Source organism: Mesoplodon densirostris, chromosome 17, assembly GCF_025265405.1.
Source record: "Mesoplodon densirostris isolate mMesDen1 chromosome 17, mMesDen1 primary haplotype, whole genome shotgun sequence".
Lineage (NCBI taxonomy): Eukaryota > Metazoa > Chordata > Mammalia > Artiodactyla > Ziphiidae > Mesoplodon > Mesoplodon densirostris.
The window spans coordinates 74,932,851-75,932,956 of NC_082677.1; the positions used below are offsets into that span (position 1 = coordinate 74,932,851).

The 1,000,106-nt window shown below is 46.9% G+C and overlaps 8 protein-coding genes, 1 long non-coding RNA gene and 2 pseudogenes across 15 annotated transcripts; 4 read left to right on the top strand and 7 right to left on the bottom strand.

Moving 5' to 3' along the window:
- The first annotated feature begins 89,338 nt into the window (after nt 1-89,338).
- Nucleotides 89,339-724,459, top strand: COL4A2 (collagen type IV alpha 2 chain). Of its 2 annotated transcripts, XM_060080228.1 has the most exons (48): nt 546,714-546,804; nt 547,113-547,200; nt 547,306-547,360; nt 601,913-601,993; nt 661,606-661,740; nt 661,829-661,873; nt 664,974-665,090; nt 666,790-666,861; nt 667,213-667,248; nt 667,357-667,419; nt 669,311-669,346; nt 671,984-672,025; nt 673,803-673,898; nt 675,568-675,603; nt 676,182-676,232; nt 677,362-677,406; nt 679,452-679,505; nt 680,435-680,501; nt 684,459-684,569; nt 685,049-685,198; nt 689,077-689,169; nt 690,358-690,521; nt 693,657-693,729; nt 693,816-693,922; nt 694,929-695,130; nt 695,521-695,580; nt 697,174-697,230; nt 698,932-699,039; nt 699,897-700,118; nt 701,916-702,077; nt 704,024-704,194; nt 704,906-705,049; nt 706,354-706,476; nt 706,704-706,885; nt 708,207-708,270; nt 708,460-708,534; nt 710,929-711,036; nt 711,712-711,819; nt 712,534-712,605; nt 714,581-714,706; nt 716,796-716,912; nt 717,426-717,587; nt 717,701-717,799; nt 718,043-718,189; nt 718,337-718,453; nt 719,351-719,542; nt 720,563-720,849; nt 723,339-724,459. In XM_060080228.1, exons 2-48 carry the CDS (start codon nt 547,157-547,159, stop codon nt 723,594-723,596), a joined length of 5,136 nt encoding a protein of 1,711 aa, XP_059936211.1. In that variant the 5' UTR covers nt 546,714-546,804; nt 547,113-547,156; the 3' UTR covers nt 723,597-724,459. The 2 variants fall into 2 exon arrangements, with proteins under 2 accessions (XP_059936212.1, XP_059936211.1); XM_060080229.1 differs by lacking the exons at nt 546,714-546,804; nt 547,113-547,200; nt 547,306-547,360; ... (9 more) ...; nt 673,803-673,898; nt 675,568-675,603 and adding an exon at nt 89,339-89,344.
- Nucleotides 157,820-186,889, bottom strand: IRS2 (insulin receptor substrate 2). The gene is made up of 2 exons (XM_060080033.1): nt 182,326-186,889; nt 157,820-158,536 (listed from the first exon to the last, which is right to left on the bottom strand). Exons 1-2 carry the CDS (start codon nt 186,377-186,379, stop codon nt 158,532-158,534), a joined length of 4,059 nt encoding a protein of 1,352 aa, XP_059936016.1. The 5' UTR covers nt 186,380-186,889; the 3' UTR covers nt 157,820-158,531.
- Nucleotides 218,463-220,177, bottom strand: LOC132477450 (proteasome activator complex subunit 1-like; annotated as a pseudogene).
- On the bottom strand, nt 398,335-546,389 carry COL4A1 (collagen type IV alpha 1 chain). Its single transcript, XM_060080230.1, has 52 exons — nt 546,244-546,389; nt 487,272-487,331; nt 455,484-455,573; nt 455,335-455,379; nt 454,260-454,304; nt 454,090-454,152; nt 453,556-453,609; nt 453,379-453,405; nt 451,933-452,016; nt 451,784-451,846; nt 450,310-450,345; nt 449,500-449,541; nt 448,379-448,465; nt 447,840-447,866; nt 447,651-447,701; nt 446,494-446,538; nt 446,357-446,410; nt 444,460-444,501; nt 442,873-442,957; nt 442,492-442,527; nt 440,227-440,391; nt 437,215-437,310; nt 435,176-435,259; nt 434,589-434,659; nt 430,743-430,934; nt 430,008-430,176; nt 427,609-427,701; nt 427,414-427,518; nt 425,574-425,671; nt 423,617-423,767; nt 423,296-423,409; nt 422,474-422,641; nt 422,266-422,355; nt 421,293-421,445; nt 421,040-421,138; nt 420,839-420,928; nt 419,402-419,541; nt 418,837-418,963; nt 418,662-418,742; nt 418,105-418,203; nt 416,938-416,988; nt 415,594-415,779; nt 414,846-414,979; nt 413,714-413,786; nt 412,895-412,966; nt 411,720-411,848; nt 410,630-410,728; nt 409,515-409,727; nt 408,438-408,615; nt 404,258-404,372; nt 401,785-401,957; nt 398,335-399,735 (listed from the first exon to the last, which is right to left on the bottom strand). Exons 1-52 carry the CDS (start codon nt 546,322-546,324, stop codon nt 399,654-399,656), a joined length of 5,007 nt encoding a protein of 1,668 aa, XP_059936213.1. The 5' UTR covers nt 546,325-546,389; the 3' UTR covers nt 398,335-399,653.
- On the bottom strand, nt 564,591-565,348 carry LOC132477780 (ATP-dependent RNA helicase DDX3X-like; annotated as a pseudogene).
- A 7,586-nt stretch (nt 724,460-732,045) lies between the features above and the next one.
- RAB20 (RAB20, member RAS oncogene family) lies at nt 732,046-764,758 on the bottom strand. Its single transcript, XM_060079988.1, has 2 exons — nt 764,321-764,758; nt 732,046-733,044 (listed from the first exon to the last, which is right to left on the bottom strand). Exons 1-2 carry the CDS (start codon nt 764,490-764,492, stop codon nt 732,506-732,508), a joined length of 711 nt encoding a protein of 236 aa, XP_059935971.1. The 5' UTR covers nt 764,493-764,758; the 3' UTR covers nt 732,046-732,505.
- A 93-nt stretch (nt 764,759-764,851) lies between these two features.
- On the top strand, nt 764,852-777,144 carry LOC132477615 (uncharacterized). Its single transcript, XR_009530297.1, has 3 exons — nt 764,852-764,970; nt 769,787-769,909; nt 776,817-777,144. It is a non-coding gene; the product is annotated as an uncharacterized LOC132477615 (long non-coding RNA).
- Nucleotides 777,145-792,784: 15,640 nt separating this feature from the next.
- On the top strand, nt 792,785-811,190 carry NAXD (NAD(P)HX dehydratase). 3 transcript variants are annotated; one of them, XM_060080011.1, is made up of 10 exons: nt 792,785-792,870; nt 796,411-796,561; nt 798,485-798,530; nt 799,167-799,255; nt 801,190-801,298; nt 806,719-806,769; nt 806,848-806,952; nt 807,780-807,900; nt 808,889-809,009; nt 809,739-811,190. In XM_060080011.1, the coding sequence occupies exons 1-10, from the start codon at nt 792,825-792,827 to the stop codon at nt 809,935-809,937; spliced, it is 1,038 nt and encodes a 345-aa protein (XP_059935994.1). In that variant the 5' UTR covers nt 792,785-792,824; the 3' UTR covers nt 809,938-811,190. The 3 variants fall into 3 exon arrangements, with proteins under 3 accessions (XP_059935994.1, XP_059935993.1, XP_059935995.1); XM_060080010.1 differs by having other exon boundaries at nt 792,836-792,997; XM_060080012.1 differs by lacking the exons at nt 808,889-809,009; nt 809,739-811,190 and adding an exon at nt 808,386-808,873 and having other exon boundaries at nt 792,836-792,997.
- CARS2 (cysteinyl-tRNA synthetase 2, mitochondrial) lies at nt 800,899-849,231 on the bottom strand. 2 transcript variants are annotated; one of them, XM_060080009.1, is made up of 15 exons: nt 848,862-849,231; nt 845,244-845,294; nt 841,904-842,021; nt 832,715-832,786; nt 832,512-832,617; nt 829,060-829,143; nt 826,848-826,977; nt 822,893-823,026; nt 820,527-820,594; nt 818,109-818,175; nt 817,233-817,371; nt 815,673-815,796; nt 815,074-815,172; nt 812,788-812,994; nt 800,899-812,709 (listed from the first exon to the last, which is right to left on the bottom strand). In XM_060080009.1, the coding sequence occupies exons 3-15, from the start codon at nt 841,955-841,957 to the stop codon at nt 812,569-812,571; spliced, it is 1,425 nt and encodes a 474-aa protein (XP_059935992.1). In that variant the 5' UTR covers nt 841,958-842,021; nt 845,244-845,294; nt 848,862-849,231; the 3' UTR covers nt 800,899-812,568. The 2 variants fall into 2 exon arrangements, with proteins under 2 accessions (XP_059935992.1, XP_059935991.1); XM_060080008.1 differs by lacking the exon at nt 848,862-849,231 and adding an exon at nt 845,631-845,880.
- A 1,301-nt stretch (nt 849,232-850,532) lies between these two features.
- On the top strand, nt 850,533-856,181 carry ING1 (inhibitor of growth family member 1). 2 transcript variants are annotated; one of them, XM_060080149.1, is made up of 2 exons: nt 850,533-850,854; nt 855,248-856,181. In XM_060080149.1, the coding sequence occupies exons 1-2, from the start codon at nt 850,719-850,721 to the stop codon at nt 855,946-855,948; spliced, it is 837 nt and encodes a 278-aa protein (XP_059936132.1). In that variant the 5' UTR covers nt 850,533-850,718; the 3' UTR covers nt 855,949-856,181. The 2 variants fall into 2 exon arrangements, with proteins under 2 accessions (XP_059936132.1, XP_059936131.1); XM_060080148.1 differs by lacking the exon at nt 850,533-850,854 and adding an exon at nt 852,306-852,480.
- A 36,849-nt stretch (nt 856,182-893,030) lies between these two features.
- Nucleotides 893,031-926,470, bottom strand: ANKRD10 (ankyrin repeat domain 10). Of its 2 annotated transcripts, XM_060079635.1 has the most exons (6): nt 926,130-926,470; nt 922,589-922,741; nt 918,546-918,637; nt 906,799-907,034; nt 898,343-898,432; nt 893,031-894,654 (listed from the first exon to the last, which is right to left on the bottom strand). In XM_060079635.1, the coding sequence occupies exons 1-6, from the start codon at nt 926,337-926,339 to the stop codon at nt 894,179-894,181; spliced, it is 1,257 nt and encodes a 418-aa protein (XP_059935618.1). In that variant the 5' UTR covers nt 926,340-926,470; the 3' UTR covers nt 893,031-894,178. The 2 variants fall into 2 exon arrangements, with proteins under 2 accessions (XP_059935618.1, XP_059935619.1); XM_060079636.1 differs by lacking the exons at nt 893,031-894,654; nt 898,343-898,432 and adding an exon at nt 907,905-907,981 and having other exon boundaries at nt 906,921-907,060.
- Between the last annotated feature and the right edge of the window lie 73,636 nt (nt 926,471-1,000,106).

The window sequence follows — 1,000,106 nt, forward strand, 5'->3', positions numbered from 1 at the left end:
TTTCAGCCCATCCGCAGGTACCTCCTTGATAAAGAATTCTTCCCGTCTGTCACACTGGACACCATGTGCTCAGGGAGCTGGGATCATCTTTCATGCGTCTCTGTAGCCTAAGCACCTCATGTGGGTTCTCGAATATGGTAGTTGTTCAATAAATGCACAAAGGAGGAAGAGGGAAAGGAAGAAATAAAGGAAGGGAAGAAAAGAAGAAATAGAAATAAGGGATGCAAGGAAAAGAGCGGGTGCTTCTTTCTCTGCCATAAAGACAACACCAGCTGTGCAATGTTTCTCAGGCTATGGTTATTTGGGTCAATGGTTATCAAATTTCAGATTGTCCGTGAATAACTGGGGAGCATGTTAAACTATCAGTCACCCCGCTGTTGACCTCCCTATTCAGTATGTCTGGAGGAGTGGCCGGGAGTCGGCTTTCCTCACGAGGCCTCCAGGTGACAGTGATGGACATGGCCGAGAACAACATGAGGGAACCAGAGCTTTCTCTCTCATCTGTGTCAGCTCTTGCTTCAGGTAGTTAAAAGCCCCGTGAGGTGCGTGAACCTTTAGGATTGTCATGTTCTCTTGATGAATTGGCCCCCTATCATTATAAATGAGCTGTTTTATCCCATAAGTTTTTTTTTTTTTTTAATAAATTTATTTATTTATTTTTGGCTGTGTTGGGTCTTCGTTGCTGTGCGTGGGCTTTCTCTAGTTGCATCAACTGGGGGCTACTCTTCCTTGTGGTGTGCGGGCTTCTCATTGCGGTGGCTTCTCTTGCTGCGGAGCACGCGCTCTAGGCGGCGGGCTTCAGTAGTTGTGACACGTGGGCTCAGTAGTTGTGACTCATGGGCTCTAGAGCGCAGGCTCAGTAGTTGTGGCGCACGGGCTTAGTTGCTCTGTGGCATGTGGGATCATCCCAGACCAGGGCTCGAACCCGTGTCCCCTGCCTTGGCAGGAGGATTCCTAACCACTGCGCCACCAGGGAAGCCCCCATAAGTGTTTTGATGGCTGAAATATGGAAGGGTTTTCACTGTCCCTGATGCCATAGGAATAACAGCTAATGTCACACACAATTAGGGCACAGACTGCCTGGCCATCAGTGCCTGGCAGGTGCATACAAACTTCAGAGATATTAAAACATAAAGCATCAATGTGTGCTTAGCACTGATGACACGTAGATATTATACAGTGTTTGTGAAACTGATTATTTTAAAGGGAAAATCCCAGGAATACTCTCTGGTAAGTCCTTTATTCATGTTGGGTTATGGCTGTTGAGATAGTCTGAGCTCTTTTCAGCTGTGCAGTAGAGTCATGTGGAAAATGAGAAATACTGGCGTGAGTATCACGGCGTTGGAATGAGAGTGGGGCTCAAGCGTCTCTGAGGGCAAGTGACCGAGTCCTGGGCTCCAGTTGCCCCTGGATAACCACAGGATATGCTTCCGCCTGCACCAACCTGGAGGGCTCTGGGTTTTATCTTGCTAACGAGTTCCTTACAGGCGTAATTCCATCTGCATTCTGGAAATCTCTTTGTGGAGGTTCTCAGCGTTTCAAACGGAAGGTGACCCAAATCAAAGTCATTATCTTTCCCTCAGGGTCTGTTCTTCCATCTCTTGTTGCATTCTCATTGAAAGAAATAAGCATCTATACAGTCACATACATGTATGTGTGTGCATGTACACACACACACACCCTGCTCCACAAAAACCAATCCCAATGCCGCAGGAGTTCATCTGGTCCTGCAGAGTCTTGCCCCAGACCCTCCCATGGACCCCGTCCCATCTCACCACAGCTCATCCCCTCCCCGATAGCACCTTTGCTCCAGTCACCCTGATGTTCTCAGTACACCTCAGGTGTGCATTCTCCTTTCACTGATCTCTACCAAGAATTTACTTAGCTTTTAAATTTACATCCAGAAAGTTTTTTCTCATCCTCTACGACAGAACCCCAATTTCTCTCCTCAGCAGAGATTTCCCACAGCCCCGGAGCAAAGCGAGGGACCCCCCTGGTGCCGTCCCAGTCCTGACTCATCCCTGCATCCAGGTGCAGTCAGTCCTCTGTTTCCTGTGCTAACTGTCTGCGTACCTGGCTCCCTCTCTGGGCTGTGTTCTAAGGAAACGGACCATATTTTATTAACTGTTCTTTCTCTAGTCTGTCATTCCATCTCAACTGATGAATATGCATGTGTGAGGCCTTTCTCACCCTCCGCCCCTCCTCACACACCCTGGTCTCAGTTTTCTCTCTTTCCTGACGGTCCCCCAGCTGTGACTCAGGAGCCTGAGCAGAATCTGCCTCCCTCATCCTCCTGCACCTGTGTAGCATATCCCCTCTTGGAAGGCACCCAGGTCTGTGGGCTGCCCTATCCGGCTGCCTGTTGGTGTCCTACGTGCCCTCGGCCTTCCTTGTGACACGTTTGTGCCTCAGGCATAGGCACACCCGACACGGCCCTTGGGTGTGTACCTGTAGTTCTCAGGTCATCTTACTAACTCTCCATATAACAGGAGGGGCTATTGCTCTACCCTTTGGATAAAAGATTCTTTCTAGGAAAAGAGTCTGGATTCCTGGCAGAGTGTCACCAGGAGAGCCATTGTCCTGTAAACAAAATCACATCCTGCCACACCTCAACAGATTGTCCAAAGGGGCTGTGTGCCCGAGAGCCAGCCCCGTGCAAGGTGGGTGGGATGGGCAGCCAGTGGTCACGAGGGCCCTGGCCATGCCCACCTGCTGCCCAGAACACCGTGGGCACTCAGGAGGATGAAGCAAGAGTAGTAATTTGCCTGTGTTCACATGGAGAGATTATGGCAAAATGAGAAACTAGGAAAATAACTGAAAACTCAGCGTGTACACAACTAAGATTATATTTTCATGTCCTTGACCTCTAATTATGGCCACACTGATCAAGTCTTTTGTAAATCAGTTTAAAAGATAGCTGATACTCAAAGAAGAGAATTCATTCTTTTATATGTTTCCGTTCATTCCATCTAGTCAAATATAGGTCAGTTTCACTGCTGGAGGCAAATGGAAATGAATAGAGCTTGATTCAGGGGTTTCCAAAACAATTTAAGTTACGGTGGCTTGATGTATCATCCAAAAGTGGGAAATTTTATGATAAATCTACTTATTTTAAAATTGGAAAATCGCAGTTTGGTGTTTGAAGGAATTTGCCTAGAGCTTAAGTCGATATTTTATTTTTTGCTTAAGGGGCTCTCTTGGACATTTTCAAAGTCAGCCAGCTTTTACAAAAGGACAAATGTCCCCCAAGTATCCTGTGTGTATGTACAGAAACCCACACTTGTTAGATTTAATCCCCAGATCATATTATTAAAGAGAAATTTTAAGTAGTTTTCAAGTATTCCAACAAGTATGTCTACAGTCTAAGTAGCCTTATACTTTTCATTTAAATGTCCAAAGCTTTCCAAGGAGCCATGTTCATGTTCTGAAAAGAAAATATTTGAACATATTGCCTCAAAGTAAAGTATTTGGATTTTTACATTTAATAGAGTTGGCTTTCCCATTAGAAAGAACAATACCAACCTCCAGTAGAGAAAGTAATACAATTCAGAGGATTTCTTTCAGCTACATAATTTTCAGTAATTCATAATGCTTTAGGATTTATTAAAAAAAAAAGTCTTCACCAGATTGCTTACGTTAATTCCTGTGAAGCCAGATTCAAAATTCATTTTGGGCTTCTGACAAAGCTTTTATATTAAGGATGTTGTTTCCACTTATTAAATTCATTTATGTGAGAGTTAACAAAAGCTGTTTACTTGAAGCTTTACACAGTGTACAATGTTGTCAATGTGTTGGAAAATTTGTGTTATCTTTGCCTTTGAATTAAAAAGAAAGAAAGAAAGACAGAACAGACTTGTCAGCTGGTCTATCTCCTTCTTGGAAGTTTATAGTTAATTTCTGGTCCTCCATTGCCCATCTGTGGCCCCCAATCCAACAGAGATGTTTTCAAAAACAGTTTCTGCTCCAAAAAAACAAGAGTTTATGATTCACTTTCAGACTTTGTTCTTTCAACGGACTTGTTTGTTCAGGAAAACAGATTTCTAAGACTTGCATACACAGCAGGACTTTTTGTGCCCGTGCTTTCACTCCTGTGTTGCTCGGATGACATGGCTTTTGGCTCATAAAACATGCATTAGAGATAAGTGGAGAAAAACACCATCACCTTGGGATGGTTTTTTCCAGTGAAGTGCCATCCTCAGGGTAGGAAAAGTGCAGGCTGACTCAGTTGCATCCCCTGCTTCATGCCGGCTCCCGGCTTGGGTTGGAATCTTTGCTTCTTCTGTTCCGTTTGTTTACAATTCATCCCCATCTTATCTCCCAGACCTCCACCTACCCTGAGCTCTGGACTCAGTGTTTATGTCTTCAAGTTCATTTACGAAAGAACTACTTCCTTCATTTCTAAATGTAGGGAATAAAACAACCGCAGAGGGTGTATGCCCTGCAAACTACCCGCAGGTAGAAGGCTCCCTCTGTGTATTTCCAAGCAGTGGAGGAGAGATAAGAGACAGGGAACTAAAACACCTCTTCCTTCAAGCATGAAAAAGAAAAAGCAGATACTGCTGGTAAGTTAGAGATTAGCCTGCACCAATATTCCTCTGGGTCATGGGCGCAGTGTGGCCTCAGCGTGCATGGACCTGGTGGGGAGCAGTGGCCTCAGCCAGCATCCGTGCAGATCTAGTTGCTGCCATGGCCAGCGGGGCACCCAAGGGCCTCCTGGGATCAGCTCACCACCCGGGAAGGAAATTCCAGTCGCCTTGAAACTAAGCCTTCACATCTGATTGGAACTTGAGCTCTGGCCCGAGTTAGGCAAGAGAAGGAAACTGAAAAACCCAAACCACGTTTGCCTCGGGGTCGGAGGCAGGATTTCCCTGATGTGACAACTCAGGGGCAGCCTGTCCAGTGGGAGACCTACGCACGGCCCTCAGCCTGGCTCTGCTCTGCGCTCAACCCCTCCATCCATCATCTTGGGTTTCTGCCCCCAGGAAGGCCTATGCGGTGCCGTAAGTACCTTCTGTGGGACCCGCTGAACAGAAAGCAAAACGTAAAGCACCATCAGAAAACCAGGATGCTGGCTTCTGGCTGCAGCTCCTGGCCAGGGAGCCAGAGGAAGGTCCTGACCTCCTGGATCTCAGGGCTCTCATCTGTACGCGTTTGTTGACTCATGTTCTGCTGCCCTGGCCAGAAGGATTGAGGATCAAATAGGAAAGAACTTCTTAAAACGAGGACAAGATGCCATGTGGGTATTCCTCTCCCTTTACTGTTCAGTTTCCTCTCTTTCTCCAACTCCCCTTCCTCCCCCATCTTCCCCTCCTCCTCCATCTCCCCATCCTCCCCCATCTCCCCATCCTCCCCCATCTCCCCATCCTCCCCATCTCCCCATCCTCCCCCATCTCCCCCTCCTCCTCCATCTCCCTTCTTTTTTGACCTCCTCTGCTTTGTCCCCTCCAGTAACTGCTTTATTATCTTCAGTTTGTTCTTCGTCTTCTGCAATTTCGTCTTTTCTCTCTTCTTTCCCTATCTTGTGTTCTCTGTTTTCTCCATTCTCTGTATCAGTGAATCCAGGAAATGTGAATAAAAGAAAACGTTACCATTTTACCCTAACTGGCAAGAAGAGGAAGGGTAGAACCAGATTAGTCTAAATTAAAAATGAAATAAGCTTCAAAACATATATGTAATTCTGCCTGCTAGGGAAAGGACAGGAGAGCACTTCTTGTAACTTTGCTAGTTGACAAGTATCGTGTATAATTATCTGCTAAAAGTCTTCAGGCTAAAAAGAAGTTTATCCTAAGAAGCTAGATTCATTTTCTTTTAATACACAGACCAACAGACCAACTACAAAAGGGGTGTGTGTGTGTGTGAGAGAGAGAGAGAGAGAGAGAGAGAATCTTTTTCTCTATACTGCAATTGACTGAAACAAATACTTGCAGGCCACAATGAAAAAATAAAATATAATTTAGAAATTATTGTTAGTATTATTACAATAAGAACCAAAAGAGGAAGTAGTGGGGCAGAGAAAAGTGAGAGAGAGAAACAGAAAGAAAACTACTTAAATGGAAATAGCTAGAAACATAAGGTAGGACATTAGTTCTCAAAATTCTGTGTGTAAAAAAAATTACCAGGAAAGCTCTACCTAGATTTTAAATCCAGATCCTTGGCTTCTACCCATCTGTTCTGATTTATAAGATCTGGGTTGGTGTCTGGAATCTGTATTGTTAACACACCCCCTAGGAAATTTTGAAACAGGTGGTCCATTTTCAGGTTAGTGAAGTTGTTTTGAAATCCAATTTTCACGTTAGCTTCTTTGAGGGAACTTTGAAAATAAGGATGCTTGAGGTTGAATGAGGTCCAGGCCTCAGTCCTTAGAACTTCTTCCTGGGTGATCCTAATACTCAGCCAGGGTATTGACTTTGGGCTTAGAATATCTAGGGTCATAACCATAGCTCCGACACTCAGCTGTGCAACTTTGGACAAATGACTCCACCTCTCTGGGCCTCTGTGTTCTCTGTGAATTGGGGGACAACCATTTCCACCGCAGGACCTGGAGCAGTGGGCTCTCAACCTGGCCTGCATATCACAGTCATCTGAAAAGTTTTAAACCAGGTTGGGTCCCTCCAACTGAATCAGAAAGTGTGGCCCCAAACTCAGGCTCAGTGTTCAAGACCCTGTGGATTGGAGATTCAGTGAAATAACGGTATCAGTGTCCATACTCTGCTAAGAATGCAAATCATGGCCAGCACAGGGTGTGTCCTCTCCAGGAGGGCAGGAGGCCCTAGCCTTTTACACGGGATGCCTTTTTCCATCCCCAGCTCTCCCAGGAGATAGAGTCCGTGCTTTTGTGAAGCATCTCCCGCAGTTTCTGGCTGCTGGGTAAGTTTCCCTTTCCCAGTGTAGACAGAAGAAGGGACAAGGTATGTGATAGCGGGTGTGCCCTTGGTTCCCTGGCAGCAGCGCCCGCGGATGTGGGCGGCCTGGACCAGCCGCATTGGCTGGTGGCTACAGGTGACAGATCATCTTTTGGAAGCAGGCAAGCGTCCAAGTGGAACAGAACCTTCAGGAGAGACAAACAGAGGGTTTTCTTGGGTCTGTGACAAGAAAGGATAGACTGAAAAGACTGTATTTGATATCAATCAGCAAACACTTTGGTTGTACCCAATTGCCATTTTTTAAAAGTCTTGGGTTGAGGGGTTGATGAGAAGTTTGGAGCATCTCAAATTCTCCTCTCCACTTTTCAACTTGCACATTTTCTCTTCCCAAGAGAGTTACTGACGCTGTCCTTCTCAGTCTTTCCATCTGTGAAATTCATATTGCTTTGGTACCCATCTGACCTGAGAATAGCATACACCAGCTGTGAACCATCCCAGCGTATGACCAATGGACCATCTCTCACATCTCAGGTGAGCGGGAAGGGTTTCTCCCACTAAGGCGATCTAATAAAGGAAAGAAAAAGACAGCCTTTTGTTTTCTCCACACCTTGGACATAAAGACCATGTGTGCATTTCTACCAGAGTTCCATGTGAATTTTATGATCGCTACCCACTGTAATCATTAAGTAACCGAAAACTTTGTGGAAGATAATTTTTCCCCAAAAATCAAAACACTGATAATGAAACAGGGCCAGTAATCTTGCTTTAATGAAATGGGGAGTCTAATCCACTACATTTGGTAAAGGTGCTAAATCAGGGAAAGCAATAAACTGCGTTCCCATATCAATAAAACGCGATTCTTTATGTTCTTATTATGTAAAACGGTAAGCCCGGCTCCCTGAGGAAGATGGTGCTGGGCCCGATGGTGCTTTGTTCACGAGCACCTCACAATCTACTTCACAGGCAGCTGGTGAACAAACGGGTCTGTTTATGGAAAATCTGTTCATTACACCATTAGCCACATCCATGGCATTTTCGGTGGTAAAACAATTTGCATCCCAGATACGTGTTTATGGGAAATTGGGGGGATGGTAAAGTGAATGCATGAAGGCACGAAGGAACGAGAAATAGTGGGGTGTTGAAGCCACACTTCCTGGCCTTCCTCTCGAACCTGTATTTCATCCAGAAAGCTTTTATTTTAAAACCAATTTAAAAAGTCAATAATCATGAAATATGCAGAGACATCCGTGTGCTTCCTGCTTTGTGTTTTATTCCCTATCAGGCTGTCAGCATTTAGTTTGTTTGTTGGCTGCATGTGTAGGAAACAGGGGGACATTAGCACCTATTACCCTGAATTCCTAAACACCAATGGTTTTCCTGTCTTTCCCATAGAAGCCACATGACACCAAAAGCAAAAGCTGCTATTGCTTCTTTGGGCCCTTGAATAACGAAATGAGAAGCAAGCTCTCAGCTGCCAGCGTTTGCCAGTTCCAGAGCTTTCCAGGCTGCCCTAGGCCGGCCTTCCCAGGATGGCCTTTTTCAGACATCTGCCAGGGCACACTGCCTCTAGAAGGCTCTAGAAGGCCTCCCCTGTTCCTCCTGCATCCGCCGATTTTAGTTTGCCTGTTTCCAACTTTGATATTTGGACAAACTAACGACAGCCCAGGATGTTTCCTAAGCTCCTTCCTTGAGTTTCTGTCGGCCCCTGTGGATTCGAAGCTCGGCAAGGTGACCCTATTTTAAAGGCATGTCCTCAGGGGACCCTGAGTGACCTCACCCTGACCAGGACACACTGGGTACAGAATATGACTTCTTGGTGTTTGGCCTCTGGAGCCACTCATTCATTACACAAAGTCTTTATCTGAGTGCATATCCTGGAATAATACTCTTAAATAAATACTCTCTGAGGCATTTTACTCCATGGTTATTTACTTGGCATTTCCATGATCTCAATGGAACACAGAAAGGGAGGAGATAGAAAGCTTGGCAAACAATCATTTGCCACCATCTACGCACAAGGGGACAACCGGGAGGCAGGTTGTTTTGTTTTAAAAGAGAGAGACGTCACTGACTTGACATAGAGCATCTGTGTGCCGACCAGAATCACCTTGAAAATCCCACTTGACGAAGCACACTAGATAACTTCTATCTCAAGAGAATGGAGACCACGTGGCTTTGGAGTGAGAGGACCTGGTTTCATTCTCCAGACCGACCCTTTCGGCCTTGAGAGCTGAGTCAAGTCGTTGAGATTGTGTGCGTCTCGATCGCATCCTACAGCCCAGGGATACTGATGGGCCTCCCACAAGCCCCTTGGCATTGTTTTGTCTTTAAAATGAGGTCCTGTCCCCTGCCTCTGCCAAAGTCTGTGAATCCAAGGAAAGAAATGCCAAGGCACGAATGAGCAGCCTGCTTTTACGAACCCGAGCATTGTGAGCTGCTCTTACCAGCGGCACCGTCGCCATGTTACTGTTATCCGATTTTTAAAGACCTTATGAGGTTCCATGTATTTTGAAAGGTCGTTAAGTCCACAAAAAAATTTGTTTTAGACGCACCCACTTTTGTCCATGAACCCTTTCGTGCCCGATTTAACTGCCTCTCCCTCCTACTTCTTTTCAATTCACTATGAACACAGAGATCTGTCCTCAACCAATAAACACAGATTCCCGTGAAAAACTGCCAAAAGGAAAAACAAAAGAGGAAAAGGATAGATGATTTCTCAAGGTTCACTGCATTTGTTGCTACTTAAGCCAAACAGACTTCATTTGTATCCAAAGAAAGCACTGCTGATTTTTATAAGAACAGCCAGAGGTAGGCAACCCGAGAAGGTAGGTACTAGACATTTTCCCAGGTGCCCCAGTGGGTGGAGGAGCGAACTTATTGTTTATTTTATTTATAGACAGTGGAGGGGAATCCACGATTCAGATCCTGAATCTTTCCATGATGCCCCATGAGTGGGGTAGGTTGGAAAAAGTCATGTGTCAGGTCACAACCGGGCTCTTCAATATCCAAAGGAGAGTGGGGTACACATGCCGGCCTCTGCCCCAGCTCTGGTTCCAGCCCCTTTCTCTTTACACACCTTGGGCTGCCATGGTACAGAGGAGAATGTCCTTTTGAACACAAACCTAGGAGCTTTCGAGCTAGTCCGTCAATGGCCCTGTGATCCCCGGAGAGGCCATGATTTAACTCGATTGTCCTTTCCTTCAGAACATTCTTGGAGCTCATCTTTTGAGAATTCTCTTCAAAGGGTGCAGCCTCTTGAATAACCTGCGTGAATGAAATCATCAGACTTTGACGGAAAGTTTAACTTTGGGAAACTATAAAAATATTGATGCCAGTTTATTAAAGTGATCAGTTGTAAAGCCAAATAATATAGTTTATGGTGTGAAAGAAAATGTAGTTATAAGTACAGGGATTTTCCTTGGAAATGACTGGAAAATATCTCTGAATAGAGATGTGTTTTAGAGATAGCAGCATCTCAGGGAGAAGTCTGTAACATTCCAAAGTGACTCTTCTGACTGGACCAACAATTTAGTCCTGTTACTCCGCAGGGGTCACGCAGTTCATTTAATAACAATGGAGACCCTTCTTACCATAGTTATAGCACTGACATGGCATCTCCCTCTGCCCCCGCCCCTCCAGCAAGTTCACAATGGTCACAGAGTCTGTGCAAGGTTGCAGAGGAAAGTGGGAAAAAAATTCACAACCAGGTACGTCAATTGCTTACACAGCCCCAGTGGGGAAAATCTCAAGGATGCCAAGACCTTATAAAGAAGGAATGCAGTAGCCAAGACATGGAAGTAACCTAAGTGTCAATAGACAGAGGAATGGATAAAGGAGATGTGGTGTATATACATTCACTGGAATATTACTCAGCCATTAAAAAGAATGAAACAATGCCACCTGGGCAGCCATGGATGGACCTAGAGCTGATCATACTAAGTGAAATAAGTCAGACAGAGAAAGACAAATCTCATATAATATCATATGTGGAATCTAAAAAAAAGACACAAATGAACTTATTTACAAAACAGAAATAGACTCACAGACACAGAAAACAAACTTGTGGTTACCAAAGGGGAAAGGCAGGGAAGGATCAAACTGGGAATTTAGGATTAACAGATACACACTATGATATAAAAAGTAGATCAACAACAAGGACCTACTGTATAGCACAGGGAACTATATTCAATATTTTGTAATAGCTTATAATGAAAAAGGATATGGAAAAGAATATATATATATATATATATATATATATATATATAGAGAGAGAGAGAGAGAGAGAGAGAGAGAGAGAGAGAGAGAGTCACTGTGTTGTACACCAGAAATGAGCACAACTCATAAATCAACTACAGTATACTTGAACTTAAAAAAAAGAAGGAATGTAGCCCAGAAGTACCTTTCTGCACAGCACCCCACTTCCAAACACTTGGACCCCCCCGAGACAGTGCACCCCTAGAGAACTATTACTACGGTGAGCAAAATGCAGTATGTGAGCTCTGATGTCATTGGAACCCTTGTCTGATATTAAGGGGAATCATGTCAATAAATCAAGTAACAATTAATTCACGTAATAAATGATTTTATGGTTGAGTACAATATTAAAATACTTGTTTTGAAGTCTGGCTGGTGTCTGTTACACTAAGGCTTTTCTTTCAGAATTCCATTTTATTATAATCCACAGTATTTATTTGAAAGATTGGAGGGGGCCCTGATAACCATTATTCAAAATAACTTGCCAAGATCTACCCCTGGATCTTTCCTCTAAGACAGACCCCTCAGGAGGGAACAAGTAACAAAGGTACACGCAGAAGCAGACCCGCATAAAAGCACTGCTAATCCCAGATCATAAAACAGAAAGCAAACTTCCGTTACATGAAAGCAATTTGCTGGGGCATCTTGAGATGCAAAGTGGGAGCTCGAGGTGACTATTAAGCTGCAAGGAAATGGGTGAGAGTCATGGCCTCAAATCTGGCTGGGGGCCAAGAGAGGCTTAGGGAGAAGTAAAATTGAGAAACTATAGAAATGATGGCAAGGAGGAACCCAGCCAATATCGTCTCGGTACAAAGGAATTGATTTAAATTAGTACAATCCACCGGGGTCCTCCTAATCACCTACCATGAAGAGAAAGGAAATTGTCAAAATGGTACCCAGGAGTTACTTTATCTAAGCAAAAGATCTGAGCTGTGGGTAACAGTTCTAACTTTAAAATAGTAAAGCTATAGATTTCTGTAACATTCAAGCTATAGGGAGAGGAGCAGAGATTCTATTGTGTATGTGACAGCAGGCCCCCACCAAGGAAAGGTGAGCTAGGAACCTCACGGAAAAAGCCTCCCTCAACTGACAGCTCTCACAGGATACACCGGGATTGGGGGTAAAGATAGAATCTTCCCTCGGGTTTGAAAAACAACTCTTATTCACATTTTCTATTTTCCCATTGACATGAAAATTGCCTACGAAAAGTAGAAGTCCCGGGGGTACGTGGCTTTTCAACTCATATATTTCCCTTCCCTCCTCATTTCTTAGTTGCTCTGTGTGCATGCACGTGTGTGTGCATGAGGGTATGTTTCTCCACGAAAGACCTTTCTTAACTGCAGGCCGATGACCTGCACCAGCAGGAGAGCTGAAGTGCATTTCCATCCACACCAGACCCATCCTTTTCTCGGAACATGGATGGTTTATCTCGTGAAACTGGGCAGACATATAAGCAGCATGTAAATTGCCTTTCCCTCTGATATTTACTCCCAGGAAGGAGAAATGGTATGAAGAATAATTTCAACACTGCTTGGTTTACAGAGGTTTTAGAAAGTGCCCAAGGCTGTTTTCCAAGAGAAGTCTTGGAGTTCAGGACACAGGAAAACCTGTGTGTGTCAGTTTATTTGGAAAGGCAAATCATATTTGATGTGCTCGCGGTTACTTGGTGTGCAAAACACAGTAAAAGCTTCTTGTGAACTTGCTTGTTTAGATCACATATTTCATTAATCTCACACACACGATTACCCACAGTTCACTCTGTCAGTGAGTATCATCCATTTCCTTATAGACCTAACAGATTCCAACAGAGGCCTGAGGAGGAGACGGAACCCTCTTGTTCTATGATTAAAATATCTTTAAAGGAGCTAGGGATTGGGCTCAGGAGGTGTGATGGTTGATTTTATGTGTCGACTTGACTAAATCACTGGACACCCGGACCTTTAGCCAAACATGTTCCTGGGTGTGTTCGTAAGGATGTTTCCGGACAAGATTAACATCTGAACCAGGTGGCTGAGTGAAGCTGATGGCCTTTCCTCAATTCTATCTTAACCCCCATCCAAGTAGCAACTCCATGAAGAGATGAGAATGATTGGGACACCATGATTAGAAGTGACAGGGGTTAGGAATGCAGGAGAGAGGCCAAAGAAAGGTCATTTTTCTCTGATTCCTTTTTTTTGCGGGGTGGGGCTGCTTGTTGCTGCAGCTTCTCCATGCTTTGTCTGGACATCCTTCCTGATGAGCACCAGTTGGATACCCTGGCGAGGAACCTGACGAGTATCCAAGGAATTCTGACATCTTCTGAGTGAATAAAGCTTACATTCAATGTGAACAGACTCTTATTTACAAAAGCATGTTCTCATTTAAGGATGGAGTAAAGCTACAAGGAAAGCATATAGGAAAATAAACCAATGAAGAACAGAAGAGATTGACAGACAGAGGTGGAGACAGTGCTGGAGGTGGGGTCAGGGTCGATGGGGGATCACAAAGCAAATGACCTGTTACCTTAGAAGGGGGAGCACTTACAGTCTGTGGCTTCTCTCTCTCTTTTTAATGTTCCTATGTCTACATCTTAACAGCCAATTTGAATTTCAGTGCCTTCAATTTAATCTTCCAACATGAATATCAGCCATTAATATGCTATGCCTCACTTTATAACCAAACCCACTTCGGGGAAAAAGAAAAGTCAATGTGCTGCCAAAAATGTGAGCGTCAGAGTCACCGCGACAACCTAATGCAAATAGTAGCTGTGACCGCTGCCCAAAGGACATTCGTTACGCACCTGTAGTACATTAGGGCTGCCAGGTGCCTCACCTGACAGGTCCAGCCACTCCAGTCCCCATGAATTACTCGGCGTCCATAGTATCATCTTTCAGTGCTAGAATACGTCGCTGTGTGAACCCAAAGGTGTGGTACCCACAGATCTCTCTTACCAGATTAACACTTTTATCATGGATATGTGAAAAGCAAATAAAAATGGGTGGCATTTCTGGCATCAGCTTACTGATGATGGATGGTTCTGACTCCTTTCAGAGGTCATTTCCTAGCTCGTCACGTCTGGAAGCAGTAATTTGCCATTTATCTGTCACCACAGTTTGAATGGTTGTAATGACCTACTTGGGATCAAAGAAGAGGTCTCTCCGTTTATATTCAATAGTGGACCCCCTTCAACAATAATAGATACACACTTGACTAGTCCTTTTCCCAATGGCCCACTTCGAGGTGGCAAATGTCCAGACTGTCAGCATTGCAGACAAGAGCTTCCCCTTCTCCAGAGGAGTTGCCCCAGAAGCCCGATGCCATGTCCTAGTCTGGCTCTCCGGTCCATCTTCAGAGCTGACTGGGAGTGTGTCCTTCGATGAATACATAGTTATGGACATTTTTTTCCAGAGGACAGAAAGAAGAGGCACATTGGAAACTGTATTCCATTTCAAGAGAGAAAAAGTTCTGTGTTCTCACTCACATGGGAAAGTGATGGCAAGTTGTAGACTGGTATTCAATGAGGCAAGTTGAGTTGTGTTCTTTCTTCTTTCACATTATGGGGAGAGAATGAAGAATCACTAAGACATTGCAACAGATGCACTTAGACTTGGGATGTGTTTGTAAGAAAGGAAGTAGATTAAAATCGGGAGATTAACTCAAGTGATATCTCTGAATCTTAACAAGTGTTGACAGGCACCACATTCAATTGTTTAGAAAAGAAACAGAAGGAAGAGGAGGGGAGGAGAGGGCTAGCTTTTTTTTTTTTTTTTTTTTTTTTTTTTGTGGTACACAGGCCTCTCCTTGTTGTGGCCTCTCCCGTTGTGGAGCACAGGCTCCGGATGCGCAGGCTCAGCGGCCATGGCTCATGGGCCCAGCCGCTCTGCGGCATGTGGGATCTTCCCAGACCGGGGCACGAACCCGTGTCCCCTGCATCGGCAGGCGAACTCTCAACCACTGCACCACCAGGGAAGCCCAGGGCTAGCTTTTGAAACGTGAGGGAGTTTGGTTGGTTTTTTTTGCTTGGTTTTTCTTTAAGTCAAGGAACTTGAAAGCCAACATCTGAGGAGGTCTCCCCTGGGCTGGAGACTGGCTGGCACCCATGACCAGCTTCTGCAGAGAGAATGCTGCATAATTTGTGGATGTGCTTGAACGTCTAAATGCCTCTGTCACTGTCCTTTTGAGATGACTTTCTTAATGGACAGAGTCCCATCGGGGGTTTGTACCAGACATAATCCCAAGCCCCACAGAGAAACAGACCACACGTGTGTAAAGAACAAGAAATAAGCACAAGTACTATCCACTTCATTTTGTTTTTATTATACTGAATTCAATTCAACCATTTGAATGTTCCTACAAGCTAAATCAGAATCAGCATTTACTTCAGGCCCACACAGGTGTGATCCTGAAGAGGCACATTGGAAACTGTATTCCATTTCAAGAGAGAAAAAGTTTTCTTGCTTTCTCTTTATAGTCAAGAGTAATTTAAAAATATTTTCAAGCCACCGAGTTTCGGCAGTATACTTTATTTTCTTGAAAACTGATCTTCAAAGTGTAGGTCATTAAAATGATTCTGTGGTTTACATATGATGTTACATACGGATAAAACATCTCACCTTGAGACTGGAAAAATACCTGCAATGAGGGTAGAAGAAATGAAGAACTAAATATACAAGTCAAGAACCCCACATGGTGATATAAGCGTTCAGATGGAGAACGCTTCCCATGGAACAGATGGTAGAATGATGGTTGCCAGGAATTGTGGGGAGGGGGAATTGGAGAGATGAAGGTCAAAGGGTACGAAGTTTTGGTTATGCAGCATGAGTGATGCAGGAGGTTTACTACTCAGCGTGGTGCCTGCAGCTAACAGTCCTGTACTCTATACTTAGAATTGGCTAAGACGGTAGATCTTATGTTCAGTGTTATTTACACACACAGACACACACACACTAGCAATAATAATAATAATGGGGACAAGAGGAAACTTTGGGGTGATGGAGATGTCTGAGGCTTTGGTGGTGGTGAAGGTTTCACTGGTATATATTTATCCCCAAACTCATTGAGTTTCATACATTAAATATCTACAGCTTTTTACATGTCAATCATACCTCAACAGAGTGATTCAAACCTAAAAAACAGCATTAGTGGAGTTATGTGGAGGATGAGACAAGGGGAAAGGCAGACTGAGTTCCGAGTTTGGTAGGTTTTGAAGACTGGAGACGAGAGGATGGATAAAAGCAAATTTTAGGAACGATTAACCCCAACGCCATGTTACGGATGAGGTGCAGAGAGAAAATGAAGGCAAATGGGTCAGTCCCAAAGGCAAGAGGAGGGATACAGATGATGAGCACTGTGACAGCTAGGAAATGGAAGCACGCAGATGCGAGATGCATGACAGCAGAAAGGACGAATCAAATATTTAACCTCATGTTTTTAAATGTGTATCAATTGGAAAATGTCACTACCATTGCCATTGTAGGGAAATCCAGGGAAGGAGCTCATTTTAGTAGGAAAGAGATTCTGGTTTTCATTGTTTTGAACTGAATCACGAATCCACGATGGTTCCATGTTGGTTAACAACTTTGACTCCCCAAAGGAAATGTTATTGGCTCAGGCGGGAGGGGCCGTTCTATGGCCCACAGGCAAATCCTACTTGCTGAACCTCTGTATGAAGAAAATTTTATTGGAACATGGCTTGCCCATTCATTTACACATTGCCTCTGGCTGTTTCTGAGCTACAGCAGCAGAGTTGAGCAGGTGTGACAAAGACCACAGGACCTGAAAGCCTAAAACTTACTCCCTGGCCCTTTAAAGAAAAAGATTGCAGACCCCTGGCCTAAAGTCGCATAGGAATAAGATCAGGGAGGACATACTTGTGGTTTTTCAGGAGGATGTCCTCAGATATATCCCATCAAGTTGAGGGCTCCTGAGATGAAGACTGACCTGTGTGAACATCATGAAGATGGAAGAGTCCCATCAGAGGCTGGGGTCCTCAAAACAGTGGAAGTCCTAGGGTACAAAAGTTCCAGCCACTATGTTCTGGACATTGTCAATCATGCAAGATGGGAAAAGAACAGGGGTTCCAGAGAAGAGCTTAGCAACGAGTGTCCTGGGAAACGTTGTCTCCAGAGGGCAGTGTTGGTAAGATGCCCAGACATTCTCTCCAGGCAGGACTGTGGAGTACTTGTGGCTGGAGGTCACATGGGAGGCAGCCTCTTGTCAGGTGTTCCAGTGACAAAATCGTGCAGCCTGCTAAGACAAGGATCAGCTCTTGGGGGCTTCCCTGGTGGCACAGTGCTTAGGAATCCACCCGCCAATGGAGGGGATGTGGGTTTGCGCCCTGGTCTGGGAAGATCCCACATGCCGCGGAGCAAACTAACCCTGTGCACCACAACTACTGAGCCTGTGGGCCACAACTACTGAGCCCACAAACCACAACTACTGAGCCCGCGAGTCACAACTACTGAGCCTGCGTGCCACAACTACTGAGCCTAGAGCCCATGCTCTGCAACAAGAGAAGCCACTGCAATGAGAAGCCTGTGCACTGCATCAAAGAGTAGCCCCTGCTCGCGACAACTAGAGAAAGCCCACCCACATGCAGCAGTGAAGACCCTATGCAGGAAAAAATTAATAAATTTAAAAAATAATAAATTTATTAAAAAATAAAGAATCAGAATGTGGCTTGGCGTTGAGCTGGGTGGACTTTTTGCTAGAGACGCATGGGAAGGTAGTGTCTGCCTGACAGTCAGCTCCTCTACGAGGGGCCATGCTGGTTAAGGAGAGGCAGTGAGCAGGATGCTCAAACAAAACTCATGAGTGAGGAGGAGATGCTCAGCTTCACTTCCTCTCCATAAGAAGCTGCCCTGAAAAGTCTGGGGCCCCCTCTGCTGTGTTTCCTGGCAGGGCCCGCAGGTCTAGCTCCCCTGACTTCTGCAGGGAGGGCTTCTGACTCCCGGGTGAGGTTAGACCTCTCTACCTAAAAATAACTAGCACTTGGAGACCACTGACTAGGCACTGGCCCTGCTCTAGGAATCTCATGTGGACTTATGTAGTCAGTCCTTCCAAAAACCCTATGAAATTTTTACTCATATTATCCCCTTTTAACAGATGAGGAAACTGAGGCACAGAGAAGTTAGGTGGCTTACCTATGGTCCAGGTCTGGTGAGGAGAGGACGGGGTTCCCTCCACTTCCCCTTCAGATGTGTTCAGTGTCATCTCTGCTACTGAGGTTAAGCTCCATGCTGGAAGAGGCATCAACAGATCTGGTCTCATTGCTCCTCCAGCTTCCAGTACACAGCCTGGCATGTGGTGGATGCTCAGTGCAATGCGGATGTGGATGTTGAGGTGCTAATGTCTTCAAATACTTACGAAGGAGTAAGAGAAAGAGCAAAACAAGACTTGTGGATTTGTATGTCTATTGGCCAATACCCAATGCATAATAAATAATGTGAATTTGAGGCTATCATTTAAGGTGGTAAATGTAATCTTACAAATGACTTTGAGCTTTGGACCCAGTGGGATTTATGACTAGAGTTTGGTGACAAACAGCATAGACTCTTATAAAGAAGCAGGTTTACACACTCTTATGGGTTGAATGGTGTCCTCAGAAAGGCTAGGTTGAAATCTTCAAACTCCCAGCACCTGTAAATGTGACCTTATTTGGAAATAGAATCTTTGCAGATGCTATCATCTTGAGATGAGATCATTAGGGTGGGCCCCTAATCCAATATGACTCATAAATAGAAGAGAGAGACACACCTGAAGTGTCACGTGAAGACAGAGACTGAGACCAATGCATCTGAGAGCTAAGGAATGTCTAGGAACAGCTCCCACTGAAGCTGAAAGAGGCAAGGAAGGGTTCTACCTAAGTTTCAGAGGGCGCATGGCCCTCCCCGCATCTTGATTTGGGTCTTCTGGCCTCCAGAACTATGAGGCAATAAATTTCTGTGATTTTAAGCTTCCCAGTTTGTGGTCCTTTGTGACAACAGCCATAACAGATGGATACGCCCATAAAAAAGATGGAGCTGTGCTTTGAGAAACACTGCAAGCTCAAGGGTTGGGCGTGTAGGAGAGGATCTTGGTGAAGATCAAAGGCCGTATGAATATGTCAGAGAGCACATCACAAATCACTCACTGGATGAAAGAGAAGAGAAAACTCAAGGCTGTGATCCTGGTATAGCTTTTAAGTTTTACACAGAGGCAAAAGAGAGAGATGGTTGGAGAATTCAACTCTGTAGAACTGTCAGGCTGAACGCAGAGGATGCGACCAGCTGGTCCTCTCTCCTCGTACTGATGAGTCATCACCCCAATTTTAGAAGAGACATTGAGAGTGACTACTAGTTGATAAAGAAGAAGAACTGGGTGCCCTGGGTGGGGGCGGGGGCGGGGGCGGGCAGAGACAAAAAAAAAAAAAAAAAGCAAAGGCCCTCCAAAGTCACACGTGTAATTGGAGCATCAGTAAGGCAGTTCAAAATTTCTGATGGACAGGTAAGTATATCCCAAGAAACGAGACTTGAAAGGCAACCCTGATTCAAAGGAAGAAACATGGAATGTGTCTGAAACATGAAATTGACTGACAGGTATCAGCCAGATAGATGATCTACAGGCTCAGATTCCTGGCAGTTCATGGACATGATTTTGCAAAATGGAATATAACCGAAGATAAGTGTAGGAAAGAAAGGTGGACCTCTGGAACATGGCCACGAGGCTAACATTCTGAAGAGCTGGACTTACAAAATGTTACCAGGCAATAAAAGAAACAAAAGGTTACCAGGCAATAAAAGAAACTTTTAGCCATAAGCAGAATAAAACAGAGAAGCGGAAAGGTAGACCAGAATGCAGAGAAGAGCCCGGGCTCTGGAACTGGTTAGACCTGGGTTTGAATCTTGGCTTTGTCCATCTCGTCCCCAGTGAGCTTGGGTCAGTTTTGAGCCTGTATACAGCATGGCTTGGTCGTGGTTTTCAATTACACAATGCTGATGACAAGGAGAGGATGGATGTGAATGGAATAGGTTTGGTGCAGCATGTGGTCTATAACAAGAGTTCACACCTAACACCATCATTTAATTATTTATTTACTTATTTACTTACTTACTTACTTACTTATTATTTATTTATTATTTTTATTGAAGTATTGTTGATTTACAGTGTTTCAGGTATACAGCAAGTGATTCAGTTATACATACATGTATATTCTTTTTCAGATTCTTCTTTTCCATTATAGGTTTTATATATATATATATATATATATATATATATATATATATATATATATATATATATATATATATATATATATATATATACACACCACATCTTCTTTATCTATTCATCTGTTGATGGACATTTAGGTCGCTTCCATGTCTTGGCTATTGTAAATAGTGTTGCTATGAACATTGAGGTGCAAGTGTCTTTTCAAATTAGGGTTTTCTTCTTTTCTGGGTATATGCCCAGGAGTGGGATTGTTGGATCATATGGCAGCTTAGTTTTCTAAGGAGCCTCCATACTGTTCTCCATAGTGGCTGCACCAATTTACATTCCTGCCAACAGTGTAGAAGGGTTCCCTTCTCTATCACCATCATTAACTAGAATCATTTAAAACATCACTTGAGAGCATTTTAAAAAGGGAAGCGTAAGTTTTTTAAAAAGTAAACTATAGCAGTATGATATATATACATATATAATATTTTTCCTGGATTTATTCAAGTATAGTTGACAATTTAAAATTGTATATTTGGGGCTTCCCTGGTGGCGCAGTGGTTGAGAATCCGCCTGCTGATGCAGGGGACATGGGTTTGTGCCCCGGTCCGGGAAGATCCCACGTGCTGCAGAGTGGCTGGGCCAGTGAGCCATGGCCGCTGAGCCTGCGCATCCGGAGCCTGTGCTCCGCAACGGGAGAGGCCACAACAGTGAGAGACTTGCGTATCACACACACACACACAAAAAAAAAGTTGTATGTTTAAGGTGTACAACTTGATGGTTGATGTACATAAAAATTAATATATCCATCAAAATGGTAATTTTAAAATATTGGTGTGGTAGGTAAAAAATAGACTGGAACCTACTAGGAGAGAAGAATCATATCTTATGAAGAACAGTTGAAAACAAGAATGTTTGAAAAGGCAAGAAGTTGATAAGAGGGACCTTCAAGGGGTCATCATGGTTTTGTAGTTTGCAATGAAGTTACAGGAATCAACTTTCAGGTCAGGAACTGCCATGACCATGCAAGGCTTGTCTGAGCTTTCTGAAGGTGGCATAAGCCATCAAACGAGTTCATGCAATGCCCCAGCCCCACACTACACTACTGTGCATTGTCTCCTTTAATACTTACATCACTTTAGGGGGCTGAGATTTCTCTCCAAAGGGAAGAGTCCTGGGGGATTGGAGAACCTCGCAAAAGAATGTTGTATAGACAATTCCAGCATAAAATGGTAACAGAATCAGAGAATCTGTAATATCCATTCAAAACCCCTGGGCTTTGGCAGCCATGATCCAGTCCAGGAGGGCAGAAGGGAACCAAGAGCAGTCACTAGTAGGGACCCCAGAGTCCAGGGATACGTGGGGGTCAGTGCAGGAGCGGGACCTCAGGAGACCAGGCCTAGGTGCACACCCATCCGAAGGGCTGTGGTACATCATGGAAGAAAAGCGCTTCCCATGGGCAATTCCATTTATGGAGGCTTCAGACCCTGTACTCTTGGCAGGAGGAGAAGAGAATACAGGTTCTAGAATTCTTTTAAAAAATATTATTCACATAAAGGAAAGAATGTCCTTTAGGAGACACGTGGGTCTGTGTTTTCTGCCTTCCCATTTCTTTATTCCCTTTTTTCCCCATGCTTCAACCAGGTATCGGACACTTCATGACCAAAAGCTCCTGGGATTAATGTGTTTTTTTGTGTGTTCGTTGTTGTTTTCACTGTCCACAGAGGCAAGACTCAAGGACTACGGTTGGGGAGAAGGGGGATGTGGTGGGAAAGAAAGAGGGGCTCCTTCTGTCGTGTCCCCTAATGACAAGGCTAAGGGACCATTTCTCAAGCATTGCCATTGACATGTGACCACCTGAAAGCCCTGTCATCACAAGGCCCACTTCCTTTGCGTTTCCATGACTTGTTCCGTGAGTCATGGGAGCTTGCCTGCCTTCTGGTTGGCCCAAGGATTTCTCTATTGCTATCATTTTTGTGTCCACGATGGGCTTCCTTCCCCCTTTCCATACCCAGAAGGTTGACTGTAGCTATACTTCGGTTGACTCTCATGCAAAGGAAAGAAATGGTTTTCTTATATGACTTGCAAAGTGGTCCTCAATAACAATTCCTAAAATTAAGCTTCAGAAGTGCTCCAACCTACAGGAAAATTATTGGAAAACTGGAAAATATTTGTGTAATCTTCCAAGCAGACCACATGCATTGGGCTATGTCATTCAGCACATCTGTGAAAAAAAGCAAAAGTTGTTCTCCTTTTTTAAAAGTCACTTTTATTCTTAGGCTACTCTGAAGATGTGACAAAGGGTTTTGTTTTTATTTTTGCAAACTGGGTATAACAGCCTTTCCACCTCAGTGGCTGCCATGGCTAATTGCCCTCTCACTCCCACAAGGAGAAGATGTACAGAAAGAAAAGTGATGTCCCCTCGATGGCTTCTGGGAGTGGGCATGCATAAAATAATCTACTGAATGGAGAACAGAAGAGAATGAAGGAAATACATAAGAATGCTAAAGGTGCATTTCAATTACGGATGCACATATGTTACTAACTTGCGGGTGTAGACGCAGCCACCCCAGTCCGACTCCAAGTATTAAACAAAAACCCTTCAAAGATATAAAAGCCCCCAGATATCACCCAGCTCTGTCTTATGACTGACATTTAATTTTGAAAAATGTGCCTTTCTTCTGTGTTTCCCGTGCTCTTTTACAAACCTGTTTATCAAATGTATAGAACATTTTTGTTTATGATAGCTTATGATTAATCATTTACCAAGGACACGAGCCCTTTGTACCTATTACTGTCATGCATTTGTTTGGACTGCGTTTGACCTTTTGTACCCAAGTGGTCTGTGTTGGAACCTTTTGAAAACAATCTACCTGGTTAAATGTGTTTATGGTACTTACAGAAATCCTGTGGCTTGGTTGCTATCACATCCTGCTACGTAAGAGAAACTAAAATTACAATTTCACTTGCAAATTCAAATTTATTGTCACCCCAAGATAAATACATTCATCCTGGGTTCCTTGGAAGCATTCTGGAGTGAAATTTTAAACACTGTTTTGAGCAATGGATGGCCACTTTGTGACCAAGGGGTGTTACATAAAGTATGCCTCTTTGCAAACAAAGAGGGAGCTGGTCTCAGACCTGTCTTCATCTTTGCTCTGTGTGTGACGATCAAAGTTCTCTGTGGGTACATCTCAAGGGCGTATATCTATACATCTGACCACCTAGTGACTGGAGGCCATCAACTCCCAAAACAACAGCACAGGTCGAAAGGAAAAATGGAATGTGTCCTGCGTTGGTTTAATCATTCACCCTCAGACACCTTGTAGTTGAGAAACTGCCTCAGTGTTCCCCACCTCTCCTCCACTCAGGCGGTCCACAAACAGTCACTGCAAGGCTGCCCTGTGTGAAGTGAAATCACGTGCAGAAATCAACTGGGATGGTATGTGAATTCCAGGAATGTATCATCTCGCACTGGGTACAACATGCCACGTTTAACTTCAAAACAAAGTTGTTAATGTGCACGCCACGTGTCTGATACTGAGAATAATGGCTAAGAGTTCAGGGGAGGCTGGTATACTTGTAATCTGTTATTCAGAGACCGTTTTACGAAAGACATAGATTTGGGGTGGCAGAAGGGCTCGTGAGATTTTTTTTTTTTTTTTTTTTTTTTTTTTTTTTTTTTGCGGTACGTGGGCCTCTCACTGTTGTGGCCTCTCCCGCTGCGGAGCACAGGCTCCGGACGCGCAGGCTCAGCGGCCATGGCTCACAGGCGCAGCCGCTCCATGGCATGTGGGATCCTCCCAGACCGGAGCACGAACTCGTGTCCCTCGCATCAGCAGGCAGACTCTCAACCACTGCGCCACCAGGGAAGCCCGGCTCATGAGATTTTGATGGGAGGAAGAATGCCAGGATGTGGAAGTAAAGGCAGTGAAATCAGAGGGTCGAGAATTAGAGAGTTTGGCTGGACGGGAGCTCATGAACTAGATCAGGTGGAGACATCACTGAGAATGGAGGTGATGGGGGTCTTGCATCTACTATGAGCTAGGATGAGCTCTGAAAGGATGAGTAGAAGGTACCGCATAATCAGGCAAAACTACAACGACCGTTTAAACTCTAGAAGTAAGAGAATTAGCACACTGCATAGTTTTCCACCTGATATTGACTAATATTATAATACTTTCATACCTAAGTTTAACTCAAGAGTTCCCCCATGAGAAGTCTGACACACTTACCTGATCTCGGAGTGTGCAAATCCATGTAAATAAACCCGTAAGGAATTCTCAGAATGTTTAAACATCTACTGATCTGAGCGACATTTCTGCCCTCCTGGGCTATGAGCTCTGACCTCATAAATAGATGCTGGTGCAGCCAACGGCTAGTGTGAACTGACTCATTGTTTGTTGGTTATTGTAGAGAAAGTTCAATGATGACCTTCATGTTCTTTAAATCAATAAATGATCAGATTCTAATAACTATAAACTTGGCCAATTCAATACCATGAGGGAAGACTGCTGATTTTTGCTTAAAAATATTTTCAAAAAGGCAAGCGACTTGAAATGTCACGGGGATCTCAAATAATGAAGAGCATGATAATAGTCAGAAACCACATTCCCCTTGGTTTCCTCCACCCCCTGCACACAATATATGCTTCCTTTTGGGGGAAATTTTAAAGTACATATATTCTTAGAGAATATTTGTTTTCCTGGGCTTGTGAGGGAAAACCTACAGTTAAAGACTGGTGAAAAGTCCCATGTTGACTCAATGTAACTTTACTTCCTATAAAAGCATTTTCTAATCTCATGATATAACTGGGAACTAGGTTTCACTCCCAAAATAATGACTTTTCTGGATACTTTCAGGAAACATTGTTCTTGCTTTTGGTTTGGAGGGCTGCAGCATGCCATCCATGCCATCAAGTTTGAAGCTCTTAGCATCACTCACGATGCAATTAGGAAACAAAGGAACATTCTGATACATACTCTGCACCTAAACCAGACTACAAATATTTGTGGATCATTTCATTTCTTAAAAATGTTTCAAAATTCCAATCCATCACATTGAAGGCAAAGGAGAAGCTAATTTTAGAAGTGCACTGGGGCTCTGCTCTGACAACCACCAGTACAGACTCCACACTTATCTGTTCACAGGTTTATTACTTCCTACAGGCTTTCATGAAACATTTACCAAGTGTCTGCCACATTCTGAAATGGGCGATTCTTTAAGATTGTATTATCTCAGAGATAAAAGGATATTTATTTTATTGCTGGTTGAAGGTGCCCCCTCAGAAAGCGATAACCCATTTAATCCTTCCTTCAACTAACATGTAATCCTTGCCCTGGAAAAGGTAAAAACAAATAAGAAATGTCCCTCAGAGAACTTGCTCTCTGGTCTCATCCCCAACCCAGAGTCTCACAAGTACAGTCTAACTCTGTAAGTTTCTGTATCTATCATCCCCTGGAATGTGTTTGAATAAGACCATCTGTGAAAGCACTGCAAAAACATATCTATTATCATTCTGATTCATTTTATGGATGATTCCCTTCCGATGTTTGAAGACATGGAATTCCAACACATGTGGGGGAAAAAAATCACTTCTTATTGCTTTGTTGTCTTTAAAATTTTTTTTTAATGTTTTATTTTATCTTCAGGCTATAATACATCTCAAAGCAGCTAGTTAAATCATGATCATTTACAGGAATTTACAGACACACAGGCTTGGACTCTGGAAGGCAGCTCAAAACGATTTGTGATAACTGCTTTATTGAAATATAATTCACAACCTCTAACTTCACTCTTTTAAAGTATACAATTCAGTGGTTTTTAGTATGGTTGTGGAATTGTGAAATCATTATCACGCTGCAATTGTCATCATGCCAAAATAAAACATTACAGTCTCAACCCATTTCCCTCCAAAGTCCTCTCAATCTCCTGGCAACCACTAATCTACTTTCTATGTCCACAGATTTGCCTTCTCTGAACATATCGTATAAACGGAATCACACAATATGTGGCCTGTTGCTACTGCTTCTTTCACACAGCATAATGTTTTCAAGGTTCATCCATGTAGTAGCATGTATCAGAACTTCATTCTTTTTATAAAATATCGACTATTCCATTGTGCAAATTCATCACATTTTGTTTATCCATCCATCTGTTGGTGAACATTTGGGTTATTTCCAATTTGGCTATTATGAATAGTGCTGATAAGAACATTTGTGTAAAGTTTTTGCCTAGGCAGTTTTTACCTAAAAGTTTCCCATTCTCTTGGGTATATACCTAGGGGTAGAATTGCTGGGTCAAAGGGTATATGTAACATTTTGAGGAAATGCCAAATTGTTTTCCAAAGTGGCTCCACCATTTTACATTCCCACCCGCAGTGGAAGGAGAATTCCAATTTCTCCACATCTTCACCAACATTTGTCTCAGGAAGCTTTTTGTACTGGCATGTGAAGAATATGTCTTCATTTCTCAGAATTCATTTCAAAAAATGTGGCGGAAGCACATGATAACAATTTTATTTAAGAGAGGTGAGAAATGGTATCCTTTTTTCAAGACTGATATCTTCTCAAATCCCTGGGCCACCCTGCAGGGCAGGATTCCAGCATTCTAGGAAGGGAATTCCTTATAGCATTGTGTACCCTCCCTGTGACTCAAACTTCCCTGGTGCAGGAAGGATTATCACATCAGGACCATCAGTGGATCTCCCCTAATGCAGACAAAGAATACAGCGTGCAGGGGGGCAGCAATCAAGTGGCATGTATTCTTCAGGGCTGTGAGGCTGAAGAATTCACGACTTGTCTCCATTTCATAAAGATGATATATATTCTAATTGGAAAATTTGACTTTTCTTATGATTGCTATTGCTCTTGTATGAGGCAAATGACCAGGTATCTGATAAAGGTTCTATGGAGTTAATGGCCAAATATTTCCATTAGGCACATTCCTTAGACAAAATTAAGATGCAGAGCATGATTCAAGATTATGGCCAGGAACAACCAACTCCATGAGTCTTCAGAAATTCATGATTTGAATAACGTTTTCAGTTCACTCCCCTTTATAAAGTTAGGAAAGATTGCAAGTGACCCGCAAATGCTTGAAAATCTATTAAAATGTTATCATGAAAATTTATAATGTGCTTTAGGGAAAGAGTTACCCATAATGGCGCCAGCATAAGTAAACAACCACAGGAAGTGCATAACTGTAGATACCAGTGTGTACATGAAAGTGAGCCTGACCTTACGAGATTAGGTGAAAGGCTTAGGTAAATTATGTTGGGACGTAGACATCACATGTTGCTATTTGAGACTGTTAAGTCATACACATACACACACACATTCAAACATACACATGCATGCACAAGCACACACATATGTGTGTGCACACACATGCAAGTACACAGTGGTGGACAACACCATCCATAGGGTCTAATTTCCAATACACTGATGTCATGAAGTGCTTTGCAGGCCCCGGCATGTTTTAGCACTTCAAAAATATTTGCTAAGTACTGTAAAACAGCTGCTAAAATCACTAGATTATACAATTCTCAAAAGTACTAATTTCCCTGTGGTTGTCACCTTTTGTACTCTCATTACTCTCGATATTGGGTCAATGTCAGGGTCTGTTGCTGATGGATGTTTTCATGAACAGAGCAGGGGGCTAGTAGAAGGAGGTTTCAGTCTATCTCCAGAGACTTCTAGTTTCTTCTACTTTTACCTGAAGGACATTGTCCCCATTCTCTGCCTCCTGGTGCTGACCTAGAGCTTTCCATTAGAAGGAACAAGCTTGGCAATGCCCTGTCACACTTGCTTATAACAGAGATCACGGTTCTTCTTGGTAAGAGACCACAGCTAAAAACACTGAATTGCCTCAAGTACATGCTTAGAACTGGGGGAATCTTTAGACATGCCTTCAACCCACACAGATTACCTTCTAGAAGAAGACAACCCAAGAATCCAGAGTGTCAAATCATCTGTGAGGGATCTAGGCAGGACTGCATGCCCACCCCACTCTCAGGGGTCTCCACCTTGGCAACCCACCGCCCTCCGCACTCACCTGTTTTCAAGCCCACCTCTCTCTAGAAGGGAAGCCGTGGGCTAAGGATCAGGTCTTAACCATCTTTGCATCTCCATTATCTGCCCTATGGTAGGTATTTGATTAACGTGTGTCTGTTGGTCACCACCATCCCTTAAGTCCCCTGCAAGAGAAAGAATTCTATTAACACTTCCACTGGGCTGCACCATCAAATTTGTCAGGGTAGGAGAGGCGAAACTTTATCCTCTTAGGGGCTCGAGCTGGGACCAAGAATTAAATTGACAGAGGACAGATTAACAGGAGAAAAGCATACAGACTTTTACAGGTCCATGGGAGTCCCTACAGAAAAATGAAGACCCAAAGATGGGGCAAACCTCAGTGCCCATATACCAGGGTGAACAAAGAGAGACCATTGCAGAAAAGTAACTAAAATGCACGGAGAGCCAAAGGAAGATGAGTTACTCTGAAAAGGTCGGTTTGTACAGATTTCTCCACCTCCACTTCCAACTCTGGTGAGAAGACTCTTTCTCTCCTCCTGGTATGAGGAGGACATCTTCCACATGCGATTTTTATCTCCTGCTTTCAGGAAGGAAGCGGGGAAACAGAGTACCCTTTTGCACCTGCTGTTTTTCAAGTGCCTTTAGCTCAAAATACTCCTTATGCCAAAGAAGCATATTTTCAGGTGACACATTCTGTTACCCTGCATTTATTTACGCACATAAGTTTGTATGCCCCTCATAGGGTTGCTTGAGAGAAATAAATGAATTACATATGTGTGTTTGTAAGGGGCGGTTGGTGTATCTTAGAACAATGCCTGGCATTTAATAAATGCTATGTAAGTATTAATTATCTCTTTTAGTTTAAGGAAATGATTTGTGTAGGTTAATGATGTTTTCACCAAATTTTAGTCCAGTCTGGCTCCCTGATATTATACCCAAAAAAAAGTGTGAAAATTCAGAAGTATTTACCTTGCATACAAACTCATGTGACTTTAAGCTGAACATCTAGCCTATAAAAATAAATTATTAATTTAGTTGGTAATCAAAGTCCAAACAAATCCCTAATCATGAAATTGCTAATTATTCTTTTGTTCTTCCCAGCAACAGACATTAGCAAACGACAGAGAAGAGGGTTGGCCCCGGGAAACTCTGCATGTGACCTGTTTATATGTAATTACATTCTCTATTATCCAAGTATTTGTCTGGGACTGTCGAAATTACAAGCTTCGTGACTGTTTGCCTCATTCAGTACTGAGATAGGCACCCTAGAGGCTCTCAATAAACATTAATTGGAAGAAAAATTGAAAATAAACCTACATGCCTTTTCACTTAGATCCAAGCCTTTGCTAAGTTTTGACTTTCTTGATCCATATAATCACTTACTATTTACAAAGGAAAAATATCTAATCAGTGAGAGTCACTTTTCATTCTAAATGCCACTTTAATTTTTGTTTCAAGCACAAACATTACAGGTTTGATACGACTTATGTAATTAACTTCCAACTGAACTTCGAAAAAGGTCTGAGCATGTTCCTCAATTTCCCTTTTTGAGAATCTCTACTTATGTCAGTTCATTGGACTTAGTTTTATTTGAATTATGTCCAGGTCGCTTTGCCTCTGTCAGGTGGTTGGTGGACCAGGATATTGTGCTGGGGAGATGCAGCTGGGGGCAGATGCCTGAGGGTGAGTTCAAAACATTGAATAGTTGGTGAAACAATGGTGCATACTTTTCATTCTCAAACTGCCAGCATTTCATGTCAAATTCTGTAGCAAAAAAAAAAACTTAGATCACAGTTTGCAGCTGAAAGAAGTGGCCAGTTCAGGGTCACAGAGCCTGCATGTCACCCAGGGCTGCCTCTGGGGTGAACCCTCACCCGAGGGCCATTTTCTCCTCCCTGGAAACTGGCTCCATTTTTCTATCTGGCTCATCATAATTTTGTGAGCACAAACCAAGAGCTCTATTTACATAAGAACAAATTCATGTGTGGAAGAGTCTGATCGCAAAAAGCAGATTCAAAACTTGCTAAATTAATACATCGATAGAGCGCTCTAGCCAACTTTATAAGACTAATCAAAGTTGGCACTATAAGAGCATTTATTGTATAGGAAAATCTCCAGGAGATGCCCTTTGCTTATTTTCTTTTCACGTAGAAGAAAACCTAGGTAAGGGCGGCAGCTTGCTGAATTCCACAAATGGAGAAGGAAAAGAGATTTTCTTCTGCAGACTAAGGCAGAGAAGTCATTTTTTATTTGCATAATTTGAAAACAACTTGAAAATGGAGAATGTTTTTCATGCTTTTACCAGGCCTATGCCCAAAAGAAACGATTCTAACTCACTAGTACTGGGTGATGGATAAATGACACGTTCCACGGATGAAGCATTCTGGAAAAAAGCTTCATGTATCATCTTGCTACACATTCTCAGGCAGCCAGACAGCCCTGCCCTATCTCCATCCTGTGCGCTATTTATGTGTTTCCATTTACATGAATCTACTCTACGGTTTTGCCCGGTTGATTTTTCAAGTTAATGATAGGGCACTTGGGGAAAGATTAATGTCAGGAATGCAAAGGTTCAGCAAATTGTGGAAGAGTTTCACCATACAATTAATCTCTCTCTTTCCTACATAACAAAAGTGCAAGGGACAAAGGCAGAGAGCTGTGATCATGCAGATATCACAGGTCTGTCTGTAAGAGCTGAAGACTCGGCTGTAAAACTGATAGGAAGATGGCTCTCGACTCTAAGAAGGATTTATAAATCATTCCCTGCTCCCCGAGACATCCTTTCTTGCCAGGTACTTGTACCTCAGTCCTGTTCAGCTCTCATCATCCTGAGGACAGTTCCATAAGCTGTACAGTAGGAGCGAGTGGAGATGGCATCTCAATTAAGGCAACGCCATGCTCTTGAAGCTGAATCCGGCCTCTGTACCTGACACCGAATTAATTCTCAGAGACAGAGTTTTGGGTGAAGTGGAAAAGAATAGCTTTATTGCTTTGCCAGGCAAAGGAGGCCACAGTAGGCTAGTGCCCTCAAAACTGTGTCCCGACCTGGAGGGGGTAGTGAAAAGTTTTACAAGAATGGTTCAAAGAGGATACGATCAGCTCATGGACATTCTTCTGATTGGTTGGTGGGAAGGTAATTGGGAGTCGGCATCATCTACCTTCTTCTTCCAACAGGTCTGGGGTCTGCATGCTGGTGGGCAGCATACCCTTGACTTCTCCCACTTGGTGGGGTTTCAGTATCTGCAAAACAGCTCAAAGATATTGTAATGTGTATCCCTTGAGGGGAACCAGCACCCTGCCCCAAGGCTGCACTGTTGTTTCCTGACTGTTCCTCCCTAGTCTCTGCGGCCCCTCCCTTCCCTGAATAGCAACTGTTTGAAACTGCCAGTTGGAACTCAGGGAAGGTCATGGAGGCTGAATGAAGCCCATTTCCTGTAATCAAGAAATGGGGGACACAGAAAGGTTTTTGTGCCCAGGAACCCCACAGGGTCCTGCTTGGTGTCACTCTCATCTCCTCAGATGTCCCTAATATTGTCTCTCTATGGCCAGCTTTATCTTTATTTGGCTGTGAGCAATACTCTTTGTATGAGGTGTTGTGTGAAACACATACCTCTTCCCTCCAAGCCAATGTTGTGTAGCAGACCAGGGTGATGTTCCAAATAGTCCAGCACAGAAACAGAGCGGCAAGAAGGATGCAGGTCCCAGTCAAATCCCTCTGAACCCCATCCTCACTGGAGGGTCATTCCCCAGTGACGCAGGGGAGGAAGAGGGAAGACAGATGGAGACAGTGGAAGTGAAGGGTCAGTCACAAGATGCCGGGGGCAGAGCCTGGTCTCAAATGGAAGGATGTCTTGTCATGGGTTCTCTCAGCCCCATCAGCATCCCTTGTCTCTGTTTTTCAGCCTCTTAACTCAGCATGTCCAGGGTTGGCCCTCATGGGCATCCCCCTCAGATGATAACCTCACCAAGAGTGGGGAACTTGCTTGCTCACTAGCCTCCTGAACAAGGAGATGGTGCTTTCCAGGCCACAGAACTTTTCCATACCCAGCCGTGCTGACCATCCTGGCTCATGTTGACCTGCTGTGGGCAGAGGGCTGGCAGCCAGAGAGGTGCCCAGGGAGGATTGTGGGAGTCCCAGTATGAGTTTTGCATTTTGAGAGAAAAACAAAAATTTTCCTCTCATTTCAGATGCGTAGTCATTCTGGAAGGAAAGTTTAAAACATGGGGGCTAAACCACTCTTGTTCCCAGGATGAACAGGAGTGAAGGAGAGGTGGAAACAGCTGAAAATACAGGTGCCAGGCTGGTCTCCCAGGAGAGGGAAAGGTCTGCTGAGGTCTGGGAGCAGGGCATTCTCATAGCTTTAGCTCCCTGAAAACGGGTTCTCTTGGCATTCATGACATGTTGGTCTATTGTTCAACACTTGGGCAGGTGACGGTCAAGCAAAAATGGTGGACAATCACCTCCCCTGAGTTGGAGGACCATCTCCATCCCTGAGGGTGGCACAGCCATCAGGACCACCTACGCGACTCTGAGAAGCTCTGAGTTGAGTTCTTTGATCCCCTTTGTCATCCTCCCTGAGATCTCAGTGAGACCAGTGTTTGACTCAAACCAACAAGGCTCATAAGATCTTGCCAGGTTATGTGTCCAGGTATTCCTCTCATCTGTGAGTTCACTTGGGGTTCTCAGCGGGGACAAAATTGCACTGTAAACACTTCCACCTCGCCAGGACCTCAGTGACCAGGTGGACCCTCAGGGCCTCTCGCCTCAGACCATCCACCTCTCCACAAGCAGCTGGCTGCTGTGCATTTGACTTCAGACCTGTGTGTGTATGTTTGTGTCCTTGTCCACGTGTGTAAATCAGAGTTGAGAGCTGGGAGGATCCCTGGAAAGGCCATTCCTTCCATTGCTACCTTCACAGCCAAAAAGAAAAAGATTTTGAAAATTCAGAAGTCTCTTTATTTAGGTAGGAAAGAAAAAGACGTACAGGAAAGATGGGGAGATTTCTCACACTTCGCCTTCCACTGAAAGTCTCGTCTTTCATTGGCTAAGAGGTTGGTTTGGTTGGTCAGTGGTTAAGTGGTGACCCATTCATCACCCCCCTAAGATTTTGGGGGTGGATCCTGGTGGGCATCAGTCACACCCAGCAAAAGAGGGCAGGACCAGGCACAGCATCACCTGGCCATTCTCTGGCTGTCAGAGTACCCCTGATCTAGACTCAGGGTAGAAGCATCTCAGTACCTTGTTTATTCAGCCATAGCTACAGGCAAACATGGCACAGTCACGTGCACGTGCCCAAGTCTCCAAACCACCCTGTTGTTTTTGATGCACAGCTGGGAGGGGGTGGGTCTCTCCATTGATCATCACAGGAATCCTGAGAGGCAAGGCATTGTCATCTGATGGACATGGGGTTTCGGGGGGTTGAGTGAAGTATTTGTACCCATCTGCTTGTGAGCTACGGGAGCCCCTCTACCCAGGGCTTGCTGTGGGCTCCCAGGATAGCTTATGGGGCATGGGGAAGCGAGGACATGCAGTCAATTCCAAAATGCAGTCCTTGCACTCTGGCCTGTAACATTCGTTCAGTGTTTGGAGTGCTAAGTACCTCTTTGTAGCAATGCCAATGAGATGAAGGACCCTGCCTGGAGCCCATGTGCCCGAACTTCCAGTCTCTTCCTCCTGCTCAGCCACACTCCCTGCTGAAGCTTAGCTCCACCTACAGCAGCCCCTCTCCCCGAGTCCAATGCCCCAATCAAGGTCTGCATCCCCCAGCTGAGTAGAACAGGATGTAGCCCCAGCAAATCAGACTCTCTCCCACCATCTGGCGTCAACATATAGAGCCTGAGTCCTCAGGAGCTGTGAAGTCATAGACAGTAGACCCTCATTATTCACAGATTCTGTATCTGCAGTTCTGCCTACTTGCTAAAACTTATTTGTTTCCCCAAGATCAGCACTAGCAGTGCTCTCTCGCTGGTTTGTGGACACACACAGAGCAGCACATTCTCCAGTCACCTGAGCTTCACATGCCCACCTGAGTTCAAAGGCCACACTCTGGTGAGATTTGTCCCCAGGCATCACGCTGGCATTTCAGGAAGGCTGGGATGTGCCTCTCAGAGAAAACAGTGTGTTACACGAGCTTGCCTCAGGCCTGGGTTCCGGTGCTGATGGTCCTGAGTTCAATGTTAGTGAATCAACAATACATATGGAACAAGGTGTCTTTAAACAGAAACACACAAAAAACAATGCTCTCTATTGATCAGTTGATGAAAATGTGCCGACCCAAGGCTCACGGGACCTACCTAGTCCTGTATTTCCCTGGGAGCGAAGGTTCGGGATTCCCTAGTTCAGTGTTTGTGGCACCTTTATAGAAAGAACGTCAGCACTTAGAGTGTTCACTGGGCACCAGGGTCCTGTTTCCGGTCAGGCCAGGTAGGAGCGAGGGTGTGGCCGGCAGGGAGCCCTGAGTTGACGGGGTAGAGGAGAGACCCTGTGAGCCTGGGGAGGGGCAGGAGTGGAGAGAGAAACTTCTTGCTTCTCCCTTTCTGGTTCCCTGGACTCTAGCTGTTCTGGTTTCCGTGAGGTCCCCCTACACCTGGCTGTAAACTCACAAGAACTCGAGCAAGCCAGGCAGGGATGCCCTTCTGTTCCTAATATACACATTTCTATAGACTGAAAGGACCCCGATGTCACCAGTGAACAACTCATGATAAGATCTACAAACTGAGTCCTAGATGCAAAGTCAACATCCATCAGCTAGTAACAGTCATTCTCACCCTTAACAGTACTGAAATGGAAGAAAACGTCAGCAGATAAGGTTTTACACCCTGATCCATGACCTAAGAACGGAGATGTATTTACTTAAATTCCCCCACCCCTTTCCTTCCACTAAAGAAATATCTTCTGCCTTTCACACTTGACCTTGGCCAAAGAACTGAAATCTTGAGAAAAAGATGCTGCAGATTCTGTTCATTTAGGAGTCAGGGGTCACGTGTCATCAGAGCTGATCGATAGCCTCTTGATTCGATGGTTTTACAGGAAAGGCAAACTTATTCAGCTCTGCAAAGCTATTTTCATTTCTTCACTGTTTAGGATAGTTTGCACTTCATGCTACAGATCAAGGCAAAGCAGAAAAGACCCAGCAAATCTAACATGCTTCTTTGTTTATTTACTGGCTGTGATGAAGGAAGTAACCATTCCTACTATCTCTAGAGTGGCCTCTCTGCCAGTTGCTCCATATACATGGTGGATGATGCACTTGGCGATCTTGCAAGGTGGCCAGGACCACCCTGCTCCACAGAAGGCAACCCAGGATCCCCACAGATTAACCAAGCCCTCAAGCAACATAGAGGCAGGGCTGGGATTACAACTCACATCTGTTTACCTTCAAGTTACGTCGCACTGTTTTCACTCTGCTGTGCTAATGCATGGAGGTGGATAGGAGACAACCCCAACTCCCATCCTCCACATGGAGGTCACATCTGGTCGAGTATGTGACACCCGAAGACGGGCATAGGAGAAACTAACCACGACCCAACCCCAATGACACTAGTCCTTCCATTCTCAGTGATACCCATTGTTTCACCCTAAGAGCAGGAGACCCCATTTCCAATCCCTGGAAGGCCCCCTATGCCCACCTTCCCTCCGGACAGTCACAGAGGTCTGTATTCAACCCTTCTCCCGGAAGACGGCTTCTAACTTCATAAAGTTGTTGCTTTCATGGATGGGAAAGTATCAGTCAGGAACATTCCATGTCACAATCTTTAACTTGCAGCAGCTGAACTGGAGTAAACTGGGGCAAGTCTTACTCTTTTTTTAGCATAAATATGTTACACTTTATCCACACTAAGAAGCACATGGCTTAAGTTATGGGCAGACTATAGGCAGTGGAGCACATACAGCTGGAAAGGTTTCACCCCACAGTCAATGTAGCATGTTTGATGCAGAGCATTGTACTATAAATACATGAAGTGTTTATGTAACCCATCAGTTGCTGTTAGGGTGCCAATGAAACCCCACAAATGGCAGAGTTTGCGATACAACCATACTGGTATCCATGTACGAGGTATTTATTCATGGTATCTCTCCAATCCAGTGCTTTTGGGACCTCTTCTCCGTCTTCCATACATGAAGTGCATGTGTGTTTGGTGGCTAATGTGTAGAGGAGATCGATTGAATGACATCATTCTATAAGAAAAGAGCAAGTGAGATCAAATACATACCTGTAAATTCTAGTTATAAAACTACTCTGTGATTCCTGCAATAGTTTGTCACCAAATGTACAAACAATGCGATTAAACATCCTTTTAACTTCTGTTTGCCAGGGAACACGGGGTCCTGAGTATGCTCCACCCACTCCACAGACACAGACAAGACCCGGTCTCTTTGCAAGACCTGAGCCCAGCAGGCAAGCTGCTCATGCTTCTTTTTCTCTGATCCCATTGTTTGAGGAGCTGCCTTTGCCAGTAGGTCTGGGTAACATCCCACAGCCCCCCAGCATCTTAAGAATCTCTGCAGAGTCTCAAAATAGCCAGCCCACTCTCTCCTTCATTTTTCAACAAAATACAATGTCATAAAGCAATTGTGCCCTTAGTTTTCTAAAATTGCTCTGACTGCAATTTGATCTTTAACCTCTAAACTTGATATTTCAAAACCTCATTTACTCTACAGCTCAACCCTCTATTCCTACCCGTTCATACCAATTTCTACTGCCCTCAGCAGGAAAGAGCTCGTTTACTTGAAAGGCACTCCGAGATCATAACACGAAGACAGCAACTGCCATGTACACATCCTGCTTACCACTTCCCACTCAAGCCAAAAAAGATTTCGGGCACTTCCCTCCCCCATTTCCCTCCTCTTATTTTCTTTTCTTATCCCCAGGGTACAACTGCCTACTCATCTGTCAGGGAAAGAGTGGATACACATGCTTGGAGCACCCTCATGCCAGGGCAGAGCTGGCCTCCTGGAACCATCCTCTTTGTAATGTGGCTCCATCTTCTTTAGTTTGAACTGAGGGCTACATGTCTTCCATGCACAATGATACATTCTGATTCAGTGATCATGTAAATTACAATATTCGGATGTGTTCCCAAATTCTACAAAATGGAGAAAGTGTGAAAAATTGTGGCTGCAAACTTAGTAGGTATATTGAGAAGAGCTATACTGATAAAGCTTTGGCTTTCTGTAGGCAGATCAAGTGTGGTGGTCGTTTGCAACCCCACTAAATCAGAAGGGCTTGGGGGACCTCAAAGAAAATGATAGGCAAGGTGGACTCTATCAGGCCGAGTTTTCAGTTCCAGGGAACATGAGGACTTTTAAGATAAAAATTATGCTTGGAAAATTATACTTCAGTCCACACATTTCTTTGTTTTACCTTCTTCATCTATGAAGTACTGTACCATCTTCCTACTCAATGGCGTTATAAAATAATCAGTGAGACATAATACATTTGAATTATTTGTGCACATCCTGAATCTCCAGTAAATAATGAAGGAGGGAGAGGGGGGATCAGAAAGCATCCATGGATAATAGAACCAGGAGCCATAATCACCAGGTGTTTGTAGGACACTAATCATTCCATAGACAATTTGATTGCTTTTGTGATAGAATTACAAGTTTTACAGATGAAAGCAATGTAGTTGATGCATGTCTAGAATGATGACTATAATACATTTGATACAGTGTTGCACAAAATCCTACTTGCAAAATCCATCTGTGTAGGTTGGGACTGTCACTGGAACAGAAAGCCAAGGAGAGATGGCCAGTGATTGAGTAGGAATGGATAGAACTGTCTCTTTGGTCCCTACCTTGAACCCTGACTTAGAACAAAAGTGTTAGAACAAAAGGGACCTTGGATTTGGAGTTGAAAACTCTGTTTAAAAACCAACAGTCAAAAGATGGTCATACAGGTTGTCCTTGTTGAATATTGGGAATTTCAGAAATGGTACCAAAATATGGTAGGACCACATATCCCCAACCACAGATTCTTGAGCGAAAACTAAAAGTTATATAAACTCTGGCAAAATATAGAAGCCTAGTGCGTGAGCTCTGAATGAGGACAGCCTAACTAACGAGCTGGAGGCATTCACTAAAAAGTGACTCCCGGTGAAATACAATGCGTGCTAAGAGGACACAGGAAAAACAAGGGAGAGTTTCAGAAGGATGTGGAGGGAAACCGTAGCGTGAGTCTGTTGTCAACAGGTTCACATTGCTGTGAGTGTGTGCAAGGAGGGCGGAAGGTGTCTTCCATGATCACTCAGCCCCTGCAACACTTTATAACACGTGTGTGTAGGTGAAGTCTATGCACAGAACTCAACAGAAACAGACACGTGTTCAGAAATAGAAGTCGGAAGGCACGGGGCTTCCCAACAGCCATGTTGGATACTAAGGAAAATGGAGTGATGGATGCGTTTAAAATTCTGAGAGAAAATAATCTTCAATTTAGGGTTCTAAAGTCAGTCAAAATAGCAAGTGCAAGGAAAGAATGGTGACATTTTAAGACATTCGGGGACCTGGGGATAGAATTCAAGACAGATGAGGTTAAAAATAAAGCAAGCCTCTCCAGTTTAAAGGGTAATATAAGAAAGGAAATGCAATCATAGTACACTACCTGGCTCTGCAAAGAACAGTGCACACGTGCCCATGTAAACAGGGCTTCCCGACCTCTGCAGACATCACGATACAATGTCAGTGTGAGAATGTGAGAGCTGAAGGAGCTGAGGGGAGCTCATTCATCACAACAGAAGGAAAGCAGGTCATGCCTTAAATGAATAAAGGAAGAATCAAGGTTACAAACACATGGAGAAGGTACATAGGGAAGACAGCTATAAGGACTGGAGTGGCTGGAGGGATGAAGGAAGTGATGGGGCAGGGGCTGCTGGAGTTTGTTATACATCTGGAGTTTGATATACTGCTATTCGACTTTGTTTAAACATGCAATTCTTATTTGGGTAAAAATAAATGTTTAAAACATATATCAAGTCCTACCTATGAAAGAAAAAAACAGAGAGAAAGAGAGAGGGGGAAGGGAAACATCACACGGCTGAGGATGTGGGTACGAAGGGACAATGTTGAGAGCAAATCTATCGGTGGATGTTTTCAGTGGTGTGGACACACCACAGGGAGGCGCAGATCCAAAAGTCCAGATCCAGCCTTAGGACTGGTTGATAGACAAAGAAGGTGGAACCAATGATTATCTTCAAACTTTGGCTCCTGGACCCCTAGGAAAATGTTGGTATCTGTATTTTTTTTCTTTCTTTCTTTCTTTTTTGATGTTTTTACAGTAAACATGGTTATAGTATTATAAATATTGTACTTCCACATTTCTGCACTTACAAGGTCTTTTTTTATTTAATTTTTATTTTATATTGGAGTATAGTTGATTTACAACGTTGTGTTAGTTTCAGGTATACAGCAAAGTGATTCAGTTATACATACACATATATCCATTCTTTTTCAGATTCTTTTCCCATATAGGTTATTAAAGAATATTGAGTAGAGTTCCCTGTGCTATCGGTATAGGTCCTTGTTGACTATCTATTTCTATGTCTGTGAGACTATTTCTGTTTTATAAATAAGTTCATTTGTATTTTTTTTTAGATTCCACATATAAGTGATATCATATGATATTTGTCTTTCTCTGTCTGACTTACTTCACTCAGTATGATAATCTTGAGGTCCATCCATGTTGCTGCAATTGGCATTATTTCATTCTTTTTCATGGCTGAGTTGTATTCCATTGTGTATATGTGCCACATCTTCTTTATCCATTCCTCTGTTGATGGACATTTAGGTTGTTTCCATGTCTTGGCTATTGTAAATAGTGCTGCAGTGAACATCGGGGTGCATGTGTTTTTTCTAAGTATGGTTTTCTCTGGATATATGCCCAGGATTGGGATTGCCGGATCATATGTATATTATTTTTCTATTTTTTTCCAGAAATAATCTCTCATGAGATACTAGTAAAAATAAAAAATAGTTCCAGTCTTAATGTAACATGCACGGAGTTCCTGTTGTAGGCCAGATAACGACCTAAGCACATCTCCTGTATCCATTCCTTCACTCCTGACCGCAGACCCGTGAGCCATGTCCTACTCTCATCCGTAGCGTGGGAAGCTCTCAGCGTCCTACCCTGGCCCCTCACCGTTATGTGTCAGAGATGCGCCCTCCACCTCCAGTGGCCTTGACCCTTTGGGAGCCGCTGTTCCCAGAAGGGTTATTCCTACCCACCTCCACCTCCCAAAGAGGCAGCCTGCAGCCAACAACCGCAGGCTAGTTCCTTGCCTCGAACTGGGACAACTCTGTACTGCAGCTCCTTCTGCAGGGCTCCCCGTGGAATCAGAGGGAACACAGACTCTAGCTGAGACCACACACTTCCTTGCCCAAGGCTGGTTTCCTTCCCTGCCTCCTTTTCTCCCGAGAATATCCCCTCAGTCAACAAAACTTATCCTAACCCCTACGCCAGGCTCTGCTTCTAGAGAACCGGGCTTAGGATGGGGGTTATAGATGAGGAAATGGAGGCCAGAAAGACTCAGTAACTTGTGCAAGGGCCACTTCCACTTCCACTGTGAAGTGGAAGAGCCACAGTCAAACCCAGGCTGCCCGCGTGGGAGCCCTGCAAGCCCAGTAAGGATGAGGCCGTCCTACAGGGCGGGCAGGGACGAGAAGGGGTGCTGATGCAGGGATGAGAAGAGATACTGATGCAGCTCAAGCCCCGGCTCCATCGTCCCTGGGGTCCTATTGCCTTTGTCCTTCAGGCGGGTCCATCACGTGAGGCCATAACTTTCACTTGACTACATCTGGTCCAATTGAGTTTCTGTCACTTGCAACAGGGAAACCTAAGGGGGCACCCTTGACATAAATAAGGAAGTTCAGGGGCAAAGCATTGTCTTGTTTTAGAGACAAGATAATGAGCTTGTTCTTGAACACATCTAGGTGGGGATGCCCAAGGAAAGAAGAAATGTGTACAACAGCCCTTTGCTAAGAGAGAGAAGAATCGATGATGTGAAAAAGGGAAATAAATCTTAGGCTGGGAACTGATGCTTTGTGCTGAAATAAAGATATGGAAGGGGACATTCCCGGGCAGTTGTTCAGGCATGGAAATTAAGTAGGATTGTCAGAGTCTGTAAGTAAAAATATCAAGGACACCTAGCTTAGTATGAATTTCTCCATGAACAGTGAACAATTGTTTAGTGTGAGTAGACCTCAGGCAATGTTTAGCACAAACAACACTAAATTTTTTTCTTTGTTTCATTGTTTATCTGAATTCCAAATTTAACTGGGTATCCTGTATTTTTTCTAGCAATCCTGTCACTTAGGCATCTTTGTAATTGAAATAATAGTTGACTATCTGAGACTGCTGGATATCACTATTCTTTTTACCTTTTTAAAAAAACAATTGCTTTTCTAAACTATTGACTAGGTACTGAATAAACTGTATGGACACCATAAATAGCAGGGATGGGATGCACGTCCTTTTGCCCTACTACCTACGAGGTTGAAATAAAGAGCAACCCCTCTAGCATCTGCAGTCCTGTCTGTCTTCACAGTCTGATTCTTGGCTCCTTAAACAGAATAGACAGCACCTTAAATTATCTACCTACCAGTCCCTTGCATTTTTCTTTTAATTGTGCAATTTATCACTTATACGGAATACTACATAAAACACATGTACGGTGTAAGGAATCACACAGAGAAACACGTATAACCACCATCCAGGTCCAGAATGGGATCGCTCGCTGTCAGCCCCCAGACATCCTCTCTGGATTCTTCCCACATCCTATTCAGCTCCCTCCATTATCTAGACTTTTCAGGAAAATCATTGCCTTGCTTTCCTTTACATCTTCCTGTATATTCTTAAGTAACATAATTTAATTTTGCCTGCTCTTGAAACTTACATAAATGGAATCGTTAATTTAAAGTATGTATTCTGTATTAGTCAGTAAGGTTGCCATAACAAATATCGCAGACTGGCTCAAAAGACAGAATTTTTTTTCTCAGAGTTCTGGAGATTGCAAGTCCAAGATCAAGGTGTTGGCAGGTTGGGTTCCTCCTGCGGTTAGAGATGGCTGCCTTCTGGCCGGGTCCTCACGTGGACTTTTCCTCTGTGCCGGGGTTCCCTGGTGTGCCTTCCTCTTCCTATAAGGACACCAATCCTACTGGCTCAGGACCCACTCCTCTGCCCTCACTCAACCTTAATTATCTCTTTAAAGGCCTTATCTCCAGTCACATTGGGGGTTACGGCATTCACACATGAACTTGGGGGACACAGTTCAGTCCATAACATATTCTTTTGTGAATTCCCACGCCCCAAACTTGCATTTGTGAAGTTCATCCATCTTGTTGGAAACAGGTGCAGTTTGTTCATTTTCATTGCCTTATAGAATTCCATGGTACATATTTAAACAAATTTACTATATCCACTTACAGTTGGTGAACATGAAAGTTATTTCCAAGTTTTGCTTTTATAAAAAATACCACTTTGTATGTTTTTTCCAATGTGTATCTGCATGCACAAATGCAATCCTTTCTCTAGATATATATTTAGGAGTAGAACTATCGGGTCAAAAGGTAGGAACATCTTCAAATGTGCTAGAAAATGCCAACCTGCTTTCCAAAAATGTTGCATTTGAGATCCCTTCCCCACCCACCCCCTCAATAACAGTATCTTCTCTGACATTTTTTTTTTTTGCCAATGTGCCTGGTGAGTAATGGCATCTCACTTTGGTTTTAATTTTCATTTCTCTGATTAATTTTAATATCAATCCTACTTTAATATGTTTGTTGGCCATCTGGATGTGTGTGTGTGTGTGTGTGTGTGTGTGTGTGTGTGTGAAGTTCCTATTCAGGTTTTTGTCCATTTGTCTACTAGGTCAACTGTTTGTTTGTTTTCTTTATTATTATTATTATTATTTTTCGACATACCATGCAGCACATGGGATCTTAGTTCCCCAACCAGGGATCAAACCTGTGCCCCCTGCAGAGTCTTAACCACTAGACCGCCAGGGAAGTCCCTGTTTGTTTGTTTTCTTACTGATTTATATGTTCTGGGTACTAGTTTTTTGTTGTTTAGCTATATTGTAAATATCTTCTATTAGAGTATGACTCATCTGTCACTTTCTTAATAGTGTCTTTTAATGAACAGGTGCTGATAACTTTAATATTGTCAAATCTATTTATAATTTCTTTGATAGTTAGTGCTTTTCATGCTTAAGAGATCCTCTCTCACTATGAGGTCATAAAGACTTCTCCTATATTACCTTCAAACGATTTTATAATTTTCCCCTTTAGGTACTCAGTGACTTGCACCTGAGGTTTATGCTTGATGATGTAGGGTAGGGTACATGTTTCTTTTTATTCCTTTCCTTTTTTTTCCAAATGGGTACTTAATTGTACCATTAGTTGAAAAGTCAAAACTTTCCTGCACATATTTGCAATACCATTTGTGTCATGTGTCAAAAGACCACACAGTCTGTTTGTTAACTTGCTGTGCTCTTTTATTGGTTTCTATTCTTATCCCAAAACTCACAGTACACTCTCTTAATTACTGTAGCTTTGGAATAGGTCATCTTGTTTTCTTCAAGTGTGTTTTTTCTTATTCAAAGTCTTTGTGCTTCAAAACACATTGTGTATGGAAGCTGTGAAGCTGCTAAAAAAAAAAAACAAACAAAAGAAAGAGAAAGAGTGATGGGATTTTGATTGTGACTATACTAAATATGTCAATCAATTATGAGAGAATTAAAATACTTTAATGAGTCCGCTAACAAGATAAATGTTTAGATCCTTCTATTTATATAGGTTTTCTTTGATGTTTCTTGGTAAAATTTTATTATTTTCTATATAGTTTATACTTGCACAAATTTTATATGAAAATACTTTATATTTTATGCTCTTTTTTAATTTAACTTTTTATTTTATATTGGAGTGTAGTTAATGAACAATGTTGTGATAGTTTCAGGTGTACAGCACAGTGATTCAGTTACACATATACATGTATCTATTCTTTTTCAAATTCTTTTCCCATTTAGATTGTTACATGATAATGAGTGGAGTTCCCTGTGCTATACAGTAGGTCTTTGTTGGTTATCCATTTTAAATATAGCAGTGTGTACATGTCAATCCCACATTCCCTAACTATCTCTTCCCACAACCCTCCCCCCCCGGTAACCATAAGTTTGTTCTCTAAGTCTGTGACGTGTTGTTATTGCATTTTCTAATTCATTGTTGTTGGCACATAGACATGCAATTCTACCTAGGCTCCATCAACTTAATCAAATTTTTCATCAATTCTAAGTATTTATCTATAGAGCCCTTGAATAGTCTATTTACATAATCATATAAAATGGAAAATTGAAACTATCACACTTCCATCTCATCCTTTCCAACTCTTATGTCTTATTTTTCTGGCCTTGCTACACTATGTAAAACCCTCAATACACAAGTGAATAAAAGTGGTAATACAGACAATCTTGCCTGGATCTCAATCTTAAAAGAAAGCTTTCAATTATGTCATTAAATAGTATATTGGCTGAGATGAAAAAAAATTAGTTCCATGGGACTGAGTGAACTGATGAGGATGATTATAATTTTTATGACTTTCTGTTTGAATTAAAAAAATTACATTGGCTGAAGGCTTTTTTTTTTTTTAGATAGTAGAGTTTTTTTTCAGCTGTGGTCTTTACTTTTTATTTTTTAATTTTTATTGAAATACAGTTGATTTATAATGTGTTAGTTTCAGGTGTACAATAAAGTGATTCGGTTTTACATATATATATATATATACAAATATTATTTTTTTACATTCTCTTCCATTATAAGATATGAAGGTTATATTTTGATGTGGCTCATGAAGTAATGGAAGTTCCATTTTATCTCCAGTTGGCTAAGAGATGCTTTTAAAAAATATATAAATAGATATTAATACAAATGGATGTTAACTTTTTAATCATATATTTTTTCTACATCTATTGAGATAATTGTATGTTTTTCCCTAATCTGGTAATAGAAATTATATTACTATTTGATGGAAATTATGTTGACTAATTTTTATCAATTCTGCACACATGAGATAAATAAACCCAATTTTATCATGATGTGTTATCTCACTAAAGATATTGTTGGATAAGACTGAGTACAATTTTGTTATTTTCTAATCTGTGTTTGTGTATTAGATTGGCTTTAAGTTTTTCTTTATCTCTCTATCCTTGTCAGCTTTTGGTACCAATCCAAGCTTTATTAGCCTCAAAGGAAGATTTACCAAGACGGTAATGAAGCTGGAGCTTTGGGGATTCTCACTTGCACAGAACATCAAATGCCTGCTAAATAATTCTATATTTATTATTTATATTATTTTCTTATAAAAATTCTCCAAAATTTGGTATACAAAATGTTCCACAAAGCCTGGATTGTTCCACTGGCTATGCTCATAAAATAAATAATGAAGTATATCTTCATGTTCTATCTGGAAAAATTTGTGTAAGATTGGAAATATTTGTTATTTTCCAAATGTTATGCTTGATAGATCATTCTTGTGTAACCATTTAGGCTACTATTTTCTGTTTGGGAAAATTTTTTTTTACTACTGTTTCAATCTCTTTAAATGTATAGGACTGTTCAAGTTTTCTATTTTCTCTTTAGTCAGTTCAGGCAAGTTATATATTTTTAAGATCGTTTTCCTTTTAAAATAAATGTTCAAATGTATTGCCATGAAGTTATTCTTTTTTGCTTTATCATCTTTTTAATGTTTGCAGCAACTATGGTTATATCTCCCCACTGCATTCCTGACAGTTGCATCTGGGCTTTATTTACACCTTTGTATATTCACCAGTGTTTTGTCAATTTTATAACTTTTTTTTTTCTTTTTTGTGGTACATGGGCCCCTCACTGTTGTGGCCTCTCCTGCTGCAGAGCACAGACTCTGGACACACAGGCTTAGCAGCCATGGCTCACAGGCCCAGCCACTCTGCGGCATGTGGGATCTTCCCGGACCGGGGCACGAACCCGTGTCCCCTGCATCGGCAGGCGGACTCTCAACCACTGTGCCACCAGTGAAGCCCGGAGCAGCCCTTTAAAAAAAGAAAAAAAAAAAAAAGCCAGCGCATTATTTGGATCTCCATTACAGAGAGACAATCAGTAAAAATAAAATTTAAAGGAGAAGTACACCACAAAACTATGTGTGCCTTCAGTAAAATTAAACAGACACGATTTTAAAAAGTCAAAATGCAAATAAAACATTATCAACTTTTCATTTGGGTTATAAAGGAGTTTGGGAGACAGGTAACAACAGAGAAACAGTAGTCTGCTGGTAAGGGAATTTGATCAATCAAGGCATGAACCTAAGGAAGAAACCAGAAAGGAAAGGCCTTACGTTGTGTATACAGTAGGTGACTAATAAAATATTTCAGTACATGTGTAAATCAAGGTCCCAATCCATGCTTCAGAAAAATATTATAACCGAAATGGAGTGTGGTTTGGGTTTTCTCCTACGTTACCTGATTATGTACGTTAATGATTCTATTCATCCTCTATGTTTGGACCGCTTAATCTGCCCATGGCACAGATCACATGAGATGTTACTCACACCCAACATTCATGAACCGCAAGGTCCATCCACCCAGTTTTGAATACTACTATTCTATTCTGATCACAACAGGAAAAGTGTCATTAAATATCAAACACCTTTTTTTCCTGTCTCTAAAATGCACTCATATGATGAGTACATACCATTTTTAACATAATGTTAGTCCCTATAAGTGTTTTCACATAGTAACATCATGTATATATAAAGTTTTTTACATTTAATATAACATGACAGTTTCTGCATATTCTGATAAAATTGAATATTTGGTGTATTCCCTTCCTCCCTCCCTCTCTTTCTTCTTTTCTAAAAAAGGCTTAATTATCACTATTTTGCAAACTGAATAACTGAGGCAGAAAGGTCAAATGACTGGCTGGCAATTTGCTGTGATTACATTCACAAATATCACAAGAAAGGTAGGCTCAAGATAGAAACATTAGGCCAGAAGACTTGGGTTACCCAGACCGTATAAGAGAAAAGTGCTCAAAAATCAATTGAATTATGGAGAGGAATAAATTATCCTTCCCAACGGAAGCTGGAGCTTCTGAAAGTTAACCAAATAGACTAATATTATTTAATTTGTTATGTGCTTCCTAAACTAAGTGGAAACATACAGACGTAGAATGCCACAGGAGAAAAATGTGTGAATATCTAATTTCACATAAAACTTGTATTAAGATCTATGGAAATGTCCATCTGATGATGTCATATAACAACCCTTCCCCTAGCAAGGTGCTTGAAGTTGGGAGGCATGGGTTTGTTCTTTCATTTATTAATAGAAGCCCTGGCACAGTGATTTAACTTTCTGCATCATTTATCTGTATTTAAAATGGGGATGTAATATCTACATTAATGACTTCACAGGGTTGGTTGTGAGAAGGGGGGGCACATCCAGACAGTGGAATATGATGAAAGAACTTTTTAAGGTACCGGTGCTATTTTGCCAGATCTAGTAGATTAGAGATTATGGTAGTTGGAGGAGATGTAGTATGTAAACGTAATGACGTACCTCTTTATCTCCTACTACAAGTAAGACAGATGACGTCAGGACAGGATGCAAAGATAAGGACTCTGCTTCCAGCCAGGAGACGAGCTTGTGGAAAGCACAACACTTCCAAGAACAACCATAAAAGCTGACTAGGGCTTCCCTGGTGGCACAGTGGTTGAGAGTCCGCCTGCCGATGCAGGGGACACAGGTTCGTGCCCTGGTCCGGGAAGATCCCACATGCCGCGGAGCAGCTGGACCTGTGAGCCATGGCCGCTGAGCCTGCGCATCCGGAGCCTGTGCTCCACAACGGGAGAGGCCGCAACAGTGAGAGGCCTGCATACCGCAGGAAAAAAAAAAAAAAAGCTGACTAAAGCACCAAAACAGAAACCAAACATCAGTGTAAAAGCATTCAAACAGCAGCCAAGGCAGCCAGAACCAGAGGGTCTGAGATTCCAGAAAGAAGGAAGGGCGCTGAGGGAAGCTCCGTTCCACTGACTGCTTTGTCCCGGTGACCTTTGCCATCTGTCAGCTCTGCCAAGGCAGAAAGAATGGGCAGAAATCGGTGGCTACAAATGTCCAGTATTGCAAAGGTCCTTGCAGCTCATGTGCAGGTGACTACCCGGATTCCTGAGGGCAACCCACGCGATGTGTTCCCCAAATTCACATCCATCCAGAACCGCAGGATGTGACCTTATTTGGAAATAGGGTCTTTGCAGATGGAATTAGGTACATTAAGATGAGGTCATACCAGACCTAAATCCAAGTTCTCTATAGGAAGAAGAGGGATGCAGAGGGACACAGAGGGCAGGCAAGGTGACGATGGGACACCATCTGGAGAGGCGCCTCTATGAGCTGGGAACACCAAGGACTTCGGGGGATGCCGCAGTGAGGCGGGGACCCTCCACCCTCCCCTCATGCATTCAGAGAGACATGGGGCTGCTGAGACCTTGATGCTGGACTTGCAGCCTCCAGAACTGTGGGACAACAAAATTCTGTTGTTTTGAGCTGCCCAACTTGCAGAATTGATATTTTGCTACAGCAGCCCTAGGAAACCAATGGGGTGCTGCAAGTTGGTAGCTTTATTACCATTATTGTCTGATTTAACACAGGAAAACACTGAGCCCAGGAGAAGCCCCACGGCTCACCCAAACCGAAGCCCAGCCAGCCAGGAAGGAGATAACGTAGCAAATCAGAATCTCAGGTTCTCTCGCTCCGTCCATTTCCATTTCTGTCATGTGACTCTGACACTGTCACCTTTACATTTCAGTCTCTTAACTAGTGCAAACAGCTTTTCTTTAGCAAGTTGTTTCCCGGTGAATGGAACAATAATTGAACGCCTGTCTCTTCCGTGATCAGAGGAGGGGAATTAGATCTATTACGCCTGCCATCTGTCTTTTGTGCTACTAAATTATATTTGATTGCTAGTGATTTCATTTGCAGGAGCAAAACTGATCCCTTATTGTACATCCAACTTTATTGGGGTTGTACAATATTGTTGATTTAGACATTGAGCCTAGTATCTACTAGGGCTCCTTCACGCTAATCGTGTGTTTAGATTTATAAATTGATGATTTTTATAGTTTTAGTTGAACTAATAAACTTTTCATATTGGATGAAAACGGGGGTGCTGTAATCTCATTATTATGCCCGTGATGGGTAGACTGAACTGAACTGGGGTAGCCTGCAATGTCCAATAATATTTGGTTATTGTGGAGCTGTGTGCTTGATTTCTGATTTATAATAATTTTATAGTCTGCTATGTGCAGACTTTGTAATGTTCCTGGCAGTTCACAGGAAGCCATAATTCACAGAAGGAAGATTTAGAGTTTCTAACGTTTTCAATTTTGGAAAGACTGGTTGCTTGTATTACCTAAACTCAGACATTATAAACACCCATTGAGGCTGGGTCTGCAGCTTTTACTTACGTGTAAGCCCCATCAAAGTCAATTATTGGAGGGAGTCACGTGTCTCGCCAATTGTCATTCCTATTCCTCCATCTTTCACCAAAAGTGTCTGTTGACCATTTACCTTGTTTATTATTCATTGGCCCCAATCCTCTGAGTCTCAGAGTGAGAGAATTGCATTAGGTGAGCTTAACAAAATCAAAGCAAATATTGTTATGCTTTAATATGTACTGACATCGCCTCATGTGGAGAATGTCTACACCTTGCATTTTCATCTATTTTTCTATTTTCTTACAGGTATTCTTTGAGAGAGACTGTTTGTCTTTAACTTAAATAGTATTAAATACTTAAATATTGTCTTTCATTCACATGAGCTATTCCTGAATCACTCTGTTCAAAACAACAATAAAATATTTTACTCTACAAAGATTATTGAGCATAGAATATATGCCATGCTCAGTGCTTGTTCATGGATGCTTGAGGACACAAAGATTTAAAAATAAAGCCCTTGCCTTTGAGAAACTCAGTCTAGGGAGAAAGCAAACAAATAAAGAAATAATTCAAATTCATTATGCATCAGTTAGGAGTTGGTTCCACTGAAAATAACATTAACTTAAAAAAATAAAAATTCTCTATATGTGCGAGGCTATTATGGTAGCTTAGCCACCAGAGACCTTAGAGACTCACCCTACTTCCAGCTTACCACTCCATAATGTCTAAGGTAGAGTCCTTAACCTCATGTTCCAAAAGAGTTGCTAGAGCTCCAGCAATCTTAAGTGCACTCCAGGCAGCAGGATAAGGGATTATAAAGAAATATCAAAGTACTTGAACAAGCTATCTTTTAAGTAAGATTCTTAGAAGCTGTCGGTCAATACATCTGCTTGCCTCTCATTGGCCAGACTTATTCATTTGAGCACACTTGCAAAATGTAATCTTTCTAATTGGCAGCCACTGGCCCAGATAAAATTATTTCTATTAAAGAAAAAAATATAGACAAGAAGGGACAACCATTTGGTTGCTAATATGAAATTGGTAGCACTTGACTATTTTTGATCTAAAAAAAGTCAAATATGGGGTTCAGGATGCACAGTGAGGAGTGGTTGGAAGATTGATGGGACCAGCCTGGAAGTTTTAGATGTCACGCCATGGGGTGGGGACTTGATCCCATGATCAGGAGGGATGGGACAAAGTTGGATTTCACTTTTAGAAAGAGAACTCTTAAGGGGATGATAAATGATATCTACACCTTCACATTGTTTAACTTCCAGAAAGGGTCTGTTTAGATATCTGTAAGTGGTCAGTCTGCACACACACGCAGGTTGGAATGGCTGGTTTTATTCCAAGCGTGTTGTCTACCTCATTTTAACGAAGGACGATGATATGGAGAGAGAGGCCATGTCCCGCTGCTTCCACTGAGTGTGGAATCCAGCCTGGGTGCTGGGATCATCGGCCTGTGGGGAACCCAGGCCAACCAGGGGCGCTGGGCCAGGATGAGGCATCCAGCAGTCCTGGTCAGGGAAGTGCTTACGTCCTTACATCAAAGAGAAAATCAAATCAATCCAAGCCTTCCATGGTTTAAGGAGGGCAGCCCAGCCCGCCAGGGGGTGGGCAAGTTCTCTGCATGGGAGCCTCACCTGTTCCAGCTCCTTCATGCCACCGAGGTCTCAGACTCACTGGTCCCTCTTCAGGCCCTTTTGCAATCACATCACTCTAGTCAAATTCTCTGTGAAAGTGCTGCCACGTTTCCCTGTTTTCCTTATTTTATTTGCATGTTGAGTATCGTCCATCTTTTCCCACAAGAATAGAATCCCTGTGAGGGTGGGACTATATTTGTCTTTTTTTGAGTCTATTGAAGCCCCCAGGATAGCACTTGGAACGTAGCTGCCATGGGAACATCCCCCAACTCTGAGACTTGCTTCCATGACTCTTCCGAAGGGTTTTGCTGAGGGTCTTGCTAACTGGGTCAGAGTCTTCTTCACCAACAAATCTCACAGCCCCCATAAGATTCAGTGTCTGTGCAGACAAGCCATCAGGATTTTGACTATGTGGCTTCTTTACTCATTTCTACTTGTTACCCCATGAAATTGCTCTGCCACTAAAATGAGACATTTTAGTCCCTGAGAACAACTTCCCTTCACCCTCCTCCATCCTACCAGTCCAGTTACAGCTCCACTTCTCCCCTCACCATCCTCTCTCTCCCTGTTCACGTTCCCACTTTCCAGCTTATATTCTCTTGTCAATAGCTTCAGCTGCTCTCTTCCCAATAGGCTAAAATTCCTTGCCCTGGTTTCAATCCATCAAATCTGCCTAGAAAATGATCGGGGGGAAGTGATCCAAATTTCCATCTTATCTGCACCTGTACTGAAGATACTGAATGATGCTAGAGGATGTCCCACAACTGGGTACCTTGGTACCACAGGTAACCCACAGTCACAACCTCAACTGGACACAGGCACCATAACACAAGTCTGTGGTCTCTTTAGCCAGCATCACTGTCCCGGCTGGAGCCAGCCACCGCCACCTTCACCTACGGCCTGTGTCTCTGCAGCTGCTCCCCACCTACAACTCCTGGGTCCTCCAATCAATTTCCCAGACTGCAGTTACCCTTTTGAAACACAAATATGTCTTGTTTAAAACTCTCCGGTGGCTTCCTGGTGTGATTAACATCTGACATCTGTGGTCTGGCTTACAAGTTCTCAGATGATCTTGCACCCAACTGTCCTAGCCTGTGATCTCTCGCTATCCTTGTTTTTATGTGCTTTAAGCAATAATGTAGTTTTTTATTTTCTTGAAACTGAACCTCCTCCAGTTTCAGATCTGAGGCTTTCCATGTGCTCTTCACTCCCCTGCTCTCTCTCCACCAGCTCCCCACCACTTCATCCTGCTGACCTCTTCTCACCCTCAGACCTCCACTTAGAAGCCCCTTCCCAGCCAGGGCTTTCTCTGACCCCTTCAGCTGATTTAGGGATCTCAGTGATGGTACTTCCATTGCATTGTCTACCCTTTGTTACTTTTATCACATTTTCATGGCGTGTTTAATCTCCAACCTCTCTGCTAGGCTCTAAGCTCTGACGTTCCCAGTCTGGGTTCCTCTCTACTCTCTTCCCAGATGGAAGTGACTTGATGGAGCAGAAGATTGTTTGGGGGCCAGGATGACCTCAGGGTCCAATTTCCAACACTGTGTGATGACCCTTAAGAATTCCTTGATAGCACTGCTCTCAGTGCCTGAGAATTCCATTTTGGCGCAGGGATATGGTTACTCCTTGTGTGAGAACCAGGGATGTGGGGTGAAGAGTGTAGAGACAGGCGGGTCTTCATGTGCAGAACCCTCTGACTGATGCTTTACCAAGTTTCTCTGCAACGCAGGGCCATCTGATGACCCCCATTCATGTGTATTATGTTGGCACCGAACGCTTACTCATGAGACTGGTGGATGGCAGCAACCAAACTCAAGGGCACACTAGCAATGTAAAGCAGTACTCTGTAGAAAGATTAAAAAGTTTGTGATCTTGTAGATTTAAACTGGAAATTTTGCACAGCTTTGGAACTTGAGGAACTTCACAGGCCTTATGTATTTTTCATACCCAAGACCACAGAACTTGAACCCTGGAGAACGTTGGTGATGATGCCATAATACATGCCTCTAAGTTCCCTATAGAATTGCTATCATTTTAACCCCACTGTCCAAAGTGGAAGTGATCTAACTACTAAAGTAGGAGATCTTAGCTAATCAAGACTTGGTTTAGTTAGGAAAAGAGAGCACATAAGCTAACGCTGTCATTTTGCATTTATAATGTGCTACCAACAGGTTTTCCCAAGAGCTTCTGTAACTTGATCGATAGCGTTCCCAGCACTGGAGTGAAGTAACAGAGAATGGTGTAGGCGTGGCTGTGGAGACTCGCTTTCTGGACGGTAAGAAGGAGAAGCCTGGAAAGCCAGTGGTCCACACAGCGTAAGTGCATTTTTGTGTCTCTAGAGGGCATAGACTAGAAGACACAGGTCTTCGGTTCCAAGAATCCGGGGTCCATTGTAGGTGGGATACCTGGCTATGAAGAGGGAGGAAGGAGGATGATTCTGAGTTAGTGAATGAGAGCTGGGAAAGGAAAAAGTGAATGGGAAGAAGGTTAAAGGGATGTGGCCAAGGGGGAGCCTGAGTTAACAGCCGTGAAGACAGTGAGAGGAAGTCCACGGTGGTGGACACAGGGGAGATGTGAGAGAGGCCTGGCCATCCATACCTCACACCAGCTCGGGTGGCTTACTCAAGAGAGAGGACATGGTCAAGACGGGTCCATAAATGCTTGTTCCAACAATGCAGGAAGGAAGGAGGATGCCTGGTACTGCGTTCTTCACTCAAGGAACACCCGCCCGCTCAAGTGTGATGTTCCACTGCCTCGTTTGATTTGCTTAGAAAGAAACCATAGAGATTGTCTTCACGATGCTTTCTGCTTCGTTGTTCTTGTTTGTTTGGAATGTGTATTTTAAAGCATACATTTAGACAATGGTTGTAGCTCAGCTGAACATCTGAACTAGACTTTGGTCCAGCCCAACTGTTCCCTGGAGCTCTCTTCACGGTCAATACCAATCAAATCAATCCCGCAGTGATCCACAGCCGTAGCAAGAGTAACCAAACCACAGCATCAGCCAAGCTGCAGTGCAAGTTCAAGCCAAGGGACAGAGCCTTGCTGTCATCTGTAGTGGCAATTAAGTCTGGCACAAACCACATTTAGCACTTCATCACGCTGAACAGCTAAATGCCACTTATTTCAACATAGCTGCATGAAGACATAAGCATAGGAAGATTAGGCCTTTCGAATAAATAGGAAAAAAGCGCTGGACCAGGGAAAAGTGTTATTTTACATGTTCTCATTCTCACTGGTCAGCAATTCACTCAATCTGTGGCCCACGACACAGAAATCTCCTTTGAAAAATCTCCGCTTTTAAAGAGAGGCCATCTCCTACTTATCAATATTTAATAGCGTTGGGAAATAGTGGGTTATTTTGCTGTCCCTGAAGGAATTATACATGCAGAAAGTTGTAAATATCCACAGATCTCAGGCTCCCCTCTGCTGTGTAAACAAATCCTCGGTCGCCACTTATTCCCGAGATTATAAACCAGGTTTGAGGTTGTACCAGTGACGTTTCATCCTCATTACTGCTCCTGCCCGAGTCTGTCGCTGCTTCTCCCCTGGAGGAGGGATGCTTTTCCTTGCCGTGCCCACCCTCCACATCACTGTGTCCTAGCATCCCCTTTCCTAGAGGGACGCCCCGGCCTCACTCAGGAATGCACTGAAGCAACTGCGGTAGGATTCTCTGAAGTTGGACTTTGCCCTTTGCCCCGACTAAACGGGAAAGGACAAGAAGTTGATAGGGACAGAAACACGCCCCTCTCAGACTCGTATACTGAAGCCCTAAACTCCATGATACTACTTCAACTTACACTAACCGGGATTTCCTTTGCCCTTGAACTTCAGCCATGACTACCAGGGCAGCGTCCACCTCTGGGTCAAGTTCCTTGCTTTCCTTCATCCCCGCTGTTGGGCTCCACTGCCTTGTTCTCACCAAGCTGTTTGAACTCACTAAAACTGTATGTTCTCTACTTTTAATTGGCCCTTATGACTGCACTGTGACTTCCTGTAGGTCTTGTACTTGCCTTTTCTCCTTAACTCATAAGCTATTAACAACCCTCCCCATCATTTTTCCTCAGTTCAAGCTCCCAGTCCTCCGTATCCCTCCCAGGTAAGTGATTTTGCCTCTAACTTATTTACACAACAGGCTGAGAGGCGTGAGAACTGCACCTCATCTCCTTCCCCTTTTCTAAACAACTACCTCTTTATTCTGCATCTTTTCAGTCTCTGTAAATGCTTCGCCCACAGTGTGCAGAAGACCTCGTTCCTGTTGTTGCCAAATTTCTCAACGATCACTGCTTATTCATACCCAAATCTAGCTGCAAACTTCTAGAATTATTTATAATTATTGGCTTCCTGGCTAGCTGAGTCTGGCTCTGTTGCCACCACTAGAGAGAAATTGCACCAATGAGGAGCCGTGAATTCCTCTCTCCCAGTTATGTATTTATTCCCCATTCACCACGATGCCTCAAGATCATGTGACATGACTAGTGTATTTCTTTTGGAATTTTGAACTATTCATTTGACTTCTGTGACCCCGAATTACCTTGGTTCAGTTGTGACCTCTGTGGCTCTCACTTCTCCATCTCTTTATTGACTTTTCTTCCTCTTCCTCTCTCTAACTTCTTCTTAAATATGAACATTTCCCTAAGCTAATTCCTTTATCTCTTACCAGTTTGTTCCTTTTTTTTTTCTTCACTAGCAAATTCACCCACTAGCAACATTTCTCCCTCCAAGACATTGAGGAAAATTTCCATTTTTACTTGAGTATTTAAATTCAACCCACCCATCCCTAAATAGGGATGGTAAATGTCCCTTCTGTTTCCTTATTTCTGCTAACGGCACCCTCATCCTCTCCATCTCCCGCACCAGAAACTCTTCAGGCACCTTGGACTCCCATCTGTTTGTTCCTTAGGGTCAAGAAGTCACCGACCCTGGTCCGTTTTCCCATCTGTCTCATATCTAACCCTTCCTCTCTAGTCTAGTATCACCTCCCTAGCCCAGATCTTTTCACTTCATGGGACACTGAAACTCTCTTAACTAGTTTTCTTCCTTTTTTTTTTACTCTTCTGATATATTTTACACAATGGCAATTTTAATGCTCTTAGGGCATTGCTTCGTAGATCCTATTCCTTACCCACGTCTGGTTAGCTAGGAGATAGGTTGAGTGGGGAAGAGCTGAGCCACCATTCCAGCTGGAGACAGTGTATCCACTAGGTCTAAGCATCCAGCTAGGGAAGGGCGATGGAGCTGGGACATTTCTAGCACTTGCAAATGTGAGTCTGGAGAGTTGGGCAGCAGCCAGAAGGTTGTCGGAAGGCAGGTCAAGAGTATGTGAAGTGTGCAAGCCGTTCCCCCAGAAGCCCGGCCCTGCCCACGACAGTGAGCCCTGCATGAGCCTGTAACCCTAGAAACCAGCAGGTTCAAGCAGGTGGGCAGCAAGCTTTGGGGAGATACTGCAGCAGACACTGAGTGTTGATTTAGGGACAGATTGGGGCTTGTTGGCAGAATGCCTAAACTCTGGAGAGGCTGAGCTACGTGAGGGGTAGCCTGGAAACAGAGAGTACAATACACTTCAGGGAAGTGTTTGCCAACCTCAGAATAGAAACTAGAGCAAAACTGGATGGTGAGCTGATGAACTGCTGAATTAGGACTCACCCTGCCTGACCCCAGCGGGGAAAGGTGGCCCAAGGGTCATCATTCAACAGTTGTCATTATCTTGAAAGAAGTGGGAAACCAGAACCCATCAAATATCTTGAGCATCTATTCCTTTCCTATAGGATAATGTCCAAACCCCTTAGCATTTCAAAAGGAACCCCCAGAATGTAGATTCATTTATCTTTTAAATCTGGGATCCCAACTTTTTCCTTCACAGCTCCCCCATTTTAGTCAACCCCCTAAACCCTCAAGTATACATTTGAACTTTTCCATAACCCTTACTCTCTCTGACCCATCCAACACCATCCACCATTAAAAAACAAAGTCTACAGGCTTCCCTGGTGGCACAGTGGTTGAGAGTCCGCCTGCCGATGCAGGGGATACGGGTTTGTGCCCCAGTCTGGGAAGATCCCACATGCCGCGGAGAGGCTGGGCCCGTGAGCCATGGCCGCTGGGCCTGTGCGTCCGGAGCCTGTGCTCCGCGGTGGGGGAGGCCACAACAGTGAGAGGCCCGCGTACAGCAAAAAAAACAAAAAAACAAAAAAACAAAGTCTACACACCCCTTCCCCAAGGAGGCTTTTCTTGAGCAAACGTTGCCCATCGTCGCTCCCTTATCTGGGTTCTTGTAGCACCCGTTGCCTAAATAATTTATTTCTCAGTCCATCACGTGTGTATTACGTTAAGGGGATCATTTGTCTGTTGTGATTACATCAGCATTCCCAGATGGAATGTAAGGTCCTTGAGACCAGGAAACAGTTCCATTTTTGCCTTGTACCTCCTACAGTTCCTACAATAAAGTTGCTCACCCAATAAGTAATTGTTAAATATTTCATTGTCACCACCTCCTTTCAAAGGCTCGGACCCAAGAACGAAGAATGTTTTCCTGCCTTTCTGTTTTCGCCGTATATTTTGTGAGTTCCTCTCATTTACATTCCTCTTCTGATAAAAGCGTTTGCCATAGTAACAGACTTGCCTGGTGATGCTCAATCTTCAGGAAGAAGCAGGGATGCAGATTTCTTGGCGGAAGCGAAAATGCATACACTGACAATTAAAAAGCCAATATGTTGGAACAATATACCAAACGATTATTTTTCTTTTGTTTTTCCTGAGTCTTTATTTAAAGGTCTTTTCCAAAAGATAAATACTGTCACTCATTGACTGTGTATTCAAATATGCTGGAGGTTTTAGGGTTTTGCTTTTCATGTTTGTTTGTTGTTGTTGTTGTTTTTTTACACAAACCCAGGAGCTTTGAACAATTGAATCTACTAGGTTTGGCAAGAATACCCTACAACTTGATATAAATCCTTTTGTTCCTTCTTTCAAGATGAGAAGCCCAGGGTGGAAAGGAGCTCATGGGGAGAGGGAATTACAGACAGAAGACAGATGAAGGCTACATTTTTTTCTCAATAAACCACTGCATGGGAGTTAGAGTACCCTGTCCTGTTTCTACTCCCCAAACTCTCGGGGCAGGGGAGGGGGTCTTGGTAATTTTCAAGTACTATATTTATCAATCACAGAGCTCCTTGAAAGAGAGCTAAGGAGATGCTGTGACCTCGGTTGGCCTGCATCCCCAAGGTATCTCTTCTGGTGCAGAATTATGTCCCTCCCACCCATGCGGGCCCCTGTGGATTCCCTGCCTGACCCGCCCTCCACAGAGGGCAGCACGGCGGTTTCCAAGGTACCAGAGGAAGCTCATCTCATCACCGCAGGCTTGCTTTCTCCACCTCCTCATGACCAGGCAAGCTAAGGAGCTCTCCTTGGCTTTTAAGAAAATGTGACCTCCAAAGGCTAAGCTTCCTGGGGGCATTTAATTCTAAAAGGCAGCCTGTGTTCCTTTTGGCTTTTCAAAATAAGCTGAGTTCCTTGCCGGTGGAGAAAAACAAGAACATATTGACAGATTGATTTCTTTTCATAGACTGATTCCCATCCTAACAAAAAGTCTGTGCCGTTCAGAAGAAACACAGGGTACCAATTTGCCGTATTTCACGTTCGTATTTCTGTGCTCATGGCACATTCACAAGGGAAACGCGGTCTGACAGAGGCTGAGGAGAGAGGGCTGGAGTCCCACGTGTTTTTCCCCAGTTCATTGTTCTTCACACTGACAACCACTTGCTTCTTCTCACCTCTGCATATTGTGAAATTGATTTGGACTTTCTTTGTCCATGGATTGTTACTTTTTTGTTAGTTTCACTGCATTTGCCAATTCAGATTTTGCACATGGTGGACGTTGTTTGTCCAAATGAGCTCCTCTCTGGGAACTGAGGTCAAGTCAGATCATGCAAAAATGAGAATTTGTTGTTGGTGTAACCATTTCCTCCCACCCCATCCAGGTACCTCCACGTCAGGGGCAGTCACAACTAATTATAGGGTCAGTGCCAGGAGTTCAAATTGTGCAGTACGGTCCCACACACACCAAAATAATATTTTAACAATATTTTGATCCAGTGGTTTTGCTTATGTAATTGCTAGCAGGCTAAATGCTTCTGAACGCTATTTACTACTCATGTTAACTCATCCAGTTCAGGTCTATAAACGAATCTGGATCAGCCCTTCTAGGTCAAAAAATGAGAAGCCCCCTAATTTCTGGCATTCCCAGACTGTTTGCTCTACATGGAAAATGATTGCCTCGGAAGGACAATTGTCCTGTCAAAACCTCTGCATTGTGTTACACCAAAATACGAACTGGTGCCTGGCAACTTGCAAAATGCTTTAGCACTAAAATATGCCCCCCCCCCTTTTTTTAAAAAAAAAAGGAAGATTGCACAAAGACATTAAAAATAATTGTCAAATGTAGCATGTTTTGCTCGACTTCATTTTATGTGATTAGTAAATTTCTGGAGAAAATCAATGTATTAAGAACTATAAATTTTCCTTATTGTCTCTACATAGAAGACTATTGATTGTGACAAGAGAGTTGATACATATTTGCAGGCGCCAGGAGAGCTCAGGAAGGGTCGTCCCGGTGATAAGGTCCTTCACTGAAATCCTGTCTTGACCAGAAGAGTGGTCAGGTGTTGGATGTCTGGAGATACAGTGGTACTCAAGCACGAAATGGCAAACATCTTTGATGCTCTGTCAGGCTATAAGCTGAAGTTAAGATTTTTGCAACAGAAAGCAGTGCATCTTATTTGCGCCCTTTGAAGACCCTGAGCATGGGATGCTCCCCAAATGAGGCTTGTACTGGGGCTGGACTGACATCTCAAGGGAGCGGGCATTGGGGTACAACAGGTTAGATCCTTCAAATATCCCCCAAAACAAGACTCAGGTAAATTTTCCCGAAGTTCCTAGAGACAGAGAACTATAATAAACTAAGAAATTAAATTAAATTAACTATGTGTCACACTAAAAATGCACAGTGAAGAAAAGAAGAAGCCATTTCCATTTCCTGTTCAGAAAGCTACCCAGGAATTGGGATGCTGGTGGGATACAGGCCCTGACCCATCCAGGACAGGCCAGTAGCAGGTGACCAGTGGTCCCCAGCAGTAACAGTGAGCATGAGTAGGTGGGCAGGGCCTGGAGGAGGGTGAGGCCCGGCCCCGGCAGAGGTGGAGGGAAGCCGCTATTCCATGGCACCAGCAGGACCCTGGACAGCCTGAATCCGAAGGTCTGATCAGCACTGCCCTCTGCAGCTGGGCCATTTCACTGAGGGATTTGCTGACTTACCTTACGGGGGGTCTTCTGAGGGGAAAGGTCCCACCTCTCCCAAAGCTAGAAGCTCTGCGTCCAATGCTATGGCTCCACGAATATCACCATGTGCTTGTCTTCTCTAGGGCTAAGAATGAGAAGAAGATGTTCCCCAGCCTTGAAAACCAAAGCCTGAAAACAGGCACACTTCAAAATACTGGGTGCTTGGTTCCAGACCATTGCCATAAAGCAAACATCACAATAAAACAAGAATTGTTTGGTTTCCCAGGGCATTTTAAAGTTACGTTTATACTAGACTGTAGTCTATTAGGTGTGCAATAACATTATGTCTAAAAAAAAAATACGTTAAGTTTTTTTTAATTAAAAAAAACTTTATTGCTACAAAATGCTAACCATCATCTGAGCCTTCCCCGAGGCGTACTAGTACCATCAAAGGTCGCTGACCACAGAGGGCCATAACAAATACAATAATAATAATGAAAAAGTTTGAAATATTGCAAGAATTACCAAAATGGGACACAGAGACACCAAGTGAGCAAATGCTATTTGAAAAATGGTGCCAATAGGTTTGCTCCATACAGGGTTGCCCCAAAGCCTCAATTTGAAAAAAAAAAAAAAGGCAATATCTTTGAAGTGCAATAAAGCAAAGCATGATAAAAGAGGGTATAATTCAGTAAATAAGCCTGTATAACTCACTAAATAAGCAAGATGGACCACAGAGAAATGTTAATCTAAAGTAACAAAGGTGAGCCCGGAGGAAGATGGCGGAAGAGTAAGACGCAGAGATCACCTTCCTTCCCACAGATACATCAGAAATTCATCTACATGTGGAACAACTCCTACAGAACACCTACTGAACGCTGACAGAAGACCTCAGACCCCCCAAAAGGCAAGAAACTCCCCACATACCTGGGTAGGGCAAAAGAAAAAAAAAGAATAAACAGAGACAATAGGATAGGGACGGGACCTGCACCAGTGGGAGGGAGCCGTGAAGGAGGGAAGGTTTCTACACACTACAAGCCCCTTCGCGGGCGGAGACTGCAGGTGGCGGAGGGGGAAAGCTTTGGAGTAGCGGAGGAGAGCACAGCAACAGGGGTGCGGAGGGCAAAGTGGAGAGATTCTGGCACAGAGGACCGGTGCCTTCAGGCACACACCAACCCGAGAGGCTTGTCTGCTCGGCCGCCGTGGCGGGCAGGGTTGGGAGCTGAGGCTCGGGTATCGGCTTTCAGTCGGAGCGCAGGGAGAGGACTGGGGCTGGCGGCAGGAAGAGAGCCTGAGGGGGTTAGTGCACCACGGCTAGCCCGGAGGGAGTCCGGGGAAAGGGTCTGGAGCTGCCGAAGAGGCAAGAGACTTTTTTCCCTTTTGTTTCCAGGTGCGCGAGGAGAGGGCATTAAGAGGGCTGCTTGGGGAAGCGCCGGAGACAGGCGCGAGCCGCGGGTAAGGTGCGGACCTCGGAGACAGGCGTGGGCCGCCGCCGCCGCCGCGGCCCGCCGCCGCCACCGCCCGCCGCCGCCGCCCGCCGCCGCCGCCGCGGGGCCTGTGTGCGAGCGCGGGTCACTGTCCGCCCCACCTTCCGGGGGGCCTGTGCACCCCGCCACTGCCGGGGTCCCGGGACCCGGGGACGGCTTTCCCGGGAGAGCGCACGGAGCGCCACGGTCTGGTGCAACATCATGCCGGGCTCTGCCGCCGCAGGCTCGCCCCACACTGCGTGCCCCTCCCTCCCCTCTGCCTGAGTGAGCCAGAGCCCCCGAATCAGCGGCTCCTTTAAACCCGTCCTGTCTGAGCGAAGAACGGACGCCCTCCGTCGACCTACGCACAGAGGCGGGGCCAGGTCCAAGGCTGAGACCCGGGAGCTGTGAGAGCAGAGACAGGGAAATCTCTCTGTGCAGCCTCGGAGGCAGCGGATTAAAGCTCCACGGTCCATTTGATGTGCCCTGCGTCTGTGGAGTGCATGAATGGACAGCGAATCATCCCAAATTGAGGAAGTGGACTTTGAGGACAAGATTTAAGACTTTCCCCCCTTTTCCTCTTTTTACAACGAATTATCCCAAATTAAGGAGGTGGACTTAGAGAGCAAGATTTCAGACTTCTCGCCCTTTTCCTTTTTTTACAATGAAATATCCCAAATTGAGGAGGTGGACTTGGAGAGCAAGATTTTTGATTTTTCCCCCTGCTCTCTTTTTGTGAATGTGTATGTGTAATCTTCTGTGTAAGATTCTCTCTGTATAGCTTTGCTTCCACCATATGTCCCAGGGTTCTATCGGTCCGTTTTTTTTTCAATAATTACTTTTTAATTTTAATAATGCTACTATATTTCATACTTTATTCTATTTTACTTTACCTGCTCTTTCTTTTTTACCTACCTGCCCTTCCTCCCTACCTCCCTCTGCTCCTCCTTTCTTTCTTTCTTTTTCTTTCCTCCCTCCCTCCCTCCCACCCTTCTTCTTTCCACTTTCTTTTTCTTTCCTTCCTCCCTCCCTCCCTCCTGTCTTTCTTTCTTTCTTTCCTTCCTCCCTCCCTCCCTCCCTTCTTCCATTCACTCTTCCTTTTGCTTTCATTCCTCCCTCCCTCCCTCCTTTCTTTCTTTCTTCTGTCCTTCCTTTCTTCCCTTCTTCCTTTCTTTTCCTCTCTCTTTCTTTCTTCTACTAATTCTTTCTTTCTACTTTTTCTCCCTGTTATTCTGAGCCGGGTGGATGAAAGGCTCTTGGTGCTGCAGCCAGGAGTCAGTGTTGTGCCTCTGAAGTGGGAGAGCCAACTTCAGGACACGGGTCCACAAGAGACCTTCCAGCTCCACATAATATCAAGCAGCGAAAATCTCCCAGAGATCTCCATCTCAACACCAGCACCCAGCTTCAGTCAACGACCAGCAAGCTACAGTGCTGGTCACCCTATGCCAAGCAACTAGCAAGGCAGGAACACAACCCCACCCATTAGCACAGAGGCTACCTAAAAACATAATAAGGCCATAGGCACCCCAAAACACACCACCAGATGTGGACCTGTCTACCAGAAAGACAAGATCGAGCCTCAACCACCAGAACACAGGCATTAGTCCCCCCCACCAGCAAGCCTACACAACCTACTGAAACAACCTTAGCCACTGGGGACGGACACCAAAAACAATGGGAACTACGAATCTGCAGCCTGCAAAAAGGAGACCCCAAACACAGTAACATAAGCAAAATGAGAAGACAGAAAAACACATAGCAGGTGAAGGAGCAAGATAAAAACCTACCAGACCTAACAAATGAAGAGGTAATAGGCAGTCTACCTGAAAAATAATTCAGAATAATGATAGTAAAGCTGATCCAAGATTCTATTTCCAAGATCCATAATCTTGGAAATAGAATAGACAAAATGCAAGAAACAGTTAACAAGGACCTAGAAGAACTAAAGATGAATCAAGCATCGATTAAAAACACAATAAATGAAATGAAAAATACTCTAGATGGGATCAATAGCAGAATAACTGAGGCAGAAGAACGGATAAGTGAGGTGGAAGATAAAATAGTGGAAATAACTGCTGCAGAGCAAAATAAAGAAAAAAGAATGAAAAGAACAGAGGACAGTCTCAGAGACCTCTGGGACAACATTAAACACACCAACATTCGAATTATAGGGGTTCCCGAAGAAGAAGAGAAAAAGAAAGGGACTGAGAAAATATTTGAAGAGATTATAGTTGCAAACTTCCCTAATATGGGAAAGGAAATAGTTAATCAAGTCCAGGAGGCACAGAGAGTCCCATACAGAATAAATCCAAGGAGAAATACGCCAAGACACATATTAATCAAACTGTCAAAAATTAAACACAAAGAAATCATATTAAAAGCAGCAAGGCAAAAACAACAAATAACACACAAGGGAATCCACATCAGGTTAACAGCTGATCTCTCAGCAGAAACTCAACAAGCCAGAAGGGAGTGGCAGGACATAATTAAAGTGATGAAGGAGAGAAACCTGCAACCAAGATTACTCTACCGAGCAAGGATCTCATTCAGATTTGATGGAGAAATTAAAACCTTTACAGACAAGCAAAAGCTGAGAGAGTTCAGCACCACCAAACCAGCTTTACAACAAATGCTAAAGGAACTTCTCTAGGCAAGAAACACAACAGAAGGAATATACCTACAATAACGAACCCAAAGCAATTAAGGAAATGGGAATAGGAACATACATATCAATAATTACCTTAAATGTAAATGGACTAAATGCTCCCACCAAAAGACACAGAGTGGCTGAATGGATACAAAAACAAGACCCATATATATGCTGTCTACAAGAGACCCACTTCAGACCAAGAGACACATACAGATTGAAAGTAAGGGGATGGAAAAAGTTATTCCATGCAAATGGAAATCAAAAGAAAGCTGGAGTAGCAATTCTTATATCAGACAAAATAGACTTTAAAATAAAGACTATTAGAAGAGACAAAGAAGGACACTACATAACCATAAAGGGATCGATCCAAGAAGAAGATATAACAATTTTAAATATTTATGCACCCAACATAGAAACACCTCAATACATAAGGCAAATACTAACAGCCATAAAAGGGGAAATCGACAGTAACACAATCATACTAGGGGACTTTAACACCCCACTTTCACCAATGGATCATCCAAAATGAAAATAAATAAGGAAACACAAGCTTTAAATGATACATTAAACAAGATGGACTTAGTAGATATTTATAAGACATTCCATCCAAAAACAACAGAATACACATTTTTCTCAAGTGCTCATGGAACATTCTCCAGGATCGATCATATCTTGGGTCACAAATCAAGCCTTGGTAAATTTAAGAAAATTGAAATTGTATCAAGTATCTTTTCCGACCACAATGCTATGAGACTAGACATCAATTACAGGAAAAGATCTGTAAAAAATACAAACACATGGAGGCTAAACAATACACTACTCAATAACGAAGTGATCACTGAAGAAATCAAAGAGGAAATTAAAAAATACATAGAGACAAATGACAATGGAGACACGACGACCCAAAACCTATGGGATGCAGCAAAAGCAGTTCTAAGGGGGAAGTTTATAGCAATACAATCCCACCTTAAGAAACAGGAAACATTTCGAGTAAACAACCTGACCCTGCACCTAAAGCAATTAGAGAAAGAAGAACAAAAAAACCCTCAAAGCTAGCAGAAGGAAAGAAATCATAAAGATCAGATCAGAAATAAATGAAAAAGAAATGAAGGAAATGATAGCAAAGCTCAACCAAACTAAAAGCTGGTTCTTTGAGAAGATAAACAAAATTGACAAACCATTAGCCAGACTCATCAAGAAAAGAAGGGAGAAGACTCAAATCAATAGAATTAGAAATGAAAAAGGAGAAGTAACAACTGACACTGCAGAAATACAAAAGATCATGAGAGATTACTATAAGCAACTCTATGCCAATAAAATGGACAACCTGGAAGAAATGGACAAATTCTTAGAAATGCACAACCTGCCAAAACTGAATCAGGAAGAAATAGAAAATATGAATAGACCAATCACAAGCACTGAAATTGAAACTGTGATTAAAAATCTTCCATCAAACAAAAGCCCAGGACCAGATGGCTTCACAGGCGAATTCTATCAAACATTTAGAGAAGAGCTAACACCCATCCTTCTCAAACTCTTCCAAATAATATCAGAGGAAGGAACACTCCCAAACTCATTCTACGAGGCCACCATCACCTTGATACCAAAACCACGCAAGGATGTCACAAAGAAAGAAAACTACAGGCCAATATCACTGATGAACATAGATGCAAAAATCCTCAACAAAATACTAGCAAACAGAATCCAACAGCACCTTAAAAGGATCATACACCATGATCAAGTGGGGTTTATTCCAGGAATGCAAGGATTCTTCAACATACGCAAATCAATCAACGTGATACACCATATTAACAAATTGAAGGAGAAAAACCATATGATCATCTCAATAGATGCAGAGAAAGCTTTCGACAAAATTCAACACCCATTTATGATAAAAACCCTGCAGAAAGTAGGCATAGAGGGAACTTTCCTCAACATAATAAAGGCCATATATGACAAACCCACAGCCAACATTGTCCTCAATGGTGAAAAACTGAAACCATTTCCACTAAGATCAGGAACAAGACAAGACTGCCCACTCTCACCACTCTTATTCAACATAGTTTTGGAAGTTTTAGCCACAGCAATCAGAGAAGAAAAGAAAATAAAAGGAATCCAAATTGGAAAAGAAGAAGTAAAGCTGTCACTGTTTGCAGATGACATGATACTATACATAGAGAATCCTAAAGATGCTACCGAAAAACTACTAGAGCTAATCAATGAATTTGGTAAAGTAGCAGGATACAAAATTAATGTACAGAAATCTCTGGCATTCCTGTACACTAATGATGAAAAATCTGAAAATGAAATCAAGAAAACACTCCCATTTACCATCGCAACAAAAAGAATAAAATATCTAGGAATAAACCTACCTAAGGAGACAAAAGACCTGTATGCAGAAAATTATAAGACACTGATGAAAGAAATTAAAGATGATACAAATAGATGGAGAGATATACCACGCTCCTGGATTGGAAGAATCAATATTGTGAAAATGACTCTACTACCCAAAGCAATCTACAGATTCAATGCAATCCCTATCAAACTACCACTGGCATTTTTCACAGAACTAGAACAAAAAATTTCAAAATTTGTTTGGAAAAACAAAAGACCCCGAAGAGCCAAAGCAATCTTGAATACAAAAAACGGAGCTGGAGGAATCAGGCTCCCTGACTTCAGACTATACTACAAAGCTACAGTAATTAAGACAGTGTGGTACTGGCATAAAAACAGAAAGATAGATCAGTGGATCAGAATAGAAAGCCCAGAGATAAACCCCCGCACATATGGCCAACTTATCTTTGATAAAGGAGGCAGGAATGTACAGTGGAGAAAGGACAGTCTCTTCAATAAGTGGTGCTGGGAAAACTGGACAAGGACATGTAAAAGTTTGAGATTAGATCATTCCCTAACACCATACACAAAAATAAGCTCAAAATGGATTAAAGACTTAAACGTAAGGCCAGAAACTATCAAACTCTTAGAGGAAAACATAGGTAGAACACTCTATGACATAAATTACAGCAAGATCCTTTTTGACCCACCTCCTAGAGAAATGGAAATAAAAACAAAGATAAACAAATGGGACCTAATGAAACTTCAAAGCTTTTGCACAGCAAAGGAAACCATAAACAAAACCAAAAGACAACCCTCAGAATGGGAGAAAATATTTGCAAATGAAGCAACTGACAAAGGATTAATCTCCAAAATTTATAAACAGCTCATGCAGCTCAATAGCAAAAAAACAAACAACCCAATCCAAAAATGGGCAGAAGACTTAAATAGGCATTTCTCCAAAGAAGATATACACACTGCCAACAAACACATGAAAGAATGCTCAACATCATTAATCATTAGAGAAATGCAAATCAAAACTACAATGAGATATCATCTCACACCAGTCAGAATGGCCATCATCAAGAAATCTAGAAACAATAAATGCTGGAGAGGGTGTGGAGAAAAGGGAACACTCTTGCACTGCTGGTGGGAATGTGAATTGGTACAGCCACTATGGAGAACAGTATGGAGGTTCCTTAAAAACCTACAAGTAGAACTACCATATGACCCAGCAATCCCACTACTGGGCATATACCCTGAGAAAACCATAATTCAAAAAGAGACATGTACCAAAATGTTCATTGCAGCTCTATTCACAATAGCCCGGAGCTGGAAACAACTTAAGTGTCCATCATCGGATGAATGGATAAAGAAGATGTGGCACATATATACAATGGAATATTACTCAGCCATAAAAAGAAACGAAACTGAGCTATTTGTAATGAGGTGGATAGACCTAGAGTCTGTCATACAGAGTGAAGTAAGTCAGAAAGAGAAAGACAAATACCGTATGCTAACACATATATACGGAATTTAAAAAAAAATGTCATGAAGAACCTAGGGGTAAAACGGGAATAAAGACACAGACCTACTTGAGAATGGAGTTGAGGATATGGGGAGGGCGAAGGCTAAGCTGTGACAAAGCGAAAGAGAGGCATGGACATATATACACTACCAAACGTAAGGTAGATAGATAGTGGGAAGCAGCCGCAGAGCACAGGGAGATCAGCTCGGTGCTTTGTGACCGCCTGGAGGGGTGGGATGGGGAGGCTGGGAGGGAGGGAGATGCATGAGGGAAGGGATGTGGGAACAGATGTATATGTATGACTGATTCACTTTGTTATAAAGCAGAAACTAATAAAAAAAAGAAAAAAGAAATAAATAAAGTAACAAAGGTAAACTAAAAAAAAAAAAATTAGATTGGAAATGGAGAAGTGAGTGAGGTAGGAGTAACAACACCCCCTCCCCGACTTTTCCAGACGTGTGAAACTGACAAGTCAAGGGCAACACGCTCTCTCTCTCTCCTCCACCCTGGGGTCACCCCAGCCTTCGGCTCAGTAACCGGCACCTCCCTCTATGCAGTGTCTAAAGCCAGAACCCCAGGAAGCCCCTCCCTTCTGCTCACCTGTCTCCACCGCCATCACCATCCCCTTCTCTCCACTACCCCCGCCCCCACCCGCAGCTCTCCCAGGACTCCCCAGATGACCTTGGCAGCCTCCCTTCCTGGCTTCACGCTTGTCCCCCAACAATCTGCCAGCCCGTAGCAAGCCCACTTGCTCCTGTCTGCAGGCTCGATGGCACATCTGTCCAGCTGCCACCATGTGGACAGAGCCCCTGGTCCTCCCACCTGGGCATGGCAGTGGCCAGCTGCCAGGTCTCCTTGTCTCTTCCTACTGTCTTCACAGCCCCTCACCGCCCAGCAGTGGGAGACCTTCACAGAACACAAATCAGAGCACGGGAGACCTTCACAGAATGCAAATCAGAGAACACGAGCACACGGCTAGGAGAGCTGTCCCATGACACCTGGGGCCTTGAGGGCGCTGCTGCTGCTCAGCCACACACAGTCCCACAAACTAGGCGGCCACGAGGACACAAGCATGTTCTTTCACAGTCCTGCAGGCTAGAAGTCCACAGTCAAGGTGAAGGCAGGGACAGGCTCCCTTTGAAACCTGTAGAGAAGGAACCTTCCTAGCTTCTTCCTGCTTCCAGGGGTTGCTAGCCATCCTTGGTGCTCATTGTCACGTGGCCACCTTCCTTTCATGTGTCTGTGTCCAAATTTCCCTCTTCTTATAAGGATGCAATCATTGGATTTGGGCACAACCTAACCTACACCCTCTTAACTTGGTCACATCAGCAAGACCCTATTTCCAAGTAAGCCTGCGCTCACATTTCCAGAAGGACATGAATTTCTGGGGAACCGTTCAAATCAGCACAACTCCCCAGCCTCAGGGTCACCCTCAAACTTTCCTTGCATCCCCCGGGTACCCTGGGCATCTGCCGGCTCCCACTGTGTGCATCCCCTATCCCCGCCCCCAAGTATGCTGGCAAACCCCTCAGCCTGGGACCCTCTCCCCTCCCACATCACAGGGCTCCCTCTCAACACCCAGGTTCAACTTCAAGTGCATTTCGTCATAGAAGATTTCCCAGTCACTTATTCAAGTAGGTCCTTCTGCTTTTCAAAATTGATATTTGACTTGTTATTTCCTCTCCTTTTCCCAACTGTAATGTCAGCTCTTTAGAGGTAGACTCCTTTCTATCTCTTCCCCCAGCTGGGTTCAGTGCCAGTGAGACAGCGGGAGAGGCTATCCCAGGAAGGTTATGCAAGCCACCAAGTATCTCCGTTCCCTGCTTAGCCCGTTCCTGGAAGAAAAGAGGGAACACTGCAGCGTTGCCTGCTGACTTCATTCTAGTTGCAATATTTCCTGGGTGCTATCTCCCTGCATGGGTGTCCCTCAAATTTTTATTATCCACCCCTTAAGGAGCTCTTTAGACGTGTTTTTCTTCATCCCTTCCTGTGACCCGTTCATGTCACAGATACACTGTACACTGTGTGTACTGTAGTCGTTGGAAGGCCCACCAGCTGTTGTAATATCTAAGGGTTATTTTGCCCATCAAGGATCAATTTTCACCTGCTGGGAATGACATTGCCCCGTTGGGAATGCATCCTCTACCAAATCCATGATTTCCTGGTCCCATTTTTAAGAAGTGCATGGAGAGCTTTTGAAATTCTTGTTCCTATTTCCAGTGAGCAATTCTTAATATATCATCTTCCTGATCTTAGAACTTTGAGATGAGGGTGTGTTTCCCTGTGAAAGGAAAGGTCAACTTTTTCCCATGGAGACCTGAAGGGTTCCAAAGGCGATGCCGGTGGCCACACCTTCCCTTGGACATGGGTTGGGGGTGGAGGGAGGGAGGAGGGAGGGAGGAAATGTGATGTGAAGTGTGTGCAAAGTGACAAAAGCACTATCAGGCATTTTATGTCTTAAACAGGAAAGGAAATTCACTATTAATAGGTTGGTAAAGGAATATTTACCTATCTTAGGTGTTCTGAGGACGGTGCTCCAAATAAATGACATATTAATTTTTAACACAAACAAACACCTACAGCATCTCAACACCCCCTCAGCAAGGGAACCTTCCTGGCCTTCGGCAGAAGAAGCAGCTCCACTTAGCTGTTTCCATGGAGAAGGTAGCCCCGCCAGGCACAAGGTATTTTCCCAGGGATACACGGTCTACCTGTGGTGGATGCCTCAGAAGGCTGTTTGACACCGGCGTTTGAGAGCGGGCCAGATGCGCAGCCAGCAGATGGCTGGACTGATCAGCCTATGCCCTGGAGCAGGTATGTGCGCTGCTTTAGGGCATTAATCCAAACCGTCCATCTCTTGCAGTTTGCAGATGCGGCTCTGGCAGCCCCTCGTCCTGTGAGGTGTGAGAGGCTGTGCCATCTCACCCAGTGTGCCCAGTGCAGCCTTAGCTACATGAAGGGTCAGAGCAAAACAGCCTTCAAGGGGGATCCGGGGCTCCAGCGAAGCTCTGGAAGGAGAGGCTGGTGATGACCCATCATTGGACCTCTCCTCCCAGCAGACATCTGGCCGCTGATGCACGTGGTATCCCCAGCACTGCTCCCCGCGGGGTCAGACCCGGGGCTGTGCAAGGTGGACCCTCCATCACATGTGTTGCAGAGGGGAAAGATGGGCTCACATTCTGAGGTGCAGAGGGTCTTTGAATCTCTTAAAAACTGTAAGCAAAATTTTGTGTAACTGTGTATTTTTCTAAGGACCCAATCCATAACTGCCAGGAGATTCCCAAAGTGTTCAAAAAAAACTAGGCTAAAAATCACTGATTTAATATGAAACATTAATGCCCAAATGGACAATCTCCAGTTTTCTTTCCAATAATGACTGTACCAATCACTCTATCAAACTCTACTCTAGACAAGGATGTGTTAAACCACTAGCAATGACATTCTCTAGTCTGCTTGATTTTCCCAGTCACATTCCTGGGCCCAAGAAACTCCACAGACAAGGCAGGGAAAGGAGAAATCAAGCAGTCTGCAATTACAAAGCGAAGCTGTCAATTCCTTCTTCTGTAATATCAACGCTCACCAATTCTTTTTAGCTCTGTCATAAACTGCAATTTCCTCAGGGTCTCGTGAAACCCGGGGGTATTCCTAGGAGGATCAATTCCTTTTAGACAGGTCAAGCACAAAATTAAAAGAGATTACTCATAGGTGAAAGAATGTTCTTAGAAATTCCTTTTTACTATTGTTTGTTTTTTTACTGAACATGCCAAAAACCACACCTTGTAACTCTGAGAAATACATTTTCCACAGCTATGTAGACCCCAAACTGGCTCCTACAGATGCTAACTGGGGCGTTAAAAGCTTACAGAGACTTTTTTTTTAAACAACCAAATAACAGCATTGTGCACATGGTTCCCTGACAGGAAAAATGAAACAAAATCAAGCTCTAGGTGAATTCCAAGGAAGCTCAAAATAGAGGGAGGGCTTAGGGCCTAGAAAATAAGTAACGATTTCCAAGGAATTTATGTGTATTAATTAAAAGCCATATGTATTTTTACTTATAACACACAAAAAAGAGATAGGTCTGAAGAATCCATATCTCAGAATCTTACAAAATTTTAAAAAATTAATAATCCCAGAACAGCATCCCAATATTTAAGAAGAAAAAAGTCAGGGGACTAATACTACCCAACTTCAAGATTTACTATAGAACTACAGCAATTATGACAGTGTGGTATTGGCAAAAGGACAGACTAAATAGATCAATGAACAGAATACATAGCCCAGAAATAGACCCATACAAATAAAGCCAAAGGCAAAGGCAAATCAATGGAGAAAGGATAGTCTCTTCAACAAATAGTGTTGAAACAACTGGACATCCACATGCAAAAATATAGATCTAGACACAGACCTTACACCCTTCACAAAAATTAACTCAAAATAGATGATAGAAATAAGTGTAAAATGCAAAACCATAAACTCCTAGAAGGTAACATAGGAGCAAATCTAGATGAGTTTGGATTTGGTGATGACATCACTAAAAACATGTACCAAGAAAGAAACAATGGATAAGCTGGACTTCATTAAAATTAAAAACCACTGCTCTGCAAAGGACACTGTCGAGAGGATGAGACAAGCCACAGAAGATTGCAGGGAAGTATTTGCAAATGACGCATCTGACCAAGGAATGGTACCCAAAATATGCAAAGAACTCTTACAACTCAAGAATAAGAAAATGAACAACCCAGCTTTAAAAATAGACAAAATATCTGAACAGACACCTCACAAAAGAATATATGAAGATAGCAAGTAAGCTTATGAAAATACATAAACATCATAGGTCATTAGGGAAATGCAAATTAAGACGATAATGAGATGTCACTACATACCTATTAGCATGACCAAAATCCAGAATATAGACAAAACAAAATGCTGATGAAGATGTGGAGCAACAGGGACTTTTAGTCATTGCTGGTGGAAACACAAAATGGTACACTTTGGAAAACAGTTTGTCAGTTTCCTACAAAACTAAACATACTCTTACCATATGATCCAGCTATCACACTCCTTGGTATTTATCCAAAGGAGTTGAAAACTTATGTCCACACAAAAACCTGCACATGGATGTTTATAGCAGCTTTATTCATAATCGCCAAAACTTGGAAGCAACCAAGATGTCCTTCAGTAGGAAGATGAATAAATAAACTTGGTAGATCCAGACAATGGAATATTATTCAGCTCTAAAAAGAAGAGCATTATTAAGGTACAAAAAGGCTTGAAGGAAACTTAAATGCATATTACTAAGCAAAATCTGAAAATGCTATATACTGCATGATTCCAATTATGAAATTCTGGAGAAAGGCAAAAGCTAAAAAGATCAGTGGTTGTCAGGGTTGAAAGGAGACAGAGAGGAAGGGATGAATACATAGAGTGCAGAGGATTTTTAAGGGAGTGAATGGTTCTATGTCATTATACATTTGTCCAAACCCCAACTCTTGGGGTCCACAACACCAAGAGTGAACCCACCTGTGAAGTATGGACTCCGGGTGATGATGTGTCAGCGTAGGTCCATCAGATGTACCATTCTGGCGGGGGTTGTTGATGGTGGATGTATTAGTCAGGGTTCTCCAGAGAAACAAAACCAATAGAATATGGATGCATAAAGAGATTTATCATAAGGAATTGGCTCCCATGTTTATGGAGGTATGATTATGAAAATCTGCAGTCAACACGGGAGACCCAGGAGAGCAGATGCTGTAAGTTCCACTCCAAAGGCCAGCAAGCTCGAACGCAGGAAAAGCCAATGTCCCAATTAAAAGCCAGTCAGGGGCCTCCCTGGTGGCGCAGTGGTTGGGAGTCCGCCTGCCGATGCAGGGGATGCGGGTTCGTGCCCCGGTCTGGGAGGATCCCATATGCCGCGGAGCGGCTGGGCCCGTGGGCCATGGCCGCTGGGCCTGCGCGTCCGGAGCCTGTGCTCCGCAGCGGGAGAGGCCACAGCAGTGAGAGGCCCGCATACCGCAAAAAAAAAAAAAAAAAGCCAGTCAGGCAGGAGGCATCCTCTCTTACTTGGGGAAGGTCAGCCATTGTTCTGTTCAGGCCTTCAACTGATTGGGCGAGGCCCACCAACATGGGGGAGGGCAACATGCTTTACTCAGTCTACCAATTCACATGGTAATCCCACCCAGTGTGCCCTCGCAGACATACCCAGAATACTGTTTGAGCAAAGATCTGGGCACCCGTGGCCCAGCCAAGTTGACACATAAAATGAGCCATCACAGTGGGCACAGTGGGGGAATCTGTGCATTTGTGCGAGCAGGGGGCATATGGGGACGCTCTGTACCTCCTGCTCAATTCTTCTGTGAACCTAAAAGTGCTCCAAAGAATATATTCAAAATAAAAAGAAAGATGAACAGCTCAGAATGAATAGCACGCTTCTCAAAGAAGTGACCTCCAAACATAACTACACGAAAGGTAAATGAATTTTACAGAAATAAATTTCAGTTAAATGGAATTGATTAGCTAGATTCACCAGACCGTTTGTTCCAAAGCATCCCCCAGCCCAAGCAGGTATTAACTCACACCCTTAGGGCATGACAATAATCATGAATTGGCCATTTAAATTTGTATGATGATTGTTCTGTTGGTACTATGGAAGAGGATTTCTGGGTGTAGATAAAAGCAGACAGAGAATCCTTCAGCAAAGAGAATTCTGCCACCTTCAGTCTGGGCCACAGTAGAGAGGAGGGGTCTATTTAGCTCGTTCAGCACAGGGCCCACTTGCTCCAGGGCATAGGAGGACCCTAAACACTTCAGTAACAATGAGATAAGGTAGGTTTTAGTGACTATTACACCAGGCTGGATGTTAAATCATAGCTCACTGTTGCCTGAAACTCAGATAGGGCCACCTTGTGTTTTGCTTTATTAAATAAAGTTTAACTTTATTTAACTTTAAACTTTTAAAGTTAAACTTTTAAAGCTTAACTTTATTTAACTTTATTAAATAAAGTTTTATTGGAACACAGCTATGCTCATTTGTTTACCTATAGTTTGTGACTGCTTTTGCACTCCAACGGCAAAGGCACATGGATACAAAGCCTAACCCTTACTATCTGGCCCTTTGTAGAGTAATCCGGCCAACCCCTAATAAAATTCATCAATTGTTATTTTCTTAGGGGGGAAGTTTTGCTCGTTTAATTTTATGAGGGAGGAAAAAAAAAAACAAAGCACCCAACCTCTTCTAAACATAATATGGTATCCTGAATTAAATCCTGGAAGAGAAAAGGAACATTAGTTTAAAAATTGGTGAAAGCTCATAAAGTCTAGAGTTAAAAGTATTACAGCAATGTTAACATCAGGGTCTTAACAAACCCGCCATGGTTACATAGGATATTACCATCAGGGAAGTTCTCTGAACTACAAATGCCACTTTTCTGAAAATCTAAAATTATTCCAAGATAAAAATGTGTATTTAAAGAAAAATTCTCTGCAGATAGATATTTGAAATAAGCATGCAGAGTGTGAATTAAGTCTGTCTCCAATCACAGCAGCAAGGTGGCTATGGGGATCAGTCATTCATTTATTCAATAAACATTTAAACCAAAGAAGCCTCTTTTATGCAAGTATGGATAAACATCAGCTTGCTTCCCTGATTTTGGTCATTTTATCCAAGCTGAATGTTGGAACCTGTAAAAATCTTCCTGACACAGATGGCGAGTGCATTGTGGGCATGTAATCGGAGGTCTGGATGTGCAGGTAACAACTAATTCAGAGGCTAAGCACTAATAAGCCCTTTCTTTTTAACCTTCCCAGAGGAAGTTTAAAAAAGAAAAAGAAGTATGAAATGAATGCTTCCTTAAAGTATTGATGAGAGAAGGAGGTAAAAAACATCTTTGAATGTCTGCTGTTTGCATGGGTTGTATGTTTCCTCTGTTGGCTGGCTTCCAGATCTGAGCACCATGAAAGCATTAACCTAGACTAAATCCAAATGACTGAGGCTGGGGGACCAGGCTGGATATATGCTGCTTTGTGACAGCACATCAGAGGGAAGTTGTTTACACTCCTGCCAGAAAGATCATGGCCACATGCAGACGGGGTTCTGGGTGACTGGAACCAGACACTTCAAAAGGCAAAAGTGGGTATGAAATCATGCACAGGGAACTAACAGAGCAGCCACGCTCCAACCTGCCCTTGAGCTGGTCAGACAAATGCCAAGAAGATGCACAAGGTGGCAAGCAGCACCTGCATACGGGGACCCTGCCACGCCTTGGGGTTTTATTTTTTTATTTGAACAATTGTACAGAGAAGGAAGCTTCCTCCACCCTTTTCTCCTCAGCGAATGTCCATCCTCACAGTAAGGGCACATCATGGTAAGGAGATTACAGCTGTTAAGAGGAGTTGTTTCCACGTCCTGCTCCTCTAAGGTTCCGACCGTAGTAGTTAAACTCTGCAAAGTTGCAGGGAAATAACCGTACATATCCTCCCTCTGCTTGCTCAGTCGTGGTTTCATCCCCTGCAAAGTGAAGGGATTAGAATAATAACATCGAATGTGCCCTTCAACTCTGAGATTTATAACACTTATGCCAGACCAATGAGTTCCGGCATCCAAATGCTCCCTTTGACCTCATTAGGGATGTGTCCGCTGGAGAGAAAGTGATAGAGTCGAGGGCTGGAGCCCCGGCTTGAATCATTTGGGTGAGATAATTCTGCCATTCAAAACATAAGCATTACTGGAGCACACAGGGTGCTCTCATGGGTCCAGCCTTTGGAAACCAGTGTTGTAAGTGCCAGCTGAGATTCAGCAAATGCTACCACAGTGATCTCAAGGAGGAAACTTGAGTCTGGGGGAAAAAAAATCGTATTGTTTGGATTGTATTTCCTGTCATAAAGTTGGAGTCATGGTTTTCACTCCCAAGCCGGAAACGAAGTGTTTCCTTATTGCCAAAGGCCTGAGATATGGGGTTAAAAGTCCCAGCATGGAAAGTAATGCAGTGGCAGAGTTCCCCAGAAAACACTGACTGAACACCCCACAGGTGATGCGCTCACTGCTAAAAGCTTTACAGGAGTTTTCTCATTCAATTCCCACATCAGCCCTCTGGATAAGAGATGGTCAGGACTCCAACAGAAGGAAACTAATTTTCGGGCTAAATAACTCACCTCAAGTCATACAGCTAAGAAGGACCTCGAACTCAAGCGGTCAGAACCCAAAATCTACGACCGTCAACACCCCACCTGGAGCCCAAAGACATGGAATGTGACCGTGCAGAATTAGTGTCAGAAAATGCCCAGCTAAGTGACAATTTGACTTTCCTCTCAGAAATGAAATGACGAAGGTGGATCTAAGGTTTGTTCACCACAGTTCTAGAAGCTGAGTCCTAGCATCCATCTGTCCCAGGGGATCAGTGACCTGTGTCCTTTAGCCACTGACCCATGCCAACAACCAACTGTGAGCTCTGGGTGTTTCCTCAGACAACTTGACCTTGGGAGCAACCCGCTAGCTGAAAAGTAGGGTTAAAAAGGCTACACACCTTCCCAGTTATAAGAAAAACTCACATGCGATCTGGTAATGGAGTAACACTTAAAATCAAAATGCTTCATCTTCACACAAGAAAGATGAAACTACCGGATTTTTCCGTTAAATTAGAGTACTATGCATCTGCTTTTTCTGTGGTTCTTATTTAACCTGTCTTTCTGGGTCTCTGATGAAAATACTATATGAAACTTACAAAAGAACTTTTCCTGTTCAGGAGTATATTTTGCCTTGTGTGACTACATTGCCATATTTTATTAATATCTCAAGAACGTGATAAAGTTAAGTATATTGCCCTTTCCCTAAATGTGAATATCTGCTCAAAATATATACTGTACTTTTGTGTATTCCACTAAAGTACATGCTTGGGAATTCCCTGACAGTCCAGTGGTTAAGACTTGGCGTTTCCACTGCAGCAGTCACGGGTTCGATCGCTGGTGACGGAACTAAGATCCCGCCCACCTCATGGCCCGGCCAAAAGAATAAATAAATGAAAATTAAAGTACATGCTTACTTGTGCCATATAGATGGCTTGTCATTAAACATAAGTGTCCTTGTGTAGAAAGTTTTGCTTAATTCACTGAATACTTTTTACAGTTTTATGCTTTGTCTCAAGCTAATTGTCACACGTCTTACAATAATGTCAAAAGTCAGACTCTCCTTCTATCTGACATTTCCAATGCATGGAAGCTTATCTTTAATAATAAGGCATATAAAATTGATGGTATTCAATCACTGTCACCTACAAAAAATGATACTTTCATACAGTTTTACCAAACATAACTAGTTGAACAAAAAGTAGAAAACTTTGCAAATATTATCTTGAAGCTAAGAAATGAGAATATTGGATTTACATTGTATATATTTCTGCAAACATATTTTCTACATGCAACCATATAGATACAGAACGATGCACACTCCATCAGACTGCCCCTCATGTTTTCCCCACGAGGAGTTAAAACCACAATTCAGTTGCGTATCAGAACAGGCAGGAATTCTTTCAGTCTGAGGAAGCGATCCGATGATAGCAAAAATCTTGTAAAAAGTCTGTGGTGAGTTCATTTAAGACACAGTGTTCTGTTCTTGTCGGTTCCTGCTCATCGAAATGCAACTTTTGCAACCTGGGAGAGAAGGAAGGCAGCAATCTACAAAAACAACTTGTGAGGAAAAACCAAGGAGGTAAATAATGTGGCCTGCAAATGTTGAGAAAGAAGAAGAATGTACCTTCTTAAAGATGTGTGACCAGATGTTCCAGGGGATCCTGAGTGTGTGTGTGTGTGTGAGTGTGTGTGCACGTGCACACCTGTGTTTGAGTGTGGTTGAGTGTGCATGTGTGTGCTTTTGGGGGGCATGCATGCACATGTGTGAGTATGTGTACCTGTGTGTGGGTGTGGGGTGGATGTGAGTGTGAGTGTGTGTGTGTGTGTTTCTACATTCACGGAAGATGAGCCAGAAGATGCCCATTGATTCCGACTAAACTGGCTTGAACTTGGACGCCCTGGAATCGGATCAAAGGCATCCCCAGAGATGTTGGAGAGGAAATGAACCAAAACCTCTGTTTCCAGTTAGGGTGGAATTAACTCCATAATTGAGTCTGGCAGAATGACTCTGCAAGCCAGGAATTTAGATAGATGGTGTTGTGTGAGCTAAGCCAGGCTGAAGTTTCAACATAAATAACACGCTTGTTCCCAGTTTCAGGGGAAGAGCTAAATTTTAAACCAAGGTTGTCTTCATTTCCCTTTTTTCCTTCTCTTTCTCTTGAATTTAGTAATAACATGCCTTCGGATGACAAGTGAGGGATTTCGCAATGGATCCTTTCAAAGCAGTGATGGATACAGGAGAAAACCATGGCTGGTGAATAAATGGGTGGGAACCAAAGTCGTCCCAAAGAGTATGCAAAGCTGCATTAGGATTATCTGAGCAACGCAAGTCCTCCTATAATGAGCCTCCTAGGCAGTCCTCTCCGAAGCCCACTTGCAGAATCCCTTGCTGGCTGCAGCCTAGACACCCTTGGATCCCAGGTCGGTTCCTGAGAGGCGCCCTGGGGTCTTCAGGCTTGTTTCTGGGAACTAACTTCTCACAACAGGTCGAAGACCTGCTCACTCATGGGAAATGTTCAGGTTAAGGCAGAAGGTCTGGAGTCGACTGTCTTGGTTGGCATCTTGGCTGCCCCCACGTAAAAGTCAATGGGGTAAATTTTGACCTCTCTAGGACTTTCCTCTTTATAACAGGGGGATACATACAGTGGTTTTTGTGAAAAAAAAAAGATGAGAAATTGAATGAAATGCTTAGGGCAGGGCCTGCGCCTTATGAATCACAAGTGCCTTTATATGGACTGTGCCATCCATCTGAACTTCTCTGGAGGAATCAGCAGCCTGGAAGTTTTATCAGTGAGAAAACTTGCAAGCTCCTGGTGGGGAGAGGAGAGAGACAACGGGGCATCAGACAGAAGAATCCTCAGTGGGACGGGGTGGGGAAAGGTGCAAAACCAAAAAGAAGGAAGTGGAGGTGACCATGGATGTCTCCACAGTCACCCAGGGTACACTGGACTTCTCCAAAATCCCGAAGGGGAGAAATGAGATGGCTGCTTCCCATGTACTCAAAATTTCTCTTCTGCATTTTCTTTTAAACCATGGGGGCTAAAGAGGATCTGGAGAGACTTCTGCCAAACCAGACGACAGGACAAGAAGTCGGTCGGTCCGCTGGTGATGCCGAAAGCGGTAAAACTCCTTTGGCCGTTAGGTCCTGTCTGTGCTAGTTTTGATCTGAAAAACCTGCCCCACGTAAAAAGCACAGTTAAGAAGAACCCACAACATGGACTGTGTCTCTGTGAGACGAGCTGCCTCTTCTATTCTGCAGCCCCCCTTCCCTGTCGCTGTTTCACTGAACCCCTGAGTGCTTATTTCCTACTTGACATCTTCCTTCTTCTGCCTCTGACCCCTCCTTCCCACTGTCCCATCTTTGTAAGAAATGCCTACAAGAAAAAATGGCTGTCTGGCTGGCTGTCATGACAACCAGAATGAATGAACAAGCACAGCATTTGTCATCGAGTATGTCCTCAGGTGGCCGTGGAGTCCACCATCCAAGGGTTGGACAAGCCTATGAACCACGGCCCATGCTGGAGGCCATCACCCCATCAAAATCCAAACGCTGCCTTTCTGCAGGGTCCTGAGTCTCAGATTTGCAATGCAGAGCCTTGGTTTATATTTTTAAAAGAACCAAGCCCTATGAAAGCATTTATAGTCAAGATGAAATTATTTAATTGGACAGAGGAAAGAGTCTCAGGAGATTCAGGGGATGGGGGTAGAACTTGGTACATTTTCTTTGTTCTCTCATCTGAAACCCTGTATCGAAGAGTGTAAGCAAAAGCTTTTCTTTTTGTATTGATGTGCATCTGCCTAAGTTGGCAATATCAAAATGCTCCACACGTAATGTTATATATTTGCTTACTGGGACTGACTGGATTAAAAACTGTTCATCTTTTGGATGGGCTCTTGCAAGCTACAAATTCGGAAATCCTAAAAGCAAATCTCAGCAGAGCAAACACATTTTCTCTCTAGAAGTGCTGTCACAGGAGGGAATGCAGTCCTCTGGGACCAGTGCCCATCCACTTCAGCTATAATTTTAGAACATCATTTTAAAACAAATATATATGTATAATCTCCAAACTCACTCACACCAGCTCAATTTTGATTTTGGTAATGCCTTCCAACAGTAGGAAAAAATTACGAGTGGATCTGGTATCTGTCCCTGGTGAATGCTGGTGCAGATAAACATATCCAGTTTCGATGACTAACTCATAATTTCTCATTGCTGCTTTGATACAGTGACAGCCAAGACTCAGGAATATCCCTCACCTGTCTCAGGAGACCAGGCTCCGAAACATCCTTAGCATTTAACCTTTTCAGGGCATAGTCAAAAGAGTCAAATTCCAGAGACAATGGTGGGAAATCCAATAAGTATACATGGCTTTTTTTTTTTCAAGAGATCAATCCATTTTAGATATCAAATAACAGCCCTATTTGTTCCCAAAGGGACGCTGTAGTTTTTTTGTTTTGGGGTTTTTTTTTAACATCTTTTTTGGAGTATAATTGCTTTACAATGGTGTGCTAGTTTCTGCTTTATAACAAGGTGAATCAGCTATACATATACATACATCCCCATATCTCTTCCCTCTTGCATCTCCCTCCCTCCCACCCTCTCTATCCCACCCCTCTAGGTGGTCACAAAGCACCAAGCTGATCTCCCTGTGCTATGCGGCTGCTTCCCACTAGCTATCTATTTTACATTTGGTAGCCTATATATGTCCATACCACTCTCTCACTTCAGCCCAGCTTACCCTTCCCCCTCCCCGTATCCTCAAGTCTATTCTCTAGTAGGTCTACGCTGTAGTTTTGACTTTCACTGGTCATGACTGTAGTTTGCATAGTATTTGGTGGGGCTGGAAAGAGCAGGTATCCCAGAATTCATTCAATTTTAGTATGTAACCAAGTTATTTGATACAAACATAGGAAGTGTGTACAATGTTGTGTGCTTTCCATGGCTTCCACACGTCCATACCATGCAGTGTTTTAAGTGGTGGACCTCCAGGCAGGTCTAAACTATAAATTTTTGAAAAATATATATATACACACACACACACACACACACACATATTTATAGTCACTGAATGAGTGAGTCAGCAGATATAAACATATATATATCTCACAAATACAAAGGTCAAGAGTGTACCAAAGATTTAAAAGAGGGATCCTACAGAGCTAATTTAAATAGTCAGATATTATCATAGGGAAGCACTTAAAGAAATAAGGATACATTCGACAACTGAACATTGCTGAGCCACCAAAAGAGTGGACATAGTTATTTGCTGACAGAAAGGATATTCCTCAAACAGTGTTAAGTGGTGAGAAGGAAATCAGGCCAAGTACAATTGTCTTTTTGGAAAAATAAGCAAAATGTGAACAAGAATTCTGGAATACAGATCAGCAGAGTTTTAACTGATTATCTCTGGGCAGGGGAATTATGGGTCATTTTTTCCTTCTTTTTGGTTGTCTACATTTTGCGCTTTCTCTAGGTCGAATGTAAGTGGGTTTTTTTCATGAGAAGAATGATCTTGAGTTTTAGAAACTGTATCCCAGGGCCTTCGGGGTAGACAGGGCAGAAGACGGCTCACTCTGGGGACCGGAGTCTGAGATTTCCCAGTGAGCCTCTGAAAAGAGGAGGAAGTTTCAAAAGTTAAAGAAGCTAAAAAACAGGAAAATCTTTCTCTTCTGAAAGCCTTTCTCCGAAAAGATGCACCACGCCCCAACACAGAAGCATTTCCCCTCCTCCAGGTGTGTACACCCCCAGCTGCAGACCAGCACTCCCCGGAGCCCCGCCAGCCGCAGTCGAACTTCCATTCCCTGGTGTACCTACCCCTCCAGGTAGGCTAACTCAGCCTCCACTTATTGTCTTTTCCCTCTTACTTTTCAATGTCAAGAAAGAGAGAAATATTCATCCTAAAGGTGATCAGGGCCACATGAGAGTTATTTGTACAACCAGCGGGTTCTTTAAAAAGGTACTTAAAAAAAAACTCAACTTTTTAGGAAAAATACTTTTTGGCACAAATGACCATCACGTAGTCGTGATTTTGCTCCTGCTGGATGCCCTGTGGTGGCCCACGTGGTGGAGAGCAGCACTCAGGCAGGGTCACCCGAGCACTTTACTGAAGATGAAAGTTCCCACCAGAGAGCCAGTCGTGACCAGCCAGACTCAAGCTGCTGGCTCTGCAGAAACTGGATCAAATCCTCATGCTGCACTGTGTCCCGACCAACAGCCCGGCAGCCACTGGTCCTACTCAGAGGGGGCTGTCCTCTCGTCCCCTCCCCACTTCGTATACCTGCTCATCATCTATTCCTTCCTTCAGTGAATATGATGAGCTAGACAAAGGTGGAACAGTGAAGAAATAAAAGTAAATAACATTCCAATCCCACTTTCAAGGAGCTCTCATCAAGTGAAGGGAGAAAGAGGTACAAATAAATAATTATTACAAAGCTGTGGCTCCCTGACTCGGGTTTCACAGGCCCAGAAAGATAAAGAAGAAGAAGAGGAAGATTTAGAGCTGCCAGTGAAGGACAGTTTTCAAAATGAGGACAATTCCCTATACCCCTTCCTGATAAATACTAAAATCTTTTTATTTCAAAAAAAAAAATTTAATGTGAAAAAAGGACATAACCTCAGAATAAAGAACAGTCCTTGCCAAGAGAGCATAGTTAGAAAAGCTACTCTGATCCATCTGTCAATCAATCATTCTATCTAAAGCTCTAGGATTGGTCATCTTTTTCCATTTTGCATTGGATTAGTGAGCATTTCTTGATGTACCGTCATGGGTCTATTCATGGGTATTTGGATCCAGGGCAGGATCCGATATAACGGAAGTCCTCACATTTGAGTGGGACCTGTGCTAGGTGCAATAGAGTCCCCCCAAAATTCATGTCTATCCAGAATCTCAGAATGTGACCTTATTTGGGAAAAGGGTCTTTGCAGATGTAACTTTGAGATGAGGTCATACAGGATTAGGGTGGATCCAATGACTGGGGCCCTTATAAGAAGAAAAAGCAGAGGCACAGGGAGAATTCCACGTGATGGCGGCAGAGACTAAGTGGTGCATCTATGATCCAGAGAACACTAAGGATTGCCAGCAGAAGCTAGGAGATACGCAGGGAGCAAGCTTGCACTCTGAATCCTCCAGAAGAAACCAACCCTGCTAACACCTTAATTCTGGACTTCCAGCCTCCAGAACTATGAGAGACTTCACTTCTGTTGTTTTAAGCTACCCAGTTTGTGGTGCTTTGTTAAGCAGGCCTAAGGAACTGTTACAAGGGCCAATGAGGAGACATCATTCACTTGGCATCGAGGATGTGGAACCACAGAAAAGGTTTGTAGGGATGGAATGCTTGATACACACCTTCAGAGAAAAATATCTTTCAACAGCCCAAGTGGGGGGATATCAAAGATCAGGGTGTGGGGGCATTTGGGACACAGGGGTAGTGTGAACTGGGTCCAGAACTCTGGTGATGATGATGGTGAAGACGATGATGATGTTGAAGGTAATGATGATATTGGTGATGATGATGATGGTGGTGGTGATGATGAAAGTGATGATGAAGGTAATGATGATGATGGTGATGAAGGTGATGATGGTGATGGTGATGATGGTGGTGATGATGAAGGTGATGATGATGGTGATGAAGATGGTGGTGGTGATGATGAAGGTGATGATGATGAAGGTAATGATGATGATGGTGATGAAGGTGATGATGGTGATGGTGATGAAGAAGGTGATGGTGGTGGTGGTGATGATGATGATGATGAGTAATATTAAGGTGCTGATTTGGGGGCACTTGTAACTTAGATATGAATTTTGTCTTTGACACTAACTGATATATGAAATCTGGGGCACCAACGCTTCATTTCCTCATTTATAAAATGAGGATAATAATAATAAAGCCTAAGACATAGACTTATTGTGATGGTTGAATAAAATTCTGTATATATTACACTGTGCCTGGAATGCACTCAGTAAATGTTAGCTACTGTCATTTTAATTCTTTTTTTATTAGATGGATTATTTGATAAGGAGTGAACACTTATGGTAGCAAACTAGTTGGAAAAATTTACGATACGTTTTACCCAAGAATAGCTTGTGTATGGTCATGAAACAAAATGTAATTCAGATTCGTTGGTGGGGTTCTTGTGTTACCACACCCTGCCTGCTAGGGGGTTGGCAAAACTCCTGACAAAATCTGAGAGTTTTTCTTTCATATCGTTTCCTTGCAACTTTTTCTCAGCCTCATTTGTAAGTAACACCAGAATATGTCACAACAAACTATGTCAAATTGAGACTCTCCTTACACCGGGACTGACATATCAATTTGGAATATCCGTCTCTCCTTCTGTAGTTGATCAAAGTTCATTTAAGCCATTTCCTATTATATTTGTGTTGTTTTTATACTTGGACATTTTCTCTTTGGGAACCATTATCTTTTTTTTTCACTGACTGGCAAAAAATCTGCCTAAATGAAGGCCATGAACCATTTGTCCAAAATGTTGTAAATATTTACCCTGTCTGTGTTTGTCTTTTCGTTTCGCTCCTGCTCTTGGGTTTTGTTCATTTAAACTTTTGTATTTCATTTTTACAAAGTCAAATCTGTGACTATTCCTTCTGTAGTTTCTTCCACTGATTCACACTTAGAAAAACGTCCTTCCAAGGTTAGTTATATTTCTACCTGCATTTTAGTTTAGATCTTCATATTTTTCTTTTTTATATTTGACTCTTTAATCCATCTGGATTTTTTTTGTAGTTTCCTTGAGGTAAGAATCTAAGTTTTGTCTGTTTATCTGTTGCTTTGCTGTGTTTTACAAATATTAGCTGATGTCCTAGCATTATCTATTAAATGAAAATGTCATTTTCCACTTGATTTGAACATGCTTACTTTATCACATAATAAATGTTTTATCTAAGGGCAGTTCTCCCTGAAAATACACTCTTAAATGACTGTCAACATCTACAGATGAGGTGGGAAAAGTCGAGAACTTACGTGACTCGAGAAGAGAAAGAGGCAACCGTGCCTCAGCAAATCTCTCGTGAGCAAGCCGTCCCTTTCCCACGGCTGTTTCCCCTCCCTGGCTGCATGAGGCCCCTTTGCTAATAGGTACTGGGCTCAGGAACCTTTTTTGCTGGCTGGTTGGCATTTCCTGAGTAAACACTGCACTCACTAAACAAGTTACTGCATATTGAAGTGTTTAGCAGATGCAAAATCCGAGCCAGAGGGAGCGCACCCAGCTCAGAGGGTCCAGCCTCTATACAAGTTGTTTCTCAAGGCCACTGGAAGAATCTTGAGAGCATCGCCCTGGGCCCTGACCACCCTGGGGTAAGAGCTGTCACACTGCCTTCACCTGCCCGGATGGATGTCCAGAGACACCTAATGGGTCAACAGGAGTGGTTAGAGAGAAGCCAGGGGACTCCATCCAACAAGAGTACGTCCGATTGCAGATGGATGTACTCAACGTGGAGGCTCCTGGTGAGGTCACTGCCACTGCGCTTCTATCCATGACCCATGGCATTGCCTACCCATCCCAGTTACACCACCAGAGGCACTTCTGACCGACAGGCAGATCTGGGTGACGAGATGTCTCATCCTTACCAAGCTTCATGCCTATTAATCCCTAGGGCATAACAAGGTGAATTTTTAGGGTGAGTTTTTAGTAACAGTGTTCTAGAAATGAGCTGAAACTATCAAAACATTTTTGGGAGTCTCCCTCTTTTCTTCCATACCCTTCCCTTCTCCATCAATTCAATCCTAAAGCCACTCAGTGGGTTGGAGCCAGGTGGACGTCCATGCTGGGTGGAAGGAGCCACAGAGGAGCAGGGGGGCAAGGTGGCATCCGGTGAGGCTCACCAGAGCCTGAGCCGGGTACAGGGGTGTCCCCGGGGCTGTGGTGTAGCCTCAGTGCCAGAGTCCAGCGAGACGGGGACTGAGGTGAGAGGTGGGGGAGAACTGGGACCAAGGGCAGCCTTGGGGGTTGGTGCATCCTTGGCATCAGACCCCAGTGGGACGGGATGGGGGGCACACATCGGTACTGGCACCCTGGGTACTGAGCAGGATGGAGGGTGTATCCAAGAGGGGGGTAGACCTGAGTCAGGGTGGGCGGCTCCTGGAAGGATGGGGAGGGCAATTGGAGGGGCCGGCCAGCAGAGCCAAGCGCCAGAGTCTGCGTCGGGAGGAGACTGTCCGTGAGGGAGGCCAGCACCAGGAGAGCTTACAGCTGGGGGACAATCCAGACAGGGTGCTGACAGGTGGGGAGAAAGCCCATGTCGGGGTGCAGTCTGGCGGAAGGCCAAACAGAAGCTGGAGGTTCCCGTGCAGGGGAGGGGCGGCTGCGGTGGGAGAGTGTGGCCAGGGAGGCTAACCATCAGGGAGTTACAAACACAGGAGGAAAGGTGATGCCAAGCCTGGGATGCTCAGCTTGAACTCGGGGTCTTCACTATGAGTAAGTATGCATAGAAACAAATGTGGATGGAGCTGTGGGTGCGTGCACGTGCGGTCAGCTTTGTCCACTGACACCGGCTCCCACTCCAGAGCTCGCTTCCAAATCCCATTCTCCCCTCGGGGGAAGCAGTGCTCCTCGGAGGCAAGGGCAGGGAAGGGCCAGGGTCCGTCTACAACCTGTCTTCATGCTGACAGTGAAGACGTGCCCAGAGAGTGATGGCACGTGGGCTCCACACTCAGATTCCCCCAAAGCTGGACACGTTGGAGCATCACGATAAGTGATGATAATAACAGATTAGACTCCACTGAGTGAAATGGAAACCACGAGTTCATACCAATAGAGGCAAATATGGAAATGAACAAAGTAAATGTTGGACAAGGAGCAGGTTATGCACAGTTTTTTTTGTTGTTTTTTTGCGGTACGCAGGCCTCTCACTGCTGCGGCCTCTCCCGTTGCGGAGCACAGGCTCCGGACGCGCAGGCTCAGCGGCCATGGCTCACGGGCCCAGCCGCTCTGCGGCATGTGGGATCTTCCCGGACCGGGGCACGAACCCGTGTCCCCTGCATAGGCAGGCGGACTCTCAACCACTGCGCCACCAGGGAAGCCCCTTATGCACAGTGTTAAGGTGGTTCCCACCTGACTCGTGTTAGTCACGAAGGGGATGAGGAGTGAAGATGCCAGCAGACGCCATCTCCTCAGGCCGTCAGTGACAGTCACCATCCCTCCTGGGTCCCTCCTGCCGGCCTCTGCAGGAGCTGCCAGCATTACGAGGGGCCAGCAGCAGCCCTAGGGTCTCCACAACGCCGGAAAACCTCACAGTCCAGGTCGCCAGAGTCAAAGGAAGGTCCAGGAGCTCCCTCGGGGTGGTGAAGACAAAAGAACCGTGACAACGAAATGCAACACGAGGTTCTGGAGCAGATCCTTTTGTTTTCAACCACTTTTTAGGGCAAACGTGAGTGCCATCTGGGGACTGGTGACGTACCGTGTGAAGTGTGATTTTGCCGGCTCTGTTGAGGTCATGGGGAGGATATTCGCATGTTTAGAAGATACAGACTGCAATGCTCCGGGATCGTAGGATGTCACAGAGGCAACTTTTTCTCAAAAGTTTCAGGAAGAAAATTATTTGGGTGGTACTTTCAACTTTTCTGTAAGGAGTTTTTGCTTGTTGAAAAACTCAGACTTTCTATAAGGGATTCCTTTATGCATGAAGGGAAGGTAAAAAAAATTTCGGATGAAAATAAGTCCCCGGACCCCTGGCAGCCTGTGCACCCGCATAGGGTCATACTGTCCCCAGTCCCCCAGCTGGCATGGAGCGTTCCCTGGTCACATGAGCGTGACCTGTGATGACACATGCGTGCTCTGGACTGCCAGCGCAGCGCACGGTGATGAAACCCCCTGCAGTGTGCCAGCGCCCTAAATAAAGGACGGTGAGACCCACAGATGACATCCCTGGGCTGCCAACCAGGAGGAAGGGAGAGGCTGACTGACGGCCAGAGCGGGTCAGGAAAGGTCTGCTTTGGGAGGCTGGCGAGATGAACTTCCAATGAGAAGCGATCAGGGGATCTCAGGACAGGGATAATGGCAAGACTAAAAATAACCAGAGCGGCTGGTCATGCTTGGTGCTAAATCCTCGGCTCCAACATCTCATGTGACCGTCGCCAGCATCCTGAGAAGTGAGTATAATTAGTGCCCCCGAGGGAGGAGGAAACCTGAGGCCCGGAAGGTTGAAGGACAAGGCACCTGTGACCTGCTAACTAGACTGACAGCAGCCAGCATCTCACGACACGTGCAAAGGTGGCTTCATTGTGCTGCACGCCTGAAACTCGCAGAGTGCTGTGTGTCGATTACAGCTCAAAGGAAAGTTAAAATATAGACAAACAAACAGCGTGGCTCTAGCCATTCTGCTATTTAAGCATCACAGTGGTCCTAGGAGGGGGCATGTATTCTCTGGCTCTCACAGATGAGGACCCCGAGGCAGCGATGCTGGGGCCTCCCCCAGGGTCACAGCCTCTGATGAGGGAGCTGGACACCCAGATTTCTCACTCACAGGCTGATCTCTGAGCCTGCCTGCCCCAGACTCCCAAGACCTGTGTTGAGGGCTGCTTTCACAGACACAGCCTTTCTCGCGGCAAAACTTGGTAGAAAGTCCTGGGAGCACGTTTCAACACCAGCAGCTTGACAGAGGGGAGGAGCGTCCCAGGGGTCACGCTCCACGGCCACCGGCCTTCTGCACAATTCCCTCCACTCCTCCTGGGAGCCGACAGCCTCCTCCTCTTTCCCCGCCTCGCCGACGTCCCTGCTGTGCTTTGAGTGACTCTCTGGAATCGTCACCTTCGAGGGGGTAAAGTCACATCTTGTCTTGCAAGTGGAACCACGCACCCAACACGGCCAGGATGAGGGGCCTGCGGGGTGGGCTCTGCGTCGGGCATCCTTGCTCTGGTTGAATAGCGATGACCTTCAGGCTAAACACAGAGCCATCGAATCCTCTAGGACCATCTCAGTGACTGTCACCAACGGATGCACAGGAGACACTCCCAGGCATGCAGGGGAGGCCGGGCAGCGGCCAGAGCCCCGTGGCCAGCCTGTTGCTGTCACCAGCCAGGCCATCTGGTTTTAACGTGGGGTTGATGCTGTGTCCCCCTCCCTCCCTCCCTGTGACTGAGATTGTCCCCTCCACGTCTAGCTGAGCGGGGAGGCTGGGGTCCGAGGGAGGGAGAGCCTGGGGAGGGCCGGCGCCTGGGGACAGCCCCAGGGGTCTCTCATCTACCCCTTGGTCCCCCTATACAGGCAGAGTCCCCATGATGCTGCAAAGGGAAGGAGACGGGGACCCCGTGTTCCCGGGAGCCGAGCCACCGGACCTGCAAGGACCATCCTGCACACACAGCCCTCTCTGAGAACAGGGCTTCGCACGTGTCTTAGGACAGGACACGAAAGGCTTGGATGAGAAGGGGTGGACCCCACGGCCCGGCCTCCACCGTGAGTCTGGGTGGATGCGTGATGCATCTCTACTCCTCAGCCCAGCTCTGCTCGGGGATCTTCCCTCTGCTGTGGCCCTCGGGAGGCAGGAGGCCAAATCTCAGTGCTTCTCTCTCTCTCAATAAAGATGGCAGCCACTCTGGCCACGCTGGGACGTGGTCTTGCACACTTGCACCTCCTCTGCTGCGTGTTTAGGCCCAAATGTTTAAAGCAGATGAGGGGTACAAAAGGAACACATAGTGTACAAAGTGCTGTAAAACACAAGGCGTAAACACTGTCACGCTTGGTACTTTTAGGAGCGCGAGGTGGGATGACCAGTAAATAAACTAGGGGCAAAGCCGCAGCTCTCGGATCTCCTTGTTAGCCTCTTCCAATAATCCATGGGCTGTTCATCCCTACCCACCCCAGACCTTCCGCTGTTCCCATGCACAATTCGAAGCCACCGTTTGGCTCACAGGGCACCCCTGACCTTAATAATGAGGACGAAAACACCGGCTCAGCACCATAACAAAGACTGTTTTCGTCTTTTATGGTATCACCCAATACAGGACACTGGCATTTCTCTGACTTTTCATTCATGATCCATAATCGTCACAAGATTCTTACTGTCATCAACAGAGGCCACAGGTCACTCAGTAGATCTGAGGTGTTTCATGGCCAAGGGCCGTCCTTCCTAACCCCTGAGGCTCACCAGTCAGGGCCCCGTGGAAGAGGGAAATAGAGACCCTAGGCTGGGCCCCAGAGGTTACCACCCAGTACGTCTCTATGGGGCCCCACTTCTCCGGGTTGAAATCTCTGACCCAGCAGTTTAAATAACTGTCCGCCTTTCCTCACCTGGTCAGGGTGATATTTTCTGGCCTTTATAGAAGGCTCCATTTCCCTCTGCATTAGTGGCTTCCTTACAATTCTAGAACAACACTCTAATTAACGGGAAGTGGACTCTGTCTACATGGCACCAAGCGACGTGCACGTGAAGTCATCAGATCTGCGTGGATAGAAATCAGGAAGCAGGAATCCTGAGGGGCGGGGTCCTTGTCAGCTACTGGGAGATTTGGGGTTTCTTCAAAGACAAGCTCTTGAGTTTTCACCGCTCAGTTACTGGCGGCTCTGAGAAGGCCTCACACGGGCTCTCCTGCCTTTTGGCCACATTCCCTCGTGTTTATCCCTCCCAAGTCAACCTGGCTGTAAACTCCTACTAACTAAAGGTCACTACGTTTGGATTCAGCCTCTCTCTCTGTCTCTCTTGGTTCCTTCTCTTAATGACACGTTTGACTTTAAAAGGAGAACACGGTTCTTTCACCAGCTCATCACGCAGTTCACTCCATTGTGAATCTTATTTCACATCCGAGGTCATCTAAGGGCTTCAGTGTCAGGTTGCCGGCCTGTGTGTGTCTCGTTCCCTAAATTCCCGTGACCTTGTCTCTCTGGCCTGTCTCAAACGCACAGCTCTCCCTCCGGTGGAAACTGAGATCCTTGTGCGAGGCCCTGTATGGAGGATGGCTTTTGATTTTCTGTTCTCAAGTGCGTGCAACCAAAACAAGAGCATCCTGACGCGGTGGATCTGCGGTGGTGGCTGAGTGCCGGCCTCTGGGCTCCTGCGGGCTCAGCACTGTTTCCCAGGGGCTGCGGAGCAGCGTTTCCGCCACCAAATCCATTTGGCTCTATTTAGGAACTAAGTACAGGAAGGTAGTTATTGTACGAGATTAGTTTCCTGTAGGCCATAAATTGGCAGTCGCAGAAAAATACAGGATGAATTTATTAGCGTGCAAGGTCAGCTAAGAGGAAGGCGAGGCCGGCGAGGGTGCTGTTTTCTTTCTTTGAACCCACCTCCCAAACCCAGCCAGGCTGAAAAAGACCCTTTAACTACTTAATTACTTCTTAATAGTTTTAAGCAAATTCAAAAGACTGTGCCCGCCTTTGCTAAGTGCCTGGGGTAGAGCTGCCTGGAATATGTCAGGAATTCCTGTTGGGACCGGAGTTTCTGAAACCCGATTAAAAGCCCCTGCAATCTATGGCCTTGTGAGAGGGGGGTTTTCTTTCCGTTTTTGTTTTTTGTTTTTTTTTGGTTGGGGTGCAGGGGGAGGAAGCCTTAGCTGTTGTTGATTGGCTAGGTATTTACTTTGACCCTAGATTTTTATATTTGGGAATCAAATAGCAGCTTCTAACGGTTAAAAAAAAATTCAAGTCAAAAATGTAATTGTTTCCAACCAGCGATATGCTCATGTGACAAATGTCCCTGCAGATATTTGCTTTAGAAAGAACAAGTCACTTTTTTTTTAAAGTGATTACTTCCTTGAAAACACAGAGTTGCAGGTAGCCGCAAAGGTGGGTTACATTCCTTGTAAAGACACTTGTACGTTCTGAGAGATCCTTGGCTAGCCGAGCCTCCCCGGGTTGGAGTCGTAATCCTCCCTGTTCCCTTTGGATATTTTTCCAAATGCCTTCAAGCTGTCAGGTAAAATTAGGCCCCACTGGTATGAGATGTAGTATTTGGAGCCGGTTTTCTAACGCTTTTGCGTGAAAGGCTGTAATTCACATTTTAATTATACTGGAGATCTACAGTGACTTATGGAACACCCTTCCCCCTCCGTTACCCTGAGGCCCTGGCCCACAAACTCCCCACCCCGTGCTCCTCTGCGGTGTCACAGGGTGGAGGGCAGGGCAGGGATTGAGGAAGAAGGTAAAACAGCTCAGTCCTTCCCACCCCTTTCCCAGCACATGACAGCCCTGTAACGTCTCCAATTTCTTAGGGAACCACAGCACTTTATGTAGCAAAAAGACCAGATGATCAACCTGTCTTCACTTAGCAAGGGCCCGGTTAACATTTACGGAAGGAGCCTCGTATGTTCCCCGGGGTTTGCTGCCCGCTGTCCCCTGGGGCAGCCCCTGCTGTGCCCTGCAGCCTTGGGGGCCTGTCACAGTCTGCCCTGGACAGCCTGCAGGAGTTGGAGTAGAGAGAGGGGTCCCGAGCTGCATCCAGTTCAGAGGTTCAGACAGGCACCTGGGCTGCGCTTCCTGATGGTTCCAAGAAGGTCAGGGCTCAATTGAATTGTGTCCACTTGTCCAGGCCATGCTGCCTTTAGGAAAACGTCTGAGAAAACGTCTCCTACAATCGGGTCTTACTCAGATGTTCTAGGTCTGCTCCGTGGCACCCTGCCCCAGAGCCCAGGTGAAGAGCCCCGGGGCACGTGAGCCAACCTTGGTTCCATGGCCACCTGCTCGGCCCTGCTGGGGGTAGGGCTGCTGGCGCTGTTCCTCCGTCCTGTGATTTGTTGAAGGTTTGGATAATAGCAGCTTGGCTGGACATTTGATCTTCCTTCCCTCCCCCGAGGAGACAAGGGTCTGAGGCGAGTATAAGCCTCCACGTATGTGTCTGGCATCAGCTGGGGTCAAGCCAGACTCAACCTCCTGTGACCTCCCGTGAGCCAATTATCACAAAAGAAATCCAGAAATTGAGGGGGAAGTTCACATCCTAAATTGTGCCAGCGAGAGCCTTCCCAAGGCCACCCGGGGCCAGACCCTGGTTGGCAGTGTCCTCAGGCTCAGCAGGGCTTGTCACCACGCAGCCCAGATCCACGGTCCCCAAAACAAAGATGATGCTCCCTTCCCGTGTTGCTCTGAAGTCAGTTTTAGCCAATCCTGTAAACCTCAATCCAGCAAATATTTAGACCTCATAATAGCCACGGGCCCAACTCTGCTCTGGAGACTGTCTGCCCTCAGTTGTCCAGAGCAGAGTTGTTAGCGAACGGGTAAGGTTTAGGGTACAGGTGAGGGTACGGAAACGTGTTAGGGTCAGGGTACGTGTCAGGGTATGGGTTAGTGTATGGGTTAGGATTAGGGTATGGGTTAGGGTAAGCGTTAGGGTTAGGGTTAGGGTTAGGGTTAGCAAACGGGTAAGGTTTAGGGTACAGGTGAGGGTACGGAGACATGTTATGTTTAGGGTACGTGTTAGGGTACGGGTTAGTGTTCATGTACGGTTTAGGATTAGGGTACGGGTTAGGGTAAGAGTTAGTGTTAAGGTTAGGTTTATGGTTAGGGTTAGGGTTAGGGTTAGGGTACAGGTGAGGGTACGGAAACGTGTTAGGGTCAGGGTACATGTTAGGGTATGGGTTAGTGTTAGTGTACGGGTTAGGATTAGGGTACGGTTTAGGGTAAGCGTTAGGTTAGGGTTAGGGTTAGGGTTAGGGTTAAGGTTAGCGAACGGGTAAGGTTTAGGGTACAGGTGAGGGTACGGAAATGTGTTAGGGTTAGGGTACGTGTTAGGGCACGGGTTAGTGTTAGTGGACGTGTTAGGATTAGAGTACGGGTTAGGGTAAGAGTAGAGTTAGGGTCCGTAGAGTTAGGGTCAGTAGAGTTAGGGTCAGTAGAGTTAGGGTCGCTAACTCTGCTCTCCACAACTGAGAGAAGACAGTCCCACCCTGGAGCTCCAGGATTTCTTTGTCAGGCACCTTCAGAGAAAAGCTTAGCTCCCAATTCTGTTCTTGTAGAAAGCAAAAAAATAGGGTGGGGGGGAGAATTTTTCACTCAGATCCAGGAATCTTTTTTTTTTTTTTAACATTTTTTTGGAGTATAATTGCTTTACAATGCTGTGTTAGTTTCTGCTTTATAACAAAGTGAATCAACTATACATATACATATATCCCCGTATCCCCTCCCTCTTGCATCTCCCTCCCACCCTCCCTATCCCACCCCTCTAGGTGGTCACAAAGCACCGAGCTGATCTCCCTGTGCTATGCGGCTGCTTCCCACTAGCTAGCTATTTTACATTTGGGAGTGGATATATGTCCATGCCACTCTCTCACTTCGTCCCAGCTTACCCTTCCCCCTCCCCATGTCCTCAAGTCCATTCTCTACATCTCTGTCTTTATTCCTGTCCTGCCCCTAGGTTCTTCATATCCTTTTTTTTTTTAGATTCCATATATACGTGTTAGCATACAGTATTTGTTTTTCTCTTTCTGATTTACTTCACTCTGTATGACAGACTCTAGGTCCATCCACCTCACTACAAATAACTCAATTTCGTTTCTTTTTATGGCTGAGTAATAGTCCATTGTAGATATGTGCCGCATCTTCTTTATCCATTCATCTGTCGATGGACACTTAGGTTGCTTCCATGTCCTGGCTATTGTAAATAGAGCTGCAAAGAACATTGCGGTACAGAGCCAGAAATCTTTGTGACAAACTTCAAAAATGGTTCAGCAAACTCTCGCAAGACATGTGGATTAGGGTGCACTGAGCTGGATAAGAGTAGAAAACACACAAGCCTAGGAGGGAGGAACCGCTGCCCTCTTCCCAGCTCCGGGCTGCATCTGCGAGAACAGCATAGCATCGCTGGGGCGGAGGGTGGGAGGGCATTTCCTCCTCTGTAAACCCACAGAGAGGCCTCGCCTCCATCTCCAGTGACACTTCCTCCAACTGGTGGGTGATGTGGCTATGGGGCCAGCTGAGCATATGCGGTGGCTTCGGCTGGACTGAATCTTCTCACTCAACACGACCAGGCCCACCATGGACTCTGCCCAGCTGCCATGCTGCATCCATTTGGTCCTGTTGAGTTCCCAGTCATGTCAAGGCGAGAGCCCCTCGACCCTACAAGGGTTATTCTGGGCGTGACCCCGCAAGGTACTCAGCCTATGATCATCGCGTGACTGTGAACTTGTGAGGCCAGGGATGGAAGGGAGGAAACAGAATCCTTAGGACCACTATGGAGACTGCTCCATGGCTTGAAAGATGATCAGAAACTAAAGGGTGATTCTTTCCACCCCCCACATACCCTCCCACATGCCATGGCTGGCTCTCCTCTCGGTGCAGAGAAGGTGCTGCCATGTCCTGGAGCTAGAAAATGCTTCCCCCCTCGGTGAGTTCAGAAGACGCTGTGTTTCCCCAGTGCAGAGAGCGCATCTCAGGGAAAGACTGAAAATAGCAAGGATAGACCAACAGCCACCTATGCCAAGGGCACCGTCAAAGCCACTTCTAGGTCTACAGAACAGACAGAACCCAGGCAGGACAAGAACACAGCAAAGTGACACCACTGAGTAAGTATACAAATCACCAAAGAAACACAGGAGCATTGGGGAAAGGGCAGGGGGACAATCCAGGCATTATGGTGTTGGGATAAATACATTTGAAAAAAACTGCATATTGCATCGGTCATTTAAAAAATAATCACCTTATTATAAAACCAGAGAAACAAAATGTGGTCTATTGTACAATGGAATACTACCCAACCATAAAAAGAATGAAGTACTGATACACACGGATAAGCCCTGAAACATTATCTAAGTGAAAGAAGCCAGGCAGGAAAGGCCACATGGTGTATGATTCTATTTATCTGAAATTTCCAGAATGCCCACGTTAATAGAGATGGAAAGTAGAAGGGTGGTTGCCAGAAGCTGGGGGTAGAGAAGAATGGGGAGTGACCGCAGATGGACGCGGGGCTTCCTCTGGGGTGATGTAAGTGTTCTTGAATGAGGTAGTGTTGATGGTTGCTCAACTTCGTGAATACACTAAAGACAACTGACTATGCTTTGAAGGGGTAGCTATTACGATACCTGGATCATAACTCAAAAGAAATAAACTAAAATAAATGAGGGGCAGTGGCAGATGGGAACAGCAATGACTTCTCTTATCCATTATGCCTTCAAACAAGGCCTCGACATTGCACCACTTTCATGCAATCATCTTTTTGGAGGCAAAGGTCACTGGGATTTGGACGAGGACCCAACATTACAATAAAACTTTCTAGAGGACCTGGTCTTACTCAGTTTCCTGGCTAAGGCACGTGTCCCTCTGAGTTTCAGTTTGAATGAACCTGCAGTGGAAATAAGAAGCATCTAGAAAGAACCTCCAACTTGGCCAAGACCTTAATTGTTTGAATAACTTTGGCCTGGAAACTACGCACGTTCGTCTATTTCATAACTAATCCTCAACTCAGTGAACTGTGTTTGCAGTTAACTCGTGTCAGGGGATTTGCCTTCTGCTGTCTATAGGAGAGCGCAGCCTTGCCAGCTTGGGCTGGATTGGTAGGCAAGCAGATTTCTCAACCTAGGTATACTTGCTAACTCTCTGTGCACATGTCCATGGCCTGATGGCAACAGAGTCCCCGGGTCACATCCCCAGTTTCCACATCAGTAAATGTTGAGTAAGAAATTATGTTTCTTAATTGCTTAGACACCAAAGACAGACATACAGGGGAAACGGCACGATGTCCCTGTCACCACAGATCTTGAAGACATGAAGTGGACCTAAAGGAATAAGAGTATGAATAGACAAGGGAGACTCATTCTCGCCAATCCTCAGGCATCGCAATGGCTCGGCCCTTTCTTGCGGACCCCACTCAACAGTGGCAGGAAAAAGAGACAAAGGCACAGATCCATACGGGCCACAGCTCTGTTAGAACTCACCCACAGATGTCTGACCCTTCCTGCGCGTATGGTCCAGGCACAGGCTCCTCTTTGCTTTTGGACCCCCTTCCCCTCATTCTCTGATTGCAGCTCACCCCGAGCATCATTCTGTTGACTCTTCAAGCGCCTCTGGGAGAGGCTTACCCTCAAAGCTCTCAGCCTCAAAGGAAACAAGCAAATGAATTCCCTCCGCATCGCGTAGACTATCCTCAGGGAGAGTGCCCACCTGATAAGACTTGAACGGAGGAGCACGGTGAGGACTGGGGGGAGGTTCGTTGGCTGGTTGCTCTCTATCTCGGTGGTCTCTGACTGATCCATCCCTCCCTCCCCGAGATTCCAGGACCTAGACGAACAAGCCTACCACGTGTGTGCTGAGTTAACAAATGAAGGTGAACAGCCTTTCATAGCTCATATTTGAGACTTACATACAATGAAGTTGTAGGCCCCAGAGCTCCTTAAATGCTAAGAACTATGATTTCCAATCCAGAAGCTTTCACCCCGATGGTGAGCCTGTAGCTGGGAGCCGGAGGACCTGGGCTTGAATCCTGGCTGCTGCTGATGGTCTGCTGACCTCAGCAGGGATATGACTGCTCTGAAGCTGAGGTTCCCAGTCTCTAAGGCAACAGGATCAGAGGGAGACAGATGGCCAGACAAGCTGAGGTGGAAAAGGCTGGGATTCCAGGAGACAGTGTGCAAAGCGGACATGCAGACAAAAGGACAGCAGGTGGGAGGGATGCTGATTTGAAGGTGAGAGTGAGCTCACATGTTCTGAGTGGTTCATGTCAAAGGTCAAAGCAGGTGCTCAGGCAGGGAGGGATACCTTGCAGTTGACAGGGAGGGACAGGCGTTCTGCTGCTGTCAGAAGGACTGGACCAGAATGGGGGCATCACCTGCCTAGAAATGAAGGCTGAAGCCTTAGAAATGGGTGTGATGGCTCTAGGAGAGAGTGGATCAAGAAATGAGGGTCAAGGAAGGACCCCAGGAGAGCAACCACCTCTCAGGGTCGGAGGGGGAGAAGAGTCAGAGGAAGCAAGAGAGGATGAAGGGCCAGGTGACCCCAGGGTGTCCGGAGCCTGCGGGTGAGGGGCTTTCCAGAAGAGGAGAGCCGACAGGGCAGGGATGGAAGGGCAACAGGGCAAGGACAGGCCCTGAGAAGATGGGACAATGGTGTGGTCCCTAGGGACACTCAGGAGAGCAATTCAGTTACTCAAGGCGTGGAGGCGAGGAGATGGTAAGGAACAGCACATGGGTCTATGGCTCCCACACTACAGTGCTGCTCAAGGGTGGTCCCCAGGCCAGCAGAATCAGCAACACCCGATAGAAACGCGGATGATGAGGCCCCACCCCGGACCTGCTGGGTCTGCATCTCAGGGCTGGGCAACCTGTGTGTGGTGTGTGTCTATGAGTGTGTGTGAGGGCATCCGAGTGGGTGTATGATGTGTACGATATGTGTGGGGTGTGAGTGTGTAAGTGTGTGTGAGACCCGGTTGGGGGAGGTGGAATCTTTCTATTTGAAAAAAAAAAATCTTTGAGAAAACATATAACAAAAAGCTACCGTTAATTCAGCAATGTTTGAATACGGTTTATAGTCAGTTGGTCATGAGAATATCTACAGATATCTGTAAAATAGTACATTTGTATCCTGTACAGAGAGGTACGAGCAAAATTGCGGAAATCCAAATACGATTGGTGGATTTTGTTGATGCCAACTTCCTGGTTGTGATATTTTACTACAGGTTTGCAAAATGCCACCATTAGAGGAATCTGGGCAAAGGGCATATGGGGTGTCTCTGTATTATTTCTTACAATTGCATGTGAATCTACAATATCTGAATAAAAACTTCTATGAAAACTAGGGATCTTGGGTCATGGCTTTATGTATTTTTTAATTTAATTGTTTTAAAGACCAACTTTTTATACCTTTCACTGCAGTGGCATGCAGTACAATGAATGCAAATGCTGCTTGCTAACACAACGATTAGTCACCACAAAGACAAACAGCAGTTAGAAGGATAAGTCAAAGAGAAACATCAGTGAAATTAGAAGAGCAAAACCACATCCAGATGGATGAAGCAGCAGATGAGAAAGATGACAAAACAGGAGAATCCATCCAGATACATATATTAGATAAATATGAGATACTCAAATCCTTGCTGGAAAATTAAGATAGATTCAAAGCCCTTTATTATAGTATTTATAAATCTTCCACTTATAATAAAAACTCCACTACACTATTCAATTAATTTCTTTGTTATCTCCAGAAGCGTTATAATGTAGGGCTAAAGAAAAAAGCACAGTTAAATTATGCTCAAAACCCACACAAGCCTTATTTATAAATTATGTTCCACATAGAATTCTTTCCCGTTATACCCTGAACAATTGTAACATTAGATGCCAACTTGGCTAAGTTCTCTCTCTTAACTGCCAGGTTGTCTCAGTAAGGTTCACCCTGGCCACCCTGTTTAATAGCACAGACCCCCTACCCTCTGGGGCCTTCCCTACCCTCTCACCTGGCTCTACTTTGTCTTGTTTCAACAGCACTTATCATATCCTAACATTTATTATGTCTACAGTTATCATCTGTCTTCCTTTCTAGAAAATCAGCTTTATGAAGGCAAAGATTTTCTGGGGGTGGGTTGGGATGGGTGGAGGAGACATACACTGATGTACCTACAACAGAGTTGGTGCACAATGAATATCTGTTTACTGAATGAATGCATTTTAAGCATTCAATGGTCTTATTTTTACTTCAAAGTTTTTGGGTAGAGACTAAAAAGAAAAATAAGGAAAGCTTTGTATGTGGCTTGTCCCTTCTGGGGGCACTGCTATGCAGACAGCGTGACATGAGCATTCAAGCCAAGGTGGAAGCAGAGGGTCAGCCTTCCATCCCCATGGGGGTGACACTGGCCACCTGCTGTGGGGAGAATATGGTGATGAATGCAGCAGGGTATTGAAATAAGACCTAGACAAGGCCATGTCCTCGGCAGCTTACAGTCCAGAAGGGGTGCAGAAACACATCCATGAATGAAGACTACAAAACTGTGAGAGATGGAGGTGAAAGTTACACGATTCTGCAACAGAGAGTTCTGACTTCCAGGGGGATTCCCATGGGATGCACTTGAAGATGGAGGGGACATTCTGCAGGAGGACACCTGGGCAAAGGCATGAAGCTGCCCCTGGGTGGCCCCTAGGAGGAGCTTTGTCTGAAGCAGAGAAGGTGTCAAGAGAAGGCGGAGACATCATGGTGGGCACAGATAAAGGGCCAGAATGACACACAGTTAACTAGAAAATGTGCATTTATAATGAAAGAGCTTAAACCGTGGGGAGCCTGTGCCTCCAGGTCTGGAGCCAGGATCGGGAGAGAGGGGAGGGGACCAGGGCTACTGTCTCCAAGGAGAACCGTCTGCAAGTGTGTCCACAGCTCTTCCCCTCCCCCAGCGGGATCCAGAGCCACACCCGGGGCCCCTGGAGACCCTAAATGCTCCTTCGATGTCTCACTTGGGGATGGGGGACCAGGGGCTGGAGAACCATGCTTTCTCCAGAACTCCACATTCTTTACACCTGGCCACACACACGCACTGCCTGGAAAGTTCTGAAAACCAACTAGTTCAAAGGTCCTCTTTCTTTCTTCCAAAAAGTTCCTTTTTCTCCCCCAAAACAGTTACTTCAAGCAAAAGTTACTTCGGGACCGAAATGGTGTCTTTCAAACAGTGCCTGACTCAGCCACTTTCCATTTCCTACTAGAATACCTATGAAAACACAGAAAAGGAGAAAAACACAGCCCAGAGAACTAGGACGGCCCGTCCACCCACCGCCAGAATCTGGGAGACACGCCAACGGAGAAGCAGGACAATGCAAGCGGGTTGAGAAACAGCCCTCAGCCCTGCCAGCCGGGGCCCAGGATCCAAAACCCAGCAGCCGGGGTTGGTGGTGCAGGGCCGGCCCTTCCCGCGTCTGCCCTCCCACGGGCTCCTCATCACCGAGGAAAGCCGCTTGTCCATCCTCCTCCAGCACAGCCACTATTTTTTGAGGAAAGTAGATTGATAACTAACATAGAATTGATGGTCTGCGATGTAAACCTGTTGTAAAACCAAGGAGAACATGACGGATGTCTCCCCTCCCCCAGCCCGTGCAGGCTTCCTCTCTCTCCAGCCTCCAGTCCACGTGGACCTGCGGTCACCTCCGCAAACCCACCATCAACCCCAACACTCAGCGCCCTAGTCTTCACCTGGGTCCCTAGAAAGGTTTCCCTCCTCTGGTGTGGCCCCATCCCAGTGAACCCTGCACTGCAACCAACAGGGTCTCCATAAATGCCAATGGGAACACCCCTCTCGAGGTCTCCCAGAGCCACAGGCTAAAGCTGGAGCTCCCCTTGCTCCCCTCCCCTCCCCCTAGGCCACCCCTGGACCACCTTGTCCTCCGAAATTCCCTCCTGCTAAAACCTCCCTGGATACGCCAAGCTTGAACTCAGCCCCTCAGCGCTGAGTCTTCGTCTTGTCTGTCTGCCTAGAATGTTCCCGCCCCCTCTCTCCCCCTGCACCTGACCCATTCCTTCTCATCCTTGAAGGCACAGCTCAAGGAAAACTTCCGCAACAGCCAATGATGGGAGAACTTTCCGGCACAGCACGCGCTGAAGACCTCCGTCAGACGATTTCACCGGCACAGCTGGGCCATGATCCGTTTCTCTTGTCTCCTGCATGGCGGCCCCTGGAGGAAACTTCAGTCATTCATTCAAAAGGGATTTATTCAGCCCTAGTACATACCAGGCACTCACTGGGCACCCTCGCCAGGCACACAGCAGTGAAGGCACAAGTTCTGGAATTTTGATGTTTATTAATCAGCAATCCTATAAATCAGCAACGTAATTTCCCAGTATGATGGGTATGCTGCGACTGTAGCTTTTTCATCTCTATCCTCCAAGATCTAGCCTAGGTTTTGACACAAAGGACACGCCCCATAAATGGGTTGAATGAGCTTGAAATGGTAAGTATCAGCCTGATGATGATAATGAAGTGTTCAGTATAGAAAACTATGTGTAGAGAACATGGGATAAAGAGCAGAAAAGGGGGGCTTCCCTGGTGGCGCAGTGGTTGAGAGTCCACCTGCCGATGCAGGGGACACGGGTTCGTGCCCCGGTCCGGGAAGATCCCACATGCCGCAGAGCGGCTGGGCCCGTGAGCCATGGCCGTTGAGCCTGCACGTCCGGAGCCTGTGCTCCGCAACAGGAGAGGCCACAACAGTGAGAGGCCCGTGTACCGCAAAAAAAAAAAAAAAAAAAAAAAAAGAAAAGAAAAAAGAACAGAAAAGGGGAAGAGCAGAACTTCATCAACTGATGAGCTGATGAAGAAAAAGGCAGTGGTGAGCATTTCATTGAAGAGTTACAGGATGTCTTAGTCGGCTCAGGCTGCTGTAACAAAACACCATAGCCAGGGTGGCTCAAACCACAGGAATCAGATCCTTGCAGTTCTGTGGGCTGGAAATCCACAATCAGGAAGCCTGCATGACTGGGTTCTGGTGGGAAACACTTCCTGGCTTGAAGAGAGCTGCTTCTGCCTCCCAGTGTCCTCCTGTGGTGGACACAGAGCTCTGGTGTCTCTTCCTCTCCTTATAAAGACCCCAATCCCATCATGGGGACCCCACCATTGACCTAATCTAACTCTAATCACCCTCCAAAGGCCCCGATTCCTAATACCAGCACACTGGGGGTGGGTAAGTTTTCAACATTAGCATTTCAGGAGATGCAAACATCCAGTCCATAACAGAGGCACAACCTCCCCTGCCATGAACTTCAAAGAGATATGTGAACAGATAGAGTCCTTGGTGGGGAGGGGGTCTGCAAGGCCAGGGTTTGTCCTGCTGACTTCTGTTTTCTTTGAAAGTCTAAGTCAAGGTCACCTGCTCAGTTGAGGGGAGGGACAGGTTGGGGAATTGCAGGGAAACCATTAAAGTGTAAAATGACCCTTGAAGAGCATGGGAAAGGCAGCTTTATCCAGAGGCCAGAAGACGACCCTCCCCCAGCCCCGCAGCACCAATGTACAGCTGTTTGGACATCACTCGACACAGTTGCGTGCTTTTCCAGGAAGGTCCGGGGGCATAGCGGGAAACAGAGAGATAGAGAGAGGGGCTCGCGGCTGAGCAGATGCTCATCACCTGGGCAGGGGAGTCAGGAGTGCAAGCAAACCACGTCAGGGCTAGCGGCTCTAGAAAGTGGTTCAGGTCTAGTGTCTAGTGTCTGGGGATGGAAGTGGGGGAAGTCAGCACCGAAAGAATGATGCTGTCTGAAAGTTTTGCTTTTTAAACCAAAGAAGAGTCATTAAACTATATAAAGTCAGGTGAAAATGTAACGTGATTTGACCCCATTCCCAGAAAACTGGTGCCCAACCCAGCAGCTTTCAGTTCTGATTTGTGTTTATTGTACGTCAGAAATATTTCCCAAAGTTGTTTCATGGCCTAGCAAACCTGCCAGCCCTGGACTTTAATCTCCGAGAGGCAGGATAACGCATCTGTGTAACAGGGCCCCTCCAGGACGAACCTGTAACTGCCCCCAGTGCTGAGCCCTCGGGGTTCATGGGCTTCCCCTGGAATATCTGCAGGACTGGGCACATCTAAGTCAGCCCGCTGGGAAAGGGGGGCGTGTGGTCAGATGGAGGACCAACAAATTTTTGAAAATGGGACACATGAGAAATGACCTTTCCTCACATTAAATTTCACTTAATCGAAATAAGTGTGGTATGGTTGTCTGTGGCCCAGAGGATCAAAAGACTTGGGTACTTTCTCTGCCGGCCTGGGTGCCCACCCCCGCTTGGAAAGTCGAGCTGAGCGTGGGGCCGAGGAGTTGCTCTGTTGTGAAAAGAGCTGGGCTCATGGTCAAGTCCAAGTGTGTAATCTGAGCAGGAAGGGGTGGGTGTGTTTTGTGCGCACCAGCAGGTCGACTGGGGAAAAGGTGATGTTTACTGCAGGGCTCGGGAAACGTGAATTTTCTGCAGCTCCGGAGCTGAAATGACAGCAAATGAGGAGGGGCCCCAGCAAGCAGCCCCTCCGAGCCAGCCCTGCACAGATGGGCCGAAGGGGACAGTTAGGCAACTGTCTGAAAAAGGGAAGATTAAGATCAGGACACAGAGCCTGGGGCAACAGGCGAAAAGGAAGGGAAGGGTCATGAAAACGGACCGGGAGAAGACGCCGGTGCCAGCTGGACTGCCCGGTGCTGAGTAAATAGACTGGGATCCGCTCAGGATGGATTCCCAGGGAGGGAGGCCATGGGGATAGACACAGACCCAGCGGCTCTGATACAGGGGTCCTCGAGCTCCAGCGTTCGTCTGTTTCTGCTCCTGAAAAGTTGCCACTTGCTGATTGATTGCAACCAGCTCGTTACAAATCTCTTGGAGCAAATGTAGCCTTTCAAGGCCAAATATAAAAGATGTTGGCCCAAAGGTTCTGGGGCAAATCTGGACTTTTGTCTTGAAAGGGTAATGTGGTGGTTGACTTTTTCAACTCTAACAGAATGGCTGACATAACCGAAGTGTTGAACAGTTATTTGGGGCAATTTCAGGAAAGAACTCATCTTTATCACACAGGAAAAAAAGAAAGATGAACGATATCAAGTGAAATGGACCCCTCCTCATGTTCAATAACACATTTCTGGGCATAAATTGTCTTGGAAAAAAATGCCTCAATTCGTGTTTTTGACTATCCAGTAGAGTCATTTATTGAAACAGGGGTTCTTAAAATTATTTAGGGAGTGAACCACCAAAAAGTTACAGAGCCTAAGAGAAGAGTGACATTCAACTCTATTTTCAAAACTAGGATCTTTTCCTTCTTAGTGCTTAGAAGAATATCAATATCGAAAGTACGCAACACACATTCACAACTACGAAGACAGCTCTCTATGAAAACCCAGCTGTCAAACGACATCCCTGAGCCATTTCCAAGGGATTCTGCTCAGGATTTGTACTTGTTCACTCTTTTCTGTATCAGTTTAAGTGTTTTCTGGCAGATAAGCCATAGAATGTGCAAAAGATTTAAGGAAAAGTAGCTGCGGAAACTTTTTAAATTGAGAAATTTCTATACATTTTCTCAACCTTGTGTGTGCCGTGAGAAAAGGCCTTTGTTTTATTTTAACAGTAGAAACCTTGGTTCAACCCGTAGAGCACATGTTTTCCACAAGAACACAGGTGGAGAACCGTTGTCCTGAGATGTCTTTGACTTCCGATGTTCTGTCTTAGAATATATTAGAAAGTGGTTTCTAGAAGTGGTGTTTTCTTCCTACAAGATCGAAGTTCTCTTCTTTTTCACTTGGCTCTGACCTCATCATCTGTTTTGATCTTATTCCCTGTACATTTTGTGAGACATTCTACATCCCTGTTGAAAAGAGGTGAAAACTATTTAGATAAGACGCAAGAACAAAATTCGACGACCACCCTCCCCCCCAAAAAAAGCAAACTTTGGGGGCTTCCCTGGTGGCACAGTGGTTGAGAGTCCACCTGCCGATGCAGGGGACACGGGTTCGTGCCCCGGTCTGGGAAGATCCCACGTGCCGCGGAGCGGCTGGGCCCGTGAGCCATGGCCGCTGAGCCTGCACGTCCGGAGCCTGTGCTCCGCAACGGGAGAGGCCACAGCAGTGAGAGGCCCGTGTACCACAAAAAAAAAAAAAAAGCAAACTTTGGAATCAGAGGGTTTAGAGTTTTCAGAGTTCTGTTTCCTCATTTTTTTCTTTCGTGTATTCAGCAAGTAATTAATGGGCGCTTATTCTACCTACACCAGACACTATTTGAGGGCTGGGAATATAGCAGTAGATAAAACACACCAAGTTCCGGCTCCAGGGAACTGACATTCTGGAAGGGGTAAACAGGAGACAAACAATTAAATCACCTTTAGTAATACAACATGACAGGTGGTAGTATGGGCTATGATTAAAAACAAGCAGGGCCTAGGGGATGAGAAGGAGGTTTTACCTGGGGTGCTCAGGGAAAGTCCCTCAGATAAGGTGACATTTAAACAGGAAAGTGAAAGAAAATTTCAGGGCAAGGCCTGAAAGGCTCTCTGGGGCAAGAGCCTTCCAGGAAGCGGGCTGGCAGGTGTCCGGCTCTGGGTGGGATTTACTCTTTAACCCTCCTAGAGCCGACGTGTCCATAAAGCCTTTGGAGGTTTCTACATCGAAAGAGCCTCCAGATGAGTTCTTTGATGGGATAAGTAGAAAGTCGAAGGCTTTAAGAGTGAATTTTTCTGTCTTCAGGCTCCCCATCTTAACTCCACCGGGCACCCCTGTATCCTCAACGTCAGACACAAGTTCTCAAAGCGTGCTTTCAATAGTTTCCTCTCATGTACTTTCACTGCACGGGGGGCAGAGAAGACTGAGCTCTGCAGCAAATTCACTGAGACCACGGAGCACGTCTGCTTGCAGACGTTTCCTGATTCCCGCCAAGGTCATCTTGATATTTTCCTGAAAGCTGTCAGAGAGCTTCCTCAGTTGACCCAGATTTCTTTGACACCGACAGGAAAACCACTGAGGGCGCAGGGCAGGGTCCCGGCTCCCCCTGGACTTGGTGTGGGAGCAGCAGCCATTCTCAGAGCCGGGGCCACAGGGTCCTCCGCAAAGGCCTGGGCTCCACGGTGCCGGGTCAGAGCCCCGTGCAACTTGCGGTAAAACCAGCCATGCAGAAACCCAAATGCGGGGGCGGGGCGTTTCCCCAAAGACGCACCTGCGCCATTGGCATGACGGTCACACCTGCTCACTTCAGAACACCTTGCCCCGCCTGTACTTCATCCCTCGCTGCAGACGGCAGAGGGAAATCCCACCCTGTCCCACAACAAGCCTCAGTCGGCCTGTGAACACGGCGGTGGGAACAGGGGCTGGCATGCTAGTTGTGTAACAAAATGACACAGAGAGTAGGACGCAAACCCCTGCGTGGAAATGGATGACTTTATCCACCCATCCAATCAGAAAGCGCCCAGTGGCCACTACTACAAAGTTACCTTTTCACAGAAATGCAGAAAATACAACGACAACCTTCATGGGATTGAGGTCATATAACCTTTACATTCAAGCGGCTGGTGTGGTCTGTCAGGGCCTTCCTTTCTCACCCGACCACAGAGCCCGTGGGTTCTAGGTCATGGCCAGTTCCTGGCAACCCCCAACAGCAGGTGCTACCAGGGAAGAGCTGTCCTTTTGTTAACAAATGTATCTTCTCCGGTCACAAAACCAAAAATAGGGCTGAAACAGAAAAGACATTTGTTTGAAATCCACATGCATGTGAATTTCACACCCAACAGGCCTTGCAGCTCCTGTATTTCACCCTCAGAGAGAAACCCCTTGGGCAGAAATGTCAGGTCTTTAACTTTGTTGCTTTACTTTACCAAAAAAAAAAAAAAAAAAAAAAAGAAAGAAAAAGAAAGGACCATTTAAAATATTTCAATCTATATGGGAAAAGAACCTAAAAAAGAGTGGATATATGTACATGTATAACTGATTCAATGTGCTGTACATCTGAAACTAACACAAAATTGTAAATCAACTCTACTGCAGTAAAAATTTTAAAATAAAATAAGCTATTTCAGAAGGGCTAGTAATTAGTAGGATGGGCTTCTACAGAATCTAATAGGTTATTCTTTAAAAACTATCCCAAGCAAACATGGTAAAATGCTAGTAATACACAGCAATGCTGGGTGGTGAGGACATAGTGTTCCTTGTATTAGTCTAGCTTTTCATACAGATATATTTTAACAAGAAAAATATATATATTTAATAATGAATATATAATAAAAGGTCATCAATATTTAATAATAAAATATATTAATGAAAATGCTGCTGGATGCTTTGAGCTTCACTAATATATAGGGTGGAATACATCTGTGTATCATTTATGTGTAATATTTGCTATTAATGTGTAGACTCCTCCCTCCTCTCCCCAGAGGTTCTAGAAAAGCAGACCCCCATACCACTTCACAGCCGGCATCTATTTGTCCTTAGGTGATGATGTTATAAGAGAGTGCCTCTGAAGCTTCCATGATGCTGTACCATCCCGCCGCCATGCTGGGGACCAGACATTTCTTCCCCTGGGCTGAGATTCGCCTGCTGTGTGGACACCTAACAGCCGGCCACCACTGGCGGGCTGTGGTCCCCAGACCCAGCAGACAGGGGCAGCTCTGTGGCCTGGCACCAACCAGCAAGCATCCCAGTCCAACTGCAGATGCCCGCTCAGGGCTGAGACACAGAGGCAGGAGACTGGTGACCCCAGGCGGCAGTGTTTCCTGTTTCTGTTGGTTTTCACTTGAGCTGCTCCCAGAGAGACCCTCCCAAGGAGAATGCATCAGACTGCAAAAGCAGGAGATTTTACTATCGTCTGTCGAGTGGCACTTCTCCATCAACCATCGCCTGCCTCAACTTTACACGCAGAGTTTGAGTTCTTGGGGCCGTGAAGGTGTTTCTCCACCTCGATTCTTCTCTGCTGTCAGCACTGACCGCCTGGACCACTGGCCAGACGATCCTCCACCTCGCCTCGCAGCCCTGCCAGTGCAATGAGGTCTCTGATGCTTGAGGAGTCCTGGTCCGCATCCCGCTCAGTGGAAGCCACCACCTGCACTGGGCACAGTGCACCCCTCCCTGAAGAAAGACAGGGGACACTCTGCTACGGAGGGAAGACTTAGGGAGCCGGGGGGTCAGCCGGGCCGCCTGGGCACGGCCCACCCTCCTTCCTGCCAGTCCTCCGCACCCACAGTGACCCGTCTGCCTCGGCCGGGGGCCAGAGACAGAGGGAAGTTGAGACCAAACCCCACCATCCTAAGAGGGCAAGGAAGGACGAGCTGGAAGTTGCTGGTTTTCACCTGTCCTGAAGTCACTCTCACCTGGACGGGACCTCAGGTACCTGCCACTCACAGCCAGGGCATCTTAGCGGGACGCACTCGGACCTCGAGGTTGTCCCTTCAAAGGAGAGCTGGGCGTGAGCCAGCAATCATGAAACGTCAGTCCACACACTGTACACTCCTTCGCTGGTATTCTGCTCGGAGGAGAGGCGTTTCTTAAAGGTGGGCCAGCTGGTTGGAATTTAACACTTTTATATATATATATATATATATATATATATGTACAAAACACTCTCAGTATCTATTCCTAAATGCTAGTTGGGGCTTTTTGAAAACTTAAGAAGCCCTTGGGAGGCCATTTAATTGCAAAATCTTTCTAGATCTAAATGCAAAATCTTTCTAGATCTGGTTGCCTCATTTTCCACAATTGCCACACCTACACATACTTAGAAAAAAATGTTAGTGACTCACCCATGTTCTCTCCAAAGCATTAACTTCCTGGGAACAACTTTCTTCTCCTGTGACGGCTCTTTGTGATGAAGTATGGCAGCCTAGTGTACCTGTGTGTTCACGTGTGTGACGAGAAGTCACAAGACGCTGTGTATACTGTAAGTCACACACTCTGTTATGCCCCATGCTAGTCTCATGGAGTCGAAACAGATCTATTTTTTAAATGCAGGTCATGACCCACGGAAGTGGTTTAATGACCTGCAAATAGTCAGGACCCGAGCCTTGAAAAACACTGGTTTGCGGCTCTGAGTTGACATCGGGTGAAGTATGGGGGGCCTTCTCCCATCCCTTCCTCCCTGCCCTCCTTCCCACCTCCTTGTGATGTCCAGTATCTCAGAGGATGGAAGTATCAGGGATATTGACATAAATCCTGAACTCTAAGTAATAGTTTGTTTTGCAAAGATATAAATGTTCACAAATTTTCCATCAAGGCAGAAAATTCATACACAGAAAACTTCAGTGCCTCTTCCTCCGTGCTGTCAGCACTTACTCTGTTCTGCCAATTATTTTTTTCCTCCAAGTCAGAGGAAAACATGACATGTCTCGCTGCTTTGAGATGGACCCTTTCCACCCTGTGTTAGTTTAATTTGTTTATTGGTTTAATGTCATGACACAGGAAAGTAATTTCAGGCACCTGGGATTATGGTCTATTTTGTGGTCTCCTATTTAATTTTTAAAGCATATGTAAAATTCACAACCTGCTTCCTACTGTATTTACATTAATATTAAAATTGCTTATTGTCAAGTAAAATTCATAGTCCAGGAAGAAAAGCGGTGTTTACTCCAGAGCTTCAAGGACCCCAGAACAATAGGCCACCATTTCTCTTCATGGTGTTCTGGTTCTGTTTGAAAAGTACGGCCTTAAGGCAAAAGAAACTTTACGAGGAACTTCAAGCACCATCATAAGCCAGCTGAGGAGGTTTGGGTCAGTGGCTCCCAAGGCCACGACAAGAAAACCAGATGAAAATGATCTGCTTTCATGATTACCATAAGCTAGTCATTGTGAACACAGTGATAAAATCCTCCTCCACACACATAAAAGCATTTGTTGATCTAAGATCTAATAATTGCTATCAATCACTGTTGAGCTGTGTGTGTGTGTGTGTGTGTGTGTGTGTGTGTGTGTTGAACTGTGTCCCCCCAAGACTTATGTTCACATCTTGACCCCTGGTACCTGTGAAAGAGTCTTTATTCTGAAGGAGCATCTCTATAGATGTAATCAAGTTAAGATGAGGTCCTACTGAAGTACCCTGAGCCCTGAATCCAATATGACAGATGTCCTTATAAGAACAGAAAGGAAACAGACACAGGGACAAGGCCACGTGAAGATGAAGGCAGAGACTAGAGCCACGTGACTAGCAGCCAAGCAACTCCACATATCGCTGGCCACCAGCAGGGCCGGGAGAGAGGCCGAGGCCGGGACCAGATTCTCCCTCACGACCTTGAACCAACCTTGGCCACCAACTTGATGTCATACTCCTGGCCTCCTGGACTGTGAGAGAATAAAATGCTGTTGTCTTAAACCACCCAGTCTGTGCTAATTGGTTACTGCAGCCAGAGGAAACGAATACAGATGTGTAAACTCCCATGAATGCATTTGTATTTTTATCATTTAATAAACATTGATTCTGTGTGAAAGTTCACCCAGAGAACCCCAGGTTACACAGTGGCCCCTGCACAGGAGGACCCAGCTCCTGTCTTCACTTGGTGGGGAGGAGCCTGAGGGTAGGAACCAGGTCAAGCTTGTTCCAGCTGCTTCTCCAGCCCCTGTGCTTAGACATATTCTTGCAGTTAAATCTTAGATTCTAAGTAAGAAGTAATAGTACATTGACCATAACAACAAAGAAACATACTTGAGTTATTTTAATTCTGTCTTTCATGGTGACCTTTTTGAGCTTTTATTTATGGTTAAAATTTAAAACATTGGGACAGAGGGCGGACTGCAAGATGGAATATTTCTGTTTGGTAAATGCAAATCTCAGTTCATTAAATATTTTACTGAATTTGGAAAACATTTTTTTAAAATAGAAAGGTACTATCTCAAATGCTATTTGTTTTAAAACTAAAAAACAAATCAAGAAAAGCATTATTATCACTGACTATGACATGGTCATCACTTCCCCACTGTGGGGAGGAAGGCCAGTCGGCACCCTTTGTCACCCCCATTTTTGCACCAATAAACAAGTATATGCTGGCACTCAGCTAGGTCTGGGGGATACAGAGATTACAAGAAAAAATACTTTCTTCAAGCAGCTTATAGTTTATGGGGGAGACCAACATACATGTGATTACACACAGCCATGGTTTCCAAACCTACTGTAGAGTGTTTGTGTGTCCCCCAAAACTTGTATGTTGAAACTTAACCCCAATGTGATGGTATAAGGAGATGGGAGACCCTTGGGAAGGTGATTAGGTCATGAGGGTGAAGCCCTCCTGAATAGGATTAGTGTCTTTACAGAGAGCTCCCTCACTCCTTCCACCAAGTGAGGACACATGGTGAAGATGGCCGTCTATGAACCAGGAAGGGGACCCCCCACCAGACACCAGATCTGCTGGCACACTGATCTTGGACCCTCAGCCTCTAGAACTATGAGAAATAAATGTGCGTTGTTTGTAAACAACTAGTCTATGGTCTTTGTTACAACAGCCTGGACAGACTTAGACAACACCAGAATTAACTATGAGTCTTTAAAAAAATTATAGGCATCCACTCTGAAAAACGGCTTTATAGGTTCTTATAAAGTTAAACATACCCCTATCATATGACCCAATGATCCTACTTCTGGGTATTTACCCTAGAGAAATAAAAATGTGTGTTCACAGAAAAACCTGTACTTGAATGTTTACACCAGCTCTATTTATAATTGCCCCAAACTGGAAACAATCCAAATGTCCCTCAATGGGTGAATTAATGAGCAAAACGTGGTATCTTGGGACAATGGAATACACCTCAGCAATAAAAAGGAACACATTTGTGACACACAACAACTTGGATGAATCTTAGAGGCATTGTGGAGAGTGAATGAAGCCAATCTCAAAAGGTCGTATTATATTTGCACGATGTTACTGAAAAGGCAAACCTATAATGGTGAAGAATAGATTCATGGTTGCCAGGGGCGAGCGATGGGGTTGGATATGACTGTAAGGGGATAGCCCCGAGGGAGGTTTTGGGGATGATGGAGCCATTCTGTGTCCTGACGGTCATGGTGGTCACAGGAATCCATACATGTGTCAAAATTGATAGAACTGCAAACCCCCCCAAAAATCACCATTGCTGTGTGGTTGAAAGGTCTTAGTGGTAGAGAACAAAAGCTTGAGAAGCAGGTGAAGACAGAGCTGTGAAGAGCTGCAAAGAGGTTGTAAATGAATTTTGAATGCAACGGGGAAACGAAAGATTTTTAATCACGAGAGAAGCATGATTAGATTTGGGTTTTAGTAGGGTCATTCTGTTGACAGGATGGAAGACGGATTGGAGAGGGTTACATTGAAGGGGAAAAATTCAATTAGTATTCTATTGCAAGAGATCAATTAAGGGCAAGAGATAATGATTTCAGCTCTGGACATTCTGAGTTAGAGACATTTATGGACATTGAAGCAACGATGTGTATAGGGGGTTGAATATATGAGTCTGAAGCTCAGAAAGAGGCCTGGGCTAAGACTATCAATTTGCTAGTTGAATTCATACATACGGATGAATTTGCTTTTCATGAATTGTATACAGGGTCGCAGGGGGGAAACAAGCAGTTTGGGAATGCAACTAGGGGAATCACAGTATCTGAAAAGAACAGAGAGAGAAAGGAAGCTGAGAATGTATGGCCAAAGAGAACAGGAAAAGAACCAGGAGAAAATGACGTCCCAGAGGCAAAGGAGGAAAGAAGAGAGGATTCAACACGCTGTGTCTGGTTTATTATCACATGATAGATGGATGAGCAACCCAGCCGTTCACAGAGCCAGGAAGTCATCTGTGTGTCCCCCGGTCCACAGCCTCGTTTCACAGCTAAAGAAACCGAGTCCTAGGGGTGCTACTTGGCTTGTTTGAGAATCATGGCTAATTCATGGTAAGGCTATCACTGGCAACCAAAACGCCTGGAGGTTGGAATGAATAGTTGGATCTTTCAACGTCCTCCATAAAATATATCTATAAATATATATTTTAGTCAACACATTTCCCCATCAGTTTTTGTTACATCCCCTTATGGGAGAAAAACCTCCTCTATCCCAAGCCAAATAAGTCAGAGCCAGCATGAGTGGATTGATTCCATTTTTCTGTTTTTTTATGTGAATAATCACCAACCTACCAGGGTATTTCATTTGCCTTCCCCTTCCCATTCCGTAGAACACAAACATCACTTTTGAACTACCCATAAAAGCCCCAAATTTGGCTCCTAGATAGGTTTCTTAGGTAATTATGACGGAAATTCTATTTTGCCCCGGCCTTGACTTTTCCATTTTCTTTCCCAAAATACTTGCCACTTGCTACCCCACCAGGGTACAGAGACACTCTGAAGTGTATGGGATTTACTACGAACTGGGATAACTTACCCAGGCCTTCCAATAGCTTGAACACTACCACATAGCTTAAAAAAAAAAAAAAACACCTTATATGTGTTTCAAACCTTACAACTAATCTATTATACAACTGAAATTATTCTATCCAGAAAGGTTAAATGTCACACATTAGAGCCTCAGATTCTCAGCGCACTCCGTTCTTCCCAGATAAATCTCAGTAAGTGAAAAAAAAAAAAAAACATACATTGCCGACATGCCAAGTTTGCTCCCTGATTTATAGATTTCTTCAGAATTGGATTTTGCTTAGCAAGGTTGGAAGAAAGAAGAACATTGCATCCAAACACGTGGTGAAAGGATAACTAGTCTAGAACTGAAGTTATAGACATTTGGAGTAGTATGAAGCCACTCTATTCTTTCTTGGAAAAGGCAATAATGAGCATTCTTTCCCATGATGTCATATCTTTTAGAAGCGAAGTTTTTCAACAGCCGCTGAAATAACGAAAAGCAAGTGAATGACAAAATCAAGGTGGACCAGAAAATGCAGGATGAGGTATCTGATCCGACCCCAGGGCTTGAGATGCAGTGCCATTCTGTCAGGCACATCCAGCCCACCACTAAGTATGGGGGTTCTTTTGGTATGGCAGAGAAATCCTGTTTCCTCTTTTAATTTACTTGTATTTGGGGGTTTTTGTTTTCTTTTTTTAAATTGAAGTATAGTTGATTTACAGTGTTTCAGGTGTATAGCAAAGTGATTCAGTTTTATATATATATATATATTCTTTCTCAGATTCTTTTTCTGCTCTTAGTCCTTACAAGATATTGAATATAATTCCCTGTGCCATACAGTAGGTCCTTGTTGTATATCTATTTTATATACAGTAGTGGGCATCTGTTTTCATCTTTTAAACAGCTACTAAGTTGTTAGGACATAAATAGTTAATACGTTGCTTGAACTTAACTACTTATACAAAGAGCAGTTAGGACCCACTTTTGGCTTAGGAGTTGCTATGAAACATCGCTGAGACACCAAGGGGCCAAGAACGGAGGGAGCGAGGAAATCTCTGTGCTCTGTCCTCAATGCCCTGGTTTGGCCCTTGGCCCGGGAAGGGGGGGCCCCGCGTGCCCACTTGTGTGTCCTACTGTTGGTGCCTCACCCACTTCTATGGGGCCTGAAATTAGCCAGTCACGGAAAATGCCTGCTCAGGAAACAGATGTGCAGGCTGCAGAGGAAACCCACAGTCACCGCCCATGTGAACCAGCCCAGGCCTCCATTCATAAAAATGCAGCAAACCGAGGGCCACGAGACAGAAGGAAAACACCAGCACGGAAGATAACAATAATGATGAACAAATAAAACAGCTCACTGGAGAGAAAACAGAAATAATAATAATAATGAAAGAAATCCAAGGGGCTTCCCTGGTGGCACAGTGGTTGAGAGTCTGCCTGCCGATGCAGGGGGCACGGGTTCGTGCCCTGGTCCGGGAGGATCCCAAGTGCTGCAGAGAGGCTGGGCCCGTGGGCCATGGCCGCTGAGCCTGCGTGTCCAGAGCCTGTGCTCCGCAACGGGAGAGGCCACAGCAGTGAGAGGCCTGTGTACTGCAAAAAAAAAAAAAAAGAAAGAAAGAATGCAAGAAATCCAATTTGATCTTGAAAGGTTAGAGAGGAAGTTGCACCCATAAAATTAGAATTGGCTGCAATTAGGAGAAGGAAGGGGGAGGGGCAAAAGAAGACGAGAAGAAGAGAACAGCACCCACAGCAAAGGAAGAGACCCTGGAACTACAAGTAGGATCGTAGGATCAGCAAAATTAAAATGGATGGAAACACCAAGCTGGTTATCTAGACCAGGGCCCTTCTCCACTGTGCAGACCAGACAGTCAGCAGATACTGTCAAAGCAATCTCCCAGATCCAGAAGCAAAAATACACAGACAAGTGAATAAATGAAATCTTAACAGTCTTGCAAGATATATCCAGGAGGGTCAAACTAATAGAGACTTAGAGACAGAAACATGAGAAAGAAAGAAATAATAAGAGAAATAATTGAAGCATCATTCCCAGGGCTGAAGTTTCTTAGATAATGGTCCACCAAGGCCAGAACAGGATGAAGAATACATCCACATTCTGATAAAATATAAGAACACCAAAAATAAAAGGAACATTCTAAAAGCTCCCACAACAAAAAATAAGAGAGGGCCATGTGGTATGAATGAACCATTGGCAGCTATGGGAAGCTAAGAATATTCACAAGGAAGTTTAAAGGAATCCAGAAGACCTTGGCCTCGGCTCAGTCTTCTTCAAGCGGTTGGACTGAGTGACGTGAATTACGTTGCCTTTGCGACAGCTTCCACCACCTTGTTTTGAAGAGGACAAAATGGAGTAATTTAAGACTATGTGCTGCCGTGGAGGGGCACGTACTGTGTGACAGAAACAAGTCGCAGACCAAATGGACAATCTTATCCTATTGAAGCTAGATACACACACATGCACATATAAACTGGACAGATAGAGATGATGATGAAGATAGATAGAAAGATAGATAGATTGATTGATTGATAGATGATAGATAGGTAGATAGAGATAAACATTTAAAAGCACAGAGTACACAGGTGGAATTTGGGAGAATACATTGGCTTTTTATCTTCAACATTTGATACTTTCTTTCTCTCCTTTTTTTTTTTTTTAAGAAGGAGTACAGATTACTTTTGAAAATTGTTGTTTAAAATGGGGGCTGCAGGAGCATGGTGTGCTCAAGCAGTGAAGAAAATCCGTGTGGCTGGTGAATGCCGAGAGTGGAAAGAGGCAAGCAGGAAGATGCCAGAGCTTTGGGCAGGGAAGGATCAGGTCCCCACGTTCAGATGGGGCCAGAGAGGGAAGCCAGGAGAGGACAGAGTAGGGAAAGGATGACTTAGCTCTGGCCCGGAACATGGAAATCACACATCTGACCCTCGGCAGGGTTTGTTCTATGACCTGAGTGGATTCACCCATCGTGCACAGACAGAAGAAGTCAAGCACCGTGAAGCCTGGATCGATTGTTTGGGGATCTAGACTCCCTGCCCTAAACCTTGTTTCTCTACACGGCACCACCCCTAGTGGGGAGTTAAATTCCTGGACATGCTCAGAACCAAAGCAAGCAAAATGAGGGTCACTAGCCACACGATTATTCTCCTTGCCCTCCATGACTTTCCCATCAGCAATGGCACCAGCTACCCCTGGGTCCGAAATGCAGTTGAAAAAATGTCCCCAAACGTGGTGGAAAACTCTAGATTATCTTGGGAGAACAGAGCATTTGATTGAATCCTCAATCCCACCCATTCCTGGTCTACCGTATTGGGGATGCCCCTCAAATAGGTGGACATGTGGGAGTGAGCTAGAGTCACACAGGCGACCACAGCCCCGAGGTTTCAGGGTGGCCTGGTTTTGCCATCCCCGAAGAAATTATGAGTGGGGAAGGAAACTGGACTAATTCTTATTTACCCTTACCGCAGAACTGTGAGTTAGAGGGACAGATCATGGTATGTGATTTATTTTCCCACCATTTTGTGTGTGTGTTTCTGATGCTCAGAGGCGTTTATCACACTAAAGACTCCCATAGACATAACCCCACATCTGCAGCGGGCAGGTCCCCAGACTCTCCAAAGGGCTGCACAGCTGAACCTCGTGCTCTGAGCAAAGACCTTAGCTGGTTCCTGGGGATTTCCTTACCCTCCAAGATCTTACCTTGGCATGTTGACCAGGATATCACTAGCGAAGAAGTATCAATGTGAGTCAAAGGCTCTTTTCTGAAATGTAATCAAAGGGCACCAGCAGAAGAAACCATGATAAAAAGAAAGTATTGATAAGTACAATTCAAGTCCTATTGTAGCCTTTGTTTAAAAAGAAAAAACAAAACCACAGACATTTTTTGTATATAAATTTTTATTTCAAAGCATCTGATCCCCAGAATGTATTCCACAATAAGTGATTTTCTTAAACAAATCAGGACAGTCATCAGTAGGATATTAGTTCTGGGGTGAAGTTTTCCACAAGATTCCCCCAGTACTGTGGATGGTATTTTAATCATCTGTCCTTGGAAAAGCATGAACACAAAATCAAGTCGTGTACTGAACCTTGAGTGTTATTCTATAAACAAAATGAGTTTTAAGCCTCAGAAAACACTTCAGAACAAAGAACATGTTTTTAATGCCATGAGAAGAAAACAAATATGATCAAGATGATGGGTGTAAAAGATGACTATTTAAAGCAGAGGTAGACGTTCTCCCATCAAAATCTCCACCAAGTCTGTTGTTGTGAGTCCCCAGGTCCTGGGGGAGGACACTTTGTATTTTTTTCCACTTTCTGACATCATCTGATGCAACCTGATGCAAAGCCACACGCAACTTGTCACAGGAGGAAATAACTGCAGCCAGCATGGAAAGTCTCAGGGAGCCCGGGGGCTGGGAGGCCAGCAGTTGAGGGTGGGGCAGACTGCCTCTTGGGGGAGCTCACAAAAACAGTGCTGCGGTTCCAAAGGGAAAGCAGGATCCAGTCATTAAAGAAAAGGGTGGGAATCCTTGCAGGCGGGAGTCATGATACAAACCTTCGGATAAAAAGTCAAGGCTTATTTCAGAATGGCTGTGTGAATGCTCCACGCTTCCTGGGAAGAGGGCTTGGAGCCGAGCATCCATAGATACAAGATCCCCTAAGAACGGAGAAAACAGGGGAGATGCTAGTGGTCCTTGGTGCCTCTTCTTAGGCTGGGGGCCTTGGGGGCAGGACAGGGAGCATCTTCTTACTTTCCTTGCTTCCCAAGGAGCAAGGCCAGCCTGGTGAACGTCACAGCAGGTGAGCGCTGGCCAGGCCAGTGAAGAGAATGAAAGCTCCCTGCAATGTGCCCTGCATTGCTGGGGCCCTCGGGACGGCTCCGTGAAAACAGCATGTGAGCCTCCTGCAGCCTACAGGGCCCAGGCAGGGAGACTTGCTCTCCAGGCCTTACAGAGATATGTAGCACGTAGCACGCTGCTTCTCACAGAACATGCACTCAAGTAATATGTATGAGCACACGAATGAGAAGTAGCTATTAAAATGGTTTATTTAATCTGTGGATAAATGGATGAACCAAATAAAGAACAAAACCCAGACCAGCAAGATACTTCATGACGTTACTATCTTATTATAAAATTCATTCGTGCAATAATAAAAACAAGCACGTGTGCCAGGACTGATGTAACAGCTTCGTGGATTTTGAAGCACATCAGTCTTCACGCCATCCCCACTTCACAGAGGAGGAGGCTGAAGCCCCAGAGGTCAGGCAACACGCCGAGAACAGAGCAGCAATGAAGAGCAGGCAGGATTCGACCCCAGGGAGTCGGAACCAGTCACAGCTCTAGGCCACTCTGATGGGCAGCATGCAGCGAAGTCACAACTTCAAGAATCCCTGTCTTTTCCTGGTTGTCATATTTGCTTCATCTTGTTCGTTATGTATACTCCAGATGTCTTTCAAGCTTTCAGGTTACGTGGTTAACAGCTTGGCCAACAAGAACCAGACCGGGGCTTGTTTATTGCTCTCTACGCAGCTCTACAAAGATGGGTGTTAAACCTAATTTCCTCATTGCTAAGTGTGAAAGAATACTTAAGCTTGGAAACCTCCTACCTCACTGTTGAAGGCTCAGACAAAACAGGATCCATGAAACAGTTTCAAATGCCTTTCAGGGGTTCTGAACCCAGGGATTACCATCACTGGAGGGTTTTAAGATTTTATTTCAGTTGAAGCAGAATTAAAAGAAAATAAGTTTTTTTAATTTTTTGAGAAATTTTTCTCCACTGAGATTGTGAAAACATCATTAAACAAATTTTATATACCTACTAAGGACACCCAGGTGTTTCGAAATATCTAAGCATTTGGAATTGTATGTAATTAAGAATTATCAAAGAATACCTTTGCTGTGATTCATAAAATCTTTAGCAATTGATTAAGTAATTTTTAAAAATTATTAGCTCTTGAAAAAGACCTGAAAATATAACTGTTTCATAAATTGAAAATGGAATCCTGTTAATTGAAGATCTTCTCTGTAAATCACACCTGGGGAGCCATGGAGGAATTAAAGCTTTTCCGCAATCTTCCCCAAATGCACGCTCAGGTAAAATAATATTACAAGACAGGAAAAGAGATGAACTTTTATCCACCATCAATCATTTACTGATCGTGCACCTGGGACCAAGCATTGTGTCGGTTAAGCTTGGGATTCAGAGACCAGTGGGGCAAACTTCCTGCCCACAAACTTACTTCCTGTTCACAAGCTACTTCCTGTCCACAAACTTGACTCCTATCTACAACTACTTCCTGTACACAAACTTACTTCCTATCCATCAGCTTCCTGGTGGGAAAGGGAGGTGAGAAGGAGCAAAGTAGTGGTTGCCATGGGAACCAGGCCAGGGAGTCTCTGGGAGAGAGGACACCTGAAGATGGGTATCTGCACTGAAGAGGAAGGGGCTACAGTTCCTGGAAAAGCACGAGAATTGGGGTGGGGGGGGTCTACAGAGGAAGTGAGAATTGTGCTTGCTTTTGGAGAACAGGTGGAAATTGGATGCTCAGAGGGAAGCAGTGAGGGCCCAGGAAGCAGAGGGGACGCCTTGGTGATCCAATGTCAGGGTGACAATAATAATAGAAATCATTGTAACTGGAGAGAATGACTTCAGTAAGGGAGAAGGAGAAATGTAAGTTAGAAAGGCAGATTGGGGTCAGAATGTGGGCATTCTCAAATGTTAGACTGAAAGCATTATCCTGTAGGTATCAGGGAATAGTGGATGCTTTGGGAAACAATATTAACATAAAATAAATCACTAAAAACATATCGGAGTTGGAAATGGCTTTAGAGAATATCCAGCCACCACTCCCGCTCCTCTAGATTGAAGCCCCTTGTGTATAGAAGGCTGATTTATTTTCCCTGTGTCCCCACAGTGCCTGGCAGAAAGTAATCACTCAATACAAATTTAATTTTAAAATGAAAGAATAGGAAAGTGTAGCCCACAGCAATTGATTTAGTGACTTGCCTAAGGTCACCCTGCAGGGAGCAGACCCTAGGTTCTCTGTTCATCCAGGACCAGAACCCATTTTGACCTCATTCAGTCTTAAACATAAGCTAGATATTTTATCCACACAAAGACAGCTATCTAGATATAGGAACTTCCAGAAAGTTGACTGTATTTTTCCAGTTGACTCATGGACATCTGATGTCTTTCAAATATACACATTAAGTCATTAAGTTTAACATTAAAATATAGGTGTAAAACTTTCTGGAGTCAACCTTACCATACTAATATTACAAGGGTTCACCAGCTATATAATATATTAAAATACATTTAAGAGGAAGAACTAAGAAAGCCCTAATCCTACTAATCTCTTTCTCTCTCCTTCTCTCTCTCTCTCACACACACACACAGAGGAACACACACACACAATAACTGCTCACTAAGATTATTAATTCATTAATTCTCCCCTCTTTCAAGCACTTCATTTTTCTACTGTAACCCTGGGTGGAGGGAAATATGTGAAGCAAGACTGGTCGTGAGTTTATAACTGCTGAAACTAGGTGATAAATATATGGCTACTCCTTATACCTTGCTCTCTACTTTTGCCCATTAAAAAAAAATTTCTCATTAGCAAATGTTTTTAAATAAGTGTGAAAAAGTAATATCCATTAACAAATAAATATTTCATGCCAAATTGGCTTATTGAGCAACATTCTGAAGAAAATAATGAAAACTGAAAACTGGGTAAACAGGGTATCTTTAGAATGGGTTCCTAGCAGGTGGCTGCAGGGGTCTGGATGCACAGAGTGTAGGTAATTTGGGAAGTTGTCACCCTAGAAGAGGAAACAGAGCTGTAGGATTTTCTATCCTATTGTACAACTGCCTGCTGAACAGAGAGCTGCCACGTTGTTTCAGGGACAAAGCCATTTTTTAACCCCGAACTTAAAAACAGGGTTATTAGTCAGAAGAGATTAAAAGCATTTCTAGCAATGTGAGTATTTGAAAACTCAATGACAAGGAAGCATTCATCAAATTTTATAAATCGAGACTCCTGATTTTGTTTTTGCTTGTATACCAAAATAGACCTTTCCACATGGGCACAGCTCCCCACAACCCATAAGCAGAAGCAGGTTGGGAAAGCCAGCTGCCATGAACCCCTTCACTACTGGTGCAGTCCATAAAGCTGACCATCTGTGCCTGAAGGTCTGTAGCGCCTATGTGTGTGAATGTTAAACATACAGGACGAAGCCCCTTTAGAAGGTATATTCTCATGTTATTGGCTATAATCCTTGACCAATCCAATCCGAAAGTAGACAGTTGTAACCCTAAGGACTAAAAGAATCGAAAACTGAACTTACCTCCCTAAATTGTGAGCACGATTGTCTGTCTTCATTTTATCATTTGCTATTTTTGAAGGAGAAAAATGGAGAAAGATTGAAATGTGATAAGAGAAACCGTCAGAACCTAAAGTTCTATGTATACATTCCTGGTTGTATAACCAATGTCAAGGGTTGGCTGAGCATAGAAAGAACTCCAGAAATGTCTGCTCTTACTAGTATATATAGGATGGACAAACAAGGTCCTACTGGATAGCACAAGGAACTCTATTCAATATCCTGTGATCAACTATAAAAGAAAAGAATATGAGAAAGAATATATATGTATAACTGAATCACTTTGCTGTACAGCAGAAATTAACACAACATTGTAAATCAACTAGACTTCAATAAAAATTTTTTAAAAAAAGAAACGTTTGCTCTTGAGCATAGAAATCATTGTTATCAATCTCATTACATGAGAATAAGTTGAAAGTATAGGCACATCCTATATACACCTTAACACACATAGTTATATACAGTAGACAAATTGTTCATACAGACTTGAGCAGCAAAAAACCTTAGTGAGTGAACCCTGGCACACTGGATACTTCATATTTCAGTGTGTTCAGATATCTGGGAAAGTAGCGAATCGAACTTGTAATTGCATTTTAAATGCAAAGCCTAAACTATATTACTATGTTTATGAGGTGTGAATAGTTATAGCAGGTACAGGGTCCTGTAAATATACCAATTCTTTCTTCACAGGCCGCTGAGGCATACTTTAAGAACAGAATAGTTTTCATGTTTCCATTAGGGATGAAATCAACCACACTCAGCCACAATCTGTAGCTAAGACAAAGTGAGTAAACTGGATTTTAGGCTGAAATTACTGTGAGGTGAAGCTTGAAAGGCAGGAAGTGCCTCTCAGAGTCCTGGGCTCTTGGGATTGGAGGGAATTACGTGCAGAAAGGCCCTCAGAGGGGGCTCCAGCTGAAGATGGAGTTAAATGGCCTGGAACTCAACTTACAAGTAAGTTAAAAAATAACAAGTGTCCTCCCTTTTCCCTGTTCCTTTAATTGAAGTATTTTCTATCTTGGAGGCCTCTTTTGAAATGCAATACTCCTGGGAGTGGTCACACCTTAAATTATCAGCTGACACTTTTGGAGAGATTAGCGACAGCCCACAGAGAGAAAGAATGGGATTTAGGCAAAGTGCCTGGGAGTGGAGGGACGGCCAGAGACAAAGGGGGGAAGAAAGCCTAGTTGATAACCAGACAAATTCTCCTACTCAAGAGCGTTCTGGTCTACAATCCAGACTCCGAACCTCTGAGTGCTGTCCTTCGATCAAAAAGATAAACGATGGCTCATGTGTTGCTATGTAAGCTATTTCGGCACAATCTCCCAGGTTATCTTGGAAGCAATTCGAATTCCCTGAGTGGGGCAGGCAGGGAGGCAAACGAAATAAACCCTTAATACAATTGAAAAGCATTGACTTTTTACTTCAAACATATTTAGACAATCCCTGAGGGGTGTTTGTACACTTGAGATCAGACTTTAGAAAAACTATAAATGCACTTCAAGGTAAAGACATAGTCAACAGAATAGCTAGTACTGATAAATCTATATCCTGAAAACTCATCAGATTCTTCTAGCGATGCAACTAAGATACTCTACCAAAAACTATGTTGCTGAAGGATTAGAAAAATAAATTTCTGCTTCAGGAATCTATTCTTTTTTTTCCTTTTTCAGATGTACTTTTAAGATTTACTCTTTTAGCAGAATGAAATAATGCCATTGGCAGCAACATGGATGGATCTAGAGATTGTCATACTGAGTGAATGAAGTCAGACAGAGAAAGACAAATACCATGTGATGTCACTTACATGTGGAATCTAAAATAGGACACAAATGAACCTATCTACAAAACAGAAACAGACTCACAGGCAAAGAGAACAGACTCATGGATGCCAAGGGGGAGGGGGAGGGGGAAGGAGGGATGGATTGGGAGTTTGGGATGAGCAGATGCAAACTCATTATATAAGATGGGTAAACAACAAGATCCTGCTGTAGAGCACAGGGAACTATACTCACTAACCTGTAATAAACCATAATGGAAAGGAATATGAAAAATAATATGTATATGGATACACATATATAAGTATATATATTTATAACTGAATCACTTTGCTGTATAGCAGAAATCAATACAACATTGTAAATCGACTATACTTTAATAAAATAAATTTTTAAAAATACTTACTCTTGGGCTTCCCTGGTGGCGCAGTGGTTAAGGATCCGCCTGCCAATGTAGGGGACATGGGTTCGAGCCCTAGTCTGGGAAGATCCCACATGCTGCAGAGCAGCTAAGCCCGTGCACCACAACTACTGAGCCTGCACTCTAGAGCCCACAAGCCACAACTACTGAGGCCGTGGGCCTAGAGCCCGTGCTCCACTACAAGAGAAGTCACTGCAATGAGAAGCCCGCGCACCACAATGAAGAGGAGCCCCTGATCACCACAATTAGAAAAAGCCCACGCAACAAGGAAGACCCAACACAGCCAGGAATCAATAAGTAAAATAAAATTAATTAGTTAATTAAAAAATACATATATTTACTCTTTTAGCAACTTTCAAATATGTAATTCAGTATTGTTAACTATAGTCACCACACTGTACATTACATCCCATGTCTAAAAATAATCTATTTTTAATTTTTCTTAGTACCCTGGCTAGAGTATTTATACATTACCTTCAAATGTCTGCTTGTATTGATCAATTCGCAACAGCAGCTTGTTGCAATGCTTCCTTGGAACCACACCATGCAGAGAAAATAATCTGTTGCGTTTTTTTCTCACTTCTTCCTATAGACTTCCTAGAAGCAATAGCACTGAGCAAGTTCTTCAAAGTTTAATTGACCTCACTGGGTCTGTAACGGCATTGCTAGACCCTAACGGCCTTAAGTGTTACCAGAAGTTGCTGAGCATGGGCTTTGTAAATACATGTTTTGTGAATATTAGCTCCATTTCTCCAGGTGTGGTAAGGGGCAGTGTGTACAGCACAGAGAGAAGAAACCAAAAGTTGCCTCCTAACTCCACTTTCACATCCATGTGTGTCTCCATTGCCACGAAACTTTTCACCATCACTAACAATGAACAGCAAAACAGACGTGAGTTTTAATTCATTTTCCTTATTTTCACACTGAGGTGACCATATTCATGAGCAACGGAAGGGTCAAAACTATTAGTATCCTTAGATGAGCATCAGAATCACTTGAAAGTGAGCGTGAAGGGAAAACAGGTTTGTTCTTTAAGTTTAATGTGGTAGATGTAGCTGAGCTCCTTTTGTGCACCAGACAGTGGGTTTGAAAAGACAGGGGAGGGAATACAGCCATCACCTTTCAGGACAGTATCATGTGGCCATGTGCAAACTGGGTCTGATTTACGAAATAACTAGTAACAGTGGAATTGTGCTGAGAAACATTCAACTAAGGATCAGGAGACTTGGCTTATAACCTCAGTGTTCTCAATTACTAGGTGTGTGACCTTGGACAAGTCACAGTGTCTGTCTCATGGGTTTCTCCCCATAAAATATGACATTTGGCCACGGCAAGATGGTTCCTTTCTGATCCAGGATCGTCTGATTCCATGTGAGTCAAATCCAGTGAGGGAGCAACCGGGGTTCGTGGCTAGAGCACCTGTCACCCGTTGGGTGGTTGACATGTGTTACATCCCTTAAAGCACCTCTGTCCCGTCCACAACCTCTCTCTGCTGAAGGTCCTCAGTTTAGACTCTTAACTGCTAAGGAAGAATAATTATTTAAATGTAGACCAATTGGTAAAACCAGCATATTTTAGAAAAAAAGGGGAGGAGTGTTCAACTTCTCATTATGTAAAAAATTCAAAATATCATATCGGATGAGGGAAATGTGTAATGAGGACCAGCACAGCCCCTGGTTAGTACAAGAATTCCACAAAACTGACAAATCAACTGATCTGATTTGATTGAGACAACCAAAAATGAGGTATTCTCTTGCTATTAGATTTTGGACTTTAAACAATTTTAGGGGAAAGTTCTATTAGTTAGCTGTATAAATACTATAAATCTACTCTGATTTCCCTGTATCTTTGTATGGGAACCTGTGTGTGTAAGGTCAGTAAATCTTAGAGAAAGCAATAAATATTGAACAATCTGAAAAGGTAAGTCAGAGAAATCCAATTACAAAGGCCACATCTCACCCCCAAATGGATGTATTGGAAAGGAACGTGGCTAACACAGGCTCGTCAAAATGGATGACGCCCAATCTAGTGTCTGATTTTCAAAGCCTCACTCCCCTTCTGCGCCCATGGCCATTTCTAGGTCTTTCAAGAGGAGAAGGTCTTCTTCAGCTTCCTGGGGTGAGGGGTGCAGGCAGAAGGGAGCCTGAAACCCTCCATCTCCACACGAACCCTCAGAGATAGGCCGCCTGCCACCCCAGGCTCACACGACGGACGGGAAGTCAGGCTGCTTCCCAGGCAGCAGTCACTTGTGTGCTGTAAACAGTGACCTGGTCATTAAAAGTCTATCCTACGTGGCAGCCACTGGCTTTGTTCAGGACCCAAACCCTGTGTCGCCAGAGATACCAGCAACCCTGTTTGCTCATCAGCTCTGAGGTGATGGCCTACGGATGTGATGACCTTCTTTGTTCTAACAGATTCTCCTGCTGTTTGGAGACTAGGAATGAAGAACCCTACTTAGTTCAATGCCCCCTGAACATTAGACTGATTTGAAAAAATCGTCGTTGTTTGGACAAGCATGTTGACATTTCAGACAGAAGAGCCATGCACGGTGGGGATGCCTTGGGCTCAGATCCAGCAAATTGGAAGGACTTCACGCAGACAGGCTAAGTAAGGGTAGCAGCTCTGGAGCACGAGGTGTGGTTTCCACCCTCATTTTCCACCTCCAAGCTGGGTGGTCTTGGGTGAGTTTCATCATCTCTAAATCTTAGTGGCACTGGAAGCATAAAGATGGCTGGGAGGTTTATAGGTGACGACGCACTGAAAGCATTTTGCTCTGTGCCTTAAAGGCACGCAGTACCTGGCATATATCTAAGAGATATATAATATACGTCATAATAACTAACAGTTAGTGCTGTTTTTATTCCATTGTCAGGGTTGCCATAACAAAGTACCATAGACAACAGAAATGGATTCTCTCACACTCTGGAGGCTGGAAGTCCAAGATCAAGGTGTCGGCAGGGTTGGTTCCTCCTGAGGCCATGAGGGAGGGTCTGTTCCAGGGCTCTCTCCTAGGCTTGCAGGCAGCCGTCTTCTTCCGCGTCTTCTCACATCATCTTCCCTCTGTGCATGTCTGTCCCTGTGTCCAGATTTCCCATTTTTCTAAGGCCACCAGTCATATTGGATTAGGGTCCATCCTGGACCTCCTTTTACCTTGATTTTCTTGTTAAAGATCCAATCTCCAAAGACAGTCACCTTCTGAGATGAGGACTTCAAAATACGACTTTGGAGGGGACACAATTCAACCCATAACACTGTTGCTATAAATAACAATAATAATAATGGATATTTTTATGGTAATTATCATGATCATTTTTGGAGCAGAGGTCATTCATTCCAGGGAAGTACATGATGTCTTTGAAACTGAGAATTCTTACCCACTATCTTGTAATAGCTGAATGAGAAGGGGGTGACTGGTTAAAAGAAAGAATGAATAAGTGGCTGAATTGTGGGCAGGATGTAAGTACCACTAAGGGTTTATAACCAACAGGACTAACAGAGCTCCCAGCATCCGAGGGAATGAGTCACAGACACAAATACGATGCCCCATAAAGAACCTGCAGTTCCAAGGCCACCGCGATAGGAGGACACGGCTGTCTCAGAGGAACCAAGGTCAGAAAGAAAGTTGCAGCAAAGCAGGCTTGAGGACTTCCTGGGCGGTCCAGTGGTTACGACTCCACACTTCCACTGCAGGGGGCACGGGTTCAATTCCTGATCAGGGAACTAGGATCCTGCATGCCACGGTGTGGCCAAAAAATAAAAATGTATTAAAAAATAATTCTTATTAAAAGAAGAAAAAGAAGGCTTGATGCTGAGTGGGGCTCCCTTTCCCCTCCCTCACTCCCCAGCTCTGTACTTCACCTCTCAGTACCTCAGGGTCCACAAAGTTGAATCTATGGGTAACTGTAAAAGCACCCAGCTCAGAACCTACACATCACACCATCATATGCACACAAACATGTTAGGTTTTTTTTTCCTTCCCGCAATTATGTGAAGTTCCACAATTCTGGACCCTTCGGGATGGCTCCAGGAAGCCCAGGGACCAGCAGTGGAAATCCTGGAGGAAGTGCCCAGGGCTCTCCTCACTGCAGCAGGGGTGGGAAAGCCCTCCGAGCACAGAGTCCTCAGAATTTCCACAGAAACCACCCTGAGGGGTGACTCAGAGGACATGGGCCTGTTTAACTTAGGTTTCATTGTCACCAGGTTGAGAGCATGGGGGCAACATAGCGTTGGGTGCATAAGAGATTCAAAGGGTTTTGGGTTATACTTAGAGGGTTTGTTTGTTTGTTTGATTTTAGTATAAGAGAAAATTGCTTTATTTCAAAGGCCAAACTCATTTTCCTCAGAAGTCAAAATATTATTTAATATATACCTATAAGCCAACTGGAGTTGAATTCTAACTTACAAATAAGAAATAAGAATGTCCTTTATGAAAAGCAATGGGGGGCTTCCCTGGTGGCACAGTGGCTAAGAATCCATCTGCCTATGCAGGGGACACGGGTTCGAGCCCTGGTCCGGGAAGATCCCACATGCCGCAGAGAAACTAAGCCCGTGCGCTACAACTACTGAGCCTGCGCTCTAGAGCCCGCAAGCCACAACTACTGAGCCCGCGCACCTATAGAGCCCGTGCTCCACAACAAGAGAAGCCACCGCAATGAGAAACCCATGCACCGCAATGAAGAGTAGCCCCTGCTCGCCGCAAACTAGAGAAAGCCCATGCACAGCAGCAAAGACCCAACTCAGCCAAAAATAAATAAATAAATAAATATATTTTTTAAAAAAAGTCAGTGGGACACACACACAAAATCTAAATCTAAATACCTAATTCAACAGGCTGATTGTAAATATGATTGTAAGTAGCCTGTGGGCTACTCCTACTTCCAACAAAATATGCCTTCTTCCGGGTGACAGCAAACTCAGATAAACAGGTAAACAGACACAGGGAGTCTGGCTGATTAATACGAAAGGTGCTAGAAGGGTAGAACTTTGGAAGAAGAAAAAGCAAAAAGGCCCCCCAAGAGGTATTATCAGTCTCCTGCTGATTGGACAAAACAGCCTCATTTGTTCTTGGAACTTGGTTCACTGTTGATGGTGAATTACAGAAAGGGCAAAAAGATGAAAGTCCTTAAAGTATAATTCTCAAGGGTATGGAAAGGATTCAAAGAACCCTGTGAAACTGAACACAGATCATGCTTTGTTTTCAAGGAAAATCATAGTTGAATGACCAACCTAAATATTTCAGTACACTTTTATGAGACAAATATTTTCTTGGGATGATAAAATATGCGTTTTGCAAAAAAATAGAAAGCATGTCCAAAAGGACTGAAATATGTATTTAGGGTGTGTGTGTGTGTGCACATACACACATATGGACTTATATAATATAGACATCCATATGCATATGCACCACATACGTGCCCTGTATCACATTCATACACTATCTATCTATACACACACACACACTAGGAGTCATTATTCATACCAGACCTATTTCTGAATACTGTGATCCAGCCTCACAGCCCGCACTTAATGGAGATGCACTACCACTGTGCTAATCACCAGGGTAAAACACCTATAGTTAAGGTTTAGTTTTACACTTAGAATTCACAGTTGGTCTCACACACACAACGGGATTTGAGTATTTAACAGTTCTGAGAACTTCATAAAAACTAGTAAAAGAGAGATCCCATTGCTTTTGGAGAAGGAGAAAATTAGTGGTTTGTGCAATATTTATAATAAATGTAGATGGAATCCAAAACAAGAATTTGTCTTTAGGATGAACAGCTGAATTGGCAATACCTGGGCTAACAAAGGGTCGTGAACTCCTTGACCGTATTCTGTTCAAGGACTTTGATAAAGGATTGGTCATGGGGTTTTGAAGGTCCAGTGATCTCATCAGGAAACATCCGACTCCCATTGCGACACTGCTCACTGTGGACAACGGATCCTCTTTGGAAGAGCTAGGACCTTGTTAGGACAGAGAACGGCTGCACCAGGGTCAGACCTGAGAAGCCAAACAACAGCCATGCACCCGCTCCCAGACCCTGACCAGCCCTGGCGTCTGGACACACAGAACCCAGAGCAGAGGTCAAGTCCTCTGCAAACTGGCAGCAGGCGTGACTCTGGGGCGATTCTGCAGACAGCCCAGTCACCCTCAGCTGGTTGGCTGAAGGATAGAATTTTACCACCTGTTGGAGACAGTGTCTGATTTTGTTCCACTATCTGAAGAAACGTTTAAAGCCAGAGTGCAGTCACGTGGTCTCCTTTCCACATCCAGTGGGGGCTGGGAGGGCAGAGACAGACACGATGTTGTCCTGCTGCCTGCAGTGCAGATGGTGTGCTGGGGACAATACGCATAATGGGAGAGTTAATCAAATTTCAGTTTTCAACTCTGAACCCTGAATGGAGCCCGCCTTGTCCCCAAGTCATCAGCTGAAGAGAAAAGGCTAAACCAAGAGACCACGTGGATACACTGATTGCTGACCTTGTGGATGTCGGATGTTGGAAAGGATCAGGGGGCTCAGGGGGTTCCCTGAAGAGGAGGGGTCCCAGCAGGGCTTTGAAGGAGACGTAGGGTCCATGAAGGCAAAGTGAGAAGGGAGGTCTTTCAGGGCCCCACCCCCAATCTATAAACCAGTCTTTCCCATTTTCTCATCAGTATGTGTCGGCATCATTTACCTTTAAAATTCTGTGCAAATGAAAACCATTAAAAGCAGTTCAGTTAATTCAAGATAATTATTTCAGTGGAAGAGATTTTGTTTTCCTAACCCCCTCTCTGTCTGCAGAGAGGCAGCTCTTGGTTACACCTACGGTGGAAAGCCTTCGCTCTGCTTACTTTAAAGAATAAGCCACTGTTTGATTTGGTTTCTCGTTTTCAATATGTAAACCCTGGTCTCTTGTGTCTCCATTCCAGGAAGGAAAAAGAAAAGAACAAAGCTCTTTAAATATCAGAGTGATGGCTGCTTACAGATGCACACAGCCTCAATACTTTATGTAACAGCCGCTTAGGAGAATGCGTAAGAATTTCCCAGCTGGCAGCCTCAATTTGACAGGTGTACCTCCATTGAACCAATCACTTTTTATTTGGCTGCAATTTGTTTGGTTTTTCTGGCTGCATTGCAAGAGTGTGTATTTATTCCAAAAGTTCGTTCACCTATTCCACAGTTCAAAGGGACAATTTTGTTCATTTGAAGGGTGACTGTAACGATATAGGAAGACATAGCCAAGGAAGGTGAGTTAGAATTGTGAGTAAACTTAGGAGGAAAACTTAGGAGTATAAACCACAAAATACAAAAAACAAAATAAAAATATCATTCCTTCGTTTAAAAAAATGAAAAAACAAACAAAAAATCGCTAGAGCAAACCACACTGCAAGAGTTTTACTCTATACTAAAAGTAATAATCACAGCTGCTGTAAATACTTCATTTATTTGTTTGATTCATATTCTGCATTGGCAACATATTCTGTCTGCTTGATTTAACTAACCCACAGCAAATGAAAATAGAGATTCATATAAATTTGTACATAGATTGTAATGGAGTCCCTACCTGAACTTAGGGTTTACTTGACTGGATGAATAGTGATGTGTCTTACCCACCTCCTGTCATACTGCTCGCCACGTGACAGGCCAATAGGTCAAGAGACCAGTTGTTGGGACAAGGAATAGTGACTTTATTCAGGAAGCCAGCAGACTGAGAAGATGGTGGACTAGTGTCCCAAAGACCCATCTTCCCTGAGTTAGAATTCAGGCTTCTTTTATACTAAAAGAGTAAGGGGTAAAAGTCCTGGTTCTGGTCAGACTTAGGAGGGGATATGTTAATTGCTTCCTTCCTGCAGCCATTCACAGGTGGGCCTGGTCAGGATGTCTCCTGAGAGCTAAAAAAAGGTATCTTAGCTTATCGCTCATAACCTGGGAGACACACTTCCCAGAGATGGGCCAGTGTGTAGGAATTAAGCTTATAAGCAGCATCCCCTTAGTGATGAGCTCACAATAGAATACAAAGGTTCTTCTCTGCTACATGAATAGCTTTCCCTACCCCCATGGGTCGGCCCACTTCTGGTGAACAAAAAACTAGACTGTGGCTCCATCATCTATCTTTTTATTCAGAAAAGACCATTCTTGCAGCAACGATGAGGGCAAGTATTTCCAAAAAATAGCAGGTTTACTAGTTATGATCATATTCGACAAAAATCTTGCTTGGCCAATCAAAGGCTATCTTCAGATAAGACAGGTGGCTGTCTTTGGTTGTACCGTATTAAAATATTTGATTTACATCAGATTTTTATAATCATACTACTGTGGTTTTCACAGATGTTTGGCCTGTAAAAATGCTGAAGTTTACAATTTATGTGCTACCATCTACCTGTATCTATGGAAGCTACGAGAAAGGAACCAGAACCACTTGGGAGCCGAAAAGCATTTGAATGAACTTCATCACTGACTGCCATAGGACTTTCAGATCTGAGTCCCCTCTGAGTCTGATTTTCCTCAAATGTGAAAAGGCAGACAATATGACCTACAGCAGAGCTGGTGTAACTGCAGAGTTCACGTGGGTGGAAGAAGGGCTGAGCATGCTGCCTGGCAGGAGAGAGGCATTCGGTGATGCTCATCAGCGCCCTCCCCTGTAGAAACCTCCACATCGTCCCAGTGGCAAACACAAGCACTGACAGGTGTGTGTCTGACCCCTCGGCAGGTGTGCCGGGCTGGGAGCAGAGGTCAAGCATCTGGACGGCTGTATTTATCCACTAACTGACACCCTTAGGCTCAGCCTGAATATCTAGATGGAGAAGCCCGATCTCCCCTCGAGGTGGGAACGCAGAGTCATGAACGTGAAAGCAGATGCGGTGGGGTAATTACAGCTGTGTGCTGCCCATCAAGCCTTTCCTGTTATTTACATGCTCAGATGAAGTGGGCCCTGTTCACAGCCATGGCATCTACCCTGGGACTTGTACCAAACAGAACCTCGAACACAAACCAGAACAAACTGCGCTAATTTGCTGAACCCCAAATGGAGCCAAATTCAAAGGTTTTATTTTCGAAAGTGCCAGTAGAGAACCACAGTTTCAAAAACACCAGGAAAACAGTCTCAACAAGACATCACTACAGGAAAGATTCCTGCAATCTATTTCAGTGGGCTGTGGGTTTTTCTTATTCTACTTTCTCAAATTGCTGAATTCGTTATTAAAACAATGACCTAAGTAATCTGACGGCTCCTCCATGGAACCAGGCTTTATTTACCCTAAGATCTCTCAATCAAGTGGAGATATGATCAGTGTGATCAGTTTAGAGATTTCTACGGCATCTGTCCTGTGACATAGTAAATCTATGTCTCTGTGAAAGAAGTACATTGATTTTTTTCCAGAGCAGGATTATTTTTTTCAGTTCTAAGAAAGAACTGCTGAGGGCTGCAGAACTGAGCAGATCGTCCCATGGAAGAATCTGCTTGGTTGATAAGATGGTTTAGAAGAAAAATCACCTTACTGCACATCCTGAATAACTGTCATACTAGGTCATAAACGCTGTTTGACTGGACCATATCAAAATATTTAAGGTATCGAATATTCCAGAGCTCACGGTAACTGTCTTGCCCAAGACCTGGACTTCAGCTTAGATTTTCCCATCATCACTTTGTTCACAGCAACCAGTCTGGGGCCATATCTGTGGATCCAGTCTTTACTCTGTTGACCACACAGGGGTCTTTGTAATAATACCGCGTTTGATCTGAGTAAAAGGTAATCAGTAAAAGGTGATACTGAGTGCTGGGTGGTCATCACCTGAAGACAGGGTTCAAGGACCTAGCCAAGACCTGAAGCTGGATGTGACTAAGTAATTCTGTAAATCCTCAAACAAGCGCAGTGAGGTGTTTATCAGAGCAAAGAGATGCTCCTTTACAAAAGAAAAAACATTTTCTTGATCTGTGAAAGTGACAGAATGTCTCCCCTCTACCATGATGGGCAGCCTCTGCCTTGAACAGCAAACTTGCAGATTAATGGAGGTAGTAAAATACAGCACATCCTCCTGCCTCCAGGTATAATATTTTATTCATAGAAGAGCTGTGTGAGCCTTGATGTATATGGACTTCCATTAATAGGCAAAATTCAATCTGAAGGTGTCACCTCCAGGCTCCCTTAAATTCAACTCTCAGTCAGATGTGCTGGGCGTCGCCCCTCCTCAGGTAATTCTTCCCAAAAAAGGAAAAGAAAAAACAGGGGAAAAGGAAAGACAAGCAGGTTAGAAAGGTACTCCGGCGAAACAACTTGAGCGCCAGTATAACTCATGCGGGTCCAGGTAGAGCCCTGAATCTCCCAGTCACAGAGAGAACAGCTCTAGGTTACAGTAGAGCCATTTTATTTTATTCTCTAAATTTGTACTCCCAGGTTTATTTATTTATTTTATTAATCGAAGTATAGTTGACTTACAATGTTGTGTTAGTTTCTGGTGTACAGCACAGTGACTTATATATATATAAAGACATATATGTGTGTATATATACATATGTATATACTCTTCTCCATTATGGTTTATTACAAGATATTGAGTATGGTTCCCTGTGCTATACAGAAGGTCCTTGTTGTTTATCTATTGTTTATATAGTCATGTGTATCCGTTAATCCCAAATTTCTAATTTATTCCTCCGCCTCTTCCCCTTTGGTAACTGTTAAGTTTTGTTTTCTATGTCTGCGAGTCTGTTTCTGTTTTGTAAATAAAATTCACTTGTATCATTTTTTTAGATTCTACATATAAGTGATATCACATGATATTTGTCTTTCTCTGTCTGACTTACTTCACTTAGTACGATAATCTCCAGGTCCATCCATGTTGCCACAAATGGCATTATTTCATTCCTTTTTATGGCTGCATAGTATTCCATTATATACATGTACCACATCTTTATCCATTCATCTGTCGATGGACATTTAGGTTGCTTCCGCGTCTTGGCTATTGTAAACAGCGCTGCAATGAACATTGGGGTGCGTATAACCTTTCAAACCATGTTTTTCTCCAGATATATGCCCAGGAGTGGGATTGCTGGATCATATGGTATGGTAGCTCTATTTTTAGTGTTTTAAGGAACCTCCATAGTGTTCTCCATAGTGACTGCACCAATTTACATTCCCACCAACAGTGTAGGAGGGCTCCCTTTTCAGAAGAGCTATTTAAAATCTTCTCAGATAGGTAATGTGTGGTGTCAGATACACCAAAACGTGTGATTTATTTTCTCCATAAACTGTGAATGTTTTCCAGTTAGCCCCAAACCTTTAAGAAGCTCTAATTGGCCTTAAATAAAAATTCAATTACACATTTATCATCATTTCTATTCTCAAGTGTTTGATTTCTTTAGGTTCAGAGCCTTCATTCATCCACTCATTCATTCATTCACTTGGTTCTGAGCCTGACATCAGACAGAAGCAGAATTGCAGGAAGTGTATAAAACCATGTAGGGACCCCCAAATTGATTACTTTTAACTTTCTTAAACCATTAAAATGTAACTCAAGTACATAAATCTATCTGCCAAGAAAGGAAGTGGGGTGTTAAATTTTCTGACATATAGGACAGGATAGTGGACTCCTTGCAATTTGAAGCCCAGTATTTTAAGCTTCCGGCCATTCTAAGCCCTTGGCACTTGCCCATGACATTGGTGCAGGACCCTTGACCCACCCCAAAACGGCTCCAGTCTGGGCTGAGGGCAGGGACAAAGGCCGAGCTGCCCACCCCACAAGCTCACCGCTGGCTGCCACTCCCAGAGAAAACAGAAAGGTCAGCCCTTCCTTATGCAACTCCTAAAATTAATTTGGTGCTTAGCCTCAGAGGTGGATCAAAGGGTGGATTACCTGAGGTTGCCTCTGTACTAACAAAGGCATCTCTTCAGCGTGGTAAATCGGTGTGATGGCCCTGGGCCCAGAGCAGCGATTTGAGAAAATCACCCATGGCAACAATTAGGCCATGAGCCTTCAGTGACTGCCAGGAATCTCACTGAATATTGGAGGGAGAGAGAATTTATATGTAATCCAATTTAGAACAACAACATCAACTGAACATTCCCTGTTCTGCGAGGGCGAAACCCAGCCCAAGTCTGAAGGGACCCGATGGCTGTGCCTCCAGTGAGACATTTATCTCACAAAGCCTTGGCTTCCTCATCTATAAAATGGGATATCAACCTCACAGGCTCTGTGAGGCTTCAAGGCCGGCACAGAAGTGCTCAGCAAACAAGTTATTATTATCATGATCCTTCAGGCTGCTGTGATAGAAGGAAGTCCACACCAAGAAGCAAAGGCCTCCCAAACAAGGGAGCACCCTAACTGTCCTAATATAAGCCTCACAGAGATGCTCTCCGTGTGGAAGCTCAGAGGAGAGACCTGCAAGAAAGAGGTACAGAGCTGACATCATCAGCTCCAACAGGAGGGAAAATTCAGCCTCACAGCCTTCTTGCAGACCTGTGAATATTCGAAGTCTTGGAGAAAAACTTCAACAAGGAAGAAATAGCAAAGCCACAAAAAATGAACTTTAGCAGCAGGAAGGAGCCCCTGTGGGCCCCAGCATCTCTGGCCAAATGGAAGCAGATCTTGACAGGTGCTAATTAGGTGAGTGCTTCTTAAACATATGCCTCATTTTCCAGTGGAGACCCTCAACCCTCACATGAATGGATGGAGGGCTGTGGTCACTGGTCAAGGAGCAGGAGATGGGTGAGGACGAATGATGGGGGAGGTTATCCTCAATGGGGCTGCACTCTGTCAGTTCCCAGGCATCTAAGGAACCACCTTTTCTGGGAGAGGTAGGGGTCCAGGATGAAGCAATCATCCCTTAATAACTAATTATCTTTTATTCTACATATTTTATGTGGCAGGCAATGTGCTGGCTATTTGAAGCAGGTGATATTTCTAATCCCCTCAATGAGCCTGGAATGGAATATTATTGAATCAGTTAGCTGGATAAGTGACATGAGGCTCTGTGAGACTGAGTACCTTGCTCAGCTCAATACACATCAATACATGTAACATTTTGTCCACCCTGACGTCCTTCCTTTCACTAGGATTCTGAATGCGGGTGGGCAGGAGAGCTGTCACATAGGGTGGACTCTGACCCAGGCTGCAGAATCAGGCTACCCCACAGGGTCCCCCAGTGACTGGTCTGGGAGTGAGCATGCAACCCATACAGAACCAGAATCATCTGGAGGAAACTTTGTACGATGTTGGGAAAATCTCTTTTTGAAATTGCTAACTCTGAAGGGAATGTAGGCCAGGAGCTTACTGGTCAGGACTTCAACCCAGAGGAATACAACACGGAGAGGTGAGGAGAGGAATAGACTCCTAGGAATTTCATCCCTGGGATCCAGCAGTGACGGGATCTCTGGGCCAATGGTTCTCAGAGTGGGATACCCAGAGCAGCAGCAGCAACATCCCCTTGGACCTTGTTGGAAGTGCAAATTTCAGCCACCCCAGACTCAGTGAATTGGAAAACCTGGAGGTGGGGTCCTCCAGGTGAGGCTGATGCAAGTTCCCCTAGAAAACCACGGCTCTATGTCAACCATGGAGTCCTTATTTCATGAGCTAATAAATGCCCTTTTTTTTGCCTAGACTTTGACTAAAATAAAAGAAACAAAACCAAGATAGTTTTGAATTATTTTCATGAAAAAGTTAAATTCTTTCTGCACATCACAAGCAAACAATTATTTTCTCATGAGAAGCTTTTCACTACAGAGGTGCCTTGGGGGGTGTTTTAGTTTTGTTTTGTGTTTGTTAATATCTCCCTGATGCTTACAAGAAAGAGGAAATTTGAAGCTCCACAGACAGAAGTCATATTTGACTCCATGAGTGCTTAACCGTGGAAAGCACTGCTGGGGATATGGAATCTGAGTGGCCGTCATTTACACAGGAAGCAGTTAGCAATAGGAGTCCAGGCCACAGAGAAAGGAGGGGCTGGAAGCGTAGATGTGGCCACGGGAGAACACCGCAATTAACACAAAACTCTAGTAAAGAAGAGAAAAATGACAGACGATGAAATCTTTGAAGAAAAATTTGAAGACTTGGAAATGACATGCATCCTTACCTTTGTTAAATGCATGGAGAAAGAATGGCCGAAAAAGATATCACAGGAGATCAGAGCAAGGAGAACAGTGGATGAGGGGACAGTTCTCATGGGCAGTGGTCCACAGCATACGGTGTTCCTAGAGAAGCAGGATGTGGCCAGTGGTTTAAAACTCCTCCCAGAGGTCCAGGGCTGTGGGCTTAGGAGCATCCTTTGGATCTGCCCATGGAGAAGACTGGTGAGCTGTTTCAGCAGGGGATGGAGACGGGAGGGAGACTAAGCTGGAAAAGGAATGAGTAGATGCTACAGGCAGTTGTCCTGGGGGTGGGGTGTACACCCCAAGATACTGGTTCTGGATGGCAGGTGGCTGACGTGGAGCCTGGAGGAGGGCGTGTTCTGGGAGAATGGATCGCCACATGCTTATAAACTGAGTGGAGGAGTGAGTACGAAGCAATGAAAAAGAAAGGAGGTGTGAGGTATCCTATGAGGCAACCCTCATGTAAAAGTGGGGAGGCTCATGGCTGCAGAGGTGTGAGAGAGAGAGAGACAGAGGCATCACATGGCTCTCAGGCAGAGCTGGGCTGGACCCCCTACCTTCTGGCTCCTGGGTTCCGTGCTTTCCCCTCATAGGTCTGCACTCCGTCGCTCCAGAGTCACCCATGTATTCATCCAACAAATGTTCAACGAGCACCTTCTACGCCAGGCAATGTGACTGTGCACAGAGACATAGCAACTCCCAAGGCGAGAGTCGTGTGACCAAGGCTGTCGCCCCAGAATCATACCCCTGCCCCTCCCTTGAATAGAAACCAATTACAGTTATCCAAGTTTCAGGAGGAAGCTACAAAGAGAAAAAAACAAGGACTGGTTCAAACCACCGTGACCCAAGATGGCGCAAGATTCGACTTCCAGTGGACTTTGAGCCTCATTACAGGCTCACTGTGATGCATTAGCTAAATGACACACCCACCAGCTGCACACAGTTGCCAGTTGCCATGACAACAACCGGAAAAGCCAAAACAAGGATTGAAAAGGAGGGTTGCATCAATTCTGGGCCCAAGCCACAACCTGTTTCCAGATAACTCATGTATTCCTCTCACTCTTTTCCAAATCCCTCCCTTTTACCTCAACCTTCCTATAGTGTCTCCACCCGAACTGTGTTGAGAAGTTGATTTGCAAACTAGGTTCCCACTTCCGCATTCTTTGGCCACTGAATAAACCTGTTGCTGTTCCAGTCTCAGCATCAGTTTTGTTATTGGCTGCGTGAATCTCATCAGAAAAAGAACCTCCCCAACCGAGACAGGGGGTCTCCAGCCGGGCTAGGACCCCAGCATGGGTCTGGTCAACCCATCTGGTAACAGTTGCAGGGTAGGGTCTGGGGCCTTAGCTCCTGCCCTGTGTAATCTCCAAGCCCTCAAGCCCCCTCAAATAGATACTGGAGATAAGTTAGAAAATAGTATTTACCATGAAATTCAGCTTCCAGACAAGTGCCCTCCTCAGATCTCACCACCTCCCCACAGGTCCTCCCTGTAGAAATCCGGGGCTGCTCCTGCCCTGGGAGGTTTAGAGATGAAGGCACTGACGATAGAAACTGTGACTGCAGAAGCCCAAGGTCAAGGTAAGGAGGTAGTGACCATGCTGAACTGTGTAGAGCACAGAGGTCGACCCGGGGTGCTCCTGGGTGGCTCCCAAGTCCATCGGAGCATGGAATTCCCGGAGGGAGTGAGAAGGGCCTGCGCCTTAGACACATAGGAGCCACCCATTTGGAGAAGAGGCAACAGGATGTAGCACGAGGAGAAGCAGGAGGGCAGAAAGACCAAGTGCAGGAAAACCCGGGGCATTTGGCGTCCCCAGAGCGAGGGAGGAACTCCTGGCATCGTGAGGCCAAGCTGGTGCTGGGGCTTCATCGTGAAGGTCATCGGGAAGCCCCGGGACACACGGCAAGACACCTGCCAGCATCACGGATGGAAAAGAAACCAGTGCCAAGGCTGGAGGGTGAGAGTCGCAATCCAGGCAAGAGGCAGGTGGCGGGCGGTGTTGCCAACGGCAGCAGTAGCAGAGGAAATGGGACAACGGGGCAGTATGTGCAGGAGACAGCGTAACTGGGTTAGAAGGGGGCATGTGCAAGACTGTGAAAACGTGGGCAGAGTTTGCATACGTGTGCAAGTCGGCCTTTCTTCCTGGGGAGAGTGTTCGTTCTTAAAGATGTCCGCGACCCAAGAAGACGTCCTTATCTAATTTTGGAGATGCATGCTGTCCATTGGGCAAGACTGGGTTTTTTGCTGGGTAATGAGAGGTAGGAATGGGGCGTCACTCTCAACACTTGTGGCTTCTCTCCAGGGAGCCTAGGAGGAGGGCAGCCTGCAGACAAGCCGTGGAGAGGGCAGTCAGAGGGCACATGCGTTCACAGGTCAGCAAGTCTTAGCTGCACATGTTCTTTTGTGTGTTTTTTTATGTATGTATGTATGTATTTATTTTTAAACATCTTTATTGGAGTATAATTGCTTTACAATGCTGTAAACATTTCGTTTCTGCTATTCGTATACATATACCCCCATATCCCTTCCCTCCCATGTCTCTCCCTCCCCCTCCCTACCCCACCCCTCTAGATGTGGCAATATATACAATGGAATATTACTCAGCCATAAAAAGAAACAAAACTGAGTTATTTGTAGTGAGGTGGATGGATCTAGAGTCTGTCATGCAGAGTGAAGTAAGTCAGAAAGAGAAAAACAAATACTGTATGCTAACACATATATATGGAATCTAAAAAACAAACAAAAAAATGGTCATGAAGAATGTAGGGGCAAGACGGGAATAAAGACGCAGACATACTAGAGAATGGACTTGAGGACACGGGGAGGGGGAAGGGTAAGCTGGGACGAAGTGAGAGAGTGGCATGGACATATATACACTACCAAATGTAAAGTAGATGGCCAGTGGGAAGCAGCCACATAGCACGTGGAGATCAGCTCCGTGCTTTGCACGTGTTCTTTAATTGGGTTAATCGGTCCAGCGCGGAAGGAAGCTGTTTCAGTTCAACCCAGGGAAGACTTGTCAGCTCTGCTTCTTCAGGCACCTCACGTTGGAGGGACCACGTGAGCCCAGTGAGGGTGTGATACACTCTGCCCAAGTCGGGGTTGGAGACCTCAGCCCAGGAAAGAAGCTACAGTCTCACCCCAGGCAAGTAGGGTTTCCTGAGCCCAGAAGGACGACCTGCTTCACACATTCCAAAGGTAGCCAGCAGCAGCGAGAAGGAAGCAGCAGGAAAGAGAAAGAAAGGCAGCCGCTCTCCCCCCATCGACGCTGCTTTCAGGCTGGTCCCAAACAATTGCCCAGAGCCACCGGGAGGCCCTCTGATGGCCTCACCAAGGGGAGGGTGCATTGCAGATTAAAAACAACAGCCTGCCAGTCAAAGGCAAGGCTGTTAAGCATAAGAAGAGGAATGCCACGGTGGGGAGCAGATCAAAGGGCTCTGAGCATCTCAGAAGCGGCTCACAGACTCACAAAAGCGCCTCTGTGCCTTTAACAGCAACCCCTGTAAGGGTCCCCGGGTTGCACAACCTGAATGCTGCCCAGAGTGATGTGGTTTGGAAATTAACCTGGCTTTTCTTCCCACTGCTGTTGTACATATTAATTAAAGTGTTCTCCCTGGATCTGGAATGCCTGCAGGCTGGCTGGGTTCTGCAAAGGCCCTTCACGCCTCCGGCTCTGCCGTGGCCCCAGGCTCCCTCACTCATGCAGGGTTCTAGGATTAAATCTCTCCCGAGTCTGCAGGGGACCCTGTCCTCCCTGGCCGGTACCGTGCTAGAGAACGCACACTCCAATAAGGCCTTTAAAAAGTCACCCATCACTTCCCCAAAGGTGACTGTGCAGTGCAATTTAAGGGAGCTGGGCTGTAGGAGAAATTGCTGGAAGGGCCTCCATCTCTTTCCTCCCCGCCAGCCATTCCTTTCTTTTCTTTTCACGAGAGCCTATTCCTTTCTTTTTCTTGTTTCCTATTCCAGCAGTGTTTGGAAAAATGTGCAAACAACTCACGTTTTAAGAATAAGCTGACTTGTTTTAGATCATATATTTTGAGGGAATCACAGTGGCTTGTTTAAAACCACGGAAACCTGAGCCCTCAACATGCAGAATCGTTCCACAGAGCTCAGCTTCCATCCGCCTGCTCCAATCTCAGGCTCTGTGTCCCCTCGTGCATCCTCGAATATCTTTTTTTTTTAAATTGAAGATGCATAGTGCTGCTTCAGCTATACAGTAATGCCAGGATTTTCTAGTTAGATACATGTGGTTCATATATCTGTCACCAGGATAATAAAGTTAAGCCATAGCACTGCCTTAGGGTTTGGATAGTTCAGCCTCATACATCCTCTTCGGTTCTGAATTATAATTTGGACAGTATCCATGAACTTCTTGGATTATGTTAAGCTTACGTATTTCTTTGTGATTTTAGAGAACTTTGTTCCCTATAAAATCAAGCATCAGGTGATTTAAACTCAACAATGCAAAATGTAGGGCTAATTGGTCATCTGTAACAAAGGCAACTCTGTTTCTATACCAAAGAGAAGATTATTCCAAAATGTATGTAACACGTGGAAGTAGATAGCAGTGTACATAAGGAAATCCAGTTGATTTACTGAAAATAAAATAAAGCTACTCTCTCTATTTCCCTACTTAGCGTTCATTTATAAAATTCAAAAGAGATCAGTGAAGGTCAGGATTCATTGTAATGAGGGTTTAGGGGAGCCATGGAAAGGTGACCTCCACACCGAACGTGAGCTGTAGCAGCAGGAATTCCATCACCGTTGACTTATTCCTTGGAAGTATGTCTACAGTCTATACCACACGCTCACCTCCACCCCCGCCCCTGCGTAGTGAGAGGGCACCAGTTAGGGTGGCAGAAATCCTGTACCAAACGAGTTTAATTAATAAGGAAATGTAGCGGCTCCTCCAGACCACCAGTCCAGAGGCAGGGCCTGCTTCAGGGCTGGAGGGGCCGGGAGTCCTGTGTTTCCCCCTCCCCTGCCATCAGCCTCAGGTCTCCATTCTTCTGCTTGTTCATCCCACATTAGCTCCACCCCGGGCTGGCACCTCTTGGAGTCCTGGGCTGATTGCCTGAGGACTTACCTACATTCACTGAGTGAGCTGCTTCCAGAAGGTTCTCAGCGGTGCTGGGGAAACCCTTCCATGATCCCTAAGCCTCCCTCACATGCCATCCGGGGTCCCGAACCACCCAGCAACGAGAAGACGGCCCCCCTGGAGCTGCAGGGGGACCAGTCTCCTTCCCGCATAAGGTCTGTCTGGGCCTCAGCATTCTCTTAGAAATGTCTGTGGAATGAAGCAGGGGATCTCTAGCAGAGGAACAGCGGTGCGAAGTTGCAAGTCCCCATCCCAAGAATAACTTAAGGGGACGGAAGTGATGGATTACCAGTCGGGAAGTTCATCCCAGGGTTTCCGTACTGAGAGCTAGGACTCAAGCCCAACTGAGGCTTCTTCCAACTCCAAGAGCCTGTAACGTTACACCTGTTTGAAGTGTCCCACTTTGTCAGGACAGAAGATTCACAAAGGATTTATCGAATGCCTACTGTGTGGAGGGGACTCTTCTCCTAGGGTCTGGATAGCAGGAGTGAGCAAAGCAGACCTCACCGCCCAGGTCACTTACGTTCTGGCAGGAAAGACGGACAACACACAGGGTCAGTACATGGAACGACAGAGGGACAAGCGTGAAAAAGCAACAGGTGGGAAAGCGGATAGGAAGTATGGAGGCAGCGCTGTAGCTTTCATTTTAAATAGTAGCCAGGGAAGTACTGACTTTGAAACTAACCAGCCCCCACAAGGATTTGGGTTCAACTCCTTTATCCAGGAGGCAACTCCAGGAAGTCCAGCGGGGAAGTAGGAGGTGAGCAGGGAGCCTGGAGAGTGAGCTGCACTGGGGCAGCTGGGACTCAGGGAGGCTGAGGGCCAGCGGGAACATGGGGAACACAGCTCAGGACGCCCCTCAGACGGAGGACCAGGCGGGACAGAAGGTTCTGGAGCACAGGGAGCTGCCCTCTGTGGTGAGCACGGGGGGACGCGCTGGGCACCAGGCCCTGCCTGGTGACTTTGGGAGATGTGGTGTGGCATGGCCTGGGGGAGCGGAGCTGGGAACGGAGCCAGGAAGGTTTTCAGGACACAGTTAGACTTTTCCCCCGAGTCAAGTGGGGACACATCTGACCTATTTTCTTAACAGGGTCACAGTGCTTCCTAATGAAGAATGAACTGAAAGGCAGCGAGCGAAGCTGGGGGGCCAGTCCGGGAGGAAACCAGGGCCCAGGTCGGGGAGTGGGCTCTTCTGAGGACCTTGTGGGGAGGTGTCGGCCAGGGAAGAGTTGGGTCAGGGGGTCCCAGGCAGCGTTAGGTCAAGTCTGCATGATCGGAACGTCTGCAGGAAGAGAGAGAGAGCTGGAAACTGGAGAGAGGGAGAGAGAGAGAGAGAGGAGAGAGACGGAGAGAAAGATGGAGGGAGAGACGGAGAGAGAGATGGAGAGAGAGGCAGAGAGAGATGGAGAGAGAGATGGAGAGAAAGATGGAGAGGAAGATGGAGAGAGAGAGGAGAGAGAGGGAGAGAAAGATGGAGAGCGAGATGGAGAGAAAGATGGAGAGAGAGACAGAGAGAAAGATGGAGAGAGATGGAGAGAAAGATGGAGAGAGACGGAGAGAAAGATGGAGAGAGAGACAGAGAGAAAGATGGAGAGAGACAGAGAGAAAGATGGAGAGAGAGAGAGATGGGGCAAAAGTACAAGGAAGTTGGAGGGAGACGGAGGAAGTGTGAACTAAAACAAATCTCCTTGTGTCGCCTTGTTTGTGTGTTTGCCTTTCTGACGCCAAGTCGGGATTTCAAACCTTAAATATAGCATAAGAGTGTGAAACATGCAGCTCACTGGAGTAAGGAAATCTTTGTATTTGCTGCTGATGGGGTAAGAAATGTGGATCTGGGGGATGATGTCCTTTTCCATTAAGATACTTTGGCCTCAGGGAAGGAAAGCTGGACTCCACTACCCGCCCCCTCACACCCCCGCCACGACTCAAATTGTTATTTTATTCCTCATCATGTCTGTACATCCTAAAAAAATGACTGTGCATATTATGGGGTTTAACATAATTTTCAATGAATGAAAGAATTCGGGGAGAGGGTTTCTCAAAATGCCAATACCAATTGGTTAGATCTTCTGAAGATACAGCTAGGATTCTTCGATGAATAGATTTATTTAATCTGAGAGTCCAAATAAAAGAAGCGATACACACTTATGATATGTTTGTCCGAGTTACACATAATCCTATCATTCAAGAACAGACCTGCCAAGATATAGAGAGCAGAGTGTAGCTGGCTAAGCTGAGCTGGCCACAAAAGTCATTTATCAAAATCCAAAGGTAGCTCCCTACAGAATGGCCTTTTCACACCGACCCACAAGTCCACAAATGATTTTGAAGACCCACACTTTGATATTCTTTGAGATCCAGCAGCTCTGGTGCAAACACTTTGACCAGGGAGAGGCCAGCCCCTTGCTAGGGTTAATCCCCCATCAAGCTGTTCGCGCCTCAGCACCCGCGGAGCTTACCTCCCCCGTCCACTCTTCTGGAGTACGTTCACGTCTCTAAAAGGACTATCCCTGAGTTATAAAACCACAGTTACCACCATACTCTTATTTTGAGTCAGTTTTCTAAACATTTACATCCGTGAAAGTCCAGGTTCAGGGTAGGCTGGACATTCGTCCATCCCTACCCTTGGAGAACATACACTTTAGTAGAGGGGTGACCAGATACCTCAATTCAGGGGCAAACGTGAGCCGCCACCGCCACCCCCGTGCTATGGGTCCGTCGTATGTTGGAGGGAATCAGGGAAGTCTTCCGGGAGGAGGTAACAGTGGCGAAAGGCCTTCGAGCGTGGGTAGGCTTTTACCAGGCCGACTTAGGGGACGGAAGGAAGCAGCATCCACAAAGACAGGGGCGCGTAAATGTGTAGGGAGGGCTCCTGATTCCTTCCCGCCGCCCTGGACCACACGGCACCGGGGACGCCCAGATGAGTCGCTGGAGATGGGGCTGAGTCGTAAGGGCCCGGAACCCTGAAGACCAGAGTTTAGACCCTGCTGGGTAACAAGAGGGATCTGTCGAGGTTTTGTGCGCTGAGCAGAGATGCGACCTGAGCTGAGCATCAGAACGATGAATCTGTGACGCCACAGAGGTGGGCTGGACGGGAGTCAGGCTGGAACAGGGAGTCCAGAGGAGCGGGCGCAAGAAGCAGCGTCCTATCAGCGGGGATGGCCAAGAAGGGGTGGAGCTGAGTGCGGCCCCAAAGACAGACACTGGCTGCGTGTGGGGAGGGCCCAGGGGGCTGTCAGACGGAAGTCTCAGCCTCACTGACTCAGAGAAAACGGTCAGGACGTGGAACTGGGTTTCAGGGAAGACAATGATCCGTTTTTGGACCTGCTGGATTGAAGATGCCATCAGGAAAACCAGGTGAAGGCATGCTGCAGGCCACTGTCAATGCGAGACCGTGGCTTCTGGGACTGAGAGATGGGAGCAGACACCAAGAAGGAGGTCGCAGAGGAAGGAAACGCAGAGCCGGGAGGTTCCGGAAGGCAAGCTGGGCTTGATGAGGGTCAGAGGGCAGAGGACGCAGGAAGGGCTGGAGGAGGAGGACAGCTCCGCCACCAGAGCCCCGGGGGCAGGGTGGACGCCCTGCAAGGGTGTGGAGCCAGACAGACTCCGCGGGAGCCCTGGGCCCACCCTCCTGAGGCCACAGTACGGCGAGGCGCCCCCTGCCCGCATCCCCTTGTGTTCCAGGGGGAGGCTGGAATGAGACCACAGGGTCTGGCCCACGACCGCCCGCAGAAGCGGGGCTGTGACTTCATCACACAGCTGCGACAGTGGAGGCCACTCAGAGGAGCCGGGACGTAGGGCTCTGGTGGCCGGGAGGCTGTCAGCACCCGTGGCACCCGCTGGCAGGGGGCGCCGGAGCCACTGCGGGTCGTCCCTTCTCTACCTGGAAGAAATGGAGACTGTCTCCCCGCCTTCCTTCCAAGCTATAATTGACAGTTTCTCCCTCGAACGCTTTCCTCAACTCTTCAAAGCAGAACTGGGATCTCAGTGACTGGCGTCTGCTGGTCTTTGTTCTTCATATGAGACCCAAGGCGGGGCCACTGACTTTCTCACCAGCTGGTTTGGCACCGGCCTGCCCACACGGATTAGACAGAGAGAGACTCAAACAGGAATGATGTGCATGTCCTAGAGCAGGATCGGATCAAGTGCTGGCTGTACAGTTGGCTGACGAGGTTGAGGCAGGAGGAGGGGAGGGAGGAGGTCTTTGCGTGGTAGACACTCCGTCGCCCCCCCAGCTCCATGCAGAACCAGGACCCCTGGGGCTGGCTGGACGGGGAAAGGGAGGGAGAAACCCAGGCAGCCAGCGTCCTGGAGAGCGGGAGGGGCGGGGAGCTGTCAGTTACAGACCCGAGCCGGGATGAGAAAGTGCAGATTTGACGTGGGGTGTCCTCGTAGCCCGAGGTCGGGAAGGCCCTGACCACAGGGGCCTCTGGGCCAGGAAGGTGAAACCTGTCAGGCCTTTCTGGGCTGATCTCCTGACTCCATTTATGCTTGCCCACCTGCTTCAGGATAAATGTGCACCTGAGACCACGGGGTGGCGGGGAGGATGGGCTGGGGACGTAGAGAGAAGTGAGGGGCAGTGTCGTCACCATGGACGGCAAGGGGGGAGGGGGCTCGTTCAGGAGGAGACCTTCCTGTCACCGAACAAGCAGGGAAGCCCGGTGGCAGACAGACCTTCCCCTTTGCTCCGAAGGGCGGGCTGGGAGTCTCTGAGTCAGCTGGGTGACTTCTCGTCTAGCCTGGGCTCTCAGAAGGCTTTGGGACAACCGGCCTGACGGGTATCTGCTGTGTGTGGTCCCCCGTCAGCCAACAGACCAGCCTGGGCTTGCTCCACGGCCAGCCCCAGGCTCCAGGGGGGCAGGCGGAAGCTGCCAGCCTTGGGGACGACCAGGCTTGGTCCTTGTCACTTGTGCCAGCATCCTCCTGGACACAGCAGGTCACGGCCGGCCTGACTCAGGAGTGGAGAAACAGACTCCTTTTCCTGATGAGACAGGAGTCACATCTCAGGGGAGAGATGCAGGGCGGGGCTGGAGAGGGACATACGTGGGAGCATTTTTGCAGTAAATCTATGCCTGAAGCTTGGGGAAGAGGAAGGAGACAAAGTAAAATGGTGCTACGGTGGTGTCTGTCGTCAGGCAGGGAACTTCGGAGTGTGAAGTCTTGGCAATGGGTCATTTTCAACTCCTGATAAGGCCGAATGAGTTGCCACTTGATACGATGGTCTGTCATGTAGAATGTCGTTTAGGGAATTGGGGGAAGGATCTTCAGAGTTTCTTATATGATTTATTTTCGTGTTTGTCACTTATTATAAAATTAAGGAACTTTTATGAAAGACCTGTGCCTGACACAAGGTAGGTGATCAGTAGAGGTATTTGCTGAATGAATCTAATTCAATCCCCTTTGAGATCATTCACGTGTAAGGAAAATGAGGCCCAGAGAGGCAGAAGAGTTGGCTCTGTGTCACACAGAAGAACCTTTTCCCCCGAATGCTAGTTAAGCCCACCTCCTTTTCATTCTCTGTTAATTGTGTTTTTCTTTATAAGTGATAAGAAAAGAGAAAATGATTGAAGACACTGTAACATTAAGTCACGTAATATGTTTTATCATTTTAAATGTATTTAACCTAGCTTCGCTCAAAAGTTTTGTGGCTACGGTGGTATATTACACGATATGAAATAGATTATCCTGTAACATAAGGAACCAGTTTCTCTGCCGACTACCTACCACCACGCCTTGGGACATCAAACCCAAGAATGTTGTTCAATTATTTTATCAAATGGTACTTATTTTAGCCTCAGAGTTTTCCAGGACAGCTGATTCCATACTCACTCCAGATCCTCTCTTTAGGTCTGGAGAAGTCGTTTCTTGAATAACTCAACAAAGACTTCAGTACAAGAGGATCCTCGGCTTTTTATGCTCAATCTGCTGGTCAGTGTTTCCCTTTGTCAAAAGCAAGTGGGGATTCCATCCTCAAACTGCAGGAGGGCCCTTGGCTAAGAGCAGCCCTGGACCACAGAGCAAGATACTACGGAAGAAAGCCCAGGGGAAGTAGTCACAGACGAGGTTCCAGAAGAAGCATGTGCCACGGGCAGTAACTGGTGGACACGTGGTTTGGCTGGGAAACATCTGTAGCAGTGAAAAAGACGTGATCAGCAAAGGATAGCTGTGTGTCCTGGGAGTGGATTTATAGGCATCACATCATGAAGGAAATCATGGGATACTATTTTTTCTATAAAGGATTCTATCCTTATGTGCTGATTATATAAATCAAAACAAAGTGGGATTATTTAAAATAGATAACCAACAAGGACCTACTGTATAACACAGGGAACTCTGCTCAATACTCTGTAATAACCTAAATGGGAAAAGAATTTGAAAAAGAATAGATATATGTATATGTATAACTGAATCACTTTGCTGTACACCTGAAACTAACACAACATTGTTAATCAAGTATACTCCAGTATAAAAGAAAAATTTAAAAAATACAAAAACAAAGCAAAGCAGGGCAGTTGGCTGGTGTCACAGGAGTGGCCATGTGGCTTTAACACCTCCTGACATGAGGCTTCACTCACTCTCTGGAGAGCCTTCATGCTTGTTCACCATGTTGAGGGCACAGCAGGGCTGGGAGATCTCCCCTCTACCCATGGCTGCCAAAGGGCTCCAAGCCATTCGTCCAATGCTGAGCGAGACTCGGACCCAGGCTTTGGTCTCTATCCTGGGCCCCGAGACAGCTCCCTGCAATGTCCAAGTGCCAGAGACTAAGAAAATCAAGCGCATCATTCTTTGCCGTCTCCTGGCTTTGACCTGGCTTTGACTTTGAATTGTATATCGTCATTTTAGCCATTTTCATATCCTAGGTGGGTGGGTACTTTACAAAAGTCTCAGTCTGTTTGGGCTACTGTAACAAAATTACCATAAATTGGGCTTCCCTGGTGGCGCAGTGCTTGAGAGTCCGCCTGCTGATGCAGGGGACACGGGTTCGTGCCCTCGTCCGGGAAGATCCAACATGCCGCCGAGCGGCTGGGCCCGTGAGCCATGGCTGCTGAGCCTGCGCGTCCGGAGCCTGTGCTCCACAACGGGAGGGGCCGCAGCAGTGAGAGGCCCGCGTACCGCAAAAAAAAAAAAAAAAAAAAAAAAAAAAAAATTACCGTAAACTGAGCAGCTTAAGCACAGGAGAAACCTATTGCTCATAGTTCTGGAAGCCGGAATTTCGAGGTCCACGTGCCAGCCTGGGCAGGGTCTGGTGAGGGCCTCTTCTGGGTTGCAGAGTCCTCCTTGTACCCACGTGGTGGAAGGGGGCCATCTCAGGCCTCTTTCATAAGGGCCCTAATCCCACCCACGACCCCCTCACCTCCCAAAGGCCCGGCTTCCCAACACCAACACCCAGGGACGTAGGTTTCAACAAAGGAATCTGGAAGAGACGCACACATCCCGTCTATAGCAACAAATAAAGATGAGAAGTTATTTTCTAGAAAATGACAAAGAAACCATTTCAACCTATATTTTCAATTTCCTTACATGTTCATTTTGGTGCCTTTCAATCACTACAAGTCTCACCTTTCTACCAGATCTTGAATGCAAAGGAATGTAATGAAAAGTCTTATATTCTTCCCCAAGATACGAACGAGTTTAGCGAGCAGGGTCATGAAACCGTGAAGTCCAGAAAGAATGAGGACGTGTGAAACCCTCTTTCCAGAGAACTTAGGCAATCAGCACCCCAGCATCCTTTGCAACAAGCCAGCCACCTGGCCCCTGCATCCCTCCTGAGTCACCAGGTAAATAGCTCAGGTTACTGTGAGCATCGGTGCCCTGCCCAGCTGTCTTGCACGGCTGTTCACCGCCCTCAGGAGTAGATATTTACTCCGGGATTGAGCATATTTTCAGCCACACCTGGATGCCTCCAGGTAGTCAGGAGAAAACGTTTAGTGGAAGGGAAACAACATCCCTTTGGCTGATGGGAATCTGTGTGCAGAGGAGGGATAAGCGCAGGGAGGGGTTTACTCACTGTCCTTGCAGCAGAACAGCTTTGCTTGCTACTGGAAAAGTATGTGATGAAAAGCTTCCTGCCGTGTTCAGTTACCCTTTGGAGGAGGCCAGAAAGGGGCCGTTAGCAGCGTGACTCCAGAATTTAGGCAAGCACTGGAGGACCACCCCGGGGGCTGCCATCTGGCAAAATCAAGGTGGCTGAGGGCACGGCTGAGCTGGAGACAGAGGTATTATCAAGTTTACATCCCGTGGCCCAAGTTGGATACACTCCCCTTCACGTGAGTCTTCAAAGGTCAGCTTAGTAAGTAGCTCGGAGGAGAGTGAGAAGAGGATGCCCAGGCCTCTGTGTTTTTGCGGGACCAGTGGTCCTGCCGTTGGAGGGCTGCTCTGGCCACTGGCCGGACGTCGTTGGTCCAGGCCAAGCAGATGAAAGCAGGAAGCGATGTCTGTCAGCCAAGAGCTGAGTGTTTTCAAAAAATAGACCGGACGGGAGGAAGCAGCACGGGTTGCTTTGAGAGCAGTAAACAACACCTGGGCTGCCTGCCAGGGAGGAGCTGACATCTCCAGCAGATCCTGGAAAGCTTGGCGGCTGCTGGGGCCTCGTTAGGGCTGGGAATGGGCAGCAGGAGGGCTGCTGGGCAGGGGCGGTGGCGGGGGTGGGGGGGTGCGGTGGGGGGGGTCGTCCCTTCTCCTCCCTCCCTTCCCAGGGAGGGCCATGGTCCAGAGGAAGAGCCCAGGCTGGCTTTGGTGTTTGGGAGAAACTCCACCAGGGCTCAGCTCCCTGATGGGAAAGCGGATGGAGGGAAACGGCCAGGCGGCATCTCCCGAACTCTGCCAGCCGGTGCTTCTGGCGGGACAGGAGCTCGTTCACGAGAGGGTCCTGTTACCACGGGGTCCTGCAGGGAGGGCCTGGCCGGGGCTTAGCCCAGGGCTTCCCGTCCTCCCTCACAAGGAGTCTGAGAGGGGCATGACCACATCCACAAGGATAAAAGAACTTTGCAAAGACAGACCCTTCCCCGGGGTGTGTCGTCCAGTGCCCTCGCCAATTAACTGGACTCTCTCGCTTTTTTAGGGGAAAACCTGCTTCTGCACATCCCGCAGGACACAGTTATAAACCGAATCTCTAATCTTGCAAAGTTGCCGTGGGCGTGACCGCTTCTGGGCATCCTCTGGCCTCGCTGAGTGGTGGCCTGTGAAAACACTGCGAGAGAGACGGCAACTTTATTAAAACCTTATCTTCGATTATTGTAACAGGAGGTGCCAATCTCCGCTCCTCGGCACACCTGGAAGTGTTCATTCCATGTGAGGACAAGGACCGTGACTCGTGTGTGTTTTGCTTTTTTTGGACAGCATGGCCATGTATAGCAGACATCACTGATCACCATAATGTGCTAACAACAATTTTATCAGTGGATGAAGAAAATACCCAGCCTGGCAATTTTGGATCACCCTGACTCATCACATGCACTCTCTTAAATGTAGGGCAATGGAAACAGCATCATCAAGATCTAAAGAAGCAACAAACCCCTTTGTCTTTCAACTGGCGGCACTGAAGAGCGGAAATGACCAATAAGTCAAATACTGGTATAGCTCAGGGTTGGACACACAAAGGAATGAACCGCCTGCCCAAGTAGCCTTCAAACTTGCCAAGTGATCTTTAACCTGGGACTCAGGGGCTTCAAGAGGGACTAGCTATGATCCTGCCGGACCCTTGAAGATGGTAACAGCATCACTAGATCACCAGGAGTCAATGTGCGTCTTCCAAGCTGACCACTAATGGGTCAAAGTCTCCCAAAACAGTGCAGGGGGGCCCTTGAGCCTTCAGCACGGGATGCCCTGGAAACTAGCATTCTCCTCCCAGTTTATAAGTTGGTTTCTGGTGAATAGTTCCAGCATCTACGGGACTTTGAAACAACTCCTCACTTCTTTATTTACAATCAACTTTTCTGGGTAAATACACTCACCGATTCCTGCCTTGTACGACTCCCTTAGAATGACAGCCCTCTCGTCACTAAAATAGCAGATTTCAGGGATTTTAAACCCTGCAGATCATGCCTTCTTCCCGGTGCCTAACAGGAGCCCCCAGGAACCATCAGTCTGGGCACCAACGGGCCGCACATCACCGACAAGTTCCCAGATGCCACACAATGCACGCCAGTCTTGTGACTTAAACTCCATCGTTTAAAAATCACCTTCCCCAGCGCTCTGATTTTATTTGTTCAAAAGAGTCGACACCCATGTTATGGCATTACTGTAATGCCCAGGTAAAGCGGAGGCACAGAAACACGATTTCTAACAAGGAGGTGGAACCGTCCTTGATGAAAACCAACAGACACCATTTCCAGATCTTCCGCCTCCTGAACTGCACCTCTTGGCTCTGCTGACTTAACTGCCACGTGCTCTGGATGTTATCTGTCCCATGCCTGTGTCTCGGGAGCAGGATGGCAGCAAGCACACGGGCACAGGTTCCAGGGCTGTGCTTCTGCGTCTGAGTCCTGGTTCTCTGCTGCTCGTGAGCTCTGTGCCCTCCGGCGAGTCCTTTAACCATTTTGTGCCTCAGGCTCCTCATCTACAAAATGGGGTGGCGGTTGCCACCACCAAAGGGTGTGAGGGACGATGAAGGAATGGGTATCTGTACAGGACTGAGAACAGCATCCAGCACACAGGCAATGATTCTACATTTGGTGAAGTGAGGAAAATATTCTTTGTTTTATTAACACATCGACTTTTCATAAATGTTGTGATGTGTGGGGTATTTTCTGGTTTCCAGAATACAAATATTAAATGAAGAGGCCACATAGTCAAAAAGTGTTTTTCAAGAACCAAATATTTACTTAACGACTCCGAACACCAGAAGAGTGGCTTGATGTCAAATTCATTATCCACACAGGAAAAAGCATTCTCCAGGCTTTCTTCATTTCATAAATAATGTATTTTATTGTATTGCATATGGCTATTAAGGAGAGCATCCATGATCATTACAGACTAAATACAATGCACTAGTCTAGTTCCATTGAGTCTGGTTTCCAGCAGTGCCATATAGGCCCTTATATACAGCAAGGACAGTGGAAGACAGCAAGAGAAGGTCAGTCTTTTGTCATATCACAATAGCAAGAAATATATTTAACATCTTGATCTCCAGAAACAATACGTACCCCAAAAGAAAACACTGTTTAATAACTGTTAAAGTTTATATAGCAAAAAATATTTTAAATTTAAGGTAAGTCAGGCAAAATGTACAAAGACCCAATATACATTGTGAAGTTTTAACAAACATAACATTTATACATTTTGGTTCCATTCTGTAAACTAAATTAAAAATGTAAATATTGCATATGCCTTTTTTTGAAATGTACAGGATAGAAGAAAATTTAGTATATTATCAACTTTTTACTTCGCTTGTTTAAAGTTGCAGGAGGAACATGAACCATGGGAAGGGTGGCAGGACCACGCGAAGGATGGGGAGAGCTACTTAAATACGAGTCAGACACTGCAATCGGCAGCGCCCACGTTCAGTCCTAGCTACAGGCGCGGGGTGGGGGGGTGGTTTCCATAGCAACTCCATCCATCCCGAGTCCCAAAACTAAACCAGAACTTTAGGACTTTTTATACATTTTAATAAAGTCTCTCTATATTACACACTGAAAATGACCATCAAACTAACATGGTATAGTTTACGCACTGTTGTGCTGGGTGACTCTCTAGAAAAGTGAAACTTGGAAAATGCTCAGGGCGATCACTTTACATTCAACTTTGTCTTGCGGTACAATCCTCTGTTCTAAAAGGTCAGCATGGCAGGAGAAAGACTTTTGCATTGCGATTAAATATATGTTTAAGACATTGAATTTTTTGGTCTTCCTCTAGAAAAGCCTCATTTTATGAATGCATTATTCTATAGTGATATCTATCTATATATTTATATATATTTTTCTCCCCCCCACCAAAAAAAAAAAAAACCCCAACTCGTATCTCCAATGAATTCGTGTAACCTCTACAGGACTCTCAGAGAAGAGGCACTGGGGACCCAGCCACGGGAGGGAGGCTCTAGAGCTCCCCCAACGTGTCAAGGCAGCAGAGAGATGACGTGACATCCTGCAGGCCAAGGGCAGCAGTTTTCCCTGACACCCGCGATAACTGCCACCACACTGATATTTTCAGCACACTGAAAACATGTAAAATGGGGGTAGACTTGTCGGGAATTTTTTTCACAAGTGACATGTACTGTAAGATTGTTTTTCTTCTTCTTTGTCTATTAATAACATAGGGGCCAGAATGCCTCTTTTATCAGTTCCTTTCCTTTTGTGTGTGTGTGTGTGTGTGTGTGTGTGCTGTGTGTTGCTGTTGTTGAGGGCAGCCTCGTTACCAGACACAATAGCATCATAGTAAAGATAATATATTTTAAAAGAAATCTGCCAAACCCTTGACCAGTCTTGAACCGCTAGCATGCCTACGTGAATTTTTGGTTAGAGAAATGCAAGCTCAAGATTAAGGATAGCAGAGACGTTTGAGCTTGTAAATAGGATCAAAGGCGTTTGCAATTTGAAGTACCTACATAAACATCTACAGAGAGAAGATTAAACAAGTCTGTTAACGGTAAAAAGAGATATTCACCCCCTTCCCAGACCCTGCCCCTCCCACCCCCCATCCCCCAATACAGTTGATGGTTTTCCAAAGTAGGTTGCTTCAGTTACATATAATAATTATTATTTATCCATCCATCTTCAAAGTCCAATCTCAAATTTCATCTCCGTTGGGAAACGTCAGTCCCACGCTGGGCTCTGTCTGTGAGTAAACACGCAGGTACCTGGGTTGGAGTCTGACAAGCAGCTGTGTACCGGGCCTGTTTGATGAGGCAGATGACCGCGCTGGGACTCTAGGTACCCAGAGGTCCTGCCGGCCCCTGACCACGCCGATCTGGCTTCACCTGGAACTGAGGTAGGACGGTGGTAGTTTTGAGAGGATGCCAGTAAATACCAGATTTTACCACTTTAATGCGAATTGGTATAATCTCCTAGCATGCTGAGGGATATATCTGCTTTGCCAAAATGAAAGTTAAGGAGAAATTAAGACACTGGCCACAACGGAAAAGGCCGATGAAAACGTCCAATTTTCTCGTGAATCACTCCTTCTGCTAATTTTGTGTCGAAAAACAAAACACAACACGACCAGCACAAGGATGAATGCCCCCTGTGGGAACGAGGGATAGAGATGGTTCCACGTCTAATCCAGAGGCGTCCACACGTGGTAATCGCTCAGATTCAAAAGGAAACTGAGCAGCTGCAGATTTTTAAAAAACGCTGAGCATCTTCTGTTCATGTTTTTCTCTGATGTGTATCATCACGGGGATCAAGCCAGGCAGATCTTCACTCTGAAAGAGGAAGGAAAGAAGTCAGCGGGACTGCTGTGCACACAGAGCCATCCTATCACGGGAGACAAGGTCCCTCTTAACCCTCCTTTACCATCCGTGTCACTTTCAGGAAATGATCCGCTTTGGGAAGCACACTTTTACTCATTCGTTTTCCAGAGACAAGTTCAATGGGGAAACTCCCCTTTGGATTCCCCAGAAACAGGGCCACTGGGTTTACAGTGAGTTGTGAGATCCATAAAGTGAGGCTCACATGTTCGATGCAAGAAAACCATTCACGATTCTACCCTTGGGAGAGGGGCTGAGCGACCTGGCAGCAGCCCCTTAAATGCCCAGGTCTCAGTTCTTCGTGTGGACAAAGGGGGAGGAACCACTGCCTTCCTCACAGGGCTGCAGAGAGGATGAAAACCACGCCACGGGTCACCGCGTGTTCTCAGCTGCACGGATAATGCCAATGTGGGTCACGGTAAGAAAGTGGGAGAAGTAATACGTTCACACCTCTGCCCTCGGAAAACCCTTCCCACTGGGTACTCTATCCTGTTGCTAAAACGACCCAAGATTCCAAAATAAGCCCCCGTTACACACCCCCTTCCTCTGCCCTTGGGCAGAGCCAGCAGGACCCTCACCAGCTTCAACTGCTCCCCTCTTTCTGGGCTGAAAGATCAAACTTCCTTAACTTTTTCCCAGTCCCCAATGTTTTCAGCATATTTTTACTGGATGTGTTTGTCCCTTTAGAGGACACACCAACTGGAGAGACTGACATTTCACAGCATCCTGCCTTTTTTTCTTTTTAAGCCTCTTGGCTTTTCAACAAAAATGCCAAGTTGTTCATCACTCCCCGTGCTGGTAACTACTCGGTCACATGCATGCCCGGTGGGTCACGCCCCACTGTAAACAGAACAGTGTCTCCCTTTGCAGCTGTAGTTACTTAACCTGCACCTCTGAATATTCCTCTAAAATCACTCAGAATTCTGTGCTCGGTGCTCACCACACTCCTGGATTTGCTTTGTTTGTGTGTCTACTTCTTTTCTGTTCATCTTGAGTTCAGAGGACTAATCCCAGCAAGAGAGAAACTTCCAGTATCCCACAGCCAAGAGTAAGCACCTGCTCTGTAGCCCGGCAGTACGCAAACAAGATCCTGTGTAGACACGTGCTGTCTACACGCAACATAAATACTGTATCTTTTCATGACTTGTTCAAAAGTTCCTTACAATGTGACATTTTGAGGCAGTGCCACTTTATTATTTTTAAAGAAGCTTCGTCCTTTAAGAAATGTAACAAGTAAACGGTTCAGCACATGAAGCTTAATGGAGAACTGGGTCCCAAAGTTCCTCCGAGGCAAAGACGTGTCTCCAGCTAGTTTATTCATTATCGTGATTTCTGGTCCTAAGAGACTCTGGTGAGAACCTAACGGTTCGTGTCCCTTAAATACAGGCATTTGCTAAAATCCACCTGGACTTGAGTCTCACCCTAAACGAGTTTGCATTTTGTCACTCCGGCCCTGACTGTGAAAAGAATCTGACGGCCACCCTAGAGGTAGTGCTACCCTGTGGGTCCACTTTCAGAAGGTTCCTATTCAGAGTTTTATTTTTACACTAACGATTAGCTAAATGTACCTAACTGTCTCCTGTTAACGCTAAAACCCCGTTACCTTGAAAACAGCTAAGCAAGTAAATTCTTTAATCCCTCAAACTCAAACACACAGAGTTAATTATTGCTGAAAAACTTACATTCCTTTACTGCAAACTCATAGGGCCATGGACATTTTTGCTCTGTTTTTAAGGATGCATTACTGCTATGAAATAACTATCATTAGATCGTCATGAGCTCTAATCAAGTTGAATGTGTAACTTCACTTTTTTGAAGTACAAACAACACAATTGTCAAAACCTTAATTTCTAAGCACTAGCATTATGAAAGAAAAGAGCTGCTAAGAAGCAAGGAAATGATTATGCATTTATTCACACAATGACCTTTCAACATTACTTCCAATTCTGCTCCGGTGCAGGGCCTCTGTGAGGCACATGGGAGAATGATGAGGAAGAGAATGGGAGTCACATGACAGCTGTTTTCTGGGCAGGGAAGGAAGCAACTCTTTCAAAGGTGCGCTGCCCTCTGCAAACACCTGCATTCTGAAGGATGCTCGACTGCAGTTACCAGCAAAGGGAGAAGAAAGCTCTTCCAAGGGCACAAGAGAGATTCGGGCTGTCGGCCACCCAGTGAGCCAACTTGATGTGGGGACAGTAAGGAACATGGTCCCCTAAGATGCTGAGCCGTGGACCGAGCAGCCTCAGGCTTCCACGGAAGGGAAGGGCCAGGGATGTGGTCCCACACATGGCCAGGGAGAGCCACGGATGACTGGGGAGAGAGGCTGAGCGCACGCGCACGCACGCACAGGTACCATCACAGGGAGGGGGATTCGTTCACGGCACGTGGGGAGGACGTGAGCAGCCTCAGGCCAAGGAGACCAGAAAGAGGACGGCCACCAGCTCAGAGACAGATGTCTGGGCGAGAGCTGTGCAGTGCTTCAAACACATATCTAAGCGGATAGATGTGCCCTGGAGCCAACACATCGACCCAACGTGGATGCAATCTGTCTCCTACTGGGTCAGATAACAGTGGCCTTGCACAGACACCTCGAGGCAGAGAGCCTCCGCACAGCCCCGGAAACGTCAGTCCATGCCACCCAAGTCACCTGCCACTGAAGCCTCTGGGGTTCACCCCCAACTCACAGGGAGATCCTCCTGCACGCACTCCAGCGAGAATCCTGACCTAGGATCACCAGGAGGGGGCCACTCAGGGAAGATGCCTGGGATGCGGGGCTCAAGTGCGCCAAGCAAGCAGGCTCTCTGCGGTCAGGGGAGCAGCCAGCCAGCAAAGCCAGACCAGCCTGCCACGAACCGCCTCTCACTGCTGTCACTCTATCCCGTGTCCCAGGAAGACGGGGACGGAGGCAGGAGCGGAGACCTAGGAATGTGAGCCCACTTTTGCCTTTTATTTAGTTACTTTTAAAGTAAGTTAAATTACCCCTCCCCCTGAAAATTAGTCTGGTTCAGCCAACTAGAAAAAAAAAAATCTTCCAACACTGCTAGTCCATCACACTCAACCGTTAAATATGTATGCTTCGTAACGATGAGATTCCAGCAAAATTTTACTTATTTTATGACCTATGTTAATTCTGGAGGCAAAGAACCAGTGATTAATTTCATGATTCCTCCACAGTGAATATCATTAAGATGGGAGACATTCTCTGAACTGTGAGGGTACAGGGGCCACACAGAGAAGAAATAAAGGCCAGAACCACACCATGTGTTGCTGGTGAACACAATTACAGAGTAACACACGCCAGTTCTGAATCTGCTCCTAGATGTAATGCTTCTAAAATAATTTAAATTTATTGATACACATTGCATTTGTGGTATAATTACACACTACTGTTCTGTAGCCTAGACACTGCTTCGTAAAGAAACTCATTCATGGAAAGCATCAATCTAGAGTTACTTGATTGAAAAAAAAAAAACCGTTCAGCACAAAGACTGAAGTTGTTCCATACGGCATGTCATGCAGCCCAGCTATCCTTTTCCTTTTCGCTGTGACATATGACAAATGACGTTCATACAAGGGGTACGGTTCCTTATGCAGTTATCGTAACTCCCTCCGGACCAGCGCTAATTCTGCCCTTTCTCTTCCATTTAAAAGACCAATCAGAATGCAAATGAGCACGGGTGTTGTCAACAAAGGCCCCACCTCCAATTTGCTCTATTTTACAAAAAAAAAAAAAAAAAAAAAAAAAAGGAAAGAAAGAAAAAGAAAACAATCACTGAAAAACTCGGTCCTTGAGACCCAGTGGGGAAGCTCCCTAGCCACGGAAGGCTCGGATGTCAGAACACGGCCACATCACACCACCGCCGAGCTGGCCTCCAAGATCGCACACACTTCAGTGGAAAATGCAGTGAGCATCGGGTCGAGAAGGTTTTAGAAATCAATCAGGTAAATGTGCTCTGGCAAATAAACTCAAGCAGCATTCTGGGAGCATGTTCTGACTCACGGCTCTTTTTTTAATGATTTCTTATGATTATTTGAGTTTGGATGCAGACAGAGTCCCACGTGGGGCTCCACGGCACAGCAGGAGGGAACGGGGCCTCGTCTCATGGGCCTTGGGTGAGCAGCACTGGACAAAACAGACAGCAAACCCATGTAGCAGGTACAAATGACTTCATATTTTCAGGCAGATCTGAATGAGGAGCAGTGCAGACACTTATTTGGGTGACAAAAATGAAACATTATACTTAAGATTAAAATTTATATTTCTAGTAGCAACTATGATTGAAAAAAAAATAAACCCTATGGCGAGCCCAAACATGTCCTTCAGGTCCATTGAGACTGTTTATGTTAAACACAGAATGACGGGAGAAAATAAACTTTTCTGTTACATGAGAAATTCCTAGAAAAGTCAACCTGATAATTCAGTATCTCCTCACTTTACTAGAAGCAAAAACACTCTTAGAATATACAAAAAAAAAAAAAAGGTAAGGTCGGGTGTGATAACAAACAAGCCAGGGATTCTAAGAAAAACGGCTACTTGAACTTTGCAAGTGGAAAAAAAAATAACTTAAAAGGAAAATATGGAAGCACAGGGTCCCCAGGACAAACAGGCTCAGTAAGTGACTTCACCACCCCGACTCGTGAAAGATTCAGAAGCTTCTTGGAGTTGAGCTCATCATTTCCACTGACAATTAAAATCATTTCATCCTGAATGCTTGTTATTAAAGACATTTCCCAGCATCAAGTTGCAACTTGATGTTAATGACACAACGTGAAACAGGATGAGACAACCAAGTTTTCACGTGAGGCTGGGGTTAATGAAAGGCATCGCTCCTTCTTTAGCTCTTGTTTAATCCTTCACATAAGACCTGTCTTAATCACCAAAGACTAGAGCAATCAGGTGTCCTAGACTGTTATCGCACTTCAAATTTCCCCCCATTGTCCAAGTTTCACCCACAGCAACCAGCATAAACTTTATAGTGAATAGCCTACACCAACTTTATGTTGTAATACTTAAGTATTCATTCCTTTTCTGTTTGTTATAGAAAAGTCTGGTGTGTGGATCCTATAAGCTACCCTTTTATGGCAAGTATTTTCTAGCATCATCGGAGAAATATTATCATGCCCTAAAACAAACACCCGAGAGGCAAAAATGTCCTTAAATTGCTGGTGGACCCTTCTCTTAAATTATGAAACGTCAGACCTTTTCTAGGTAAAAACCAGATGAGGGAGCCTTGGTGACTTGCCCGCTGCTTTGGAGCTGATCAGCAGGAAAGGACGATCCTTAACTTCTCCCAGAACTTTCCTCACTGCTGCACTGCAGGCCGACAATGCAGCCCCCATTTTTGCAAATAAAAGACGGGAGGACTGGGGAAGGAGTGAGAGGAGGTCTGGAACTTCCATTTGGGTCCTGGAGTTTAAACCTTTACACGGTACCATCAGCTGTTTATAAACTCCCCAAAGACACCAAACCCTGCAAACTGTGCGTTTCTGCTTCATGCACCTATCTCTCCTGCTGGTCAAGGGCCTGGACCACCTCGGTCCCCAGCATACAGCACATGCCTGTTAGGTCCTTGACGAAGCTCTGACGAGCTAAACAGAAATAAAAACCCATGTGGTTTATGCCATTTCTCATAGGCAGAAAAGCAGAATAAAATTTTCTAAAGGAGCACAGAACTTTAGGACTGTCTGAGGCCCAGGAGAAAAGAAAACCTTTGTCATCTCACACGAGAGTGGCCTTCTAAGAGAGAGGTCAGCAAAGTACAGCCAAATCGGGTCCTTGCCTGTTTCTGGAAATAAAGTTTTATTGGAACACAGCCATGTTCACTCACTTGGACACGGCTGTTTCTCACTTTAACAGTGGAATTGAGGGATGGTGACAGAGACACTGTGTCCCAGGACACCAGGAAGACAAGGAGGGGAAAAAGCATAAATTTGTGAAAGTTACAACATATATTTCCATCTGCGTGTTACACCTGGAGACTAATTGATACCCCCTCTGAAAATTATCGGCAGGCTTACGTGCTTCAGAGATGCAATCCCATTGACTTAAAAGCCTGCTATCCTGTTACAGACCCTACTGAGGAGGAAGCAAGTCATAAAATCATTTATGAAGCTAGCACACACTTTAGGAATTAGTTTTCCTTACTCTTCCATTTGGTATTCCATGCATAATCCCACAGTACCGAATAAATCTGATTATTACTAAATATATCCTACAGTACTACTTGAACGTAAGTAAAGTTATATACGTTAGATCTGCAATTCAGAAAGGGCCCAAATCTCTTCTCTTGCTTGAGTCATTTGAGAATGTGACTATACGCATTATGTTCCTACCCTCTGAAACAATATTTGGGCCAAGTGATGGAACTTGTGTTAAAATTGCAAATATCCTATGAACGGTGTAATTCTCCCTCGGGTGTATATTTTTGTACACTATAAAAATGTTTATATTGTGTCTATCTGAGGTTCTCAAACCTAAATATTATAGTTTTGCTATAAATTTAAGGGAATGCAGAATAACAGTTTGTTCAAAATACATCCATCCCCAAATATCCTGTTACGTATCATTCAAATGAACCGTTCTTTACTTCCAATATTTAAATATTTAAGAGTTGCTACTGGGTTTTCTTCATTTTATAATTTGATACCTTTTTTGTTTTTATTATTGAAACTGAAATCAGCATTTTCTGGAAGTCTGAAATTATGCCAAATATAACTCAAATCACCTCTAGAATATCACTAATACGAAACGTACTTAGGAGTATAGTTAAAAAGGTACACCTTCAGGAATCTGAAATTTACTCTGGTTTATACATAATGATAATGCAATAATTTGGAAATGTACTGAAAACGGGATTTGTGAAGTGCCTGTCTGTCATTACAGAAAAAAAAGAAAAAAGAAAGGATTAGAAAAAAAGGGGGGACACATATTGTGACCCACGGCCAGCCCAGCCAGTGACCCGAGCTGTCTTGCTGGGCACAGACCCACAGAGCCTGAGCAGTCTCAGCTCCAGACTGCGAGTAAATTCTCTCCCATGGATGACACCTCCCTGATATGGATGCCAGCGTCCTGGCTCGGGGGTAATAACACACCCTGTGCAGACGGGCACCTGGCCTTTACATTGAGATGCAGGATCTCCCAGCAAAGAGGAGGCTGAGGGCCGTGTCCTTTGCCCTGGCACAGGTGGACACCCATTCCTACCACCGGCCACGTCGGGAGCCTTGCTGGGAGCTCAGGAAGGACTCAGGGCAACCGTCCCCACGGCTCAAGGACAAGCGAGTGTGGAGAGCCGCTGGCCTCACCAGAGTCGGGGTCCCCAGGCCCAGCAGGCAGCACCCACCAGGCTGTTCCCTGTTAGGAAAATGGGGACATTATTCTTCTGCCCTAGATTTCTCACTGGGCACGGGGAAACTACCAGAAGAGATTTTTATGCATACAGTATATAACTAAGTAGTACAAACAGAAAAAACATATATACACACACAAAAACTGGTTTTTCCACACACAGTAAGCACGTGCTGCTGGCAGGATGTGCACCTTGGGGCCGGGTCCTTCTGCCTTCTTCCCTCACCTTTAAATGATGTACACGTGTAACCACACGCTGTGTTGTGAATGACAAAGCCCTAGGCCGGGCAGCCCTGTGCACTGGGAATCTCTGAGCACATCCATCTGCCATCACGGCTTCTCCTCCATTCAAAACTACACCCATGAATGACATCACCAGCAACTGCAACTTCAAGCAGTAAGTAAACAAGCCATGAATGCACAAACACGAGGGCAAAGAGCTCTCGGGAAAAAAAATGAATAAACTTGTTTTCATTGGCTAGAAGCAGAACAGAAGCAGAATTGTATTTTTTTGTGCGGGGGCGGGGTAACTCAGGGACATTTAAGGCTAACAGTTCTCAGACGCTGCCCAGAGCACCCTGCCTGGGTGCTTTCTGCACGCCTCGTGCACAGGCCGTGCGTGTCTCTGCATCACGGAAGAACGCACACATCCCTCTCCACATCGCACGGCCCTCGAGCAAGATGCCGGAAGCCGGCAGGGCCCCAACTAGGCGGGGCCACCGGGCACAGGACCTCTATTCTCTCGGGGGTCAAACAGGGCGGTGCCCCATAATGCAGATAGACATTTAAATTCCTCTGTGAATTCCTCTGTGGCCGATGAGAGCGATTTACATCCAAATGGAGTACCCCTGATTGAAATTTCAGGAATGAAAAGTGGAACGTGCGAAGTTACAGACCATCTTTATCAAGTGCATTTGCTAAGAAATAAAGTAAGACAGCAGCAGCCGACAGCCACTCCTTCCCAGGAAAGCGGGGCCAGGGGGACCCGGGACCCAGGCCCCGGTGCCCCAGGCTGCAGACCACCCCCAGCTTCCCCGGCAGGCAGCGCCCGGACCAGCCAGGTGAACCCGCCCTGCACGCTCGTTCAGCCCAAATGCTGAAATGTTTTTAATGTCCTTCACAACTTGAGCCTCAGCTGGGTACACCTGCTGAAGAGAACATGTGCAGACTTGTCAGAGCCTAACCTAGACATTCTGCTTGCTCGTTTGCTGGGAGGGACCCTGCACACCAGGGGCCTCGGACCCGGGACTTTCAACGCGCCATCGGGAGATCCGCAGAAGCCTGTGGTTGGAAACTTTGGCCCCCAGCCCCTCCTGGAGGGCCCAGGGCCACCAGCTGTTAGAAACGGAGCAGGGAGGTGCCTGCCACTGCCCCCAGGTGGGAAGCCTTCATGCCCGGGGCTGGAGGGCACCCAGTCCTGTCCAGACGGTGACACACAGGGGGACGCTGCTGAGACACCCCTGATCACAAACCCGTCTCATCCTTCCCTCTTCTCCAGGGAGGAGACAGAGGGCAGGACCAAAACACCCGGCGACATAACGACAGCTTTTCCCAAACTGCTGAAGGCCTGGAAAGGTGGGAAACGACCCATCCATTCGCGGTAAAGACGGCATTTCCTACTGATTGACACGAAAACCTTCCCAGGCTCCAAAAGCTGGGCAGGGTTTCTCTACGACTTTTAAGAATGGATTTAAAGAAGACATGCCTTCCCAACCACCTCTTTAGAAATCAAAAACACAAACTCCGGACTGAGCAGAGGACCACTTGATAGACCACAATGACACCCAATACAACACACACACAGGCCCCTCCCCTCCAGAAGAGCATCACGCAGACAGGGATGTCCTGTCCGGAGAGGTCACTTCGGCCTTTTCACATCTAGCAGCTTTATGACTTTGTGACACTTGGTCTATATGAATTAACATAAAATAACTTATTTTCTCCATTCTCCTTAGAGGGCAGCTGGCCATTTTGCAAAATCTACTCGTTGTATCGAACTGAACGTGAATGGGGCGTAGGCTTCAAAGTGACCTAAACAGGGAGGAAAGAAGCAGAGTGAACTTGCCCATTCACTGTAACTGTTACTATATTTACAAATTGGTTGTTTCAATATGCTCACATAAAGAAATATTAATATTTAGCCATTGTCATTCTTTGGAGATAAGCTTGAATTGGAGCCTTATTTGACAGTATTAGTATTTTTTGGATTTTGTGGGGGGTTTTTTGGGGCAGGAGAGGGCAAGTGCTATTCACTAGTATTTTTGTCATTGATTTTATTCTCTTTCAACAACCAAAAACTTGAGGGAAACAACCGTAAAACTCAAGCGAAAGAAATCAAGTCTAATTCTAAAGTGTGAGTGTACAGTATTTCTACAATTTTATTACTTATAATAAAAAGATTTGGAATGTGTAAAAAATTGGTTGTTTCAATATGCTCACATAAAGAAATATTAATATTCAGCCATTGTCATTCTTTGGAGATAAGCTTGAATTGGAGCCTTATTTGACTTGCCCATACTTCACACATTTTGCACAGATCTGACAAGACTACGCGTGAATCAAGTTATTTACAAGTCTATGCTAGCAATCTGCTTGTAGGGCGAGGGTGGCAGACACAGAGGGGGAAGCACAGCCCCCCGGCCGTGTGTCCCCGCTGAGACCCTGGGTGTTGGTCACAAACCTCCCCCAACGCGAACACGCAGCCTCCCGCCATCCGCCCATTCCTGCCCTGACTCCTTACACATCAAATTCTGAAGAATGACTTTAAGAGACCCATGAGCATAAGCGTGTTTCCTAAAATATACGCTGGACAGAGAAAATGCAAATTTCACACTTCCGGTCTGGACAAAGTAATAGCAACCCCTACGAGAAGGAACAACTACTAATACAGTAGAAATAAGTAATTAGGATGAGATCATCATTTTTCTCTTGTTCGAATGGATGAGCTTCTTTAAGACACTTCATGCAGGCCATTCCTTTTTTACGTATCTCAGAAAAATTAAGGAAAACTGAGCTTACGTTCTGAAGGTAGACCTAAACCCATGTCAAGTGCTTAAAGTGACATAAGCTACAAATAGCCACAAAGTCCACGTACTAAGGGTGCGGTTTCTCCACAGACAGGCTAGAAGGAGGGGAGGGTCTTTATACCACACGCGGTACTAGCTTTTCTGGACGCCTTACACCCCTTAACTCCAAGCTCACCCTCATTGGTGCTTTCACGTTGAGGCCCAATCTCCATGAAATACACGGAATAATGACTTTTCTATCATTTTAGTTTCCCCATCAGCTGATGAAGGAAATCAATTTGTTGCAGAGCCTGAATTTCGGGCTCCTTACTGGAAAGCACCCTGTGCGGATGGATGCCCTGGGGAGGAGGAGTTGGGAGTAACTTACCCAGTTTTTCAAAGGAAGCCACTGGGGGTACTGAGAAGACACAGAACCAGGAAGCAGCGAGCGGACCAGGGCATCGTTCCCTACAGCCCGGCAGAGGCTCCCCTGAGGTCCACTGCTAGACCCCTTCACCCTCGGGTGGTTCCTTTAAAAAATAAGGGTAAGAGCAAGAACGTTCCCTCCTTGGAGGTTCTGAGGATGAAACACCATCTAAACATGTCATAAGGTGCTTTACAAATACGTCTGTGTAACCTAGCATGTAATTCCACGACTAGACACTTGTGCTCTGATGGCACTGTTTATCTTGTGACAATTTCCCTCTGCCTTCCCCAGTGCAAGGACATCTCAGCATCTTCCTTCCCCTAGAAACTTTTAGGTCTTTTCACCTTTTACATAATATTTTTAAGAAGGAAAGTCAGGAGTTGACATATACCACGCTAAGTGAAAAAAGATGCTATGGCGAAATGATATGAAAAGTTTTTAAACACTTCACATACTGTTCCAAAGAAACTATATTTTCCGTCTTGGCTGTTGAACATGAACAGTCTTTACAGTGGTTGACCAGGCTCTACACGTCACGGTTCATTGTTAGTTCCTTCTCATCACCTACTACTCTCTCCCTGCTCCCTCTTGGTCAGCTACACGGGTCTCCTCCTGATCCTGGGACACACCAGCAACTTTCTGCCCCAGGGCCTTTGCACAGTTAGTCATTCCCTTTGCTCCTATGGACTCTCCCCCTAAATACCTACAGGACTTGCTTCCTCTCCACCTTCTCCCTCTCTCTTCCCTTTGTTTTCTGGAGCACTTGTTGCCACCTACACTACTTCATGCTCCGAACACATGTCAACATTACATTTATTTCCTTGGTTTCAAAGGTAGGCTTGAAGATTCGGTACTTTTGGTTTTGGGTTGTTTTTGTTTGTTTGTTTGTTTGTTTTAGCTTGGAAGCCAAACCTCTTTCTTTCTAGCCTGCACTGTAATATTTTTCAAATGGGTGAAATAGTTTACAAGTATGCAACATGTCACAATTAGCATCTCTGTAATGAAAAAATAAGAAAACGTAAACATTTGGTTAAATCTGAAAGCTGAAGGAAGATCTAACCTTCCCTGCCTCTGTCTCTCCTGCCCACAGGCCACCTTTCTATCCTCCCAAGGAGCCCTTAAGGGAAGTTCCTGTCATTTCTTTGTTGCCTTTTTCGGGGAAAAACAGATAAAACACACACTTTTTAAAAAGGCTCAGAGCTGCCTGCACATGGTTTCAGGTATGTCTTAAGAAAACAGAACTCTACTTGGAAATTAATAGGACGTCTGAAAATTAAGCAATTTTGAAGCCTACACTATAAATAGAACTGTGATCACATGAAATGTCTGTGGATCATTTATGAGGAAAAAAACTAACTAAAATTGAAATGCTGACTTCTCATGGACAGGCAGCAGCACTGAACCCATCTTATGTGTGAGTTCTCTCAGCTTTGCAGCTACGGATGCGTAGGGAAAGCTGATAAGAGCAGGGGTGAGTTCTCGGGAAGCTTCCCGTCGCACAGACTACAGGTGAGCATCCTTCTTCACCAAGAGCTGAGGGTGAGCAGGGAAGACTCAGAAGGAACGGGAAAGGGAGCCCACTAACCTCGTGAAGTTTCTGGAATCCGAAGGCTAACAGCAAAGACAGAGCACACAGAGAAATACTGGGAGTTCTGAGGCGAAGCTACCCAGAGCTCAGAGAGGCTGACAGCTCGGAGCCGGGACCCAGCAAGATCAAACCTGTGGTTTCTCAGAGGAGAAAACTGATGTGGAAATTCCACTTCATTGGATGGACCCCAAGTGTGTGGGGGGGACTGGGGGCACTATACGTTTGAGTGGTTCCACCAGACTTTTCCAGCAAGGACACCTGCAGTCCCAGCAGGGACAGCCCATCCTGTGTCTTTGGCCAAGAACGGTTCAAGAATAAATTCAAAGATGAATTCTGAACATTCCAGCTGAACAGCACAGACTCCAGACTCGTGAAGACGCATGCTTATCACCCAGAGTTATTCTAGGAACTGAGTTAAACGCTCCACGCGTTTAACTTGGGTTAAACTTGGGTATTTTACTGCAGTGCTTATTTCATTGAGAACTAAATCTACTCATAAACCAGCATTACCCACAAGCTAAACTGCAAGTAACAGTAAGAAGTAAAACGGAATTAAGATCTGTCTATGCTACTGTGTCTTTACAATTTTGATTATGACCCTCAGCACCAAAATGTCATTCTATCAGTATTTGGAAGCTACTGTAAACTTTCAACTTGAAAAGAAAATGTTCATTTCAAAAATTTGTCAAAATAAATAAAATCGAAAGAATGTTTCAAAATTCATGAATGTTTGTATTTATAGAAGTGGGTCAATATTTCATATCGAATATTTCCACACGGTTCATTATTAAAAGTTTAAATTTTTTTTGTTTATTCAACCAGTTAAAGTGAGTTTTCTGAAACTGACTGATATAAATGTCCACTCCTGGTTTTATAATATTCTAAAGAAAGAAGAAATACAGATTTTGCAGTTTTGCAACTAAGATATCTTGCGAAAACGCACCTAAATATTTTCAGCTGAACTGTGCATTTCTTATAAGTCTAATTGGTGAAGTAAGAAGAGTTCTTTGTATTAGTTTTACCAAACTTATTTGATAAAGAATTTGTTTTAAAAATTTGATATAGGGCCTCCCTGGTGGCGCAGTGGTTAAGAGTCCGCCTGCCGATGCAGGGGATACGGGTTCGTGCCCCGGTCTGGGAGGATCCCATATGCCACGGAGCGGCTGGGCCCGTGAGCCATGGCCGCTGGGCCTGCGCATCCGGAGCCTGTGCTCCGCAACGGGAGAGGCCACAACAGTGAGAGGCCCGCATACCGCAAAAAGAAAAAAAAAAAAAAAAATTTTATATAACTGGAAGAGCTTATGAGTAGCTCATGGATTTGTTTTCTGTTTCATTTGCATAATACCAAAAATATTATTTTAGGTCCCTTTCATGCTGGAAAACACTTTTTAAATTACCTGCATCATATAAGAATAAAACAGAAGCATGACACCACCACAAATCACAGTAGCAAATTATCTTTTAAAAAAATGCATCCAGGCTGTGGTACAGGAAACTGACCACTTTCCCTTTCTAGGAATTCTTGTTGCCTTAGTACTTCAGGAGCTCTGGTTGTACGTCCACCTCTGATTTTCAAACAAAATCACTGTGCACAACAGCCTCTAGTCCATGCCCTGTTTAATCCTGCTTACTACCTGGAGTTTCTAAAGTACTATATGCACAGTTTTTAAATTTAGTAAGAACGTCCTGGCCTGTTTCCAAAACTTCTCCCCCACCTCACAATTCCCTCCATCCATCCGTCCATCCGTATATCCATCCATCCATCCATTCATCCAGCCACGTCGGGCTCTGGAAGCCCTACAGGAAGAAAGAAGCAGGGGACCACAGGGGGCCTGAGCTGGGCCTGGCAGGGCAGCAAACGGCTGCGTCACTCACATGATGGGTTGGGGAGGCTTCTACGACCTGGGGATCCACGGGCATCAGACGGTCACTGACCTCAGCCTCTATTTTCAGTTGCTTTCCATCACCAGCACAGGGCTGGGCAGCCAGAGCTCCATCCCAGGTCCTCCGAGGAAGACAAGTTTTCACAGAAGGGATCCAGACCTCATCCAGGGAAAGACTACCGGGTTTACTCACAAACACGCCCCACATAGCACATCAGCATTTTATTCCCGTCCGCTGTCCACCTAACTGGGAAAGTGCTCCATAGAGCCAATGCCCCATGACAGGGTCCTCTGAGCTTTGCTTTCTTCTTATCCTGAGAAGCAGTTTCATTACTCCATTCATTCCTGATAGGGGGACAAGCACTCCCGTTTTGTTATCCTGCGCCGCTGGCCGACAGCGATGCTGGGTGCATTACTGGCGCGCATGGCTTCTAATGGCAGGCGTGTGGCCGAGGCCCCCGTCTGCTAGGAAGGAAGTGCTCTCTCTGCGGATGCTGGAGAGACTGGCAGCTCGTGTAAACACAGCCCTGAACCACTCCCCAGAGCACAAGGCTATAGATTCCCGACCACGTTTTTTCAAACATGGATAGCTGGTGTGTAAATTGTTATGTTTGTTTATGTCTTCTTTTATGCCTTTCAAAGGGGGGTTAGAATCACATCTTAGGAAGGCAGTGCCTTCTGAAAAACCATTTCTCATCCCATAACAATGAAGTTAAATAAGTTTTTTCTCGGAAAATCATAAAAGACCTTAAAAACAAGAAGGGCACTGGTGAGATAATCCACTTCCCAGAAGATCACCACCTAGCGACCACTGATTATTCATGGGTCCTTAGGCAAATTCTAAAACTGGTCGTTTTCAAATAGACTCATCATCACATAGAGTGATGACTCATCATGAAACAGTTTCTTAGGAAACTGCTAATGGCCTTATTTAATGATGAGTATAGAATATTTCACTTAGAGAAGAAATGCACCTTAAGGACCCCTCAAGGAATGACTGAAAACACAGCCCCATTAGATGTCAGATCAGTGGCCCAGGATGACCCACTGATAAAGAAAAAGGACTTACATTCTCCCAGATCATAGAGGCCTTTCGATTTGAATTATCCCAAGAATTTTCTTTCTTCCTCTTCTTTTTTTCTTTTTTTTAAACACACGTCAGCATAAATATATTCTGAATGCTTGCCAGGCCTTCACCCTCTGCCACATCAGAAAACACTGCCCACGTGGGCACCAGCAGCCTATTTCTCTAACTTACAGCATTCGTCCTCATTCAAGTGTCTGCTTTTCTCTAGTGCTGTCCGCCAGCATACCTTGTAGTATATGCATGAAGCAATTTCCTGCAAGACTCCAAAATAAAAAGACAAATAGCACTTCTACAAACAATAAATCATTCTAGAGGGAACAGGCCATATGCTAGGAGAAAGGTATTCATCTCCACACAAAGGCCCACAGAGCCAGAGCAAACCCTATTCTTTCCTGATAATATTTACAAACATCTCTACCCACTAATTAAATCAGTGACCTTGGAAAAGACGCCTGACCTCCCTCGGCCTCTGTTTTCACAACCTTAAAATGAGTTACATTAGACTGATGGTTCTCAACTCCTCTCCCTCAGAATGACCTTGTATTTTTTTTTTCCTGTCACCACTCTGTGTGGAGAGAGTTTTCAAGTATTTGGTGGGGGGGGGGCGGGTATCTTATCAAGTACAATATACAGTTTGCTTTACTAAAACAAAGACAGCTGGAGGAATGTAAGTTTTCCAACTCTGCAGACTACTGGAAGTCCAGGAAGAGAGCCTGAGAACCCCCAGAAGAGACGACCAACCAACATTTTGATTCAGCTCTAAAATTCACCAACATCACAAGAGCTTTGAAAACAATGTCGAATCCTGAGCTCTTCAAACTGGCAGGTGTGGAAAACAGTTTTAAAAATGAGGGGGACTTCCCTGGTGGTCCAGTGGTTAAGATTTTGCCTTCCAATGCAGGTGGTGCGGATAGGATTCCTGGTCAGGGAGCTAAGATCCCACATGCCTCGCGGCCAAAAAACCCAAACATAAAACAGAAGCAATATTGCAACAAATTCAATAAAGACTTTAAAAGTGGTCCACATCAAAAAAAAAAAAAAGAGGGAGCTTTCTCAAACTAACATAACCTTGTAAATCAACTGCACTACAATAAAAACTAAAAAATAAAATAAATTTTTTAAAAATGACAGAGCTTTCCTTTATTGTCCAGTCTTCCTGCTTAGCTGTCCCCATCTTACTCTGAATGAATAACGTGTGGAAAAAAAGAGAGAGAAATTAAGTAACTCCCACCAAGTGAAATAAAAACCCAACTGTTAAGTTGAAAGCTGCCTAAGGCCGATCTACAGTAAAATCCCAAGGTCACTATTGTATAGGAGCTTCCAAAGTAGACAGTGTGTAGGACTTGGATAAAATGGGATATAAAATAAAGAGCACTGGTAAAACAGCATCTTCGTGTGGTTCAACCCACCACTACCCTTTTCTGTCTCAGGGATTCCCAGGCAAGTCACTGGGACTCTCTAAGCTTCAGGTTCCTCGTTCCAAAAATGGAGATCCAGGCGGTCCTCCTATGACACAGGGCTTTTGGAGTATTACGTGAGACTTTATGTATGAAAATGTCTTAACGCTATAAAGTAAAAAAAAAATACTTTTTGGATTTTAAACACTTGTTTTGATTGAAAGGGGGGAGGGGCATGCAATTGTCTTTCAATATTGATCAGAACAATGGTTACGTTTTCACCATCTCATCAACTTTAGTAGCATTCTTTCAAAATCATTCACTGTCCACCAAGTTTTGGGGATTGTTAGTTACACTTATAATTTGGAGGCAAAAGATGGGTGGATTTAAGTAAGTACTTTTGAATTTGCATAGAGAAAGCACTATGTTGCATTCATAAATATTAAAGATTATGCACTGATTCTATGCAAAAGTGAAAGTCATTCTTGAGCTATACATATGGATTTTAAGGTAATCATTAAAATCACTAATATAATGAACTCTATCATAATACCTATTTTTTTCACATTGGAAAGATTGAAATTTAGTACTATACCATAGTAACTCACTCAAGCAGCTGTACTAAAAATACCATATGGATAGATTAAAGTAACACTAAAACTACAGTTATACTTAAGGTTATAAAGTTTTAACACGATTAGAGAACACATTATCATTCAGTATTGGAGCTTCAATTATGAAAATAATATCCACATCCAGCCTCTTGGAGCACAACTGGATGAGATATTATGAAACTACACACATGTACACACACACACACACATCACCCCAAAATAGTAATTATTTATTTCCCCCAAATTTGGTACTCTTTAAAATTGATACTAAAAAGCCCAGTATTTACAAAATGCTGTACATGTAATCATTCATCTTTAAGGTATATCATGGATCACAATATTTGACCAAATATTCCAAATTTCAGTAAAATCACCATAAGCAAATATCGTCTCTGGGCATAAATACCACGTATGGCATAAGAAAACTGGGCCAAGTCTGAAGACATGTTTGCCTGATCAACTTTTACAAAGTCTCTGGACAGGTAAAAGCGACTTGATACAAATTTCATATTTCCTAGTCCAATAGAAAAGACATCCAGAGCTGCTAACTTAACCGTTGTATCATTTTGTAAAAGTGCAGCCTGTAAGTCTTAACCCAATTCCATTTCAGCAGAATGCAATGAATTCAGTTCTGATGCAATGAATTCAATTAAATGAGACGGCCAAGCACAGAAGTATCTTGTATAATTCGCACCCACAGAGCAAAATGCTAGTGTCCAACATAGACTCCAGCTCTCTCTATTCACACTTTCTTCTGTGCCCGTTATTTCAGTGCACAGTTCATGTAAGTCTCTGCAGCCATCTAGAAAGAAATGGAATAATCAGGAGCAATTATCAGCCTCAGCATTTCCTCGATCTTGAGTGATGACTTCACCAGTTCTCTTCAGAAAAAATCTACCACTGAACTCTGTCTACAATAATCGACCTTGAGTGATTCAGAATAATCACTGCCACCTTGAAGAATACGTTCAAATTAATGAAATTAACACAGAAAATCTTCCCACTGAAATGTGGCTATTCTCATAAAACCTACCACCTGATCGATAACATGTTTATAACCGCTGATCTTGGAGATTCAGAAAATTCCGTTTGGTGGATGAGAATGCCAGCATTCAAAGGCCTTGCCCAACTTGTACGGAAACATGCATTCTGCTCATGTCTGCAGTAGATAAAGTCTGCAGAGAATTCACCTATTACAGGAGCCCCAGTGAAGACCGGGCTGTGGGGAAGGGCACGTTGGTCCGCTTTCCTCTGAGCTTCCCCAACTTGGTGTACTTGGCAAAGCAGATAAAGGAGTCAAGGTACATTTTCCCTTACGTTTCTGAGGTGAAATGGGAACACCTGATTCTGTGCTACCCAAAAAAACAAAACAAAAAGCCCTCTCCACTTGCCAAATCTGATACCAAAAGTTAACCGGCTCTTGGGACTCTGCTTCTACAGAAAACGCATTAGTGGGAATTTTAACAGAAAACCCATTATCCCTGTGCTGGTCCTGAAACTTTCACAAGTTCTTTTCAGAAAGAGATTCATTTTAATACTAAGAGTTCTAAAGAAAATAAAGCATTAATTACCTATGAAAATTCCTCTTCTGGGGGTTAGTAGGCCTCTGGAAGAACAAAAGAATCAAACGCTGGAGGTTTTCCTACCCAGTTTGACAACCAGACAAATCAAAACAGGGCAGGAGTGATCACCCTCATTAAATCAACCCTGAAGAGTGAAGCCCCAGGCCAAACAATGGCCGATTCAGCAACTAAAAGTTTAAGGGTTCTGTTTTCCTCATAAGGTGCCCCATATTAGGAGCAACACTGTCAATTTTAAAAAACCTATATTCCAGTTACACATTTTCATCTTGACACTATCTCTTACAACCACTTCGTAAAAGGTCATCAGAAAGTACGGTCCTGATATAGTTTCAGGATCAGACGCTCTTTTCCTTAATTGTTATTTTACTATGTAATTTAAAACACTGCTTCATGACAATTGATAATTATCTATGAAAAGAAAAATCTCAAGTGAAACAAAGAGGGAAAAAAACAATGGTTCTTGGAGACTGGAATAAAACCAGCCACCAAAACAGAAAAGGCCTGAATTTCTTAGGAAGGTACCGGCTCCGTGTTTAGCAGCTATGAGCATCCTGGTTTCTAATTTAAGAACACCCGTTTACAAAACAGTGTCTTTCCTGTATACTCTCATGGTTTCAAGGTAGCAAGCATCAGTAGCATCGCTGGATTTATTAACACGTTACTTTTTTTTTTTTTTTGGTACGCAGGCCTGTCACTGTTGTGGCCTCTCCCGTTGCGGAGCACAGGCTCCGGACGCGCAGGCTCAGCGGCCATGGCTCACGGGCCCAGCCGCTCCGTGGCATGTGGGATCTTCCCGGACTGGGGCATGAACCCGCGTCCCCTGCATCGGCAGGCGGACTCTCAACCACTGCGCCACCAGGGAAGCCCTAACACGTTTCTTTAGAGGAGCTGAACTGCTCCGGATGTTGACAACCTCCTGGGCCTCCCAGGGGCCCCGAGCACAGGAGGAGAGGGTTCTAAGGACCCCATTCTACAGACAGAGAAAGTGAGAAAGAGGGATTAAATGGCTTTCCTCTCTCGCACATGACTCACGAAGAACAGCAACTAGACACCTGGTTTCCTGATTCCTGGGTTAGTGTTCCACACACCCTGCTTCCTTCTCCGAAGTACTATTTTGGTAAAGGTTTCTCTTTCAATAAAGGAACTAGAACAAGCCATGTGACTTTCATTCAGGAAAGCCTCTGTGTGTTTTCATTAGCACCTTAGTTGTCTGTTCCTGGGAACGGGGTGGGAACAGGGCACGGATGACCTTATTATGACAAGAGCTAGCCAACCAAAGTGGAAAAGCATGCACGACAGGAAAAATAAAGCGTGTGTGGTTTGTCAAGTCATCTCCTTGGAGTTCTAAAAATATTCAAGTCCCTGGCTTTAAGACTTCAAAAGACAATACTTTTAAACACGACTTGTGGACTGTGTTCCCCCTTCAGGAACAATTGTGTTGTTCTCTCATCCCTTGATTCTTTCACTGTGGGAGGTGAATAAACAGTCCTTTTATGGAACAAATTTAAATACAGATGCTTTCCGGTAATTCTTATCTAATCTGCCTTGCACCTACACATAAACCAATTTTGGAACAAAAACCCCACTAAAGAGGAATAGTAAAATAGCACAGTTTATGGTATACACCGATCTATAACTCTAACAACCAAATATATAAAGTTCATTTTAAAAAGTGGTTTTAAAGCACAGTAAGTTCAGCAGCATACAGTTTCAGTTCCCAAACAACAATACTCTAAAGATTGCTTATAGTTTTTCCCATACACACCCACAAAACCCAGGGTAGGTAACCTTCTCCCTGCTCCCAAGTAAGATGCATAGTTTAGAGTTCAATTTGTATCGGCTCTGCGGGACCTACAAATACATACACACACATCTGTGTCAATCTAAGGCGTACTAACTTTTTAATTGGCTCCACCATTGAAACCCCATCGCCATCCCCGATTCTATTGGAAACAACCATCAAACACTGCTGGAACCTTACCTCTTTGTCACCACCTCTCCAAATACCAAACGCTACCCCCAAGGGACCCCGAATGGTTCCACTTCAGCGTAACTCGTGAAGTTTTCCCACGCGGAACCCAAGGAGCTGGATGTGGAAACACGGCCACTTCCGAGAGGTAGGGCAGCGCACCCAATGACTCAGGAAGTTCATTTTCCATTTTATCTTCAAAGAGAATGCGTTGCAAGTCTTCCTTCCATAAATCATGCTCTCAAAGAACTTATCTCCTGTGAACTTTTTATTTATGAGCATCACAAACAAACGTCTACGCATAAACGTGAGTTCAGTAAAAGTGGATGTTCATTCTGGGTTTCTCGACAGTCCCTTTCTGGCTCCACAAAATGCAATTTAGTTTCCCCGTTAATTAAGATGAGATGGCTCGTCTTCCCTATCCTACTGTTCTCTGTGCTCAAAATTAGTTTACTAGAAATCCATTTAGCATGTAGTCCTTTTTTCAAAAAAAAAAAAATGTGGTTTGGGCACAATGGGTCAATTGTAGTTATCCATTTTGCTTAAAAATAGTCTTTTTTCCTTCTTAAGAGAGTGTTTACGTTAACGCCCACAAAGACTCTGGACAACCAGCAATCCAAAGAGATCTCTCATCTTTGTTCAGCCACCACCGAACATACAAACTGCTGTTTTGATTTCGGAATCCTGAATCCTATAGGTTGTAAGGAATTTTATACTGGTGGGAAATCTGAAACAAAACAGGCCAAATCAGGCCTCTCATAAACTTATCTCTTGCGGTTTAACATTTTCCCTCATCTGAAAAGGGCATTATATTAGACGTGAATCACGTTTCTGAAAGTATCTACTTTATCAGAAAGGCCTTGAATCCTTTCAGGCCTGGAGGTGCACACTCCAGCTCATTCGCCCTGTGACTGCAAGAAACACCTCCCAGGGCCCTCCTCAATCCAGTCCAGGTTTTTCCCGCCTACTCCACCAGAAGCAGTAAGAGGTGTTGTGTTCTCAGGCTGTTTTTCTGATTAGAATCAGATTTCAGCAAAATGTACTTTCGTGTTCACGATGGCCTATACCCATTCCTGTGCGTACAGATTTCTCCTCAAGTCTAGTTACGCCGGTGTGTTTATCTGGTCTGCATCTTGGACGGCAGCTAATCATCCTTCAAGTCCCAGACACACGAGCAATTTTTCAGATGCACCTGTAGGCCTTAAGTTAACTCCAAGCAAAGTGACCTTCCGCTGAGCGTCATCGTTTATGGGACACATCCTGACAACTTCCAGTGGGCTTCATTAGATGCTGAAGCACCATACTCTGATAGTTCTCCGTGACTCTTTTTATCTTGTGTTCCACAATTTTAATAAAAAAGCAGGTAGCGTTTCCTCTGTTATATTGGATTTCCAGCGTATCCACTCTACAGCTATAACTTTAAATCCCCTGGATACTAGAAAACACATGCTGGATTTAGATGGCATTAGAGGGCTCTGTTCACTTTTAGAAAAAAAGGTGTACGGATCCCCAGGCTAGCTCAGTCGTCACCCTGTAACCCTTGCAGACTGCTGACCTCAGGCCAGCATCTAAGCCATGTTCACTGCTCTGTGTTTTGCGGTTCCCACAAAGCCTCTATCTTCCTGACAACCCTGCACAGAAGCGGCTGCAAAATTAAAGAAACTCTCTTGAACCCACCCGCCCCCCCCACCTCTCCTCCACCTCATCATTCAAAGTTTGAGACAGTCAGGACCTCTGAGACAGGCAGGACGCACCTACAGGTGCAAAGCAAGCACACCTTTCTCCTTTTGGATCTATGATGAGACTGCAAAGAACAATACTGGACACCATCCCATCCAATGGTTCCTGAGAAGACCAGAATGGCCGTCTTTCACTGTCTCCTCTGAAGCCCAGATTCACATTACCTGGGCGGCCGAAAAATGCTGGGGGCCTGGGCCCCGCCCACTGGTCGCTTCACATGACTGCGCCTGGGCTGCCCCCATAGGCCATTTCTCAAGCATACTCAGGCGGTCTAACTGGGGCAGGTGCTCCCATCCATGGTCCCCAAACCGGCAGCACCAGCAGAACCTGGGGGCTTCTTAGGAAAGCACACTGGGAGCCACACCCCAGACCCACTGCACTGGAGTCGCGGGGATTCACCTAGCCCGGCCGTCCGGGTCTCAGCAAACTCTCCAGGTGACTCCCAGGTGGGCTCGAGTTGGAGAACCACTGCTTTGAGCTGTGTTTAAGCAGCGTTACCATTTCAGCCTGTTCGGAGAAAAGGAACGTCTCTGGTGGAAAAGCTCCTACAGGCTACGTGTAAACTTGAAATGGTTCGCTGTTCCCTGCAGCAGTCACCAAAATGGATGTTCGTTTCCTAAACAACTTTTGGGCCTGTGTTTTATAAACTCTGAGGCTCGGCAAGAGTCAGCCGGGCCCGGCTCCAGGAAAACAAAGAGAAAGGTGAAGGCTGCGGCCTGGGAGCTGCTGGAACTTCAGGTCCCCTCCCGGCAGAAGTTTCCCACCTCTCAGATGGAGAAAACCCCCTCTGCCGCCTACCTCCCCCCTGGGGGGCTGACCTGGGGCACCCGCCAGGTGTGTTCATGGGAAGACGGTGAGGCTGGGCCCAAGAAAACAAATCAAAAGTCTCCCGAGTCCGAAGATTCACATTCAACTCAAAGATGACCTGAGTGCTCTTGGCAAGATCTCTGGGGCTCCAGAGCTGACATCGGGCCAAAAGTGAAACAGAACAGGAAACCTGCGCCCGTACTCTGGCATTTAGGCCGAGATACCAAAGAAGGGAAGAGGCTTTAGCCACGGATGCCCTCGCGTGCCCACCCTTCTTCCACCAGCCGCAGGGGTCTCACCTTTCACGACCGTGGCCTCTTTCAGGTGATGCGTCAAGAAGTCGAGGCTGGCGTAGGTGCTGGCGGAGGGCAGGGCGCCAGGGCCGGGCCCTACACACACCCCGCCGGTGCTGCCGGCCCCTACCGCGCCGATGAGACCCCCGAGGCTCCGGGTCCGGCCCCAGGCGCTCTTGTCTCCCGTCTGAGGATGCTGCTGAGGCTGCTGCGGAGTCGGCGACAGCCCCGGCTCGTCCCTCACGTCGATGGCGATGTAGTTGAGGCCGTTCTGGAAGCCGGCAGAGGTCTCCCGGCGCATCGGCGAGCCACTGCCCCCGGGGCAGCCGACCAAGCCCCCGGGCTGGCTTGGCGTCCAGGGCCGCGCCTGCGCGGGGAGCGGCGGCGGCAACTGGCGGGGGGACGTGGGGGGCTCGTCACCGCCACCCAGGACGCTGCCGCCGCCCCCTTCGCCACTTTTCCTGAGAGACACGTTCTCCACCGAGGCCGAGTTGTGGCGCTTGGGGTTGTGGGCGAAGGACGGGGACACGGGGGTCACAGTGGTGGTCGAGGAGAAGGTCTCCGAGCTGTGGCGGCGGCGGCCCCCTTGCGGGTCCGCGCGGATGACCTTGGCCCCGCGGTGTGGGTCTGGGGGTTGGGTAGCCTGCAGGAAGGCCTCGACCCCCGACACCTGGTCCATGAGGCTCAGCCTCTTCAGGCCGGACACGGGGCTGCTCACGCGGGCCCCGTCGGGCTTCGGGGGCGCGGCGATCGGTTGCGGCGGCGTGGCAGCCACGCCGAAGGCCATCTCGGTGTAGTCGCTGCTGTCGCCCGCCCCCGAGGACGGAGAGGAGGCCGCGCCAGGGCCCTGCGAGGGCGGTGCCGGAGGCAGGCGGTACAGCTCTCCGGGCGGGGGCGGCGGCGGTGGCGGCTGCAGGGCCGAGGAGGGGGCGGCGGGGCGCGGGGGCAGCGGCGGGTACGCGGAGGCCTCGGGGGACAGGAGGGCGTCCAGGGAGCCCACGGGGTCCCCGGCCTGGCCGCCCGGCTGGGGTGACTTGGGCGAGCTGAAGTCGAGGTTCATGTAGTCGGAGAGCGGGGAGCGCTGCCGGCTGTCGCCACTCGTGCCCGGGGTGCCCGAGCCCAGCGACGAGGCCGGGCTGCCGGCGGACAGCAGCGACGACGACGAGGCGGCCGAGGCCAGCAGCGGGGGAGCGGGCGGCGACAGGCGCGCGCCCGCCTCGCCGAAGTCGATGTTAATGTACTCGCCCGGGCTCTTGGGCTCGGGCGGCAGGGGGTACTCGTGCATGCGGGGCAGGGTCTGCAGCCCCTCCAGGGACAGGCGCGTGGGCCGCGCGGCCCGGCAGCGTTGCCCCAGGAAGCCCTCCAGGCGGCCGCTGCCGCTGCCACCGGGCCTCCCGGGCGAAGGCACCGCCGGGTGGGGTGGCTGCGGGTGGCCGCCGCCGCCCCCTGGCCCGGCCGCAAAGGCGCCGGCTGGCTGCGTGGACCCCGGGCCGGCCGTCGACTCCAGCCGCTCCTCCTCCAGGATGCGCCCCACGGGGGAGCTCATGAGCACGTACTGGTCGTTGTCCCCGTTGCAGGTGTAGGCGGCCTTGTAGGAGCGCGGCAGGGAGCTGTAGCAGTAGCTGGGGACGCCCCGGAGCATCTCCCCGCCGCCGCCGCCATGCAGGGCGGCCGAGAAGAAGTCGGGCGGGGTGTCCGAGGCGCCCGCGTCGCCGGGGGACATGTTGAGGTAGTCCCCGTTTGGAAGCAGCCTGCCGTCGGCGGCGGTCTCCACGGACAGCTTGGAGCCGCCGCACCACATGCGCATGTACCCGCTGTCCTCGGGGGAGCTCTCGGCCGGGGAGCTGGTCTTGTAGCCGCCCCCGCTCCCCGGGAAGGCCCTGCTAGCGGCAGACGCGGGCGTGGGCCCCGCGGCTCCCGCGGGGGGCAAGGCCGCGACGGCGGCGCGCGGTTGCAGGATCTGCTTCGGGGCGGACACGCTGGTGGGGCTCATGGGCATGTAGTCGTCGCTCCTGCAGCTCCCGCCGCCGCCCGCGAGAGCCACGCCGGGGGTCATGGGCATGTAGCCGTCGTCCGCGCCCAGGTTACTGCTGGAGCTCCTGTGCGACCCGATCTCGATGTCGCCGTAGTCCTCGGGGTAGGGGTGGTAGGCCACTTTGGGGGAGGACGCGGGGCACGACGGGCAGAGGCGGCCTGAGCTGCCGGAGAAGGTGGCCCGCATCAGGGTGTATTCATCCAGGGACGCGGAGGAGGGCTGGGGCACTGGCCGCTGCCGGGCAGGCGTGGTCAGGGAGTAGGTCCTCTTCCTCAGCCCCCTGTCCAAGTCCTGGGCCCCGTCCCCGGAGACTCTGCGGTAGGGGCGGCCGCAGTGGCTCAGGGGCCGCTCCATGGTCATGTACCCGTACAGCTCGCCCCCGCTGCCGTCCCTGGCCGGGGGCGTCTCGGCGATGGACTCGGGCGTGTTGCTCCTGAGACTGCAGAAGGCTCTCAGGTCCCCAGGGCTCGAGCCGTACTCGTCCAGGGACATGAAGCCAGGGTCGCTGGGGGAGCCCGAGGCCGAGGCGCTGCCGCTGGAGGGTCGCTGGGGGTGCAGGGGGTGCTGCATGTGCGGGTGCGGGCCCGGAGGCGGCGGGTAGGAGCCCGAGCCGTGCCCGCTGCTGGACGACAGGCTGCCGGGGCTGGTGGCGGCCGCCGGGGGCGAGTGCGCCACGGGCATGGACATGGAGCGGCTGTGCTGCAGGGCGCCCCCTGCCGGCGCCAGCGTCACCTTGCTCGCGCGGCCGCCGCAGCCGCCGCTTAGCGTGTGCGAGCGGCTCAGGGGCGCGCGCACCGGCCCCGGGCTCAGGGGGCTCCCCGCCACCGACACCGGCCTGCCGCCCGCCGCCCCGGCCCCCGCCGCCACGCCGCCGTCGCCCTCGCTGGCCGTGCGCACCCGGCACGAGCTGCACTTGGCGGCCGGCGGTGTCGCGGCCAAGCTGTCGGTGCGCGAGCGGCGCACCAGGCCCGTCTGGCTGGGGGGCAGGTTGACCAGGTGGTGGTGGCGACGCGCGCCGGGGACGCTGATGGGGTGCGTGGCCGACGAGCCGGACGACTGGCTCTTGCTGCGCGGCCGGAACTCGAAGAGCTCCTTGAGTGCCTTCATGGCCTCCAGGATGGTCTCGTGGATGTTCTGCGCCACCACCGAGTCGTCCGCCTGCATCCACAGCTCACCAGGGCCCGTGACGGCCGAGCGGCCCACCTCGATGAAGAAGAAGCTGTCCGAGTGGCCGCAGCGGCGGATGTTCATGAGCTGCAGCGTCACCGACGGCTGCTCGCAGTTGAGCTTCACGAAGCCGATGGTGCGCGCCGACAGGCACAGGCGGTACACGCCCGTCAGGTTCTTGCTCTGGCCCAGGCCCTTGGGCTTCAGGTTCACCTGCCACACCTCACGATAGGCGGCCGTGGCGGGCGCCACCAGCCCGTAGCTGTCATCGGCCGCGGCGGCGGCGGCAACGGCGGCGCCGGCCGAGCCGCCCAGGGCGCCGGGCAGGGAGGCGCTACAGGACGCGGAGGGGGCGGCCGCGGCGGCGGCGGCGGCGGGGGGCGCGTCGCCGGCGCTCGCTCGGCCCTCGCTGACCAGGTCGGTGAGCGCGCGGTACCAGCCCTCCTGCTCCTGCTCGTTCTCGGCCGCCACTGCGAAGTACTCGTCCTTGGTGTAGAGGGCGATCAGGTACTTGTGCTTGGCGTCGGCGCGCTTGTTGATGTTCAGACAGCAGTCGAGCGCGATGACCCGCTTCGGGGCGCCCGCTTTGCTCCGCCACTTCTTCTCGCTCTCGTAGTACTCGAGCCGCGGCGGCTGCGGTGCCGGCCCCCCGCCCGCTGTCGCCGCCGCCGCCGCCTCGTCGCCGCCCGCTCCGGGTCCGCGCAGCACGAAGAAGCGCTTGTGGCCGTGCTTCTGCTTGCGCAGGTAGCCGCACTTGCGCACGCCGCTGTTGTTGTTGTTGTTGTTGTGGTTGAGGTTGAGGTTGGGGCCGTCGCCACCCGCCGGCCCGGGGCGCCCGTTCATCGGCGGGCTCGCCATCACCGGCGCTTCAGGCCGCGCCGCCCGGCCCGGCGTGGAGGGGCCGGGGGGAGCGGAGGGGGCGCGGGCGGCTCCCTCCCCCCCTGCTCGCCCTCCGGAGCCCGCGTCCCTCGGGCCCAGGAGGTGGGGAAGGTTCGGGGAGGCCCGCCGGGTGGAGGGTGGGGGGCCGGCACCGCGCGGTGGCGCAGCGCCCTCCGCGCTCCGGGGCCCCAGAGGATGCCCGGCGCGGGCGGCGGCGGCGGCGGCGGCCGCTGCCTCCCGATCTCTCGGGCGGCGCCTGGGGCTCGCGGGCTGGGCCGAGTGTCGGGGGTCCCCGAGCCTCGGGGCCGAGCCTAAGGCGCGCCCGGCCGTACGGGTCCCGCCGCCGCGCCGCGCTCCGGGGTGCCGGGGTGTGCCCCGGTACTCGGGGTCTGCGCCGCCGCCGCCGGGGCTGCTGCTGCTGGTGCTGCCAACGGCGACCTGGGCTCGTCGCGGTCCCCGCCGCACAGTGAGTAACACATCGCGCACCGAGTGACTGAACTAAGAAGAGCAAAACAACATGTGACTCGGCGTTACGCAGGCACACACGGCGCGGCCCGCCCCGCCCCGCCGCCCGAATTGGCGCCGCGCTCCCCGACGGACGGCTCGCGCGGCCAATAGGCGCGGGGCGCGGGGGGGGCGGGGCGGGCCGCGCGGCCCGCCCCGCCCCCCTTTCTCCTGGGGCCGCGTTTCCCGCCGTCCCCTCCCCCTCCCGCGGAGGCCAGGGCCCGGGTCGGGTGGGGGCCGGCCCGGGCCTCATTAATCAGAGGCTCGTTGTGGATGCCGGCGGAGGAGATGCCACCCAGGGCGGGAAAAGGGGCGCGCGGGAGGGGCGGGGGCCGGCGGCCGCCGCGCGGAGGGCCCTGCCCTCCCGCCTTTGACTCAATTAATTGGGCTAGGAGCTTCCGCCGGGGAGGGGACTGGGGTGGGCGGAGGGGGAGGAATTGGGACTGCAGGGGGCGGGGGCCGGCGGAGATCAAGGGTCGACACCGTCCGCCAGGGTTCGGTGCTTGGGAGGGGACGGTGGCACCTCACTCGGGCCCCGCATCGCCTCGCCGCCGCCCCACTAGCGGGGGCCAAGATAGGGGCAGTGAACTTGGCCGCCCTCTCGGAATCCCCCTCCCCCCAGCACACACTTTGGCTTGCGGATCCGGCGCCCCGGCTTGGGGTGGACGCGCGCCCGCCCGGCTGGGCGGGTTTGCTCCTGGGTGGTTCCCGGGTGCCCGGCCCGCGGCTTGTTTACGAGCATCACGTTAGGCACCAGTGAGCTCTGAATCCATAGCAGTTTCGTGCCCCTTCCTGGAAGGAGAGCCGGGGTGCTCCCGGAGTCCCACCCGCTCAGGGGCGCCCTTCCCTCGCACCGGGTCGTGGGCTCTTTCCGGGGCGTCATCAGCGCCATTCACTTGTCAGGGTCTCGGGAAGTTGAAATCGTCTGTTGGATGTAATAGGAGAAAGAGAAGGCGGACGAGCAGGCGTAGAAAACTGCAGTTTCCTTAGTGCCGGGAAGAGGGCGCGCTCCAGCGAGCACACAGCCCTGTGAGCCGGGTCCCCGCGGCGGGTGCCCTCCTCCTGCTAGAGACCCTCCGCCCCACGCGCGGAGGCGCGGGAGTGGGCGGTTCCAGACCCGCGCGCCCTTAGCCGGCAGCGGCCGCCGCGTGGAAGGCGCCCATGGATGATGCTTCGAATTTTTACATCTGTGTGCCTTCTGTGACTTTCAAAGTCGATCACAAATAAGGACCCACCATACAATCGCGTCTGCTAAATGACAGTGAGGGCTACTGGTGAGGGTGGGAGTCCCCGAGTTCAGATCAGAGCAGGCTCCGGATCCTGCAGAAACCAAGAAGACTAAAAGCAAGCCCTTGTCTTTGTTTTTTTGTTTTTTTCAATTGTGTGTCTTCACGAAATGATTTGGAACAATAATGTTGGTTATTTTTTATTAAGTCCTGGAAGTTTGCCTTTGAATGTCCTCTGTACTTAAAAATGTCTTTATTTTAAATGTAATAAAGTCTTAAATTTAAGAAAAATAACAAGATTGTAATATTTGAAAGGGTGATATATATTTTAACCTGTTTGTAAAACTGTGACCTAAAAATTCTGCTAGTTAATTTTATGGGCCGAGAGATCCCTACTTACAGAAAGATCATAGTAGTTCTGTTTGTTGTGTATACCCATTATGATTATTGATGAGTAACAAACATAAGAATAATCAGTGACACAAAAATCATCATAGAATTTGCCTCAAAGAGGTGTATGTAGGGCTTCCCTGGTGGCGCAGTGGTTGAGAGTCCGCCTGCCGATGCAGGGGACACGGGTTCGTGCCCCGGTCTGGGGCGGCTGCACCCGTGAGCCATGGCCGCTGAGCCTGCGCGTCCGGAGCCTGTGCTCCGCAACGGGAGAAGCCACAACACTGACAGGCCCGCGTACCACAAAAAAAAAAAAAAAAAGAGGTGTATGTAAAGTTGATCCTTCATTTTAAACCATGCTTTAAAAAGTAATACCTCTGGGAGTGCCCTTTTAAGTGTGCATGTGTATTGCTATGTGGGCATGGGTGTGTATATACATTTGTGTGTGTGTGTGTGTGTGTATGATTGTGTATGTGTTGGGGGCACCACCCTTATGGACATTGTGCTTGGGTTTTTTATTCTTTTTAGATCTTACTGCCCCTTTTATGGTAACATGTTGCCTAGCGGTCTGCTAAGTAGTTAATATCCATTCATGTTTTCTTCTTCCTTGACCCTCTGAAAAATAAAATTCTTAGGAACTCAAAAAAAAAAAGAACAAAATGAGAGAGAGAGATGACGGGGTTCTTATCTGGGAGCTTGAAGAAAATGTGGCCCAATTTTATTGGCTTTGTGATGGTTTAGAGTAAAGCAGCGTTGCCTGTATGTTCAGTAACCCTAATGGGCATAGTATGATCATGGGGCAACCTGTTTTCAGCATCATGCCATAATAATTTCTTCTGAGAAAGGATCTTTTCTTTTTGATTTTGACTTTTCATACAAAATTAAGTTTTCAAATATTCACTGAATACTTCTTTGCTGTGCCCTCCAGATGTTAACAAGTCCATCTTGTATTTGTTTGTTTTTTCCCCTTAGAGGGATTACAGTGTTCAATGCCAGTTTCAAGTAAAGGTGCCAGAAGCTCTCCTTTGGCAGTTGACGCTTACCCCATGTAGTACTGCCTCAGTCACTGATTAGGGGCAGACAAGGCAGGGTGAAGAATGATCTCCTCTCTCAGTGGCGTTCTCATACTAGAAGATCACAAAGCTATAGCAAAACTACTTGTCATTCTGAAGTCCTAGAACCTCTCACTACAAGTGTGGGAGCACAGTTTCCATTCTCATTAAGAAGTCAGTCCATGAAACCAGCAGAAAGGCACTCTGTAATTAGAAGCATCCCAGTCTTCTTCCTCAGAGAAGGAACTAGTTGTCTTCCTCCCTTTCCATTGCCAAATAAGCTATTTATTTATTTAAAGCTTGTGTGACACCTTGTGATTTTCCAACTGCTCTCCCATACTTTTCCAGCAAAAGTCAGCTAAATAACATCTGCCAACCTGCTCCCCGCACAGGGCTGGGTGCTGCTGTGTGGCCTCTTGCCAGCAAGAGCCTGGATGAAATTTTTTCTCATGGTCCGAAAGCTTTCATCGGAAATTCTCTTTCCTTTCATGGGTAGCAAAATGGCCATATCTTTAAACAAGGAGGGATTTTTGTTTGGTTGGTTTTGTTGTTTTGTTTTGTTTTTTAACATAGAATCTTACACAAGGATTCTTTTACTAAAACCAAAAGTCCTTTCTGGAATAATTTAATTACCTTTCATAAAGTAGTCAATTTCACAAAAGTGTAGACGTTAAAAACGTATCATAAATCCATAACACAAATAACAATAACAATAATAGTGACCATCATTAATTTTCTTCTCTGTTTCATATAAGGAAGCATCTGTAGCAGGAGAAAAGTAGATAACATGAGAGGGGTTTTTTTGTATTTTTGTTTTTTTTAATTCTTAACCCTGTAGCTGTTTGACAGTATTTTTGGTCTGGATGAACTCTTATCTAACTGAGTAAGCAGATCACTGAGTGGAATATTATGTGACCAGTTTTAAAATGTAGTTTAGCCGCATAGCACAGGGAGATCAGCTCGGTGCTTTGTGACCACGTAGAGGGCTGGGATAGGGAGGGTGGGAGGGAGACGCAAGAGGGAGGGGATATGGGGATATATGTATATGTACAGCTGATTCACTTTGTTATAAAGCAGAAACTAACACACCATTGTAAAGCAGTTATACTCCAATAAAGATGTTAAAAAAATAAAATAAAATAAAATTAAGATATACAGTGTAAAAATAAATAAATAAATAAATAAAATGTATTTTAGGAATAGAGATTTTAACATCAGAGGTTTACACTGTAGTCTTTAAAAAGAGTGGCAACATTTCATCAATTTTGCTGTGTTACATAATGTATGACAGTTGCTCATTTAATACATTTCCCTTTCTGTGATGGATGAACCCTGAGGACAGATTTTCCTCATCTAGGATTCATATGGGGACTTCCTACACTTTAGCAGCTAGTTTTTTTCTCTCACAAATATATTTGCTAATAAGTTTCAACTGAAATTTCACAAGGATTTTGTAATATTCCAGTGCTGTGCAACAGAATGATTTACATGAAGGAATGTAACTGCTGTTTGGATCATTCACTGTCAACGGGTGGCTTTGCAAATGTTTGAGAAAGCAGGATTTGTTCATAGATTGTATCGGTTTCTCGGAAGTTGTACAGGCTTTCCACTTCAGTATTTCTTTCGCTCATTAAAAATCCTGATATATTTTAAATAGTTCTTCCTTAAATATTCATTTGGGGAAGAGGGATTTTCTAAAATAAATGATTTCTCATGCGCACATATGCTAGAGCAAACTAACACTTAAAAATTATTCTGAAAAGTGTATGAATTGAATTAATACTGTTTAGAAAAATGTTCATTTATGTAGTAGGCACCAGGATAGGCTAATCGAATATTAAAAACATTTTTATTTTAAATAGAATTGTGTTGAAGAAATATTAACACATAAACAACCAATTACATAGTGACTGCTGTCAGTGACTTGAAATTCTTATTCATTAACCCCTGAATTTTGTTGTGTTTAAATTTCGAGAATGTATTTCTAGATTAAAAACAAAACCAAACAGAACTTTTTTTTTTCCCTAAAGACTTTCCATGATTGAAATAAAAATTTCACATGAATGGCTATATAAAATTACTGAATCATTAAAAAAACAATCAAACAAAAAACCTGTTCCTTCTTAAAACATCCCTCTTCCTTGGAATTCTTGGCCCTGAAATACAATATACTCACATTTTGCTTGACTAAATTGATGCATTGCAATGTTCTGGCTGCAGAGTTAAAACGTTGTTTATTGTGTTTGTTTGTTTTTTCCTGTCAGAGCAGAACAAAAGTGTCTGCTTCTCAATGTGTAGTTCAGGAGCAGATGACATTTAAAAAGGGGGGGGGCTTTAAAATGACACAGCTATATTTTCTCGGAAGGGAGGGGGAATGTGCAGTGAGGCCCGCTGGGAGTGCCCTTGAACAGAGCGCAAATGGTAAGGATCAACCCGAGTTCATTGATCCCACTGTCAGTTCTGGGAACAAGCTTTCGCCCTGTTTTTGCAAACTGCTCAGGACACAAATAGGACACGGCTGCCCCGCTTTTCGCCAAATGCTCTGGTGTTTTGGGCTGTAGTCAGAAACCTTCCACTTTCCTGCAGTCGTTCACGTGCTGTTTCTAGGCTTGCCTTTCAGTCTGTTTTCTAGAGTTGTTTTGAAATCCAACCTAAAGATAAGAGAGGAAATGTGACCCGCTCTTGTGAATGCTGCCACCAACTGGCAACGCTTCTTCCCAAGGCAGGACCAGCTCCCAAGCGAGTTGTCACAGCCAGAGTGGTGCCTGCTTTTGTAGAAAGCTGGTTGCAACCTCACCTACACTTGCTCTGCACAAATCTTTAAATAAATCAATAGAAACTATTTGAAATAAAACAAAGAAGTATCAACAAGTGAACTAAGGGCAAAGCCAGATGACAAATGAGGGATGAGTATATTAGTAAGTTTAAGAATTTTTTTGTTTGTTTTTGGATTAGGTATCAAGCTAACATGGTCACATTTTCTAATATTCTTTAATTCTCAATTTGCATCTCTAGTTACCAAGAACAGCTATTGTATGAAAAATGTATACCAATGTCCATTTAAGATTTTAGAAAACTACTTAGCCAACAATTTAAAAACAAGAATCTAAACAAGATTATTCTCGAACATTTCCTGGAGCAAACCGAAGGGTTACAATAGGGATACAAACTTTTGGTTGTTTTTCTCCACTGAACTGACCTATCAGTCTCAATTTTTTTTTTTTTTTTTTTTTTTAGAATAAGCCAAAGTCATCTTGAGAGATAGTGAAAAGTAAAATTTGAAAAAGTATGGAGGAAAGAAAATGTATTTTTAAAACTATAAATAACAACATTTTAAAAGCTATAAATGACAAATAGCAGTGAAGTGTCAACCGTGGCTATCTTTTTGATTAATTTGAACTTATGAACTCATGGCTTTTTTATCAAAGCTAAATGCATAAATTATACCATCTTTCATAATTGCTCCAGTCTCAGTTTTTAGGCAATGCCAATGACAGAGATAGTCAAGTTAGTGATGGTATTTGAGCTAAGGTACCCAAATAAGGTGAAGGGATCAGAAGATGGGATTTATTTGCTACCAAATTTGTTATTTATTTATTTATTTTGGCTACGTTGGGTCTTCATTGCTGCAGGCGGGCTTTCTCTAGTTGCAGCGAGCGGGGGCTACTCTTCATTGCAGTGCCCAGGCGTCTCATTGCGGTGGCTTCTCTTGTTGCGGAGCACGGGCTCTAGGCATGCAGGCTTCAGTAGTTGTGGCACATGGGCTCAGTAGTTGTGGCACGTGTGCTCTAGAGCACAGGCTCATTAGTTGTGATGCATGGGCTTAGTTGCTCGGCGGCATGTGGGATCTTCCTGGACCGGGGGTCGAACCCATGTCCCCTGCAGTGGCAAGCAGATTCTGAACCACTGCACCACCAGGGAAGTCCCCAAATTTGTTCTTCAGGTACCTTTATCCTGGATGAAAGAGGGGAAAAAAAACCCAATAGCAATAATAATAACAACTAATTAGAGTGGTTTGTCAGTGTATTTACATGTTACAGCATTTGATTCCCACCAATCTGTGAGTATCAAATCAAATAATGTAATATATATTATTATGTGGTTAATTAATATATTATAATTATTATAGTTATAACTATATTATAATAATTAATAACATATTAATATATTATTATAATAGGTATCAATGTAATATAATAAAATACATCATTCTCCCATAATGCCAATATTATAAACATATGATTCAGACACAAGTGGGCATCCAGCTAGATCTTTAATTCCCATTCGGGGTTATCTTTAGTAACCTGAACTATGAGCCCACATACAATGTTTAAGAATGATGAGCTATTTATATGTGTATGCTACTTTTTGCCTTGTTTAACACACTTAGAACACAAATGCTATTAACTCAACTGAAGTAATTTGAGGCAAGAGGGATTCCTGAGGTTCACAAGAAAATAATTAGAGCAACAACTTGTGAAATTAAAGCAGATGCCACTATCGCCATTCCCCACTGACTGTTAAATGTTAAATGGAGATTTCAGTTCAGATAAACACATTCTAAGAATCCCTGCTGGGAGTGCACACATCAGCCTGCATTTTCACGTTTGCTAGTTCTTCATTAAAATGTCAGCCTATCGTCTCGCTAGAAGAGAGAAAAGAAATTAGAATTACATATTGAAAATTTCTTGAAATGACATTTGATACTATAAGAATGTCTTTTTAGGTATTTAGTAGTAAGAATTAAAAAACCATATTTTTCACTGCTGTTAAACAACACACGGAAAATGAAATATATTGGTATTTTGAGACTTTATTATTCTGTTTTTATTTTGGCAAGTGTGTCCCTGATTTTAAAACTTCTACACACTAAAAGTGGATTCCAGTTTCAAAATGGTAACCATATCCCTCATGGTATCAGTTTAAAAGGAAATTAATATGCAGATTGTCAATGAGCAACACTGTTTAAAGTTACATTATTTTTCAGTTATAGAATGATAGAAAAGTAGGATTATCCTTTATTATGCAGGTGAATTTTTATCTTTCTCAATTTAAAATATGAAAATCAGGAAATATCAAATTATTAAACATATGTTAAGTATTCGTTTAAGCATCAAACATTTTAGGAATTATCTAGAACATAGGTTTTTGCCCCTTTGGTTTTCTATCTAAATAATAAATGATTTATGTTTGAGAAATTTCTTTCGTTACAATATTGTCACATATAATTCGGAAACAAAAATTGTTATATGTTATTACAACCGTCATCTGGCACTTTTCTTAATTTTCTTAAAGCTGTATTTTGGTTCCTAATGTTGCTATTTTAACCTCTTCTAATTAATAATATATGGTAGAGAAAGTGATTTTCATCTTTAAGCCCAGGAAGTTTCACAAAGTATCTCATATCACATTAGATAACATTTAGGAAAATTCCAGGAAAAGGTGACATGAAGATATAATAAGAAAACAAAAGCTGAACTTCATCTTGGTTACATGGAACCATCTTCTGGTTAAAATTCTGTTTGTAATTAGAAGAAAGAAAGAGGATACATGAGAACAAGTAAAAGGTAAATTGAGGCAACTTTAACATTAATCTTGTTTTAAATGGCTTTTTATTTTATTTTATTTTCTTGATGGGAGGTGTTGAGCAGTTAACATTTAAATCGATTTGCCGGTGATCCTGAGCCATCAAAGGCCTTCCACCTGGTCTCACAGGAGCATGTCCATGGCTCATCTGTCATCATTCCATGTTCAGTTAGAGTAACAACCCCATTTTTAATGGTATTGAAGTTCCTGTCATTCATTTCAAAATGTTTCCTAACTGTAATTAAGCTGTTTGCTACTGTGTCTCACTGCTGTTTTCACCTGGTTCTTTTTCTTCCCCCCCACCCCGCTTTAAATTCTTAAGCAAGTTCACTTTACTCTCTTCTCAGTGCTGTTTGAAATCTCCAGCTAATTTCATAGGAGGCGAAAACCCGTGTTGTCTTCCCAAGTTTGCTTTCTGGATGCTGTTCCCAATCATGATTGGACCAGAATTTCAAACATAACCATGCAAAATTAAAACATTTTAGTGAAAATAACAAAGTGCCCATTTTACAAACAAGGCACATCCATTTAAAAGAGATTAAGTGTACTTAAACCCTGTGCTTGCTTCCCAAGCTGAAAACTCCACAGGGAATGGAAATTGTTTTTTTTTTTTTTAAAAAAAGTCTCTAACTTTCATTTCATGGAAATTAGTTTTAACTAGTCAAACGTTAGTAATTCTATTTAGACTATTTTTAGGTTAAATTTTTTAAAGCTAATACTTTAGACAATTGATCCTGAAGGTCTACAGTAGGAGGAACTATCTGCTTCGTAAGGAATACTAACAGATGGTCAGCAGTTAACGTTATCTGGTGATAAACTCATACTAACCCAATAAAATATTTGATTCTATCGAATTCATCAAAGTCTTAAACCTCTACTTTGAGCTAAAGTCTCTGTGGTCCTGTTGGCACCAAAATGCAAACCCACAGCAGCCCCCAAGCTGTGCCTGTTGGGAGGGACAGCCTCCCACAGGTGTCATGGTCCTCATACCTCTTGCTGGGTAAGTGAGATGTGCAGGTCCCTGGCTCCCCTTTACTCAAGCCATTTCCATGGACTGCATTTGCAGCAGTCGCCCTAAGAGATAAGGTGATGGATGGCTCCTTCCAGGACAAAGAGCAGGCTTGCTTATTTCCTGCTACAAAAGAAGTGGTTTTCCCAAGCCCAGTGAACCAGCTGTGACAGCCTAGCCCCTGCTGCAGGGACATCCGTTGGGACTCTCCATATCACCTCCATGATGCTTGGTTGGGGGGGAGGGTGACAGACAGAAGCAGGTCTTGCTCTTTTCTGTGGCACAAGTCTCTGACCCGAGAAGCCCACGTCCTCTGCCAGCGAGCATGTCACAGTGACAGGCTAAGTGCTCAGCTCATAAGGAAAGCACAAGGAAATCTCAGCCTGAGATCCTGCCTTTCTGGAGGCTCCGCTTGAGGGGACAGAGAGCCTGTATGTACATAGCCAAAGCCAAGGGCCAGAAGCATTCAGTACAGAAATACATCCAGCTTCACAGGGGAAGTTGGTGTATTCTAAAGTTGGCATTTTATTACGTTTCTGGAGAAGATAGACTATTTGATAAATGATGTTGGCATAACCGGAAAATATATCTGAAGACACGTTATGGTTGCATCCCTAGCTCCTTCCACTAAAAGGTCAGATAAATCAAAGATCTGCGTCTTAAAACATGAAACCCTAAAACTTAGGAGAAAAGGAAAGAAATACTGATAAGTTTAACTTTCTGAGGAGAAAAATACAGTAAATACAAAATCAAAGTACAGACAGCAAACTGGGAAGAAATCACAGCCAATATCACAGATGAAGTGCTAATTTTGTGTTTATTTCATACCTTCAAGTCTCCTGTAAGGCAATAATAAAGAGACCACAAACACAATATAAAAATGGATGAAAGAGCTGAACACAAAGCTCACAATGATGAAAATAAATGCAAGAAAGTCTTAATGCAATAAAAGCTTGCTTAACCTTTCTCATAATAAGATAAATGCAAATTAAAACCACAGAGTGGTACAATCGTTCACCTATCAGATTGGCACCAATCGAGAAGTTTGATAACACAGTGTGTTTGCCAGAATGTCAGGAAAGGTTCCCATACAAGGATGCTGGCGGTATAGACTGAAGCAGCATCCATGCAGGGCAATTTGACTGAATCTATCAAAGTGACAAATGCCCACACTCCTTGACTGACAATTTAACTTCTGAGAATCACTTGTACATTTTGGAAATGATTGCTTTACAAGAGTATTTATTGCTGAGAATGAACCTGATATACATGCGTGAAATAATATGTATTGATTGGAAGACCTTCATTCCAGTCTTGTCTGGAAGAGCAAAAATTCGGAAGCTAGTTGAATGCCAACAATTTGGAACTGGTTAAATCATATATGGATGCAATACTCTGCAACTGAGGTATAAATGAGGCAGCTTTATTCGTACGGACCATAATATCTGAAGGTGCAGTATAAGGAGAGAAAATATAACACAAGAATCTGTTTAATATTCAAAGGTGTAAAAGTAATGTATGTTAATGGTTAGTGGGTCAGTGGACCTTGCTGATGGTATGTCTGTGAGGGAGGAAGGGAAGACGCAAGAACAGCTCCTGAGAGAAGGGACCCTCCTGCACTGCTGGCGAGAATGCAAACTGCTGCAGCCACTATGGGGAATAGCGTGGAGGGTCCTCAAAAAGCTAACGGTAGAGCTACCATATAATCCAGCAATCCCACTCCTGGGCACATATTCAGAGAAAACTCTAATTCGAAAGGATACATGTGCCCCAATGTTCACTGCAGCACTATTTACAATAGCCAGGACATGGCAGCAACCTAAGTGTCCATTGACAGAGGAGTGGATAAAGAAGATGTGGCACGTATATACAATGGAATATTACCCAGTCATAAAAAAGAATGAAGTAGTGCCATTTGCAGCAACATGGATGGACCTGGAGATGATCATACAAGGTGAAGTAAGACAGACAAAGACAGACAAATATCATATGATATCACTTATATGTAGAATCTTTAAAAAAAGATACAAATGAACTTACTTACAAAACAGAAACAGACTCACAGACTTCAAAAACAAACTTAATGGTTACCAAATTGGAAAAGTGGGGGGAGGGATATATCAGGGGTTTGGGATTAACAGATACACTCTACTCTATATAAAATAGATAATGAGCAAGGGCCTACTGTACAGCACAGAGAACTCTACTCAGTATTCTGTAATAACCTATATGGGAAAAGAATCTGAAGAAGAATGGATATACGTACCTATATAACTGAATCACTCTGCTGTACACCTGAAACTAACACAACTTTGTAAATCAACTGTACTCCAATATAAAATAAAAATCAAATTAAAACAACAACAACAAAGAATGGCTCCTGAAACGTCTTGCATGGGAACTGGGTGGTTGGCAGCATCCTTTCCTGAGGTGAGGAGGCTGGCCACAGAGAGAGGGCTGGGGAGGGAGGTTGATTTGAGCTGCTGGAGGGTTTGGACATACCGTCAGGATCCAAGGAAAGATGCTGGGTAGACTGTCATAGAAGTTTGCACCGGAGGTATCAGTTTGGGAGTCACTGGCATATAGTGGCATTTAAATCTGTGGGATGGGCTAAAATTGAGTGAGAGAGATGACAGCAGGGAGAGCACCCAGGACACTCTCACATTTCAAAGTCAGTGACAGGAAGAGGAGCCCTCAGAGCACACTCAGAAGAAGCAGCCTTTGAAGCAGGAGGAAACAGCTGGGCAAGGCATCACGAGAGTGAGTGGAGGAGAGCCCTGCAGGATAAGGATGCTGAGTGACCCAGGGAGGGGGGTCTGGTGACACGGAAGCCGCTGTGGATCTGGACAGGAGCAGTTTCCTCATGGAGGGTGTTTTCTGGAGACAAGGAGGTTGGAAGGAAGCCCAGAGAAGGCATGAAAGATGAGCAGGGTCCCTGAGGATGAAATCGAACAAGGGAAGTACTTCCATTATGGGTTGAAAGTACTGTCCTGGCAGGAGCAGTGGGGACCAAGCAGGACACAGAATTCCGAGGGAAGCTGAGGTGGAGAAATAGCAGCATCCTCGGGGAGCACAGGCCAGCGGGCATCCTCAGGATGGAAGGAGGGTTCACATAAGACAGACTCAGGTTTAGAGTCAAACAGAAACTTGAACGAACCTACGGAGGAGTTTGGGAGATGAAGGAGGAAAACTGCGCTGGTTGGAAGGTGGTTTGGCAAACATCTTACAAAATGAAACATAATCTTACCATGCAATCCAGGAATCATACTTCCTGGTCTTTTTTCAAAGCAGTTGAAAACTCATGTCCATATAAAATGTGAACACAAACGGCTACAGCAGCTTTAGTCCTAACTGCCAAAACTGCAAGCAACCAAGATTCACGGTCACAGGTAAATGGATAAACAAACTGTGGTATACTCACCAGTTCTTTTAAAAACTGAGCTATCAAGTCATGAAAGATATAAAAGCACATTAGATGCATGTTACTGAGTGAAGGAAGGCAGTCTGAAAAAGCTATTCACTGTATGATTCCACTTCTATGACATCCTGGAAAAGGCAAAACTATGGAGACAATAAAAATGAATAAATCAGTGGTTTCTGAGGGAAGGGGAGAGATGAGTGAAAATAAACACTCTGTAGGACGTAATGATGGTTCTGTGTCATTACATCTTTATCCAAGCCCATAGAATAGAGAGCACCCAGAGTTAACCTAAGGTAATCTATGGACTTTGGGTGATTATGGTCTGTTGATATATGTTCATTGGTGGTGAAAAATGTACCATTCTGGTGAGTGATGTGATAACGAGGGAGGCTGTGAATGGGTGGAGGTGGGCAGGAGGAGATCTCTAAACTTTCCTCTCAATTCTGTCATAAACCTAAAACTGCTCTAAATAATAAAGTCTTAAATTTTGTTTCAAAAAAAAATCTCCCATGAGAAAGTACTAAATGTCACTGAATTATGTATTTTAACATAGTTATTTTATGTTGTGTGAAGTTCACCTAAAAGAATCCGCCGTGATTAAAGAAAAGCCTTCACCTCCACGGAGAGGGTTCAAGTAACGCCATGGTTATCCTACTGCAATAGACAAACAAACCAAAGCATAATCTTTCTTCCAGAAGATGTTCTTATTTCAAAAACAAGAAACAGAAGGAGAGCAGAAATGGATACAGAAAATTAAGAAAAAAGGGAAGGCAAGGCTAAAACGCAAAATGCTGACACTCCCAAATTCAGGAGAAGAGAACCAGGTAGTGCCCTAATCCCACCAGATCAAAAGACAAAAAGTTTCTGATAAACTGACAAGCTTCTCTTAGGGGTTTGTGCTGCACGTGCTGGGCCCTGACCTTGGAGCACCTGGGATGCACTCGAACAGAAGGCATTACGATCCACGATCCTACATTAACAGTGTCTGAGGGAATGCTCTAAGTTGATTGCCCAAAGAGGCTTTTAACCTTCAACCACATAATTATTGCATAACAAGCATACATCCCTCTTCCCCGTTGATTTCCCACAGCGCACGCACGGTTTCACGTGCCACCCATCTACCCTCAGTGTCCTAACACGGGTTTGAAGAGGTTGGCAACGATTTCAGTTGCCGCGTAAAATGCCACATCTATATTCTGATTATTGAAGGAATAATTGCTTAGCGTAGAAAAATTTTTGACTCTAGGAAAGTGAATAGAGGAGAATTAAAATGAGCCATAAGTGTGCACCCGGAGACAGCCCTTGTTAGCACTTTAAGGACATTCTGGCTGTCTATTTATATGCATATATGTTGTTGTGCAAAATGGAAACCACCCTGCTTTAAAATGTTTAAATGCCACCAATTTCTTAAAACATGATTTTTTTTATGGCTACGTACCATTCCATTTCCTCACTGCAATTACCTGGTCCCTTCAGCCACTTGCACTCATTGCCCACGGGCTGCCAAGCTCAGAGCGTTTGGAAGAGCCAGATATGGCCTGTGAGCATCGCCACCACTGTCTGATGGTCACTGTCCCCTAGGGGCTGCAGACGCAGCAGATGCTGACAGCGGACGTGGACCGCGGTCCGTTCAGTTCATTAAGCATTTGTTATATTTCTACATGCAGGAGCCCTGGCTACTGAGGACCCAAAGAGAAAGGACACAAAATGGAGTCAGGGAAATAGAAGATATAGCAAGAATGGTCCTAAATACTGCAGGTGTCATTATTCCCATTTTAGAGATGATGAAACTGAGGCACAGAGTGGTGCTTAACCTAAAGTCACATGGCTAGTGAGGGGCTGAGCCGAGATTCAGGGCTGGCAGCCGAGCTCTGCAGGCCATGCCACCACCACCCCCAAAGCTGTGTGATGCCCGAGGCCACAGGTGGGCTCAGCACCCACACAGCCAGCTGGTGAGGAGTGAGGAGCGTTACCAGTAACTTACTTTTTCACATTCCCACTGTTAGCTAAGCAAAAAGGTCAATGGGGACCTGCTGTGCGCAGTGAACTGAGCTGTGTGTCAGGAGGGACGATGAAGCAGCCCCATGGGTCCTGCCCTCAGGATAAGAAACAGACGTAATAGTAACGGTACAGCGATTATGCGATTAAGCTTTGCTTATGTACCACGAACCCAGGTTAGGGTCCCGGGTTCCCCCCCTCCTCCTTCCTGGTGGAGAAGCTTTGGGTGAGGAAGATCAGGAGGGAGACGGTAAGGACAGGACCAGTGACTGGCCAGCCTGAGACCACCTCTAGCCCTCAAATTCTTTAAGGAACTGAGTTTGGTTTGAAGAATGCTCCGAGTTGCAGAGACTGACCCGCACACCCTTCAGCCAGCAGAGTGACACACAGAAGCTCCAGGGGACCCCAGAACTTAGCCAGCCTCTCAGAACCTCTGATCCACAAACCGTTTGCTGTTTGGATGCTTCCAAGCAGCCCCTGGCGAGAGGCGCTCCAGGGAAGCCTGTCTGGTGTCTTGAGTCCAAATGTAAACCTGGACATAAACAAGCCCACAGTACATCCCCGAATATGCCCTGGCCCCGAGCCCTGGGCTCAGCGTGGTGCTTCCAGCGTGACGCTAAGAGGGTTCCTGGAAGTACCTGGCTGCAACTTGATGAAAACTTGGCCCAGGTATAAATGTTTGTAAGCTATTGTTCTTTGTCTGTAAATCTTTGGAACTGTTGTTATGTATTTTTCCTCCGACAATTTGGCAGAATTGGAAAAAGTTACCATGAGATCCAGGTAGAGCCCCAAAGGAGTTCTGGCCAAGAGGGGAGGAGGGGACTCAACCAGGCAGAAAGCTGGACTGAATGGAGAAAAGCAAGGGCACCAACTCCTTTGCACTGAAACCACATCAGCTAAGGAAAAGAAAGGGAACCCAGCAGCGCTGACGCCTTGGCACTCCCGTGGGTGGTCCCTGCCTTAGCATGACGGGCCCAGCTGCCCTCCCCAAGCCCTCCACGAGGCGGCTCTGCCAGCTGCTGGGCTGCTCCTCGTGGCTGCCTCCGTTCCTTCCCAGACTTCCCTCCACAGTAGGTCCTGACGTCTGCGTCGGGATGTGCATTCTCCCATTCTGCTTCCTGTCATGGAGATCTTGGGGAAGCACAAGACCACCAGCTGAGCATGCTAAGAGCTTCCTCCTCTCCTCTGGAGCCCGACGTGCGTGACTCACGTAGCTCCAGCTGCTGGGACGAGGTGGGTGATATATCCTGGATGCGTCCTCCCCGGGAGTGGGCATGTGCTCCTCAGCTTCTGCACTTCTGGAACCACTTTGCACCCAGAGGTAAAAGACATGTGTTGACGATGGCAGAGCTGCCTTACCAATTCTGCACCACCTACTTCTAGACTGATGCTGAGCCCAGGCCAGGCCCCTGTTTCGGATGCATCTGTGCTAAGCCTCCCAGCCTTCCAGGCTCCTCCCTGCTTCTGGCCACGGTGATGGCTGGCAGTTCAGTGAGGCTGCAGCTTGCCTCATGCTGACGGCACCTCAGCTCATTTCCTTGGGCTTTTGTGACACTAAAGACACAAGGAAATGTCTCCTCATCACTCAGGCTTACGCTACATGGAAGTCCCAGGGCATTAGCACACCACGCGGCAACCCTCAGACAATGGAGGGTGAGAGCAATTGGACATGTGTATCTCCCACTTATAACACAGCCTAGGTGACGGTGGACTAGGTGGGCTAATCCAATAGGCCTTGTGTCCTTATAGAGGAGAAGAGACACAGAGACAGACACATGCAGAGGGAGGACGGTGTGAAAACACACAGGGAGAAACCACCTGATGACAGAGGCAGAGATTGGAGTGGCAGGTCTGCTACATGCCAGAAGAGCAAGGATCGCCAGCAACAGAAACCAAGAGGAAGGTGTGGAACAGATTTCCCCAAGAGCATGTCCCTACTAATACCTCAATTTCAGACTTCTGGTCTCCAGAACTGGAAGAATACCTTTCTGTTGCTTTAAACAATCAGTTTATGGTACTTTGCTATGGAGCCCTAAGAAACTCCTACAATTAGCCTAAAACACGTTGTAGTTCCAGATAATTACTAAGCAATAAAAGACTACTAGGCTTATTTCAAAAGAACTAGGGAGCCAGCTTGACAAATTTCCCCCTGGTCAAAAGGGTGCAATTTGAATTTTAATAAGGGCAGAAATGGCAAAGATTGACATATATCACATTGGCTTAAATCCTTGTGGCTATAATGATAGTTTACAAAACCAAATTGGTCACTTCTTGAGAGGCATGAATAATGAGCCCATTATTTTGAAACCCCAGTAAAATAAAAGGAAAGGATCAAGCACTTTTTATGCTTATCCTCCATCAACTATAGACATTTAACTAAAGATTAGATAAGGGGAAAGCTCTTCTTATAAACTTATTCCAGCTAATAAATGAAAACAAAATGATAAAATTTGGATGCAAGTATTTACCAATCTCCAGCGAATCTATGGATCAAGACATCGAAAAGGACAAAGAAACAGACATAAAGTACCTTCTGAGGATACATCCCAGTGTGGTCTTGCCAAAGGAACTGAACCCAGATCTGAACAAACCTCTGAATCCAGCCACACACAGCGGGTACAGGATAACTGGCCCTAGGGAGTAGGGGACCTTTCTTTTGTCAAAAGGATGAAAGAGTCTTCTAAGCAAAGAGACAAGCTCTAAGCTAAGGAAACATGGAAGTGTCCTTTGTCCCGAAATGCCTTCACATCTCAACAATGCACTTCTGTACTTTACAGGTAAGTATGGAAAATGCATATTCTGATTTTTAATGTTATCAGTGATGTCTTTGTAAAAGCTATTCCTGAAATAAATGCATTTTTTAACATCTTTATTGGAGTATAACTGCTTTACAATGTTGTGTTAGTTTCTGCTGTATAACAAAGTGAATCATCTATATGTATACATATATCCCCATATCCCCTCCCTCTTGTGTATCATGATCTCCCAAAAGAATTTAATATTTAATTGTAAAAGTAGGCAGTAAATCTGAATTGTGGCATCATTATGATTTTTAGAACAAAAATATACAAAGAATCATTTTTGGTGGCAAATATAATACTTTTGGATCAGTAAAGCTTTATGTAATTATTGCTGTGTGGTTTGTTCACGATATATGGCAATCAGCAAGATCTAGTCCTTGGGAAACACAACAGGACAAATGCCCCACATTCTTCAACAGATGAACAGTAAGAAAAGAATTGGTTGGTGGGAGTTGATGTGTGGACTTAAAACTTAATCAAGTTTAAGTACAGCAATAAGGAAATGTAAAGGAGCAATTAGTGTCAAAACCAGGAGAGTGGTGATTTTGGAAGGTGTGAGAGCCCGTGATGGGGATGAGGACACAGCCAGGGCTTCTGGGGAGGCTGGCATCGTTCAGCATGTTGACCTGGTTGCTGTAACAAATTCACTGTCTTTTAGCAGTTGACTAAGCCCCGCCTTCGTTTCGTGCATTGTGGTACCTGTGTTCCACGGGCTTGCCCAGGGGGTGCGCCTGTTGCCTTCTCATTGTTTGCAAGCTGATGGCAACTCACTGCCCTTTCTTTGAGAGTCTTCATTGTCTTTTATAGCGTTTGGTAGGGTTTATCTCTCTAGGTTGGACATGTCTCTACAGAGACAGATGCACACTGTTTGGTGTAGGGGTGGTAAATGGTCTGACTATTGGCAGTAGCGAACATTGGTCATGAACGTTCACGTGGAAAGTTACTGACCTGACACATCAGGATGATGGCAGCGCATCGATCTCTGTGCTGACTTGTCTATTTATGCCTTCATCCAGCACTTGTTGCCAAGGAGTGGGAAAGAGAATATTTGGGACCTCTATATAAGCAGAGGGGATTTCCTAGGGGATGCCAACTGGACGACAGGGAATTGAAACAGCAGTAATAAACCTGACATTTATAGGGGCCTTCCAGGGGAGAAGCGATTTTCTATAAACAGGAGACCCCAAGGCCTCAGGAATGAATGAGAAATAGGAGGTATGCAGGTCAGGACTCCTTTGCTTGCAATAAAGTCAACCTAAGTTGAAATCGCTGTCATGGGATACTACATTAAGCTTTCCTCGTGCCTCAGAGGTTCAGGACAGTGGGACAGGATTGTCCTCATTATTAATGGGAAAAGCCACAGCACCTGCAGAAGGTCCTTCTGAGATCCTTTGCCCATCACCCACCACCAGCCAAGGTGAAAGAAGAGGAGAGAGTCAAGGAGGCTGATGGCCAAGCTTGCTCTCCTGGATGGGACTTGCTGGTCTAGTTTGGATTTTATGGCCTTTGTGCTCCCGAGTCAGCTGAGTGAAGTCCAGGAGAATCTTTGAGCAACAAGGATGTACTTTCAAGAAGAGGAGATACCCTCTAGAACCTCACAAGACCTGCACTGGATCAAGAAGTGATCAAGAAGTGCACCTCCAGGAGCCCCCAGGGGGCTGGCAGGCACCCCTGGAATTGGTGGGCATATTTGAAGGAAGAGACTGTTGACCTAATCTTACTTGGAGAAGCAGGAAGGCTGAAGTAGCCCCCAGTGACAAAACAAAAAGACAGGCAGCAGAGGGAGAAACAAGCTCTTCCCGAATTGGGGAAGGGGGAGGGGCAAAGGTGCCAGGTTTTCCCTGGGACCAGCTGGGTACCAGGAAATGTCACCGAGCTGGATGGAGCCCAGTTCAAAGACTTCTCCCAAGAAGGCGGCGGGGAAAAGGCACAGTCAGGATGGGGCTCCTGCCTCCAGAATATAGAAACGCCCAACGTCTAGGCATTTGCAAACGAGGATTAAACACTCAGACCATGACACTGTTCAAGCAGGACGCTCTCCCTTCCCTTCTGCAGAAGTCATCATCCCAAGGGGAAAGTCCTGACACCAAGAATTGAAGGGAAAATGCCAGCTTTCCTCTCTCATGGCTGGTCCCCACATTTCAGGGAATCCCTGAGCTGGAAAGGAGAGCTCTTTGACCAGGAAGAAAGGTCCGGTTTTGATTTGTATGGGAGTGGCATTTGTAATGTCTGAGAAAATGAGGGTGCCGATGACTGAGGGTGACAGAAAAGTCATGGGACCGGTTTGAGTATCTTTAGGAGGCAGAAAGAGGAAAAGATGTAGAAGGTGTTTGAAGTTCCTGGTGCCCACTGGCTGCACTGACTTAATTAGAAAAGGCTTACTGACCTACAGCACTCAATCTGGACGGAATGCACATGTGGACCTGGAGCTTAAAGCTTAGATGGTATAATATAACCTGACCTCTCTCTCTCTCTCTGTCTCTCCCTCCCCTCTCCCTTCTCGACTTATTTCTAATAATTAATTTTCCTTGTTGACTCCGTTGTCCCCACCAGCAAGCAGACTCTCTCCCCATGGTTGGAAAGATGGCCATTTCTTTACAGCTAGTGCTCTGAAGGCAGAAAGAACCCCTCTCTCCCAGCATCTAGTATCAGTTGTCACAGAAGGACTCAGACTTGTGCTACCTGGGGGTTCCCTCTACACCTCGAACCCATCACTGCGAAGGGCAAATGGGACACCAGGGTCGCCAGGCTCAGCCAGGTGCCCATCTTGTGGTTGGAGACGGGGGTCTCAGTGTTAACCCTCTAGCTGGAGTCATGTGAGATGGGCGAGGGTACGTTCTCAGTGGTAAGAGAAGTGTTGGGGCCGATAGAATAAGGAACCGGAGAGTTCGGGAACAGCAGAGGTAGCCCAGGAGCAATTGTGGGAGAACAGACCACAAAGGGCTCTTGACTCTCCTTCAGAAGTGATGGAAGGACTTCTATGTTTCAGCATGCACTTGGCTGGCATCCTCAGTGGAGCAGAAATGAGGTTCCACCTCCCCTCTAAGCCTTTGTTCCTTGGTTTCTGTAGCTTTGAGATGCTGAGTGGAAGGAAAAGAAAGTACTGAGGTTGCATGAACATTTTCAAAACACATAAATTGCTGAGAAAGCAGTGGACTGAAGGCCAATAACAGACACAGTCAGTCATGCTGGAAATTACACCCCACTCCATCCAAGGAGCTTTACTGAAACACAAAAGCGTGCATTCGAGTGGCCAGTAGTGCAGATTTTCCCACATATGACTAATATTTTCTTTCAATGTATGGCAGCCAAGGGAATACGAGGGAATGCATCGTCTGTAAGTTCTCACCCAGCATCTAGCATACATTTTAATGCAAATTGCTACACAGGCTACAGTTCCTTTTCCTGACACCCGTCGCCCCTCCGAGTAATCGCCAGGTGACTGCATTTGCTTAGGTTGCTAAAAGACACAAAAATAATTGTAGGGTTTTTTTTTTTAAATGGTGTAATTTAGTGGGAAAAGCAACTAAGTTAAAATAGAACAGATATAATAATACAGTTACTTTTTATTCTAATATTGTTTGATTCTTAAAATGTGTTCCGTAAAGCAAACTGTTCTAAATAACCATTAATAGACACATTAACAGACACATTAAAAAAAATGTATTTCAAAGTCGTTTCCAGCATGCCAGAGTTGATGGACATTTACGTCAAGGAAGTTGTAGTTGCGGTAGCAGTGCTAGACCAACGGACCACCTCGATTCTGCTCCTGCTTCTATGATTTAATAGCTATGTAATTATGGGCAGCGCACTTACCCTAAGTATTTCCCATCTAAAAACATGTGGGTATCTGGTTAGATGCTTGCTGAGGCTCCTTTCTGCTCTAAAAAATTACATTCCTCAACCATGTTTAAACCCAGAGCTCTGATGTAGTAAGCAATACAACCTTAGGGCTGTATTATTTCAGTTTGTCAATTCATTGGACAGGAATTATATATGAATTAAGTACTCCAGCAATTGAAAAATGAAAACCAACTTTAGTGGGAGCCAGAATTCAGTGCTTTCCCCACTTCTGCATGATTTCTCAGCTGGCCCTCAAGCCCTCGCTTTCCTCGATAGATACCCAACTTCAATTCCAAGGTCAACTTATTTATGTCACTCCCTGGCAAATACCCTATGCTGCCATGCTTCTCGCCCACTGTAACGAGCCCACCTGTACCTCATGCAATTCTCTACCATCGGGCTGTGAGAGAAAACGGAACTCACTGACGGGTCTTCCGGGAAACTCACAAACACAAGCATCAAATGAACCCAGGACGCTGAGCAGCCTCCTGCATCTCCAGATCCAGCACCCCTTCCACTCTCCCTGCCCCTGGCCCTCCTTCTTCAGACTCCGCCCCCTCCTGCCCCATCCTCACTCTCAGCTGATGTGTGAGTTTCCCAGAGCTGTTGTGACAACATACTATGCACTGGGGGACTTAAAACAACAGAAATGTATTCTCTCTCACACTTCGAAGGCTGGAAGTCTGAAATCAAGGTGTTGGCAGGGCCAAGCCCCCTCCGAAGGCTCAAGGGGAGGATCTTCCTTGCCTCTTCCAGCTGCTGGGGGTGACCTTTGATCCTGGGTTGAAGATGCAGTGGTCCAATCTCTGCCTCTGCTTCCCACAGCCTTCTCCCTGCCGGTGTGTCTCTTCTCGCGAGGTCACTGATCACACCCTGATGACTTCGTCTTCACCTGATCATATCTGCAAAGATTCTATTTCCAACTAAGGTCCCATCCATAGGTACTGAGGGTTAGGGCTTTGACACCTCTTTGGGGAACACCATTTATCCCACCATGTAAAGGCTGTGCCTTTCTGCTCCCTCTGCACAGAGGGCTTTCTCTCAGTTGATACTTGGCTCCCTGTTTCATTCTGGGAGGAAAAAGTCAAGTTCTTGCCAACGGAAGGCGAGGACCTCCAGCACGTGGTGCCTTGAGCTAGCTCTGGATGTCCTCCCATCCCCCGTCTCCTTCAAGGCCCACGTGTCGCCTTAAGTCACTCTCCCCTCTTCTACTTTATTTTTCATAACAAAGATCCATTTGTAACATGCAAAGACTATGTTTATTTATTATTTCTACTGATTGTACTGCATTTCCCACTATTAGAGTATAAAGTCCACATCTGGGGTGCTCACTGATGTCCTAATTGTCTGGAACCTGGTGAGTCTTCCTTAACTGTGTAATTTATCAGCATGCACGATGATTCCTCCCAAACATTTTTTTTAGAGTCTGTCAAGTATTTTGGAGCATACACCCCCTTGGAAAAAAAAATGACTGGTTTCGATTTTTGTTCAAAATGATGTAATGAGCCACAAATTAGGCATAGCAACTAAATATGCCAGTAAAAAAAATTAATATAAAACAAATGTTGAGAGGCCAAGCTGGAATATATTATTTTGGTCAAAAGCAAAAGAGTTGATAGATTTTGTTAAGAAGATTTGTACGAAAACTGTGGGGCTATTGAAAAGTTTCCAAAGTACTCTTTTTGTAGGGAAAGGGGAGGGGCAAACAGGTAGGCGAGTAAGAGGTACAAACTATTATGTATAAAATAAGCTACAAGGACATATTGTACAACTCACGGACTGTAGTCAATATTTTATAATAACTATAAGTGGAGTAGAACATTTATAAATTGTGAATCACTATATTATATACCTGTACCTTATATAATATATAGTACAGCAACTATAAGTCAAAAAAAATTTTTTTTAAGTATGCTTTTTTGTGACTAGAAACAACACATAAGGTGGAGGGTTTATTGGTGTAGTTGTCACTTCAGTTAGTGAAGTCAACACAGCATGTCCTCTTGTTGCTACTTACTGAAAATGCATCAAATATTCCTGCATCTCAAAATACTTTCTTGAAGCATTTATTTATTTTTCGGTCTAAGTATCATTGGGACAATATTCCTATTTATTCAAAACATTGTTAAGAAAATTTCTGCAGCTCATTTAATAATACAAATATAATATAAATACTTGTTGGTCAAACTTCAAATAGAGAATAGAATTTGGAAAAAGGAGAACAATTGGCATCTGCAAAACAGTTTCACATGAAAATAGCTCCATCATCAGTGGATTCCTTTTGGGAATGTTGTCTCTTGCGGACTATTTGAAGTAAAGATTCAAGTTAATAAATAAAGGATGTGGTTAAAAAATAATTAGGAATGACAATTTCTTTTAAATAACGTTCCATATGCAAATAACTTTCATAATGATATTTATATAAATACATTAAGATATTCTAATTTGGAACGATTTAGCATTATTCACCGTGATGATAATGTGTGTGAATGCACATTTCAGTCTAGAACACTCTATGGAGTACAGCCTTAGAAAGATGCTGCTTGATTAGAAAAAATGCCAACCTAACATAACAACGAAATCAAACATGAGTACTTGATTCACTTGTGTGTGAAGTTGTGGGGATGCCCTCACCCTGAGCCCCAAGTGAGTCCTATAGTTAAAACAGTCTTCCTGAATCACATGTGGGATTAATGAAGTACAAAGCTGCTTAAGAGGTTTGATTTGGATGGAGGGAACAGAGCTGGATCTATGACACACACATTATCAGAGGTCAGTTGGTGTCCCTTTGGTATAAGTTCGAAATTAGGGTCTTATATCTGCCCAATGTTAACAGTGGAAAATAAGGTTCTTCTAGCAGAGACATTCAAAATTATTTCAGAGGTGCTGAATTATGTAACAGTGAGTATCCTCACAGACAATAGGGCCATACCTGAAAATCTAGGCAGGGAATTTCTTGTTAAATATTAGGGCACTTAACAAGACTCACACGTTGTTTGCCTTGGAAACCTCCTTAAAGGTAGGCATTTACACCATTTGATAAATAATACAGTAGCGTCCATGAAAAGACATTTCAAGTCATTATTTTATTTATTCATCTGAAGTCAGCGTCTCCAAAAACAAATACATTGCCTCCTACATTTCTTACCTGGGATATCCTACAGTCCTAGGGAATCAAGTACGAGCCCATTATTAGCCAATGACGGGGTCGCCAACACAGCTAATTATTTATTCACTGCTTTGTGTGTAGATCCAGATCCATCATTGCTTCTAACAGAGTAAATCAACGCTTGTGAAATAAACAAACAGGTGTGGTCTTCTCAACTGATGCTCTGGGGACTGGTGAGGAAGAATTTCCTTAGACTCAAGCATCATAATAGAACGACGAAACCTACCGTCTTTTCCCCCCACCACCACCCCGCAGTACCCAGCACGAGGTCTGGAACGTGGGCGTTTAGGGTCTGGGGTAATTTGAGAGGGTTCAATAGTCCACATCTTTCCAGCCCCGTGACCTTGAGCAAGGTAATTAATTTCTCAAGGCTTCAGTGCCTCACTTGTAGAATCAGTATACTAATAATGTTCACTTATAATGTCAAGTACATAATTAGCACAATGCTTACTAGCTAAGGGTAATAGCTCTTATGATTTTATAGACTGAGTAAATTAAATAAATATATATACGTATATTTTTTTCTTTTCATCGGTGGAGAATGAAGGTAAACCTACTATTTGTATGGTTGTCTGTATAGTTGTTAATGTTACACAAATGGTCCTCATGTGCACAAAGCTTGAAAATCACAATTCTACATGACAGTCTAGAATCATGGACTGGGACCTGCAGTCCAGATAGGCTGAATGCTATACTCAAGGCCATGGAGCTCATCAAAAGAAAAGTCAGAATCCCTCTTTTCTGGTATCTTGTTCAACCTCTCGAAACAGAGAAGCTGGTGGGAATCTATCCAGTGTCTGTACCATGGAGAGCCCACCAGTGGGACCAGGTTTATGTCCGTTTTCAGATCAAAACTTGAAAAAATGGTTTTGATCATATTTCTTGGTTATAAGCGTATCATAGGGCTAATGTGAGAGTAATATTTTTTCAAGCCTGAAAATTAATTGTTAAATTGATATTTTGACAGTTGGGTCCCTATGGATCAAATGAGATTTGTCAGAATAGCAATGCAATTTTACAAATTGATTTTGTTTGGATATAAGGCGGTATTATTGTTTTAGTCTGGTTAAACACTGGAGATGTTTATGTTTATCAGCATTACTTATTTTTTTCAAAAACTTTCCCCCCGTGACTCCATTCATTGCAGCCTGAGCTTCTAAGGCAGGAGACGAGGTACAATCAGGGCCCAAGTCAAACAAATCTCACACATACTTGTCAACAAACAGTTTCATTATTGTCAGAACTCCATTGCTATAACACTACTAAGAAGCTCATAAATTACTGAAAACTGTGTGCTCTGCCCTTTCCCCAAGAAATCTCCATGGAGAGCAGTGTAAATGGTGTGTAGCTGTTGATGAATTGTTCTGCTCTCATCTCTAATGTAAGGCTGAGCCTCTCTTTATTGAATGGTGGTCTGCCAAGATAGTTGGTGGCCTAATGGTCAATTAAGTTCCAAATGGACTTCAAAGACCGGGATTAGCTATTTCCCTTTGCTTTCACTTCTTTAATAATAATTCACACAAAGCCCTGAGAACATTTTACATATGCTTCATTTGCAGTCAGTGTTTGCGAATTATTAAATACTGTTTTCCCCAAAAAATTTTAAAAACAACCTTTTTAAGAGCAGATCTGACGATCATTACAATGATGACACAGTTAGAAATTAGCAGTGGCACCATATGGCACAAGTGAACTTATCTAGGAAACAGAAACAGACTCATAGACATAGAGAATAGATTTGTGGTGGCCAAGGGGTTGCCCCACCTGGGTAGGGGAAGAATGGATTGGGAGTTTGGGATTAGTAGATGCAAACTATTACGTATAGAATGGATAAACAACAAGGGAGCACAGGGAACTGTATTCAATACCCTGTGATAAAACATAATGGAAAAGAATATGAAAAATGGTATGTGTATATATATATATATATATATATATCTGTATATATATATCTGTATATATATATACACATATATATATATGTATAACATCAATTTGCTGTACAGTAGAAATTAACACAACATTGTATATCAACTATACTTTGATAAAATAATTTTTTTTTAAAAAGAAATTAATGGTGGCTATGCCACCATGTCAAGAATGCAGCATCTGGGCTTCCCTGGTGGCGCAGTGGTTGAGAGTCCGCCTGCCAATGCAGGGGACACGGGTTCATGCCCCGGTCCAGGAAGATCCCACATGCCGCGGAGCGGCTGGGCCCGTGAGACATGGCCGCTGAGCCTGCGCGTCCGGAGCCTGTGCTCCGCAACGGGAGAGGCCGCAACGGGAGAGGCCACAACGGTGAGAGGCCCACGTACCGCAAAAAAAAAAAAAGAATGCAGCATCTTCACTGCACAATTGAAGATGCTTTAATCCTGCTCCATTGTTCAGATTTACGATTTGTGTATCTCTGAGGGAAAAGCTCCGTGTATACATTTCATGCCACAGGCGTTATGTCTTATAATAAATGTGACAATGATGCATAAAAGGTTTTCAAAGGAATATTTGGGAAAATACTTGAAAATTTCTTGTTGGGTTTTCCCGGTATCCTGTGATATTACTCATTTTACACAGGACTTTAGTGCCAGTGGGGAAAAGTACCTAGATTTCCTACACCTCCAATCAAAGTGACAGAGGCGGAGTCCCAGACTCCCACCCTCAGCCCCACAGGAGCCCAGAGAGCAAGCTCTGATTAGCTCTGTTATCACAACAGGGATTTGTGTGAGACACTGAAAAGTACCTAGAAAGCCACGTACTTTAATACAAGTCGAAAAACTGTGAGTTTGTTCTCTAAAGTAATCTTGGTTAAGAAAGAAAAATGTCCATCTCAAGAGATCTGTCACACAGAGCTGTGGATGCTGTTACTGAATGCAAAACAGCAAAAGATGCCTTAAAATTATAGGCATCCTGGTCCTAGGGCTGATGTGCATGGATCTGGGACCCAGTAGCGGGGGAGAAGGAGTGGGAACCTCTCAGCTTTTCCAGGCTCTGTGCTCTTCCCTCATCTCGTTCCCCCCGGAGCTTGGGTGACTGTTGCCAGCCGGCTGGGGTCGTGGAGGTGGGATACCCAGAAAGATGGGGAGAAAGGGCAAGTACCAACTAGGAAAGAGATTCTGGTGCTCCTTCTTTGTACAGGAAGTCCCCTACATATGAACGGGTTCCGTTCCAAGGGCACATTCGTAAGTCCAGCAAAGTTAGCCTAGGTACCTAACTAACACAATCGGCTATATAGTACTGTACTGTAATAGGCTTATAATACTTTTCACACAAGTAATACATAAAAAACAAACACTAAAAATAAAGAAACCATTTTTAATCTGACAGAACAGTACCTTGAAAAGTACAGTAGTACAGTACAACAGCTGGCATACAGGGGCTGGTAACAGTACCAGCTACATCACCGCTACTTTTACGCTTGCTTCTGGACATCCTCAGCTAGAAATAAAGATATTGTACTACTGTACTCTCTACAGTACTGTAAAGTACACAAAAGCACAACCCCTTGTAGAGGATGCACAGACGTGACAACATACGCCATACACGTGAACTAGCTTACGTGATGGGACATGTGAACACAAGTTCACATCTTTGAAAGTTCACAACTTGAAGGTTTGTATGTAGGGGACTTACTGTACTTTAATTGTAGGTTAACAAGTGGTTACAAAAATTATGTAGAGAGGCCTCTGATACCCACAGGCCAGTTTCCTCTATGGTTAGATATCACATAACCACACTGCAATATCCAAACCAGGAAATGTACATTGCTGCAATGTGCTAGGTGCCATGTCATCATCTGTGTAGATTTCTGTATACGACTACTCCCTCACTAGACAGATCTCCCACTGCTGTTCCTTTCTGTCACACAAAGGGCTGTGGCAGGAACAGAGATAGAGGGTAGAGGTGAGAAGGGGACCCAGAAACTTCTCGTCTTCATGGATACAATAGTTTTCATACGACGTGGCACCTGCTTCTGATAAGCCACAGCCCCATGACTAAACCCGTCCTGCATACTTACCCTATAAGAGAAAGAGAAGAGCCTACAACAGGCTCTGTTTGATCGACACAGTCAGACAGTGTTACCCGGAGAGAAATGGTGGGAAGAGTGTTGACGTGGATAATAGTACCTTGATTAAGAGAAGATTCCAGGGTACCACCAGGAGAGGCAGGTGACGGTGCTGGAGGGGAGGAGATTGGTTCATGATGCATGTAGTTGTTTTGGGTCCCCAGGCCCCGAAAGATGTGCATACTAACGTAAAACACAAGACCAAATTACTTGTATTGTTATCTACATATGTACCAAACCACCTGTTTGTCCAGCATCACTAAATGAAGTTTCCCCTCATGAGAATAAGTTGTCTAGATAAGTAAAGGTGAATATATCTTTAACATCTGGTGTATTCATTAGACCACTTAATGGAAATTTTTAAATTTTTCTAAACTGAAATGTAAATCTCTCTGCTTCTTAAACAATATACTTCTTACTGAAATACACATTTCTTGTTGGCACACTCTGTGCTGGAAAGAACATCACCCCACTGTGTTTTTCAAAGGAACTAAGTTCTGGTAGCACTTCTGCGTCCATTGAGCCGAGTTGCTAACAGCCACATAGGCTCATCAGTTCCCTTGCTCTTGAGGGTTGCTGTTTTGATCTAGAACCACCTAGAACCATCTAGAATGAACCGCTCTGGGCTGCCCACCTGACCCCTGCCCTCACTAGAGCAGCTCCTCCTTTATCTTACTATTTATTTTGTGGTATTAGAGACCTGCCTAAGATTTTGTTTGAGCATAGGACATGTTGATGAGAAATATTTTGAAAACCAACAGATCAGACAATCTCTTTATGATCCTGTGACTCTACTGTGCCCTCAGCGAGGGCTCACAGCTGGAATATTGAGGTTCTCTAGGATTGTAGAGATTTTCCCAGTAGATATTGCAGCTGCTCATCACTCTGTCTCTCCCACGTGCTGTTTGTGATTTCTGGAGGGAACAGGATTCCAGCCAAAGACAACGGTCTGGCCCTGCCCCCGCCCCAGACCACAGACTCTGCTCTGAGCAGCATTCCAGTTCCCTCTCACAAGGAAGGTAAAGATCTATCCATAAACATTGAGCTTCAAATCATTGGAGACAAACTATGAACTGCTTGAACAAACAGTCAGGAAGTATCCAAGACTTGATGTTTTTGAAAAATCCCCCCCATTGGCCCAGAGCAGAATGAGGAAACACCATGGCTGATGGATAAGGAAACATAGCTGTCTTTCTGTAAAATTAACAGATCCTCAGGTGACGTAACGTGCCCTCCATGGCTCCCCTCCTCCAGGATGGAGCTCTCGCTCTCTTCCATCTGTGCCTGTTCACCCAACAGCACTGTACACACCGTCGTCTGTCTCTTTATTTTAAAAAAATGAATCTCAGGTGAAGCAACTAGCACCTCCTCTTGCAGCTTCATTTCCTCGTTTGTTGATGCAACAGAAACAAGTCTCTGAATGTTATAGTTTAACAGAATCCCAGGCATACATAATATTAAAAATTATATCTTTGATGTTGTGAGATTAAAACTCTGGCCCACTCCCTGGATAATGGATCATATAATTATATTTCCTTTGAAACTGTTGTGTAATATTTCAGATTCTAAATAACACCCTCACCCATGGCCTAAATCAATGGGGAAGTATTAATAGCCAGGAAAATCAGTAATGGAACCATCCGTAAAAAGCATATACAGGAAAGCTTTATTTTTGCCGGGTAAGCCTTTAATTCAGACATAGTCTTTCACTGAAAGTAAAATTATGGTACAAATGGTCAGGAAAACAAATTGTCCATGTGTGCTTTTGCTGGTCCACAGAAAGAAATAGGTTAAGGGTGACAGCTTTGGATGCTCTAAAATAATTAACTTTTTAAACTCATAAATTCTTATTTTATGGCTGCCTACAGATTAATCAACATCTGTTTAAAAGTGGAATTTTGCAAACCTGCCTCATTCACATTGTAAGATTGTATATCTTTATCAAAATTCTTTCCATCCACTTTCTATGCTGATGACAAAACTGTTCTATGGATGGTGGGCCTTGCACTCTGTTCCACTCTGAGGCTATTAAAGAATATTTTTAAAAGTTATATTTATCTTTTTCCTCCTCCAAAAGAGCATCTTTGGTATTATATGGTGTTATTTCGTATTTATAAATGACAAGATTATTCAGAGTTGCTTGCTGTCTATCAAAAATTAACCATCCAATCAGGGAAGACTGTGACCAAACTTGGGAGAAAAGCGATGACATTGCAATTTGGTGACAGCGGCCGTGAGACTCACCAGGGCCCCCTCACTTGTCATTGGAGCACACTGCTCCCCGAGGTCTACCCCCTGCCCTGTTCTCCTGCATGGCTTCCTGGGCAACCAGCTTCTCAGCTTCCTCGGGTCATAAGGCCTGCGCTAAACCACAGCGCCAGGCCACTCTCGCTGTCAAGCTTTGCCAGCCCACACATGACCCCTGTGCAGACCAAAGCAGGGATGGCACCTTGGACCAGTGGCAGATGGAGATACATGTCTATGAATCTGGGGTTCCTGCAAACACAAGAACCAAGAACACCCCCCAAGAGAAAACGCAAGTGAGAGTTACTTCCGAGATGAGAATGGGCAGTTGGCAAGAGCCGTCCAATGACTGATGCTTGAAAAAAAGAGAGAAAAGGCCATGGTGCCAGCCAATCCCAGGGGGGAAGAAGCGCCATGGTGGCTGATGCCCACCCCGGGTCTCCCTCTGAGCGGCGTGGCCTTCCGTGTAAGGTGTCCCTCCCCAGCCCCTCCTCGACTCCCCGGGAGAGGGAACCCCATCCACGTTCCTCTTCCTCTTCGTGGAGGCCAACGTTCAATGGATACCCGGCCTGTACCTGGCCCTGAGCTGGCCTGTCGCCTGGCAGAGACTCAGAATGTAAGTAACACGTCTGTGGTCACATGACTCCAAATCCATGTCAGAACCAGTAAAAACCCAATGGCTCCCTGACAGCAGAACTGCCTGCCCCCTTCTGAGCTCAGGAACTGAGGCTTCCTTGGCCCTCAGGCCGAATCTTCTGGTCACCAGCTGCCATCATAGACTTCAGCCACCAGGGACACCGTGCCCACCTTGAACGCAAAGGAAGTGTAAATACCCTTCTTCCTAGTCTTTATCCAGATAACCTCTTCGTCTCAATGATTCTCAGCCATTAGTTAAGTTGTACGCCTTCACAGACATAAAAACATTCATAAAAAATTATGGACTTAATTTCCCACTTTGACCATTGGATAAAAAACATGTGAAATTCTAACATTTTTTGCATTCAAATGTACTCTTCTTAGGGGCAGGACAGGAATAAAGATGTAGACGTAGAGAATGGACTTGAGGACACAGAGAGGGGGAAGGGTAATCTGGGATGAAGTGAGAGAGTGGCATGGACATATATCCACTCCCAAATGTAAAATAGATAGCTAGTGGGAAGCAGCCGCATAGCACAGGGAGATCAGCTCGGTGCTTTGTGACCACCTAGAGGGGTGGGATAGGGAGGGTGGGAGGGAGGGAGACGCAAGAGGGAGGGGATATGGGGATATATGTATACGTATAGCTGATTCACTTTGTTATACAGCAGAAGCTAACACACCATTGTAAAGCAATTATACTCCAATAAAGATGTTAAAAAAATGTACTCTTCTTTCTAGATGTTAATAATTACAAGCAGACAAACCTGAGTCCAAGTGTAACCTGAACAATAAAAGACCCGCCGCAGCTCCCTTTGGCTCGTTGTCTGAAGTGCCGAGTTTATTAACCGGCTTTGATTTGCAGTCACCTTACAAACTCAGACCCTTACAAGCTACTGAAAATATTTGTTCTTATGTGCTTGGACACGTTTCTTCCTTTTTTTTTTTTTTTTTTTTGTTGCACCATGGTATGACTTTATTTATTTTGCCTGGGAGGCAAGGTGAGGGAAAAATCTCAACAGACAGAGGGTGGGAAAAGTCTGGAGTCCCCTGTAAACGTCAGAAAGGTCTCTGCTGGACCCATCACAGAATAGGAGAGGAGGCCAACAGGTCACTCCCTTTGTCTCTCCCCTGGGCTCCTTGAGCTTCTCGAAGTCCTTCAGGATGATGTCACAGAACACAGTGTAAGCCTTGCGGGTCTCCATGACCATCGGCCGGATATCCCAGCACTCTGCCTCGTCCAGCTGGTGCACCCGTCGCCCACAATCACCCACGTGGGGCTGCTTAGCTGCTTTGGTCATGGCATCAGAGCGCTCAGAGAAATATTTGGAGATTTGCGTGTGGAAGACTTCCGGCTTGCTGTGAAGGGTGGTCGTCAGCTCGAACACCTCCCCCTGGACAGCCCACCAAAACTGTTCCCATCCTCAACCCGAGGTATCTGCAGTGGCAGCCAGGTGGTGACCAGGTTGAGCTTCTCAGTGACATCCTTGATCTCAGGCTTCAGGCGCTGCAGGGGCACCTTTTCATTGCAGTTCACTGGGCCACAAAGAGGACCTTTGTCTTCATCTTCCTCTTTCTTTTCATCCTTCTTCTTCTCCTGCTGTTTCTTCCACTGCTCCTTTTCTTTCTCCTTGACTGGATCAGGCCCTGGGATGTCCAGGGGGCCTTCAGATTGCCCAGGTTGGCTTCATTGAGAGCTGGCTCCTTCAAAAATGCATCCACTCAGAAATCTTCTTGGGGAAATAGCGGGTTCTCTGTCTTAGTACATAGGTCTTCACAGAACACAGCCACCTTGGCTTGGGCTTCGGGCAGGACCCTGAGCGTGGCCATGGCCAGGGCGGGGGTCTAGCGCCGCCCGCGGAGTCAGGACTGGGCACAGGGAAGGGAAAGAGAAAGCAGCACTCGCTCTCCTTCCCGCGTGGCCGTCCTGCGGAGTCGGGGTCCTGGAGGAGGCGGGGGCGGGGGGGGGGCAGACCGGAGAGATACTAGGAGCCAAGGGGCGCGGGCAGGCGACCCAGCTGGGGCTCCCCCTAGAGCCCAAGAGGTGCATGCCCGGCGCCCAGCCTCCCCGGCGCCGCCCGTCTTTCGACTCGGACACGTTTATTTCAGTCATAGTTTAGTACTGAAGTAAAGATGGAAGGAATTCCATTTGCCATTTTGGAATCTTGTTTCCAAGACTTGGAGGAAATTAGAATTCCAACATGATGAAAAGTTAACGTGTGTAGCCCAAACGGTACATATCGTGTGAAACTTGGAAAGGGAGAGAGAGTGTGCTATAAATGCATAATTAAATGTACTCCTCAGAAACTCACTTTCAAACTACAGACAATGTTTCAATTTCACCAACAGTTTGGTCTTGTTCCGGGAGGGCAGCACAGGCCTCTGGAAATGTAATTCTAATCCTAGCCTTTCTGGAATCCTCTATCATCTGAACCTATAACCGGTCTTTACTTTGCTGTGCTTTGCTCATGGGACCACCATGTGAAGTTAATGCCAAAAGGAATGTAACGTTTCATTAAAAACTGTGTTAAGCTGTCACTCTAGTATATGAGTAAAATCATTCAAGAAGCATAAAATGCAAGGGCTAAAAAGACCTCAAAATCCACTTAACTCAGTCACCTCATGTTATAGGCAGAAACTGAAGCTGGGAGACATGGGCTCATTCAAGGGGGTGCGGCCGACTTATCTCGTTGCTGATGGGGCGCCAGATGGTGGGGAAGCGTGGGATTGGATGGGACCTGGAGACCCAGGTGTGGGTTATAACTCTTGCCGCTTCCTGGCTCTTGGGCTATTACCTCCCTGGGTCTCAGTGTTCTCATCTGTATAATGAAGATGTGATTTATTCTACAGACATTAAACAGAAAGCTGTACGTAAAATGCCTGGTTTATGGAGTAGACACATGGAAATGTTCTTTTTCCCTTTTAGAAAATGTTATTTCTAAAAGCATCTCGAGCTGTCAGATGTGACGGGACAGTGTATCTCACGTCAGTCTTGCGTCATCCTCTTCCACTGATCAGCTGTATCGTGTGGTGCTGTCCTTCCTCGGGCAGCCCTAGGTGCTGTTACATAGGGTCACCGCGGAAGGCATGATATTCCATGATAGGACCCAGTGATTGTTCCTGGAGGGCTGATCTCCTAGACGTACCCGAATATATGAGTTCCCCGAATGACAGCCCTTCTGGGCCCGTGGGTTGAAGACATATGTGGCTTCTCCTGCTTGTTCAGGACTTATTAGTTGAGAATGCTCTTCTCTTTCCCAAATCCAGCTTTGCAACCTTTAATACTGACGACCTCCCACCTGCCATAAACCTAGAGTTGCAGTGGAGATTTCCAGTACCCCTGGAGAGTAGCAGAATCTTCTGGTCTTTCTGTGAATTAAGGGCTCCTCATTCTCTAGATGCTCAAGGAAATGAAGAGCTTAAGTTTCCAAAATGCCAAAGATTTTTTAAACTTGTCTCCCCCTTGTTACAAGGAAATTTCTGTTCATCACAGAAAACTCCCCAATCCAGAGAAACATACAGAAGAAAATGAAAATCATCCATATGCCTACCAACCAGAGATGATTACCAATTTTTTTCACATTTGGGATCATAATGTAATAGAGATTCTAACACACTTTCTTATTTTATATACTACGTAAGGCCAGCTTTTTCTATTGTCATTAAATATTCTTCTACAATATCTTCTCTTAGTGGCTGTAGCATAACATATCCGTGTTTGGCAGGGCAGACACTAAAATAAAAGACATTTTCATGAAACCATGAGCAATCAAAGGAAAAATTAGTGCCCTTGTCTTGAATGGATTAACTATACAGTGGATCAATTAACCTGAGCAACCAGTTTTTGATATATCATGAAATTTGGGGCAGGGATGATATGTAATATTTCTGTTAAGTTTCAAATAATATCTGTTATGTAACTTGATAGTACAATAGGCTAATATATAACTCACTCAATCTAAAAAAGGCAGCCTCTTTTTAAAATTAAGCAAACCAATAGAACATAGGCACAGGAAGTACTTTAAAAATATATAATTATGGAAGACAAGAGCCATTTCAGAGAAAACAGGAAGAGTGTGCAGGCATGATTAGCCTAAGCATGGAGACAAGAAAGCCACCATGATGTGTGAGGTCTACTTCCTGTGGTCCAGGAATTGGTGCTTAGCTGGGGCGGGGGTGGTGAGAGCAGGGGTGGGGGCCACAAGCTGGCAGTCAGCTTCCCCATCCTGCTGAATGACTCCCGGGCTCTTGTTCATCTCAAATACTTTTTTTTCAATTGAAGTATAGTTGAGTTACAATGTTGTGTTCACAGAGCACCAAGCTGAGCTCCCTGTGCTATACAGCAGGTCCCCACTAGCTTTCTATTTTACACATGGTGGTGTATTTATGTCAAACCTAATCTCTCAATTCGTCCCACCTTCCCCTTCCCACCCCCACCCCGTGTCCACACGTCCATTCTCTACGTCTACGTCTCTATTCCTGCCCTACAAATAGGTTCATCTGTACCATTTTTCTAGCCCTAGAAGGGCGGGGGAAGGGTGGTAGGGAGGTCCAAGAGGGAGGGGATATAGGTATACATATAGCTGATTCACTTCATTGTACAGCAGAAACTAACACAACGTTGTAAAGCAATTTTACTCCAATAAAAAAAAGAAAAGAACAATGTTGTGTTCATTTCTGCTGTACAGCAAAGTGATTCGTTGTACATATATATGCATTCTTTTTTTAATATTCTTTTCCATTATCACAGGATATTGAATATAGTTTTCTGTGCTACACAGCAGGACCTTGTTGTTTATCCATGCTTGAAGAATAGCTGGCATGTGGCAGGCACTTTGCCGGGCTTGGGGACACAGAGTTGCAGGGCTGACCTCTGCTCTCCAGGACTCAGCTGTGGTGGGACAGGCAGGAAACAGACCCCGGGTGACATCGCCATCCTGGATGAAGGGTTTGGGGCTCGCAGGGGGCTTTCGGGGTAGGGATATTCTCCCAGAGGTATGATCTGAACCGACACACAGAATGAGCTGCACAGCTGGACAAGCAGAAGGATGGCCAGCTCCCATCTGAGTCCCAGAGGAGGATGGAGGACAGCACCGATCCTGAGTCTGGTCATCAGGATCCCCTTGCCACCTTCCCTGCGGCTCAGCCATCCTCTTGGCCCCCATCCTCTCCCAAACGTTCACAGTCACATTCAGGAAGGGCTCACAGAGGCAGAGAATGGGACTCAGCTGACACCTGAGGGCCGATCTGGGTTGCACACACACCTGTTTGCAAATGTGGTCTAAACCCTCTCACTTAGAACAATTGCATGTTCCATTCGCTTCACTCTTTACTCTCAGAAAAGTCCCTGCTGATCTGGGTGGTGACGTCAGTGCTACAGTCACCCTGCAGCTGTAACTTGAGAGGCGCAACTGGCCAGGGCCCCTACGGCCCCGGAGTCACAGGCGTGTGAGACGCCAGCCCTGCTGCTCCCCACGCTGTGGGATTTCTTTCTGAATGTTGCTATAGAACCAGCACAGACAAAACACCTTCAGCAACAAGATCCCGCGCAGTTTACAGACAAAATATTACCTTAGCGATACCAAGACTGGCGCACGCAGACACACAGCAAAACAGAGCTTCTCTTCTTCACTATTTTGAAACTGATTGAAAAGTTTGAAATTGGAAAGCTTGTATTTTAATATGACAGGGTATTTTTTTTGTTGGTGTTAGCAGTGGTTTTTTTGTCTTGGAGACACTGTTTAGACCTGCCCTCTACAGACACTTTTGCTTGGATTTGTTTTCAGCCATCAACTCACCCCCAGCATCGATGACACGTATTCTTTCTCAGCTTTGTTTGCACTCCAGCCACGTGGCAAAGCCACTGACTACATATCTAGGGCTGCACTGGGAACCACTGATCTGGAGGCTCTCTTCTGGGAAATGGGGGGATGTCACACACCGCACAAAGTCTCCACACCTGTGCTCTCTGCCAGGTAACTCAGGAATGCAGGAATGGAGGCGGATCCTGAGAACAGTCGGGGTCGTGTATGTACGTGGCAGTCTACTGGTTTATCTCAGAACGAGGATTTGTGCCCTTGATGTGATAAATACAGCATTGCTTAGGTCGGAGGCACCCAAATGAGGTGATAGCTCGCCAAGATTCCTCTGTTCTTCTCGCCTTGCTTCCAAGAAATAGCTCTGCGGAGTAGGGAAAGCCCTAACCAGACTCAGCCCTCGGGGCTTCCGTTCCTCAGCTTTAGAAAGGACGAAGGCTTCCAGAGATCCCTCCTGGCTGTGATACTATGTGATGAGATGAGTTAGAACTGTTAGATGTTATTATGAATGGTTATACTGGTCCACAGGCCTACTCTGCAACGTAACTGCCCCCAAAGGGCTTTGGAAATGGTCCCTTGAAGAATAATCCATGGAAGATCCCTGGAGTGACATAAGTACTACCAGAGTGTGAAGCAGGGTCCTCGCCCGCTGGTCCCCCGGGTGCTGCTGGGATGTCCAAGCTGAGCTGGGGAACGGGTGCACTGGGAGAGAGCCATCTGGCATCCTGAGGGCTGCAGGGGGATGTCTGCGGGCCGGCCGGGCAGTGTCTGCAGCGGGGAGAGCTTCCCTCTCCTCCCCCGCCCCTGGGTCTGGCTAGTTCCTGCTCAGCCTTCAGGTGTGGCCCTAGACACCCGTCCTACAGAACCGTTTTTCTGCGTAGCACTTACCATGTTGCTGGACTCATCCCTTTCTGCCAAGTCTCTTGGGGGTAGATCTGTTCCCCACTACGTCCATCTCCTGCCTGGTACAGAGTTTGGCCCCTAGAGGACGGCCCGTGGCCTAGGGACCGGTCAGTGTCAGCCCTAGGCTCCGCCCGCTGGGGTGCTGGCTGAGGGGCACGGTCCAGGCAACCCCCCAGCAGGACCCCACGGCCACGGAGGACGCAGGAAACACTGTTACCAAACGCCTGTGATTCGCTCTCATCCTGGGACAAGTCATCTAGAGGGAAAGAGAAACAGCCCCTGCTCCACTCGGCCCTGGGAACTGGGCAGAAACTGTTGGTTTTTCACTCCAGTCACTGAACTCCTAGTGGAGTCGGGGCTTGAAGCTTCCGAAGTGTGCTTGGGTGCCAGCCTGGCACTCAGATTCCTTGTGGACAGAGGGCCAAGAGCGGAGTCATGGGAACAGAATTGGCATCCACTCTCTACACTCCTGTCTCCCTGGAGAGGTTTTGTAGGGCTGCGAGGCAGGGACACGCCGAGAAAGTAAAGAGGAAGAAGCATGTGGCCTCAGGCTTCCCTGTAGAGCACAGTGCAGAGACGCTAAGCAATTCCAGTGCACGTCTTCACTTTAAGAAACAACATAAATAGACTGTGTTTTTAGTACAGTTTTATAGAAAAATGGACTGGAAAATACAGAGTTCCCATAACTAACCACCCACACCCGGGCACTTTCCCCTGTTAATAACATCTTGCATTGATGTGGTCCGTTTGTGACAATGGATGAGCCAGTGTTGATACTTTGTTATTAACTGAAGTCCATAGTTTATATTAGGGTTCACTCACTGTGTTGTACATCCTACGGGTTTAGACAGATGTATCGTGACATGTATGCACCGTATAGTATCATATGCAGGACAGTCTCACTGCCCTAAAAGTCTCTGCACTCCACACATTCATCCCTACTCCTCCCAAACCCCTGGGGGCCACTGATCTTTTACCGTCTCCATCGTTTTGCCTCTTCCAGGATGTCACGTAGTTGGAATCATACAGTGTGTAGCCTTTTCAGACTGGCTTCTTTCACTTAGCACCATGCATTTAAGATTCCTCCACGGAATTAACATATACACACTACTATATATGAAATAGATAACCAACAAAGACCTGCTGTATAGCACAGGGAACTCTACTCAATATTATGTAATAACCTGTAAGAGGAAAGAATCTGAAAAAGAATATATATATATTCATATATATATGAAACTGAATTGCTGTGCTGTACACCTGAAACTTACATGATGTTGTAAATCAACTATACTTCAATAATTTTTTTTTAAAGAAGTAGGGCTTCCCTGGTGGCACAGTGATTGAAAGTCTGCCTGCCAATGCGGGGGACACGGGTTCGTGCTCCGGTCCGGGAAGATCCCACATGCCGCGGAGCAGCTGGGCCCGTGAGCCATGGCCGCTGAGCCTGTGTGTCCGGAGCCTGTGCTCTGCAACAGGAGAGGCCACAGCGGTGAGAAGCCTGCGTACCACAAAAAAAAAAAAAAAAAAAAAAAAAGAAGTAAACGTGAGAACTCTGGGCCAAAAAACAAACAAAAAAAATACCCTCCATGCCACTTTGTGGATTGATAGCTCATTTCTCTTAATCACCAAATAATACTCCATTGACTGAATGGACAAAGTCTGTTGATCTGTCTTCTCTTTTGAAATGAAGAAAATGACAATTTTGGAGGGAGGTAGAAAGAAAATGCTTTCTTCATCCATCAGGTTTTTTTTTCTTTTGTTTCTCTACTCTACTGCCTTGTACCAAAGTAATAAAATGCTTAAATGTAATGAAACTGGACGTTGGTGAACAGCGGGGTCACTAAAGTGTAAGCTTGTACGTCCCTGTTTTGGTGGTAGGGCTGCCCCAAGGGTACATATAAATACTCCGTGACCTCACTTATTAAAAATAGAGCCATAGGCCAGGTCCCCACTGCCCTCTCACAGGATGGCCTGGAACACGGCCTCCAACTGCTGCATTGCATTCTCCAAAAATGCTCCAGGGTACAAGTCATTCGATGTGTTTCATTCACCACTCATCTCCCCGACTCTGCTAGACCTAAAGTTAGGCAGACACACTGAGTCCTTGATGGAATCTCCAGCACCAAGGTGTCCGGCCTGAGTCCTGGACAAGGCACACCGGCCAGACGCCTGCTGGATGATACCAAGCTTCCCTGCCTGACCTGCCAACACTGAGCCACTGGCCTTCTCCTGTCAGGTTTTCATTTCAAAATATGCAATACTTTGTTCTGTAAAAGCCGTTTGAATGCAATGCTTTTAGTGAGTGTCACTCAGATAACTCACAGGAAAACAAAACAGATCTCAAAACACGTGCAAATTCTAGCCTGAGTGTGGTCCTCCATCCCGTGCTTCGGAAAGAATCCAGCCTTTCCCATATTTGGGAAGGATGTGAATTATGTGTGGTGCCCGAGAGAAAGCACTGGTGGCTGAGTGCCCGCCCCGGGTGACTGATGGCCGTGAAACCCAAGACAGGACAAGGGAAGCCCAGCGTGGAGAGCAGGCTGGCAGGTGGGTCTCAGGACCCCCCGTGGGAACCGTAGGAAGAGGCAGCCCCTCCAATCCCCTTGGATCCGCTGGGCAAGCTCACCTGCCCTGTCCCTGCCTCCGGTCCATCCTCTGTCCACCCATCTTCCCTGGGCAGCTGCACATTCCTGAGCAGGGAGATCCTTGGCCAGCTGATATTTGACCAAAGGTTTATGCACATATGTGAATTTAGTGCAGCACATTTTATTATTTCTGAAGAAACCACTATGTTCTGTGGCGTTCCAAGGCATGGGAGTGCTTTACATACCATCTGCCCCAAATATTTGTTCATTTGGTTTCTTTGTAACTCCCTCTCTGGAAATCCTCTTATTATTATAATACCCTTTCTGGAAAATCACCCATAGGACTTTAAACTTTGCTTACTTACTAGGTAATAAAATAAATAACTCTTGTTTATTTCCTCCCCATTTTATTTCCAGGGTAAGAAAACATTTATTTCCTTAGTTAAGTCCCTTTCTTGGGGAATTCCATACTTAAAACCTTCATCAAATAGTTCAAACTTGTCTATTTTCTGATCTAAAAAATGGAACACTATTTTTTCTATCAACTTTCATTGCTTCTAAGAGAATCTATCAAGTTATCCTTACCAATGCATTTATTGTTTAGTTTTACACAGAAAGAGCCGACTAAGTGACCAGCTTTTGTGCCAGCTTTAGCTGTTTTTAGAGATGCCTAGAATGAACTTTTCAGACATCCTCTTTCTTCGTTTTTCACGCCTGAAGAAAATTTGCAATTCTTCATCCTATTGGGTCCCATGGTCCTATTAGCTTCTTATTTTAAAAGGTTAAGGGACCATCACAAGTGCCAGAGTGAAGGTGGCCGTGACCATGAAATGATAAGAGTTCATTACGAGAATATCAAAATAGCTGTCCCAGGAAAGGAAGGCAGGTGTGAACGTTATTGATTCCCTGAATCCAATGACATTTCCAAACAAGAAGTACATGTCAATTGTATAAGTCAAGGCTTCGGCCCACACAGTTTTGTTTTCTTTTAATTAAGGGGGAAAATGACCTTACCCCTCCGTAGGGGTTGCTCTCCGAGCATCTTAATTTACTGCCGTGAGAGCGAAGCTCATCTTACTTTGCTGGTGCATTTCCTCCCCTGATGTGTCTTTGGATAACACTTTTGGAGCGACCATATGCTCAGTGGACAATATCCATTTACTGCAGTGATTCCTTTTCTGCATGGAGTGTCTGGATAAACTCATTACATGCAGAAAGTGAGTTTTCCCAAGTATAGAAACCACAGTAATGCTATACCTCCACATTTCAATACTAACTAAAGAGTTTTGAAATTTTATTTCTCTTCACTGGTTTCTTCTCCACATTGGTGTTTCCGAATCCTAACATTGTTCTCATAAACAGAAACGAAACACGTGCAGAATCAGGCTCCCTTTCACATAACCCACCCAGTTCACCCGCCCAGGAATGCAGGGTCCCATTTCAGTATGTAGCTTAGGTTTTCCTTTTTATTTCAGGGAAGAGTGATTAAAGTTTAGTTTTCACCCTTTTTGTCATTGCTTTCTTCTTTAGGAAATTCTGTTATACTTATTCTGAAACTTCTTTGCCTATGGTCTAAATTTTTCCACTGTTTCTTGAATTCCTTCTTTTTGATTTTAAAACATTCCCTTCTTTTCACCTTCTATGAAGGCACTTTGTATTTCTCCTAATTTACATCTCATTTCTAAAATGATTTTTTCTCTTCATCCCTTACTACTGGCACCACCTTCCCAAGATGCACTAACTCTGAGTTATGTCATTCTTTATTATCTTCTGTTATTTCCTTCACCTCATTTGGTTCATGTTCAAGTATCACGGGTTTTGTTTCTTGTAGGGTTTGTGGATGGCTGTGTCTTGCAGGCGTTGGCTATAGGAATGTCATTCTCTTCCTTATTCTTTGTCTGAGGATAACATTGTGTGGAATTATCCTGCGATCCTGTTCTGTGGCTCATTTTCACCGGAGGTGAGTTCTTCTGTTTTCAGGAGGGCGGAGAGGGGTTCCAAGAGCTTTTCTAGACTCCTGGCTCTCGAGCGCCCTCTTCAGTGGTTTTCACGACTGATCAGGGGGTCAGGGTGTGGCTGGTCCCTGCAGAGACTTCCTGGCTGTGCTCACCAGCCCCATCGCCCCCTCCCCGACTGGCTCTGCCCTGCTCACTTCTGACTGTATCCCCAGCAGCTTCTGTATGTTGGAGTCTGTCCTGGAAGGGAGCCTGGCTGCTCAGTTCGAGGGGGGACCCTTGCACTCACCCACAAATCAGAGTTTGCAAAGCTTCTCCTGTTTCCACAGCTGGAAACTGACTCCCGTGCTTTCCAGGGAGTCGCAGGCTCTGTTTGCTCTGCTGTCCCCACATCCATGGGCTGCCTGTTGCCTCGCCCCGCCTCCTGCCAAGCCAGTTATGACTCCCCTGAAGTCTTGTGGCTGTCATGGGTCCTTCTCTGGCATTCTGAAGGCCATGGGGGTCTTATCACCTAGTTTTCTAGCAGATGCTCTTCCTGTCATTTCTGTTGTGCTGTCCTAGTCGTACTGTGAGTACTTACTGGGCAGTAGGTGGAAATTCAAGATGACTCAGAAACGCCACCACCTCTTCCAAAAGAATCGTTTTTAAAAGTTTTGAAATAGCATACCACTGGAATAAAAGGCTAAGGAATATTTTTCAGCCAGCTGCTAGTGTATTGGGGGAAATGGTAATCTATCAAAACAATAATACTCAATATAATATATTTTATTATTTGAAAGAGTCAAATCCTAAAACTATGTAGAGAATAGGCTGGAAAATTCAATATGGCATCTTGGCAAATTAAAGAGCTGCTTAAATAGGGCGCAAAACATTTTCTTCCTCTTAACTTGTTTGGGATTTTTAAAATGGTTTTCATCACTGTTCAGAGTATCAGCGAAGTCTCACTCCCACTGAGGATGTGTAAAGTGCCTAGTTGAAAAATCAGTGAAGTCAGGCTTCAGAGGCACAGTAAGTACGCAAAAGAGCATCTAAGACCACACAGCCATACAACTGCACCCATACATTCACACACACACACACACACGTGTATGCTCACGCTTGCACGCACATGCACATGCACACACACGAATCCACACGCATCACTTTATGATCTTCTCTTAAATCTAGACAACAAATATCCCTTTATGATACATATGGAGACCACTCTGTTACTTGCCTTCATTCTATCAATAAGAGACCAATTAAGTTAATGCATCCCCTGGCAAGTCTTAATTCCTAGAAGATCATATTTTACTGAACTTCTTACATTCACTTTCATCTTTGCTAAGTTGGAATGAAAGTGAAATCCATTATGGATATTACAAGAAGGGCTGCTTTTGCAAAGGAAAGAATGTTCTCTCACTTTCAGTTTCCCCACAAATAGAGATGGTTCTTTGCTAGGGTAGGGACTTAAGATGCCACCCACTAGAGACCATGGCAAGTGGTGTGCCCTTGAAGTTCAAGGACTCTTGTCTACTCCTATTCTAATTTTCATACCACCAGGGCGGGGACCTCATTCCCTGAGTCTCTGATGTATGGCAGGTCTTGGGCATTGATGCTTTGGTGTCTTAAATCTCCACAGGTGATTCTAATTACAGCCAGGGTTGAGAGTCACTGATATAGAACATAGACCAGGAGGATGAGGCTAAGAAAAACGATAGGCTTTAAACAGATTAGGAAGGAATATGAAAGTCTTTCATAGAAATTTGGACCTTGGTCTATAGGGAATAGGGAGACGTTGTATTTTTTTAATTAAGGGGATTATAGGACTACGTATTTTTTGAAAGAAAACAGGTCACAGTGGACTGAGACTAGGGACAAGAATCCAGTTAAGGTCACTGCAGAGGTGACAGCAGACGAGGATCTGCACTGCATTGGTACCTCAGAGGGAGGGAGAGTGGGTCACAGGGGAACCCTCTGAAAGGATGCAATGTGGCTCTCAGAGAGGGAGGAGGTCTGGGGGCTCACTGGGTAGTTCTGGCACCATCTGGCTATTAAATAGAATTGATAGGCTTTGGCTACTAACAGGAAAGAGGAAACGAGTAGGAATCAGAGCTGACCTGAGGGTGATCGCAGAGATGATGATGCCTCCTTCAAAAGCAGAGCGGATCCTGGGGCTGAGCTGGATTCTGCTGTGCTGGGGGCCGTGTGCCCGGCGGGGCTGGGAGGCCAAGCTCCACTGGGCAGATACAATTACAATCTGGAGTTCGAGGGAGAGCTCTGAGCTAGACACAGTCCAGGTTCAAGGATGTGTAAGTGACCACGGGAGCCACGTGGACGAATGAGGACAAGCTAGAAGAATGGGTTGAGTTTCAAAAGAAGGGGCCTAAGAAGAGAGCCCTGGGGGATCAAAGTACAAGAAGGAGCGAGGAAGTAAACAAGCAAAGACATGAGAACCAACGTCCAGGGAGGCAGATGTGGGTCCGGAGGGCCAGCGCTGGAGATGCCCGGAGAAGAGGATGGGTGTCGGAGGGAGCCGTCTGCTCAGACTTGGATGCGCACAGAACACGGCCTGGATCTGCACAAATGCAGGTCCGATCCTACATGTCTGGGGGCTGAGTCTACATTTCTCATGGGCTCCCGATTGCCATGGCAGCATAGTGATTTATTTAATATTTGATCTTTTCAGATCTATTGTGGGTACATTCAGTTCCACAAAATCACATGATAACTCCTTGTTGGGAGATAGAATTTTAGCTGTAATAACTCCTAGCACTGCATTTCTTAGGAAAAATCATGTAGAGCCATGTAAGTGTGAAAATGCTGAATTAAACAAAATCAATCATTTCTTTCCTGAAGACTTGCTTAGAGCCTTTGATATACCCATTTTCATTGTAAATCTTACAGAGGGGCTTCTGGTCTGCATCATTTCCAAAGCTTCTTTGAAGACAAACCCCTTCGTGTAGAGTGAAAACTCTAAGGTATTAAGCAATCAACATTTTTCACAGGTAAGAATATGTGGGGTATCCTGAAATATATGAGATATAGATATATATAGAGAGAAAGATATATGCGATTCATACATGAATGGAATTTATATATGAGTGGAATTTTTCTATAAGTATATTACATATACTTATTACTTATGTAATATATATATAAAGAAATACCTACAGGAAATTTTATGAAAAGTGAAAAAATGCAAATGCAGACATTTCCAGGATGTAATTAAATGTAAGCGCTGATGACATAATCCTAAAATGATGTCTCCTCTAGACTGTGAGCTTATTATCATGTTATAAAGGTACAGATCACAGGTAAACCAAGGATGCGTTTATTGAACTGAAGGCTGTAAAGCTAGTAACATGGTCTCAATAAATATTTGTTGAGAAAATGGATTAATAAATGAATAAATTAAAATTAAAAGTTAGCTAGGGAAGATCAACATAAACTACTTAAAGCCTTATTAGGGTTCTCCAGAGGAACCAGCAGGATGGTTGGATGGATAGATGATAGATAGATGATAGATAGATAATAGATAGATAGATAAATAGAGATTTATTGTGAGGAATTGGCCAAGTAATTGTGGTGGTTGAGAAGTCCTACCATCTGCCATCTGCAAGCTGGAAACCCCAGGAGACCTCAGGTGTAATTCAGTCCAGGTCAAAAGGCTTGAGAACCAGGGGAGCAGGAATCCCAGTCTAAGGGCTGGAGACGGATATCCCCCAGCACACACAGGCGGGCAGGCAGGAAAGGGAGCAAAGTCTTCCTCCGTCCTGCACCTTTTATTCTATTGAGGCCCTCAGTGGATTGGATGATGCCCCCTCCCCTCCAACTAGGGGAGGGCAAGCTTCTTTACTGAGTCACCAATTCAAATACTAATCTCATCTAGAAATGCGCTCCTCAGACCCACCCAGAAAGAACCATAATCCGGGCACCCCACCTCCAGTCGAGTTGACACATAAAATGACCCTTCACAAAAGAATCTGGTAGCATGTTGGTCTGTGAAGAAGTGATCTAACAAGATGGAAGAGTGTAGTGAAGAGGACAACTTAATCATTGTGAGTGACCTGGGATGTGGTCACAGTCTTGAAAGGCTACAGAGTTCAGATAATTCTGTGGAAACAGAGAGAAAAGAGCAAACACAGGGCTGATAAAAGTAAGTAGATCCACTTCATTGCAGTATGCATCATCTACTTCATATTTATAGCTTTGACTAGATGTGTTACTATTTGACACACTTTATATATACAATCACTTAATTTTCACCATAAGTTTGTAAGGTGATATGGTTACACCCCCTTTACCTGTGAGGAAACTGAGGCACATAGAGGTTATTTCAGTGTCACAACCTGTAAGTGATGAAGCCAAATTCATACTTTTAACCATCATGTCATATGACCTCTGAACTAGATTTTACATTTTGGAAAGAAGAAGGAGATGGGATTGGATAATAAGGTGAGCCCAAGTAATGGATGGACTTGACAGTTAGGCAGAGGAAATGAAATATGGTTGTCCAGGTGGTATGGATCTATTATGATCTCTTTGGAACAGAGTGCCCTGATTACACCTTGATTCAGGAAGATAACTGTAGACACATGCAAGGTGATTGCAAGAGGAGAAAGGACCTGAGAATCAGCAGGAAACAATGGATTCAAGAGCTGGTCAGAGGGGATGTGATGGAAAGGAAATGTCTAACCTGTGGTCAATTTTGGGGGAAGAAATAATAGCCGTTGTTGGCAGAGAAAGAAGCAAATGAAAGAAGTGCAGATCAGACACTTGTGTCAAGGTTTCCAGCCTGGGTGTTGCGTTGATGAGAAGCCCAGTGCATTGTGTCTGTCATAAAAGAGTTTTCTCCCCTGCTTTCCCAAGAGGGCTAAGGACGTGAAATATAATCAGGAGAACCGTCTAAGCTCCTTCTTGGTTATATTTCTCAGCCAATTCAATAAGTCCCATCTCAAGCATCTCAAGCTGCAGCTGATATATTTGAACTCGGGATTATAGAGGCGAACTCGGGATTATAGAGGCAAACTCTGAAACACTGACCTTCGAGAGGCAAAGCTCTCCAAGGGGTGGGGGGAGGGAACACTCACTGACCACATCCTTTGATTTCAGATAGTAGATTTATTTTTAATATGCAGAAAGTGGAAATTCTAATCTTCTAAGTTGGAAGGCGACCCATACTTCCCTTTCTACTTAATCTTGTTTATCCCCAACTCTGAGCTACTGCTTTCTTAATGCTTCCTGCTTTAGACTTCCTTACAGAATATCACACTGATATAGCCTGACCTTCAGATGACTCATTTCACTTGAAAAACTGGTTCTAAGAAGTACACATACTTTACAAGTTACTATGGGCAATAATAACAGGCTCTAGGGGATTCCATTCCACATTCATTTATTGAGCGTGTCTGCAGAGATCCATGTAAAATACTGACGAGGTGACCGAAAAATGCTTTCAACAAGGGTTGCATATTTCAGGAGCTGGCTTTCCAGTGAGTCAGGCAGGGAAGGACACAGGACACTATGCACAGAAGAGAAATGGAGAAATGAGATAGGATCTCCGAGAAGGGACAAACTCTGGGACCATGAAGGGCTTTAGGAAAGTTTTCAGAGAAGATGCTAAGAGGGGGCTGAAACAAAAAGAATAACTAGTGTTTGGTGAGGAGGGGCAAGTGTTCCACGCTGATGGCCCAGCCTAACATCATGACAGTGAGGGGCTATGCTAAACATTTGGTGGCTGTGCACACAGTGTATGGGGTGATGAGGCAGGATACAAGGCTAGGGCTTGGTCACGGGGCCTCAGATGTCACGGTAATATGTTTGGACTTTATTATGTAGGTCCTATGAAGCCACTTGAAGGAGTGACGTGGGTGATTGGACTTTACAAACAATCTTATTTGCGGAGGTGAGATTAGAGGCAACAAGACCAGTTAAGAGTCTGTTGACATTGAGCTTGGCAGTCCTTTCTGCGAAGGACCAATGAGAGCCTGACTGAAGAAAGTGAAAGCACTAGGAGAGAGAGAAAGGATGAATGGGAGGACTTAGGACCACAGAAAGGAGAGTAAACCTTAACAGTACCTAAAACACTTCTGCACTCCTCTACAAAGAAGAGCAGGTCTACCTCCATTCTAGACCTCCCAAGGATTTGAGGGCATCAGATGAACAACGAATCTACTGTTCACAGATTGGCTGCCACTTGGCTTGACTGATAACATGTCCCACTAATACAGCTTGTCTTTTTGCTGATGGCTACGTAAGTGTTCAGAACTTTAAAGTTCTTTCACTTCTTCTCCAGGAAGTGAATGGAGTGAATCAAGGACCACAAGTGTTCTTAATTGCACCCAAAATTAAATTAGCAGTCACCAACCAACAAAAGAGGGATATGATTTTTTTGTAAGAGTCCATAAACACCTACTGAAACTGAAAATATGCTTGGCCATAAAACATGTCTCAAAAAATTTCAAAACATTGAAATGGTAAAGATTGTGTTATGCGGCCACATTGGAAACAACCTAGAAATTAATTTAAAAAATGTAGCCAGGAGCTGCCAAATACTGAGAATTAAGTAATACACTGAAAGAAAACCTATGAGTTAAACAAGCAGTCTCAAAGGGAGTTAGAAAATATTTTTTACTAAATCCTAATGAAAATAAAAATACAACATAATAAAACTTGTGAGGTGAAGTGAAAACTGTACTTAGAAGGAAATTTATAGCCTCAAAGTTATACATTACAAAAGAAGAAAGGTTAAATATAAAATAATCCCTGTAAATGATCAAGGAGTTTGAAAACCCAAACCCATTAAACACAAAGGGAATAGAAATAATAGAGATAAGAGTAGAAATTAATGAATAAAATCCAGATATACAATAGAGATGACAGGTAAGTCAAAAATGGTTTTCTTGTAGGAATAGTAAAATTGTTACGTTCCTGACAAGATTTATAGAATGAGAGAGAGAAAGAGAGAAGACAAATACTACCAAAATTAAGAATATCACTAAAAAAGGAAAATCGCAATAGACTTTACAGACATTGAAAAGATGGTAAGGGATATTATATATAACCCTTATATCAGTAAATTTGAAAATTTATATAAAAAGGCTAAGTTCCTAAAATAACGCAGCTTACCAAAATGAAGACAAAAATAAATAGAAAATTTGAGGAGCCCTATATCTTACAAATAAATTTATTAATTAAAAACCTTTATTCCCCACCCCCATACAGATATCCAGGCCATATGGCTTCACTGGTAAAAATTTCCAAACTTTTAAGGAAGAAAAAACACTAACCATATACAGACTATTTCAGGTCATAGAGATATAGGGAGTACTTCTCAACTTTTTATGAAATCAGCATAATGATAATGACAAATTTGATGAGGGCATTCCAAAAAAAGAAAATTATAAGCTATCACTTTCACATAGATGCAAAAATCCCTGAACAAAATACTAGAAAACTGAGTCAGTCAATATATGACATATGTAATCCATCAAACTAAGCTGAGATTTATTCTTGGAATACCAGGTTGATTTAAGATTCAAGAATTGATCATTGTAATTCCCTATATTAAGAAAAAGCAGATCATCCTAACAGATACAAATAAATTGTTTGATAAAATTCAACATGCATGTATGATTTTAAAATCACTAGGAATAAAAATAAATTTCTTTCATCTGATAAAGGTGATCTACAGCATAACCTATATAAAACATCTTTTTTCATTGTAATGTGCTGAAATATTTCTCCCCAAGATTAGTAATGAGAAAGCATGCCTGCCATCACCACTTCCACTGAATAGTTCTTTTTGAGTTCCTAGTCAACGTTTTAAGGAAAGAAAATGTATAAGGATTTGAAAAGAAGAAATAAAAATGTATTCATTCACAGACAACATGATAATACGTACAGAAAATCCAAAAGGGTCCACAGACTAGCTACTAAAATGAATTTGCCAATTTAGCAATTTCACTGATGAGTTCACATACAAAAATCGATTTTATTTCTATATACCAGCAATAAACAAATAGGATATCATATAAAATATAATAGCATCAAAAATACAGCAACTAGGAATTAATCTAACAAAAGTAATTAAGCTGAAAATTTTATAGAAATAAATCAAAGAATACCTAAATAAGTAAAAGGATATACTATGTTCATGGAAGGAGAGACTGAAAGTCAGCTGTGATTTGATCTAGAGACTCAACACAACCTCAATCAAAATACCATCAATTGTTTCAAAAATGTGAATATCCAAGATAATCTCAAAAAGGAATAACAAAATTGGAAAACTTGTCCTAGAAGACATCAAGGCTTTTATTACACAGTTTTTGAAATAGTGTATTATGGTCACAAGGATAAACAGGTAAACTAAAAGAAAACCTGGAAAAAGGTCCATTCATATGCATTCACTTAATATAAGTTTAAGGTGAAACAGTAATATAGTGGGGAAAGGATGATCTTTTCCATAAATGCTACAGAATTAATGGAGTGTCCATGTTTTACAAATACATTGTGACTCCTACCTCATAATATATACAAAATAAATTCCAGGTGGGTTGTAGATGTAAACATGAAATGTAAAGTATCTTTATGACCTTGGAGTAGGCAAAATTTAAAAAAATAGAATGCAAAATGTGCTACCCAGAAAGGGGGGCAAAGATAAAACTCTCCTTCATTAAAATTAAGAACTTCTGTTCATGAAAATATACCATTAAGAACTTGGAAATGCAAACTCCAAAGTCGCCACCAAAGATTTTACAATACATATATCTAACAAGAGAGTTGTCAGAATAAATGAAGAATTCCTGCTTATCTATAAGAAAAAAAAAGAATACTATTTAAAAAAAAAAGAAGGCTGGACTTGAAATGGTACTTCACAGAAGAGTCTATCCAAGTAACCAATAAGCATATGAAAATAAGAGAAGATGCTCAAACTCAGCAGGGAAATGAAAATAAAATTAAGTAACAGTACATATTCACCAGAATTGCAACAGTCATGAAAAATAGAAAAGAAGAAAGGCAAGGAAAGAAGTAGAGACAGAGAGTGAGAGAACAGAAGAAAGCAAGCAAGAAGAAGGAAAAAGGGAGAGAAAGAAAGAAAACATTTGGAATGAGTGTTGGTGAGCCCACAGAACTGAAACTCTCGTAGAAAATGGTAGTATTTTCTACAACTCGACGTATGCACACTTTACAATTCAGCAGTTCTACTCCTTAGCAGATGTTCACCCAAAATGCACACAAATGTGCACCAAAGTCTTAAACGAAAATATTTCCAGCAATATTATTTGTGGTAGTCCCAAACTGCAAACAAATGTTATGACCTTCAGTAGTAAAATGACAAATAAATTGTGATGTATTCATACAAGGGAATACTGTCTAGCAATGAAAACAAATGAAATGTCGCTACACCCAACAGAATGGTCAAATTACATAACATAATACTAAGGAAAAATGTCAGATAAACAATAGTACGTATTATATAATCCTATGTTTGTACATTTCAAGATCAGCAAACTAATCTGAGTTGATAGAAATAAAAGTAGCAGCACCTTTGGGAAGACGGTGAGTTGTGGCTGGGAGAGGGGCCTCTTGGGGTGCCAGTCATGTTCTGTTTCTTATTCTGGATGGTGGCTCACAGGTGTGTCCACTTTGAGAAAGTTACCAGTTTGTACACTTACTATATGTGCACTGGTCTGAATGTATATTTCACTTCAATAAAAATGTATATAGATATATATAAACAGATAAGAAAAGGATTGTGGATACAAAGCAAATTGCTAAACCTATCATCTAATTATCATCTATCTGTCAATCATCTATCTGTCAATCATCTATCCATCCATCCATGCATCATCTGTAAATTTATATTGGTTTGCTGGAGCTGCCATAACAAAATACACAGACTGAGGTGCCTAAACAATAGAAACTTATTGTCTCACAGTCTGGAGGCCAGAAGTCTGAGATCAAGGTGTGGGCAGGGTTGGTTCCCTCTGAGGCTGTGAGAGAAAATCTGCTCCTCTCCCCAAGTTTCTGGTGGCTGGCAGGTGATCTTTGACAGTCCTTGGCTTGTAGACACATCACCCTGGTCCCCGCCTTCATCTTCACATGACATTCTCAGTGTATGTGCTTCTGTGTCCAAATTTCCCCTTTTTATAAGTCATAGTCAGATTGAACTAAAGCACACCCTAGTGACCTCATCTTAATTTGACTACATCTGCAAAGACCCTATTTCCAAATAAGTCACATTCTGAGGTACTGGGGGTTAGGATTTCAAAATATGAATTTGGGGGGAACATAATTCAACCAATAACACTATTTGTGTCTACACACACACACACTCTAGCAAGCACATAAGAAGGGCCATAAAATATTTGCAGTCCTTTAATAAAATCCTGCCTTTTGATCAAAGCTTGTTCCTGGAAAATACAATTTTATTCCAATACCTAGTGGCAAATTTTTATAGTTCAGTTCAAAGTACATATATATTTTGTATTTAACACATAACCTGGGACAATAAAAAAAAATGAAGCCACAATAATTGAGCTCCAGATGTATGACTAAAACATGGAAAGTGGTCCAACATCCTTTTTAAGCAGAATTGTTGGTCCTTAACCAAAAATTACACAGGGGAGGAAATGGTGTCACTGGGAGTAACTACAACTAGATTCGTTTGCTGTTTCAGACTAACTTATACAGAGAAATGTCAGCTTTTATTAAAAATTAAGCAAACACTGTTAGAATTGATGCTACGAGGGTTGTAGGCAATGGAATTTCTGATTGGAGTCTGCTGCTCATCTGGATGCAGGGGTCATGGGTGATAAGAACTAAGCTCTTGCCCCTGGCCAGCTGCCATGCTCATGGTCACAGGGGCTGCTGGTACCCCCGCTAAGGAGCGTGTGCTGAGATGAGCAGTACTGACTTTACCCTGCTCTGGACAAAACACCCCTGCGAGCCGGCGCTCTGAGCCTTGAGTCAGGACTGTGTTCAGACAGAAGCCAGGGCAGCAGCATTGCACGTCTCTGTGCTGCTTTGCAGGGTTGCAGGGAACAAAGTCCTCCCATGGAGGCCACTTGTTTTGATGCCCAGGACCATCTCTGGGTTTAGTAAGGCAACTTAATTATCCTCCATTGAAACCACATTAGGCAGATAAGGTGAGTGACTCACCTGCCCAGGGTGCCCATGAGATGCAAATGTGACAATTCCTGCTCCGTGCTTAGCACAATTCTTGGCACAGAGAAAGGACTCAACACACGCACCTTAGTTATTAGAAGGATTTTACTGTTATTACTTCCCCAAGATCACATGGCTCATAAAATTCTGAGAGAGAAATTGACCTTAGGTCATCCGGCTTCAAAGTACCTTGATTGCCTCGAAACGTTAAAAAAACAAAAAAACAAAACAAAACAATAAGATGGGAGCAACGGGGTGATGACTTCATGCTGAATCATGTCAACCAGCTGCATTGGCTGTCATGTGACTGTCTGTCTAAGACGGATGAGGAAAAGAACTAGCTGTCATCATCATTTCTAAGAAAATCCCAGCCTGGAGTAGCTGCACAGGAGACGCAGAACGAGGGCTGGGCTAACAGCGTTCCCATCTGCCAGGCAGGTTCACGGCAGGACAGGGAGCAGACACCTGGCCTGGCCGCCTGGTTACCTAGAGGCCGAGGAAAACACCATTCCTCCCAAAACTCCCTGTCCTCCTTCCCGAAGGCAGACAGACACAGACACAGCAGCCTCCTTCCCAACGCAGAGAGAAAGGCCGCGTTCCTGGGAACAACACAGAACAGTCGCTCGAAACATAATCAGGCATCAGCTGCGAGGAAACCATCTGCAGTGCCCGGTCCAGGAGGCGAGGACCAGCCGAGAGGAGAGGACGTGGACTCCGGAGTCGCTCTGTCATCTTTCTGGCTGAGCACACCCATGACGGGAAGAGAAGAGAGAGTGCTTTCTCGAGTTGCAGGCACCCGCTTGTTGCCAGGCAACGAGGGCAGCCGCGGCCCAGACAAAAGGCAGCCGGGCATCCTCGGGTGCGGCTCGCATACAAAGGAGAGCAGATGCTGGGGCCCGGCCCGGGAGGAGGGGCTGCGCTCACAAAGGCGCCACCCTTCTCCCCCAGCCCCCCAGGCCCTTCCTGGGCTCCCAGAGGATGAACGGGAAGCTCTGAGAAACTAGGCTAGAAACAGAGCCGAAATCTGAAAGGAATCGACCAGAGTGTCAAAGGAAGGGCGGAGACTGAGGATAAAGGCACGGACTCTGTTTACCGAGGAAGCCCTCGCGCGAAGGCTGCAATGATAACTGTCAGTCGTGTAGCTACGATTATTAATAAAAATGGTGCAGCAACAGCATCCAGCTGTCCTGGAGTCAGGGCCGGCACCTCTCGGGGGACGCGCTGGGCTTCTCATCTGTGTCCCTCGCCCCGGGGTGCAGCCGCCCCAGAAGATGGTTGTCCGGGAGGGAGGGACAGGGAACCCTTTCTCTCTTCAAACCCGGCTACTGGTCAGCACGAGCTCAGGATGCCCCAGGGCTGGCGCCCGACCTGTCACTTCACCTCTGGGCCGCATCTCCTCAGTCCTGCACCAGATCACACGGAACCCCCTCACGGGGTTATTACGACGGTTACACAAGTTACTATTGGCCCAGATTCTTTTTTTAAAATGTATTTTATTGAGGTAAAGTTGATTTACACTGTTGTGTTAATTTCTGCTGTGCAGCAAAGTGAGTCAGTTATACATATTCATGTATTCTTTTTCATATTCTTTTCCATGATGGTTTATCCCGGGATACTGAATACAGGTCCCTGTGCTCTACAGTAGGACCTTGTTGTTTATCCATCCTATTTATAATAGTTTGCATCTGCTAATCCCACACTCCCAACCCACTGCCCTACCCCACTCAGCACAAATTCTCACAACAGCGCCTGTGTGCTCTAACTGCCTTGTTGGCCTTTGTGGAAAAGACAGGAGGCCCACCCAAACCTCCAGGACAGAATTTTGGGGCCCGGACCTAGGAAACTTGGTTTAGAGAGTTTCTCCAGGAGAGTCTGGGTGGAGCTACTTCGTGACAGTCATGTTAGAACCGTTGCGTCATGTAATTTGACAGTCTCTCTACCCGTCAGTGACGGCCTTAGAACTAGGACCCCTCCCATGGCCCCCAGTTATCTCTGCGATGCCCTTGCCACCTACCCGTCTGCCCTCTGGCCTCACCTTCCCCTCTCTCCCAGGGGCCGTCCAGCGCACTGTGGGGACTTGCTCTCGAGTCCCAGGGACACTGTTTCACAGCTGGTGCCTCTGCCTGCATTGGTTCTCTGCCTGCGAGGCTGTTCCCTGCTCTTTGTTGGACAAACTCTTATTCACCCACAAAACTCTCCGTGATGCTCTGGCCCTGGGCCCCTCTGTTGCACGCACACCCCATCACAGCTTGTCACCGTGGATCGTATGCACCGATTTCCTCCATTCTGTCATAAAGTACATCTGGGTTTTCTGCTCTGTGGCCAGGCCTGGGACAGAACAGCCCCCACTTGTGAAGGTGGGATAGGAGTTCAGACGTATCACGGGCAAGTACAGGAACACAGCTTGAGACGTGCGTGTCCTGAGAACAGTGAGGAGGAGGACCCAGCCGCCACTCAGGGGAGCCAGGAAGGAAGGACTTCCAAGAAGAAGGGAAGCCTCAGATGGGTCCTACGAGTGAAACAGGACCTGACCAGGCAAGGTTGGAGGAGGGGGTCCCGGGAAGCCGCTGGTCCCCTCTGGCGGACCCCAGGCCTCTGGAGCTCCAACTGTGTTCCCCTGTCCTCTCTTCTCAGCACCTGTGAGCCCTGGATAAAGGCTAGAATGAAGCCCGGGCACCGCAGCTGTGGCACGTGTGCGACACAGCTTAGAGGGTGGCAGGGAAGAGGGCTCTTTTAAAATTTTGTAGCTCATCCATTCATCTGTTGATGGGCATTTAGGTTGCTCCCATGTCCTGGCTATTATAAATAGTGCTGCTATGAACATTGGGATACATGTGACTTTTTGAATTATGGTTTTCTTGGGGTATATGCCCAGTAGTGGGATTGCTGAGTCATATGGTAGTTCTATTTTTAGTTTTTTAAGGAATCTCCATACCGTTCTCCATAGTGGTTTTATCAGTTTACATTCCCACCAACAGTGCAGGAGGGTCCCCTTTTCTCCACACCCTTTCCAGCATTTACTATTTTGGGATTTTTTGATGATGGCCATACTGACTGGTGTGAGGTGATACCTCACTGTAGTTTTGATTTGCATTTCTTTAATAATTAGTGATGTTGAGCATCTTTTTATGTGCCTCTTGGCCATCTGTATGTCTTCTTTGGTGAAATGTCTATTTAGGTCTTCTGCCCATTTTTTCATTGGGTTGTTTTTTTGATATTGAGCTGCATGAGCTGTTTGTATATTTTGGAGATTAATCCTTTGTCCATTGCTTTGTTTGCAAATATTTTCTCCCATTCTGAGGGTTGTCTTTTCATCTTGTTTATGGTTTCCTTTGCTGTGCAAAAGCTGCAGGTCAGGAATAGAAACCCAGACATAGAGAACAGACGTGTGGACACAGCGGGGAAGGGGAAGGTGGGATGAATTGGGAAATTAGGTTTGACATAAATACACTACCACGTGTAAAATAGAAAGCTAGTGGGAACCTGCGGTATAGCACAGGGAGCTCAGCTCGGTGCTCTGTGATGACCTAGATGGGTGGGATGGTGGGGAGGGAGCTTCAAGAGGGAGGGAGATATATGTATACATAGAGCTGATTCACTTCATTGTACAGCAGAAATGAACACAACATTGTAAAGCAATTATACTCCAATAAAAAAAAATTTTGTAACTCAAATTCAAAGGTTCTTTCAGCACAAAGCAGAGTCTGTTGATCGCCGTGCCATGATGGCACATGCGCCCTCAGCCTCAGGCATCAGGAAGAAGAGGTGAATCCACATTCTTCCTATTTCCATAGAGGTGGGGAAAAGTGAAAACAACCTACCAGATGTTTTTGCTGGTTAGTACTGTAAAACACGAAGACAGCAATCCTGTAGGTGACATACATTTTTACTTATTGAAGTCTAGTTGACATACATGATTATATTAGTTTTGGATGTACAACACAGTAATTCGATATTTTTATAAATTACACTGCATACAAAGTTATTATAAAATATTGACTATGTTCCCCGTGCTGTACAGTATATTCTCATAACATTTATTTTATACCTTGGGGTCTGCACCTCTTAATCCCCCTCACCTATTTTGCCCCTTTCCTCACCCTACTCCCTACTGGTAACCACTAGTTTGTTCTGTGTATTTGTCTGTTTCTGTTTTGTTATATTTATTTGGTTATTTTTAGATCCCACATGTAAGTGAAGTCCTCAGTCTGACTTGTTTTGCTGAGTATAATACCCTCCAGTTCCATCCATCTTGTCGCAAGCAGCAAAATTTCATTCTCTGATATACATTTTAAATCATAAAACACTTTGCAGTTTTATTCCTTGCAGTTATATTTAGAACTGGCTAAATACAGGACATCGGGACCATGTATGCATATTTTCTCTTCATTTTTATTCTGAGCTCAGCAATGTAAATGTGTTCCCTCTTAGTTGAATATGTCAATTAGAAGCCTTCTTAGGTGAACACTGTCATGTCCCTGACACACACATCTGCCTGAATGGTAACCAGAGAGAATGGCAACTCATCCCACGACCCCTTCGTCCTCTTTTGTCTCTGCTTCTGTTCCACATAAAAGTCGTTTCTCACCGGAAGATTCGAGCAGCACTCGTGACCTCCGCAGAGGTGAGTGGACATCTGGTGACTTGATTTCCTAGTGACCAGCTGACTTGTCTCTAAATGTGACATGCTCTGCTCAGCCACTCTGTGAGCACAAGGCGAGAGAGGATTCAAAGTGAGGGAGGGGTGCTCAACAGATCAGGGAGGGCACTGCTGAGGGGAGGTTATTTTTTAAGTCTTATGGGAAAAGCTGGTCATGCTTGTTCTTTCAAATCATCCCATGAAGACCCTGCTAAGGTTTCTGTTGCAACAGCCCGAAGGAGGTTAATTTCCAGTCAATGAAAGGTGAGCAGGCTGGAAAGTACAAGACACCTGATCCTGTGGAGTCTGGGGCTCTCGGGCCATTTTAATTGAATCCACTAATTGAATCACCCGTATCCTTCTAAAGGGGACACAGAAATGGGGGAAGCAGGTCTCTGTTTAGGTACACTCTCCATTTGTCACGGTTTGTCAACATCCATCCTTGCATGTTACCAGAAATCACCGATTTTCTTCCCAGTGGAGAGAGCAGGCAGAGGCCAAAGGTAACCTTCCCTGGAAGTAATAAGTTGTTACAGTTCCAAAAAAAGTGGTACTCGAAGACCCAGTTTCCCAGTAGTGTCCGCCGATTCTCTCCCTAACCTTATTCCCCGAGTGTCTTTCGGTATAAGCCTGCTTTTGTTGTCCTCGTGGGGAGCATCGTAAAGTGTTAACAGGGCAGCCCTGCCCCTCCCCCTGCACCCTGCCCCAACTCAGACACCTCCAGGTGGAGGGGTGGCGGCACCCAGGCAGGGGCCCACCTCCAGCCCCTGACCTCAGGCTCAGATAATCCGTGGTGCCCGAAGGTGGCAATCGGTCAGAGACCCCAGGGATCCAAGGTCACTAAAAATAAGTCTAAAAGGAAGCTGTATAGAAATGGTGATTTGGGGCTTCCCTGGTGGTGCAGTGGTTGAGAGTCCGCCTGCCGATGCAGGGACACGGGTTCGTGCCCCGGTCCGGGAAGATCCCACATGCCGCGGAGCGGCTGGGCCCGTGAGCCATGGCCGCTGAGCCTGCGCGTCCAGAGCCTGTGCTCCACAACGGGAGAGGCCACAGCAGTGAGAGGCCGGTGTACCGCAAAAAAAAAAAAAAAAAAAAAGGTGATTTGACTTTGCTTTGTTTTCACTGGGGGGAATGTTCGGCCCACACCTTCTTCATTCATCACACGCCAGACTCCGAGCTGGGGGGCACATGGCTGGTGTGAAGCCTTCCCACTAGAACACCTGCTACCAGCATCCACCTCCAAAAAGCCTCACGCCCCGGGTGAGCCTGACCACAGGGGAGCCAGGACTCGGGCTGGGTGCGTGATCACGCCACCCGGCCTGCCTGGGGTCACCATCCCCGTGCCTCTGGCCCAGGCCTCATGGTGGCCACGTGGGGAAGTGCCTTCATGTCCTTGGATGATTCATTCTTTGTTGGTTGACCCCCCTCCTCTGTTGTGTTTCCACATAAACTATTTGCACACAAATCCCTGTCTCCTGATCTGCTGTGTGTGGGGGGCAGTGAAGACACTGGCCTCCAGGCCTCTATGGAATAGGACAGGAAGGGGACGTGTCCCGGCTCCAACCCTGGTGAGCTGGTGTACGAGAGGTGTCCTGCAGGGCACACACACCTGATGGCTGTGTGGCGCTCCCGGGACCTCAGTGATGCTCCGAACCCCTTTCCAGGCTCTGCGTGGTGCCATTTCCCATCTTCAAAGATGTGCCCTTCCCCTACTTGTCTGGGGCTCACCTCCTTCCAGGGCCAGCTAACTGCCCTCACCCTGTCCACTCATATCTGAGTCCCCGAGACAACGGGAACTTGATCTTTTCCATCAGCCTGTCACTGTGGTCCTTTGAGGGGACCCGATGATGCATGGTCTAGTTACCATCTTCATCTGCATGTCACTTTGCTCCCAAGTGAATTTGTGAGCTTTGCATAGGTCGCAGCCCCATTTTATATTTTCTTGTAACCTCTAACGGACCTTGACACAGAGCTCTGATTTATTTTGTTTTCATTCGGGAAGCAAGTTCTTCTGACAATAGTTTCACATTTATTCTTCATCAGACAGTCACCTGATTTCTCAGTAAGCGATGACCAGATTCTCGGGTCTTTTTCTCATCTTCTCATTTCCCTCCCACCATGTAAGTAGGCTGTAAGTTAAGACAGACTTATAAACACACTGTTTTCTGTACCTGGAGGAGTAAAATGCTTGAAGATGAGGTTTGCATTTAAACAACAATATGATCCAAAAGGATCTATCTGTCATCCTTCCTTTCAAGTCTCTCCCGTACGTAGATAAAGCCCCGCGGCCGTACCTTCAGCAGTGAGGGATTCTCCTAGCCATGTAAAACCCTTGACTCTTCACCTATTAAAACTGTTCCAGGCAGCAAGGACACTGAAGAAATATGACGGATGGGCCCATAGCTGACATTACACCCTGTTACTTAATCAGCAGAAAGGGTAGAACCAACTAACTCCAAATAAATCCTTCTGTGTCTTGGGGCCAAAGGATCGAGGAGCAAGAAGACAGAGGAGCCGGATGGAAAGATTGTAACAGGAGAGGGATGGAGATCATCTCGGTGGAGAACTCTGCTGCTGAATTGCTTTCCATTTCTAAGAATTTGCTCCATTTGCAGCCCTTCTAAGACTGTCTAGACAATTTCAAAGTATTACATAATTCACAGTGGCTGAATATTTTCCTGTTTACTACAGAGTGAGTCTACAAAGGTCACTGATAAAATAATCTTTTTAACTGGTATGAAAAACATCTCAAAAATCCAAGAAACTTAAGAGCCAACCATACCGGTCCTTTTGGATACTAATTCACCGATAAAAGAAAACCACAACAGGCCTGACTGTCCCTGGTTTCTGGCAAGGTTTGGACAGGTGTCCAAGCATGAGAGATGGGTTTGTGTTCACACGAGTAAAAGACATAGGACTGTCTGCCCTAGTTAGAACCCAGGGCTGAATTAATACATAGGACTCTTCAGAATAACACTTTTGGGGCTTCCCTGGTGGCACAGTGGTTGAGAGTCCGCCTGCCGATGCAGGGGACACGGGTTCGTGCCCCGGTCCAGGAAGATCCCACGTGCCATGGAGCGGCTGGGCCCGTGAGCCAGGGCCGCTGAGCCTGCGCATCCAGAGCCTGTGCTCTGCAACGGGAGAGGCCACAGCAGTGACAGGCCCGCGTACCGCAAAAAAAAAAAAAAAAAAAAAAAAAAAAAAAAAAAAAACTTTGGAATGGATTTAATGGAGACACAGAGTACTTTGTCTAAAAAGAGAAGAAAAAAAGAGAAACGGAAGCAAAGGAGAAGGAAACGGGGAAAGAGAGGAAGGAGGGGAGGAAGGAAGGTGGGGGGACCGTGCAGGTCAGGACGGCTGTTTCCACTGAGGGACACGCCCCAGGATTTCCCAGCAGAAAATCAGCAATAGGGTCTCCAATCACAGTGTCACTATTTAAGAGCTGTTTGGTCAGTTTTGAGCTCACAGACCCTCACTGCTCCAGCCACAGTGCCTGCCCCACTGTTCCCCAGGGCAAGGGGGCTCTGGGGTGCCTGCCTCGGGAGATGGGGTGCAGAGTGGATGTGCCCATATGGGAGCTGGGACTTGAGGACAGGCTGGGCCCTCTGTGAGTTTCTGGTCCCCTCTCCACCCCAAGTGTTTAAGGACTGGCAGGTCTTTTTCTAGTTAGGAATATATTTTCTCATTAATGCCATCGCTTTTTATTTTCCAGGTGTAAAAGGAATGTCTGTGAGATTCAGGGAGCCAGGCACAAGTTGCCCAGCTGACTGATGACAGGTGAATAGTCTTCTTTGGGCGCCGGGTGACCCATCGCCTGACCTCAGGGAAGCCCATCTCTGAGTCTCTGAGTGGGGTTGGTCAGCCTGGGACAGCAGGAGCAGCGTCCTGCCCTCTGACTCTGACGCCGGTCGAGCAGAAGCCATGGTTACTTTGCTATTTCCACTCCAGGATAAGAAAGGATATATTGAAATGTTCCAAACAGAATTTTTAAGAGCAACCAGGGCATGCATTCTAATTTTTAAAAACCTAAACCTAAGTGTGGGCTAGAGGTTGTTATCCATGTGGTAGCTGAATAAGCCCTGTGTCATGTAGGCAAGGTAAGCAGGGTGGGAGATTTTGATGCAAGAAATCAGTAGCACAGTCATACTTGGGTCTTGAAATGTATTCTGATTGATGCTTACACGTTTCATCCACAGGATCATTTGAGAAGAAGTAGAAATACTTTGCCTATAAAACTAAATAAAATTTAATTTTGAGAATTAGATTTCCCTGAAAAAAATAATTGTGAATACAAGAAATACGTGAGACCTCGGATCCACAGAATCTCAGAATGATTCCTCAATAAATAGCCCTGCATTTTGGTCGACTTTTTGCAAAGTTAATCTGAACTGACCATGTTAGAAATCAATTATTGACTATAATCTGTGGCTTAAATTTACATGTATGTTAGAAATCTCTATGAGTCAAATTTTACAATGAATGTGATGTTATGTTATTATTTATAACACATGTATATTATTACATTAGATCATTATCTGGTTGGCAATAACCTGGTTAACACCTATATTTCACATGGATATATCTTCACTTTTATTTTACATGTAACAAAATTATCAATGATACAAATGCTCCCCAAAATTATGTTAAATTTTGAATATTGTTTAAATATATATATATATATTTAGAACTGGTATTAGTTAAATAACAAAACTGGTGTGTTTTGTTATAAATAACCAGATTTATAAATAACCATTCCATAGTTTTTCCTAAACTCTGTGACCATAATTAAGGCCATGTCATTTACCCACTAGTAATTTGTATGTATTCCACATTTAATTACACACCAATTATATTTTCTTGTAATTTGCATACTGCAGGAAGGGATTTTTAAAACCTCTTTTAGTCATCTATCACTGCATAAGAAGTTACTCCAAATGTCGTGATTTAATACAGCAATAATCATTTATTATCCCCAGAATTCAGGCAGGACACACTGGGGCTGGCACACCTCTACCCCATGAAGTCTGGAGCTCATCCAGACACTCCAGCACAAGGGGCCGGAATCATCAGAGGACTCAACTTCATGGGTAAGGTAGTGGATGCTGGGGCAGGTGTCTGGAATACCCACACCTGGACTCCCCAGGTGGTCTGGGCTTCCTCACAACGTGATGGCTGGATTTCCAGGGCAATCACACAGAGAGGGGGTGAGGAGGGGAACAAGCCATATTGCCTCTTCTTACCCAGCCTTAGAAGAGGTGCAGAATCACTTTCACCAATTCTACTGCTTGAGGTAACACAAACATAGGGAAGGGACGCTGGGACCCACCTCTCAATGGAAGCATATCAACATCTCACTGTACGGAAGTTTGGAGGTTGAAAATACGACTTAAAATGAGTGAAGTCAGACCAGTGGCTCTTTCACATTATTCTCCCCAAGAAAGAGTGACAGGCGTGCTGGCTCCCTGACCAAGGGGAGCTGGCAGGCTCGGCAGAGACGCACACGTAGTGTCTGCCCACCTCGGCCGAAGGCAGCTGCCATGCTTACTAAGCGTGTACCTTTAGGTATATTTAAATAAAATTCAATTTAAAATAAAGTTCAATTTTTGAATTCAATAAAATTCAAATAAATCACCTTCCTTCTATTTTAAAGTGCTGAGTCTCAGAAAAAAAAAAAAATAATAATCTTTGCATCCGTGTTTCCAGTGCTTTAAGGTCTGTTCTTTCTGGTCTTGTTCTTAATTAAACAAGGATCTCCTCTTCACCTGCACTCACCTTTGAAGTCAAGGCTCAAAATATTATTTTATGTAAAAAATGTTTATGCACTGTAGCTCAATGTCAATCAAGCAATTAGGTATGCCAGGCATAAGGTTAAAATGCCACCTCCCCAAATAAAATATTTCAGAGAATTTTAATCCCAAAAGACATGCGTTCAACACTTCCTACGGTGGAGATGCCATGCAGACTGCAGCAAAGGCTGAGGGGAGACCAGGGGCACAGTCTCCAGAGGCCAAACTGGCCCATCCAGGACCTCCCACCTGTTGCTGTTTCAAAAGCACTGCAGCTCTTTCCCTTGGTGTTGCTTCCATGGGCAATGGACCAGAGTGTCATCACTGCTCCACATGTCACCCCAGCAAGTTCTCCTTGGACAGATGTAGCAGGAGGGCTCAGGGGGCCATACCTGGAGGGGAGCAGGCCGATTCCTCATGGGTCCACTTGCTGGACACAGCTTGTGCTTTAGAACGATCCAGGACCACAAGGCTGAGGAGTTGGGTCCATAGTTCAACCCAAGTGACCTGTCCTCTCTAAGTGAAGGGCTGGGGAGAGGAAAACTCAGCCCGAATGTTCTAGGTGTGGCACTTAGACACAGCAAAGGAGCACAGAGAATTCCATACCAGGAGGCCAGCAAGACCTGCCTGGTCCCAGGATGGGAGTTCCTCCAGGGAAAACAGATCACAGACACACAGCTCAGGTCCTTAGGAGGTTAACTTTAAACCCAGCTCAAATGTAAAAACCAGATGCAGCAGAATTACTGAATAATTCTAAAGTGATACCGTATAAAGGGAGATCACCCATGGTCAAGCTCAGCTCAAAGTGGCATAATCCTTAATTTTTATTTTAATGTGTGTGTGTGTGTGTGTGTGTGTGTGTGTGTAAGGCAACCCAGTTCCAGGGTGGAATGATGCAGAATACAAACAACTCAGCAGACCACAGGTCGGCAAATGGGTTAAGTTTCAGGTAAAATTCGTTTGGAAGCTAAGAGTGTTGTTATATTTTGCTTTATCTTTAGAGGAAGGAATAGGCTATATTTCATGACACTCAGGTTTTGTCTTTCATTCTCGGAGTGCAATATTCCCTTGAAAATGGGACAAACATGCAAGTGGTATTCAGACTGTAGTGTTCTTTTTTTGAAACAAAAAAGTTCAGTGATGTTCCCCAAATAGCCACCTGAACATCAGGGGTACTGATGTCTGAACTCATAGTTAGGTGGCCTCAAATGTAGGAATCAGAGTGGCATGAGTTCCCCACTTCTCTCCAGGACTCTCATTATGTAAAATTTGTTTAGGAAGCAAAGACTGTCCTGAAACTGGTAGAACCCCATCACCTCTCCATGGCTTTAGGAGGCGCACATCTCAAACCTGAGCATGGACACACATCCCTGGGAATCTGGTTGGCTGCGGACTGACTCTGCAGGTCCAGGTGGGGCTTGAGGTTCTACCTCTGTGTTTCCTGGTGATGCCAATGCATCGTGGGTCACACGTCTGGATGGCTGTAACCTTGGGGCAGCATTGAACTCGTCTCCTAGGGCTCAGTGGTCCTCCAGGTCTGGGAACAGGGGAACTGACTGAACTGAGGGGAACATGGGACCCCAGGATGTCCCTTCCGTCCTACTTACCCCTCAGTCCTGTAAAATGAGGTGGCACCGGTGTTGATGTCATATCTTCATCAAGCAACACCTGAAACCCTTTGCTCAAGTGACTAAAACACGTGGTTTATACCAAAGGGTGAGCAAGGCACGATGTAGCTCCTCCCAGCTGAGCTGTGACCAGGCTTAGCTTCACGTCCTGGATAATGTCACTTCCCTTTCTTTCCTCTCATCCCCTTAGTATGCACTTTATGTCTTTTTATGAACAGAAAGTTTTCCACATTTTTTTTGGTCATCAAGCTAGTTTTTTGAGTTGAGTCACTTTCATTAGAAAAGAACTCACACTATGTACTCTTCTTTAATAGGGGAGAATATGAATAATTATAATTGTAAGAAGGAACACTTGTTTTGTTTACACAAACTGTATTTTCCAGACAGCAAACATCGTCATGTATAGAATCAATTGAATTACTTAGCTACAGTTTTTGCATTGTCTATATTTGATATATTTGTTACACATTTGTCAACTACATTACGTAGGTTGGCAAAGAAGCTGTCGCTATTTTGAAACTCTAACCATGGTAATTGTAAAATCACAGAGAAACTGTTGAGCATTCAACCACGAGTTGATAAAATGTTTGTGTTGAAAAATAGATATGTAAAAAAGTGAGATGGTGGCATCATTGAATCCACAGCCAAACTTCTGATAGTAGTGGGAGGGGAAGTCACATTTTCACGCGTTTTGTCTAACGAGACACACAGGTGGGCGAGCACAGGTCCAGACGGGTCCCTGCTCCACAAAGCATGGCCCACAGGAGGGACCATAAGTCCTCTTGTGCATGTGGAGAGTCCCCACCTCCTGCTTCCCAAGACCCTGATAAGTAGGAGGATGTGTAGGCTGAGATCCTTTTAAAAAAAAAAAAACTAACTAAATATCTATTTGGAACAACATGAACTGGAAATGCTGTTGGGAGAGCACACTCTATAAATAGCACCTCTATTCTGGCTCGCATCACATCCTATCTGTGACATTTGAGAGCCCCTTAAGGGACAGAGAGCTGCCTTGGCCGCCTTGGACGGGCTCTTATCCACAAGCAGGGCTGACGGGAGCAGCTGGGGCAGCCCAGCGTCATGGAGTAAGGCCACCCTTCCCGTTCCAAACTCTCTCCCCATAAACTCCTCTCCCGGTGCAGACACAATCCTCAGCCCAGTCTCTCCCGTGTTCCCACGGTAACCTCTGTGCGCCTTCATTACAACATCAAACTCACGGTATTAAAATTGTCCCTTTATCTGCATCCTTTGAGGGTGGGAACTTGGTCTTGCCTCTCCCGATGCTGCTGGATCTGACCGTGGTACCTGGTGCATGAGGAGTGGGTAACCTGTGTCTCTTTCCATGTCCCGCTTCTCAGCGTGTGACCCACAATGCATTGGCATCACCAGGAAACACAGAGGTAGAACCTCAAGCCCCACCTGGACCTGCAGAGTCAGTCCACATCCAACCAGATGCCCAGGGATGTGTGTCCATGCTCAGGTTTGAGATGTGCGCCTGCTAAAGCCATGGAGAGGTGATGGGGTTCTACCAGTTTCAGGACAGTCTTTGCTTTCTAAACAAATTTTACATAAGAACCATCAGCTCTCTCAACCTTTCCTTCCCTCAGTGTGGTTTACTCAGCCTTGATCCTTCTCTCCATGTGGTTTATGTAGTCTGGATCCTTCTCTCAGAGAGAATAGAGATAATCTGATAATTAATCCAGACTCATCAAAATCACATAATTACCTTCATAAATTTATATTCCCATGAAAAATCTGAGTTAAACTCTTCCTAGCTCTCTAGACACGGCTAAATTATGTCATGTATATTAAATGCATTTTATGATATATTAAAATATATTATTATATATCATAATGCATGTCATCGCGATGATTACATTACATCAACAATAGCTACCTAATAATACCAGCAGCTCCTAAAACAGAGTATGTTGGAACCACCTGGGGATCTTTTCCGAACTCCAGGGCTTGGCGAACCCAGCAGGCCCAAGGCCTTCCCTGAGCTCTCCAAGAGCCAGAGCACCTGGGCAGGTGCACATGTATCACATCAACTGCACGATTGGATGTAGGGTTGAGAGGGGGAGGAGTCGAAGACGCCTCCAAAGCCTTTGTCCTGTGTGACCCTATGGGTGGCCAGGGTGTTCAAGGAACCACAAGAGACACCACCTGAATTTTGCTAATTTAGGCTTGGGGTGACCCCCACGACCTCTGTAATTAGTTAATATTAGTCAGGTAATTATGTGCATTACCTTCAAATCTAAGATCCCTCTGTGCAACGGTGGCTGTGGATACCCGACAGTATTTATTGGGAGGATGGCCCTTCTGTTCCATCAGAGAGCATGGATATGACAACAGCCCCACTGCTGGTGTCAGCTGGGCAGGAGGGATCAATTAGGAGTTTAGGATTAACAGATACACAGTATTATACTAAAATAACCAACAGGACCTACTGTATACATGGGGAACTATATTCAATATCTTATAATGAACTACAATGGAAAAGAATTTGAAAAAGAATAGATGTTTATGTACGTGTAACTGGATCACTTTGCTGTACCCCTGAAACGTAAATCAACTATACTTCAATAAATAAATATATATATATATATATTAAAAAAAGAAGTGAGTGATGCATATCAACACAGAGCAAGTCAAAATAACTCATGCTTCTGTAGCATTTCATCTAACCTCCCCACAATCCTATAAGGCAGGTACTGTTATTTTTAGCATCCCTAGTTTACAGACACAGCACTGCTGGTAAAGGCCTCACAGCTAGTAAGAGGCAGTGGGATTGGCATGTACAGTCTGGTTCCAGAGTGTGTGCCCTTAACCTTTACACCCTGTTCCCTTCGTCTGGAATGTGTTGCTTAAGCAGACAGCACCATCGAGATTTTAATGGTCTTTGGGGGAAAAAAAAAAAGATTTCCCCTCTCATTTTTCAGTTCTTTCTCTAATTGTTCCAAAATACATAGGCTCCAGGGTTTCTGCTCAAGAAGAGCTAGTAAGAATTAAATTTTCCTACAGAGTAAATATGACATCAATTCTGAGGATATGACATCTATAGATTACACACAATTGCTAGAAAAAGTTGAATTTATATCTCACTTAGTTCCTCTCAGTGACGAAGGTTTTCCGTGTCATTTCCCAGCAATACAGGATGAAATTTCACGGAAACCTCAAGGACTTGCTTATTTGTGTTTTATAAATCCAGACCCAACAATAATGATCTAAGGGCACACTGGAGATTAAGTAGTAAGTTCTTTCTGATGAGAAGATAGTGCGTTCCTACTGACATATTCAAAGTAAGATAGATTTTTTTTTAATTTTTATTTTGTATTGGAGTAGAGATGGTTAGCAATGTTGTGTTAGTTTTGGGGGTACAGCAAAGTGATTCAGTTATACATATACATGTATCTATACTTTTTCAAATTCTTTTCCCATTTAGGTTATTACAGAGTATTGAGTGAGTTCCCTGTGCTGTACTATAGGTCCTTGTTGGTTATTTATCTTATACATAGTAGTGTGTGTATGTTAATCCCAAGCTCCTGATTTATCCCTCCCACCACCCTTCCCCCCTGGTAACCATAAGTTCATTTTCTAAGTCTCTGTCTGTTTTGTAAATAAGTTTGTTTATATCATTTTTTTAGACTCCACATATAAGTGATATCAAATGCTATTTGTCTTTGTCTGACTTACTTCACTTAGTATGATAATCTCTAGGTCCATCCATGTTGCTGCAAATGGCATTATTTCATTCTTTTTAATGGCTGAGTAATATTCCATTGTATATAAGTACCACATATTCTTTATCCAATCATCTGTTGATGGACACTACGGTTCCCTCCTTGTCTTGGCTATTGTAAACAGCACTTGGCTATTGTAAACACTGGGGTGCATATATCCTTTTGAACCGTGTTTTAATTCCCACCTTCAAGAATTTTTAAAGGACCAACTCCTTAGTAAACATAAATTTGTTTTTTCTTGTACAGTTTGGCTCTTGGCTGGAAGTGGGGACTTCAAGTTCTCATGCTTAATCATCCCTTAACTAGCTGTGTAACTGGGTAACTCCTCCAACCTCCCAGGCTTCTGCTTTGCTCCTCCTTAAGTCAGAATGGACAATTCCTCAGACCTCCAACACGCTGAGTACATCATTCTATGCACAGACAAGACCTTGGTACCAACAAAAATGAAGGAACACTCAAAGACAAGGTTGCTTTTTTTCTAACTTTAGTCCATCATGCTGGGCTGAGGATAAATTGCACAATATCAGTAGGTAACACAATTAGTGATGAGAACTAACAAGATAGAAAGTATCAGAGAAAACAATCCTTTTAGAAGTAGGTGGTCACTGCTGTCTTGTAGTTGGAAAGCACCGGGAAGATATCCTTTAGAAAAAAATATCCTTCCCAGACTGGAACCACCATGTGTAATAGCAATTCTTCATGGCAGGATGATATAGTACGTTAATTCACACATCCGTGTTAGTGCCTTACCAAACACATCATTTCTAATGGGAGAGAAAGTGAAGTACAAGAGACTCTTGTCTGATAAAAGGTACCAGAAGAAGGGAGGTAGGGCTGATGGCACAGAGCTCTTTTGGGTTTTCTTAGGGCTGTGCCTCCCTGGCAAGAAAAACCAAGATCTGGACATATTTCATCTTACTGAATAAGCATCTACCGAGGATCAACTGTAAGCCATGCCCTGGTGGCCAAGTTCTAGGTGCTCTAGGTCGAAAGAGTAGAAAGGACGTTGTGGGCACGTCTGCTGCCCCCTTCCCATCATTGCCTCTGCTTCTCAGGCCCACACAGTCTCCGAGTTGGGTGTGGCTGTGCGGCATTGTGAACGTAGAGTATGAACACAAGTAGTTGGTGTCAGTTCTGGGGAAGTATTGAAGATCTAGTGCGTTCCCGCAGTGCCTTTCCCCTGTGTCCGAGATGGTGTAGCCAGGAGACAGTAGGGTACCTCTCAGCCTGAGAGACCTCCAAGCACACAGCCTGTGGCTCTGAAGCCACCCAGGCCCACAGGGGACTCACCGTGAGGCCCAAACAAAAGTTCATGGTGTCCGACACTGATTCTCCAGTGATTTGTAAAGGCAGCATCCTCTAGACCATCTGACAGAGGAAGTCCCCAGCCCTGCACGTCTATGTCCTAGTGAGAGATGGACCAGTCAGCTACACATGGGTCCTTTCATGTGGACAGAGTGCCTTGAAGGAAAGAGCAGTGAGGAGAGATAGAGTGAGACTGCGTCGTCATGGAGATAAGATGTTTAGAGAAGTTTCTATTGAAGAAATCAGATATTGGAGAGAACAAAGATGGTGCTTCATGAGAAGCTTGAATAAAGAGCATTCCAGGAAAGGAGAGGGCTAGGTGCAAATTTCCAGAAGCCGGACGAGCTTGGCTTATCCCAGAAGCAGAAATAGAGCCAGTGTGGAGCAAGGTGGGTCTCGGGCACGGATGAGAGGGGAGGTCCAGGGGGCAGCCTGGCCCAGGTCTCGTGGGACCCTGTTACTCAGTTAGGGTTCAGAGTCCATGTGGTTCCACATTCATGGAAAGCCATGGCAGGCTGCTGAGCAGGGGAGCGATGTGACCCAATTTATACTGTAAAGCATCCATCTGACTGCAAGAAATTTTTAAACAGGGTATTGGGGATAAAAATCTTATGGGATGAGTTCAAGAGAGATTGAGTGTTGTTTCGTGGAAAGCATTTCAGTTGACTTCAATTCAATCCAACACTTTGGAAAAACTCTTTAACACTTTCTTCAAATGTAAAAATATATATCTATCATGTAACCCAGCTATTCCATTCCTAGATGTTTACCCAAGAGAAATAAAAGCATACACCCCACAAATACTTGTACACAAATGTTCACAGCAATTTTATTTGTATTACACCTGAACAGGAAGCATCCCAAATGCCCATCAGCAAGATGAACAGATTTTGATTATCCATACAATGAGATACTACTCATCAATAAAAGGGAATTAACTAGGGATGCATTCAACAATGCAGATGAACCTCAAAATCATTTTGCTGAGTAAAAGAAACCAGACATGAAGGATTAAGTAGTGTACATTTGTACAAAATTCTATCAAAGGTAAGCTATTCTCTAGTGACAGAAACAAGATTGGTGGTTATCTGGGATAAATGGAGGAAAAGATTGTAAACAGAGGTGAGGAAACTAGGATTTCAGACATCCTAATGGGTGTGTGTGTTGGTATCTCACAGTGGTTTGAATCTGCACTTCCCTGATAACTAGCAATGTTGATTATATTGTCATGTGCCTGTTGGCCATCTGTACATCTTCTTTTGTAAGGTGTCTCTGCTTATCTTCTTAATATTGAGATGGAAACATTGTGTTATACATTAATATGAAGTAAGTGGACACAAAAATAAATTTTTTGTGACTGGCTTCTTTCATTAAGCATACAAAAATACATTTAAAAAAAAGATTTCAAGAGCTAAACTTGTAACATTACCTCCATCTTCAGGGTCCTCACCGAGTAATTAAATGCTCAAGACTTGGAGAGGATTCCCCCAATAATAAACTCTTCCTTATCCCCACCCCCACATATATATTATATATTTTTTCATTGAAAGCTTTCTTTGTATCCCTAGCTTATCACACTTGGTCATGGAGAATCATATTTTACATGCTCCTTAATTCTATTTGCTATTGTTTCAAGTAGGGATTTTTTGTATCCACATAAATGTATGCACTTAGATTAGTCTGAGTTGTGTGTGTATGTGTGTGTGTGTGTGTGTACCAGGCGGTATTTTCATCACATTTTGATACTGTAATTTTGTTGAACTTATAAAAAAGAAGTCTTTTTAAAGCTCTGTAATGGTTCACATAGCACTGACTCTATCCTTGAAGTTTGGAAGGGACTCAGCAGTGAAACTGGACCTGGCACTTTTTTCAAGGAGTAGCACTTTTCATAGAGAAAATAATGGGACTTGTCTGTTGCGGGAAGGTTTAAATGATGAAAAATGCCAGTAAAGTTTATGACACTTCAGAACATCAAGCTGATGTTCAAGGTGAACCTCAGTTTCAAGGGGCCACCATTTCAGGAGGTTTCCCCACTCGAGGAAGTACATTTTGCCTTGCAAATAATTTGGAAAGAAGGAAGTTTACAAGAATGCCATGTCACCAGCCATCACACCATTCTGAAAGTTTTCATTTTCCTTAATAATTCTTAAGAATGGGAAAGGCTTTATAGGGGAATCCCAGCATTGACAATTCCCCTTTGTTACATTTTTCCATCTCCAGGCAGAGGGACTATCCATCCTTAGGCTCAAATAGAACTTAACATTAAATTAGAGCTGACTTACTTTTTGTGACCTTCCACGATAGCGCCATAGTTTTTCTGAATTTAGGAATCCCCTATGGCTTTTCTCTCACAGCACGTTTCCTTTGCCTCTTTCTAGGTTATTGGTGCCTAATATTTGGGTTCCTTTCTCTTACCTTTTGTCATTATGGATTTCTCTTTACTAAAGCCAAACTTCTTTGCTTGGTATAGAAAACCCCAAGTGGCCCCTCACGTGCAGGCATCATGGGCAATGCTGTGTGCCTGTTCTATCAACTTCATTGAAATCATTTGCTCAAAATAGACCCAGAAGTAGTGAACAGAGGAACTGAATTAGCAACTGACATAATTAACACACACATTCACACACAGTTCATTCCTTCTAGAAAAAAACGTTGGGTCATTAACCTGTGATCCAGAATAAGCTTTAGTGACCTCAGATGGTAAATAATCCCAGACTGCAACAATGTGAGTGACTGACCCTGACTCTCTTATTTATAGCACAAAGGACAAGAGTGTGTCATGCATAATTGAAAATGCTTTCCCATTGGTCTTATTCATCAACATGGTATTACAATCTTTCTTAAAATATTATTAGCTTGTTTAGACTCTGTCAAGTCTTACAAACTCCAGAATTAGCATTTCATCTAAGTGTGGTGGAATGTGTTTTTTTTCTTTATAATGAACAATCATGTTCCAGGTGCCCTGTGAATCGGTGGCAAACTAATTAATCTTTGTCTAACAATGTTAATTAGGATGGTATTTAGACCTATGTCTTCCAAACACTCTTGGGGTCATGACCTACTCATCCTCAGGTTGACATAAGAAACTGTCAGCTCACGTTCTTTTGTGAGCAGAAATTCTGACAAAAAACTTACACATTGTTAAGTTTAAAGGTAATTATTATTATTATTATTATTATTATTATTATTATTATTATTATTACAGACAGAATATACTGATTTTCAGCGTGTACCTTGTGAAAAGTCACAGGATTTCCTACCGAGACATCATCTTTGGTAGTTCTCCATGTTGATGGGAATTTGAAGGCATGGCAGGCCTATGGTAAAACTGAGCCGCTTTCAGAAAAATCAGATGTAACTGAATCACAGATAACCGTGCTGCAGACTGTTTGATTCATTGGCACAAAGGCATAATTTACCTGGGGAAACAATTTTCCTGAATGGAAAATCACAAATAAATTTCAATGTCAGGAAGACTTCTAAATGACCTATCAGAGGAAAATTCTGTATGGAAAGGAAGACTCTTCAAAGAGACACTATTCAGAGAACATCTATTCACAGTAAGTAGGTGAAGGTTCCAGTGCATTCTTTCTCTTGTCAGTTAATAAGTCTGGAATCAAAGACTACAGAAACAAGTAGATAAACTATAAGTAAGGCAGAAACATGCAAAAATACTTGGCAAGGCTAACTGCATTCTTTTAAGGCTATGGATGAAGTAAGTCAGAGAACGGCTGAAGTTAATGAGAAATAAATGAATTGTTTGGTGGAGGCACTTGGCAAGAGAAGGAAATACACAAAAGAACAGCCTGGGAATTATTACTGAAATACGGAAGAGCTATGGATTTTTGCCAGCTTTCCAGTGACTTAAAAGCTGTGACGTTTATAAAAAGCCTAATATATCCTATGCTTCTAAATTTATAACAAAAATATCAACAAAACTGTCCAGATAGAAGTTGTATTCTGGCTATGGCTCTTAACTATAAAATATTAGCATATATGCACATAAAACAAAATATACTTTGCTTATTTGAATGTTCCATTTTCCCTTTAATTAGGACTTTTACTTCCATTGATCTGCAGGTAGAAAATGCTCTATTTCATTTCATGCATGTTTCTAATTATCTCGCAGATTCTGGAATCAGGAACTCAGACCTTCCTCCCTGGCTCCCCTCCCCTCCTCCTTCCTTCATCTCTCCCTACTTCTCTCCCCCCTCTCCTTCCTTCCTTAAATTCAGTCAGCCCACCCACATAATTGAGAGCCGACCACTAGTTAGTGATTCCCTGATGAGTTCCCTGTTCAATGGAATTGATGCTGTTTGATAACTATTCGACACCCAGCAATGTTTAAGTGTATCGCTAATGAAAATCATTTATAATAGAGAAATGGGATTCCCAGAAAATCTACTAGGATGCATGTTATCGAGCATGAATTCTAGCCAGTAGCCTCCAAAACAGCCCTCTAAGACAAAGCAAAAGATGGCAAAGCATAACCACACTTATTACACATATTTTAGAAAGAAAAGTTTATCCACAGGGCACTAATCCGAGACACATCGTACACATGTTCTCTTTCCTGCCCCAAACAGAGCAGACTGCCAGACAGGCAGCAATAAGCAGACATTTCTCCCCCTCAACCCCCTGCTCCCCGCTCTGGGACCAGGAAAGCTGGCAGTCAAGTCTCTGCTATAAATGGGGGTTGTTTTGACCTTGACTGTCCAGTACAGCTCCCTTGACACCAAAACAACACCAAAATCACCATTTTTCACACTCTTAACATGTCCACATAAAAATAAGAAAAATGAAGGAAAATAGAGGTCAGGGAGACACAGGAAATTCTGGACAGAGCATTTCCGATGAGATGGTATTTCTGAAGGAGGAAAAGAGCCTTGGTGGTCAAGCATGGAGAGACCTGTGTGCGTTCTGTCAGTTCAGGGTATCCAAGGACTAACTGCGGTGCTGAGTAGATGCTCTGTGCAGCCCATATGGAAGCTCAGCCGACATCGATAGAGAGCTCCAGGCTGTCTGCATCAACTCCCATCTCTCACTATGCGGGGCACCGGGACGCTGGTTGCTGGCACAAGGTCCACCTGCCATTTGGCCAGTGTTGGGTCTGACTGATCTCTCTTCAGAATGAATATACACACATATGCACGCACATGGGAAACGTGGGAATAACCCCACAGGTGAGGGATGTGAAGTCATCCCCTAAACTGTCAGGGTCAGGAAACACCTCTGAAAATTGACTTAACACCCAGGACAATGCTTTCTAGATTGTTTAACAACCTTAATGGGATTCAACTAAGGTCTCCAGGAAGCCAAAGGAAAAGTCCATGAAACTTGCAACAAAGGGGATGTGGGTGAGAAAATTAAAAAATTAAATAATTCGAGAAGTGCAATAAAGCAAGTAAATGGGCATGGGGAAGAGTAAAGAGTGGGAATTGATATTGCAGGAATAAATCCGAAATGTGGAGCGAGCTTGAAGATCTCCTCCAGAATACAGAAGGAAAGGGTGACATAATGAAGAATAAGAGACACCACTTTTATGCAGAGTAGAGAGTAGAAACATGATTGACGAAAATACAGGAAATACAGATTGAAGCACACAAAGAAAAATTAAGGGAAATAAACATCTGGAAATATTGAATTTTTATTGCAATCATAAGGAAAATTGCCACAAGCCTGCAGGCCATAAACAAGTTATCTTAAGAGAACCAAATATCAAATTACTCTTTGATTTCTTAAAAGCCAAGTGACATGACACATTAGAAGACAAGAGAGTGTATAATATACCATGTAATATTGAAGATGGGAGAAATAAAACAACAGGCCCCAAATTAAGCAAAAACAAACAAAAAAGCCAAGCAATGGTATAATTTAACACAATTTTAGTGTATACAAGAAAAAAATCAAGTGAGACTGACATTATGAAATTTTGATAAAGGGGATAATCCAAATGGAAAATAGAAAGAGTTGTGAACCTTTATGTATCAAAAATAAGGTATCAAAAACTTAAAATAAGATCTGGGAGGAGGGATAATTTAGGAGGTTGGAATTAACATACACACACTACTGTATATAGAGTAGGTAAACAACAAGAACCTACTGTATAGCACAGGGAACTATACTCGATGTCCTGTAATAATCTATAAGGGAAAACATTCTGAAAAAGAATATATATATATATAAAACTGGGTCACTTTGCTGTACACCTAAAACTAACACAACATTATAAATCAGCTATAATTTAATTTTTAAAAAAGAAAAAAAAATCTTGAAGATCCATTAGATTCAAGTAAAAGGTAATACAATAATATTTTTTTTTCTGTAGGATTCCACAACATCAGCCATATACTCTGAACATTTGCAAACCAGATACGATTAATAAAAGATTACAGTTAAAACTCCAACCTCTGAGTGTGAATTGCTACCTTGAGGGCAATTGGGCAACATTTGTTGAAGTTAGAAACTTGCATTTCCAATAGTGTCTCTATGTCACATCTACGTGCCCTCCTTGAATAAACTCCCCAACGTGGCCCCAGTGAGAGATACATGCAAGAGTGATGCTTGTAGTAGGAAAAATGGGGGGAAATAACAGAAACAAGCCTCAGAAGAATTAGTAAAATACTGAGTAGCATTCCATTGTGTATATGTTCCATATCTTCTTTATCCATTCATCTGTCGATGGACACTTAGGTTGCTTCCATATCCTGGCTATTGTGAACAGTGCTGCTATGAGCATTGGGGTACATGTATCTTTTCAAATTAGAGTTTTCCTGTTTTCTGGATACATGTCCAGGAGTGGGATTGCTGGATCATCTGGTAACTATTGTCTTATAATAAAACATTGAGACCACTAAGTAGCTCTCCTGAGAGGCAAACATCTCACCCTAAAGTATTTTCATTATTAAGAATTAAAGAAATAGAAGTAAACTTAGCCTTTAATTCAAGAAGACAGAGAAACAAGCCCCAAGGAAGCAATGGATGTGTTTTTATCTAAACATCAATTCTAACTGCAGCAGGAACACCCTACATGTCACAGAGGCTGTGACGGTGGACCAGCCAGTAGCATCTGTCACAGCAGCACGTGTGTGCATCCCTCTCTGGGGCTGTGTGAGGCCTGGGTTCTGACAGGGGATGGGGCGGTGGAGGACACGTTGGGGAAACCATTCTCAACCAAACCCATAATGACGACAAGGTCACCCTTCTGCATGTAGGATGAGGTGGGTTAGGGTCAGTGGGGAGAGGACATTCCTGAGCCATCAGAGGGCTAACTGTCCTGGAAGGAGGTGAACTTTCTGGAAACAAGTTTCTAGCAGCCACCACGGACAATCAGCAGGAGAATATGAACAGCCATTCTCACCCCATATGAACTGAGAGAGCAGGGATGAGAGGATGAAAGCCTGTCATGAACAGCTTGGGAAAGCTATAACCCTGTTTTGTTGATGATGAAAAGCATACCTGGAATTTCCCGTGGTGTCAAGATGGTGAGGGTGAGCCAGGGCTCTTGGAAGCCTGGGAAGAATTTGAATTATTGTTGGTTACTGCTAGCCTCACAATCTCAAGACAGAAAAGGTTTGTCTTCAGTCTCGACTCTAACAGATAATATGCCCTGTATCTTCTCTCCCTGAGATGAAAACACTCTGTACTGATTTTTACATGAGGATTTGTGCAATCTTCTTTGAAACAAAAAGCTATTTGCAGTGGTTTGCTTTGAGCACAGACACTGAATTGTTGCATGTATGCCAGGACTTTCCTTTTGCTTTGGCTTTCTCTTACTTTCAAAACCTTTTTTGTAAGTCTCACCAGGGTCTGGTATGATTTATTCTGGGTCGCATAGAACAGAAACTTTGAATTAGTATTCTTGTATGTCATAGGATGAATTTTTAAATAGATTTTTTTTTCCTATGGAGAAATTGAATCAAGAAAGAATAGGGAATACACCAAAGGAATTCAAATAAAAAGGAAAAACAGAGAGAAAGAAAGAAAGAGAGAGAAAGAAAGAAAGAAAGAGACAGAGAGAGAGAAACAGGAAGGAAGGAAGGAAGGGAGGGAGGGAGGAAGGGAGGAAGGGAAAAAGAAAGAAAGAAAGAAATCCCCAAAGGCAGGCCATATGAGATTACCTCACAACCAACCAGCCCTAACTCTGTGTGGAGGAGGACTATTTGTGGTCGACTGTACTTCCCCCAAATGCCCCCTCAATAACTCCTGTTCCACCTGTCTTTCCATAATATGACTCTGCCACTCCCCCATCAACAAGTATAATTGAATTCCTCTTCCCATGAATCTGGTAGCCTGCAATGATTTTATGCCAGGAGTATGAGGAAGTAATGCTCTGTAACTTCCAGTGCTGGACCATGAAAGGTAACATATCTTCTGCGTTACTGACTCGAGCTCTCACCTGGGGAGGCTGGAGCTGGCAGGTGGGAGTTTGATGACCTGGAGGCAGCCATGTTGGGTGGGAGCCCAACCGCATGGGTGGTCTCAGAGAGGTGCTTAGGTCTGCAGTCCTAGCCTTTGAGGCACCCCAGCCCAGGCACCAGACGTGTGAACCATCAAGCCTTTAGATGATTTCCAGCCAGGGCATCACCAGGAGTCTTCCCAGGTGAGACCCCAGATATCATGGAGCAGAGACAAACAATTCCCACCGGGCTCTGTGTGACCTCCAGACCTACGCGATTTTTGAGCACAATAAATCTTGTGTGATTTAAGCCACCAAGTTTTGCTATAAACCACTAATTTTTGTTATGGCTTGAATTGTGTGCCCTCAAAAATCATATATTGAAATCCTCACCTTCAGGACCTCAGAATGTGACCTTATTTGGTTATAACAGATGTAGGTAGTTAAGATGACATCATGGTGGAGTCGAATGTGTATCTAATCCAATGGGACTGGTATCCTTATAAAAAGGGAAAACTTGGACACAGACACCACACAGGGAAGATGGAAGCAGAGATGGGGTGATGCTTCTACACACCAACAAATACCAAAGCTTGCCAGCAAACCACCAGGAGCTGGGAGAGAGATGGGAAAGATTCTCCCTTGGGGCTCTCTGGTGGAACTAGCCCAGCTGATCTCAGCTCTCTGTCTTTGAACTGGGGGACAATACATTTCTTCTCTTTAAGCCACTGAGCTTGCATTATTTTCTTATGGGAGCCACAGAAAACTAAAATACTCATGAAAAATTGGATATTGGTATGTAAGTTTACATTACTCTTTCTAGTTAGTTTGGCCTAAAAAGCTTCTGTAGTCAAGATCATTTTGATGTGTTATAACTTTCACCTAAGGGGTTAGATAGGTAAATTTGGAAAATCTGCCAGATTTGGGTCATGCACTCCTTTTCTTACCCACCTTTTGCATTTGTGGCTACCAGTGTAGTTCAGAATGGAACCCCCTGAAAAGCCCTCCTAGAGAACCCCCCGGGTCATCCCAGGTCATTAACCAACACTCGGGAATTGTCACTCCACCAGAAGCAAAGTCGTCTCATTCCACTCTGATGGTCTGTGTCCCTCTGTTTTGTCCATAGCATGTGAGACACGTTGTTACATGCCTGGCTGAAATCCTGACAAACTCTATCAACAGAATTTTCACCATGTACTGATTCAGTAACTCAGATATGTGACTTAACGTGTGTTAACGCATGTGCGCCAACCCAGCGTCGTGTACATACGATCTCACGGGCACAACCCCATTACACTCTGCAAAGACAGGAGAATGTCCAAGAAGGTAAATTTGATACCTAGCCCAGGAAAAAACAAAACAAAACAACTTCAGGATGAACCATTAAAAGGAAAACTGCAATAGCCAGACACTAGTAAGGAAATATCATATCAAACCCTCCTCATTCATAAAATAGGGTTTCAGCTGATAGAGATACTTGTCCATACCCACACTTACCTAGCTTTTTTGGCAACTTAGATGATGACATAGAAAGAAGGCTCAACCATTATCTGCAAATAACACAAAGCCAGAAAAAGCTAAATGAATTGCATGTCTTAAAAAGGATATTTTAAACCCCCAAACGCTGGTCTAATCATGCAAGAAACATAGTTCAACCACAGATTCGGGAAATTCTACAGGACAACTGGCCAATACCCCCAAAACTGTGAAGGTCATGACAATCAAGGAAAGATGAGGACTGTCACAGGTCAGACAAGACAGAGGAAACATGAGAACTAAATGCAGTGGTATCCCCAGTATGGGATCCAGGGACAGAAAGAACATTAATGGAAAAACAGGTGCTGTCCAAATAAAACTTAGAGTTTATTTAATACTAAATGCACCGGTGTCAGTTTCTTAGCTTGACTAACAGACCAAGGCAACATAGGATGTTTACGATGAGGGGAACGGGGTCAGTGATAAAGGGGAACTCTGTATTGTCTGTGCAACTTTTCTGTGAATCTAAAATTCTTCCAAAGTACAAGGTTTTTTCTTTAAGGAAAGTTAAAGGTGGAGGGGTGTGCCAAACCACAGAAAGAAATTACTGGAGAATACAGCGAACTCATTGATTGATTACTCAACACTGATTGCACACATCTGAAGCATCAGATAGTAGCAGGCGCTGTATTCTGGTGACGAAAAATGATAGAGCATCTTCCCTTAAGGACAGCCACAAATTCCTACCTGGAAGTGAAAAGTTCTGACCCCCTGAATAGCTATGAGCTGTAACCACACAGGGATTTGCCGCTAAGAATCTTAGTTAACCACAAGCTCAATATTAACCATCAGTGTGTTGCTGATGAAAGGAAGTTAGTCTAAAGTCCCCTTAAAAGACCCCATCTTCTGTATTCCAGGGTGCTCGGCCAGATTCTAGATGGTCAACCAATTCTAGCCCATCTTTCTGGACCACACTTGTTATACTTGAAATTAACAGCTCTTTCTGTGAAAATTCCTGCTTACCTAGACTGAAAACTGGCTAAAACGGAGTCCTCTTAGGAAGACTGATAGCTGCTGGAGAACACGTAATAAAAAATATGTACCTATTTGAGCCTGGGGTCGAGCTGAAAGGCAGGCAGAGGAGAAGGAGGAAGGCAGCCTGGAGACGGTGCCGCATGACAGATTAAAGGGTTTCAAACCCCCCTCTGAGTTAGAAGAAGCCCCATTTCCCCCCACCCAGGGCACTGGAGGTAATCAAGGTGGGCTTGACAAAAAGGATTTTCATGATTGCCCCAAAAGCTCTTCTCCAAGAAGGAGCACGTACCCGTTTTGAAAACTAGCTGCAGACCCACCCACAGACAACTGTCTCGTTTCCCTTCCGGATCCTGTGCTTTCAGCAGCATCGCAGATCACAGGTTGCTTCGCGGGAGAGGCTGCTGTGGACCTCTTTGATTTTTGTCTGGCTGCCTTCCACCTTATCTTCTTCCCTGGCTACAGTTTTCAAAACCTCAGGCATTTTCCGTTCTGCTTCAGCTGAAATCTTCAGTCTGGTCCCTGGGAATAATTGGCTTGCACTTCATCTGTAATGCACACTCATATCTCCAGCAGAACAGAACTCAACTCCCCTACAGCTCAGATGATAACCAGATTAGTCCATCACTTCCTACACTGAGATTATAAGCAAAAAATTGTTTCTATTTCTTAATGCACTTTTGGATGTATGTTTTCCTCCCAATTCAGAAGGTAACTAATTTGCTTTGGACCTCCTCCAGTACCTAATCCTTGGAGTCACTCTTACATTTGACTAGCAAATTACAGAAGCTTTTAGAGAATCATGTGAGCCTACTAAAAAACAAGGCAGCCTAACCTAGTGATTAAAAGCTTAGACTCTGGAGCTAAATTGTCTTGGGTTTGAACCTGCATTGTATGAGCCTAAGCAAAATAAGTAAGTTTGGGATTTGTTTGTTTATGCCCGGTTACCTCTGTCTGTCTACAGATCAGCTCAGTGCCTGGGATGGAAGCTCCACTTTGAAAGGGCACTACTGCTTTGGGGATATTCTCTTTTCTTCTCATGAGATAAGATGTTGAGCTTTTAGGTAAATCTGTACGTGAGAAAATACATTGATAAATAACGCACAAAGGAAAGTACAGTATTTGCAGATACGCCCACAAATGTGAGTGTCGCTTCATCGTAAAACTTTCCCCTTCATCTCCTTGAGATGCAATTCAACGTTAATAAGACCTTTGAGGGTATCAAATTTCTAAACAGAGTCCACCACTCTGCTACCCTTTGCTGTCTACATCATGCGGCCAGACCATGACCAGGTAGTGATGAAGAAAATCTGCCACTGAGTACTTTTCCATATTTTCATATTCCTGGTCTTGGCCACCATTGAGAAATACTTAGGGAATATTTATGGACAACTTGCCTGACATCCAGCAACTCACATAAGGGAGTTAGTATGATTTCACTCTCTATTGGGACAGCTTTCATCAGACATATTTGGTACCTAAGTGTGATTGCTTTGATTTACCAAGACATAGAGTAATAAGTTTCAAAGGACAATTCTTAAGGATGGCATAAAGATGGCATTTCTATCCATGTACTTAATTTGAAAGGGATAACTATTATGAATACATCTTCTATTTGCATTCTAATTTCTATAACATCTTTCAAAATGGAGCTTTTGTGCATGTGTATGTGTATGTGTGTGTGGAGGGTGTATATAACATATATATATATATATATATATATATATATATATATATATTTGACTACTCACCAAATAAAATTCCCATTGTGGAAATTATGGCCTCTTATTTATAAAATTCTAGGATGCGTTTATGCATTATCCCAGCTAATGAAGGCAATTAGATAACAAAAGGTTAAAGAATGAGAAAGCTGTTAAATCAACCCTTTAGATTAATGATCTCCAGGAGGATGCTTCCCAAGGGCCACATCAAAGCAGAAAGAGAGTTGGATAGATGAGAGATAGATTTGCATATGATTTGTGTGTGATTTGCATGTCATTAGCATATGTGCGCTTGCTCTGAAGTCTTTTAACTTTTGAGTTAAGAATTTCCCTTAAAATGTCTTTTCCTCTTTTCTATGCAGCCTCATCCACTCATGGATGCAACAGTCCTTTATGACTATTAGATAGAAAAAAGATGAAAATTTGACAAGCCAGCTGAAAAGGTAATAGGGACAGTGGGTGTCACCCCAAAATCTTTGCTGGGCCATTAATAGCCTAGTATATAGAGAACATGACTGAATGAACGAATCAGGAAAAAGAAAACGGTGCTTCTAACCTTGCCTTGACCAAGGGAGTCTAACCTGGTTACCAAATCACTTCCTACCTAAAATACAAGGTCAGATTTTACTTTATTTTATTTTTTGTAATAAGATTAAGATTTTAAATTCTTAAAAGTCCCAAATGCAGGGCAGGCCCCAGGAAAAATAGAAAATCAGCATTTCTTGTCCTGGGACCCCCTTTCTGTCCTGGTCTTTGCTGCTGTCAATTGCTTCCTTTCCCCATTCGTCAGAAGTGCACAGGCCTCGCTCTCCCCTGAGCACCAGATCCTCACCCAAACAAAACCCGCTTTCAGAAAGGGTTTCATATCAGTCATTTGCACCTTAGCATAAATTTGCTAACAGCTCATTCATTCAACAACAGTCATCAGAGCACCTACTTTTTTATTGATTCATTCACTTAAACATGTCTTCTGAGTGCTTTAAAGATTCCAACCACAGTGCTGAAGACACAGAGATGAGATCCCAGGCTCTGCCTTTGAACTCATGGTCTACTGAGGGGAGAGGAGCAAAGACCAGCATATAAAATATAAGGTGTTCAGAGTGGAGAGTTACTGAACTGTGTTCCTTCCAAGTTCATTTGAAGTCCTAACTTCCAGCACTGGAATGTGACCTTATTTGGAGATAGGGTCTTTACAGAGGAAATCAAGTTGAAAAGAGGTTATTAGGGTGGGTTCTAGCCCAATGTAATTGGTGTCCTTAGAAAAGGGAAATTTGGACACAGAGACACACAGAGAGGAAGACGGTGTGAAAAGGCAGGGGGAAGATGGCCCGGGGAGAGGCCTGGAGTGGCTCCTTCCCTCACAGCCTAAGAACCAGCCCAGCAGACCCCTTGGTCTCCAGCCTCCCAGCCTCCATGGCTAATAAGTTCTGTTGTCTAAGCCCCCCAGTCTGTGGTGCTTTGCTAGAGCAGCCCTAGGGAACTACTCTATGCAGTGAACAGGGTTTTAGACACATGTGGAGAAAGAGCAGTTCCATCAGCCTTGGGGATCAAAGAATGTCTCCCCAAGAAAGTCTTGGTGAAAGTCCCTCACCCAGGGGTGGGGCAGTAAGTCCAAAAATGCCTTTCCAGGCCCTGAGTTTGAAGCAGTCTTCCTCAGGCTCAGAGGAAAACATGGAACTCAAAGAAACAGACACCTGGAATGTCCTCTGGAGGCTCCACGAGTCAGGTCTGTGGGCACCACCACCCACTACTTGCTTTTGACTTTTATACTTCCTTATATAAAACTGGTAAATATGGCCAGATTTTCTTACACTCAGCCAATAGCATATTGATACATATGAAAAACAGCAGTGATAAACATGATAACTGATCATGTCTTTCTCAAAAGAACCAGAAGACTTGTGTTCTCTGACCATCTGAGTCCCGTTCTTTCTTGCTTGGGGTGACCTCAGGAGTCTTGATTCTAGGGTCAGATGTTCTGCTTTTATCACCAGTTCCAGAAACAGTAGCTGCAATTTGCAGTATAAATACTGGTTCCCAAATCTGCAGCGGACTTCACTCTCGCAAAGACAAGACAACCTTGGGTCCCAAACTTCAGCCATATCCCAGGTCCCACGATCAGGATGAGCAGTGCTCTTACCTTGGAAGGGTATCAGTACACTACACCATCACACAGAGAAACCAAGAACCTGGACTAGGAGAACCCTTCAGTGTTCATCACGTTTCTGCCATGTGCAGGGTGGAGCTTAGAATAAGCTCTGGGGATCCCAGAGACAGTAAGACAGAGTGCACACCTTTAAAGAATTCACGCCCTCATGAGGAAGCTATGAGGGCTTTCCTTCCGTGAAATTTGAGGTCATTCCAAAATATTTTGCAGACTGTGGAAGGATAGGGTCTGACTCTCAATGATTTAAAAAACATGGATACCATTAAAATATTTGACTTCTCCATGCTTTTGTCAACTTGTGGTTTTTTGTTTTTGTTTTTGTTTTTTTGGTTCCTTGCTCAGAGGGGATAAACAAGCACAGAAGGAAGCTTGCGTTCAAGTGGATTTTAGTTACTTGGCATGTGGGGATGGGGAGAAATTCTGGAAAGTTCAGGAGTTACATGCAAAGGTTGGTTTCCTTGGTAAGACGGGGCTATGGGATATGGTCAATTCTCTTTATGAAGTTGCGTGCAACAAACACATATGGCACTTTCCCCAAAGCAGAGGAGACACCCCCTCTGGGTGAACAGCTTTGGGCACCTGCCCCTCAGCTTGGCACCCTGGTTCAGATGCAACCTACCAGCTGGGCCTGGGTGCGTCATTTCTGAAATTGAGCAAAGCAATGAAACCTCGAACTTGATCAGGTGAGGCAGCCTTTCCAAATGCCGATGTCCTCTGGTCAAATTCATCTCAAGTTGCCCTTGCATAACCCACCCCTTCTCATCTCACTTGGAAATGCGTTCTGTGGACTCCCTGATTTTTTTTGTTTTGTTTTTTCATCTACTTTTTTTTAAAAAATTGAAGTATAGTTGGAATAGACCCTTGATCTTTTCTGTCTTCAAAACTCACCTCCTTGGGGCAGCTTCCTGTGGAGACCCCAGCACGTTCACTCTCCCTGCTCACTGAGCCCTCTCTTGTCCTGTCGTGCTGGACCTGCCAGCGAATGCACCTGCCCTCTCTGTGGACATCACTGCAGCCACCACCCCTGTGGAACCAAGGAATGAGTCCGTGGCTGAGCAAGGTTGATCAGCCACCTGTGAAGGTGTTTGGCCTGGGAAGATGGACCGGGCCAGTCAGAACCCCTCCCTTGGGAGGTTGGACATGAAAGTAACATGAGAATAAAGCCGTCAGTAGCAGGATCTGAAGCCACATCAGGTCACAGCAAGTTAGGAGGGAGGCCAAAGAGTGAGATGGAGAGGAAGCCACTAGCAGCTGGGAAGCTGCCGTGCAGTGAGAGGGAGGAGGGACAGACAGCGCAGACTCAAATGCTGAGAAACAAATCAGGAACCTGTGAAAGGGTTGCCCGGCGTGAGGGCAGTGGGAACTTGCTAGCAATGCAGGTCCCTGATGGCCTTGTGGCTCAAGTTCCTCCAGGGCCAGTGGGATAAAGGCAACTGGAGAATGCCATCTCCATCCAGTTCTGTGAGCATTCCACGTCTGCCCCGAGGCACCCCAACGATGTGCCTTTCTGTGTCTGAGACAGCTAACCAGCCATGCTACAGATCCACGTGGTAAACTAGTGCTTTGTGAATGTAGGCAGAGTAGATTTTCTGGACACCTGATTTCCTCTTAAGGGCTTGAGATCTTTTGGGTTTCGTTTCTTTAATTTCTGTTTCTTACACCAATTTTCAGGGAAATCATTCTATGTAAAAACATGGCACAAACAAATGACTGTAACACTGTAGATCTATTTTTTAACCTATGTTTTGTCCACTGATTACAATTAGTAACCTTTGTGGCTTTCGACATCTCTGTTCAGTGGTCATTCCTCTGTTCAGAGGCTCTTCTTTAAAAGATATTTTAATTTGTAATGGAAAATACAAATATAAAAAAAAGTCACAGGGAAAACGTGTCTCCACTCCCCAAAGCAGTGCATATGGAGGAGAAATCGGGCGTAGCCAACTGCTCAGAACTGCCTCCTCTGAGGGCCTGGCCCCCTCACAGGAGCCCGCTGGGACATCCAAAGTCCAGGCTTGGCTCTGCCCAGCAGCTCCCCAACACTTGCCAAGAAGGAATCCTCCCCCTGGGCCACCAGGAGCTGAGCTAACCTCATCTTCCCCTGGAGTCACCCCACACAGCATCCCCAAAGCCGCTGCTTTCACCACCCTGCAGCTGACCCGGCATCCCAGCTGGCAGGGACACCTTCCCAGTGGTGCCAATGTCTGCGTCTGCATTTTCCCAAAGTGCACCCTTGCCACTCAGGCTCAGATTCACAAATCAGGTTCTTCAGTGTCTCTGACCCCTCAGCCGCCTTGGACATCGTGTGCTAACCTCCATTTTCACACATTCTGCTAGTATTGATGGTGCCATTAATTTTATTTTTATATGTCCATATATCTTTTTTAGATATGTGTTCTGTGGTCACTTGATGTTCACAATTAGCATATTTATGACCTGAAGCAATCAGAAGACCACATCTCTATGTATTTTAGAGCTGGTGACACCCAGGAAGCTGGGCTGAGTCCCAGCCGAGGGACAATTCTCCGTGAGCATCATATCATAACATTGGCCGTGATGGCCGCGTCATGGCTTCAATGTTCATAAATGGATTCAAAACCAACTCAATTATTCCAAAGGCACTGGTGCAGATGGCTTTATGAGTTAGAAGTGTGATCTTTAAAGCAGCCCAAAAGGAATAGAATTTGCATTCCTGATACGGACTGGGAATATCAATGTGGTCACGTCCAACTTCTCAGGGCCAGTGCCACCAACACCTGTGACACAAACCGGAGCGGTTCCCCCCGACTCCACTGCCCACGTGTGCAGGTCACTCCAAAGAAGGGTCAAGCATAAGCTTCTCTACCACTCGAGATGCCTCCAGTTTTGCTCATCACCTAGTTCATGGAAGAACTGGACCTCACTCGGGCAGTATTTGTATTGCTGTGTTAGGGAACTTCAGAATCACCAAGCTAAGGTGCTGGTTTTTCTCCCAGCCAGCCTCCAGGGGCAAATTTGGGAGTTGTGTTAATCCGTTTCCTATCTCATCCCCCCCAAACATCCCAAGTTTGGTCTTGTAATTAATATTATATTTGCATAATATGTAAGAAGAAAGAGCTGTCTGTCAGTTATACCCCGAAGTCACTGAATTAAATATATTAAACTTCTTATCACAAAACACATAAAACCAGAGAAAAGCAAATCTGAATTCCAAGGGCTTCCCCCATGATCCTCCTTTAAAATGTGAGTTCCTCACTTGTCTTAAAATATAAGTCAATTGTGTAAGAAATTATTTGCCTACACGTTCAGTAGTTTGTCTCCTACATAAGGACCATGACACATGGAGGGGAAGAGAAACACAACTGTCCATGGCCCTGCTATGTTGTTCCGCCAGCTAGTCAGTGTCAAGGAGAGAAAAGTTCTCTATACGAAGCCCTGGATTAGATGCTGAGAGACAACTGTTGCTACATGTACATAGAAGCCTGGTTTACAGAGAGAGTGAACAGAGGGTGGAGAAAGATGCTCCAAGCAGATGTCACTTAGGTTCAATTATTGAACCAACCAGCATCTCTCAACAAAGCTTCTAAAGAGAGCTGCCACACCAACAGCCCTTAGGGACAGGAGCTGTGCCTGAGAGGGGACCTGGCTCCCACCCTGATGGGATGAGACACCCACCTCTGTATGGGCGGTGACATCACCCCACCCCCTCAGGGTCACATCAAAGGAGCCCACCCTTTCTGAGACTATTGTCCTGACCTCCTTTCTAAAACCAGCCTTGAGTCAGCAGGAATGAACTGATCTCTCTCTTATTTTCTTTTGAGGACAATAATTTATGCTTTATATATTTCAAATGGAAAGAATGCACACTTAATGAGGAGACACACTATCCTACTTTTTAAGCATAAGTTACTTTGAGCTATTTTTCCCAAGTCAATCACATTCAGATGCACCAAGGTCATAGACCCATTATTTTCACATTTTGCCAGAATTTTCGTTGTGACATAATGTGATAAACACAAATGAGATGAATCAATTTAGGTTTGCTTTGTGCCCTCAGGTTGATTTAAAGAAGGAGAAAACAGGAACTCTTCCCCTTGGATTTGGTATAGGGGCTGGTACATAGTGTGCTTAATGAGAGTAGTCAGATAGCTAATTAGCATAATATTCAGTGTGGGAAAAGATGAGAAAGGTGAAGTCACGTGTTCTCCTGTCCCGTAGTGTGCTGGGCTCATCCTAAGGACGCCATGATGAAGGGGGCTTGGAGAAAAGAATCTGAGATGCTTCCAGATGTGCCGTGTGTCATACAATGCACCCTGCTGTGGACTTTGATAAAGACATACTTGTTTTCCCTATGGGCTGCAGATATTAGATTTGTACACCTGTAGCATGTGACGTTTCAGGTGACAGAACCTTGATGCCACCGATGCCAAATCCCTTTTCCTTTCAGTGTTCAGATTCGTCTGCCTGATCCTGGCAGGGGCTCTCCCACCCACACGGCCCACCCCCAGCATGGCGAGCTGGTTTTCAGAGGACATCCAACTAACACCTGAAAAGCTGTTAACCACTACAGGTGACGGACCTAGCCTTCTTATTAAATGTGCATTAAAAAAAAATCAAGGTATAGTTGAATTACAATGTTTCAGGTGCATAGCAAAGTGATTCAGCTTTATATATATATATATATATATATATATATATATATATATACACACACACACACGTATATCTATTCTTTTTCAGATTCTTTTCCATTATAGGTTATTACACGATAGTGAATAAAAGCCTCTGTAACTCAAAGAAACACACCTCTGGGGAAGAGTCTTAGGTGAACAGAGGAGGTACTTCTTGGAACAGGGACAGTCTTAACACCCTTAAGTCACTTTCCACAGTCAGGGGCCCATTGCTAGGAATTGGAAGCTTGATCTGTCCCATTAATGGAAAAAACATGGGGCATCGTCGGACCAAGATATCAATGAATAATGCTCTCACTTGAATTCAAAATTGTTTCAATATCTAGGAAATTATCTGGAAGGATTAGAAAACCAGATAATATGCTTTGGGTCCTAATCATAAGGTAATCAGGATCTGGGCAGCTGAATGGTTCTCTGATGGCCTGGAAGGAAACAGGAAGTGTGAACACTGTTGTGTGGTTACAAGGGGAAGGTTAACACAAACCTCAATGCCGATCTCCTCTCACTGGCATATTTGTACCCAGGAAACAAGTTCCCTGACTGTGCACTCAGGCCACTCATACTAGAAGTTAGTTTCTACTGACTCTTAACAACCCAAACAGCAATCTCAGATCTAGGCGTCAGAGCCTCTCAAAAGGACAACTGGAAAGTGAGTAATGTGTAGCCTGTAATATTTCTATTTTTAAAGGAAACCGAAGGGAAATCCCAGGAATTAAAAAGGCTGATCAGTCTCATCCAGGTACCAGGAAAACGGACTGAGGAAAGAATTACAGGCTTCAGCCTGACATTTGCAGCCGTGTAATCTGAGAGCATCGATGCGTCCAACTTCTTAGGAGAGGGAAATAATTACCACCGTGAGGTCAATACGAATTCTCTCCATTGAAATGTCAAAAAGAGTGTGCCTTTTCAACTGCTATGATCAAACATACCCTGTAAATGTCCCTCACTTTCTTGTTTTCCAGGTCACCCGAGAAGGATTTCTGATCATCTTTCTGGTGACAACAGTGTCAGGACAACCTGGAGGAGCAGTCCACTGACACTGCCGCCTGGAGTGGAATTTCCGAGAAGGCTGCTAGGCTGTCACGTCCCTGTGTCCCGCTCTTGAATTCTTCCATTCTGATCAGGTCTTTTTCATAGCTTCTAGCTCCTTGTTAAAATTTTCACTGTGTACATCTATTCTTTTACCTAATTCACTTAACATTTTATTACCAATGCCTTGACTTCTTTATCAGGTAATAATTTTTTTCTGTTTCATTATTTTTTTAAGGGTTTCTCTTGCTCTTTCAATGGAGAGCAGTTCCTCTGCCTTCTCATTTTGCTTAACTTTCTCTGTCTCTATGACTTTAGGTGAAACAGTTACCTGTTGCAGTCTTGAAGGAGTGTCCTTATGTGGAGATGTCCCTACACAGACCTCATGTGCCCAGAGCCTTTGGGGGGAGAGCTGGATCTGATGTGAGCATAAGTCACGTCCTTCCTCAGGGTGGGCTGGCAGCTCTCACTCTTGTAGGAGGTGGGACTGGAGATGGAGGGGCTAGAACTGGAGCCAGGTGTGATCTGGGGCTTCCCCTCTGCTCGGTGGCCATCACCGCCATATTGGGAGTGGCGTCTGATCTCAAGTTGCTGAAGCAGAAGCCCTGAGGGCCAGGCTCAGGCTGGCTCTGTTCCCTTTAAGTGTGTGTTTTCCCTTCTCTCCACACTGGGACCCTTGCCCCAGAGGGGAGTGTGCCGAAGCAATGGGGTCCATGTGGGCTCTTGGTTCATGTCAACTGCAGACAGAGGTCCAAGCTTCCTCCAATACACTGTCTGTGCCAGCGTCTGTGGCTCTGCTCAGATGCAGCCTTGAGTGCAAGTCCCTTTCCCCCCAGCCTCCACCACCCCCACCCTGTTGCAGAGCCACAACATGGAGCTGGCATGGCCTTCGCAGACTCTTGGGGTGTATGGGGGTGAGCTGTGGTGGAGTTGCAGCTGTCAGACATCTGGGCAGCTTCTGAGGTGCTGCTTGAATAAGCACCAGCAATGGCCACCACCCCACATCGGTTCCACCACAGGAACTGGTCACCTCTGGCTCCCATGATGAAGTCTTCTCTCTGGTCATGGCTGTCCCAGGTCCAGTGCTGCTGCGCTGTGACTCAGAATGAACAAGGCTGGGACAGCCACCTGGCTCAGGTTGGAAGCTGAGGGCAAATGTGACTCAAGGGATATTGACCTCAAGTTTACCTGAAAGCCAAAGATCATTCAATATTGAGTCAGACTTCAACTTAAGAATACATTAAAAACTATCGCTGAGGGATTTCCCTGGTAGTGCAGTGGTTAAGAGTCCACTTGCCAATGCAGGGGACATGGTTCGAACCCTGGTCTAGGAAGATCCCACATGCTGCGGAGCAGCTAAGCCTGTGTGCCACAACTACTGAGCCCACGTGCCACAACTACTGAAGCCCATGCACCCTAGAGCACATGCTCCACAACAAGAGAAGCCACCACAATGAGAAGCCTGTGCTCCGCAACGAAGAGGAGCCCCCACTCACCGCAACTAGAGAAAGCCCGCATGCAGCAACGAAGACCCAACGCAGACAAAAATAAATAAATAAAATAAATAAATTTTTTAAAATATCAATGAATAGATAGATCAACACACGTGCGATAAGGTACAGTAAAAGGTTAATGGTTGCATCTTGGTATTGGGTACACATGTGTTCACTGTAAAATTCTTGCAGGGTTTCTGAATGCTTGAAAATTTTCATAATAAAATGTTCTGAGGACATATTAAAATAACACATTAGAAAAATTTACTCTTCTCAAGTTGAGAAACAAATTTCAGGTTAGAATAAAAGTCATTAAACATAATTACTAAAGTTCATCAAATTTGTATTGATGTTTATTTAAATCCTACTCCATATAGTCACCATCTCTTAAGCTAAATTAATAATGTCATCTGCCTTCGATTCTGTTTTTGTCTTAAAAGAGAAGGTTAAATTGAAAGGCAGGCTAATGTCTAGTTCACTTAAACACATCTATGGATAATATTGGGATATTGAAGTTATGAAACTGAGTAGAAGTATGTTCTAATTTCATGGAAATCACCCATAAAACAAATGACGCAAAGTTTTCAGTATTAAATGCTTATGGGAGTGTTAAAAGACCTTATTTTTGGATATTCAATTAGTACCTTAAATTTAACAAGACCAGTAATAACTGGTAGATGACCCCAATAATGAAAGCCAGCCCCACTTCCATGTTAAATGGTGTAGCTCTAAAATTCCTTAAAATGCAGTAGCAAAATAATCTTCCTACTCCAAAAAGAGATTGAAACTGTAAGGTTGTATATATTCTAGACTATTCAGAAGAGTACAAATTAGAAACCAAACTGGAACTTTCTAGCATCAGAGGAAGATGGTGGCTCTCTAAAAACAAAATGGCTCCATGAATATTATGACCAAAGCTAGTTTTTTAGGAGAAACGGTCCTCAAATGTCTTCAGATTCTCTTAAATACAAACAAACAAACAAACAAAAGATTTCAAAAGAAATGGATACAGAAATATCAAGTTCTGCCAGGTGTAATTTCTAAGAATCCAAAATTAAATGAGGACATACTTATAATAAGTTGATCATGCACAAGGAAATGAAGCAATTCCTACTCCTTCCCTCCCTCCCTTGCATACCTAGTAGGGAAGAACTTCTCTGTTACAAAGAACTTCTTTCTAAGGTGCCTAGGACCATTTTGATCCCTTCCCTCTCACTACATCTATATTTATTCAATTGCTTCCAGTTCAGAAAAATGGTCTTTGGATAGCACTATCCATGTTGAACATGAAGCTGGCAGAGAAAGGTGCTGAGTTTGGTAGGGTCACTGGAGCAATGCCTCTGGAACTCGAACCATGTTAGTTCATTATTTCTAGCAAAGATCTATTTCATATTATCCAAAATAAATTCTTCTCCCAATTAAGAAGACTGGGCTGCAGTAATAAGAAAGCACACCTCAATGGAGCAGATCCATGGTAGATGGATGACTGACAAACACCAGAGAATTGGCTATAAGCAGTGCTAATATAGTAATATATATAATTAATTTAATAAATTATATATATTAATTAAAATGTGAGGGACTTTAAGATTGAGGCAAATAGAACAGTATATAAATATACTCTAGTTTAGTAAATTTGTTTTTCACAAGAGTGTGGGATAGAAATTCTGAAACTAGTTTTTGTGTGTTCCAAGACTGAAAAACTAAGTAAATATACTCAGGTAATGACAACCAGGACTCTCATTGTCAGAATAATAAGTTACAAATGAACTGGAGGCAATGCTAAAATGAGTCTCAGTATGTTGAATTGGAACCAAAGGCATGAACTAATGAATAAAACACACATACACAGAGATAGATAGATATTGAAATAGGTATAGATGTATATAGGTACATTTGTATACATATACATATTTTTTTGATCTGTCCATGAAGAAGGCCTAGAAACAATGAATGAACTAAAGTAACAATGAGCATAGTCAGCACCCATATCTTGGTTCCTAAATATCATTTTCTGGTGATAACAAGAGTTTTTTAAATAAAGAGCTGTTCCATGCTTGGGCAAGGAAAGTATAAGACAAGCCTGGAATATCCTGTGGTTCTGGCAGAAACTAAGGAAGTGCCCCAAAAATGATGGAGATGTGTCAGAAACACAGTAGCCTATGCAAAAATTCCCAAATGGGCTTCCCTGGTGGCACAGTGGTTGAGAGTCCGCCTGCCAATGCAGGGGACACAGGTTCATGCCCCGGTCTGGGAAGATCCCACATGCCGCAGAGCAGCTAGGCCCATGAGCCATGGCTGCTGAGCCTGCACATCCAGAGCCTGTGCTCCACAATGGGTGAGGCCACAACAGTGAGAGGCCCATGTACCGCAAAAAAAAAATTCCAAAATGTCGAATCTGGAACAATATGAGCAATAAAACCAGACACCTAAATCTAGCCATTTCAGTAATTACATTAAATATAAATGGCTTACAATAGTGCCAATTAAAAGAAATTGACAGGTTGAATTAAAAAAAGAAACACTAATGATATGCTATTCACAAGAAACCTGCCTCAAATATAATGATATAGATAAATTAGAAGTGAAAAGATTGTAAAATAATATACCAAGTAAACATTAATCAAAAAAACCAAAATGGGTATAGTAATATCAGAAAAAGTGGACTTCAGAGCAAGGAAAATTACTGAAGATAAACATAGATATTTCAAAATTATGAAAGGTCAATAAACCAAAAAGAAATAATAATCCTAAATGGGTATGCATCTAAAGCAAAGCTCTGGATGATATGATGCAAAACCTGAAAATAAATGGACAAATCCACTATTGTCATTTGAGATGTCAACACTCCTCTTTGTAGTGATTGGTCAAACAAAAAGATAGAAACTCAGCAAGGAACTTAAAAACCCAAACAGCATCACTGAACAACTTTACCTCACTGACATCATAGACTCTCCATTTAACAAGCAAAATGAAAATTCGTTTCAAGTGCACATAGGACGTTAATCAAAACAGGCCATATTCTGAGACATAAACCTTAACAAAATTAAAAGCATTTTATTTACACAAAGTAATTCTCTGGCCATATGTAACTATAAATCAGTAACAGAAAGATACTTTAAAAATGTCCAAATATTAGAAAATTTTGCATCATATTTTTAGACCCTTGGTTATGGAGGAAGTCTCGAGAGAAATTATAAAACATTTTGGAAAAAATATAAAGGAAATGCAATATATGAAAATTTGTGGGATGCAGCTAAATTATAGCTTAGAAAGAAATATGTAGCATGAAATGTTTATATTAGAAAATATCCCAAAACAACTATCTTTGCTGCTACCTTAAGAAATATGGAAAAGAAGAGAAAATTAAACTCAAAGCTAGCAGAAGGAAAAAAGTAATAAAACAAGGAGCAGAAATCATTGAAATAAAAATAGAGAAAAATCATTGAAAACAAAAGATGGTGTTTTTGAAAAGATCAATTAAATTGACAAGCCTCTGGACAGACTGATCAAGGTAACAGAGAGAAGACACATTATCAATGTCAGAAAAGAAAGAGATTATATTACTACAGACCCTACAGACTTTAGGTAGATAATAAGGGAGCACTATAAACAACTCTGTCCATAAGTGTCACAAGTTACATGACGTAGATCAACTCCTTTAAAGATTACAAAAACTCACTCAAGAAGAAATAAATAACATAGTGTGTCTTATGTCTATTACAGAAATTAGATGTATAGTCAAAACCTTCTGGTAAAGAATATCCCAGGCCAAGATAGTTTCAACAATGAATTCTACCAAATATTTAAAAATGAAATAATGCAAATTCTACACAATCCCTCTGGAAAATAGAAAAGAACACTCCCTAGCTCATTTTATGAGGCAAGTTTTACTCTGACACCAAAAGGATCAAAGGCATAAGAAGAAAAGAAAATCACAGACCAATATCCCTCATGAACATCAGTATAAAAATCTTCAGGAAAACATTAACAAATTAAGTGCAGCAACATATAAAAGAAATGCTGCAACTCTGTAGGTACACTAAAAACCACTGACTTGTATACTTTAATCAGGTGAACATTATGATCTGTAAGATAACTCAGAAAGCATTTTTTTTAAGTTATGTGTGCATAAAATCTGGCACATAAATATATGTAGCAGCTTTATTCACAAGTGGAAACAATGTAGATATTCTTCAAAGGATAAGTGGTTAAACAAACTGTAGTACATCCATACAAAGGAAGGCTGCTCAGCATAAAACAATGAACTCTCCGATGCTTCTAACAATATGAACAAATCTTAAATTCACTTTGCTAAGTGAAAGAAGCCAGAAGCAAGAGGCTACATACTGTAAGTTTCCATTTGTATGACACTCTGGAGAAAGCAAAACTATAGGGATGGAAAACAAGTCAGTTACTGCCAGTCGGGGGTTGGGTAAGGGTGTGAGTGAGTGTGAAGAGCTGCACAAAGGGATTGGGGGATGGATGTGCCGTTGGGGGTACATGACTCCATGAGCTTGTCAGAACTTGTAGAACTGTACGTGAAAAACGAAGTTTATTGCATGCAAAGAAAAATATACAACAATCTCTGACATGCCACCAAAGTAAGAAATGTTATCATCTCAAATATTACATCAACAGAAATAAAACTGTAAAATAAACAAATTAAGCATCCAAGTCAAGGAGTTAACAAAAGATTAAAATATATTGAAGGAACCCAGATAAAAGCATACAATAGAATAAGGGTAGGACAAGTGAAAAAAACAAAAGCAGTTCCCTGTAATTTCAGTGATGTTGATGAACCTGAGTCTAGCCCAGCCAAGGGAGGAAAAGGAAGAAGAGGTGATGAAAGCATAAATACAAAATTTATAATGACTGAGAAGAAAATCCTTAAGTGGAGAACTTTTTCTAATCAAAAGAAACTATTTGTCAATCTATGCAAATACATATTTTTTTAAGATCTTTTGATGTGGACTATTTTTTTTAAGTCTTTATTGAATTTGTCACAGTATTGCTTCTGTTTTCTGTTTTGTTTTTTATGGCCGCGAGGCATGTGGGATCTTAGCTCCCTAACCAGGGATCAAACCTGCACCCCTGCATTGGAAGGTGAAGTCTCAACCACTGGACCACCAGGGAAGTCCCCACTCTATGCAAACATATTTCAAAAAAATTTTTAAGTTGGATAATTTGCTGAGAAGTCCAAACAGAGCAAGATCCACAGAAGAAACAAAGACAAATTCCATCCCTAAAAAATCAGGTCTGGATGGTTTACAGGGGAATGCTACCTAAATTTTCACATGCGGGCCATTCCAATACTATTTAAACTGTTCACAAGAGCCTAGAAGCACTGACTTCTAGGGACAGTGAACACCAGGGCCCAGAGATCCTGGTGTCTGAGACATATTCCCAAGTAAAAGCCACCAGGGCTGCTCCCAGGACTGGGGCACACAACCCAACCATCCTCTCACACTGTCACACCAGAGATCAAGAAACAGCTCAAGGATTAAGGGAGGGATGCTGAGGATGCAGGAGCCGGGCCGAAGGATGACCGCTGGCCAAACGTGAAACTGTGGCAGCATCCAGAATCAAAGGCACTGAAACTATTGGGAAAACACTGCTTTAATAAATATCAATGAAGTCATTGTAAAGAGGGAGAGAGAGAGACCATATTTGCCACTATTAGACTTAGTTGTGTAAACAAGTCCCCGTTTCCCTGGGCCTTCCTGGTTTGTGCCCACAGTAACTGATAGCGTCTCTTTTCACTTTTCTGAGTACTTGAAAAAATACTCTAAAACGCGGGAAAAACAAAAGACTTTCAAGATGGAATAACCGGAAGTAAAGCAAACATGCCGATGTGGACAGAATAAATTCGGAACATTTGCTTATGTGCTCAGTACTAGAAGGTATTAAAGATTATTACTAATTTTTAGTTGGGGTAATGCTATATCGACTCTATAGGAAGATTTCTTAATTTTTGAGATGGATTCTAAAGTATTTTATGGTGTTGTGTCATGATGTCTGTGGTTTGCTTTAAAAGATTTTGGCATAGGGCTCCCCTGGTGGCGCAGTGGTTGAGAGTCCGCCTGCCGATGCAGGGGACACGGGTCCGTGCCCCGGTCCGGGAGGATCCCACATGCTGCGGAGTGGCTGGGCCCGTGAGCCATGGCCGCTGAGCCTGTGCGTCCAGAGCCTGTGCTCCGCAATGGGAGAGGCCACAGCAGTGAGAGGCCCGTGTATCAAAAAAAAAAAAAAAAAAAAAAAAAGATTTCAGCATAAATGTGAAACAAATAAGGATGTATATTTGCATTTCCTTGATTTCCATAAATAAATTCTGAAAGGATATACAGAAAGTAAAAATGCTGACTCCTATGGTAGTTATTTTATTTTGTTTTATTTTATTTTTGGTGAAGGGATGGAGGGAATGGAGAAAGAAATGATGGAGGGAAGTTTTCAAAAGTTTGCCTGTGTATAAATTTTTTAAATGTGTTTTTACTCAATAAAGTAAATATTTTTACTATCAGAAAACTTCTTCAGTCTTGAACAGATCAAGAATGAGAAAATAAAATCAATCTTTAGAGTGCCTGAGTGATGTCATTGTAAATGTAAGTGAAATAATACATTTCTAATTTTGTTCCCTATAGAAAAACATATTCTTTTTAGGGGTTGTACAGAATATTTACAAAAACTGAGTATGCATGAGACCACATATAAAACCTCACTGAATTTCAAAGGGTAGAAATTGTGCATGCCAAATACTCTGACCACAGGGATATAAAATTAAGTTGTGTTCAAAGACAGATTTATATCCATAAAAGCTTTTATTATTAAACAAGGAGAAATGAAAATAAAAGACAGCATTCAGTCCAGGAAGTTAATATAAGAAAAACAAAGTAGGAGGAAGGAAGTAATTTTTAAAAAAGAAAATTGTGGCAAAGATAGAATAAAACCAGATTTGATATACACATACAAAGAGCTTATACTCTTAGGGGAAAAAAAGCTAATTAAAATGCCAAACATCTGGCAATCTCTTCTAGAAAAATGAGAAAATACACATACACAAAATAAAGAATGAGGAACTAGCTAGATAGAAGATTAAATTAATAATACGGTTAACCCTGTTGTAATTAAGATGGTTAATTCTATGATAACATATTTGGAAATCTTGCAGAAATAGACAGCTTTTTTAGGGAACTGTAATTTTCCAAAACCTTCTGAATATGAAATACACCATCTAAATGTATAATGATCACAGAAGAAAACTGAAGGATTATCAAAACATTACTCCCAAAAAAAAGGTGCCAAGCCCAGATTTTTGGGACTAAACTATTTCCAACTTTCAAGGAACAGATAATTATCATGCTATGTAAACTGCTTCAGAGCAGAGGAAATTACAGGAAACTTCCAGTTCAATTCACAAAGCCAGCACAATTCTGATCCCCAAACCTGACAAAAGTGGCACATAAAAGAAAATGACAGGCTATGAATAGGCTTATTAAAATTATAAAGAAAATACTAGCAATTACAGACCAAGTTTATATTAAAATGATAATAGTTCATGATCAAGTAAAATTATTCAAGAAGCACAAAGATATTTTAATATAATATATCCCATTAACAGATTTTTTTAAAAAAAACCATGTGATCATCTACAAAATGCCCCCAAAAAAGCATCAGAAAAAATTACAATATCCATTCTTGGTTTAAAGAAAAGGAAAAAAAGAAAACTATCTTTAGGAACGTGGGATCAGAAGGCTACTATCCTCATAGTAGCACTTAGACTTAATCAGATTTTAGCCAACAAACCACTCACATTAGGATTGTCTGGGGGCTCATTTAAAATGTGGATATACAGCCTTTTCTCTTGAAACAGTCACCTGTTGCCACAATAATGCTGTGTAACAAGCCTCCCCAAAACTCAGTGGCTTAAACCTAAGCCTTTCTTTAATTTGTGGTCCATGCTGGGATGTTTCAGGGAGAGGTTTCCTCTGACCTTGGCCGGGCTCCCCGGGTCTGGGGCTCAGCCAGCTGTGGAGTTCAGAGCTGTATAGTCACCTGGAGTTTTGCTCACACCCCTCCTCTTCCTCTTCCTGGGCCAGTAGACTGCCTGGTGGCTTCTGATGGTGACGGCTGAGAAGAAAAAGACCAGACATCAGGCCAAAGGCCCTCTCAGGCCGCTGCTGGCATTGCATCTTCTAACTCCCCATAAGCCAAAGCAAGTCACATGGTTAAACCCAGTGCTAAGGGGTGGACAGAGCATCCTCCCCATAGAGCACCCTTCAAATTCCAACAGCAGCAGGTGTGGATAAGGGGCAAGAATCAGGGCCAGGCCTGTATTTTCCAAATATTCTACAACTATGTCACTTTTGAAATCTTCTTTATTAAAAAAAAAAAGAATGATTTTGGATTTAGGAATCCTTGGGTATGTGCCACTTCGTGGGAGACCCCGACACAGACCAGTTTTGGGCAGTGAGGTCTAATGGACGGTGGGGGGGGGGGACACAGGATAGGAATCTGGGAATGAATGTGTGTGTCCCTGTTCATCAGAAAGGGAAAAGGACGAGACAGGAGGCTATGCTTAGGGTCAGAGATGCCAGGACAATGCAGCCGGGGTTAGAGGTAAACACTGCACTGGAGCAAGACTTTGAAACTTCCATCTGCAGTGTGTTACTGAATCACGATATCAGTTTAGTGGGCCAGCAAGACTTTTCTCAATGGAGTAGGATAGACTAGGAAATCTCAGAGTTCGTAGCAGAGTGGATGGAGGTGCGATTGTGGAGTGTGTACAGGGTGCGATGTAAAATGTCTTAATAGCCTTAAGAGTAAGTTCTGGGAAAAGGGCTCACGTAGGCTGTGCTGAGGAAGATGTGCAGGCAGGACCACATGGCCTAAATTAGTCCTGGTGGAATGGTCAAGAGCAACCTTCTGATTCTCACAGCATTCCAGTTTGGGCAGTAAGTTACGCGGTCTTCCTAGAGACAGTCAGCTGAATCCAGGCAACTGAGTAAGGGCCTAAGTGGCCCTACACAAGGGGCAGACTCCTCCGAGTTTCCCCAGAAAGGAGCCCCAAGAGTGCCCGGTGGCCGGGATCCTAAGTCCGTGCTGTGATGTCAGTCTCCTGTGTCACTTTGGCCAGGCTCCGGTTCTCAGCTATTTCATCAAACACTCTACCAGGTGTTGCTGCGGAGATACTTTGCAGATGTGGTGAACATCTACAATCAACTGACTTTGTTAACATCTACATTATCAGCAGATAATGCTGGTGGGCCTCACCCAGTCAGCTGAAGGCCCTAAGAGCAAACACTGAGGTTGCCCCGAAAAGAAGGAATTCTGCTTCAAGATACAGAATCAATTCCTGCTCGAGTTTGGAGCCTGCTGTTTGCCCCATGGATTTTGAGCTCAATGGCCCTCGCAATCAAGCAAGCCAATTCCTTAAAATAAATCTCTAGCTATATCTATCTGTATCTATATATGTCTGTCTATGTGTCTGTATCTATCTGCATGTCTATATCTATCTATGTATCTCTATCTACATCTATATATCATCTCTAGCTCTGGCGATAGCTACATCTATATCTATATTTCTCCTATTAATTCTGTTTCTCTGGAGAATCCATTTGATACAATGGCTGAGAGTCAAGGTATCACCTAGAAGAATGTCCAATCACACAAGGATCCAAGTGGAGAGACAGCCCAGGTCCAGCTGTGTTAAGAGGTGGGTTAATTAGGCTGGATGATGGTCATGGGGCATAAAAGTCAGTAAAAGGTCTTTCATGGGAGAGACACGCTGGTGGCTGGGGCTAGAGCTACTGTTTAACTCTTACAGGGTGAAGGGGACTAAGGAGATACAGTGCTGTGTCATGGGCCTCAGAATTTACTGCCCCACGATGTCATACAGTTTGCACTCTGCCACTTTCTCATATTACAGTCACAATGTGGAAAAGCCTGGATGGACTACATGTGGGACACAAGGAGGGGTGGATGCCCGTATTAGGGTCTCCAAAGAGATAAAACCAATGTATGCAATATATATATATATATATATATATATATACATGCGTGCAAATATCTACTTCTGTATCTATCTATGCTAGGAGCTCTATTATTTACCAATTCCTTCTTCTTTGGGAAACCTCAGTGTTTGCTTTTAAGGCCTTCAGCTGATTAGACACGGCCCACCTACATAGTGGAGAGTAATCTGTTTTACTCAAGTTAACTCATCAGAGGTGTCAGCCACATCCACAAAGCATCCTCAAGGTAACATCTAGAATGGTGTTTGACCAAACAACTGGGCGCCATGGCCGAGCCAAGTTGGCACCTACAACTGACCACCTGGACATCACATAACTTTGGATCCAGGCCATCCTGGAAGGTGGTCATCCTCACTGTGTAAATTGGGTGAGAGGCCACCTCCTGAAGCCTCAGTTATCTTATCTTTAAATGGGCCTGATAGAAATTCCTTAGAGCAAGTGTTGAAAGAATTCAGTACGTGCCCAGTAGGAGGTGGATTTTGTTATTGCCTCGTCCGCTGCTCTGGGGGATGGCGAGGCGTCAGTGTAAGAAGAGGAATTAGGGGGAGGCTGTGTGCAGACTGTGGAGGAAAGCAATTTCTCTCGTAACCCAAGGTGGTGGCAGCACAGACCCCAGTTTGGAGATGTGTCCCTGGGGCCTGTCTCCCTTTGTCACAATTCCACAAGCTACCAAACTAAGCGCCCGATGGCCATCCGAGGTTGCCGGCCTCTGCCTGCAAAGGCAGGCCTCTCTCAGTGGAGCTGGTTAAGGCCGAGGGTTTTTCTCTCTCTGTCCGTCCCCCCTCCCAGGACTCACACACAGCCTCGTTGTTCGTAGCTCACACACCTGGCAGAAGACAGTCCTGTTTAAACCTAAATTCCTTTCTAGGGACCAACAGCTGACTGCAGCACAGTGTTCTCCTAGGAAAGTAGGTCTACAGAGCAGATACGATTACAACCCATCCAGGTCAACGTGAAGGAAGACCAATAGCATCCAGAAGCAAATAAAAAATAAAATTCAGCTGCTTCAACGCCCTTGACTGGCATCAAAATATAGGTACAGATGGATTCCTGGACTGACGCACAGCCGGAGACGCCCAGAGTGTTAAGATGTGTCACTTAGGTCATGGCTAACCGCATGCCAGGGCTGCTCCCCTCAGAGCAAAGAGGTCAGCATCACATTTCTTATGCTGTTATGTAACTGTTTTCACTTAAAGGATTACTTGTCCTCCTACAAGAAAGAGCCGTCCACCTTCTTCTCGTGGTACCAAGGCTATTTCACCAACTCCACACGTACGTATATAGATTTCATATGTACACTTTCGCTACTTTAATTGATGACAGGAATGGAAAACTGACTTCCCTTTGTGACCACATTCAAAGGCTTCCCTTTGCTCTTAGCTTTCTGGATATTTCATTTGATTATAGAGTAATTCTGAGTCCTCATAATATCATCAATCAGTGAGATGAAAGGGAGAGCTATGAAATTCTATGGAGGACCGATTTCAGAGCCCTGGCACTGATCTTTCCTCTTCTGGTTTGTTGAAAACAATTCCTGAAAAAACATTTCAAAAAGAAACTTTTTTTCCCAGAGATTTCAAACAGGATGTTATTACTGCTTGTTCTATTACATTAGAAAACCTTTATTAAAACCACCTTTCTCTGGCATTTCAAATAGAGAGGCATGTAGCAAATTTGGCAAACACAAGAATACTTCTGTAATGCTGAACAGAAATACATATGCGTTTGTAACATGAAGCATGCATGTTGTGTTTTGAAAATTCTATCCTCTTTCTATGCCTTATTCTCTTGGTTTCGTGGAAAAATAAGCCTTTAATCAAATTGAGATTTATCTTCAAACCCTTGAAACTCCTGTAACAAAAGAGGGTATTGACTCACCATTAACCAGACAATTTCCACCTTCGATTCTGGGCAATTCAGTATCCAAAGTTGCTTTATTAAGTTCTACATTTGCTACTTTGGTGGTCAACAAGAACTAACTTAATTAACTAATTTATAAATCAGGATTTCAGACTGTGTAACACCGATCTGATTAGGCTGAATGGGGCTATAGAGCAAGGCGGTGTGTTCCCTGTGCTCTGAGATGTTACCTGAACATATTCGTTTATTTTTCAACATTTGTCCTGTGTGTAGGGCACACAGCCGTGCCCTTGATGAGTTTCTACCATATCGAGAGAGTTAACCCACTAGTATAGCAGTTATCAGTTATCTACCAACAATGTCCAGTAACAAACAACCACAAAATCAGTGAACTATAAAAATAGATGTTTATTTAGCTCACGCTTCTGTGGGGTTCAACGGATCCAGGCTTGTCTGAGCTGGTCTGTGCTGGGCACACTCATGGCTCACATGGGGTCAGTCTAGAGCATTCTTCTGACTTTGGTTGTACTTACCACACGTCTGGGGGTCAGCTGGACATTGTCTGACGTAGGGCAGCCTCAACCAGGAAGATGTTGGTCACTCATCTCTGCTCCACATGCTTTGACTTCCCTGGAAAGTCAGCTCGGACATGTTCTCGGGTCAGGGAACGGCAGCCAGGGCCAGGGCAGCTCCAGCCGTTCAAAGGCTTTTCAGGACTCAGCTGAATGTCAGTGTTTGCTGGCATCCTATTGGCCAAGGGAAGTCACATGGCCAACTGAGAGTAAGAGTGGGAGGGGTCTGCAAGGTGAATTGGCAAAAAGCTTGGAAATAGGGAGGGGTGGAGAACTGAGGGCCTTTCTGTAATCTAACACACTTAACGCAGGAAGGTGTGCTTAAGAGGAGAACAAAGCGGTGACCAACTCAGAAGAGTGAGAGATGAGAGCTCTCTGACCCTTGTATCAGGGAAGGCTTCCTGGTGGAGGTGGCAGAGTCAGACACACACTGTCACATCACAGGCGTCATCCCCGGAAAGGGCTCTCACTCTGAAACTGTACACTGCAGGACCCCCGGAGTCATGTCCCACTCACATGGCACCTGCCCTTGGACTTATCTTCCAGTTTTCTTCCTGCCTCCCAGCAACGTCTGTGCCCTCGACAACCTCTGTAACATCTGACCAGCAAACCTTGAGCTCAGGTTAGCGACAAGCCTCTCCCTGGAGAAAACTCAGAAAATGAGCAGGTTGGGGCCATTAATGATGGTTGGTCTCCAATCTCAGCTTGACCCTAACCATATTTAATAATCCCTTTACTCCTGGCTGCTCAGTTCCCTGCCTGCCTGAAATGATTGCTGAAAACGTTCACTCAACCTGGCAAATTCCAACCAGACCCTGATTCGTCTTCTAGGCTGGTGAGGAAAAGGAGGGCAGTCTGGGTAGGCGGTTACAACGTCCTCCTGCTGACCACAAAACTCTGTGGCATCCCTTCCTTTCCTTCTTTCCCTCCTCCCTCCCTCCATCTCCCGCTTTGTCCCCGCTCCTCATCAGACTCCTTCTTCCCATGTCACTCCCCTCCCCCTCTTCTCTCTCAGAAGCTCTGACCCTTCTCAGGTGCAAGGACAACAATGTCAGTCTCCTGTGTCCTCAGAGATGTTGGTTCATCAGCTTTCCCATCTCTCCCCTTTAGCATCAATTGTTCTTTTTTTCTCTCTTTTTTCCCCACTGTATGAACTGCTTCTCATCCTAAAAAAAAAATAAAATAAGAGGAACAAAGGAAAGCCATGGACTTGGCATCTGTGCTGTATCTATAGCCATCTTGCCTTCTCCACCAGCCACGTGCATGAAAACTCCGTGTTTTCTTCCCACTCGCCCACTACCCATTCCTTCTTCAGACCCTGGAATCTGCTGCACATCATTGGGAGCCCAATGACCAATGACTTCATTAGTCTCAAATCCTTCATCATAAACTCAGCAGAGGCACTCAGTTTTAGGGGGACTTGGCTTCAGTCTCTGTTCTCTACTTCCTACTCCTGGTCATCTCCCACCTCTTGCTACTCTTGGTCCCCGCCCCCCTTTCCTCTTCTGCACACACATCTGAAATGCAATCCTATTTTCCTCTTCCAACCATATAATTTAAATCCAAAATGGCAGGTGTTTTGAGTGGAGAAGAAGAAATTTCAATGATTTTGAAAATTAATCCTCTATCATTGAAACCTTCTGTGCATCTCTCTAAATAAATGAATTCCTCATCAGTGTTATCATGGATGATTAACTGTCCACACGTCCTGTGTCATGAGTTGTACAAGAACCAGCTCAACTACACCTATTTTTTATTTGCCGGAAGCTTACAATGAAAAAAGTGAGACGAAGTTGTTACAACTCGAGGTAACATTTAAATGACTGTGGTATCAACATCAGACTGAAATTAAAAGCCTTCAGTTATCCAATCATTGCCCTGTTATTAGTTCCCATATGGGCAAAAGTAGAAGTGGAGCTTCATGGTTAAATGCCCAGCCTCAGGGTAGAGAGAGGAAACGTTGCTTTCCCTTCACATAATCGTAAGGATTTTGAGGGGCTGTGGTGGGCAGACCCATGGTGACGCTAGTGACCCTGCCTTCTGGTTCACACCCTTGTACCACTCACTCCTCTGAGTGTGGGGCGTGCCTGTGACCTGGTTCTGACTTTGTGGAGCTGCACAGAGCGATGGGCCGTCACTCTGTGATCCCAACAGGTTTGTCGGGCACCATCCTGCAGTGCACGGGGGCCAGGGACTCTCCTTGCTTAGCTGCACGGTAAGTGCTCATGTCCTGAGAAGCCACGCAAGAAACTGTGAGTGTCGCTAGGAGCTGAGGGTCTCAGTCCTACAGCTGCCTAGAACTGAATTCTGCCAACAACTAATTAGCTTGGGAGAGGCCCCCTCGCTTCACAGGAGACTGCATCCCGGCCGATACCTTGATTTCAGCTTGGGGGCTTGTGAGAGTCTGAGCAAAGACCCAGTGAAGCTGTGTCCAGATATATAGATACATCTCCAGGCGTATGACCATGATCTGCAGGGAAGGTCGACAACCAGGAAGCCCAGACAGGAGTAAATGGCTGCAGTCTTGAGCAGAATTTTTTCTTCTCTGGAAGACCTCTGTGTTTGCTTTTAAGGCTTTCAACTGATGGGATGAGGCCCACCCATGTGATGAAAAGGAATCTCCTCTCCCTTAATCTGTGATGGTAGATATTAACCACACCTACAAAAGACCTTCACAGAAACACCTAGATTAGTGTTGGATTGAATGACTGGGTATTCTCACCTACCCAAGTTGACACATAAAGTTAACCATCACAACTATAAAAAGAAGATAAATTCCAAAATAACAGAAGACAAAACCAAAATATCAATCAAAAAATAATTAGAATAGAACAATGGAAGATTTTTTTCTATAACTTTTGAGAGGGAAGATCTACCTAAACCATGACTCAAACATAAAATGAAACAGTCGATTAATTGAACCTACTACAATTTTTAAAAATTTGTGTATACATAGACACTCCATTGAACTACCTATGCAATTTAAAGACAAATGACACTGTTGAAATAAATGTTTGCTATTTGTATCATAAAGGGCTAATTTCATAAACATATAAAAAGCTCTCACAAATCAATAAGATCAAGAGCACATAGAGAAATAGGAAAAAAGACATGAACAGAGAGTTTACAGAAAAAGAGTGACTGTTCTTAAATTGGTCGAAAAACAAACTCTGTGCATAAAAAGAAAAACATATTAAATTTTCATTGAGAAACCATAGTTTTTTGCCTATAAGATTAGCAAAGATATGAAACTTTGATGTCACCCCATGCTGAGACAAAGAGCTACTCTTGTGCATCACAGGTGGCAGTGTGAACAAGGACAATCCTGGTCTAATATTTACCAAAATTATAAAAGCATATACCCTGTAACTCTTTCAGACATTTTTCCTACAAATATACTCACACAGTCCAAAGTAATGTATGTATATGGCCATTTATTATAGTATGTTCTCTGTAATAGTAAAAAGTTAGAAGAATCTACATCTTTAAAAAGTCTCATTAAACGTTAGGAGGTATCAATACAACAAAATACTTCCATCCCATAGGGCTCTGTGTCATGTGATGCTTTTTTCCTGGATTTGCAGTCAGATCCTCGGGAGTAGTGCAGAGAGGGGTGGGGAAGAGAGGAGGGATTCCGTCCCATCCTTCCAGTCTTCCTGGCGCCACGAAGCGCATGAGTCCTCATTTCTCCTGGGGAAGGAAAAGTCACAGAGAAAACCACAAAACATGTCACAGTCCCTTCACCCTGGTCGCGTGTTCCAAGTGGCCCTCTGTGGACACGCATGCCATGGTCCCTCTCAGATCCGTCTCACCACGTGGTCCCCCTAGCTGCTCTGTCCTCACTGCCAGGCTCTTCTCCATCCCAGGGCCTGGATGTTCTGTGTGTGTGCTTCAAATACCCAAGTCAAAGGGGACAGAGTTTCTGTGATCACCTTGGTCTGTCTTTACACAGAGTTAACTTGTGGTGGGTTGAATCTTGTCCCCCCAAAATACAGGTTGAAGTTCTAACCACCAGTGCCTGGGAAAGTGGCCTAATTTGGAAATAGGGTCATTGCAGATGTAATCGGTTAAGAAGTTGTACTGGAGTAGGTGGGTCCCAATTCAATAAGACTGGTGTCCTTACAAAAAGAAGAAACACAGGAGGAGAGCAGGCCACATGCAGACAGAGGCAGAGGTTGGGGTGAGGCACTTACAAGCCTAGAAACACCAAGGATGGCCGGCTACCCCAGCAGCTGCAAGAGGTGAAGAAGCACCCCACCCAGAGTCTAGAGGGAGCTCAGCTCTGCTGACACCTTGATCTTGGACTTCTGGCCTCCGGAACCGAGAGAGAATACAGTTCGGACTTTTTAAGCTTTCCAGTGTGTGGTCCTCTGTTATGGCAGCCCCAGGAAGCTAACTCCATACTCTAAGGAGGGAACTCGACTGGTGTGATGATGAATACATGATGCTTTTGGTGTCAGAGCACAGACTACCTCTGTCTAATCACAACCCAGATCCCTCCCTCGGGCCCCTCACCCAATCCCAGCTCCAGACGCACAGTCCAGGGCTGGGGAAGGAAGGACCAACCGTTTGAAGAGGAATAATCGCCCTTGAAGCAATTGCCTCCGTGCTCCCCATCTCGTCAGTGCTGCACCCGCCCACGGGGCCTCTGCTCAAACCACCATTCTTTCCACCGTCCCCTTCCCACACAGCAAAGCCCTTTGAAAGGTGGGCACCACCATCTCTCAAGGAAGTCTGTCCCTTGTAGGACAGTGTGTGTGGTTAAAAATGTTTGCTTTTATTTTGAGCTGAAGTTCCATGGACCACATTTAACCTTCTTGAACATTAGAGAATTCTGCTTCTTCTTCAACATCCATGAGCATATTTGAAAAGTCACAATCTTGGAAGTCAGCCCTGAGAAAATTCTTCATGAAACAAAAATGTCCTTGGTCTCCTTTATTTCCAGTGATCTACACTGACACTTTGGCTTTGTTTTCAATACAAGCTTCGTAGTTCACTGGACTCCAAAGCGGCAATAGATAAATTTCTAAACAAGAAGAGCAAACACAGATACTTCCATTTCCAGTCAATGTAGCAGCACCAAAGAATGAAAGCCCAGCTTCTCAAAACACTTTTCACTGAATGGCTAGGAAAAAAAAAAAGTGGGCACCATATTTAACAACACTGAAAGGAAATATGGTAGCTTTACTTTCGGCTTAACACAATGGAACTCAGTGAAATATGTACTTTTTTTCTTTTTTTAATGTCATCATTCCTTACATACAAGCACAAGTAATAAAGTTTTTTTTTAATGTTTAAGATGGTCACTCAACCCTGATCAATGCAGAGAAGGGCAATATGGCCGTACACTATACTGAGGCTCATTGATCATCTGCTCTGAATATGTAAGACACAAGTGCCTCCAATGCTTCAAAAATTCACTCTTCCCTACATTCCACAGAGGGTAAGAGTCCATCACACTAAGTTTAATTCCACATACAATACGCTACTGATGTCTCTAGAAGATAATTGCCAAATAGTGCCCTTCTTGTGTGAAACCTTATTCACGGCTCTCATGCCCTAAAAGTAAAGAATGTCTGTAGGCATCCATTTGATAACCAGAGGGTTCGGTAAAACTGCAAGAAACTGGGTGCCTAAGGACAGTATAAAATACTTTCAAAGGTGAAAAATGGCCTTAGGTAACATCATCGTCACACACATAGTGATTCTAGCAGCCCATCCCAGCATCGGAGCAGTGATGAAATAGAGGGTATTTCCTCACCTTCTGCCACTTTGCTTTGCTCTCTCTCCACACTGGCTTTAAGAGAACTGAGTGTCGCAAATCCTTTAAACTCAGTCTATCCTCAAAAATAGGCAAGAGGATATTATGAAGGGAAAATGAAATACTTCATCACCCTCCCAGCTAAGTGCTGGATGGAGGCTTGTGTGTTGCAGTTCTGGGGGTGCTGCAGACCATAGAATCCCATCCCCCCCATGGAGTCACCCTCAGTATAGGACTAGAGAGAGGAGGGAAGAGAATTACAGAGACCAGACCTTAAAATATGGACAGACATGAAATTGGCTTTCTCCTCCCAGCTTTAAAGAAACATGTTTTCAAGGAAAATCACATAAATGCTCCCTCTAGTCTGAGCTCTTCAAGGGTGAAGGGTTTCTTTGCAGTCATCTATGTTCTGTATCACCCACTGGAAGACCAGGCCCCCGTGGCCGGGAAGGCAGGCAGCTGGGCCCTTATCTGGATGATCCAGAAGAGAAGATAAAAAGCTCCTGTGCTCCAAACTGCCCAAATCATTTAGGAGCAAGAAAAAGGTGTTGTCTGAAATAGCCAGGAATTCGACACACACTTCCTTCCCCCATTTGCCGGTAAAGATCTGGCGAGACTGGGCTCCAACAGGCAGTTTTTCATCCTGGATTAAAATAGAACAAATTGACACAAACAGATGACTGTCTGGGAATGAAGGGAGACGTTGTCTCCTTTGAAGCTGATGGGAAGTAGAGTTCAGTAATTGAAAGAGCCGAGCTTCGACTGCACCATCTCTGCTGTTTCCTCAAGAAGCATAGGGACGCACAGGCACTCAGCATCCCTTAAAGTCTTATTCTGAAGTGACCATCATCCCTTCTTATCAGTGTGTAGATTTCTAGCTCCATCTTTTCCAGTGTGGTCCCTGCAGACGTCACACGTGTGGATTAGCAGTAAAGTTTTCTCTGCCATCAGGTTTTCTTCCACTGATCAGCTTTTCCAGGTCACTGAAGGTACTTCCTCCACACGAGACAATCACTCCCTCCGGGTTTATTTATTTGTTTGTTTTTATTTTCTCATTGGCGTTGTTTCCCCTTAACACCAAACACCCTCGATATAATTAATATCTCCCATAAAAGCACCTTGCAAACGGTATCGCTGACTGCAGCTTACAATGGTTACAAGAGAGACACAATACATGGATTCAGACAAAAATATGAAGAGGGGTCTGGCTGTAGATGGATTTTATAATGTAGCTCTCGGGCCTCTTCGATCAGAAAGAAGGTGAGACTCTGAGTTATCACAGCCAACAGATTTGGCACATGGATTCAATTAGTCTGATGTGTTCTTTGTCTACGCTGAGTGCTAAGAGGGCACTTAGGACACATGATGAAGCTTGGGGAACATCGTGTTGGCAGGGGTGGGCAGGTGCAGGGATTCCTCCCCTGGGCAGAAGTTCTCCTCCAAACTGGATCTGAAACTCGGTGGGCTGGGAGGGACCACAGAGGAGGAAGACGCACAGTAGAGGTGGGTGATGGGGGGAGGGAGGGGCAGGGTGAGGCGGGGCAGCAGAGTCTCAGCCAGGGTGCCACACGGTGAGGGAGGGACCAGCAGGGGACCCCTTCCATGGGAACACAGCCCATTTCTCCTCTATAGGGAGCTGCGGTGAGAAAAGGGAGGTGACCAGCAGCTGAACGTGAAGTGTTAAGTATTTGGTATGACTTTCAAATGAGGACACTAAAACTACTCTTTTTAAAGGGAACAAGGCCAAGCTGAAATGACTAATTAATTATTCTGAAAATACGACTGAAATGTATGTAAGCACAAAACAGGTCGTGCTCATAAACCAAGAGATCTACTGCGCTGGTGATTTCACATCAATTACCACTGACTTTGGGATCCACGTCCCAGCACTGAGGAAGGAAGCAGCTGGAAGAGCTGGGCAGTAGCAGAGCCCACACCCAGGCTGAGCTTTCGGGGTCCCTTGTGCTACTAGAGAAAACAATTCCAGACAGGAGGGTGCATTTTAAAATTTACTGGCACTTATTCTCTAGATAGTCTCCAATTTCGAGAGGTAATGCAGCATCTGACAAAGACCTAATGTCCCTCTTCTGTGCCCAGGAGCCCAGGCCTGTGCTCTCCATGACCCATCACCAGCTTTCCTGAGCATTTGAGGAACCATTAAAACACAAATCCAAGGGCTTATACTGGCCCTGCTGACATGTCTGACATTTCACATCACAGAGCTATAAAATTCTAAGAGTCGTTCTGCAGCAGTGCCAACCAGCTGAGAAATGCACATCCCCCGTCCATGTCATCCTGTATTTGATCAGAGATGAAAGCAGCCCATTTTGAAAGGAAAGTGCATTAAAACATCTGATTCCTGGGATGTATTAAAGGCAGCAGAGTCTAGCAGAGATCAAGGGGAAAGACATAACCAGTCAAGAGGGGAAAACACTTTGTTTCAGGAGGAAAACCAAGAATAAAGTGAGGTTGGTGATGCCTGTACAAATCTGTGCCATTTCCAGGGTGGTGAAATATTATGTAATCCCAGGATTTCAGTGCTGAAGGGACCTCAGAAGTCGTCTGGATCAAGCCCTGTATTTACACATTGGGAATATGACCTCTGAAAAATTAAGGAAAAAGCTGTAAATTTTTAAATATATATGCATGGGGGGAAATTAGAAAATGCCAGTTTCTACTTCACTGGCTCTGAAATACATGTATTTCCTTATTGTTTCTTCATTGTGTGACACTCCCTTTTTTTAGAACCCTTTGATTTGAAATTATTTTGGATGCTTAGAAAATGAACCACTGATTATCTGAAGGAACTGAACTTATTACTACACAGTTAATCCACACAGCGTTCTGGGCTTAAAGTTCTTGTTTGTGTTTCTCAATAAAGTAATTAAAAGGAATGGCTTTCCCTGGTGCATGATTTTAAAATCAATATATTTTTAAAGTCTTAAGTAAAAAGTTTGAAAGACCGGTTCTGTTTGTGTGATTTAGATATTCAAGATGCAATTTTGTTTTTTTTTTCAGATTACAAAATGACAAATTTCCAGGATAACCCATGTATGCTTTTAGTTATGTCAAGGGGGAAAGAACGAGAAGAATAGGGTTCTTGGACGCAGATTGCCCTACAACAGGGTTTCTCAACCTGGAACCGCTGACATATTAGGTCAGATAATAGTCATCATGGGAGCTGCCCTGTACATTGTGGGATGTTTAGCAGCCTCCCTGGACACCGCCTACTAGGTGCCAGGAATCCCCGTGCCTCCAATGTGACAGCCAAAATGTCTCCAAACATTGCCAAGTGTCCCTGGGGAGGGAAGGGTGAAGACATCTCCGGTTGAGAACTGCTGCCCTACAGAAAGGGACATCCAGAAACTGATGCATTTAAAGCAAAATGGGAGTGGCAATTTTGGCTAAAGGAAACAGTGGATAAAGGAAACAGCTTTAGTATAGGGATCTTATTTCAATGGAGGCTTTGGAATATAACTGTAGGTATGCCCAGTCTAAGAGAGAGTGATATTATATGATTCAGTCTTGGGAGTATTTACACTAATAATAATACTACTAATAACTGAGGTCTAGTGTTCTATCTGGACAGTGTCATTTAATCCTACCAGCAGCCCTTTGAGGAGGACAGTACTTTTTATCTCCACTTTTCAGATGAGGAACAGCAGCCTTAAAGGAGGCATGGGCATAAGTTCTCACAAAGCCAGGATGTGGGAGATGGAGGACCCAGCCCGGAGTTAAGGATCCCTCAGTTCTTGGTCTTCTCCACCCCCAGGTCTCACTGGTGGCCATTCCAACACATAGGAGGTCATTTCCATAGAATGTTATTGACCTGACAGCTTCAGATTATGTTGTTTTGTTGGTCTATTTTTGTCACTTTGACCAGCAATGGTGATCTATTCTACCTCTTTGTTCTACACTCATCTAGGACTCTAGGGAATTTGAACATTTTAGCAACTACGATGCAGATAAAAGCAGAGTGGATAGTCTGCAGGTTGACAAAGATCATTGTTCCATTTCCACAGCCTCAAATATCATCTCCCCAGAGCTCCCCCAAACCATGCATTCCAACACTTCAGCCATGGAGCACTGCGATTTTCAAAGGTCAGTTAGAAATAGTCTTTCTTTTTTATTTTCATTCAAAGTGAAAAAGAAACCTAATGCTGAAAAGTAAGACTTAGATCCTTGAAGGACTGAGGCATCTGTAGAACACGCTCTTGAAATAAAATCTCAACAAACAGGCAGTGTCCAGCCCCAGACAGTAATGGCCACAAGGAAACCAGAGCATCTGGCAGTTCAGATCCATCACCAGCTTTCAGAGGGGCCTCATGTATGATGAATAAACATTAACATTATAAATGAATATCAATAAATATTATGTGTGGGTGATCAATCATATGACAACAAAAATAATTGCAGGGGCACATTTCTGGATCAGACAAATGTTTGAAGTTGAAAATAATAAAATACGCTTTGCCCATAAGAAACCATAAGGCCAACATTTACATAGAATCTTTCTCTTTTGTCTTTTTTCATTAATACTCTAGAAATGATGACAAAGGGAGAGCAAATTCTACCTTTGACCAGTGGGCAGGGTGATGGTTTCCCAGTAAGCACGACTGGAGACACAGCCTGCAAACGACCTCCAAACAAACACACTCTCTGAACGACCCGGGATCAGCAACATGCTATGTACCATCTAAAAAAAGTGAACAATTTAGCTGTGGCAAGACATCCGTCCCCTTGGAGAAAATATACATTAAGATGCTTAGATGTGACATGTGACAGAGGAAGAGGGCACGTACTGTCACAGAGACAAAGGATTCAGTTCAATTTATCTGGTTAGGGGAGGCCAGGACAGCATCTCTCCGGGTGGCTGGCAGAGCAGCCCCGTGAACGATGCTGGTAGCCAGAGGCCATGAAGAAAGGATGGATTCAGCCACCTTCTTTCGCCGGGCAGTCTTGACGAGCACTACCCACAACCCAATGGCTGTTTTCCAAAGCTGCTCTAAAAAGACAACCCAAATGGGAATGCTGTGTTTCGACATGGCAGGTCTGAGACTGAAATCAGGAAGTAAGGTCTTAGACTGAAATCAGGTTCAGAAAGTCTGCCATGCTTTTCCAGATGATCTCTTTCATCCTCCCGTATGTTCATTGGCAAGTAATTAAAGGCACGTAGGCACGCGCACACATACGAGAGCACCTCGAGTCATAGTAATGTCACTGACGAGAAAAGTAATAAACAGGAAGAAATGAAAGGAACTCAATAGACCAGAAAAAAATCTAACAGATTTAACCAGGAGAAACGGAATATTCTCCGGGCCCTGTTACAAAGAACCCTGGTGCCAAAAAAACGTGGCAGAAATGGGATCATTAAAATGGATATGGGAAGGGGTGACAGATACACAGATGAAGCAGGGATATATCTGGGCGAGACAAGTAGCCCCAGCAGAATTCAAATGAGAGATTCAAACCTAAAACAAGAGATGTGCCAGATGCAAAGAGGAGCAGCAAAAGGATGGAGTAATTGAATCTGTCCACTGCTGCACTGCCAGGAAACCTACAAGTTTCCCAGGCAGATCCTGGGCCATCCAGCATCTTATTTCAGCTAATCACGTGCGCCTCTCTCTGACACCGTGCATATCTGCTGCAGAGTCGGGATTCTGAAGATGTGACAAGCCATTGGCGATGATTACTCACTTCGTAGACACGCATACCAGCTCGCCCTACTAAGCAGACAGAATCGATCATTCATGTAATACAGAAAAGGATTAGACAATTTGACTTCTCCGTTAGAATCCTTCTCATGCTCACTGATAGATGGGTTCTTTTCAAATTGCTTGTGGCAGCGTGCATTTAGCAACATCATGAATGTCTGTGTCTTACCCTCAAGATATGTATTAGAGCATGCTGGAAAGTTTCATAATCAATTACCTAATCTATACGGGGAAAAGAAGGAGGCTGGAGCCTCCCTGATCCTTCAGATACACCCACCACATAATGGCCACCTTAAGGGAGTACTACCAGGTGCCGGATCTTTACTTACAGTTTCCATTTACTTATAAACAAATATTGATAGAGTGGCCTCTCCATGCAAGCACTAGGGTGAAAGTATCCTCAGTGAGCTTGATGTCTAGTCCCCCAGTAAGTGGCAGAGCTGGGTCTCAAAGCCAAGCCAGTCCGCCAACAAAGCCCTGCTCTTTCAGCAGTGCATCCCACCTCCTGTGTTGGTGGAGGTCAGCCCATCCAACAGAGCCTTCTGCCATGATGGAAACATTCTACAGGCACTGCCCGACATGGTAAGCCCCAGCTGCACATGGCCAAGGAAAACTGGAGATGTGGCTAGTGCAGCTGAAAAACTGAACATTTCACTTTATTTCATTTAAAATTTAATTTAAATAGCCTCATGTGGCTAGTAGCTGCTCTATTAGACAGTGCAGAAGGGGGACTACTGACCCAAGATATCCTAACAACAAGTAATAACTTTAAAGTCAAGGATGCTCAGAGGATGGGGGGCCATGGCAGCTGCAGTTGTTGCCAGCACAAGGAGCGACCTGGGGGGCAAGGCTGCCTCTGCTGCACAACACAGCTGCTGCAGCTCCTGTTCCTTCTCACTACAAAACAGGATCATAATTCCCCTGAAATCAGGTCATCATTTAATGTCTAAAAATGTATCAGATCCTTGGATGCCCAAGGGCCATCTTCACTTTAAAGTATATATTTACTTTTACATAAGTCGTCCATGAAAAACATCTAAAGAAAAACTAGACGAGGCAGAAAAGGAAAGGACACATCACCCCAGTCCCATTATCTTGTCTCCTGGCTATCTTCCCACAGTACACATGCCTACTTATACACCCATGTTACCATCTTCTTTTTTTTAACTTTCTAGAAATTAGATTACTCTCAACATCCTCTTCTGGGTCCTGCCCTTCTCACGTATCAACTCTTCATGAACACCTTGAGGAACATAGAATTATTTTAAGTACTTTCCTCAGTTTTCAAAATATATCTAGGAACATACAATTACTTTACATTCTTGCATAATGTTCTCTTTTCTAGGCGTACACTGGTTCATTTACGCAATCCCCTATTTGGGATAAGTTGGGCTGCTTCTAAGATTTTGCTATCACAAATAATGGTGGAATAATTTCTGTGTACACATTCGTACACTTGACTCTCTCCTTTCAAAAAAGTTCTCCAAATAAAATTGCTGGGTAAAAAAGACAATTGCTGTTTCTTAGGACTTTAGATTCTGATCACTAAATTGTCCTCTCCAAAAAAAAAAAATAAAGTATCAATTGACACTGAACTGCAGACAGCTCCTCCAAAAGTGTTCCTTGCCCTGAGCCTACATGTCTTTCTGTAATTTTGTCCCCTAACACTTGCAGTCAACTGGGAAAAACCTCTCAGCTCATCAGTCTGACAGCCCATGAATATTTGAAGATAGCTAGCAATCTTCCCAAAGTCTTATCTTTTTAGTTAAATATTTCACATCCTTTGAACATTCCTCATGTGAAATGGGTCCTAATCCAGTTTGTTTATGCCCCCATTAAAGTAGTGCCCGGATTCAAATAACAAAATCAAGATAATAGTAACTTTCATATGATGGGTAGGGACCATGTGTGAGATTTTATTCTAAAGGTTTCAGATTTGCTTTGAGCCTATGATCCCTGTTCTGGACTGAGTGATGGTCCCTCATATGTGGAAGCTCAACCCTCCAAGTTGACTGTATTTGGAGATGGGACCTTAGGAGGAGGTTAATGTTAAATGAAGTCATAAGGGTGGGGCCCTGATCCAATAGGGTTAGTGTCCTTACAAGAAGAGACACCAGCTCTCTGCCAGGTGAGAAGGTGGCTGTCTGTCTGCACGCCAGGAAGGGAGGTCTCACCAGGAATGAAACTGACCAGCACTTTGATCGGGGACGGTCAGTCTTCTGTGGTTCCAGCCACCCAGTCCATGGCATTTGTCATGGCAGCCTGAGCAGACTAAGGTAGTGCCATTTATCCTCAAATCATCTCAAAAGGTAGTTGCTGCTCTCATCCTCATTTGACGGAGGGGAAACTGAGGCACGGGGAGCTTGAATAACCTGCTCAAGATCCTCGTACCACCAGGACGGAGTGGAGGAGGGATTTGAACCCAGGCAAACAGACTCTGGAACCCACACTCTTCAACCCCATGGTGTGTACACCACCTCTTATCTCTAGACACAACCTCTCTGGTCAATATTAAGAGAGCACCTCCTTGGTCTAGAGTTAATACCTTTATTAATGCCACTCGAGTTCTTTTGGCAACCCCATCACAGCACTAACATACTTAGTATTGTGTCTGCTAAAACCTCTAAGTTCTTTTTCACATAAACTTTAGTTAAACCATGATTTTCCCATACCTGAAATGCAACTGGGACTTTTGTTAGCAAATGCACTTATCGCAATTGAATTCTCTGTAGTTCTAGAATTGCTCCACATTTCAACATATCAAGATCTTTGGGGGTCCTGGTTCAAAACCCCCTCATAAGTTTTGTGCTATTCACACAGTAAATAAGCCTGCTTTATGTGGAGGAAGTGTGCCTTATAACCCGTGAAATGTTATGCATATTCATCATTGTTATTAAATATTTCCATCCAAGTCATTGATTAATAAATAGGGCCAATGAGGGAACCCTGGAAGAGAAAACTGAAAACTTTCCCATAAGTGTTTTTGCAACTTTTAAAATGCATGCTCTGCTTTTAAAAATATTAGGAATGTGTCCCCCACCTTTCTTTCCCTTCGTTGAAGGAAAAGAACTCAGCACTATTTTTGAATAAAAACGTACTCTTCTTTAAAAGAGAAAACTCTGAGTACGTATGCGAAGCATGATAAATTGCACCATACATAAAACAAAGACTTTATTGCGCTTTGCATTCTATTTTTGCATTATGAAAACAGTATGTACATGTTTTGCTTTCCAAATATAAATTACAGCACGCACCGCATCCTCCCTGAGATGCCAGGGTTTTAGCTTAAATGGGGAGTTTCCACCCTGTTTGCCTCCACACCCCTGCCCCACCGCCCTACCCAGTGCTGAGAGCCACATCCCACCTCAGGGTGACTTTTCTGACCTTGGGTCAGAAAAGCACTTTCTAGACTGTGCCCTCTGCGATACTACCTGATTCCAGCTTCCCTTCAAGAAGCTCAGCACTGAGCACGGCTCCTAGAGTGATGTGGACAGTCACGTGCTGGGGCCTAGACACTGTCTTTGGCAAGTTCAGGGTCCTGCTGCTGCTATACTCTCCCTTTCTTTTTCTTCCAGAACCCTCATACTATGCCTTCCTCCAGGGAAACACGAAGCAGCCACGCAGGACTGTGAACCACACAAGGTAAAGCCCAGGGAGCCACCTCCCAGATGCCCGTGCTGGCACAGGTTTCAAGTGCACAGGGCTCCTCAAGGACATTCAGCCCCATCCAGGCTGCTGTGTCCACCTTCAGTCCCAACCTTAGGGTCACTTTTGCTCCTTGATGTCCTCCAGGTTTCCAAGGAAACAGAACTCTATGATCTCCAAGCCCCCCTTCACCGTTTTGGCTTCAGCTGCCCTCGGCAAGGCCGTTACATTGCTTTCAGTGGTTCCTCAGGGTCTGTCCCCAGGTTTTCCTGGACAGTCTCTCCTCCAGCCTGAGAATCTGATTCGGACTTTTTGCTGAGCCTCTAAACAGTGTCCTCACTGCAATCCAACTCTTCCTCTTCTCTCTCTCTAAAAGCCTTGAGCAGCGTTGGTTTCCAGCAACCTGGTCTCCACTATGGCCCAATGAGACAGTTCACGGCCATGGGCACAGCTGAGCCGTCAGTGTTCCTCCAACACCAGTGTCTGCCCAGGAATGAATATCACTCCTTGGTTGTCCTCACCACAAGTGGACACACCTGAGCCGCTGCGCTTCACGGGCCACAGGCTGGTCTGCACATATGAACGCATGTGCCATGTGTGTGAATCCAGACAAGCCAGCAGCATCTTTCAGTTTAAGAAGCAAAGGGAGCAAAGGGAGCAAAGCGACCCACCTCCCTTCCTGGTGAAGACTCGTGATGCCTCAAGGTGCCTTTGGAGAAGCATCCCAGCCCCTGTGACAGCCGGGCTTCCCCTTAGGTCCCCACTCTCTGTTTTGGTTATTAGCCTCTTACTCTGGTGGACTGTCATGGGTTGAATTGTGTCCTGTTTAAATTCATATATTGAAATCGGAGCCCCAAGTACCTCAGAATTTGACCATATTTAGAGATAGAGCCTTTAAAGAGGCAATTCAGGTACCATGAGGCAGTTTGGGTGCCTCTGCTCCAGTATGACTGGTGTCCTGATAAGAAAAGGTCAGTCTTCTTATGGCTGAATAATATTCCCTTGTATATACATATCACATCTCTTTATCCATTCATCTGTCAATGGACATTTAGGTTGCTTCCATGTCTTGACTATTGTAAATAGTGCTGCTATGAACATTGGGGTGAATGTATCTTTTTTAATTAAGAGTTTCTCCAGATACATGCCCATGAGTGGGACTTCTGGATCATATGGTAGCTCTATTTTTAGTTTTTTAAGGAACCTCCATACTGTTCTCCAGAGTGGCTGCACCAATTTACATTCCCACCAACAGTGTAGGAGGGCTCCCTTCTCTCCACACCCTCTCCAGCGTTTATTATTTGTAGACTTTTTAATGATGGCCATTCTGACCAGAGTGAAGTGATACCCCATTGTAGTTTTGATTTGCATTTCTCTAATAATTAGCAATGTTGGGCATTTTTTTCATGTGCCTGTTGGCCATCTGTGTGTCTTCTTTGGAGAAATGTCTGTTTAGATCTTCTGCCTATTTTTGATTGTGTTGTTGTTTTTTTTTTTTTTTGATGTTGAGCTGTTTGCAGCAACATGGATGGACCTAGAGATTATCATACTAAGTGAAGTAAGCCAGACAAAGACAAATATCATGTGATATCGCTTATATGTGGAATCTAAAAAAAGATGCAAATGAACTTATTTACAAAACAGAAATAGACCCACAGACATCGTAAACAAACTTGTGATTACCAAAGAGGAAAGGGAGGGAGGGATAAACTACGAGGTTGGGATTAACATGTACACACTACTATATACAAATAGATAATCCTTAAGGTCTTACTGTACAGCACAGGGAACTCTACTCAGTGTTTTGTGATAACCTATAAGGGAAAAGAATCTGAAAAAGAATATATATATATATATATATATATATATATATATATATATATATATATATATATATATATATATATATATATAACTGAATCACTGTGCTGTACACCTGAAACTAACACAAAATTGTAACTCAACTATACTCTAATAATAAAAACAAGAAGAGATCAGGCACACACAGAGGGATGGCCTTATGAGGACACTGCAGAAGAGGAACCTCCACCATCCAGGGAGAGAGGCCCTCAAGGGGCTGACACCTTGATCTGGGACGTCCTCCACCAAAACTGTGACCAAACGCACTTCTGTTGTACCAGTCCCTTGGTCTGTGGTACTTTGCTCTGGCGGGCCCAGCAGACCCACGCATAGATGATGTGTGACCCTCTTTTTATCTGATGGGTGTCATGCAACAGCATAAGTACTTTTCTGCAGAGTTTTACACCTTAATGGTCCCTCAGCTCACAATAGCAATAGTAACAGGTGGACACAAGGCTTGATGGCACCCCAGGACCTTTGACTGTGGGCTGAACAACTGAAGTTCTTGGTCAAAGTGTCCAAGCAGGTGCAATCAAGCAGGTGCAACCTCCTTCCTGCTTGAGTGCCCTGGGGGGCGCGGGTGTGCCCTTCCCTCTCCGCCCCTCCCGTCAATGTGGCAGGATCCACTCTTAACAGCAGTAGGAGAAGCAGTGTTGGGGCCCTTCAATGACGTGCTGGCTAAAAACTTTATTCTCTTGCTTCTGGAAGCTTTGCCCCCCCCCCCAAGAAGAGTCTATGACACGTATTAGTCTCAGAAGTCACTCTTTGGGAGGTGACACAGGGTGGAGAGGTGGGCCTTGGAGCCCTCCACCTCCCAGCTTGAGCTTCTTCCAGCACTTTCTTCTCTGCCAGGAAAACAACCCAGCCCCACGCCGTCCCAGAGGCCAAGCCATTGTCACAGGAACAGACAAAGGAAATCTCAGGCTCCTAGACAGCACCTTATATGTATAAGGAAAATCCTTTTGTTCTTTTTCAAAGACTCCATTTATTTTCTCAGCAAAAGCCGATAATCAAGAAAAAATTCAGAATTTTAGAAAGAGGTGGGTCCCTGGCAGCTGACCCCAGCACAGACTGGAGTGGACACAGCCAGGCCTCCTAACCCTGTTGCCATTGGTCAGTGGATGGCTGTGGGCCACCCACCACCCAGGAGGGGGACGCCCCAGGCCGTCTGCCACTGGCACCCCCACAGCTGGGGCAGCCCACATCGCTGGCGGGGCCTGGCAGCTTGTCATGGTGCCCCACATGGGGGAATCTGGAAGGTGGTGATTTGCTTTCTCAAAGTGTTTCCTGCAGGGCCTTCTGAGTGTAAAGTCCCGTAGAGCAGTGCTCCTCAAGCCTTTCCCTGCTTCCCAGAAGTAATGAGAGGAGCTGCCCCAGGGGCTGTGATGGGTAAGGGTCTGGCGGGGGCCCGGAGGGAGAGCAGGGGGTGCCAGCAGCAGGAGGCACATCCGTTTTATTCTGCTTTTACATATTAGGTTTTTAGATCCAATTTTATTTGAAAAACAGTTTCCATGGTTTTCTAAAAATGTTGAAGAACCACCAAGATTTATTTTATAAAATAGGAAACCAAAGCCACACGAGTTGAGAAGTGACCCATCCAAGGCCAACAGTGACCTTGTCCAAAGTCGAGCAGGATGGGGACCTGGGACTCATCTTCTGTCTTCACGTCCAGCACTGAGCAAGGAACCAGCAGGGCTCAGGGCCATGTCTGTGGTCCGAGCCTGGAGGCCTGGCAGCGAAAAGGGGCCAGTTCAGGACACTGTTAACTCACCATCCCCAGAACACAGCACCGCCTTTTCCTCCCAGGGTGCCCAGAGTCCCCCACCCCATCTCCCCATCCCAATTTCTCATGTGTCAGGCAGACTGTGACCCTAAAGTCATCTCTCTCTTCAACTTCACTCAAAAATTTCTATCGCTTTGGTCCTTTCTTTTTATCAGCAAAATGAGTGAAGACCTCTGATATGTAATTTCAGAGGAAGCCATAGAGATAGCTCAGACTTTTGCAACAACACGCACACACGTGCACACGCACACAAACACACACGTACGCAGAGGCTGACTGCACAGCTACTTCTCGATGGTCAGCCCTTCTAAGTCCCACCAGGACTGATGCTCTCATGAGTTCAGCCCTAGAATCACGAGCTGCAGAGAGCACGGTGTCTCAGGGCAAAGAAATGTGGTCCAAACAGGTGAAAGGCATGAAAGCTCTAAAATGCTTAAATCTTGGATGCTCCCAGGAACATCAAGGTTACAAAAACAATCAGGCAAATAAACAAACCGAATGCCTCTCAGTGACGTTGGAGTCAGGGAAAGCAGTTAGCACAGAACCCGAAGGAAATCTTCCTTGATTTGCAAGTGTCTTCATGGTATCTCTTTCCGGATAATATTTTTAGCAAAAGGGAAATGCGCTTTGTTTTTCTTTCCCCAGGGTTTAGAGAGATGGGGGGGTGAGGGGGATGAACTGAATCTCATTAAAAATTCTACAGATGTACATACCAGAAAATGAATTAAGATGATAATTTTAGGGTTGTGATGAAAATGCCCCACTTCCAGGATCATGCACGGTGCAGGGGGGCAGGATGCCCTAAATCTCCTAGGGTATCCTGAAGTTCTAAAAACAGGGAAGTGTATGAAGATGATACTTGTAGTGTAGAAGCTAGGATCTCCTGTACTCTGTCAATAAAAAGACAGGCTGTGCAACTCTGAGTCCTTGAGATTTTATTCCTCGACATCAGGGCTTTGGAGTATGGGATTGTTTGGTGTATGTCCTGTCCCTGGCTGGTGTCTACCTTCTGGGGTGGAAATATGCAGGCAGCATTCCCATTTCAACTTAGTTCAGCTGTGCAAATTAGCAAACATCCACTGGCTGGGGGCCGAGCAGAAATTAGGCCAAAGTTGGAAAAGGCACCAAAGACTTCAGTATCGCTGTCAGTAGGATGGATTGACTTAGTGCCATACATATTTGTGGGCCCACAAGACATTGGACTTCTTTAGTCCCTTTATAAATTCTATAAATTACAAATTCAACCCCAAGAAAGTATGCAGGCATATTAGTTTGCCAGGGTGGCCGTAACAAACACCACAGACTGGGCTGTTTAAACAACAAAAATGTAAAGTCTCAGAGTCTGGAGACCGGAAGGCCGAGAGCAAGGTGTCCACAGGTGGGTTCCTTCTGAGGCCATGAAGGAGGACCTGCCCGGGCCTCTCCCCCAGCATCTGGTGGTTCCTTGGCTTCTAGAAACATCACCCCATCTCTGCCCTCATCTTCAGACAATGCTCTCGCTATGCGTGTCTGGGTCCAAATTTCCCCTTTTTGTAAGGATGACATCACATTGGATTAGGGGCCTGTCCTGCTCCAGCAGGACCTCATCTTAACTAATAATTACGTCTGCAGCAACCCCACTTTCCAAATAAGGGCACCTTCTGAGGCCCTGGGGGTTAGGGCTTCCACATATGAATTTAGGGGGAACACAGTCCATTGTCTAATAGTAAGGATTCTTATAAAGTAAATTAGCATAATTTTACCCTTACCTGGCATAAACTCTTTTTCTCTAAGGAAGTGACTTTGCAACCTAGAATCTCTTCTGATTCTAGTCCCATTGTCATTAAAATGGAAAATGGGACCCAATTTCTTTTGAGCATGTAAAAAAATCTTAGAGAGATTTATGGCCATTCTCACAGGAACAATTCTGGGAATGATGTGTGGAGAATATAAGCAGAAAATACTTCTTTCTAAAAAGGAGCAGCTATCAGGACAGGCCTGGATAGCTAACCAGGCAAAATGCCTGAGTCGCTCAATTAACCACGAAGCCGCGGAGGGCCAGACGCCTGGGTTTCTCCTCGGCATCTTGGAAGGCTCGGCCTGGACCCCCACCAGACAGGGCCCTCCAGCTGCCCCTCTGCAGCCACTCATGCCTCTGCTTCAGTGATATGCTTCTGTGTCATTCTAGAATGGGCCCATCTGAATCTTCAAGGTTCTTTTTGACTTTTTGATTTTATTTTTCTAAACAAGTTTTGCAAAATTCAGTAAATGCAAAATGTCAGAAGCTGTTCTGCAAAACCTTGAAAATGCAGACCTACCATTTCAGCCACAGGATAAAATGGTAAGGGGTTGAGTGAGAAGGCAGTTAATGGAGAGCAGAGGTTAATTCCAGCACATCTTATGATACGATATCGTATAAAAATGTCATCCTATTCAGGTAACATAGCATGAGCATCCAATGCAGGGTAATAAAATTATTTTGTACAGAATTTCAAGATAAATATTTGCGAAATCATCTCATTTCAGGGAAAACTTGACTGAGTCATTGGCAATTTCACTGCCAATGTCATTGGCAATTTCTCTGTGACAGGGAACTTAGGTTAATTCTTGTCCGTTCACTTCTACATGGAGCATATTCCTCGTTCATGCAAACAAAGATGACAGTAAATAAAATTTGTTTTGAACTTTTATGCAAAAAAGTGGTTTGTGTTATACTATAGATGTCGTAGCTTCTTTTTCTTTATACCAGATCTTTTGACATTTGGTTTCCTTCTTTTTCGATTTGTTTTTTAACTTTTAAAACTGTTTTATTTGCTTTCCTTTGCTGGGATGGAGAATTGGAAGTCTGAGTTTGTGGAGTACAGTGAGAATACTAAAAACTAAAACAGTCAGAAATTTAAGGTACATGTGGGAAGGCATCTAGTTTCAACTCAAAGATATGGGAAGTTGGAACAAGTGTTGGTCTCAGCCTCACAGGGAGAGAGAAGCATGGCAAATGGAAAAGTCTGGACTTCTCTTGAGCCTATCAGAGAACCAGGGTTACAGGGCAAACAACTAACCTGCAATCTGGAGAGAGACTGGCACCAGCTAGCAGAAGCAAGACCTGAGCATTTGCTTCCCTGGGGCAGAGACACTCCTGGATGCCCGGTGAGCCACTGCTGTGGCCTGAATTATGTCCTCAAAATCCTTACACTGAAGCCCTAAACCCCAACGTGATGGTATTTGGAGACAGAGTCTCTGGGAGGTAATTAGATAAGGTTAAAGGGGGGGTGGGCGGGTGTTCTCTTGATGGGATTAGTGCCCTTATAAGGAAAGACCCCAGAAAGCTTGTTCTCTGACGATGCTAACCCCCCAGGCTCAGACTTCCAACCCCCAGAACTATAATTTTCAGCAGGTAAAAAAACATGGTCTGTCATTGTGAGGAAATTATGCCCAGTCTCTATTCCAAATGATATTGAGTATTTCCTGGACATTTTGATGAAATGGCTGGCTGGGGTAGCCATATCCCGATTTCTAATGGCATCAAGAAAAGTTAAATGTCACATCCAAAGCTCATTTCATGGTGCCCTCCATCAGTGGTCCATGCAGACTTCTGGGACTGGGCAACCCTGGAACTGCCCATCTGTCTCAAACATTTGGCATTTCAACAGAAGATGCAGTTATCTCAATCCCAAATCGCATGTCTTACGGCATGAGATGGCATGATAGGTCTCAAGCCTGCAAGATAATGGAGATGTTCCCTGGTGGTGACCATCCTAGGGGAATGTGAAATCACGGAGGAGCTTCTCTCAATATGGGTCCAAGTTCCCCAACTCATAGAATGTTCAAGATTAAACTCCTCTCCCACCATTTATCTGTGGGTCCGAAACCTCACAGAGTTATTTATCACTTCAGACTTCCTAATGGATGCTATTTTTATATTCGATATTCACCAATTCATCTTGTTTTGGCTTACCTATCTGCATTTCAGGTTCACAAACTTTGGCGTGGAGCTGAAGTGAGGAAACGCTGAACTCTGGAAAGACATTCAGGCTATGTTACTATTTTTCCCTTTTAGCACAGTCTACAGAATTGCAGAGCTTATACATTAACATTGTTAAAGCACTTCATGCCCTGCTAAAAGGTAGTGAAAATTCTCAGTCAATCTAAACCCACACTTAGCACTTATGCACCAGAGTAAGGAAGAAGTGCTTGGCAAATCGCTAATTTTTGACAGTGTAACGAAAAGGTAGGGCAATCCACAGGCGGAAACAAGGGGGGTGTGCTTTGTCCGATAGAAAAGGATCACAGGGTCTTCCCTGGTGGCGCAGTGGTTGAGAATCTGCCTGCCAATGCAGGGGACACGGGTTTGAGCCCTGGTCCGGGAAGATCCCACATGCCGCAGAGCAACTAGACCCCTGAGCCACAACTACTGAGCCTGCGCGTCTGGAGCCTGTGCTCCGCAACAAGAGAGGCCGTGATAGAGAGGCCCGGGCACTGCGATGAAGAGAGGCCCCCACTTGCCGCAACTAGAGAAAGACCTCGCACAGAAACTAAGACCCAACACAACCAAAAATAAATAAATAAATAAATAAATTTTAAAAAGAAAAGGATCACAGGATGCTAAGTGTAAAACCCTGATTAACCATACGTGCAGTCATCCTTGATCAAAAGATGGCCAGGCTGGACCTCAGTCAGACATCAAATTTATACCTGAAAATCACTTGATTCTGCTCTGCCTTCCAGTAAAGCTGCGCCTAAATCATTTCCCACCAGAGGAGATGTTGTTATGCTTTAAGATATTCCCAGGATTGCTGGGACCACCACTTTCCGTGCCAGGACCACAAGTTCCTGAAATCAGAGTGTGAAACCACAATGATCCGGTAGGTAAGACTGATGTGTGTGTCTGTATTCAATACTCTTTAATTTAGATCCATTTGGTAAAGGAGCAATTCGGAATCAGATGTGTATTTCAGAAATCACTTGGGGAGCCTTTTCAAGCTCTACATCCCTAAGCTCCAACCCAAAGCTAATAAATCAGTATGTGTGCATACACACGCACACACACACACTCACTTCAATAACTAAATTACAGTACATAAATCTGGTGCCAAAATTACAGTGTAATTCTATTTCAAAAAGCTAGTCAAATACAATTCCACTTATATTTTAAACAATATTTGATCAAACAAAAGGCAGGGCCGTGAGCTGGTGACAGGTGTGAACTTTCCTCTTGGTCAGTCCCCAGGAGGTTAGATGTGCTCAGCAGAATCTGAGTTGCACACGTGGTCCTTTGAAAGAAGTCAGGATCACTCTACTACAAATAAAGGCTAAAAACTTAGCCCGTGACGTCTGCTGCCCCTCTGCCCCCTGCGTCCATCTATGACCCCGCTTACATGACACACCAACTTCCCCAGGAGTCATTGCCATTACCTTGGTTTCACAAATGAAAGAAACTGTGACTTAAGAAGTTGATGCAAAGGAACCAAAATCTCACACCTGTCACAACTTTTTCTGGCCCTCAGTTTCCCCTTCTGATAAGAATTCTTCTAAGCCTGACTCAGAGGGTCGTTATAAAGATTAAATAGAGCTTCCCTGGTGGCGCAGTGGTTGAGAGTCCGCCTGCCGATGCAGGGGACACGGGTTCGTGCCCCGGTCCGGGAAGATCCCACATGCCGCGGAGCGGCTGGGCCCATGAGCCGCGGCCGCTGAGCGTGCGCGTCCGGAGCCTGTGCTCCGCAACGGGAGAGGCCACAACAGTGAGGGGCCCGTGTACCGCAAAGATTAAATAAACTTGTGTATTATAGCCCTTTCCACAGTAGCTAACACCCATTAAGCATTCAGTAAAAGGTGTTCAACAAACCCAAATGTTTTATGAACGAGACAATACCACGGTCCCAAACAAGACACAGAAAAAGAACTGTGTCAGTCTATACAGGTAAAGATATGTAAAGAGCATGCGGAGAAACATGTTTTAATGTTATTGACTTCTTTAATTACACACCTAGGGAGACTGCACACTTGCTCTCACAATGCTTTTGACAGCAAAAACAAAAAAAACCCAGAAAAACCACACACACAAAGTGTTTTTCTATTCCTCTCAACCCACAGGGCTCTGTGTAAGGGAATGATGTCTGAGAGCAAATGCTACACGAAGTAAGAAATCATTATGAGTGCCCAGATGGAGAATCGTGGGAATAGGCCAAAAGCTTGTCAAAACTTCAACATGGTTTTTTTAAAAAATCATAAAAATCATTTAAGCACACGATTTTTGAACTACATTCTGACAATTTCCTTAAATAAGGGCTGTGTCTACAACAGACCTGATTTCAAATCCATTTTATGCATTCAGTGGTCTAAGTCAACTTCATCCTGCACAGAATACCATATTTTTTCAGAAGAAATTCTCATAGATAACATTCATGTCGGAGCGCACCCATAATACGTTATTTAAGAAATATTGATACTTTCCCAGTGTTTTACAATTTGTACCACTCAGTTCATAAGAGAACAACATCCCAATTTAGGGGAAGTGGGCAAGAGCTCAGGCTCTGGTTATTCTTTCCACGTATTTCTGCTCAAGTATTTATAATCATTAGAAAGAAACAAACTCTGTACTTGAACACAGACAACCAAGCAGGACAAATAAGAAGAAATGTTTGTCACAAGCCTCCAAATACCCTAAATAGGCTCCAAAAAGGAACAGAAAGGCACAGAAGGAACTTCTGTAAATACAGTCAAATGACAAATTAACCTAAAACTCAACTGAGAAAGAAGGATTACTGTGCTCACTTCCTCAGCACCTCAGTTGAATTGAGACTAATTGAACCCCAGTATAAAAAAGGCTTGGGTTTCCTTTGATGAGGACCATATATGTCCCTTTGTTTTGTGCAAATGGTTTACATTTCCTGCCCACAAGTGTGCCTATCCGGTCCAGGAATATCCAAGGATGTCAACTTATATGTGTACCTCTTTGGCAAACACTGAAACACACATTCTGAGAAGTAGAGTGAATCAAGATAATAAAGCATTTATCCATTCAGCAAGTATTTCAGTGTCTTCAATCTATAGGCAAAATAAAGATGAAAATGGCCACGATGTGTCATCTGGGAACTTGTGATCTAGTTATGAAAAGTATACAAGTAACTGAGTTATAGGCCCCAAATATAAAAAGGACTAACAGGAAGATATAAAAGTGGTCAGAGTTCTGGGTGGAAAGTAGTCATTTTGGGTAAGTGATGGTCTTCATGTCCCCCTGGGGGTTATCGACCTGGCCCATAAGCCTTAGTCTGCTTTTTTATCTTTTCTTATTTTCTTCTTTTTCTTAACTTACCTTTGTGGTTGTTGCTACCATTTCTAAGAATTATGTGAGTGATCTTATCCTACAGACAAAGTTAGGAAAGCAATTTTCTGATTGAAAAGCAACTGAAAATATTTATTCAGAAAGAAAATGTTATTTTAAAAAGAAATTGAAGCTGATCTCCTAGCATTTAGGAGAGTGTTAGATGTTAACACATTAAAAGTAGGCATGCTAAAAACTCAGTAATTCCCGTGAATCTCAGAAATTTGACTTAAAAATGTGAACAGAGAGTAATGGTCACAGAGTTTTAAATGTGTTTTTTCAAGTTCTGTTTATAATCCTGGAGTTAGCCTGAATGTCCAGCAGTTGTGGCATAATTAAATTATTGATATCTGTACCATGGATGGCTCCACAGTCACTAAAAATTACATGGTAGAAAATATAAAAAGCCATGAACACATTTTGAAGTTATATTTTTCAGTGCAAAAGCAAATAATAAAGTTGATTACAGTGTATATGAATACCTTCAAACAGTTTAATATATAGAGAGAGATGACCGATAGAAAGAAAGAGAGAGAGAGAGAGTGGGAAGGAAAGAAAGAGAGAAAGAAAGAAAGAAAGGAAGGAAGGAAGAAAGAAAGAAAGAAAAGTAGCTGCAGTGTGTGTGTGTCTCCAGCTATTGGGATCAAATCCAGGTGTGGGCATGTCTGCTTATCTGTATTTTTTTTTTTTTACCATGAACATGTATCGCTTGAAGAAAAAAAAACTGTTTCACTTAACATAAAATAATTTATTAACTTTAAGAACAAAAACAAACAAAAAATGTCCATTGCGCAAACTCCAGATTAGCCCGATTCTCTGACCTTGTGAAACTCCTTCCTTCATCTTCTCTGAACTATTACAGCACCTCATGCTTGTGGCATTACTGCCCCATCCTGCAGAAGTCACAAGCTTCTTAGAATTGTCACCTCAAATCCCAGGACAAAGCTGTTTCGTCCCACAGACAGCCTCCCCACCCCATGTTAATTTTGAAGGGCTGACCTTCAAGTTGGAAGCACTTCTCAGGAGACTATGCTAGGACACACTCTGGATCTTCTCACCTACAGGGTGGGGGAGACAGCCAGTGCGAAAGCTGTTTTCCATTTCAGAGCAACCAGTCCATCTCCTGCTCCTCTACCGCCCTCCACCCATCACCATGGGCCAAAGGATGCCAAGGTGAAAGCCCTAGCTTCTGCAGAGGCACCTAACTCACCAGTCACAGAGGATGTTCCACTGACTCTCTCCCCAACTCAGAGAGCAAATACAGATGGAGACTCAAACCCAGAGCAGCTGGGGCTCCAAAAACCCTTAAGATGGGAAAACTATAAACTCTGGTTTGCTTTAATAACTGTTTCTTCCTCTTTTCAGCCATTCACAGTCCATCAGCTTTGGTGCCAGCGCCTGGTTTGTGGCATTGCTAAGAACGCCACAAGGATCGAGAACCCACCAAACAGAAGGGGATGGCTTACTAGAACAGATTTACAAGTGGCGGGGGCATTCTGTGAATTTCCCATTGACTCTGAAGGAGCTCTCTCCCAGCTTGCCCTTTCTGGTCACTTCCGTCAACTAACTATTGGCATTTAGACTGTTGAAAACACACACCTTTCTTTACATTCGACAAGCTGAGTAACATTGTCTTAATTTGCCTCTTTTCTAGTAAGCTATCAGCATGGTTAAATAAAATTTTCAAGTCCTCTTTCAAATAGCGATGGGTAACTTAAAGAAGTTTGTTCTTCATTCATTCAACCAATACTGACCGAGATTCACTCTGTGAGCAAGACCGGGCCAGGTTGCTTTTGGAGCCACTTTTTTGCTTTCAAAGATGGCTGGAGAATTTGATAGTCGGTGTATGACATGTTCTGCGTATTTCAGTATAATTTCACTGTCAGATTTATTTCAGGCAAGAGGGCTTCTTCAGTGGGTTTCATTGGAAATCCCAGCCATGAAGGTGAGATTCTATTAAAAAGCCCCCTAAAGTGCAGCTTTGGGAGAGACAGAGGCAGCGTTCTGTAATATAACCAGCAATGGTCTAGTTCACTTGTTGGCGCTGCCCCTGGCATTTAAATCTCAAGACAGTGACTGATGTTCTTTCTATGAAGTTTATCAGAAGATCCAGGCTTGGTGAATTATGGGCAGAAAGAAATCATGTTGCAGCAAATACTGGGGAGCAGACCGCCAGGAGTCTATAACACAGTCCTTGAGAGAATGGATACAGGAGTCCTTATTTTGCAATGTGGAGACAGAGTCCCTGGATGGGTAAGAGGCATAATGTATGAACTGGAAGATCCCAGTGCTCTAGGTCTTAATACTATATTGCTTGACATATCATCAGTATTTAGTATTACTCAAATAATATAAGAAATATTCAAGAGAAGGTACGAGAAAAATCTTTCCAAAGAAATTCAGATGAAAACAAAAAGGTAATGTCATTTTCTTAAAACTAAGAAACATTTTAAAATAATAATTGTTTACTACTTATCAATTAATATATGGCACCCTTTTATATCTATGAAAGCATGCAAATGTCCCCAAACTTCTCAAGTGTAAGTATAGTTTCATCAGTTAATCCCACTTCTTGGAATCCATCCTACGAGAAAGCTGTTAAATATGGAAAACATTTAAGGCACAAAAACGTTCATTACAGATTCATAATAACTAATCTCTTAAAATGAGGATTAAGAGAAGTGTATATGAATGTAGAACCATGCACATGATAAAGTGTTGGAGGGTTTTGTAAGCAGGATTTAGTATGGGCAGAATTATGTAGAGCAAACAAAACTTACACAAAAATAGCCTTGTACAGAGTACACCAAGGTATTTATAACTCTATTTGCCTGTAGGTGGCAGGACCATGGCTGATATTTTCCCCCTTTTCTTTTTTCTAATTTCCAAATTTCTCCGCTATGTGTGCACCAGTTTTGTATGGAAAAAATTTTAAATTTAGGGTTTCTGACTTTTCTTACACAGATAATTGCGAGAGTTGCCCCAATGCTCTCCCTATTTTTCAGTCTCCTTCATCACTGGGCCATCTTCCATGTGGCAAATGGTGTTAACTACTTAAAACACAGATCACATTAGTCAGTTTCCCCTAATTGATTAAGAAAATGCTGAAGCCTCCCCATGGCTTATCCCCGAGTCCCCACTCTCCTTAGGCTAAGACAGGAGGTCCTTCTCCGTCGGGCTCTGACCTACCACGACAGATGAATTCCCCTACAGCCCTCCCGTCCTGTAAGCTATCTCCCACCCCAATGACACGCATTCACCATGTGCCTCGATTCCCTGGTTCATTTCATCCTCCCAGCCCTGTGAAGTATCAATATTAGGATATTGATACTCCCACTTAAGGAACCACACCTCAGATGGTTAGGTGACAACCCTCTCATAATTGGCAGACCACGGACAGAATTTAGGACCGTCTGATTCCAAACCATCTATTCTCCTGTCTCCAACACGTTTCCAAGTATATGCTGTATCCTCTGACTTCTATTTTCGGCATCTATTGCTTCCTTTTGCAGGAATGCCCTGGAACTTTCTTCACTCTTCAGCAAACCTCTACCTGTTCTTCAAGGTCTGGGTCCAGCTGCCCTCAATATCTTTGTGTCACCATTTCCAATCATCTCAGTCAAAATGAGACACCGCCTCCATTTAAAATCCTGGTCCACAGCACTTGGCTTTTAAATCTATTTTATCAATCACTTTGGCCGATTTTTAAGGAAAGTTCTTTACTTCTCTTGCTCTCCCATTAGTTTGAGAGGTAGAGACGAGGTCTTATTTCTTTACTTTTTCAGCACCCATTCGGGTCTCGGGATATGGATGACATTCAATAAGTATTTGTTAAATTAATTAATTCAGTAGGAGTTGGTCTCGCTCCTAAGTTTACTTTTCTCTAGCGTGGTTATCCTCTGTAAATATGCAACCCACCCACCTGGGTAGGGATAAGACAAACAGGAAAGCAATTCTCTCAATGGTTATTAATATTATTGACAATTCTCTTAATCCATATTATTTCAGGGTAATTATATACTTCTCTTAGAGGTCAAAATCAGACGCAGGGAGAAAATTCATAATGAATAGCATGGATGTAAAGGAGCTTTTCTGTATTATACGATGAGATGCATCATTTGTGTCTGCAGGGAGAGATGTCCTTGCTCTGTGAGAGGCTTCCCAGGAGAAAGCTTAGAAATAAGGTGTCTAGTCTCGCTGAGACTTAAGGCACTCCACAGAGAAAGGTGATCCTCTGGTCCGGGGGAGGGGAGCTTATCTGAGAATGAAAACAAACTCAGGATACCAACGGAGACAGACCTGGGAGCAAACAGACTCCACTGGGAGAATGCCAGTCCAACAAGAAGGGAAGGCAGGCCTGGCTAACTCGAGGGAGGATGCCCAGGGACAGACATGTCTCCCAGCCTCAGCTCTGGCATCGAGGAAATGACCGTGCAATGAAGTCTGTCCTGGTCATTGAACCCTCAAAACTGTGCAGGCAGTCAGAAATCTACAAATAAGGGGATAACTGACCGGAACCAGAGAAAAACTCTTTCCAGATCTGGAAAAATCCAACTGGAAATTGTTTACAATAAATTACTTATTTATTTCTTTGTCTACAAGGCAGAATACAAATGGATTAACTGCTTTTAACAAATGAGGTCATTACCCAGACTAGTGGCCTATGGCTCCTTTTCCTGCAAAACCCTTAATCTGAGGAGCTGGTTCTAGTGGTATCTGGCTGGACAGAGGAGATGTCCTTGTCATGATCCATGTCTCACAACTTTGGAGCTTGTTCCTGGAGGGTCATGTACAACTGAAGAAGAAAAGAGATTTTTTTTTTCTGGGTCTCTAATTCTTACGTGAAACTTGTTAGAGGCCTTAGGGTACAAAATGACTTCATATTCTCTCTTTTACACTTCAGAGTCAAATGTTAGGGTCTAATTACTCTAGAAATGCCTTGCATCATACTACATTCATAACACAAGCATTTTTTTTCTCAAACCCACCCAGTGAACTGGGACTAATTCTGCATACTTCCCCGACATGACACTGAAGCTTGTCCCCCACTTTTCTTGTCCACATCCTGGGATCTTTGCCATTGAGCTCAGGCTCTTTCGATTCACGTAAAAAGGAAATTTATGAATTGACTTCTGAGCTGGTCAAACACATCATTTTCAGCTAATCTGGAAAACTTCAAAACTGTAAGATGGCTGCTGCACACAGAGGTGGGGGGAATACCGTCATCCTTTGAAGCACCTTCTTCAAACCTTGTACTCTGGGAGAAAGTCACTTTGGTTATAAATGCAAGATCGTGTTATAAAAGGGATAGGTCTGTTTGAATGACTTGGATAGGAAAATAAAAAACTTCATATTGTATAGGTATTTTAAAGCTCTTATTTAAAAAAATCACAGCAACTTAAGCTTCCATTATACTCTGGAGCTCCAGGAGAACACCCTGGGGTGCCTGCCCAAGTGAAACTCATAGGGGGGTGAATGTCAAATCCCTTAAGGTTACTGTGGGGCAGAGGGTCTTGCCATTCTTTGCCAAAGTTTGTTTTTCTATTTTTTCCTAAAACATAGGCAGTAGATATAATTTATGAATGGTATTCTATGGTATATTTAATAGGGGGTTTTTTTGTATCTGTTTGCCAGAAGAGAAATATGTGTCCACCAAATTCTCTCACTTGAAAAAACAATCAGAGTAATAGTTGCCTCTGGGGGTGAGGAAGGTTGGAATTAACTTGGAAGAAGCATGAGAGAACTTCTGGGGTAATGTTCTATGGCTTGATAAAGGTTAGGTAACACAGAGACTCCCCTGGCAGTCCAGTGGTTAAGACTCCGCCCTTCCACGGCAGGGACCATGGATTCGATCCCTGGTTGGGGAAGTTTCTCATGCCACATGGTTAATATAGGTGTAATGATGTCCCAAAACTTGGCATGTGTACACTTAAAACTTGTGCATGTCAATGACTGTAAATTTTACATAAAAAGAAAAATCAGTTAATAAATATTGAACTCCACTAATGATACATATGTTGACGCATGTAGGGAGAAGTGTACTAAAATCTAAATTGATTTAATGAATGGAGGTGAGATAGATAGATGATAGACAGATAGTAGACAAATGACAAAGCAAGTATAGTCTAATGTTAATGGTAGAATCTAGGCAGTGTCTATACAAGTGTTAACTAAAACTCTTTCAACTTTGCTGCATGTTTGAAAATGTTTATAATAAAATGTTGGAAAACGTTATCCCACTTCATCACGCCATGTTTGAACTTCAATATGAGCTTTTCCTTAACACAAAAGCCTCTGTCCATCATACCCCAAAACAAAATGTATTTACTGCCTAAGACACAACATTAAGTCAGTTTACAGAATGTTGGGATATGTTAGTCTCCAAGAATCTTATGGCTGAGTGGAGACAAGATTGAAATCTGTGTTTCTCTCTTTAAAAACAAACAGCAAAGTTTGTGTTTGCCATCTCCTATCGGAGTCTAAAGTTTCCAACAGTCTTTTTTTTTTTCCTGAATGCCGAAATACCCTTGGGGGGAAAAGCATGCAAGGTTTACTTAACCACTTAGAGAAAAGTCCGCTTGGTGGAATGACTCGCCTCAGGGTTTATCAAGCAAATATCATGCCCACTCTGCTTGACTCACTCCAAGATACTCGCTCAAGGCATCACCTTGAGTAATGCAATTGGCCATGTCACACACGGGGGTGGTTTTCCACCCTGCATCATTTTTGTGCACTAGCCTGCTGAGAGCTTCTTCCAGACAAATCACCTATTAGATAACGCCAGTCCACCTTCCTTCCACCCCGTCTTCTCTCATCAGTGGCCCTGTCTCCAGGAAGATACGTTCCCTGAGTAATTCCAGGATGGATAGTCCTCTTACTTGACCATTTCCCAAAATGGCTTCCGGTTAATCAAAGAGGAAAGAGCTCCATCTAGCTGTTTGGGAAGCAGTGAGCATATCCAAAGAGGACAGCAGGAAGGGAAAATGTTTGTTCCTTTGCTGCTCCTTTTTCAGATGAGATCTGTGGAAAACGCTAAACTTCAACCAGTGCAGACATCTTCCATCTGCAGTAAGTAAATACTAATTTGAGGTGTTTTAGAGCAACATTGATCAGGTCCTGAGCTCTTCAGTGCAGCACAAATTTCATCATATTTATTCTCTTTCTCTCCCCCGCAAATATATTTTAAAAGGATTATTTGGTATATTCACCAATATCTGCAAGGAAAAACAGATGCAAAGTTTGCAAATATGTGAGTCCAATTATACTAATTCCTGGTGACTGTGGAAGAAGTGAATCAACACCACTTTGCAAGAGGAAGTCACAAGAGCTTCGGCTCGCCAGGCGCTGTCACTTTCCACAGCTTGTTAGGCTACTCTCACCATTGTCATAGGTGAGAATCCCTGTTCACCACTTCCAGAGGCTGTGAATGGATAACTGGACATGTTTGTCAAAGGATGTTACAGCATCCAACACAGAGGGCATCTGATTGGAGGGCCTGTCATCACACTGACTGGCTTCGGTGGCTCTGACATGAAATTGATAGTCAGGGACTGACTGGGGTGGAGAGCTCTGATTTCTCAAAGATTTCTCCAGTGTACTGCAGGTGATGAACATCAGCCCAAGCATCCAGGCTGCTGTACTGCAGGAGGTGAGAAGCAAACAGGGCAAATTGGCCTGGAACAGCCCAGTGAGTTTGGGAACAGTTGAGTCATTTGACAGGAGGCTGTTGGACTGAATCGTAAGTATATGGGCCATTCTGTGTCTGCAAAAGGTGTGAAGCTGGGACACACACACGCACTGGCACATATTCTAAAGCTTGTCCCTGAAGGAAAGTCTCTGGAGGAGCTGAGAGGAAATGCTGTTCAGAAAAGGCTATTTTGGAGGAGGATTTGCAGGAGAGACGCCCAGGAGTTCTAAGTACCCAGCAGACCCCTCAGGGCTGCCCCAGGCACTCAGTTCCAAAGGCATGGAGCCCAGGGCTCTCTCCAGCCTGGTACCCAGTCAGCTGTTCACCTGAGACAAAGGTCAGGGTCCCATCAGTTCGTCCCCACAATGGGTAACAAGCAGGCACTCAGCTCGTTTCAGTCAACTGTGTGCAGAGCCCCGTGGCTCTCAAGGAGTTGGAAGATAGCAGCATGAATCGAGGAAGGAAAAAGAAGGGAAACCACCTGTAAGTGGAAGAGAGAGCAATTCAGACACAGGAGAGCCCGTGCAGGCAGCAGTAGGACCAAGTGACATAAATTGGATTTACTTTCATCAAAAAGTCAAATGGAATTTTATTTCATTTAAAACAATGATGCCAACAAAGGCCCCACTGCTTTCCTTTGAACACTTGCCATGCAGCAACGGCAGGCATTTATTTTGGTACATGTGTCCCCCCTGTGGCAGCGGCACATGGAAGGGATGATGGCAGGGTGGTCCCGCTAGACTTAGGACGGGCAGAGGTACATTACACTGCTGCTGTGGGGTAGCTCGGCTGGAGTATAATTACTTGGCAGATGAGGAAGCTCGGCGTATGCACTGTCTCGCCAAGTTCACTATCAGTGACAGAATCAGGATCACGGCCCTGATACATGGATGTGAGTACCTCCGGAAGCTGGGAACCAGTGTAGACGGGTTGTCCTATCCTCGGGTGAGAGAGTGGAGGTATGTATACTCCAGGTCCTGACAGTCATTGATTTAAGGCTGACCCAGGGGTGAGGCGCCTCAGTACTTCTGATCTACTGTGGACAGAGAAAGTTCTAGCAGCTAGAAAAAGCCCTGAGGCACGGAGATGCAGGTGCTAGCAGTTGGACATTCAACCATCACGTACGAAACTAATAAGAGCCAAAGCACTCCTGGCAGGGTTGCTCCTAACTCCAGTCTGTATTCCATTGCAATCAATTGGAAGTGTGTTGAGGTTCACACAAAACCTGCCTTCTCTCTTTGTCCATACACACTGAGAGAAGGAGGCTCATTTATTCCTCCAATCTACACTGCAGCTCCTTTCCCCCCAAGCTTAGCTTTAACCCTCTGGATCTTAAAAATATCTCTTTCCCCTAAAGAGAGGATGTTGACTAATGCCCTACATCCGCTGAAATTACCCAAATAACTAAAGAAAGGAACATCACATAGGGAGAATATAAATGACTTTGGTTTCAGTGTTGTTATAAAATATGCTATTCCCAAATTCCCCAAATATGAGTCAGCCTATGTGTGTGCCATGAACTGCTACAAGAGAAACACATATTGCTGCCCTTTTCACAGAACATTCCATGGTAATTAAGTCAGATAAGCCCTCAGGGGGTCTCAGCCCTGGCTTCTGTTGCTGTTTTGGGATACGGGAGAAGACAGCTATACTGTCCTCTTGACTGCCAACGGTTAGAGGGATCTGAAGCCTTTGAGATCAGTCGGGTCCTAGAGCAAGTTGTCAAGCATTGTGCGACATCAAACTCCTCAATGTTTAGTAGAAGAGATGGCTGCTGGAGAAGAGAAGCAGTATAAATTCTAGAGTAAAAGTGGAGAAGTTGGTCCAAAATGATAAAAGAGTGAGGGTCTTACAGGCAAAGAGCATGGGAACATCTGAAATGTAGACTCGAGAGGCAAGGGATTCTGGGAGAATCCCTGGAGGGAGGGGTACGCCTGTGAACAGCAAGAGGCCAGATGTGGAGCCCAGGGATGGAGCCAGGGAGCTGGGGAGGTGCCACTTCAGAGAGAGCCTTGGACAGTGTGGACCAGGGGCTGTGACCACACGCAGAGGGGTTCCGTGCTGGAGGCCCCAGACCCAGCTCCCAGGACGGGAACCTTGAAAAAAGCAACCTCTGGACTTTGCAGAAAAACAACTGTCCTTCCAGAGTCACAGGTCTCATTCAGCAGAGTTTAAACCCCTTTAACTTTTCCTTTCTCTCAGGCGTGACAGAAAGCTTTTGATTTCAGAGCTGAAGTTTTCATTTGTAAGCTGTGACTTCTACATCCACATTCTTTCAAAATAGCTGCCAGTCCCACGAGGGAAAATGAAGTACTCAGAAATGACAACAAGGAGGTCCAGGCAGTTCAGTTCCCTGCTCGCTCAGATCGCTCAGCCTCTGCACTATTTTACTACCTCCTTGGCATAAAAAATAATGTTTGTCCATTGATGTCATTCCTCTAAAAGTACGACAGAGCAGTTTCCCAAACAATTACAATGTGTACTGCATGTACAACTTGGAGCATTAAAGCATCATATTTTTGTTCCTTCCAACATCCATAGAATCTCAGAAGCATATCATAAGCACCAAAGTGTTCTCTGCCATCATAATAATTCATTATGTTATTAATAAGCTAGTGTTCTTTTGTAACTGTGCGGCAAAATGCAGAATGTCAGTCCCCTACATAACGCCATCTTCTGAGTGTCCTCAGTCAGAGAACCAATAATAGCAAACTGTCCTTTCTTTATGTATCTGCCACAGAGAAGTGAGGCTCCAGGGGTATAACTCAAAAATTCCTCTCATTTTCCCTCCAGAACAAAGTTTCCTAATCAGAACGTTCTGTGTTTGAATACCAGAAGCAGCATTTGTGTGTGCATGCGTGTGCATGTGTGTGTGTGTGTGCATGTGTGTGATTCTACTGTTGATAAGAGTCACAGAAGGACCCACTCCATATCTGGAGAATATTCTACAAAGATACTTCTGCCATTTTCATGAGCATGTTACCTGTCCACCTGAAAAGCCCCATGGTCACCAAAAGAGGATACTTTCTTAATTACCATGACAGCATAAGACTAGACAGTGATTTTGGCCTGAGATAACTCATACCAGGAATGTGAGGGCACAGTGGTCCCAGGTGGAGGATGAAAGTGTGTGCAACATCCAGTCCATTTCAAAGGCCCAGTGTGATGATTAATTTTACGTATCAACTTGGCTAAGTCTTTGCACCCAGGTATTTGGCCAAAGAAGTCTGGATATTACTGTGAAAGTATTTTTTACATAAGATTAACATGTAAATCAGTGGACTTTGAGTAAAGCAGATTACCCTCCATAATGTGGGTGGGCCTCCGGCAGTTAAAGGCCTTAAAAAGAAACTGATATCCCCAAAGAGGGACTTTTGCCAGCAGGCAGACCTTCAAACATGAATTGCAGCATCAGCTCTTCCCTGGGTCTCCAGCCTGCAGCCCACCCTACAGATTGTGCATCTGCCAGACCCACACCGATGTGAGCCAATTCTGTCAAATCTCTCTCTCTCTCTCTCTCTCTCTCTCTCTCTCAATCTCAACCTTTCTAACCCAAAATCTATGCTTCTCACTATCTCCAGGGCCAGTAATGTCTTTCACCAATGACAGCTGCGCTTCTCAGCATTGGGGATGGACAAATGGTGCAGGTTCCCGCTCAGAGGAAGTTTGAGGTCAAGGCAGCTCTGGGTCACAGCCTGTAAGACTGTGACCAGGTCATTCTGCTCGCAGGCGTATTTCAGGCCCTCTCCCATCACTGTATTCCTTGTACTGTACCTCAGCCAACTTCGAGTGCAGGCAGCCTATCTACTGAGTCAAGGTAGGGCCCTGCTCATTGCAGTGGTTTACAGAGTTTAGGGGGGACCCGGAAACAAGCCCACCTCTATGTGCCAGAGAAGTATAGTCCAGAAAATGGTCCTGCAGACAGTAAGCTCAGGCAACTGGCACCTTGGAAGTCTTCCAAGAGGAAAGGAAATCTCCAACCTTAGAAAGCATCATAATAATTGCTGACATTGACTGAACACTGCCAATGGTCAGGTGCTGTTCTAAGGGACTTACAGATCACGCCTCATTGAATCATCCCAACAGCCTCTGAGGCACAGATTTATAGGATCTCCACTTTGCACATGAGAAAAACAAGGTGCAGAGTAGTTAAGTAGCTTCTTCAGGTTACAAGTCATTAAGTGGTGAAACCAGGAGTCCAGAGGCACCCACCTTCAACAACCAGACCAAGAGTAAGTGATCGTGGAAGCTCCAGCAGGTAGCTGAAAGCAGGATCGCTTGTCAGAGAGTGGGATGCATCGCCAGGGAACTCACAGATGGCATTTGTGACAAAGGAATATGAGACCCCAGGCCTAGGAATGGGTGTGGGAATAGGGTGACAGGAAGAGCCTCTGTCCCAGAGCACAAGCCATCAGAACCAGGACACGAAGAGGCTGACCTCATACCAGATTCAAGCCCCAGGGTCCCTTACCATCTGCTATGAAACGTAGAGCAACTTTCTCAACCCCTCTGAGCTTCACCTGAATGTCAAGGATAATAAGAGCCACTTCATGGCTTCTGTAGGATGAAGTGTGAAAATAGGATGGTTCCAGGAAAAGTGGGTGCTTAAGACAGTGCCAGCGACAAAATACAGTCCTGGAGGTTGTGAATATGGCATGAAGTCACAGCCAGACACAGGAGGAGCATCAGTTGGCTGGTCTCTGAACCAGACCTGAGGTGAGTGAGCACCTCCTGAAATCTCACTCCTACACAGCTCACTCCCCTTGCCCTGGTCTGGGTCCCAGACAGAGGTGGGCTGCAGCGAGGCTGTGTCTGATGCAGGGAAGAGGGGGAGATGTCCTATAAGGAGGGACAATCTGTAGAGAGAACAATCAGGTAAACTGGACCCTGGCTGGCCCAAGGTTTCTAACCCTTCCCTATGATTTTAGCTAATATATATGGTCAAAACGATCCAGCCATGGCCCAAAAGAGAATTTCTGGCTTCATCATTTGGATGGTTATCTGTCCTGCCCTGATAAACAGGCCAACCATTCAGATTTATGCTATTACTTAATAAGCTGATTTGACCTACGAGTTGATCTATTAATATAAGAAAGCACAGTATCTTCAAGAGAACATGAGAACATCCTTTGAGATTTGGATTTTGGTGTTATATGCTGGCCCTCTGGGTAATTTGCTGACACAAATAAATCTTACCCACTCATATGAAAATATCTTAAGATCCACTGATGAGTACAAAACAGACTGTCAGCTACCATCACTTAAACGTCAAAAGAAATCCTGTGCCCTACACCGCCCCCTAACCTTCTCCCATTCAACCCCCATAACACTAAGAGTCACTTTAAAACACAAGGGAGTTTTTACTACCAGGAAACTTTTTACCAAGCTTTAGTTAAAAAGCAGTTGAAATGTCTGAAGTAAATTGGGTCGTATAATGGAACAACTAATAGGCCCTAAAAATGAGAACAGCATGGCCAACCCCAGCCATAATGGTTTCTATTGTAATCACCTGGGACACGCTCCATAACATGGGGTGACTCAACGGCTCCATGCTGGCGGCACCTGAAGGAGACTTTCTCTCTGCCAGAAAGACTCAGGGTTAAGGGTTTTGTCCAGCCTAGCCATGACATGTTTTTCCTCGTTTTGGAGAAAATCCATGTCTTTGTGCCCCTGACTGTGTCACACGCACAGTCCAGACAAACAGACTCAAGCCTTTTCCAAAGCATGGCTATATGCTGTCCACCATGCTTCCCACTTTCTGTCTCCTTCCATCCATTTTCCAATGCCATCTGGGTAAGACACAATGGATATCCCATTCAAACTCCACCTCCCACTCTTCTCAAAACCCTGAAGACCTCCAGTACCAAGTATCAGTTAGATTCATTGGGTCCATGGACATGAGTTTGGGTGAACCTCAAATCACTGTAAAATATCTCAACTGTGTCTACTCCGCAAGGGGGCTTAGTGCCTGTAGCTGCAAGTACTGCTAAATGTCTTATATTCAGGCAACGATTTTGCTTTCAAGTCATGCATAACGATTATGCCTCTTGAATTTTAAAATAACATGCATGGACCAAATAATTATTATTAAATACATGAAGGCTCTGGGGACACATGAACTGCGTGTGTTAATGGGATTAAGCATAAAACAAATGGTTTAACACAAGATTGCTGTGAGTGTGGGATTCACACAATGAGAGTTATTTGAAAATTAGCGCTTGCTGGAACACCTGTTGAATAGTTGCCCCTTTTATACAAGGGTTTGGGAGAAGAGATAGGAAGGAATTTGATGGGAATGTGACCCCAGGATTAGATCAATGGTTGTTATGATTTTCATAGAAACTCAATTTATTTTCACTTTTTCTAAAATTTCTAAAATTAAACTACTATTGAGTTTATAGTGATAAGGAGTACACAGTGTATCAGAGAATTTAGGTATTAGCAAATGAATGTGGAGAATAGATAGATAGCAGTGAAATTTTTGGAGGAAACCTGTCTGAGTATTTGGTCCATCTATTTGGACCCGTAATATATTAAGTCCAATCTGTTGAGTATCTACTAACTTCCAGGGACTCCAGACACTTCACGTTACGCTACAAAGCAGGAGTTTTGTCAGTCGTACAGATGAATTAACTGAAGTTCAGGTAAGTAAAGTATCAATAGTTTGCTCAGTTACAGTCAGTAAGAGGCAAGGCCTTGATTTGAAGATGATTCTACCATGTTTTACTTTTAAAATACCTGGATGCATAGCTAAGCAAGGGAGAACCAATCTGCTGATTTTCAGGATTACCTTTCACAGGATTATTATCTTTATTGGTATTGCCAACAAGACTTGCCTGTAGCCCTCAGAGGAAAGGAGTAATGAGTGATAGTCATCTAAATACTGAACTGATCCAAATATTTGATTTTGTCATGAACTTTGACTTCCTACAAAAAATGGAGCAGGCAAAAGTTTAAATATCATTCCAGCTGCTTTTCTGTTGTTTGCTTTTCTTCTATTAGTAAGCTAGGAATGAAGAGTAGAGGAAGAGAGGGACCCCTGTCATCCACAAGATGAGTTATTCAACTTTGTAAGATACAAGCTTGAAGGCATTGTTATTCTGGAACTCCACAGAGACAGTGTCCTAAGAAGGTCCGTGCTCCCTTCTCTGCTCTCTTCTTGGTGAGTTCACCATAATCTCTGTGCTTGAAATTCAATGAGGCCACACCAGTGTGGTTCTCAATGCCTTCTCTCTTTATTCAACAAACATTACTAGGGTTCGGTGGTATAGGAACGTGGGTCCTTCCAAACAGTAGACTAAATAAGGGGAACCTAGCCTAGTGGCTAAGCATTCTTTTAATGAATTCTCAATTTATTCTAAATTTCTAATAACAATTCTAACAGTTCAAAACAAATGACATCAACTTTTATCACATTAATTTAAGTTTTTCTATTATATTAATAACTGGTTATGAAGTTATCCCAATTACATATGATAGAGGAGTTGAGAGTTGAATTATTCTAGCAAATCTTTTCAGACATAGAAAAAAAATAGTTTAATATCTTTTCAGTTTTACTTCTTCTGAACGAATATGGTGAGTTATAATACCTGCATTTTCCACTTCAGAACTAACAAGGAATGCCACTTCACAGAATAAAAAAGGAATAATGAAGCCATAGTGAGAAGTCCCAGGACGTTCTGCTCAACAGCTAATATGTCAGCTACTATTAAGGAAACAGTAAAAGCACATTGGGTAGCACAGACCCAAGAGTACTTTTTCCTTTCAGAAGTCGTGGGTGGAAAGTTCCAATGAAAAATTACCAGGGTTACATTATCCTGTAACATTTTGTTCTTCTAAGCAGTCTGTTTTAAAAGCATATTCTTATTCCAGGGCTCATTACTCATGGAATTTCAGACTGATTTGCTTCTTCTCTTTATGCCTGATACAGGTAATATTTTGAATTTTTAAAATACATTTCATTCCTATGTGCTGAGAAGAGGCACTGCTTCAGAATCTTTTGCACACTCAGTTAATGATCCATCGTAAAATCCCATGATCAATCAGGTTTGTCTGTATTCAACTTTATAAACAACTGATAGAAATCTTTCTTAGTAAGAATCTGGTGCTGGGCTTAGTCACTTATAATCTCTGATAATAGAAGAAGTGGCTAGTCCCAGCCCTCGAATAAGGAAATAAAGCCCTAGAAATCCCGAGAAGGTATATGCACCATCTCTACAGCCCATCCGTCAACATCGTCTAATTGGGAATTTCTCCATGGCCTCATGAGAATTTGTATTTCAGTCTCTCCTTAAGTGCCATAGATCAAAAAGCTACTTGCCAGTTATTTCCATTGTTAAGTTATTGTGTTTTATCACCACTTTAATTTTTAGATGTCAACTCAGTACCAGAGTGACCGCTGAGGACTTCTGGAACAGGAATGTTGCTCAGAGTGATAGGGCTTGAGATGAAGTGGAGATAAAGCTGCTTCTTAATATGCATGCCTTTGGCCAGCACTCATTTCTGCCACTGCCATCAGATCACATTCTACCACTTGGCTAATATTTGTCCTAAAGATCAAGCGAATATGCCTCTGGTTCCCACTAGAGGTCTTTACTCTTTTTACATTCCAGTAACGTTGTTTAAATAGGTCATTATCCATAGACACATCACCTTAGTGGAGAAAGAAAAGAATGAATATATGTGAAACATGGGGTGGACATAAAATTGAGGGATCTTAAACATGGTAGCACTTTATCAGTCATTATGAAGACTGAGCCATGAAAATCAGCTTACGAATTACTGAAGGGAAAGCTGATGGGTTCTTTTTTGATTAAAAAAAATCTTGTAGCTACATCATTATATGAACTTGGGACATTTTAAAGATAAATTTGTCAGTCTTATAATATGAGGACATAATTGGTGTTGAGCTATAACGGTCAGAACATTAAAAGAGGCTCACAGGGCGAGTTTCACGTTTTTAGGAAGTAGGAATATTGGAAAGATAATTCTGCTCTGTTCATTTCCTTGTTTTGGGAAGGGCTTCCACCCACCTCAGTCGTGAAAACCAAGAGCTCAGCGAAAGACCGACACTGGCCTGGCAGAGGACATGCCCGTTGGAAGAGGGCCAGGTTCTCTAAAGGATTTGGAAAGTTTTCCTGATGTGATTTCTGGTATGTCCAGAGCTATAAATCTCTTGCCTTTGAAAAGTACTCGTTTATTTCCATTTTTCCTAACCCTTTTCCTGCTATCCCTTAAGAATGCTCAAACTACCTGATTTATTGAGTTCATCCATCAAAACGAGAGTAACAACACACTCATTCAGCTCTTGCTCTGAAGCCACAGATGTCCAGGTATGAGGATAGGGCCTCTGGCTACACACCTACGATGGAGAACATCTCTCTATAAGGCAGCCAGACACCACCATCCTCACAGAAGCATTTTTAGGAGCCTCCAAGCAGGTTGCCTATGAGTGAAAAGAAAGAGTGTGCAGCTCCCACCGCAAATGGGAGGATATGCCTTTGAAATCACTCAGGAACCTTTTCCACAACAGCAAAAACCACATTGCTTAACAAGGCAGCAGGCAAGTGGTATGAAGGCATTGTGACCCCAGTTCACTGGGAGCCCACACAGCACCGTCAAAAGGAGAGTATGGTCCAATCCTTCAAGTAAAAAGAAATAGGTACTTTTTCTCAATCTCTATGCACAATGGATGTTATTTTACACACTTGATGCTGATCTGTTTTGCAAAAGATTCCAAGATTGAAATAACTGCATTCTTCCTCATAACGAGCACCCATACTTAAATCAATGGAAATGGAATTGATCAAAAATGGTTTACTCTCTTCAAAAGCTTGTATTCATCTTGAATTGCTTTGGTCCAGAAAATATTGTGAAGACAGACTGTCCTAATTTTATTCCCCATGTTCAGGAAACAAGCCATTTGAAGAGACATTAGAAGGAGCAGGGGGGGTTTTCTAAGTAATAAGATATTAATACATGAGGGAGGTAGTGAAATAGAATATTGTTAAAAAAATCTTTTACTCTGAGGGATATCATTTGGAACGTAGTCCTCATGAGGCAGCTGGTAATGTTTATTTGCTTTAAAAATGAAACACTGGTATTTTCACAACATTTAGTAATGGGAATAAAACCAATTAAATGTGTTATAGTACCAGCTTAAAAGAGGATATGTGATAGGAGTGATTTGGAGGACGTGTACTTGCCTGGGATAAAGGTGGTTTGGGTCAATCTTCTCTGATCAGTAAAGACTGGAAACTCACAAACATGATGAGGGCCATGACATTCCCCTGACATTGAAAATAAAAAGGCAGTTAACACCAAGAAGCCATGAAGAAGAATCAAAATATATCAAAAGGTCACAGGAGCACTGAGTTTTAACGTATGCACCAGGTTTTTGGGGATCATGAAGAAGCTCGCTTTTCTAAGACTAATAGCCAATAGGTTAAAACGCTGCTATCCTTGTTGATGGGCTGGCGTTGGAATTCTCCAGAAACTGCAGGCTAAAGCATCAATCATCTCTTTCTCTCTCTGCAAGCAGTTCCACCAAGAGACCCCATTGTTCCAGGCATATTCAAAGCACATTCAGAGGCGCTGACTGCCCCGGGGATGAAAGTACCTTCATCTCCATCAACAATACTCGCTCTGTAGACGGTTTCTCCTGAGCCTCTAGTCCATGGTGGCCTCTAAAGAGTAGGGAGAAGCTGGGGAAAGATCATTGTAATCCACAGTATAAGTCACTAAATGATGATAGTGCAGGAAATGTTTAAAACCCCTCCTAGGTTTGAAGTGATTGGGCAAGTCAAGAGCAAGTTGTCACTGTGTCCTCCTCCCAGGTTCTGGGTCATGACCCGAAAGCTTTGGCTCAGCCCCCTTTATCCTCCACACAGTAACCAATTCTGATGTTTGAAGGCCATGAAATTCTCTCCCTCTATTTTATATTTTTGGTGCAAAATGAACACATCTCAGTAGAATCCATGAAAAACATGACCCCACAATAATGGCCTGGGGACACATGTTTGAAGGATTGAATATAGCTTTATTTACAATATAAAGCATTCCATCTGTGTAAACAGAGAATTTTAAAGGGGGAGAAACCTAATCTTGTTACAACTTCCCTTCCCCTGGTTAGACAGTATTATCCCTTTTCCCCCAAGTGTCTTCTTGAGGTTTTTCCATCCCATAAATAACTTTCTGTAGGGCTCGGCACTGAGTAAGAGTACTTACTCCCTCCTTTCATTTAGTTTTTAAAAAATTTTATGGAGTATAGTTGCTTTACAATGTTGTGTTAGTTTCTACTATAGAGCAAAGTGAATCAGCTATACGTACACATATATTCCCTGTTATTTGGATTTCCTTCCCATTTAGGTCACCACAGAACACTGAGTAGAGTTCCCTGTGCTATACAGTAGGTTCTCTTTAGTTATCTATTTTATACATAGTATCAATAGTATATATATGTCAATCCCTGTCTCCCAGTTCATCCCACCCACCCCCTTCCCACTTGGTACCCACTTGGTAGGTCCATCCACATTTCTACAAATAACCCAATTTTGTTCCTTTTTATGGTTGAGTAATATTCCATTGTATATATGTACCACATCTTCTTTATCCATTTTTCTGTTGATGGACTAAAATAAAACCTAATCCTCAGTGTCATCACTGTATTCAAATAAGAGGATTGTTTCTTGTCTACTTGGATGTTTAGGAGAGCTGAACGGAAGATGACAATCACAAACACATGAATAGTGCCTGAAGGGATATTGTGTTTCTTGATCCCTGATGGAGCAATAGCCAGCCCTATGGGTAGCCCCCAAGGGGCACCATCTTTCAGCCCCTTTGAGGTCTGCCCTTGGCAATGTTCACTCTTCAGACATGATATTTATAACAAGTTGAAGCTGTGTGGTTTCCCATCCGGGCTACACTCCAATGGAGAATCTGCAACTTTTTGGAAGTAGTACTCTGTTTTCATTCACTCAGTGCCAGAATCTCACGGAGGATTAAAGAAGATAAACGTGTTCATAGGTGGCCCCACCTATGATCTCATTTATCTTCACAACAGACTTAGGAGATAAATCTAGAAGGCTTGAGAAAAGTTAAAAGGCGGCTCATCCACTATCAGCAGATAGGTTTTGAAAACTCTGAGTAGCAGTAACACATGTTGAAAGAGCTAACAAGTTGGGCTGAGCACACACCTGTACAACAATGGCCTGGGGAGGGGCAGCTCGACTCAGCGGTCAGGCACCTGAGTGAGATGGGAACCTGCTTCATGATCTTGGCAAATTTGATCCAACAAAATAAAATAATACTTTTTTTTGGAATACTAGATGAATGAATGATCAAGGGTTTGAATTTATTTAGTAAAATAATGTGTAAAAGTGCTGTGTCAATTCTTTAATAACTAGCTTGTAAATTATACTTACTGTTAAAATAGTAATTTTGTGAGCTATTTCAGTGCACTTTTATTCCAGAACCTACCAAGGACACAGTGGACTCGGATCTTCCCTTCCAACATGCTTTCCTCCAGGCCAATACGTCAGGGTCTCCTTTTATTATTTTCTGTGAATCTCATCTATGGTTGCCAAAAGGTGCCTAAAAATTATCTCATACTCTTGCGTCCTTCGAGCATGTCAGTCTCTTCTCCCCTCATACCCTTCACTTTGTTCTTCCCTCTGCCTGGGGAGTTCCTCCTCCAGAACTTTCCATGCCTGGCCACGCCTGGTCACAAACTTCTCAGCCTAAAGGTCACTTTCTCACAGAGGACATCTCTGCCCAGCCCGCCTGCAGAAGCAACGCTCACCGCAAGGTCCAACCTCTCTCTCCTCTGCACCAGAGCCTGCTCTTCCTCCTCACACTTGTAAATGTGAAATCATCTTATTTTGTTTCTGCTTCTCCTGCTGCATCTGAGCTCCACATGTTGGAGGTGGCTGGGAGCCCGGCTTTAGCTTGTTTGTATCCCCAAATCCTGGGACTGTGCTTGGCACACTAGAACTGCTGAATAGTCATTTATTGAATGAATGAATGCATCCTGAACTCCAAAGCCAGTGTTCTATCCCAGTCTCCCTTGAAATAAGATTTTTCTGCCTCTGTTTCATGCCTCTCTCAGCTATTGAAAGGCTGTCTGTATACAAAAGGCTGTCTTATTTGGGTCTCAACCAACCTCCTTCTTCCCATATGTCATACAGTCACTTTCTCTTCTGTGTCCCAGGAGGACAATGGGAAATGAAATAGGGAGATATATGCTGTCGTTGAAAAATAAAATATGAAAATAGACCAGCATAGTTTACAGGCATTTTACTAAGAAAGATTCGCCCTGTTACCTTGCTTCCTAAACCTAGGATATAGAAATATTCCACACTGAAAAAACTAAGCAGAAAACTTGGGTTTCCCAGCGTGAGGTTTCAACCTTCTGTTCTATTTACTGGGGGAACTGGCCCAGGCACTCGGGATGGAGAACAGGACCTCTTGTTTTGGTCCCAAGGCTGTCTGCTCACTGGGAGGGCTGCGTCTGACAGTGAGTGAACACAGGCTCAGCGGCACCTGTTAGACCCCGTGTGAGGTGGTCCCTTTCAACGTGACGTCAGTAGCACTTGAAACAATTTAAACAGAATGACTCCAGCTGGCCATGGGGCTATAGCACACCCTTATTAGGATATGCGTCATGTAAACATAGACGCGTCCATAACACTTACAGCACACTCTGTGCTGTATTCTCTGCACAGGACTCAAGAGCTCGCTCATTTTAGTAAAGAGGATTTTCCCCCAAGAAATGCAACATTTTTGCAGTTTTAATTACAATTGCAAAGGAAAAATTTCCAAATGAAATGTTACCAAAAAAAAAAAATAAAACACTATCATTTCTTGGGGAACAATGAAATTTAAGATCAATGCATAGTATTTTTTTTAATTTTAAACAAGTGTTTTAAAAATTAATGTAATTATGAAAGTAAAGCTAAATGAAAAACAGACCAGAGCACGTTAATTTTCATCTGTTTACCTGCCCTGAGAGCCAATGTGGATGGTTGAGAACATCTGGCAGGAAGCCATGCTATTGCTTACCACAAATAAGTCCTGAACTCCTGGAGTATAAACTATCTGAATGCAGAAACCAGTTTTCTGTTGCTTTGGCTCAAGTCCATGAAGCGACTCATTTCCTTGGGACACCATCAGGAAAAGTTAAACTCATCCATTTATTTTTTTATAACTTTTTATTTATAGATTACAAAAGTAGTATCTCTTCAGTGCAGAAACTTTGGAAAACTCATAAAAACGCAAAAGACACTTTACTCATAATTCCATACCCCACCATTATAATTACCATCAACGTTTTGGTACATTTTCCTGGGTATTTTTTTTGTGTTCACATGCACGTGTCAACTTTTCCCTCCCTCGACAATATCTTTTCATAAATACCGTGTCAAGTCCAGTTTTCGTTTAGCAATGCCTCATGAAGTTTTACCAAGGTTGAAATATTCTTCTCTGGCCTGTTGTTTAATGATTGCATAGTATTCCATTGTATGGATTTGTTACATTTCTCTGAGCCAAACTTTTAATTTTAGATCTTTTGGTTGCTTCCTACTTCATCCATCCATCTATCATCTATCTATCTATCTATCTATCTATCATCTATCTATCTACATGATAGATGTTATATATACATTATATGTTATATAATGTATATATAAAATGTATATGCAGTCTTCAGTAATTCTTTTCAAACATACTATTACTTGTCCACTCAACATCTATTTTTTTCCCCTTCTTTGCTAATATGATTCTGATTTTGTTGAGGTGGAAATATCCCTGGCTATTTATTTCTTCTCCCATATGACAAAATATAGTCCATACAGTGTGAGCAGAAGGTGTTGAGTGGTAACTTCTGGGATGGCCCTTTGAAGGGGAGTAGATGTGGCTCCCATCAGTTTCATGGTCTTTTGAATTTGCTTTATCCACTCCTATTTTCTTGCCTGGGAAGCAGATGCAATGAGTGGAGATAGGCAGCCTTCTTGTGACCAGACCTGAAAACCACCCACTAAGGAGGGCTCTGTGAAAAGAGGAAGAAGACAAGACCCTGATGGCATCATGGCACCAGAAGCCTAGCCCTGGGCTGCTTACCTCCAAATTTCATATTATAGGACAAAAATAAGTTTCTGGACTTCCGTGGTAGTCCAGTGGTTAAGACTCTGTGCTTCCAATGCAGGGGGCACAGGGTCAGCCTTTGGTCGTGGAAGTTCCATATGCCAAGTGGTGCAGCAAAAAAAAAAAAAAAAAAAAAAAAGAGAAAGAGAGAGGACAAAAATAAGTTTCTATTTGATGGAACAGAGTTGTTAAGTATAGCATCTTCAAAATGGAACTGCCAGGTGTCAGGGTATGCAACTTTTATGTAGACTTTAGATTCTTACTATCAGTTTGCTTCCCAGAAAGTTTTTATGAATATTAACACTGACCAGCTGTGTATGAGTGCCCATTAGCCACGACCACCATTGTACGTCATTCACCCCAACCCAGTTCCGTGGGAATAAACGTACTTCGTTGTCCTTTCATTTCAATTTTTTGCTTACTGATGAATTCAAGCATATTTTCTTCCTCTGTGAATCTGTTATTCTGTATTCTATTCTCTCTTCTTATTATTATTTCTATGTTTTAAATTTTTATTGGAGTATAGTTGATTTACAATGTTGTGTTAGTTTCAGGTGTACAGCACGGTGAATCAGTTATACATATACATATATCCACTTTTTTTCTTTAGATTCTTTTCCCATATAGGCCATTACAAAGTATTGAGTGGAGTTCCCTGTGCTATACAGCAGGTTCTTATTAGATATCCATTTTATATATAGTAGTGTATATATGTCAGTCTCAATCTCCCAATTTATCCCTTCCTTCCCCTTATCCCCTGGTAACCATAAGTTTGTTTTCTACCTCTGTGACTCTACTTCTGTTTTGTAAATAAGTTCATTTGTACCCCTTTTTTAAAGATTCCACATATAAGTGATATCATATGATATTTGTCTGTGTCTGACTTACTTCACTCAGAAAGATGTTATTTTTAACGTTAAGATCCATCTGTGGTTTTCACTTGTAAGAATTAATAGAAGAAAATATAAAGACAATTATTAAGTTTGAGTAGTTGCACGTAACTGCCAGAAATCTCTGTGCTGAGTGAAAGCATGCCAGGCTTAAAACACAGGGTGTAGGTAGCTAAAGCTGGTGACCCGTCCTAAGTGAATTCAGCCATCTTAACTGGAAACGCTGGTTGCTGGCTCTAAAGGGACGGCTCTCACAAAGCCTCTGGGCCGAGTCTGAGCTGCTGGTGGTCATGTGCTGCTTATAATCCTTCTTCAGAGAAGAATTTACCTGAAAATTTAGAGACAAGGAGCAAAACCGCTGCACTTTTCTACCGCCGCATTCCTGAGGTTCCAAATGCTTCTGCTCTGCTCACATTCCTACCTTGAAATGTTTGCATTATCTAGCACATGACCGGGAGCTTTTCTCCTTCTGAAGAAAATGACAAAACCCTGTGGCTTTCCCCCTTACCTTCTCAATGTCCAGGGCTGATTAATTAGCCAATGTCAGCAAAAGTTCTTTTAGATCCTTGAAAATTAGAAGTTGGTGATCTTTCCCCAGGACTTTAGTCCAGTATTGTCAAAGGAGTCTTGTAGCAAAGCTTAGGGAAAGCGTTAAGGATCATTTCTATTATGTAGATGGTGACAAGATAATGCAGCTCTACTCAGAGAGTCAGATTACATTATTTCTCTTACTTTTATTCACAGTGCATAAGTAAGGTGATTCGGGCAAACATCCCCAACAAAACAAATAAACAAACAAAACCCCCAACTGCTCAGATATTCCATCAATTATGGATGGGGCCCAGGAGATGCAGGAACACCAGGGGATTGCTGTTACATTGAGCCCCACGTGTGGTGGTTCCTGGCCTTGTGCCACATCATTCTCTATGTGGCAGTCATCATACTGGACACTAAGCACTTTCTCAGCATCAGCCACTACTCTTGTATACAAAGGAAGGGGCTGAAAGCTCTAGGGACGTCTCAACATCATCAGCTTGGACTGAACCCCTGCTCTGCGCCCAGCATCACACACACTACGTGACCACAGCATGAACAAGCATCTCCTGACCTGGATGCGACAACTTGTGCCTCTTGGATCTGTTTCTTCCTCCTCTTCTCAGCCAGGCTCTTGCCGTCTCACATAGGAATTACTGAAGCAATCCCCCCGCCTCCCCGTCCCCAGCCTCAGAAGCAGCCCCCTTCCTCATTATTTTCTATCACTTCCTTTCTCTAGTACCGCTCCCCCTTCATTGGAGGCAGCCCCCTGGAGACTGACGAACAAGCAAAGACACAAGTAGGCGAGAGCCTCATGCACAGATGTAAGGCCATCTGGATTGCTTTATTCCTCCATCGTTTCACCAACGAATCCTCCTCCTTTCCTTCCAAGTTCAGTTAAGGATATACCTCTAAGAAGCCTTTGGAAGCAAGGCCAGCCCAATGTTTGCCATTTCAGAACTGCTTATTTGATTTCCTACAGTGCCATGGCTTTAGAACAATTGCATATGGGTCCCCTACAGAACTCCTGCTTCCATCAGACATGATCTCCATCTCCTCATTCGCTGGGGCTCAGCATCTCCAAATCACTGCTGACTCTTCCTTCATCTTTCAATGGACCCCTATCTCTGGAATCACAAAAATACAGCCTGCTAATTTGGAAGGGCCGTAGGGGTTGCTAAGGCTGCAACCCAATACCCTAATGTTGTAGATTAGAAACCAAAGCCTGGGGAAGTTGGAGAGCCTTGGCCACAGTCTCACTGCAAGAAGGGAGGAGGCCACCTGGATTCCATGACTTGGGCTCTTCTCACTGTATCCCCCATGCTTCCTGATTGACACTCTACTGACACCATCACTATGCCCATCCCCAAAATGTCCTCGATCCCATGGTGTCCTATTGGTTGTTACCAATTCTTTAAAAATATGACTTTGATTATATCATCTTCAATAGCTATTTCAGGTGCCAAATCCTAACCACTGGACCACCAGGGATCAATAGCTATTGAAACAGGGCAGAATTTAAGCCTAAGCTTGGCATTTTAGGTCCCACACTATTTGCTTGAAGTATGGATCCTGATCTTTTGTTCCAGTCAAATGAGTGCACTCAACTCTCAATTTCTCCCCAAATGGCACACTTTGTCATTCTTTTCTTTTGCATTTGTCTAAAATGCTTTGCACACAGTGGACAGACAGCCTTTTCTCTGAGTATTCATTTGGGGATTTTCTTTGCATCATATTTTTATTTATGCCTTTAGAGAATTTAATGAATATGGCACCTATGGTGGTGATCAAGCAATTCAGACCATTAACCTCTTTAATGATGATGATGATGGAGATGATGATGATGACAATGATGATGGTGGTGACGGTGGTGATGATGGTGATGGTGATGAAGAAGCTGATGGTGGTGGTGGTGGCGCTGGTTGTGGTGATGATGGTGATGATGAAGGTCATGATGATGATGGTGATGTTGGTGATGATGACGATGATAGTGATGGCGAGGAGTGATAACTGTCTTTAGGGAACAAGCATTGAGTGGGATGATGTCTGTAAAGCTCGTATTACCAATCAGACATACACCTGATGTCGAACGTCTGCCAACTCTTATTATTTTCTGCTTTCCCAGGCCAGTTTTCCTTTCTGACTGTCACTTCAGTCTCACACTAGAAACCAGTCAGAGATTTTTTAAAAATCATTCTTTCCTGATGACTTTATTTACTGAAGATGTTAAAGGACAATTTTCTTCTAAAAAGAAATCTTGGGATGAGAAAGATAATCCCTTCCTTCTCATTCCTTCTGTTTGTCCAACTCTGGGAAGAAAAGTCTTTCCTCCCCCACCATCTCCAGTACGCCCCCATTCAAGAAGCCACCAGTAACACAACACACAATCCACTGAGAATTTGGAGGTTTCCACACTTGTGCCAGGCACCAGGGAAATAAATATGAATGAACAGATGACTTCTGCCCTCAAGGAGTTTACAGTAAATAGAAGCAGAGATGTACATGCATTACTGCAGTATTGTGTAATGAGTGCCATGAGAAGAGCTAGGACGAATCCCAGCCACAAAAGACAAAGCAATAAACTCCCTCTGAAGAAGAAGGAAAACCTTCTTGAAGGAGCTGGTGCTCAGCTGCGTTTTGAAGGACAAGCAGACATTCACTCACTGAACACCAAAGGGAAAGACACGAAGGAAGAGCTTCTGTAAAGACACAAAATGATGGGGGAGAACATCAGATGTAAATCAGGATGATGGGGGACTTGAGTTGGCCAGGGAGCCAGGGTTCAAAGAGCAGGCAGGGGGTCTGGACTTCATCCTGTAGACAAGGAGGAGACATTGAAATATTTTAAGTGGAAGTGAGGGAATGATATTTGCATTATTTAAAAATTCCCCAGACACAGGATGAAACATGTTTCGAGGAAGCAGGACTTCAAGCTGAGAGACCATTGTGTGCTCAGAGCAAGAAGAAACCAGAGGCAGAGGAAACAGGAACATGATCATTGGAGGCAAGTGGGACTCTAAGGCTGGACCTTAACCTGATACATTCTCCTGGATTGATGGAGTACTTGCATGTAGGGTAAACACTTGTGGCAAGGACATTGAGCGAGCAACTAGCTTACATTTGTTCTTCTCTGTTATGGGCATTGCCCCTCCCCTTTGTGCTCTGTGCCCCCCTCAATGCCCCCCAGTCTAAGAGGTGTCAGTAATAACTCTGTGCCTCTAGGTCGGTTGGGAAGCACCCAAAGACCCACACTTTCACTCAGGTGTGGGTTTTGGAAGTAGGAGCTGCTTGAAGAAAGCTGAGATCCAAGCAGTGTTGGCCCCAGCCCTTGGGAGTGGAGGCAGTGGGGGGCAGTGGAGGAAGGTTCTAGAATGCTGAAGGTCTGCATTCCGCCCCCACCCAGCAGTCTGAGACACGGAAGACCCTCTGACGAGGCATCATGTATGGATGTGTGTGTAAACAGATGGAAGGATTGAGGAGCCTCAGGGGCCCCAGGGAGGGAGGGAGGGAGATGGGCCCTTAAGCCTAACCAGTACGGGTGACCTTGGAAACCAGATTCAAATATTTCCTCTTTTATTTCTTCTTGTTTTCCTCACTCATCAGCAGCCCTCCAACTGCGGGGTGGAGAGAGAGAGGCTGTGAACACAGGGCATTTAGATACATCCACAAATGACTTTAAAATCAGTATTTATGTCTTCTTTCTGGATTCTCAGCCCTTTGTTCTTTTCTAAGCAATGCTGCATTTTGGAAACTGCTGAGGACCAGGTCTCTAGAGCTCTCACCACAGGCTTTCTTAGCCCTGGCTTTTTCCAGTATCCCTTTGGAGAAGGTCAGCCCTGAGGATGAGCAATGGAAGATGACATTGCAGGGCACTTAAGCGTGGCCTACACGCTATCTACCTTGGAAACCTGGCTATGATGTTTCCTGGTGTGTGACCTTAAAGTTACTTAATTCCTCTTGCTTCCATTTCTTCATGTATAACATGGATAAAGTACTGGTTCTTTTTCATGGGCTTGTTGTCAGGAAGAAGGACATGATACATGGCGAGCTCTTATCTCAGCACCTGGCTCTGGGCTACAGGACATGCAGGCGGTGATTAGTTCTCAGTGCTCCACCCACACTGCGGGTCCCAGGCCCTGGGGGTCTCTGGTGCATGGCTCCCCACCGGGAATGAAGTCCACATCCACTCAGGGAATGGCCTCCATGCCCCACCCAGGAAAACTTGCACAGAAAAGAGAGAGCAAAACCCCACAGTGTTTGCAGCTCCCGGATCCCAGTCTGCACAGACAGTCTCCTCAACCAAGACTCTAAGATGCCAAGGAACAGAGCAGATCTAGGAAGCCACGAAGGTGTGTTGGGTGCTGGCTCCAGAATCTACGAGAAACAGCTCAGGACTGTCGGGGGCACCCACCACTGATGCCAGGGACTTGCTTCCTCACAGTGCTGGATTCATTTCTCACTGGGTTTCTCAGAAGAGCTGTGTTTTGTTTGCAGTCAGCTTCCTTTTCTGCAAGCCAGGAGCTTTGCCACAGATTTCTGAGAAGCTAAGTGAATGTTCTTTCTGCCTATCTGACATTGTGTCGTGAGTGGGTTATTTTCCCCCTTTTACTCTTTTTCCTCTTTATTAAAGCTGACAAATGGAGAAGAAAATGAAAGGAAAGAATAAACCCAGGATCGCAGGAGACTGGGAAAATAGCTTCTATTTATAGCCTGGTACATTTTCAGACATGTAAACACCTCTGCTAATCGCTGTCCCTGCAGCAAGACCCTGGGGATTATTGAACTGCCCTGGAAAGCTGGCAGCCTTATATGGCAGAGCAGGGAAAGGCTTGACAAGGCTGATTGTGCTGCAAGTGGTTTTCAGAAACAGTGGGGAATGAGGTCTGCATCCTGCCCGTCCTTGCTGGACAGCAGAGGACCACACAGCCCCGGGCCTCTCAGAGAAAGCAGAAGCTCAGCACACACAGAAATTTTGGCAGGGCATAACCAAGAATGGCCTGGCCAAAGCACCTCTAATTGGGCAAATGGAGCTGACAATATAGAGCAGAAATTCTCACTTTGAGTGGCAGCTTCACCACTCAGCCGTGTGCTATTGGGCAGCTCCTTGTCAAGCTTCAGTTTGCTCATCTGTAAACTGGAATAACTATAGTGACCTCAGAGGGTGAGTATGAGAATTAAATAAAAATAGTGTAAATGGAAAACACCATCCAGATTCCCTGCAAGGGACTAGCCACGATTTCTGTCATCCAATCCAAAGTTTCTAGACCTGGAAAGAAGCAGTCATATCTGATTTATAATAAAGAGAAAAAGAAGTCAGTGTAAACAGCCCCCTGAGATGACTCAGAGAGAAGGACTTTAAAATAACTATTGTAAGGATGTTCAAAAACTTAAAGGAAAATATGATTATAATAACAGAATTTTGGAGAATCTCATCAGAGAAACGGAAGCTGTAAAATTGCAAATTCTAGAACTGAAAACACAATATTTGAAATGAAAAATCCACTGATGGACTAAACAACAGATCAGATACTGTAGAAGAAAAATAAGTAAACTTGAAGAAAAATGAATAGAAATTATCTATTCAGAAACCAGGAGAAATATGTTTTGTAACCAAACAAGAGTCTTAGTGGCCTCTGGGACAATATCACACAGTGTAACATACATGGAACTAGAATCAAGAAGGAGAAGAGAGAGAGATTGGGATCAAAAACTATTTGAAAAAATAATGGCCAACATTTTTTAAAATTTAGTAGGAAAAAAAATCACACTTGGGTACATAACCACAGGGCTGAAGATAAAAGACAATCTTAAAGTCAGCCAGAGAGGAGAGACACATTGCCTACAGGGACACAGTGATGTATTGATGACAGACTTCTCATCAGGAAAAACTGGACAGAGGCCAAAAATCAACAGGATGACAATATGAAGTAGGGAAGAAAAAAGTGTCAACCTGGAACTATATGTCAATGAAAATATTTTTCAAAAATAAAATATTTTTCAAAAATAAGACATTTTCAAGCAAACAAAAGGTGGGAGAATTCATCACCATCACACTTGCTCTAGAAGGAAGTAACTAAGGCTGAAGCCAAGTTAGACCAGATGGAAACGAAAATCCACAGGAAGGTGTGAAGAGTCCAGAAATGTCTCTACAGCTTTTCATCTCCGGAGGCCTACATCAATATGCATATTACAATAACTCCTTGATTTCCTGGAGTAAGGTTTATGTGAAAGGCAAAGACAACTGAAATGCTGCTGTTAAATAAATCAATTAGCAATCAAACAAAAAGTGTCTTGTGCTGGAAGACTCTCTAGCATGGCTACATGATAGTCCCATCCCTACTTCTAAGGCAAAGCCAGTGGATTTAATACCTTTTGATACTGTCCAGAGAGGAATAGCAAAACTTCATTTTTACAGTCTCCATGGTCTCTGAATGAGGAAAAGAAAAATTCACTTCCGCTTCACAGGCTAAATGGATATTCTGTGGATATTGATTCCACCGGTCCTCCAAATCATCAGAAAAAGAAAAAAAATCACCTTCGTGCCTCTTTATGCAAGAAGTAGTTGCCCAATATCACTCAGGAATAACAAGAAAACCTTGCTAGCTACCGAGGATTCAGAAAGAATATGGCTTAAACAATGAAGAAAAACAACCAGTTGTACATTTATATCATTGACTAGAAAACTCACCATTGGAAATGTTGCTTGATCAGCACAAAGACACTCCAAGTGTCCCTACAAACAGATTTCACCCGGAAAAGTGAGTATGTTGTTGTTACAATAACCATGGATCTCTTTGCACTAGGGGGTGGTCCTCTAGAAAAATAAGGATGATGATGTAAGTGAAAACATCACACCTGACACATCCTCTATGATAGAAACGTGGTGTTGAGTGAGACAATGGGACTGAGATTTCTTCCCACCCAACCGTCCTTGTGATGCACTCCAGGATTTGTCCTTGTAGACAAAATATGGAAAGTATTCCTCTACCCAAAATACAAATTTTTAAAATAAAAATTTCCGTTGGGTGGAGGCAGGCATCCAGTGTTAACAGGTGGGCTCCCCCAGAGGAAGCAGGACATGTTCTGGGTGAGAAAGATGACAAGGAGCACCGCGTCACTGGAGTGAGCTGTATCCTCTGACTGGGAAGGTCTGGCCTCAGGAACTGCTTTCCCAGCCAGGCTGAGCAGGGTTTTGCTGGGGTTGGGGCCCCGGCAGCCAGATACCAGCACTAGAGGGGAAGGAGGACCCTTTGTTCACTCACTGCTTCATTGTTTAAATATTTATCTTGTGGATGCAAGCAGAGTTCAGAGCTCCAGGGATAGATCAGAGAAGAAGACACAGCCCCGGAGACAGTGGGGAGACAACAGCTGGAGCAACAGACATGCACCCCCAAACCTACACCACACTGTCTCCTGCAAGCTGCCGTCCAGACAGCCAGGGTGCTCTGATCCCTGGCGAAGCCATGGCCAACCTTGGCATCCCAGGGGCTGGGAAGGGGCCTGCAGAGGAAGTGACACCTCTGTGCAGACTTGAAGGACATCAGGAAGAATCTGGGAAGCAAAAGGCACCGTTCTTTCCATCCATTTACTCCACGGGGAAAATCACAGTAGAAAGATCATCTTTTTAGAAACCATACGTAACATATTTTCCACTATTCCTTCCAGCTGGTGGAAGTTCATCCATTGTACTTTCTGGATGTGCCAGGGAAAATGCTTGGGCAGTCTTCGAAGCTGAGGCCCAAATGCAATCATGAGTGAACCATAAACTTTTACGAATCCAGAGTTAAAACCACAGTTTTCCAAATGTCCCTATTTATATGGAAAAAGTAAACATTTGTTCAATTTATTTTTGGCCCCAAAATAGAGACATGATTCAGACGTAGATAAATCTGGTTAAAAAGATTCTTTTTCCTGGTATTTGGTGAGCCACAGTACGTTCATGTGTCCATAGTTGAAGCTTCAATGTGTAGAAGCATCCTTCTGTTCTCAGGGCATTATTCCTCACTTGAGTCCAATCGTTATTTTTAAACGTCCTTTTGAAAAGTGACAGGACTTGATAGTTGGCTCAGGAATAGGGGAACAACCTCAAAATCCTGCTTTGTTTCCTGGCCGCTGCCTCAGAGTTGACAGTCAGTGTGTCTACAATGTATCTGAAGGATATGAATCTATTAACATGCAAAATTTCTTCAAAAAAGAAAGAGTTATGCTTTAAAATCCCACATCTTAGTGGTAACACCATATCAGAGAACTTACTTCCAAAGCCGGAGGTGAGAGGGTCGAGCCTGGGGACCCCAGGGTGTTAGAACTAAGCGGGATACAGAGAGATGAGCCTGGCAGATTCAAAAGGTACTTTTTATTCTCTTCAACACTTTTCCTCCAATTAGTAGGTTGAAGCTCCAGTTTGGATAACATTATACACATCCCTGTTCCCTCATTCCAATACTTTGGTCTTCATATCATCCTTCACCCTCCTTTGCACTGGATTCTCGTCTCAAAATGGAAATAGCCATAAGGATAAGAATTCAGCATTGTGAAAAAATAATGAATGGCCCAGAACATCTTACATGTTTAAGCTACTACAAAGTCCTGAAATGTTCAACAAAGAAAACCATGAGTAGTTCTATATTCATGACAACTACCATTAAGTAGTTGTCATGTCACAATTTGGCTCCTGTCCCGATAAGCAGACCAAGTATGTAAGCGAGCAATTCACAAAAGAGGAAAAATACACATGGGTGACAAACATAGAGGAAAATGTTTGCCCTCACTGCACATTAAAATTTAGAGATAAGTACTGACTTTTATCTGTAACATCAGAAAAGTTAAGAGAGAGAGATTGCCTTCTGTTGGGAATGCATAGAGTTGTGAATCTGAAGATTGAAGCCCTCTTGGAATGCAGTTTGGCAATATATATGAACAGCCTGAAAAAGTCATACATTTTCACTTGGGAATTCTACTTCTGGGAATCTATGCTAAGGAAATAACCCAAAATTCAGAAAAGGCATTATGCAAAAAGATTTCTATCACAGCATGGTTTGTCAAAGTGAAAAATTCAAAGCAACTTGCCTAACCATCAAATACATGGTTAATTCAAATACTACAACCCATGAGTGATTTTCAGAATATTTCATAGCTGGCTTCATCAAGTAGGGCATGGCTGTTAGAAAGGATGCCTGGCTGACCAGCATGGACCCCAGCCTGATGCTCTACTGGTGTCCACGGGTGGAGTATCAGATTTGTACCTCTGAGCCTAAGAGTTATAGCTTTTTTCCCCCTTCTTTGTGCCTTATTTTATTTTTCCAATTTTCTATAAATAGAATTATGTTTATAGTCACAGAGACAAAAATGAATTGGCCTCAGTGGCACAGTTCTCAAATTTCAAATCTCTTCCTTTGTCTGTCCCAGGACGTCCATGGGATACCAACGTTCAGCCTAACTGGAGTGTGTTAATCAATTTTTATGCCTGTTGGTGGAACAGTCTGGAAAATATTATACACAGTTAAAATAATCAAGGGCACTGTTTTCAGTCTTGTGTTTGATGCCATGATTTTGTGCCCCATTGCTGGGCTAACATTTAGATATTTGGAAACTGTATTTAGGAGATGAGGCTAACTTGGTTTTTTGATCAAAAATGTTATTGAAATAACTGTAGATTCGCTTGCAGTTGTTACAGAAAATGGGGACAGAGCCCCGTGCCCTTCCCCCACTGGTAACATCTTTCAAAACTATAGCACAAAATCACAGCCAGGGGCTTCCTTGGTGGCGCAGTGGTTGAGAGTCTGCCTGCCGATGCAGGGGACACAGGTTCGTGCCCTGGTCTGGGAGGATCCCACATGCCGTGGAGCGGCTGGGCCTGTGAGCCTTGGCCGCTGAGCCTGCGTGTCTGGAGCCTGTGCTCCACAACGGGAGAGGCCACAACAGTGAGAGGCCCGCATACCGCCAAAAAAAAAAAAAATCACAGCCAGCATATTGACACTGACATGATCCTCTGATCTTACTCAGATTTCCCCAACTTTACTTGTTCGTGTGTGTACTTGGTTCTATACAATTTATCACATGCGCACGCATGTATATCCACGACCCGTCTAGACACAGAGCCTTCCATCACCTCAAACATAAAGATAAAACCAGCTTACCCATTTACGTTAAATTATCAACAACATATTTGCCAGAAAATTGACAACTTTGCAAAACTTCTATTACAAGCTGGAGCTGTGGGCAACCACGCAAGCTTACTTATTATGCCTGCAACACAAGGGGTGAGGCATGAGACCTGCCAGGAGAACGCTCTTCAGAAGGGTCACTGAACGACCTCACCCTCCACTGCTCTCCCCCACCTGCCCGTGTGTTTTTTAATCTCAAATGAATCAAAAATTATAGTTCAAGGAGACAACTACACTAGCTAGTCCAATGTCTAAGTAAGATAGAAAGCAATGATAAATTGGGAGTCTCTGCATGTGCTTCTCATTGCAGTGGCTTCTCTTGTTGTGGAGCACGGGCTCTAGGTGTGCGGGCTTCGGTAGTTGCAGCACACAGGCTCAGTAGTTGTGGCTCACGGGCTCCAGAGCACAGGCTCAGTAGTTGTGGCGCACAGGCTTGGTTGCTCCGAGGCATGTGGGATCTTCCTGGACCAAGGATTGAACCCTGTCCCCTGCCTTGACAGGTGGATTCTTAACCACTGCGCTACCAGGGAAGACCTGTTTGATCTTATTTTATCACGGATGCCAAACTTTTAACTCAGAAAGATAAGATGTAAGAAGATGATGATGGCTGCTTTTTTCCCCAGACACGTACATTTCCTTTTGCTTCAGAGGAGATTACAGCCCCTCTGGATAGGAGGGAATACACTGCCTGGCGCCCTGAGTACGATTACATGCAACTAAATCGCAAAGACATTAAAGTAATATATCTTCCTTTGTGTGGAAACCAAACCCATAGCACAGTCGAGGTCCCAAGGGAAGGCAGGGTGCGTGGTGGGGATGGGAGGAGGGAAGAAGGAAGAGGGGCAGGTTTGAGGGAGGGGTGTATTTTTTTTCCTTCACCAGAAATTAAAGAAAAGAAAGGGAAAAGCCATGAACCTGCTGTTTTCTCTATTGCTCGTCATTGCCAATCATTAAATCCTATTGCAAAAGTGTGTCCCTAGGGTAAATCTACCTCAAAACTAAAAATTGCCTGGAGAAAATCATGCAGATTCAGAGTTTGAAAGATAAAATGCCTAAAATGCGATTTCAGAATTATTGATGACAATCTCTCCTGCAAAAATGTACATGAAATGAGAAGAAGGGAGAATTTTAATGACTTCATGGACAGTTTATGGCTTGTTTTCTAAAGATTCGGGTGATGTCATCAAGAAAGGGAAAAGCCCTTCTTGCAATAGAAACCTACTCACTTCATATCCTTTTCCCTCCAAAAGACAGACAATAAGTAAACTGAGGTAGAAAATTTCAATAACCCAGCACCAGATATCAAAATTCCAAAATGGAACCATGCCAACATTAAAATCTAACTCACCACTTTTAGAGAATATGCTCAGTGTTGGAATGAGTGGCAGCCTCTCTCCGAGGACACTTAAAGCATCTTTCAACAGATTGAAGCAGCAGGGAACAGGACGGGACGCCCCTCAAGGCCAGTGCCAGCATGACGTGGGACCTTGCCAAGACCCAGGCTTCACATGGCAGGCGGCAGGGAGCCTCCCCACCGACAAACATAACAATTCCCAGCAAATCTAACTTCTCAAGAACAGCCCTCCACCATGTTTCCCTGACCTGGAATGTACTTACCTACCATTCATTGTTGCAAATCCTTTTTGAGGTTAAACAAAATAAAACACAAATACATACTCGATTTATTGCTTTCCCCAAGGAAAGTCTAAATCCAAAAATATTCTCTTGATAATTATTCACTTTCTTTATTCATTATACGTAGATAAAGGGAAATTAGCTTTCTAAGTGTCACGTTATGTCAAGAAAAAGAGATTGTTTAGAAAGAAATAAAAAGAAAGGAAAGGAAAAATAAACAGCTAGAGTCTGAGAACTGCTGGTATTCACGATTAAAAGAAGTTAGAACCTTTTCTAAAAATAGCAAGATACTCCAGTTTTGTGATTTCAAGTCAAACAGTTTGACATTGGCCCTTGGTGCTATTAATATTCCACATGCCAAGAAATTTGATAAATGGTGTCCTTTGCTCTTAAGGGGACAGATTTTTTTCTCAGTATATATATTCATTCACACGTAAGCTAGCTGCGTATTTCAAGCCACTATAAATTAAACTCAGTACTTTGATACATGAAGCACATTCATCTGAGTTTTCTAGGAATTGAGTTTAAATCAAATATTGCATAAACAGTGGCAGAATTTCACTTCAAACCCTTCTCTCATCAAGCTTTATTCTTACAAAGTCAAGTGCAAATATTTACCACGTTTTATAAAGTTCAAAGGATCTTGAGTAGAAAGAGCCTTCAGATAAACAATTTTATTTACCTCGCTCATTTTCAATCTAAAACTCTGATTCTATACAGGGGGAATTCATGTTGGCCAATTGACTGTCTCGTCATTGAATTTGACTTAAAGCACAATTTCCAAGGCTCTAAAGATAAGGCAACCCTACATCTCAGGTCGTCGTGCTGTTGTCCTGGCATCCGTCTTGTTTTGCATGTTGGCTTTCTCCAAAGTGTGCTGGTTTGGAAGGGAATGTCCATGGTTATCGTAGAATACCCACTCGGTGGGACATGGTGGAAACAGAGGGGGAGGAAATTGATCGAATGCAAAAACTCAAAAAACTAACAGCAGTGCCTGAGGGATGCCCAGAGTCTTCCTCTGAAGCAGGCATTCACACGAGAGCAAGAGGACAGGCGAGGCCAGAAGGTCCCAAGCTCTGCAATGGAGAGAGAGCCTGGGAGCCTGGGAGCATGACTTAGCTCCACGAGCAGAGTGACAGACGGTGGATCTAATTCCTGCTGTGAATTGAAATTGTGCCAACCAAGACGATGCTTCCTTCCAGGTCTCCTCCCGTTGACCCGCACACAGTAGATTCCAAGCCCCCCAGAGGAGGCAAGCCCTCCCCAGCTCTGGCCTCTGGAGTCTGACCACAACGTGTTCTTGGCCTCTGTTTCCTGGACTCCTGGAGCCCCAAGAAGTTTCCAGACATGCGGACTATTCAGGTAACGGAAAATGATAACGTCCTGGTCAGTGACCTGAAGAACATGAGATGAGAACTGTTACCTAAGGACAACTGCAACATTTATCTGAAGCCTTTTTTCAGAGTAGACCCAGAGTGATTTTTCTAAATAATACGTAAATAAAACCGACAGATGGGTTTTTAAAGCACCTCTAACCTCATATGCATGCACACTGTTCTAAATTACTTTTTTCTCATGCAGCTCAATATCAAAAAAAAATCAAACAGGGGCTTCCCTGGTGGCGCAGTGGTTGAGAGTCCGCCTGCCGATGCAGCGGAAATAGGTCCATGCCCTGGTCTGGGAAGATCCCACCTGCCGCGGAGTGGCTGGGCCCGTGAGCCATGGCCGCTGAGCCTGCACATCTGGAGCCTGTGCTCCACAACGGGAGAGGCCACAGCAGTGAGAGGCCCGCGTACCGCAAAAAAAAAAAAAAAAGTGCTCAACATTATCTGGTCATCAAGTAATAGACATTGCAAAGACCGTCACCTCTGCACAACCCTCTCTTCCACTGGGAAACAGCCAATGGTTTGCAAGAAGGTATTGACCACGGAGCAAATTATCATTTATGTAGCAGTGATAGAATCAAGTGGTTCATGCAAGTGCCCCTCCATGCTGAAATTCTGGGCTGGAAACCTAGACCCTGGATCACTGGAATTTGGCACAGAAGAAATTTGTTAGAGTTGTGAGCTATCGTACTTGTACCTCCTGTATATTCAGGCCATTTTTCTCTTCCAGTATCAGCTTTAATTTACATTCAGGCGTGGCTCTTTGTTCTCTGAGCTTATAAACAGTGAGGAATTATGGAGTTAGGGTACTTCTCCGAAGCAGGGCAGTCTGCTAGTCAATATGAGCAAGAAATACAAAACATGTTCTAGAATCAACACTGGAAGTCGTTCCAAAACCCTCACGCCTGGGCCAGACTTCGGGTGCCTGCAGCCACTGATCCTTGTCCGTGTCTGTGTCATTCAGCTTCTCTAGGAAAACAGGACCTGAGAGATAGACGGTAGATAGATTAGATAGATAGATAGATAGATAGATGATAGACAGATAGATAGATAGGTAGATAGATAGAGATAGATAAATAGGTAGATGATAGGTAGGTAGATAGATAGATAGATAGATAGATAGATAGATAGATAGATAGATGATAGATAGATAGATGATAGATAGGTGACAGAGAGAGTTAAAGGAATTGCTCATGTGACTGTGGAAAGCTGGAATCTGAAATTCATAGCGCAGCCAGCAGGCAGGAGTTAATGCAACAGTACAGAGGCAGAATTTCTTCTCCTGGGGAAACCTTGGTTTTTGCTCTGAGGGCCTTTAACTGTTGAGATGAGGCCCACCCACATTATGGAGGCTGAGCTCCTTTGCTAAAAGTCAGTGGACTGTAGCTATACAGCACATCTACAACATACCTTCACAGCCATCCCTAGGTTAGTGCTTGATCAAATAACTGACTACTATACCCTAGCCAAACTGATACATAAAATTAACCATCACAGTAATCTTACAACCTACAGAAGTAGCAAAGAGGGGTAGCACCTAATAAAATAAATCCAAGGACCATCTTAGGAAATACCAGGAAACAAAATTAAGTTTTCATGCAATTGATAGCATTTGCTAAAATTGTGAGGCCTGCAAACTAAGAGAACTCAGAGAAAATCCATTTAGGAAGATTCCTCATGGGCATGGGGAAATCTTAAGCTTCATCATGAGAAAACACTAGGACTCAGGGTAAAGTCCTAAGACACTTCCTATAGATAAAGTGGAGTCTAGATCAGCATAGAGGCTGGTTCAGGAATAGAGACTCGGATTCTGAGTCTGCAAGAGAATAGGAAAGATCTTGCAAGGAATACTCTGCCTATTTGACGTGATCATTATTCTCAACAGGAGGAAATGGATAATGTTTTCTGGCTACAGGTTTTTTGTAGCATCAATACATGCTTTAAAAGTTCAACAACAGGGCTTCCCTGGTGGCGCAGTGGTTGGGGGTCTGCCTGCCAATGCAGGGGATACGGGTTCGTGCCCTGGTCTGGGAAGATCCCACATGTCGCGGAGCGGCTGGGCCCATGAGACATGGCCGCTGAGCCTGCGCGTCCGGAGCCTGTGCTCTGCAACGGGAGAGGCCACAACGGTGAGAGGCCCGCGTACCGCAAAAAAATAAATAAAATAAAATAAAAGTTCAACAACACTTCCAAGTCTTGGATTGCCTTTGTTCCTAGACAAAACCTGTGAGAACGTAACCCTGGTATGTGTCATGACAGCTGTCGTATCTGTGAAGATGTGCCCAACATCATACAGATGTAACCGTGTCGTAGGGACCTGAGCCCATGCCTTATGAGTCTGCAACCAGCTCTTTCTCTCCTGTGCCCAAAGGATGCATGATGCAGCACCCACCAGGCAGAGGGTAAAGCATTGCCTAGGCAACAGTCCATATAAACAAGTCTTAAAGGGACTGGCTTTAAGTTTCCTGGCAAGAAATACAAAAGGCCATTAACATAAAAAAAGCACTTAACCTTGCTGGTCATCAAAGAAACTCGAATTATAACAAGCTTCTGGGCTTCCCTGGTGGCGCAGTGGTTGAGAGTCCGCCTGCCGATGCAGGGGATATGGGTTCCTGCCCTGGTCTGGGAGGATCCCACGTGCCGCGGAGCGGCTGGGCCCGTGGGCCATGGCTGCTGAGCCTGCACGTCCGGAGCCTGTGCTCCGCAATGGGAGAGGCCACAACAGTGAGAGGCCCACGTACCGCAAAAAAAAAAAAGCTTCCACTTTTGAAACTGACAAGATGCAGGTCTTTGTCTGGTGTTTATAGGCCCAGTTACTGCCTGGAAAGTCACGTTCAGGACTGTCCATCACTTTTTCCATAACAACATTTCATCCAAAGCTTCTTACGCTTGTCTTGATTTGGTGTCAAACAAGGCTTATTCCTGCATCTAAAAAAGCAAGGGAGGAAGGGAAGAATTTCAGTCATCTAAAGGGGCACAGAACCAAATAACCAGAGTTGCGGTTGACCCCCCCGCCAGTCTGCTGGGAAACATCATCAAAAACAAAACTCCTGTTTTGCTGCCTTCTGATGACGGGGAGACTGGGACCACAGCACAGCAAGAATGAGAATCTATTCCTCACTGTAACTATTTTTAAGGTTGATACAGTATCACTATTCATCTAGAAAGAATACATAAAAATTTGAAATTAGGTCTTCCCTGGTGGCGCAGTGGTTGAGAGTCCGCCTGCTGATGCAGGGGACACAGGTTCGTGCCCTGGTCCGGGAGGACCCCCATGCCACGGAGCGGCTGGGCCCGTGAGCCATGGCTGCTGAGCCTGCGCATCTGGAGCCTGTGCTCTGCAACGGGAGAGGCCACAGCAGTGAGAGGCCCCCATACTGCAAAAAAAAAAAAAAAAGTGAAATTATATGTGAGCTGTAAACAAGAAGCCAACGTGAATTGAGGGATCTCGCTGGGTCCCTGAGTTGCAACCTTCTTCCAGCCCCTAACTATACTGCCCAGCCTCTCTGGTCTGCGATAATATTAATTTGAGGATGCCACCAAGGTAATGATGTCCTCAGCAAACGGAAAGCCCACGCCAACCACACCCCACCACTCACAACAGGGCTACTGCACTACTTAAACTATCCATGGGGAGAGAAAAAGGAAAAAAAGGAGCAATGTGCTTGTTGGGGGTCTTTTTTTGCAAGTAACAAAATATGACCAATATAACAGGGAAAAAAGAGGTGGGAGGGTGGGAGGATGGGAGGGAGGGAGACGCAAGAGGGAGGAGATATGGGAACATATGTATATGTATAACTGATTCACTTGGTTATAAAGCAGAAACTAACACACCATTGTAAAGCAATTATACTCCAATAAAGATGTTAAAAAAAAAAGAGGTGGGAGAACAAAATTAAACTAGCTTTAAAAATACAGTATCTCCCACAAGTCAGGAAAGAAATGATTAGTACATTGTAAGTTTACACAAACACCAAAAGCTAAAAGAACAAAAACCCCCAAGTTTAAACTAATGTATGTTTAAAAATCCCATAAACAATTTAAAAATACCATTTTGGAAAAATACATTTGTAACATAGAAAACATACCGAGGCTTAATTTCCTTCCTACACTAATACTTCTTACAAACCAACAAAGAGAAAACTTAAAACACTTTATACAAAAATAGGTAAAGTTAAAAATATAGACTGACAATAAAATATGTAAAGGTTCTCAATGTCGTAAAGGAACTTTGAATTGAAATGACAGGAATTTCAATCTATAATCTCAATCTACCAGATTGAAAATATAAATAGCTTGATAAACAAAATCTTCAGTAAAGCTGGAAATAAGCAAACACCTTAATGCTTTGGAAGAACTGGCTGCAGTCCCTCTGTTGGGCAATTCACAGCAGCACTCAACTACAGAAAACGCACATCCCTTTGTCCTAGCAATTCTACGTCCAAAACTACATCAGCTACACGAACAAGTACGTGTATCCGCACTCCACGATGTTCCTGTGGCATTCTTTGAAACTGGGGAAACAATTTGAAACAGGCTAAGTGCTCATGAATATATGTCTGTTAGATTTATTACAGAATATCCTCTTAAAGAATATCATTCAGTCTTTTAAAAGGATGAGACATGGAGAACAGTCTAAGTGACATTAAATTGGGTCGGGGAGAGGCAAATTGCAGAAGAGAATGCATAGTTTAATGACATTTGCGTCAAAATTTCTGGAAGGATGCACCAAAAAATGTCCACAGGGGTTTCAGAAAGGGGAAATTTCACTTTTTACTTTGTGCCGTTCAGGAACACTTGGAATTTTGCCCACAAGCATGCATACATTATTTTATAATAAGAAACTAACTTATTTAAAAATTAGAAAAACTAAACTCAAACAGTAAGAGAGCCCTTGTATACTGATATATTTTAACATTCTGAGTTTAGAGACGTGACTTGGCTTGGAAAAGATAAAGGGTGAAAGAGCCCATTTGACATGATAATTTTAGGTGAATCCCTTATTAAATGGGATTTAACTACCTAACTACGCTATACAGCTAAAGTGTAGTATTTCTCTAACATGCTGTGTTCCGCCACATCAGCAAAGCTTTACTTCCCAATTTACGTTAGAGCTCTCTACTACTGCGAAAAGGTATCTGTCAGTTATTAACTGACAATAAATAACCAAGAATGTATTTCCCCACCTTACCTTAAATTTGACATTACCATTCCCCCTTTTAAAAAACTGCATACTCTTCACATTTCTTTCATTTTGTCCAATGCACATCTTTTATCCAAAGCCAGGTTAGAAGGCAAAGCCGAATTTTCTTCTCTGCAAAGTATATCCAGACAAGTTGAGCAGCTGTCTTGTCGATTTCTGTGATGAGAAGCTAGTTCATTGCTCCTAGACGTGAAGGTCTGTTCCTAAGCTAGTTAGCCCATGACACTGCACTTCTTAAGAAATATGAAGCGTTCAAGTGGTGGCTGTGGTTCTTCATAGGAACAGGAAAGCAGCATCTCTTTCAGATAGCTATCTTCTCTTGCATTTCCTGCTTGTAGCCGGAGCTCGCTCCGCAATCCACCCCCTACTTCCAAACTTGGATTAATTCATTAATTTATTTATCTTCCCTCCATTTGCCCACTTTTCCATTTCTTCTTTTCAAAATAGAGTTTAAAGCAGAGGAAATGGAAAATAGGAAAAATATCTCCAGTGATGACTCAACTCACCTCTTATAAGAAATCAATTACAAAGTATTTAGGCAATTAAAAATATGAAATATTGGGCTTCCTTGGTGGCGCAGTGGTTGAGAGTCTGCCTGCCAATGCAGGGGACACGGGTTCGTGTCCCAGTCTGGGGCAGCTGGGCCCGTGAGCCATGGCCGCTGAGCCTGCACGTCCGGAGCCTGTGCTCCGCAACAGGAGAGGCCACAACAGCGAGAGGCCCGCGTACCGCAGAAAAAAAAAAAAAAAGAAGAAAAAAAAATATGAAACATTATTTTGGCGGTATCCATCAGCTATGACTGGCTTGCAAAGTTTTACTGGAGATCGAAGAGCTCAGAGAATGTTCCGTGTGGAGCTCATTAAAATGCCCACAGTCCTGTCCCAAGGGAGAGACATCTCCAGGAAAGGGACTCTGAAATGGCCCTCTTTACCTCCCACACTCCTGCTCCCAGTTTGAGAACAACGATAACAAGCAGTAGGATATGGGAGTAACACTTCTTTTTAAAGTTGCAGATATCTCATAAAGTAGGTTTAATTATGGGCTTAAAAAGGACTTGGGGACTTATTTTTTTCTCCAGTGATTTGGGAAAATGAAAATATGTTTTTCTGTTTGGCAGAGGTACAGAGTGTGAAATGAAGCATAATTGCTTTGACATTTGAAATTGTATTTGCCTGGGAAGACACAGATGAGAAAGGAAAGACCATCGAGCGTGCCCCATGTCAAAGAAACGGGTTCACCGAAGCCGAAACACCTCCCGATTCCACGTGAAGTTGGGGGCTGGCAGCATGAGTGCCTCCTGGTCTGGAGCCCGGGAGAGAGGAGATGTGACACTCCTTTCACAGTTCCCCGCAGTGTGGACGAACATCGTTCAATGTTGACGATAAGGAAAGACCCTTCCCGCTATATTAAATTGGCAAATTTTTCACACCGTTAAAAAAATACTCCTAAAAGCCATGAGCACTTTTGTTATCACTCAGCAACTCTGAGGGCAGAGCAAGCTTATCTATTCACGTGGTCACTTGTTCTATCTCGACCACCTCCCGTGTTAATCTCTTCCTCTCCTTTAGTCCTTCAAGCTTTGCTCGTGGTCCTTGGTGATTATTTCTTGGTAACTGAAACTCTGCTAACACAGTGGTGCAGGGTATCCCTTTCTTTCTCTCTTCCTGCACTCTCGGGGCTTTGCCTGCCCAGTGGACTTGCCTATTCCTCATTGCCTATTCCTCCGTTCCCTGCCAGCACCTCTTCCCTTCTGAAAGGATCTGCAGAAGCCTTCGGTATCCACGCTTCATAAGAGCCAACCCTGTAGTCACCCACAGCAAAGGTTCAGGACCATGAACAGTTACTTTCATCCAGGTGGCAGCCCCTAACCCCCCAACCATACAATTTCCTGCTCCGGAAGGAAAGGAAATTTGTGGCCCCCCCAAACCTTGAGATGCTCCCCAACAAAGAGTGCTTGGAGATCAAATAAGTAGGGGAAACATTCCATATTACATCCTTCGCATTCATTTATTTTTTTATTGAAGTATAGTTAATTTACAATGTTGTATTAGTTTCTGGTGTACAGCTAAGTGGTTCAGATATATATGAATATATATATATTCTTTTCCAGGTATCTTGTGGTTCCTCTTCCCAGTGGAAAGTCAGAGACAAGGGTCAAGAGGCAAGCATCTTGGAAGAGATGGTCGTGCAGATCAAGTGGGACCACATGCTTTTCTCCCTTCCCTTCTACTCAGGCTACGAGCCTATAAAGATGAGTTCTCACTGTCATCCAGCCAAGTGTAGATGGGAAGATGTCCCAGAGAGGGTAGGAAAATCTGAGGTTCCCAAATCCAAGGCCGTGAGTCTCCTCACTAGAGGCCCCAGAGCCAGGGAGTGTTCCAGGTGTGCCCGGGCTGGGTTGGGGTTGGGGGGGGGCGGAGGTGGACTTCGCAGGCAGCAGCGGGGTCCCTGGGAGGAAGCCCAAGGAGGTCCTCAGCTCCCCCAGAGCTGGGGCTCCAGCGGAAGCAGCATTGGCCCTGATAGGCTGCAGCAGGGGCCTGGAACTTGAGCGGGCATCCGAGTCCCCTGGAGCCTGGCTGTGACACGGCTCACACGGCCCCGCCCTGGAGTCTCTGCTTCAGGAAGCCGGGGCGGGGCCCGAGAATCTGCATTTCTTACAAGTTCCCGGGGTGCCGTTGCGCTGGTCTGGGGACCGTACCTTGGGTGCCCCCGGTGACCCACTAGCCACGCGTGCCCTTCCCCTTTCCTCACCTCTCTCACCTCCAGGCCGGGCATCCGCCCCCTGTGCTCCACCCCTTTTCTTCTACGTGATGTGCTCTCTCCACCCCATTCTGGGCTCGCTGCAGGTGCACTTGCCTGGAAAGCCTTTCTCGACTCCACTAGCGCAGGGCAAGGACCCCCTTCCCTGACGCTCCTCCCAGACCGCCCGTCACACTGGGGGGCCGCCTGCTCACTGGTCATTAGACCTCACCTCGCCCACTCACCGCAGGGTCTCCTGCTTCGGCAGGGTCTGTCTGCCACAGACGACAGATTCAATAAACACTGGTTGAATCCATGAGCAGATCATCTCGCTGGAGACCACCCCTGAGAAAGGACTCAGGGGGCTCCTGCTGCAGACCACTCCCCGTGATCCCGCGGCTTCTCCAGTCCCCCCACTGGGGCCCCTTCCAAGGCTGACTCCTCGCTCTCCCCAGCTGAGCCTCAAAGCTCGCAGTGCAGCCAAGCACAGGGCAGTGCAGGCGGTCTGAATGGAGACACGTCTGAGGGTGAAACAGGTACTCTTTATCGTTCACTCCGGGATAGAAGACATGCAGCAGGGCTGTCCCTCCACCGCCTACACTGTTCTACTGTCATCCCCATCGGGCTTCCCTCCTGCGTATAAGCCAGTCCGCCGAGGGCCTCTTTCGCACAGGTCTCCATCCGTGAAATGGTCAGCTGTGGCCAGGTCATCAGAGCCATGGAGCAGAACACAGTAGCCCATGATGAGGGGAGCGCATGGCCGGGACTCGGGGACCCTGAGCTGGTGTGTGACCAGCACGGGCTGTCTGTCTCCTGTAAGACACACTAGGCTGACTAACAAGGAGGTCAGTTTGGGGACCACGCAGGCTCCATCCAATACAACTCCCTAGAGTATTGGTGTCTTAGTCCGTCTGAGCTCCTATCGCAAAATTCCCAGGCTGGGTGGCTTATAAACAACAGAGATTTATTTCTTGCAGTTCTGGAGGCTGGAAATCTTAGATCTGGGTGCCGGCATTGTTGGGGTCTCGGAGGCCCTCTTCTGGGTTACAGACCTCTGCCTTCTGGGCCCCCGAATGGCGGAAGGGCAGGGAGCTCCCTGGGGTCTCTTTTCTAAGGATTCAAATCCCTTCATGAGGGCTGAACCCCCATGACGCAAGCCCCTCCCAAAGGCACCCCATCTCCTAACGCCATCACCCTGCACATTAGATTTTCAACCTATGAATCTGGGGGGAGGGTGAAACATTCAGACCGTAGCAGCTGGGAAATCAGGGAGTCAGGGAAGACGGCGGTCCTGAGGGACTCCTGCTAAAAGAGCTCTTGAATTGGAGAACGTCCCTCAGGAAACCCTGAAGAGGGGCTGTCGGAAAGCCTGGGTCCTACGTCACAGCAAAGGGCTTGAGAGTCTGGATTTCCTATGGGGGCAAAACAGTGGCCAAAGGGAGTTAAGCGGAGGAAGAAAATGAACCTGCCTTTTCAACACATTGGCTGCATACTTGCCCAGAAATAGGAGAGACGTTCACCTCACCCGTCTGTCTCCTCCTGCACGGAATACCCTCTATCCTAGCACCTATATTGGGACCATTCAAATACACTTGAAAAAGCAGCCTTGGGGCCAAATCATCTTTTACTACCTTGTTTGTCTGGGGAAGTTTGTTCCAAAGTCCAAACAACAGACCTGAACGTGAACTATGGGCTGTCACCCTCCTGTGAATGGGAACTGTCTGGGAAGGAGAAAACTGATCTGACCCCCATGAAGAAAACAATCTGGTCTAGTTCCTGGCAGGCAGTGATTGGAATGGTTAGTGTTTTAAATAAGACAGGGACAAGAATGACTCCATTTAAGACTTTAGAGAAAAAAAAATGTTTCTTTTCAAGAAACAACAACCATATGTGCATGATAAATGGTACATACTGATCATTCGACAAGAAAAAAATAAAGACTAAGAAAGTCAGTCCAGAGTTCCCAAGAAAGACCAATTATAAAGACGTTAAGCCATTGAACTCCAGATCAAAGCCCAGAGTCTTCTGATAAGACTGTGTACTCATTAATAGAACACAGTGTCATCCACCTATTTTTAGCTCAGGAGCCGGAATACTTTCAGTGTCACATGATCAGACGTGACACGGGTGGCCCGAAATTAGGGCAGGTTCTGTTTTCTTCTCCTTGGGAGCCGAGTGCTAGGTTTGCTTGGGAAAAATAAGAACTCCTCCTTTTGAGCCATGATTTCTCTTTTTTTTCCATCTCTGAGACCATATTTTGTGTTGTATATAGACAGCTAAGTGTGATTCAACAGGGCCTTCCAAGCTTAAGAATATACACAACTTCTTCACATATGTATTCAAACATAAACTTTCAGACTACAAATGTCAGCACACTGTGTGTGTAAAAAGCCCCTGAGTAGATTTGTGCTGCTGTTGTAACAAACGCGGTCATTTGTTAGACAATACAAATTTACTATGTTACCATTCTGGAACTCAGAAGTTGAAGGTGGGTCTTCCCGGGCTAAAATCCAGGCAGGACTGTGTTCCTTCTGGACGCTCTAGGGGAGAACCTGCTTCCTGGCCTCATCCAGTTTCTAGAAGCCACCACATTCCTTGGCTTCTGCCACATCCTCTCTTCGCAGCAGCCAAAAACCTCTCACTCGTCATCTCTCTGGTTCTCTGCCCATGGGAAAGGTTCTCAGATTTTAAGGAATCCTGGGATCACTCTGTGTCCACCTGGCTAATCCAGACTGATCTCCCCATCTCAGACTCTGATGTTAATCACACCTGCAGGGTCCCTTTGCCACACAGGGTAACGTGCTCACAGGTTCCAAGGTTTCATGTATAGACATCTGGGGGGGCATTATTCTACCTAGTGCAGCCACTATAAAATTTCTACTTATGTCCCCTCTCACCAGTCTAAAATGAGCACGTGTTTTCTTTCACTATCAAGGAAACTGTCAAATTGTCAATGATCTGTACTCTGGGAGGAACGTATCTAATCCCTCTATTGCTCTATTTTTAACAGGAAGGGTTAGGAGTAGTGCCTGTTCAGAGAACTTTAAATTGACAAGAGCCAGGAAGGAAGCCCGTGGCTCCCTTCTTGCAGAATCCAAGAGCCTGCATTGGTGTGTTCCTGCTGCAGGATTTCACACTGGCCCGCCACCCTCTCAGCATTCCCAGGCACGATCCCACTTCATGAAACCTTGGCCTCCTCACTTCCATGGCACAAGCCCTTCTGTCTCTCATATCGTGCTTCTTCTCTTTGTCTCTCTTCAGGGTCTTTCACCAATGACTGACCCAATGGTTTCAGGAAGACATCACTTGGTCCTTCTCAGTTTTGGGCATTTATTTCCCTTGGAGATTCCATCCACCATGTTTCAACTACCGTTGACATGGCGATGGCACTCGATCTTCAGCCCATGTTCTCCCTGGATCTCCACACTGAAACGTCACATATCCTTTTGCTGTACATGTACCCTGACATCTTTCAGGGTCTGACGTTATAGGTCCAAATGGGACTTTTTCTCTACTCCTTACTCAAAAATTTATTCTAGCTTTTTTATTCTCAGTCTTGGCTGGTAATATCACCATCATACAGCAACATACCAGACACAAAAAACTTGCTGTCAATCCAGACCCCTCTCTCTCCTAAAATAAACATTTCTAATAAGTCTGTAAAATCTGCCTGTTCTCTCTGAGAAGTATCTCTCAAATCCAGCCTCTCCTTTCCTTGAAAAGACTTATGACATGAAATTGGACACATGAAGAAAGCCCTCCTCGTTTCCCAGGTAATGGTCAATTTCATGACCTGTCCAGAGGTCAAGGTGGAATTCTCTTACGGTAGCTACAAGGCAATTACTAGCCATAATTCTGAAGTTCCACAGAATGAAAATGCCCAAGATATACCGATGCGAATGTGCTATCAGAATGCCATTTCTACTGCCAAGGCATATTTATATCAACAGGAATCATGATTAGAGCACAGACTGTTTTAAAATAGACTTTAGGAAGAATCAGTTGTAAATGCAGAAGCCGTACAACTACAGTGTAATCTCTGCCATCAAAAACACTCATCACCTGGAGTGGGGTTTTTGTTTCTTTGCAAAAATATGCTTACTCATGAGGCATCTGAAACAGCTCAGTGAATGCAGCTCTGCTTTTAGAAATCACGGTGCTTTTCACAGCCGTCCAACAATTAAGTGTCATCAAGCGTTGAGCATTTGGGTCACTAAACTGTGTTCTGGTCAGGCACTCGGCGAACCTGCTGATGTCATAGAAAGCTTTGGATCCTCCTGACACTGATGAACTGTCTGATGCGACAGCTCCATTAGAATTCCAAATTTCCTGGGCCGTTCTGGGTCTGGTAAACCGTGTTACTGACATCGACCTGCATTTGCTGCAAATAGGCTCTTATAACCTGATGGGCACAGTTGTCTCCTCTACATTGAAAACAAAACAAAAACAAGAATACCTCATTAATGAAGACCGATTTTGACATTTTCTGTACGCATCTTACACAAATTGACAAGAGCTCTTTCATCAGACAATTTGGTATCTTATTGCGTTCATGTTGGTGTATTGAATAATCTGATAAAATGCTAATTCCATTCTGAGGTCTTATAACAGTTTGTCCTTAGCATCACATCTATTTCATTGTGAACTGGCATGATTTGAAGATATTACTTTGAAAAACCTACACATTAATTCCCAAGAGTTCCAAAACTTGTGATTATTTGATAATGAGATAGATTAGTCCTGTCATCCTAATGATATTTTTTAATAAGGAAAAAATCTCCAACTATGCGTTTCTTTTTTTTACTACTTTCTTCAACCTGTTTTGAGATTTATCAGCAACCCTTTTCTACAAAATATTGCAAAGCTAAAGTGGTTTCTGATGCATTTTGTTTCATTTTTTAAAAATCAGGGCTTTTTTTTTTTACAATAAAAGAGATGCCTTGTATGTTGAATTACACTGTTCCACTATAGAACATTCAAAATTAATTGTCTTTATTTAAGTATAAAAATAATGCATTCATATGGTTTTGAAAGTACACATTTTTTTATCTTTCATTTCTTTGGTGCTTTCTATTACAATTTTTTAAACAACACATTTAACTGATGCTTTAGGCAATGTCAATTGGATAATCGCTTTGCTGCTTAATAAGGTTTATATTAGGGTATAATATTTACATTCTACTCTGTAATCTTTGATACATCATTTACACTTTATCTAAAAGACCATGTTAAAACTAAAATACTATAAACAGCATTTGCAATATTAGGGTCATAGAAGCATTGCCTCTGCAGAAATGAATGGGGGGAATCAGACTCTTGGGGCAGGAAGTGTCATCAGTACATCACCAAACCAATGCCACTTGTCAGAGAAGGACCCATTCACCAAACTTTTGGGGGAACCATCACTAAAATGACTTTATACTCTTGTTTCACTCCTTGGTTTTCTGTCTGTGGAGGGCAACAGAGCCTCAGGTTTTTCCCCTTTGGATGGGGTCTCAGTAGGTTGTAACCGACCATGCAGACTCCCCTGGCTGCTGACGGGATGTCAGCAGTGTGGAATTCCCATTCAGGTCACCTCCCCAGAGCATGGCATGGAAACCTGCAGCCTCTTTCACGGCCACCAGGAGTAACGCAACCAAAGGTGCTCCATCCTGGATGACGTTTTGACTGAGGCTCTTGATCGGGTACTTGTGGATCAGAGACTTCGTGGACCCTCCACAGGAAACTTGACTGCCTGTTCACTCAGCACGGTTTGGATCTTACCCACTGGCTCTCCCCACTCAGGACACCTGCCTGACCATGACTGAAGTGGTCACTTGTGCTGTGGGGATATCAAGTGTCATCTGTGCTTTCCTGTGAGGAGGAACCAGGCAGCTCCAAGAACAGGACCTCACCGCAGCCACCAGGGACTAGAAAATGTCACCAGCCCCCGGGCAGGGGGCTTGCACCTGGATTACACCTGGCCTCTCTGTGTGCCCAGAGCAGGGGACGAGCCAGCCGTGTGCCACCGTACGTTCTCTCTCACTGGTACCCGATGCTTCACAATTCCTTCCTTCTTGTATTTACCAGGTTTAAGGTAAAGAACCTCATTCAGATGCCATGAAGTTGAAACATCTGCCCAGCTCCCTGCTGCACAGTCGGGATCCAAGTGAAAACTTCGGGTATTTCCAGGGAAACTAACTCTTATTTCCATGTTTTTCTTTCCCCAAGTAAAATGAGAAAATGTACCGTTTGTGATGGGAGAAGTTGAGAAGGACTAAAATCATCACCATCACTAAGACCCAAGGAGCAACACTGCCCTAATACCCTAGGTCACGTGCGCTCGACTGAGCCTGAGCCCCGCCTCCCCCACACGCACCGTCACAGGACGTAGGAGTCCACGCAGGCCGGTGCCCTTGCCCCTCGGCCTGTCATCTTCCAACCAGAGCAGAGAAGAGTGGTTTGGGTTAGGGTTTTGATAGATTCCTCCTCCACAGAAAGTTGGGGAATCAGGGCTCCTTTGCGGAGGCAGCTGCCCTTGTGGGTGCTTTGCAGACCCAACACGTCACAACTAACAGGTGGTCTTAATGTCTCATTGTGTGGCCCCCCACCCCAGGGAGCCTTGGCCTCCAGGCCCCCATGCGAAGTGGCTGGGACATCCCCATGCACACAGCTGCTTTGTGTCAGAGCATCTGAGCATGCTCCAGGGTCAAGGGCTGATCACTGATGACCTTCACATCTCTCTCTCATCTGTCTATCTATCTATCTATCTATCTATCTATCTATCTATCTATCTACCTACCTACCTATTTATCTACCTATCTACCTGTCTATCCATCTCTCTGTCTGTCTGTTCGTCCATCTATCTATCCATCTATCTATCTCTACTATCTATCTATCTATCTATATCCATCTCTCTGTCCGTCTATCTAGTCATTTTTCCATCCATCCATCTATTCATCTATCTATCTATCTATCTATCTATCTATCTATTTATCTATCTACCTACCTATGTATCCATCTCTCTATCTGTCCGTCCATCTATCTATCTATCTATCTAGCCGTCTCTCTATCTGTCCATTCAACTATCTATCTATCCATTCATCCATCCATCTATCCATCCATCTATTCATCTATTTATCTATCTATCCATCTATTTATCTGTCCATCTATCTCTACCATCCATCTATCTAGCTATCTCTATCTATTCATCCACTTAATTTCTCACATTCCTTCATTCAAGCCACATCTTACAATTTAATTCTCTTTTACAGATCAACAGAATATCACTCTCAGCCAGTGATGACCAACAGCGTTGCAAACATGATTAGCCATGGACTCATAACTACCCTAATAAAATAAACTTATCTGGCGAAATTAATTTTGCCTTATCTTGACATCTCCAAATCAGCCCAACTCTAGACAGTTCCACAGAAGGACCTCAAAGATGACTAAGGTTTTCTGAGGAGAAATTAGACAATGAGATTAAACTATTTAGTCTGGAAATAAAACTTATGAGGCTGCTTCATATCTTCAAGCATCATGAAACCTTTTATCTCGGCTTCCATGGAAGACAGACACGAGGAAATGAGCCTATGTGGTAGTCTGCTGAGGAGAGTAACAACAGTCCAGAGAGGGGGTCAGAAGAGAAAGGGTAGTGCCCAGAGAGCTTGCTGCTCTTGCTCGGCCTCCTTTCTTTTCACTGGCCAGTTCTAAAATTATGAAACTCATACAGGCTTATATTGTGTAGTTTCCAGACACAAACTAATTAGTGTGTTTGTGTGTACATGTTACCTCCATCAACAGACACAATGGGACTGCATCCTATACACTGCTGTGCGGGAGATTTCCCCTTTACCAGCATGACTCAGGTGTCTTTACAGCGTATGTAGACCCGCCTCATCACAAGAAAGCTTAGACATTCTCCGTGGGTGTGTCCTCACTGAGTTCACCAGAGCTCCACTGGACCACCCGACCGACGGGGTTTCCATCTTGTATAGAACTCATGCCCATACCACTGCACACATGCATGAGTGTGTCCGTGAAATAATTTCCAGAAACGAAAATCAATTCTTAGGAAGGAACTTGTTGGTTAAAAAAACAAGTTTAGGGGCTTCCCTGGTGGCGCAGTGGTTGAGAGTCCACCTAACGATGCAGGGGACACGGGTTCGTGCCCCGGTCTGGGAAGATCCCACATGCCGCGGAGCGGCTGGGCCCGTGAGCCATGGCCGCTGAGCCTGCGCGTCTGGAGCCTGTGCTCCGCAACGGGAGAGGCCACAACAGTGAGAGGCCCGCTCACCGCGATGAAGAGTGTTCCCCACTCGCCGGAACTAGAGAAAACCCTCACACAGAAACAAAGATCCAACACAGCCAAAAAAATATAAATAAATAAATAAAATATTTTTTTTAAAAAAAGCTCTCTCGGGGGTGGCCAGGCACGTGGTCACTACGAGATTAGACTCCACGGTGTACCAGCTTGTTTGCATCTGCTGGATGCTGTGTTTTAAACTGAAAGACCGGAGCCGAGGGGCTGGGGGAAGACATGAGTCCCATCTCCCGGGACCCAGAGCCTATGGAGCGTTTGCCTCTTAAACACTCACCAGGGGGGTCAGAGGATGTCAACCCAAGCAGCTCCATGAAAAAGGTCACAGCTGCTTATACTGACACTTAACAAGAAGAACGGGTCCCTGGAATTCAGGTGCTGAGTCCTGGGCTCCAGGCCAGGCTCTGGTCCTTTCCAAGACCTGACTGTGGAGTCACTTGTGTGAGTTCTGCTCAGTTTCTCCAGGTGGCAATCACCGTGGTGCCTTCCATGGTGTAAAGCTTGACAAACTTGGAAGGACTTCCGCATGCATGGTTTCATTCACTCTATGTCTTAGGAACACACCAGACTCTGAATTGCTTATCACCAACATTGGAATCATATTTTCGCTCATGGGAACCTCATGGCACCCTGTGAGAGAGGGACTGTCATTGTTATCCCATTTTAGAGATGCAGTGACTGAAGTTGGAAGAGGTTGGATGACTTTTTTTGAGGAAACTCAGCTGGAAAGTGAAAGAGAACCCTTTCTAAACCCAGGTTCCAGGCTTTTCCATCACTCCTTTATTTCTGTTATTGAGTGAGATGATTCATAATAAGTGGCTAATATTTATTAAGTGCTTCTATATGCCAGGTGATATGGTAAGAAATTTTACAGAGATTACCTCTGGGTACCAACTTTTAAGACAGGTGCTCCTGGTGTTACCATTTTACAGATGACTAAACTGAGGCCTGTATGGGGGAACTCACTTGCCTATTGCCATGAAGCTGGTGGTCATGGACCCAAGGTTCCAAACTCAGCAGTCTGTCCTCAGAGGCCCTATTTACTGGCAGTTTCAGGTCCTGGGATCGTGAGCTTTATGGCAAGTGCTTCTCCATTCATTACCAGCCCTTCTCACTCTTTCTATCTGCAAGGCTGGCTTTTTTGAGAAAATAGCATTAACTGTTGACACTTGGTGTTCCTGTTGGTCAGTGGACCTACTGCTCTTGTTCCTTGATTGGGGCTGATCTCTCTCCACCACAGCAATAGTATTTGGCAGGCACATCACAGAAGTGACACCTACGTTAAAGATGCCAGGTCAAGAGGAAAGCATGGGGGTGCCGGGTTGTCTGTGGAGTGGTCACCCCAGGGAGAGGATTGAGGGTTGAGGTTGAAAAGAGCTCAAAAATGCTCTGGAGCTTACAGCGCAGCTGGGTGTCTGCGTGGGGCGGGAGACGTAGCCCCAGCACCTGACGTCGGGAGGGAGCCGGGATCACATGGCCTCGACTTTGCCCGATGATGAGGCTCCATCGTGAGGAGATGGGGTGTCTCCAAGAGGCCGCACTGACTCTGAGGACAGTCTTTGCATTTTGGGGTGCAGAGAGGCTAGGCTGGATTCCTGACCACACTCTTGGAGAGTAAGGTGCTGGGTGCCCTGAGACAAGGGGCTGCAGTGGGATCTGGCCCCTGGGTCAGCTCCCAGAGACAGGCAGCTGACCTCTATGGGGGAAGCAGAGTGACCCCACTTACACCCCTTCAAGCCGTCCTGATGGAATGCCAGACCTCGGAGGGTCTCTGAGAAACTGGAGCTGAGCTGGACCCCAAATCAGACTCCATGCCTGGGCAGCAGGAAATCAGCTGAGGGGCTGGGGCTGCTCCAAAGGGGACTTTAGCCAGCTCAGGAATGTCCTCGGGACCCCAGGGTGCAAGCTGCTGGGCAGCCCCCAGATAGGATTTCTTTCATTTGTATCATTTATTGCATTATTATTGAACAAAAGCATTGTTCAATAATAGGCTGAATAATAATCTTCAGTGATGCCTGGGAATTCCCTGGTAGTCCAGTGGTTAAGACTCCACGCTTTCACTGCCGAGGGCGTGGATTCAATCCCTGGTCAGAGAACTAAGATCCTTCAAGCCACAAGCCTAGACCAAAAAAAAAAAAAAAAAATCAACCTATAAAAAAAGTAATAATAATCTTCAGTAATGCATAATCTCTAGGCCTCACAATCTTGCCAGCTTAAGTGTTATTCGTTAAATTGTATCCCCCAAAAAGCAATGCTCAGAGCCCCAACCTGGTTCCGGTGATTGCGACCTTATATGCAAATAGGGTCTCTGCAGAGGTCATCAACCTCAGTCGAAGTCATACTGGATTAGAAAGGACTCTGATCCAGTGACTGGTGGCCTTATTAGGAGAGGGACGCGTGGACACAGACACGGAGACGAGGCCGAGGGATGAGAGCAGCAGAGGCTGGAGTGATGCCACCGCTGGCTGAGGACCGCCGAGGCTGCCTGCGCCCTCAGCAGCTGAGAGAGGCGGGAAGTCCTCCCCGGCCCCTCCCGCGGGCGCACGGGCCTGCAGACACCTCGATTTCAGGCTTCTCCCCTCCAGAACCACAGGACAATGAACTTCTCTGGTGTTAAGCTACCCCTTTTGTGGCCGTGTTTCAGCGGCCCCGGGAAACTGAGACACGGCTATCACCCTCGTTTTCCGAACGAGGACAGTGAGCCCAGAACATTCGGTCGCTCTGCACGGAGGTGGCCCTGCCAGTCTGGCCCCGAGGCCTTTCTCCTATCCACCCAAGAATGGTCCAGATCCACCAGGGTTTCCTAGGCGTCTGTGCCCCCAGGCTGGCTCCCAGCCTGCGCTGAGGGGTCACTCTGCCACAGGACCTCAGCCTTCCCAGAGGCAGCTGGAGGTGTCGGGGCCGGGCAGCTCCTGTGTCACTGGGCCCCACGCACCCGCTGCGGACACTGCAGGGTCAAGGGTGGTGCCACATGCCCTGATTGAGTTGTTGGCATGTTGGCACTGCAGTGACGCTCTGTGGGTGCCGGTGCGTCACCAAGGAGGGGGCCCCCTTCCCGTGAGTGTCAGGGTCACGGCCAGGGGCAGGGCAGTCGGTCTCAGTGACAGGGTCCCTTAATGCAGGGCTGGCGCGTGGCACGGGGCCAGCACCCCAGTCAGCACCCCACGTGGCTCTGACAGGCTGGTGCCCTGCGGTCCGGCGGGTCGGTCACGAGACATGAAACCACAGTCGGCAGTGACCCGGGGCCCGGGCAGCCCAGAGCTGCCACCCACTGACCTTCAGGGAGAGCGCGGGCCCCCTCAGGGACGGGTCGGACCCGGGGTGTGTGTGCGTGTGTGTGCGCACACGTGAGGGAGCGTGTGTGCCTGCACGTGTGTGTACCTGAGTCCACTGGGGCGTCTGGGGGCTCACAAGCCAGAGTCCATCGCTCACAGCTTGGAGTCTGCAGGGGCGGGGAGCTCTCCGGGGTCGCTCTGGTAAGAACGTGAGTCCCATCACGGGGCAGGCGCTGGACCCTCACGGCCCGGCTCATTTTAATCTCCCCCCAAAGGCCCCGCCTCCAAATGCCATCACGCGGGGGTGAGGATTCCAACACGGGAATTTGTGGGCACACAAACTTCCAGATCCCAACAGTGAGAGTGTTTGTGTGTGCATGTGCACGTGTGTAGGTGTTGGTGTGTGTGAGGGTGTCAGAGTGTGCATGTACACGTGTGTGTGTTGTGCGTATGTGACTGCATATGTTTGAGGGTGTGTGAGTACATGTGTACAGGTGTGAGCGTTGTGTGGTGTGTACTTGTGTGCATTTGTGTATGTGTGCGTGTGTACTTGTGTGCATGTGTGCGTGTATACGTGTGTGTGTGCGTGTGTGCTTGTGTGCATTGCATTGCGTGTGTACATGTGTGCATGTGTACGTGTGTAGTTGTGTGCATGTGCGCGTGTATACGTGTGTGTATGCGTGCGTGCTTGTGTGCATTGCATTGCATGTGTGCGTGTGTACTTGTGTGCATGCGCGCGTGTGTGCTTGTGTGCATGTGTGCGTGTGTACTTGTGTGTGTGTGTACATGTGTGTATGTGTGCATGTGTACTTGTGTGCATGTGCGTGTGTGTGCATGTGTGTGAGCGTGCAGCAGGGCTGGCCGTGGACGGCAGGGGGACGGGCAGAAGGCGTGAACGCCCAGGAGGGCAGTGACCTGCCCACTCCTCTGCAGAGCCATCCTCCTGGGAAAGGGCCTGTGTTTGGCGGGGACGGTGCCCTGCTTGACTCGGAGTGTGCTGCCACCTAGTGCCTGTCGTGCAGAAGGACAGCCTCCTGAGAGCATCTCCCTCTGACCTGGTGGACGGTCAGCTGGCTCTGGTCCTGAGTGTTTGGTCTCTGGGCTCGGACAAGGAAGGACACATCGCAGCAGGCAAGGGCCGGTGGGAGCTGAGAGCCCAAGCCCACCCTCGGAAGCCCCTTCTGTGACATTCATCCCCAAACCAGGGTCCTCAGCCCCCTGCTGTGAGCAGGGCCCTGATGGGTCCAGGCATCAGAGGGCGAGGACCGATTCCGGCCTCCTTTGCCGTGGGCGCCCCCACTGACCCTCCCGGAGATCGGTTCCCCTCCAGCAATGTCACTTGTCATCAAGGACCCAGCAAATTCTCTGAATGTCAGTGAAACTTCACTGCGCTGCTTTGTCTGAAGCTGCCGTGTGACATCCTCACTCTCCACAAATACGCGTGGAAATTACTGGAGCCTTTTACGGGAATAAGGAAATGCACTAAGTGCCTTCCCCATAGGGGGTCCCCTCGGGGTCCCAGGGCTCTGCCTGCAGACAAGTTCCCCAACCTCTGGGGTCACTAATCCACTTTCTACTTTGCTCCAATTCCAAGAAAATTGCATTGTATCATTTTTAAACCTAATTAATTCTGAAAGCATACTTCTCCATGCCTCCTCAGACAGTGCTTACAGCATCATCTGATGGCTTATGACTATTATTCTTTGTTTAAAAACAGTCTGTTCAGGGTTTTTTTCTTGTACGCCACAGGACGGGATTTAGGAAATCATTAACAGTATATGCAGGGTTACACCATGGTCCGAACACATAGCAAGACTGTTGCTGAGCGATTCGGAGTCCCAGACGGTGCTCCGTGGCCGCCAGGAAAGCATCCTTGCTCCTCAGCTCAGTCCTGTGTTCAGGGCCAGCCCCCCGCCCTTCCTTCTTTGGTGGAGACAACCAGTGGACCCCAGCCCTGTCCCCCACGGTGGATGAAGCCTGTCAGACACATGAGGAAGGCTGTGAGGCCAGCCACCAGCCTGCACTTTCCAAGCACAACAAGCCCCAGTCCAGGGCCCCTGCCAGGCCTTGCTTCCCTCATTGCTACCTTTTCCACACACCGAGTGTCCCCAGCCCCGAGCTCTTAGCTCTGACGCTGGGGTCGGGGCATCTGACGTCACTAAACTAAATAAGGCAAAAACCACAGGGAAGGGAAAAGTCACCAGGTGTTGGGACTCTTCAAACAGATGGGAAAATACTGTGAAAAAGGGACCCTTGTCAATACGAGGTCTCCTTAGGATGGCAGTGATGAAACAGAAAGCTTTGGAAAAGAGCAAATAAAATAAGTCAAACCCTCCTTATGTCCTTTTCAAAGTTACAGTCTAAGACTGCAGGGTCTGGGATGTCATGTTAACAGATGGAAGGGTCAGACCGGCCACAAGGACCAGAAGAGCGGAGGGTCCAGGCGGACACCTCTCTGTCTGTGGACCCTCCCCTCCTGCCATCCCAAATATTCCCAGACATGCCTTTGCCAATCAAAATTGAACATGTTGCTTTCCTTCTTAAAAAACTATGGTATCTCCCTAATTTCTGAATCTATAGGCCTTCTCAGGATGTATTAGTTATCAACTGCTGTGTAACAAATCACAAAACTTACTGCTTCAAGCCACAAGCACTTGTTATCTCATGGTTTCCATGGGCCCAGGAATTCAATAAGATTTTAGCCAGGTGTGGTTTAGAAAGTAGGTTTGTTTTTATTCAGGTTTGGTGAGACCAACAGATCAGGAGGAAACCACCAATGACAAGATGATAGTTTGTTACACTCTCAGATCCCAAGAGCAGGGGCACCCCACACGCCGCCACCAACGCCACTCCACACGGGGCCATGCAGGGAAGCAGCAGGAGGCCCTCACCAGACACCGAATCTGCTGGCACCTTGATCTTGGACTTCCAGCCTCCAGAATGGCGAGACATACATTTCTGTTGTTTATAAGCCGCCCAGTCTATATGACGTTATAGTAGCCGAAATGGACTAAGACACTTGCTGTCTCTAGGAATCAGCCGGCCCTGGGAAAGGCAGTGTCTGCAGTGTTTCCAGTGTCAGCAAGACCCCAGATGTCGAAACATCAGGAAATACAGAGAATAAACGGTAAGGTTAATAGGGGTGTTTCTGGCTCACGGCTCAAGGGAGCTGGAGGGCTCCTTTTAATGTCATTCCCACGGCTGTTGGCTGGAGGCCTCAGTTCCCGTAACGTAGGTCTCTCCACAGTGTTGTCTGAGTGTCTTCACAACATACGTCTGGCTTCCCCCAGAATGAGTGTCCCAGAGAAGGAGCAGAGAGGAACCACAGGGCCTTTTCATGACCTTGTCTCCCAAATCGCACACCGTCACTCCCGCTTGCTCCTCTATGTCAGAAACAAATCTCGGAGTCCAGCCCACGCTCAAGGGGAGGGTAATTAAACTCCGCCTCCTTAAGGGAAGTGCTTCAAAGAAGCTGTGGATGTATTTTAAACCCACCACACAGGCTATTTCTATTCTGTGCCCCTTCCAGAGCTTTGACCCCATCCCTTGCTTTTCAACCAAGGGCTCACATCAGAGGCACCTGGGGAGTTTTTCCAAATCCACATGCCCAGGATGCTCCAGTTCAAACATCCAGAAGAGGGGTCCCCCCAGCCTCCTGGGGAAAGGGCCCCTGTGACTCGGATGCACCCTCTGACCGAGGCTGCCCTGTAGCCTGAAGACGTGTCTTCCACTGCCCCACGTGCTGCGCACCCTGGCACTTCCGCGCACTCCAGGGGCAGCTTGCTCGGCCAGCAGGCCCTTTGTCCTCGTCTCTCTGGGGAATACTATCCTCGTCCTCATCCAGCTGCAGGGCCACGGGCTACCGGAACCCTTTTCAGAGCCCTTGTCTGGCACAAGGAATTGCTCCCTTATCACTTTTCCCAGATCTCTCTGGACACACCTCCCGTGCGGTCCATAGCACCGGATGGTAGCATCAGAGTGTGTGTGCTTTTCTTTCCAGCCAGATGGGGGCCTCCTACAGGGACACACATTTATAATCCTGTCCCCAGCATCTGTCCCCTGGGGGCGGAGGAAGTATGTTGGGGAAATGAATAATGAAAAGAATAAAGAGCGGTCAGTCTCTGAAAGCACCTCTGAGAGGTGTTTGGGGAGCGGCAGTTTCCCTTCCTCAATGGTAGCTGAGTCCTCCAGACACTCAACTTCCTGCAATTACGAGCTTCTGTAAAGATCTGATAAAAACTCTCCCAGCGATGGTTTGTTCTGATCCAGGGTGTTTGTTCCCTTGTCCTCAAACGTGCACGTCTCAATTCTCCTGGCGACTTGCACCCTTTTCGTCTTCCAGCTCGGTCACCCCCTACTGCCCCCACCAGGCTTACCTTCCTTTGGACATTCTCTGGTCCAGGCTCACGTCCTGAGTCTCTGAAGCCCCACCAGCCGTGGGATGATTTATCCTTCCTTAGGGAGTGTCTCCTATTGTTATCTGGTTGTTTTACGTGCTTGTCTGATCTCCCAACTGTCCCATAAACCCTTGAGAGCAGAGCTGGGTCTTCTACCCATTTGGTCCTCCACACATGCATGTCGGCTTATACTCAGCCTTCAGCAATTGTGTGTGGATTGACGGATGTTTCTAGCAGCTCCACCTCTTAGATAACATCTTCTACCTGCTGTGTAAAGGGGTGATTCCAACTGCATAGAGTTCCTGCCATTTCTCAATAAAAACATAGATACAAGGTGTCCTAGGTGTGGCATCAGGTTGTAGGAAGTGACGGGCTCACTGTATTCTGAACTGGCTGGACTGCATCCAGAGTCACGCGTTTGGTTCTAGGTGCCATCAGGGAAGGGATAGTTCAGATAGTGGCTCCCATTTCTCTTTTTAAAAGGAGAACTGGGCTTCTCCGGTGGCGCAGTGGTTGAGAGTCCGCCTGCCGATGCAGGGGACGCGGGTTCGTGCCCCGGTCCGGGAGGATCCCACGTGCCGCGGAGCAGCTGGGCCCACGAGCCATGGCCGCTGAGCGTGCACGTCCGGAGTCTGTGCTCCGCAACGGGAGAGGCCACAACAGTGAGGGGCCCGCGTACCAAAAAAAAAAAAAAAAAAAAAAGTGGAGGAAGGAAACAAGAGGAGAGAGTAGGAAGGAGCTGTGACCACAGAGACAGAACCAAAGTGATGAGATGTAAAAAACAAAAACAGAAAAACCCAATGGGCATTGCTGAGAAGTTGGAGGATGGGGTTACAAGCCAGGGCGCGTGGCGGCCTCTAGAGGCTGGAAAGAGCAAGGACACGCATTCCCCACCGGCGCCTCCAGGGAGGAACCAGCCCTGCCTGGCCGCGGACCTCAGCCCGGGGGGACCCAGGTCTGACTTCTGACCTGCGGGGCTGTAAGATACTAACCTTGTGTTGCTCTCAGCCACTAAGTCTGTGGTGATTTGTTACAGCAGCCGTGGGAAGCTAATGCAGGCACTGGCCGTGGGAAATATTGTTTTCTGAGATCCTTGGTAGACAAAGGGCTTGCAAAACAGGGACGAAAACACAGGGAAAGATGGAGCAAATTTTATCAAGATTACCTTGATTTTTTTAAATAAGGAAAGTTTGTGTGCACTGAACTAATCCCTTTGTACTCTGCTCTCCTATTTCCTCCCTGGCTAAGAAAACTCACCTCTACGTGTGTGTGTGTGTGTGTGTGTGCACACACGTGTGTGTGTTCACACATTCCCTCAACTAGTAAACATGTATTTAGAGCAGTCTATGAACACGAAACTGGAGTCAAGGAATTTTTTAAAAACAAAAGATAAGGGCTTCCCTGGTGGCGCAGTGTTTGAGAGTCCGCCTGCCGATGCAGGGGACACGGGTTCGTGCCCTGGTCCGGGAAGATCCCACATGCCGTGGAGCGGCTGGGCCCATGAGCCATGGCCGCTGAGCCTGCACGTCCGGAGCCTGTGCTCTGCAACGGGAGAGGCCACAACAGTGAGAGGCCTGCGTATGGCAAAAACAAAACAAAACAAAACAAAACAAAAAAAAGATAAGACTGACCCCCTCCTCAAAAAATTCATAGTTTAAAGAAGGAGGAAAAGTGATGTGCATGATAAGTACCACAGTTCGTAGGCAACTGGGGAGTATCACAGCCCAACATGCCTGGGGAGTGTCTCAGTGTGATGTGGCTGTGAGTTTAATTTAATTTGAATTTACGTTAAAAATTCTACCCACCAAGGTTAAATTAAAAAATTTTAAACCATAAGAAAAATCAAAGGCAAAGCTAAACTAATAAAAATATTTGCAATTTTTATCCCAGAACTTCTCAAAAATCACCTGAATAAAACAAAAACTAAGCACCCCTTAGTTACACAAATGACATGAACCATTGTTTCAAGAAAAAGAATCAAAACATCCTTTAATGTGTTAAAAGGTGCTCAGCCTCACTCATAACCTATTAATAAGAGAAACGAAAACAGGCGCTTTTCACCTGTAGACATTTCTAGAAAGCTTAATCGTACATTCGGTTGGAGGCTGAGACATCATCGTGAGCATCGCTGGCGGGAACTTCAGTCCGAACCCTCGTGAAGGGAAGATTCACACCATCGGGCGGAATTTCGAACACTGATGCTCTGTGACCCAGAAATCAATTTCTAGGAAGTTACTTTGCAGATGTACTTGCCAGGGTTATTTATGGCAGGATTTTTGGTAACAGTAAAGTGTTAGAAAAACAACCCAAAAGTCCATAAATAGGGGACTAGCTAAAATGAGTATGATGCATCGGTATAACGATGTGTGCAGCTGTAAGGAAGAGCGGAGAGGTCTCCGTGGAGTGATGCTTCAGGATCGCCAAGGGAATAAACTCATAGTAAAAGAAGCCACGCTCAGAAGTGCGCTTACTATGAAAACTCTTGTTTTAAAAAAGAAAGAAAACTATAAACATGGTTTTTGTTTTCTTTCCTGTGCATTCACAAACACTGGAAGCATATAAGCGGTAATGATAGACTTTTCCCGGGGTGATGGGGAGAGGGCATGAGGAGGAGGTGGGAAAATTGATCAGGAGAGAGGGTCCTCAGTGTTTCTTTTTTTATACATTTTTAAATCCTGTGAATATGTTACTTATTCAAACATTTACTAAATAGTTTTTTTAATACAGGTGAAACAAGTTTCTCCAGCTCTCATCCGGACCCTACGACCTCTGTAAAGATGGGCGCTCTGTACCTCTGCTCTTTCCCTGGTGCTCATGTTAGGAAGGGCAGTGTCCACGGAGCACGTGTTGTGTACCGGGCAGGGGGCCCAGCAGTCTGTGTTATGCCACTTCCTCCATGGTTAGATTAGATTAGATTAGATTAGAATGTCCATTTCACAGGGGAACATACTGAGGCCTGGAAGGGCTGAGAGATGGCCCCAAGCTCACAGTGAGTTAACACAGAGCAGGTGTTCAGACCCATATCCCCATCACTCCAAGGCCTCATCCACAGGCTGCCATGGCGCCCCACCTTCCCCCCGATCCCTGGCGCAGTGGGACCCTCCATCAAGGGGGTTTACTGTGCTTTGAGGACGAGTGATCCCCAGAGAGGGTGGCATCGAGGAGACACGGGGGGGTGAGGTGTCTGGGAGATCCACACTCAGTCAGCTCCTCTGGGACATTCCAGGTGACGTTTGAGGTTGTTTTTGTGAAAATTAGCAGAAACCCATCTCAGAAAGGCTATTTCTCCCCGGCATGTTGCCGCCAGACTGGGCTCCTTGGAAACTGTTCTGTGTCCCCAAGCATTTGTGGATCACAGAGGACAACAGTCTGCCAGACAGGGCGGGCGTGTTCAATAACCCACATGGGAGTGTCCCAGGGCTGCCAGAGCAAAGTTACACCAACGGGGGCTTCAAACCACAGAAGTTGATTCTACCCTGGTTCTGGCGTCCAGGGGTCTGAAATCAAGGTGTCAGCAGGGCAGGGAGCCCTCCGAGGCTCTAGGTGGGAGCCTTCCTCCCTCTTCTAGCCTCTAGTGGTCGTGGTGTTCCTTGCCTTATAGACACATCTCACCACCCTCTGCCTCATGGTCCCGTGGCGTTCTCCCCACGTGACTCTGTCTTCACATGATGCTTCTTCTTCCAAGGACACCAGTCGTATTAGGTTAGCACCCACCCTACTCTATTATGACCTCAGCTTATCTCATGACGCCTGCGATGACCCTATTCCAGATAAGGTCACAGTCACAGGTAACCGGATTTAGGATGTGAGCATATCTTTTTGGGGAGACACTATTCAAACCATAATAATAGAACATAATCAGGGAACGGGAAGCTCTGTGCAGCTGTTTTAGACAAGAGTCTGTGAAACTGAGTCATTAAGTTACTGCTTTACTATCTGTAATGCTAATTTTCAAGAACATATAGATTGGGTGAGGTATTGGACAAGAAGCCTTCCATCATGCAACTGGCGGGCAAGGATTCAAATTTTCCCCACAAAAGTTGAAAAGAAACTGAACTACATTTGTGAATCCAATGGCCAGCATAAAGTAGAGACTCAGGGGAACCAGTGAGTCATGAGGGAGAGAGGCTCGGGCGCCCAGCTTGGGGGCGGGAAGACCACCAGGGCATGTGTCTCCCCAGGCCACTGAGACTCCTGGGAGACCAGATTTTCTAAGGAAACTGAAAGGCAAGGGTGAACTTGATGGTCACAAGGACTCTGCAGGGAGCCTGGCCTTGGACACACACCCTGGCATAACCCACAGTCACACGGTTGGGTCTTAGAGAAAAAAAATGCTTCAGTAGAAACTGCAAGAGCTCTGCCAGGAAAGGGTCTGTAAATGCGGGGGACAAACAGCCCAGCGTTGGAGGCATTCTAAGGAGACTTTGGCTCCTGGAGGCCTCAGGACCTTGGGCTGGTGCCTGGTGGGAGACCTTTCATGGATACAGCCTATGCTGGTTGCTATTTAGAATCTCTGACAAAGGGCAGCTGTTTTAAGGTCAACAGCGCCTCTTTAGCTTCACCAGATCCCTCCTTGACCAGAAGTTGCTGGTGGGACCCATGAATGCCCAGCTGAGACAGGGGACCCCCCCTCTCACGCACAGCGGTCCGCCCATCTCCACTCTCTCCTCTCAGCAGACGTCGTACAGGGGGCTCGTGCAGGAGCGGGCAGCCAGGAGGGATGCGGAAACAAAGGAAGGGGGAGAATGCTCTCCCAGTGTCCCCAGTGGAAGCTGGTAGCTCTTTTCCTGTGGGTAGGACATTTGTCAATGACATGGTTTGTTTCTGGTGTCATCAGGTTTGCAAGTCCCTTTCTTGGAACTCACAAAGCAAAGCACCCTCTCAGACAGACAGAGTCAGGAAAGGCTCACGATGGGCATCACCAAGAAAGTGGATAATGAGAGTGCATTTTCTTTTTTCTTTTTTTCCTTTCTACACAAAAGCATCTACCTACTTGTTTGAACCAATAGGCCATAAGGACAGACAGAAATGGTCACATCTGACTTCATGTAAGTGATTAAGCCTTTAAAACTCTCCATGGAAAACCATCCCAGCCTCTTAGAATTGCCATCTCCCAGTTGTAACGGGGTGGAAATGAATTGTGTGTCCACATTCCTGGAGGCCGCCAGCCCCTTGGTTTGAGGCCCCCTTGGGATTTTCTAGTGCCGTCAACAAGCGTCACGGCGGAGGGGCGGCAGGCCAGGCTGGTGGACGGGCACATTCTCTTTTTAATTAGAACAAGTCAGGAAAGTCTCACGGAGGGAACAAGGCTCAGGCTCCCTAAAGCCCCCTCCACATCCGCCTCCTCCTCCCCGAGCATTCAGTTGCCATCAACAGAGCCAGATGAGAATAGAAACCTCACAGACACTCTGTCTTGTTTTGCTGGGACATTTCAGCATATTCTCATGGATCTTTCAAAGGAACACAATTATCTGATCCTTCTTAGGGGCAATTAAACTGTGAAAGGAAGGGCGCCTCCTGCCTCAGCCCCCGGAGCCTGTCTTTCTGAATCACATGAGCAATGGTTAAACCATAAACACACTCCAGAGAACCTTCCCAGGAGCAGCTGTGCCCTGTGCAGCATGGAAGGGATGACATAGGCCCCTGGCTTCCCCAGCACCCCCTGTCCCTCTGGTGGGGTCTTCTCAATGTATTCCTAGTTGCAAATACAGGAGAAGGCGGGCCACCCCACTCAGGGTTATTTCCCAGTCCTGGAAATGGAAGGGAGCAGAGATGCTGAAACAGTAGCCAAGGACTTGTGGGTCCCCTGAAGTGGCCACCAACCCTGGTGAGGGTTGACCCTCCCGAATATGGAGGGTGATCTCACTTTGAATGGCTCCTGGGACCACAGGGGTCTTTCTTGGGTAGACCACCGGCTTCCTGAAAAGAGAAGGAGGATTGTTTGCACAAAGGGAAGTTGTAGTCTTAATACTGTACTCTGTCTGCCTCCCTGGGAAGTCCAAGGAATCGGGCAAAGTCTTCACCTGAGCCGGAAAATGTCAGACCTAATGCCAAGAGATGGACGGTCGGCCCTCAGCACGTGGTTTGCTGGGCGCTCTCTGGACCATCTCTTTACCTCTCTGTAAAGGTGACACAGAGGCCACCATCGACCTGGTTCAGTTGTCATAAAGCTTAAATGAGATGGTGTAGACAAAACATGTATTACGTACCTGTCACGTAGTAGGAACTCGGTAATGCTAACCATGGAGTACATTGTGAATCTGAGAGCTTCCCTTCCCAACACGAAGGCTGAGTTATTCACAGTCATCACTCAAGACAGAGCAGAAAGAAATCTAGGCTACTTGTTGAGACTAACCAAGTCTGCTCACAAGGAAAATCACAACTTGTCCTCAGTCAACAACTCCGTAAATATTATTTCCACAGAGGGTTAAAGTTTGGGTTTGAGGAGTGAGTGGTAGCTTTGCTCATTCAGGTGGCTTTTAAAAAACAGGATGGGGAAACAGGCTTCATTCAGCCAGATGCTTCTAAGGACAAACATACCAAGAAGGGCTAAGGAGCCTCCCCTGATGTCCATTCTTCAGAGAACAGACAACCAGATAGCCCTCCTGGTAGTATTTTCCAGGCGAGAGTCCCAAGCTTTCCTGGACCTCATTCTCACCCTCCTCAAGGAATCAGGATGGAATTACCTCTTGTTTTCTGGACACTGGCCATCCCCAGTGCCAGCTATAAATAGAAGCAGGCTATCTGAGGGAAGGGCCCTCTCCTTCAAAACTAAACCACCCCAAATCATAGACCTATTTTCTAAAACAATAGAAAAATATAGGCAAGGTCTCGATGGAACTATTCCCCCCTCCCACTGAAAAAAATAGGATGTTTAACTTCAACGAACAAGAATAACTCTGGTCTCAAGCGGTCACAATATAGAACTTTTATATTTTTTATTTTTCAACTTTCAGTCTGGCCTCTGTGGGTGTGTTGCCTGCAATGCAACCCGAGGGTTAAATCAAAACTCTTGACCTTTCGCTTAAAGGCAAATGAAAGGCAATTGCTATGCTGTCAAATTGTAAATAATAAATGGAACCATTATTTGGAGGGTTTCCAGTTCTGATGAGTAGCAAGATTATTTTGGAAAATCTATAGCAGAGACCAGTATAATTGTAACTTAAACTTGTGTAGTGTTCAATACAAAGTCATCTCCAAAACTAGTGTGGTTTTCCAGCAATAACCTGCCTCCGATACAGGACTGCCTGCAAGTGAATGCATGTATCAGATCTGTTTCCTGTCCAGTGTATCTTTTTAAAATACACTTGCCAACATTTGAAAGCAGCATAAAGTCCTTCCCAACAGTAAAAACAAAATCATCCCTGTCGTTGGGCCAAAGCTTTGACATTTTAAAAATCATAACAGTGAAAAATAAACTCAACCTATAACACGAGCTACTGTTAGAAATCTTGTGCGAAAGACGCGTCAAATAGAGAATGTTAAAGACCTCTTGCTAAAATGAAATTTTTTTCTTTGGGTATCAGTATGGCTTGAATTGTATCCCCCCAAAATTATATGTTGAAGCCCTAACCCCTGGTACCTCAGAATGCACCCTTATTTGGAAACGGGGCTGTCGCAGATGTAATTAGTTGACATGAGGTCACCCTGCAGTAGGGTGGCCCTCATCCAAGGGCTGGAACCTTTACAAGAACAGAAGAACATCATGGGACAATGGAGGCAGGGATCCGAGTGAGGCACCTACAGGCGAAGGGCGGGCAGCCAGCCCCACAAGTGCGACGAGAGGTCAAGAAGGATGCCTCCAGAAGAGTCCCAGATGGGGCACAGCCCTACTGACACCAACACCTTGATTCCAGACCTCCGGCCTCCAGAACGGTGAGAATGTAAGTTCCTGCTGTTTGAAGGTGCCCGATTGCTGTGCTGTGTCCCAGCAGCCCTAGGAAACCAACACAGGCATATACATGGCATCAATATCATGGAAGGCTTGGGTCTCCCGGCTCTAGACGTGAACCGGCTCTTAAGAATATTTTCCTGGCTGCGCCCTGGGGGCTCTTGGGCTGGGGTGGTTGCAGGGGGGAGGTGCGTCTGCTTCTGTTGCCCCATCAGCATTTCCTTCTACAACATCCTCTGCCCTCTGAGCATCCTGGCTGCCTTCCCTCTGGGCTTTGACAGGGAGGGCTGGAGCAGTTGACATTTCCAGCTCTGCAGATCTGCCCATCTTCTGAGCAGTCTGAGTCGCAGCAGGACCTGGATTTCCCTTGGTTGGCCCTGAGCTACCAGGGAGCGTGGTCTCTGCCATTCCCTTTTCCATGTCCCCAAACGGTCACCGTGATGCAGACTGTCCTCCCTCTGCCCTCCTCCCCCTCCCACCAACACACACGTGGGACAACACGGCTGCATCCTACAGGTGTGCTTCTGCACCCAGGAGCACCTCCAGGGAGGAGCACCTCAGTGAGAGTGAACAGCTCTGTCCCCGTCACCCCCCCCATCCCCCTTGGTGCTACTTCAAAAGGCATATTGCATTTGCTTGTTTCTACGTGCACATCCTGTGTTCAGGCTGGACACATTCATACATGAGATACATTTCTACTCTACCATTTTCTCAACCAAAGAGGACCAAGCTGAAGTCAACTTTGGCCCATCCATGCCTAATCTTAACCAAATCCCAGCCACAAAACAGATGGTAAGTATATAAGCAAAAACAACTTGTTAAAGGATATTCCAAAAGTATAAAGTGTGCACACATGCACACACACACACACACTCCGCTGAAGATGATTTAAAACTGGGGGTACAGAGAGACACATAAAATTATTAGTACAAGGTGAACTTAGTGGAAAATCTGTAATAAATTCTATACTTAATTTCCTATAGAACCTCTGTATCAAATCTGTGCCCCCTTCCTTGTGCAACTGTACAGAATTGGAGGTGACTCAGCTCCAGCTGCTGTAACAAAGGACCACAGTCTCATCAGCTTAAAGGACAGACGTTGATTTCTCAGGTTCAGAGGCTGGAAGTGCGAGGCCAGGGGCCGGCACAGTTGGGTTCTGGTGAGGGCTCTCCTCCCAGCCTGCAGACGGCCCCCTTCTCCCTGTGCTCACAGGCCTCTCCCTGGACTCAGTGTGCACACAGAGAGAGCTCTCTCTTCCTCTTATAAGGCACCAATCCCATCGGGTCAGGCCCCACCTTGCCCTCATTTAATCCTGATACCTTCTTACAGGCCCACGTCCAGCACAATCACATTGGGTCAGGGGCTTTGGCCTAGGAATTTGAGCAGGGACACAGCTCAGGCCTCAGCAGGGGATACCCAGTGTTTTGTGGCCTTTTTAAATTACCCAATTGTTTCTGTTTCTGATGCCCTCCAGTCTTCATTTCAGTCTTTGGTGGTCCCGGGAGATGCAGGCAGACTGATAACCTAAAGGAAGGTTTACAAAGGGACCGTCTGCTGGGGAGGGGGCAGGGTTTGGGGGACCAGTAACATTTAGTGCAATAGATGGGGTCACTGGCCTGAGCACTGGGAAGACAGGGAAGGGGGCGGTGCCCACAGTCCTAGAGCAGCCCTAGGGTATGAGAAGGCTGTGGCAGCAGCTGCAGCCTTTAGAGAGAAATGCAGCCCCCAGTGCTCCCTGTTGGGGCTGAGGAGACACGGGCCCTCCCTCTCCCCTGCCCTCCCACCCCCTGCCAGGCCTGCGTTGGCCCATCAACGGAAGCCAGGGCCCAGAGGGTGTGTGTCTGCCGCCCGGGAACAGAGCAGATGGGAGGCTGGAGGTGGGTCCACAGGGGCAAACAAAGGAATCCTGCAGGGGACGCATTTCTAAAACTCCCCTTTTCATCTGTGGAAGGAGGCGATGGCTTAGGAAGCTGAGGGCACTCCAGAAGCACAGTGGGGATTTTTCACTTACTTCTGGAATTTTGAGCATCTCAGGAAAAGTCCACAGTTCATCACCCTGCGTATTACTCAGTAACCGCAGGACTCCAGGAAACCACAAAAGAAGGTTAACCATGCATCTGCTGGAAGGAAGACATCAAAGCAAACAGCTCATCATCGTTTCTCCAGACGCCGGTTCATGCGTCAGGTGTGGACTGGGGCCTGGAAGCAGCAAGGAAAGGAGCGGCCCCCTCTGGCCTCAGTGGACAGAGAACTCAGGAGCCTGTCCCTCTCACAGGAGGCAGGCTGTCACCACACAAACAGGAGCAGAGGGAGTGGGGAGGAGGGAACCCCACTTACACCCCCATCCTGCCAATCACTCAGACCCCACAGTGCGTCCTCTGTCCACTGCGGTGGGGACCCCTTGAACATCCTGACCCCTCACATCACCCACTTGGGCAGCCCGGAGCACAGGGAGTCTGCATCACCGAGACCCAGAGAGAGAACTCACCCAGTGCAGGAGAGAAGGCCTGGGGGCTGAGACCCCTTGTGTGGGGCTCCTTCCAGCCTCATTGCGAAGCTCATACACAAGATCGCCGTTTAAGCAAATACTTGTGTGAGGGACACACACACCCCCTCACCTACAATGAAAAATACACCCATTTAAGGGATCCTTGACCAGGAGCCTTGAGAGATGAGAAGGCTACTTTCTCAGTGTTCCATGAGATGGCTTTGCTTCTCTTCTGGGTATTTCCAAAAGGTTCAACAACTTATCAGTGATGTCGAGGAATGACTGAGGAGAAAACAAGCCAAGGAAAAGAATTCTAAATATTGGGGAAAACTCTTGGGAATTACAATTTCACTCTTATGTCTAGAAATTTAAAGAAGTATTTAAAGTGTCAATAATATTGTAAAGGATTAGGATTATATGATCTTATTTCCCTGTTAGGATTACATGGTCAATCGTAAACAATTTATTACATAAGGATATCACAGCAGTTAAGGAACAGGGCCATAAATTCTTTCACACCCTCTGCTCTGTGACTTTGCACTCCCTCCCAGGAGGGGTCGGCCCTGTGATTTCCTTTGGCCAAGGTAACACCAGGGTCTAAGTCTGTCTGGGCTGCTATCACAAAATACCAGAGAATGGCTTAAACACAACGGACATTTATTTCTCTCAGTTCTGGAGGTGGAGGTCCAAGATCCAGGGGCTGACAGGTTCAGTGTCTGGTGAGGCCCTGCCTGGTTCACAGCCGACAGCCTTCTCACTGTGTCTTCCCAGGACGGAAGGGGTGAGAGAGCTGCTGCAGACTCTTCTGTAAGGGCACTGATCCCACTTGTGGTGGCTCCACCCTCATGTCCTAATCACCTTCCTAAGGCCCACCTCCTGATACCATCACACTGGGGTTGAGGTTTCAGCACATGGATTTTGGGGAGACACAAACATTTCCCCGTAACAGTCAGCCAATGGGGCATCAGCAGAGGCTTGCTAACTGCCTGGGTACTGGGCTTCTCTCTCTGGCTGCTCTTGGGAGCTCTGATTCAACCATGTGAGCGAGTCAAGGCCAGCCTTCAGGAAGGCGAGTGACACATACCTCCGTCCCCAGTCAGCACCACCAGCCATAGGCCGGCTGCAGACACCTGACTGAGCCCTTCACAGAGCCACCTGAGGAGCCCGGCCCAAAGGGCCCACCACAGACTTGTCAGCCAACAAACTGGTCCAAGTCATGTTTGGGATGGTTTGTTACTCAGCCAAAGCTAGCTGACACAGCAGCCATTCTCTGGTTTCCTTGGTGATGGAGCACAACCCAGAGTCTGAATAGGAGAATGAAACACCAAAACTAGACTTCCGTTCTTGATTTTCCCTGGGAGGTGCGAGGTGTGGGAATGTTCTGGGAAATGTCAGAAGTTGTCATGGTGATTTGGGAGATCTGTCAGGATGGGCCTCACTGTGAAAATGAGTTCAAATAGGATTGAAAAATGGATTATTTGAAATTGCCTAGTTATCAGTTTGTTAGTAGCAATAAGATTCTTTCCCCATATAATTGTGTTCCATTAAATAGAACTGTCCCATTTGGAAAGGACAAAAGTGGGATGAGAGGAGCTATCATTGAAATAAAGTAAAACAGAACAAGATAAAGCATGAGGTAAACGTTCTGTCTTTGGCTTTGGCAACTTCTCTGCTGCTGCCTGAATGCCTTAGAAAGTGTGAACAGGCCAGCAGGTGGAGGGGGTCTTTGCGTTTTAAGAGAGACTTTCTTTAGTATAATTCAATCGAAGACTATTGGGAAAATGGAAAGGCCATGAAGGCTTATTGTTATTGTCCCATAAATCTTAAGTTATAAAGCTGGACTCTCAAGGGGTTTAAAATGGACAGTGGCTGTGTTGATTACGTTTGAATTATATCACCTCCAGCTCCCAGATACAGCCTGATTAAGGCATGACTTACTCTGCAGAACTTACTAGAGCACTAATAGTTGCTGGCCTATTTAGGAAATTATTTTGTCTTGACGAGGGCTGGCTGTCCTGGGACACCGTGTCATATGAGCCATCGGGGACCATGCAGTGCTGAGAGGATGCACTCACAGCCTTCTATTTATAACCGGCTTGCTTGCAGCCGCCAAGTGATGAGAAGTGGATCGCCAAGCATGCTGGGAGGTTTGGGGGTCGTGTTGCTTCTTCTTTAAACCTGCAGGTGGATGGGAGGTGAGCTCCACGTGCAGCCCCAGAGGGCATGGAGGAGGGACCAGGGGCTGTCACTCAGGTGCTTGAGCATCTAATGCATGTCACATGCTGTTCTAAGCACTTCACACGGGTCAGCCAACGTACCCACAACCCCAGGAAGTTCTCCAGAGGAGGAAACAGAGGGCAAAGTGAGTGAGTAGCTGTCCAAGGTCGTTCAGAATTCAAGCCCAGGCAGCCTCGTTTCCAAGCCTGTGCGTGACTGCTGACCACAAGCAAAAATGAACACAATGAAATATAAATCCAATATTTCAACGTGAACTCAGTTGCAAATATACACGAGACGTTTTCAGTTTCCCCCTATTGGTCCAAAGTGTGCTCAGGTGAGGTCACTTGTCCTACCCCTGATCGGTGACCTAGGCCGATGTGGACCTTCCGGGGTCCCTCGGGAGCCAGGGGAGGCCCGTCCTTAGTGGAGAAAAGCTATCCTGCAGCCCACCTGCCCCGGGCCCACTGCCGGGCCACCAAGCTTTCTTCCAACCATCCCGAGATGGGGCTCCATGGATCTGAGAACCCACGAACGCAGGTGGGAGAAAAGCACACGTTTATTTTCTCCAGCCTCTGCTGAAGTGCAGCATTTCTTTCAGTTACAACTGAATCCACAAACCAAGGTAGTATGATCAGTATCTGCAACTCAGAGTCACCCATAGCAAAAACAGACATTATCCTCTTATATTATAACCATTTCAGATATTATGAATCATTCATGTTCATCAGTACTTTAAGATGTAATTACACCTGCCTCTACATCATTTATTTAATGTAATAATAAAGAAGTATGTGCGTTACTATATCAATTTTTTTTACTAGTTCGATAACTGCATTCATTATCATCAGTGTCTTTATAATGCTAAGTATTATTTTACTGTATGCGTTTCTAAATGAACATTCTTTTGTTGAGAAGTGTTCCAGGGGCCTCACTGGATGCCCCAAAGGGTCCAGAGCACATAAGACAGACAGACCAGCAAACCCGAACTGGTCTGGGGGCACTTGAACAGCAGCTGGGTCTTCCCTCACCCCCTGAGCTTCGGGTCCTGGTCCCCCAGGGAGGGGACGACAGCCTTCTGCTGAGTTGTGCCAGCACAGGCTGTGCCTGGCGTCTGCTCTGAGCCTCCTGGGGCCCCTGGGCTGGCTCTCCAGGGGCCCGTGGGTGAGTTTCCGTAGCTCCCTCCGTCAGACCCTCCGCCCTCCCTGGAGAGCCAGCTCTGGCCTGTCCTCTTCCACTCCAGCTGTTTCTTTCTCCCCACGGGTGTCTCACAGCTTCTCAGGGCTGGCGCCCCTTCCCAGACGTGGCCCCCTTCGGAAAGGGCCAGAAGAGCTGCGGCCAGCTCCCTTCCCCAGGCCCCTCAGCAAAGCTCACAGCTCCAGGCACAGAAACCTGTGGGTGCAGGTGGTGTCCTGTGTCACACATCACACTCTGCTCCTCCCCTGGCTCCGAGGCCCCGGCCCCAGGGTACTGGGATCGGGAGATGCCTGCTCATCTCTGAGAGGGGTCCACCCCGTCGGAAAGCTCCCTGGTCTCCTGGCTCCAGGGCAGGGTCTTGGCAGGCAGCTTCTCCTCTCCAGGGATGGCCCGCCCTCCCCCCTCCTTCTCCTTTTCCTTCTCCCTGGACAGGGTGCAGGTCGCGGGGTGGGGCGGCGGGGGGAGAGCGCTAGTTGAGGGATCCAGGCTGTTTCAGCTGATGGGATCTGCCCCCAGGGGTCGGCAGCTGTCTTCAGCGTCTGTGACAGTGGCCGCCTCTCTTTTCTTCAGTTTGGGCCTCCAGTTCCTAGTGAAGGCAGGGGAAGAATCCCACCCACCGAGCATCCCGCAAAGGCTTGGGAAGGCTCTGGGGAGGCGCCTCTGCCAGGCTGCTGCTGGAAGCGATGCTTCTCTTCCTCACAGCCCCGGCTTCATTGAGGATTCCAGGAACACTTGCCCGTTGCCGCGGGAGCCAGGCCCCATCATCCCTGTGCTGGGCAGGAGCAGAGAGACGGCCCTCGACCATGACGGGGTGAAAGACACAGGCAATGTGGACAGGATTTCTTTAAGGACCAAGGACGGCTTCTTAAGAGGAAACCATCCAACAACAGTGCAACCAACATCCATTCGTAATTCTTTGAACATGTGCGTTTTCGGTATATTTTTACCATAACAATTCATATTCACAGACGCTGGTGAAAGAGTTCATTTTGTATATTTAGAATCATTCTCCATTCACTTTTCTCCCTACTCAATTTTTTTAAAAAAGCATGAGCCTGGCCATGGATTCTAATTAGTACCTGGTGATTTGTTCCAGGGTAACCTCGTGAAACACTGAGCAAAAAGGGAGGGGGCTCCTGGAAATTTTAGCCCAGCACCCCGTGAGGTGGGGCATTGCAGCGAGAGGCAGGGTGCCCTCTGCCGTTTGTCCTGGGAATGTCTGCTCAGTTGCAAGAGGTCTGGCTGATAAATACACAGTGTGTCACCCTGAATCGGCGAGCAAAGCCAGTTTCCAAAAGTTCTGCAGAATTCTCTCATTTGTATCAAAGAAATAAATATCCCCAGGGCAGAGTGTGCAAAGCTTGTCCCAAGCAGCGATTCAAGTAAATCACGGTGGGAAACGTTTCTGCCCAAAGGAAGCGGGGACCATCCACGGGGAAGGGATGATAAACTACGGAACTGAGTTTCAGAAGTCACCTGCTCCGCTTAAAGCTGCAAGTCTAAAAAAGGCACTTCCTGATCGTGGCCGAATGACTCAGTTTCACCATGACTCAGCCCAGCTCCCGGTTGCCCAGGGGGTGGAGAGGGAACAGCAGATGCTGTGCAGTCGGGATGCAGAGCCCCCAGAACGGGCGCAGCTATTTCTGGAGGGTAAATGGGGACGGGGGAGTTCATGCAGGCACTTGCTCAGGAAGTACAAGTGGGGCGTTAACGAGAGGAAACACTCCCCACTCAGAGGCTGGGGATGGTTCAGAGCCTCCAGAACCAACCTCTCTAGGCACCGCCACGCGAGGGGTGAGGCGCCCTCCTGCAGGTGATGCAGGGGAGACGCAGGCTGCCAGCAAACCCAGGAGAGCCCTGCGTTGGGGTGACCCGTCCCCCTGCGCACAGGACCCGGTCCCCTGCAGGGAAGGAGGTCTCTCCAGCGTTCGCCAGCTGCTAAAGCAAACTTATCTCCAGACTGTGCTAGGAAATTGTTTCCCCGTCCCAGGGCTGCATTTTCAACGTGGGGAACAAACGTTAAGCTTTAAACAAATCAGTTACAAACAAATGTGAGATGCCCTGAGTACCAGGGAAACGGTGACCTTGAGATGGGTGGCCCAGAGGCTGCGGGTCGGTGTGGGGAGCTCGGGTGGCGGTCCCTCTCCATCCCACCTCGCCAGGGCCGGCGTCGAGGTGTAAGGGCAGCCCAGAGGAGAAGGTCCTGGAGTCAGCATCACTCCACGACCTGTTCTGGGAAGGGCTGGCTGGGAGGAGGGAGACCTGGCGGGTGATGCCGAGGCTGTAAATGGAACTAAGGCTGTTCCTGTACCATTTCAAAGCGGGGAGAGGCCTTCGCTAGTGGCAGGAGGAGAAAGCTTTTTCAAGCAGCATCGTGAACAGTGGGGCACAGACAGGAAAATTCATTTTCAGAAAAAATAACCTGGTGAAATATTTCTCTCGATGTCTTAAAGGGAACAGTCTCACGTCTCTGGTGCGATCGGGGGTGGTTTGGAAGTGGGAGAAGAGCAGACCTGAAACCTTGAAGATCACTGCAAACTTGTTCTCCTTCAGAGCCCTAATGATTACGTATTTCCTGTGTATACATCTTACCTTGTAAGGAGACGTGGGTTTCACTACGTCTCCTCCAGAGGGGTCAGGAGAGTGCCTGGAGCAGCACGGCCATGCCGAATAAATGCCTGACTGTGACCTTCTCAGTGTGCGTCATTTCCTTCTATCAACCAGCAGGGAGACTGAGGGGAATCAGACAAATATAACTAAAATGATGCAAAGGGTAGGGCACTTCTTATGACTCGACTTGTAAGCATCTTAAATCTGGAATGTTGAAGAGGACAAGAACTCTGGAGTATGATTTTAACAAAATCCCATGTACTCAAAAGTGACCCTGGGGGACACCTTTTAATACTGCAGAGCAATCATCTCAGATCTAATCAAACTGAATGCTTTTTTTTTTTTTTTGCATTGTACAAATTAAGTTTAGGGAAACTTCTCATGCAAGTCAAAAGGAGGCCGAACACAGATGTATCCTCAGAATGATTGAGAGGACGGTGTGACAGGAGGATGAGCAGAGAGGGGAAAGCACCCCCCTGCGCTCTTCCGAGGAGGGTCTGTGTGCTGACGCCGCCTGCAGCCCGGATGGATGAGGGATTCCCGGGCCCGCAACTCCTTGGGCACGTTTCTCACCTAATCTTCTCTCTCACTTAATCATCTTCAAGGCAACTCTCATGATCCCCACTTTAACCCAACCATCAACCCCACCCCTGCCTATTGTAAAACTATAGTTTTCAAATCTATAACCTCATTTGACACACCTGACAAGTGACAGGTTTCTTCCGCAATAATTTTTTAACAAAAAATTTCTTAAGGGCTTGATATTCATTTTCATTTATCCTGTACCTCACCTGGTATCTGGAAAATGGGAAGCACACAGTATATGAATGACGAAGAGGTGGATGGATGGAAGGATGGATGGATGGATGGATGAATGGAAAGATGAATGGATAGAAGGGTGGATGGATGAATGGATGGCTGGATAGATGGATGGATGGCTGGAAGGATGGATGAATGGATGGGTGGATGAATGGATAAATGGAAGGATGGATGAAAGGATAGATGGAAGGAAAGATGAATGGATGGATGGATGGGTGGAAGGATGGATGAAAGGATAGATGGATGGAAAGATGAATGGATAGATGGATGGATGAATGGATGGGTGGATGGATGGATGGATGGATGAAGGATGGATGGATGGATAGATGGAAGGATGGATGAAAGGATAGATGGAAGGATGGATGAATGGATGGGTGGATGGATGGATGGGTGGATGGATGGTTGGATGGGTGGATGGATGGATGGGTGGATGGATGGTTGGATGGATGGATGGATAGATGGAAGGATGGATGAAAGGATAGATGGAAAGATGAATGGATAGATGGATGGATAGATGGATGGATGAATGGATGGGTGGGTGGATGGATGGATGGATGGATGGATGGAAGGATGGATGGATGGATAGATGGAAGGATGGATGAAAGGATAGATGGAAAGATGGATAGATGGATGGATAGATGGATGGATGAATGGATGGGTGGGTGGATGGATGGATGGATGGATGTAAGGATGGATGGATAGATGGATGGATGAATGGATGGGTGGATGGATGGATGAATGGATGGAAGGATGGATGAAAGGATAGATGGAAAGATGAATGGATAGATGGATGGATAGATGGATGGATGAATGGATGGGTGGGTGGATGGATGGATGGATGGATGGAAGGATGGATGGATGGAAGGATGGATGGATGGAAGGATGGATGAAAGGATAGATGGATGGATGAATGGATGGGTGGGTGGATGAATGGATAGATGGAAGGATGGATGAAAGGATAGATGGAAAGATGAATAGATGGAAGGATGGATGGATGGATGGCTGGATGGATGGATGGAAGAATGGATGGAAGGATGGATGGATGGATGGATGGATGGAAGAATGGATGGAAGGATGGATGGATGGATGGATGGATGGATGGATGGATGGATGGAAGAATGGATGGAAGGATGGATGGATGGATGGATGGATGGATGGATGGATGAGGGCTGCCTGGATGGACAGATGGGAGGGAAGGCGGGGAGGGATGAAGGAGAAGACCATATTTTTTTTCTTGGTAGTAAATTTATGTAAATTACACCCAGTCTGAGACTCTCATCTGGAAGAACTACAAAATAAATATGATCTAAATTTGCAAAGCTTACAAATTTATTAATGGCTTGTGCAGTAACTTTTCCTTTGATGTTTCTGTGGCAAAACTAGCAACAAATTAATAAAAGCTTAATTTTTATACAAATAGTTTTATTACAAATTTGAATTTTTAAGAAATACACATTTAAAGAAATTACACAAAAGGCCTTAGTAGTCTTAAAAACGTTTTGGAGACTTTTAGTAAAATGTCGTTTCAGGCATAGTGGTCCAATTCTGCTCTCCTGCAATGCATCCGCTCCCCTGCTGAAGTCTGAACACAACTCACGAAAAACCAAGGAAGCCGCCTGAATGTGCTTACAGGTAAAAATACTGATATTCTGATTCGACAGAGTTATTTCTCACACCAGGCTGCAGAATGAGGAATACTCATAAATGAAGGCCTTTTAAGTTTGTTGCTTTTGAAGTCAAGTCATTCAGTTTGTGATTAGTGTTTAAAACCCTGAAGATATTTCATACAGAATAAAAACAAGAAGCTCAAAGTACATGTTTTCCTGTAATAGACACCATATCCGTGAAGCCGGGTTTGGTTTTGGCAACACACAATTTTTGGTTTGGAGGTGAACAATGAAAACTGGTGTTTCACATTCAATACCCTAGTGTTTAAAAATCTCTGTTAAAGGACAACACAGGCTTTTAAAGGAAGAAACTATGTAAGCTTTATTTTAACAGTGGAAATGAAACTACAACTTGACCTGCCTAATTGCTGACATCTATATAAATTACTAAAATATATATATATTTCATTTCTGCCTACTTTGGGGACCATCTTTATTCCACAGGAAATCCGTGACTTCTGCAAAAGCAGCTGCATAGTACCACACAGAGCAGAAAGACCAAAATTTCTCTTTGGTGGGGCGGTCGGAAGACAGGGCTACTAGGCCCCGTCCTTCCCTTTGGAGGTTCCAACCATCGGCTTTACACGACTATTATTTGTACAGACCAAGGGACCTGAATTTTGAAACAGTTAGACAGTGATATCAACAGACGTTTCACCTGGGGTGTGAAATGGATCTGTTATAATACAAGAATGCAAATGGGCTTCGCCCAGGTTGGAAGGTCCCACAGCCCTCCTAGCACCCTTTGGTTTTCTGATGGGTCTCACTTCACACATCAGTGCACTGGACTGTAGAACAGACATATTTTTTATTTCATCAGAAGTGCCATTTGGGACTTCACTACGGGCAGCTTATTGTGGTCTTGGATTCTCCTTCAGCAAGTAGAGGCCAACGAAGCAGGGTGTGTTAGTTATGCAGATTCCTATCAGGCACCTTACAGTTTTCATACTGGACAGTGAGGTACACAGGATATATTTCTAGAGTTCGTTGCTGTTAGAAGAAGGAGGGAAGAGGGAGGAGTAGCACCATGTTGTGAAGTAGCTGAGGGTTGGCTTCGTTATGTTCTCCGCATGCACACTTGACAGCGACTGACATGCGTGCGCAGCTCTCCAGCCTTCAGGGTGGACGGCGTGGGCTTCCTGAAAGGCAGTACAGAAGTCAGGGTCACCGCATGGCTCAGGCCAGCTCCTCGGCCCTCCCTCCCATCAGAGATCCCCAAGGAACCAGCTTTCACCCTGCCTCTGAGCAGGTACCGCACTGGGGGCATCCCACAGCCTCGGTAACGCCTGCAAGTTATCATCTGCACCCATCCTCGGGCCAAGAGTACAAGGCGAGTGAGGGCACAGCCAGAGTCACCCACGTCTGTCTGACCCCAAAGTCTCAGCCAGTCCCCACCACAGACCCTGCCTCTTCAAACTATAGGTTAACCTTTTGTTTTCTCTTCTCAACTCGATTATAAACACCCCCAGACTAGGAAGGTGGTCTTCTTCTCTGAGACACTTCACACACATCCTAAGTGCTCATGAAATCATTGCTGAATGACAGAATGAGCAGCAAATCTGGAATAATCGACCAGACCTCAAAATACAGTCGTAACTCTTGAAAGTTGTTCACGCAGGTGGTCTGATTAGAGGCCAAAGACAGGGGAGGACATTTAGTGTTCCAAATGCTTCCTTTATCCTAGGAATTCTGTTCTTTGACTATTGGAGAAGTGAAGTCTGAACTAAAATGAGTACTAATCAAATCTTATTCAAATTAAAGTAGCCATGTAACAAGAGTACCTTGTCTTAAAATTGAGGTGGCTTACGTTAGCAACTTTGGTGAAAATCCTAGTGCCCCCAAATTATTTAAATTAATGGGATCTTACCTAGTTTTGTTTAAGAAGGCATTTCAGTTAATTGTACCAGGCTGCTGGTTCAGAAAAAAAACCCCAAAAAACACAAAATCCATTGTTACCTGTTAACCCTATAATGGGCAGCCCCGGGAGCTGGTGCTCATTTCGGTAGCTAATGGTCAAATTCTATCTGGAGAGTTGACGTCAAGTTCCCAGTTGCCTAGAAAGTCTCGTGTGAGCTACTAGAAAGGCACCTGGTAGTTTTTTGAGGCTTAGACATTTACAAGTAGTGAGCGTGTTGCTTCACCTTTATGATCTAAGCTAGAAAGAGACAGGGTCATAGCAGAGGTCCACAGAATTCTCTCCAAAAAGGTAAAGACAGAAAGGCTTATCTCCAGGGCCGAGAAGCACTGATTTGGGGGACTGAACAGGAAGTAATTGTTCAGCCCCATCGGCGCCCAGCGTCCACTCCAGCAGGGCTGCAGCTGGTACTAAGTACTGGACAGAGGCCTCATTATGTGTTCCCATCCAGTACAGACTGGGCCCCGCTCCAAACTAACTTCAAGGTCAACGGCCACTTGGGACCGTTGTTTTAAAGGTGAAATTTTGGTAATGGAAGTGAAAGAAGAGGTTCTCTGTATCCATTTTGGTGGCCTTTGTGCTGAAATTAATTTTCATGCGCAGGCCTGAAAAACGGTCACTGATAACTCGCCATTGATAACTCCAATTCAGCATTATAAACACCATGAAAACCAAGGCTGTTCACTTCTCTCTCCCTGCTGGTTAAAGGTACAATGTTTTAAAATGCTCTGTTTGCAGATTTTAGTTGTGTTAATGATGTTGCCGTGGATTCATCTTGAAAAACTGAAAACTGGACTTTTTTCTTTCATGGCTCTTCAGCAATGAATGAATGAAGCCTGTAACCTAAGTTCCGCCTTTTTTTTTTTTTTTTTTTTTGCGGTACACGGGCCTCTCACTGTTGTGGCCCCTCCCGTTGCAGAGCACAGGCTCCGAATGCGCAGGCTCAGCGACCATGGCTCACGGGCCCAGCCGCTCCGTGGCATGTGGGATCTTCCCGGACCGGGGCACAAACCCGTGTCCCTTGCATCGGCAGGTGGACCCTCAACCACTGCGCCACCAGGGAAGCCCCTAAGCTCTGCCTTTGAACATGGTCTTGCTTATCTGCCCATGTGGAACAGAACCAAATATCTGTTCCTATCCTATCCTATCCGTGGAAGAAGTCTTCCTAAGGATTGCTGAAAACCATCTTTGGGACTTTGCACTGGACCACGTGTATGGATCATGGATGCCTGAAATAAAAGCCACCGCGGGGGGGTCGAGGGGGGCACTTTACTTGAACATCTGGCTTCTTTCGATCGTGGCAAGCCAAAAGCTGTAAGCGTTTGCATAGTAATTGCAAGTCCCGCGGCCGTGGCACTCGATGAAGGGGGCGCTTCTGAACTCTTCCAGACAGGACCCAGGAGAGGCCAGGGCTTGGCCAGAACCTTCGGCTCCGGCGCTGGTGTGCTGCAGGGAGACAGGAGACGTGAGCCAGAGGTGCCCGCCCCCCCCGACGGGCTTCCCGGGCCCCAGGGAAGAGCCGAGGTGCTCCCTCCCGGAGAGCCGCCCTGTCTCCCGAGGCCACCAGGGAACACACTGGTAGCCACGCCGCCCCATGGCATCACGCCGGGCACACCCAGTGCCAGGAATCAGCCGACCACTCCTCCCGGGGGCGGGAGGTGACTGGTCCAGCTCCACCAGCATTTCAACAAACGCTATCCTCACTGCTTTCTTCTGGAAACACTGAAACCTCTTCTAACTTGGGGCGTGAGATGACAGCCAAAATGTGCAGAGGATGCTGGGACCAACTGATGTGACATTAGACTTTCTAAACAAAATTATAAGGGATCATCAAAATCCTTTGTTTGCTACATCAGGTAGCAAAATCCTTTATTTGCTACATCCTTTATTTGCTACATTATCCATTTTCTTTTCTTTAAGAAGAGAAAACTTAAACAAGAGAAAGAGGGAAAAGAAAGCTACTATGGTAACTGTTCAGTTGGGTTGAAGTACGCTCACCTGTCCTCAGAAACCAAGACACAAAATGAAAGACGTACAAATGGAAGATACGGCAAAACCTCTACAGGATGGCTATTACGGACATAAGAAAAGTGAACTCTGGAATTTTAGAGCCATAAGGGACCTCTGAGGACAAAGCTAACGCCCTTGATTCCCAGATGAGGACCCCAGGATTCCAGAACATTCCAGGTCACACTTCCCAGGCAAAGCTGAGATGGGAACAGGCCTCTGGAAGGTGCCAGATCCGAGCCCCTCAGCTTCCCCACAAAGCCCCCAAGCTCAGCAGTGATGGGATGCCTATTCTCCAGAATCTCATCATTTTGATTTGCTCTTGGTTTTGAGAAATTATGGGCAATCGTTGTTCAGATCTTTGTATGACACCCGGACAAGGGACGGGGAAGTGACAGAGTGCTTTCCTCCATTCTTTTTTTTTTTTTTTTTTTTTTGCGGTACGCAGGCTTCTCACTGTTGTGGCCTCTCCCATTGCGGGGCACAGGCTCCGGACGCGTAGGCTCAGCAGCCATGGCTCACGGGCCCAGCCGCTCCGCGGCATGTGGGATCTTCCCGGACCGGAGCACGAACCCGTGTCCCCTGCATCAGCAGGAGGACTCCCAACCACTGCGCCACCAGGGAAGCCCTTTCCTCCATTCTTTACTCCTTGGATCGAGGGCCTCTTCTGTCAAACTGAGACTCCATCTAGTATTTCTTATGATAATGGAGTCAAAAGTCCAATCTGCCTTTGAGTCAGAGTTGTATGTTCACATCACTGCGAGTATCTTGACTTCTCTACACCATAGTTCTAACCTTTTTGGCTTTCGTGATAAAGGAGTCACCATGCAGTATTTAGAATAATCAAAACAACTTGCTAAATTTTGTTGTTGCAATTTTTTGGACCTGTTGAAGAGTCTAAATGCAGGATCTTCAACCCAGGAAATCTCACCATCTGACTGGTGAGAATCTAATACACAAGCATTTGAAGAACTGCTTTCTTGGCAATTTCTACACTTGGAATAACTTACAGCAGAAAAACACAGTTAAGAGGCCACTTTCCCTGTCACTCAAATAACAAGGCTAATGATGATTTGGGGGTCAAAGGTACGTACGACCTGGCCACACCTGGGAGTGTGACGATGGCACTGGGCTTACAGCGGTGACGTGGGAAATGTTTGTGGAGGATCGTTTACAGGGAGTGATTCTAGTGCAACCTGATGGTCCAAGTTCAGAGCTTCTATGTTTTCAATCAGTGCTTTAAACTGAGGCAATAAAATATATAAGAAACTACAATGGGATCTCAAAAGGGTGCTGTGTTTCCTGTTCTAATTGGCTTTTGGGAGGAAGGGAGCATCGGGGGTCTGGCATCTGGGGCAGCTGGGCGGTAGGAGAGCAGACTCATGTGGGAGGGGTGTGGACCCTCGGGCCCCTGACACCGACCAGTGCCCCCGCTCTCTTCCTGACTCTAGCTTCTGCTTTTGGGCTTGCAAGCATTTTAGTAAATGTGTACCCACCATGGGCGCACCCTCCTCTTCCCCCAGGGAGGCGCTGACTCGGAGTCTCATCAGGTCACCCAGCGACCCAGTCCCAGAAGAGGAGGGCTCTGAGCGGGAGCTGGACCCCCTGTTGTCCCCTCCCAGGGGAGCAGGCCAGGCTCCTGGGGACACTTTGCAGGGGGTCCCAGGAGCGAGGGAAAAGAGGTGGGGTGATTGTGGGCAGCTCTTTGGGGGAAATATGGAGTTTCCCCAGACACTTACCATCACAAAGGAGTAGCCAATCCAGAGCGAGGACCAGCCGCTGGGGCACTGCGGGATCTGGATGGTTTGGCTGTGCACAGCCATGACCATGGCCGGAGCCTCACACACAGCACACCTGGAAGGCACGGAGCAGAGAGGCTCAGCACAGCCGAGGCAGGCCTCCACTGGCTCGCTCCTCTCCCCATTATCTGCGCTCCGTCTCGCCACTCCATCTTTCTGACCCAGTGATGTGTTTTACCAAACAGATCAGGTGTCCCCTGCTTGGACTCTGAGGCTTAGGGTCTTCTCATTGGTGTGATAAGCCTGCCTCAGTATTAAAACATTAAGCTCAAAACCAGACCCAACACTTGTCATTTAGCCATCTACTTTGTAGCAGGAAGGAAACTGGAAGGTCAGGTTGTAATAGGGACCATCTCCTGAGGCGCTGGGGCTGCAGGAGACTTTTGTGTTCTCCTTTGTGTATTTTAGTGTCTTCCAGTGTTTCAGCAACGAGTGTGGATTTCAGCAAACACAATGAATGCTCAACAAAAAGGAGATGGTGCAATCCAAGGGCTACCACTTGCAGAACACGGCGATTTGTTTTAAGCCCTGAATCATCTTCAGTGTAAGAAGAACATTGAGTGAATTATAGTAACTAAGACAGATAACAAACCCAGGGCTGGCTGTCCACGTGAGCCTCTTCTGGAGACTCTTTCCAGACCTGGAACCAACAGGCCAGTGAGGGGATTCTGCCCCAGGCCGGACTGGATGGCCCCCAAGCCAGGCTGGCTCGTGCTCAGCTGCTGGGACTGCACCCAGGAATAAATGACAGCAACACACAACGTTCTGACTCAGACCTGCTCTACTAAGCGACCCTTTGATGGTGGGATAACGTTTTGTGGAAAAAAAAAAAATTTAAACATCAGCAGTAAAATAATTATATTCAAGTCACAAACTGAACAGAGTGCTAACAATGCTGATAAATGACTATAAATGGTGTTAATAATTACACCTAGTTATGCTGGAACATTTGCATGAAAATGGATTAGGAGTGTGAAGAGGGCTGAAGTGAGTCATTCGGTTTTCCGTGCGTGTGTGTGTGTGTGTGCGGGCGCGCGCTATTTGCTATTTTATTCACACAAATGCAGATGAAGTAAAGGGCTCAGCTAAACAACAGTGACTGAAATTGGCCTCTACATCTGCCACCATCTGCCTGCCAGACACAGGAGCAGACATATAGCACAGAGGAAAGCGCGTCATGTCAGGCTCTCCCTGGGCTGGCGGATTCAAGCCTCTGCAGAGACGTGGTCTGGACCCCGTCCGATGGGTGCTAGGGGACAGAGGATCACAGATTTAACGAGCCACAAGGTCCCTTAAAATCCGTACACTCTCATTCCCCATATTACCTATGAGAATATGAGACCACGGTTAGTTGTGTCAAAAGGCAGAATTAGAACACAGCACCTACTCTCATACCAGTGGTCTTCAATCTAGAACAATTAAACAGTCCATAGTTTTTGATGATTCATGTCTGCAGAGAGTCGGAAAGTGCTTAGAAAATTCTGTCAGGATGACAGCAGAAAAGTTGGTACTTTTTCTGCTTAAGAGGAAGGATTTTGTTATTAACTCTTTCTAAAATTAAGCTTTAGGACGTCCCCAAAAGGGAGACCTCAGAAGGAACCTTGAGTCCTGAGAAGTCGTCAGAAACCACTAAGTTAAAGTAACCGTGGGACCTGGGTGCTCAGAGACCCAGAGGAATGGGCAGCATTATTACAAAAGGGGATGTGAGATGTGTGTGCTTTCAGAGCAGTGAGTTAAAGGATGTGACTTCTGAGGTCACATCAGACACTGTGCATCTGTGGGTCAGTTAACAGGGGGACATGAAAACCCCGAAATGGGCAGCGCTGGGGTGTTTAAACAACTCATGGTAACGGGTCCACAGAGAAAAGCAAGTCTCAGACTTGAGGCTTCTCCTGGACCTGTTTCTGGAATGTCCTAAACACATCCCAGAGCCCTGTGTCCCAACCAAATCAAGGTCAATGTCAATTTTATCAAGATGGTAAATAGGAGACAAAAACGAATAATCATTTTCTACCTGTTGTCCAAGGAAAGCTGAACAAAAACACAAAGGTGGTTAGTGGTTAGTTTCTGTTCTTGTGCACCCAGCATGGTTCTGAGCAAGAAAAGTCAACACAAATCAGCCCACAGGGACCCCCGACACATGGGAAGGACATCTGTGTTTTGAGAGGTGCCTCTCTGGAAGTTACCAACGACTTTTCCCATTTTAAGACCCATGAGATAAGTTTTCTTACAGCTCAAAAGAAAAATCTTAGAAAGCTGTCGGGAGATATTTTGAGGTAAAGCCATCAAAAATCTGATTTTTCCAATAGGCATCTCCCAGCCTTTCAGGTCCAGGTCTATGAGGTGCATCCTTTTCACAAGACTGTTCTGTGAGGACCAGCCTTCCACACCCTGGAGCTACAGACCCCATAAGTGACCAGTCCACCCCGAAGTAGGTGGTGACCATCCAGTGATGGGTGGTCACCACACGGGGTGCTGGGCTGCTCCAAGCCCCCACCCCATCCGCCCTCCCCTCTGACTCCAGACACCGCTCAGCCCACATCACTAGTCTTTCTTCCTATTCAAAAGCTGCTATTTCTCTAAAGGAAACGTAGAAAAGCTTCCGGTCTTTCTCACTCTCACTTTCCTAAGGAAAACTTGTCCTGCCTTGTCATTCTTTTCACCCTTTACTATCTTCGTGTGTAAAAGTAAAATGAGAGACTAGCTTCTCAGTCAAACAAGTTCGTACCTTTGCCACTTTTCTATTGCTTCTGAGTGTAGTTAAGGAAGCAACTTTTAATTAGAAGGAAAGAGGCAAAAGTAGGAAAATCGTGTACTTTTCGGTCACAATCATTTCAATTTCCCATTTTATTTCCTGCCAGGAAGACTCTTAGGGACCTGAAAACATACCCCAGACATTAATTAGTGTGGAAAACACTTAATTTGGGAAGTCGCTCAAATGCATGCAATCTCAGTGGGTACAATATCACCTCAAGAGGGCAAAAACTGGTGGGGTGGAAGAGAATGAGAAAAATCTTAGGATGTACACGTTAATGTGCACGATACATCAGTATCATCTTTTATATGTAAAGCATAGACATACAGTATGTCCGCGGTGTCATCATTTCCTGGGGCCTGCCTTACACCCACAGTTACGTGCCACTGAACTGTACACTGAAAAATGGTTAAGACGGTAAATTTTATGCTATGTGTTATGTTAGTTTATGTTATTGTTTTACTACAATTGAAAAATAAAAAAATTTTTAAAGTTTCTTGGGGGTGATTCCAAAAAATATGTCTTAAAAGACTCCTTAGGGCCTCCCTGGTGGCGCAGTGGTTAAGAGTCCGCCTGCCGATGCAGGGGACACGGGTTCCTGTCCCGGTCCGGGAAGATCCCACATGCCGCGGAGCGGCTGGGCCTGTGAGCCATGGCCGCTGGGCCTGCGCATCCGGAGCCTGTGCTCCGCAACGGGAGAGGCCACAACAGTGAGAGGCCCGTGTACCGCAAAAAGAAAAAAAAAAAAAAAGACTCCTTAGGGAGATAATTATTTAAGAAAGAAAAAAGCTGCAAAGCTGTTGTAAAGTTTGCCGCGGACTCCAGCGACACTGCTGGTTCATGGCAGGGAAGGCAGCCACCCGGTGAGTCACACAAGATAACACATCTTGTTCCAAAGCCGGGCCTTACCTCACCAAGGGTTTGCACTAAAATTTTTTAAGAAGATAACTGACTTTTTTTTTTTTTTTTTCTTTTTGCGGTATGTGGGCCTCTCACTGTTGTGGCCTCTCCCGTTGCAGAGCACAGGCTCCGGATGCGCAGGCCCAGCGGCCATGGCTCACGGGCCCAGCCGCTCCGCGGCATATGGGATCCTCCCAGACCGGGGCACGAACCCGTATCCCCTGCATCGGCAGGCGGACTCTTAACCACTGCGCCACCAGGGAGGCCCGAAGATAACTGACTTTTACATCCAATTATTTGTATGGCTGATTTCTGTTACAAAACTCAGGTATCACAATTAGTAAACGGAATGGCAATAGATCGAATATTTGGGGGAAAATGGAAAAACACAAAAATCATCTCTGCCCTGGCTGTGAGCTGCTTTTCTCCGTCAATTGTATGTGTGCTCCGATGGGCTGGACTCACCTGCTGATGAAGGGCCTGATGCCCTCCCCGGTGATGGGCGCCATGGACATGGGCATAGGCTCCGGGGTGGACAGCCAGTACGAGTAATCATTTCGGGAGGCGAAGTTGCAGACATTGTTGATGTTACAGAAGAGGAAAGGCATCGTGCTGAACTTGCGCAGACAGCTGCCAGCCGTGCCTGGGGACGCGGGGAGAAGACATTGCTTACCATTCGCAGTCTGCCTCGACACAGAATGCAAGTGAGCTAGCTAATAAAGACATCTATCCTACACAACCGCTAAGGTGGAAATAAACATGTTTTCCAATTACAGAAAGAAGGAAATAAATGTACCCAACAGACTAGTATGACTGGAAATGAGCATTAAGTTCAATGCAAAGTGATCCAGGCCAAAGGGAAACCATCAAGAAGGAGCAGGATGAACAGAAACAAAGCAGTTCATCAGTAGAGAGAGACCTTTTCCTGCAACTGAATTCTAGAAGGAACGTAACGTGCAGCTCCTTGTACCACAGCTAGGAACTCACTGGACCGCGTCTTTCATGAAATGCCGAGCCGTCTTTATATATGTTGGCAACCTCAGTGAAAGGTAGAGGCGTATAACATTAAAACATAGTTTGGTGGAGCAGATCTGAGAGGACTGAGACGATGACGACAAACACACAGCCCTCTACGGATCTAAACTAATAGAAGGACAGAGGAATTGTGGGCAGGATAACGTGGACATTTTGTAAAACAGCAACAGTAAAGCTGCTCTATTTCATGACTATGAATGCACACTGTTACGTGTGTGCTCCAGATATCTTGATCCTACTTGATAATTTGAAGAAGAGGTCAGCAGTTTTATTAATTTAAAAGTTTCAAAGAGTCAGCCTTTACGTCTGCCTGGCTTCCCTTTAGTAGCATGGTGGCTGTTGGTAAGGATGGCCCACTTGGTAAGGACGGAGGGAAACAGGACTCTTTTCCTTGACTAGGTCTTGGTGACACTCTGAACCGCAGGACCAGAGCGGGAACACAGCCCAGCGCCACCCAGCGCCGGACACGCGACGTGGAATGAACACACCCATCTGTAGATGCCTCACCCAAGTCCTGGCCGTGCGCCCGCTCGTTGCCTTGTACGTAGAGCAGAGAGTACCCGTGGTAGAGGATTTTGGTCCCAGGAGGACACTGGGGGTCGTCTGTTGTCTGACTGTGCCTGGTCACGAGGAAGCCGTGATCAACAGACGGGGTGCCTGGGGGACCCATGGATCCTGGCAACCCATCAGGGCCGGGTGGACCCGGGAAGCCTCTTGGACCTGAAAGACAGCAGAGAAATTCGCTTCCTCAGTTACAAACAGGCGAGACTCAGTACAACCACCACCTCCCTCGTGCCACCTCAGCCTCTCCTCTCTGCATTCCACCTGGAGATGTTTTATAAGCATGGTGCTTGGTGCAAAGCAGAAGCTCATAAACTCAGTCCAGTGAATAAATGAAATATGTGAAAATATAAATATATGAATAAAGGAAGAAAATGACATGACTCCATGCCTGTATTCATACAGCATTTGGGAGCTCCTCTGAGGGAGGATTATTATAGGATGATTAAAACAACCATCTTTTAAGGTAGCTTCCCAGCCTCAGTGGCCCAAAGCCAGCATATGGAATCAAGGGTGGAAGGAAGCTCCCGTGCAGGGTGTCCTCCTGTCCCCCGGGTGACCACGCTGCCTGCAAGATGTTCACAGGCCTCCTGCTGGGCTGGGCCCTCTGTCTACTTAGTTGCACCCTCAGCCTTTGGCATCCCAGCCACGATGGGACCTCTGAGGTCCTGCTTCTCGGGAAGCAGATCAACTTTAGTCCGTGCCGGTCAGTGGCCTTCTGGCCAACACGGCACATGCATCTGTTCCCCTTGCCCTTTGCTGAAATGGAGTGTCTGGGCTGCAGGCTCTTAGAAAACCCGATAGGGCCGTCCCTAGTGGCCTCCTTTCAATAACGTGTGGGAGGCACTGAGCTTTGATCAACATCTGTCCCCCTACACAGAAGAGAATGAGGACAACCCTTAGCTCCTTTGTGAGATCCTGTTTCTCCTAAGAAACAAACTTCTATGGAAATCTTTCAAGGAACACTTCCTTCTGCAGGTTTCCATATGCCTGGGCCTAAGGCTTCTAACCCGGAGATGCAGATCGAGGGTAGTGAGGTTGGGACGGCGCAGCAAACCTACCAGGAGGTCCAAAGGGTCCTGCCTCTCCTTTCTGGCCAGGGGCCCCATCAAACCCGGGAATACCCGGTGGCCCAGGTAAGCCCACAGATCCTGTCACACCTAAGAGAGGAGAAAGAATTCATGATCTGGTTGTGGAGGGCAATAAATAGGCTGTATCTTTTTCTTCCCTTTTGAAATGTCTTCTTTGGCCCCCTGAGAGGGAAGCACAGGGCCTCGGACTATAGGTGGGAAAGCTTTCCCAGAAAGCCAGAAGGTTAACACACACTCTGCAGACTGACACCCACACGGGGTGTGCCTCATCTCGGAATTCGGGGTTCTCCCCGGCTTCTTGCTGTTGTTCTGGTTCTTGTTTCGCACACAGTTTGGGGAAAGGCAGTCACATGGGGGTGGGGAGAGATCTGACGCATTTTCATTTTCTCAAGTGTTTCCCCCTCTCGGCCACGTTCTGGTGTCTCAGAAAATGTTTAGGCACCGGGTTTATTGACGTGGGTAGTTTTTTTGTTTTCATGTGTACGGTTTATTCCTAGGTGGTTAAAACAAATTTTCATGGATGCTACCTTTCTAGTCTAAATGTTTTCCTTCTTCTTTATCTTCCATCCCCACTCCTCAGCAATAGCTTCTGAAGTAAGGAGTGTTTAGCCCCAATAATCAGAAAGATTCTAGCTTAAGGTGTCCAGGAACCACAGGGATTTGCGCAGATCTTGGCCACTTGGGTAGAGCTTTGGGGCCGCTGTGGAGAACACCAATCCCTACAATTCTGGATTGCTACTTCCTGCAGTCCCCTATCTCCTGGCAGGGAGAGATGCTTTTCCCATTCCTTTGCCCATGTTTTTCTAAGTGAACATAGATGTACTGAGTTGTGTGCTGCTGTAGCTTTTCTTGGATTTCTTTTTCTGACCTTGTTAGGCCTCTTCAGAAACTTCATGTGGTTTTGACATACACTGAAGGAAGGTAAGAAAGTCATCTTCAAATACGTGTTTACACAGTCACTGCCCAGAGGCTGTTGTGAGACACGCGGGTGAAGAGGAAACGCCGCCCGGGTCAGCTCCCTCCCCCTCCACAGTCCTCAGCACAGCGCGGTTATTCCTACCTTGTTGTCCTTTGGGGCCTGGAGGCCCCTGAAGCCCTTTCAGACCTGCGGGGCCCTCAGGACCAGGGAGCCCTGGCTCCCCTTTGATGATGTCGTATGGACCCGGGGGACCTGGGGGGCCAGGAAGACCTGTGGGAATCAAGGCAGCCATTGGTCAATTTCACTGTCCACATTCAGGGCAGAAACAGCTTCTGACATGAAACCCAACCAAAGGCAGCGCTTCTCAAAAGTAGAATCACGATCAAAACCACAAGGGACCAGATCCTCACGACGAGACACACGGGTGTCTGCGCATCTCTATTATCTAACCTAAAATCCTGAATCCTCGGGACTGGAACAGACCTCGGGGTCACCAGTGTCAAATGTCCACTCAGATCTGGAGGCCTTGATGGACCCCTGACCCAAGGGGAAGCTCATCCCCCTCAAGGAACCACCCCTCACGTGGGGAGCTCCAACAGGTGAAATTAGGACTTTTTTCTCGTATGTATCTGAGATCTGCCTTACTGCACGCCAGAACCACTGGTCTTAATCTTTCAGCACTGAGTAAACGTAAACCTCCTTCTGTTTGACGGGTCCTGAAGTACACGGAGCAGCCACGTGAAGCTGGGGACCTCGGGTCTACCACAGCCTCCCTTTCCTCCGGGCTCTCGCCCCTCACACATTTCCCCATTTAGCTTCTCCCCGAATAATCCACTTCTCAGTGCATTCTGGTTGCTCAGTCCCTCTCTTGAAACACGGTCTTGAAAACTAAACGCAGCCCTCGAAATAAGCTCTGACCCACAGAGACTAGGATGGGATGCAGACTCCCTCAGACCACTTCCTTCTAAGACGAGCTGTGTCTCTGGAGCCACTCGGCAAGTCTGGCTCCCCGTGGAGAAGCCAAGGCAGCCCCTTTCTTAGAAAGAACTCCATACTGTCCAGCCACAGTTTGTTCAGCCTGCAAGATGGATTTCGTTCCTGATTTTTACGGCTGATTTCCATCTGCCCTCAGAGTCTGTGAGATTTTGTCTCTCACCCTTCTTTCCACTGGATTTATCTCAGGCACAGATTTAACAAACTTGACTTTCAGGACAAGTCATTGGTAAAAATGTCAACTAGATTAGCCAAATATAGGAACGCTGCCAAGTGGCCAGAGAATTTTCAACTGCTGTTTTCTAATGACCAAATTCTCTTACCTTTAGTTCCAGGGAAACCTTGGTCTCCTTGGTCACCTTTAACTCCCTGAAGGCCAGGGAGGCCTTTCTGCCCTGGAGGAAAGTAAAACACTGTCTTTGCACAGAATTCCAAACAATAACCGTGTGTGTGTGAATACACACAGTATATATATATATGTGCACATACACGTACACATGTGCTTATGTGTACATATAACATCTACATACATATACACGTATAATATACACATACACACACACAGTGAACACATTTCCAATTTATGCACATGTATTCAGTTATGTAAAACTTTTGATGAAACTCTTCTTTCTAAAACCCAGAAGTCACATTTTTCCAAACATGCAGCAAACCATAAAATGGTCACCACCAGTGGAAGGGCACGTGATTCTGTTTTTGGTCACGATCTGGTTCCCACGTGTCCCCAACTAGACCACAAGATGCCTGCAAGCTGAGAACTTGTTGCATTCACCTTTCATTCATATATACCTGATGCTGCAGTAAAAAAAATCAAAGTGCCTGGAAGCTGGTAGGCGCCCAATAAATATTTGCTTCAAACATTAAAAAATTAATGAATGCCCCAAATCCATGACTTCTCATTGAGATGCCAATGATCCACTGAGTCTTAGGAAGAAAATCAGAATGTCTTTATACTGCTATGCGTGGGATTCTACAAACGGGGCAGCCACCCAGAAATGGCACTTTAATTTGAAGAGAACAGGATCTTGTACTGCAGTGCTAGGCTATCAACAGGAAAGCACCACGGGCTGAGGTTCTGGTGGCAGGTAAATGTGTCTTCGGGCAGCATCTCCCTTATGTCTTACCTTGAAACCCTGGAACTCCTGGAGGTCCCATGTCACCCTTAGCACCTGTAGCTCCCGGAGAGCCACCGATCCCCTAGACACACAAAGAGAACGTCAGTCGGGAACAGCTCAGGAGACATAGGTCCCTCAAGCAACGGGTAGTCAGGAAGTTGGGAACAGCCCCTCCGTGTTCTGAAGCAGCTCTGTGAACACATGTTGGCTTGTGGCTGCTTAAAGATGTAAAAAGAGTGACAAAACCTGTGTGTGTGCCTACAGGAGGGAGCTGGAAAGGGCAGCAGCTTGCTTCAGGCACTCTGCCCTTTCTGCTTGTCCGCCTGCGTGGTACATTCCAGGACCAGGTGTAAGTCCTACATCCCGCTGTCCCCACCCCATAGCATGAGGCCATGAACAGAGTCGAAACTCCCTAAACACTTGCCATGGCAACATCTCAATCTATCAACACCAAAGAACCTTTCCGGATGACTGTACTCCCAACACTCAACCACAGTGATTTTTCTTTAAAATTAGGTTCACATCTTGTCTTAAAAGTGCTTTTAAATATGGGGAAAAAACATAAAAAATACTAAAGAAGGATTATTTTCCTTTATAATACAGTGATATTTTTGTATTTAAAAAATATCTTAATTTCTAGATATTTCAACATAGTTGTTCCTTTCTCAGTATATAAAAAGTTGTAATGTTTCTTTGCTTTACCTTATTTTAAAAAGTGCCATAAGCAAAATTACATACACAAATATATATCTATATATGTATACATATAATGCACATATATATACATAGAGATAGACACTGAATGGCGCTAGGAATAGGGATATATTTCTATGTTACTGAGGCTTTCTTTTTGCATCATTTGTATATAGATTTTTAAACCCAGGCATTGAGCTATAATCTCCAGTAGGATAACATTTCACTGTTGACGGTTTGTGTAAAACTAGATGGTAAAACATTGTGTAATAGTTGCCTACCATGATGCCAGTAAAGACGGCTGATTACTTGCCAGAGAGAGAGGGGCTGATTCAAGGAGGATCTGGGAGTGTAACACACATGAATACACACACACACACACACACACACACACAAGTATTATCTTATGATCCTTTGCAGAAACAAGAACTGCCAAGGGACAACTCACCGGCATGCCCTGGAATCCTGGGTCTCCCTTGGGCCCTGGAGCCCCAGGAGTGCCCGGCCAGCCTGGGTTTCCCTTGTCACCTTTCAGCCCATCAAGCCCAGGGAGCCCTGGAGGCCCCATGGGTCCCGGAAGCCCTAATGGGAGACACAGAAGTCCCATGTTTGAGGTCAGAGGGTGGTTTTATGTGTAAGTGTCCCCGGGCTGTGGTCGTCACCACTGCCACCCAACTGTCCCCAACTGTCCCCAACTGTATACAACAACATCATATTAAGCAGCATGATCTCTGAAGATATCCAGGCAGGTCCTAGAAGGAAGAATTTCCTCCATAGGCAGTAAACGTCGATATAAACACCACAGTCTCAGAGTCAAGTGCCCTGCGGTCTCTGTGCTCAGGGGTGGCCGTGCCGTAGGGCAGCCACCTGTTCGTGGGGGAACAGGTGTGACAGAAGGTTGTGCTGGTTTTAAACAACAGCCGCACGTGGCATTTGTGCTCCAGTCCTTTTCAGTAATGGCCCTTCTCCCTCTCCCTAATTGCATGTTCCTTGAAAGAGCACAAGAAAAGCACTGACCCAATGGAGGCCCAGGTAAAAGGGGCCCAATGTCTTAAGCAGTTTCAATGGTAATAAATGTTGCGAACTTCTAAATAGAAAGCTCATTTGAGAATTTAGTTACTCCAATTTCTCTGATACTTGTGTATGTTTGTGCCTCTGTTTCAGTCCCAGCTCTGAACCTAACGATACACCCTTACCTGGCAGGCCAGGTTGTCCCTGTGGGCCCCGGTCTCCTTTGCGCCCCTCCACCGCGTGGCCCGGAGTGCCTGGCAATCCCGGCTGTCCCTGTGGCCCCGGAGGACCCATGAATCCTTGTTCTCCTTTGGATCCAGGAATTCCTGGGCTCCCAGCTAAGCCTGGAAAACCCACGTCGCCCTTTGAACCTAAACAGTAAAGACAGGTTGAGATCACGGTGAAAGACAGGGAAGAAGAGAAATCCAGTGCACCAGAGAGGAGGGAGGGGCTTCCAGAAGGACCCAGGAGGAAACCGGAGCCGGTGCCCTTCTCTCTCCTTTTTATTAAATAACGTCCCAGACACCCGCCATGGCCCACGTGAAGAAGAGAAAGCTCAGGGTACAAAGAACTGCATCCATTCTTTACACTGTTTAAAGGTGGTGTTCTACGGCAAAGGCATTTGAATGTATGTGTAGACAAGACTGCAAGGTATGGCACTGCTGAAATTAAGGGCTTGTTCTACCAACAGGTGAATGAATAGACAAACTGCGTTACAGCTACACCATGGAACACGACTCAGCAAGAAAAAGGAATAAACTATTGACACAACGAACAGCACAGGTGACTCAAATTCATTATGCTGAGCGAATGAAGTCAGGCGAAAACGTTCATGCTGTAGGATTCCATGAATGTAAAATTCTAGAAAACACAAGCTAATCTACAGTGCCAGAAAGCAGACCAATGGTTGCTTGGGGTCCAGGTCGGGGTGGGGACAGGAAGGAGCGGGGGGCAGGTGACAAGGCAGCCCAGGAAACTTCCGGGGTGACGATGCATTCAGTGTCTTGAATGTGCTGATATTTTCATGGGTGTGTACATATATCAAGATGTAGCAAACTGTACACTTTAAATATATGCAATTTATTAGATGTCAGTGATACCTCAATAAAGCTGTTTTAAAAAAAGTTTTTTAAGTGAGAGCTTGTAGAAAAAAAAACTGCATGTTTAGTTTTAAACATATTACCCCAAACTTGCCAGCAAAATGACAAACTTCTAGGATTGCTGCAAGGTTATTAAGAAAAAATAAGAAGGGAAGGAAACAGGGTCACCATCTAGAAGGATCGTTGGGCTCTCCTTGGGATTTCCCCCCGTTTCCCCCCGCCACCACTTCACAAGGCTATGAATCCAAAACACGCACGCCACACAGCGGTTTGCCGTGAGCCAGTAGGAAGTGTCAATTCGACTGTCCCAGACCCGTAACCTATCATCCACGTCCACGTGCTTCCTCGTATCTGCTTGCCCTGCTCTGCCAGTACCACGTGTATCAGCAGTTCGTTGAAAAGGAAGAACATATTTAGCAAATGTGTTACCTTTCTCTCCTTTGGCCCCTGGAAACCCTGGGAATCCTCTTCCGGGTAGACCTACAAGATAAAGGTAAGAAGTCACGTTTATCTCTCCTAAAACAGCCGAGCTGCAGGAACCGCACAAAGCAATACCCACTCTTTGCACCAATACCATATACTATGTGCGAAACACAGAGAAATTAGTCCGTTGCACTTTGCAAGTAAAATTATATTACTACAGTTGTTCTAAGATACCCGTGACGGGATATATATATAATTTAGTACATTTTCCCAAGTACCTTGGAGCCCAGAACCATTACAGCATTTAGTAGAAATGATCTGTACAGATGGGTACTTATTTCCCATTACTGTCTGGAGGCTCACCAATTGGCTTTTCTCAGATGACTAGCCAACTAACAGCTATTCTCAAAGGCAGTGCACAGAGCCAGTGATATTTGGGGCAGCAGACACCAGGGAGTCCACAAATGTGAGTAAAGTGTGTAACGGAAGATTCAAAGGGGGGAAGTAGGTGTGGAGGCATTTCTTATGGATTATTTTTATAGGAAAATGAATGCACATAATATAAACATAAGGCTCATAGAATGAAAGAAATGAACTTTAGAAAGAGACCAACACTAACAGCCATGGAGCCCCCTGCATGCTTCTCCCCAGCACTACTTCCCTCCCTCCATCCCCCTGACTGAGGGCAACCTGTTTCAAATTGTTTGTGTGTCACCCTCTTGCTATATACGAATATTATTACGTATGTGATTGTCAACATTGGAGCTCGCAGCTCACACTTTTGCCCAAGTTGCGGTGCCCCCATCAGTAACAGGAGCAGATTCTGGGGACTGCGAATATTCCCAGGACCATTCCTCTAAATGGGGAAAGGCCAGGCAGAGAAGGCAGTGGTCTGGGCTTTCTACGGTGTCTCCTTCACTCACCCCTGAGAGCTCAGGCCATTTTAAGGGTAGATGCCCATAAGTATTTGTGGAATAAATGAACATCCTCTTTCCCCTTTTCCCATCCAATCCTGCCCCACTTGCCCACAGTGTTGCTTAAATAGCTGCAAGGATGTAACTTACGCCCAGCTTACACCCAGCTCCGGTCACTTAGCATGGAATGTAAGTCTCTGGGAGACGTTTACTCCAGAGCAGAGTCTCATTCTGAAAGGGAAATGGGAGCCCAACATACCTGGTTCACCCTTCTCTCCTGCCGACCCTGGGAATCCATCACTGCCGGGCTCCCCTTTCTGGCCGGCCGGGCCCGTGGGACCAGGCTTCCCAGGAAGACCTCAAAGAGAAAGGTCAGATCAGTCAGGCATGGAACCTATCACGGCACCGTGATCTGCATGTAAAATGCACCCGTCCTGACATTTTTCCAGGGAGCTGTCCCTCCCACCCCCTAGCATGCCCAGCTTCCCCGAGGTTACTCCAGACACCCCTTCAGAAGGGACCCTCATGCGGCAGCAAGACCACTGCACAGTGACCCCCTAAAGCTGGTGAGAGTGGAGAGAAAGGACACCATCTACCACGCGGAACAGGAAAAGTTTCTAGACCCAATTGGAACTAGCTGTAAAACCAGTTCTAGGTCTAACTGGTGGAAAGACCCTAGAAGTCCCCCTAGACTCAGTTTGTTCATCTGGAAATGGAGGTGTGAGCCCAGCTGGTCATCCAGAGGTCACCCAGCCTTGATGCCCCTTGGCCTCTTCTCCACAGGCCCCCATCTGTGTCCTAAAAAGTGGTCTCTACCTGCTTCTCCTTTGACGCCAGGGATGCCATCCAATCCCGGGAGGCCTTTGTCACCTTTTTCTCCAGGCAACCCAGGGCTTCCTAAAGAAAAACCAAAACACCAGAATTCCCGTGACTTTGAGTTTCTCTTTGTCATCCTTGAACCCCGAGCTCAGGAGGAGGCCAGCTCACTTACCTGGATAGCCAACACTCCCTGGTGAGCCTTTGGGGCCCGGAGACCCGGGCATCCCCGGGATCCCACTGCTTCCTTTCTCTCCCTTCTCTCCAGGGCTTCCTGGAAAACCTGCTACCCCTTGGTCTCCCTGTGGGTGAAAATTGGGCCCATTAATGTTATATCTGTCCTTGGACATGTGTCTGGAGGTGCTTTCTGTATACCTGTGAGTGCAATGACTATCGCATGGCAGAATTCCACTTCCAGCTTTCTAAGGGGAGAATCAAAGCCCTCTGAAAATGGAGGAAAAACTAGAAACCCAGAGCCAAAGAGCAGTTGCCTGTTCTGCTTCTCATGTTCCTTCTCCATTTCTCCCCATGATAACTTGCTACCCAAGCTCTCAGCACGTCTCGGATCCTCCTTGGGGACACAGGCCATGAATAGAAGGGGGAGGCAGGGAGACTTAAAATCAACTGGAGAAACCGTTCTGTGTTACGATTCATTTACTGTGTGGAGATGCTCAGTAAACGTTCCTCCAAAGCCTTTCTGCGGGGATGGGTGGGAGGGGCTTCCGCGGGGATGCTGTTACCTTTTCCCCGGGCCGTCCTGGAATCCCAATCCCAGGCAGACCCGCCTGCCCTTTCTCTCCTTTTGTTCCCTTTTCTCCAGGTGAGCCAGGGATGCCCTGCAGGCCAGGGAGGCCAGGCACACCTTTTTCTCCAGGTATTCCTAGAAACACACACAATTGAAACAGAACGTGTGCTTAGCAGGTGCTAATGTTAAAAATAGGAAAGCGCCTCAACTGCCAGCCAAGAATGGATGGAAGTGCACGTATCCCCTCATTTCTCAAGCTGTAAGTGATCCAGGCAGGCATCAGACACCCAGACCACATTAGAACCATGCCAGGAAACGTTCCTCCTGTCTTTTAAAGACAATCCCGTTACAAAGGGAGAAAAAATACATTAACCGCTTAGCATGCTTCCTTTCCCAACAGCATTAAACATGGCTTCTATGTCTTTCGTTCCGTAGTCAAATCTCATTATCCGAATGAATCGGAGGGGGCGAGAGGCAGGCCATGGAGAGTAAAAGGGTACCTGCTCCCAGGATGGATGTGGGCAAACTAATTTATCCATAGGTACCAGGGGAAGCAGGCTTATGCCGGCCCCTGTAACTGACCCTCTGCGGCTGCTGGCTTGGTTGTTAGGGGCAGCTGTGAGTCGGTTGGTGATGCTATTGTAAGGAGAACTTGGATATTAAATTGCAGCCAAGGCCTGGGAGATTACTGCAACAAAGGGAACCCTGGTTGTTTTATTGCAACCAGCATCTGCCAGGCGGACTGAATGACAGGCCCAAGAGATTTGTTGCAAAAAGAATTTAAGAAGCCTTACTGCAGCCGCTGGGTGTTTACAGCTCAAGCAAGGTGACAACGCGCCTCGCAAAGACTTGGGAGGAGTGAGGGAGACAGGCTGGCTGCCCTGACTTCCTGCTCCAGGCAAGTTCTAAGAAGCCGTAGGACCTGGACCATCCGGGGCCTGAGCCTTCCATCTGCTGCCTCTGCTCTGGTCGCTGTCACCGCCGCAAACGCTGATGGCAAAGCCTGGGAGGCCAGCTCAGGACCAGGGCAGAGGAGCCCAGGGGATTCTTCTGAGCTAATGTCAAAGGGCTTTACAGGCATGAGCTGCTTGTGCTGACACAACTGAATGGAGAATTAATCACCTCCTCGACAGATCCAAGTAGACGGATCACTTGGAGGTAACTGAAAGTTCATAGTACACAGCCTGTGTTTTATTTTATTAAACTGTGATGGGTTTTGTTCATTTGCTTGTTTAAGCAATGGCCAGAAGGTCAACCGAATGCCACCATCCCTAGGCAAGAGACCACACAGAACTGAAGATGTGAGTCTGTGTCAAAGACACGTCTCCCTGGATTATGTCCTCCGTGAAGCGGGTCTCCCCTGCAGACTCGTCCCACAAGCACCACACGTGCAAGCACTGGAACGGAAACTCCCTTCCTAAACCCCACATACCTGGCAGGCCCATTCCACCAACTGATCCTTTGGGTCCAGGAAGTCCCGGAGCACCTGGGGTCCCACTTATGCCCGGATCACCTTTAGGTCCTAGAATCATAAAGAGAAAAACCCAACAGGTCAACGCCCATGAAAACTGCCAGGTAACCTCTCCCCACACGAGCCCCTACCGAGCTGGCGACCTTGAACTCCCTTCCATACCTGGCTGCCCAGGTTGTCCTGCCTGACCGTCCTTTCCAGGCACTCCTGGGGTTCCAGGATCTCCCCGGGATCCTTTATCACCAGTTGGGCCGATTTGTCCTGCACGACACACACACAAAAATAGTGACGACCACGTCTGCTTAAAATAAGACAAACTGTAGAAACACAGGTTGGTCTGACATCACGTGTGAAGAACCGAGTAACTCATTAGACGCCTTCTCCCCCACCGAAGGTAAACGGTCCCCCGCGTTACCTTTTTCTCCTTGGTCTCCTTTCTGGCCCTTCATGCTGCCCATATCCACTTTATCCATGGAGCCCGGCTTGCCAGGAAGACCCACATCTCCTTTATCACCCTTGAAGCCAGGGTCTCCCCTGGGTCCCGAGCTGCCCGGGAAGCCGTGGTCCCCTGTAGAAAGAAGAGGAAGCACCGAGTGACACGTGGCCAAGGGCCCCCAAGGCAGTGACAAGTGTGCTGCTCTTTCTGGCCAGTAGAAGCAACTGATAAACAACCTATAAAGAACAAAGAGTCTGTCCAAAAGTGGCATTAAACGGCGAGTGTCCGAGTTACCCGGAAGACTGTGACAGCAGGGAAATGAACGATAAAGCCATTTTCTAGAACTCGTTGTTTGCTAATAATTCCAACATAGGAGACTTCACTTATTAGTTTAAATAATTTATAGTTTCTCTCCTTCTTAAATACCTTCACGACATCTGCTCATAGCAGCCCCTCAATTCTATACGAAAGAACAGAATTTTCCTGTTCAACTAAACAAATGACCATTTTTATGTCTCACATTTAAAGTCCATTTCTTTTTTAAAAACAGTATTTGAACCAATTTCAAATATCAAGATAAGAAATAAAAAGTAAGACTTGTAAACTTCCCCTGTTTTCTAATTTGATTCCAAAGACTCAGTTGCTGTGACTGTATCTTCGAATAACTAAAAATACCACCATTTGTCAAAACAAAACAAAAAAACCCAAAAACTCTACTATGCCAATAAGGAAACCCGAAAACCTGTCTTCTCTCTGATTTTTTGGCAGGGCACAGCCCTTAATCCCCATGACCCATGAGCGTCTCCTGGAAGAGGGGATCTTCCGGACCCTTGCTTGATCTTCTTTCCCAGGCATCTTGAAATGAACTATGATCTATGACTCTTGGAGAACTTCCCACAAGGCACTGGGATACAGACATGAGATGGGCTTTTCCGGAGTCACGGCTCCCTACCTTTTTCACCCGGCAATCCTGGCACACCCGCTGGTCCTGGCGAGCCGGGCTGCCCGGGGGTTCCCATGACGCCCATCTCTCCCTTGGGACCTGTGGCCAGATGGAAGGACCGTGAACGCTGATGGCAGATGCTGAGCAAGGGTCATGAACAAGACCAGGTGAGGCGTCTCCCCAGCATCCACTTGGGTGGAGTTCACAGGTCATTTACCTGGGAACCCGGGCTGTCCAGGTGTGCCCTGCTGTCCAGGGAGACCAGGCAGCCCCGACTGTCCCGTCAGGCCGGGGAGCCCCTGAGGCCCTTTGTCTCCTTTGGGGCCCGGCATGTCCAGGCCTGGGAATCCGGGGAAGCCCTTCTCTCCTTTCACTCCAGGGGGACCTGAGGTGGGGAAGAGAAAGGGGGCATCAGCAGGATTGACAGGGTGTCCTGCAGCGTCTTGTACCCTGTTTAACTGTTACTTTCTTCAGAAGGTGTGTAGCCGTGCCCACGTCTGGGGTAGAGCAGAACGGCTTCCACCTTCTCAGATAGTGGTGTTTGGGGCCATCGGTGGGCAAATAACATCCCAAGACAAAGCCCCGCCTACCTGCCGTGAGCCATCAGCAATTCCCACCCGGGCCCTTCCGCAGTATTCAGACCTAAGCCCAGCTTCTCCATAGTGTCTCTCCCTGACTGTCCTGCCCTGGTCCACCCGCTCTGTCTCAATTCTAGAATGATTATTAAAGGCAAAGGCAGCTTCCAGACATGAACTCATTTTGTTTAAGTTACCTACAACTTACTAAACCTCTTATGGAAAGATAAGATAGAGATACCGATCCTTCTAAGTTAAATATAAAAGGTAAAGAATAGACAATATAAAGGGGAGGTGTCTTTGGCACGTAAACCAAGTTCAGAGGGTGGTAAAGAAAGGAACCTGTGACCTTACGTGTAAGCAAAGAACCAAACCTATAGCCACAGAATAGAACTGACTCTTCCCCCTTTTAGTCACAGATTATGAGTTAGGGAAGGGAACATTCTGGAAGAACGTAGTATCACCTGATGACCCTGGGGGTCCCTGTCCTCCAGGGGGTCCCATAGCTCCAGGAGGGCCTATTCCGGGGACTCCAGAAGCTCCTTTGGGACCTTGCAATCCAGGAGGTCCCGGGTCACCTGGGTGGGGAAGAAATCGTGAATGCGCCACATGGGGACACGGTGCTGTCAGCGCCCGCCACCCACTCACGCCGCTCGCCAGGACCCCGTCTAGAATCTTCATCATTCATTCAACAAACGTTTTTGAGGCCCTAATAGGTGCTCTGCGGACACACAATAAACAGACCCCATCCCTACCACGAGCTGGATTTGCCCGTAAGAAGTTACCTCTGATTCCCTGAAGGCCTGCAGGGCCGATGGCGCCGTGCTCTCCGGGAATGCCTGGTCCCCCGATGTTTCCCTTCTCTCCAGGGGTGCCGGGGATGCCAGGGAGTCCTGGCAGACCTTTGAGTCCCGGCAGACCAACTCCAGGCTCGCCCTGGAAACCCCCAAGCACAGAGAAACCAGTGACCCTCAGAGCCCGCGATTTTATCAGGCCAAGGGCGTACGTGTTAACCGATGCTGCCGGTGCATTTATAAGAACGGTATTTGTCCCACCTTCCAGGTGGCGAAGCTTCTTCACACCTATTGCTGCCTTTCAATCTCACGACAAGCCGAAAGGGAGGTAATTTTTAGTATTTTCTTTTCACAAAGGAGGAAAGCCAAGGCTCCCCCGTTTGGACGGCCTGTCCCCAGTCAGAGAGGCAGGAGCTCCTTCCGCTGGGTCTCGGCCCCTCGACTCTGCTGCCCTGAGCCTACACAGCGGGAACAACACGCAGCGTGGTGTGTGGCCAGCGAATCGGTATTAAGAGGTGGAAAGTTCCAGGGCTGGAACAGAGCTCCGTTTACTTCGTTTATTTGATGAAATGAAAGCTCTCATGTCAGATTAAACGTTTAAAACCTTTTCATGAATCAAAGGGCTTTGACACACACAGATGATTAAAAATAAAGGCAGTATTTTGAGGGCCTGAAGGAAGGAGCATTCAAAGCACCCCAATTTAAGCACCGACGGGCCGTGTGAAGCAGAAGGTGGACATTATGTCACAGCGCCCCTCTGGCATCCCTGAAGGCAACAACTTCCAGGAGGTAAGCAGGCAGAGGTGGCTTATCCACATGGCCCTGCGGTGAAATTTGCAAACTGGAGGGAACTCAGTCCAAGGGATTTTGAAAAAGCAGAGTATTTTAAATCGTAAACCAAATCCTTCATTCCAGTTCCATTCGGCATTTACTAGCTCGTGAGCCATGTTTGAGGCGATCTACATACTGCGCTCACGGACTCACTTTCACACCCAGTGCGGGTCATCAGGGGAAGGCGGGGGTGTGTCACATAAAGAAGGCGTCCGAAGGCCACATGCTCCACGTCAGCCACACGGGGCAGGGACACCACCTCGGGTCAGGCGTTCCTCAGAAGGAACCTTCCCCAGCATCGCCGAGGCACAGCTGCCAGCATGCACCCCCGCCCATCCCCAAGGCAAGGGCAAGGGTTCTGTGTCGGCAAAGGTGCATTGCCTGGCCGTGGCCTTTTTCCCAGGTAGGACAGATGCCTTCTGGCAATTTCATATCCCTTCCTTATAATCAGAACAGGAGGGGATCTAACCAACAGTCGCGTGTACTTGCTGAGCGGAACTGCAAGTATCAGCAAGCAGCAGAGGGGTGTTTGAGGGCAAAGAGAATCCTGATGTCACACTAGTCCCGGGGTCCCCAACCAGGGCCCTTTGCCCCACGGTGACACTGGGTAACGTCCAGAGATGTTTCTGGTGGTCACACTGGGCATGCATGTCGGGGTGCTCCTTTGGCATCTGTGGGTCGGGGCCACAGAGGAGGCTGCTAAAGACCCCACAATACTCAGGGCAGCCCCACCACGAGGCATTATTGGACATGAGTGTCAGTATCACTGAGGCTGAGAAAGGCTGCAGCCCACCCTGCTGGGGGCTGTTAGGTCACTCAGGACAGTGGCTTCCAAACAGCTTTCTCCTTCCACTCGTGATGAGACACATTGGACCTGAGATCCAGGACACACACCAGGCAAGAGCCCACTCACAAAGCAGGAACAAATGATTCTCCCCCAAGCCGGCATGACCACGTGCTACCCCGTGTACTCTGGTACTTTCCATTTAATGTTATTTCATTCAAACACAAAACACGCTGACCTAACATACCCTGTGAGATGAACAGCCCACAATTTATGAGTCCAATTAATCACAAGCATGGGGAAACGGCAATCCAGAGAACGCTCAGTACCCACCTTTTGGCCAGGTGGACCTGGATTGCCAGGTAAGCCATTAAAACCTTGGCGACCAGGATTTCCAGGAGGTCCAGTGTCTCCAGGTAAACCGTCAACACCTGTTTGGAAGAGTCAGAAAAAATCATTCATGTAAAAATACCATTCCCTACTTTCTCCACTTCTTTTACACCTGCTCAGATGAACCTGAACAGATTTGAGGGCGCCAACAAGGAAGATGAGACCATCCTGGTCCAGGGGTAGCCTGGGGGCGGGGAGCGCTCGCAGCCCCGGGGCCCCTTCCTCTTTCTCCCTCACACCCGCCCCTCCCTTCCTTTGCTTCTACGCACTTAGAACTTTTCTCTCCTATCCGCTCCCCGCAAACGAACCAAACCAAACCAGCATTTGCAGACTGGGAATGGCAACTTAAGACTCTGGCAACTCCGAGTGTGGTCCAGAGCGTCCCTGTCGCCCGGTTAGAAATCCAGCCTGGATATCCGCACGCAGACCCGCATCTTAACAAGACCCTTCGTGATTCCTGGACATGTTCGAGTTTGAGAAGCACCACTTTAGACCACCTGTTCTCCAACTGCACCACACTGGAGGCACGTGGGGACATTTCGAGACTGGGTACCGCCTCTGATAGGCTTTCTGACAGCTGCCCACGTGGCTATAAACGGCAGCAAAGTATGAGAGCCGTTGGGCTAGGCTCTCTCTGTGTGATGGAAGGCTGGGGACACGCAGTGATCTGCAAGTTTGCAGAAACACAAAACTGAATCGCCCATGGTGTAGGGCTGCTGTTTCGAGGGGCCTGACAGACAGCGCACATAACTCCAGGCAGCTTCGTGCAATGTGGGCAAAGGGTCTCTGATTAAGGAGGCCTTCTTCAGCTAAATTCTACCTGCCGTGATGGCAGTGGTCTGGTTCTCCCATGGAGCACGCAGGAGGCCTGAGCACTGCCCCTGCGACGCTGGAGGGTCACTGGGGGGCCTTCTGCACCGTGAGCCTGGCCATGAGTGCGGCAGGCATCACGCAGCTCCCGGAGAAACAGGCTGCTGTCTCCCGTCCCCGAGCGCAAAGGCCTGCAACCTTGAGAGCGGGCGCGATGCAGAGCCCTAGACGAGAAGCCCGGAGGCTGGACAAGTCTTTAAACTAAGTTTTGGTGAAACGGCGGTAAAACTGGGGTCAGGATGCCGGCCCAAAGGGAAAAGACACGCCCCTCACTGCTCACAGCCCTTCTGGGCTCTGGACCAAAGTCCCTAATGGCCAGTGTGCACATCAGTCTCCCTGAAGGACTAAGAAAGCAGCAAAAAGGGTGAAACTCTCCTCTTTACTTCCTTACAATTTTCAGAAAGAAGCACTGGTTCTGGAACGTCCATGCGTGTGAGGGCCTCTCCCCTGAGAGCAAGGCCCCCCCTCATATTCACCGCACCATCCCCCGCCCCTCCCCCGCCTTCCAGACCAGCCTGGCCCAGGTCCCGGCGGGCTGTGTGCTCCCTTCACGGATGAGAGAAAGACCCCCTTGAGGATAGGTTTAGGCAAACGTGGCATCTGCCAGCTTCCTGGGCAGCTTGGGGCCCTTAAGGTCCCAACCCGTTCCCACCAAACCACTCGGCCGGGAGCACGTCACCCATCACCTCGGTGACCGGAATCACCGGCCTGCACACCGCGCAGCTCTTTCGCTAACTCGCACATGGTGTGTTTACGTCCACCGCCTCTTTTCTCCTAGAATTCACGTGAGGATGAGCGGAGAGACCACAGCCCTTGGTGCTAACCAGCCGGGGACGGGCGCCACCATCGGGGCCCACGCGGGCAGTGGCCAGAGCAGTGCCCCCCCCAAAGCTGCCTTGTCCGGCAGGTTTACCTTTGGGGCCGGGAGGCCCTGGAAAGCCAATCCCAGGCTGGCCGATTGAACCCTTCTCTCCAGAGAGACCCGGCCTTCCCGGGGTTCCAGGAAAACCTCGGTCACCTGCGGTGAGAAAGACCAATGGTCAGTGTGAGAAAAACGTGAGCACATTTCCCCCACCCCAAGCCTCCAGATGAACGAGACGCTGAGTACCTTGGGGCCCTTGGAAACCGGGGGATCCCGGAAGTCCTGCTGCTCCAGGGGGACCGGGTAAGGGCATGACTTTTCCTTCTTCACCCTTGGGACCTGGGGAAAAGAGCAAGGACACAGCGTGAGGGCTGCTGCGTCACATCCTTGTCTGCACGCCTCCATCTCTTCCTTCTCCTTTTCTAGAATCTCTCACAGAGAGCTCCTCTTCTTCCAAAATGTCCAAAATGACCTAGACGTTTGTTTGACACAAGAATGCTTTAAGCGTCCAGAACAAGAGTTACGAAAAGCAAAAAACTCGACAACAACAAACCGCGAGATGACCCTGGTATCAACTAATCCGTCTCAAAAAGTCAAAGCCTTTTCACCATTTTCTCTCAGTTTCTCAGACAGGATTGGTTCTAAGTTGCTCTGATGCCCACATCTGGTGGGAAGTTATCTTCACAACGTGCCCCGTGGGTGATATCGTTACCCTAACAGTGAGCTGGACGGTTCTGTGGTGTCTCCAGCCCAGGAAAGCCACCTGTTCTATCTCCCAACTGGGAGGCGCAGGCGCAGCCCCGGGTGCCCGTGCCTACGAGATCCACTGGGTGTCAGGACTGAGCTGTTACGAAAGGACCGAAGGGCTCATCTCCACTGAACCTTCACGTACCTTAAAGAACTCAGGGTCTGAAGGGCCTCCCAGGGACAGCCAACACTCGCTTTAGCTACACACTGTGGGAAGCACCAGGGCCTGACCCCAACACATCTCTGCCATCAGCTCCAGCCCTGGGAACAAGGCTTTTATGACCATCAGACTAAACACAGCTCTGGCAGATCAAAGGAGTCGGGTTTCTAATCCCAAAGCTGCCTGGGTCTGGACAGCCAAGGAACCCTCCAGAATGTGGACAACTGACAAGCATTGCCTCTGTCGGGAACCCTCCTCCCATCCCGTCAAGACGCATCTGTATGTGTCCCACTGGCTTTTCTGATGGTAGTTTCTGGCCGAGAAAAAGAAACCTGATTCCTTTTTACACGCTGCAAGTGTTCAGATTCCAGAAGCACGAAGAACATTGAGACGGCGATTTGGGGATGAGGAGTGTGGGGTTAGTGACCAGAGGCCCCATTCCGAGACCCAGGGTGTTTCTAAGTCAAACCCAGCATTTTCCTGCCCCGAAAGGAGTCGTAAGAGAGACGTTCCCTGGTTCCTTGCTAATCAAAGAACACTCATCAATGGAGCCCTCACTTAGTGAAAAACCAACGATCACCCAACGATGACAAAAACAATAGCCCATCCAGTAAGGCGCTGTACTCGGGCCTCCGTCAAAGGCTGCTGATGTGTCCTGCATTACGAAGCTGACAAACCCTACGCCGGGTCTTCATAAGGAAATAACAGTTCCCAGCGGGGACAGGAACTGACGGAACTTGGGCTGGATACGTGGCTTGGGACAGAATCAGCAAATGTGTGAGCAAGAAGGCCAGACTGTAATCGCTGCTGAGTCTCTCCTGTCGGAAACCTTGACCTTCCAGCTTCTTAGTTACTATGCTTCTCCAGGCTTACTGGCCACACACCTTTAATCACCCCAAGTCACCTTTCATTCATGTCTACAACTCTTAAGCCATCTTAGTCACAGCACATGTCCTTCGGTCCGCTGTGTCCAGGCCGTTCCTGGCCTCTTCTCCTCCAGGTTTCCTAGGCAGTGATGTCAATGTTCCATTTCTTCCCGGAATCATATTCAACTAATAAGTCACTGACAGTCTACTGTGTGCGGGGCCCGGGGACCCCCCTTTCACTTCCGTCCCTGAAGATAAGCCCATCGTGAGGACGCAGTGGAGCGCATCCGTGGGAAACCCTCACACAGCCCCCTCCCACGTTCTCTACCAAAGCCCGGGCGGTGGGCTCCAGGAGGGTGGGCATCCTCTGACTTGCTTCCTCTCTGGTCGCTTAGCTCAGCGCGTGGCACACAGAACCACGTGAAAAAACAGTCAACAAACGGCTGGAAGTACCCCGAAATTCAACAGCCAAGTCAAAGCAGCTGTGGATCAGTCACTGAGTGTGTGCACGTCAGTGGAGAGTAAGTATGTGGCTTGGGATACACAGAAGCCAAAAGGGACCGCTCATTGGGGAGAAACGGAAGACGGGCTCAGACTGGTATCACTTCCACCCAGAAGGCTGACCTTCTCTGCTGCATATGGCGTACTTATTTATAAGGAAATCACCTATACCTTCAAATTCCTGTTATCCAGATCCTCCACGCCACTGGCCCATCTCATAAAGGAAGAAACAAGATACAGAAACGCTAAGGAAAGGTTGCTCAGGTCACATCCCCCCTCCTGGCAGAAATGAAACCAGACCCACGTCCCCATGTCACTCAGACCAGGGCTCCTGGCACTTGCGTGTGGCACTTGAGGTCCTCAGGCCTCACCTGGCAGGCCTGGGGACCCGGGGTTTCCCGGAAAGCCCATCTGTCCTTTGTCACCAATGGGGCCAATAGGGCCAAAGCCTGGAGGCCCAGGAGGGCCGACGTCACCACGGCTGCCGGGGAATCCAACTCCTCCCGGGGGGCCACGTTCTCCTTTTAATCCTACTGAACCCTGAAGCGAAAAGAGAGAAACACGAGTTATCAGCAGACGTACCAGCTCTCCAATCCGCATCGCATTTTTCCACCACCCGTGGTAAACAAGTGCCAGAGTGTAACTAGCTGTGCTACTTATTAACTTCAACCGTCTGCAAAGGTCACCTTGTAGTTAATAAATGAAACCTGCATTCTCTCCTCTAAGCTGAGCAATCGCCCTCCCAACCCAGACATAAGGAGACACTGACTCCAAAAGGAAGGCACTTATATCTGGAATCTTCTTTGAAAGGGTGACTTGAACGCCGCTAACTTTAAAATTCACCTCCCGTCCGACATATGGAGGTCTTTTCAGTTCCCCCAGATCCATCAGAAGACACTGACCCCTTATCACCTAATCGTTCAAGTCAAGGCTATCACACCTAGGTTTACAGACTACAGTTTTCCAGTGAACGTGAGACAAGTTCGTTTACGACAAGGACCCCCCCGAGTGAAAACAGGTCGACGTGATGCCAATTACTCCTTCTTCCATTCTTTGCATATCCATCATCTGTCAAGCGCACGTTCAAAGTCTGGGAATCAACATACCGGGGAGCCTTTGGGGCCGGGCAGACCCGGATGGCCGTCTCTTCCGGGAGAGCCTGCTCTGCCTGGCATCCCGGGCTGGCCTGGGAAACCTGGGGCTCCTTTGTCGCCCTTGAGTCGAGTTTCGAAGTAAATCTCGCCAGGCTCGCCCTTGGCTCCTGGCTGGCCCATCAGCCCTGGCACACCTTGCGGTCCCTGCAGAAACAAAGCCTTATGAGGCCACCACCAAAGACGCCCGTGCACAGAGCAAACCAGCAACGAGGAAACCAGGACGCCACCTTGAAGAGTGGGGACGGGTTTAGAGCTCCCCCCGTTCCCTGTGTAGGAGCAAAAAAAGCCAGCAGCTCTGTGACAAAGCCCTGAGCTGACCTCACTGCTGTGCTGTCCTTAAAAAGCCTCTAGTAATGGAGACGGGGACAGGGCGGGGGAGTGACGGAGGAGCTCTGGGTCCGGCCCGGAGATCAGTCCTTAGGTAACTTTCTTGTCTCTTACTACTGCTGACATTCCCAAGAACGGGTCAGCTACGGTTGGAAGGGGCTGGATGTGCTATTCCCTGGGCCCAGGAACCAGAGATGGAGGCTGAGAACAGCCACATTCCCTAAGTCTGGTCAGTGCTGAAATCACACGGCTTGCCTTTCACGCTCACAGCCCTAATTCCGGAAGAGATAAGGAGGCCCAGAGCAGCCGGAAAGAGGAAAGTCGGGGAAGGGAGCATCAGGCCAGCTCTGTAACTGGGATTTTGAGCTGTCAGCAGAAATAGAATTAACTTTCCCAAGAGACACACACTGGAACACTTCTCAGTTCCTGGAAAGGGGAAACGTCAAGGAATGCCCACCCCCTAGATGGTTCCTCCTCCAGGTCCCCTTGAGAGTGGGGCTCACCAGGAAGAGGCCCAAGGCTTTACACAACTGTCTCAGTTACCTGTTCTCTGAGAGAGGGATCTCTTCAACCTCCCCGCTCACCTGGCAGAATTTAAACCCTTGCGGAATTCATGTGGTTTGAATTCCTTTTTGTAAACTCCCTTTGAAACGGTTCTTGGATGTAGGTGAACCACAGTGCGTGCATGTGCGCACACGCACATACACACACACACACACAACCTGTGTGTGTACCTACATCATGTACGCCTCAAAGTACTGGACACAGCTGGTCGGAGCTGGCCCTGAGCTGGAAGTGCCCCTTGTGACAGAGGACCCTTCACTCAGATCTACTCGGGGAAGATACCCAATCTATCGTATTTACTCTAGTCCCACTATCTCCACCAGCCACCCGCCAGAAAGTCTAGCAGAGGACATGGAAAATTCATTATCTGGTTGAAAGCTGCTGTGGTATTTTGCAGCTTTTTCTCTCTAGTTAACATTAGCTCCTGTGCCTCGCTAAGGCCCAGCTCCTCTTGGAAGCCCTTCCGATAGGCCCAGGTGGGCTTCTCCCGTGTTTCCTCCGTGTACCGTATGGTCCTCATTGGTCTATTAGGGACATTTACTTGCCTTCTGTCTCCCCACTAGCCTTTCAGGGCTGTGAGAGCAGGACCAAGGCTTCCTGTCTTTGTGCCCTTTATGTCTACAAGAGGGAGGTGCCGGAGGACGTGTATGTTGAACCAGAAATGTTCACCAATAAAAAGTAAATGCCAACGTAAGAAATTATAACCAGTGCATAGTCTTCTCAAACTGGAAGCACCCCTTATGTTATTTTATGTTGATTATTCACAGCTTAGAAGTATAGTATTTTCTAACACTATGAGCACAGGGTGAGAAAAATACAAGTTTTTATTTTCATACTGATGACCGTGTCAGTCATCGCTCTATTTAAGGGAGAAATCTAAGATTTCTTTGAAAATTGACATTTACAACCCTAGGATATCTCATGTGGATCCTTTGCTAATCCTAAGTGATTCAAGGGTCTTTTGATGCTCATCTCTTAGGATAAATGTCAAAGAATCAGACGCTGCCTTGGAAGTTTAGCATTGGCTACATAAACTGGAGAAGATCTGACAACTTGTGCAGTCTGCTTCTAGAAAGTGGAGCCACCATGGGAAAAGTCGGGAGAGGCTCGTTTCAATTAACACAGGTCACTCCCAGTGACCCCAGACCTGCCTGGGAGCTGGGCTTCGTCATCTCAGCCTGGAGCCGCCTAGTGTGGTCTGTCTTCCTTTCCCCAAATCAAACCCTCAGCTTTCAGAGGACGTGTCACAGAAATGCTACCTGAATCAAATGCAGAATCAGAGCTTTCTTCGTTGGAATCTGCTTTCCAGTTTGCTCCGCTGGTTTGTGGAGCCTCCTTTAGCCTCCAGCCAAATTCGAAATAAGGGTACCACATTTTTGAGCTAGTTAAATCACGGAGCTGTGATATAGCATCTAATAAAAGGGAAATTATTATCTTCTCTTGGGTTATTTACCCACAGAACAATTTTTAGAAGTGTTTTCCCTCTACACCAAGAAAGATGCACCCTGGATGGACAAGGCATGGGGATTCGCATTTTTCTTGTACATGTTCTTTGTTTTTTTCTTTATCGTGACTTCTCCTCAACCATCCTCCTTCCTCTTTTCTCATTTATATTGGATTTGGGGCTGGGCGGGGCGGGTGTCTGGACTGGGTTCCAGGCAGAGTTGAGGCAGGAAGTATTCCAGGAAGGCCGAGTGGATAAAGACCGTGCCCAGACTATGTCTGTTGCCTTCAAAGTTGTTCCCACTTTGATCCCCACCACAGTCAGAGTTCCCAGCTTTGTGAACTTCCAACTTATTTAGAAATATGTTAAACAATTGCGACTTCTAACTTAGCTCCCCAGGCACCGGGGAAGTTCTAGAAAGCAGAAGCCCATGACTTAACTTCAAAAGGAGAAAACGATTTCTGGCTTCCAGCTGTTTCATTCCTATTTCAACTCACTTTTGCCCTGACCTGCTTTTACAGAACCTTCCAGAAATATCTTCTTAAATTACAAATGTTAAAAACCTACAAACAAAAAAGAATAATGCTAAAGATTTGACTTTCCATGTATGACAAAAGAAAAGGAAAAAGGAAAAAAGGAATGAAAGAAATTGTAGAAACTGGTTAATGCTTAACAGAACTGAGAAGCACAAAGAAAATACGAGAACAAAGCCCAAAGGCTTAAAAGCTTTAGACATAGAGCTGATTACATGCACAAAAAAATAACGTCCTTCAGTATTTAAGATTATTACTATAATCTGCTATTCAATGGCTTCTTTTAAAACAACGTACAAAGGTTAAGAAAATGGTGTCCTGTCTAACGGAAAGGTTTCATGTCCTTGTGATCGAGATATTTCATTTATAGATTTGAAAAAGTGTCTTTGCAATAGATGTTGGTGATAGGAGTTTTCAAATTCTGTACCTGTAAGAAGAAGGAGAAAGGAATAGTGCAAATTCCTAGAGGAAAATCGGCCAGTGCTCCTTCACTGCCATAGACACCATCAGCGCGGAACTTATTCACTGACAAACTTTAGATTATCTGACGTGAGAATGGATGATTGTGTAAAAAGACAACTCAACAGCGTGGCTGTCAGAGGTGACTCTTGGTGGCACGAGAGACCCTGCGGGAAGGTGACCACCAGCACTCGGTCATGCCTGGAAACAGGTAAGTGGCGACTGGATTCTGACCAGGTGAGAAGAAAGGCAAGTTGGGGTGCAGGTTCTGGATGCAATGGTCCCACTCATCCTCAGGTCAATCAGTCACAGGAGAGACACGGGGAGTAATTCTAACTGCTCGACAAAGTGCTCCTTTACCAGCTCCCAAATAAAGCAGGAGTCCACGTGCCAACGCAAAGATACACGCCTTTGCTGGTTTGCTCGGTGGCAACTTCTAATACGTCTAGGAACTCAGACAGGTTTACTTACAGGCAATCCTTCAAGACCATCCCTGCCGGGTAAACCTCTGTCGCCCTTGGCCCCTGGCTGTCCTGGGAAACCTTTCACAAGAGACAGAGGAAAGATTCAGCACATTGTTGATGAGACACTTTCGAAGAGCTCAAAACATTTTTACCTTTTCAAGATTCAAAAGCGCAAAGATCTTTATACAGTAATCACAAAAATGCCCAAGATGGGCTCAGAAAAGGGAAGAGTGACCCCCAAATGCACACAAGTACCACTGACGCAGAATGGCTACAAATCCCTGCCCGCCAGCCCAGTGGCCACTTAAACCAAAGCAGGCAGGCAACCTCCTCTGAGATAAGGAAATTTGCAGAGCTGTGTGAACCAGATGCTGCTATACTTCGACTAGGAAATCTTTCTGACACTGAATTTGTAAGTCATCTTGATAATTTTCAACAAAATGGACAAATCCTAGAAGCGTGGCTTCACATTCTCATCTCGTGTTTTAGTGTTGATGGAGAAAATCAGGTCGGGAGTAAGCTCTGCTTCACTGTGAAGGTTGCAACCCATCGAAGCAAATTCTGACCTGGTCCCTTTCACATTTGGGGCCTTACCTATTTCTCCGGGGGGTCCCTGTGGCCCTGGGGGCCCACGAAGTCCTGTTGAGTCACAGATGAGACAACTATCTCCTTTTTGACCTAAGAAAGGAGACACGAGGTATTATATACAACAGGTGAGCAGAATCCCTTGGAGCATAGTGACAACAGGAAAGGGAAGAGGAGGCCACCGTTTACCTAACACCCGCTCCAGACGCGTCCATCGGCCAGTGGCCGCGTGCCCCTGACACGGGGCCCACCCTCCGCCCTCAGCACGCATCACAGGTAACCACGGGTGCCCTTCTAAGGAATCCCATCCTTCTGCTCTGCCAAGGCACAGGCCTGCCTCACTAAACAGTGATCCAGAACTCCATCCGCCCACCAGCCTGAGAGGACTCGACTCTATCATTTTGTCTCTAATCCTAAAACTTCCCATCACCTTTCTCTTTGACTTTGCATTTTTTAGCCAACTGCACATATAACTCCTGGACTTTAAACCTATGTTCCAGGCTGACAAATGACAGATGGGAGTAAGAAGGCACAAAATCCAGGGCAAAGACCTGACCTGACATGGAGAACCCAAGAGGAGAGGGACCCCAGCCCATGAAAATGGGAGGACATGCCTTTCTTTGGAAACTCTAACCTCTTACATCTTGATTTTCAAACTAACTAAGCTAAAAGGCCTTCGAGGGTCTTAGATGTGCGTGTGTCCCGAACCTTGAATGTCAGGTTTCTAGGCACAGGTAAGGCAAACAGAGAGCACGTGGAGAAGCTGTCACTCAGGGGTCACAGAGGCTGGGCTGTGTGCCCCCCGTCCCCTCACCCTGACCGGCACCCCAGGCCCAGGCACACCCCACACCAGGCCCCAGTGTCGGGAGCAACGGCAGAACAGGAGTGCATCAGTGGGAGGGGTGCACCGTTAGTTGCCTAGTAACCCAGCCCAGCCGCAGGTGCTATGGGATCCGTGGGTGTCTGCTCCTGAGGCTGGAAGTGGACGGCGGGGAGACCTCGCACTGAGGTCTGGGCGGGCTGACGGCTCCATTGCAGGAACGCGAAGGCACAGGAAGAGAGAGGTTCCTCTTAGGAGGTGGGGGATGGATGAACACACCTCTCAGTACAAAGAACCTTCTCACCATTGGCTCCGTCACAAAATGGAACAGCCTATCTCAGAAAGTGCTAAGCAACTGGGAACTAGGGAGATTCATGAAAAGCAAGTGACACGCCAACTGGTGGCACAATCCTCCCCGCCTGAATTCTAAGATCACTTTCATCTAAGGTTCTGCAACTGACATGGCTGTCAAAATTCTAAGACATTTTCCATGCATTTGAGCTTCAGACGTTTGAAGAGCAAAAATTCTTTGCGATCCAAAGCCAGGAATGGGACTCACAGGGATCCGTTTTGGGGGGCCACCCTCTCTTTGTTCTCCTCTCTGGGTATTAAGAGACACATACTGAATAAATACTGGAACATCCTTTGTTTACTCCACTCTAAGACGGGACTGTTTGTGCAGTGATAATCCATCGTTCCCAAGACAGTGAAGGATTATGATGCGTCCCACGTGGGCATTACAGACGACACTTGAAAAGTTTAAGATAAAACTCAGAGCCAGGGGTGGAGGTGGCGGATTCATCAGCGCAGATCTGCTCACACTGATTACGGAAACTGAGGTTGAGGGGTGGTGAGCGGTCTGTATACACACTTGTGATCCAGCTTCAAGGAAAGACGTGCATTCTTGGAGAATGTAATCTCTGACTTTGAACCAAAGGATAGCAGGAAGATATCAATCTGAGAATTTAACCTGCTGACCCCACAGAGGGTAAAGAACAGGGACTCTGACTTCAGGGCCCATCTCCCCGTTGTCTCCCAGGTGATAACTGTCTCTTCAACGGCCAACAATCTCAGCAGAGCTGTCGGGAGACACATCTGAGGCATGGATTTTGAGGAGAGCTTCAAATAATGGAAGAAGATACCCATGTCCACCCAAAGCCAGTAAGTATGTGCCATGTATCACACGCCCAAGCATAATCAGCATTTTTTTAAAAATTAAATCTCTTACCTTTTTCTCCAACTTCGCCTGTCAACCCTGGCTGCCCCGCACTTCCAGGAGGACCCTGGTCACCTGGCGGCCCGGGCTGGCATTCCACAATTCCATCTGCAATGGATGTTTAACAATTAGAGGGTCACTCCCGCCAAACTGAAGCTATAGGTGTTTTCACCCTCTCTTGATTCAATCTATTACAAAACCAAACTTTATTTAGGTTATTTGGCAAGTATTAGAAATCCAGCTGTGGTCTGCTTTGAAACAATCCTAGTACGTTAACTTGTAAAACATGACCAGCGCACATAGCAACCATCCATGTCCGTCACAAGCCATCAATGCTAAAATTTCTATTTTACAATTCCAACGCTTATTTCAGCTCATCAGCCCTGTCCTGAAACTGATTTCATGTTATCTTGCAAGGTACACACCATCACCCTTACGTCACAGATTAAGAAACTGAGGCTCAAAAACTTAAATGATTTGTCCATGTCCTACCTCTGTGAAGTCAACACAGAGACTTCAGCAACTTTATGCCTTTTTTTCCTCCTGAGCAAACTTACAGCGAAGTACTCGTTATTTTAGAGACACAGACTGCCCGTGGGAAAACACCTACAATTGTTTGTTCCTATTCAATTCTGAGCATCATTGACGTGAAGGAGCATGAAAATGGACTGCAGTGACGCAAACACCATCCGTTGTGGGTTCTAATAAAAAAAAGTATTGTTTTCGAATATACACAGTGATAGAGTTTATATTTCCTTCTCCAATATCTTTGAAGGAAAATGACAGAGTGCGTGCTTGAACGTGAGGCTCTGCAGGCACCGGTCACAACCGTAGCCCAGACATTCACGGCAGCGCCTGCCGCCCCCAGCTCACACATCAGCTCCACAGGGATGGACAGTGGGGGAGAAGCATCCCCAGCCTTTTGGGCTTTTCACAAGGGATGCTGGGGCAATGGTGGGTGTGCTCTCTCCCCAGACACAAAGGCCTAAAAAAGAGCCCAAGGTTCTCCGTTTGATGACTTTGTTTAGAGCTCAGAGGAAAAAGTTTCAAGTGTGTAAGAAATGAAGTCCAGGGGCTTTTTGTTTGCTTGTTTCCTGGGAGCGTCTCTGAATAAAGCACAGGTGAGGAGGAACCCTGGGGTGGCCTTATCTCTGCCCTGGGTCCTCTGGCTCCGGCCGGCTCCCTGGTGACCCCATTTGTCTTGAACAGAGTGGAGTCATTTTTATGCTTCAAAAAGCTTCTCTAAATTCCTTGCCTGCGAAGAACTCATTCCCAGCCCTGCAAGCCGAGGTGGCTGGACTCCCCGATTCTGGAAACACAGGTGTGTGAACACTGACAGGCGTAAAATTATTACTTTTCCAGAACACACCTCCTGCCAGCCTCCTCTCCATCAGAATCCCTACACACCCCTGGTAGGAAGGCAAGTTACCATCCTCATCAAAAAGAATTTTAAATAATTTTAAGTCTAAAGCAAGAATACAGGGATGTGTCTGAGGAGTTTTGAAGGGCAAGTTCAGGTTCGACGTTTACACGGTCGGCTCAGGGAGGCTCGGCCGTCAAGGGCGGGGAGAGTTGCAGCCACACGGGACCAGAGCCCAGGAGCGGATAGGGCTGTAGGCGGCTCCACACTCCCTGGGTAATGAGCAATCGAAGCGTCCCAAGGTGGCGATCCATTAAGATGCAGCCTCTTTAACATGCACTGTAAATGTGTGTAAAAATCTCACTGATAAATGATCACTCTGCACGCTGTGACTGTGAATCACCTAATTTGCACAGACTGTTCCAGGGCAACCCGGAAACCTGGAGGGCACCTATCGCAACGTATTCAGCCGACACATCCTACACAAGTCACAGCAGGGAGAAGTTCAAGTCTTTCCATGAGATTTGTTCGCATTTCAGAACTGGCAAACTGCGGATATGAAAAAAAGGTTCTAGATCTCCCCAGGGTTGGCTCTCTCGCCAGGGTCTTTGCCGATCACTCTTATTAAAGCTAGAACCCACGCACGGCCCAGACCTGTGTCTTCCCCTCCCGGCTTCCTTTCCTCCTGTATTTGTCACCTCTGCTACCACATAATCTACTGATACTTATTTACTTGATTTCTGTCTCAGAATGCACGCCCCAGGAGGACAGGATTGTTTTGTGGGCTTTGTCACAGGTCTTAGGGCAGCACCTGGCGTATTGTACGCACGCCAATGTTTGTTGAACGAGTAAGTGACCAAGGAATGAACAACAGGTCTGAGGAAATTCACGCTGATCTGTTCCCAGTGAAGCTTCACATCTGGAATCCCTTGTTCCATCCAGTCCATATCTGGCCTCCCTACGTAGCTTCATCCGTGAGAAGTCCTTTCATGGAGATGGGTCTGCATTCCAGCAAATAAGCCACCCGGCACCTACAGCACGGAGACCCCCTTCCCATAACGCACACAGGACCCGTGCCTCAGACGTTCGGCTGAGCACACACTGGAGGTCTGAACTTACGCCCACTGGAGCGATTAGTTTAAATCCCCTCAAAGTTTCTTTTATTTTGCATTGCTATTACTTTGGAGTCACAGAGCCTCCTTCACTGAATCAAGAGGTTCCTGTTCTGTGCTCAGCTTTGATGGTGGGCAGACAAGAAAAATCCAGGTAAACTACCGTTCAGATTTTAAGTCACTTACAGACAAAGCAGTCCCTTCTCTGTGTGTGTTTGTGTGTGTGTGTGTGTGTGTGTGTGTGTCTTAGTACCAGCTTGTGTCTCTAGATGAGCAGAATGCATTCCTTTCCCAGTAAGAACCCTACAACCCAACTGGTTTGCTTTCTAACTTTAGATGCTGGTTAGGTTGGCCCCTATTCCTCTAAACCAGTTTCATTAGTTTATGTTCACTCTTCCTTTCTGCAGTGACTAACTTTGCAAAGACAACTAAGTGAGATACGAACAATTCATGTCGCTGGACACCCAGCCTCTGGCACTACACCTTCCCCAGCCCAGCCCCCCATCTGTCCTGGACAGGACACCACGCGAAACGGACCCAGAGGGAACTCACTTGTGTGGCCTGGCTGCCCAGGGGGGCCGGGGGGCCCAGGGGGGCCCGGTAGCCCATCCCTTCCACCTGGTCCGGGCAAGGACACGCCTGGCAAGCCCTGGTCACCTTTCTCTCCTCTTTCACCGGGGAAGCCGGGGGCACCAGTCAGCCCTGGTATCGGGAAGCCTGAAACCAGAACAGAACTCATGGACACAGCACAACACCAAGTGTCATGCCGACAGCACACACTGGTTGTGGTCACTCTGTTCACGGGAAAATGACCATGGCTGAAAGGGGAACTGCTCTGGACAAGTGAGAAACTGCATTAGCTTCTCACCACGTAAATGCTGTTGGGCAAAGGCTCCCTACAAAGCAACTGCAAGGAAAAGGGGCTCATGGTGTAGACATTAACATCTGTGGATTTCCTTCAGTGCAAACAATGTCCCCAGTAGGTTAGAGAGAGTACTTTCCATTTCTGCTTAGAGAATAAAGAAAGGCGTAAGAAATGTCCTTAAACAAAGCAGACGTGGACAGGAGGCAAAGTAGGTGGAAGTGTGTTGGAACCAGCTAAAGAGCAGAGTCAGGACAAGGAAGACAGCCCTGGGCAAGAGCGCAAAGTCAAGGTGGAGATCAGAGCTGAGCACGGGAAGGCGAGTTAAGCCACTGTGAGTTTGGAGGGGACGAGATCGTACGGCCCTGTGACAACCGAGAAGGGTTTTGACCTAGTGCTTGAGACACAACGGTCCAGTAGGCTGCAGGTGAAGTGACTTTGTGCCCCGGAGAGCAGAGAGCTGGCCTCTGGTCCCAGCATCCGGCCGACAGGTGCAGGGGCGTGAAAACAGACGGGTGAGGTGACCCGGGACGAGTCAGGGCGGAAGGAGCCCTGAGGAAGGACGGACAGACCCCCAAACCCCAGACGTGGACTTGAGTCCCAGGTGAGAGGCTGGAAGTCGCTGAACCCGCAAGCACAGCACGTAAAAGAACTGGAGGCCGTCCGCGTGGGCCCCAGCCCCAGAACTGGTGTGGGAGAAGCAAAGGAAGGATGAAGGATGACCCTCAGAGAGGCAGGGAGGCGGGACCCGAGGCCGAGGGCCTCCGCAGTCAGCAGGGGGTGGGAGCTGGACTGGGGGCATACAAGGCCAGAGAAACTTCCAAGTTTCTAAAAACCACGGCTTAAGACACTAACGGGGTCAGATAGGAGGTGTTAGCAAGTAGAAATGCAAACGCTGCCAGGAGACGTGAAGTAACATGTTCACGAGAACAGCTGGAAGGTCCAGCAAGCTTTACAACCAAGGAGAGGAGAGTGATGGAAAAGAGGGAAAAGGGAGGAGTTTAAGGGCAGATGCCAAAATTTTAGCAGAAAGGAGGTACGCAGGGCAGCGAAGGCGGCCTTGAGCCACGGCTGCTGCGAACCTTAGACAGTGGGGCTGGGTTGTCCGGGTGTTGTCTGTTCCAGCAAAAACAAAGGAAGGGGCTCTGGGGGGACTTAAAACTTAAGAACTGTCAGGAAGGGAAAAAAGAAACTGATAAAAAGAATAAGAAATAAAAATTAAAAATAAAACCAGACAAAACCAAAACCTTCAGTAAGAACTGTGAGCACTTCGTGTGGCGTCGATTCCAGGGCACCCGAGGGTTTCGAGCCGAGCACTTGTTACCTCTGCTCTAGGACCTGGGATTACATGCCTGCAGTGCATACAGACAGGCATCTGCACATACAGAGAAGTGCGACTCCCAGCCTCTGATTACACAATCCGTTAGAAATGCAAAACTAGCACAAAACAGCTGCAGACTTAGTATAAGCTCAGTGACTCAGGAGTCCACCGAGAAGCAAGATTAGAGGTGATTAGATTAGTTAGAAGAGGTTTCAGCCTTGAGTCTGGTATCAAGCCGAGAAACAAAGGCAATTCCAGACAGGGCAAGAGAGAGCAACAATGTTGGGGTGCGGGGGGAGGTTTTCCGAAAGGCCGACGGTGCCCCTGGGAGCAGCCGGAAGGAGGCTGAAATGCAGGGGCTTAGATCAGAGGCAGGGAGACAGGGTAACTTGACGAGAGACGTAAGAAGTTTATATACATGAAATACATGTTTATAACTACATGTCAACCTGTCATTTACAAAATAAACACTGTCCTAGGAGCACAGGTTGTTTTCAGAGCTAGAAAAACGTGTAACAAAATTGCTAGCCACTGTATGCAAGTATCTAACTAATGCAGGGGATAAACATGTTTAGAATAGAAACCGTGTAGAAGGTGTACAAATACTCTAAAAAAATAATTTCAGGATGCTCACCTGGCGGGCCTGGCGGGCCTTGTATTCCTGGGAAACCTAAAAGGAGGAAGAGAGAGTGGGACAAACTGAGCCTGTTTCACTTGTGGTTTATGTTGTGAACTTCTGTGCTCGTGGGTACCCATGGTCCCGGGGACAGGGAGCTATGAACTTGGGGAGATGCCGCGCCCCTGACACTGCAGAGATGCAGGGAGATGGGCTCCTGGAAACCCAGCGGGGTTGCAGAAGATGAACTTGAATAGCATTCGGTCACCGCACGGTCCTGCATGGCGCTCAGGTGTTATCAAAACATGCACGAGTGCAGGACGAAGATGGAAAAAAGAAAGGACGAGAGAAAAGAAGGGAGGAGGGAGAAGGAGGGAAAGAAAGAGGGAAGGATCTTACCTTTGAGGCCCGGCTCCCCTTTCAACCCTGGAGCCCCTGGGTACCCCCGCTCTCCTTTCTCTCCCAAGGGCCCTGTGCCGATAACCTGAATTACAGAAGAGAAGATCATCGCATGGCATGGCAGGGGACTGTGCTGTATATTATAGCACAGATGAAGAAATAAACACATTTTGTATTATTTCAAGACATGTGAAAGTAAAGAAGAAATAGTGGTGGAAGAGGAAGGGGCGGGGAGAGGGAGGGGAAGAGAGTGGGGGAGGGATACTCCCCCCATGGATATTCGGTATCGCCCTCCTCGCAGAGAACTTCGCCAGGCAGCTCTGCTACCTTTTGTAATCATCTGCTTGGCAGGAGCTTTACCAATGAAGTCAAGTTAGAAACATTAGTTCTGAGGTTTGGGTATGGAATTTCTCAAAAGTCCATGCAAGCTGTAAGAAGAATAGTCTTCTTGAAAGAGTATTATCTGAAAAACTGCCTTACATTTCCTCAGGCAATATGTAACAGGAACACTCCAATTTGTTTTATTGGAAGAGGTTTTCTGCTTCACTGTTTTAAATGGTCAAAAGTGGGGACTTCTTTAAGGTCCTCATAATATGGGGCAAGAAGAAGGCACTGTGGCCCTCACTAAAAAGGGGTGAACCAGTTCACCCCAATTCTGAGTTGCTGAAATTCGAAGGCAAGGACCCTACCAAATATTGCCTATTACCCTTAAGATGTAATTCCTCTGTAGCAATTAAATGATGGGTATTATTAAGGTCTGCTGATGAGGTTAAGGTAAAAAAAGATTATTCAAAGGCAGCTGCTGGATTAGGAATATGGGAAATGGAATCATCTATCGTATGACAGTGTTAAAAGCATAAGGAGGTCCCATAATACTTTGATCTGGTAATCCTATTTCTGGAAATGCAGCCTAAGGAAGGATTAGTCAAATCCCACACCTAACACACACAGACACACACAGGCACGTACAAACATTCACTACCACGCTGTACCCAGGCAAGAGGGCAGCAAACAAGAGAATGGTCATATTTCACTGTTTCCAAAAAGAATTGGGGCAAAATGGTTACAACAATTATCGCACAGTGCTCTGAAAATGACCATTTGAAGATAACTTGAAAACGTGAAGAATGTTCATTTTTAAAAAGAAAAAATGTTACGTACATTGGATTGCGAGTATATAAAAATAGGTATACGGACAAGGAGTCAAAAGTTATTTGCAAAAAATAAAAACTGTTTTGCTGAGACAGTCAGATCATGGATGATCTGTTTCTCTGAGTAGCATTTTCCTTAACAGACCATTATTCTTTTACGTTTCAAAATGTGTTGCTAATACTCTCATCCACGTGCAAGTCTTTTAATTTTAGTGGAAAAAGATATGCAGCAATTGTCCAAATACAGTAACAAGTAAATACCAAATGCCACACGATACAGAATATAAACGATCAGTTCAAATTCTGTGTACCCCCTACATCAAAACATCATTCTAGGAACACCATGGAGCATGTGGCCTAGGTGATAGGCCAGCCCGTCTCTCTCTTTCCCTCTTTTCAAACGATCTCACAGACAGCAAATGTCACTGTTACTCACAATTCCAGGTGGGCCAGGAGGGCCTGCTTCACCTTTGTCTCCCTACAAAAGAAAAATAACTTTACTTGTATTTTTTAATGATAAAGGTTGCCTTGCCAGCAGCAGGGCTGAACTTTTTTTTCCTAGAAAACTAGACTGTGCCCACTGTACACTAACAGGATTGTCCTCTCCTTAGAACTTCTCACTGTGATTAGTCTATTACAACCAAAATCCATACATCTCCCCTTGCTTCGCGTAAGTGTGACATCCGAAAATTGAGACTTCTACAAAACATAAATGGAAGGCTAATGATTCACGTTACAAAAGAACTCATGCTTCTCAGAGACCCTCAACAGAATCATCTGCAAGTTGAATTCGTATATGGTGGTTTTTCTTCTTTGTTTTTTTTCTTTTATTTTTGGCCATACCTTGCAGCATACAGGGTCTTAGTTCCCCAGCCAGGGATCAAACCCATGCCCCCTGCAGTGGAAGCGTGGAGTCTTAACTACTGGACTGCCCAGGAAATCCCGTACAGTAGTTTTTCAATACAATAAAAAAAATAAATGAAATAAAATGATATGAAAGCTTAGGGTGGCTAAAAGTATTTTCTTAAAAGAAATCATTTTATTTGAGGATTTTGGTGTAAGACTGTCTAACCCTGCATTGGAAGTCATAATAAAAGGATACTTATGGATTTTTCTTTCCCCTTAAAATCCAGCGTGACTTGAAAACATTGGATGGATAAATTCTCATCACTTTGAGGCTTAATTTAACTCCTATTAGATGAAAATCTCAAAGAAATCAATCCTTTTGTATCTAATGTTCTTATATAAGTATCATAACAACACTTTTAAACACTTTTTTTGCGGTATTTAAAGTCAGGTGTTAAACCAGAATTAGATGTTTTGATTTTTCTAATTTGAATAAAAGAAGAGATTTTAGAAATATCTATGGGAGCTTTAAAAAAATCTTAGCTAATATATTCGAAACATATTTACCTTTTACAATCTACAAGAATTGACTTTCTCATAAAGTTACAGTCTTAGAAAAGGATTTCTCCCTTTGTCACTGGTGTTGATAAACCAACCCTGAGGTCCTCTCCCTACTGTTAAAGATGAATGTTTCAAATCCATTTCTTATTTTAGTAGAGGTTTACATTACCTAGTCTCATGATTAAAAGAGAAAAATAAACCAACAATGAGTTTTCTCTGAGTATCCAATTGGCAAATACTTTTTAAAGTTTCATAACAAACAGTTGACAAATGAAAGGGTCCCAGGGTGATGGAAGTGCAATTCTGGGGGCAATTTTATTGCGTATGACAAAAGCTTCCCCAAAAAAGGGTCTAAACATTAACCCCCAAATTATACTTTTTAGGAATTTATGATGGGAGATGATGAGACAAGTGGATAAAGATATTTATAATGAGAAAAATGTGTTAACGATCTACGTAACATGCAGTAAAAGGTATGGATACCATAAGTGTTGATGTATAACCACATTTACGGATGTTGAAATATATCCTCGTTATGTCATTAAGAGAAAAAGCAAGATATATCATGCAATACCATTTTTTTAAAATCTCATGTATGTGTGTGTATTAATTCTGACCATTTCTGAGTGGGTAATAGAAAAATTACACAGGCTTTCTTTTCTCCTCTATATGTTTCTGCATTTTCTTTGTTTCATAATCAGGGAAAATTTATCTACTACAAAAAACACATAAAAACTTAAATGAGTGGAACATTTTATATTTTTTTCTTTAAAAATTTATGCACAAAATAGAACCACTAGGTTGTGTTTTATCTCACATGGAGCATACATAAGTTGTATTCTTTGAGTGCATGGTCCTTTATTCTAGAAAAAAACTCTAGGTTGAACAAAATGAAGGCAAAAATTCAAAGTAGGATCACCATTTACCTTTAAACCCTCTCGGCCTTGGAGTCCTGGGTACCCCGAATCCCCCGGAAACCCCTAAAATGGAACAGAAAGCAACAGCAATCATCAGCAAGTGAGGGCAACAGCTTGCTTTTACAAAATCACAGAGAAATACTTACTAGACTCCCTTTTTCTCCTTTTTCACCATCTTTTCCTGGTTTTCCCTGTACAATAAAGGTTTAAATATTAGTAGTGCATAAATAATAATAATAAACATGCTCTAACACCAAGGGTCTAAATCAAATACAAGTTACTATGTTGTATGAATCTTCTGGGTGAGTTGGCCACGCTACAGTAACAAATCATGGAAGATACATTAAATAACTATGAACTAAAAGAGTTACAACAATAGAAGAAGACTTTTCAATATTTAAAAAGCTGGAGGTTGATTAGCTCCAAATCTTCTAAGACATCGTTACACCTGGCAGCCGAGTCTACACCAGAGAAGTTTTCTTATCGGCAAGTGAGTATTTGGCAGACGGTACAGCACTGATTCACTTTAACAGAAGTTTCCGTGCATCGTTTCAGGGTAGAAACTGAACTGCCTCAGCTACTGGAGGTGGGTGGGTCTCCTGTCACTGCACTCAGGGCGCGAGAAGCACCTGAGCATCTGGGCTCTGGATGGAGCTCCCAGCGGGCTTGGGAGGTGGCCGGGAGGGGTGCCTGCTGCTCTGAGCAGGCGGACAGGTGGCTTTCAGTGAGGGGCCGGCAGGGGGCACTGTCTGGTGGGGGGGGGCGGGGAGGAATCATCTGAATAACAAAGGGCCTCAGCCTTCCCGGGGGCCTTTCTAATGGTGACCACCTCCTTATTCCTGCTCCCAAGGCTTCAGAAAGGCTCTTCAGCAGAGGAAAGACCCCTACAATCTCTTCCAGTCTATGCTCCTATGAACCTGTGATTCTAGGAATGCAGGAGAAATTATTTCACATCAGGAATAAGAGGACTTTTCTTTTTAAACATGTCTGTTGGAGTATAATTGCTTTACAATGGTGTGTTAGTTTCTGCTGTACAACAAAGTGAATCAGCTATACATATACATATGTCCCCATATCTCCTCCCTCTTGCATCTCCCTCCCACCCTCCCTATCCCACCCCTCCAGGTGGTCACAAAGCACCGAGCTGATCTCCCTGTGCTATGCGGCTGCTTCCCACTAGCTAGCTATTTTACATTTGGGAGTGGATATATGTCCATGACACTCTCTCGCTTTGTCCCAGCTTACCCTTCCCCCTCCCCGTGACCTCAAGTCCATTCTCTACAGGACTTTTGAAAGCACTTACTCGGGGTCCTGGTTTTCCGGGTTCACCTTTCTCTCCAACCCCTGGCATCCCCTAAAAGACAAAAAGAGCAAGAGTCAGAGTCATTCGCATATTTAAATAAACTATTAAATTAAGTAAGCATTCCACTGAAGGTGGAACACATTATGGTCTTTCCCACAAAATGATGATAAACAAGATTTCAGTCCTTACCTGAAATCCAGGTTCACCTTTTTGGCCCTAAAATAATTTCAAAAGAGAGAAAGATTAGCACGGTCTAGTGGCTATATCAGTTTTTATATGCTACATGGAACAGGTAAAAGGGGAAAAAACACCTTTCCTGATATAGTAACCAAGAAATTCACATTGGTCTGCAGCATCCACTTCCTGCCATCAACTGGATTGTGGACGTAAGAAGGGCGGAGTTAATACGTCGGACCCCCAGCAACTGCAGCCTCCTTCCACCCTCAGCTCTCTCCCTCCCGTGTCCCAGCCGCCCCTCCCCACCTGGGTGCATTTAAGAAACCCTCACACAAGAGGGTCAGCCTCAAACTAGTCTCGTGCCAACACAGGTCCAGCTGCCTCTGCCCTCAAGAAGCTCACTTTTCATGGGACGGGTGGTCTATAAAAACCTGTTTTCAGGTCAGGGCGAACATAACCAGAGAAACTGAATTTTGGCCCAGTCTCTCTTTATGCCTTGGAATCTGTCCACAATTAGGAAGCCGGCCTTCACGGGACAAAGTCTGTCCCACCTTCTCTCCTTTGGCAGCGTACTCTCCTTTCTCTCGAACTTGAGCTTGTCCTGGGACTCCTGGGGGCCCACTGACCCCTTGATCACCCTGTGGATGCAAACACTTGGGATTAATTAGGCATAAAGGTAATTACACAGGGAAGAGAAACGCAGAGGAGGGAAAAGCCCAGAAGAGAACATCTGTTTTGAAAATGTGATTGTGCTCCGTTCCAGACTGTCCTTGCCTCAGCAGAAAATTAAGCTTCAGAAGGAAGATGGTCCTCTAAGGATATAAAGCCAGGAGAAGGCTTTCCCGCTCAGGGGTCACCCCATAACCACGGAACTTGAACATCTGTAGGACAGATGGATGCGTGCATATATGTACAGACCACACACGTAGACAGACAGCACATGTATACACGCCGGGACACATATGCTGGTCTGTCACATTTGAAAGGCACACCAGCCGCCTAGTAGCGCCTGGGAAGAAAGGAGGTCTCTTTACGTAAACCAAAAAGAAGCATCAGGGGTCTCTTCCTCAGAATCCTAACTGCTGGGTACAACGGGAAATATGGGAACCCCAGCCATCACACGACGAGGAGGTCCAAAAACTTCAACTGCATTAACTGCAGAATCACTTTACTGTGAGGTTTATGAAAAGACTGGGTGGAAATCTGGGGTGGGAAGAGGAGGCCAGTGCTCATCCACCTCTGCCCGGACCTCCACTACACCTGGCTGGCAGTCACCTACACCGGCTTGAGCACCTGGGCCCTGGGCCAGGTGCAGCCGCAATTCCAAGAATGGCCACTTGGTGCCCATTTCTTGGGTCGGGTCCAGGGAAAAGTGGTGGAGAGATCCCCAGAGCATCAGGGACCCACTGCCGGCCTCTCATCCTTTCTCAGCAGGAGGAGGCTGCCTGTTCTGGCCTGTGCATTCCTGCCTCTGCATCTGTGGGTCAGACCCCATGTAGAGTCATCTCAGTGAATTCTAGCCGTGCCGTCAGGGAAAACACTAACTCAAGAACATTCAGAGAAGGGTATCCACGGTTATAAGCGTCCAAGAGGAGGTCCAGAGGCAGAAACCTGATCATGCTTAGAACTGGGATTTTAACCAAGAAAACTCCCCAAAGCAAACAGCACTCACCTTGTCACCTTTTGGCCCCTGAAAACTCAAGCCCATTTGCCCCTGTTGATTAAAAAGTAGAATCCGTTATTAGCATTGTTTACTTTGTTCAAAATCATCTAACAAACATGATGTGAAATGCAACAAGATGGTACGTTTAAGGCAATAACTTCATCTCACAATGACATAATCCTTTCAAGAAAGTTGTGATCGTGTTGTATTCAATGTCTATAAAAAGGTTTTTTTAAGTATTATTGGAAAAGAATCCTATAAAAACCTTTTTTAAAAAGTTTAAGATTTTTAGGGCTTCCCTGGTGGCGCAGTGGTTGAGAGTCCGCCTGCCGATGCAGGGGACACGGGTTCGTGCCCCGATCCCGGAAGATCCCACATGCCGCGGAGCGGCTGGGCCCGCGAGCCATGGCCGCGGAGCCTGTGTGTCCGGAGCCTGTGCTCCGCAACGGGAGAGGCCACAGCAGTGAGAGGCCCGCGTACAGCAAAAAAAAAAAAAAAAAAAAAAAAAAAAAAGTTTAAGATTTTTAGACTCTGGCTTTAAAAAACTAAGGAAAAGATCAATGATTCCATAACTAATGGATGGATGGAAGGAAGATTCAATAGATCAACAGACTGACAGATCAACAGATCAGTAGATTAACTGATAGACAGGTTAGATAGATTGATGGATAGGTGACTAGACAGATGATAAATATACAGATAGATAAAGAAATTATAATTTCCCAAAACGTTTTACAGAGATGTAAACAATGAGTTACAGAAATGTCACGATAGTCTTATACCAATGTCAAAGAAAGACAAATGAAAAATAGTCTTTACCTTTTCACCTGGAGGGCCAGGAGGGCCTGGGGGACCCTGTAGGACAGAGCATTTTAATTAGATACAGTTCACAACCCTGGTAAGTTTTAAATGCTTCTTTGTACTGACGTTATCTTCAGATATCATGGTTAAGGTGATCATTTATTTGTTAAATATTTTTCCTGTGCTATAGAACTGTTAAACTTTGAAAGTAGCCAGAAATTAGTTCAGGACAATTATTAACAGGGATGGAAACCCTTCAAAATCTTAGGGGTTGGCCTGTGGAATCCACTGATCTGAGCATCTGTTGGGCTATCAGACAGTGGATGAAACCAGCCAAACCCTTGACAAGCCTGAGCGTTTCTAGTGTGGAAACGTTTGTCCACTTTGAAAACTGCCGCTGCTCTTTAAAAGTTAAATGAATTCTTTAAGCGGGTAGATGGTATGAAGTCCCCAAAATTCCTGTGTTTGCAACAAAATTTCAGAATGCTTTTTATAATCATTAAAAAGGAAAAACTAGTCATTCTCTCCTCATGAAAACGGGTCCGTTACAAGAATATAAAAGAGGTTACATCTTGCAGGAACGGATAGAAGAATTGCTGGATTTGAACCCTAAAAAAAGAGTAAATTTAAAAAATAAGCCTGAATTCTCAGGCAGGCTAGAGTGAGGATGGCAAACCCAGGCACATCATTCGTTCCTAGTAAACACGGCGCTCGACAAATAAGTGCTAATATTAAGTCTCTTGTGCCCCCAAAAATGTGTGAAGGGGCTGATGCCGCCCTGGTCCTCAGGGTTATCAGCTGTGAGGCACGGCTGATGTCACAGCAGAGCTTCCTGGGAGGTTCTCTCTGATGCTCAGTTTCTAGTCTCTGTCCCAAAGACACTGCAGCTTCTTCACAGCCTGGTCTGGGGCCACAGCCCCCAACAGAGCAGGCCCTCTGCTGTGACTGCACTGCCACAAGGGAAGGTCCAGGCCAGGGCCTGCCTTGTCCATCTCTGAATCCCCTCCTCATAGGATGCGCTTGCATCCACGCAGCCCCACGAAAAATCAACATGTTGTCCCTGTGGGATGTCTCGGCATGAGGTACTATTATCATCCTTTTCCCACAGCTCTGGGGATATGTGGACCATAAGTGCCAATCAAACACCCCTTCAGATAGAAGCTCAAATAGATAACTAATAAGCACCTACTGTAGAGCACAGGGAACTCTACTCAATACTCTGTAATGGCCTATATGGGAAAAGAATCTAAAAAAAAGAGTGGATATACTTGTATGTATAACTGATTTACTCTGCTGTACACCTGAAACTAACACAACACTGTAAATCAACCATACTCCAATAAAATTTTTTTTAAAAAGATAGACACTCATTCTCACATCCAAATTAAGAGAGATCACCACTGGGTAAAGTTTTCATTCCATTTTATGTACTTTCACCCCTCGCCACAGTTGTTCTCTGAATGCCTCTAAGGGATATTCCCCCTAAACTTACTGGTGGTCCAGTGAATCCCGGGGGGCCAACAGGACCTTGCAGCCCTGGCAGTCCTGGCGAACCCTATAATTCATTGAGAAAGAAAAGAATTAAAATGCAAACCAGGAGGAGACTCAGCATGTGCTCATAATTATTTAGCAAATGCTTACAGGGGCTCCTGGGGGTCCAGGAAATCCTCTTTCACCTTTCAACAGGGTCCCTGGTATATGGCCAAGTATTTCACCTGGATCCCCCTAAGGGATGAAAAATAAGATAAAGTCACAAATACTGATATTTATGTAAAGAGAATGTAAACCTATGGCGTAAGAGGCACGCACTGCTGTTGTGGAACTAGCCCAAGTCTGGGATTTAGCCTCTGTCTAAGCTTGGAATAAACAGACCGGCCATCTCCTGGGTTCGTATGTCTTAATGACCAGCATTAGGGGCTGCAACCAGGACAGAACGTGTAGACCGCTCAACGGAAGGATGTGTGACGCTTCCACGTGACGGGCCCCCAGGCAGGAGGAGTTCTAGACAGGGGCCCGGTCTCTGGTCCAAAGGCTATGGGACCACAGGCTGTCCTCACAACAGAAGGATTATCTTTCAAGAAAAGACCCAGCACAGTCAGGTTCGGAAAAACAGTGAGAATATGTTTTAGGTGTCAACGTGGCTACAGTACCCAGATCCTTGGTTACACACCAGTCTGAGGTTGACGGGAAAGCACTTTTAAATAAGATGGGCATTTAAATCAGTAGCTTTGAAGTAAAGCAGATGACCTTCCACAGTGGGGGGCCCACCCCATGGGTTGAAGGCCTTAAGAGAAAAAAGACAGACTCCCGTGAGGAAGGCGAACTCTGCCTACAGACAGCCCTTGAACTGGACCACCGCTCTTCCCTGGGTCTCCAGCCTGCATCCTTGCCCCACGGATTGTGGACTTGCCAGCTCCCACAATCACGTAACTCCTTAAAATAAGGAATTTATTTGATCTCAGTATATTTTAATTATATTATATATTGAAATATATAATTAAATTAATATGTAATATAATTAAATATTATAGTATATAATATTGTGCACTATATATATTATATAATATAAATCAACATATACTATAATTGATATATAATAATGTATTATATTATATATTATATAATATGTAGAATATATTATATATATTTTAATTATATCTCCCTCTCTCACTCACTCTATGTATCCTTATATGTGTATGTTGTATACATATGGAACACACATAATACACAAACATCTCCACGCACGTCCTACTGGTTCTATTTCTCTGCAGAGTCCCGCTGACAGCCCCACCCATGGCTCTGGACAAGGAGCATCAGGGACTCACATCCCATCACTAATATTTCCCATCACACCATGCCTCCCAACACTGCTTACTTCCTAGGAAGAAATTGTGCCTCGTGTTGACACTTTAGATTCTAAAATTTAAGTCTGTGTATAGGACTTAAGTACTCTTTTAATGTAGCAGAGTTTAGACAAATAGGTTACTAGGCAATCAATCAACCAAAGTGATTTAAAGTAAAGTTATTTTTACGGCATCTGTTTTAAACAGAAGCCTGGAATGAATCCAGTAAAATAAAATAGCGTACCTTCATTCCCGGTAACCCTGGTGGTCCCTAGAAAAGAAAAAGTTGGTATTAGTTTTGTTTTTCTCAAAACAACATTAGCATTATGATATGAGGGCAAAAAAAGGAAAAGAAAGGCAATGGAATGAGAAGAGAGAAGTTAGCACCGAAGAAATTCTTACGTAACAGCCCAATACTCACGGGATTTCCAGCGAATCCAGGCAAACCTGGAGGCCCCAGAGGCCCTCTCTCACCCTGGGGGGACAGCAGACAGTCACTCTCAAAGGCCGTGCTCCCATCCGTTACCCCGTCCTACCCTTCAGGCATGCTTCATTTGTTGGTGAAAATCATTTTCTAAACATTGTTACAAGCTATATTGCTCAGTGCTGCTTCATGATAGAAGAAATATAATATTTGAGAATTTAATTAATAGAGACAAGAATTAATAACAGCATTTTCTTATTTGCTTTAGTAATAGATTATAGGTGAGAAATGTAGTGGTTAAGGCAATTTTAGAATCAAAGTCTACTAAATAGAAAGGCACAATGATGTCTTTCCTGAACATTAAACGTGGGAAAACTGTGTTTCCTCACCAAATAAAGAAAGGTGCAAGACGGGTAACTTTCCAACTGTGGCAATTAAAACTGTGTTCACAGGACAACTTTGCCTGACTTCTCCAGGTGCAAAGTTAGATGAACACACACCAGGCAGGGAGGCTCCCGGCTCTAAATTTACCTTCGTCCCGTTGCATCCTGGGATACCTGGGGGACCCGGAGGACCATCTTGGCCAGGAATACCCTGCAATTAACAAGGTGAACAAGTAGCCAAATCAGAAAAATCACTGATGTTGCCATAACTCACATCAAACATCTTATAAAGGAGGCAGGTGCCTTTTATATACATACAGGAAGTCCTGGGTTTCCAGGGTAACCAGATGCTCCTGGGGGTCCCTGTAAGGATGGAGATGAAAAAGTTTTCATTGAGTGTGGGAGAACATCATTTCCTTCCACTTGCATCCACCTAGCTGAGGATGTCGGACCCTAATTATTGACATTTGGAACGTCGACCCTAAGCAGACAGGGAGGCATCTTAGGGCCTAGCCCAGGGAGCCAGATGCCCTGGCGTTTCAGTAGCAACTCTTCATCATCAAAAGCTGATGATTAAATCAAGGCTGCACACCCACAAAATAACTCTGCCCTCATTTCATCCTTTGTAATTTCTAGGTGGTAGATAGATAGATAAATTTACATTAGAATCTCAAACAGTTGGGAAGTAGAGTGTATGGCATAAATCAGTTCATTGAGGGAAGAAAATCAAAGTTATTTCTGGCTGAAATCCAGATATTCTCCATCCCAGATAGTTACAATGTTATCCCCTATCTTCTGCCCTAAAGACCCAGGAAGACAGGTTACCGGGCACACTCCCCTTTCCATTAAGTAACAGTAACAGAATTAAAATGTTTACATTTTACAGGGTCTTCCTATTTTTCTGCTTTCAAAGGTCTCCCTGCTTGCATGTCCCAGGAACGGGAGTACCAAAGAAAGCAGACCGTGAAGAAGGAAGAGGGAATGCAGCTCTGAACACGTTACCACTTTTCACATTAAATGAAGACATCTTTCTTCAAAGACCTGTAGGCGTGTCATCCCCCCTCCCACAATTAAATACGCCTACAGGAATCCTTGAGGAAGGAGAGAGGAGAGAAAACACGTGTACAGAGGACAAGAAGTGAGCAGCTCCAGGGGCAGGACTGGAGGTCGAGGACACGGGTTCCACCCATCCTGGGCCCTCGTGCCCAGGACACACGCTGTCTGAGCTCCGAGTACAGAGGCAGAGGGAGGGGGTGGGCACAGAGGAAGGAGGGGATAGGATGCCCCTCGGGATTGTCTGGGGGTGGGGAGGGCAAAGAGCCCTCCCTCTGGAAGCCCCACTGTATCAGATTCCACCCACAGTCATTACCAATTGAATGACAATCGTACTCACTCTCGTCCCTTTTGTTCCTGGCAGTCCTGGTTCTCCGGTGTCACCCTGGAACAGACAGACATGCCACAATGACCACTCACCACAAAAGCAACACAGATCATCTTAAGTCCACTCCCCCAACCCCCTGCGCCCACGACAGCCAAGCTCACCTTCTGTCCTGGTGGTCCCTGCGGCCCCTCCGGTCCTTGCATTCCCGGGAACCCGATGACACCTTGTAACCCTGGGAGACCTCTTTCTCCCTGCAGAGGACGAAAGAGCAAGTCAGCCCAAGGGCAGGTGGGAAGAGAAATCAGCCTCACTCAGCATCATCCAGCAGCCAGCCTACCATGAGCATCCGAAAAAAGATGCTGCCATCTACGTCCCATCTCAGAGACTTTTCTCTGCCCTTTTTTAGCTCTTTTGAGGGCAGGGATGTTCATATGTGATCCCTGGTCCAATGCTTTCTATATACTATATTCTAAAGGCTAAGTAATTTGTTGGGGAAATAAAATCATGGATAGTTGGGGATTTTTTTTTCACTGAACGGCTTATAACCTCATTTGATGAGTGGGATCTTCTTGTCGGCAGACACAGCGCTGAGATTCTGTGATCAGACATCAGTCAAGGCCCCCCTTTAGGAGATGTGTAGGCAGAGCTCACGGTGGCAGTTTCAGTGCAAGATGCTGAGACTTTTCTGTGCAATGAACAGTCTGACGATGGGTTTGCATAAGCATCTCTTAAAAAACTGGGGTTTTTTTTGCAAAGGTAGACTCGAGGTTTAATTACGGTCTCTGCCCTCGTGGAGCAAAAAGAAATAAAATGTATTCTTAACATAATGAATGTTATTTAGGGTCCACACATGTGGCTGGGACTTTGGCTTTGAGATGGCCCTTGAAGGATGAAAGGAAAAAGAATGTGTGAAGAGACAGGCAAAGACAATTCAGGCTGGATGTCAGAGAACGGAGATCTAGGCCATGTGAGCACAAGACACTAAGAAGAAGAAATACAACGGGGACAAGAACGTGAAGAGATGAGGCGTTACTGTTTGACACTGGAAATAGTTTCCTCTGCAAGCATCAGTGACCCAGTGGTCTGATTAAGGATATGGAGGAAGACGGCCACACCTTCTGGCAGTATGAAACAGCCTAAAACCAGGACAGGAATTCAAGAAAACCTATTCTCGTCACAGTCTGTGGACTTCGGTGCAAACTCACCATGTAAATTGGGTCGATTAAATACATCTTTAGCCAATTTTCAAAAACAGAAGGCATGTCGGAGATTACAGACAGGATTCCTTACTTTCCCTACAGTTATGTTAGTTCAAAGTAAAAAATAAACTGCCAAGCTATACATTACATCACATAAACATTTACCACCCCAAACAGCACATTACCAAGAGTTACTTAAAGTTGTTCAACGTTGCATAAATGAAGGGACACAGAACCCAAACTTCCAGAGTCATCCCTCTTTCCAAGCCACTCAGCCAGTCCCTGAACTTGCTGGTGAATGGTGCGTCTGTTGCATTCTCTGAAATGCAGAAACGTGGTTCTGAACTTCAGTCTCCAATCACTGGACCTCCACAGATCGTGGGAGTCATTGGAAGTGTAAAAGGCAGGGAGCCAGAAACAGTGTGTGAATAAATGGGAAAGAGATGATTTCAAACTCTAGAGGAGACCATCAGATACTAAACGGAGTAAAGAAAGTTAAGCCCTGCAGTTTGGCCCAGCCCTTTGGACCAGCTGCATCTAGGGATCAACCAGGAAGAACAGATGCTACTATTCCCCAGAGCCCAGCACAGGACTTGACACAGAACACTGGCTCATCCTCCCTGAGGCCCAGGAAAGAAAAACATTCTCAGACTAAGACTTATTCAAATGTAAAGCTACTTAAATACATTCATTCATTCTTAACCTAAAATAACAGCAGATACAAACATACAAAATCCTGGCACTGGAGACGGATTGTACGCTGACATCATATCAACCTCCTCCTTTGATTGAGATGTGGGAAAATTCTACCCAAAATAGAATTGAACCGCTGGCTAAAAAATGTGAACACTGAACTGAGTATCCTCAAATAACCTGGCATGAGATGCGAAGGAAATACGAAAGGCACATCAGCAGAAAAGCTCCCTAACGCATTTGGTGGCATATTTTTAGTACTTAGTTAATATCGGCAGTATCACTAGGAGACCCAGTGCAGATAAGATTTTATAATTCTCATTTTCATCGTTGACTGCATGGAGACCCAGAGCCAGATTAGCTGATTTCTACAAGTTTCTCATTGAGTCGGCACTAAAGCCACAAATAGAAATGAGGTCAACCTCTACCTCCGTCTGTGTTGCTTCTAGGTCACTAGAGCAAGCTGGTTCCCAGCAAATATTAAATAGTTCACCCACATCGAGTTAGCCCCTTTTATGTCCATTTCACAGATAGGGAAATTAGGATTCTGATGCTTCACTGACACGTCACATGTCACTGGGTGACCCCTGCATGCTCCTGGGAACATGATTCAGAAATCTGAATTCCCAGTCCTGGCTTTCACCACAGGGCCACATTCTTTCCCAAATGTCACTGGAACACTTAAGCAAGCTCCGTATCCCAAGAGTTTTGAAATTAAGTAGCTAAAGAGGAAGTGACTCCCCCGTGGACATGGCTCTTGCCATCCCGCACATTTTTTTTTTAAGTTTCCTAATCTTTTGTTCAGACAAAAGTGCACATGAATAATCTAATATCCCCTACCCCGCCCAAGGCTATTCTGGGCACCAGAGTACAGCAAACAGACAGGATAAGCATTCAATCAGCTATACAATTAGCTGGCAAACAGCACACACTGCACATGGGCCCAATTCTTCCTCCGAGCTTTCAGCAAATCTCCACGAGGGTTACGGGAAAAGCAGAGAGCTGGGCACATCATGCAAAGGCTTTTCATGCCGGTCCTTTCTAAGCCAGACTCCGCAGTTGTGGCTCCTCATGCGCTGGGGTTCAAGGCTGAATGTGCAGAGTTGAAATCACCTAGCAACAGGTCCCCTGAGTCATCTCTTTCCCGTGATGTGCTGGAGGCAAGGTCCAAGATGACATGGCGGCCCAAGTGAGATCCACAACCACTGTTACCACAGCAGCAAGAACTTAAAGTGGAAGATGAGAAAGAGAAGCTTGTACAATACTACCCAAAATGCTTCGAGGCAACTGCATCTAACGGTTTTATTCTTGAACGTCAGTGCAGTGTACTGTACTAATTTTAAAAAAGTTTATATACCAACCATGGAAGTGACTATCACTATATCCTCAAATGATGAAATTCAGAATTTGAGGAGAAAAAAACACAATGCTATAGACGAACGAATACAGCGATGGAGAATAATCTTGGCATCAAAATTAGCCATGCTAAATTAGGCATGAAATAGAATTTCATGCATGAAGCAACTTAGAAATTTTGCATCATCTATTATCTAGAGAAGGGCATACCTTTTTAAAAAAAAATTCCATAAAATGTGGGAATAAAAGAGGTTTTTTTATAATACCCAATTATTTCCCTTCCTCTTAAAATACCTGTAGAAACAAGCTCATGATGGAAATCCAATGCTAGAATATAGTCCCCTTCAAATCTTAGTCAAAAATCCAAATACCAATAAAGCCCTCAGGATGGTGAGGTTGAAATAGTGTGAAGGTTCTAAGGATAATATAGGATAACATCATTAACAACAACAAAAACTGAAATTAACACAAAATATATCTAGAGTAAGCAGTCTTCAAAAATCTTACTGTCAGAGGCCTATTATGCTTGTTTCAACAGCCAACATGGGATCACTATCTTTCAGTCAAATTTTGAATTATTTTTTCAAATAATTTAAGAATAATTATTATTTTATTATTAATAATAATTATTTTTTATATTATTTTAAAATAATATGATCGAGATAGCCTCATCCACCAGAGGGAAGACAGAAGAAGCTAGAAGAACTACAATCCTGCAGCCTGTGGAACAAAAACCACATTCACAGAAAGACAGACAAGATGAAAAGGCAGAGGGCTATGTACCAGTTGAAGAAACAAGATAAAACCCCAGAAAAACAACTAAATGAAGCAGAGATAGGAAAACCTCCAGAAACAGAATTCACAATAATGATAGTGAAGATGATCCAGGACCTCGGAAAAAGAATGGAGGCAAAGATCGAGAAGATGCAAGAAATGTTGAACAAAGACCTAGAAGAACAAACACCCAGAAGAATTAAATAACAAACAATCAGAGATGAATAATACAAGAAATGAAATGAAAAATACACTAGAAGGAATCAATAACAGAATAACTGAGGCAGAAGAACGGAAGACAGAATGGTGGAATTCACTGCCACAGAACAGAATAAAAAAAAAAGAATGAAAAGAAATGAAGACAGCCTAAGAGACCTCTGGGACATTAAACACAACAACATTTGCATTACAGGGCTCCCAGAAGGAGAAGAGAGAGAGAAAGGACCCAAGAAAATGTTTGAAGAGATTATAGTTGGAAACTTCCCTAACATGGGAAAGGAAATAGCCACCCAAGTCCAGGAAGTGCAGAGAGTCCCAGGAGGATAAACCCAAGGAGAAACATGCCAAGACACATAGTAATCAAACTGACAAAAGTTAAAGACAAAGAAACATTATTGAAAGCAGCAAGGAAAAAACCACAAATAACATACAAGGGAAGTCCCATAAGGTTAACAGCTGATTTCTCAGCATAAACTCTACAAGCCAGAAGGGAGTGGCAGGATATATTTAAAGTGATTAAAGGGAAGAACCTACAACTAAGATTACTCTACCCGGCAAGGATCTCATTCAGATTCAATGGAGAAATCAAAAGCCTTACAGAGAAGCAAAACGTAACAGAATTCATAAAAGCACCACCAAACCAGCTCTACAACAAATGCTAAAGGAACTTCTCTAAGTGGGAAACACAAGAAAGGGAAAGAACCTACAAAAACAAACCCATAACAATTAAGAAAATGGTAATAGGAACATACATATCGATAATTACCTTAAACATGAATGGATCAAATGCTCCAACCAAAAGGCACAGGCTTGCTGCATGGATACAAAAACAAGACCCATATATATGCTGTCTACAAGAGACCCACTTCAGATCCAGGGACACATACATGCAAATGGAAATCAAAAGAAAGCTGGAGTAGCAATACTCATATCAGATAAAATAGACTTTAAAATAAAGAATGTTACAAGAGACAAGGAAGGCTACTACAAAATGATCAAGGGATCAATCCAAGAAGAAGATATAACAATTATAAATATATATGCACCCAACATAGGACCACCTCAATACATAAGGCAAACGCTAACAGCTATAAAAGAGGAAATCGACAGTAACACAGTAATAGTGGGGGACTTTGACACCTCACTTACACCAATGGACAGATCATCCAAACAGAAAATTAATAAGGAAACACAAGCTGTAAATGACACAATGGACCAGATAGATTTAATAGATATTTAGAGAACATTCCATCCAAAAACAGCAAACTACACTTTCTTCTCAAGTGCACATGCAACATTCTCCAGGATAGATCACATCTTGGGTCACAAATCAAGACTCAGTAAATTTAAGAAAACTGAAATCATATCAAGCATCTTTTCTGACCACAACACTATGAGATTAGAAATCAATCACAGGGAATAAAAAGTAAAAAACACAAACACATGGAGGCTAAACAATATGTTACTAAATAACCAAGAGATCACTGAAGAAATCAAAGAGGAAATAAAAAAATACCTAGAGACAAATTACAACAAAAACACGATGATCCAAAACCTATGGGATGCAGCAAAAACAGTTCTAAGAGAGAAGTTTATACCAATACAAGCCTACCTCAAGAAACAAGAAAAATCTCAAATAAACAATCTAACCTTACACCTAAAGGAATCAGAGAAAGAAGAACAAGCAAAACCCAAAGTTAGTAGAAGGAAAGAAATCATAAACATCAGAGCACAAATATATGAAATAGAAACAAAGAAAACAATAGCAAAGATCAATAAAACTAAAAGCTGGTTCTTTGAGAAGATAAACAAAATTGATAAACCATTTGCCAGACTCATCAAGAAAATGAGGGAGAGGACTCAAATCAATAAAATTAGAAATGAAAAAGGAGAAGTTACAACAGACACCGCAGAAATACAAAGCATCCTAAGAGACTACTACAAGCAACTCTATGCCGATAAAATGGACAACCTGGAAGCAACGCACAAATTCTTAGAAAGGTATAACCTTCCAAGACTGAACCAGAATGAAATAGAAAATATGAACAGACCAATCACAAGTAATGAAATCGAAACTGTGATTAAAAATCTTCCAACAAACAAAAGTCCAGGACCAGAAGGCTTCACAAGTGAATTCTAGCAAACATTTAGAGAAGAGCTAACACTCATCCTTCTCAAACTCTTCCAAAAAATTGCAGAGGAAGGAACACTCATAACCTCATTCTATGAGGCCACCATCACCCTGATACCAAAACCAGACAAAGATACTACCAAAAAAGAAAATTACAGACCAATATCACTGATGAATATAGATGCAAAAATCCTCAACAAAATACTAGCAAACAGAATCCAACAACACAGTAAAAGGATCATACACCATGATCAAGTGGGATTTATCCCAGGGATGCAAGGATTTTTCAATATATACAAATCAATCAATGTGATACACCATATTAACAAACTGAAGAAGAAAAACCATATGATCATCTCAATAGAAGCAGAAAAAGCTTTTGAAAAAATTCAACACCGATTTATGATAAAAACTCTCCAGAAAGTGGGTATAGAGGGAACCTACCTCAACATAATAAAGGCCATATATGACAAACCCACAGCAAACATCATTCTCAATGGTGAAAACCTGAAAGCATTTCCTCTAAGATCAGGAACAAGACAAGGATGGCCACTCTCACCAGTATTATTCAACATAGTTTTGGAAGTCCTAGCCACGGCAATCAGAGAAGAAAAAGAAATAAAAGGAATATAAATTGGAAAAGAAGAAGTAAAACTGTCACTGTTTGCAGATGGCATGATACTATACACAGAGAATCCTAAAGATGCCACCAGAAAACTACTAGAGCTAATCAATGAATTTGGTAAAGTTGCAGGATACAAAATTAATGCACAGAAATCTCTTGCATTCCTATACACTAACAATGAAAGATCAGAAAGAGAAATTAAGGAAACAATCCCATTCACCATTGCAACAAAAAGAATAAAATACCTAGGAATAAATCTACCTAGGGAAGTAAAAGACCTGTACTCAGAAAACTATAAGACACTGATGAAAGAAATCAAAGATGACACAAACAGATGGAGAGATATACCATGTTCCTGGATTGGAAGAATCAATATTGTGAAGATGACTATACTACCCAAGGCAATCTATAGATTCAATGCAATCCCTATCAAATTACCAGTGGCATCTTTACAGAACTAGAACAAAAAAATCTTAAAATTTGTAATGGAGACACAAAAGACCCCAAATAGCCAAAGCAGTCTTGAGGGAAAAAACAAGAGCTGGAGGAATCAGACTCCCTGACTTCAGACTATACTACAAAGCTACAGTAATCAAGACAATATGGTACTGGCACAAAAACAGAAATATAGATCAATGGAACAGGAAAGAAAGCCCAGTGATAAACCTACACACCTATGGTCAACTAATCTATGACAAAGGAGGCAAGGATATACAATGGAGAAAAGACAGTCTCTTCAATAAGTGGTGCTGGGAAAACTGGACAGCTACATGTAAAAGAATGAAATTAGGACAATCCCTAACACCTTACACAAAAATAAACTCAAAATGGATTAGAGACCCAAATGTAAGACAGGACACTACAAAACTCTTAGAGGAAACATAGGAAGAACACTCTTTGACATAAATCACAGCAAGATCTTTTTTGATCCACCTCCTAGACTAATGGAAATAAAAACAAAAATAAACAAATGGGACCTAATGAAACTTAAAAGCTTTTGCAAAGCAAAGAAAACTACAAACAAGACGAAAAGACAACACTCAGAATGGGAGAATATATTTGCAAACGAAATCAATGGACAAAGGATTAATCTCCAAAATATATAAACAGCTCATGCAGTTCAATATCAAAAAAAAACCCAATCCAAAAATGGGCAGAAGACCTAAACAGACATTTCTCCAAAGAAGACATACAGATGGCCAAGAAGCACATGAAAAGCTGCTCAACATCACTAATTATTAGAGAAATGCAAATCAAAACTACAATGAGGTATCACCTCACGCCAGTCAGAATGGGCATCATCAGAAAATCTACAAACAACAAACGCTGGAGAGGGTGTGGAGAAAAGGGAACCCTCTTGCACTGCTGGTGGGAATGTAAATTGATACAGCCACTATGGAGAACAGTATGGAGCTTCCATAAAAAACTAAAAATAGAATTACCATATGACCCAGCAACCCCACTACTGGGCATATACCCAGAGAAAACCATAATTCTAAAAGACAAATGCACCCCAATGTTCACTGCAGCACTATTTACAATAGCCAGGTCATGGAAGCAACCTAAATGCCCATTGACAGACGAATGGATAGAGAAGATGTGGTACATGTATTCAATGGAATATTACTCAGCCATAAAAAGGTATGAAATTGGGTCATCTGTAGAGACGTGGATAATCTAGAGACTGTCATACAGAGTGAAGTAAGTCAGAAAGAGAAAAACAAATATCGTATGTTAATGCATGTATGTGGAAGCTAGAAAAATGGTACACATGAACCGGTTTGCTGGGCAGAAATAGAGAAACAGATGTAGAGAACAAACATATGGACACCAAGGGGGGAAAGTGTGGGGGGGCAGGTAGTGGTGGATGAATTGGGAGATTGGGATTGACATGTATACACTAATATGTATAAGATGGATAACTAATAAGAACCTGCTGTATAAAAAATAAATAAAATTCTAAAATTCTAAAAAATAATAATAATATGATCATCAGGACTTCCCTGGTGGTCCAGTGGTAAAGAATCCGCCTTCCAATGAAGTGGACGTGGGTTCTATCCCTGGTCAGGAAACTAAGATCCCACATGCCGTGGGGTAACTAAGCCCGCGCGCCACAACTACTGAGCTCACGCACCTCAACTTCACAGCCTGCATGCCACAAACTACAGAGCCCATGCATCCTGGAACCTGCGCACCACAACTAGATAGAACCCTGCACACCACAACTAGATAGAACCCTGCGCACCACAACTAGAGAGAAGCCCGTGCGCTGCAACGAAGATCCCGTGTGCTGCAACTAAGACCCGAACAGCCAAAAAGAATAAAAATAAAATATGGTCATGGATCTTCACAGTGCACTGACGCCCAAGGAAAGATGCTGCCCAAGACCTGGGCCCCCTCTCGACGGGGGACCAACTTGTTGGGCAGAGCCATCTACATGTGCTTGTTCATCCGTCAGAAAGCAGAACGCACCCAACAAGGGATGTTGATTGCAGAGGTTCTGCAGTTGGGTGCCCATCTCTTGGAAATAAGTACTTTAAAGGCAGGGATATTTTTTATTCATTCGGCATTTGGCACGAACTTTGAACTCAGTAAAAGTTGGTAACCGGATGATGAAATAACCAGTAGCATCACATGAACTTAGGATGAGGTAGGATTCTATCTACGTAGCCTAAAAGCTTTAAAACAGAGTAAAATATGGTTGCTGGGCAGGAGGGGATCCCAGGCCTCCCTTTCCCAATCCAAAGCCCTGTGGGCACCACGGAGACTAGCTAACATACCACAACTGGCCAAAGAAGCCACAGGGAGAGACAGTGTGGGCAGGACATGATACTGAATCAGCTCTCCCTTTCTGTCATCTGGTGCCTTGAGATTTCCATTTCCAAGCAAAACTGCAAATCATTGATGCAACGAAAGTATTCGCATTTGGAGCCAGAGTCCACCAAGCATTCAGTGATGGGGAAACTATTTCAGATGACGGCTCACAGTCAATGGGTGACTTCAGGACTGAGCCAAAAATTCCACAAGTCCAATTCCTTGAGCCCAGCAACAATCAGACATCTGCAGGACCATTTCCTGAATACCAATACTGCTGGGAAAGTGGTGGGAAGGCTCCGATCAGTGTCACAGGGTCATGGAAAAGCTCTGGGATGAGGCCCCACTGGGTTTCATCCACACCATGCAGCTTGACATTATGGCAGAAATACTGCCACCCGTGCAGAGGAGAGGAGAGGGGGAGGACATACACAACCAGAACCCTGAAAAGGCCTGGTTTTCCTGAGAAGAAGATGCGAACACTGACTCTCCTCTGCCCCACGAGACATAAACCTGGAACGTTAAAAGAACGTGTGTGTCACTTGAAAGTAGACTACATCTGGGGGAGGGATGGAGTGGGAGTTTGGGGTTAGCTGATGCAAACTATTCTACACAGAATGGATGAACAACAAGGTCCTAACTGTACAGCACAGGGAACCATATTCAATATCCCGAGATAAACCATAATGGAAAAGAATATAAAAAAGAGTGTATATATATATGGATAACTGAATCACTTTGCTGTACACTTGAAAGTAACACAACACTGTAAATCAACTATACTTCAGTAAAAAAATTAACTACATTTCTTTAAATATAATACTGAAGATTGTTTCACATAATCGCTCTATCATTACTACTGTTTCATGCATTTAACATTTCAATATTAAACTACGAAGGAGTCAACTAATCATGCACCCAAAGCATGGCTTTATCTTTTTTATCTTCTTCCCCAAAGTCTCATTTTCTCTCTCAAGATTTGGTGATATTTCACTCGATATGGTCAATATGAGGAATCTTTACATAGTGGTCTCCATTGGAAATGTGGGTATATGCCAAGAGCTTTAGCAATTACATGTGAGGGTGGGGCGAGATGGGCAATTAAGAGGTTTTTTCCTAGAAATGAGGTCATTCCCCATCTTTACACATTCAAAGGATGAGAAGAATCAGAAAAGCAGAAAAGTGTTAAAAAGGAAAAAAAGGCTCCTTAATCCCTGACCCTCGTGTACTATAAGATCCAGTCTCTTCTCCAGGAGCCTCCTGGACCCACTCTGCCTAAACCACGGAGTTGGTTTGGGCAAGCAGACCTTACGTAGCCTCTCAACACTCCCCGCTTTGACCATCATCAGGCGTGTAGGGACTTGCTCCCAAGACTTCTGAAGCTGCGGATAATCAGGTTTGTATGAAAAATGGGACAGACACAGTGCCGAGGTTTGGGAAAGGGAGCTTGCTGGTTGTACAGGAAGTAAATGGGAAAGCCTCTCTCCCTCTGCCCACATCTGGACTGCAGCTTTTACACCGGACTTTCCGCCTCAGGCTTTTTGAGCAGAGAAATCCCAGCCCCTGTGGCTAAGTCCATCTCATGGATAAGGTCCACCAATGCCCGGCTGATGGGTCATCAGCTTCACGCTGCCCACTGATACAGCACTTAATGCAGAAGCCTCTTCAAGAGGCCATGTTCAAGGATAGATTTCCGTTGGATAAATCCTGATATGGAAACATTATTTGAGCCCACGAGGAATTCTGGCACAATTCTAAGAATTTCAACATTGCCATGAAGGTTGGTTTTTAGAGCTAAACTCAAATCGTACGTAATATAAAACTAGCAGGGTGCCAGTTACCGAGGAGATACACAATAAATATTCCTGATTAGTCAACATTTGCAAGAAATAAAACTGATACTTTCCGATCTACAAAAATCCACTTTGCACATCACCTGGTGAGAAAAAAAATGAATTATAAAGAGTTTTTCACAAAACGCTTTCTAAAGAACCATTCTTCAACCCGAGAATAATTTGAAGCAGTCCTGAGTGCATTCTCACTATCAACAATTTCAAACTCTTCCCCAAACGCCAGCTAAAAGCAAACAAACTGTCCAGCTTCACTGATCCAGTAAAAAACTTACTAAAACGACAGGCAAACTTGAGTGCTGACAAATTGTTGGTGGCAAAAAAAAACCTTAAAATTTTCCAAAGATTCTTAGGACTTATAAATGAATTCCAGACCTTTCTCCTTCACTAGAGCCAAGAATCACTTATGGAGGACACACTTGAAAGCTGTAAGCAGTGGCAAATGTCTTCTTCAATCATTTGTCTCTTGGGCTCTTTCTGAAAAATCAGTCTAAAATGCTTTCATTGTCTTATTCCAAAGCAGTAATCTGTTTAAAATATTTTAAGTATAAATATTTAAAGTTATTCCCCCGAAGTAGTCAGCTTCCCAAATTAGCAAGAAGCAAAATATTTTGATAATGTTTTTCCAAAGTCTGGTGGGTGTATTCAATCCAATTTTGTGTATACATTTCCTGATATAGTTAATCTTTAATCGATAGCTTCGTTCCACTTCCCCATCAGACAGTAACAAGGGGAGCTTGCTCTCCGGAAAACATGTGTGTTTCTGGGCCTCACGCTCTATTAATACATTCAGATCTCAATGTGAAGGTTCAAATGTCCTGATGGGTTTTCCTGGGAACCCCTGTCCAATAACCCTCCCCCGACATCCGTTATCCTCTGGGCCTCAGCCTAGGTCTTGGCTCCCAACCACCTCCCGGGCCCAAACAGTGCCTCAAACCTGTGGGCATCAGTTACCCAACCCACTTCCAGATGGTCGCTGCCCCCTGAAATATCTGTACCCACACGCCACCCCCCATGGTCCCCTAGCACCCCAGCACATCCATGGAATCTCAGCTAAACATCCCTTCCTTGGGGAAGGACTCGTAAACACAAAGTGATTCAAAGAGAACTTTTACACCTAATTGATCCCATTAAATTAAGAGGCAATAAAGGAGGCATGAGCTTTTGAAACGGCCGTGTCCGGAAAGCCCCCAAGGGCTCTGATTTTCTCGCCACTAGAGGGCGCAATGGGACCACCTTTTTTTTTTTTCCAAATCAAAATTCCCCCAGGGGACCCTGAAAGGGGTCAGCCTTTTTTCTTAAATATTCATAATCTTAATATATTAATATTAAATATTCAGTACCATTGAAGATATTAGTGCAGGCACAGCTAAGAGAAATCAGTTTTTTAAGGGTTACAATGCAGAACTCTAAGGGAAAGAATTTTAATGGGAATTAAAAATGTAATTTAAATTAAATATAAAACTAGTAACCTGAGCACTGAGGCTATTAAGTGACAGGTAAATGCTGTGACTCTAGAAATAATGTGAATTGTGGATGCTTTTCAGATTGCTTTTTTCACTCATTTTTTAAAACTTAGAGTATTTGAATCTAAAATAATACAGGGGAAAAAGTAAATTCGGTTTTCTAAATGACTGGAAATAGTAAATGTTGAAAAAATTAAATCCTATAAAACATGCATAAAACAGGTACAAATATGGTAGTAGGAAGGTCTCTAAAAAACAATTTCTAAATATCCAACTTCCAGTAAAATTTATATGAAGGATCTTCTTTGGTCCTTCTACTACAAGTTTATAGGAAACATATACTTAAGGTAATTTCATCCATTCTCCTGATTTTTGCCACTTATGAAGGAAAAAAGTCCATCCAAATTTTAACAGCTTCCCCAAAAGATGATAATAATGTTTTGACATAGGGAGCTCTTGAAAATCAAAATCATGAATGTTTTTGCCTAAACCTATTACCTTACATAGTATAGTATAGACTTGAAAATTGTCTTTTAAAGCAGAAAAACAGTACAGACATAAAAGGGGCCTGACTGCAGCTTGGAACCTCACTTGGGGTGGCCCTGGAAGGTTGTGTATGTTGCACACTGCAGGAAGGAGGCTGGGCACTGGCCCAGCACGGGGTGCCTTATCTAAAGTGCCCATGGGCTTCCCTGGTGGCGCAGTGGTTGAGAGTCCGCCTGCTGGTGCAGGGAACACAGGTTCGTGCCCCAGTCCGGGAAGATCCCACATGCCGCAGAGCGGCTGGGCCCATGAGCCATGGCCGCTGAGCCTGCGCATCCGGAGCCTGTGCTCCGCAATGGGAGAGGCCACAACAGTGAGAGGCCCGCGTACTGCAAAAAATAATAATAATAAAATAAAAATTAAAAATAAATAAAAATAAAAAATAAACTGCCCAGAGCAGCACAAAACCACTCAGAGGCCTAGGAGCTGCTGAGAACCTGCCTGCAAAATTGCACCTTTACTCACCAGCACAAGTGCCTTTTCTGTGTTTTCAAGTTCCATGAGATTTATCAAAAACCTACCTCCTACCTTAAAGATTGTGGGGAAGGAGTGAGATTGCAGGAACATAAATAATTGAAAATGAAATAGCAACAGGAGGTTAGCTGCTTTTTGAGCTTAGACAAGAAAAAATACATTTTTCTCAAAAAGACACTTTGCTTTATGTTCACTACCTTCAAACCAACGACGCTGAGGTTTAAAGAGACATATTCTATGTTATCAGCAAATTTTAGAAATACCTGTTAGTGCACAATGCCTAAATAGTCCTTGGAGGGTTTTGTTACCACAGCTAAGGATGTTATTAACTTGAACTTGAAAATGAACGTGGGTGTGACAGGGTCCTGGAAGTGCGTGCATCCTGAACAAAATTAGGGCACATAAAAGTCAGGAAATGCCACAATCTAGGTCATGGCTCTTTTTTTTTTTTTAAGTCTGTGCTAACAGTAAATATGAAAAATGCAGAAGAATTATCCTGACAATAATTATTATAATTACTAATATAAAAAGCATGCAAGATATTCTTTAGGTTTAACCTTGAGAGAAACTGCCAGTTAGCAATTAAGAAAAAAAAATGTTTTCTTAAAAAAATGTGTTAAATGCAAGTATCTATTGAAATTGGTTTTTACGGGTACCTCCCTGCCAGGGGGCATTCCCTGGGCCCTCACACCTAGCACAAGCAGTACACAGTAGGTGCTCACTAAATACTTTCAGGAGGAATAAGGAAACACAAAATGTTAAAGATTCCAAAGAAATAATATAAACCTACCAAGAGGGTGCAGGTTTAGGAATTCCATTTTCAAACTTGACTCCAAAAATAGGCATCTCTGCTCTGGGTTAGTGACCGGAGCTTTTGGGAATCCTACTTTCTACGTTCTCACTGTAGACTGATAATGCCACGTGATGGGGAAAGAACTTTGACATAGGAACCGAAAGATTCCCATAGTGGCTCCAGCACCAATTGCTTGGGCTCTCTGGAAATCTGTTCTGCCCAATGTAAGACGGGACCCCTCCACCTGCCCCTCTTCCCTATCGGATCTTTTAAGAGTCAGATTGGATGGCGTTTTCAGAGCTACTCTGCACTGCATGAAACACTGAACAAATGCCTACAAACTAAACCCTCCTGACTGTCATCTATGTAAACACATCTCTTTTGCATTTATCGTTGTTTCTATGTCTATCAGGTCAACTGCATTTCCTAAAACGCCACAGAATATTTTAAAAGGGAATGAAAATGCCATGTCGTCTCTTTTTTGTTCCTATCGGTCATGACCTGTGAATTATCTCATTCTTGTTTTTGTGGCTAAATTTAACATAGGAAAATAAGAATTTCTTGAGTATTTAAAAAATATGACAGCTTTAAGAAATTCCTCCTTTATCTTATGCACAAGGTTTTTTTATTTTTTTCCTTAATGGGTACGTTGGATATTAATTCTGTTCAAGCCCAGGACATTGCATTTACTCTCCCGTGTCAGCCTGAGTCTGTTTGAGGCCAGCACATCACCAGCCGAGACAAAAGAGCTCCGGGACCCTTCTCTTCTTTTTACCCTGTAAAGAACTGAGAATACACATGTGTGTTGATGACCCCAAATGACTTCCTTTCCCTCCAACCAAGTTCCTTGACTGTATCACATGGCTAATAACATTTCCCCCAACATGCTGCAATAATGTCAAGACTTCATTAATCAAGCTCAGAACCTGAAAGATCCAAATAGTTCCAAGGAGGTTAAGACATGACAAATCAATTCTGTCCACACAATACAATACAACATGGGCCAACCTTGAGGTTTCACAAAACACACTGTTAGCTTAAGCTCATTAATTAGAAGGAGCCATGGTGGGATCAATCCTAATTAATAACCAAATTTGAACCTATTTTCAGTAAACACCGTTAATTCTTTTAAAACATTAAGGAAAGAAAAGAAATTAAGCAAGATGTCGAAGGGGATTTTTTTGGTCAAGATTGATTTTAAAACTGAATCGATAAGAAAAGCATATAACTGCACAGTCAGTGCAAAATAAGGGTGCATAATTAACACAATAAATAGCTCCTTCTTAAATACTTAAAAATAAGCTTCCCTTCACCTCAATGTTGTTTGGCAACCTGTTTTCAAAAGATAATGTGGACATATATTTTTACCGAGGGGTATGGCCAAATTATTAAAAAATTTAAATTAGTAGCATCTTATTTAATGCCATTTTACTATATCTATTTTCAGAGGTATTAAATGTTTGACTTATAAGATAGTTTCTTGCTTTTTTATTTTAAATTACATAATGCCGATAGATTAAAACATTACACTCTTTGGCTAGGAGCTAAGTTGCAGAAACAGGCATATCACACTATAGTTTGTAAATTAGGCGGTATTAGTGTTCTCATAAAAAACAGATGACAGATTGTAGTGTTTCAGAATGTGTGACGTTTTCCCATGTATTCTGTATTTAAATTTTAAAAATCAATTTGAAGACAGAAGACCCAATGGGTAAGTGTGTTAGAGAGACCAGACAGACTGGGGGCGGAGAAGGGGGGATGCTTGAAGGTCAGGCCACACCCATGGGTGATGCCCCCTCTCACTCCCTACTCTGGGGGTCTGTGGCATCCAACAGAACAACAGGGCCAATTTCTCTTTGGCCAAAGGAGGCTGATCAGTCAAGTATCCTGAAGCGGCCTTCCCTGTCTCCTGCCCCACATATAAAATTGCCAATTTTGTAAAATTCCTGAGCTCTCATGGGAATTCTAAGCCAATGGGAGCCCACGAGGCATCCCTGAAAGAATAAATAGGTTTCCAAACCCAATGCTTCTCCACAGGGAGAATCAGCACCTTTTGTGAAGAAATCGATGAAAAGCAATCATCTAACAGTAGTTTGATACTCCATGTCAACAGACTGCCATTGATTACTTGGGTCCAGAATTTCAAAATAACAAATATGGTAGCGACCCGGAGCTGGCCCTACATCAGGGTTTATGAAGAGACACACGGAGTCCTGCTCTGTGGATGGAGCTGGAACTCACCCTACCCCTCCTCGTTCCCTAAATCTACTCCAGAAGGACAGTCATGCCTGGTGACCTCGGGCTCTGGAAGCCCCCTTCTAGGGTTACCCACCGGGTAAGAGGTCTGGGATTCCAGGAAAGCAGGATGGGGCACAACTATGGAAAGAGACCACGGCCTGCAGAGCTGCACAACCACAGCTCAACGTGTTCGCTGCTGAGTAGAGGACAAGAGATTTGCTTCTTTTTAAAAAAAAATTATTTTATTGATGACTAGTTAGTTGATGTATTATGTTGTGTTAATTTCTACCATACAGCAAAGTGATTCGGTTATACACCTATATATACATTCTTTTCCATTATGGTTTAGGTTCCTCAAAAAACTAAAAATAGAGTTGCCCTAGGATCCTGCAATCCCACTCCTGGGCATATAACCGGAGAAAACTCTAATTAGAAAAGATACATGCACCCCCGTGTTCACTGCACCACTATTTACAAGATCCAAGACACAGAAGTAATTTGCTTCTGAAATAAGATCGCCTACTCTCTTCTAGAATGTCTCCTTAATTATGTGATGGCACACAAGAAACACCTCAGGAGAGGGGCCTGTGTCGGGAGCAGAATAGTTGACAGGACGGAAAACGACGCATGCGTGTTCCAATCTGTCACGGAGGGAAGCAAGTTCCTTTTTTAAAAAACAGAATTTTAAACTCTACTCACTGAGCAGATTACTTTGTTTGAAGCATCACTGGACGCATAGAATAGCTCTTACGTTCACAGCACGGACACCCCTGTTTCTCTCCGTGTTACACCTCAAGCCCTTCCGTGAGGGGTGGGCCTTGGAGGGAACGGTGCCCCAGAGGGTGAACAGCCTCCAGGTTGGGGAACTTTCATTTTAAATTAAAGATGGACACTTCGTGCTAAGAATATAACGTCATATAAGTAAGTCAGAAAGGACAGGAATGGTTATTCCCACTAATACTGTCATAATTACAATCTTTTTCTCCCTCCCTTTTAGCTCTCGGCATTTACCCAGTAATAAGACCCAGGGGATGACCCCTGACCAACTGTCGCTGGGCTGGGGGCGACCATCAGAGGAGTTCTTTCAGAAAGTCAGGATGATTTCAGAAAAGTTATTTCATACCAGCACTGACCTCCCGGCCCCTGGGAAATTTTCACACATGAGATACAGAGAGCTGAATAGATGAGCAAGTGGAAAACACAAAAGCGTGAGGAAAGCAGAAGCCAATCCCCACCATGAACACTTCCCTGCAGGTATCGTGTGATTTTTCAAAACGGAAAATGGGGAGAAAAACCAGCTGGCCAAGAGGACTGAAGAAACGTTAACTTCCACAACAGCAGCCTCGAAAAATGAATGAGGAAAAGGCGGAGGAGTTAAAGGCTGCTGAATCACAGTCCCCTCTTCTCTGCATACATCACTGAGAAAGTATCCGACGCTGAGGAGATGTCTGCTTGTGAAATAAGAGCCCGTTATGGCCTGACCTTCCATGCCTCAGACCAAGGGAGCGTTCCAACACTGACTGCATACCAAAGGCGTCCTGACACTGCATACCAAAGGCGTCCTAACACTGACTGCGTACCAAAAGCATCCTGACACTGCCTGCGTACCAAAGGCGTCCCGACACTGCATACCAAAGGCGTCCTGACACTGCCTGCGTACCAAAGGCGTCCTGACACTGCCTGCGTACCAAAGGCGTCCTGACACTGCATACCAAAGGCGTCCTGACACTGACTGCGTACCAAAGGTGTTCTGACACAGACTGCATATCAAGGTTCCTTTTGGTAAAATTACATTTTACTCTAGAAAGGCCAGTAGTAGCAAAGCTCTAAAGAACCTTCTGGTATCTACAGAGAAGGCCTGAAATCAGAGCTAGTAGACATTTTGATTTGGAAGGTTTTAGAGCTCAGAGCCCATGTCCTCCCTATTGGAGGTTTTCAACTTTAAATCAAAGTTCCTAGACTTTTTTTCAGGTGGAGAAACATACCTCAATCACAAGGGCACAGATAAACACAGCTGCCCCGCACCACATCCATAGAGGGCGAATACCTGTGAGGTGTGTCCTGCATCCTGAAAAGCAGCTCAAGAAAAACCCCCATCTCCCCATAAAGGCTGGGCTCCCTGGGCTCCCCTCTGAGGCCCACACCACCTGGGTGTCCCCCCAGACCACTGCTTCCATAAAGAGCACAGCTGCTTCTCACCTTCAAGTGGCCGTGGCCTACACCCTGCCGGCTCTAATGTCACCCTCCTGACTTGGTACCCCTGGTGTCCCCACCCGCTTCCCACAGCACCACATCCCGGAGGAGTCCCAAGCAGCAACCTTCAACACTGCCGATGCAGAAAGAGGAAAAGACCCAGGCTGGAAGGCGGGGCAGGGAGGGTTCCAATGGGATAATAGGGGAGGGTGGTGTTGGGGGTAGGAGGGTGTCTAGTAGAAAGAGTGTGTGCACGTGTGTGCATATGCCTGTGTGTGCATATGCCTGTGTGTGCATGCCTGTGTGTGCATGCCTGTGTGTGTACATGCCTGTGTGTGTTCATGCCTGTGCGCGTGTGCATATGCCTGTGTGTGCATGCCTGTGTGTGTACATGCCCGTGTGTGCATGCCTGTGTGTGTTCATGCCTGTGTGCGTGTGCATATACCTGTGTGTGCATGCCTGTGTGTGTGCATATGCCTGTGTGTGTACATGCCTGTGTGTGAATGCCTCTGTGTGCATGCCTGTATGTGCGTGCATGCCTGTGTGTGAGTGCATGCCTGTGTGTGTGCATGCCCATGTGTGTTTGCACACGCATGCAGGGGAGAGGCTGGGGAGATACAGGGAGGAATGCAGGCCCCAGAGAACGCATCACCAGAGGCATGCCACGGGGCACCGCATAAAGAAACAGATGCACCTGTGCAGGGGAGCGGAGAAGGCAAACCCGATCACCGTGGGAAGGAGCAGGAACGCCTGGTGGGAGGAACATGAAGGGCAGAACTGGTACAAAGAAAGGAAGGAGGAGAGTGTGGCGCGGCCGCACGGTGAAGCGCGCGAACCCCACTCGGGGTCAAGTCTAAGGGCACTGGAGTGTCTTCAGAGCCCTGGGGGCGGAAGAGGTCTGCACCCTGAGACCTCAGCTTCAGCTCCCATCCTCAGGGCCCTGGACTCACAAGGGCCTGAAGGACCGAGTCCTCAGCAGAGACCAGCAATCTAACGTCCATAAAAAAGAGCATCGCTCTGCTTCAGTAACCCCCAAACGGACTTCAGAATGTTATTTTTAGCTTTTCTGGAAGTTTCCCCAGCCGAAGATTACTCCTGCCCTGGCAGTCAGGGCGTTCAATTAGCTGTCAAGTCAGCGTCTCTTGCACGAACAGTGCGTCCCACATCCAGAGCGGGTGAGGATCTCAGGAAGCCAGAACGCCCCCCGGGGCCTCCTGCGGTGTGAGGTCAGGCCGTCTGGGCGCGCCCAGGGCTCAGCCTGTGTGGTCCCGAAGTGGACGAGCCTGCGCTACCCTTTAACAAGTGCCGCTGTATTTGGATTCAGACACCAAACCTCGGGGGCTCTGACTCCTTGTCGGGAGGGCCAGGATCCAATGCTCACCACCCACAGCAGCCGTGGTGAAAGGACTTGTGCAGCACGCCTGTGAAACGCTGTGGGCCGGGGGCAAAGGTGGGACGTCCTGATGCAGAAGAGAAGACATCATTCCGCAGCCTCCTGCATCCGGAGACAGATGGCCTGGGAACAAGATGCACCCAGGCACCCCCACCCTCACCTCGGAAATACCCAGCAGCGAGGAAAGACCCCGCTTAAGAAAAGAGTAACTCCCGAGGGCTTCCGGAGAGACACCCATTCCGCCCTTTCATGATTTGGGGTCTCATATGAGGAAGTGAGAAGATGCATGGGGGAGGGGGACAGTTGTCCATGGTAGTTTCCCGAAGTGCCCCATTTTCCACCCCAAATCAGGGCACACATGATGAACAACAGGGAATCAAAACTGGGAGCCTAATTCACATGTCCTGTGCCTGGTACCTGAACTTCAGGTGTCTGCTCCTGGAAAGTTGTTTCCCTTTCCCTGACCCATGACCCCAGCTCAGCTCTGGACCCCCCGGGGCTCAATCTCACGGCACTGCTTTCTCTCTGCCCTTGGAGCTCACAGCAGAGTGTTCAGCTTGGGGGTTATTGGTGCTGTTACTTGTGTAATGCCTCCCTCTGCCTGGGACTGTCACATCCTCGAGGACAGGTGCCAACCATCCCCTAAAACTATCGGCTCGCGGCCACGACCAGGCAAAACCTCAACGAGACCCTCGAGATTGGAGTAGGGGGCACACGGATACAAGCAGCTCACTGCATCGACCCTGGATAGCCTGAACTCCTTTACCAATCTAGGGGAAACCACTGCACAACCAAGCATTTATCCAGACACTACAGACCTCAGAGTTCACACCAACCAACCTAGAGCCAGGGATTCCTCACCTGCAATCAGTGAACAAACATATGGACATCACCTGCCGCAATGAGCCGCCCGCCCATAAAAAAATTCTTTGGACTAAACCTCAGGATCTAACAAGACATGTAGGAGAGCTTGTCATCTCTCATGCATGACCAAAAGCGTCTTCCAGCTCTTTGCTGGCTGGTCTATAAGCTCGAGAGTCAGCCCAACCTCATACGGATGAAGGTGACCAGAGAGGGACCTTGAACCAGGAAGGATGTCCGGACAGCATTTCAGGGAGGAGTCGAGAATCGTTAGCCCCCCAGGGTGGATTTCCAAGTGAAGAGATCTAGAGCTAGTTGGATTTGGGGCCAGATAAGCACGATGCTGCTATAAAACCTCGTGGCTATGGAGGTAGGCTAAGCCACACGTGGATACGGTGTGCAGGGGAACCTTTGACTTTTCCAAGGGGCTTGCCGAAGGGAAAGTAAGACCCAGGGGCACCCGCTCCCCACAGCCCACTGGCTCCCTCGTTCCCTCCGGCTATGTCTTCCTTTGTTTAATGACGCGTGGTGCCGAGCCACCCTGCAAGGCTGAGGGTTCTGTTAATGCCATTTCTGGGGGTGCAGCTCTCCACACCCACACCACGGAACCATCTCGCATCATTACGTGCCGTCTGGAAACACATCTTGAAGGCTCGTGATCTTCTACCCACAAACGGAGGAAAATCCAACTGTACAGCTCTCCTTCGTCAGGGCTGATGTTGAGTCTTTTTTTTTTTTTTTTTTGCGGTACACGGGCCTCTCACTGTTGCGGCCTCTCCCGTTGCGGAGCACAGGCTCCGGATGCGCAGGCTCAGCGGCCATGGCTCACGGGCCCAGCCGCTCCGCGGCATGTGGGATCTTCCCGGACCGGGGCACAAACCCGTGTCCCCTACATCGTCAGGCGGACTCTCAACCACTGCACCACCAGGGAAGCCCGATGTTGAGTCTTTGATCTTGAATTGACACATACAGCCTCACTTTGCTCCTTCTAAAAGAAAGCTAAATTCCTGCCAGCCAATGTTTGGTCAGGATCCTATTTACAAAAAAAATAATTTTTCCATTAAGAGTCAAGATGAGGACTGCCATGCGCCGGCATCTCTGATGACAGCGTCCACTCACACGAGGGGTTCTGTGCTTTAAAAGTCACAGGATATGGGCTTCCCTGGTGGCGCAGTGGTTGAGAGTCCGCCTGCCGATGCAGGGGACGCGGGTTCGTGTCCCGGTTCGGGAAGATCCCACGTGCGGCTGGGCCCGTGAGCCATGGCCACTGAGCCTGCGCGTCCGGAGCCTGTGCTCCACAACGGGAGAGGCCACAGCAGTGAGAGACCCGCGAACTGAAAAAAAAAAAAAAAAAAAAGTCACAGGACACGATATTCCACTCAAGACATTTAATTTCCTAGTACTCCTTCTAAACATGGAAATGAAATCAACTCACTCTTTTTGAAGTTGCACTGGATGAGGTGCGTTCCAAATACAGTTACAGATCCAAAAACGTAGAATCTTGTATGATTATAGTCTATCGCAAGTTTAACAGGTCTCAGAAGCACATGGCAAAGGGACAGATTTTTATGTAATGGAGAGAAATAGGAAGATGAGGTGGACCCTGGGGGACGCGTGGCTCACGGTTCCCCCCAGGGTATCCGAGAGGGCATATTCCAGTGACGTCCAAAGCACAGGGAGATGTCTGTGGTGGGCCTGATGTGAAGGATAAAATAAACCCACTTAGCATGGAGCTGCTTTTAATGGCTTCCCTATGGTACACTGTTGATACTTCACTCTTGGATTCAAGCATATTTTAAAAAAAAAAGAAAAAACCTTTGTTTTCAAAGAACTACTAAAAAGACAAAAGTAGGTGGATGTGGGAACCCACACTGCTTCTCACGATGATTCTGCCAGATGATGATTCATGTCCAATATGTGGAAATAGGAGACATCTGGAAAAAATCTTGGCATTGCAAGACACCAGAAAAAGCAATGGAGACGGCAAAGAGTGTGCATTAACCCATATACCCAGTGCACGGGAAGAGGAATATATCATCAGAGCCCGCGGTGAATGCCAAGACCCCAAAACGATTAAAGTAGACACTTGGGGTACTGGAATCCATTACATGGCAGAAATAAATGACACTTCTCAGAGGTTCCCCTTTAAAAATACCCCAAAAAGGGAGAGTTAGCTGGGGGAAGAGAGGAGTTTGGACAATTCCTGTAATTATATGGATATCAGGAAAAGCATTTAACAACAAAAAGAGGTATTTGAAACATAAGGAGAGTGAATAAAGGGAGAGTTGGTTCCCCTAATGATTCTCGAAATGGATGATTAAATCACAACGTTGACTAGAAATTGGACGATATTTCCAGACAGACCTCCCAAGTGAGTACCTCTCATTTTTCCTCCACCAAAAGCATCCAAAAGCTACAAACAAGCTTCCTAACAATGGTGCTATAATTCTAAAAACATCCTAACATCTCTCTAATATTAGGTGCTGGGAGAACTTCTGTCTCGGTGGAACCAGTCCGCCTCTGTGAACTGAGAAGTTCTCAGCCGGGCAGCTCACCCCTATGTCTTTACACCTAAAATCTGTCCCCAACTGGACCATCAAGCAAACTCCATCGCCATATTTATCCCAACTTTAAAACTCACGCTAAAATGACATGTAACATAAATGACATTTTAAATGACCCAAGTGCTTTTTAGGTACCATACCTTTCACGTGACCCTTTTAGCAACACTGGGAAATTGTAGGTCAAAGATCATTTCCCCTTTTCTTAGGAGAATGTGGTCAGAATGACTTGATGGAACCCACTCAGCTTAGATGGTCGAACGCACGCTAGAACCTAGGCTCTCATTCTACAGAAGCTCCTTTCCTAAAGGCTGTTCCTGATTTGAGAAATAAAAGGGGTCTGTGATCAGAGGAGTTTGGAAAACCACATGGGAAAAGCCACCCTTGAAGGTTCTGAAGCTTCTGTTAAAGGTTCTGAGGTGTCCCAGGGCGGGACTTTAACCACAGCTCACGTCCCCCAAACGTATCTGTCCTTGAAACGCTGCTCCATATTCCATCCCAGAGGACGCATCCAAGAACGTCCTCAAGGTGGTCTGAGAACCACGTTTGGGGAAAGAATGAACTGGCCGCCATCGCCCTGTGGGAAATGCTCAAAACAGAACACTTACAAACATAAAGAACTCCAATCAGTCTCAAAATTAATACAAGTAGTTTCAAATACACTAAACAAATCTTAATTTTATTAAATAAACCTCCTAATATGTTACATAGTAGCACGTTTTTCTGCGTTTTGACTTTGTGTATTTCACATCCTAGGAGTAAGAAAATGGAATTTCTTTTTTTTTTCTTTTTTCTTTTTTTTTTTTGCAGCACACGGGCCTCTCACTGTTGTGGCCTCTCCTGTGCGGAGCACAGGCTCCGGACGCACAGGCTCAGCGGCCACGGCTCACGGGCCCAGCCGCTCCGCGGCACGTGGGATCCTCCCGGACCAGGGCACAAACCCGTGTCCCCTGCATCAGCAGGCGGACTCCCAACCACTGCGCCACCAGGGAAGCCCGGAATTTCTTTTTAAATCTACTAGATTTTGAAGTCCTTGCTAATACACACGTGGTGTGGAGCCTCCCACAGAGTTAGTGCTTAATAAATTATTGTTATTATTCATTCATTATTATTAGTCCAAATCAGTTAACTTATCCAAAGTTTCAAAGAGTTTACACAAAAATATTCATTTTCATTTACTTAAGAAAAAAATGAAATACCTAGGAAGAAACAGGACACCTTCAATATTTAGAACAATGGTTAAATTTAATTTATGGGAAAGAGATTTTCAATGTTCTAATGAAAAATAATAATCTCATTCTTCAGTGATCCTTGAGGTCGCGAATCGATTCTACACAGATACTAAGAATAATAAGAAATGAAAAGAGAATAACCAGTTGATATATAAAGTATAATATACAAAAGCACTCTTTCTTCTGTTTCCATGTGTAAATTAAAAGAAAAATCAATGAAATAAATATATGTATAAATTGAAGACTGTTGAATTCTCAAAAAATGGCAATAAAATATAGTCCCTGTCTCAAAAAGGAATTTTACTTGAGATTCAATGACAGCTAAGAAAGTCTCCTCCATTTACGATCTTGAAGGAAGTAAGATCCTTTATATTAAAAGTCATGTTAGCTCCGAAGGCATTTTTGGTGAGCACTGCAATATAGGCCCAAACAGCCAGAACAGTCAGATTGGTGAGCAAATGCCTCAACCCCTAATCAAGCAAGGACTGCAGTGTCTCTGGCAAAGAGCAGCTAACAGAAAGCAATGTAAACTGGCACACAATCAGGAAGACTGGAAAATTCAACCTCTCCTCCTGTATTTACACATGATTAGACATACAGAATTCTTTGCACATACTTTTTTCTTATTTAGCATGGCCTTGAGGAAAAGATACTAAGGATACATGTTTTCTGTCTCTAAAAGTAACAACCGAGAAAGGCCCCGTCGATTGATTCATCCCTCGGCTACTCCAAGTGGGGAGGAAAGAGAGGACACATCTTCCCAGGTGTAGACAAGGCTGACGATCAAGGTGACGACTCTCGTCTTTGTGTCCAGAATGAGAAACAGGGCCAGATGCGCCTCCTGGGAAATCAAGGCGTCATGCCCAACTTGTAACAAAGATGACTCCCTTGTAACCAGAGTGACGAATTTCCTAGAGGGCAGAGAATACGCCAGGATTTCCTGAAGGAAGGGGCCGGGGAGGTCCCATCCTCACCACGTAGGTACAGTGGCATCTCTTGACATAGGCCTAAGAGGCTCACTTCACTACGCCTTCCCCTCAAGGTTTTACTCTAAACTTTGTATGGAATAAACACCCCCTGAAGGTGGTACAATGCTGGCTGTTTGGGCTGGGATCCCCCTAATCTGCCTCAGGTGGGGTGGGGCTCAGACTTGGGCAGATGACCTCTGACCTGCTCCACGTCACAGGCAAGGTGGCTCCCTGTGTTTATTTGTTTCATCTCGTGGCGCTCCTCCAGGACAGGACCTGGGAGGTCTGCCCACAGCCCCAAAGGAGTAGGTTCATTTCTTTGGGGTCCTCAGCAATCCGTTCCAGCACCACCCATTTAGAGAAAGGCTTCAGAAGGTCTGCTTTCCTTGGCAAGGTGGCCAGTGGAACAGCATACAGACCACAGATTCAGTTTTAGAGCAACGGGAGTTTGGTCAAGACTCCAGAATATTCTGAAGGACGAGTTCCTCTTGCTGGGCCCTCCCAGATCAGGATCTTCTTATCTTGAAGAATGGAAACTGATTCGTGCTCTGATTAGCACGTGGACCCTGTCGCCTGCCTCTTATTCCCTATAAGACACTAGGCTGGTTCAGGGGCTCTCAATCCAGACTGCTCCCCCCGTTTCCCCAAGCCCCAGGAGATATTTGGCCTTAACCTGGAGACATTTCAGTTGTCACAACTGGGGGAGGGAAGGAGCTACTGACATCTGGTGGGTGGAGGCCAGGGACGCTGCTAAACATCCTACAGTGCACAGGGCGCTCCCCAAGGCAAAAAACCATCCCACCCACAATGTCAATAGTGCCAAAGCTGAGAAACCCTGGGCTAGTTGGTTTCTTCAACTGTAAAATGGGTAGAATCACAGTAAGCATAAAAAGATTCAGCACTGTGCCTGGCCCAAGGGACACAGTCAGTACACATCAGCCCCTTTCTCTTTCTCACTCTGACCCTCCAAAGCCAGGATGTTTCTGTTCTGGCCGAGATCTGCTGTGTCTAAGCAGAGGTTATCATTCAGTGTCAGATGCAGACAGACAGGTTTACATGGAGGTCTGACGTGGGATGTCTGTTGACTGTGTCAAATATACACAGGAGGTAAAGGGCTGGTGAAGCCACAGACCATCCACCCTAACAAGAGAGAAGCATGCACCAGCGCAGGGCATGCAGCAACATAAGCTTCTCCCCAGATTTCCAGGACTGGAAACGGAATCACTTCAGGTTGGACAGGCACCTCCAACTCTTCCAAATCAGAGGGGCTACGTGTTTTAGACAAGAAGACAGAAATTCCATTTTCAAAGCTCTCTGTGTTGAATGCAGCCTGGGAGTGCACAATCTGATGAGCTGGGTATGTAGGGAGGGGCTGTGATTTACAGACAGTCTAATTAGTCAATAAAAGGAGAATGTGTTTCTTCCCCACGTTGCTGGCAAAGATCTGGGTATCAGCAGGTTAAAGCGTTCTGAGAAGCTATGAGTCACCTACGCTGTTCTCATCATTCCTTAGAAATACTACAATTCTGCTTCATTAAGATTCTCTGTGCTCCCAAGACTGGTTTGGGAAAGTCCCTTTCAAGAGTCACTCTGTTAGGAACCATCAACCCTTTGCCATGGTAGCATTTATCGACAGGCCACAGGGGCTATTTTCTCTGATCAGTGTAGTTAAATTCAGCATCTATCTTTTTGCAGCTGTGTGACAGATGACCCTATTCTATATACAAGTGAGTCTGAAGAATTAGTGAACACATGACCTACTTCACCCAGGAGACTGTCCCTTTATTTATGGTCCTAGGCCACTGGGATCACTCCCTTCTCAGGACAACTGTAGCACTTGTTTTCTCTGCTGCTTCCCCTGCAATTTGATCATTTACTCTTAACTTGTTATTTATTTCATGTGTATATCTCTTACCTCGCTTACTTCAAGGAAACTTGAAGCATCCTTCTTTGGACACTGCAAGGGTCACAGAATAGAATGGTAGCTCTACATAAATGTGGGCTCCTGTGGTTGAAATATGTGAAAGACTTCTTGTGCAAACTCAATTTTTGCCAAGTATAAATGGTTAATTTCCCAGCCTATGGCAGTAACTCCTGGGAATACGTTGCCTTTCCCACTACCTCAAATAATTGAGAAAATCGGGTTACTGAGCAAACTAAGAGCTTAACGTTTGGCTCTTTCTGAGGAGGCAAGCGCTCAAAACCCTAATCAGTTTAAGGAGATACCATTCCCACACTGCTGAGGCCTCTGGAAAGACACGACGTCACTGTGTACAAACCCAAATTAATTACCTAGAGAAAACATCTGAGGATCTGCGTGGCCAGCCAGGGAAGTGGGAAAACAAACAAATCAGCAAAGACTGAAATCCAGTGAAAGGCTCAATGAGTTTAACTGTTGAACTCAGAATAAGATCCCTAGCACTATACTGATAACTACGAGATTATAAAACAACCAATGATCTAATGCATTAATATCTGCTTATGATATCTGGAGAATATAAGACATTCTGTCAATTAATCATATCTCCATGGAACGCAGGACTTCGCCAAAAGGGATTTGGCAATTTATACTGGAGATATTCCGATTTCCATTGGTGGATTCTAAGTAGCCAATATTTTAAAGTGGTCCTCGAGGGGGCATTTCTCAGAAACAATGGTTTGTTTCCAAAGTTCTCAGGCAGTTGACACTCTGCCTCAGAGTGTTAGGTAATGTGAACTCTCCCTGAGTTATATGGCTTCTATCATCCTATTTTCAAAAGCACGTCAAAATTCATTTAACTTGTACACATTGGAGAACAGCAAAATAACTCCTATGTGAATCGAAGACAGGCATTAGTAACTCAAAAAGCAGGCCTGTGATTTGAACCACTCGATGTAAATTCTGTGATGCTCAAGCCTTTATTCATTTATTGCATTTACACCCTATTAGCACGTGCAGGACCCACTTTGAGAACAGTGGTGGCAGTTGAAGGAAGACCAATTTCTCTTGCTGACGTGCCAACCAAGAATACGTTTCTTTGTTATCTGACCTTGGGATGAGAGAAAGGGAACCAGACCTGAAGCCCCAGCTTAGTCAAGCTCTGGGTGTTTCCCTTCGTTAAACTGATTATTTTAACATCACGTCCGAGACAATAAGTGGAAGTTTAAAATTTCCTCTTTCAGTGGGAGGAAGGCCCTCTTCCCGGCTCATGCTATGTGAACCACAGGACCTGAAAGATTTATGCTCAAGGCGAGAAAAGACAGAGCTCTGATTTCTGTTTAAAGGCTATAATACTAAATCATTTAGCTAGTCCCCTAAATTTTCAGAGGCCATCTGAATCCATTCAATAATTACAGCTTTGGGCTTCCCTGGTGGCGCAGTGGTTGAGAGTCTGCCTGCCGATGCAGGGGACACAGGTTCGTGTCCTGGTCCGGGAGGATCCCACATGCCGCGGAGCGGCTGGGCCCGTGAGCCATGGCCGCTGAGCCTGCGCGTCCGGAGCCTGTGCTCCGCAACGGGAGAGGCCACAGCAGTGAGAGGCCCGCGTACCACACACACACACAAAAAAAATACAGCCTTTTAAAACACAAATTCAGAATGGTTTAACCCAAAGCTTGCCAGTATTTTATTTTAAATAGTTTTTATTTAATAATAAGGTACGAAACCCAAAGTGGGCAATGGAGCAGACAGTTGAGGGAGCAAGGTCAAGCCAGGAAGGAACACGGAGGTCCTGTGACTTTCCCACCTTGACCTTCCCGTGCCAAAGTGGAAGGCAGGCCCTACAGTGTATGTTCCTGTGTCCCCGATAAGCACAGACCTAGCCTCTGCTGACACACTGGCCACAGCAAGGGCTTCCTCAATGCTCGGATTTGAAAAGAAACACTTAAAGACCCTTTCCTTGTTGGGGTGGGTGCCAGATGCCCCCTGTGAGTGAGATGTGACCTGCCATCTCGAAAGATGCTTCGCCAGCTCTGAACTGACATGGGCCAGTTCCCTGTCAAGTCGAGAAGTCAGCCAAAAATATTTGGAAAGCTACACCTGGATAAATCTACCTTGTTATATATAATGGGTAGATTTTTGGTTAAAATTCAAATGAATCAGGCTAGAAAACATAAGACCAGAATAGGAAGTCTGAAAAGCACCAGGGCCTGGGGAAGTGCCCCCAGGTCTGCAGCTGATGGAGGGGAGTGGAGATCAAGAAAGCAGGTGGAATGGACACATTCTCTTTACGAGCGAGAAACACCAACTCTGCCTGCCCCCCGATGCTTTAAGTTACAAGAAAAGCAGAGTAGTGTTGATATAGGTCTCCATTTCCTATTTGTTGAAAGTTCCACTTTTTGTAGTTTGAAGGATTTCTTTGTTAGTTCAGCGTGCTTATAATTCAAGTTAGACACACACACAGAAAAAGAATCTGTGGTATGAACAGACTTGCCTCTCCTCTCAAGGATGCAGCCTGGAACTAGCTAGAAAAACGTCCCAAGTAAGGGAAGGAACAGCACCTGAAGATGAATTATAGTTGATAAAGTTGATGATGAAAGATATAAAAATGTTTCCACATACTTCATTTATTCAAAAACCTATCCTGGTAATACTAGTGTCACCAACTGTCAACATATTTTTTAAAAGAATAATGTTGGTACTTCAGCAAATAGCTGAAAAGAAATGAAACAGTTTTCTGTAAAGTAGAATTTGCTGAATTTCAAAAGTGTGAGTCTGTGGCCCCATATGCCCTGGGCACAACAGAAGGGAGAGAAGAACTTGCACCCTGGCCCTGCTGAATGACACCTCCAGTCCCAGAAAGCAGGCAGAGGTCCACGGGGGCCCCTCCCTCCCTTCCAGATGGCCCCAGCTGCTGTGGGTCCCACTGACTGACCCACTGGCCATGCTGTCTCATGGCCCCGCCCAGTTTCCATGGTGACCCCCAGACAGTTACAGGATGCTGCACTGTCCCCGGGTAAAGACTCTCTCTCAAAACAACGGCCTGCCTTCAAGATCCAACCTGCCTTCAAGAGAAAATGATCTTTATCCAGATCTGTGGTTCTTCAAGTAAGAGAGAGGCAGAGAACTTGCTTAGAAAAAACTATTATAATTTTGCATTTGGGAAACAATAAATAGCTACTGTTTCTGTAAATAAATCTAGACAAGGATGTTATGAACTTAAAATTGTTTGAAAATTCTAATTTGAAGAGAAGGCTCTAGAGTTCAATATAAATGTTTTCTTTTTTCAGAAAAAGGCTGAGTTTAGTTCTCATGCACTAATTCCAAAGAAGGCTATTGACTCAACAGATTTTCTGCCAATATACTTGTTCCTTCTACGGTCAAAAAAGGAAAAAAAACCAAATCACTGTCTTAACGTTAATTGCCACCAATAATTACAATCTTTGGGGAAGAGAAGTTAAGATTCCTCAAAAATACTGTTAAGTTTGGTTTTGCTTCATTTGTATTGCTCTGGGGAAATTATTGAAACGGTAATCAGGATTTAACATGACTTGCTGATTATTCGGTTGTTTTAATGTCATTTCTAATGACTTCCACAGTGATGGCAATTCAAGAGAAATTGCTGTCATCGGAGCTCGGGCTACTCACCTTTTGTCCCTTTACGCCATGGCAGTCGCATTTCCCGCAGCCAGAGCCAGCGCACACACCCTGGAAATAAGAGAAAACACCTTTAGACAGAAGAACACCTGCAAATTGAGGTCCATAGCTGAACTGAAATGATTTTGGCATCTTCACCTATTTATGGGTTAGCCCTACCCTTTTCGTATGAGCACGACTCTCTGGAATTGTTCTAATAGGCTCTCCGTACTTGTTCAACGGTCCATCTCTTTTGCCCTAACAGACAAAACAGCAATCCGGGAGTGGAACACATCAGAGCATCACTCAGTCCAAAAAGTGAAGGCTGTCACACTTTTAGAAATGGACTCTCCATTTCCCATAAAACAACAGGAACCCACTCCTATCTTGAAGGCTACGAAAGTATCACACTTCTGATTCAGGAGTTTCAAACCTGAGACCACGGGAGATTGGAGTGGCGGGGGAGGAGTCCATGCTTCGTCCCTCACATACCCAGAGACACAGATACATGCAAAAAAAAAAAATGTGTAGAAAGGACAAAAAAGAAGAAGCCCAAGCCTTAAAGAACTGATTTTTAATTCAATTAAAGCTGGAATGTTCAATCAAAGAACATTCCACAACAAAATCCTCCTTGTAGTTCATTTCTAACATTTAAATTAATGTTAAAACACAAGATAAAGAATCCAAGTATGTAATCAGAGCTGGAAAAGAAGGAAACAGCATGTTCAAATGCCCACCAGGTGCAACAAACGATCAGCCACCATCTTATTTAACGAGGTACGCGTTACCATCCCCATTTTACAGACATGAAAACTGAGTTAGGAGGTTTTAAATAACACACCAGGACAAGGTTGAGACAAACTCAACTTCAACTCCCATCATGGAAAACTGCCAGTGCATTAAAAGACAAACATATGATGGTGCTCAATACATTTGCAATTTCCTTAGAAGAATCCAAATTCTAAACCAAAATAGACATAGATATTGTGGATAGAATGGAAGAGGGTGTGATAGGAATATTGATAATTCAGCTATTGAGGTTTATTAGTGGCTTGATATTAAGTGTGAGATAAAATGTATGTCTAAGTGATGCTTCCAGCAATACAGTTTCTGGAAAATAAAACCATACCATTAATAATACTGTGATTGTGTGAAGTCTGTTTTTTTAACAACATACTCAAGTCTTAGTTCCCCTGCCTTGGAAATCTTCTGCATAAAACAGCTACATCTGGAGATATTTATTTTATAAAATGAAATCCGAACAAGTGCCTCCAAGACAGTAAGCTGTTCTTAATTTTACATTTTGGAAACGGAGACAATTGACAACAGTCCAAACCGACCCCAGAGATTACAGATCTATTTCTTTCCCTGACTCATCTTTCAGGCAATTCTCAGCATGCACGCTCATAAGCTCCTAACATTGTAGATCAATCCCTGTGCACAGTTTTGCTTCAGAATCTGGGTTTGGGTGACCACTCAGAGTTGTCTAAAGAGATGAGGCTAAAATCTCAAACCTGTGCTCCAGAAATTCATCCAAAATGCACAAATATAAAAGGACCAAGGGACTCAGGGGATAAGCCTTCCTCAACCATCCCCAGGAGAGGACTATCTGCTCCTAACCCGGTACGCATGAAATGTGGATTATATGCCGCTGTTGTGACCCTTATCACATGTTTCTCAGAGTCCTTTGCATGTATGTGTCCCCGGACCCCGGGAGCCCCTGGAGGGCAGCCCAGAGCCTCTAACCCAGCCTGATACAGCCTGTATTTCACCTGCGACCACGTCGGCTGTAAAACCCACAGCAGGAAATAAAGAACATCACTGACTGAACCATGACACACCCCCTCAACTGTTCGATCTACCCCAATTCCTAGTTGTTCAAACATTAATAGACGGGCATCGGAGACAACCCAGTGACACTGGTACGTCAACTCACAACGTATAACTACATCACAGCACTGTGGGAAAATACTCCAAAAAGGAACTCGGCAGTGAGGGTGGGACTGTTCCAGATCCCCAGACCAGCCAGGGAAAAGGGGAGGCTCTGGAGGATGCCTGGGCCCCCGGAGCCGCCCGATGCTGCGAGGTTAGCCCCCAGGCCAGGGGAGCCCAACAGGTGCGGCAGCCCCGAGTCACCTGGGCTCCGGGTGGCCTCTTCCTTGCAACTGTCCCATCTCCACCTCTTGCCTGCTTCTGAGCCGGGTCCAGAAACCCAGCTCTGCTCTTTAAATTCTGCTGTTTATCCACAAGGATACCAGAAGGAAAACTCAATCAGGCCAAGACCCACTGACTTAGGAAATGTCCGCCCATCACCCAGGCTTAGCTGGGGGAACCCAACAACAGCCCAGGGTGGTGACGGACTTTCTAAGTACAGTTCAACAACGGCATCTTCAAAACTTCAGATTAGGTGGGAATCTAATGACTGAAGCTGAAAATGGCTGTTGGTGATTCTGAGGTTTCCTCTTCTGAAATGCTGATAAAATCTTAAAAGTTCATCTTTATAAAAGGTTATAAAAATGAATTTCCTGGAACTGTTCCCTGAAGCTATAGGTAAATGCCTTAATTCAGGGGCCCCCAACCGCCAGGCCGAGGACGGGTACCTGGTCCCCGGCCTGTTAGGAACCGGGCCGCACAGCAGGTGGTGAGCAAAGCTTCATCTGCCGCCCCCCATCGCCCCCCACCGCTCCCGTGACCACCTGAGCCATCCCCCCTCCCCTCCCCCAAACCCAGCTGTGGAAAAATTGTCTTCCACAAAACCGGTCCCTAGTGCCAAAAAGGGTGGGGACCGCTGCCTAAATTGCAGGGGACCCCAGAAAAGAGGTCACAGGGCCCCAATGGTGGATGTTGAGGTCAAATTGTTTCTTGAGCTTTTGCTATAGAAACACACCCAGCGTGTGTGGGTAACAATCCAGCAGTTTTCCCTTGGACAACACTTCAGGTCATGACAAGTATTGGGGGAAATCGGAGATGAGAAAAAGGACTACAGTCTTATTATAGGCCCCATTAAAGGACCCTCCCCCCGCTCCTACCAGCTTACATCAAGCAAATAAATAAATTCTTAATCCCAGACAAAAGACACTCATGCCTCCTTATCTGCTTTATTCACATAGGAAATTTTATTACCCCTTCTGGCCCTAGAAGACAATTCCAAAGAACTGGTCATTCTAAGAAGATCTAAATGATGGTCAAGTTTGCAGAACAAAAGGCATTTTTAGACCATGATTTTTGTTTCACATTCTGGGTGGCCTAGCATTTTATGCAAATGGCTCTGTTTAAAAAAAACCTAATTTTTAGAATAACAAACAAACATCATGAGAGGCACATTTACTTTGCTAAATGAAATCTACTTTGAAATATCAGTCTTCTGGCCCTTTACAACTGCTGTTATAGAATGCCCCAGGCTGAATATCACGCTGGCATGTAAAGTCATTTTAGCTGTGACTCAGGGGTGCACGGATAAAAAGGACAACGATGACGTACCAAGTGTCCTTTTCAATCTGGTGTAATGTCTGATTTTGAAATAGCTCATTAAATAAAAGCCTTCAGTAATGCAAGTCTCAACCCTCCGTTATGAATTACTATTTGGAAGGGCGAATAAACTATATGAGTTACTCAGAGTCACGATTTCGCAGGTGACCTAACATGCTAAAGGCCATGTCACAAATTTCATGATTTCCTGAGGAATTACATTCCACGTCCAGACCTCTCAGCAAAATGAAAAGAGAGAAGGCAGCCCCCCTGGCCCCAGTGGTTCCCTCCTGGCTGCATATCTGAGGGGGCGGACAAGTCTGAAGTCTGGAAGATATTGGGTTCCAGTCAGCTAGCTCCCATCCCATCTGTTTCAGATTCTAGAACAGGAAGAACTTGTACATTCTGTGAAGTACTCACACTCCACCCTTGCCTCCTGCCTTTCCCCTCCTCGAGTGCAAGGTCAAGTAAACTAGCTCAAAGTCCCCAGAGGCATGCTTGTGCTTTCTTCCCGGGAGACACACACTTAACCTACAGTCACGACTGACGAAGTTGGTCATGAAGACAGTCTCCACTTGGAAATGGGGGATGTGGCTAAAGATCCCAAAGGTCAAAAAGTTGTGGGTCTTGGTCCATCTTATAGAAGTAGACCATCCCTGGTCCACAGTGACACGGGTCACTCAGACCGGTGAGGGTAAGAGAACCCTAGAAATTTCGCAGGGGGAAAAGCATCACCATTTATACCCCTAAAACCATAGAAAAGCTTAATGAAAACCAAGTCACACTTGACAGCCAATAATCTACCACGAGAGCATAACAAATTCACTCCAAATGGAAGCAGACCTGAATTAATAGTATTTGAAACAGAAAAAAATACATCAGTTCTCAATGATATCTGTAGGACACACACAACTTCAATAGCAGAGGTCACCTTTAAATGCCCACAAAGAGTACAACTGGAAAGGAATGCAAAATGTACAACGAAGTCATCCCTACATCGAATACCTTTTACATTCTGTACGAGTATTTTTATACTTTTCATGATAGGATAAAACAATGAATGTTATTCACATTTTCTTTCATGCCCCAATTAAAAATTTCCAGAGAGTCAAACCATCAGAAGTAATGCTATAAAGTAGGCTAAGTTCCAAAAATTCCCGAAGATTTACGATACACAGTACGAGCGCCGAAGAAGGAAGGGGAGAGACGAGGGTCAACGCCTTTCATTTGAAATAAACTCGATTTCCGGTCTTTCTCTGACCTACAGACTGACAGAAAGCTCTTCTCAACTTTACAGTGAGCTCTAGGTGGGGAGGCTCGCTAATCCGTTTAGAGAGAGACTTTTTTAGTTAACCAAGGAAGCCAACTGCACGTTACTCTGTGTGTGTGTGTGTGAGAGAGAGAGAGACAGAGACAGAGACAGAGAGAGAGAGAGAGGAAGAATGCCCACTCATGCTAATTTGTTAACTGTGACATACCTTCCGCAGGGAAGTATATTTGAAATGAGTTAAACACAGTCAAGTCCTCAATTGTCTGATTTTTTTCCTGCTTCTGAAGGGAGATAGACCTTTACCATCCCCACTGTAACAATTTTTATGTGTTTCACATCCTGCCAAATAGGGACAAGTGGAGCTCGGCCAAGTCTAAACAGCTTATCTTTCAAATTCTTTTTCACATTCTCTGCGCTGTGCAAAATGTCAAAATAGTTTTGTGGTGATAGGACGGTCCCCGTTTTCTTCCTGGTCGTAGCCCTCCTTCGGGGAACCTTGTGAATAATTATCTACCCCACTAAAGAAATATGTAGAGACACAGGAACGTATTTTAGGTCTACTAGGGCAGAAATTGGAAGCACGCAGAAACCAAAAGTGGAGCTTCCAGACTCCCCATGGTCGGGGGTCAAGTGGGACAACCCTTCTGGAACACGGTGAGGCCGCGTCTCCTAGGCTGAGCATCACACACCGTCTGGTCCCCCTCTTGGCACTTGTCCCACAGGTATGCGGGCAGATGTCCATCAAAAGTCATGTCATACATTGTCGTTACTGAAACCGCTTCTCAACATTTGCCCTTATCACATCCCACTGAAGTGTGGTCTTCTCATTTCTATTATTTTTAATTCTGTATCATTACTCCCAAGATGGTAGTGTGGTGAATAAAAGATGACCTCCTCCCCCCAAAAAAAGGCTCAATGAGCTCACACTCTTTTTGGAAACTAAAACATCATAAAGAAATAGAGAGTATATATGGGAGATTTTAATATGTAGGTCCTAATTCCCATCCTGTTTGTGATTTTTAACTAGGGTATGCTATTTTTGGTAATTCTTGTTTTAAATGTTAATTTACTGCCATGAGGTTCTGCAAAATGGCTGTCTATGCCTCCGTGGACCCCCTGCCCAGAGAGATTAGTTTGGGATTAGCAGATGCAAACTATTTTGTATAGGATGGATAAACAACAAGGTCCTACTGTATAGCACAGGGAACTCTATTCAAAATCTAGTAATAACTTATAATGGAAAAGAATACGTATGTATACGTATAACTGAAGCACTCTGCTGTACAGAAGAAATTAACACAACATTATAAATCAACTATTCTTCAATAAAATAACTTTTTAAAAAAATTATGAAAAAAAAAAGAAACTTCAACAGGAGAGCACACACCCCATCCCATTAAGATCAAGAACAAATGAAACTATCAACGGTGAAAGTCAGGAGAGTGTTGGCCTCCGGTGGGGTTGCCTAAGAGGTTTCTAGGTGCTGGGAACATTCTCTGCTTGATCAGGGGGAATGGTAACACGTGGAAAAATTCATTGAGCTGTGAATTTACCATGTTCGCACTTTGCTGTGCTTTAATAAAATTTTCCTTGAAGGCATGCTCAAGAATGTTTATTGCAACACTCTACTAAGTAGCCCGACCTAGAAACAGCAGAATAAAAACACAGTGGTCTGGAGTCACGGAATGAAACCCCTACCCACGGAGGAAGGTCGGCTATGACACAGACAGGTCTCATAGACTTAGTACCGAGCAACCTGGATCCAGGCACCAAAGAACAAGCCAGGAGATTCCAATTATATAAAGTTCAAAACTAAACAAAATGCAGTTGCAGAGTGGTTACCCTAGGGGGCTACTGGTGACTAGAAGGGGACTCAAGGGGCTTCTAGGTTTCCAGAAATGTCCTGGCTCGTGACCTGGCTTCTGATCCACGCACATAAGAGACACTGTGCCTTTATGATTTCACACATTTCTTCAATAAAATCTACCCCTCCCCCAAGAAGTGTGCCTAGGATTTAAAAATTAATAACAAGGTAAGATAACTAACAAGAACCTACTGTATAGCATGGGGAACTCTACTCAGTACTCTGTAATGACCTACATGGGAAAAGAATCTAAAAAAGAATGGATACATGTTTATGTATAACTGACTCAGTTTGCTGTACACCTGAAACTAACACAACACTGTAAATCAACGATACTCCAATTTAAAACAAGAAACAAAAAAACCCAAAACACGATGATGCAAAATTACATATAATACACATAAAAAATTAAATGAAATATTAACTAGTGTGAACGACTTCCACTAAAGTAAAAGACGAGAAAACCCCATCATTATAGCTACTATTATGTCATGTTTTCTAAAGTTTCTAACCAACAAAACTGTTCATGAAAACAAAAAAAAATTAATAACAAGATAGAGAGCAAATTATAGCCAAACATTGCAGTATAATAATAATTTCTTAAAAACCTACATTTGTACAGCATTTTTGAACTTCCAAAAATAAGCTTGGAATCGTGGAGTGAAGGGTGAGTGATCTCCAAGGAGCTCACAATCCACGTGCTTTCACCTGCATTTGCTTGATCGTTATTCTATCATCATCGGGGTTTTTTTTTGATAAATGTAAATAGATGTGATTCCAAAGATGTGAAAATAATTTTTCATCCTTAATCCAATAGAAAAGAATTTAGTTAAGTAAAATAACATTTCTGTTCCTGTCAATCTTGGAAAACGTGGAAACAGAATATCCCCACTACTTTTTAGACTCACAAAACATTTCTGCTCGAATGTGAAAACAACTACAAGTGTTGATATATTCTTGGCAAAAAAAAAAAAATGAGCATGAAACATTTGAGAAACAAACTGATCTTGGAATACGCAGCATCTCTCGTCGTCTGACTAAGAACTGACTCTGCAGAGTCTGGTGGGCTCTCAGCAAACAACACAAGGATATGAGGATGTTTGCTTGACCATTGCCATGTGATGGCAGTTCTGTTCTCCTGTTTCCCCATCGTACAATTTTGGTGACTCATTTTCATTTCTTTTCTTCCATTTCTCCCACTTGGTGGGGGTGGATGTGGAATGTCCTTGCCTGGGAGTGGGATAAACTAGAGGGAGTGATGGTGCAGCCCAGCACTTCTCCTCCAGGTCACTGGTGGTCCTGCTGCAAACAGATGTGACTATAATTAGCTGCCACATGACAGCGGCTCAGATGACTGTGTGTGAAACAAGTTGGTGGGCTGAGGACGTCCACTGGGACCCACGGGTAGAAACGCTGCCTGGAGACGGGAACTGGGCGGGGGGCCCTGGGGGTTGCTGACTCACTGGCCTGAAGGACAAACGCGGAGGAGTCTATTTCAGCAAGTTTCTAGCCCAGGGGTCACCCTCCTGAGCCAGAATGTTCTGCCAGAGCCACCGACTGCCCTGTCCAAGGCACGTGTGTGGCCCCAGAGGATCCCGGCCCTTCATGAGACTCACATATCCCACCTTCAGAGGGGAAACCTCCCAGCAGGAAGTTTCTGAGTCTTAGCTACTCTCTCCAGGTTCCCTGAACGATTTTCCAACCTCCTCATCCTCCACCTGAAACGGCCGTCACCTTCCCATCCTCCCACGTCATACAGCCACCACCTGCCCATCCTCCCATCCAACTCCCCACGTTCCACCTGGACTCGCCTCGTCCATCCGAGACTCTTCCTCGAGAGCCACAAACTTGTAGTTTCCAGCCACCCTTTGAAGAACAGCACATTTTACCCAGTCTGGCATGAAAAAAACAAAGCTGGACTATTTCCTCCAACTGGAAACACGGCAACTCCTCTATCGTGTTGAAGTACGTGGAGGTGTCCCTGCTATCCCTGCTTTTCATCTTTCCTCACTCCCCACCCAAGTCTGGCTCTTTCACTCCGAATCCAGCCTCTCAGCCTGGCCTGGTGCAGCCACTGCCACTCGGTCACCCACCTTCACTGAATTCCACTTCAAGGTCTGGCCCGCAGTGGGGGTGGGAGACTCGGCAGGAAGGAAGCAGCCCAGGTGGCCTGTGTCCTGCATTCATTCACACCGAGTCTCAGCATTCCCTGGTACTCATCTTTCACCTGACCCATTATAAGATCTCAGCATCTATTGCACACCTGGTATAGGGCAGGTATCCCCCTGCCCCACGATGCTAAGAATGCAGAGCTGGGTATCCCAGCGAGAGGGAAGAGAAAGTGAGAAACTACAGCATGAGGTGCCTCAAAAGACAGTGAGCAGAGTCCCACAGACACACAGGGGAGAAGCCCTATGCCCCATCTGAGGGACTCTGGGATCCCAGGGTAGGTCCCACTGGAGTGAGAGGGGAGGGCGCTGGCCTGGCCAGAGAGGGCGGACATGGAGAGGGGCTTTGCTACAGGGTGCTGGGCGGGTTGGGGGGGGGCACAGAGGGACATGCCAGTAGGCAGGACAGAGCCAAAGGGCATCTTAGAAAGGGAAGTGGCAGGGGAGCTGTGCCCTCCTAGGAAGAGGGCGGGCCGGCGGCAGCTACTGGCAGGTAGGCACGGGTACGAGGTGGCAAAGGGTAAGACGCCAGTTCCTGCAGCAGACGGGGAGTCGGATTTTGAGGCTTCATAACAGCACATGCAATCTGCCAAGTTTAGCACTCAATTTAAAAGCACGTTTTTAAGCAGAAGTACAGGGTGCTTTCTGCACATCCTTCAGTCTCACTAAATGCACTTGGAGCAGGAAACATGCACCACAGCGCTTCGGTTAGAACTGCTTTCAAGGGTTGGAGGAGGAAGAGAGAGGAGAGCAGGAAGGAGGGGGTGACAGGAAGGGCAGGAAGGCGGGGGAGGCAGGGGGCGGAGTGTGAAGGGAGAGACCAGGCACTGCAGCCCGCCAGGTGCCTGAGGCCTCGTCCCGCCTGGATGTGGGTGGCACTTATCAGAGTCGCCCCCTCTGAGTACCTTCACTGGGGTCTCCCACTCTCACCCCTTATGTGAATCCCACGTTCACACTGTTTCTTCTAACATCCCCCTGGCACTCTTAGCAACATCACGTCGACATAGGATCTTAGAAATAGATGCCGCACATCTACAGGAAAGTAGATTTGAGTAAGAGGTTAGAAATGGCCCCCCGGCCTTGAAGAACAGCTAAAGCGCTTCTGACTCCACTCCAGGACCTTTTCTGCATTATAGCTTCAGAAAATTCCTCATCAGGTCTAAAATTTTAATCAAAAGAACACTTAGTGAGCTTCTGATGCTTTTCCTTCTGGGACCCAGGAAATACACTGCAGATATACTACATACACTACATTAAGTAAGAAACTCCAAGCAGCCTAGTCTAACAGGGCACCAGGTCCATTTACTGGACAGCTATCGGCTGGGGGGATTTATGCAGAGTGGTTTTCCCTTCCGTAGGACTATCTTTAACAAGATGCCTTGAAGGACCCACTGGCTCTAGGAAAGCACCGGGGAACCAGCACGCAGGCACGAAGATGGCTTTACACTGGGTATGCAAATGTGGAGTCAGTCTTCTGTGTATCCCACGGTGTTCCACCTCCCGATCCTTTAAGGACCCTATAGTCTGTTAACACACTTAAAATGGAAACATGAAAAGCCTAAGTGACTAGGGAAAGATGACAAGTATAACTGACATAAACTCAAAAACAGAGTTTAACTAAACCAGGGGTAATGGGATTGCCAACTTTTTCTTTTCCTGAAACCATTAACTATTATAAATCACTGCTGATTTCTCCCCAGATCAGAGACATCACCAACCCCCTCCTCTCTGGGTCTGGAAGGTGATCCAAGCTGTATGACACCCCCTCCACCACCATGTTCTCTCTGTTTCCATCTTAACAGGCTACATTCCTCTTCTAAAAAGCGAGCAGGAAATGCTGCTTTTCTGTGGAACTGCAGAATGTGGGATGGCCCAGTTGAACAGGCTACAACCTCACTCACCCCGTAAGGATTCAATGAGCACTTCCTCTGTGTGGGTACCGTCCCCATACTTGGCAGGCAGAGAGGGGGAGGTGCCCTCGTGGAGCTGGCCATCTACCAGGAGAGCCCTGTGCCCTGCAGCAAGAACCCTAATGCAGGGAGGTGACCAAGCAAACCCCATGAGCCAGCTCTCCAGGGAGGAAAAGTTTGTGGGTGCCCAGAGGAGCCCAAGACTGGAGACTCAAGTGAGGATGTTGGAGAAAATCTCGCTGGAGAGGCTGGGAGAACGCAGGCCATGTGGACCTTGAAGGGAAGTCCAGTGCTTTCTCTCCAATAGGCCATTGGGAGCACTGAAAACTTCTGAATGAGGGAAAATTCCTTCCTCTGCATTTTAGTAACATTCTTCTACGCGTGAAGGAGACTGAGGTGAGGAGGGCCTGTGGGGTCAGGAGACCTACCAGGGAGTCTGACAGGAGGGAGGGGGGCTGAACCCAGGCAGCAGCCGGAAGGGAAGGAGAGGAAGGATCCAAGGGATGGAGAAGGCAGACCAGTGAAGGCTCAGTGTTAAGTGCAGGGGACGGAGGGGTTTCCAACGGGCTTGTGGACAAACCGTGCTGCCTGCCATTTCAGGAAACAAAGGATGCTGAGGCCACAAAGCCAGCAGCCACTGTAGCCTCCCCAATCCAACCCCACACCAGTGCACCCTGAGGGGATGCAGGATGGAGAAAAACAGGATACTGGCCCCAGAGAGCTAAGGGGCATATCAAAGGAGTGATTTCAGTAAGCCCAGACTGTTGCATCTTCCTGTACATAGCAAAGCACTAAAATCATTAACAGGAGATGTCTGTAATCTCATGTAACATGTCTGTCTGCAGTTTTTACGATCAGCTGTTATCTCCTGATGTTCAACTACATGGTTTTTTCCTTTTTCTTTCAGCAAAAACTCCTCTGTATCCAGGCTCCTCCCTGACCTCTTAGGAAGAGTCCCTCAGGTCTCTGAGAGGCTGTCTCCCAGGCTATAGTCCTCGGTAAGGTCCCTGAACAAAACATAATTCTCCACTTTTATACTGTGCATTTTTTTCAGTGGACAGGTGTGATCGGAAGGACAGTGATTCCACCAGTAATAATGGGAAATGGAGGGAAGAAAAGAATGTCACACGTTTGATTTTACGATAGGAAAAGACAACGGAGTTTCATTTTCTTGGTTGGTAATTCTACAGATCTCAGGTAAAGATCTTTAGCCTATTTGTCAAACTGCATATCTCATGATCTTCTTTAGTTAGCAAACCTTATTTAACTCATGATTATATTCATTGATGCAAGAGATAATGTAAATCCTTACGCAAGACGTAGCACAGATCCAGCAGGAAGCCCCCAACTTCATTTCAGCCAATCATCCCAACCATCGCACCCCGGGACATCCAAGCAGAGCTGCTGGCATGAAAGTAAGCTAGCCTGACGTGCACGTACCATTCTAGGTGACGTGAGATGTGGGAAACGAGGCCTGTTTTCCTTCCTTCAAGTACATTCTAGTCCAGACGAGGAAAATGCATGTAAAACTAAATGACTTGGGAAGATAATTGTTACTGCGGCTCTGAACACACAAACTGCCTGAGAAGGAAAACTGCGTTTGGATGGGATGCTACACCGAGGGAAAAGGATAAGAGAGGAAGAAGAGAAGGGACAGGGGAAGAGGAGGCCACCTTGTTGGGGACCCGCTGGACACTGCCTGTGCTTTCTGGTGGCGTGGCAGGTCAACAGCAGCCTGAACCTGGGTGAGATGCCCAAGCCTGGGATGCCCAACATGGGCATTCCAGAAGGAGGAAGCACAGTGAACCAAATACAGAGATGGGGAAGTGCAGAGGGAGGTGAGGAGAACTGAAGGAGCTACGGAGGCTTGGACCCCAGGAGCGCTGGCTGGGGCAGTGGACCACACAGACCCTGGCCACATGGTGGAAGGTCTGCAGGCCACTCTAAGGCAACCAGACATCGTGCTCCATGACAGGGAAGCCATAAAGTATTTCCAGGAATGAGGACAGAAAAATGGATATTCTTTCTTGTAGGACAGAGACTAACCACACTATGCATCAAACGAATGTACATAATATCAGTTAATTCACGCTACTTCCATTTCACAGAGACTATAAGACACCCTGTTATGACATCAATCACAGCTGTTCCGCTTTCTTGTCAGATATGGGACATGATGAGGAAAAGTGTGCATGTTTAGACTAATCCCCGGCAACCAGGATGAAGCCAAAATGTAATATTCAGAACTGCACTCAGCCTCAAATACCAGACTCATCGAAAAGCCACTTTTCAAAAATACATGCAAGGATTTAGACTCTTTATAAATGACAGATTTTAAAGTGCTGCATTGAAGCTCTGCAAACCCAGAGGACTCACACTTAGAAACATCACCCCCAAAGGATAACATGACTTGATGTGTTAGCTTTAAAATCAGGTCTGAAAACTCAAACAAAATGTGAACAGAAATTCCACGGAATAAACTCTGTGGAATAAAGAACACGTGACAGTATGGTGAGCCCTCTTGCCTCTGACAAAAGGTCAGAGATCCACGCGGAAGACTCTTTGTGACAGACTCCCAGGTCACGTGCACATCGGAGCAGGGGCTCAACTACAAACTTCAAGTTCATTGGGATTTTATGGAAGATAACAGACATGGTGGACCAAAAACGCTGCTTTTCAAGAACTAAGTGGCACTTTCAAAGGACCCACCTAAAAACACAAGTGCAACACTTATGGTTAAAAGAAGGAAAATGGGGTAAACCACAGAAGGAAGTGGTGGTTTTCTCAATGACACACTCTGGTATTTACACTGCGGCCACAGAGATGCCAAGAGACATCTCTGAGGCTGCCTTGAGGCTCTGGGGCCAGCTGCCCATTGTTAGTGTCTGCAGAGGTACCATTCCCAAACCACACGTCCCCACGCCACCCCTGAGCAGAAACCCATCCTTAAGTTTACCAGCTCGCATTGAAACCAAATGTCAGTCTGTTGACAAATAGCTGTCAAACTGTGTGAGAATCCAGAAAGCCTTATCTTTTCCAAGAGTGTTTAAGAAAAATATTTAGTAGCTTTAAGCCATGCATAATTTATTATGAATATAAATATGAAATAAATAAAATATGAAAAATATCACTCACTCCATTTCCTTGTGCCTTCAATTTGAATGATACATAAATAGTCCTAGTTTCTTCATTTTTTTCACTGGTACTTCATTAAATATTTATTCCCCCATTTGCTATCATGGAGAGTTTTAGGAGATGTGTGAGCATTAAAAGATGGTTTCTAATGGCAAAGCACTTGTATAAGCGCGTTAACATCTAGAAATAGCTAGAAAACCTTTTGCTACCAGTTACAGTGAAGTTTAAATCAAACAAGGAGAATTGGACAGTGAACACGAATCAAAACAAATATTTTCTGGTGAGGTTTATCCCGTTGGAAACCAAAACCACACCTGTGCTTCTAATAACTATATTTTCACATGTTGATGAAAGTCTTTATGTGCTATAAGGGAGCTAATTCTCTTTCTTTGAAAAACTTTAGTGTCCTTGCTATAAACTGCCAATTCTAGAGTTCAAATTTCTATGTTAATTTCTAAGTGAAGGTTCATTTATAGAACAGCCCATTATTATTTCTGCATTTGAGGAAACCTGGCATTATTCAAAGGGGAAAACTAAGGAGAACAAAAAGAGACGACATAGTGCGCATAGGATACAGGGAAGATGTCCTGAACGCAGTGAGCTGGGCCGGCTCTGGAAAGAAACTAAGTATGAATGAGCCAAAAGCCAATAAAACTATTGAAAAGGAGAACCTGGCCAAACAATACATGAAACATGGAATCCTTAAAGGATTAATATCACGATGATGGAATCAGCCAATTCAGGACAACTTGCAATTCAGTCATTTTTACCCTATACACAGTATAACTGACAGTTTAGGACATCAGTGTGGGTTTTTCTGTGTTAAGATGTGTGATTTGACAGGGGAGCAAAATGACCTCCACCTCCAGTTCATTTTATGACTTGCAGATACAATGCCAGGCGATAACTCAATTCTTTTTCTTTACTTATTTCTTGTTGCCAGATTCCAGCACTAACCCCTGTGTCTGTCCAGTCACTGCTCTCTTGAATTAGCAAAGGGACTTTGAGTTGTAAATTAACCTCATGTTAAGAATCAATAACATCCCAGTTAAGATATGAATCACAAGGTCTCCAAGCTAATCATACAGTTTTCAGTGTGTTGTTTCTAATATAAACTTTGTGGTTGCTGATCTTATTTTCACACACACACACAAATAGAGCCATTATATGTCTCTGTGTCTGTGTGCATAGACATGAAAATATTCCTTTATGATGATTAAATTATTTAAAATTCTTATTCACTTTTTAAAAAATTAATTCACAATGTACTTCTACAGAACCCTCAACTTGGAAATACACTTCTTCTGAAATCAGTCAAACCCCATTGTTTTGGCCATTAAAAGAAACTGAGATATTGTTTGGATTAGGCTACTCAGAGAATAAATATAAAGGTTTTCACCTACTTAATTACGAATGATTGATGGCCTATGATGTGTTAGGTCCTGTGACACAGCAACTAAAAGGATGAAGGAGGTCTTAGCTCACAGAAAAGCCTTTACAGTTGGACAGTAACAGAGGCACATCCCTTGCCATATATGGGAACATAAACTAAAGGGGTGTGATTGGAATGTACTAGATGTAGTGCGTCTAAAGCTAAAACAATTCAATCCATAAACATCTGGATGAAATGTACTTTGAAGAGGAGAGTACTACAACTTAAAACTTCCTTTTGCCATCTTGCATCACATATCTTGAAACAGACCGAAAACAATGGGCTACGTTCTTCAAAGGCGAATTGCATTCAGTCTGCATAACTACTCGTCCACACCATGAATTCGCCACTGAGCACATGAAACACAAGACTGGATGTTTTAATAAGAGTGCATACAGCTTAACACTTTTTCACTAGTATCCAAAAATACCCAAACTCCACAGAGTAATTTCGACAGTGATATATACTTTGAATCTTTTTACCTCAGTCTGTTTATTCCAGCCATGTGCCTTTCCTCTATTAAAAATACAGTCTGGAATTACCAGTTGATGGGAATGATAAATTAATAAATAAGTTAATAAATACTACTAGTTTTCCAGTCACAGATTTCAATTTTAGATCAACTAGAGCTTTTGGTTATCTTACCATACAAAGAAAACTAGTACACTGTGGTTACCAAGCTACATATTTTTTAAATTCTTAAATCATTAAGTATCTTGGAGAAAGTAAAGATTACATTATGTTCAATATGGTTTGAGTGGTAGATGCATTTAATTGCATTTCATTGCATTAAAAATGGAAAGGGACTTCCCTGGTGGCACAGTGGTTAAGAATCCGCCTGCCAATGCAGGGGACACAGGTTCGAGCCCTGGTCCGGGAAGATCCCACATGCTGCGGAGCAACTAAGCCCGTGCACCACAACTACTGAGTCTGCGCTCTAGAGCCCGCAAGACACAACTACTGAGCCTGCATGCCACAACTACTGAAGCCCGCGCGCCTAGAGCCCGTGCTCTGCAACAAGAGAAGCCACTGCAATGAGAAGCCCACGCACCACAACTAGAGAAAGCCCTCACACAGCAACAAAGACCCAACGCAGCCATAAATAAATAAATAATGGAAAATACACGTAAGCTATATGCAGCTTTGATCTATCAACCAAAATATTGGTTCACGGTCACTGGCAACCCTGAGCCCCCAGAGCCCAGAGCAATAATACACTGAAATGCTCCGCCTAACATCTGGCGCTGGGCCTCCATCCAGCTCTGGTGGTTCCCTCAGCCCCTGGGGTGAGCCATCACTGACCCGGAGTCTGTTCTGAGGGGTACAGACCTCACCCCACTTTCAGAACCACACACAATTGGATTTTTTCCATTAATTTGTGTATTTTCCCCTTTGAAGGACATACTCTCCAGGTCTTGTTTTCCTTTGGACAAACCATTATTTCCTTTTCCTCCTCCTCCCCCCTCTGCCCAGCCTTCATTATTTTGTATCGGTTTCAGCTTACTGACCCTAACTAGGTGCTTCCATCAGTGACTGTCCCAGACAGGCTGACACGACCTGTCTCCTTTAAGCTTCGTGCAAATCTAAACACACTGCTTGAAAGTATTTCACCAACAATACTGCTTTTTAAAAAAGGCTCGTTTACAAAATCTAGGTGGAGTAAAGCACGTGATGGGAAATCTCATTTTAGCTTGAGCAGCTGAAGATCGAAACTGTCCATCTTGGGCTTCCATGGTGGCACAGTGGTTAGGGGTCCGCCTGCCGATGCAGAGGACACGGGTTCGTGCCCGGGTCCGGGAGGATCCCACATGCCGCGGAGCGGCTGGGCCCATGCGCCATGGCCGCTGAGCCTGTGTGTCTGGAGCCTGTGCTCCGCAACGGGAGAGGCCACAACAGTGAGAGGCCCGCGTACCACAAAAAAACCCAAAAAAACTGTCCATGTTTCCTCTTCTGTTAGACTCTGTGGACTAGACAGGAAACTGGCACCACGCAAAGTTTTGCCCTTTGAAAATTAGACCCTGTCTTTACTGCAACAGTTCACTGTGCAGCCAAGCAGAGGAAAAACTCATGGCCCAGTCACCTGTGAACTGTTTTCATATTTTAAGGTTCTTTAAAAAAGCGAAAGTAAAAGTTGACTGTGAAGAATGTGTACAGAACGTGATAAAATGGAATACTTTTAAATCAAAACATGTCAGCCATTCTGCTAATTTAATGGCCACAGAAACCAGAGGCCAATTACTGCCAATGTACAAGCCCCTCAACAGGTAGGGACATAGACCCAAGTGTCACATTCCCAGGTGGGTCCTTTTTCTCTGTGTGTGACGTGCAGCTGCGTCCAGTCACTCTGAACGCTGCTGCCCTCGTCAGTGGGTCACCAGGCCACCCAATCTGAAATCTCGGTCCTACACTCGGAAGCCAGGAGCCTCCCTCTCCTCCATGCCTGCATCCCACGTTACTACAGGTTACCTCTCCATAGAGGATGGGCCACAACTCACCAAACTCCTATACCCTTAGTCTTCATATTTAATACAAACCAAGCATCACCACGGAGAATACGAGACATTCCCAGATGAGTGCAGACTGTGTGCATCTCACACTGACATAGAGTATTAAGATTTTCCTGTTTAATGCTTACAGAGTTCCAGTTTTAAATGATGATGCTGGTTACAGAACTCTGTGCATGTACTTAAAGCCATTGAATTGGACACTCCCAAGTGGTCAAAATGGGAAATTTTATGTTAGGTCTATTTTACCACAATAAGAAAAACTGTGAAAAAAAAAAAAAGTTTTTTCACAAATTCCAATCTCTCTACTGAAGGCCTCAGTGTTCTACTAGCAATGCTTCCTGCTGAGAATCAGGCCCATCACAGGAGATAAACTGCCCTCCACAAATTTCCCTGGTTCACTGAGCCCCCCTCACATAACCCACAGAAACCATGGCCTCGACTAGACACTGACAGTCAAGTTCTTGGCTGTTGGGGTCTAATTTCGGATTTTCTGAAAAAATTTTTGGTGTTTACTCTCTTTCCACCTACCAGATATGGGGACCTGCTTGCTTGCTTTCTTATTATTTGGTTACATTCTCTGAAGCATTACCCTTTCTTATGTTCAGGGAAAGAAAGCCCCAGGACTTCTTTGACTGTCCAGCAGCCCAAGAACTCCTTAGCCTTGAAATCAAGTGTCTCCTCAAATTCCTCAAAATTTACTTAAGCCTCAACTTTCTTAAGCCAAGCAGGAAGACACAAAGTGTTGGTAGACCGCTCGTCTTAGATCACTCCTAGAAAGCACTGATGCTCCGCTCTTCCCAAGGGCCCAGCATCACACAGGCAGGGAGTGGGGCCTGAGATCCACACCACGGCCCAATCCCAGGGCCCCCGCTCTTCCTACAACAAGCCGCCACCGTCCCGATGGATGACATCAAGAAGGCAGACTGCAAAACAGGCTTGCCTCCCAAGGAGGTAACTAGGCTACCCCACGGGCAAGTCGATATGTTTATAGTGAATCACAGAAGTCACTTTCAGAAGCTCCCTATGTGCGCAGGGCTTAAGTACAGGATTCTAAGATCTAACCCACCTCCACTCCTCAGTCTGAATTCTAGTCTTTATTTGGACAAAATTACGCAGAGATCAACAACCTCTGAGACGCTTTTCAGTCCAGGGTCATGCTACTGTACAAAGAAGAGGAAATTCCACATACTTGACCCAAGGGTCCGAGTTTATACAATGGGGAGGAAAGCATAAACAATACATTTTCAGGGGAAACACGTGTCTCCTGAGTCAGCTGCACTAATTAACATCACCTACCTGGAATTTCCAGGTGAAGGATCTCTGTTTCCAGCTTTCCTTCTAAATATTCCACTCAATCCTAATGACTTCTCCCCGATGAGTCTGTCTCCTGCATGACGCCTTTCTGTCAAGGACTGGGTTCTAAAATCAATGCCTCATTTCAAGGGTTGCCAGCAGTCCACAACACTCCTGCCCAATCCTGGTGCAGACCCCACGCACCCCACCCCCAGACCCCGAGCCTCAGGGAGCTTCCGCCACGGTGAGTGGGCCAGAGGTTTACACTCAAAACTGTGAATCTGAACTGGAACCAAATGACTCCAACTTCTCCCCAGCAGGTAGCTTCCTCTGGCTGAACCCTGTGTGCTCTGCAAACCTGCCTGGAAAGCGTTCGTGCAGGAGAGAGCACTGGATGACAGGCAGCCAAAGACCACGCCGCGCGTCCTTCTCTGCTCCAAGCCAGCGAGCAAACCACCTGGGCGAAGAAAGTGGAAGGTCTCCAGGGAACCTGGGACGACCTTTGACCTCCAGGAATGACACCACACGTGATCTAGCGCTCCAGAGTCTGGACTTGAAGTTCAGATGGCAGAACAGAGAGCTCTGTGGGATGAGTCCGTGCCGTGAAAGCCGCCCAACCACTTTCTGCGTCAAGTGCCGAGCACGTCATTAAGAGAAGCGGGGGCAACACACCACCTCGCAACCCACTTTGAAACCTACATTAAAATAAGCAGCTTTGGGGCTTCCCTGGTGGCGCAGTGGTTGGGAGTCCGCCTGCCGATGCAGGGGATGAGGGTTCGTGCCCCAGTCCGGGAGGATCCCATATGCCGCGGAGCCTGCGCATCCGGAGCCTGTGCACCGCAACGGGAGAGGCCACAACAGTGAGAGGCCCACGTACCGCAAAGGAAAAAAAAAAAAAAAAAGCAGCTTTGTAGTGCTTCATCATCAAAATGGAACCGATGTTATCTCCGAAAGGAATGAAAAATTAAATTTTGCCTCTTGTGTGGGATCATAAAAGCTTTACCAATGGCATATTTAATGAAAATGTAACATTAATAGTTGAAACGGTATATTATTTTGCAGATCGTTTCTTATAAATACTTATTAAGGTTATTTTATAAACTGTAAAGAAATGTAAGCATGGGCTATCTGTGTCATGACCACTTAAAAATAAGTTCCTAACAATGGATCTAGGAAAACCCAAAATTAAGCAGTTAGGTGTTTACTATTCTCAAAAAAAAAAAAAAAAAAAAAAGTAGGGCAGAATTTTTTTCAGTGCCAGCACATCTGTAGAAGCCGTACCAAAAGACAAAGTTCAGAACATCTCATCCCCAGTGTTGCTGGCAGGGAGGTCGGTGCAGCAGCTGTGCGCTCGCTGAATAGAGGACTTTCCCCACAGAAAGCTCTCGAATGTGGCCTCCGCCCTCTCCCCAAACAGGAATTCAGCCTGAGCTCCGCGCTGGTACTCAACCTGCACTTCTCACAAGTCTGGGTTAATCAGTTTCTGAGGTCACAGACCCGCAGACTCTGGTCTTCCTTCAGGGGAGGAACAGACGTAAACTAGAATTTGAAGGAGTCGCAAACCATAGCTGTGAGTTCTCAGCGCTCAGTAACATGCCTGCGGCTCCCGGAGGATCACTTCTTCCATCCCCTGGAGGAACTGAGTCAAATCCCCAGGCTGCGAGGCCTCTGCCCAGAACGGAAGACATAGGGGAGCTAACCCCCCACTACCCTGCAGCCCACCTCCAAGTCCACGTGCCCTGTAATCCCTAAGAAGGTCAGAGGGGGGGGTCATAGGGGGAGCAAGAGGGAGGGAGGAGGAGAAAGGAAAAGGTTAAAGCATTTCAGTGGATGCACAGTCACGCCTCACTCTTCTAAACAGATCAAGGAATGGCAACGCTCCTCCCATAAATTAATTCTTTCAATCCAAATTATTCATTTTTTTATAAAGGAAACTGTCTTTACACACTGCTTTTGTCCACTGGTTCAAATGTGTAATTCTCTCCCTCTCTCTTTGCCTGCCTCTCTCCTCCCTCCCTCCCCCCTTTCCCTCCCCCCTCCCCACCCCCATGACTCAGGCATTGACAGGGGTCAAGGTCCTCCAGAGCTACAGCTAAGGGGCTGCTGAATCCTGGACCAGACGAGCCTGGGGGCAGGTGTGGGGCTGTGGGTAAGGCCTCTTGAGTTCTGGGATATCCCTTCTACACTTTTCCCGTTGTCCCTACTCTGGCTTCACAGACTTTTCTTCTTCCCCTCCTAGTCAGTGGCTAAACGACCAGCGTGGGCAAGACGCTGGCCCCGCCAAGCACAGCTAGCACTCCGGAAGCAAGGAGGCACCGGGCTTCGCGCCCAAGTCCACCGACATCGACCTTGAGGGCACAAGGAGCTTGGCGTCTCCTTCTGGGTTCTCAGCTCCATTCCAGATGCTTCAAGTTCACACTGAAGTCACCTGGGAGCGAGTGAAGTGTGACCTGATTTCCGTTCAGCAAGGTGAAAGTTAGGAAGGTAGAAAATCCCAGGAAGATGACGGGGAGAAGCCAACGGTGATAAAACGGGGTTTACTTTCCACGTGGGGATTTCATCCTTCTCCTGCCCAGGCAACTGGAGGCTACCAGCAGAGCCACAAAAGGCTGGAGGAGTCCTAAATAGCTAAGAGGGCCAAAGTCGCCCCAAACAGAAGTCCTGGAGAGCCAGTGCCAGATGGTGAGACGGTGACGTTCTTCACCAAAGTTGTGCAGTCACGGTCCCCGATGTCAACTCACCTTCTGAGCTCAGAAGTGAGGCACGTCTGTGCCTTCACCAAAGATCACGGTGACCAACACGTGAGCAGCACACACCCAGGTGAGAAGGAGTGAGGCTGGGAGCCAGCAGAACCGATTTTGGTAACATGGGCACAGCTCAGCCACCGATCCTGACAAAGGGGGCCACAGGCAACACGGCCCTATCGCCAGCTTTCAGGAAACGCGAATCAGGGAGAGACCGTGGGCAGCCTCTACCTTCCTGTGCAGCCTCTACCTTCCTGCACATCCTATAAGGAAATAAGGTGAACCGAAAGGCTTATTTTCTGAATTCCTGTGTGCATTTCTGCAGCACTTTATCCTGCCAGCAATCTTGGGTTCTGAGAGCTAAACCAGTCATTTTATTTTATTTTTTTAATTTAATGTAATTTTTATTTTGTACTGGAGTAGATTACAAATGCTGTGTTACAGCAAAGTGATTCAGTTATACACCTACATGTACCCATTCTTTTTCAGATTCTTTTCCCACATAGGTCATTACAGAATGCTGAGCAGAGTTCCCTGTGCTGTACAGCAGGTCCTCGTTGGTTCTCTATTGTATATATAGATGTATGGGTGTCTGTTAGTGAACCAGTTCATTTTAAATCAATTTCAGCCAGAGCCACTCTTTATCCCCAGGAAGATTTAGACTGAACACCAGGGTCAGAAGACGTCACAGGGATGCCTGAGGGTCAACCCAGAAACTGACACGCCTGTCAGGACTGTGCTGGGGGTGCAAGAAGTGTGCCCACCCATCGGCCAGCCTCGGCGCTGAGACAGTCCCGGACCTCCACCTCCAAGGGGTGAGGGACACACGCCGAGGGTGACGTTCCTGGCCGTGCACACAGCAAGCATGGGACTGAGCCGATAGCCAAGCAGGGACTGCTGCGTACCCTAAAGAATGAAGTCATGCACCGGCCTGCAGCAGGGAAATCCTACGCAGCAAAAGATCACCACCCAGATAAAGGGCTGAAAGCTATTTCCCGGTTCAGCTCTTTTGCAACAGAGTCTGAGGATAGCCTGACAGGCTGCGGTATCCATACAGCATCAAGCTCTAGGCAGCGCTCAAGGACTTAGAAGTTGAGTCGACTTTCTCTGCACTGTACGGTGGACACATCATGGCCAGTTTCCTGCCCACACCCGTCCCTGTCACCTTGAATCCTGCTGCACAAAAAGCAATACAAAGCCATCAACCCCAGGATCCCCCCAAGCAAGCCTGGGGGTCGTGCTAATGGGAACGTGGTCCCTGAATGGGATGTGGATCAGAAAACATTTATCTGAAACTGAATGCACGTGTCACCCTGAACGGGACACTGGCCGTGAGAAATAGCGATGAAGGACGGTATTGGTTAATTGACAAAATTTGAAGACGGACAGGATATTGGTTACAGAATTGTAACACTGTTAAATTTCCTGAATTTAATAAATATACATTTAAGTGGAGGAATATCCTTATTCTGGGATATAAGCCTGATGTGATCAGGGGCTAAGGGGGTGACTTCTACAACTTGCACTCGAATGGCTCAGCAAAAATAACAGTCATAACAATTTGGAGAAAGAGAGGGAAAACACGAACATGGTAAGATGTAAACAATGGATGAATCTACTTACTGCAAAGTATTCAGGAGTTAACTCTGACAATCCTTGCAATTTTCTGTTTAACTTTTTTAATTAAAAAGTCTTTTTTAAGTAGGATAAAGACATATTAGAAAATTGGAAAGGAAACCCCAATTTTGAAAAGGGTGCAAGGCAGCAGGGCTGCATTCCACCGGGGAACAGCGCACCAAATGGGAAGCATGCCGCTGTGAGCAGCTCGGGATTAGCCACAAAGAAAACCTCGCAGCGAGGGCAGTGGCTGCTGACGAGGGCACAAATGACACAATGTATCTATGGGAGAAAGGACTTCCAGTCACCCAGAAGGCGAGGTGGCTTCCCTACCATCCAATGCGGTGCCGAGGACCTCGTCCATCTGATGTCCAGTGAGCCCTCCCGGCGGGGAGGGGTGGACGTGCATGCAGGGGATGAGGGGAAAATAGGACTCGTGTTCCAGCTCCAGGTTTGCAGAGAGATGGGGGATGGAGCCACGACACTTCAGCATCTCAAGGGGGGACAGAGGGAGGACTTTGGAAAGAGGGTCACTCAGGTCGTTAGGGATTCCCAGCGTAAAAGGACCATCCTGACTACAAGCTCTGGCAACACCTGCAGCATAAAGATGGATGTGTCTTTTCTTTCTTAAACGCTTCCTGAATTACACGGCTGTAATCTGAGTGCTCCCGTGCTGTCTTGTGCATCTTCTGTTAGGAAAACAGAAGCACTTCAGGAATTCTTCCAAAGCATCTCTGCGCCTGCAGCCAGCTTTCTCTGGAGTGGTCCTTATCGGTCCCTAGGCTCTCTCCCTGGCACCAGCAAAAGAAGCCAGCTCCTTGCTCTCCAGGTTTGCAGGGACACACGTTTAAGCAGCACTTAGACAAAGAAAACTGATCTACAGCTAAAGCATGAAAGCAATGGAGCTCAATTAGCAAGGAGTAGATAGTGGTTATAATAAAGTTTGCAGTATTTCACATTTTCAGATTTCAATGGTTCCCCAAATCATAGCACCGGAATTGGTTCAAAATAAGACAGATAATAGCCATTTGATGAAAACATAAATTGCCCTGTAAAATACTTAGGGCAATATGTATTAGGTCAGGATCTTAAGCTACTTAAAGGTTTTCCATAGAAAAAAGTATCCATTATCGCTGGGTTAGGCTTGACACGTGCTCAGCACCTGGACCACAGATGCCAAAAACAAAACAACAAAACACCTAAATGCCCTGAAAAGCGCCTGTCACAAAGTTCATACATCTGATGCCAGGAGTAAAGTTCAAAAGACTGCTTCCAAATGCTGACCATATTAAGACACAGTAGCTGGCCCTGGTGACCATACAGAGACACCTGCACGGTAGGGCAGAGGGCAGGTGCTGACTGTGACCTCATCGCAGGTATAGGCACTGCCAACCCACACAGGACAGAGCGGGTGAATTACAAATGGCTTTGCAGTGCCTGTGATGACCTTGAAGCCCGAAGGTCCAGGCTTAAGAGCTTGAACTTGACACAGCACGCAGAAGATGACAGGGACTGTTCGGGCAGGGAGGGGGGCAGAGTGGGATGAGCAGGGGAAGAACTGACGTGACAAGACCTCCTTAGGAAGGAGGCAGGCAGCCTCGCCAAGTCAAGTGAGCACTTAACAGAGACGTGTTGAATTAAAGAATGATTGATGTTGGACCTCCCCTAAAGAGTTCAGTGCGGTGTGGCCAGGGAAAAATGATTTTGAGTCTCACAGACTCAGTTAAATATCGGCTGTGCATAACTGGCCAAGTTACTTAACCTCTCTGCACTCCAGCATTCTTGGAGTGAAAATGGGAAGAATCCCTACCTCTTAAGAGAATTGTGACAATTAAATAAGACGACTTACTGAAAACACACCTGGCATGTGGGTGGCTCAACAAATCTTCCTTTTGCTTGTCCTCCAGTGGAGGGTAGGTTAAAGTCAAAGAGGAGGGAACGGGGCTTCCCTGGTGGCGCAGTGGTTGACAGTCCGCCTGCCGATGCAGGGGACGCAGGTTCGTGCCCCGGTCCGGGAAGATCCCACATGCCACGGAGCGGCTGGGCCCGTGAGCCATGGCCGCTGAGCCTGCGCGTCCGGATCCTGTGCTCCGCAACGGGAGAGACCACAGCAGTGAGAGGCCCGAGTACCACAAAAAAAAAAAAAAGAGGAGGGAACTTGTTTGAAGCAGTGGGAAATGGAAAGTGATCTCAAGGGAGAGGAAAGCAGAATTAGCGCCTCTGACAGCCCAGCAGTGTATGGTCACTTAGCACAGAAGCCACACCTTCTCACACCCAGTGACCCACCTCTGGGAGCACAGCAGCTGTGCCGCTGGCCCAGAAGACCTGAGTCACTCAGAAAAGGTTCAGTGGTATGGAGAGTGTGCTCTATTAAGAAAGGATTGTGCATAAGTTATTTTAGTAAAGGCACTGGTGGCTAAAACTTCTTTAATTATTGTAGCACTTTAAGAAAAGCTTCAGAAAATTAGCTCATATCCAGAAAAAGAACTCGTTCCCCGATGTCAGAAAAATAGGACTTTTCTGTCCTCCAGTGCTCAAAGTATATGCAAAAAAAAACCCCTTATTTATGAGACAATTTAGTAATATGGGAAACTAGAATAACCAGACTAAAAACCTTTACAAGATCAGCAGAGCCTATATATTTTTCCTGTAGTATAGGGGGAAACTGTGATAAAAGGACTTTGAATAATGCTGATAGGTTGGGCCTATAGTTCCCAGGTATTAAGTCAATACAGAATCTAGAAAATGAAGTGCATTTGGAATCATGAAAATAGCAGTTAGTTCCCTTATTTTACATTTAGTTTATGAATTTATGATGACCAGTGTCAGAAACAATTCAGAAATCATAAAGGTAAAGGTAGCTTCTAGAACACACTAGACATTCGGCTATGTCTATCCACAAGGACTGGCCACAACTCCCAGGCACATGCCATCGTATCATGACATCTGATGGGACATACAGACCAAGGGCAGCCCCAAGCCCTGCAGGGTGAGCGCCAGCTAGCTGCAGGTCCCAGCACGTCCCAATCAGCTTTACTGGATGACCCCAACCTCCAGGGGCCTTTGGGGGAGTTTCTGAATTTACTACACCATAAAGATCATATTTCAGGGTCCAAAACAGAAAGAAAAGAACCACCTTAAATTCCTAGGCTGGGTGGAAGGGTCCTACCATCTCACATACATAGTAAAATACCTAAAATATCAGTGGGAAACTGGCATTGTAAAGCCAGAAATGCATAAGTGCTCTAACAGCCGGAAAGCTGTGACCTAATTCCGGGAGATGCCAGAATGAAACCCGACCTGCTAAAAGGACAATAGTGTTTCTCTTCCCGCCTCCCACACAGCTGCTTGTTGGTTTGGGGTTAAAATACTTGACCTGAATGGGCCAGATGTGGCTGCAATTCACCTGGATTGTGGGAGCGATTGTGAAGCTGCTATAAAGGTGGATGAGACTAGCTTAGGAGTTGAAAATGGTCCCTCTTCTCTACAGAGATAGCAGAGAGAGAGAACCAAAAGAAAGACAAACCTGCTAGAAACAGATCTGTGGTCATCCCGCCCCACTCACTAAGAGTACATTAAGTACTTCCCCTTTAAAATCATTTTTCATTAATAGCAATGCAATCCTCCTCTCAAAATGTCTTAGATTATGAGGAAGAATAACATGAAAAAATACAGAATAATTAAGAAGATAATATCAAAACTGGCAAAACAATGGTAGAAGCATCAACTTTGCCATAAATCCCCTGAGGCTATGATGCAAATGAGTCAGAAAGTGAGAGCTGTATTATCTCACCCAGCGTCCACTACAGCCATGGAATGGTCATTTAACAGCCCCACTTCACACAGGAAGACACTGAGGCTCAGGCGGGTAAGAGGTGAAACATCCACGCCCAGTTGTTTCCACCACTCCACACGGCCTCCCGGGGAGACACATATATGACATGGCAGGTGACGCTGGCAGAAACTGTGCCCTTATTGGAGATGTCCATTTCTGGAACAGTGACCACTGACTGCACCACTGGGAAGTCTAGAAGCAATGACAGCACAGTAGCAATGAGCACACTGAGCTCCCACATCTTGGCTTCTAAACACCTTTTCCTCAAGGAAAGGAGCCAGAACTCTTAAGAGGAAGGCTGACTCACGGCTGTGGGGAGGAGGGAATGAGAGCCTGGAACACATGTCCTGCATTAAACACAAGATGACAGTGGAATGCTAACTGCCTTTTCTGAAAAGGCTTCTTTCTCACAGTACATTTTGGACTTCAAGTTTTGAATCAAATACACTCTCCAAACTCAGAGCAATCCCTGGACACGCCAAGCATGTGTGGGTGCTCAGATCAGCCACGGGTGTGGTATCTGACCTCAAACACCATCTCTCTGTGCTGACAATGCATAAAGGGAAACTTAAAGCAACGTGAAACCTCTCTTTACTTTTCTCCTTCCTTCAAGAAAAATGTGTGTGTGTTGACAAAATTTTAGATAAGCATAGTTAAGATTTTCAAAATCTTAAGCATGAAGTTAGTAAACGGCTGCCTGAACTAGACCCAGAGAACAAGCATTTTGAGATCCTAACTTTCAGGTCTTTGGGGTATTATTGGTTCAGTTCATCACTCACTCATTTATGATCTCAACAGATGTCCGCTTAACCCCTACTCCTGCTGCCATTGTTGTTTAAGTACTAGAATGGAGGACTGAGGTTGACGAGGTCCCAGCTACCAGGGGATGCATATTTAGAAGGACCTAGAAGTCTACTGTGGGTTTGACTTGACAATCAGTAAAATGACACGATGTGTCTCAAAACACCTTGTTAACTGCTGAGTACATTCTGCAGCTCCATCCACAGCACTTCAAAGATAACAAGCTTTCTCACCAACTTGAAATCCCTGCTAGGTGCTCAATAAATAGCTATTGAATAATTAATAGAATCAGCAAACAAGAGTCATTTTAAACCCACCTCTGCTCCCTTGCCTCGAGGCCTCAGTTTAAAGACCAGCCCATAAAAACTCTGAAATCTTCAGAAGATCATTTCTTTAAGGCGAGGTGTATAAACCAAACTTCTGTTAGATTATAAACTCAGATCCCAGAGTTAACTGCTTCATTGGAAAAATGGTTTTAAATTGTCACATGCAACTGAGTTACACAGAAAAGCTAAAGACATACAATTTTTCTTCTCCTTTTTTTTTTTTTCCTAAAATAACAGACACCAGGGATTCAACATGTGTGTGAGGTCTGTCAAACCACACCTTCTGGGTTCGAAGTTGGGATGAGCTATCAAACTGACCCCAGCGCCCATCAATACCATGTAGATGTGGATCCTCTTTTTAAAGAGTCGAGTGAGGCTGAAACTTATCATGCTACAGAAATTCATCAGCCATTTCAGACAGACAAAATCTGGACATTCAATTACAGTTTAATGCACTAAATGATCCCATTTCCCTTAACTTTTCAATAAGCTTAAAAATTATTATATTGGAAGGCAGAAAGACCAATAAGCTTTGAGCCAGGCCAAATTAAAAATTAATTTTTATTGAAAATTTCACTGTTACAACTGTTTTAATTATGTATTTGCTTATTTGTTCAGTGAATACTGAACAAAATATTGCACTAAGTGCTAGGGATAAACAGGAAAATACTAAGCCCTGTCATCAGTGAACATAAAACTGAATGGGGAGAATAAGAAAAGTGGTAATAAAAAATTACATTCTCATCAGCTAATTGCTACAGTGAAGCATGAACACGGTGGGAAAGGTTTATACTTTTCTTCTCTCATGCACGCAGCTCACATTTCAATCGGAGCAGGACTGCAAACCATGGCAACAGATGGAGGAGCATGGGGGGACCTTTCCTTCCAAATGTCTCCAGAACCTCAACAGCAGGTTGAGGTTGAAATGGGATGAAATGCCCATTCTGTTCCAGAAATCCTTGCTAGCAGCCGTAACTGCCACACATCCTCTGAGAAAAATGACCAAATATTTTAGAGTCAAGCTGACTGTGAACACCCGGCTTTTCTGAGAAAGCTTTCAGCCACTTCCTAGGCCATGAACACCAGGTAGAATCCTGCCATTCCCACTTCTTATTCCAAAACTTCCCGCTGGTCCCTGAGAAAAGTGGTCTAGGACAGACCCAGCCAGCATGGGCCCCCATCACTTTGAAACTTTCATTTTGCCAAGGATTTGCGATGGGACCTTCTTGTCTGTTTAGACTGGGGTCTGCTGCCTTTCTCTCAATAACGTAGAAAGAGCCAGAACAGATACGGGCTTATCTCTGTGCTCCAGACATGAATCGACCCAATTATGATCTAAAATTACATTAAAAACACTGTGATGGGTAATTCTATGTATCAGTTTGAAGGGGTACCCAGACAGCTGGTAAAACGTTATTGCTGGGTAAGTCTGTGAGGGAGTCTCTGGAAGAAATTAGCATGTGAATCCGTAAACTGAGTAAAGCAGACCACCTCCCCAGTGCAGGTGGGCATCACCCAATCAGTTGAGGGTCTGAATTGAACAAAAAGGCAGAGGAAGGGCAAACTGGCCCTGTCTGCCTGAGCGAAGAGGTCTGTCTTCTCCTGCCCTATGGCATCCTCCAGCACTCCTGGTCCTTGGGCTTCTGGACTCAGACTAGAACCTACAGCCCCACTGGATGTCAGGCCTTCCAACTCCATCTGAATTACACACAGCCTTCCTGTGCTCCAGCCTGCAGATGGCAAATCATGGGACTTCTTAGCCTTGGCAACTGTGTGAGCCAGTTCCTAAAGTATCCATCTATCTGTATTTATCAAATATACATCTCTCTGTATATCCTTTTAGTTCTGTTTCTCTGGAGAACGCTGACTAATACAAACACTGAGAAAATAGGAAATACTGAATCCTTCAGAGCAGAAATATACATACTTATATAAGATTTAGATATTCATGTATAGATATGTGTGTGGGGGGGGTATAGATGGGGAACAAGAATAAAAATGATTCCAAGATCATTTTTAGTCATTGTTTTAACTCCAAAACATCTTCAAGTAGATGTGGAACCTTCTTCTCTTGGGATGAACTGCATTTCCTAGTTCACCCTTCAAACGTTTCCCTCTTCACACCAGAGCTACATAAAAGCACACTGAATATATATGACTCTACATTGTGAAACAGTTGAAGAGAGGTTAGTAAAACATCTGCACGGTTGTTTTTCGTTGACCCAAGTTTCTGTTGTTTTCTTCCAGAGCCCTAATTCAGTAAATTACCACAGATGTTGACAAGCCTCCTCTCGGCCCCTGGGGAGCACATCCTGGCCTTTGAGAGGGGTTTTCCTTGTACTGCCAAAGGCCCCCTCTCTGCTGAGGCATTGACATACCCCGAGCACTTTTATCCAGGTTGTTTGGGAGGTTTTGAAATGTTCGCATGATGTTGAACACAAGATAACCCCAAATAGCATAGGTAGTAACTAATGAATATAGTAATATATATGTTCTATTATATTGTAATATGTATTGTGTTAATAATTGATTCTCAGCTTTAATTAGTATTCACCATACTACGTGTGTAATATGTGTAATCCATACAGCACAGCACAAAGCCCTACTGTGGAAAGATACTCAGGGCTTTCATTTGGGATCAGAGATGGCAGACTAGTGGCCCACGGGCTGGATAAGCCAGTACATGTCTTGTTTGGCCTGCACCATATTCTAGAATGTTTTGAATGGATATTTTCAAATTGAGACTGTAGGATTCCACCTCCTCTCTAGACTCTTACAAGCAGGACCATATTGGGCTCCTTTTGCTAGGGTGTGGTGGGCTCCATCCCCATGCCGGCTGTTTACTTAATGACCTCCAGGCTAGGTCATCAATTAACAGGGTTCTAATTGAGCTTAAATGATAGAAATTTTCATTCCAATAAATCTGAACATGGGTTTATGGGAAGGTTCTCCTGGAGCCACATTCCAAGGCAATAAAGCACCTTTAAGGAACTGCCATGCTAGTCTCCCCATATGATCAATGCCAACACATTTCACTTTTGGCTAATCAGCCATTTCTCTGAAATATTACATAATGAACATATCATTTAAAAGCTAGCCACTGACATACATCATTCTTTCTTCTACATTACTTTTTATTTTCTCCAATCTGTCTTTGCCTGAAATTTCTGATATGATGACTCATCTTTTCTGAACAGCTTTTTATCGGGAACTTCAAGGTCATTTGTATAATAATCCCTCCTGCGAAGTTACCATGGTAACTTGGGGACCAGGGTACCGGAACCACACGCACAAACGTCTTTTTTCCTCAGTTGTGCAGGGTACCACGCCCCACATGCCAGTCTGTGCTCTGTTCTCAAACAACTGGAGCCTTTTAGCTCCTTTTTGCTCTGGGTGATTCATGCCATCCTTGCACATTTGGCCCTTTGACAGGCTTTGTCCTTTCCTCCTTCATCAATTCCTTGACCTAAGTCTTCCATGTTGAGTAAGTTAAAGTTTCCCCTAACTTCAACCTAGCAATTTTGTTATCTTGAGATTTCTCAGTATCCATTTGGTTTCACTTCCCCTTAATTCCCACATCATCTTTTAAAATTGTTAGCACTCACTCTCTCTTCATGACAATCTTCTTTTTCAAACTTTAAACACTATTACTATTTCTCTTTATCAGTAAGGTAACTCATCCTAGCATGAGTGCATTTGATGGAAATTTTTTTTTAATTCCTCCATGCTTACCCTGCCTTCGTTTTCCTTTTACAGCTATCACAAGTGGAATTCTAGTTTTCTTATTTCCATCCTCCTCCACAAAGTACATATGTTAACTAATTCAAATAATATTTTTCTCCCAATAATTTAGAAGATCTTAAGAATACGTTTCAAGAGCCACTTACTGTCATGGTAGCTAGATATAAATGATGGTGCTATGAAGAACAGGCATTAAATTTTATGAAAAGGTAAAGGGTCTACATGTCAGGGGTTTTAGATTCTCCCCACCTTCTTTCAGATCCGATTTTCCACTTAGCTTTTTCCAGAATTTATTCACAGAATTTTTAGGAGCCCATCTGAGATCGTCCTTCCCTTTACTTTCTTATTCCCTCTCCCTTCCTGTCCTTATCAATTTGATTTTATTTTTATAACCTGGAATCTGAACAGATCTGCATATGTGTCCACAATTTGAAAGCCTTATGCTTCATATAAGATGCTGGACTCACTAGAAGAGCTTTATGGAATTGCTCTGCAGATTTTTCCTCTCCCATCCGTTCACCTACTTGTTCTGCATTTTATCCACCCAATGTGTACCCACAAAGTACTGTGTACGGACTTCAAAGTCTTCTTAAAAAGGTTTTCCTCCTAAAGGATATCCATTTTCTGCATATAGTAAATGTTCAACAAATACACTTCTGGTTGGTATCATAACTGATTTCTTCGTGGTCATTTCCTCTCTTATTTCCTATGTATTCTTTAGACTTTAAGTGGGAGGAAGGTTGTCAGGGCATCAGATAGGGTCCACTGATGGAAATTCTTTTTCTAGCCACCACCCTTGACACTATCCCTTTCTCAATCTGCAGATCCATTTGGGAACGTTGGCTACACATTTGCTGTGCGTTATATGTTTCAGAAGCTCTGAGGCATCCTGTTTGTTTGTTTGTTTGTTTTCCTTTTTTCAACCCCAAATCATGTCTTGTCCTATAAAAGGGCTTCCTTTAATCCAGGAGTGTTCTGAAAACCAGATCCCTCCCCCGCAACCCCCCGCCACCCATGACTACCATCCAATAGCCTTCAGCTCTTCTTTTCTAAGCAACAGGATTTGAATCCACATGTTCCTGTATGACTTTTTGGAATTACATTCTCACAAATACCTTGTTATCTGGCTTCAATAATGACACAATTCCAATAAAATTTGTCTTTAAGAATAAAACCATAAATTATTTTATAAAATTGCTGTAGACAATGTTTATGTCCATGCTCCTCCAAATTCATATGTTGGCATCCTAACCCCCCATGCAATGGTACTGGGGAGGGGAGTACTTGGGAGGTGATTAGATCATGAGGGTGGAGCCCCCATGAATGGGATTAGTGCCCTTATGAAAGGGACCTCACAGAGCTCCCTCACCCCTTCTGCCATGTGAGGACACAGCCAGAAAATGGCTGTCTATGGACTAGGAAGCCAGCCTTCAACAGACATGGAATCTGCAGGTACTTGGATTGTGGACTTCCCAGCTTCCAGGACTATGAGAAATAAATTCTGTTTATAAGCCACATGGTCTATGGTATCTTGATACAGCTGCCCAAACTAATACAAAGATCAAGCAGCCAACCCTCTTTGTACCAAGAAAAGAAAATTTTCTTTCACCAAGATACAAGTTACACTTTCTACCTCTCAGATGGTTACTTGGGTTTCCAAATTCCATTTCTCTTTATTTTCCTCTTGTGCAGAAGCTATTTCATTCTCCTCCATTTCCACTTGCTTCCCTTTCCTTTTACTCCCATCCAACCTAGTCCTTTAAAAATCTCCTTTCTGCTAGCATATTATCTGTACTCATTACTCTTGTGTCTGATTTCTTCTTCCTTTTGCAACATTTTGTTGTGTTTTTTTTTAAGATTTTTTTTGATGTGGACCATTTTTTAAAGTCTTTATTGAATTTGTTACAATATTGCTTCTGTTTTATGTTTTGGTTTTTTGGCTGCAAGGAATGTGGGATCTTAGCTCCCCAACCAGGGATCGAACCCACACCTCTGCATTGGAAGGCGAAGTCTTAACCACTGGACCACCAGGGAAGTCCCCTTTTTTGCACCATTTTGGACCAACTAGCACACTGGTTTCTGTCATCCCTGCCAGCAGGATGATCACCATGTGGCTCTTCCTCCTTCCATACTTTTTCCGAGTCACGTGCAGTGAACCACGCACATTACCTGAGCTGCTCCAATCCTATATACAAAGTATTTCAAATGGAGCAACAGGTACTGTCAATCTTCCTACTGCTTTAATGTTTGTTTTTTTTTTTAATTTTATTTATTTATTTATTTATTTATTTATTGCTTGCTTGCTTGCTGTGTTGGGTCTTCCTTTCTGTGTGGGGGCTTTCTCTAGTTGTGGCAAGTGGTGGCCACTCTTCATCACAGTGCGTGGGCCTCTCACTATCGTGGCCTCTCTTGTTGCGGAGCACAGGCTCCAGACGCGCAGGCTCAGTAGTTGTGGCTCGCGGGCCCAGCTGCTCCACAGCATGCGGGATCCTCCTGGACCAGGGCTCGAACCCATGTCCCCTGCATTGGCAGGCAGACTCTCAACCACTGCGCCACCAGGGAAGCCCCTGCTTTAATGTTTTTAAATGTTTCATTTCATTTGCATTTCTTGCCATTTTCCTAACCAACACTTTCTCAGATACAGGGAAGCCCCCTTTCCGTACAAAACTATGTCTCCCTGTATATTTGATATATTTTTCCTTTTTCAATCACCTTTCACCACAGAAGATGAGGCTTTCCTGAGTTCACTCCCACACTGGACACTCCACCTCTAGACTTCAACCCCACGCTTCTCACGCTTCGCCGGGATGCCTTCTGCTCCTCCCCACAAGATGGGCTCATTCACTGAACTCCTACAATCCTCACGTCGAGATGTTTTGACATCACTGAAACAACTCACATTTCCAGATAGATCATCAGTTCCTTGAGTGTGCAAACCATGTAACTCAGTGTCTCATCTCTTGAATTTATGCAAGACGCATTCAACTGATTCTCTTGGGGCTCCAAGGGCCACATACACACCTAGAGGTCACAGGAGGAAACCAAAACATGCCAATCTCTTACTACATGGGCCTCTTCTTGCAGGCACTTCCTAGCCCCCAGCACCAGCCACCTTAGAGTGTTTAGCGTGATTCCTTCGGGGAGTTTCCCCCCAAGACTTGATACGTGTAATTTTGCTGTTGTTCTTCGACTTTCCAGCCAGTGCCATTTCAGACTACACTTTCGTTCTCAGCCACTAACTCTCTTTGCATTATCGTTCAACCAATCTCCCGTTTGCATATCTCGCCTGGGCTGTCACCGAGAAGGCTGTACCATCCTTGCTGGCTGGGCCCACTGTCTTTGCCCAAGTCCTGCCCCCAGCTGCCAGGTTCCCCCAAAGAACTCCCATCATGCTCCTGCTGTAGCGTCTGCCAATTCTAGTTTCTGCACATTACATAACTGTCTTTGGATCTCCCTTTCTGCTATCCCTTCCCTGTCTTTCTCTTCTTTATTAATATTTTCTGTTCTTATTGGCAATTTTCCCTTGTAGTTTGGAGCTCATTTTTATTTATGAATCCATTACTAAATGATAAACTTTGCCAGGTATAAATAACTCTGTTTTTTAAAGCTCGATTTTAAAAGAACTGAACATGTAGGGGCTTCCCTGGTGGCGCAGTGGTTGAGAGTCTGCCTGCCGATGCAGGGGACACAGGTTCGTGCCCCGGTCCAGGAAGATCCCACATGCAACGAGAGAGGTCACAACAGTGAGAGGCCCGCGTACCGCAAAAAAAAAAAAAAGAACTGAACATGTGAATATGTTCAACAAACAAACAGCCAGCAAACTTGCTACACGTTCATTCCATGCCTTGCTGTGCGATACAGCCAAACTTTCAGACACAACAAAAATGCACACTTGGTGCCCCTTACCCAGCAATGGTCAACCACAAATTTCACGTAAAGGTCAAAAGTGAAATGCCTTTAGGAGTTCCCTCAAAATCTTAAAATAAAAGTCACATTCCAAGCTTCATAATTCTCATGAATGTATCACAAAGTCACCATTATGCTATTGAAAAGGAAGACAATTACATGCTTGTATTACGAGGGAAAATATTCTAAAAATGAATTATACAGTAAAACCAAGAATCTTCCATTTCTTGCTCACAAATAATGAGTTTGCTTTGGCTCATTATCTCCCGTGGCATGGTCTTGACATATCACACCTCTGTGGACAGAGACCCATCCCACCCCTACATTTGCAGAACTAAATTTGGTGCGTTGACTTAAAAAAAAAAAAAAGTTACCTCTCAAAATGCACTTTCCAGTTAGCCTAATGGGCCTCTCTCATCCCTGTCCTATCCTGAGAACTTGGAATCATGTCGATAATACTTAAACATAAACCTATAGGTGAATCCCCTTCCTTTTTAAGATATAATTTTCCTCATATTCTTTTCTTTAATAAATATACTCTATAAAATATGGCCAAAATATCCAGCTGAAGGTTTTGTTCTCTTCTATTCTCTCTCTGCCCAATATAATTATCTATTTAGATCGCTATATTAAACATTGTTTGCTTTAGGAATGACCCAATTCTTATGGATCAGTAAAAAAGAAGGGCTTTTTCTCCCTCCCCAGCTAAGCATCCCTTTTTTTTTAACCACTTGGATGTAAAAGCAGCTCTCCAGCATCGAACTTTTCCAGTAAACAGAATATCCTTCAGCCAGGGGCCTCGCCAATGCCTCTGACAACATCAAGTGGTCTGTGTGGCCACCAAACATGTAAGATACTCTCCCTGGAGTCCTTCTCCTGGGATAACAGCTGCGAAAGGCAATATTGTCATGTGATAACAAGGCTCTAGGAAGGGTTACCCTGTCTCCTACAGCTGGAATTACTATCTTTCCAAACAAAACGTGAGAAACAGAAACGTGGAGCATTTTCCGACTTTCCAAAAAGTACTCTGTGCTCCTTGAAGCTCAGTTTATGACATTGTTTCAAAATGTTTTATTAACATTAGTTAATCCTTTAACCCCCTGAGAACGACCAAAGGAAACAGCAGATCAGCAGTAGACTGAAAACAAGCAGATTACTCAGAAATGGCGATGAAGCAGAAGCGTCAGTGCTTATCTGCTGTGAGACTGAGAGTGAGATTTCAAAAAAGAAGTAGGAGGCCTCTATTTCTGACGTGTGGGTTCATATGGAAACTCAATTTTATCCAAGATCTGTACATTAGTCAAGAAGACTAGGAAGTCAAGATTTGGGTGAACCCAAATCACAGTGTTCTCCAGCAGAGAGTGAAGTGCAACATACAAACCTCTGCTGTCTGGAACATTTAGTTACTTTCAGCCAAAAAACTTCTGTAAAATAAGGGACTTTTCTTTTTTTTTTTTTTTTTTTTTTTTCGGTATGCGGGCCTCTCACTGTTGTGGCCTCCCCCGTTGCGGAGCACAGGCTCCGGACGCGCAGGCTCCGGACGCGCAGGCTCAGCGGCCATGGCTCACGGGCCCAGCCGCTCCGCGGCATATGGGATCCTCCCAGACCGGGGCACGAACCCGTATCCCCTGCATCGGCAGGCGGACTCTCAACCACTTGCGCCACCAGGGAGGCCCGGGACTTTTCTTCTTGTCCTGTGTCACGGCAGTTTACCAATCCGCCGGTTGTGTCATTTCCCATCACGTGCTGGTAAAAGCCCCTCCATCTGCCTCACAGGCAACGAACGAGTCCCGCGGATGCTTCTTTCCTCTTTGAGCATTACCACTCTCCAACTCACGGCGGCGCGCATCCTAAGCTGTTCACCCGAGCCTCCTAAACGCCATCTTCCCCACATCCCAGTCCACGTCCACATGCCCTGTGCTCTTTTCCAATGCAAATCCACTAGATAAACAAAGGCAAATAAGTTTCATCTCAAATGTCAATTCCTGCCCGTCAAAGGCAGCTGCTGGGGGCTTTGCATTGGGAAGAATTCCGAGGCCTTGCCCAAGATCACCTAGGAGGGCTGTGCTTCTCCTAGCGGGGCAGACTGCCCCAGGGTGCGCACCTGAGCTCACGGGTCACGCGTGGTGCACCTGCCAAAAGCAGGACCATGCAGGGTATGCAGACACAGGTACATCTTTGCTGGCTTCTGGGCACCACACACGAGCAGCTCTCACAAGCTTCCTGCTGAAAACTCCCTCTGGGGACGTGAGCATCCACGTGAAGTTCACTGGTGTGTGATTTCTGGAGTTCAGTCTTGTACTCTTTTTTGAAGATAGGAGCATCATCCCCCTCCAGCCTCCCTATCCCTCTCCACGTTCCAAACACCAAAGGTGATCCTGATCAGTTCCAGGTGCCCTCCAGGATCCTGAGGCGTCACTCACCTCCAGGCATAAAGACATGAATTGACTTAAAGTCTTAAATCGCACCGCGTGCATGTGTTTGCCTTGTGAGTGTCTCCTGGGACACCTGCTGATGTTCACAGTACCTCTACTAGTACTACTGACACCACTACTACATCTGCAGATGCTAATACATCTACTACTACTAATACATCTACTACTACTAATACATCTACTACTACTAATACATCTACTACTACTAATACATCTGCCGCCACTACTATGTCTACAGATACCGCTGCTGCTGCCGCTGCTACACCTGCTGATGCTCACAGTACAGCTACAGAAACTCCTGCTGCTGCTACTACTACATCTGCTAAGACTACTACCACTATTACTGCTACCAATACATCTGCTCACCCTCTTGCTGCTACAGCTGCTATTAAAAGAGCAGTTGATTGAAGCTACCGTTCGTTGGTCGCATCCCCTATCCAGGTCTGGTGCTAGATGCTCTGTGTGTGAACGGGACCCCAGCCTCTGACTGCACAGAAGGCAAAGGTGCCAACACTGATCCCCAGCATGTGTGAGAGGGAGTCTGGAGAGGCCACGGAAGGAGGGAAGGGCCCGGATACAGGAAGGACTGAACGAGAGATGCTCAGGGAGCAGGAAGGTTAACAAAGCAAGGGTGGAGGTGACTGCGAGGCCGTGTCTGCACACGCAGGCTAAGGGGACCTAATGCTGCAGGAGAGACTGGGGCAGATCGCTGTCTACTCTATTCACAGGACGTGTTTACAACTGAGAGGTGCGGGGAGGGGCCATAAGGCCGACTAGGGGATCTCGGAGGGCAAAGAAGAAATGACGGCACCTGAAGTGCCGACAACCAGCCATCGGGCTCAGACAGCAAGGGGCCTGCCCTGGGGGTGACGGTGGTGAGACACAGGAGTTTGGGGCGAAGCGGCGGGGACCGGGAGAGACATCAAGGGGTCATCCCAGGACATCCATCCTGAGTGAGGCTGGAGGCGGGAACAGTCCCCAGAGAAACAGGGTGTCACAGTAACACAGACAAGGGGTCACAGCCAGCTGCCTGCGATACACGGCAGATGCCCACGACAGGCTCATCCCAGTACCCTGAGGGCCAGGTCAGCAGCCTGGTGACCCCACTGGGGCCCTGAGGCTGGCTGACACTCTGCTCCCAGACCCCGGATGTTAAGTGGCCACAGCCTCAGCTCTCAGGACCTGCGGCCCCTCCTCTGTGTTGCAGGGGACAGACACACAGGCACAGAAAACTAGGTACCGAGCTGGGACAGCTGGAGCCTGGCCTGACCTGGGGCCCGCCCAGCAGAAACCTCTCAAATGCTCCCTCTTTCCAGGTGCCCACAGGGCAGACTGGGGGCTCCCTACTGTCTCTCAAGCCACTGGACCCCGAGCTCAGCCCATCGTGACCGAGTCCCACGGGCTGTGGTTCTGGGAAGAACCTCACTTTATATTTTACATTCGTTCAAAGTTCTCCTTCGAAACAAGTTTGGAAACAACTCAAAACTCCAGAAAATTCAGGAGTGGCATTTGGAAAACTCCAGGCTGCGGGTGGGGAAAGGCGATCTGAAGGGCTGTTGATCTCGCATCTTCCCTCAGCCCGAAGGCCACCCACCTAGGAAGAGGCGAGCAGGCTGCCTGCCCCGCCACCCCACACCGGATGTGAACATGTGCTTTCCAGGCCGAGGAAGGGGCCACGGTGCAGAGGTGTCCTTTTCCGACTACATGTCTACAGGGAGAGAACACTCTCTCTCATTTGCTTTCATCCACCTTTCGACAACAGTAACAGAATTCCTCCAGGCTCGGGGACGTCACAGCCGCAAGCCAGACAACACGAGGTCCCCTCCCAGAGGCAAGGCCGGCACGTTGGAGATCTAGTCCAAACTGTCAGGTGCAGCTGCAGATGTGCATATTCCCCAGCCCTGTGTCGACACAGGAGCCAGTCCTATTAACACCTTATCTGCGTGGAGGTCCCGGTTTCCTCTCCAAACGAGAAAGCACCCTGGAGCGGAGGCTCTCTTGTTCCCATGGAACACAGAACACATGCGGTTTACATTTGGGTGCATAGTGCACTCGTGGAACTTTTCTCCGGAGGCCAGGTGGCTGGTCACCGTGACCTGCCACTTGGGGGGAAACCTGACGCTGCCACTGTGTCCAGAATGAAGTCAGGATGTCCTTGGGAGCTGGCACCAAGGTGACCTCGCAGGGAGCGCCTGGCTGGAGTTCAAGGACGCGACTTTGGAAATCAAACGCACCCCCTATGGGGGGGGGGGCGCTTACGAGCTGCTCACAGGGAGGAAGTGCAGAAAAGCTCCACGCAGCTGCGCCCAGAGAAAAGCTTCCTTTCGGGGACTGATGTAGGAGCTACTGCACCTGCGACCCAGGAGTGCCAACTATTTCCAGACTCAGGGAAGAGCTGCTAAGGACTCAGGAAGCCCGCTTGTAGCCCTGGACCACTAGACCTGCACCCCATGTTTGACGATGCTGGCGACATAGGAAGATGTGCCAAACAGACAGACCTGTTAGCACTTAGGAAAGAATGCCTGGTTTAAGAGATTTGCAGATTTTTATCTCTTGCAACCAAAGTCTGTTTAAAGATGACCTAACTACAAGGTACAGAGTCTGAGAGACAGAACTGTTCCCACTTCACTGTGTCAATTTTTATTGTGGAGTGTGTGTGTTTTCTCTGCACAAAAATTAAACATCGCAAAAATGTGAGTTCGTTTGATGTACTTGAAAGAAAATAACGATGGATCTAAATGCAGAATTGCATGGAGAATACACACAGCCACCCATCAGGGGCTCAATACTAACATCACAGCTCCTTCTACGTGGATAATTGGAGAAGCAAAGCAGCAGGAGACGCACATAACGCCACAGGCTGCCTGCCCCTCGCGGGGGGGACTCATCATGGACCACCTCTTCCTTCCGAATTTTCCAACAATTGGTTCTGCCAATTTTATCCTCCGCAATGCAGTGCGTGTGGATATTCGTCCCTACACGTGCACAGGCGGCACATCACAGGCTCAGACACGGGGACTGACCAACTGTGTCCAGGCTCCCCAGAGGGAACCCGATCCGTGCAGCTAAAAGTTTTAATATGAAAATGTCACTGAACTGTTTCTTTTATATCCAAGACATAATTACTTTTCTGCTTTAACCTCTTAATCAGAACATCTAATGACCCACGAGATGTTTATATTATACTAGAGTTTTCCTTAAAAGGCAACACAGCCCATAACATTCTTCACAGGCTCCTCAGGCCGCCTGGCTCCCTCTGATCCCTGGACTCCGGCTTCACCCTCAAACTGCACACCCTGACCCCCCGCGTGGTCACTTCCTGACAGCGCCTGCGGCTGCTGCCCTACGTGCGGTTTCCTCTCTCTGGCGTCCTCTACCGGAATCATCTCCATCCCCCTCAAGACCCCATCCACTCCTCAAAACCCTAGCGCCCCTGATGGGTGGCACCCAGTCCCCCATGCACCCCACTTTTTTTACATCACCTTCCCGTGACCTTGGACACTTTTCTGATATCTATCAGGGCTGGTCAGTGGACAACGGAAGGGGGGAGCTCATAGGAATCAGGCTTCCCCAGGTTCAGGTCTCTGGGCTCTTGGACAAGCACCGAAGTGGGTGAATCAGTCCACCTGGAGCTCGTACACAGAGAAGCAAATGGCTCTGCTTGCCTTTCCCCAAGGACAATGGCCGCCCCGCCTGTCCAAGAATCCTGGTGGCATCCCCCTCCTGATATCAAATAGCAAATACTGTGTGGTATCAGTTACATGTGGAATCTAACACAGAACATGAGTGAACCTATTTGTGAAACAGAAACAGACGCACAGACATAGAAAACAGACTTACGATTACCAAAGGGAAAAGGGGGAGGGAGGGATAAATTAAGAGTTTGGGATTAGCGGATGCAAACTACTACATATATAATAGGTAGACAACAAGGTCCTACTGTAGAGCACAGGGAACTACATTCAATATCCTGTAATCAACCATAATGGAAAAGAACATGAAAAACAATATATATACATATATGTTTATATGTAGAACTGAATCACTGTGCTGTACACCAGAAACTAACACAACAGTGTAAATCAACACTACTCCAATGTAAAAAAATTATGTCCCTGAACCCTGCCTTCATGCCTTTTCTCCTAGGAAAAGCCTCACTGATGCTAATTAGCTCCAGCAGTTAAAATCTGCTTGTCTCTTCGACTATCTCCACAGTTTACATCCAATTCTTCCAAACTTTTGATTTTATCTCTTAAATCCTTCAGCATCACTCAGCACTGAAGAATTTGCTTTGTTCCTCAAGATTAGGCAGAAAGCTTTAACCATGTAATCTCCTCAGAACCCAGCTGCCCACACAACTTATCTTCCAGATCAGGACGCTGCCGGGAGTGAATAATTATGCCGAGGTAATCATTAATGATTAATGATTACGCTGAGGTCACAGGCACGGCTCGGTGGCCCCCTGCACACCCGATTCTCTGCCCCATGTGGCTGATGGGAAAAGCTACGCCTCGTGGGTCTCTGTATCCCGCACGCCCCAAGCAGGTGCCGAGAGTAGGGGGACTCTGAGTAAGTGTGCAGTACCTCCTGGGTCACTAAGTCCTCCGCACACCTCACGAGCGTGCACGCCGCCCTGTTTGCTCAGAAAGGTCTCTCTCTCTTGTCTCCACTTCCACAGCTCTGAACTGGGCTCTTGCAGTTACCCCAACCTCTGCAGATGAACGAATTCTAGATTCATCTCCAAATTTCAATGGCTCCAGCATGGCCGTGGCAATCAACTAGCCAATCGGCCAACACTGGCTGGGCATCTGACCCATGTGACGATGCTGCCATTGTCCTGGATGCTGAGAAGCACAGAGAAACTGAAACGCAGCTGAGAAGATGGGATCTGCACACATGCGAATGCAGTTAGTGGTTCCAGGAAATGAGAGATAAATGCCAGGCCTCCCATCTAGACAATAAGATTAATGTTCACTAAAGTGGTCCTCCTGCCTCAACTTTCCCATCACCCTTAGAAGCGCCTGCATCCTGCCCGCTGCTAAGAGCCAAACCTTTGGAGACATTGCCGAATTCAGGGCTATTCTTATCCACCGCCAGGTTCAAGGCCTTTTTCTTTGATCAATCTTTTTCAACAGATCTTACTATAAAAATCCACTACCAAATCCCTCTAGAGCAATAGTCTGTGGCATATATCTCTGTGATAGCCTGAAATATGCTTCAGGCATTGCCTCCTTAAAAATGCACTGTGGGGTTTCCCTGGTGGCGCAGTGGTTGAGAGTCCGCCTGCCGATGCAGGGGACACGGGTTCGTGCCCTGGTCTGGGAGGATCCCACATGCCACGGAGCGGCTGGGCCCGTGAGCCATGGCCGCTGAGCCTGCGCGTCTGGGGCCTGTGCTCCGCAACGGGAGAGGCCACAACAGTGAGAGGCCCGTGTACCGAAAAAAAAAAGAAAGAAACAGAAAAAAACTCAGTTCTTCCCACCTCGACCCCTTCCCCAGAGCCTCTCCTTCTCCAAGTATCTGTGGTCACTCTCCTTCCACTGCTGATAAATGCTGGACTCCACTGAGGTTATCTCCATCATAGGACACACCAGGGCCAACAAGATGGGCACAGAGCCCAAGTCCTGCCTTTTCTGTCATACTCGCCACCCAGGCCCACAGCGGGGGCTGGCCCACCTGTGAAAGATAGCCAAGGCCCAAACTCTAAAGAAATAAGACCAAAAGAGTATAAAACTGCGCATGTAAAGAAACATCTGCATGCAGGGGACACGTGTTCAAGCCCTGGTCCAGGAAGATCCCACATGCCGCGGAGCAACTAAGCCCACGCACCACAACTACTGAGCCTGCGCTCTAGAGCCCGCGAGCCACAACTACTGAGCCCACGTGCCACAACTGCTGAAGCCCACATGCCTAGAGTCCGTGCTCCGCAACAAGAGAAGCCACTGCAATGAGAAGCCGACACACTGCAACGAAGAGTAGCCCCCACTCGCTGCAACTAGGGAAAGCCCGCACGCAGCAACGAAGACCCAACGTAGTCAAAAATAAATAAATAAAAGAAAAAATAAATTTACAAAAAAAGGAAACATCTGATTTGTACGTCCTCGGGCTGCAAAGCTGATGGCTCTCATGTGTCATGGATCTGACTCTGGGAAAAATGGATAAAACAGCGTACAAGTTAGTGGCTGGTGCATCTACCTGCCGGGCTGTTGATAATGAGAAAATCAACCTAATAGTTTTGCTTTGCCACGAACAGCTTTCAAGTTAATAATACTGTGTTCTCTCAAATTACACAGCTGCATACCATCCAGGACTAGAACAAGTTGCTTTAAAGTCTGGAGTTGTTTCTAGTAGTTATTGTCCACCATCTGTCATCCTGACTTGAGGTCATCAATGATTCTGCTCCAATATGGCAGATACGGCTCAGATCTGGCCAGCCATATGTTAATACGATGCTTGGACCTACTGGAAACCTCAGCGGACCTTACCTCCTCTTTGCTGGCTGCCACTTTATTTATGAAGAGGATGGCCAATTAAAGAACTAAGCTTAGTCTGGATCATTTCTATCATTTTTTCCTACCAAAAGGCTCTGTAACATCAGACATTTCATCAGAGATTTTTACACATCTTTCCCCCACATTAATAGCTTTTCACGGTTGCAAGATGATATGGGACATGTCCTGCCAATCGCCTAGGACAGCTGGCCAACACATTTTACCCAGAACTTTGACCTACGTTTTCTTTTTAAAGCCACTCAATATTTTCCCAGAAACAGTTTTCATGTTTCTGATTCATTTGTCCCTAACTCACAAAATAGATGGGTTTTGCCCAGGAAACCTGGAAAACCTCGGTCCCTAGAACAAGACTGGAATTCTGCCAAACAGCATGACTGGGAGAACAGGGCTCAAGGGATAACTGGGAGCAGAAGTCCCCCAGACTCGAGCAGGCACTGAGCCAAAGGACACCCACTCTGCCTTTGTCGGTGCTATTACACAGTTTGTCCCACCGGGGTGGCCATACACAGTGGGGTTGCGTGACTTCCGTACCCTTAGGGACTGGAGGTCCTCGGGGCGAGGCCCTGCTCAGAGCACCCCCCTTCCTGACTGCTTGCCTCAAGCCTCTTCACCCAGGGCCTTGCTGACTTGGCCACACAGCAATGCAACTGTAAGGCAAAGGACAATAGTCTTGCATCATCACTGTTGTGACACATGCCATTCTCATCAAAATGCCTGGAAGTCAAGAACACTGTAGAAACACATTTGCTTTTTGAAGTCTCCATCCTTACATCTGGTATTTCCACATCTGATGCCTTTGTCTACCCTAAATCCAAGTTGTTTTCCCATGGCCAGCCTTGCATAATTCCCAGGGCAGAGAGGAGAACCCAGCTAATTCATGTCCCACCCTAGAGATATTTCAAAATTCCTAATTTCTAAATAAACGGAACAACCCTGAATGTCTGCTAGCCTCATGAATTTACTATAGAGATACAAAGTAAGTAACAGTTCCTACCAGAAAATTCAGTTCTCTTCCTTATATTTATAACTCTTTTAACCAAGTTGAATTTCTGAGGCTGAGCCATTCCTAAAACTGCCAAGAGGCACATCTTTTAAAATAATTTCTAGTTCAGCATGATCAAAGGCCAAAATTATTTGTATTAATTCCATACACAACCTTTGAGGGCAGCAATACTTGTCTGTTTTGTTCCACAGCCTGGGTGTACAATAAATATTAATTACATGAGTGAATGTACCAATGAAGGAATGAATACTTGTAATTACACTGATATACACACTCTATGTATGGTATGCATATAGCTAATATGTGTGCATATTTATATATAGATACATGTATGTATATTTGCATGTGGCTGTTAACTGAAGGCACTTAATATACAAAACCCCTAACATCCTATAAATGATCATTTGTAAAAATGTACAAATAAGATTCATTTCTTTAAGACATGTAGAGACCTCTGCAAAAAGACTCTTTTAATCAAGATATATGGGGCGATACCATTCTTAGGCTTCTTGATGGATAAACATCCTCAATCCGTCACGTGTTGGGACTTTCCTCTCACCCTGTCCCACTCTATGGCTTTCTGACCTCCGCCTAAGGTGAATTCTAAAATGGATCTCACAGCAAATGTTTATATGGCTAGCAGCCCCACCTCTGGTGCCCCTTAGACATTTTCTATCATGGAAAACGTCAGTGCAAGGCAGACAGAGATGCAGCGCCTCCAGCAGAGAATCAAACTCAATGCCACGTGTGCTTTCCAGCCCTGGACGGAGCCTCCCCTGGAATCTGTCCTCACATCTGCACTCATACCCAAACGCCTCGCTGACATCCAGGACCGGAAGACTCAGGAGGGACTGATTAGAAGTGATACATCGATCACGAAAAGGTGGGCTTGTGGCCTTGAGTCAGACCCACTAAGTGGGTGCCTTGGTGGAAAATTACTGGAATCAATGATCAGACTCCAAAAAACGACATGCGCCTGAAAAGTTGAGGAAAGAGAGCCCTGGGAACCCTCCATTTCCCGTGCTAAGGAAGAGATGCTTTTCCCATTTTACCAAGGTCAGGGAGAAAGGTCTCCAGGGTGATTCCAGTTTTGCACAAGTTGTATGAAATTATGCTCTTTCCACATTAGTCACTAAGAGAAAGAAATCGATGGACGACAGTACTCTTCCAAGTGGCTATAAATTATAGCCGGTCAGAATATCTCACAAGGACTGACACCGTGGTAACGCTGCCACTTCCTATACGAAATCACTACAGTACATTTCATTTCAATTTGCTTTTGTTGGTTTTATTGTTGTCATGCTTCAAAGCCCAGTTTTACATCTAGGAATACTTTAAGGATAGAATTATTCCCTTAAAATATGCAATTAAAACATATTTAATTAACTTGTGTGTGAATAGCATTATAATCCTAATAATCCAAGAAGCTTAAATTATCCAAGAAGCTGATCTCATTTTAAGAAATGAAGTAGAAGTAAAAGAAAGATATTTTTCAGTCTACATAGTTTCAATTACAGATAAATATCAATAATATAATAATGAAATCAATACTACAAGCTAACATTTCTCGGACTAAGGATGCGGCAGTCACTCATGTATGTGCTTTACATGTATTATCACATGTACTATCTTCACAACAATCCTATAAAGAATTAGCTTTATTAGCCCTGTTATAGAGATGAGAAAACGGAGGCACAGACAGGTTGAGTAGGTTGCCCAAGGTCAAACAGCTAGTTGCCGGTAAATCAAGGATTCAGATCCATGAGGTCTGTCTCCAGAGTCTGTGATTGTATGATGTTCTTTCTAGAGTTTCAGAAGCTAAGTGAAAACTTTTGGGGCAAGAAGAGAACAATGAACGCTTTAATTTTTTAGTGTCATATCTATTACACCATTATTAAAATTACTCTTACTTTACCTTGGGCATATATCAGAATACAAAGTATAAGAACAATTTTAACTGCCTGTGTATCTTTTGACCCAGAATGAGTACTCAACACACACTTACTGAATGCAATTTCAAATGATTTTGAATGCCAGAAGCAAGATACTGAGCTAAGAACATATTAATTTGTGCTGTGTGCTTAAATGAATTCTTAGCCTTGCCTGTTTTACTTTCACTGATGTGAAGAAAAAAATGGCACTTTGACCACAAATTTGGCTTCTAGTCTAAAACAATGCCCAAAGTTATGTACGTTTTAAATAAATTATCCAGTCAAAAGAAAAATACAAATCTCTCTGTAACATATTAATGGATAATAACCTCCACGAAAGAAGAGAAAATCTAAGGCCAACAAGAAATAATAAAAAATGATTAATTACAGAAAATTTTTTAAAGTTTTAAAAGCCTGATTGGTGGACTCTAAGGGAATCAATAATTTCATGAAAAACTTCAGTTCTTCCTGACCTGTTCTGCTGTCTTAAGCACTGGCCTTATCTTGAGTCTGGTTCTCCTTGTGGATGCAAGGGGAAGTTGGTTCCCTGTGTCAACAGACCCTCCAAGCCTTGCTCCCAGCAAGCTGGAGCCTGAGAGACAAATCTTTCACATGAAGCACAGAATGCAAGTCTTTCCCTTTAGTCTGATTGGGCCCACGCAGGTCATGTGCCTATGTCTAAATCAGTAGGAAACTCTAGGAGAAATCCATTTATGGATTAACCAGACTCCATCTCTGGAGCTGGGAATGAACTCATCTTCCCTTTCATGATAGGAAAGTGGTGGGAAGCTGAACAAAACTGAGTTCCTGACATAAAGAAAAAACAGAGGAAATGGAAGCTGGTTAGGTTTTGAAAACCTGAAGTTTTCAAAATGATAAATGATGTGGATTTAAGTGGAAGGGACATTTTTTCTGCCTTTAATAAATATATAATGTATACTTTAAAAGAAAAAAAAAGTTTTAAAAGCCTGAATTCCAGAATAAAGAAATACAATTTTTAATATTTTCTGGTATTTAGGAAAACAAATTTTAATTATTACTAAAGCGTCCAACAGCTATTTGTTCAGAGTTACTTTAACAGACTGATAAGAAGCATCTGTTGTTAGCATAATGTTGACATGCACAAATGTTTGTTAAAGATAAGGTGTGAATGAGGGATGAATCGAGAAGATTGCTGCTCATACCGTGTGATAAAGAGTGCGTCACCCCCAGCTTATCAGCGACTGGGGCTGATTCTGGACCGGGTCTGCGTACTTATCTGAAATACATGGACCCAGGGGCTGCACTACCCATATTGTAGTATTTTTTCCCATCACTAACCCATCTTCCTGCTTTGGCAAGTTCATCTTAATTTTACAGGCCATTTCCTGACCAAAAATTACGAGTTATCTTAAACCGCTAACCCCAAGTGGTCTATAATCTCCAGGAAATGGATTTGGCCATAAGAAGACACAAAATAGGAATCCTTCATTCAGGGGCCCAGGAGGCCAAGGCTCAGAGGAGGTGGGCGAGGGTGGGCACTGCAAGAAGGTGAAGGCACACCCTGGGGGTCCTGCTCACAAACCTGGGTTCTGGCTCCACCAGCCTCTACGCAAACGCTGAGCCCACCATCGGCAGATGCCAAGGTGAGAATGCAGAGCCTTAAAGATGGAGAAACTCTGACATACAGTGGATCCTCCTGAGAACACCCATGTCCCACATCTTGATGGGGACAGGAGGACCCCAGAGGACAAGGGTCTTCTCCGGGCTCCAGCTGCCCTCATTTCCCATCGGCCACGCCCTCTCCTCCAGCATCCCGGCACCCCACATGCTTGCATCAGGACCTTCCCACTCCTAACCCCCCAAATAGCACCACAGGGCTGGAAGTGCTGCAGTAACAGCAACCAACAAGAAAAAGGGAACATCAGACTCAGGGGAGTCCTTTTAAATACAAAGGTTCAGCTTCTGCTTGAGTGCAGACCACTCTCCCAGAGCAGCATGTCTACAGCTCACATCTATCAAGCGGCTGCCCCTGTAAGTGGAGAGAATGGACGAGATCTGTGGTCCCCGGACCTCCACCACCAGCATCGCCTGTTGGAAATGCGATTCTCAGGTGCACCCGCACGCCTAATCAGAGAAGCCGGGAGGGGGACCGGGCGTCTGCGTCCCACCCAGCATTCCAGGGGATTCTGCTGTGAGCTCCAGTTCCAGACCCACTGCTCTGGTGGCCTTCTGTGTTTCTCCAGCCTCCACATGCCCTGATGATATAATTACTGTGCTATTTATTCCTCAGAATTTGCTCATTTAACGAGCAGGCGGCCAGCACGGTATAAACGCTTTACAAACATTAGCTCGTTGAATCCTCACGCCTGTCCTGGGATCGAGGCACTCCTGCTGTCCCCATCTGACAGATGACAAAAGGTGGACGGAGAGAGACGTAAGTTGCACACGTCCACACGGCTGTAAGGGGCAGAGCTGGGATTCAAAGCAGCACCCATGTGCTCCCATGCAGTGCCTGCCACCCCAGGCGGGCAGAGTGTATCGCTGGGCGAGGTTCCTCTCTGGATGTACTTGAAACACTGCAATTGTCTTTCCAGGAGTTTAATGCAAACTTCGTAGAGAAATAGGCATTTCTTTTGTCTGGCTCATTTTAGAGTTCTTGGAGTTAGGCTGAATTCTCCCACAGTATGCAACGACTTCTATTTAAGACACATAGTTAGATCAAGTATTTTCCAGATGGACACCGCCGGGGCTTCCCTGGTGGCGCAGTGGTTGAGAGTCCGCCTGCCGATGCAGGGGACACGGGTTCGTGCCCCGGGCCGGGAAGATCCCACATGCCGTGGAGCGGCTGGGCCCGTGAGCCATGGCTGCTGGGCCTGCGCGTCCGGAGCCTGTGCTCCGCAACGGGAGAGGCCACAACAGTGAGAGGCCCGCGTACCGCAAAAAACAAACAAACAAACAAAAAAACCAATGAACACTGCAAAAAAAAATGGACCCAACTATAATTATGCAGCCTTTTTCCCTAATAAAACTTTGCACATTATAGGTAATAATGATAATAATATCACCTTAACTCAAGCTTTAATGCAAGAACAGTCTGGCCGTGGAGAATAAGTTTCATGCAACTCTGTAATAACTCCGTGACATTAAAGTTTTATTCTTTAAAAAATGCCAAAACACAACTCGAAAATCAAAGCTAATTGGAAAAGGAGTTGCTTGTATTTAAAAATGACCTTTTAAAGCTGATGCTCTTGGAATGATATGGAAATTAACACTCTCATGCTCAAGAAAAAGTCATTACTTGCATAAAAGGATAACTGGATTTTAGAATAAATTTTGATTGCTTTTTCTTATTACAAAAATAATATGCTTACTCTTTTAAAGTATTGTTAGAGATGTAGTAGTCAAATCTGCCACTGATTAAAATATACATAAATATTATTTCTTTAATAGAAATGAAGGAAACACACCACAATAGTTATCATTGGGCCCATTTGTATCATTCTGAAACAGGAAATCAATGCTGACTTAGCACCCTCAAAGATGCCCCACATGCTAACCAAGGGCTCTTAGGAGTGTTTGTCTTTCTGAAGTGAAGACACAGGCTGCCATGCACCTCGACCCTCTGAGCCTTCTTCAGCTCTAGGTGTGTGAGTGGCAGCTGGGAAAAGCTTGTGCAAACAGCTTTGGAGACACTGAGTTACAACTAGAAAACCCCGAGTTTTGTTCTTCATCAAGGAATATACTGATTTTCTAAAGGAATATGCTGATTTTCTAAGGCAAACTCAATAAAAATTTTTTAACAATTTCAATTAAATGTCAAATACAGGAATACTGTCTCTACATATTCCGTTGAGTTGGACAACGTTTATTGAATCAGCTCAACTCTGTGTGAGGGACTCTGCCATGGGTCTCCAACTGTCAGGAAATTTGGTGAAATGGAAACAGGGCAACTGACATCAAATTGGCCTCTCCCAGGTCACAGCCAGCATCTCTTGCTGTTATCTGAATAAGGAAGAAATGCACACAGCACACAAAGACCTGTATCCAGTAATAAACAACAGTTAATTCCAAAACTCCTAACAAAGTCTTGGTGAGCAGGAAAAGATGAGGACGTTGGATCATTCTCCTCTACCAGCGAGAGAACCAACACATACGCATGTAATATATTGCCTTAATATCTGATTCGGACGCTTGGCATTTGTCTTTTACTTGACCACAAATCAAGCAAGGTTTAAAACTCAGATGACTTTAAATGTTCTTATAGTGTGCAGACTACAGGCCAAACCTAGCAAAGCAGGAATATTACTAAGCCACGGAATAAACTATTTACACAAAGAGTTCAGCCTTGTGTATATTTCCAAGTTGTGTTTAGTCTATGGCGGAGTATCTGCTCCAAATTCCAAATTAAGAGGAAACACCTTCGTTTGGCATTACTTTCCTTTGTGTTGCCTAAAACTGCTACGGGGTCAGCAACGCAACATAATTTCCGGGAGCAGGCACTCAGCTCCCGCCAGGCCTCCCTAGGGTCCAGAGTGAAAAGCAGGCAGGATCACTGAACCCACTACAAGTAATTCACGACTTCCCTCCATGCATCAGGCACTCCCCCAGACAGTGGGGGCATTTCTCAAAGAAGCTCTGTCCTCCAGCATCTCAAAATCATCAAGGGTGTTGAACCAACATACACGAGACAATGAGATCCCAGCCACATAGCAGTGATAACAGCTATCGTCTTCTCAGGGTTTACCTGCTTCACATGTACCACCTCTCTGAACACCTTAAAGGTGTCTGCAGATGTCGTGTTGTCCTGATTTGATGGGTCAGGGACCCGAGGTTCAAAGAGATTACACTGCTCCACGGAACACAGAGGTAAGTCCTTCGTGACAACTACCCACCCTGCATGCTGCGGAGTATGAAGACGAAGACCAGATAAGTCCATGAATCCACATGGCGAAGGGTATGTCAAGCCAAGCCAAGTTAAAACAACAGCAAGATACCACTACCCATCTATTAGAGTGGCCAAAATCCACAACACTGACAACAGCAGATGCTGGCGAGGATGTGGAGCAACAGGAACTCTCATTCACTGCTGATGGGAATTCAGAATGGCTCAGCCACTTTGGAAGAGAGTTTGCTGGTTTCTTACAAAGCCAAACATACTCTTACCATAGGATCCAGCGATTGTGCACTTTGGTATCTACCCAAAGGAGTTGGAAACTTAGGTCCACACAAAAAGCTGCACACAGATGTTTATAGAAGCTTTATTCAAAATCAGCCAAAACGTGGAAGCAACCAAGGTGTCTTTCAGTAGATGAGTGGATAGATAAACTGTGCTCCATGCAGACAACGGAATATTATTCAGTGCTAAAAAGAAATGGGCTATCAAGCCATGAAAAGACATGGAAGAAATTTAAATGCATATGAATAAGTGAAAGAAGCCAATGGGAAAAATCTACATAATGTATGATTCCAGCTACATGAAAACGCAAAACTATGGAGACAGTAAAAAGATCAATAGTTGCCAGGGTTTGGGGAGAGAAGGGGATGAACAGGCAGACCACAGAGGACTTTTAGGGCAGTGACAATACTCTGTGTGATACTATAATGATGGCTACACGCCATTACACATTTATCCAGACCCAATGATATACAACACTGAGTGAACCCTAAGGTAAACTACAGACTTTGGGTGACGACAGTGGGTCAGTGTAGGTTCATCAGTTGTGACAAACGCACCAACTGGTGGGGGATGTTGATAGTGGGTGAGACCATGCTTGTGGGGACACAGGGCGTAGATGGAAAATCTCTGTACCTTCCTCTCAATTTCGCCTTGACGCTGAAACTGCCCTAAACAATAAAATCTTTATTAAAAATGAACAAATGGGGCTTCCCTGGTGGCGCAGTGGTTGGGAGTCCGCCTGACGATGCAGGGGACACCGGTTCGTGCCCCAGTCCGGGAGGATCCCACATGCCGCGGAGCGGCTGGGCCCGTGAGCCACGGCCGCTGAGCCTGCGCGTCCGGAGCCTGTGCTCCGCCACGGGAGAGGCCACAACAGTGAGAGGCCCGCGTACCGCAAAAAAAAAAAAAAAATGAAAACCACCCAGCCAAAGAGTTGGAGACTTTCCGTCAGACAGGAGGTAGCCACTGTCAGACGCTGAGCAGAGGAATCACGTGGTCATAGCGGGATCTCTGAAGACAGACTCAGGACAACGTGAGGAATGGGCTGGGGAGAAGACAAGGCTGAAAGGAGGGCAGGAGCGGGAGGCATCCGTGGCGATCCTGGTACAGGGCGAGTAGACCTGGAATATGGTGTCGCAGCCAAGGGAAGAGACGGCCAAGCGGGCTCTGAGGGGCAGTCAGGAGGAGGAAGGGTGGAATGAGTGCCTGGGCGACGTGAAGGTTAAAAAGGAGGGAAGGGTGCAGCCTCCGCACGAAGCCGCGGTCTCCGGGTTGAGCATCAGGAACCGTCGGGGCATCGACGACCAAAACGGGCCACTCGGGAAGAAGGGAGGTTGGTTGGTGAAAGATGGCCAGCTCGGTTCTGGACACACTCGCTAAGTCTGCAATCAGGGCAGGACAGCGGGGGTGAGACGTTCCATGCGAACGTGAGGAGACCAGACTGGGGTTCAAGAGAAAGGTGTGGGGTCCCCTTCACAGAACGCTGACAAATCATGGGAGTGGGGAGGGTGGAGGAAAAGAGAAGCCTGCTGGAGCCAAGCCCCGGGGCCCACCCACCTTGAGGGCTCTGGAAGAGGAAGAACAGAGAAGCAGAGAAACAGAAGGGACCCCAAGAAAGACTGATGTCACAGGACTAAGACCAGGAGAACAATGGAGGGAAATACAGGACGGAAGCGGTCCCTGTGTGCCAGACTACAAAATGCTAACCCCAGAGTCATTCTTCAAGCGGTAAACTCCTCAAAAGAAACTGACGATTGAACCATTTTCTGGTTCACATCTCTTTCATTGTGCGCACAAGAATGGGAGGAATATGTCTTTTGTATTGTTCTATAGCTGACATTTCTTAGTGGTTGTTTAATAACAGCAGAAGAACAATGCTCTGATGGTATTATTTTAGGCTTTCTATTGTTGCTTTTGCTTATTTGAGCCCAAGAACTCAAAACACCCAATCTTCCTGAGAGACATTTTAATGAGGCTAATCCTTGTCCAGTCTCTGGATCCGTTGTTAGAACAAACATCGTACACCTCATCAAGACAAGTGCTGTAAATTATTCACTGACTGATGCCCCCTCCATCTCTAAAAGGATTTGTCTCAGCGGGTCACTTGTGGGTTCAGTTTGTCTGCAAAATCTCTACCAGTTCTAACCTAGATGACCAAACTTGTTCAGTGATGGTCATCCCCCCCAGTTCCAAGAAATCTGAAGACAGCCTTGTTAATGGATAATGCAGGGCTTTGGGAATTCCCCCATGCCCTTGCCCCAGTGGGGGGAGGTGTGCTCGGTCAGCTCCTAAAGGCACTCCTGCCTACAATCAGTCATCCGTGCTGCACCTCTGCAGACATCCCCATCCACCTGCCACCTCTGGAGGGGGCCTTTGGTTGAGCTGGGGTCTTATCGCCGCTCTCCTAGACCTCCGTGTGTCTCCACCCCTCCCAGGGGAAAGTTCAGATAGCACGCTTGTTAGTCATACAAGCAATGGCATCTTGGTACCTCCAAGGAAGGAACCTTAAGGGCTTCTTTACATGCAAAGACAGCCTGATTTGTGAAAGGGCCAAGGAAGAGCTATCCAACCTTCTGAGTATGATGCACAGGACAATTCATATGAAAACAAGAGGCCAGGTCTATGGCTCCCATTCCTTCCTCAGAGTCAGAGGTGGGATAGCCTCCTGGAAGTTTCCTCTGAGCTCCCCAAAGCTAGCTTAGGTGCTCCTATGGCCCTAGGTTTACCCTGACTGTAGCGTTTACCAGCCTGAGTTGTATCTGCCTGTTTCTTTCTCAGTACTTCTCAGGAGACCACAGCCTTCCTGGGGGAGGAGGGTGGGCCCCACTCACCAATGCACGGCCAGTGCCTGGTGGGGGGTGTGGCCTGAAGATGTGCTCAAGGCACATGTGTGGGATGAAGGCAGGAAGGATGGATGGGGGGTGGGGGAGCAGTTCTGCCAGGGAAACTGAGGCAGGGGGTTACCAAGTCCTCTGAAATCACCTGCTTAATCAGAGCAGACACAACATTTAGGATCCTCCGGTCTCTAAACCACACTTGTTCTCTGTGTGTGTGTGTGTGTGTGTGTGTGTGTGACTACACCATGAACATACACACTAATAATTCTAGAAGTGTACACTCACACACACACAGGCTAGGCACACTGTTTCTCCCGGTTGGTATTAGAGGTGCTCCCCTGCATCCTGATCCAGTTCCACGCATGAAGAACACAACGATTTAGATTATATCTTCACCAAGCTCACTCCTGAGATACTGAGTTCATGTCGCTGTCACTGGGACTAAGTCAAAAATCAGCCTTCTCTTTGAAATTACACTCCCAGCAGAATGTGGTCCACGTTCATATCAGAATTAAACATCCATCTGAGTTCTAGGTCATTCAGTCTCACAGTGGTGACTAATGGTCTGGAGATGCCAACACCCTACTCGGGCATCACGACACTTTGGCGAAAGTTCACATTTCTGATCCTGAAAAATAATTTGTGAAGAAGCATCGAACAGACCAGTTGGAGGGGGGAGTTTGGAGGCTGCAGGAGGAAGAATACATCCAGCTCGTGGCTGCGTGCCCCAGAACCGAGGACCCTCAACCGCAGCACTAGGGGCACAGTTTTGTCTTAGGTCTGTACCCGATTCCTCCTTCCTTGGCAAAGGAAGAAAAGTCGGGGAGGGGAGTGGGGGGGGAGGAAAAAACATCACTGGCTTAGAAAACCCACCCACCGGTAAATGCACAGTATGGCCATAGCAGATATGATCAAATATAAGATCAAACAGCCTTTCATGTGAATAATAATAATAGTAAGTACAATCTCTGCCTGGCACCTAGTAGGTGACGTTTGGGTGTGTCAATGCAGGTAACACAGATTCAGATATTCCAAAAAAGCAGGTAATCCAAGAATCATTTTTACTGGCTTCTGAATTAGGATTTGATTGACTGGCAGCATCTTATCATTCAAAATGCATTTTTAAATGATATTCTGCTTGGATCAATATGGAAATTATTTCAACTTTTTGGTATCCCTAACAGCTGATTTTGGAAGGAGGTAAGCAAAAAAAAAAAAAAAAAAAAATGCTACTGATGGTGTGAAAAGTGAGACAAATTTTAAAATGAGCCAGATATTATTTTTAAATGGATTTTCTTATACAGCCGTAAGTTATGTTCATATTAATAAATTTTCTCTCTCTGAATAAACCAGGGAAAATATGGCAAAATGATAATACCCATTAAGTCAACTGGTGATCAGAGGGTGTCCACATGCCAGGTCTCTTAAAACATTACATGAGATTTGAAGGATACAGCAGAGCCAGGACAGGGACGTACAAGGAAAGTAAAATAAGCCCAAACTCCACAGGAATGAGTTTGATTTCCCACTCACTGAGTGGCTCATTTTTCAAAGTCCTGGCTATTTGAAAAGCCGGCTCTCATAATTGGCTTGGCTTTGCTAATATTATCGATCAGAAAATCCAAAATCCAAACAGAGTTTCATATTTCCAAATAGAGAACCTTCTCTCATTTCCTTGCCATCTCTCCTTGGAAATGTTAAATCTTTGGGTCGATAGTTCTAGACCCAAAGAAAGTGCTCTAGAGCCGCCTCCTTTGGAAGTATTTTGTCATCGTGACCCCAGAGTGTTTAAATAACCGACTAGGGTGCCTGGCTAGACTCTGGGCTGGGAGGAACAATCTGAAGTTAACTGCTTGTGTCATCATTAGGCCTTTCCATACCTAGTGACCCAGCTGCCAGCAAAGAGCCAGACTCTCAATTGCAAGACATGTATGCATATCACCAGTTTATGCTGGCAAGTAACAGTTAATAATTTATATACAATTAACTGAAGTCAGTGAGCATCATTCTTCCTGAAGAGAAGAAAAAAACAAAATACAAACAAACAAAACAAACAAACAAAAAAACTAAGAGCAAAATCAGGATGTGAAACAAGGGTAAGTGGGAAATGCCGAAAGTAGAAACATCATTTTTAAATATTTGGGGAGGGGGGCATGCAAAATGTGTTGAGAAGCACACCTTCCCAGGCTTTTGTCTACAAGGCTGTGACACTGGGAAACAGCTGAGGTTTTTACTCCGTCTGAGGGGAAGGAAAAAAGCAAAGAACAACAGTACATCAGGGACCGTCTAGAGCTGGACGCCTTTCCTTGTGCAAACCGAGCTCCCAGATCCTTTCCGGGCAAGCGCACAGCCGGAGGAAATGAAAACGAGGAAAACAATCTGTGCACAGAACAATGAGATGGAGTTTCATTTTGGTTTCACACTCAAATATAATGTGGTTATAAATGTTTTACTATATTAGTAACAGTCATCGAGTCGAGTATGGAAACGTTTGAAAGCTGCACGACAGAAAAGCTCCTCTGCTGTCCCTTAGCGTGCTGCAGCGACAGCAAAGTCGTGGGAAAGCAAAGATACAGCTGTTTCCAGGCAAACGGCCCAGGACTGTTCAGCATCAACCACCAGAGTCTCCAAAGCTCCAGAGTAACACGCCCAAAGCGACTCCCGGGCACATGTGTGGGGCTCCGAACAGCACGGGGCGCGCGTGTCCGGCCCTCCGGCCCCCGGCCCACTCGGGCGCCCGGGGCAGGTGAAGGCGCCCGACGACCGGGCGTCCCCGAGGTGCGAGTTCAAATCCCCCTGACTCCCGGGCACCCTCACCCCGCGAGGGGCGCACCAAATTCTGCTCGCCCGCCCCCGGCCCCGAGGAGTCCCCTGACTCGCCCCTACCCAGCCCACAACAAAGGAGGCTCCCTAATGGATGCGCGACCGCAGCCCACGGGGGTCCCCGGCGGGGACCGGCCGCGAAAGTGCGCCCGGCTGTGCCGCGCGCGACCCCCGGGCCCGGAGGGCGGCTCCGGCCGGGGACAAAGGGGCCGCGCGGGGCGCCGGGGCGCAGGGCGGGACGCCGGGAGCCGAGCCGGCCGGGACTCACCTTCGCGGCGGCCCGGCTGCTCTCCTCGTGAAGCAGGAGGGCGGCGGGCAGCAGCAGCCAGACGCCGAGCCGGGGCCCCATGGTGGCGCGCCCGGGGCGGCGGGGATCGGCGGCGGACGGCGGGGCCCGGCGCCCGGGCTCTTGGGGGCGGCGGCGGGCGACTCACTCTCGCAGGGCCCGGACTCGAGCGCGGCGCACCGTCCCGGGCGCGGCAGCTCGCGGCGGAGACCTGAGCGCGACCAGGCGAGCTCCCCAATTTGTTGGCGCTGCCCCTCCCCTCGGCGGCGCGGGGCGGGCGGTGCCTCGAAGGGGGAGGACCCTTCGGCGCGGGTAAGAGGCAGCAGGAGCGCGCGGCCGGGGGATTGTGGCCGCCGCGCGCCGGGACGCAGGGCTCCGCGCTCTGCACCCACTGCCGCCGCTGCCCGCCCCGCGCCCCGCGCTCGCCGAACCGGCGGAGGTCGGCCCGGGGAGGCCGGGAGGGCGGCTGCGCTGCTCGTGCCGCAGGAGGCGCTTCTGGAGGGCGGAGGCGCGCGGGCGGCAGCCACTGAAGCAGGGCCTGAGGTAAGAGCGGCCCTGGGACGCCGAGCCCCGGGCGGAGGGCAGGGACTCGCACGCCCCGTGAAGCTCGGGCTGCGCGCCCGGCTCTCGGAGTGGGAAGGGGGAGAGGATGGAGCGGAGGCTGCTGAGCGGCCCCATCCGGGCCTAGGTGGGCAGGCTGCCCTCTCCCCTGCCTCGTCGCGGGGCGGCTCCCGGTCACCCCCGGCAAGAGGCGGGGACGCGCCCCGCTTTCCCTTGTCCCGCAGACGGAGGCGGGCGGCGACGAGGCTCCCTCCCCAGCCGGACTAAGCCCGCTTTGTCTCGTCTTCCAGGCTAGGAGGGACGGATCGGAGCCCCGAGGGGCCGAACTGGGAGCATGGACCGAGACCAGCGCGCGGCGTCGCGCCCTGCCCTGCGGCGGTAAGCGACTTGCTGCCTGTCCCTGGGTCCCGCGCGCGTGTGCTTTTCGGAATTTCCAAGCCGGGGCCGCACACTCACGGCGCTCTTCCCCCCTCTCCCATCCAGGTGGCTACTGCTGGGAGCTGTGACAGTGGGGCTTCTGGCCCAGGGCGTCCTGGCGGTAAGTCCTGGCTCCCGTTCCGGGCCGATTCGCATGCCGGGGAGAGCGGTGGGGACACCGAGTGGCCTTGCCAGAAGGCCACTCGTGCGTGCGCACCTGAGCGTGTGTCCGTGTGTGTGTGTGCCTGGGTGTCCCCTGCGCCCCCTACCCAGCCCAGGCTCTGAGAAAGCACGCCTTCCCCGCCCCTCATCCCCGAGAACTCCCGTGTGCCGTCCCTTGGGGCCCCCTTCAATCCTGTGCGTTACTGGCGTCGGCTCTTCCTTGGGAACCAATAATTTAAAACATGGCTCGCGGCATCCTTTCCCCTCGTTTGAGCAAAGCCCGTCGTTAGAAGCAAAGCTCAGCCTTAGAATCGAGGCGGTCAGACACGTGGCCCTGGGGCGCCAGGCTTCGGGGGAGAATAGCTTGCGTAGCATCACAAGCTGGTATCGGAGGTCCTGCCCTTGGCAGAGTTTTCCGTTCTTTTGAATGAGAGGCTCTGGGGGAATGGGCGGGGCGAGGAGGACCGGGCGACTTTGTACTGGTGTCGCTGAGAGGGAACAATGGCAGAAAACACCGTTTTCTTGCAAGACGCGCTCTGGCCCCGGGAAAGCCAGGATGGGGCTGCTAAGTCTCCCACGGGGACCCTGTTTACCAGGTCCCCCTCCAGCCCAGCCCCGCCATTCAAGGTGACCCTGCCAGCATTGCCAGGCAGTCCCCGCCTGCTGATTGCACTATGGGATTTTGTACTTGGCAGCAGCAGCCACTTTGGTTGAACTTCGTGTGGTGTGGCTGAGCTGTCACAGCTTTGCCGGGTCCCTTGAGGACCCAGATGTTTAAACTGCAGCTGAAGATCCAGGGGACTTACCAGGTGTCCCGGACCCCACCCTCCCTTCCTCTGTCTGATAGAATATGGTGGCACCTGATCTCCCAGGTGGCTCAGTCAAGAGACCCCCCCCCATCCGCACTCTGGGTAGAGTGTACACAGGCACAGCGGGCAGCTGTGTTCACGGTTTGCATTGAATTCTGTTATTTTCACATTGTTCCATCCTCACATAAAACAAATGAGGATTTTCAAGGCTGTGAGTGAGGAAGTGCTATCCTAGCTTGGGAAGGAACCTCTAGCCTCACTTTTCTGCTGCAGTTCAGGGCCCAGATTGGGAGTCAGAAGAGGAGTCCATAGACTTTGACCGGAACATTCCAGGCCAAAGTTTTCTTAAAGCTCCGGTCTGTCTCCCTTTCCTTTCCACACGTCCTGGTTTAAGAAGATCAGAGCCTAGAAATTTAAACCAGCCCATTGGCCTTTATGGGTCCTTATGCACACACGACATACAGGACTTGGCGCAGAGCTGGGAGCCAGGGCAATTCATGCGCGCGCACGCACACACACACACATGCACGCGTGCACGCACTCACACACGCACGCACGCGCACACACGTGTGCGCACACGCACACACACACACACTCAGAGAAGGAGGAGGAGGTCCCTGCAAAGGAAAGTGCCCAATCCTATTGAGATTGTGCGTTGGTTGTGCTCACTCTCCCACACCCCTTCGTCCCCTAGAACCACTTTTATAACATCAGTGTTTTCCTTCCTGAGAATGATGAGGATCTTATCTGGCATTGATCCTAAAAGTGGTGGAAAGGGCGTCATGTCAGAAGACCTAGGTGCTAAAGGCAGCTCTGCCCTGGTCTCATAAATCCTGAGCCCGCGTTTCCATACGTTGAACAGAAGAGAATATCCCCCAGCCTATTACATGTAATATACCTCTGTGCCTCCCTCCAAAGCCTCTTAGATGCTGCATACTCATCTGAGTCTCTGCTCCCTGATCCTTGGATGGGACCCAGAGCATTTATTGCCTATAGCAGTGCTTCTCAGAGGAAAGTCCTGGGACCCCTACGCTCACCTGGAAAGGCTGGTTAAAAACTCAGACCTCTGATCCACATCTCAAATCCTCTGATCAGACTTTCGGGGGTGGAGCCTGGGAGTTTGCATTCCCACTTGATGCTAAAGTTTGGGAACCACTGAGTTAAGAGTATTGGGTTGGAAGGCATTGGAGTCACTTGCCAGTTTATGGCATTTCTAAATCTGCAGATGCAAACAGATACTTCTGAGTCATTTTACTAGAGACACATCAATACGTATTATTCAACAATCATGGAATTTATGATGGCCCACAATGGATGTTCCACTTACTAGCTTCTTATTGACCACTGGCTTTAAGAGCTGTTACTCAAGAAATAATGCCTTAATCTTTAACTATATTTATTTAAAAATTTTTCCTCATTGTGGCAAGTCCAGCTCCTGCCCTATTTGTCTGCCACACTCAAGAATCCTGTGTCTTTGCCCGTTTGTGCCAAAGAGACTTCCCAGGGGTCGGTCGATTCAGTGAAAAGGGCTGCTCACTGTAGCTTGAAGAGTTTTGTAGCAGAAGCAACAGAAAATGGGTAGCAGAGATGGTAAATAATTATTTAATGAATACTTGCCATGTGCCAGTTTTTGTGCCGTAATCCATCTAAGCTTCATAGGAAAACACACCTACCTGAGTAGGTAACTTTTATTACCCCCATTTTACAGATAAGAAAACAGGCACAAAGAGTTTAAACACCTTGCCCAAGGTGTCTCTCTTTGTAAGCAGCAGATCTGAACCCAGGCAGCTCCCCACTGCTTGGTTTCCCAGGGGCAGAACTGTTATGTAAGTCAACTACTGATTTTCAGTAGTTGAGTGTCCTGGTTGCGCTTTCCTTGCTCTGGACAGAGATGAGTAGAACAAAGCCCACCCACTGGTTTCTGGGAAGGGGAGTCCCCCTCCACCTCCTCTCCTGCTTTGCTCTGAAGAGCAGGAGCCCGGAGCGAGGGAGACCCAGCATGATCTGGTGGCCAGAGGGAGAGAGGACGGCAGCAGTCCCCTGGCAGCCTGGGCTCGGGACCCAACGTGGGTACACGCACCCTGGATGTGTGGCACCCTGTCTTCAGGCTGCCTTCCTGCCGCTGCCCGGCCTGAGGGCACATGAGACAGCCCATCCTAAACGGCCACCATCCCAGGCTTTGAAGGCAGGTTGCCCGGGGCTCATGAGCCCCTGTACCGCACTATTGCTCTTATCTCAAGACGTGGGGCTGCAGCCTTGAAGGTCTAAGAGAGCAGCCCTGTGCGATTCTGGGGGGAAGAGAATTCCAGAGAACAGAGACCTTCCTGGAGATCAAGTGTGCTATGGGCTGGGCTGACCTCCTGAACTCAGTCAGGGGGAACTTAGATTCTCCAGGTATGAGGAGGCAGCCAGGAGAGCTGGACACACAGGTCCTGTATGCCCCGGGAGATGCTGGGCTCCAGACTGCCTTCCCACCAGCTCAGATTTCCAGGGCTCCAGGCTCTGGAAAATTCTCTTGCAACTCCTGCATACTGCTACACCTTTCCCTGCCCCCAAGGAAAGAAAAGAAAAAGAAGGAATATGCTTTTTTTTTTGAATTTTTGAATTTTATTTATTTTTTTATACAGCAGGTTCTTATTAGTCATCTATTTCGTACACATCAGTGCATACATGTCAATCCCAATCTCCCAATTCATCCCACCACCACCACCTGCCCCCCCGCCACTTTCCCCCCTTGGTGTCCATACATTTGTTCTTTGCATCTATGTCTCTATTTCTGCCCTGCAAACTGGTTCATCTGTACTATTTTACTAGGTTCCACATATATGCGTTAATATACGATATTTTTCTCTTTCTTACTTCACTCTGTATGACAGTCTCTAGATCATCCACATCTCTACAGATGACCCAACTTCGTTCCTTTTTATGGCTGAGTAATATTCCATTGTATATATGTACCACATCTTCTTGATCCATTCGTCTGTTGATGGACATTTAGGTTGCTTCCATGACCTGGCTATTGTAAATAGTGCTGCAGTGAACATTGGGGTGCATGTGTCTTTTTGAATTATGGTTTTCTCTGGGTATATGCCCAGTAGTGGGACTGTGGGGTCATATGGTAATTCTATTTTTAGTTTTTTAAGGAAACTCCATACTGTTCTCCATAGTGGCTGTATCAATTTACATTCCCACCAACACTACAAAACGGTTCCCTTTTCTCCACACCCTCTCCAGCATTTCTTGTTTGTAGATTTTCTGATGATGCCCATTCTAACTGGTGTGAGGGGATACCTCACTGTAGTTTTGATTTGCATTTCTCTAATAATTAGTGATGTTGAGCAGCTTTTCATGTGCTTCTTGGCCATCTGTATGTCTTCTTTGGAGAAATGTCTGTTTAGGTCTTCTGTCCATTTTTTGATTGGGTTGTTTGTTTTTTTAATATTGAGCTGCTTATATGAGCTGTTTATATATTTTGGAGATTAATCCTTTGTCCGTTGATTCGTTTGTAAATATTATCTCCCATTCTAAGGGTTGTCTTTTCGTCGTTTGTAGTTTCCTTTGCTTTGCAAAAGCTTTTAAGTTTCATTCGGTCCCATTTGTTTATTTTTGTTTTTAGTTCCATTACTCTAGGAGGTGGATCAAAAAAGATCTTGCTGTGATTTATGTCAAAGAGTGTTCTTCCTATGTTTTTCTCTAAGGTTTTTACAATCTCCAGCCTTACATTTAGGTCTCTAATCCATTTTGAGTTTATTTTTGTGTATGGTGTTAGGGAGTGTTCTAATTTCATTCTTTTACATGTAGCTATCCAGTTTCCCCAATGCAGAAGAGACTGTCTTTTCTCCATTGTATATCCTTGCCTCCTTTGTCATAGATTAGTTGACCATAGGTGTGTGGATTTATCTCTGGGCTTTCTATCCTGTTCCATTGATCTGTATTTCTGTTTTTGTGCCAGTACCATATTGTCTTGATTACTGTAGCTTTGTAGTATAGTCTGAAGTCAGGGAGTCTGATTCCTCCAGCTCCGTTTTTTTCCCTTAAGACTGCTTTGGCTATTCGGGGTCTTTTGTGTCTCCATACACATTTTAAGATTTTTTGTTCTAGTTCTGTAAAAAATGCCACTGGTAATTTGATAGGGATTGCATTCAGTCTGTAGATTGCTTTGGGTAGTATAGTCATCTTCACAATATTGATTCTTCCAATCGAAGAACATGGTATATCTCTCCATCTGTTTGTGTCATCTTTGATTCCTTTCATCAGTGTTTTATAGTTTTCTGAGTACGGGTCTTTTACCTCCTTAGGTAGGTTTATTTCTAGGTATTTTATTCTTTTTCTTGCAATGGTAAATGGGAGTGTTTCCTTAATTGCTCTTTCAGATTTTTCATCATTAGTGTATAGGAATGCAAGAGATTTCTGTGCATTAATTTTGTATCCTGCAACTTTACCAGATTCATTGATTAGCTCTGGTAGTTTTCTGGTGGCATCTTTAGGATTCTCTGTGTATAGTACCATGTCATCTGCAAACAGTGACAGTTTTACTTCTTTTCCAATTTGTATTCCTTTTATTTCTTTTTCTTCTCTGATTGCCATGGCTAGGACATCCAAAACTATGTTGAATAATGGTGGCGAGAGTGGACATCCTTGTCTTGTTTCTGATCTTAGAGGAAATGCTTTCAGTTTTTCACCCTTGAGAATGATGTTTGCTGTGGGTTTGTTGTATATGGCCCTTATTATGTTGAAGTAGGTTCCCTCTATGCCCACTTTCTGGAGAGTTTTTATCATAAATGGGTGTTGAACTTTGTCAAAAGCTTTTTCTGCATCTATTGAGATGATCATATGGTTTTTCTCCTTCAATTTGTTAATATGGTGTATCACATTGATGGATTTGCATATATTGAAGAATCCTTGCATCCCTGGGATAAATCCCACTTGATCATGGTGTATGATCCTTTTAATGTGCTGTTAGATTCTGTTTGCTAGTATTTTGTTGAGGATTTTTGCATCTATATTCATCAGTGATATTGGTCTGTCATTTCCTTTTTTTGTAGTATCTTTGTCTGGTTTTGGTATCAGGGTGATGGTGGCCTCACAGAATGAGGTTGGGAGTGTTCCTTCCTCTGCAATTTTTTGGAAGAGTTAGAGGAGGATGGGTGTTAGCTCTTCTCTAAATGTTTGACAGAATTCACCTGTGAAGCCATCTGGTCCTGGACTTTTGTTTGTTGGAAGATTTTTAATCCCAGTTTCAATTTCATTACTTGTGATTGGTCTGTTCATATTTTCTACTTCTTCCTGGTTCAGTCTTGGAAGGTTATACCTTTCTAAGAATTTGTCCATTTCTTCCAGGTTGTCCATTTTCCTGGCATAGAATTGCTTGTAGTAGTCTCTTAGGATGCTTTGTATTTCTGTGGCGTCTGTTGTAACTTCTCCTTTTTCATTTCTAGTTTTATTGATTTGAGTCTTCTCCCTCTAAAAAAGAAGGAATATGTTCTTAAAGTTTTCTCTTCTCCTTCCAATCAGCTTAATGCTAAGTTATGGAAAATGTACGGTGCTCACATGCTTTCCATGCTCGAGTTAAGACTCCTGGAGATCAGGTCTTTTGCAGAATTCCCTGGAGCTCTAGTCCAGTTGTTCAAAATCTGGGCCCCCAAGAAGAAGGGAAATATCACAATGTTCCTCCTCTGTTAATGGGAAAACAAGGAAATCTCCAGCTCTCTGGAGGCTCTTAAAGTAATTCTCCCTGCATGGCTTCTATGGCTTGGCCACAGTAAATAACACCAGGGATTTGTCATAGCATCCCAGAACAGATGCAGGTATAAGGGGGACGGAGGGACCACAGCTTTCCCACTGCCAGTGGGTATATTTAGAACCAGAGAGAGAGAAAAAAAGAAGTGCAATTCAGGGGGCCTCCCTGGTCGCGCAGTGGTTGAGAGTCCGCCTGCCGATGCAGGGGATACAGGTTCGTGCCCCGGTCTGGGAGGATCCCATATGCCGCGGAGTGGCTGGGCCCGTGAGCCATGGCCGCTGGGCCTGCACGTCCGGAGCCTGTGCTCCGCAACGGGAGAGGCCACAACAGTGAGAGGCCCACATACTGCAAAAAGAAAAAAAAAAAAAAAAAAAAAAAGAAGTGCAATTCAAGTAAAAAGTTCTAGAACAGAAAACAAAGATTTTGGTAAAATAATAAAAATCAAAGGATGGTCTGTCTTCCTGAGGAGAGGGTAAAGAAAAAAAATGGGTGACTGGCTTCAATTAAGTAAGAGAGAAAATGCGAGAGAAAAACAAAAGTGCAATGGAGATAAACCTGATCGATGATGATTATGTAATGAAGATGTCAGTACTTAGAAGGTGGTGGTTTGGGAATGTCTTGTACTTTTAATCTGAAAAGGAATTTTCAGATTAGGAACCTCTGATTAGAGGACTTGAGAGGAAAATGTGAAGTTAGCCCCCCGCGGTAGCTGGTGGTGTCATCACCGGCGTGGAAGGTGGTAGGTAAGGTTGGGAACCGCGGCCTTGGCTGATTCGGCTTGTAAGCTGGGCATTCTGCGCAGGGGCTGGTGGCCCCCAGGATTGGGGACCACACAGCAGTGGTGGAGGCAACCAAAGGCCACCCCAGAGTGGCTCCTAACTGTCTGGGTGACCCCAGAGCAAGTCACTTACCATTTTGAGGGAGGGTTGGCGTCCATCCATGCTGGGATGCTCCGGGCATTCAGTCACCCCGGTGAGTTGGAGAGTCAGAGCTGAGGACGGGGACCGCCCCCCTCAACCTGCCCCAGGCCCGTCCCTGGGCTCGGCCCTCACCAGTCCCAACTGTAAAGCTGGGAACGGGATGCTGTTCCAGGCTGGCATTTGGGCTGCTCCAGAGATGACTTAAAAATAAGTATGCTGCATGAGGCTTCTTATCTTTGGGGGTGGGGAGCTTCTGTAACCCAGTGAATGATACCTGATCAGCTGGGGCAAGAGGCCAGGCGGGTTATCTGGTGGTCACCTCCTGCCACCCCCCTGGTGGCTGCTCCCAGTGCTAAGGAGACTCTCCTGGGACAGGCCTGAATGACTCACTAACCTTGATTTCATCGCCTCCCTGGGGCTGTGTGATTTTTTTTTTATTATCCATGAAAGAAGATTAGAAGGTGTCTAATCTTGGGGAGACTACATGGGTTTCTCCAGCCCCCTCCATGCGGTCAGGCAGTGACTTTCAAGGGACGTGCGAGCAGCTCTGCCGCACCCACTAGATTCCGAGCCCCCGGGCGCCTGGACCTGGTCCCTGTGTCGGGGTCTCCCATCTCCTGCCGCTCCTGTTGTGCACTGGGTGTCCTGTTCCGATGGAGTCTGCTACCCTGCACGAGGCCGCCGTCTGAAGCAACAAGTTCTTTTGTCAAGAAAGTGCTCCTCTAAGTGCTGTGCGGTAGCCTGAATCGGATCCTGGAAGGGAGAGAGAGTATTGTTGGACAAACTGGTGCAGTTCTGATACAGTCTGTGGTTTCGTGAATGTGCTCATGTTCATTTCTAGTTTTGACGAAATGGGCCGAGGTTGTGTAAGATGTTGACATCACATCATCATGTCTGTGTGAAGGGTTGTATGGGGACTCTCCGAATTCTCTTTGCAACTTTTCAGCAAATATAACTCATTTCAGAATAAAAACCTGCCCTTGGAAGCCATGAATCAGTCACATCTGGCATGCATAATCCAGACAGGTGCAGAGCGAGCGGAGAAGCAGCAAGCTGTACGCTGGGGATCAGCAAAAGGGAGATAGTGTCCCCATGCTTTGCTCCGATAGAAAAAAGCAAACAAAAGGCACTTCTGTGTCCTTGGAAATCTAGCAGAAGTGGCCCCTGCCTGGGGAAAGGGCTTTTGTTCCCCTAACTTGGGTGGGGTTCTTTATGGGGAGAGGGGAGGGAAGGCGCCCCAACGGAGATTCCACAGCTTGGCGTCTCCGAGGGTCTCCAGGGCTGAGCTACAATGGCCTCCCTCTTCTTGACCGACTGACCAGAGCAGGAACACGGTTGCACAGTTGTTTCCTGAGCTCGAGATGGCACAGCAGGTTTGCAGGATGGTGTCATTTCCAGGAGGGCTTTTACATGCTCACACCTCTGGCTCACTCACTAATTTGTCAGGCCAGTGTCCCGTCCATAGGGGCTGGCCGTGTGGGAAAGGAAAGCCCACCAGCAGCTTCTTGCATGCCTAGGACACCCAGGGGACAGCGAGGATGAGAAAGTGGCACATCCAGGGTCCCCAAGCCCCCCTCCACACGCGTTCCCTGCATTGCTACAGGCTGCTGCAGAATTTGGAGTGAGCAATCTCCAAGTGGCCACAACTTCTACTGCAGCTATGGGCTGGGGACAAGGGCCAGGAACAAGGATGGCCAACGGCCAGCGGCTGTCACCTGGCGCTTTTGCCTGTGTACCACCCTGCAGGAACGGAGCAGCCATTGCCAGCTCTGTTTTGCAGCTTCGCCCACGCCCGATTTCTCTCCTCGAAGTAGCCTGAAAGCCCCGTGACCAGAAGGACACCCTTCCCCTGTCCTGTCAGAGGCCTCACGTAGCCAGTGTCAGAATCCCGTGCCCAGCTGGAGCCCCTGTCCTTGGAAATGAGCCATTGCAGAGTCTAATTAAAGTGCCCTCCAAAATTACCAGTAGAGAGCCAGGATTTTAAGTCATCATCCATAAGCCCTGTAGATATTAAGCGTTTGTCTTTTCTCACGTAATTTTATCCCCACTGGAATCTCTGCCACTACAGCCCAAGGCTTAGGGCACATGATGTCTCTCCTCCTGTCTCATTCACGGCTATATCGTATGATCCAGGGCCTGAAACACAGCAGGCACCCAGTAAAGCATCTGTGCTGTATATGAGTGAAGGTATAGCAAGCTGAAAGTGCTGAAACAGACCTTCTGGATGAGGACAGTCATGGAACAACTAGGAAAGATTAGATTAAAATGTAGTTTTTCTCGGTGTGGTTGTTTTTCCCCAATTAAATGCTACCCCCCACTGGCTAAAGCGCTCTGTACCTGATGATAAAGGAAGTGCTGATTTGTCTGTGAAAGATTTGCCCTTTTTCCGAGGGATTGTTTCAGGCCCACCCCTAAAATTCCTATTTTGCTGCTTGTGCCCATTTCAGTGATCTCCCATGTGGGAATTACAGAATTACAGACTGATTTTCTGGTACCTGGTGGGAATTACATAACCGTGTGTTTTTCTGCGTGTTGAGCACTTTTGGGTGCGTGTCTGACTTTGTGGAGCGGTGTGGGCCCCATGAGAGCAGAGGAAAGGGCTTCTGCTTGTGGACACGGTCAAAGGCACGTGCTCCCTGGGATGCCTCCCAGGCTGTGGTTTGTCCATTAGAAAAAAGAGAGGCTATTATCAATGGCTGGGCAATAATAACTGCAAACTGATGTCAGGAAGAAGCGACACAGGGAACGGGGAGCCCTCCCGCCTCCTCTGCCCTCACCCCTGCCCCTGGATCCAGGTTGGAGAAAAGGAGGGGTCCCCTGGGAGGGTGTTTGTGGGCTCCCCTGGGATCAGCATAAGAAAGAGGAACCCCTAAGGAAGTTTCTAGCATTTCAGAACCCCAGGAACAGCTAAAATCTCCCACAGGGGAAACACAGCAATTTGGTGCCAGGAACTGATCCCAGCCACTGACACACATTAGCCGCTCAACACCCACAGTTCTGTGATTGTCCCACTTTACAGATGTGCAGACTGAGGCACACAGGTTAGGGCACTTGTTAAGGTCAATAAGGAATAAAGTTGGGAATGAAGCCCAGGACTGGCTGATTCCATAACCTCTGCTCTTAACCACAGTGCTAGGCCAACCAATCCCTAGCCATAGAGTATGTGTGCGTACTCAAAATATGCCAAATGTTGGCTATGTAAAATATACATGTGTATATTATATGTAAATATATGTATATATTATTTATCTACATGGAATATAGATGGATGATAGACGGTAGATGATTGACAGAGAAAGATAGATATAGATGATAGATAAATTGATAGATAGATGGATAGATAGATAGTAGATGGATGGAGAGATAGACAGATATGGAGATGAGAGAGAGAAATAAAGAACATAGAACACACACGCGCACACACACGCGCCCTTTAGAGGACCCTAGCTCCTTTCTCCCCAAGGGCTGCCCAGGCAGGAGGAGAAGGACGGTCTCGAGGATGCATCGGGCAGACCTGTTCATTCTGGGGTCCCTCTGCAGAGAGGCTGACCTACAAGTGTGGATGACTAGCAGCTCCCAAACTCTGAGAAACAAAGACTAGAATGGCTGCATGAGGAAAGACCCCTGGAGGATGACCAAGGGGGACACACAAGCTGGCCGGGGGGTCCGATCAGCAGGACAGAGTCCCCAAACCCTTCTCCTTCTCCGGGTCCTTTTCAAACTCCCAGGCCGGGGAGATGAATGTTCCACAGGCACGTCGGGGGCAGAGGCCTGCAAACACAGCATTGTCTCGGGGCAGATAGAGAGGCTGTTGGAAAATAGTTAGTCCTGGCTGGCCTGGAGAAAGATTTACTTAAACTCCCTGGGGAGTAAGAGACCTTCCTAAAATTACGTTAGCTGTGCAGGGGACCCCCGTGGACAGCAGTGTTATGATGACAGGCTCCATTTTTCCTGGACCAATGCCAGCTTCCCTACCTCGGGGTCTGCTTTCCCTGCTTTGTTTTCTGTTCTGATGTTTTTCACTGGAGTTCCCACATGCCAGCAGGTAGACAGGCGTGGTCTGTTAAAAAGCGTTGGAGCATCTGGGTTGCAGTCCAGTGACCAGGAAAAGCCACTTTTCCTTCTCTACCTCCTTTTCTTCATGTGTCAAACAGGAATGTTAGTATCTGTGTCACAAGTTCACAAGTTCATTGATGTGAAATCCGTTCGCCAAACAACACGTTTCGATTCTACTGGGACTAATGTTCACTCACAAGTTATGTACATCCATCCTCTCGTGGGCTCGGGGCTGTGTCCCAGAGGAGGACAGGCCAGGAGCAGCAAGCGGAATGCTCTGAGCACATGCACGTGTGTGTGTATGCATGTGTTTGTGTCTTCGGGGTAGGAGTATCCAATTGTCTGATGGAATTTTTAAGTTAAACGTGCTGTCCATGAGGAGTGGGCAGCCCACAGAGGCCCTACTTCAGAGGAGAGAAGAGCCATTGCGGGCTCTTTGCCGTAACACACATGCCTTGGGGACAGAGGAGAGGCGGGTCCCTGCTCAGACAGGCCCTCGGACACAGGCGGATGTGGCGTGGGCACAGCAGGCCAGCGGGACTGAGGGATGTGGGAGGGGACCATGGGGAAGAAGGTTCTGGTCCTCACACTTCTGGGCGCCACGGGCACTGGACCCTGCCTGGTAGGGAGCATCTGTAATGCCAGGAGCCTGAGCTGGGGACACGCTCGCTGACGCTCCCATGTCCCCTTGGCAAGATGGGTGCAGGGGAGTCTTCCCAAAGCCTTTGGACAGTTGTTTGTATTTTCTTAAGTTTGAAAAACACCCGCCAAGGGAAGAATGTTAATTTTAATTAAAGTTAGGTCAAGGTGTAACTAAATTATTTCCAGAACAAATGGAAAGACTTAGAAACAAAGACCATTTTGTTCGAAGAATTCTGAGACCCAAGTATCATTTAACAAAGCAAGAAAACTCTAGAAGCTTTGGTTTGGCAGTGTGGCACAGAATACACACCAGAGAACCTTAGGAGAGGATGTCTTTCTCGAAGGAGCGGAGAGAACCCCCAGCCTTTGCCTAACAGGGCCTCAGCAGTGCTCACTCACTGCTGTGGTTCCACAGCCAGGATGAACAGGACACACACCCACCCGTTTCCTCCTGAGCGCCCAGGTGGGCAAGGCCAGTGGGTGGCCTCAAACAAGGAAGAGTGCATCTGGAAATTCCAAGGGGAAAACCACCCCCTTCCCTTTCTTCCTTACTTGGTCACGGTCCGAATTGTAACAACCTTCCAAGCTGCAATGAAGGACCAAATACGGGCCTGAGATACTCTCCTTTCCTATGTGAAAAGCACCTTCCTTTCCTACAGCTCCCACAAGCTCTGGCAGCTTCCCTCCCTGCCCCGCCCCTCCTCTCCAAGACAATCTTAGCTCAGACAGGATTTCCTTCGTCTTAGTCATCAGCTTTTATGGCCCAGCTTCCCCCTTCCCGTTGCAAAACAAGGAATATTAGCAGCAAACAGTCTGAAATGATTTGTAAACCTTACCAGTGCATGTAGACATCAGTTTTTGTGTCTGCTTATCCATATCAAGATGCCAGAGGCTGGAAAAATCAATGCGTTTCTTGTTGTGAAGTCGCATGGTGCAGCAGTGATTTTTCAGCTGTCTGCCTTGGCTTTTGTGAAACTGCAGAAGAGCAAACACGTTCATTTTCATTGCAATCCTAAAAAGCTGCAAAGTTAAAGACAAAATGACAATTTGGGCAGAAATCATTCCTGTTTTAAAAGAAGGCTTGTCAAAGGAGGGGTCAGTTCAGCAACCTTTCTGGCTGGTAAGGGGTCTGTTTCCCAGCATCACAGAAGAACAGGCCTTCGAGGCATGATGTGAAGCATTCCTTCAAAGCCTTAACAGATTTCCTGGGATTTCGAAGGAGAATGTAGTCTTCATATTCTCCCAAGTGATTCTCTGAGGAACCAGAGCAACTCAATTACAGGAACAGTATGTACAGTTCCCGGGTCTGCACTTGATTAAAATGGAAGCCCAGCCAGGTCCCTCAGCTCTGGCTGCCTGTGCAGGGAGGAAAGTGTACCCCGAGCAGGGAAGGGACCCCTCCATCCAGTTATAAGTGGACACACACACACACACACACACACCCGTCTCCCCTCCCTCTCTCCCCTCGCAGCAGGAGTACTCGTATCAGCACATCCCTCTCCTTTTCCGCTTGATTGTTCTTGCCAGGAGATAGAAGACAAAAGCCAGCCTCTCCCAGTTCAAGTCAGTGGAGTCCCATCAAAGAAGCTGGGGAGAAAAGAAATACAAATATCTCTTTACAGATTCTATTTGCCTCTTTTTCACCCCCATTCCAAAATTTCTTCACGGACACCCTGTGCCCTTCTAGGTGTAAAACTTTGCTCAAAAGTGGATCTGACAGCAGTTACTCACGTGCAGAATTTGCCTCTAGTTTCCTATGAAATCAGTGGACCTCGGCCCGTCAGGAGGTGAGAATGACCCGGGGAGCTTTGTGAAATTGTGAGTGAGCTGCTGCCGGGTAGGCAGTGGGGGCAGGCATCTGGGTTAAGCAGTGTCTGTCAGCCTGGCTGCCGTCGCCGTCACCCGGGGGATGCTCCAGAATGCTGGTGGGGGGCCCAGCCCCGGGGACACCCTCAGGTGACTTAAGGGAATTTCAAAGCCACGCCGAGACCGGCTCGCCCTTTAAGTTCGAGAAGTTCTCCAGCCCTGGGCCCTCCACCCTCCGAACGCAGCCCCAGGCCCTGGGCCGCTGAGGCACAGCCTGCTGTACGCAGCCTGGAGCTCTTCCGGCCCCTGGTGACCCGGTCCTTGGACCCCGGGTCCGCCACGTGGGTGGATTGGCGCCACAGCTGAGCCCCTGCGCTGTGATTCGCAAGTGAGCCTGAGCTCCTGCCCTGAGATTGGCGGGTGAGCCTGAGCTCCTGCCCTGTGATTGGCGGGTGAGCCTGAGCTCCTGCCCTGTGATTGGCGGGTGAGCCTGAGCTCCTGCTCTGTGACTCGTGGGTGAGTGAGCCTGAGACCCTGAGCGGCGATTGGCGAGCGATTTCTTTGCTTTTTCTTTTTTTTTTTTTGTATTCAACTCTTTATTTTAGTAAAATCAGAAAAAACACAGCACATGCAGTGCTAGCACCTAAGACTAAAACATTAAGCAATTACTAAACTTACAGTGACTTGAGGTTCGATGTTTACATTCAGTAAATTTAATTCCATTCTTATTTACTGAAAATATTGCTGGCCGACAAAACTGAATCTAAAAGTCACTGATTATGGCCATACACAAAGATAACCACATGTTGGAGAACCGCAATATGCCAGACACTGAAAACCAAACAAAACAAAATATGTACTAAATAAAACTCTGAGAACCTTTGAAAATGTGGACACTTCACAGCAGTGTTTAGAAGTGTTTCGTTAATATTTTAAGACAAATGTATCAAAACCTTGGCATGTTATAATTTCAAGTTGCCAATTTTGTCTTAAATTTTGTCAGAAAGTTACAGCTACCTATATTGCCAATGCTGGGTCTGCTTAATTTGACTCGCATTTAATAGGACTTAACATTAAAAGCTCACACTACCCTGAAATATTTTATTTCACATATGGTGACATTCAATATTCAAGTGCCAGTATTTTCGTACTGTCTTTTGGTCAAGTTTCTTTAAACTTTCAAATAATCACTTTTAGGCTTACAAAAATAAATATTTGTCAAAATGTTCAATACATATTACACAAACTAGCAGCAAAAAGTATCTAAAATCTGTCGTGTGCAAATAGTTTTCTTCTCAACAATCATTCCATGGTCCCAAATAAAATTTTAGAATCTAGTTCCTAACACGCTGCGTTCAACAATTTCCAAGAGACAAAATAAGACTGGAAGTTTAAGGACACATACACAAGACATATCATCTAAAATTCTCTGAGCGTACAATAAAATAAGTATTTTGTAAAACTTTATGGGCAAAATGTACAAGAGTCTAAATCTATACTAATTGAAATAGCACCATAACAAATGACCTCAGTACTGTCAAGTGCACCTACTTAATAAAGTTTTAGAACAAGGCACAGTACACTTGAAAATCTATTGCACTTTAAGAAATTTTTGCCGCCTTATGCCATTGTAAATATTAGTCTATAAAGATCACTATATTCCAACCACAAAATGAGCACAGAATTCCAAGTGGCAGAGGCATTTTTAGTTGGTGACCAATCATCTTTGGTCAAATTTAGCAGAAAGCGACTATAAATACAATGGAAACCTATGCAACTAAAATACATTAAAACTGCACTATATAGAAATAACACCTCGTGCAGTTTAGTACATATTGCCAACCTGTGTGATCTCAAGAATTTCAGAGTTTGTAGCTAGTCTGATTTACAAATTCTACAAGTGTAAGCCATTTTAACATTTCAGCGCAGCTTAAACAGAAAAAAGAGAATCTGCATTAAAATAAAAGCCTGCTGCATAATTCCTCCTGCTCTTATCCTCTTGACCAAAAAACATCAATACTAGCATGCATTAAAGACCAAAATCCAAGCAGGTCCTTAAAAGGACTGGTCACTGGCATGGTCAGCCATTCTACCACTTCAATTTTATTTATGGCAGGGATTCAAAACATCTCATTAGATGAAATTCCCCCTAAACACTTTTGTTATCAAAACTTTTAAACTTTTCCTATAATAATTTGCCCACATCTGCCTAGCTTAGAATTAGTAACCTAAACATTAAAAGAGGAATTGCTGTATTTACTTGCATTAACTTCGAAGAGTGCTTTGAAAAATGTATGGATGTATTCATACATGCCACCTCATCATGACTGGAATGGCTTATTTAAAGACTACAAGTGCCTATCCAGGATAGAGTGAGCAAGTCAGAACTTCAGCTTAGTACAGTCTGCCACATTAGAAACTAATTCTACTGTAAGGTGTTTTCCTACCCTCTGTGCAAGTATCAAAAAGTCCTAACGCAGGAGACAGCCCAAGATTTTTTCTTTATAATATCTACAGATGAATGGATGATTCCTGTTAGGTTGTATCACACCTGTGTGCCAAGGTTTGATTTTAGCCCAAGTTCAGTAAATTTATTTTGTCAAAACAATTGAAAACTCCGAGCATTACTGAGCCAACAGGACATCAAATAATAAGTGGCCTGAAGTTCAAGTCACAGTACATTAACAAACAAATGATCCTCAGTCACAAAATTATAAATGCAGTTTGGGATGGAAATAAGCAGAGGGGAGTTAAACCAAACTACAGCAGTTAAGTTTTCACACCAACTTCTCAATAGGGTTGTTGATTGTTCCTTTCTTTTCTTCCTTTGGCTTTGAGCTCCCTTGAATTTTCAGGAGAATCACAGCTGGTAATGTAGTGCTAGTTCTTTTTTTTTTTTTTTTTTAACATCTTTATTGGAGTGTAATTGCTTTACCATGGTGTGTTAGCTTCTGCTGTATAACAAAGTGAATCAGCTATACATATACATATATCCCCATATCTCCTCCCTCTTGCGTCTCCCTCCCACCCTCCCTATCCCACCCCTCTAGGTGGTCACAAAGCACCGAGCTGATCTCCCTGTGCTATGCGGCTGCTTCCCACTAGCTATATGTTTGACGTAGTGCTAGTTCTTGAAGCTACACGGTATAGTCTCAGGTACTTGTGGTTTCCATATTATTAGCTTTTCCGAAATGGTGACTTTGCTGTGAAGCGGATTCAGCTGCCCCACCAGTCAACCCCCAGAGAGCTGTAGTTTCCTCCGTATCCATCACTATTGTAGAAGCTTCCATAGCCACGTCCACCACATCCTCTGCTGCTGCCATGACCACCTCGACCCCTGCGGCTGCTGCTTGCACGGCTACTACTAAAGCTAGGACTGCCAGAACTGCTACTTTGTCGATAATCTCGGGCACCAGATCATCCACTCAATCTCTTAGAACGCCCACGACTGCTACCCTCGTAGTGGTGTTCATAAGCCATACTTTCTAACCAAGATGGTGCTTCTTGTTCAGCTTCCACAAGAAGAGCCAACAAATCCTTTGTGGTATTTATGTTTCTTTCATTGGAAAATGAGGTGGCAAGACCAAGGTTTCCTACATGTCCTGTATGGCCGATCCGGTGTACACATTCCTCAGTATCACTTGGCAAATCAAAATTGATAACATGTTTGACATTTGAAATGTCTGGTCCTCTTGCTGCCACAGCAGTAGCCACTAGAATTGGGCTTTTTCCCGAGCGGAACTGGTGAAGGGCTTCCTGTCTATCTCTCTGTGATCGGTCTCCATGGATACTGGTACAGGCATATCCTTCATGGTATAAGAAATCCTCCAGAGAATCAGCACCCTTTTTGGTCTCCACAAAAACGAAAGTCAGTGAATCCTTCCCCGTGCATTTAAGAGGTCAAGCAGAAACGACCGTTTATCTGACTGTTCCCCCCAAACTACTTTCTGCTTCTCGCCTGATTGGAATTTCATGTTCTAGAAATAAATGACTTACTTTACTCCAGAGGGGGAAGGAAGGAAGATTAGTCATGCTCGCTCTGGATTTTTTTTTTTTTAAGTCTAAAAATTCCTTAATTAGGAAGTAAATGCAGTTGAAAAGAGCGTTGACTCCTGCCTAGAAATTCCAGAACAGGGAATGTCTGTCTGCACCACACTGATGCTTCAGATGGTAGAAAGGCCTGTTCCCAGAACAAAGTCAAACCTGGACCATCACTTCTGTTTTGTATTAAAGCCATTTTAACAGTGTGGGAGAGCAAAGCCAGAGCAGTGTCTCAGAAGAAAGTAAACTTACTTAAAAGGGGGTATAAATATAAACATACGTTTCATCCATCTTCAGAATTGTCTATCTCTAGTTACAGTACCTTTAGCAAAATCTTGATCCTTCTAGTTATGGAGTGAGGACAAAAGACAGGCTGTTTATTCTGCCAACATTTTTGCCTTCGTGTTGCTTTTTCTTCCTCGTTGGGTTTAATTAACTAGAGTCTTAAGGATAAACATAGAAAAAAAGGCAGCCTTCGTGAGGTTTTTCGTAACTCCTCACGTTAAAACGTTGTCTTAGCTCTCTGTTCTTGCTAAGCATTTCATGTGTTAAAAATTAGATCAACTTCCTGACATTAAAAAATAAAACCTTGACACGTGATTAATACGTCACATACTCTACAGACATACAGTGTTTGTAAACAAATCACTTGAAAATGATCTTATTAATGTTACATCAGGTCTCTTGTGTATCTATCTTGTGCAAAACCTCTGTTGATTCTTTTATCCTTTTTTTTAAAATGGTGATAAAACACACACAACATGAAATTTACCATCTTAGCCATTTTTTTTAAGATGTTGGGGGTAGGAGTTTATTAATTAATTTATTTATTTTTGGCTGTGTTGGGTCTTCATTTCTGTGCAAGGGCTTTCTCCAGTTGTGGCGAGCGGGGGCCACTCTTCATCGCGGTGCGCGGGCCTCTCACTGTCGTGGCCTCTCTTGTTGCGGAGCACAGGCTCCAGACGCGCAGGCTCAGCAGCTGTGGCGCACGGGCCCAGCTGCTCCGCGGCATGTGGGATCCTCCCAGACCAGGGCTCGAACCCGTGTCCCCTGCATTGGCAGGCAGATGCTCAACCACTGCGCCACCAGGGAAGCCCCCATCTTAGCCGTTTTTAAGTGTACAAGTCAGTAGCATTAAGAACATTCACACTGATGTGCAACCTCCATCCATCTCCAGAACTTGCCTCATCATCCCAAGGTGAAGCTCTGTCCCTCTTCCCCACTCCCCGCTCCTGGTAACCTCTGGTCTCTGTTTCTATGAGTTTGCTTGTTTTAGGGACCTCATGTAAGTGGGTCATACAGTATTGGTCTTTTTGTGACTGGCTGATCTCACTTAGCGTAACGTCTGGAAGGTTCAGACACGTTGAAGCACATGTGTCAGAACGTCCTTCCTTTTTGAGGCTGAATAATATTCCTGTACTTTTCTAAGGTATTGTTTTCAAGTTCGGCTTTGTTTTCTTGGCTGGTAGGTTTCGGTGGTTAGAGTCAAGTTTAGAAGAAGCACGTGGGCCCCTTGGCCACGGGGCTTCTGCACTTGGGTCTCTAAGATTGGTCTTCCACTTCTGCGTGGCTCGCTGGTGGCCCCTCTCCTCTTGACGTGGGTCTTGCTTTCCGGCCAATGTTGACCAGTCCCTGATAGAGTGGGTCCCTTGGTGCACTGTTTCTGACACACTGAGCCCAAGGTCTCATCCTTCCCCAGTCCCCTCTGCTGGACCATTCAATCTGAGAGAAGCCAATGGACAAAGGTATCGATCCAGTAAAAACCTGTAGCCAGTCCCCTGGAATCCTGTGGCGGGAGTTTGAGGGCCTTTAGCCACATCACTAGTTTGGATCCCAAAGACGGGCTCGCTTGAGGCTCACTAGCTACTCTGAGCTTCTCTTCTTTTTTTTCCTTTTTACATCTTTATTGGAGTATAATTGCTTTACAATGGTGTGTTAGTTTCTGCTGTATAACAAAGTGAATCAGTTATACATATGTTCCTATATCTCTTCCCTCTTGCGTCTCCCTCCCTCCCACCCTCCGTATCCCACCCCTCTAGGTGGTCACAAAGCACCGAGCTGATCTCCCTGTGCTATACCGCTGCTTTCCACTAGCTATCTGCATGGTCTGGGTGGGAGCTGTCAGGATGCTGTAACCTGACACCCAGGAGGAGGAGGGGGTCCCAGAAGCAGCCACCTGCCAGGGACAGCATCAGGTGTGTTGGCATGAAGAGCTTCCGGGATGCCTGGCACCCATCTTCCTGTGGGTTTTTTTTTCTCTTTTAAGTTAGTGGTGCTAAATACATCTCTTTAACTAATACTCATTCCTCTGCAATTGTGAATCGCAGGGTTTAAAGGAGTGAGCAGCAGGGAAGCCAAGGGGCCAGCCAGAGGGTCAGAGTCCCAGACAGAAAGTCATCAGAGGCGGCTCTTGCCGCCTCTGCCGGGCTCATGATGGGAGGGCGGGCACAGGCGCCGTGGAAGACTCCTAAGGAAGGAGCGCTTGTTCTTCTGCTGAGCCCGAGCCAGAGCCCTGTGAGCTCCAGGGTCACGGTCCTGGGATCCCAGTATCCAGTGCAGGTCCAGCGTGGGAGCTGGGATCTGACTCACAGCCCAGACAGACGCCAGCAGGAGGGAAGCAAGCTGGGGAGGCGGGAGTCCTGCTCAGAACTGGCACGCAGTGTTTGGGGACTTTCTGTTCAGAATCCCAGCACGAATCACGCTGCTCAGGGGCCAAAGGCACGTCCCGCAGAAACGCGCACCTGCGGCCACTGACGCAGGCTGCGCTCTCACTCTCCACTCGATTTGAACTGCTGCATGAAAACTACTGGGGTAGATAGACGATGACGGCTTGTCTGCAAAGTCAAACTAATGCAAAATATGCTTCCTCTGCAAGACAGAGTGCCAGCTGTCTCCTGGCGGCATTCGGCCAGTGAGGTCTGCAGGCTGAGCTGGACTTTTTCTTCAGGGCAGAGGAGGTTGGCCAGTGGCCTCCTTTGTACTTCTGGAAACTCTGTCGAGGGTAAGAATGTGGAAAGTGGACCAGTGACCAAACCGATGGAATGGGGGGAGGTCATTCAGACCCCTACTTATCAGGCAAGGTGATAACTGAACTTGGCCCTGTGGTGCCCTCCCTACTGGGCCCGGGATCGTGAGGCTGCTGGGGGAAGGGGACTTGACTGGGAAGTCACCCTCCCCTGGAAACGCCAATCGCTGACACAGAGTCCACAGAAAGCACATCAGATGCTGCTCCGAGATCCTGGCTAGAGTCGGAAGAGCTGAACCAGCAGCGCTGGGCAGGCTGTGCGTTTGATTCCACAGATTCAGCCTCTAAGGCCTGGCAGGGCCTGGGACTCTGCATTTCTAACCCACTCCCAGGTGACGAGCTACTGCTGGTCCAGGGACCACAGTTTGGGCAGCAAGTCTTAGACGGTTGTCTCTAGGGCCTTGTGATTCTGTTTGCCCTTTGAACAGTCACCTCACCATCAAAAGAACGTACACCCAGGCTTGTTTCCCCCAATATGTCCTGCCAGTCTTCTAAAATGCTGCAAAAAACACGCTCCACTCGCTTGCTTGCACAGGCAAGTTTTGGAAAGCTAGAGATAAGAGAAAGTTCGTTTTCATCTGCTGTTCTCTGGAAGGGTTAAGGAATTTCTGTCTTTGCAAAGCATTTTATCTTTTGACATGTTGGGCTGGCTGAGGCCTCCCGGGGTCGTGTCCTGCCTGAGAGCAAGTTTGACCCTGAGCGTTGCAAAAACAGCCTGTATGGGGAGGGAAGGGGCCGGGAGAAGGGGCATCGTGGCCTATTTCATGAAAACACATTTATCCCCATAAAAAAAAATGGGTCTTCTTAACACCATCAGCTTTAGGTCATCACTATTTGAACAGCTTAACCCAAAAGGTGTACGTAGTGAGGTGTACGTAGTGATCAGAAATCAACACATTTCAGAGTAACTGTTTAGAGCCAAGTGTTAGAAACAGAAAACAACACCCCTGCGTCATGGAGAGTTTACTTGAAGCCTGTTTCCTGTTGAAATGAAATTGGAAGCACACTCCCTCCACCCCCTTCTCTCTCTGAGTTGTTCAAGGAGTTCTGCTCCTCATGGAATGACACTTGATTTTCCCCAGTGATTGTCAGTCATGCGTTTGACCGTCTCTGGTTAAAGCATCTACCAAACGGAGTCCTTTGGAAAATTCCATGTAGGACAAGCATATATTAGAGATAAAAGCAAAGATTGAGTAGGCAGACCTATTAGGCAAATGTCTACAGAGGAAACCATTTCGGAAGATTAGTGAATGGAGGTGGTGAACCCTTGATTTGCACAATGACCGAGGTCCCTCCTGTAGACTTAAATCACGTTGTCCCTTTGTGCATCTTAATTGCATCTTTATTTCCCCTTGAGGCGATGTATTCCTGAAGGTTTCCTGTCCCATTCAAGGTACAGAATTTGTACTTTGCCTGTGGTGGATGAGGGGCAGGTGTCCCCTCCCAGAACTTCATTCTAAGTCATTTGCTTAGAGCTCAGATGGCATTTGCCCAGCAACCTGAGGTGAGGAGGAGCTTCAGACTTGGAGTCCGGCTCATGTGGCTTCATGAACTGTGACCTCGGGTGAGATCTTCAGGTCCTTCTCTGCAGAATGAGTTTATAATCCTCCCTCAGCTAGATGCTAAAAGAACTAAATTCCATAAGGTGCGTAAAGCACCGCACGCAGTGCCTGGTGTAGAATAAACACCCCTACAGGTGCCATGATTGCTGTTCTCTCCCCTGAACTCAATGATCCCTTGAACTTGACCAGGTCCCTCCTTGCCACTCTCCCTGGTGACAGCCCCACTGCGTCCCTGAGTCGTGGAGCCTTGGCAGGTAACTCCAAAGGCTTTTCGGTGGAGAGATGCTCCTTCAGTGTCTCTCTCCATCCGCACGTGGGAGGCTCCAGGTGTGTCTTAGGTAGGCTGTTGGTGGACATGAGTTACTTGAGTTTTCACTGACCCCGGTTTGCACGGGCTCCTTCTCAGGCTCCTGTGGCCTTCACGACAGGGGTTCCACAGAGACTCGGGCTCTTCCTCAGGCCCGGCTCCCCCACCGCCCCAAACCGTGTCCAGCTGCCTCCTTAGTGATTCTGATTCTTTTGGGTCATGTCCAGGGTGCTCCGTCTACATCCAGCGTCTTGATTCCTAATCTGTTCATCAACGTGGCAACAAGAGGATAATACGGTCTTAGCGTGACTGTTGGGTTATTGCTGAAAAATCAGTGAAACTCACAGCCTCAGATGGCAGCTCATAAGCCAACTGAAAAACTTGACCAGTCTGTGCCCAAAAGAGCCTGAGCATGGGTAGATAACAAGCTTGGGTTGAAGCTAAAGCCCTGTTCAGTGTAGACCCCCTTTGTGCCCGGAAGCTTAAAGCAACATTCACTTAGTCACTTGTAGAGACTCCGCTTCAGACACCTGTGCCCTTTCCAACACACAGGCATTCACCCCCGCCTACATCTGCTGCCACCCAACCTGGGTGGCCCTCTCCCCAGGGACCCCTATTTCAGCCACTTTGATGGGTTATCACCTGGAGGGTTCCTGGCATCCACATCTCGGCTTCACCAGCCACTCTACGTGGGTTAGTTCACTGCCCCCCACTGGCTGGCTTCCGTCCACATGTTCAGGTCCTCACCCTACCTCCTACCCAGGGCTCAGCACACACAGTCACCTTCTCTGCGTAGTGAAGAAAGCTTCTCCCCACATCGCTGACCACGCTGGATCCCATCCAGAAAACAACTGTTACATCACCACTGCCACCCAGCCAGCCATCCTGGCCCGTCCATCTCAGGATCAAAATGGCCCCACGTTTTACATTTGATTCTTGCCATTAAGAGAGCAAGAACTGAGAGTGCCTTAGAGGGGTCCTCTCAAATGGCCCCAGGTGTCTGTCTTTATTTTTTATTGAACACCATAGTTTATTGTTTTACACACATACATATACCTATTCTTTTTCAGATTCTTTTCCCACATAGGTTATTACAGAATATTGAGTAGAGTTCCCTGTGCTATACAGCAGGTCCTTGTCGATTATCTAATTTTTAAGCTCATGTCTTTTGATAATGAAGAGCTGGAGATGGGGTGTTGGAATGAAAAACAAAGAAATCCAGCTTGAAGTAGTTTGCTTTTGTTGTTTCAAGAGAGGAATTCATTCTGTGGGTGTCACTGAAGCGTTAAAGTCCCCCAGCAGCCCTAGAGAAATAGTTCCCCTGCTGTGACCCACACCCAGCTAATTTTGTTTTTATCATTAGTTAAGGCACTGGTTCCGAGGGAAGTTTTAGCCCTTGGACGTCATCTTTTAAATATTTACCCTTTAAACAAAATTGTGAACATAAACAGCTTTTCGTGGTCACATACACAAAATTATTATTTTCCCATAGCCTTAGTAAAGTCTAAATAGATTTTTATAACATTTTCCTAAAATTTTACTTATGAAACAGCGTCAGTATTTTAAATGATTGTTAGGTGATGGTAGAATTCTAAACTATAAATCATGTACCATAAACCACCTTAATCTTGACTAATGATTGTGACTTTGTCTTCAGTAAACTATAGGTAAGAAGTTTTCAGTTAGTATGGATAGTCTGAAAAAGTTAAACAGAAGATACTTAATCTGCTTAAGAAAACAAATCTCCTTCAGACACTTTTGAAGCACTCATTTACCTGCACAAAATAATTTCCTGATAAGTGTTATGGGTTTGTTTAAACCACCCTGAAGAACATCTGAGGGCCATGACTTCTTAGCTGGATTGTTGACTTGTTTCTTTATAAAAAAAAAAAAAAAAAGTAAAATTTTGTTTCTCTTTTCAAAATTCCTCAGATCAGATATTTTTTTCCTGTTCAATCTAATCCTTCCACATTAAATAAAACTAGTCCAAATTTTCATTCTGGTTTGACCTTGAGGAAGAGCCAAAGTAGGCTGATCAAGTTCAGTGAAACAAATGCAGTATAAGCGGAGACTTGCCTGTTAAGCATTTTATTATCTTTCTCTATTTCATTCCTTTCTTTCATGAAATATGAAAATAAACCACTGGGCTCTCAGGAGAAATTGAAGGTGCAGATATATAGTTCAACATGCTAACAGCATGTTTAATTCAATGATTGTACCATATGAAAGATGATATATAAGGAAATTTTCCTTGTGAAGGGGTCATCCTTAGGTGTCAACGCGCAGAGGCAGGTAAGACCTTAGGGATCAACTAGTCCAGACTCTTCCTAAAGGTAAGTTTGGGGCCCAGAGAGGTATAGACCCTGGCCTGTAACCACACAGCCAGCTCCTGATAGAATTGTGAACCCAAGCCCTAGTCAAGTGCAAGCCTTGATAAACTAATACTGTCATCTAATTTCACTGATTAAGTCATTTTATATATTAGATCATTTTTTGAGTAAATTACATGATTCACTATTTTTAAAGGCTTGTTTTGGAAATGGTGAACAAAACATTCTACCAAGTCAAACCCATTGATCAGCATAGAACTATATCATGGAACAAAGCTCCTACTTCATTGAGATCCCATACTATGGCAAAAATAAATTCTTTTATTTTAGCATAATAGGTTTAAAGTCCATAACCAGGTAAAGAGATTAAAAAAACATGCTCATCTGAACAAGATGCATAAGTAAATTAAATGGAGGAAGTCTAGACCTTTGAACAAGTCGACTGTAACATTACTTCAATCCCTGGGGTATTTGATTTTTAAACACTAGTGGTTTGAAAGCCATACTAACTGTAAAGGAGTGTAAGGCACCACAGTAACTCTTTCATCACTCTGTACACCTCCAAGAACAATCCCCCATCACTAACATCACCTGGAGTTCACCTAAGTTTTGATTTCTTGAAGTTAGAAAGACTAAATTCTTAAGAATACCTACCTTAGAGCATCCAGAAAGCTGAGATGAGACTCCTGACATACCGAAGGCTTTCTTTTTTGTTGTTGTTTTTTTGGTTTTTGGCTGCGAGGCATGTGGGATCTTAGCTCCCCGACCAGGGATCAAACCCACACCCCCTGCATTGGAAGGCAAAGTCCCAACCACTGGACTGCCAGGGGAGTCCCCCGAAGGCTTTCTTAAAAGTCCTAGACAATAGTGAGAACCACTAGGAAGGGGCAAGGTGGGAATTCATGGTTCTGAAGAGAGAATACACAGAACATAATCAACAAGAGGCAGAAGATGTGGTGTTTGGAGGGTAGGCGACCTCAGTGTCCCTGGATGCTGCAAAAACAAACCCTGCCCTCTTGTCCTTATTTCTGATTCTCTTATATATTTCTTACAGTTCTTTTGTAGCCATCATCTCCTTTAACCCTCACAGCAGCCTTGTAAATAGATGGAGGAGGTGCAGTCATCTTATTTACCGCTGAAGCGGAGGGGAGCCAGAGGGATTCGGTAACACGCTAATAACGTCACTAGGTTGTGACAGAGCTGGTGTTGGATCCCTCCTTTTTCTTGGAGGGTTTGTCCCGAGCAGATTATTCCAGATTCATGCAGCTCCGTGGACATTTCCATGTGCTATTCCCAATCACCCACAAAAGAAATAAAGGACTATTATAACCACCATGATGTTGGTAGGAAAAGAGAACAAAGTGCATAATTCCATCGCGGCTAGAGGAGGAATCTTGAAAACGCACCAAACTATATCTTATGAAGCCGGCCATTCATCTCTTAATGGCAAAGCCAAGGGTGGCAGATGCACTAAGTCTATTGCTTCAACACAGTATGCATTTTATTTTTCTTTAAATACGAATTGCTCCTTTTTCAAATCTGAGGAGCCCTGTAAGAATTTTCTTATGAAATGGGCTGGATGCTGTGATTTACCATGAAAGATTTCAAGGCTCTCCACGGCCCCTTTAACTGCGGATGGCACTTGATTTTGTTTTGCAAGTCCCTCTTACGGCTGCTTGACTTCATCTCAAGCAAGCTAAATAAAGGAATTTTCATTATTATAACGGTCACTAAGCAGACAACTGGCGTGTCAGCGTTTAGAAGGGGATGCGGTGTTAGGGCAAGGGTGGAAAGACTGCTGTAACTCGATGTTTTACTTGAGTGGCTTCATTGTGGACGTGGGTGGCAAGTTGGAATGAAGCTGGGGGGTGGGGGGAGGAACAGTACAACACAGAGCCCTTCGCAGCCACAGTGCCAGCTTGATTGGGCCAAATCCCCTGAAATCTATTGAGACTTCCCATCTGTTTGTTCACAATTCATCTAAGCAACTCTGAAAACTGCCGGAAACCTCCTCGGGCCAGTATTTCTGGGATTCTCTTATGGTTCAAAGCAAAGTGCATCTCTTTGTTTGCCCAGGTTTCCAGTACTAGCTGTCCACCTCCCTCCTGAAATGCTGCTCTGAGCCACGTGCTCCTGTTTGATCCATTGTAGATGCTGTACCGTACAGGTACCATAGAGCTGGGTGACTTGGCCGTGTTCCTTTGAATTAAAGACCTCCTGTTCGGTGCAATTAGTTTCCAAAACAGCAATTAAGAAGAGTTTTCTCCCAGGAACTGGCAGCAAGGTTGCCTGTCTTGACCTATTTTGGCTGACTGATTCTTCCCTACATAGTTTGGTAATCAGGCTATTAGGCTGTTTTGGAGTCTTCGCCACCTGCATTCCTCTACCTTGTGTCTTACATCTTCTTTACTTCTACATAAAATAGCTACTCACCAAAATACTATTTCAGTGGTCTATGGGCATTCAGGTTCTCTTGGGGTCAGTGATAATTTTTTCTTTCCGTATAGCTTTTTAGAAAAGGAAATGTACTGCTACTATTTTCTTCTAGAAAGATCCCAAAGCTCTTAAATCATCCTCCAAAGATCCACTTGAACATTGTATATTGGACCTAAAATACACCTATACAACCGTGTGATAATGCCAGGCAGTAACAAAGTTAAAATTGGCGGCATAAGACAATTGACCTATCGATCAGTATATAGTTCCCAGTTCCTTTGAGACTCATTGTCAAAGTGGTGACAAGAACAAGATTACTTGAGAGATAGCAGACCTACCCAGAATCTCCATAATACGTTTTTCGGCAGCAGGTTTCCATCTTACTCATTTCAGAGATTTCCATGTTGTTGAAAAGAAGGGCAAGTCATAATTTTCCCTGCTTGTCAGTAGTGGGCAAGGCCACCACAGCATTGGAGCTATTGGGCGATCTGCTGGGCTCGGCTGCCTTGAGCCACGAAAACTCAGGCCCGACCCTCATTCATCAACCCTGACTGGGGTGGTGATGAGAGGGTGGGTGGGGTGTTCCAGCAGACCCCAATGGCTCTGAGATGCAGATCATTTACAACCACAGAGCCCTGTTTCTAAGACTAAGGGCCATAGGAGGAATGAGGCAATACTCCAAAAACGAATTCAGAGCAGCCAGCAGAAGAATTTGATGTCTTACATTTACCCTTGCAGTATCTGTATTTCCCTGATTACTGATGAGGTTTGTGTGTATTTATTGGCCATTTGGATATTATCTCCTGTGATCACAGGTTTGAGAATTGTGCCTAATTTTCTCCTGAATGTCTACATTGGTACTGACTTGGAGCCCTTTATTCTAAATACAAGCCCCTGTTTGGTTACATGTGTTAGAAATACTTTATTTCACTCTGTGGCTTACTTTTTTCTCTCTCTTAATGAAGTCCTTTGATGAGCTGGCACCTCAAATTTTACTGTAGTCCAGTTTCTCCATCTTTTTATGGTTAGTGCTTTCCCAAACTCGTTAATTCTAAACGTTTACTAGAGATGCAATCATGTTATCTGCAAATGATGGCTCACAACTTCCTTTTTAGTCCTTATACCTTTTCTTTCTTTTTTTTTTCTTGCTTTATTGTACTGTCTAGAATATATTAGCAATATCAAGACAGGAAGTGCTTTTTAACCCCCAACGTATTATGTATACTTCGCCAGTAGGCTTTGAGATGGATGTTAGAACCTACACAGGCTGTTTTCAGAACCCAAGCTCACCTCTAAAATTATATGATCCCTTTTTCTTGTCTTATTGCCATGGCTAGGACTTCCAAAACTATGTTGAATAAAAGTGGCAAGTGTGGGCATCCTTGTCTTGTTCCTGATCTTAGAGAAAATGCTTTCAGCTTTTCACCATTGAGTGTGATGATAGCTGTGGGTTTGTCATATATGGCCATTATTATGTTGAGGTATGTTCCCTCTTGGCCTACTTTCTGGAGAGTTTTTATCACAAATTGTTGTTGAATTTTATCAAAAGCTTTTTCTGCATCTATTGAGATGATCATATGGTTTTTATTCTTCAATTTGTTAATGTGGTGTATCACATTGATTGATTTGCAGATATTGGAAAGTCCTTGCATCCCTGGGATAAATCCCACTTGATCATGGTGTACGATCCTTTCACTGTATTGCTGGAGTTGGTTTGCTAGTATTTTGTTGAGGATTTTTGCATCTATGTTCACTGGTGATATTGGCCTGTGGTTTTCTTTTTTTGCTATATCTTTATCTGGTTTTGGTATCAGGGTGATGGTAGCCTCAGAGTTCAGAAGTAGTCCTTCCTCTGCAACTTTTTGGAATAGTTTCGGAAGGATAGGTTCTAAATGCTTAGTAGAATTCACCTGTAAAGCCCTCCGGTCCTGGACTTTTGTTTGCTGGGAGTTTTTAGATTACTGATTCAATTTCAGTACTGGTAATTGGTCTGTCCATACTTTCTATTTCTTCCTGCTTCAGTCTTAGGAGAGTGTACCTTTCTAAGAATTTGTCCATTTCTTCTAGGTTGTCCATTTTATTGGCCTATGTATAACTGAATCACTTTGCTGTATACCTGAAACTAACACAACATTATAAATCAACTGCATTTCAATAAAAAAAAATTTTAATAAGATAAAAAATAAAATTGTATGATACCCAAAATAGCTTACTGGACTATCATATGATAGAAAATACCATAGGAAACAACTTTCCAAGCCCACCTCGCCTTTAATCAGGTTTAGGTCAGAGATTCAAATACAGAGAGAAGTAAACTAGGGACAAGCTGATAGTGACACCACCACAAACCAATGCTGTCACTACCATTGTGAAATAAGCATGACAACTCCCTCTATGTGGCGCTTTCTCATGTAGCACTGTTTCCTCTCCTGTGTCCTCCTGAGTCTGAATGTTGACTGTGGAATGTTGAATGTTGATGATGTGCCTAAGAAGGCAAGCACTGGCCGACAGAAGGAGAAAGCAAGAAAAGTTGGGCTCACAGAGATGTGGATCTATCCAGTCTTCTGATCTGTTCACTTTGAATAGAAGGATCAGTTTTTCTGTTTGGACCACATTTTGCCATCCTTAGAAGTGATGTCCTGAAAGGTGAGCAGTGACTCCCCCAGCATCACCTGGTTTCCTGCGTGGCTGGCCTGGAGCATGTTTGTCACATCAGCAGTGTTCTCAAATGTGTACTTAACTTCCAGCAACGGTAAAGTCTAACACGGTGATATTTCCAGCAGCCCAAATTCCATTGGTCGTTATGTAAGTCCTATCTCTGAGCCAGCAAGAAAGTGGGTGTGAGAGGTTCCAGTGTCCTCGCAGGAGCCAACAGGGCTTGCTTCTGGAAAGGATGTGTTCCACCAACTGAAAGAGGTAGAAGATGGAGGAGATTGTAGTTATGCCAAAGGTCTACCCATCACCCTAAGAAATTGTTTTGAGAGTCAGAGAAAACCCCCCTCTCTGCACCAGCCGTGCCCACATTCCACCTCTGATTTGTGACCACTCCAGGGGTGTGGCTGCCACTGGATGGTTCCTACTTCTGTAACTTGGAACTATGTCTCTGTGGCAGCCCTCCATGTCCTTCTGCTTTGGCCCCATCTGTGGGCAGAAATGTCCTTCACGTCATCACAGAAAGATAACTATTTTTTGTTAATAAGATCCCCTCTGCACTTAGAAAACATGATGACCCTCCACGCCCTGTTGCAGCCCTGATCCCCATCCCACGTCCAGACTGCGTTACTGAGCCCAGGTCCTCCTGATGGGCTTGCAGTGCAATTGGGAACAGCTGAGCCTCTTCCCTTCCCGAGAGGGTGTGCGTTCTTGCACCTGCACACATGTTGGGTCCTCTGTCTCCACACGTCTCTTTTCTAACTCTCTGCCTAGGGAGCAGTGTTTAGAAGCACTTTTCTTCCTCTCCAAACATTTCCTAACTTCTCTAGGATGGGCTGTGACTGAAGTGTCCCAGACAGAACACGCCCCTCTGGTGACAGCATGGCTCTCCTGAGTGGAGGGCAGGATGCCTGCATCTGAGCAGTGCCTTCCTTTTCCTGGAGAACCTGATCACCTGCTCCCGTGTGATATCGGCACAGCCCTTTGCACTTTTCTAGTCATGCTCCTCTAAGGGAGACTTGTCATAATGATTCTGAGGCCAGAAGGCTCAACAAATGAATTTCAACTTCTCTTCGTTTTTTTTTACTCCTTTATGTTTTCTTTTCCTTTTTTTAACTGTTTATTTTATATTGAAGTATAGAGATTAACAATGTTGTGTTAGCTTCAGGTGTACAGCAAAGTGATTCAGTTATACATATAGATGTATCTATTCTTTTTCAAATTCTTTTCCCATTTAGGTTATTACAGAATATTGAGCAGAGTTCCCTGCACTATACAGTTGGTCCTTGTTGGTTATCCATTTTAAATATAGCAGTGTGTACATATCAGTTCCAAACTCCCAGGCTATCCCTCCCCCCACCCCACCCTTCCCTCCTGGTAACCGTAAATTCTTTTTCTAAGTCTGTGAGTCTGTTTCTGCTTTAAAAATAAATTCATTTGTATCATGTTTTTAGATTCCACATATAAGTGGTATCATATGATATTTCTCTTTCTCTGTCTGACTTACTTCATCCAGTATGATAATCTCTAGGTCCATCCACGTTGCTGCAAATGGCATTATTTCATTCTTTTTAATGGCTGCATAATATTCCATTGTATACACGTACCACATCTTCTTTATCCATTCATCTGTCAATGGACACTTAGGTTGCTTCCACATCCTGGCTATTGTAAATAGTGCTGCAATGAACGTTGGGGTGCATGAATTATGACTTCTTGGTTTGTTTATCTCAACCCTCCCCCCAACCCTCTGGGCAAGCCTGCTCCCTGATAGCCGTGGACACTCCAGCAAACGGGGGTGAGCTTCTCCCCAGTCCCCGGCACTTTCCCAGCTCCTACCAACTGTGGATGACCCCTTCTAGGTCTGAATGTCACCTTCCCCTGCCTGGAGGAGTCTACCTGCCCCTGGAAGCCTCTGGCATATGGCACCCATCCAGGATGCTGAGCTTTCCCACTGGGACATGATCACTCCCGTGTCTGAATTCCCTTGCCAGTTTTCTGTACATTTATTAAGGCCCTTAGACAGTCACATCTGCTTTGCCGTATAGTTGTGGTTACAAATAGTTAATAAGACTTAATGCAGTCCGGATCGTATCCAGACTAGACCCTGGGCTAAGTGCCTTACATACCTTAGCTCATGTTACCTCCAGGGTCACTCTGTGAGGCATGAACTAATATATCCTCGTGTTACAGGCGAGGAAGCTGAGGCCTGGTGAGTTAGTGGGTGGTGGGGCCTGACTCCCACGCTCACTCCGTCTCACCGCCCCCCTGGTCTGAACCTGCCGTGAGTTCAGAGTATGCGGAACTTGGCACGTTGAGTATGTGTCCTCAAAGTGCCCAGTCCTGCCTGTAGGGGACATTAATAAATGCTTATGACACAAATACAGACCTCATTTCTGTTTGGGGACCTGAGTAGCATTTGCCATTAGGTTAAGCTGTTGGGTAGATCTTCCTGGGAGCCGGGCAGGGGCCATCACTGTGGACTTTGTCATTCAAAGATAGACCTAGCTCGTGAAGCACTTGTTCATTTGTTGTGTGTTTTTTTGTTTGTCAGGAACCCAGGCGTGGCCTGCATCTAAGCTTTTATGAGCATTATTGCCACATGCATATCTGAATGTACTTGCGTTGTGTACCCCTGGTTCTGTTCAGAAGGCTTCCTGTAGACCACAGAGTCATGACCTGCGTGACCAGGGAGGCCCATGGCCACATTCTGTTCACGCACATTTTCAGTGTGAGTGGAATCCAGGTTTCCCACTTGGGACCCGGTTCCCAAGCTGAGGAGCATACCGTTGCCTTGTCCCCATTGCGGTCACGGCTCCCTCCTTCAAGATGTTCATTAGCTAAACAGATTCGTTCCTTGCAGTGTAGATTTACAACCTGGGAAACTTGGGGAAATTTCCGTGCAGGATATTGTGGCGATGGTTAAGAAGATTTGGGTGCATCGCTTAAGAACAAATATTATGCAGCCAACATATGATGAATGCATTATTTATGAAGAGCTTCTAGTACCATGAGGAAATGCTCGACGTTAAGAAAAGTGAGAGTGCAAACGTTTACATAAAGCATAATCTCAGAGATGTAGGGAGAAGTACAAGGGAAAAGACCACAGGAAAGACGCTGAAATGTCCTCTGCCCAGAACTGAGCCTCTCCGGCCTCCACAGGCCGATCCTGCATGAGCCCATGCCTGAGACCTATCCTCATTTGAGGGAGGAGAAAGGTAACCAGCCTGGGACCAAGGGACATGGACCGTCCATCTGTCTGTCCCCTGCCTTGTGCTCACCTATATCATGCCCTGCAAAAGTAAGAATATTATTAACTCCTGTTAGCAATGCAATCTGACTTTACCTGTACTCAGTTCCTTTTCAACTATCTTTCCACCTAGAGCTGATGTAAGTGAAAATAAAAACTAGGAAAGTTCACATCTGTGTCTATTCCCAGAGTTTAAAAGCAAAAATAAAACAAAAAATCTTTTTCTTTATTTTGGTCTCTTTGCTATTTCAAGTTATTTCCTCCTCTGCTCTGGGACATTGATACAGAGAATTAAAAGTTGACCATTTCCTCTTTTCCTGGAAAATATTCGAATGACTCTTTTTGATAACATGTCTGATTGTGTGTCTCAAGCATAGCCAATTTTTTATGAACATGCAGGGAATTATAACAGCGCTACACTTGTGAAGTGGAATATAATAGCACTATTCATGAAAAGGGAGGAATTCCGAGGAAATGGAGAGTGAATATCAAAATGAAGTTGAACAGTAGGTTTTTATAGGCTCCTTAAAAAACACATGCATGTTGGAGGACGGCAGAGGAAGCTGTGCTGCCCAGAGCCGCCCTTGGTCGAGGCCCGTCCTGCATTTTATTCCTGAGCCCTGCAGCGAGCCAGCCCGGGGCTGGAGTGGAGTAAAGGGCTAAACACACACTTGGTCCCTTTACTGGGGAAAATGGGTCCCACTTCATCCACATCAGGTTTTGCTGGAGGAATACAGGAGAGGGGCCTGGATGTCACCAGGCAGCGTCACATCTGCAAACAGCTTGTTGGGAGCTTCCTTCCTGAGGATGTTTGAACATTTTATACACAGAGCCTCCACCCCAAGGACCATCTGAAACGTCAGTGTCTCGACACACAAAGCCCCTGGAAGCCTCCCGAGATGGCAGTTCATCTCCTGCTTCTTCTGAGCGTTTACGGGGACGCACCAGCTCCCAGGTAGCACAGAGATGCCTCGTGTGCTCCAGGGCACACTCACACTGGTGCCCATGTGGGTTACAGCACAAGTTCCCAGGTGTTGCTCTGAAGACCAGTGCTGGGCAGCGATGAAGTTTCAATGGGCCGAGGAGAGATGAGGGGAAGGATGAGAAAAGAGGTTAGATTTGTCCGTGTATGTATGGGACACGCACTCCATGGTTATAATATTTTGCATACATAGACGTATAACATTTGCTCACTACTCCTACATACGTAAGTTTCTGATGCGGTGGCGATGCAGCCCTGTGGTAATGAGTCCGTAGTTCTGGAGTGGGGCGTGGGCACTGGAACTTTTAAAAGCACCCAAGATGACGCAAGTAACCAGAAACCACAGGTCTGGTGAAGAAGATGCTGTGCTCTGCTGTTTGGAATCATAAAAATAAGATTTAAAATAGGTTGTCCCAACCAAAAATACCTAGTGATGGCCCACAGCTAATGGGCAGCAGAGAGACGGGCCTAAACAGTGGTCCAGCTGCACCTGCCCTGGCCAGGAGGGAGCTGGTCCCAGGCCCAGGACGACAGGCCAGCGGGCGGGGCTCCAGGCCAGGGATCGGAAGTGGAATTGGATCAGAGGTCAGAAGGGAAACCGCTCGTGGCAGGTCAAGGCGGGTTGCCTTGGAACTCCCTTGGCCAGGTCCTGAGTCACAGCCTGTGCTTTTGAAGGCCTGGGCATGGACGTCCGGCACTGAGCCTCACCCTAGTGATCGTAAAGCTCCCCCTCTGTGTGGCTGACCACAGTGGCCCTCCAGGACCGACACTGGTGCTGGTGAGAACTGGAAGTGCTTGTGCTTCAGAAGGTACCGTGCTGTGTGTGCTGCATTCCCAGGACGTTTTTCGGAACAGCTTAGGGTAGAGCAAACACTTCAGCTGTTAAAAATACAGCACTGTCGCGGAGCAGCTGGGCCCGTGGGCCATGGCCACTGAGCCTGCGCGTCCGGAGCCTGTGCTCCGCGATGGGAGAGGCCACAGTGGTGAGAGGCCCGCGTACCAAAAAAAAAAAAAAAAAAAAAAAATACAGCACTGCTCTTTGTGAAGATTAAATGTAGCCCACTCGATGAAAATGCTTTGAAAGTAAAGAGCATGATACCAACAGCTTGAAGTTACCATTCTTGTTGTCGCCTTGCTGATTAATGAGGCTGGTGGCATGATTTTACAGAACTCTAGAACCACAAGCAAAATTTTTCCAAGTGGGCCGTCTATCACTGTAGGGGCTGTTTATTGCTAAATTATATCCTAAGCCAATTTTTAAAATTTATTTTTATTGAAATATAGTTAATTTACAATGTTGTGTTAGTTTCAAGTGTACAGCAAAGTAATTCAGTTATATATATATATCTGTTCTTTTTCAGATTCTTTTCCATTATAGGTTATGGCAAGATATTGAGTATAGTTCCCTGTGCTAAGCTGATTTTTAAGTTAGATTCTTTTTCATGAACGCTTACTGAGTCAATTTTATGGGCGTTTTATAGGCTTTTCATTAGTTGACTTTAATAATTAGAGAACAAGAATCTTCCATAACGTAAGGGAGGAAAGAATACTCAGGCAGTGAAGGCTGGACAGTTAGTCCACAGGAAAAACTCAAGCTGAGGCTCTTAGGAAGGCACCGATGGGAATCTGTTACCATGAGCTAGTCAAGAGGGCAAAAACGAAATGGAAAACAGATGGGAGGGGGTATGTGTGTGTATGAGAGAGAGAAAGGGTACATTACTAAGGGCACAGTGATTGAGACAGGTTGCTAATATTCTAAAACTAAGAGGAAAGACATAGTAAAGGTATGTGAGTTGGTAGAACTTTCCCTGAAGAGGATGAAAGCCCGACCCTGTGAGTCCTGCCAGAGCAGGGAGGGACCCAGCCGATGGAAACAATGAGCCTCTGCTGAGAAGCTAAAAGTGGGATCCAGGGGATCATTCATCTGAAAGATGAGGGGGAAAATGCAGAGTAGCCAGGGAAATCCACACACTTTGCGAGCCTGGAAGGGTGATTTGCTTTCCTGAATTGCTAGCCTGAGCTTTGCAAGAGGAAGAAAGCCTTGAGTTTGCTGTCCCCTAAAGACAGGCACTAAGAAAACGTCTGGGGCCACCCCTCCTCCCCAGGGCGGCCGGCCCAACCAGCCCCGAACTCCTGGCTGCAGCTCTAGCTGGGAGATCACGTCGTGTGTTGAATAAGAAGCTGGGTTTTTTGTTTGGGGCTTTGTTTTGTTTTTTTAAATATCTGCAGGACAGCTTTTGGAAGAGCGTATGCCCCATAAAAGGAAGCAAATGGTGCTCTTGGATCCTCATCCGTGAGTCGTGGTTGGCAGCCACGCATCTGCCCACAGCACTGCCGGCCAGCCCTGCACCGCTCCTTCCCCGAGATCGTGGGGCGGGGAGGGGGCAGGGCGATGGGGCACTAATTTCACATGTTTTTCCTGTTACTGTCTTGTAAGAACACAGAGGGAGCTCAGAGAGACTTCAGTTACTTGTTTTTAAATGAGTCGGAGAGTTGGGATTTTTTTTCTACTTTTAGGCAGAAAATCACAGTTTATGGAAAACAGGACCCAATTCAATCACTGAAGGAGGCTGGGGGAGACCCAGCATGTTATCACGATGAGCAGATGAGAGTTCCAGATGCGGGGGAATCAGAATGCATCCAAGTGCTCTGGGGTTTTGCCTATTGCTGTTGAATCTTGGGCAAGTCACCTAGCATCTCTGGAGCACCCAGTTTGCTCATGAGAAATGGGGTTAGAGCTGGGGTTCTCCTGCATCTGAAGCCTGGCCAGGTCAGTCTTAAACCCGTTAGCTACTTCCAGCCCCGCCTCTGGGGATGCTCATCAACCTGCAGTCTTTACCAACATCACATCCTCTTCCTCTATTAGACTAAGACATAACAAAAAAAGCAGTCAAATGTAGGCCTTCACTAAGGAAAAGCTGGGACTCCCTAGAATTAATTATCTTGTCGGTCATTTCCAGTTACAAAAATCTGACGTTTGAGCTTGGCATGCCCAGTGCCTGGCATAGTCCTGGCACCGTACCAGGCGATCCATGGACTTGGTGGGAGGAAAAATCACTGAAGGAACCGGGGTGGAGGTGCCTCGATGCTGCTTTGCTGCACACTCAAAGCAGTGACAGTCTGGAGCATTTCAGAAGCATTGCAGACCTGGAACATCGACACAGCATGAAGCTGGCTGAGCTAAGAACACATCAGATTTCTTTGCTTTTGCGGAAACTCTCCTGACCCGGTATAGAAGAGCAGTGCTATTTACCCTGATTGGACAAAGGTCCATCTTGGCTGTTTATGGGACCATAGGCATGGCTTGAGTCCTTGAGGGTGGGTAAAAGGGGGAGCGGGTGATAAATGGCTCCCTGGTTTAAAGCCTGAGAGCCTTGGGTCCAGTGGTCACCCAGAACCAGAGGCAGCCTCACCTAAGGACATAATTCCATAGGGCCACAAACCAACCAGCAATTCTCCTGTAAGTTGACTTCTTAATCTAGCAAATCAACCGTCTCCAAGGACTTTTCATCCTAAGAAAGTAAAAGGAAAAAGAAGGACAAAGGGGAAGGACCAAAAGACTCGAGGATGCTGGTGATGTAAGAAGAAAAATGCCGGGGCTCCTCTCGCGAGATTCAGGTTTGGCAGCTCCCACCGACCCTGATCTTGGCGTCTTGTCTCAGTTCCTGGGGCGGCATCTTCTGAAGAGTGGTCCTCCCGGCCCAGAACCCCAGAAGTCCAGTCCTCCAGGCCGATTCCAGGAGAAAGCAGAGTACTCTTGTAATTCATGAAGACATTTTGAGGTACGAAGAATTATAAATGGACGGGGAATATTTAAAACGTTTCAAGGCCACTCTGTCCCTGACTGTTCCCTGATCTCAAAGCAAACTCCACCTTCTGCTGCTCTGGTCTGATGGGTATGCACACAAGCCCTGATGGTCTTCAGGCCTTTCTCCTGCTGTTTTTGCTAAGTGACCCCAGAGACACCCCTGGCTGGGATTTCAAAGAACTGCCTCCCGTCCTGAATCTATTAAGGTGTTTATGGGTTGCAACCAAGGAGAGGAGAAGTATGGTCTATTAAGGGCAAAGACTCCAGGGAACTGGGAGGAAAAGTGCTGGCCTTGGCATCGGTGCCTGACTGTATGGTATGTACAGGAGCTGGCGCTCCTGGAAGGAGTTTCCTCCCAAGGGCAAAAGGGAGCTCTGAATCATGACGCGGTCGGGAAAGAAGCACAACTGTTCCGCTTCACATGTCTTTGCGCAGGGGAAAAATGGCCGACGTTGCCTTGGAGCCAGACTCCTAGGTACCAAGGTGTCTAAGCCACCAATTCATGGAGTGACCACAGTGACCAGCACTATTGCACGCTCGCCCCCCAAAGCTCTGTCCTGCTTTCCATCTATAAGCCTTCTCCATCTTTAAATCCATCGGGAAATCTTATCAGCTGGGTAGCCAGCCAATCCTTAGAGATGTGAGAGTGGGACACACTCCAAAGAACCCCAGGTTATTAGATGGACAGCTCACCCTGGCATTTGGAAAGGACTGGAAACATGCTTTAAATCAGGCAGGCAGGTGCATTTAAACAGTGCAGATAAGCAAGCAAAATTCAAGGTAAGACACAGTAATTCGGGAAGAATTACTTGCCCATTTGTGCCCACGTACTCCCGTGCAATATGAAAATCCAGTTATAGCAGGTATTGTGTGATTGAGTGTTTATTGGTAAGAACTGGTGAACTCCTAGTCTCCCAAGGGCAGGGGGCCTACCTGTTCCCCTCCGGACCCCTGGTACTCAGCAAGCATGACAGTACTCAGCGAGCATGACAGGCTGTAGGCTCTCAAAGGTGTTTCCAGAAGACGCTTGGTGGTGTCCGTCTGTTGATGAGAACAACTCAGCAGTCTCCTGTCCCAGGAGCAGGGGGAGGGTTGTAGGTCTGTGTGGTGGCAGACAGGCTTTAGGTCACCAGACCCGGCTGTCGTGTCAGTGTGGGCGCCCTCCTGCCCCGCCGGGGGGTGCTTGGACTTTCCCCGCCTCTCCTCATCTCCAGGTCTGTCCTATTGCCATAGTACTGACGTTTCCTGGCTTTTGTTGTGCCGTGGCCCCCACTCTGTTTTGAAAGGACAGGAGCATAATAAAAACGGATACGAAAGAAGGGCCAGATGACATCACTGAGAATATTTGAGGAAGTCCACTCTTTTGGATATTTATAATCTCAGCATGATAGTTGTTTGTACTATGATAAGAGCACTTTTGATACATGGGGGGAGTTACAGGCCTTGTGGCTCAGACAATATTCATGAATTTTTATCTGGGGCTCATAGTGATGGAAAGAGAATAGGAGGTCTTGGCTTGAGTCCCAGATGACCTTGACTCGCTGGTTGACCTTGGGTACAACTTTGAGCGTCATGGAGCGGCTTAAATTGTGCCTATGCCAGCTATTCATTGAATTAAAAAAAGAAGAATTCCATTATTAAAGATGAGTTAGCGTAGCAAATTCTCCCTCTCAAAAATCTTAACTCGGAAATTGATAGTACATGGAAATTAAAATTAAAATTAAATTATCTCCTATCCAAGGTTAATCCCATGAGCTCTGTGTAGATTCAGCCTTCTGTGCTTGCTTTTAGAATGAAAATCTTAAAGCATTTAAATGTCCCTGTGAACAACCATCTCCCTAAGAGGTGAAAATGTTACCACTTACAGTATCCCTGGATCTGAACTGTGAGTGTGGAGATGGGCCAGTATCTTCCCTCCGTGGGTGAAACAAAGCAAAGGTTAAAGACGTGAAGAGTACAGCCTTCCTACCACATGACAGGCACTGTGCTAAGCTCATCCCGTTTCCCCCCGACAGCAACCCCACAAGGTAGGGGTGGTAGATTCTACCCATTTTGCAGATGAAGAGACCGCGGGACGCATGGGATAGGATGATTCTCAAGGCCATAGGACCTCCCTCCAGACAGGGCACCCCTGAGAGTACGTACGTACGTACTATCCATGTACCTACGTCACAGTGGACATTGCATACCTGCCTGAAGCCCAGGAAACACAGTCAGGGCACTTTGGAGGCCTGGGAAGACCCCATCCTCTTGCAGACACCCCAAGTTCAGGATAAGAAGCCTAGATTAACTGTTTCATGCATCAGTGTGACAGAACTGGCTTCCAGTCCTTAAAATGTGTGCATGCTAATTCTGAATTAGCCTTACCTAATTTGGAAGGCAGCTCCAAAACTTGGTCTGAACCGAGTCCAGGGAGATTTACTGTTTGGTGGGTCGATATTGCAGTTACTGTCATATGTGGTCCCTGATCGCAGCACAGAACCGTGAGAATAAAAAGCCCAACAGCCTGCTGGGGAGCAAAGAGAAGCATGGGGCTGAAAATTCCCTCTTGGAATATCCAAGCGGACAAATATCCAAGTGGATAATCTGCACACAAATAACAGCGCTGCCTGCACCAAGCAGGACTCTCAGACGGAGCTGCCAGCCCCAGGAATGTGGTTCTGCTGTGACTTAGAGATTTTATTCACAGACCTGCCGATGCAAAGAGAAACCTAAGCTCACAGCGAAGGAATCCTGTCTCGCTGCTAATATGCAAAGGCATGTCACATGGCTTCTGGAAGCTGCCAGGTGTGATTACCTTGGCTGGGTACATATAGGAGAATGAGTGAGGCAGAAATTCAGAAATTCTACCCCAGAAGCCAGGCCAGCGGGTGTGTAGAGTGGCTGTGATTTTAGAGTGGGCTCTCCACTGGCTCGGAGCCCCGTGACTTTGATCCAGGGGATCACCAAGTTTGCAAAGATGAAGCCGCTCAGATGTAGATGTGAGCCTGCCCAGGCAGACTGCTGGTATGCCTCGCAGAACAGCGCGAACCCACACCTGCCTTGCCTGGACCAGTCCCAGCCAACCAGAACGGAAATCTGATTGTATTCTGAAAAAGCATTGCTAAGTCTCTTTCCTTCCGTTCTTCTCAGGCTTCCCCCAACAAATTGGTCACGGAGGGAGGGGTTTGGACAGAGCTCTCAGGCTGGGCATAAATAGCCTCAAGAGACGTAGCCACTTCATTTCTTCAGAACAATGTTAAATATTCGTTTCAGACTCATAGCCAACTCTCACAGCATAGACATTTTTATTCATTGCCAGAGACACCAAGAACTGATGAGCTGTGTAAATAAAGCTCAGAGCAGGTAGTGTGTGATGGAACGCCTGCACTAAATGATGTTTTGCTAGACTGTCTCTCATAGCGGGGGAGGGCACAAAAAGAATTGTTCATACATACTTAGCGCATTTACTCTAAGTATAACATATGAGACTCTTTACTGTGTGTGCACAGAATTCTCACCTCCAGCTATAATTACATGGGTGGCCTCTTAAAAGCTCCTGATGAGATGTTTTCCTCACCTTTGAGACAGAACTCTATCCCTAAGGCTGTAAAAACGACCGAAAGGCATTAGCCTTCGTCAAAAATAGTCTTTTTTATCTTTCCGGTCGCGCTGCGCGGCAGGCAGGGTCTCAGTTCCCCGACCAGGGATGGAACCCAAGCCCCCTGCCGTGGAAGCGCGGAGTCTCAACCGCTGGACTGCGGTTTGGAAGTCCCCAAAATTGTCTTCAACGTGGCCGGTTCTCCTCTTACTGATCGGATGAGAACACTGACACCTGGATGGGCAGCGAGAAGGAGAATTTTGCAGTCGGGTCTGTTTAGTTACCTGCATTTTCTCTAACTCACACCTGCGGGTAGACAGTTGCTGGTAAACAGGAGGATGATGTCCGGGGAGTCAGGTCGGTTGGGACAGGTTGTGTGCACAGCGGGTTATGTGCGTACCGGGTAACAGAGTAGCTGGAGACGCCCGGATGAGCCCAGATGCACAGCCAGCTGCTGGAGAATTCAGCTCCCGCCACGATGCCCGGGTGCCCCACCTCCTCTCTCTCCTGACTCAGCACCCCACCCTGTCCCTAGCCCAGCCCATTGCCTGGTCCTTCCCAATCTGTGCCCACGTGGCCCCTGTTCTCTCTACTGAGCAGTCTCACCACTTCCTGACACCCCCTTCCATCAAATCACTGCCCGCACTGCTCTGTAAGATAAAGCGCTGCGTTTACTGTAGTGTTTCTTTGCTGATCGTGAACATGACGCGTCTATTCAACCGTGCTCTGCCTTTTACTGCGATTACGGCTGATGGTATTAGTACCCTGGTCCCGAGCTGCCAGGTCTGCCTTTGACACTGGCTTTCTCGTACTGCCTGTTGGCTTCGGGTGGCATTTGGTAGGATGTGAGCATTTTTCAGACGTGGTCGCCTATTATGTTGCAGCAGAAAAGGCTGGTACTTACAAAGAATGAGCAGGGCCGAGATGTGAGATCAACACAAGCTTGACTTCCTGTGCCCGAGGGCGAGTGGCTGGTGTGTCTCAGTGTTTGAGGGCGCGGGTCTCAGCTCTGCCGATGGGGAGACGAAGGCAGGAGGGCGAACATTCCAGGCCAGAGGCATGGCTTGCACAAAGGCATGTTCTCGGGAGGATGGAGACCCAGAGGTGTTCACGCTCACACGGTTAAAATCCTCGATGTTCCACCACTGCGTGAAAATGTTTTGTTAAGCACTCGGCTGGAGTTGAAAGTGGAAGAAACGGTGGATGGAAAAGAACAGAACTCCCCTTGGCGGGTCTCAGGAGAAGCAAAGCTGGTCCAGGGAAGGGCGGGCGTGTAAGGACCAGAGGATGTGTAGACACAGAGTGGGCTGTGTCTTGTGGACGGAGCATGAGGTGGGCTCTAAACTAAAGGGTAACAGCAGAAGCATGCAAGTCCCCAGCCTGCCCGATGCTATGGTCTGAATGTTTGTGCCCCCCCCCCCCCAAATCCTAACCCCAAGGTGATGGTTTTAGGAGGTGAGGCCTTTGGGAGGTGATGAGGGCATGAGGGTGGAGCCCCCATGATGGAGATGGACATCCTTGCAATAGAGGCCCACGGAGCTGTCTGCCACACGAGGACATAGCAAGAAGATGCTCTTGGTACAAAAGCAGGAGGCAGGCCCTCACCAGACACCGAATCTTGCCTTGATCTTGGACTTCCAGCCTCCAGAACTGTGAGAAATACATTTCTGCTGTTTAGAAGCCACACAGCCTGGTGTTTTATTATAGCTTCCTGGATGGACTAAGACGCTGGGCATTAGTGATTAACAAAAACATGAATGGTGACCGTCTGTATTAAGGATGAAGAAGTCAAGGACGGAGGGAGGGTGACCCAGAAACTGGTCTACCGACAGATCCACCAGAGAAGCCCCAACAGCAGTCGAACGATTTCAGATAGAAGCATCGTTCCCCCTGGGCTGCGCGTGTGCGCGCGTGTGTGTGCACACGCTCAGGTGCGCCAGCTACTGCAAGGTGGCCGGCGTGCACACTGGCTCTCAAACTACGCACACCTGTGGCAGCTTCACGGAGGCATCAGGAAGAGGAGCTTTGGCGTTGCACGACCAGATGCCTGAGGCACACCCAGCCTGCCTGGGTCATTGGTCATTGGTAAGACCGGCAGCGCCCCGGCCATCGTGACCACAGTGCCGGTGGCACAGTGCCAGAGGGCAGTTAAAGGAAACCAAGAGTGGGATGGGTAGTGAGGGGCTTTCGTGGAGACCTGAATGAGCTGTTTCAAATGCTGGACGAGAAATAGAACTGGTTCTCACGTGAGACTTTGAGACTGGTTCCTGCGTAAGTCCACATCTAGGGAAGCCCAGACACGAAGAGGTTCAAGATCAACTTTTGGAGTCAAGGGACTAAGCCCTGGTTCAAAATAGATGTCAGCCATAGATTCATAAACATCTCTACACTTCAAGGAAAATACATCAGACGTCTTAGGAGCTGAGACCGTGGCTGCCTTGAATATTATGAGAGGCAGCAGAGAATGTGCTGGTGACAACTTCTAGAACGTATTCAATAGATAGGAATTAGAAGGAAAAGGGGGCCGGAATGCAAATGAGCTGGCTGTTAGGTGATGGGAAGAGATACCGTAAAGTGGAGGAAACTGTGCTTCAGACGGGACCTCGTTCGTGCTTCACGGTAGGATGACCTGCGTTTCCAAGCGTCGTCTCTTGTCTCTGTACTTACCCGTAAGGTCGCCTGTCGAGTCCACTGCCCAGCTGGCCCCCACCCATATGGTCCCTGGTTCCTGACAACAGCTGCACGCCCGTGTCCCGTGTCCCTGGCTCTTTGCTGTGTACGTCTCAAGTTTCTGGACCAGATGAGGCATCTCCACATCTCCACCAGCCCCTGATGGAGGAACAGCAGTGATGCCTGGGATCACGTCAGGTGAAGGCCCTGTGGCTCCGAGGAGGGATGCTGTGAAGGAAGAGGGAGGGATGCTTCTGGATGGAGTGTGCGTCACCTGCGCTCAGACCACACGTGACCAGTGTCAGCACCTGCGCTGGCTCCTACCTGGGCCGGATCGCCCGGCAGGCCTACCTCCCTTCCTCGCTAGGGGACACACTGGCATCCTGAATTCTGTCTCAGGACAGGAGGAGAAGGCCCAGGCGGAGGGTGTGTGACAGGAGACGCCACCCCGCTTCCCTAACTCAGCCAGGTGGCCCCCTTGCCTTCATCTGCAGGTGGGCCCACCCACACTCTGAGATCACTCTAGCCCTGGCCAAGGTATTTCTAAGGAAGCGTTGGCTGATACAACCTGGCTGAGCTTCCCCTCCCATTCCTGTGTCTGAGGCTCTGCGCCAGCAGCCAAGCCAAGCCTCGTCCTCGTGACCCTCAGATGTAAATGGTGCCAGAGGCTTCACGACAGACGCCACTGAATTCTCGCCCCAGGCCTGGGCGGGGTCACAGTTGTCCTCATTTTGTGCAAAGGGCAGTGCGCTTCAGCAGTTAGGTCATCTCTCTGCCTAGACTCTGCCTTTTGCTGTCTTCTGATGCTCCTGGTCTGTCCGTTCCTACTTCCCAACTTCACACACACCCGGCAGCCCTGCCCGGGTGCATCCTCACCATGGAGTGTAGCAGCTCGACTGCGGGCTGTCATTGGCCTGCTGTCAGTGTCATGAGCGTAACTGGTATAATTGGGGAGCATGTTCTGACCTCTCCGTCCTGTCCGGCTCCTGAGATATTGGGGTTTCTTTCCGTTATCCCCGTTGGTCAGCACCCAAGCCCCAGCATTAAAGTACGGCTGCCTCTGCTGTCTTGTCAACAGCAAGCTCTATTTGGAGAACACGCCTTGTCTTTGAGCAGCCTTGGAAGAAAGAGGAGGTGAAGAAGTTGGCCATAGGCTCATAAGACTGTGTGAGTGCACAAGTATGGGTAGGAGAGCATGTGGCTCATTTCTGTGACTCAGCTGAGGGCCCCGAATGCAACGCCTCCCAGTCCTGTCTGCCGGGAGGAGCGGTGCCATCGCAGGTGCTCACTCACCTGGGTGAGGGTCACTGAGCGCCTGTGGGACCTGACGACTCCATCCTAAAAGACCTGTGGCCCTTCATCTCCCCTTGCACGACTCATCCTGTCTGGTTCCCGGTTGCCATCCGCCCCTCCTTTCTTCCCCCAACACCCAGCCCAGGAGGACAGATCTCACTGCAAATCTGTCAGAGATCAGAGCACATGGTCAGAGTCCACTGGGGCTGTTCACCTAAATGGGGGGCCGTTTTGTCCATCAGTTATTCCACTGCCTTTAGCTAGGGACAGTCTGAGGACCATTCTAGAATCAACGCATCTATTTTGGGTGCCCTTGAAACGTTAAACAAAGGCAACCAAATTGACTGGATTTCCCACCCAGTTTATTAGGGAGAAGGGTTTTGTTCTGTGTGGAGTGGCTGTGATCTGCACTTCCTCTGCCATATACCCTGTCTTGCTCATACTATGTTGGAATGATTTCCTTAATTTCTAAAGCTGCATGTACGGAAATGGCTTATATTTCCTGTTTTGATAAACTAATAGAACTTTACTGGGAACCTTGTTCCCAAGTTGGCTTTCTCTTTGTTGGCCTCTTTTTAGATTAAAAGGATAATTTTAGAAAGTCCAGCTAGCCTGGAGTTGTGACAGACACTTGTATAAATTTTTTTTACCTAAAATAGGAAGGATGATTACTTTTTTTACAAAAAGGAATGTCTGTCTTTTATGTCAGTCAGAATGGGTTATTCAATAGCCCTCCGTACAGGAAGCTCGGGTTGGATGCTGGGGACAATCCAATGGTAAAATATCTGTAAATTCCCTCCAGATTTGCTCTTTTTGGCTGGAGGTATGTTGGCTTAAAAGGCTTTCTTGGACAAGACGTTTCTTGGAACATGTGGAGGACAAAATATTCTTTCTTTGGGGACAAATGAGTTTTGTTCTTGCATCTTCATGTAAATTTGATTAACACACGTTTCTTCTGTGCAAGTTGAGAACAATGGTGAGCATTTTCTCTTTCATTTATGTGTATTGTATCAACTTTAAAGAGATTCACATCTGCAGAAAGCTGGGCACACATCGGTGGATTTGTTCTCTTAATATACGTGCATGGTTCACACTGGTAGTTAAGAAAGAGCTAGTCTTAAAGAGCCTAAGTCATTTGTGTGTATTATTTTCTGGCATCCAAGTGGTTGTTTAAACCTATTTTTAAATGTCCTAAGTATCTGACATGGGGAGAAGTGGCAGTGAGCAGTTCTCTCTGTGTTTGGAAGCGGGGCCCCTGCTCCCCAGACACCTGCACGAGGTACCCACTTTTCACCGAGCTGCCGAGGAAATGCTTTTCCTCTGTGCCCGCTGCTGCACCATCCCTGATGAAGGCCATGTGACACCGGCCCCTCCTGATGCCAGCAGATTTGTCAAAGAGGATGCAGGACAGCAGTCAGTGGGCCCGGGCGCTCCCTTAATCCTGCAGCCGCTACCCGTGATCCCTACTGTGGCTCTTCCCTGAATTCCAGTGAGAAATGGCAGAGCAGTCTCTGCAGGCAGCCAGAGAGCCGGTGACCCAGGGCGGAAAGCCTCTCCTTGAATCTGATAGATGCCTGGTTCAGGAAGCTAGAACCTGGCTTTGCTTAGAACATTCCATGACTTTTGTTCTCCCAGAGAAGAAAGACTCCCCGGGGAATCTAGACCGTGCATCTAGGGTGATTTGGATGCCTCTAGGATGAACTAAAGCCCATGCAAATAGATGTATTTTTAAATCATTCTATGAGGTATCGCCTCACACCAGTCAGAATGGCCATCATCAAAAAATCTAGAAACAATAAATGCTGGAGTGGGTGTGGAGAAAAGGGAACACTCTTGCACTGTTGGTGGGAGTGTAAATTGATACAGCCACTATGGAGAACAGTATGGAGGTTCCTTAAAAAATGAAAAATAGAACTACCATATGACCCAGCAATCCCACTACTGGGCATATACCCTGAGAAAACCATAATTCAAAAAATGTCATGCACCACAATGTTCATTGCAGCTCTATTTACAATAGCCAGGACATGGAACCAACCTAAATGTCCATCGACAGATGAATGGATAAAGAAGATGTGGCACATATATACAAAGGAATATTACTCAGCCATAAAAAGAAATGGAATTGAGTTATTTGCAGTGAGGTGGATGGACCTAGAGTCCGTCATACAGAGTGAAGTAAGTCAGAAAGAAAAACAAATACCATATGCTAACGCATATATATGCAATCCAAAAAAAAAATGGTCCTGATGAACCTAGTGGCAGGACAGGAATAAAGACGCAGACGTGGAGAATGGACTTGAGGACACAGGGGGTTGGGAGGGGGAAGCTGGGGCGAAGTGAGAGGAGCATCAACATATATACACTACCAAATGTGAAATAGATAGCTAGTGGGAAGCAGCTGCATAGCACTGGGGGATCAGCTCGGTGCTTTGTGGTGACCTAGATGGGTGGGATAGGGTGGGTGGGAGAGAGGCTTAAGAGGGAGGGGATATGGGGATATATGTGTGCATATGGCTGATTCACTTTGTTGTACAACAGAAATTAACACAGCATTGTGAAGCAATTATACCCCAATAAAGATGTATAAAAAATTTTTTTTAAGTTTAATGATGCCAAGATTCAGACAAGGCTCCAAAGAAAAGAATTCCCATATAGAAAGCTAACCAAAAAAATCTCTTGTTCAGACCTCTCCATGTTGCCCCTGGAAACCATCTGTTGCATTCCATTTGAGTAGAATATGATCCAAGCTTTCTAGAAAACGTATCTTATGGCCTTACATTGCCAATTGGCTCTTAAGCAATCCAGGCCATTTCCAATTCCTAGAATTTCTAATCAGCATAGCAATGCTGGCTACTAATTCAGGACAGGATAAAATTCAGCAAAAAAAAAAGTCTTAAAAGGATGCTTTGAATAAAGAAAAGAGAACCAAAATTTCTTGGCACTGCGATTTGATTAGAAGCTCAAACTGTGTTCTGGGTGCTCAGAGCCACCCTAATTGTGCCCCAGGTGGCAGGGGGCAAAGGATGTCAAGGGCTGGCACTTGTCTAGGATGGACATGCCTGGGTCCACATTAGGCAGGGACACAGTGACTTTCTTCCACTGAAGAGATGGCTCAATGGTTTGCAGTTGCCTCATTGTCTAGAAGCAAATTCCCCTTTCTCCATGCCAGCCCATTAGCCTAGCGCAGTGCTCCAGACTTCACGGGCTTACCTGGAAATCCTGCTAGAAAGCAGGTTCTGACCCAGAAAACCTGGGGCGGGGTCTGCAATCCTAACTAGCACCGAGGCGATGCTGATGCTGTGTCCACACAGCAGGCTGGGAGTAGCCAGGGTGTAGACGATGCAGCAGCCTGTCACGCGCGGATGGATCGCCTCTTTGACGCTGTGTCTGAGCCCCCGCCTCTAATCAGTCAGCCTCTATCCTCTCCCCATTCCCCTCCCACTCCACTCCTTCTTTGCCAATATGGGTTTTCTTCCTATTAATTGTTGCAAGGATTACCTACCCTTCATCTCTTCCAGGTGCATCTCAGAGACGTTCCTGGTCTGCTGGGCTTCTTACGTTTATGCCACTTCTCTCTTGCTTCCCAGAGCTTATAATTCACATTGAGTTTTCAAAACTACTCCTATCAGCTCTGCAACACTTTCTGAGATGTCAGGAGCTTACAGTGATGTCGAAATTCACTGTCCCTTAACCCTACTCAATACTCTGTAATGACCTACATGGGAAAAGAATCTAAAAGAAAGTGGATATATGTATATGTGTAACTGATTCACTGTGCTGTACACCTGAAACTAACACAACACTGTAAATCAACTCGACTCCAATAGAAGTTAATTTTTAAAGAATGGAAACTTTTGTAAAAAAAGAAATTCACGTCCTTCCCCTGTGTCCCAGCAGGCTAAATTCCTCTACCTTCCCTGGAAGGAGCGCATGAGGCCAGTGGGGCTGGTCTCTAGTCTGGTGCCAGGATGGGAGTGTCCTCCGTGATGCTCGTTCATCTGCGGACGGAAGCAGCGATTCATCCCCCTGGTCCCCCCCTTCCACAGTTTGGAAGTTAGATCCACGGTCTGAAATGATCACGCATCGTGGTAGCAGTGGAGATGGTTCTTGGTTGAGAAGTAGGATTCAGGATGTCCCAGACCATGGGCTGTCTGTCTTGGATGATAAATCAGCAATGAGTTGAAATTGAGTCCTGGCCCGGAAGCAACGTGGGCGCATCCTGAGGGTCATGAGAAGAGTGGGTTCCAATTTGCTCCAATCCTAGCTGCTCTGAGTCCTGGTGATAACGATGCTGGGCCTGAGGGCTGGCGGCTGCCCGTCTGTCCCCACGGTTCCAGCAGCAGAGGCCTTGGCTTACATGGCAGGAGGTCGGCCTTTCAGGGTGGGTACATAAGGAGGAGCGGGGCACAGCACAGCTCAGGAGAAAGGCCGGCGCTCAGTCCTCTCTGTCGCCAGGCGTGATTTAACATGTGGGGCTTTCTTCTCTCTTATTCACTCCGGACTACCCCCTTCTTTGTGGCACTTGCCATAATTGAAATGATGTAGGTTTCGTTCTTGTCTACTTGTTTACATGGTCTCTTCCCCACTTTGTACCCACGGCCAGCACCGTGCATCACCCGGAGTAAACACTGGAGAAGGAAGGAAGGGAGGGACGGAGAGACGGAGGGAGGGATGGAGGGAGGAGTGATTTGAAAAGTGAAACGGTGGATAAATGATCTCCTTCCAGCTGTCATATGTGTTTGGAACTGCGGGTTAGGGTCCCTTGGCTGATGCAGTTGAAGCAAAGTGTTTCCCTGAATGCTCCGGGCTGGGAAGTGTGTGGTGCAAGCTCTTCCGCGGTCCGGAGCCTGGGTGGGTTTCTGTGTGACTGTGGGGCAGTAAGAACCCGTGCGTGTTGGATTCGAGCATTCTCCAGGGATGGGAGTCCTTGCAGTTTTCACGGATCTTCAGCATCATTGGTCCTATGGGGCTGTGAGCGCTTGTCTGCGTTGGGATGAAGGGTGTCCAAACCAGGGCGAGCGTTTGGCCTGCTCGGTTGAATAGATGGAGCTGGTCCATGACAGTGAGTCTACAGGGCCTCCTGGTCCTGGGAGCTGCATCTCCCACTGAGATGCTGGACGTTGACCTCGGTGACCTGCAGGGGAGCTCAGGGAGAGCTGCTGCCCAAGTACTGCTCTACACCGTGTGACCGACGGGGACTCAGACGTGAAGTGAGAAACTGATGGAGGATTGAATTGATGTTTCTGAGAGAACTTGGACCTTACGGTGAAATCATGCCCTGCTGGAAACTCTGAAGTTGAGGTCTGAGCCAGGCCCAGCTTGTCATCTTGGAAGGTGGGGGGCAGACTCTTGAGGTGGGTGCAAGGCGGGGAGGAAGCTTGTCCCCTTCATTACAGAGCCAACAAGAGGACCACGGTTTGTCTTTGAGTTGTGCTGTGCAGTAAACTCGGGCGTAGACTCAAGGGCTTGGGTTGGGCAGTGGTTGGACTGAGCTTTTGTTCTTCTGTTTGTGGGGGTGGGGCTGGAACACACAGACACAGGACCCCACGTAGCACTTCACACCCTCCTCATCCGATATGTACCTTGAGAATGTTCCAGAGCCCAGGTCCTGTCAGGGGAATGCCAAGGCTCAGCCTGAGACTTGTTCAGTCTCTGAGAGATGTCTGGAGCACTTGCCCCGCCCTAGTGAAGTAAACACTTTTGTTCATCCTGGAGACCTGACATTCCAGAAGGAGGTACTTAGGGTTCTTGTCGCTGTTGGAATTCTTACGAACCCCTCTGTAGGATACGTAAGATGTTCATGGGAAACATGCACGGGATGGCTGGAGTTTCCATGTTGGAAATTGGCTTGTTGGGTGCAGGGCTGCTTCTCAACAATGTCTCCCTCACCTCCTGTGTCAGCGTAGCTGAGCCACACACACATGGTTGAAAAGCGTTGAGGCCAGGAGTTTTCAAGCCTGTAAGTCTTAGTTCCAAAAGCAGAAAAGTGCTATTGAATTTTGAGCGGGTTGTGAAGACCCCATTGCTCTAACTAAATCCAGTGCATGCCCTAAACCTAGAACAGAAGGTCTGTTAGATCGCTTTGAAACCATTAAAATCATTTCAACCATTGATTTATATACAGGGATTTGGCAAGTGGCTTTAAAATCAAAATTTAAAAAAGCATGTGAAACGCCAGATGGGGAATAGGAGTTGATGCTTCACCCTTCAGCCTGAGGAGTCCCCGTACCCTTTCCAAACAACTGGTGAATGAATTATGATTGTGTGAGCCAGGGACACCTTGCCAAGGCACCTCTGCATGTCACGGTCGTACATGATACAAAGTACAAAAGCGGCGGCGCATCCAGGCTCCTCTCACTTGGGTGCTCATCGTAACCCATAAGCCGATGGCTTGGCCCGGAGCTGGTTGTAAAGAAACCAAATATGCAAAATCGTGGGATTTAAAAATGAGCCCCACTGAGGTTAAACACTGAAGCCATAAAAAAATTGGCAAATACCCTGTACCATAGTTGGAGGGCAGGAAAGGATTTTATCCACGTTTGCTCTTACATTATGGAGCTTGGGCTGTCTCTTTGCCTTAGGACAGAAGGGTAACCAAGGGATTCAAAAGGCTATGGAGGTGCTGGTTCTTTAAAGGGTTTGCGATTTTCAGAGGTTTTTGAATTCTTCAAAGTAGTGACTGATGCCACCGATTTTAGATTAGGTAAAGAATGATAATAAGGGCTTCCCTGGTGGCGCAGTGGTTGAGAGTCCGCCTGCCGGTGCAGGGGACACGGGTTCGTGCCCCGGTCCGGGAAGATCCCACATGCCGCGGAGCGGCTGGGCCCGTGAGCCATGGCCGCTGAGCCTGCGCGTCCGGAGCCCGTGCTCCGCAACGGGAGAGGCCACAGCAGTGAGAAGCCCGTGTACCGCAAAAAAAAAAAAAAAAAAAAAAAGAATGATAATAAGAACAAAAACTGTGAAACCCTCAAATGAGACCTCTCTGTAGAAAGTAGTTAGCAAAGGAAAGGAATGTATCATCTCTACAGAAAGGACAGTGCATTGCTGATGAGGTCTAAGGTCACCTCTGGCCAGATAGTGTTGAGTCAGGGTTTACGCATGTGCCCACTAAGGTTGACCGTCCAGGAAGCCTCGTGACGGCAGGAGCTGCCGAGGTGGCCAGGCAGCCCCATCTGCATCTTGACGTGAACCTTTGGGAACAGGGAAGATGCTGGCAGATATGCTAACACAAAAAAACAGGCAGAAAACGTCAGAGGGAGTCGCTATGGTGAAATGCGATTTTGTTTAAAGCTGGGATGGCTTCTGTTGTCTGCTCCGCAAGGTTTGGCTGAGTGCTCACCAGAGCTCACCGCGCCCAGGGTCCCCACCGGATGGGCTCCATGGGGGCTCCGAACGGTCTGGCCAAGAGTGACGAGCCAGACGGAGGTTCCCCAGTGACCAGCTGTGCTTACTCGCCTGTCGGGGGTGATGGGGGTGGGAGTGGGCAGGGCCGGCACTTGGCTGAGCAGAGAGCGGAGAGAAGAGGGCCAATCTGATCGTCATGCCCTTCTCCAAATACTTAGTGCTGTGGACACAGTCTGAAAGGAAGAGCTCAGACACGGTTCCATCTCCAAGCCCATCTTTTGCCTGAAATTCTGAGATTGAGGGCAAGACATAAATGCATTTTTCCTCGCTGGGGTCGTCCAGCCAGAGAGCTCGCCCAGTCATCCACTAAAGTCATCAGAGAGTTATATCTCGGGCTCTGATGAAAAGTTCACTGAGGTCACCCCACCCCGACTGAATAAATACTTAGGAAAAGCCTCTTCCCCAGCCCCTCCTCCTCGGCACCCCAGATGAGCACGTCTCGGGGAAGGGGAAGGGGTGGGGGGCTTCTCCGTGGAGGGCGGGAACCCTGTGATGGAGGTGGGGGTTCGTCATCCTACCAGGTGTATCTGCAAATTCTGCCTCCGGATCAGAAGCCCCTTCTCCCTGTAATTCACCGGGCCCTGTGCTGTGTAATGGGGCCTGGAGTGCCCTGCGCGTGTATCTTAACCCCATCCTACTCAGCCTTGGACGCCTCCTCCCAGAATCCATCCCCCACCTTGCCAGGCAGAATGAAAGGCTGCTTCCTACGTGCCTAGACTCCTCCTCCAAACTAAAGGGCTTAACACAGTATCCAAGGCTCACTTCACATGGGATCCCTGGATCCAGGCAAAGTTCTCCTTGACCTTCGAGCCCCAGGATCTAGCTTGGCATCTGGCATTTAGTAGGCACTGAAAAAAGGCTTATTGACCATAGAACGTACAGCAGCAAGAGCGACCTTGATGTAAACTGTGGACTTTGGGTGGTGATGGTGTGTCAGTGCAGGTTCATTGATGGTAACGAATGTCCCGTGTGGTGAGGGATGTTTTTGGTTGAGAGGTTGGGGCCCGGGAGAGCTGTGCATGAAGTCTCTGTACCTAAAACTGCTCTGAAAATTAAAGTCTATTTTTTAAAGACTTGCTGAATGTTTTGAATGAGTAGTTGTTAGAATGGGAAGGGCTCTCAGCACCTGGTACTATGACGCATCGTGTAGCTGCAGTGTTGCGGTAACTTCTCTGCTTTGTGTTTCATGTTTCAGGGCGTGAAGAAGTTCGATGTGCCCTGTGGAGGGAGAGACTGCAGTGCGGGCTGCCAGTGCTATCCCGAGAAAGGAGGCTGGGTAAGTCGCAGCACCGCAGTATTATCTTCCTGACACATCCATGTTGAACGAAGTACCCCATCCTGCCTGGTCAAGTCATTTGCATACGTTCCTAAGAAATTTAATACAGGCGTGTTCTCTTCCACAAAGCAAACAATAATGTAATGCAAAATTGGGTCTATTTTTACCACTTTCTTAAAAAATTGAGAACAGCGTTAACTTTCTCAAGCCTCTTTTCTCTTGTTTGTTGTCATAAATGCACATGTGTATGCATATAGGTACACATAATGCAACTGCGTTTTATATTTATATCATATATAAGCATAGATTTTGTAAAAGCACTACCTAAAGAAAGCATAGTCGCATTTATACTGCAATATCCATTTAAACTAGAGGGCGCTGGCATTATACCACTGAGAATCGCTTTGGCTTTTAAAATTATCCCACGCATTCCCTGAATGCCCTTTATGTAAAGCCCACTTCATAGGTAAGTCAGAGAAAAGCGGTCCCCCCAAATTATCACCGTGACACCTGGCAGAGTTTGAAATACGGACCTGATTTTGGGTGTAATATGTTCAAAGTGTTGCCTTTAAAGCTGATGTTTGAGTCTTGGTATTGCTGATTTTAAAAAGGAATTGTTTATATGTCTAAGCCCATTTTGGTGTGTGGGAAGCAGTATTTCATTTTACATCACAAAGTCTTCTGAGTCCTTACGCTTTGGAATCACGCAGTTCCCTCTAGGACTCATGCTTGTCCGATGCCAGGTAGTAAGAGGCCACTGGGGCTTCTCACCAGCATCGCCCTGTCCTTGTTGGAACCGGGAATTACAGCCATGCTCAGGGGCTCCAAATGCGTTTCACCAAGTTGAATTCTGAAGTCAGTTTTCAAAGTAGCCGTGCTCCCTCCCCACCCACCAGGAGTAAGAGATGTCTGGTTGGAGACCCACCTCTGAGGCTGGGTGTTATACCCTACATCCTTCCCTACCTGAGTCACCCCCAAAAGTCAAATACGTAAAAGGCGTGGCAGGGAGCCCCTTTATAAATGTGGTGAGCTTATGTACTAACATGTGACTGACCATTATTTTAGTAACATAGCTCACAGTTGAGGAGTGATCTTCTGCCAGGAGATCAAAGCTTCCATCTCCACGGGCTGTGTTCATCGTGACAGTTTTTGCTGTTGTTGCTTTAGTAAAGGGTCCCTCTGCTTGGCGTGGGGACTTTATGCTTAAGGAGTTGCTAGTTGAAGATGCTTTATCAGCATTTAACAAGGAGAAGTATTTTTAAATATATGCAAACCGTTCCATGAGACTTAAATTCCCCTGGGGTCCCTTGCTATAGATTTTCCCAGCGATGGTTCTGGAGCAGTGGTGAAAAGCCTCATTGCAGGGCTCTCCCCTCCCCAGCGCTTGGCTAGCTCAGCCTTCTGCGGGCACAGAGAAGGCAAACGAGTGGTGTACAAGCATCTGTGAGACATGCCCGAGTCGGAGGGACCCCGGCTCTGAAAGGACCTGCATTCTCCCTGGGATCTGCCAAACAGAACCCAGACTGAGTAGAAGGGGGCTGGGTCTCTTCCTTTTCACTCTTTATGATTAGTTAACGTAGAACCAGTATGTGAACATAACTCCCAGAATGCTTTTACAAGAACGCTGTTCTTCCATAAAGGTAGTTCCTTCTGATTATTTCCATATGTGATGCCATCTGCACAGCAGTGGATTCTTAAATGACACTGAGGGTCTTCTCAAAGAGGTCATCAGAAGAGAATTTCTGCAGGTCCGCTGGTCTTTCTAGTTTAGTAAGTTTACAGCACAGGTGTTGTTTCCTGTCATCCCTGATTAAGAAAATACCTTGACTCTGTTTCTACGCATTACCAAAAAGTAGAAAATGACACCTTCTGGTTAATTTCATTAACCAGAGTAACCTCGCATGGACTTGACTTTCCTTTAATTCTGCAGACACATTACCAATCTTGGTCAAACTAAGTCGAGACTTGGCAGTTGTCCGGGTAGTTTATTCAAGAGCCAGGGCCAGCGGTACCCCACAGGGGACTGGCCTGCAGATGCCCCTCTCTGGAGTGTTTGGGGTCCTGAAGAGAGACGTAGACCCCGTTCCTGGACCACACAGATCCAAACCGGGTGGCTCTAACTGTCAGCACCCGAGGCTGCCCGATTGATTCAGGTGTGCTATTGAATATTGATCAATAAGGTGATAGGAATGGCTGACAGTAAGAGATAAGAAGAAAACCCAGTGAGGAGAAATAACTAACCCCATTTATCATTGTCTACAGGGTGAGCCCAGTGTTTTACTGAAGATATTTATTGTTAGGACAGTCGCATATACTTTACGCAGTCATTTATGAAAATAGAATGTCTTTGTCCATTCTACGAACCTGGTGTATGTGTATTAAATATTTGTTCATTAACAAGTCTACCCAAATGGGGTCCTATCGAAAGCAGAGCTATTTCTGCCCTGCTTTTGGAGTGGTAGTATTTTTCAGAAGTAATGTAATACACAAAAATAGCCGTGGGGTGGATTTTGCCGCTCCGAGAGCTGTGTGCATAGTTTGTTCTTTCCCACAGCTTCCCCTGGGGTCCCTTGCTGTCTGTTTTCCCCTCGGTGCCACCGTAGCAGCTGTGGTGGTGCCTGGCCGCAGAGCCACGCTCCCCGAGCTCCAGGCTCACTCTGCCTTATATGGGCACGGGGTCCAGTTAATGTGTTCCTCACCATGGTGACGGCCAACACCAGAAACTGTGTGTTACTGGGTAACTTGTAGACTCTAAGCAGAAATCACAAAGGTACTGTGGATTCTGGTTCCAAAGGACTTCTCGTCCTAACCAAAAGAGCAAGCTCTGTATCGAGCCAGACTCCCCGCCCTGGAGTGGCGGGTGGCGCGTTGTCACAGGAAGAGAACTGCGTCTCACAGACAGAGCCAGCCGCCCCGCGGATCATTCCAGCAAGCCGGTAGAGGGGGCAGGAAGGGGGGAGCTGAGGCCCAGTGGTCTGCACACCCTCCGCTCCCGGGCCAGTGCTGGGAGGTGCAGAGGGTGACCTAGCCACATCCGCCAGTTCTCCTGGGAGGACAGTGACATTTCGGGCTAAGTGACTTGCTCCAGTCTCAGTCCAGAGCAGAACTCGAGCTCTCCGACTTTCAGATGAGTTCGTGTTCCAGTACAGTAATCTTTTGTGTCTGCACACCTCTGGCCAGATGTTAACCTATATGGAGGAGATGCCAGGGGATGGGGGGAAGCACACAGTCAGAGAAAAGAGGTTTTTGCTGTCTTGACTCAAGAGTTGTGATTCTCTAGCCAATTTTCCAGCCATCTCTTCAGTTGCTTAGTGAATCAAAAAAATAAATAACTTTAAGAAATGAGTTAATGTGGTTAGATCTAGAGACTGTCATACAGAGTGAAATAAGTCAGAAAGAGAAAAACAAATATCGTATATTAAGAAATGAGTTAAGACTTTGTGGTTGTTAGAGGGTTTCTACTTCAAATATTCCCTGTTAAGTATACCGGAGTAATTAGAAAGTGTAAGTCCTAATCCAGCAGTACTCCACAGGGTTCTGTCCACAAAGAAAGGCAACTAACTAAATTCTCGGACTTTCTCTACCGCTAATGGTCACATACTCGTCACGCCAGACAAAGCTGCCCAGCCCCCATATCTTTTTCTATTCTTTTTGTTTTTTTATTGAAGTATAGTTGATTTACAACAATTCGGGTGTACAGCCAAGAGATTCAGGTTTAAATATATGTATGTAAATCTATATTCTTTTCCCGATTCTTTTCTATCATAGGTTATTACAAGATATTGAATAGAGTTCCCTGTGCTATACAGTAGGTCCTTGTTGTCTATTTTATACATAGTAGTGTGTATCTGTTAATCCCAAACTCCTAATTTATCCCTCCCCCACCCTGCTATCCTTTTTGGTAACCATAAGTTTGTTTTCTATGTCTGTGAGTCTATTTTGGTTTTGTAAATAAGTTCATTTGTATCATTTTTTTAGATTCTACATATAAATGATATCATATGATATCTGTCTTTCTCTGACTTACTTCACTTAGTATGATAATCTCTAGGTTGATCCACGTCTCTGCAAATTGCACAATTTCGTTCCTTTTTATGGCTGAGTAATATTCCACTGTATATGTGTACCACATCTTCTTGATCCACTCCTCTGCTGATGGACATTTAGGTTGCTGCCGTGTCTTGGCTTTTGTAAATAGAGCTGCTGTCAACATTGGGGGGCATGTATCTTTTCAAAGCATGGTTTTCTTCGGATATATGCCTAGTAGTGGGATTGCTGGGCCATATGGTAGTTCTATTTTCAGTTTTTTAAGGAACCTCCACACTGTTCTCCATAGCGGCTGCACCAATTTACATTCCCACCAACAGTGTAGGAGTGCAGGAGGGCTCCCTTTTGTCCTCTTTTTCTTTTTTTTAAAGAATGGTAACATTTTTATTTATTTATTTATTTTATATTTATTTTTGGCTGTGTTGGGTCTTCATGTCTGCACAAGGGCTTTCTCCAGTTGCAGCAAACAGGGGCCACTCTTCATCGCTGTGTGCGGGCCTCTCACTATCATGGCCTCTTTTGTTGCGGAGCACAGGCTCCAGACGCGCAGGCTCGGTAGTTGTGGCTCATGGCCCTAGTTGCTCCGCAGCATGTGGGATCTTCCCAGACCAGGGCTCGAACCCGTGTCCCCTGCATTGGCAGGCAGATCCTCAACCACTGCGCCACCAGGGAAGCCCTGTCCTCTTTTTCTATTCTTTTTCTTCTTTCTTTCTCTATGCACGGTGGAGATGGGAGGTAGTTGAGCTGCAAGCATCCGAGAGAATTTCTGTTACAGAATTTCTGTCAGAGCAGAGTGACTGCCTGCATGTGATACAAAGCTTCATAGTGTAGAAAACAGGAGAGAGAGCAGGGGTGGCATCTGATTCAACAGATAGAGACGCCTTTGCCTTTGTGCGTTACCTCACCAAAAAGGTTGTGAAGTTCTCAGATTTTTCCAACCGAGGTCAATTTTAATTCATTATCTCAGTTACTCAGTCAGGTTCCTGTTCCCCTGACAATTTTTTGACCATAAGCTCAGATCAGATAGGCGATTTCAGCCTTTTAATGGCATTAACCTTCGCAAGGCGCCTGTTTTCCTAGGCTGTCAGGTATTCAGAAATTGGTTCATACAAAGACCAATTAAGTCCCAAACGTTGGGAATTTTTGAGGTGGTTAGATGGCCTGTCGAGCTGCGGTGGGAAAAGGAGAAACCACCACTGTGACTGGTCCCAGAGCTGAACCACCAACCCAGAGGGAGGGACCTGGCATCTCCCCCATCACTGTGCAGTCATGCCCCCCACGTTCGCCCTCCACGGGCCTGGCAGCAGGAGCCCCAAGACTGGAACCTCAGCTCCTGGAAGGGTGCAATTGACAAGCTCACTCACTAAAGCAAAGGCTGAGAACCGGGGCAAGTTGTGTTTTGGCTGTTGCATTTTTTTCATGTAGCTAAGAGTTTCCCACAGTCTATGGGTCCCTGGACTTGGGTCAAAGTATGAGCAAATAATTCTCGACCTCACAAGATTCCTTAAATTCAACAATATAAATCAAAGTGAGAGAAACCGGAGAGACACAGAGTGAGAGAGGAAGCAACGTGTGAACACAGAGCTCTCAGAGATGGGTGGTGACGGATGGATGGGGTGCAGGAGACTCAGTCTTTGGCCCTCGCCTGTCAGCCCAGGTAGGCAGCAACCAAGAGATGCAGGAAGCAGACGCGTAGCCTCAGGGAAAGGACCAGAGGGGCCCTGAGCAGCTCTGAACCACAGTCACTGTGGCAAGGTCTCTTCCAAGGAGAGCTGTCGTCTTGCTGATGGCGGTATATTCTGTCGTGCGTTGCTAATCGTAAACCTTACCCTCAAATGTGTATAGCTGGGCTGTGGCAATAAAACGGAATTTTCTTCTTTGAAATGCTCGGTATAAATCTAAAGGCTGGTGGACCACTGTGGAGCAAAGGGAGGTGCTTAGAACCTAGATCTTCCAGATGTGTGTGCTGTGTGTGCTCTGCCGCGTTGGTGGGTTCCCCTAAGCCATGCGGCCACCTGTCTCAGCTCTGGGGAGACACGTGCAAGCGCGAAATGAAAACATCAGTGCTGCTGTAGCAGACCTCTTTCCAAACCAGCTGCTGCCTTTCCAGGCAGATGCCTGTTACTGGTCCGCTCAGCAGACCTGACGGAAGTCATCGCCCGCATTTTCTGCCCTATCACAGCCCAGAAAGGGCGAAGAATGATTCAGAAATAGCAGAAACCCCTCCTGGCTTCTGGGCTTGTATAACCTTTGTCGACACATAGCTCTCACCTACTTTCAACATCGTGCGCTTATTTTTAGTGTGTCTCTGGAACGGCAGTGGTTCTGGCTAGCCCAATGCCACTGTGGCTACAGCCAGCTCCATTACTTGGTTACTTCCTGCAAGGAAAACAGTACTTCAGCAGATGTAGACGATGCCCGCCTAATTTGTACATCACACATAAGTGATATGTTTTTAAAGTGACACTTTCTTTTATGTCTGCCATAGTAAGAAGAACCCTAGCCTCCTTTTAACAATGGAATTTTACAGTCATTCAACACTGAAATCTGTATTTTTTTGGTCACCCACACGCCAGGCACGTGTCTAGGAGAAGGGGCTGGGTCAGTGAACAGTGGGAGGGGATGCCCTGAAAACCAGAGGTGGCCCCGAGGTCAGGGTGTGCCCTGCGTACTTAAGGGACCCCTTGGGAGCCCGTGCGCCCCTAGCAGAGCAAGGAGGCAAGACTCGTGGCAGGTGAGGTCAGAGAGGAAGGTCGCGTAGGAGTCTTAGAGAACCTTTGACTGAGGGAGGCGAGAAGCGCGTCAGGAGAGTTCCTTAGAGGAACTGTGTGACTTATAACTTGCCCAAGTCACAGAGCTCTTGAGGGGAAGCTGGTGAGGAACTCTGGTGATCCAGTCAGTCAGGGTCGAGTTCTAGTCAAAAAAGATGCCAGGAAACGTGGCCCCTCACACAGGCGGTCGATTACACATAGCAGTAGTTGGCTGCTACAATTACAATTACACATAGTAGTAGTTGGCTGCTACGATTTAAAAACAAATTTATTCATTCAACAGATATTGTTTGCATATCTGTGACGTGTCAGGCCCCATCTAGGCATCAGGGATGCAGAATAAGCAGAGCAGTTCATATCCCTGATCTTTTGCAGCTGATATTCTAGCCCGTGCTCTCCAAAGGAATTTCTTGCAAAGATGGAAATGTTCTTTACCTACACCATCCACCATGGCCCTTTGAGTACTTGAAATGTGGTTAGTGAAATGAACAAACTGAATTTTGGATTTTTATCTAATTTTAGTTCATTACAATTCAAATAAAAATAGCCCCATATGGCCAGTGGCTACTATATTCATACAAGATCACAATTGGGAGTGTCGAGGTGGAGAGTGGAGGAAACACACAATAAACTCATAGTGAATAGGTAAGAATACTCTAGATATTAAATCCGAGAGGAAAATAAAACACAGTGTAAAGTCAGCGTTTCATGAAAGTAAGACCAAGACTTGTCACCTGCTGGGCTTATATCTTTACAAAAAGGGTGTTATCGCAAAAATACACAGACCCGTGAGTCCAGCACATTGGAAATGGTATGTGTACAGCATGTGTCATCAGTCGGTGAAGAACGATTTCTTGATTGATTTATCCCCTCATTCATCCACCATAACCCCACGGCCTCGTGGGAGAATTCGCTTTGCCAACTTGAGCTCCGATCCATACCCTCCCCTTCTGAAAACTTCTTATCTGCAGGAGACCTTTGATGATCCAGCCCCGCCAGCTTGGGACCATAACCTCACCCTTGCCTTCTTTCTGGCAAGATTACCTAAGCATTTTCTTAGAGTAGGACTTCCCATCAGGTGTTGTAGAAATGATTTAATTGTGCAGCTGGAGCAGAGAGAAGCAACTGTGGCATCCCTGGCTTTACTCCCCTGCTCCCACATGTTTAGCTGTTTAACTGTTTAAATGTTTCGTTTCAGAGCACCATCCTAACACTAGTCACAGTTTGATAGAAAACGGGCCAGTTTGGAGCCCATCCGAAAGGAAGAATACGTTATTAAATCCTGAAAAGACGACGTGTTAATACCACCTCACTGCATGGACTCAAAGAACATCATGATAGACAGAATCTGATGATGGAAAGTCAGCACTTAGAGAAAAAATGTATTTCCATGCCATTGAAACCATCATGTCCCTTATCTGAAGCATGACAAACTTTGTCCTGGATTCCCATGTTTCCTCCAGTAAAATACATCATTAAATAATAGGAATCATGAAAATCATTGGTGAACATTAATCCTAGTGGCTGTGGCCTAGCATTTATCAACCACAACAGGAATTGCCCACGACACTGCTGCTCTGGTAACAGCAGAGCAGATAATTGATTTAAAAAATGTAGTTAGCATTTCCAGTAGGCGCATGATCAGTGATTAATAATGAAGCACTGGCACATGAGCAGCTTAGTACCTGAGTGCAGAGGAAGAATTCTAAATGTTTACATATTTTATTTATCCATTTGTCCCACTTCTGGTGAAACTACACACACACACACACACACACACGTCGCTCTGGCAGCCTAGACCACATTCCTTCATAATGAAAACATCATACTGCGCTCTTGTCTCCAGGTGTTGCTAATGAAAGATGCTTACCTGGTGTCTACAAACACTCAGTCTTGCCTGAAGTGTCTACCGCCCTAGAAATACTGGGGGAAGCCCACTCTTTCTTTCTGAGAGAACCACACCCCTCTGTTCTCTTCTGAATTTCCATCCAAACAAAAGGAGCATAGAGTAGACATTCTCAGAGCTCAGGCAGAAGAGAGAATGAACTTGAGAGAAAAAATAACTTTTTTTTACCTAGGCAAGTCCCTCTTCTCCCAACCCTTTGACCATAGACTGATATTAGATGTTTTTATGGAAAACTGGGACATTGGTGAAAGTATGGTGTATGCAGAAGCACAAAAATGATGCCTTGAGACTGGCCAGCTGGTCGATGCATGTGGGCAAGGGGCACCATGGATTCTGGGTGGTGGCCTCAAAGATCAAAACCTCAGAGAGGCTGGCCATCCACACCAGCCATCAGCACCAAGGATGCTGAGAAAATGATTAACCGGGTTCCAGTCCAAAGTTGACAGTTCTGGGGAAATGGCCTTCCTTTCCTGGCCTCGAGGAAAACATATCTGTGGGTCAGAGCCAGGATAATGATAATAATACTGTTTTGAGTTTTGACTGAAAACCTCACACTGACTCCAAGAGACACTGATAAACTGGGGAGAAAGGAACATTCTACTCTTCTCCGAAGCCAGACTTAAGCTCTGCCTTTGGAACTCCATCGTCTTCCTTCCTCTGATGGAATGTTTTGACAAGTACAGCACTGAAGCGTATCCTTTTCTCTTAGAGAAGGAATGCCAGTCTTCAAAGACCTTTGTTTTGTTCTGTTCACCTCCAGTCCATCCTTAGTAAACAATGGCAGGATTTCTAAAATGACCAGAGGAAAATTGTTACCAGACATGACGTGCTTTCTAAACGCCATCTGCAAATGGAAACATGTTCTCTGAATTTGTCTTCCCTCACTCAGTAGGAAGAGAGGTCAAGTCTTCATATGGAAAAGGCATCCATGTCCAGTTCACTGGGGCAACCTATACAAGAGGCTAAATGCTCCTGCGTCTAAGCACTCTTAAACTGGACTGCTCCTATAGTAAAGAGAAAACTAGTAGATTGCACATTTTGGAAAGTACTCTTCCTGTTTTCTTCCAGAGATAGTAAATAATAACCAGAGGAAAATGGCAGAAATGACCAAACCAAGTGACACAGGCACAATTTCCTCACTCTAGAGTGGGAGGGGGTCATCTTTTCTCTGCCTTATTTTCTCCTTCTTGAATTAGAAGAAGCTACCTGTATCCTTAATAGTCAAAGGCAAAGATGCTACATACATCACTGGCATTCAGGTGAGTTTGAATTTATTTTTAAATGCTTTAGGCATTTCAGAATTTTCTTAAGAAACCGCTCAACCTGAGAGCCTGAACAGCCTGTGATTCTGAGCCCTCTGGCATCCCACCCAAACTAGCCCATTGTGGTGTAGACAACCAGGTCATTCAAGTCGTCAGATGTCTGACTCACATGGGAAGTAGAAAGCAAGCCTTCAAAAGGGCATATTTCCCCACTGATTAGAAAGATCAGAATATCCCCGGGGCTTCCCTGGTGGTGCAGTGGTTGAGAGTCCGCCTGCCGACACAGGGGACACGGGTTCGTGCCCCGGTCCGTGAAGATCCCACGTGCCGCAGAGCGGCTAGGCCCGTGAGCCATGGCCGCTGAGTCTGTGCGTATGGAGCCTATGCTCCGCAACGGGAGAGGCCACAGCAGTGAGAGGCCCGCGTACCGCAAAAAAAGGGAAAAAAAGAGAAAAAAAAAGAAAAAAAAAGAAAAAGAAAGAAAAATAAATAAATAAAAATATATATCCCTGTCCCCTTCCTCTCTGTGTCCAGTCTAGAAGACTAAATTCTAGAAGAATCAAAGCAGGACTAAACCTACCTGTAACCCAATATAAACCCTGTATTGATGGCAGTTTCCTCCTAAGCCCCTGCGAGAGCACTAAAATCCCACCATAGGAACAAAAATTTTTGTATTCAAAACACTGTTAGGATGGATAATTCCTAAAGATTTGGAAGCAGAAAGGAAAAAGCAAAAGAAAGCAAAACAAGATGAAATGGAAGTAATTAATTCTGGGTAAATAACATCTGTGGCCTAATAAGGTCTTAGCTGCATTGTCACCATTGATGTTTTTCATTAAAATGTCTTTGTAAAGCACTTAACTGTTCTTCAAACTTAAAGTCTGTTTTAAATAAAGAAACAGAGGACAGATGAATTTTATGGTGAAGTTGGTCTCTCCGTAATAAAAATTACAGCGCTGGCATGTATGTAGTTCTGCATGATTTTTCGAGAAAATACACTCCAAATGGTGATAATGGCCTTTTTTACACCTTGTGAAGATATGTTTTGAAAGAACCCTGATGTCAAGGTCAGTTGTATGCCCTGCACCCATATTTAACATCTGCCAACAAGACTAGCCTTTCTTAATTCAGTAAAAGACATACTGCCATGGCTTTGAGGATGAATGAGTTTGCAATGATTGGAAACAACATGAACAGAACCCTGTGACTGACTAGGAAGCGGTTTTCTTTTGTTTATGTTGCTTTTAACATTCTACTCTTTTCAACTCAACTCAGAGAAGTAGCCCGTTGTCTTATACTTGGGCAGCCTGGATACACCTGCTGCTGAGGGCGAGGTGCACAAATCTTGAATAGAGTTTACTGTGTGCCCACAGCCCTAATGCACACCATTACAACCCAAAAGAAAGAGGGGGGTGAATAGGAGGCCAGATAATCCAAGCAAAATGCTGAAACAGGAAGACGGCTTCCTCACTCAAAGGCCTTGGGGGTAATTCCTCATCATTTAACACCTGCTATTTTACAAATATTTGTATTTCTCATCGTTGAATGATAGAATTGTTGGTGCAGTACCTTGACAAATCTCCCCAACGTCTTACCCAGGAAGGACGGAAGAATACATCTGAGACTGATGAATAGTCATTCTGTTCTTAGAGGACTCCAGAAAAGAAAGTCTTTCCTGGTTACTTAATGAAAACACATACACACAACACACACACACACCACACACACACACACCTCAGAATAGATTCATATATATCTAGAGTCAAATTCACTAAAAAATACCCAATTAATGAAAAGTATGATATGTTATTGCAAAAGAAAATAATCCAACTCCTAAAAGTTGAACTAAAAAATTTCAACTCTTCCTCAAAAACAGAAGTTTTCTTTGGGACTCTCGCTTAACACTGAATCCCACTTAAAATTTCCAGACAATAAGGTTGATTCCACAGCTTCACTTAAAAGAAACTCGGTGTAAGACATGCCATAGACAAGAAATAAAGCAAGCATATCTGAGCCCCTAGGAGATTTCTTTCTGTTCCCTGGTCAGCTTCACATCTTTGTTTGAAATAATTTCTCCTCTGGCCAGTGTTTTTCTTGCCTTTAAAGAGTATATTTTGAAATCAAGAGATGCCAGGGGCATGACATCAGCCTGCTTCTCCTCAAGCGTTGTATAGAAAAGAACTGAAGAACATCCTGAAGACATAGGCTTAACCTCTACAAGTTATACAATAAAGTGATATTAGTGCTGTAATTGTATTATATTTAAATAGTTGTTTTTTTTAAACTCCCGGTCAACTAGAGGCAAGGATAAAGAGGTTGAACTAAATAATAGCATTAGGATGTTTCATTTGAAATCCAAGAAGGCTAAAGTTATGCAGTTGGTTACAGTATAGCTGCATCAGTAGCTTCAGGTGAGCTTCGATCATTATTACGTTGCCGAACGCAAGTTCGTGGGCCCTACGCACAGTGAGGCCGAACAAACCAAACGTCAGAGTTTGGAGCAGAGAAAGGTTTATTGCAGGGCCAAGCAAGGAAAATGGGTGACTCATGCTCAGAAAACCCCGAACTCCCCGAGGGGTTTCAGCAAAGCGTTTTTAAAGGCCAGGTGACGGAGGGGAATCACAGGGTGTGTGATCAGCTCACGCACAATTCTCTGATAGGTCGATGGTGAGGTAACAAGGTGGTGTCACAGGGGTTAAAGTTATCAATCCTTAGGCGCCAGTAGGTCTGGGGGCTCTTGATCATCAAGTACTTAATTTCTTCCATTTGGTGGGGCTTTTAGCATCTGTAAAACAACTCAGGAAATGTGCATCAGATACTATTATCCGGGTACTTCACAGAGGAGCTACAGCCGAGGATGTAGGGGAGGGTCTGCCCCAGGAACACCCCATAGGGTCCTGCTCGGTTACAATTAAACCAGTAAAATGTAATACCATTAATAAGAACACAGTTCAACACTACTGACAAATGGTTCATGGGACCAGCATGACCATCACTGCGTACGGGAGGTGACACCCCACCGCAGCATGTGCTGTGATTGCTGTCATCAAAGCTCTTGAGAAAATTGCGACATAGGAAAGGTTTAGCTTTGACACATGCTTGCTTCCTGAACAGGAATCCCACCTTCCCCATCCCATCCCACAACTACACACAAACTCCGATGCCCCGGTGATGGCCGTCCTCTAGCATTTCGCTTCAACCGCAAAGCTCCCGGAGCCCCAGTGAGCTTTCTCTTCCATCGGCCCTCTACAGGCCCCATCACAACTCCATTCCTTCCAAATCGACTGATCTCAGCAGAACTTAGGGAAGAACATGGTTTCCTAACCTTTTTTCATATTAAAGTATCAACTGTTGCATTACCTGACTGTCAGGTACCCCTGACTTCCTGACCAATTGTTCATATGAAAATTGTACCCTTGTTCTAATCTCCTTCTTCTGAGTTTCTCACTTCCCTTCTGGAGTCCTGGCCTGCGGATTTGAACTTGGCTTTCCAGCAGCTGCCAGACCAGCGTGAAGTGAAGGGAGACCATTTCCTCCCTGGTCTGGATGCTGTGCTTCTAGGACTGGGTCGTAAAATCCCATCACCTTTGGGCTTCCCTAGTGGCGCAGTGGTTGGGAGTCTGCCTGCCGATGTAGGGGACGCGGGTTCATGCCCTGGTCTGGGAGGATACCGCGTGTCACGGAGCGGCTGGGCCCGTGGGCCATGGGCACTGGGCCTGCGCATCTGGAGCCTGTGTTCCACGGTGGGGGAGGCCACAGCAGTGAGAGGCCCGCGTATCGCAAAAAAAAAAAAAAAAAATCCCATCACCCGTTTTCACCAAACAGGCTATTGCGCTGGCTCACGAGCGATGTATGTCTACCCAAAACTCCTTTTTTTTCTTGCAGTAAGTTTCTTGTTGTGTTCCTTTTGGGTTTTGCTTTTTGATTCTTGGTCTTCCATTTGTGCGATTAATTTTTCAACCTTGACCCAGATTTTACTTTGATTACTGTGAAATTGCTGAAAGGTGGAGCTAAAGTTTCTGGTTTGGAGATGGTGGACATGAGGGTATTCTTCTGCCCTTTATCTTTTTTTATGCATCTTTACTTGTGTAATACTGATCTATTTCAAACACAGACATTCCATGAAACGGCTACGAACCAAAAAGGAGATGTCTAAATGTTCATTGCCACTGGTATTTTTAGGACTTTATTTTGAGGATAGGATTGATGAAAAAGGATATGTAGCCATCTGCATACCCTCAAGTAGCATAATCAGACCAAGGAAGTAAACAAAAAGAACTTTGTGGATGAAAATGAACTCCTTAATTCCAGAAGATTAAAAAGACTTCATTAGCAGAAAAAAAAATAAAATTTAACAAAAAGGGTGCCCTTCAAAAATGTCAGTTATCTTGGAAGGAAAGATGAGTCATGGAAATAGCATGTTGATCAGAAAGATGAATAGATTAGTCCTTTGAAACTGACATTTATGGAGGCTGAGGGATGCTGGATGGTCCTCCTGGATCCTTTCCTTACAGTCACTGAAGGAGTAAAAGTGCCTGGAATAAGATGATTCTTCTTAGAATTAAGATATACATATTACAATAAACAACCTCAGATTTCTGAAATGGATACATCATATATGTGTGCATACATATACACATGTATACTTATGTATTTTAATTGTATGTATTTTATATTTATTCAATAGTATACCTTTTCTGTGTATGTTTCCAGGAGACCAGCAATTTACTATCATAGAAAACCCTTTATTCATGTGTTCAACATGGGATTTTAGTTATTTATAGCATCTAATCTTATCTTAGAACTTAAAATAAAGCCCCGGGTGCGTTTTTAAAGCCCTGAAACGTTGTTAGACTGCATTAGTGCCTTTCTACTTTATCAAGTTTTTATATCAAACCTAGTCCAGATGTTCCTGAGCACTTTGAACAAGCAGAAATAAATGTTTTCAAAGACATCAAGCGTCCTTTTGGCATTGACGTTTCCCATTCTTTGGGAAGTTTCATCGGGCAGTGTCACTGCCGTATGAGATAACTCTAGACTTGAATTTTTCTGCCTCGGGTCTGACGTTGGCCGTTCCAGGAATTTACTGTCATTCCCGTTTCCACCATTTATTGCCCCACGGATCTCTATATTCTGTTGGCTTTGCGTCAACAGGAATTCCTGGAATAAACCAACAGGGAGTTGGCTCATAGATGGGAGAGGCGCCTGCAGGCGCAGCCAAGATCCCATATCCCATTCCCACCCTGAGTAGCCGGGGGAAGCCCCTCACCTTTTCCTTTTTTTTTAATAAAAATGCTATATCTGCCCCCCACCCCCTGGAGTTTCCAAGTGTCCTTACTGTATTTCACAGAAACTTAACGCATAAAAGAAATGTGTGCCATTGGATATTTCAAGGAGGTGTTGACAATAGTACCATTGATTTCAGATGCCCTGGGGCCCCATGGACCACCTAGGACATGGATCTCTGACAGGACCTTTCATGGTGAGGGGGCGGCGGTGGTGGGGTCAGGCACAAAGAGAAGAACTTTCCCCAAACTTTTCAATAGTCTTTTTTGTTTAAAAAAAAAAAAAAAAGTTTCTGTCTCTGAAGACAAGTCCAGATGGACCCCTTTTTCCTTCATGTGATTTGTGAACTATTTCAGCATCTCTTAAGTCTCCTTCTGACAAATCAGGAATGTAGAAGTGAGAAGTAGCATCCGTATGGTTGCACTTTTCTGGAATTTGTCTCATGCTATTTTTTAATCAAAATAATCAGTGTTATGCTATTGTTTCAAATTTAGAGGCATTTTACTGTTGTCTATGGTATCTACGCATATATTGCAATCCTTTTTTACATGTTTTTTCTGAAAGACAAGTAACCTTTTTTTGTCTATAAACATGTTTTCTCCTATTGCCAATAGAGATAACCTGAAAAGACACAAAATTCCCCATTAACTGTAGATATTGCTGGACTGATATTTTTCTACAGTGCTTTAAATCTCATTTTGTGGTCACTATGGTGAAGCATATATTATTTTAAAGGCTTCATATGAAATAATCATTAGTGTCTTGTTCCATTGAAAAAATAGCAGGTGTTTCCTTTGCCTTTTTGGAAGCTTCTGTTGTTTGTCTTTTGTTTGTGTGTCTAAGTTTCCCATTGTCTGGGGCGAGCACAGTGGCTGTTATGGAAAGCCATTGTTTTGGTTCACAAGACTTTATTTCCAAAATTTTGTATGGAATCTCCTGTATGTTCCCCACTATGGCACTACCTACCCCATTCTTTAATAACCATATGGGTTAGTGACTAAACAGTTTATTTTTAGACACACAGTATTTCTCAGAGTGGGGATGTCCGCTGCCTGTTTTTACAGTTGATAAAGAATCATGAAGATTTCATTGTAAGTTCTTCCGCCCAGCACTCTTACTCACTTGGGGTATCTGTTCCGCTCTGGGGCTCTAGAATAACCGTATTGATTTAGAATCCCAAACTTCAGGATTTCCCTCACCCACACCACCCAAGCGATGCCAGTTGGGCAGCAAAAGCATCTTGTGGGTGAAAAAATGTTCTACAAATGGCAGCCTTCCTCACCTCCACAGTGTTGATATTTAATTGGACTTTTAGTAGCTAGTACATGTCAAGAACATATTTTATCTTACCTTCAGAGAATGCCCATTGTAAAAGGTTTTTGGTGGTGAAATATTTGACTTCTCTTATTTAAAAAGTAAAAATCAAATACCTCAGTGGACAGTCTTCCCAATGGGATCGGCTATTAACAAAATTGAAGCAGTCATTATGCTTCAGTTGTCAACTGAACTGGAGTTTTATTCCTAAGACAGTGGTAATGCGTCCTGCTCAGTTTTAGCCCTTGATATGAATTATAGAATAAAACAGGAAACAGTGTCCAGTTGGGTCACTCTGAGTTGTAATGACACCCGTACTTATTGGTGGCTTATGGTGGGTGAGGTGCTGGGAAGCCTTTGCATCATGTTAAATAAGGTAAAATCAATTGAACACATACTTTATAAGAATGAGCCTGATTTATATTTAACAGTTTTAGTCAGACACAATTTAAACATATTGCAAGTGTATTTCAATGAAGCTTTTCTTCTCTGCAGAACTTTTATGGTTGGAAAAAAATGCATATTTTCAAAATGTCTCTCTTGTTAGCAATGAAAACCCAGTTGGGAAGAGAGTGGTTTGCTCTGAAAAAGAACCAGCAGGGCACGTGGGAACTTAACAAGGTCAAAAGCACATCACGTAAGAATTTTGAAACCACCTCCAGTTTCCGTGACTTTGGCAAAGGAAGTAACCCAGGTGTCTTGAATCAAACTATAATGTGAAATGAAGAGTTTCACCCAGCTTCCCTAGGCCTTTGTTCTTTTTGAGTTGTATTTTCTGTTTTCTCTGCTGAAAATGAGATGTATGCATCTTTAGTTACATCTTCATTTATACAAGGCCTTTATTTTTGTAAGGTTGAATAGCAGGGATTTGCTCATCAAATTATTTGTAAATAAAACACAGATTAAGGAAATATAGACAAAGGGGAGAAAAGTTCTGTCCAAAGAATAGAGAGATATGGAACAAATCCAGAAAAGTTTAGGTCTAAGAAGGACATATTACCACTTATTAATCACATTTTGCAAACAAGGAAGCTGAGGCCCATCCTGGTCTCAGGGATTCATCCACAGCCTCATGTACAGAAGAGCCTCCCTTTTTCTGGGTCCCCCAGACCCCAGCAGATTGCCCAGTAGAAAACAAGATTATAGAATTACAACAAGCCTTTGAAAGTCGACTTAAAGAGCTAAAAGAAAATAATAAGAACCGAAGCAACTTGATTCCACAAAACAAAAATAATCAGTGAAATCTATTTTACAAGGAAGTAACCGAGGGCATTCCGCTGTCAAAATTCATTTAAAATTTTCCCCAGCGGGAACTTCCTGTGTGCAGCATTCTCTACAGACAGCATTTGAATGATATGCAGGAGGTGAAAGCACTTTGAAAGGCTAGGAAGAGTATTTCCAGTCTCATCTAGACAGTCCTTAGGCAAGAAATTCGATCCCTTGGTGCGTTTCCTTCTGCACAGCGTGATGAGACTACCTGTCTCCCAGGATCCAGGTGGAAAGCCCTGCGTAGCTATCAATCGACAAAATCCTGAATGAAACTGCTCCAGGAGAGATAGCACATCAAAGTCCAGGGAGGACTTTCCTCCTTCACTCTCCAGAGCTTGTGAATGGGAGGTAGTGGACTTGGCAGTGTCTGAGCCCGTTTATAGCGGTTTTTGGTGTGACTCATCCACGAGTACCTGTCCCATAGGTACAGCGCGGACTTCAGTTTGCAGTCTTGTGTGGCTCCAGCAGGGCTTCTCTCCAGGGGCGGGGCTGCCCCCCAAGGACATGGGTTAATGTCTGGAGACCTTTTTGGTTGTCACAACTCGGGAAGGCTGTTCCTGGCCTCTAGCAGGTGGAGACGAAGGATGCTGCAAAATGCCTCGGCAGGCACAGGGCGGCCTCCACAGCAGAGAATGACCCGGCCCCAGCTGTTAGGGCTGCAGCCCTCGAGAAGAGCACATGTGTGCGCACAGGAAGCGCCGCACTCGGGGAAGCGCTAGAGAATGCCTCTTCCCCCACGACGCGCCCTCAAATCCAAATCTAGAGGTGCCGACGCACCGATTGCACTGTTCTGGTTTCATCTCTTTGCACCAGTTTTCTCATCTCCACAGTGGTGTTGCCGGGGACACCTGAGATGCAGAAGGATGCCATGGGAGGATGCTGGGCGTAGGCAACAGCTGGCGCGCGTGGGTGTGGGTGATGCGCGTGGGCGTGGGTGGTACGAGTGAGGGTCTGGCGCGCCTGCCGGAGCCGTGGCTGAGCTCAGCGTTTGCAGGAAGGAGGGTGCTGCATAGTGGCCTCACCTGCCCGCAGGAGCCTGCGTCCACCTATGCGCCCCGCCCCTTTCTCCAGCCCCTGGCATCTTCCTCCTTTGTCTCCACGGCTTTCCCTTCCTGGCCAGCCCTCCCTTCTCAAGGGCCTGCCCAGCGCTCCTGTCTTCCCAGCCCATCCAGCTCTACTTACACCTGCTTCACGCCTGTGTTTGCGCAAAGTGAAGATGGCTGGTGAAGCTAAATCTCACTAAAGAGAAAAGTATTCATGTCTTAACCCTGCTTGGAGAGACTCATTCGAAAAGAGTTTATTAACCCAAAGGAACCTCTTTAAAGGTGGCTTTTAAAAGAAATCTTTTGGGGTGATTTTGCTCTGAGGGTTGGGTGCAACAGATAATTTTTATTATTTAGGTCTTTTGTTTTTCCAACAGCATGGGCACCGTGTATTAGTATTGATTCTGATTTTATACAGGAGATCCTTTTTTTTTTTTTTTTTTGCGGTACGCGGGCCTCTCACTGTTGTGGCCTCTCCCGTTGCGGAGCACAGGCTCCGGACACGCAGGCTCAGCGGCCATGGCTCACAGGCCCAGCCGCTCCGCGACATGTGGGATCTTCCCGGACCGGGGCACGAACCCGTGTCCCCTGCATCAGCAGGCGGACTCTCAAGCACTGCGCCACCAGGGACGCCCGAGGAGATCCTTTTTAAAGGGAACTCTAACTGTGCCTTTGCCTAATCCACAGAGATTAGACTCCTTTTCCTATACAGTTTTAATATTTTAATTAAATATTAAAAGTTTAATGTTAATATTTTAAGTATGTTTCTATTTGTACCTGTGCTAATTCATTGGATTCTCATATTACCTTAGAAGTAAGATAGTTACCTACACACACGCGTACATACACACTATTAATTTTTAAATGTAGGGATTTTTACCACCAATATTCAGACGAGAAAAGAGAGGCCATGAGACTTGCTGAAGAGCCCACAGCCTCTGAGCGCCGTGTTTTGTCTCAGACCTGGAGTGTCTAACATCCCCTTTTCCTGAAGCCTCCACCCCACAAGAAGGAAGCTGACCGACCCCAGCCTTGCTCATGTAAACATCTGAATAACTGTGAATGCTTTGGGGAAAACTGAGTACTTTTTAAAATTAAAACACTGGCATTTCTATGGGGAAATGAGCAATTGTTAAGCCAATTCATCAAGAGCCGCGAGCTATCAACTTGTGCTTTGTCTTCCTGCCAAGCAAGTCCCACCCACAGATGAACCCCTGGTAGGAGTCAGCTTCAAGGACAGCGCAGAAAATGTCTCAGATCATCAGCTGCTTCTTAATCCACTTGGGATTTGCATCCAAGAATCCTATTTGTCCGAAGGTCAGTCCCTGGACTCAGCCTGGGTTGGAATCTGCCTCACCCCTCATCGGCTGTGTGATGTGGGCGAGCGTACCTCTCAGAGCCTCTGCGAGGTCATTTGTGAAGCAGAGATGATAAGCACCTTGAAGAGGTGTGAGGGACAGAGGAGACGAGGTGTGTGATACACGGAGCCCAGGGCCTGGCACATCACCATCATCAACACTGCTCTTGTGGTTGTTAGCTTTCCACACTAAGATATTTTACTATCACTTCTTCTGCTGGATTGTTTTTTTCTCTAGGAGCCTGATGCCATTCCTTGATTATTAGCTGTTATAATAATACTATAATTATTAGAGGGAAATAAGTATTTCTTATTGCTTATTAGCTGTTATAATAATACTATAATTATTAGAGGGAAATAAGTATTTCTTATTGCTTATTAGCTGTTATAATAATAATATAATTAGAGGGAAATAAGTCTTTCTTATTGTTTATTGATTATTCGCTGTTATAATAATAATATAATTATTAGAGGGAAATAAGTCTTATTGCTTATTAGCTGTTATAATAATAATATAATTATTAGGGGGAAATAAGTATTGCTTATTGATTATTAGCTGTTATAATAATAATATAATTATTAGAGGGAAATAAGTATTTCTTATTGCTTATTGATTATTAGCTGTTATAAGAATAATATAATTATTAGAGGGAAATAAGTATTTCTTATTGCTGAATTTTTCATGGCTTCCTGAGGTAATGCCGGCCTCATTTGTGTCCTGCTGTTGGACAACTATGTTATGAAGCTCAGGAGGTAGAAGCCTCTTGGCTGGTCTCAAAGGACTTGGCATACATCAGATCACGTGTAGGGCGAGAGGACCCATCACTAAACCTTCTCTCTCGTCCAAATGTCTTTAAACAAAGCGGTTACGGTGCCGTAGCATACTTGAGTACCGCTGTTCTCAAAAACAGCTGCGTGGTGCCGAAGCATCCTTGTTGATTAGCCAAATGGAATCAGTTCTTTCCACAACACATTTTTAAAGACTTAAGGGGAAAAAAACGAGAGTTCGAGTTTTCATAGAACAATGTGCACCCGTTTTCCGCCCACATCCCCAGAGAGAAATATATGAATCACACCACTGCAGATGAACCGAGTATCAAAACAGGTGCTGCAGAGGAAAGAGCATGAATCCTCGTTTTCCTTAGATACGGCACAAATAAAGCAGCGTTTATTTATGGTAACCCTGTGCATAAACCCCTTTTACAATGGCACACAAAGTGAATACAGTGTTATACAAAGTACATAAAACTGAAGAATCTACCAAACATCACTTTAACAAGTTAATATTTTAACATTAAACTGTAACAGTATAACAATTCAAATAGCACTTTAAAAAATAAATGATTTCCTTAAATTGATACAATTATAAGAGAAGGAATATTAATAGAAGAAATCAACAACAACAATAAATCATCCCCCTGCAGCCCCACCTTCAGGAACCCCAGCTGCCTATTTTAATGGGTGAACAATTTATTATATTTCCCAAGAAATTTCTTTTCAAGGAGGTAGAAAATAGTTGCACGTTTTCCCCATTTAAAATGTATACTTTGGGACTTCCCTGGTGGCTCAGTGATTGAAAATCTGCCTGCCAATGCAGGGGACATGGGTTCGAGCCCTGGTCTGGGAGGATCTCACATGCCGCGGAGCAACTAGGCCCGGGAGCCACAACTACCGAGCCTGCGCGTCTGGAGCCTGTGCTCCGCAAGAAGAGAGGCCGTGATAGTGAGAGGCCCGCGCACAGCGATGAAGAGTAGCCCCCGCTCGCCGCAACTAGAGAAAGCCCTCGCACAGAAACGAAGACCCAACACAGCCAAAAATAAATTAATTAATTAATTTTCAAAAAAATGTATACTTTGAATAACAGAAAAATGAGCGGTAAATTTCTTACAGATTCATAGCCAGTTTGGTGGTAGTAGATTTCTGTTTATATCAACCTCAAAAACCAGGGTTCAGAATGGGGGTTGAGTGGCTGTTTCATTGTGAGTTATGGATATCATTGTTAAAATACATACTCAGAATTCCACCAAAGATTTTATCTAATACGGACCATAAGATTCTGGCAGAGAATCAACTCACATAGGTCTTTTTTTTTTTTAAGATTTTTTTTTTTTGATGTGGACCATTTTTCAGGTCTTAATTGAGTTTGTTACAATATTGCTTCTGTTTTATGTTTTGACTTTTTTGTTTGTTTGTTCGTTTTTGGCCCTGAGGCATGTGGGACCTTAGCTCCCCTACCAGGGATTGAAGACGCATCCCCTGCATTGGAAGGTGAAGCCTTAACCACTGGACCACCAGGGAAGTCCCTCAACTAGGTCTTCTAAACATCACTCTTGAGGCATCACATTTAAAAAAAAAAAAAAAAGACCCTTGTTTATCTTTTTTAAATGCTTACTCAGACTTCAGAGGATAATGCTGTGCTCCCAGCATCCATGCTAGCATGCTGGCCTTTTCCTGCCATAGAAGGTGGTGTCAGAACAAGATCCAGAAAAAACAAATAGGAAGCTCACTGTTTTCTTGTTGCTTGATGTTATTAGCCATACATACTATTTACAGTACTCAAGGGGATGACAGGAAGAAAGTGGGAAAAGAACTGTTGTATGTGAGTTTCGGAAGCTAATATTGCACCATGCTTACCCTGTGAGAATGTATGGGTTCAGAGTCAACTTACTCTTCAGTAAACTGGGCCTGGGTGTTAGAAGGTGGCTCAGTCTCTGTCCCAGGCACCAAGCAAAGGTCCAGTCGTGTTTGCTCCCAAGCTGAGTCCAGGTAGCATTTGCTTTTGGTCATCTAATGGTCCCAATCTTGTTTTAACTTTACAGAACTAAACCAATTCCGCATAATCATACACACACACACACACACACACACACACACACACAAAATCAGGGTGCATCTGAAGCATTTGGGGAAAAAAATAAGTCAATTATATTTTCATTTGATAAATGCTAATATGCTGCGTGTAATTATGGTTTCTGAGGACTACATTTATAGGTTTATACCAGGTCAGGAATAGATATTTTTCCTTTTGGCTTTTTAGATTGTATGAGGTTTTAGACATCATCAACCAGGAAGTTCATAGGGGAAAACAATCGGGGATTATTTATTTCAGCACTTTTCAAACCACATCACGCTCAAACTGGTGCATGTGGTCCCCGAGAAAGGGTTGCCAATGGGAAGGGAAGGGACCACTGGAGGGACCGCTGGGGTGGCTCTTTGCTCCAGACTGCAAAGACAAGGAATCCATCCCAAGAATGTCAGTGTGTTTGCACCGGTGGCCCGCTCTGTGTGAGAAGGAACCACGTACAAAGGGACAGTGTTGCCCTGCGTGCGTACGGAAGGGAACCTCACCTGACCGCACAGGCACACAGAGGAGAGAAGCCCCAGGAAGTTCTCTGCAGATGCTGGACCTTGGCAGTTCATCTGTGCTTAATGACTTCAGGGGATTTTGACACCTTACTAAGACAGGGAAGAGGCCAGGGTGAGCTCTAAAACCCTCTTCAGGTACCCGATTCCATGATTCTGTGCATCTCTCCTGTCCTGGGGAATTTAACCACAACTCCAGCTCTGGGGAGCGTCACCCTCGCTGTCCGGTGGGTGGCTCAGGTGGCACTCACTTGTCCAGCAAGGTCGCCACCCAGCTGTGAAAAGTTACTTCTAACTCCCTGAACCTGCTCTGCCCTCCAGACTCTTCCCAGAGTGGCTCCCCTCACCTACCTCGCATGCAAGCTTGAGGACCACGCCTAGTTTCACCTGCCCGAACATGGGCCTGCCCGGCCCAGCTGGGTGCCCACCTCTGGGCCCCTAGTGGCCTTTGCAGCCAGTGACCGACTTCCCCATCCCCCGCTGGACCTGGGCTCCTGGAGAAAGCCCCCCGCATCCAGTGGGTGCTGAGCAGTAGTCTGTGAGGAAAGCAAGGAGCCAGATTGGCCAAGCCCAGCGAGGTTGTCCGTCTTCCCACAAACAAGGGATTAGAAGGAATTAAGACAAAAGAAAGAGAAGGACTGTTGGAGACCAGCAAGAAGTGATGCTTGCAACTTAACAGCCAAGGGCAGAAAGGATAAATATTTTTTAAAATGAAGAGTCAAAAGGGCTTAGAAATCTGGGACCATCTCACGCTGTGAGTAAAGCACAGCAGTGCTAACCATTTACGGTCGTGATAAGCAGAGTGCTGAGAAGATGTTGAGTCACGTTCAGTACTACAAGGGTTCCCAGAGTGAGGTTCCTGCAGTGGGGTATCAGCATCTTCTGGGACCTACTGATCTGAAAGTCTGGGGACAGGGCCCTGCAGTCTATGGAGGCATTTGAGATGCATGTGCAAGTGAGAGCAGGATTCAGTATTCACTTTGTAAGAAGAAAGATGCCAGGTGTGTTTCCTCATCTGAAACATGGCACCCTGGAAATAGAGGGGTTCTAGAGAGAAACTGCACTCAAATGTCAGCTTTGTCATTTCTAGCCTGTGATTTTGGTACATTCCTTAATATTTTTGAGCCCCTCTCTTCATCTGTAAAAATGGAAATTAAAATACATACTTAAGGGCTTCCCTGGTGGCACAGTGGTTGAGAGTCCGCCTGCCGATGCAGGGGACACGGGTTTGTGCCCCGGTCCGGGAAGATCCCACGTGCCGCGGAGCGGCTGGACCCGTGAGCCATGGCCGCTGAGCCTGTGCGTCCGGAGCCTGTGCTCCGCAATGGGAGAGGCCACAACAGTGAGAGGCCCGTGTACTGCAAAAAAAAAAAAAAAATACATACATACTTCACAGGTTTGATGTGGAGGTTAGAGATGAAATTCAGGAGGCAACTGGCAGCCACGTGGGATGGCTGTGTTATTATAGTGTTCCTCCACTTCTTTATCTGGCCCACAAACCTACATGGAGCACCGTCTATGCAAAGAGTACTCCAGTAAAGACGGTGAGTAAGATGCTTACTCTCTAGAAGATCATGCTCTGGGGCAGAGATGGAGGAGAGAATAGACAGCAAATGCATCTAAATAATCCCAAATGGATGTGATAAATGCCACCCATGTTGGCCTCCTGAACCAAGAGCTTTTAGAAAGGTGTGTACTGAAAGTGGCCCAAAGTTGGATGTTAAATGGATAAATCTTTATCCAGAAAACTCACTTAAATGGACCATCTCAATACCCACACAGAGCAAGTGCATTACCATAAACAGTATCTTTTTAAATTTTTTAATTGAAATATAGTTGATTTACAATATCGTGTAAGTTTCAGGTGTACAGCACAGCAATTCAGTTACATATATATACTATTTTTCAGATTCTTTTCGCTTATAAGGTGTTACATAATATTGAGTATAGTTCCCTGTGCTATACAGTAGGTCCTTGTTGTTTACTTTATACATAGTAGTGTGTATATGTTAATGCCAGCCTCCTAATTTATCCCTCCCCCCACCAGCCCTTTCTCCTTTGGTTACCATAAGTTTGTTTTCTGTGTCTGTGGGTCTCTTTCTGTTTTGGAAATAAGTTCATTAGTGTCTTTTTTTTTAGATTCCACATATAAGTGATATCATGATATTTGTCTTTGTCTGGCTTACTTCACTTAGTATGATAATCTCTAGGTCCATCCATGTTGCTGCAAATGACATTATTTCATTATTTTTTATAGCTGAGTAATATTCCATTGTATATATATATATATATATATATATATATATATATATATATATATATATATATATATATATATATATAACACATCTTTATCCATTCACCTGTTAATGGACATTTAGGTTGCTTCCATGTCTTGGCTACAGTAAATAGGGCTGCAATGAACATTGGGGTGCATGTAAGTTTTCAATTTATGGTTTTCCCCAAATATATGCCTAGTAGTGGGATTGCAGGATCATATACCATAAACAGTATTTTTAAAACCTCAGAAGTTAACCTCCTTAATGGTGAAAAAATGAACCACTCTAGGTCTTGAGAACTGTAGCTCAAGTCCATCCATCAGGAGAAATTGCGATGCCTTGGCAGGTTTTGTGCTTTCTGTACAGCTGTTCCTCGATACCAGGATGGCTCCTGAAACGGATGGGAAAACAGTGCCCTTCTAGGGAAGCCAGTTATTGGCCAAAGTTGCCACCTGTCCACTGGCAGTCCCACACTGGGCTCAGGGGTGACACTGAGCTGGAAAGGACCTTGGAGCCACCTGTGGCCCCCAGCAAGCCCTGCACCTGTTTCTAAGTATAGATGGCTTCTGGGATTTCAATTCTGTTTTTCCTAAACACCTCAGCCCATGAGACTCAGAGGCAGGTAATGGGGCCAAATAAGTAGCCTCGTGGCTGTGACATCACGATGTCCTTTTTTAGGGCTTCAGAGGTCGCAGCTGTGCACGCGGGGCCCCCGAGTGGGTCTCCGCAGCCCCTGGACCTGCTCCTTGCTTTGCCCTGGGTTTTATTTTTGCCCTGGGTGTCCTCAGTCCAGGACACACTGACGTTTATTAAAGAAGCGATGCTTTATGGCGTTGACAGTATGTTCTCCCTTCTGCTGGCTCCCACCTGCATTAAAATGTGTATGCCTCGGGATGTTTTTAAAGCTTCCGTGTTGACGGCCTGACCAAAAGTAGACTTTTCGGGCATCCCTAAATGATTCTTATGTTAGGAAAACCTGACAGTAGAAACAGGAAAACGCCAAAAATGGTCAAGGGGAAAACTCAGAGGCAGGTCCTATTTAAGCTTGATTGGAATAGAATTCCTCAGATGTACCCTAGTAAGCCAAATATACACTGTAAGGGAAGATTGATGTGCAACGTGAAACCTCAGAGCAGGACTTAACAACAGGTGGGTGCCCAGAGCCCCCCTTAACCAGCGAGCGAGCGAGCAGGGTGGGAGCTGAGCCTGGAAGCGGGAGGCAGCCGGAGCGGCACTGCTGAACTTTCCCCGCGTCCTGAGTGCCGGGCGGGGCTGGCGCTCCAGACACGACTTGAAAAGGGAAGGTTCTGGGACTCCTGGCACCGTGGCCTTGCCTCTGCCCAAAATTCAGAGTTTATTTTTAGTCGTTGAATGAGAAAAAGAAGGAGTGCTGTGCTCTGTCCTGCTCCTCACCGCTGCCACATTTTTAGACCACGGAGCGAGATGAATGCTGTCGGAAGGAATGTGTTTATGGAAGGGGCGGTTTTTACCCATCAGAGAACCATGCTTTTTGACTTTAAACATGGCATAAAGCTTAAGTGTGGTGAGTGGGCAGAAACAGAAAATTCTGCCCCTCACGTGAATGAGGGGTTGATGGGTTCATTCGTGGTAGCTTTGCTGGGGAGAGGCACAGGGCCTGCTCTGACACCAGGATGTGTGTGCTAAACTGTGCGATCAGTTGTCCTGCTGCAACGGCAAAGGGCTGGGCTCCATGGGCCCTGGGACCTCCCTGCAGGGTCCCTGTGCGTCTGTCGGGACAGCTGCTCCGGAGCAGCCCTCCTCCTTGACCCCTGTGTCCGGCCTGCTCTCGGCCTCACCTTCACAGGGGCTCCCCTCCCCCTCCTGGTGAATGAGGTTACGGCCCAGAACCCGGCGCTCCCTCCGGCCCCTTCCTGCCCAGACCTCTCATGTCCCCCCGCTTTGAGCAGCAGACCCCCCCAGCTCCCCCCTCGCGTGTCTGCCGTCCCCAGCTGAGCCGACACAGGCGGGATGCTTCTCCCAGCATCCCTGGAAATCAGCCTCTTCACGAGGCCTGGTCCAGGCCAGGCGTGAGAAGGGAGGCCACCGGCCACTGGGGGAGCCAGAAGGGACGCTGGCTTTAGACGGGAATAGCAGAGCTGACCGCCCTCACCTCTTAAGGTTCAGGTTAGATCGTATCACTGCTGCTTTCTGTGCAGCAGCGCATCCTTTGGGGGACATGTAACATCCTTAAAGCACTTCCGATGTTTAGCCTGCATCCCGCCGTATCCCTCGTACACACATACACACGCTCACACTCATACAGATTCGCACATACATGGTTGGGAGTGAATACACCCTGCGTGACTTAATTGGAATCTCAGAGCAATAGGCAGTGGCCATCAGACCCGTGTCCTGGGCCACTGATGTGAGCATCATCTGCCTGAGGATGGGCCCACTCAGCACGTTTGTCCTCACGACCCCCGTCTAAGGGAAGGGAAGATGATCGAAGTAGTTTGGGCTACAGAGTCTTCTCTGTAGCACAGACATCTCACAGGATGTCGCGGGTGAGTCTCTGAGATTTCAGTTCCCACAGTGAAGCCCGACCTGGGCAAAGGCCCCTGCCCTGGGTTCTCCTTCATGGTCCAGAAGCTTCCATCCCGGCTGACGGAGGTGGGGTCAGCCACATTAATTTACACAGCCGCCCCTGTTTAGTGTGGTGCTTTTCCCCAAACATTTGTAATGCAAAAAATTTGTAAATGCCTTACTTCTTGTTTGACTCTTAGACCCTTCTCAAAAAAATCAATGTTTAATAAATGCACCTTAGTCAGCTATGCCATGTACTCGGTCAAACCAACTCAGTTTTATTAAATGCCCGTTTATCCTGGCCGGGGTAATTTGAAAAACAGGAACGGAAGACTTTACATTACAATCTCATTCATTTATCCACAGAGAGCGTAGTGAATGTGTACTGGAAATCAGGTGGTTATTAGGTGCAAGGCTGTCGATTTTCCTAAGCCACCACCTCCCCACTAGACATCCATAATCTACTTGCGCTTGGTGGGGATCCCAGAAAGACTGCCATGGCGATGGGTGGCATCCCTGTATCCACAGGTCCCCCGAGGTCACCTGATGACGTGGCACAGGAAGTCTTTGCCATTGAAGCCAGAAGGGACCCTGGGCCCATCTAAGCTGGATTCCACGGGTGAGACCACAAAGGGGACCTGTTACACTCAACCTCACGCCATGGGTGACAGACAGAACCTGGTCCAGACTCACATCCACAAACTGACACCCCCTTAAATCACATTTCAGTACTTTTGTATCAGGGTTTCCAGCTTTACACGTTTCAAGTTCATGTTTAAAATCAGCAGCATTTATTCCATAGGGCAGTTGGGAACCATTCTTTAGGGACTGGAAAGTCCATTCTCATGCCCTTTGACCCCATTGATGTTAATTCCCAGTGACACACTCTCAGGATGCCTTCGCCAGCGGAATCCTATATGGCAGGGCTGAGCCGTGTGAGGTCTGAGAACCAACAGGGCGGCCCGTCGTTAACCTTGACTGAGTAAATCCCCCTCGTAGAACGACTGTGGTCAAAGATCGCCCGTTCCCATGTGATCCTGAACAGTTGGACTTATTACCAAATTTGAATTAAACTCTCTTTTTTAATACTGAAATCTGTTTTCTAAACAGACATCTTTCAAGTGGAAGCTACTTCTTTTGTATCTGACAGTATCTTTTAAACTGTTTATTCAGGTATTTGGGTCACCAGTGACTTATGAATTCTCCAGTTTAAGTAAGAAACTTTGGGGTCAAGACTTCTTTTTCTGGTACTTCCTCATTCACACAAAAATGTTCTTTTTTTTTATTAGTGCTTTGGGGGTTTTGCTGGTTTTGCTTTCAGGAGTCTTGAAGCCTTGCTTCCAGAATGCTGGCGTGGATGCACTGAGCTCCATAACATGTCAAACTTGTGCATTAAGAAAAGAGTTGTAATATCTACAGGTTCTCCCATAGCCCCTTCTCCCCCTGAGCAGGGGCGTGACTTTGGGTAGCAAAAGAACCAGAAGCATCTGTTTCCAAATTAGCAAAATGGGGACAATCAGAAAACCTGATGTCTCCAGACCTGTTCATTCTTGAGGTGTCCCGCAGCTGCTGCCTTGCTGTCACGAGCACAGTGTGGTGATGCTAAGATGTCATTGGGTTAAAATAATTTCCAGAGAACTGAAATGCTTGTGGAGAAGGAATGGGCTCTATCACTTACCAGCTTGTTGGCCTTGAGGAAATCCCTCAGCTCTGCAAGCCTCGGGTTTAGTTCTGCCAACGGAACGGTGATATTGGCATAGGTGTTCAAGGGAGATGCAGTAAAACCTCAGCTGTGGTCAGCACTTGTGCAGGTGGGCAGTCTCCCCCATCCCGCTCCACTCCAGCCACTGCATTTGCAGGCGTGGTTTGGTGGTTCTCCTGGGCCGGCTGTGGAAGTCTCCTTTGCTCTCCTCAGTACTTACCTTGAATTTCTCAGTCCCCCTTATACCTCTTATCTTGTGAGCATCCTTCTATGCATGTCTTCTGGAACCTTCTCCCTTCTTGCCCCGACACGTTCCATTCCCTCCCAGGGTGATTTTGGAGGGCGTGAAAACAAACATCTGAGTTTTCAACAGCCCGTGGCAGGAGTCAAAGAACTCCAGATTTGAGATGCTAGGAAAAAGAAGAGGTTAAAATCAATACTGAAAGTCAAGGCTGAACGTTGGGAGCTTTTAAGAGTAAAAAAGAATGAGCAAGAAAACAAGTCAACAGCAACTCATCATAGAAAGAGCACTGAAAGTTGAAAGAGTCCAAATAATTACTTTATACTGTTTATTTCCCCCACCCCATATTCCAAAGGAATTTGAGTAAACTCAAAGAATGACACTATAGTGGAAAGATAAATGTGTCTGGGCTGGTGATTTACCTCCCAGATACAGGGGGAGGGTAGGTTTCAGAGAGGCGTGAACCAGGACAAGGACAAGGAGTTAGGATTAAATCGACAAAGGGGAGAGATGAGGTCACAGCAGAGCCGTGGGTCTGCAGGGTTCTCTGAGACCTCCTCTGCCTGCATGTGCTTAGGATGCAAAAATGCTTGTGACTTTCCAGCCAGACGTGGACTGAGCAGCAGATGCTCCTGGCCTGTGCAGAAAAAGACCATATTAGCACATGGCCATCTCATTCCTGTTTCCTCATGGGATGCCTGAGAATCTCCCGCTAGAGTCTGCTTCTCTGCTTTCGCCTCTTATCTAATTGTGGTCAGGAATAATAATTGGAGACTTCCTGCCCTGGAAACCATCCAGCCTTCTGGGGCACCCCCCATCCTTCCTCTTTCTTTAGCTATAAATTAAGTCCTGGAATAAAGAAGGAGAGGGAGACAGTTCAGTACTGAGAAAGTGATGCAAGGGAGGAACTGTGTAGTCTGGGAGTCCAGGAGGAGGATAAACAAGGACCATGTCCTTGATTTCCACCCTCCCATCCGCCCCCTCATGTACAGGGAGAGGGGAAGGACTTACAGTGAAGGCACGGAGGATTTGTTTGAGCCGGGAGGAAGAACTCCACAGTCATGGAAAACTGGGAGATGCTGGGGGTGCCCACCCTGCTCTTATCCACCTGGAAAGATGTGCTCGTGGTGAAGCTACAATTTCAAAAATCCCTGCTAGCAGCACAAGTGCATGAAAAACGGTGAATAAAGTTAATCTTGTGTGATTCTCTTTTGTGATGTAAAATTGAGCTTTTTTATTTCTCTAACAAGCTCTTTTTAAAGACTATTCAAGAGGAAACTAAAATTAAAATAGCAAACTGCACTTTCACCGGCTTAGTTTATTAATGCTACATGACTGTCCCATCCAAGAATAATTTCAAAAGCATAGAATTTTTAAATGGCAATACTTGGATGTGGAAATGATGTCAGGATCACTGTTTTATGACTATAATACAGTATGATGTAAGCCTTATGTAAAAATGAAGTGACCTTCCTGTTGAAATGCATTTCAAGTCTCTTGGCAACAAGGTTTTGAATACTGGGTTTTAATTACTCAGTTTTCAACTATAATACTTTGTGCTGTAATTCTAGACATTTTCAAGAGAATCTCCCCATAAAAAAAATGTTTAAAGTAAACCTCAGTTGCATGACTCATATACAATGAGAGTCAGAATATCTTTTCCCAAGACACAACGGATGCACATTACACAGCGGGCAACCCCTAACCTCCCTCTGCGGCCACAGCTTACCGACACAGATTTTGTTTCCAATTCATAACTGATCCCAAAACAAGTAAGGGAGTGCTCGTGGAATTACCTCACAGAAATTGCCGTGTTGTATGGAAGAGAGAAGTCTTAAAGAGAGTGGTTTCCTTCACTGTGGAGAGATGCTCCCTGCATGCAAGGCATGTGCCGTGCTTGGCTGTTGACGGAATGGCAGGGGACAGAACCACACTATGGCACTAGGTGATCCCTGCCTCCTTGTCCCCCACCCGTGTGTGTCTGTGTGTCTCTTTCCATGTCTCTCTGTCTCTCTCTGCAACCCCTACCCTCGCTTTGCAAAGTTCATAAGAATGTGGGGGGCTTCCCTGGTGATGCAGTGGTTAAGAATCCGCCTGCCAATGCAGGGGACAGGGGTTCAAGCCCTGGTCCGGGAAGATCCCACATGCCGTGGAGCAACTAAGCCCGTGCGCCACAACTACTGAGCCTGCGCTCTAGAGCCCGCGAGCCACCACTCCCGAGCCCACGTGCCGCAACTACTGAAGCCCGCGCGCCTAGAGCCCGTGCTCCACAGCAAGAGAAGCCACTGCAATGAGAAGCTCGCGCAGCGCAACGAAGAGTAGCCCCCGCTCGCCGCAAGTAGAGAAAGCCCACGCACAGCAACGAAGACCCAATGCAGCCAAAAATAAATGAATAAAATAAATTTTTTTAAATGTTAAAAAAAGAATAAGAAAGTGGGACATTTCTCCCATCGTGTTTTACTTTACCTTTTTAGACATGGTCGTTATGTCCCCTGAATATAACACTCACTTTATAATTAAAAGATGTTTCCCCAAGAAAATCTGTCACTATTGATGCTTTTGATCCAAATCTTGAATTCCACTGGAGGGGGAGGGAATAAAAGAGATAATAAGTAAGGACCCCAAGCAAGTAAAAGGTCCTAATGAACATGAGGCTAAATAAGTGAAATGTACTCTTCTCTCCCTTCTATTATTTTAAATAGACCTTGTGTTTTAGAGTTTTAGGTTTACAGAAGATTGATGCGCAGCATATAGTTCCCATACACCCGCTCCCTCCTCCCACCCCAGCTGTTCCTCTTGCTAACATCTTTCATTAAGGTGGTACATTTGTTACAACTGATGAACCAAGATGGGCCTTCCATTATTTTTTTAAATGAGAATCTGTCTGCGGGGATTTGTGTGATTGAATAATGCAGATTGAGAGGGATTTTTCTCAGCCAACCAGGTGCTGGTGAAAACGCAGCCGTTTCCTTCGCTCTGTAACTAGAGGGTCATGGTGGTTCCCACACCAGTGTGTGGTCCCAGAGTCCAGATGGACTTGCCCTCAACTTCAAGGGGGGGTCCTGCACTTGGACAAGAACCTCCACAAGAAGGTCTGTGGAATCGAATCGTTTCATTCTCTGGAGAACATGCCTCTAGGAGTCCTTGGTTCCCTTCTAGCAAAATGTCAGACACACTCATTACCCTTTTTCTTTTTAAATTACTCTTGATCTCCAAAAGATAAGGACTGAACATCTTGTAATTAAATTCCATGATAGTCTAAAATGAAACCATCCAGAATTTTAATAGATATTAAATAGACTACTTAATAGACTAAGTTGACCCTATTATCTTGTGATGATAAAAATTAAAGGTGGTTTCCAATTCCTAGGAATAAAATGGATCAATGTCAATAATTAAAGAGTTGTCTTCCGTCCTGTTTTTAAACTGCTGACCATGTCGACTTGTAACACAGAGAGGATTTAGAAAAAGGTCCAGTAAGTGTCCACATGTTCTGTGATTTTATTCTGTGTTTCAAGCCAGAGCATCAAATCTCACAAAGCCTGAACCTCCACTCCTTTCTGCGAGCCCAGGTTCTGGGGATGTGACTAATACGAGGTTATTCACAGCCTTACCATCCTTGGTCATAATGCTTCTCAGGGCCCCAGCAGGACTGCCAAGACCACAGTGTAGCCCTGGTAATGTTACATGACAGTCAGAGACTTTTTGGAAAACCTCCTCTAGCCCACTGCTTATACGCCCCCATTGATATTGTCTGCAGATAATTTTACAGTCAGTTTACTTGCAAATGCGTCACATGCGTCTTGGGCTCCTACTTACAGAGTTTTTGCCAAAGGCAACTGGCCTGTGCAGCCCCAGAGCTGAGGAACCCCTCCTGGCGTCACAAGCCAACAGTCCATCCCGGTTTCCCCATCTCTGAATGGGGTGGCAGGTCACCAATATTTATGGGCTTGATGAGGGGGGAGAAAAGCATGAAAAAAAAACTTTTAAAAATGAATTTCTGGTTTCTCGTTCCCACTTAGTTAGTGATGGATACATATTTTTATATTATTTATAGTAAATTGTCAAACTTTTTTTAAAGAACATTGTAGGTGGCATATTTCACAACCTTGGAAAAGCAGACATTTGGGGAATCAGAGCTGGAGGCCAGAAGTATAGGCTCTGAATGGGACTGCCACTTACGGAGTAATGTGGCCACAGGATTGATGATCATCTGAACTGCGGCAGAAAGCGATAGAAATCATCATATCAACTGCAAGAGGATGAATGGCCCTTTGTGGCCATAAAGGAGAGTGAGTGGGTGGGCATGGGGTAGAAGAAAGCAGCAGCTCTGTGCTGGGTCTGCAAGAGAGCTCTCAGATCGCGGCTCTCCCGCTGTGTGTTTGTATCCGCAAACTTATTTCTGTTATTGGGAATCCCGGGAAAAGATTCTCTAAAGTTACATTGTAACAGCCCTCTAATTTGAAAAGATGGGGTAATATTTGCTGAAAGCAGCTGTGTCAGACCCAAGAAAGAAGCTGTCCACCTGGGAAAATTCACAAGTCACCCTGGCCTCCCTCGAAGACAACCTTGACGTGCCATTAAGTGTTTTGAGGATTTTGATGTTATTCTTAGAGAAGCACAAAAATCTGAATTAAAAAATCAGATTCCTGGGCTTCCCTGGTGGCGCAGTGGTTGAGAGTCTGCCTGCCGATGCAGGGGACGCTGGTTCGTGCCCCGGTCCGGGAAGATCCCACATGCCGCGGAGTGGCTGGGCCCGTGAGCCATGGCCGCTGAGCCTGCGCGTCCGGAGCCTGTGCTCCGCAACGGGAGAGGCCACAGCAGTGAGAGGCCCGCGTACCGGGAAAAAAAAAAAAAAAAAAAATCAGATTCCTTTTTTTGCCGCTGCTTCCTCTTCTTTTTCTCGAGCCCTCTCCTTCTTGGTTGTTTCCATTGCTGTTTTTTGCTATTTTTACATGCTGCTGGGGGGTGAGGATGCCCACAGTGTAAAATATGTTTATTTACATGCAACTAAAAAGAATGGAACACACATATCTGTTCTGAGGAATACGCACCCAGCCCCCTGACATAACAGCAGGAAATTTAGTCAGTGGAAGATCAGAGACACAAGTTCAGAGTCATCCTTGCCTTTGAAATTAAAAAATGAAAAGCACCATGAGCTTCATAGGGTACCAGAGATGTCCAGCCAGAGGCAGGTTGGGGTTAGAAATCATCTAGTGAGCAGTTACAGGACCACTAACCAAATGAACTTAGGTTGATTTTTTTTAAACTTCCCTTTTGGGGCCAAATCCATTTTTTTAAAAAAACAAGTTTTTTCCTTCATTGTCTAACCGTATCCATTTTGGCTCAGTGAGGCCATTTTATCAAAAGAGAACAAGCACAACTGCCAGTCGGTGGTAAGAACTGTCTTCATTGACAGTAACACCCAGAGAATGCGAACTTTGTGGGGCAGCTCCTGTGCGCCCAGTGTGTGCTGGTGTGGGTTTGGTGAAGGATGTTGAAGGAATCGCAGAAGGAAGGGAAGGCAGTGAATATCGCCCGCCCCGGGCACCACTCAGCTCTGGAGTCGTCCCAGAAGCCCTCAAGTCAGATATAGTGACCTGCGGGCACCCACCTGCCCAAAGTCACACAGAGAGGAAGTGGCAGAGTAAGATACAGTGATCTCCCCCCACGCCCCCAAACCTACAAGGTTGAAAACGCAGCTGAGAAGTTCACATTCACGGAACACCCAGAGAACCCGCCGGACGTTGTATATTAATCATGCTGACATTGGGGGCAAAATTGAACCATCTCATCTTGACTTGGTCTGGGAATGAAGGCAGAGCCTAGCTTTATCTATAACAGGTTTTTAAGTGGCTCTCTGAGGTTGGTTGGCCCGAGACCTCAAGTCTTGCATTTCTGACCCATTTTACCTATTTTCCTTCCCACAGATTGACAGATACCAACCGTGGGATTCTGCCTAGGTCTTGTGAAACCTCTCATTCTCCAAATGCGTATCATTCCCCGGGTGACGCAATCCACTTTTGTGAAAGAGATGAAAATATTGGAACTTTTCAAAAGTGGTTAAAATTTGGGAAGATTTGCCGTGAAAAATGTTTTAAAATGCAAATTCCCACACGGCTCTTCTAATTTATTTTAGTCTGGTTATATTTGCAATCCGTGGTCTTCCTGGCAGGAATCTGAGAGGCCACCTGCTCCTCTCAGAGGAAAAAACATTCTGTTTCAAGGCCGAGAGAAGGAGGGATGTGAGTGAGGTTTGCTCTGGTCACAGCTTCTGTAGCTTGATAATTGCACAAGCTCCTCCTGTACGATGCTTGATTAAAATTCTTGATGGCTTTGGTAATCGCCACAAGAGAATCTAATGTTCTTGAACTTGTTCCATGCTCATAATATATCCAGTAACCATGTGTAGTAATCAGACAGATTCTCCAAACACACAGCCAGCTGCATTTCTAAACTTTAACAAGGTTTGTGTGCTGCCTGGTCCTGCAGCCTTGGTCACCAGCCAGCCAGGAGAGCAATTTCCATTTTCATTCATTCCTATAGGGCACGTTTGTTATATAAACCTAATCTTCTATAAATCCTTTGGAGACCAATTTGTATAAGTAATCAGAGTGGGAAAGTTCCTCAGCAGATGAGAAACAAATAAGATTTTAGATGTTTTCTGAACATTAATTCACTTCTTGGATCTTGAAACTTTGGTCAAGTGGAAACTTTTGTCCCTCCCTCACCCCCCAGTATCATATAAGCTAGAATGAGGAGTCAAAGATCAACTTCCATTAACTCCAGAGGCGGTTAAAACAACAACTATAGTAAGACAAGTACCATTCCCTAGGTATTCAAACTTCAGTGAGAGGGCAGAAGATCCCAGTGTTTTACATATTCTTCACTAGCTTGATGTCCGGGTCCTGGAATGTGATCCTCATGTGTCACTGTTTATATAAAAAACACAGACACAAAAAAACAGGTTGATTATCATTATGATTATCATATCATCTTCCAAAGGGGAGAAGATCGTAACTATTGAAACCTTCATTATACTCTTTAGCATCAGTTAGATTAAAGAAAAATCCCAATTCCATTTCCATAAATAGGAGAAAAGAGTTATTCAGAAAATAAAGTGTTTATAATGATCGACCTCGATTTCTGCTCCCTATAGGAACTTGCCTGTTCACGTGCACATATTCTGAGTCAGTCATTGTAGCTTCATGAGTTCAACACTTTGGCCAGCATTCTGTTTTGTAAGTTTTAGCAGAGAACTATTTAAGAGGGAAAAAAAGTCTCACAAGTAAACTTATATTAGAGAAAAAAAAAGGCAGATGTAGCTCTTGGGGCTTCCAATGCCTCTTAACAGAAAACATCTGCTGGACTTCCTGAATTTTTCTAAGACCTTGAGAAACACACCCACGCGTTTCCAACTTTTTTCCTAACCACCAAGTTGGCTTAGCAGGGCTCAGTTTTGCAACTGACTGCTCCGCTTTTTATAAATTTCTTATCCATTTGTGTATTCCATAGATAGGTGCTGACTGCCTGCTGTCAGTCTGGGGTTTGGGTGAGAAGCAGAGAAGAGATGTATGGGTCGGAGCGTTGTCAGAACTAAAACCTAGTCTGTAGATGAGGGTTGGTTTGGGGCTTTTGCTTAAGGGAATCAAACCAGCTCACTTTAGTATAATCCATGTCTTTTTTGTGTGTGTGTGGTACGTGGGCCTCTCACTGCTGTGGCCTCTCCCGCTGCGGAGCACAGGCTCCGGACGCGCAGGCTCAGCAGCCATGGCTCACGGGCCCAGCCGCTCCGCGCCATGTGGGATCTTCCCGGACCGGGGCACAAACCCGTGTCCCCTGCATCGGCAGGCGGACTCTCAACCACTGCGCCACCAGGGAAGAACCCGTGTCCCCTGCATCGGCAGGCAGACTCTCAACCACTGCGCCACCAGGGAAGCCCCCATGTCTTTTTAAATGAATAATATAGTAATTACAGTCGCGTGAAGTACAACATATGTCATACAAGTTTCACGAAGGTGTTTGCCGTTTAAATTCAAGGGAACCTAATTTGATGTGTTCAGAAAGAGACAATAGAGTTTTGTTTGTGTGTTTGCCTGCCCATGGGAAGTAAAACAAGCAAGACTTATTTTTAAAAAGCTTCTACAAAGTCCGCATTCTGTTTTGGGAAAACATTCAGCTCTGTTACTTTCTAAAACTGGGCTTTGTCATGCTCATCTCAGACAGCCTGAGGTAGTTCACCCAGTTCCTACCAGCATATATTTTGAAGGATTCTCTTGGTCTAAACGGTCTTCTGCCATGTCTCTCAATCAGTTACCGTTCAAGGCAAAAAAAAAAAAGTATAAGGTAGCAAAACATATAATCATGGTGTGTTTCGATTTCTCTTATTTAAGCTAATTACCCTTTTAAGGTAAACTTTCTGGGTCAATGCAGCTCTTCAGATCCGGACACATATGTGAAGGTTCTGCTCTTCCTATAAAATGCGAGACTTACAAAAGTCATTATATTTTGAATATTCCTTGATTCAGCAAACACGCTGCCCCCCACTAGGTATAAGAGACCCTGGTATGGGCTGGAGATGCAGGTTTGAATGAGGCATGGCGGCCACCTGGACAGCAGGCATCACCTGGCAGAGAGCGGAATTCTCCTTCCAGAGATGCAGGGTGTGGCGCGTGCAGGCTGCACGTACCTGCCCTGGCGTGAGGACTCGAGGAGGGGCAGCTGTGTCACCAGGGCAGGCCCTGGGACGGACTCGCCTTGGCGAGCGTGTGTGATGGGAAGACCAGGGCCGAGAGGTGGGTGTCTAAGGCAGCACCATTTAAGGAGCCGAGAAAGAAACCCCCAAAAGGAAAACAGAGAACAAGGGGCAGAGAGACGGGGACCGGAAACACAGTTGTCCCCAAGAGGAGAGTGCAGCAGCAGCATCTTCACCCCAGGGAGGGAAGGATGGAGTCGAGACCGTTGTTAAGGCAGTGGGTTTAAAGAGAAAGGGGAGTTGGCTGGTAGCTAGCGGGAGGTGGGGGCTGTAGGAATTATAAAATTCCTGTAAAATCCAAACACAGCAGACTAGTTCAGAGATCAAAGAGGTGAACTGTGGCTGGGAAATGGCCTTTGTTCAGAGGACCAGCAGGGAGTGAGTGCTGGCCGGTGCCCCAGGGGTGCAGGGGGAGGGCGGGCCTGGTGATGTGGGCTCTTCCGAGGACAGGGCACTGTGGAAGCCTGGGGTCTCAGGTCTGTGTCTTGGAAATGCCCACTGGACGGTGCCAGGCGGGACTCCCAGCAAGGAGGGCTTGGGACGGCCAAGGCTGGGACGGCCGCCTTCCTTGGAGGGCACAGCACTTTTCCAGGGGGACGAAAAGACAAGCTAGAGGCCCTGAAGCGGGGCTGGAGCTCACGGCTGGGGGGATGGGGTGCTGTCCAGGCTCACACACCTGCTTCTCTGCCCTTGTGGGCAACCGTGAGCACCCCTTGTGTTCAGACATGGCACCTGAGACTGAGGAACGTAACAAGTCCCAGTGGAATAATTTGTCTCATTTTCCCCCTGGTTTTTTACTTCTGGAGTTTTTTAAGAGGGGAGCAAGCTAATGGCCTCTGGTGTTCATGCCCTAAGTATGCTCCCAGAGAACTTCCCAGAAGCAAGCTGGGGTTGCCTGTCCCTCTTGTGGTCTCTGGCCAGGAGCTTGGAAGGGTGAGTTGAAAGCAGCTGAAGGAGTGGCAGTCTGTTCATCGCTGAGAATCATTTTCTGGTGAATCACTCTGAGAGGGGACACCATGCCAGCCTCTCAGTGGTCACGTCTGTGCCCCTGAATCTTTTCCTGCACGTCAGAGCTCAGCTTCCAAGAAAGTGCTACTGTTTTCATGACAAAGAGGAATATTTGGCTGAAAGAAATCGCTACCGTACTGAGCAGCTAGTAAATCTATGACAGCATTAACCATAAACCCCAGATGTAAACCAGATAGTAAATTGTCATCTGTAGGCCGCAATGTATCTGAAATCAGAGAGATACGTAAAGGGCCTGCAGAAGCGGATGCATCATCACTATAGACATTTATGGCTTCCTTGATCTAACCCAGAAGTAGGGGGAAGTGGCGTATTCAACGAGCATTCATTGGGCGCAGGACACTGCACAGCGCTGGATGTACATTCAAAGATGTACGTGTTGTCTGGTCTTAAAGAAGTTACAGTGGATCCAGGAACATACCAGGAAACTAGCAGAAATGTACTGCATAAAATCCAGTCTGCGTATGGACGCAAGCTACTCTACTGTAAAACCAGGTCCCTCCTGGGGCACATTCCAGAGAGAGTTAAATTCCTGGGGATGAGCTTGTAAGGCCACTGTGATCCACTTGGAAATTAGAAGTGGATGCTTGCGGATTTTTTTTTAATTTATAAATAAGCCAAGATGCTTTCCCTACTACATTGCTACAAGCTAACTTGCAGTCAAGTCCATATTTTGTTTATCTCATATATTTTTCTCCTTTCTGTATTCTTCACACCTTCTAAATGTATATATACACACGTATTATATATGTGTGTGTATATGTATATATATAATATGTGTGTATATATATAATACATATATAGGCCCCTCAGCAGTCGTTCTAACTCCATTTATGATCAGGACACAGGTGAGGGCATGTGAACCGCCTGGTTAGATCTTGCTGAAGGTGAAGGGCTGAGTCTTCACCGGCTCTCCTTAAGCCTTCAGGAGCTCCTTAGGCACGGCCGATGCCATAAGAGGCGACTACTGTCCACACAGGCACCCACACCACCTCCCTCTTCCTCTGCTCGGGGAAGGTTGGGAAGAGGGCAGAGCCATCACGAGCCAATGCTTCTCCTTGATACAGGGCACCTCTGTCAACCCACCTGAAGAAAGGGAGCAAAGGCCACGCTGGGGAGAGGCTGGGCGCCAGCCAGCTCTGGAGATGGGGGGCACAGGGCAGACCTAGGATGCGGTTGCGGGGATCCAGTGACCCAGATGGAGGGCTGGGAGGAGATGAGACTAGGAGCCTCCGAGGCCAGTGCCGGGAGGCCCAGGCGCCACGCCAGTTGTGGGCGGAGGGTGCGGTGTGAGCAGAGAGGTCAGCAGTGTCCCCACTGTGTGGGCTGGGGTCTAGGTGGATGTACTGCAGGGAACGGGGTGAGGGGCAGAGGCGGGGAAGGGGCGGGGCTGGAAGAAATGGATTAACCAGCTCCTGTGAGGGTGCTGAGACCACAGTGACCATGGGGTGTCAGGCACACAGACGGAGGGAGGGTGCCTGCCGGGAAGCATCCCGGATGCAGCTTCCAGGGAGAGAGAGGCCTCACCCCAGAGCTCCTGGGAAAGAAGAAGAACAAACGTAAACCCACGAGAAAACCAGATTTTACAGCTCGGAAACTGGGGAAGGAGGCCGAGTAAGACGCCAGGGTGTGCAGAGAAGCCCCTCAGAGCCTGGTCCAGGACAGGAACCCGTCTGCAGAAGGCAGGGGCCAGGACATGGACTGCGAGGGTCCTGCCCATCGAGGGGAGAGATTGTCCACGCAGAAGCAGCTGACATGGGCTCGGGCCAGTGGGAGATAGGAGGTGACTTCGGAATGTGTTCAGGTTCTACTGGGGAACACAGAAAATGCTTCCTAAAGAGTCACGGAACCATACTCTGAGACTCAGGGTCAGAGCAGCTGGGGGGCTCCCTCCCGCCATCTCTCTCCCCAAGTTCCGCCATCTCCCTCTCCCTGACTGAGGCAACAGGCATCACCACCGGTGCATATGGCGCCAGCCTGCTAAGTGCCCGTCTAGGCCGTGGTCGGATCACGGCCCTGTAGGAGAGAGGAAGAGGACTGTCCGGGTGTCGAAGGCCTTCCACGTGGCCACACACAGGCGCAGAGAGAAATCTCCAGAATCCCTCCCTGTGTAGCTGCTGCCCAGCTGCATAGCCTGGGCAAATAGGACAACCCCAGGAGGCCACAGCGCTGGTGGAGAGCAAGGTAGCCACACACACGCAACGCACACAAAGGGGAACATCCTACAGAGACATCCAGGGTAAGGCTTTCTGGGGCTTAATCCCACCCAGAAGCGGAGCACCTAGCTTGTGATGGATAAACCACACTGCGGATGTTCTAAGCCCCAAAGGCCGCGAGCATTTACCCTGCTAATCACAGCTCCAGGTCTGTATCTTCACTCTCTCCGCCTTTGCCCCGTTGATGAAATGAGCCGTGAGCATCTTCGCTTTTGCCAGAGGTGGTGCCCTAAGGTCTTCGTAGGAGCGCAAATGCACAGGAGGCAGGGATGAGCGTGAGGCCTGGAGACGCAGCTGTCTTCAGTCGCCTTCCATTTTGTAGATGAAAATGCTATTTATTTTTCCTTCCACAAATGCGGTGGAGAAGAACCAATGTTCTGGAGGTTGTTTTCGCCCCGTGTCATGAGAACAGGACACAGCTGAGTCACTGCTCTGGAATGGATGTTAATGTCATTTGGTTTCCTCTCGCCCAGGACCCCGAGTCTCATGTCTGGACAAATGAGCCATCCATTATCTTTCCACCAGACTGAAAAAAGATCAATTTCTCGTCGTTTGTTGTTCTTGTTTTTAATTGCGGATGTGTGTTCAGTGTCCGTCCAAATCATCACTCTAACCGGGCGGGGAGCTGTAGGAGGGAAGTTCGGGACGTCCAGATAGCCATCTGCTGGGGCAGACACACCAGGAAGCACCGGCCCTTTGTGGACGGTGTTTAACCCTGACGGTGGGCTGAAACCTTCAGCCCTCGCCTCCCCGGCAGCCCAGGGATGCTGCCATCACGGGGCTCTAACTGGTCCGTATCTCCAGAGCTTTCACCCGTGCACTGGGTATTATTATTGATCACGTCTTGCAACAATTTCCAAAGCATTAGATACTTTTAAGCTGTGAATAAAGAAGGCTGAATTTTGATCTGGCTTTACTGTCTGCCGTTTAACCTTTCCCAGTATCAGACTTCACAGGCGACATGGGCTGTGAGGAATTAACGACCTTGAACCCCAGGCTGCTCTGCCACTGACTGGTCATGTCACCCTGTCCAGGCTACTTGGGGCTTGTGGTCATCGTATTCAAAGCTGGGCTAGAGCTTTCTCCAGGAGCTGTTCCCAACTTTATAATTTCATGTGTCCACGATCAAATACATGTTTAGGTACCTTCGGGTGGTCTGACATCTTGAGGGGATCTTCCAGCTCTGCACCAACATAGTCCCTGCCATTTGTAGACTGCCAGGATCCAACAACCCCATACGGTGAAGGGGCAAAGAGGCCCCTGTCGCCACCTGATCTAAGGGCTTCTGCCTGCAGTGCTAGCATTTCCGCCACTTCTCTGAGACCCTTCCGTCCGTGCTTCCCACGGCCATCTTCTTATCTCTTTCCTTCAGCCACTCCCAACATCAAACTAAAAGTCACTTTAGGGGCTTCCCTGGTGGCGCAGTGGTTAAGAAGCCGCCTGCCACTGCAGGGGACACAGGTGCGAGCCCTGGTCCGGGAAGATCCCACATGCCAAGGAACAACTAAGCCCGTGCGCCACAACTACTGAAGCCTGCACTCTAGAGCCCGCGAGCCACAACTACTGAGCCCGTGAGCCACAACTACTAAGCCTGCAAGCCACAACTACTGAGCCCATGAGTCACAACTACTGAAGCCTGCGCACCTAGAGCCCGTGCTCCGCAACAAGAGAAGCCACTGCAATGAGAAGCCTGCGCACCACAACGAAGAGTAGCCCCCACTCACCGCAGCTAGAGGAAGCCCACGTGCACAGCAACAAAGACCCAACACAGCCAAAAATATATTAATTAATTAATTTTTTTAAAGTCACTTCTAGACCCTTTTATTTCATTCACAACCAAATAGCCACCAGTTCTGACACTTCCCTGCCCATCAGGAGTGGCCAAGGGCTGCGCACCACCTGTTCCTTAGCTCATCTCCTTCTGAGGTTGCTGCACAGAGCCCTCTTAGCCGCAATAGCCTTCTCCCACCATAAACTTGTTCTCCCGGGAGGTGTATGCTTAAGTTTTCAACAGCTTCCCCATATCTGAAAGCTTATTCTCTCAAACATCCAGAGAAGCCCTTTGTTCAGGAAATGCGTAACTATTCCATCTTTTTACCATAAAACACCACCACCAGCATTCAGAAACGATCAGATCTTTCTAACGTAACCCTCCTTCAACAACACATCTGTTCACGGGAGCGGGAGGGAACGCAGGTCGGAGATCCGTCTGATTGTCCGCGGGAGTGTGTTGATAGCTCCGAGTTTCAGCCTGCAGCCCCAGGGCCGTCCTTACATACCTTTTGACCAGAGTTGCTAAAAAGTAACAGAACTGCCTTGTTTGAGTTTCACCTTCTCTTTCTGGCCCCAGTCACTTTCGAGCAGAAGGGGGATTAATGAGCCGTGAAGTGGTCCCAAACTGAGCAGCATCGGGTTAAAGCAGAGACACGGGGTTTTTAGAGAATCACTGAAGGATTGCGGTTGGCTCAGTTTTGTCTAGAGTTCCATGAACCCAAGCCTACATCTGTTTGTTTTTGCAGTCAGTTTGTCCATCTCTTTTGGGCTTGATTATAGCTTCATGAAGATCCGTAAAAAGATATATTCGGGGTCCACGGTCATACCCATGACTCAAGGGAGGTTCAGTTGGGTGGTGACGACAGCCTCTGGAATGTTCTGGAAAGCTGGGTATGAATCCCCTCCTCGACAGGCCGGCTGAGGGACCTCCACCACCTGGTACCTCTGTTCCCCCACTTATAAAATAGACCTAAGAACAGACCTACCTCACAGAGGTGTTGCAGGGATTACGTCATTTTACTGTTGGAAAGTGCTCCAAACAGTAAATGCTCTGGTCTGGAAATGTTAGTTGCTTTTATAACCACAGGGGTCAAATCCAATAACTTGATCGCTATTTCTTGGACTTCTGCACTGGGTTTGGGTTTAAAAGCCCCTCAAATATCTATCTATCTGTGTCTATATCTGTATCTGTATTTAGAACACATTCCTTTGAGCAAGTCAAAAGGGAAGGGAATTATCAAATAATTAATTACTGAGTTCACTCAAATACCCTGCAAAGAGAAAAATGAGCTTTGATAAGCTCTTTAGACAACATTGGAATTCCGCAGTCAAAATTTTCGTCAGAATTTTCCCCATGGGAGGCTAGCTCTCCATGACAAATGTGGAGCCTGCCCTCTGATCCACAGAGGGGGGTCATTCTAACCCCAAACGATTGCAAAATCTTGGACTTTGCAAAGCTGTCTGAACCGAGGGTGGGGTGGGCCCTTGTCCCAAAGAGCGCGACTGACTGCCACCTAGTGTTGGCCATCGGAACTGCAAGGTGTTCCTCAGACCGGGAGAATCAAAGTAATAAGAAGGCGTCTTTTGTTGATATAAAGTTAAAATTTGATTTTAAAACCGAGACCTTCGGCAAGCGTGGAAAATCTTCCTTTTATAGCTTTGCACAGACCCACTTTGGCAAACTCGCTCCTTTTCTCCGTAACCTTTAACCCTCCTGAGTCACGGTAGGTGCGCTAAACAGCTTATCTCTGACAATCGTGCTCAGAACAGCCTGGTTCAAATATTACCAGGACTGAGCCTCCTGGAGATGGGAGCCCTGCATTCCAAAGCCCTTGCCTCATTTCCTATCTTGATTTCGGCAGACGATGGATGTCTTATTTATCTTCCTGGTCGTGAGCGCAGTTTCCGTAGGGCCGATAACGCCCCATCGTAGAGGCCTGGAAAGCCATCTGTCTGACAACACAGATAAAACCAGACCATCCACTAGAACCGACACTCAGAAACCCCACAGATCTGGCGCAAAGAGTCGACAAGACCTGAGCGGGGGGGGTGTGGGGGGGCGGGGGGATGTATTTTGACATATTCAGGTGACTCAAGGAATTGAAAGGAGAGAACAAGAGGGCCACAGTTGTACCCACTGAAGCTCTGCCTTGGAAGTGCTTCAGAAATCATGAGCTCATAATGGTCTAAAAACAGAATACTCTGGCCTTCTGCTTCCATGTGGGAGGAACCTGCATTTTGTCATGGGGCGGAGCTGGATGACCTCAGAGCCATAACTCATTCATCTAACGGTCCTTGAGCACGTTCTGGGCATCAGATGCTGTAGCAGAGGCTGGGACAGGGGCTTGGATGAGGCCTGGTCCCCGCGGGCTGCACACTGAGTACTGTGTTTGGAGCAAGCTTTTCAAGCCCCTGGTCTAGGTTCAGGGTCAGGAAAACGTCCCCAGAGACTTGAGCCACAGCCTCTAGAGCCCCCAAGAGCCCAGGCCAGGACGGCAGGCATGTGCAAAGGCCCTGAGGTGCAGGGGCCCTGACCCAGTGCCAGGAGCTCAGTCTGCCTGGGGCAGAGACACAACAAGCCTGGCTTCCCCGACGCGGGCTGGTCAGGCGAGACACCTGCAGACGAGATGGATCCCTGAAACCTGACCGCAGATCCGATGTGGAAGGTGAGGGCGACGGAGAAGAGGAACCGCGAACGGTTGCAGAACCTGCAGTTGCTGGGAGAGACCCCTCCCAGGTGGGCCACCTGCACCTGCAGGAAGGGACCCCTCAGGGGGGCTTCAGGTGGTTCTCTCCTCGGAGAGAAAAATAAAATGCTATAAGGCATTCCCGTAGACTCACGCGGTTTTAAAATCACCGGAATAATGTCACTGAGCTTTAGGAAGGAAAAGTATTGTAAATGCTGAAAATACAGGAAAATTCCATCATAAAGCATTTGGCTGGGCTGCGGTACCTGTCCACATGGGGAAACTCATGCAGCACTCTGCTCAGGGGCCAGGGAGGGACCCCTGGATTTTATAGCTGGAGGGGGTCTTGGTGGCATCTCTGCACATTTCCCACGCTCAAGAGTAAACCCTCAGAGGGTCAGCAGTGGTGAGCCCCCCTGACCATCGCAGGGAGCACCCAGCGTGCAGGCGGAGGGGATGCTGGGAGGGGTTCCCAGCAGGAGGATAGGCAGAGTGACAAGGGGGCTGCACTTCCCGAGCTGTTCCCTTATCTGTCCCATGTGAGAAGCCTGACTGCATCAGAATTGCTTGGGGAGCTGGTGAAAAACAGAGATTCCCAGGCTCCACCCCTTCCCACTCCCAAGCTGTTAGACCAGAAATTCTTAAGGCGCCAGACTCTCCCCAGCTGATGCTCTGGTGGCCAGCCAGGACCAGTCCTGGGATAGGAACCATTCCTGAGTGATCTTCTCAAGCTCTGAGGAGCGCTCAGTTACCTGGGATTTTATTAAGATGCAGATGGGATTCAGTGGATGATCCCAGGAGCTCCCAGGGATGCTCATGGTCCAGAGGCTTCCTGAAGTCCCTTCCAAACCTGATATTTTATGAAGCCTCTGGGAAAGTACTAGGCTATCAATGGTGAAAAGCAGAGATGTAAATTTGAAAAGCGGCGTAATGTTGGTCTAATTTAAAATGACTGTTATTCCCTATAAGAATCTTGCTCAAGAAGAAGCTGGTGTTTCTGTACCAGAAAGACAGGCATGCATACTGTACAACAATGTAGAATATTGTTGAAGAATATTGTAGAAGAGAATATTCTTTTACAAAAATAAAATGAAGTCCATACAATAGGTAAAAACTTGGGGGCTGACTTTCTCTTTAGTTTCTGTACAGTAGAAATTTGTTAACTCTCTTGTTTCCTGCCTCAGTGTGGTTCAAGGTAACGTGCTTGCCCCACAGAGGTCATCCCTTCTCATCCCTGCCTTTGAGGCCCTTTGCTCTGAGATCACATTTCAGGCCTGATACCCTGTTCGTCCTGGTCCCCGCCCCCCGCCCCAGGCCCTCCTGCCCTCAGAACTCACATTTGTAAAGAAGTTGGCTGTGGGTGGTTTGTCTTCATGGAGAAGAGCAAAGGCACCAAAGTTGTGGTCGCGATCCCGGTTGACTCTGAGCAAACCGTGTGACAGGGGCTCACAGGGGGCTGAACCGCCAGTTTTCATTGCAGAGGGATGTCCCAGAACCGGTAAGGAAGGTGCTACAAGTGGAAACTCTGAACCCTGCACTGGATCCAGCATCAGCAGTAATGTAGAAGGAGTGAGATTAAAACCATAACTTGTCAGCTCTGCAGAGCCCTTAGGACAGCTAAGGGAACAAGCTGACGATACCAAGTGCTGACAAGGACCTGGAACTCTGGTGCATTGCTGGTGGGAACACAAAATGGAACAGCCAGTCTGGAAAGCAGTTCTGCAGCTTTATTATTTATTTATTTATTTATTTATTTTAATCGTGCAGGCATCCTCCTATGACTGGGTCCCCCTGGAGTTTGGTTTTTTTTTTGGCTGCGTTGGGTCTTCGTTGCTGCACGCGGGCTTTCTCTAGTTGCGGCGAGTGGGGGCTACTCTTCGTTATGGTGCACGGGCTTCTCATTGTGGTGGTTTCTCTTGTTGTGGAGCACAGGCTCTAGGCGTGCGGGCTTCAGTAGTTGCGGCGCTCAGGCTTCAGTAGTTGTGGCTCGCGGGCTCTAGGGCACAGGCTCCGTAGTTGTGGCTTAGTTGCTCCGAGGCATGTGGGACGTTCCCGGACCAGGGCTCGAACTGTGTCCCCTGCATTGGCAGGCGGATTCTTAACCACTGTGCCACCAGGGAAGCCCCCTGCAGCTTTATTAAAGTTAAATGTACTCTGACCATAAGACCCAGTGCTCTCATTCTTGAGTATTTACAAAAGCATGTCCACACATACCAAAAAACCATACATGAGTGGTTTTAGCAGCCTAATTCACATTGACGAAAAACTGGAAACGATTCAGATGTCCTTCAGGGAGTGAACGCGAAAACATCGTGCTGATGGGCTACAACAGAGCAGTCCTCCGCAATAAAAGGCATCACCCTGTTGATGCAGCAGGGCGGTAGATCTCAAATGCTGAGTGAGAGAAGCCGACGCCAGAGTTGTGACACCAAGTGATTCCATGTGTGTGACCATCTGGAAGAGGCATGGCCGTGAGACTAGAGGAAGACCAGTGATGGACAGAGGTTGGGGAGGGGGCTTGACCACAAGGGGTGGCGGGCAGCCCAGCTACTTGAACTGATGCTACTTGGAGCATCTGTGTGTCCAAACTCACAGAACTACATGCCAGAAAAGTGGATTTCATTGTATGTAAATTTTAAAATAAATTTTGAAATCTGGAAGAGGAAATGAAAAAACTACATAACTTCCATGAATGTACAATAACAGAAAAGTAGATTAAAGCCAAGGAAAGAGGAGGAGAAGTAGTCACACCTTTACTCAGGATGGAGAAGGTGGAGCTCGAGTTAGAACTTGACCTTTTCAGGAACATTTCAAATGCAGAGGACCAGGAAACAGAGCCCTGTGCCCAGCCAAGTCGGAACCCTCCCTGGCTCTTAATCTTTTTTCCTTTGTTGGCCAATTTTTTTTTTTTCAAAACAGACCAACTTAAAATAATGCCAGCCTCGAGGATATTTTTCCTTCGTGTGACTGTGTTTAGTCTAAATGGAAAGGAGATAGAACTGTTGGTTCCGCTCCTGGTCTGTGCCACGGATGCTAAGAGGTCCCTCTCAAAGGCCGCCCGCCCAGTGGATCATCTCGGCGGGGAGGCCGATGTGTGGAAGGCCAGGCACGGTGTTTCTGCTCACTGTTCCCTCCGGAGGCTGTGTTTCCCGGGCTGCTGGCTGTCCCTGGACGCAGGGCAGTGACAGAGACAGGGTGTTACGACACAGTGTCCACTGCGCACGTGAGATGACCTAAGAATACAACCTAAGAGAACTAGTGAGAGGTTGGCATGTGCAACTCACACATGAAAATTAATAGTCTACAATTGAGCCCATAAATATTGGCCACAAACTGTTTTCATTACCAATCGTCTTTTTTTTTAATTAATTTTTATGGGCGTAGAGTTGATTTACAATGCTGTGTTAGTTTCAGGTGTACAGCAAAGTGATTCAGTTATACGTATAGATGTAGCCACTCTTTTTTAGAGTCTTTTCCCATCTAGGTCATTACAGAGCATTGAGTAGAGTTCCCTGTGCTATACAGTAGGTGCTTATTATCTATTTTATGTATAGTAGTGTGTATATGTCGATCCCAATCTCCCAGTTTATCCCACCCACCCCCCCTTTCCCCTTGGTAACCATCAGTTTGTTTTCTACATCTGTAACTCTATTTCTGTTTTGTAGGTAAGTCCACCTGTACCCTTTTTTTAGATTCCACACACAAGCGATATCATATGATATTGTCTCTGTCTGACTTACTCCACTCAGTATGACAGTCTCTAGGTCCATCCACGTTGCTGCAAAGGGCGTTATTTCGTTCTTTTTTATGGCTGTGTCGGCTTCTTATAATCCCAGTGACTGCCGAGCTGTCTCCTGTTGTAGCTGTCACTTTCTAGTCATGTAAGCACAGCCTGGGGCCGCCCTGTGTGATAACTCATGATGACGTCAAGGCTGCTTGACGACACTCTGGTTGTTGATACTGTTTCCATGCTGTCAGCTGCTCAGTTAGAAAGAGCGTTTCATTGTTTCACACGTATGGGAGCCTGACAAGCAGAGCTTCCAGAATCGGCTTCTTCCAGCCCATTCCTTGGCCGCCATTGCTGCTCCCTGCGGCCCTCAGCCCATCCACACCACCTACCTCCGCGCCTCCTTGGAGAACAAAAGGCTTAGGAAGTCCAGTCTGTCTGTTAGGCAAGGCTTCGTCTTTAGGCAAATGAAATGTACTTATTGCCACAAAGCACAGAGGCAGTGGAAGGCCTTTCTAGAAAACCAGCTTTTCCAAACTGTGCCAAGGCAGATCACATCCAGACTATAAAAAGCTCAGCCTCGTGCTGGGCTAAGGCCATTGAGACCGACTGCCCGTGGGCTGCCTATTTTTAGAATAAGGAACAGTTTTCAGACTTATTGGTCCAATGGATGGAGAACAAGAGAGAATCTATCTTTCCAAGTCAAATCATTTCAGATAAACTACCCAATAGCATCTTACTACAGGTGACACCCTCTGTTTTTGTTTTTTATGAAAGCCACATATAATGGAAGTCTTGACATCCTAGGTGTATCTTTTGCTCCTGAATCTGGTTTGGTCCTGACCCACTTCCACCCCTGCCGTCCTGTGGGCTGTGGGGAGGACGGTCCTAATTCCTGCCAGGATCATGCTCGTATAGACCAGCTTCCACACAAGGAAAGCTCCTTCTTGGTTTCTTCAGATTTTCTCATTTCACAGGCAGACATTTTTCAAAAGCACCTTGCTAGAGGTTTTTAATACATCCTTTTATAAGCATCCTCTCTTCTTCCACTTCTAAATAATATCTATTTTATCAATTCACTTGTAAGAATGTACTAGAAGGAAGGGCTTGGTCCTATGCAATCTGCCTGTGAACTTCAGAGATGGTCTTCTTAATCTTGGCCTTCACCAGACCCCTTTTTTGTTGTTTGTTTTTAAGTCAAGTTTATTGAGGTATAATTTACGTACAATTCCGTGAATATTGGCAAACGTGTCCAGCCATGTAACGACCACCAACGTCATGATATAAAACAGGTCCACGACCCCAGAGTTTCCTTGTGCCCTCTGTAGCCTGTCCTCTTCCTCCGCCCCCAGGCCTCGCGCTCAATTCTCTGCTTTCTGTCTCTAGAGTGTCACCTAAATGGGATAATAGTACAGTATCGCATAAACAGGACGAACAGAACACAGCCTTTGTGTCTGGATCCTCCACTGAGTGCAGTCCCTTTGAGATTCATCCTCACTGTCGTGCACAGTGGATGGCTTCTTTTTTTTGTTGCTAAGTAGTATTCCATTTCATGAGTGGACCATGGTTTGTTTATCCACTGTTGGAGACTCAGGTTGTGTCCATTTTTCAGCTGAAATAAGTTGAACCACTAGGAACCATTGCCTAAAGTTCTTCTAGTAAGTGTGTGTTTGGCTTTAGCCGCTTGGGTCTGTGTCCCCAGCAGTGACGAGACTTTGGCTTCTCTGCATCCTTTGCAGCACTTGGCGTTGCCGGTTTTCTCTGTGTGGGTGTGTCAGCCATTCCAGCAGCCGTGACTACACCTTCTTCTGGATTTAATTTGCCTTTCCCTAATGACCAATGGTGTTTAACCCCTTTCACATGCCTGTTTTCCATCTGTACCTCTTCTGTGTTGAAGGGTCTGTTCAGATCTTTTACCCATTTTTTCAATCAGGTTGTTCTTTTCCTTATTGATTTCTGGGCACTCTTTCTATATTCTGTGTATGTGTCTTGTGACTATTTCCCTCTCAGCGTGTGGCCTGCTTTCTATTTTAAACGGTATCTTTTGAGGATCAAATGTTTTAATCTTATCAACTTTTTGTCTCTTATGGCTTGTGATTTTCATGTCTTATCAAAGCAACCTTTGCCTAATCCAGTCACAAAGATTCTTCCCTATGCTTTCTTCTAGAAGTATTACAGTCTTAGCCCTCACATTTAGGTCTGCATTCCATTTTGACTGATAAATGTTTGTGTATGGAGCCAGGTGAGGGTCAAGGATTGTTTCTTTACATATGGATGTTGTTTCCCTTATATCAACACTCGCCCTACAATCTGTGTCAAATAATTTTGGAGATCAGGACAGCAGGATTCCCAAGAGGCCATATAATTTTTATTGAGGAATAAGTGAAACCTTTTATTTGGAATAGCACCCAGGGCAGGACTGATGTTTTGTTATATATTAATAAGAAGCTAAGGGAAAAGGTTGGCAGAGTTAACATCCGCTCTGTCTGTTTTGCCTGGAGTAGGCAGTTGGCCATATTTACTGATAGTTATTGTATATGTAATATACAGTTCAATACTAACCTTCACATTATCGTTCGCTTGGAAGAGGGCATGACTTCCCTCTGCCACGTGATCAGAAATTGCTCACAGACGCTAATGATCATCCCTAAGAAAGGTGACAAATTCTAAAATTTAGACGAACAAAGTATTTTCCTGAATCCTAAAGAAAAAGGTCCTTTCAGCCCTTTGGGCCATTTGATATGTTCTCAGATGTGTGTGAACAGCTCACGGAATGAGCTGGGACTTGGTCTGGAATCCCCTGAAGGTCACAGAGAGCCACAGCATTGGAAGGAAGGGCCGGGAAGGCTGAGGAGGGGAGGGGCCGCTAGGGGATGGAGAGGATGTGGGTGTCTGGAGGAGCGCCCAGAGCCCATAAAAGGCGAGACAGGAAGAGTACACTTAGGAAGGAGAAGGGATTTCCTACTATTCACATGTTGGCCAGGAAGGCCTGAAAAGCTTATTCTTATTCTACCAGGAAAATACTGTACCGTAGATTAAAAGTCCTGATGTGCAGTGAAGCAGGATTGATGCTTGGAAACATTTCTCTTTATCGTTCCCCTTTTTACTCCCTTTCCCAGTGGGGGTGTTAAGGCTAGTAAGCTGGATGGCAGCGGGCACCTCCTTGGGGTTGTCTGCACGTGAGGTGTGATTTCTCGGGGCCTTGATTGGTCATATCCATCTCCTACCTTTATTTTAGAGGCTGAAGCCGCAGAGGTCTTCAGCATGTGCACAGATCTATTTTGCCCCTTTTCTCAGAAGTGAAAATTCCAAGTTCATGAAAGCTTAGTAAGTGTCTCGGGACTTGAAGTGCATTCCCTCCACAGTAACGGTATTTAAGCAATGTGCGCTCAAGCCTGGACTCATACTCTCAGCCCGTCCAGACTCCAGCTTCCAAAACTAACCCTGGACATCCCACGCATCCTCCAGGAGTGATGTCCAAAAGGGAGAGGCCGTGTGCACCCCTCCATCCTAACAGTGACCAAAGTTGGTTCCTTCTTGCAATTGCACTGAAGCATGAGACCAAAAAAACTTTGTTAGAAATAGTCCTCAACAAACATAACTATTAGATTTTCCTCTGCCCAGCTCAGGAAGCCTGACCTCTCTTCTGAGATGCAACCTCATGCTTAAGAGAGTTTTCTTATGAAGACATACCTGCCTCCTTCCATGAAAACTTCAGGAGGTGAAGGAGGGTGGGGTCGTGCAGGGATTCTCAGACTTCACTGTGCAAAGAACCCGCCTGGGATCACGGTCAGTGCCGCCCCGGGAGGGCTGGATGGGCCTGAGAATCTGCATCTCCCGCAAGTTTCCAGGTGGCGCTGATGCAGCTCAAGGACCTCGACTCGAGCAGCAAGGGTGGCGTGGAAGATGGACTCCACCCCTGCCCAGACCTAAATGCATCAGTCATCCCTAACCCTAACCCTCCAGACTCCGGTTGTCTCCCCTCTCAAACGGGGGCGATACCTACTTCATGCACTTGTCCTGGAGGTAAAAATGAAAGAAACCATTTTTTGAACCCTTTCGTAGCGCTTCATCCCAGAAGATACAGGAGTACAGGATCCTCTCGTTATCCCGTTTCCTAGGAAGCGATCCATCTATAGGAATCAAGTTCCCTGTGGGCGGGGGCAGACCACATGGGCTTACAGCTCTTTCCAGATGTCTGCTGGCGTTTGAGAAGTATTTTGTGGAAATACTTTTGTCAAGTATATTGCAGGAAGTTTAGGAGCTTTAGAAATGTATGCAAAGACAGTTAAGCTACAGTCCTACTCTTTCTGGGGTAATTTTTATTTTATTATTTTTTTACAACTTTATTGGAGTATAATTGTTTCACAATGGTATGTTAGTTTCTGCTTTAAGTGAATCAGTTATACATATACATCTGTTCCCATATCCCTTCCCTCTTGCGATAATTTTTATTTTTAACATCACTTATTACAAAAAGAAAGGAAGAGATGGAAATAACTTTTCCGATCGGGACTTTTCGTCTGAGGCTGGAAGTTGATAAGGATGATGATTAGTACAGAGGAAAGTCCTTTTTGTTACTAATCATTCCAGCTGCCCTTTGCAAACACCCTAGATGCCCTGGGGGGCAGGATATCCTAGGGGAAATCTCATCCCTGAGGACCACAGCATGCATACCAAGGTCCTCAGACCTTGACATAAAGGTCCTTTTAGTCCCGGCAACGCAGGATTTGCACGGAGAGCAAGACTGAGGGACCAGTCCTGGAAGACGAGGGAATGATTCAGATTCCCTCCAGGCTCTTCCTGGCTTTTCCCCAGAGCCGAAGCTAGAGGGGATTTTGTGAAATGTTTCATCTGTCAGAAGCTCGAGATGAGCTCTTCAGAATGACACCATTTTCACACCCTCTAGGCTCTATATATTTTTAATGGAAAATAGCAAGTGTTGGTGGGAATGTAGGGAAATGTAGGACCCTTACACGTTGCAGGTGGGAAGGTACAAGGGGGCAGCCGCTGTAGAAAACAGCCTGGCACCCTCTCCCTCAGACAGTTAAACAAAGTTACCGTGTGATCCAGCCATTCCACTCCTAAGTATAGACCCAAAAGAGCTGAAAGCAGGGACTGAAACAGATAGTGGTGTGTGCATGTTCACAGCAGCACTGTCCGCAACAAACGAACTGGTTTATCCACACAGTGGAACCTTATTCAGCCATAAACGTTTGGATAAAGTACAGACACATGCTACGACATGGATGAACCTCAAAAACATTATGTTAAGAAGCCAGACACAAAAGGTCTTATATCATACATATGATTCCATTCATATGCAATATCCGGAATGGGTAAATCCCAGAGAAACCGAAAGCAGATGGTGGTTACCAGAGGCTGGAGGTTAGGCGGATGAGAATAATGGTAGTGGGTATGGGATTTCCTTTGGGGTGACGAAAGTATTTTGGAGCTAGATAGAGGTGACAGATAGAGGACATTGTGAATATACCTGAAGCCACTTTAAAATGGGTAGTTTTGTGGTATGGGAATTTCACCTCTATAAAAAGAAAAAAGTGAGAGCATGTTCCAGAAAAGGAAAGGCTAGAGTTTTATTCCCAAAGTCAGACTTCCCATCCAAGAAACAAAAGTTACAAAGAAGTTTACTGACAATGGGAGGAAAATGAGACCATGATGTCATTAGTCACTCTCCCCATCAAAGGGACTCAGGAAAGGTTAATGAACTTGAGACAAGGTGAGGCTTTTCCTCATTAAGACGCACGTATCCCGTTTGGGTTAATGGGAGACGGTCCCTCTTAGTTGGCGCTACACAGCCATCCCCTGGAAGAGATGTAGATTATTGGCGATAAAAATGACAGTGAGGAACATTTTATCCCCCAAAGGTTGCTCCCTGTAAAAACACTAACAAACTAGGGGCCTCCGATAGCTAGGGGAATTCTGAGGCTTAGCGGCATGGTCTGCAGTCACAAACAAAACAGAAATGAGCACAGCTGAGGAAGAGCCATAAAAATCTGAATCAAAGCATGTTTGTCCCCAAACTTCCAACAAATGTAGCATACCAAGACCTTAGAGAAGGATGAGCCTGGGATGTCATGTGTCCAAGGTCAGGGCTCCCCGTGTACCACAACCCTCCTAACCACTTTTTTCACGTTCTCCAAAGATTCAAATACGCTGCCTTTGCCGTGACACACGAGGCGTGTGGTCAGGCTACCTCAGGGGAGCATCCGCTGGTTTCTGCCCCGACTGGCCTCTCTGGAACCCGTGCAGGGAGAGCAGCGGACCTGCCATCCCTAAAGCGCTGACCTGGCCCTGAGTGAGCCCCAAACTCCCCTTTGTCTGAGGAGGCAGGGGGCCCAAGCTCTGGGGCAGGTCTCAGCCATCAAGCGGGGTCTTAATCTCCATCTGTATCCTCCGCCCCGAAGACACTTTACTGCTCCCTCCGTGCCTGGGGTCCAGCATCTGAAGGGAGGGGCAGCGTGGGGATGATAATGACCCTCAGAGGCAGGGTCTCCCCACGCCTTTCCCTCCGACTCTGTCTGTGACATGAAGGCCGCACCTCACGCTGCATCTGAGATTAACTCACTTCCTCTCAGTGGTGTGTGATGTGAAGGACAGATTATAAACATTCTGCAAAGACAGACAAATGTCTTAGCTGCACAGTTTATATAAGAAAAGTTCTTGGGCTTCCCTGGTGGCGCAGTGGTTGAGAGTCCGCCTGCCGATGCAGGGGACACGGGTTTGTGCCCCGGTCCGGGAAGATCCCACATGCCACGGAGCGGCTGGGCCCGTGAGCCATGGCCGCTGAGCCTGCGCGTCTAGAGCCTGTGCTCCACAGCGGGAGAGGCCACAGCAGTGAGAGACCCCCCCAAAAAAAGAAAGGTTCTTTACAGGCAATGAAATGGAAGACTAGAAATACTGACTCAGAAGCCCCTTAATCTAAAGGCAAGACCAGCATTTGAAGTGTGAGTGCAAATGGTCCCTGACAGAGAAGGGCTGTGTGTGATGAATGAACAGCAGGCTCACTCATTTAAGGAGGAATCAAGCCATAGTTAGTTGGTTGGGGATTTTTTTTAATTTGGGCTAACCTGGGAGGTTCATTAAAATATAACAGTATTGCATAAGCACAGGAGATTTTTATGGTCGTGAAACGATTCTTTATGATACTGTTATGTTGGATACACACCATTATACTGTCATCACAATCCATAAAATGTACAATACAAAAATTGTTCCCTATTACCAATCTTGGACTTTAGTTAATAACATATTGGTTCATCAGTTGTGATAAACTGACCACACGGATGCAAGTTGTCAATAATAGAGGAAACTGTGAGGGAATGGGGGGCAGTTGGAGGAGCAGACGGGTATGTGGGAACGCTGCAGCTTCTGCTTAATTTTTCTGTAAACCTAAAACTGCTCTAAAAAATAAAGTCAATTAATTTAACCAAAACTATTAATATGTAACTAATGCATAAATTAGTTCCAATAATAAGAGAGCTAGATCCCCCTTTTTAATCTTTTTATTTTGATTGTGGCAAAACATGTGTAACATAAAATTTACCATCGTAATCATTTTTGTACAGTTTGGTGGCGTTAAGCGTGCTCACATTTTGTGCGAGCATTATCACCGTCATCTCCAGACCTTTTTCATCGTTCAGAACTGAAACTCCGTCCCGATAGAACTCTAACTGCCCTTTCCCCTCCCCCAGCCCCCAGTCGCCTGTGCTGTACTTTCTTCTCTATGAATGTGACTCCTCTGGGGACCTCATGTTGGTGGAATCAGACAGGATTTGTCCCTTTGTGGCTCATTTCACTCAGTGTAATGTCCTCATGTTTCATCCGTGTTGTAGCCTGTGTCAGAATTTACCTCCTTTTTTTTTTTTTTTTTTTTTTTTTTTTTTGCGGTACGTGGGCCTCTCACTGTTGTGGCCTCTCCCGTTGCAGAGCACAGGCTCCGGACGCGCAGGCTCAGCGGCCATGGCTCACCGGCCCAGCCACTCCGCAGCATGTGGGATATTCCCAGACTGGGGCACGAACCTGCGTCCCCCTCATCGGCAGGCGGACTCCCAACCACTGCGCCACCAGGGAAACCCTCCCTCCTTTTTAAAGTGAATAATGGTCCATTGTGTGGATAGACCACATTGTGTTTATCCATCATCCATCAGTGGATACTTTGCTTCCACCTTTTGGCAATTGTGGAAAATGCTGCAGGGAACATGGGTGTAGAAATATCTGTTCAAGTGTTTGCTGTCGATTCTTTTGAGTATTATCCCAGAAGCGGAATTGCTGGGTCACAAGGTAATTCTCTGTTTAATTTTTTGAGGAACCACCAAGCTCTTTCCCACAATGACCACACCACTTACATTCCCACCAACAGAGCACAAGGGTTCCAGTTTCTCCACATCCTGCCCAACGTGTAATTTTGTGTTTTCTTTTTTAAAAATAATAGCCATCCTAATGGATACGGACGTACATTTTATATATTTCAGAAACCTTTTCTTTTTTTCTCTGTGCGTGCATGCACGCACACTGTGTGTGTGTGTGTGTGTGTGTGTGTGTGTGTGTGTGTGTGTGTGTACAGAAGGAGAGATTCTCTAATCACTTAAACATTCAGGGACCACTTTGATAGCTGGATGCCAGTTCCATTTCCATACCTATCGTATGCATTATACTGAGATAGAGAGAAAATCTTAGAAATTTGTTTGGCACTTTCTTTTATACTGAAAGGACTTTTTTTAAAAAGCCGAGTAAGTTTATTCTTTCGTCCCAACCCAATATTAGCATTTCACAATAACATCACTGTAGTAATTGAGGATCATTTTTTTCTCACATTTAATGTTTTTCCCTTTGAACTCTATGTTTTCTTTCTTAGCCAGGAATCGCTTTGTGGTTCTCATGGCAGAAGGTGGTGGTTTACATGTAATGTTCTCTGAAGATTATGGCTCTTTAAGTATGAAGAGTGTGGCTTCAAAAGCAACATGGTTGAAAATGCTCATGCAAGGTTATGAATTGTGGAAACTGAACGTGTGTTGTTTCTACAGGGCCAGCCAGGGCCAGTGGGCCCACAGGGATACACCGGGCCCCCCGGGTTACAAGGGTTTCCAGGACTGCAAGGCCGCAAAGGTGACAAGGGTGAAAGGGGGGCTCCCGGGATCACAGGACCGAAGGGAGACGTGGTACGTACAGTAACTGTCGATATTTCTCTCGCTGTTTGAAGGGTGGAGGCGTCTTGGCCATCATTAAGTCTGTTTGCCTTCTTTACAGGGAGCCAGAGGCGTTTCTGGATTTCCTGGTGCGGACGGAATTCCCGTAAGTTTTTCATAAGATTAGAATTTTAAAACACTGTACACATGCAAAACAATACGTTTATGACTTACAGACACATGTCTCACTAGTCCCCCTTTCTTGTTTATAACAAAAAACTTATGGGGCTACATGTGCATATTTTTTTCTCGTGGAATCCAGTCAAATATTGGACAGATTGTTTGCTTTGTAAACGTCCTTCTGGACTTGGCTTCAGAATTGAGGCTACTTTGCTAAAACTGGACACTGTTTTGTAGTAAGCTGCAGTGTTGCACAGACGTGCTCTAAAGAGCCAGTCTGAACATTTTGTTTGAACTCCAGAAGCACCTGAATATAAAGTAGTCCAGCCAAGAGGCTGTCCTGAAGCCTGTGCAGCTTCTCAAATTCTTGTAGTTGCCGCACATAAATGAGAAGACGAAAGGCATGCTTTGTCCATGAGAAAATCTCAAAATGCAATCAAATGTGTTTTTCTAACCTAGTTTACTTTACTTCTTGTGGCATAAGAAAATAAACAAAGCAGCCTGACTCACAGCCTTCTTCACGGGACCCAGGAGCAGATTTCCCAGGGCCGGCTTCCTGCGGATCCCAGCCTCCGGGATAAATGTGTTTATCGCACTTTTAGACCAGCCCCATCCCTCTACTGCTGAAGTTTAAGGACATCTGCCGCTGGAACTTCACACACACGCAGATGTCTGCGCCCTTACCCTACACACATGTTGTCTGTCACCATGCTCGTACATGCATGCACACACACACACACACACACAGAGGGAGAGAATCCTCAACCCCCCAGGCTACACAAGTGGGGCTGCTCCATCGCAGGAGAAAAGGGAGAGGGCGTGAGTGGACAGCAGTCACAGGGAATTCATGCTTTTCCTTCAGATCTTTAGCTCCACCTTCAAGGAGACTTTTGCAGCAGAAGGCAGAGCTAAAGAAAGGAAGCCACGCTTGCCAAGACGTGAGACCTACATGGCTGGTGATCCTCTGTGTCACTTCAGTGAGGGCTCAAACAGACACATCAGTGACAACACACAGCTGTGAGCAGATAAGGAAATAACTCTCACATGAGTCAGAATCTTGAGAAATTGGCAGAGTTGAAGAATCCACAGATTTCAAGGGTTAAACAAATAACAAAAGTATTTTCCTACCAACTGCCTCAAACGAAATCGCCCATTTTTAACCTACTTTTTTGGACTCTTTGGATCATTCCTCAGTGTGGTCTTCTGGAAGTAGAAGTCTGAGCTTTAGATGGAGTGACGAAAATATCGTAACTGATCTGTATCATGTTTTCATTCATTTTTCCACTTCATACTCATTTAATATCAGAAGCAAATATTTCGCAAATTAGGGAGGAAATAGTCATCATATGGAGGGGTGATCATGGTGTACAGATAACGGGTCATTTTCTACAGAATGTCAGCGCTGCTAAAAACAGTCTCCTTAACTGCCGCAGTCTGATAGATGCTCCACAGTAAGTTAATGTAAATGCCACTTTCGGTATATAAGCACCTAATGAACGCAGAGTTTGAAGGACCTGACAGTTTTAGCTGTTTAGAAGTCGAATATAGAAAGTGATGTGCAGTAAATCTAAGAATTGTATCGTACAGAAATGGACGATTAGATGTTGAACACAAGAGGGACATTTAGCTCTACAGAATTGAAATTTTTCTTTGAAGGACAGTTGCAAACAAAGACCAGGTTGGCGTGCAATTCCAAATGGCTTAGATCGATTCTAAGCGAGTCAGAAAGACCAACAGCAGACGGGTAGTTCAGGAGGAGAGTAAGGAACTCAGTGGTACATTTTAACGAAAGCATCACGGAATCCTAACCGGCATGAGGAGAACACCTGCAGAGCTTGATTTCTGAATTTGAAGGTCAGCTTCTAGAGGCCCCTAAAAAAGAGGCCTTTACGTCGAAGACCAAAATGCTGCTGACTCTCCAATACCAGAGAGATTGTGTCTTGTGATTTACAGGGACAGTCAGGGTTTCTCTGACCCACCAGAGGGTTGACTGATAAGCCTACTGGATCCCTTATCTGATGGCACCAGTGAAAGCAGTGGCTCTGAACATCGGAAGCAAAGAAATGTGCAAACAAAAGAAAAATTCTATTTCTCTTATTGTATTTCTTAATATCATTCAGGGTACAGGCACTCTGTGTAGGGCTTATTCATTTCCTTTGAAACGTTCCAAATTTCTCAAGGTAAACCTAAAAGACAGCCCACTGGCCTCAAAAATCACTCTGGAATATATATTTGGTCTATTATCAAGAAAAGCAAAATTTTAAAGAAATTGTACAATAAGAAATCATATATCTAGACATCTATTGTGAAAAGAAACAGCAAAACAGGCTCTGGTCTCGTAGTCCATAAACTGTAGATTATTAACCTGACCCCTCCATGTCTCCAGAACCAGATTCATGCGGTTGAGACGCCCAGAGACCTAGCCTGATCCCGAGTTACACGAAAGACACATGTGATCGCATTGCCTTCCTTCCCCCACCTGGCATCCCAGAACACCTGACTTGCTTTCTATTCATGTTTAAAATCTAAAAAGTCATATTCCTGAAGACGACAATAAGTCAATTGACTTATTGAAGAAAGTCAGTAAGGAAATCAGCTCTTCTACCTGCCACTAAGTCACTGATGAGATCCCTCTGCAGGTGTGACTCTTACCCGTTTAGGATGTGGGTCTGTACAGCTCCATCTAGAATTCGGTTGGGCACAGCTGACCCTTGCTATCCCCGAGCAGCATCTGCTTCTAGAGTGTTTTCTAGAATTTTTCAACCTACCCTTTTCTGTTCCTGCTAAAACAGCCCTCTCTGTCGCCCAAGGAAGCAAAGCAGCAGAAACCCCAAGACAGTTGACATCTTACCAAACCCCATGGGAAACAGAACTGTGTTGTGCAGGCCCCTCTGCCGCTTAGAAGGACACCTGTGTTCCCTTGATGACTTAGTTCTTCATTCATTCATTGGTTCATTTTGAGTTGTCTTGGCGCTTGGATTCATGCCAGGGACATCTCTTCTGAGAAGATTTTAAGCTGTTTCATCACAGTTACATGAAAACTAGACCCCTGCGGGCTGAAGACTCACTCGCTTGTCTGTTTCCAGGGACATCCTGGCCAAGGCGGGCCCAGAGGACCGCCTGGCTACGACGGTTGCAACGGGACAGTGGGTGACGCAGGCTACTCGGGACCCAGCGGCCCTGGCGGCTTCCTCGGCCCCCCTGTGAGTATGGGAACCACCCGGGCTATTGCACGGGTCGGCTCTGGCATCTGCGTGGTGGAAATGTGTGAAAGGTCTTGCTTTCCGGAGGCCCTGCAGAGGATGCCTTTGAGAAGTTGTCTTGGCAAAGCTCTCTGAAGAGGGTGAGCTGCCTTCTGCTCCCAGGACAGTGATGGGTCGGGAGCACATGCCAGGCCTGCCTTCACACCCCAGGAAGCCGTGGCTCCCCACCCTTGGTTAGCGGTCAGGGTAAAGCACACCTCCCCTGCTGAGGTTGGCTTGAGGATACCTAGGCGTGCTGTTCCTGCATGTTCCGATTCATTCTTGTTTTTTTTTTTTTTCTTGTGGTACGCAGGCCTCTCACTGTTGTGGCCTCTCCCGTTGCGGAGCACAGGCTCCAGACGCACAGGCTCAGCAGCCATGGCTCACGGGCCCAGCCGCTCCGCGGCATGTGGGATCCTCCCAGACCGGGACATGAACCCGTGTCCCCTGCATCAGCAAGTGGACTCTCAACCACTGCGCAACCAGGGAAGCCCCCGATTCATTCTTTAAGCGTTAGGTAGAAAGTGATGGGTTTGGCTTATGTGGTTCACTCCTGCAGCGTCCTAAGTGTTTCTTCATTTCCTCCCATGCTCCGATTCAAATAACAGTGAATAATAGTGGAATCGTGGAACTAAAATTTTAAAAAGCTTAAACCTTGACAAAATTCCCTATTAGTCATCATCTTCATTAGATTCTAACATTCTTTGTGACGTGAAAGAACAATGATGTTCTCCAGGATATACAAGACAGACTTTATTTTTCATAATGGAAGAACTTCCATATAATGACCTATTTTGTGGCTTCATTTAATTTCTAGGGTCTTTGCAAAGAATCTTGAAACATTTTTCGGCATTCTATTGCTACCTTCTTACCACCAGTAGATTGCAAATTCAGGATTAAACTAACATTTTTTGGCAAAACTTTTTATTTAAAAACAACATTTTTAGGTGAGGGCAGGGCAGTCATAACACCCTTCGTTGCGTTTCGCCGAGGCTGCTGGATTCCCGGTCACACTCACACCGCCGCCTTCCACCTCCTCCTCCACTGGCTGTTGCTTTTTCATGTGATTCAACTTTTCCATAAGCTACATTGCATTCTATCCCATTCTAATATCATAGCTTTCATTACCAATAAACATAGCCATCACTTTGAAATATTGATTTTATATGTAGGTATTAAAACACATGTATATATGTATGTACGTACTCACACATCGTATATATTTGACACAATTCCATTTTTAAAGGATGACCCAGTATGTCTCCCACAAATGGTGCTTCAGCGTGAATGTGTTGATATTTTAGTACATAAATTCCAAAGAAGACACAGAATAGTATTTTTACAAAGAAAAGGAACAGGGTGGTAGAGGAAAGGATTTGTTTACTGAAACTTCACTTGGGTTTCTGAAAATAATTTAAATCCTATAGAGTATTTCCATTTTAACTGTAAGAAAGATGCTATTGGGTAAAAATGAAAGTAAAACTCTCACCCTTGTGGTTAAGGTAGAGATTGGTGTTCAGAACAACCGGAATTGGCCGTGAGAAGAGCTAGACATTGCCTATAAAAGGCAACATGTAATCATCCAAGTAACAGTCGTTGCACTGAATGCTAATGGACTGTTTTCTTCGTTTTTCTTCCTATGATATATGTGCTAATTTAGGGGCCCCAAGGACCCAAAGGGCAGAAAGGCGAGCCCTACTCTCTGTCTAGTGAGGACCGCGACAAATACAGGGTAAGTCAGTAGAGGTGGGGCGTGACCAAGCGCCCCAGTGTAAATTCGCGATTAACAAAGTTAATTTCCAAGTGAACTCTGGAGTGGAGGGATGCAGAGAGGGATGGAATAGCCCAGAATCACGACTGATTTGAAATTCTCTTATTGCTCCAGGCTGTTTTCAATCTTACACTAACTCTGGGCACACTCGTCCCACATTCACGACACACCAGATATCTGGGTGATTAACATCACCAAGTCCTGAGACGGCAGATACACTTTATATGCTTATTTCCAACATTGCAATAAAATGTCACTGAACCTACAGATGCCTAAAAGCTAAAATTCTTAAAACTATTTCTTCTCACTTAGGGGGAAGCTGGAGAGCCCGGACTGGTCGGTTTCCAGGTAAGCGTTCTTTTTATTAGAGAACAGACGAAGCGAAAGTTGAAGAACTCCGGACGCCATGCCCCAGTCTGCCTCTGCTAACAGCCTTCTCTGGTTGCCTGTCCTTAGGGGCCTCCCGGCCGCCCTGGGCCCATGGGACAGATGGGTCCGGTTGGAGCTCCAGGAAGAGCAGTAAGTACCAGGCTCGTGTGCTCGCCCTTGAGGTTGTCAAGCATCCTCTAGAGATGCAGCTCCTTCAACTGCAGATGCTGGTGAAAGCCTCACGATACAACCTGATGCTTGTGGTCACCAAGACCAGACAGGTCGTCCTCTGTACACATTGCCGACATCAAGGTTGAGGAATGAGAACTCAAAATCTGTGGTCATCAGATCACTGCCAACTAGGTCAAATTTTGACCTGGTGCTGGCCGGGCACCCTTCCAGTCATGCATGAGCTCTCCCAGCACCACACCTGACCAGCTGACAAGGGCCTGTCATCCCTGGCAAAGCAGACCAGAGTCCAATAGGTCGTTAAGGAAGAAATGGGCTCTGCTGGACATGGCCATTAGAAGCAGGGCCATCACACCTGGCATGGCCATTAGAGCAGGTGTACCACACCTGGCATTGCCATCAGAAACAAGGGTGCCACACCTGGCATGACCATTAGAGCAGGTGGGCTGCACCTGGGCTCAGCCATCATAATAGGAGAGACATTGGACACCAATTAACAAAGTGGCCCCTGTGCCCCACCTGAGTGGTGGTCTACAGATGTTCCCTCCTCCTGCAAATCAAATAATAGAGTGAAGTGCGACAGGACAAATCCCTGGGTGAAGGAGGGCCTGCTTCGAGGAGGGGATGGGAGGGGGAAGGAGAGCCCCGGGGCCTGGCCGCCCCAGGCCCTTCCCACTGCACAAAGGACCAGAAGAGGAACTGGCTCCTGCAAGGTGTCTGACTCTCTTTCTGTTAATAAACAAACAGGCCTTAAGTTACTCAAAGAGAGCTTTTGACTGCAGGGGAGAGAGCCCTTCTCAGAGGAAACCACTGCTCAAGATCGATGCAGCTGCGGTGTCAGCTTCTTGACACACACTGAGAAACAGTGGACACACATGTGTCTGGGAAGATGCAGTCACACCAGCAGTCGGGGGTGCGAGCGCTCATTCATTCCCTTCTAACTGTCGATAATAAGATGATAATAATAATTGATCATGTTTCTACAAAGCACAGTTCCCTGGTGCCATGACGGTCGTTTTTCCAAGCAGCCCTGTGGCTGTGAGAGATTTGGCCAAAGGGAATGAGACGAGGCTTATGTGATAAGATGCTCTTTGCTCTCCGGCACACACACCCAGCTGTCGGCTTACAGCACATGTGCCACAGGGTTTGGGGGTGTCATGCTTTATGCACACAGTTCAGGGAAGTGTGAAACAGCAAATTGTACCCGCTGGGTCCCTAGCCGAGGTGACAGCTTCAGGGCCTTTGTATGAACCATTAAAATCTCCCACAGCCCCCTGCCCTGTCCATTTACTTGTACTTCAACACAAATTGCTCTTCTAAAGCATTTTTAAAACTTTTATCCTAAGCGTGGTATTGACGCTGAATGCTTTGCAGAAAGACATATGGTGATGTTGGCAGGCGGATTCTCAACCCTGCGGGGTGACCTGGATGTCAATTAATTCTGTCTGTGCACATTTGCTGGCCCACCAGCAGAAAGTGCAGGATGGTGCCCTGTGGGGAACCACCGAGGAAGCCAGGAGAAGCCATCTCTGGGGTGACAGGGCCTGGGACCTTGCAAAGGGATCAGAGCAAACATGAGTAGGACAGGGGTCAAGTCAAAAGCCTGAACTCAGAAAAGCAAACCAGGAACAGCTGTGTGTGGACAGCCGGCAAGTCCTGAGAACTGGGCCTGACCCCCGCCCTCTCCCCTCCAGCCTTGCCTCCCCGCCGAGCCAAATGTGTTAGAAACCTCTGTACATACTAGCCGGTATTCTAAATATACAGTGAGTGGCTTTCCCAGAGCTTTCCAGCAGATGTTATCTGGGTCCTGGGATAAAGAAAACAGTTTACAGATTTCTTTGTATTTGTGCAGGGACCCCCTGGACCCCCTGGACCAAAAGGACAGCCAGTAAGTTGGTGGGGGGCGGGAGGGTGAGGGAAAGGGGAGGGGGGCCGTACGTGTTTGTTTATGTCCTTCTTGACCATGGAACTACGTGGTTGACAGCTGCACTGTTTATCTCATGATGCGGACCGTTTTGTAGGGTTTTAAGACAATGTTATAAACTCCAAGGATAAATCCAGTGATGCACCTGGATGGTCACATGAAGTAATTAAGTTGATGTATTGAATGGCTTGTTGCTTGCAACTCACATAGCATTCCTGTGGTTACGTGAAAGTCCAACTGGTGGTGAATGTTTGATCAGAAACGTAGACTAGAACAAATTAGGGACAGCTCGTGCTTATCCGTGTGTGTTCATTTACAAGAAGAGACAAGACGGCACCATAGTTGGGTAGGGAGCTGATGGCGTTCTTCTTACCTGGATACAGGTAGGTTGTACCACAGTGTGATGTCCGTGTCTAGGGATGTGTTTGGTGAGTTTCAAGCCAGGCTCAGGCCCAACGCTCTCCTGTTTTCATCAGAGAAAGATGAGCCAGCTGGCTGGAGCACAGCAAAGTAGGTGGCTTGTTAGAACCTGGCGACAGAATTCAGGTTTAGCGGGACCTGGGAGAGGTAGATAAATGCCCAAGACGAACAGTAGGAGGTTGGCGAGGGCAGTAATTGGTCGAAACTCTACGTGAGTCAGAAATACTGGGCTACCGTTATGAACTTTTCAGAACCATTCTGTGGCCTGCATGTGGCCAGGGACATCTCCCAGCATGCCCATTCCCAGGCCTGCCCCACGGAAACCCCATCTCTGTGACCGCCTGGGGACCTTGGCTGTCCCCACCTCACCCCCAGCTCCCATCACCTCTGACACAGCTTCCAGCTGCGGCTGGAGCTCATTAGGGCTGCTGTCCCCACCACCGGGCTCCCCACTGTCCGGCAGCCTGGAGCAGGGTGGGAACGGCCCAGCGCCAAGAGAAGCGGATGTAGGACGCGGCGGCTGAGCCCCGAGGTCGCCTCAGATCCCCACTTGGCTGCAGCACAAACAGCCCTCACCCTCCACCCGGTCACTTCCTGGTGACTTGGACTCCGGCTCGTGAGGCAGGGGGACCTCGGGGTCCCAAAAGCAAATCGCGTTCTCATCTAGCCTGGCTGCGTTTCTGTGCTTTGATTTCAGCTCCCAGCCAGGTGGGAAAGAAGCAAAGAAAAAGCAAAAATTAATTAAAGGCTTTGTTTTTATTTGCAGAAAGTCTCTGGGCGTCGGAGGGGGGTGGACAGTGTGGTGCAGAGACAGATCAGATAGGGCCCCCCCCCCGCAGGATCCTCTGTGTCACTGGGTAGGGGCCCTGAGAAGGAAGCAGAACTGCTGGGAATCAGAGAACAGAGGACTGACTTAAGGCATCGTGTCCGGTCAGCCCCCCCACGCAGGGCAGCTCCATGAAACTGTCAAATACTAGGTCACCAGCCCAGCTTTGCCTCTTAAGCAAAAAGGAAGATGAAAAGTTTGGCTAAACCCCAAGAACACCATGCCCTAAAATCATTAAAAAGGGTTGGAAATCTTGCTGTGAAATTAGGATTATTTAACCAAAATGAGAAAGTCTGAGGGAGAGGAGAGTGTGAATCATGTTCTTCAAATGTGGGATCCAAGGCAGGAGGAAATGGCTGCTTTCTGAGTCCAGAGGGGCCAAAACCTAAGGAAACGCCCTGCGACCCTAACCTGTAGAGTCGTTGTACGCGGGCTTAAGAGTCAGGAGGACCTGGGATCAGACCTGAGCTCTACCGTTTGTTCGCTGTGAGGCTTCGGTCCAAGGGTGTGACACCTTCCCCATCCGTGATGCCCAAACTCATCGTGTGGTGCAGAGGGTTAAAGGAGAGAGAAGCAGTTAGCAGGGGCCCTGGACCATCAAAGTCCAGGGCCACAAGTAGGGAATCAATACTAGGCAACTTCCCGGTCTGCAGGATTTGAACAGTAAAATATATTTCAAAAAGCAAATGGCAAAATGTTCCCAAGGGTGACAGAATAACTGTTCTTCGTCCACTATTTTTTTTCTTTTTTTTTTTTTTCTCTGCGGTACGCGGGCCTCTCACTGCCGTGGCCTCTCCCGTTGCGGAGCACAGGCTCCGGACGCGCAGGCTCAGCGGCCACGGCCCACGGGCCCAGCCGCTCCACGGCACGTGGGATCCTCCCGGACCGGGGCACGAACCCGCGTCCCCTGCATCGGCAGGCGGACTCTCAACCACTGCGCCACCAGGGAAGCCCCTTCGTCCACTATTTTTGAGGTTTTGCTTAAAGTACAAAATACAAATTTCTTAAAAGCATGGCTGTATGAAAACACTATCATTTCTATGAACCGCAGCGTTTTTGTCACTTAAGGTTTAATCTTAGTGAATGCTCAGAGCCCACTGTCTCTAACTGGTGCCACTCTCTGTAACTGGTACAGCATCCCGATTTGCTCCTGTTCATTTTATGTGATATCTGGAATGGACTCAAATGTTTATTACACAGTTTATATATGGAAATAGCAAAAGAAAAGACATTAATTCTCCTTTTGTGTCCATTAGTTCCTGGGAGCTGAAGCCAGAATGTTATGCAAGGATAGTTATCCTTTTATTTCACCATGATTATTGACTTTAAACTTACAGAAGCCATTTACCTTTCAGGGCAACAGAGGACTTGGTTTTTACGGAGAAAAAGGAGAAAAGGTAAAGGAAACTTAACAGATCGAATTAGGAAATACTGACAGATCATTTTAATGTCTTCATTTTATGTTGTTATCTTGAGGTACTCTGCAAACAGGCCGTTTGCAAAGGAAACAATCACTATAACGTGTCAGGTTACCAAACAGGCGCCAGTGGTGGTTATGGATCAGTAAGACTGTAAAAGCCCCGGACCTCTGACGCAGACGTAACTTCAGCCGTCTTAAGCAGCTAGAAAGTAAAGGCATTTCCCTGTGGTGTCCTCTGACCTGTGGCATCCAGAAGAGATTGAGGAAGGCAGAGCAGCAGACAACGCGGAGCCAGCTCAGAGGCCAGGGGACGTGGCCGGCTCGATGACCAGGGGGCGTGGCCAGCTCAGGCTGGGAGCATGGCCGGCTCAGGGACCAGGGGGCGTGGCTGGCTCAGGGACCAGGGGGCGTGGCTGGCTCGGGCTGGGCTCAAAGGCAGGAAAGGAGAATAGTCACATTAGATAGAATGAGAATGAAGTTAATGTCTGTAATCCACAGGTATTAATAAAATAGTAATAAAAACATCAGGGCCCCCATAGGTAAAGGGGAGATGAACAGTTTTAGGTATTTTTTAGCTGTAATATTAGCAGACATTCAGAATATACTATGAAGTGCCACTTTCTGCAGCTAATACATCATCTCAGTTTGCTCCTGTTCGTATTATGTGATATCTAAGCTCAAATCTGTATTATATAGTTTATATGTGAAAATAGCAAAAGAAAAGACAGTAGCATCCTTTTTGTGTCAATTAGTTCCTGGAGGTGAAATCAGCATATTACACAAGGATAGTGGGCCAGTAATGTCACAGATCGAAGGTTTCACCACCTGTGCATCACATACAAAAGCGTTTCTTGATAATGATAAAAAAGCTAATTAAAGCAATCCTGAGATACTATATTTATTAAAGATGCTGCTCTTTATTATATAAAAACCCCCTTAACTGGTGAAGTAGTGTTGAAACTGGACTGGTCTTTCATTTCTTAGGCATTTCTTATGTCTTGGTACCAATCTTAGAAAGCAGTAGCATAACACATAGCAAGAACCACCAAGACATTTAGCCTCCAGACCTAGTAATTTCCTTGTATAGAAATTCATCGTAAGTAGATAATTCCACAGAAGCAAATGCAGCCCCAAATTGTGACCAGCCTAAACAGCTTGTATGCATAAATTCTAAGTGATTCCTTCTTTTTTCTTTTTTCTTTCTTTCTTTCTATCTTTCTTTATTTTTGGCTGCGTTGGGTCTTCGTTGCTGTGCACGGGCTTTCTCTAGCCGCAGTGCACGGAGGCTACTCTTTGTTGCGGCGTGCAGGCTTCTCATTGCGGTGGCTTCTCTTGTTACGGAGCACGGGCTCTAGGCATGCGGGCTTCAGTAGTTGCGGCTCGCGGGCTCTAGAGCACAGGCTCAGTAGTTATGGCACACACACTTAGTTGCTCTGCGGTGTGTGGGATCTTCCCGGACCAGGGCTTGAACCCGTGTCCCCTGCATTGGCAGGTGGATTCTTAACCACTGCACCCCCAGGGAAGTCCCCTCTAAGTGATTCTTAATGCAAGTAGCAATCAAATAATTTTACCTTACAATTATTTTATTCTATATATGATTTTTATCTTATGATTATAACACTTTAAAATTGGTGTACATGTGATAAGTAATACGCAAAGATAAAAACAGCAGTTTGCAGTGGGATTGTGCTTTTATTCAACCTTGGTGGTGTCTTTTCAATTTAAAGACAGCTGCTTTGCTAAACTATTCACAGGGCGACATGGGACAGCAGGGACCCGGTGGGATCCCACCAGACAACAGTTATGTCGAGAGGCCCAAAAATGATGTGATCCTCCCAGAGCAATATAAGGTAAAGGGACTTCAGCAAAATTGATGTATTCCCAGTTGAACTAAAAAAAGGAGGAGAAAAAAGGTAACTTTCTTTGCTCTTATTCAAATAGTCACATTCAAAGAGGAAAAGCCCTCACCACCAAATTGGCAAATTATGCATGAAAGCACTGATCACAGTCACACATGTGTATCAGTACATCACTGTAAATAATTACGATGAATTTGAAACAACACGCGATCCATTTAAAAATCTCAGATCTGTCCTAAGTCTCTAGTATAGACATAGTTAGTGGTCGGAGCCCAACTCAGTGCCAGGATGTGGGGCGATCTGAACAAATGTTGTATTCGGCAAAATAAAACCTACTTTTAGGTAGGTTTTGCCGACATGGAGCATCATCATGGGCTTTTTGGATCAAAGTCAGTTTTCTGACTCATAATTTCTGTTAATGTTTTGTTTGATTAAAAGCATACTCTTGGAGTCTAAATAAAAATCAACACCCTTCTCTACCACTCACTCACTCAGACAGACCACTTACCCTTCCTAAGCCTTCGGGTTCCCTTGTACCTAAAAAAGACCGAAGCGCTGACCTGGTAGAATACTGACCTCATAGGGCTGCAGAGCGGAGACCCGGGTGAAACGCACCACAAAAGGTCACGGGAACCGAAGCAAAGATCCCAAATGTAGAACATGATTCCTGTCTCTCAAGTATCTGTCAAGGTGGGGCGTGGGTGCTGAGTCACGGATAGGAGAGCGCAGGCTGGACCCCGGCCATGGGAGAAATCAGTCTGGGCAGCTGGGGCTGTTATGAGCCACTTGACCGTTGACAAGAGTGGCCTGGAGGTGGCTGATGTGAGGCCAGACGGGGCGGTTATGTACCAGTTGAGTTCAGAGCAGGACGTCCCTGGACAACCAGCAGGAGGGGGGCCTCCACAGAGCCATCAGGGTGGATCCAGGAGGGACTTTGGCTCCTGGGGGTGACCTGACCATCAGCAAGGTAGAGCCTCTGTCCAGTTCCAGGACAGGAGCCCAGGATGGAGTGAGGCCAGAGCAGATTTGATCCATGCTGAGATGCTCCAGCATCTGAATCAGATTTCCTTCATTTTCCACAGCCAGGAGCGGGTAGGTTCGGGGGCTGGGCCCAGCCAGCCTGCAGGGGGCAGTCTTGACCTGCAGGAATCCTGGGTGCTGGCCTAGGACTGATGGGGGAAAGGACCCAACTGGTCACTACATTTCTTTCCCCATTTTAGGCTAAGAGAAGTGGGAAAACTCTGTCACATAAAGCTGACCTTGCTTGGTTTCAACACGTTCCCAGGGAGCCTTGTCCTCAGAGGACCCACCTAATCTTTCACTCAAATGAATATTATGATTAGGACCTGTCCCCTGGGCGTGTGCCCCCTGCCACTGAGGGTACTAAAGGCAAATCACAGGCAGAAGAGAGACAGCCTTGCAATCATACCAAAAATAACACACAGTTTCATCTGTATTGTGAAAATCCAGGAGAAATAGCACATTTTTCCCCTTGAATGTTGAAGCTGCAAAAGTTAGGGGTCATTTGTTACAATTCATTTATATTCATTATTTACAGTTTTATAAAATACTTTTCACCTCATATCATAAATCCTGATAAATTTTAAATACTACTGTTCTCGAATTAATGAGCATTTCTTGTCTTTCATATTCTTCGCAGGGTGAAAAAGGAAGTGAGGGGGAACCAGGAAGAAAAGTAAGTCAAGGAATAAAGATGCTTCTTCTCACTGGTGGTTCCCATATTCTCGGTGTTCCCGTCATACTGATAGACTGTGTCTGGGTTGTAACAACCTGCAACTTCTGGTTTCCAATGCATTTGTCTACAGCAAGAAAGTATGATCATTTTTTATGCTGTTTTCCAGAAAACAGTTTCAGAATGTCTTCATTCCACAGTCAACACCAGCTCATCAACACCTTAGCTCATAAATGAATCTAAACCCTTTAAAAAAGAAGAAGTGCCATGGAGGGTCTGGGTGGGTTTGGTGGTGGCTTCCTTGCTGGAGTCCAACCGTGTAATCGCCCTGCCCTCCCTGATCTGGGTCACGCCTGCCCCATATTCCCAGTCCTCCCGGTTGTCACTAGGTGACGATGACAGGTGACATCCTGGGTTGATGACCATCCAGGCCGACTGCAGACATCCTAGGACTCCACCGTGTGTGACACTGGAGTAGAGACACAGGGGCAGGACGGCCACTGTCGGGGCACTAAGAATGGACCCCTGAGCAGGCAGAGCGTGAAGTGTGGGCGCCCTCAGGTCTCTCTGTTCTCTCCTAGGGCATTTCCATGAAGGGAGAAGAAGGAATCATGGGCTTTTCAGGAGTGCGGGTAAACCATGCCTTCTACACCAGCCGTTTGCTTTGTATTGTCTGGTTTTTTAAAAGACTTTATTTTTCTTTAATTTTTTATTGAAGTGTAGTTGATGTACTGATACAATGTCATATGTTATAGATCTACAGTGTAGTGATTCACAATTTTCAAAAGTTCTACTCCACTTAGTTATTATAAGATATAGGCTAGATTCCCTGTGTTGCACAATGTATCCTTATAGCTTATTTTATACACAGTAGTTCCTACCTCTTAATCCCCTATGCTTAGGATCACAGCAAAGTTGGCCCGAAAGTACAGAGATTTTCCATGCACCCCCTTTTGCTCTCCGACACAAAGCTTCCCCTGCTGTCAGCGTCCTGCCCCTCCGTGATCTGTCGGCTACGATCATGAGCCTGCACTGACTGACACACCATCGTCACCCGCTAACTGTGGTTTTTAATACTGTGCCCCTCCGCCTGGCCCGGGGGCAGGAGCAGAACTCAGACACATTTCTGCTTGTATTAGGCTGAATTGCTCAGTGGTAACAAAAATGTAGGCTGGCTCCAACGAAGAAGTTGATTTCTTGTGGCCCTGAGAGTCCAACAAAAATGTCCCTGGTTGGGTGGAAGGAGTGGGAGTGGGATGTCTTCTCCCGAGGAAGCTCGGCCACCTGTCGCTCCTGGGCCCGCGGGCAGACGTCCCTCCATCAGCCAGAGCTCAGTCAGCTGGCCACACCCAGCCCCAGGTGAGCTGGAAACGTGGGCAGAGCCAGGAAGAGAGACAGTGGCCTTGTGGTGACCACTTGGGGGCCACAGCTACTCAAAGGACATGTGTTACAATCTCCAACAGTAAGAACGAAGGATCCTGAGAGCAGTGGAGTGCAGGCCTCTTTCTGGCTCTACTGTTTTTACTGTACTGTTTATGGATTTCTCCAGATTTCTTTAAGTGGTAGACAGGATGCATTCCATGAAAGGGTCCCTAAAATGACCCATCTCCTCTAGGAAAGAAAAGGAGACTTCAGATGGTTTTGATACTGGCTTAGCAAAGTATTTTACTTTAGTCCACGGCGGGTGCCATAACAATGCCCTCCGGGAAATGTCACTGCATATTCTGAGCTGTTACCACTTCTGTTTTCTGTTCAACCCAGGGTGCCCCTGGCTTCGATGGTGAGAAAGGTTCACCAGGACAGAAAGTAAGTTTGAGACATGAAATGCAATCTGATCCAGGCCTGAAACACCTTGCAAAGGTTACATACAAAGACTGGGGCATCCCAGAAGAAATGTCCCCAGAGAAAACATTTAAAACTTTCCCACGTTTACAGTAGCAGAAATAATCCTTCCTCCCAGATCCTTCTCAAAGCGTAAGCGAGCTCATTTACATTTTCTCTGGTTTGGCAAGCCAGCCCCGGGGTCCTCTCCCTCCGAGCCTCCCGTCACCCGGCCCGCACCGGCCACGGCTCCCGTGCTTTCCAGCTGCCCCCTCCTCGGTGTCACCACCAGTGTGTCCTGTAGGAAGGTTGCCAACGTGGCGGCCACAGGTCCTCCCACATTTTTTATATATTGATCTCTCACATTTTGGCACTTCACTTACCTTCCGTGGTGACCCAGTTTGTTGTTTTTATCCTGTGTTCTATGGACAGATTTTTGGCCATTTTTGTAGGAAGAAAATGGTAGCTGAGAAATGTCTTATAAATCTGCATCAGGCTTAGAATTGTCTGAATGCTAGCTCTGGTGCGCGCGAAAACATAGGAATCGATTGTTTTAAGTAATGATTTCTTTATTTTCACTATTTTCTGTCTTCACTAACTCAGGCAGAGAGTGTGCGGGCCAGCCCTGCCCACCGCAGACCCCCAGCACGCTCCCCAGAGGCGACCCCTGTGCACGTGGGGTGGGTGTTCAGATCAGGGCTCGCACAGGCGGGGCGTGTATTTTTACATGCATGTAATTAACCAGAGAAAATGAACATTTCATCCCGTTCCGCTGTCGTCCACTCATGTTTTTCACCCAACGCTCCTCGGAGGCTGTCCCACGTCAGCACAGGTAGCATTGTTGGAACTGGGTGGTGATGTCGCACTGGACACGGCTCAGTCGGGATGCCTGCTCACCGACTCCGCAGTCACTCCAAGCTCCGTCAGGGCTCCTAGACTGTCTTGTGGGATGGCCTCTAAGCAGGAGGTCACTTTTAATATCAGAGAAATTTTCCTTCACTTTCGAATCTTCAGCTCCACCTAGGATGAAAGGAAGTCCGTCTAAACCAGAGGCCCAAAGTGAAAGCACCAAATTAATCTTAGTTCATTCTAAATAATGTAACTCAGCATACGTGCTCCTGGATTTCAAAATATGCAGTAAAATAATCAGATAACGTACCTACTTTATCCCATTGGCATTCCGAATTTGGGGGGCCCGGGCTTACTGTATATATTCTTTAGCAAGAGGGAATAAATTTCTAGATTTTTTTAAAGCTTTTCATATCTATCCAGATACGATGGGGCTCATAAGGGTAAACTTTGTCTTTCAATCCATATTCAAGAGAATTAGAATGCAATCATTATTAGCATTAGATATTTTTTTTAAGTGAAGAGCAAAAACTTCTAAATGAAAAGGTTTAAGGATTCCAGTTGGTGTTAACTAAAATTTTTCAAAACCCATCTTGGGAGAAGGTTTGAATAGATGGATCAGGTTGTCAACGCCCGACCCCACTGGTCTATCGTGAAATCACAACAGTGGGGGTAGTCGGCACGTGTGGCTTAGTGGGAAGGGCTCGGGACCCGCCAGGAACAAATCTTGCTCAAAAAAGATGAACCTGAGACTAAGGAGGCCCAAGATCTAACAACTAGTTTAGAGAAAATCTGAGGGATAAAGGAGCACGTTGTGCAACTCCACAAGGATGCAGTGGACCAAGTCCACCACGCAGGGTGTTCACAGTACAAATGACCCAGTTTCCTCAACAGCGAAGACAAAAGGTACCAAAGTAGAAAGGAAGAGAAAACCGTTATGAATTACAGGCAAATTAAGAGACATATCAACCAAATGTCCTATTTTGCCTTTTTTTGAATCCTGATTCAAACAAAGCAACTTTAAAAAGACATGTTTGAGAATAAAATCAGGGGAAATTGAACACAGCATGGGTAGTCGATGATCTTAACAAACTATTGTTGATTTTATTAGACACAATGGATTGTGGTTACGTCTTTATATTTTAAAGATTAAAAATAAGCACTAAACATCTTCCCTGCAGGGAAACAGAGGACCGGATGGCTACCAAGGCCCTGATGGATACCCAGGACCCAAGGTGGGCTCAGTTTTCATTTGAATCGGGATGGCTTCCCCTTATCTCCCTTGGATGGTGTTCTGATCACCTCCTAAACACCCTGTTGGAGAAGGAGGCCTCCTCCATCCTGTGTCATGTAGCTGCTCACACGACACCTGGTGCTGAGAGAGGAGGTGGATGTTCACCTATGAGTCACCTGTGTGTCAGCCTCAGGATGCTGCATGCCATACGGGGCCACGTAGAGGTGGCAGTGGGGACCTGCACCCGGAGCAGAGAGAACCAGGGGGCAGAGAGACGCAGGCACCGTAGTAACAAGAGGGTAGGGGCCCCTGGTTCCCAAGGGGGACACGACTGACTTGTTGGAATAATCCCACGGGCGGGCAGGGAGGTTGAGGACCGGGGGGTGCAGCTGCTCCAGCTGGAGGGGGAACTAGCTGGGTTGGGGGGCATCTACCATCAGGTGGGCCGTAGCTGGTGAGGATGGGGGGGGACTCACAGTCAGGCCTTCCGGGCCCCGTGAGGCTCAGGGACATCAAGGCAGCTCATGGAATTTTAGGTCTCACCGTCCAGATGGTATTGGATGAGGTGCCGTCACAGCACCCCAGCTCGGCCCCATGGGCAGCTCAGGTGCGGTCATCAACACAGAGGAGTCTGCCCTGAGGAAGGCGGTCACCTGGCCACTTCCGGAGCTTGACAAGGGTCTCAGAGTGAGGTGGGCACCGGCCCACCTGTTCTCTCCTGGTGTGTCCAGCTGGTGGCTGGGATGCCTGGACTTATCAGCACAGCATCGTGGATGTGGAGCCCGGACACCATCCATGGTTCTGTGACTCAGAACAGCCTCCGCTGGGTTCATGGTCGCTTTCAGTTCTGTTCTTTGGAAACAGGCATAGTGTCCAAAACTCCAAAAAGCCAGCCTCACGTTCTTTTGTTTTCCTCTTTTCCTTCTCCAGGGAGAAATGGGTGAACCAGGCCCCGCTGGCCCGCCAACCTACTCCCCGCATCCTGCCCTGGCCAAAGGTCTGTATGCCATTCGTCCTGCTTTCTCGTCTGTTGTGGACACAGAGCCATGACCTTGTGAGATTTTCTGAGCAAAACAAAACAAAGCAAAAAAAGAAGTGTTTACATGTTAATGTTTAGCACTTAAACGTTGGGGAATCTCAGTCTTGTGGACCCTCCCTCCCTCGTGGCTTAAGCGGGGTGTACTGGAGAGACCCCCAGTTTGCCTCTGGCTGAGAGAGCACTCACCACTTTCCTCCGCTGGGAAAGGCTTTCATTTCAACACACCTTGTGCAGGTTCTGGTTCTGCCACCTGCAGCATCACCATAGAAACCCAGCCCTCGTGCCCGCCAGGCCTCCATGGGCGCTGTCCCAGCCACTTCACTGGTTTCTGGTCCAAACGCACCAAGATGCTTACACCCCCTGCTCACCGGTCCAGAGCCTGGAATTGATATAGTCCATAATTTGGAAACAGTCACAGCCTTTTAAACTTCAAAGAACTAAACCTCCAGGCATTTGCACCTGAGCTCGTACAGGAAGATGATCCCACGGTCACAGTTGACCCCTGAGTGTCAGTGAGGGATTCTGCACGTGTCGTGGCTTGTGCCGTCCTTGTTAGTTTAGCTCAGCCTCCCATCGGCACGATCTATTTAAATATAATTCTAGTTCTGCGCTTAGAGCAATGGTCTGTGAACCTTTTTGAATGTGCGTCCTTCTAGGTTTAAAAAAAAAGTGTTTTCAGCACGCCTCCAAATCATAGTATGAATATTTATTTATGGATAATTTATCCATGATACAGGACGTTCCCTGAGGTCAGAGATTTTAGCCTGTGTGGTCCCTACTGTATCCTCAATTCTAGAACAGTCCAGGCACATGGTAGTTGCTCAGTAAATGTTTACCTGAATGACTGAATACTGCATGTGCTAAAACATGTACGTCAGATAGGGATTTTAAAGGGTGAGATTTTTTTTTAAATGAAGATGCTCTAATGTTTCCTTCCTGTACCCAGTAGGTCATGTGTCTCATCCTGTTATCTATGTCCAGGGGTCAGGGACTAACCTTCCTGCTTAGGTGTGAACCATCTTCTGGTTTAATACCTTTGCATGTCTTCATCCAACGATGGGGAAACTGTAGACAGAGCAAGACCAAGGCCAAGGCCAGGTGGGGTCCCCTAGAGGTCTCTCTCCAGGGTGACATCAAACCATCGATGAGTCTATTTCAAATAAACTCAAACCGGGGAGTCCACACTACTGTGGAGCCAGCTTCCCGTCCTTCTCTGGGGAGCCCAACACGTCTGCCAAGCCAGAAACCCCAGGGACCTGACATGAGGTTGACTCACTGTTGGTGATTTTGGTGAAATGGAAATCATGTCTTTGAGACTTTGGGAACTTAATTTTTTTTTATTTTGCAACCCACTTTTTTAAAATATTTTTTTATTGAATGAAAGATTCTTTAAATTCTATAGTGCTTAACAATTTTCAAAAGTTTCACACACATGATTTCATATAGTCCCTCAATAACCCTTTTGTCCCCCTATCCCTATCTTGCCCCTCCTCCCTTCCCTCTCCCCACTAGTAACCACTGGTTTGTTCTCTAGATCTGTGTCTCTGCTTCTTTTTTGTTATATTCACTAGTCGGTCGTATATTTTAGATTCCATATATAAGTGATATCATACAGTATTTGTCTTTCTCGGTCTGACTTATTTCACATAGCATAATGCCCTCCAAGTCCATCCATGTTGCTGCAAGTGGCATTATTTCATTCTTTTTTATGGCTGAGTAGTGCTCCATTGTATATATGTACCACATCTTCTTTATCCATAAGTCTGTTGATGGGCACTTGGGTTGCTTCTGTACCTTGACTATTGTAAATAGCGCCACAGTGAACACTGGGGTACACGTGTCTTTTTGAATTAGTGTGCTTTGTTTTTTTGAATATATACCCAGGAGTGGAATTGCTGGGTCATATGGTATTTCTATTTTTAGTTTTTTGAGAAACCTCCATGCTGTTCTCCATAGTGGTTGCATCAATTTACCTTCCCACCAACAATGTAGGAGGGTTCCCTTTTCTCCACATCTTTGCCCACATTTGTGGTAGACTTTTTGATGATGGCCATTCTGACATGTGTGAGGTGATATTGGGAACACAGGTTTTAAACTTAACATTGGTGATGTCTCTTTTGCACTCATCAGAAAGCTCCCTGACTGAGAGCCTGGAATGCATTCAGTTCCCCTCACCACCCTGCATTCCCGGAAACCACACCGGGACAGTGGGTGGTCACATTTCCTTTTCCCGGAGTGCAGGTGAGAAAGGCAGCAGCCACCCTCCTTGCCTGTGAGAGCAGAGTTCCCGCGTCCTGGGTGAGCTGGAAGGCTGACCAAGCTCCAGGGCTCCTTGGAGTGAGAGGTTGACTCATGAGCAGATTCTGTCATGGAAAAGAGGAAAATACATGTACCTCTCACCAGGCAGCATTGCGGGAGCTTGTCAAAACGCAAAGGATTAGAAGAGCTTTGCACTGAAAAAAATGATTGCAATATAACTAAAAAGTGATCTTGCTCTTTTCCCGAACACTCGAGAAGATCTGTGGTTTTCAGCTTTATTTTGTCTCTTTTTATTCAGTAATGGTAATGGCTAACATTTGTATGGTGCTTACTGAGCACACGCCAGGCAGTGAAGTAAGTTGTTCTAATTGGCACCGGTCCATTGATTTACTCCTTGTAAAGACCATTTGAGATGGGGGCTGGCATTGGCCGCACTGTACTGATGGAGAAATTGAGGCACGGAGACGTGGGGTAACTCGCCCCAGATCACGTACGTAGCAAGCAAAGGAGCAGGACTCAGACCCGGGCCACCCCTGTTCCAGAGCCCAGCCCTGCGTCCCCTCTGCAGGCAGCCAAGCCCAGCACAGGGACCCAGACTCACACGTTCCACCCCTTACAAACACGTCTAGCATGAGGCCCAACGAGTCCCTTCTTATCTTAAGGACTTTCTCCTAAGATTAAAAAATTAAAAATCACATAGTGATGTGATCTCTCCTAACAATTACTCATCCGTGTACCATGAAACATCACATTCTCTCCACTTTCCCAGTTGTAGACCAGAAAAACATGCTATGCACTAAAAGGTTGCTATTTACACAGCCAGGGAGCGTAGCAAAGCCCCTTGGCATTTGTTTATTTAGGGAAAAGGTCTGTAAGAATCTTCACGTCTACCATTCATCCAGCAAATAGCAATGAAAAGCTGATCCGGGCAAGAGCTGGGGCTCAGGGGAAGAGGGGTTCAGAGCGAGGTGGCCCCCGTCGCCCCCCCAGCTCCCCCCATGGTGCCTGGTGCAGGAGGGTCCAAATCGTCTCGTTCATTCTTCATTCCCGCTGGCTCGGCGGTCATGCAGCCTGATTTTCCACGACGCTGTCCACCCGTTCCCCGGCCCCCCCAGGTATCCTGCTCGGTGGTCACCTGCTTCACTTGGGCTGATGTCCCCTGTGGGCGGCCTCCCCTCCCCTTATCTCCATCAGCTGTCAGCTCACCTTCTCATGAAGCCTCACCCGTCTGTGACATCGGGGCTGTAACACTATCTGCACACATGCTTTTACGGGAATCGAATGTCAGCCGAGTGTGTAACACTGAGTCTGCACAGTCAAGAGCTCAAAACTACTGTCCGCTTCTATTCTTCTCGTCCTCTGTGGTCCCTCAGTGTCAGATTTCCCCCCAAATCATCCTCCCCTCCTTTGAAACCTCTCTGTATCTTTCTGGCGTTCTGTTCCTCTCTTGTTTTAGAACATTTACAGGGATCTTTTATCAGTCCTCCTTGGTTGGAAATGAGCTCCTTGAAAGCAGGGGCCACCATAGATGAAACACCGCCGGCCTCGTGAGATGGACAGGATATCAGTAAATATACATTCAGCGAAAAAGTGAACATCTGCCTTGAGTCCTGGACAACAGTCTTGCTCATAATGTGGGGCCTGTCTTGGTTCCAGGTGCCAGAGGGGACCCAGGATTCCATGGAGCCCCCGGAGACCCAGGAGCCCAGGGGGAGCCTGGAAGCCCCGGCTTGCCAGGCCTGCCTGGCACGTCCATCAGAGATGACGGTAACGTGCTTCCGCGGCATCGAAACTGAGACGTCCCCTCGGGTCTCACACAAACCCCCGCCCCTCGCTGGCTGCACAGCCCCCCAGTCAGCACTCTGTCTCATAGGCTGGCCCAGCAGCTCTAATGCATCTCGAATACGTGTTGGGCTGTCATCACAGAACCACGCACCTGTGACAGTGACTCCCTCACTGGGTCGGAGGTGCTGCTGATGATACCTCACGTGATTCTGTCACTTGGCCGGGAAGAGCACAGGCATCGTCCAGTGTTATAACAACTCTCGGTCCGTCGTTTGGGGGCAAGGAGAGGGGCTTTTTCAAGTGTAAAGATAGTGATGAAATATACCAGCGGCATTGCCCTTTAAGTCACTGACTGGACTGTAAACCACTAGCCCAGCTGGAGGCCTCCCGGGGCGGGAACACCAGCACAGCGGATAAATCTCAGAGGTCTCACGCTGCTGTGATTGCTGTTGGATTTTCAGATGAGAAGAGAGGCTTACCGGGCGAGATGGGACCCAAAGGCTTCACAGGAGAGCAGGGCATCCCCGCCCTGTACCCTGGCCCCCCGGGAGCTGACGGAAAGCCAGGGCTCCAAGGTCCCCCAGGGTTCCCGGGACCACCTGGCCCAGACGGTAAGTGGAGGGAAACTCAAGGGAGGTCGTGCCAGTGTCCAGACAAAGGAGCCTGGCCCCGGCTGGATTTTCACTTGGGATTTTCTTGTCAATAATTCCGTGAACTAGGCAGCGGGCAGTGTGAGAGTGTGGCGGGCGCTCTGGGGTGCAGGCAGGAAAGGCCCGCCCTGACATACAGCCTCCCCCCTGGGTTAACCAACGCGATAGGCAGACTTGGTGATCTGCCTTCTGGGCCCCCGAGGAGCCAGAGCTACAGCTGAACGGGTGACGATGCTTCACACCAGGAGTGGCTGCACCGCCTGTAATGGGACGTAGCAGCCCTTGGCAGGGCCCAGACGGAAGATGCTGAGAGTCTACAGACTGGACAGGCACGGCATCTGGACCCTCAGGCTGTCGGGCACAAAACTGAGTTTCCAGGTTCTAATGCAGCCGTGGCTCATCTTTCAGCTGAGATCCAAGGAGGCTTGCCCTCCAAAACGGTTATTCTCTCAGCTTCCAGCTTTAGGGTTATGCTTTGAACATCGTAAAATCAAACTGAAAAAGAGGTCACTATTTCTGTCTCTGCGACATGGACACAATTCAGCATCTTCTTTTCAAAATATTTGACTTTTAATTCCCGACGTCACCCCCGCTCATCTCTGACAGATTCCTGTCTTCACACGTGCCAATGGATCGTGTGTGAGTTCAGTTAAAGGTAGATGGAGACCAGGCTTCCCTTACTTTCAGAAGCCAGCTTCTCATTGCTGTCTCTTTAGAAGGAAAACCGTTGGAGGCATGAGAAGCACATCAGTATATGCTCCTTCCACTAAAAAACCAGCAGTCACTTCTCTGTTGTCTTCTGCGTTAAATTTTAAGTTACTAAGGCTCTACGTTCCCAATTTTCCTTCAACTGCAAAAAGCAGATTCTCACAGTCTTTTGAAAAATTCGGGGTGCAGATATTTCCCTGGAATTTGCCAAATACTTTGAGCGCTGTTATCGCTAATCTTTTTTATGATCCTGGCAGTAATATTTATTACTGCGGCATCTGTGATAATGGCTGAGTTTCTGTAAACATTACATATCCTGAGTAAATGGTATCTGTTGAGTTTTCCTTTTTTGGCAACAGAACATGATGTGTTAAAAATAAAAGCATAAAAATCCGCCCCTTCAAAAGACCGTGATTGAAGGCTAGCGTTGTCATCATTCCTGTAACTAAATTCCATTTTGATAGACAAACACATACCATCTGGCTTTGTAAGTCTTGCTTAGTAAATCTTTGATTTACCAACATAAGTCATCTGTAAACAAATTAACTAATTTCCGGTCCATTGGTTAACTGCAGGGAGAATTTATAAAATAGATGGAATGGTGTCTGATACGTTTTATCAACTTCAGTTCTCTTTGAAATATTCATTTTACCTTACGAGACACATTGCTCCCAAATCACTATTTTAAAAGCAGTCTCTAGTACAAAAAGTAGCCAACCTTAATGGCCTTTTAAAATATTTTTGTGTAGAGTCATAATTTAACATCAGTGACCTTGAGTCCCACAGAGTTCTTCAGCTTTTCCCCTGGAATGAAGCTGTTGGATTCTTTTCTTGTTAACTGCATTTCACTCAGTTTTATGTGTTGCTGCTGATGGAAACCAGAATTTTGACTCGTTTGCCGTTCCAGCAAAGTCAAACTGTGAAGCCAGTTTTCTTTCTGAGCTAAACGTTTTGCTTACGTCCAGTTCAGCTCGGGTAACTGAGTCGACTGCCGGGGCTCTAGAATAAGTCAAACTACTGCCAGGTTTATTACGGCCACTGACCTCTTTAGGAAAATCATGTTGGAAACATCGCAGAAGTGTACTGCTCTTCTTTTTTTGTTGTTGTTTTCATCAGGAGATCCCTTTATTTTTTTTTAATTAATTTTTATTGGACTATGGTTGCTTTACAGTGTTGTGTCAGCCTTCACTGCACAACAAAATGAATCAGCCGTACACATACAGATATCCCCTCCCTTTTGGACTGCCCTCCCATTTAGGTTACCACAGTGCATTAGGTAGAGTTGCCTGGCACAGTGCTATTCTTTAGGACTTGCTTGAAATTATGAATTTACCAGATGAAGAGAAAAACAGTGTAGGAAGGAGGGAGGGTGGCACTTTAAGATGGCCCCAAAGTGCCTTTTCTGTCTAGATTTGCAAACGCTGTGAAGCATACCCACAATGTCTTCATCTCAGATTTTAAAAGCCAACATCCCTGGAGTATCTGTGATTAAATAACTACCTGTAACACTAGCTTCTCCTAACATATCAGGAGAACATGGAAACATAGCATAAAGCCCTCAGTCCACCACTAGGCTGACATGCTGTTGACCTGGTCACCAGTGACCTATGGAGCCACATCCTGGGCACCATTTGCTCTGTCAGCAGCCTCCCAGTGGTACAGGGGGCAGCCGCCACCCCCCACACACACCCTCTTCTCCAGCTCCACGACCCACCCCCCTTTGTCATCTCTCCCCTTATTTTTGCGGCTCCTTTGCTAGGTCTTCTTTCTTCTCCCTCCACCATCCCATGGGCAATGGAGTTCCTGTCTGTGTCTCTCTATCTAGCCAGCTCCTTCATTCACAGGAATTTAAACACCAGTTATGTGCCAGCTCTCCCTAACTGTGTCCCTAGCCCAGTTCAGTATTCTGAGCTGCAAACTCATCCCAACTGGACACCTCGTCACCACTGTGTGTCTCACAGGCATCTCCAAATTTGCACGCCCCAAACTGAACTCTGGGTCTCCCCTCCCCAGCTCCCCACCCAGCATGCTCCCCTCCTGGGCCTCACCCATCTCCACATACCCCAGAGCTCGGGCCAGAGTCCTGGGAGTCAATACCCAGCAGCGGTGCTTCCCAGGAATGTGCAGCCCAGTTCCCACCACGAGATGGCGCTCTGCTCAAGTGGGACACGGAGCGTTTTGTGGGCTTTTAGAGTCTGTTTCTTTTTTTTAATTAGTTTCTGCTTTATAACAAAGTGAATCAGCTATACATATATATCTGTTCCCATATCCCTTCCCTCTTGCGTCTCCCTCCCTCCCACCCTCCCTATCCCACCCCTCCAGGCGATCACAAAGCACCGAGCTGATCTCCCTAGGCTATGCGGCTGTTTCCCACTATCTATCTACCTTACGTTTGGTAGTGTATATATGTCCATGCCTCTCTCGCGCTTTGTCACAGCTTACCCCTCCCCCTCCCCATATGCCCAAGTCCATTCTCAAGTAGGTCTGTGTCTTTATTCCTGTTTTACACCTTCACCCGGATGTCCTTGCTTGGAATTATCAGAGCCCTGCAGATGGTGAAAGGACGCCTGAAGTACTGTGATCCTAGTGATGGGGGTGGGAGGATCACAAGTTACCTACATGGTTACATGTGTGCACGTGTGTGCACCCAGAGGCGTGAAAGAGGAAAGATGGGGGGTGGTCTGGGGGGAGGGGCGTGCCCAGATGCTCCCGTTCCAGAGGAGAGGACAGGACTGGGGAAGCCAGTTCATTCTCACATCTTTTACTGTTTGGGTTTTCTGTCATTCTGGGAGAACCAGAAGTTGCAGTAGTCTTAGAACCCAAGTCGAAGTAAAACGTGGTTAAAAAAACCTAAAGTCTTCTTTGGACTCAGTGTTTCTGAAAAGTAAAGATTTCTATTTCTAGACTTTAATGGAAAAACTAAAATCATAGGCGTTCACATGCGTTTCCAATCCTGGAAGCAATGGTCACAAAAAGAAAGTCTCCGTGTCTTTCTGCGAGTAGTTGGGATGGAATTGGAATGGGGGCCATTTTCTGTTGGGAGACTTGGCTGTAACCCTTCCCACACGGGGTGGGGGGATACGGGGTCCTGGGCTGTGCTAACGTGCCGTCCTTGTGGGTTTTCTCCTCAGGTTTCCTCTTCGGCCTTAAAGGAGCAGAAGGCAGGGTGGGCTACCCTGGGCCGTCTGGTTTCCCCGGGGCTCGCGGACAGAAAGGATGGAAAGGTGAGGCTGTCCGGGAGCAACGGGGGGCGGGGCGCTGCTTGGCCCTCCTGAGTCCAGCTCACCCTTCACTGGTTCCAAGATGAGGACGAGCCCCTGCTTCCCCCCGGCCCCCTCCTGGCCACGGCCCTCACACTGGGGGGCGGCGTCTCCTCGTTTCCCGCACACCCAGCTCTCAGCTGGCCCTCCCGTCTCTGTTCTGTCTGCCACGTCCATCGCTGAACTTTCAGGCAACACGGGGCCCAACAGGGGACAGAAAAGATGCACGGTGGCTTCTTAGACTGAATTCAGATGACTCATCCGAGCCCTCGGCTCCAAGAAAATGTAACAAGCATTTGCAGAGGGCTGTAGGGTCATCACCCGGTTTGGTCCTAACCCGACTCCCCGAGTTAGGGATGCGTCGGCAGCAAGGCGGTGGCAAAGCAGGAGAGACGTGACCTGCCCAGGTCGGGCGGATGCTAGTGGGAACGAGCTGTGCTTGCTTTCCTCTCCCTGCTGCCCCTGGGGGACCCCACCTCTCCAGGCAAGGGCCGCTTGTGGGGACCTCGGGGGGACCTGTTCGGCTCGCCCATCCCTGGGCATCCTGGGTTTTAACCGCCGGACCTCTGCAGCACGCGTGGAGCTGTGGGCGGTGCAGGGGTCCGGCGTCGTGGGTGAGCTGGGCAGCTCGGCACCCCCGGGTCATCACGTGTCCCCCTTTGCGCCCTGGCAGCCAAGCCGACCACCAGCCTCCAGCTCAGCCCTGCCCTGCCCCCGGGCTCCCTGGATTCAGCCAGCAAGACAGAAGAAGGGAGGGCACGTATTTTTTCCCTCCGCACCAGGACCTCGGGCTCCACGCCCGCGGCTGCTGCCAGGCCGCCCTCTCTCCGGCCACCCTTCACCCTGCACCTTCCTGCCCTCCCCCTGAGGCCCCCGCGGTGGCTTCTCAGAACTCCTGTTGCTGAGTCCCCAACTCCGCCCACACCTCCGTCAACTCTCCTGTTCTTTACGTATCTGCATCCCGAGGAGACTCACGCTTCTTGTCTAAGAATGAGGGGAGTGAGGACCAGAGTAGGCGTGTCCTGCGGTGTAGCCCCCCCGCAGCCAAACCCTCACCCCCTTGCCCTCCTGTCCCCTGCAGAGCCAACAGGAGGGTCATACACGCGCTTCACGAGCAAATAACAAGTCCCTCCCTCTCTGCCCACGTTGCAGGCGATGCCGGCGACTGTCAATGTGCAGAGGATGACCAGTTCATCGGGGGTCTTCCGGGGCCACCAGGACCCAAGGGCTTTCCCGGCACCAATGGGGAACCAGGGAGGAAAGGCAGCCCGGGAGACCCCGGCCAGCACGGCATCCCCGGGTTCCCAGGATTCAAGGTGAGAGACCAGTTCTACCACGAAGCCGGTAAGACGACCTTGACGCACGGCGCCATTTCCCCATTCCCGGCTTTTATTTACTGAATTAATACAGCTTTAGACCAGCAACACTTACGCACCCAGTGTGACATTCAAAGTATTCCAAGAGGAGCTTTAAAGCTTTTTCTGGTGGGAATGTGAAATGGAGCAGGCACTGTGGAAAAGCTGGATGCTTCCTCAAAAAAGTCAAACATAGGGAATTCCCTGGCGGTCCACTGGTTAGGACTCTGTGCTCTCACGCCCTAGGGCCCAGGTTCAGTCCCTAGTTGAGGAACTGAAATCCCACAAGCCATACAACGCAGCCAACAAATTTTTTAAAAGTCAAACAAAGAGGTGTCGTGTGACCCAGAAAGTCCCCTTCTAGTACAGACCCAGGAGAACTGAAAACACGTGTCCACACCAAAACTTGTGCATTAAGCTCACAGCAGCATTCATGATAACAGCTGGAAAGTAGAAAAAACCCAAATGCCTGTAAATGGATAAATGAAATGTAGCATACCCACCCAATGGGACATTATTCAAACATCAAAAGGGATGAAGCGCTGACACGTGCTACAGTGCGGTGCCCTCAGAAACATTATGCTAAGTGAAATAATACACAAAAGAACATATTATATGATGCTATTTGTATGAAGTGTCCAGAATAGGCATCTTGAGACGAAGTAGCTTGGTGGTTGCCAAGGGCTGGGAGGGGGGGAATGCGAGTGACTGTTTCTTTCTGGGGTGATGAAAATGGTCTGGATTTAGGTAATAATGATGGTTGCAGAACCTCGTGGAAATACCAAAAAAAAAACAAAAAACAAAAAACACTGAATTGTATGCTTTAAAATAGTTAATCTTATAGCATGTGAATTATATCTCAAAAAAAGCAACCCTTCTAGCATTTTGAATGCAAAGCTACATACTACATACTGTGTATTCACCTCTTCAGATTTAGTATAGGACCGATTCAGCATTTTAATAAAGGCTCCCTTAACTTGATAAAAAGTGAGACTTCCAAGTATACCATGAATTTAGTTTGGATGAATGTATGAAATTTTCTGGATTCCAGCTAAGTGGGCTTTATTTGACACCTGAGAAAAAGGTCATCTGGACTAGATCTTTCTTCGTGGCAGGTTTTAACTGACCAGTGATCTCAAAGCAAATTTCAGATGAAGGCAAAGAAACTATATTTTTTCTTTATTTTTACTCAAAAAGAGAGCTGCAAGAGATTTATAAAATGAAAAGTCTATCATTTTATATATTCAGCCATAGAGGAAAGTTTGCTCAGGACACTTGGCCAGGGACGGTTAGAACAATCAGACTTCGTGTCCAGTTGCAGGGGAGTTGCAACCACTCAGAGCTGTTGGTGCAGAGGGTCATGACTCATAACTGCTTCGTGTCGCGGAAGCTTTGCAGGTGAAAAGGAGGTCCACAGCACCTCTCCATTCTCTGGGACTTCTCAGAAGACAAATAGTTTTATCCAACTGAACATAATAGATGCTACATTTCCTCCTACTTTAAAAATGACACCATCTCCAAATCATGGCTGAGCATGTAGAAGTTGCTCAAGTATTCAGAAAAAGTGGATGTAGTGAGAATCCAAACTGAATAATGGCAGAACTGGGAGGACCTTCAGGTTTTTTTTTTTTTTTTTTTTTTTTTTTTTTTGCGGTACGCGGGCCTCTCACTGTTGTGGCCTCTCCTGTTGCGGAGCACAGGCTCCGGAAGCGCAGGCTTAGCGGCCAAGGCTCACGGGCCCAGCCGCTCCGCGGCATGTGGGATCTTCCCGGACCGGGGCACGAACCCGTGTCCCCTGCATCGGCAGGTGGATTCTTAACCACTGTGCCACCAGGGAAGCCCTTGACCTTCAGTTATTTATAAAATGAGGGACTATTTCTGAGAAGTCAAATGGATCCCATTTTGTGCACATGGAATCCCTAAAGTCTTCCAAGAACGTGTGCTTTCCCCAGCTGTATCGCGTGCACACCCACAGCACTTGCGTTCAAACATCTCAGGTACCGTGTTTATCTTGCATTTAATTATATGTTTATGCATCTGCAGCAGGAATGCCTGAGACCGTTTTTGGTGGTTTAATATCTGTACTGATAGAACCTGGCAGAGTGCTTGAAGTATGGGGGTCGATTAGTAAATGAATACATGCATCCGTCCATTTGCCCAGCACCTCCTGGTTGAGCACTGCCTGTGTGTGAGGTGCTGTTCTAGTTACTGAAAGAATGTCGCCCTTTTCTGCAAAGAACCAAATCAATAAATCAAGTATCTGTGGAATTTTTTAGGAGAAAAGAACTTATAATCACTTGAAACATTCCATTTAATTAAACCAACACTAAAAGTTCCCATATTCTTGCAAATACCAGCAACCGAGAGTTGCCCCAAACTGGCATATCACGCACATTAAAACGCATCCTGAAACGTTCATCTGCTCGTTTCTGCTCATCGAAAGACCTAAGCTAGATTTTACACCTTAAAATGTGAATGTTCTTGCAGTGAATTGTCTGTGAAGCATGATTTTTTTCCAACCTTGACTTCAGTTAGGAAGACGAGCTGTCGACTAAATACTCTTGTCATTCTCAGTATGATCACAAATGTCCATCCTTCGTACTTGGAGGCATGTTATTTGCCCAGATTCAACAAAATGGCAGTTAGGGTTATAGCAGCTTTCGCTTCTCCAAAGCTCATGAGTTTACGAATCCCTGGGACTTTGTTGAACTGCAGATTGCGGTTCAGTTGCCCTGGGTGGGCCTGAGGGTCTGCATTCCTGACAAGCCCCCAGGGAGGCTGGTGCTACCCATCTGAGGACCACACTTTGAGTAGCAAGGTTCTTGTTTTCACCGTCCAGCCATGTGTCACTACTTCCCTTAAGTTTTAACCATTTAAAATTAAACATTCAGTGTCTCAGTCCCGCTGGCCACGTTCAAGTGCCCCCATGGCCTTCTGTGATTGGTGGCCACAGTAGTGGGCGGCCAGGGACAGAGATGTGTGGCTCTGGGCTTGAGGACAGGTAAGGGCCCTCAGGTTGTATAAATGGAAATCATTGTCTTCTCGGCTGCCCGTAACAGTGCGAAGGAGGAAGAAACCTTGTGTTTGTTTCTACAGGGAACCCCTGGTGGTGTTGGCCCTCCCGGGCCCAAAGGGATGAAGGGAGATTCTCGAACCATCACCACCAAAGGTCAGTCTTGTGGCCAGCAAATCTTGGACCATGCACCCTTCTGTGGCTGCCCTGGGTGAGCAACTCACGCTGCACTCCTCCCCCAGGCGAGCGGGGCCAGCCAGGTGTCCCAGGTGTGCCTGGACTGAAAGGGGACAGCGGCATCCCAGGGCGTGACGGGCTGGATGGATTCCCAGGCCTCCCAGGCTCTCCTGTGAGTACCGCTGGCGGGGCGGGGGGTGGCGACTCTGCCCTCATCCCCATCGGTCACATGCTTAAACACGTGAGCGTCAGAGGTGCTAACACAGCAGGAAATCCTCCCAGGGCCACCTGTTCTCTTTTCGTGAGCAGCAATCATATTTTTTAGGAAACAGTGGGCAAGGCTGGAAGCCAAGCCCTGAGTGAGCGTTTAAGAGAAAAAGAGGAAGTCAATACTCCTCTTGCCAGCACGTAGAACGAGAGCCCCCAAGTCGAATATTCCTAGATGGAAGGTGGAACGCTTCTTCTAGGATCACCTGTAAAATACACAGCTGCATTTTTGCAGCAAACACACACCGACATTGAAAGAGGCTGTGTGTGATAAGATGCAGAGCCCCCAGCCTCCTTTCTGCGGGGAAAGGCGGGGGTCAGACGGGGAAGGGCGCTTGGCTGTGGAGACTAGACCCCTTCTCCTCCCTCCCTGCCCTCACCCTGCTCTGAGGAGTTGCATGAATAGGACACGGCTGTGCCCGCTGCCGCCCAGCTTCCTGCCCTTCTGGTCCCGTCGTCTCTCCTTATTTCTGATGCACTTTCTCGTCCAAACCAAAGACTTCCTTCCCTTCACCACTGCATTGTCCCTTCTGACTAGGAGATGGGTCACAAACGCTGAATCCTAACATAACGTGAAATAACGTGTTCCTGCCCCCATTTCTCCAAATCTGTGCCTAACCGTTCTCTTGAAGAATTCCCCCGGAGAATGAAGGTCCAAGCAGGGCGCTGGTGGCTTGGAAAGAGAAGAATACTCAGATTCTTATGCCTTCCAGAACTATCTTCGAGAGTGTTGTCCATGCTTGTTAGAAAGTCTGTCCTTTACTTCTGTGACTTGGTGAGACCATGACTGTCCATTCCTACTCATCTCTGTATCCAGAGCGCAGAATTCAGGGAATGGGGAAAAGTAGCTGGGAACATGGCTGTCTTTGAGGTTTACATGTATTCTAAGAGATGAACCAAATTTCTCACAGGGTGATGGCATCAAAGGCCCCTCAGGGGACGCAGGCCACCCAGGACCCCCCGGTACTAAGGGCATTCCAGGAGAAAGGGGCCCCCCAGGATTGGGGCTGCCAGGCCCCAAAGGCGAGCGTGGCTTCCCCGGCGATGCTGGATTACCTGGACCGCCAGGCTTCCCCGGGCCTCCCGGCACCCCCGGCGCTCCAGGACAAATAGGTACGGAGGGGCCCAGGCTTGCGTCTCTCCAAGTCGTGAGACGCTGTGCTTCACCCCCGCTGTTCTTCTTAGGCAGTGCGCCTTTCCCCGGGGGCAAGTCATGTGAGACGGTGTCACACCCTCGGTTCTCACCACACACAAGCGACACCCGGCCATGGGGTTTTCTGGACCCACTGCAGCTTCCTCTCGCCAGCTGGAATGTGGGGCCTTTCCCTCTAGTGCTGGAGTTGCAGAGCCTCAGCCCAGAAGTCCAGAAATGGGCCTCTGATGCCCCGCCCGTCCCAGCCTTCCCACCACACACACACACACACACACACACACACACACGGAAAAGCCAAGCACTTTCCGTTATTGCAAAATTGCCTCACTCTCTCACTGTCTCACCCCTAGATTGTGATACGGGTGTGAAAAGGCCCATCGGAGCAGATGGACAGGAGATCATCCAGCCAGGTATTGTCATGACCGCCGGGCAGCTTTAGAATTCTTGAAAACTCTCAGTTTGTAGAATATAGGCTAGAACTGGCGTGATCCCTGCCGCGGGCACAGAGCTGCCATCAGAAATAGAAACACTTGTGGACTTGGAGCTGTGCTCCGTCTGCCTCAACTTAGAACCCAGGGAAGGGCAAGCGTGATGACCTCGTGTCACCAAGGTGTCCCTACGGCACAAGGCATCTGTTTACAGCATCGGTAAGAACTCAACAGATAAGTCCTTTCACACCTAAACTATATGTCTCTATGTGTGTAAAGGGCAACTGGATTATTTGCTCATCATGCAGGGTGAGGAGTGAGTCCAGATGTGAGAAGAATTCGGTCCAGTGATCAGTGGACGCTAGACGGAAGGGCTGACGGATAAGGAGAGGATGCCCAGATGATCCGAGCTCGGGGGAGGGCAGGGGGGAGGGGACGGTCCAGAAGTTGACCCGGCTGCCATCGGACAGGCCAAGTCTGCAGCCAGGGGCACCTAGAAACCGAGGTGGGAAGCCAGGCAGAGGGCTGAGTCCAGGACACAAGGGGGTGGACGGCAGGCCTCGGGCAGGATTTGAAGAGCAGAGAGGAGGAGTTTTTTGGAGTCAAAGGTGCCGGCAGAACATCTGGACGGTGGCAGCTCACCAGGGGCAGTTGAGGGTCTGGAGGAAAGCGTTTGGGATAAAGGCCGGGGCTTGGAGAAGCAGCATCAGGACCCGTGGGTACCCCGCACGAGGTGTGGGGATAGATCAGGAGCTCGGGGTGGGGGTGCAGAGCGGGAACGGCAACCCCGGAGCCTCCAGAGGGCGGGCCCCTCTCGAAGCTGCGGGAAGGCCCCTGGGGGTGAGGCTCTGCCAGCTGGAGCCCGGGCCCCCTGAAGACGGGCGGGGTCCTTTCTTTTCGTGGCCTCGGCTGTCTGCCTTTGCACTTCGGACCCCTCGTGTGGCGGAGGGGACCAAAGCCCCTCTTTGGCTGCTAAGTCGGGCCAAGATAGGAGCCCTGCCAAGTCACAGGCAGACAGACCAAGGGCATCTCAAAGGACTGCTGTGCTGCAAGGGTGCCCTGTCCGACAAAATACCCCTGCGTGGTGTCACCAGCCAGAGGTGGCTGCCACCGGGTTTCATTTTGCACGACTCAGCAAAACGAGTTGCCTCTGCTAATTCTGAAAGTAATGGAAGTCACAAAGGAGAAGTCACAGCATTCCTTTTGAAACTGAAAGCTTCCTCCATCCCGGGTGGGAATTGCCTTGGGGTCGGGGGTGGGGGGGGGTTAAGGACACCCGGATGAACTCGGCTGTGTGAGGTATTGCCCTCCAAGAGGGTGGAGCCCTCACTGCCAGCACGGCACCTGTGTTCATCCGACTGGACTTACTTCATGTGCCTTCTATATTAATATTCTGATTTCATTACAAAATGAAATTACAGTTACATCGGCATCAAAATTAATGGAATCATTAAATTACTCTGATGGTAAAAAGGCAGCTGGTTTTCACAGCCGGTGCTCTCGACCTTAGCCACGTCCAAAGCTGTGACGATGGGTGTGGACCGTGGCTACAGCTCCCCTGTCCTCTCTTCCCAGGTTGTGTTGGAGGGCCTAAGGGATCGCCAGGCCATCCGGGCCCCCCCGGCCCCCCAGGTAATGAGAGAGCGCTTCCAGCCTTCCTCCGTGCGTCCGTGTCTTCCTTTCCCCTCTCTGGCTATCTTCCTCTGCCCCCGACCCCGCGTTTCCCTCCCCGCCCCCGCCTGGACATCACAGAATTCTTGGTACCGTACCACGTGCTGGCAGCTTCTATAGGAAGCCGACTTCCGCACATCAGTGTAGGAAAGTGAGCGGTGATTGACACCTAGTGAACCCTAGGGTAAGAGAGAGGCTTCCTGCCACGTGGAAGTCAGCCTCAGCTGCAACACAGACCCAGTGGGCACCCGAGCCTGGCAGAGATGGCAGCGCCCCAAGACCAGAGAGGAGGCCTAGCGCTGTGCATTCCTTGTATCCCCGTGTGTCCCAGGGTGTAGAAGAGGATCATGCAGGAGAGGAGTGTTTCTCTCGGGTTTTGACTGAGAGGAAAGCAGATCAACAGGGCTAGGAATTTGTCTGTAGGATCTAGGAGCTGGGCCTTGTCTGCTGCCACAGACCATCACCCAGCTGAAGAGTCATGTGGACTCAGGAAGGGCTCTGGGTCACAGAGCCCGGTCTGGGGCCGTCCAGGCTCCCCCTCCGTGGGGCGGCCTTTCAGAGATGACAGACGGGCTGAGTGACCACAGCTGCTGATGCCCAGACGCCGTGTCCGTCAGCCTAGGATGGCGAGCTCTCAGGCTGCACCCCTGGGCAGAGTTCAGCCCAGGGGGTCTGCCTTCCAATTCGCTCCTCCTCTGACTGGGACAGGGCGGAGCAGACGCCTTCACCACCCACGGAGGGTCACTCAGACAATCCGGTGTGGAGGCCAGAAGCCCGTCTGCGAGTCTAGGTCCACCACTCGTCAGCTGTGGGCATCTCCCCTGTTCCTTCTGGAACTTAGTGTCCTCACCTGTTTGAGAAGAACAGTGCAGGTGTTCTAGACGCTTCCTAGTTTGCAAATGGTGCCCTGAATACTGCACACGTAACCCTGGAGCTGAGGTCCTATGTAAACTGTAAAGTACCGCAGTGCAAGGCAGCCCCCCAAACTGGAAAAGTGCATTGGCTGATCGTAGGCACCCTGGATCTTGAGAGCGTCGTCCAGGTGCACAGGGGTGACAGGATCTGGGGACAGTGAGGCAAAATGCCGAAGTGTCATTTGCACCAAGAAGCAGAGTTAATGGCCCTGTATGGTCTTCCGAGAGCCGAGCGCATTATCCACGTGGCCCTTCGTGACCCTCCCTGCCCGAGCCCTGGAGGGGTCAGTCCATCGTGGATCCCAGCAGAGGCACGAACGCTGCTGTCCCCAAAGTGGTGGCGACTCTTAGGGGGAGGGGCTCAGACTGCAGTGGGACAGTTTTCAGCAGGTACTGGGGGAACAGGGCCCAGAGTGTACGTGCATCGCGTGTGGGGGAGAGGATTTTAGACGTGTTTTGGCAACATGAAGTTAGTGAGATCATCAGGTTATTGAGATCACGAGGTCGTGATGGGAGCCGAGGTTCGTCATTTCTGGCGCAGACTGACAGTCGCCCACGTAGACTGACACTCGGTTGCCAGCTGTCAGAGGTGCTGTTTCAGGGCTGACATCCCCCAGCCTCATCACTTCCCCGTTTCCTAAGAGACCGCGTTAAGTCGGGGGCCGGCCTTGACCCTCTCCTGTTCGTCTCCTGCTGGGGTTGGCTTGTGCGGCTCTGACGTGTGTCCTGGTTTCTTTGGGTTGTTTAGGTGCCAAAGGCCTCAGAGGGCTTCCGGGATTATCGGGAACTGATGGAGCACCAGGGCTCAAGGGTCTCCCGGGAGATCCAGGTCCAGAGGGATACCCAGGACCCCCAGGTGAGTCAGGGTGGGACTCCCGCTCGACCACGTAGATTCAGGGAAGGACTGTGTGTACCATCGGGCTGCCCCACCTCGATCATCTTTTAACATTTAGAAACTGTTTCGACAAATGTTTGGTGACGACTTTTGCTCTTGTCCTTGGGACATTAAAAAATGTCGCCGTTTTCCTCACTGAAGTTGGGCTGGAATTTTGCAGAAGAAACTTACAGATCTTGCAGGAGAAAAGAGATAGGTGCACAGAGAGATTTCCCTCTAGTGAGTATGAAACCTTCTAAGGGCACATAGGCTACCCTCTTCTGAGCTCTCAGCACCAATTCCCGATCCGCGGATCACTCACCAGATACCACGCAGAGAACACCTGTGTTTGCCTGCTCACGGCGTCGCCTGCCCACTCCGCAGCTCGCAGCTTGTCCGAGTCAGCAGTTCGAAGCATTTCCTCGACAGCTGCCACAGCAAAGCATCCTGGAAGCCATTTAGTGGCTAAAAGAGCTTAAACGTTTGAGCTGTACATGGAGGGAAATGAACATGTTTCTGGTTATGAACTGTGATCAGAAGTTGGAGGTACCTGCGTGGGTGTCCTTGTGCCCCAGCCCACGACTCAGTGGCCCCAAACACAGGCGTCCCTCTGTGGTCACGGCTGAGACGGCATGCAGGAGCATGGCTGTGTCACTTGGTGTGCGGAGGCCCAGGCACCGGGGAATCGTATCATCTCAACAAAACCGTAGACGGTTCAGAGGCCACACAAGCCAAACATCCTCCTGCAGGATCCCGGCCACGTGTTCTCTTTCCGGTGCCTCGCTTAGATGTCATGATGCAGACCTCTCGTTACAGGGACGCCCTGTGTTTCCTTTCAGGGTTCGTGGGGCCCCGAGGAGTCAAAGGTGCAGTGGGCCGCCCTGGCCTGGACGGGCTCCCAGGTCCCTCTGGCCTGCCAGGGCCAGTCGGGCCTCCGGGAGACAGGGGCCTCCCTGGAGAAGTCTTGGGGGCCCAGCCCGGGCCCCGGGGAGACAGCGGACTGCCTGGACGCTCTGGGCTGAAGGGCCCCCCCGGAGAGAGAGGCCCTCCTGGATTCCGGGGTAAGTCACAGGGGCAGGAGGGCTCCCAGGGGGTTGGGTGAGAAGCCCAGGACTGCATGCAGGACGCTGTGAGTCCTGCTGCTGCTTCTCCCCCTCAGTTCCAACGTTTCTTTAGAATGTTCCAGAACAGTGGTCGTCACGCTGTGTACAGGATGGCCATCTTAGCTCTTCTACGGGTACAGATTAGCCGACGTGCTCTCTTCCCAAGTTGGGTGGGGCTCAGCTTGGGGTCCTCCCTGCTGCTTTCGGCAGAACGTGTATGGTTCTGCGGAGAAGACAGGAGCCGGCCATGCCCGGTGCGGGATTGGGAGGGAGACAGAGATGAACTGGAATGCAGCTCAATCTGTGGGTGTAAAACTGATGGGTTTTAAAAAGTGTAACGTTCACAGCATCATCGATGCATGTTTAGCAAAGCAGGAAGATGCCTCTTGTCTGGTGAGTGAACAAGGCAGCCAAGGCTTCGCGTACCCAGTTTATGCAGAACGGGCCCTGAGAACCCAGAATGCCTGGCTTTAATGTGATTGTGTTGCTGGAATGGGTGGGGTGACCACCAGGCCATCTGGGGTCCCCGTCAGAGAAGCATAAGCTGTTATGTATTGACTGCGCTGCCATCAGCCCAGCACCCAAGCCCAGGCAGACAGGGGCTCCCTGTGTGGTGCAAGAGGTGACACTCCCCAACACCAGCCATCAAACCAGTAGGCGTCCTTCACGTGAGACACTGAGGGATGAGCCCGGTTCTCGACGGGCAGCTGGGTGCCCCACCCTCAGGGGCATGTGCCCACCAGTCTCTTCTGCGGTCCGACTGTAAAAACTGCCCGAGCTCTTTTACAGGATGCCTGTGGTCGATTTTTTAAATGTAGCTCTTTCCCACAGACTTCAGAAAGCCTGAGCATAACACCACCAGACGGCAGCAGAGTAACTTTCGAGCCTGTGCAGCTTTGTCGTGTTCAGCGTCACCTTGATGACCTGCCCTTTGGGAGAACATTGTGTTTGGCAAAAGCTCTGACTTCCAAAGCATCGGTTTTGGGAAACTGTATCCATGTCTATTCGGCCGCCCCTGTCAGGAGCAGTGGTCAGACCTGGATGTGACTTACATAGCCATTTAACGTGCTTGTAAAGGGCATTTTATTTTTTTATAAATTTTATTTATTCATTTATTTTTATTTTTGTCTGCGTTGGGTCTTCGTTGCTGCGCGCAGGCTTTCTCTAGTTGCAGCGAGCCGGGGCTACTCTTCGTTGCAGTGCGCGGGCTTCTCATTGCGGTGGCTTCTCTTGTGGTGGAGCATGGGCTCTAGGCACGTGGGCTTCAGTAGTTGTGGCGCACAGGCTCAGTAGTTGTGGCACACGGCCTGAGTTGCTCCACGGCATGTGGGATCTTCCCGGACCAGGGCTCGAACCCGTGTCCCCTACATTGGCAGGCGGATTCTTAACCACTGCACCACCAGGGAAGTCCCAAGAGTATTTTAACATGTGGCAAAATGCTCAAAATATAATGTCAAGTGAAAAACCCTAGATTAAAACTGCACTTAAAACGAGGTGTCAGTTCTGCAAATATCTGCTTCTAGGTATAGTTACGGGAACAGAAAAGAGGCCGGAAGGAAATGTAACAAGATGTTAGTAACTGTCTCGGGGTGAGAGCATGAGTTACTTCGATCTTGTCATTTATACTTCTTTGTATTCTCCAGACTTCCTACTGCCTGGAAAACCTGTTTTTATAGAACAAGTCTGAGGAGACACGTGTTGTTTGCAATGCACTGCATGGGGTTGACCTCACGGCTCTTGTCTCCATTCCTGCAGGAAGCCAGGGGATGCCCGGAATGCCGGGCCCGAAGGGTCAGCAGGGCTTCCCAGGACCTTCGGGCCATCCGGGACTGCCCGGGCCACCAGGACAGCATGGCTTCCCTGGAGCTCCTGGCCGGGAAGGGCCCTTGGGGCCGCCGGGCTCCCCAGGTTTTGGAGGTAAGGATCCACCCTCCCATCAAGGAGTCGGGGCCTCACTGATGGTGGAACCAGCACTGCCCGCTTGGGGAATTCTCAGCTGTGCTCCAAGGAACCCCCCTCTCAAGAGCTGCAGGGGTTCGGAAAGCACCGCACATGGCATGGCTTAAAAGACAGGAATTTATTCTCTCACAGTCTGGAGGCTGGAAGTCCAAGATCAAGGTGTCCATAGGGCTGGTTTCTCCTGAGGCCTCTCTCCTTGGCGTGCAGACGGCCGTCTTCTCCCTGTGTCCTCACAGGGTCACCCCTCTGCACGTGTCTGCATCCTAATTCCTCTTTTTATAAGGACAACTGTCACACTGGGCTGGGACCCACTCTCATGACCTCATTGAACTAACTTCAATCACCTCTTTAAAGGCCCAGCTTTAAATACAGTCACATTCCAAGGTACTGGGGTTAGGATGTCAACATTTGCATTCTGCAGGGACACAGGTTCAGTACAGGTTCAGGACATGTATTTCATCAAACAAGGAGAATTCAAACAGCCTGAGAAGTCTGTCCTTCTTTGTACCTGTTGTGTATATTAGGGTTCCAGGTAAGATTTCATTAGGGAAAAAAATTCCCACTGCAAAAGTTCAAAATCTGCTCTGCTTTGAAGAGGCAACATGATTTGTTTCCTGAGTGTGAAAAATTTGGAGAAGAAAGGAAAAAGCCTCCTTCAGGAAAACCATGGGGCAAGGTGGGCGGGAGCAGGAACGCACAGACACGAAACTGTAGATGTTTGCTCACTGGAGCCCTTGCAGGGGGACCGAGCACATCACAGAGCGGCTGGGAGGGGCCAGACGTCCATGAGGCAATGTCCAGGGTGACCCTAGTCTGTCGTTTGCCATAATCAGGTGACAGCTTTGTCCAGGACCGTAGCCGTCCACACAAGGCAGTGCCGTGCCCCACATAGGTCAGACATAAGCCAGATGCGTCCCCCAGGAGTGGCCTCGACTGCATCCAAATCTGGGGGCTCCAGTCGGGGGGAGCAACACTGTGCCGCCCGCTGATTTCATAGTAACGGGAACCCCGGGCAGCGGGTTTGGGCCACATCTGTACCAGTGTTCGCAAGGCCTTGCCTGTTCTCAGGCGTGGAACGCAGCACGGTGTGTTCAAGATCCACGCCAAAGCCCTACCTGATGGAGCCCACGGTTTAGGAGGGGATGGAATTACCCACGGGAAAGCTTGTGTTTGGCCGGGGCAAGCAGCAGGGTGACCAGACCACGGGGCCCCGCGTTTCAGACCGCAGGGGAGCTGGTGGGCTAGAACAGCCTTGGGAGGAGGGGATGGGAGGGGCTGGGCATGGAAGACGGGCCCTTCCTAGGAGGGGCACAGCCCCAGGAGACGGGCGGGGGGAGAGCACATCATCTGAGGAGGGGATGGGAGCCTAGAGGGGGACATGGGGCCAGCGTTCAGAAGGCGTTGGATGCCAGCTAAGGAGCTAGAGCCCCTGGGCGAGGGAGCCGTTGGGGGGTTTTAACAGAGGGGCTGAGCTTTGTCGGGGAGGCTGGGTAAGGGCAGGCCGGCAGCTGCTGACGCCCTAACGAGATGAGGATGGCAGGTGTCGCAGGACCTCCCCTAGAACCTAACCCCAGCGATGTCAGGAGGGCCGCCAGCCACAAGTAACCCCAGCCGTTCCAGCTCCGTGGCTTTGCGCCCAAGCGGAGAAAGTCTCATGTGACTCGTGTCCCACGGGCTGACCGCCGGCTGTCGGGGAAGGACCTCTTTAGAAAGGCCAGCCTGCGGTGTGCTGCACGCTCTAGTCACACCTTCAGACTCACCTCTGTGGTTACACTTTCCCGTTGTCCTTCCAAGACGTTTCTCTTACCAAAAGTTATTGGTATCGATGTCTCAGAAGTATCGTAGAGGTGTTTTCTCTGTGTGGTTTGTTCATCGTGTTTTATCTTCCTTCCCCGTCCTGACAGGTCTGCCTGGAGACAGAGGGGAGCCAGGTGACACAGGCGTCCCTGGCCCCGTGGGCATGAAGGGTGTGTCCGGGGATAGAGGTGACCCTGGCTGGCAGGGCGAGAGAGGTCATCCCGGAGGCCCTGGATTCAAAGGAATGGCCGGGATGCCTGGTGCCCCGGGCCCCAAAGGTGACTGCAGAACACGACCGGGGACCTAGCCTGTGGGGCGCGGGTGGGACAGCTCTGCGGGAGGGCCCAGCCTTGCAGCCCCAGGCTGCGTGGAGCCCTGGGGACCGGGCGATGCTGCCCAGGCTGGCTGTGACCGCTGTGCCCCCAAATGCCAGTTTATTAACTTACCACGAGAGAGGGACTGTCTGAGGAGCGGACTTACTCTCTGCCAGGGGGGATCTGTGGACAGGCCCCCGGGAGTCGGGATTCAGATCCGGAGGCTGGGTGGTGAACGGAAACCAAAGCAAAGGGAAATGCTTGGTCCCCAGCGTAGGTTTCCCTGCTCGCAGGTGAGGCTAGTCCACCCGCAAGTGGGGCTCTCTGGCCCTTGACTGCAGCTGGAGACACCGTGCTGCCTTCTCCAGGGCCCTTTGCCAGGTTTCCACGCTGGGTGCAGTGTCAACATCACACCAAGTCCCAGGGCCCCTTTCCAACCTGGTGGAAAGACCACGGACCCCGTGACTTCCAGTTCCCTCCTGTCTGTCCGCCTGCATTGGCCTTACGTCTTGTCCCCGGTGGCAGACGGGCTGACTCTGCCCCTCAGGCAGCGGACCAGTCCCTTAGCAGGTGCTGTCCCGAAAATCCTACTGACATTAAGAATCTTCGCCTGTCCTCACACAAGTCTCAAGTGGGAGCCACGCCTAACCCAGCGCTTTCTCATTCCCTCTGAAGGAGTTAAGGGTTCTCCCGGGATGGACGGCTTCCAAGGCATGCTCGGGCTCAAGGGGAGATCCGGGATTCCAGGAAACAAAGGAGAGACTGGATTTTTTGGAGTCCCCGGGCTGAAGGGCCTGACTGGCGAGCCCGGTGTGAAAGGTACGTCACTTCTCGGCCAGGTTGAGACTCACTTTAACGGCGGCCTGACACTGCCTAGAACAATGTTCCGGGAACCCAAACACTAGACACTATTAAAAGAGAAGCTAACTCCAGGAACTGGAGGGCCTCCTCCTTGCTTCAGTGCACTGGCCGTGTATAAGGAGGGAGTGCCACTGACCGAAGGAAACTTGAGAACGGAAACGACGCAGCGTTAAGAACCAAAAACATCCTAAGAGACATGTCCCACCATGAGTATTCCGTGGTGCACACGAGGAAGTGAGGCCAGGGGAGAAGCGGAAGTTGAGGTCTGAAGGACAGAGCGCCTTTGGCAAAAGAGGGACACGGTCGTCCAGGTGGACGGCTACACCCTGTGCAGAGAGACGGTGACCCCCGGAAGCGAGCCTGCTCCAAGCCCTGGCCTGGGGGGGCAACCCAAGACACCAGGTGGGAGATGCAGGAAGGGTGTTCCCAACGAACCACATCTTCATGACATTTGTTCAGACACCCTTGTTCTCAAAGTATCACCATGGTCTCTAAAACAACTGAATTACTAATAACAAAGGTTGATGGGGATGTAAAGACATGGGAACCCTCAGACCCTGCTGGTGGGAATATCAAATGGTGCAGCCAGGGTGGAAGATGTTGGCAGTTTCTTAGAAAGATAAGCACAGAATTACCCAGCAGATCCACTCCTGGGTGTGCACCCGGGAGAACTGAAAACAGACATCCACACAGAAACTCATACACAAATTGTGTAGCAGCATGATTCATTATAGCCCCAAATAGAAAAAACCCAGATATCCATCACAGATAAACAAGATGGGGCATAGCCGTATAAAAGAGTATTAGTCAGCGATGAAAAAGAATTGGGCTCTGACACATGCTACGACGTGGATGAAACTTGAAAATATGCCACATGCTGTCTGCTTCCATTTGTATGAAGTGTCCAGAACAGACCTGTCTGCAGAGACAGAAAGTGGGTTAGTGGTTTCTATTGCTGGGGAAGGGGAGATGGGGTGGGGTGACCACTGAGAGGCACAGGGTTCTCTGGGGTGAACATGTTCTGAAGTCAGTAGTGGTCCCTGTGCCCCCCTCCCTTGAGGAGAGAAGCGTGGAGGAAGATGGCTGTTCCCATCACCTGGGCTCCCAGCTCGCAGCCGCAGGGGAGCTGTACCACCCATGGCTCAGCCCCTCGGGATGCGGGCTTGAAAGGAAGTACGGCAGCAGCCGAGAAGCCTTCCCCACCCAGGTTCTAACCCCTGCTCCGGAGGTCAAGGGAATGACTGCATTCTGTTCCCTTCCAGGCAGCCGAGGGGACCCCGGCCCCCCCGGACCACCTCCCATCATCCTGCCAGGAATGAAAGACATCAAAGGAGAGAAAGGAGATGAAGGCCCCATGGGACTGAAAGGATACCTGGGCTTGAAAGGTGAGGCCCCGCCTGACCTCAGAGCCGGTGGCCTGGGGTCCCCTGCCTACCCCAGCCCCTCACAGCGTACGAGAGTAGCAGAGACGCCCCAGCGCCCGGGTCAGCCTCCTGTGCTGCAGCCCTCCTGACACCCTGATGTCCGTGCCAGGAGCTGGCGGGTGGTTCTCGGGGGCCCGGGGTGGGTGGAGCAGGGTCCCCCCAGAACTTCACACTCAGTCTCCCTGCAGGCATTCCCGGAATGCCAGGGATCCCCGGGCTGTCGGGAGTCCCTGGGCTGCCAGGGCAACCAGGCTACGTCAAAGGAGTCAAAGGAGATACCGGATTCCCCGGCGTGCCAGGGTCACCAGGATTCCCCGGCGTGCCCGGCTCCCCCGGAATCTCAGGGTTTCCGGGCTTCACAGGCAGTAGGGTAAGTGGGCATCTTCTGTGAGTTCCTCTCCCCGTGGCCTGCTGGCCGAGCACTGCGGTCCACGGCTCCTGGGGGACAAGACTCAGTTCTGCCACTCATGGGCTGAATGTCCCTGGGCAAGTTACTGAGCCAGTCTGTGCCTCAGCGTCCTCATCTCTCTAATGGGCAGTAACAGTCCCCACCTCACAGGCTGCTGTGGGGCTTGAATGAGCTCTTGAGATGGTACCCGACATGTTTGCCCGGGTAAGCCTGGCAGAGGGTAGGGCACAGCCATGATTATGACTACCACTGTCATGACCATGGTCTGTGTCATTGATGTTATTTATTTCAATAAAACTGCCATCATTACTGCTTTGCAGTTTAATAAGAACAGGTATGCAAACCAGCTTCTATACTACACTGAAAAACTTTAGGACTTTTTTACAAAATGATGACATTGCAAACCTCGAGAGTTGGTGTTAGCAGAACAGCTGGATACGCTAACCCTTCAAAATTGCAAACTTCACCAAGTCAGACAGAGAAAGAGAAATATCGTATGATATCCATTATATGCGGAATCTAAAAAGAAATGATGAACTTACTTACAAAACAGAAGCAGACTCACAGACTTAGAGAACAGACTTATGGTTACCGGTGGGGGGAAGGGTTGGGGGAAGGGATAGTCAGGGAGTTTGGGATTGACATGTCCGCACTGCTATATTTAAAATGGATAACCAGCAAGGACCTACTGTATAGCACAGGCAACTCTGCTCAATGTTATGTGGCAGCCTGGATGGGAGGGAGTTTGGGGGAGAAAGGATACATGTACGTGTATGGCTGAGTCACTTCGCTGTGCACCTGAATCTGTCACAGCATTGGTTTTTTTATATAAATTTATTTATTTGTTTGTTTATTTTTGGCTGCATTGGGTCTTCGTGGCTGCGTGCAGGCTTTCTCTAGTTTCGGTGAGCAGGGGCTACTCGTCATTGCGGTGTGCAGGCTTTTCATTGTGGTGGCTTCTCTTGTTGCGGAGCACAGGCTGTAGGCGCGCGGGCTCAGTAGTTGTAGCACGCGGGCTCAGTAGTTGTGGCTCACGGGCTCTAGAGCGCAGGCTCACTAGTTGCGGCGCACGGGCTTAGTTGCTCTGTGGCATGCGGGATCTTCCGGGACCAGGGATCGAACCCGTGTCCCCTGCGTTCTTAAACACTGCGGCACCAGGGAAGCCCCTGTCACAGCATTGTGAATTGGCTATACTCCAATATAAAACAAGAAGTTTTTTTAAAAAAATTACAAACTTCACAAACGGCCATGTAAGATGGTTTCATGTTTGGCTCTGCTCCAGGGCGACAAGGGAGCTCCGGGGAGAGGAGGCTTTCACGGCGAGATCGGCCCCATCGGTGACTTTGGTGAGTGTTGCTGGGACGGTGAAAACAGGGCATCCCCCATCCAGAGCATCCCGGGCAGTGCGGGGACATCAGGCCTGTGGGTGCCGTTATTTTGAAGCAAATTATTCTTATTAGGAATGTAGTGTCATAGAAGTTGCTAAACTAACCACAGGAAGACCCGACTTCAGCCGTCTTTTTTGCACCTAACAGGTGATATTGGAAGCACTATAGACCTTCCAGGAAGTCCAGGCCTGAAGGGGGAAGGAGGTACCACTGGAGCCCCAGGTACCCGCGTGGTTCTCCATCCCTTCACCTTCCGCAGCCTTTGCCCCCTGGTCTGTCGTCACTCACGCTTGCCAACTTGCTCAGTGAGCCCACGGGTCGCGACGTAGGGATGGTCTGAGGTCCTTAAGCCCGATGTGTAAGGAAGACTGGAATTTTTAATTAAATTGAGCCTGAAGACAATGTCAGGAAACCTTTCTCTCCCTGAGAGGGAAGATGGAGAGAATCAACATTCAGTGGATGGGAGTAGCTGCAGCCGCTAAAAGGTACCACGTGTGCCTGTTCTGCTGGGACATGTCCTAGAGCACGAAACAAGTGACACAATGACCAGAGCCCTTGCAAACTGTGAAAGGTCTAGAAGAAAGGGGAGTGGAAGTCAGACCCCTCTACTGAGTAAGGCAACAAGGGGCGGCCCCCCAGCCCTGGGTACGTCAGGGGGTGTCACGTGGCATGGCAGCTCACGCCCCTTCTCTGAGCATCACTGAAGTTCAAGAACAAAATTCCTGCTTGTGTCATCTCCCACGGGACTTGGACTAGATGCCTCCTTCCTGCGATTTTATCTTGGGAGACCCCACAGGTCTGCCTAGGGATGGCTCGGGTTCAGGGAAAGAGTCTGTCCATGTGTTCGGCCAACAAGGAGGGCGCTGAGCTTTCTTGAGGGAAAGCTCCAGCATGGAAAGGGGCATTCAGCCCAGTTGGGAGTGGAGGGCTGTCACTGAGGAATAGGTAACCTCACCTATGAACTCCTTGGGCTCCCTGTAGATCTACAGTTTGGTCTCCCGACGGCTTTATTCACAGACAAGGGTACCTTAGGCTGGCTGGACCTCCCATCCTACATAATTCCTTTGGCGGTGTTGTTTATAAAAGCAGAAATGTGAGACCATCTTCACCACATATGTCACTAACCATGGCTTCCTTTGTTCGATTGGAAATGTGTGTGAAGAGAAACTGCCCCACCCCAGGAAATATGGTTGTTACCCCTTGAACGTTTAGCTTTTAGTTAAACTGAAGTCCAGGAAGTGGAGCCTCCCACTGTGTCCATCTCCAGGGGACTGTATCCTAGGGCCAGGGGGGCGGTGACAGTTGTCAGCATCCTCAGGGGTGTTCCATTCGCCCTAAGACAAGTGCAGTGTAAGAAGTGGGCTCGGCCCCGGCGCTTGCCCCTGCAGCGTGGGTGGGAGGTGCCCAGGGGCCCTGGGCAGGTGGCCTCCCAGTGGGAGGGCCCCGGGGACCGGGGGCTCTGGCCGGGTCCCTCCTCGGAGGATGAGAGACAGGCTGCACTGGACTCTGGGTCCGGGTGGAGGTGGTGGAGACCGTTTATGGAAGAAATAGGTAAATAGGGGTTTGGAGCAGATTTTAAAACACTAAAATAATCCATAGAAAACAAGCAGAACTTCTTAGGTGGTTTTCTTCAAGACCACGAGAACGCCGACAGTAACTGTTCTGAGAAGAGCCTCAGAGGTTTCAGGAGACACTGGTGAAAGTGACTGTGTAGAATCGGGTTGGTCTGAAGATTCCAAAACCTTCCAGCGTCCCAGAAACACCAAAACCTGTGGCACAGAATAGTGTCACTGACGGGAAGGCAGCGCTTCTCTAAGTCCACGCAATGAGCAGAGAAGTACCTGAGGGGCTCGTCTAAAAGGCAGATTCCGGGCCTGACCCAGACCTGAGAGGCTCAAACATCTCATGTTTTGACTAACCCCCCAGATTCCCCGGCACAGCACCCGTTAGAAACCACTCAGATAAGGGCTCAGGTGAGTGGGCTCTGGCCGCTTAACAAGGCGCCCAAAATGTGGCGGCTTAGAGCACCCACCGCTGGTGTTATCTGACAGTTTCTGAGGCCAGGAATTCGGAAACAGGGTGGTTCTCATGAGATTCTGGTCATGAGGTCAGGAGGGCTGCCTCATCTGAAGGCCAGACTGGGCTGGACCACCCACGTCCAAGGTGGCTCTTGGCGGGAGGCCTGAATTCCTCCCCACGAGCTTGAGTGTCCTCGTGACATGGCAGCTGGCTTCCTCCAGAGCAGGGACAGGGTGAAAGCAGTGATGATTTGTATGAGCTGGGCTCCAGGTGGCACAGTGGCCTGTCCACGGTGTCCTGGTGTTCACGCAGGTAGCCCTACTCAGTGTGGGTGGAGCTCACAAGGGTGTGAATACCAGGATGCGGACCACTGGGTGCCAGCTTGGAGGCTGCTGCCCACAGGCTCAGAGCAGGGAATTAGGCAGAAATTTAGCTGAGGAAGGAGCCGTCTAGATTTCCACCCCCATTCACAACTGGAAGCACCAGTGCGAAGGCAGCATCCTTTACCCGGTGCCCCGTTGAACCCCACGAGCCTTAAACCCCAGTGACATGACTGACGGCTGTGGTTTGTTCTGAGCAGCACATCTGTGGTTACAGGTCTAAAGGGATTCTTCGGAGAGAAAGGAACAGCGGGTGATGTCGGCTTCCCTGGGATCACTGGCCTGGCAGGAGTCCAGGGCCCTCCTGGACTTAAAGGGCAAACAGGTAAAATCCCGGGCCACACCACCTTCCCCCAGCCTGCCCTCCCTGGGCCCAGCTGGACGGTGCGGTGGCCAGTGAGGCCGAGTGCGGCCGAGCCCCCAAATCTCCAAGGGCCCAAAACAAGGGCGGCCAGTTCTGCCCGTCTGCTTTTCGCCCGCGGTCACAGCCGAGGCAGCTCCCTCCCACCTGTCCCTCCCTAGGTCCAGCCCAGCCCAGCTGTGGCGGAGGCACGGGGCCGATGGCCGTGTCTGTGCGGCCACCGTCTGTCTCTCCGTACATGTTTAGACAGTTCCTGTGATGGCTGCCTTTCGTGCATTTCAATTGCAGAATTCATGGGGGATCCCGAGTTACACGAGTGAATTCGTTTTGTGCTTTTTTCTTGCTGCTGTTTTGCTCGCTGTTGCCCGGGATCTGTGAACACAGACAGGCTGATCCTCAAGGGGTCTCTGGGTTCTCCCCAGGCTTCCACGTGCACGATGGAATGACATTACGAATACACAAGCTGTTCTGTTAGGCCAGGCTGCGCTAACCCTGCTGAACTTGAATGCGGGGTCCAAGGCCACGTGGAAGGGAAGCTGGTTCTTTCCCGCAAAGTCCCTCCCCGAGGCAGGACCCGAGCTGGAGGCCACGAGGCCTCGGGGTTCCTGTGTCCCCCTGAAGGATGCGTCTCTCCCCCAGGCTTTCCCGGACTGACAGGGCTGCAGGGGCCTCAGGGAGAGCCGGGACGGGCGGGAGTGCCCGGCACCAAAGGAGAATACGGCTGGCCGGGGAGCCCAGGCCTACCAGGTAAGACCCCTCCCCTCTCTGCAGACACGAAGCAATGTCAACCTGCAAAGAGGCGTTCACTCCCCAGAATGAGGAACAGAAACCTGCCCGGAGACCTCAGGGTGACTCTCAGTCAGCACCTGGGCGGTGCAGAGGCAGGACAGAGGGACAGATGCAGGGGCCCCGCTGAGCGAGGTCTGGTGTAGCCCTTGGGGGGCTTGGGGCGTTACTCGGCCCGGCCTTGACAGGCCTTGGTCAGGGCACAGGCCCTTGGACACTGTCCTGTCCAGAGTTCAGGGGGGCGCACCCCGACCCCATATTCACTGCCCGCATCACAGGAAGAACTGTCGCCTGCTTCCCAAGTCCCACTTTAGGAAAGCTGATCCTCGGAAATCCAGAAGGAATGGAAATGATACCAGGCTGTTGGTTCCAAGCACCGTTTTTATACATACAGTGACTCACGGATCAGGAAAAGAAACACACAGCACCGCCCAGGCCCCTTCTGGCTGTAACGAGTCTGTCAAAAGTTTCCATGAAAACAACTTTTAGGTTAATGGTTCTCCTGGGTGACACAGAAGCGACTGATTTACATGTCACAGTATTTGCTGTACTTCCGGTTTGCCCAGCTTTCGAACACACTGGATGGGCGACCGTATCACAGCAGAAAAAAGCATCTGATTATGTTAAGGGTCTCCCTCTGCTCCGCCATGGAATAACCACGAGGGTCTTCCACAGGTCTGCCCGGCCTCCGCGGCATCGGCGGATTACACGGCTTGCCAGGCACCAAAGGCTTCCCCGGATCCCCAGGTACCAGATGGCAGTGGGGCAAGGGACCGGGTGGCCCATCAGGGACTTGGACGGGGGTCGGGGAGCTCAGGGAGCAGGGCGGGCTCCGTCCCTGAGGCCACGGGGACTCAGTCCCGTCTGGCTCCTGCAGCCCGGGGGCCCAACCAGCAGGCAGTTAGTCACTCCTCCCAGATCTGGAGGCGGGAAGCTTGGGGTGGGAGCCGTTGCGGCAGAGTCCGGGTGAGGGCCCTCTCCCCGGCTTCTCGCTGTGTCCGCATGCGGTGGAGGAGGAGGGCGAGCTGTCTGGTGTCTCTTCTTAGAAGGACGCCAGTCCTATCAGGGGCCCTTTCACCCCAAAGGCCTCCCAAAGGCCCCCCTCCAGACCCCATCACGTGGCGGGTTAGAACTTTGACAGATGGGTTTGGAAAAGACAATTCCCTTCACAGTGGTGGCGTACGGGGGTTTGGGCCGGGTGGGGTGTTCCGTAAGGAGAAGGAAGTGAGACCTTTAAGAAACTGTTAGAAGCTGCTCTTGGAAGTTATTGTGACCCTTTTTGTCCTGAAGGAGATACAAAGCCCATCCTTTCCAAAAGCCAATAACAGAATGAGGTTTGCATGATTATCCCCTTCCGGGATCTCAGAATACTATCTGCGTCCATCTGTTCCTCAGAGGGGACGAGATCCCCTTGTGCAGAAAGCTTCCTTTTTACCCTTGTCCCCCTCTGGTAAGCTGCCATCACAGGTGCAAAACTCTCGGTGACTTCTCTGAAATTTCTTTATTTTAAATTTAGTTCCTTTCAATCTTAAATCTTAATGCCCTGTCTTTGCATTTAATTTTTTTTTCTTTTTTTTTTTTTTTTGTGGTACACGGGCCTCTCACTGCTGTGGCCTCTCCCATTGCGGAGCACAGGCTCTGGATGCGCAGGCTCAGCAGCCATGGCTCACGGGCCCAGCCACTCTGCGGCATGTGGGATCCTCCCGGACCGGGGCATGAACCCGTGTCCCCTGAATCGGCAGGTGGACTCTCAACCACTGCGCCACCAGGGAAGCCCCTAATTTTTAAAATGTATTAATTGGACTAAAATATTGTAGGGCATATTATTAATATATGTTTTTAAGGACAATTTTTACTGTTTTCAGATGATAAAAGTTCATGCTGAGTAGAGAAAAGCTTAAAAAAATACACTTCAGCAAAAGAAAAAAAATACCCATAGTTCTACCACTGCTTTTAGAATATTCTCTTTATAGATGTTTTACGTAATCAAACATTCATCTGTCTACAGGTAAATTTGGGTGTGTGGAATCATATATAAATTCACACACTCATGCTTCAATGAACATTTCAATTCGAGTTTAGATGCTCAGGTTATGTCACTCTTTCTGACACCAGCTACTTTGAGCCCCTGATGTGGGAACAGAGAAGGTTTTAAATAGCATTTCCCTTTTCAGCCTAACTCAGGCTTAGCACCAGGAGCCTGGGGCCCTCGGCAGGTCTCAGCTGCAGGACCACCTGCGTCCTGGAATCTGGGATTTTTCCAGGGGGCCTCGGCGGTCTCCCCTATAAAGCAAAGGGGTTCAGTTACGATCCCCAGGATTCCTTCCAAGTGGCAGGGTCTGGGACACCAAGGCCACCCAGGGAGCTGAAATCTCCACGGCCGCCGTTGGGTTCTCTGTTTCTTTTTTTTTTTTTTTTTTTTGCGGTACGCAGGCCTCTCACTGTTGTGGCCTCTCCCGTTGCGGAGCACAGGCTCCGGATGCGCAGGCCCAGCAGCCATGGCTCACAGGCCCAGCCGCTCCGCGGCATGTGGGATCTTCCCGGACTGGGGCATGAACCCGTGGCTCCTTCATCGGCAGGTGGACTCTCAACCACTGCGCCACCAGGGACGCCCAGGTTCTCTGTTTCTGAGTCTCACTGAGAGTGTTACTCTCCCTCCACTCATGAAAATGGACTCTGCCCGGTTGAAGACACTGACGTCTGCTTGTCAACCCGGCCACAGGTGCGGACATCCACGGGGACGCCGGCTTCCCAGGTCCTATTGGGGCCAGGGGTGACCCAGGAGAGGCCAACACCCTTCCAGGCCCCACAGGAGCCCCGGGACGGAAAGGGGAGCGTGGAGTCCCAGGTGAGGCCAACACCCCAGTATCACCATCTGCATCCCCACAACCACAGTGTCCATGAGTCTGAGAGACGAGAGGCCGGGGGCAGGGCAGGTGCCGGCTCCTCTGGGGAGAATTTCTTGTTGCAAACATCCCACTAGTGTTCCATCATTTATACTCCATCATAATCTTACTCCGCTGGGGTTAGCTAGTGACCACACTCCCTTGGAGGACGGATAAGATCACACTCCAGCCCCTCGGTGCCCCCAGGGTTAGGTGTGCACCCGGCACAGGGCCCTGGCTGTGATACGCGCATGGGAGTGTTGGATAGATGAGTGAATGAATGCATCACAGCCCCTGAGTGGTGCCTGCGTGCCAGGCGTGGACCGTGGCGGGAGCAGCCAGGGAGGGGTGGTCTCAGCCGCTGAGCACGAGCCCCAGCCCCACCCCCTGCCCATCCACCAGCAAACCAGGCTCCACCTAAACTGAGAGGAAAGCGCCCCAGCATGTGCTTTTGGCCCAGCGCTTATCTTCTGACGGCCAGGGCCCGCACCCACCCCCAGCTCAGCCCAGCACGCTGTCCACGGACGCCGTCTGGGCAGCCGGCAAGGGTGCTGGACCAGACGGGCCCGTCACATCTGGGCTTCCAAGACAAGGGCCTGAGCGCCCGTGTTCTGGTCAGAATTACCCCGAAGCTAGACCCATCGACACCCAAAGGAGAAGCCAGGCACTGAGGAGGCCAGCGACCCTGATCTCCTATGGGGGGGGGGCAGGTATCTCAAGGCCCACGGACCGCATCATCTGATTCTCCAGGGTCTGTCACCTCCCTCTCCCCTTTCATTAAGTGGAAGGTCCAAATTCCCTGATATCCAAGCCCCACAGCATTGATCTGAAGGCAGGAGAAGGAGGAAGGCCAGCCAACTGGGGCCTTACTGTGAGTCCTGAGGGGCTGCGTGGGGTTCACACAGCTCCACCCAGGGCTGAGGACCCAGGCTCAGGCCACCAGCACAGCCCACCCAGGGCCGAGGACCCAGGCTCAGGCCACCAGCACAGCCCACCCAGGGCCGAGGACCCAGGCTCAGGCCACCAGCACAGCCCACCCAGGGCCGAGGACCCAGGCTCAGGCCACCAGCACAGCCCACCCAGGGCCGAGGACCCAGGCTCAGGCCACCAGCACAGCCCACCCAGGGCCGAGGACCCAGGCTCAGGCCACCAGCACAGCCCACCCAGGGCCGAGGACCCAGGCTCAGGCCACCAGCACAGCCCACCCAGAGCTGAGGACCCAGGCTCAGGCCACCAGCACAGCCCACCCAGGGCTGAGGATCCAGCACAGCCCACCCAGGGCCGAGGATCCAGGCTCAGACCACCAGCACTGTAGCTGAGGCCTGAGGAAAGTGCATGTAACACAGTTTTCTCTGTGAAGCACATCCCAGCCTTCCTGAAACTCTGGACAGCACTTCAGCATGACACTTGGGGGCCACTCTAAACAGTGAAATCACCCACAAAAAGCACAGAAGTGCAGAAAACGTGGCACTAGGTAGACAGTAGGAGGATCCTTGTTGACACCCTGAGCTGGGAGTCACCCTCTCCCTCCTGCTCGTCCAAGAGCGCTGCGGGTACTGACTGGGGGTCACCAGTAGACCTCAGTGGAGGAAGCAGGACGGCAAGTCCAGAATCTGTGGACAGTGAGGACGGACTCTGCCCAGGACGTGGACATCCATCGGGATCCAGGGTCTTGGAGGACGGCCTGGGCAGGACTGAAATACCAGCGCCCGCCATCCTGAGCCTTCCCACGACGGGTGCTCCCTGGGCCGACAGGGTGTCACCCACAGGTAGCCCCACCAGCTGTCCCTTGAGCAGGTAGCATGCCGGTGAGGACAATATCCCAGCAGAGGCAGGTCCACGGGACCCTCTAGGCAGCGAGAGGAGGCTGGTGGGCGTGGGGACAGGCAGCGCGGCCCCTGTCTCCCCAGACCCGGCCTGAGAGCCTGCGCTGGGCGCCTTCCATCACTGCCTCTCCTTGTTGGCCCCGCTCCTGGACAGGTGAGGGCACAGAGAGGAAACAGGATGGAAAGCTGGGCGCTGGTACTAACCAACTTCTATTTCCCTCCTAAGGGGAACGAGGCCCGGTTGGGAGTCCAGGACTTCAGGGGTTTCCAGGCATCACCCCCCCTTCCAACATCTCTGGGTTACCAGGTGACGTCGGTGCGCCTGGGATATTTGGCCTGGAAGGTAAGCACGGCTCACACTTGGATACAATGGAATCTCTGGGGACAGGAGCTGGCCACGACCTGATTGCTTGAGGGATAGAACGCTTTCGTTGTCCCCCTTGAGGGGACAAGCCAGACAGAAAAGGACACATACTGTCTGATAGGAGCTCCCTAAGTAACCACATTCACAGAGACAGAAAGTAGACAGTGGGGGCCGGGAGCCGGGGGAGGGGCAGTTAGTGTTTAATAGGGAGAGAGCTTCCGCCGGGAAGATGAGAACGTTCCGAGCAGGATGGAGGTGACGGCTGCACAGCAGCGTGAATGCACCTCATGCCACCGAACTGTACACTTAAAAATGGTTAAAATGTTAACGTTTCTGTTATGTATATTTTACCACAATAAAAAGCAAAGTTGCCCAGTGTTACAGACTTGCCAAAGCCGGTCCCCTGAACGGGTGACTTTGCATCCGGCCTCCCGGCCGTGACTGTGCCTTCCTCCTGTGTACACTTGCCTTTCTTGGGACTGATGCCAACAGGTTATCGAGGTCCGCCGGGGCCACCTGGGCCCGTGGCTCTTCCTGGAATCAAAGGAGATGAGGGGGGTCCAGGAGCCCCCGGAAACCCAGGCACCAAAGGATGGGTCGGGGACTCGGGGCCCCAGGGCCGGCCTGGCGTGTTCGGACTCCTGGGAGAAAAAGGTAAGGGTCGGTGCCCGTCGGGGGCTCCTCTCGGGGAGGCTGGCGGCGCTGGTCAGAGATGGCCAGAGCCCCTGCCCAGCCCCATGTGTCCTAACGTCCTGCTTGTCCGGAAGGGCCCAGAGGGGAGCAAGGATTCATGGGCAACACAGGTGCCGCCGGGAGTGTGGGAGACCGAGGCCCCAAGGGACCCAAAGGAGACCGAGGACACCCGGGTAAGTGAGTCTCGGAGGGGACACTCTGAGGTCATTCTGTCACAGGGACGTGGTGGTGACAGGGGTTGTTGGAAGGGCTCTGAGCGACTTCCAGGTGGGTTATCACCCACCGCACCTCTGGAGAGCGCGGTGGCTCAAAGGAAGCTCCAGAATTGGTTCAATGGGTCAAAAATGGAATAGAGACCAGAGCAAGAGAGCGGAGTGGTCCTCACGCATCATCGGGCCTTTCTTTTCCCTTTCCAGGCACCCCGGGTGCTGTGGGCGCCCCGGGGATTGCAGGAATCCCCCAGAGGATTGCCATCCAGCGGGGGCCAGTGGGTCCGCAGGGAAGGAGAGGCCCTCCGGGGCCTCAGGGGGAGATGGGACCCCAGGGCCGCCCGGGAGAACCAGGTAGGAGCAGTGCTGCGGGGCCACCCCTCGTTTCCTGTTTGCTTTGCTTTCACTTTTGTTCTCCTGCTGGAAAGCACTGGCTGAGCACCAGTGATGGAGCGTTGCATTCTTCCCGGGGCACTCACGCGTGTCTCGGTGGCTGTGCAGGTTTCCGTGGGACTCCAGGGAAGGCAGGGCCCCAGGGAAGAGGCGGCGTGTCAGCTGTTCCCGGGTTCCGAGGAGACCAGGGGCCCGTGGGGCTGCAGGGGCCCGTTGGCTATGAAGGTGAGTGATGGTGACGGGGGTGGGCAGAGGGCAGGGAGCTTCCTCCAGGCCCCGCTGTGAGTCTGATAAATGGACCGTGGTGTACGGGGAGGGGTCAGACGAGCCCCGCGATGAGCAGAGATGAGGGGCTGCACCCCGTAGCCCAGAGCCTGGGGCCCCCGCTGCAGCCTGGGTCCTGGGCAAGGCCCATATACCTGCGCCCACCCGGTGTCCCCTGCACCTGGCAGAACACCTGGCACAGAGTCCCCAGGACAGACCGGTCTCCTTCCTTCCTCTGAGACATCTGCGGGTGCCTCAGAGAAGGAAGCCGCTGACATATTTCGAGAGACAAGATTCCTAAAGCTCTTGAAGGCCGGAAGCTATGAGCTGAAAGTCACCGATTACATTACAGGAGCCGCTGTGAAGTCTTATATCATCGACTTCTTAAAATTATTTGCACGTGTGCAGGATAGGATAGGCCAGAAATAATAGCAATTCGTGCAAAACAAAACAAAAAAAAGTCTCGAGATTTGGTGTGATCCACCTGCGCTCGGTTTGAGCCCGTGGTGTGAGCACTGTGCTGACAGTAAAGGCGGGCTGCACGGTCAGCGCCCAGATCGCAGGAAGCACATCGCAACCCACGGCCAGGAGAGTGTAAAATGCGGGGGGGATGCGGCTCGCAGGGGAGGCTGGGTCCCTGCCCCTTGTTCACTCCCATCATTGTGGTCCCACGTTAGGGCACGGGGATGGGGTACGGGCCTCCCCAGGAGGCTCCTGGTCCCAAAGGGCAGAGCCACCGAGACCCCGGCCCTTGGGGAAAAGCAGAGCAGGGCTGTGAATGTCACCACGCGCGCAGCCAGCACGTGGGCTGCGGTCCGCACGGCAGCTGCAAGGTGGCCTCTTTGTCTCGGGTCCCAGGGGAGCCAGGCCGCCCCGGGAGCCCTGGCCTGCCTGGCATGCCCGGCCGCAGTGTCAGCATCGGGCACCTCCTGGTGAAGCACAGCCAGACGGAGCAGGACCCCATGTGCCCCGTGGGCATGAACAAGCTCTGGAGCGGATACAGCCTGCTGTACTTTGAGGGCCAGGAGAAGGCCCACAACCAGGATCTGGGTAGGTACCGCCTGCGAGCTCAGCCAGCCCCGCTGGCCACAGTGAGGTTGCTGAGTCCTCAGAAGGCACCAAGATGCCCCCAACCTGGGGTCAGGAAGCCCACTCTGCCTCGTAGCCCTCAGCGGCCTCCGCAGGCTCCCGCGGCCCAGCCTCTCGCTGCCCCGTCCCCTGGAGGCTGCCAGCCGTTCCCCGGCATTCTTGCTTCTCGCCCCACAGTGTATATATAAGCAGTCAGGCCGGGGCCACAAGGGGCTGGGAGGCACTTAGAACCCCGCAGAGTGGATATGGGGGCGTGTGTGTGTGCTGGTATTTCTCCAAGGAAGCCTGGTTGCCAAAAGCAATTTAAAAGACCTAACAGCCCATAGAAAATGTGGCCAACACATACTAAAATTGGGGGCTTGGAGGGAGGGTGGCCATGTGTGTGGTGGGGAGATCTGCTGGGCTGAACCCGATGATCTGTGCACCTTCCCGTCCAGATAAGTTGTTTTTTTTTTTTTTAAAGTGAGACATAGCAAACTAGAGTCAGGGCCTAAAACAGCAGAGACAGGGCGAGGCCAGCACAGGGCCCGGCAGGCCGCAGACGGCAGAGCAGACACCCGGCTCTCAGCTGGAAAGCAGTCAGTGTGAAAGGGGAACTAACTCACTGTGGCCCTAAGATGAAGTTGGTGGAGTTATTTGGGGGACGAGTAACCAGAGTCCCTCTGGGAGGCACCTGGGTGCCGTGAGCCAGGCCCCCAACTGGGATGTCATCGGTGGGTGCTGGGCGCTGGTGCTTTAAGACCCGCCGACACGGGCCTCACCGGGGTGCTATTCGCCAAGTCGCCCCTCCCTCTGACCCAGCCTGGTCCCGAGGTGTGCGGGAACCTCGAAGGGCACAGTGCGGGTGGAGTCAGCCCCTGAGGGGTTGGAAAGCCCAAGCCCGCCCTCCACCCCGCCCCGCGCGTGGCTGAACCCCGCCGGGGGCCTGGAGGGGCCCCTTCCCGGCACGCTCCGCCGTGACGGTCCCTCCCTGCACCGCAGGCCTGGCGGGCTCCTGCCTGGCCCGGTTCAGCACCATGCCCTTCCTATACTGCAACCCTGGCGACATCTGCTACTATGCCAGCCGGAACGACAAGTCCTACTGGCTCTCCACCACCGCCCCGCTGCCCATGATGCCTGTGGCCGAGGAGGACATCAGGCCCTACATCAGCCGCTGCTCCGTGTGCGAGGCCCCGGCCGTTGCGATCGCCGTCCACAGCCAGGACGTCTCCATCCCCCACTGCCCGGCTGGATGGCGGAGCCTGTGGATCGGATATTCCTTCCTCATGGTACGTGGGGCTTGCCTGCTCTCTCTCAGCGCACGGGCCCGGGTGCAAACTGAGTTCCTCTCCCCAGCCACATCCTGGCCTTTGTAAGACTAAGCAGGGCGGTTGTTCAGGTTGTGCACTGCACAAGGGCACCTGGCCCAGGGGAGGAGTGAGAGCTGGAATACAGCCTCTGCACTTTGCTCATTGAGCCATGTTAGGCCTGGAGGTGCCCCCACCCAGAGGGGACCCATTAATTTGCCACCAGGCCTTTGTACAGCCTTAATTAGGATAAATTTGGCTATCATGATAGCATCCCTTACAATTTTCCTGTTTACCATCAGAGGGAGAAAGGAAAGTCCAGTGGGGAGGGTGGGTCTTGTATTGCATTTATATTTATTATGACTGTCGTAATTCCACTACATTGACTGGATGTCCAACGTGTTAAATATTTCATAAATTAATAACATAATATATATATATATATAAATTATACCAAGTTTGCTAATCTTATCAAAACAACAGAAAAAAAACCTGGATTCTGGGAAAGGAAGGAGAAGACAAACAAGTGTTGATTTTTTAACATTTTTTAAGGTATTGCTGCTGCAATAATTTGAAGCAACAGGATACTAAGTTCTGTGCTGGGACAGGCAACTGTCTGCTTTTCAGGAGCTAATCATGTCAGGGGGCTTTGGTGGGTGGACAGAGCTCTGGTCCCATTGAGAAATTCAAAAATGAAAAACGAGCCTCTTCCTTGTGAAGGGAGTGATTACACTGTATCCAGAAAGGTCAGACAGCCCTTCTTTTATTAGCAGTTACATCTCGAGCTGTGTCACGGGGTAAGGGCTAAGCACACATGATCCTCAGTAAGCGCCTCCTGCCAGCCTGGCCCTTGACACCCCCAAGGCGGGTGACAAGAGGACCGTGGTCCCCTCGCGCCGCTGTACAACCAGGGCGGCGCTGATGGGCTGCTCACACCTTCCCTTCCAAGAACACGGAAGCACCTGCTGGCACAGACGCCAGAGAGCCAGCACACGGCTTAGTGTCCCCCTGCCTGTCTGGGGGACGGTCCCTGTCTTGTCTGCACAAAAGACACGCTTTGATCCATCGCTGCCACAGCAGCAAAGACGTCGGCCCCCCCTTACCTCAGTGACCCCTCTCGAAGCTGGTCTGGCGGCGACTGTAAGTCTCCAGCCAGCCATCAGTTCACTTTTTCCTTTCGATTCAAATGAGGTCCTCACAGGCCGAGTGTCCAATGAGTGATTCTCTTAAGAGACATCAGCTGCTTGAGTCCCAAAGCCAGAGGCGTGTCCACTGAGGCGAGCACATTGGAAAACGGGTGTGTGTGTGTGCATGTGTGTCTGCACGTGTGTGTGTGTGTGCACGTGAGTGCGTGTGTGTGACATGCATGGGGGGACCAGCAGGGCCTCAGCTCTTTCAGGCCAAAGCGGGGCTTGAGATGCCCCATGAAGGCACGCCTGCTTGTCTCTGTCGACAACACACAGTAGCTCTGTTTGGGAACGCTTCCGCGTTCTGTGAGCAGAAAACTATTCAGAGGATTTTGTTCTTTGCTGCTTCATTTGAAGAAAAGGTTAAACTGGGCTTCTGCCCAAGTATCTCATAGGACAGCCTCTTCTGTGCCCTGCCCACTGTGGCTGAGGTGTTCCTGTTCTAAATTCGCGGGTTCTGACACCACACTTACCACTGGGCTTGCTGGACCGAGCCAGATGACACGTTTTAGAGAGAAGCTTTGCGATCCGGGGCCCCGCCATGCCCCTTCATAAAAGCTAAACATGTTTCTGAAACCAAGAGAAAGTAGAACTTGAAAGTGGCAAAGAAAATCCCCTCCAACACTTGGCCAGGTCTCCCAAGCAGAATCATCTCAAGCAACCAATTGCTAATTTAACAACCCTCTGATTGAAAAAAACTAATTACACTAGTATTACGTGTTCACTGTAGAAAAATCAGCAAGTAGAGCTTTTCTTAAAAAAATGATAAAATTCAAAGCACCCGTGACTCCCTCTTCATAAACGTTAGCCAAGGAGGGGGGCAGGAGGCACTTCGGTGCTTTTAATTCTTTTGTTTTTTCTTTTGTTTTTTTTTGGCTGCGCCACACGGCTTGCGGGATCTTAGTTCCCTGACCAGGAATCGAACCTGGGCCCTCGGCAATGAGAGCTCGGAGTCCTAACCACTGGACGGCCAGGGAATTCCCTGGTGCTTAATTTTAATAGACCCTCTGGTTCTGACCCACATGTTGATTTTATTTTTTTTAATTTACTTTATTGACGCATAGTTGACTTACAATGTTGTGTTAATTTCCACTGTACAGCACAGTGACTCGGTTATACACAGGTGTACATTCTTTTTCATATTCTTTCCCCTGATGGCTTATCCCAGGATATTGCACAGAGTTCCCTGTGCTCTACAGCAGGACCTTGCTGTTTTATTTTTCCTTTAAAAGAAAATATTAATGTGTCGGCATCTCTTCCGCCCCGTCCCCCTACCCTGCACAGCACACGGCCGCGGGCGACGAAGGGGGCGGCCAGTCGCTGGTGTCACCGGGCAGCTGCCTGGAGGACTTCCGAGCCACGCCATTCATCGAGTGCAACGGCGCCCGAGGCACCTGCCACTACTATGCCAACAAGTACAGCTTCTGGCTCACCACCATCCCCGAGCAGAGCTTCCAGGGCACACCCTCGGCCGACACGCTCAAGGCCGGCCTCATTCGCACACACATCAGCCGCTGCCAGGTGTGCATGAAGAACCTGTGATGTCGGGGCCGCCCCGCCGGACACGCTTCTCCAGGGGACACGCAGCCGGGGGGCCACTTTGGTGCTTCTTCTTAACTTATTACCTCAGATGCCGACCCAAAAATTGACTTCATTTTTTTTCTTTAAAAAACAAACCAAAAGAATAATAAAATAAGGGCTACCAAAGGAATTCAGCACCAGCACTTCGACCAAATAACCCCGTGGCATCCAAGGCGCTGCCCACTCTCCCCACATCTGTAGGACACCCTGACCCCCCCAAAATGGAAAACCACGAACCCTCCCTCTCAGGCCATCCATACTAAACGGTTCCGCGCTCAGCGTAGCTAACTTCTTCCTGTGTATCTATGTAGTCACTGCAGTTTCAGCCGCCACTGATAACCCACTTATTGAACTCAACGGGGAGGTGTAGACAGATGAGGCCCCGCAGCCTGCGGGCTCACTCCCGCTGTTCCCACTCGGGGGGCTCCTGGGGGTGGACTCAGCCCCGCTCTCCGAGCCCCCATGGTGACAGCGCCCTCTTCTCCCAAACGCCAGCAACGCGAAGGATGCTGGTCCCCTCAGGAAGGCCGATTGTGCCTTTTGTGTTAAAAGCCACTGATGTCCGCACACCAGCGCTCACTCTCCCCAGCACCCCTTACAGACCGTTGGGTTCGGCAAAACTCGCGTAGAAGCGAAGACCTTCTCACCGTCAGGTGTCAGCCAGGCTGCATGACAGCAAACTTGTAGGGTCGGAAGTGATGCTTCCACTGCCCCCAGGCCGTCCCTGGACACTTACCCTCCGTACTTTGTGCAGAATTGTATTCCTGTGACTACTCCATCCTCTGTAACGACCCCCAAATAAAAGTTCGTTCTGAACATTTTTATACCCCGAGTCATTGCCTGCCTAATTTTCTCAAGTCCGTAGAGCACAAACTTTGCCGTGAACCCCAAAACACTGCATCCGGGCCCAAGTGCGAGCCCTGCACCCAGCTGGGCACCGCGCAGCTGTTTTTTCCAAGTTTCAGCAGATTGAACACAAGCCTGTGGTGGTGTCATTCATTTCCCAGGGAGCTGTGTCTGTGTTTATAATGCGTTAGTGTTTATAGAAGACACCGCACCATCACCCATGGGGATTAGCAGGATGGGCACCAGTCACTCACCAGCCCCAGCACAGCATCCCAGCAAAATCCCAGTGTTTCCAAGAAATAGCCTCCAAGACACATTTCCGGCTTCAGTTTCTCTGGAACCTGGCTGACCTTCAGGCACCCAACTCACAGGATTTATTTTTACCCTTTAAAATTCAACCTCATATTAAACTTATCTAAGTACAATTTCTGCAGTTACCAAGGTGACAGTGTTATAATAATAATTCCACGTGATAATGTTACTTGAAGGGGATCAGCACCTGCCTGGCCTGCACACCCCCAGCGGCCGCCCAGGACAAGGTCTCTGCTCCGGAGGGTTAAGTGGGGACGTGACTCCAGGCAGTGGGATGGGGCCTGGGCAGCGCGACCCAGGAAGCAGGGCACCTCACTAAGGCGGCTGCCACTGTGCAGGGCTCAGGGTTCAATCCTGCGGGGACCCACGGAGGGAGGCCACAGGAGGACACTCAGATGATCCCCCCCAGGCGTGGGAAAGGCACATTTTCAGCCTCCAGCTCTCGCCCCCGGGGGTCAGGCTGCCTCACATGTCCGGGGCTGAGTGGGCTCCTAGCACCCAAAGTGGAGGTATCAGAGAACCAGGTGAAGCTGATGCAAGGCATTGTAGGCTACACCTATGGACATCTGGTTTCCATAGCAACAGCTGAAGCAGAAAAGGTGAGCCTAGAGGCTGAGGCCGGGGCCTGAAAGATGCCCAGCACGGGGAGGTGATGGGACAGGTGTTTTAAAGATTCTTTAAATTGTATAGCGTCTCATAATTTTCAGAAGTTTCATATGCACGATGTCATATGGTTTAGCTTTGATGCCTCTGTGAGGTTCGCACATCAGAGGCAGGTGCCCAGCATTAAACACTGAACCTCACACCTAAGATACATAAGGCGAGAAGACCAAGATCAACATCTCGATACATAATTGGATTCCAAAATGTCGACCATAAAATATAAACCAAACACAAATAATCCATCGCCCCAACATCTGTTTGTGCAACGAAGCTCATGATCCCCTGCAAGGACAGCAGGTGAGGATTCCTAGTCTGGACCAAACAGCCACAACCTCCTGAACCTTGACGATTCAAACCCTGCCCATCACAGACCCTTGCATGTTGCGTGAGATTCTTCTGGTCTAGCTTCTCAGGGCTGAGGGTAACCGCCACCCCGGAAGCTACGTGTACGTGAGTGGCTGATGCTGCCCTCCCCCATTTTCCAGAGAGTTGGGTGCCCTGAGGTTGGAATCACTGTCTCGCGACTGCTTCATAAGGTGGCTTTCCTCACCCCTCGCACAGACGACGCCAGGACCCACGTTAAACCAAGGGAGGTGCCTCTGGAAGCATCCTGGCTGGTCGGAGGGGCACCAGGAAAGACGGAGAAAGTCCTGGAGTATCGCTCCAGCTGCCCGCTGCCCGAGAAGAGCGAGTCGGGAGGACCCCGGGGCAGCTCTGTACCTGGGGGCCACCAGGGGAGCTGAACCGAAGACCCTGCTCGCCACGGTGGCGTCCTGAGAATTCAATGTGCTCCTCCGTGTGGAAGGGCCCCGAGAGAGCTGGCGTGCACACCATCGGGTGAGTTTGGTGTCGTGTCCCAGCCTCAAGGAGAAGGGGTTGGAGACTCCCTGCCACTGGAGGGTTTTAAAGATGTTCCCACGGACGAGAGGTGTCCAACACAGGCTGTGCAGGGCTGAGGTCGAACCCTTCTGAAGGTAAATTCCTGACACGCACAGAAGGGGTCACACTGAGCTGCAGGAGGACCGTGAAGCAGCAGGACAGACCCAGGTGAGCGGTTTGCAGGGTATAAATACGGGAAATGGCAACCCTGCCACTCGAGAGCTGCGTGGCACGTGGCCCGGTGAGCACACTCAGCAAGTGCCACAGGCGCCCGTGAGCCACTGGGGAGGGTGACGTGAGCGCAGAGGCGTCCATCTGCCCGAGGGACACCCGGGCTCAGATCACACCTGGACGTGGCCCTACCTCCAGGCTGCCGTTCCCAGAAAGAGGCCATCGCTTTTTTTTTAATATATTTATAAATGCGGCATATTTATTTATTTATTCCTTTGACAGGTATTTTTTCAAGAACATACTTGTTGAAGGCACACACCAGTTGTCCTGAGTGGTTAAGAATACCACACTGAACAAGACACACTTAGCGCCTGCCCGTAGAAATTTTAGTTTACTGGGGGATACAGGCAATAAAAAAAGTAATTAAAATAAAGCACCATGAATGCTATAAAAGGAGACATTTAGGGGTATAGGAGGAATACAGAGCGGAGGTATCTGAACCAAAGAATTCCTCTCGGAGGAAATGATTTTTTTTAACTGTTTATTTTATATTGGAGTATAGTTGATTAACCCTGTTGTGATAGTTTCAGGTGTACAGCAAAGTGATTCAGTTCTGCATATACATGTATCTATTCTTTTTCAAATTCTTTTCCCATTTAGGTTGTGAGAGAATATTGAGCAGAGCTCCCTGAGTGGTACAGTGGGTCCTTGCTGGTTATCTATTTTATATAGAGCAGTGTGGACATGTCAGTCCCAGACTCCCTATCCCTGCCCCCACCCTTAAGTTCGTTCTCTAACTCTGTATGTTTCTGGTTTTTTTTGTTTTTTGTTTTTTTTTTTTTTTTGCTGTACGCGGGCCTCTCACTGCTGTGGCCTCTCCCGTTGCGGAGCACAGGCTCCGGACACACAGGCTCCGCGGCCATGGCTCGCGGGCCCAGCCGCTCCGCGGCATGTGGGATCCTCCGGGATCGGGGCACGAACCCGTGTCCCCTGCATCGGCAGGCGGACTCTCAACCACTGCGCCACCAGGGAGGCCCATGTTTCTGTTTTGTAAATAGGTTCATTTGTGTCATTTCTTTTTCGATTCCGCAAATAAGCAGTATCATACGTCATTCATTTTTTTAAAAAGAGAAACAGCAGGTGTGGAGGGGGAGGGGAGAATGCTGACACGGGTAACTTGGGAAACGAGGGAGGCCTGAAGCCAAAGGCCAAGGTCCCGCCCCCCCCGCCGTGGCTGTGCTCCCCCCGATGCAGCCTCGACCCACACTGTCTGCTGCAACTGAACAATTAGGGAATGGATGGGGGCGCGGGGAGTGCGTTTCCCACCGCCTGAGATGGGGTTTGCAGCTGAGAAGCGGGGAGATGACGCATCAGGGTGAGAGAGGTCGGCCGGACCAGGTTTGGCTGAACACAGACCCCTGGACGTGGGCGTCAGTATCTACATGTGTACTTCCTTGCTCTCAGCTGGAGGGCTCTGAAGAAACACCCCCAGCCCCGCTGGCAACAAGCACACCCAACCCAGATCCGGGCTTCGGACACTTTCCCCAGTGAAAGGTCCCAGGGCTCCTTGGAGCAATGGCTGATTCTAGGACGAGTGTAGGAAACACACAAGATGAGCCTGGAACAGAGGGGGCGCCAGAAAGTAAGAAAGTACTCAGAAATAAACCCCAGGGGCTTCCCTGGTGGTGCAGTGGTTAAGAACCCGTCTGCCAATGCAGGGGAAATAGGTTCGAGCTCTGGTCCGGGAAGATCCCACATGCCACGGAGCAACTAAGCCCGTGCGCCACAACTACTGAGCCTGCGACCTAGAGTCCACGAGCCACAACTACTGAAACCCGCACGCCTAGAGCCCGTGCTCCACAAGAGAAGCCACCGCAAGGAGAAGCCTACGCACCGCAAAGGAGAGTAGCCCCCGGCAACTAGAGAAAGCCCGCGTGCAGCAACGAAGACCCAACACAACCAAAAATAAATAGTAAATAAATAAATAAATTTTTAAAAATAAATAACCACCAGCGATGGGAACAGGCCAAAGGGACACAGCAGCCAACAGACTTCCCGTTCACGAAAGCTGGGATAACGTGATCAAGAAGTAAGCCATCCGGGGCTTCCCTGGTGGCGCAGTGGTTGAGCATCTGCCTGCCAATGCAGGGGACACGGGTTCGTGCCCCGGTCCGGGAAGATCCCACATGCTGCGGAGCAGCTGGGCCCGTGAGCCATGGCCGCTGAGCCTGCACGTCTGGAGCCTGTGCTCCGCAACGGGAGAGGCCCGCGTACCGCAAAGGAAAAAAAAAAAAAAAAACTGCAGCCATTTCCACAGAGGCCGTTTGATGATCTGGAGGTCAGGGTGCAGCTTCTCTGACAGGGAGATCCACACTCTCGCCTGGAGCTGCCTTAGCCCTTATTCCACACTTAGAAAGAGTCGGTTTTACCTGCAGGGCTCCTGGGAAGGAATTCTTGCACGTGGATTAGGAGGATTCTGTTGGGGGTCCCCGCACCTCCTGGAGGAACGGGCGGGTGAAGCCGAGGGAGGGGGGTGGGCGGGGGCCTGGGGACCCGCCCGGCTCTCTTCCCTGCGACCGACGCCAGCAGCCCTGGGCCCGTGAGATGAGCAGCCAGAAGACTCCCTCTGGGCCTCAGGACTCTTCCAGCGGAAAGGACCAGATGGAGTAAAGTGAGGGGCGCTGCTCTTGTCTTGGGCAGTGAGCGTCTGCCTGATAGAAGCCGGAACAGCCAAGCCGAACGCAGGAAGGACGGAGGCTCCGGGCTGCCCGGCCCTGGAAGGCGGGGACAAGACCTCGGCGGGTCTGCCTCTCCAGCCACCGGGGACTCTAGCTCTAGATGCACCTTTCCTTGCCCGGGCTCTGGGTCCTCACACCCCCAAACCAGCTGCCTTCCAGACCCTCCTGCTGGGGAGGGGCAGTGAGCTCAAGGTCAATGCACAGGACGGGAGGGAAGGTCGACCTTTGTCCAGGACCCAGAGAGGAAGGACGGGGCCCAACAGCATCCCGAGCAGGCACACCGTGTTCAGGGTCTACACTGCAGACCCAGCAACTCTGCCCCGTTCTGACAGTGCAGGGCAAAGCGTCCCGCTTCGAGAAGTGGAGAAGATCGGGCCAAGTGCTAAGGGAACGGGGAGGGGGTGTGACATAATGAGGGCAGGCGGGGTGGGGTGCGGAGGGGGGCTGGCCCCACCTCGTTACACAAAGGCAAGAACAACCCCCGGTTCCATCAGCCATAGCGGGAGCAGATTCTGCCTCAAAACATCCCAAACTCCTGCAGAGACCCCACCTCTTGCTCTTGGACACAAGAGCAAGTGCCCAGGGCTCGCGCCCCTCAGGTGGGCTGCGGTCATCGGTGCAGGTGCTCCGCGTGTGCAGGGCCGGCGCAGAGCTCGGAGGTGGAACACGAGTCAGCTCCAGCCCCCTTCTCTCGGGAGGATAAAACCATCTCCAATCCACTGCCCACAGCAACCGGGCTCTGAGCCCCGGCCCACCTCGGCCAGAGGGAGACCTCGCTGGAGATGAAGCTGCTGGACGTCTGCGGGAGAGCGTTGCTGGCATAGCAGGCAGTGCTGATTCAACCAGGAGGTCGGGTTCAGAAATGACCAAGCAGTTCTCTTAAGACACCAGCCTAGCGGCCTGTGAAAGGGGGGAACCATGGTTTCCAACACGCAGATTACAACATAACCCCCTCAAAACTTCCCACGCAGGATACCTCGAGGCCACCAGGAAATGCCCGGCCAGGAGCTGCTGTTGAGAAGAAGGTTTCTGAGGACACTCGGGTGAAAGTCTGCAGCGACGGCTCCTGGGCCAGGCTCAGCAGGTTAACCCACGGCTATCCGTGGCCTCCCAGCCACAAAGCAGCTGCGTTTGAACAAAGGGAAAGAAGGAACGTTTGGGGTCCCAGCTTGAACCCGCATCCAGCACAGGATCCCCTCCTTCTCCACTGGCTAGCTCACTAAAGCAGCTGAAGCTTCCCCAGAACTGACCTGGTTCCCTGGTCGGGAACTGGGCCCACGAGCGACCACAGCTGGAAACCCGTGAGCAGGCTCAGACCCCAGGACCAGTCTCCCTGGCGAGAGCCCAGGCTGGCACCCAAAGTCCACTTGGGACAGAGTCCAGAGTGAAGCCTACTTTTTAGGGCAGCGATGAGGGTGCAATGCTTACGTGTTGCTGATGGAGAAGGTGCCGTCCTGGGCCATCCTCCAGAACACGGGGTCATTTGAGGGCACGGGCTGGGGGTGCTCAGAGCAGACGGGCAAGAGAATCAGACTCTTCAGGAAGGAAGGGCTGTGGGAACGCAGCCACCCCTGCCTTCAAGTACAAAGACTGAAATAATTTCCTAGGATGCTTTTTCCCCTCCACAGTTTTCAAAGACAAGTTCCTGGGTCTCCCAGACGTCTCAGTAGCAAAGACACACTTTGTGGAAAAATAAATACAACTTCCACCCACTAAGTGGGAAACTAAGCCACGTCAATGAAAAGTAATCAGACTCGTTTTCACTTTTGAACGGGCTACAGTTGCAAAATGGAAGTTTTAGACCTCGAGATCTGCTTCAGTCACAGGGCATCTCAATTGAGGTCTCCCCAGTCACACACAGGGGGCTCTGCTGGTGTTTCCATCACACAGATGGGGCTCGTTTGCTTACCCAGAGGATGTGCACCACCCGAGAGCAGAGGCAGGGCTAGAGGCCGCAGCATCAGAGGTCACGGGCTCTCCGCAGAAACACTGGACACCTCCCCCCAAAAACTGCTGCTCATGAAACGTTGTTCACCAGCCTCTGCCCCGCTTTGCGTCCTGTCAAGGACTGAACGCTTGTGTCTCCCAACATCCAAATGTTGAAGTCCTAACCCCCAGATGGGATGGTGTCTGGAGGTGGGGCCTTTGGGAGGTAATCAGGTTTGGATGAAGCCTTGAGGGTGGGGCCCCCATGACGGGATTAGTGCCCTTGTAACGAAAGAGTCACCAGAGCTCTCTCTCCCTCCAGTACGTGAGGACACATGCAGAAAGGTGGCCATCTACAAGCCAGGAGAGTGCCCTCACCAGAAACTGAGTCGGCTGGTGCCTCAATCTAGCTTCCAGCCCCCAGGACTGAGCAATAAAGGTCTGCGGTGTTTCATTACAGCTGCCAAGCTGGCTGAGACACCCCTTTCCCCACAGAGAGCCCCAAGCCTGACCTACTTGTTTTCCGTTAAATTTCTAAGAAAACAACACTGTTCTCTCACGGCTTCCCCGTCTTGGCATCTCCTAAGAACAAAGCCACACCCCACCCCCGGAAAAGAGGTTTCCTATTCCGCAGCTGCCTGGGCGACCCACACAGAGGCCAGCAGAGACAGAGATTTTGGTTTTGCTTCTATTATTGGAACTCGTGTCTTCAAGACAACTAGGCAGATGGGCCAATCTAAATACCTGGAATTTGTAGGATTCGATGCAGCTTTTAAAGACAGAGAGACGTGCCTTAAGCTCACAGCCATCACTCGAGCACCCCCAGCAAGGAGCCCATGGGAGCACAAATAAAGTCTAAATCAAAGTTCTTCTCAAAATCCTTTTTAATAATACATGTGGTTCACAATGCTGCAACCGATATAAAAACATTGATTCCTGATTTTGTATAAATTAACATTTATCGAGAATCATTACGACGCATCAGGGTACAAGTACTGAATGGTAGGACCAAAGATAAATCACAGTGAGCAGAAACGTTTGAAAGTCACACAGGTGCCGAGACAGCCGAACACCTTCTGTCAGAGGCCAGGTGTGAGGACGGGGCAGCCAGGGGACGGCGGTCTCCGGGAGCCCGGCTCTGCAGGAGGCTCCTCTGAACGGTCCGTCCACTCCCCACCTCCCAGGGCAGCGATGTACGTGGGGGACCAGTCACGGGGACCTTCGCTACTGGCTGGCATTTCCACCCGGTCTCCTCCTCCGAGTGCAGTTCTACAAAGTGACCCCCGATCTGCTCCTCTGACCGTCCGCGCACCCCGGGGGCCGGGCCGGGGCACTTCAGGTGCAGCACCGAGATCTGGTCCGTGCGGGCGGCCTGGAGCTGGCGATGTCCACGGTCTGCGGCGGCCCCTGGGCCCTCTGCTGCAGGATCACAGGCACCACCATGTCGAACAGGGTTTCAAACAGCAGATCCACGTTGTGCCCGGTCTTGGCGCTCGTCTCGAAGCACATCTGCTCTGCAGCCGGCATGTCCTTCTCGTCCAGCATCTTGTACTTGAGGATCTTTTTGTAAAAGGCCACCGCGTCCTCTGGCTGCACCTGCTTCGGCAGCCTGGGGGCTGCACAGCCGTCGCCGCCGCCAGCTGGCCCAGGGCCCTGCCCTCCCTCCTGGCCGCCCTCCCCGGGCCCCTCCTCACTCAGGTCCACCTTGTTTCCCACGACGGCGAAGAGGCAGTTGGCGCTGGCCGTGTCCGTCAGGCCCAGGAACCTGTCCTCCAGCTCCAGGAGGCTCTGGGCGTGGTTCACGTCGTAGGTGAGGATGACGGCGGCCGCCCCCCGGCAGTACAAGGAGCCCAGGCCATGGAACTGCTCGCGCCCTGGGGGCGAGGGGGGAGAAAGATACAGTTACCTCTCCTCTCTGGCAGTGCCCCCCAACCATGCCGCCAGGGACCCCCGCGAGGGACCATGGAATCGTGACCCCAAACGTAGGTGTGGCTGGAGCTGAACGGGATGGAGACCCTGCTGTGCAGAAAGACGGGGTGATGGCCAGTCCCCACGGCCAGCAGGTCCTGCACAGCCCCGTCCGCCCACCGCAGTGAACCCACAAGACCGAGGAAGACAGCCGGGCCCTGCTTTCCCCCTAATGGGCGGTGGTGCGGCTTGCTCCTATCTCTGCGTCTTACACGGGGATGTTTACCCGCGACGCTCCCACCAAGGGTCTTGCTGCCCCATGACACGCCCTGTGCCACCTCCCAGCGTGGCAGTCGTGCTGACGTGGCACCAGGCAAGTCTGCGTTCCCGGGTCCCCGAGCCCAAGGCCTTGCCCACCTCCAAGGCCACCTCCCCACCCGCAGGCGGCGGACCTCCTGCAGAAGGACTCAGAAGTGAGTGTGTCGGAACAGAGAACGCGCACACTAAGGAAATGCCCTCTCTTTGAGGGAAGACAGAGAAACTTCACTTTCAAGCCAAGTTGGGTGCCGCTGTGCACGCCACACGGCAAAGCAGGTATGGACACCCCGCCCCCGAGGGCTGGCCCCACCCCTGAAGCCTGGGCCCCTCCCTGCCCAGAGTGCGGAAGTGACAACAGATGCAGACGGCCCTGGGCCCCTCAGACCTCCTCCCCCCTCTTCCTCCCTCCCTCCCCTGCCCGTGGGCACCAATCAGGGCTGCACAGGCCCCAGGTGACAGCCCCGATGGGGACAGAGAGCAAACCCCTGGAGAAGGTTCAAGAAGGATCTGGATAGCTGGACACAGTCCTGAGCCCGGCCCAGGGCCGCTCCCCACCTCAGAGCCTGGGCAGGGCGGTTGGGAATGGACACTTCACACAGCGGGGCTGAGGCCTTCCTTGCCTTTTCAGTTTTAAGGGGTGTTTTCTAAGTTGGACAAGTCACAGCAAGAACACAGCATACATCTCCCTTGGGCCGGCCTCCTTCTCTCTGGTCCTTTGGGGAGAGGGTGGGCACTTCCCAGGGCTTCTGCTGACTGTGACTTCCCAGGGGGTCCCTGGCCCCCTTCCAGGTCCCCCTCCTGTCCTGGCCTGTCCCTCGTCCCTCTGAGCCCCGACGCAGACGCTCAGGACAACCCCAAGTGGAGGTCTCGGTCATGCAGCTAATAGGCCCCTGTCTCCACCAGGGAGGACAGGACCTGTGGCTTTACTCGCCCCCCACCCCCCGGGCCCGCGGTCGGTGCCACTAAATGCGCTGAGTAAGTGAAGCCACAAATCATCCCCTCCATTTGTTTTTTGTTTTTTTTAAGACAACACAGTTTTTCCCTCATGTAAGATTTCTTGGTTTGTTTCGTAACCATTTGGTCTCACTTGCTAGGTGGTAGGAGCCTCAATCATGTCAGAGGCTGGATTTACGCCCTGCACCCAACTCAACTCCCACCTTTACTGTGAACTGCAGACCCAGGGGAAGACACTGGGGGAGGGGAAGAGGGGGAGGAGAGGGGGAGCGGAGGAGAGGGGGAGGGGACAGAGGGAGGGAGGGAGGGGAAACCTTGATGGGCTAAACCCCCACAGAACTGAAATTTCGTCACACTGGAACACCTTTATTCCTTCATATCAAATCCTCAGAAGTCCTGTATGTGAAAGGCCCAGATCACAGTAAGCGGCCAGGCCAGTGCCCCTCACCTTGGGGTCTCCGGAGGCCAAGTGTGACCACGTTTGCTCCCAGGTTTTCCCCAATGGCCCCCTCGGTTTCCCTTCTTCCTCGTTCACGATGGGGAGACGGTTCACTGACTCCATGAAGGGAAGTTCATAAAGGCAAAACGGGGCCCCTGTGAGGCCGCCCCAGGCCCTGGGATCCATCACACCTCCTACGGCTGCCGTCTGAGCTCACACCCTCCATGGGCGGAGGGAAAACCCCCTGGACCTGGCTGTGTCGCAGAGAAGAGCAAACCTGACTCCATACTGGATGTATTGCTTTGGCGCTAACCCTGGGCTCTGTTGCCTGTGCTGAGTCATGCTGGCTCCGCCCCTTTGTAAAAGAATGTAGCCTAGAGCCTGAAATATGCAGGAGAGCCCATTCTCCAGGCTCCGACCTTTAAAGGTATAACTCTTTTCCATTCATATAGAGATAAAAATTTGCAGAACAGAAAAATAACAACTGTCTCGTTGGAGATTTATAAGAACGTTGTGCCCTGACCTGTGGACAGCTGCGAGAACCAGGGATACAGGCACCAAGGGTGTGCAACAACCAGCCACACCCGCTGCCGTTTCAGCAGAAAAGAAGCCTGGATTCTGCTGATAATTGGGAAACATGGGTCTCTGGGACCGCCAGTCCACCGTCTTCTCGGTCCGCTGGAATTGCAAATAAAGTGGCCATTCTTTGCCCCAAAAACTTGTCTCTCAATTTACTGGCAGGTTGTGCAGCGAGCAGTATGAGGCTGGACTCCATAACAGGTAGGCCTCTCTGGGAGGGCCCCCCTCCTCCAGGGAGGAGCCCAGGATTGACGTCACCGGAAGCGCACTGGCCCACACTCACGGGTCCTTGCAGACCCAATCAATCACCCTTGACATGCCTCTCCCTAACTGGAATCCGGACTCCCGAAGAACCGGGCCCGGAGTTTGCTTTCATTCCTTTGTGGGGTGCGTGTAGGGCAGCAACCCCCAGACAAGCAGTGCGCCGTGAGCCTCTGTGCTCCATGCCACCCACCCTCCAGAGCACCCCAGCCTCTCGGTGCCCGCGGGACCACATTTCCTCCCTGAAGGACGAGGCGGGTGGGGCCGGTGGGTGGGCAGGCAAAGCACCAGGGAGGACAGGGTCAGGGTGGGATCGTCTGCCAGGTCCTGGATGCAGATGCGAAGACCCCCACGTCAATGGCGGCAGTGGACTGAAAGGTGCCTAGTCCTTACGTGCTTGCACAGTGCGACCATCTGAGTCCACACCCCCCAGGTAATACTAACACTTCATCCCTGACACCCTGCACCTGACCCCCCCGCCCTGGGCTCCTTCTCCATCAGGCAAAGCACCAAACCCCCAGCCCATCCCAGCAGCAGCCCCCAGCCGAGCTGCCTCAAGATCCCCCCCAGACTGCCTCTGATGGAAGGCTGTTCCTCTGCTGTGGTCTCTAGTTTGGGCTACAGAGCCCCCCGTTGACTACAGTGCGGACAGAGCCCGGGAGTCCATGACCTTGAATGGGGAAAGGTGTGATCTCTACTCTCACCCTCCTCTAACTGAAAGTTAGCACTGCCTTCCACAGACACATTGCAACAAACCAGAAATGACTATAGGACGCAACCCCTGGGCTGTGTCGCCGACAGAAATAACACAGGCTTTCAATCCACACTGCAGTTGTGTACGTTTATCATCAGCTCAAAATCTCAACGGCTATTAGACCTGCCAGTAAAGAAAACCTGGTTTCCTGGGAAAACTCGGTGTTTTATTGCATGCGTTTAAATACAGTATTCAGAGAAAGGGTCACAGGCTGGTGCCACTCGGATACAAGGGGATCCATGGCACAAAAGAAATCAAGAACCCCTGGTCCAGGGGTCTTTGGAGCTCGCATTGAAGGCATGACACCTCCACACAGCTACTTATATAAAATATAGTGATCTTCGCCATTAAGCCAGGTTTCAGCCAAACGGCCAAGAAATACAGAGGAGTTCCACCCCAGTCCTTCTGAAACGGCGACATTCTGGCCTCAGCCGGGGGCAGGCTGCTGCCGATGTGCCAGCCCTGGAGAGAGCGGCCTGCAGAGAAGGACACCGCGTCCAGGAGAAGGGCTGCACGGGCTGCATCTGACAGTTGTCATCTCCCTCGCTCGGAGCAGGACCCCAAGCCAGGGACCTGCTTCTCCAGCGAGGCCCCAAGTGTCCCCCAAGGGATCGGACGGGGAGGCAAGCTGGAGAGGGTGACGCCCCAGCCAGGACCGGCAGGAGTTGGAGGTACGCGTCCTGTGACCCCGCAGTGATCCCGAGGATTAGAGCCACTTCCCGGAAAGCAAGTTTACAGCCGCCGGGCTCCCGCCCCGGTCTGCTGGTAAGGGCAGCCTGCCTACCCTGGGGGTGCTCCGGAATTCGGCACCCGGAGAACCACATTCCCTCCTTCTGCGTACCAATAGCAGGTCAGCCCTCTGACTAATAATTTAATTATTAAAGTTTCACGTCACATTACAGTGTGCGCTTACGGACAGAAACTAAACAGCATTCTCCCGTCCCTTCGTGGACCCCCATGGGAGATGAGATCAAGGCGTCTTCCAAAACTGGCAATAGGAAACTTTAGTCAAGAAGCAAAGAAAAAAAAAGAAATGCATCCCCATCATTACCACTGAGCTGGGACTCTTCCTTTCACACGGGCTCATCTCATAGACAGCGAGCCCGGCAGCAAGAGGTTTTTCCAACAGCTAAAAATGCCGTCAGCTCCCACCCGCCAGATTTCACAGGAGGGTGACAAAGTGGCATGCCAGCCATCCCGGGAGAATTGCTTCCAGGTCCGTTACATAGTTCTCTGAGGACAACAGGCAACTGTTAATGCCTAGGCCTAAAATAGTTTTCCTTTCCAGATAAAAATGTCTGGTTTGCCTTTAAAACACACAAAAAAGTAAATAATAATAATACCAAAGAGAAAGCAGAATAACTAAAGGAAGTAGGAGCTAAAGCATCCCAAAAGCCAGCCTGAAGAGAGGTGGACAAGAGCTGCTGGTCATATCCCACGGTCCGTCATCTGCCCATCAACCGGCGCAAACAAATCAAATGCCATTACCCCAGCTAAAGAATTTACAATTATGCAGTTTTCATGCTTGAAATTCTTTATATATATATATATATACACCACATTTACTTATTTCATTATTTTATTCTTGGCTGCCCTGGGTCTTCGCTGCTGCGCGTGGGCTTTCTCTAGTTACAGTGAGCGGGGGCTACTCTTCGTTGTGATGCGCAGGCTTCTCATTGCAGTGGCTTCTCTTGTTGCGGAGCACGGGCTCTAGGCATGCGGGCGTCAGTAGTTGTGGCACACGGGCTCAACAGTTGTGGCTCGCGGGCTCTAGAGCGCAGACTCAGTAGTTGTGGTGCACGGGCTTAGTTGCTCCGCAGCACGTGGGATCTTCCCGGACCAGGGCTCGAACCCGTATCCCCTACATTGGCAGGCGGATTCTTAACCACTGCGCCACCAGGGAAGCCCCCCGTGCTTGAAATTCTTAAATATCATTTTGGATGTAATCTGGAGCTTTTAGGCTGCTTTCAAAGGAGTGTAGTCCCCATAATAAGACAGGCTAGTCCGACAGGGAACAAAGGTTCTGAATTTAGTCCTAACTGCGTTTAACTGGGAGCCTGGTATTTCTGGCATCAGAGAGGCGGTGAAGACTAAGTGGGGAGGTGGTGAGACAAGGCCGCTTGCGGTTGGCTCTGGGCGTATTTGAACCCAAGGCTGTTGAGTAAGTTTTCCAGTAGTCTGTGAAGGTGCGCTGAGCCGGACGTCAGGCCCCTGCTGCTCGCCCACTGTAATGTCAGCTCCTGGACCCCTCAGAGCGATGACTTCCTCATCGGTGATGGGCTTGAACTGGGATGCTCACAGGCTCCCTTCCCACGTACCCAAATCGGGTATTTCTCCCTCTCCCTCCCTCCCTCCCTTTCCCTCTCCCTCTCCCTCTCCCTCTCCCTCTCCCTCTCCCTCTCCCTCTCTCTCCCTCTCTCTCCCTCTCTCTCTCTCCCTCTCTCTCTCTCTCTCCCTCTCTCCCTCTCTCTCTCCCTCTCTCTCTCTCTCTCTCCCTCTCTCTCTCTCCCTCTCTCTCCCTCTCTCTCCCTCTCTCTCCCTCTCTCTCTCTCCCCCTCTCTCTCCCTCCCTCTCTCTCCCTCTCTCTCCCTCCCTTTCTCTCTCTCCCTCCCTCTCTCTCCCTCTCCCTCTCTCTCCCTCCCTCTCCCTCCCTCTCCCTCTCCCTCCCTCTCTCCCTTTCCCTCTCCCTCTCTCTCCCTCTCCCTCTCTCCCTCTCTCTCCCCCCTTCTTTCCCCAACCCAGGTCCCTAAGCACCAATTCCAAAGCTGAAGCTCTAGGAATTCTGGCAGTTTCCTTTACTTCGTGGTCCAATTCTGGGGATGCCAGGGCACCGGGCTAACCCTGCACCAGCCCTGAGGGGCCAATAAGAAAAATCACAAGTTGTTTCAAGTTTAACCAGCACAGCTGAGGGTCAGGCTGCCAGGCTTGGCATACGTGGCCCCTGCCGTACAGCCTGCCATGGCATTGGAGACAGGGGTCGGAGAGAGGGGCCCAGCCTCCTTCACCTCCAGGAAGCGGCCTGGGCTCCCTGGCCGTGGGCGGACCGCAGGGCTGCAGGACGGGTGGACGCGGGACTGCCCGGGAGCTCTGGCCTGTCTGTGACACAAATCAAGGAGTGACTGACTGTCTCACTTAGGTGTGTCCTCGTTGTTGCACATTACAGAATTTCCTTCTGTTTTTCAAGCTGAATAATATTCCATCGTACGCATATACCACATTTTCTTATCAATTCATCTGTCAAAGGACATGTAAGTTGCTTCCATTCGTGGCTACTGTGAATAAAGCTGAAAGGAACTTGGAGGTGCTAACAAGTAAGTCGCAGGACAAATACTGCACGACTCCACTTCTAGGAAGCATTTAAAATAGTCAGATTCATAGAACTGAACAGCAGAATGGTGGTTGCCAGGGTCTGTGGGGAGGGGAAATGGGGAGTCACTTATCCACGGGCAAAAAAGTTTCACCAGCACAATGCAAAACTTCTAGAGATGAGCTGTGCAAATGCAACCTGGTAGCTGAGGTCAGCCACAGTGTAACGTGCACTTAACAACATGTAAGAGGGTAGCTTAAGTGTTTTTACCACAAAAAAATAAAATTAACAAACAAGAAATGACATGTTAAGCTTGGTATCGCCAACACAGTTCAGACGTGGACGTGGTTAAGGAGAAACACGGAATCTGTTAACAATGCCACCAGCATCCGATCAGACATATCCTAGAACGAACTCCTGATATGCAGCAAAACTGGCTGGACGTGGACGGGTGAGTCCAGAGCAGCTGGAGATGGAGGCCACCTGGCCACAGGGGACAGGGTCCCGGGGGAGGACCTAACAGGTTTGCTGGAGCCCCAAGTCAGGTCTTCAGAATCACAGATCAAGAAGTGCACTGTCCATTCCCCCAGAGAGCTGATTCCATTCTCTACATGTGGAGTGGGAACCCAGGATACCGATGGGGTGGTCTACTACAGGGGATGAGAGATTAATCTCCATCATCCCTTCCCGGCCCAGGTACAGGAAAAACTGGACTCATGACCGGAAGAAAGCTGGCTCGTCGTGGTAACAGTTAACAAGTCCTCGGCGTTCAGCAAACTCACGCGGTCTCCCCAGCAACCACACTAGGTGGGCCTTCCCGTGCCCACATTTCACAGAGGGAGAAACCAAGGCACAGAAAGCACAGGATGTGGCCCACAGAAGCAGGATGGTGGAGCCCAGAGCCAGGACATGGTTCCAGAGACCAGGCCGTCTGAGAGCGAACCGCCTACAAAGAGCCCGACTCCCAGACGGACTGCTGCACTAACCCTCACCGTGTGCCCTGGGGGCAGGTCCTTAACTCCCTGGGCCTCTGTTTCCCATCACCAAAATGTAACAGTGCCCACCCAAAGGGGCTTGTGAAAACGGAATTAATTTACTCACTGGGCTGGAATTGTGCCTGGCTCGTGTGAAGCCCCCGGTGAGTGCTGGTTAATTAAACCGTGACTCAGATTTTCCTCCCAAACTTCAGGGTCGGCTCCACCATCCCAGGTCCGCCCCCATCTGAGCTCTTCATCAGCACATTGACTGTCCCCTGGGGCCCGCTGGTCACCTTTGCTGTTGACCAATCTCCTACACCTTCCGTATTTGTATGAGGCTTGCTTTCCGAGGACGACCTTCTCCCCATTTCTCGGGGACACTCTGTCATGTGGCCGCCACCCACTGTGTAACTGGAACTGAAAACCAGCCCAGGGCAGGAGGACAGAGGTCAGTGGACACAATCGCCCCAACCTGCTGCTGGACAATGAAGATCAAATGCCTGATTGCATTCTCTTTGATGCTCCAGCGTCCTCTGGCCAGAGGACGACCAGCATTTCACCCCGAGCGTCACGTCCTTTTGGCTTAAATAGTTTTAAATAACCCAATGGGTGGTATAGCCACCAGAAACCATGTTACAACACTGGCTGCACATTTTAAACAGGGGAGGGGGCGGCTTTTAATAAATAGTGACGCTCGGACCCCCTACCCCAGAGCACAGGAACTACGATCTGGCAGGGCAGGGGTGTGGGTATCCAATCCCTTTAAAAGACCCCCGGAGAATGTGATGTGCAGATGCTGAGCAGAAGTGGGAGGTAAGACGCGGTCACTCAGGGTGAGAATCAGAACGATCCTTATTCCAGGCCAGTTGAAGAGTGAGGTCTACCAGGAAATTTAAGTGCAGACAGTGAAAGAAAGAGGAACTTTAAAAATGCCCACAGAAATATCGACATGGCAACATGAAGATTAAAAAAAAAACCCAGATCCACAGAACCAGAGAGGGGAACAAATAGAAACTCCAGGGCGACCTCAGAGATGGGCCCCAGCACAGCCCGGAGAATCTCAGCCCAGAATGAGCAGTGGCACCCTTCCCTTCTGGGAGATGCTTAAAACATGAAATAAAATCCTTTTCTAAAGCTTCCAAGTTCCACCCGTGGCATTATAAATAATACTACCTGAAGGATGACTTTAGTTCTATTGTGTTCAGTGTGACGCGATTTGACTACAGGTTACAGTCACAGGGAAGATCTGGAACATTCCCTCTGCGTGTATGTGTCTCTACACTGATAGTGAACCTGGTGAGAGAACAGCCGTGGAAACAGCTGCCCCCCAGGAACGTTCGCAAAGAACAGATGCTTGGAGCTCTTTTCACGCAGTCAGAAGATGGGTCCACGTGTCTTCCCAGGGTGATAAAAGGGGTCGGCTGTGTGGAGCCACCGCTGGGCACAGCTGCCTCCACCTGTGTGTGCAAACTGAGTGGGCAACAGGGCGCGGACACTTCATCTGAGAACACACCCTCCACGCAGAGGCTCCAGGAAATGAGGGGGTGATCCACCACCGACTGTCGTGCCGTGCGTGATGCTTAATTTTACGTGTCAGCATGGCCAGGCCGTGGTGCCTAGCTCTGTGGTCCGACACAAGTCTAGATGTTGCCAGGAAGGTATTTTTTTAAGTGTGATTAACATCGGCAACCACTGACTTAGCAAAGCAGATCACCCGCCATAATGTCGGTGGGTCTCATCCAATCAGTTGAAGGGCTTTAAGAGCGAAGACTGAGACTTCCTGGAGAAGAAGGAATTCTGCCCCCAGACTACAACCTGAGTTATGAAATACTGTGCCTGAGTTCCCAACCTTGCTGCCCTACAGGTTTTGGACTCAAGATGCAACAGCAACTCCTCCTGGGGTCTCCTGCCTGCCAGCCCACCCTGCAGATTTCAGACCTGCCAGCCCCACACTCCTGGAGCCAGTTCCTCTCTCCCTTCCCCAGTCTAAATCAATCTCCCTGTCTCTCCATGTCAGTCTGTCTGTCCATCTCTCTTTCTATATATATATAATATACATATATATGGATACATATAGTGTATATATATAGTGTATGTATATAGTGTATATATATTGTATATGTATCTAGTGTATATATATAGCATATGTATCTAGTCTGCATATATTTATATATGTATATAGTATGTATATAGTATATGTATATAGTGTATATATATTGTATATGTATCTAGTGTATATATATATGTATCTAGTCTATATATATTATATATGTATATAGTATATATATAGTATACGTATACAGTGTATATATATTGTATGTGTATCTAGTGTATATATATAGTATATGTATCTAGTCTATATATATTATATATGCATATAGTATATACATAGTATACATATACAGTGTATATACATTGTATGTGTATCTAGTGTATATATATAGTATAGGTATCTAGTCTATATATATTATATATGTATATAGTATATATATAGTATACGTATACAGTGTATATATATTGTATGTGTATCTAGTGTATATATATAGTATATGTATCTAGTCTATATATATTATATATGCATATAGTATATACATAGTATACATATACAGTGTATATACATTGTATGTGTATCTAGTGTATATATATAGTATAGGTATCTAGTCTATATATATTATATATGTATATAGTATATATATAGTATACGTATACAGTGTATATATATTGTATGTGTATCTAGTGTATATATATAGTATATGTATCTAGTCTATATATATTATATATGCATATAGTATATACATAGTATACATATACAGTGTATATACATTGTATGTGTATCTAGTGTATATATATAGTATAGGTATCTAGTCTATATATATTATATATGTATATAGTATATAGATAGTATACGTATACAGTATATATACATCGTATCTAGTGTATATATATAGTATATGTATCTAGTCTATATATATTATATATGTATATAGTATATAGATAGTATACGTATACAGTATATATACATCGTATCTAGTGTATATATATAGTATATGTATCTAGTCTATATATATTATATATGTATGTAGTATATGTATCTAGTGTATATCTATATAATATATATATATAGTGTGTGTATATATATAGTGTATATAAATGGAGATATATATATAGATATATATCCACCTCCTCTCGGTTCTGTGTCTCTGGAGAAGCCTCACTAACACACTTGTTTCTCTGAAAGGTGTCCTCCTGGGAATGTGCCTACTGGCAACAGCCAGACCCTCCAGCAGGTGGGACTGTCTCGGTAGCCCGTCTCCTCTCTGTCTCCAGGTGTCTCCACGGAGGCCCAATTCCCTCCGTAAACAGAGACCGCCCCACTGTCCCCTGCAGGCAACGGGCATTCCCCAGTGCCTCCCAGCGGGGTCCGCTCCCCAACCCCGCCTCGTGCACCCCTTGGGTGCCTGGCACCACGGTCAGCCAGAGGCCACGCCTCTCAGCCGACCCAGCCGCTGGGCCCACGGGAAGGGGGAAGTGGCCTGAAAGGGCTCCCCAGCAACTGCAAGTATCACTCTGACCTGAACTGGTCGCTTCTTCATTACGGCTCCCTTGTCTGCCCTCCTCACTAGCCTGGCGGGTTCTCTTCCTAAGTCAGACCATAAAAACGGAGAAATCTCCCGCCGCACCTGTCCTGGGACATCCCAGCTGGCTTCCGAATGGAGCGTGAACTCACAAAACAGCCCAAACCCTCTCCTGCCAGGTTCTCAAGGACTAAACAGTAAACAGAGGAAACATGTGATTTCCAAAACAGACACCGAGGGACACGTTTTATTGGGTGTGGGGCCAGCACAGCACGGGGAGGTGGAGAATAGAACGAGGAATTTCACGTCGATGTTTTCTTGGGTTTAAAATGATCTCTTCCCTCTTTCTCTATCTCTTATTCTTGCTTTTTCTCCTATAAAAGAAGTAATTTCTTTTTTTCTTTTTCTTTTTTTTTTTTTAAGGATAGCTTTATTACTTTGCCAGCAAAGGGGGACACAGCAGGCTCCTGCCTGAAAAAACTATGTGTCCCTAAAAGAGGTAATTTCTAAACTCTCCTATCCGTCTGCAGTGGGCTGAGTGGTGGTCCTAAAAGATACATCCGGACCCTCATCCCCAGAGCCTGTGAATGGAGCCTTATCTGGAAATAGTCGTTACAGGTGTAATCAGGTTAAGACGAGGTCATTAGGTTGGAAGCTAATCCAGTACAAACAGTGTCCCGATAAGAAGAGGAGAGACACACAAACACGTGAAGAGGAATAATGATGTGAAGACTATGCATCTACTGGCCAGGAACCCCAGAAACCACCAGAAACAAGGGGGTGGGGATAAGCTTTCCGACAGAGCACGGCCCTGCCCACACCGTGATTTCAGACTTCCAGCCTCCAGACCTACGGGACGATGCATTTCTGTTGCTTTAAGCCACCCAGCCTGTGGAGCTTTGTTACGACAGTCCCAGGAAACTCTTACCCCAGGAAGGTGTGAATCGGGCCGATGGCCTCCCCATTCACAGACACCGAAAGTCCTGAATCGAACAAGAACAATGCCCACACGGAGGGACCTCGTCAAGCAGACAGAACAGAACCAGGAGCTATTCTGGCTCTTACAGCGAGTGCCCTGCCTGTGCTTAACTTTCCCAAGAGCCAACCCATCTACAGCACTCACTACATCCAAGCCCTTTACATGCATGGCCGTTTACTCCCTCCCATCCCCTGGCGGGGACTGTGGCCTCATTTCCACCCCCAGGCCCGATGCAAACGCTGACAGAGGAGCACAAAGGCCAGGGGCACACAGGCAGCAAACGGCAGAGGCGGGTCCTGAACCCCAGCCACCGGGTCCAGGGTCCAGGGTCCAGGTCCTGAGTGCAAGGCTGCATTGTCAGATCAAGTGCTACTCCGAGAAGGGTTAGCGGGACAAAACTGGGCTCCAAAAAGGATGGCAGTATTTCCAAGTCTAGAAGAAACAACAATGGGATGCTTTCTGCAATACTTCTCTCATCAGAGACTGAGCAAACCCCACAAAGCAAGATAAGCACCAACAGCGAAAAGCAGGAGTCCTCTGGCAGAAGCACGCCCCACAGGGTGTGGATGCCCTGAAGGGATTCTTCTCAGATGGTGATAGTAAGGCGGAGACAGGGCTGGAGGCTGCTCGGCACTTTCCCATCTACACGGGCTTAAAGCTTGGCCTCAGGAACCCGGCGGAATCACCCAGGGAGCAGACCCTTCCCACTGCCCTGCCTGAGGGTCACCTACAGGAACCTCACGAAAATTCCATGCAGGCAGAGACTGATCCAACAGCCACCAGCTAGAGATGAAAGTCGAGAAGTTGAAAAGGAAAAAAATCCTACCCCACGATATTACTGGGGTATCTTTTCTGCCAGAAGGAAGACCTAAAACCTCAACACAGATTAATGAATGACACGGTCAAAGGCGGTGACTAGATTACACTTTAAAGATAAACTATTATTTTAAATCCCATAATCCAACTTAGTTGCTTGCATTTACAGGTCCTTTAATTTTGTTCTTAATCGTCTGTGACCATTAAAAGGCATCCTAAACCCAGCCGTGCTTCACGACAGAAAGGACAGTGATTACTCTTTGAGTCTAGGAAGCCCACGGGCTCATACTAGTAACGAAATGAAAAGCAGCTTCGTGGGACTTGACTACCAGATCAGTCGGCAACTATTTAACGACGGTCATCCTGACCCGTGCCTGTAAAATGAGACTTTTTTCCTTCTATAAGTAAAGGAACCCAAACCCCAAATGATTTCCAACTAAAGAAATGGCAACATATGGGGAAGAGGAAAAGTGTTTCAGAAAAACGGATTTATTTCCACATTTCAATACATATACAATGACATTTACCCAAATCAGTGTATGTGTCACCTCTGTTGCTTCTGTTTGGCAATTTGAAGGCTGAACAAAAACCAAGAATACATCATATGCCATACGAACCACCCAAATAATTACCTGCACATAAGTTAATCCCTTGCCTGTGACTCACTGACGGGGCTTTATGAAATAATGCTCAAGGTCATATAATTATAACTGGAATTTAATTCTCAAATTGCTTCACTCTTTTCAGACATGGATTTACTAAAAATAATTTGATAACAAGACCAAATAATTCAAATAAAGGGACCTTCTTTTTTTTTTTTTTTTTTTTTTTTTTTTTGCGGTATGCGGGCCTCTCACTGTTGTGGCCTCCCCCGTTGCGGAGCACAGGCTCCGGACGCGCAGGCTCCGGACGCGCAGGCTCAGCGGCCATGGCCCACGGGCCCAGCCGCTCCGCGGCATATGGGATCCTCCCAGACCGGGGCACGAACCCGTATCCCCTGCATCGGCAGGCGGACTCTCAACCACTTGCGCCACCAGGGAGGCCCAAAGGGACCTTCTTTAACACTCTAGTATTAAGAAAAAAGGCAAATCCAAAGAAAATACACTTATGTAACAGATTTAACTTTAAAGAACAAAGACTCTCACATACCAGGATATTAAATCCAATATCCTTTACCTTCAACAGATACTCTGTTGTCCTGTGAGAATTACTTTTTAAAATGAGGTTATCAGGGGCTTCCCTGGTGGCGCAGTGGTTGAGAATCTGCCTGCTAATGCAGGGGACACGGGTTTGAGCCCTGATCTGGGAGGATCCCACGTGCCGCGGAGCAACTGGGCCCGTGAGCCACAACTACTGAGCCTGCGCGTCTGGAGCCTGTGCTCCGCAACGAGAGCCCGCGACAGTGAGAGGCCCGCGCACCGCGATGAAGAGTGGCCCCCGCTTGCCACAACTAGAGAAAGCCCTCGCACAGAAACGAAGACCCAACACAGCCAAAAATAAATAAATAAATAAACAAATGTGGGGTTAAAAAAAAAAGAGATTATCAAAGAAAAAGTCAATTATTTGCAAAATTCTCTACTTATTAAAGCAGGAAACTAAAATCATTTCAGATCTTTTGAAGCAAGTTTTAACTTGTTTCCAAGACAAGACTGAACTGCAAATACCATGTTAAGAAAACTCTTTAGCTCTATAAAGGGTTTTCTCAAAATATTAAGTTCCTAGAATGGCTTCTTATCTGGAGTACCCCACTCAGTAAATACCCCAGTTATTTCTAACAGAATATTTTTGTCTTCTTCTCCATAGTATAAAGTCTTCTGAGAAATACACAGCAGAGAACAAATGTTTTCCTGTTACAATCACCTCCCTTATCCGAGGTTTCACTTTCCAAGGTTTCAGATGACACTTGGTTAACCACAGTCCAAAAAGATTGAATGGAACATTTCAGAAATAAGCAATTCATGTTTTGAATTGTGTGCTGTTTCATTACAGGGTATTGTTATAATTGTTCTACTTTATTTTTAGTTATTGTTGTTCATCTCTTACTGTGTCTAATTTATAAATTAAACTTTATCATACATATGTACGTATAAGAAAAATATAACATGTATAGGGCTTGGTACCATCCGCAGTTTCAGGCATCCACTGGAGGTCTTGGAACGCATCCCCCAAGGATAAGCAGGGCATACTGTAATTCTAACCCAAGGGAAGTATATTAAACCTTTTCTGAACAGTCCTAAGGAAACAAAGGATTTTACATATGTTTACAATGTCTAGTTACCTCTTGCTTAACAGATTGGGTGTGTTCTAATAAAATTCCCTAGAAAGTACATTTTCCATAGACACACATGGTAAAATCAGAAACACCTTCTGGGGATGATTGGGTACCTAGCTATAACTGTATCAATTTAACAGTGCAAAAACCCTTTCAAATCAATCATATCAAAGTATTTTGTCTGAATTTAGTTTACCATATTTAAATATAATGATATTATGCTATACATAACAGTAAACATTTTAAATAATTCCCTAGAATAGACAAATTCACAGAGATAGAAAGCAAAAAAGGGGTTACCAGGGGCTGGAGGGAGGGGGATGGGTTTTGTGTTTAATGGGGTTGGAGCTTCAGTTGGAAGATGAAAAAGTTCTGGAGATGATGGTGGTGATAGTTGAACATGCCTAATACTAGCAAGCTGTACACTTAAAAATGAGTAAAACGCTGTGTTATGTGTATTTTACCACAAAAAAATTCCCTATGGTTAAAAACAGATAGGAGACAGACGATAGAGAGGTAGAAGAAGATGATGGACAGATGAGTGACAGGTAGAAAGATGACGGACAGACGGTAGAACTGCATGTAAAGACAGCGCCAGCAAGCACCAGTGGCCTGACCCTTGTCCTTCTGGATACTCACAGCTCATCTGCCCGCGGCTACAGCAAGCCCAGGCTCATGACCTGGACCTCGAATCACCTAGCGATGTGGTTAAAATGCAGATTCTCATTGGGAAGGTCTGGGCGGGGCCTGGATTCTGCGGCTGCTGCCCTGGGGCTCCCACAAGGAGCAGCGGCAGGGGGACGGTGACCATGGAGCAGTCCCGGGAGGCTCTCATCACCCCAAGACGCGTGCAGCGTTAACACGGCCAGCCCTGCAGCCCAGCCCTGCGTGTGCCGCGTCTGCACGTCCCCCTCTGCTGCCCCCTCCCTGGTCCTCGGAGCCGGGGCACAGCGACAGACGGAGCAGCTGCTCAACCGGGCAAGCTGAAGGGCGACACTGCCAGGACCTGCGGTCACACAGTAACTAACCAGAGTTAATCAGACTGGAAATCACTTAGGTTCGGAATGTGCTTTTGCAATTGCTATAGAAAAGGGGCTGGGCTAAGTAAACGGTAGGTCAACAGGCTTTGAAAAGTGGGAGCAACGGATCCTCACGCAGCCCAGGGATTGTTTAAAACAAGCCACACACGGCACCGTGACGTGAGGCCATGCCATTCACGGCCACCCTGGAAGCAAGAGCCTCACAGGCTCCCGTCACGACAGAAACTCAGAAAGTGTTAAAAACGGCCTCCATTCACGTGGACTTGTCCTTTTCCAGGACAAGCGGCCAGGCAGAGAGGAAGCACTGCGCTCCCCTGGCTCCCGGCTCCCTGGGACGGCACCCTCACCACTCTCCTTGAATCAGCTGAATCCCGCTCCTCTAACCGAGTCAGCTCGTGCTCCCTTCCGGTGGGCACGGAGCCCACGCTGGCTGCAGTGTCACTCCGAGCGCCAGGCAGAGTGTCAAGCTAGACGGGTGTGCGCACACACGCACACACAGACGTGTACAACACATACATACACACATGCACACGTGCATGTGTATACCTACATGCACCCGCATGCACATGTACAACACATGCAGACACACACATGCATATGTATACCTACGTGCACACACATGCACAACACATACCTACGTGCACACGCATGCACGCACAGACATGTACAACACACGTGCACATGTATACCTACATGCACGCACATGCACATGTACAACACATGCACACACATGCATATGTATACCTACGTGCACACACACATATACCTACAGTACACACATGCACACATGCACATGTATACCTACATGCACACACATGTATAACACACACATACACACATGCACAACACATGCACACACGCACATGCACACCTAATGCACCTCGTCGTCCCCACCATTAGTGGCACAACTGTACGGATCTTGAAGCAGAGTCCCAGCGCAGCCACAACGCTGCTCAAGGACCCACAGGACGTAAGCAGCTCATAACCCCGACAGCGGCAGGAATACCTGGGTAAGGAAACGCCAGACGATGAGTTTTAACGGCGGTGGAGGGCCTCCGAATTCTGTTAGGACAAGAATGAGATCTGGGCAAGCATTTTTTAAGCAATTCCACCCTGACACGTGTTAAAAGACGATTTTCAAGAAAGGGCAAAATCATGACTCTCCCACAGATGCAAAAAATAAATGCATGTTAAAGATCCTGGTGATCTCATTTAGTGAGGGAGCCCGACCGATGTCACAAGCAGCTGAAAGACGTCAAGAGGGCACAGGTGTCCACGGGGCACAGACACAGGAACCCTGGGTTCACAGAGGAAAACAGGGACACGTAGAGGGCAGCACAGGAACGATCAAGTCTTGTGCAAATGGAGGCGAACTGCTTTTTCCACGAAGAAAAGTGACCACCACACACCCTCAGATCCATCCCAGCCCCTAACCATGCCCTCCAGTCACCCACACCCTTCCTTCACAGCACTAATCACACAGGCTGGTTGTCCAATGCCAACCTCTCAACAGACGTAACCCCAGGACGAAAGGCCAGCTGCCTTGTTCGCTGCTGTTCCCCCAACTGCCCAATTCTCGGGAGGTGCTCAAAGTGGGGACAGAAGGGATGAGTGGATGGGTCCAAACTGCGCTCACTCCATACACGTCAGACCTGACACCGCAAGGGACCCTGAGGCCACTTGGCTGAGACAGTGACCGAGGTGCCACCCAGAGCTCCTTAGAGCTGGTCGAGCACAGAAAACGAGGGTCAACCAAGGGGGAAAATGAAATCCCCACCCCCACAAAGCGAAGTGCAAAGCAAGGTGAGGAAAGGGCCCCGTGAGGGACTGCAAACTATGCCCTTTAGTACTGAGGAAAAGCCTTTTCATATCTAGCGTTCTTCCGCTTTACGCAGGTAATGGTGACAGTACTCCACTTTGGCAACAATGTTACCCATTTACCTCTGCCTTCCACGTTCCTATTTGACAGTTGGACTCCATAGAAACACAGTGGGTCACTGAATCTTCAGCTGGGAAGTGGAACTAAGCAAACTGCAAAATACGTGAAAATCCACTGTCCAACCCAAACCACACTGTCAATAAATCTAACAGTCTTAGCAAGTCACAGAAGATCCATGGGACGGGCCCCGGAAGAGTCCTGCTGTTTAGTCCTTATCCCCCTTTACAAAAGTTGAGGACACCTGTTATGTGCCAAGAAAAAAGAAAACACCTATTACTGAGAGTCTAGGGGCCATGCAAAGCCCGTTCACATCTACCGTCTTGTTTAAGCCTCATCATTAACCCTGTAAATAAGGCTTCTTACTACAATCTTAAGACGAAGTAACATACACTTCAAGACAAAAAGGATGATATGTTCATGAAGAAGTACCCCAATGGATTGCACTAAAAATAAAAACCTGCCCATTCCAGATGCAGTGCTAGGCTCAGGTGGCTTCTCGGAATCTGTTTAGGTGACACTGTCATTTCGAGAAACACCATGAGACGACAGCTTTCCAAAGGACGCAAGTCACACGCCAGGCTTCTGTTTCTGAGCAGAAACCCCCACTCATACTGAGGACACAGTGACTCGCAGCCACCACCGGGGCAGGGCGAGCCCTCGGACCCCAAGGCACAGAAGGCATCCTTCCTTCTCCAGGACTCAGGCTCCTCAGAAACCAGTACTGCACCAAACGAGCTGCAGGCCCACCTGGCCGCCAGAGCATCCTGGGCACCCCTCCGTCCAGGTCTTCAGGGACGGCACGTGAGCTCGGCGAAGGGCGGGTACCTTGACTTAGCTGCTCCAGCTACGTGAGGTCATCTCCGACACGAAGACACAGCGCAGACAACGTCTACATGGACGGGCGTTTTGTACATTAATCTTGTTGCTACGACACAGCCAGCCCAAGGCGGACCTCTTTGGGACCCACCACCTTCAGGTGCTTCAGTGTTTCTGCGGCTCAAGGGCAGCAGGCAGAGTGCACCGTGATCCATTCTTGCCTCGTCGGGTGTGTGCATACGAGACTGTGCATCGTGCACACAGCGTCCCTCCTGGGCTCGCCCTTTCTCGGGCAGACATCACTTCCGTGAAGGGCTGGCTTGCTGATCAAGTGCATAAACCTTGGGCACTTCGCCCAGCTCAGATCCCAGCTCAGCCACTTCGGGGCTTTGTGTAACCCTGCCAGGTTGCCTCCTGTGTCCTGTGAAGGTTACAGGAGTTAAACTACACACAGAGTTGAGATCAGCCCTGGCATTCAGTGCTGCCAAGCAGCAGCTATTATTTGGTCAAAATCTGTGCTGGAGGCTCGTCTTGGGGAAGTTGTAGAGACGATGGCTGATTTTGTGCAGGATCGCGGAAGGACTGTGTGCTTATCAGCCTCCATCAACAGTATTACCAACATGCCATGCAATTTATTTCTCCCCATCTGAACATTTACTTTCAAATATAGGTCAGCATTTCAGGTGTAACCTGGAGAAAAAGAGCTTCTTCTGTGAGGTGTAAATGTTCAGCTACTATAAGAACTCTTGATGCCTATAAAGCTGTTAATAATAAAATTCAGAACTTTCAAAAATAAACAGGGAAATAGATCAGCAGGATACAAAAATAAACAGGAGCCCATGAGCTGGGCAACTGTAGTTAGAGCAGTGTGTTCTTTTTTTTCCTTTTGCTATGTTATCTTATTTTTTTAATTGAAGTATAGTTTATATACAATGTTATATAAGTTATAGGTGTACAATGTAATGATTCACAATTTTTAAAGATTAGACTCCATTTATAGTTATTTTAAAATACTGGCTATAGTCCCTGTGCTGTACAGTATATCCTTGTAGCTTGTTCTATACATGACCGTCTGTACCTCTTAATCATCCACTTCTATCTTGCCCCTCCCCATTCCCTCTTCCCACTGGTAACCTCTAGTTTGTTCTCTCTATCCAAGTATGCTTCTTTTTTGTTATATTCACTAGTTAGTTGTATCTTTTACGTTCCACATATAAGTGATATCATACAGTATTTGCCTTTCTCTGTCTGACTTATCTCTCTTAGCATAATACCTTCCAAATCCACCCATGTTGCTGCAAATGGCAAAATTTCATTCATTTTTTATGGCGGAGTGATATTCCATTGTGTATTTATACCACATCTACTTTATCCATTCATCCGTAGATGGACATTTAGGTTGCTTCCATGTCTTTGCTATTATAAATAGAGCTGCAATGAACATGGAGGTTCATGTATCTTTTCAAATTAGTGTTTTGAACTTTGTGTTACCTGAGCCAACAAATGTTTTTTAAAGGTTTTTAATTCAAGGCAGAATAAGAGATACTACCATAATTCTAATATTTGAGTATTATTTGATGTACTGGTACTAGCATCACATAAAACGACCTTCAAGAGCTATATTTCATTATTTATTTAATTCTACTTAGGCCAGGAGTCTTTCAAGAAAATGTCCTATTTGCAAAGTTTCATGGCTGAGGATTTTTGATAAGATTCTAACAATTTAACATTCATTCATTGATCATTTGACCACAATGTATAATAAGCGCGCCTCTAGGGCTTCCCTGGTGGTGCAGTGGTTACGAATCCGCCTGCCAAGGCAAGGGACACGGGTTCGAGCCTTGGTCCGGGAAGATCCCACGTGCCGCGGAGCAACTAAGCCCGTGCGTCACAACTACTGAGCCTGCGCTCCAGAGCCCGTGAGCCACAACTCCTGAGCCCACGCATCACAACTACTGAAGCCCGTGCGCCTAGAGCCTGTGCTCCACAACAAGAGAAGCCACCGCAATGAGAAGCCCGCGCACCACAACGAAGACCCAATGCAGCCAAAAATAAATAAATAAAATCTATTTTTAAAAAAAGAAAACAGTTCTGAACTACTTTAAAAAATAATAATAATAAGTGCTTCTCTAATTTTCAGAAATAAAGGAAAACGCAAACTTACAGCCACTTCCCCATGTTTTGCACGTTCCCAGTAATATATCTACTCTGCTTGTTCGAGGAGACAGAACAAGACCACGAAGGGGGCTAAGAGGACAGTTCTCGGAGCGTCTGTCTGTTGGACGCACCCAACACAGCCGCTCCTGGGGAAGCTCCTGAAAGCAGCCCCGAAACAGGCAAGAACTTCCAACGCCTCCCCTGAGTTCTCACAACACGCGTGACAAGCAGCCACTACAGCTCCTACCAAAGGACAAACACAACTGCAGCTGAATCACGGGGACAGCAGAAATGTCCCAGGACGGCAGGCGGGGGTGGACCGGGGAGGCCTGGGCCCCGGAGGCTCGCCACCCTCCCTGCCCCTGCCTGCAGCCCCCAGCCTTCACCCCTCCCTCCTGACAGACACGCCCTCCTGAAGCACTAGCTTTACAGATAAACACGGGAGCATCTGAGACAGAAAAGGTCTTTTGTTACTCCACCAGAAAAAACAAAACATTCTCTTCCCAACCAACAATGGCAAAACCGAGGGCTCTCAGTCCACCCCATGAGTGGCCTGGCCCCAGACACAGCGGAGGCACCTACACACCACAGGCCTGGGGCCGCTTTCCTCCGCCAGGCCTGTTCTCCAAGATAGAAGGGCTTTTTTTTTTTTTTTTAATTTATTAGTTTTGGCTGCGTTAGGTCTTCGTTGCTGCGCGCAGGCTTTCTCTAGCTGCGGCGAGCGGGGGCTACTCTTCATTGTGGTGCGCGGGCTTCTCATTGCAATGGCTTCTCTTGCTGTGGAGCACGGGCTTTAGGCGTGCAGGCCTCAGTAGTTGTGATGCGTGGGCTCAGTAGTTGTGGCGCACGGGCTTAGTTGCTCCGCGGCATGTGGGATCTTCCCAGACCAGGGCTCGAACCCGTGTCCCCTGCATCGGCAGGCAGGTGGATTCTTAACCAACTGTGCCACCAGGGAAGCCCCCAGAAATGCTTCTGATGCCTGAGTTCAGGCATCTGTGGAAATACAAGTGGCCCCTCAACAATGGAGAACCAAATAAATATCATGAACCCAGGAAAAAAGCGAGGTCCCAGCCCCGCACCCTCTTTCAAAAAGCAGATGAGAAATCATAGAGAAGCCGGAAATCAAAACTTCTACCGTAGGCCACTGAAATCAAGAGTTGTAAATGTAAACCTCAGTCAGTGGCCATGTAATAATCTCCACCATTCCGTCACGGGCCCAGCCCGTGCTCACGAGGGCACGGGGGGCGAGGGTAGTAGGCCTCATGCTCTTCTTGTCAGTGCCCGCTGTGCTGTTTCACCTGTTCTGCTGTCTGGGTGCTACCCAGGCCTGAGGGAGCCAGTCTGCATCTCACCCTGGTCTCCGTGGATGGCGTTCCAGGGCAGCGTGTAGGGCCCTGAAGTTAAGTGCCTGGGCGCCCACGCAGTGGTGGGAAGAGTGGAAAGGAACCCACTACATGCGACGAGAAGCCGACCTCAAATCCGGGCTTCCCAGCATCCAGCATGACCTGGGCCTTAGCTTCCTGGCTTGCAAAAGGGAGGTGATAAAAATACCAACCCCACAAAGTAGTTGTAGGAAACAAGAGACAAGGCCCCCAAAGCCCTCAGCATGGTGTCTGGCACCGCTGAAGCCAAGGTAATCCCTGCTATCCACACAGGCAGGAGCCCCAGGAAGGAAGGGGCCGTGAGTCAGCAACCTGGACGCCCTCAGAAAACACTCTGCAAGCCAGCTTTCCTTAGGACACCACCCTGATTTCTGAGAAGACTGTAGCAGGGGAGGATTTTAAAGCACAGGGGCCCCTAAAATTAAAAGAAGCGTCCATGATAGAGGGAAAGGCGGCATGAAATAAGGTGTAAACAGTGTAAAGACTTTGGTGAAGGAGTCGCAGGTCCCTAGCTCCAGCCCCTTTTCTGCACCAACTGGTCCTCGGACATTGGACAAGTAACTTCCTGTGACTTGTCTCTTCATCTGAAAGAGGAAGAGGCTGAAAAGAGGGATCTTTAAATCCTGTTCTAGTTTTACAGGATTACACCAGACTCGGTGTGCCCCTGCGACGTGGGTACCTGCAATGGATACGCCAAATTTACTGACACCAGCTGTGCTCGGAAATGAAGAATCTCCAGAGTTGAAGGATGCTCCTACAATGGTCCGACTGGTCTCATTTTTGCTGCAAGCAAACCCAGAGACGTCAAAGCTAAGCTCCACTTTGTTCATAGGTCCAAGGTTATTTGAGCCAAAAGAATGGGAAACTGAGCAGTGGGCAGCTAAGCTATTTCAGAGACCTGAGACCAGCCCACAGAGGCCAGGCCAGCGTGAGGGAAGCCACCAGTTCACACCCACTTCCTCCTGGCCCAAAGAACAGATCAACCAGTGTTTATGAAACGCTTTGCAGGAGATACACGCTCAGCTTGGCCTTCTCTTGGAATAGAAATACTAGTGTGGGGTTGGGTTCGCTTGGGCTGAGCAGGAATGCAGATCTCAGAGAAGAGCTGGTTTTGAAGCCTGGGTGAAAACAAGGGGGTAAGTGGCCGAGGCAGCTGTCACCAGGCGTCACGCGTGAGCTTCTTTCCAAAGGACTCTGCTGATGAGACAGAGTGAGCCATGAAATTTGTCTGTTTTATGGCCAAGGCTAAAAGCTGATAATCTGGGTCTTTTCTTCCCAGTGCCTCTCTCCATGCGCCCTGCCTTTCCAGCAACACTTCTGTGACACTGGCAGAGAAATCAACGAAATTTTCATTGCCGAATTATCCACATGTGTGTGCATAAAATCAGCTAAGGAAAACAAGAAACAGACCGTTGTCTTCATAAGTGTTTAAGAGCTAACCAACTAGTTCACTACACAGAATAACTCCCAAGTCTGTACATGGAAATGTAAGTATGTCAACAAATGTAAGCTAAAACAAAAACTGGCTTTTTAACCAATGGTGTTGGGTCAGCTTGATGCTCAACATACACTGACTATAAAACCCAAACATCCTACTCCTAGGTGGTTTACCCAAGAGGTGAAAATTTATGTTCATACAAAAACCTCTATGTGAACGCTTATAGTGACTTTAGTCATAATCACCCAAAACTGAAAAAATGCAAATATCCTTCAACTGGTGGATGGATAACTGGCGATGGTACATCCATACAGTGGAACATTACTCAACAATTAACAGGACTGAACAACACACACGGATCTCAAATGCATTAAGCAAAAGAAGTCAGACTCAAGATGCTCCATCCTGTATGATCCTAGAAAAGACAACTACAGGGATTTCCCTGGTGGTCCAGCGGGTAAGACTCAGTGCTCCCAATGCAGGGGGCCTGGGTTCGATCCCTGGTCAGGGAACAGGATTCCACATGCATGCTGCAACTAAGAAGCCCAAATGCTGCAACTAAGACCCGGAACAGCCAAAATAAATAAAATAAATAATAAATAAATAAATATTTAAAAAAGAAAAGAAAAGACAACTATAGGGACAGAAAGCAGATCAATGTTACCAGGGGCTGGGGTAAGTAGAGGAGGTGACTCAGAGAGACCAGGGATTTGTTTTAAGTGATGGAAGTCTTTTATTTTGGTTGTATTTTTTCAGCTCAGAAATTTCCATGAGGTCTTCTTTTGATCTATTTTTCTGAGCCTCTCTATCTTTTCTCATTTGTTTAGTGCGACCATAATTGCTCACTGAAGCATTCTTGTGATGGCGGCTTTGAAGCCTTGGTCGGATAACTCTGACATCTCTGCCATCTTGGTGCTGGCATCTATTCATTGTCTTTTTGGATTCAGTTTGAGATGTTCCTGGTTCTCGTATGATGAGTGATTTCTGGTTGAAACCTGGACATTTTCATACGGGGTTATGAGACTCTGGGTCTTGCTTAAACCTTGCATTTTAGCTGGTTCCCTCTGACATCAACTTGGCATGAGCTGAGGGGCCAGGTTCTGGCAAACGTTCAAGTTTCCCACATAGTGTCCCGTGGCACCATGAAGTGGGGCGGAGGGGGGCTTGTTACCACCTGCCGGACATGAGAGCCCACCTCCCTAGCAGGCCTTCTCCAACACCCCCTAGTGGGGGAGTTGAGGTGCCTCATTATCACCAGGCAGGGGGGAAGCCCTGGTTCCTGCAAGGCCTTCTGGGTGGGTGTGGGTCCAGTTTTTCCTGGGTGTTGGCTAGAGTACAGCAGTTAGTGTCTAAAAGGTTTCTGTCTTACTGTGTACCTCTTTCCTGGTCCTCTGGTAAGAGAGTAGCTTTTTTTGTCTTGTTTTGTCTGTAGCCTTTGGCATTTCTAAATTTCTGGCTTCTTGAGCTCCAAGTCTGGGATACATGAGGCAAAAAGAAAACCCAGGGAGCTCACCGCTGGGTCACTCTTTAGATCCCGAGGTCCCTGGGCAGTCTGCCCTCTTCTCTCCATCTTTCAGAGTCTTCTTATGTTTGTTTTATATATAATACCCCAAAGTTTTTAGCTGTAATTAGTGGGAAGAGGAGGGGAAAGTCCTTCTGCTCCAGCTTCCCAGAAGCAGGAGTTCCAGTGTGTTATTCTTCATCTCTAAATAGACTTGTACCAAAGTCAAAAGAGGTAAGAGTCTCTAAAGAGTTGTTTCAAGGGCACATATAATTAACATCAGGAACCAGTATTTCCTCACCAGGCATACACTGGCCTATTTTTGGCTGCATTACAGGGCCCATGACAATGACATTTTTACACTGATTTTATCATCCAGAGTCAATACATCATTAAGACAATAAAACTGCAAACTGCAGCCGCTCCAAAGTGTTCCCATTGCTTTCGACGATTTCATCCAGCAAAACTTAGCTTAAAAAGAAAATACTGCAGAGTAAAATGCTAGTCTGTAGAGAACATAAAAATGAATACAACCCAAACTTCCCTCCAAGAGCTTGTAAGTCAGAGGAAAGACAAACGGGTAACAAAACAGATAAAAGGCAGAACACAGTAAGGCACACCAGGTCATGTCGTAGTACAGTCTGGAGCAAGCAGAAATCTGGCCCTACCATGACTGCTTCACAAAGTATGTGACATTGGAGGATGGGACAAAATTCAAGTTGGGGATCGCCAGGAGAGGGGACGTCCCAGAGAGAGAGATGCCACAAGCAAAGATGAAAACACAGGAGGACAGGGCATGTGTGACAAATTCCAAATAGCACCTTTGGCTCAGCCCTGAGGCACCTGACTCCGTAACAGGAGGACAGGAGGAAAGGGGCCGTGAGAGTCTGTCAGCACAGTGACGAAGCCCTCATTCTAAGAATAAAAACTCTTTAAACTCACGTATGTACCCATGTGTACATGTATGTAAAATTTCTTTTTCACAAAGAGGGAAGTTCTGTGAAGTCTTAGCGAAGTGAGAGGGGTTCAGTTAGGAATCATAAAGTTTCTATTTCTCCTACGGACTTAAAGACAACAAAGCATATGGAATTAACATGATCCAGGTATTAGTTCACAAGTGTGGTGGACCTCAATTAGTTAAAGTCTCCTGAATCGCACCACACTAGTGAGCCTTAAATACCTACCCCCACCCACCCCCAGAATTCCCAGCACCTCCTCCAGGGAGACTCCAGGCGGACCTCCCAGCACGTGCAGCTGTGCCCTGGCAGCCTTTGGCCTCTGAGGTCTCTCAGTACAATGGCTCTCTGTCCACCCTGCTGAGCCCAGACAGTAGATTTTCTTCCACCTACCCTAATACCCACATTCATATTCATGTCACTGTTTTTGCTCAAGAAAGCAAAGGAATTCTACAAACGACGCCTTGACCCCAGAGGGCGCCCATTCAAAATCTTCAGTAGTGCTAAAGATGTGACCCACCCACAAAGAGGTGGGCCTCCCACAAAGACATGGACCACCCACAAAGATGTGGACCACCCACAGAGACACTGACCCACCTACGAAGACATGGACCACCCACAAAGATGTGGACCACCCACAAAGATACTGACCCACCTACCAAGACATGGACTACCCAAAAAGATGTGGACCACACACAAAGATGTAGACTACCCACAAAGATACTGACCAACCTCTCAAGACATGGACTACCCACAAAGACGTGGACCACCTACAAAGATGTGGACCACCCATAGAGACACTGACCCATCTACCAAGACATGGACCACCCACAAAGATGTGGACCACCCACAGAGACACTGACCCATCTACCAAGACATGGACCACCCACAAAGATGTGGACCACCCACAGAGACACTGACCCACCTACCAAGACATGGACCACCTACAAAGATGTGGACCACCCATAGAGACACTGACCCATCTACCAAGACATGGACCACCCACAAAGATGTGGACCACCCACAAAGACATGGACCACCTACAACACAGGCTTTGCAGGCTTAGCTTCCAGATCCCAAACCTAATCTAAGATTTATTTCCAAGAACAGTTTTTCAGTAGGAGCCCAGGCTAATCTTAAATCCAAGCCCCACCCTCCCCCAGTCTAGCTCTGAGTGGACACCCAGGAGAAATCTGAGAGCTGCATGTCGAGTTTAACTGTACCAGGGGTCTCCTCAATCCCTAAATGCTAATCTCTTCGGGGAGTTTCTAAAACTACAGAAAGACTTACCACGTGGCGTGGTGTCAGCAAACTATTTCTGCAAAGGGCCAGGGTGAATGTTTTTGTCTTTCTGTGCTCTATGGTCTCTGCTGCAGCCACTCAGCTCTGATGCTGTAAAACACTGGGCGGGCGGGGTGCCAATAACACTACGTAGGGCAACGGTGAGGCCCAGGTCAGCCCCCAGATCTGCAGAAAGGGGAGGTCATCCACTAGACGCCCCGTGTCACACCAATCCTGCTTGTCAGGATTAGGACCGCAAAACCCACTCAGCAGCTGCACTAATAAATTAAGAGAGCTAAAGTCCGAGTCCTCCACCGCTGGCTCCGTGCACATGTCGCATGGGCTGTCCACCCACTTCTGCACCAGTCTCGCAAGGCTACACACGCAGCCCTCGCAGGCCGGTCCACAGCGTCAAGGATCGGCAACTCTGCGGCCCCTGGCAAAGACGGCTCTTCTCGGGGCGGGTCCACAACGCTGCCGCCTCTTCCAACCTGAACGAACCCCACTTCTGACACAGCATCCCCACCATCCCCCGCATCCAGGAGCAGCTGCCTAGAAGCGGGGCCGGGGGCTGCGGCTTCCACGCAGAGCAGGAGGAGGATGACCAGGGCTCGTGGTCCTCAGATGGACAGTCCATGTCATCTGGCATCTTCACTCATGCACCACCCCACGCCCCACAGATGCTCCCCCAGGACAGCCCAGCCGTTCACAGGATGGAGGCTCTCGGTCCTGCACAGACCCCTTAGCTAACTTCACGGCATGAGCAATTACATTCCCCTCCCCCGGGAACCACGATTTCACGACCCGGAACTGCAGCATCCTCCCCTGAGTTGCACTAAAGTTATTCAAGGGAAAGATCTTAAACCAAGTGCTCTGAATCTCATCTCTCTTGGAGCCACTAAGTTTGTGGTCATTGGTTACAACAGCAGTAGGAAACCAAAACTGATACTGGGAGTGGGATGCTGCTGAAACGAATGTAGAGGTGGCTTTGGAATTGGGCAACGCGCAGAGCCGGGGAGAATTCGAGAAACTTGGTGGAACCAGCCCCAGCCCCATCCGCTGTCACACTCCCTTGGAAGCAGTCCTGTGCCAGCCGACTAAGATAACTACCCAAGAGCCCAGCAAATCTCCTCTCCACGCTCTGGCCGGCAGGCTTCGGGCAGCAGCACTGCCGTCCGGAAGGACGTGCCAAGAGCCAAACGGCAACTCTGACGCCTCGCTGTCATTTTTCTTATTCAACACCCTCCCACCCCACCCATGCCATGTGACCAAGAACGGCGATCAAAACCGTTCATCCTCTGGCTGGTCCCCATCCTTCTGCTTTGGTTACAAAAATTAAAACGGACGCAACTTAGAAGACAACGTGGAACATAAAGAAAGTTTAAAGGCACGGCAAAAGGAGGAAAAAAGAGAGAATCGCCTAAAAGTTAAACTTGTGCACTTCCAACAAGGATTACCTAAGAGGCAAAGATTGATACCTGCCTTTTCCCTCCAAGCTGCACATAACCCCACCGTCCTTGGGGAGCCAGGCACAGAGGTGGCCTGTGTCACTGTTGACTCTGAGCCCCGGTCACCCTGAATGTGTGTACACAGGAGGTGAGCAATGTGAGAAGGGGCCTGGGGCCCCCAGTGCCCACACTCAGGGTTCTGGGAAGAAGGCGGAAACCCGGGCAGCCAGGAAGTGAGTCGCTGCCCCCGGGAGCCCAACAAGATACCGAGGACATCTCATCAGCCTTATTACAAAATCCTCTGGCAGTCAAGAATGCAGCTGCACCACGTCCTTGGCACCGAAGAAGAAAGTGGTTGATCGAATTACACTGCTCCTTCATACCTTGGATGCCAAGACGCCTGCTCTGACACCACGGTCAGCTCCTGTTCCCGAAACACCACGCCACGTGGTAAAGGTCAGCTTCTAACATCAGCCACCACAGGGCTCTGGGTTTGGGTCTCCCAGCTCCAACCCCGCATTACCCTCTTATAAACCAAGGACAGCAGTGAGGTCCAGCCAGTCAACCAAAGGAGCCCCAGGACCAGCCTTGTACCAAACAGGCAGACGCGTCGTGTTAACGTGGTCTGATTTCCACAGCCCTCGTTCCATCGCTACCAAATGCTTAGTGCTGGAGAGTCAGCTTAGGTAAAGGATCTTAGAGGAACTTCACTCACTCTGAAGCCTGGAGTTGGAGAACAGAGCAGGGAAGGTACACTTGTACCTGGGAGACGCTGTTTTCACAGCGTGTTTTCAAATAAATTAGTCAAGATGTTAACAGCCATAACAACAAAAAAGACAGCAGCAGAGAAAGCAGGAGGGAGAGAGGAGGGGTAAACATCCGAGAGCGGCCTTCATTAATTCAGTTTTAAAAACAAGGTGAGTTATAATCCTGTTTATTCAGCTGACTGGGGCACCCAAGTTGGCAATTTTAAAATTCTGGACCAGACCTTCCAGTATACATATCACTTTTTAAAGTGCAGACATTTAGGGAATTCCCTGGTGGTCCAGTGGTTAGGACTCCGTGCTTTCACTACCATGGGCCCGGGTTCAATCCCTGGTCAGGGAACTAAGATCCTGCAAGCCGCATGGCACGAGCAAAACTAAAACAAAACAAAACAAATAAAAAACTTAAGTGCAGACATTTAAAAAGTCAGACCTTAAAGTTTCAGGCTTTCAAAAAGTCATGTTCATTGCAAACGGGCCATGCTATTTACAGTTTATTTACTTGTGGTACCTTATTCTTTTTCATGGGGAAGGAAATATATTCTATTGTAACACGCTAACGTCAGTGTAATTATTGAGTTAACAAACTGAAAGCTTGAATCAAGATCCTCTGATATACTGTACTTTTGAAAAAACACAAATATACTACACGCACTAAAAATAATTATTACCTATCTTAAAAATGCTTCTACAGACAATCACTTCAAAACCCCATAACACATATGAGCCTAGATCACGCGGCTGATAAGTGGAAAATGCAGACATGCCTGGCACTGAGGGAGGAGACCTGAGGTCTGCTTCCTACTTTCCTGCCTAAACCTCAGGGAGTTCAGAGCCTCTGTTTTCTCTTTTGTGAGGACAGGTAATTTACACTAGCTCTGCTCAGCCCTCAGCAAGGCTGTTGTGGATAGCAGCTGAGATCCTGTCGGTGGGAGCACTTCAATGCCTCTGGTTGCCACTAGCTAGCTGGCTGGGCTGGGTGCTCTGGCACACAAGTCACCAGCACTCCCTGGAGCCCAGGGTGTTCTCCTGGATTGTCGCTAAGATGCACCTAGTGTATGAACGGTTTCCCACCCAGCAAAGGAGTCCAGTAAGAGGGGCCAAGGGGGGTCCCACACTGTGACTAGGGGCCTGATCCCGGAGATGCAGACACCTGCGGAGCAAGGGCCGGATCCTGTGTGGGGCAGGACACGCCTGCCCTGGGGGACCCTGCCCTGGGAGACCCCGACCCTGAGGGACCCCTGCCCCGGGGGACGCTTCTCTCCAGCTGGAAGCCCCTCACCCCTCACCTGCAGTGTCCCAGATGGAGATGTTGAAGGAGCGCCACTGCTTCAGGTAGAAGGCGCCGCCCACCGTGCTGACCGTGTCCGGGAAGCGCCGCTCCATGTACCTCTGCAGCAGCGACGTCTTGCCCACGTTCATGTCCCCCAAAAGTACGATCTTCCCGTCGGGCTTCCTCATCTTCTGGCAGGAGGCACCCCTCCCTTTTTCCCGCGCCCTTCTGGCCCGTGCGACCAGGGTGCGGCTGGAGCAGCCGGACGCCCCGAGGCTGCTCAGACCCGGGACTCGCGGAGACTCGGACTCGCGGGGACCCCGAATTTGCGGGCACCCTCTCCTCCGGACGCCTGGGAATGCGGAAGAGGAAGCGCGTCTCCGCGATGGGCTGGAGCCTGGGACCCAGCCCGACGGCCACCTCGGGCGTCCAGACCGCGGCGGTCGGCACCAGGTCCAAGGCGCCCCGGCCCCGCCCCCAGCCCCGCCCCCAGACGCCCGGCGCCCCGGGCCTCGCCTCGGGCCCCGCCCCCCCACGTCCCGCCCGCGCCGCGCGTCGCACCTGGACCCCGCCCGCACCCATGGACCTGGCTCCTGGGCGCACCCGCGACCTTTCCCCGGGGCGGGCGGTGCTTTCCGCCGCGAAGCGATTGGAAGACTCGGGCAGGTGGGTGCGCCAGGTCGGGCGCCAGGTCGGGCACCAGGTCGGGGCGGCTGGTGGATGGAGAGCGGCGCCCCAGGAGGCGGATCCGGGGTGGGCGCAGCGCAGGGACACGGCCCGGGCCTGCTGACCTCAGAGCCCCGCGGGGGTTACGCTCTAGCCCGGCCCCCCAGGCTCTCCTCTTCCGTGGTTTCAAGTGTGGCCCCGGGGCCGGGCGCACGGAGTTTTTCTGGAGTGAGCGTCTGCGAGGACCCGTCCTCCGACTGTTAGTGATTAGGACGGAGGGGCGCTTGCTAGTGTCGTTTTTGTTTGGTTTGGTTCACTTTGGCAAGAAGACGATTATGCTGTTTTCTATTTGAGAAGTGGACAGCCAACGCCACTTAAAACTTTGGAGTGAGAATTTGACTTTGGCAGTTGCGATGACGACTAAGGAAACCTTTCCATCTTCTTTCATGGAGTGAACCTCGAAATGCTTCTAACACACTCGGCCTGTGGGACTCGGTACTTATTTGAGACAATGGTGATGCTCTAGTGTGAACACCGGGAGGCGCTGTTTGCCGAGGCCGCGCCGAGTCCTCGGGTTCCCTGCAGAAGTCGGGGGCGGCGCGCTGAGACTCAGACGCGCGCGGGTGGGGTGAGGGCGTCTCAGCCGGGGAGGACCGGCCTTGCGCAACTCCTGCCTTGCTCCGTGTTTCCTGCCCCGCAAATCAGAGCTCTGCCCACCCGCTCCCAACCTTTTTACAGGACCTCTCCCACCCCCTTTCCCTCCAAGTCCTTACCCTGCTTTATTTTCTCACCACTCTGTAATAGAGTTGCGCTGCTTATTCTCCGTGCAGTATCCCTCTCTGGAAAGTAAGCTGCGTGAGGAAGGGACTGTTTCTGTTTTGCTCCTCACTCGGCCTGGTGAAGAGTCTCCAGCACATAATAGTTGCTCAAGAAAGCTTTGAGTCAGGACGCAGTGGATGAATTCACCATCCTGGTGAGGCCAAAAGGGATTTCGGGCAAACGTCACCACCAGCCCTGCTCCACACCTCGCTCCTCTGGTGGTTTAAATTTCCCTAGGGAGAGGGAGCGTCTTTTAAGCTAATTCTGTATCCCCCAGCTCACTAGACCTTTCTGGGCGGCTCCCTCGTTCAGTAAACCTGTGGACGTAAGCCCACGAGGGCGGGGCTTTTTGTTCCTTTCTCTGGTGCCTCCCAAGTGCCTAGAACTGGAACGCAGTCCCCGCTCGATCAGTGTGTGTTTGAATAAACGTGTTGGTTTGCTGAAAGCTGTCCCCACTTGAAACACTGATGTTTTCTGAGCAGGATTTCAGGGGCAGTGCTGATCCCAGCCCCTAGGCCGCTGCCTGGCACATGACAGAATTCACTCAGCAAGTTTGTTTTAAAAAAAAATTTCTTTAATTGTCCAGCACTTTGAAAAACTAAATTTAACCAGGAGAATGTCCCCATATCATATTTCAACCACTCCTAAAAAATGCCTTGAAGACTGATTCCTTTTCAAGAAGCAGGACTGAGGAAGAAGTTAAAAGGTTAAAAGTCTGTTTAAACTAGCCATTCTCATCCCGAGTGCAGTGTTTTTTTCTGCCTGCATTTAAACCACTGACCTAACAGCGTAATCCTTTTACCGACTGCTTAGATGAAAGGTGCCCAAGGCCAAGAAAATTATGTAGTTCCTTTTTTAAAAAATGTATTTATTTATTTATTTATTTTTGGTTGCTTTGGGTCTTCATTGCTTCATATCTCTAGCTGTGGCAAGCAGGGCCTACTCTTCGTTGCGGTGCGGTGCACAGGCTTCTCATTGCAGTGGCTTCTCATGTTGCGGAACACGGGCTCTAAGGCACGTGGGCTTCAGTAGTTGTGGCTCGTGGGCTCAGTAGTTGTGCCACGCGGGCTTAGTTACTCCGCAGTATACGGGATTTTCCCGGACCAGGGCTCGAACCCATGCCCCCTGAATTGGGCAGATTCTTAACCACTGCACCACCAGGGAAGTCTCTGTAGTTCCTTTTTAAATAGATGCAAACTGAACAATTCTGGGACTGTCCACAGTTACAATAAAGGAAATAAGCAAATGTGGTTGCTTCTGTTGGATTTTGCAAAGTGGCTTGGAAGTTTATAGGTACTTTGTTGTGGAACAATTCTATCTTTTAAAGTACTTTCCTCTTAAACAAACAAACAAACCCTGGCTATGTACATGTCTTTGTTCAGCAGATAGGAGTTGAGAAGCTAAGCTCTAAGCCCTGACCTAGGGCTAGAGCAGTAAGAAAGACAGCCAACAAAATAAACAAGCAAAATATATAGTGTCCTAGACAGTTATTAAATGTTTGATGGAGAAAAACTGAGCAGGGAAGGTGGATAGAGGCCTAGGGATGGATGCAGGGGTTCAGTTTTGAACAGGATGTCTGCAAAGATGAAGTTTCTGGAGCATTAGAATGAGGTTAGGAGTTAAACATGCAGTTATCTGGAAAAGGAAGGGTTCAGGTACAGAGAGCAGTGAGTGCAAAGGCCCTGAGGTGGGCTCCATGGGAGTACAGAGCAGGAAACAGAGCAGGTGAGCTGGACACCAGGCCCATGAGGAAGGGGGGCGAGTGGCCAGAGAAGGTCATTAGGACCTGTGGTCATGATGAGGGCTGTGGCTTGTACTCTGAACCAGGTGGAAGGGTGCCCGAGGCCTCTGAGCAGAGAAGAGACATGATGTGTCCTAACACCTTCCTGCTGTGTTGAGGTGGCCATGGCAGGTGCATGGACATGAGGGAGAGACAATGGTGGCTGGGATCAGCGTGGTGGCAGAGGAGTGATCAGCGTTGCTTACATTCTGGATGTATTTTGCAGGTGGAACGTACAGTATTTGGTGTGGATTAGACGTGGAATACAAAGGGTAGGAGGGGTGGGAAGGGAGAGGGAAAAGAAGGAGGAGAGGGAGGGAGGGAAAGAGAGAGGAGCCAGGAGCTAGCATCTGGACAGGTGGGTACCACATACATCTTGCTCAGCTCTAGAGGAGCAGCCGTCCATCACTAGAGCAAGGCTTCCCGACCTCAGCACACTGACGTGTTGGACCCGATAATTCAGTTGTGGCAAGTGTCCTATGGATGTTCAGCATTGCCCCTTGGCCTCTACCTACTAGACAGGAGGAGTGACACCATCGTGTCCCCCATTGTGACCACCAGTCAATGTCTCCAGGCATTGCTGAGTGTTCCCTGGGCCAAAATTGCCTTCAAGTTAGAACTGCTGCTCTAGAATAATACCGATGCACTTTAGGATTCATCATTAAATGTCTTAGAGGGCTTCCCTGGTGGCGCCGTGGTTAAGAATCCGCCTGCCAATGTAGGGGACACGGGTTCGAGCCCTGGCCCTGAAAGATCCCACGTGCCGCGGAGCAGCTAAGCCCGTGCACCGCAACTACTGAGTCTGCACTCTAGAGCCCGTGAGCCACAGCTACTGAAGCCTGCGTGCCACAACTACTGAAGCCCATGCGCCTAGAGCCCGTGCTCCACAAGAGAAGCCACTGCAGTGAGAAGCCCGCACACCGCAACAAAGAGTAGCCCCCGCTCGCCGCAGCTAGAGAAAGCCTGCGTGCAGCAACGAAGACCCAATACAGCCAAAAGTAATAAATTAAATAAATAAATAAATAAATTTTAAAAAAATAAATAAATAAATAAAATAGATGTCTTAGAAGTGAGCATCACTCATTAATTATTTTGAAACATATCTATTGAGATATTTGTAAATATTATGGAAATCTCCTATTTGTCCCACATAAAATAGTGACTACTATTTATTAGTCACCGAGTATGTATTGGGTTCATTACCTATAACTCTCTCAGAGTGTTAGGAACTTTCTCAGAGTCACGCAGCTGGCTCGTGGCAAAGGGCATGTGTCTAATCTTGAGGTCTTACCCTGTGCCGTGCTATCTGGGCCACGTCCCCAACATTTACATCCACAAAATACTGATTCCCCTCCCTTTAGTTCACATCTACAGAACCCACATCTACTTAAGAACAAAAGTGATTCATATAGAAGCTGTTGTCCTCAAAATGGTCCACAGCGGCTGAAGATGCCCCCCTCAGGGTGGATAGAGCAGGTTGGGCTGTTATGTCCTAACAGTATGTATCCCAATATACATATATATATATATATACACTCTTTTTCAGATTTTTTTCCATTATAGGTTATTTCAAGATACTGAAAAAAAAAAAAAAAGGGAATTCCCTGGCGGTCCAGTGGTTAGGACTTGGTGCTTTCACTGCCGTGGCCCGGGTTCAATCTCTAGTTGGGGAACTAAGATCCCGCAAGCCTAGAGGCGAGGCCAGAAAAAAAAATAAAGATATTGAATATAGTTCCCTGTGCTTCAATAAATTTAAAAAATTATATTTTGTTTATATGCATAACTGAAACACTTTGCTGTACACCTGAACCTAACACAACATTGTAAATCAACTATATACTTTAATTAAAAAAAGAGAGAGAGAAATTAGGCAAAAAAAATCAACTGGTCATTAGTGGTTTTTCTTCGGTTAGTGGCCTATTTATAACTCGTGCACATTTTTCAGTTACGGTACTACTATAGTTTAGACAGTCTTCAAAATTAAAAATTGGGGGTCATATGTGTATTATATGTAAATAAATTTCAAATATATATAAATACAAAACATACCTAAATTATAAACATGTAAATAAATTTCTATGATATATACATATACAAAGCTTATATGTATATATTTGTTTACATAACTATGTCAACCTGGCTTATGGTGATTTTTTTTTTAATGTGCAAGTATTTTTTATTTGTAAGTAACCAAATCTACCAACTTCTCTTGCATAGTGTCTGGCCATTTCAATAACCATCTGATCCACTAGATTTCCTGCTAAAGACCTAGTGTCAGCTGAGTGAAAGGAAAGAGCATGAGAAGAACTCGATCTGAAATCCAGAATGGCCACTTTTTAAGTAAGCAACTCTGGGCAAATATTCCTAATCGTCATGCACTTTGGTTTCCTCGTCTATCAAATGTGGACGATACTGTCCCTCTCAGTGTTGTTGTGACATGTGATCCTCTACACAGGGTGCACAGTAAATGTCAGGTCCCTCAACCCTTCCTCTGTGGGAACCCCCTCAATTCAACAGCACCCCCTTGGGCAGCACCACCCACAGTCAACAGGATGAATCAGGCCCTTGGGGACTCCAACCTTACCCCAGCTTGGGCGGGAAATAGTGGGTATTTGTCGAGTCTGTTTCACTTTTCATTTCCCAACACCCGCCCCACTCCAGAGTTTCTGCTCTTCTTCCTCTTAGAATTCCCTTCATCCTCTTCCCTTCCCAGAAGTCAAGTTGATGACCTGAGGGCCGGATCCCCAGCTGTGCTCCCAGCGCTGCACCTGCTGGAAGGCTCACACCCCAACATTCCAGGCTTCGGAATCAGTGCCTCTGGACCCTTGGCAGGGCTGCTGGGGGAACCAAACTTACAGAAAGACTGTTAGGCTGAAACATCTACACACAGATTGGGGGGAGGGGGTACCTAATTGAGAACATTGAAAAATTCCTTCAAATGCTTGAAAAGAGTAAAACAAAATATCCGAAGCTGTCATGATCAAATAACTGCTATACCGGCTGGTAGTTTATATCAACAATCTGCCGAGACCACTTCTTAGATTTCAGAAAATATTTTCATCTAATTCAACACTGTTGCCTTCTAACAGCTCATTTTCTACTTATCGTAAAGATTATCCTAAAACTCCAGAGCAAATTGAATGGAATTTTATAGAAATGGGAGTAAAATCAAGACAAACTCCCCAAATGGTAGATTTCTGACAAAAAGAGAATCTTCTAAACTATAAAACGTGGGGCCGTCAGCACAGAGGGGAGATCACAGATTCTGTCTTCTGCACCATCTGCCCGTCTTCGCCCTCTGCATAGACACTGCTATCCCTGCCCTCAATCACACACACTTCAGGGAAATGTCAGGATTATTCCTGCCCACAAATCACATGACTGGTCCAGGATCAGCACTACAGCATCTTCCTTCATGGTTTCTTCCAAGTCATGCCATTCTTTCTACCTCTAGTCTGCTTGATCCAAATCTGGGTGATCCCACAGGTAGACCCCCAAACTGTGGCTTATCTGTTCTATCCCAACACTGATTGCAGGATCTCTCAGCCTGGGATGCTGGTCTTTAGGTTTCTTTTCCCAAACAGACCGCAATTTCCTTGGGGACAAGTGGCTGACTTCTTTTCCCTGGTGTATAGGTTTGCCCGGGCTGCTGTAACAAGTACCACAGGCTGGGTGGCTTAAACGGCAGACGTTCCTCTCGCGATTCTGGAGGCTGGACGTGGGAGATCAAGGTCGGCCTGGCTCTGTGGGGCATCCTGGTGCTGCTGGCAGAAGCCCTGTGCCCACTGCCCTGTCACTGCCACAGCGTTCCTTGTGGGCCGAAGTCTGGACACAGGGCTGTGCGTCTTCCTCCCTCGTTTCTGTAACAGATCGGCTTGGTCTGTGCTTGTCTCCTGACTGACCTTCAAGTCGGGACCTGGTCATAGAGGACGTGTGCCCCCAGAAGGACTTTGAAGGGACTCAGGACAAAGAAAGAAGGGTGGGAGCGCAGCACTGCTGCCGGGCTCCGTCTTCCTCCGTCAGGCCTCAGCCTCTGCTTCCCTGGGGTCATGGGCCTGGCTGCAGGTGTGGGTATGAGTGCGGGTGTAAGTGCAGGTGGGGTGCAGGTGTGGATGTGGGTGTATTAGTGTGAATTCAGCTGTGGGTGTGGGTGTAGGTGTGGGTCTGGGTGCAGGTGTGGGTGCAGGTGTGCGTGCAGGTGTGGTGCAGGTGTGGGTGCAGGTGTGGGTGTAGCTGCAGGTGTGGGTGCAGATGTGAGTGCAGGGGTGCAGGTGTGGGTTCAGGTGGGTGCAGCTGCAGGTGTGGTGCAGGTGTGGGTGCAGGTGTGGGTGCAGCTGCAGGTGTGGTGCAGGTGTGGGTGCAGGTATGGGTGCGGGTGTGAGCTGAGCAACCCCTCTGGTTTCCACCACACCTCCATCTTTGCTCACAGGCGGAGAAGGCCCTTTTCCCTCCGAATGGATGGTTTCACCTGGGCGCTCCTGGACATAGGACGCCTCTTCTGCTTTCCTCTAAGCCTGGGGTCCTTAGTGTCTGGCTGTTCCCTGAGGTCCTAGCTGGGTCTTAGAACCTGGTCACAGGGAGGGTATCCCTTGGGCCCGTCCCCAGGTCTCAAAGCACCAGGCATCTAGACACAGGAACTCTCTGACCCCACTGCACACCCACTGACTCAGAAACTCTGGGTGGGCCCAGGTGTGGGGTTTTCTCAAGCCCCCCAGGTGCGTCTGGGCAGCTGAAGCCTGACACTCCTGCTAACACCTGGGATGATCTCCCCAGCGACTCCGGTCTTGGTCTCTCATCAGCAGACGGGCCACTCCTGCTCTGTTCACAGGCAGGGCAGCGTTTGCTCAGCAGGTCAACATCCCCTCTGACGTTGCCCCAGGCCTGGCGATCATCTGCGTTCAGACATTCCTCGGTCCTTCCCTGTCATCTAATATTTGGGTTTAACAGCTCAACTTCCTCTTGTGAAACAACGTGAATTTCCCCAACCAGACAGAACAGGAACTGAAATTGGTTGCTTTCGATTTTTCAGTAACTGCTCGGCCTTTTGAACTTTTTTAAACTTTGTACGTGAAAGTCTTCCAAAGTGTGCTCATCCGTCCACTGTCACCTCTTCAAGCTCACCGTCTGTCGGCATCTCGGAGGAGAGGGCTTTTCATCCTCTGGGAAAGCATCGCTTTTCCTGGTCTCGTGTGGATACGCCCACCTGGGGATATTTCACTTCCCACCGTGGACGTGACTCGTTTTCTCATCCCGGCTGGACGCTCAGCTCCATCTTCGGGGGGTGCCGTGCGGGCTGCTTCCCTCCCGCTCCGTCCTCCCCACGGCCGCAGAGCTCCTTAGCGCTGAGTCTGCGTCGTGCTGACTCCTTCAAGGAGCCGGCTCCCCCTGCACCTCATCACCAGTGACCCATCTAACCGTCACACAGTCTTCCAATGCATCTTTGGCCTTTGACCCTGTTTCCCGCTTCCTTCTTTGTGGAAATCCATCCCGTGGCCTTCCCACCTTCCTGCCTACACGGCCTCCCCAGGACCTACCCTTGATCATGGGGGTTTGCTTTTTTTTTTAATTTTTGATTGGAGTATAGTTGCTTTACAATGTTGTGTTAGTTTCTGCCGTACGGCAAAGTGACTCAGTTATACGGGTGCATATATCCACTCTTTTGTAGGTTTCCTTCCCATTTAGGTCACCACAGAGCATTGAGCACAGTTCCCTGTGCTGTACAGTAGGTTCTCATTAGTTATATTTTATACATAGTGTCAATAGTGTATATGTGTCCATCCCAATCTCGCAATCATCCCACACCCCCCTTTCCCCACTTGGTGTCCATAAGTTTGTTCTTTACATCTGTGTCTCTATTTCTGCTTTGCAAATAAGTTCATCTGTACCATTTTTATAGATTCCACATATAAGTGATATTATACAATATTTGTTTTTCTCTTTCTGACTTACTTCACTCTTTATGACAGTCTAGGTCTATCTACACCTCTGCAAATGGCACTATTTTCTTCCTTTTTATGGCTGAGTAATATGCCATTGTACGGGGGTTTGCTTTTTAAATAAATTGGCCATATGTTTAGGTATCCTGTAAGTCTTCGTGCCCTGAAACTTCTGTTGCATATAAAGTTACTTAGCTTTCCTTGGAATAGAACTTGGGCCACACTGGAATCACACCTAAATCCTGACAAGAGTAGGCATGTAAAAACAGACCTTCTTAAAGACTCTAGAATTTCTGATGGTCTGAAAAGTAAAGAAGAAACAATGACTGAATTGGGCCTACAAGAAGATGGCAACGCCCATCTCAGGATTTTAAGCCACTGCTGTAGCTGGAACCCTTAAGCAACCATTCAGTCTAATCTCAAGATTTCATAGTTCCCGTAAATTTCTTAGATTGCATCACCATGAGATTTGGAGGCCTGACAGGGAAGAGACAATCAGACAGTCCCACACGTGGGCAGAGATGGCGCAGCACACAGCCGTCCTCAGGGTCCAACGTGGGGCATCTTGCCAACCCTGGGACACCCCCTTGAAATCTGGACCGCTGAGTCAGCGGTGGGGGCCTGAAAAGTTACCAAGAGGCAGATTAACAGGAGGAAAGAAAGCAAGTTTTATTCACACGCATGTGAGTGTGTTCAAATGAAGGGGCCCCCTGAGCAGCTGGCTAAGGGGGTTTATATGCCAACTTAATAGGGGAAAGGGAGGGGCAGAAAGGGCTGCTCTGGGGAGACAAATGAGCTTTTAGGGGGACACCTGGGAGCTGCGGCGACTGTGATAATGTTTCTTTGTGCAATTTCTCATCCCTGTGTGAAGGGTCAGTCTCCTTCCCCCAAGAGGGAATAAAGTGCTGCCTTAAGCCAGATAAAGGAAGCTCCAAAAAGGCTTCTTTCTGCATCGGCTGTCTCAGGTTAAAATACTCTTCATACCCACTCCGTGGGGCTGAGTGAGTCCCTCCAGGACCAACAGAGACCTTGCTTAGGGTTTGACCAGAAGGACCACTCCTCAGGGGCGTCTGCTCCAGGCTCAAGGAGTTGTCTAAATAAGATCTCGATGCCTCCAGCAGGCCAGAGTTTCAGCGTTTCCCTGCAGAAACAGGCAAAGATTCCTGTGCTCTCTTCTAGTAATTTACTTTTCGTTTCCAAGGCTTAACGATACGTACTTGCTGTGGACTGAATATTTGTGTCCCCACCCCCAAATTCATACGGTGAAATCCTAACCCCATGCACGGTGATGCTGTTAGGAGTTGGGACATTGGGGGGAAGATTGGGTTGTGAGTGTGGGGCCCTCATGAATGAGATTAGTGCCCTTACAAAAGGGAACCCAGAGAACTCCTGTCCCTCTTCCCCATGTGAGGACACAGTCTGGCAAATGAAGAAGTGGGCCTCACCAGACACTGAATCTACCAGCGCCTTGAACTTGGACCCCAGCCTCCAGAACTGTGAGACATACATTTCTGTTGTTTATAAGCCATCCAGCCTGTAGCATTCTGTTACAGCTCCCTGAACGGACTAAGATAATACGTTTTTTAGACGACCCATGGGAAATAAATGTGTTTTCATTTCCCAAAGGCTGACTAGAGTTTTGGACTGTAATTGGAACAGATGGGAATCTGAAAACAGTGCTCTCTTCCTGTGAACCCACCAGAGGTAGGAGGGCTGCCCCTACCCCACTGGCTGTCACCCATCTTTAAAGAAAGGCACCGTGCCACTAAAACTCTGGTTTGAGACTCTCATCATTTATATTCAGTAATTCATCCACAGTGTGGCTCTCAAGTATTTTCAGATGTTAGCGTATCAGATTTTTGGTCCATCCCCGGGCTGCCGTATTTACCTTGTCTTCTACCTCCCTTATCTGATTTAATTCTCTATTTGTCTGGCTCTAACTGACCATTGGTAACTGTACATTAGAAGACAGAACAAGAAAATCTTTTTCCAGGCACTAATCTTTTAGAACCATATCTGAGAGTCAGCGAGGAGAGCTGCTCAGATCTGCATTCCAATTGCTTTTTATTCTTTCCATGAGCAAGTTCTTTTTATTGCACCACTGGACAAACATTTCCAAAAGAGATCCAGTTATAATGATTAAGGAACTAATTCTAACTTCAAGCTACTTGAATAAATATTAACATGGGTCTCAAATAATTTAGGGGAACTGTAAAGAACTATTTATAACCTGAAGCTAATTTTTAAAAATTACTTACCACTGGACTGAGTCTTAGGTTTTGAGAAGTGGGCAAACATAGCGGGGTTCTACTTAATTTTTATTGTCTTGTTTGTGTTTTCCTGTATTTTTCACATTTTCGATAATACACATTACTTTTGAGAAGAGAAAAAGCAGATCTAAACTTGAACTTAAATTTGAACCTGGGAAAATAGGATGGACGTTTATGGGAAGGACCAAACGAACAACTTAAAATTCATTGTTTACTTTTAATTGCAGTTATATTTCCTTGCACCATTCAGAGTATTTACTGGCTTTGGGAGCGGGGGTGGAGGAAAAGTATGGTTACTGAAGTGTGTTTAAACTGCCATATTACGGTGCTAATATTCTGAAGTGTCACTGTTCTTAGGACTTTGCTCAGCACTTATACGACAATTCTTAACAACTACTGCTTGATGAGGGTGAAAATATTAAAAATGTAGGTTGAAGCATATGAAATTGCTGGTGTTTGAGCTTTTGTGAGCTACTTTGGTAAATTCACTGCACATTTCTTGAGTGCACAATTGGAGAAGTTTGACAAATGTGTTCAGTGGTGGGGCCATCACCACAATCCAGATAATGAACATGTCTGTCACCCCAAACCCTCCTTGTGTCCTTGTCACCCTCCTGCCCCGCCCTCCACTGCATAGATAGCCCACCATTTGTTCTCCATTCACCTGTCAGGTATTTGGGTAGTTTCCACTCTGCTACTATAATAGAACTGCCGTGACCATCCATACAAGTCTTGGTGTGGACATGTGCTTTCATTTCTCTTGGGTAAAAGAAGCCTGGAAATTGAATGGATCATATCGTAGGTACATGTTTAACTTTCTAAAAAAATGCCAAACTGCTTTCCCAAGTGCTTCTTGCAATTTATGTTCCCACTGGCAGTGGTTGATAGCTCTAATTTCTCCACGTCCTTCTAACATTTGGTGTGTCCGTCTTTTAAATTGCGCTCATTCCGTGGGTACACAGGGGAACTGCACTCTGGTTTTGGTTCGTATTTCCCTGCTGATGTTGAGCATCTTTTTGTGGGTGTTATTGCTATCTGTAGATCTTCCTTGATGAAATGACTATTCAGGACTTCCCTGGTGGCTCAGTGGTTGAGAGTTCGTCTGCCAATGCAGGGGACGTGGGTTCGATACCTGGCCCGGGAAGATCCCACATGCCGCGGAGCAACTCAGCCCGTGAGCCACAACTACTGAGCCTGCGTGCCACAACTACTAAAGCCTGTGTGCCTAGAGCCCGTGCTCCGCAACAAGAGAAGCCACTGCAGTGAGAAGCCCACGCATCGCAACGAAGAGTAGCCCCTGCTCGCCACAACTAGAGAAAGCCCACACGCACAGCAATGAAGACCCAGCGCAGCCAAAAATAAATAAATAAATGCATTTTTTAAAAAAGAAAGAAATGACTATTCAGATCTTTGCACAGGTAGTACTATTTTTTAAAAGCCCCGCAGATGATTGTAACGTGGGGCGATGATGGAGAGTCACCGAGACCAGCCCAAGCTCCACAAACACTAATCCCCGTGGCAGCTTCTTGCGCCCCCTACTGGCGATGGAGGGTAGTACCCTCCCTTATCCAGGTTCAAGGAGAGGGTGAATCCTTCCAGGGCCCCGAGGACCCTTCTGGAGCCAACCTCAGCACGAATCTTTTAGGAGATGTAGAAGTGGAGAGGGATGGCCGCCTCCTCTCTTCCTCACACATGCCCCCATCGGTTTTCTGCTCCCTGGGAGTCAGTGGAGATTCTGAAGTTTACCGAGGTGATGCCACCAAGATTCTTTCAGGCAACTCAGGGGTGAGGATCCCAACTCCACAACCCCTTTCCCCGAGATGGGTGCTTGGAGGGTGTGTCCTGGGGCCACCTCTGGGCTCGAGTTCACGACGACCCGTGGACCTGCCACGGTAATAGGCACTGGGTGTTCATTCAGAGTACGCTGGAGGGTCAGTGGGCGGGAGGGAGGAGGGATTGCAGGGTCAGCCTCCTGTCCCTGCCCCACCCGAAGCGAGGACCCGGGCATGTAGCTAAGCGGCCTGTTTTCGGTTGAATTGGGTCCCTCAGAAAGATACACGGAAGTCCTAGCCCCCCGGACCTCAGACTGTGACCCTACTTGGAAACAGGATGTAACTAGATGTAACTAGTTAAGATGAGGTCATACTGGAGAAGGTGGGGCGGGGGGGGGGGGGCCTGATCCAGGATGACCGGTGTCCTCATATTATAAAAGGGGAGAATCTGCCCGCCGAGACACACAGAGAGGAGAAGGCCATGTGATGACAGAGGCACAGTCTCAGGTCAGGGGTGCTGGCGACACCCAAAGCCAGAGGCTCGGGGAGGACCCTCTCCACAGATTGCAGAGGGAACGGGCCCTGCAGACCCCTGCGTCAGATGTCCCGCCTCCGGGAAGGGAGAGAATAGATTTCTGTTGTTTCAAGTCTCTGGTTTGTGATACTTTGTTACAGCAGCCCCAGGAAACCAGAAGGAGGACACACAGACTCGGCCCTCACCCGATGACCGTCTCCTCCAGGCTGGGCCCAGGCTTCCCGTTAGAGAGCCTCCCTGGTCCACGCGGGGGAGGGACGGCCCCGGAGCGCGCGGCCACCGCGGGCTTGGGGCAAAGAGGCTCTTTTCGGGTGTGACTCGTTCATTCCTCGTCTGTTTATAATATAGTCTCATTGTTTTTAAAACTCTTTAGTAGATGGTTATGGTTTAAAACACGAACCATTATTTAAAACACTACAAAGCAAAAAGAAAAAAAAATACTTTTAGATTGCATTATCCAGAAATAACCAACATTAGCTGAAGTAGGAGAAGATGTTGGAAAGCTCTCTCCACATGTGGCCCGGCTCCGCACGCGTGTACTGACGGGAGGTTCTCGGGCAGCAGCGGTGTGAACCAGGCAGAACGGGACCCTCCCACTTCGCATTCAGCTTGTTTCTGAATCTCCACGCTTGCCGACGTTGTTGGATGAACATCAACCGTGCATATTTCTTTTTGAATCTGTGGGAATAAGTCCTTAAGGAAAATTCCCAGAAGTGGGATTGCTTCACCTCGGCCCCTTGGTCGTTGTTTTTCCTACTGTTAGAAGGAAACTATAGGCCTAAAAAGGAATCAATCGTGTTAGGCCCCAAGGCAGCAGATCAAGACTTAATACCTAACCCAAATACAGTTTCAGCTTTTCCTGGAATGTGATATTTAACCAACCAACCTGGCATTTCCTGGTCAGCACTAGGGGGTAATCTGACTGACAGACCCACTCCAATCCACACACCCACCGCCCCAGAAGGGTGACCTCACCTCCAACAATGCATTCTTTGTCAGTTATCCTCCCTCCCCCACTCCCTGCCACCTTTAAAACCCTTTCCTTCCCTGCAGCTCAATGAAGCTACTTTCTATTTGCTAGATGGGCTGCTGCTGGATTCATGAATCGTTCAATAAAGCCAGTTTGATCTTTTAAATTACTCATTCAATTTTTGTTGTCTCACACGATAAAGTTACAAAAGTGATACATGTAGTTTTTTGTTTGGTTGGTTTGGGGTTTTGGCCACACCCTGTGGCATGTGGGATCTTAGTTCCCCCACCAGGGATCGAACCCACACCCCCTGCAGCTGAAGCTTGGAGTCTTAACCACTGGACCATCAGGCAAGTCCCTAGATGTAGTGTTGTGTTTTGTTTTGTTTTGTTTTTTACATCAAATGCAAAGTGTAAATGTAACAGTATCTTGATACTTGCCCTGTCCATGCTCATCCAGAAGGGGGATTGCTGTAAACAGTTGAGGGAAATTTTTTTTTTAATTAAAAGAAAATCAGTTGAGAGAAATTTTAATGAAGTATGGACTCCCATCTTTGTTCTCTCTTTCAATTCATATGTGACCATGGGGAAGGCTCTGGGTATACTTAATGCATAATTTCCTCATCTGGAAATGAAGTTATTGCCTACTCTCCTTTTCTCATGGGGTTTTATGACAATTAAATGACGTGTGTGAAATGGATCATTTACAAAAATGTATCTGTACTAAGTCATGATGGAAATATCAACAATTGTCAAAGAATTTAAATTATTCTTACCACAGCCTTCAAATAAAACACAATTAAGTTGAAAACAAACAATAAAAAGAGAGTTTGAAAACCTAAATGTTTGTAGCTTAGAATGAAACACATGAATTATGGAGGAAAGTATAGTGGGGAATCACAAAATATTTAGATCTGAACGTCAATGAGCAGTTTATTAAAGTTTATTGTGTGATGCAGCAAAGGCCATACTTAGAGGCAAATTTATATCCTTCAATGCATTTATTAAAAAGAAGAAACATTTAAAAGAACTAACTTAAGAGTTTATTTTGGGACTTCCCTGCTGGTCCAGTGGTTAAGACTCTGGGCTTTTAATGCAGGGGGCACAGGTTCAATCCCGGGGAACTAAGATCCCACATGCTTCATGGCATGGCCAAAGAGGGGAGGAAAAAAAAAAAAGAGTTTCTTTTTAAAAGTTGAAAAAGGAACAGAAAGTAATTTTTTAAATCACAAGATAATTAAAAATAGCAAAAATTAATAAAAGTATAATCAAAGAATCAATAGAAAGGGTGAATAAAATTGAAACCCAGTTTTAAAAAAAGATTATTAATACTTCAAACTCTAGTAAGACTGAAAAAGAAGAAAGAACCACAAATAAACTAGATATAGGATGAAAGGGTGATATGGCTACAGACTAAATTTAAAATAATAAGAATACTATACATGTTTTATACTAATAATTTGAAAGCTTGGATGAATAAATGATTTTCTGTAAAAACTGCTAAAGTTGACTGAATAAAAAATGGAAACTATAAATAAACTAATAATTAAAAAAATTAAACCAGTAGTCAAAAGTCTCCCTCAATCAAAAGATACCAGGCTTGGCCTCAGAAAGACAGATAACTCCTATTTCATATAGACTATATGAAAAAGTAGGCTTGAATACAGAGTACAAGGAATGTGAACTATTGACCAATATCACTTGTGACTATAGATGTAAACTCATAAATAAAGTATCAGCAAAGGAAATTCAACAATGTATAAAAACACTAATGCACCATGACAAGGTAGTTTAGCCCAGGATTACAATATGTTGTGAATCAGAAGATGTATTGTTGTAATCCACTGCAATAATAGAATAAAGGACAAAAAAAATATGATCACTTTAACAGTTACAGAAATAATGTCTGATAAAAGTCAATAATTATTTGTGATTTTTTAAAGTCTTAACAAACATGGAATCAAAGGGATTTTCCTTACCCTGAAGAAAAAGGTATTTTTCACAAGCAAACATCACACTTCCTATTTTAACTTTAAAAGCATTTCCATTCAAGCAAAAGAAAGGCAAGGTCATTTGTTATAACCCCTATGATTCTTCAAGGGCATCCTGGCTAATACAGCAAGAAAAAAGAAAACTAAGAGTTAACAGAAACTGGAAAGGAAGATGCATATCTTGTTATTATCTGGAGATGATATAATTGCATATGTAGAAAATCTGAGATAATTGACAGAGAAATAATTGTTTTGTTGGAAGTAATATCTATGCTACAAAAAAGTCAATAGCATGTTATCATCAACCATAAATAATTATAAAATGGAATAGAAAAAGATGCCATTATTCATACATCAAAAGTTACCAAAAATAAATATAATACAGGATATATGAGACTTTTATGGAGAAAAGTATAATCATTGTTGAAAGACATTTTCAAAGATACAAATAAATGGAGAGTCAAGTTATGACTTATGTATGAAATAAAGCTGAAAATTATGAAGCTGTCTACTCTCAAATTAATTTCTTTTTGAATTTTTGAATTTTATTTTTTATGCAACAGGTTCTTATTAGTTATCTATTTCATACATATTAGTGTATACATGTCAATCCCAATCTCCCAATTCATCCCACCACCACCACTTTCACCCCTTGGTGTCCATACGTTTGTTCTCTCCATCTGTGTCTCTATTTCTGCCCTGCACTGGTTCATCTGTACCATTTTTCTAGGTTCCACATATATGCATTAATATACAATATTTGTTTTTCTCTTTCTGACTTACTTCACTCTGTATGACAGTCTCTAGATCCATCCACGTCTCTACAAATAATCCAATTTCATTCCTTTTTATGGCTGAGTAATATTCCATTGTACACATGTACCACATCTTCTTTATCCTTTCGTCTGTCGATGGGCATTTAGGTTGCTTCCATGACCTGGTTATTGTAAACAGTGTTGCATTGAATATTGGGGTTCATGTGTCTTTTTGAATTATGGTTTTCTCTGGGTATATGCCCGGTAGTGAGATTGCTGGGTCATATGGTAGTTCTATTTTTAGTTTTTTAAGGAACCTCCATACTGTTCTCCATAGTGGCTGTATCAATTTACATTCCCACCAACAGTGCAAGAGGATCCCCTTTTCTCCACACCCTCTCCAGCGTTTGCTGTTTGTAGATTTTCTGATAATGCCCATTCTAACTGGTGTGAGGTGATACCTCATTGTAGTTTCGATTTGCATTTCTCTAATAATTAGTGACGTTGAGCAGCTTTTCATGTGTTTCTTGGCCATCTGCATGTCTTCTTTGGAGAAATGTGTATTTAGGTCTTCTGTCCATTTTTTGATTGCGTTGTTTGTTTTTTTAATATTAAGCTGCATGAGCAGTTTCTATATTTTGGAGATTAATCCTTTGTCCATTGATTCGTTTGCAAATATTTTCTCCCATTCTGAGGGTTGTCTTTTCATCGTTTGTAGTTTCCTTTGATTTGCAAAAGCTTTTAAGTTTCATTAGGTCCCATTTGTTTATTTTTGTTTTTATTTCCATTACTCTAGGAGGTGGATCAAAAAAGATCTTTCTGTGATTTATGTCAAAGAGTGTTCTTCCTATGTTTTCCTCTAAGAGTTTTATAGTGTCCGGTCTTACATTTAGGTCTCTAATCCATTGTGAATTTATTTTTGTCTGTGGTGTTAGGGAGTGTTCTAATTTCATTCTTTTACACATAGCTGTCCAGTTGTCCCAGCAACACTTATTGAAGAGACTTTTTTCTCCATTGTATATCATTGCCTCCTCTGTCATAGATCAGTTGACCATAGGTGCATGGGTTTATCTCTCAGCTTTCTATTCTGTTCCACTGATCTATATTTCTGTTTTTGTGCCAGTACCATACTGTCTTGATTACTGTAGCTTTGTAGTATAGTCTTGAGTCAGGGAGTCTGATTCTTCCAGCTCCATTTTTTTCCCTCAAGACTGTTTAAGATTTTTTGTTCTAGCTCTGAAAAAAATGCCACTGGTAATTTTATAGGGATTGCATTGAATCTGTAGATTGCTTTGGGTAGTATAGTCATTTTCACAATATTGATTCTTCCAATCCAAGAAGATGGTATATCCCTCCATCTGTTTGTGTTATCTTTGATTTCTTTCATCAGTGTCTTATAGTTTTCTGAGTACAGGTCTTTTACCTCCTTAGGTAGGTTTATTCCTAAGTATTTTATTCTTTTTGTTGCAATGGTGAATGGGATTGTTCCCTTAATTTCTCTTTCTGATCTTTCATTGTTAGTGTATAGGAATGCAAGAGATTTCTGTGCATTAATTCTGTATCCTGCAACTTTACCAAATTCATTGATTAGCTCTAGTAGTTTTCTGGTGGCATCTTTAGGATTCTCTATGTATAGTATCATGTCATCTGCAAACAGTGACAGTTTTACTTCTTCTTTTCCAATTTGTATTCCTTTTATTTTTTTTCTTCTCTATTGCTGTGACTACGACTTCCAAAACTATGTTGAATAATAGTGGCGAGAGTGGACATCCTTGTCTTGTTCCCGATCTTAGAGGAAATGCTTTCAGTTTTTCACCATTGAGAATAATGTTTGCTGTGGGTTTGTCATATATGGCCTTTATTATGTTGAGGTAGGTTCACTCTATGCCCACTTTCTGGAGAGTTTTTATCATAAATGGGTGTTGAATTTTGTCAAAAGCTTTTTCTGCACCGATTGAGATGATCATATGTTTTTTATTCTTCAATTTGTTAATATGGTGTATCACATTTATTTGCATATATTGAAGAATCCTTACATCCCTGGGATAAATCCCAGTTGATCATGGTGTACGATCCTTTTAATGTGTTGTTGGATTCTGTTTGCTAGTATTTTGTTGAGGATTTTTGCATCATATTCATCAGTGATATTGGTCTGTAATTTTCTTTTTTTGTAGTATCTTTGTCTGGTTTTGGTATCAGGGTGATGGTGGCCTCATAGAATGAGGTTGGGAGTGTTAATTCCTCTGGAATTTTTGGGAAGAGTTTAAAAAGGATGGGTGTTAGCTCTTCTCTAAATGTTTGCTAGAATTCACCTGTGAAGCCTTCTGGTCCTGGACTTTTGTTTCTTGGAAGATTTTTAATCACAGTTTCAATTTCGTTACTTGTGATTGGTCTGTTCATATTTTCTATTTCTTCCTGGCTCAGTCTTGGAAGGTTATACCTTTCTAAGAATTTGTCTATTTCTTCCAGGTTGTCCATTTTATTGGCATAGAGTTGCTTGTAGTAGTCTCTTAGCATGCTTTATATTTCTGCAGTGTCCATTGTAACTTCTTTTTCATTTCTAATTCTATTGATTTGAGTCCTCTCTGTCTTTTTCTTGATGAGTCCGGCTAAAGTTTTATCAGTTTTGTTTATCTTCTCAAAGAACCAGCTTTTAGTTTTATCGATCTTTACTATCGTTTTCTTTGTTTCCATTTCATTTATTTCTGCTCTGATCTTTATGATTTCTTTCCTTCTACTAACTTTGGGTTTTGTTTGTTTTTCCTTCTCTAGCTCCTTTAGGTGTAAGGTTAGATTGTTCATTTGAGATTTTTCTTGTTTCTTTAGGTAAGCTTGTATTGCTATAAACTTCCCTCTTAGAACTGCTTTTGCTGCATCCCATAGGTTTTGGATCATCATGTTTTCGTGTAATTTGTCTCTAGATTTTTTGTGTGTGTGTGGTACACGGGCCTCTCACTGTTGTGGCCTCTCCCATTGCGGAGCACAGGCTCCGGACGCACAGGCTCAGCGGCCATGGCTCACGGGCCCAGCCACTCTGTGGCATGTGGGATCTTCCTGGACCAGGGCACAAACCCATGAGAGTCCCCTGCATCGGCAGGCGGACTCTCAACCTGCACCACCAGGGAAGCCCTAGATATTTTTTGATTTCCTCTTTGGTTTCTTCAGTGATCTCTTGGTTATTTAGTAACGTATTGTTTAGCCTCCACGTGTTTGTGGTTTTTACATTTTTTCCCCTGTAATTGATTTCTAATCTCATAGCGTTGTGGTTGGAAAGGATGCTTGATATGATTTTTCAATTTTCTTAAATTTACCGAGGCTTGATTTGTGACCCAAGATGTGATCTATCCTGGAGAAAGTTCCATGTGCACTTGAGAAGAAAATGTAATCTGCTGTTTTTGGATGGAATGTCCTGTAAATATCAATTAAATCTGTCTGGTCTATTGTGTCATTTAAAGCTTGTGTTTCCTTATTAATTTTCTGTCTGGATGATCTGTCCATTGGTGTACATGAGGTGTTAAAGTCCCTCACTATTATTGTGTTACTGTCAATTTCCTCTTTTATAGCTGTTAGCATTTGCCTTATGTATTGAGGTACCCCTACGTTGGGTGCATATATATTTATAATTGCTATATCTTGTTGGACTGATCCCTTGATCATTATGTAGTGTCCTTCCTAGTCTCTTGTAACATTCTTTATTTTAAAGTCTATTTTATCTGATATGAGTATTGCTACTCCAGCTTTCTTTTGATTTCCATTTGCATGGAAAATCTTTTTCCATCCCCAAAAGCATACCCAAAATTCACCTAAAAGGGCACAGAACCACCATTTGACTCAGCAATTCTACTCCAAGTTACTTCTCTGAGAGAACCGAAGACAAATGTACAAGCACAAAATCTTGTACATGAATATTCACACAGCATTATTCATAGTAGCCAAAAAATGAAACAAACCACATGTCCACCAATGGATGAATGGATAAATAAAACATGGTCTATCCACAAGATGGAGTACTTTTCAGTCATAAAAAGGAATGAAGCACTGACACATGCTACACCCTGGATGAACCTTGAAAACATTCAGCTGCATGAAAGAAATCAAGCCACATATTCATTCCATTTTTATGAAATATACAGAACAGGCAAATCTATAGAGACAGACAGTCCATTAGTGGTGGCCAGGGGCTCGGGGAGGGGTAGTGGAATATGGAGTGACTGCTGATGGGCATGGATTCCTTTTTGGAGTAACAGAAACATTCTAAAATTCGGAAAACATTATAGGTTACTCCCTGCTAAGATTGTTCGCAATGGAGACCATGTGTCATTATTGCCCGGGTGCTAAGCACACAAATGCCCATCAGTAGAGGAAAAAAGAGAGTGCATAACCATACAAGGGAATACTGCTCAGCCTTCAAAGGAAGGAGACTCTGCCCTATAGCACAGCATGGATGAACCAAGGACATTATGTTTCAGGGTCTGTCACAGGCTGTAATCAGGCCAGGACTGGGGTCCCATCTGAGCTGGACAGGGAGGGACCAACATCCCAGCTCAGGTGGTTGTTGCAGGATTTGGTTCCTTGTGGCCCGTTAGACCGAGGGCCTCAGTTTCTTTCTGTCTGTTACCTGAGACCATCGTCAGCTCCTTGCCATGTGGAACTATCCATAATGCAGCTCTCTCATCAGTTGGTAAGGGAGAGGGACATTGGGGTCTGCTAGGGGATGAAGACACATCTACGTTACGTGGTCACGGAAGAGGGCTCCCATCCCTCTGCCACATTCTACTGGTTAGAAGCAAGTCACAGTTCCGCCCACACTCAAGGGGTCGGGATCCCACAGGGGGTGACCCCAGTGGTGGGATCATGGGCCCAAGTCAATCTGCCCGCCACACCTGGGCTGTTGGTAAAATGGTCCCAAGGGCAAACACACCCTTGTAAGCCCCACGCTGACTCTACCCTGTGCTTTCACTGGGCAGGGTATTCCTTCTAACATCAGTCCCACGAGGCCCCAGAGAAGAACAATTCATCTCTGGAAACATCACTGTTTAGTTTCTAGCACCTGGACAGAGAATCTGGCTCCTAACGCTTCTTTTGGAGGCTAGACTCATCCTTACCTGTGTACTAAGTTATAAACACTCAATGGGTGTGGTTCTGCATTTAGTTAAGCAACAAGTTCAGCCTTCTCACCCAAAAAGATTGTTGCTTCTGAATATTACTAGAAATGAGATTTAAAGGAAGAAAACCTCAACATTGGGAAAAGAGAGCATTCTTCCAAGGAGTCCCAGTTGAACCTGTTAATAGAGCTTTTAACTGCAGGGAGATGCGTCACAGACCGCAGAAAGCCGTATTTTGTAGAAAATCCAAGACAGGTTGGCCAGAACAGGAAAGACAGCAACAGGACAAGAAGCCAACAGGCTTGGACAGAGTTTTTCTCAAAGATCCAAGCGTATAACGGGAGGAGCAGCAAAGGGAAACTACAATAGGTACTCGGTGGTGTTCTGGAAGCCTGAGGATGGACACTGAGCTAAAATCAGAGGAGTGTGTGCTGTCCCAGGGGCCTGAGGTCCGGGAAAAAGCACAGTAAGTCCCCTACATACTCACGAGTTCCCTTCTGAGAGCACGTTCGTAAGTCCAATTTCTTCCTAAGTCCAACACAGTTAGCCTAGGTACCCAACTAACACAATCTGCTATATAGCACTGTACTGTAATAGGTTTGTAAGTCTTTTCACACAAATAATACATAAAAAACAAACACAAAAAATAAAACATTTTTAATCTTACAGTACCTTGAAAATTACAATAGCTGGCATACTGGGGCTGGCATCGAGTGAACAGGCAGGAACAGTCACTGACTGGAGGAGGAAAAAGAGGTGGGAGATGGTACAGCTGAAGGGTCGTCAGCAACAGGAGACAGAGGGCAAGCTGCAGTTTCACTCACACCTGAGGTTGCTGGAATGCACGGTCGCATCTTTGAAAGTTCGCACCTTGAGGGTTCGTATGTAGGGGACTTACTGTATCAGGGCAGAGCTGTCTTTATATGGATGTGTCAGACCCATCTCCCCCTCTGTTGAGTAGGAGCAGAAGCCCGTTTTCAAATACCAGCGTTATTAGTAGTTGGGCAGCATTGATCACACTGTCCTTAAGACCAGTGGTAAAAAAAAAAGTTCACATATTGAGATGTAGGGAAGTCATTCTGGCTTATGCACGAGTTAACTTGAATTTTATGCTAACTAAACCAGCCTGACTGTGGCCTATCAAACACACATTGTACATCTGCTTTAATTGTTAAAGAAAAGGGCACATTGACCAGAAGTAAAAACTGTCCATGTTACACATAAAGCTTAACTGCCTCCCATCCTGAGATACCAGTGCTGGTCCTCCTCTGATGATAAGACTCTCTTCCCAGGTGTAGGGCCACGCTGACTCGCTGTGTACGTGCTGATCTGTGTGTGCTTTTCCTTGAATGTATCCTGGACTTGTTTAAGGTGCTTTGCTCTGACAAGATAGAAAACTGTGCTGGAAACCGTGCTTCTCTGGAGCAGTTTCTCAGAGTTCTCTGGGAAGAGGGCTTCTGGGCTAGTTCTCAGTTTGGCTCAAATAAAACTCTTCTATTCTTCTTGTAGATTGTTTATTGGTTATTTGCGTCGACACCAGCAGGCCTGTGGTTGATGGTAACACTCTGCCTCTCAGCTCTGCCAGCCTGATTATCTCCAGGCCTCTTCTCAGTGTCCCTCCAACGCTGGAGAACAGGCTGCTTAGAGATCAAACAAAATACTTGCCCTTTGAATCTTGTCTGTTGGCTCTTTGACACAGTACAAAAGTGAAGTCAACCAAAAGAAAGAAAAATGCACCTGTAATACTGCCCCACTGGTGCAGCATCTAAGACCTACTTTTTCTCATGAATTAATATATATTTTATTATTTGGCTGAGAAAGGTGAGCCTCAGAAAGGCTAGAGGTATAAATTAACCAGTGTGGGGCGGGGTAGATCACACCCAGACGCCAGCTCTGCTGCTTTTTAGTGTCTGGGTCTCCTTTTCTTCAGCAGTAACATGGTGTTATGTTCCCTACCCCCTCAAAAAAAAAAAAACAGATAAAACCCCTAGTACCTCAGATGGCGGGGAACCCAGTGTTGCCCAACCCAGCATCGCTGGGACCCAGGCCCTCTCCATCACTCTCCCCGCCTCTGCCGAATATTGGCTCAGGTTCAGGCAAGATGACCTCAGGGCCCCGAGACGGCTTCCCCAGGTCCAGGTACATGTACAGACTGGACTACCCGCTTTGCCTCTTGAAGAGCATAGAACCCGCTCCTCGAAACCTGCCTCACAGCCTCGTAGCCAGGATGGCATTGCTCATGCATAAACCCTACCAAGGGAAGTGGGGTCACAGTGCCAGGTTAGATCAGTCCGGATCAACCTCCAGACCTGGGGAGAGAGCCGCCATTCTGAGTAAAGTGATAACATCACACCTATGCCAAGCAGGAAGGAGATGGCTCTTGGGCAGGTCCCCACCACTGGCTCTTCTTCCTTGTTTCCCAGCAGTGCCCAGCCTCCCAGCCGTGGCACTGGGCACCCTGTTTGTATTTTGTGGGTCCACCTGCTCTACACTAGCCCCAGCACCTTGCAGGTGCCCTGTGCATGTAAAGAATGAGTACCTGTTTGTTGAAGTGAATTAAGTAGCCTTCGACATATTTGTTCTGCCTTACAAACCTCTAATTAAAACAACACCATAATCATATCATGATGGCCCAGGTTAGAAACTTGATCAGGCACCAAGCCTGTGACCTGGAATGTCTCTTAATTTCCACAGAAGCAAAGCTGCAAATCCCTCTTTCTCTAATAAAGCATGCCTATGTTGAATTCATTACTCTGGCCTTTTGAGTTGAAGGCAAACAGTGTGGTCTGTGCTTTTCTCTAAAGTATTTATGGGCGATCTAAGCCCACATGAATTGCTTCATCTTTATTATTCACATTTTCTAATTGTTCCCCACGTCTCCTAGATGGAGGGTAATAAAACTTTGATGCTCAGATTTTTACTTAGTGACTCACGTGGCCTACAGAATAGCAAATGATTTTCCTCCACAAACTTGGACTGCATCATTGTTTTTTTCTACCCAATAAATTTGTTAACTATGCCAAATGTTTTTTAAATTTAATAGTACCATATTCCCTAAGGATGATAAATACAGCCTGGCTTCTCTCTCTCACTTTTTGTTAACTTGCCCCTGAATCAACTATGAGAAATGATTCTGACCCATAAAATCGTTATGCTCACCAACCAAACAGAGGTTCTAATCCTCTTCTTAAGATTCTTCATTAGGTTTCCATGCTTCCCGGATTGGACTTGAATTCCTGGAACCCATGTTAAAGGCCACCTGCCTTTTTGCCCACATCTGCCTCAGACCCGTGCAAATCTAGTCCTGGTTTTCCCGGCTATTTTCCCTCTAAGACAGAATATAAGTGTTAATGTCAGACACCAGCTCTTAGCAAGGCCTAAAGGCATAATCTCTACCAAGAAGAGAAGGTTTAGCAGAAACAATGGCGAATCAAGAGTCTAGAAAGGTCTGTGTTCCTTTCACTACCATGATAAAATTTCATAATTGTCTCCTGAGTTAATTTCTAACTTACCTCCAGCAGAATTTCTGCTTGAATAACCTCTGAAGGATCAGACATAAATAAAGAACTGTCTGATAACGATGGTTAGGTCTGGGCTAGTTTTCAGGGTTTATAGAACTGATGTTCGTCCGAAATTGCTCACATTGACCACATTTCAGAACACGGTCATCCTAGAGACAGCAGAGGGCACTCCAGGTGAATATTAAGTAACTGGAAAGCAAACATCCCAGGAGGAAATGTGACCTGGCGTGTTGGGTGTAGTGCACGATACAGCACACGCTGAAATTTCTCCCTCTCAAAGCTAACCTAATATTTTCCATTTGTTTAGCTCTTAATGTCCTAGGGCTGTACTGTCCCACATGGGAGACCACATGTGCCTATTTAAATGTAAGTTAATTAAAATGTAAAATTCAGTTCCTCTGTTGCACTGGCCACATTCATGGACTCAAAAGATACAGGGGGGGCTTCCCTGGTGTCCCAGTGGTTAAGAATCCGCCTGCCAATGCAGGGGACACGGGTTCGAGCCCTGGTCCAGGAAGATCGCACATGCCGCAGAGCAACTAAGCCTGTGAGCCACAACTACTGAGACTGCGCTCCTGAGCGCGAGAGCCACAACTACTGAGCCCGCGAGCCACAACTACTGAAGCCCACGTGCCTAGAGCCCGTGCTCCGCAACAAGAGAAGCCACCGCAGTGAGAAGCCCGCACACCGCAACAAGGAGTAGCCCCCGCTCGCCCGCGTGCAGCAACGAAGACCTGATGCAAGCCAAAAAAAAACCCTACGAATTGTTCATTTCTGGAGTTTTCCATTTTAATATTTTCGGACCTTTGTTGACTGAGGGTAACTGAAAGCAAGGCATGCAAAACCTCGAATGAGGGGGGACGACTGTATGTTATTCGGAGGTGATGCTGGGAAGGGTGAGCGACACGCGGTGGGCGCCCACGTTGCGGGCTGGTCACCTTTCACTCCCGGTCCTTCAGGCTTTATAAGACAAATCATGAGGGAATCGGTGAACCTGGACACCGGGTGAGACGAGCCCCACCCACCCTCTTATTTCTAATCCCCGCAAATCCACCAGGGGGCAGCACCACCTCTCAGACTTCATAACCTCCTAGAGAAGCAAGGGAGATGCAGAGTGTAACTGATTTGTACACATTTCCTAAGTTTACACAGATCTTTTCCCCCCAAATCTAAGGGGAGGTGCCCATGAGAAGGAACTCACGTTCTGTGAGAAGCAAGAATCGCTACATCACAAGGTTAGAGGTGGCTCCTAGGTGACCCATTGAAATGTACATTTACATTTATAAATGTATGTTTATAAGTTTACATTTGAAATAGAAAAAAGGGTAATGTAATAAAATTATTACATAAAATAAAATATAAATAAAATAAATGAATAAAAATTCATGAATTCACACTGGTAATAAATAACCTACTGGTTAATAAAAAATAAAATAAAAATTCTGAATAAAATAAAATAAAAATTCAGTAGTTCATACTGATAATAAATAATCTGGCGAACACCACCTTAACCAAGCGATCAAAATTCACGAAGTTAATGTCACCTCAAAATGGGGCACACTGACATTGCTTGTGTAGAAGATCCCAAATAATCTCAGAACTATCTGCTGGAACTAATAGGAAAATTTAGCATGGTCAAAGGATACAATGACAGTATATAAAAATCAACTATTTCCACATATAAGCAATGAACAAATGAAAGTTGAAAATTAAAAAATAATAATAGCATCAAAAGCATGATTTGGGTGTGTTGATAGAAATGTTCTAAATCATGCGGTGGTGATTACCTGATTATATACATTTGTTAAAACTCATAAAACTGTACACTTAAAATTAGTGAATCTCATGGTCATGTAAATTATACCTCAATGGAGAGAGAAAAAGCACCTACTGTGTGCCCAGTTCCAGGTGCTGAGCACACAGCACAGAACAAATAAAGCTTTTCCATTGGAGCTAACTGTCTAGTCAGGGTTAGACCTTGAAAATGAATGAATGAATGCACATGTCAAGTAGTGAAAAGTGCTATGAATTAAAATAAAGCAGGGCAAGGGTGCAGGATGGCGGGAGAGGGGGTGTGAATCCTCTTATACAGAATGGGCAGGAAGGGATTCACACGGATAAGACGACAGTTGAGCCGAGACCTAAATTAGATGAAACCGACCGTCGCCCGCCGTCTTTGACCGGCAGAGGCCAGTCCGGGGGCGGAGCGAGTCCGGACCTCGGACCACTGGGAGTCGGCCGCCCGCTTCCGGCGGCGGCGCTGGGGCGGCCGGGAGACCGGAAGTCAGTCGAGGGCGGTGAGTCCCGCGGCCGCGCGGGGGCGGCCGGGAGACCGGAAGTTCGCCGAGGGCGGTGAGTCTCGCGGCCGCGCGGGGGCGGCCGGGAGACCGGAAGTCCGCGGATGGCTGTGGGTTCCGGCTGCGGGGCGGTCAGGAGCTGCCTGGGAGGTAAGCGCGATAATGGCTTTCCCGGCCATGGCCACCCGGGCGGGGGCCGGGGCTGCGGTTGCCGGCGCCGCCGTTGTCGTGGTGCTCTCGGCCGCGCTCGTGCTCTACGGGCCGCCGCTGGACGCAGGTACTCGGCCGCGGGCTACTGGTCCGGGCGGGAGGCGCCGCCGTGGGGCCGGGGTCGCGCGGAGCCGCGGGTTCTGGGTCCACCTGGGGAGGGGTCAACCGAGGGACCCCGAGGACCCCGGCCAGGCCTTGGCTGCTGAATAGAGCGGACTGTGTAGAATCAGGCGTAAACGGGACAAGTGCGTCCGACTTGGAGCACCATCTCCTCCTGTATGGTTTTCCTCTCTTGCCCTGCGGATATTATTGTACCTAAGATTTTTCAAACCGCTGGATAGTGTGTTGTATTATCTCACTTCTCCCAACAACGTGGAGAGGCTGCTGTTTTGTAAAGAAGGAGGCCCTGAGCCAAGGTTCCCAGCTAGAAAGTAGCTGAAATGGTAAAACGCGCTTTGGCTGTAGTCCTTAGCAGCAGGCAGGACGGAGAGTAACTGTTAGGGGGGTTTGGCTGTTTGGTTTTGGGCACCGTAGTTCCAGGAGATTTGAGGAGCATTGAGGGGCTCCTCAGCTTCTGCACTTCACTCAGTCACACCAGCCCAGGCGCTTCTGGCCACCAGTTTGTTCGGAGATACTTTATCGGTCGCAGTTGGTCTTAAATTCGTACACTCCGTGATTGGTTAGCAAGATTTCTCTTTGAGTCGGCTTGAGATTTCATTATTAGACCGAACTGCGGAGCTTTTACCAAAAACTGGCTTCCCATCCCAGCTTTAGAGCATCTCAGTTAATTTAAAGATTGCTACGGTTCACATTAAATTAAAGCAGGAAACATTGGTATTGCAAAGCTGTGAGTGGCAGGTAATTCTAGAAAACAGCCCAGAATGAAGAAATCTGTTTAACTCTTCTCAGCCACACTTCTTTAAAGCAAACAAAAACCAGACAGGTATGTCCTGTTCTTCTAGATTCAGAATTGTATGAAGACAAATTACTTACCAGGATAAATTTCAAGTTGCCTCTTGCCAAGGCCTTTTTATCCTTAAGAACTTTGATGTTTCTATTTCAATATTTCTGTGGATAAGTCCAAATGGTGCATGTCAGTAAGCCAGCTGAAACTTGATTCTCTGTGGAGTATAGGGAAGTTGAACTGACCTTCCTTTGGCCCTCTCACTAACAGGTGTTGATCTCAGGTGAGTGTTAACAAAACGCTAATGAGCAGGGTGGATTGTGCTGTGCAGTCATACAATTGCAGTTAAAAAGTGAAAACGCTGTACTTCTCAACAGTGATGTTTTTTACCCATCCCAAATTGGTTTCAGAAGGCATTTGAGAAGGATTTGACTTGTCTTTTGGTTGGTGGCGTGATTATTTGATTTAAAAAAAAAATTCTTCTGCCTGAAAATGGCAGCATTTTGGTAAAATGGTGTCTTCTGCCCTGGCTTATCCGTTCCTAACCATAGCGTCTTCACAGGTCTGTCTCTGAGCGTCAGTTTCCTTGTCTGTAAAAGAAGGATAAACTGGCTGCCAATGAGGAGAGTGAGCCAAGATGCCTGTACTTCGTCGGGCATTTATCGAGCGGCTTATTCTGTGCCAGACCCTGCTCCAGGTGGTTGAGGGTGGGAGTCCAGCCCTTAAGTCACAGGTGGGGGCTGTACCTCATTCTGTGGAGGCAGAAGGTGCAGGGGTGGTCTTGGGATGCTCTGTGTGTGGCTAGCTGCTTAAAGTGATGGCAGCTAATAAACCCAAAACATTGTAAGGGGCTCAGAACGATCCGGGAGTGGCTGGTAAGCTTGGATTCTGTCTTTACAATTTCCAGACTTTAAAAAGCACCTGTATTTATTGTTCTGGGGCATTGGAGGAGAGACCATTCTCCGATCTCCTCGCATTGACCACTCACGTTATGCTAGGGGTGTTCAAGTTTGACACAGATGCATGGCAAAGCACCTCGGTAAGCGCACAGACGGCTCGTCAGCGGTCAGCAAGGCTGTCCTGAAATCCGCCTGTGACAGCTGCAGTTCCTGTCCTGCAGCCGGCCGGGGAGCCCAGGCAAGAGTGTCTCACAGCCGCTGTGCACGGTGGCGAAGAGATTAGGTCAGCGCCTCTGTGGCCCGGCTGTGCGTCAGGGGCTGGACTGACGGTTGAGCGAGACTTGGGCTTTTTCACGGCCAAAGGGCTACGGCGATTCTGCTTGGAGTTTTAATCCTGCGTTGATTTGGAGGAAGGTAGGAAGGTGTTTGGATGGATGGTAATTAATATCCTTTTTACATCTTGGGGTCTAAGCATCCATCTGATATATCGGCTAAGGAGGCGTTTACACCTACTCGTTAAAGAAAATGACTTGAATAACATCGTTGAGTGAAAAGTAAAATTGTAACAGTGATAGAAGATAAAGCTGTTTTACCATATGTATGGAGCTGAGTCAGTCTCTGTTCTTCACTTGGACTTGTGACCCACGTCTGTTTTTCCTCTGCTGCTGAGATAATGGGAAGATAAAAATATTGGATGCCTCTTTTGTGAAAATGCTGTTCGTATCAGCAAAGATCCTTTAATTCTAGAGAAAATGTGCACTTTGTTATCTGTTCATACATTGGGCTCTACAGAACCCAGGATTTCTCTCACAGCTGAGCTATTTTTAATAATATGGCAAAACATACACAGGAAGTTTTTCAAGAAAGACCGATTAAAATTAGCTATTTATAGACAATTCAATGATCAAACTATTTTAAAATGCCACTTTGAACCCAGTGTAAGATGTGTTCCTTATTTAGAACGCCATTTTCAGGTTAGTTGATTAGTATCTGATTGAGTGCTGGAACCGTGACTGGAAATGAATTGGGAATAACGTGACCACCTGTCTGGCTTGAAGAGCCCGTGGAAAGTAGCAAAGGGGAGAAGAGACCTAATAAACTTGAAGGACGATTACGATGAAATATGTGTAGTTCATTAAGTAACAGTGCGTTAAAAAAACTTTCTGGGGCTTCCCTGGTGGCGCAGTGGTTGAGAGTCCGCCTGCCGATGCAGGGGACACGGGTTCGTGCCCCGGGCCGGGAAGATCCCACATGCCGCGGAGCGGCTGGGCCCGTGAGCCATGGCCGCTGAGCCTGTGCGTCCGGAGCCTGTGCATCCGGAGCCTGTGCATCCGGAGCCTGTGCTCCGCAGCAGGAGAGGCCACAACAGTGAGAGGCCCGCGTACTACAAAAAAAAAAAAAAAACACAACTTTCTGAAAGCTTAAGTAGACTTCCAAGACGTCTGATACATTCGAAGTAAATCTGGTCCATGCAACAGTATTAGTAATGTTGTGTTGTTACTTCTGAACAGCATTTGCTTATAGAAATGAAATGACGAAACCATTGGATAAAAATCTACAGCATTCATATTAAGCCAGCTTTGGGAAGTGTTTTGATTAATGGGGTATTTTGTTCAAGTCTGTTTTTGATGTATGCTGGTAGACACTTACCCTTCTGAACATTTTCCTGTTTTTCAGTTTTAAATCGAGCATTTCCGCTGCATACAGCACGCTCAGTAACGGACATGGAGGCTGCTTTGCAGCTGGTGAGGAATGTGGTGCCGCCTCTGGCCGCCTGGAAGCACAAAGGCCAAGCTGGGAGGATAGGCGTGGTGGGAGGCTGCCCAGAGTAAGTTGTGCGGACGCAGCGTCCCTCTCTGGCTGCTCGCCTACCTGTCGTCCTTCCGTCCGTCCGTCCAGTTGGACCCCAGGGGTCATTTCCAAGTGTCCTCTGATATGCTGGCAGTATTTTTCAGTGATGAACGTTTGATTGAGTAGCAGAGAAAGCATGGGGCGCCGTTGGGTGAGGCTGTTTCTTCTTACTTGGTGCGCTCTGTACTGACGGCGGTCGTTACTGTGGGCCCGTGTTACTTCTATAATCGAGGTAAAGACACTCAGCATCTGCTCGCTTTCCTTTCTTAATTTAAAGACATTCCTGGAAGTTCCTTATGAAATTTGACAGATCCTAGCTTTTTTCCGGGGCCTCTTTTCTCTTCTGGTTTTATATATTATGCTGCTGTGTCGACCCATGAAGATTTGTAATTTGTCCTTGCTTGTAATACCCGCTGCCTTTGACTTAAATTCGACCTTGGTTACCATTCAGTTTCTGCTTCCTTTCTGTTTGCACTGATATGCTCTTGGCCTAGCCTTGTATTTTCAACAGTTTAGCATGTAGTTGGCTGTATTTATTAAAATAACATGTAGCTAGATTGTGTTTCTTTACCCACCGTGACAGTGACTGCTCTTTCTAAGTGAGGGGGATGTATTTCTTTTGTTAGCGAGGCTTGTACTCACACTGTGGGGTGAGTGTGTCTGTCCGCTGTCCTGTCCTTTGGCATTTTGGGCGAGTTCGTGGCTCTGCCCTGGGGAGACTGTCACACGTGCAGCGTGCCCTGAGCATGTTTCCCTGTTCGGGTTAGCAAAGCTCTTCTTCACCCCTGGGATTGACGTAACAGTTACAGTCACTCATCTGACGTCAGGTTCACGGATTTTCCTTGCACTTCCTTGAAGTGCCCTTAAACATAGGTACAGGCGTTTCCGAGCAAGTGGGTGGAAGCAGGAGGGAGGCGTGCGAGTCTCTTCTCGTTTGTCCCCATGTCCGAGGTGACCGCTGCCTCTGCTCACCGTCGCTCTCGGGGGTGGGTCCTGCTCCTTGGGGCACCAGCCAGTCCAGGGGCTCCGGCCTGTGGTCACCTCGAGCACACTGTCTCTCTCTGCAGGTGCCTTTGGGAGACTCTCCCTGTCTTCTCAGACCTCCAGGTTTTGTTTTGTTTTGCTTTGTTTTTTCCCCTAACACACATCCCTACCCTCCTCCTTGCTAGCAGAGCCCCAGTCTTGTTCAGTTGGTGTTGCATTTTCTCTTACTTGTGTCTGTGTGCATTTCTGATAAGTCAAGTGCTTTCTGTGTCTATATTAGTCTAGAGAGAGGTGTCGTCTTTATAATATTAAGTCCTCTCATCAAGTGTACATCTATTCTTTAATAGGTTTTAAAAATGTCCCCACAGAGTTATCATGTGTTTTATAAGGTTAATTCCTAGATGCTTTATGATTTTTGCTGATCTACCAGCTACCAGCTGATCTACCATATCAGGTAGATGCTATCATATATTCTAATCAGTTGTTCCTGGTATAGAAAAAAACCATTTTTTTTCTGTTGATATAAATCTTGCCGAACCACTGTACACTAGGAGACCCATTTTTTTTAACAGCTTTATTGAGGTCTGGTTGGTATATGGCAAGCTGCAAATGTTATAAATGCACAATTTGATAAGTTTGACCTCTGTATGGCCCCCTGAAGCCATCCGTCAATGCTTCAGTTTGCACATACGCATTTCAGAGAGACCTTGGGGCACCTGGCCAAGATCTGCCTCTCCTGACACGGTTCAGAGGCCTCATAGGAAAGATTGACTTTCCTGGAACTGATCCGTGTTTCCCGAGCTCCTACTGAGGGTTGGGCCGTGCCTGGGTGCTGCGTGTCTGTGTAATTGACTGATAAGCCTGGTGTGCTTGCCTCATTCTCAGAAGTTTTTGACTGTAAATGTCTTCTTTTTAGGTACACTGGAGCCCCCTATTTTGCAGCAATCTCAGCTCTCAAAGTGGTATGTTTGTTCATAGCTTCTTTTTCAGGATTTTTCTAGTAAAGAGTTGGATTATTTAAATATGACTGAAGCAAATGTTTTCTGAATATTCTCTCAGTATTCAGAGAAATCTGCATAACATTTTGGGTAATCATGGTAAGAGACGTACCTTTAAATCTACCCTAACTTCTTGTGCAGCCACAAAGTAACTTGGATTGGGACTCATTTTCTTTTAAACTAAACTTTTTTTAGAATTGTACTTCACCGCAGTGATCCAGGCTGCCTTTTCCGTCCTAGCATAAGCAGTGGACCTCTTTTAACCTTGGCAGTTGTCAGGGCAGTGTTTTGATCAAGTCCTGAAGGCCCAGTGGCACAGGGACTCCCTGCGGACCTCATAGTGATGCCACCTGAGCCGGCGGGGCCACCTGCCTCTTTGGCGGCAACAGAAGTCCGCCTCTCTTTCCAGGCCTTTCTTAGGCTCTGCCGCTGGCCGGAGGCCTCTCAGCCACCTCCTGGCTGTGGGTTACCTGCGGCAGTGGGTGCTTTTCTTCTGTGGACAGTGCTGCGGAATTTGCACGGTTGTACCAGAGCCACCAGTGCTCTTAAGTGTCTGTCGGGCGAGTCCGCATTAAGCCGGCCTCCTGTGCTCCTCCTCAGGGCGCGGACTTGTCCCACGTGTTCACCACCCAGGATGCCGCGCCTGTGATCAAGTCGTACAGCCCGGAGCTGATCGTTCACCCGGTTCTGTGAGTGGGGCCCCGGCGGGCGGGATGTGAGACCGGGCAGGAGAGGAGTGTGGGGAAGCCACCAGGGTGTGGGCTGAGCAGGTTGTCATCTCCATGGCCTGCTGATGTGCCGGTGGACGTGGCTGATCGCCGTGGGGTGGGCAGGGGAGCCTAGATCTGGGAGTTGTCAGCACGTGGGCTGCGTTTAAACCAGGAGGTGAAGCTGTATGGGGGTCGGGAGGGCCCGGCGCGCTGGTGGCTGGGAGCAGACGGGAGGGGCCCAAAGGGTGTCCTGGGGCCTAGTGGAGAGCTTTGCGGACGGTCCTGGAAGAGCCCTTGCTTGGAGCTGGAGACGGCTGGCTCCCAGTGCGGGGTCGCCGGCAGCCCGAGCAGGGCTGCTGGGGGCCGGGGCGGGCCATTTGGTAGCCTGTGGGCCCTGAGAGTGGCGGCCGGGCCTCAGAGTCGCACACAGCCGTCAGGTCTGGTCCTAAGGAGGGCTCCTGATGTCGCGGGGGGTCGGGGCGCCGCCGGGCACACGCCTCCCCACAGGCCTGAGGTGGGGACGTCTGCACCGTAGGTAGGAGTGCAGCCCGCACTGCATCTGTGCGCCTGTGTGATGGAGCCAGACTGGCACAGGTCATTTTGAAATGAGTCATCGTGTCTTACTTTAGCGTGTTTCACGTATTTTTCCCCCGTGAGTCTTATTTAAAAAAAAGAAAAAGTGTAGTATGATCATGACTATATACCCTGCATTATTGACTCTATTTCTGATGGGAAGGAAGTTCCATTTGACTCAGAGACACGTGGACCACTCGAGTAAACTGCTGGGGTCCCTCCCGGGGCCTGGGAAGGGGCCCAGCAAGTGAGAGGTTCCGTGCTTGAGTTTCATCCCCAGGAGTATATGCCTCTGCTGCCCCCACATCACGCCATACTGGCTCCTGGTCTCTGTTCAGCCAGGCTGCTCGTCGTCATTTCCCGTAAAACAGCACTTTCCTGCCCCTGCTGCTCCCTCCTTCTCTTGTCTGCTTGTCCCCGGAGGGGATGGCTTCCCCTGCGAGCCTCCTAAGTGGAGGTGGCTTTTCCTTTGTTCCCCCAGCCCCTGGGTCTGGAGGTGGGATGTGCGTCCTCCCAGACCATCACCTCTCGTTCCAAAACCTCCAGCTCCTTTGAAACTCACACCCACTGACCCAGTACCCCTCCTCCCTGCAGCCGTCTCAGACCCCCCATCAGTCCTTGGACGTTAATGTCTCTCTCCACCATTGCTCCCGGGACTGTTGCTAATGTGTGTGTAGGGAACTGCTTTACTGGGATATGATTCACTATAAAATCCACTGACTTTGTACGGTGGTTTGTGGTGTGCTCACCAGGTTGTTACGTCACAGATAATCTTAGAACACTCCCACCACTCCCAGAGGGAAGCCCCTCCCCATCGCCACCCCAGCCTGAGGCGACCTCTCGTCTGCTTGGTTTCTAAACATTTCTTATGCATGGAATCAGACATTTGTGAGGTCTTTTGTGTCTGCCTTCTTTACTTAGCATCCTATTTTCGAGAGTTGTCCACATTGCAGCCCGTGTCAGTGCTCTGTGGCTCTTTAACAAACAAAAACAAAACCCAGAAGTCCCCCCCCCCCAACCCCGCCAGCTGCTGGCAACCGGCAGTCTCTTCTCTATGGGTGAGTTTGGTGTTGTGTTTTTGCGGTTTTTTTGTTTTGTTTGTTTGCTTTAAAGGTCCCCCGTATAAGAGCATACGCTATTTGTGTTTCTTGGGCTCATTTCACTTAGCAGAATGCTCTCGGGCATCTGAATGTTGAAAGCTAGACAACTATGGTGGGGTCCTGGCTGGGGTCCTGGAACAAGAAAAGGACACTGGGGGAAAAGCTGGAAAAATCTGTAGTTTCATTAATGAACAAAAGATGAACATTTCAAGCCGCTTTGCCCTTCTTTTGCTTTTTTAGTGACAGCCCCAGTGCCGTCCAAGATGTGGAAAAGTGGTTGCCCCGACTGCACGCCCTGGTCGTAGGGCCTGGCTTAGGCAGAGACGACGTTCTTCTCGAAAACGTCAAGGTAACGTGTAGAATTATTAACCGCGCCTGTTCCCACAGGCTCGGCCCTTAGATCGGGGGAGTCTGACGGAACTGCATTTTCCGTTGTTGCTCTGTGTGCGTCTTGGAGGAGGAGTTGAGACGGATAGAACGTGGTCTGGGGGATAGAGGAGCCACTGGGCGTAAAGGTAGGGATGCGCTTAAACCAGGGCAGGGCCCCGCTGAACGGCGCCCTCTCTTCACTCCTGGGGCTCTGGTCTCAGGCTGTGGCCGAGGAAGTCTCCATGGGGCCCGACGTGACGAAAGTCCCAGCATCCGGGCTGAGCGGGATTAGCAGTGGCCGGGCGTGCGCTCAGGCTCGCGGTCACCTCCCCGCGACCCCTTCCTGCTGGGGACCCCTGACAGCCTGCTCCTGGTGCCCGCTGTAAGGGCACAGGGCCCCCCCGGGGCTGACAGAGGGCCACGCTTTGTGAAGCGCTCTGCACGGTGCCCGGTTGGGCGCACGGAACAGCAGGCCCAGTGGGAGTCTGTCACAGTGAGCCAGTGGGAGAGGGTGCTTCTGGGTTGTTCTGGCGACTTCACCGTTGCTATAAGTTGTGCGCTTAGAGAGAAACATGAAAGGTGTTCTGGTGGTTCTAGCTTTGTGTCGTCAGCGGGTCCTCTTGAAAGCCCTTGTTAGTTTAATTTCTTAACCTGGTGCTTCTCTGACCACCTGAGGTCCTCACTGGTCTAGAAATCCCTGGGCCTTGGACCCCACGGGCCAGTTGTTCTGCTGCCTTTGCACTCTCTTCTGTCCCCTGCCGTCCTTTTCAGCTAAAGCCAGCGTAGCCGGCGCTGGGTTGGGGGGGGGAGTGGGCAGGAGACCCTTGTTCACCCTCGTGTGTACACGTGCATTCGTTTACTTTTTCGTTGATCATTTATGCTCTTCCTTATTACCGAAACTTTATGCCTGCTTTAATCTAAAAAGATGAAACTACTTTTTTGGCCTCAAAAAGTTGAAATAGAAATAAATACTATCCTGGATCAGGGAAAATAGCTCGGATGGCACACCAACCCCTCATTCTGTGCGCGCCCGCTGCCCAGGTCCTCCGACGCTGCCTTGGTGTCACTCACCGAGGGGACACATCTCGGGGACCTGCTGAGCTCTCCCTGCCCTCTTTGGGGCCCTTCTCAGTGCCCCCAGACCGCCTGCCCCAGCTCCAGCCCTGGGAGGTGTCGGCCACGTGCCTCGAGGGGGCTAGCGGTCACAGTGAACCTGATTTGCCACCCTCGTTTCAGCAGCTGGAGGGGCTCTTGGCTCAGCTTCTGCTTTTTGAGTTAAACTGAACACAAACTCAAGGCAAAAAAGGTGTAGGGTGCTGTGAGTGTCGGTTGGACTTTCCTAGCCGTCTGTGGGTAAAGAACGTTTTAAAAGGCAGACGTGTGTTTGCTTTACCAGAAGTTAGTGAGAACGTGAATCTTAAGGGTCCCTTCCACAGAAAATCTTTCCAGCCTTTAGGGTGAACGTTGGGGCTGGAAGTTTCGCTTTCTTCAAGCCCATGAATTATCACTGAGGAGAAACAGTAGCCGTGACAGGTGACCGGGGATGGAATGGAGCAGGAAATGTGTTTCCAACTTTAGTGTCGATAGCTGGTCCGTTTACTATTGCCTGTTTCAAACGGTTTGGTTAAGACATATGTACCCTCTGTAGGACGTGACGCTAAGGGAAGTAGGCCAGGTGCAGCAGCACCAACGCTGCGCGGTCTCACTTCTGGGTGGAGTCAGAACAGGTGAGCTCGTAGAAGCAGAGAGGAGGAGGGCGGCTGCCGGGCGCGGGGGTCGGGGGTGCGGAGAGGTTACATCCTCCCCCGGGGGAGGTGGTGGCTGTGTGGGTTAGCTTGACTGGGGATTATTTCACTGTACTTGTGCACGGGCTCACCTTGGAGATACGGGGTTCGGTTCCGGGCCCCTGCAATAAAGCGAATTCTCGTCATAAAGCCAGTCACGTGAGTTTTTTGGTTTCCCAGTGGAGATAAAGTTACGTTTGTGTTATACTGTAGTCTGTTATGTGTGCAATAGCATTATGTCTAAAACACAGTGTAGGTACTTCCATTTGAAAGTACTTTGTGACTGAGACGTGCTGACCGCCATCTGAGCCTTCGGTGAGACATCGCTGTTCTGCTGGTGGGGGTCTGGCCCCCACACTGCCGGCTGCTGCAGGCTGGGGTGGCCGTGGCCGTTCTGGAAACGGGGCTGCAGGAACCTTTGCCGCATTCCTTAACGTGTGCGGTTCCACGGCTTCTAGGACGTTTGTGGGGTTTGCAGCCGTCGCCACAGTCCGTGTTAGGACATTTTCATCACCCCAGAAAGAAGCCCCGTACCTGTTAGCACTTGCTCCCAGCCTCCCCACCCCTGGCGACCACGAATCTACTTTGTGTCTCGGTGGATTGGCCTCTCCTGGAATCCTGGACCTTCGTAGGTGCAGCATCATGCGGTGTGTGGTGTCTTGTAATGTCAAGGCTCACCCTGTCGTGGCAGGTTGTCAGCGCTTCATGCCTTCTGTTGCTGTGTGATAGGCCGTTGTATGGAGGGACCGCGTTTTTAAAATCCATTTGTCAACTGATGGACCTTTGGGTTGTTTACACTTCCTGTTGGCTATTACAAATAGTGCTGCTGTGAGCACTCATTTACAAGGTTTTTTGTGGATTTATGTTTTTATTTCTATGGGGTATGTACCTAGACTGGAGAAGCTGGATCATACGACAACTCCGTTTGCTGTCTCGTCTAAGGGTTTTGCCTGATGCAAGATTTACTCCTATGTTTTCTCTTAAGAACTTTATTCTTTTAGCTCTGTGGTCCCTTTTGAGTTAAGTTTTGTATGTGGTGTTAAGGAAGGGGTCCAGTCCAGTTTTATATCCAGTTGTCCCAGCACTTCTTCGGGCCAGTGAATCTCTGGGCATCCTTGTTGGAAGTCAGTTGACATCAATGTGAGGGTTGACTTCTGGGCTCTCCTTTCTGTGCCATCGATTGTACAGCTGTCCTCGTGCCAGTGACCACACTGTCTTGATCATTGTGTCTGTACAGTAAGTTCTGAAATCGCAAAGTGGGGGTCCTCCAACTTTCTTCTTTCCAGCATTGTTTTGGCTATTCTGGGTCCCGTGAGTTTCCATGAGTTTTAGCATCAGCTTGTCAGTTGCAGAATGGACAGCTGGGATTTGGGTAGGGGTCACCTTGGATCTCTAGGTCAGTTTGGGGGTCACTGCTGTCCTAACGGTGTTGAGTCTTCCAGTTCCTAAGCTGGTTTTGAACCAGAGTTTGTGGAGGTAGGACGTAGCATCTTGACCGACCCGCCTGGTATCTGTGCTCTTTTGCAGCTTGTTGTTTTCCTTGATGCATGTGTCTTGGAGACTTTTCCTGGCAGAGTATGCAGATGTTCATTATTTTTAATAGCCTCATCATAATATGCTGTAATGTATTTAACTAGTTCATTTTGGCTGTTTACAGCATTTTTTTCTATTAGTGATGCCTTAAACATTTCTGTATATCTATTTGTTTCTTTTGGGTGTTTTCTTTAGGATAAATTTATACAAGTTCCATTGCTGAATCAAAGAGTATCTGTGGAAGGTGGAGGTACTGAATAACATCCTCTGAACTGAGAAGGAACTTTTGAGACCAAAAAACAAAGCAGGCAACTGAGTGAAGTGCAGTTCTGAAGTTTACGTGGGGACTGACATACAGGCAGGATCGGGTGGAAGATGACCCAGGTGTCCCTGGCTGCACGGAAAGGGTCCAAGGGGATTTATGAAAAAAGAATCTGACCCCCAAGTGAGACGCATGTCTGCACTGATGGGAACTGGACTTTATTCCACCCGCCCCCAGGGGGGGTCTCTGCAGAGGCACTCCTCCAGTTTTCATATCAGAGAAAGATGGTCAAGTCGACAGGGAACTTGTCCGGCTTGGGCGCATTCCTGGCAAGTGGGCTAGAGCTCAGTCACTCACGCGGGGAGGGGAAAGGGCAGGGCTGCGGGCCTGAGATGGAGCTGCCAGAGTGGGGTCAGCGGGGTCCAGCCGCACGGCGCGAAACGGAAGCGTTTCCGAGAGATGCTCCCGGGTGTCTCCAGAGGCTTGTAGCGGTTTGCTCTCCAGCGAGGGCTGCCCTTGCCAGGATGTGCTCTGGGGGGCTGCCACCCCTCACGCCCCCTCCTCGTGTGTAGAAAGCTCCTTGTTCCGCTTCAGCCCCTCCTGACCTGTGTGTGGCCGGCTCCTTCCTTTGCCCGTCCTTCCCTCAGGTCACATTGCTGTCCGGGTGTGTGTGTGTGTGTGTGTGTGTGTGTGCAGGCCTTGCTCCTCGTCGCGGCGTGTGCTGGCGGCGCTGACCCTCCAGATGCCGTGACCGTGACAGCGTCCAGTGCACAGGCCCTCTGAGCCGTGGAAGCAAGACCAGCCCTGCGTTCTCTGCGTCAGGAGGCCGGGTGTCACGCTGTGTGACGCTACTTATGTGCTCCCCGCGGCGTCGGCTCACGTTTCCCGGGTCTGAACCTTCACTGGGCCACTGTCTTTGTAAAACTCTAGTAGGAAAGTGCAGAGACTCAGAACACCTGAACTGGTTCTCACGGGAACGCCCGACTCGGGGCGAGCAGACAGAGCATTTCCACTGTTTAAGAAGGAGAGAGCCTTCCGCGGGCCCCGTACCCTGACCCTCCACCGAAGGGGCTTTTGGGCACACTCGCAGCACTCGGACCGGCGTCGGCGGGTGCGGCCGAGGCCGCCGGGCAGGGCAGCCGTGCTGGGTGAGGTTGACTCCTCGCTACTACGTTACGGACGTGGGCTTAGCTCCCAGTGTTTTAAATCATCCCTGCTCGTCACGTATCTCGTTCAGCGTTCTCTTCTAACGTTTTCTGTTACCCAGTGTCTGTCGGGTAGAAGTCCTCCTCTCGGGCTGTTGCCGTAAATGCCCCTGTCGTGAAGTTCTGGTGCATAATAATCAGCAGTCATGTTGATCAGACACACATACAAACCTCAGACTTTTAGTGTAGCATTCTGAGAGCGAAGTGATTCACTGTTCATTACTACGGTCATTCATTTGAAAACACGTGAAGTGTTACTTATGAGAAATAGATAAAAACTGAGGAGTTGCGGAATTCCCGAGACTTCAGGTCTCTCAGCTCCAAATCCTGAGGGCTAGTATCTATTGGAAATTTGGAGGTGCCGGCTCAGGGTTGTCCTTCGTGGGCTGGCCTGGGACCCAGCACTGCGTGACGGTCCCATGGGCTCTTGTTTTCAGAGTTCCCAGGGCCCTGCCTTACAAAGTCTCTTTTCTCATTATTTTATGCCTTTGCTTTCTTATTTCCTGTCTGTTGGTTGATGGGCTGATGTTGAAGTCCGTCAGGAACTGCTCGGTTTCTTTTACCCTCTCTGAGAGGCGACGGGCTTGTTGCTCAGCCTGGCTTCCTTTCCTTGCAGGGCATTTTAGAAGCGTCCAAGACCAGGGGCATCCCCATCGTCATCGACGCGGTGAGTGTGGCCTCCTCTCCTATCCCCTCCTCCCAGGGGCCCCTGTGGCCTCATAGTGACGTGAGTCGTCGTCTGCAGGATGGGCTGTGGCTGGTCGCTCAGCAGCCAGCCCTCATCCAAGGCTACCAGAAGGCGGTTCTCACCCCCAACCACATGGAGTTCAGCAGACTCGCCGAGGCTGTGGTGAGTCAGCTGACGTCCCGGGCAGGGGTGAGGGGTGCGCCCTGCGGCTCTGCCCCGGCTCGTCCTGCGGTGCACCTGCGGGGACAGACGTGCAGAGGTGGGTGGACAGGTGCATTTCGGGTGCGTGTAATGATGGGGCATCTTCCAGTTAGCATGTCTTTGTGTGGATGAAAGGTGGCCTCTGGGGTCAGCCCGCCCTCCTGCCACCGTGCACCCTGAGCGGATCACTCCATCCCTGCCCCTGCCTCTGTAAAATGTGGGGCATGATGGAATCTGCGTCGTAGGGTTTGTGAGGACGAAATAAAATAATACAGCTGACCCTTGAACAGCGTCGGTTAGGGGCGCTGAAGGCTGCACGCTGTCAAAGTTCTGAGTGTGATTCCCAGTCGGCCCTCCAGATGCACGGTTCCCCGTGTCCTTGGTCCCGCATCCGTGGATTCAGCCGACCTTGGATTGTGTAGGGCTGCGGTGTGTACTGTGGGAAACAACCCACAGGTAAGTGGGACCTCGCGGTTCACACCAGCGTTGTTCGAGGGTCAGCTGTGTACGTGAGCCCAGCGTCCTCACGTATTCGTGCCCGTGAATGTCTGCTCGTTATCACTCCAAGTCGCATCTCTCACAAACCTTTACAATCCCAGCCGTGGGCCAGTAGTCCTAACTCTGGGCCTCCCTCCCGCTGGTGGACGGAGACGTCTCTGCACGTGGGGCCCGAGCTCGGCTGTCGGCAGGTGCCCGGAGGGCCCTTCCCCGGATGAGGCGGGATCAGGGTGGATGGGCTCTTCCCGTGTCTGATGACAACTGTGTCTGTGTGTTGTCCTCCGTCGTAGCTGGGAGACCCCCTGGACGGCAGGGACCGCTGCGGAGCTGTGCTGAGACTCAGCCGGGCCCTGGGCAACATCACCGTGGTCCAGAAAGGGGAGCAGGACGTGATCTCTGATGGCGAGCAGGGTGAGTGGCCGAGGGCTTCACACCGCGTGCCGGCCGGCCACGCTGGGCACCAGCCCCAGGAGGACCTCCTGTTCACACACGGTCGGTCACACACGGGCACATGGGCACACTTACCCCTAGAGAGGGACTCCCTGGTGAGCGTGTCAACCACCGCTTCTGGAAAGGCCGTTTTGGTCTTGTTTCTCGCTGTTCGACACCGGGTACGGGGCGCTCTTCTGTCTGTGCTGTGCAAGGAGAGCCCCGGGCGGAGGCTCCGGGCAGCGGGCGACCCTGCAGGCCCGTTGCCGCCTCACCTGAGGCACCGATGCAGTGGCTTGAGTCTTTCACTGCGTCCTGTTGTTTTATAAAAACGCCCGGAAAACGGAGACACCCGAGGAGCCGCCGGTGGGGCGGGAGCCCCCGGGCCCCGAGCGTGGCTGCAGAGCCCAGCAGGCCCGCCCGCGTCTGCACCGGGGTTCGGTGCGTGACGCCCCTGCTCCCTGCAGACGAGTCCTCCTGTCACTGAAGTCTGCCCCGGAGGCAAGAGCCCGCCACGCGTTGATGAGGGAGCTGTACACACGGAACCGGTGCCCAGGAAGGAGTGTGCACGCTCACACACGCCGTCACACACACACGCTCGCTGTCACGTGCTGGACAGGAGACGCAGAGAGTCTCCTCTGCGTGGCCCTGAAGCCCGTGGGTCAGACGCTGGAAGGTGCTCTAGACTCTAACAGAGAGAGCGTAGCAGCTGGTTAAGACGTTTTCCCAAGAGACAGAAACTTCTCAGCACGGCACAGACAAAGTCCCGGCAGGGCCGCTGCTGGCGCCGTGGGCGTCTCCTGGCGTGTGAAGCGGGCGCCCTGGGCCGGGGGCGCCATCCCCACCCTGTCCCCGCAGACCCCTCGGTGCTGGTTGGGGGAGCTGGGCCTCCGCCTGCTGTGTCAGGACGGGCGGGGAGGGGCAAGGTGACGGAGCACGGCCCCTCTCACACGGTCCCCTCGCCCCGCAGCGCTCACGTGCAGCCAGGAGGGCAGCGGCCGCAGGTGTGGCGGGCAGGGGGACCTCCTGTCGGGCTCCCTGGGCGTCCTGGCGCACTGGGCCCTCCTGGCCGGCCCTGAGAAGACCAACGGGTGAGTCACATCTTTGTTCCTCCCATGCTGTTTCAGCAGTTGCACGTTAAACAAGTGGCTGCTTGGAACATTCCGCTGAGGTGCTGGTGTTTCGTGGAAGAAGAGCCCCCAGGGCAGGAGTTGGTCCCAGGATGCTCGCCCGGGGGCTCTGGTGTCCCTGCTGGTGTCGGGGGTGCTGCTCGGGGGGTCTGCAGCGCATGCTCTGCGAGACCGGTGCCTCGGGACACGCAGGCGGGGGCAGAGCCTGTGCTGGGAGATGACTGTCCATGGGGCGCAGCGCCCGGAGCAGTGGGTCCGCCGGCGCTGGCGGAGGGTGAGCCCGGGCAGCACCCCCCGGGGCCCTCGGCCTCCTCGCTGTGCCCATCCTGGCGGCTCTGATGGTGCCAGGCTGCAGGGTCCCGGCACACGTGGCCCGGGGGGCCTGCGGGGCGTGTGCGTGCAGGCGGGGCTGTGATGGGTCCAGGAATGTAGCAAGCAGCTCGTCCTCAGGCTCCAGTGTCTTCCAGGGCCGAGAACAGGCACCGAGCACTTACCCTGTGACGGAGCACCCGTCTGGCTTGCAGCCGGGACGTGGCTGCGTCCTAACCTTTCTCCGGGTGGATGGGCATTTCTGATAGGCCCAGTGGCACGTTAGACTGAACTTCCCAGAGGGGGTCCCAGGGCGACCACAGGAGGGACGGGGAGGGCCTTGGGTGGCCACGACGCCCCGCTGACGCCGCTCCCCCGCAGGTTCGGCCCGCTCCTCGTGGCTGCCTTTGGTGCCTGTGCGCTGACCAGGCAGTGCGCACACCAAGCCTTCCAGAAGCACGGCCGCGCCACCACCACCACGGACATGATCAGGGAGCTCGGGCCCGCGTTCAGCAGACTCTTCGAACCCTCAGCCAGTGCAGACGGAGGGGTGGCCCCGACGGGGGAGCTGCGTTTGTGACGGGACCCGCCTCCGGTCCATCCGAGTCCGCTGGGAGGTGTGTGAGTCTGCGCCGTGCGGGTTGACGTAGACGGTGTCAGAGCTTGGAACGTAGCACTTTGTGGCTCAACTGCTGTGTGCTTGGAGGTGTAGGAAACAGAGTATTCCTGAACTTTTCTCAGCTTCTGGACAATATCAGAAAAGAATGAAGAGAATCAGAAGACAACGAGACCGTCCGTCACCAGCTCAGCTGAGGTCGTGGGCTTTTGCTGGGCGATTCTTCTGTTTGCGGGAAGTTCCCCTCCTCCTGTAGTCCTCTCGGGGGGGATCCCATCGCTCATTTTCAAATGTCTACACGAATGATGTTTTCTTTTTTAAACTGAGGTCCTCGAAGGGATGTGGCATTCATTCTTCAGCTCATTTTTGTTTCTTTTTGAACTGTGATTCGGTTGGACACATCTGGGCAGAAATACTAAGCATTGCTTCTTTTGGTCAATTGGTTGAAATAGTTCAGAATAATGAGAAATCTTTTAGAACTTGGAAACCCTTTTGGAGGCAGCTGGGAAGATCACAGAAGGGAAGCGAATGGGACCCTGACCCCTGAGTGCGTAGGTAGGGCCTCTGGGGTCCCTCAAGCTCCCACTTCCCCTGGCCTGTGCACCAGTCGGGTGCTGGCTGACAGGCCCCGGCGCGGCACACGGGAGTGGGAGGGACGCCTGGGGTCCCGGGGTCGGGCGGGAGGCGGCACCCCGGTGGGGGCACCAACACTGCCCTCACGCCTGCTCACGGAACAGGACGGCGGGTCCCTCTGCCTCGAGAGTGGGTGTGGCTTCAGGAACGTTCTGAAGACTTTCTCTCTGAAACCGTAGTGAGTTGTTCCATCCGCATCAGGTCAGTTTGGGCGCGGCCGTCTGTGTGGGCAGTTCTCTTCGTGGCCCGAGAGCTGGCCATCTCCCGTCACCTCTCTGCGGGGCTGGGTACAGCACGTGCGCTCGAGTGCACTCTCAGGCGTCGGTGCCGCCTTCTGTGGGGCAGGGCCTGGCCTGGCCGTCTGTCCTTCCCCAGTGACTCCTGCTCTGTGATCAGAAACCTCCCCACAGAAAGGTCCCACTTCCTCTAAATAGTCGTGGACTTTCAAGATTTCCTTTAAAATGTTTACCATTGTTATTTCATATCTAACTGTAGAAGAGTTTAAGTGTCATGGACATTTTCTCCTTTGGGAAATTACGCCTAAATCACGGTCTCTATTAAAAAGCAGATCTGGTTTACTTCAAGGGAGAGTTTCGTATTTTTTTCTTAAACAGCCAGAATCCACCTTTCAACTTACTCCTGAGTGAGGACAGTCTCAGATACTAGGGAGATAAGAACACGTCAGCCCGTCTGTCTAATGGTATGGTTTTCACCACTGCCTACCAGTACCGTTAAAATGAAGTACTAAGCCCACAAGTAGCTGACACGGGAACTGTTGTGTTTCTGCCCTGAGTCCCTTTGCTTGAGAAACCAGTTAAGGGCCCGTTGTCCTTTGCAAACCCGGGCACTCTCTGCTCCAGCTGAGGACACTGCCAGGAGACCAGCTCCGAAGCACATCTGGTGGCCGGGTCGGGCTCCGGCTGGACAGCTGCCCCGAGTACTGAGCGGCCCCGCTTGCCTGTCCCGTGTCAGGGGCCCGCCCGCCCTCTGGGCTCCTGACTCCATTGCTCACGGGTTGGGCCCCTTGTAGCAGGTCTGCTTCTGAACGGGCTTCCTCATCTGTATAACAGGAACCCCCTGCCTTTCAGAGTCAGGAAGGTCAGTGACAAAGTTAAGGCGGCTGCCGGGACAGCCAGGCCGTCCGCGCGGCGCCTGACGGGTGCTACCTGCTGCCCGGGGCCGCGCCCGCAGGATCAGTCGGTGCCAGCCCCACAGCTGTGGACGCGGGGTGGCCTGGCTGAGAGCTGGAGGAAGCGGCGAGGGTCACCCCGCTTCCCGCTGGCTGGCTGAACAGCTGTGTAGCTCCCCGCCTGCGACAGAAAGATGGAACGCGAGGCCGCCGGCAAACTCCGTCCGAGGTCGCCCGCCTCGTGCCCGCCTGTCACACCTGTGCCCTCACCCGTGTCACCCAGACTCAAGCACAGCCCTGGCCCCGTGGTGTCTGCTCAGAGGCAGAAGAGGATGGTACCCCAAGAACCAGCTGTTTAGTAAGAAAGAGGTCAGACAGAATAGAGGTGAAACAAAGCCTATCAATCAGAGGAAACGGGCTGGACGCTTGCAGGGGTTTCCTCTGTTGGCGCTTTCTGTGGTTAACGTTACTTTATAACCAGGAAAATAAATGTAAAACCGTATGCCCACGCCCAGTCCAGCACGTGGGGTACAGGCCGCTTCTCCTGCTGGAGACCAGGTGACGCCGGGGAAGGGGTCCCGCCTGCCCTTCCCATGACGTCTTCCGGGACCCCGTGTAGGACTGACGTCCTGATCTCACGGTTTCAGGGCCGTCCCACGACGTCAGGCCCCGGGCTCAGGGGCCAGTCGAGACCACCGTGTGGGCTGATGTGACTTTACTGAACTACTGCGTCTGTGGCCGTCGACACCCATTCTCCAGCGCATCTACTAGCACCCGTGGGGCGGTGACAGTTGGGTGTAAGGTTAACTGAGCGGCCACAACAAACTTTCACATCAAGCTTTTATCGTGACTTGGGGCAGCACAGAACCGCGCCGGGAGCCGTGGCCTCCGCATCCCGTGTCCTCGGCTCCCCCTGGTTTGGGGTCTTCTGTCCTCGGGTCCAGCAGCTCCCACGTGGACACGCCGCCCCTGTCCTGGGGAGGGAGACGGGCCGGGTGAGAGGGCACGGGGGCGGGGGGCGGGGGCAGAGCCGGGGGCGGGGCGGCGCTCACCTTGATGCTGATGCCGTGGGCCGCCAGGTCCCCGCGCAGCGCGTCGCACGCCTCCAGCAGGGGCCGCCTCTCCAGGAGCCGCTGCCGCCGCGCCTCCCCAGGGGCCTCCCCGGCGGCCAGAGCGAACTGCCGGACCTTCCGCCGGAAGCGGACCAGCTCCTCGACCACGCTGTGCAGGGCGGCCGCGCCGCCGACCCCTGAAACACACTGCCCGGGCGCCGGGTGAGTGGACGGGGTCCCGGGCCGGGGAGGGGCAGGGGGCGCAGCTCCATCTCCCCTCCCCGCGCTTCGACCGAAGGTCCCGTCGCCCAGGCCAGTGAGCGGGGGCTGCCACTGCAGACGGGCAGTATCGGAGGGTCATCGGGCAGAGCCGGCAGGCCTGGGCCTCGTCGACCAAGAAAACCAAACTTGCTCCAGCCGCCGTTCAAGGCCCTGGACGCCCTGCGCCCAGGTGGGCGCGCGCACGGGGCTCTCCCCCGGGGCCGGGGACCAGCAGTGTGGGTGCCGGCCGGGGGAGCTCCAGAGCTGGCGTGGGCCCGGAGCCCTGCCAAGTTGCCAGGCGTCCTCCCCCTGCCCCCCGCCCCACGGAGGAGGGGCCGGCGGTCCAATTCCTTCAACCTCACGGGATCCCCAGCCACTGCTCCCACAGGAGAAGACAGCTCGTTACAGAGGCGTGAGCCCCCAGAGGGCTCCGGGGGCACCCCAGCTCGGGGAGGAGGTGGGCTTCTGGTGACCCAGCAGAGACCTGGCCCCCTCCGCCTAGTGTGAGCCGCCAACAGGCCCTGGACCGCCCAGGGAGGGCCGCAGTCCACTAGGAAATCAGTGTCTCTCGATAAACCAAACAAGTCATCGCAAAGATACGCGAGTCTTAGTGTTGAGGCCAGAGAAGCTCACAGCCTAACAGTCCTAGGAGACGTCCCCGCTCATGGCCAGGGCAGCCGGCGCCAGGCCTCAGCTAGCAGGTCCCCGGCCCGGCAGTGGGCTGTGCCAGGCCTCACGGCAGTAGGTGGCCCAGCAGGGCCCACAGGGAGATCCGGCGTGGCGTCCCCCGTGTGCACTCCAGGCTCCCCTGTTAACAGCCTGTTCACACTGTTTTTTAGCAAGTGCAGCTATGGCCCTTTGCTTTCCGGTCCTGAGCAGCAGTCCTAAGGCTTTTGTTAGGTGAGGCACAGCGAAGCAGGACCCCTGGGGGAGGAGGGACCCTGGCCTGGGCGCTTCTGTGCAGAGGACAGCCTGCTGGGGGTGAGGGGAGAGGCAGCGGCCGTGGGGAGACAGGTATACATGGGGAGGGCTGCGGGGGAGAGCTGCTGGGAGGTGGGAGCCCGGAGGGGAGGGAGGGGGCCCGGGACTGCAGGGAGCCAGAGTCGAGGTGTCAGGGTAACAGTCGATACGGAGAGGGGACCCAGGATCCCGGGGGCTGGCTCTGCCCGCCTCGGGCCAGAGCAGCTGTGGCCAAGCGCAGCAAGCACCCAGTGCCCAGACCCTCCCTGCCGAGAGCAGCCAGGCTCCCGGGAGAAAGGCCGACTCCTGCCTGCGACACAAGGTACCGGATGGGCTGGGAACGTCAGTGCAGGAAGCGAGGATGTGCCAACGGGATGGGGCCGTGTGTGGCGCCGCGGCCAGCTCCACGCTCCGCACCCCCAGCCGCTAGCCGGAGGAGGACCCGAGTCCACACTGGCGCCAGGGTCTCTGCGGCCTGGTCACGGTGCACATCTTGGGCCGGGACAGACGGGGATCACGGCCTAGAGGATGGCGTCACGTGTGCTGACTCCCTGAGGGGCCGGGTGTCAGGGCGGGAGGGCCACGGAAGGCCAAGGGACGTTCCACACACGGGACCGGAGACCCGGAGGCCGAACGGCCCACGGGCCTGGACTGGGCTTCTGCTGAGGAGTGTGTGACGGGGACGTGGGCGGCCGGGGGGGCCAGGCCCGAGGATCCCTGACGGCTGGGGCCCAGCCGGCGGCTCAGACGGCGCCGGAGAAGCGTGTTCCCTGCAGCCTGACTGCCGTGTACACTTTGAGGTTCTTTCCCGGACACAAGTGCACACAGAATCCGTGGCTCGCCACTCACTGTGCAGCTGAGGTGCACGCTCGTGCTGCTCAGAGCCTGGTTTCGGTTAGTAAATCCCAGCTCTGCGTGTGTTCCCCTTTTAAGGAACATAACACATCTTAAGCACGTGGTAAGTCTGGCCTTTAATTACCGTTAAAATCCGCGTTTCTGCAGCTGTTACCGTGTTAGCGTTTAGATTAAGTCCCAGGATCAAGGACTGAAGAGAGAAAGGCGTACCTGTCGCTCAGCCAGAGAAATCCCCACCGTCTCAAAGAACTGCTCCACGTAGGACACGATGGCACCGAACACGGCAGGGCTCCTGGGACCACCGGCCGCCTGCGACAAGTCACCCAGAGAAGGTTCTTGAAAAGCAAGACCACCAAACCCGGGCTGGTGAGCCCCCGGCGGGCGTGGACGCAGCCCTGCGAAGCCAGCGCTCCCGCCCGCGGCTGGGCCTGTGCTCTGAGCACCTGTGCTGGCACTGAGCCCCCGGGCGGTGGCGGCAGCAAGTGGCCTTCGGGGCATTCCAGGGTCCCGGGCATCTGAGAGGAGCCTGGCACCAGGGCCCAGGGTCAGGCGGGGCTGGGGGGCAGTCGGGGTCCCCACCCAGCTTCCTTCCCGTCTCACATCTGTGTGACAAACTCGGACTCCCCTGAGCTCCTGTGTCCACGTGCCAGGCCTCCCCACGGCCCCCAGCTCTACTGACCCCGGCTCAGGACAGGGCCACACACAGGGGTGGCCTGGAGGCCACCGGCTCTGGGAGCTGGGTGGCCGCAGGGGCTGGCGAGGTGGCGTCTGCTCTGTCCTCAGAACTGTCGCCACGTCCCAGGAGTTACCTCGGTGGCCGCCTTCAGCTGTCTGTTCCCGTGGTGAGCCAGGTCCGTGACGGCATCCACTGCCCCCGGCGTGTTGAAGTCGTCCGCCAGCGCCGCCTGCACGGCCCCCTTGGTGCGGTGCAGCCTTTGGGGAGGTGAGCAGACGGGGCCGCTCCAGGGACCTGGCTGGATGGCAGGAGCCGCAGCGCTGGCCAGGCCCCCAGGACGGACGCCCCCCAGGGGATCCGCCCTCGGGCTCCCCGCTCGGCTCCCGCCCCCGGGGCAGCCCTTCCAGCTCCTTCCCTCTGCTGTCAGACCCCCTCAAGAGCCGGCTGCCGTGACGCTGGAGCCCCTCAGCCCCTGGCAAGGAAACTGAGGTCACCGTCACCTCCTCCTCGCCTGCCCCCTTGCCCGTCCCCAGCAGCACCGTCAGGGCCCCTTCGGGTCACCCCTCGCTCACACGCTGTCCTGCACGCCTGCCGGTCAGTCACCGGCCCCTCCGAGACCCCGCCACCGTATTGGTTCCCTGCTGCCCGTCCCAGACTTTCCCCACCTCCTCCGGGTGCCCTGCTCCCCAGGCACAGGGAAGGGTTGGGCAAAGCCCCCGAGCCTGGGCCCGAGTGACCACAGGGAAAGACAGACGTTTGCTGCCTGGGCTCCTGCGACCCAGCGCTGTCACCCGGCGGAACCTGACCTCTCCTGACTGAGGCGCGGACTCTCCCCTGCACGCCTGCCGGTGAGCGGCACGGCCGGTCTTTCCCTGGCACCCGCCGTCGGGAGGGTGGCCGAGTGACTGAGCCCCACAAGGCCCGGTTGCCCGGCCCCAGGGCTTGGGCTTCGTCCTGGGCGCCACTGCTGTGACCAGCAGGCAGCTCCTGCCTCTCTCCTGTGGATGCCCTCGTCCCGGCCGGCCGGCCCGAAGGAGCCCCGGGCCCCCTACTCCTCCAGGGGCTCCCTGGGTGGCCGGGCACACAGACCCAGCCCACCATCAGCCTCCGGCGACCCCCGATGACCCTGCCCTCCTCATCTCCCTCTGGTATCCCCCGAGGCTCTGTCCATCTTCCCAGTTTCTCACCGTCTCTGAAGCCAATCTCAAACCTTCCTCGCCTTTTTTTGGATGCAGTAAAACACAGATGACCACGTCGAGCCATTTACCGAGCAACAGAACTGGAAACACCGTCTCCACGTCCGGGGTGGGCTCCGTCCTCCCGCCCGCGCCACCCCTCACTTCACTTCCCGGGGCCCCTTGCTGTGCTCCCACCTCCGCAGGCACGGCCGTCCTGTGGTCACAACCCCCAGGGGGCGGAGGGCACACGCTGGGCTTCCGGACGCGCCCGTCAACCCCCGTCACCGTGACCCGGGTCCCCCCTGCTTCCTTCAACAGCTCGCTCGTTCGCCCACCTGCCCCACTTCCCGTCGACCACGCCATCCACGAGGTTCCTGGTGCTCCCACGCAACCGTGGGCTGTCCAGGCCTCCCCGAAGGCAGGGTCCCTGCCCCTCCCCTGGCAGGCCCGGGGCTCCCACCAGCCCCGCCCCCGTGTCCACAGCACTCCCTTGGGTGGCCCCAAGCAGCACCCACCTCTCCCACAGCACGTCCTCCTGGATGGGGCCGCCCGCCAGCTGCCCCCTCATGTAGGCCCGAGCGTCCTCCACGAAGGCGGCCACGGCATGGAGCAGACGCCTGGCCTCGAGCATGGCACCGTCGCTGTAGTCCACAGCTGCGGGGAGGGACCCTGGTCACCTGGGAGCCACGAGCACCCGCAGACCACCAGGCTCTGTCCTGACCCCGGGCAGGAAACGTGGACACCCCTCCCCACGTGCGTGGCCGAGAGCTCATTCCCGCTGACAGATGTACAGACAGACGGCTCTGGAAAGCGGGGGCCCCACCGGGTGCCTGAAGCGCCTCTGGGGAGGCCAGCCGACCGGTGCCAGGAGGACTCGGGCTCCGTATTCCTGGAGGGGCAGGGAGACCCGGCCATCACCCCGCCCGCGAGTGTGTGGGGACAGATTACGGACACTCGCCGCGCCCGGGCGGCCCCAGATCTCTGGACAGGGGTCCAGCCAGCGGAGAGTGCCGGGGTCCCCAGACTCGCCTTCAGGGCTGGAAGGGGACACGCCCTCTGGCCCGGGGGAGGGGCAGTGCCGTGCTGAGGGCTCCTGGCTCAGGCCCTGTGCCAGGACGGCTCATGAAGCCGGGGGGCAGGTGCCGCGGCCTCAGGCTCTCTGGGCCCCGCGGAGCACTGGGCACCCGAGTCCCACTGCAAAGCCGCGGCCTCGGGACAGGCTCCGGGATCCCCTGGCCGAGCGCTGGGACCGTGCTCCCTGGAGCATCCTCGGGCTTCCGTTCAGAACCCAACCTCAGGGCACGAGGGCAACACCCCACCCAGATTTCGGGGTCCCCAGAGGCTCCCCGAGGCCACACGTGAGAAGCACCCAGGCCTCCCTGCCAGCTCACCTGACCTGTAGCTGCTCCGCAGGCAGAAGAGGCGGAAGATGTCTGGGGAGGCCGTGCTGAGGAAGTCCTGCCGGGGGCAGGAGAGACCGGAGCCACTAACCCCCAGGCACACGCAGCGCTCCTCCGACCACCAGTGTAGACACCCGGACCGCCCCCCGAGCAGTCGCGGGGTGTTCGCCCCACGAGCCTGCGGCCGTGTCACCTCCACGCAGCCTGTGCTGTCGCTCATCTGACATGACCTGCGGGGCTCAGACCCACGGCTGGACTCTGTTAGAGCGTTCACTCAGGTGAGGGAGGGCATGGATCCCTGTACCTCGACATAAACACCTGTCAAACTCCTACAGATTTCATTCTGTGTGTTTAAAAACATTAAGTTCTAAGGAAGTGGCCACAGATTCGCCAGGCCAACAACAGGATCGACAGGGAAAAAGGTGAAGAGGCCCGTCCAACCCAACCTTCATCAGTAAGAGAGCCGGTATTTCAACGTCCGCGTCCGTCCCCCGGTGCTCCTTCCCAGAGTGTGAAAAAGGAGTATTTCTTCATCCCCTTAATTCCCCAAACTAGCCAACTAACTTGAGACCCCGTCTGGTGGACAGCGCACAGTGTGCGTGTTAATTCTCGCATTTGCGCAGTCATGTGCCCTCGTGTTCTCACCCGTCACTTCCCCTTTAAATCTGCAAGCAGCAGCATGGAGACCGAGCCCCTGCACTGTGATGTAGTTACTACACCACGAACAGCACAGGCAGATAAACAACTAGCGCTGTTGTGTACGGAGCATCACTTACAGAATGCTAAGCTGCGGGTGTGTCATTACTGCAGTGTGTCTATAATGGTGACAGAAAGACGAGGCTTAGTGAACCAAACGCCAGACACCCAAGCCCCGCATCCTGTGCCTTCTCTGCAAGTCCTTCTGTGTCCCGTCGGCCGTCACTCCAGCCACTCTGACGGCGCTTCCCAGACCTGCCAGGGTCTCGTGATAACCGGCTGTGCTCGGTGGGACCCCAGTAAACACACAGCTCAGCTGGCGTGGGGCTACACCAGGGACAGAGAGTGAACGCCGGGTACTTGGAGGGCCTTTAGCCACCCTCTGACTTTTCCCTCTCCTTTTTGAATTATTTCTTTAGGTTTCCTTCCCCACCAAAGCATGGACTCAACTGCTTCGTAACTTGTGACAAGTCCTCTCCTGTCTCTGACAATGTAGCAGGAGGCCTGTTCCCAGTGGACACGCTTGCCTTAGGTGAGGATTTGTTTTTGTAAATTGTTGTCTGTTTAGCTTTTTATAAACCGCTGCCAGACGCTTGGTATGTACGGCTGTGGAGCTGTTTAGGTAGAAGCAAAGTTGTGCGTCTCCGCAGCGTGGCCACCGTCAGCAAGCCCTCCCCGCAGCGCCAGGGCCCTGACCGCTGACAGACACATGACACGCCGCCCCCAGCCCCACGTGCTTCTCTTTCCGAGTCGGTACCTTTCCTGCACTCGTGACTTTCTGCTCAGACAAGCAACAGAACCCCTAAACCAGCATTACACGACATGTTAAAGGGATTTCTCTAAGAGGAAAAGAAAAGTCCACAACTAGAAATATGAATATTATGAAAGGAAAAATCTCATTGGTAAAGGCAAACATTCAGTAAAGATAGAGTAACCACTTATAAAGCTAGTAGGAAGGTTAAAAGACAAAAATACTATAAATCATCTATATCCACAATAAGTAGTTAAGTGATACACAAAACAAAAAGATGTAAAACATGATGTAAAAAACATTCAACATGGGAGGTGGATACAAATGCAAGCTTGTTAGCATGTGTTCAAACTGAGATCATGCACTAAAATAACCTCATATATACGCGGGATGCAGCAAAAGCAGTCCTAAAAGGGACGTATTTGGTAATATAAGAAAAACCTCAGAAAAACTTAAGAAAAATCTCAAATAAACAACCTAACTTTACACCTTAAGGCACTAGAAGAAGAACAAACAAAACCCAAAGTTAATAGAAGGAAAGAAATCATAAAGGTAAGAACAGAAATAAATGAAATAAAGACTGAAAAAAAATACGAAAGATCAATGAAACTAAGAGCTGGTTCTTTGAAAAGATAAAATCAATAAACCTTTAGCTGGACTCATCAAAAAAAAAAAAAGAGAGAGAGAGAGAGAGAGAAAGGGCCCAAATCAATAAAATCAGAGTCCTGGAACAGGGAGCGGGAAGAGGCCGAGGCCCCCAGGAGCCAACACAGGTGGTGACAGGACAGGAAACACCGCCTCGCGCTTTTAGACAAGAGGCAGCCGTTTAACCCAGAAGCAGGAGAAGCCCGTCGGGGTCCCGGGGACACAGGGAACCGGAGATGGGGGTCTCCGGATGCACATCAGCCTCCGTGACACGTCGGCAAACTGGTGGGCACACAGAAACACGACAAGTGCGTTACCTTAATCGTGATGTAGTTCTTCAGCGATTTGGACATCTTCTCTTCTTTGCCCTTCACGTGCAAATGCCCTGAAACAAAAGCAAAGTCACTTATTCTGTATCCCCAGAGGGAGGGTGAAGGAGGGCGCATCTCCAAAGGCGCCTGGACTCCGGGAGCCCTGACCCGTCAGACAGCCCTGCGTGGATGCCCACACAGGCCCCCCAGATCAGCCCTGCGCTCAGCCCGCCAGCAAGGGGGGCCCACGTCCACCCCGGGCCAGGGCATCACACTGCGGGGACGGCCCCTCCCTCTCCTGTGACTCACCAACACAGGGGACCTGACTCAGCACCCGAGGAGAGGACACATCTCTGCTTCCACAAAGCGTGTGGGTCTCCAAGCAACACTGCGAGCGTTTCTGTAGCTCGTTTTCAGACATATCCCAGCCTCAGCACCGTTTCACCCCCGTGTGTGAAAGACGGGGGGGGACCTGGACCTCCTCCTGGACCACATCTGTACGAGGTTCACTTCCAAGGGAGCTGTGATTTCCCAACAGAAGATTCTTCCACTTTTTCTGACACAACTTCAAGCACCACCTTTTTTCAAGCCAACTTTTCCAAGAACTGGTTACAATGTGGCTTCCAAAAAGCTACATAACCTTGAATATGTCAACCTATGCAGCCTGCCATATACCCCAAGTACAAGTGAAGTTTTAAAAAACTGACAACATGTGGAAAACAAAACATCTGACGCTAACTCCACTTCCATCCATTTACTTCAGGAAAAGGCATCGACTCTCCAGGGTGTCAGGAGACACAGCTGTTCCTCCAGGACCGGGTGTAAGTGGGACAAAGAAGATTCCAACGTCCTAACAGATCGTGGGTCTTAACAGCAAAACCCTTCCCCACGCTGCATCCAAAGCAGCAGGACCTGCCGTGTGCGGACACACAGCCCCGTGAGCACTGGCACTGCCACGGGTCCCGTCTGATGGCAGACGCAGTCACCGAGGGGCGCCGGTGCTGACAGCAAACCCCAACTCCTCACGAGCGCCACCGATGAAGGGCCTGTGGGGACCAGCCCTCGCGTCCCGACGGCTAACACGGGATCACCTGTCCCCGAGCCTGCGACCGGGCACGGGAACACCTCCACCCCTGGGGCCTGTGATTCCCTCCCCGGACGGGCTCGGAGCACTCTGCTCTCACAAGCCCTCCCGCTGAAGGGGGAGACCTGGCTCCACGCGGTGTCTGAGAAGAGGAGTGAGCCCCGACCGGAAACGGGTCCGGGGGTCCCTGCCGAAGCGCCGGAGGAACGGAGCCGGGGCCATCGGGCTCCTGGCCCGGAACCAAGGAGGCGGGTTCCGGCTCCTGTCGGGCCCCGAGCAGGGACACGAGGTGGAAATCGGACCTCGGCCTCCGCGCTGGGAACGGCGATCCAGCCCGTCCCTTTCAGACGACCTCAGGGCAGCACCGAGATGCGGGGTCACACAGAGCCGCGAGGCCGGCCCCCGGGCTCCGGGCGGGGCACACGGGGTGGCAGAGGCGCTGCAGGGCGGGCCTGCGCGGAAGGCTGCTCTGCTGGTCGCTGTCACCCACGTGGACCCTCGCCGCAGACTTGAAGCAGCTACTGCGTATTACAAGACTGGAGTGTGTCTGCGTTTAATACCACCTCGCTGGCAAAACCTGGTTTCCTTAATCTAAGGACTTAAAGAAATGGTTCTTGTTGGTTTCCTGAGCTTTAGCCGTTGACCATTTGCATCTCCCAACCCCATCACTACCAAAGCCTTATTCTCTTTCTTCCCCTCAAATACCTTCACTGCCCACGCCAGAAAGGTAACAAAACCAGCTCACGGTGGCTCCACAACCTTCGTCACAATCTTGGACACGTGAATCTCCCCATGCATCACAGGAAATTCCAAAATTGCTTCGCTCAAGACGCCGCTGGTCTCACAACTTCATATCCACTTCTGCGAGCAGACGGCTGGTTGGTGTGAATCACGAGGTGTTTTGAACGGTGAAACGGAAGGCAGTGCTTTCAAAGAATGACAGATATTGACGGTGACAGTGTCACAGCTCAAGAATGGCGTATTCCTAATCATCACGACATCATACTATTTGAACTTCCCTCTCCATAGTTTCCTTCAAACAGACTTCTACAGACCAGCACTGCATAACATTTTCCGAACTCTCATCAGCTCGCATTTCAGTTCCAAAAGGCATATTCAGTATTCCAGTCCAAGGAAGTTCACGTCCAACCAACAAGTCAAAGACAATTTAAGGGACAACTCTGTTTCTTGACCTATTAGCTGATTCAGGTGTTTCCAAATGTAGCTATTTCACGGACAGAGTCGAGAGAATTGAAATGGAACAAATTAATCTGAAGTCATCGCTCACCAGAATGTAGGAAATAATTCCCCCACTGCTGGCACTGGTGAAAGACCTCGCACTGTGCGATTTCGTTCTCGTGGTGAGGAAACGCTAAATCTATGCCACCTGAGTGGATGTCCAGCCGACTTCCAAACACCAAACTGCAAGACAAAGGGCAGAGCAGGGAGTTAACTCAATCCAATGACACAGTCTCCAAACCACATCCCGTATTTTCTCCTTCCAGCCCTGGGCCACGCACACACCGAATGGAGCCCAATTCCAAATGCATGATAATTCAGCTGATGCAAACGGAACCTGACATTTGTTTTTACTTCATAAAATCTCTAATTCGTAGCTTTTCCTCCTGGGAAAGAGACTTCATTTTCTTTGCTCTGGATACAATATGTGGTTTTTAAAAACTTCAAAATTACTTTTTCTTACTTTCAGTAGGCAGACCTTAGTGGCTGTTCTATAAGAACTATAAGAACTATAAAATCAAGAGATTTTTAATTTGGCTTTTGAAAAATGAGCCATTCAGCAGCCATACATGAATAACAAAGTAACAGAATTCAAAGTGACACATTTCAGCTGGCGGCATTTCAGCTATAAGGCCGCTCGGTCCCGAAAAACCTCAGTCCACAGAACTGCATGCTGCACCTCTCAGGCCTGCCAGGGACACTCAGTGTGTGCAGCTCTCTCACCAGAGCACCTGCAAAACAACCAGTACCAGCACCAGTGGTCCAGGCTGACCAGCAGCTGCTTCACAGGACGTAAAAAATGCAGAGATCAATGAAAAATGCAAAAGCTCGCACAACAGAAAGGGGCCGCAAGGCGGGGCGGCTGTGGAGCTCTGGAGGCCGTTGGCCCCCCGGGGGTGCAGACACCAGTGAGTTTTTCTAAAAATGGTTAAAAATAGATGTTTTCAAAGATGCCACAGCCTCACTGAGGTCCTTCCTGCTGAAGGCCGACTCTCCTCCCACTGGCCCAGCTCTGGAAAAAACCACGCATGCACTGGTCACACCTGAGCTGAGTGGGCGAGCAGGTCGTCCAGGACCGTACATCCTTGGCAGTGGTTTCTAGAGAATCTCTAATAAGAGTCCTCGAAATTCAAACACTACGAGGGCGAGCGTGAGATGGGAGGGACCAGGGCTGGGGAGGGGCCACACTTGGGTCTGTAACGAGTGACCCATTTTTACAAAGATCTGAAGCAAATATGATGAAGTTAAGACTTCACGGCTAAACTGAGGGTCTGCAGTGTTCGTTATATTAGTCTCTAGTCTTGTCTGTACCTCACACCTATTTTAAAATAAGAGAAAGCTGAAAAGGAATAGAAGTCCATTTTCATTATTTAGATTTCAACAAAAATAAAACATGTAATGGTAACTTTACATTTGAAGTTTACTAAATGTTTCCTGCTTTAGAGAAATTATTTGAATCTAAAAGATAAAGATCTTTTTACAACACAACGTATATCCCACACCACTGTTAAATCAACAAGTATGTGTAAATACTTTTAAGTGTTTACAGTAGGGCTGAGAGCTGGACATGTCTGTTTGTTTGTTTTTAATATTTATTTATTTACTTTGGCTATGCTGGATCTTAGTTGCAGCACGCGGGATCTTCGTTGCGGCGTACCGACTTCTTAGTTATAGCATTCTGACTCTTAGTTGTGACATGTGAACTCTTAGTCGCAGCACATGAACTCTTGGTTGTGGCATGCCAACTTCTTAGTTGCAGCATGCATGCGGGATCTAGCTCCCCGACCAGGGATGGAACCCGTGCCCCCTGCATTGGGAGCGTGAAGTCTTACCCACTGGACCACCAGGGAAGTCCCTAGTTGATTGGGGTTTTTTTTTGTTTTTTGGGTTTTTTTTTGGCGGTACGCAGACCTCTCACTACTGTGGCCTCTCCCGTTGCGGAGCACAGGCTCCGGACGCGCAGGCTCAGCGGCCATGGCTCACGGGCCCAGCCTCTCCGTGGCATATGGGATCTTCCCGGACCAGGGCACGAACCCATGTCCCCTGCATCGGCAGGTGGACTCTCAACCACTGCGTCACCAGTGAAGTCCCTAGTTGATTGTTTTTTAACGAAAAGTTGGACCCTGTTTCATGCTAACAACAGGGTGTGACATCTCAGGAGTTTCAGATGTGTTTCCCGGTAAGGCACACAGACACCACCACAGGCGAGGGCAGCAGGGGAGGAGCACGCGGCGAGGGGCGGGGGGGGGTAGGACCCCTTCTAGGTCTTCGCTGCGATAAACGTGCTGGCACAGGCAGGTGGCGGAGGGTGAGGCTTCCCCCCGTAGGGTGGGGTGAGCCTTCGCCAGAGACGAAACCAGCGTGAGGTTGAGGCCCGGGGCAGCCTGCTCTTAGATGGCATTCACGCCCAGCCAGAAAGCTGCCACATACAGCAGCTGGGAGGAGGACGACTGGGTTTGCTGGTCTTAAAATCTGGGGTGTGGCTAGTAGCTTGAAATGTTCACCTTAATCATACTTTGTTTCTAATTTTAAAAACTGATTACAGGGGCTTCCCTGGTGGCGCAGTGATTGAGAGTCGGCCTGCCGATGCAGGGGACACAGGTTCGTGCCCCGGTCCGGGAGGATCCCACATGCCGCGGAGCGGCTGGGCCCGTGAGCCATGGCCGCTGAGCCTGCGCGTCCGGAGCCTGTGCTCCGCAACGGGAGAGGCCACAACAGTGAGAGGCCCGCGTACCAAAAAAAACAAACAAACAAACAAAAAAAACTGATTACAGGGGCTTCCCTGGTGGCGCAGTGGTTAAGAGTCCGCCCGCCAATGCAGGGGACACGGGTTTGAGCTCTGGTCAGGAGGATCCCACATGCCGCGGAGCAACTAAGCCCGTGCACCACAACTACTGAGCCCGCACGTCTAGACCCCGTGCTCCGCAACGAGAAGCCACCACAATGAGTAGCCCCCGCTCACTGCAACTAGAGAAAGCCCACATGCAGCAAGAAAGGCCCAATGCAGCCAAAAATAATTAATTAAAAAAAAAAAACTGATTATAATAAATATCTGCAACACATCAAATGTATCAAAATCCATGAGTTAACGTGCAGGGCTCAGGGAACCATGGTGGGAACCCTCGGGACAGGCTGGAAGTGGAGAGCCCAGCCGGGATGCGGCCTTCAGTACCCGCGAGCACACACGCACACACACCTGCACACACACACACACACACACACACACACACACGGGCAGAGCCCAGGGAGCGCAGATGCCAGAGGGACGGTCCACAGGGCAGGTCCACAAAAAGAAGGTGGATGAGGCCCCAGCAGAGACACCGAAACCAGACGAACGTTGTTCCACAGAAGCCAGGGAGCGAGCAGGGGTGTCAGCGACCCATCACAGACCGGGCTGACGGTCACCGTGACCTCCGGAGACCAGAGCGGGTGGGGACGCCCGTCGGACAACAGCGGGGATGCGTGGACGGTGAGAGAAGAGACAAAATTTTAAGAGGGTCCCTGGAGGAGAATGGGGACCAGAGAAGCGCTGTGTTTACAGGGGTTCCCAAGACAGAAACGTCCTGGGCATGGTGCCACCCGAGACCGAGCCAGCAGAAAGGGCAGACGGAAGGGGACGCTGGGGGTCACGCTCGAGGCGCCTGGTCCAGGACCAGCTCTGGGGCCGAGGATGGGGGTCCAGCCCCTCGCCCACATCCCCGGCCGCCTTCCTGCACCTACCGCGGAAGAGATGCAGGCACCCCCGGAGCTGGCCTGCGTGTGACGGGCAGTCAAGAACTAACTGCAAAGCGGGCTCTTCTATGAAAGAGAACAAGCGCTGATGCTGGGGAGATAAACGTGCGCTGGCTTTGCTCATTCCCTTCCCACGGCCGGTCCCACCCGGGTGCTAAGCTTCCTTTCCAAACCACCTGCGATGCCGGCGTTAGGACCAAGCCCGCCCCACCTGCACCCTCTGCTGGCCGAGCGTGCACATCACAGCGCAGACGGCTCCGGGAAAACCTTACCTGGCGATGGTGGAACACTCGATATGCCAGCCAGGCCTCCCATCTCCCCAGGGCGAGGCCCAGGACGGCTCCTGGGGCTTCGCTGCCTTCCACAGTGCAAAGTCGCTGGCGTGCCGCTTGTCAGAGTGACCTGCCAGGGACAGACGGTTAATCAGCGGGAGGGAATCCAGGACGAACCAACAGTCACCGCCACACAGGCAGGACGCACGTCCCCGATTCCGTTCCTCTGAGGAGTAACCTCACATTTCTCACGCGTGTGTTTTTCTCTTTGCCACGTGAAAGCTAGACAGCTACCAGATACTTTTATCTAGAACGTGACAGAAGCACGCGGTCCCCCAGCGGTGCGGCCCGTTTCAGTAATGTGAGCACTGCGTGCGGGGTTTCAAGTACGTGCAGTGAAGCTGCTCTGAGGTGCCTGCTCCACACGGGCTCTCGTTCTCCCTCATTCCATCTCTGTCAGTGGCTGAGTTTCAGAGTAACTGTTTTCAAAGACAGATGATAATCACACAGAGCAAAAAGGAAAATACCGGAGTATTGTATCAATCACATTCAGAAAGCAAGAAAACTCAGAAGAGGAGGGCTCAGGGTCACAGGACAAGCCGGTACGCGGCGCTCTTTATGTTCCAGAACTGGGAGGCCACCAAGATGCCCTGCAGTGGGTGATGGATAAACAAACTGTGGTCCATCCAGACAATGGAGTGTTATTCAATGCTGATAAGAAGTGAGCTTTCGAGCCATGAGAAAACATGGAGGGGGACTTCCCTGGTGGTCCAGTGGTTAAGACTTCGCCTTCCAGTGCAGGGGGTGCAGGTTCGATCCCTGGTTGGGGAGCTAAGATCCCACCTGCCTCGCAGCCAAAAAACGAAAACATAAAACAGAAGCAATATTGTAAGAACTTCATTAAACACTTTAAAAGTGGTCCACATCAAAAAAAAATCTTTAAAAAAAACAAAAAAAAAGGAGGAATCTTACATGCGTATTACTAAGTGAAAGAAGCCAGTCTGAAAAGGCTAGACTGTATGATTCCCACTCTATGACATTCTGGAAAAGGCAAAACAATGGGGACAGTAAAGAGATCAGTGGCTGACAGAGGCTGGGGCAGGAGGGGATGAACAGGCAGAGCACGGAGGATCTTCAGGGCTGAGAAACTCTCTGCGTGGTACTGTAATGACGGATACCTGTCATTACGCATCCGTCTAAACCCAGAGAGACACCGAGAGTAACCCTGATGTAGACTGTGGACTCGGGGTGAGGCTGGCATGTCAGTGCAGGTCCACCAGTTCTAACACGTCCCCCTCTGGTGGGGATGCTGATACAAAGGGGCCGTGTACAGCGGGGCAGCGGGCGTACGGAACTCTCTGGACCTGCCACGCAATTCTGCTGTGAACCTAAAACTGCTCGAAAAAGTAAAGTCAGTTTTTTTTTAAAGTGTTGCTGATGCTAGAATGTGTAGGTATCAGAAGTTCCTCCTCGGCTTCCCTAAGGCCGGGGCCACACCTCGCAGGCGTGGATGGTCCAGGACGGGAGCAGGACAACAGCGACTGAGCACAAGTAAGAAGAACTGTTCTGGGGAGTCAACTCAACACACCCGTTGTAATTAGACTGAAACGACACGGTTCATAGGGCAGGAGGATTACGCCTAAAAACAGAGACGACTCAAGACAACTTGTCTTCTGGGTCTTTGCTCATTTTTTGTTTGGTTTTGTTAAACCTCAATAGTATTCTTTAAAATTATGTTTACATTAATCCCAATCTCCCAATTACTTTTCATGTAGTTCTATATACTTATTATTTCTTCTCCACAAAAATGACTTTGCAGAAGAGGGTACAGAATAGATTCAAATACAGCGGGAATGTCATACACGCTAAAATACGTATGGGAACTTAACTACACGGGGAAGCTTACGTGGGAATTTATGTACGATAAAATACCTACAGGGATTTAACACGTGACAGCAGCCAGTTGGACAAGAGCGTTAAGACGTGACACCGCAGACGGCATGTGCACGTGCAGAGCGCCCCAGGGAGGAACGGGAGGCCGCGTGTCACGTGCTGCGGGAACTTCCTACTCCGCGTGGTCTCTCTGTTCCAAAAAACCCAACTAAATTGAAAACTCGGGCGTGATCAATGTCCGGCAACATCACGTCTGAGAGAGCAGGGAGGGTCTGGGCTTTGTCCCCAGAACCCCACGGGAGGGAGAGGCTGGACCCACCTGTCTCCCCCACGGGGGCAGGGGCCACGCCGACCAGCTTGCTGTATCGGTCTCCTCTTGACTGCAGGTCGAAGTAGACATTGCCTGTTGCATAAAGGTGACCGTGAAGCTCTCGTTTCTGTCGTCAGCACCCGCATCTACACACGCCCCACAGCTAATGACAATCAGAACCTGAACCCAGGATACGGCATCAGCCTTCAGGTGGCCCCTTTCACCGTATGTTTAAACCAGAATTAACGACAACACTGTATTGTAAAAACACGTGTTTGCACGTATCATGAACGTCCGGTTGTGGAAGGGAAAACACAAATGTAAGTTCTCTGTAAAATGTTGAGCCAGTTCTTTTTAACAAGAAAAAAGGGAAGTATCACTGGCCTGCCTTCAGCTCTGGGCCCTGGGTTACAGACCCATCAATAAAGCAAGCCGTCTTTAACCGGGATACCCTAAGACCAGCCTGCCACTCAGAACAGGCACCGCACACGAAAGCATCCCCCCCGCCGTGGGGTCCTTTCACCGAGGTGCACACGTGCTGGGGGTGCCAGGCGACCCTCCCACGGGGACCCTGCAGAGCCCGGGAGCCCGGCTCCCCCCAACTCAGGAAGAGGTGGAGCAGGGAGGGCAGGGGCCGGGCCGCAGCCCTGGCGGGGAGAGTCCTGCCCCGAAGGAGCCGGCGCTCAGGAAGGCCGACGCCGCGGCCACTGGGTCGCACTCCTGACCGGCCACCTGCGCGCCGCGATCAGCGCAAGGGCCCAAGGTCGGGTGCGATTTTTAACCTTTGCAAACTTCTGGTTTTTAATCTTCGCATTCTTTGTACTGACACAGTTACTAATCTGTATCTGCACTATCCTTCTTAAGGACAGTGGCCTTGAAGACAGGTTGCTTTAAGATCCAGGAAGCTTTTATGGGACGTCCCTGGCGGTCCAGTGGTTAAGACTCTGCGCTTGCACTACAGGGGGCCCAGGTTCGATCCCTGGTCGGGGAACTAAGATCCCGCCTGCCTCACGGAGCGGCCAAAACAAACACAAGATCCAGGGAGCTTTGACTGTCAGACACCCATGTCCCCGGTCACTCTCCAGCCCAGCTGGCGGGGACAGGGCAGGCACCAGCGCCGCAGGGGGGCAATCGGCAGAACAGTGGGGAAACGGCCCCCGGTGACTGGGCTCTGCCAGTCCCCCACGGGGTCCCTCCTCCACACGCAGTTTATTACTGAGCCCGACCTACGCGCCGGGGTACAGCAGCGAAACAAATACTGTGGAACTGCTTTCTACTAAGTCAGAATGCGGACAGCACTTTGAAAATGCTTTGACAGAGGGAGAAACTGCTCCCTTGATAGAGGACATGTTTTCCCGAACCTGGGCTTACTTCACCCATTTGCTGAACAAATTTTTTCTTCACAAATAGTTCAAAGCTCAAATTAGAGTCAAGCTTTTGTGGAACTGCCACAAAGTCCAAATTACTGGAGTTCAAATTAATACATTTATTTTACATGAATTATGTTTGTGTCACCATTATTAAAAATGTACAACCAGGGCTTCCCTGGTGGCACAGTGGTTAAGAGTCCGCCTGCCAACGCAGGGAACACGGGTTCGAGCCCTGGTCCGGGAAGATCTCACATGCCGCGGAGCAACTAAGCCCATGCACCACAACTACTGAGCGCTCTACAGCCCTCAGGCCACAACTACTGAGCCCGTGAGCCACAACTACTGAGCCCGTGAGCCACAACTACTGAAGCCCGTGCGCCTAGAGACCGTGCTCTGCAACAAGAGAAGCCACCGCGATGAGAAGCCCATGCACTGCAACGAAGACCCAACGCGGCCAAAAATAAAAATAAATAAATTAAAAAACCAAAACAAAACAGGACGACACGCAGCATTTATCCTGTGCCGCGCCTGGGTGAACCCCTGGTGCCTCAGGACACAGGTCTCAGGTCTGGTCACTCCTCCCCCTCTGGTTCCAGGACCGCGGGGAGACGCCTCCTGTATCTTCTGGAGCAGACGTGCAGCTGTGCATAAAGAGCCTCACCCTACGCAACCCCAGCGTCATCACCGGCCCCAGGCGCTGCACCGAGCCCTCCCGCATCCCGTGGTCTCTGCACGGGGCTGTGTCCCCTCTTCTAAGACACACCCACTGTGTTCCCTCCACAGCTAAAGACACTGACCGGGTCCCCTGTCGTACAGAATGCCCGTCTTGGGGTGCTTTGTGGTTTAGGAGCTGCTGCTCTTGTCTGGGGCCCCAGGACAAGGCTGCACCCTGGCGTTTTGCTGCCTCTGGGATCCTGCCTTTCTGCAGCTGCACCAGCTTCTCCCCAGCCGTGCCTTCCGAATCCTGCCCATCCCCAAAGACCTGGCCAAAGCCTCCTCCCTCCCAGCAAGCTTCCTCCACCCCCGGGGCTGATGGTGAACTTCCTCAGCTCTGACATCTGCAGCGTCCCACTGGGCAGCCCATCCCATGCTGCCTTATTTGCACAACTTGTCGGTTCTTGGACCAGAAAAGCCTCTGACCCTGTGAATAATGCCCAGAGTGCCCAGCCCGGGTTGGGGCTCTGCAGGCGCTGCCATGCTCATAGCAAGTAAAAGACAAATGAAGAAGTGTGACCCTAGATGCGGTTTAAGGGGATGACCGGACAGGGAGTACCTTTCCTTCGTGGTCCTGCCCGAGAGCTTGAGAGGCGCGGGGACCCTGCCTGGAACCGCGTGCAGCCTGTGCACACGAGGACTTGCGGTTTTTCCTTCACGTATTTGCTATATTCAGGTTTTGTCTCCAAGAGGATCAGGCAAAGCACCCGAAGACGGGGTGTTCTGTACAAGGGACCCAGCCAGTGTCTTCAGCTTCGTGGAGGGAACACTGTGGGTGTGTCTTAGACGGAAGAGGGGACACAGTCCCGTGCAGAGGCCACGGGATGCGGGAGGGCTCGGTCCAGCGCCTGGGGCTGGTGATGACGCTGGGGTTACGTAGGGCAAGGCCCTTTATTCACAGATGGGAGTGGCAGTGTCGGGAGATCTGCCAGTTTCTGCCATTGGCCCAGCGAAAACAACCCTCCCCTACGCAGAGAGGGAGGAGAGCCCTTAACAAGGGAGTGGGTCTTCAGAGCGACCGCCACTGTCCCCCGCTGTGTTATGAAAAGTTATCAACCAAGTTGAAAACAGGCTCCAGTGAAGACTGTACTCCCACCCGGACCCCGGGGCCGTCAGCACCCGGCCACATCTGCCTCGTCGAGATCGACTCTACGATGCTCATCTCGCCTCGGACGGTGCGAGGTATTTTGAAAGAGAACTGATTCAGCAGTTTCACAAAGAGACACAAACATAGAAAATCTCACATTTTTGCCGTAAGAATCCTACCAAGAAAGACAGTAAGACGTTCAGCCCATCCGAGCCACCCAAACATGCAGCCCGCCCGTCAGAATCCCACGGGGTCTCACCCAGCGAGCAGGTTAGTAACATAACCGCTACCTTTCGGGGTGGAGTAAGCGTGCCCGTTAGCAATTATTCTCTCGATAAAAGCAATTATCTGAGGAATGTTTTCAGTTACCCTCAGGTACACGGTGGGTGGGAGAACCTGTAAGAAAGCAGAGGAGAGACGCGGTTTCCCCAGCTCCACGCGGAGGGGGGCAGCCCCACCGACTCCACCGTCCAAGCTACTCATCACCCACTACCTTCAAGGCTGCCATGTCTTGTTTGAAGTCTTCTTCATAAAGATTGGCCAGGGAAGCGGGCGACACGTTCATCTGTAAGAAGAAGAAGAGCGCATGCGAGTCTGGGGGGCTCACGACGGAACCCCAGAGGCACGGCCACCCCTCCCGGGCCGCACGGCGCGGCCTCCACGCGGTCCTGCTCACAAAGGGGCATTTGATCATCCTAGCCCCTTAGCTGGTCAGAAAGGTTTACTGACCTGTTTTCTGGTCAGAGAAAAGGGAATAAACAGTGCCATGATTTCCGTGATATAATTCAAAACAAAACCCAAAGACCTCCAAAGTAGCCCCTGCTCTTCTAGGACCAGGGCAAGCCAGGCCACCCCGTCCGACACACAACCACTTGAGTTCCCGACTTTTATCCCTTTCTCTCTCAGGGGGCAAGAGAAAACAAGTCACAAGTACATGTGTAAGGAAATGTCTCAGAAACAGCCCCGGTCAATGGGGACTGTGACGGGCGTTCAGTCTGGAGGGGCCAGGGCTGGACGTCTGGGGGCAAGCAGGACCCCCAGAGAAGGATGCTGAGTTCTGAACGCAGGGGCTCTGGATTCGGCGGGGAGGGGGGCCCGGCACACACAACAGTCCTTCCTAGAGCGCTTCTTGCTTTTCAGCAGCGGAACACTCCCAGCACAGGGCACGACCCTGACGTCCTGAAAGCCTACGTGGGTCCGCGACCGTGAGCTCTCAACTCCGCGGGCACCTGCGTCCGCTCCCCTCACCCCACCCCGTGAAACTGCGTCACGGGGAAGACGCTCCCGCTCCGGAGGACAAGGAAACTTCCTCAGGTGGAAGGCCACCCCGAGCCCCGTCACCCTGAGGCCACCTTCGTCCCAGCCCAGGGCCCGAAAAGGGAATCGTCCTGGAAACCGAGGCCAGGAACGTTTACTGAAGAAATAAACCTGGTGCACAAAGTGTCTTTTTCGCTGCGTGGTCTGGGGCAAGACAACAGACCTCTCTGCCTCCGCTTTCTCTGCAAGGTGGAGAGCCCCACTGAGTCACCCCGTGGACGGCTCCGGGGATTCCCGTGCACGCGGGTGACACAGCTCTGCGGACACAGGACCCTTGTTCACATCGCTCCCGCGCAGACAGGGCACCCAGACCCACTGGGCCTTCTCCTGAGCGTGGCCCTGTGGCAGCGCAGACCTCCTAAACAAGCCATCTGCTACCGCACATCTCTCCAGAGGACAAAGGGCCAACCGAACAACAGCGTCTAAAGACTCGGTGTCATTGTGCCGTTTCATAAGTTTCAAATAAAACGCAATGTGGGACCCAAAGATCAGCATCTATCTGATCAGTATTTACCTGGTTTCAGTCTCCTGCGCGGCAATTCTCTCTCGGAGAACGCGAGCAAGGTCAATGTGCCCAAGCCCGGCCCCCCTCCCACAAGGCAAACGCCGTCAGAGTCATCCCCGGAGCACAAGCGTGGTCAGCTGCATGCTTGTACCTCCTCTCAAGAGCCCCACACGCGCCTGCGCCTGGTCTCCTCGGCCGACGCCACACGGTATCCAGGACCCGGGCACGCGGTGCGCCGAGCGCCACCTTCCCACGCAGGCCTGCGTCCGCGTCCGTCTCCCAGCCGGGCGTGAACCTCGCACCACCCGGTCCGCGTTCTCGCCGTCTCCGGCCGTGACACCCACGCGAGTGCGCAGCCTAAGCTACAGACCCGCACGTGAGGCCCTGGCCGAGGACACACGCACACCCTTGGCAGGCTGCTGGCAGCGCCTCCGGAGGAGCTTGAACGTGACCCGGCAGGCTCGGGCACAGTGCTGGGGGACGGACGGCTAGACCACGTCAACGCGATACTGAAAAGCACGATCTCGTTGCATCTTTAAGCTGCATTTCTCATATTTTGAGGGAGCTTGAACATCTCACGTGGTTAGGGACCATCTGCACTAAACCATCTGAAATTAACCTTTTTTCTACAGAGTTGTAGGTCTTTTAGGTCTTTTCTTATTGATATGTAGGAAGTATTTTTTAAAGAAATCACCCTTTTATCCCCAGTGTGAATTTCCATTTTTTTCAGTCTTTCAACCTTATGGCTATTTTATGGCAGGTAGAAAATTTCATTTTTATATTTAGCAATCTTTTACATTTCTCCATCTTTTCTGGGTTTGGAAACAAACTTAGGAAAGCCTTCCCCAACACGAGGCTATAAAAAGTGTCCCAAGGTTTATTCCAGTAATTTGTGGTTCCACTTCTCTTATGTGAAATCCGATCTGCTTCAGATTTGGTTGTGAGGCATATGTCCAACTTTGGTTTATTTTCTTCCCCAGATGGTTACCCAACTGTCAACACTTTTTACTGAGTAATTCATCTGTTCCCCAATGATCTGAAATGCCATCTTTATCATAAAATAAATTTCCATGATTTACTGTGTCTATTTCTGGACTTTCTAGTGTGTTCCATCGTCTGTCTCTTCGTGCAACTGTAAATTAATGTTTAATCTCTACAGCCTCCAGAGACGCAGAATGTGGACGGGGGTGCTTTGGGGTAGGGCGCAGGGAGGCTGGAGGACGGGGTTTCTGGGGGGAAGGGTGGTGACGGTCACTATCTCGACACCGGTGATGGTCACAGGTGTGGGGGGTTTATCGGGCTGCACACGCTGTGTGCACTACGTGCAGCTTCCCCCAGGTCTGTTCCACCTCAGTAAAGCTGTGCTAAAAAAGGGGAAAGACTATATTAAAAACAAACACAACAACCACTTTCTATAGGTTTTTAACTTTTAGCATCTTGTAGGGCTCCTCCCTCCCTCGTCCTGGCTACTCTTGCTTCCTGCCCTTTCGTGGGAGCTCTAGGATCAGCGTGTCCAGCTCCGATAATACGGACACACAGCGCGTCGGGGACACCTCTGCGCAAACAGGCACGTCCTGCTCCACGTGTGGTGAGGACGGCTGTGAGCGCTCACAGGTGACAGTGAACTGGAAGTGGGCACGAGCCGTTGCTGGCTTGGGGGAGAGGGAATCATATTCCAGAACTAACATTTTCGCTCTAGGCAGCTGGACCCACCCACGAGGGGCTCGCGCTGCTCTCTCCACAGAACAACCTACAGGAGTCGCTGCTGACACCGGGTCCAGGTCCCTGTTATCTCAGACCCCGGCCGGCTCACCTCAGCTGAGCTCTCCCCGGCAGGGGACCCCGCGGCCGGTCGAGCCCTCGCCCTCAGCTGCGCGTCCAGCCTTCCTCCCGGAGGGAAGGGCCCGCGGGCCAGGGTTCCAAAGCACAGAGAGGGTAACTCGGCTGGAGTCGCTGAGACATTTATCATCATTTTTTTTTTTTTTGCGGTACGCGGGCCTCTCACTGTTGTGGCCTCTCCCGTTGCGGAGCACAGGCTCCGGACGCGCAGGCTCAGCGGCCATGGCTCACGGGCCCAGCCGCTCCGCGGCATGTGGGATCTTCCCGGACCGGGGCACGAACCCGCGTCCCCTGCGTCGGCAGGCAGACTCTCAACCACTGCACCACCAGGGAAGCCCTGTCATCGTTTTTCTTAACACAAAATGCGACCATGCGAATATACCTCGTTTCTTTTCATCCTTACCCCAGAAATCCTCCTGCGGTTTTTATCCCTGATGAACTATAAAACTGTGCCAAAAATTAAAGTCAAGGAAGTGATGCAGAAAAGTGAAATATTATAAGTTAAAATATTTTAAGAGCAAGTGCTGGAGCGATGACATGAAGGGTGTGGCCACCGTCAAAGACGTTGCCTTCAGTCACAAGAACAGCCTCTCTGCTGGATCCCAAGAAACAAACAGGTATCTTCGTAACTCTGTGTTTCAGATGAATGGTTTATCATCTTGAAGTAAGACTCTATTTTGAGGACAGAAGAGACCCTTTGGTGCCAGGTTAGCATCCTGCTCTGTAATAAGTACTGAAACGCTCAGGTGTCAAAAATTAAAACACTCTCGGGCCTCCCTGGTGGCGCAGTGGTTAGGAGTCCGCCTGCCGATGCAGGGGATACGGGTTCGTGCCCCGGTCTGGGAGGATCCCATATGCCGCGGAGCGGCTGGGCCCGTGAGCCATGGCCGCTGGGCCTGCGCATCCGGAGCCTGTGCTCCGCAACGGGAGAGGCCACAACAGTGAGAGGCCCGCATACCGCAAAAAGAAAAAAAAAAAAAAATTAAAACACTCTCTACGCTGAGGATCTTTAACCAATCCTACCGACTCTCACGTTCTAAGTCGTGCCAGTCCTTTATAAAGTAGCAAGCGACGCCTCCCGCGGGGCCCCTCTGAAGCCCCACTCCTCCTGCGCTTGCGGACGCCCAGCCCCTGCCTCCCCAGGCTCCCGGCCTTCACCCCGCGGCTGACACTCCCCTAACCACCACCCCCCCCCGCGCACCCCGTCTTTCCCCTCCGGCGCCCACCCCGCCAAGCCCCCGCCACGGCTGGGCAGCTCCACCTCCGACTCCGAAGACTCACAGCCAACCCCAAAGCGCCCAGAGCGGGGACACGGCTGCGCGGCCTCTCGTCCCGGCTGGGCGTGAGGACAGGTGAAACGCCGACCGGGGCGCCTTCCTTCCTGAGCAGCCTTCACTTCCAGACGCCGGTCCTGCCGCGGGCTTCCTGCGGGCTACTCGCCCAGCTGCCACGCCAGGTCACAGGCTTCTGTCCTTTCCGTCCTACCCCCGGCCAGCGAGGCGGGGCTCCAGCGTCCACCCTGCTCCGCGCCGCGGGACGGACCTTCCCACCACGCGTCCCGGACCCTGTTCGCTCCCGCTTGCATCCCAGCAGATTCCAGAGGGACGTCGCATGCCTGCCCCCCCTGCCTTCCCCTTGGTCTGTCCTCACCGTGGACGACAGGACACTCCTTCTTGCATCGTGTTTGCTCAAAACCACCCCAGCAAGTGGCTGAGCACAAACTGAAGTCACACGGCCCTGGGCAAATGGCTCCGGCGCCAGGGCAGAGGGACAGCGACAGCAGCTCACGGGCCCTGGCAGTCGGGGGCAGAGGCCCCGCCCCTGCGGCCCCAAGCCGCCCGCCCCCTTCCCGCCCCCGTCTCCCCCTCCCTCACAGGTCCCCACGAAGGGGCAGCTCCTCGTGACCTCGCCTCTAGGCTCCGGTGGTGGACCAGGGTGGACACCTGACCGCAGGGACACCGGACACAGGCGGGGGATTTGGAGACCAGGCAGAGGCAGAATCAGGCCAGGGCTCGAACTAAACCGTCAGAGAGAACCAGGGATGGGATGAGGAACGGCCAGCGCCGGCACCGCCTGATCTTCACCTCCAGCCCTGCAGTGGCTCCTTTCTGGTACCAAACGTGGTGTCTCTCTTCCAATGCCAACCACTTCTCCGACCCTCTGACTCCAGCTGGAAGTCAATCCTATTTGTTTTTTTTAATAAATTTATTTATTGTATTGTTATTGATTTTTGGCTGCATTGGGTCTTTTTTGCTGCACACAGGCTTTCTCAAGTTGCGGCGAGCGGAGGCTACTCTTCGTTGCGGTGCGCGGGCTTCTCATCACGGTGGCTTCTCTTGTTGTGGAGCACAGGCTCTGGCGCACGGGCTTCAGTAGTTGTGGCTCACGGGCTCTAGAGCGCAGACTCAGTAGTTGTGGCGCACGGGCTTAGCTGCTCCGCGGCATGTGGGATCTTCCCGGACCAGGGCTTGAACCCCTGTCCCCTGCATTGGCAGGCGGATTCTTAACCACTGCGCCACCAGGGAAGCCCCATCAATTCTATTCTGACACCAGCTCCCGGGGTCAGCATAGACCCCGCAAGTTAAGGGCTCAGTCCCACAGGACTGCCCCAGTTCAGACACCTGCAGCAGTGGGGTCCTCAGGCCACCAGCACTTTTGTCCACCAACTAGAAATTTGGGGGTTTGATGAAATGAGTCACGGAACTCAGGAGAGCACTCCACTTCCCATTACCAGTTTATATAAAGGACACAACTCAGCAGCAGCCCCATGGACAAGACACGTGGGACGAGGTTGGGGAGGGGGGCGTGCATGCCCTCGGAGGGCCGGCGGGCACCACCTCCCAGCACCTCCACGTCCAGCAACCGGGAAGCTCCAGAGCCCCGTCGTCGGGGGGTCTTATGGAGGCTCCATCCTTGGGAAGGTTGATTAAATCCCTGGCCATCGGCGATCAGCTCAACCTCCAGCCCCTCTCCCCCACTGCCCAGGAGGGATGCAGGTGGGAGTGAAAGTTCCAGCTCGACTCATGGCTGGTCCTTCCAGCACCAGCCCCCATCCCAACACCATCTAGGGGCCCAGCCACTGGTCATCCCATTAGCTCAGAGAAGACACTATCACTCCAGCTGTGGACCAGGAACCACGACAAAGACCACATGCGTATTTTTATTTCAACACAGCCCTGAGCTGAGCTTCCTACTGGTTTGGCTTTCCTCCGATACCTCAAACTCCCTCTCTCTCCACTCACGAAGCGCGCACCCTCCCCCAGTGCAGGGCGCCCACCGAGCCTTCCCTGAGGCCCTTGTCCCTGGTCGCATCCCTCCGCCCCAGAGCGGGCCATTCCCACTGCACTGAGCTGGTCCCGTGCTGGAAGGTCCCACGGTCTACGGAACAAAGCCCAACTCCCAGGTCATCGTCCAGGCCGGGATGCCCCTCCCTCTCCAGCTTCGCCAGCTGGCACCGCCCGCCCCATGTGCCAAGGATACTGCAGGATTGGCTTCCACGCGGGACACGCTCTCCCCTCCACCCAGAATGTCTCGCTCTTCACGTGCCAGTCCCTTCCTAACATCCCGCGTGGGCGAAACTCCTCCAGTAAGTCATCTCTGAATTCCAGAAAGGCGCGGTGACCCTCTTTGCACCCCACCCCCAATCTGGGCTTACAAAATAAACTAAGTCACACACAGAGCATCCGTCTGAGGGTCCGTGTGCCTCGCCGGACACAAGGTCCGGAGGCCAGGAACTGTCGGTCTCACCTCTGTCCACATAAAGCCTCTGTCCCAGGCCTGAGCCAGGACCCGGATGGTCAATGAAGTTCAGGGACAGTCCTGGAAACGGAAGTCGAGTCCACTGTCAGGGGACACGACACACTGACTGAACTATCCAGACTAAGTAAAAATGGGAAACCCTGCCGTGCTGAGGACGTGAGGCAATACGTTTAAAGTTGGAACCCATTTTCGGCACTGCTGGTAACCTCTCTCTGAAATGATCCAGCTCCAAGAAGGGTGACAAATCGTATCAGATAAACTGCTCATCGTTTGACCTAGTAATTCCACCTTGGGAAAAATATTGAAGCAAACAAAACAGGGGAGGAGAAAAAGAAATTCACTGCAGCACTATTTTTAACATCTAGAAACAATAAAAACAGTCAAAGATGGGGAGGTCCAGAGGAATCTCTTGAGTAGCCCCCAACGGCGGAATGCTGTCTAGTTATTAAAAAGGCAAATCGGTAGGAAATAGGGAGATGGGGTTTCTAGGAAATAAATCTGAGAGAAAATAACAGAATATGGGAGGAATGCAAGAGTCCAAATATAAGGATGGTAGTAAGTACAATGTCTGTGTGACGGAAGGTTGTAAGACGATTTTAAAATGTTTAAGAATACTTAACATGAAAAAACACTCAAAATGCAATAAGTGGAAAAAGCAGGTTACGAAACAATATAAAGTATAAACTCGTTTTCTAAAAAAAAAACACTATATATATACATATATTCATACATTTTTAAAATTACAGGATGTAAGGCACTCCATGTAGGTTTTTCTGTAAATTAGATAATTTAACAATTTTTTACAGATCGTTAGAGATAACTGTTATAGATATACATAATTGTTATAGAGAGTTGCTAATCATAAAAAGCAGAAGAGGTGAACCTTTGAAAGTAGACTTTTAAAAATATAACTATAGGGGGTTTCCCTGGTGGCACAGTGGTTAAGAATCCACCTGCCAATGCAGGGGACACGGGTTCAAGCCCTGGTCCAGGAAGATCCCACATGCCACAGAGCAACTAAGCCCGTGAGCCACAACTACTGAGCCCGCATGTCTAGACCCCGTGCTCCGCAACAAGAGAATCCACCGCGATGGGAAACCCACGCACCGCAACGAAGAGTAGCCCCCACTCGCCGCAACTAAAGAAAGCTCGCGTGCAGCAACGAAGACCCAACACAGCCAAGAATAAATAAAATAAAATTAAAAAATAGGGCTTCCCTGGTGGCACAGTGGTTGAGAGTCCGCCTGCCGATGCAGGGGACACGGGTTCATGCCCCGGTCCGGGAAGATCCCACGTGCCGCAGAGCGGCTGGGCCCGTGAGCCATGGCCGCTGAGCCTGCGCGTCCGGAGCCTGTGCTCCGCAACGGGAGAGGCCACAACAGTGAGAGGCCCGCATACCGCAAAAAAAAAAAAAAAAAAAAAAAAAGAGAAAACAAGAAATAAATTTATTTTAAAAAAAATTATATATATATATATATATATATATATATATATATATATACGTATATATACACATATATAAAACTATAGGGAATTCCCTGGCAGTCCCATGGTTAGGACTCTGGGCTCCCAATGCCGGGGGCCCAGGTTCGATCCCTGGTCAGGGAACTAGATCCCGCATGCATGCCACAACTAAGAGTCTGCATGCCGCAACTGAGACCCAGTGCAGCCAAAATAAATAAATAAATAATAAATAACAATAGAACTACAGGGACTTCCCTGGTGGTCCAGTGGTTAGGACTCTTTGTTCTCACCGCCGAGGGTCCAGGCTCAATCCCTGGTCGGGGAACTAAGATCCCAGAAGCCACGTGCCACGGCCAAAAAAATAAATAAAATTTTTAAAAATAAAAAATAAAAATATAACTATTTTAGTTAATCCCTATGTTAGGATTTCCCCCCAAGACTTCCTCTAAATGCTGAATGAGATATAAGAGAAGCACCCTGTTCACTTAACAAATGAGAAAATTAAACCTCCTATGAGCTAAATTTCCTGAGCCCCAAAATGGCCTTTTGACTTTCCTCTGTAAACAGGGAGTAAGGTATTTACCCTGGAGGCTGAGGGGGCAGGGAAGGGCCTGCATTCAGGCCAGGAAGCCTCCAAGGAATGAGACGATTCAGGAAGATAACCTGTCAGAGTATCCTCGTGGGGGCCACGAGTGGACAGTAAGGCCTGAAAAGTCTTGTGAAGTGCAAATAAGAAGTGTCGAATAGGGGTTAGAATACTAATCAATCAAAGCACTAATCAATATAATCCACACTTACCTCATTGGCTCTTTTGATTATTTTATCATCCACGTCTGTAATTCCCATCACCATGATGATGTTGCACCCAAAAACCCTGGTAAGGATCCTTCGAATTATATCAAATCTAACATATGAGCTGAAAGAAAAAAAACGTTAGGGCATCTTTAAAACCGAAAGTCATCACTGTGATCTTCAAAAGCGTGCCGTACATTTAACGTGATGCCGCACGTTGACTGTGAGCGTGTGATATCCAGGACAGCCCCAAGGACAGCTGAGAAAAGGAAAAGCCTCTTACTGACTGGCCCATGTGGGTCTGCATGAGACACTGAGAAAGGTGCTGCTTCGATTTCAGGACAGCGCATCAGCATTTGTAACTTTACAGACGTTGAGTTTACATCTATTCAACTGTATAAAAAATTCACTCGTGATGCAAGTTCAGGAGGTGGTCAAGACACTGAGAGCTTTTACCATCCTTGTTCGTGTTCTAGAATAACTAATGTTTCACCGTGACCAGAGATAGAAGCAAATAATGACCAATCAAGACAGGGACAATCCCATCAAAGCTGGATAAGAGCATTCCTAAGAAACATGCACACAACTGTGGAATATAGAAACACCAGCTTATGGACAGACTGCCCAGGGGTAATTCAGACTTGTGAAAGCAAAAGGGTTTAAAATCTAAGATCCATTTAAAATCTCAAGAAACCAGTTTCCCATAAAAACCACCTTAAAACTCAGGGTCAGCTAATCTCATGCTCATCTCTGCTATCCACACGGCCTAAATTTGAGCTCATAAAATCATTTTCCCTTGAAAATGAGCCTTATTATTGTACCCCTTGAACTCCCAACACCCACCCGCCCCGAACAGAGCTGAGGCCAAATTCTAGGGACAAGCATCTCCAAAACTCCTTCTCAAGGAGCTAAAAGGTTAAATATCCTTTTGAAGCCTCAGACTGCTTATTTATGAACTGGGCAAAATTCCACTATGTCATAGGGTTGCTGTACATAATCTTGGTGCCTGTGCAGGAGGAATTCCAACTAATTCTTACTATAATTATCATCAGTGTACCCCTCTTTGTCAAGTCAGGAAAACTCTACAAGAAATGAGATTTAAGAGAAAAAGCTAACAGGAACCTAAAACAGAGTGAAAAGAGTCAAATCACATGCGCAGCCCAGAGGAGCTCGGGGGCTGCGGGTCCCTGATACCTGCATGGGGCTGCTCCCCGGGGCCTCCACAAGCACCGTGGGTACCTTGAAAGCCCAGGTGCAGGACCAGCTCTCCTGGCTGAGGCCACACCCCTAGCGGGGAACCTGGACTCGGCAGACACCCGCCTCCCCCTCAGCTCAGCACTTCCCAGCCAGGGGACCTGTCCCCATTTACACTCTGGGGATGAGAGCACCACCACCTGGTGTGGTCAGAGGATATCACTGGCTGGGGTTTGCGCAGCATTTAGAATGGCACGTAGCAAGAGCTGTGTCTGTTAAGTGTCTGTCTCTTTAGCACAGAGGCTGGCGGGGCGAGCCGGGAGGACAGTGTGGAGACAGGAACCTGGAGAGTGAGTAGGGACAGACCCGCGGAAGGACACGGTCCTGGGCTTTGGGATTTTAAACTTTACTTAAGAGCAGTGGACCGTGCCTGACCGTGCCTGACCATCCCTGCCCCCAAGATAACAACCTCTTCAGAAATCTCGTAGCACTTAGGGTTCTACCTCGCAGGGACACCCCTAATTGAGGACTCTCCCTGATGATGCACCGCCGAGATGCCCAGAGTGGTTATCCTCAAGGGGGGCCTGGGCGAGGGAGTCGGACAGGAGGCTTCTGGGGTGTTGATGACGTTCCGTTTCTCAGCCTAAGAACCACGAACACTGTCTTGGCCGTACACTGAAGATCCGTACTCTTTTCCGTATTTGTAAGGACAGACCCAAATTACAACTGAAAGGCCTGATTCTGCTGTAGTTGGAGATAAGGGAGAGGCTCTGCCCTACTCCCCCTTTCTTTCAGAATTTCTTCCTCAGCCCTTTTAAAATGTACCTAAATGCTTCTAATGGCTAAACAAGCCTCCGTCAGTCTCATAACTCAGGAGAGTTTCAAGGACCTGGGAGCCTTCACTTTGAAATGAAGTTACCAAGAATGTTCGCCACCCCATGGGAGGGGCCTAACCGGTGCCCGAATCCACACTGCAGACCTGCCTGAACCAGAGAGCTGGGCCCACTCAGCTTACACAAGACTGCAAGTCCCTTCATCTCTGCAATCCTTTCAGCGAGCTGCCTGTGCGTCCCATTCGAAGGTTTAATTCTTATTCGATAGTAAAACTGTTTTCTTTCTCTTTTGCCTTTGTGGAGAGATTTTCCAGGGTGGGAGATACAATAACCTCTACTGTTTTCAATATTTCCCCCAACATATTTAATACTCCAATAAAGAGATCAGGGTTTCCCTGGTGGCGCAGTGGTTGAGAGTCCGCCTGCCGATGCAGGGGACATGGGTTCGTGCCCCAGTCCGGGAAGATCCCACATGCCGCGGAGCGGCTGGGCCCGTGAGCCATGGCTGCTGAGCCTGCGCGTCAGGAGCCTGTGCTCTGCAACAGGAGAGGCCACAGCAGTGAGAGGGCGCGTACCGCAAAAAAAAAAAAAAAAAAAAAAAAAAAAGAACTGGTGAGCCTTCACCACACTTCCCACCTCAGGGACTGGGTTAAGCAGCACTTTATGGGAGTTATTTCATAAAATTGTGAAGATTCAAAAAGATGGATACTATTATCCCCACCTCAAAGATGAAGAAACCAGGACTCAAAGTAATAAAGTGGGGGACTTCCCTGGTGGCCCAGTGGGTAAGATTCTGCACTCTCAATGCACGGGGCCCAGGTTCGATCCCTGGTGCAGGAACTGGATCCCACATGCATGCCGCAACGAAGAAGTCGGCATGTTGCAACTAAAAAAGATCTCACATGCCGCAACTAAGATCTGCCGCAGCCAAAATAAATAAATAATAAATAAATAAATAAATATTAAAAAAAAAAAGTAATAAAGTGGCCTGTCCAAAGCTGGGAAATAAGCGATGGGGGCCAGAAATAACTCCTGACCAGCTGATTCAAGGCCCCTTGGAAAGGCTTCATCTCACTACCCAACGATTCCAAAACAGGTCCTCCTTCTTCACTGCTCCTCACTGCCTCCCTGACCTTCCTCACCTGTGAAATGGGACCAAGCGAGACTGTGACATGTATGCTTCCCACGATGCCTGCAATACAGTAATTATTCAGCATTCTCAAGTTGCCACTTGAGGGATGGCAAAAACATGCAAAGGCTTTTTCTTTCCAAAATAAATGGTCCCTTAAAGTGTGGAAATTCAACCTCAGGACACTCACCAAGCATGACCCAGGTGTGCATGATCGTAGACAGTTGGTCCACAGCTATACCTAGGAACAGAGTTAAAATCCACCAGGTGAAACGTATTTGCAAGAAACGGCACCCCACTCTCAGTTATGATCATCATATAATCATGCCTTTTTTGAAAAGTAACCACTTTGGGGGAATGCATAGCCGGGGCTGTATTACACTTGAATCGCTAAATGCACAGCCGAACCTGTGAATCACTATGACTTTAAACATGCTTTTATCACTAATTAAATGCTTCCACCTGAGATCCCAATCCCGCTTTCCATGCAGAGGCCCCGCCTCCGAATACGCTGGGTCCACAGCCCTTCCCGCCCCATCTCCCGCAGCACCCCGCCCCCCCAATCCCCGGGGGCTACCAGGAGGCGGTGTCCGCGCCGCTCACGATCAAGGGGTCTTTCCTCCCAGTGAGGCTGTTGTACACCTTGACGCCCGTGTCGTAGCCCGCAGGCTGCAGCCAGCCCTGCCCGCGCGCCCCCGACGCCGCCCGCCCCGGCCGCGGCCCCGGCCCCAGGCCCAGCGCGGCCCGGAAAAGTGAGGAACCCACAGGGACCCTGCGCGTCCGCAGCATGGCCGCTCCGCGAGCCGCGCGCAGAGACTCGCCAGCCATACCCACTCCGGGAGGGGCCACCAGGCCCCGCCCACACGGAAGAGGCCCTGTCACGCCCCGCCTACCCCGGAAGAGGCGGTCGGGAAGAGGCCGCCCCGCCTCCCTCGGGCTGTCCGGAGCCCGCTGCGGCGGGAGGGGCAGTGCCTCGGGGTGGGGGAGGGGAGCGGCAGGCTCGGGTAGTGTCCCAGCCCCGGGCCGCGCGCGGGCCGAGGCGCTCCGCCCTTCTCGGCGCGGGACTGAGCAGAACCGATGCGACCCGGGCCTGGGGACGGGCCCACGCGCGGCCGGGTCCGGTTCACAGGGCGGGCACCAGCTGCCGGCTCCTCGCCCACTGGCGAAGCACGTCTGCACCCCAACTCAGCACACACAGAGCACGTCTGCACCCCAGCGCAGCACACAGAGCACGTCTGCACCCCAGCGCACACACTCTGCGCATGAAAGAACGAAGCTAGGACACCACCCATTCATCAAGTACGCGTAGTAGGAAATGTCTGCCTGGGATTCATTTTAATATTAAAAGTTATGTCATCTCGTCTCTTGAGAACAAAAACATTCTGAATTGCGGTTTCAACGGGACTTTTTAAAGGTGGATTCTCTCAAAGTTACTTTCAAATTATCTCGACAAATGTGTCCCTATTGATATCTTTCAAAACCGTGTCAAAAAAAGAAAGAGAAAGAACGAAAGGATGAAAGAATGAGAGAGAAAGGAAGGAAGAAAAAGAAGGAAAGGAAAGAAAAAGAAAAAGAAAGAGAAAAAGAACGGAAAGGAAAAAAGGAAAAAATCCCCTTTGCTTTTGCAGTCCTCAGAACAGCACATAAGTTCCCCAGTTCTTTCTTGGGCTTGTTTTGGGTGTTCTATAGAAAGGCAAGTGCTTAGCTAGAGACAAACAATTATCTTCCTAGAGCACTTAAACTTTTCCCCAAGATCCCTGGAGTCCAGCTCTGCAGCTAAACGGTAGTCTAACGTGAATTGTGTTCTAAGGCATGACGCTAAAATGTTAGAATCTGTCGTTCAGAATTAGGAGACCTCCACATCAGTGCTAAGCACACACTCCCCAAATACTCACAGTTCTGCTGGTGCATTACCCGATCCCTGAGTACTTTAGATTGCAAGTTCTTTTGAACACTCTCACTGTACCCACAAACAAATTCAGAAAAGGACTGCAGAATCAATCTCTGATGAAATCCACCTGTTGTGCAGGTGGGAGAACATTTGAGCAGTAAAACATCTGATAGAGAAAGCTCTGACCCAGATATTAGATATACCAGTAAAATAAGAAAATGAACAAAAGGCTTGACTGCAATCTGTGAGAATATGCGGAATTCAAGGAAAAAGCTAGAAGTTTTGAAAACAGATTTAGTAAGACAACACCAAACCCCGCACATGAATCTGGATAGCTGGCATGTTTTAATTGGCCATAGGACATCATGATTTTTAAACTAACAGTGGTATCTTGTCCTCTGAAAATTGGTCCCATAAGGTGCTTAGCCCTTGGCAGGCAGCAATGCTACCTTAAGTCTTCTGGGAATCTTCAAACAGTGATAAACATACCCATTATTTAATGACGCTTAAAAGCATGACTCCTCTTGCAGGTTCAATATTAAAGTAAAAGTGACTGGGAAGATATATTAGCACATACACCAAAAGAGTGCGTGAGCGTTGAGGTGACCCCTCCCAGTCTAGGTCAGAACAAAGTATATTAAAATGAACGATTCCAAAATATCACGAATGCCATTTCTTAGTCCTTCATGACAACAGCAAAAAAAATGTAGTTCTCAGCATTACATTTTCTTTCAAAGCAAAATTTGTAAATCGAAACTAGAGTAGATAAGATAGCACATATTGTTTAGGGCAATTCAAGTTTGAGATGAATGTGTTAGGATTTATATTTTAAGCACCTCAAAACATAAAGAATTGTATGTTCATCTCTTTTACTCCCATAGGTTTCAGCATCTCCAGTTAAACTAGAAATATAACCTTAGAAAAGAGAATTTAATAACTATTTTTGAAACACACTCCAAAGAACAAAATTGAAACAACCAAAATTCTTCAACCTATCCTCAAAATTAAACACTTTTCTTTAGCGGCATATCTAAAATGCATGGTCACAGTTATGCCTTAGCTATTGGTCTTCTAACCTTGTCCAGAAAACGGTAAAATCTTTGGCATACACTTTAAGAACTTTGTAAAGCTAATCAAATATTTTCTGACTTTTTAGCCCAAGGGGTAAATTAAATGTCATACAGACATTTTTCACCACTGCATCCCTACTGCATAGAACAGCAGCTAGCACATGCTAGGTGTTCATTAAATATTTCTTGTTGAATGAATAAGTTTTTTTTGTTTCACGTGTCTGTGAAGTCCATGAAAACATGAATAATCATTATTGGGATGACATCGTGATTAAAAAACAAACAAACAAACAAAAAACTCCAGCTTGCTTATCATTGGAAGGGGTAAATTGTTTCTCACCTTTATTCTTAAATCAAGATAAACACTACTCATTTTAGAGCCGATGAAGGCAAGGATTAAAAGAACCTATCTCTTTCTTGCAACTGTACTTTAAAATTACTTATCTGCTTTTTTCTTATTCAACGTTTACTCTCTATCCCATATAATGTCTCCATTTCCACATAACGTCATAGTATTAAAGTCTTTTGTGCAGGCTAGTGGCCAGTAAATGAAACTTAACTCATCATTTGCTTTAAGCTGGGCCAAAACTGGAAAAATGCGAATCGCTAAGCAAAATAACCACCATTATCCTGAATATCGAAGTGAACGTTCTCCTGATGTGAGGGTGGGTTAAGGGGGCTGAGAGTAAAGATCAAACCCGTTTACTTGAAAGTGTAAGTATTATTCGTCATTTATCACCGCATCAACGATCCAATGTGAACAACTCATTTCGAAAGACAAACAGCTCCATTTAGTGTCGTCTGCGCCCCGCAGATCGCTGGAATGAGCACCGCTGCAGATAATTACCTATTTTATAAACACTGGATTGGTCTGCAATGCTATTGGGTTACAAAGAGTAACTTAAAACTTCCCGGCGGTCGTGGTTGTCACAACACTGCTTCTCCGGAGACTCGGAGCTCCAACGAGAACGTGCCGAACCTCAGAGCATCCTTCCCCGACCAAGTGGAGCGTCCGCGGGGCAGCAGGACACCCGGGAGCGAGGCCGAAACGCCCCATCCACGAGCCGAAGGACGCGGCACCGCCCAGGCGCGGAGCTGGTAGGGACGTCCGGAGGCTGCGGCCGAGCTACCTGACAGGGTTAGAGACCGCGACAGGACACCCGCCCCTCGGAAGACGAGACGGCCAAACAGCAGAGCACAGCCGAAGCGGCCGAGCGCGCCAAGCCGGGAACACCAGCCGTGGCGCAGGCCTGGGCCCAGAGGACAAAAGCCAGAGCGTGGCCACGCCCGTGGGCGGGTCCTCGGACGGAAGGGGCGGGCCTGAGCGCTGGCCCGTCGTCTAGGCAACGGGGCTCTTCCGAAAGTCCTAATCGAGGAGTTTAGGGCGGGGAGAGGAGCCATGGGGGGAGGGGAGGGGCCGAGACAGCACAGGGAGAGACCCCCAGGACCCCGGCAAGTGGAAGCCTGCCCCGCCCCGCTTTGGGTGGTCTTTCGAAATGGGGTCGCGGACTTAAAGAGCGGATTCCAGGACACAGGCGGGAAGGAGTCGGGGTGGCCCGCCCTCTGCGGGGGCCCGGCGTGGGGAACTGCTCCCCTCTCGAACCCCTTTGTTCCCAAGCCGCTCAACACTGGGCTCCGGCCGACAACACAAAGGGAGGGCGGTGAGGACTGCGCAAGCGCGAGAGCCACCAAGGCTGCTGGGAGTGGTGGTCCGACTGCCGAATGGTAGGTCTCCCGCGCGGGCAGGCTGCTGCCTGGGCCGCACCAGTGCGCATGCGCCATCGCTTCCGGCCTGCTCGGCCATCCCTGTCCCTCCGCCCCCTGGAGGACGCGGGTTTCTAGTAGTAAGAGCCCGGGAGGAGGTGTCCGTGCTCACCCCGCCTTCTCTTCGTCCTGATTGGACTACTGATGTGAGAGCGGCAACCCGATTGGCTGTTGAGGTTGCCAGTCCGTTCCGAGCCGTACTTATTTCCCACTGCAAGGCGGGCTTCGGAGAGTGAGGGGCTGAGCATGGGGAGGGAGGTGGCGACTTGGGTTCGCGATGGTGCCACTGCCGGGTCGGTTCTGGCCAGGTCTTGGGCGGGGCTATCTGCTGCCCCGCGTCCCCCTGTGGGCGTGCAGTGCCGCCCGACGCGCTCCGCCTGCAAGTGCGAAACTCCTAGTAAAGTTTGCGCCTCACCCGCCGCCCCTTGCCCCCGCGACCCCCGCCCGGGCAAAAGTGACAGACAAACCCACACCCCCGGGCGGCGGGGCTGGTGAGGGGCATGAACGCGGTGGGGGCGGGGCCCACGGGAGAAGGGGGGGCGGAGGGGCCGGGGCGCATGCGCGGTGCTGGGGGCCGAATGTTTCCCAAGTGTTTGAAACTGGTATTTGGGTTTTCCACGTTGGACAAGTGCGGCGCGGCGGGCGGCGCGCGCCCCTTCCCGCGCTCGCTCGGCCCCGGCCCCGGCCCCTGCGCCGGGGTGCGCGCCCGCACGCCCGCCTGCGCCCGCCCCGCGCCTGAGGCCGCCGAGCGCCGGTCCGGCCCGCCAGGCGCCGGTCCCCGGGCCCAGGCAGCGCGGCTCGCAGATGTAGCGGCGCGGGGCCGGCCGGAGGGGGGGCGACGGCGGGCGGGAGCCTTGCATTTTGCAGCGCTGGGCTCCGAGGGGGCGGGGGCCGGAGGAAGCGGAAAGCCGCGCGGAGTCGCCGGGGACCTCGGTGAACCATGTTGAGCCCTGCCAACGGGGAGCAGATCCACCTGGTGAACTATGTGGAGGACTACCTGGACTCCATCGAGTCTCTGCCTTTCGATCTGCAGAGAAACGTCTCTCTGATGCGGGAGATCGACGCGAAATACCAAGGTACGGCGGGATGGATGGGCGGGGGCGGCTGCTCCATCCCCACCGGTCGCGGCGCGCCGCGGGGCTGCGGGCCGTCCTGCTCCCCTCCTGGAGAGCCGCGAGCCCGCGGCGGGGCCCTTGCCGGCAGAAACAAAAGGTCTGGAGCGTCTTTGATTTGCCAAGGTCCTTGTGCGCGAAGCCCGGACACGGAGGAGGAAGGAGGAACGAGAGGTCTCAACGCCAGGCTGCGCGAGCAAAGCGCTCTTTGTAGTGAAGTGACGAGGCGGGGTGCTGCGGGGGAGGGGGCGCAGGGGGCGCAGGCTACAGCGCCGAGGGAGGGATGTGCCGCGGTCGCTAGGCTGAGGGGCGCAGGGACGGGGCTGCGCGCAGGGCTGCTGGGAGGGCGCTGCGGACGAGGGGTCCCCCGGCCCTGCTCGCTGTCCCCGGAACCACCTTCACCCAGTCCCGAATCTGAGTGTTACATAAAGTCCGGGGTCCGTACTCCGCGTGGTGTAGCCCCAGTCGCCCCCGCCCAGCCCACGGCCCTGGACACGGAGTGAGGGCCGACTTGCGAGAGGCGACGCGGCCGGGTGTAGTTTGCGGAGGGCCAGGGCTTTATTCCGTGTGTGCAGTGGGGAAGGGGAGGGCAGGGAAGGGAGGATGTGGCGAAGAAGTCGCCCATCTGTGCTGCGCTCGGGGGGCGCAGGCAAGTATCGTCGGCTTGGAGAGGAACATGGCAGGGGAGAGGACCTGTGGGTCGTTCTCTGCAGCCCCGGCTGCCCAGACTGCCGGAGAGAGACGGAGGGTTCGGGTCCGCTGGGAATTGCTGGCTGTTGGGGAAACTTTCCTGCCTGGTCAGGCACGGCATTGGGGTCTGTATTTGGAACGTGGATAGTCACTCGGAGTTTACCCATGTTTACAGGACTGCGCAGCAGGCAAACGGAAGAGTGGGGGGAGGTGGAAAGCCAGAAAGCACCCCACAGAGAACCAACACCTCCTCAGGGGAAGGCGCCCCTGCGCGCTCTACCGGAGGCTCGGCTTCGCAGCGACTTTTATAGGAGCCTTATTAGCATATTGCGAATGTTCCGCCTCGGCCTCCTGTAATTGGCCGTGGCATCTCCCATGGAATGTCCTTATCAGTCCGCTGCTGAACCATTGGTTGCTGGGCCGGATGAGGGCGGGCCTTGCGCAGTGACTGGCAAGGGTCTCTGTTTCCGCTGCTTTCTTTTTTCTCTTTGGTAGAGGGGCGGGGAGGAGGGAGGAGGTCGAGTTGATTTGAATGTCTTCGGGTCTCTCGGCCTCCGCCGTCGCATTGGCCATTGGTGTAGCTAGGGCGGGCTGTGTTCTCTGGTCCTGCATTGTGATTGGTGCCCCACCTGGCCTCCGCCCTCCGGCCCGGCGACCCCCATAGGCAGTGGTTCCAGGGGCGGGGCGCGCCGCCGGCTGGTCACCTCCCCATTGGCGGGGACCGGCTTGGCCCCGCCCCCATGGACGTGAGCCTGGTCACTTCAGTCGCGGAGCAATGGCGGCGCCCGGGGGACAGGGCGAGGCCGGCAATTCTTGCTGCCGGGGCTGTCGAGGGCGCAGTCGGGCCTCCCGCCCGGGCCCCGAGGACCCGCGGATGCGGCCGCGTGGAGCGGGGGAAGCGTGAGTGACCCGGGCCTGGTGGGTCGGTGGCCTAGGACAGGGAGAGCCGGGCGGCCCCCGAGGGGTTCCCGTGTGCTCTGAGCTCGGAGGCGGCTCGGGTGGTGGAATGACTAAAGCGGAGAGTTAACGGGTTTCCCAGTCTTTGAGGAATTCGTCGTTACCGGCACTGTTCCTTAGCATTTTTAGGAAATCTCAAGGAGACCAAGAAGTTCATCCTGAAAATTTTCGAGCGTCCACGTCAGTATACCGTTGAGGTTGTTTTCTTACAGCTTTCCTTACTGTCTGGCAGCCTGTTTTACTGCTTCAGAGCCGGAGTGTCTTCCGTCGAGTTAATACACGCTCAGTGCGTACTTGGCTCCTTCGGAGAAAATCAGTCCCACCCGCATCCTACCCGGCTCACGTGGAAGCCAGTGCCCTGAGTGAGCTGCAGAGCCTTAACATCCGTCATGGTAATAGTCGTAACTCATTTGGTTGGGACTTAGTACTGAGTGTTGAGATACGCAGCACAGTCTAATCTAAGAATTAAGGCTTTATTTTTAAAAGAACTCCTAGGTTGCAAGTCAAACTTTGGTTAACAGTGTTTGCATAGTAAACATCAACTGGACATTAATTCATAAGGATGGATCATAATTAGTTTACCAATGATATTTGAGGTTATTTTGAATTTAAAATATTTTCCAGCTATTTTTAAAGTATTATTTTTTTAATGCCCACGCACCAAGGAAGAAGGCTACCTAAAGCACTTCAGCGCAATCCCTGCGTAAAACAAAAAAGACGTTTCTAATAATTGGACAGATCAGTTTAAATCCGGCTGCAATCTCACTTAATCCTTAGATTCTTTCCATGGTACCATTGCTTTCCTGTAGTGTCGGTATGGAGCCTTTTTAGAAAAAAGGGTCAGCAGCGGTTGGAGCTGATGAAGCTGAAGAAGCCAGGTATGCTGACAGGATGCCACCCTAGTTAGCACAAGGGTTCCTGTTTGCAGATGTTTGTACTTCAGGGGCTTTGTTGATAAGAGTACTTCGCTTGGGGCATCGAAGAAACGTATGCTGTTGTGTAGGTAAAAGAATTTCTTGGAAATTTTGTAATGGGGTGTTTGTTTTTTTCCCACAGCGGGGCTTCACGTGGCTGTAAGCTTGCTTGTGATGTAAAAGAAGCTGTATGCTATTACATTTTAAATTAGCAATATGATGGAATTGTTCTCTTTTCTATGAAATGATAACATTGTCTTTAGAAATTTGGTTACTAATTAAACCAAGTGATACAGTTTTGTAATGTGTAATCCACTTAAAAAATAAATGGCAGAAACTCATATTTTAGCACCTGTGAAATAGAACTTGGATAAGTTGAATAGAGCTATTTATTTTCAGGAATAATGACTCCAAGAGCCCGTGAGACTATGGCATTCCTCCTTCCTGGTGGCAGACAGTCTGCATTGTTCCTCTAAGAAATGTCTTCAGCTCTATCTTCAGTTGAAGGATGTAGCCTGGAAAATAATATGTGCTTAAGTAGTGTTCGCCTAAGTTCATATGTTTACTCTAGTGTGAGGTTTATGCCCTATAACTAATTGGATATAAGATCTGGAAGGGGTTATGTCACATTTTATACTCGCTCCACCCGTATCCTCCCACAGCTTCTGAGTTGGAGAGTTGAATTGCCTTATTTTAAGAGACTACAAAAGGTTTTCAGGAGAAAAATCTGATACTATTTAATTTAATGGTTACTGTTTAGGGAAAATAACTGTAATTTCTATCTGTGTATTTAAGTAAATTCTTGGGAAGAATATTTACTTTCCTTATTTCAATCAGATTATCTAAAATCTGTTGCCTTTTATAGATATAGATGTTACTGTTTTAAGCCGTAAATGGAAACCTAAAATCTGCAACGTTTGTTTTAAAGCAAGCCTGGGTTGCCTGGCTTATTGTGACAAACCATTCTTGTTTTCAGTAATACAGGGTAATACAGAGATATTCCTGTACCTGCTGAGATGGAATGATGTGACCAATAAACTGAGGCCCTGGGTCACTATGTAGTATTTATGTACGTTCTCTAAATTAATCCGGTATTCTAGACGTCGGTGCATTAAAATAGCTAAAATAACAGCCTTTAAATTATTACAAAAATATTTAAATAAAAACAATGGAAATATAGGACATAATCATTAATTTTACAGAAAATAAAGGTTTGGACCTCAGCACTTCACCTACACTTGAACTTTCCCCGTAGCTGCCTGTGCAAGGAGTTTTCATTACCCAGTCTCCGAATGCACGGAGTCCCTTGGGGAGCTTCGAGGGGCACTTGGATAAATAGGAACCGTGTTGATGTTTGTATTTAGTGCTAGAGATTGTTTCACCAGGAAACAAAAAAAAAAAGCCTGCCAGAGAGGCCTACAGGTTACAAGGTTTCATGCTAGGAAGCCTTGCATTGATCCTTTTTGTTCCTTAACAGTTACTTTTTTTTTTTTTTTTTTTTTTTTTTTTTTTTTTTTTGCAGTATGTGGGCCTCTCACTGTTGTGGCCTCTCCCATTGCGGAGCACAGGCTCCGGAGGCGCAGGCTCAGCGGCCATGGCTCACGGGCCCAGCCGCTCTGCGGCACGTGGGATCTTCCCAGACCGGGGCACGAACCCGTGTTCCCTGCATCGGCAGGCGGACTCTCAACCACTGCGCCACCAGGGAAGCCCAACAGTTACTTTTTTTGTAGATTAGAGAACCGAAAGCCTTGGTAGGGTTTACAGCGAGGGTATAACGCTTATTTTTTCCTGTGCAGAAATCCTGAAGGAACTGGATGAGTGTTACGAGAAGTTCAAGCGGGAGACGGACGGCACCCAGAGGCGGAGAGTGCTGCACTGCATTCAGAGGGCCCTGATTCGGAGCCAGGAGCTGGGCGACGAGAAGATCCAGATCGTGAGTCAGATGGTGGAGCTGGTGGAGAACCGGGCCAGGCAGGTGGACAGTCACGTGGAACTCTTTGAGGCACATCCAGAGGTCAGTGACGCCACTGGGCACAGCAAAGCAGGCCAGGATAAGTCAAAACCTGAGACAGTCACGCAGGCAGAAAAGCCCAACAGCAAGCGGTCCCGGCGACAGCGCAACAACGAGAATCGGGAAAACGCAGCCAATAATCACGACCGTGATGACATCACCTCCGGAACGCCTAAGGAGAAGAAGGCGAAGGCCTCCAAGAAGAAGAAACGCTCCAAGGCCAAAGCCGAGAGGGAAGCGTCCCCTGCAGACCTTCCCATTGACCCGAACGAGCCCACGTACTGTCTGTGCAATCAGGTCTCCTATGGAGAGATGATCGGCTGTGACAATGACGAGTGTCCCATCGAGTGGTTCCACTTCTCCTGCGTGGGGCTGAACCATAAACCCAAGGGCAAGTGGTACTGCCCCAAATGTCGAGGAGAGAACGAGAAGACCATGGACAAGGCCCTGGAGAAGTCCAAAAAGGAGCGGGCCTACAACAGGTAGTGGCGGGCCTGGCTGGACCGGGGCGAGCAGGGCGAGCCGTGTATTTATGGCATCGCCACCGGGATGGGCGCAGGGACTGCACGTGTAGCCTTCTGAAGACTGTTGGAAGAGGAGCTGTTCCTCTCGTAGGGATGACCGGGGTTCTCTTCGCTTTTCCGTGGGTGCACATGTGTAACGAGAGAGTGGTCTGTGGATCAGCATTTTAGAAACTGCAAATATAGGTTTGAATTAAACACTCGAGTGGGTCTCTGGTTTCTGTTGTTGTTGTTGGCAGTCGGGGATATGACTTGGAAGCAGCCGAACACATTAAATGTGGAAAGAAGAGATTTCATTTAGCTACCATTTTATTTTTTAAAAAATGTTATTACTTCACAGATTTTTAAAAAGTTAGCCAAGTTGCTGAAAATATAGCCCATAGCAAATTTGTTGCTTGCTATAATAGTGTATATCCATGTAACAATTCAGTAGAAAGGTTTAAAGTTTGAAAATCATTTTTTAAAAAAGCTAAATGGTTACATTTTACCTGACAAACGTTTTATATACTGGCCCGTTCCCCAAATGGCCATTTTTAATGATTGGGTACATTTTTTTTTATTAAACCAAACAGGAGTGGTCCAGTCCTGGAGCTTCAGATCACGCTTTTGCTATCAACAAATACTAGTGTAGTTGTCTTTAACTTACATAAGGTGTACAAATGTGCATTTTCAAGTGAACTTGCACTCGCTGTATTTATAGTCAGAAGTGCAGCCAGATGCCATGGTGTGCATGAGCGCCGTACAGACTTGACATCAAGAAATAAATGCAACTTGGCCAGTTTGTTCGTCTACCAGTATATTTAACCTTGACATAAGTAAGTGTTCAATTTTTGTCTTAAACGTGTGTACACCAGCAGCTTAGACAAAGCCTTAAGCAAATTTTGTATTATTGTTCTCACTCAATAATGAAGTAGACGTTATCTAATTGCCAGCAAAAAATAAGTGTGAAAACAGAGTGTATGTTTAGACCAGGGGTGGGGAAACTACTGCCCACAGACCAAATACAGCCCACCACCCGCTTTTGTATGGTGTGTGAGCCAAGAATGATCTTAACATTGTTAAATGTTTAAAAAAAAAAATCAACATGAGAATCCAATTTCGTGACATATGAAAATTATATGAAATTCAAGTTTTAGTGTCCGTAAATAAAGTTTATTGACACAGGCAGGCTCATTCACTAGCGCATTGTGTGTGGCCGCTTTGGTACAGCGTCAGAGTTGAGTGGTTGGGACACAGGCCATACGACCCACAAAGCTGAAATTATTTACTTTCTGGCCCAATCGAAGAACTGTGCTGACCTCTGATTTAGACTGACCTCTTGCATGGTAATCGGTGTCCTCCACTGCCCACATATTGAAAGGGTCAATGGAATTTTACTTTCTAAGCGATATATGGTTCACTTTAACCCTGTATTGGAGAGAACAGTTTCTCTCCGTAGTCTGCTGAGTCCCTGAAGCTGCCACAAGGAAGAATCGAACCACTGTAGCATCTGAGCACGTGTATGGCATGTGTTTATTACATGTAAAACCGTAAGTTGTTTTCTGATTGTTGACTTCTTTTGGTAAGCAATTAATGAGAACTTCTTTTGTGCCAGACATAACTCCCTAATTTTTACATTGAATTTCCAGTACAGAGGGCTGTTTGGTAGAGAAATGCACATTGTAGTTGATCACACATGAAAACGTGAACTGTTTGCATATCAATACCTACAAATGGGCGTTTGCTTTCCAGCAAAACTCCCAAACGTTTAAGAATCTTAAGTGTTTAAATTTGATAAGCTTTACCTAGACAAATAAAAATTAGGAAGTTTACTAGATGAAAATAAGTTAACTAAAATAGTCAATGACAGTCCAATGCCGAGAAGAGCAGTTTAAACGAATCTTTGCTTGTATAAATTAACTATATTGAAAACAATTCTATCTGCTAGTTTTCCACTTCTATTTTAATTAGAGCTAATGATGAAAGTTAAGTTATGGAAGTGAAAATTGAAGAGAGCATATTTGCTAATACTGGATTTCTTCATGTTTATTCAGTTTCGGTGTAGACAGCTCTACTGGAGAGAGACAGGCACAGGGGCCAAACCTTGCTATGTCCGAACTCCATCTTTGTCTTGTGATCGTGGTTCTTCACTTGTAAAATACAGTTCACCCTTGAACAACATAGGTTTGAAGTGCATGGGCCCACTTACACGCGGGTTCTTTTCAAAAGTAAACACTACAGAACTGCACGATCTGCACTTGGTTGAATCTGTGAACTCTGAACCCCAGATACAGAGGAACTGCAGGGACGGAGGGCTGACTCTAAGTTATACTTGGATTTTCCACTGCCCTGGGGTCAGCGCCCCTCACCTCCGTGGTGTTCAAGAATCAACTATATGTTTCACTTAGGGTGGTTCCGAGAGCTAAATGAGGTGAAGTAAGACACTGGCATAGAGTTAATCTACTGCTGGGTCTTTTTTCCCTACCTTCGATGAGGTTTCCAGTAAGGACAATGGCTAGCCGTGTTTTCTTTTTAAAATGTGGAGTGTTACAGAGGCAGAGTTTGTTCGATTTAGCTGTCTGTTAAATCACTTTGATTAATTCCAGTGGACACTGGATAAAAAGTCACAGATAAGTGCTTAGAACCTTATCACCAGGTAAGGGATAAGATAAAACAGAAGGATCCAGGTAACCCTCGGGGAGTGCCGAAAATGGGATTGAATTCTTTTTGTATTTATTTAGGTTAGTGAAAAGCTATCTAATGTAGAACAGTTGCTTTTGCTTATTTGCTTTTTGGTTTTTTTGATTTAAACATTTTTATGGAGGTATAATCGACATAACATTAAATGTTAATTATGTGTCAGGTACACCACATAATGATTGGATATTTGTATATAGTGCAAAATGATCACCACTAAGTCTAGTTGACATCCGTCACCACACAGTTACAATTTTTTAAATCTTGTGATAAGGACTTTTTAAGATTTACTTTCTTAACTTTCAAATATGCAATACAGTATTATTAACTATAGTCACCATGCTGTGCATTAGATCCCATGAGTTATTTGTAACTGGAAGTTTGTACTTTTTGACCCTCTTCACCCATTTCATGCACCCACCACCTCTGCTAACCACCAGTTGCTTATGTTTAATAACCAAGTTATTACAGTCCAGATAAAGGGTCTAAAATGTTTCCATTAGAGCATAGTTTATTTTAAACTGGGACAAGGCAACTCAGTCCACTCAACCACTGCATGTCGGGCAGCCATGGCGTGGTGTACCTGGGGCACGAGGTGCTCAGGAGGGTACCTTCAGGGTCCTGAGAAGGAATACCACAGGGACAGGACCCACGGGCCGCCCACAGAGACGTGCCCTCCAGCGACTCGGACGTTGTGGTGTGGTCTCAGTACCCGGGACCATCTGTGGGTGCAGTTGCTGAAGTAATAAAGCATTTACCAAAGCAAAATCCATTGTATTATTACTATATACTCCTTTTCTTTTTTTTACTTTTTACTTGTTTAGAAAGAATAGGTATTTACTTGAAATATCCTTTTGTACCTCATGTTCATATAGTGTTCCAGGTCACGTGTATTAAGGTATTAAACCTTTCACTAAGCAAATTATGAACTTCCTGTCTGTGCACTTTTAAAGACTTAATGTGCTTCTGCAGGAAGGTCTGGCCCTTCCCCATCATTCTGTCTAAAGTAATTTATGACTTAGCAATCGCTGGCATGTATAGAACAAGATTTCATGGAAATTGTCTCCCTCTCTGTTGTAGCCTGTGACCCAGTCCTCTTTCATCTTCGTTCCGGTTGTTTTAGGCAGTCTGGGAGGTAGACTTCTGGATTCGTTTAATCTGGAGAAATTGCTGGTCAACTGCAGCTTTTCTTGACGCACTTGTGTCCTCATCACCCTCATTCTGCACGAGTGTGGAGGCTCTGGAAGATAACAGTGGTAAATGGTGTGTCGTGACTCAAAATAGCCTCGGGAGGTTTTTATGAGGGGTTTTGTTTCAGAATATTAAACATACAGTTGTTTTCCTCACAAACCAAACAGGAGCGTGCTGTGTCCCCTGGCCCCCGAAAAAGGATGACAACGTGTTTTGACTGAAATGAAACAAAGCATGAGGTCACTTGTCTTTCCCTGCCTCAAATTCTTCGTATTATCTGATTTTGTTCCAGAAAATGGGGTTGATACTTTCTCAATTTAAAACCCTTACTTGAGAAGAAGTCACTGCAAACTGAGTAACAAGTTAAATCTTGATTTGAACCATTAATACTTCATTAAACCTGAGTGTTCCTGTTACCCAAGAAAATGCTTTTGTTTGAGCAGGTCCACTTTGAATACGTCAGCACTGCTGACAAATTAACAGCCACCAGTCACCACCTGCCACATGCTAGCACTGTGGTAGGTATTTGTATACTTACGTTAAACCTTTATAACACCCCTGCCTCGAAGGTGTTAGTGCTTCTGGTAAGGATGCTAAGACTCGGGTGAGGGGACCTGATTCTCACCGGCCTCGCGGCCCTCACTGGGCCGCAAAGCCTGTGTCCTCTTAGCACCATCCTGCACCAGGACGCCCGCCTGCAGTCAGGACCTGGCACCGTTGGCCCATATTACCTGGTGCCGCAGTGACCTTGCTTTTGTCTTTGCTGCCCTGGGCTATAGAGAATTACTTTCCACTTATGACTGAGAAAACTGAAGAAGGTAGGAGAAACTTGCCGGGCCCAGGATTAGAGCTGGAATAGGAGCCCAGGGTGCAGGGTAGTCAGCCTGGGGTCTGCACTGCTGGGCTTTTACCTGAATGAAGGACCTGTGTTACCAAGCATAGCATCTGCACCTGCCTTTCCTCCCGTGAAGCAGTGCGCTGTCCTAGCGCATTTCCTATCTGGCCCCATAGTACATTTCAAGCAATTTACCAGAGGCAGAGTGCTACCCAGGTCTCGGCATGAGATGTGAGGTCGTACGGTTTGAATCGGGACTAGTTGACCTCATACAGTCGGACCTCGGAGAAGTTGCTTTCTCAGCCCAGTGTCCTCATAGACAAAATAGGGCCAGCGACAATGCATATCTATCCCACGGCAGGAGGATCTGCCTAGGCTAAGGTGTGCAAGTAACTTACAAATGCTAAACACCATGCCAATAATGACTGGAGTAATACTTTTGGTCAATTGCTGATTATTCTAGTTAACAGATGTATTCTGTCTGAAAAATGAAATTGAGATTCCTTACAGCTGGAGAGAAACAGTCAAGTCCAGCCTTAGAATAAGGAGTCCGCTTCCTCTTTCCTCCTGCCTGAGTAAGTCTGCAGCTGCTTTTCTATAAATGATTGTTTCTCTTTGTAGAACACAGAAGTAAGTAGAGAAATAGAGTTTGTATTTTCAGCAGCTATCAAAGCCCAGTAAACTTCTTGCTGACTCGCCTCTTGGTTGAATTTGAGTGTAGAGAGAAGAGTAGTTCAGTCCTTTCTGTGTGTAGGTGAGGAAACTGAGGCCCAGAATGATAAAGTCACTCAGCAAGTCAGCGGTGGGGCTCTTGGACCAGATCTGAGTGAGTGTTGTGACTCCAGGGCGGCCCCTCCCACTGAACCACGCTGTTCCACGTGTGGCCTGGTCTCAGACACTCTTCATGGGAAGCCATCAGCCTTCAATGAACATGTGTTGAGTAAATAACGAATCTAAGAACTGACATAGAGAAACAAGACAGGGCTTCCCTGGTGGTGCAGTGGTTGAGAGTCTGCCTGCCGATGCAGGGGACACGGGTTCGTGCCCCGGTCCGGGAAGATCCCATATGCCGCGGAGTGGCTGGGCCCGTGAGCTGTGGCCGCTGAGCCTGCGCATCCGGAGCCTGTGCTCCGCAACGGTAGAGGCCACAGCAGTGAGAGGCCCGCGTACAGAAAAAAAAAAGAAAAAGAAAAACAAGACATTTTCTTCTCTAAGTTCTAAATGTTCTATAATCACACCTAAAATGGAATTTCAATTGGTTTGTGTGAAGGAAGGATTTTTTAGGACAAATGTATAAGCCACTAGAAATGCAATGTTTCTAAATGATTGATATTTGAGAAATTGAATTTGGTTAGATTTTGATTACTTAATGCACTGAATACTTTCTATTATAAAATTTCATAAAAACAAATGTCAATAATTGTTCACAGGGTTTATTAGCAATTTATCCATTTACAAAGATGCTTAGAAATGGTTTGCTGTCTCCCAAATTTTATTTTATTTATCAAGCAACAAATTGCTTGATAAATACTTAAATTTCCTCTGTGATTGTATTTAAGCGTCTTTTGGTTGCCAGTAGCAGTAAGTGACTATGCCTTAAGCAAAGACGGACGAGAGAAGGGACGGCTCAGAAAATCCAGGAGCCAGAGCAGCAATGAGGGCAGGCAGCATGGCTTTCTCTCTGCAACACACATGTGACTTGAGAAACAGTTTGGCCCAGGTAGAGACAGATCCACTTGGCATCAACTATGGCCAACGGGGCAGATGGTGTGCTAGACTGGGAGCTACTGCAAGTCTGGCTCTGACATTCAGGTACTATGTTTAGAGTAAACCTTCCCTTTTTAAAATTCTTCTTGCCCTGGTGGATGCCATGTTTAAAGTGGATAATTATACTGCCACCATGGCAACCAGAGTGGATCTGGCTTCATTCTTTCCCCGATAGTTGGGACGTGCTCAGCGAATGGAAATTATCATTTGTATTCTTAAGGTAAGTAAAAATAAGGTGGTGGTGAGGGTTATAATTATTCCATGGTCAATATACACGATTTTCAAAATATTTTTGGTTCCTTGAATCATAGATCTACTCCATAAACATGGAAAATCCAAAGTTGACTAACAGTGAAATACTTTCAGGGCACAGAGATCTGCCCTAAAATATCGGTCAGTTGAAGGTAGGGATACGCCAGGATGAACTTCACCGCTCCTCATTCAATGAGAAAGGCTAGTCATGAGCATTTCACTTTGCAAATTTTGAGGCCTTATTTCTAGACTCAAGAACATTAAGAAAAGTGAAAACTAGATTGAGCTGCACAAGGGAAGGATAAGAAAAGAATGTGTGAGGACAACTGTGAAATAGTTGGGGGGTTATTCCATATTACACTATCGTTCAAAAACGATCTTTGGGGCTTCCCTGGTGGCGCAGTGGTTGAGAGTCCGCCTGCCGATGCAGGGGACACGGGTTCGTGCCCCTGTCCGGGAAGATCCCACATGCCGCGGAGCGGCTGGGCCTGTGATCCATGGCCGCTGAGCCTGTGCTCCGCAACGGGAGAGGCCACAACAGTGAGAGGCCCGCGTACCGCAAAAAAAAAAAAAAAAAAAAAAAAAGTCTTTAAGGTCAATGTAAAGAAAGGACACTATTGTCCTTTTTTTAAGCCCTGACAGGACGTATGGCTGTGACACAAATCTTCGGTGACGTTATCATTCCTGCCTCTGAGCTTGCGGTGCAGCCTAATTTTTGGAAAATATGACAACGGAATAGACCACAGAAGAGCAAACGTGATAATACTGGCACAAACCTAAAGTGACAGCGTTGTTGTCGTTCCTGGGGCTACTGCCTTGAGGAAGCAAAACATACGGACAGATTTACTCACCTTATTTCCTCTTTTATTCCTGTGAGGTTCCTTGGTAGTCTGACTCTTAATGTCAATTTTATTTCTATTTTCTAATATCCGGCACAGGAAAGAAGCTAGTGAAGGATACTTCTGGCCTTACCGGTAAAGTCACAGCGCTGAAGCGTGCATGGGATAGAAGACTGTTGCATCACCAAGGGCGGACGTTCCCCTCGTTGGTGGGGCGACTTGGAATTTTTGACAATTGAAGGCGTCAGGCCAACATTCCTTAAGTGCAGAAAAAGCAGAAGGTCAGCCCGAGAAATAAAAATGTGGACGATAAAAATCAAGTATCTATGGGAGCCACGAAGAGCTTCTGATCAATATGATGAAACACTAAAAAACTGCAGGAAATGTGCAGGAGGGAAAAAGGGTTATTACATCCTTAAGAGCAAACACAAGAAAGGAAATTCCCCACGTGCCAAAGCAAAGGAAGTCAGAGTCAGAACAGTAAGCAGCTGCTGAATAGGTGGGCACGTGACAGAGGCCTGGCCAGTTGAAATGCCCTACCTGCTGGCCGTAGTGATGGAGGTAAGAAAGGGCAGGTACCCCGAGCCTATCACTCCGCATCTTTCCTGGAACTTTCTTCTGCAGCTACCAGCATAATTACTTTTTCTCCTTCCATTGGAGCAGCTAACCTGTGAGGATTTAGGTCTGGGGCTTCCAAGGTGGCCTTGCCCATCACATGGAGAAAGTCTGCCTGGAAAATGAGAGAAATATAGTGCCCTGATGGCAGCATTTCAGCCTCTGAAGCCACACAAACCCCTGGGACGGCCAGTTAACGTGAGTCAATAAAATCCTTTTCTTCTTAAGCCGGTTCAAGATGGGTTTTATACTAACCAAATCGACTACGACCTCCACTTCCCAATCTACTGACCTCCCCCGGGTAACAGCTGTCAACTGTTGGTGTATCTATCTTTACAGATCTTTTTCTTCGAAATTATACACACTCCTCTACAGTGGTTTTAACACCACAGATTTCACACTCCTCCCATCAAAGATGCGGTCTGGTTTCCCTTCCCTGGTCTCGGGATGAGCCTTCCCATCTGCCCTCACGAAGAGAGTGAAGCAGACATGGTGCCGTGAGAATTTCAAGGCTGGGATGGACCAGCAGACCAGCTTCTGACGAATCCCTCCTCTCCACGGATGCTTCGCCTTGAGACACGTGTTCCAGCTGTATCTTCAGCTGAGCCCCAGCTGGTAGCCCGTGCAACCACCAGGCGTGTGAGCGAGAACCTGCAAACAATTCCAGCCCAGCCCCCCACCCCATGCCAAGTGAGCAGAGATGAGCTGTCCCCACCAACCCTGCCCAAGTCACAGATTCCTGAGCAAGTACATTTAGGGGTGGATTGTTACATAGCAGTAGGTAGGCAGAACAATGCCTAGGCAAAGGTACAGTTTTGCTTTGCTTTGTTTTTTACATAAATGGGATCATATCGTATGTATTGATCTTCAAATAGCTAATTTTCTTCCTATGTAACACTTTGCCCTGGAGATCTTTCCCGGTCAACACATGGAGATTAATTCAGTATAATTAACTATTGCAAATAATGATGTCCTATGGATATGCCATAATTTAAACATTCCTCTAAAGATCAGCATTTAGATTGTTTCAACTCTTTTTTTTGAAAATCATGCTAAGATGAATGTGTTGATCTTGTCATGCACGTACATGTGTATTTCTCTATGAGAGATACATAGAAATGAGATTTTTAGCAGAGAAGATTTTACACTTTATCTTTCTACTGAATTGTAAAAAAAAAAAAAAAAAAAAAAAAAAAAGCTGTGCCCTTTTATATCTCCGCCAGCAGTGTAAGAGAATACTTACTTCCTTTTGCCTTTAGTGCCGTTGGACAGTAACCAAATAAAGGTTTTCCCATTTTGAGAAAAAAAATATAGTTATACATGGTTATATCTGAAATACTTAAAATATTACATATTTTATACCTATTATATAATACATACATTTTATATACATGTATTTAAATATAATTTGCACCTTCTTGGTTTCTAGTTATTTTCTGCAACTCTTCAGGTGTATATTGGCCATTTGTACTTATTTGAAGATTATTCATTTTCCTATTGCTTCGTTATGTACAGATATTTTCTCCCATTCTGTTATTCTTGTTTTATCTTTGTTTATGTCGTCTTCTGTCGTAGGAACCTTTACATTTCGAGATCACCTCTGAACTTTCGTCGTTATAGGGTTACATTTTCCTTAAGAAAGTCTTTTCCACCCTAAGATTATAAAATGTTCTCCTATATTCTTTACATTTAAAACAATGTCTGCTTTATCCATCTGGAATTTATTGTGGTGTTTAGGGTAGGGAGTTAATTGAAATTCCATATGGTGTGGGAGAATACAGGCCCTGAGGCAGAAGGACCTGACCTTGGGCTCTGGTACTTAGGAGCTGTGTGACCTGCGGGCGCTTTCTTCATCTCTCTGAGGCTCAATTTCTTTCATTTGTAAAATGAGTAATAATACGCATCCCTCAAAGTGATAATATGAAGTTCAAATGAGATGACATATAAAAGTGCCTAGAACTTAAACTTAATGTGTATATTAACTCTCACCAAATATTTCCCCAAATGGATGGTCAATTGTCCCAACCCAATATTGGATAATCCGTTACCTTCTCACTCATATGGAATGTCAACTCTATTATATACTCATTTTTTATATATACATGGATGTCTCCATTACTTTCCACTGATTCATTTATTTATTCCTGCAAAAACAGGCAAACGAAAACTTCACTTTTTGGTATTTTTTTTATATTTAATAGGACAAACGTTCTATTTGTTTCCATTAACTATTATAGATTAATTTGGAGAATACCTATGTATTTGCTATTTGAATCTTCTTGTGCAGGTATATGGTATATTTCCATTTACTCATGAGATCTATCATAGCCTTCTGTGAAGTTTTCCCATTTTCTTCATAGTTCTTATTGGTATTTTGTATTTTAGTTTCTACCTTACATGGACCAATTTTTCATGACTTTGCTGTATTGGCCATTATTTGTGGTTAATTGTTGTATGTCGATCCTTCATCTGGCCACCTCGCCTGCTGACATTTCTCTTTCAGTGAAAGAGAAATTCATTTCTCAGGTGTCAGTTGGCTGAGATTTTCTAGCTGTGCCTGGAGCACCTCCGTGCTGGCGGCTGCATTCCTGCTCAGAGCCTGCCTTTTCTTTCCTTCACCAGAGTCCTGATCTGGTTCTTGCGGAAATGCTTAGAGCGTTTCACCATTATTCTGATGTTGACAGAGATTCCTAGTGAACACCGTTTGTCAGATATTCTGACAAGTTACTCCCATGATTTCTATTTCCAGAAATTAGTGTTGAATTTTGTTAGATATTTTTTTTTCAGTGAGGTTGGGGGTGGGAGCAGCTACATGTGGGTCTTCTCCTTTTTAAAAAATTTAGTAAATTGTCTAATTTTGAAAAATCTTGGCATTGTTGGAATAAACTCTTCATAGACATGATAGATTGATCCTTTTAATGAACTTCTGTGTTTGACTTGAAAATATTTTAGTATTTTTATGTCTCTGAGATGAAGCTTTTTATTTAAGCTGTCCCATTTTGTTTTGATGTTAGGATTGCATTAGCCTTACAGAATGAGCTTAGAAGGTTTACCTCTTTTTTTATGCTCTGGAAGCATTTCTATATCACAGGAACTATTTGTTCCTTGAAGGTTTGCTAGGAATAACTGGGCAAACCATCATCTTAACGGTCCTTTCCAGTCCCTTCTAATCAGGATCTCTGCTTCTTCTTGACTCCATTTTACCATTTCACATTTTCTATATTTTATATTGCATTTTTCATTAAAATAATTATTTCATCTAGGTTTTCAAGTTTATGACATACAGTTGAAGATATTACTTGTTATCTCCTTGATGACTATGGTATGGAACCCTCTCCTTTCTAGTGTTATTTACTGTATATTGTCTCTTGTTTCTTAAATTGGGTTGTCAAATACTAGTCTATTTAATTGGTCTTTTCAAAATGCATGTGTCTGGTTTTATTGATCAAATCTGTTATTATTTTCATTTTATTGACTTCTTCCGTTATCAGTATAACTTTCTTCTTTCTTTGAGTTCGTTGTGTTGGCTTTTTTCACATTATTTATTTATTTATTTATTTTCCCTCCTGCCTTATGGAGGCTTATAAATGACAAATAAAATTGTATGTGTTTTAAAGTGTACAACCTGACGGTTTGGCATATTCATACCACAATCAGGCTAACTAACACCTCCATCACCTCACATTGTTTCCCCTGTGTGTGGTAAGAATGCTTAATACCTACTGTCTAAGCAAACTAACACAACACTGTTAATCATCAACTATACTCCAACATAAAATAAAAATTTTAAAATAAGAAAATAAAATATTAAAAAATCTGCTAAGCAATTTCAAGGCTACAATACAGTATGAACTGTAATCACTGTGCTGTCATTAGATCCCAGAACTTATTCATCTTATAACTGAAGGCTTGTGCCCTTTGACCAGCATCTGCCCACCTACCCAACTCCCAACCCCTGGTACCCATCATTCTACTCTCTGTTTCTATGAGTTCAACTTTTCAGTTTTAGATCCCATGTGTAAGTAAGATCATACAGTATTTGTCTTTCTCTGTCTGTCTTCTTTCACTCAGCACAATGTTCTCTAGGGTCATCCCTGTTGTTGCTAATGTCAGGATCTGCTTTTTTGTCACGGCTGAATAATATTTCATTACATTACATCTGACATCTTCTTTATCCATTCATATGACGACAGGCACTTAGGTTGTTTCCATATCTTGACTACTGTGAATAAAGCTGCAATGAACATGGAGGTGCAGATATCTTTTTGAGATACTGGCTTCATTTCCTTCACATATATGCCCAGGAGTGGAATTGCTGGATCATATGGTAGTTCTATTTTTTAATTTTCTGAGGAAACTCCATATTGTTTTCCATAAGGGCTGTACCAATTTACATTCCCACCAACAGTACACAAGGATTCCCTTTACTCCACACCCGGGCTACCATTTATCATTTGTATTTTTGAGAATAGCCATCCTAACAGGTGTGAGGTTGTATCTCATTGTGGTTTTAATTTGCATTTCCTGGACGATTAGTGATGTTGAGCACCTTTTCCCGGATGACTTCCCAGATGATTAATGATGTCAATGTACCTGTTGGACATTTCTGTGTCTTCATTGGGAAAATGCCCAGTTGAGGTCCTTTGCCCGTTTTAAAATTAGGTTATTTGTCTTTTGTTATTGAGTTGTAGGATTTCCTTACATATTTCCTTATCATATATATGGTTTGCAAACATTTTCTCCCATTCTTTAGATTGCCTTTTCATTTTGTTGTTTATTTCCTTTGCTGTGCAAGAACTTTTTAGTTTGGTGTAGTCCCATTTGTTTATTTCTACTTTTGTTTCCTGTGATTTTGGTGTCATATCTAAAAAATTATTACCAAGACCAATGTCAAGGAGTTATACACTCTCTGTGTTCTTTTAGTAGTTACTCTAGACTTTTCACCTACGTAGGTAGCAAGTCCTGAAATTAATTAACTTTTTTGCCCTCCTCCCCAACAATATAAAGACCAATTTATATACACTGTTGTCCAGTATTTCAGTATTATTTTTCCTCACAAGTCAGACATTACCATTATTGTTTTATAGAGCCAGTATTTGTTTACTGTCTTTGCTTACCACACTCCTGCATCTCAGATGTCCTCTTTGGGATTTTTTTTTTCTTCCTTAAATTCTGACTTTAGGGGTTTCCTTTAATGAAAATATGTAAGTGGTCTGCTCTTTCCAATTGAGTCTAAGAATACTGAAAGTACATTTGACTCTCAATTTTATAAGGCAGTTACTCAGGGCAAAGAGTTCTCAAGTGGCAGGTTTTGCTCTCGACTCTTGGAGAGAGGCTTCCTGACTTTTGACTTCTCTTGCTGTTACACAGACATCAACCCTGCATCTAACTGCCCTTCCTTTGTGGTGATCTAGCTTTTCCTTCTGGCAGCTTTTAAGTCTTTTTTTCTTTTGAATTCTGCAATTTTACTTTTGTCTGTCCAGTTTTGTTTTCTAATTTTTCTTAGGATCCACCTAGCTTCATTGATCTGAAGATTGGCAGCTTTGAACAGAATTAAAAATAGTTAATATCTATTATCTTTTCTAATTTATCTCATCCCCGTTCTCCTTGGTATAGCCATCTGGAACTCCAATTACATACACATCATAATTCTCATTCTATTCTTCATTCTCTTAATCTCACTGTTAAGTATATTTTCTCTCTTTGTCTCTACACGTTACACTCTTTGGCTCTATCTTCCAAGTAATGAATTCTCTCTACAGTAATATCTAATCTATTTATTCTGTACATTAATTTCTAATTTCAATAATATTTTTCATTTCTAAAACTTCTACTTGGTTATTTAAAATTTTTCCTTGTTCTTTGATCGTATTATTGAGATTCTTTTATTTTCAAATTATTTTAAACGATTATTTTATAATGTTTGTGTGATATTTCTAATTTCTGAAGTCTTTGAGGGTTTTATTTTGCTGTCTGTAATTCTCAGTTCTGGTACCTTGTTTCCTTGTCATTTTCTTTCTTTCTTTCTTTACTTCCTTACTCACTTCTTTTTACTGTGGAACAGCTAATCTCTTTGGAATTTTACCTGTAGAAATTCTTGAGGCCTCAGTGGAAGGTGAGTTCCTCAATTGAGGAGTTGCTTTTTCTTCTGCCAACAGATTAACAACCCGGAAACCAAGTAAAATTAAAATCCCAGCTTGTGGGTTTTCAAACCATACAACTAGGAGAAATTCACACCACAAACACACATGACAGCTGGCTTGTGTTTTCAAATCTCCCCCCTTCACACAGCACCAAGGTGGAGAAAGACAACTTTCCCTGTTGTCCTGTTCTGCAGGGCAAATTGATTTCTCATTCTAGCTTTTTGAGAACGGACTACGCTGGCTTTCCCACTGGGCTGGGTTCTGGGCCAGAGCGAGACCTAAGAAAGGTCAGGGAGTTCTGCCCCAGAATGTGTTCCCCCTGCACCTTGATTCCCGCACAGCCCTGGACTCTGCACCTTGGGTCCCACACAGTCCTCTGGGAAGAAACCAGGACTCCAGGGTTTGGCCTAAGGAGAAAGACATTTTTGTCACTAACAAGGATTTCTGCTTTCCTTTAGGTTTTGGCCTCTGTGGATTTGTTTTTTTTCAATCTCATGCCATCTCAGCAATGCATTTAAAAAATATTTTTAAAACATATGAATCACTTCAATCTGAGGGTGTTCGGGATATCTAGCCTGCCGTATTGCTGTTGATAGAAGTCTTTTATCAAATCCCTTCTGCCCAGTAAACAGTGAGTTACAGGAGACCAGGAACCTTGACTGATGCCAAAGCCAGTCATTTCAAGTTCAAGTAATTGGCTTGAAATTCTAAGTACCATCAAGGCAGTTTTTCTCCTGAAAACTTTTTTTTTTTTTTTTTTTCGGCCATGCCTCGTGGCTTTTGGGATCTTAGTTCCCCGACCAGGGATCAAACCTGGGTCCCCTGCAGTGAAAGCGCCGAGTCCTAACCACTGGGCCGCCAGGGAACTCCCCCTGAAAACTCTTAAGGCTGTAACTAAACACCACAATATGGATTAGAGAATTCCTTGGGAAGTTGGCTATCCACATGAATGTTCTCTTTTCATCAAATTAACTGGGAAGTTGCCCAATTGTATTTTAATTTGAGTCACATGAATTCGATACAATAGGCCAGCAGAGGTGTCTGTGTTGCAGACAAATTGCACAATTATGGGGATCAAGTTGCAAAGGTTTAGAAAAATATTTTCAACATAAAATTGTTGCAGCTTCTGCCGCTTTCCGATGACGTTTCACATTCCCTCACTGGGATTGACGTTTGCCAAGATCCCTGGATTATCTCACTGCCCCCTCCTTCCTCACTCAGGATGCATCTCCTCAGTCAGCTTCTTGGGGTGCGTGGTCCATGCACGGTGGTGAACACAGGCTGCAAAGAAGGCGTGTTCCCGCCTCTGTGTCCTCGCAGTCAGAGACTCACGCTAATCACTGCAGTGGAGTAAGAGATAAACCACAACAGAAGCAGCATCGGGCAGGGAGTAGCACAGAGAGTGAGGCACTGTTTTGGAGCAGCTGGGACGGTTTTCCTGGAGAGGAGGCTGCTGGGTGGAGAACAGGATGGAGGAGAAGGTAAGGGGTGTGGGTCAGGGGCAGGAAGCAGTATGTGGCCCTGTCGCGGGGTCCAAGTCCCAGGCTGCCCTCCTGTTATGGGCAAAGCTTCATAAAGCCCCTGCGGGCTCAGATTTTAATGCCTCCACCCACCTCACCCAAGACTCTCAAGGTTTATTGCTCCCGGCACTGTGCTCACTGACCCTTCCAAGGTGACCCCTGACAAGATGGCCTTGCACCCTGTCCCCACTCTTCCGAGGTGACTTACACGTGTGCAAGTGCTGTTGGCCCCAATGCCCTTGCCTCACCTCTCCCTCCCTCCCTCTCTTTCTTAATATTCTGCAGGATTTTCATTTGTTCTTTGCTATAGCTCTCTTCCTATAGGAACTAAATTGAAATTTAACTTTTTTTTTTTGCCGTGCTGCGTAGCTTGCAGGATCTTAGTTCCCTGACCTGGGATAGAACCTGTGCCCCCTGCAGCGGAAGCATGGAGTCCTAACCACTGGACCGCCAGGGAAGTCCCTGAAATTTAACATTTTAACTAAATGCAAACTTGAAGTACCATGGTCTCTATTTAGAAATGTGAGTGATAACATTTAATACAAACCAAGGGAAAACACAAACAAAATAGCTAGAATATATCCCCTGTCCCTCACGAGCACACTTCTCATGTGGTTATTTATCCATCCTTTTTCTTCAACTGGCATTTCTTGTATTCTGAATTGAAATACAGGCTGAATATATTCTTTTATTAATTCCTTTAGTAGTTCAGTCAACTCCAAAGTGCATTGTGACCCCCAGGAGCTGCCCAAAATTGTAGCATACTTATAATTTATTTTATGTTATCCTTTAAGATTTTCTAGTTTTAGGGAATTCCCTGGCGGTCCAGTGGTCAGGACTCTGCACTTTCATTGCCGAGGGCCCGGATTCAATCCCTGGTTGGGGAACTAAGATCCCGCGAGCTGCATGGCTCAGCCACAAAAAAAAAAAAAAAAAAAAAAAAGATTCTATTTTTTGGGGCTTCCCTGGTGGCACAGTGGTTGAGAGTCCGCTTGCTGATGCAGGGGACACGGGTTCGTGCCCCAGTCCGGGAAGATCCCACATGCCGCGGAGCTGCTGGGCCCGTGAGCCATGGCCGCTGAGCCTGCGCGTCCGGAGCCTGTGCTCCGCAACGGGAGAGGCCACAACAGTGAGAGGCCCAAATACCGCAAAAAAAAAAAAAAAAAATTCTCTTTTTATGTTTTATAATATATATTAGCATGTTTCCCGTAACTTATAGATATGCATAGACTGGGGTGCATGCTCCAGCATCATTTGTTAATGGGGTGAACAATGAAGACAGTTTGGAGAACAGTGGTTCGTTTAATGCTTTTCTCAAGCAAAATGCTTCTGGTTTTAAAGCATATTCTACCAGGCTTCCTAATCTACTGCCAGTTCTGCTAACATAAGATTTAAAGAGTGGAACATCTAAATCATGAACACAGTCTTATCTTGCTCATGTTTTGTTCAGTGATAAGAGTCTTGCTGTCTTTCTGAATTTGTTTTCTATCGCCAAGAACTTCTGAGCTGCTTTGTAAAGATGGAGGTTCCTGGCAGGTGGCGAGGGAGGTACCCCAAGAAAAGTATGAATTGGCAGCTCCTCCCTCAAATCACATCAGAGAAGCTCAGACTGGGGTGGGCTCCAAGGGGCCTTCCTGCCTCCCAGACCTTAGGGCTGAAGATTCTCTGTTTTGCTGCTTGGTTCTGCCTTATTTGAAAACCTCATAAATGCCTATACTATCGGTTCATAGACTCAGAGGTTTTAAAATCCCACCTCTACTTAAAAAAAAAAAAAGAAAAAAGAAATTCTGTTCTTCTTTGCCAGTTCAGTGAGAAATACACTACCACATTTTACAAGTTTGATTTCAAGCTTGATTTCTTCTTTTGTTGTTTTGTTAAAATTTAAATTAATTGTTTTCTTTTTAAAAAACTTTGTTTTGTGTCTTTTAAGCTTGATTTCTTTATTTTGCATACTTGCTTCATTATTCAAAATTAATATCATGGCCCCTGCTATTATATTCTAGGCTTGGTAATCTAGGTTTTTCATTCTATTTAAAGAGTAATGTGACTGGGTGCGATAATGTATCTTCTCAAGTTCCGGAAAGGGTTAATGAAACTCTCCTCATCATTTTAAAATGTACTTAAAACTGAGATGTCTGCTTAAGGCCGTCTCCCTGCTGTTCCATGGGAAAGACATTTTGGAATCTAGACCCTTTGATAATTTATGGTTTAAAATTTGTATCAAATGAAGAAAATGTAGCTCCTTAGTCCAGGTGCCTTTCTAACACAAGTCATTCCTAAGTAAGTTTTTTGGTCTTTCAAACATAGCTTGAATGTTGCCAGGTTTTATCTGACAAGTAAGCAAGTGTGGCCCTGAAGGCACTAGGCATAGACCCTAAGGCACGTGTGACCCCTCGGTGCCCCTGCCTCCTTGCCCCGCCTCTCCTGGTGCCCACCCAACGCCTTGCAGACATCTAGGGGGACCAGCACGCCTCTGGGAATCTCTCCTCCTACCGTCTTGCTGGCTCCTTCTTCAGTGAAGTTGGTGCAGTTTTCAGTCAACCAACAGGTGCTCATCAGACCCAGACATAGGGGCCCAACCCTTGGGTAGGAGTGAGTTCTCTGACAGTGGGGCTCCAGCCACGGAAAAGCTGGCTCAGCAGCAGCATAACTGGCCAGACTGTGAGTCCTCCAGCAGATCCACCAGGTCGTGGGCTTCCGGGCAGTCGCCTTTCTGCAAAGAATCGCAGCATGGTGTCTGAAACAGCCCGGCAGGGTTCCTCACCAAAGACTTGGTGTTTTCATCTGGAAGTGGGGACAGTGGATAATATCACCTGCCACGCTTAATCTAATGGGGTTATTGTGAAAACCAAATACAAAAATGGGGACGAATACCTGCACTTTGTAAGTTACAAAGCTTATCCACTCAAGTTATTGCTCGAGTCTAGGACTCCTCTTCCAGCCCTTCTCTGTCAACCCAATGCTGGCTGGCTTGGGTGGTGCCTCATCTTGGGTGTTTATGAAGCCGACCTACCCAGGGCTCCCACCTCCTTACTCTCTCCTAGCTCTTCCCGGAGCCCCGAGCAGGGACCTTCAGGTTCCTGGTCACCATGGTGGCTTCCACCCACACCTCCCACCAGTGTGCTCCCTCGACCCTCCCAGCCCTCCCCTTTCTCCCCCATGAAAAAACTCATCATTCTCAATATCTTTTCCTTATGGTCTTACTTTCAGATTTTTCATCCAAAGAGCTCATTTAGATGCAATGGATTTCTAGATCAGTGAGGAGACACCTTTGAACTTGGGGGAAAGGATCTGACCGTTCACTGACCTCCAGATGACCCGGCATCAGCTGCATTAGCCCTTGGATTTCAAGCGCTCAGTGTCCCCTGGATCCATAGTTAGCAAAATCCTATGTAGCCAGAATCCTATTTAGGATTTAGTTTGCTAAATCCTAGTTAGCTAAATCCTTTGCTAGAATTCTATTTTAACAAGCTCAGAGAAACTTCCCAGGTACTTCTCTGAAGGCACCCTCCTCTGAGGGGGGTGGGAGGTGGTAAGGGGGTGTAATCGGCAGACAGGGCAAGTGCCTTGTGAGACCTGTGGGGTGTGCTTCCTGACTGTCCCACAGCATCACTTCCAAGCACAGTCTCAAGGAAATAATCAGACATGTCTGGAAAAATTGACATAGGAAGATATACATGGCAGTTTTATAATTTATGTTACTATTTATAATTATTTTAGAGAAAAGTTATAAAGAACCGAATTATTTAGTAATAGGAAAATGAAGTAAATATGTATGCTTGGCTGGATAGTGGGAATACAGTGCAGCCATTGAGAATTTCTGTTTGGAGAACACTTAAAGGATGAAGAAGTCTATGTACTCTGGGACTTTAAAAAATGACAAAACATTATATAAACATTTTTGTTCCAAGATGAAACTTTCTGTGTGTGTGTCTATCTCTCCCTTCTCCTGAAGACCAGTTTAAATGACCAAAGAAACATGAAAATAAAATTTTAACTATCGTACGTACAAGTGACCCTAAAGCAAAAAACGTGTCAGGGCTTAACCTCCCCCCTCCCACCTCGAGGGTGGACAGGACTTAGCCACTTGCTTCCACACAACAGAGTCTGGAAACGGGACAAAGGTAACTTCACAGTGAAGACGTCCTGTACCCCAGTATGACATGGGGAGAAAGAAGGCACCTTCCATATTCTTCCAGAAAACCCATAACCCTTGTCTAAACACAATGAAAACAGAGAAACCCACGCTAAGGGACACTCTACAAATTCCTGAGCATCGCTCACCAAACTGTCAAGATCACAAGGGACAAAGGAAGACTGCAGACCTGCACAGACCAGAGGACACCGAGGGGCTATGGTGACCAGACGCAGTGTGGGGTCCTGGACCGGATCCTGACACAGAAAAAGGATGTTCACAGAAAAACTGGTGAGATCCAAATAAAACCTAGAACTTAGTTAACAGTAAGGTACCAATGTTAAGCTCCTAATTTTGACAAATGTACCATAGTTACGTTAGAGAAACTGGGGGAGGGGTATATAGGACTCGCCTATCTTTGCAACTCTTTCTGTGAATCTAAAATTATTCCAGGAGTTCCCTGGTGGTGCAGTGGTTAAGAATCCGTCTGCCAACGCAGGGGTCATGGGTTCGAGCCCTGGTCTGGGAAGATCCCACATGCCGCAGAGCAACTAAGCTCGTGTGCCACAGCTACTGAGCCTGCGCTCTAGAGCCTGTGAGCCACAACCACTGAGCCCATGTGCCGCAACTACTGAAGCCCGTGCATCTAGAGCCTGTGCTCCATAACAAAGAAGCCATCGCAATGAGAAGCCCACGCACCACAATGAAGAGTAGCCCCTGCTCTCCACAACTAGAGAAAGCCTGCATGCAGCAGTGAAGACCCAATGCAGCCCCAAAAATTAATTAATTAATTAATTAAAAATAAATTATTCCAAAATAATAAATTGCTTAAAAATGTACATCTTAATTTAAGACAACATTGAATTCATTTTATTTATTTATTTATTGTTTTTTAATTTTTTTTGGCCAAGCCGCAGCTTGTGGGATCTTAGTTCTCCAACCACGGATCAAACCTGGGTCACCTGCAGTGAAAGTGCTAAGTCCTAACTTCTGGACCACCAGGGCATTCCCAAACATTGAATTCAGAATAAAAAGAATTACACAAGTTAAAGTGTGGTGCTTTATAATTATAATGGGAGCAACATATGATGAAGATATAACAGTTGCCAATAAAGCAAAAACATAGCATCTCCCTTCCCCTTCTCCTGGGTCAGTGGCAAGGATCGCCTGGTGTGACTAGTGCATTTGGTGGGGCTGGGGGCTGAGAATTCAGTGGCTCAACCAGCAAGTTTGTCAGGGCTGGGCTGGGGAGGGCGTCTGTGTGGTTGGCCCAGCAGTCTTGATGCCAAATAGGTGGTCTGAATGGCCAGGAGGTTTGCCTTATAGGCAACTGAGCAAATAAGTAAATGCATGTGGATAAGCAGAGCCATGTTCCAAACACTTGGAAGATTACAAATATGGAAAGGGGGAAGCTTAAATGATCTCTGCTGTATTGAATTAGAGTTAGTCATGTCCATAGGAACTCATGGCCTTTAATATGTATAGACAGGGAAATCGATACAGATGTGCGTGTGCATGCATATATGCTTCCTAGTTCTGAACACTAAAGGGCTTAGAAGCAATGGCAGTCCAGTGGCAATGAGCACACACAGCACCCAGATCTTGGTTTCTAATACCACTGTCCACTGAAAGGAACTGGGGCTTCCAGAAAAATGGCTGATTCCAGCCTGCACAGGGAAAATACAGCTGAGCCTGGAATGCCGTGGGTCAGAAAGTAAGAAAGTACCAAAGATGTTGGGAACGTGTCAGAACAACACAGGAGCCATCTTGAAGGAGCTTCTGTGGGCCAAGTCCGAGCATCAAAATAAATAAGGATCATAAGAGATTATGACCCGTTGAATAGTAAGAATCCATGGATCTCTTCTGACATAAATAAATAAATGAATAAGTATATAAATAAATGTCAACCAGTAGAAGTAGAATGAGTGGTGGAATTAGAAAATCAACCTTTGGCTTCATCATGGTGATACTTCAGGAAGATTCATCACTGACGTGGAAGACGACACATCATTTCAGAGTATCTACCGCCAAGCTGTTACCTTCACAGTGGAGCAGCCTGGCAACCTCTTAACCAAGGGAGGAAAGTTAATTTCACTAGCAATGAGACAGATTGGCACAGGCAATCCTGAAGAGCAGCATTAGTGCAGTAGGTCTAATTGCTGTATATCAAACTTTGCGTCTTGAAACAGAACACACTTTCCTTTTTAGTGTCTACCGAAGAGTCACAAAATTTGCTTGTGTTATATATTAGTCCACAAAGAAAACCCCAGTAGAATAAGTATAGTTGATGATGGTTTATTTCTGTGAGCAGATGCAGTTTTGAGTAAATGGGCTTTAACAGCAGTTCTATCAACCAATTTGGGCCCCTTAAGCTGGTGGGCTACAAGCAGTTTTTAGCTTTACAGTATTTTGTCTCTGAAATAATGCAGAGATGGGCAGCCCTGTGTTTATCCCAAAGCCACTTTATTTCAAGTGATGTTCAGAGGTCCAGGGGTGCGCAGTGTCAGACTGCTCGCAGAAAATGCCTCATTACATTCTATGCCCTTGTGCTGGCTAAGTGGAGGGTCATTAGTTTTCATCTTCATTTGTGTGGTGGTGTTTCTTTTGTGAATGTCATGAGTGTTTTAAAAGTGTATTTGCTGATTCTTTCTTCTTAACATTTAAAAAATACAGTGTTTATAATATTTTTATAAAAGGTAAACGTCTACTTTGTCATTTTCTATTTTTAGTTGCCTACAAAATATTACTAATTAATATATATGTTACTTTTATCATGAGAAACAATAATTATATTTTTAAGTCATTTTCTTAACCTTCTGTAAGTTCGTCCGTTACAAGGTGAGTCTGCAGGAACCTTGGGGGATGGGGCTTGGGATGATTTGAACAGTAAGTTCAGTGAGTGAGAGGGTTTTCCTTGTCGATGGTAGAGGGAGGAGCCGTGTTTTCGACCCTTAGAGGCCAGACTTCCCCGCAGCCGTGGTCCTCGTGGCTCCTGAGGACGTGTTGCTTGCTCTCCTCCGGGAGGGATGCTGTCCGGTGAGTCTGAGAGCCGGCGGGAGGCCTCAGGTCTGTGATCGAATATGGTCTGTCCCAGGCTTTCAAAATGGGTTAAGAATCAATTGAGAGTTACTCTTATGGGAAAAGGTTAATAGAAATTTTAATGAAAAATTTGACTTTGACGGGATTGGAACTCAGTGGCTTTGAAGTTTGAAACAAAGCCTTTTCCCGTAAGACTGTGGAGTCTCAGGTCAGTTGCTGTCCAAACTGTCACGTGGGAAAGCGCCCCAGGGGCACCAGGTTGGTCCCTGGATGCCGGCAAACATACTGAGCACGACGGGGTTGGGGGGGGCAGGGGATTAAGGGCTGTGTGCCCTGGAAACCAGAGGACACTTCGTACACGGTCACATCCGGGGACTTCCCAAAGGTCGGCTCCATAGGAGAACTTCCCAAACGCTGGACTCAGCATCTCAGCCCCGCCGGGCTCCACGCCTCCGCATCAATGTCCTTCCTTCCCGAAGTGCTCTTTTCTGCTCTCATCTCCCTGCCTGGGCGCCTGGACAGCAGCCCAGAGCCCCGTGGGGACAGCACAGCCTCCTCCGGCCGCTGGGGCCTCGTCCGCCCCACGCGCCCGCCCGCCGAGCCGGGGCTCTGCCAACCCCCGGTGGACCTCCCATTGCTGGAGAGAAACACACGGCTGACTCCTTCTTCGCCTGACCCCAGTCTCAGCATCCCCCGGCCACTTTGCACTCGCCTCCCTGCAGGATGTACTGGGAGGAAGGAGGCTCTCAGCCCGCCTCAGTCAGCACCGTCAGCCACACAGCTGCCTCTGCTGTGCCAGCCACACGCCGTGCCCTCACCCGACGGGCCCGCGCCGCCCTGCGCATCTCACCCCGCCTCAGCATCTGGTCTCACCCTCCCCTGCGTGGGCCCTCTCCCCCACACCTTGCTGACGAGTCCTGAATGACAGGCTGCAGAACTTGGGGGCTTGTCGCTTTAGAGAACCAGGCGGTGATGCTGGCGGCCGCACAGGAGGGTCCACGTCTGCTCTGGGCGGGTCCGCCTCCCGGGCTTGGCCTGTGTCAGGGAAGCAAGCTGCCTGGAGGGAACCAGGAGTCTTGGTTGACCTGAGGGCTCAGAGGGGTTCAGGGGCTTAGAGCAGGAGCAAGGAAAGGTGAGAGGCCTAAGGACAAAGGTACAGGGGCCCAGCCGGGGCCTTCGGTGCTGGGGCCTCGGCAGAGCACAGAACACTGACGTCTGCTTGGACGGTAACTCCCCGGGGTGCACAGGAAGTGAGGTGCTGGTGAGACAGAGAGGCTCGGGGAGAGGCGGCTCGTGGAAGCCGCCTGAGCCTGGCCTGCCCACACCAGTGTGGCGGGGAAACGAGAGGTGTGGACGGTGCTACGTTGCCCCTGGACCTGCAGCCACTGCTGGGGGTGGGTCCTTTGCCCCGGGCACTGGGTTAGTTGCAGACACTTGGGGAGGAGCCACGGAGGGGATTCAGGGGGAGTGGGACTTTTTTTTTCTTTTTAACTTTTAAAAAAAAATTATTTTTATTTATTTTTGGCTGTGCTGGGTCTTCGTTGCTGCATTTTATGTAGTTGCAGCAAGCAGGGGCTACTCTTCATTGCAGTGCGCAGGCTTCTCATTGTGGTGGTTTCTCTTGTTGCAGAGCACAGGCTCTAGGTGCGCGGGCTTCAGTAGTTGTGGCTCGCGGGCTCAGTAGTTGTGGTGCACGGGCTTAGTTGCTCCGCGGCATGTGGGATCTTCCAGGACCAGGGATCGAACCCGTGTCCCCTGCATTGGCAGGCGGATTCTCAACCATTGCGCCACCAGGGAAGCCCCGAGAGGGGCTTTAGACTCTCGTTCCCTTTTGCATTTTAAGGCCAGGCAATCCTGAGTCCGTCTGGTGTCCTTTTTCTTTCCAGTTTCCGCAAATGCACCTGCCTGTGAGGCCCTGGCTTGTTCTGCGTGTGCACTGTGCCTCCTTGGGCTTCCTGCGATGGGCCTCTCGGCCTTGACCTCGAGAACGCACTTCACAGACAAGAGCGCTTTGCCAATTTACACTGTGCTTTTGGATACACCTCTAATCACCAGGGTGAGCAGTCACTGCAGCTAGTGGACCCTGGATGTCCAGAGTGAGGCCAGGGAAGTCCTTCCAAACATTCGAACCTGTGTCTGTAGTTAAAGGCCTGCAATCTTGCATCTTTGGCCACTCGGGGCTTGAGGAAGGACAGTGGGAATGGACTGCAAGCCTCTCCCCTGTGGTTTTAGCCCGCAGGCCTCGGGGGTGTTCTGTTTTCCTGAAGGTCCTCATGAACACTGGCCCATTGGGCACTTTCAAACCACAGAGTGCGGTCTCCAGGGCCCACCAGAGGATGGACACGGTGATATAGATCATGGAGCCCAGGAGAATATGCCCTGAGGATCTTTCTGAATTGATTGTTAAATTCTTCGCTTTTCTTTTTTGTTTGTTTTTGTGGTACACGGGCCTCTCACTGTTGTGGCCTCTCCCCTTGCGGAGCACAGGCTCAGCAGCCATGGCTCACGGGCCCAGCCGCTCCATGGCACGTGGGATCTTCCCAGACCGGGGCACGAACCTGTGTCCCCTGCATTGGCAGGTGGACTCCCAACCACTGTGCCACCAGGGAAGCCCGGCAAGTTTTTAAAGATTAGAATATCCAGCACTCAGATAAAGAGGCCCTTTCCAAAAAAGGTAAGTTGGTTTAAAATTTTCCCTAGGAAAACTTAGGTATACATTTCAAAAGCCAAAAACTACCCCCATTACTTGACTCAGCAGCTCCGTATCAGACATTTACCTCAATAATAATAACAGCCAATGTTTATGGAGGCCTGTGAGCGCTGTTGTGATTGCTTTACGTGTATTTGTTAATTTAATTGAAAAGAAACACCATGAGGTAGAAATCTTTATTAACCCCATTTCCTGGTGAGGAAACGGAAGCCCAGAGCAGCGGGGCACTGGAACGAAGCAGTTGGTCAGGGTGCCCGGACATGACGGAGCGTGAAAGTGGGAAACTTCTGAGGCTCCAGTGTCGCGTGTCTGTGGGTGGGACCGCGGTGAGTGGGGGGGTCACTTCCGCCTGGCTGTGCGCCAGCGCCTGGCGGGTGGGCACGTGAGCAGAAGCTGCGGCCGGCCCAGCCGTGTGTCCTTGGCCTGTAATGAAATGCTGACTCCCTGTCAGACGTGGTCCATGAAGTGCTTTCTGGTCCTCGTGGTTGAATCAGAGACAACATTTATACACTGAAGATTTTCCCTAGGGGATTCGTTAATTCGGTTGTCACCGAATGGGGATGTTCTTTTGTTTTTGTTTGCTTTTCATTTAAAACCTTGCTCCGAAGTGTTCGTTTTCTGCCGCCAGCTCTAATTTTACAAAAAAGATGTACTGGTTTGCAGCAAAAGGGATCTTCTGTTAACTGACTGGCCCAAGGCCGCCAGTTCCTAGCAGAGGCTGAGGAATAGACGTCTGGGATCTGATTCTGAGTGTCATGCTTTATTCACTGAGGAGTGAGCTCTATCTTAAAAAGGTGTTTTTCTTTAATAACACTTTAAAGTGCATATTTGCTCTGGGGACAGCAGAGGGCTAAAGCTTAATGAGCCGTTCGGCTCCGGCAAAATAACGGGGAGAATTTCAGAAAGGAACCAGCCGTCGTGCATGTTCTGGGTTTGTTTCCGCCTCCTTTGTTAGACTCTGAGGACAGTGTCTGCCTTCTGCTCCCAGATTCCTCAGCTCAGGGCACCTGTCGGTGTCAAGTGGTGACACTTCAAGGTGCCCCTTGGCCCATAGAAATACCTGGCAATCCTGTTTGTTAAGTGGTAGCATCCAAACAAGTCCTTGTATCCTCACAAGCAGGTAATTGTTTGAAAAAATAATACACATGCATCAAAATGAAAAACAATATTTCAGTCATCCTTATATAAGAACAATTTCCAGCTAATGGGCGAGCACACCTAGTTGTTACCCCTCAGCTTCTCTGTCCTTGGCACTTGGGGGACCACCACCCTCTTTATCGTGGGGCACTGCCACCCCCATTTCCTGGTCCATGTTGATTTTTGCCTGGTTCCTGCTTCTTAGCACAGCAGCTGAAGGAAACCCAGCTCCACAAAGGCATGGAGCTGCTATCTGATGTGAAGTTGTGGACTCCTTCAAGCTCGTCGTTCCCTGGAATATTATTGAGTATCCTTGGAAGTATAAAGCATCCCGTGGCACACTGGGGAGTGTGGTGCCCCCCAGGGTTCCTTGGCACACAGTCTGGGAACCACTGGCATAAGCTCAGTTTCAAATTTGCAGCCACTGATTTAGGAAATGTACAGGCGTGAAATCGGCCCCAGGAAGTCTCCTTGTCCGATATTCTGTGACTGTAAAAAATTTGTACATTTGTTGAAAACACTTCTCAGTGGCAACAGAGGTCAATCAAAATTCTTCACACCTTCCTTTGTATGAGCGCACATGATATGAGTTCATCGTCCAGGCCTTCCTTTTGGGTGAAGAAGGCCAAGTAAGAGTGAAAACAATATTCTGAACTGCTTCTTCCTTTTTCTTCTTTTTTGGCTGCGCTGCACGGCTTGTGGGATCTTAGTTCCCCAACCAGGGATTGAACCTGGGACACAGCAGTGAAAGAGCCAAGTCCTAACCACTGGACTGCGAGGGAATTCCCTATTCTGAGCTTCTTAGCTGCATTTTCTTGTGTCTGGCTGGTCCTGAAAATCGTGCTCCAGTTTTCTTCCTTTTCTGAAGGCGGCTCAGGCCCAGCGACTGGACCTGACAGCTAAACCCCAACAGTGAGAACTGGACAAGACAGGAGGAGTCTAGGACCCTAGGCTGGACAGTGAGCATGAGAGTGTCCCCTACACTAATGACAGGTCCGTCTTCACCGAGTTCTCAAGCACCATGACCAAGTTCCTATGCCTATTGACATGGTGGGAAATTATCAAGCAGTAAAGGAAATTGACTCTATGGAAAGCCTCATTCATATTTTTCTTGACTGAAAACGCAAATGGGCCCCTGAGGGACTAAAGTTCCTGGAGCTGCAAAGATTTGATCATGTGTAGAAGACGGTCTATGTGAAAAAAAATACCTGAATTCCTCGCCTGGGTTTTATAAAAGGAGATTCGGACAGACGAGGCTCCCTCTCTCATATTCTCACTTGGGGAAAGAATTGATATTATAATTAAGCCTCAGCTGGGTATAAGTCTCTCTTAATCCACGTCCTTAATTTGAACTTTGTATCATTCACCAGTTTTTTTTTAGCCTTTTTCAATTTTAGAAATCCTTCCTCTAATGCCCCAATGCTCCGTGATCTTGTATAAGTGTTTCTGCCCCCTTCCCCCAAGCTGGGAATTCAGAGCTCACCAGTGTGAGCGAGGAGGAGATGAATCTTTACGTAGACGTGTGGAACATCCCTTCTGCAAGGCACATATTCATGGTGGTGCCCAAATGTGAGATGACGAATGCATTTCCATGAAATCCCATTTAGTACGTGACCCATGATGTTGGCAAAGAGGGAGAGAGAAGAAAACATCTCAAGTTAAACCCAAAGGAAATGGCCAATTATATACAAAGGGATCCTCTTTAACCTGTTCTTAAAATGAACTTTTTTTTTTTTTTTTTTTTTTTTTTTTTTGTGGTACGTGGGCCTCTCACTGCTGTGGCCTCTCCCATTGCGGAGCACAGGCTCCGGACGCGCAGGCTCAGCGACCATGGCTCACGGGCCCAACTGCTCCATGGCATGTGGGATCTTCCCAGACCGGGGCACGAACCCACGTTCCCTGAATCGGCAGGCGGACTCTCAACCACTGCGCCACCAGGGAAGCCCTGCATAGTATTTTTGTATGTAACGCACCACAACTTACTGATCCATTTACTCCTGGTGGATCGATGCCCAGCTCTTCCCTCCCACCCACGGTTGGTATTGCCTGGCTTCTAATTATGAAGTGGTAGCTCATCTGGTTTTAAATTCTCTCGATTGCTAACGAGGTTGAGACCTTCACATACGTTTATGGGCCATTTGTGATCCCATCTCTGCAAACTGTCTGATAGTGTTTTTTGAATATTTTCCTATGAGGTTATTTGTGTTTTTCTTGTGTGTGTACGTGAATTCTATGCATATTCTGGATATTAACTGTTTGTGAGTTACATGTGTTGCCAGCCTCTTTTCCTAATCTTGGCTTGTTTTTTTATCTTTTTTTTTTTTGTTCAAACAAAAAAAATTTTTTTACTGTGGTAAGAACTACCCTCTTAACAAATTTAAAGTGTGCAATACAGTATTGGCAACTATGGGCATAATTTTGTAGAGCAGATGTCTAGCGCTTAATCATCTTGTTTTTTAATCTCTTGATGGTATCTTTTGATGAGTAGAAGTTTTTAATTTTAACATAGTTCAACTTATCAGTTTTGTTCATGATTGTGTGTGTGTGTGTGTGCGTGTGTGTGTGTGTCTTCAGATCCAAATGCACCCCATGGTTATACAGAGAGTCTTTTTATTATCTTGTAAAAGTTTTACAGTTCTTTTTCGTATTTAAGTCTTTAATCCACGTGGAATTGATTTTTAATATGGTGTGAAATAGGGATATAACATCATTTTCCTCTGTGTTTAATGTATTGCCAGGGTACTACTCATTAAATGGTACTTACTATTTATCAAACAGGGCGCACCTGCTCCAACACAAATCTGTTTCAGGTATAAAGGGGCTTGGTTCTTGACTCCCTGTGCTGTCCTGCTGTCTGTCTGTGTGTCCTCTTGCCCACCCCATGCTGTACTAGCCAGTCAGCTCTCTGAGTTGTCCTCCTCCTGGGAGGGTACCTGCCCCAACCTTGCTTTTCTTCCACACAGTCTCAGCTACACTGGGTCCTTCATTTTTCCATATAAATTTGAGAATCAGCTTTTCAAGTTCCATAAGAAATAAAGCTCGTTGTGATTTAAGTGAAATTCTATTGAATCTACAAGTCTGTTTTTACTTTTTTTTTTTTTTTTTTTTTTTTTTTTGCGGTACGCAGGCCTCTCACTGTTGTGGCCTCTCCCGTTGTGGAGCACAGGCTCCAGACACGCAGGCTCAGCGGCCATGGCTCACGGGCCCAGCCGCTCCGCGGCATGTGGGACCTTCCTGGACCGGGGCACGAACCTGTGTCCCCTGCATCGGCAGGCGGATTCTCAACCACTGCGCCACCAGGGCAGCCCAGCACTGCTACCATTTTAATATGTCATTTTATCATCTTTTTATATATAGTCTATTATATACAAAATACCTATTGAATACATGTATACATATACAGAACATATATAAGTATAACACATATCTATATATGCAGAATATTTATATATGCAGCAGACCCCATGCTATCAACCCCACATGCCCACTTTTTTCTCTTCTCTGGACTCGGGATGCTCTGTCTTGGCCCTGTGTCGTGGCCGCTCCTGCACAGGACCTTGCAGGCAGAAGCACTGCAGAGGCAGGGCTGGGATGCCCGTCATTCCACAGACGCTGCTTCCCTGCACTGCTGCCCTGGCGGGAGTGTCCTGAAGAGCCTAACGTGTGCACCCCGGGGTGGGATGTGGTTTGGAAGACAGACTCTGAACGTGACAAAAGGCAAAGGAATCTTAACCACTTGGTTTTGCCTTATTTCCCTACTTAGGTATCCAAAGAAGTGATATTTGATCAAAACCCATGTCTAAATAAGACAAAAATAGCTCTTTTGACAAGTACAAAATGAAACTTCTAAATGTTGATACAGCATGCTTTTTCATTGAATTGTGAACACTTTTTTCCTTCTTAACTGGCCATAGAATGATGGGATGTACCATGTAGACTGTGGATGGGCTGGTGCAATCCACCGGCATTAGCACTAGGGTCAGTTCCTGGGGGGCGTGATCCATCTGCCCAGTCGCCTGGCTCACAGCAGGTGGACAGCTGGAAACCCCGTCCTCCCTCCCACAACTGGGAATCAGCTGTGCTTCTGTTTTGACTCTGACATGAGTCATCAGTGACTCCCCCTAATTATCACGCCCAAACTGAGGTTTGGTGTTGTGTTTTAAGTACCATGTGTGTTATCAAAGACGCACCCTGAACTCCCCTTGCCTTCTTGGGGATGGGAGTTCAGTGGACATCACCCGGTGGCCAGGAAGGTGATATGGAGGGTGCCGCTGCCCCCTGCTGGTGGAGATGGACATTGTCAACCATCAAAGCAAAGGCAACCAGAGTTTCCCATCCCAGGGTTACCTTTTTCCCACAAGCCACACAGCTCATTTGATGCAGAATCTGGGATTTTCCTGTAACACTGAAGTGAAAACCACCTGGGTACACAACTCCAAAGCAATGGTGGCATTGCTACTAGAGTTAAGCTAGTCTCAAGCAGAATTTATTTTTTTCCTACCGCTCACCAGGTATTAAATATTTTTGGTGAAATTTTGCTTTTCCTGGACACTGGACATTGTAACTGTTTCAAATGTATTATTTTGTTATATACTGTGTATTCACTTTTATTAGAGTATTTTTTAACATGTACTATGGCTACCTTTTTAAAGAATCATTTAAGGTTTTTTTTAGTCTGCCTTACATTTTGTAACAATTTTTAGTAGTACATTTTGCTCTGTCGATAGGAATTTTATATACATTTATTCTAATTTGTTTCACATTGTGGCTTGCTTTTTATTTATTGGTATTTCATGAAATACAATTCCCGTGATGGCTTTTAATGGTACATGAAGCATTTGTCAATTTACTAGTACATTTGTTGTGTTTACTTGTGCCCTATTTAACAAGATTTCCAACACAATATATTTATGTTTGACTCTATGGCTTTCCATTTCTCTTTTTCAGGTTTAAATCACCGTGATTTAAAAGGTATCATCCCAACTGGACTCTAATGCCCAGTATAACTTTATGTAGGTTTGCTTCTGTCATAACCCTTGAAAATAGCGTTCCATACATAAATGATAAAAAAAATGCTTAAGATATTGTTTCTCAAAAATGTCCTTGTTGGGTTAGGAGCCCATATTCTGGGTATGGGTGGACGGGCCTGTGTCTCCCTCCGCCTGCTGCCCTGTGGGGTTACGATGGGGAAGTGATGTGTCGCCTGAGTATGGGGCTGTAAATGACCTTTGCGGATCAAGGGCTTTGGGGGCTGCCTCTCTGCAGCAGATGGCCACGTCCTGCCACTTTCCCTAGGGAAATCCTCAAAAATAAGGAATTATTGTCTCCAAGAGTTTGTTCAATTCAGAGATAAATACATACTGGACTGGGAATACAGGCGTGCAAAGGGCCTGCACATCGCAGGGACCTGCTCTGGTTTCTCTGACGTGTGAGGTGTGCAGACCCGTGGGAGCGGCTTTCTGGCTCAGAGCTCCCGCTGCTGTTCTAGCCACTTCCCACCTGCAGGGGACGGCACGGGTGGACCCTGCTGGGGACTGGAACAGGGCTTCCCCTCCTGCCAGTTGGTCTCTGGCAGAAGAAATTGCACCTTGCCCTCCAAGCTGTGGTTGAACCGGTTCGTGTAAATCAGAGACCAGCGAAAAGCCAGTGTGGGGAGAGATGGAGAATCCAGCAAATGGGGCGAGCGGTGGAGACCGAACACTGAACTCGGAGAAACAGCTGCCATCTCAGCAGCCTCTGGTTCCAGGCGCTTCCGAGGTTCCGGTGCGCCCCAGCGTCTGTGTCGCCAGCCAGCCCTGTACGAAACCTCATCGCTGCCTCGTCTTGCTTCCGGGGGTCTGAGCGAGCTTGCTTCCAGTTCTGACAACCCAAGTACACGAGTGGATACAGTGACTGATGCTTGTCTGTTGGACGCTAAAGAAACATGCCTTGTGCAAGAAATCAGGTCGTTTAAACATCGTCAACTGCCATTATTAGATATCAAAGGTTATTTTCATAATGGATGATCATTTATTATAATTTGAAAAACCAAACATCAAACCCCCAATGAATTGACTCTAATATTAATGCAGTAGCATCATTGGGTGGGGAATATTCTGGAACCCTGGGCTGTTGGCTTTTTGTTTAACACAAGAGAGCCGGCTTTAAAGCAGCTGAAGGACTACGGTCTTATTCGGAAGATGGGCCGGCCAGCAAAGGGAACAGAAACAAGGAGGTTCAGGGTCCCTCCAGTGCGTCCTGCACAGGTTCCCTCGGCGTGATCCCCCTCCTCTGGACAGGCTCCCCTGACAACCCCACCGCCCGTCCTAGGGGAGCTCATCCCCCGTGGACCCTGTACTCCCCCCTCGTGGCACAGAATCATGATTCCCTGTTTACTCGTGTGTCCCAGAAGCAGGGTGAGCGGCTGGAGGTTAGGGGACACTGTGCGCCCTTTGCCCCGCCAGCCCGCACCCGTGAGGGCTGAGAGCAGAAGGAAGCCTGGCTTTGGTGCAGCCCTCCGTCCTGGCCCAGTTTCACCCCATCAGCCAGCACCGGCAATGCCCCCCACCCACCACTGGCTGCAATGACGCCCCCATCCGGAGCCTGTCCCTCCTCCCCCGAGGGTGTGCTGCCTGGATCACCCTGGCCTTTCACTCCGCTTGGGCTGTTTCACTGCTCACGGTAACTGTACCGTCTTGTCCCCGCGGTGCCTGACTAGCCGACACCATCACCTCCATCAGAACTCCCCCCGCCCCCGGCCTCCCCTCCTCAGCTTAAATCCCAGCCACTCCAACCGCTGCTTCGTCCAGCTGGCTCAGCTGAACAGTAACGCGGTTCAGCCCAGTCAACTCGGCCCTTCTGCCCAGGATCACCGATGGCTGCAGCCACAGGTTGGGATGCCCGTGTCTCTTGGAAACCACCTGCCCAAGCTGGGGGCTCACAATTCACCAGAAACAGGAGCCATCAGGGGACCCACCCCTTCTCACGTGCTCACCTGGGCCTCCAGCCTTCCCTCCTGTATCTTCCATCTTCAAACTCTCTCTTTTTTTTTTTTTTTTTTTTTTGCGGTATGCGGGCCTCTCACTGTTGTGGCCTCCCCCGTTGCGGAGCACAGGCTCCGGACGCGCAGGCTCCGGACGCGCAGGCTCAGCGGCCATGGCTCACGGGCCCAGCCGCTCCGCGGCATATGGGATCCTCCCAGACCGGGGCACGAACCCGTATCCCCTGCATCGGCAGGCGGACTCTCAACCACTTGCGCCACCAGGGAGGCCCTTCAAACTCTCTCTTGATGTCACGTCCGCTTCTCCCTACAGCCTACTTCCTGGCTCCTCTTTTCAGGAAGACTCTTCAGAAAGGTTTCAACATTTCTGTCTCCAGTTAGTCTTCCTCCGTTCTCTGTTGCTCTCAGTTGAAAAAATTCAATCTACAGAAAGGCCTAAAGAGCCATTCAAAGAACCCTGTCTAGATCCCAGCATTTATCCCTCAGTTGCTGAGGTCTCATCGGCCCAAACGCTAACAGCACAGTTGATCCAGCAGTTCTCAAACTGGGATGAGCAGACTCCCCGGGACCCTGGGACCATTTCAGGGACCCGAAAGGTCACGGCTATGTTATCAAGATGTGAGTTGCTTTCTCCTGTGTTGACATTTGCACTGTGGCTCAAAAGCAATGGTGAAAGCCTTAGCAACGACTGTCCTGATTACCATTATGTTCTTCACTGGTGTGCAGTTAAAAAAGGCCAATTTCACTTAAAAATGTCCTTACATATTACATCTCAACCACTGAGTACATGTCTTGTGTGATGAAATGGAAAGCATGTGGAACCAAGTACAATATTGCCTCCAGGAAAAGCACTTGCCTGGCTGGTTGTGTTACAACGTAACCAGTTGCTTTCTTTCTAGAAACATCATTTTTATTTGAAAAATAACTGACAATGGTTATTAAGACTTTAATGACTTTTTATGTTTGGCAGATGTGATTTAAAAAAAGATTAACCGGGCCTCCCTGGTGGCGCAGTGGTTGAGAGTCCGCCTGCCGATGCAGGGGACGCGGGTTCGTGCCCCGATCCCGGAGGATCCCACATGCCGCGGAGCGGCTGGGCCCGCGAGCCATGGCCGCGGGGCCTGTGTGTCCGGAGCCTGTGCTCCGCAACGGGAGAGGCCACAGCAGTGAGAGGCCCGCGTACAGCAAAAAAAAAAAAAAAGATTAACCAAGTGAGCCTGCCACTTCAAGGAAAACAAATGACAGTATATGTGACGAATGATGAAGTCAGCTTCTGACTTCTATAGTTAGTGATATTAATGAGTTTTTCTAAATATTAAATGAAATGTTTCAACATCTGGACGATCTTCAGACCTCAGTTAAAGAATATTTTCCAGGAATTCCCTGGCAGTCCAGTGGTTAGGACTCCATGCTTCCACTGCAGGGGGCATGGGTTCGATCCCTGGTCGGGGAACTAAGATCCCACTAGCTGTTCAGTGCAGCCAAAAAAAAAAGGAAGATTTTAAAAAAAGAATATTTTCCAAATAGCTAAGGCATGATGTTATAAAATCATGCATGGATTAGCTGCCATTCAAAGTACAAGATAAACAGGATTAATGTAATTGAGTACAAGAAATTCATCCATACGGTTTCTGATTCAACATTGCAGCAAACCTTTATGAAACCATTGCTGTAGAAACCACCTCTGTAGAGTTTTGATTCTGTATCCAATACCCATGATCAACTGCAAAGGCTATTAAAATACCTCTCCTTTCTCAATTACTACATACTTCCACACATTTACAGAGACCTTTCTCTCACAAGTGTTTTATATTATAGTTTCCAGTGTAGAGGTCTAGAACACCTTTTACGACATGCTCCTAGGTATTTTATGGTTTTGATGTTACTGTAAGTGGACCTATTTATTTCACTTTCCAACTGCTTTGCCACTAGTATTTAATACAGGCACCTAAAAGGCTCTTCAGGCCAAATGTGAAGGACCAGTGAACTACCGTGAGAGTTCAGCATGAACTGAAGTTTGGTGAGTTGAGCAAAATTTGAGCTTATTCTTGGTCAATGTGAACATGACGGCTGCAATTTTTTAAAGTATTAGAACATCTGTTTTCTTCTTAAAGTCCTAATTTAAAAAATTATTCCCCAATTATAGATGAAGTAGACAGAATAACGAACCTTCATGCACCCAATGTTGATATCAGCTCAGCCCAGATCTTGAGTTTTGTCCCATTCACTCTCCAGTCCTACATTATTCTGAAGCAAATTCCAGGCAAGATAGAATTCCAGCATAACAATCTTCTTATGTATTTCTAAGCACTTTATGTCAGTGACTTTGAACCACAATGTATCACCCACCCACTGAAGTGTGGAGGTTGCCCAAGTATAGATTCTATGCAATATTCTTATCCCCAAGAAGCAGTCATATTCTCCCCAATTCCATGGCTAACCAAATGTTCTGATCTTTAGCGTATTTTAAGAGATTCATTTAATGTTTTCCAGCAAATATTAGTTCACCATGAAGTCTTTGAGATACTTTCAAATATAGTCCACGCAGGGAATGAGGGAACGGCATTAGGTTTCCTCTGTCTTGAAACTCGGCCACTTGGGTGGCTTCATGATCAGTCCCTTAAAAAGGTTTCCGAGGTCACCTGCGTCCAGGCGTGATGACTGACCCTGCACGGGAGAAGGCGGAGGTGACACGGCAGATGTTCTGACTTCTGCTCTCAGCACAGAGTAATTTTTGTGACACTTCTGAAGGCTCGTGCTCCTTCACTTGGTCTAGTAGGTTTTTCCATAATGTACAAAAATAAACGTTTTAAATAACATACTAGGCATGCCAGAATGGCTATTCTGTTGCCATTATTAACTATAATTTATATACTTAAAAGGCTTACATTTATTAATACGTACCGGCCCAAAGAAGTTTAGGAAACTGTGGTTGTGGTCTTTTATGAAAATAAGCATGCAGGGACAATACTGTTAGCTGACAGCAATTTATACCTCCCCCTACCCCCAAGAGAGATCCAGTGAGACGACGTGTTCATAAAATTAGAGCATGTGAACCAAAAGCAGTGAAAAGGACTACATGGGAGGGTCAGAAGAGTAAATGGAATCTTACAAGCAAAATGAAAGGCAGCGGTAAAAGTCTACCGCTCCAGTTCCTCCAACGGACCACCCTCACGCAGGAAAGCATACCCAGAGACACACCGGGTGTGAGCTTTTGTTTATTCCATGTGTAAAGGACAATTTAAAAACAAAATGTTAGTAACACTCTGAGAACATTGGTTTTGTTCATCTGACACATCCTCTATCTTCACCAATTTTTATTACAAAAATCAGAAAAGTAAAAATTCATGACAATATTTGCACAGTGTAACCACTAGTTGCCTAAACAAAAGCTAATTTCTATAAAACCATAAACTTAATGCAGCTTTATTAAGAGAGATTCAAAATTCCCTCAGTTAACTGGATATATATAGTGGTATATATTTTAAAGCAGAAAACCCCAAAAAACAAAAACAAGGAAAAAAGAAAATATAAGTGAAAAGAGTCAGTTAAATATTTAGACCTGACACTCCCCTACAAAGAGGAACTTCCACTACATATAAGGGAAACCATTATCTGTGGTAACAATCCTAGAGTCCAAGTAGGAAATGTGGAATAAAAACACATCAAATCAGAAGTCAGTCCCAGGCTGCAGGTGCTTTCAGTGAAATCCAGGGCAGTGAGCTACACCATTAAAGAAGGGACCACTCATGTCCCCAAACCAATACGTGTGCCTACAAGTAAGACCTTCACCACACGGCCCGTAGCAAAGTTCCAATGAAAAGACTTTGAAAAAGGCAACCGTTCTTTTCTTCATACAAATCACTGCAAGAAATCTTTGTAAGGCTGTACCTTGCATAGGGAAAGAGTTGTCTTCTGTCAAAAATTCTACTGGAGAGAGTAAAAGCGAGCTCTTCAAAATGATGCCCATGTGCAAAGGGGTAAATTACCAGGCACCTCATTTACTGTCTGCAATTTATCCTGATCAGATACAATTTAATTTGACAGAAGGAAAAATGGCAATTTATGGTGATCGTATTCAAAAGAAAATATTGAGATTGGCAGCAGAAAAATTAAATTTCAGAAGTGCATCCTGAAAGAGGCCCACTATCCCACGGAGAGACACCTGTGTGCTAAATAAGCCTACTTGTACTCAAGCTCGGACTCAACGAGAACCTGCCAAATAAGAGTGCACTTTTTCAGAAAGCTGAAGTATAAAAACATAGTACAAGTTGTGGCATTCCTTCAGGTTGACGCTACACTAGTATTCGGAGTTGGTTAGCAGGAGGCCTGACGTGTCCAAGAGGCGGCCTTGGCCCTAAGAGCCGTGGAACAGGTGCATGGTGCCCAGGATGGCGCCGTCGTGCCCCTCCTCCGGCTTCACCGAGTTGGAGCGCTCTATCACACCGCTCAGCTCTGGGATGCTTTCGGCCGTGTCCCCAAACCCGTGGTAGTGTCCGTAGTGCAGGTTCTCCCCGATATCTTCCACCCAGGAAGGCCTGCTGGCTACGCAGCTGCTTGGACTCCCGTTCAGGTGCAGAGAGCCGCACATCTCAGGGTTAACGCTCGTGCCCTTTTCTGGCTCTTCAGTCCCATGAACACAGGGAGAACCCTGGCTACTCGGAAACGGCGGTCCTGGAACTAGTCCACCGCCAATTCCATTAAGTCCTGTTAAGCACTGGTCACTCCTGCTCTCCATCCCACTGAGCTGTGTCATGGAGGGGAAGTCCAAATGTCCATTGATGAGACATCCATTTGTCAGTGTATTCGATACGGAGCTACTGTTTTTCGTATCTGCATTAAGAAATACACCTGTCACCAAAATTCAGAACCAGAGGGGAGGAGACAGTATAAAATGCTTCATTCCTGCTACTGTTTTAAAGGATTTATTTAGTTTCCTTTCTTTAAACAAACCAGTTCCTCTTGCAAGGCAAAAAACGGTGCATAAGTGATTTAAAAGTAAAACACAACAGAAGCATTTGCCTGGTAAGATAGGAAACATTTATAGATTTCATTAGTGTTGGGGAACCAAATGAAAGAGCTTCAGCTGACAAACATACTGCATGAAAAATACCAGCAGCACGGAACTGTTCTCAGTTTAAGACTACTTTGGAGAGAGCAGTTTTAAAAATCATCACCTGTGAAAAAGTCCATCAGAACTAAACGTGTTCCCACAAAGGGTTAAAATAAACCAGAAACTTCTCCAGCTTTTAAGAAATGAAAAAAAAAAAGAAAAGAAAAGAAAAGAAAGGCAGTTGATGAAGCATGTGAATTAAGGAGGCTCCCGGGACAAAGACAAAGTCTGACAGCGTCACAGGAGGCTCCTCAGAGCGCTTCCTCCGAGCCAGGGACGCGCACACAGGAATAGGAACAGGGAGCGCTTTCCTCAGCAACGCTCGAATCACACGGCACTTCTGCAAAATGCCACAGCGCAGCACTGGCAGACTGCAGGAAGAACCATGAATCCTAATGATTCCATGCATACAGTCTTGGGCCAAGAGCACAGTTCTGAAGAGTTTCTTCTCAGTTCAGCAATTACAGTGGCTATGATCTCCAAGGTTCCACTTTCAAAAACCATAATCTGCACATATAGACATCTGTTAAGAGGGAGATGTCTTACGGGAAAAAAATGTCAATCACAAAACGTTTGGACACATGGGAATAGGCAATTACAAGGTACTTTCTGTATAGTGAAACTCAAGGGTTAATATTCACGTTCACAGGAATTCACAGAACAGTACAGAGAGTGATCTAAAACTATGACTTGCTTAATGATGTTAAAATTTACCCCATGTTTTGCACTATTCAGGTAAAGTGTGACACTAAACACAGAAGCACTGACTCCGGAACCTCTAGAATGAGGAACACAGCTGTGTGTCCCATGACCCTAACACCCCGCACACTATGACCCCCGACTGGCACCCAGGCATAGGTTTCTGTGTGTCCTGAAAATCTTTCCGATGACAAAAAAATCACATCTTGTTCAATGAACAAAAACATCTTCTAAACATTCTATTAATCATCAATTTTCTGGCAGTTTAAGTGACACAGTTTAACAGCCGCTATAAATTCTTCAGCAGATTATGGATTATTTCTTTTCAAATTGAACGACAGATTTTCTATTTAGTTAAACTTAAGGCTGGAGAACAAGTGTTTCAAGAACTAAACATGAGGTAAAATTAAAAGTAAAACAAGTTATTCCCAGGGAAATATTTATTTTTTTCCCCCAAAATAAACAGCTTTTCCTGGGTAATAAAACTCATGAGTAGGATGTTGACCTTCATAGTTATTAAGACAACTATACTACTACTAACAAAGATAGAAATTATATTTTTAGGTGACTGGGGCTCAGAAATCCGAGTTAACTAGACTGATTTTTTTTTTTTTTTTTTTTTTTTGCGGTACGCGGGCCTCTCACTGTTGTGGCCTCTCCCGTTGCGGAGCACAGGCTCCGGACGCGCAGGCTCCGGACGCGCAAGCTCAGCAGCCATGGCTCACGGGCCCAGTCGCTCCGCGGCATGTGGGATCTTCCCGGACCAGGGCACGAACCCGTGTCCCCTGCATCGGCAGGCGGACTCTCAACCACTGCGCCACCAGGGAAGCCCATAGACTGATGTTTTTTTGTTTAATGTTCACTGCATGTGTATCATTCTTCTCTGGTGCCCAGCTAAAGTAAGTTAGCTCCATTAAGCATTCTCAAAATCAAGGCTAGTTGTAACCCCATGTCATTATGAAACATCTAGTAAAACTGAGCATGAGAGCAGCAAACCTCCCAGAGACTGGCTAAGACCTAGGGCTGCTTGGTCAGACCCGCACCTGCTGACGGTCTGCAGGACCGCCCAGGGCCGCCCGTACACTCTGTTCCAACGTGCCTTCCAGGACTCGCCTCTTCCATCCCATCCCCTCGCCCACCTACTGCAAGTGATCTCTAGCAATTCCATACCTTTTGTTTATTCAGTCAGAGAGTGTTATAAACGAAGTGATGAAAAACATGGGGAATGCTTACTTGGCACCTATCGTATGGGATGAGTTGAGTTTAAATAATGGCCTTTTCAATGTTAGGTTCAAGAGCGGCATTAAATTTAACCTGAAAACCGAGGGAATTACTGTTTGAAGATTAAAGAGTGATTACTTCTGCCTTTTTAAAAGCATGTAGCAATGCCATTTTAAAAAAAAGCTGGCTTTGAGTTCTGTTATTTATCTTTAGCCAAGATCTTTAAATGTATTATCCAATCAGAATTTCCCTTGGAAAATCTACCCATTTCATTTAAGTATTTGGCAAAATGGTGACTCCATCTGTAACAATTCTGTAGCTTCTACAAAGATTTACACATTTTCTTTTCATCTTAGTGAACAAAAATGATTTTTTTTTTTTTTTTTTTTTTTTTTTGCGGTACGCGGGCCTCTCACTGCTGTGGCCTCTCCCGTTGCGGAGCACAGGCTCCGGATGCGCAGGCTCAGCGGCCATGGCTCACGGGCCCAGCCGCTCCGCGGTATGTGGGATCCTCCCGGATTGGGGCACGAACCCATGTCCCCTGCATCGACAGGCGGACTTCTCAACCACTGTGCCACCAGGGAAGCCCTATATATAATCTTTTATCCCCAGTAAAGAATTTAGCATACAGATCTAATAATAAAACTTTTTAAAAACCAGTATCTATTTCCAAATATATTAACACACTAAGAGAATGGCTAAAACGTTTTCATGGTCACCTAGATAAAAGAATGGTAGAAAAAAGCATTAGCTAAATGGCTAAATCTTTACTCTAAATAGTAAAAGAAACAAAGCCCTTACCTTTTAAAAACCAAAAATGACTATCAACTGTTTTAATATACTAAAAATTTTAGTGAAAAAATGTGTTTTGTGAGACACAGTGCTCAGCATCTTAGTAGATTCAGAGTGAGCCCCACACAAACCAAAGCAACCAGGAATGCTGAGTTAGAGATTTCACAGTGGCCTGACTGGTTACAAGTCAAAACCACAACATCTACTAGTTCTCAGTGTTTACAGCCAGACATTCCTTTTGCTGTTTATCACTTTGAAATTACTAGCAATAGATGTTTGTTTGGTACAGTCACCCCAAGGTCCTATGTCAGAAAATGAAAAATGTGAAAGAAACCTCATTAAAATTAAACAAGGCACATTAAGCAAAAGCCTCAAATCAAAATAGGAAGATTGCACTTATATTTTTCATATCCATAAAATGCACCAGAACACTTCTCCTTATAGCTACAAGCTTGTCCAAGATATGCAAATTATAGCATAACATTCTTTAAAACACTGGACAAAGTGCAAAGACTGCTTGAGCGAACGCATGTTAGAAATAACACGCATACTGGTTCTTGCAGCGGCAGGGGGTCTGCATTGCTGAAACAGTATAGATTTCTATTTCTTTCGGTCCAACGGAACCACCCTCCTGCTGTTTGGTGTCTTCGACCATTGGACCGCTGCTGTGGCTAACAGGAACCTGTCCACTCCCACCTGTTACAAACTCTCTATCGACGTGCATGCTGTCGGCATCGTCTTCCGCCTCGCCATTCAGGAGCGGCATGGGGTCATCCGAGCTTTGAGCTGCACAGAAAACAAAGGTACTTTTAGGTTCCCTACACCGCAGCAGAGGACTTTGACACAGACGCTTCTTATTCCTTGTTGTCAGAGCACTGGAGGCTCTCAATCTGTCAGATAACTTTACAACCTACGGATTATTAATGGACTTGGCACACTGCCGAGAAACTTACTTTCCCCAATAGAAAACAATTCCTCAAATGTGCAGTTTCGATGAAAAGTCATGGCATTTCACATACCTACTTGAGATTGACGTGTCAGCATAAATTTTCATTTAGGGCTGTTATTTGGACAATGTAAAGCAGTTATACAACTCACAGACATTTCTAAATAGTTTTAAAGATTCAGGACACTCTATGCTATGCCCCCAAATGTACCTTCAGTTGTTTTTCATAAAGAAATGACAATTCTTGAACAACATAAAAACCACTAAAACGGTCCTCAAATTTTAAAAAAAGTTAACTTACTTCATTAACAGAAAATAAAGTAAAAGCCAAGATCCAGACAGGTTTGTCCAGTACCGCCTGAGAGCAGCTCTGACCCTCTGCACCAAGATCCAATGCAGCTGGAAACACCCACTAAACGTCTGGGTTCCAAGACATTTGGAAAGGACGCTACGGACGCACCTTTCTTATGAGACTCCCACTCCCGCACCTTGGAGAACAGCTCATGTGCACACCGGGCCAGTCCTTCAGGGGTCACATACTCCGTGCAGCAATACCTCCTGTAGCCCCGGGCAGCCTACTTCTCGGGAGCAGCCATTCTCACGCAGCGTATGGCTCACCAGTCTTAAGCAGCACGCATTTTTTACAAAATTGAATCCAAAGATCACTTTCACGCCTCGCCTTTATTCATTTGCCATGGCATGAATGCATCCCATCAACTAAACTCAAAAGGATCTTTCAAGTTGAATAACAGCCCACTGTATGGCTGGGTTACAGCTCACCCACCACCCAGCTCCCCTCTGCAGCGTGGGTGGCTCCTTTTCTTTCCTATCGTGAATATACCATAACTAACATCCCTATAAATGCACCTTTGCATACACTTCTGGTTCTTTCCCAAGATAAACCAGAATGATTTCTGGGTCAGAGGGTATATACAACAAATAAGTAACAACTTTCAGTGTAATTTCTTTCAAATAAACATTGAAAAACAGAGAGACCTGAACTGGGCAGCTTCAATTACTTCTAATTTTAGACACACACGAGTCATTTTCAATATAGGAATGAGCATATCAGTTCCAGAGTATTCTCCAAACTGTTGAAACAGTTTTAAATGAAAAAAAGTCTTAATAAAAGAGAAACACAAATTCCCAATGATCAGTATATGGAAGAAACAGAAACAGAGCCGTGTGATTTGTGCAGTTGAGAAAAAATCTGCACAGGTATGAAGCCAAAAGCACCCTACAAAGAGGTGATTTAAAGCCAGAGGCAACAAACTGAGGACTTCAGTCTTTTGTGAAGTTTTTCTTAATCCTCCACAGGCCCCAAATCAGTGATAGGCTAGGCTCCATCTTCGCTATGAAACAAGGTACTTTCAAAAAGTCAGTGGTAAATAGGACATCTTAGAAAATGGGGGGGGGGGGTGCTGGGAGAGGGATGTTCCAGGTACCAGTTGACAAAAGCCTCACAACCTTCAGTTCTCGGTCAGTCACTGCAGAGATGAGGGGCCTACATTAGCAAGGCCCACGTTTGATGAGCCAGATCAGGCAGTTTACTGAGAACCAGTGCAGGTTATCGGGGCAAAGCCACAAACGTCCTATCATACAAAAGGTCAGACTTCACTGGGGATACAGTGCAGATAGCTTTATGTAGCCATACTCTTCATGTCTGGTTTTGTTCTGGAATTCAGGGCCAGTATTCCTTGGGGAAAGTGACATCTAGGTTACAGTGGCAAAAGCAGGTTTTAAAAAGAAAGCTGACAGGTGAGACACGAGGACCCCCCTCCTCCCCCAAAAGTGCAACAAGAAAACAGCTTCATGAAGGCAGGGAATGTGTCTCTTCACTCGCCAAGCCCAGTGCCTGGCAGTGTTCCATCGATGAATGACGCCCAGGCTCCAGCCAGAAAAGGCACACACACAGAAAGCAAGCAAAACTATTAAGAGTAACTAGAGGAGTCATCTCAGGTCAGACTAGCTATAAAATGAAAAAGGACAGGAGGGCAGACCTGCCACTAGGGGGCCAGACGAGCTGGTGGCAAAGGGAGGGATTTTCAAAATAAAAGCGGGTATAGAGGAGAGGGCACACCACCACCTTCAAGCAAGACGGATCCCTTAACCAGAGGCCTACGCAGTGCACTAGGGACGCCATCCTTTTACACGTGTCTTTTGTTCATGCAGGTGTAGTTGCTCACCAATAGAGTGGGACAACAACGCAACAGACCAAAGCTTTCAGATTCTAGTAAAGAAAACTCTTGAACGTGGGAGGCATATGTTAATACAGACAGCCTAGAATTTAATTACTCTCTCCGTAGATCAGCAATCTTTGCAAGGCGTTTTCCCCATACAGGATCCATCTGCCAGGATGTGCAGCCACCTGGCTGCTAACCTAGATGCCCAGAACCCTGGGTGATGTATTTTATACCGACGCCTTCATGTCTTTATTTCTAGCACCTGGAAACAGGAAGGGTTCAAGCAGCTCAATGGGAGCACTGAGGCTGTAATCATTTACCTTTTAAAACTGAACTATAAGCCATGAAATTAAAATTGGCCTTTCAGAATTTTGAAGGACACTGCATCTGGACTCGACTCCTTTCCCCACAGCCACGGAGCACGTCACCTGCGGCATTTTCTCCCAAACACACGTATCGCCATTGCCAAAGGAACTACCGAAATATTCCACGCCGCGTCTGAGAAAAGTGGCTTGTAGACATTTCAGAAAAAAAATTTTCTTCCAGAAGTATCCATTTTGATTCTATTTGTTTTAGAAAAGAAGCACTTTCCCTTCCCGTCTTCCTATTCCAGTTAAAAGGAAAAATTACCGAACATTTGTAAAAAGCGTCCTTATCTTTTACGTTGACTGCCAAAGCAGGTATTTGTTGACTAGACATGACTTCAATACACGTTAGACAATGCGTATCTATGACAGAAAATCACCTAGGATTGGCTCAAAATAAACCCTCCCAGTTTTCTTCCCCCAGAGGTGGAGTCATGACCAGGTGTGACCACTGCCTAAGAAGCCCCTCATCCTTGACCTTGGGGCCAGTAAAGATGCTCCATTCGGGAAGGTGCCCAGGGCAACACAGAAATCCGCATCTGAATTTTCATCTAAGACTTGAGAGTTGAAAAAAACTCCTAAAGCCAAATACCAGTGAGATTCTAAAACTATATAAACTATTTCTGATCAAGGAGTTTTAAAACATAGGAAAAGCCTTCCTTAACTTTTAAAGACAGGGAGGGGTCTGCAGCATTACAGAAACTGCCATCAAGGAAGCTTATTTTCGTGCTGGCTAGGTCTACTTAGGAAGATGTGCCTTTACTGTACAAGTGGCACCCCACTCATCCCAAGATGTAGAACATGCACACAACAGGATTTTGATTGCCAGGCACATTTACAATGCACATCTAGGGCTCATGAGAAATGCCTCATCAGACTTAACTTTTAAGGAAAGGAAATCTCTTACTAGGCAAAAACCAGTCTACACAGTCCTGTGCTTTAAGACGTGGACACTTAGTTCGGTAACAGGGCACCACTACCTAGACACAACCCACACAGCTGACACCACACGATGTGCGAACACTGTCAAGCACTTTCACTCAGCATGTCGAGTGCAGCCTAGGGCCAGGGGACCGACTGGTGGTTCAGTCCTCTGCGCCTCTTGAGGGGGCCAGTGTGGGAAATCCTAGGTGCTGACCCACGACCAAGGTCACCTCACACCCCTCTGGCCTTCCCACTGAACTGGGAGCTCTGACCATTGGGGAACCCTATTCCCCATGAAACGAACCAGGAAGTAAATGTTCCCTTAGTGGTTTCCCCGCATTACTAATTAAAACTGTTCTCTTCTACTACACAGTACATTTTACCCAAATAACTACCTTTGCAAAGAAAGGTCCTGTTAAAATCACAACGGCACATAAAGCCAGTAGGAACGTGGTTCTACCACACGGTGACCTTTCCTGGGACTCCTGCCATGGCCCCAACTGCAGCAGACTGGGGGTGGGGAAATTCAAGAGGGCAGGTTAGTGAATATGCCAAGGACACGGAGCAGCAGTGACAGTTGCGGAAACACTAACGAGGGATCTGGGGTTCTGTTAAAAGAACACGGAAGGGAAGGTGCATGTGACACAAACCACCCGGAACAAAGCGCGCCAGGACCTGGCCCTGGCCGATTCCCGCTGCAGCTGCCACAACGTGCAGAGGAAGAGGTGCATGAGGTTTGCTGAGCTCAAGACTAAAACAGAAAATCACTTGGTTGTTAAATGTCGTTCATTCAGACTGTATTTATAAAATGCTGTGTCTTTGGGGACTGAGATAAAACAATCATTTGTTATTGCAACGCCATTAGGAATGTTCTCTGGTCAAATTTTTAAAAGCAAATACAGCCATTTACTGCAAGTTTGAGAACACTAAAGATACACCAGAAGTTACTAAAGTCTTCTGTGTATGTCACATACATGGAACTACATTACCAATTTGATTTCTATCATCTGAAGTTTTAAGTCATTAGCTAACCTGTATCACTTAACAAGCTCGTTAAGCCACACCCATCCTCCTTTCTCCTTGTCTTTTTAAGCCTGGTCAAAACCAACAATTCAGAGCAGAAAGTGGAGGGAGATTCTCTATGTTAAATTCATCCTGGGGATCATCTGCTGAGCAACTTCCTACTGCTGACTTGAAGCTAATTCATGATGTATTTTTCCTAAACGGTGTTTTACATTAAATACCTAACACGTGACATATGAGATGCTAAGCTCAGTAATACATCTATTTGACTAAAACAAAACCGTGAAGTCAACTTAACACGTGAGGTCTGGTACCACCACAGCCTCCTACTGATGGCAACTGTTAACCCAAAATAAAACTGTAGGTCCCTGGGTCAGTTTGTAACTCACACTGCCTCTCCCCAGTGAACACTCTGGAGCTGCACCCCAACAATTATGGATTTCATTAACAAGATGAGAAGTTTCTCTCATGGATGAGAGTGGCATTCTTCTCTATCCTGGATCATTGATAATTTGGACAAGTTTTCCAGGAGTACATTTGTGAGTAATTGCAGTTACTCCTGAAGATTAAGTAGAATGCTAACAGACCTAACACAAATTTTACTGAGCAGCTGAAGTCCCGAGGTCCACCTGTCATTCCATCCTGAGCAAATGGTTGGTAAACAGGGAGGAAAAGAAAACCCAACCAACCCAAAACCTAGTTATATACTGATACTTCCTTGCACCAGCCTAAATGAACAAAATCCATACTGGGGAAAATATTACCCCAAAGTACTTTTCATTTATTATCAACCACCCACATAGCTTTGGATTTTATTTCACCTTCGAGAGGTTGTGGCCACAACTATCCCATCTGTGTTCTGACCAGAGTGCATTCTGATATGGGTGTGAATGACCACATGAAAGGCATTTAAAGTATGAATGTCTGTAGTACAACTTGCTTCCAAGGACAGTCTGTTATTTGAGCAGAACAATTTACCACTGCATTGCGTTCTCTTACATCAATAAGGTTTTCATGGGAAAAATTACTCCGATTACCTTAAAATATCTGAAAACAGTTTATTGAGAGAGATCCTACTCTCTATGGAGAGGATCACATTCGTGATTCCAAACTTAAGAAAAAAGTTAGAGTCAAATTTACAGGACACATACATTTTTAAGAGTTGGCTTAGCCAGAAAAATTTCTGGAAGCGATTGCTTTTGTGAATATATATTCCACACTAAAAACATCAATATGTGTAGTTATTAAATTCTAGTAAGACAGAATAGACTAAGTTTATTGATAAGGTCCACGCTATGCATTTATGTAGCCAAGATATTATTCCAGGCATCTATTTTTAAAACAGCAAATTTAACTGCCCCCCCAAAAAGATTTAAAATTTCTCGAAATACTTTTACATGTGAAGTTATTCAAAAATGTATTTTATATGCATATGTTACACAAGGGTTGGTAAACACATTTTTTTACTCTGGCATGAGAACTAAAAACTTACTTACAAAATGAGCAATTCAGAATGAACGAAACCTCAAGCTCATACATTTATACAGCAAATCAAAACAAGATGTCAGAAATTAAATGAAAATGAACTAAAGCAACATACAAAAAAATAAAACCCTCACACACACAAAAAAACCCCAGTCACAGAATGTAAATAACTATACAGCTATTGAAGCCAACTATTATTTCACTTAGAAAGTTCAGGCAGTTGGGAAGAAAAACCTTGTTTTAGTCATTGAGAATTACTGCCCCAATACCCCATTCACAGTGAGTATGTTAAGGTAAAAAGAAAAAAGAGAAACCTTCTCCCAGAGAAAAGAAAAAGGAGTGCAGGGGCAAGGGTGGGACGAAGGCCCATCTGTTCTGCATGCACATTCACACACATGCACAATCTTGAGTGACATGTGGGATGAACCTCAGGGGCCAGTAGCCAAGCGAGGGCCCGGAAACAGGAGCTGAGAAGTCAGGTGCATGTGCTGAGGGTGAGAAGACCCCCCTCTCTCCACGTGCACTGGAGCAGCACTCAGGCAAACTCAAACGCCAGGCTCCAACCCCATTTTCTTCTCAACTGGCATCCTCGACCTGAGCACTAGGAATGGGCACTTTGGGAAAGCTGCACTGTTGCGTTTAATGTGCAAAACACCAATCTCTAATCCAGTCAACCAAGATGAATCCCTGTCTAGAGGAGGAAAATAAAATCTCCCAAATACCTGCATGATTATTCAAACCCAATTTGTGCACCCCCGGGGGCTAGGAAACAAGTTCTTAAGTTTTAGGAATCCTTGGAAAGGCTTGAAAGAGATACTTCAGTAAGAAGATACTGGCCAATTCAACCGAACTTAAAACCTGATGAGACTAGTTTAAAACTCTTTACGTACATTTGAGTCTTCTTAGAATGTTAAGTGACATCTTTTTTAAAAAACTAAACAGAATTTAAGATTTATCCTATACACTAACATGATATGGACACCCGTCCAATTCTTGCATGAGGTCATAGAGTGAAGCTAACAATAATACCATCCCAAAATTATTAACCAGGCATTAAACAAAACAAGGAATATTTTTTGAAGTTTAAACATACCTTCAGGTTGTGCATGTGATTTTTATACCTTTCTAAAAACTATTAGGCCCGTAACTTACAAAAGCTATGAATTTGAGAAACTATTAAGTTCATACATTCATTTCTATAGAAAAGTCACATAATCACAAGTTTTTATACGGACCAACATTTTAAAAGTTGTGAAGGAGACGATGCAGTTTTATTGACTCTGTAGGAAAAATGTTTTTGTTTGGACAGACTCCAGCTACACAAAAGAGGCAGCGCGCTGGAAAGAGGATGAAGCTGACACATTCAAGTCAACTGAAACCAGCCACTCAGGTTTTTCTCAGACTATACATGTACAGTTGTTTTTTTTTTTTAAAGCCAAAGGGCACAACTTTGTATTTATCTTCAGCAAGACTTATCTGAGCGCATAATTTCACCATGATTACTTTTCACCATCATCTCTAAATTACCCTTCCCATGTAAGCTTGCTAAATATTCCTGCCATGCTAGTAATTCTTAATTTTTTTCCCCCTAAATGAAAGGGAGATTTTTTTCCCTCAACCGTAAAGAGTGACTAGCTGACTCTGCTTATTTACAAACCCCGAAACCATCTAAAGATAAAAAGGTGGAAGAACACTTAAAACTAAAATAACTTACCTTAGAGACTTAAGTCCTCAATGTCAAAGTGGCACACCGGGCCTTGCTGTGACAAACACACACCACACTGTGTCCAATGCAAACATCTACCTTCCCAGATGTGAAATTATATTTTACTATCAGACTAACAATTGTTGTTAAGCCCAGGAAAATTCACAGGGAAAAAAAAATGAGGCACGGGGCAGATTTTTTTTTAATAGTTGTATTTCAAACAGGTACAACAAATGAGAAAAATCTAATTCATGGCAGGTAAACCTGGGTGTGCAGAAAGTTACACACACATTTACACTTCAGTTGTCAACACTACCCTCTCATATCCTCCCCTTTCGTTAAAGGGCCAATCTTCAAAGTGGCAACACAGGAGAAACTCCTCCATCACTGCACCAGAGTCCTCCGGGCACAGTACCCCTTACGTGAAGGAGTCATCTCGAAGGCGCTTTCAGCCATAAAAAAGAAAACACGTTAAAGAAAGGAAACAAGTTTGCTCTCTCCCACCCACAAAGTGGTCTCACCTGTGGTTCGAGCTTTCTTTACTCCAAAGGGCTCCGAATCTTCCAAGCATCTCTTGCGATGTGTTCCCACACTAATGTGATTAGGAAATACATTCGGATGGCCCCCATTTAAGGGGCCACTGTTATAGAAAGGATTCAGATGACAATTCTGGAGGTTCAAGAGAAACTGGGTACACTCTTGGAAACCCTGGCTTTGAGCAATGTCTGCTGCCGTCAGGCCACTGGCATTTCTCAGGCTGTACGACACAAAAACACTGAATTACATCCCATTACCATTTTCATCGGGTCTCTGTTCCTGCTGAACTGACTAACTATCTGCAGGTGCTATGAAAGAGCATACAGATTTACAGCAAGTCTGAATTAAAGAAGGAGTTACTCATCCTAGCTCTGTAACTAACTTCTCTCTTATGCACATTTGATTACTAAGCAAGATTTGGGAGATAGTAATTTAAAAATCAATATACTAAACTTTAAAAAAAAGGCATCTTCCTATTTAACTTCTCAAAATCATTTGTTATGTAAGTCTGAAGAACGTAAATTTATGCTAACTTCAGACTTAACCTGAAACTGAATTCTATATTATCTGCACTTAATTTTAATAATCCATTCCTTTAGCTCGAGTAAAATCATAACAAACAAACATGTACTGAATTGTCCATGGCATTTATAACAGTTGGCTTCCTAAAAACAAAGGCAACTGGCTTAACAACAAGCCAGAATTTGTGCTAACATGTGACACTATAAGTGGAAGTTTAGAAGGATGTCCTGAGACTACTTTATCATCAGACTGGAGATCTGAAAAGCTGAGTTTTTTGTGTTTTGTTTTTTGGCCTTAGGAAAACTTGCAGAAGTTCAGAGCATTTGAGTGGGTGTTTCCTTCTAATACTGTCCTAGGAACTCATCTCCCTAGGCTGAGTCCTACCATCAAAAAGAATCAACATCATCCTACGTGGCTAATAACATTAACAAGTAAAGGTCCGATGTCCTCTGCATTAGCTAAGAGTCAGACTAAATCAGAAGTGGTGGCAGAATATAAATGAAAGTTCTAAATAAGATGAATATGAAAGAACCAGTTGAAATTGTAAATCTTAACTAGGAAACAATAAAAACTGAGCGAACAAAAGCAACTCCACACTGAAGTTCCCCTGGAAGACAAGAAAATACACTGCTCTGTGAAATAAATCTGTAAAAAAGCAAGACAGCTTGTCAGCTACACGCTGATCCACTGAAACTGGAGAAGCAAGTTCCAACTGAAGGGCCAAGGCAGTACCACACCTCCCAGCGAGCTGTGCCACACACAATGCAGCTGTGACCAAACACAGGCTCGTCTTGTTCCCTAAAGAACAGGGCACAACCCTGGATGCTTTTTCCCTAGATTAACGTGAATGAAAAAAAGAGCCATTTCAGGGAGAAAACTACAGAATCAGGGACAAATAAGGATTTTTCATTTTAAAGATAATGATAAGCCCGGTATTCCTATTTCCAGCCATCATACTCAGAAGGTTCCAAACTCAGAAATGAAAAATCTATATACTTTTGGACGATCACTAAATACGTTTCCACTTTTAAAAGCATGAGATAAAGAAATGTATCACACATTCTGAAGAAAGGCAAAAGCCCAAACTCAATCTGATCAAATATAAAAGAGACAAGACTTGAAAATCCCCAAAACCAACAATATTTTCTTAAAAATATAAGGCAGCTGTGTGCAGGGCTACTGGGAACTAAAACTGACATTTTATTTGATTTATGGCTATGATTTCTGATAAACATTATTCTAAATTTTCATAATATTTTGATATATGAATTAAATAGAGAGGAAATATCAAAGTTTGGGTAGAGTGAATTACATTAGTTATGTGTACAGAAAATGATCACATACTTGATTTTTAATATCAACATGTTTTAGAAATTTAACATTCAAGCAAGTGTAAAACCGGATGATTTTTTTAAACGGTGTATTTCATTTTCAGAAGACATCATGAGTGAATGGTCCAAAAAGGTCTACTCTATCAAGAATGTGAACAGAATAAGTAGCCGCAATAAAATTTAAAAAAAAATTTAACTCTACACAATTTGAAAAGACAAAGACCCAGAACACATAAGCAAAGTTTAAAAAATGATCATTTCTATAGATAAATATGAACTTGCTCTCCAAAAATTAAAGAATACAGAAATGAGAAGCTGCTGCTTAAAATCAGGACAAATAACGCTGACAATAAAGATTACTCCTCAGTGGATGATAAAATAAAGAACAGCACACAGACTTTTAAAAAAGGCATTTACCACCCTGAATGCCAGTTCACTGAAGAAAGCTGAGATGCTCAGGGAGCACGCCAACTTTTCTAAGTCACTGAAAACAAGAACATCCAAACTACACTCAATTCCTTTACTCTTAATTCAGAAACTGAACAGCAGACTGAATCTGAGTTAGAAGAGCAAGTTTACTGTTCTTCCAAGGAAATATAGCCTTAAAGAAAAAGAGCAAGTGCATGCCAATATCCGGAGACCACGGAGACTGTAAATGTCTGAGTGGGAGCACCTGCCTGCACCTGAGAGAACAGGCGGCGTCTCCTGCCCTGTCTCCCACTACCACGAGTGGTCCCAACACTTGCACATCACTCGGCTTGGACGAAGCCAGTCAGACTTCCAGGTGGTGTGAAGAATTATCTTCAAAACTCGAAAGAAGAGTCCCTAGAGTCAACTCATGCTATGTACTCCTCATGTGTGGACCAAGCAAGCAAGAACAATCACGAGCCGAACTGAACTTCAACTGGTTCCTCATATAACTCTGAGGGATCTAAAGAGTGATCCAAAGGAGAGTTCAAAACATTCCAGAAAATGTATGGACAGATATCAGAATCTGGGATGTAAGGTAACTGGACAAATTAACTGGGAGATTATAATCTTGGCACCATCCCTACAGTAGCAGTATTAGAAACAGGGACATGCAGTATCCCTTCTCCACTTCTGGTGAAACTGCAGAAGTCTTCAACTATATTATTTCTCAGTTACTAAGGACTGAATGTAACATTCAGTTTAATAGTGTTTACGTTCCTCTAAAGCAGAAAGATCCGTTAATACCTGACTCTGGTACAGGACAGCAGAACCTCCCACTTCCCTCTCCCACCTCCAAATGCTTTCCTTCCTATCTCCTTTCCTACGTACCCCCATTCATTCCTCCTTTCTTTACCCGAAGTTTAACATGCTAATTCTGCTCTGCTCGTATTTAAAAACTTGCAAGTGGCTCTGCAAGCGTATGGTGCACAAAAACTGGGTGGGAAGGAATGACTGGGATCACCAATCCGGGGCAGGCACTTTTTCTGTAAAGGGCTGGACCGCAAGGACTTTAAGCTCTACAGGCCACAGTCTCCATTCTCTCGTTGTAGCCTGAAAGCAGCCTTAGATGATGTGTGACCACAGCACTGGCTATGTTCTAATAAACCTTTAGTTACTGGCACTGAAATGTGAATTGCATATATTTTTACATGTCATGAAATATTATCCTTTTGATTTTTGTTCAACCCTTTAAAAACATAAAAATCGTTCTTAGTTCATGGGCCATACAAACACAAACACTGGGCTGGACCAACTGAGTAACATTTAACCAACAGATGATACTGGTAACTAGTCCTCTACTTTTTAAAAAAATTTATTTTATAGAAGTATGTTGATTTACAATGTGAATTTCTGCTGTACAGCAAAGTGATTCAGTTATACATATATATATATATATATATATATACACATACATACACACACATTCTTTTTTATATTCTTTTCCATTATGTTTCATCACAGGATGTTGCATATAGTTCTCTGTGCTGTACGGCAGGACCCTGTCGTTTATCCATTCTATACATAACAGTTTCAACTGCTAACCCCAAACTCCCAGTCCTTCTCTCCCCTGTTCCCCCTCGCCCTTGGCAACCCCAAGTCTGATCTCTGTGTCTGTGAGTCTGTTCCTGTTCCGTAAAAGTTCATTTGTGTCATACTTTAGATTCCACGTGTAAGTGGTAACACATGGTATTTGTCTTTCTTCTTCTGACTAGTCCCCTACTCTAAATAACAGATGCCTATGGGTTCCTGAAAACTGTCTCTCTGGAAATTTTATGCACTATTCAATTCAAACAAAAAAATACTTTTTAAAAGTTGCCAAATCTGTTAAATCACAAAATGTTAAATATCAAGAGAATATTTAAAGGTAAACTTTAAAAGAATGTAAAATAAAAGACCTTGAGAGAGCATGCAGAAGAAATAATCATTCCTACTCCATCTGAGTGTTTTGTTAAAAGTTCTAAGTGTCTTACGACTGAATTGGGCGACGTGCTTAATATAAATGGGGCGGAAACTGTCTTTACAGGTCTGAATTCCTCAAGTCACTTCTTAATACTTAATAAGTAGAAAGGGTTTTCAAACGTATTTCACAGAGGTTGAAAATCACGTGCGTTTCTAGGTGAAGAGCAGCATAAATAACTAAGCGGTATAGTTCTTAAAACACTTTAACAAAAGAGGCTCAGGTCTTTAAATGCATTTTTTAATATATGCTCTCTTATTTGTGAAGCACGTTTCAATTTTAACGTTTTAAGAGTTGAAACAGTTATCCTGGTTAAAATGTATCATCAATTTATTAAGCCTTCAGCTCTATGTAGTGTTACAAGTTTAAGCAGATATTAAACCTAAGCAACCCTCCATGATTTTCCTAAAATCCAATGGGAGCTGGGTACATGAATGTGATTTAGGATTTACAGGTTCTATGATAATGTCACATTTGAATTTGGTCTTTTCTTCTGTTACAGTACTTTTTAAAGAGTCAAGCCTTCACTCTTCAATCCCGGGATACTCACTGCGGGTGTGATATGGACACACTGCACTCACTGCTGGCTACTCCTAGCAACTCCAAGTGAGGGGCTGCTAAAGACAAAGTTAATCTGAACTGTGGTCTTCACACACTAGTCCAAATGGAAATTTTCAGTATCTGGAAGATACTGTTCAAAATTACTCTCAAAAACTGTATTTTGCGTGAAAGTTGGGGTACTAATGAAAGTGTACACAACATTTTTAGACTAAATCTTTAAAAAACACACACATGAATTCCCTGCCGTTGGTTTACTGCACTTGGGCAGATGACGCCTGATCTAAAATGTACCTCTGTCTATTTCGCACAGCAAAAAGCCCCATGGGGGACGTGCTGTGTGCTAAAAGCTCCAGTTCACCTTTCTGGTCCCCTCTGGTATCCGTCTGAAAAATCTTTGAAAGTGGGCAGAGATTTTAAAAAATCAGACACCAGTCAACTGGATGTCCAAATTGGGTCTAGTCTGTTGAAGTTTTAAAGCTGACTTTCTTTAAAAGTTGACACGATCAGGTTCTTAGACTAGTAAAAATCAACTTGCTACAGTTTGTCACGGAAGCTATGACAACCTTCCCCGAGACTATGAAAAGTCACTTTGGGCAGGCTACCCATTTTCTCCCAGGAGCTCCTAGTGTTCTTTCAAAATTGCAATATGAAAACATGGGAAGACATAGATTAATATTTACTGTGAATTATTGATTCTGCTGAATAACCGGCAAAATAAACTTTTTAAAAACTTTACTAAAGTTAAAACATGAAGGCTCATATACTCTATTTTCTGTAATGAAATTCTGAATAGAATGTTAAGATTTATTATACCTAAGAATGTCTCCCCAAAGAACTTTAAAACAAAACTCCACTCTGCTGCCAGCTAATCCCCCATCTATTTTCCACTTATAGTGTCACAACATCAGGATATGAGAAGCCATTCCAAGAAGTTTTTCTTTTCTTTTTAATGTGCAAAACCACGGATCAGGAAGGATCTGAAATAGACTTTTCAGAATCTGACTTGTCACATCACCTTCAGGATGCTTTCTCTTTTGTTAATGCCATGTGACAATAAAAGATAACCACAAGTTTTCTATAAATGATACTTCTGTTAAAATTCTGATCTCAACTTAACTATTGTTAGTTTACAAGTAAATAGGTAGATATCATAAATTAGGGTAAGCAAAGCATGCAAATCTAAAGAATCTATATCTGAACTCCTAGATTAGCATTAAAACCAATCACCGCAACAAATACCTCAACAGTATGCCTCGAGTGGAGAAAGGAAGCCATACTGAACATTCAATGCCACAACTGTAAGGTTTTCGGAGAAGCACCTGTGGCAGTTTCAGCAGTTTCTATATGGAATGCTCCCCCTTTCTAGGATTACTTGAAAAAATCAAGTCAATTCGAATTACGTAGCTGTAAAACATTGACATGTGTAGTTTTTACAGATTCAGAATCTTCTGTGTGATTTAAAACGGGCAATGGTTCATAAAACAGGAAACTTAAATAATAAGGGATCACATATTTGCAGGCAACATTTTGATTAAAAATACATATACATACATGAGGTGCAGAAGCACATTTACTGAGCGTAAGCCATTGTCATGTGACCACCTTGACCGAGAGCTACTGCTCTAAAACACTGCCTTTTCAATTACTTCCAGTAATTTTTAGCATGAAGCCAATTTAATTATGTCAGTTATTTCAACAAAAGTTTAACAGTATGGACTAAAAACCATTAACTCACGATTCTGGTTACTTTAAAATTTGGTATGCTGTATCTCAAATACATTAGTAACTATTCCTAGATGGAAATAAGCAAATACATGGAATCATTAAAAAAAAAAAGATAAAAAAACATTACTAAATGTCCATTTGTACAAACAAAACATTACAAACATCTAAAATTTCTTCAGTAAAAGGAAAACGTGTATTTTTAACCCTTTGGTATCCAAACTCTTAAATACGTAATTATGAAGACTTTCTTAAATATATTCTTCAGGTAACAATAGGAAGAAACGATTTTTTAAAGTTTCTACTTGAATAAATTTGGTGCCAAGTTTTCAATTCAAGTTCAACATTACTGAGAATAGTTTTATGTTGCAACTGAACTCCAGCTCTGTTTGCATACATTAAAATATAACAGCATCATTCAAAGAGTCTGATGAAATATTTAACCTGCTCCCACTATAATTTAGCGAAGGAAAAGACATCTGAATTTGGAAATCATTGGTTTTACTTGAAAGCACTATATAAAAGCAGTGCTTAAACAAATATTAAAACCTATATATTATTCAAGCTGTTATGAAAAACAATCAAAATTCTAAACTGAATTTGTCAACAACTCTAGAATACTGTCAGCCTGCCATCTCTGTGCTCCTTTCCAGCAGGCAGAACTTCATCAGCTATCTCAGGAAGTAATTCCTCCACCTTGCCTGCAACAGTTTAATAAAAGGAAAAAAGAGCCAGGAAATTGCAAGATCAGACAAGACTGTGCAGTGACAAGTAGGTCAGGGAGGGAACACTAGGTCAGGACTGGAATGCACACGATCCAAGATCAGAAACCACTAATTCAGAGTTACACTGCTAATAAATTTCATGGTTGGACTATTATTCTGAAGGGCAAATAGGTGAACAAATGAAAAGAAACCACAAACTTCAAACATGAATAAATGTCTAATGAAGTCTGCCAAGGGCAAAAGCTGCAAAACAACTTCTGACACTAATATTAAATATGCTCATCACACGATTTGCCCTAATGAAAATTTTGCTTCTAGACAGAGCTCTACGGGTAAGCAAATAAAGGTGGGTCATAAACATGGACCAAACTAATCCAATTCCATTTCAATTAAGAATTTTTAGAAGTTCAGCAAAATATTTTCTGCAACATTCAAAAAAGTCTATTATGATCACATTTTAAGACTTCTGTTACTAAAGCCAACTGTGTCTATTTTCTAAATTAGGCAAGAAAGACTTTTTCAGAGTGAATCACTGAACTTGCTCATATAAGGTTATAGACGCTTCTCCAGCTATCTGATGATCATAGTTAAGTTCCTCTTGGGATGAAAATAATTAATATATGTAACCCATTGGAAGATCTGGTTACCACAGAATCAATGGCTTCTACAGAAATGCTCTCCTACAAAAAGCTATGGGACTTTGCCACGACATAATTAAACACTGGCACCTGGTATAATGTGGTATTAAAATGGACTAGCAAATTGGCCTTAGATGCAAGCAATTCTGAATCTCTAAATCCCACTAAATCCCTTTATTTCTACTCTGAGCCATCAAAAAAAAATCTACTTTTATATCTGGTTGATATGGAAACATTCTCCACTACATCTCTCAAGAAAATAAAGACAAAAATAACCAAAATCCGTCAGTGCCAAAATACTAAAAGGAAAGATAATTCAAGGCTAGAAATGTGTACTTTACAAAAGTTGTCTGTAAAAGGTCTTTTTAAAAAAATTTCTCTCTCTCTCTCTCTATATATATATATATAAATTTTTCTTTTGTAAAAGTAAATGCAACACATAAACATTCAGGATTGATGCCAATCTTTTGGAGTCAGGGAGGAAATGTCTGATTGAATCACCACGCAGGTTACATTCATCTTCCACTGGCATGACTAGAGCCCCCAAGTCACCTGAACAGAACAGTGCCCAGCTGGCCTGTGGGAACACAAATAGGCTCTCTTGCTTCTCTTCATTGGTCACAAAAAAGGTGGTCTTAATTATCAGCAGACAGCAAATTTTCAAGAGTCCTTCTCTGAAATCACATTAAAACTTAGTTTTATATTGTTACTTATTTGATCATCCAAAAGAAAAATAAGGCAACAACTTTTCCGTGTTACTATATGTCCTTCTTCCAATCAAACACCCTTTGTGTGTAGCAAGTAGCATTCAAATCCTGGCTGCAATGAAGAACTGAACTGCCATATAAGCAAAGTTAAGGATGATGACAGTTTAACTTACTTCATGAAAACTCCCTACTTGAGAAAAAATGAGAGTGAGAAGCATCTGTAGAGGTTTAGATCATTTAAAGTATACAAACATTTAGTCTGGTCACAGAACTTACACTTAATCCTGTGTGTTTTTATTTTTAGATGTAAACAGTGGCAAGTAACAATGACAATCACATAAGGAGAAACAAAACCTCACATGAAAAAGAAAACTTGGCACCAAAACTCAAGATGTAAAATAAGAGAAGAAAAAGAAACTCCATCAACATACTCACGTGTGGTGCTAGAAAATGTGCTACGATGCACAGCAGCTGACATGCGTTATCTTACGGATGCAGCCTACATTGACAAGTAGGTTATGTAACAAACGATTCTAGCCACAGATGCCTGGTACACTTGCCCTCACCATTATCTACCCCATGACCAAAAAAGCAGCAACTTCAGATTTTGGCCACTTTACGTAGCAAATATATAAAAAGCAAAGTAGGAATTAACAACAAAATTATTAATTACCACCAAGTGTGATAAAATACTGATACAAGACAGCTTTTAATCTGGTCACGGAAAAAGGAAAAATTTCCACCAACTCCTAAACACTATAGCATGTAATATTAAAATTAATAATCTGGCTCACTTTGAACTGGAAACAAAATAAGTTAACTTCAAGTAAGTAAATTAATTCTGTGCCCCTTGATGACCTTAAAAGAAAAAGGCATTTTATTTGCTAGGACTACACTTTACCATATGAGCAACATAACAGGAAACAAATAAAAGAGATCTAAGTACCATAATTTGGGGGAATCAAACTATTATTTGTTGGTAGACTAAAAGTGTTAAACTATAAAAATGTGCATAATAGATATTAAAAAGCAACGTACAATTTAGCTTACTGGCGAAACTGACATTTTATCTAGATGTTAAAACTAAATAACCACATATACAATAGCAATAAATAATGATTACTTGTGCTCTATCTCCAGGCCAAAGACATATAATTTTAAAGATTGCTTTTGGCTAGGTGGCTCAGGCTAAATATTTCTTCTAAAAAATATCTGAAAGTTCAGTCAAGGGAAATCACCATATGCAGGGTCTTGAGGGAGTGGCTCTTATACTGAGAAGGAAAAACAAACTGGCACTCGAGGCCATGCTCAGTCACACTTGGTGGGAAAGAGACACTCGAGGGTCCTGTAACAAGGACAGAATTGTAAATAAAATGATCTCATTTTAAAAAGACACCTATTAAAAAAAGGACATAGTGTAAGAAAGATATTTATTGGTTCAAAGGATTAAGCTATCCATTAAAATGAATAAAACTAACATCTTAGTAATAAAATGCTCAGGACCAATTAGAGTACTGTTTAGAAAAATAAGTCACTGAAAAGATCAACTTCTAATTATTCATTATTTCAATAAATGACAATTAAGGAATTTAATCAATTATTTTACGACTCTGTATTTTATAATCAAAGCTTCTGTTATTAAAATTAAAGATTTAAGTTTTAAATCTAAAAAACAGCTAAGAAAACTGCATCTACAACTTTGCTTTAAAGCAATGCAATGAGAATCATCTTGATGTTTTCTAAATTGTGTAATATATATTCATATTATCAATTGTTTTTACATTACCTTAAATTATGACTACATATGAAGTCACAAGGTTCCCTGCAATGTAACAGTTAACACAGGTCATATTTGTAACACTAAATGGCTACATAGTAAATGATCCAAGCCCAAATTAATGTCTAATCTTAATAGTAATACTTAATGAAACAGAAGCTAAGATACTAAGAGCCTAATGATAGCCCTTGGTGTCAGACAGGCCTTTCATTAACCTATATGGTTCTGCTGTCCAGGATCTGTTTTCAATATTTATTATAATACAGAGTCAAAACAATGAAGTGGAAACCAAAGGGTTAAACTAAGTCAGTTTTGTGGGTTTTATTTCTCCCGAAGTCTAAATTTTCACATTTCCAATCAGAATAAAGTGGTTTGTAATTAATTTTTATGAAATATTCAAGACACTCAAGGTAAAACAAAAAAGCTGATATTATCATAGTTATTTTGGTTATTACAGCTCTATAGCTTACACTCAATATTTAAGGGTGAAAACCGCATCCATTTTGTTAATGCTGTGAACTGCAGAAGAAAAATTTTTACAATGAATCTTTAAGAAAAAGTTAATACAAATGAATTAAATACTGAAATAAATGTATAATGCCATGGCTAGCTAATGATTTGCATACAAGATCACATTTTAAAATTAATACACTTAAATGTTAATACTGTTCTCTCAAGCTAGAAATAAGCCAGTTGATGTAAACTGGGCTAAAACAAGGATATTCTAAAATAATGCCATCAGTATCAAAAACTCAGAGTGAGTTTTTAAGTCTTTAATGTGTACAGTTCCATTTTACAAGGAATTATAAAATCATTAAAGAATCATAATAGGTTTTAAAACATAAGATGTTCTCATATCTGCTAAAAGATGAGGAAACCATCTTTTTAGCAAAATTAAGAAAAGCTAACTGTCTGCAAGAATTTTTTTGAGCCAGAGAGGCCTGAAAAGATATTCTAATCCAATTCGAGGCACTCATTCTGAAATTAAAACTTGGCAAAGTTTGTAGACTTGCCCACAGGGACACAACTAGTCAATGGTACAGTCAACAATGCCAGGCTCCAAATTTAATGAGTTAACTGTTCCTTCCACCCTAATGTGCTCTCTCTCTCACGGCAAGAACGCTGAGGCTGCTGGGATTCAGCCCCTTCTGCTAGTGGTCAACTCAACTCACACAACAACTTGCTCACTAACGCCAACTGATCTAAAAAGCAAAACTCTTGAAAACAAAGCTCAGAACTTTTGCTTGCTCTAAATCCTGTCTCTAAACACGACACCCTTGACCACATCTTTGGTTGGCAAGAATAAATGAAGATGCTTACTCGGCATGAGCCCCGTTAGCCACCAGGGCATTAATGCAGTCCAGGCTCCCAGAGCGAGCCGCCTTGTGAATAGGAGTCTCGCCCTCACAGTCCTGAAACAACAAGAAGGAAAGCATTCAGATCCATACAAGACTTCCACATTCTAAAGTAATTAACAAAGGCCACGTACCATCTCATTCCTCTGAAATAGAATAAGGTGAGTCGAATCCGAAGCAGAACACAAAGAAGTGTAGACGTGAAGAGAAAATAAAAGCAGACCAAGGAAGGAGCATGTTCTCCTGAATTCTTAGGTCAAGAACAAAAAAATCATGGGGCCTCTCCAACCATGACAGCACGTACACTCTAGGTGGCAATTTTGAAATAATTTTTATGATGGATCACAGCACAGATGCATGTAACACCCAAAATTATTATTCTCAGACCAAAAAATAGTAATCAAGGCCTAACAGCTAACGTCTGGTCTAGTCCACCCACAGGAGAGCCTGAGTCGAGACACACCAGTGCCTCCCCTGGACTATTTTATCTCGAGCCTGAATTAGGACTATACTTTAGACAAGACAGCTAAGGTTAGAGGGTCAAGAAAAAAATGGGAAGGGAGAACATAGGGTCAAACACAGGCGGCTCTGTATACAACTCAGGCTGTCTGTGATGGGGGACTTTGTTCAAGGACTTTTAGAAAGGATGCATTAGAACCTGACTGACCCTTCAGGAAACAATGTTGAAGGAAGCATAGGAAATGAGTAGACTTGGGGAAATGACTCTGAAGACTCATACAGGAATCGGGGAAAAAAAAAAAAAAAAGAATTACTTTACACTGTATGGATGGACCAAAAAAATTTGTGAAACACCATTTCATTCACAGGCTCTCAGGTAAAAAAAAAAAAAGGTAAAGAAAGATACAGCGATTAAGAGAAGGAAGTCGTTTCCATTAGAAAAACTGATTTAGGACTTTCTGCCTCAGAAATGCCAACTGACTAAGCAGCAACAGTTCCTGAATCACTCACATCCCATCATCACTGAATACGAACCTGGCAGTAGAAAACTACACATAATTAAGGGATAAAGACATAAAGCAGGAGTGGGGCAATGGTGCACAGTGCATGGCACTTGGAAATATTAACTCACGGGGGGGGGAAACTGAGGTGAGGACTAAACTAGAAAGCAGCAGTGGTAGAGCATTTCACAGAAAAATATAGTATGAAAGACTCAACCGCTTACTGGAGGGAAAAGTTATGTATAAGCTCAAAAGTGATGTAAAGTTCCAAACAGAATAGTCCCAATTTTGAAGAAAGAAACAAAATCATGATGCTATACGGGGAACTAGCTAGTGAAATCAGACTTAAAAAACAAAAGAAAAACCTACCCTATTGTCTGAAAAGGGGAGGAAAGGGAGAGAGGAGGTACATAATAAGGACAAATAAAAATTACGTACATGCATTGCCAGGGAAAGTAGAACTAAGATTTAGGTGAGATCTTGCCAAACACCACAAAAACTCAAGGAAACCAAAAAGGATTTTAAAAGCTAGCTTTGGTACAAGAAGGAAAAGGTTTTCTATACTATTTTGAGAACAGGGTGGGATAGCAATAGATGCCAGAGAAAAAAGCAAAACTACCCTGCTCCTGTTTTGTGTTATACGAGGAGACTATTTAAGCTGGGAAGGGCAGAATAAACACTATTTAAAGAAAACTGCAACCAAGAGAATGAGAGTAAAGAGCCATTTTAAGGTTACTCACATCTCAAGTTCAGACCAGTCATCTTTCAAAAATACCAAATAGTCTGTAATATGATTCTAGAACTATTGCTGGCAAACTCTGAGTCATAAAGGACAGTGGGAGAGGTGCCAGAAATCTGAAGACGGACAAGTCACCTTGAATTTTAATTAAAAGAATCTTACTTCTAATCTAGTTACAAGAAACTAAAGGCAATATCAAATGCCAGCACCATTCTAGAAGGGGTATTAAAGAGATGACTTACAAAAAGTGACACCCATGGGTAGCCACTATGGACTTACAAAAATAAACCACTTAAAAACTAACTTGACTTCCTCTTTGGGTAAACTTAGAACACTGAGCCTCCAGACAGCACATCTGAGCTTCAGTAACCCCTCATGCCAACCTTAGATATGGCAGAGAAAGTCTCTATTAAACTTGAGGAAAAGGAACTTAGAATGGTAAGAAACTAACATGCCGAAAGAAGGAAAAGGTACGCTAAGGTTCAAAAAATTATAGGCACGCAAAGAATAAGAAAAACCTGCATCTAGCTGCATAAGATTATGTGGGAAATGAGAAAAACTGTCTACCTTGAGATGAGCCAACAGAAAGCCTACTGGGGCCTCAGGGTCACCGGGTGCCTGTCGCAGCAGTCCAAACCGACAGCCGAGATTCGGACGGGCCGAAGCTCCGCACTTGAGACCACAGCCAACCAAGGCCCTTCTGGGAGCGGTGCCAAGACACTTAAGAAACCCAAGCGATACCCTCGTACATGAGAGGACGTGGGGATGCTGAGCCTGGTGGGCTGTTTAAACACAAGAGGAGAGCTGTAAGGGGAGTGGGATCTGGGGTCTCTTGCCCTGGGAGCAGGGTTGAGGAGGGATTTCCACGTGGTGCTGTCGAGAGCAGCTGGGGAAGGAGGAGTCTGAAACCTTTCACCTGTGGGAAATACTAAGCTGCTAGAAATCAGTACATGAAAAGGGGGCTTCTGGGTTTAAAAAGATTTGAAAAGCAGCGTTAGACAATTTCTTTAGATCTCTCTAAATGTTATGTAACAATTTAATGAAAATCATCATATAGAAAATTTATACTTAAAACTCCACATGAATACTAAATATTAACTACTGCTACTCACGGGCGATCCTTATTTTACTGACAGGGAGACTGAGTTACAACCAGCAAACCACTTGTCCAAGGCCAGACAGATGAGGAAGCAGGTGTGCCCCTTCTACCAGGAGAAAAGGGGGGGTGGGGGGGAGAATCCCCGAGCAGGAAGGAGACTAGTGGGGACAGGCGACGCCTAGCACCACAATGGTACAGAGTCGCCCACTTGTAACTCCTGAATTCACGGACCAAGTCAACAAAGCAGTAGACGAGCACACGTGAAAGAAGGAAGAGTGCAGGGACCCAAAGAGCCGTCCCACATCCAGCTGGCAGCTTAGTAACAGGAACAGGCCTAGGGCTTCCCTGGTGGCGCAGTGGTTGAGAGTCCGCCTGCCGATGCAGGGGACGCGGGGTTCGTGCCCCGGTCCGGGAAGATCCCACATGCCACAGAGCGGCTGGACCCGTGAGCCACGGCCGCTGAGCCTGCGCGTCCGGAGCCTGTGCTCCGCAATGGGAGAGGCCACAGCAGTGAGAGGCCCGCAGACCGTAAAGAAAAAAAAAAAAAAAAGAAACAGGCCTAAAATCCAGGGTTCTCCTCCTGCGCCCTTCCCACCCAGTCTCTTAAAGAGAACAAACTGCCCCCTTATCCCTCACCCCCTCCCCTTTCTCACTGACCCTGGTTTTAAACCACTGCTGAAACAACTTTCCTCAATTTGGTGTCCAGGAGTCACTTCCTATAGGACACCTGGCTACTTCTCTGCGTCTGGTCATCATCCCCAACCCGTACCTGAAGCGACAACTCGTGCTGGTCAACCTGCTGATGCTACCTGAACCACACAGATGACTGCAGACGACTTAACTGCCATTCTCTTGCTGGAACAGATGTGTTCTCACAATTATCTGTGGAAACGGAGCTAAGGCAGCTGCGAGCAGAGGGGCCAGGAAACCGAGGCTCAAGGCCAGGCTCCTTCAATCGCCAGCTGTGACCTTGGGCAACTCACTGGGGGGCACAGTAAGTCACGTAACAGGCGAAAGCACTCTGAACACAAGGCATTGCTATGTGACAGGCCGACTGCCCACAAAGAACTTCATAAACATAAGTTCCAGTTGGCCCACAGGTAAAGATATCAAACTCTAATTAACGCCTCGATTTAAAACTCAACACCATGTAATTAGAACTGGAAGAAGAAAACAAAACCCAGCCCCGGCCATCACGGGCACTGCCTTACCGGTTTGTTAACGCTGGCTCCTGCTTGGATCAACCAGACGAGGCACTGAGGATGTCCCCCAAAAGCGGCGATGTGGGCTGGGGTCTGTGCGTAACGGGAGGTGGAGACATCCAGCGTGGCTCCGGCTCCCACCAACTGTACTAAGCACTCCAACTTGGAGGGCAGCAGGAGGGGGAGGAAACAGGCATGAACGTCAGTACACTGTCGAACGTTACACAGATGATCTACGTTCTGTAATGGAGACGAGTGGCATCGTTTGTTAAACTTTTTCTTCTGTTTAAGAAAACAGAGTTAAGTCATTCCTTCCCAGTATCATACAAAATTTAAAAGGCTTATTTAAAAGAGCATTTTCCCTCGTCCTTGTAAAAGAAAGTTGGTACACAGGAAGAGAAAGTCGAAACAACTGACACTATTCGATATTTTGTTTTTCCTACAACCGAAAAAGCCCAAATCAATAGAATATTGTAAATCAACTATACCTCAGTGTTTAAAAAAGCCAAAGTCAGAACAGACTAGATTGCATATTCACAGACTTTTGTCAGAATTAAGCTTTGCCGCTTGCACGCGCTATTCTAAAGAAGAGAGATGTTAAAGTGATGGGTCGGTAAACCCCTCACGGTCAAAGACGACTTTCTGCAGCCTGCACTGGCCGCACTGGCTGAACACTCGATTGAGGCCCAGCTCCAGATGAGCTCCTTGGGGAGAAGATGTGTGGAGCAAGCTTCGTCTTTTCACACTGTCTGCACAGAACCCCTCCCCTGCCCCACCAAAGACAAAAAGGCCTGGAGCACAGCTGAGCTCCGCCCTAGCAGGTGACTAAACCACGAAGGCACAGGAGTCAGGACAAGACTGTGCAGCCCGGCGTCGGTACCATACTAGCTTCTGGAAGAAGAACCAGCGCACTCAACACGTATTCAGCAAGTGCCTCCCGTGTGCCAGGCACGGCGGGAGCAGGCCTGCTGTCCTCACGGGTTTACACGGCTCCGCCCAGCGTGTGCTCGGGGCCCAGCGTGTCCTCCGGTCTCGTCTCCCTCCCGAAGCACCGCGCAGCGAGCGAACAAGCTCTCACTGCCAGCAACTCTCCTCCTGAGAACAGACCTCGAGCGCAGGACAGCTACACTCTGGTCTCACCCCACGTCTCTCATCCTCTTCCAGCCACTTAAGCCTTTCCCTGTAAAGGCCAGATCGCTGCCATCAACGTTCCTGTGAGACGAATGCTCACAGTTGGCGGCACGCTGATGTTTAAAGCGTGACCTGTCCTCCAGGAGTCTGAATCGGGGGGGTAATGGCTGATAAAGAGGTACCACTTCGGTATATTTTTATCGATCGCCTTCATCCATGTACTGAGCGAAAAATGACGGCCAGGACTAGTGATAAGATGAGCAGGGCTCAAGCCCAGCAGAAGTGAAGCAAGGATGAAAATCGCCTGGCACGCCAGCAGCGGTTCGTCTTCGCATCAGCCGAGAGCTCCCTGGACTTAAAACCCGTTACCTGCGGGTTGGATGTGGAAAACCCGGTTTGCAATTCTGTAAAGATACCGTTCGATGCGACAGCTCGTAAAGGCAAGGCGTCATCAGAGTTCCTGAACAACGTCAGTCCTCTGGGAGCGAACAAGCCTCCTAAGGAGCTTAGGACCCTCGTGCCGCGCTGGCACGTCTCTAGGAACGCGGCCTGAGGGCTGGGAGGGGTTCGCGGCACACGGCACGCTCGCTCGGCTGGCTCCGCACAGGCTGCGCACAGCGACCGCGTCCAGGCCCGCAAACGGAGGGGAGCTGGGGGCAGGGTGCAGGGGCACAGGACCGGGAGCCTCCGGGCAGGAGTGCGGCCCCTTCGGCATCCCAGACTCTGCGCTCACTGTGACTAAAGACGACTGAACACCCCGAAGTCAATGCCTCTGGCTGCAGCTTCCGGTCTCCGGGGTGCACCTAGGGCTCGCGTCCTACGGAAGCAGAGACCCCGTGCATTCTTACCGTAAAACACGCAGGCGTGAAATCGAGCGCTCGAAGCGCTCTGCGCTACTGTGACTCCCCAGAGGTGCCCGAAGCAGCCTCGGCCTGGGAGACAGTCTAAGGAACCACCCGTCACGAGGCCGACGTACCGGGTGGTCCTACTGGGCGTCCTTCTCAACCAGGGCTGGGAGGACCGGAATCCCAGAAAGCGGAGCCTCTGCCCCCAAACACAAAGGCACGAGCGGTGCTGGGAAGCAACGCTTTGAGCGTTACCTACAGCTTGTTGTAAAAGTGCACGCGGCGCCCTCGGCGGGGAGATCACCCCTCAGCCTGGAAGCCTGCGTTCAAGGGCAGAGGGCGAAGGGCGGCAAGGGGGGCGCCTTCCGTTTTGGGCGTCGAGGCTGCTTCCCCGAGGGCGCAGGCGGCCGGCCTCTCACCCCTGCCGTCCCGACTCCCTCTCACTCCCTTCGCCAACGTAAACCCGGCTTCCCTTTGCGAGCGCGCTCGGCCCCCGCGTCCCCGAAGTTCTCCCTGTACTGTGAACGCAGCACCTCGAGCAAAGCGAAGCGGCCGCGTCAGGTGCGAAAAGGTAACTAACCACAACACAACCATCTCACCCCAAGACGGGAACACGTTTCGCCATCATCCTGCCTGGGTCTCCGCCAAAGCGGTTCCTGACTTCAACCCAACCCCACCCTGTCAGGGCGAAAACGCCGTCAGAAGGCCCCGAACGAGGGTCTCCACGTCTTCGTCACGGAAGCCACTCTGGACAACAGCACGTGCACCGCCCCTCTGCGGCCACCTCTCCCAGCGAATAACCCCCTTCACCGCACGGATGAGGAAAACGCTGCCGCAGCTCGTCAGCAATCAGAGCAGCACGCTGCCCTTCCCATCTCGTGACACGTCCAACAGCACAGGTTCGCCTAAGCCGGGCGAGCCGAGTCCCCGGCGCACGGACGACATTCCACACGGAAGCCCCCAGCAGCTCGGTCCGAGCGTCACCTTCCCCCGACCCAGCCGTCGGGGGGCGCCGACGGGCTGACCACGGAAACCCTCTAACGCGACCTTCGGGCCGCGGCGGCCTCCCGCCCGGGCGTCCCCGTCGGAGGAGCGTCAGGAGGCCCCGCGGCCTTCCTCACAGAGGTTTTCCTCAGAGAGGCTCCGGACTCTCGCGCGCCGCCCCGCGGACCGCGTCTCCGCACTTCGACCCGAGCCGGCCGCCGCGGGAGGCCCGGCCCTCAGCACCGCCGGCGGCGAGGAGCCCTCACCCGCCCGGGCGGCGCCTCCGGGAAGCCACCCGTGTTCGAAGCTTGCGCCGCCGCACATGCGCCCCGGGCCCCTCCGGGTGCCGCCGCCGCCGCCGCAGGGCCCGCTTCCGCCCGCGCTCCCGGCACTCCCCGCGCGCCCCTCGGGGCCCGGACGGTCCGCGCCGCCGCACATGCGCCCCGGCCCCTCGGGGCGCCTTGGCGGCCGACCCAGCTGGCGCCCCGCGTTCCCGACACGCCCCGCGCCCCCCACGCCTCGGCTCCCGCTTTCTCTGACACCCCAGGGCAAAACCGCGGAAGATGGCGCCTTAAAGCGCCCGCGCCCACCTTGCCGAAGTGCGCGGCCCAGTGCACGGGCGTCCAGCCGTAGAAGGAGTCCTCGGCGGCCAGGTGAGCACGCGGCGTGTGCTGCAGCAGCGAGCAGAGCGCGGCCAGGTCCCCGTCGCGGCAGGCGCGGTGCAGCGGGAAACGGAGCGACAGCAGCTCCTCGCTGGAGAAGCCCGCCTCCACGCCCGCGCCCGCTCCCGCCGCCGACATGGTCCGTCACCGGAGAGCGCGGGCTGGCGAGCAGAGAAGACGCGCCAGTCAGGACCCGAGAGGCCGCCGCCGCCGTCCGAGCACAAAGGAGCGAGGGCAGCACCACCGCCGCGTCCCGCCGGCTGCCGAGCTGAGCGCGCACAGGGGCGGGGCGGGGCGGGGCCTGCGGCGCCAGGACTGGAGCTGGCGCCGGGAGACGCCGGGCCAAGAGGCGGGGCCTGGGCCGTCGGGGGCGGAGGCCGTGGGCCGTGGGGCGGGGCCTACTCCTGGAGCGGCGGGGAGGGGAGGGGGGCCGGGCCAGGAGCAGGGGGCGGGGCAGGGCGGGGTGTAGGGCAGGGGACTGTGCCAGGCCGCTCCCGGTGCCCTGCAGGCGGCGTGGGCTCTGCGCCGCGCCTCCTGTCCAGACCCCAGGCCCGACAGTGTCCCGACCCCCTTTTGATAAAAAGCTCCGGGAGGCGCAGGTTTGGGGTTTGGGCCCGGCCCTCTGAGGTTTTGGCGGCGCAGCTCTAATTCGCTCAATTAATCAGGCGGGGCGTCTGCGGGGACCTGAGGGCAGTTCCCGCGCTTTCTGTCCTGCTTGTCTGGCGAGGTGCACTGCACGTTTTCGAGAACCCATGGCAAAAACACTGAGAAACATGACAGCATGCAAGGAAATACTAAATTCTCTTTCAATGATCGAGGATCACAGATTTTTTTAAGATATTCTTTTCTGATTATGAGTAATATGTCAAAATCATCAATAGTTTCACTGTCAAGGGATAATCACTATTAACGTTTATGGCTATTTCCTTACAGTACTTTTGTAACCTTATGGTCTGTTTCACTTGTATATATTCGTTTTCCTTGTGTATATTGCTTTCCTTTTTTCTTCTGCAAAATTCGAAATCACTGTAATTCAGCTTTAAGTAGGTAACCAGATGTCTGGGAAGATATTGATAAATACGGTAGCACATTGCAGCATTAGTTAATAAAACAAGAAATTAGAAACCTAACGCCTAGCAAAGGGAAATTGTTAATTTATGGTATAAATATGCAACACGGTCATCTACTTATCACACAACAAACGTGGGTTGAATACAATAGTGGATGAAACACTGGGAAATGCTTCAGACACAGCAAAGGAGAAAACGTAGGGGGTATCTCACCTTAGTGAGCAAGTACTCATGGATGGGAAGTGTGAAGGAGACTTAGAATCTGTCTCCCATCAGTTAGATGAGGCAAGAAAGGAAATTTCAGTAATTCGAGCAATACTTTTTTGTTTGGACCAAAAAGGTAGAAGTATGCTATAAATCCATTTCGAGCTTGGTCCACTCCAGAATTCAATTATTTTTCTTTGTAAAAACCATGATGCTTTTAATCTAATTATCTCTTTAAGAGGTATACCTGGGACGTCCCTGTTGGCGCAGTGGTTAAGAATCCACCTGCCAATGCGGGGGACACGGGCCCGAGCCCTGGTCGGGGAAGATCCCACATGCCGCAGAGCAACTAAGCCCGTGCACCACAATTACTGATGCCTGCGCACCCTAGAGCCCGTGCGCCGCAACTACTGAGCCCGCATACTGCAACTACTGAAGCCCGCGCACCTAGAGCCCATGCTTGGCAAGGAGAAGGCACCGCAATAAGAAGCCCGCACACTGCAACGAAGAGTAGCCCCTGCTCGCCAAAACGATAGAGAAAGCCCACGCACAGCAACGAAGACCCAAAGCAGCCAAAAAAAATTTCTTTCAAATAATTACAAAATAAATAAATTAAATTAAAAAATTAAAAAAAAAAAGATATATACCTGGGCGATGACTTCCACCCTTCCTAGGGAAGAGGCAGCCCATTTTGCAGAAGGACATAAGCACACCTTGTCATCCATAATAATGAGAGGGGATAATATTCCTTACCCTACCTTCTGCGAATGATGAATCCGAGGCAGAGATAGGCCGAGGAACTTGCTCAGGGACAAGCTGCCTGCCTGTGGCAGAGCTTAGAATAATATCCAGACCAGTTTCCAACCCACAGTTAGACTTTTTTTAACCTTGAGATTTATTTTGCATAAAGAGTCCTAAGGCCTCGGAAAACAAAGCAGGTTACAGTGATAGGGTGCTTGGAGTTCGTCCTTCCTCAGCCAAGATGACTTTCCAGTTTCTCGGGGCTACTCGGACCATATACATTTTGAAGTAGCTGTCTAGAAATAGATGAATATGATGATGGACCCCTAAAATATGCTGCATGGTAATTGTGGGTATGAGAATGATAAAGGACAGTCTAGGGAGTACTGCTAAAGTCAACAGTCCAATTGCTTGGTCCCAGGTTTTGCCCAACTCTTATAATGATTACTAATTACAGATTTTCTTTAGGACTGTTGTTTTGAAAGAGCTCTAGGGAAAAGGAGTGCCTTCATGACTCACATCCTTTGTTTTTTATTTGATAAAGCAACCACAAATAAATGACAAAGATTCTCTCCTTGACCGAACTCTACTCAGGATCCCCTGAGTTTCAATGAAGCCTCAACTTTGGGACTTGAGTGTTCATCTCAGCATTGTCCAATTCTAGCAAGAATCCTGCCAAGTTGGTTTGGCTAGAATCCCCTGGCCCCCATCTCTGCTAACCCTCCAAATCTAATTGGGTTCTTCACCCTCCCACCACCCACCGATGACCGCTCACCCTGGCTTGCCTTCAGCAAGAGTCCTCTTAGGTCGGTTTAGCCAGAACCCCGGATGTTTAGTTGACCCTGATGGCTCCTCTTAGGAACTCTTCATCCACTGACACCCACCCTGCTCCTTGGCTCTGAGTTCCCGCTTGCCCATGTGGCATTCAGAGTTCAGTCTGAGCTCTTTCCTCGACTGCAAGAAAAAAACAAGGTCTCACCCGTCCCATTGCAGGGGTCCCTACACCCATATGAAGGCCCCCTCTTGGATCAAGTCTGCCTTTCCATGCTTTAACAAGTGTCTTTGAATAAGGTCTTCTTTAACAGCTTGAAATAATTTTTTTTTCTTTAACATAAGCAAACTTGGGTATTTGAAGATATGATTCAAATACATGATGGAAAAGAGAAAGATTCAAAACTCAATATATGTATTAGAAACAAAACCTAAATCAAGCCTGCCTTTATGATTGGCATTGTGGGACTTCCCTGGTGGCGCAGTGGTTGAGAGTCCCCCTGCTGATGCAGGGGATGCGGGTTCATGCCCCGGTCCGGGAGGATCCCACATGCCACGGAGCGGCTGGGCCCGTGAGCCACGGCCACTGAGCCTGCGCGTCTGGAGCCTGTGCTCCGCAACGGGAGAGGCCACAACAGTGAGAGGCCCGCGTACCGCAAAAAAAAAAAAAAGATTGGCATTGTATTTTCCAAAAGAGGATTGTGTGGTGAGGAATTGCTCACATGGGCAGCCCTCAGTGGAAGGAGGCTCCTGTGAGACATGCACAGAGGGGTCCGCACGCTTGGTAGATGGCGGTGGGACTCTTCTGAGCGCTGTCGTCACCCTAGGAACTGGTCACGGTGAGCAGTGTGTCACGGGAGAAGAGAATGGAGAGCGAGGCAGGCCTGCGCTGTCCGCCACCCCTGGAGCTTCTGTAATTCCGGGAAGTGCCAGCCGGTGAGGGCTGTGCTGTGCTGGGTGAGGGAGGGGCTGGGTGCAGAGGGAGAGCCAGCGGGTGGGAGTGCAGCTCGCTGGGGCGGGGCGGAGGGTCCACGCTCTAACAGCAGGACCAGAGCCCAACTGCTCTGTTCTCTCTGCTGCGCCTTCTCCCCGCCCCTCCATCTCCCACCACGCTGCCGGATCCATCTGTGAAGAAGGCAAATCTGCTTCAAATTGGACGTAAGGGTCTGGGTCCACTCGGGCTACCATCAAAAGTACTGCAGACCGGATGGCTCAAACAACAGAAACGTTTCTCACAGCTCTGGAGGTCGGTGATCAGGGGGCCAGCTCTGTGGGTTCTGGGGAGGCCTGTCCTCCTGGTTCACAGTTGCCTTCTCTTGTCCTCACGCTGTGGACAGGGGGCCCCGTTAAACCCTCAGTACAAATTTGCTGAGTGATGATGTGAAATGCAGGCTAGACTCAGATCCGTTGGCCAATGCTTTTCAGAAAGAGAGACATGCCCTGGACCAGGGATCTCGGCTATAACCAACTTTAAGGTTCTGGAATCTTACTGCTTGCCCTGTCTTACTTATATCTTGTTAGAAAAGTGATTAGCACAAACGTTCTTAAAATGAAATAGAAACAGAAGGTCTGTGCTCCCTTCAGAAGCAGACTGAAAGCAGAACCATGGGGACGGAGGGTGAAGGTTTGCAGAAGGGAAAGGAAACAGTGGGCTGGCCGGCCGGCACCCAGAGACGGGGGCAGCCGGGTTGGGCTGCTCCTGAGCAGGGTCCCGCTGGCCACTGAGGATGACCGCACACGCCTCCTGACCCCTTGACCTTTAACTTGGCAACCACACGGTCTGTTAAAATGTTTTAGCTGATTCCTTAATTTCCCAGTGTTTTCACTGGAGAGAAAAGCCCCAGCGAGTCATGGCTAGTATTGAACGTGCCCGGCTGTCCCCATGGGCGGGGTTGGTGGCCCCTCCGTGGAGCAGGTTGGGAAGTCCCTGCGTGGCCACCCTGAGGCCGGCCTCCCAGGCAGAACCACAGTCTCTGGGCGGAAGCTGCTGACAGCTGCTCGCTGGACCAGACCCAGGCACCTGGTGCGGTGGGTGTTTGTCACATCTTCCTCACCCACCCTGACACTCCCACTGTTGAATTTATTCTTTAAGAATGTTCCAGAAACAAGAGCATGTAGCCAGACAGGAAGCTCTGTTACCGAGGAGAGTATAATCTTAGCCCCCTGAGGAAACAACAGGAGTTAGGTTGTCAAATTAAAAGTACTCTGCCCAGGAGGCCAGGTGGGAGCAAAAAGCTCTGGTCACTTGGTCCCAAGGTGGTCTCTACCTGCAAGACCAACACGTGGGTGCCTCTTTCATCCCGCTTGCCTGGAGCCCTGCACCCCATTCCTGGGAGCATGGGGTGGAGGGGGAGGGAGGCCCAAGCAGCGGTGGCCCAGGGCACTGTGGCTGGTACTCCAGCCCTGCGCCCTTTCTCTGTGTCTGTGGGCGAGGACGCGTGAAGAAAGTATATTAACGGGTCTCCTTGCTGGGGGAGCATTTCTCAGCCTGTTGGCTTAATCTCCTCATTCATTAAAGAAGGTAAATGTTACCTTAGCATGGCAAAAGGGTCTTTGTCGGGGTCAGTGGAGGTTGTGGATGTGAAAGCGTTTTCAGATTGAGAAGATCTAGGTTACTAACTCTTCTCCAAAGTACCTTTATTATTTTCCCCACCGCCAGCAATTTATAAACATTTCAGTTACCAAGTCTTCCTGGTATGAGGTATTACCTACTGCTAGATGTTTTGTTTCTCTTGAAGACTAAATTACAGTGTCCAGGCCCCCAGGGGTCTTGTTGTCAGAAACTGGAGCCACTCAGAACGTGCGCCAGCTGCCCTGAGTGTCCCCTCGGAGCTTGCCTGGCTCCCGGGCACTGCTGTCCTAGGGCTGCTGGTGTGACAGCAAACTGACCTGTGGTTGAGGGACACTGCCCTTCTCTGGCCCCTTCATCCCAAATGTAGGGTGGACCCTTGCTCTCAGATCCCCAAAGCACAGCAGAGAGCAGGCTGTTGCTGTGAGCAGCACTTGCCGAAGGTTTGGGGACACCAGCAAGTGCTTGCTGCCCTCCTGAGAACAGCTGGAGACCAAGGACTGTTGTCGCTGTTGTTCATGTGACTGGCCTCGCTCCACTGCCTGCCTGCCTCAGTGGATGAGGGGCGAGAAGAGAGGGGAATCAAAGAGCTCATACAACGCTCAAAAATCTAGTTCCTGTGGATTAGACAGAAATGCGAAAGCAAAAGCGAAAATGGCTCAGAAGGAAACAGCAGACCATCTTTACGGCATTAGAGTAGTGAAGGATTGGTTAACAAGACTCATGAAGCAACCCATAAAAAGAAAAGAACAGCTCTGACTATATTAAAATTGCTCACTTCATTTCGACAAAAGGCACCAGAAACAAAGTGAAAGATAAGTGGCAGATGGAAGGAAATAGTTTGCAAGTCTTTCAACAAATAAAGCATTCGAATTCAGCATAAACAGTCTACAAATAAACAAGAAAAGGTGAACAACAAAGGAAAGCAGGCAAAGGGCGTGAAAAGGCAGTTCACTGAAAGGAGGTGTACATGTCCAATAAGCAAGTGATCAGGGGTTTCTCCTGTGCTGCTGCATGGATCACACCGTCAACAGGTGAGCTGGCTCAGGAACGCTAGCGTGATGCTCTGCCTTGGGACAACAGCTCTCTTTCCCACGCGTACCTTTTCAGCCACTGCTCGTCCCTCTGTTTCCTTTCGTAACCGAACTTCAAAGCATTTGCATAGTTATTGCTTCATGTTCCCTCCTCAGCCCCTTCCAGCTGGGTGTCAGCCCCCAGGACCCCCTGGAATAGCCCTGGTCAAGCTCAGCACACACCTTCCTGTTGGCCAAGCCTGTCATCAATCCTCCATCCTGATCTTACCTACTTGGGCGCTCAGCGGGTTGGCCCTCAGTGCCTTTTCCAATCACCCTGACCTCCTGGCTTCTGTGACTCTCCAGATCTTCTGTTCCACCTCCAGATATTCAACAACCCCAGGCCTGGGTCCTAGACCTTTTGTTCCTCTCCATACTTCCTTCCTAGGCAATGTCGTCCCGTCCTATGCCTTCCTATACTGTTTATGTGCTGATGATCCCTAAGTTCACATCTTCAGCCCTGACCTCTCCCTCAGCCCTGTCTTATAAATTCAGTTCCCATCTGCATTTGGATCTCTGCTAGGCGTCTCCACGGATGCCCCAGATGAGATGCTCGGGTCGCCCCAGACCTGCTACTCCCGCTCACCCCCACTGGGTTCTCTGCAGCGGCTCACGGCCAGCACCGGGGTCAACACTCTCCACTCCCACACACGCCCTCACGCGGGTCCTGGTGGCCCTGCCTCCAGGGGACTCCTTTCCTTCCTCTTCCCCTCCTACCACCCAAGCCACACTCTCTCACTTAAATCAGCGTGACAGCCTCTCCGCTTTTCCTGCCCAGCAGCCAGAGGATCTTTTCAAGATGTAAATCTAACAACAGCACTGCCTTAAAACCGGCCAATACCTTTTCCTTGAATTTAAAATCCAAATGGCACAGACTTGGAATGTTAAATTGTATTTAATTTATTTAAATTTGAAATCTTAAACTTGATTCAGTTATTGGGAAAACGCTGAGTATTTTTAAACAACCTGAAAACAACTTGGTTACGGGTAGCTTCTCTTTTGACTACAACTATCCTGAAATCTAAATGCAGATCAGATATTCCCAGTGAAAATCGAATTCTACAACTGAGATGTGCTGCAAACGCAAAGTGCATCCTGAACTGTAAAAACTTAGTAAAAGAATATAAAATATCTCACTAATAACTTTTAATATTGGGTACATATTAAAGTTATACTATTTTGGGTACATCAGGTTAAATAAAATAGATTATTCAAGCTGGTTTCACCTGTTTATTTTAGTGTGGCTAGTGGAAAATTTTAAACTACATATATGTACCCTGTATTTCATGTCTGTTGGTCAGCTCTGGCAGGTTGGAAGCTAATATATCATCTAGCAATAAATCAACGGAACTAGTTGAGGATATTTTTCTACTGAGGGAAGACTACCGGTTCCTTTGGTTGAGCACCAGTCTTGACCGAAGGCCCATTTTCTTCTTTGGAAAACTGTCTATTCAGAGCCTTTGCCCATTTTTACTGGGTTATTTGTCTTTCTATTATTGAGCTGTAATAGATCTTTTTATTTATTTATTTTTAAATCTTTTATTTTATATGGAGTATAGTTGATAACAATATTGTGTTAGTTTCAGGTGTACAGCAAAGTGATTCAGTTATACATATACAAGTATCTATTCTTTTTCAAATTCCTTTCCCATTTAGGTTATTACAGAATACTGAGCAGAGTTCCTTGTGCTATACAGTAGGTCCCTGTTGGTTATCTATTTTAAATATAGTAGTGTGTATGTGTTAAGCCCAGTCTTCCAATTTATCCCTCCCTCCAATAGATCTTTTTATATTCTAGATACAAGTCCCTTATCAGATATATATTACAACAAATTTCTCCTATTCTGTGGGTTCTCTTATTTTCTTCATGATGTAGCTGTAGATTTACATTCTAAGGTATTATTTTTTTTACTGTGGTTAGAAAAACCATAACATTGAATTTACCATCTTAACCGTTTTTAAGTGTACATCTCCGTAGTGTTAAGCATATTTACACTGTTGGACAGCAGATCTCCAGAGAAGAGGAGCTCAGCTCTCTGCCGGGGACCCAATGCACTGACTCAGCTGTTTTGGATGCTGTCAGTTAGATTGGGGACATTTTTGTGTGGTCAAAATATTAAATCATTACACTTTCAGGATTTGGAAACTGCTGTACTTAGAGGAGTTATAAGGTTCAGAGGTGGACCAGGGGAAGGTCAAAGTCAAGCATCTCATTAACCTACAGAAGGTCATGAAAAGGACTTGTAATACCTCGTCTTACCTGGGGACAGCAGTGCTGTGTAAATTGATTACATCTATACATCCTGATGGGCAACGAGCGGTGGTCATGATTTTAGAACATTTAGTGAGAAGACCCTGGCCTCTGGATTAGAAGGCCTGCCAGGGTATTGGGTCCACCACAGGCCACGTGATGGTGTGACAACGAGAAAGTCACTTAACGTCCCTGAGTGGAGGTGACACCTCCCTCTCAAGCACTGTGGTGAGGGTTCAATGGCATTGTGTGCATGGAAACAATTCACAAATCACAAAATACTCTAAAAATGTTGGCGAGGCATTCTGGGCAGAACGCTGTCCCCTTGAAATTCACATGTTGAAGCCCTACCACTCAGGAGCTCAGAATGTGGCTATATCCGAAGATGGGCTCTTAAAAGGATGAGTAAGTTAAAAATGAGGCCATTAGGGTGGGCCCTAATCCATTCTGACTGCTGTCCTCTAAGAAGAGATTTGGACACACACAGAGGAAACACCTTGTGAGGACACAGGGAGAAGACGGCTGTCTGCACGCCAAGGAGAGAGGCCTCAGGAGGAACCAACGCTGCCCTTGATCTTGGACTTCCAGACTGCAGGCTGGGAGACAATACATTTCTGCAGTTTAAGCCACCCCATCAGTGGTACATTGTTATGGCAGCCCGAGCAAACTAATACTAGAGTCAAGCAGGAAAAAAAACCCGGAAGTAACGACTCTGAAACCTCCATTTATTGATAGGGAGCTGCAGAATGAAGCTGTAGAAATAGGAGAGGCTGGAAATCAGAGCTATTTGCTTCCTGCTTGGCCACCGAGTTACTTGGTGACGCGCGAGTCTTAGGACCTCTCTGTGCCTCAGCTTCGTCGTCTGGGGTCTCAGTGTTGGATTAAAGGCCTCATTCTCTGATTCCAATCCCCCAGTCCTCTATTTTACAGTCATATTGATGACATCAGGGAACGAGGGGAGAAAGGTTTTGTCTGTCTTGAGAGGAGTACACAGCTGGCAATTACAAATAAGATGGTTTAGTTTGATCCAATCTCCAGGTGCCTTTATAAGTGGGGTTTTAGAACAAACACCAATCCATTGCCAAGTCTGCACCTCAGAACAGAAGTTCTCTCTCCTTGGTTGTTTCTAAGGCAGGATTCACGACCTTCTCCAGACCCACCTCTCTGGAGGAATGGGGGCAATCTCACATTTTAACCCAAATATCACTTTCCAGCCTGCTCACCTCAATGTGCTGAGCTCATCCACAACCAGAGCCAGTTTGGATAAGAAGCTGTGGAAGACACTCTGACAGTTGCTGAACGAAATTTTTCATCTTCTCCCAGAAAACGCTGGTGGGCCAAATCCTCTGCAGCTAAAACACTGATGGTGCAAAGTCGGGGCCAGCTCCTAGAGCATGTCCATCTCTCTGTGCCGCAGCCAACGTCATTCTGATAACCCAGAATTCCAGTGCAGTCAAAATTGCTTGAAAATGGGTCATTCCTGGGGATTGGAAAGCTTTCTTCTCTGTAGAGATCTTGGTTTCGCTCAGGGATCAGATGCAAAATACTTAAGCACCCTTGGGGTTGGACAGTGGCCACGTGGCCCCAGGGAGGTAAGATGTCAGCCCCCCCTCTGTGAGGGTCAAACCACGTGGGTCCCTGGAAAGCTGGTTCAGCTCCTCAAGACAGAAACCCAGTGTGTGCTTTCTGAGCCTTCACAAAGCAATGGAACATACTCTGTGTGTCTGCAGACTTTGTACACGTGCTTGTGCACCTTGCACGATGCTGCAGCAGGAGGGGGGCATGGAAGGGATGGCTGGCAGGACTTCATAGGCTCTGGTTCTTCACAGACAGATTGGACAGATGTGATGGTTAATTTTATGTCTTTTTAGGTCCAGCTTGACTGGACCATGGGGTGCCCAGATACTTGGTCAAACATTATTCTGGGTGTTTCTATGAGGTTGTTTCTGGATGAGATTCACATTTAAATCAGTGGACTGAGTAAAGCAGATTGCCCTCCCTGATGTAGGTGGGCCTGATCTGAGCAGTTGAAGGCCTGAACAGAACAAAAGTCTGACCCTTCCCCGAGTAAGAGGGAATTCCTCTTGCCAGATGGCCTTCCAACTGGGACATCAGCCTTTTCCTGCCTTTGGACTTGAACTGAAACATCAGCTCTTTCTGGGTCTCCAGACTGTCAGGCTTCAGACTCAGACTGGAACCACACCATCTGTTCTCTTGGGTCCAGCTGGCCAACTGCAGCTCTCAGGACTGGTCAGCCTCCATAATCACGTGATGCAATTCTTCACAATTATTGTACAATCACTCTTTCTATATTTATATGCACTTCCTGTTGGTTCTGTTTCTCTGGAGGACACTGACGACTGCACAGCCTCTGAGGTTATGTTTTTTCTCAGAGCTCATCCTGGTAGACAATAGAAGCTTGGACACTTATTTTTCAGGCTCAATTAGATTTTCATTTCTTTTTTTGTTTAAGGAAAAAAAACCACACTGCCTCTAACTTAATACTTAAATAGGTTCATTTTATTTGGCACTCCTTGAATAAAATGATTCTCCTTTACACAGAATGGTTAGTAATTCTATTTTGTTTTTCTGCCTAGAGGTGGGGCGTGAGTGAGCAGTCCTGGTTTCTCAGGCTAGGTTCTGCGTCCCCTTGTGGTTTTTGCCTCCCTTGAACAAACGTTTATACTTCTTTCTCCTTTGCTGGAGAGAATTTCCTGTTTGGAAAGAGGAGATTTTCTTGAGAAATTCTAGGTGTCCCTATGAGCCTGCATTGCAGACCCTCCCACGGTTTACTCACCCCTGTGAGCCCCAGTGAGGCTGGGGAGTGCGGGACCAGGGGCAGCACTGGATCCCCTTTTGTGGTCCTTGACTCAGAACAAACGCCTTCCTGGGGTTGCTTGAGGTGCGGCCCTCCCACAGGTCCGGGTGGGCGGGTATGTGTGCAGACTGAGGGCTCAGCACGCAGCAAACATCACCTTGTTCAATCCCCTGCACCCCAATGAGACGGGTGTTCTGAATACCTCACTTTGAGGACGAAGATGCTGAGCCTTAGGATGTGCTGTCACTTGCCCAAGGTTACCCCAAGGTCACACAACTCACTGGGGGCCCGATGGGGATTTGAACCCAGCTTGGGGCGCTCTAAATCCTGCACTCTCAACTGTTACCCAGCCCCACCAGCTGGGAGTCAGAACAGCACCTCAGTGAGTCCTTCTCAGTTTCCCCAGAAGAGCCAGGGGACTGGAAGGACACGGGGGAGGTGAGCGTCCAGTGGGGGACGGAGGCCAGCCGGGGCGTTCTGAGTTTAAGGTGCTGGGCGTCACCCCGGTTGGCTCAGAGGATGTTAAAGACGCAGGACAGAGCCGCAGGCGACCCGGGCATGTTTAAGCGGAGGGAAGTGGGGAGCGTGGGCTGAGGGGAAACGCAGTGAGCCAGGAGGGGAGACAGCCGGCAGCTCTGGGGGAAGAAGAGGCCTCGGCCAAAGTCAGGGGGGAGCCCCGGACCAGCTCTGGCTGCAAAGTCCAAGGCGGGGAGGCCCCACTTCAGAGCAGCTGGGCCTGTGCCTGGCGACACCTTGAGCCCCTGGGAGGTCCCAGCGCCGAGCCTGGAACCCCGCCCTCAGGGGCGTTGAACCCAGGACAGGATGGAGGTCCTGCCGTCTGAGGATGATGGGGGCCTGGGGGAGCAGCCGATAGGAAGCGCCAGGACCCAGAGGCTCCCACAGGCTGGGCCGCCGAGGCCCCCTGAGCCTCCCCCACGCCCTAGGACGTGAGCTCGGCGAGGGCGGGGCCCTGGGTCGGGCTTGGAGGTGGTAAATGCCGGGACCTGAGACGGTGCCTGGCGTGAGGCAGGTGCTCATGGCTCGTCAGGTGAGGCCGGTGAGTTGGATTCTGGGTGCTCAGGCTGAGCCCAAGGTGTAGCCAACAGGCCGCTGGGGTTGGTTCGTTTCCTAAGAAAGCGTGGGTGGCTGTGCATTGCAAAGCACCTGTGAAATGTGGGCAGAGAACCTGAGAAAGTCAGCCCCACCCAAGTCCAACACCCATCCCCACCATCTGCCCAAATGGCTGAGGTCCATTCCTCTGAAAGATTTTCCTAGTCAAGATTTCCCTGCTAGGGAGGCAATACTCACCAGCAGAACAGCACTTCAGCCGTAGCCCTCTGACGTATCAGGGGTTGACGGGCAGCGGTCCCAGGCCCAGGAAGTAGGACCCACCACTGACCTAAGGACATAGACTCGAGCCTGCTCTGTGTATCCTTCCTCCCTGGGATGAAGCCACTTGAATATTTAACTGTCTAAATGAGGTTGTTGGTTGGAAGAGAAAATGGAAAAAGGAGGAATCCAAGGAAAGGATGGAACACACATGAAAATGGACTTTAAAGCCATTGTTAAAGTTATCCTAGAGCCAAGGGTAGATTTGGGAGGTGGGCGCGCCAGAGAGCCTGCAGCCGGAGCCTGAACAAAGGCTCTCACCAGTTCCACCTCCATCTATCCTTAATGTCCAGGAGCCAAACTAGGTTGGGGGCGTCTAACACTTCAGCCACCTTTTCCTAAATTAAAAAGCTGACTCGGGGGTTCCCTGGTGGCGCAGTGGTTGAGAGTCCGCCTGCCGATGCAGGGGATGTGGGTTCGTGCCCCGGTCCGGGAAGATACCACATGCCGTGGAGCGGCTGGGCCCGTGAGCCATGGCCGCTGAGCCTGCGCGTCCGGAGCATGTGCTCCGCAGTGGGAGAGGCCACAAGAGTGAGAGGCCCGCGTACCGCAAAAAAAAAAAAAAGCTGACTCGGGCTGTGGGAGGAAGTAGGAGGTGGTCAAGCAGTAACTGCAGGTAAAAGGTCCCCAGGGGAGGTCACACTATGTAGCTCAGGCTCCATTTTGTTAGCACCTTCTCATGGGTGGAAGGTCTGCGTTTCATGAAACTTTAAAAAAGCTCAAGTGGGAATTAGGTGTCCTCTTGGTGCTCTAAGTCCTATGTAAGGTCTGTGTCATCTCTTCCAACGATCACAACCGAAACCTCTGCAGAATTCACATAGGAACGACCTGAGGCTTCGGAGAAGAAAGCAGGTGTGGAAACATTACCCATGAGGGGATGAATTTCATGTGTCTGTGTTTCTTTCTCTCCTGGCTTTGCCCCAAGGCTCAGCCTCAGTGGTGGTGAGATGCTGTGTCATGAGAACCAAAACTCAGATAGAAATCCATCTTCCTGGCCGTAGGAAACAGGCTAGGAGTCCCTGGGAGCAGAGAGTGCCTCAGGGAATTCAGGAGGGGAGAACGCAGGAAAAGTGGATTTCCTAATTCTATGTATGGAACCCTGCAAGTCCCAGCCTCACCCTGGAACTCGTATATACATAAGACACTCAAACCAGCAGAGCAAACACTTTGAGAAGTGAAAGATTTGTGGGACTTCCCTGGTGGTCCAATGGTTAAGACTCCGAGCTTCCACTGCAGGGAGCACGGGTTCAGTCCCTGGTTGGGGAACTAAGATCCCGCGTGCTACGCGGCCAAAAAAATAAAAAAGTGACAGATTGAACCGCCACCTACGCATGGCAAGACAAAATATACCGTGTGAACCTAATCAGGTGGAACGATGGCTAAAATAACAACATCAATGGTTCTCCAGAGGATTAAGTCAAAACAACATAATATTTACAATGTCTAGGATTTGATACCCAGCATATAGGGAACCAGGAAAATATCACCTTGTTATCATAAGCAGCACATTGTTAGGATGGGAACAATGTTCTTGGTAGCTTTCTGTAACCTAAAAGTAAGAAAAAGTTCTGAAGCATGCTTATTCTACACTGTGAAATTGTTCCATTATCTGAGTTTCCTGTCTAAACCTGCTATTTTTATTCTCCCCCGTGGTGCACTGCTCTTTACATGTTTTGTATGTGAATTATAAGCTTATCTCTGGCAGTGCTTTTGGCTGAGGAAATCATGTGGAGCTTGGTTGAGGCTGTTTCTTCAAAGTAGTTTTGCATTTGTTTCTACCAAGTGTCTCAACAGTGTCACTGCCAAGGCTCTAAAGCTATGTTTCCCAGCTTGACCAGAACATGCTGAAAGGACCAATTCAAACCATAACCTCCGTCCGCCCCCCCCCCCCCCCGCCACAAGCTTGTGTTTATAAACTTTCAGGCAACATCAAAAGACAATTGACCAACTGGGAGAAAATATTTGCAACGTACATCACAGACAGAGACCAATATCCCTCACGTATAAAGAATTCTTTAAAATGAAGGTATAGAAGTATGAGAAAAAGATGTCAACGGATAATTCACAAAAATATATAAAAACGACCCATGACCACGAGGTGTTCCCACTCATTTGTACGTAGAGAAATGTGAATTTAAACAACTCCGAAGTACCATTTCTCACCTGTCAGGTTGGCAAAGATGGAAAAGTCTGATGATTTACTCTGCAGCCCAGGCTGTGGGGAAATAGGTTCTCGCATGTATTGCTGGTGGGGACACAAACCGGCACAGCCTCCTGTGGGCTGTTTGGTGGTTCAGACACAACCACATGCGTACTACACTCATCTTTTGACTCGGCGATCCACTGTAGCTATCTATCCTGAAGATACCATTCCAACAAAATGAAAACACACATGCTTAAGTTATCCATCTCGGCACTGTTTGCAAAATATTAGAAATAAGCTGAAAGCCCATGCATAGTGGGGTGGTTGAATAAACTATATTACGTCCACACAGTGGAGAACTATGCAACTGTAAAAAAAAAATAATGAGGACGCTTTCTACAAACTAACATGGAGTGCTTTACAGTATATATTGTTAGGTTAAAAGAAGGAAAGTACAAAGTATCTACAGTGTGCTGCTGCCTTTCGTGTAAGAACGGAGAGGTTATGAGAAAACATACACGATCATAGCGCAATAAAGTGGCTTAAAAAGCACTGGATAAGAAGATATACACTATGATGGTATTATGCTAAGTGAAATAAGTCAGATTGAGAAAGACAAGTACTGTATGATCTCATTTTTATGTCGAATCTAAAACACAAAACAAACAAACATAACAAAATGAAAATAGACTCATAGATACAGAGGACAAACGGGGGGGTGCCATAGGAGAGGGATGTGGAAGATGGCAAAATAGGGGATTAAGAGGGACAAACCTCTCGTTATAAAATAAATAAGCCACGGGGCTGTAATATACAGCATAAGGAATATGGTCAATAATACTGTAATAACTGTTTAGGGACAGATGGTTAATAGACTTAGCCTGATGATTGTTTCATAATGTATTCAAATGTCAAATCAGTATGTAGTACACTTGAAACTAACATAATATTGTGTGTCAACTATATTTCAATTAAAAACGAAAACACACAATATAAAACAGTAAACAGAATAATCTTGTACCCAAAAAGGAGCATGTGCATGTACCTGCTCATTTGTGTCCAAGGCGATACAGGAAGGCCAAGCCAGGAAGAAGTGAGGCTGCTTAACCACAGGAGCAGGGGGTGGGGTGGAGTGAGACTTCCCAGTGTACCACGTTTTCTGTTAGAACCAGGGTCACGTTTCACACACTCCGGAATAAATAAGTGAGATCAACCATGATGGAGAGGGACCCAAAATGGAATACAACCCCCAGATGGAACATTATAGGTAAATAAGAGAACCCTATGGAAGGGGATGGGAAGAAAGGAACCAGTAAGGCACTTTGGAAAGCAGTACACAACGGTATACTGTAAGGCTGAGAACAAAAGTCTGTACACAGCTCTTGTCTGATAGCAAATTTGTTTTTCACAGGGGTGGGTATACGCTAGGAAGTCAGCAACTATTTCCTGTGATTCTAGGACTGAGCAAGGGGGTCAGCTCTTGTGACGTCTGAGAGCCAGGTTTCTCACTGTTAAAAGGAGAGGAGGAAGCTCAGAATGGCCCGGTGGTACAGGCCTGGGGTCAGCGGGCTCATCTGAACAGACAGATGTAGAATAGATGGATCTGTATGCACACATATCTTCCTGGCTCTGTCCGTGGGAAGGGCCTGGAAACAAGGACACGCCAGGAGCAGTGAACACTCCCAGCCCCAGATGTTGACTTCTAACTACCATTCTCCAATACAAGAGACCAGGGTTCTTTGGAGACATGGCTGGTCCCAGGGCTGGGCCAGGGAAAGTGAGGGAGGGGCCTGGAGTTTCTTGTGTTGCCAGAAAGCTGGCAAGTACTCAGAAGCGAGGGCAGCATGCCAAGGCCCCAAGAACCAAATCTGAGAGTCTGAGAGACTAAGTATTAGTGGTTTGCTACCCACTATCAGTATCAACTATGAGTAAGTTCACGCTGATGTAAACACATAATGGAATAAACAAGTAAATAAAGGGCGGAGAAAAAACAGTTCTTCTTACAGTAGAATTCTAACCAATAAATGTAGAAGGAGAGATGGCGATAGAAAATCACCTTGTGGCAAATACTACAGTGATAATTTTTGCAGGTAAGAAGCAAAGGATGCTAAATAGGTGAAAATAGGATGAGAAATAAGATATTTTCACAGTCTGAAAGTATCTCGCCACAAGATACTAATTATTTATAAACGCAAAAAGTATTAATTTCATTATGGAGAAACGTGGTATTCGCCACCTTAAACAAGTGATGAGGTAAACATCCCTGGTAATGAGATATGTCTGCATCGCATCTTTAACATTCTTGACCAAAATGCGTAACCTGGACCTAGTCATGGGGAAATTGCAGACAGACTCAAATTGAAAGAGATTCTATGAAAGAACTAGCCAGTTCTCTTCAAGGTCATGAGGGACAAAGATAGACTAGGGAACCTCCCAGATTGGAGGAGGCTAAAGGGACATGAGAGGTAAATGCAATGTGGAAACCTGGATGGATCCTGGAGCAGTAAAAAAATAAAATAAATTTAGTAAGATAATTGGCAAAATTTGAATCAGGTCTGTAGGTTATTTGATAGTATCACATTGATGGTAATGTCCTGGTTTTCGTGACTGTATTTGAGTTGCTTAAGATGTTCACAGCAGGGGAATGCCATGTAAAGGGAGCACAGGAAGCTCTTTGCACGCATTTGCAGGTTTTTTATGTCTAAAATGATTTCACAATGGAAACTGTTTTAAATGCTCACATTGTCCTTGTTCTACCCGTGCTATTGTTCCCCAGACACGCTGCTGCTCATGCCTGTACACTCGGGATTACGGGCGCACACACAGCAGCAACCCACTTCCATTTATAAATAGCCGGAGACAATCTGCCTATCGCCGAGAGCATTCTGCAAATAAATATCTTTGTTCAGATGCACCAGCATAATCTCTGCTGAGGGTGACAGCCCTCCATCCTGCTCAGCAATCTCCTTCTGTTTCCGCTCCAGCCAGGAGGCTCTTCCATGAGCCTCGGAGACCCAAGGGTCACCCACACCCCCTGCCCAGGGTCACCCCGCCCTTCTTGGAGCTCTCCAACCAGGCTTCTATTGTGACCAAACTAAAATGCTAATAAGGCTTTTATCTCCTCTTGCAAACCTCCAACTACCTCTTTGCACCGTCTCCCACCCTGCCGGCGGGCCAGTTCCCCGTCTACCTATACCCGCTATGGATACAGGGTAATCCCTCACCGAGCAGTGCCTCCTCTTCCCCACCTGAAAAATTCAGGATACAACTGAATAATTTTATTCTCGAGCTGGGAGAGGCACAGTCTACTTTCACCACACCCAAGCTCTTGCTAATGTAGGAGACCTTCACTAGGTGAATCGCGCTTAAAATAGCGTAAAAGATTAAGATGAAAATGACGCCATGAACACAACGTCCGGGCAACCCTGGTGCTTCCTCTGATCTGCCCTCCACCAATGCAGGACTTTGCTCTCGTGACACCTTTCCTCACGTCCTGCAGCTTTGGGCAGGGGGGCAGGACATGGCTGACAAAGAGGAGGGGCAGTGGATAAGAGACGGGTCTGCCTGCATGACGGGGAATCACCAGTGCTGCCTGTGTGCCTATAAATCCATCACCTGCACCTTGCAAGTGGCCACTACACGCATGCACTGTTTGCTCACTCCAAGAAAGCCCTCATGCCATGGACACGGGTCCTTTGAGAAGCACAAGCTACAAGCCTTTCCAAAGACCAAGGGATGGACCCCTTCGCCATCCAGTCCAAGCAAAAGCATTTCCAATGTGCAAGGAGGGGCAGGCTGTTGACCCCGAGGTGCCTGGCTTGCGGTCCCCTGGCCCGAGTATTCTTTTAGGAGCCAGGACAACAACAGTCTAGGTACCCAGCCTTGTAACACGAGGAGGCTGTTCAAAGCCAGCGTCTCAGAACCAGACACGCCATGGCAGCTCTGCTGGTGACAACCTCACTCACTGGAACCTGGCAGAGGGACACGGTGTGGCGGGAGGGGGGCGCTGGGTCCGGCCCCCTTCCGTTTGTCGCACATGGCTGTCTGTCTCACGTACACGTCACGGCTGGCCCGGGTGCCAGGGAGCAGTCCTTGACTCTCACGGGACAGTGGCCATTTGTCAAGAAGCTTGTGGACCCAACAGATCAGTGGGCCACCAGCTGCCCCTGCTCACGGGGAAACACCTGGAGGGCAGCTTCAGGGTCTTTGCGCAGCAAGCACAGTAAGCAGCCCTGAAGGCGCCACCCTCAGAGCTGCTGCTGGGATGGATGGCCGCCCCCCATGGTGTCCCGGGCCCTGGTTCCATCGGGGGTCACATGCCAGGACACAGTGGAGCGGCTTCTTCACAGTGTCGGCCCAGGGCCCTGCTCTCTGTCCCCACGTTCCCTCCTAGGCCGGCCTTTGCCTGCCCTGCCCCAAACTCATAACTTACCTCCGTCTTCTCTCTGTCACGCTTGGCGGTTAGGAGCAAAACAATTCCATTAACAGATCCACTGGTGGTAAAGCCTGGCACCCGCCTCAGGGTCTGGATGAATCTACTGTGGTCCCAGCAGCTCAAGGAGCTGCACAGTGGGGAGGGCCCCCCTCGGCCCTCAGGTCGGTCTCAGGATTGACAGACGACCAGGGACTAACGCAGCAGGGGACAGCGGGGGTGTGAACACAGCGGGGGTGTGAACACAGCGGGGGTGTGGTCCCCGCTGCAGCTGTCCGGCAGCACGAGGGCTTTGGGAACCTCATGGTCCCTCTGAGGACCCTGGTGGGCCGGCGCTTCCTCTGATGCAGGCTCCCCTCACCCCGGCCTCTCTCCCCCACTCCTGAGCCCCGACTCACCCCCTCCCTGTGACTTGCTCTCAGCCTGTCCTGGGACCTTAGGGCCGTCCTCACTTCCTTCCCTTCTTCAATGAATTCAATGCGTGTGATGCAGAGACGCTGCGTCCCCAGGCCAGTCCAGCTCGGTTCGGACCTGACTCACCCTCTAACCTCTCCCAGTGTGGGCCCACCACCAAAGACATCCAGCTACATTTAATTATAACCATCAGGCTCTTTGCAGAAGTCACGGCGCGGGACGCATCCAAAGGTGTTAGGAATAGTAGCCGGAACTGGAACCCTATTCCTGCTCAGTCTTCCAAACACCAGAGGCTGGCTCACTGGAGAGGTTGGGGAACAGACTGAAACGCAGGCTTCCAGGCCCTGCCTACGGAGAAGCTCAGGGGGGGCCCGGGAGTGAGAATCTGAGCCAGCTCCCCTCCCCCGTGACCTGGTCTCGCCTCTAGGGCCCAGCTCGGGTCCCGGCCGGGAGCCCCGGGGGCTGTGCCATGCCCCCTTTCCTGAGCTTGGTCTTTAGGGCAAAGGGAAACTCCGTTATCCCTCAGGATGCTGGCTCTGCAGCCTCAGAGTCTTGCCTCCCTGATCTTTATTCCAGCAAGTTCATTGGTTGGGGAGACGCTTTTCCCATTCCTTGGGGGCACCCCTGGGGTCACTCTGGGCTCTCCCTGTCCCGCCCGCTCCAGGGAGGAGCAATGACCTGAGTAAAAGTCTGGGGAGGAACGTGCAGAACCACAGCGCCCTCCTCGGCTGGGGCATCCACCTGCTTGCGGGACAGAATCTCTGTCCAGTGGTCCTGGGTCAGACCCACAGGCGGCAGATGGAGGCTTGGGTCCCTGAGCCCCGACAGAGGCGGGAAATCTGCCCGACCCGGGGGAAGCAAGCTCCCTCTCCAACCACATGCTCATCCCCAGTGAGGGAGGCGTCTCTGCCTGCATCCTCCTGTCTTCCCACCTCGTCTGAGCTTGGGGTTGGGGTGGGGGGACCTGCCAGGCTGCATTTACCATTAAAGAAGAGTTCATTTCCTTTCCTGGCAGAGAATTGATCTTCATGTTGCATCGTCTTAGTGTCAGTCTGAGAATTCATTTTAATACGGGCTTCTTTGATGAAGAGCATGGAAAAAAAATGAGGGAAAACATAAATGTACACTCCCGTGAGCGTTCCGACCCGTACTGTACTTTAAAACATTAGCTTGGGATGCTAACACAGTTTTCAACTTCTAGTGAAAACGTGCTCTGGCAACTTAATATGTAAACAGTCAGGCGTCATCTGACCTCCTGAACCCAGCTGTTTGGCAGATGTTCCATGAGCTACTGGAACTTACACCTGGATGCAACATTTCAAGAAAATGCTGAACTTCCCTGCTGCTGAACGCATTTTCACGCGCTGCGTGTAGATTTCTGCCATGCCGCTCTCTCCTTAGCAAGGGTCAGATGTTCCGTCTTGGGTCTCAGGGTGCTATTTTACGTATCTGTACGCATTTGGACCACATGCAGCTGCAGTTTGGAAAGCACATGGTTTTGTTCACTACTAGCTCTGGGGCCTTGGGCCAGTTCTCTTCCAGACCTTAGTTTTATCCTGTCGGATGGGGTCGTAGTCACTGCACAGCTCTCAGAAGGTTTAGGTGAGCATCAAACGTGCTGGGTGGTCGAAAGCTCCTATTTCCGTGCGCCCCGGGTTCCTGCAGTGGCTAAACCCCACCTGCATCCCAAGCACGAGGCCCTTCTTGCACGTGCACCCAGAGACCAGCCAGGATAAAGGAACTTGTCTCTGCCTGTCTAGGTGTGACCTCCCCAGTCTCGGGAAGATGACAGCAGATGTTTGGGACTACTGTTTCATCCACATCTCCATCTGCTTTTGCCCCAGAAGTAGCTGGCCTCAAAGAATGCAACCATGATGGGATTGTGCGTATATACCACAGACATCTAGGAACATGTGCAATTAGGCTTTAAAAAATGTGTACTTGCTTTTTTTCTTTGTCGGAGTCTTTGTTGATATTGGTGGTAGTCTTTGTGTTTCAAGAAATCATGATTTATTTGGCTCCAGCATCTCTTGGACCAGAATTTCACCTTAGAAAAAGCACACAAGGACAGTTAAACCAGCAATGCAAGACCCTACCTACATCCTTCTGCTCTATGCAGACCTAAGGCAGGCGGCGAATGCTGGACTGGACACAAGGACTCAAGGAGCTCCGTGGAGATGGACATGGTTTCTAAAGAACCTTGTCTCGGGGTGGGGGAGACCACCGCCTCCCTAAATAACTTCTGAAAACCTGAGATCATCCAGGTACCCCGGAGATAGGATGCTGGAAACCCGGCCCAGGCGTCGTCGTAATTCTCCTTCCTGCCCCTGATGCCGTTCTGTCTGCTCTCTGAGACTTCTCCCTCTAGCTGTCCCCCGGCAGGCAGGCACGAGCACCTTTCCTGATTTCTACCTAATGTGGCAGGGTTTCCTTCCCGTACATCCTCTGACCTCTGCCAGGGAGCTTCTAACATAGGCGTCCTGGACTGTGTGTCGGGCAGCCCCGCACCACACTCTGGTTCTGCTCTCACTGGCTGTGCTCTTACACACGTTTCTCTTGAAACTTGGGTTTTCACGTCTGTAAAATGGGGTCTGTGCTTATCTCATCGGGATTCTTACGAGGTTCAAATGAAGCAGGGCATGTAGGGAGCACTTGACACAGACTGGGATGGGGCTGAGGCTAAATGAATACACGGCAGCGCTGAGTCCCAGCTGTGAGCCCGGTGGTCATGTGACCGGCCATCCACGCGCTGGGTTTGTATTGACTCGAACCCTGATTTTCCTGGTTCAGCATGAAAGTTCCCATTCCCGGGAGCCCCTCAGTCCCAGGGAAGTTGAAGCTGTTGGCTGGTGCCCCGGTTCCAGCTCACGTGGAGACACACGGAAAGGGGAGAAGCCCGCAAGCATCACGGGAAGCAGAGACTTCGCCCCACACACGGGGCCAGGCTCTCCCAGTTCTGTGGCTCCTTCCCCACAGAGCCTGAGCCTGGCCAGGGCCTGGCTGTGTGCGCCCAGGGGCGCTCTGAGACCCCTGCAGCCGGGGTGGGGGGTACAGGATGTGTGGAGCGTCTGGACCTGCAGCCCTGCTTCTTTCTGACAACCTGGCGGCGGCCCTGACGTCTAGAGCTGTGGATGCCCCCAGGGCCCCGGGGCACAAGCTGGAGGGCCGGCCAGGGTGACCTCAGGGGCGCGGCCTCCTGGTGGGGCTGCTGGGGACACAGGACAGGACCCCCTGGGGTGGTGCGGACCCCCTGGGGCGGTGCTGCCCCCCCCCGGGGCTCCGCTCGCGCGGCCTCTGCAGTGGCTCCGCAGCACCTTCCCCACCTCAAGCCAGCCTCGGCCCCTTTGCTGGGAGCTACTGTGCAGAAGGACCACCACTAAGTCCCGAAAACGTCGTGGCGTCAGGCTAGACTGGGGGTCACGGGGAAGAGTGGACACTCATGGGAACCACAAGCATTTACTGAGCACCTACTGAGTACCAGACGCGGTCCGGGTGCTGGAGGGTCAGGGACGGCCCAGCCCTGGTCCCTGGTCTCTGTCGCGAGGCATCCAGCCGTGTGTGAGGGCAGGACGAGGCTGTCACAGGGCCCCTACCCGGGGCTGGCGCGGCGGCCAGGCAGGGAACAGGGCTCGGCTGACCAGCGCAGAGAAGCGAGGCCTCCTGGGGTCAGTGTGACGTGCAGGACGCTGGGGTGGCCTCCGGGGACCCCCCGCGCCATGACCCGCAGACATCCTGACAGGTCCCCGAGCGGGTGGTGACAGCCCAGCTGCAGCAGGACACACTCCCTGCTGGCGGGCAGGGACAACCTCGGGTGAGAGGGGCCGAAGTCACCCTCGGGGCTGGGGGCTGGGGACGCCCCAAAGGTGGGCAAACCAAAACCAAAAGCTGCCGGAAACTTCCACACCTCTGTATGTTGTGCGTATAATCGTGGCTGGAAAAACCCTCAGGTAGACATGAGCCAACCAGGTGTGCAAGGTGAGAAAGCTCTGTGTTTTTAAACCTTGTCCTTTTTCTACTTAAAATTTTCCTTTTTGAGAAATGAGATATTGAACGTGCAAATGGACAATGACCCACATAACATAGAAAACACTCTGGCCCACTGTGTGAGCGCCCTGCAGGGCAGCGAGCTGGCCACCCAGACATCACAGGAAGCTGACGCCGGAGGCCAAACACCCGCCCGCAGGGATCGACGCCCCCCTGACGGCCGGGCCTGATCAGTGACTGGTGGCTTCCCGTGCTCCTCCCTGCTTCCAACTCAGGACGCGAGAGAGTCAGACGTGCTCCCCTAACCCATCACACGGACCCGCTTCTGGTCAGCCCCTCCCCCAGGACACCCCTGAGCTGTCCCCCCAGCACCTCCCCCGGGACACCCCTGAGCTGCCCCCCAGCACCTCCCCCGAGACACTCCTGAGCTGTCCCCCCAGCACCTCCCCCGGGACACCCCTGAGCTGTCCCCCCAGCACCTCCCCCGGGACACCCCTGAGCTGCCCCCCCAGCACCTCCCCCGGGACACCCCTGAGCTGTCCCCCCAGCACCTCCCCCGGGACACCCCTGAACCCCTTTTCCCACCATGAGCTCTCCCCTCCCCACCTGCCTGAGTCTCTGCCACATGCCAGTGACGGTGGCTGACGCTGCACAGCGAGCTCTGAATCAGCACCTCTGCTGTTCTCATGTGGGTCGCCTTGGCTTATTTCCAGACACAAGGATTTTTCACTTCTAACGCTCTCCACTTTCTAGCTGGGAGGTGAGGGCAGGGCAGGGGCTGCAGTTCCCCTGCAGGGTTAGCTTGCTGAGCCCAGAAAATCATCAGAAATACCGGTGACTCCATTGTTTCTGACCTTTTCCCAAAGGTTGTCTGGGGCTCTGGGTGCTGGGCCGCCCGGGCGGAGCGGGTGCTGGTGTCGGGACTATAACTCTCCGCTACAGTAACTGTCAGACCCGCCAGGCAAGTGTGAGACCTCGTCCCAGCCACTCCCTGACCTGGTGGCGCCGGATTCTCCCCGAGCGCTCAGCTGACCACCGGCCGGCCCCAGAGCTGCGCGTCCTAACCAGCAGCATCCTGAAGGGGGTCTCACTCCCCGCAGCTCAGGCCTGCGCGGGCCGTGGGAACGTGACCCTAGCCTCAGACCAAGTCACCTCCCTCCACCTTGTGCGGCTGCCCCAGCTTATCTGGGACACACCCACCCCCTCCTGGCATGGACCAGATGTGCGATAAGAGGAGGCTGCTTACCAGATACTTCGGGTATTTCCTCCTGACTTTTTGAAGTGGTTCACACTTCAGCGGTTGGACCTGGAGGGGAGATAAAAAAACCCCAATAGTTTAACAACGTTCCCTGAATTTGCACCGACTTGTCCGTCGGCAGACTGGCTTTTGCGGGGCCGACCACCTGCTCGAGGGGGAGGCGCCCTGCACGGGGCTCCTGGGACTCGGGGCCCGTCGGGAGGGAGGGGTGAGGACGGGTGGCGCGCCGGGCGCTGGAGCTGACACCCGCGCTCCCGGGCAGCGCTCACTGGCGCCGCCCCTCGGGGGGGAAGGAGCGCCGGGCGGGTGAAGAGGGACCCGCACGTCTTCCGTAAAACGCCCACGCTGCTCCCGTATGGCCGGCGGGCTGAGGATGTGACGTGCAGGAAGGGACACCGTCACGGCCACCTGCCCTGTGCCTCTCTGGGTGGGGGGTGTGTGTGGGGGGGCAGAGACACTGGCCCCGCCGGCTCCTCTTCCGTAAGCGAGCGATTCCGGGTGGCCCGAGTCCCCTGGGGGAGCTGACCGCCGGAAGCCAGTCCTCTGCGGGGCCCCCGGGCTCCTGGCCGCCGGCCTCAGCGGCCTGGCCGACCTGAAGCAGCCTCGCGGGCCGGGCAGTGGGCGGGGACTCTGAGTGTCGGTCCCCCGGCAGCACCACCCAGGGCCCCTCCCCCTCTTCTTAGAGCCGGGTGTCGGGCTCCACGTCCTCCATTCAAGGTCAGGGTCAGCCTCTTCCTCCAGCCCCTGGGGAGAGCAGAGAGCAGAGAGCCGCCCCCAGGGGCCGGCCGGGCAGGGCCACCTTCCCCTCGGGACACACAGAGCGCTCAGGTGGCGCCTGCAGACGCTCAAGTTCCAGCACTAAAGCAGTGACGACGCTGATTTTCAAACAGTTTTAATGATGGACAATCTGCATACCAATCGGCTCATCTGCGCGCCCGCGGCTTAGAACAATACAGGAAACCGGCATAAAGCGGGCCGTGCTGTGATGACAATGGCTTCCCAGTGCGCTGACCTCCGTAAACGCAGCGAACAAAAGTACAGTCCTCTTTGGAGGCGACACTAACGAGTCATTACGAACGAGTACAGCTGCTCGTGCAAGCACTTTGTTAAAAATATTCTTCTCATTTTGTGTCTGTCCCCAGTTATAATGGAGCCACTGTGCCAGCCAGCCAGTGAGCGCATGCAGAAGAATATTTACGTTCTGTGGTCTCGGCGGTTTGCAGAGTGCACTGTCAAGTGTAGCCGCCTCGCCGTGTTTTGCCTGTTGACGCCTCCTTCTCTCCCTGACATTCTCAGTTTCCCACCCGCCCTGTGCCCGCGTTAGGATAACCGAGCTGGGAAGGCCTTGACGGTCACCTGCGGACGTCTCTGTCTGCACAAGGAGACGGCCCGACTTGGGGCTGCGTCAGGAGCGCTTGGGTCAAGCCTGTGTGGGAGCAGCTCCCGGGGCACCGGGGGCCCAACAGTCGTGAAAGGAACGGGCAGCCAGGGCAACCCAGCGGTGTGGGGTGACCGCACGTCCCCACCTGTCACAGACCCTTCGACACCCCAGCACCCAGAGGATGCCGTCCTTGGTAGGAGCCTCAAAACTCAAAGTTTCTTGCAGGAAAGCAGCTGGAAACAGTAGCTTCTTCGTGACGAGGTCAGGCAGGGTGACCTCCAGAGCCAGGCTGGGCTGGGCCGCCCCCCCCCCGGTAACTCTGGGCCCGGCCTGGGCCACGTCCTGCTCTCAGGGGAGCCGCATAGGCCCTGTGCTGACTCTCCAGGGCCTGCTCATCCGGCCTGGGAGCTGGGCCGGGAGCCTGTCGGGGCCCCTTTCCTCGAGCTCGCCCTTGGTGACCTCTGGGGGGGACAGGAAGGGGAGGGGGGAGCAGGGGGCCTGGGCTTGCAGCCTCCTGCTAGGAAGAGGGGGTCGGGGGGCCCCGCCCCTGTCTGCACCTTCGGCCTCCTCGGCCAGCGAGCCACATCGCAGCAAGGGGGGCGCATCCACTGTCCCCTTCCTCAACTCAGAGGTCAGGACACAACAGCCGGAGCCAAGTGGGGCCTGCTTGGGTGGGATTCGAACCAGCCGCCTGTAAAGGACATTCTGAGACCTGGGGGGAGGCTGGAGTGTGGGCCGGTACTAGCCCTGCACGGGATTTTTGTTAATTTTGTTAGTGTTTCAACGACACTGTAGGTGTGTACGAGAAAAATGCCTTTATCTTAGCAAGAAGGCGTTTGCGACATCTTGGACGATGCTGAAATGCTCCAGTAACAACTAAAGTGTGTGTGTGTGTGTGTGTGTGTGTGTGTGTGTGTAAAACAAGATGGCAAAACGTATACTATTGAAACTGGGTGATGGAGTTTCCATGATTCCCCCACTTTTGGGTAAGCTAGAAATTTTCCATAATTAAAAGTTAAAATATATAATGTATGCTACTCTCCCATGGAGTATTGGATCTGAAAAAAGCTTCAAATATAGAACAAGGCTTCAACCTGCTCCATCCCCCCGGGAATAAGTGGTAAATCTGGGGAGGCATGAAGGAGAGGGAGCTCTAGGAGAAGGCCACGGCCCGCCTGACCCAGCCCGGGGAGGCGCCCGTTTTCTCCCGGCCACAGCAATGCCCCGTGACCATACCTGTAAACATCCTTATCGGCCGGAGCTCAGCTCCCTGACTGCAGTAAAGCAGCAGGATGAAGACGGCCACTCCTGTATTAGCTGCCATGTCCCTCCAGCTGCGGAAGGAGGACGCTCTCCTGGGGTCCCCTCATATTCTCCCGCCTTGGTCTCCAGGACACTGGAATGTCCAGGGTGTGTGACATCACGGCAGGAAGCAGCCTGGTCCTGCCCTGTGTGTATGGGGTGACAGAGAGTTGTGCTCAGGGTCTGTAACTGGGAAGGAGATAGAAGGCCGGCTGGGGCCTTGATCTAGTGGGTATCGCCTCTACTCACGCCTGTTTCCTGTTCTGGTTCCTTCTTCAGTCCTGGAGATCCTTTGGCTATTTCCACAGCTCACCTAGAAGCTTGTTAGAAATGCAGAGCCTGGGACCCAGCTCAGATCTCCTGAATCAGAACCTGCATCTTCACCAGAGCCCTGGAAGATACATGTGCACAGTGAAATTCTGACTACAGGGCATCTTTTTTAGTGGCTACTATGACTCTTGTGGGCGAGGAAAAAGGTTTCTTCCACCCCCTTAAGTCTGAAAGTTAAACTGACAAAGAGATTAATGAGACAAGCATACACATTTATTAAATATATTTTACATGAAATGGAAACCTTCGTAAGGAAATGAAAACCTTCGTAAGGAAATGAAGATCCGAAGAAACAGCTGGACCTGAGTGTTTTTTTTTTTTTTTTTTTTTTTTTTTTTTGCTGTACGCGGGCCTCTCACTGCTGTGGCCTCTCCCGTTGCGGAGCACAGGCTCCGGACACACAGGCCCCGCGGCCATGGCTCGCGGGCCCAGCCGCTCCGCGGCATGTGGGATCCTCCGGGATCGGGGCACGAACCCGTGTCCCCTGCATCGGCAGGCGGACGCTCAACCACTGCGCCACCAGGGAGGCCCATGGACCTGAGTGTTTTCATGCTGTGATTGATGAAGGATGGAGAGTGGTGGAGGAATGTGGAAGGTCAAGGGCTAGGAGGTGAGTGTCATGAACAGGGAAACTCAGCAACGCCTGTCCGTTGGGATTCTTCTTGGGATCCATTTGTCTTCCTAGATGAGGATGCTCCTTTCTTCTGGGTATGGGGGGGGGGCCCTGTTTCAGGGAGAGGGGGTAGAGAGAAGCTCCGAAGACCTCCCCGCTTCTGCCTTTTCCTCAAATTCCTCAGCTTAAGACATGCAAAACGCCATGGTGCCATGTTTTAGAGTAGCATGTCCTGAACCCCATCATTCTCCCATCTGAAACTTTCCCAAGAAGACTCATAGTCCAGAATAGATTGTCCCCTACACAATGACCCAGTCTCTCAGCCCTGCGCATGTCTGTGGAAACAAAACAAACCGAGAAAGGCTAACGGTTAGAACAAGCTTTAAATTTGTGTCCAGAGGACAGTCACTGGAGAAGATTTCTAGATGTCGGGCTCCAAGCAGCTTCAGATGGAGGGAAGGCAGGGAGCCCTGACAGGTTTTCCTGGTTTGCAGTGTGAATGTCTCTGATGATGTCATCAGATACTCTGGCGAACTTGAACTGAGTGGCCCACACAGAAACAGGCATGAAGGTTGTCCACACATGAGCTGCTGTGGTGAATTCTCTGAAGTTTTTATCAAATTGTCCAGCTTCAGCTGGCAGAGCTTTAGGAAAAGGGCCGTTTTTATTTTAGTGATTCAAGTTTGAGGGATGGGAAAAAATTGGAAACATTAGTTTGGAAAGTTGTAGCCAGATATTGGAGGAAATGAGAGGAATTTGGGATTCAGTCCAGTTTTTATTTTTTCCAGCTCTGTTGAGATATAACTGACATAAAGCATTGTATAAGTTTAAGGTGTACAGCATAGTGATTGTATATATGTGTTTAGTCCAGTTTATAGGTAGGTAACAAAACCTTAAAGACAGTAAAGGAATACCCACAGGGGTGTGCTATAGTTTTCCATTGAAACATAATTTTTCTTTCTATAATCACCCCCGTTTCTATCAAAGAAAATCAAAGTAAGACTAATTTGTTTGCAAGATAAGACTAGTCTCATTAAAATTGGCCTGATTACTTGCAGAAATGCAGCAAGAATAGGGATTTTGAGTTTACTTCACTGGAACTTTTCACAAGGGATCTCCGATTGGACTGTTAAAAGCCTCTTGAGGCTAGTAAGCCAAGCCCAGCATTGCCATCCGATTTTGCCTGCAATACCTATAATTTGGGTGAATCCTTTCTTCTAGATGTCCTCCAAACCTTCTAAGTTTCCTGGGCCTGTGAGGAAGTGACTCACCTGGTAAAGTTGCTGGAAACCCAGTAAGAAACTCACGAGGCTTGTTTTCCAAGGATCTGTATTGGCTCCATAAAATAAGCCTTAGTTCCTTAGAGCCGTCTGGCTATATCTGATTGCATGTATATTTTGCATCAGTCTCAGTTTACTGAAAGTGATGCTCTTGGCTAGAAGTGCCTGGGGCACTCACCTGAGCCCATATTACCTGTGGCAAGGCCCCACAGATGGTTCCCCGACTGGAACCAATGTTGTAGCTGGACCGGCCCTGTGGTTCTTATTATGATTGCAAGATGCACTTCAGCAAAATCCATCAAGGAAAAGACGAAGTTTATTACTCGCAGGTCCTGGTGGGTACATGGCCACACGTGGTTCCCCTAGGACCACGCAGTGAGGTTGTGGGTAGAAAGGGAGAGAGATTGAGCACATGTGAACCTGGGGCTCTGCCTTTATTAGGGTCCAAGGGTGGAGTGCTTGGGGTTTCATGAGTTCACTCTTTTTTGGTGAATTGAAACATAAGAGTGGGAATCAGGTCACGGGACGAGAGAAGCAGGTCCCTCAAATGGTCAGCTATCCAGGTTACCCAGGACTTTTTAGTAGGGAAACTTGATGGGCGGGACGGCCTGGCCCCTTATTTAGTTGTTTAGCTAGTGACTGTGTCATATGGCTGGTAATATGTTTATTTGAGATGAATGTCTTTGAAGTGGATGCCTTGGCAATCAAAATCTCAGTGTCATGCACTTACATTACAACCAAAAAAGCTTAATATCTGTCACTTACACTACAGTGTACATTCTCAAATACCACATCCAGTCAACGCTTTGTAATATAACCAGTAATTCCTATTGTGTCCTGTTACAAGGAGAACAGATTCTTTCTTTCTTAATTAAAAAAAAAATTTTGGCCACGCCATGCAGCATGTGGGATCTTAGTTTCCCCAACCAGGGATGGAACCCGTACCCCCTGCATTGGAAGCTCAGAGTCTTAACCACTGGACCGCCAGGGAAGTCCCAGGAGAACACATTCTTACTGACCTTATGCAAATAACCAGATTGCCATGAAAATAAGAACACCCATGAAGAGTTTCAAATTCTGGAGAGATCAGGTAGAAAGAAAAGATAAATGATTCAACTCTCTTTACAAAGGTATACTTCATCAAATTGCTGTAAGTTATAGATAGCTTAAGAGAAAAGAGGAAAAGCTTTCCTTAAATCTGGAAAAACAAAACATTAAAGAACCTGCAGTTTCAAACAAAAAAAGCCATAACAATCATATCCACTGTTCATCAATTCATTTAGTCCCATGTAATTGATTCTTGTTCTGCTTGATCTTGGGTTAGCAGTTTTATGAATCTATCAGATTCTCCATTAATTCTGAAAATTTTTACCCAGTCCAATGGAATGATCTTAAAGTTATTTAAGCAAAGGTCACTAGGAGCCTGTACTCCCAGAGTACCTGTCCTTTCCACAAGTCTAAAGGATGGTGCTTTTTTGTTCAAGATGAAGAACTTTGGCCTGTAGTTGATTGCAAGAGCATTTGGGAAAATATCAGAGTAAAAAATAGCTGTCTGTGAATGACAAATGGCTTAAAATGACCATAGTTAAAGATCTGATGAGAGTTTGCAATTGACAAGGCAATTTGGTTGTTCCTGTGGCATACAACATGTTAAGATAACTGGAATGATTGATAACATTATATTAGGACATACCATGGAAAGCAAGGATATTGACAAATTTCTAGGAACTTCACACAATTTCTGAAAAAAACTTTTATCCATATAAATATAACCGAAAGAAGATTAAGCATCAATTTTTTTTTCCTTTTTCGCGGTACGCGGGCCTCTCACTGTTGTGGCCTCTCTTGTTGCGGAGCACAGGCTCCGGACGCGCAGGCTCAGCGGCCATGGCTCACGGGCCCAGCCGCTCTGCGGCATGTGGGATCTTCCTGGACTGGGGCACGAACCCGTGTCCCCCTGCATCGGCAGGCGGACTCTCAACCACTGCGCCACCAGGGAATCCCCAAATAATTCCATTTTAATAGACCTTGTCATTAATGTCTGCTCATAAAAGTAGCTTCATTACATTAGTGGCCTGAAGCGGGAATGCAGAGTTGTTCTGGAGTCTCCAAGTGGTCCAGAGGGTCAATGCCAAGTTGCTTTGCACAAAGCGAGCTGCAAAAATAATTCTGGACTTTTAGTTTTGATTTCCTTTCTATTGATTTACACTCGGTACATCTAATTCCAAATCTTATTGATGGCCGAGTCATTCAGCTGAAGTTTTGTAGTGAAGGAACCATTAAGAAAGTGGAGAGGGAAGGTCATACAATTTCCACCTGGATGAGGAATCGAGGGATAATTTTATTCTGAGATCAAATTCATGCCGAACGCTTAGCAGAGCATTGGTCAATGCCATCGTTTAAGTATAAAGAAACTGAAGTATTAGGCAGGAGAAGAAAGATGCTGAAAAAGGGTCCAGAATTTGCCACCCCCAAATATGCCACTTTGGCATAACAATTATTTCAATTAGAGGCAATTGAGAATCCTCATACACAGGAAAATTTCTCTGCCCTCCCGTTTTCTGCCTAAAAGCAGGGCATAAGTCTCCCTTTGTGAAGGTGGCATAACTCCCCTCCCCATCGTGAACCAGGACAGAGGGAAGCAGCCCTGTCACCAGAGACAGAGAGCCACCGTGAGACGAGTCTGCACAAACAGGTCTTGCTAAAGTAACCCCTGTCTTCCATTAGTTCCCCATATACCTCCTGGTCACTTTTTCACAATTTATCACTCTTTGTTCAAAAGATATAGAAGCTCCCAACTCTAACCACTTCTGTGATTTTTTTTAACTTCCTTTTTGCAAAGTCCTCGTGCATGTTAACTTAAAAATATTAGTAGAATTTGTATGTCTTTTCTCTGGTTAACCTGTCTTTTGTCAGTTTTATTTGCCGGCCCCAAGCCCTGAACCTGAGAGAGTTCCTAGAGACACAAACCATCAAACTGACTCATGGGAAATAGAAAATCTAAATAGACCTATAACAAGTAAAGAGAATAAATGAGTGCTCTGAAAACCTTTCCAGTAAAGAAAAGCCTGGGCCAGATGGCTTCACTGGCGGATGTGACCGGAGTGGGGCCGGGGCCGTGTCTGCCCCTGTCTGCCCGGCGGGGCTCCTGGACCTGCTTCTCTGGCCCGCCGTCCTCTCCTCCCCAGTGACTTCCCTGCCTGCAGCTCCTGGCGGTCTTTGTCGACGGCTCTGCAGAGCTCACTTCCTGTGGAACGTGGCTTCATCCTGTGCTCCTTCCAGGAAGCTCTTTCAAACGCCATGTTTACCTGGTTCCCGGGAGGCTTTTCTCTCCCCCTCCTGCTGCAGAGCGACGCTCCGTGTCCCACCTTGGCTGCCTCTGGGTTTGACTGACTTGCAACCCAAGGATGAATTTTCAGTCCTTTTATCTGAAAGAAAAACTTCCAGGTGGCCTCTGAGCTTTGCTATTTCTGTGGCGTCATTAAAACTGCCTCTGGGTCCACCAGTTGGGAGTTTACTTTTAATTGTTAAAAAGATATGATCCTTTAGTCCAGTGGTGCCAGGACCGGCGTGCAGCCTTTACTTTATCTTGTATTGGGATGAAATGCAAAGGCAGGCAAGAAGAGACCCCTGTAAGAATTCACAGATGTCCTGAACGACTAGTGTAGAAAGTGCTTGCAATGTTTGGGAAGAAGTTTCCAGATATTTTTGGAAGGAAAAGCAATATTATATAAGAAAGCTATATTTTCTATCAGTTGTTATTAAATACCCAGAGAAGCCATATCCTAATGCTTCTTTGTGGCTAACAGGGCTTCTAGCCCCATAAACTGACGGAGGTAGACAAGTCTGCATATTGTGGGTGAGAAGAGGTGGTCTCAGTGTTAAGTGGATGGGAGGGTGGAGAGGTTTTTGGATAAACTTGCGTGAGCTATAAAGGATCTGAGCTTCACACAGGGGCAAAGAGAAGGGCAAAGTTAGGATAAGCATGCCTGCTTTCCAATTAGAAAATTCTCACTTGCTTCAAATGTTTACTGAAATGCTCTAATGATGCTCTCAAATCTGCGTCCTTGGATCGGAAGGTCAGTGCACTAACTAGAGAGAATGCAGGGGCTGCTTTTTGGACTATCTCTGTGGATGCCTTCAGCACTCTCCTTATTTTGTTCCTTTTACACTTTTGCTAGGAATTATTGGATTTAAAGGTTGACCATGTACCTATCTTACACTTTGGCACTTTCACGCCCACCCCTGAAAGCTGTCGTCTGCCAGTCTGCCTGGTCAGCTCCCTCTGGCCTTCCCCTGGTCCAGAGCCTCCAGCTTCTCTCCGTGTGGCCAGAGGTGAGTCTCTTGGTGGCGGCCTGCCTGTTGACCCGTTGAAGTTGGTGTCCTTTGTGATCTGAATGAATGGATCTGGTCTTAGAAAATAAGTCGCTTGCTGAGGAAATTACCCTCTTCATTTCTGTTCTTAGCAGGAAGGCCTTGGCGTTTGTCCAGCACTTCATGAGAAATCATGGTTCAATTATGCTTTATATTTTCCCTCACTTCTTTCTGTGTTTGACATAGTGGTGAAAATTAAAGAACCTTAAGTGGAAAGTGCATCAGTAAAATAAAAGCATAGGGCTTCCCTGGTGACGCAGTGGTTGAGAGTCCCCCTGCCGATGCAGGGGACACGGGTTCGTGCCCCGGTCCAGGAAGATCCCACATGGCGTGGAGCGGCTGGGCCCGTGAGCCATGGCCGCTGAGCCTGCGCGTCCGGAGCCTGTGCTCCGCAACGGGAGAGGCCACAGCAGTGAGAGGCCCACATACCGCAAAAAAAAAAAAAAAAAAAAAATTTAAAATAGGATGTTTTCCCACCAGTTGCTTTGCTGTTTTGCTAATTCTTATAGAACTTAAGGGCAAAAAGGAAAAATCTGTTGGTTAGTTCTTTTCCATGAAACTACTGTTGTGAATTTGCATTCGTGGTAATGGGCATCTCTTCCCCATGGGGCTGCCCTTGACTGGGTGAACTCTGGTCCCAGGGACAACCGCTAGGGTGGGTGTTGGTGGAAATAACCCCGGAGGGGGTTAAAGGCGGGGCGGTTGTGTGGGCAGTTCCTTCCTGGACCTGAGATGGGCGTGTGTCCCCTGCGTCTCTCCAGGGCATCGTGCAGCAGTTCCTGGTGTTGCTGACGACCAGCCCCGATGAGAGCCTGCGCTTCCTGAGCTTCAGGCTGGATTTCAACGAGCATTACCGTGCCCGGGAGCCACGGCCTCGCGTGTCCCTGGGCGCCAGGGGCCGGCGCAGCTCCCACACGTGAGGCCCCGGCTGCAGGGCGGCAGGTAACGCTGGAGGCGTCGTCATGGAAACGCTCGCAACGCATCCTCGGGGACCGCCTGCTGCCCTCGATCCCGGCAACCCCGACAGCCCGGCGTCGGGCGGCAGGGTCGTGCTTTCCTAGGTTGGAGTTGAATATATTTGCAATTTCACTACGTTAAAGAGGCTGGCTTGCACTATTCAAATTTATTTTTCAAAGTCTTCATATTTAAAAGATGCCACACTTTGTTGAGGCTTTTAAGCTCTCCGTGATATAGTTCATATTTGTCACTTTTTGAAAAAAACCCCAGTTTCTTTTAGAGAAAATTAGGGTGATGGATATTCATCAGTTAGGATGGTAACATCGTTGCTGTTTTCTTGGCATCCTCTTCAGAAGGCTTTTTTGGTAATATAAAATTAAACTGAAATACATAGAAAAATAGCATTTTATCATCTTGGTAGTCAATTTTATCAACTGTTACCTGTGTGAGAACCTTGTAGCTTAATGCACCAACTTTACATAATTTATTCTTTTTTCTCTTCTTTCAAGGTCTACACTTTCACAATTAACTGTTTTAGATAACTTCAAAACTGGTGTAGAAAAAAAGCAGGAGTGATACAGAACAAAACATCCTTAAGCCTAAATTTCTTGAACCATCAGCTGACTCAACATGTAAATACGGATGACTAAGAAAGGTAATGAAGTATTTTATTTTCAAGATTCTGATAAACATTGGAAAGAAATTGTCTTGAACAATGAAGATTTCCTTTTTCCTTGCCTATTTTTTCATTGTAAATATTTATATACTACTGCCCAGATGCTGGGGGGACATTTTTTGTAAAAATGTCATATCGAGTCACATAAATCTGCCTTTATCATGTTGCGTAAGTGAAAACTTAGAAAATTAAAAGCAATTATCTTTCAGATGTGTTGGTTCTTTCTTGATTGTCTATGAAGAGACGTAGTTCACTTGCCAGGTTCGGGGGCTGGGGGTTGGCAGAGTTTGTGCTTCAGTGTATGAATTATTGAATCAGTGAAACCAAGAAATCAGACCGTGTGCAACTTCCAGTGCAGATCCAGAGGGAACGCCCCCTTGCTGCTTGCGTGATGCATCCTTTCAGTTTTTACCCACATGCGATTTCTTTGGGTGCAGAGTCCCTTTAGAAGAAAAGGGGCATTAGGGGTGCTGGCTGTGCAGAGATGGACCCAGGGCGAAGGTCAGAACTTCTTAGGATATACGTTTAATTTCAGTTTAAAAATTCATACAGTCAGAAATTTGAAGCAGGTTTCTCTACTGCAGAGCTTCCCAGAAATGATGATGTATTGTGTATCTCCCGGAGAAACTGCCCGAAGCTTTTTGACCTTGGACACTGCTTTTAATTTATCTGAAGCATTTCTCCAGAGATGACTCCTCAGTAGAAGCCACTCTAGAAAACGCCACTCTAGATTTGGGGACAGAAATGCCCTTTGACTTAGGAGCCGTCAGGTAATCAGGCTGAGTCGTGGGTTGTGGAGTCGCTCCTACAGGACCCCGGGCCGGGCCGGGCCGGGTCGAGGGGCTCACTCAGGAGGGGCTGTGGGCCTGGAAGACGGAGGCGCTGACTGCAGAGGGTCAGGCAGCCTGTCACCCCCGAGCAGGGTCTCACCAACCAGAGTTGCCAGCGGCTTTGGGGAGCGGGGGGCTCCGTGCTGGGGTGGGGAGGGGAGAGCCCACTGCAGGCTGAGCCATCTCTGGAGGCAGGTGCCCCGCGCAGCCCTGGGAGGACAGGGCCGTCGTTTCACCCAGAAGATGAAGATAATACAACACATGACTCCATATTTGCCAGTGAATGGATGGATGGCTTAGCCAGGATGACAGTTCATGTGTAGGAAGATAGTCTCTGTTTCCCTTGCCTTGACGAATGGGGTTGTTAACTGTCCGGACGTAGGGCTGACACTGGGACCAGGACCATTCTGGAAATCACTGTCTGTCTCTGCCCTGAAGTGAGCTTCCAGGGGAGGCTGGAGAGATGGGGCCCAAGTGTGGAGGCCCAGGGGGCGTTAGAGCAGTCCCCTCACTGCTCCTCTCTCTTTTCTTGTAAAGGTGCTTGATCTGCACGGAAGGCACCTTCTTCCTTTTCCATAGCGATGGGCAGATAACCCGAGCCCTGGCCTCCTCCTGACCAACTGGGGCCTTTATTAGGGTTCTCAGCAAGGACCCACCTGGAACAGAGCGTCAGACCATCTTAGAAGGAAAGCCAGGGAGCGGTCCCTGCCCCAGGGGAGAAATGACACAGCTCTGTGAGAGAGCGGAGAGGTGGGGACACGCCCCGAGCACCTGGGGCCAGGGTCCAGCCACCCATCAGCCTGCCCTGCCCATGGAATCACAGGGGAGCCCAGTGTTCCCCCAGGAACCCCTTTCTGCTTCCGCTGGTTGGGGATGGCTGGACATCACGAGCAGGATGTCTGGCAGACACAGCTCTGGCGTCACTGAGATTTGGGGAAGGAGCAGCGCCTCACGTAAGCGAACGGGCTCATTGTGGACCCCCGGGACCCATCGGTGTCGCAGCGGGAGCCTGCGCTCAGGCTCTCCCGGGCATTTCACCACTAAAGCCAAGGCAGAGCAGGGCTGGGTGAGAGTCTGGGGTTAAAGGATCGGAAGGGGCAGTGAGCTGACCCCTGCTCTGGAGAGGTCACTGCGGCCGGGAGCAGGGTCAGGACGAGGCCGTCACTCCTGCGCTCCCTGGGGACCCCGAGGGGCGTTACCCCAGTGACCCTCTGGGGGAGTCAGTTTCCACCACAGATCTGCACGTGGTGCTGGCCTCTTTTCCCTTCCTATAGAAAACAGATACAATATAAAAATATAGGGAAAGTTCAAAGGTAAACATTTCCAGGTAAAAGTCCCATAATATGGAATGGATTCCGAAGTCCATCTCTGGCCTGGATTTTTTTTTTTTTTTTTTTTTTTTCAGGTACGCGGGCCTCTCACTGCTGTGGCCTCTCCCGTTGCGGAGCACAGGCTCCGGATGTGCAGGCTCAGCGGCCATGGCTCACGGGCCCATCCACTCCACGGCATGTGGGATCTTCCCAGACCGGGGCACGAACCCGTGTCCCCTGCATCGGCAGGCGGACTCTCAACCACTGCGCCACCAGGGAAGCCCTGGCCTGGATTTTTGACTCTCTTGTACCTTTCCAAATATGATCCTCTGCACATGTACACACACACACACACACACACACACACACACACACACACACAGGCTTCCCCACTGTGGGTGACTTTTCAGAGTTTCATAGGAAGGGAGCACACCTATTCATGTCAGAAGAATTCAGGTGACATTCATTTTCTTTCTGTTGTGTTGGTGTCTGAGGGCTGGTCTCTACCCCGTCAATCTGTTGGTTTCCAGTCTTCTTCCCTTCAAGGTCGTGTCATTGTCCACCCTTGGACCACAGATGCTGCTTACAAGAGAAAAACGCAAACACCAGTTCTGCTGCATTAAATATGAGACTGGGGGATAATAATCCCAGACGTTCCCCGCATAGTTGCTTCCTGATAGCTGGACTTGACCGTGGATCTGGACACATCCTCAGCTGCACCATCTCTACACTGAACTTCCAGTGTTTCAGACTCTGAAGAACTTGCCAGATATTAAAACTTATTGCTACATATAAATTTTCTTTGGCTTTCCTCGAAAGTCAAACAATTAGACGATAACTTTCATTTTCAGAAGCAACTTTAATCGGCCCCCATCCATCCCTTTGGGTTCTTTTGTTGCTACTTTCAATTTCTCCTCATCTTTCATGGTGTCATATTTCCTTGGGGGCATAATTCTTCACAATGAATGTATTAAATCCAAGTTTTATTTGTACAGATTTTGACTAATTCAGGGACCAGTAGGTTGTATTTACAAGGATAATTCCTGTCTCGTATTCCAATGCCATAACTACTGAGTTAGACTGGATTCCTTACACAGAAAGCGTTCCTTCTAATTCATGACAATTTGCTTCACTAATGTTTGAATAATCTGTTTATATTAGAGCCCCACTGAGAATAATCAGTTTATTTTGCACGTGTGACATTGTGACTCTGGAATTCATTAAACAAGCATTGATTCACTCAGCGGCACATGTTGGTGGAAGGCCTACCACGCCCCACACGTTGGTTTAGGCACTTAGTGCAAATGCACACAGTTCCATTTAGAAGTCAGTAGGCTAGACACCAGCTCACTGTGGTTTCCTGCCTTGCTCTTCCTTTCAGTTGCTTTGTGCATTTCTCGAGCAGTTATAATCATTCAAATTAGGTGGCAGTGGATTTTCTTTAGCTCCGGGGGGCCAGGGTCTGTATCTGTCCTGTCTGTAATGATTTCCACGGACCACATGACCCTCATAGACATGCCCGCCTCCCTCCTGCCCATCCTCTCCTTAATCCCCAGCAGTCATTCATCGTTCTCCACGTCTGTACTTTTGTTGTTTCAGGAACACTTGATACATGGAATCATGCAGTGTATAGCCTTTGGGGACTGGGTTTCTTCACTAAGCATCACTCTCTGAACATCTCACCCAGCTAGTTGCATGCACTGGTAGTTCGTTCCTGTTGATGGCTGATGACCCTTCCGTGATGCGGATCAGCGCGGTATTTAACGTTTGGAGGATACCTGGGTTGATTGCAGTTTAGGGCTATTCTGAATAAAGTTGTTATAAGCATTGGTGTACAGGTTTTCTTGTAGACACACATTTTCATTTCTCTGTGGCAACTGCCCAGGAGTGAAATTTCTGGGTCACATGGTAGTTGCATGTTTAGGTTTTAAAGAAACTGCCAAGCCATTTTCCAGAGTGGCTCTATCTAGCATCTATGTACCTATGTATCTATCTATCTTTATTAAAATATAATTCATATGCTGTAAAGTTCACTTGTAAAGTTTACTATTCAGTGTTCTTAGTATATTCATAAAGTTGTGCAGCCATCACCACTATCTAATTTCAGAAGATTTTCATCCCCCCAAAAAGAAGCTTCACACTCACTAGCAGTCACTCTCCACTCCCCACTGCCCCCAGCTCCTAGCTACCACTAACCTGCTCTCCGTCTCCATGACAAGGTCTCTATTCTGTCCATTTCATGTAAATGAAATCATGCAGCAGGTGACCGTCTGGGCCTGACTTCCTTCACTTAGCATCATGTTGTCAAGGTTCATCTGTGATGCAGCAGGTGTCAGTACGTCACTCCTTTTTATGGCTGAACAACATTCCTTTGTATGGACCATACAAAGGATGGATGTCTATCCATCCATAAGTTGATGACATTTGGGTTATTTGCATTTTTTGGTCTGTTATGAATAATGCTGCTGTGAACATTAGTGTACACATTTTGTGTATGTGTGTGTGTATGTGTTTTCAGTTCTCCTGGGTCTGTACCTAGGAGTGGAATTGCTGATCATATAGCTAAGTTTAACATTTTGAGGAACTGCCAAACTGTTCTCCAAAGCAGCTGCACTATCTTACATTCCCACTAGCAGTGCACAAGGGTTCCAATTTCTCCACATCCTCACCAATGCCTGTTATTATTTATCTTTTTGGTGATAGCCATCCCAGTGGGTGTAAAGCAGTACAGTATCTCACTGTGGCTTCGATCTGCATTTCCCAAATGACTAAAGATGTTGAACATCTTTTCAGGTGCTTACTGGCCATTTGTGTATCTTCTTCGGAGAAATGTCTATTCAAATACTTTGCCCATTTTTTAGAGGAGTTATTTGCCTCTTTACTTTTGAATTGTATGAGTTCTTTAGTTTTTTGGATACATGTCCTTTATCAGGTATATGATTTGCAAATATTTTCTCTGGCTGTACCTTTCAAAATTCCCAGCAGCAATGTATATCTGAGTGGTCCAGTTTTTCTGCTTCCTCACCAGCATTTAGTAATGTCACTATTTTTTATCTTAGCTATTCTAACAGGTGTGTTGTAATATCTCATATGGTTTTAATTTGCATCTTCTACAGTGACTGATGATGTTTGAACATATTTCCATATGTTTATTTGCCATCTTTTGCTCATTTACTGTTGAGTTTTGAGGGTCCTTTATATGTTCTACTTAATCCTTTGCTAGATATGTGCTTTGCAAATATTTTCTTCTTCCACTCTGTAGCTTATCTCTATCCTTTGAACAGGGTTTTTCGTAAAACAAAAATGTTTAATTTGGTGAAGTCCAATTTGTCAATTTTTCATTTTGTAGATTGTGCATTTGATGTCAGGTCTAAGAACTCTTTGCCTATCTTTTGATCCCAAATATTTTCTATGTGCTCTTTTCCCTGAAAGTTTTATAGTTTTCTGTTTTATACTTTGAGTGAATTTTCATACAAGGTTTGGGACTTAGGCTTAGTTTTTGTTGTTGGTTTTGGGTCTGTTTTTTTGCCTCTGGATGTTTGGTTGCCTACCGATGTTTCGGGGGGCTATCAACGTGGGAGTATTCCTCGACTCTCCGTGTGCTTGCTCTGCTACATATGTCCGTCCCCTGCCAGAGGGGGCTGTCCTGATCACTATCCCTACCTAAGAAGTCTAGAAGTTGAATAGGCTGAGTTGTTTAGTCACTTATTTAGTTCCTTGTCCTTTCCACATACCTTTTAGAATAATCTTGTCTGTATCTACAGAAAAGCTTGCTGGGACTGTGATTTACGTTTAAAATTACTCCAAGTGTGCTTTATCACAAAAGGCACCTCTTCCCAAAGAAGGGAGGCCCTGCGCAGTGTCCGAGACTCACCCACCGGTTCTGGCCCTGCGATGCCACACTTAACACTGTCGTGATTCCAATCGCTTAAAATATTTGCGTCCTAGTTAACTGTCTGCCTGTGTGACTAAAATGAAAACTCAAGGCAACGCCCAGCAGAATGCCTGTGTTACTTTTGGTTTAAGGAAGGTGGGAAGGAGTGAATAAATGAATGAACTCTGGGTAATTAGCTAGGATGACAAGCCAGTCTTTGAAATAGATTCATGAGAAGTAATATTCTCTTTCTTTCTTGCCTGTGATGAATTGAGTTTTTATTTTTTAATAGAAAAATTCATAACTGTATTTAACTTTTAGACTATTAACTGGAATAAGAAAAAGGATAGAAATTTTAATAAGAGCCATTAAGTAGGTGATTATATAACATTTGAATTAAAATTGCCTCTTAAACACTCTACTCCTAGGCTTTAAAAAGCCCTATTACCGGAGGGGATATGGAAACATATGTATATGTATAACTGATTAAATTTGTTATAAAGCAAAAAATTAAAAATAAATTAAAAAAAAAAGAAAAAAAAGAAAAAAAAAGAAAAAAAAAAGCCCTATTACCATAGTTTCTTTTTTCAACCTGTACTTTGAAGGGAGAAGAATGAATAAATATTAAAAGATATGTTTTTTTTTTTTTTTTTTTTTTTTTTTTTTTTTTTTTGCGGTACGCGGGCCTCTCACTGTTGTGGCCTCTCCCGTTGCGGGGCACAGGCTCCGGACGCGCAGGCTCAGTGGCCATGGCTCACGGGCCCAGCCGCTCCGCGGCATGTGGGATCCTCCCGGACCGGGGCACGAACCCACGTCCCCTGCATCGGCAGGCGGACTCTCAACCACTGCGCCACCAGGGAAGCCCAAAGATATGTTTTTTTACACACCAGTTTTTTAAAATTAAACTTAGAATTCCTACTTCTATATGCTTTCTATGTCACTTGCTCCACACCTATTAGTAATTCCAAATACCTAGTAACATTTGGGAGAAAAACAATATTGCACTTTAACCCTGGCCTAATCCCTGTGACTGCCAGTTGTCTGTAGGGGGCAGATGGTGCCAGCCCCCTGGCTCGTGTTCTGCTGTGGGTCTTTGCTTGGGCCTCTGAGGGTGAGCTCTCTTGAGGCTGGAGTCACAGCAAGAGCGTTTGGGAGGAAGGAGGAGGTGAACTCCGTCCCTCGCCCTCTCACCAGCTCACCTGCGAGCACAGGTGCACAGTTAGCTGTGGAGTCCACAGGCCTCGGGGTCTGCCTCTCGCCTTGTTCTCTCCTTTGGCTTCCTGGCCGTGTGAGCGGAGGGCCCTGGGCGTCGGCCTCTGACGTCCAGCACATACAACTGTCCCTTCTGATGGGGGTCCCGATTTCTGGCTGAGCCCTGGTGGTGGGTGAGTGGCACAGGTTGGGAGCTCAGGCCATAAAGGTGTGATGAGGGGACGCGCCCCAGGGTGGCCGAAGCGCCGGCGCTGCAGCTTCTCCCCTTCTCCCGCCTCTTCTCCCCACCGACTGGGATGGCTTAACTCCCCTTTGCCTCAATTTTCCTGCCTGTAAAGTGATGACGAGTGCTGTCTTGTAGAGCCGTTGGGAGATTTAAGTGGGGTGACAGGTGTTGGTGCCTGGCACAGGGTGTCCTTCCGGGGTAACTCCTACACCCCGCTTCGCTTTCCTCAGCTCTCCCCGGGCCTTTTAGGACAGGAAGCTGGGGTGGACCTCACAGCTGCTCCTTCACCAATACCCTGGAAGAAGCTCTTGGGGACTGTCACACAGATGGTCATCCCCACGCCCTTGGAGGGCACCCGAGAGCTCGGGGAGCTCATTTGAGGTGGGAGAGTTGCTGGGTTACAAGAGCAGCTTCAGTAGCCTCCAGTTGGTCCTACGTCTCCAGCAGGAGCAGCAGTGATGGAAGCTGTCACTTATTGATCAAGTCCTGGCCACTGGGGGCTGATTGTCCCAGAGTTTAGCCCCCTGGTGTCACAGGACATAGTTGTCCGGCTCCAGCGAGTCTGCTGCACAGCAGGCTGGCTTCCTGGCTGGTCGTTTGTAGACAAGGGGTTGGTGTCCTGGGCCACTGCTGCACGTTACGGCCAAGGTTCTGTTTTTGTGTCTGTTCTGGTCATTGTCCACCTGTCTATTCAGTTTCTCAGTGTGTGTGAATGACATAAACTTCTGAATGTGTGACTAAACTGCTTTAGGAGACTAACGCTTGCTATTTCTTAGTAGAGTTGTCCTAAAGAGAATCTCAAAATGTGACCTGAACCAAGCAGACGTGTTCCCAGAAACTGCCCTGAGAAAGCAACAGCTGCTGCTATTTAAAGGTTTCCTTTGAACCCACTGCCCGGAAAGCTGAGTCGGTTGAAGCGTGGGGCTCTCTCCCCGGCTCCTGGCTCAGAGCAGGTGGAGGGGGCAGGGCGGGCAGCTGACCAGAACGATGTCCCCGGGCGCTCTCTGTTCATTGCCTAGTTTTTAGGTCCAGAATCACAGAATTGGAATGGGCCCCAAAAGTGACTTGTCCAGCCCCTGCCCTGGAAGAACATTTGTAAACGGTTTTTTCAAAAGTTTAGCTGAGACCGAGACACGATAATCTTACCTGGCAGCCGCTGAGCCAGGATTAAAACCTCCAAAACGTCAAAGGAAAAAGCAACCATGAAAGGAGATGGGAGGCCGTGACGTTACGGGGAGGAGCGCGCAGCTGCCTGAGGCCGGCAGCCTTGTGTGGACAGCGGTGCTGTGCAGGCGGTTTTGTGTAGGTGGAGGGAAGTCAGTGAGCCATTCCTTGCCGGCCACCGGTGCCACTTTTCCAAATTGGCCAACATTGCAGCCACATTCAGAACCTCTTGGCTACACACTTTCATTCCTAGCCTCTGTTTGAGTTTTCGCTCTCTTAGCAGCAGGCATCTCCAATTATTCTTTAAAATAAAAGAAATCTTAAACCTACGTAAAGATTGCAAGGAAGAGCACAGTAAGCATTTTTCCTGTGCCACCTGAGAGTAACTCGAGGTCACGATACTCCATCACCCCCGAAGCGCTTCATTATGTATTTTTTACAAACAATACCTACACAACTATAAAATACCCATCAAAATCAGGAAAGTAGCATTGATGCGTTATATGTTGTGCAATAATACATTCCTTAAAATTACCACTATCTAATCCTCAAGCCCCATTTAGCATTAACCCTTAAACTTCAAGATTACAACAGTAATACAATCAAATAAATACCTTTTCTGTATCTTAGTAATAACCAACTATAAGATGCGATAAAAATATTCTTCACATTAGAGCAAAAACTATAGTAGATGAGGGCTGTAACCCTAACACACTCAAAATATACAGACTATTTTGTATATACAAAAGATGTCTGGTGTGGGGAAAATGTAATAAAGTTAGGTATTTCCTTTCAGTTATCCAGAAATGGTCTCAAAGTTGAAAGGAGAATAAGAAACAGAAATGCAAACTCCATCACATAAAATATGAAGACATTTAAAACCCTAACACTTTAAACAGGAGAAAGTGCTACTAAAAGTAGTAAAGGTCTCAGGGGGTGTAGGGATTAGAGTGTGTTGTTAAAAAATAAAATACAAAGGGACATTGCAGAACATTTTCTATCATACCATTAAGTTTATGTTTTTAAAAAAACCCACACAAAACAACACTACATAGTTTAACCATACTATGTATTTTCTCTGAGGACGCATGCATGTAAATGCATAAAAGATCTGGAAAAAAAACCCATATCAAATTGATAAGAGAGTTACTTTCAGGGACTTCCCTGGTGGTGCAGTGGTTGAGAGTCCGCCTGCCGATGCAGGGGACACGGGTTCGTGCCCCGGTCCGGGAGGATCCCACATGCCGCGGAGCGGCTGGGCCCGTGAGCCATGGCTGCTGAGCCTGCGCGTCTGGAGCCTGTGCTCCGCAACGGGAGAGGCTACAACAGTGAGAGGGCGGCGTACAGCAAAAAAAAAAAAAAAAAAGAGTTACTTTCAGGATCAGGAAATAGGAAACGTACGGGTGTTGATCTATTATGTTTTACTTTTTTGGAATTGTTTAAAATGCCCTTGTATCGCTTATATAATTAACATTTGATTAGAAAGATAATTTTAAAAATTACTGATTCTTTCTCCTGTTATCAAGCAATAGAGATCAGACCAGGCCAAATTCTTTTCCTTTCACGTGTCTCCTGCTGGCTAAAGCTTGCAGAAATGTAGTTGAAGGTGGTCTGAAGCTATTTAATGACTCTGGGGGAAATAGAAAGTAGCTATTCTCTTGTTACTGGAGGAATAGTTACTACAGCTACATCCATGTACAAAGAAGTTCACGGCTCAAATCACCGTGAGACACAGGCTGGATACCAAGGAACTTTGGTAAGGATTTAAAGCACAGGGGCCCAGTCTGGGCTTCCTCACACCATGGTGGCTGAGTTCCCAGAGCGAACGCCTCAAAAGAGCCAGGTCAAAATGCAGCGTGTTTTTACAGCATCATCTAGCCTCAGAGGTCACCTCACATCAAACCAGACACACTCTGTTGGTCAAGACTGTTACAAAATCTGCCCAGATTCAAGTGGAGGAAACTACTGACTTGACAGAAGAATTGTTGAGGTCGCATTTTTTGGGAAAAAAGAAAAAGGCCGTGGAATGGGAGATATGTGGCTATTCTTGGAAATGACAACCTGCAGCTGAACCATATGCAAAAGAGCGTTTGCAAAACATTCCAGACATCTGTGCTTCCCAGAGAGCGGAAAACTCTAGATTATCCTTGTGAAGCGAGTTAATAAACCGCAAGACATTTCAATGTATGTTCAGTAGTTGGCTAACTTAATAGGCAATTAGAAATCTAGAACAGTGTTTACCTATCTGGGGCCCTCGCCCCACTAGAGGTCCTTTATGTCAGTAATAAGGGTCCTCCAGATATTTTTAATATTTCAAAATGCCAATGAGAAATTGTACAGTGATTGGACATCAATTCAATTGAAGTGTAACTAAAAGTTTCATTCCCCCTTTTTTTTTTAAAATTTGAGCTAACTTGTACCGAAGTTGTGCTTCTCAGTTATATATGTTTTTATTAAATAGGAAAACAAATGATCACTTAATGAATTAATTTTATTTGGTAGGAAAATATTCCAAAACACGGTAGCCCATTAAAGGAGGGCAGGAACTGGAAAGAGAAGTAATAAAGGGAACTTTGTGATGGAAAATGTGCTGAGATTTTCTTTGGTTAGTCGAGGTGACTGAGCCCAGGAAGGAAGATAGACTTAAGAGCTGTCTGCATAGTGAGGGTAGTTGTGAGGTGTCAGAACAAGAAGAAAAGATGGAGTGAGGACCTTGGGGGAAAGTCTAGTGTGAGCCAGATTGCTTTATTTGCCTGGAGATATTGAAATAAAAACAAGAGAAAACAAAACGAAGTCATCAATTATAGTTCAGTGACTTTTTCAGATTTTACAAAATGGGTAAAAACGTTGTGGGGTGGTAAATAAAATATTGTTGTGTTTCTGCAGTTAGGACTTCTCGGGGCTCTGCTTGCCGGCTCTTTTCCCTCTGCCGCCGGAGCGAGAGGGCAGCCCCCAGCCTGGGTCATCTCTCTGAGGTTCTCAAGGGCTCCAGGGAGGGCTGACCTCAATTTAACAACAATATAGGAAAAGCTGCAAAAGTGTACAGGCTCCCGTCTTTAGAATCTGGCTCCGGGGGCATGAAGAATAAAGAAAATACCACATTCTGAAACAGATACCAGTATTGTGCCCGTTGCTACATTATTCAGTATGTAACCGCATGCAAAAGAAAGCGTTTCTCTGAATACAGTGACCTGGGTGTGGGAAAGACTGGGGTGTGGTCTCCTTTCAGATTTGTAGTGTGTTAACGCTATTGATTCCTGCTATTTGCCTCTTTTCATTGGTCCAGTGTACACCGTCCGTCCCTCCGCTGTCTCTGTGTGTCCAGCTGCTTCTTATCATGGGTCTGGCTCTTCCTTTTCTTTGACAAAATGCTTACTGGCTCCTGCCTCCCTGACCTAGAAGTTGCTTTCCCGTTCTGTGCCCCACAGACCAGCTCTGCAGGCTGTAGTTTTGTAGATGAAATTTGGGCTAGAGTCCTCTGGTGGCGTTGAGCTCACACGCCTAGACGCGGACTTTGTGCCTTTGCCTCCCAGCGTGGCTGCCTTCAGCTGCCGGGATGGTGGCTCTGTGTCCCGCTCACTGTCATGGTAGATGCTTGCCCCCCACCCCTCCTGCTAGGACCTCCATGTGTCCTCGGCCAGGGGCTCCATGGGCCCCCACTTTGTGAAATCAGGTTGCAAGGGTGTGACTGGGGGCAGAGAGCATCCTCTGGCCAGTGTGCGGGGGAAGCCAGGTACCCAGCTGATCAGATGCCATCTCCGGGGCTTCCTCCTTGCCTGGCTCCCAGGCCACAGGGGTGACCAAGATTTCTGTGGGCACCGTGCCCTCTCTACAGAGCCCAGGCCGCCCAGAGGACGCTTACGGGCCAGTGGCATTTGGGACAGACACTCTTGCTAGGCACGGTTGTTAACCTCTTCTCTTCTCTGTGTGGGGTAGAAAAATGATCTGATCTACCCGCTGTCCGGACCACCTTCAGAGCTCACCTCTAGCCTCAAAAGCATTTCTAAAGCACCCTCAAATGATGCTGGTGTAAAAACTGAGACCGTTAGGCACACGTTGCTTTGAAATCCTTTGCATCTTGCCCCCCAACCCCTTTACACTAATGACACTATGGCCACAAGACAAAGTCCTGCTCTTAATAAAGCAACTGATTTTGGCTTCTGAAAACTAACAGAAATTAGAACTCTGGAATGAATCACTGATTAGAACAAATGCATTTGCACCGATCGCCTTTGACGGTGGGTGTGATTTTTAGAGGGTTTAACTGTACATCTGTAGTCTTCTCTTGATTGTTTAGTTTTTCAAGTTCTGTGCATCAAAGCTTTAATCCCAGAACGAGCACAAACTGCTCTGAGCCTTCTCCCCAGATGACCATCCCGTGCCCAGAATGCAGGTGACATTTCCAGTAGGGCCGGCTGTGAAATCGTCACTCTCACCAAAGCCCTTCCCCTCCACTCACAGCTGTCCTCTGACGAGAGTCCGCTTGCTGAATGACAGGCCCCACAGCTGTGCCACTCATGCTGGATAACGCCCGACGCTGGCCCCACTGGAAGGGGGGCAGAACTTGCTCCCAGAGGCCCGCCCAGCTCTGGCCTTCCTGGGTGACCAGGGTGTTGGGATGGACACAGCTGTCCCACAGGAAGTGGCAGAAATCCCAGCTCACTCATGTCCTAACTCGGGTCCTCGGCATCACAGGCCCAGCTGTCCCCGGTCCTGATCTGAACCAGTGACCTCAAAACCAGAGTCTTGTTCCCAGCAGCTGGAATGTCCTGTCACATGGTCCTTTTATTTTAAACTTTGGCTTCCCTTGCAGAGTCCTGCACGCTCAGACGCCCCCGCCATGGTCAGAAGGCGGAAAGCACCCGATTGCCCAAGGACCTTGATGTCATGCCGCTGTCACTGTTCATCCAAGCCAGTGGGCGAGCACCTGCTTTGCCTGGGAGAACGACCCCCCCAGCAGTCTTGACTTGGGACTGGCTGCACCTCACAGGCCTTGGCCTGGAGATTGTCGGGGCTCAAGGAGAGTTGCCCTTTCCCCCAGCCTCCACCCAAAGCTGCTCCTCAGCTGGGTCCACCTGACCCCGACCCAACCCACCCTTCTCCCACACCCCCAGTGGGACTTGGGTGAGAACCGTCAGGACAGCAGTGACAGGAGGGGCTTCTGGGTTGGTTCCCTCACATGCTGTTCCTTCCACCTCTGGTTGGGCCCCCAGGAACCCGTTAAGATGGTAATCCCTGGCCCTGGAAACCGGTCCCATCCTTAGGGCCCTGCTCCCAGGGGAGATGGTCCAAGGGCAAGGGCAGGCCTGCTGGGCTTCTGGAATTCTCTCTTTGCTGTCACATGCTTCCCCTTCTGGGCCCCAAATCTGAGGGGTGTGCGCAGGAGTCGGACAGATTATGTTACTGGCCAAGCTGGACTTGAGGCCAGGGCTTGGACCTGAGCCCCAATCTGGGCTTCCTACACCACCCCGCACCCTCACCCCGGCTGAGTCACAGGCAGGACAATGGCAGGGTCAGCCTGTGGGTGTCCCGGTGAGGGAGGGGCAGGCACATGTCTGAGACGGCAGATCCCTCAGGCCAAGAGCCTCTAGAGCATCCATGGTCTGGGATTTCTTTTTTTCCCAATGTTACTCTTCCTCTCTCAAGAAAGAATGACCAAGATGGGAGAGAAAGCAGAGGTTTTTTCCCCCAGACACCTCAAGAAGGCAGAACTTCCTACGTCATAAGCCGTAGTGGGTTGAATGGTGTCGCCCCATTTCACATCCACCCGGGTCCTCTGGATGTGCCCTTATTGGAAATAAGTTCTGCAAAGGATCAAGAGATGAAATCTCTGTGGAGAAGGGTGGCCCTAAATCCAATGACAGGTGCCCCTATAAGAAGAGGAGGACACACAGACACAGGGGGGAGACGGCCGTGTGAAGATGGAGGCAAAGATGGAGGGATGCGGCCACAGCCCAGGGACGCCTGGGGCCCCGGGAGCTGGAAGAGGCAGGAGGGCCCTCCCCGGAGCCTCGGGACAGAGCGCAGCCCCGCCGATACCTGGATCTCAGACTCCTGTGCTCCACACCTGTCAGAGAATAACCTCTTCTGTTAAGCCACCTAGTGTATGGTTCCTTATTATGGCGGCCTTGGGAAACTAATATACAAGCCAAGACAGAAATAAGGACAGGAGAGAGAGACACAGAGATAGAGAGAGAGAGAGAGGAACTGTGTTCCCTGTAAAACCTCAAGGACCCGCAGCCTTGGTCGTCAGGCCAAACACCTCCAGCCACGTGGACGCACACAGGTCATGTGACCCTAGGTGGGCTTTTGGGTCTAGTGCCCACGCCTGCCTCTCCTGGAAAACTTGTCTTGCAATGTGTCCCACAGGGTGGCTCAGCAGAGGGCGCCGGGCTGGTCACTGCAGCCTGAGGCCCCCTCCTCAGGGAACAGGAAGAGGGAGGTGAGGTGTGCCCCTCCCCGCCCCGCCCCGCCATGTGAGGTCCTCATTCACGGATCCATGGGGCCTGCCAAGCCCTCAGAATTACTTCCAACAAGCAACCTAAATGCCCATCGACAGATGGATGGATAAAGAAGATGTGGCACATGTCTACAATGGAATATTACTCAGCCATAGAAAGGAACGAAATTGGGTCATTTGTTGAGACGTGGATGGATCTAGAGACTGTCATACAGAGTGAAGTAAGTCAGAAAGAGAGAAACAAATATCACATATTAACGCATATATGTGGAATCTAGAAAACTGGTACAGATGAACCTGCTTGCAAGGCAGAAATAGAGACACAGATGTAGAGAACAAATGTACGGACACCAAGGGGGAAAGCAGGGGGTGGGTGGGATGAATTGGGAGATTGGGATTGACATATATACACTAATATATATAAAATAGATAACTAATAAGAACCTGCTGTATAGCACAGGGAACTCCACTTCGCTGTACAGTAGAAACTAACACAACATTTTAAAACAACTATACCCCAATAAAAAAAATTTAAAAAAGAAAAAAAATACCATATGATATCATTTACATGTGGAATCTAAAATATGGCACAAATGGACCCATCTACGAAACAGAAACAGACTCACAGACACAGAGAACAGACTTGTGGTTGCCAAGGAGAAGGGGGATGGGCGAGGGATGGACTGGGATTTGGGGGTTTGGTAGATGCAAACTATTACATATAGAATGGATAAACAACAAGGTCCTACTGTAGAGCACAGGGAACTATATTCAATATCTTGGGATAAAACGTCATAGAATAGAATATAAAAAAGAATGCATTTATATGTATGACTGAGTCACTTTGCTGTACAGCAGAAATTAACACAACACTGTAAATCAACTGACTTCAATAAAAAAAATTAAAAAAAAGAATTACTTCCAACAATCTGTTCCATGAAACTGTTTTCCCTGTCAATCGTGAGTCATAATACTGAGTCACAATTTTTATTAAAGTTATGATTTCTGATTCCAAAATACTTGAAAGTTTAGAAATCCACCCTTAGAGTTGATTTAAGGTTTTTTCCCCTGTAAGCATCCAGCTCCAAACGATGTGATTGGCATCTTGGAGGCGATTTATTTTGGTAGGAAAAGAAAGAAGAAAAACTCAGGCAGAACAACTTTTTCAGGGAAGCGTTTTCTGGTTCCCGTCAGATCTGCCCCTTGTCCTGGGCTGGTAGGAAGCGAGAGGCCCCCCTGCTGGTCCAGGGGGACAGGGACACTTTGCCGTGAGAGGTGCCGGGGAAGGGAGAGGAGCCCATGGATAAAGGGAGGCGCCAGCGTCCTGGAAAGGGGGGGCGGTGGGGGAGTGTCACGCGTTTTAAACAAACTTAAAACTGTGAGCGTTGCTCGTATCAAACAGCGTTTTCCCTGTGACTGACACTGTTCATGTTTACGTTTGATCACAAGGCCCCTTGTGTGGGTGGGTCTGTGTCGTGTCTTCCTTCTTGCCACGAATGAGCTTGTGTTTATCTGTTTACCGCCCTGCCTCTCCCATCCTCTCTCCTGCAGCTCCTAGAACAGAGCAGGAGGGGTGCAGAAAATACCTGTTATCCAGACGTAACTCGTGATTCTACAAAAGCTATGTGATCAAGTCCTGAGGAATTGACTGAGGGACTATGAAAGCATTATGAGAGAAATTATTAAAGATGCTAAGTTGTGCTATTCACACGTGAAGGTAGACTCCATGAGGGGCAAGACAGACTTAGATTTAAGAAAGAATTTATTGCATAAATTATACTTAAAACCAAACAAGAGATAGGAAGGAAAATTACAAGGACAATATAGTTAATACCTAAAGATCAATAAAAAAGACAAATGTACCAGTAAAAAAAGAGCAAAGGATGTGAATAAACAATACACAAAAAAATACAGAAAATTAATATCCAATAAGCCTATGGAAAAAAGTTTGTTCTCACAAATAATCAAATTAATGAAATTAAAATATTAAGTCTCTCCCAATCAAATTAGCAAATATCAGGTAATTACTAACACACGTTGTTTGCAAGGGTGGGATTTACACACCAGTGAGAATATATACCAGTGTACTCTTTGGAAAGTAATTTGGCAATACTGTAATAGTCTTGGATCCATAATTTCCACTTCCAGGAATTCATCCTAAGGAGTTATCATGGATGTCTACATAGATTTACCTATTATTACTTTAATATGCATATTTAAATTAGTAAAAAGATGAAAATTACCTGTATATCCTACAGGTTTTTAAAATAAATGATGGTATATCCAGAAGATGGAACACTGTGTACCAATTTCAGAAAATAAATATTTTAATCATCCCAAGAATGTACTTATTGATATGGAAAAATATTTACTACGTATCATTGAATAATAAAAGGCAGATTATAAATCTGTATTTATAGCATGATCCTATTTTTATATTAAAAAATTCTGTACGTCGCAGGTAAAGTTACAAAGTATATACCTCAAATATTTGATTAGTTAGGCTTATGAATGTTTTTATTTTATACTTGGGCTTTTCTGTGTTCTTAAACTTGTAAACAGAGAAGCACTATTACTTATTAACAGATCAAAACTATGATTAAAAAATTAAGCTATGATAGTGTAATAGTAAAGGAAATAGAGTTATTCTTTAGTGATATTTAGGGAGGTGACTGAGCTAATAGTGAGAATGTTCAAGAACATTCTTTTGTTCCCACGCTAATCAGTGCATATTCTTTCCAAAGCAGTTTCACAAGGCGTCCAGTCTGAGTCCTGTATTCCCCTGACTGGACAATAGCACGGCTCTAGGAAACTTCCACCTTCGTTCCTTAAGCTCTCTGGAAGATGTACAATTATTGGGTGAGTTAGAGCTTTGTAATTTTGGACAATTTTGAACAAGGATGATTGCCTTTGCTTAAGTTATGCAGATGAGTTGTTTGCTTCAAGTTCTGACATAATTATCTCTCAGCCACTTAACTTTCTAAAACAGTGTCTCTCGACTATTTTCTGCCAGGTCATTCTCTGTCCTGGGGCCGTCCTGTGCGCCGTGAGGTGTGGAGCAGCGTCCCTGGTCGCTACCCACTAGAGTGGTCCAGATCCACTGCTCTAAAAGATGCATTGTTTTTACTAAATAGAGAAGCAGAATTATCCATCTTTACCTAATTTGCATTCCATTTTTGAAATTGCCCCTAATTTTGTTATACTTTTACCCACAGACATTCGACACATGAAACATTGCATGTGTAGAATCAGATGGAGAGTTATATAACCTCACTGAACATATATGAGTAAGCAGTTCCATCCCATAATGATAAAATGAGGTTAAGGTTATTTATTGTACTTAAGGTACCCAAAATGCAAGAGTCTTTTGACAAAAACTTTTCTAGCAAATTTTAGAACTCAGTAACATTCTACCACCAGTGCTTTTATAAAGCCCAGACGAACGTCTCCTACTCTGGGTCTTAACTTGAAATGCAGCCCAAATAGTGATTCTTTCTCCCCATCTGAAAAGAATGACCAAACGAAGGACCTGCGGCCATTAGGAAGGCCTGCTGCACATCTGCAGGTGTTCCTCGTGTGTAAACACCCAGGTGGAAGAGGACAAGGGGCCCTCGTTACCCCCTGTAGAGGGAAGCACCTCTCTTTTTTCTTTTTTATTCACCCAGTAAACTCCCTTACATGGACATGTAAGTAAAGGACTTTACAGAAGCAACCGTCCACCGGAAAGGCTTGCTCCATGCTTGGTTCCCACCTGGGAATACACTTCTTTGCAGAACTGTCATTTCCTCTTTCAGGCTTGTAGGCTTTGATGTTGTCAATTTAAAAGAAGGTGACAAAGGCGTGTAGGCCAGGGGTTGCCAGTGGCACTTGGGAGTTGGGGTGGGGGTGCTCCTAGGCCACGCTGGGTGATGGGGGAGTTTTCACACAGGTGCCAGCCCAGTATTGCCAGATGGCTCCGTTTTTTCAAGACAAACAGAAATCCATATCATCCGTGAACTCTTCCTGTTTTAAAACATGACCAACCAATTTAAAAGAGCTTAAAAACACTCTGTAGTTGAAACAAAACCTTTCCTCAGGCCTGACCTAGCCCGCTTGGAGGGCGGCCCCATCTATTCCATAGGAAACCTACCTGCCCTTTGTCTACACCAGTTAACACGCTTCAGATGGAAGGGCCCAGCATTTGGATACGTGAGCATCTTGCCAACGTGACTTCTGAGAACTCTGCAAACTCAGCCTGTGTAGAGGCGCTGATGTAGACCCACCTTCCTACTGTGCAGGTGTAGCTCTCTGCTCAGGTCCCACCTCCATAGCTCACCTGGGGCTCTGCCGGCTCTACCTTGACCAGCCCAATGAGGCAAGCCTCCCAGATCCACCCTTGGTGAAAGTCCAGGGCTCTCTGCCAACGCAGGAAGCTGGGCTCATTTCCTGCCATCGAGAAGAAATGCTGCAGCCGGACAGGGCGGCCACAGGCTTGGCCCGTCTCCATGCTTGTTTGCTTCCAGAATTCCTCGGAGACACCTTGCAGGGAAAGCTACAGCTTATTAGCTGGTGTGGACATAACTGATGATTGACATTCACATTTGAACCTTGAGCTCTTCAGAGAAGGACAAGAGTATATGAAACAATCAGCTACCTGGAGTTTAGATTCCTGGCCTCGGCTGGGACTCAGGTGTGTTCAGATCTCGTTGGCTGGTGAAGTGCCCCTGTCTTCTGGCAAAAATCTGCTTCATTCTTTACCCCGAGCTAATTTTTGACTGAAATATGTAGTCCTAACCACTCTATTTTGTTTTATGCATCTTATCCTTGTCCACGAACGGCTGTAGAAAAGCTTCCAAAGACAACTGAATTTATAAAAGCTGCTGAACTTCTGGTCAAAAGTGACATGTTATAGGGAATGTGAACTCTAAGCCAGACAGGAGCAATGGGTTCTGAACAAAAATCCAAAATTTCTGGATGTTTTGTAAATGTTTTCATGACAGCATATGCGTGATACACTATCTCAAAGAAATACGCTTGCTGCTTGTTAAATGCTAGTCTAATGGGTTTTTCTATTTTTAGATATTAACTATGCCATCCAGTGGAAAAAGAAACCACGCTCAGTAAATTCTACAGCTTTAAATATTGTATTCCCCAAAGGGATTATGGTAAGACCCTCCTACCTCCTTAACTCTGGTTTGAAATGTTCACAAGTGTGACATTATCTTGCTCATTTTTTTATTTCTACACCACCAGTAATTTGAACTAAATAATCAGAAAGGGTGGGGTGACAGTGAAGCTAGTGAGAGACAGAGATATATGAAATCAACGACATTCTAGGCCAGGCTTTCGCGGATGAAATTTTGTAGGGAAACTGGTTGATCCTAGTCAAACAACTAGACATTTAAAAATAACCAATTAATAATTCATTCCATTTTCAAACTTGTTCAATATATTTTAACATTAAAACAATTAGTTTGAATGATATAAACAAATGAATAAACATATCTCTGGGGAAACTCTTAAAGTAGCAGGAATCGTGGAGTGAAAAGTTCATTTACAGCCATCACCGTAACCAGGCCGGTGGGTCAGCTCGAGAAGTTGTGGGATATTTACCTGCTCTCAAAGTACATCCCCACAAAATAGTTATCGATTACAGAGGAAGAAAAGAATCTGGCAGACACCCTCCTGACCAGGTGACCCGTGTTCATGCCACGGCAACAGGACAGACAGACACCATGTGCCACCTGAAGGAACACAGGGACGCAACACTTCTGTGAGTTACCTGCCCAAGAAGCCTAACCTAGTGTCAGGTCATGAGGAGTGGGGGACGTCCTACAAAATGACCCGCCCATAATCTCCCAAAATGTCAAGGTCATGGGAGTCAAAGACGATGAAAGAGGTTCCAGGCTGAAGAGATTAAAGAGGCGTAAACCTGGGTGTGACACTGCTATATATAAGATAGATGACCAACAAGGACCTGCTGTAGAGCACAGGGAACTCTACTCAGTATCTTGTAATAACCTATAATGGAAAAGAATCTGAAAAAGAACAGATATATATATATATGAATCACTGTGCTGTGCACCTGAAACTAACGCGATATTGTAAATCAACTATAAGTCTGGGTCCTAGATTGGGTCCTTTGTCATAAAAAGCCATGAGGCAACAGAAAGAAATCTGGGCAAGGGTCTTGGGTGAAGAGTCAGCAGGAACTCTTGTACTATTTGTGCAACATTTCTATAAACTTGAAACTGCTTCAGGATAGAATTTAAAATAGCACCGAAACAGCAACCACAACAATGCTTGGAGCTGTGGCAGCGTCGTGCAGAGCCCCAGCCTGGCCGACCAGGACTCACGTCTTGGTCCGCAACTCGCTAGCAGTGTGCCTTAGGGCAGTCTCCTTAGCGCCCCCGAGACCCCTTCTCACCCCTCATCTGGAAAGTAGGGATGACACCAGTACCTCCCCATAGGGCTTCAGGAGGATTGAGTGTGATGACCTACATAACAGCTCAGCTCGACGTTAACACAGAAAGCACTCAGTGAACAATGGCCACAATAAGCAGCATGTTGGTTTCCCAGGGCTGCTGTAGCAAAGTACCCGCCACATGCTGGGCGGCTTAAACAACAGACGTTTAGTGTCTCACAGTCTGAGATCAAGGTGTGGGCACGGGGGGGGGGGGTTCCTTGTGAGGCCACGAGGGAGGATGTGCCCAGGCCCCTCCCAGCATCTGGTCGTTTGCCGGCAACCTTTGGCCGCCTTGGCAACATCACCTGCTGCATCCCCTGGACGTCCGCCTTCATCCTCACGTGGTGTTCTCCCTGTGGGAATATCTCCTTTGTGTAAGGACACCAGTCACATTGGACGGGGGCCCAGCCTGACCCACTGTGACCTCATTTTAACTAGTTACATCTGCAACCATCCCACTTCCAAATAAGGCCACAGTCTGAGGTGCTGGGGGTCAGGGCTTCAGCACACGGATTTGGGGGCAGGATTCAGTGCATAACAGACGGTGTGATCGTTAGCAGCGCGTAAGAGAGATCCAGTCCTTCCTCCCTGGATCGGTAACTGCAAGAAGTGTCTGGAGGGGTGACAGTTTGTCACTCTTTGTTTGATTTCGTAACACTTTACAAAACACTCTAGCAGGCCAGTCTGACCTTTCGACAAAAGTAAAATTATCTGTGTTTCAGAGAAATCTGCAATAGTCATTTGAGGTACCACCATGAAAATCCCACCAGAAACAGGTTTGTACTCCTGAGCAAGAGGGTCAGTTGGGCTCTTCCAGGCTCTCTCCTTGGAGAGGTTTGCTTCTATCTCGGTCCAGGGTGAGAATCTAATTAAGGAGTCAGGGCCGCCGCCGGTCCTTGCGGTCTGGACGGTGAGTGGTCCTGGTGCAGGCAGCCCTGGGCCGCTGCATCCACACGGAGGGAGAACAGGGGCCCCGGTTCTCCAGGAGTTCTTGGGTGTCTCATTTGGCCAAGAGCCGGAAGCACTGCTTCATCTAAACAATGCTCTGGCCTAGGCACACTGGTCTGTCTGCACATTCTGCAGGTGGACACAGGTTCAGCCTCCAAAAATGAAGTCGCAGGACAGCCATGGAGGAGACTCAGGTCAGTTCCCCAGACGCATTTACCCACAAGTGGGAGGTGTAAGCTGGTGGTTCTCAGCCCTGCCTGGGAGCGTGTGTGCACGTGTGTGTGTGTGTGGGTGTGCTTGAGCACTTGTGTGCTTCCTATGACCTTTTAGTTCAAGGTCACCAAAAAAAGACTATTCCCTATCTATTTCTCTTCACTAGCCTGTTGACAATCCCTGACCGTTTTGCCCAGAGCAATTTCTTCTCTGGGATAAGCTCCCCCTCTGAGCCCGGGAAGGACGGCCCATCTACTTGCTCATCAGGCATTACTTGAGGTCTCTTCCTGCCCTTCTCAGCTCCCCGTCTGGACGCCGTCCTCCACTGAGACTTTGAGGCCAGAATCGTCAGGCAGCTGACCTGTTGCCTCAATTTCCTCATCTGGAAAATGGGTCTGACGGATTTACAGCGAGAACAAGAACCTTCAGGGGTTTTGTGAGGGAACATGAGTTAATACGAGTGTGTTCGATTTATATGCTGTTTGGTATCTTATGGAAGCTCCATTAGTGACCAGTACAGTCTCAGGATTTCTTGCCTCATAATTTAAACTTTAGCAACAATAGAAACACTTGTCTGCTCCTACACACACATGTGCACACACGTGTGCACACACACACGTGCACACATATGCACACGCTCAGCTCTGCCTTTTCTGGCTTTTCCCTCTGTCCAGCTGCTCGGCCCCTCTCTCCCTCAGCCCAGTGATGTACTACGACCCGGCTCAGGACTCTCTTCCCTACAAGGAACCTCCCTCTGAACTGGGCCAGGAACCCGTCTGGGCTCCAGAAACTACCGTGTCTGGTCTGCTGGGGCCTTGCTCACGCTTGTTAAGATTATCCATCCTGGGCTTCCCTGGTGGCGCAGTGGTTGAGAGCCCGCCTGCCGATGCAGGGGACACGGGTTCGTGCCCCGGTCCAGGAAGATCCCACGTGCCGCGGAGCGGCTGGGCCCGTGAGCCATGGCCGCTGAGCCTGCGCGTCCGGAGCCTGTGCTCCGCAACGGGAGAGGCCACAGCAGTGAGAGGCCCGCGTACCGCAAAAAAAAAAAAAAAAAGATCATCCATCCTCCTGGAATCCTGAGAATTGGAGAGGGACGGGATGGCAGGGTCCTGAGGAAGCTGGGGTCCCACCCCCACCGGCCCCCTTTGCTTCTAGACCTGTAACTGGACTCAGGTCAGGTCCCCGCAGGCCCCGAAGGGCGAGGTGCCACGTGCTCCCACAGAAGGGCCAGCTTTCCTGATTTGTACAGACAGAGGGCAGGAATGTGTGCGGGGCGTGGGATGGTGGCAGAAGGAACGGACCCTTGGGTCAGGCTGGATTTAAGGGCGTGGCTCACGCAGCGGAGGTGGCGGGCTGGGCGTTTCATTAGTCTCAGAGGTCAGACAGGGCGTTTGGTTGGCTAGTTTGGCTAAAACGTGGCCCTGACGGGGTGTGTATTAAATGAAGAGAAACGCCTGGGTGCCCTAGAGGAAGGGACCTGAGGCCGAGGGAGCCTGGGTGTTAGGGTGGGTTTCCGGGTAAGACCTGCTCACCTGGGGGGTCCAGAGGACACACCTCTCACCGCGAGTGCGGGAAGCGAATCCATGGGGGGAGCCCTGCGTCCTGGGAGAGCTGGGACCACCCCTCCCTGAAGGCAGACCTCACATGGCAAACCGAAATGCAGCTGGGGTAGCTGGGTCCTGAGGGGCTGGGGCCAAGGCAGCAGAGCTGCGACAGGAGAGGCGGGTGTGGTGACCGTGGGCGAAGGAGGGCCAAGCAGGCGCGGGAGGGTCTGCCCGCAGAGACCGGGGCATCGGCTGGCCGGTCCTGGAGTTCCTAGAGGTGAAACAGGGGAGCCCCACTGCATTCTTACTTGATCTGTATGGGCAGAAAAGTTTGAGGTCGAGGGAACACAAGTCTAACCTGAATTATAAAAACAGAGTCACGGCCCCTCAGTCAGTTCCCAGGCTCGGCCTGTTCTCAGACCGGGAGCCCCTTGAATGGAGGGGAGGCCAGGTCCCTGTAAGGAAGGACCCTGGTCCACTGCGGATAATGTACAGTTCACCTCTCTCCCAGCTCTCCGAGGAGGACACGGCCTTTTACCAGGGTGACCGTGCGCTGGGGAAAGGGGAAGAATCAGACATCTGGGGACTCCTGGACACTGGCTCTGAACTGACGCTGATTCCAGGAGACCCCAGACTCACCGCGGCCACCAGTCAGAGTAGGGGTTTCTGGAGGGCAGGTGGTCAATGAGCTTTAGCTCAGGTCCCTCTCACAGTGGGCACCGGGTCCCCAGACCCGTCCTGTGGTTATCAGCCCAGGTCTGGGATGCGTCACTGGAATAGACACTCTCAGCCACCAGCAGAGTCCGCAGCTGGGCTCACCCAGCACAATGCCGTGCACGTCACGGGTTCTCAAAAAATTGGGGGACAGAAGAGAATCAACAGGGCTATGACGTTTTTGAGACGATTGAGAGCGCAGGGGCCTGTCGCCCCTGCGTTTTGTTTGCGGCTGGTGGCTCAGCCCTGAGTGTCTGTCCTGGCTGCGGTCCTGCCTTGTCTCGCCTGATCTGGGCGCCACCCTCGGCGAGGCATCCGTGGGGCCTCAGCGGCTCGGGTCCACGGCGAGGTGGGCTTCCTTCCAGAAGCTGCAGTTGCCACAGCTGCTGCCCTACTCTCACGTCTAACCCTCTCATTCATGTTTCTTGGATTCTTCACCGTGTCCCCAAACCACCCCTGTTAAATTAGGTCATCTTAGAACATTTGCTGCTCTTTCTCAACTACTTGGGAAGAAAAGATTCTGAGGCTGTGACTTCACTTGGGTTCCATTTCCTCTGTTTACTGCTCCCTCTATCTTGATGTGGGGATGTCACCCCATATTTTTAGGACACAGTCTACACAACAATGACACGTCATTTTGAACTCCTCCGCGGTGGCACGGGGCTGAGACTGAATTCTCCTGTTTCATCTTAAGGCCTTGCAAAGAGTAAACAGAAACTTTAAACTGAAAGATGGCATGTTAGCAGTTTATTTGATATTTCTTGTTCCATAAAAGGGAAACCATCACATTTTATCTCTTTACTTATTATGTATGTACTTTTCCAATCTCCTATAAATACGTAAGCAACTTCATTATAAATCAAATATGAACTTCATGTTTAGGGAGAAAAGGCTCCAAGATGCTCTGCATTCTACCGTCAGAATCAGAGAGCCTGAGGCCAACTCTTATATTTCAACAAACTGAAAACCAGAGAAGTAGGAAGTTGCCCAAGATTCCATAAAATGTGATGTAACGTCATTGATTTTAAAGCACTCAGTTTACATAGGAAATATGTAATGAGAACTGAAAAAGGTAAGCATGAACAACAGTGTGGGTAAAACACGAGCACTGTGAGGGCGCAGACCACATCCCACTGGTCCTCAGGATGTGCCCAGCCCTGGCACCATGCCTGACACGTAGCAGGTGCTCAAGAAAGATTTGTTAGATTGTTACTTAATAAATAGACACGAGAGAATAGCCCAGTCACCACCTCAGTTGCTATTGCTTATCCAAGTGTTGACTCTGCAAAATGGGAAATCATATTTCTTGTCCACAAGAAAATGCTGATTTATTGCCATGATCAGTTGTAAAATAGAAATATGAGCTGAGAAAATGCAAAGCATGGCAAGATGAATCTGGAGCTCTTTGTATATACCTTTTGTACTTTGCTGTTTAAAATATGTTTTAAAAAGCCTTTAGCTTTCTCTCTTTGCTGGGAATAGAATTTAGACCTCAAGATACGTACAAGGTGGGGAAACCCACCTTCCACGCCAGTCACATTGGACGAAGGGCCCACACCGCTCGGATATGAGCTCATCTTAACTCATGACATCTGCGGAGACCCTCTTTCCAGGTAAGGCCATATTCCCAGGTATTGGGGTTTGCGACGTGAACACATCCTTTTAGGGACAGAGTTCAGCTCATAAAGTGCGTCACGAGGGCCCCTTACCCCTCCCTTGGGCTGTGTGGGGACCTCAGAGGTTCCCAGCTCAGGGCAGCCCCTGCCCTCCCTCAGGACCAAACTGGCCTCAGGTCCCTCAGTGCCCGCTTCTCCCCCATCCTCTGGAATCTGCCGCTCCCCACCCGCCAAGGGCCGACCTGGGACCCCTTCCTTCTTCACACCCCGGAGGGTCACCTGGGACCTGGTTGCATTTGTCTTGTCTCCTTGGAAAATAAAAGATGTAGTGGCCTCGGTGAGGTGTCTTCACTTTCTTCAAGGCATCTCCTCCCCCTCCCCTCATGCTTTTTTGTGGAGACATGAAAGGTGACTGCCCCCTGGGGGTCAGGGGACGCTGGCGAGTGAGCCCTACAGTGAGAGCTGGCACTGACCACCAGGGCGCCCGAGGATGACCACCCAGGTTCCCCATGAGTCCTCACTACACGTGACTCCTTAGAGTCCCCTCCCCGTGATGTCGTGGAAAATGGGAATGAGGGGAAAGCAGGAAAGGGAGAATAAAATGCAGTGAGAACAAGAGGTAGGAAGAAATAGCAGAATAAAGGGTTTAAGCCGAGAGGAAGAGAAGAAATATCGCAAAGAGACAGGACAGGGGAAGCGTTCATGAAACTAATTGTATGGGAATAGGCGGAGTTTATTACAAATTCCTGCAAGGCTTTCTCGTTAAAAATGAACGTAAAACAACAAGCCAGTCACAGAAAGACAAATCCTGTATGACTCCACTGTTATGAGGTCCTGGCGTCGTTAAATTGAGCAACGGACGCAGGAGCGGGCGGCAGAACAGAGAAGGATGCGGCCACGGGCTCCCCTCTGGGGTGACTGCATCGCGGCCAGCGTGGGGACTGAGGCGTTTGGACCATGACCACCCAGACGGTGAAATGAGGGAGATAGATGTTCTGAAACGAAGGTGCAGTCAGTACAGCTCTGTCCACTTATCAGATATCGTTTTTACAACCCTGACCTCTTTCCCACCTTTTCTACTAAACCCTAATACTGAGTTATAACTCCTGTGAGCAAAGATGAGTGTCAACCATTTATCTATTCTCCTGTATTGATTCTACTTGCACTTACTGCGGACGGCCAATAGGGGGTGCTAATCAACAGCTTTATTTCTATTCTGCTCATTGATATCTTAATTAAAAAACATACACCTAGGGAGCTTCCCTTCCCTGGTGGCGCAGTGGTTGAGAGTCCGCCTGCCGATGCAGGGGACACACGTTCGTGCCCCGGTCCGGGAGGATCCCACATGCCGCGGAGCGGCTGGGCCCGTGAGCCATGGCCGCTGAGCCTGCGCGTCCGGAGCCTGTGCTCCGCAACGGGAGAGGGCACAGCAGTGAGAGGCCCACGTACCGCAAAAACAAACAAACAAACCAAAAAACCCCATAGGTATGTGTCAAATTTCAACACATTTATTAAAACATAAATATTTAACTCCTCGAATCGCATAGGACTTTTATCACTCTCATTAAATTCACTTATGTATTCTTTAGTCTCAAAACTAATTAGACATAAAACCTGCTTTTTGGAACCAAAATAAGGGTTTAAAAAGTTAGTTGTAATGAAGTCTTATTTATTTATTTATTTATTTATTTATTTATTTATGGCTGTGTTGGGTCTTTGTTGCTGTGCACGGGCTTTCTCTAGTTGCGGCGAGCGGGGGCTACTCTTCATTTCGGTGCGTGGGCTTCTCATTGTTCCAGAGCACAGGCTCTAGGCTCACAGGCTTCAGTAGTTATGGCTCGTGGGCTCAGTAGCTGTGGCTCGCAGGCTCTAGAACGCAGGCTCAGTCAGTAGTTGTGGCACACGGGCTTAGTTGCTCCGCGGCATGTGGGATCTTCCCGGACTAGGGCTCAAACCCGTGTTCCCTGCATTGGCTGGCGGACTCTTAACCGCTGCGCCACCAGGGAAGTCCATAATGAAGTCTTTTTTTTTTTTTATTGTAGTAAAATGTACAAAACATAAAATTTACCATTTTAACCATTTTAGGTGTATAGTTCAATGGCACTAAGTACATTCACATTGTTGTGTAACCGTCACCAGCATCATCTCCAGAACTTTTTCATCTTCCCAGACTTAACCTCTGTCCCCATTACACACCACCTCCGCCTTCCTCTCCCCCAGCTGGCCCGCACCATCTACTTTCTTCTCCATGAATGTGACTCTTCTAGGGACCTTATATTAGTGGAATCAGACAGTATTTGTCCTTTTCTGTCTGGCTTATTTCACTCAGCATAATGTCTTCTGGGTTCACCCGTGTTGTAGTGTGTGTGTCAGAATCTCCTTCCTTTTTAAGGCTGAATAATATGCCACTGTATAGATGGATTACATTTTGTTTATTCATTCATCTGTTGATGGACACTTGGGTTTTCTCCATCTTTTGGCTGTTGTGAATAGTGCTGCCATGAACATGGGTGGACAAGTATCTGTCTGAGTTCCATCTTTAAATTCTTTTGGATACGTACCCTCAGAAGTAGAATGGCCATGGTAATTCTGTTTAATTTTTTGAGGCACCACCATACTGTTTGCCACAGTGGCTGCACCATTTCACATTCCCGTGTTAAGTATCCTAATTTTGGGGCTTCCCTGGTGGCGCAGTGGTTAAGAATCCACCTGCCAGTGCAGGGGACACGGGTTCGAGCCCTGGTCTGGGAAGATCCCACATGCTGTGGAGCAGCTAAGCCCGTGCACCACAACTACTGACTGAGCCTGCGTTCTAGAGCCTGCGAGCCACAATTACTGAAGCCCACGTGCCACAACTACTGAAGCCCACATGCCTAGAGCCTGTGCTCTGCAACAAGAGAAGCCACCCCAATGAGAAGCCCACGCACCGCAACGAAGAGTAGCTCCCGCTCGCTGCAACTAGAGAAAGCCTGTGCACAGCAACAAAGACCCAACGCAGCCAAAAATAAATAAAAATAAAATAAATAAATTAAAAAACAAAAGAATCCTAATTGTGTTCCCAGGCCCTTTCTTTTCTTTGTTTGAAGGTTTTTAATTATAAATTCAATTTATTTGATATAAGGCTATTCAGATGATTTCTTGAATGAGTCTTGTTAGTTTTAGTCTTTCATGTAATTTGTCCGTTTAACATACATTATCTTTGCATATAACTCATTGCTGTTTCTTTTTGAGAACAAGGTTCTTCAGTCCTTACACGGATAAAATTAGTGCTTGCGATGCCCACTAGGGGGTCTTGGGCTCCACAGATATTTAGACTCGTGAGGGTACCCGGGGCCTCGCGCAGAGGACGCGGGCAGGAACGCATCGACACTGGTGCCAAGAGCAGAGTCCGGCACTTTCCCTCGGGAGGCGTCCTCGCAGTGGCCCACGCAGCCGTCTGGGGACTGTCCTCTGCCCCGCCCCGCCCCACAAGGCTCAGTTCAAGTGCGAGGAAAGAAGACTGAGGCAGGTGGGGTGTAGAGCGACGCAGATCCTGCATAGGCACTGCTGTCCCTGTAACAGCTTAGGGGTAGTTTCCAGGGCATTCTGATCACCCCCGGGTCACCTTGTTGGTGAGGAGAAGACACCTGCCCTAAACCCTGGGCAGCGGCTCACGAGTCAGCGATGCTCCCAGCAGTGGCGGGGGTGGGAGTGGGGGGAGAGCACACAGCTGGCAGGGCCCCATGAGGGCTTCACGAGGGAGCAGAACGAACCCGGGGGCTGAGAGAGGCAGACCGCGCAGTAACAAGAGGCTGGCGACCCCTGGTTCCCGAGGGGGATGCGACTGACTTGTTTGAATAATCCCACGGGCGGGCAGGGAGGTTGAGGACCGGGGGGTGCAGCTGCTCCAGCTGGTGGGGGAACTAGCCGAGAGGGGGGCCTTCCCTGCTGGGTGGGGCGCAGGGGGCACGGCTGGCGAGGACAGGGCAGCTCACGGTCAGACCTCTGGGGCCCTGTGAGGCTCAAAGGCATCAAGGCAGCACGTGGAATTTTAGGTCTTGTAATACACAGGGCGCCGACATGCCCAGTTAGGTGTTAGCACGCTGGGGCCCCCAGTCCAGAGGCAGGGCAGTGATTTCCATCGTAAGCGATGTTACCTGGTGACACAGGTAACGCCTGGATAAAGCTTTCAGGGGAGCACAGCTAGGAAGTTAACCCAAGGTCACATTTCCGCAGCAAAGGAGAAGCCTTTAACAAAAATGACCTTTGTCTCAGGCTGGCGATAGGAACTATTTCTACACGGATACGTAAAGTAATCGAAAAGTAAAATGGCCCCAACCATCTCCATCATTTCCACAAGTATTTTTTATACTTAATACTCAGTTATAAAAATTGGTATGCTGCATTGTTTTCATCAGTTGTGAACTAAAAAAATTATAATGATCCAATCTAGAATAAATATTTTTGACACCTACCTACTGCTTTTGATCACATTTAATAATATGTATTTCTATTTATATCTTATTTTGTATGCAGAGAAGTCTACTCGAGTGATTAGTAAAAGTCTTTCTAATATACAAGTATATTACATTAAGATTAAAAGTGTATTACGTTAGACAAATAGCAACAGCAGCACACATTACACTTTGTTGTACAATCTGCCTGTTTCCCTTATTTTTGGATATCGTATCCAGACATTTAGTGTCCCCCTCTCTCTCTCTTTTATTTTCTTTTTAGGGCTCCAAAGCCCTAATGGTATTCTACTGAATACCATTAAAGGAGTGACCTGATTTTATTTTTAAGCCAGTGCTTATGACACACTGAACATTACACCCTTTGCAACAATTTTAACTTACAAATAAACTTTTAGAAATCAAATTAAAAATTTGCAAGGCTATAATAATTTTTCATGAGTAAAAGTATATGAAAACCACTGCTCTGAACCCCAGCTTATACCTGGTTTGGTGGCTGGGTTTTGGGGTGTGACAGGGCCAGTACCAAACACTTCAGCCACCAGCCGTTGTCTGGACACCAGTGCTCCACCTTTTCTCGAGTAGCTGACCCGAGAGTCTCCCGGCCTCAGGACGGCTGTAAGTGCACCTGTGTTGGACGCATCTGTTATTTTGTAACAGTAAACCTTAGCTTCAGGACAGAATATTAAAAACTATTAAGTTGTAAGATATATAGGCACATGGAGAATAATTTACTGTGCCAATGAGAATCAATTTCAAGTCTTATGCCGTGAGTCTGGGTTTTGGACATCCGGGTTACTAATAAATTCCTTATGTAAAAATGGGTGCACACATCTTAGCTTTGGCATGTCCTCATTATGAAGACTCGCCACAAAGCTTGAGTTTTCTTCTACATAACAGAAAGGTCACTGAGCTGACCAGCAGGTCAATCCAATACGTTGACCCATCCTATCAGCTTGTTCAGAAGCTGCAGTCACTGCCTCGTATGGAGTAAGGTAAGGTGCTGCTATGACTGAAAACAGGTCCTCTTGCTCCTGGGTCTGTGTTGAAACATGCGCCCCGGCCTCTTTCCCCGACACCCTCATACCCACCAGCCACCCTGCCCTCGAGGTGAAGAGCGTGGATGGACAGGTTCCGTGGTGCCCAGGACAGGCGTGCTACCCCTGGTTAATGACAAAGAGCCGAGAGAGGCCAGGCCCAGGGCGTGCGCCCCTCGCCACCACTGGCTGCAAGCCCACCGTGGGGTCCCAGTCGCCCCCACCCCAGGCCGGTGTTGAACTCTTCGCAGGAGAAACGAGAGGACGGGGCTTGTTTTTAGCCCAGGGCGGGGCAGAGCCGTCTTGCCAGCACGTGGTTACTTACCTGCAGAAACACTGTCTGGAGTGTGGACCCAAACTTCCAGGACCAGAAACCGGACCTTGGCCGTGGGCAGAAAGGGTGGCTCCAGCTGGCCACACCTGCCAGGCGCACACTCGGAACGCCAGCTTGTTCGCTAAGCTAGAAGGTGGCGCGTGGCGCGTGGGGACCAGCCCTCAGGTCTCCTCGCTGCACAGGAGTCCCCTCTTGGGAGCACGACCGTTGTGCCCAGTGCCCCCTCGGTACCCTGTCCCTGGCCACGCCCACCCCCTCTGGTCCCGAGCCCAGGACAGCTTCCTGCTCATGCGCCCACGTTCCAGCTTCGTGCCGACCACCCCATGTTGTCAGAACGTTCTCGTTCACGGAAGAGTGTCTGCAGTTTATTAATAAGTTGGCTTCAGCAGGATGAAAAAGGAAAGCGCCTTTATTCCTCCTCTCCGGCCCCTGTAAGCCGCTCCGTCTGCCCTCTCTTTGCGGGCAGCCCAGAAACACGCTGCAGGAGATCTGGGGCAGAGGGCGTCGCTTTTCTGGTCCTTGTCAGGTGTTAACAAAGAATCACATTTTGGGGGCATAAAAAATTCCCAGTCCGCTCTACTATGAAGGCTTCCTCTTCTCATTCAGCTAGAAGCTGCTCTCCTCCCCCAGCCTGGTCCCAACCGTGACCCAGGATGCGGAGGGGCAGGGGCGCTGTGCTTCTAGCAGGTTCCCACCTGGATCCCCTCCCCTGCCACCCGCTTGCAGGGGGATTGGTGTCTCCTGCCAACGGAAGGGCCCGGGTGGGTCCTTCGAGATGGCCCCGAGGGAACCTCCTGCCTACAGGTCCCTGGCGTGCACCTGGCCTGTTCCCGAGCCTCAGAAGGACCCCCTCCTCCCGCCGAGACCCCACTTTTGCTGTCACCTCACCTCTCCAGAGGTCTGCTTCAGAGGGGAGCCTCTCCGAGGCACCAAGTCTGGACACAGGGTCCTGGTCCAGCGCCGGTCTCACCACTCAGATGAGTCAGCTTGGGTGCCTGTCGCTGCAGCCCCCAACCCGGGGAGTGGATGAAGCTCTGAGTGGCCCCAGGTGCCCTCTCTTGCCTTCGGGCAGAGCCTCGGCCCCTCCTTCCAGAGGAGGCTCCCCAGCGCTCTCTGACCCCACCCCCGATTCCCGGCCTCCCCTTTTCAGCCGGGATGAGGGGGGCTGGCAGGACCCTGGCTCCGGGCGCCCCCAGCACCTTACTTTAGAATGTGGGATCCCTACCAGGCGTTTCTCTGCAGCGGTACAGCTGCTCTTTTGTTTCTTCCGTTGCTTGACGACGTTTCAGTGGGCTCTCGTCCCGCCCCACACAGCCCTGCTCCTTAGCTCCTGTGAAACCGTCCTCAGCTCCTTGCGTCTACACCACGCCAGGCCTGACTCGGACTGGCTGTCTCTCTCTCCAGGATCCTGTGTCAGCCCGGGCGCCGCAGGAGGATGAAGCCACACAGGCTGTCCGAACGGACAGAATGAGCCGACGGGACGGGCTGCTGAGCGGGAGGTGTGGGAGGATGGCCGAGGCGCGGGGGTGCTGAGGGGAAGGGGCGGGGGGGCTGTGAGGGGGACGTGGGCCTCCCCTCCGCGGGAGGGACGCGGGGCTGCGGTGGGCGGCCCAGGGGCTCAGCCCTCTAGCCGGGGTCTGCGCAGCAGGGTGGTGCCCGGACAGCTGGGAGTGCGGGCACAACTGAAGATGGGCAGCAGCCCACGCCTGGCGCAGGGGTGGCGGGGGCAGCGAGCGCCACGTCCCACCTGCCAGCCCTGCTGGGCCAGCCGACAGCAGTGCACCGCAGGTGCAGCAGCCCCGGGGCAGGGAGGATCCCTTCCTAGGGAATCGGGCAGTTCCGCTCTGTATCCGCGTGTCCCCAGGCACCATCGCACGGTGGCAACACCCGGGCTGTCTCCCGACCTTGGGAATGATTACACGCTCATGTACAGCGTCCCAGCTCCTCGGGGGCGGTCCCTGCTGCCCTGCCCCACTGGTCAGCAGTCACGGGGCCACAGTCTGGCTTCATTTCACACACACCTAGTCCCCACTCTTCACATTTCCTCTCACTGATGTTGTTTGCCGAGCTCTTTCCCGATGACGTGAACATTTTCCTGCTTCCTACATTGATAGGCGCTGCCGCTATGAAAGCGCGCGTGTGTGTGTTACGTTCCCCTCACTGGACGTGTGTCCTTACCCTCACCCTGTACTCGGAGGCCATCTCCACCTTCCAGTGAGGCCACCTGGTACCCACACCCTCGTGTCCCTGCAACATCCCTGCCAGCCTGTGCTCTGGGCCTCTCCATCTGCCCCGCCACCATTCCTTTTTTTTTCTTTTTTGTGGTACGCGGGCCTCTCACTGTCGTGGCCTCTCCCGTTGCAGAGCACAAGCTCCGGACGCACAGGCTCAGCGGCCATGGCTCACGGGCCTAGCCGCTCAGCGGCATGTGGGATCTTCCCGGACCGGGGCACGAACCCGTGTCCCCTGCATCGGCAGGCAGACTCTCAACCACTGCGCCACCAGGGAAGCCCCATTCTTGATCCTCGTGGTTGATTCCTGTTCTACTGGACTCGTAATTCCAGCCGTATTTTCTCAACTCTGCTGTGAATCCACATTTTACTTCATCACCTTCCTCTCTGCTCGGTTTCCTTGAGCTAAGAGGACCTTCTCCATCAGAAATTGCTCTGTGGGGATGGAGGCTTTTCCACACCAGGCTGATTTGCTCACTGTCCAGGCAGCATCTTAATGAAATTTAGTAACTGGATAAGCACTCAAGGCCCTGTTCCCTAAGGGACTTCTCCATTTTCAATCTTCAATAATTTGTGGCTTCTAAAAATTGGGCTCCAATTAATCAAACCCATGATTCATTTGAGGTGCTTTTTTCTGCAATAAGTCAAAAGGACAGAAAATGGGGCAATTAAAAACGTTTCCTTTTGGAAGTAGACTTTACATCCAAATGGATGAAACCATTTATAAAGCAAAAAATGTCCACGTAAGATGGATTTCGTTGCCCTCGTATAAAATATGACAGCAGGTAATTACGCCACCAAAATTTACTTGTTGGCACCTGCTTCTGTTCTTTTTCAAAAAGTACTTCTCCAACAGAAAAATATTTTTAGATTTTGCGGGAAATATAGGTAAAAAATAATCAATGGGTATTTTAAAATAAAAATCAAAGCGCCGCCTACTTTTAGGGTCACTGTTTATTTCAGGCTTATAGCAGATTCACAGGGCCCTGGCACCCAGACCTACTCCTGTCTCTGGTGTTTTGTATATATTTTATATTTTTACATAATATCCAGGCGGGGGAACTGAGAACGATACTCACTGGTATCCCCAAAGTAACTTCACGTGAGGGAAGAAACAGATTTGTAAAACATTCTGTTTTCTAAAATCCTTGTCTATCACAACCTCATTACAATTTACACAAACAAAAATGATTGGAAGAGTTTAATCTTACTGCCTGCTGCTGTTGTTTAAGTAGGTTGGCTCAGCCACAGAAGGTGTGGGGCGTGTGTGCCTTCACATTTGCTCTCGAGCCAGCGAGGTCTTGACCTGAGGCCCGTGGACACACTCCAGGGAATCCCACAGCCCTCTGACATTCCCTGCCTCCGAGGAGGGTTTCTTAGTTTCGCATCAGATCTCAAACGGCTTCTTAACCCCAAGACCTTACAGAGTCAGTGTGAAAAGCCTGCCTGAACACCTCGGATTCATTCTCCTCCTGGAGATAAGAAAGGTGTGGAAGCGTTTCAGCCCCGATGAGGTTCTGAGACCAGCCAGAGGGTTAACTCTGTGCCCAACATAAACTGTGCTTTGTTTCCATGAACCAGCGACAGAGACTCACTCAGTGCAGGGTGACGGGGGGTGAGGGATTGGCGCAGGGAAGGAGATCACAGGACAGTGAGGGGAGGGGAGGACGGGGTGCTGGAGGGATCCCTAAAGGCTGGGAGTGCGGTGGGGGTGAGGGGCGAGAGGGTGGGGAGAACCGAGGATGTGTTAGCGGAGGACCGGAAGGGACCAGTGGAGGAGAGAGGAGACAGCAAAGGGGGGGAGGTGAGCAGGACACCGTCCAGAGGACGGGCAAGAGCCCAGCGTGACAAACAGACTGCAAACCTGAGTTAGTACGACACGCACGTTCCAGAAAGAAGGGAATGCAGAATCAGAGTGAAGCGTCTGAACAGGGCGGAAGTACTGAGAGTGGCTGTGAAATGAGAAGAGAGGGCTGCCAATCCCCAGGAACCTCCTGAATCTCCCTTTAGCTCTCTGCTTGGGCCACAAAATCATGGAACAATCATTTTAGCCACCATAGATCCCCTTACTGTGAAGGGGAGTATGTTTCCTCTCAAAATATACTTTCTTTCCTAAAATTATAAACATGAGACAAAAACAGGCTTAAGGAGTTTCAAGTACAACACAAAAATGACTTCCTGAATCTAAAAGAAAAATTTAATTGCTGAATTGGAGGAGAAGAACACGCACATTGTTGGACTAGAATATAAACTGGGAGACATACCTCAAGGCACGGAGGGAAAATATAGAACAGAAATCACGAGGGGAAAAAAGCAACATTGAAAATACGTAAAGAAGGGTTAACAGGAAAATAAGAGAGGCTCCAGGATGTTTAAAAAAAAAAAGAGGAGATGAAGGAAAGGTATTAAATATAAGTGATTTAAGAAGATTTCCCTAAGCTGCAGAGAGATGGGAGTCAGGAGTCTGAAAAGGCCATCAAGGGCCAGGCAAGAATGAGGATAAATACATGTGCGTGGAGACACACACACACACACACACACACACACACAGAGACACGGGGAGTACACACACACACAGGGAGTACACACACACACACGGGGAGTACAGACACACACACACAGTGAGTACACACACACACGGGAAGTACACACACACACACGGGGAGTACACACACACACGGGGAGTACACACACACACACACGGGGAGTACACAGACACATGGGAAGTACACACACATGGGGAGTACACACACACACACGGGGAGTACACACACACACAGATACACACACATGGGGAGTACACACACACACAGATACACACACAGGGAGTACACACACACACACACACACACCTTGATCATATTCTGATGAAAATCCTAATCTCTAACAATAAAGAGGAAAATCCTACAAGTTTCTAGACCAAAAGAAAAAGTTACCTACAGAGAATAAAAGGATCAGACTAGCAGACTCCCTCTCTGCAACACTAGAAGCTGCGAGACAATGGAAGAGCACCTGGATGGAATACTTCCACCCTAGTATTCCCTCCAGATACTAGGATGAAAAGGGGACTCATCCTAGTAATTCTCTTCCCAGCCAAGATACCATTCACCGTTGGGGGATAGAGGTATTTTTACACGCATGGGTGAAATAAAACAGTCTATCACCTGTGCCCCGTTCGAGGTAGATGTATCTGAGCCACGACACCAAGAGCACACAAACCTTAGGATGCAGGAAGGGAGGGGAAAAAAGTGGTGATGAGCAGTGAC

Excerpts from the sequence above, each read along its gene's own strand:
- IRS2 (XM_060080033.1), bottom strand. The coding sequence starts at position 186,379 with ATGGCGAGCCCGCCGATGAACGGGCGCCCCGGGCCGGCGGGTGGCGAC.
- COL4A1 (XM_060080230.1), bottom strand. The coding sequence starts at position 546,324 with ATGGGGCCCCGGCTCGGCGTCTGGCTGCTGCTGCCCGCCGCCCTCCTG. Across the intron at positions 448,466-449,499 it reads AGGGGCCAAAAGGTGACAAG|GGTGATCAAGGGGTCAGTGG; the intron begins GTGAGTGCTGTT and ends TTGCATCCACAG. Across the intron at positions 404,373-408,437 it reads ATCAGGCCCTTCATCAGCAG|GTGTGCTGTGTGTGAGGCTC; the intron begins GTGAGTCCAGCC and ends CGTGCCTTCCAG.
- COL4A2 (XM_060080228.1), top strand. The coding sequence starts at position 547,157 with ATGGACCGAGACCAGCGCGCGGCGTCGCGCCCTGCCCTGCGGCG. Across the intron at positions 673,899-675,567 it reads TCCTCCCAGAGCAATATAAG|GGTGAAAAAGGAAGTGAGGG; the intron begins GTAAAGGGACTT and ends TATTCTTCGCAG. Across the intron at positions 714,707-716,795 it reads AGGGGAGCGTGGAGTCCCAG|GGGAACGAGGCCCGGTTGGG; the intron begins GTGAGGCCAACA and ends TTCCCTCCTAAG.
- RAB20 (XM_060079988.1), bottom strand. The coding sequence starts at position 764,492 with ATGAGGAAGCCCGACGGGAAGATCGTACTTTTGGGGGACATGAACGTG. Across the intron at positions 733,045-764,320 it reads CTCCATCTGGGACACTGCAG|GGCGCGAGCAGTTCCATGGC; the intron begins GTGAGGGGTGAG and ends CCTCGCCCCCAG.
- NAXD (XM_060080010.1), top strand. The coding sequence starts at position 792,883 with ATGGCTTTCCCGGCCATGGCCACCCGGGCGGGGGCCGGGGCTGCGGTT. Across the intron at positions 796,562-798,484 it reads GTGGTGGGAGGCTGCCCAGA|GTACACTGGAGCCCCCTATT; the intron begins GTAAGTTGTGCG and ends TCTTCTTTTTAG. Across the intron at positions 801,299-806,718 it reads TTCTTCTCGAAAACGTCAAG|GGCATTTTAGAAGCGTCCAA; the intron begins GTAACGTGTAGA and ends CTTTCCTTGCAG.
- CARS2 (XM_060080008.1), bottom strand. The coding sequence starts at position 845,842 with ATGCTGCGGACGCGCAGGGTCCCTGTGGGTTCCTCACTTTTCCGGGCC. Across the intron at positions 832,618-832,714 it reads AAGACATGGCAGCCTTGAAG|GTTCTCCCACCCACCGTGTA; the intron begins GTAGTGGGTGAT and ends GCTTTCTTACAG. Across the intron at positions 812,995-815,073 it reads TTTCTCTGGCTGAGCGACAG|TGTGTTTCAGGGGTCGGCGG; the intron begins GTACGCCTTTCT and ends GCGCCCGGGCAG.
- ING1 (XM_060080148.1), top strand. The coding sequence starts at position 852,321 with ATGGACGTGAGCCTGGTCACTTCAGTCGCGGAGCAATGGCGGCGCCCG. Across the intron at positions 852,481-855,247 it reads CCGCGTGGAGCGGGGGAAGC|AAATCCTGAAGGAACTGGAT; the intron begins GTGAGTGACCCG and ends TTTCCTGTGCAG.
- ANKRD10 (XM_060079635.1), bottom strand. The coding sequence starts at position 926,339 with ATGTCGGCGGCGGGAGCGGGCGCGGGCGTGGAGGCGGGCTTCTCCAGC. Across the intron at positions 907,035-918,545 it reads GCTAACGGGGCTCATGCCGA|CCTGAGAAATGCCAGTGGCC; the intron begins GTAAGCATCTTC and ends TGTGTCGTACAG. Across the intron at positions 894,655-898,342 it reads CGATAGAGAGTTTGTAACAG|ATACGAAAAACAGTAGCTCC; the intron begins GTGGGAGTGGAC and ends TTCTTAATGCAG.